We start from the raw sequence: 1,142,856 nt of genomic DNA on the forward strand, positions 1-1,142,856 counted from the left end.
ACCATTGAAAGTCTTCACTAGTCACATCTGCAAATTGCTTTATCTGAGGAACTGAAAAAAAACACACTTAATATCTCCACAAATACAATTTGATTATGTTTCTATGCTGAAAAAAGTGTCAAAAAAATATCTAATCCAATTTTTTCAGTTATTCCTCCAGAAACCATTGCATCCTCAGGGAAGTGAAGATACCTTCCTTATAACTGAGTCATCCTTCCAAATACATGGAGAGCTTTAGTTAGCACTGATATTTTGAAATTGTGAAAAAATTGACCCAAAATTACAATATTTGTCACATTTTCAGCAATGTGCACCCTTGTCTCTCATCCCCCTCTCCACATGCCTACCCTGCATTATGACTTCCTTTAAAAAAAAAAAAACTAAAAAAAACAGACTGCCTGCATCCCAATGCTCCTCCTGGCTTTGTGCTCCCAGACATCAGGCAGAGGCATCTCCCCATATGTGATGATAAATAAAGTCTTTCTGTTTTTCCACCAACTGCAATTAGCCTGGAATCTCATGGAGCATACAGGACAAAACCTTCCCAACTTCCATTCATCTATTATCCAAGGGGGGCTGGTGCCTATCTAAAGCGATGATTGGGATAGAGGTCACTCTGGACAGGTCGCCAGGGCAACTCAAGAAACTCATCCTACCATACAAAACTCAAATAGCATTTACTGTGCAACAGTAAAAGACAAATTCAATCATAAATACATTATCATCATGATGATGTGACTAGGGATTCACTGATCCACTTTTTTCACTTCCAATACCAATGCTGATATCAAGCGTTTAGTATCAGCTGATACCAATGTGATACAGAAAAACAGTGCTTTAATGACTTAAAACATTTCTTATATTAAACACAGACAAAAATGTACTGAATTACACATTTATTTAATAACTCTGAACCAACACAGCATGCTTAAAAATACCAACTGTCATATCCACATAGCTGAATCTTGTGAGTGTGTGTCCTACCTTTTCTCCTGCAGGGTGAGGCAGGCAGGTGCAACTCCAGCTGCAGATATTTGAACTAATCTGGAGGTGCCTCTGAATAGGAGCTGGATTCCTGTGGCAGACACCAGATGTTTCTATTGTGGTAACCTGGTTGTTTCTTAGTAGACCTTAGTCATAGTACTGACCTCGGTCCTGGTCTGATCTCTGTCACAGCTGACGCTGGTTCTCCTATTCAGCTTCAACACTGATACCAGCATTCCCTATTCCTTCTGGCTTATCTTGGTCTGCCCTCCTTTGTTCCCTGGCCACCATCCCTGTCTATTCCTCTGCTTCAGATCTCAATCAACTGCTCACCTGCCTGTCCTCTATCCAACAGTCCATCGCTTTCCCCAAAGCCTGAAGAAATCATTCAGAAAACAAATTCTCAATATCGCTCACCTACTCACAGCCGATCTGTGTCAGTGGATGCCTCTATAGCAGGGGTGTCAAACTCCAGCCTGAGGACCTCTGTCCTGCAGTTTTTAGATGTGCCACAGCTACAAAACACTGGAATGAAATGGCTTAATTACCTCCATCTTGTGTAGATAGGTACTCCAGAGCCTTGCTAATGAGCTAATTATTCTATTCAGGTGGTGCAACAGCGGCACATCTAAAATTTGCAGGGCAGTGGCCCTCCAGGACTGGAGTTTGAAACCTGTGCTCTATAGGATCACTCTGTCTCCTTCCTGTCTGCATATTGATCTCTCATCCAGTCCACTTATTAATTACTCACCTTTTTCTCCATCAGTGCAAATGCCTGCCGGTCCTTACCTCTTACCTTCAGTTCTCCTGTGCAGTCCTGGTCATGTTTGGCATAGTCGAACATGACCAGAACACGAACATGACTAGGACTGGTCATGTTCGACATGACACCAATAGCTTCACAGTCTTGGTCAAACATGTAAAACCAACATCTTTAATATGTACAGTCAGTGCAATTAGGAATAGAATAGCCAAAGTGAAAGAAATAATAAAGAAACTGAAACCGACAAAAACAATAGGTTGACTACTTTGGTCAACCATGTAAAAATAAACTATGACAAATCTTCTTTCAAATGGTTCAGAAAGTGCTATTAGAAATTCTAAATATAATGTAAAATCAATATTAAAGCATGATGTTCAGAACACAAAGCATAGAATTAGACTGAATAGATATGACCTTATGGATTGGGCACATTGTCAATATTTCCTGATCTAGAATTCCTTTCAATATCAGGTCCAATACAGATAATAATATTGTATTTGTGGATCTCTAGTTTAGATAACCAAAGGTGCTCAGCAGTCGTCATAAATCAATGATTGTTTCTTTTCTGATGAGAAACTCGTTCATGCATTTATCTTTAGTCACACTGATAACTGCAACAGGGAAAGGGATGAAATGATGAGTATGTGCTCTCTTTCACCCTAAGGACTAAATCTGCCTCTGCTCTGATCTGTTTAGCTCAGTTTTCCCCCTAAATGAAGCCACTAAAATATAGAAAAGACTCCTGAGTCAGTGCTCCTTTGTTTTTTTGTAGTTCTGGTTCTGCTGGAGGTTTCTTCTTGTTGAAATGGATGTTTTCCTCTCCACTGTTGCTACATGCTTGCTCAGTATGAGGGATTGTTGTAAAGTCAATGAGGCAACATATCCACTCTCCATGTGCTCATTCAGGAGGAAGCAATGACTCGATGGATTTCCTTTGACAGAAAACATTTTTAACCAATTTAAGTAATAAATTTAGCTTGAGTGCACAACTAGAATAACAAGGAATGTGTGTAATTGACTTTGAATCTGTCTGTATGAATGGACTGAATTAACTTTTTTGTTATTTAAAATGTCCTTGGATGAAATGTTTTATGAATTGGTGCTGTATAAATAAAGCGCAAAAAATTGAATTGAGCATTCCTATTTTTAGGTTTTACACTTTATTGACTTTATTAAATAGAAGCGAAAAATATTTTGTGTTATGGGATATGGTGGGGAAGTATATTTTAGATATTTTAGTATAACTTTAAGTATGGAACCTGCAAAGACTTAAAAGGTAGACAGAGACATGGGAAAACATCGTTGGATGGATGGATGGATGGATGGATGGATGGATGGATGGATGGATGGATGGATGGATGGATGGATGGATGGACGGATGGATATAGACGGATGGGTGGACATCCACATCCTCGCACAAATTTCTGGATTTTCTTATCCAGAAATTTGTGCGAGGACTAAACTCAGGAAAAATATATATATTGATGCGTTTCCCTTTACATTGTTAGAAAAATCTGGAAAATACTTAAATACAATTCTACATTTTCCACTTTATGTACGAACTGCGAAAATATTTATAAAAACTTTTTACCAGGTTGTGAAACGATGCAAAACCTGAACATTTGGCAGAAGTTCTGTGTTTTTCTCGATAGTTTGTCAGTTTCCTGCTGCAGATTATCCCAGAGTTCCCAGGTAGAAAAAAACCCACAGCCATATCCAGAATCTTTACATCAGCTATCTGTGCAGAAATATTTATTTCGGTGGCATTCTGCTTGTAATGTATCAACAGTTTTAAATTAAACTAACCTTTGTAGCAGCTAGACATAACAAAATCGCTGCTACATGCGCAGATATAAGCTGAGCTCAATCTTTTGCCTTCTGTTGCTTGTTCCAATTCCATAAAAATGATTGAGGCTGTGCCATGAACAATGAACTCTTTCTTTACAGGGGCATTTGAACTGATAGCCATGTAAACAGGAAACTATTGCCACAGCAATAAGAAGCTCATTCAGAGCTAAAAGACTATTAAAAAACATATTTTTCTCAAGATCTGCACACAAAAATAATGCCAGAGCATTCAGAGCAATAGGAATGAAGATATGTATACCTTGCTTTTTAGGACACTAAAACTGAAAAATCTTCTTATTTAAAAAAATGCTGTGAATACTTATTTTTGTGTACAAAGTCATAAAAACAGAGACAACACAAACTGTTGTTCAGGGTTTGGGAACTTGAGGTCACTTTCTAAACATCAGCAGAAACCATCACTGGAAAGGACGGTCATTAAATTTTAACAAGAGCTGAATGTTTGTGCAAAGAATGCAATTGTTTCTAATGAGACGCAGAGACAAACAAACTACACACACTTCTGTGTAACTTATGCCAAGCTAAGGTAAGGTAATTCTATTTCTATAGCACATTTTCAGCAACAAGGCAATTCAAAGTGCCAAACACACAACCAACAGCATACACAATCCTCAATTAGCCAAATCCCATTTCCACCATTTAAAGCACAATGGGCATGAACATATTTAATGTGATTTAATTCATTCTCATGTAATTCATTCCACAGCTGGGTTATTGATGACCCAATGACAATACTGGGTTAGAGCTCCCTTTTCCTTCTACAAATAAAAAAATCTTATAAAGTCATTCATGATCAGAGATTAATATAATCCAGGTAGAATAATCCACTCCAGTTTGAACTGAATTGATTTTACTTGAATGGGAGAAAACATATTAATGGACATACAATATTGCCTTAGATACACTGGATTTAGCAAGATGCTTTTTTCCATTCGTAGTCCTATGAAGCAAACAAAAACATACAAAAATAATGTTAATATGATAGAAAAAGACAGTAAAAATAAATGAAAACTATATCGGGTCAGGTAAACCTACGTATGTCAAAGTGCTAGTTTTTTTAAATGTTTACAAAATTATATCTGTTGTTGTAGCATGTCTTTGTTTTGAGGTTACTAACTAGCATGAACCACACATCAGAAAAATGGAGAGAGGTTTGGAATTTTTCTAAAACCTCCCTTTAATGGTGGGTCTGTGCCTTTAATAAGAACGCTCCACTACTCCCACACCAGATGGAGTGCCTCTAGCTAACTACTCCAGACAGAACAAAAAGGATTGGCAAAATTGAGGATATTTAAGTTTTGCCATTCCCATCGACCTTTTTTAATGCAATGCTCCAAAACATACATAAAAATACTTAGATGGAAACGTGGTTAGTGTGTAGGTCATTGAAGGGATCTGACTAAAACATAACTATTTCTACAACCGTCACATTGCTCCCTGAGGCAGCGATACCCTGGGCAAAGAGCCGTATCAAAAATCATTACTTCATTCAACATAGAAAAAATCTGATTTTAAACTCTGGTACCTGCGTTCTTGTTCATAAAGTCCATGTGTCATGTATGTTGCAGGAATTAGAGTAGGATCAACATGCAGACAGGAGAATAGAATGTTCATATGAGCCATGGTTTAATGAAATAAGTCCATAACACTTACAAAACCTGAAACCCCAGCATATGAACCGGGGCGAACTGCTGTAAGGTGCAACAGAGTAAGGGGGCAAACAGAAGGAACCAGTGGTGAGTAACGAGTCCAGGAAGTAGATATACAGATGACAGAGTGGCGATGAGAAAGGAACTTATAAGGGGAACTGACTGCAGCTGAGAAGGGAGCAGTGAGGCTTGATGAGGTAAATGACTAGCAACTGGGGAAGGGAAGTAAATGAAAAAGTGATCAAGGCAAAACCAAAGAGTAAACCAGAAGGGAGAGAACCTAAATAACAGAAATAATTACAAAATCTAATAAAATAAATCCAAGACCTAAAAAGATAGACTAAACTAACAGAACAAGCTAGAATGAGACGATAAAATAAGTGAAAAACAAATCCAGAAATAAAGTATGATCAAACTGAAAGACTAAAATAGCATGGGGCAAATAATGAAAAGAAAAAAAGAAAAAACCAAAGTAGAAGTACACTACTGGAAGAGATATGACAGGATGCATCCCAGCAGGTTTCGTCATAATCATCCAAAGCTTGACTTTCATGCCTACAGCAATCTTTGTCATCAGCGTGTAAATGTGTGCATGAATGGAAATCACTGATTTTATGTAAAGTGTCTTTGAGGGTTCTAATGAAGTGCTATATAAGTGTGATGTCATTTCATTACAGCCATCTTTATGTGTCAGATCGAGGGATCTGCTCAAAACAATGCTGAATCACCTTTAACATTTCTACTCTATGTATCTGAGCACACAGTTTCCATGCTGTGTCAGGGTCAGACGTTCAATCTGCTTCACTGTCCGGGGTCATCAGAGTCCTCTGTAACTCCCCAGGGATTATGCCTAGCTTGTTCTCTCACTACTCTACATTTCAGCATAATAATGTATTAAAATCCAAAGAGATGATAAACTGTGTGCAACAAATTCACATCCACCATGTTGTGTGGTTTTCTTCAGATTTCTGTTCCATTCCCTCAGAGAGAGTTCTCTTCATTCTTTGTTAAAGAGCCACAAATACATCCCTTAAAATCTAGATGCTAAATCACTTCGATTGCACTGGGAAGTCTTTCATTCTTGTGACTCTGGGTCGTGTGTATGTGTGTGGAATGTGGGAGCACTCTTGCGGTGAATTTTTTGTGTGCAGTACAGACTTTCTGCTTCTGAGCTGCAGATTCTGATGGAAGTGCTGTCAGGTCAGGTCATTGTCACTGAGGTCTGGGTGAGTGTGTTTTCACTGTTGGTCTGGAAAATGCTTTGAAAAGAGGTTTTCTCCTCAGTGAGTCATATAAAGTGAAGAATTTTAATGTCTTTTTTGTATGTTAAGTCATTAGAAGCAGAACAGAGCGTCTCCTTGTTCAATCTGCAGCTCAAGGAACTCCTTTCAGATGATGTGCATGCATGTGGAAAACACTTTCCAGCATTTACACCAAAACAAGGTTAGGATGTCAGTTTACAGTCGTTAAAAAAACTGCACACCCTACCAATGTCAGGATTGGGTTTTCTGTGTTTATTTTGAGTTTCTGTGTTGTCCTGTCTACCCGTTGATTGTTCCCAGGTGTGTCTCGTTCTGTGATTACCCTTTGTGTATTTAATACCACCTGTGTGTCTTTGTCGGGTCCTTGTCGTTCCAGTCTGTTGGTTCTGTTGTGTCGCTTTTGATGTTACCAGTCGCTACCAGATTTGAGTCTTAGCTTTCTGCTCATCTGTGCTGCCTGGACTTTTGGATTATTTGTGCCTTTTTCACCATTAAATATTAGTTCATCATTCCAACCTGGGTCCTCCACGTTTTCCTCACCACCCTACAACCGCACTTCATGACAACCAGAGCTTGTGATTTTTTATAACAGATTTGGACATATGGATTTTATATACAAATCCTGAAAAAAAAATCAAGTAATATTAATAAACTTTAAAAACTCAAGAAAAAGCCTATTTCAAACCAATTTAAAAGCAAACATTTTTGGTCATGAATAAATAAGTAGACCTTTTATTACAACTTGAAACTCATTCCCAAATCAAGTTCTTTTGCTGATAAACTGTCTAAATAAGTTATTTAGGGTTCTACCTATATGTTCCAATGCTAATTTTGTGCATTTCTTTTAGTTCGGCATGAATTGGCCTAAACTCGTCTCACTACTGGCCTCTTCAGTCAAATGGTTTATTTTCCTACTGGTTGCAGCATTATGGTTTGATACATCTTTGTCATTATGGCTATAAAAGATCACTTTATACCTTAAAATGGCAGGAATTTTACACAGCTATATCACATAAGCTGAACATGATGAGAACATTATTATTGAACATGTTGAAAATTTCTTCTGTTTAAACTTCAGCTAAAACAAGTATGCGGGGATTGATGCTCCAACACCTGAGTAAGATGCAGACATCTCCTCTGATGGCTGATGGACGAGCATTAGTGCCATGGCTGAATTATGAATATAGCTCATTAACTGTTTACATTCATCACTACCAAGATTTTTAATAGGTAATTAAAAACTGATTTTTATGACTTATTGCATGAACAAGCTTATTCATGTGTTATTTCAATGTGATATCTTATTTAATGGAAACACTGCAATTGCAAAATTGTGTTTTTTGACACTGATGGAATGTAGCTAAACATTAGTGCATATTTGTAATGGAAACACAGGTATTGAGTTTGGTGCTCCTGCCTGTTGAAGTGAGGGTGTGGTCTTCTGGATGAATATTTTTGCAGCTTATGGGTCTTGTAAGGAATTAAGAGGCCTCAAAGGAATTTGAAAATTCTTTATCTTAAACAGTCTGTGAGTGGAGGACCACTGTCTGGTGGTCTCATGGTCCCAGTAAGTTCACACCTAGAGCTATAAGATGCTTAATGATCCATCCATCCATCCATCCATCCATCCATCTTCTTCTGCTTATCCGGGGTCGGGTCACGGGGGTAGCAGCTTCAGAAGGGAGGCCCAGACTTCCCTCTCCCTGGCCACTTCTTCTAGCTCTTCTGGGGGAATCCCGAGGCGTTGCCAGGCCAGCCGAGAGACATAGTCCCTCCAGCGTGTCCTGGGTCTTCCCCGTGGCCTCCTCCTGGTGGGACGTGCCCGGAACACCTCACCAGGGAGGCGTCCAGGAGGCATCCTGACCAGATGCCCGAGCCATCTCAACTGGCTCCTCTCGATGTGAAGGAGCAGCGGTTCTACTCTGAGTCCCTCCCGGATGACTGAGCTTCTCACCCTATCTCTAAGGGAGAGCCCAGCCACCCTACGGAGAAAACCCATTTCGGCCGCTTGTATCCGCGATCTCGTTCTTTCGGTCATGACCCAAAGCTCATGACCATAGATGAGGGTGGGAACGTAGATCGACCGGTAAATTGAGAGCTTCGCTTTTTGGCTCAGCTCTCTCTTCACCACGACGGACCGATACAGCGCCCGCTTGACGGCAGACGCTGCGCCAATCCGCCTGTTGATCTCCCGCTCCCTTCTTCCCCCATTCGTGAAAAAGATCCCGAGATACTTGAACTCCTCCACTTGGGGCAGGACACCCCCCTGACCTGGAGAAGGCACTCTACCCTTTTCCAGCTCAAGACCATGGCCTCGGATTTGGAGGCACTGATCCCCATCCCGGCCGCTTCACACTCGGCTGCGAACCGCTCCAGCGAGAGCTGCAGATCACGACTGGATTAAGCCAAAAGGACCACATCATCTGCAAAAAGCAGAAATGAGATCCTAAGGCCACCAAATCGGATCCCCTCAACACCTTGGCTGTTCCTAGAAATTCTGTCCATGAAAGTGATGAACAGAATCGGTGACAAAGGGCAGCCCTGGTGGAGTCCAACTCTCACTGGAAACGAGCCCGACTTACTGCCGGCAATGCGGACCAGACTCTGACACCGGTCATACAGGGACCTGACAGCCCGTATCAAAGGGCCCGGTACCCCATACTCCCGGAGAACCCCCCACAGGGCTCCCCGAGGGACATGGTCGAATGCCTTCTCCAAGTCCACAAAACACATGTAGACTGGCTGGGCGAACTCCCATGCACCCTCCAGGACCCTGCCGAGGGTGTAGAGCTGGTCCAGTGTTCCACGACCAGGACGAAAACCTCACTGCTCTTCCTGAATCCGAGGTTCGACTATCCGATGGACCCTCCTCTCCAGGACCCCTGAATAGACCTTGCCAGGGAGGCTTAAGAGTGTGGCCCCTCTATAATTAGAGCACACCCTCCGGTCCCCCTTTTTGAACAGGGGGACCACCACCCCAGTCTGCCAATCCAGGGGAACTGCCCCCGATGTCCATGCAATATTGCAGAGTCGCGTCAGCCAACACAACCCTACAACATCCAGAGCCTTAAGGAACTCCGGGCGGATCTCATCCACCCCCGGAGCCTTGCCACCGAGGAGCTTCTCAACCACCTTGGCGACCTCGTCCCCAGAGATTGGAGAGCCCAACCCAGAGTACCCAGGCTCAGCTTCTTCAATGGAAGGCATGTTGGTGGGATTGAGGAGGTCTTCGAAGTACTCTGCCCACCGGCCCACAACGTCCCGAGTAGAGGTCAGCAGCACACCATCCCCACTATAAACAGTGATGGTGCCATACTGCTTCCCCCCCTGAGACGCCGGATGGTGGACCAGAATCGCCTCGAAGCCGTACGGAAGTCTTTCTCCATGGCCTATCCAAACTCCTCCCATGCCCGAGTTTTTGCCTCAGCAACCACCCGAGCAGCATGCCGCTTCGCCTGCCGGTACACATCAGCTGCTTCCGGAGTCCCACATGCCAAAAAGGCCCGGTAGGACTCCTTCTTCAGCCTGACAGCATCCCTCACCGAAGGTGTCCACCAACGGGTTCGAGGGTTGCCGCCGCGACAGGCACCGACAACCTTGCGGCCACAGCTCCGATCGGCCGCCTCGACAATGGAGGCACCGAACACGGTCCACTCAGACTCCATGTCCCCCACCTCCCCCGGGACGTGCTCGAAGTTTTGCCGGAGATGGGAGTTAAAGCTCCGTCTCACAGGGGATTCCGCCAGACATTCCCAGCAGACCCTCACAACACGTTTGGGCCTGCCAGGCCTGACCGGCTTCCTCCCCCACCACCGGAGCCAACTCACCACCAGGTAGTGGTCAGTGGACAGCTCCGCACCTCTCTTCACCTGAGTGTCCAAGACATACGGCCGCAGATCCGATGAAACAATGACAAAGTCGATCATCGAGTTGATCACTGCGGCCTAGGGTGTCCTGGTGCCAAGTGCACATATGGACACCCTTATGCTTGAACATGGTGTTCGTTATGGACAATCCATGACGAGCACAGAAGTCCAACAACAGAACACCGCTCGAGTTCAGATCGGGGGGGCCGTTCCTCCCAACCACGCCCCTCCAGGTCTCACTGTCATTGCCCACGTGAGCGTTGAAGTCCCCCAGCAGAACAAGGGAGTCCCCAGGAGGAGCACTCTCCAGTACCCCCTCTAAGGACTCCAAAAAGGGTGGGTAATCTGAACTGTCGTTCGGCCCGTAAGCACAAACTACAGTCCGGACCCGTCCCCCCACCCATAGGCGGAGGGAGGCTACCCTTTCGTTCACCGGAGTAAACCCCAACGTACAGGCGCCGAGATGGGGAGCAACAAGTATACCCACTCCTGCCCGACGCCTCTCACCTTGGGCAACTCCAGAGTGGAAGTATGTCCAGCCCCTCTCAAGGAGGCTGGTTCCAGAACCAGAGCCATGCGTCGAGGTGAGACCGACTATTTCTAGCCAGAACCTCTCGACCTCACACACTAGCTCCGGCTCCTTCCCCACCAGAGAGGTGACATTCCATGTCCCAACAGCCAGCTTCTGCAACCGAGGATCGGATCGCCAGGGTCCCCTCCCTCTGCCGCCACCCATCACACAATGCACCCGATCCCTTTGGCCCCTCTCACGGGTGGTGGGCCCATGGGAGGGGGGACCCCTGTTTCCTCTTCGGCCTGAGCCCGGCCAGGCTCCATGGGTAAAAGCCCGGCCACCAGGCGCTCGCCATCGTGCCCCCCCTCAAGGCCTGGCTCCAGAGTGGGGCCCCGGTGACCCGCGTCCGGGCGAGGGAACGCCAAGTCCAATGTTTTTGTTCATCATTGGGGTCTTCGGGCTGCGCTTTGTCTGGTCCCTTACCTAGGACCTGTCTGCCTTGGGTGACCCTACCAGGGGCATGAAGCCCCAGACAGCATAGCTCCTAGGATCATTGGGGCACTCAAACCCCTCCACCACGATAAGGTGGCAGGCCAAGGAGAGGGATGCTTAATGAAGTCTCCAAAAATCCTAAAATGGGACCAACTCCAGGACTTCTGGAATAATTTTATTTGGACAACTAAAACTGTTATTGTTTCACCAGAACAGAGGACATGTTGGGCATAAACCTACAACAGAATTTCAGGACAAACCACACATACTAATTGTAAAAGCATTAGTCTAGCCATTGGCTTCCTATGCAATTCTGTTTCATTCTCATCTACAGTTGAATTTCAGTTGGGCTAATCAGCAAACATAAGTAGAATTTGTGAATGATTATGCTACTTTTTTGCATTAATTTAGAGTTATAGTCTGCCCAGATAGGGTTTGGCAATGGCTGGGAAGGAAGAGAGCAAAGCCATTCAGTCAGTATTGGGCACGCTTCCAAATACCGAGATATTAAAGTTGGAACAAGAGGAACATTTAGGACATTGTATTGCTGGTGGAGATGTTATGGCCCATGGAGAGGCTTACAGCGGACACCATTTCCTGTAAGTTTCATCAAGCTGGCCCCTTCTGAAAGGTGTGATGCCACATGCAAATGGTCAGATATACATAAGACTGCTCATTGCAGTAATCATATACATGTGATTGGTGGCCTTTACCCACCTTAGTGAAACACAAATAAGGCTGAGACTGCTTGTGAACTCCTTCATGTATCTGATAGAACTAAGATGAACCCATCTGAGTCTGTCACTCTGTGCTGTAACTCCGTATTGCATCTTAATTCAATGTATGTGCACCCCGTTTTCTGTTAAAACAATATTCAATTCTTCCTAAATAATAATAAAACAAAAATATTCACACCTGTCTTGCACACCTCATTTTATAAATTTTTTACATGTTTTTTCATGTTAATGTGTATTTTTGTTTATATTTTAGTCAAATATACAAAAATATACAAAAAACAACTAATTGGAAATATCATGACCTCCTCGCAGTGCCTCGGTGACCCCTATATGGGTCATAACAGTCATGCTGAAGACTTCTAAAATAAACAATTAGAGTTTGCTGTTGTTTCATGTTAAAGTGGCTCCAAACTACAGTATATCTCTTTGCTATAACCCCTTATAGTCCATACATACATAGTCTTGTACATCTGTAAATAAATATTTATATCTCGTAGAGCACTTCTGGATAGATGCAAACTACATCTCGTTGCTTGTACTTGTGACAGTGCAATGACAATAAAGTTGAATTCTATTCTGTTCTATTCTAAACTTCATTTGAGGCACCATTTCTCTGTATCAATTTTAAATGACCTAATATTTGATGATGCAACTCAGTGAAATTCTTGGGACCCTGAATGCTTTTTTGTGCTTTCATTCCTTCACTGGAAATGTCTTCTCATATTTATTTATTTTACATTTTACACATTAATCATCAATTATGCTGTTGTCCTATTTGGATCATTAAATAGTTGCTTGAATGAAAACAGAAAGAGGAGCTCATACTGTGTGCACACACACATACGAACGCATACACAAACACACTTGCATGCGACTACCACTTGTGTTTGTGTGTACACACACAAACACAAGTATCTTGGTGGGGTTTGCAGATAAACAGTGGTGGCAGCTGCTACCATGGCAACACCATTGTGCTCCCTCCCCCTTCCCCCTCTCCCCGACCAATCCTCCCCCCACCCTCGTTCTGGCTGGGTCGGTGCTTGGCTCAGCCGTAGAGGGAGGACTGAAGACGAGAGACAGGCACTTCTTTTCACACAGAGGGGTGGACAGGAAGAGAAGAGGGACTAAAATCTAGTGCAGTGAACTGGAGTGAGTTGGTTGTTTTTGGTGCTGGGGGGACAGGATGAGTGAGGACAACCACTCCTACAGGCTGGACCCCAGCGATCGCATCAATGGGCTGGGGCAGAGGAGAAAGAGACCCAAGAAGGTAAGTGGATGGATGGAATTCCACATGGTGCTGGGTGTGGGGTGGAGAGGTGGAGCAGATTATGGGGTTTATTGTGCTGTTTTTGATATCCTTCCTTGATGGCTCCTGTCTCCATCTTTGGACAACATGAAGATTTTTTCAATCAAGCTAGCTGGACCTGCTGAGGCCAGCTGGACCTCCTCTCTTCCCTGTGTTGTTGTCGTGTACTCCTCCATGTAGTAGTAGGAGGAGGGAAAGGAGGAGGCTCCTCTCATACACTGACAGGGTGGGTCCCTGCTCTGCTCCTCTGTCGCTCTTTGTGTGCCTCTGTTGTTAACTTTGATCAGCCTCCTCACAGAGTGTTGATGATGATGATTTATTTCAGACATTTCACCAACAAAACATAATAATAATAAAGACATTCATGTTTCTAAGTGTAAATACAATACCTTACTAGTAAATACACCACTTATTTGGTGACTGTGAGTCTGAAAAGGAGTATGAAGTTTAACTTGTATAATCATACCCCTTTTCCATACATTAAATCATAGCATAAATAGTCTTCCTGTTTCCAATATCCTTTTCAAAAATAAAACAATAATAATAATAGTAATAATAATAGTATACTGCCAGCACCTACCTGATTTCTGCAGCACCTAAGACATGCAGCCTTCTGCCAACCTCCAGTGGGACACATTTTTATGATTAGTAAGGCATGTTAGAAATTTTTAATTCAAAAATACTTTATTAATCCCAAAGGGAAACTAAAACTAAGAGTTATTGAAGATGGTGATGGCTGGTGGCAGGAAAGATCTTCTGCAGCAGTCTGTACTGCACTGAATCTGAAGAAGCCTCTGACTGAAGATGGTTTGCCTTCCCAAGACAGTCTTGTGAAGAGGATGGTCAGGGTTGCCCGTAAATTTCTTGATCCTATGAAGAATCCTTCTTTGCATTGTCATCTCCAGAGGCTAACCAGTCGTCCCCAGAACAGAACCAGCCTTCCTTAGATCCCTAATGAGCCTTTTTAGGTCCTTGGTTCTGATGCTGCTGCCCCAACAGATGACAGCAGAAGAGATGAAGCTCTCAACAATTGACTTGTACAAGATCTGTAGCATTTTGCTGCAAACCTTGAAGGATCTTAGCTTCCTCAAGAAGTCCAGTCTGCTCTGTTCCTTCTTATAGATTCTTTACTGTTGTGTCTCCAGTCCAGTCTGTTGTCCAGATTAACACTGAGGTATTTATATTTCTCAACCGCCTCCACTTCTTTTCCCAAGATGGAAATTGAGTTTGATCTAACCCTGTTCCTCCTGAAATCAACAATTATCTCCTTTGTTTTGTTCACATTTAACATGAGATCATTGTTCCCACACCATGACACAAATCGCTCCACCAGCTCTCTGTATTCAGCCTCTTGTCCATCTCATAAAACCAACAACTGCAGAGTCATCTGAGTATTTGTGTAGATGACATAAGTTTAAACTTGTGCTGGAAGTCTGAAGTGTACAGAGTGAAAAGGAATGGTGAGAGAACAGTTTCTAAATTCTGTAGCATTTTGAAGGAGGTTTTTTATTCATGCATATGACCTCACTCAGGGTATCAAAACATTTGTCTTCATCAAACCCAGTAATCGTATATTACTATATCTGTACATTTTATGCACATTTTTAATCTTTGTGAATAATTTCCCCTCAAAATTGATCTTTTATGTTTTGTTCTATAAAAATAATATAATTTGCTCCCTGAATATTTTTGTATTCTTAGACCATCTCTAAATTAAGTTTGTGTAATTTATATTTCTTCTCAAGTCAGTGGTTTAGATGTATACCCCAGACAACAGCCAGTTTAGCAGTCCAAATGAAATGGCAACTAACATGAAGCAGCTTCACATTAGAAATGTTTTGCTAAAATTATGCAATGTTACTATGTTTATATCAAATTTATTAAAAAAATATTTTTTAATATATTTGTTGAATCTGTCACTGTCATGACAGTTTGAGACAGATCATCTGTGAAAACATCAAGCTCCTGTGCTAACTTGTGCTAAATTGTTTAATGTACTGGGTTACCAGTTATGGGTTGGTATCAAGACTTTTTGTTATAAAGGTTATGCAGCTAGGTTTGTGCAAGTCCCTTACAATTTTTGAACATGCAGTGTGTTTTTGACACACTGCAGTTGCACCAGCTCCAAACAGTGTGAAGCTGTTAGAAGCTTCACACAATATTTCGAAAATATTATTTCAAAATAATATTTTCGAAATATTATGTCAATTTTGAAAATCCCTGCAGGTGTGTTGAAATCGGTGATCTTTGATCATTCATTGTCACACATACTTTGATGATTTTGGCGCTCCCAACAACAAAAAGCGGTCTACAATGTCATGTTGTGTCCAATATGTTTTGGGGGAACATCTCAGCTGCAAGCAACATCTAATTAGTGTTATATTTTGTCTCGTCCTATGGAGAGACTGAGTCAGTGGGTTGAGCAGTCATCTTTAACTTCTGCTTTCTTCTTCCATGTGTTGATGTGCCACTGGGCAAGGTACTGAAGTCTGATCTTGCATGCCTTTCTAATCATATGTATGTAGATGACTTCCAGCTATCTTTTTCTTTTTATCATGGTATGACTGCTGGTGTTGGAACTCACCAGCAGATTAAACTGCATTCAATTGCCATGTGAATTTTAAGAAAAGTTTTGAAATGTCACAAAAAAACATTTTTAAAAAAAGAGAAATGCAAATTAGGTGTGTTTCCGTCTGATAGGTATTTTCTCAACCTACATAAAAATAACCACAGACAACGTTTATTAGTTTTCAACCAGGCTTCTGCAGAAGGAGAAATCACAGAGGACAGCTTCTGCAAGCCATTCACTGCGAGTTCTAAAACCCTCCTGTTAGAGCTTGCCTTTTATTTTCACAGGAGGGAGAGATAAAAGAAATAACATTTCCTTTTTAATACAGCAATACATTGCGTCAACATGATGAAATTGGCCTGGTTGATTCACTCCAACCAGTAGATGATGTTAGAATTATTATGTGTTGTCACTCTTACATTAGTAGTTTCTCATTTATCACTCTTATATTAGTAGTTTACTAGCTTGCTTTTCATTTAAAGGTTTAAGTTTTACTGTGTATGAATCAATGCTATGTTGAAGCGTTTTGACCAACATTTACAGAATGTCTCTGTTGCATGATTATCTCTAACAAACAGAATGTTACCCTCGCCCTTGTGAGAAATCGCTCTCATGAGAAAGTAGTGGATGACCTGTGTGCAGAGACAAGACTAGAGGTTACAGACTAGCATTGATGACATTGCTCTGAAAAAAGGAGAGAGAGTCTTGTGCTCTGAGCTGGAGTTTAGACTGCAAAATTCCTGGTAAGGCACAGACTCACCAGTGGGAGGGAATGATCCATCACCCCATCCCAGCCTGGAGTGCCTCTCAACAGTCACTCCAGTGGCACTGTTTATGCCTTCAACTTAGTGTAAAACCGTTTTAGCACAGTTTAGGAAGTTGTTTTGAATTTTGCCGTTTTTTAACATGATACTTCAAAATGAGCATAAACAACTTTGATTTCAGAAAGTCAGTAGCTATGTTTCTATCATGAAATGGATGATTGAATCAAACTCTCATTGTGACTCCTGACAACACCGGTTATAAAGTTGTTAGCTGTTTTGATTCCTTCATTTCTAAGGCGCGATCTAATCAGAGAACTCTTGGTGGGTTTTTTTATTAATTGTTCTAAAAATTATTTTGTTTCTAAAAGTGTAGAGATTAAAAACGAAGTTTGCATGCACCTAATAGAGACTTATTAGACACCTAAATTAGCTAATTTATCCTGACAAAGTTGCTGGAGCTCAGAGACAGTTCTGTGTTGTGACAAATCAGAAGAAGAAGAAGAAACAGTCAGTTTACTCTGAATATCTTTTAGCATGACTCTTAGATTGAGGGAAAGCAAGGCCTCTGGCTGAGACAGGTAAGCAAGACAGTAATGCTGAAACTACAAATTAAATTGTTGGTGAAAGCAGAGGCAAAGCATTTGGCAGCAGGGAGCATTCAGGATCAATGAATGAATTATTGATATAGTCCCTTCCCCCATGCTTATATAGGCTCACTGCATCTCACAAACACACCATTATGGTGACCTACACCATTATGGTGTTGTATTAGTTCCTACAGGAACTAATACAACATTCACTTCCCAGCCTGCTTTACGTTGGGACACTAAGTGTGCTCAGGTTTCTGTTATCAGAAAGCAGGAAGTTGCAGGTTAATACAGTGTTTTCTTCCTGACAGCTCAGTAATCTTCAGCTGCTTCAGTTAAAACCCATTTCCCTCTACTGATGATCCAAAAGATGTTTATAACACAACCCGCAGTATCTCTGCTCCCTTGCTGGACAAGGGACACGGAGAAGTCAGGAGAGATCTTTAATTTTTCTGATGAGAACAGGGGAGTTTTATCATGACCATGATCTGTCCAGGTAGGTTCAGACCATCTGAAAAACACAGGTCAGTGCTGTTTTTCATCAGAAATGGGATTGTGATACTTGTCAGGGTGATATTTATCTGTAATCTAGCAGTATCCGTTTCAAAACCTGTACAGTCATAATCCATCACATATGACCTCTGGGACTGATGCTTCTCTTTTTTCTAATTGGGGTTGAAAAGCAGCTCCTAGAAAAATTTATCAACCTTTTAAACTAGTGTGTAAAGGGTTGTATAATCCCAGGAAGTTTTGCAGGTGTGGGAATAAAACAGCAAGATTGTTTTGAGTGACAAACTTTTTTTCTTGAGAACATCTAAAATATTCAAAAGAAATTGCAGTTTCAGCAGCTGATATACTTTGGCAAAATTCATCTTGACATGCTATTGGTGGCACTTGCAAAGCAACCAATCCAGGAGTGCCATTTATTTTCCTTGGTGCTGACAGGATGTGCCACCAAGAGCAGAAATAAGGATGACCATGGATGTTGGCTACTGTTGTAGCGCCAAGACAGTTTCCACTGAATATATTAATGCATCTTAAGCTACAGTAAATTTGGTGTTTAAAGTATTAAGGTAGGCAGTTATAAGCGTTTTTATTTGGAATCTCAAGTATTTTGGGATTTTAGCTATTTGCAGGTGATTGTAATTCCTAACCTACGCCAATACAGAGGCTATATTATTTACATTTTTTATGTTGCCTTTAGGTCTTATTAAAGATTGACATCAGGAACAGATGTTGCTACTCAAGTGTGTGAGAGAGATTACTGTAAATCAGAGTTTTACTGATTAAAAACAGACAAAATGATTGAGGAAGTCACATTTAAATTGGCTTTAGCCTTTCATGTTAGCAATTAGCATTATTAGTGTTGCATTACAAACTTAAGACAAGAGGTTCTGTTTTCTCAAGGAAATATAGAGCCTTACTTTAAAGAATAAGAAAACAACTTTGCTCCTTCATGTTATATGCTAAGGTCAGCTCCTCATCCCTCTTTCACTAGTTTGACAAAATGTTCCCAAAATCGATAGAAATATTTGGTAGACATGCCTTTTCCGTTTACAAAAAAGCTAGGTACGAAATGGCCAAAACTGCAGACGTATGAAATAAAAACAGAATAAACTTGCTTCCTATGAAATGTTTAATTATACCTTTTTTATGGCAGCTTCTCACAGTTTTGGTGCTTCCCCTTACTTGACTTTTAAACATCCCACTAATAATAAAAATTATCTCTGCTCAGTCTCCTTGCTGAAATAGCTTCCACACTTCAGTGTGTTGTTAGCGTGACATTTAGTATGGTGAATTCAGTGACTAGAAGAGGACTTTTGGTTTTTCTGGCCAGCTGGTCCCCAGTAAGGCTCAGTCAAGTCAAAAAATGTGTTTTTCTTTAAAAGATGGGACAAATACTTACAATCCCAGCATAATCTTCTTTTCCAGCTGAGTTCTCTCTAACTCAGATGTGGGGCTATAAGTGGTATTTGTGGATCATAAACAATCAATTGGGAGATTACCGTATTTTCCGCACTATAAGGCACACCTAAAAACCTTCAATTTTCTCAAAAGCCGACAGTGCGCCTTATAATCCGGTGCGCCTTATATATGGACCAATATTGAGCCACAACAGGTCTCGCAACTACGGTAAGCAGCCGCCGACTTCATTTTCCCCCGTAGAAGAAGAAGAGCGCGGTGCATGCTGGGATATATGACTGCGCGAAGTGTGCCGTTTCATTTCCATTTGTGTGTTTGTGTAAAGACCCCAAAATGGCTCCTATTAAGAGACACGCTTACGACACAAAGTTTAAGCTCAAGGCGATCAGTCACGCAGTAGAACACGGGAATAGAGCAGCAGCAAGAGAATTTAACATGAACGAATCAATGATGCGGAAGTGGAGGAAGCAACAGCTGTTTATTCATTTTGGGAATGAACGGAGTTGTCAGAATGCTGGTTTGTAATCTATTAATAAAGTTTGACTGACCTGACTGTTTTGTTGACATTCCCTTTAGCGCAGCTCCATCTAATGGATGCATAACGTAACCCCAGCCTCTACTGTAGCATCTATTCTATGCGCCTTATAATGCGGTGCGCCTTATATATGAAAAAAGTTTTAAAATAGGCCATTCATTGAAGGTGCACCTTATAATGCGGTGCGCCTTATAGTGCAGAAAATACGGTAAGTTGAATATCCTTTCCCTCTTCTACAGACTGGCCTCCCATAATAATAGACAAAGATTCTAATTAGTCTTTTTCATCCAAGATCACAGTAAATGTCATGATTATTTCTTTTTACCTGTTAGTGACATTTTAATGTTTCAAGCCCCTTCTCCATGGGAGTGGCTTTAACTGGTTCTTCCCCAGTCAGCCCCGGTCAGATTGGTCTCCATTTACAGATTGTGTGTGGTTCCTCTCTATTTTTTGGTGCTGCATCGAGAGAAGGGGACACAAGCCGGTACTGAGCACAACCATTTTATTGTGAGGGTTAGGGTAAGGGTTAGGCATTTTACACAAGATATTTTTCAGGTCTCTTATCTTGACACAACTGCGGAAACATCTGCACATTGTCTAGAAACTTCTTTAATGGAAAAAAAACATATCTTGCAGAAGTACAAAAACACAGCGGCTATTATACTAAAATAAATGGACAAAAAGTATCAGCATTTCTATCAACTGGTCTCACTGTACACAAAGATATGTATTCCAATTATATTTTTCACTATAAAGATTCAATTTCTACAGCTGAATCAAGAGATTATTCCACTTTAATCAGTTCTAATGAGGGTAACTCCAAAGCCATATTTTCTGTACTTGCAAACATTACCAAACCACTAGATTCTCTTCAACCTGTATTCCTCGGATTTTTGTAACACTCTAGTATAATTTTTTTCTTCTAAGATAGTACATATCCACCAGTAACTTTTACCCACTGTTGCCTTAATTTCACTTCTTCCAGTTCAAGTTGTCCCCTACTAATTCATTTTCGGTCTTCAGCGTCCCCTCAGTTGATAACGTCACCAAATTATTTCAAAAAACAAAATCTTGAACCTGTCATTTAGATTCTCTTCCAACGTTCTTGTTAATGCTTTTCTCCCCTCTCTGTCCCCTGTCATCACTGACATCATACATTCTTCCCTTACTACTGGTGTTGTTCCCCTGGTACTCAAAACAGCTGCCATAACCTCAATACTTAACCCCCTGGCGGTGTCCCATCCATGGGACAAATCTAGTTTGTCTGAATTCTCTGCCTTTTTCGCCACCAGTTAAGGGGTTAAGAAACCTGGTTTAGATCATAATAACCTCAATGTCCTATCTCATATCTACCATTAATTTCAAACATTCTTGAAAAAACACTTGGTGCCCAACTTCATTCTTATATGAATCCAGCAATAATTTATATGAATAATCCCAATTTGGTTTCCGTCCACTCCACAGTACCGAAAAAGCAATTCTTAAAATGACCAATTACCTCCTCCTTGCTGCTGACTCTGGTTTATTATCCATACTACTTCTGTTTGATCTAACTGTGGCTTTTGATACAATTTCATATAACATCCTCCTTGACATCTCTTGGTATTGTAAATACACTTGTGAACTGGTTTCATTCATACCTCTCAGTCGGGAATCAGTTTGTTCAGTTAAAATCATTTACCTCTCATCCTGTTCCCGCTCCCTGGGGCTCTGTCCCGGGACCCTTCCTGTTTATCATTAACCTTCTACCCCTTGGTTATATTTTTCGCAAACATAATATTCAGTTTCACTGCTACGCGGATGACATCCAGCTCTATTTCTCAACCAAACCTAATTCTATGCTTCTCTTTCATCCCTCACCGATTGTCTTCTTGAAATAAAACACTGGCTCACCCTTAACCTTCTTAAATTAAACTGAAATAAAACTGAACTTCTCTTAATTGGTACTAAATCAATCCTAAGTAAACTTAATAACTTCTCAATTTCAGTTGATAACTCCTCAATTTTTCCCTCCCCTCAGGTTGAGTCTGGGTGTTATCCTCAATAGCACTCTCTCCTTCGCCTCCCTTGTCAACAATATCAGTCGGTCAGCCTACTTTCATCTCTGAAATATTCATCGTCTCAGTCCTTCTCTCACTCCTCACTCTACTGCTGTTCTGGTCCACAGTCTGGTCACTTCTCATTTAGATTGCTGTAATTCTCTTTTCTTTGGTCTGTAATTTCTCCATAAATTACAAATGGTTCAAAATTCAGCCGCTTGTATCATCACATGGACCCCTTCAATTCATCAAATCTCACCTGTTCTACAACAACTCCATTGGCTTCCCATCTCATATTGCATCAACTATAAAATGCTCCTAATTTTCAAAGTGGTTCACAACCTCATCCCCTCCCCATATCTTTTGGAGCTCCTTCACATTGCTACACCCACCTGTACCCTCAGATCCTTTTCTTCTGTTCTCTCTGTTCCCCCATCCGTCTTGTCACTATCGCGAGCAGAGCATTCAGCCGCTCTGCTCACAAACTCTGGATCTCACTCTCCACCTGATCTCCGTAACATCAACTCTTTGCCAGTCGGTAGAAGAGGGAAAGGATATTCAGCTTAATCTCCCAATTGATTGTTTATGATCCACAAATACCACTTACTAACCCTAACCCTAACCCACTTCAAGTCCAAACTCAAAACCCATCTGTTTCAAGTAGCTTATAGTCTTTGATTGCAATTGCATTGTCTATTTAAATCTTGTTTTGTACTAATTTTTACTATACATTTCCATTTTGTTTGTTTTTATGTAAAATTATGTAAGATGATCTTGAGTGTCCAGAAAGGGGCCTACAAATAAAATGTATTATTATTCTTTATTATTATATGAAGGTATATTTATATGAAGGTTTACACGAATGTCTGTATGCAAGTGCTACACTTCAGACTTCTTGTTGGTAACTTTATTCAAGCAGTGATGCACAAACAAATGCTGAGGTTTTCTCATTGGGATTTTTAAATCAAAGATGGGAAATGCATATTCTGGCAAGCTGTAAACAGCTACTTCCCCTGCTATGATGCGTTGGCTCAATTTACACATGAAAGTAAGGAGGTTGCAGCTTTCTTTCACAAGGAAAAAGCTCTTATCCTATCATTGAACCACTCAAAGGTGACATTAAATATCCCAACATATGCCCAGGGTTAAGTAAGAATTAGTTCTTGGACAGGTGGACTTCTCATCAGACTAGATCACTGAGGATTTTCTCTAGGGAGGAATATGGAACCAACAATATCAACGGTGTAAGAGCATGAAAGAAAGTATGGTATATTAATTTCAATAAAATGTCTTATACATAGGTAAGATACAAACTAAATACGAACAGAACCAGAGCATATGAATATTCCACATTCCTTTTCTGTTTTGTAATACATTTCTTCATGTCATATGAACTGGTATAGCAGCAAATTTCCTGAATTTTTTAATGAATAGTTTTTAGGGCTCGAGTACTGGTTTAGTCCTGTCACTGTGGTTGATATTGGACATTTGATTGGTAGCCACAAATCAGAAGATCTGACTTACTGCAAAAAAAGGAAATAGAAAGTCAGTTCTAATCTGTTGATCAATTACTGGGTTACTGCTCTGCTCTGTGACCTAATATGACTTGAAGTGATTGGAAGAAATGAACAAGTACTCAGGATGTCTGGCTGCTGCAGCGGGACTCTTCAAACGGCTCCAACTGCAGATAAATAAATTAGACTTGAAATCTGTGTTTGTACATTTCATCTGTATTTGAGCCTTGCACACTTATATTACTGAGGCAGTCTTTAGGGATGCGATTAGGATTATGTTTAGAGTAAAGTATGAATTGACATTAAGAATGACTTTTGCTCTGTGCATGCACACCCAACAGGTCACATCATCAGTCATGTTGGAAACCTGGTTTCAGTTTCTGCATGAAGCTGAAATGTGGGTATATGAGTGACTATCGGCCAATTTTTTAAAATACCCATAGTTGTGTAATTTTTTTTTTTTTTTTACACTTTTCATTCTAGGTTTAGCACTTTAATCTCCTTTGATGTGAATGCTAGTCTGCTTGACCCCACCATGCTATCTTCTTATTCTGGACAGTAAACAACAACCACAGATGGTATGTGAGGATGACAATTTGATATTGTCATGGCAACCAAGATTCTTGCCACCAAATGGAAAGCCTCTACACTGAGAAAAATTTGACCAATGGTTACTTAAAAAAATTGTGGCAACAAAGTGACACATAATATAATTGAATAGATTTTAGGTTATACAATTTTGATTAAAAAGTATTGAATATGTTAACTTAACTTAACTTAAAAAAATTAAGTACATCTTAATAAAAGCAACAGCTGAAATTAACTTATATTTATTAATTAAATGGGTGAAATTGATTTAGATTTACTAAACATCAGCATAAAAATTATTTGGATTAAGTAAATAATATAAATGATATCAACTCATATTGTAGCACATTATTGCTTAATTCAACACATTAACACTGTTGTTCTTATTTATCTGTAGCTAAAATAATTGATAAATTTTAAGTTTTTATTTGTATCATAGGACTTTAAATCTATTCAATAATATTGAATGTCACTTTGTTGCCATAATTTTTCTGTCTAATTTACCCAATATCCTGACCAAACTTGAGTGGCATCAAAAAACAACAAATTACAATGCATAAAACAGCAGCAGCATTTATTTGTGCAACTTTATAAAACGTGTTTATCCAGCACCCAACAAGTGCAAAATTCCAAAATACAACAATAAAACAGAGAAGGGGCAATATATATCAGTATCAAGTCAAAAACATAGTGCCACTCTGCTCAAAGTATAGTTAACATGATTTTTTAGAACCATCACATCAACAACAATCAACTTGGACCAGTTAAGCTTGCTTCAACAATTTATCAATCACATAAGAGTTCACTTTATGTTTAAGAGGCATGCAGAGCACAAAACAAGTATGCACATAAAACTTACCTCGGGAAAACACATGACAAGATGTGAGAGATGTGCGAGACCTTTGAGGCATAAAAACTTCCATTTTCTTTTTTTGTATGTTTATGCTACATCTTGTCACTGTGTTGGGGCCCTTGGCTCCGTGACACTTACTTTCCTTTTCGAAAAATAAGTTGAAAGACAGAACTGAACAAAAACATATTATATAAAGTGCAAATGAAACACAACAAAGTTTTGCAGTCTGCAGATCATCACCCTTCAGTGGTGAAACCTGCATGGACTCTCCAAAAAGGCAATAGTGGATGCTCTATGCTGTATAAAAGGGACAAGGGCTCATGTGACAGACCTGAACAGATCCAAAGCCATATAACAGGCCGCACTACCACACATGAGAACAAGGGGTCAGTCCTTAGAAAGGGTGGTTAACTGTAATGTACTGCAAGAAAAAATACACATGCAGAAATCCACTGAACTGAAAATTACCCTAATTTTAACTAACTTCACAGAGCATTTCACAAAGTTTTGCGTGTTGGTTTTCACAGTGACTTGTCTATTCCCTTTTGTTTAGCAAGGGTCCGTTTTCTTAAGCTAGTAGTTTATTCCTGAGGCTGTTCACTTTTGGGGAGAGCTTTGAACTATCCAGCCCGAGGAGAAGTTTCTGAAACACTTCAAACGTGTATCTGAGCTCCTTTGGATAGGCAAGATTCACAGCATACGCCAACCCAACAAGCAGGGAGCAAGCCCTTGGAAAGTTACCCAGAGCAGTTAGAATTTTCACGCCGTCCACCACGATACCGATGTCTGGATCCTCTGACGTGTTAGCTTTGATGTTGTAGATCTTCAGGCTTTGAACAGCAAGGTCCTGTGACACACTGTCTTCATCAGCATCCTGTAATAGCAAGAACATTGTGCATATCAGACAGTACAGCCAAAGGAGAAGGTTCCATTTCCCAAATTGCTTACAACTGTTTGGACAAGAAAATCTGGAGTTTGTCAGCTGTTGCTTGTAATGCACTCTATTTATGTCAGTGTTTTAGACAAATCTGAGATAACACTAAAAAAAAACGCACATAATTTAAAAATGAAAAAAAACCCCAAATATAAATCAATCATAATAATATATTATATTATTATAATATAATCAATTATACAATGATGAGCTGAACAGTTACAAATATTTCTAAATGAAGTTTCTGAAATTAAATCAATCCATTACACTATTATTTCTTCCTGGCACTGTCTTGATGAATATCTTATTCTGCATTGCCTCAGTCTTTCTGTAAAAATGTCTTTGTATTCACAAAGCAGCGTCTTGGCCATCATTTCTTAGCTCGCTTTTAGGGACAAATTGCAAAGACTTTAAAAAAATCAAGTTATGGTTAGGTAAAGCATTCTTAGGAAAAAAATTACATAAATTACTGACAAGTTTTAAATTATGCCAGTTGGTGAAATCAAATTGAGATAGCATTCTGCACTAGCACTTAAAAATTCCTTAATGGAAAATAAAAATTTAAACACACTTAACAGATGACAATGATATAGCTTGCCAAGAACTACTGGGAGAAATACAGTTATGACTATTTTGTGATTTGACTTTCCAACGAATACCAAGTAGAAGAGATGAGAGAAGTCACCTACTTTATATTTTAACATCTACTTCAACTTACATCGTACTCTTTTAAGAGTTGATCTGTAGATTCCCCAAGGTACAGCATCAAACATCGAATGATAACATCTCTGGTCATGTTGATGTCAGGATTGCTTGGAGTCTGAAACGAAAAAAATAAACAGCAGGTGGTTTATATTACTGTTAATAAGCTCAAGGATCCTTCCTGTGCCGCCTTGGGGACCAGTGTAATAAAACACTACTGAAACAAATTCTCATGCGATTATTTCATATTCCATTTATAAAGAGAATCACAGGCTAACCTCCAGTAAATTTAAGTAATGATATTCCAGAAGTTTAAACACAAAATTTTGAGAATAAAATATTAGCAACCATAATGCTCAATGAAGGATACCTTGAGTAGGACAGCCTGCAATCTCAACCCCATGTTTCCGCCCTTGGAGTGGAAGAGGTTCAGAAGTCGAGGAGTATATTCATCCAGTTTGGACATGAACTTTGATTCAAGATGCACCATTGTGATTCTGTGAAACTCATCCTGGATCTGAAAGACAAATCATGAAACCAGTTTTAAAGCCTCAAATATTACAAACATACATACTGTTCTTACGACATTTTTCAAAAGCAAGAAGATGGATCAAATTTGATCTATAAAATAGAAGACAGTAACGTAACACATTTTGTATCAAATAGCTAAATGCAGAATCACAAATGCAATCCTTCACATTGACTAGGAATATTTCTGATTAGCATGCACTTATAACTCACGTGAGATGTCTCAAATAGAGCGGGCCATCTGGCTTTGCTGTCCTCTATACTGGGTGATTGGCTTAAAAAAAAAACATCCGTTACACATCCCTGCAAGAATCGCGCCATAATCATCTTAATTTTTTCAATGAAAATAAGAAAACAAATATACAAAATTATATTTCCCTCAGAAATTGCAAATCATTTCGCAACAGTAATGTCACTGAAAAGATCATCACAATTAAGTATTTTTTCAAAATCATCCAGCTCTATAATATACCAACTATGGATGAATCCAATCCCACTTCAAAAAATGAACTATCGTTTTAAGATGTTAGACAAAAATATGAAACAGATTTTAAGGTAATATGCACATCAACAAATGCCAAACAATAAATATTAAAATCAAAGATGCCCAAAACGGACTAACGAAACATTTCTCTCACTCTCTCTGTGGCAGCTCAGAGTCAGTATGAAGCTCTACTTACTGATTTCAACCCAACATTCACAGACTCATCTCACTGTAACTGTTTACCTGTCAGTGTGAGCTGCAACCACAGTTTGAAAGCATAACGTTTTTCGGGAACAGGAAAAAACGAGGAAGCCGTTTGTGCCATCTGAATGTAACTAACGTAACGTTAATGGAGAGCCTCAGTGAGAGCTGGTGAACTTGGGTTTAGCAAAACAGCAGCCATTGTGCTCAAAACACAATAACAGACGTTCGATGAAAATAACGCCAAATTAAAAGAAGAAAGAAGAAACAGCGCACTTTGTCTCAAAATGTAACTATGCAAAACGGCTGATTTTTCTTCCGAAATGTGTAACGTTATAAAAACTGATTAGAAATCTGCTTTTAACATGCTACTTGAGTAAAAATGTTACTTGAGTACATTTTAATTGTAAAAACTAAATGCAGTAACTTTAAACGATTAGCCTTCTCACCATTGAAAACAACGTCTGTTCCTCCATTATGGTGCCCAAACATGCTAGCTAGCTTGTTAAGGTGGGGGAGGGGGAGCTTGGGCTGAGGCCAAAAAACTAAATTAAATAAAAGAGTAGCTTGTATTCTACGGCCACTATATAACGGTATTACGTTAGTCACATTAAATTGTGACATTGAGACTACTTTTTCAATCATTGCAATGCATTTAGTCAAATCAAAGACGACGTAGACTGACTTCGAATCCTTCACACTATAACTTAATTGACTTGCTGTACAGTAAAGTTGCTATGTTTGGTAATTTGCAGTAACTTAAGACAATGTTTAACTGCTACAGACACTTGAATTGTTTAACTAAGAACAATTAAAACATGGCAAACGGTAGTCCATGAAATGCCAAGCAGACTCGATGTTCCTGTGATGAAAATGCCTTGGGCGGGAAAAATCAAGGCCTCTCAATAAGTAAAATTTATCAATTTTCTGCACTTTTGACTTTACCAATGAAAATAAATAAATTCTACTTATTGTTTTTCTGCTGATTTTATTTAAATAAAAACAGAGTAAAATGCAATTAAAAAATATTCAAATTTGGTTAATTCAGCTCAGTGAGATTCCAAACTGCACACAGTCTTTTTTATTATGTATAGTTTGCTCTTATTTATTTAGTAAATATTAATTAACCCTGATCACAGTTTTTTCAGTGTAGCTGACAACATCCGAAGCCACATTTCAGGTCTACAAACTGAAATGTTCGGATTTTATTTTGGAAATTTTGGGCAGAAGGTTTACAATTTATGTATTTGATTTTCTTTTAAATAATGAAACTGGATTTGGAAAATGTCTGACTGAGGAAGAGCAAGGGTAATAAAGCAATATTTGAAGAAATCGTTTTAACAATCTGATTGTGCTTCAGTGTCAGTGTTAGCCTGGCATCAGTATTAGGAGATAACTTTAGTCTGTCTTCTGTTCAGACTTCAGTTGCTGCCATAGCAGATGCACAGTAAGAATGAAAGGCAAATCTGCCCATATCTGATTCAGCTTAGGATCTGTGCAGCTATCACCTACTGACAACTTTTGATATTAGAAAATTTGATCATTACTGGGGTTAGGGTTACTTGGTGTGTAATAGTAAACGTATCCCCTGGTTCAGGGGCACCTCAGTTGTAAAGTCACAGTTTAGTGCATTTTTATCTGATTCAGTCAAAAAACGAAAAGCTCCATAAATAGATTTGTTTTATGTTGTCAACAATGAACAAAGAATGTGTTATTATAATTTGGTGATTGAGGAATCAGACAAATTTTAAAACTCCCTGCACCAGTGTTGTAGTCAAGACTACTTAACCTGAGACCAAGACAAGACTAAGACCAGAGTGTATCGAGACCGAGACAAGACCAGGACTTTTAGGGTTCTAGACCAAGTCAAGACCAAGACCGAGGGAAGTCGAGACCGAGTCAAGACCAAGACCAGCGCCCCACGCTACATGACACAATAAAATGTGAAATATCATCAAAATTGCTAATCAAATTGATCTGAAAGATTCACATTCCCATAAAAACACCTAGATATTAAATACTTAAGAGCTGAAATAAATTTAACCAATATTAAAAGCAGAACAAACACGTTGTTCTACTTATCTAAAAAGATAATGCCCTGGTCCCATATCATTCATGTCAGAAATCACCACTGTCTGCACCATTAAACATAGCAATTGAGGCAATGCCCTTGCAGTAAACAACCCTCAACTATGAACACTGATCAGAGAGCAACAAGCAAGAAGTAACCAAGCTTATGGAGCTCACCATGACTGTTCTCACCCTCTCTCCCACTCCATGAAGCCAGGCCACACATGCTGCCATCGTGGCAGACATTACAGCTGCCACTTTGAACGAAAACAATCAATGAACAATGTGCATGCTCTGCGTACTCTTTCGTTCTACTGTTTTATTTATTTGCTAATAAATATCAATGTATATAATTAAATAAAATGATAGTTACTGCAGTGTACGCAGAGCTTTACAAGAACAAAAAATGGCTCTCAGTGAGGCTCCGGTCGTATCTTCTTAGTAAAGAGAAGTTCAGGAGACTCGGATCAGGAGCTGGGGGGGCAGCGGACCCCCCACCCCAGGCCTTGGGGGGGGCCTGGATGGGAGGCAGAATATAACTTCAGGGATCCAATACTTTATCACCTTTGAAGAGAGCTGGAAAAGACGGGCTCACGACTGTTGAGTATGATGTATATAAGATTGCACAAAAAGTTGTAGTAGGTTGCCCCAGTCATTGTTGACTCATGGTTGCTAAAAACTTTACAAGACCTACTGATTTTAGTGACATCATAGTAGGTGTAAAATATTGAATAAAATGTTGTGCTACCTGACTAGCTTTATTTTCACTCTTACATTTAACTTTATGACACGCAAAATTACAAGAGGATCGCCAACATTGTTTCCAAGTGTATTCTGGGTAAAGCTTGTCACCAGCCGTCCGCCAACGTCATCATCAGTCTCTTAGGAACAGATGGCAAACTAGCTAGAGCATTTTTACGGACTAAGTTAACATGAGTGGAGCTCCAAGGAGAGGCAAAGTGATGGCGCGCACGTAGACGCAGAGGCTTTGTGCTCACCGACTCGAAATTTGTCTTTTCCACTTTGCTCGGTTAAAAACACCTACAACCGACAAAATTTACTGGCCATTGGTCAAGCAATCAGGGGAAGTCTGTCACAGGAGCTTTTCCGTGTCCACAACAACATTCCAGTCGATATTGCTCGGACACCGGGCTCTCCCTGGATTACAGTCCCAGTATCTACGACAGGGCGACGGCGCAGAGATCGTAAACAAAAGAGGGGGTGTCGCAGTGGCGTGTTAGCGAGACTCAGGAAACAGCCACACAAACCACCGCTACCAAGCATTTTTCTCTCCAACGTGAGGTCTCTCGCTAACAAACTGGACGAATGGAAGCTGTGGATTGCAACTGACAACCTCATCCGGGAATGCTGCATTCTGTTGATCACGGAGACGTGGTTAAATCCAACCGTACTGGACCCGGAGATCGAGCTAGCAGGCTACACAGCACATCAAAAGGACCGATCAGCGAGCTCCGGTAAGAAAAGAGGAGGTGGACTATGGTTTATGTAAATAACAGCTGGTGTACGAACTCCACAGTAGTTGTTAGCCACTGTTCTCCAGGCGTGGAGTTCTTCACAATTAAATGCAGACCCCGATACCTCCCACGTGAGTTTAACGCCATTCTACTCACTGCGGTTTACATAGCACCGGATGCTAACGCTAGCTCAGCCGTGGGACTCCTGCATGATACTATCAGCAACAACCAGAACAAGTACCCCGAGGCTGTTCACATCGTCTCTGGGGACTTTAATCATGCTGATCTGAAATCAGTCCTCCCCAAATTCCATCAACACATAAAGTGCACAACCAGGGGTGATAAAACTCTGGACAAGCTGTACACAAACATCAGACAGGCATACAGGGCTAAACCCTTAGCACACCTTGGTCAGTCTGATCACGTGTCCCTGCTACTGATCCCTGCTTACACCCCCCTGCGGAAACGTGTCCCCAGTACAACCCGGACTGTCACCATCTGGCCTGAGGATGCCTCTCACCAACTAAAGGACTGCTTCCAGAGAACTGTGAGGTTTTTGCACATCAGGACCTGGAGAACTACACCTCAGCAGTCTTGGACTACATCAGGTTCTGTACGGACAATGTCACCAGGAACAGACTCATGAGGATCTATCCGAATAGGAAACCCTGGATGACTAAGGAGGTCAGGGGCCTCTTGGAAGCCAGGAACGCTGCTTTCAGGTCTGGGGACAAAGCACTCTACAGTTCTGCCAGAGCCAACCTGAGAAGAGGCATCTGCCAAGCTAAGGCATCAAACAGAGGGAGAATAGAGAAGCAGCTCAGGAGCAACAACACCAGGCAGGTGTGGCAGGGTGTTCAGCACATCACAAACTACAGATCCAGCAACCAGCCATGCACGGAGGGAACCACTTCCCTGGCAGAGGAGATGAATATCTTCTTTGCCGCTTTGAGGCGACACCTACCACAGCTCCATCACAGCTGCCTGTCCACAGCAGCTCTGCTCTCACAGTAGAAGAGTGTGAGGTGAGGCAGGTGATGAGGAAGGTGAACCCAAAGAAGGCTGCGGGACCTGACGGTGTGTCAGGACGGGTGCTTAAAGACTGTGCAGACCAACTGGCTGGAATCTTCACAAAGATTTTTAACCAGTCCCTGTCTCAAGCCACTGTCCCTCCCTGCCTAAGGTCCTCTACCATTGTCCCCCTGCCGAAAAGAACCAACATCAACACCCTGAACGACTACCGTCCAGTGGCACTCACACCGATCATCATGAAGATCTTCGAGAGACTGGTGCGGAGTCACATCCTCGCTGGCCTGCCTGCTGAGCCTCTCCAATTTGCCTACAAAGCAAAGAGGTCCACAGAGGACGCTGTATCCACAGCACTTCATGCTGTCCTGACCCACTTAGAGAAGCAGGGGAGCTACGTCAGAGTGCTCTTCGTGGATTTCAGCTCAGCATTTAATACTATACTTCCCCAACGTCTGGTGTCCAAGCTAGCAAACCTTGGGCTCCCATCAGTCACCTGCAGTTGGATCCTGGACTTCCTAACAGGTCGCTTCCAGAGGGTCAGACTGGGCCCCCACACCTCCACTGCTCTGAGCCTGAACACCAGATTGCCACAGGGTTGCGTGCTCAGCCCACTTCTCTACACCCTCTACACTCATGACTGTGTCTCCAACCACCTCAGCAACAAGATCATAAAGTTTGCAGATGACACGACTGTTGTTGGTCTCATCTCAGGCGGGAAGGGGGAGCTGGAGTAGAGGGATGAGGTGAAGCGGCTGTCAGAGTGGTGCAAAGTCAATAACCTGCTCCTTAACACCTCCAAAACAAAGGAGCTGGTGATCGACTTCAGGAAGAACAAAACAGACATCCAGCCTCTCACCATCAGTGGGACCTGTGTAGCGAGGGTCCCAGTGTTCAGGTTTCTGGGCATGGAGTTGGAGGACAAGCTAACCTGGAGCACCAACACCAAGGAGCTGTTGAAGAAGGCACAGCAGAGACTGTACTTTCTGAGGATACTCAAGAAGAACCATCTCCCCTCAGACCTGCTGCAGGCCTTCTATCACTGCTCCATAGAGTGTGCTCACGTACAGTCTGTGTGTCTGGTACGGCAGTAGCACATCCGCGGACAAGAAGGCGCTCCAGAGGGTTGTTAGGGCAGCAGAGAGAACCATAGGCTGCCCCCTCCCCACTATGGAACAGATTTACACTTCCAGGCTCCACAAGAAAGTTTTGGATATTTTAAATGACTCTTCACACCCTGGCCATGGTCTCTTCCAGCTGCTGCCATCAGGCAAGAGATACAGAGCAATAAAAACCAGGACAAATCGCCTAAAAAACAGTTTTTACCCGATGGCAATCATGGCACTAAATTCAAAGGCATAAGAACTTCTGCTCTTGACACCACTTTGTTAGAAATGTAAATTCTGTTGCGACACCTCCAGGCGCTGCAACCATCTTCTGATGTCTATTTATTTCTCATTTTGTACTATTTATTTCTTTATCTTTGTATATTATGTATATACACATAACCTGCATCTTAACTCGAGTCGAGCAAATCTCAATCTCGTTGTAATCTGTTGATGACAATGACAAATAAATCTTATCTATCTTATCTTATCTAAAAAAAATGATGGAAAAAAGAGAGCAAGGAAAAGCCAAAAACTGGACCCATATTTTGTCTTGGAGATGAACCGGAGTTTTTTGTTGGCAGCGATTCAGACCCGCCAAAATTCCAGCCCAGCGAAGGAGCAGGACTAGTTACAGGTAGCAACTCTGACATTATTCACAATGTGTGAGTTAACTGTAGACTGATTGTAAACTGTATCAGCCCATCCGCCTAGCTTACATCCCCTTTTCTCTCTGTTGGTGATACAGTGGTGATGTCAGGGACTGAAGGCTGAGTTAAGTCGCGCTTTTGACAGTTCGGTTAGAGCCAAGACAGCGGTATGGCGTTTATAGTTAAGGTTTACGTTGGAGCCGCCTGGAAGAGCATCTTCCAGTCTGTGTGAACGTAACTCGGCGCGCGCGATCTGCGCCGAGTAACACACATCCAGAGGTGCACGAGGTGCTCCGACACGCTGTGCGTGCGGCGCATGCCACTGTATGTCGGCTTCAACGCGCGCTGCTGCGTGCTCGGTTCAACGAGTCAACAATAAACCCAGCTTCAGCAGCTGCTAGCTGCTCCAGGCTCTGAGTTAAAATTGATAAAGTGTCAAAATGATCCGATCACTCTCCGTGGTTCTGAACTGCTTTGAATAAATACTGCGGGTTCTCTGTGTTCCACCAGGTCCGTTAACCAGTGTCAAGACCCGACCAGAACCCCTGAGTGTAAATTACCTCGAGAAATAATGAGATTTGGTTATATATAAAAACAGGCTTTAATGCAATGTGTAACCTTCCTCGCTTGGTTGTTAGTCACCTTCTTCACTAGTATGACACAGAATGAAACTCTCTTTACAATGTGACTTCTGACTGCATGTAAGTGGCGCCACAGCTGAAAAATAAAAGACTCAGTTAGTGTCGTGACTGAGTGGTCAGCTACCAACACCAACTGGCGCAGCTCCCACTCATAGGGTCATATTTTTCCAGCCCAACCACGAGAAAACTTTACAAATTATATTCGTAGATGTTAAATGTTCTTACAGTATTTCGTTAATTGTTGAACTAGAAAAATATGACCCTAAGTAAAAAAAAAAAAAAAAAAAAATAGTGAAGAGCTGCTTCACTTGCACCTTCCTCCACCAGCATTCCTCAGAATTCTGGTGGGGGAAGCCGTGAGAGCGCCTGAAGGACCCGTTGCATGCAATTACTCATCACACCACTAGGTGGCTCTAAATATATGCATAAATTAAAAATCTCATTATAAATACATACTATTATTATTTTGGTTAAAATTCACATACACACACACTTTTCTCTCTGTTACACATACATGTCACACAAATGGAACAGATACAGAGTTACATTCACCGTTCAGCGCTGGGCCACACTTAGCTCATCTTATGGATGGAACTAAGTGTGTCATGTAGTGGTGTGGTAGGAGGCGGTGAAGTAGGCACAGCAAATCCAGGTAGATGTGAAAATGTTGGTGTTTAATGATAAATAATCCAAATAACACAGCCAGGAAGATTCAACAAGTTCAAATCCCAGGCAGCACTGCTGAGCGGAGAACCAGGGCTCAACACAGATAGCAACTGAGAACACGAATGAACTGAAGAACACATGCAACAGACAGACGCCAAAATGAGACGAGGACCCCACAAAGACACAGACACACAGGTGACACTAAATACACAGGAGGTAATCAGGGAACGAGACACACCTGGGAACTAATCAAAGGGAGACAGGGCCCTGCTGGGTCAAGGGTAGGTTTACTATAGCCTTGTTGACAAAGCTCCCAGGAGGACTTGTGGAGTAACAAACAGAATTTAACTTGCTGTTACAATTTTTAAAGAAAGAAGTACTTTTTCAGGATACATTTTCCTTTGGTAGTTTGTTTGTACCCTCTTTTAGAGTGGGTTAGCTGTTGCAAATTCATGGCCTTAACTGAACAAGTATTCTGTCAGTCCGTTAAATACTTTTAGATAAAGGGAGCATCAATGTATTTGGCTTGATTTAAGCCACTGGCTGATAACACATGTAGTTCTTGCACATGTTTATAGCTATAAATAGCTATAAATAAATATAGTTATTTATAGTTATAAATACAACACAGAGACACAGGAACCTCGAAATAAACACACAGAAAAACACAGAACATAACAAAGTGAGGCAAAGATTGTAGCGTGAGTTTAGCTTTTTATTCTTCCCTGCAATCTGTTCCCTCCAAAGCTTGTCTAATCAGTTTCAGTCTGTTTATGCATGCCTGGCGTCAGTCATACAAAACCATGTTTGTGTAATCTGTAGCATGTGCATGTCAGTAGATTAAAAAGGAGGTTAAAAGACAGAGGAAAAGATAGAATCTATAACATACTTGAAAATAAACACCAGTGACTTGGTCTCAGACACTAATGACAACAAACACACATTACACCAATATACTTGAAAATAAACACAAAATAAGGTAAAAACATTGTTAGTTTGAATGAATGAAAATGTTTAGATATATTTAAATAGCACATTTTTATAATGAAATTGCCAACTAGCTAAAGTTAATGTTGGCCACAAAGTTTAAAGAAAGTAAAACTCACTTCGTATCCATGGATGTATAACGAGGCGTACATCTTAAAACCTTTCTCCAGCTTACTTGTTGGAGCTACGGATCGATATACATCATTAATTGTTACCTTGGGGAAGCCCTGCAAGCACCTAGTTGAAAACGCCATTTTCAATAGACCGGAAACGACCGAGCAGCTTATCCCCGAACACAGAAGTTGACGTGCAAAGAGGCCATTAAGTGTTTCTGTTACCACCGTCTTCTTCTTCTTTTTGTTTTATGGCGGTTGGCAAACAACTTATAGGTGCATTACCGCCACCTTCCAGACTGGAGTATGAACCAGATGTAAAACCACTATTAAAGCTGCAAGCAGCCTCGGGCGGCCCTCGCAGCAAGCGCCGCTCCGGCCTATTGGCCACCGCGGGGGTTCTGGCCACCGCAGAAGCTCTCGCGCGTTTTCCAGAGCCGCAGCCCGCTCCCCACCGCAGAAGCTCTGGCGCAGTTTCCAGCATCGCCGCCCGCTAGCCGCCGCAGAAGCTGTCGCGCATTTTCCCCGCCCGTCCACCGGGCGACAGGCGTGAATGCGTTCGGCGGCGCTCCCCGATGACTGTCGAAAAATCTGGTGCAGATCGGTCGATGCGTCGAGGAGATACGGCCGATGTATTAACTTAGGGGGCGCAGTGGAGTCAAATTACATCTCAAACCCGTTGGGCTCTTTAGAGGTGAACAAAGTCATACATATCCAGTTTGGCGCCAATCGGATGATCCATGTGTGAATTAGAGCCAAACGTATGTATATGGCGAGGGACTGATATTCGCCGTTTGGCCACGCCCACACGGTTCAGCCAGCACCGAGCAATGACAGAGCTCATCATCCGAATCATCTTGATTAGGTCAAGAGAGCCATAAACGGAGCTTTCCAAGGAAAAAAACGGCACTTCCGGTTCCGAGGGGGCGGGGCTTAGATGACGTCATAATGTGATGACGTAGGATCGACGGGCAAGCCTCCAGGATCACTCAGGCCAAGTTTGATGCAGCTCGGTCAAAATATGTGGAATGTAGAGGCAAACGTATACGAACGGCGTTGCCGCCATTGAAAACTCTTGGCACTTTAAAGCAAGCGAGACCAACTTCCTATCTGTCATCCAACACAGAATCACCTTGATTAGGTCAAGAGAGCCATAGATGAAAGTTTCCAAGGAAAAAAATAGCACTTCCTGTTCTGAGGGGGCGGGGCTTAGATGACGTCATAATCTGATGACATAGAATTTTCAGACATCACACCAGCATCACTCAAGGCAAGTTTGGTGCAGCTCGGTCGAAACATGTGGAATCTAGAAGCAAAAGTATGGCATCGGCGTTACAGGTCACTTCGCCACGCCGCCACGCCCAGCTGCTATCTCAAAGCCGGTCAGGGTTGGAAACCTCAACACACCAAAATGTCTTCTGTCTCTGGACACAGTTTCATGTTGATTAGGTCAAAGGGCTAAGAGAGCGACCGTTCACAGTAAAACATGACACTTCCTGTTCTCAGGGGGGTGGCCTACGTGATGTCATCATTTGACCATATGGTATTGTAGGCCACCTGATGACGATCAATCACTGAAAGTTTGGAGTCTCTGTGAGTTTTTGTGTTAGAAATACCAATTTTTCATTTTTTCCTGTGTATTACAAAATCGAAGAATTTCATCTGCAGGGCAATGCTGCCCTCTGGTGTCGAATTACTGAAATAATGAAACTATTTCAGTGGCCAGCAGAGGGCAGCATTGCCCTACAAACGACGAACATGTACTGTTTATTATGTAATTACACAGAAGATCTCTCTAATTCATTCTGAGGGGGCGGGGCTTAGATGACGTCATAATATGATGACATAGCATTGTCAGGCATCACAACAGCATCACTGAGGCCAAGTTTGGTGCAGCTCGGTCGAAACATGTGGAATCTAGTAGCAAACGTATGGCATCGGCGTTACAGGTCACTTCGCCACGCCGCCACACCCAGCTGCTTCATCGCAGCCGGTCAGGGCTTGAATCCACAACACACCAACATGTCTTCTGTCTCTGGACACAGTTTCATGTTGATTAGGTGAAAGGGCTAAGATAGCGACCGTTCACAGTAAAACATGACACTTCCTGTTCTCAGGGGGCGTGGCCTAAGCGATGTCATAATTTCACCACAGGGTATTTTAGGACACCTATTGTTGATCAATAACTGAAAATTTGGTGTCTCTGTGAGTTTCTGTGCAGGATATATAAGAGTTTCGTGTTTCATGGCGAGTAGGTGAACTTTGACCCCTGGTAACCCCCCTTCAGCAAGCTCATACAGTCACCAATTTGATAACTTTAAATCAGACATGCCTTATGATCAGACTGACCGAGTTTGAAGCCGATCAATCGAAATCCCTAGGAGGAGTTCGATCAAATACGAATGCTGTGAACGTCAAAATCGAGGTCAAATGAAATTCAATCTAAAATGGCCGACTTCCTGTTGGGTTTAGAGCATGGCTCTAAGAGACTTTTTTGTACGTCCCGACAAGATACACATGTGTACCAAGTTTCGTAATTCTAGGTTTAAGCATGGCTTGGGGCTGTTCATTTAAAATACTCTAGGGGTCGCTATAGAGAAATTAGACCACGCCCACCAAATTTTGTTATGAATTCCTGTCGGTGGGTGGATAAGGATCCATCCTAGTGAGTTTGGAGCAGCTGGGCCCGAAATTGTGGAATTCAGAGCCAAACGTATGGCAACGGCGTTACAGGTCACTTCGCCACGCCGCCACGCCCACCTGCTATGTCAAAGCCGGTCAGGGTTGGAATCCTCAACACACCAACATGTCTTCTGTCTCTGGACACAGTTTCATGTTGATTAGGTGAAAGGGCTAAGATAGCGACCGTTCACAGTAAAACATGACACTTCCTGTTCTCAGGGGGCGTGGCCTAAGTGATGTCATCATTTGACCACAGGGTATTTTAGGACACCCGATGACGATCAATCAATGAAAGTTTGGTCCCTCTATGTGTTTTTATATAGGAAATATAAGAGTTTCGTGTTTCATGGCGAGTAGGTGAACTTTGACCCCTGCTAACCCCCCTTCAACATACTCCAAAACTCACCAATTTGATAACTTTAAATCAAACATGCCTTATGATCAGACTGACCAAGTTTGAAGTCGATCAATCGAAATCCCTAGGAGGAGTTCGATCAAATACGAAGGCTGTAAACGTCAAAATCGAGGTAAAAAATGGACGTTCAAGACAAAATGGCCGACTTCCTGTGATAGTTGGCTAATAACATTAAATGTAAGTTCTGAGTCTTTTGGGGAGCTCTACAAGCGTACCAAATTTCATGTCTCTACGATGAAATACGTTCATACCATTGTGTCAACAGAAAATTGCTAGTTGCCGCCGTTCAGCAATTTTTTTTGCGATTTTTGCGACAACCTTAAAATTCAAAATTTTTAAATTTTCTAGTTGCGACCGCCAAGTTTGGTGAGTTTTTGAATATGATAAAGCCCCCAAAAAGGCACACGAAGAGGTGGGAAGAATCGTAATAATAATTAAAGCTGCGAGCAGCCTCGGGCGGCCCTCGCAGCAAGCGCCGCTCCGGCCTATTGGCCACCGCGGGGGTTCCAGCCACCGCAGAAGCTCTCGCACGATTTCCAGAGCCGCAGCCAACTCCCCACCGCAGAAGCTCTGCCGCAGTTTCCAGCACCGCCGCCCGCTAGCCGCCGCAGAAGCTGTCGCGCATTTTCCACGCCCGTCCACCGGGCGACACGCGTGAATGCGTTCGGCGGCGCTCCCCGACGACTGTCAAAAAATCTGGTGCAGATCGGTCGATGCCTCGAGGAGACACAGCCGATGTATTAACTTAGGGGGCGCAGTGGAGCCAAATTACATCTCAAACTCGTTGGGCTCTTTAGAGGTGAACAAAGATCATACATATCCAGTTTGGCGCCAATCGGATGATCCGTGTGTGATTTAGAGCCAAACGTATGCATATGGCGAGGGACTGATGTTCGCCATTTGGCCACGCCCACACGGTTCAGCCAGCAGCGAGCATTGACAGAGTTTATCATCCGAATCATCTTGATTAGGTCAAGAGAGCCATAAACAGAGCTTTCCAAGGAAAAAAATGGCACTTCCTGTTCCGAGGGGGCGGGGCTTAGATGACGTCATAATGTGATGACGTAGGATTGACAGGCAAGCCTCCAGGATCACTCAGGCCAAGTTTGATGCAGCTTTGTCAAAATATGTGGAATGTAGAGGCAAACGTATACGAACGGCGTTGCCGCCATTGAAAACTCTTGGCACTTTAAAGCAAGCGAGATCAACTTCCTATCTGTCATCCAACACAGAATCAACTTGATTAGGTCAAGAGAGCCATAAACAGAGCTTTCCAAGGAAAAAAACGGCACTTCCGGTCCCGAGGGGGCGGGGCTTAGATGACGTCATAATGTGATGACGTAGGATTGACGGGCAAGCCTCCAGGATCACTCAGGCCAAGTTTGATGCAGCTCGGTCAAAATATGTGGAATGTAGAGGCAAACGTATACGAACGGCGTTGCCGCCATTGAAAACTCTTGGCACTTTAAAGCAAGCGAGACCAACTTCCTATCTGTCATCCAACACAGAATCACCTTGATTAGGTCAAGAGAGCCATAAACAGAGCTTTCCAAGGAAAAAAACGGCACTTCCGGTTCCGAGGGGGCGGGGCTTAGATGACGTCATAATGTGATGACGTAGGATTGACGGGCAAGCCTCCAGGATCACTCAGGCCAAGTTTGATGCAGCTCGGTCAAAATATGTGGAATGTAGAGGCAAACGTATACGAACGGCGTTGCCGCCATTGAAAACTCTTGGCACTTTAAAGCAAGCGAGACCAACTTCCTATCTGTCATCCAACACAGAATCACCTTGATTAGGTCAAAAGAGCCATAGATGAAAGTTTCCAAGGAAAAAAATAGCACTTCCTGTTCTGAGGGGGCGGGGCTTAGATGACGTCATAATCTGATGACATAGAATTTTCAGGTATCACACCAGCATCACTCAAGCCAAGTTTGGTGCAGCTCGGTCGAAACATGTGGAATCTAGAAGCAAACGTATGGCATCGGCGTTACAGGTCACTTCGCCACGCCGCCACGCCCAGCTGCTATCTCAAAGCCGGTCAGGGTTGGAATCCTCAACACACCAACATGTCTTCTGTGTCTGGACACAGTTTCATGTTGATGAGGTCAAAGGGCTAAGAGAGCGACCGCTCACAGTAAAACATGACACTTCCTGTTCTCAGGGGGCGTGGCTTAAGTGATGTCATCATTTCACCACAGGGTATTTTAGGACATCCGATGCCGATCAATCACTGAAAGTTTGGTCCCTCTATGTGTTTTTTTATAGGAAATATAAGAGTTTCGTGTTTCATGGCGAGTAGGTGAACTTTGACCCCTGCTAACCCCCCTTCAACATACTCCAAAACTCACCAATTTGATAACTTTAAATCAAACATGCCTTATGATCAGACTGACCGAGTTTGAAGTCGATCAATCGAAATCCCTAGGAGGAGTTCGATCAAATACGAAGGCTGTAAACGTCAAAATCGAGGAAAAAAATGGACGTTCAAGACAAAATGGCCGACTTCCTGTGATAGTTGGCTAATAACATTAAATGTAAGTTCTGAGTCTTTTGGTGAGCTCTACAAGTGTACCAAATTTCATGTCTCTACGATGAAATACGTTCATACCATTGTGTCAACAGAAAATTGCTAGTTGCCGCCGTTCAGCAATTTTTTTTGCGATTTTTGCGACAACCTTAAAATTCAAAATTTTTAAATTTTCTAGTCGCGACCGCCAAGTTTGGTGAGTTTTTGAATATGATAAAGCCCCCAAAAAGGCGCCTCTTTGGGGGGGCAGAATCGTAATAATAATAATAATAAGAAACAGTACAGAAACAATAGGCCTTCGCAGCGCTTTGCTGCTCGGGCCTAATTAAAGCTGCAAGCAGCCTCGGGCGGCCCTCGCAGCAAGCGCCGCTCCGGCCTATTGGCCACCGCGGGGGTTCCGGCCACCGCAGAAGCTCTCGCACGATTTCCAGAGCCGCAGCCAACTCCCCACCGCAGAAGCTCCGCCGCAGTTTCCAGCACCGCCGCCCGCTAGCCACCGCAGAAGCTGTCGCGCATTTTCCACACCCGTCCACCAGGCGACACGCGTGAATGCGTTCGGCAGCGCTCCCCGACGACTGTCGAAAAATCTGGTGCAGATCGGTCGATGCGTCGAGGAGATACGGCCCATGTATTAACTTAGGGGGCGCAGTGGAGTCAAATTACATTTCAACCTAGTTGGGCTCTTTAGAGGTGAACAAAGGTCATGCATATCCAGTTTGGCGCCAATCGGATGATCCATGCGTGAATAAGAGCCAAACGTATGCATATGGCGAGGGACTGATATTCGCCATTTGGCCACGCCCACACGGTTCAGCCAGCAGCGAGCATTGACAGAGTTTATCATCCGAATCATCTTGATTAGGTCAAGAGAGCCATAAACAGAGCTTTGAAAGGAAAAAAACGGCACTTCCTGTTCTGAGGGGGCGGGGCTTAGATGACGTCATAATATGATGACGTACGATCGTCCGGCATCCCACCAGGAACACTCATGCCAAATTTGGTGCAGCTCGGTCAAAATATGTGGAATGTAGAGGCAAACGTATACGAACGGCGTTGCCGCCATTGAAAACTCTTGGCGCTTTAAAGCAAGCGAGACCAACTTCCTATCTGTCATCCAACACAGAATCACCTTGATTAGGTCAAGAGAGCCATAAACAGAGCTTTCCAAGGAAAAAAACGGCACTTCCGGTTCCGAGGGGGCGGGGCTTAGATGACGTCATAATGTGATGACGTAGGATTGACGGGCAAGCCTCCAGGATCACTCAAGCCAAGTTTGGTGCAGCTCGGTCGAAACATGTGGAATCTAGAAGCAAACGTATGGCATCGGCGTTACAGGTCACTTCGCCACGCCGCCACGCCCAGCTGCTATCTCAAAGTCGGTCGGGGTTGGAATCCTCAACACACCAACATGTCTTCTGTGTCTGGACACAGTTTCATGTTGATTAGGTCAAAGGGCTAAGATAGCGACCGTTCACAGTAAAACATGACACTTCCTGTTCTCAGGGGGCGTGGCCTAAGTGATGTCATCATTTGACCATTGGATATTATTGGACACTCGATTATGATCAATCACTGAACGTTTGGTGTCTCTGTGAATTTTTGTGTTAGAATTACAAATTATTTAATTTTTTCCTCCATTACAACATTGAACTTTCATTCCGTAGGGCAATGCTGCCCTCTGGTGTCGAATTACTGAAATAATGAAACTATTTCAGTGGGCAGCAGAGGGCAGCATTGCCCTACAAACAACGAACATGGACTGTTTATTATGTAATTACACAGAAGATCTCTCTAATTCATTCTAAGGGGGCGGGGCTTAGATGACGTCATAATATGATGACATAGCATTGTCAGGTATCACACCAGGATGAGTCAGGCCAAGTTTGGTGCAGCTCGGTCGAAACATGTGGAATCTAGAAGCAAACGTATGGCATCGGCGTTACAGTTCACTTCGCCACGCCGCCACACCCAGCTGCTTCATCGCAGCCGGTCAGGGCTTGAATCCACAACACACCAACATGTCTTCTGTCTCTGGACACAGTTTCATGTTGATTAGGTCAAAGGGCTAAGATAGCGACCGTTCACAGTAAAACATGACACTTCCTGTTCTCAGGGGGCGTGGCCTACTTAAAAAAATAATTTCACCACAGGGTATTTTAGGACACCCGATGACAATCAATCAATGAAAGTTTGGTCCCTCTCTGTGTTTTTGTATAGGAAATATAAGAGTTTCGTGTTTCATGGCGAGTAGGTGAACTTTGACCCCTGCTAACCCCCCTTCAACAAGCTCATGCAGTCACCAATTTGATAACTTTAAATCAAACATGCCTTATGATCAGACTGACCGAGTTTGAAGCCGATCAATCGAAATCCCTAGGAGGAGTTCGATCAAATGCAAAGGCTGTAAACGTCAAAGTCGAGGTCCAAAATGGACGTTCAATACAAAATGGCCGACTTCCTGTTGGGTTTCGACCATAGCTCTAATAGACTTTTTTGTACGTCCTGACAAGATACACATATGTACCAAGTTTCGTAATTCTAGGTTAAAGCATGGCTTGGGGCTGTTCATTTAAAATACTCTAGGGGTCGCTATAGATAAATTAGGCCACGCCCACCAAATATTGTTATGAATTCCTGTCGGTGGGTGGATAAGGATCCATCCTAGTGAGTTTGGAGCAGCTGGGCCCGAAATTGTGGAATTCAGAGCCAAACGTATGGCAACGGCGTTACAGGTCACTTCGCCACGCCGCCACGCCCACCTGCTATGTCAAAGCCGGTCGGGGTTGGAATGCTCAACACACCAACATGTCTTCTGTCTCTGGACACAGTTTCATGTTGATGAGGTCAAAGGGCTAAGATAGCGACCGTTCACAGTAAAACATGACACTTCCTGTTCTCAGGGGGCGTGGCCTAAGTGATGTCATCATTTCACCACAGGGTATTTTAGGACACCCGATGACGATCAATCAGTGAAAGTTTGGTCCCTCTATGTGTTTTTATATAGGAAATATAAGAGTTTCGTGTTTCATGGCGAGTAGGTGAACTTTGACCCCTGCTAACCCCCCTTCAACATGCTCCAAAACTCACCAATTTGATAACTTTAAATCAAACATGCCTTATGATCAGACTGACCGAGTTTGAAGCCGATCAATCGAAATCCCTAGGAGGAGTTCGATCAAATACGAAGGCTGTAAACGTCAAAATCGAGGAAAAAAATGGACGTTCAAGACAAAATGGCTGACTTCCTGTGATAGTTGGCTAATAACATTAAATGTAAGTTCTGAGTCTTTTGGTGAGCTCTACAAGTGTACCAAATTTCATGTCTCTACGATGAAGTACGTTCATACCATTGTGTCAACAGAAAATTGCTAGTTGCTGCCGTTGAGCAATTTTTTTTGCGATTTTTGTGACAACCTTAAAATTCAAAATTTTGAATTTTTCTAGTCGCGACCGCCAAGTTTGGTGAGTTTTTGAATATGATAAAGCCCCCAAAAAGGCAATTCATTTGGGTGGAAGAATAATAAGAATAATTAAAGCTGCGAGCAGCCTCGGGCGGCCCTCGCAGCAAGCGCCGCTCCGGCCTATTGGCCACCGCGGGGGTTCCAGCCACCGCAGAAGCTCTCGCACGATTTCCAGAGCCGCAGCTAACTCCCCACCGCAGAAGCTCTGCCGCAGTTTCCAGCACCGCCGCCCGCTAGCCGCCGCAGAAGCTGTCGCGCATTTTCCACGCCCGTCCACCGGGCGACACGCGTGAATGCGTTCGGCGGCGCTCCCCGACGACTGTCAAAAAATCTGGTGCAGATCGGTCGATGCCTCGAGGAGACACAGCCGATGTATTAACTTAGGGGGCGCAGTGGAGCCAAATTACATCTCAAACTCGTTGGGCTCTTTAGAGGTGAACAAAGATCATACATATCCAGTTTGGCGCCAATCGGATGATCCGTGTGTGATTTAGAGCCAAACGTATGCATATGGCGAGGGACTGATGTTCGCCATTTGGCCACGCCCACACGGTTCAGCCAGCAGCGAGCATTGACAGAGTTTATCATCCGAATCATCTTGATTAGGTCAAGAGAGCCATAAACAGAGCTTTCCAAGGAAAAAAATGGCACTTCCTGTTCCGAGGGGGCGGGGCTTAGATGACGTCATAATGTGATGACGTAGGATTGACAGGCAAGCCTCCAGGATCACTCAGGCCAAGTTTGATGCAGCTTTGTCAAAATATGTGGAATGTAGAGGCAAACGTATACGAACGGCGTTGCCGCCATTGAAAACTCTTGGCACTTTAAAGCAAGCGAGATCAACTTCCTATCTGTCATCCAACACAGAATCAACTTGATTAGGTCAAGAGAGCCATAAACAGAGCTTTCCAAGGAAAAAAACGGCACTTCCGGTCCCGAGGGGGCGGGGCTTAGATGACGTCATAATGTGATGACGTAGGATTGACGGGCAAGCCTCCAGGATCACTCAGGCCAAGTTTGATGCAGCTCGGTCAAAATATGTGGAATGTAGAGGCAAACGTATACGAACGGCGTTGCCGCCATTGAAAACTCTTGGCACTTTAAAGCAAGCGAGACCAACTTCCTATCTGTCATCCAACACAGAATCACCTTGATTAGGTCAAGAGAGCCATAGATGAAAGTTTCCAAGGAAAAAAATAGCACTTCCTGTTCTGAGGGGGCGGGGCTTAGATGACGTCATAATCTGATGACATAGAATTTTCAGGTATCACACCAGCATCACTCAAGCCAAGTTTGGTGCAGCTCGGTCGAAACATGTGGAATCTAGAAGCAAACGTATGGCATCGGCGTTACAGGTCACTTCGCCACGCCGCCACGCCCAGCTGCTATCTCAAAGCCGGTCAGGGTTGGAATCCTCAACACACCAACATGTCTTCTGTGTCTGGACACAGTTTCATGTTGATGAGGTCAAAGGGCTAAGAGAGCGACCGCTCACAGTAAAACATGACACTTCCTGTTCTCAGGGGGCGTGGCTTAAGTGATGTCATCATTTCACCACAGGGTATTTTAGGACATCCGATGCCGATCAATCACTGAAAGTTTGGTCCCTCTATGTGTTTTTTTATAGGAAATATAAGAGTTTCGTGTTTCATGGCGAGTAGGTGAACTTTGACCCCTGCTAACCCCCCTTCAACATACTCCAAAACTCACCAATTTGATAACTTTAAATCAAACATGCCTTATGATCAGACTGACCGAGTTTGAAGTCGATCAATCGAAATCCCTAGGAGGAGTTCGATCAAATACGAAGGCTGTAAACGTCAAAATCGAGGAAAAAAATGGACGTTCAAGACAAAATGGCCGACTTCCTGTGATAGTTGGCTAATAACATTAAATGTAAGTTCTGAGTCTTTTGGTGAGCTCTACAAGTGTACCAAATTTCATGTCTCTACGATGAAATACGTTCATACCATTGTGTCAACAGAAAATTGCTAGTTGCCGCCGTTCAGCAATTTTTTTTGCGATTTTTGCGACAACCTTAAAATTCAAAATTTTTAAATTTTCTAGTCGCGACCGCCAAGTTTGGTGAGTTTTTGAATATGATAAAGCCCCCAAAAAGGCGCCTCTTTGGGGGGGCAGAATCGTAATAATAATAATAATAAGAAACAGTACAGAAACAATAGGCCTTCGCAGCGCTTTGCTGCTCGGGCCTAATAATAAACAGTACAGATACAATAGGCCTTCGCAGCGCTTTGCTGCTCGGGCCTAATTAAAGCTGCAAGCAGCCTCGGGCGGCCCTCGCAGCAAGCGCCGCTCCGGCCTATTGGCCACCGCGGGGGTTCCGGCCACCGCAGAAGCTCTCGCGCGTTTTCCAGAGCCGCAGCCCGCTCCCCACCGCAGAAGCTCTGCCGCAGTTTCCAGCACTGCCGCCCGCTAGCCGCTGCAGAAGCTGTCGCGCATTTTCCCCAAATTACATCTCAAACCCGTTGGGCTCTTTAGAGCAGAACAAAGGTCATACATATCCAGTTTGGCGCCAATCGGATGATCTATGCGTGAATAAGAGCCAAACGTATGCATATGGCGAGGGACTGATGTTCGCCGTTTGGCCACGCCCACACGGTTCAGCCAGAAGCGAGCATTGACAGAGCTCATCATCCGAATTACCTTGATTAGGTCAAAAGAGCCATAAACAGAGCTTTCCAAGGAAAAAAATAGCACTTCCGGTTCCGAGGGGGCGGGGCTTAGATGACGTCACAATGTGATGACGTAGGATCGACGGGCAAGCCTCCAGGATCACTCAGGCCAAGTTTGATGCAGCTCGGTCAAAATATGTGGAATGTAGAGGCAAACGTATACGAACGGCGTTGCCGCCATTGAAAACTCTTGGCACTTTAAAGCAAGCGAGACCAACTTCCTATCTGTCATCCAACACAGAATCACCTTGATTAGGTCAAGAGAGCCATAAACAGAGCTTTCCAAGGAAAAAAACGGCACTTCCGGTTCCGAGGGGGCGGGGCTTAGATGACGTCATATTGTGATGACGTAGGATTGACGGGCAAGCCTCCAGGATCACTCAGGCCAAGTTTGATGCAGCTCGGTCAAAATATGTGGAATGTAGAGGCAAACGTATACGAACGGCGTTGCCGCCATTGAAAACTCTTGGCACTTTAAAGCAAGCGAGACCAACTTCCTATCTGTCATCCAACACAGAATCACCTTGATTAGGTCAAGAGAGCCATAGATGAAAGTTTCCAAGGAAAAAAATAGCACTTCCTGTTCTGAGGGGGCGGGGCTTTGATGACGTCATAATCTGATGACATAGAATTTTCAGGTATCACACCAGCATCACTCAAGCCAAGTTTGGTGCAGCTCGGTCGAAACATGTGGAATCTAGAAGCAAACGTATGGCATCGGCGTTACAGGTCACTTCGCCACGCCGCCGCGCCCAGCTGCTATCTCAAAGCCGGTCAGGGTTGGAATCCTCAACACACCAACATGTCTTCTGTGTCTGGACACAGTTTCATGTTGATTAGGTCAAAGGGCTAAGAGAGCGACCGCTCACAGTAAAACATGACACTTCCTGTTCTCAGGGGGCGTGGCTTAAGTGATGTCATCATTTCACCACAGGGTATTTTAGGACATCCGATGCCGATCAATCACTGAAAGTTTGGTCCCTCTATGTGTTTTTTTATAGGAAATATAAGAGTTTCGTGTTTCATGGCGAGTAGGTGAACTTTGACCCCTGCTAACCCCCCTTCAACATACTCCAAAACTCACCAATTTGATAACTTTAAATCAAACATGCCTTATGATCAGACTGACCGAGTTTGAAGTCGATCAATCGAAATCCCTAGGAGGAGTTCGATCAAATACGAAGGCTGTAAACGTCAAAATCGAGGAAAAAAATGGACGTTCAATACAAAATGGCCGACTTCCTGTGATAGTTGGCTTATAACATTAAATGTAAGTTCTGAGTCTTTTGGTGAGCTCTACATGTGTACCAAATTTCATGTCTCTACGATGAAGTACGTTCATACCATTGTGTCAACAGAAAATTGCTAGTTGCCGCCGTTCAGCAATTTTTGTTGCGATTTTTGCGACAACCTTAAAATTCAAAATTTTTAAATTTTCTAGTCGCCACCGCCAAGTTTGGTGAGTTTTTGAATATGATAAAGCCCCCAAAAAGGCGCCTCTTTGGGGGGGCAGAATCGTAATAATAATTAAAGCTGCAAGCAGCCTCGGGCGGCCCTCGCAGCAAGCGCCGCTCCGGCCTATTGGCCACCGCGGGGGTTCCGGCCACCGCAGAAGCTCTCGCGCGTTTTCCAGAGCCGCAGCCCGCTCCCCACCGCAGAAGCTCTGCCGCAGTTTCCAGCACTGCCGCCCGCTAGCCGCTGCAGAAGCTGTCGCGCATTTTCCCCAAATTACATCTCAAACCCGTTGGGCTCTTTAGAGCAGAACAAAGGTCATACATATCCAGTTTGGCGCCAATCGGATGATCTATGCGTGAATAAGAGCCAAACGTATGCATATGGCGAGGGACTGATGTTCGCCGTTTGGCCACGCCCACACGGTTCAGCCAGAAGCGAGCATTGACAGAGCTCATCATCCGAATTACCTTGATTAGGTCAAAAGAGCCATAAACAGAGCTTTCCAAGGAAAAAAATAGCACTTCCGGTTCCGAGGGGGCGGGGCTTAGATGACGTCACAATGTGATGACGTAGGATCGACGGGCAAGCCTCCAGGATCACTCAGGCCAAGTTTGATGCAGCTCGGTCAAAATATGTGGAATGTAGAGGCAAACGTATACGAACGGCGTTGCCGCCATTGAAAACTCTTGGCACTTTAAAGCAAGCGAGACCAACTTCCTATCTGTCATCCAACACAGAATCACCTTGATTAGGTCAAGAGAGCCATAGATGAAAGTTTCCAAGGAAAAAAATAGCACTTCCTGTTCTGAGGGGGCGGGGCTTTGATGACGTCATAATCTGATGACATAGAATTTTCAGGTATCACACCAGCATCACTCAAGCCAAGTTTGGTGCAGCTCGGTCGAAACATGTGGAATCTAGAAGCAAACGTATGGCATCGGCGTTACAGGTCACTTCGCCACGCCGCCGCGCCCAGCTGCTATCTCAAAGCCGGTCAGGGTTGGAATCCTCAACACACCAACATGTCTTCTGTGTCTGGACACAGTTTCATGTTGATTAGGTCAAAGGGCTAAGAGAGCGACCGCTCACAGTAAAACATGACACTTCCTGTTCTCAGGGGGCGTGGCTTAAGTGATGTCATCATTTCACCACAGGGTATTTTAGGACATCCGATGCCGATCAATCACTGAAACTTTGGTCCCTCTATGTGTTTTTTTATAGGAAATATAAGAGTTTCGTGTTTCATGGCGAGTAGGTGAACTTTGACCCCTGCTAACCCCCCTTCAACATACTCCAAAACTCACCAATTTGATAACTTTAAATCAAACATGCCTTATGATCAGACTGACCGAGTTTGAAGTCGATCAATCGAAATCCCTAGGAGGAGTTCGATCAAATACGAAGGCTGTAAACGTCAAAATCGAGGAAAAAAAATGGACGTTCAATACAAAATGGCCGACTTCCTGTGATAGTTGGCTTATAACATTAAATGTAAGTTCTGAGTCTTTTGGTGAGCTCTACAAGTGTACCAAATTTCATGTCTCTACGATGAAGTACGTTCATACCATTGTGTCAACAGAAAATTGCTAGTTGCCGCCGTTCAGCAATTTTTGTTGCGATTTTTGCGACAACCTTAAAATTCAAAATTTTTAAATTTTCTAGTCGCCACCGCCAAGTTTGGTGAGTTTTTGAATATGATAAAGCCCCCAAAAAGGCGCCTCTTTGGGGGGGCAGAATCGTAATAATAATTAAAGCTGCGAGCAGCCTCGGGCGGCCCTCGCAGCAAGCGCCGCTCCGGCCTATTGGCCACCGCGGGGGTTCCAGCCACCGCAGAAGCTCTGGCACGATTTCCAGAGCCGCAGCCAACTCCCCACCGCAGGAGCTCTGCCGCAGTTTCCAGCACCGCCGCCCGCTAGCCGCCGCAGAAGCTGTCGCGCATTTTCCACGCCCGTCCACCGGGCGACACGCGTGAATGCGTTCGGCGGCGCTCCCCGACGACTGTCAAAAAATCTGGTGCAGATCGGTCGATGCGTCGAGGAGATACAGCCGATGTATTAACTTAGGGGGCGCAGTGGAGCCAAATTACATCTCAATCCCGTTGGGCTCTTTAGAGGTGAACAAAGGTCATACATATCCAGTTTGGAGCCAATCGGATGATCCATGCTTGAATTAGAGCCAAACGTATGAATATGGCGAGGGACTGATATTCGCCATTTGGCCACGCCCACACGGTTCAGCCAGCAGCGAGCAATGACAGAGCTCATCATCCGAATCATCTTGATTAGGTCAAGAGAGCCATAAACGGAGCTTTCCAAGGAAAAAAACGGCACTTCCGGTTCCGAGGGGGCGGGGCTTAGATGACGTCATAATGTGATGACGTAGGATCGACGGGCAAGCCTCCAGGATCACTCAGGCCAAGTTTGATGCAGCTCGGTCAAAATATGTGGAATGTAGAGGCAAACGTATACGAACGGCGTTGCCGCCATTGAAAACTCTTGGCACTTTAAAGCAAGCGAGACCAACTTCCTATCTGTCATCCAACACAGAATCACCTTGATTAGGTCAAGAGAGCCATAAACAGAGCTTTCCAAGGAAAAAAACGGCACTTCCGGTTCCGAGGGGGCGGGGCTTAAATGACATCATAATGTGATGACGTAGGATTGACGGGCAAGCCTCCAGGATCACTCAGGCCAAGTTTGATGCAGCTCGGTCAAAATATGTGGAATGTAGAGGCAAACGTATACGAACGGCGTTGCCGCCGTTGAAAACTCTTTGCACTTTAAAGCAAGCGAGACCAACTTCCTATCTGTCATCCAACACAGAATCACCTTGATTAGGTCAAGAGAGCCATAGATGAAAGTTTCCAAGGAAAAAAATAGCACTTCCTGTTGTGAGGGGGCGGGGCTTAGATGACGTCATAATATGATGACATAGCATTGTCAGGTATCACACCAGGATGAGTCAGGCCAAGTTTGGTGCAGCTCGGTCGAAACATGTGGAATCTAGAAGCAAACGTATGGCATCGGCGTTACAGGTCACTTCGCCACGCCGCCGCACCCAGCTGCTTCATCGCAGCCGGTCAGGGCTTGAATCCACAACACACCAACATGTCTTCTGTCTCTGGACACAGTTTCATGTTGATGAGGTCAAAGGGCTAAGATAGCGACCGTTCACAGTAAAACATGACATTTCCTGTTCTCAGGGGGCGTGGCCTAAGTGATGTCATCATTTCACCACAGGGTATTTTAGGACACCTATTGATGATCAATAACTGAAAGTTTGGTGTCTCTGTGAGTTTCTGTGCAGGATATATAAGAGTTTCGTGTTTCATGGCGAGTAGGTGAACTTTGACCCCTGGTAACCCCCCTTCAGCAATCTCAGACAGTCACCAATTTGATAACTTTAAATCAGACATGCCTTATGATCAGACTGACCGAGTTTGAAGCCGATCAATCGAAATCCCTAGGAGGAGTTCGATCAAATGCAAAGGCTGTAAACGTCAAAATCGAGGTCAAATGAACTTCAATCTAAAATGGCCGACTTCCTGTTGGGTTTAGAGCATGGCTCTAAGAGACTTTTTTGTACGTCCCGTCAAGATACACATGTGTACCAAGTTTCGTAATTCTAGGTTTAAGCATGGCTTGGGGCTGTTCATTTAAAATACTCTAGGGGTCGCTATAGAGAAATTAGACCACGCCCACCAAATTTTGTTATGAATTCCTGTCGGTGGGTGGATAAGGATCCATCCTAGTGAGTTTGGAGCAGCTGGGCCCGAAATTGTGGAATTCAGAGCCAAACGTATGGCAACGGCGTTACAGGTCACTTCGCCACGCCGCCACGCCCACCTGCTATGTCAAAGCCGGTCAGGGTTGGAATCCTCAACACACCAACATGTCTTCTGTCTCTGAACACAGTTTCATGTTGATTAGGTGAAAGGGCTAAGATAGCGACCGTTCACAGTAAAACATGACACTTCCTGTTCTCAGGGGGCGTGGCCTAAGTGATGTCATCATTTGACCACAGGGTATTTTAGGACACCCGATGTCGATCAATCAATGAAAGTTTGGTCCCTCTATGTGTTTTTATATAGGAAATATAAGAGTTTCGTGTTTCATGGCGAGTAGGTGAACTTTGACCCCTGCTAACCCCCCTTCAACATACTCCAAAACTCACCAATTTGATAACTTTAAATCAAACATGCCTTATGATCAGACTGACCAAGTTTGAAGTCGATCAATCGAAATCCCTAGGAGGAGTTCGATCAAATACGAAGGCTGTAAACGTCAAAATCGAGGTAAAAAATGGACGTTCAAGACAAAATGGCCGACTTCCTGTGATAGTTGGCTAATAACATTAAATGTAAGTTCTGAGTCTTTTGGGGAGCTCTACAAGCGTACCAAATTTCATGTCTCTACGATGAAATACGTTCATACCATTGTGTCAACAGAAAATTGCTAGTTGCTGCCGTTCAGCAATTCTTTTTGCGATTTTTGCGACAACCTTAAAATTCAAAATTTTTAAATTTTCTAGTTGCGACCGCCAAGTTTGGTGAGTTTTTGAATATGATAAAGCCCCCAAAAAGGCACACGAAGAGGTGGGAAGAATCGTAATAATAATAAACAGTACAGATACAATAGGCCTTCGCAGCGCTTTGCTGCTCGGGCCTAATAATAAGAAACAGTACAGAAACAATAGGCCTTCGCAGCGCTTTGCTGCTCGGGCCTAATTAAAGCTGCAAGCAGCCTCGGGCGGCCCTCGCAGCAAGCGCCGCTCCGGCCTATTGGCCACCGCGGGGGTTCCGGCCACCGCAGAAGCTCTCGCACGATTTCCAGAGCCGCAGCCAACTCCCCACCGCAGAAGCTCCGCCGCAGTTTCCAGCACCGCCGCCCGCCAGCCACCGCAGAAGCTGTCGCGCATTTTCCACACCCGTCCACCAGGCGACACGCGTGAATGCGTTCGGCAGCGCTCCCCGACGACTGTCGAAAAATCTGGTGCAGATCGGTCGATGCGTCGAGGAGATACGGCCCATGTATTAACTTAGGGGGCGCAGTGGAGTCAAATTACATTTCAACCTAGTTGGGCTCTTTAGAGGTGAACAAAGGTCATGCATATCCAGTTTGGCGCCAATCGGATGATCCATGCGTGAATAAGAGCCAAACGTATGCATATGGCGAGGGACTGATATTCGCCATTTGGCCACGCCCACACGGTTCAGCCAGCAGCGAGCATTGACAGAGTTTATCATCCGAATCATCTTGATTAGGTCAAGAGAGCCATAAACAGAGCTTTGAAAGGAAAAAAAACGGCACTTCCTGTTCTGAGGGGGCGGGGCTTAGATGACGTCATAATATGATGACGTACGATCGTCCGGCATCCCACCAGGAACACTCATGCCAAATTTGGTGCAGCTCGGTCAAAATATGTGGAATGTAGAGGCAAACGTATACGAACGGCGTTGCCGCCATTGAAAACTCTTGGCGCTTTAAAGCAAGCGAGACCAACTTCCTATCTGTCATCCAACACAGAATCACCTTGATTAGGTCAAGAGAGCCATAAACAGAGCTTTCCAAGGAAAAAAACGGCACTTCCGGTTCCGAGGGGGCGGGGCTTAGATGACGTCATAATGTGATGACGTAGGATTGACGGGCAAGCCTCCAGGATCACTCAAGCCAAGTTTGGTGCAGCTCGGTCGAAACATGTGGAATCTAGAAGCAAACGTATGGCATCGGCGTTACAGGTCACTTCGCCACGCCGCCACGCCCAGCTGCTATCTCAAAGTCGGTCGGGGTTGGAATCCTCAACACACCAACATGTCTTCTGTGTCTGGACACAGTTTCATGTTGATTAGGTCAAAGGGCTAAGATAGCGACCGTTCACAGTAAAACATGACACTTCCTGTTCTCAGGGGGCGTGGCCTAAGTGATGTCATCATTTGACCATTGGATATTATTGGACACTCGATTATGATCAATCACTGAACGTTTGGTGTCTCTGTGAATTTTTGTGTTAGAATTACAAATTATTTAATTTTTTCCTCCATTACAACATTGAACTTTCATTCCGTAGGGCAATGCTGCCCTCTGGTGTCGAATTACTGAAATAATGAAACTATTTCAGTGGGCAGCAGAGGGCAGCATTGCCCTACAAACAACGAACATGGACTGTTTATTATGTAATTACACAGAAGATCTCTCTAATTCATTCTGAGGGGGCGGGGCTTAGATGACGTCATAATATGATGACATAGCATTGTCAGGTATCACACCAGGATGAGTCAGGCCAAGTTTGGTGCAGCTCGGTCGAAACATGTGGAATCTAGAAGCAAACGTATGGCATCGGCGTTACAGTTCACTTCGCCACGCCGCCACACCCAGCTGCTTCATCGCAGCCGGTCAGGGCTTGGATCCACAACACAACAACATGTCTTCTGTCTCTGGACACAGTTTCATGTTGATTAGGTCAAAGGGCTAAGATAGCGACCGTTCACAGTAAAACATGACACTTCCTGTTCTCAGGGGGCGTGGCCTACTTAAAAAAATAATTTCACCACAGGGTATTTTAGGACACCCGATGACAATCAATCAATGAAAGTTTGGTCCCTCTCTGTGTTTTTGTATAGGAAATATAAGAGTTTCGTGTTTCATGGCGAGTAGGTGAACTTTGACCCCTGCTAACCCCCCTTCAACAAGCTCATGCAGTCACCAATTTGATAACTTTAAATCAAACATGCCTTATGATCAGACTGACCGAGTTTGAAGCCGATCAATCGAAATCCCTAGGAGGAGTTCGATCAAATGCAAAGGCTGTAAACGTCAAAGTCGAGGTCCAAAATGGACGTTCAATACAAAATGGCCGACTTCCTGTTGGGTTTCGACCATAGCTCTAATAGACTTTTTTGTACGTCCTGACAAGATACACATATGTACCAAGTTTCGTAATTCTAGGTTAAAGCATGGCTTGGGGCTGTTCATTTAAAATACTCTAGGGGTCGCTATAGATAAATTAGGCCACGCCCACCAAATATTGTTATGAATTCCTGTCGGTGGGTGGATAAGGATCCATCCTAGTGAGTTTGGAGCAGCTGGGCCCGAAATTGTGGAATTCAGAGCCAAACGTATGGCAACGGCGTTACAGGTCACTTCGCCACGCCGCCACGCCCACCTGCTATGTCAAAGCCGGTCGGGGTTAGAATGCTCAACACACCAACATGTCTTCTGTCTCTGGACACAGTTTCATGTTGATGAGGTCAAAGGGCTAAGATAGCGACCGTTCACAGTAAAACATGACACTTCCTGTTCTCAGGGGGCGTGGCCTAAGTGATGTCATCATTTCACCACAGGGTATTTTAGGACACCCGATGACGATCAATCAGTGAAAGTTTGGTCCCTCTATGTGTTTTTATATAGGAAATATAAGAGTTTCGTGTTTCATGGCGAGTAGGTGAACTTTGACCCCTGCTAACCCCCCTTCAACATGCTCCAAAACTCACCAATTTGATAACTTTAAATCAAACATGCCTTATGATCAGACTGACCGAGTTTGAAGCCGATCAATCGAAATCCCTAGGAGGAGTTCGATCAAATACGAAGGCTGTAAACGTCAAAATCGAGGAAAAAAATGGACGTTCAAGACAAAATGGCTGACTTCCTGTGATAGTTGGCTAATAACATTAAATGGAAGTTCTGAGTCTTTTGGTGAGCTCTACAAGTGTACCAAATTTCATGTCTCTACGATGAAGTACGTTCATACCATTGTGTCAACAGAAAATTGCTAGTTGCTGCCGTTGAGCAATTTTTTTTGCGATTTTTGTGACAACCTTAAAATTCAAAATTTTGAATTTTTCTAGTCGCGACCGCCAAGTTTGGTGAGTTTTTGAATATGATAAAGCCCCCAAAAAGGCACACGAAGAGGGGGGCAGAATAATAATAAAACAGTACAGATACAATAGGCCTTCGCAGCGCTTTGCTGCTCGGGCCTAATAATAATAATAATAAGAAACAGTACAGAAACAATAGGCCTTCGCAGCGCTTTGCTGCTCGGGCCTAATTAAAGCTGCAAGCAGCCTCGGGCGGCCCTCGCAGCAAGCGCCGCTCCGGCCTATTGGCCACCGCGGGGGTTCCGGCCAGCGCAGAAGCTCTCGCACGTTTTCCAGAGCCGCAGCCCGCTCCCCACCGCAGAAGCTCTGCCGCAGTTTCCAGCATCGCCGCCCGCTAGCCGCCGCAGAAGCTGTCGCGCGTTTTCCCCGCCTGTCCACTGGGCGACAGGCGTGAATGCGTTCGGCGGCGCTCCCCGACGACTGTCGAAAAATCTGGCGCAGATCGGTCGATGCGTCGAGGAGATACAACCCATGTATTAACTTAGGGGGCGCAGTGGAGCCAAATTACATTTCAAACCCGTTGGGCTCTTTAGAGGTGAACAAAGGTCATACATATCCAGTTTTGCGCCAATCGGATGATCCATGCCTGAATAAGAGCCAAACGTATGCATATGGCGAGGGACTGATATTCGCCATTTGGCCACGCCCACACGGTTCAGCCAGCAGCGAGCATTGACAGAGTTTATCATCCGAATCATCTTGATTAGGTCAAGAGAGCCATAAACGGAGCTTTCCAAGTAAAAAAACGGCACTTCCTGTTCTGAGGGGGCGGGGCTTAGATGACGTCATAATATGATGACATAGGGTCGTCAAGGATCCCACCAGGGTCACTCGTGCAAAGTTTGGTGCAGAAGCTATCGACCGTTCACAGTAAAATACAAGACTTCCTGTTGTCAGAGGGCGTGGCCTACGTGATGTCATCATTTGACCATTGGATATTATTCTACACCCGAGGATGATCAATAACTCAAACTTTGGTGTCTCTGTCAGTTTTTGTGTTAGAATTACAAATTATTTAATTTTTTCCTCTATAATTCAACATTGAACTGTCATTCCGTAGGGCAATGCTGCCCTCTGGTGTCGAATTACTGAAATAACTGAAATAGTTTCATTATTTCAGTAATTCGACACCAGAGGGCAGCATTGCCCTACACATGACAAAGCCCTTTGTATTACACAGTCGATCACAGGGGAACTTTGAGCCTTGCTAACCCCCCTTCAACATGCTCCAAAACTCACCAATTTGATAACTTTAAATCAGACATGCCTTATGATCAGACTGACCAAGTTTGAAGTCGATCAATCGAAATCCCTAGGAGGAGTTTGATCAAATACGAAAGCTGTAAACGTCAAAATCGAGGTCAAATGAACTTCAATCTAAAATGGCCGACTTCCTGTTGGGTTTAGAGCATGGCTCCAAGAGACTTTTTTGTACGTCCTGACAAGATACACATGTGTACCAAGTTTCGTAATTCTAAGCTAAAGCATGGCTTGGGGCTGAGTTTTTGAAATATTCTAGGGGGCGATATAGAGAAATTAGGCCACGCCCTCCAAATTTTGTTATGAATTCCTGTTGGCGGGTCAATAAGGATCCATCCTAGTGAGTTTGGAGCAGCTCACCCCGAAACTGTGGAATTCAGAGCCAAACGAAATTTGACGGCGTTCGCAACGCCGCCACGCCCACCTGCTTCATCGCAGCCGGTCGGGGTTGGAGTCCACAACACACCAACATGACTTCTGTCTCTGGACACAGTTTCATGTTGATTAGGTCAAAGGGCTAAGATAGCGACCGTTCACAGTAAAACATGACACTTCCTGTTCTCAGGGGGCGTGGCCTACGTAAAAAAATAATTTCACCACAGGGTATTTTAGGACACCCGATGACAATCAATCAATGAAAGTTTGGTCCCTCTCTGTGTTTTTGTATAGGAAATATAAGAGTTTCGTGTTTCATGGCGAGTAGGTGAACTTTGACCCCTGCTAACCCCCCTTCAACATGCTCCAAAACTCACCAATTTGATAACTTTAAATCAGACATGCCTTATGATCAGACTGACCGAGTTTGAAGCCGATCAATCAAAATCCCTAGGAGGAGTTCGATCAAATACGAAGGCTGTAAACGTCAAAATCGAGGTAAAAAATGGACTTTCAATACAAAATGGCCGACTTCCTGTGATAGTTGGCTTATAACATTAAATGTAAGTTCTGAGTCTTTTGGTGAGCTCTACAAGTGTACCAAATTTCATGTCTCTACGATGAAGTACGTTCATACCATTGTGTCAACAGAAAATTGCTAGTTGCCGCCGTTGAGCAATTTTTTTTGCGATTTTTGTGACAACCTTAAAATTCAAAATTTTGAATTTTTCTAGTCGCGACCGCCAAGTTTGGTGAGTTTTTGAATATGATAAAGCCCCCAAAAAGGCAATTCATTTGGGTGGAAGAATAATAAGAATAATAATAATAATAATAATAATAAACAGTACAGATACAATAGGCCTTCGCAGCGCTTTGCTGCTCGGGCCTAATAATTAAAGCTGCAAGCAGCCTCGGGCGGCCCTCGCAGCAAGCGCCGCTCCGGCCTATTGGCCACCGCGGGGGTTCCGGCCACCGCAGAAGCTCTGGCACGATTTCCGGAGCCGCAGCCAACTCCCCACCGCAGGAGCTGTGCCGCAGTTTCCAGCACTGCCGCCCGCTAGCCGCCGCAGAAGCTGTCGCGCATTTTCCCCGCCCGTCCACCGGGCGACACGCGTGAATGCGTTCGGCGGCGCTCCCCGACGACTGTCGAAAAATCTGGCGCAGATCGGTCGATGCGTCGAGGAGATACAACCCATGTATTAACTTAGGGGGCGCAGTGGAGCCAAATTACATTTCAAACCCGTTGGGCTCTTTAGAGGTGAACAAAGGTCATACATATCCAGTTTGGAGCCAATCGGATGATCCATGCTTGAATTAGAGCCAAACGTATGAATATGGCGAGGGACTGATATTCGCCATTTGGCCACGCCCACACGGTTCAGCCAGCAGCGAGCAATGACAGAGCTCATCATCCGAATCATCTTGATTAGGTCAAGAGAGCCATAAACGGAGCTTTCCAAGGAAAAAAACGGCACTTCCGTTTCCGAGGGGGCGGGGCTTAGATGACGTCACAATGTGATGACGTAGGATCGACGGGCAAGCCTCCAGGATCACTCAGGCCAAGTTTGATGCAGCTCGGTCAAAATATGTGGAATGTAGAGGCAAACGTATACGAACGGCGTTCCCGCCATTGAAAACTCTTGGCACTTTAAAGCAAGCGAGACCAACTTCCTATCTGTCATCCAACACAGAATCACTTTGATTAGGTCAAGAGAGCCATAAACAGAGCTTTCCAAGGAAAAAAACGGCACTTCCGGTTCCGAGGGGGCGGGGCTTAGATGACGTCATAATGTGATGACGTAGGATTGACGGGCAAGCCTCCAGGATCACTCAGGCCAAGTTTGATGCAGCTCGGTCAAAATATGTGGAATGTAGAGGCAAACGTATACGAACGGCGTTGCCGCCATTGAAAACTCTTGGCACTTTAAAGCAAGCGAGACCAACTTCCTATCTGTCATCCAACACAGAATCACCTTGATTAGGTCAAGAGAGCCATAGATGAAAGTTTCCAAGGAAAAAAATAGCACTTCCTGTTCTGAGGGGGCGGGGCTTAGATGACGTCATAATCTGATGACATAGAATTTTCAGGTATCACACCAGCATCACTCAAGCCAAGTTTGGTGCAGCTCGGTCGAAACATGTGGAATCTAGAAGCAAACGTATGGCATCGGCGTTACAGGTCACTTCGCCACGCCGCCACGCCCAGCTGCTATCTCAAAGCCGGTCAGGGTTGGAAACCTCAACACACCAACATGTCTTCTGTGTCTGGACACAGTTTCATGTTGATTAGGTCAAAGGGCTAAGAGAGCGACCGTTCACAGTAAAACATGACACTTCCTGTTCTCAGGGGGCGTGGCCTAAGTGATGTCATCATTTCACCACAGGGTATTTTAGGACACCCGATGACGATCAATCACTGAAAGTTTGATCCCTCTATGTGTTTTTGTATAGGAAATATAAGAGTTTCGTGTTTCATGGCGAGTAGGTGAACTTTGACCCCTGGTAACCCCCCTTCAGCAATCTCAGACAGTCACCAATTTGATAACTTTAAATCAGACATGCCTTATGATCAGACTGACCGAGTTTGAAGCCGATCAATCGAAATCCCTAGGAGGAGTTCGATCAAATGCAAAGGCTGTAAACGTCAAAGTCGAGGTCCAAAATGGACCTTCAATACAAAATGGCCGACTTCCTGTTGGGTTTCGACCATGGCTCTAATAGACTTTTTTGTACGTCCTGACAAGATACACATATGTACCAAGTTTCGTAATTCTAGGATAAAGCATGGCTTGGGGCTGTAAATTTAAAATACTCTAGGGGTCGCTATAGAGAAATTAGGCCACGCCCACCAAATTTTGTTATGAATTCCTGTCGGTGGGTGGATAAGGATCCATCCTAGTGAGTTTGGAGCAGCTGGGCCCGAAATTGTGGAATTCAGAGCCAAACGAAATTCGACGGCGTTCGCAACGCCGCCACGCCCACCTGCTTCATCGCAGCCGGTCGGGGTTGGAATACTCAACACACCAACATGTCTTCTGTCTCTGGACACAGTTTCATGTTGATTAGGTCAAAGGGCTAAGATAGCGACCGTTCACAGTAAAACATGACACTTCCTGTTCTCAGGGGGCGTGGCCTAAGTGATGTCATCATTTGACCATAGGGTATTGTAGGGCACCCGATGACGATCAATCACTGAAAGTTTGGTCCCTCTATGTGTTTTTGTATAGGAAATATAAGAGTTTCGTGTTTCATGGCGAGTAGGTGAACTTTGACCCCTGCTAACCCCCCTTCAACATGCTCCAAAACTCACCAATTTGATAACTTTAAATCAAACATGCCTTATGATCAGACTGACCGAGTTTGAAGTCGATCAATCGAAATCCCTAGGAGGAGTTCGATCAAATACGAAGGCTGTAAACGTCAAAATCGAGGTAAAAAATGGACGTTCAATACAAAATGGCCGACTTCCTGTGATAGTTGGCTTATAACATTAAATGTAAGTTCTGAGTCTTTTGGTGAGCTCTACAAGTGTACCAAATTTCATGTCTCTACGATGAAGTACGTTCATACCATTGTGTCAACAGAAAATTGCTAGTTGCCGCCGTTGAGCAATTTTTTTTGCGATTTTTGCGACAACCTTAAAATTCAAAATTTTTAAATTTTCTAGTCGCGACCGCCAAGTTTGGTGAGTTTTTGAATATGATAAAGCCCCCAAAAAGGCACACGAAGAGGGGGGCAGAATAATAATAAAACAGTACAGATACAATAGGCCTTCGCAGCGCTTTGCTGCTCGGGCCTAATAAACAGTACAGATACAATAGGCCTTCGCAGCGCTTTGCTGCTCGGGCCTAATAATCTTCCCATAATTCCTGTCCTCCTAAGAAAACTAAAAATACAGCTGAACACTACATCCTCAGATGATCTTTGCAACAAGCTTCTAATATCTAATTTATTTTTGTTTCTATTTAACTCTCTGATTAACACCTCTCTTTCCTGATTATATTTATTACATACTAGAAAAATATGCTGTATTGTTTCTGTCTCTCCACAATATCTACACATACCTGTGCTATGTTTGTTAATCATTTTTAGAGTACTATTTAACCCCGTAAGCCCAAACCTTAATCTGGATAACATCCTCTTCTCTTTTATTCCTATTACCTTTCCTACATTCCCCAACTTTTTTTTGAATGCTATAATAAAATCTTGCTTTGTCTTCTCTATCCCATTGTTCCTGCCATTTCTTCCTAATATACTTTTTACTTATACTTTTGATCTCATTTTTACTTATTTTGATATTAAGCTAAACATTATCCTTTTTTGCTGCATTTTTAGCAAATTTATCCGCCAACTCATTTCCTACTATTCCAATATGGGCAGGAATCCAAACTAATTTAACCCTGGACCCATATTTTTTAATTCTAAAAATTGATTGATTAATATCCAATATGATATCTTGTCTTGTTTCTGAATTTTGCTCTAAAATACTTATTAATGCACTACTTGAGTCTGAATAAATCAATATCTCCTTCTTCCTCGTTTCCTCACTCCATTCTAGAGTCATTAATACAGCCATTAATTCACCCCTGTATACTGTCAACCTATCTGTTACTCTTTTATTTTTCATAATATTTAAGTACGGAATTATAAATGCTCTTCCTATTTTATCATTTGACATTTTAGAAGCATCTGTATATACTTGTATATACTCTGCATATTCTTTCCTTGTATACCTTTCCACCTCTTTCTTTTCTATTTGTCTGCCTTTTTCCAATAAACTTAAATCAACTTCAACTTTTCCACTTAACCAAGGTGGAGTATCAGGAATACTCACCACAGGACTAATTAAATAATGATTTATTCCTACCTCATTTATTTCATTATTAATAATCCATCCAAAACTATTTATCTTCTTTTTTTTACTTTTTCTAGACATGGTTGTAATATAACATTTGGAGGATAACTTTCCTTATGTCCTTTAATATTTGCCCAATAAGTTATAGCTAGTTGTTTTTTCCTGAGCTCCAGTGGCATCTCACCCATTTCAACTTGTAAAGCTGATACTGGGGTTGTTTTCATTGCTCCGCAACAAATTCTTCATGCCTGATATTGTATTCTATCTATTTCTTTTAGTAAACTATTAGAAGCTGAATTATATAAAATACATCCATAATCAAATACTGATCTAATTAGTCTATCAAATGTTATAAAACGTTAACAAACACGCCGCTTTGAAGCCAAAAAACCTCTGAAATATCCAGAGCCAATCATGAGAATTAACTCCTGTAAAGTTAAAACTTAGTTTCACACAAAGACGCTAGCATAAATGTTTGGCTGCTGAACTGGACCGTTCCAGGTCGCTATCAAGCTAATTTTCTATTAGCAGCTTTACAAATCTTTTACATTACATTACATTACCAAAGCACATCAAAACAAATCTTTATCTTGGGCTTTTTTCTATTCTTCCTCTTTCTTCTCTCCCTCCCTGATGGATAAGTCCTTTTTTGAGACATTGTTTTGCTAACTTAACTTCTGACTGGAGCTTTGGACGTTTGGATGCTCTGCACAGCAGCTCATGTTACCGGTGAAGCTTGCATGATCTACCACAGCCACCAGGGGGCCCCAAGAGCAATTTATTATTTTTTTATCCATAAAATAATAATTTCTACATACATTATCAAATATGTTATTTTAAAAACAAATTACTTTATGATGAATTGTGTGTTTTTGATATTATAATGACAGAAATTATTACAAAAAAAAAAAAATCAGCTCCACTGAGGGGTCCCCTTAGTGGCCCTGGGGCCCTAAGTGGCTGCTTAGTTTGCTTATGCCTTGGGCCGGCCCTGCACGAGACCTCCGCAGATTGTGGCACAGAGATGGAAGCAAAACAAAATGAAGAAGAGTTTGAATTGACAGTCACATTGGTTAAATTTATTTCAGCTCTAAGCATTTAATATTTAGGTGTTTTTATGGGAGTATGTATCTTTCAGATCAATTTAAGAAGCAATTTTGATCATATATCACATTTTATTGTGTCATGTGGAGTGGGGCGCTGGTCTTGGTCTTGACTCGGTCTCGGATCCTAAAAGTCTTGGTCTTGATTTGGTCTCGACTTAGGTGGTCTTGACTACAACATAGTTAATGGTTAATGGTTAAGCGACTGAATTTATGTGATACTCGAAGCTGGAATTGAACTGGCAAAATCTTGAAATCAGAAAGTAGTTTAACTCAACCTGTTGAACTACAGTCAAGTTGGGTTCCAGCAATTAGTCTCAGTGAAATTAACTCTTAATGCTTCAGCATGCCTAGAACTTTTAAATTATTTCATGCTCCCAACATTGTGGGAACAGTTTGTGACAGAACTTGACTTGTCTGCACAGAGTCCTGACCTCAACCCAGAAGTCAGAATTAGAGCAGAACCATGGCTCCATGTCCAACATCAGTGCCTCACCTTGTAGCTGATCTCCTGACAGAATGTTCAGATATTCCCATAGCTCACCGCTTTTCTTGACCATACACAGATGGATGTGTAATAAATAGACAGAATAATCCAGGACAGAAGATGAGCAGCAGCTACTGTGGCAGGTTGGACTTCCTGAGTTGCTCCAGGAAGTCCAGTCTCTGCTGGATTTTTGTCTCTGTTTGAGGACCAGCTCACCCTTGCTTTACTGGCTGGCGGTGAGATAGAGATGAAATTCAAATGAAATATTTGTGCAAAGTAGTGAAATGGCAAACTGACCAACAGATAGAAAATATTATGCTGTGTCTTTTCATTCTAAATGTTCTTTTTTGTGACAGGCTCTACAATGACTGCTTTGGTTGAGATAAAAAAAATGTTTGCTTTGACTCTTTAGTCAGGTCCTCCCTTCCTTTAATCCCTCATCCCCACTGCTGTATCTCTGTCCTAACATCTCAGTCATACTGCTCCTTCCATGTCTTCTTTTTACACTTTCCCTTGTACATTATCCCGCACTTCTTCGTAAGCATTGGAGAAAAGTCAGAGAAGTTGCACAAAGTCGGGTCTGACTTTTTTTTTCCAACACTGGCTGATACTGATGATCACTGGACAGCTGCATGTATAGGAGTCAAATTATTAGACTGACCACTATGGTGCTTTTGGAACATCACAGACCAAACTTATTATGAACGGATCCTGTTTGGTTACAGTTGAATTCAGCGCTGCCACCTGCTGCTCCTTCTCCCCGATGTGCAGCAGGAAGCTCTGCTGACTCAGCAGCGGCTCTCTAACTTTACGGGATGAACTGACATGCAGACGGCGGCAGAGATCGCCTCTAATAAATCCTCAGAATGCAACTTGAACTTTGTTTCCAGATGTTGTTAAACAGTATTTTTATAAGAGCGTAAAGCTGCCAGGTTAGAAGCTTCAATACGCAGAGCGACACTGATCAGTTGGATGGATAAAAAAGCCTGACATAATGCCGCATTGTCGCACACATTACTCCAGGGTCCGATGGTCTTTTTTAAAGTAAAGGGGGCAGAAAGAGGTAGGGAGAAGGGAGCGGGGGAGGCATGGGCCCAGCAAACCGAGGATGGGAGTCGGACTCCAGACTACCGCTGTCTACAGTCTCTATATGCGGGGCACCACGCTAACCACTGCGCCCCAAAACGGCCCTATTCTGGTAGCCCTTGTTGGAATTTTCAGTTGATCATTGGTAAATTATTTACAATTTATACAACCTCAGAATGCAACTTGAACTGTCCAAGGAACTCACCTGGATCATCTTTCATTTTCTTGGAAAAATCTGTTTTGTCAGGTGATTACGACTAGTCGACTGGGCCCGAAAAAAGTCATTGCAGAGTAAAAAGTTGACTAGTAGAGTAGTTTGTGCAACCCCTAGTGCAGCCCCAGACAGAATGTTATCTAAAATCTAAGAAACAGCATGAAGTTCCAATAAATTGCATACATATTTATATATCTGAACTTATTGTTATGAATTTTATGGAAGGAACCAATGGAACACTGCAGCCCATCTGACCTGAATTGAACATAGAATAACTAAAAAAAAGCAAAATGAAAACAGGCTTAAGATTTTAGTTGCTTAAAAAGTTAATGAGACCTCCAATAACTTTTATGAAAATATAATATTTTTCACTGAATGAAATTTGAAACATAACCTCTAAGAAAAAAAATAACACTGTCAAGAACAGATTTGTGAATTTATTAGCACTAGTAGAATTCTTCCATAGGATCCATGCAGTGTGGGGTCCCTGTCAGTAGGGATCAGCAAAACGGAAGCCTCAACCTCATCTTTTAGTGTCTCCAAGGAAACGTCTTGTTGCTATGATGCAAGACTTAAAACCCAAAAGTAAACTGGTCTTCATTGAAATGTCAGAACCTCTGATGTCTGAACCTTCCACAGCCTGGCTGACACATTCTACACTCAGAGGACAGCTGACCTTTGACCCATACACTTCCATACTGCATTGAGCAAGGCAGAGCAACAACAACCCTTTCTCAAACATATGGGTCAGCACATACATGAAACACAAGTAACATTTAAAGGTGCAGCTACAGCCTCCCTCTCCATGCTGGGAACTGAATAATGGATGAAAGCTGGGGGGGACTATTCACCATCCTCAACTCCGCCCCCCAGCCCCCGCCACCGGCGTTGGGGGGTAGCGGGTGCTGAACAGCTTCCGAGGCTCTTTTCTATCATCAGAACACATCTCCATACCTTTTGCTAGGGTTAACATCTCTTTACCTGGCCGATATCAGGTAAAGGTGGCAGAAAAAACTCAGGCATCTTGAGTTCAACATGAGAGGTCAAAGGTGACTGGACAAAGACTGAAGAAGTGGAAATGAAAATAATAGAGTGCAGTTCACATCAGTCTGCCAAACTGTTTGAGACTTATTGTCCTAGTGCTGAGAAGACTTTGATGAGAGAAATATCCTTACTTGCCTTTGATTTATGAATTATGGTAGTAATCAAATACCTAGAAATGGTATACCACCAAACCCTCCACCCAATCAATGCTTATCTCTATTAGAAAAACAACAGTAATTGCTGTAATTTTCTCTAATATTGTTATGACTTTTTTCTTGTGACACTATTGTTACTGTTTGAGTGTTTTTGAGGTTTGACAGTAGGTTTGCCTACAATTGCCTACTGATCTGCGTATCGGTGTATAAATGTGTGTGTTTGTGAGTGCGACTGGGTGAATGTGACTCCAGTGTAAAGCGCTTTGAGTGGTCAAAATGACTGGAAAAGCGCTATATAAATTCAGTCCATTTACCATTTCTTAGCTGACAGGAGTCAGAGATGCTCTTCTGCATACCTTGGTTATAACGAGTGGCTATTTGAGCTACTGTTGCCATTCTATCAGCTTGAACCAATCTGGCCATTCTCCTCTGACATCAACAAGGCATTTGCGCCCACAGAACTGCCACTTACTGGATATTTTCTCTTTTTTGGACCATTCTCTGTAAACCCTAGAGATGGTCGTGCGTGAAAATTCCAGTAGATCAACAATTTCTGAAATACTCAGACCAGCCCGTCTCGCACCAACAACCATGCCATGTTCAAAGTCACTTAACCACCTTTCTTCCCCGTTCTGATGCTCAGTTTAAACTGCAGCAGATCGTCTTGGCCATGTCTACTTGCCTAAATGCATTGAGGTGCTGCCATGCGATTGGCTAATTCAACATTTACATTAATGAGCAGTTGGACAGGTACGTCAGTGGTCCCCAACCCCGGGGTCGAGGACAGGTACCGGTCCGTGGACCAATTGGTACCGGGCCGCGTAAGAAATAATTAAATATTTCCATTTTATGTATTATTTGAGTCTGGAGGATCTTTTATTTTGAAAATCCTTTAACCGGATTCTCTGTTACGTCTTGCACGCCAACATTGAGCCACAAGCAGCAAAATGAGTAAGAAACAGATCAGATTCTTTGGAAAGTTTCTTTATGAAGGCGAAAGGCCCAGAGAAGAGACAGGAGAATGGATTTATCCCTGTAGGTGATTCCCACATTCCAAGCTCTGCATGATATGGTGACCGGCTCGTTAATGAGGGAATGAAGCTTCAAACTGCTTCTCCATGTAGAGACCAAGCACCCTGTGCATAAGCAACACCCAGATGGGACCGTCTCTTTGCAGAGAAACAAGCTCAGGGCTCCCATTAGTCGTTTTTGTGAGTTAAAATTTTCACGAAAGCAAAATGTTCATTTTTGTGGCGCATCTGTATCTTATTTTGAAGGGATATGTAAACGTTACCATAGCAACCAGAGTCAGAGAGCATTAGGGCAGTGGTCGAGACGAGATGAGAGGAGTAGAGCTTGTGAGTTTTAAGTCTGGTTCACACAGCATGATTTAAGGATTGTCGGCTGATTTTCCAAACTTCTGTGACCACAGAGCCGATAAAAGTCCAACAGGTTCGATCTGTTCGTGTGTCCAGCCACACGGCAGGAGCAACACACCACACATGAACCGATTCCGCTCACGAACATCCCGATTCCAGAAGAAAATCCAGTAAAAGCCCCAACATACCATAGGTGAACTTAGAATAATCAAACACGGATGACTATGTAGAAACAGTGATAGTCTGTGGACTCATTTTAAGCAATAAAAGACGTAACAAAAAGAAAAGGCGTTTGATAAAAGACGGAGGGAGCAGCCGCTCTATTTGCTGCACCGTGATTTGGAGGTGAGTTATGTTTTTTAGCAGTTAAAATTTTTAACTGAATAAACATAACCACATATAATAAACATATATAAATATGACCTTTGCATGTAGTAATAAACATGTCCGCCGGACTCTCAGTTGCGATGTGAGCTGTTTGGGATTCCCCTCCGTTCTTACGTCATCGCGCTTTCTGGTTGGCTACCTGTCACATTCAACAGGCTGCGTTCTCGCTCCCAGTCAGGAAAAACCCTCCAGGCTGCGATAATCGGGCAAAAACAATGTTGAATATGTCCGATTTTAGATCGGGCATATTCAACACACCACCACGTAACACACCACACACTGCAGGACGTTGCAAGATTGCCGTAAAGGAAAAATTGGGGCAAAAAAAAGAAAAAAAGGCTTTGCAGCTCTGCGGGAACACCAACATGCAGAAGCATTATCTGTTCCTCTCCCATCTCCCCCTCCCCGGGCCGCAGCAAAATTGCCAAGTCTTGACCGGTCCGCGGTAATAAAAAGGTTGGGGACCTCTGGTGTACGTAATAAAGTGGTCGGTGAGTGTATATGACAGTAGGGATTGGCCAGCAAGGTATCCCACAATGCATTGGGCCACCACCAGTGGCAACTAATTAAATAAACTACTTTTTTATCTGTCACAAAAAGTAATATATTTCAAATCCATAGCCGTGTCCAAATTCAGGGTCTGCAGCTGTTGAAAGACCCAGTCTATCTTGGACGGGTCCTTCGCAGACTGCAAATAAACAAAGACCGGAAGAGAAAAGCTGTGAATTCGGACAGGTCTAGCCTTCAGTCAGCTGTCTAGCATCCACCTCAGCATAATTTATGTTGCCTAGCAACCATGACAGCGTGAAGCACAGAACGGTGAAGGAAAAAAAAGTTTGGTTTTTAGTCATGTATTACTCCTGATTACTGTATTATTCATCACCTGTTGTAGTAAAGGCTGTTCAAAGTAAAAAGGAAATCTGTTAGTTTGATTCTAAAATGTTCAAACGTGTTTAGCATGTTTCTATAAAGAATAAATATAAGCAAATTATTTGTTTACAAATTTAATACTCTCCAGATCTCAGATAAGACATTACAGTTAAATAAAACTACTATATTTGAAGGCTTAAATTTAATCATTCAAACCGATTTGCTCAGAAATAAATTAAATACATTGGTATTGAGCCACAATGAATCGTGGGATATGGTGGGCTGTGAAGGGTACACCAGACCCATCGTTCAAATCTGGGGAAAAGGAAGGCCACATTTGAAGGAGTCTTTGAATTCGGACAGGACTTGTCACTGCGCTGTGATGTAAGCGGTCTACAAAGCTGACCTTTGAAGAATGCAGCCCTTGATTTCGGACATGGCTCATATGTGAACCTCCAAGAATAGCCAGATCTATTTTTATAGTTGGTTGTAATGATCACTGTGGCCTCTAAAAGTTGATGTGTCGGTTTCATCCAGCAAACACAGGGGGAAAAAAAACTAAAGGTTTTCATTTTAGCCTGTTCCTCAGTGTAAACTCTAAATGATGGTGTGACGCAATATAAATCCCATGATGCAGGATAGGCGGTTTTGATTAACATGTTCCCTGAACACTAATCTGGTCCTGAGATATGGATGGGAATTAGTCTCCACTTTGTGTTTGCTGTGTTTTAAAACATGCAGCGGACATCTTTGCTCGATGGAAGTAATCTCTGAATGGAGCAAAAAGAGCTTCAGATAAAGAAATTGCTGTAGGGAACTTAATTAAATTCAGTTAGCTGGGTTTAGTTAAGAGAATGATTTAAAGTCAAATCAGTTACATACACAAAACTTTTACACCAGGTCTGAACATTTATTCTGATCTTTTCACTCTTTTAAGACAGGAAACTCAGAGATCTCCAACCTGGAGCTCAAATATTTATTTAATTCTATTGAATTTGCTCCTTCACTAACTAACTGTGAACATGTTTACATGGTCACTCTTCCCTTTATTGTTTCTCTGTCTCAATATTTGAATTCTAGGTCAGTTGAAAAGTCTTCTCTATTTTTATCCACCTAATCCCCTTTAAGAATGCACACACCCCTCAGAGGTCGTGCATAGACATGTGTGTTTGTGTGTGAAGTCCACTGCAGTGTGTTAATACCTCCAGCATGTTACACACTAATCCACACACCACCGGCAATACTGTTCTTCCTACCCCACCCCCTGCCAAACACCAACACACACATCTCTCCATCTCACTCACATGTCAGTAGCGGCAGCCACACTTCCATGTTGGCTTGGAAACATTGGATATATTTGACCTGGGGGAGTTGGAGCCTGGTTGGGAGCATTTATGAGCACAGCCATGGTGGTGGGAGCAACAGGCCAGGCAGGCTCTGACCGACAGGTTAGCAGCACATTTTCACCGTTAGGATGTAGTTGACTTGTTGTGTGGCAGACTGCACTACAACTGTCTCCTTAAGTGTAGCAAATAAAGCTAAGACTGAATCATTCCTTGCCATTTAAGCATTATTTCTCATTTAATATGTGACTTTTTTGTGTTTGTTTTTCATCCTTTATGATTTGTAGGACTTTCCTATGTAATGCTCCGTCTAAAAAATATTTAGGAAAGAAATGTGGATAAGTTTTACAAAGTTGTTTTATTCTAGTCAATTGCAAAATAGCTTGAAATTCTGTTAATATGCAACAAGTGCAAAAGAAGTTATTTCTTTATGAAAAAGTTGCAGATATTTTACTTAAATGAATGTTAGTTTATGCCAGGATTTGTTACTTAATTGTACATCATTTTTTATTTGAAGATTCAGCTGATTCTGCTTTCACTTGTGTTTATGAGGACAGTGGGATATGCTCATGACCTTTCCCAGTAAAACAAGAAAACAAGGATGATTATTCATTGAGGATGATTGCATATTTTCTGCGGTTTGCATTGAGCGCTTTGTTTGCACTTGGCACTTCATGGTTTCTAATTATAAACAGCAGTTCAGATTTCTTTTTGTACCCTCTGAGTTTACAGCACCTAATCTCTCATAGCTGTCTTTTTTCCCTGGATTAAAATCCTAGAAACTCATTAGCTGTGAGCTAGTTAAGTAAGTTTTTGAATCACGTTTGAAACTGTTGTCTTCATGAGGTGTCATAGAGCTAAACTGGCAGAAGAGTAGACATTCCAGTTACAGATCCAGAATGTGTTTACAGGACAAGTTTTTAATTTGTATTTTTAAGGTCTATTTAATGATGTATAACTGTGCGTATTCGTCACAGCTAAACATTAGCAATTGAAATCATTAGATCTGATTTTAACCAAACTTCTGCCTTCAGCAAGCAATCATTTTTCAATAGCCGAGGGTCAAGAGGGTCACCTATGGAGAAAGAGGAGATCAGGTGCGAAGTGAGATAAACGTGATTGGTTTTGGTGATCGGCAACAAGAGACAGTGATCGGCGATCTCCCATCATACACTTTTTCAGGGAAATGGGACGATTATGATCGATGGCCGATCGATCAGGACACCTCTAGTTGACATACAGTATATAATCACATTTACCTATCAAGCTTCAGTATAGTGGAGCATTTATGATGCTGCACTCATGTTTAAATGAGGCGATCAATATTTAAAGTAAAGGGCTGTTTATCATTAGACCTAAAGATACAAGTCAGGGAGGGTCAGGGTTGCATTTAACACACCAGTGATAAATACAACCCTTAACTCAGAGCCGCTGCTGAGTCAGCAGAGCTTCCTGCTGCACATCGGGGAGAAGGAGCAGCAGGTGGCAGCGCTGAATTCAACTGTAACCAAACAGGATCCGTTCATAATAAGTTTGGTCTGTGATGTTCCAAAAGCACCATAGTGGTCAGTCTAATAATTTGACTCCTATACATGCAGCTATCCAGTGATCATCAGTATCAGCCAGTGTTGGAAAAAAAAGTCAGACCCGACTTTGTGCAACTTCTCTGACTTTTTTCCAATGCTTACGAAGAAGTGCGGGATAATGATCTGTCTCTTGTTCTTTTAATTATGCATAACAGACTTAGTGAAAGCGGGATTCTTTTTACCAATATTTGCCATGAATGTGGCTGATAAAGCCTCCAAGTTGCTGTGAAGCATTTTGCACTTAAGTCACTGTGATGTCACCGCGACTAGTCGACTTCGACTCGACTTCGACTCGACTTTTATCATGTTGTAGTCGACCTTAAAAATTATGAAGTCATGCAATCCCTAATTCTGATAAAGATCCCACTGTTATGATTCTGGTCCATCTGCCTGCTCTGTTTTCTTCATCAGGTTTATCTGCATGCTGCTGCGCTGCAGCACAATTAGGCTCATGTCATCCACCTGTCCTTCATGCAAGGGCCTGTTTGGAAGCCCTTGCATGAGTTACCAATCCAAAAATCTGACTGAATCAGTCTTTAGCAGATCAGTGTTTCTCAATACTAGTCCCCACCAGAAATCCAGTTGTGAAATTTCCTCTCTCCTAAATATTCCACAGTCAACTGTCAGCTTTATTATAAGAAAATGAAGTGTTTGGGAAAGACAGCAACTCAGGCTGTCTTTTAAACAGGCTACTTAAACAGATGGAACAGGATCAGCGCATGCTGGCGCAGAGAGGTTGCCAACTTTCTGCAGAGTCAATCACTACAGACCTCCAAACATCCTGCGGCCTTCAGATTAGCTCAAGACCAGTGTGCAGACAACTTCATGGAATGGGTTCCCATGGTTGAGCAGCTCCATCCAAGACATACGTCACCAAGTGCAATGCAAAGAATTGGAAGCATGCTACTTAATTCCAGTGAAAGGAACTCTGAATGCTTAAGTTTACCACGACATTTTGGACAATTCCATGTTCTCCACGTTGTGGGAACAGTTTGGAGCTGGCCCATTCCTCTTCCAACATGACTGTGCACAAAGCAAGTACATAAATACATGATGGCAGAGTCTGGTGTGGATGAACTTGACTGGCCTGCACACAGTCCAGACTTCAACCAGATAAAACACCTCTGGGTGAATTAGAGAGGAGAATGAGAGCCAGGCCTTCTCATCCAACATTAGTATGTGACTTCACAAATACATTTCTGGAAGAATTGTCAAAAATCCCCATAAACACACTCCTAAACCTTGTGGACAGCCTTCCCAGAAGAGCTGAAGCTGTTCTAGCTGCAAAGGTGGACCAACGTCATATGGATTAGTCACTTAAGCTCATATGTGAATAAAGGTGAATAAACATAGTGTACATACACTATGGTACACATATGCACATGCATACACATGTGAAAAGATGATACACATACAAAACATGTGATACACAAAATCGTGCATCTCATGTACATCCCATGTGACACACATGGGATGTACATGTTTATCACATGTAAAATATGTGATACACGTGAAAACATTGAATTCTGGTTTTTATCACTAGGCATTCCAAAATCACACAGATGTTATGTTAAATTATGTAAGGTGACCTCAATATATTATCATTATTAGATACATGTGCTTTTATATGTGATTCATGTCTTTCACACATCATTCACTCGTTGTTCACATGTGAAAATTTGTGAAAAACACATATGGTTTTTATGTAGTACATGGTTTTCATGTGTAACTTTCACATATAAATGTCATGTGAAATGCACATTTATACCTTGCTTCGTCCAGAGTTCTGGGCTCTCAAGAAACAATTTCTTTCTGGAGGCGTAGACTGTGTTGAGATTTTAAAATGTACTCAGTCGCTAATGTTTGTCCGTGACTTATGTAATGTGCAATTCAACTTTAGGAAGCTTACCTGAAATGTCCTGTGCTGCAATCAATTCCTCCACTGTGGAAAAAAAAGTGCTGATCAAAACAAGGGAATGTTAATTCAATATTTGGAAGTGTGACTGACATGGACTGATCAGATTCCTTCATTTCCTTTGATGCCATTGCTAAAACTACAGGCAGAAAATCAATGTCATGGTTTACTACTACTCCTTCTGTTCACTGATTGGAAATCTACCAGAAGGAATATGAGTTAGGGAGATTTGGATTGAGCGGAATATCACAGGAAAGCAATGGTCAGGCTAGCTATCATCTGGTCTGAAGGTATTTTATAGTAGGGGAATAAAAAACTACTCTATATAAAAAAGGGGAGGACAGAGCCTTAAAGAAACTGCATATAACATCATTTCATCTGAACACAAACTCTGTATTTTGGAAATCTGATGATAGAATACCACATAAACATTTTATCTGTAACTTTTATCTTATTTTATTTTTAACCATTTTTTGGACAATACTAGAGAAAATGTTGTTTTCTCATCTGATGTAAGCTATATGAATCATGAATTTTTTATGGATGTCATCAAAGTCCTAAGTTTTGTTTCATCAGTAAAATTATCTGTGCACTTGTTGAAATCGGATGCATGAGTGAGCTGCTTCACTAGAAGGAAGGCTGAGAAATGACTTCAGCTCACCTTCTTTTGATCATCCAACCCTGTCACTGAGGGGCAGTCTGTATCATCTATGTGAAGATATTCATGTGCATGAGTCCAATAATGTTTCATTGTTCCTAGTCATTGTATGGAACAGTACAATAAAAAGAGGTTATGATGAAGAAGTGTGTAAAGATGATTAATGCTTGAAACAGAAGGTAGTGGGTGTTGTCATCCAAACCTCCAGGGAATTCCGGCTCAGCTCATTTGGCTTTATTGGATAAGGCCTGGTGATGGGGGGCAGCAGGGTGAGCTCTCTTAGTCCATTGTGTCCTCTCTCAAATGAGATGAGGACCACGGATTGTTTTCTTTATTATAATACCTGACTCGAAGATTGCAGTTGTAGCAGAGGTGTCCCTGGCCTTGCACACACACACACGCGCACCCCTGCACACACATACACTGACACAAATGCCCCTTTTCCACCGGCTCGGCTCTACTCGGTCTGCTTTATGAGCGTTTCCAGCGGCCTTTTTTCGGGGCTGGCCCTGCTTTTCAGGTCCCTGCTTAGGAGTAGGACTAGCGGCGGCCCTGCTTTTCTGGGTGACGCAAGCTTCACTCCTGTTCACTGATTGGCCGTGGGCGTAGTCAGAAGAGCAGCAAAGAGAGAAGGAAAATGAAGGCGCGACGTTTCAAACTCTCTGCAACACGGAAGTAATAGAAGATACAATCATGAGGTGAACAACGATGTCGGCTTTTCTTTGCTTCGGATTTCAATATTCCGAAGCAAATATTGAATATTGCAGCTGAATATTGAGGGAGCAGTGAGGAATGAGTCTTTTTTGTCAATGTAGCGGAGAGAATGGAAAGCCTCGTTAGCCACTTTGGAGCCCGACTGTGAACACCGACTCAGATGCAGCTAACGCCGCTGCTGATCTCCAGCCAGGTGAGCAGTTTGTAGATATATCTGTCTGCTTTTTAAAATATTTAAGATTGCCTACATACAGTCATGGAAGACATTTGAAACACAAAGTCTTCTGTATTTCTATTGCTCAAACACAACATGCACATTTTCTCAGGACAGTTTCACATTCCTCAGTTCTAGATAATGTCAATATTGTACAGCATGTCGCCTTCATTTGTTTTTTATGTCTTGTCTTTGCGTGAATCTACATGCTTCAATTGTTTCTCATTTTGCTGTTGTTGCTCTGGAGTTTCCCCTATTGTAAGATAATAAAACATGTTATATGATATTCTTATTGTAAAATGGCTAGATATCAGTTCTCTAATTAAATGGTTATGAATTATTAATTGTAGAGGACATAAAATGAACAATAAACTTGAAGAAAACGATAGTGGTATTTTGTCCATGGCTGTATGTCTGCATAGATCTAAAACTTACAGGTAACTATGTTTTCTCTATAATTTACACAACTATTCCAGATATTTATTATTCTGTATGTCTGGATGGTAAAAATATGTGTTAGTATATATATAAAGTAACATGTCTGTTTTAAATAATTCCCAAGTGTATGTAACTTCCACATTAGTAACTCTGTTATTTATCTACATGTATGTGTTATAAGCTCTAACATCTGATTACCTTTCCCAGAGAACAGAGGAGGAACATGACTGACATGATGGAGAACGATGAGGAGAACCGTCAGAACAACAACTGAATCTCCTTCAGGAGGAAGCAGCTACCAGCAGAGATGGCAGAGCTCCATGAAGAGTTGAGACACAAGAAAAATAAATGCTGTTTTCTCTTAATGAGCAAAGTCTCTATTTTATACTCACTCCACACATTATTGTACAAACTGCAGTTTGTTTGGCATCAAGGTCCTAATACAATCCTCCCACAAAGGTGAGGAGCTTCAGACGGAGTGAAAATAACATTATTTTATATAAATATTTCATTGACATTTAGCATTGTAGATTACCAATGAAGGTATCCAAATGTGACTACGTTATCCAGCAAACCAAACATTTTGACATTATTATCAGGATTGCTATTAACAAGAACATAAAATGCAAATCATGTTTGCCTCTTCTTGTGCCTCAGAAAAACAACTGGCCTTAGGTCGCATAAGGCTGCACAGTGGCGCAGTTGGTAGAGGTGTTGCCTTGCAGCAAGAAGGTCCTGGGTTCGATTCCCGGCCCGGGGTCTTTCTGGATGGAGTTTGCATGTTCTCCCTGTGCATGCGTGGGTTCTCTCTGGATACTCTGGCTTCCTCCCACAGTCCAAAAGCATGACTGTCAGATTAATTGGTTTCTCTAAATTCTCCCTTGGTGTGTGTGTGGGTGTGTGTGGTTTTGTGTCCTGCATCTGTCTGTGTGTTGCCCTGTGACAGACTGGCGACCTGTCCAGGGCCTGATCAGAAGCCTGATGGCGACCCCAAGGCGTCTGTAAGCAAAATATGGCTCTGCCACTATCTCCACATCGTATTTTATTGTCAGGGTGTACCTTGCCTCTCGCCCAGAACGTTAGCTGGAGATAGGCACCAGCACCTCCTCACCCCACTAAGGGACAAGGTACAGAAAATGGATGGATGGATGGTTAGGTCGCATAGTAACGAAGCACAGAACACTGCGCCTGGAGGTGGGGTGCAATACCCTCCATTGCCAGGAGGTGGCACCCTCCTACAGAGTCGAGACGCGGTCACACTGAAACGGAGCGAGTCGGGCTGGGCTGCTGAAGTAGAGCCGGTGAAAAAGGGGCAATAGTTTGTCGTTCTATCTTCACAGCAACATTGCATTGACTTCCATTCATTTTTCATTCGTTTCTATAGCCTAATCCTGACCTTACCCTAAATCTAACCATTACCAGTACTACCATTATCTTGACGCTAACAATTATCAGTATTACCACTACCCTAATCTTAACCATTATCAGTAGTACCAGTACCTAACTGTTACCATTACTAGTACCAGCGGCGATTCTGGGATCTGACTTTTAGGGTGCTTAGCCCCCAGCAAGGCTTAAACCAGGGGTGGGCCACTCCAGGCCTGGAGGGCCGGTCTCCTGCAACTTTTAGATGTATCTCTACTTTAACACACCTGAGTCAAATAATGAGGTCATTAGCAGGACTCTGGAGAACCTGGCTGCACTTAGGAGGTGATTCAGCTATTGGATTCAAGCGTGTTGGACCAGGGAGACATCTAAGAGTTGCAGGACATCGGCCCTCGAGGACCAGGATTGCCAACAAAATTAACCACTGCTAACACACAAGGGGGTAATTAAACACACAAGAACTTAAACAAATACTGGTCAGCACATTACTAAATCTTTAAATAAAATAAACATTAGAGTTGAACTAACTTCCAAAAAGAAGAAACATTAAAGAAATGGTCAAATTAAACTAAAAAAGACCAAATTTCCCCTTCCCCTGGCAAACAAATGGAATGACCCACTGAGGAGGTTTGCCAGCCATATAAGGACAGCAGTTAGCTGGAGCTCTCTGTGTGATTCCAGCAGCAGCTCCAAAGTCCAAAGAACGAAACGAAATACACCCAGTCCATAATCAAAACAAAAGCGGTCAGGAAGGACAGGGTCTGCCGAAAACGGCGCAGGAGGCAATCCCATGGTGGCGAGTTCGGAGGCCGGGAACGGAGCAGGAAGTGGATCCGTTGTGGCAGATCCCGGGGCCGGCAACAGTACAGGAGGTGGACCCCTTGTGGGAGGTCCAGCGGGCAACGTCGGCGCAGGAGCTCGGGCCTCAGTGGGCTTCAATGGAGGAGCAGGGGGCTGGCAGATGACTCCGGAGGGCCGTCAGACTACTCCAAGGGAGCACAGAGAGGAGGCGATGAGGAGCCACTGGGAGGCAACAAAGAGTCACTGGGGACTCTGGGGGGGGGGGCGACGAAGAGTCACTAGGAGACAACGAGGAGTCACTGGGAGGCAACGAAGGCCCACTTACTGGGGCGGGCCAAGCCACCAGCCATGCCGCCTGTCGGCCAGTTACCAGCCTGGCCACCTGGAACCCCATGACCATGGGGGCAATGGCTGAAGGCAGGCTGGCAGCTGCAGTGAGAGGAGAAGAGACTGCTGCAGCGGCGGCAAGAGATGGCGAGCTGACAGCAGCGACTGGAGGTGTGGCAGGCGCAGGAGACGTAACAAGAGCTGCCGCAGGAGGTGGTGCTGGTCCCGGCAACAAAGGAGAGGCTGGAGCTGGAGTGGTGGAGCGGAAGAATGGAATGTCTGGTTTAGGAAGCAGAGCTAGACAGACAGCTAAAGCTGTCTGGCACTCCCACTCTGCCTCCTGCTGCAGCTCCACCAACCCCAGGGACGGGAGATGGGCGGACCAGTACTACAGCTCCAAGAGAAGCCTGATGGCGACCCCAAGGCGTCTGTAAGCAAAATATGGCTCTGCCACTATCTCCACATTGTATTTTATTGTCAATATTAACTCATTCCAGTGAGTAGGGACCATGATGTTGATGTTTTCTTTATTTCTTTAGCGTACCTCACTGTAATCACTTTAGGTCGGGTCCTTCTGTCAAGATATGCGGTTAGGGATGGTGACGAAGACTCTGTGGACCCAGCTTGTAGAAAATGATTTAATGATAATCCAGAAATACAAAATACAAAATCCAGGCAGCACAGAATGAACGGAAGGCTAAAGCTCAAAACTGGTAGTAACTGGTAACAACGGGCATCTAACAACAGACTTGACGCAACAAGACAAGACAAGGACCCAACCAGGAACAAGGAACACAGGTGGGTTGAAATACACAGGGAGACAATCAGGGGAAACAAGAAAGAGGTGTAACTAATCAAGGGGTAGAAGGGGCAACACAGAGACTCCACAGAACACAGAAATCAAAATAAACACAGAAACAACCAAATCCTTACAGATCTAGCAGATGGAAAGTGTGATCCTATCTCGATACAGCAGCTAAAAGTGCAGCACTATAATTTTTAATTCGTTGTTAAAATAAAATTGTGAAGGTTTAAAAAATATCTACCGCTGAATATTTAAAAAAGACATTTATTTATAATTTCTTCTTAACCACTCTTGGCCCCCTTCTAGAACCACTTCTGGGCTGCAGGTCTGGTGCATTTTTGCTTAGCATGATTTTTCTTCATTGATAGGAAGTCAGATTATCCAAACTGGTAAAATATTAGTGAAATAATACATTAAATGACCACTGAACAATTATTTATAAAATATATCAACATTTCTGAATAAAACACACAAAAAGTAATGTAATGTAGGAAATATTTATATATTTACTGTTAATCTATTAGTATGATTTGTTCATAAAACGGCCACTTATTTTGGCTAATGCTATTATATATTAAATGTCATCCAAACTTAACATCCTAAGTAAATAATCAAACCACAATAGTCTACTAAAATCACAATAAAAACTTAATCAATCATAACTAAATGTTCTGTACCATATCAGCCTCAGGAGATGATTGAGGGATGAAGAGATTCTGATTTCTGGTTCTTTAGGTTCTAACGGGTCTGCAGTTCCTCTCCTGATCCATTCTGTCTATCATACAGCGGCACACTGCGCCACTACTGACACATTTTTTGTCTTTCGATGTCCACAGTGTCCATCCTAACTGAAATTGTTCTGCTTATAATGCGCGTCTTTTCACTCATGTCTGTATTTTTAAAAGCGTTTTTGCTTCTAAGGACATGGAGTCGGGTCGAGGACGTTTTAAAAAGATGCGGGTTGATAGCAGCTCACATGGCTGCGTAGTGTCCGTCTCTAGGCAACCGTGATGGCAGCATCGGTCCGTAGCGTTCAGGGGTCCTTTAGCTCCTGCCACGAGAATTTAGCTGACCTTAATATTTCCTGTGTTTTATTTTGGTCATTATTGTTAAACTTAGTGTTGATGTCTGTATGACCGTATGACAGGGCACATTGGATTTGGTCCATGGCAGCCTTGCTTCTGTCAGACTTACCGAAGCCATTTACTACCAGTACCTAAACTAAACCATTACCAGTACTACCAGTACCTTAAACTTTATCATTATATCAAATACAAGAACACATACCCACCGACACACGCACACACACGCACCTCCGCATGCCCACGCACACACACACTGAGCTCATTAAGTGAGGAGAGGTTATAGTACAGGGCTAATGAAAGCCATGAGACCAGATTATCCAGCAGAGAACCTCTTGCCGCTGGCAACACACTTTTGTTGCTAGGCAACGGGTGGAGCACAATCTGTGTTAAAGAGAAATGGAGTATTTTGCTTCCTGAGAGTGTTGCTGTGTTGTCTAATCTGTATCTCCATGTTTGACCAGTTTAAGAAACCACAATGACATAACCCCTTCATGGTCAATTATTAAAATTACACAAGAGGGGATTGTTATGTCCCAACCCCTCTAAGGGACAAGGGTGTACAAAAAATGGATGGATGGATTGTTATGCCAGGAAATTGCAAACACCTTAGGAATATTGCTTTAGCATGTTTCCTAGTGAGCTACACAGTAGTGCAGTGTAGCTGCCTTGCAGCAAGAAGGTCCTGAGTTCGATTCCTGGCCCGGGGTCTTTCTGCATGGAGTCTGCATGGAGTATGCATGTTCTCCCTGTGCATGCGTGGGTTCTCTCCGAGTACTCCGGCTTCCTCCCACAGTCCAAAAACATGACTGTTAGGTCAATTGGTCTCTCCAAATCCCCCCCCTCTCATTGTTTGTCCTATCTGTCTCTGTGTTGCCCTGCGACAGACTGGCGACCTATCCAGGTGACCCGGCCTCTCGCCCGGAACATTCACTGGAGATAGGCACCAGCACCTCCCGACCCCTCTACGGACAAGGGTGTTAGAAAATGGATGGATGTTTTCTGGTCAGATTAATCTGTATTGGCCCATTGGGGCCCATCAGCCAACTGAGACAGCAACTATTGCTGCTGCTTTCTGTATTAGTAAGATGAAAGATGAAATGGCTAAGTCTCCACAGCAGTGGATTTAAATGTTAATGAATAACCAATCATCCCCCCCAGAGCGAGGGGCAAAACACCAAAAGCTGCGTGTAAAATCTGCATTTATACATTGCCCAACCCCCAACAGACCAGCTTCCCTCGTGCATGTCATTGTGTGATGCATTGTGTTTTAACGGTGCAGAGGAAAAGAGCATCACACATGAGAACATGTGACATAATCAGATTCTCACAGACGAAGCTCTTAATAAATGGGTTAATGATGGTGTTTTGCTGATGGTCAGCCTGCAAATTAATAGCTTCTCCTTGTCTGTTCTACATCCTAGAGAAAGCCCACCAACCCCCACAAGGACAGATATTTCCTCTAAGCAGGTCCCCACTCAGAGGCTGGAAGGATTTTTCTTTTTCCTGAGACATCTGTGGTTGGAGGAGCTGTGAAAGTTGCAAACAGGCAGAATCAAAACAATTACATTCCATTTATATAGTTGCATACAAAATACTTGGTAATTTTGTTTGTACTTTTAAATACAGTAGAAATATATCATCCAAATTTCTTGTCTTTTACCTACTTGTTATACATCTAATATATCAAGATCAAATTGTTTTTGTGCATTTATCTTTAAAGGGGTAATATTATGTAAAATAATTTTTTTAGCTTTACATCATGTTATAATGTTATTCCTTCATCATAAACAAACTTGGAGTGTTGCCTTGATTATTATTACTAAATGTTATGTTAAACACATAATTTTGTTAGCAGACAGAGTATTATGTCATTCACAATGATCTTACATTACTATATTTCCTAAAATGTGTGCACACAAAGTTAAAAATGACAACATTGTACTAATATTACATTTTATTTAAGAAAAACAGGCATAGATCTGAAAACATATCTGACTCCTTTTTGGCTGTCAGAACAACAGTCTCTTGTTCATGGAAGAACAGCATCCATGAGGTTAAGCCTGGTTCTGTATGAACCAAGGAAACAGTATGTGTTGGGGTAACCCAAGTTTGACTGGTTGGCGTCACTCTGGTTCCTCCCACTGTGATGCATAACGAAGAAACTTCTTGACAGTTTCACTGTAGTCCTCATCAGTCAGCTTTGGATCAAACTGCAGAGCAGCAGCTGAAAAACACAAAAATAAGAATGAGCAAGGAACTGGTTAGAAAGACAATAAAAACATTTGAAAAGTTTTGAAACACATTGAAATTTTAAATAATGTAATACTTATAGGTATGAGAACAAACACACGTATGGTTCCCCTTGTACACTCACTTAAATTAATAAGGTCACCAAAATTAATATTCATGAATATTTATCTTAATGTTAGTTGACATCAGTTCATAGCTGGTGAAGCACTGACTTAATCAGATTTACAAACATAGACACCTTGCATGTTATTTACATATGGGAATTCCACACATGACAACGCTACAGGGCGTTGTCATGCGTGTCATGCGTATAAAAGATTATACTTTTACATGTCATCCATAGCCGCGCTGCCGCGGTAGAATAATTCTGTTAACTCAATGAAACTTGGAAATGTAGGTATTATTAATTTAGTGCTATGCTTCACAGCTAAGGGAAAAACCAAAGTACATCTCGAAACCACTTCTGTCTCGCCCTTTGCGTCAGCCAAGCTACACACAGACTCGTTGCCATAGCAACTGTCAACAATGGCACTTTATGTTTCAGGATTCAACACCAAAAAACACTCAAATATTTCACACACAAATAACAGAACATTCAGTCTGTTGCAGTAGTATGGTTTTAGGGTTAATGTTTTATTAATTATATATTTTAAGTTTATTTGATAGGGACAGACACACAGACATAGACAATGTGAGCAGAACAGCGGCCCCATGTTTGCGTCATAGTGCAACAGCAACAGCTAATGTTCAGCACTTGTCTCTATCAATCAATCAATCAATCAAATTTTATTTGTATAGCACATTTCAGCAGCAAGGCATTTCAAAGTGCTTTATTTACATCATTACAAACACAGAAACACAATGCAACATAGAATCAATCATTAAGTCAAGTTCCATCAATAAATTTGTAATTGATTACGTTTCAAATACAATCCTAAACAGGTGGGTTTTTAGTTGAGATTTAAAAGAAGTCAGTGTTTCAGCTGTTTTACAGTTTTCTGGAAATTTGTTCCAAATTTGTGGTGCATAGATGCTGAAAGCTGCTTCTCCTCATTTGGTTCTGGTTCTGGGGATGCAGAGCAAACCGGAACCAGAAGACGTGAGAGGTCTGGAAGGTTGATACAACAACAGCAGGTCTTTAATGTATTGTGGTGCTAAGCAGTTCAGTGATTTGTAAACTAACAACAGTATTTTAAAGTCTATTCTTTGAGCTACAGGGAGCCGGTGTAGGGACTTTAAAACTGGTGTTATGTGCTCTATCTTCCTGGTTTTAGTGAGAACGCGAGCAGCAGCATTCTGGATCAGCTGCAGCTGTTTAATTGATTTGTTGGACAGACCTGTGAAGACGCTGTTGCAATAATCAATACGACTGAAGATGAACGCATGGATGAGTTTCTCTAGATCTGGCGGAGACATTAGTCCTTTAATCCTGGAAATGTTCTTCAGGTGATAGAAGGCCGACTTTGTGACTGTCTTTATGTGGCTCTGGAGGTTCAGGTCAGAGTCCATCACTACTCCCAGGTTTCGGGCCTGATCGCTGGTTTTCAGTTGTAATAACTGAAGCTGTGCATTGACTCTAGATCGTTCCTCTTTAGGTCCAAAAATAATAACTTCAGTTTTGTTTCTGTTCAGCTGGAGAAAGTTTTGGCACATCCACACATTTTTCTGCTCTAAGCATCTGTTCAGTGATTGGATGGGCTCTGAGTCACCTGGTGACATCGTAATGTAGAGCTCTGTGTCATCTGCGTAGCTAATATTATTTCCTGTTATAACCTGAGCTAGTACGAGCATATAAATATTGAATAAGAGGGGTCCTAGGATTGAACCTTAGGGTACCCCACATGTGACCTTTGACCTCTTTGATGAAAAGTTTTCAATTGAAACAAAGAAATCCCTGTTCTTTATGTAGGATTCAAACCAGTTAAGCACTGGACCGGAGAGTCCGACCCAACTCTCCAGTCGATTCAGTAATATGTCATGGTCAACAGTGTCAAAAGCTGCACTGAGGTCCAACAGAACCAGCACTGTGGTTCTCCCACAGTCCGTATTTATATGGATGTCATTGAACACTTTTACGAGGGCAGTCTCTGTGCTGTGGTGAGCACGAAAACCAGACTGGAAGGAGTCAAAGCGGTTGGTTATAGTTAGGAAGCTAGTTAATTGTTTACACACAGCTTTTTCAATAACTTTGCTGATGAATGGGAGGTTGGAGATCGGCCTGTAATTCTGCATTAGTGATTTGTCCAGATTGTTCTTTTTTATAAGTGGTTTGATTACTGCTGTTTTCAAAGCCTGGGGGAAACGCCTGATGAGAGCGATGAGTTTACTATTTGGATCAGATCAGTAGCAATAACAGGCAGGACTTTCTTAAAGAAATGTGTGGGTAAAACATCCAGACAGCAGGAACTGGAGCTTAGTTGACTTATAATTTCCTGTAGGGTTTTATAATTAAGTAGTTGAAATTGGGTCATTTTTCCTGTATTTGTTTTGTTTGGGCACAGCATTGGTACTGACTTTATAGTGGATGCACAGATTAATGCTCTGATTTTTTGAATTTTCTCTGAAAAGAAGCTGGAAAACTGGTTGCAGGCGGCAGTACATTGGAATTCAGGTGGTAACGTCACAGGAGGGTTTGTGATTCTGTCAACTGTTGCAAATAAAGCTCGAGCATTGTTAATGTTTTTGTTTTTATGACATCTGCAAAGAAAGCCTCTCTTGCATGTTTTAGTGCTAAATGATAGTTACGTAGTCTTTCTTTATAGATGTCACAATGAACGTGGAGTTGAGTTTTACGCCATTTTCGTTCTGCCCTACGGCAGAGTTGTCTTGCAGATCTAACTGTTTGTGCATTTCTCCATGGAGATTTCTTTTTACCAGACACAACCTTCATTTCAATTGCGGCAATGGAATCAATAATATCTGAAACTTTAGACTGAAAATCATTTACCAACTTATCTACGTCATTACAGCTTAAGGGTGAGGAAGAAGAGTAGATTTGATTAAAAGTTTCTGCTGTGTTTTCTGTGAGAGAACGTTTTGTGATGGTTACTGTTCGTCCAAGTGGGTTAAAAGATAAAGAACTTTCAAAGATAACAGGAAGTGATCCGACAGGGCGACATCAGTTACAGAGAGATTGGAAATATTCACACCCTTACTGATAACCAGGTCCAGTGTGTGTCCTTTAGTGTGTGTTGCTTGGTTGACATGTTGTGTTAGACCAAAAGTCTCTAAAATATTAGCGAGCTTTTATGCCCCTCTGTCTTGGGGGTTGTCAACATGAATGTTGAAATCACCGACAATTATTAAACAATCATAATCAATACATATGAGAGATAGAAGTTCATTCAAGTCAGTAAAGAAATTTTCCACAAAAGTTGGAGTTTTGTATAGAGTTACTGCCAAAGTTCGTTTGTGGCCTTTAACCTCAATTCCAAGATACTCAAAAGAGGTGAAGTGACCCAAAGAGATTTTACTACTATTTACGGTATTCTTAACTATTGAAGCCACGCCTCCTCCTTTTTTGTGTTTTCTATTCTCACTGAAGAAATTGTAGTTAGGAGGCGCTGATTCAATTAGTACGACTGGTTCATTATTGTCATTCAACCATGTTTCTGTCAGAAACATAACATCGATATTATGCTCAGTGATGAAATCATTAATTAATAGAGCTTTAGCACAGAGAGATCTTGTATTTAAAGGAGCTAGTTTAAGTGACTTGGAGGCCAAGAGTTCTTCAGTCTGGGGTTCCTTTAGGCAGGGGAACAGTCTGATGTTTGAATTAGGTCCCCTGTATTTTATGTTTCTGTTTCTTGTAAATTTTCTTGTAGTGATCCGGACAGGTAATGTCCTGTTCTGCAGTGCCGAGGGGCCAGACACATTCTGGAGCAAGAAGGGTGTAAAGATAAAATCTGGACCCCGGCCTCAGACCTCAGAAACGCAGAGTGATGGATCCTCTGGGACGTTAGAGCCAGGTGGCTTAAATGAAGTGAGGTCTGCTACGTGAGCGCTAAGGAGAGATGTTCCAAGTACAACCTGTTGATTCATTCCTTCTGTAAATTTAAGAAACTCTGGTCCAGAAGACATTTCTCCATGTGTATCTTGTGAATCCTGTGAATGAGTGGGTGAGCAGAGAGGGAAGGGAGAAGGAGGAAGGGAACCAGTCGCTCCATCTCCAGTCGATGTTATATCAGCTGCTTTTGAAACTGTTTGTTCCTGATAAGCAGAGGGTTTCTTCCTAGTCAGAAATCCTTGAGCCTGTTCTTCTGAAGCGATGATCACGTTGTTGTCCTTGTTGATAAAGTGAAAAAGATTTGCAGTGAGCAGCTTTATCCCATGTTTATTAAGATTGCGTCCGCCTCTTTAAAAAAGGTGAAAGCGCTGCCAGTAGATCCAGAGGTTATCGATGAAGGTCACTGAGCTGGCAGAGCAGCTTTTAATCAGCCATTTGTTTATCATGTCCAGCCTGGAGTGTTTTTCGTCTCCCCATTGAGGTGATGGAATTGGACCACTGAGAAATAACTTCATTTTTAACCTTCCCATAGTGTTCAGAAGAATATTAAAGTCCTTTTCCAGAATCTCAGATTTCTGTTTTGCCAGATCGTTGGCTCCAACATGCACAACTAAGGACTCAATATCTGACTGATCAGTGGTTAGAGAGAGAACTTTACGAGTTAAATCAGATACAGTGTCACCAGGAAAAGAAATCACTCTCATTTTCTTGGGATTGCAAACGTGACTGATTCCATTTACTGCCTCATCTCCAACAATAAGCACTCTTGGCATACCTTTCGTTTTCCTGGTAGCCGCTTTGTCCTTTGGGGCTTTGGGGGGTGGATGTGTTAGACTTGCCTCATTGTTGATGTTTGAAAGCGAGGTTTCACTCAGAGGCTCAGGCTGGAGTACAGAAAATCTGTTTTTCAGTGGGATTCCCACAGAGTCAGAATGTTTTGAGGCCTGGGCTGGTCGCTCTGTCCTTGGGAGCGGGGTCGGTGGAACCGTTTTGGTTGCAGCTGCTTGTTTGTTTCTCTTTGGTGGAGCAGGTGTTGAGGTTGAAGGTGGGTTTCGGCTCAGAGCCGGCCACGCTGATTTGTCCAGGTGAGGGGTTCTCCCTGTCAGTCGCCTCATCGGATCTGTGGTGTGAGACTTTTGCTTTGGCTTGGCACCCAGAGCGTTCCAGGGTGAGCTGCTTGATGCGAGGCGTACAACCTCTCTGTTGATTTGAGGAAGAGTTGTCTGATTTCCACAGTTAGCGTTGATTTCAAAGTTCACCTCCAGCTGTTTGATCTTCATTTCTATAGACTGAAGTCGTTATATAATACTGCTAATGTCCTTGGGGTCGGCTGGAGGCATTTTGTCCTGGTACAACTTGGAGATGAAGAAAAGTAAGGTAAAAATAAAAGTAAGAAAATCCCCCAGTCCTTAGGTTTGTAGTAATCCAGTTATAATGTTGAAAATGTGAATATAACTATAAAAACTGTCACTTTAAAAATAGCTCATGCAAAGTTATCAGTAAAGACGGGAGAGAGCAGGACAAGCTCTTCCTCCTTCAGCTGCCAGCGCTATACTATCTTAATGGGCTTTTAAAAAGTACCTCTAAAGAATTTAAGTGATAATCATTGAAAATAGCACAACATATTTTTGACGATATCTACAAACAAACAGTGAAACATAAAATATCAAAAATGGATTCAGTTCTGTTTTTGACATAACTAGAGTTTTGTTTGTTTTTTAAACGTATTAAAACTGATTACAGACTTTAAATCAACAGGAAGTGAGTTCTAAACTACAGATCCTCTCATGGACAGAGCACTTTGAGAAAAAGTGGTCCTTACAATTTCTATCTAAAGTTGCTCTAGTAGATCTGCTGTTGCCCTGCAGCTGTCAGGAATTGAGTTTTCTGTGTATTTATTTTGAGTTTCTGTGTCTCAGAGTCTCCGTGTTGTCCTGTCTTCCCCTTGATTGTTCCCAGATGTGTCTCGTTTCCATTACCCTTTGTGTATTTAACCCCACCTGTGTTCTTTGTTCCTCGTCGGGTCCTAGTTGTTTGTATGAGTCAATGCATTCTTGTTCATTCGTGTAGCCAGTTGCTGCCTGTGTTGAGCCCTGGTCTTCCGCTCAGTAGTGCTGCCTGGCCTTTTGGACTGTTTTTGTGGACTGTTCATTATTAAACATCTTCTTTTCATTTTCAACCTGGGTCTGCTGCGTCTGCCTCACCATCTCACCGCACCGCTTTATGACAGCAGCCTGTTTATGCAGTCGCTTAATGGTGTAGGTGCATATCCATTTAAACACTAAAAAAATAAATTTTAAAAATTATAATTTATAAATTCAGGAAAGTCCAAAATGCCAAATTTAGCCAAAATGTGACAATGATGGAATGTGATTGGCCTTTGATATAAAACTTTTAAAGCCCGATTATAGAGACTTGCTAATGGTTTGAGTATAGTTTGAGTAGTCTGAGACCAGACAGTAGCTCAATAGGAAAAATGTGATGATCATTGAGTTCAAAAACATCTCTGCACAGTAAAGTGTTAGACAATTCCTAATAATTTTATATTTGATCTAACAGTTTTGCTGATTTTATCAACATGGCTCCTAAAATTTAACTGAGCATCCAGAATTATTCTTAGATTTTTCTTGTGATACTTGCTCAATTGGGGCCCCATTGATCTGGATATTCAAGGACTGTAATGACATTGTCTTGATTGAAAAGCAAATGCACTTTGTTTTCTTTGTATTGAGAGTTAAGCAAGAATCCTTTAGCCATGATGATAATCGCTGCAGGCTGTTCTGAAGTTTTTCACTGACTACAATACTGCTGTTGTCCAATGTGTAAACAACGGTGTCATCAGTATACACTTGCGGGTTAACTTCAGGACAAATTTCAGGAAGACTGTTAAACTAAAAAGGACCGGACCTAAGATAGTTCCTTGTGGAATCCCTGTTACTGTTTTGCAGAAGACAGATTTACTATTATTAATAACACATTGTTCATAATCTTTCAAAAATGATTGAAACCAAGACAATGACCGTTCTGAAAAATTAAATGATGAAAACCTTGAGATCAGTAAATTGTGATTCACAGTTTCAAAAGCCTTTTCAGGTCAAAGAAAACTGCACCAGTGATTTGTCCTGTCAAATGATTATTTAACCTTTTCAAGCAGCAGACTTATAGCAGTCTCTGTGGAATGATTATGTCTGAAGCCAAACTGAAGAGGATGCAGAAGATTGTTACTTTCTAAATACAATAGTAGTTGTTCTAGAATAATTTTCTCCAGCACTTTTGACATGACCGGATCGAGAGTTATTGGCCTGTAGTAACTGATTTCATGGGGACTTCTTGTTTTAAAAATCGGTTTCACCAAAGCTTTTATCCACGCATCGGGAAATTGCCCTGTTCTGATGGAAATATTAACTACGTGAGTTAATGGTTCTACTAAAATATTGCTGTATTTTTTAAAAAACATAGCGTCTAAATTATACATATCCTTTTTGTAAGAATTTCTTAAGTTATTGATAGCGTTTGAAAGTCAGAGTAATGAATTTCCTTTATCTCAAACAAATCAGAAAACATTTTGGTTGGTTTTATACCATGTATATCCATTGGAGCTGGTAGAAACTTTGATGCCAAGTCTTCAACTGAAGAGAGGAAAAAATCATTAAACATTGTTGCTAGCTGAGCAGGATCAGTTATGATTTTTCCTGCTACCGCAAGTTCATATTTGTAATTAGTGCATGCATTGGGATCCAGTAAACTGTTTAACTGTTTCCAGATCGTCTTACCATTCCCTCCTGCTTGTGACAAAACATTTATGTAGTATTTAGCTTTAGATTTGTACATTTCTTTAACTGCTCTGTTCCTCAGACCTTTAAAAAACAGCAAACCTGTGGTCCTTTTGTTTTTAAGAAAATATTTTAGAGCATAGTCTCTCTTTTTCATTAACTGCCGAATGTCATCCGATACCCAGGGCAGCTGTATTTTTCTCCGTCCCTTCATTTGAGTTTTTAGAAACTTATTCATAGTACTACAAACATTGAGAATATATGGGTAGGTCACAAGGAAAGACCTGAGGGAGAGGCAACAGGAATATATTACTAGAAGCAACTTCAGAGAAAACACAGAGAGTAAACTCAGAGGGTGCAGAGTACCATTACTGGCAAACACTCAGGCGTCGAAGTGCTGGAAGTCTGCTCCTCATATACTCCTAGATGATGGGTGATTGATCACAGGTGCGCTGACCTCAGTCAGAGGTGTTGCTCTAGTCACCATCTAGTGGATTAAAAGGGAAGCAGCAGGCAACAAAAATCCCCACATAGAACCAAAATCCCTGATCCCAACAGTGAGTCCGATGGACATTAGATGATATGTGAAAACAACATGAATGTTTATTCAGCATTTCATACAAGGAATATTAACAGAAATAATAAGATAAGATAAATCTTTATTGTCATTGTCACAAGGACAATGAAATTCAAAAGGTGCCATCAGTCAGTGCACATGCCCAAAAACAAACAATAACTGTCTCACAATTCACACACAACGCAAGAATCAACAAACAACTGGCAAAAAAAACAAAACAAAAAAACCCAAAAACCAATAAATAAGAACAGCCACATTCTCACATACATCATTTATGATGATTAATGGTTGTTTTTGATTGCATTTAGTTTTGTTATTGCTATCGGGTAGAAACTGTCTCTGAGACGGTTGGTTCTTGTTCTGATTGCTCTGTATCTTCTGCCTGAAGGCAGCAGTGTGAACAGAGAATGTCCGGGGTGAGAAGTGTCCTTTGTGATGTGTTGTGCTTTTCTTAGACAGCGGTCGCTGTGCAGGTCCTCCAGTGAGGGGAGAGGGCAGCCAATGATTTTTTGGGCTGTATTCACAACCCTTTGGAGAGCTTTCCTTTGAGCCGTAGTGCTGCTGTTATACCATACGCAGATACAGTAGGTCAGTATGCTCTCTATGGAGCACTTGTAGAAGGACACCAGCAGCTTCTCCTTGATGTTGTTCCTCCTGAGAACCCTCAGGAAGTACAGTCTTTGCTAGGCCTTTTTTATCAGCTTGAAGGTGTTCATGTTCCATGTGAGGCCCTGCTCAATGTGGACCCCCAGGAAACGGAAATCAGCTACCCTCTCCACACATTTTCCCCCAATGGTTAGTGGTGTAATGTCCGTTTTATTCCTCCTGTAATCTATTATGAGTTCTTTTGTCTTTGAGTTGTTGAGGAGCAGATTGTTCTCCCTGCACCACACCAACAGCCGCTCCACCTCACCCCTGTAGGCGGACTCGTCGCCTCCTGAGATGAGCCCCACCACTGTGGTGTCATCAGCAAACTTGATGATGGTGTTGCTGTGGTGGGCAGAGGTGCAGTCGTATGTGTACAGACAATAGAGCAGGGGGCTCAGCACACAGCCCTGTGGAGAGCCAGTACTAAGGCTGAGGGCAGTGGATGTATGTTTTCCCACCCTAACTCTCTGCTGTCGGTTGGTCAGTAAGCTCAGAATCCACATGCAGGTGGAGTGAGGGAGGCCCAGGTCCCCCAATTTGTCCACCAGTCTGTGAGGGAGGATGGTATTAAAAGCAGAGCTGTAGTCTACAAAGAGCATCCGCACATAGCTCCCCTGCTGCTCCAGATGTGACAGAGCAGCATGGAGGGCCGTGATCACAGCGTCCTCTGTGGATCTGTTGGCTCTGTAGGCGAACTGGTGGTGGTCAAAGCCAGGAGGGAGAAGTGCTGTGATGTGACCCCGGACCAGTTTTTCAAAACACTTCGTCACCACAGGGGTTAGTGCCACTGGCCGGTAGTCGTTGAGGCAAGAGATGTGAGGTTTCTTGGGTATGGGGACTATGGTGGAAGATTTCAGGCAGGATGGGACTGTAGACAGGGCTAGGGACTGGTTGAAGATCCTGGTGAAGACTCCAGCCAGCTGATCGGCGCAGTCTTTTAGGACACGTCCAGGGACGCCATCAGGTCCAGCAGCCTTCCTTGGGTTGACAGCCCGCAGTGTGCGCCTCACCTCGTGCTCCTCTACAGCGAGGGGTGTGGTGTTGTGGGTCGCTTGGTGTAGTGTGGCTGCCTCTGTTGGCTTCACCTCAAAGCGGGCAAAGAAGAGGTTCAGCTCCTCTGCCAGCGTGGCGTCGCCTTCCGCAGCTGCGAGGTTGGTCCTGTAGTTGGTGAGATGCTGGATTCCCTGCCACACCTGCCTGCTGTTGTTGCTGTCAAGGTAGCCCTCTATCCTCCTCAGTCAACTGGGAAGCAAGCATGTTGAATGCAGTCTGGCACCAAATGAGAGATATTTTTTTCTGGCAAAGGACACTTCAACATCCGTCCAGAGACTCCTGGTATTTAGTATTTGGGAAAATGAGTTCATGTTTCTTCTTTTTTCATTTGCTTATCTAAACTTGTCCTTCACATTTTAAATTCTATAAATAAGGAATTTCAATATGGACATTTTGATTTGTTTTATATATTTTGTGCTTTAGCTTCTTTTTTCTGTTTTGTCTGATTACACCTGTTGACCGGAACCTGTGAACAGTCTAGCAGAGCTTTGTTTTCTATGTGATAAGTTCGGTGTAATACATGTTGCATTTCAGTTTTGATGCTCTTCCAGGATCTAACAAAGACAGTTAATGCACAGTTGGGCCACCAATAACTCTGATTCTGACTGAACTGCTTTATCAATTTAACAGAGCTGATCTCAAATCTTTTTTCTATGTTTTCTTGCTGGTAAGTTCACATGGATGTAGGAGGAGTTCACTCTCATGTTTGTTGGCACAGCTGATCAGGTCCTGCTACAGGATGCATCTGCACTTGTGACTGAAACACTAGGATAAGCATACAGCTAAGTAGCAATGCAGGTGTGTGCATGCGTGTGTGGGGGGGGGGTGCACACATGTGTGTGTGAGACTACACCTCAGTACTTGTTGAGTAAACATCCTCAAGGTCAGTCATTGAAATGACTTGTGTTGCTTCTGTTTATCCTCCTATACATGGTGAGCAGAGACATTTAGAAATGTTATATTTGCCTTGCATATTGGACAAATGGACTTTATTCAAACAATCACCAACCCAGCACAGAACCAGTTTGGTTCAGGAGTTGTGGTTATGATATAGGGCAGGGGTCGGCAACCAATGGCTCCGGAGCCACGTGTGGCTCTTTCATCCTTCTGTTGTGGCTCCCAGTGATTTTGGGAAATAGAATATTTTATTAAAATTAAATCATTAAAAAATTATAAATTAAAATCATTTTAAAATAAATGTCTAAATCTGAAGATTATGGTAAACTTGTAACATTAAAACAAAAGTTTTGAACATTTTTAGCACCCAAAATATACGTCATGTCCGCCGATGTGCGACAGGCATTCCTGGCGAACCCCACATGTCTGGCAGACCGCATTTTTTTAGCGCATTGATTTATTGACTTTTTGATCCTTGCCTGGAAGATACATCATGAATAAATCCAAGAAAAGGAAACATTCTGAAGATGGCAGAACATTTAATGCTACGTGGACAGATCATTTTGCTTTCACCGCTGATGAAACTGGTTCACCAGTCTGCTTAATATGTGGCGAAAGACTGACAAACAACAAGAAGTCAAATGTTGAAAGACATTTCAAGAGCAAACACTCTGTCTTTGCTAAAAAATATCCCGAGGGAGAGGAGAGAAAAAAGGCCGTTTCGGAGCTGATGCGAAAGGCTGAAGCGTACGGAGCCCCCTAGGGGACATGGGGGATTTTTTTTCTTTTGTGCCGCTCCATCTTAGCCTTAACCTTAACAGACATAAACATGCAGTAAAAAATAAATCGATTTTCAATCAGTGTTTTGCACCAAACAGTTAATAATAATAAACAAGTTTTCACTGAGGCTCTGTAAGAACCATATGAATAAAATAAGTAATTATTGATATGACAGGAGCAGACGGCTTTGACACTTAGGTGTGTCGACGTGGGAGTGACGTCACCAGGTATGAATGGGAAGGATACTGGCTTTGTGTGTATGAGGAAGCGGTGAGCGGGGCGGTCAGTCCTTGCAAAGTTTGGAGCATGATCATCAAAATGGAATAAATCGATAATTGTGACAGAACAAAGAAAAGGTTTGGAGTTGATTGATACACGGACAGATGAGATTCCCCGAGTTAACCCAGTGCGGCCCTTTACCATCATTAGTTTGTCGTGTTTTTAATAATAAAAACTTGTTAATAGTAAAAACTGTTTGGTGCAAAACACTGATTGAAAATTGATTATTTTTCCCTGCATGTTTATGTCTGTTAAGGCTAAGATGGAGCGGCACTGAAAGCAGCTCTTTAAACCATTCAGACTACGAACACAACAGAGACACAATCAAAACTGTCAGATGATTTATTACCCGCGATAATAACTCAGAAATAGTCCAAATTATAACGTATTTTTATTTCTTTCCTACTTACGGAAAGTTTCTGTTTATATCGTAGGTTTGTGGTGCCTTTCTATCCTAAAGAAAGATATAAAACTTCAGATATTTCACAAAAACATACTAACATTCATGGAAAAACCTCACATAACCTTATATTAAAGCATAAAGTACGGCGCCCACCGTAAGAAAGGCTTACAGTATTCAATTATGCTGCATAACTGACCAGTACAGTATTGCGAGGGAACGCAAAAGTTTTGCGAGGGAACGCAAAAGAAAAAACTTCCCCATGTCCCCTAGAGGGCTCCGTACCGTACTACGGGACACAGAAGCAGACTGCGCATTTTTTGGTTTGCTTGGTTCGTTCAGTGCCGGTGGATAATATTTGGATAAGTTTTGATTTTTATCTCCTGAATAAGAGGAGGACAGGTGACTGCATTCTGTTTCTATTTTTCCTTCAGTGCGGGTTGGGTAAGTTTCGATTTTTATTTCTTTAAATACAAAGACCCAAATAGACAGAGGGTATTTTGTTTGAAATTGAGCATCAACAAAGTGTAAAATGCGTTTTGTTACATGCAGAAATAAAATTTTGTGTTCTCTGCAGCAATTCGTTGATTTCATAAACGCAACATAGTATCGATTTTTGTACATAGCATATAGGTTTTATATATATGACGTCAAAATGGGTTGTGGCTCCAAGTGCTTTCTTTTTATTGGGAGGCGGTCCCAAATGGCTCTTTGAATAGAAAAGGTTGCCGACCCCTGATATAGGGTAACCAAATAGCAGCAGCTATTGTTTATAGTGTTTGAAGTGAGTTGATCAGAAAATGGTCACCTCTGCCATGCTTCCCTTCAGTCATGTGAAAATGCCCAGGGCTTCCAGCTCTGTTAGGATCTGTCAGGTTGTGAGGTAGAATCAGCAGGCAGTTCTTTAATTACCCTGAGAGCCTCAGTAGATTATCGGTATGAAACAAAGTCCATTCATCCCTCCCTCTCTGTTTGAGAAACTATGGATTTACAACAGTGCTCCATGCATCCTGCATTCTACATGTCAATACATAAATACAGGCTTTGTTTTACAGCTCAAACTGTAGACAACCAGAGGAATGTTTTCAAAAACTTTATTTGCAAAGATATTTATTCTCAGATTAACACAGCTGGTGCAAGCACTGATTATGCAACAGTGCTGAAGGTCCTGGGTGTCAATCTGTGTTAGCGTTTTTCTGCATGGAGTTTGCATGTTCTCTCTGTATATGATTATTTTGCCTCCAGATACTCCAGCTTCCTCCTTTACTGCAGAAACATATCTGTTAGTTAACTATGTGGTGCCGTTTGTAAAGTTACTCTGTCAACAGTAACAGCGTGTCAGAAAAAAATGGAGGATCACTTTTCAATCAATTTTTTCACCATGTTATTTTTTCAGTTATATGTTCACAGTTTCAATTAAAATTTTTGATTAGCAAGCAAAATATTTTGTTAGCAAGGTAATTTTTTTCTTAGAAAGCTACATACTTAGCTTGAGGTTAAATATCAAAATATTTATTTTCAAACTAAATAGCTAAATTTTAACTTGCTAACTAAATATTTTACTTTCTAGTCTACATATTTTGCTTGCTAATTACATATCTTGTTTTAATTTGTGACATTTATAAATTAATAAATAACATGGTGAAAAGTTGACATTGAAACATGAAACCTGATTTCTTTCTCTGTAATTTTTTGACTGTGTGGGACCTCATGGTTTGCCTTCTTGTGAAAAGAGGTTCATATCTACATTAAGTCCAATTCATATCTATATTAATTGAGGTTATTGAATGGCTCAGGGCTTCATGGGAATTTAATTCTTCAGTCCACAATTGTTTTGTGGATCTGGAGAAGGTCTCTGACCGTGTCTTCTGACCCGTTTACTGGAGGCAGCTGCAGGGTGAGGGGGTTCTCTTCCTCTCTGGGGTCTATATTGAAATACTTGTGTGTTTTGTTTACAAGTGAAAGCAGGAATGGGATAGGAGATGATATGAAGCAATGAGAACTTTTCTCATGTTTGTTGTACTGACAAAGGTAAAGCACTCCCTTCTACTTCTTGAGATTCCCAATACAGAGCTGCAGAGTGTCTGTTGGAATAGGCGTGCCTGTGTATCCTTCCTAGATTTTTATGGGGGAATTTTACTGCCAGAAGTCGAGAGCACACATTTTCAATTGCAAGCAGCATTTCATCTCTTTGTTCTTGAAACTTGTAATGTTTGGACTCAAAACTTCTGCTCTCATTCAAATATTCTCTGTGCTCTCTCAAATCTTTGTGTTCACTCTCAGACGTTCTCCTCGCTCACAAAACTCTCTCTGCTTGCTTGCAAATTCTTTTCTGTGTAACAGAACAAAATTTACCATTCCCTTTCAACCATCCCGTCCAATAGAAGTCATGCTCTTCAGATCACTGCCTGTTCCGCCATGACGGATGTCAAAACAACCTATTTGTTTCTTTAAAGCCTGACAAAAAACACACATCTGTAGTCTAATATTGCTTTTGTTGATTTCACTTTAAAAATGGTCAAAGGATGCTGTGCAGTTTGCTGCACAAACAGAGAAGGATGAAAACCAATCTTGTCATTTTATTGTATAACTTTTAATGAGGAAAGACGTGGTGATGGTCTGCCTTCTGTTAACTTTGTCGCTAGTGACAGAGTAACAAGCCAGTGTTGGAGACTGGGTTAGGTTTAGGGTTTGTTGATGCAGGGGATTCCTTAAGAGCCAGTGAGTTAAAATCAACCAAAGTTTAATAAAAGTACAAGATGTATTTTGGAGATCCACCTACACATCAAGCATGCATACAGAGTTACCTAAAGGCAATCCCAGTGAGATCTGAAGTCCTTTCTGAGTGTCTTCTATAACATAACAATCCCTCTATCTGTCTTGCTCTGCGCTGCCCAACATCAACGCAGACCTGGCTTCTCCCGCCCCCTTTGTCCAATTCCTAAAGTAATAAAAAGTGTTTATTGGGGTTGTAGAGCAAAGATGCTAGCTTTGGGGAAAGCATCTTTGATATGTAATGTCATGATCTGTGTTTTTCTGTGTATTTATTTCTGAGTTTCCTGTGTCCTTGAGTCTCTTTGTTGTCCTGTCTTCCCTCGATTACTCCCAGGTGTGTCTCGTTCCCTGATTACCTCCTGTGTATTTAGTCTCACCTGTGTCTCTGTGTCTTTGTCGGGTCCTTGTCGTGTGTGTCTAAGCAGTCGTGTGTTGTCATTTGTCCTTCATATGTCCTGTTGCTACCAGTGCTGAGCCTCTGCCTTCTGCTCTGCTGTGCTGCCAGGATTTTGGACTGTTTTTGGATTTGTTTGCACCTTGTTCTCATTATTAAATCACCATAATCATCTCATCCTGGGTCTGCTGCGTCTGCCTCACCATTCACACCACCGCACTCCATGACATGTAACCACAGATCCTGTCCTGGGATAAAAGTTAACTACCATTTGGTTTGTCTCGTCTTTGATCCTTTTGGTTCCTGACCCCACTTGTAACTAACACAGTAAATTCATGATTATACATCAATGTAGCATTCAATAAAGATCATTTCATAATACTGTCTCTGTGATGCACCAATCACAACTCTCTCCCCCATCTGTTTCCAGTTCTTTTTTTGATCCAGCCATTGTTTCATATAAAGATTAAGATTATAATCAGAATTTATGTATTAGAATCACAAACATCATTTACTTGTTTGTTCATCGTCAGGCTTCAAGTTGTTTTCACGTTACCTATTTTACATATATTGTCCATTTGATGTGCATCAGCTCATGAGTTGAACAGTTGGATAGAATACCTTCATAAAGCTTCATCTCACCATTACTACTCTTCACTCTTCACCCCCTCCGCTCATCCCCACACTCGGCTGTGTCCATTGACTCCTCCCACTTTGCTGGAATTTTCAGCTTTCAGACAGGGGATTATTTAGATTTTAAAGAATCATGACATGCTTTCAAAAGGGTACTGTTGATTTTTATCAGTTTAATGGTTTTCTATTAATAGCTCTGGATCTAATAATCCAGATAGATTGATAGATCATTGTAGCACATGCTCTTTCAGTGCAGAAAGAGCATGTGCTAAAATCAATAGTAGTCACACCCACTAGAAAAAAACAAATGCACCCTAGAGAAAGCGCCCACCCTCAGGGGACGGTTGCCAGGCAACAGTACATTTTGTTCCGCCAGAGAGCAGAAAAGAATTTGCAAGCGAGCAGAGAGGTTTACAAGTAGAGAGTTAATCTGTGAAGAGCGAGGAGAAATTCTGAGAGTGAACACAAAGATTTGAGAGAGCACAGAGAATATTTGAAAGAGAGCAGAAGTTTCGAGTCCAAACATTAAAAGTTTTGAGAACAAAGAGATGAAATGCTGCTTGCAACTGAAAATGTGTGCTTTCGACTTATGGCAGTAAAACTTCCCCATACAAATCTAGGAAGGATACCCAGACACACCTGTTCCAACAGACACTCTTTCAAAAGCAAATAAAATGATTGAACAGATAAATGAAAGAACAGCAGGAATGATAGATTATTTTTCTGAGGGATCACTGAAAAGAGAAATAATAAAATGAAGTAATATACAGACCAGAAAAGAGTCTCTTTCAAACCCAAACATACTTAGAAGTTAAATGAATTTGCATTCATCTATTTGTAATGTGCGTTACAAAGAGATCTGTACCCCTCCACGGACGAGGCTGCACACCTCTTGTAATGTTTGTACTGACCAGTAGATGGCAGCATTGAATAAAAACTAAGAAGGGTGGTTTTATCAAGGAAAGTGCAGTAAATGACTTCACAAAAACATTAATGACTTGCTAGAGCAGCACATAAAGGCCATGTTTGCACCATTAGTATAATACTAACATTGTAATGGTAGTTATAACTACATACAGTATATAATAACAATGCAGGTTTAGGCTTCATAGTGGCCGTTTGCAAACAGTCTAGCTGTTTAATATTGCTCGCAATAATTTTACACTGCTGTCTTAGAGTGAGCCAGGTTAACCCAAATCACACATTTCTTCTGCTGATGGTGGTTTCAGCAGCATGGACAGGGACTGCCTGATAAGTCTGTGATATGAAAAACATTCATGTCTGTTGGATGCTTTTTGCAGCAGCACTTCATCCTGTTTTCCTTTTAGATTTAAACAATGTGTGACCTTTCTCCGCATCCGCAGACATGTGTGAATACGCCTTTAGAGTAAAGAGGTTGATGTATTTTTCTTTGTGTTTGCTCCGGAGCTGTGAGATCTCCAGAGCAGCCAGCAATCAGACGATACCATGATTGGTTTTAGTAACAGGGGAGATCTCAGAAACAACAGAGCACATCTTATCCCCTTTGTCTTCTGTCAGAGTGGCACCTCCCTACCTAGTTTTCCAAAGGACAGACGCTGATACTCCCTTTGTCCTCTGGCTCCTCCCACTCTCTGTTTCCTCTGACACCTCCCTTTACTGTCTCCTTATCATTTTTCATACCGTGCCGACTCGTGCCTGATCAGAAGGGAGTAAATCAAAGGTTTCCTACGTTTCCATGGCACCCTCTCCTTTCTCTGCGGGCTGAGCTGGTAGGGAGGGGTGGAGTTCCCCCTGCCTTTCTGTCTCTTCCGAGCTTCTGGATTGGCTGTTGGGCTTACCTCTCTGTGATGTGTGCCAGAGCAGCATTCTTCTTTTTCCGACCTTGTCTCAGATGCAGTTGCCCAGGCACCAGGGACGGAGGCTTTCAGCACACACTCACACTTTGTGTCTGGGTGAGGAGATCTGCTGGGTTAGAGGACTAAGCCGGACAGTTTGTCCTTGGAAACTGCCCCGGTGAGGTGAGGCTGATATCCGTGGACTGACAGGTCCTTGGAGCTATTCAGACGAGGTTTCTGAGAAGACTTCTGAAAGTGATCTAAAGGTCTTGTCTCTGTGGGAACAGTGAGAGGCCATGGCTCACGCCGCAGCTCAACTTAAGAAGGCCAGGTCCGAGATGGACCAGCCTCCGGACCTGAAGGCTCTGGAGAAAGCTAGAGAGAAGAGGCGCCGTTCCAGGGAACGGGCTGAACGCAAGCGGAAGGTAGCGCACTTAGAACCATCCACCCCTTCCCACTCTTATGGACAGTCGGTGCTTCAGTGTCAGTGGTCATTAGTTCAAGTCTCCTCATCATCATCAAATGTCACCTCACCCTTTGAAACCAAAGGAATCTTTGACAAAGTCATATATAAAAGACTTAACATGAGTTGTCATCATTTTCTGTATTCTGGCTGAAAATGTTCATTTCCATCCTCATGATTCTGTCATCATCCAGGTAATTGATGGGGAATTCATGCGGATGTAAACCTGAACATAGTCAAGAGTCTACTGATCAGGAAAAAAAGCAATATCCAGATGCAGCAAACTTTGTTCAGTGATGAAAACCATTTGCCAACCATTAAACCTCATCCAACTCACATCACTGTCAGCTTCGATTCCAGCGCAAGTAAAACAACTGAATGCAGGCCAATATTGTGGCTCTTTCTCTGGTGTGAGCTATAGCCTGTTTTGATAAAGCTCTGTTCATCTGTAGGCATATTTACGCAGGGAGGTTTGTGGTCCATCATGTGCTTTGAGTGCAGGTTCAATATGTGATGTCTGCATTTTCGCAGGCGAACAGAATAGGCTCCCTGCTGTGCTTTCATTGGTAAAGGTTCACCTCTGACATCATTTTAATGCAGTGTTTCCTCCATTATGCCAATTCAGACAATATGGTCTTTTTCTATGTTTTGACAGCACAAGGCATGTTGTCATTAAATGTAAACTATAATCAGACTGGATCACTGCTTGCTGAGCTTGTTTAATAAAAGGAGGAACAGTAAAGTTTGCTTCATTTTCTTAGCCTAACATCTAATTGAACAGAACAATCTGAATGAACTACACTGTTGAATAGGAACCAGTTCAATTGGAGTAAGGTAGTCTTTCTTTTTGTCAGAACTGAATCACCTTCTTTCATCTCTGTTTGAATGGACTGAGATGCCAGGGTTTCCCGCAGAAAACCTTCTCAGTCCAGTGGTCAGGGTGCCGAGGCGGTCCACCGGCGGTCCACCATGTTTTTGTATTAAAAGATGATAAGTAGACAGGAAATGCAAAAATATTACTGAGTAATTATATGTTATGGGAAACCATTGCCAGTGAAATGCTGTTTAAACCCACAACTGGTCTTAAAAACAATAAAAAAAATAATAAAAAAACACAATTAAATGAATATCAATTATTTGCTCTTCTGTTTAATCCAAATTAAGTCAGCGGCTCCATGAGGCCCCTGAGGGCTTCAGGGGCCCCATAAATGCTAATATTTTAACACAGACCACATTTACATAAAAGTAACATTTATTTATTGAGATTAGCAACAATCTGATGCTGTGAGTTTAATCTTTGATTTTGAGCTCTGTTTGTTCACAAATACAAATTAATAAATTGCAATTATAATTTATTACTTTTTAGGTTGGCTAATTAAACTACTCCCCCTGTCCCAGATTTCACTAACTAACCCTAATAGAGAAGTTGTTAGAGGTGCTGTGCTGATGATTTTAGCAGCAAGAGGGGCCCTTAAGTCAAATTCTGCTCAAGGTCTCATACAGCCTTGGACCGGCCCTGCATGATGAGTTAAATCTGTTGCACTGCGCAGAGATGTGGAAAAAACGGGACATTTAATTTAATGCTGCTAATGAGGCTTTAGTAGCTCTTCCATTTTGTGTCTGCTGAGATTTTAATAAGAGTCACAGAAACTGTTGTGGTTCCTCGAGTTTGTGGGACGAGTTTTTCAGATCTCCGCGAAGCGGCGTGAATTAACTCTGGCTGACTAAGTGGACGAAGCATTTGATATGGTTTGATTATTCGTAACCAAAAAATAATACTAAAAATAATAAAGTAATATAAAACCAGCGTGATGCGTGACAACGAGGAGAGCGCGAAATCTCCTCACCGGGCTGAACCTGCATGATGAGGTTAGCGCTGGTTGGTTAACCGACCAACCGGGAACACAGACATGAACTTTACCAGGAAGATTAAGTTTTGTTGTCAAACAGTTTTAGGGAGGAATCAGACATGAAAATTGAAACATCAACAATACAAATTTGTCCTCTTTTTGATGTGAACATAAAACATAAAGACAATACAAAATCAAAACAAAACAAAAATTACATAAATAAACAGAAACATTCTCAAGACCCACACACCTCCCCTTTCCTTAGAACTTACATCTTATCACACCGAGAATCAAATCAAATTCTCTTCAAATAGAGTTGTCAATATATTGCTGAAGGGGTTGCCAAGTTCTATTGAATCACTTTAAGTTATTTGCTAATGAGAACCGTATTCTTTCCAGATGAGTGAGCCTTACCAGTTCCTCCAGCCACAATTTAACCTCTGTTTTTTTCCAGAACATCAACACTAGCTTTTTTCCTATGATAAAGGCATAAGGTAATAATTGTTTGTATTTATTAAATTGAGAAAGCTGAACAGAAACTCCGAGTACAATCAGAAGTGGGTCCAGCCTCAACTCTGTACGGAATATATCTGATAAAGTTTTGAATATGCCACCAAAATGGGGTAAATTTTGTACACAAAAAGTAAGAATGGAGAAGTGTGGCTTCTTCTATATGGCATTTGTCACACAGTGGGGATTTGTTAGGGAAAATTTTATGTAACTTCACCTTACAGTAATGAAGCCTGTGAATGATTTTAAATTGAATAAGACAGTGTCTAGAATTGGCAGAACAGTTGTAAATATTCTCTAGCTCAGCCTTCCAGAGTTCGTCACTTATCTCCGTTCCTAATTCCTGCTCCCAGCCTGTTCTAAGGCCCTGCATGGACGGCGAGGATCTGGATAATAACACATTGTAAATCTGGGAGATTAGATGTCCTTCCCCACCACCCATCTTAAAGAGTTTGTCAAATTCATTAGGTATTATATTCTCTAAAGTTCACATGTGCTTTTTGACATATGCCCTGACCTGTAGATATCTAAAATGATTGTGTTTATGGAGACCAAATTTGGCCTGAAGTTGAGAGAAAGAGGCAAAATCACCACCCACCAACAGGTCACCAATAGTCCTGATGCCTAAATCTTTCCATTGTGTATAACCTGAATCTAAAGTGGAAGGGACAAATGAGGGATTCTTTGCTATTGGTAATAAGGTAGATATAGATTCAATACCAAACTGGGATTTTATCTGTTTCCAAATACATATAGTACTGTGGATGATGGTTATTGTTGTATGCCAAAGTATCTATACTTGTTGGTGACAGAATAAGAGCACCAATTTCATGAGGGCTGCAGTCTTCCTTTTCCATTGTGATCCACTTGGATTGTGTAAAATTGCAATCTAGCCAAATTGTAATAATGCGAAGCGTACAAGACTAATAGTAGAATGAAAAGTTTGGGAGGGTCAGTTCACCCTCCAATTTAGCCTTGCAAAGGTGAGCATTGCTAATTTGGTGCGTTTTATAGTCCCACAGAAAAGGAAAGATTGTAGAATCAAGTTCCTTAAAAAAATTCTTAGGTACAAAGATGAGAATATTTTGAAACAGATAAAGGATCTGAGGGAGAAAAACCATTTTTATTGCATTGATTCTTCCCACCAGGGAAATGGGGAGAGATCTCTAAAACTGAATGTTATTTTGCAGCTTCACCACAAGGGGGAGAAATGAGCTTCATAAAATGAATTAAAGTCCCTAGTAATCTCTATTCCAAGGTAGGTGAACTTATTATTAGCAATTTTAAATGGCATACTTTCCAAGATTGAAGAATCTTTGAGCTTAATTGGCATCAGTTCACTCAGACCATTTGATCCTATAACCAGGAAACCAGCCAAACTGAGAGATTGTATCTAGGAGCGTTGGTATAGTACACTGAAGATCGGTTATGAACAGTATAATATCATCCGCATATAAGGAAATTTTATTTGTTGCCCTTTAGTAATGTATCCCTGTATAAGGGGGTTTGCACGAATTGATTGTGCAAGGGGTTCAAGGGCTAAGGCGAAATGCAAGGGTAAGAGCTGGGAACATAAAGTTTATAGCGTAGACAGAGTCACACGCTGGGCAGCATGTTGAGATGTAAATGTTCCACATAATTCTTCGTTCATAAATATAAATCATTCTCACCACTCCCTCAACCCTCACCTCTGAAAGCGCCACTACAAGTTATTCCTGTGGTTCACATAGAGCTGCACAACCAGAGCTAACGCAATGCGTTTAAACTGTTACTGTTACCTTGATTTGGAGTTCTCCAAAGAAACATATTTCGTCACAAGAGGTTGATGTAAATATCCATACAGGTCAGTCTGTGTCCAGTTTGAGTGAAAGGATCCATGCGCGAGCCGCGCTGAGATAAACTTAAAGCAGCGGCAGCGTGTGAGGCAACGAGCAGAGGCTCCAGCTGTGTGATTGGTCCGCTCTCTGGCTTTGAATGCATAAACTATAAACCTATCTTCTATAAACGTATCTCTTAGGAATAAATCTGCTCCAAACTCTCAGAGCAACAGAGAAGCTTGCAAGCAGGCTTAAAAAAAGCGATTATTATTTTTTTAATTATTATTTTCCTAAAAACAAAAACAAGCTACTCCTCCTACAGGAGGCTAGTAAAGCATGGCAGGCCGCCAGACTTATAATACACTGGGGGAACCATGGATATGCAGGGCTGAACGAGTTTCAGTCACGTTTCAGAGCTCCTCATAGGTCTTGGTGGAAGTCACCAATATTCTCTTGGCTTCAAATCATGGACTTCTCTGTTCTAGTTTTGCTAGATCTGCTTTTGACACACTTCACCACAATATTCTCTTAGAACGGCTTGAACATGACAATATCAAGGAAACAGCACTAGTCTGTCATCTAAATTCTGCAGGACATTGGCTCTTGAGGCCTTGATCTGATGATCCCTGATACATATACTTCCCATCAGAAAGCATGAGATAAAATTCCACTGTTATGCTGATGATATTCAGCTCTCTATATATCCATAAACCAGCTCTTTAAATTTTGTTATAACCATGTGTCTTTCATCTCTGGAATATTTTTAAAATGATCCTGTAAGGAATATCCTGTGTAGGAGTGATGCTGAAAAACTACTTCATGCATTTGTTATTTCAAAGCTGTAATTCTTTACTATCAGGAAGTCTAAAGAAAACAGCTGATCCAAAATCCTGCAGATTTCTGCTGAAAATTAAAAAGAGGAATCATATTTTCCCTCTTTTAGCTTCATTGTTTCTCTGTTAAATCCAGAATAAAATTTAAGATTTTACTTCTCGCATATAAAAGCCATTACTAATCATCTGAGTAATCAGGAGTGTCTTGGGAAATTTTAGAAACATGTAGGACAACACACTTGAGTGCTGCAAATGATTTTATCAGTTTACTGGTGGACATTGTGGTGGTCTTTGAAATCTACATATTTTAAACTTTCAACATTATGGATCAAAATCAGAAACACTTGTATTGCCACTGCAATATAATTGTTTTGATGTATTGATGCAAAAATAAATAGTGAAATAAAACATGAATACGAAAAAGAAAAATATGTATGCATGTGCAGAGTATCAGGTGGATAATATGACTGTGTTAATTTACTATTATTTATCAATCTAATGGCTGAGAGAAAGAAACTGCTCTTGTGGTGGGAAGTAATCTTCCACCTGAGGGGATGAAGTCACACAGGCTGTGTTCAAGGTGAGAAAGATTGGCCACAATTCAACCTGCTCGACTTAAAGTCCTGGGGGAGTACAGGTCCTGTACAGGTCAGAGGTTGTAGCCGGTCACCTTCTCAGAAGTGCGCATGACTTGCAATAATCCATGTTTGTCCCTTATTGTGTCATGAATTGACATCACTACAAATTGTGTCAATTTGTAGTGATGAGGATAAAGCGGTGAGACCCAGACATGAGTAGAAAATGGTTGGTTTAACGAACAGGCAATACAGAGGACAACGGGGAAGAACAACAGAGGATCCAACAAGGAACAGGAGGCACAGGTGAAATTAAATACACACGGGGGAAAATGAGGGAACAAGGGACTGCTGAGAACAATAAGGGGCTAGACACGACAGCATAGGGACTAATTTAACTAATAAACAAAAACCTACATCCTTGCAGGTTATGGACCCAGTGTACAATGCAGTGATGGAGGAGGTGAGGATAGATTCAATGATGACTGTATAAAACTGCACTTAATGCTAAAGTTCTTTTTTTGTTTGTTCAAATTCAAGTTTATATTGTAGTTTACATTTAAGTTTAACGTAGCCTCCATTAGATGTCAGTGTGAACAGTTGAATAACTCTGACAGAAGAGCATTCAAAGAGGCGATATCACATGCAGCATGCTGTGGCATAAGAAAGCCAGAACATGCACCTTATTTGATCCCACTGGATTATCAGGTTCTGAAATTGTATTCCTTGTCTTAAATAACAAAATAGGCCGGCAACGGAAAACATTGGCTAGAGCGATTTTGACACATCTGACGTTGAATGTAAACAAGCGTGCACACCCGTCGAACTTAAAACGTCGGAGGCTTTTTTGACACACCTAAAGCATCTAGTGTACAGTCAGCATTATAGTTAAGTCTTCCTCTGGCTGCCTTGGGTTCACATTTTGTCACCATCTGCAGAAGAACAGCATGCTGCTTAGCTGTGACATGTTCTTTCACTGTTAACCTGTCAAAATGAACTTTACAACACATATAGTTTGGACTATGGAGTAGCACATAAGTGAATTATCAGGAAAAACTACTTTAACAAGTAAAGCACAGCCATGAATCCTGAAGGCATCAGTTCATATGGCAGTGGTGGAGGCTCCTCCCACCACCACATTGTGTTAGAATTTTTATCTTTATATTAGTTACAGCTTATAGTCTGCTTAAGTTAGTTAGTCATTTAGACATATATTTTCTAATGGATGCACACTTTAGTTCATGTCTGTCTGAATGGTTAACTTACACTTGTTCTTTGTGTGAGGTGCTGCTGATACAAACCAGCTGCAGGAGGAAACCTGGAACAACCATTTGTTTTTTAAAAGACTGAAGGGGGGAGACTTTGTTGTTTCAAGTTGATTTTAATTAGTTAATTTTGTCACTCAAATATTCACTTATTATTGTTGTGCTAAGTTAAAGTTAGTTTAGCTTTATTTGTTTCATAGGACGCTTTAGTTAATTTTGTATTTGTTGGTTCTTTGTTATGTGGTGTCTCCCTCTTGTGGTAGCTTTAGGTTACTCCACCCCTATTTAAACCTTTTGTTCTGTTTGCAGGTCAGTTTTGTTTGTGTTCAGAGTTCAGTTGACCTCAGTTAAATTGGGCCCAAATTCATTATTTATTCTTTGACTTATTCTTGCATTAAATCTTTATGTTTTGTTCACTATTTTTGGAATAATTAAATTGAACTTTTTCTACTTTGAACACTTTTTTGTCCTCGTTTGAGTCTGGTCCCTCACAGGCAGATTCAAATTCTGCTGCTTGTCTGCAGAAAACATCTTATCCAGAGTAAGTCACCTTGACAACAGAGCCAGCTGTTACATTACAAACTTGTCTGACTCTCATGTCGTGCCTACTTGGTTCATCATCCCCGCAAAGGAACTGTTATGAAGCTCCTTCTACTAATTGAAATGGATCGAACGATTACATAATACCCCCGTTTAATCTTTCCCTCTCCTACTTCTTTTTCCTGTCACTATGTCTAAATGATAGCAGCAGATTGAATGTGTGGTATAAATCTACTACAGGGCCTGTTTGCGGTAGTAATCCATTTGCTTTTTCTTCAGCGCAGCTTCTGTGTCATTTGTGCTTTTCAGTTTTAACCTCCTCAGCTCATTACTCATTTAGTAAATACACTTCAACTAAAACATTGGAGTTGTATTTTTAGGGAGCTTGAGAAACAGATTGACATAAGCGATTCATAAAGGTTGTTTTACATAACACCTGCCCAGAGAGCTTTGAAGGCTGAATGAAAAGAGTTTTGAAGGGCAGAGACTGACAGATCATTCTAATAAAATGGCCTCTTGGTTCAACATCATGCTGCAAGGAGTACTTGTTATAGAACTTATGGTTAAAGTGTTTCCCCCTCATTCCTCTGTTACGCCAGAGTGGAAGCTTTTCTGTTACAGTGAAGAGACAGCAGGATTTATGAGATCTTTAAGAGATGAATGTGTAGATATTCAAATCAGCTAAAGAATCCTGATTCAGAGTGAGGTTGAAGACAATGTTTTGGTCCAGTGACATGACTGGTACACAACTTTATATTTAACCTAAAATAGATGCTTATGTTTCTATTTTGATATGCAGATGTTTTGAAAGTTTTTAATTGTGCTTTTATAAATTGCATGTTGCTCCACTATATAATTTGAAGCAATCTGCTGGGTATCTTTAGATAAAAAACTAATTGGAATAATTAATTTGAGCATACTGTACTGTTTGATAACTAGGATCAATGGGAATATGTGGATAATTAAATTGAAATAATTTTTTGTAAAGCACCTGGAGACATTTGTTTGTGAATTGGTCCTTTTTTATTGTCAATATGGCTGACAATGCATGGCAACTAATTAATTAAAGACCCTGCAATTAAACATTAAAATTTAACTTTAAACATTTTAAAGGAGCCCCACCACTAATGTTTTTAAGTGGAGTTTTGGGCTCTCTTATTGTAGTTAAAATTGAAAATAGTTTAGCTTACTTTGAATTGTACATGAAATCCATGTGTCTATATTTCTTCATGAATATGTCTGTCACTCTGTTGTTAGAATCATCCTTGTTTGCATTCATTTTAAAAAGTGTCTGCTTCATTGGAGATGATCTCCAGTATCATCTTCAGGATGATCCATTGCCAGCTGAAACATCATCACCCATGCAGTAATTATCCAATAGGAGGCTCGTACCTATTTGCTTAGTTAAATCCAGGTGGTAACTTTATTTTTGGCCAGGGAGTGTAATGTCCCCAGAAGAGGCTACATTTAGATGGAATATTGCAACTATTGTGGCTTTATTGTCAGTTCTAATCTATGTGGAAAGGTATTACAAAGCGGATGGCTTTGCAGTGATTGGATCAAACAATGTATCAATAAAATTGAGGGTTTTTTATCAGGCCCCTAGTATGTTGTCTCTGTACTGGTTTGTATGACACATTAAACCTTCCACCCACTTCCATTCCATTCCAATATTGTGCTATCCCAGTGGCAAAGCCTCTGGTCTAATCTGTGGCCACAGCTGAGTGCACAGCTGATAGTCTTCATAATCTCTGCTGTTTACCCGCCCCCACACTTCCCTGCGCTCTTTTACAGCACCTCTGTTTTGCTACATGGTCCATCTTTCAATTTACCTTTTGGTCTTCATAAGACATTATTCAAAAACCTAAAACTGTTTGAATCTTCCAGAAGTTAATTTACATTAATGAACAACTTGAACTTGTTCTGCAATAAAAGAGTACATTTTTCACCCTAGCTACCCAGGCATGCAAACCACCTCACTGAGTGGTACATGGACGCTGGTCATGTACCACAGTGTGATGCTGAACTGGGATTGGTAAAATCCCGGATTAGAGCATTTATAATCTGGCTGCTGTGGCACTGTGGGACCCTGCAGCTCAACAGAAATACCAATCCTGTCACCATTAGAAACGTGTGGGGGAAAGGGTTCTGCTGTGGACAAAAGTTGAGACACAAACTAGTTAACAGAACTATACATAGCAGCTTCAGAAGAAGGAGTAGAGGTCACACTTTGGTTCTATTCTTGGGGGTCTCAATATTTTCTCATGTTTCCTATGTGATGTCTGCTGCCTACCCTACATTAATGCAATCTGTGCTTCTTTGTGAAATGGCTTAGTAATTTTGCTCATTATTATAGGCCATCTAGGTATATGGAAGATCTGAACAAACAAGGTTCAGTGAGAATTTGCATAAAACTGGTCTGATGTTGGGATCTAACAGCGGCAGAACAGTTGTTGATGATGATGATGATGATATGATGCATAATGAAAGTGGAAAACATAACCCAAAAGTGCTTAGTTGAAGAATAAACTATTAGGAAATATGTCTGCCTTACAGTCTTTTAGTCTAAACCTTGTTATTTAGAGTCTTCTTTACTTAGTTCTGCATTTTGGGGGCATTTGTCCATTTTTGGTTTTTCATTAAATGCTGTCTAATGCTGTCTAAATTCCAATATAATACATACATAGTCTTTCTGTTTGGTAAGTTTAACAATGACTGTATGGAAGGGCTGGGCTTTATGGATGAATAATAATCAGCTGGCTCGAAACACAAAAATTCTATCTCTTTCCAAACAGTGAAATCATCAGTATGGTCAGTATGGAAGTTGTTTCAAGAAAACTTGATGATAGCAATTTTCAGTAAAGGTGAGTTCTGTAAAAATGAAGTCAGAGGTAGTACAGCTGTAAGACTTAAAAACAAAAAGGAACTCCCCACATATCAGTGATTTGGTCGGTATCTGATGCGTTTTCCACATTTCTAATCAATCCTCATCTGTAATTGTAACATCAAGCTCTTATTCCCATTTTTCTTTTATAAACTTAGTTGATCGCTTACTCATTATCGATTTTGATATAAAGTAGGTATAATTTAAATTTTTATTCCATTGAATGAATTCATCACAGTTTGAATCACACCATTCATTTCAACAGAGGGATCCCATCTGATTTCTATGTCATAGTCTCTCAGTTGTAGGTGTCTGTCAAATTTGTGTTCATCTACTGTATTGTAATGACGCCAACACCGGAGATGTAGTCCCGCCAAACAGGGTTTATTAGAAATAGGTACAAGCTGCTATTCCTGAGGCTACAGCTCACGCCTCCAACAAACGGGCACACTCAACCGTTAGCTTCGTTGCTAACTCCCCTCTGAACTCTCCCCCACTTCCGGTCCTGGTACTCCCGCTCCACCGATCCCCCACCCACATGACAGGCCTATCACATGAGAGTGGGAGCCTGCAGAGTCAGACAGGGAAAGCCCATAACAATCTAACAGAAAGGATCACAATGCAACTTATAACAAATACAAATAACCATATGGACCCCAGCAGAACTAAAACACAGAATCGTTACACTACCCCCCTACTACAGAGTTCCTCGCCCACGAGGGAACAAACAAAGTCATCAAACCGTCTTGGGGCCCTCCTCGTCCGCTGTGGGCGAGCTCCCTGCAGCGCTTCAGATGGCACTGCTGGGACATCATTCGGCAACAGCGGTATGGCTTCTGGAGAAGCTGGTAGCGATACCGGCGACCCCGACTGATGGCCTTGGTAGGGGGCCAACCTGTCCCTGTGCAGTGCTAGTTTTCTCCTGTTCTGGAGCATCTGCACTCTGTAAACAACCTCCCCCATGCGCTCCAACACTCTGCAGGGGCCCACCCACTGACTGTCCAGCTTCGGGCAACGACCCTTCTTTCTTCGAGGGTTGTAAACCCAGACCAGCTCTCCTGGTGTAAAGTGTCGGCCCTTAGCTCTTACATCATAGTTCCGTTTTTGACGCACACCTGCTTGTTCCTGTTGTCTCCGAGCAAATGCATGTGCTGTCTCCAACCTATCCTGAAGCTTTCTGGCATACTCAGGACCAGCTGAAACAGCAGGTGCATCCGGAGGGCGTCTGAAAGACAGTTCAGCTGGTGTGCGCAACTCTCTCCTCAACATAAGGAGTGATGGAGTGCATGCTGTGGAGTCCTGTACAGCTGAGCGGCATGCCATTAGCACCAGTGGAAGGTGCTCGTCCCAGTCCCGCTGATGCTCCGCTGTGAGAATGGCCAGCTGCTGTCCCAAGGTGCGGTGGAGTCTTTCCACCAGTCCATCGCTCTGGGGATGTAGTGGTGTCGTTCTTGTTTTCTGGATGCCAAGACGGCTGCAAATGACAGAAAAAACCTGTGACTCAAAATTTCTGCCCTAGTCACTATGAATAATGTCTGGCACCCCAAACCTGCTAATAAATCCCCCCAACAAGGCGTCCGCCACTGTCTCTGCCTCCTGATCAGGGATGGCGTAGGCCTCTGGCCATTTTGTAAAATAGTCAATAGCTGACAGAACATAACAGTTTCCCTTGTCTGAGCGTGGCAGTGGACCCATAACGTCCACCACCACTCTTTCCATAGGGGCCCCTACAACAAACTGTTGCAGGAGGGCATGCGACTGACCTGTCGGCCCCTTCCGTGCTGTGCAGGGGTCACAGCGGCGGCAGAAGTCCTCCACGTCCCTCCTGCACCGGCCCCAATAAAACCCCTGCCGGAGGCGGCGGAGTGTTCTTGTGACGCCAAAATGTCCGGACCCAGATGCTCCATGCATGGCCTGCAGGACTACGTCTTTCAGGCCTTTGGGGACTACAATTTGCCACCGCTCCTCACCCGTGGCAGGGTCTTTCCATGCCCTCTGCAGCACCCCGTCTTCCAGACGCAGAGCCTCAAACTTGGACCACAATCCTTTAGTTGCCAGCAAGAGCCCAGCCACCTCCTCCCATGATGGTTTCAGTTGTCTCTCCACCCACTGTAACACAGGCTGGAAGTCAGGATCCTGTTCCTGTTGATGCCTCCAGCTGTCTGTACCAACCGCCTGAAGCTCCCTGCAGATTACTGGGTCACCCCGACATGATCCTGGCTGGCTCCGTTGCAGCTGTTCCTCCTCCAACCTCTCCCTCCGGTCACAGTAACTGCATCCCCCTGCAGCACAAGGGCAATGGGAGAGGGCATCAGCATTAGCGTGCTTAGCTCCAGCCCGATGGACAACTGAGAAGATGCAGGACTGCAGCTCTTCCAGCCACCGGGCCACCTGACCCTCAGGTTCCTTAAAATACACCAGCCATTGGAGAGCAGAGTGATCAGTCCTTATAGTGAAAGGCAGGCCACACAGGTAGTACTTAAAATGACGCAGAGAAAGCACCACCGCCAGCAGCTCCCGCCTTGTCACGCAGTAACGCCTCTCTGCTTTGTTAAAGGCCCTGCTAAAATACCCCACCATTCTCTCGCCTTCTTCCCCCAACTGGGAAAGGACACCCCCGACTCCCACGTTACTTGCATCCGTGTCAAGAATGAAAGGGAGAGAGGGGTCAGCAGGAGCGAGCACTCGGGCCTCAGTCAGACTTTGCCGCAGACAGTCAAATGCTCCCTGGCACTGTTCTGTCCACACATAGTCTCGGTTCTTCTGGAGGAGTTGGAACAGGGGAGCCGCTATACTTGCAAACCCCCGCACAAACCTCCTGTAATAAGAAGCCAGGCCCAGGAAACTTTTAAGATCTCTCTGGGTTGAGGGGATTGGCCACTCTGCCACCATCTTTACTTTGTCCTCCATCGTGCTGATTCCCTCCCTTCCAACCCAGTGACCCAGAAATGTCACTTCTTGCTGCATGAAATGACATTTATCTGGGTGGAGTCTCAGCCCTGCTGCTCTAATTCTCTCCAGCACCCGACGGAGTGAACCCAGGGCCGTTGCAAAAGAGGTGCCATGGACCAGTATGTCATCCAGATACACCAGGCACTCTTGGCGAGGGATGTCAGCCAGCACCCGGTCCATCAGTCTGGAAAAGGTGGCAGGTGCATTGCACAGCCCAAATGAGAGCACTTTAAACTGCCAAAGTCCCCGTCCCGTGCAAAAAGCAGTCTTTGGTCTGGCGCTCGTTGATAGGGAGACCTGGTAGTAACCGCTGCGAAGATCCAGAGACGAGAACAAGTTGGAGCCTGACACTAGGTCCAGTGACTCATTGACCCTAGGCAGTGGATATGAATCTTTTTCTGTCACCCCATTCAGCGGCCTGTAATCAACACACAGTCGCCACTCTCCATTCTTTTTGGGCACCATGACAACAGCAGCCACCCAGGGACTGTCCGAAGGCTCAATAATGCCAGCCTGCAACATGTCCAACACTGCCTTGTCACATGCTTCCTGCCGGGCCAGGGGGAGCCGGCGGGGCCGACATTTTATCGGGGGTGCATCTCCTGTCAGAATGTCATCCTCCACCAACCGAGTCCGCCCCACCTGGTCTTCACTCAACTCTATGAGCAGCTGCCACAGTTGTTCTTGCTGCTGGGTGTCCAAACCCCTACAGTTCTCTGCCCAGATCTTCCGCATCATGGTCACCGATGCATCTTCTGTCTCATGAGGCATCCAAACTGGGGGTATAGGGTATGTAGGTGTGGGGACTGTTGCGGCAGCAATCTGGTTGGTCTGAGGTGAGATGTGCTCAACAGCTGCAATCTGAGGTTCTGTGTGACAGACCACAGGCCCCAGCAGAACTGGGTCAGAAACTGCGGGCATCAGCGGAATGAGGGGACCTTCTTTAAAGCTCCATATCCCCCCTCCCAAATCCAACTGGCACCCCGCAGCCCTTAAAAAGTCCAATCCTAATATGCACATGTCCTGCACCTCTGCTACCCACACGGGGTGGGTGATAGATCGGCCACCTACATTAACAGTCATTGTCCCCCTCCCCTTCATAGGTGCCATGTCCCCTGTGACTGTGCGCAGCTGCACTGTAGTGGGCTGAATCCGAGTCCAGTCTGGCACCACATCAGGCCTCACTAGCGTTACTGTGGAACCAGTGTCAATCAGGGCCGTGCAGGGAATTCCTTCCACTGTGACTGGGACATAACAAAAATCCCCAACACAGGTGCGGCCAACCACCACATCCATGGTCGGTTGGCTTTGGCTTGAGTGCATGTCTGGGGGAGTCTGGGCCAGGATCCCCTGACGACGCTGTCGGGCCCCGCCTGCTGGCAATGAAGGTGTGGAGGCTACGGCAAGGGTCTGCGATGCCTCCCCCATGCAGACCCCATATCGTTTCCCTTCTTCTTGACTGCTTTAGGACACCGTCTGAGGAGATGCCCTGGTTGACCACAGCCCCAATAAAGGACAGGGGCTGCGGAGGAGTCCCTCGTCGACTGCAGCGACACCGCTCGAACCATTTCCGCCAACTCTGAGGCCCAAGCAGGCTTCTCTAGGTTCCACTCTGCTCCCTCCGCAGATCTGCATGCTGGTGGTTGTCCTCTCTGGTCCTCTCCAGCTGCTACTCCAACCAAGCACTCCCTCTCCACTACTAAATCCAAAGCATCCTGCAGGGTTTGGGGGTGCAACAGCTGGACCTGCACACGCAGCTCCGTAGGTGACAGAGCTCTGATGAACTGATCTTTCGCCAATTCATTCTGTACACCTGACTGCATGTGTGCATACGCTCTGCGTGTGAGGCTCTCAATGTCATTAGCTAAAACACGCAAGGGTTCACCCGGCAATCTGCTCCTGCCACTGAGTTTATTTTTAAAGATGTCGGGCTGTACACATTGTCCAAACCGCCTCTTTAGAGCTCCGACTAAGGCATCATAGTCTTTTCTGTCCTCTGAACCGAGCAGCAATAAGCAGTCCAATGCATCATCTTGTAGGCAGAGAGCTAGCTGCAGGGCTTTATGCTCCACTGTCCAACGTCCAGCCTTTGCCCGAGCCATTTTATTAAGCTCCGCACCCCACGCCTCACTGTCTTCCACTCTTTCCGACTTAACTCTCACGTGGGGAAACGTGCCGTCCATGACGCTAGTGCAGCCGGCGGAGATAAAGAGCTAACAAGACCCACTCGGCTCCGCTAGTAATGGTTTACTTCTGACACCAATGTAATGACGCCAACACCGGAGATGTAGTCCCGCCAAACAGGGTTTATTAGAAATAGGTACAAGCTGCTATTCCTGAGGCTTCAGCTCACGCCTCCAACAAACGGGCACACTCAACCGTTAGCTTCGTTGCTAACTCCCCTCTGAACTCTCCCCCACTTCCGGTCCTGGTACTCCCGCTCCACCGATCCCCCGCCCACATGACAGGCCTATCACATGAGAGTGGGAGCCAGTAGAGTCAGACAGGGAAATCCCAGAACACTCTAACAGAAAGGATCACAATGCAACTTATAACGAATACAAATAACCATATGGACCCCAGCAGAACTAAAACACAGAATAGTTACAGTATATTATACTTGAGCTGGAGAGTTTTTTGAAAACTCGCCAGCCCCCTGTTCTTCTGTAGAGTATACCATGCTGTGACCCCTTGTTTACTCATTGTTTGAATCCTTTATCTTATATTGCTGGCTTAAAATCACTATCATATGCTACCTATCTGAACACTGTCATGCCCTTCTTTATCCTGTTTTTTAAGTATTTTGAACCATAGTCTCAGTGTAAATACTGTAATTGGATCCATGTATTTATTAATCTTCTCATATCTACCTTAGTCTCAAATAACACACTGAATTTGGTATTCTCCATACTTTCTCCATATCCTTCCACTTTGCTGTGTAATCTCCTTTGCCCCAACATATAACTTGTCTGAGCTGAGTTGCATAGAAGTACTCCTTTAATTTTGGGAGATCCATACCCCCTTTGTCTTTCGATAGCTGGAGAGTTTCATATCTGACTCTAGGCTTTTTGACACCTAAATGAATATCTTGTATTATCTTGTCCGAGGTCACAAATTTTGTCTGGGCAACCTCTATTGGTAATGACTGGAGCAAACACAGAAGTCTTGGCTGCACATTCATTTTGATAGTTTAAATTCTTGAGGTCAGATCTAAAATTAGAGTAGATGGTTGTTTTTTTTTGTTTTTGTTTTTTTTGTATCTCGTGGCTTATTTTATCATAATTTTCTTTGTGAAGTGTAGATAATCCTTCAGTGATGTTAACTCCCAGGTTATCATATTCCATTTGAGTGGAAACAATTAATGAGTTTCTTTTGATGGAGTATTATTGAGTGTTAAAAAGTGTGTTTTGATTTAATTCATTTTGTATTTTCTCCATGAAGAGAGCAAACAGTGTAGGTGATAGACAGCGCCCCTGTTTGGTTGATCTGTGTACTGAATTTGTCAGGCTTCCATTTCTGTTGATTCTCTCTCTGGGATTGTGGTATAATGTCTTTCTACTGTTAAGTCCACCAGGTCCTTTTGGTGGGATAACATTAAAGGAGACCACACAAGGATTTTCTGACTTCAAGAAAATAGATTTTTATTAAATTATGCTAAAGAAATAAAACCTGAAAAGGGAGTACCTGAAATGAGAAACCAAATTAAATTAATGCAAAACCCATAACCAAAAATAAGCAAAGCCAAAACAACCCTAACAAAAACCAACCAGAAGATACAACACAAACCAAACCAAATGGGGTTTTGAGGAAGGAGAGGGAAAAGCCTTCCTCTATGCTGCATTCATGGCAGCATTAAAGTAGGAGAGCAGCAATCAGGGCAAAACACAACCCCTGCAGAAGGCCTGTCTCCAGAACCCTGCAAGAAAAAAGGGCACTTTTTACATTGCAGCTGTAACAATCCACTGTATTGATTTACTACTGAATCCAAATTGTTCTAATGTTTTATATAGAAATTCCCAATAAAATGTTCTTTCTGCATTGACACTTACCAGTGTGGTAATTTGTATTTTCTGTTGTACTTGATTTGCTTAATGTCACAAATCTTGTTGCACCCTTCTTTCTATGAGCTGTGGTATAGATTCCTGAGGACATACTTCTTTAATTTTTCAGGTTCTGATTTGGATGAATGACTGTCTTGTAAGAATGTTGCAGAATGTGCCGCGGCGTCTCCTCCTGGCTCAGCAGTGTAGTCCCTTTCCTTCCTGTCCTGCACTGCCGTCCTGGCACTTTTGTATGTCTTTGTGTTGTTATCCCAGTGTATCCAGATTTTAGCAAGAGGTGTCTGGAAACATATTCCTTTCTACTTCAACCCTATTTTTTTTAATACTCACATATGCCTTTTGTTTTGGAACAAGTTCTGTTGGTTAATCGTGATCAAAATAGATTTGATTGCTCTTTACCTGAATCTTTTTCTGCCAGGCGTTCTTCGAGGTTATTTCTTTCGTCTATATTTGTAGGAAGTTGACCACAATTGATTTGGCTGCTGCTCTTAGGTTTGGTTTCTGGGTGAGGTCTCGGTGGCTCGTTAAATCTGGAGATTGGCCCCATCTGAAAGCTCGAGTGCCTTTTTTTAAAAGTTACTCCAGATATCTAGCTGTGGAGCTCCCCTCGAAGTTTTCAAGTCTAAGACTGAAGACTTGGATATTGTTCCTCCTTGATCTCCCATCGAGGTTGGTTAGTTTGTCTAGCATTCGCTGTGTTTGCTCCAATGTCTTTGTTAGTACCTCATTATTATCCATCTTTCACATCTCTACCTCAGCTATGCATGTCTGGGCCTTGCTGATGTTCATTTGCTGTGCCTGTAGCTCTTGGTTGTTCTTGGACAGTTAAGTCTATTTCTTGTCCAAGATTTGTTATTTCTTTCTTCAGCTCGCCCTTAAGTAAGGTTATCTCCAGGCATAGCTCTTTTTTAAGGGCTCTAATATGTCCTCTCATAGTAGCAAACCCGTTTTGCAGTGTCTCCGTGCTATTGTGTTCTTCCATTTTCTTGTCTGTCTTGCCTTTTATAATGTTTTGTTTTTTCTTGTTTATTCCACTCATGCTTTAGTTTTGTCTATTGAGTTACTATTTCATTGTGGGTATTTTTTACCCTTTCCATAAAAGTCAACAACACAGAAAAAGAGTCACTAGAATTCTCACAGTTCTGTAAAAATGTTGCTGGAGGAGCCTCAAAAATCAATAAACAGAAAAAGAAAAAAGTGGATAAGTTGACAACAGCGCTTCTTTCGTCCTGATTCATCTTGACCCTTGAATAAAAATAACGATAGAATGCATTCTGTGATATTCTTGATTTGTTTTTAATTGGAACAGTGTCTCATGTCAAAGTAAGATTATTTAATAAATCTCCTTAATACCCACTTTGCTGGAATCTTTCAAAATTTGCCCTGGGGTGAGGTTTAGCTTTCGGATGGGAATTTGTTAAACTTTTAGCTGCTTCTGCATACTCCTTAATAATTCCCTGTCTCCCTTCCGGAAGGCAATTTTTTTTCTTAGCAGCTCCTTCAGGTCACCAGTGGTAAATCAGGGTTTCCTCCAGAGTTTCATAAGCCTGATGGACCACCGGGCTTTACTTACATCCCCAGCAGGCCAAGCATTGTTTATTTATTTATTATAAGATTTTTTTCTTATACACTGCTGTAACAGTGATAGCAAAGGCAGGTTAAAGAATCTTTTTGGTGAAACAGTTGGAAGCACAATGGCAACAATATAGTCAGTATGTGAACACACAAGGGGCCTGAGGTCAGGTGTTTTTATTCACTGGAACTCCGTAACCACGGAGTTGTTAGTTGTTTACACACTAATAACTTCAGTGAATAAAGTAACAAGTAAGGGTAAAAAATTTTCAGATATATGACACAACTGAGGTGCAAAATTTTAATAATTATTTTCATAGTATTTTTTATGTTTGTCTTTTTTAAGATTTTATAGTTGGTGCTTATAGGTATTGGAAAGTCTTCCAATAACACATAATAACCTAGTTATTATTTCCTGTCAACTTTCAAAGTTTTTTTTCACTGGAAAACATGGTAGGCCACTGGATGACTGACATAGTGGCCCCATCACTGGGCTTAGAGAGTTCTGGGGTAAACCCTGGTAAAAAGTTTGTCGGTAGGGAAACATCTGACTGTTCTGGTGGGGATGATGTTGTTCTCATGAAGGTTTATATTACCGGTCACACTTTTAGTCCATTTTGCTGGCTCAGTTTGTACCCTCAAGATAACCTTGCAGGCCTTCTTCAATTTCCTTTAAACATCTTTTCACAGTTCTTTAGTCACAGTTTACCTCTGAACAACAGGTTTATAACCTTATAACCAGAAAAAAACAAGGCTGTGATCTTATATGCCAAGAGGAGCTCATGCCTTGGAGAAGTTTGGATTGCTGAAATTTAAATTAAACAAATGGTGTTTTCTTTTCCCTGGCAGAACAACTGACATACTGTTGAAAAGTTGGAAGAGAAGCAGAGAGTATGGCATGATCAAGATCACCAGAACCACCACAAACACACTGATGTGTTGTGTTAGCAACAACGCAGCCGATGGCATCACATGCATTGTCAGCAACTGCTACTATAGTTCAATATCCAGGCTACATAGATGACACTTTACTTGGATTACACAGTCTCTTATTGACAAGCACAATAACTAGTGTTTTCTGCTGATGCTGTCAGTTTAAGAGGTCAGCCCGTTCGCTGGGAATGGTGAGACATCTGGAAATTCATCCAGGCATGAAAAATCTCTGTTTCCATGGCAACAGTTTTCAAGTTTCTATAATTCATGTTTTAATTTTTCATTTTAGTTCTTGTTTGTGGTGCTGCAGAAACCTCTAAGTGAGATTTACTGAGTTTAATACTGATTGTAGCAAACATCTGAATGTTTTTGTCAGCGGGAAGACTTTAGATCCCAGATGTTAAGTTTGATTGGATGTTGAACTGCTGCATCATATTACTTTATACCTCTGTTGGTTGCAACTCCTTCCATGTCTCAGTTCAGCTAATATGAGAACCAGGTATTGCCTGATGTTTTGTGTTGAGATAAATGCAGAACGTACCAGACGGCCTCTTTTGGGACATAATTCATTGTGTTTTCTGTTAGGGTAATCCCACCTTTACTTATTGAGGCCGAATTTTAACAACAAAAACATGATGTTTTTTCATGTCAGAAAAGCACAGCATTTTACCTTAATAGAAGAAGGAGATTGGGTTGTATCTAACATCTCTCCCTCATCTCTTAGCCAGCAAGCCATATGGCCCGTACAGATTAAAAGGCATTTGTTGTCTGCGCCTGCCCCGCCTGGTGGATTACCTACCACTGGGTTGGGTATGTTTGTGTGTTGGATGTAAGGAAAGATGAAGGCTGTGTTGGCAAACTAATGAGTAAAAAAAGGACAGAAACATTCTTGTTCAGACTGCTTGTTGAAGGACTGCATGACCTCTGACTTAAATGTGAAGTTTGGCCTTTAATCAGCACATATTATATTGGCTGCTTTATCTGAATGAAGATTTTGGCAAAGAGGGCTCTTGCGAGATTGGCTTGGACATTAATGAAATTACATGGATTGGAAGTGAATGAAATTGAAAAGGGTTGTGACTTGTCAGAACTGGTTAATCTGGCTATATATTAAATCTGACAGAGGATTAAGGATTTTGTGAGGATTCCACTTGATTCTCATCTCCCTTCAGTGCTCCATCTGGGATTTTTCCCATTGAGCTAGATTTCTTTGTTTCATTTTCAACCGGATCAATCAGCGAACAGAAGGAGTTGTGAAAGATTACGTTGGCTTTCTGCATTATTTTAGAATTCCAGTCTGGCTAAATAGGGTTGTAGTCTGGTAATGGCAGTGGCCCATTTACTTGGTCTGGCGAGATGACTTGCTGCAGAGCGCTGTGAACAGCTTGAAGAAGGATTTGGTGGAATTGAAAGAAAAATGCAAGGATATGGAAAGACAAATTCAGGGGCCCATAAATGCTAATATTTTAACACAGGCCAGATATTTAATGATAAATATAATAATGTTTATAATATTCAGCAATTATTTTTATCTGTCACTAGGAGCACATTCAACAGTTGAATTTAGAGTGGACACAGTGAGTGTTGGAGCAATGTTTGGAATGGGATCCAGGCCTTGAGCTACTCAGCCATTGCGCCTTTTCTCCATCATCACCTCCTGTCCCCAGCCAGCCATCCTGGTGCGTCTCCCAGAGGTGCAGAGATGCCATCTGTGGTGGAGAGGAAGTGCTGCATGCAACATCCACCTTGTTGTATTTTAACCCTATCACGCATAGAGTCTTACACTCCTGCGTCTGGCCAGGAGCATCTGGAATGCCCTGCATGCGGTAGTTGAATTTCCAGATGAAGGTGAAGACGGCAGACAGCATACAGACAGTTTATGTCTTGGCAGTGGGGAACTCTGGGTTCTGGTCACAGAGCGGTCATCCCAAACTAGTCTATTTGGACAATCCAGGTCAGATTTCCAGACCTTTATGGGGATTTATTTCAAGGAGAATATAGCTGCAGTGTTGTGTGCTTTAAAAATTGTAATTCTTTCTTTCTGAATATAAATATGTCGCTTGTTCCAAACATTTCCAATACATCTGTTGTAAATACTTATCAACAAAGGGTTTAAAAACTTATTTTTTCCCAATTGCTAATTTTTGAGAACAAAAGGACAGTTTTACCACACACATTACTGAAGATCCTGTTGGAATAATAAACAGTAACTTGATGAAAATCTCTGGGTCTATATTAGTCATACAATGTCAAGGAATCTCACTGAGCCATGGATTAATATCTTAAAAATGTTTTACTTTGGAAATATGTTAAATAAGTCAAATCTTGTTGCAAAGTACTCCTGCAGAAATAAATAGGTGAACATTTTGAGTTATGATGACAGATGATTCCTTTATGTCCCTCTGTGTTTGCTGCAATGTCGGACCAGTTGGTATGAGAGGTCGAACCTCTCATACCGTTTGAAGCGTATGAGAGGGCTATTTGTCGTCTCCGATAGTACCGCGATTCATATCTGTACCTGACTCAGTAATAGCAGTGAGGAAAGATGGTGTGCTCTGAGTTCTGAAATTTTTCAGAAATGTATGGAAATGAATGGCTGATAGCGTGAGCATATCCTGTCGCATGACCTCGTTCTGAAGCACCTTGACAGAAAACTGTAAGCCCTAGATACATTTCGAAAACATTTTATGGGAGCAGGCATGCGTTCCCATGTCATGACCGACTTTGATACCAATAGGGCGATATTTGTGGGCTTGAGGGCGAGTGAAAAAATATTTTGGGGTCAAAAATGTACTCCGTCTCTCACTCTAGCGGAGCGGCAGTTACACTCTAATTTTACGAAAAATCTAAACTTTGGTGTGCTTGGAGACAAGTTGTGGACAAACCGTAATTCGTATCGACGACTGACTGGCAGTGACTAACTTTAGCTTTAATAACATTAAACTACATAATTTTTAAAGTTTAATCAGTAATAACGATTATTTATAACGAATTTATGTCAGATCATGATTTCTTGGTTAATGTCAAGTTGTCATAACGAAGACATTTTGAATAATGTCAACTTTGAATTAAAAGTGTCATGATTTACCAAATGACACTTTATGACAACAATCATAAATATTCATAAAGAATCCTTCATGTTCATGACAGGTGTTATGTCATGTTTATGACAGTGTCATGGCAGTCTTATTCACAACCAGTCAAATAAAGTGTTACTGAAAGGAGTTACATAAATATTCAATTTTACTTTGGGAAATACTTCTTTAAATTGAATTGAGGAATCCTAGATGGAATTCAAAGTTGTTCTTTAATTTGCTTTTTTTACTTGATATACCAGCAAGCATACACACAACTTCATGTTGCATAGTTTGCTTCAAAGTCTTAGTAAAGGCGATATAGGTGACAGCTAAAAAAATGGTGCCATCTGAATTAAAGAGACCAGAATGCCAAATTTCATACTCTATATATTATACAGTATTGTAGCATTTGGGTCTCATACTGTTGCAGGTATACACTATCTGTCGTGCCACCTCCCCCTGGGTTGGCTGGCTACTATGTGGACCACATTCTCTCTCTTCTCTCTCATACACAGTTTGGCCTGTGGGTGTAAAAATAGCCAGTCACATAGTTGGTGGGGAATGGGGGAGGGGAAGGTAGAGGTTGTTAGTCAATGGTCGGAGTAGGAATCAGCATCGAGGAAAAGCTTGCACTGCTGGCTGTACAGTGTCATTTGACTTGATTCCAGTAAAGTGGTACATCATTGAGAGGCAAGTTGAGTTCTGCTCAGACTGAGGGGTTTACCCCCTGGATGGAAACTTGTAGGACTTTAAGGGAGAGGCAGGGAAAAAGTGATAATCCAAATGATCAAATGCACTCTCATAGATTCTTCTACTTTTGGTTGGGAAAGATCTGAATGTCATACACCATGGGCAACGCAGCCATGTGTAAGGTGTGTGGTACAGACAAGGGCCTAAGAACTGCTGGGAACCAGTCCAACCTGGACAAGAACACTTTGCCAGAATGCTACTGCCCTGAACATTTTCCTGTGCAGCCTTCACTAATGCTGGTAAGAACTTGCATTAACAGGTGCAGCACAGAGAAATGCATGTTTGGGGTATTTTAGGAGTTTTGTGCAGACAACATTTCAACTGTTTTTTTCTGCTTTGAACCCTTAGAAGTTACTGTCGTCTCTTCTTTGTAAATGTTAATGCTATTTTTACTTTGTCTGCTTGCAATCTGTCATTTCTCATAAAAGCCCTGTGGTCTTAAGCCCTTTGGTGAAAACGCTAATAATAACATCTAGAATATCTACAGTACGCTCATCTATTGTCTTGTGCTCATCAAACCTCACAGACAGAGAAGCAGTTATTAAAGCCATTGCCAGGAAGTGGAGGAAGTGTTTGTTCCAGCATTGGTGTGTAAAAGTGTGTATGGGTTGGGGTGGGTAGTTCCATCTCACTTTGAAAGCCAATGTGAAATTCTACAGCAGCATGCGGACTCCAACTGCTGCTGTTTGTTGACTGTTGATGCTATGGAGCTTCAACTCTCTCAATATTTACAAATGCACCAAACACGATTCATAAATGGACAGAACAACATTTCTACTTGTATTTTTGATGCAAACAAAATTAAATTTGATTTACAAGCTGCTTCTGGCCAGTGGGCTTCACTGCATTTGTGTGATGAATTTGTGCCATGTGATGCATCATGATGTGTAGTGGTCTATTGTGGAGGAAAGCCTGCTCCCCACAGTCCTCTGTGCAGCCTTATCCACCCTCTGCAGAGCCATCCTCTCAGCAGCAGTGCAGCTGCTGTGCTACAAGTGATGCAGGTGCAGAGAATGCTCTCCACCACACAGCGATAGAAGCTCCTCAAGACTGAGTTCCCAAGTCTAGCTCTCCGCAGCTTCCTGAGGAAGTAGAGATGCTGGTGGGCCTTCCTGACCAAATGTGAGGTGTTGGTACTCCAGGTGAGGTCACTGGATATATGCACACCCAGGTACCTGTAGCTGGAGACCACCTCCAATGTACAGGGGCTGAAGAGGATCCTTGTCCCTTTTGAAATCCACCACCATCTCCTTGGTCTTCTTCACTTTGATGCAGAGATTATTTTCTCCGCACTACTTCACCAGGTGTTTTACAGGAAGAAGCTCCACTGCTGATGCCATCTCATCGGTGAGCCACACAGCCCTCATCCACCTGGAGAGCAGGAACTCCTACATCCGTCTGCTCTTCCTGGATTTCTCCTCGAACTTCAACACCATCATCCCACAGACCCTGGTGAAGAAGCTCTCCTCTCTTGGACTGAGTTCCACACTGGGGAACTGGATTCTGGACTTCCTGACCAACAGACCTCAGACTGTCAGGATCCACAACACCATCTCCTCCTCCATCACCCTCAGCACTGGCTCACCAAAGGGCTGCGTGCTGAGCCTTCTCCTCTTCACCCTGCGGACCTATGACTGCTTGGCAAGACACTCCAGGTGTCATTTAGCTGTCAACTTTACACTAGACTTAATGCAGTCGGAGAAGTATGCTGTCAAAGATTTGAAGGTGGTTGCCTTGAAAATGTAACTTAACTCAACAAGAAAACTCTTTTGGTTTTAACTCAGAAATTAAAGCTCATAAAGTTGATTTAACAAGAGAGAAGTTGTCTAAAAAATTTTTAAAAGTATATTAATCTTGAATTATGAGTTTTAAGTTGGTGCTGCAATTTAAACCAAAGAATTATTTCATATGCAAGAAAAAACTTCACTCACCCGCTAACTTCATCTGAGTAACTTCATCTAGCTATACTCATCATAGCCATATATACTGTATATGACATATAAACTATATGTATATGTGTGTGTGTATGTATATATAGATCCATTCAAAAGCTTGAAAAAAGACAACCACACTGCTGACTTCTCCACTGCTCAGTGCAACTCCCCACAATCCTTTGCTGCGTCACTATTACTGTCACATGATCAAATAAATGCCACATAACCAATCTTCTCCCTTCTCCCTCCAGAAACGGCAACAAGACGCAAATAAGTATTGGTTGTAAATATCGATTCAATTTATATATCAAACCAATATTGACATGTTAAAAATGGCTATCAGCCCACAACAATGATAGTGGCAATATATCATGCATCCCTAGTAATTTACACCGTAAGATTGTTATTAAGAACACCATTTGCAGTCGGTAGAGTTCATTTAAATTGGCTGTTTATAGGAAGGAAATTGTTATGAAATAGACTTTACAAAATGTCAGTAGCTTAAGCAGTTGGAGCTTTTAGTAAGTATATTCTCCAGCTTGACTCCAGTGCCAGTTTGCTGTTTCTTGATTTGAACAGCTGAAAGATTGGGAAGAAGTCAACCTTATTTATTTTTTCTGTTCACTTTGTGGAGTTCACCAGCACTTGTGGCAGTGATACAGCCGCATGGTATGATACTGCCGCCACCATCTTCGACAGATGCTTCATTTTTCTTAGGTTTGACAGATTGACTTTGAATACCCTAAGCATTTGTTTTGAATCTTGGTGATTCTATTGTCTTTTCATATTAGTGGGATAGTTTGTGACACACCTAAATAACTTACAACTGAATCTTCTGTAACATGGAAATGTGAAAATCGAGTGATTGTTGTTCCCTCTGGTACTCATTTACTAGTAATGTAGATTTTAAAGTCGCCATGAAGATCACAATTTGAAATTGAAAGTACATCATGTTCAGGCCCAACTGTTCTTTTGGAGTCATGTGATACCTGCAGACAAACTGTTGTGTTGATTGAATTGCTGTCTTAATCTCAATTTATGGAACTATAATCACTGACTAATGTGCACTACACAAAGGAGCTTTTAATATCATAAATGAAGACAAGTGCTAACAAGAGACACTGTTATTCTGTCCAGATCCCTCTGATCTTGTTTTTATGCAACTGTCTTTGTGAGCTAAAGCCTGAAATAGTTTTGGTTTAAATCAGGGCTGTCCAAACTCGGTCCTGGAGGGCCGGCATCCTGCATGTTTTACTTCTCTCCCTGGTTTAATGCACCTGGATCAAATGATGGCTCATTAGAGGCCTAAGAAGAACACTGACATGCTGAAAAGGTTGTTGGTACCACCAGGGACAGAACTAGAACATGCAGGATGCTGGCCCTCCAGGACCAACTTTGGGCACCCCTGGTTTAAATGATCAGGCCAATTAAAGATAAACTTGGATATTCTTTTTTTTTTTTTTTTACCCCTCCAGGGGGTCTTTTGTGGGCTCTAGTGTCCCTTATGTGACAGTAGGCTGACAGGAAACAGGGAAGGAGAGGGGGGAAGACATGCGGCAAATGTCGTCGAGTCCGGGAGTCGAACCCGCGACGGCCGCGTCGAGGACTCAAGGCCTCCAAATACGGGTCGCGCTAACCCCTACGCCACCACGGCACGCCCCAAAAACTTGGATATTCAAGCTTTAACTTTACTGCTAACTCATATGTCGATTTATTTAATAATTTAGCTGTAACAAGTTTGTTGCATTGATAATGTTGCTTCTTTTGTTTATACGTTGTTTTTGATTAAAGTTCAACTAATTACAGCCCCTGCTATTAATGCAATCAAATCATTCTTTGGAGTCCCACCACAATTTTTTTATGTACATATTTAGATGTAAAAATATGTAATAATCGGTTTGATGTCACATCTTTCCATACAGGCTGGAAGAGAGCTCTGACCTTCCATGTTTTCTGTGCTTACTCTGCAGGCTTCTCTGACAGACAGAAAAGCCAGTTGTCATGGTTACCGCTTTAGAAGGCAATGCTTGTCTCTGTGTTAAGTGGGTGGGGGTAAGATGCTCCCAGGCTGAATAGTGATCTCTGAGAGTGGAAGTGCCGGTGACGACTAAGGCGGTGGCTTTGCATTATTGATGCATTCCAGAGAAACAGACAGTGACTTTGTAAATGAATGTTTGATGGAAAATGTTCATGCTCAAGCTTAAGAACAGAGATTTGTCACACTTGGCAGGTTTAATTAAGCCAGAAGGTAAAACGTCCAGACACAAGACCAAACCTAAGCAGGAACAAAGAAAGGACATGTTGGAGGAGTTGTGAAGGATGCCGGGGTGCGATTGTTTTCCATGTATCTCATTGTAAATGCCTTTACAGTGTTTGTATTGTCATTCAGCCCAGACTTGATCTTCAGGACAACCTGACCAAACACATCGAGATTTCATCTAGAGAGGCAAATTAAGCCCCATTTCATCTATGACTTATGAAACATTTTCTGTAGGATTCAGTTTATCTCCATTTATCTCTATTACCATATAGTTTTTATTTAAAGACATTGCTTGAGGGTTCTCTTGGTCTAAGTGTCACTATAGCAACCAGTCGGTTACACAAGGATGATTAAAACAAGGTTTCATAAACCATGACTCTGCTGCTATGAAGAGGAAGTATGTATTCAGCCAGGCTAAGCTGTTTTACAGTCATTCTATGGAAATAATGTAACTATGTGACTATTTTTTCTCGATACCAAAATGAGTTTTTTTTAATATGCTTTTTTCTGGTGAAGAAGAAGATGAGCATTTTAGAAAATAAAATATAATTTTGCACCTGCATTTTAGAAATGCTAGTTGAAATTATATTTTAATGCATTTACTGAATACTGCAGTTAACTGCATAATTTAAAAAGTTTGATGGAGATGCATGTTTACCATACAGTTGAACATGCATCTCAAACAAAACCTGTAAAGTTCATATGGACATTTTTGAGTTTCTGACAAAGGATGACACTAAGCAATGAGTCACTTGAATTTGAAGATCAGTATTCTATTATACTATTGTGTTTTAGTAGCTATGTTTCTATCAAGAACTTATCTATCAATCAATCAATCAAATTTTATTTGTATAGCACGTTTCAGCAGCAAGGCATTTCAAAGTGCTTTACATCATAACAAACACAAAAACACAAAGTCATGCAACATAGAATCAACAATCAAAACATGACATTTAGTCAAGTGTCGTCATTAAATTCGGAATTGTTTACGTTTCAAAGGCAACTCTAAACAGGAAGGTTTTTAGTCGAGATTTAAAGGACCATCTACTGGCCAGACCACATACACTGCCTGGCCAAAAAAAAAGTCGCCATCTGGATTTAACTAAGCAAATAGGTACAAGCCTCCTATTGGATAAGTGCTGCATAGGCGATTATCTTTCAGCTGGCAACAAGTTATTTAACCCCAGCTGATGCAATGAGTAACTCCTCATTTCTTAAACAACCATGGCAAAAGAGACATCCTGTGGGCGTGGAAAAGACGTTAGTCTGTTTAAGAAGGGCCAAATCATTGGCATGCATCAAGCAGAGAAAACATCTAAGGAGATTGCAGAAACTACTAGAATTGGGTTAAGAACTGTCCAACGCATCATTAAAAACTGGAAGGATGGTGGGGAACCATCGTCTTCCAGGAAGAAATGTGGTCGGAAAAAAATCCTGAATGATCGTGATCGGTGATTACTTAAACGTTTGGTCAAATCAAATCGAAGAAAAACAACAGCAGAACTCAGGAGTATGTTTAATTGTGAACTCAAAAGCATTTCCATACGCACAATGCGAAGGGAACTGAAGGGGTTGGGATTGAACAGCTGTGTAGCCGTAAGAAAACCTCTAATCAGTAAGGCTGACCAGAAAAAAAGGCTTCAGTTTGCTAGGGAGCATAAAGATTGGACTCTGGAGGAATGGAAGAGGGTCATGTGGTCTGATGAGTCCAGATTTACCCTGTTCCAGAGTGATGGGCGCATCAGGGTAAGAAGAGAGGCAGGTGAAGTGATGCACCCATCATGCCTAGTGCCTACTGTACAAGCCTGTGGGGGCAGTGCTATGATCTGGGGTTGCTGCAGTTGGTCAGGTCTAGGTTCAGCAACATTGTGTGCCCAAAGAATGAGGTCAGCTAGTCAGCTGACCTCATTCTACCTGAATATACTGAATGACCAGGTTATTCCATCAATGGATTTTGTCTTCCCAAATGGAACGAGCATATTCCAAGATGACAATGCCAGGATTCATCGGGCTCACATTGTGAAAGAGTGGTTCAGGGAGCATGAGACATCTTTTTCACACATGGATTGGCCACCACAGAGTCCAGACCTTAACCCCATTGAGAATCTTTGGGATGTGATGGAGAAGGCTTTGCGCAGTGATCAGACTCTCCCATCATCAATACAAGATCTTGGTGAAAGATTAATGCAACACTGGATGGAAATAAATCTTGTGACACTGCAGAAGCTTATTGAAACAATGCCACAGCGAATGCAGGCTGTAATCAAAGCTAAAGGCGGTCCAACAAAATATTAGAGAGTGTGACCATTTTTTGGTGGCGACTTTTTTTTTGGCCAGGCAGTGTACTTAGGCATAAAATTTTCCCCCAAGCTGCCAGAGATGTTTCACTTTATTTTTACCCCACTATTGGAAACAATAAAAGATTACTTAAAACCGTGGATGACAATACCTCTCTCAATTATAGAACCCAGTAACACCAATAAGATGATGATACTACCTAAACTCAACTACTTATTCACCATGATCCAGACCCAATCAGTAGCATTTTTCACCACTCTGGAGAAATAAAAAACGTAGAATAAAACTAACAATGTTGCATCAATTAAAACTCCAAGGTGGCCTAGAAGCACTAAATTTTCACCATTACTACTTAGCTAACCAATTACAATACCTCATCAAATAGATGCACTCAACCCATCACTTCCATCCCTTTTCTGGATCGAACTGCATAGACATATTAATAAAAGACCTACCATTCATTAGCAACACAATTAGACATCACAACTGTTTCAAATATCCAGCAATTGCAGAAACTCTGACAGCTTGGTAGAAGAGCAATAAAATAACAAACTCTATATTCTCACCCACAACTAGAGTAATCCAGATTTCACTGCAAATAAATCACCCTATCTGGAACTACATGGAAGAAAAAAGGCATACATACCTCCACCACATTCCTGATAAGCATAACTTCTTAACATTTCAACTAGGGGTGCACCGATTGCAGTTTTCTGGCCAATCGCTGATTACCAATCTTTCAAAAAGCCTAACTTACCGATTCCTATTTTGGCCGATACCCGTTTTTTGTCTGAGATGTTGCTCAATATATCAAGAATGTTGCTGAATTGGCAACAATGGGGTACCTATTGTTAATTGTAAATGTGCAGACATGACCTGGTTGGCTGGTTTGTCAGTCAAACTTCTCTCACGGGAGAAAAGAAAAGCACAGTGGTTGATTTTTAGACCTTTGCTGAGGTTGATAACATTGGTAGATAAGATCAGCTTCGCATGTAAAAATCGGCCTATCTCCCAAAATTAAGGAAATGGGTGCACCCCTAATTTCAACAGCTTATTGCTAAATACAACATTGACAAGAAACAGTTTCTTCAATATATTCCATTAAGACAATCAAAAAATCAAAAATAACATCAATAACTTTCACCTAGGACAATCATTCCTACTCGATATCATCAACAAAATCACAAAGTCTCCAAAAACACTCTCAAAACTATAAAAACTAATATTGTCAACAAACAATGCACTTCAAATTTTGATCACTAAATGGGAAAAAAGATCTTACCATCCATACAGATAATCAATTTTGGAATAATTTTCAGCATGTCCAACAACACCAACATACTGTTGAAACAATATAAAATAATCCATAGAACACATCATGGGACTTAGAGAATCAGACATTTGCACACACTGTACACTTAATACGACTGATGACCACCTCCACGCATTCCGGCTCTGTCCACTAATCCAAAATGTCTGGAAAGAAACAATCACCAAACTGTCTCAAATCTCTGGCCACAACATCCCGCTATCCCCTTCCGTCTGCTTACTTGGTAATCTAGATCAGTGGTCCCCAACCTTTTTATCACCGTGGACCGGTCAAGCTTTGGCAATTTTACTGCGACCTGGGGGGACGGATAGGGAGGAGGTCACATGACACAATTTTAAATTGTTTTGCCCCGATTTTCCACAAATGAAAATCTTAGAACGTTCCGAGTTCTAAGATTGTCGCTTGTGATAATCGTACAATTATCCTGTCTGTGTAGTGTGTTACCTAGAACGTCGGGACCGCTCCGATCTAAAATCGGGCATATTCAACATTGTCTTTGCCCGACTATCGCAGCATGTGGGGTTTTTCCTGACTGGGAGCCAGAATGCATCCTGTTGAATGTGACAGGTAGCAAATCAGAAAGCGCGGTGATGTAAAAACGGAGGGGAAATCCGTTTTTTTTAATTGGAATGGCAACTGAGAGTCTGGTTTAGTGCATAGTGCAGCCATTTTTTATCCAACGTTTTTTCTTTTTATTACATCTTTTATCGCTTAAAATGAGTCCACAAACTATCACTACTGCTTCTACATCATCGGACATGTTTGTTACTCTAAATTCATGTATGGTATGTTGGGGGGGTTTACTGGATCTTCTTCTGGAATCTGGATGTTTGTGAGCAAAATCGGAACCGATGGAACCTGTTGGACATTTATCAGCTCTGTGGTCACAGAAGTTTGGAAAATAGGCCAACAATCCTTAAATTGTGCCGTGTGAACCAGACCTAAAACTCACAAGCTCTCCTCTCTTCTTGACCACTGCCCTAACGCTCTCTGACTCTGGTCGCTATGGTATTGTTTACATATCCCTTCAAAATAAGATACAGATACTCCACAAAAACAAATATTTTACTTTCCTAAAAATTTTAACTGACGATAATGACTAATGGGAGCCCTGAGCTTGTTTCTCTGCACCGAGACGGTTCCATCTGGGAGTGATGAGAGACAATGACACCCGAGGCGTTGCTTATGCACAGGGTGCCTGGTCTCTACAAGCAGTTTGAAGCTTCATTGCCTCATTAACGAGCCGGTCACCATATCATGCAGAGCTTGGAATGTGGGAATCACCTACCGGGATAAATCCATTCTCCTGTCTCTTCTCTGAACCTTTTTCCCTTCGCAAAGAAACTTTCCAAAGAATCTGATCTGTTTCTTACTCATTTTGCTGCTTGTGGCTAAATGTTGGGGCGCAAGATGTAACCGAGAGAATCCGGTTAAAGGATTTTCAAAATAAAAGATCATCCAGACTCAAATAATACATAAAACAGAAATATTTAATTAATTCTTGTGCGGCCCGGTACCAATTGGTCTGGTACCGGGGGTTGGGGACCACTGATCTAGATGAACTGAACATCAACTTCAAACAGACACCAATTGACTATGTTCTGTGTTTTGTTTTTGTTTTAAATGTATCCATTTTAATGAATAAGTCATTGTTTGTGTTTTTGTGTTTGCTTTATTTTTTCCTCTTTTTGGCTATTTGATTTCTATTGCTGTAACTTGTTGTATTCTTTGGTTAATTATTTTGTAGATCAATACCCCTTTTTGCTTTTTGTCACTCTATGATGTTGTACATACACTAGCTGGTGAATAAAAAAAATAAACTTTTTGAGCACTTTACAGTGTGCTCAAAAATACATAGCTAATGATTAAGACAGATAACATATCCTACAGAAATTATGTTCTATGAATTTAATACTGCAGCAATCATTAGATCTCCAGTAAAACTAGATTTTTACTATAGATTCTTTCCATTTGCAAAGCATGTGGGATGAATGTCACACTTCTAATTTTACCTCAGATAAAAGGCAATGCAACAAAAGATGAAAGTGGCACTCAAATATTGCAGTAACAACATTACTTAATATAAGTCAGGTGATCCTTGAATACATAAAGAAAAGAGGCAGCAGCATAAGTAAAAAATTCGTATCCAGACACAATAGCACACCCAGGTCTATATTGAGTTCCAACAATCAATCAATCAATCAATTTTATTTATAAAGCACCCTTCATACTACAAGCAGCTCAAAGTGCTGTACAGATCAATTACCCAACCCAACATGGAAAAACACACAACTGCATGGAAAATGCACAGACTAAGCAGAAATGTTTGAATTCAGGAAATACAGTTAAAAAGATGGGTCTTGAGTTGCTCCTAAAGATAGCAACATTTTCTGCAGTCCTCAGGTTCTCTGCCAGACTGTTCCACAAAACTGGGGCCATAATACTGGGTAGAAGTCTCACCATCAGTGTGAGTTCACTTAAACCAGGCTCACATTGGATGTGACACAGATCCTTCAAAGACACAAAAGGACTTGACTTCCTGAACATGGTACTTATTTTATCACAGTTAGACCCACCTAACATACACTTAAAAACACTAACACAACTGTAACACATTTGAATGAAAGTCCACCTGCTGCCTTGAAAATGCAATTTAAGTCAACAAGAAAATTGTATTGGTTTTGATTCACAAACTAACGTTCATGAAGTTGATAAGATAAATTGTCTAAACACTGTTTTTTAAGTTCATTAATCTTGAATTGTGAGTTTTAACTTAATCCTGCAGTTTTGACCAAATAATTATTCCACAAAGTCTTCCCTCACAAATAAGAGCACTCTCTTCTGTGTTATTTTCAGTCATGTTATGAAATTAAAATGACTACTTATTTTACTTTACAACAGGAGTGCCCAAAGTCAGTTCTCCAGGGCCGGCATCCTGCATGTTTTACTTCTCTCCCTGGTTTAACACACCTGGATCAAATGGTGGCTCATTAGAGGCCTAAAGAGAACATTGACTTGCTGAGGAGGTTGTTACCACAAGGGAGAGGATGAAACATGCAGGACCGACTTTAGGCACCACTGCTTTAGAATAATTTAAATTCTTGATTCAAGTTACATGAACGTGATTTCTGATCCGATAATGAATTTTATTAAACATCAATGAATTCTGCTCAAAAACATGTACGGTAGTATGAACAGAACATTATCCTCAAGCTTTGCAAACTGTCAGCTGCGTTAAAATAAACATTTGCCTTAAAAACACAGAAGAGTCAAATCAATGTAACATACTTCCATCTCACTCATGGCACAACACAAGATACAAAACCATGCTGCTAAGCACTCTGGGAAATAGTTCCTGTCCCGTCTTTTTTCCTTTTTCAGTTTTTTTAGAGCTAACCTAAAAACTGGTTTATTCAACTCTTGGAGGTTTGACAAAATTCATAAAGTTAACACAACTTACTACTGAAAGATTATCTTTCACAAACTCACAGACTTAGGTTCACAAACTAAAACTCACTAAATTTATTTGCCCTAAAGAGTAGAAGATAGTAGACACAACAAAATGTGGCTCAAATATTTTACAGTGCAGAAAAAGCAAGATAGATGAATAGTGTAGGTTTACAAACCTACACTACAGATAAAATGACTAAGCACAACTGATGGTTATTGCCAGAGGGAGCTGATGCATATTAATTTTCTGCATAGGGATTTCGTAACTTCAAAAGTTTACTTTATAACAAAAAAAACTATTAAAATTGTATGTTGCCTGAACTGGTCAGCAGTTAGCTGCCATGTCACCAGCACAAGCATAGCTGTGAAAAAGTCCATCTAAAATCACTCAGTCTCATTACCAGACTAATATAAAAAAGGTACTACACTTGGTGTCTTTATGTTAATCAAATTTACAGTTTCTGATACATTCCCATTCAATTTATGGCTGTGGCAGCAAAACCACATTTACATTAAAATCTCCTAACCTGCAGTAGAATGCTGAGGGTGAGGGTAGAGGGGTTTTAAACTATACATATTTATCTCCATATTTAACCATATCTAAAAGTTCTAATAGTATAGAAAACATTAAGGATCATATTTCCATGAGAAAGGAAAGACAAAAGTTTGTGAAGTATACAGAAGCACATGTAATATTAGTCCAGAGTTGCTGATCTTTTGTGATGCAGTGCAGTTTTCTGCAGCAAGCAAACAATAGCTGATTGTGGGTCAACTTGAAAAGTCAGATCACAGCTGTTAGTATGTGTGTGTGATGTAGACCTCAGCGCTGCAGTGTCGGTACTGCATCCTCTTCTCTGATATCAGACTGCAGTATTGCGGACAGGCTAGGATAAAGAAGATGGCTAAACGTTTCATACAATCCTTAACCTTTATCAGAGACAATGTTTGTGTTCAGATACCATTGGCAATGCAAAACCTATCCGCTCAACCTAAGTGAGCTGTTTCAGGACTTCTGTAGCTGACTCTGGGCTCTCTGCTCAAAGCAGCATGAATGCGGTAAAAATAAGCATCACACAGTGCTTTTCCACAGGAGGAGCAGAGTTCTGGGAGCTTTGAACAAGCTGTGCGTAAGCCAGGATTTAGCTTGGATGAAGACACAGAAAGGACAAAACTGCTGAATCATTCTGGACAGCTTCCAACTGTAGTTCACCCAGCATCCAAAAACAGACAGGAGACATGTCCTTCCCAGTTGGGGATGCACATACATTGATAGGCTTATAGGACGATTTACTCATGGTGCATGTTGAAACAAGCATACAATTGCTATACATGAACTGTACAGAAATACATTTAATGTACAATACATTAAATAAAGCCTCTAAAGCTGTCAAAACCTTTAAAAAAAACTTGTACTTAGTCAAACCATCACTCAACATTGTGATACATGTTAATGCCCTGTGAAATGTATTGTCTTGCTGTAATTAGACCCGAGCAGCAAAGCGCTGCGAAGGCCTATTGTTTTTGTATTGTTTCTTATTCTTCCGTCAAATGAAGTGGCTTTTTGGGGGCTTTATCATATTCAAAAAGTCCCCAAAGTTGGCGGACAGGTCAAGACTGCAAAAAAATTACGTATTTTAAGGGCGACGCAAAAATTGCAACAGAAACGGCTCAACAGCGCCACCTAGCAACTTTCAAAATAGACATTGTTTATTGACCTCTGCATTGACCTTAGTTTATTGTACAGACATGACATTTGGCACACTTGTACAACTCCCCAAGATGCACAGAAAAGTCTCTTGGATCCAAAGTCTACATCAAACAGGAAGTTGGCCATTTTGGATGGAAGGTCCCATTTTGACCCCATTTTGGCCGTTTACAGCCCCCGCATTTGATCAAACTCCTCCTAGGGATTTTAATCGATCGTCTTCAAACTTGCGTTCATAAGGCATGTCTGATTCAAAGTTGTCAAAATGGTGAGTTTTTGTGCATGCTGAAGGGGTGTTGCCAGGGGTCAAAGTTCATCTACTCGCCATGAAACATGAAACTGTTGTATCTCCTACACAGAAGCTCACAGAGCCACCAAACTTTCAGTGATTGATCATCATCTAGAACCCTACAATACCCAATGGTCAAATGATGAAATCACTTCAGCCACGCCCCCTGAGAACAGGAAGTGTCATGTTTTGCTGTGACCTGTCGCTATCTGACCCCTTTGACTTAATCGGCATGAAACTGTGTCCATAGACAGAAGACATGTTGGTGTGATGTGGATTCCAACCTTGACCAGTTTTGATAAAGCAGGTGGGCGTGGCGAAGTGACTGGTAACGCCATTGCCATACGTTTGGCTCTGAATTCCACAGTTTCGAGCTGAGATGTTCCAAACTCACTGGGACGGATCCTTATCCACCCCCCAACAGGAATCCGTAAAGGTTGTTGATGGGCATGGCCTAATTTCCCTAGAGTGCCCCCTAGAATATTTTTAAGAAATCAGCTCCAAGCCATGCTCTACCCAGAATTATGAAACTTGGTACACATGTGTATCTTGTCAAGACCTACAAAAATGTCTCCTGGAGCCATGGTCCAAACCCAACAGGAAGTCGGCCATTTTGGATCAAAGTTGCCATCATGTCCTTTTTATTGACGTCGTATCTGAACGAACTCATCCTACGGCGTTTGACCTACAGACTTCAAAATTACTAAGCACACTCTTGAGGGATAGTAGGTCAAAAGTTATTGTACAATTTTTTGTACATCAAAGCATGTGGGCGTGGCTAAGTGTCAAACTTTGACTATTTGCCATGAAACATCAAGGTGCAATAATTTCCACAGGCAAGGTCAGAGCTGCATCAGACTTTCCATGTCTCATTATAGATCAGCCCTGATCACATTCACATGGTCAATTACTGACATCACCTAAACCCCGCCCCTTTCCAACAGGAAGTCACCTGTTTTTTTCTGCTGGTTGTATTACTTTTACTCTATGATTCATATGGGTTTAATCCTGTACCAAGTGACATTAAATGATATGACAATGAAATCTGTCAATGCTGGCTGAACCGTATGGGTGTGGCAGAACAGCGAATTTCACTCCCTTGCCGTTTGCATACGATAGTCTCTAAATCACACGTGCATCATCCAATTTATACCCAACTTGTTGTGATTGACTCTTGTGAATCCAGGGTTTTTGACCTCCCCCCTGAAGTCCCGAAAGAGGGTCAAAAGACCCTGAGTCCAGGGTCTTTTGACCCTGAACTCAGGGCACTGGCCTTATTTACCAAAGCGCCTGTTCACACCTGCTTATAGGATGCTAGTTAAAATCCTTCAGGTCAGTCGACCCGTCTCTGGGCTCCAAAGGTAGAAATGTTAAATGACCCTTCTCTGGTAATGCTAGTGTTTCCGTCAGCTATATCTCCTTTCTACATCAGCTGATCTGCACCAGATTTGGGTGCGTCATCAGGGAGCGCTTCTGAATGCATCGATGCATATCGCCTTGCAGATAGGTGGGGGAACCACGCAAGAGCTTTCGTGGTGGCGAGCGCACGGCGGTGCTGGGACCCACGCGGTCACCAATAGGCCTGAGCGGTGCAGAGCTGCGAGGGCCATTCGAAGCTGGTTGCAGCTTTAATTTTATTTGTAACTGGCCATGTTCACCATTATAAATTATTCATGTCTGTTGCAAAGCTTTGATAAAAAGTGACTATAATTTGTACAGCAGCTAAATTAACTCTTCTGTGACCTAAATATGTTCTGTATGTTTTTTTGCTGTCTCTTTCAGTCGGATAGCAACACCAGTTTTCTGCGAGCAGCGAGAGCAGGGAACATCGATAAAGTTTTGGAATATCTTAAAGGAGGTGTGGACATCAGCACCTGTAACCAGGTAGGAAATAGAACTCCATCCATCCACCCAACTATCCACCCACCCACCAATGTATTTATGGCAACTTTAAGGGCACTGTCATCTGAGCCTAAATTCCTTCACACCTACCCAGTACCGACTACATACATTATTTCTGTTTACAGACTTGTTTCTACTTCTCTAATGATGAAAAGTTTGGTTGACTCAGAGAGATTCTTTATTTAGGTCCGGTCATTATCTAGTCTCCTCTAAGCCCATTAAATTCCCAGCACCAGTGAAGGAGAGAGGTGAAACCTGATGGCGTGTAAACAGGCCTGGCCTAGCAACAGCAAGTAAACAAGGGTCACATGAAATGGAAGTGTAAAATTTGCCACTGGCTATGTGGTGTGTGGAGGATGTTTTTATTATCAGCTAATGTAACAAGAATGATGTTGGCACTGATCGTTCTTACTCTTGAAGCTATTTTAAACTGTAGTAAGGTAAGGTAATTTTATTTATGTAGCACATTTTCAGCAACAAGGCAATACAAAGGGCTTAGAACATGCTTTACGCAAGGTTGAACTGATGGAAAATTGCAAAGTACAACTGATGTACACAGAAGTAAATACACAACAGGTCATTTTGCAGCAGCAGGAGATGCAGCAAGGACTTGCAGTGTTTTTGAAAAGGCCTGCTGAAACACTACAAAGAATTGTAGTATACACTCCTATGTTGCTGTTTTATAACTTAATGATTGATTGTGGAATTAAAACTATGTCCAAATATAGTTTTAACATCAAGAACTGTCTTGATGTATTATGTTGTTGTTACACAGCATTGTTAGTGTCAATATTATCATTATCATTAATTCTATTAGAGCTGTTATTAGCATATCATTGTATTATATTAAACAAGAATCTGAAAGTGGAATGAAGGCATACTGATACAATACACATAAATAGGATGAAATCATTTTGTGATGTTTCTGGAGGAGTGGGTTTTAATAAGTATATACTTCTTCCCATTTGAACGTTTATTGTGTCTTACATTGCTGTAATTTTATTTGTAACTTGCCATGTTCAATAAAGTTCAAAATACAAAAGTCAGTGTTATGATTTCCTACTAATCCATCATTACTGTTTTCTTTAAAAAAACACACACAAAAAACCTACATATATGTATGCTGAAAAACATCATACCTGACAAACTTCTTTGGTACCTCTAACTGCACTGAGATAAGAACTATTTAAGTCCAGGACAACAATACCAATAATACAGGCATAAGAGTCAGTTTTGTGGTGGGTACATGCTAGGCTACAAACATTTGTGTGATAAACACAAGTGTAGATCCTAGTTTATAATTGGTTTATGTGTTAGTATGTCATTATTTCAGTGATGACCCAGTGTGACTGTGAGTTTCTGTACAATCCCTCCAGAGCCGGCCCAAGCCTCTATGGGGCCCTATGCGAAATTTGGTTTTGGGGCCCACTATTTCTGCTGACAATGTGGATTTCTGGAATTAACAGACGATTAGATCATTCGCACACCTGCTATAAACTTATTGCATCTCCGATGATGCTGTTTGTATTATACCTTATGCATGTATAATTGTCAAGAAAACTGGCATAGGGTGTGAGATCTTTCCGGGTGCATGCAGAAAAGGTGCATAGAGGCCTGAGAGAGAATAAGTAATCTTGTAGTTGATTAAAAGTTAATTAAGTTGAATATGAATGAATATAATTAGTAAACTGACTACCAATAATCACATAATAACCTTCTGAAATGTACTTTTTCTGAAATATGATCTGTAATGATTTAACTTGATTTCTGTAATGATTTAACTATGAAACGATTATGGTCGATGAATTATAATAAGTGAGAGATGTGATTAATTATTAACTAAGGATCAAACTTGTGATAATTTGAAGTCAATGTTCAAATGGGTTTAATACAGGTTAAATGTGTTTAATGATTGTAACAGATGGAAAAGTGAGTTAGAGAAAGAAGAGGAATGTATGGGTGAGGTCCTGAAACAGGAAATGTCGCAAGCAGTTCTGAACAGATGGCCAGGGCGCACAGGATGGTTGGTGTGTTGAGTTTGGCTGAAGCAACGGAGAAAGGAGAAGCACGGGACTTTCCACTATGGTCAGCAAAAACAGGTTGAGAAATGTGGGGGCTTTTTCATGAGAGACAGCAGATGTGAGGAAAGTCACGTAGCCCAAATCCTCCCATACACACACAGGGTGGAGAAATGTATAAAAAGGGACCGAAAAGAGGAACCAGCTGTTCCCAGTCCGGCGGCGCAGAAGGAGAGACAACTCACAGAGGAGCAGATTAAGCTACGGACCGCACTTCAGAACCACGGGGAAGCTCGGACTTCACACCGCTAAGAAGGACTGGGTCCCATCGCCCCATCTCTGGTTCCTTATTCGACCGTTGGTCCCGTCTCAACCCAGCAACTTTAAACTCTGCAACAAGACTTGGAGGAAGGACAAAGCTCCCCCAGGGATGAGGAACTGGGTTTTGCAAAAGGATTCAGACCCGTTCTGCTTTGTTTCCTTTCCAAGGAGGATTTTTCCACACGAGACAAAGACCTCAACCAAGGATGCAAGAAATTCCTGTTGCCAAAAGATCCATCATCGTCTGGGTATGAGTTGAATCTGCTCATTGAAATTCTATTTCAGAACTTGCGACTTAACTCTTAGGGAAAGGAGACAGAGTGGTAGGATTGTACATGTAAATTTTATTACACTGTTTTTGATCCATATACGATTGATAATTGATTTGTATGTCGCATATCCCTGCTTAAGCTTGCTTAATAAATTTATACTACAAAATTCTAATGAGGTTGGTGGACATTGGAATTAATAGAGTCATTTAATCTTTGTCCAGTTCTTTTAATCAAGGTAAAACTAATGTACATGATTCCAGTAAATAGGAGGCTTCATAATTTCCTTTGGTGAGAGTAAATAATGACCCTGGGACTTGCATCTAAGTCACTAAACATAATCTAGCCGGTTCCAAGTGCAAGTTATGATTTAGAAAGTGGGCTACCGTTAACAGAAGTGGTTATTGGAATTATGCAGCTGCGAGGGCTACTCAGCTGATTGTTTCTTAACTGTAAAGGGTCATAACTTCTGGATTGGAGGTAGTTAGAGCTAGACGAGTCACTTTCGCTACCAGTTTAAATAGATTATCTCTTATAGAGTACTCTTAGGGTAATACCCAGGACTCAGAGATTTTCCGGACCTGTTAGACGGAGAACTGGTCAGTAGGCAGCCCTGGGGAGTAGTGAGGAGTGGGCGGGGCTGACTATTGCAGGATAACCTTCAATAATATAGGATACATTTATCAGCCTGTCAATTTCTGGGTTAATTTTGGGGGATCGTTATTGGCCGATACTTCCATGTGAAGCCCATCTTATCCACTGATCTTATTTTTGTCAGCAAAGGTTTAAAAATCAGTCTCTGTCCTCTTCTGCTCTGCAGTGAGAGGTTTGACTGACAGACCGGCCCACCAGGTCAAGTCTGCACGTTTACAGTTAATATTTACCCTCTGTTGCCAACTCAGTGACTTTCTTGCTGTATTTAGCGACATTTCAGACAAAAAAATTCATATCAACTAAAATTAAAATCAGCAGGTCAGGTTTTTAAAGATCGATAACCAGGGATCGGCCAGAAAACTGCAGTCAGTGCAGCCAAACTTAAGATGGAATACACACGAACATATTCATGACAATCTTTGATTAAATAAATTTCTCTTAAGCGTTACTCCAATAGCTAAAAATGTAATTTATACCAGGTGAGTCTTTCTCCCTTGAGAATGTGGACCGGTACCGGTTCCGGACTGATTCTGAGCCTTCAAATGATTTTAACAAAAGTTTCACATAACTTAGAAGTTTGTGTAAAAATAATGTTTGTTTTAGCCACTAAATGATTTTGCTCAGCAGCAAACATTTCCCCAACTACAGCAGAGAGCAGCTCATCGATGTAGCAGCTATGTAGCCTGACGTAAAAACATTTTGCAAGACAAGGTCAAACATTGAGAAGTTTTAATTATTGTTATCAAACGCTAACAAACACGGTGCTTTGAAGCCAAAAAACCTCTGAAATATCCAGAGCCAATCATGAGAATCAACTCATGTAAAGTTAAAACTTAGTTTCACACAAAGACGCTAGCATAAATGTTTGGCTGCTGAACTGGACCGTTCCAGGTCGCTATCAAGCTAATTTTCTATTAGCAGCTTTACAAATCTTTTACATTACATTACATTACCAAAGCACATCAAAACAAATCTTTATCTTGGGCTTTTTTCTATTCTTCCTCTTTCTTCTCTCCCTCCCTGAAGGATAAGTCCTTTTTTGAGACATTGTTTTGCTAACTTAACTTCTGACCGGAGCTTTGGATGCTTGGATGCTCTGCACAGCAGCTCATGTTACCGGTGAAGCTTGCATGATCTACCACAGCCACCAGGGGGCCCCAAGAACATTTTTTTTTGTTTTTATCCATAAAATAATAATTTCTACATACATTATCAAATATGTTATTTTAAAAACAAATCCCTTTATGATGAAATTGTGTGTTTTTGATATTGTAATGAGAGAAATTATTATATATATATATATTTTTTTTTAAATCAGCTTCACTGAGGGGGCCCCTTAGTGAAGCTAAGGCATAAGGCTGAATTTAGCCAACTTAGTTTCCTCCTTCAAAAGCTGTTTCTCAGTGTTACCAATGTTACAAATCGCTGACTTGGTAAGTTTTTTTTAACACTTTATTTGATGGGGTGTGAATAAGCCCTTTATGACACTGTCATAAACATGACATAACACCTGTCATGAACATGAGTAAGTCTTCATGAATATTTATGACTGTTATCATGAAGTGTCATTTGGTAAATCATGACACTTTTAATACAAAGTTGACATTATTCAAAATGTCTTCGTTATGACAACTCCAGTAAAACTATTTCTATAGTTTCTCAAAAAAGTTACTGAAGTAAATATTCCTAGTTAGTAGTTTTGGTCACAACTAACAAAGAAGGTAGATTCTCTAACCCTAAGCAGTAATCATAAATGTTAGTTCTGCAAAAGTGTGAAATCAACATAGTATTTAGCAGAAATTAATACTAACGAACTAAAGTGCTAACTTCAGTTCAAATTATATTTGTCTTAGAGGTGTCCTTGAAAAACTATTATACTTGAGTATAATATAATTTTGACATAATTTACATGTTCTATAATGGCCTTAGATATTCTCTTTATGATTATATCTTGGTCTCTACTGTCTATGTTTTATTTTGTTCTTGTGGGTTTCTAACTACCTGAATAATTCTTAACAGTCAATATCAAAATCTTACAGACTTTATTCAACTGAAACTTTACACCTTAGAATTTATCTGAAAATAAAATTCAGGGGAAGCTAGGTGTTCTAAATGTTTTCAAAATTAGCAGATACTCTAAAGCACTAAGCAGAACTGACACACATACTGTAGATCTGAATTAAGTGGATTCAGTAGAAGTGACATTATTGTTGTATCACACATCACAATCAGACTTTTTTTAAATCACACTCCCTTTTTCTTATCCTTAGCATCATTCTTGTGTTTGTGTCATTTGAGCTGCTCCAACATCACATGACACTGCTGTGCACACTGAAGATATTAATAGAGGTCTTAAAAAGTACTACAAGGTTGAAATCAATAGGATGTGCCCATTGTATTCTTTGTTTAAAGCTCTACCTATCACAGATCAGTGCCAGAGCAATAACATTATAGTTCAGATATAGTTAGTGCGTAACTGTGTGTGTGTGTGCACACACAGAATCACAAACACACTCAACTATTTATAGCTTCATTCCCAGGAAGCGCTCTGGTCCACTGCAGCATTACAAGGTTCCACATGTAATCTAACGTTGATAAGCAGCTGTTCACACTGTGTCCTAGAAAGATGGACACAGAAGATGACAATCACGCTTCTTTAGTGATAGACTTAGAAGACAAAGTTGTAAGTATTTTGTCCAAATGTGACAGTTTATCTACATTCTCGTTGCCGTGTCTTACAGGCTCTGATATTTCCTTCTTTTATTCCCAGAATGGTCTGAATGCTCTGCATCTGGCTGCCAAGGAAGGTCATGTGGATCTGGTCCAGGAGCTGTTAGATCGGGGTGCTTCTGTGGATTCATCCACAAAGGTAGGATATGATATATCCATGCATAACATCTAACATCAGCTGTAGTCATTGTACATGTTTACATATCCAGTCCTAACATGTAATATTGTTCTATAGATAAGCCACCTGTTTTCATTCACTGTTTCAACATAGCAGTAAACACGTTGTTGTCGGCTTGTTGCAGAGTTAAGCTCAGTTCTTTGGCTGAGCTTGACCTATTGCTCCATGACCGCTGATCTTTCCTCTGTGAGTCTGAAATCTGACACCAGACAGACAAGTCAGTCAAGCTTCCTTTTTAAAAAACTTCTAGTCCTGTTTAAACCAACTTATCTTTCATTTCAAAGAGATTTCCTCTGCAGTTATGACAGATGTTGTTCATTGAGAAAAACAAGGTCTGCATGTTTTTTCTCCTGAAACAGAGCTCCAGAGTAAAGGTGGAGGGTTAAAGGAAAACGATACGTAAAGTGGGGCCAGTGCCTGGGGGCCTGGCCCCTCCAAAGAGAATACCCATCTTGCCATAAGCTGCAATATGAGAAGGAGTAACCTCCGGTTTGTCATGTTGCAACTAACCTTGACGATGCTCCAAAGTGCAAGTGTTAGCAAACATTATGCAGGAAAGTATTTCTAAATGGAGGAAGAATTTTAAAGTTACACAAATGATTACTGTGAGCATGTAGTCTTTAATATATTCAACTGTAAACTTTTTCTCACTGTATCTTATGACATGGACTGTGTTTATGAGACATACTGGAAGTGGATTCTTTCCTTTGTTGATTTGGTGATGGTGTCATGGGAGTTTAATTTCCCTATTCAGTTGTTGTGGCGATTTGGCAAAACTCTTAGCCTTAAACTGATTGTGTGGCCCAATCAGTTTAAGAGTTGTCCAGTCTCTGTTTAAACAAAGCCTGCAGTGCCAGCCTGGCTGTTGTAAACAATTATTTTAGTACTCAAGTAATCTATTGATTACTCTGACGATTAATCAAGTAATCGACAAAAATATTTAATAAAATGAAATATTGATAAATATTCGCATAACAGCAGTATTAATATTGGTTGTCAGTATCAGCACAAATTCTAATACTTATGCATCCCTAACAATTATTTTTCTGAAGTTTAGAAAATTAACCTGTAACAACAGCTTATTTTTAAGTTGACATGGACAAAAATTATGCACTCACCGGCCACTTTAATAGGTACATCTTGCTAGTACTGTGTTGGACCCCTTTCGCCTGCAGAACTGCCTTAATCCATCATGACATAGATTCAACAAGGTACTGTATTAATTTTATTGTGGAACAACTACAGCGCTCTCGATCAATCCAAAATATTATTAACCTCTCAAACCTGAATATTTACAAAAGTAATTATTATTTTTTAATCGTTTCTAGGACAATATCTTTGTGTACACAATTATTGGGCAACTAGTAGTGTGCAGAATTATTATATTATTATAGTTATAATTATTATACCTTAATTAAAACAGAAAATTTTCCTGTCTCACTAATTTAATGTCATCTGTTAGTGAGAATTATAAACATACAACTCAAAATTTAAAAAATAAATCAGTGACCTTTATAGTCAGCCTTCTTTTCCATAACACTTAGAAGCCTTCCATTAATGGAGTCTGTCAGTTTCTTGATCTGTTGACGATCAACTTTTTGTGCAGCAGCAGCCACAGCCTCCCAGACACTGATCAGAGATGTGAACTGTTTTCCTTCACCATGTTTAAGAAATGCCCACAGGTTGTCAATGGGGTTTAGGTCTGGTGAGGAAGGGGACCACTTCATTATTCTTTCATCTTTAAGGCCTTTCATAGTACTTTGATGCATGCGATCGAGCATTGTCCTGCATAAAAATCATGGTCTTCTTGAAAGATGCAGACTTTTTTCTGTACCACAACTTGAAAAAAGTGTCTTCTAAAAACTGGCAGTAGGTTTAGGACTTGATTTTGAGTCCAACTTCAACCAGAAAAGGTCCAACTAGCTCATCTTTAATAATACCAGCGCCCTGCCTCCACCTTGCTAGTGTCTGAAGTGAAGTGGAGCTCTGTGCCTATTACTGATCCAGTCACAGGTCCATCCATCTGGTCCGTCAGGAGTCACTCTCATCTCATGAGTCCATAAAACCTTTGAAAAATCTGTCTTCAGATCTGTCTTGGCCCAGTCTTCATGTTCCAACTTATGTGTCTTGTTCTATGGCGGTTGGGTTTCAGCGTTCCTTATCTTGGCCAAGTCTCTGAACATCTTGTACTTCTGGGCACTGCAGGTAGGTTGCAGTTCTGGAAAATGACTGCACTGGAAGATAATGTAGCTTAACGTTTGATTCTTTTCAAATCTCTGGCAGTTAATTAACGTCTTTTTTTCTCAACACGTTTCTTGCAGCCCTGTTAGCTACTTGCAGCAAAACGTTTGATGGTTGTGTGATCACGCCCCAGTATCTTAATAATTTCAAGAGTGCTGCTTCCCTCTGAAAGACTTTTTAGAGTTTCTTAAATCTCTTTTTTGGCCCATTTTGCCTGAGGAAAAGAAGCTGCCTAATAATTATACCCATCTTGATATAGGGTGTTGATCTTCTTAGCCCCACCCCCCTTATTAAACAAATACACATCAGCTGATGTGTTCATATTCAACAAGCATTCAGGTTTAAACAGCTTGGAGTTGGAAAATATGCACCCAAATGATGATATGATCCAGACTGAAACTTGCCTAACAATTGTGCACACAGTGTACTTACAGAGCATACAGTTTTGCCTTTTGGCTGTTAAAATAATCAAAAAATAATAGAAGAATAGAGCTTGAGAAGAGGCATCTAACTGTGTGGAAGAGAAAGCCCTATCTGTATCCTACTCTTGTTGTCTTGGCCAGTACTCGTTGATGTGCTTCTTATTAACAACAGTTACCGTAATGTTAATTTGAAGTCAGGAAAATAATCCTTCTCACCTGAACCTATTTCCTGTTTTTTCAGAAAGGAAACACAGCCCTGCACATATCTTCTCTGGCTGGTCAGGCAGAAGTTGTGAAGATCCTGACCAAACGAGGAGCTGACATCAATTCACAGTCTCAGGTCTACCACTGTTCTCATCTTCCACAGCTGTTGGTTCCAACATTTCTCTCTCAAGCCAGGACTTTACTGCTGTAACTTTTTTGAGAATTACTAAATAATTGTGTAAGACCTTACGAGTAACCATTAGGTTTGGGATTTCCAGAATGGATTCACTCCTCTCTACATGGCAGCCCAGGAGAATCACATGGATGTGGTGCGCTACTTGCTTGAGAATGGAGGCAACCAGAGCATTGCAACAGAAGTAAGTAATATGAGGTTTCTCTTTTTGCCAAATGTTAAAACCACTATCACTTTTAGTGGATATTTTATTAATCATATTCCTTGTAAGTATTGTGCATGGATACATGGTAAATAACCATCAAATTTTTTCTCCGTCTTCTCTCATCTAGGATGGTTTTACACCCCTGGCAATTGCCCTCCAGCAGGGACACAACCAGGTGGTCTCCATCTTACTGGAAAACGATACCAAAGGCAAGGTTCGCCTGCCCGCCTTACACATTGCCGCACGCAAGGATGATACCAAATCAGCCGCCCTGCTACTTCAGAATGATCACAATGCCGATGTCCAGTCGAAGGTATGGCCGTTGTTCATTGTGATGAGTTAGGCTTGGCATGTGTGAAAGTATAGTAGCTCATATGGTGCTTGGTGCTTTTGTCAGTGTTTTACATGGAGAGTAGACAGAGCTACGTGAAATATGCAGAGCTATTATGTTGAAATGAGCTGTTTGAGATGTTCCTGGTTTTACATCTGGTAGTCAGTCATCATTGGACCATTGTGAGTCTCCTGGTAGTTCTAGCAGCTTTAGCTCACTAACAGTAGTAGTTCACCACATAAGTGATAACTATTTTCTTTCATCGATCAAACTGTGGTCGATATCTGGATAAGTAGTAATGAGATTACTTCTACCTACAGTGATCATTATCTACAGTCTTGATCATATACATGTATAGTTGTAGCCAGAGGGAAATGGGTATTAGGCTATAGTTTGTTTGATGCTTTTGTATGAATGTAATCGCTGATCTTAAAAAATATTTTCAGAAGAATGTAAATATGACTGCAAAAACAAGCCTGTCTTTTATCCATCTTGGCCTTCCACAACTCTACCAACTGAGCTGGTTACGTCTTGTGTCAGTGTGTGCTTTTATCAGAGAAGCTGACATTGCAGACTTAGATTCATATTTGATTTGTTCTTCATCCATGGATGGATCATTCAGCATGCTAAAAACATGAACAAATTAAGTTTCATTTGTAGATCTAGCATTCTGCGATTCTAAAACTATTATTAAAAAGGTGTAATTACCAATAACATCAAAACCAAGTGAAACAAACAAAAAGTAGGTTTTAGAGTTCCTGAGTCGAGGAGTTGAGAATTAGCTTTACCGAGAGCAACAGCAACAGGGCTGGTTATAATGCTACCATCATCCTCTACTTCACACCTACTCACAACTCAACTCAGTGGCAAACTCTTGGGACCTTTCAGAGATACATCAACTTTTCACAGCATATTTTTGCCTTGCATTTTACATAATGAGGCTTGTACAACTCACACAGATCCTGACTTAAAGGTGTCTTTTAAAAAGTACACTCACCTCTAATGGGCTCATACAAGGGAACCTTTAAAGTGTCACTCAAAACTTACAATCAGCTCTGTTTGCACTTATGAGTTGCAAATAAGATATTTTCTACATGAGCTGATACCCACATGACTGCAAACCATCTAAGAGGGAAAACAGCTTTGATCTAAAAGGTTCTTGTTTCTTCCAACTGCAATGGGTTTGAGCAGCATTGATTCAGTCATTAGAGCTTAAATGAAACCACAGGACGTAATCAGACCCAAGATATTTAGCAATCATTGTGTCTTGTCGTTGCAAGCACATTTCTTTTTCCTTTCAGATTAGTTCAATCCAGGCCAAACGTGAACTGATTCATTCTTTCTCTTATGACAAAGTGTTGAATCATAAACAGAATGTATTTGAAATTAGCATATTATCCAGATACTAATCACAGCATGTTTAAATAGTATAACCAAGGTTTCTATACTTAGTTAATGCCAGCACCTCTAATTTGTTGTGATGTAGTTTTTGATACAAATCTGCTTAAATGTGTGTAGTGTCTGGTTTCCTATCAGTCTCTATGCATCTCTCTCTCCGTTTCTGTCATTCAGTGTCGCTGTGCCTGCCACGTCACTCCTGGTCCTGCCACTAACCGGGTCTCTCTTTCTTTTCCTTTTTCTCTCTTTAAATGCTCCCTTTCACACACTTCCCCTCATCACTCCTTCCTCCCTTTCCTCGCTGTACCGATGTCTAAGTGTAGCAATGTCCAGTGCATGGAGTGTGCCACTGTCTGCAGGTTGTATCTAAGGCTGCATGCTTAGGGGACAGATGATCAGATGATCCTAACAAATGTTTTGGACCATCAGCTAGTGGTGGGAGGGGTTATGAAGACAACCTGAAGTTGATGGGGCTTTACGTACCAGTTGATGGAACAAGAATGTAATATTTTTTAGTTGGGACTTTTTTCTGACCTAGTTTTGTGGTTTTAAGTCACATGGCTAGAAGGTTTATATCAGTACCCACAAGTCCATTCAGTCTTTCTACATTGAAGCACCTCATGAATTCCTGCTGAAAAACAAGTTATTTACAGTTACAGTTATTGACATATAAAAAATTGACATACAAAAAATAAAAAAAAACTTCAATTGATCTATTTACTTCAGTTACCCAAAAAATCCTAAGATATTTATTCATTTATTTTGTTTGAAAAACAAATTCAACAATTAAAGAGTTAATAAAGTTAAAAATAAAAAACAAACTAAAGACAAATTAAAACAAAAGAAACAAATTAAAATCAAAAACTGTCTAATTTGTAAATACGTATTTCTTGGAAAGGAAATCAATGTGATGTTTCCTTTAAGTGGGCTGAAAAAGCTACTTTTTTCTACTTTGATTCTGTATTTATTTTAGCCCAAATTCAATGAAATGAGAACATATAAAACAAACAATATGCATGTATTAAAAAACTTGTTCTAAAAAAAGTTCACAAAAAACATAGTTTTATCTTACAGTTTGAAATCGATCCTACATTTATAGTTTTAATTTACAAAGATATTGTTATGGATAACCAGCAGAAACATTTATAGAATAAATATATTTTCAGTTACATTTTTATCATACGTTTTCATGTGTAGAAAGATGTTTGTGTTACTTCTCATTTTGAAGTTGTAGAACCTTTTTATCCAAAGCCAGTGTTGTAACCAGAGTGATACCAGCCAGCCAGTTTGCTTATTTAGCAATTCAGCACTAATTGTAGATGCTTTTCTACATCACAACCTGTCAGTGTTGCGTTTTAGTAATAATACTTCATAAAGCCACAGTGATTTCCCAGAATTTCAGTTACTTTAGTGAACATTCTCTCCTATAACACAGAGAATTCACAGTATAGAATAGAATAGAAATAGTCTTTATTGTATCTTAGAAGGCAAATTCAGGTATAACAGCAGCAAATATGTGGGCAAGTCAAATCAAGTAGGTTCACAAAAAGATAAAAAAAATATATAAATAGTTAGTAAGTACAATACATTGCAAAGTAAGGGCAAGTTTAGAACATAAAAAAATAATACAGCTATTAAAAGGCAATGTATTTTAGGAGCTTACACAATACTTCCCCTCCTTACACAGCTTTTTCCTGACAAGATCCTTTCAGGAGTTTGCACAGTATTCAGAAGAACTTACAGGTGTTTTTCCTGGAACATATTGACCCTTTGCATCTACGTCACTTAATCATTCGAGGTGCCATGACGTACGCCTTGGAAGTGAGGGATGGGAGTATTGAACAGAGCAACTGAAATTGTTTTTCCAAGTTGTTTTTGCCAGTTTATTCATGGCTTCTACTAGTTCAAGTCAATCTAATTTGTCTGTAAATTTAGCACACCTGGTAGGGGCTTGTAGAGGCAATATTTACAAAAGTTGAAAATAGCTAGCTTAGAAATTGACCCACGCCTGACTTTGCCTGAATTCATACCGCAGGATTTACAGAAAATATTCAACCCCCTCTATATTTTTCACTTTTTGTTTAATCGCAGCTGTTTGCTAAAATAAAAAAAGTTCATATTATTTCTCATGAATGTACACTCAGCATCCCATCTTGACAGAAAAAAACAAAAATGTAGACATTTCTGCAAGTTTATTAAAAAAGAAAAACTGAAACATCACATGGTCATAAGTATTCATACCCTTTGCTGTGACACTCATATTTAACTCATGCTGTCCATTTTTTCTGATCCTCTTTGAGATGGTTCTACTCCTTCATTGGAGTCCAGCTGTGTTTAATTAACCTGAATGGACTTGATTAGGAAAAGCACACACCTGTCTATATAAGACCTCACAGCTCACAGTGCAGGTCAGAGCAAATGAGAATCATGAGGTGGAAGAAACTACCCAAGGAGCTCAGAGACAGAATTGTAGAAAGGCACAGATCAGGCCATGGTTACAAAAGAATTTTTGCAGCACTCACGGTTCCTAAGAGCACATTGGCCTTCGTAATCCTTAATGGAAAAAGTTTGGGATTAGCAGAACTCTTCCTCAACCTGGCTGTCCAGCTAAACGGAGCAATCGTAGGAGAAGAGCTTTGGTGAGAGAGAAAAAGAAGAACCCAAAGATCACTACTGAGCTCCAGAGATGCAGTAGGGAGATGGTCAACAATCACTGCAGCTCTCCAGTCGGGGCTTTATGGCAGAGTGGCTCGACGGAAGCCTCTCCTCAGTGCAAGACATAGGAAAGCCTGCATAGAGTTTACCAAAAAAACACATGAAACACTCCCAGACTATGAGAAATAAAAATTTCTGGTCTGATGAGACAGAGATTGAACTTTTTGGCATTAATTTTAAGCGATATGTGTGGAGGAAACCAGGCACTGCTCATCACCTGCCCAGTACAATCCCAACAGCGAAACGATGGGGTGTTTTTTATCTGCAGGGACAGGACGACCGGTTACAGTTGAAGCAAAGATGAATGTGGCCAAAAACAGAGATATCCTGGAAGAAAACCTCTTCCAGAGAGCGCAGGACCTCAAATGGGTCGAAGGTTCACTTTCCAACAAAACAATGACCTGAAACACACAGCTATAATAACAAAGGAGTGGCTTCGGAACAACTCTGAGCCAGACTGAGCCCTGACCTAAACCCAATTAAGCATCTCTGGAGAGACCTGAAAATGGCTCCACCAACATTCACCATCCAACCTGACGGAACTGGAGAAGATCTGAAGAAAGAATGGCAGAGGTTCCCCAAATCCAGTTGTGAAAAAGCGTGCTTCTAATCACTACTGAGCAAAGGGTCTGAATACTTATGACCATGTGACATTTCAGTTTTTCTTTTTTAATAAATTTGCAAAAATGTCTACATTTTTGTTTTTTTCTGTCAAGGTATGAACTTTTTTGATTTTAGCAAATGGTTGCAATGAAACAGAGTGAAAAATTGAAAGGGGTCTGAATACTTTCCATACCCACTGTATGTCATAAATGGCCTTTTCCCTTACACCAGAGCAGCCTTAAAAACGTGCAAAAGACTAGATGCTAATTTTTTATTTTATTTTTGACGGTGCAGCTTTGTCTCCATATTATTAATGGTTAGACGCATACCTTCTCCATAAAGCAATATTTGGTTGTTTTGACGTCCGTCGTGGCACAGTGAGTTCTGAAGAGCATAACATCACATGCAAAAGGTTAATAGGTTAAATATTCCAGGAACCAGGGTATAATGAGTTGACCTCTAACCTGGTAGGAACTGCTGCATAGACAGTCTTCACCCGCTTTAATATAAGAGCATGAATATAAAGAATTTAAAAATTCTTAACAGTCGATAAGCAACACAGATACCAGACTTTATTCAGCTGAAAGTTTACAAAACAGATAAGTAAATTAGCGCTTTCAAATTTATCCAGAAAAATTTATTTAGGGGAAGTTAATTGCACTAAATGTTTTCAAAGTTAGCAAAAATGCTAAACAAAAAATTTGCTTTGCTAATAGCACATTAGCAAAGAGTGCCTACAACTGGACTGCCTTGGTCCTTGAAGGTACACTGCAAGTTTGAGGAAAATCATCTTTGAGATTTGGGAAAGCAACCTGTAATTTAAAATAGTTAATATGTTATATTATAACTATTTGTAGCATTCCAATGCAGTACTTAAGTCTTTTCACTATAATATATGTTGGTGAGATAAATTTTGACTTAAATAATGTCAATCAATTTCAAAGACAAATCACATTATGTACCTGAAACAGGGAAAAAATAAGCCACTCTAGCCACGTCACTTCCCAGATTAGAATATGGCTGCACAGCATCCTCTGCTGTGCATGGACTACAGTGGAGTTATGTGTAAAACAAAGCTAACTGAACTGGTCTTTCCCTCCCTCATTCCCTCTGCAACAGATGATGGTCAATAGGACTACTGAGGTATACACATCCCCCTTTAATTCACACAGATTTCTTTCTTTATCATCCCTTTTTCTTTCTGTCCACCACCGTACCTTGTCTTGCAAAGTAACCATCATTTGGGTCATTTTATACTTTCTCTGTTTCAGTTGATTTGGTACGGTTTATTCAGATTCCACCACGTATGGCTGACAGGAATGGCTAAAGTTGCTGTCCCCTGCACAGTCCACAAATTTCATTATGTTGCATTAATTTCACTGAATCTTTATTTTCCTTTATTATGTTTATTCCCCTGAGAAATTCATTTTTCCATCTGGAATCCTCAGTGCATTTTTAAATATCATAAGCATCTCTGAGTAACATAATGAATTGAAATGAATGCACTTTCCTTCTGTGACGTCCTAATTTGATGAATATTGTGCTGATGCCTTCATGAGAAAGCTGTCTGTTATATAAAGCGATAATGTCTGTTTCTGTTGGTGTTGCATGGTCTCTCTTGTCGCACTCTTTACTAGTTGCTGAAGAGTAGAAGTAAAGTGGAAGCAATGTACTGACGCATGACTGATATAATATTACACAAGTGCTTTAATGAATGACCAAGGCTGCCAAAATGAAACCGAAATATTTTAAAATCAAACTTTATTTCCCAGTAGGGTTTGGTGAAAGATCATTTTAACCTCAAGTTAAAACTGAGTGAAGGGTCAGTTTCCCCAGTCTGCTGAGGGATGCAGCTAGTTCAGAATTACAGCTACATTCTTTAATTTCCATTCTGTGAAACATTCCAGCAACAGTTTTTCCATAATTATCAGAGATCAAGCATTAGGAATTCCATAGAGCATACTAAGAAAAATGATTCTGTGGTGAAGTAAATTTAACATAACTGAATCTGTGAAATCAACAATAAAAATTCAAGTTAGTATCTTTACACACATATATGTAGTATTGAGGTCACAAATATTTGTTAAAGATACAAGGCATTGTTACTTTTTTCTGAAAATAAATTGTTTAAGTACCAAGAGCCTATCTTTTGTTGTGGAAATGTCAGTTATCAAAGAATGAGAGTCTGTTCCAATAACTAGAGAAAGAGTAATCCTTGTCTTTATTTTTATTCAAAGGCAAAAGCGTTTGAAGACCCACCTCACTGAACACAGTAAAAGAGCCCCGAACAACACAGATCACATGATTATATAGTCACAGCAAAGAAGAACACTGCCAAAGTCTGAACTTATCTCCATTACTAGGTGGATAACAACGCCACATCTTTATCCAGTGTCATGCAACAGCCCTTCACCTCATTGGAAAGAACGATTTTTAGTTAAGACTTTTCGTTGGAAACCCACATCCTACATGTATAGCAGGAAATGAGAGCTGACAAGGATTCCAACCGCAACTTCTAGTTCTTTATCAGTCACTCAGTTGCAGGCTCTCTCACACTTACACAGTAACAAAAATTAAAGAAAAACATTCATATACACAAAACACTATTTATCCTTGTTGAGATCAAATTAAGAGGAAATAGTTAAAATCTAATTTTCTATTACACTTAACTTCATCCACACAACAAAAGAAAATCTTGTTGTCTTTACTGTGTTTCATTCAGTATTTCAAAACACCAAATATTACCCATAAGCCATCAGAGTTCCCAGGCACCAACAGACCAACTGTCATTTGAAGTAAAGGCAATTTTCAGCTAGCAGAAGTCATTAATGTGATGTTTTAGCTTATGTACAGCTAAACAAAATCTATAAAGTTATTTGTAATACTTAAATTGCACAACATGAATTCATTTGATTTTATGGTTTGCAATAATTGATTTTTTAGGACATTGTTACAGTAGGGATTGGCCAGCAAAGTATCCCACAATGCATTGTGTTGCCAACAGTAATTTATTAAACCATTTTTTTATTGGTCACCAAAATTATTTTTAAGATGTTTAAGGTGAAAACATCAGTATGAGGCTGCTTTCACTGCAGTAGAGCACTTGTTGGCTAGTCTATAGCATTTTCATTTGCATGAAACATCACCATGTATGCTCATTTTTATTCAAGGATATTTTTTTTAAATTGTCATACCTCCTTGCTTGTTTGTGGTACAAAATATGGATTTGTGGTATAATATTTGGACTTTTATGATATAATTAAATTTAAATTAAATTTATGACCACTCCACTCTGCCTGAAGATGTAGCCTTGGATTGCCAGTGGATTGTGTCTGCTCATTTTTTCATCTGGAGGTTACTTTAATTTCACTGTTTGCTCTTTTGTTATTTTTTTTGTGTTCAGCTGAGTACATTTTATACTCATATAGGCCTAACCCCAGCCATCATCATCAAGGTTAAAGCATAATAACAAGAGATTGGTTTTAAAGATACAATATTATAGTACAGTATCATTGAAAGTGTAAAAATGTAGTCCATTAAACAGGATGTAAAACTGCTCTTTGTTCTGCATCACTGCAGTCTGAAAACTAGAAAAGACTCTCTTCTTTTTCACAGATTAATGCACAGCAACATTCAAAACTCAACCCTGTTGTTATAACGGCAGCCCTGGCCATTCACATTTAAAAGATTACTGATAGAACCTCTTTTAAAATGCATACTTTTAAAAGAAAATTAGAAAATGACATTGTCTGTTATTGTTTTCTGAATAGGAGGCATGTGACACTTAGTGTGACTAAAGCATTTACACTTAAATGGATCCACAATTAGTTGAACATGTTGGCCTAAATATGTTGCAATTTTGCTGTTAGCTAAAAAATGCTATTTATGATGTGTCAAAACTCACAATTACCTGAAAATATTTGTTTTTCATTACATTTTCATTCATGGAGGTCACCATTTTTTTCACTTGTGCCATGCATGGTGGGTTAGTGACCTGGTTTGGTTTGTTCTGTACTGGAATGCACAGAGTGAACACAGGAAGGTTATCTTTACTGTAGTTAATTTTATCACTATTTTCTTCACTATATTTATGATTGGTGTAAATTCAAATTCACAGCATCGCTGTTGGCTATAATTAAAATAAACAAAAAATATAGAGGTGAATCTGGACCACTTCCCACATGAAAAAAAAGAAGAGCATAATGGGAAAGAGCTGAGCACAACTTCCGAAGAACTCGCATTTGTGCTTTCAACATTTCTCTCCAGAAGAGTTTGAATCATTTGTACAAGCAAAATTGATAAAAGATTTAACATGTGGTTGTTGCCTTTGCAAGCTAAAAACATATGTTATGCTGACAGTTTTTATCCACAAAATGCCTAAACCCTGGCACCGGCTAGCAAGACAAACATACTGGGAGAAACATCAGAGACAAGTAGCGCTGGAAGTTCCTTTAAACAATAAAGAAGCTATTGCCACTGCCACCAGTACCGAATATGAAATCACAGACCCAACACCGAACTAAAGACCAGAGCCTAAATAGGTGTTACTGGACTGAAGACCGGATCCAACACAGACCACTTACTGGATCACACAGTCCCACCAAACCTACATGTCATTCATTGTTTCATTTATGAAGCTGAAGGTGGCAGCAGCATCACTAACACCAGCTTTTCTGGATAACTCTTTCCTCTTCATCTTCATTGTGATTTCTACATTCCCATCAATTTCAATGCGCTCTGGTTCAAATTGAAAAGACTTAACAATGTTACTTGTTGCTGTTTTGGCTGGATGGAGCTAGCAAAATTGGACCTAGCGTAGATCATTTACCCAGAATGCATTGCAGTGCAAACAGCATGGCAACATCCGTGTGACAATATTTTATTAAAATTTATAACAACAGACTACAGTATTATTACTGTATTGATTTAACATCTAAAATAAATGTTTTTCAAATAAAGTCTATTGTTACAACTACTCGTGGATCCCTTTAAAACCTGATATTACATACACTGCGTACAACAACACCACCATTTTTTCACAATAAATTTTTCCTGAAATCATATCTGTTTGCTAAATGCCAGAAAAATAACAGCAATTTTAAATTTCTTTACATTTGGCTAAATGGTTAGCCACTGTCCAATTGGAAGACACATTCAACCTTTGACTGCCTGACTGATATCTTCAGATGTTGCTTAAGTATTTCCATATAATCTTCTTCATCAGGGTATCTATCTTGTTCAATTTCCAACCCCTCCTATTTTTTCTTCCAAATTTAACTTCTATAATGAAAAAAACACTTCAACTTATGTTTTCAAGACATGTCTTGTGGTCTGATGAAACTAAAGGTTTGTCTCTGAGTGAATTTGCAAATCTGGCTTTTTATGCTGCTTTTTGAGCAATGGCTTCTTCCTGTCTGAATGACATTTCAGCCAAGGTTGCTACAGGTCTCTCTTAACAGCCTCATTAGCATTTTTATTAGCTTTTGTTCTGGAGTTGATTTGTACATTTCCCACCAGAATCCGTTCATCTGTGGAACAGAACTCAACTCCTTTCTGAAAGGCCTTATGGTTGAACTTCCCCATGCTGTTTATTCTTGCATATATTTGTTTAAAACTGATTTTCCACTGAAATTTAATTTTGTGAAATGAAGCCTAGGCAGAAATTCAAACTGGAAGTCTCTCTTCAGCCTCCCTTGCATCATCCAGTCACTGCATCATGCGCTTCTACCACAGCCTATCAGCAACGGACCATGCCTCATTGTAACCAATCATCGAGCAAGTCTCCATTTATAAGGCCTCCATCGGTGGTTCTCTCTGCTCGCCACCTGAGCTTCAACCCAACTCCGCCCCTTCTCCACTCTTGTTCTCCTGCCTCATTCAGGCTTTCATCCTCTCTTCGGCCTCCACCACCAGTGTCCCGGCCTTGAGGGGGAAGACGTCTCTGGTCCTCATCCTGAGCTGCTCATCCAGGCTTATTGTGGGTCACATGTACATGAAGTCAACTGCTGGGATCAGAGCGCCAAAACTTTAATTTATTCATGGCAAATAAAACTTTCTAATTGGAGCTTTTTGGAGACTCACAAGTTAATTGAACTTGTGAGTCCATAAATAACATCATCATCCAGGTTTGCATTAACAATTTAGAGGCACGGTAATCTTAGTCTATGTAAATTTCGACCTTGAAGAATGTAATAACAATCTCTCGTTCTGGAATTTATCAAATAGAAATGATGTTGGTAACCCTAACTGACAAGAACATTTAAATGTATCCAGTGTATGTAAATACCCGTCTTCGTTTATTTTGCCTAACAGCATTGCACTGAGGAGCATGATGCATCCACAGTTCTTTAATTTGCACCATTCTGAGCTTTTAACTGTGTAATGTTTGAAACCATCTCGTTAGTCACTGTTTTCTCCACACTCTTGTAAACAACTTTTTCACATTAAATCGGACCAACACTTACAGAATGGCAAGGTAAGGCAAGAATTTCACAACTCCTCCAACCTGCTCTGCAATCTCTAACTTTCCCCATATATTTCTCATTGCTAGCTCTAATGACTCTATGATGTACTGTCAACATAGTGCACTGGTGTTAATGGGAACCATAAATTTTGCCTTGTGCCATCTATTGAGTTTTATTATTAGCTGCTTTTAATTTTGACTAGATAATGTTTTTATCCATCTTCATCTCAGTCTGGATGACAATCTGTTTAGTTTTTTGGAGGAGGAGTTCTTAATTTCTATAATGTTCACCTTGCATGAAAAATGAGTTTGTCTTTCCAAATTATTTGTGGGTGTTACATGTGTGACTTGTATATTTTTTTTGGGAGTGTCCTCTTTTCCAGTTCACTCTTTGTTGATAACTGATGCTTGAAGTGACCACTGCATGCTGGGAAGCCTGAAGCTACTCAGGGTCAATATTGCAGGACCTGGAGGTAGAACTGATGCTTACTTTTGTTTTCCATTTTGTCTTTTTCTATTCCTCATGTCTGTGTCCCAGAGTGGATTTACCCCGCTGCACATTGCTGCCCACTATGGAAATGTCAATGTGGCCACTCTCCTACTCAACCGTGGAGCGGCCGTGGATTTCACAGCCAGGGTGAGATCTTACACCACCGAGCTTTTGCTCAAACAAATGAGCACTGTAATTTTACACAAACAGTTTGGAACTTTAAAAGTCATTTTAGTTTGGTATCAATTCACATACTGTACATTGCAAAAAATCGAATTTCATTTCAATGGAGACAAGCAGGTCCACTTAATATAAAATCACATTGAAATATAATAAAATCCTGGGCGTGCTGTGGTGGCGTAGGGGACAGAATGACCCATGTTTGGAGGCCTTGAGTCCTCCACGCGGCCGTCGCTGGTTCGACTCCCGGACCCGACAATATTTGCCGCATGTCTTCCCCCCTCTCCTTTCCTGTCAGCTTACTTTCATATAAGGGACACTAGAGCCCACAAAAGAGCCTCCCTGGAGGGGAGAGAAAAAAAAGAAATATAATAAAATCCATGCCAAGACAGCATGGTCATAGACTCAGATTAAGTTTACTTTATGTACAATAAATACAGTTATATTTAATAAAAATGCTTTCTGTTGAGGTTCATTAATCAGATTAAAAGTAGCTTTTAAAAATTGACAACATTTAAGCGGCTATTAAAGCTACATTTCTGTGTTAATAAAAATCTAAAAAAGCTTAGATTTTATTTAGTTTTATTTCAACACAGTTTCATAAAATTTGAAAATTTTCTGCACCCTTAAGCTCTTAATCTTTCTGTCAGATTCTCCTTCTTAAATCTGTCCTCTTTTCTGCAGAATGGAATAACTCCTTTACATGTGGCGTCTAAACGTGGCAACACCAACATGGTTCGCCTATTGCTGGATCGGGGCTCTCAGATCGATGCTAAAACACGGGTTGGTACCACAGACACAGAACCAAAGACAAAGTTGTTTCCTTCCTGACTGTTTAGTTCAGGGGTGCCCAAAGTGGGTCCTCGAGGGCCGGCATCCTGCATGTTTTAGTTCTCTCTTTTAGCAAGTCATCGTAGCCCTTCTAATTAGCCATCATTTGATGCAGGTATGTTAAACCTTGGAGAGAATTAAAACATGCAGGATGCCGGCCCTCCAGGACCCACTTTGGACACCCCTGGTTTAGATGAACATCCTTTCCTGACTGCTGTCCAGCTTCTCGGGTTCATTCCTTCTCTCAGATTTCCAGGGAACACCAGTAACATTTTATTTTAACATTTTCAATGGTAAACAAAGTGTGATATTAATGTTTGGTATTTAGAGCAGATGTGAAAAATGTTGTTTTTTTCAGTTAAGCTGGACAGAAGTGGATTAAATTTAGAGTCTTAACCCAACTGATGTTTGGTTGGATGCCAGATAGTTGGCATCCAACCATGTTATTAGCTCTTTTTGGTTTGTAACATGTAGAAACGTCATGTAGTCTCTGGCAGCATCTGAACTGAACCACCTGACAATTTTGTAGCAGCTGTTTTAGGTTAAGTCATTATCCATGACTTAACCTAAAACAGGCTAAACTGAGTTGATTAACCTAAGCTAACATCTCTGCAGCATTTTGCATGCTGATGTAACAGAGCCAGTATCTGAGCCTGTCAAACAGATTAAATGTTTCTGTAAAACACAGGGAAATGATGAGACAGACAATTGTTAAAGTTTATCAATGCCTGGCTTCTGCCATATTGGAGAGGGACAACCTTTGACCTCACTAGACTGTCTTACAGAGCACAGTCTAGCACAGTGGTGGAACTACAATTTAAATAGTCATTCCCAAAGTGACTTTTTGCTGTACTTTTGTCTCTTTTAAACAAACAAAAACATTTTATGTGATTACACATTAGTGTGTCACTGAGACATTTCTGTCCAATGTGTGATGCAGGATGGCCTGACCCCCCTCCACTGTGCAGCTCGAAGTGGACATGAGACAGCAGTGGAGCTACTGCTGGAGAGAGGAGCCCCTTTACTGGCCAGGACCAAGGTGGGTCACACTGTATTTACACTTATCTGTCGGGTCTGTTCTGATCACACAGGATCAAATATCAACCCAAAACTCTCCAAATAAAGTCTTTGGGATTGAATCAAAAATGATAAAAAGCCATGAAGCTGTTGTGGAACGGGAAAGCTTCTTCACTCCAACCATTGTTTCTGTCAATGTTTTTGTATGCACAAACAGCAAAATTCAAAATAACTGCCTCAATTTCACAAAAAAAGTATATATGCATGATTAAAGAGCATCTAACTCACCTCTTTACCTCTTTTTGGCTTTTTCGAAAAATAGTTAATATCCTAAAGGGAAATGGAAACAAGTGTTGAATTAACCCACTGGGGAACAATAATTTCAATCTTCTATCTAAAAAGGATCAACATTGTTGTGTTACCCAAGTCACAGTACCAGGTGGCAATAATGTCCACAATACACGAGTAAAATTCAATAGAAGAAGATCTTAAAGACATCAAAGCAGTGCTAAGTCAAGAAAAGAGTTATTGCTCATGCTGTATGTTGATGAAGCCTGATAGTAGAAGCAGGCCCTGGTTCTACTTTTTGCTCTGAACTCTTGGCTGCTGAGAAACGATTCATCTTATGACATTTCTTTTCTATTTAATCACTTGTTGATCTCTCAGAATGGGCTGTCCCCACTGCACATGGCGGCACAAGGCGACCATGTCGAATGCGTCAAACACCTCCTGCAGCACAAAGCTCCTGTTGATGATGTCACACTGGACTACTTGACAGCGCTGCATGTGGCAGCTCACTGTGGTCACTACAGAGTCACCAAACTGCTGCTGGATAAAAGAGCCAACCCTAACGCCAGAGCTCTGGTAGGTTAGGAAGACAGAGAGGAAAGATTCAGCAGGTAGCAGATTTACAATGTATGGGTGAAATGTACCTGATGGCTGTATGTGCTGTTGCTTGTCACACGTCCTCCACAGAATGGCTTCACTCCACTGCACATAGCCTGTAAAAAGAACCGGGTAAAAGTGATGGAGCTGCTGGTTAAATATGGAGCGTCAATCCAGGCAATTACAGAGGTGATTTAAACAACATCCATTTTATATATTAGCTCATTTCTAGTGATATTACTTTTCAGGTTTCACTGCCAGCTTGCAGTTGTAAATAAGTATGCAGAATGTTTTTAATCTGTCCTGCTTGGTTAAATGACTTAGCCATGACCTCTTATGACACAGAGGGATGATGATTATTTGTTTATATTAGGAGCAGAGGAGACGTCACACTGTGTGAGGCAGCTGGATTTTCATGAGCCATATAATTGCGCAATTTGACAGTTCAAAAATAAATGTGCTTAATGGAAACACGCCAATTTTGAAAAAACTAGTTTTTCAATGAAAAGATTTTGTGGCTAGGATGTAGTGGTTTTTTTTTTTGGCAATATCAAAATTGGTTTATTTCACAAAACTGTAATGGAAACACTCTTTTTGCATCACGAGTCACACAGTCAGCAGCTGGATGTTGATTAAAAATGTTGCCATCCAGCTGCCATGAAAAAGACGACAGGAAGAAATTGGAATATTATGGCACATGACTTATTGACTTATTCTGACTTATTATGTGAACAAACTTATTCACGTGTGATTTTATTTGCATTTCTTATTTAATGGAAATACCACAATTCCATAGTTGTCTTTCTTTGACATTAGTGGAATATTGACAAAGTTTTGGGTACATTTGTAATGGAAATGCATCCAGTGTTACACAGCTCTGTAATTAAACATTTAACAATTACTTTTACACAAAGGTTTCAGTTGTCTTTTAATTCAGAGATGAGTTTTAAGTTGTCATAGACAACTATTAAGAATGATCAGCATAAATAAATATGTTCACTTTAGAAGCTTTTTTATATGCTTCTTCTGACAGCTAACGTTGCTCAGTGACAACTTTTAAAACAAAGAGTAGCTACTGTTGTCAATGTGACCTGGCAGCAATTATCGTACACTCACTGATCAATGGCAAATCGTAAAATAGGCCAACTTTGATAATCAGAGCTTCTCTGCTTCGTAATTATATTAATATCTGAAATATTTATTTTTTTATATGCATATGCAGTGGTGAGCATACTTCTAATAGTGGAGCAAATTTTTTGTTTAGTACTTTAGCATTTTGCAAACTTTGGATAACTGTAAAGCTGTAACTTACTTGACTGTTTTTAAACTTTCAATTTAATAAAACAAAAAAAGTCTAAGACCAGGCATGATATAAACACAAAAAGTGATCAGAGTTTATCATTTTTTTGCCTCTTAACTAGTCTTTTGCAGCACTGTAGAGCACTGATCTTTTATTCACACCATGTGTCTGCATTCTGCTGCCTGTTTAGTCTGGCCTGACTCCCATCCACGTAGCAGCTTTTATGGGTCACCTGAATATCGTCCTGCTCCTGCTGCAGAACGGAGCCTCAGCGGATGTCAGCAATATAGTGAGTAATGGGGAAGGGCAGGAGCAGGAGGGAGCTGACACAGCGTTTCAGTTACATCTGACACGGTGTGTTACCTGCTGTACACAGCGTGGAGAAACAGCGTTACACATGGCAGCCAGGGCTGGCCAGGTGGAGGTGGTCAGATGTCTGCTGAGAAATGGAGCGATGGTGGATGCTCAGGCACGGGTGAGATTAATTTCGTCACATGTCTTGCACTTATCTACACCTGTGTCATCAATATCAGGTCTGCTGTTTGATTAAAAACGGTCATCCCCTCCGTCCCCATCCTGTCCAGGAGGACCAGACTCCTCTTCACATCGCGTCCCGTCTCGGGAAAACAGAGATCGTGCAGCTGTTGCTACAGCACATGGCCCATCCTGATGCTGCCACAACCAATGGCTATACCCCGCTCCACATCTCTGCCAGGGAGGGGCAGGTGGAGACCGCCTCGGTGCTGCTGGAGGCTGGGGCTTCCCATTCATTGGCTACGAAGGTGCGTGGTGGGGGAGCCATTTAATCTTTGTCTAACTCGATGAGGTGGATGTGCAGTCTTACCAAATGAATCTACTCTGTCACTTAGGACATGCATGCTGCTAAGAGATTTGAGCCAAAACATATTAGCTGTTATTATGGCAAAAAACAACAATCTATTTTAAATGCAACAAGCTAACTTTAAATGAAGTTCATGAAAAGGTCTTACAAAACAACTTTAGATACACAACACGTGGCATTATCTTAATTTGTATTTTAAATGCAGCTTAAGTGTGTGAACTTCCTTAATAGAAGAAATTACCAACGCAACAGATAGTAAGAAATTAGCTGTATGGGGTTTTCATAGATCTAAAGAAAGCTTTTGACACAATAAATCATTATATTTTAATTAAAAAATTAGAATGTTATGGAATTCGGGGAGTAGTTTTGAACTGGACGAGGAGTTATTTAAAGAGCAGAAAACTATTTGTGAATATGGGAGAGATTGAATCTGATTGTCTGGAGATTGTATGTCAGAACTCTGACCCTTGAGTTCTGACCCTCAAGGGTCAGAACTGGGACCAGTTTGATTTCATTTGTATATAAACGACATAAGCAAAGTGTCTAATGTATTAAAATTTGTGTTATTTGCTGACGACACAAATATTCTAGTCTCTGGTGAAAACTTACAACAACTTCTTTACATAGTCGCCTCAGAAATCACTAAATTAAAGAAATGGTTTGACAAGAATAAATTATCACTAAATTTGGACAAGACTAAAATCATGGTTTTTGGAAACTGCTACAAAAATACTCCAATTCAAGTTCAGACAGAGTGTAACTCTAGAAAGGGTTTATGTTAAGTTTCTCGGTGTAATAATAGATGACAAAATCAGTTGGAAACCTCATATTAAACATTTACAGAATAAACTAAGTAAAAGCATATTAATCCTGGCCAAAGCTAGACATATTCTGAATAATAAACCACTTCATATTCTATGAAACTCTCTGATTTTGCCATATTTAACATATTGTTCAGAAGTGTGGGGAATTAATTACTGTTAGGTCTAAATTACCTAAACACAGACACAAAGAAGAGACAAGAGTCAGAGTTTGGTTTTACCTGCAGGGAGAGCACAGTTGAAACCCAGTTACAGATTTCTGCCTATGCTCTGAAGCTTCAACTGAGTCTTGCCCTGCTTTTATTAGAATTAGGAACTCCCTAGTTACATGACAGAGTGCAGCCCTGAGGGGAGGGGGAACAGAGAACATCTGCACATTCATATGAACACAACTCATTCCTACATTCCTCAAAGGCATATTTCATAAGATAAGACTATAGAATTGCAGTTCCTCTGGGCAATTGGCGCCGGACTGTCTTGTTCATGGTATCCTCCTTTTTCACTCCTCAGCAGGCCACTTCCAGAGTTTCTGCAAACACTTCAAAATACTCAAAACACATCATTAAAATGTAAATGCAAAGGTAAATTAAATGGATGGTAATATAAAATAAAGGTAAAGCAAATAAATGATAATAAAATATAAAATACTTCCAACAATTACCAAAGCTCTTTACATCATCCATAATGTTGGTTATTATGAGCACACAAACCCGTTACTCTGTCAATCTAGAATTCTTAAATTGGAAGAGCTGGTGGAATTTAAAATTCAATTTATTTCAAATTATGAAATAAATTCAAATTATGTTTAAGACATCTAATAAACTGCTACCTGAACTCATACAGAACATGTTTTATGAACGAGAAAGGGGGATATAACGTAAGGGGTTACTCCAACTTAAGGATTCGTAGTTTATGAACAACAAGAAAGAGCTTTTGTATTTCAATTCATGGGGCAAAGTTATGGAACAAGTTAAATGAGGAGTTAAAACAAAGTCAAAATTTAATACAATTTAAAAGAAAATATAAGGTGGTCATTTTCACAAGATATAGAAATATGGATGAGAGATGGCACTAATGTGTATATGTAAACTGAGGCTAACACATATGACTGTGTGGGTATGGATGTATATACTTGGACATACAGTATGTAAACCCAGATAAAATGGAAAATTAATTAACCTGTTTATTTTTATGTTTGATTTGATTATTAATGAGGGTACATCTAAAAATATTGTATGGGTTTATGGGGTAGGAGTTCATAAGTTTATTACTTCTTCTTGCTCCTGAGATATGGCGTATGCAATTTATTTAGCCTAGCATCAGTGAATCTGTGATCGATCTCATGGTCTGTTGAAGAAGCCTATTGACACACATTCACCTGAATTACTTAAGCCTGACTTGACATAGTCGCACCTCCTGTGTCTGGTTTGGTCTTTGTGAAATGGATAAAACCAGGGCGAACTGATGGCTTTGGCCTTGATCAAGCCAAGTCAAGCCCAGCTTTATCGCTTATCCTGTAGTTCACAGGTGTCAAACTCCAGTTCTCAAGGGCCACTGTCCTGCAACTTTTAGATGTGCCTCTGTTGCACCACCTGAATAGAATAATTAGGTCATAAGGCTCTGGAGAACTGATCTACACAAGAAGGAGGTAATTAAGCCATTTCATTCCAGTGTTTTGTACTTGCGGCACATCTCAAACCTGCAGGACACCGACCCTTAAGGACTGGAGTTTGACACTTGTGCTGTAGTTCATAGTCCTTGCGCCTCCTCTCTGTGTAGCTGGTTATATGCTGCTGGCCCCTGTACTAAGTGCCAGTCTGTGAAAGCTTCATGAGAGGTGAGTTGCATTTTTCAGCACATAGCATAGAAAAGCGTTAACAATACATAAGACATTACCTTTATTAACTTAGACACATGGAGAGTAATGAATACTTAATAGATGCATGGCACCAGCTTTTGTACTTTTAGTGTTTTTAATACTGTAAAACACTCTATGTGCTAAATTCCTTGTCTTCATTAAAAACTACACAACACAGAGTCAAGGGGTTACTTGGACTAACCTGGTTCAGTGTCGTGAAGCAGAACCCGGTTACACTAAACTAAGATACGATAAACTAAGCCAAACTAATATAAGATAGGAACAGCTAAGCTAAACTAAGCTACAATAAACTGAGATAAGATAAGCTTTATTGTCCGAAGGAAATTTGTACTGGGTACAGACACTACCCCAACCCTAACCCCTAGTCTAAAATCCATACGCATATTAGGTTCACACTTAACCTAATATGCTTAACTTAACACTTTGCACTGGATACATTCTAAAACAAAAAATAATAGTAAATAACATAAAATCTTTAAGATCAATACCTACAGTCACATTTTAGTGTTTGTTGCTATTAAAGGTTTTGATAAAGTGGAACAAATTTGTTCTTGTGGCGGTTCAGTCTGCATGCAGACTAAACGGGTCCAGTCAAAGTCAAGACCTCAGCCTGAATAAAATGCTGTGGTGCGGATGCTAAGAGAGCTAAAGGTGTGTTGGCCCACAGAACACTGGGCCTGTGATTAAGATCTAACTGGAGTAAGTTTGATTTATTTCGAACATGATAAGATAAAATCATGCACAAGAACAAGGAATGTAAAAGACACATATTTTTGTACCACATTAATTTTAACATGCTTAACACCAGTACATGTGACAGAATCCATGGCCTAACAAAGGTCTGCTCCCAACAGGGGCAGGGCTTTTTCATAAACACAATCACAATAAATAATAATAATTACGGTTTATTATTACAATAATAATAAATGCACTGATCATGTGGTGTCTTCCAACACTGACCTTGTTTGCTTCTTCATACTAAATACATCAAGGCTCCCCCTGCAGGGTGTATAATCAAACTGAAGTCAGATGTTTGTTACATATTTTTATTTTTTTTTATTATTCCTAAGAATCGAATCAAGGTGTAAATTTACCAGCTGAAAGCTAATTTTAATGTAACAGAATAGTCATGCTATATGATAGCAGTTTTATGTAGCTTCCTGTTCTATTCATGCTATCTGAATCTCATCTTTCAGTTGATTCTATTAACATATACAGTGTATCACAAAAGTGAGTACACCCCTCACATTCCTGCAGATATTTAAGTATATCTTTTCATGGGACAACACTGACAAAATGACACTTTGACACAATGGAAAGTCATATATAACTATAATAATATAACTGCTGTACAAGACAGCAGTGTACATTTATTCTTCCCTCAAAATAACTCTATATACAGCCATTAATGTCTACCCTAACCTGGCAACAAAAGTGAGTACACCCTGTTGTTATGCAATAGCCAGCCCCGCCCTAAACCTCCCAACACCCATGGCTGACCACTGACCAGCTCTCCGTCTAATGAGTCCGGAAAACCTCTCGACCTTCGAGTATTACCCTGAAGCAGGTCTAGTAGAGATGAAGCCTCTCTCTCTCTCTCTCTCTCTCTCTCTCTCTCTCTCTCTCTATATATATATATATATATATATATATATATATATATATATATATACACTGCTCAAAAAAATAAAGGGAACACTTAAACAACACAATATAACTCCAAGTAAATCAAACTTCTGTGAAATCAAACTGTCCACTTAGGAAGCAACACTGATTGACAATCAATTTCACCTGCTGTTGTGCAAATAGAATAGACAACAGGTGGAAATTATTGGCAATTAGCAAGACACACTCAATAAAGGAGTGGTTCTGCAGTTGGGACCACAGACCACTTCTCAGTACCTATGCTGTCTGGCTGATGTTTTGGTTAGTTTTGAATGTTGGTGGTGCTTTCACACTCGTGGTAGTATGAGACGGACTCCACAACCCACACAAGTGGCTCAGGTAGTGCAGCTCATCCAGGATGGCACATCAATGCGAGCTGTGGCAAGAAGGTTTGCTGTGTCTGTCAGCGTAGTGTCCAGAGGCTGGAGGCGCTACCAGGAGACAGGCCAGTACACCAGGAGACGTGGAGGAGGCCGTAGGAGGGCAACAACCCAGCAGCAGGACCGCTACCTCCGCCTTTGTGCAAGAAGGAACAGGAGGAGCACTGCCAGAGCCCTGCAAAATGACCTCCAGCAGGCCACAAATGTGCATGTGTCTGCACAAACGGTTAGAAACCGACTCCATGAGGATGGTATGAGGGCCCGACGTCCACAGATGGGGGTTGTGCTCACAGCCCAACACCGTGCAGGACGCTTGGCATTTGCCAGAGAACACCAGGATTGGCAAATTCGCCACTGGCGCCTTGTGCTCTTCACAGATGAAAGCAGGTTCACACTGAGCACATGTGACAGACGTGACAGAGTCTGGAGACGCCGTGGAGAGCGGTCTGCTGCCTGCAACATCCTTCAGCATGACCGGTTTGGCAGTGGGTCAGTAATGGTGTGGGGTGGCATTTCTTTGGAGGGCCGCACAGCCCTCCATGTGCTCACCAGAGGTAGCCTGACTGCCATTAGGTACCGAGATGAGATCCTCAGACCCCTTGTGAGACCATATGCTGGTGCGGTTGGCCCTGGGTTCCTCCTAATGCAGGACAATGCTAGACCTCATGTGGCTGGAGTGTGTCAGCAGTTCCTGCAAGATGAAGGCATTGAAGCTATGGACTGGCCAGCCCGTTCCCCAGACCTGAATCCGATTGAGCACATCTGGGACATCATGTCTCGCTCCATCCACCAACGTCACGTTGCACCACAGACTGTCCAGGAGTTGGCGGATGCTTTAGTCCAGGTCTGGGAGGAGATCCCTCAGGAGACCATCCGCCACCTCATCAGGAGCATGCCCAGGCGTTGTAGGGAGGTCATACAGGCACGTGGAGGCCACACACAATACTGAGCCTCATTTTGACTTGTTTTAAGGACATTACATTAAAGTTGGATCAGCGTGTAGTGTTATTTCACTTTAATTTTGTGTGTGGCTCCAAATCCAGGCCTCCATTGGTTAATAAATTTGATTTCCATTGATGATTTTTGTGTGATTTTGTTGTCAGCACATTCAACTTTGTACAGAACAAAGTATTCAATGAGAATATTTCTTTCATTCATATCTAGGATGTGTTATTTGAGTGTTCCCTTTATTTTTTTGAGCAGTGTATATATATATATATATATATATATATACATAAGGGTACCATAAATGACTGTATTTCAATCTGTAGAAACTCACACAGAGAAAAAGCAGCAGTTAGAAAGTTTTATTGACCCAAATATTCTTTGGCGCTCGGACACCGGCAGAAGGCGTGTTGAGAATCGCAGCGAGTTTAGACGATCAGCTTGGGGCAAAGCTCAGTGCAGTCTTCCCCCGGGTCCGGACACTGGTGGTGGAGCAGAGCCTGGAAGGTGCCCGGGAGGATGAGGGTGGAGATGGGGAGGAGGTGGGTTGAAGCAGGGCTGAAGCAGGTGGATGCGTGGTTTTTTGGCCTTTTGAAGGAGCTCTTGCGTGGTGATTGGCTGAGGAAGAGCGACAATCCGGTGCTGATTGGGTGAGGCGGAGGCGTGGTAATTGATGATGCCGGTAGTCTGGAGAGAGTCTCACAGCTTGAATTTATGCCTAGGCTTCATTTGTATAGCACCTTATCAAGTGTCCTCCCACCAGGCCCTCTGGCTGAGTCCCAAACCACAGAGGGCAGGTGGAGCAGGGATTGAACAAGCAACCTGCTGATTGCGGGTGAACTCCTACCACCGTCACCACCATTGCCCCTAAATAAATCAAGTGAAGTATCATAGTGAAATATGTAATGCTCCACTTGTGAATTTAAATCTGTTGGGATGACCTTGGCACTCTGACAACATGTCTGAGTGGCATGCTGCCGGACAGAACACAGTTTTAAAAAAATTCACCAATTCTTTAAAGTATATATTTCTACAGTATTTTTCTGATTTTATGTATAGATCTTTCAACATCTCCTGGTCTTACCGTCTCTTCTCTCTACAGAAAGGGTTTACTCCTCTGCATGTGGCTGCCAAGTATGGAAACCTAGATGTGGTCAAACTGCTGATGCAGCGCTGTGCGCCTCCTGATTCTGCTGGAAAGGTAAACATCCAACGTAGACCCGTTCTGCTTAGATTCCCCTAGCAAACACTGGATTATCAGCTAGATGAATATGTACAATATGTTCATGTGTCTTGCATGTGAATATAAAACTGGTGGTTTTCTGTATTAAGGACCTGTTTACTGCCAGAGAACTGGTAAGCTTCTGTTGTACTTAAAGCCAGGTATTTCTTAATCTGCCTCACCAAGTCAGACATTAATCAGAAAGGTCAACAGGAGCTATTTTTTCTTCTTCATATTGACTCATTATGTTGTCCTCTAGTCAACCTAACAGTGAGTGAGTGTTTGGTTTCCCTGCTTCACTAGCTGCTCCTTAATCCTCATGCACTCACCATTCCTACCCAACAGAATGGCCTCACTCCCCTCCATGTTGCAGCACATTATGATAACCAAAAGGTGGCGCTCCTGCTTTTGGACAAAGGAGCGTCTCCCCACGCAATGGCTAAGGTGAGGCTCTATAGCACATAGTTCATGATGAGGAGAATCACTTGGTTCACACCAAAAGTCTTTCTCTTCTTTCACTGGCACTAAAATCATCTACTTTGATTCTGTTTTCCAACCAGACTGGTTTAATAAATATCATAAGAGGTCAAATTTTAAGATTTTGTCAAAGATTTTAGGCAGTGTTTACACATTTTTGTTTGTTTTTTTTAGCATGTTTTTTGTAGCGTACTACAAAAAACTTTTATTGAAACTAAGCCATTCAATAAAAGTTTAAATGCCTTTTATTATAAAGCATTAAAGTTAGTCAATTCAGTTGATCAAGTCAGTCAATTTCTGTACCCATTTATCCATTTAGCAGTGTTTGCAAAAATGTGTTGGCCTGTCAGACATTACCGACATATTTAGTACAATTTAGTATTGTTCACAGGGCAACACACAGACACAGGGCAAACAACCATACACACACAGCACAACCAGTCCTAAAGGAAATTGAGATAACACCAAAAATGTGTACTTTTGAACTGTAAGGGGTAAGTTACCAATATATTATCATTTGTATATTTATTCATGTATTTTCAGGCACACTTGTGCTTTTTCTGTGTGCTATGGTGGCCAACCGACAACATTTTGTTATCAATTTCACTGTCGCTTCTTTCTGCAACGACAATAAAATAAATCTAAATTTCTATGTCTGAGTTTAAGGTAGCCATAGTACATGGAAAAGAATCTTCTTACTGCAAAGCATCAAGCGCTACTAGTTGCAGCCCTACTAGATTTACGTAAAGAGTCAACATCTGTCGGGCTCTAACAGTTAATGTGAATGTCAACAACCTTTTAGTGCTTGTTGTTTTAGTTTAGGCCACACTGAGAAAAGGATTCTGTGGTGAAGTAAATTTAACACAGCTGAACCTGTGAAATCAGTAATAAAGATTCAAGTTTGTACCTTTACACAAATAGCACTGAGTTCAAAAATATTTGTTCAAGATACAAGACATTGCAATTTGTGCTAAGTGCTAAGAGCCTATCTTTTCAAGTTCATCCACACAGTTCCTGTCCTGGACGAGATCCAACCCCACAGAGATTGTCTGAAAATGCTTTGGAGTTGGCACCATACCTTTGGCATGTGCCTTTGCCCTCACAGCCAGAAGTTGCTAAACAAGAACATGTGGATCATCTGAAGCCTCCTATACTGTTATGCTTTCCTTTAACACAAGACAAATCAGCTAATTAAAATGATTCATCACGTCTTGATGAGATTCCTGTATTTACAGAAAATGAGCTGATTATTCTGTGCAGAAATTGCAATAAAATTAGTTTTTAATGAACATTTTCCAAAAAGTTATTTCCAAAGAACTGACATGAGTCTTTACTGAACTACATTTCCACACCTTGTATCCTAATAGACCTGATGTCTTAAAGATTTGTAGCTTTAAAACTACAATTTATTTAAAGTTTTGTATACTTGACAAATGGCCAATGCTTTTGTTTGGGTCAGAACAATTGAGAACATTCAACCTAACGTCTGCCTCTCATGAACCAGAACGGCTACACTCCTCTGCATATTGCGGCTAAGAAGAACCAGATGGACATTGCCACAGTGCTGCTGCAATACGGCGCAGAGACCAACATCCTGACCAAGCAGGGGGTCACACCGCTCCATCTGGCCTCCCAGGAGGGTCACACACACATGACAGCTCTGTTAATCAGCAAAGGAGCCCAGATTAATGTTTCCACCAAGGTAATGTTGACCACCAAACCTGGTATAAGGCAAAGTTATCCATTTGTATTGTGTCACTTCCGTATATTACTTCTCTGTTTGTTCAAGCAGAGTGGCCTAACCGCACTCCATCTGGCAGCCCAAGAAGACAGAGTATCGGTTGCTGAGATTCTCTCCAAGAACGGTGCCAACTTGGACCACCAGACTAAAGTATGAGAAAGGAGTTCCTGTTTTATTTCTGCTCTTTTGTCAATTAGGCACTAATGTCCCACTTCAGATTTAATGTCTCTGATACAGAACCAAGTCATTTAAGAGAAGTATTGACTGTTACTGATCATAATCCACTACCTTTTGGTTACTGATCTTCCTTCTGTTAATTTTGCCCACATAAGATTAACCAAATCATAGCTGGAAAGTCTGATCTCTAGGGTTTCCCTTCTGCTGCCTCTCCTGGTGTTTTTTTAAATCACCAATGCTTTCTATGGTTTGAGACGAGAACTGGAATGACCAAAACAGCCAAAACAGGTTTTTTCTACACTCAACAAGTCTGAGATTATTTAACTTCACAACATTCCTGTCTCTTTTGGACTATTGTTCATGAATTCACCAGGACAATATCTAAAAAAAATGGTATATCATTGCACTTTTTTTTTAATGACTGTGGATATCGTGTTCACTGTTGTCATTTATATGCAGCTGCTGGTCGTCAGACATATTTGCTGCTTTTTGTTTAGAAATGTACTGGTTTTCCTTCTGTTGTAAATGACTGTGCTGACGGTTAAGTCCGACATCCAGTTTGGACTTTGTTCCCAGGCTTTTTCCCATATGTTTGTCCCAAAAGTTAGGGAAGACCTGGGAAAGAGAGCAGTTAAATGTGCTGCTCAAATGGTTGGAATAATTTTCAGCAAGATTTTAAATTGACAGAGAAAGTGACTCTCAGTGAACTAAAGATTAAAGACCGTGAAGAAGAGACTTTAGCTGGCATTTTTTTTGATAATTTAGTTTTTTATTAGCTGTTTTTATTATTTTATGCTTTGATACTTTTAAGAGTAAAACATACTGATTTTTCTGATTTAATATAAAAGTTGATATTTGTAAACAGTGCTGCTATCTTGCCAACTCTTGAAAAAGAGATTTGATCTCAATGAAGTTTTTCATTTGGTTAAATGAAGGTTAGAACCGTAGAATACAGAATGTGGCAATTGTGGTTTGCCACAAATAGGAATGCAGCGACTGTAATTTTCTGGCCTATCACCATCTTTAGAAAGCCTCACCCGAGAATTCCAATTTTGGTTGATCAACTTTTTTGTCTGAAAAGTTGCTAACAAAGTTGCTTAGTTGGCAGTGGTGTGGGTGAAGTTAGCCGAACTCATGCAGACATGACCTGGTGGACGGGTGGTCAGTCTGCTCTCTCTCACTGCAGAAAAAAAGAGACAGTGGCTGATCTTTAGAGATCTGTGCATAAGATTAGTTCTTCATGTTAGTATCTCTCTCCTAAAATGAAGGAAATCAGGGCCAATTTATCAGTGCAGGGAAAGTCAAAGGTGTTCTAAGGATTTGTAGATTCTGACAACAACTCGTGATATTATTTAATAATAACAACAGTCAGACTAGCTTTTACATTATTTGAATGTCACTGAGTTTACAGCCTTTACATGCACTTTTTGTGGCCCCATTGATTTCTGGTGTTCCCCTGGACATTAAGTGTTCTTCAGAATTTGGTAATCTATTGAAATTAAGATAGTGAGGTTTGGACTTTTGAATCATCCATGTCAGCATCCAAAATGTGTTTTAATCCTTACACTTAGCATGTTTTTATATTCAAAAACATGCTATATATGTTTCCATGATACCTGATTGGAGAAATAAGATGTTTTTACTTTTTCATAGCTCGGCTACACCCCACTAATTGTAGCGTGTCACTATGGTAATGTCAAGATGGTGAACTTCCTTCTTCAAAACGGGGCCAGTGTCAACGCCAAGACAAAGGTACTGATGTAACTGAAGTTATTGCAGATTATTCAGCTTTAGTCGTTTCTCAATCATCATTCCATTTCCCTTCCCAGAGTGGATACACTCCGCTTCATCAAGCTGCCCAGCAAGGAAACACACACATCATCAATGTTTTGCTTCAGTATGGGGCCAAGCCCAACGCCATTACTGTGGTTTGTATATACTCAGTGAAAGCAGATGCAAACTCGAATGCAAATACAGGCATCTGGAATATACTTCCTGTCCCCAGAATGGAAATACTGCGCTGGGTATAGCTCGGAGGCTGGGCTATATCTCTGTGGTGGACACATTGCGAGTCGTCACTGAGGAGATCATCACCACGACTACGGTATGGCACAAACACTGCAGAAACCTCTGAGTGAATTTACACTTAACACACAAACATGATGTTAAAAGGAGGAAAATGACACGGGGTCTTCAAAATCTTTAAAGCTGTTGAAGAATGGGAGACAACGCACATATGGAGGTCTTAGTCCTCGACGCTGTCACAGGTTCAAGTCCTGGCCCCATGACCCTCCCACTTTCCTGTCTGACTGCTCTCAAATAAAGGCCACAAAAGCCAATAGAAAATAAAAAATAAAAATTGAAGAAGGCGCTCTGTTCAGAGACCAACAAGGAACTTTTTGTCCCAAAACCAACATTCCACGTGTGATGAAATACTGCACATCACCCTGAACACACCATCCTCACAATGAAAAATTTATGCAGGCATCATGCTGTGGGATGCTTTTCTTTAGAGATTCACAATTATTCAATTGGCCTAGTCAAAGTTCTGATCTACAACTTGCTGTTCAGATGCTCTCCAACCAGTTTACAAAGAAGAAATTTGTAAAAATGGCAATACTGGTAGGCCCAAACAACCCATAAAAAGACCTGCAGCTTCATTCACTGTGAAATACTATTGCATGAAAAATCTTTTCAAATTTTCATTTGTCAAAAAGAAAAAAAACAAGATGAAAACCATGTGTCATTTCCCGTCAACTTCACAGTTATTCTCTACTTTGTGCCGATCTGTCACCTTCATCCCTAGACATCCACTGAAGTCTGTGGTTGTAATATGACCAAAAATGGAGAACTTCTTGGGTGTGAAGATTTTATTCTGTAAGGTCAAAATATTTTAGATTCTGCTTCAGCATCTTTATTTCATCATCAGTTTTTATTCCAATTACCAAAAGTTTGATTGAGGGCAGTTTAGGGTCTACACCAAACTCTATTATGGTATGGAGTTGTCATGTAACGGTGTGAGAGGTGGTGAGGCAGATGCAGCAGACCCAGGATGCCGTGAGAAAAGATGGTTTTAATGAAAAATAAAGTCAACACAGTCCAAAACTAGTCCAAAAACACAGGCAGCACGACTGAGCGGAAGCCAGGGCTCAACGCCGGTAGCAACAGGTTTTACAAATGGACACATGAAGGACTGAGCGCACATTAGACAAGGACCGGACAAAGACACAGACACACAGGTGACACTAAATACACGGGAGGGTAATTAGGGAACGAGAAACACCTGGGGAAAATCAAGGGGAAGACAGGACAACATGGAAACTCAGAAACACAGAAACTTGAAATAAACACACAGAAAAACACGGAACATGGCAGGAGTTGTATCAGTGTAATTAATATAAGTTCATTTATGCTATAGCAGTATACTCAGATGGGATTGATTTTGTTAAAATTTAAGCTGTTTTATCTAATAAACCATGAGGCTTATGGGTGTTATGTGTCAACAACATTTAATCATAAATGTTTCCCCTCTGTGGACAGACGGTGACAGAGAAACACAAGCTGAATGTGCCTGAAACCATGACTGAAGTACTGGATGTGTCAGATGAAGAAGGTAAGTCACAAGGCACTTTGCTGTCTGTTGCTACAGAAACCAGGGTGACAACATTGATTTTTAAAACAAATTCAGTTTAAAATCCAGTAGAATAATTACACTAAAATCAAGATTACTGATGTTATGGTCCTACTTTGAATATTTTACAGTATTTTTCTAAAAGTATGAGTAAAAGTTTAATCATACGAATGAAAGTACTGCAAGGTATGCACAACAATTACCCTTCTATTTTGTAAAGTATTTTTCTGTTTATGTATCACACATATTACTATGTTACTTAATGACATTTTACTATGTCACTTAATTTCATGTTACTATGTCACTTAATGACATTTTACTATGTCACTTAATTTCTTGTTACTATGCCACATAATGACATGTTACTATGTCACGTAATGACATGTTACTATGTCACGTAATGACATGTTACTATGTCACGTAATGACATGTTACTATGTCACATAATGACATGTTACTATGTCACGTAATGACATGTTACTATGTCACATAATGACATGTTACTATGTCACTTAATTTCTTGTTACTATGTCAATTAATGACATTTTACTATGTCACTTTATTTCATGTTTCTATGTCACTTAATGACATGTTACTATGTCACTTAATGACATTTTACTGTGACTTAATTTCATGTTACTATGTCACTTAATGACATGTTACTATGTCACTTAATGACATTTTACTATGTCACTTAATGTCATGTTACTATGTCACTTAATGACATGTTACTATGTCACTTAATTTCATGTTTCTATGTCACTTAATGACATGTTACTATGTCACTTAATTTCATGTTACTATGTCACTTAATGACATTTTACTATGTCACTTAATGACATTTTACTATGTCACTAAATTTCATGTTACTGTCACTTAATGACATTTTACTATGTCACTTAATTTCTTGTTACTATGTCACTTAATTTCATGTTTCTATGTCACTTAATGACATTTTACTATGTCACTTAATGACATTTTACTATGTCACTTAATGACATGTTACTATGTCACTTAATGTCATGTTACTATGTCACTTAATGACATTTTACTGTGTCACTTAATGACATGTTACTATGTCACTTAATTTCTTGTTACTATGTCACTTAATGACATTTTACTATGTCACTTTATTTCATGTTTCTATGTCACTTAATGACATGTTACTATGTCATTAATTTCATGTTACTATGTCACTTAATGACATGTTACAATGTCACTTAATGACATGTTACTATGTCACTTAATGACATTTTACTATGTCACTTAATGTCATGTTACTATGTCACTTAATGACATGTTACTATGTCACTTAATTTCATGTTTCTATGTCACTTAATGACATGTTACTATGTCACTTAATTTTATGTTACTATGTCACTTAATGATATTTTACTATGTCACTTGATGTCATGTTACTATGTCACTTAATGACATGCTACTATGTCACTTAATGACATTTTACTATGTCACTTAATGACGTTTTACTATGTCACTTAATTTCTTGTTACTATGTCACTTAATGACATTTTACTATGTCACTTAATTACATGTTTCTATGTCACTTAATGACATATTACTATGTTACTTAATGACATATTACTATGTTACTTAATTTCATGTTACTATGTCACTTAATGTCATGTTACTGTCACTTAATTTCATGTTACTATGTCACTTAATGACATTTTATTGTGTCATTTAATTTCATGTTTCTATGTCACTTAATGACATTTTACTGTGTCACTTAATTTCATTTTTCTATGTCACTTAATGACATGTTACTATGTCACTTAATTTCTTACTATGCCACATAATGACATGTTACTATGTCACTTAATTTCATGTTTCTATGTCACTTAATGACATGTTACTATGTCACTTAATGACATTTTACTGTGTCACTTAATTTCATTTTTCTATGTCACTTAATGACATGTTACTATGTCACTTAATTTCTTACTATGCCACATAATGACATGTTACTATGTCACTTAATTTCATGTTTCTATGTCACTTAATGACATGTTACTATGTCACTTAATGACATTTTTCTATGTGACTTCATTTTATGTTACTATGTCACTTAATGACACTTTACTATGTCACTTAATGACATTTTACTATGTCACTTAATGACATGTTACTATGTCACTTAATGACATGTTACTATGTCACTTAATTTCATGTTACTATGTCACTTAATGACATTTTACTATGTCACTTTATTTCATGTTTCTATGTCACTTAATGACATGTTACTATGTCACTTAATTTCATGTTACTATGTCACTTAATGTCATCTTACTATGTCACTTAATGACATTTTACTATGTCACTAAATTTCATGTTACTATGCCACTTAATGACATTTTACTATGTCACTTAATGACATTTTACTGTCACTTAATGACATGTTACTGTGTCACTTAATGACATGTTACTATGTCACTTAATGACATGTTACTATGTCATTAATGTCATGTTACTGTCACTTAATTTCATGTTACTATGTCACTTAATGACATGTTACTATGTCACTTAATGTCATGTTACTATGTCACTTAATGACATTTTACTATGTCACTTAATGACATTTTACTATGTCACTTAATGACATTTTACTGTCACTTAATGACATGTTACTATGTCACTTAATGACATGTTACTATATCATTAATGTCATGTTACTGTCACTTAATTTCATGTTACTATGTCACTTAATGTCATGTTACTATGTCACTTAATGACATGTTACTATGTCACTTAATGTCATATTACTATATCACTTAATGACATGTTACTATGTCACTTAATGACATGTTACTATGTCACTTAATGTCATGTTACTATGTCACTTAATGACGTTTTATTGTGTCATTTAATTTCATGTTTCTATGTCACTTAATGACATTTTACTATGTCACTTGATTTCATGTTACTATGTCACTTAATTTCTTGTTACTATGTCACTTAATGACATGTTACTATGCCACTTAATGACATTTTACTATGTCACTTAATGACATTTTACTGTCACTTAATGACATGTTACTATGTCACTTAATGACATGTTACTATGTCACTTAATGACATGATACTGTCACTTAATTTCATGTTACTATGTCACTTAATGACGTTACTATGTCACTTAATGTCATGTTACTATATCACTTAATGACATTTTACTATGTCACTTAATGACATTTTACTGTCACTTAATGACATGTTACTATGTCACTTAATGACATGTTACTATATCATTAATGTCATGTTACTGTCACTTAATTTCATGTTACTATGTCACTTAATGTCATCTTACTATGTCACTTAATGACATGTTACTATGTCACTTAATGACATTTTACTATGTAACTTAATGACATGTTACTATGTCACTTAATGACATGTTACTATGTCACTTAATGACATGTTACTATGTCACTTAATGACATTTTACTATGTCACTTAATGACATGTTACTATGTCACTTAATGTCATGTTACTATGTCACTTAATGACATGTTACTATGTCACTTAATGACATTTTACTATGTCACTTAATGACATGTTAGTATGTCACTTAATGTCATATTACTATATCACTTAATGACATGTTACTATGTCACTTAATGACATGTTACTATGTCACTTAATGTCATGTTACTATGTCACTTAATGACATGTTACTATGTCACTTAATTTCATATTTCTATGTCACTTAATGACATATTACTGTTACTTAATGACATGTTACTATGTCACTTAATGACATGTTACTATGTCACTTAATGACATGTTATTATGTCACTTAATGACATGTTACTATGTCACTTAATTTCATGTTTCTATGTCACTCAATGTCATGTTACTGTCACTTAATGACATTTTATTGTGTCATTTAATTTCATGTTTCTATGTCACTTAATGACATTTTACTGTGTCACTTAATTTCATTTTTCTATGTCACTTAATGACATGTTACTATGTCACTTAATTTCTTACTATGCCACATAATGACATGTTACTATGTCACTTAATGACATGTTACTATGTCACTTAATTTCATGTTACTATGTCACTTAATGACATGTTACTATGTCACTTAATGACATGTTACTATGTCACTTAATGACATGCTACTATGTCACTTAATTTCTTGTTACTATGTCACTTAATGACATGTTACTATGTCACTTAATGACATGCTACTATGTCACTTAATTTCTTGTTACTATGTCACTTAATGACATTTTACTATGTCACTTAATGACATGCTACTATGTCACTTAATGACATTTTACTATGTGACTTAATGACATGTTACTATGTCACTTAATTTCATGTTTCTATGTCACTTAATGACATATTACTGTCACTTAATGACATTTTACTATGTCACTTAATTTCATGTTACTATGTCACTTAATCACATGTTACTATGTCACTTAATGTCATGTTACTGTCACTTAATTTCATGTTACTATGTCACTTAATTTCATGTTACTATGTCTCTGAATTTCATGTTACTATGTCACTTAATTACATTTTACTATGTCACTTAATTTCTTGTTACTATGTCACTTAATGACATGTTACTATGTCACTTAAAGACATGTTACTATGTCACTTGACGACATGTTACCATGTCACTTGACGACGTGTTACTATGTCTCTTAATGACATGTTACTATGTCATTTAATGAGGCATCGTGACAGACATCTGAAGTGAGCGACAGAAGTATTGAACAGAATGACTGAAATAATTTTCTTTGCCAGTATTTTCATGGTTTCTTCTTATCACTGTGTCATAAACAGTGTTTATCTTACATCTTACAAAACCTGAAGGAAACACACAGGGAGCCAGGAAACAAACAGACCTGGTGGCATAAGGTTAATGGAAGAAACTAGTGAGGAGTGTGTGAAAGAGAATATTTTAAATACTGGGAGCTTGATTACTAAAACAATGGATCAGTTCTATGTAGAAACAGGGTGCAGCTGTGAGGAGACAGCAGAAGGCAGGCTGAGGGAGAGGGAGAGAGATCGCACAGAAGGGCAAGGAAAACAAGCTGAGGAGCAGGCCGAACATAATTCTAAAATTAATTAATATAAAGAATATTAATAAAGGTGATCTAACATAAATAGCAAAGAAAAGATTGATGTAAAGTATGAAATAAGCAAAGGCTGATCTAAATCAAAACATGAAAAGAGAGAATAAGAAATAACTAAAGCCAAACACAGACTGCAAAAAACCCCCAACTAAAAACAGAAACAGTGCAAGAGCCAGACTGCTGCTTATGGTACTTAATTTGTTGTAAAAAATAAATAAATAAAAAATCACCCCAATGCATGTCATTATACAAATAAGGGCTGATTTGCAGGATATTTTCTTATCACTGTTTACTGATGTTCCACTAACTGCACATTTAAACTATTTAGGTTTTTTTCATTGCAGCAAATATCCAACCATAAATTTGCCCCCAAATCACAAACAGATCCCCAGCAGATGAAAGCAATCTCTATTTCCTGTTTATATCAATATAACATTTGATCAACTGCTATATTCATTCTAACTGCACATTTTAGATTTCTTTAACGTATTTTTGACATATTATACCTTCTGATACTTTTGCCTTTCAGGAAGCTACTATACTATGGGCAGGGGAACATCTGGGCCTTATTTCAGTATGTTTCTTTTTTGCTCTGTTGGCCTCATGTGCTTCCAGACAGAGTCTGATTCCTCTCTCTTATAGCAGCTTCTCTCTTAAGCCTTACCTGCTTAAACAAAAGAAAAAGCAAAAATGAGCAGCAGCTGCGTTTCCATTACCAATGTATGCAAATTTTCATCTCTTTTCTGCTAATATAGAAAAAACATAATTGTGGTGTTTCCATTAAATAAGAAATTAAAATCACATGATTTAAATTAAAGTCACATGTGAATAAGCTTTTCACATGATTAGTCCCTAAAAATCTTGGCAGCGATCAATATAAACAGTTACATGAGATATTCATAATTCAGCCATGGTGCTAGCGCTCATCATCTATCAGCCATCAGAGGAGACGTTGTTGTCTCAGTCAAACTTTGAGTGACAAGCTCATTAGGGGTTGTCTACGTGTGCAGCGTTTGGGGGAAATTGCAGTTGGTTATTTTATAGAAGAGTTGTGGATTCAACGTGTTCAAATGACACACAACCTTTTATGAGCTGTGTGATGCTGTGAGTGCTCTGATGGAGCCAGCTGGACATTGTCTGAAAAAACATAAACAAACCGTCATCCTCCTACTACTTCCTGTTGTCCTTTGTCATTTTCCCCAGTAGTAATATAGAGCTGTTGATCACATGACTTGTGTGATGTGAAAAAAGGATTTCCTTTGCAGTTTTGCAAAATACATGCACTTGTATGCGGCTGGAAAACCACCTCATCCTAGCGCAAAAACTTCTTATCAAAGAACAGGAGTTTTTCAATACGAGCAATTTTATGGTTAATAGAAATGCAGCTAGTGATTTTGAGATTCTAATCAAAATCTTTATTTAGTTATGTGGAAGTCAAAATCACCAGTATTCAGACACATTTCTAGAAACTTTGTGTTAATTAAGGTTTGTTCAAATCAGTTCAAGCTTTAGTTAATTGTCCTATTTAAAACAATCACAAACGTCATCAAGGTTCTCTACAAAACAAACAGCTCTGATTCCTACCTACAGTTATTACATTAAAAACACCCAGGGTCACTCTAAATGTATATTAGTATTTTCTATTATTAATATTTTATTTCAACAACATCCTAATAAATGATGACTTTTTTATGTCTATTGTAAAGGTGTTAAGAGGTCTCTACCAGAGAACCTGAAAAAGACCAGATCACCATGGAGACGTTCTGAGGGTCTACTTTCCTTATCACTTTGTCTACAGATCCAAACTAATTTAGTCCAACTGCTTGATGTCTGTCCAGTTGGTTAATCAATTCCATCAATACAGTAAGACCAGTTAGTTAACACCCAGTGTAAGCACTCATCATAAAAAGAATACATTCTAGATATTAATTACAGATAATTCTTCATCATTCAAACACTAGCCTTTTTAATTATTTTAAGCCTGAATGTCAAGAAATTAATATTCATGAATAAGAAAATTCTGAGAGTCTTTAGTTTTTATACTAAATGGTGGCCTTTAAGCTTTTGATGCTGGCCACTAATGGTCATCTTAGGCTAATGAAACTTTTTCCTGAAGTCTTTAACTTAGTGATGCCTGAAGCCCCGTCTTGCGGACCTGGCAGTGTAGTAGTAGAGCTTTGCATCAGTGTTGCAGATGACACAAGGTGCATGAGCTGCTGCAATCATTGCATTTGTTTGGTGTTAGACAATCAATATAGTTGATTAGGGAAGGAATTCAGTAAATTCTAACAGTCCTACAGCATTTTCATAAGATGAAGTTAAATATTGAGTTTACTGAGTTTAAATGATATACTCATTACAAAAGTCCTCATTTCATCTTTTAGTTATCAATGTATACTGCTCAAAAAAATAAAGGGTGTGTTTAACACTTAAAGTGTTTAACACTTTTTAAGTGTTTAAGTGTTCCCTTTATTTTTTTGAGCAGTGTATATAACTTTTATTTAACCAGGTAAGTTCACTGCAAACAAATTCTCATTTTCAAGAATGACCTATTGAGAAAAAATGTAAACATCATGCAACATCATATAATTTTTGACCAGTAGATGTTTACTCCTCTTAATAGCAGTTTTGATTTAAAATGACTTTTTTTTTCTGAAGGTGATGACACAATGACCGGTGATGGCGGAGAGTATCTGAGGCCTGAAGACCTTAAGGAACTGGGAGATGATTCCCTGCCAGGACAATACCTGGATGGGATGAACTACCTCCGTTTCAGCCTAGAGGGGACGCGCACTGAGAGGTACCAGATGCTTCACCACACAACGTCACTGATCTACAGCCAGAACAACATACCTCAGACAAACACTATTATACAGTGAAGTGAAAATCCATTGGTGAAATATAGAAATCTGTGCTCAAAGGTTCAAACACCCTTTACCATTGTCCACTCTGCTAGAGAACATGTTTTCTTCAAACATTGCTTTGCCTTTCTAACACTATTTAATCCCATTAAGTCTGTGGAGCTACACCTTCTTTAAATATGTTTTTATATTACATATATCATTAGAATATTGCCCTGTGTCAGTGTACGGTATATGCATGCAGTGCTGTGCAAAGGTGCCAAAGCACCTCAGAATGTTTGTTGCCACCAAAGAGCCAGACCTTGTTATAATCATCCAGAATGTCTTGAAGCAGTTGATCATCTGATTTTTGAGAGGTACAACATTCTACTCTGAATATTGTCTGTTTTTTAACTTTCTTCATGCAGATCCTATTATGTAAAGTACATTATCTTCACACAAGTGAGGAAACTGAACAAGTTGATAAAGAAATAGGAAACAAATCCTGACAGATTCACCATCTTTAAGTTAATCCTTCCTAAACCTTTTTTCTTTGAGAAAAAAGTGGTTTTGAGTTATTCTTTAATGTTTTTTGTGCATTATTTTTCCTTTGTTGTGGTGCAGGGTATGATGAATGAATAATGAATAAGACCTACATCTCCAGGTTTCATTAAGTTAACAGAATTTTTCTACCATGTCAATGCAGCTATGGATGGCATATAAAAGAATAGCCTTTTTGCCCTCCAGCGTTGTTTGCATGCGTGAAATTTCCACATGTAGACAATAATATTGAAAGGAGTCAGTGAAAGTCTTCATGCATCTGATCTGATGCCTAACTGCCTGCTATTTAGACACAACAGTGTTGAATGTGAAAAAAAAAATCCTTTAAGTAAATCATTCACATGGTAGGGTTAGGGTTACTATTTAACCATAAGCCAATATACAAAAATACAAGTTGGAGTTTTCATTCTCAGCTACTTTCGCCACAAAGTTGTACTTCATTTTTGCCCATTTTGGCTAAAATGTGCTGAAAAGGAGAACAAAACCGGACAACATCCAGAAGTTAGATCAGCTGATCAAACTTCACTAAAATATAAACATATGAGTGATTGCTGAAGACTTTTGTACAGAGCTTTATGAAAAACTCCGTTCTTCCTGAGCTTGAGAGAACTAACACTCTTGTGTGTCTCCCTCCTCTTCATGTATCCCTTCTCACTCATCCATAGTGGAGTCCAAAGGTATGTTCTGACTCAGGCCTGATGCATTAGCATAGGGTCTCTCTAACATCAGTATTTCAAACAGAGGAACATCCAGTCCTACACTCTGTCTGGTCTTAGTGAGACCTTTCATCGAATGACATTTGATTCTAAATGTGACATTCATTGAATTTAGGAGCTCAGGTCAGAAATAACTAACTCTCAGCTGCACTAAATGATCTAGTCAGTTATTGGACACTGATGCCTGTTTGTGTTGGAAATGATTAGTGTTAAATGTTGAGCTAATTACCAATTCTGTCTAGAGAAATTAATTTCCCTGCTCTTGACCTTCACTGGTTTGACGGTATATTCTGATATTTTGTGCTCCAGTTCAGATAGGTCCTTCACACCCACCCATCATAGCTACTATTCTCCAAGACATGATGGTATGATGGACGAGATGCTCACCTCTCACCAGGTACTCCCATTGGTTAAAAGTATTTCAGACAAAACCTTGCTGCTTTTCATAAAACAAACTAATCAGGACAAAGAAAAGATTGCTAAAGGCTAGACTTTGACTGTGACAGCCAGGAGTCCATGTCCTTTGTCTGTCAAACCAACTCTAACATAATCCTCTCAAAATTAACAGCTACAAAGAGCCAATTATGGTGCAGCACATTCTGGCTTAATGTCTTGAATTTGGTGTTGCCCAAAGAACATTGTTCTAGTCTTGTGGTTCAGGTGCAACTTTGACAAAACATAATTCTTAGTGAAGGAATGTGCAATGGGTGGCTTATGAGAAATTTTCCAAATGTTCTGAGTAATTTTTAATTATATTTGTTTGATTCTAGGTTTCATCACTTGCGAGGGAGAATGAGAGAGATTCCTACAGACTGAGTTGGGGAACAGAGAACCTGGATAATATTGCTTTGTCCTCCAGCCCCATTCATTCAGGGTAGGCTAAGTTCCAGTGTTGGACAAAATTGTTAACGATGACACAAACATTCCATGTTAAATACAATTGTGTAGGCTTTGGCTTAAATATGCAGAATTTTCTATGAAGGCATACTGGCCTTATCAGATCTGGGAAAAGGACAAAAGGATGCAGCAATATTTCAAATGAAAGTCTGATCTGAAGTTGTATTTATAGTGCAGGCTAAACAGTTATTAGAAGTCTGACATCTCCATGTACGAGAAGTTTATGGAGTCTTCTCGTTCTCCACAATATCCAGTCAGCTCTGCTTTTGTTCTGTATTTCATCATGCAAACCGCACCTGTTCTTCAGTCTCAACATACTGTCTTATTTCAAACAAAAATCTGAGGCTGAGCTTGCAGTTTCAGCTGAACATATACACAGCAGTAGACTAAATTGACACTAAACTTTGCAAGAAAAGAATATATATATATATACAGTATATATATATACGTAGATATATATATCTATATATATATATATCTATATATATATGTATATATATATATATAGATATATATATATATATACTTCCGCTAATGGTGACAGTTGTTCAGACTGTCATCATTTACTTTCATGTTTACTTCCGCAAACACTGAGCAATTCTTCTCTTTTATGGCAGTTGGCAAAATACTGAGCACATTCTCTATGTGTGACATTATTGCGCCCTCTACTGGATATGTGGAACGATTCCAGGTCGTTTGCCGTTAGCACTGGAGAACACATACAGGTCACATATATTTGGAAGTGTGAACGGCCACTTCAAAAATATCCGATTTGACAACAAATGGGATATTGGGTCACTTCAGATTACTTTTCACATAAAGACCAAAAACATGTTTTTTAATTCTATAACAACAATCTTTTCCTTCCTTGCTCTGATTTTCCTCTCATGGTTTGTTTTTTTCTTTTTTTTTTCAAACTGATTCTGCTCAACTTTTAATGCCTCCCGATGTGACTCTTGTTTTTAGCCGTTCCTCTCCGTGCCATGATCATGGAGACCACAGCAGGTGACCCTCTGCATCTTGGTTTAATCACATTTTCCTTCATCATCATCACCACTCTTCCTCCACTTGCACGTGCACTCCTCTTGGAGAGGTGCATGTTTGTGTGTCTGTCCTCAGTAAACATTGCCTCACATGTTCTCAGGCTCACAGTATTGAAAGCTTTGTGAATCGAACTAAAACCTCCAAGTTTTAAACCTGTATTGTTCTGCAGACCTCATGTCTCTTCATTTTCCCTCCACATAAGGCGGGAAGCTACAAGTGAAAACAGCAAAAGTCTGAAAAAACTGAGGCGATGAAGGTTGAGGACACGTCTGTTGATTACATAGACAGTCTCGTGAAGTTTGCATTTCCACAACACGGCCTCCATGTTGCCGTGTCTCACACCATATTTTGGGGATACATTATTCTGAGCCTTGTAACTCTGTGGGCGTGTTGCAGAATCAAACCATGGATTAAGTTGTTAATAGAACATTTGTTGTTGTGATATGGAACATCATTCCAGTCAGTTTCTCCCACATTTAAATGTTTGATGTGTGAGTGGTGAGAAAACAGACACCAGTTTCTGCTCTAGATTTATATGTGAATATTGTTTTTGAACATTCTATTTACTGAACATTTTCAACCTCAGCACATACAATTTGCTAAAACCATTTAACCTTTTCGCATTCCCAGAGGCAGTGAAATATTGTCCCTAAAATCAGTGGCAGTTTCTAATATGAGTGACATGGGCAACTGCACAGAGCAGCATCTTTGGGGCAGGAGGTGCGGTTTGTGCTCAGATGAAAAATCAAGAGGCATAATTTCAGATTTTGTAAAACTTATCTTGTATCCAGAAATTTGACTGAAAACTTCCACACAACTGATTAGCACAGGTACCGAGTTTGATGGGTCTGTTAATGTCAAGAAAATGTCATCAGCATACAACAAAAGGTTGTAGTGTGTTCCCCTGAAAACTGTTCCCTGGATATTTGATGATTGCCAAACAGCAATTGTTAATGGCTGGATTCCTAAGGAAAACAACAAATAATGGCAACTCTTGAGCTCTTTGAAAGTATCTGAACATCCACCCTAGGGACGTTAATTGGACGATTAGAAGCACATAATTCTGGATGTTTTCCTTTTTTTTGGAATATCTATAATATGAGCTAAGTACACACATTTTGGGAGTTCCCCTTCTTCAAAAAACTTGTCAAACACATCTTGTCATAGTTTAATTTAACTTTTTATCTTTTTCTAAAACTATACACAGAATCCATCAGCCCCTGGGCTTTTATCTGATTGGAGAGAGGAGATTTCACAGAAATCGATGAAAGTATTTTAACATCTTTCGGTTAGAAAGACCTCTAACAGAGAAGTATTTTAGCAGTTTAGCTCGTTCATCTGTAAACTCAGACTTTCCTCTCTCCCTGAAGGATAAGCCCTTTTTTGAGACAATGTTTTGCTTGCTTATCTTCTACTGGATCTATGGACGTTTGGATGATTTCTGCACATTGCAAGGCAGTTCATATTACTGATGAAGTGTGCGTGACCTACGGCGGCCAGCAGGGGGCCCCGAAGAGCATTTTTTCTTTTTGTTTTGTCCATAAAATAATGATTTCTTCATACATTATCAAATATATATATATATATATTATTGTAAAAACAAATCACTTCATAATGAAATTGTGTGTTTTTGATATTATAATGACATAGAAATCATTACTAAAAAAAAAACAGTTCCACTGAGGGGGCATCTTCTTGTATGTGTCCTTTGGTATTTTGATGATTTGTCTTTGGTGGTGAACTTCAAACCTGGGGTTAGAACACCTCCTCACCATCACCCTAATCTTTAGTTTCCTCCACAGATTTTTGGAGTCCTCATCTGACTCCAAAACTGGAATCAAATGGTGACACCCTGGGAAATATGCTCTTATCAGCTTGTAAAATTTAAGTGCCTTCTGCTTGGGTGTGGCTTTTGTCAGTTCCTCCTCATTCAACTCCTCATTTGGAGACAAATGGAGATTTGTCTCCATTTGTAGATCCTGCGGGATCCTCCTCGCTTTTTGGAACAAGTTGGGCCAACATAGGTATTACGTGCAAACGATTTGATTGGCAGTAGACTGCATTTGTTGATTGGTCATTGGATTTACATCACAGTATGAGTGAAAGCGATATTTGCAAACTCCTCAAACATCAATATCTCAACCACTATTTTCAATCCGTAGTATTTGGCAAGATGACTGCAAATTGATAATTCCAGGGTCAAACCTTGAGGTCCAAACCTTTCTATCAAATGTGGCAAAAGAGCCCACACAGCATCAACTGGACAGAGCAACCCTACGCCCTCACAGCTTGCTCATGTTCCCACATTCAGACTTATTCATGCCCTCTAACAGGAACACACTGCCAGTGGAGATGCATCCATCTTGACTAAAAGTGAACCAGATATTAACTGGATAGAGTGAGACTTGACAATGGAGAAGGTTCTTTGAGATATTAAAGAAAATAACTTACTCTATTACAGGGGTCTCAAACTCCAGTCCTCGAGGGCCGCAGACCTACAGTTTTCAGATGTGCCACAGGTACAAAACACTGGAATGAAATGGCTTAATTACCTCCTCCTTGTGTAGATCAGTTCTCCAGAGCCTTGCTAATGACCTAATTATTCTATTCAGGTGTGGTGCAGCAGAGGCACATCTTAAGGTTGTGGCCCTCGAGGACTGGAGTTTGAGACCCCTGCTCTATTAGTTTTGGTGTCTGTGGCCTCATCACCAAATGTTAATATGTTTTCATTTGTGAAAAATTTCCTGTTCCGCTTTAGCTTTCTGGTCAGCTTCATGGTGGACGCCAGAGGTGGAGCCATGCGTGGTTGCCGACATAATGGCCTCCGCATCATCATTCCACCCAAGAAATGCAGCGCCCCAACAAGGGTCACCTGTCGACTGGTGAAACGGCACCGTCTGGCCACCATGCCCCCTATGGTGGAAGGCGAGGGTCTGGCCAGCAGGCTCATTGAAGTGGGGCCATCTGGAGCCCAGTTTCTTGGGTAAGGCTACAGGTGGAGACTTAAAGTAGACACAGACTATTGGAAGAGTTATGCCAGCAGACACATATAGTAATTCTACAGAAATATGTAATAACATGTTTGTCAGTCTTGGAAGCACACTTAGACAAGAAGTGCTCTTCATTTAAAGTGCATATTTCACTTTAAATGCATGTTGAAGCCTTTGTGTCATAACAGGTCTAAAATTATTTTTTTTTGCAAAAATGGCCCATATTTCAAAATATAAGGTATTAGTACCTACTCTACCTAGTGACCACTGTTAATGACATAGATGGAGGAGAACGTTCCGGACTGTGCAGCTAAACACATTGAATAAGACCTGGAGGAGGTGATTAATCCTGAGCATTAAATCAGCTACATGTTTAAGATTGAAGGCTCACAGCCAGAAGTTAGAACTGTTGACAGGACCGTAAACAGAGATCATATAAATTGTAGAAGAGCAGATATTGGAATGGAAAACAACATGCACACAAACCAGGGTTGCCACCTTTCAGATATGAAAATAAGTGACGCTCACCACAGTGGGCTGCCCACAGAAGTGGTACACTTAATTTTATGGCTGGTTTTTTTTCTTGTAAAAACAAAAACTCAGTAGTGCAATCATTACAAATATGGATTAGAGTGCCCAAAAATTGCACTCCAATCAGATTAGTATAATTTCAACCTGTTAAGTGGAAGTAGCTTAAGCTTCAAATCAGCAAATATAAAAAGTACTTGGTAAAAAGTTAAATAGTCAAGTACTGAATAACTGATCATAACACCCGATTTAATATTTTAAATTCATGTCAAACAGCCTAATGTAAGTTCTGTGCAAATTCTGGTATTATAAATAATAATACCAAAATATTTCGAAGGAGTTGGGCTCAGAGGCTGGTTCTAGACCACATTTACTACTGGGGTTGGGGTAGTCAGTGTTTTTTCATAGGGGCAATTAAAAAAGAATTAAATAAAAAAACAGGGCAATATTGTATAAATGAACCAAAGAGCCTCTGAGCTGCAGGTCTATGTCTGGTGCAGTTTTGTTAGTATGTTTTTTCTTCATTCTTGTAGCTTGATAGGAAGTCAGGTTATCCAAACTGGCAACCCACATAAATAAAAGTGAAATGATATTGACCACCAAACACTATCATTGTTTCACACTATCAAAAAACCCCAAGAAACGTTTTAATGTAGGACAAATAAACATTTTCTCTTCACAATATTTATTTATTTACTGTTAATCTATTAGTATAATTTGTTCCTTAAATTGCCATTTATATTATTTTGGCTATCATACTATTATATGAGAAAATCTATCATCCAAAATGAACATCCAAGTAAATAATCAAACCATAATAGTCTACTAAAAGCACAATAAAAACTTAATCAATCATATCAAAATGTTCTGTGCCATATCAGCCTCAGGAGATGATTGAGGGATGAAGAGACTCTGATGTCTGGTTCTTTAGGTTCTGGCGGGTCTGCAGTGTTCCTCTCCTGATCCATTCTGTCTTTTGTCGTACAGTAGCACACTGCGCCACTGAATATTGCCGATACATTGTAAATTATTTTTTTAATGCCTGTTTTCATCCTCACTGAACTTGCTGAGCCTGGGATGGGCGTCTTCCCACTCACATCTGTACTTTTGCAAGAGTTTTTGCTGTTAAGGTCATGGTGGAGTACAGTTTAAAAAGACGCGGGTTGATAGCAGCTCACTTTGGCTGTGTAGTGTTCGTCTCTAAGCAACCATACCAACAGTGTTGGACCGCAGTGTTCTGGAGGGCCTTTTGTACATACAATTAGAGTCAAAAATATTCATATTCCAGGAAATTTGAATAACTCTCTCCAACCACCTTCTTCCAGGTCAAAGCTCCGACTCTGGTTTGTCTCTTCTCCCCATCGTTGTCTTTCTTCCCCTTGCTGCTTCTGCTGTGTTATGGTGGTACTGCAGTGGATTTCAGCCTGATTTTGTAATTTCTTCTGGATCCCATCTAATACTTATTTGGGTTGCTTTTGTTGTAAGCCTCCTCACAGAAGTATGCACTGCAGATTGCCATGTTAGCTGACATACTATTGGTAGTGAAATCTTGACTTCCCAGCTGGACAAATCTCACGCAGAGCTAAAATAATTTTTTTTCTGTTGTTTTTTTCCACCGCCACACCCAGACCAGTTGCAGCCTGATCAACCACACATACGTTTTAATCACACCTGAGCAAACAAAACCTCCGCAATCAGCAATCAGCTCAGCAATCAGACAGCAGGGCTCCGTTCTCCTCCAGTTACATCATGCAAACCACACGATTTTTCTAGAAGCAGAGCTTTTTTGGTGATTCAATACTTTAAAACTTTCGCTAGCTAGTTACAGGCCAAATACAGCAACCATATTTACAATTTGACCTTAGAAAATACTTTTCTACCATTTAAAAGAACCTTAAATATGCACATTAAGATGCATTAGCAGTGTGAGAAAGGTGGGGGGGACCTTCTGTATTCTTGATTGCTCGACTTACAATTTGCTGCCCTCTTTCTTTCAGACTGATTTTCCCCAGCTTCTGCCTAACTTCAGCTGTTTATGTATCTGTTCTTGCTTCCTGCCAGTGCCAGGGTCTGCCAGTCTTTGCTCTCCAGCATGCCCAGTTTGATTTCATAACAGCTCCTGTCTAACTACTTTTAACTGTTAATCCTTAATCTTAACGATGGCTTTTCTTATGAATTCCACCTACAGAAATGCACCACGATTGGTTTTATATGTGGCTGGTTATGTCCTCCAGTGGTAAAATGTGGGAATATGTCAAAATATACTGTAAGTTACAATATTAGGCTATCCAATGGACAATTAGCCTTTATGTGCAGACAAGCTGGAAGTTCCCTAGCACAGTTATGATATTCTAATTAACGTTTTATTATATTTATGGTTATACAGCACCGTCCTGGTAATAATATGTTAAAGGTCTGAGAATTTATTTCATTAGAAATAAATGGAAAATCTTTCCAATTTTCAAGTGTCTAAGATAAACAGACCTCTGTGTCACACCCCAGGATAACATGGATACTATTTAGGTTCCTTGGAACACAAATCAATGCAATCATGCTTTAGTTATTAAATCACTGCTGCAACATATCAACAACTATACTGTGCTGTTTGTAAAGTTTCACATCAAAACTTAACAGCAATTATTTGAGTTACTTAGCCTATCATAAGGGGAAAAAATGGGGGTTGGGGAATATAAATACCACAGTGTTCATCTGGACTGGACTGGAGTGGAGAGTCCAGTCCAGGACTGGACTGGAGACACAACAGTGAAGAATCTATAAGAAGGAACAGAGCAGAATGGACTTCTTGAGGAAGCTAAGATCCTTCAAGGTTTGCAGCAAGATACTGCAGATCTTCTATCAGTCTGTTGTTGAGAGCTTCATCTCTTCTGCCATCATCTGTTAGGGCAGCAGCATCAGAACCAGGGACCTCAAAAGGCTCAACAGCCTTATAAAGAAGGCTGGTTCTGTTCTGGTTCTGTTCTGGGGACGATTGTGGAACCTCTGCAGATGATGATGCAAAGAAGGATTCTTCATAAAAGCTAGAAAATTATGGGCAATCCTGAAAATGCTCTTCATATGACTGTCTTGAGAGAACAGAGTCTTTAGTCAGAGGCTTCTTCAGATTTCCTGCAATACAGACATCTACAGTAGATTTTTCCTGGTAACAAAACTCTTTGAAGAACAACAACATTTAAATTCCTTTCAGAATCAGTAAAGTATTTTTGAATCTGAATTGAGTTGAATTGATTTTTCAGAGCTATACAGTATTTTCACAGTGTCATTCATTCATTTATAGATATCACATTTTCTAACTAAATATTTCCTAAGTAAACAAAATAATTTACTTCAAGCTAACTATTTACCTTATAAAAAATTTTAGTTAGCAAGGTAATATTTAGTTTGAAACAAAATATTTAGTTTGCAGTTAAATGTTTAATTCCAAAGTGAATATTTAGTTTGAAGCCTAATATTTAGTTTGCAAGCAATATTTTTATAGACTCGAACTAAATTTTGGCTTGCTAGCTGAATATTTGGTTAGCAGGCTAAATATTCAGCTTAAGGCTAACTACATGTTTACCTTGCAAAGAAAAATTGCCTTGCTAAATATTTAGATTAGTTAGCCAGCTAAACATTTAGCCCCCAAATCTTTGGTTATTTTGTCCGTCATGAGGGAGAAAAATAGCGGTTCATTTGTCAAAGTCATATTTTCACCATGTTATACATTTATTTATGAGAGTTTAAACTAAATATGTAATTAGTAAGCTAAGCTTCTAAATATTCAGTTTAAAGTTAAACATTTAGTAGCAAGTTAAATATTATTTTGCTAACTACAAATTTTGTTATAATGTAAATAGTTGACTTGGAGCAAAATATTTTGACTTTGAAAATTCAACCCCTGTTCTTCCCCTTATGATTGGCTAAAAAACTCAAATGATTGCCATTCAGTCTGCGCAACTTTACAAACGGCATACCATAAAAAACACCCATAATATAGTATTTTCCAAACTGAAATCTGGTTGATTATGCTATTGCAGTAAGAAGTCCAGATTTGAATGTTTTTTGTGCAGGATGCTGTAACCTTCAATAGTCTTTTTAAATGATGTGTCTTTGTATTTCTTTCTTTCTTTTTTTGAGAGAACAATCACATGCTTACAAAACAATTAGATTTTCCATTCAACCAAAACATTGTGTGCTTTCTCCTCCACTCTGCTGCGGATGGATGCTTGGCGTATCACACAGTAAACTCCACCTCCCCACAGCCCCTCCACCTTTAAATGAGGGAGAGAGTTTGGTTAGCAGAATCCTCCAGCTTGGTCCACCGGGGACTAAATTTCTTGGGTAGGGTGATAAGGCTTTATAAAGCATAGAATATTGCAAGGGAAACAATCTATGGATGCCAACCTCAGTTTCTGCCTTTCACTTCATATATTATTTCTGCATGTTTTTTCATATTTTGTAACCCCTTCCCTTAATGTCTGGGACCTCACTTTATGTGTTGCACTTCTGTCTGTTGCTTTGCCTTACCCTCTTTATGCTTTATTCTTTAGTTTTTTCATAGAAACTGTTCTTGTCACTTGTAATCCCCACCACATTGGACAAAAAAGTCAGGTACCCAGAATGATTGGTTGATGTTAACATGATTTGGTATGAGTGGCATATAGAAGGCTGTGATGGGCCAACCACAGTTTGATGGACATGCACACCTTGCATATGTATAGAACAGATCTGAGCAACCAGAACGACATTAGAGAGCATAACAGTGACCAAAGAGCAAAATATTCTGTCTGAAAAACATCTAACCAACGAGGTCACCCTGTCTTTTCTCAGTCAAACTTGTATTAGGACAGTTCCAGCAGATGTTTGTCAACATGCCATTGGAGAAAACTCTTTTTACTCTGATATGCTTGTTCTACCACCCTTTATATTGGCAGTACAATAAAATAGGTTGTATTTATAAACTTTTTTTTAAAGTATTGTAACCACTGCAGTCACATGACCCTCAGTCAGTTTCACTGCATTTTTGCCATTCTGTCTGGGTACTTAGCTTTTTGTCACTAAGTATACAGCTCTCTTTATCAGTTTGTGAAATTGAAATGGTTGTTTGGCCATAGTAAGCTGACTGTAGTGTTGTTTTGCTGCTCTTTAGCGCTAAGCTACAAACTAGAAATTCTGGCAAATAATTCTTAGTAGTTGGTCGGTGAACAACACTGTTGAAATTTACATCATTAAATGTTTTGCTGCATCTTTTACTGAGTCAGCATGATCCATACAGTTTACAGTAGGAATGCATTGTATTTAATGACGGATTCCTTGATGTATTCATCAGCAACAGTGTCAATTTAAAAAGTAGGATTGCCAGGCCAAAGAACCATTTCACATGAAAATGAGCTCTTGCATTTTTAGTTTTATATTTGTGGCCTTTTCTTTCTACATGCTGATGGAATATTTTACTTTTGTATATATTTGATGGACAGTGAAGTATCTTAACTGATCTTATTTCAGTTATATAAATGCTAATGTGTAAGAAGTACTTCAGCTAATATCGTAATAATATTCAGCTATTAAATATCTGCTTTGCATTCCAATAGAATTCATAAACAGTGACTTCAGGCCTATCAACAAATCTCAGTGTAACCTTTGCACTTTGCTCAGTAGTTTAGCACTAGTTTGACACTAATTTGGACATGTCAAAGAATTCTATAACAAATTTTACCCCTGCTCTGAGATTTCATGTATGTTGCACATATTTACCACTGCAATGGAATTTATGCAGTTTACTCTCAAATGTTTCAGCAATGAACCCATTCCACTAGTCAGTCACTCTGTCTGCACTGATAAAACTTCAGTTACCTCAGCCTCACTGAGGCCAAGGCACCAAACAATTGCTGGCACAACGTTATCTTCCATCAGACCATAATCTGAGTGATATACTTTATCTTCCCTCATTTCCTCTAGTCCTGTGATTGTTGAAATCCCCCACTTTGCCTCACTCCGAGGGAAGGAGCGGGAGTTGGTGATCCTCAGAAGTGAGGCAGGAGAAAGCTGGAAGGAGCATCAGTGTGAATACACACCAGAGGAACTCAATCGGATTCTAAATGGCATGGATGAGGGTCAGTGTCTGGGTGCTAGTGGCCCGAAACAAGCCTGAACAAAAATACAACTTAATCATACATATGGGGAGTTGTTTGTGAAGGTAGAATAATCTGGGTTTTTTAGCCTGTCGTAAGAAAATGAAATGGGGGTTCATTTTATTAAATCATAATTACACCATGCTATTCATTAATTTATCAATTTCACAATTTCAAACAAAATATTTAATTAAATTATTTACTTTACAAACTAAATAGATCTTAGGTTTGTATATATTTAATTTACAAACTAAATACTGGTTAACTAAAACTAAATATTTAGTTAACAAGCTAAATATTTAGCTCCAAACTAAATGTTTAGTTACACTAATTATTTAGCCTTAATTTAAATATTCAGTTAACATACTAAATATTTAGTTTGAAGATAAATATTTAGCTGTTAGCTAAATGTTGACCTGTAAAGCTGGTCAAATCATGGCTGCCATTAGTGAACGTCTGTGTGCCCAACAAAAGGGCTCATCCTCTGTTTTAAGCTGAAATGTTGGATATGATGAGAGGAGAAACAATGGAGACGCGACATGAGCAACAATGGAAGTGAATCAGTCACCAGCAGAAGTTTATGCAGAGGGTTAGGGTTAAATAAAATAAAAGACCCAGCTTTTATTTTGGTACTTCTGCTTATCGCCAAGTGACTTTGCATAATAGCTAAATATTTAAATGTGTGCTAAATATTTTGGTTGAAACTAAGGAAGCTTTAAACTAAATATTTAGCTTGAGGTTAAATACACTAGAGTTCAAAACAAAATATACAAAATATTGAATTAAAAACAAAATTTATAGTCAAGAATATTTAAACACATTTAATTCCAAAATAAATACTAGTTTGAAACTAATCATTTAGCTTGCTGACTAAATATTTAATTCAATATGTTGTTTAAAATTGTGACATTTATGAATGAATGAATAATATAGTATGACTTTGAAAAATAAACTCCCATTGTTTTCTGTTATAATAGGCTAAATAATCTAAATTATTGCTGCTCATTTTTAAGGGTTTAACTTTGCAAGCAGCACCTCGTACATGGAAGTCCTGACATTTGTCCTGTTTCACCTCCTGCCTTTAGAACTGGACCCACCAGAGGAGCTGGAAAGGAAACGCCTTTGCAGAATTATTACAAGAGACTTCCCCCAATATTTTGCAGTGGTGTCACGCATCAAGCAGGATAATAATTTGATTGGTCCTGAAGGAGGTATCCTAAGCAGTACTGTTGTGCCTCAAGTCCAGGCAGTTTTTCCAGAGGGGGCGCTCACCAAGAGGATTAGAGTTGGACTTCAGGTAACTCATTGAACCTGCAGTCACACTTTGATACCAAACCACCTGGTTTTGTTCATTTTTTGTCATCGTCTTTTACAGGCTCAGCCAGTGAATACAAGTGTAGTGAGAAAGATCCTTGGAAACAAGGCCTCCTTCAGTCCCATTGTCACCCTGGAGCCTCGCAGGAGAAAGTTCCATAAACCCATTACCATGACCATCCCTGTCCCCAAGAGCAACTCTGACCCAATTCTTAATGGTTTTGGAGGGGACACGCCCACATTACGACTTCTCTGTAGCATAACTGGTCAGAAAATGCTCATGCATACTTTTACAAATCTAAGCGGTGCTTGTTAAGACCCTTTCTTACTCTAAGCAAATAATTTTGTGTCAATGTTCAGGAGGAACAACGCCTGCACAGTGGGAGGACATAACAGGAACAACACCATTAACATTTATTAATGACTGTGTCTCCTTCACCACCAACGTTTCTGCAAGGTAAGAATGTTGAGTCCTGCCTATGACAAATTATTTGTTGAATTCTGGGTGACTGAGCCATGTAGATTTCTGCTGCTTCTTATTTCAAGGTTCTGGCTGATAGACTGTCAACAAGTCCAGGAATCTGTCAACTTCTCCACTCAAGTGTATCGAGAGATCATCTGCGTTCCCTACATGGCCAAGTTTGTGATCTTTGCCAAGACCCATGACCCAATTGAGGCCCGGTTACGCTGTTTTTGCATGACTGATGACAAGATTGATAAAACACTGGAGCAGCAGGAGAACTTCACTGAGGTGGCTCGGAGCCGGGATGTAGAGGTGAGATCGAAGGTTGGACCCCGAATTGATCAAAGCCTCATACTGTGGGAAGCCATTACAGACTACTGAGAAAATAAATATAGTTTATTTATTTAGTTTTTGTTACATATTTGCTATGCTTTTTTATAGCCTCGACACCACCAGTAACAAATACATTTTTTTTCTTTTTATTTAAATTGACTTGTGAGAGGGTTTATAAGAAAGAAGGGCTGGAATGAATCCATGGTCCCTGGTCCACCACAAGTCATCCTTGGCACCTTCACATAGGCAGTAGATAAGTAGAATGCAATAAAGAGCTGTATCCTGTCATCTTTCTATAATAATAGCTTTTTTGTCAAAAGTGATTTTGGATATAAAAACTACCAGCCCCTTTTTCACTGTCAAAGGATAACAAGTGCAAAACAAAACGACTTTTGGCAAAAAATGACAGACCATTTATTTTAGGAAGGTGATGATTTGGTGGGCTATTTACATACTCTACTGACTAATTTTGTCAGGTACTGGAAGGGAAACCTATATATGCAGACTGTTTTGGAAACCTGGTTCCGCTCACCAAAAGTGGCCAACATCATCTGTTCAGCTTCTATGCCTTTAAGGAGAACAGGCTAGCACTCTTCATCAAAGTAAGAATGGTTCCTTGCTACATTACAGCAGAACATAAAGCTGTGTTTTATTCTGTCATTTACATGTTCTAGTACATATTAAAGCATAAGCCAGTTCTGTGATCTGCCTGCTTATGTAGATCCGAGACAACACCCAGGAGCCATGTGGTCGACTGTCATTCATGAAGGAACCTAGGAACTACAGGTCACTTCACCAAAATGCCATATGCAACCTCAATATCACGCTTCCATCTTATAGCAAAGTAAGAACTCTACAAAAATCTATTCTCCATCTATGCATTCCTGTGTTAAAACTGGCATCCAGTGAGCCAGTCTTATCAAATGTTTAGCTTTTAATAATGTTGGACTTGGTGGCAGTTTTTGCTAATAATATGGCCAAGGTTAAATTATTATTTGATATTCAATAGTGGTATGAAAACACAAATGACAACGATGACCTGAATAAATGTAGAACAGAAAAATGTTATCCATATCAACCTGGTTCTTTGTAAAAACATAAATCTTTGGTTAGATAATCAATAAATTATAGATTAATAAATAATCAATTATCTGTAAATGAGCAGATTTCCTTTTGGTTCAGTTTCACTTGCCACACCCCCCCTCTGAGTCATATCTGCCCTGTAGAATCAGCAGAACCTGCATGACAGCATGACATGAGCTAAAACATTTGAAATGCCAACAAATGCTCCATTGCAGGAAACCCAGGAACCAGTGACATCTATCAGCCCAAAAGGGAGTAAAGATGGGAATCATTATCCACATATACAAAATGCATGCAACAGAGTGGCACAGTTACTCCAAAATAACATTGACTCATCTAAGAGATGACAGAGAAGCATTGACAATGTCAACATGTCTTGTCACAACAAGACAGGGAGGCTGGATAGACTGACTGAGACTCCAGAGGAAAATAGCTGGGGGGGCACCGGCTTGTTGGGTGGGGGGGTAAACCAGCCTTTTCTTTAATATAAATACATGAACAAACCTTTATGTAACCTTTCAAATAAAATTGTCATGTTTATTAATATAAAATAAAGGGTAAAGATGTAAACAGTGACTTGTATAAAATGTTGAGTAACTATGTTCAAATTTTCATAAACATTAGTTTATATGTTGCAGAAATCTAATGTTTCCAATCTCTGAAGTTTATTTCTCTATATACAAAATCAATCTACTTAAGAGCAGCAATAATAATATTACTCAAGTAAAAGAAAAAAAGTACAATGCCGTAAAACTACTCATATACAGTAAGTACCACAAAGTTACTCACGTTAATGTAACCAGTTGTCATGGATTAGTCATCATTTAGCTAACATTATCTGCATTCAAAAGCATTACTCAACTCACTCAGTTAGTTTGTGAAAAAACTGTGCAAAGTCCTTTGCCTTTGCTGCCATGATTCTCACACATCCATTTCTGCACAGCAGCAGTTCTCCATCGCTGCTGCACAGCTGTAAAACCGGAGCGAGCATCTTAGGGGTCATGTTACATTTAAAGGCGGCTCAGAAAAACTTATGACATGTTAACAATGGATTAAACAGATGTAACAGCTGAAAAATGTCTGGGGAACATTCCCACATTTCCCCGAGAAGTGTGAGAACCCCTGCTGTATCAAAACGAGATAGGAATAACAGAAAGTTGGCCACTCTGAGGGAAAAATAAAAAAACTGCTTCCAGGCCAGGGGGGCACAGCAGACTATTTCCTAACCTAAAACTAACACAGAATTTCAAAAGCAGATCATCAAGCTGACAATCAAACACGGTGGTGGTGGAGTGATTGCCTGAGATGCTTTGTTGATTCAGCAAAAGAGAAAGTCCAACAAACCGCTCAAGACCTTTAGCTTAATCAAAGTTGAATTATGCAGCAGAACAATGATCCAAACCAAACCAGCAGGTCTCCTTCTGAATGGCATCAATAAACAAAAGGAAAGTTTTGGATTGGACTTTTTCTCCTTAAAAAATGAAATCATAATTTAAAACCTGTTTTTTGTGTTTGACATAAAAAACATTTAAGTAATGCCAAAGCAGAAGAAATCTGTAAGGGGTAAATGGTTTGTATGGCACTATATGTAAATTTGAACATATCAAGTGGCAAACAATCATTGCCACAACAACCATTGCCAGCATTATTATATTACTGTTGCACCAGGCAACGCCATCTCCAGGTATGAAGACGGAGGGTTGTGAAAGTAATGGTGTGTTTGTAGTGCGGCTTTTCAGGTGTAATCCAGAGTCCAGACTTTAACTAGATAGTGTTTGTCTCCATGTCTGTCAGTTGAAGTTTGACAGATGTGATAGGCTGTGTTTGTTACTACATTGAGAATTTATTTCCACCTGTCTTTACTGTTCCTGTGTTTATATCTGCACTCCCTTCTGCTTCCTGCTACTTTTTGCTCTCATAAGGACTCAGATTCAGACCAAGAGCATGAGGAACAGGTAAAAGCAGCCACTGCTTCCTCTTCCCCTTTCTTCCCAGCTGATCATCCGGTTCACTGCCTAACCATTAGCACTAAATGGGTTTTTGCAATGTCCTAGCTTGTTTATGACATAGTTGATAAGATTAGAATTTCTTTAAGATACATTAATGAATGTGATGTACAGTATCTGTTGAGTGTAGTTTTTACTAAGTAGTTGTGTTGGTGATTTTTATACAGCCATGGTCATCTAAGCTAACTAACTGTAAGCCATTCTATGTGTTCTCTTTCAGACCGGCAGAACCTTTGAGAAATGTAAGCTATTCTTTTCATTTCTTCTATTCTTAAAGAAATTCTGGACACAAAACACATTTTGATGTGTAATGTCTAATTTAATCTCATTATTCTAACAAAAGCAATGATGTGAGGAATATATCCAATGTACATAAAAATAACTAAAAACATACATCCAGGCTGCTCTCATAATTCAAGCCTTATGAGCTCTACATCATCTCCATGTTGTTGTTCTGTTTCTCCTGAGGCTTAGCTACTTCTCTTGCCTTTTCTTTTAGTTTCACCTTTACGATTGTCATTCATTTAACAATTTAACCTTCAGAGTTCAAAATTGGGGGAAATAAAAGAGAAGATAAAAACGTATTTGTGATGGTATTTGTTCTTATGCAGGTCTAACAAAATATTCCCTCTGCAACATTTGTAAATTAGAAAAAGGGTCCATGTGCATCTTGTTTTGTATAATTGTTTTAATAAGTTCAATATGGATAGTTAAAATTCTCCCAAAAACAATTTATGCTTTTAATGTAGTGCTTGCTGTAGCTTCTGGTATTGTGGTAAATCAATCAGCAGTTCTCCACCTAACCACCTCCCAAGCCTTGCCATCCAACACTAAAACCTTTAAGTATTTAGAATAAAGCTCAAACCATAACTCATGTTACACATGAAGCATACTTAATGCACAGGAATTACATAGTGCTGCATGCATGTGCACATATTGACAGATGGCGGGTTTTTCTAAACGAACCACAAGCAAAATTTTTTGTTCACTCCATTTACACTCTTCCATGTCCTCACCCTTAGCACTTCCCTTTGCTTTGCATGGAAATAACTTGCCTAACATTACTTTGTGTGTTTCTGTGTGTGTGTATGAATGTTTATTTCTATATCATTACCGAGAACTCATTTCTTAAGTTAGGTTTTTGTCTTTTTATTTAGAAGTCGCTCATTAATGTATTTTCTCATGATTTTTTAAACATTGTTGCAGATTTTTAAATTCCTAAAGGATCAAGCATGTTTTAAGAACACATTGGTGCAGTTCATAGCTGTTTTAAAGTGCTTTATAAATAAATTAACATTGACAATCATTATCAGTAGCATTTCACTGGCTTTCTTCAGCTGTCAATTGTTTTCTTTTTTTTAAAGCCATTTTGTCCATCATTACATGACATATGTCCTACTTCTGAGCAATCTTGAGATCCTTCAGCGTCATTATGTCTTGCGTTGTCCATTTTTATCTTGTACATATTGACTTCTAGGCTCTTCCTTATACTTGGCATATTTTGTTTTGCTTAATGGTCTGGTCTTGCGAGTGTGGGTGTGAGAGCTTAAGCAAGTTATTTCCTGCTCATATTATTTCTCATTGTTTTTTTTTGTTTGTTTTGTTTTTGTTGGAATTAGCTCAATCATAATTTCCTGAAACATGAGAAAGTATAAGCCTAATTCCTCTGATGCCTACTGTAGAAACCATTGTGAATATTATGTCCTATGATCCCTGCTGCCTGTTCCAATCTTATCCTGACCACCTTCTCCAATGTTTGTCTCCTTTCATTTGAATTTTTGCTTTTCTTTACTCCTTACTTGTTCTTCTTCCAAATGGAAGATGAAGAGACGGAGACTTCAGTCCTGAAATCTGAGCTGATTCGAGAACCAGATCTTCTGTCCGACGTGTCAGAGATGAAACAGGATTTGATCAAAATGACTGCCATCTTGACCGCAGACTCGACAGAGAAATCCCCTTCCTTAGGAAGGTGTGGTCTGGAGAAGGGGACAGACGAAGTTTCTGGAGAACCTTTAGAAATAATGGAAAAGGACCTGGAGAAAGTCAAGGAGGACCTTGAGAAAGTCAGTGAGATACTGAGAAGTGGAACATATGAGGGTGAGGTGGGAGAGGAGGCAGCTAATGCAACAAGAATAGCTGAAGAGTGGGTACTCCTCTCAGACTCTGAAATAGAAGAGGCAAAAAAAATGGCTGCCCTAGGAGTTCAGGAGCCCATTTTGCGTGACAGTAAGGCTAAGAGAGGGGCTCCTAGACCAAAAGCTATCAAGAGCAGTGGTGACCTTAAAGAATACCTCCTGGATGCACCAGTGAGTGCCAAAGTAAAGACTAAAAAAGAGACAGGTGTCCAAGAAAAATTCACTGATGTACTACGGAAAAGTGCAAAACCGTCAACTCAAGTCAAATCCCATGAAAGAAGCATAATTGGTGATGTTAAAAAAACAGTTAGAAGGAAGGGCAAAGATCAGGAGCAGGCAGAGGGATCAACAGAGGCAGGAGCTCTTCTTAGTGTACCAACAGCTCCCACTCCTGCATCACCTGTGTCCCCAGTGATTGAAGAAACCCCTATAGGGTCAATAAAGGACAAAGTCAAAGCCTTACAACAAAAAGTTGAGGCTGAACAAAAGAGCAAAAAAGCCACTGGAAGCAAACCCTCACATTTGCCTGTTATAAGTAAATCGTCATCAAAAGCCAAAGAATCATCTAAATCCAAACTTCCTAAATCCCCAAAAGCTGAATCAGAAAAGCTTGAGGAAACAATGTCAGTTAAAGAACTGATGCAAGCATTCCAAACAGGACAGGATCCCTCAAAGAGAAAGTCGGGGTTATTTGAGGTTAAAACAGCTACATCAAGATCAGAGAAAGCCACACCATCTCAATCTGTTCAGTCAAAATCTATGACGAAAGCAATGACCTCACATGCCTCACAAGGTCAAGAAGTATTGTTGGATCCCCAAAATGCCAAAAAACAGACCACTTTGCAGGAAATATATAAAGAAATCAAATCTAGCACTCACTCAGAACTATCTGAAACACTAGACTTTGGAAATGGTGGCATTGATGATAGCTCTGACAACTGTAAACATGAGGGTGTGGCCAAATCACTAAGTGGCAGTTCTGGAGATCACCTTAACTCAGAGGACAGTTACAAACATGAGGGACTGACCAGTTCAGGCACAACCCCTGAGAGACTGTCTGGACTACAGTCAACTACAACATTGTCATCAACTTCCACAAAAGTTAAAGACCTTACAGACAAGGACAAGTCTGGAGACTCTGGTGTAGGGACTTCTGGTGACCAGGTATCTGCAGAATTGACACTCTGTGTCTCTTCCAGCGAGGCTGCAGATGACCACACAACAAGTGAGTCAATGTCTGTTAGGAGGGCTGAATTTAAGCCAACTAGACCTCAAAACCTTATTAAGAGAGTTTCAGAAACTGTAGAAACATTTCTTAGTGATGACGATAGCCCTGATGATCAGATAGCATTGCCATTAGTTGGTTCTCCAGTCTCTAGATCCCTATGTAAGTATGATGAAAGCTTTGACCTACCTTTAAAGCAAGAATCGGATGCCCTCAGTCCATTAGCTGATGACTCTTTGACAATAAGCCACAGAGACTCTCTAGAAGGTAGCCCTCTGATTGAAGAAAATTCTTCCCATAAATCCCCAGACTCTATTGAGCCCAGTCCAACCACAGAATCATCCCCTCGTGATTCCCTGGAGAGCAGTCCTGTACAGCAAAAAAGCCACCCATCGCTCCCACCAGTACTCAATGCTAATAAGTCATCTAACCACACATCACCCTCTAAGGCCAAAGACCTCCCCCAAGATGCTTTTCATGGTAGGCTGCTTGGAGACCCTGAAACTAGTGCTGATGATGACAGTTGTGAGCAGACATCTCAGATGACAAGTTCGGGTAAGAGTCTCCTCTCCCCTGATACACCTAGTTCTGAAGAGGTAAGTTATGAGGTAAACCCCAGGCTCCTTGATAACGCATTCCTGTGCATTTCATTCAAACCGGCTGCTATCCCTGAAGACCCAGCAGAGGATGATGCAACATACTATGAAGCTAAGAAAAAAATCACTCCAGAGGAGGAAATGTTTAAGATGGCTACCAAAATAAAAACATTTAATCAAATGGAACAAGAACCAAAGAGCAACAGGAGGTTTAGCAAAGATCTGTTTTTCTCAGGAGATGGCAAGACAGGGGATAACAGTTGTGAAACATTAAAGCCCAGCAGTGAAAAGCTTTCGCAAAGTGAATGTCGACTCAATAGACACACAGAAGATTCAAAATTAGCTCATTTTATTGGTCCAGATATTAAAGTACAACCTCCCTCTCCTTTTTCAGCAGGTGTGCATGATGGAACCCAGAGCAAAGAGGTCAAGAATACATCAGCCACTGTCACTTCCGAGGGATCTCATTCTGTCTCAGACCAGCATCATTCAAAATCCAATCTGAAAACTTCATGGGAAGAAGTCCCATCGTCTACTGAAGCTGTTAACCATGTTTGTAACACAACATCAGCAACTTCAAGCATTGAAAACAGGACAGATGAACAAAAACAGGAGAGTTTGAAAAGGTCAAGTGATAATGTAGATAATAGAGGTCATATGTTAGATGTTAGCAAGGTACAGACAGGTATGCAAAAACCAAATTGCAATGTAACAGATGAGGTGAAAGAGGATAGATGGGGTCATGCAGGAGCACCAAAAGCTGGCCTTTGTCCTGGAGTTGCTACAAGTCAAACAAAATATGAAGTCTTTATCTACAATGATGGTGAAGAAGAGAATGAGGCATCAAATCTTCCTAGAACTGAATCAAAAGGAGTAACTGCAAGAGTGGAGACTGAGTCATGGTCTGCCATGCGAGAAGATGATGTCACTTTTGCAGCCCGTGTAAAAGACGAAGAACAGAAGATCCTGAATCTGGTGATGGACCGTCAGTCTGTGCAAGCAACTCCAGACACCACACCTGGTAGAACACCAACAGAAGAGAGCACTCCTACCAGTGAGCCCAACCCTTTTCTTTTCCAGGAAGGGAAGCTCTTTGAAATGACACGGAGTGGTGCGATTGATATGACTAAGAGAAGCTATGAGGAGGAGGGGGGTGGCTTTGCTTTTTTTCAGATAGGTGACCAGTTTTTAGAGGAGCCTACCGTAAATGAGCCCAGGCAAGAAAATAGATCAGCTGGAGAATCAGCAATAGGTCTCAATTTAACACTGGAGCTTAAAATTGGGGAAGATGAAATATTAAAAGATGTTACTGATTCACAGCTTCAGTCCCTATCTGAGGGAGATCAGTTAGGCTGTAAAGCTGATACGTCCAAGTCTAAAATTCCTAAAATGGGCATTTCAGTGTCTACTAAAACTTCAAAGAAAGATCTGGTATGCCCTGAACCTTTTGAGACTAAAACAGAAAACATCATAAGTGAAGGATTATTAGATTTAGAAACAACTGAACAACCAATAACAAATGTACAGACTGCAGAAACTACTGTAACTAGATCGGTTTACTCTGAGCAAGGCCAAGAGTCCTCTGATTCCTCCCCAGAAGAGACAAAGTCAGTGGTAGAAGCCCACAAAACAACAGGCAAGCAGCCACTTAAAGGTGCTTCCCAAAATGGTAAGAAGATACAAAGCACAGCCAAAGCACAAGCTAGGTCTGTTCCTCAAAGTCGAGCAAAATCTATAATTCCCTCACCCTCTCATGTATCACCCCCCTTAACAGCTGTTAAAAAAGAGACCTACTTTACTTTAGACTCTAAATCCAGGATACCTATCAAGGCCAGCTCTGCCAAACCTGATTCTCATGCCAAACGTGTGGAATCCGCTCAAGAGAAAAAGCTTAAAGTTCCTGTAAAAAAGGGCACTAGGAGAAAATCTGAGACAGATGCAGGTCCTTCTGTGGATTTTAAAACTAACACACAATCTTCTAAAGCCAAAAGCTTCTGTGAGGGGGAGTCTACCAGATCACCTATTAAAAAGGTGCAGGATTGTCCCGTGAGTGTTGAGTCTACAAGATCTAAAGGTTTTCAGTCTAGGTTGCCAGTCCGTGGCAAAACTACTCACTCATCTCATTCAACAACAACCACTAAACCAAAAAGCAAACCACAGAAACAGTCTATTGAGTTCTTTGAAGAGATCAGTGATGAAGCAGCAAAAGTCGTGGCAAGGTTGGCACAGGCTGAGACAGATAAAGATGAAGAAGCTGTGACTGCTCTCTCAGATGATGAAAGCAGTCTTATTGATCCATCCATTATTGAAAGAGAACCCTTCCCAGATCTGCGGTTCCCACCCTCAGGAGACGTCTTTCCCATTAGACCACTGTGGGACGACCCTGTTGAGACACAGATGCAGCGAATTCCAGATGATAAAGTCCAAAGTCAAGGTATCCCCCAGTTACAGGGGCTATTCTCTATCTCTTCTACCTCATTAGTGCTCTAGCTGTAAAGGTGCTGCCTCTCTGTCTCTTGTAGTTTTGTCCCTTTGTAGCTGAAGATCCCTTGTTGCTGTGTTACTGGAGATCTATTGTCTATGTATTGCCATCTCTCTTTCCTTCTATGTATTTTGAACATCTCAAGACTGATCTAAAGGCTTTTCAAAACCACTGAAAATTATTTTACTTACTCATTAGAAAATTGAAAACAAAAATTAGGTTCATTTTTGAAAAGAAAAAAAAAGGATTTCTATAAAGCGCTTAGAAAGCCAAACTGGTAACTGGAATTACAAAAAGAAAGCCAGTGAATTCTTTTTAGATCATGTTTGTTAATGTAATTTATCTTGTGACCTTGACCGTTCATGAATGTCTGGTGGTGTTTGCAGTAGATCCACAGGATGAAGCAGAAAGAAATGAACAACGGTTGGCCATTATAGCTGATCACCTGGGCTTCAGTTGGACGGGTGAGTCACACTATGTAGCACACGTCAAGCTAAAACTTTCAAAATGTGTATTCTTTCTTATTAAAACAAAATCTGGATGTTTTGTTCTTGGAACCACAGATTGAATTTAACTTATCTTCTTCCCTGCCAACAGAGTTAGCACGAGAATTGGACTTCAGTGAGGAGAATATCAACATGATAAGAACTGAAAACCCAAACTCTCTGCAAGATCAAAGCCATGCCCTTCTGAACCTTTGGACTGTGACAGAAGGACACAGTGCCTCAGGTCAGTATTTCCAACATTGAGTTGAAACCAGATGAACTGTATAAAAAGGCACTTTGTCATTGTTTTGCTTGCAAAAATTCTAGCCCTAACCCTAAAATTTACATATAGTTACTTAGTCTTGCTCTACTCTCTCACTCTCTACTTCCTCTTCTGAGAGGGGAGATGTGCTACCAGCTCTCCATCTAACGGATGAAATGAGTTTCCTAAATCTGCTGGGATTTACCCTGTCCAGAACTGAAGTAAACTTTGTTTAAAGCTGGTGTCGAGAAAAGATTTGCCTGGTTTCTGACAACCTCCATTCAGATGCTCCACCCTTCTTCCCCCTGTGAATTAGCCAGACTGAGCAAACTGCAGCCAACTAGTTTCACAGGGCACACCTGTTAACGGTCGCTCTCTCTCTTTATTACAACTTGCACTTGTTACTAGGTTGGTTTTAGTGACTCGGGTGAGTCCCAAGGATGTTGTTTTACATATAGTTTTGGGCTAAAAGCAAACTATAAAATATTTTCCACCTTTTCTTCTCCAGAATCAAACATCATAGCTATTTTACAACCATCCAGAACTTTGAGGTGACTCATTAATTGAATGTCCACAACATCTTTTAGATTTTCTTTATACTAAATATTTTAATAGTAAGGCAATTTTGCACGGCTCAGTACAGATTAATTCAGTAGCAGAAAAAAATCAAATAAGTAAAATCAATCAGCCTATCTTTCGCTAATGCTGACACTGGCAACTAAAAACCAGTGTCTGTAAGGACATTGGGTGGGGACCCGGAAATTCAACCACACACAGGAGTTGCAAAGGAAAAAAAGTTTAATAACATTTTCAGATACTGGTTGCGGCTCAGGATGTGGTCATCCAACACAGCACTGAGAAGAGAGGAGAGAAGGCTGGTGATGCACTGATAGAGGGGTAACTTAGAAATGTTCAGCTTAACTGACCTGTAGTGCAATGGACGGGTGGAGCAGAGAACCCAGGAAGAGACTAAGACGATAATCAGGCAGAGGTCATACACAGGAGAGCAGAGAGAGCAAACTTAGCTTGAGGGGCAGGCAATAGTCGATGGTCATGAGGCAAAGCTTGGGTCAGGGTCCAGAAATCCAGAACAGTTGGGATCCGTGAAGGGCTTGGCCCCCCTGCCAATCCTTGGACAGAAAAGGGTCGAAGAAACACTGAAGGCTTTTAAGGAAATGCTGGATCTCTACTGGCTCGTGGCTGTCGATAATCTGGCAAGGAGGCAGAAGCTGAGAGGAGTTTAAGTAGGGCGGGGACCAGGTGGAACAGGTAAGCAATCAGCAGGGGTGGCAGGTGAACTGAATGAGTGTTTACGCACAGCATGGACAGGACAGAACATGAATCATGACAGTGTCAGCATTGGTCAAAGGCGAATTCTGACACAGAGTGGCCGTCAAAGACGTCCGTCTGCCTCGCCATACTCTGTCCGTCTTTAAGAGATGGACAGAGTATGGCGTTTTGAACCCCAGAGCTGGCCTGATGATGAATAAGGTGTTCCAGCAGGAGGACGGTGTTGATCGACGAAGGCAGGGATCTCTGTAGGTCTGATGACCTTTAGTCTCTGCATCGATGTTGAGGTCACACAGGACTTGGGTGCTGGCAGGAAGAGTACTGATTCAGAGCCGCAGCTCTTAGGTCTTAAGATGACTTGCTCATGTGTGTAGCATTCCTCAGCTTCTTGTCTTGTAGCCCTGAAGCTCCCTTCACCTTGTCTCACGATCTTTCTGATGATGTAAACGAGCTGACCTCATGGAAGGAAGGCACCGGTTCTTCGTCTTTGCCTTTGTCTTTGCCTTTATCTTCATCTTTGTCTTTGGGGTCTGAACCCAGCTGATGAGAGAAGTGTGATTTGAAGCCACAAAAACTGCGGGCCTGACTGGTTGGTCCCCATGCGCCGGACAGTCTTTGGCTCTGTGGCCCCGGCTCTTCTTCAGCTGCAGAGTTCTTTGTCCATTTCAATCTTGGCTCGAAGCTGCCTGGAGGATCAAACCAAAGGTTCCTCTTTTGCACTCACCTTTTATAGGGTTTATCCACCCTTTTGGTGCGTTTGCATTGGCTAGCACTGTTGCTGTGCTTGTTTCATTGGCTGACTGCTTGGACAGATGATCTCATATCCATCTTTGTCTTAGAGACATTATGTCTTGATGTCTGTTCTAATGTCTCAGGGTCAACGGTCCTCCTACGTTCGTTGCCTGCACAACCTTTTCTTTGAAAAGTTTAAGTTGTTCAACAACCTGTTTCCAAATAAGGCGTTGATCATCTCTGCTCTCCTGTTAGTTCCCCTTTTTCCCTTAACCTTTCACCTACCATCTACCTCCAACACATCAGTGATGTTTAATTGCAGTTACACGTTTTACATCATTTTAAGTTCAATGTCAAAATAACTGTGAAGGAAAAATTTAGTAGACAAGTTTAAATAAATTTGAATGTACACTTTATGATGTTTTTATTAAAGGTTTGCACTCAGTTGCAACTCAACAGGACATATGCTTTTCTGACCCTCCTCAAATAAGTGAAGACCAGGGTGTTCAGCAGTTAGAAATGTGAAGACATGGCTAAGGTGATAAGCGTAGATTGTAGAAATTCAGTTTCTAGTATCTGTTTAGCCATCAGCAGAGAGGCCTTCTTGGAGAAACGCCTTACATTGAGCTGTGAATGTGTATGCAACTCTGCTCCACTGAAACTTACAGATAAGTAACGTATAGATTTTTACCTGACACTTGAGTCAGGGGGTGTGACTAAGTAATGTGTGATGTATCCTATGTAAATGAGGGGACGTTCAGCCCCAAGTCAGAACTCATCCGATTCTCACTGAGATGTGAGCTTTGTATGTTTTCTCCATTTGCAAATGTTAATTAAAGCTGTGTTTGTTCTCTTTTAAAGCTGAAGTTTGGTCTCGAATTTTGTGCAACTTAACATAACATTTATAAATTCTTTAGCTTCTCTGATTCATTTATAATTTTATGATAACCATAACTTATTAGTTACTCTTATTATAATCTTAATGTGAGTTATTACAAATGACCTTCTGAAAAGTAACCAAGAATAATCTATTATTGTAATTATTTGAAACCAAAGTTACAGTTACTTGTTTTACTTCTAAGTGTTCCCACAAGTGTAAGTGTAAGTATTATTATAAGTAAACCAATATTAATATAAGTATTTTACTTTGGGTCTAATTCAATTACTCAAAATATTTAGATTTCATTCTTTAAAACTTTCATGCTTTGAAATAAGGAATAGTCTCAACTATTTTGATAAATCTACAGGCTGGAAACTTACTTCCTCTTATTCCAGGAAACCTGCTTTTCCTGTTTCATGACTGTCTGACTGACTATGATTTCTTATGATTAGATAGAAAAAAGAAGTAGAATTAAAGCAAAGTTTGCAGGAGACAAAAACAACACAACCAGATTGATTTTATTGAAGTTTAAGTCTACTGTTGGGTCTAGATGTCACTTGTGTGATTAATTTTAAAGATAACTTTATTTATTATTACTGTTAAATAATAACAGGGGAAGTGGGATGAGCTCAGGTTTTCTTGACAGTACATAACATGAGCCTGATTCTACTGCAGCACAGCAGCATGCAGGTGGATCAGATGAGTTTGATTGCAAAAGGACATTTTTAAAGGAAACAAGATTGTGTAAAAGAATTTAGGTTAGGTTAAAAAAGGAAAATACTCTGGCCGACACTCAAGCACAGTAGATGGCGATAATGCATCTTAACGTTGGATGTCACCCACCATTAAAACCAAGAAGGAGAAGAAGAATAGCTTGATTGTGGAGAGGAAGAGCTGAGGAGGAAAACAGAGAAGGCTGATAGGCCAGAATCATAGCAGTAATGTTTGAAACCATCTTATTAGTTGTAGTTTTCTTCATGCTTTTGTAAACAATTGTACGTTCAACACATCTACTGTGCATACACTGTGCATAGTGTATGTACATTTTTGACTTATATTTTAATTCCAATAATTATCTCTCACTGTTTTGGCATTTGGCAAGTACAAATTATTTTGGTGAATCTAACTAATCTGAAACAGGAAAATCTTTTTCTGATTGAATGTCAAACTGAGGAAAATAGTTCTATGTAGTTTAACACAGTATGTGTAATATCTGGTTTCAACTGAATAGGAATGACCCAAATTTCTTCTTTTTCAGAGTTAATATTTTATTTTTTAATTGTCTTTTTTTGGTGTTTCAGCAGAATCAACACTTATAAAGAGGTTGACAAAGATCAACCGGATGGACATTGTTCATCTTATTGAAACCAAGATAAACAAATCTGCAGAAGAGGAGACATCTTCACATACCTATGCAGAGATTGAACAAACCCTCATGCTGGACCATAGTGAAGGTGTGAAAAGTTACAATATTTTTTTCTTTATTTTACACAGACTAGTGATTTGGATGTTATCAAACTGGTTGTGGAACTTTTTAATATTTAAACAAACAAGCTTTTGTGTTTCGTCCTCACCCGAATGCTCCGACAGGTTTTGGCACCATTCATGAAGATATTGACAGTCCAAGGTCAAGCAGATGTAAAGAAGCTGCTGGCAGAAGCCCAGTTTTAGTTCAAGAAGTACCTGTGGTATCAGCAGAGGAGCTATCTACTAGTTTATCATCACTTCAAGAAACATCAGGACGATTTGAGGCAGGTCCAATGGCTACAGAATTCATGAAAAAAGCCCAGAAAGAAAAACTACAAAGAGAGTTGGAAACAACAAAGTAAGTTGAAATTTTGTGAATTAACAGAAGTGCAAGGCCTTCATAAATGCTAATATTTTAACACAGACCACATTTATATAAGTGTAACATTTGTTAATTGAAAATATATTCATATTTTGCTAAATTAGATATAATGGTTTCAGCATACATTAATTAAAAGTTATTTAACATTAAATTGTTTAACATTTACATTTTGTATTTCAACTACCGGGCAAGTTTACTTTGTAAAAGTTCAAAGAACAATCTTCAAAGTTAGATTGTTTTGTTATGATAGCTACAATCTGATGCTGTGAGTTTAATCTTTGAGTTTGAGCTCTGTTTGTTCACAAATACATCTCCGTAAAATACAATCATGACTAATTGCTTTTAAGGTTGGCCAATTAAACAAGGCCCCTGTCGCATATTTATCTAAATCCATGGTGAAATGCTGTTAGTGGTGTTGATGGGGCCCCTAAATCAAATTCTGCACAAAGCCTCATTCAACCTTGGACCGGCCCTGCATGATGAGCTAAATCCTCTGCACTGCGTATCTCTGCTGGATACAGAGGGACAAATTGGAGATTTCATATATGTGGCTTTAGTAGCTCTTTCATTTCATGTCTGTTGAGTTTTTCAAAAGCACCACAGAAACTGTTTTGGTTGCCTGAGCTTTATAGGTTTTTCAGATTTCCGTGCTGAGGTAAACTTCAGAAATCACGCAGCGACAGCGTGAGGGAACGCACAGAGGCACCAGTGCTGTGATTGGTCTGTGTGCCTGGCTTTGTGGCCTGTTAAATGCATCAACAGGCCACAAAAAGATGAGTTTATTCCTAAAACTCATCTTTTAGGAATAATTCTGCTATGCCAGTGAAATGTTCAGTGCAACAGAGACTCTTGCAGTCAGACTTATTTTTTAAAAAAAGGAATAAAATAATAATTTTTCTTCTTTTTTTTCAAAAAACAAAAACAAGCAGTGCTTAGCCGGGGGGGGGGAGCATAGCTTGACTGGCTGCTGACTGGCTGTTATAATACACTGGGGGAACACTGGGGAAACCCTGCAGTCACTGTATGTTAGGTGTGAGTCCCAGTCAATTCATCCTTAGTTTGTGAAACTACATTGAGTTTTTCCCACTCAAGTCTAATCACCATTAGGATGAATTGTTTAGTCTACTTTAATTGAACTCTAGTCAAAGTAGACTAAGCACTGGACTTTCTGGGTCTAGAAAGTCCAGTTTGAATGGGAAGTTGTGAATGTGTAATTTAACTTTGATGTGGCCCAAAAAAGGGAACTCTGGTTCATCTACAAACGTAGGTCTGTGTTTGGTTAAAGTGAACTCTGGTGGGGTTCAAATGCATTATTGAATGCCAAGTGGACTGATAACTGAAAGGGAGGGGTAAATACAACTAAAGCAAACATGTGCATCTTGCACTAAAAGGAGCAATGGCTTGTGCACTTTAGCCAAAAACAAAAGAGAAATCATACAACTGCTAAAATCTGACACAACATGAAGCTATTTTGTGAGGAAGTTGTGCTACATGTCTTGTTCAGGGGTTTTGTGTCATTTCCCCTAGTGGTTTTTGGTGCAGCGACACCACAGGCAAGTGGATAAACATGTTTTTCAAAGCTTTTTGTTTGTTTGACAAAGAGCAGTGTACAAAAGTGCACCAGCTGAAATGTAACATGTCTACTGAGTCTACTGGACTATTAGGTGTGAAAACACTAAGTTACAAACTGAAGTTCTCATTTCTGAAACTATGACCCAGCAGGATCATAACATTATTATCTTTTCTGTTTTTTGACCAAGGCTCAGCACTGAGGTATATGAAAGGCACGTGACCAGTTTTGACATCCAGAAGAAATTTATGTTTAACTTTAATATGCATGATGTATTTCTACAGATTACTTTTGGATTTTTCTAATCTCACTGCATGAACAAATATGACATTGTTGTTTTCTTGCAGCTCATCACAAAATATATATGAAGAAGTGACAGACCTGGTACATGTTGGGAGTTACAAGCAAGTAAGTCCTTTATTCACTTTGTACCGCACCTCTCCCTACAACCTCCGTTCTCATGTGATAGACCCTGTGTACAAAGGGGGGCCCAACTTGTGTGCGCAGGTCACCCCACCTCCAAAATCCACTTTTGAATCATGTGAAGATGAAGGAGCTGTTCAAAGCGAAGGGGCAGAGGGTGGCGAGGAGTGGAGTTTGGAGTGTCTACGAACTACTCTTACAGGAGACAGCATAGATTACCTATCCCCATCAGCTCTGCGAGAGACTTTCAACAGCTCTCGAACGGGTCTTTGTGAAGATCGACCACTGTCCATGACTGATTTTGGTGACAGCTTGTTTGAGTATGAGCAAGCTGAACAGGACTTCAAAGAACTTTCTATGGAACTCACCAAACCTGATGAGGCTTCTGAAAAAGGATCAGCAACACAACAATCTACGAGTGAACAGCTTGCTTCGCCCACATCAGGGTTCACAGTCAGGACAGAATGCACACGTTCCAAGCAAACGGCCACGCTAAGTGTGGATGAAGTGTTACACCGACTTTATAAAGGCCTGTATTTGTATGGTGTTGAATCCATGGATTCAGAGGCTCAGGATCTCTCTGTAATAGCTGAGAGTTCACCCCTTCAAGCAGTCAGAAAAGATGAAGTTCATGCGACTCATAGCCTCACAAAGGGTAGCATGGAATTAGAGAAAGAACATTTTCATTCAGTAGATTTTGTTTCAAGCATACCCAGGGTTGAGTATGGCTTTGAAAAAGCAAAGTCACTCAGAGCACCATCTCTGCCTAAGTATGAATCAATGCCTGGAATAATTTCTGGCCTTCAAAGCTCACATAAGTGTTCTCCAGATACTGTAATACTCCTAAGTGAGTCCAGGGCCTCCTCACCCGAGTCTGTCTCATCGGTAAATGAGCTGAATTTACTTTCCCCAGATTCTCCAGTGCCACAGTTTAGGCCCTTATCCCCACTTCCACCACCTCTCTTATCATGGGAACTTGGAGAGGATGGGACTGCAGCCCCAAGGTCAAACCATACTCTTTTGCTCTTAACATCGGATACAGAAGAAAGACCATTAAGACCAATGGTTTCAAACAAAAGACCAATTGGAAGTGCAGTATCACCAGTCAGTGTCTATAGTGGTGAGCAGTCCATGTCACCTCATTCATTAACTTTTAACATGGAGGACAGAGCATCGTCTCCTGAGTCCATTATTGCTGAAACGGTATATTCGCTTTTTGAACCCGAGCATTATGGTTTCCATAAGTTCCGCTCATTATCTCCACCAGACTCTCCTGTCCAACACTTTAGACAATCTCCTTGTGAGCCTTTTCAGTATGAAGGTATGCCATCTTCACCAGAGTCAGAAAACTGGCCTGATCCAGTTTTTTTAAGTAGAGCCCACTGTTCCAGATTATTCGGCCCTGGTACAGAAACCAGCTCAATGTCTTCAGTGCTATTTCATCATGAAGAACAAGCTTTATCACCTTCTCTTGTTACATCTGGAGATGAATCTGTGTCAGCAGAATTATCAGAGATGCATACAGCTTCCTCCACTAAATCAACAAATGCAACTTTGGCTTCCAAAACTGATGATCACCTGCTAAAATCATTGTTATGTGATGCACAGAAAAATCAACAAACACTAACAAAGTTACAATGTGAAAATGAAGATGACTGGTTTATTTCTCTGCATAATGTTGAGGAGAGATCTGTTTCTTCAGATTCAGTGTCTGAATACAGACCAATGTCACCACAGTCCACACTGTTAGACATTAGAAGACATTCTCCTGAATCAGACACAGTTGATGAGTGTCTGTACCCAGATTCTCCGATACCACAGTATATGTCCTTTACACATCATGCAGTTCTAGGAAATTATTACGCATCCTCAACTGAATCTGTATTGTCAGATGTTAAGTACGAAGCCATGCCTTTGTTGTCATGTTTTGATGATAGGCCACTATCTCCTGATTCTTGTGGCTCTGAGACTGATTATAGATTATTGACTTATCCTGAAACAGACCAACTTGTTCACAAAGAGTTTGCACTTGAATTTGTACAAACTGTCGTTATTCCAAAAGAATCAAGTCTTGGTGAATTTGAAACAACACAAAGTACAGAGACAGAAGAAAGGTCGACCAGACCAGTACAACAGAATTCATCCCAAACAGAGTCGATACAAGCTGACGGTACAGAGTCAGACCAAAACATTGCTCCACCCCTGGAAAAAACAAAGCTTCTGTCAACTGATGGCAGTAAAACACAACTATCTCCAGTTTATTCAGAGGCAAAAAATTCAAATGTGAATGTTAAATGTGCTACATCAGTTAGAATGAAAATGTTTGGTGAGACATCCTTACCGTCTTTGTTTCAACAACCTACATCTGAGGATCTGAAATGCTCATTACTATCAACTTCAGACACACCTGAAGAGTTTTCAGCTTTCTGGCCTGCAGTCAAAACAGAACAGCCTCCATTAGGCTACAGTTATGATGCAGAACCTTCCAGGATAATTTCTCAAATCCATGATTCACTGTATTCAAGAGAAACATTTAGAAGCAAAGAAGGAAACCATCAATTTTATGGCACATTATTAGACTATAATCAGGAAAATTCAGGAGGAGCTATTGATGATCAAACCAATTATTTGTCAGTAGAAATGTACAAACGGTCATTATCACCTGACTCCGAAGCACAATTCCAGCCATTGTCACCTGAATCGCTAATGCGGCTAGAAATGGTAAGGCCAGACTCTTCTCTGTCAGGCAGATCTGCAGGTAGTCACCAAGCCTTAACACTAGACTCCCCTATTCCTCAGTTCCAGACCTCCTTCACAGATGCTTCAATACTTTGTGTCAGATCAGTGTCACCAGAATCAAGTTTGTCAGATCTGGAAATAGAGTTAGGTTTAAACATTTTATTTTTTGAGGACAGACCATCATCTCCTGATTCAGTATCATCTGTCAGTGCAAATAAGACACGATCAATCGACTCTCCTGTTCTCAGTTTTGAAATGTTTTCATCAGAATCTTTTATAAGAGAGACATCTGACCGATCTTCATTAAATGATTCTGTCTACCCAGCTGATGAGTACGGATGTGTCTCTTTGGCAACAATACCCTTTGAGAACAGACCCCCATTTTTGAATTCTGTTGATGAAAACGAACCCCATTCACATGAATCTCCTGTACCGGAGTTTGGACAAAGTTCATCAGAAACTCATTTAACACTATGGGAGAGATCCTTTTCACCTGTTTCAATGTGTTCAGATGCAGAGTTCAGCTCTGCGTCAATGGAATCATTACATGGTGAAAGCTGGCCTTCATCTGTAGATTCTGTTGACAGAAACTATCCTCTCTCAACAGAATCCCCCATTCCTGAGTTTGGCCTATTTTTAACAGACTTCTATCCTCAAACCACCCTGCAGGGATCTGTGTTCACTGTTTCAAGTTCCTCAGACATGCATTATGGGTCTGCTTCTCTGGAACCATTATTTGGTGAGAGTCCATCCATGTGTTCCTTTGAGGAAGATAGGTCATTTTCAAATGAGTCACCAATACCAGAGTTTGAACAAGTTGTGCAAGACTATGATCTGTCTGCACAAGGTAGATATTCTTCACCTGTTTCTGTTAAATCAGATATAGAGTATGGCTGTATCTCTTTAGAATTGCTATTCAATGACAGCAGATCTTCTTCAGTAGATTTTGTTAACGAAACATACCTCTTGTTACCAGAATCCCCTATCCCAGAGTTTAGCCAGGTTTTACTGGACCCCCATGTCTCAACCATTCTGGATGGATGCCTGTCTCCTGTTTCAGTGGCTTCAGACATGCAGTCTCGATCTGTCTCTTTGGAATCATTATTTGGTGAGAGCCGACCTCCATCTGTTGATTCCATGGATGAAAGTGGACCACTTTCACATGAGTCACCCATTGCAGAGTTGGGAGAAATTCTTGTAGAATCTGATCTGACTTCACTTGAAGGGCATTCATCGCCTGTTTCTGCTATGTCAGAAATTGAATTTGGGTTTGTGTCTATAACATCAGCATTTAATGAGAGCAGACAGTCATCTGCTAAGAAAAGCTGTCCTGTTTCACTAGACTCATGCATTCCAGAGTTTGAACACACTTTGGTAAAAGTTAATATGAACACACAACAGAGATCCTTGTCAGTTCTTTCAGATCTAGACTGTGTGATGTCAGATATTGAATATGCACAATCAGATGTAGACTTATCTATTTCAGAACAGAGACCCGACTCACCAGAATCACAGGCATCTGAGACCATGGTGATAGAACAGACCAATACTTCTACTTATTTAAAGGAAATCAGGGTACCAGTCTACAGACTTGTTTTTGATGCAGAACTTTGGAAGCTTATCTCTCAAATACGAGATCCTCAGTACAGTGGGGAGACATTCTTTAGTAAAACAGGAGTTTTTGAATATGTTGGCACCAGAACTGAGTATTTTCCAGAATCCCCTGTAGTAAGAACAAGCGAGTTGGAGGATAATATAAGGTCAGGCAATGTAGAAGTAGAATCCAGATCTTTGTCTCTTTTGGAAATGACTACAAATGCTAAAACATCAGATTCCAACTTGTGTCTAGATTCTCAAGGTCCCAGATTTTCCTTTCAACACCTCAACATTTCTCAGTCTCTGCTAGATTCACCAGCATCAACTGTGTCAGATGAAGATTCAGAACATTGCATGCTCACAATTTTCAGTGGAAGCACAAATCAATCAATGATTTCAGCAACATCTGTTGATGACAGGAGTGCAATATCACATGATTCACCCTTCCCAGATTTCCCAGATTTCAGGCCAGAGTCAGTTACAGCTTATTCAATACCAATACCAGAAGGTGAATGTCAGACCCTGTTACTTGATTCAACTGTAAGTCAGTTCAAAGCAGAAGAAACTGAACGTTTTCCCTCATTTGTTGGATTCAGGTCAGAATCTCCTCCATCAGTTCCTTCACACTTGGAGTGTGCTCATCTAATAAGTATATCGAGGCAAACTGAAGACATATCAAATGCATTCGAGTCAAAAGCCAAGCTTCAAAGGAGACCTTTGTCATCTGATTCTGAGTCAGAGTGTAGGTCTATATCACCTGTGTCTCTGACTTTCATTTTCAAATCAACATCCCCTGAATCTGTTGGTTCTCCAAATGAATTCAGAGCGCTCTCCCCAGATTCTCCAATTCCAGAGTTTAGGAAAGTACTACAGGAATCCATAAACAGATACTGTGAGCTTAGATCTTCTTCCCCAGAGTCAGTGTCATCAGATTTGGACGTAAAAATGAATTGGGGGGTGACGTGGTTTGAGGAACAGTGTCTATCTCCTGACTCTATAGCCTTAGGTAGTGAATACAAAAGTCTTCCAGCTGATTCTCCAGTACCTGACTTTAGACAACTTTTCTCAGTTGCTCATGTTGATTACAGTTGTTACAGGGCATCATCACCTGAATCCAATCATTCAGATTTGGATTTTGCTCCCTTCATTTCTCAGCTGTTTGAAGATGAAGTTAAAGAAAGACCAAATTCCCCAGAGTCAAATCTGTCTTTGCATGAATACCAACATTTATCCCCAGACTCACCAATACCTCAATACACACACAGGGAGGAAAACACATTAATATGTGGTTATGCATCTCCTGTGTATTCAGTTGAGGAGTTAGAGATAGAGTTTTGTGAGTCCCAGCTTATTGAGGACAGAGGAACATCTTTTGGTTCATCAGCTGAATCTGAATTCAGACCAGACTCCCCCATTCCTGATTTTACTCAGGCGCTACAAGAGTCCTTTAATTCACACTTAACTTTAAGGTTCTCATCCCTAACCTCACTATCTTCAGATGAAGAAACCAATTTAGAATTGGACATATCTATGCCTTGTCTTTTTGAAGACCGAGCAGTAACTCCTGGTTCTTCAATATCACAAGATGAATTGAGACCAGACTCGAGGATTCCTGAATTTACATTTAATCATGCTGAAATATGTCATATGAATGTAATGTTTTCATCTTCTGAGTCATTGGCTTCAGACAAAAATTTGGAGATTGATTTGTGTACGACTTGGCTTTTTGAAGACAGAGCGACATCTCCTGGTTCAACAACATCCAAAGAAGAGTTTGACTCTCTTTCATCAGACTCTCCCATTCTCACACTTACTCAAATACCAGAAAAATCCATAGTTTCTCTCTTTGTTTCAAGGTCTACTTCACCAGAATCAGTGTATTCAGATTTGGAAATGGAATTATCTTCCTCTCTGATGACAGATGATTGCCCCCTATCGCCTCAAAGTCAATATGGATTGCTTTCTCCAGATTCACCTGTTCCTGACTTTACACTGGACTTTACTGATAGTCATCATAAGATACGTTACAACAGGTCATCATCAATTGAATCAGAGGCTTCAGAAATTGAATATGCCCGTTTAATTTCACAGACTTTTGATTTTGAGGACAGTGTAGAATTCTGCCCAACAGGACAGTCGGATGATGAGCTTGGATGTTTGTCTCCCAACTCTCCTTTACCCCTGCACCCCATAGCCTTATCTTCTAATGTAAGGGTCAGATACAGGTCCACTTCTCCCGAGTTTGAGTTCTTAGAGGAAGATGTGGAGACTGATTTGTGTATGACTTGGCTTTTTGGAGTCCGAGCAGAATCTCCTTGTTCAAGAATATCCAAAGAAGAGTTGAGACCACTTTCGCCAGATTCACCTATTCCCAAATTTAGGCAACAGGACTCCATAATACCTAACTTGGAACTAAGGTCCACGTCACCTGAATCAGTGTTTTCAGATTTAGAAATGCCTTCAGAGTTTCCCAGCTTAACTGAAAGTAGACCTTCTTCCCCAAAATCTTCAACATCAATCAGGCTTTCACCTGATTCTCCTCTACCTGACCTTGTGCAGCCAGTGTTTGAACTACCTAAGGCAATTTTTAGAAGTAGGTCGATATCCCCTGAGTCATCTTGTTCAGAGGTTGAATATATTGTGTTAAGCCTGGGGTCATTATTGTATGACAACAGACAATCTTCTCCAAGTTCAGGAGCATCTGGAGATGAAAACCAAGCACGGTCTCCTGACTTGTTAAGATCTGATTACAAAGAAGCAATGCGAGAACATGTTATAGTAAATGTTGGCTATAGATCACCGTCCCCTGAGTCTATTGAGTCAGATGTTGAAAACGCTTTAGGTGAACTTTTGATAGCAATGGGATTTGGTGTTGAACATAGGAAAGATTCTCTTCTGTCAATAGAGTCACAGATTCAAGACAGGTCATTTTCAACTGAGTCCATACCAGATTTCAAATCCATGTCACCTGATGAATTGATGTCACTTAGAAGCAATAGAAGTGAATCTCCAGAGTCAATTGAGGAAAACACAAGATTATCACCAGACTCAGCACTTCCTTCTTTTACTCAGAATTTACTTGAGACTGTAATACAGGAAACATACACTAGGGCTTCATCCCCTGAGTCTCTGCTGTCAGATACTGAATATTACTTGGTAAATTATTCATTTGACAAAGGACTTGAAGACAAAAGAACAGTGTCACCTCAGTCAGAAAGATCAGATATTGAATATCCTCCTGAATCTCCAGTACCTGATTTTACTCAGACATTTGCAGAATCTGCTGTGATTGTAACAAGCTATCCATCAATAGAATTTTCATATTTTGATGAAATGTCACAGCTATCAATACCATTTTATGCAGAAGCGAGAACGTATACACTAGAATCATTGGAGTCAGAGAAAGAGGAGCATTTAGCACCCAAATCATCACTGGTTGAAACCAGTGATCACAGTGTTTCAGAAACATCAGTTGAGCCTCTCCCACCTGCCACTGTACCTCAGTACAGTCTTTTTTATGGTGCTGAGCTATGGAAGCTGATTTCTCAGGTACGAGATCCTCAGTATGCAGGAGAAACCTTTATTAATAAAACAGCTTTTGTGCAGTTTATATGTAACAAAGATACATATGAAAGGAATGTTACAAATAATCAACAGGACAATAGAATAAAAAACAAAAATGACAAAGATCGATCATCCTTATTAACACATTCAGAAGTTACTCATCAGTTCTCTTCTACAGAAACAAAAAGAGCAATGAACACACAGCTGACAGAATCACCACTTCCAGTGATTGAACACATTTTATCAGGAACAGCTCTTTACAAGCAGCTAGAGCTTGAATCTACAGAGACGCAGTTGTGGTGTAATCCTATGCTATCTACCTCAGTATCTGACAAAAAGAGCAATCATCTCTACAGATCTCCAGAATGTCTCAGTCCAAATTTACCAGAGGTGGAAGACGCTAGAGTATCACCCGAATCTGCTAAATCTGTCAGTAAATTTGGGCCCATCTCACCAGAAGCCACCTTACCAGAACTGAGGTTGGCATTGTCAGAATGTGTCAGGAATCTCAGAACAACATCATCTCCTAAATCTAAAGCTTCAGATCTTGATTTATTGCAACTGACAGACATTTTAGAATTCAGGCCTTCACCTCCAGAATCTGCTCTGTTTGAGAATCAGGATGAGAGTCACAGGCCTTTGTCATCTCAGTCACAGTCACTTGTGTCTTTCCAATTAGCCATGTCTGACCAAAGACCATCATCTCCAGAAACCGTTTCAGAATGGGTTCAGAATAGGTCACTTTCTCCAGACTCCCCCATCCCTCAGTTTGCTCCGGTATCACAGGTCTACCCCATAAAACATCTTATCTTAGGCTCATCTTCAGATTCTGAATCCAGTGATTCTGCTGATATGTCAGATGGAAACACTAGCCGACCCTCCTCACCTGAATCCATTTCATCCATCAATGAGTTCAGTTGGTTATTTCCTGATTCACCAGTTCCTGAATTTATGAGAATTTTAACTTCTTGTTTTATGGATCCTACTTCCTATGATAGATCCCCCTCCCCTGTGTCTTTGTCATCAGACTCTGAGTTTGTAGCCTTACCCGTTGACTGTTGGACTGACGATAACCCCAGACCTCTGAGCCCTGCAAGCCTTGAATCTGAGAAGAAATTTTGTTTTGATGATGAGCTCAGTTCAGAGGTTTCACCCCACACATGGGGTGAAACATCTTCCTTACAACCAGAACAGTCTTTATCATTTCCTCAGACAAAGTTAGCGACTGTGTCATCATCACTCATTAAATCTGCTAAAGAAAATTGCCCTCATCTGCAACAAATGACAGAATCCAAGTCAAAATTCTGGATATGCAAAGAAGAAATTTTCCACAATTCAAAAGCAGATGAAAATGCCAGAGAATACTTGTCTCCAAAGCCATCAACAGCTAAAGATGCAAAACAAAAGGAAACAAAGACCCAACAAAAAAGTGGTGAAGAACTACAGAGCAAACCAGCCCATCATAGGGTAAGACATCTATGTCTTGCTCTAGCATGAGAATGCACCAATAACCTTTTGATAACTCTTTTGATAACACACTGCTTTTAACTCAGGACGTGCCGGGCTAACGCTATAGGTACAGAGGCCTTTGATACTTTGAAGGAGTTTTGGATTTTTTTGGGTTGTTAATATTACTAACCACTTTCTATTTTCCTCTGGTTCATTTTTGTGTGATGATGAAATACTGCAACATTTTCTTACACCAGGATAACCAAGTCCAGGTCTGGAGAACTAATATTCTTTAACTTAAATAAATCCCCTCTCCATAAAACCTGAACCAAATGACTGAATTGCTATTTGGTTCAGCAATGAGTCTTTCCTTTGCTTCAGATGTGTTAGAGAAGGGATGCATCTAAAAGTTGCAAATCCTCAAGGACTGGACTTGGGCACCCCCGGCTTAGATATACATTATGTTGGTCTGACTGTTGGGTGATTTAAACAATACAAGTTTAATTTAAATTGTGCACTAATGAGTTAAAATGCTCATGTCTTTCAGAGGTTCACATAACCTCTGTGCAGATGTAATAAACTTACATAAATAATTTCATTCCAGGTTCCCCCAGACTTTCGAACATTTGATACCCAGAGCAACCAGTTTCCTGTCACAGCAGCAACAAATGGTGGCAGTAAAACTACAAAGCTGTTCTTTGATGATAAGCCAATCACATCAGAACCCATACTCCCACCTGACCAGAGTTCATACAAAACACACCGAACTGTTCCTCCTGTACTGTCTGTGCATGAGAAAGCTTCAAATGTAAAGTCCCATGTGTCCAGAGAGAATCCAGGCACATGGGACTTTATGCAAGTTCAGTCCAGAGAAACTTTTTCAGCCGAGTCAGATGAGTTTTTGGTACCAACTGATTATAAGACAATATTTTCTAGTCAACAAGCCCTGGGAATTCCTGAAGCATTCTCCGATGATTTGAGTCCAGTGTCTCCGGTGTTTAGTGGTCCCAGCTCAGCACAATTTGCCTCTCAAGATACCATCAGAGAAGAGTCAGAAGTCACCGAAGACTTTACATTTTCTCTAGGCTTTAGGAGAGTCCTCTCTGAATTGGAGAGAACAGCATCGGAATTTGAATCAAACACTACAACCAACCGACAGAAGAAATCAAGTAAGGTTGTTGAGTCTTCACGTCCATCAGATTCAGAGCCAGAATTCTTTGACTGCCAACAAGACTTTTTTGAATCGGAAGATGTGATGCCAGAAGATGAGATAACTTATTTTTCTGAGCACTCTTCAATAAGCCCAACAAGTAGTTCAGATATGGGCCTACTGAAAGTCCGCCCTGACCACACCACTCAACGTTTCCTTCAAGTAGAACCTAAAAGGCAACAGTCTTCTGGCAGTGAAAGTCTTGATGAATTTGCTTATGATTCACGGGAGTGTGCTGCAGAGGGCAGCTTTCCCATTTGTGAGCAGCTGCTATCTAGAGATCAAGCTGGGTTTTACGATGATGATGACTTCCTGGGAATGGTAAGAGGATGAGCATGAGCACAATGCTGCACTGGTTTCTGACTTACCTAGTTTCAGACAGATTGCCGTTGCATACAAGATGTAGAAAAAAAAAACCTAGATAAATTTTATGAAACTGATGTGCACGAGAGCATAAATTTAAAAGGCAAAGCTGCTCTTTGCAGTTGTTCACTTTGATGCACAGTTGAGATTAACAAGCTGCTCTGAAGAGTTCTAATACATACACCACTGTTTGCATCAATTGGTGTGTGCATGTTGTTTCCCCCCTTAGTGTCAAAAATGAAAACACTGAACATTTCTACATTTCTTTCTCCCATCTGACATTTCAATTCATCGTCCTGAGCAGCGTCCTGAGCTCTTATTGCTGCATGTTTGTTTTAGTTGAACATTGTTGCTTTATTGTGCCTTCTCTTCATCTCACGTTACTTTTATGTACAGCATTTTGAATTTATTTCCCTTGTTTAGCAAGGACAGAAGATGTGTGTGGTTAAGAGAAAAGCCTAAGCATGGGTTGCCTGCAGCAGTTTGTTGTAGTACTACTGCAGAAAACATGACATTCACCCATGCTGGTTGTGTGCTGTCTCCAGGAGATAGCAGAGGAGCTAGGAGCACTGTCCTCTGATAGCTCAGAGGAGGAGGTGCTGACCACCAGAGTGGTCCGACGCAGAATAATCATTCAGGTAACATAAAAGACGATGCAACACCATAAAGAGGTGGAGTGGGTTGTCGAGTTTCACAGGTTCTTAAAGGTTTTATGTAGTGAAACTGAACTTTCAAGATAAAACATTTATTGTAACAATAACTAGGACAACATCCCTCTTAAAAAGCTTCTGTCTTTTAAAATATAAAAATGTTTTCAGTGAGTGTAATCTCACTGAAAACCATGTTAGTGTTCATAACCATACTCTCAGAACTTCTCAGTTTAAAGAATGAACAGTTTTCCACTCACTAAATATGTAATTAAAATGTAACGACTGATGAGAGCTGATTACCAATAAAACCAAGGGTTTGTTTTATTTATCCATAAACCAATATCAAATAACTGCTGAGTAACTAAAGCAGATTAACATTTTTTGCTACCAAGAAAAAGTGACCATGAATTATAATTTAAAGAAAGATTAATGACCAGGAAATTAACCACCAAACTTGAGATCCAATTGCTGTTTTAACTTTCATAGAAACTGCATGAGTCTGACAGCCTTGCCTGAACCCAGGCGGGACAAGATCATCTTAGATAGATTGCCACCAATGGTATTCTGCAACTGATTTGTTTCTGCAGGCAGATATCCTGCCAGACATTCCACCACAGACTGTGACTGAAGAGAAGTACACAGATGAGCATGGCAACATGGTAGTGAAGAAGGTAAGAAATGCAAGACAATAACAGAGAATCCAAACAGTAGGGTGCCGACCCTCTCACCGTAATTGTCCATTTGCATTCATCATCACCAGATCACGCGGAAGGTGATTCGTAAATGTATGTCTCCGGATGGGTCAGAAACACAGGAAGTGAGCATTGAGGGCTCCCACCAGGAGATGGTGAAGATAGAAGAAGGAGATGCTGTGTCCAGAGTGGCAAAGAGAACTGTGCTTCACAGCAAGGGAGAGCAGAAAGAGGTGGGTCCCATTTCCCGGGCTATCTCTACAGTCGGAATCAGACCCTTACCCAAATAAAACAAATTTTTTTCTAAAATTAAATCAGATTAAACTTTGCGTTTTGGGTTTGTTCGAATGAACAATTTTTTTTTTTATTTGCTAAATACAGATCCACCCACAAATTATCTATCCACCTTATTCCTGGGAGGCTTACTGGGGAAATGATTATGGGTCTTACTTCCGGCGCTTAGCGGAAGTAGCAGTATTTCATTGTAATTCGTAGTGTTTTTTGCTAATCTATATTCATGATAGAAATTACATCTCTCTTTTTGGTTATAATTCAATATTTAGTTAAACTTGTTCACGGACACACCGTCTGCTATCAGAGCTGCTCAGTACAGAGGATCGTAATTGTGAGTTTAATCACGGGGAGCGACAGGAACACCATCATTACGTTTTGTAACGTGAATTAGGAGCGCTACTAGCAGCTCGTTTCTCTGAAGAACTGACAGTAATAAAGAAGAGAAAAGCAGAGAAGCTGGTCAGAGATCTGAGCTGCCTTTCTGCACCGACAGTGTAAAACACCAGAACTACATAATATTAGCTTGGTATGAATATGAATTTTATTTTTTGTGTGAATTTAAAAAATAATAAAGTTCATGATCTGAGTCTTTATCATTATGTTTGGGCCAGGACCATTTTTTATAAGACAAAAAAAAAATATATGGGTTTGTTTAGTCCATCACAACCAGAACCTCGAGGTTCTCCGGTGCTGAGTGTCGCTGCAAATCAGCGGAGAAATGACCGCAGCTGCTGCGTTCCAGACCGTAATATGGAGAATCTCCCCACTGGACCAGAACCGAATCACACATTAACCTGTTATAGAGAACTTGCCACTGTAAAGTATCTGCCCTTTCGGAGCTCAGTAACTGTTGTGCTGTTTGTGGCTGTACTTTAATAATCAAACCAAGTTTAATTAGTGGCAGCAACAGGTGTGTCTTGAACGGCTCCCAAAACAAAAGCGGTAGTTTTCATCGTCCACCGACAGATTAGGAAACAAAAAGAATTTGGCTAAAAATTCTAAACTTGAACAGAGAACCCAAAATGCTTTATGTGATCATTTCATTGTGGGAAGTCAAGGGAAGAAAACCTGCGTCTGCATCTGAAGCAGGGTTATTTGTGGCCATTTCTTCAAGTCGCCATCCCTCCCCGCATTAGCTGTAGGTAGCGGTAAAACAATATTGCCATATGTAAGCTGTAATAGCTGGAGTTCCCACATATTTTATAGCCTAAAACCTCTGTGGAAAGCCGGTTAGCGAGTTGCTAATATGTAAACAAATGGCAGTTCCGGTTAGCGGTGGAAGACGCGCCCATAAATCATGCAAAACCTCCAAGGGTGCTATGAAAAAGATGTTTAGGATTGAGTAGTGCCAAAACATGGACTTTGTTTTAAGCCACTTTATTAACCAGTTTGGTTGTGGGCTTCGAGTCATTGGGAGAGCAATTTGGACCCTTAACTTCTTTTCTGATGTTTTTAGATGTAGATTCAATATTTTTACATATTGAATACATCATGATGGCATCTATTTCATGAAGTACAACAGTTCCTCCTCCCATGGTGTGGGCCTGATTGGCAAAACAGGCCCACACCATGATGCTGCCACCCTCGTGAAAAACTGTGTGAATTGGTTTTTGTTAAGCAGACGTGTCAACTGGTTCCTCTCTGGACTTTTATTTTGAGGAATCAAGGCAATGAGAAATGAGAATCTGTAGCAAGACTTCAAAATTTGTCTTCACAGACAGTCTCCATCCAATCTGACTGACTTTAAACTGAAGGATGTCCAATAATGTCAGTTTGTAGAAACACCTTTGACTCTTTTAGGGTTTGTTTCTACCAACTTTTTAACATCTACAAAGTGTTGACTCAAAAAGAAAAGCACAAAATATTTCTTAGATTTTTACATAGGAAATGTACTGACAGTAAGGTTTCATTTTCGTTTAACAGTCATAATGGTGGCCAACCACTATAACTATAAGACTAGAAAAACAAAATTTCTGAAGAAATTTAGCCGGGGCCTGCCAAGGCGCGCCCGTCGGGCTTGGGCCCGGCGTCGTCACGCCACAAATCGGCGTCGACGCCAAAGAACGCCGCAACGTAACCAGTGGCACGCGGAGAACCACAAGAACGTTAAGCGAGGCGGACGTGCACCATTCAGTACGATTTAAAATGTTGTCAAGGCTTTTATTTTGGAAGTTTTGTTAAACTTCATTTCAAAGGGCCAAACTAATCCCATGCGTAATAGTCCTTGGGTTAAAATAGTTATATAATGCTCAAAACACAAGTAGCTGATGTAAAAATATTCAAGGCTTTTATTTTGAAATTTTCAGTATGCTCCATTTTAAAGTTCCGAACTAATCCCATGTGTAACAGTGCTTTGGATGAAAAAGTCATATACGGCCAAAAAAAGCAATTACGTCATGTAAAATATTCAAGGCTTTTATTTTGAAATTTTCAGTATGCTTAATTTTAAAGTTCCAAACTAATCCCATGTGTAACAGTGCTTTGGATGAAAAAGTCACATAAAGCCACAAACAGCAATTACGTCATGTAAAAATATTCAAGGCTTTTATTTTAAAATTTTCAGTATGCTTCATTTCAAAGGGCCAAACTAATCCCATGTGTAACAGTGCTTTGGATGAAAAAGTCAAATAAAGCCAAAAAGAGCAATTACATGATGTAAAAATATTCAAGGCTTTTATTTTGAAATTTTCAGTATGTTTCATTTTAAAGTTCCGAACTAATCCCATGTGTAACAGTGCTTTGGATGAAAAAGTCATACAAAGCCAAAAACAGCAATTACATGATGTAAAAATATTCAAGGCTTTTATTTTAAAATTATTATTATGCTCCATTTTAAAGTTCCAAACTAATACCATGTGTAACAGTGCTTTGGATGAAAAAGTCAAATAAAGCCAAAAAGAGCAATTACATGATGTAAAAATATTCAAGGCTTTTATTTTGAAATTTTCAGTATGCTTCATTTTAAAGTTCCAAACTAATCCCATGTGTAACAGTGCTTTGGATGAAAAAGTCATATAAAGCCAAAAAGAGCAATTACATGATGTAAAAATATTCAAGGCTTTTATTTTGAAATTTTCAGTATGCTTCATTTTAAAGTTCTGAACTAATACCATGTGTAACAGTGCTTTGGATGAAAAAGTCAAATAAAGCCAAAAAAGAGCAATTACGTCATGTAAAAATATTCAGGGCTTTTATTTTGAAATTTTTGTTAAGCCTCATTTTAAAGGGCCAAACTAATACCATGTGTAACAGTGCTTTGGATGAAAAAGTCAAATAAAGCCAAAAAAGAGCAATTACGTCATGTAAAAATATTCAGGGCTTTTATTGTGAAATTTTCAATATGCTTAATTTTAAAGTGTAAAACTAATCCCATGTGTAACAGTTACTGAGTTAAATCAGTTATATACAGCCCAAAGCAGCAATTAGTTGTAAAGGCCAGTTCAGTCCTGATCTGTTTCAACTGAGTATTCCACTATAGATAGAACTACAGTGATGCGTATTCGTAGTCCTAACCAGCAGCCAATAGCCTCTTGAGTTCCGTTGCTATGGTAAATAATGGTCTCAGCAGGTGTGAGCTCTGAGCTCTGAGGTCTCAAACACACAAGTGTGTTTGAGCAAACACACTTTACTGAAAAAAAGCATTGGAAACAAATCCTTCTTGTTCGGGAACCGTAATACATATTCGAAAAGCGTTTTAAGCGTATGACAGTTCAATGTGTCTTCTGCGATAGTCCCGAGATTCATATCTGTACCTCACTCAGAACATTTACAGTGATGAGAGAAAGAAATGTTGTGCCCAGATATGAACCGAGATGGGCTGTCACTCTAATTTGAAGAAAAATGAGAAACTTTGGGTCGCTTAGAGGCAAATTGTGGACAAACCGTAACTGGTATCGACGAGCCGTCTTCACTTTCGAAGAGATCACAGACGTATCTACAAAATGAAATTTGAATGGCATTTCTAGGTGAATTTGTGACGACACAGAAAATCCTCAAAAATAGGGTATTTCTAGGATTTTTCCCATTGACTTATAATGGGGTTTTTTTCGTAGTTTTTTCCGAATTATGTCGCCACGTTAAGCCCAAATCCCACCAAAAGTAATAGCTGGAATGGCGTGAATTTTCTGCACGTTTTGATACCTCATTTGTAGGTGTGCACCCAGCAGTATGAGCCGCATTAACGGTTACGGAAGAAAAATAAAGAAGAACTAGAAAATTTCGGAAGAAATTTAGCCGGGGCCTGCCAAGGCGCGCCCGTCGGGCATGGGCCCGGCGTCGTCACGCCACAAATCGGCGTCGACGCTAAAGAACGCCGCAACGTAATCAGTGGCACGCGGAGAATCGCAAGAACGTTAAGCGAGGCGGACGTGCACCATTCAGTATTATAAAGTAAGTATATCAGCTAAAATCAGCAGAAACGCTAATGTTAGCGTCATTGCTTTCATCAGTATGTGGGAAATCACTAGGATATTTTCTGTAATTGATTTACTCCATTCAGTATACTAAACATTGCTAAAAAGTAAAATAAATAGCTAATAGCTTATTGAAGCTAAAATGCTAACGCTAATGAACCTTGCATTGAACTGTTTAGTAACAGTTCAATGCTCATAAACTGCAGGAAGGCAGTTCATTAGCATTTACCTAATGATTGTCACAAATATAAATTTTCAATAACGCACACACACAACATATTACAGTTTAAAAATATATATTGACCTTATGTTAAAGATTTCTACAAACTTTTTACAGGTAAAGTTTACAATGAACCAAAATTACAACATTTAAAGAATACCATAAATTTAAGAATCTAATGTCTCTGCAATAAAAAGAAATTGCTATCTTTTTATTTTTAAACAACACCTCATATTGTTAAATAACTGATTTTATGTATTCAAGTTTTAAATATTACATTTGAGTTTGCATGGATGTAAAATTACTGCTCAGTTTAAAAATTACAGTATTTTTAAACTGAGCAGTTTAAAAATATGCTCAGTATTTTTAAACTGCTCAGCTAAACTTCGCTCTTTAGCTCGTTAGCTTGTCGATGTTTCAGTTTTATTCGCTGGGAAAATTATTCTTTGTCTGCTTTGAAGATAAGCAGACAAATAATAAAAAACAAGTTTTGATATTAACTCTCAACTTCATTCACAAAACTTTTTCGTTATTTATTACGCAACGAACATGCATTTCACATAAGAACAAAACAATGAGGTGACGTTGCCTGTCCTTGAACACAACGCTGATCCCTCTTCACCCTGTCACCAACTCACACACATCCTCATTGTGTTGTGTTCTGTAAATAAACAAAACACAAGCAAAATCAATAAACTATATGCATATTCCAGTATACTGAGTTTTGGTTTTACATTCATTCTATTTAAATGTAGTTTGTTTGTGCTTACCAATGTTTTCTGGCCGGATGTCAGGCACCGTTTTCCCCTGGTCAGTTCGTCGATGTCTGGTTTTAGTTCTATTCTGTGGCAATCCGCAAAACGGCGTGTAGGTTTTCGTCAGTAATGCGCGATCTGTGCTTGGTCTTGTTTAAAGTCATTATTGAAAACATCTGTTCGCACAGATAGGTGCTTCCAAACGTGGACAAAACACGAGCTGCGTGGAGTCGAAGCTGTGGCATCAAATCAGGGGCAGTAGACGGTAAAAGTAAAAGTCCTCGATTGAAACATCACGGAACTTCGCTCTTTAGCTTCTTAGCTTGTCGATGTTTCAGTTTTATTCGCTGGGAAAATTAATAATCAGCTTGAGGTGACTCTGCTGCACTCTAGTGGCGAGAAGCCGTAATGTTGGTTGGTAAGAATCGGAAGGCATTATGGGATATGTAGTTTGTAGTCAATTCGTGCTCAAAACCTATTTTAAGTCAATCAATGGGGCTGTAAAACGGTGGTAGGGGGGAGAGGGCCACATAAAATGACGTAGCGGGCCACATGTGGCCCGCGGGCCTTGAGTTTGACACATGTGCAATAGAGGATCTATCTGCTGCTCATGCAAAACAGTCTATTTTAATCCTATGTGTAATAGTCATTGGGTTAAATCAGTTATATAATGCTGAAAACGCAAGTAGTTGATGTAAAAATATTCAAGGCTTTTATTTTGAAATTTTCAGTATGCTTCATTTTAAAGTTCTGAACTAATACCACGTGTAAGAGTGCTTTGGATGAAAAAGTCAAATAAAGCCAAAAAGAGCAATTACGTCATGTAAAAATATTCAAGGCTTTTATTTTGAAATTTTCAGTATGCTTCATTTCAAAGGGCCAAACTAATACCATGTGTAACAGTGCTTTGGATGAAAAAGTCAAATAAAGCCAAAAAGAGCAATTACATGATGTAAAAATATTCAAGGCTTTTATTTTGAAATTTTCAGTATGCTTCATTTTAAAGTTCTGAACTAATACCACGTGTAAGAGTGCTTTGGATGAAAAAGTCAAATAAAGCCAAAAAGAGCAATTACGTCATGTAAAAATATTCAAGGCTTTTATTTTGAAAATTTCAGTATGCTTCATTTCAAAGGGCCAAACTAATCCCATGTGTAACAGTGCTTTGGATGAAAAAGTCATATACGGCCAAAAAGAGCAATTACATGATGTAAAAATATTCAAGGCTTTTATTTTGAAATTATTATTATGCTCCATTTTAAAGTTCCAAACTAATCCCATGTGTAACAGTGCTTTGGATGAAAAAGTCATACAAAGCCAAAAACAGCAATTACATGATGTAAAAATATTCAAGGCTTTTATTTTGAAATTATTATTATGCTCCATTTTAAAGTTCCGAACTAATCCCATGTGTAACATTGCTTTGGATGAAAAAGTCATATACGGCCAAAAAGAGCAATTACGTCATGTAAAATATTCAAGGCTTTTATTTTGAAATTTTCAGTATGCTTAATTTTAAAGTTCCAAACTAATCCCATGTGTAACAGTGCTTTGGATGGAAAAGTCAAATAAAGCCAAAAAGAGCAATTACGTCATGTCAAAATATTCAGGGCTTTTATTTTGAAATTTTCAGTATGCTTAATTTTAAAGTTCCAAACTAATCCCATGTGTAACAGTGCTTTGGATGGAAAAGTCAAATAAAGCCAAAAAGAGCAATTACGTCATGTCAAAATATTCAGGGCTTTTATTTTGAAATTTTCAGTATGCTTAATTTTAAAGTTCCAAACTAATCCCATGTGTAACAGTTACTGAGTTAAATCAGTTATATACAGCCCATAGCAGCACGTAGTTCTAAAGGCCAGTTCTCAGTCCTGATCTGTTTCAACTGAGGATAGATAGAACTACAATGATGCGTATTTGTAGTCCAAACCAGCAGCCAATAGCCTCTTGAGATCCGTTGCTATGTTAAATAAGTTTCACACTAAGGTGTGAAGTGTTAGTGAAAGAGCCTCAGAGCCTCAGAAAATCCTGTCGCATGACTTTGCTCTGAAGCACCGTGACAGAAAACCGTACGGTCTAGATAAATTTCGAAAACATTTTACCGGAGCAGACAGGCGTATCAATGTCAGGACCGATTTTGATACTAATCGTGCGATATTTGTGGGCGTGATGGCGATTTCAAAAATGATTTGGGCTGAAAAAGTTGTCTTGATCTCTCACTCTAATCAGTGAGAGAAGCTCTCTAACTTTAGGAAATATGAGAAACTTTGGGTCGCTTAGAGGCAAATTGTGGACAAACCGTAACTGGTATCGACGAGCCGTCTTCACTTTCGAAGAGATCACAGACGTATCTACAAAATGAAATTTGAATGGCATTTCTAGGTGAATTTGTGACGACACAGAAAATCCTCAAAAATAGGGTATTTCTAGGATTTTTCCCATTGACTTTTAATGGGGTTTTTTTCGTAGTTTTTTGCGAATTATGTCGCCACGTTAAGCCCAAATCCCACCACAAGTAATAGCTCCAATGGCGTGAATTTTCTGCACGTTTTGATACCTCATTTGTAGGTGTGCACCCAGCGGTATGAGCCGCATTAACGGTTACGGAAGAATAAAGAATATTAAAGAGACGCTTCTCTCCGACAATAGTAATAGGTTCCTGCCATTGCTTTGCATGGCAGGCCCCAACTAGAAAATTTCGGAAGAAATTTAGCCGGGGCCTGCCAAGGCGCGCCCGTCGGTCTGGGCCCGGCGTCGTCACGCTACAAATCGGCATCGACGCTAAAGAACGCCGCGACGTAATCAGTGGCACGCGGAGAATCGCAAGAACGTTAAGTGAGGCGGACGTGCACCGTTCAGTATTATAAAGTAAGTATATCAGCTAAAATCAGCAGAAATGCTAATGTTAGCGTCATTCCTTTCATCAGCATGTGGGAAATCACTAGGATATTTTCTGTAATTGATTTACTCCATTCAGTATACTAAACATTGCTAAAAAGTAAAATAAATAGCTAATAGCTTATTGAAGCTAAAATGCTAACGCTAATTAACCTTGCATTGAACTGTTTAGTAACAGTTCAATGCTCATAAACTGCAGGAAGGCAGTTCATTAGCATTTACCTAATGATTGTCACAAATATAAATTTTCAATAACGCACACACACACAACATATTACAGTTTAAAAATATATATTGACCTTATGTTAAAGATTTCTACAAACTTTTTACAGGTAAAGTTTACAATGAACCAAAATTACAACATTTAAAGAATACCATAAATTTAAGAATCTAATGTCTCTGCAATAAAAAGAAATTGCTATCTTTTTTATTTTTAAACAACACCTCATATTGTTAAATAACTGATTTTATGTATTCAAGTTTTAAATATTACATTTGAGTTTGCATGGATGTAAAATTACTGCTCAGTTTAAAAATTACAGTATTTTTAAACTGAGCAGTTTAAAAATATGCTCAGTATTTTTAAACTGCTCAGCTAAACTTTGCTCTTTAGCTTGTTAGCTTGTCGATGTTTCAGTTTTATTCGCTGGGAAAATTATTCTTTGTCTGCTTTGAAGATAAGCAGACAAATAATAAAAAACAAGTTTTGATATTAACTCTCAACTTCATTCACAAAACTTTTTCGTTATTTATTACACAACGAACATGCATTTCACATAAGAACAAAACAATGAGGTGACGTTGCCTGTCCTTGAACACAACGCTGATCCCTCTTCACCCTGTCAATAACTCACACACATCCTCATTGTGTTGTGTTCTGTAAATAAACAAAACACAAGCAAAATCAATAAACTATATGCATATTCCAGTATACTGAGTTTTGGTTTTACATTCATTCTATTTAAATGTAGTTTGTTTGTGCTTACCAATGTTTTCTGGCCGGATGTCAGGCACCGTTTCCCCCTGGTCAGTTCGTCGATGTCTGGTTTTAGTTCTATTCTGTGGCAATCCGCAAAACGGCGTGTAGGTTTTCGTCAGTAATGCGCGATCTGTGCTTGGTCTTGTTTAAAGTCATTATTGAAAACATCTCTTCGCACAGATAGGTGCTTCCAAACGTGGACAAAACACGAGCTGCGTGGAGTCGAAGCTGCGGCATCAAATCAGGGGCAGTAGACGGTAAAAGTAAAAGTCCTCGATTGAAACATCACGGAACTTCGCTCTTTAGCTTCTTAGCTTGTCGATGTTTCAGTTTTATTCGCTGGGAAAATTAATAATCAGCTTGAGGTGACTCTGCTGCACTCTAGTGGCGAGAAGCCATAATGTTGGTTGGTAAGAATCGGAAGGCATTATGGGATATGTAGTTTGTAGTCCATTCGTGCTCAAAACAATTAATAATCAGCTTGAGGTGACTCTGCTGCACTCTAGTGGCGAGAAGCCGTAATGTTGGTTGGTAAGAATCGGAAGGCATTATGGGATATGTAGTTTGTAGTCCATTCGTGCTCAAAACCTATTTTAAGTCAATCAATGGGGCTGTGAAACGGTGGTAGGGGGGAGAGGGCCACATAAAATGACGTAGCGGGCCACATGTGGCCCGCGGGCCTTGAGTTTGACACATGTGCAATAGAGGATCTATCTGCTGCTCATGCAAAACAGTCTATTTTAATCCCATGTGTAATAGTCATTGGGTTAAATCAGTTATATAATGCTGAAAACGCAAGTAGTTGATGTAAAAATATTCAAGGCTTTTATTTTGAAATTTTCAGTATGCTTCATTTCAAAGGGCCAAACTAATACCATGTGTAACAGTGCTTTGGATGAAAAAGTCAAATAAAGCCAAAAAGAGCAATTACATGATGTAAAAATATTCAAGGCTTTTATTTTGAAATTTTTGTTAAGCTTCATTTCAAAGGGCCAAACTAATACCATGTGTAACAGTGCTTTGGATGAAAAAGTGAAATAAAGCCAAAAACAGCAATTACCTGATGTAAAAATATTCAAGGCTTTTATTTTGAAATTTTCATCAAGCTTAATTTTAAATTGCCACACTAATCCCATGTGTAACAATTGCTGGGTTAAATCAGTTATATACAGCTCAAAAGAGCAATTTTCTGATGTAAAAATATTCAAGGCTTTTATTTTGAAATTTTTGTTAAGCTTCATTTCAAAGGGCCAAACTAATACCATGTGTAACAGTGCTTTGGATGAAAAAGTCAAATAAAGCCAAAAAGAGCAATTACATGATGTAAAAATATTCAAGGCTTTTATTGTGAAATTTTTGTTAAGCTTCATTTTAAAGTTCAAAACTAATCCCATGTGTAACAGTTACTGAGTTAAATCAGTTATATACAGCCCATAGCAGCAATTAGTTGTAAAGGCCAGTTCAGTCCTGATCTGTTTCAACTGAGGATAGATAGAACTACAATGATGCGTATTTGTAGTCCAAATCAGCAGCCAATAGCCTCTTGAGTTCCGTTGCTATGTTAAATAAGTTTCACACCAAGGTGTGAAGTGTTAGTGAAAGAGCCTGAGAGCCTCAGAAAATCCTGTCGCATGACTTTGCTCTGAAGCACCGTGACAGAAAACCGTACGGTCTAGATAAATTTCGAAAACATTTTACCGGAGCAGACAGGCGTATCAATGTCAGGACCGATTTTGATACTAATCGTGCGATATTTGTGGGCGTGATGGCGATTTCAAAAATGATTTGGGTTGAAAAAGTTGTCTTCATCTCTCACTCTAATCAGCGAGAGAAGCACTGTAATTTTCGGAAAAATGAGAAACTTTGGGTCGCTTAGAGGCAAATTGTGGACAAACCGTAACTGGTATCGACGAGCCGTCTTCACTTTCGAAGAGATCACAGACGTATCTACAAAATGAAATTTGAATGGCATTTCTAGGTGAATTTGTGACGACACAGAAAATCCTCAAAAATAGGGTATTTCCAGGATTTTTCCCATTGACTTATAATGGGGTTTTTTTCGTAGTTTTTTGCGAATTATGTCGCCACGTTAACCCCAAATCCCACCAAAAATAATAGCTCCAATGGCGTGAATTTTCTGCACGTTTTGATACCTCATTTGTAGGTGTGCACCCAGCGGTATGAGCCGCATTAACGGTGACGGAAGAAAAATAAAGAATTATAATAAAGAGACGCTTGTTGGGTGTAGAGTAATAGGTTCCTGCCATTGCTTTGCATGGCAGGCCCCAACTAGAAAATTTCGGAAGAAATTTAGCCGGGGCCTGCCAAGGCGCGCCCGTCGGGCATGGGCCCGGCGTTGTCACGCTACAAATCGGCGTCGACGCTAAAGAACGCCGCAACGTAATCAGTGGCACGCGGAGAATCGCAAGAACGTTAAGCGAGGCGGACGTGCACCATTCAGTATTATAAAGTAAGTATATCAGCTAAAATCAGCAGAAACGCTAATGTTAGCGTCATTGCTTTCATCAGTATGTGGGAAATCACTAGGATATTTTCTGTAATTGATTTACTCCATTCAGTATACTAAACATTGCTAAAAAGTAAAATAAATAGCTAATAGCTTATTGAAGCTAAAATGCTAACGCTAATGAACCTTGCATTGAACTGTTTAGTAACAGTTCAATGCTCATAAACTGCAGGAAGGCAGTTCATTAGCATTTACCTAATGATTGTCACAAATATAAATTTTCAATAACGCACACACACACAACATATTACAGTTTAAAAATATATATTGACCTTATGTTAAAGATTTCTACAAACTTTTTACAGGTAAAGTTTACAATGAACCAAAATTACAACATTTAAAGAATACCATAAATTTAAGAATCTAATGTCTCTGCAATAAAAAGAAATTGCTATCTTTTTTATTTTTAAACAACACCTCATATTGTTAAATAACTGATTTTATGTATTCAAGTTTTAAATATTACATTTGAGTTTGCATGGATGTAAAATTACTGCTCAGTTTAAAAATTACAGTATTTTTAAACTGAGCAGTTTAAAAATATGCTCAGTATTTTTAAACTGCTCAGCTAAACTTCGCTCTTTAGCTCGTTAGCTTGTCGATGTTTCAGTTTTATTCGCTGGGAAAATTATTCTTTGTCTGCTTTGAAGATAAGCAGACAAATAATAAAAAACAAGTTTTGATATTAACTCTCAACTTCATTCACAAAACTTTTTCGTTATTTATTACGCAACGAACTGTCCTTGAACACAACGCTGATCCCTCTTCACCCTGTCACCAACTCACACACATCCTCATTGTGTTGTGTTCTGTAAATAAACAAAACACAAGCAAAATCAATAAACTATATGCATATTCCAGTATACTGAGTTTTGGTTTTACATTCATTCTATTTAAATGTAGTTTGTTCGTGCTTACCAATGTTTTCTGGCCGGATGTCAGGCACCGTTTTCCCCTGGTCAGTTCGTCGATGTCTGGTTTTAGTTCTATTCTGTGGCAATCCGCAAAACGGCGTGTAGGTTTTCGTCAGTAATGCGCGATCTGTGCTTGGCCTTGTTTAAATTCATTATTGAAAACATCTGTTCGCACAGATAGGTGCTTCCAAACGTGGACAAAACACGAGCTGCATGGAGTCGAAGCTGTGGCATCAAATCAGGGGGCAGTAGACGGTAAAAGTCCTCGATTGAAACATCACGGGACTTCGCTCTTTAGCTTGTTAGCTTGTCGATGTTTCAGTTTTATTCGCTGGGAAAATTAATAATCAGCTTGAGGTGACTCTGCTGCACTCTAGTGGCGAGAAGCCGTAATGTTGGTTGGTAAGAATCGGAAGGCATTATGGGATATGTAGTTTGTAGTCAATTCGTGCTCAAAACCTATTTTAAGTCAATCAACGGGGCTGTCAAACGGTGGTAGGGGGGAGAGGGCCACATAAAACGACGTAGCCGGCCACATGTGGCCCGCGGGCCTTGAGTTTGACACATGTGCAATAGAGGATCTATCTGCTGCTCATGCAAAACAGTCTATTTTAATCCCATGTGTAATAGTCATTGGGTTAAATCAGTTATATAATGCTGAAAACGCAAGTAGTTGATGTAAAAATATTCAAGGCTTTTATTTTGAAATTTTCAGTATGCTTAATTTCAAAGTTCCGAACGAATCCCATGTGTAACAGTGCTTTGCATGAAAAAGTCAAATAAAGCCAAAAAGAGCAATTACATGATGTAAAAATATTCAAGGCTATTATTTTGAAATTTTCAGTATGCTTCATTTCAAAGGGCCAAACTAATACCATGTGTAACAGTGCTTTGGATGAAAAAGTCAAATAAAGCCAAAAAGAGCAATTACATGATGTAAAAATATTCAAGGCTTTTATTGTGAAATTTTCAATATGCTTAATTTTAAAGTTTAAAACTAATCCCATGTGTAACAGTTACTGAGTTAAATCAGTTATATACAGCCCATAGCAGCAATTAGTTCTAAAGGCCAGTTCAGTCCTGATCTGTTTCAACTGAGCGGTCCACTATAGATAGAACTACAGCGATGCGTATTTGTAGTCCAAACCAGCAGCCAATAGCCTCTTGAGATCCGTTGCTATGGCAAATAATGGTCTCAGCAGGGTGTGAGCTCTGAGCTCTGAGCTGTCAAACACACAATTGTGTGTTTGAGCAAACACGTTTTACTGACAAAAAGCATTGGAAACAAATCCTTCCTGTTGGGGAACCGTAATACATATTCGAAAAGCGTTTAAAGCGTATGAGAGGTCAATGTGTCTTCTGCGATAGTCCCGAGATTCATATCTGTACCTCACTCAGAGCATTTACAGCGATGAGAGAAAGAAATGTTGTGCCCAGATCTGAAATTCTATTCAAATACATGGGAGAGAGCCTCAGACAGCCTCAGAAAATCCTGTCGCATGACTTTGCTCTGAAGCACCGTGACAGAAAACCGTACGGTCTAGATAAATTTCGAAAACATTTTACCGGAGCAGACAGGCGTATCAATGTCAGGACCGATTTTGATACTAATCGTGCGATATTTGTGGGCGTGATGGCGATTTCAAAAATGATTTGGGCTGAAAAAGTTGTCTTCATCTCTCACTCTAAGCAGCCAGAGACGCACTCTAACTTTAGGAAAAATGAGAAACTTTGGGTCGCTTAGAGGCAAATTGTGGACAAACCGTAACTGGTATCGACGAGCCGTCTTCACTTTCGAAGAGATCACAGACGTATCTACAAAATGAAATTTGAATGGCATTTCTAGGTGAATTTGTGACGACACAGAAAATCCTCAAAAATAGGGTATTTCTAGGATTTTTCCCATTGACTTATAATGGGGTTTTTTTCGTAGTTTTTTGCGAATTATGTCGCCACGTTAAGCCCAAATCCCACCAAAAGTAATAGCTGGAATGGCGTGAATTTTCTGCACGTTTTGATACCTCATTTGTAGGTGTGCACCCAGCAGTATGAGCCGCATTAACGGTTACGGAAGAAAAATAAAGAATAAAGAAACACTTTCTCCGACAATAGTAATAGGTTCCTGCCATTGCTTTGCATGGCAGGCCCCAACTAGAAAATTTCGGAAGAAATTTAGCCGGGGCCTGCCAAGGCGCGCCCGTCGGGCATGGGCCCGGCGTCGTCACGCTACAAATCGGCGTCGACGCTAAAGAACGCCGCAACGTAATCAGTGGCACGCGGAGAATCGCAAGAACGTTAAGCGAGGCGGACGTGCACCATTCAGTATTATAACGTAAGTATATCAGCTAAAATCAGCAGAAACGCTAATGTTAGCGTCATTGCTTTCATCAGTATGTGGGAAATCACTAGGATATTTTCTGTAATTGATTTACTCCATTCAGTATACTAAACATTGCTAAAAAGTAAAATAAATAGCTAATAGCTTATTGAAGCTAAAATGCTAACGCTAATGAACCTTGCACTGAACTGTTTAGTAACAGTTCAATGCTCATAAACTGCAGGAAGGCAGTTCATTAGCATTTACCTAATGATTGTCACAAATATAAATTTTCAATAACGCACACACACACACAACATATTACAGTTTAAAAATATATATTGACCTTATGTTAAAGATTTCTACAAACTTTTTACAGGTAAAGTTTACAATGAACCAAAATTACAACATTTAAAGAATACCATAAATTTAAGAATCTAATGTCTCTGCAATAAAAAGAAATTGCTATCTTTTTTATTTTTAAACAACACCTCATATTGTTAAATAACTGATTTTATGTATTCAAGTTTTAAATATTACATTTGAGTTTGCATGGATGTAAAATTACTGCTCAGTTTAAAAATTACAGTATTTTTAAACTGAGCAGTTTAAAAATATGCTCAGTATTTTTAAACTGCTCAGCTAAACTTTGCTCTTTAGCTCGTTAGCTTGTCGATGTTTCAGTTTTATTCGCTGGGAAAATTATTCTTTGTCTGCTTTGAAGATAAGCAGACAAATAATAAAAAACAAGTTTTGATATTAACTCTCAACTTCATTCACAAAACTTTTTCGTTATTTATTACGCAACGAACTGTCCTTGAACACAACGCTGATCCCTCTTCACCCTGTCACCAACTCACACACATCCTCATTGTGTTGTGTTCTGTAAATAAACAAAACACAAGCAAAATCAATAAACTATATGCATATTCCAGTATACTGAGTTTTGGTTTTACATTCATTCTATTTAAATTTAGTTTGTTCGTGCTTACCAATGTTTCCCCTGGTCAGTTCGTCGATGTCTGGTTTTAGTTCTATTCTGTGGCAATCCGCAAAACGGCGTGTAGGTTTTCGTCAGTAATGCGCGATCTGTGCTTGGCCTTGTTTAAATTCATTATTGAAAACATCTGTTCGCACAGATAGGTGCTTCCAAACGTGGACAAAACACGAGCTGCATGGAGTCGAAGCTGTGGCATCAAATCAGGGGGCAGTAGACGGTAAAAGTCCTCGATTGAAACATCACGGGACTTCGCTCTTTAGCTTGTTAGCTTGTCGATGTTTCAGTTTTATTCGCTGGGAAAATTAATAATCAGCTTGAGGTGACTCTGCTGCACTCTAGTGGCGAGAAGCCGTAATGTTGGTTGGTAAGAATCGGAAGGCATTATGGGATATGTAGTTTGTAGTCAATTCGTGCTCAAAACCTATTTTAAGTCAATCAATGGGGCTGTAAAACGGTGGTAGGGGGGAGAGGGCCACATAAAATGACGTAGCCGGCCACATGTGGCCCGCGGGCCTTGAGTTTGACACATGTGCAATAGAGGATCTATCTGCTGCTCATGCAAAACAGTCTATTTTAATCCCATGTGTAATAGTCATTGGGTTAAATCAGTTATATAATGCTGAAAACGCAAGTAGTTGATGTAAAAATATTCAAGGCTTTTATTTTGAAATTATTATTATGCTCCATTTTAAAGTTCCGAACTAATACCACGTGTAACATTGCTTTGGATGAAAAAGTCACATAAAGCCAAAAACAGCAATTACCTGATGTAACAACATTCAAGGCTTTTATTTTGAAATTATTATTATGCTCCATTTTAAAGTTCCGAACTAATCCCATGTGTAACATTGCTTTGGATGAAAAAGTCATATACGGCCAAAAAGAGCAATTACATGATGTAAAAATATTCAAGGCTTTTATTTTGAAATTATTATTATGCTCCATTTTAAAGTTCCAAAGTAATCCCATGTGTAACAGTGCTTTGGATGGAAAAGTCAAATAAAGCCAAAAAGAGCAATTACGTCATGTAAAAATATTCAGGGCTTTTATTTTGAAATTTTCAATATGCTTAATTTTAAAGTTCCAAACTAATCCCATGTGTAACAGTTACTGAGTTAAATCAGTTATATACAGCCCATAGCAGCAAGTAGTTCTAAAGGCCAGTTCTCAGTCCTGATCTGTTTCAACTGAGGATAGATAGAACTACAGCGATGCGTATTTGTAGTCCAAACCAGCAGCCAATAGCCTCTTGAGATCCGTTGCTATGGCAAATAATGGTCTCAGCAGGTGTGAGCTCTGAGCTCTGAGCTCTCAAACACACAATTGTGTGTTTGAGCAAACACGTTTTACTGACAAAAAAGCATTGGAAACAAATCCTTCTTGTTCGGGAACCGTAATACATATTCGAAAAGCCTTTTAAGCGTATGACAGTTCAATGTGTCTTCTGCGATAGTCCCGAGATTCATATCTGTACCTCACTCAGAACATTTACAGCGATGAGAGAAAGAAATGTTGTGCCCAGATCTGAAATTCTATTCAAATACATGGGAGAGAGCCTCAGACAGCCTCAGAAAATCCTGTCGCATGACTTTGCTCTGAAGCACCGTGACAGAAAACCGTACGATCTAGATAAATTTCGAAAAGATTTTACCGGAGCAGACAGGCGTATCAATGTCAGGACCGATTTTGATACTAATCGTGCGATATTTGTGGGCGTGATGGCGATTTCAAAAATGATTTGGGTTGAAAAAGTTGTCTTGATCTCTCACTCTAATCAGCGAGAGAAGCACTCTAACTTTAGGAAAAATGAGAAACTTTGGGTCGCTTAGAGGCAAATTGTGGACAAACCGTAACTGTTATCGACGAGCCGTCTTCACTTTCGAAGAGATCACAGACGTATCTACAAAATGAAATTTGAATGGCATTTCTACGTGAATTAGTGACGACACAGAAAATCCTCAAAAATAGGGTATTTCCAGGATTTTTCCCATTGACTTATAATGGGGTTTTTTTCGTAGTTTTTTGCGAATTATGTCGCCACGTTAAGCCCAAATCCCACCAAAAGTAATAGCAACAATGGCGTGAATTTTCTGCACGTTTTGATACCTCATTTGTAGGTGTGCACCCAGCAGTATGAGCCGCATTAACGGTTACGGAAGAAAAATAAAGAACTATAATAATAAAGAGACGCTTGTTGGGTGTAGAGTAATAGGTTCCTGCCATTGCTTTGCATGGCAGGCCCCAATAATATTAAAGAGACGCTTCTCTCCGACAATAGTAATAGGTTCCTGCCATTGCTTTGCATGGCAGGCCCCAATAAAGAAACACTTTCTCCGACAATAACAATAGGTTCCTGCCATTGCTTTGCATGGCAGGCCCCAATAAGATAAGAGATAGATAAGATAAGACAACTCTTTATTGTCATTGTCACAAGAACAACGAAATTTAACTATAATATAATAATAATATAATATAACTATAATGTGCTGTGTTGGTTTTGTCATGTTCCATGTTTTTCTGTGTGTTTATTTTGAGTTTCCTGTGTCTCTGAGTCTCCATGTTGTCCTGTCTTCCCCTTGATTGCTCCCAGGTGTTTCTCGTTCCCTGATTGCCTCCTGTGTATTTAGTCTCACCTGTGTGTCTGTTCTTTGTCGGGTCCTCATCTAATGTGCGTTCTGTCATTCGTGTCGTCCAGTCGTGTTAACGGTTGCTACCGGCGTCAAGCCCTGGCTTCCGCTCGGCCGTGCTGCCCGTTGCTGGACTGTGTTCATCATTATTAAAATTCATTATTCATCTTACCTGGGTCTACAGCGTCTGCCTCACCACCCCAACACCCGCAAATCATGACAGGTTTATCATTTAAAATTCCATGAAATAATTAACATATAGCACCAATTCACAACAAATATCATCTTTAGGTACAGAAGGCATTAAAGTTTGTGGGTGTGGCTTGACAAAATGCAAAACTCTTTTTGGGGTATGAACAGGATTGCACTTAAGGTTAAGTTCTATATGCACAGCTGTGTGTCCCACAGAAATTCGATCTATTGCTGTTAGGCCTGTCGCGATAAACGGTAAATCAATTAATCGTATGATAAATTAAAACTATCGACGTCATTTATTTATCAGCATTATCGTCTCTTCCGGCCTTTTTCTCTTCCTGTTGATGACACCGAATGAAAAAAGGCTCAACTCCAGTGCTCTCCACTGACCCCCCCTTCCTCATTGGGGCCTGCCATGCAAAGCAATGGCAGGAACCTATTACTATTGTCGGCAGAAAGCGTCTCTTTAAGTATTATTTATTTTTCTTCCGTAACCGTTAATGCGGCTCATACCGCTGCGTGCACACCTACAAATGAGGTATCAAAACGTGCAGAAAATTCACGCCATTGGAGCTATTACTTTTGGTGGGATTCGGGGTTAACGTGGCGACATAATTCGCAAAAAACTACGAAAAAAACCCCATTATAAGTCAATGGGAAAAATCCTACAAATACCCTATTTTTGAGGATTCTCTGTGTCGTCACGAATTCACGTAGAAATGCCATTCAAATTTCATTTTGTAGATACGTCTGTGATCTCTTCGAAAGTGAAGACGGCTCGTCGATACCAGTTACGGTTTGTCCACAATTTGTCTCTAAGCGACCCAAAGTTTCTCATTTTTCCTAAAATTAGAGTGTGAATCTTCCTGAGTGCCCCTCTGCTAGAGTGAGAAATGAAGACAATTTTTCACCCCAAAATAATTTTGAAATCGCCATCACGCCCACAAATATCGCATGATTGGTATCAAAATCGGTCCTCACATTGATACGCATGTCTGCTCCGGTAAAATGTTTTCGAAATTTATCTAGACCGTACGGTTTTCTGTCACGGTGCTTCAGAGCAAAGTCATGCGACAGGATTTTCTCAGGCTATCTCAGGCTGTCTCCCATGTATTTGACTAGAATTTCAGATCTGTGCACAACATTTCTTTCTCTCATCACTGTTATTGCTGTGAGGGAGGTAGAGATATGAATCTCGGGACTATTGCAGAAGACACATAGCCCTCTCATACGCTTCAAACGCTTTTCGAATATGTATTACGGTTCCCGAACGGAAAGGATTTGTTCCCAATGCTTTTTTTCAGTAAAACTGGCTGGCTCAAAGAGAGTATTCTCTGCCCCAGCCTCTCTCACTAACAGTTCACACTTTGGTGAGAAAATTATTTACCATAGCAACGGAACTCAAGAGGCTATTGGCTGATGATTAGGACTACAAATACGCATCACTGTAGTTCTATCTATAGTGGAACCCTCAGTTGAAACAGAGGTTGACTGAACTGGCCTTTAGAACTACTTGCTGCTATGGGCTGTATATAACTGATTTAACTCAGTAACTGTTACACATGGGATTAGTTTGGAACTTTAAAATTAAGCATAATGAAAATTTCAAAATAAAAGCCTTGAATATTTTTACATGATGTAATTGCTCTTTTTGGCTTTATATGACTTTTTCATCCAAAGCACTGTTACACATGGTATTAGTTTGGCCCTTTGAAATGAAGCATACTGAAAATTTCAAAATAAAAGCCTTGAGAATTTTTACATGATGTAATTGCTCTTTTTGGCTTTATATGACTTTTTCATCCAAAGCACTGTTACACATGGTATTAGTTTGGCCCTTTGAAATGAAGCATACTGAAAATTTCAAAATAAAAGCCTTGAGAATTTTTACATAAGATTATTGCTGTTTTGAGCATTATATAATTTATTTTATCCAATGACTGTTATTCATGGGATTAGGTTTGCCCTTTGAAATGAAGCTTAACTAAAAATTTCAAAATAAAAGCCTTGAATATTTTTACATCATGTAATTGCTCTTTTTGGCTTCATCCAAAACACTGTTACACATGGGATTAGTTCGGAACTTTAAAATGGAGCATAATAATAATTTCAAAATAAAACCCTTGAATATTTTTACATCAGGTAATTGCTCTGTTGAGCATTATATAACTGATTTAACCCAATGACTGTTATACATGGGATTAGTTTGGACCTTTGAAATGAAGCTTAACTAAAAATTTCAAAATAAAAGCCTTTAATATTTTTACATCAACTACTTGCGTTTTCAGCATTATATAACTGATTTAACCCAATGACTATTACACATGGGATTAGTTTGGCCCTTTGAAATGAAGTTTAACAACAATTCCAAAATAAAAGCCTTTAATATTTTTACATCAACTACTTGTGTTTTGAGCATTATATAACTGATTTTATCCAATGACTGTTATTCATGGGATTAGGTTGGCCCTTTGAAATGAAGTTTAACAAAAATTCCAAAATAAAAGCCTTGAATTATTTTACATCATGTAATTGCTCTTTTTGGCTTTATTTGACTTTTCCATCCAAAGCACTGTTACACATGGTATTAGTTTGGCCCTTTGAAATGAAGCATACTGAAAATTTCAAATTAAAAGCCTTGACAATTTTACATCAGGTGTTTGCTCTTTTGGGCATTATGTGATTTTTTTATCCAAAGCACTGATAAACATGGGATTAGTTTGGCGCTTTGAAATGAAGCTTAACAAACATTTCAAAATAAAAGCCTTTAATATTTTTACATCAACTACTTGTGTTTTGAGCATTATATAACTATTTTAACCCAACGACTATTACACATGGGATTAGTTTGGCCATTTGAAATGAAGTTTAACAAAACTTCCAAAATAAAAGCCTTGACAAAATTTTAAATCATACTGAATGGTGCACGTCCACCTTACTTAACGTTCTTGTGATTCTCCACATGCTATTGATTACGTTGCAGCATTCTTTAGCATCGATGCTAATTTGTAGCGTGACAACGCCGGCCCCAAACCGACGGGCACGCCTTGGCAGGCCCCGGCTAAATTTCTTCAGAAATTTTCTAGTTTTACTTAGTGTAAAGCCCAGCGCACACGAGATGTCGGCCAATTGTCGGCCCATTTTCAAAACCTGACAGATCACACATTAGCCGACAGAAATCCTAGGTATAACGGTTCGATCGGGTTCGTTCCTGCCGTGTGGTGTCCAACAATGGGCACAAAATAATGGCTACAAGTCCAGTGAACTAATTTTAAAACCGGGCATTAATCAATGCTTTACTACAATCTACCTGCAATGCATGTGGCTAGTGTCAGCGTAAAGTCCTGACTGAATGAAAATCATTATAACCTATTTACGTCACGTTAACGAAGAACAGCTGAAAAGCTACCGGGTTTATCAACTGCGGTAGCAATTTCGCTCCAACTCCTCCTCTTGTCATTTCTATATTCTTTGCATGTTGAATAAACATTAATGTTGTTTCCACATATCATCTCCAATGTCCGCTGGACTTCGGGTTGCATCGTGCCAGCTGTTTGGGATTCCTCTCTGTAATTTCCCCTCAGAAAGCACGGAGGAGAATCCACGCTTTCTGATTGGCTACCTGTCACTTTCAACAGGAGTTAAAGCTCCCAGTCGGGGAAAACCCCTGATTTAGATCGGAGCGGCAACGACGATCTACCGTAACACACCACACAATCTTAGAAAGACCAACGTTCTAAGATTGTCATAAGGGGAAAAATAGGAGCAAAAATCATGTAGTGTGAATTATTGTATCAGGTAGTCGATGTGCCCATCTTCTCTATTTAAATCTAATTATTACTGAAGGGCAACATAATATACAGACTTCATAATCTGCACTCTTTTGGTTGAATGTAGTATTTATTTCCACTTTGGCTTTATGTTGTTTAGTTGTTTTTCCAGTACATTTTTTGTTAATGGAGACTGAGAATCCATTTTATTTTTGTTTTTGGTTGTTTTGTTTATTGTGTTTATCAGTTCCAGTGTTAAGTGTTCTTTTGAAAATAAAGTGTATCTAACTTTGGCAGGAAATCGCATGGATTATTACGTCATTTCCATTAAATCAGTGTAAAAAGGTCTTCAAACAATGTTATCGTTTATTGCAATAATTTTTGAGACAATTAATCGTTGAGCAAAATTTGCTATCATGACAGGCCTAATTGCTGTGTTTAATACTAATACTGTGGAAGTTCCCCAACAGTTCCTTGGTGTGTTTTTGTTCTATCTCCAGCTGACCTTTTCTGAACCCCTGGCTCTGGGTGCCACCACAGTATCAGAGTTTGAGGTGGAACCTGTTCAGGGTCGAAAAGTCAGCAAAGTTGTCAAGACGACCGTGGTGAGGGGTGAGAGGATGGAGAAGCAGAAAGGAGACCCCTTGTTGTCTGCAGACCTCCCCTCAGCCCAGGAGGACTTTGAGAAGGTCAGTGTGTCCGAATAGAAAAGTTGAGATTTTGATCTGCTTGTTTTCTTATCTGTGCAAAGTGTGATGTTTTTCAGTTACCTGTTTGCTGAGCAGAAGTTTCTCTACCTGATGTGTCTCCTCTCCCTCACTTTTCCCCTCCAGGCTTTGAGTTATGCTGGAGGTTTTGGCAAAGTGCTGCTGCCTCATGTGGTAGAGAAGGAGATGGTACAGGAGGACGGTTCTGTGGTTAAAAGGTTGGGCTATGTGAAGACAAGCTGTTAGGCATGGTGTGACTTCCCCTTCTTATCTTCAGTGCCTAAACTTTGCAAAGAGTAACGTTTTGGCTCTTGATCTTACCATTTGTTCCAGTTTTGAACTAACTGATTGCTGTTGGGGCAAGACACAAATTCTATGAAAAACTAAACTCACTTATAGGCACACTTTAAAGGTTTTGCTGTAAATCTGTTCTGTCAGAGCTTCTACCCAGGATGCATTACTGCATACTGGAGCAGTATTACAATGAAATGAAATGTACCCGATTTTGAAGAGAGCGGAAAATCATAATATTTAAATGTGGCAAGTGTGGTGAGTATTTATATTTGGTCTACTTGTTCAAGACTGGCAAATAATTCTGCTCCTCAAAGAAGGAAAGCAGGGTTTGTTCCAAGCTTGGTTTGATCTGAGTGGAGAACTTTCCAAAGGGTCACTTAGTCGTCAGAGCCTTAAGATTCTTAGAAGCCATGGTCAACAAGGTACCTTTAGGAGTGAATGACATTTTCTTTGAGATCCAGAAGACACTTGATGTTATGGGGTTGTTGTGGTTGACACGTATCTCAGTGTTACAAGCAGGACTGGTATGGCAGACAAGATTGAGGGTCACAATTTGTAATAATCCCAAAGGAAAATAAATGTAATTCAAACTATTAAAGTTTCATCAAGAAGTTGTTATAGATGTTGATGACTATTGCAAGGATCTTCTGTGTTAAGGTGTACCCAAAGAATCTTCAGAGGTTCCAGCACAAAACCAGCCTTCTTTATCTGCTTATTTAAGCCTCTGATGCTGCTACACCAACCCAACAGATGATGGCAGAAGAGAACGCACTCTCCACAGGAGGCAATTTTTCTGCAATCATTGAAGGATCTAAGTTTCCTCGAGAAGTCCAATCTGCTCTGTCCCTTTCTGTCCCTGAGCTCATCCCCAACACAATGTTGGACTCCATCAAAGCTGACTCAACAGTTCTGTTCATGGTGTTCATGGAGGGGATCTTAAGATGCCAATTGTGGAGAGGAATTTAGGAAATGTATCTCCTGAACCTTCTCCAGTCGTTCACGGCTGTGTCATCAATACATAATGTTTGTGGTTGAAGTTGGGTTTTATGGTTTGCTGTTGGGGCAAAAGTTGGGATCATAAGAGCACATCATTGGATGAATTCAGTCAATCAATCCATCAGTATTGATCCCAAAGGGAAATGCACCAGAAAATTTCTGCAGCCAGAATCTTCTTCATTTCAGCATGAAAATCAGCAATGCTCTGCTTAAGATGGGACTTTAGTTCCATTAAAAATAATATAGTATTGATTTATTGTCTTTTTATCTATATTAGAAACATAAAATAGCTTTGGAATGTATAACCAATCGCTCAGTTAATTCCTCCTATGTGTGTATCAAGACATATGACAGGTCATTTTCTAAAATGTCAGCAGTAATGTCTGTACTCCAACCTACCTTTAGTCTCCATGGTAACCAATGAGAGGTAATGTGCAGTATGTCTAGTGCAGTAATGAGAAGTATTACTGCACTGGTTTTTAAATCAGATGTTCATCACAGGTGAGCATACTTCCACTAACTTTTCATTTACCGCTTTTTCCAACTTTGAGAATGTTTAGCGCACTTAGTTTTTACTAAATTAAACTTTCTGGTTGATTTCTTAAGCGCTAATTTACTTTGCGCTTTTGGAAATTATCAGTTGACATCTGTGTTGAAGTTTTAGTTATCGACTTAAGAAATCTTCAAACAGTTAGATATTTACTGTGGTTTGCAAAAGTATTCATACCCCTTGAACTTTTTCAATTTTTTGTCAAGCCACGGCCATGTCAAAATAAGTTTTTATACCTTATGTATAGGTAAGGTGTAAAAACTGTTTACCCAACAGTTTAGCTTCCTGTCCTACTTTTCCCCAACGACTTTATTTAAAACAAGAGAACAAAATAAAACACAAACAAGATATAAAAATAAATTCAATGTCTAAGGACATTACAGAACATGTAAATCATAATATCAAAATTAGAATGAGGAAAATAAGTATTTGAACACCTGTGAAAAGCAATATTAATATTTGGTGCAGTAGCCTTTGTTTGCAATTACAGAGGTGATTGCAAACAAACAAACCAACAGCTTTGGTTTCCTTAGTTTTTCACCAAGTTTCACTGCAGCAGAGATTTTGGCCCCGTCCTCCACACAGATCTTCTCTAGATCAGGTTCTGGCCATTCCAGAAGCCACTCTTTGGTTATCCTGGCTGTGTTCTTTGGGTTATTGCCATGTTGGAAGATCCAGCCACGACCCATCTTCAATGCTCTAACTGAGGGAAGGAGGTTGTTCCCCACAATCGAGACATGGCCCCAGTCATCCTCTCCTTAATAAGTGTAGAACACCATGTGCAGAAAAACACCCCAAAGAAGGATGCTTCAGTATGATGGTGTTTTTGGGATGGCACTTTGTCCACTTTGTCTTTGTCCTCCAAATATGGCGAATGGGATTAACACCAAAAAGTTCTATTTTGGTCTCATCTGACCACATAACTTTCTCCTCTGGATCATCCAAATGGTCATGAGCCAGAAAGATTATAACCCTGAAGATTATAACTCCAGGGTTATCTTTCAAGTGTTTCTGAGTTTTATTGCAGTTTAATTTGAATTGAAATTAGCGCTTTAGAAATTAACTTCCACTAAATACAATGTTGGTGTAGTGTTGGTTAGTGGAGCTAATGTTTAGGATTAGCGGCAGCAGTCAAGATTAGTACTGGATGGATTGATGGCAAGAGTGGTTGATGCCATCCTGGTCTAAGGACATGCAGTGGACTTAAGGACTTAATAAAGTTTTATACCACTTCGTACTTTAGGGTTAACACAACTAACGTTTTAGTTTGTGGTGTCGCCACTGATCACAGGATGTGGCAGCAGATTAATCAAGTGAACTTTTTAGTTTTGTTGGAAATCGGAATTCTGGAAACCAAAAATGTTGTACCAACCTCAAATGGTAGAATCCAGATTGTTGGGAATTTGAACTCACGTCTATGTTTGGTTTATGTAATTATTAATAATTGTAATCAATAAGTTCTTGTCAATTAAATTATTAATAAAATTAAATATTCTTTAGTTTTTAACTTATGAACTCTCACTAAGGAATGAATTCAGATCAGCAGAAGAAACTCTTCACACAACAAGGAATGATCATTTCTTAAGAGTCTGAGGATTTATTAATACAATACTAAATCAGGGAAATAACATGCCGTTCCATGTTGCTCTTTTTCCCTCCAGGTCTGTCAGTAATTAAGTATGTTCATATGTTCTGACCTGACCTGACTGTCAGTCTCACTCCTCTTCATGTCTGCTTCCTCCTGCAGAAGCCAGATGTTTAAGTCACGCAGCCAGAAGAGGACCGTGGTGAGGGATGCCCAGGGGAAGCATGTACACCTGGAACGTCTGGACGACACCCCGGACGCTCTGCAGCCTGATGCCCTGCAGCAGCACTTGCGCCACCTGCTCCAAAGGTACTGTCAGGATGACCAGGAGGAGGAGGAAGATGAGGAAGAGGAGCAGGAGAGCCATGACTGAGCAGCTACTTCCACTGAACTCTTACTACATTTTCCGAAACGTTTGGTGATGTTGTTTCTCAGAGCCAGATGTTCTCCTCTCCAGTTGTTGGTTTGTAGATTTCAGAACAGGATTTGTGCTTTAACAATTTTTTTTCCCATTTACTCTGATTTTGACCAAAGAAAGCACCTCTCAAAGTTTTAGATCTTTTATTTCATAGTGTTCAGTGCATTGTTGTTCTTGCACCTCATTCATGGGCCTCTTCTTCAAGAACTTTTGTAAAGATTTATACATAAAGAAGATGAAAGGAATCTAGATGTGGCTGGACAGAAAATCAACAAATTGTTACAGCATTTAATGCAGCATGAAAACCTGCTGTACATGTACTGATATAGCTGGAGAAATTACTCATAACATTACTGTTCCATGGAGATAATAAAATGGTGATGTGTGTGTGTGTGTTTCAGAGCCAAACCTATATGATCATAGCTTTTATCTTCATCATGCATCAACCCTTATTTCAGTTTAAGTCCAGTGTGTCACATTGTAGCGTTGTAGAGCCTCCTCTGGCATGTGACTGTAAATAGTGTGTTTATTGAAAAAGAAAGTAGTGATGAGGAATGTGTCACCTGGAGCACCTCTCCCCACCCATAGGTTCTACTTTGTTCTGCAAACTGGAATTCCAAACTTTTAACAGCGAAAAGTCTAAGTCAGATTTGCTGGTCAATACAAACTCATATTTCTCTGAAGACAAGTTTATGAAGAAACTGCTGAATGGAATTGGCTTTGAAAAAGACTTGTTAAAGGGTTATGTGAGGTAGTAATCAGTAGTCATTCCTACTTGTGCAGTAGAGCAATGTTTTATTAGCCTGGCCATCACTTTTGTATGCAGTTCCACTTGATTCTTATTTCCCTTCAGTGCTCAGTCTCATTGAGTTTCATTTCTCTCATAGATTTTCTACCAGGGCAATCAGCGAACAGCAGATATAGTGAACGGTGACTTTGATTTTTCTGCACTGTTTTAGAATTGTAGTCTATCTGTAGTTTTAGCAATGGCAGCGGAAGAGAAGGAAGCTTTCAAATATCAAAGTAACATTAACAGCAGCATCATTTAGATCAGCTCTCCTCTCTTTACAGTGGATCAAGTCTGATCTTTGTTCACAGCACAGGAAAGCTTCTTAGCATAGAACTGGCACATATGTAAAGGGCAAACATTAGCAGTTGGGTAAAATTTAAAACTTCAACACAGTCCATGATACCAGGAAGCTATCGTTTCGTTCTCTGAACGAAGTGAAGTGGCTGTTTTTTTTACCAGGATAACAATTTATCAACATGAGTTTACTTAGAAAGACAAATTAATGAAAGCAAATAGTTGACAGCAAAGCAGATTTCCACTTCAAGGTCCTGGTGTTCCTCTCAGTTTCTACAAACTCAAGCTGCTTAAACCTGACAAGCAAATGCCCCATTTCACACTATTTTTAAGAATTTTTTCTCTTCAGCTTCTTTGGGAAGGAATTCTTAGACATAAGGTAAAAGAGAAGAGATTTATCACCACAACAGTGGGCAGTGGAATTCTTTAAAACTAGCTTTGTTGTTTTTGTCAACATCTGCTTCTTTAGCTGCTGTGTGTTTGGCGCCACCCTCTGCCTGGGAGCCTTACAGGGACCCTGCGACAAAATGTATCTTATACATGGGCTTTGTGTTGAAGTGGACAGCAGAGCTTTGAATCAGGTTCTCTGAAGCAAGTCGAGCTCAGACGTCCCTAGGCAACACTGTAGTAATTATAAAATGTGATCTTATTTCACTGTGTTTTGTTGCTGCTTGCAAAGCTGGACATCTGCATTTCTATATAAAACAGTTACAAGTGGCTGGTATCAGTCCACCTGATCAGCTGAGACTCGTTTTTCAATCTCTGTATAATCACAGGTAGAAGCAGAGGGACATATGGGCTATATGGTTAGTTTGACTAAATCTGTCTGATTTAGCTAGATAATTAGCTAAATAATTATCTTATTTATTATTGTTAATTCTGAAGTTGACGACCAACTAAAATCAAAACTGTTCTTCAGTCCAAATCAAATCTGATTGTCCTGAAACAGCCTTTGTGAAGGACCTGAGGTTACGAGGTACTGTTGTTACCACTGTTCACTCAGAAACCAGCTGAAGTCCAGGCTCTTTCTTGCATGTCATCACAAATGTTTCCTTTCTTATTTATTCCCATCATTTTTAGACCTGCAGCGCCTCGAGCTGACAGTGTGTGTTTGGTTGTGTGTTTGAAAGGGTTCAAAAGCTGAATGTAAATACTGACAATTGACATGGTGTGTTTTTTGTGCTCTGGTTATTTTGGTTTTGTTGACCAGACTGATTAGGTGCAGTGATCACTTCATGTTTTACTTTGCCACTGAGTGTGATAGAATGGCAGAACAAAACCTGTGGTGTCCACAGCAGTCAATGATAGAAGCATCTTGTTTCCATGGTGATCTCAATATATCCATATTAACAATGCAAGTATCTATGCGGGCATGTATGACTGAATTATTCTTAAAATAAATGCACCTGAAACGTCAAAAGGCATAGCAGCTGCAGTGTGTACATGGCAAAACAATAAACTGTACATGTGCCCAACAGGAAGTGATGTCATTATTTTCTAATTGAGGAGCATTCAACTTAAATTGACATATTTCCATTTTCTAAGACTGGAAGTCTGACCTGCCAATTCCAATTTCGGCAAATATGAGGGTGTTTTTTATCCCGAAAGTCAATACAGATAAAAAAACTGAACAAAAACAAAAACAGTCTATGACTAAATATTTAGTCAGCGGCTAAATATTTAACTCTAAGCCAAATACAACCTCAAAGGTTGAGCCCACTTTGACAAGTGTATTTGCATATTAGTTAAATATTCACTTTGAAGCTAAGTGTTTAGCTTCATTATAATTAGGTTGGTATAGCTCAGAGCTAAATATCTAAATAAATAACTAACTGAATATATTAACATGATGAAAATATGACTTTGAAAAATAAACTAGTTTCCACTCTTATGATGGGTTATTAACCCAAATTATTGTAGTTTGATTGTGTGACTTTACACTACTGCTGGGTTTCAGATGACGTAGAATCGACGTCACCCAATGCAAATTGAGGGCAAGAATGCCCAAAGTCTGAGTCATGTACAGTTGCTCCAACTGTTCTTATAGATAACGATATTATAGATAAATGTTATTTTCGTTTTGAACAAAGGGAGTTAATTTTAAAAAACTTACAAAAGACAAAGAGAAAAGTGGATCAACAATCTCCGGCTAAAAGCAGGAGGTGCAGAAACTAACGATGCCACAGTTTGCAGCAACCACTTTCCACCAGGTAGCGATCGCATCGTTTAAATTGTATTTTCGAATATTTTATATTTATTTTGGATATTTTCGGATAGTTACTTAGTTACCTTACATTTATATGTAAGGTAAAATATATTATTTTTACTCCCCAGCTTGGTAGTCTGCAGAGTGCTAATGTTGTTAGCAGCTAATTCAGTGTCGAGTCCCAGACAGAAAATATATTTATTCAGTGGGACTTTCATGCAAAAAAAAAAAAAAGCTAAATAAATTAAATATAACCTAAACAGCATACAGTCACAGTGAGCTGTGACTATTCCCCCACATGTCTGGACACAAACATAGGATTTCTGTAGGTCGCTGTGAAACGTTGAACTTGAATCCAGCGTCCTACGACTCAACAACTACGTACAACTCCAGCATGAATTTGGGTTTACAGAAGCTAAATAAATTATTTACCAGAAAATCCAAGCTCATACAAGTAACATGGGTTAGTTCATTGTTAGCGGTAGCATAGACTAATTACTATACTACCGCTCACTACAACTCACTACTCACCAGGCAGAAACCAGTCGATCCTAAATGATTGACTCAACCTGAAACTATAATTTTATTCTCCAGGCTTTTGAAAACTTTCACCTGGCTCATCATATAATATGAGGTCTGCAACTCCAGATAGTTATGTGGATCGTCGCAATACCGGGTAAATCCTCAAGATGATAAGTCTTTTTTTTTTACCGAGATAATATGGATCATATCCTAAATATACGCATATTTTTTCGCAATACCTCGTCTGCTCCAGCCCATTTAGAGTATTATCGTAGTCGCTGTGATCCATTTTGCTCTGTTTTGAACTGAAGAAATCCACTTCCAGACCTCCATCTGAATTTCACACGTCATCCGAGTCAAGTGTCTGAAACCCAGCAATAGCTGCAGGTGGGTTTGAATAGTAAATACAAACACTGAAATTGATTTTAAAAATGCACATTTGTTCTAAATGACATTTTATTTGACATTTCCTTAATGTACATTAGGCTTGGCCCATCAGTATATTGTAGAAAGCATGATGTGATTATACCAAATAACTCCGTGAAGTTGTATAGACAAAAGAAAAAAAAAGGAAAAAAATCCAACAATGAAGAAAATGATCAAAGGCCCTGAACATCTCACATTTTGAGCCCATTTCCCTTTAATCCCATGGCGCCACCACAATGACAAGAATTAAGCATAATAAGAGGGTTATGCTCTCTCGTTATGATACTCATTTCCTATTAAATGAATAACTAAATAATAATAACTGAAGACCTTAACCAAAAGTTGTCGTGAACTTGTACTTTGGACCAGGTGCTGAGGAACGTTGGCAAACAGTTACGACAAAGGAGGGAATCACAAAAACCGGAGCCTAAAAGAGAAAGTTATCAAGAGGAACAAGTATCAATATCACATTATAAAATGTAACAAATTCGAACAGAGAAAATTTTCATCAAGAGCTACTCACTGTATGAGAATATGTAAGACTCTAGAAACTCCATGTCAGCTTACATTCTCACAGAACAGGCTCCCCCTACACCTGCAGAGGTGGTGGCAGTTGAAGCTGACAAAATATCAGGTTTTACTTGACTTTCCTTTTAGACAAACACCTAATACACTTGGTGGCACTAGCAAACCAGAGAGCTGAATGGATTTTCACTTTAAGGATGAATTCAAGAAAAAATGCATTGATCACTGAAACTTATTTATCAAAGCAAGCTTGAGTCTGAGCATAACAGATGGCAGAACTGAAAAGATACATGAGCAAGAAGGAGGTACAGTGTGTGACATTTTGGTCATTGTGCCTCAGCGTTACATAATATATGAATACATGGAATGCTAAAAAAAAAAAGATAAAGTTTCACATCTTAACAGCCTATAAAATGACCAGGCAGCACCTGAAAGCACTCCTGTTAAAACATACAGATCTAAAAGAGGTGAAACCAAAGCTCAGGTAATAAACACACAGCACACATTCTCACTACAAAATCATTAATCCCTCGATTGACTTCTGTTGACTTTTCAACATGAGTGCAGCAGCAGCTACAATATGTAAACAACACACTGAGGGTGGAGCTATAGCAAAGGGATTGGCTTTGGGATGTTGGGTCCACATGGTGGGTGGGGTTTGGTCAGCTGTCTGGCTGGAGGCTGTTTGTGGTCCAAGAGTGTTCAACTGCAACACATTTCACATGACCGTTAGATAAAACATGGTTTCACTTGATTCGTCACCATGTGGTTGTGCACCATATTTTCGTACTTGGTGGGAACGGTGAGTGAGCCGGAGCGGTGGAAGTGGATGTTCTGCCACTTGCTATCACGGCGGTGCCAGATGCGGGTCTCCTCGGACTGCATGGTACGCGGCATGCCGTTGCTGTCGATGTACTGTGTGAGGCGGATGTAGGCGATGCAGGCCGCCTCGTCCCCGATCAGGTGGACATGGGGGTTCAACAGGATGGTGTGGATGGGCAGTTTCCCCTTAGACAGAGCTACGGAGAACAAAAGTAAACCAACCGGAAAACCTGAGAAAACCCATGAACATACAGGCTATCTTCTTAATCTTTGAGCAGTGATGTGATAAAATGGAGATCTGAGATTGGACAAAATGCAGGTAGACTTTTTACCAGAAAATTTGACAATGCAAACATGAACATCCAGTCTTCAACCCAATGCTGAGCTCCAAGTAACCAGGTAACCAAGGGTACAGAAGCTGCAGTAGCCAAAACACTTACAGAAGCTACTGCATCACAGATAGCAGCTAATTCTGTGAAATTCAGTCCAGTCCAGACTGTAAACCAGCTGATCTTTCTTTTTATGGCAGTTCAGCCATGTTTGCCTTACAACTTGAATAAGTTGGTCAGGCCATGAAATTAGCATATCATATAAAGTTCATTTTCCAGAGCAGGATTTTTATACCTATATTACCATGAATGATGTGATATGTGCCACAGTGCTGTGACCATACAGTTATACAGAAATATTTGTCTTGTGTCATCAGCATGCATGGTAAAAAATGTAACACTCTGAGAAAGGAAAACAATATAGCTATTGAATAATTGAAAGTGTATGAATACTTTTTATGTATGCAATCACACATTAGCAGTATATAACCTCACCAGCCACTTTATACACCTGTCCAACTGCTCATTAACACAATTAGGCCTGTCGCGATAAACGGTAAATCAATTAATCGTACCATAAATTAAAACTATCGACGTCATTTTAATTATCGGCATTATCGTCTCTTCCGGCCTTTTTCTCTTTCTGTTGATGACACCGAATGAAAAAAGGCTCAACTCCGGTGCTCTCCACTGACTCCTCCTTCCTCATTTTACTTAGTGTAAAGCCCAGCGCACACGAGCTGTCGGCCGATTGTCGGCCCATTTTCAAAACCTGACAGATCACACATTACCCGACAGAAATCCTAGCTATAACGGTTCGATCGGGTTCGTTCCTGCCGTGTGGTGTCCAACAATGGGCACAAAATAATGGCTACAAGTCCAGTTAACTAATTTTAAAATCAGGCATTAATCAATGCTTTACTACAATCTACATGCAATACATGTGGCTAGTGTCAGCGTAAAGTCCTGACTGAATGAAAATCATTATAACCTATTTACGTCACGTAACGAAGAACAGCTGAAAAGCTACCGGGTTTATCAACTGCGGTAGCAATTTCGCTCCAACTCCTCCCCTTGTCATTTCTATATTCTTTGCATGTTGAATAAACATTAATGTTGTTTCCACATATCATCTCCAATGTCCGCTGGACTTCGGGTTGCGCCGTGTCAGCTGTTTGGGATTCCCCTCTGTAATTTCCCCTAAGAAAGCACGGAGGAGAATCCACGCTTTCTGATTGGCTACCTGTCACATTGAACAGGAGTTAAAGCTCCCAGTCGGGGAAAACCCCTGATTTAGATCGGAGCGGCAACGACGATCTACCGTAACACACCACACAATCTTAGAAAGACCAACGTTCTAAGATTGTCATAAGGGGAAAAATAGGAGCAAAAAATCATGTAGTGTGAATTATTGCATCAGGTAGTCGATGTGCCCATCTTCTCTATTTAAATCTAATTATTACTGAAGGGCAACATAATATACAGACTTCATAATCTGCACTCTTTTGGTTGAATGTAGTATTTATTACCACTTTGGCTTTATGTTGTTTAGTTTTTTTTTTCAAGTGAGTTTTTTGTTAATGGAGACTGAGAATCCATTTTATTTTTGTTTTTGGTTGTTTTGTTTATTGTGTTTATCAGCTCCAGTGTTAAGTGTTCTTTTGAAAATAAAGTGTATCTAACTTTGGCAGGAAATCGCATGGATTATTACGTCATTTCCATTAAATCAGTGTAAAAACGTCTTCAAACAATATTATCATTTATTGCAATAATTTTTGAGACAATTAATCGTTGAGCAAAATTTGCTATCGTGACAGGCCTACAAATGTTGAATTAGCCAATCGCATGGCAGCACCACAATGCATTTAGGCAAATAGACATGGCCAAGACAATCTGCTGCAGTTGAAATCGAGCATCAGAATGGAGAAGAAAAGTGATTTAAGTGACTTTGAACATGGCATGGTTGTTGGTGCGAGACGGGCTGGTCTGAATATTTCAGAAACTGCTGATCTACTGGAATTTTCACGCACAACCATCTCTCGGGTTTACAGAGAATGGTCCAAAAAAGAGAAAATATCCAGTAAGTGGCAGTTCTGTGGGCCAAATGCCTTGTTGATGCCAGAGGTCAGAGGAGAATGGCCAGACTGGTTCGAGCTGATAGAATGGCAACAATAACTCAAATAGCCACTCGTTACAACCAAGATATGCAGAAGAGCATCTCTGACTCCTGTCAGCTAAAAACAGGAAACTGAGGCTACAATTCGCACAGACTCACCAAAATTGGACAATAGAAGATTGGAAAAACGTTGCCTGGTCTGATGAGTCTCAATTTCTGCTGCATCATTCGGTTGGTAGGGTCAGAATTTGGTGTGAACATCATGAAAGCATGATGTGAACATCCTGCCTTGTATCAACAGTTCAGGCTGGTGGTGTGGCGGATATTTTCCTGGCACACTTTGGGCCCATTAGTATCAATTGAGCATTGTGTCAATGCCACAGCCTACCTAAGTATTGTTGCTGACCATGTCCATCCCTTTATGACCACAGTGTACTCATTTTCTGATGGCTACTTCCAGCAGGATAACGCGCTGACATGAAGTGTGAATCATCTCAGACTGGTTTCTTGAACACGACAATGAGTTCACTGAACTCGAATGACCTCCACAGTCACCAGATCTCAATCCAATAGAACACCTTTGGGATGTGGTGGAACGGGAGATTTTCATCATGGATGTGCAGCCGACAAATCTGCAGCAACTGCTCAATGCTATCATGTCAATATGGACCACAGGAATGTTTCCAGTACCTTGTTGAATCTATGCCATAACTTAAGGCAGTTCTGAAGGGGGTCCAACAGGGTACTAGCAAGGTGTACTTAATAAAGTGGCCAGACTGCGCAAAAACTTGACTTGTGAAAAGGTTACTGAAAGATTTTTCAGGTATTCGAAGAATACCTGAAAAACACCTTTGAGATGTTTTCTACTGTTTGTTCATGTCTGACCAGCTTTTCATTTCACAGCTACATGAATTTATCTCCTCTTCTGCACACTTACTTTCAGAAATGCTCAATATACTAGAGCTATAGTTACTACCTATAGCAACTTGTCTATTTGCTGCTCAGTAGTCATGGATTCACCTATTTTTATAGAGCATGGAGCTTGGGAAGCTGAAATACAATGACAAAATGCTACTTGGCATGCGATTGGCTGTCGTTCGCAAAGCATTCAATTAATTTATTGATTGTAACTCCAAAGAGTCGCTAATGTAGGTATAGACATTAGTGGCTATGGTAGTCTTATGCATATTAATGTATGATAAGGTATATTTGTTGTTTGAACTATTAAAATAGGCAGTCATAGGAGTTTATAGAGGCGGTCTCAAATATTTTAAGATTTTAGCTATTTGCAGATAGTTATTGTCCCCAATAACTGGCCGTAAATACCAGGGGTCTACTGTACATCTGGACCTAAACAATAAAATGAATATAGAAAAAAATATAAGCTAGATTTTTCTAGCTTATAGAAAAAGCTAGAAAAATCTAGCTTTATTTATTTTGAACAGACAATAAAAAGTAAAAACAGAAAAGTATAAAAAATAATCATGCCAATTGACATACAAACATTTAAATCTCCCAATACCAGAAAATCTCTGAACTACTTGTTATATGAGTAACAAGAGAAAAAAAGAGTATATTACCAACCAATTTTTGAATTGGCTTTCCAACAAGAAACCTTGAACCTTGAACCCAGAATTTTCAAAAAAAACTTTACCGTTTTCAAAATAGAAGCGGTGAAACTCTGTGCCTTCGACCAGGTTTCCCAAAGCCTCAGGTTCAAATGATGTGAGGCCAGGGTCACAAATCTTCCTGAAACAGAACACCAGACAATCACATTTGAGTTGCCTGAAGAGAGAAAGTTACAGCAACACATGTAGAGACATGTGAAGCTAGATGAACTCACGTGTAGGCCTCAAAGTCTCCGTTGTTGATGGCCTCAATCAGCTGTTCTGTCACTTTGATGATCTCCTGCTTACGGGCTGCAAAAGACACACTCAAAAAAGTTACTGTTTGTTGTAAACTGAAACACAAGTTGGAATTTTGAGCTTTATGAGAGCACTGATCCAACATTACAGGATGATCATGTTCAGGAAGGGAAGCTCACATCAGTTTGAGGCATGGCTCACACATGGAGAAGAATGAATTAGAGGCTGGTTGGAGGTGAAGGTGATAGAACTCAATACAACATCAACATTACCTTTCATGCTAAAGAGGTAAGCTAGGAGACAATGAATGCAAATAGTAAGTAGTGCTCGGATACAGCATCCTTCACACAGAAACCTTTTGTACCTTGGACAGCTTCAGTGTCGTTTCCAGCTAACTGAACACCGACACTCTGCTGGCCGGCCACATGTCCAAGAATGGTCACCAAGACCAGGATACCACCTACTGATGACTGACACATGCTTCTGCTGAAAAGGTCCGAAAACAAGCCGCTCTGCTGTCACACTAAGGCAGGGGAAGCGTCCTGCATCCAACACCACCACCTGGTTCTGATTGACTGTTTGTGACGCTGCTGAAATACTGTCCTCATGGACTTTACTTTGCAAATAAAGACACTACAGATAAGGTTGCTGATGCACATCCAGCTAAAAAAAACAACAGCTCTGAACTTTTAGACAGATGAAGACAGAGTTGTGTGAAGAAGAGCCGTTTCCCAGTGAAAGTATGTAACTTTTATAAAAAAATCTATTTTTTACATATTTGTCACTGACCGATCTATCTGAAGAAATGCATCGCTCCCGACCAAAATCCACCAATCAGAGCCAGGAGGAGGCTCTTAGCCCTGCCACTGAAACTAATATGATCGCTGCTAAATATGCTAATGGCAGAGAAGCAACTTACCTTTACAGGAAAACTGTTTATCTGCTGTGATTAGCATTCACTACAGGTTCTGCTGTATCATAGCAGACAATCTGTTTAAAAAGTTGGGCTCTTCTCCCTTCTACCAGTGCTCCCAGTACTTTCTTGAAACAACCAATCAGAGTCAGGAGGCGGGTCTTAGTTATATGAATCTGGCCTGTTTGCTGGCCGCTGCCTCTCTCCACTTTCATATACTGTCACCGCCTAGTGACAGTTTCAGGAAATATGTAAAGCAAAAAACAACTGTATGTAACTTTTTTTGTAAAAGTTACATACCGCATCTTTAACATTTTATCAAAATATCTTGTGGTGATAAGAACCATTTAGTATTTGTTTTGTGTAACTATTCACTAATATTGGTGTTATGTTTCTCACAGAAACATAATTGGGTGACAATAATAAATCATCTGTACTAATTGAATCAGCGCCTCCTAATTACAATTTTTAAGTGACAATAGAAAACATAAAATAGGAGGAATGGTTAATGAAATACTTCAGGATTCGCTAAACTGTGAAAAATGTCCTAAAAGGTCTAAAGGTGCTTTAAGGTCTTTTTGACTCTTGAGCAACAGGGAATTGAGTTAAAACACATAAACAACCCCTGACACTATACAAATCCAATACATATGTGAAACATTTCTTCATTGGCTTTAATGAGCTTTTATCTCTTATATGCATTGATTATGACTGTTAAATAATTGTAGGAGATTTCAACATGCATGTTGACGAGTCCGAAGACAGATGGGCAATAAAGCTCTGTGATATTCTTGATAATTTTGGTCTAATTCAGCATGTTTAATAAACAACACACAATCAAGGACACACACTGGATCTGATTATCAGTAAGGGTGTGAATATTTCCACCCAGGGTGTGAAAAGCTGTCACATATTTTTTTTAAAATAGCTAAAAAGCCTTATTTTATTTTGTTTTTTACCTTTTTTGAGTGTTCTGAGCTTGATTCATGAGCTTGAGCAGACAAATTTCCAATCTGTAGCTTTTAAAAACAAATATGCATTCCTCTGTAGCTCTGTCAAGTTTCTATTGTAGGTTCCCGTTTTGTTTTGTTTTTCCCGGTAAATCTTGGTCTTTCATTGTTTTCTTTGTTGTTAAGATAGTATTTACGAGATGTTTTGCTTATATTTGTAAGATGCATTTTTAAAAAAAAAAAAATCCAACGCTGCAGACGTTCCACTGCACTCTGTTAAAGGGACCAGCTTCGCTTTGCATCTAGTGTTGGGATAAATCGGCTCATTTACAGAGTAGCTGGAAAACATTAAACTCAAAAATATGGACGCTAATAATAGCGTCCATATGTTGCCCCATCTGATCATTTCTGTTCTCTTTGATAGAGTCCATTGACTCACTCAGCAAAACAGCTACTGTCAGAAAATGTTTTTTCACAAACAACAGAGCAGAAACTTTTAATCACATCTACTCTTCCACCTCGCCTTTTAGATGTAACCGTACAAATTTCATCCATTTGCTAATGAAAACTTTTAAAATATTCTTCAGTGCATCATAGAGACATGTAAGCACTATAAATATTTCTACCAATGCTAAAAAATTTGGAGGTAATTCCACAGATAATTATTGGTATTTGTAGAGTGGAAACATAAAATTGTGAGCCATCAGCTGGAAATCATCTTTTCCTTTGAGACAAAAGTTGCCACATATATCATACTGCATGAGACCATGACAACACATGGGCAGGCACACTGTGGTCTTAGTAATAAATTTATTAGATTTATTAGATCAGTTAAAGGATTTTGAGACAAAGCAAGATTCATTTTGTAATCAGCTGTTATATCCATGTGGTTTTCAATGTGTTACCTTTTGCAGCTGAAACTATATGAAATCTGTCATTAGATGTTCAAATCTGTTTTTGAATAGTTTCTGAATTAATATATTTTATATTGAATTTTTCAATAGAGCTCGGCTCTGTTTAGCAATTGTTCTAAAGGTTGCCAAAGGTGGTTTTCAAAACATGAACATGAGTGTTTAATGCGTTTTCTTCAGTATTCCTGGTAAATGTGTCGTTACCAACTCTGACCAGTAGATGGCACTGTCCCCGAATTTATGCACTAATTTAGATCAGCAAAGTGTAACTATTGAGATCTGACACACTGAAAGGTTTTTCAACTCCAAAATCCCATTGAATTGTTACATCAGTATGAAACAATTAAAACATCCATGTGCACTGAAAGCAGATCCACAGCAGTTATCCACCTTTAACTTTAACACCTGGAATATGATTTAATACCCTGCAAATAAACAGAGCTAAGATCAGAAACACATTCACAGTGTTTGGATCAAATAAGCATTCTTAGCTCAAAAAATGTGCCAATGCTGTTAAAGATCTATTCTTTGAATATATATTTATCTACAATCTGTTTATAAAGGACATGAACTATAATGAGTTCTTTTAGACGACTGCTGTCCAAGAAGGTGTAGTTTGGCTATCTTTTAATAAGTGTCAAGGACAATTATTTGTGAAGCTGGTAATTTTAATCAAATTTACCAAGTTGGGGCACCACCTGATTATCAGAAATTACTAGCTAAACAGCTCTTGGTCTGTATCAGTTATTGTTTGATGAGGTGTGGTATTGTAGAGCAACTGGTGTGTGTTCAAACAACCAGGTCACAATACAAAGCAAAAATGAAAATAAGACATTTAATTATTTGCTAATTAATTACCTGGTCTCAGACAGATGGATGCCATGTGACATTTGAAATTAGCAGCTCAGCTAATAAACCCAAAAGACACAACAGTTGTTTAACATCTTAGTAACCTTTCAGCAAGACCTTAAGCTATGTGGTCAACCTAAAAAAAAGCAGGTGTCCTTTTCCTTCCACATTGGCAGTGTTTATATCGACATTTTTTTAAGTACTGTGGAGGAAAATTACTACAAGTTAACATCTGCTAATCATGTTCTACTAAATGCTTGTGAACTCTCACCAAAAGAACTATTTGGGTTACATGTAGAAGGTTTGAAGTTGTTTTCTACAGCTGCATCCGGAACCAGACTGTCTCGTCTCTTGTTTTCTGTTTTCAATTCTTTATCCTTGGTATAAAACTCATGTCAGCCTGGCTGAGCTTTTCATCCAGACCTGCTTCATTATTGATTGTCCTACAAGCTCTCTGTATTGTGCACAATATATGAATAAACCTGATTGAGTGATTTCACCTGACAGTGCTTGGTAAAATGAATTTTTTCCACAACAATACATCGTGAAGTATAATGTTAGAGAAGGTTGATGAAAATGGCAAAAGTTCAAAATAACTTCTTCAATTTCGCAAAAAAGGTTTTTTGCTTACTTGAGGTGGCTTTGGGTTTTCTGAAATAGAGTTAATGTCCTAAGGGGGAATGGAAACCCATTCACAGAGTAAGTTCTGACACAGCAAACTGTCCCATTGACTGTAGGCACTGTGCCTTACCAGGGGCACCAAACGCATAAAAATGTCTAAGCCTAACCCTGCGAGTCCAGCCTAGTTCACTTTTTTTTCTTTTCTGCGACATTTTTGCATACAATTTGCACAACAGTTAGAAGAAAAAATAGCTAATGATGCAGTACTTGGCACACTGTCACAGAAAATTCCAAAACGATGCACCGAAGTGTGTGGTTGAAATGAAAGACGACATAAAAAGGTTCAACAGTTGAGAATAATTTTGTACCGTGAAATGGTTAAACTTGTTTAGACATCCAATTGTTGAAATTAGTAGTTTATCTGAATAATTGCTGATTTTCTTCTTTAAAGCCAATGGATAAGGAACAGTATTATTTCTGTATTTTTCTCTACTTACTTACACTTGGAAAATATCTGGAGCAGTGTCCAGGGTTTATTCAAGGATTCAAGGTTTTTTTTATTGTCATACCACCTTTGCTTGTTTGTGGTACAAAATTTATAGTCCTTAATAGGACCCCGGACATCATGTAGGTTTCTTGATTAATCTTAAAATCACAGAAACTGCAGACAGTTTACTTAGAACCTGAACTCTGTGTCTGTAGAACGTGAGTTCACTTTTTCAATGAAAACTGACCTGGAAAGATCAGCCTGTTGTCTGTTTGGATCTAAAACATTGAATTAAAAAAAAATCTTGATAAGTAAAAATATCATCCTAGTTACCACCAATATTTCTAAGCAGCATGAATCGAAGTTAGGAAATGGACTTTAGCTCAGCTCAAGATTGTAGCTTCCTTCCGGCTATGTTACCATGACACTTACAGTGGGAGTCGGTGGGATCTTGGTCAGCCAGTGGCACTCTGTGCTGGGTGTCAGTGCCCTGTGTGGGGGCATACTGGGAACCGCAGTGGGATGCAGTGGAATGGTCAGAGAAAAGGACCAGGAGGACAGATGTGATGAAAAGGAGCAGGTAGGCAGCCATCAGTGACCATAGGATGAACTGGCTGCACTCTTCACCACTAGGCCAAACGCTTGGAGAATACCAGCAGGAGGAAAAGGAAGAGGAGGAGGAGGACGAAGAATGTGAGAGCAAAGGGGGAAAGGCTGAGTACTTTAGGTGCTTCAGGTGGAAGATTTGGTGACTAGAGTAAGGAGAGTGTGCTGAGGATGATGGGAAATGAGATGGAAATGCAGCAGGGATGACAAAGAAAATGAGATGGAAATATGGTAAACATGAAGAAATACATGCAGTATGAGCAGCAAATGACAATTTGTTCTTCACTCTTTAATCAGCAAGGAACAAATCACACTGACAACAGGAAGCAGAAGACAGTAATGGAACCCTTTCTCTCCAAAATGGTGGCTCTGAGAAGCCTGCAGCTCCGTAATGCTGCATCACATCATGTGATGGGAGGTGCCTCAACAGAACAATCTAGGAACGGCAGTTCAGAAAAGGTACAGATCTGGCAACCCACTGTACTGATGCACTATACTGGCTGATGCAGATGACACTGTCAATTTTTAGGGCAACATTTTCCCTGACAATTGCAACTTCATCTAAACCTCCTTAAAAAAATAAAATAAAATAAATAAATCACAAAGTATTCAATATAAATGCACAGTAGGCAGAACTGGGCAAGGCAGTGGAATGGTCAGAGAAAAGGACCAGGAGGACAAATGTGATGAATTCAGAGAAAAGCCAAGTTGGGTACAACCTTTCATTCCTTCATCATTTCATACAGAGTTTTTCTCTAATAAATAGTGGCACTTCCAGTTTTTTTGATAATAGAAAAAAGTTTTCCATCCATCCATTCTTAGTGCAGCATCTCAAAAAGGCCGGTTCCTTTCTCCAGCAGTTAGAGGAGAGGTGAGGTACACTCCATGCAGAAACATCCTGGATTCAAACCCCTGACCTTCTAAGAACAGCTCCGCTTTGGAGCCCAAATCTTTTTCAAGTCCAATTAAAACAGAAAATTAAACAAAGAATAATAGTATGTTTTTTTTTACACATCTACAAAAGCCAGACTTAAATATTGTCTAAGTCCATAATTCAGCGCTGCTAGAATTAATTGGCTCTCTCTTGGCCAATCTTTTCTCTCTTTCTCCCTCCTGTTTCTCTTCTTTCCTTGATTTCAAATTCAGATGCACTTCATGGTCATGAGACCACATTTTCTTTATCTAGCCTAAATGTTAGCCCTCAAAATGCAGAGTTTTACAACTCTTTGTCTCAAAGTGGTGGGTAGGTCAGAGTCTGGACCTGACCTTCCCCCTTTTGTTTAGATCCTGATCCTCTCTGGTCTTCACTCTGAGGCCTGTTTTATCCTGGTTTCATCCAGAGGGACTGGTCTCATACGGGTTCTGGAGGAGCAGATGTTAGCGCCATACTCTTGTTAATATTTTGCATTGTAGCATTTCAATACATCAATCCCATTTGAAATTTGGTGTTAGAATTTGATATCTGCCATTTATATTGAGAAGGGTGGAGAAAGTAGCTGGTTGTTCTCCTGGATTTAGCCTGCATTTTCCAATATATAATAATGATAAGCTGTTGATTGATGATACCCTTATATAGGGCTAATTTATGGGAAGAGAGGGCTACTTACTTTTCAGGATATATGCATCAAATTTAACACGCCAGTTAGCTAATTTTTCATTTAAAAAATGAAAAATAAATTCTGTTAAAGGTACAACAAAGTTTATTTCAAGACTCTTATCAGTTATGGTTGAAGCAGACATACAGACCTCTGGTATCAGATTTGATTTGGAAGAAACACGTCCCAGATGTGGAACCATCATTTGAATGGGATAAAGTGTGGGCTAATGTGAGCTTAGCTTCTAGAAATCCTGATCATCAACAAATACATTACAATCTGTTTTTCGCTTTTTCTCGTCTTTTCTTTTGTTTCATCTGTTGATTTTTGTGTTATTATATTAGCATTCACATGTATGTGAATTCTTATCCAACACTTTTTTATTTTGTAAAGTGCAAATGATCACCTGTTCTACAATGTAAAAGATAAAATAAAAATTTGATTTGAACCATAAAGAGGAACCTTTAGTCTCTACACACTCAACACATACCCTGATCCAAATCAATGTCAACATCTTCCCAGTAAAGTACATCCAACTGTCCATGAACATCCTGGACAGCAGGCCTGTCCAGCAAAAAATATATCTTAATATGCAGTTGTCACAAAGAAAACTCAACAATACTGAATATTCACCCTAATATATACTGTACATGGCAACTATACCACATCTCTGAAATGACACCCTGGCTTTTCTAAACTGTTAAAACCTTTTCTATATGTCATTTACTATGCATCATATTCTCCAACTTTGATTTGTATTTCCCCCGCAGTAATTTTAATCACAGTCACTTACCACATAATTAATTTATTTTGTCTTTTTGCTTATTATTTTTCGTTTGTTTCAAGTGTGTTTTTTATCTTTGATTTCTCTTTCAGTCACTACATAAATGCACATGTATATCAGTAGAATGTCACTTCATACATTCAAACACAAACATCCAAATAATACGTAGGAAGTTAAACTGGCGTCTTGGAATGTGTGCAGCTTTAAAACCCTGGCCAGACACATTTTACTCTATCACCCATAAGTTGTTTTCAAGAATTTATGTTTTTCTTGTCAACAACAAAATTACTCAGTGCATAATTGAAACTTCAGTACTTCAAGCATGGTCACTAAGCAAGTATACTTAGCAACCATGCTTGAATATCTCTTACTTTACTCATTAAATAATGTAACAGAACCCAGGAACCAGGATGTTCATGTCAGAATCGCAAGCAAAAGATTGAGAAGCACAAGAAAAAAACGTTGAGTTCAACCAAAAAAAGGGAGCAAAAAAAAAACTTAGACTCAAGCAAAAATTTAGGCTGTCAACCAAAAAATTCTGATATGCAAAAATAAAAGATTCAAACAAAAATGTGTGATTTCAATTAAAAAAAGCTTTTAAAGCAATTTGTTTTGTTTAAAAAAATAATTCTTACAATTAGATTGAGATAAATTTCTTTTGTTTAAAACTTTTTTTTTGAAAATCCAAATGTTTTGATCACAACAAAAATTTTTTTTGTTTGACATGATTATTTTTTTGATTGAATATTTGTGAAACAAATTTTACTCCATATTCAACACCTTCATTCAAAAAAGACTGAGCATTTATTCTGGAGATGAACGACTCTCCAAATACAGCGCCATTGTTATTATGGGAAACAGGAAAATCAATATTGATAGGTAAAATAATAGCATATTCATCACACGAGAAAAAACAACTAATAGAATAAACTGTAGAAAAACAAATAAGTTATTTAACTCATTCTTACAATACTAATCCAGATTAACAAATTAAGAAAAAACTAACTAACTCAAAACATCAATGGGGGAAAATTATCCATAAAAAAACTAAAATATAACAACTTCCAATATAATAATATGGTTGGTCATTATTTGGCAAATCAGCTTCAACATATAAAAGAAAATTCTATTCATTCAAGCTATTTTAAATTCAATTTGTCCAGGTCCCTCTTGAAATTGAGATCCAGATCTCAATGGGGTTTAAATGGTTAAATAAAGGAAATAAAAAAAGAAGAGAGAAACAGTTGAAAACCCTCAAGAAACTAGCAATGTTTTTAAATCTTTCTATGTCGGTTATATACACCAGATCATAATCCAAAACAAAATGAAATAGAATTCCTCTCAAAAAATGTCTTGCTTATCTACTGAAAAAGTTAATATGTTAGATGTTCCACTCACAACAGTTGAACTTCATAACTCACTTCTTAAAAACAACAAATCGCCTGGACCTGATGGATTAACTACCGAGTTCAACAAACTATTCTGGCTCATTTTATCACCACTTTTCTGTAAGGTAATAAATGAAATCAAATCTAATTTTTGGTACCACCACAGATGAACACAGCTTTCATAACATTACTCTTGAAACCCAATAAGGACCCGATGCTACCATCCACTGAACTTAATGAACATAAATCTACAAATTATTATTAAAGCACTCACAGCAAGAATAAACAAAAATTCCTACATTAATTCACTCAGAGCAAATTGGCTTTCATCATCATCAATCACTTTATTTTGGTAAATTGTTCACATTAACACAGAAAATAACAAAAGAAAAAAAACAACAATAAACAAACCCATAATTTACCAAAAAAAGGAGTAGGCTGAAGCCAAGCTTATTCTTGCCTACCCTTTATTATACCCAACAACCCACCAGGACATCTTCACAATACATATATAAGAGCATAAGATTTGATCATTTTACATTTTATAAATCTCTTTTAAAGCTCACCAAGAAAGGACAGAACTTAAAATCATCATTCAATTCATTCTACAATTTCACACCAATAACTGAAACACATCTAGACTTTATCCAAACCTCGCAAATTATATTTATTTTCTCTTAGCTTAAATCATTTCTGAATACCAGAAGGAAGACTTTTATTCAATGCTTTATACATTATTTCCAGTATTTTTATATAAACAATATCTTAAAATTTTAATGTATTACTTTGAATAAAGAGTTTATGAGTTGGTTCACGGTATCCCACCTTATTAATAAGCCTTATAGCTGTTTTTGCAACTTAACTAATATATCAATGGTTGTTTTACTTGCATTTCCCCAGATTTCTGAGCAATAAGACAAATAAGGCATAACCAAAGAGGAATATATAATACGCAAGCCTTTAGCATCTATTAAATATTTTATTTTAACCAATATTCCAATAGTTTCTGCAACTTTATTTCTAATATATTCTATGTGAGGTTTCCAACTAAGTTTATTGTCTATAATAATCCCTAAAAATTTTGTCTCATAAACTCTTTCGATTTCAACTCCATTTATGCATAACTTTACATTATTATAGATCTGATTACCAGAGAATACCATGAATTTAGTTTTTCCTTCATTAAACGACAACTTATTGTAATTAAACCATGTTTTCTACTCTGCTAACTCTTTTTCTACTGTTTTTATTATTTCATCCATATTTTTTCCATAAAAAAAGACATTTGTATCATCAGCAACAAATGTATTATAAACTTTAAAATACTGGATACTGCAAAATTATCGTTTAAAGAGTGTATAAATAATTTAGGTCCTAGGACTGAGCCTTGAGGAAGACCAGATTTCACTATGTCTGTTTGTGACTTTGTGTTGTTAATTTGTACATATTGTAATTTATTACTCAAGTAACTCTTTAACCACTGATAAGTAACCCCCCGTAGGCCATACAGTTCACATTTACCTAATAGTTGTGCATGGTCAATAGTATCAAATGCCTTACATAGGTTAATAAACACACCTACGGTGTTAAGCTTCTGGTCAACTGCTGCAGCAATGAGCTCCACAAACTCCATCACAGCTAAAGTTGTGGAGCAGTTGTTCCTGCTGCTCATTCAGTATATTATGTTTATTAAGAAAGGAGTCTAACCTTTTTATGAATAATTTTTCCAACATTTTTTTAAAATTGTGATAGAAATGATATCGGCCTTTAATTTGTTCATATTAGATTGTCTCCACTTTTATGGACTGGAAAAACCTTTGCAATCTTCATTTTGTCAGGAAATGCTCCAGTTAATAATCTGTTACAAATACAGGTGAGAGATTTAATAATACTATAAATTACCTCATTCACGATAGCCATATCAATATCATTACAATCTTTGGATTTCTTATTTTTTAACTACGTCTATTACCTCACTGCCGCTCTCTATTCCCAGGAACATTGTATTAATATTATTAAAATTATAATTATGTTTTCCATCTCTAACGTTTGGCAATCCATTTACTATATTAGGACCAATATTAACAAAGTATTTATTAAAGTCTTCAACAATATCCTCTTTTTTCCACTATAGTGTTGTTGTGTTTAATACATATTGGGAAATTCCTATCTTTGTTACTTTTAATAATACTATTATTTACTGTATATTCCATGTACCCTTAATATCATTGCAGTATTTTTGCAGCAACCTATCATAATAATCCTGCTTTCCTTTCTCAGCACTGATGTTATTTTTATATATTTTATAGTTTTCCTGAAATTCTTAATAAAATCCTTACATAACTTGTTTTCCTTTTTAAATGCCTTCTCCAAACTCTCTGTCATCCAGGGAGTTGATTTATTTTTAAATGTTTGTTTATATTCTTTAAGGGGACAATAATGATTGTAAATTCTGACAAATATTTCCAAAAACATATATGACTTATTAACATCATCAACATAAACATTTAGCTAATTATAGTTCAATAATTCTTTCATTTCTTCCAGAGCTTCAGGTGATTTTATTCTAACTAAATTAGTCATTTGCTTTGTCATATTTAAGTTAAACTGATTACTAATATCCAACATACTAAACATGGCAAATGATCAGTTATATCAGTGACCAACAATCCACTTTTTGTTTTCATATTGAACTTATTTATAAAAACATTATCAATCAATGATGCACTGTCTTTAGTTATTCATGTAGGTCTTAGGATTAACGGATAGAAACATTGTATTTATACATTCTGTTGTTTTAGTATTCTCTTTATATTTCAACAAATCAATATTAAAATCTCCACAAGTAAAAAACTCTTCATTGTGCCTTTCATACGTCTGTAATATTTTCGTACTAAACTCGTCTATGGAAGAGCCAGGAGTTCGATAAACACGACTAGTGAACATTTGCTCCCTCAATTTTAACAGATAAACATTCCATCAAGTTATCAACTGAAAATGTCATTTTAGCAATAACTGTACATCTCAATCCAGACCTAACAAACAGTTTCATCATCACCTGAGGAGAAGGAGCTTTCAGCATCTATGCACCATAAATTTGGAACAAACTTCCAGAAAACTGTAAAACAGCTGAAACACTGACTTTGTTTAAATCTCAACTAAAATCCCACCTGTTTAGGATTGTATTTGAAATGTAATCAAATAAAAATTTAATGATGGAACCTGACTTAATGTCGTGTTTTGATTGTTGATTCTATGTTGAAATTGCACAAAAATCCATGAGGGACGGCGGAGTCCCAGAGCGAATTTCCGTGAGAGGTGTATGGAGCCTGGTGCCGGAAGAAAAACGGCGAGTGACTGAGGGTCACTGTGCGTAACACAAACCCTGTAAATTCTAGACACTAACAGGTGCCATAGAATTGCACAAAAATCCATGAGGGACGGCGGAGTCCCTGCTCGAAATTCCGTGAGAGGTGTACGGAGCCTTGTGCCAGCAGCCCACTAAAATGCTGTCTACATTGTTTTTTTTTTTAACTTTATTTTTATTAAATTTTTAAACATACAATTACATACACTCGAACATGAGGGCTAGGGCAGGTGGTATGTATTCACACTGATGGACATTACAATGTTACAGATATTTCACTGTTTAAAATCACAAATGGTAAGCAACAAGGAAAACTCCCAGGTGTCTGTCCGAGTGATGTGGAGTCACAACATCATCTGTTACACACCTTTGGCAATAAAATGATCCCATTTTTCCCAGAGTTTCTCTCCTTTCTCCTTCTTGAGCCGTATTGTAAAAGTCAACATTTCCATATCGTGGATCAGGTTTATAATATTCACAAGAAGCTTCAGAGTTGGAGGTCTAGGTTGGAGCCAACATTTAGTAATCGCTTTCTTGCTTGCAATCAAAAGTATCTTCAGCAAGTATGCTTCCCCATTACTGAGTCCCTCAGGAAGTATTCCGAGGTACATAATGGAAAATGAAAAGGCTAAAGTTATACCCAGGATTTCATAGATTACTCGATTAACATCCTTCCAGAAAGTCTTCAACACAGGACAATCCCAAAAAATATGAAAGCAGCCCGCAGAAACCACACCGCACTCCCTCCAGCAACAGAGCTGTGAACCACCCAGCTTCGATCTCTGCTTCGGTGTAATAAAAAATCTGATTAGGTTCTTCCAGCCGAAATCGCGCCATGTTAAGGAATTTGTGGTAGACAGAGTGTTCCTCCAAATATGCATCCAAGCCTCAGGTAAAATTATTACTTCTGCTTTCTTTTCCCATCGTTGTCTAATATAATTAGTCGAGTTCTTATTCATAGATGTTAAGTTTCTGTAACATTTGCCGATGGTGCCTTTTGTATTTTTGCCAGCATATGAATCCATAAATATTTGTAATATTCCTGGCTCTGTATCCAGGTCAGGGGTTTTGATTTCCTTCCTAAAGAAACTTCGGACCTGCAAATACCAGTAGAAATCTTCTCTGCCCATCTCATAAGTCCGGCACAAATCCTCAAATTTTGCTAACTCCCCATTTTTAATTATATTACAGAATGCAGTGATTCCCTGTTTCGCCCATCTTCTATATTTGTGGTCTATCGATGCTGGGAGGAAACGCGGGTGGTGCGCAGGCCAACTCAATACTCCTATCTGTTTGTGGAGATTAAACTTTTTAACCACCTCTGCCCACTTTTTCAAAGAGACATTCAAACATAAATTTTGTAGTTGGTATACCTGGGGCAGCCGATCCAGGCATCCCAGAACAGACTGTATGGGAAAGTCCAACAAAGAAAGCTCAATGTCTTTCCATTTAGCCTCATAGGCTGGATTACACCAGTACACCAGAGGTTTAATCTGGGCAGACAAGTAATAATCCACCAGGCAAGGCAGGCCCATCCCACCCTGATTCCCAGGCAGCTGCAGGGTCGAGTATCTTACTCTTGGCCTTTTATTGCTCCATATAAACCTTGAAAAATGCTTATCCCACTCCCTAAATTGTTTTGCTGGAACCTCTACTGGAAGTGCTGCAAATATGTACAATAGTCTTGGAAGATCATTTATCTTTATTGTTCGGATTCTGCTGCCGAAGTCAAGGGGAAGCAGGCTCCACCTGTCCAGGTCCTCATATATTTTCTTATTTATTCGTTTATAATTAATTTCATATAATTGAGCCAAATTTTTTGTTAGTATAACACCCAAATACTCTATTTGTAGTTGATGCCAATTGAATTGATAACTATTTATTAACTGTTTTGATGGGACAAAATGGAAGGTCAAAATTTGAGTCTTTTGTATGTTGAGTTTATAACCTGAGTCTTCCATATGTTTCCAGAATGTTCATAAGTGATGGAATACCAGATTCAGGGTTTTTAATTACTACTAGAACATCATCCGCATACAAGCATATTTTGTTTTCCACATTCCCTATTGTCACCCCCTCCAACCCAGACTCCTCTCTAATAACCTGAGCCAATGGTTCAATAAAAAGATTAAAGAGTAGTGGGCTTAATGGGCAGCCCTGCCTACATCCTCGTTGTAATGTTATTTGATTCGAAAGGCTTTCATTAATTTTAATTCTTGCTTTTGGCGAAGTATACATATTTTTTATACATTTAATAAATTTATCACAAAACCCAAATCTTTTCATTACTACAAACAAAAACTCCCACCCTACAGTATCATATGCCTTCTCGGCATCTAAGCTGAGAAGGACTGCACTTGATTTTTCTTTAACTATATGATCAATAACATGAACGGCCCTTCTTATACTGTCATGCGTTTGTCTATTACCAATGAAGCCGGTCTGATCCTCATCTATCAGGAAAGGCATCAGGGTACTTAATCTCTTAGCTAATATTGTAGCACATACAGTAGTTTGTAGTCTATATTTAAAACACTAATTGGTCTATACCCTTTAGGATCCGTTTTGTCTTTTCCCACCTTTGGTATGACCGATATAAACGCTTCTCGCCATGATGGCGGGAGAGCGCCCCCTGCCAGGGTGTAATTGAAGGAAGCCTTTAATAGTGGGAGAACAGATTCCTTCATGGCCTTATACCACTCGGGAGGGAACCCATCACAGCCCGGTGATTTGCTGGTCTTAAGATTTGATATCCCACGGTCAACTTCCTCAGCTGATATTTCTGCCATTAACTTGTCATTCTGGTTTTTTCCCAGAGATGGAAGATCCAAGGAGTTAAGAAATTTTTGAATTGTTTGATTATCCATTTTGTCCGGCTGTGTGTACAGAGCTGCATAATACCCTTCGAATGATCTCTGAATTTCGTCAAGTTTATTAGTTATTTTGTTAGTTTTTGGGTTCCGAACTTTATAAATTGTGTTTTCCACCTGTTGTTTCCCAAGCCTCCACGAGAGCACCTTAGCAGCTTTAGGCCCTGCCTCATAGTACCTTTGCCTCATATATTTAAGTTTTTTTTCAATTTCCTCACTTAAAATTTTGTGAATCTCCTGCTTAATAGGCCTCATTTGTTCTAATAAGGAGGGGCATTTGTTAATCGAATGCAGTTGCTCCAGTCTTTTTAAATTTTCCTGCATGTCCGTTAGTTTTTTCTCTCTAATCTTCTTCAAATTAGCACATTTTGCAATTATTTTACCCCTAATATATGCTTTAGCCGCATCCCACAGAATTGTAGGGCTAACTGTCCCATTATCATTAAATTCTAAGTAACTTTTAAGCTCCTCTTTCATTTCTGTTTTGAATGCAGTACTATTTAATAAACTTGTGTTGAGCCTCCATAAAGTGTTTTTAGGATTTCTAGTTAAATTAATTTTCATATTTAACCCAGAGTGATCAGAAATGTCTCTTTGGCCTATTATACAATCTTTCACTCTGTGAAGGTCCGTATTGAACATAAAAAAATAATCAATTCTAGTATGTACTGTATGTTATGCCTAGTAGAGTAAAAAGTAAATCTACGATCATGTTTATGGAAGTATCTCCATATACACTCCTGATCAAAATCTTAAGACCAGTCAAAAAATTGCAAGAATTAGCATTTTGCACCATTGAATCTTAAGAAGGTTCTAAGTAGAACTTCACAATGTTAAAATGACAAATCAGTGCAAGAGACAAGAACATTTGAGCAGGGAATTGTCTGAAAACTGCATTTACACTCAAACATGATTTTTTCAGCTGATCAAAAGTTTAAGACCATAGTCTTTAAAAGCCAAAAGCTGTGCAAACATCTGGATTCCATGTCATTTTCTGTGAAATCTTTACACTGTCAAGACCTCCTGATGGCAAAAGCAAAAAAGCTCACTGACTTTGAACATGGTAGGATTGTTGAGCTGCATAAGCAAGGCCTCTCACAACGTGCCATCGCTGCTGAGGTTGGACGCAGTAAGACAGTCATTTTGCATTTTTTAAACGATCCTGAGGGTTATGGAACAAAAAAGTCAAGTGGTAGACCCAAAAAAATTTCACCAGCTCTGAGCCGCAGGATCCGATTGGCTGTCCGTCAAGACACGGGACGATCCTCTACCCAAATTAAGGCCATTACTGGTGCTGACTGCAGCCCAATAACCATCAGACGGCATCTGCGAGAGAAGGGCTTCAGAAACAAAAAACGTCTTCAAAGGCCATGTCTTCTTCAACGCCACAGAATTGCCCGTTTGGACTTTGCAAGGGTGCACCAAACATGGGACATTGAAAGGTGGAAGAAAGTTGTCTTCTCTGATGAGAAAAAATTTAACCTTGATGGTCCTGATGGCTTCCAACGTTACTGGCATGACAGGGAGATCCCACCTGAGATGTTTTCTACACGGCACAGTGGTGGGGGCGCCATCAAGATTTGGGGTGCGTTTTCCTTCAATGGAACAATGGAGCTTCAGGTTGTGCAGGGGCGTCAAACAGCAGCTGGCTATGTGGAGATGTTGCAGCGGGCATCCCTCATGACTGAGGGCCCTCGTCTGTGTGGTAATGATTGGGTTTTTCAACAGGACAATGCTGCAGTTCACAATGCCCGCCTGACAAAGGAGTTCTTCCAAGAGAATAAATAACATCACTCTTTTGGACCATCCTGCATGTTCCCCGGATCTAAACCCAATTGAGAACATTTGGGGATGGATGGCAAGGGAAGTTTACAAAAATGGACATCAGTTCCAGACAGTGGATGCCCTTCGTGAAGCCATCTTCAACACTTGGAGCAACGTTCCCACTAGCCTCCTGGAAACACTGGCATCAAGCATGCCTAAACGATTGTTTGAAGTCATCAACAAGAATGGTGGAGCTACTCATTACTGAGTCCTTTTTTTTGACACTTTGTTTCTGTTTTGGGGGGTTTTCGGGTTTTTTTGAGCTATGGTCTTAAACTTTTGATCAGCTGAAAAAATCATGTTTGAGTATAAATGCAGTTTTCAATTAATTCCCCGCTCAAAAGGTTTTGTCTCTTACGCTGATTTCTTCTTTTAACATTGTGAAGTTCTACTTAGAACCTTCTTAAGATCCAATAGTGCAAAATGCAAATTCTTGCAATTTTTTGACTGGTCTTAAGATTTTGATCAGGAGTGTATCTGTGAGTCCCAATTCCTGAAGGATTTTATTGAATTGTTTTGCTAAGTGAGTCTTTCTTCTCTCTCTGCTAGTTGTGTCCATTTTTGGGTTTAGGAGTAAATTAAAATCGCCTGCACATATACATGTGTCGTCTGCTTCTGCGGCCACAAGACTAAATACCTCCTTAAAGAAATCTATACTACTACCGGGGGGAGCATATATATTACACAGGGTGATCTTTTCCTGTTCCAACTTCCCCTTTAACAACACAAATCTGCCTTCTTTATCTTTATGTTCTGAAATAAAATCAAATCTGATGTTGTTTGATATAAGAATGGCTACCCCTCTTTTTTTCCCGATCTGTGAGAAGCAAAATATGTTTTTCTATAACCCATTTTCTTTATTTTCTCATGTTCTTCATTTGACAAATGTGTTTCCTGTAAGAAACCAATGCCAACCTGCTCTCGTTTAAGCTTTGAAATGATCTTGCTTCTTTTAATGGGATTTTTTATACCATTCACATTCAGAGTCTGTATATTATAACACTGCATATCCTCTAGACACCAATATATTTTTTTCCACCTGCATGACAACACTCCTAGCCCTCAGAACACACAAAAAACAGAAAAACATAAAACCAGAACTTGTCATAACAATGAACAGGTCTTCCAAATAGGAGGATCCCTTATTCCTCTTAATGTAGGGGGAAGTGCCACTAAGTGGGGCCCCTGCCTAGTTGCCTACTTAAAGGAAGGAAACTGAAAAAACTAATTTAAGAGTCACCTGCATCGGTTCTTCATTACTCCAATTATGAAGGGGGGGTCACAGTCCTCACCATACTCCTGCGCAGAGACAGCCACCCCGTGACACACTGGTACTAATCAGATGGTCTGCTTCTCTCGCTGCAAGATGATCAATTGTTTCTTCGGTGGGGATAAGGAAGATTATTCCACCATAGCAACGTCCTCTCCGCCTGGCCGCTGAAACACCTTCAGCTTTTCCCGTGCGCTCTGTCGCAGGCCAGGCGCGCTCCCAACGCGTCGTGGTCCCACTATATCCATTGACAGAAGATTGTTGATCGCCTCCGCTGTGATAGGACTTTAATTTCCTCCTTTAAGCTCATTCTCACTTGCGCTAACTCCTTCTTCATTTCTGATTTGAGGTCCTGCATGCCCTCCGCCATTACTTCACTCACCACCTTTCTTAGTGAGCTAATTGTAGCAGGCAAGGCCTCATCCGCCATCTTATCTCCTTCCTCGACCGCGTGTGCTCCGCAGGCTTTGCTTTCGTGTCGCATTTCCGAGTTCCGAGACTGGACTCGTCCCTTCTTGTTTTTATCCCCACTCATTCTTCTTGAGAGAGAGTAACTTTTAACGTGCTAAACCTTGGATTAGGGGGGGTTTTATATCTAGCGACGCAGGACCTCTTTTCTATGCTGCCACACTGTTCGCCATGACACCGGAAGTCCCCCTTGTCTACATTGTTTTAAACTGTGTGATTGTGAGCGTGAGTGGGAATAAAAATAGCAATAGGTATTTTGTTCCATATAACACAGTAGGAGTGTAACAGGTAAACCTTCTATGGATGCAAACTCGACTAAAAACCCACCTGTTTAGGATTGTATTTGAAACGTAATCAATTACAAATTTATTGATGGAACTTGACTTAATGTCGTGTTTTGATTGTTGATTCTATGTTGCATTGTGTTTCTGTGTTTGTAATGATGTAAAGCACTTTGAAATGCCTTGCTGCTGAAATATACAAATAAAATTTGATTGATTGATTGATTGACCTCTTCTTTGGTTTAACCTATAAAGACTGAACATTTGATATCCAGACCGTCCAGCAGATTGTTTCCCTCAGATTGTTACCACACTAAATTTATCATCAAATTTTTCAAGGTAGCTTTTTATCTGAGAAAAGTTGCTGTGCATACTCCTACTATTAAAGTGAATTAATGACCTGACATTAATAATGTCTTCAGAATAATATTCACAATGCTGTTTAGTATTATAACTGGAATTGGTCTCTGGGTCTATATCAGTTTCTATATCATAAAATTTATGATCTGTAAGATCAAAACACTTAAATTTCATTCTTTGACTCATGACTAAATGATATATTCTTCACTTCCATCAGTATGTTCAGAACTAAACAAAACAGAAATGCAAAAAATTAAAGCATAGAAACTGTAACTCCAGCAGTATCTAGCCAATGTTCATCTATATTTCTCCAGCTCAACAACATTTCTCATGGTTAGAACCTCAGCTTGCTCAGGAGAACCATTAAGTTTTATCAGTGTCTTATAATTCCTGGTCCATGTTGCCTGTATTTTTTTCTCTTTTTTCAATATCCTGGCTTGGTAAGCAATCTCTGCATTCTTCTTTGTGAGGTTTTCATTCACAAACACATCTGTTCCCTTTAGTTTTTCTACAACTTTTAGCAGTTCAGTTTTGTGTTTTGTACTCACAAATCAAAGGATGATATTTGGTCTTTTTTTTTTACTGTCCAGCAGAATCCCTTTGCTGCTGAAGAACTTGATAACTTGCTGCTCAAGAGAAACTAGTTCATCTTGTGGTGCATCTTCCCCTTTCTTGTCTTCTGCTGTTGTCCTGCGTATGTGCGGTGCGTCTTCTTGAGTCCAGATTTCACCACGTCCTCCTTCCTTGCAAACTGTTCCAGGTCCTCCACTCTTTTTCCAACTCTTCTGTCTTCTCATCCTTTTATTTGATAATTGCTTTCAGTTGTTGAATTTCTCCAATCAAACGCATCAGACATGTTTGTTGCTTCACCACCTGACTCAGTTCTTCTGACATAACATTCAATGACAGCTTGAGTTCTTCCATATCTTTTGTTAAACTTGAAGATATTTTGCTACTTGTCAGCTGCTGAGAATCCTGATAGTTAACGAGGCCTTTGCTGGCTGTTCAAGCACATTTAGTAAAAGTGCTTAACATTGAAAAAAATGGCAGAAATGGTCCTACAAGTCCAAACATTAGTTGAATATCAAAGTGCAAAACTTCAACATTTGCTTGGATGCTGAGTTGTATATCAGATATTCAATAGATTTTCACTTAATTGCAGGCCAGATCCACAAACTCCCTCCTAGCCAGTGGCCAGCTTTACCAAAAACAAAAACCCAACTGATGGTACATGTAGATCAGGGTGCTCAACCGGTCGATCGCGGGAAGGTTTTGAGTAGATCTCGACAGTAAGGTGACAAACTGAACGCCGCCAGGACGATGAGACCAGAACTTCCTCTTCTGACGGCTTATCAAAATATTCACTAGATATTCACAAGATCCTAAACGTTTATAGCTTCATTAAAGAATAATTTTTAAAAAATCAACAAAACGTATTAAAATTAATATTCTCAGTAATTATTGTTTCAACAAGGTGTTGAACAATTCAGTGCCTTTCAGTTCCATTAACAAAAAAAAGAATAGGCTGATTAATTATCGAGAAATAAATATCAAGCCTGGGAACTTGATATTGTAACGGACTGAATGTCAAATATCTAGGAATAAATACTTTCCTCAGGCTGTCAGAATTATTTGTTCATACCCCGAAGTGTCCCTCAGAAAACTTGCTAAGCCTGGTGGCTGGGCACTAGGGCAGTCATTCCTCCAGTGGCCTGTCGTGTTTTTGAGTTAAAAAATGTTTAAAGTTGACAGGAAATTTGAAAATATCACTTGATAATTATGTGTTATTAAAAGATTGGAAGATTAATACCTGAACACCAGCTATAAAATCTTAAAATTGCAAATATTTATAAAGACTTAAAAAATAAGCAATGCTTAGCCTGGTGGGGGCACAAGTACAGCCTGGTGGCAACCTCGCTAGCTAAACAGATTGAAGATGACCTTAAATGATGGACAAACCTTCCATTGTCACCATCGGCCATATATCCACAATTAAAACAAAGATACTTCCACAACTTAGTTATCTATTCTCAGTCCTCTCAATTACCCCTACACAAAACTGGTTTAAATCAACTGACACATGTATCTCTAAGTTATATTGGAAAAATGAAAAACCTAAAATATCCCTAACAACTTTGCAAAAAATAAATAAATTCTTGGAGGATTAGAGGCAGCCAACTTTCAATTTTATTTTCTAGCAAATCAATTGCAATATATAGTAAAATGGATTTAATTTGACAGTCAAAATAACTCATGGTTAAACAGAGCAAAACCAATACAACACCTCATTATCAGAATTGCCATTTTTTATGCAAACAAAAAGATTTAAGTACTTTCAAATGCCCACAATAAACAACCTGACGGAAAGTTACGAGAATCACTGTTGTGGAAAGAGGCCCCCCCAAAAAAACCTTCCAGATACAAATTAACAAAATGGTAATGGCAAATTAATCAGGCATTGGGATTACTGAAAAGCAGAAGAGAACAGCCGATGTGATTCATGTGGCCATCACAAGCAAAACAAATATTAGGAAAATGAGAGAGCAGAGAAATGCCAAGGGCTCACCCCTAAAGAAAGTCTGGCACCTGAAAGCAACTGTAGTGCCCATGATCATTGGAGAACTAGGTGCAGTGACCCTCACACAATAGAATTTTTTTTCTAAAATATGCCTGAAGAAACAGAGATCTCAGTCCAGAAGAGTGTAGTCCTAGAAACACAAAACATACTACAAAGAGCCCAGAAGCTTCCAGGACTCTGGTAGAAGACCCAAGCTGAAGATGAACAGCTACCCACCCAACATGGGGGAACCAGGGATGGGCGAGAGAAGAGCTATGTATGATGAGTTCAATACTTATCATACTTTGCAGGTGAACTGCTGTATGATTATCTACAATGGCCAAACTCATTCAAAACTGTCCTTTTAATAAACTGAAGCTAAATTCTCTTTCTTCTATTTCTGTTTTGCTTGCCCCAGAGGGACCAAACATTTAGTGAAACACTTTCTCTTTCTGGAACATCCAAACTATCAGTGTGATGGCTGCAGTTACAGCCATCACACTGATAGTTCACACAATAGTTCAGTCAGTCTCACCACATTTAGATTTGGGTTTCTTTAAGTCTAGGATTTAATTTACAGAATAACTAGTTTTGTTTAGAAGGAAACACATCATAACACTGTATTCTGGAATAAGTGCGCAAATTTTAGTTTGCACTGTTATGTTTTGCTTGATTTAACCTTTGTTTGTTCTTTGAGTAACCTCAGTGTCGGCTGCTCCAGTCCTTCAGGAGAACAAAGAGGTGGAGAAGGGGTGCAGCAAGCCTGAGACTGCAAATTGGTTCATAACACTACTCATCATCAAGAGGGGAGAATGGGATATTCCTATGTTAGCTTCAGTTAGGTTTTGTGTGTTCTCCCCTTTGTGTCTTCTATGTGGCCTGATCAGCCAGTATTTAAGTTTCCCCTTTGTCTCATTTAGGTAGGTCTGTTTCTTTGAGTCAGTCTGAGTTGAATTCTGTTACTTTGATGTGATATGGGCCCAATTTTGTATTTTTTCATTATTTACCTAAGTTTTTGTTTTGGGTTAAATAAAAGAAACAACTCTTTTTGAATTTAAGCCTGTGCCTGGCTCTCTTTTGACTGCACAAACCATCACAGTCAGTTAAACAGTCCATCACTATGCACCAAGCTCATTTTAACTGCAGTTAAAATACTCACCAATACAGCATCTAGATCAGGGTTGTCAAACTCCAGTCCTTAAGGGTCGGTGTCCTGCAGTTTTTTGATGTGCTACAGGTACAAAACACTGGAATGAAATGGCTTAATTGCCTCCTTCTTGTGTAGATCAGTTCTCCAGAGCCTTAATGACCTAATTATTCTATTCAGGTGGTGCAACAGAGGCACATCTAAAAGTTGCAGGACAGTGGCCCTTGAGGACTGGAGTTTGACACCCCTGATCTAGATCAATTACTCCATGTTCCTGTATGTGTCAGCTAATACATATAAACTGACTAAAACTTATTTACAAAAAGATAACATTTGAGAATACACAATGATTGAACACACAAGTAAGAGTTAGAGAAAAACCAAACCAAGGTTTAAGCAGGAGAAATGTCCATAGCCTCTTACCTCTTACATCCTCATCCTCTATGGTAGTGTTGGCACTCTCGCTGGACTCCTGTACAAAGCACAAATATGAACATATGTTCTTCATATATACAGTAAACTGTAGCCATCACAAAGAAAAGGTAAGAACAGGCACCAGGCTTAGATAGATATGAGATTGGTCATCTTAAAGTTATCTAGTGGAGTACTAAACAAAGAGGATGCAAAGAAATGGTATTGTATGATGATGGCTTAGCTTCAAGTGATGAAAGAATAAGTCTGACGGTCAGAGTTCTGTGGTATCCAAATCTTACTAATTTCACCAGCATTGAGAAATATTGTTTAAATTTGAGATACAATAAATGATAGGACAGTTTAAATTTAACCTACACTTGACATTTCTCATTTTTGTCAAGTTCAGTTTTCTCTTCCAAACAAGTCTGCTTTAGGTTGAGTTTGTGTGACGTTTCCAGAACAGAAACATGGTGAATCCAAAGTATCAGCATTGGAATCAATGACAAAACTGAACTTCTGATACCCCTTTATGGTCTGCTACCAACGTACAGTGCTGCACAGACAACCCCAACCTCAGAATAAATTATTGTCTATGTATGTGTGTGACTTTCATAACTATATTTTAGGATAATGTTTATGATTTTTTACCCTTCACAGCAACATTCACAGTGAAATCGTATTGACTGTTTCAGCTTTCTATCTGTTTCATGTGATTTGCTCTGCACTGTACAAACAGCTGACGAAGTAGCAGAAAAAGCTGCCCAGAAAGAAGCTAAACTTTACTTTTTAAATGTTATCACTATTAAAGAACTGCTATCTACGGAGCCCCCTAGGGGACATGGAAGATTTTTTTTCTTTTGTGAGGGAACGCAATACTTTTGAGGTAACGCAAAAGTATTGCGTTCCCACGCAATAATGTACTGATCAGTTCATGCGGGATATTTGAATACTGTAAGCCTTTCTTATGGTGCCCATCGTATTTTCTGCTATATAGGGCTTTTGTAAGGTTTTTCCATGTTTGTTAATATCTCTTTGTGAAATATCTGAAGCTTTATATCTCTTTCTTTAGGATAGAAAGGCACCACAAACCTATGATATAAACAGAAACTTTCTGTAAGTAGGAAAGAAATAAAAAATACACCCAAACCATTTGGAGTATTTCTGAGTTATTATAATGGGGTAATGAGTCATCAGACAGTTTTGATTGTGTCTCTTATTGGTCTGAATGGTTTAAAGGGCCGTTTTCATGTGCAGTTCCATCTCAACCTTACACAAAAAGTTAGTGAAGAAATCTATTTTCAATTGTTTTTTGTACCAAAGAGTTAAGAATAAACACGTTTTCACTGAGGCTCTTAAAATGTATATATTTGAAAATTTAAATTAACATTTGTGACTGTATACAAAGTAGATGAGCAAATATTACAGTAAGCATATTGCGAGGGAATGCAAAGATTCCTATTTATTAATGAGTCATATCTGCTAATGTTAGCCTAGCCTATCATATCCCATATAGACATGGGACTGATGTTCATGAGTATGTGAAGCATCGGACTGGAACTGCCTTTTCCTCAATGTCTGACCAATATCAGAAAACAAATCCTGATCAGGACATCATAATAATACTATACAGCACTTTGGTAGTTAATAGTCATTTTTAAAGTGCTTTGTGAATAGATTGACATTGACATCTATAGATTAGTTTCATAACATTTTTTCATGCAAGACATTAACGTGTAAATAGAGAAATGTGAATCAAACAGTAAGTAATGGGTGTTTTCAACCAGTTTTCTTAAAACAAGGTCTACTGAAGAGTTCATATTAGTTGAATGTTTGAATAAATATAATAAAGTTACTTCAAAAACATGAAAAGAAAATTGTACCACCTGTTCAAGCATATACATTAGGTGGTTTTAATAAAGTAAAAAATAAAAGATGATTTTATTAATCTAGTGAGAGATGTGATATGTGTCGAGTTTTTATTTGGTATAGACAATTAACACTCATACAATGCACAGCAACATTTAATGTATACTACACTATGACCTAGCACACCATCAGGTAACAGCGTAGCACAAAGCTTGAAAACAAGCATGCATGTGTTCCCACAATGTCACTTTATGAGTTTATGAATTATACGTGATAACATTGATCCAAATGTCTGCACAAGCTCACGATCAACACATGGCAAGATGTGCTTGTGCTGACCTGAAAGGGATTTGAACAGGAACAGTTTGGTATTCATGCTGTTGCATGGTTCCCATGTTGTTCCAAGCATGCAAAATCCTTTTGTCTCAAAACTGTAAGACTGATGTCATGATGATAGAGCTTTGTATAGTTTAAACACACTGAAATGGGAGGCGAGAATCATTCTGTGATTTAGACAATAAAATGAATGAATGAATTATTTTGGAAATACAATCCATTTTATAATTGAAAAAAAAAACATGCAACAATTTTGCGTGCAGACATTATTTTCTCACATAACATGAAGTTTTCACAACCAACAGAACACAAAAATGTTCAGAAGCAACAGTAAAGCTTGGCTCTAAGCAGCAGGGCAGTAGTAAACTACAGCTTCAGATCAGCTGGATACCTTGTTTCCATCAGCTGGATTGTGGATAACAGTGGTTTGAGGCTCCTATTTTGAAAGGACCCACAGCAGGACAAAAACAGCAGGTTGGTGCAAAGTGACAGTATTAGGAGGCAATATTAATATACAGATGTGATGGCAGGCAAAGAGATAGATATGAAACAGAAAATAATGCAAAGAAAAGGGAGATTTACAACAGCAGCAGAACTGATAGATGGAACCATGTGAGAGCAGAAACTGGAGAACATCCATCATTTTCACCTCACGTTTAATTAGCTTGTACTACTAAACATGATTTGAAACAAGGAAATCACAGTAGAATATCTGTTAACACACATCACATGAGGCATTCAACAGCAAACAGTCCACCACACACAACTTTACAATCATGTCGCTAGAAACTTAGAAAGGTCATACAGATAACAAAAGGAGAACCTGATGGCAGTCCAGTCCGTGGTACTGCTGAACTACTTCCTGTTCACTGTGGCTGCATTTTCATACCACACCTGAGACAAAATAATCTCTTGCAAAGCTGGAGGGTCTTCATTATGTGCTTTGTTGAACGTTGTTGGCCTAGTTTAAGACATCACCAGCTGACCACTTTTAGATACATCGGAGTACCATGCATTCAGGCTCACTATGCCTGGACAGTTTGTCAGCCAGATCAGCATCTAAACTTTCTGCTCCAAAAGCTGTTCAGATCCATGATCATATATACTGTATGTGACTTGAAACATGCAGATTTTTTCAGCAGATTACTGCAGAGAGTATTCTCAGATGTCTCAATTGGACCTCATTATTTCTCCAGGTAAAGTGCCACGAGCCAACTCTGAGTGGACTTAGGGGTAGAAAAGTAACAGATTCAGACTAAGCCACCATACTGTTCTATGCTATAGTTCTAAGGCTAAACGAATAATTGTAGATGAATGCATCAATCATCAACAGCAACCTGGACTGCAGGTGTTCTGAATGTATGTACTGTCTCTGACTGACAGAAGACCTTTTCCAAGATTCCAACAAATTACAAGTCTCCTATCCTCAAGCACAACAATGACCAACCATGAGCCTGTTGCCAGATCAATCTGAAAGAAAGCATCTTTCCGTGGGATGCTTTTAGTACTAGTTCCTGACCACTGTGGACTGGGACCATCCAACAGGACCTTCACCTCTACAAATGTCAGACTCTGTGTCCGACATTTTTGTGTCATACACTTTACCATTGGTTGAAACCAATGTGTTTCGACCTTTATAGCAGTAGACCAGCTGGATATTTGCTAAAGGACACTTGAGGACTGTTCTTTAGCCACCCATTTATGAACAAGCAAAGGGAGCTTAGACAAGGGTTCACCTTTGCAGCTTTAAGGTTGACATGTTGGTCAAAAATGCCCAAATTCATGGCTTGACCTTTACTTTTTTCTTGTTTTCCCAGTACAGAATGTTAAGTATCCCATAAATTGTTAAGTGACAACACCTAAAGATACTCAAGATTTTTCACTTCAGATATTGGTGGTCAGAGTAATCTGACTGGCTGTGGTAAGAATGGTACATGGGAACTCGGTAAGGGTTAGAATCACTCATTCTTTGCAAAGCAGAATAATGTGCATATACTATATTTAGATAAGTGGTCTCCAATGCTAGATCTACTGACCTCCAAGTTTTAGTTGTATCCCTGCTTCAACACCTCAATCAAATTACTGAATTACCTCTTGAACATGCAATCAAGTTTGGCAAAGGCCTCTTAACGACTCATTCATCTGATTTGGCTATGCTGAAGCAGGGCTGCATCTAAAACTTGCGGGACAAAATATGTTGAAGACAAGGGTTAGAGACCCCTGACTTAGACAAAAATCAAATGACCACTAGGGCTGCAGAATATATTACAAATGTACTATTACTGTGACATCACTGAATGGAATATGCCTGTTATTAAGAAGAGCCTAGACTGATTTAAGTGTTAGCTAGTTATTGAAGTAGCATGCATTCAAGATGGCTTTTTATTTGGTGACAAATAAAAAAGCTTTAGAAGACAAAGAAGTGGAAAGACTGTAAGTCTATGAGTTAACCAATGGATGGACCAAAATTTTCTTCACTTAAATCCATATAAAACTCAAGTTATAATGATTTTACAAAAGAGCCTTATTAGTAAACCTGATAAAATTCTTGGTTCCCTTGCTCCTTTTTATCAGTCTTCTGTTAGGAATCTTGGTGTCATTTTTGACACTTGTAATTTGGAGAAACAGGTGAGCTTTGTCGTGAAATCAAACTTTTTTTTTATCTGTGCCTTCTATCAAAGATTAAATCAATCTTCTGTATCAAAGACTTTGAGAAATGTATGCATGCCGTCATTACTACATGTTTAGACTACTACAACTCATTAAATCTTCTTTACAGCATCTCTAAATGATTCAAAATGCCGCAGCTAGATTCCTAACTGGAACCCGGAAACGAGATCTTGTAACCGCATTACAGTGAACCCTCGCTATTTCGCGGTTCATCTTTCACGGTCTCGCTGCTTCGCGGATTTGCATCGTCGATTGTGTTCTGCATTCTGATTGGCTAAACAGTCTCTCCGCTTCTTCTCTACCTGTGTGTCAACAACGTTGCGGTTTAATATGTACACAAACGTAAAACAGCTTGTCAAATTTAACATAATCGATGGTGGCATGTCGGTTTATAAGAATCTTTTTGCCCAGAAGAAAAAAGAGCGACAACAACTACCGATAACTATGTTCTTCTCTCAAAAACACACCTGCACCGCGGGCTTTAGAAGAAGAAAAAAAAAAAAAGCTACAGAGCGGAGTCAGGATGCAGCGGCTCAGTCAGAAGAGCAGTGAAATACACGCGAGTCACTATTTGTCCTACTGTACTTTGTTTTGTTTTTTTTCATAATGATTTTTTATTTTCTCCCGTTCTAATCCAATCACTCAGGTCGCGGTGGGGTGGGCGGGGGGAGGTTGCTGATCTCTGCAATTCGAGCACGGGATCCGCCTTCAGTTTGTATTAAAACTATTATTTTACAGCACTGTAGTTATTTGTAAAAAAAATAAAATAAATGTTTATACAGTACTTTTTATTTGTTGAACAAATGTTTGGGCCTGCAAAAAGGTTTTGTTATTTGGTTTCAATGTATTATGGAGTATTTTATTGTATAATAATTGTAAAAAAATAAAGGATACTACTTCGTGGATTTCGCCTATCGCGGGTTCTTTTTGGAACGTAACCGCCTCGAAAAACGAGGGTTCACTGTACTGGTTTCTCTGCATTGGTTGCCAGTTTCTTATTGGATTGATTTTTAAAGCTCTAAATAGTTTAGCTCCAGCTCATCTCCAAGACCTTCGTCATGATCTTTGGCATTTCCATAAGGCCTGACTTTGTAATTTACTTGTCCTGCATTTTAATTTGTGGTTTTACTCTTATGTGTTTTTATCTGTAGTTTAATCAATACTGTCCAGCACTTTAGTGTAGTTAATATCTGTTTTTAAAGTGCTTTATAAATAAATTGACATTGAATGTCATTATTTCCAGCAGGTGGATTTACAACCTTGGTTATGAGTTTAGCATGAACACAAAAGCATTAAGTTTTGTAAATTATCGCAAGTCATATCAGATTCCCCAAACCCTAAAAACCCTAACTCAGCATCAACAACAATGGAGCCAATGTACAGCAATGTAACAAAGTACAGCAGAGTATATTTGTGGCCCATGTCGCACATAATGAAGCTGCTGAAATGAAGAGACGAACATGAATCAAAAGTAATCAGAACACAGAGGACTGGTGTTATGGTGGACTGCAACAGTCAACAGCCATGCAGCAACAAAGGCAGAAAGGCAAGCAGACAGTGTACCAGAGCAGGAGAGGGGACAGGCTCTTTGGTGCTGGTGATCACATTAGCCTTGTTGTTGATCTGGAGGACAGTGGACAGAAAGACAGGCAGGACAGGGCAAAGGTGACAAGGCTTAGTGTCCAAACATTCACTGCTGTAGAAGGAAGGAAAGAAGGAAGGAAAGAGTGGGATATTGTGTTTGGACTGGAAACTGACAGTCAGATCAGGAAACCCTCGTGAACTGTCTTCACTTTCTTCAAAATAAGAGCATGGGTGTCTAACTACTTGAAGAATTCTTAGCAGCCAATAACAAAAAAAACTTCAACACAGATGTGGAACTTTATTCAACTGAAAAGTTTCAAAACAGCAAGAAAATGAGTGCTTTAGAATGTATCTGGGAAGATTTATTTAGGAGAAGCCTGGTGTGCTCAATGTCTAAAAGTGATCAAAAGCAGTAAACAAGAAATGAGCTCCACTATTAGGATCAGTTTAAAGCAGACCATCTACACCAGGATTTTTTTTTAATTGAGCTCATTGCACAATGAAAAATAATAAGGTTGCAATTCTGGTTGGACAAAGAGAAGCTCTGCTGACTCATCACAATCCTAAATGGGTGAAATCAAGTCTGGTTTAGAAGCAGCCGTGAGTAAAACACACTATCTCAGCATGAGTGAAGGATTTTCCTTTGCTGTCAGGACAGCAGAGAGAACAGTGACAGAAAAGAAGACGTCAATCATCAGTTCTTCATTCCCAGCTGTCTTCCTCAGTGTTCACTGTAGATGCTTTTCCTTTGCTGACACACAGTGACCATGTGGAGGCAAATCTTTAGTGGGAAAAGGTTTCACAGCCATTCAGACACATTTAACCAAGGAAACCAGAATGTCCATTTCATTAACACATCATAAAAATATCAGAGCCAAACAATAGTGAATGAGTGCTAAGAGTTAAGTGTGAGAATATACAAGAAGTGATGAAGATTGAGAGGGAGGGCACTTACTTTGACGCCATCTGTTTTTTTGTTCAGCAGGCTCTTGGCTGCTGTGAAGACAAAAATAACAATATGAGAAAATCAGCGACCAGCTGGAATGAATAATCACACATCAACATACACAGACACACACATTCATGCAAAGTCTGTTCAACATTGGCCAATGGACCTTACCACAGGGGCCGCTTTTCATTGGCTGATGCCCATTCTACGTGGTCACGTGCGTGGCCGTCTCACAAACACACGCTTCCCGTTAGCCAAGTACAGCATAATGGCAGAACTGATACAACTTGTACACCTTGAAGCCTGTCTGCTACACAGTCTTACGTTAGCTAAACAGATCAATATGCAATGTGTACTGTATCTGACATACACTAAAGATTTTATTTTAGCAGAAAAGGCTTTGGACTAAACTGTTACTCGTGTTAGCCACTCTAGCACCAAGTACAGCTAGTCAATCATCCATCGCTGTGTTCAGGGAAGCGCTGATAAATAATCGAGAAATAAATATCAAGCCTGGAAACTTGATATCGTAACGGACTGAATGTTATGTTTTTAACGTAATCTTTGCTCGTCTTGCGGTTGCCACGGTAACAGGTGTGCTTAAACTACAAAGAGAGAGAGAGAGTAAAAAGGTACGAGTGGTTTTGAGTTGATCACCTGTTCGGGTTATTTTACCTTTGTTTAACTTTGCTGTGGCTCATTACAGCCGCTGTAGTTTCTAAACGTTGGACTAATTACCTCGTTCGTTTGTGAGTTTACGTCATTCACAACAAACATGAAATAGAACAAATATATTTCATTAAATTTTAACAAACAAATGGCTTCTACCGCAGTAATTATGTGAAATTAAATTAATTATATCCCAACTTCAGAAGATTTGACTTTACCTTTACAGAGCTCTTTGGTTCCTCCTATCAGTCTGTAGCTTCTCATATTTCAGTCATCAAACCAAATTTCAGATCTACTATAACTGACTGACACCTGCTGACCTCAGGTTTGCAACCAGCTTGTGACTGAGAAACCAGTAACCTCCTCCCAGATGATGACATGAACTTGTTAATTCCTCTGTCCTTTGTAGTAGCTGATATATTGTGAAAATCAGGTAGAAATGATGCACTAATCGAGTCATGTTTACATAGAAACAATGCGCCGCGAGGCTTTGTTTGTGAGACTTGCGGTCATGTGGGTCGGTTGTGGGTGGAGCTTGGTAAGGTCCGTTACGGTCTGCATCAGGGTGTGCACCCTGCTACGTTTGGAAAAAGAGGGAAAAAAAATGCAGATTGAGTTCAGGATTTCCCCCAGTGTACTATAAGTCTGGAGAGTTGCTAAGTTTTGCTTGTTTTGGAAAAAAAAAAAGTTTAAAATTTTTAATTTTTTTATACACCAGTAACCCTGAACTGTAGGCTCTTTGCTGCATTGAGCATTTCACCAGCAGAATCAGAACAGAATCATTCCTGAAGAAGGGTTTATATAGCTGATGCAGTGAACAAGGCATGAGGCTGGCAGCGCGCAGATATCACACCGCTGGAGCCTCTGCGCATTGGCCACGGCTGAATCTCTCAAACTTTACCTCAGCGCAGTTTGCACCTGACTTCTCACTCAAACTGAAAAGGTGTTCTTGGAGAAAATCTTCACCTGTGTCACTATTCATATTTAACCCCCTGTGAAGAATCATTTTTCCAGCTATGAGTCAAGTTTAAACGTTACAACGTTTGCTGTTCTTGCGCAGCACAATATGAGCTGCAGGTATATCCTACAGTCGCATTTTAGAGGTGTGCATTGAGCATGCTGTGAGAATGATAAATATTTGTGAACAACATTATGTATGGGTGTGTGTTTACATCTCAACACCCCGGCCCGTCGTCTGGCTCTGTGTCTACACTCAAAGTTTGTGTGTGTTCCTCGGTGGAATGTGTGTCAGTGTGTCGTAGTCACGCAGCATGCTGTTTTTAATGTTGATCTTTTTTTATGGCATCACAATTCCTCTAACAGCACCATGTCAAATGTTTTTTCTGCTTCCTGTTAGGCAGATGTGTTAAGTATGTTTTTTGTTTGTCGTTCTTAAGACTCTAGTTGCGTGCTTACACATTGTCAACAACGTCTTCCAGTAACATATAATTACCCAGTAATATTTTTATCTTTCCTGTCAATGTAACATTTTTAATACAAATACATGGTAGCCTACTGGTGGAGCGCCCTGGCTCCCCAAACAGGTTTTCTGGGGGAAACCCTGAAGTTCAAAGCAAACTTACAGAATCATCAGTCTGGAACATGCAAGGATTCATCCGATGAGACTGTTAGAATCTGCTGTATTCAGCTCTTCTATTTTTATCCCAGCTTTCAGTAATCTACTGATATTTCGTCTCAATCATACAAGGAAAAGTATGTGCATTTATTAAGGATTGGAATCATGAAAGCCAATTTCTAGTTTATGTTGCCAATCAATTACCACCTATTCTTTAGTTAACATGCATGGACAGACGGAGACATGGAGCAGGTGATTAGAAGTCGCAGTGAGGGCAGAGTAGGGGCAAAGGTCATCTGTGCATCCTTTACAAAAAACAGGAGGTGACCATAGACTTGTCCATTTTAAGAATTGAATATGGACAATTCTTTTCGATCTCAGTGTAAAAATGTGTTAGATAACATAGTTGGTTCAACCCAAATCAGAAGTATTAGTTGTACTAAAAAAAAGTGTTACACCAACAGTGTCTTTAGCAGAAGTTAATGCTAAAGTACCAACTTTAATTTAAATTATATCTGGTCTTGAAGGACTATAACCCTCCAGCTACAATTTAATTTTGACATTACAATTTACATGTTCTATAATGCACTTAGAGATACTGCGTTCATGTTTGTGTCTTGTTCTCTAATGTCTGTATTTTTATTTTGCTCATTTATTATTTCTTGTTTGAAATAAATATATTAGGGAAAATAAGAGACTTCATCCACTTGAAAATAAGAGCATGAATATAAATGTCCATCTACTAAAGAGTCGATAAGCAAAACAAAACTTCAACACAGCTTTCATTTCAATCTTCATTCAACTGAAAGTTTACAAAACAGCCAAGTAAATTACCGCTTTCAAATTTATCCAGAGAAATGTATTTAGGGGAAGCTAAGTGCACTATGCGCTTTCAAGTTAGCAAAAACGCTAAAGCACTAAACAATAGGTTAACTCTTATTAGCGCATTAGTATACCACTGGTACTGCCATAGAACAATGAAAGAGGAAAACAACTGTAAAACATCAGGATTAGTTTAAAACAGAACATTACAGCAGGACAATTGACTGTTTTTGGTGAACTGTGGTTGGAATGGAGCAGACTGTGAACACCCACAGCAACAAAAACCATCATGAAAAAGATGGCACCAAATTCATGAGTAAAATATAAGAACAGAAACAGAGAGAAAAGAGTTTTTAATCTACACAATAGAGAGATTAAAACTGCTGCTGTGAGAAATCACTATCTTTTTAAAATTCTTTTTCCCTGAATAAGTGGAATATTTCCACAGTAGGAACTTTTCCCTGGAAGCATTAAAATTTTTAGGACAAATATTATACCCACTTCATTTCCCCTGTATTTACCAGACTAGAAATTTACCCCAGAAAAAGGAGGCATTAAGAGTCAATTTCCTTCTTCTGCTAATAATCTGACTTTTTTCTAGATGGAAGTTTTACTGTTGCTGTCAGTGAGCATGGTTGCAAAACTTTGGGAATGTTGCAGATCTAAGAGGAAATGGGCCCTCCATCTATTTCATTTCTAATGAGTTTGCAGAGGTCTTCAAAGGTCAGCTACATCACTTCAGTAAATGATTTAAATCAACAATATTTTTGATGTTAACTGGAGGTTTTGTTAGAAAAAAGACTTTTGTCTAACTTATATTTATATGTATAAATATTATGTAATATTTATACGTACATACTGATATACATATAAATATATTGGAATTTATATGTATGAATCAAATATTACTACGATCATTTCTATCCAATTAATTAAAACACAGAAATGTAGATTTTAGTGGTATATTTTTACTTTTTTTTTTCCCCCTCTTGATATGACCAACAACAGAATGACTGTGCCACATGAAAGCCCTATGGAGTTCCTCTAACAGACATGCCTCAGAACCACAGCAGTGCTAGTTGCAATAAAGACTCTTACCTTCCAGAGAAATGTTACCAGACAAGAGGAGAGGGGGGGCAAAAAAGCAAAAGTCACTGCTGAGAACATTGAGCACAGTTATTTTGGCTACAGATCACAAATTTTTAATTCAAATTCACCTAATTTAGACATAAGAGACATATTTTAATACACATCCAAAATCTTTTTGTTGTTTTTTTAAGTTACATGCTGCAGCTTTGAGCAGACGTTCTGAGTGAGAGTTCACTGCTGGGTGGAGGTTGAGCGGCGCTACGTCTGTGAAATATTGCTACCAGTAGCTGCGGTTCAACAGCGGGAGCAGAACCAGCGTCTTCCACCGCCAGCTCGTTGACTTGAATTATTTTTCGGGTTATTTGTTTAGCTTTCTGACCGTGATGCTAATCCAGGTCACTGTTGGTAGTTGTGCTCTGCTTTACCTGCAGCCTGGCTGATCAGGATGTCTTTTTTTCCCTGCAGTGAGCCTCGATGTAGCCAAACTCCGTCAAGTATTTGTTTTTGAAATGCCATATTAGATTCGTTGTGTTGACGCATTGTGACATGCTTCACTCCCGAGGTAGATTTCTACCACAACATGCAAACGTCCCCATTCTCTCTCAGACCGTTAAAGTTCCACACGACATCGCTTAGGATTTGTTGCTGTGTGCTTGTGCAGTGTGAAGGAAAGAGGAGATGAGCTGCACACGCAGGCTGCGAAGTGAGATAAACGTGATCGGTTTTGGTGATTGGCAACAAGAGACAGTGATCGGCGATCTCCCATCATAGACTTTTTCACGGAAATCAGCTGATTATGATCGGTGGCCGATCGATCGGCACACCTCTACACCCAATGGGTCTTGCTGGGTTGCCCTTTGAAAGGGATCTGTAAATTAGATTGCAATGATTTGCTCAGAGTTTGTAGCAATTGAACGGAGGACAGATGGGAAAACCAGCTCTTTTAGCATTTCAGGGGAATCAATATTACAGGTAGGGCAGAGAAGAATTGTGGTTTTACCCAGAATTTACTCTGAAGTCTTTCAGTCCTACCTGAGAAGTTGCGAGTGGCAATCATAGTTGTCAGGATGGCACCCTTCAGAAAACAATGGGTGAGAAAAAACTTAGTTGGACAAGATCTGGAAAATATCTAAACATCTATTTCAGGAAAAAAAAACACTTTTGATTTGAAGCAGCAAAGTGAACAGTGCCTGTTCAGAAGTTCAGAGCAGACTTTTACCTTCAGTTTCCTTCTGGCATTGAATTTCTTGAGGCACTCCACTGTTTCCTGTCTGTGCACCATGGAGGCCACAGTGGAGCGTTGCTGTGAATACAGAGACGGCACGCCATCAAAAATGGCTCTTGGAAAATCAACAAGCTCCACTTGAGTCATGGAGGTTGAGGACCAAGGAAGTGCTATATGTCTATACTTACACAGATCCAGGGGTGTTTGAGAGCGTCTGCAGCAGTTACTCTCTTAGCTGGATTGATGGTTAGCATCTTATTGATCAGGTCTTTGGCCTCAGCGGTCACTGTGTCCCACTCTGGAGAGGGGAACTGTTAGGAAGAAGACATAAAGGTCAGCTATGCACACTTAATCCCTGTCTTCAGTTAATTTCTTAGGTTGCACACTTGAAAAACTAATCAGAACAAATTAACATTATGGAGCCCCTAAGCCAGAGGTGAGGTGGTAAGGTGAGGTAAGGTAATTTTATTTATATAGCACATTTTCAGCAGCAAGGCAGTTCAAAGTGCATTACATGAATTAAAAGGAAATACAAACAACTAAATGTCTCTGCTCCAATATTAGCTCATTAGCAGAGCTGTGTAGAACTGGACTGTAAGCTAGTGAGGCACTGTAGCCATTTAATTCAAGTGTGTAGGGCAAGGGACACATCTAAAAGTTTCACAACTCTGGCCCTCAAGGACTGCAGCTTGAGACCATTGCCCAACGGGTGTTAGCTTCAAAATTTTATGCGCCTGTTTCGAATGAGAACACACAAGTCGGCTGATTCCTCTCTGGACTTTTATCATGAACATTCAAGGCAGGTGGTACAGGTCAAGCAAGGGCAAGTCCCAGTTCACTTTTCGGTTTGCTAGCAACAACTTGTTATGTAACATGCACAGCAGCAGATTCCTGTTGCCTCAACATACTCGGGTGTCCTTCACTCCTCAAAGGCCCACGTGTTTTCAATGTGGAGTCAAAGTGGACATCTGCTAGATACGTTTGCAAGTAGGTTTGTGCCTTTTTCCAAAAATCACAGGCTGACTTTTACAGGGAACTGATTGGCAGGAAGCAGTGTTCACACCAAGCTGGTAAGGTTGAGTCAGCGCACAGTTGCAGGAATACTTGGCGTGACTGCCAATCTCACTGCAGCTCTGGCAGTTGTGCAGTAGCTGCCCTGATTGAGAAAAAAATGGCGTTAGGCACCCAACTGGCTCATCAAACTTGCTGGTATCCATTGTGATTGTGGGAAATGAAGAAATTAGTCATGAGAAATTTGGGCAGTTGGTAGGCTTGACAATAAAATCTCAACTGTCCACAGACAGAGCCCAGTTCACAGAACACACACAGTATGCCTGAGTATGTGGGACTGCCTAAAAATAAAACAGATTGGGGTGGAGGTAAAAAAGAAAAAGATGAAATTGTGGATAAAAGAGGGAAGGTCATGTCACTACTTTGGCAGTATTTTGGATATTTACAACAAAAATACTAATCAATAATTATCAATCAACTGATATGAAATGCATATGACATGATACATTTTTCAGCCATCTCGACGGCCCCTATGTATCCTTTAAAATACAATACTGAACTACTCCTACTTTTTTCCCCACATTTTGAACACTCTGGTCTATACTAAGGTGCGACTAATGTGTGTTTTTTTAATGCTGCCAAAAACATTACATACATAACAATAGACCAAACAAATTGATGAGTAGTTCACAGAGGTCCAATGAAATTGTGCAATAAATCAAGTGCACTTTCACTATTCAATAACTTTCATAAATCCAGTAGCGCCTGCAGATCTACGCACTGTGAGTACCTTAAGATTTGTCTTTAAATTAGAAAAAAAAAAAAGTTGCTGGATTCATTTTTTTACCGTCTTTACTACTACTAAAATAAGGCATTTTGTGTCAAAACATCTTATGTAGCCCACATCTGTGTGAGTCTGTGGGGGTTAGTACATGTCCGTCCTAAACCTAAATGTTATTGGTCAGTTTACTTTTATTAATTTGGTGGTGTGGTGCTCTTCCAGTAAGCTAAATATGACTATGTAGTGAAGCTAGCTAAAAACAAATAAGCTGAGTTTTAACACTCCTGTAGTTCTAAGTGGGGTCACGTGTGCGTGGTTCTGGTGGGGTCGCGGGTTTAGCAGCTTTTTTTACATGGTTTTGCAAACTGAAGAGCTGATGGGTCACCCGTTTGGCCGACCATGACATCTTCCACACTTTTCCTGAACGTTGCGCTAAGACTCCAGGTTAAACACTTAAACTTAGCCAAAAGAGTAGAAATCGCGCAAACATCGTTGTTTCACCTCCTGCAAGTGCCACCTAAACCCGATTATGGATAAATCTCCTCAAGGCAAGTTAGGTCTTATTCCCCAGGCTAAAACTCTCATCACTTTATGTGAGGAGCTGAACTATGTGGATGTATTAGACCACAACATTTGGTAGAGAAAGAATTCACATTTTTCTCCAAAGTGCATTCGTGCTATACAAGAATTGACTTACTTCTTTGTCCCAAACCGTATATTATCATCGACAATGTCCAGTTCGATTGGGAATATAGTTATATCTGACCATGCCACAGTCCTTATTAACTGTAAAATCGGAAACCCGTGTACTCAAAACAAACGTTGGCATCTCGACTCCTTCATTTTTACGATCAGAAATTCATAACTTATTTTATAGAAGAATTTAAACAGTTCTTAGTTATTACTATACCCTCCTTTGGGAGACCATCAAGAGCCTACTCAAGAGGTCTCATTACTTCTTATACAAGTTATAAAAGATGCAGACAACCTGAGCAGTGGAAAATTTTATCAATCAATCAATCAAATTTTATTTGTATAGCACATTTCAGCATCAAGGCATTTCAAAGTGCTTTACATCATATCAAACACAGAAACACAATGCAACATAGAATCAACAGTCAAAACACGACATTAAGTAAAGTTCCATCAATAAATTTGTAATTGATTACGTTTCAAATACAATCCTAAACAGGTGGGTTTTAGTTGAGTTTGCATCCATAAAAGGTTTACCTGTTACACTCCTACTGTGTTATATGGAACAAATTACCTATTGCTATTTTTATTCCCACTCACAATCACACAGGTACTTCTCTGAAGGAGGAACAGCTTATCCTGCTCTCTCTCATCCTTACTGATAACTTTGCCTGTGAGTGATTTTTTAAAGTGACAGTTTTTATAGTTATATTTACATTTTCGACATCATAACTGGATTACTTCAAACCTAAGGACTGGGGAATTTTCTTACTTTTATTTTTACCTTACTTTTCGTCATCTCCAAGTTGAACCAGGGCAAAATGCCTCCGGCCGACCCCAAGGACATTAGCAGTATTATACAACAACTTCAGTCTATAGAAATGAACATTAAACTGCTGGAGGTGAACTTTGAAATCAACGCTACCTGTCAAAATGAGACAACTCTTCCTCTAATCAACAGAGAGGTCGTACGCCCCACATCAAGCAGCTCACCCTGGAACGCTCTGGGTGCCAAGCCGAAGCAAAAGTCTCACACCGCAGATCCGATGAGGCGACTGACAGGGAGAACCCCTCACCTGGACGAATCAGTGTGGCCGGCTCTGAGCCGAAACCCACCTTCAACCTCAATACCTGCTCCACCAAAGAAAAACAAACAAGCAACTGCAACCAAAACGGTTCCACCGACCCCGCTCCCAAAGACAGAGCGACCAGCCCGAGCCTCAAAACATTCTGACTCTGTGGGAATCCCACTGAAAAACAGATTTTCTGTACTCCAGCCTGAGCCTCTGAGTGAAACCTCACCTTCAAACATCAACAATGAGGCAAGACCAACACATCCACCCCCCAAAGCCCCAAAGGACAAAGCGACCACCAGGAAAACGAAAGGTATGCCAAAAGTGCTTATTGTTGGAGATGAGGCAGTAAATGGAATCAGTCACGTTTGCAATCCCATGAAAACAAGAGTGATTTCTTTTCCTGGTGACACTGTATCTGATTTAACTCGTAAAGTTCTCTCTCTAACCACTGATCAGCCAGATACTGAGTCTTTAGTTGTGCATGTTGGAGCCAACGATGTGGCAAAACAGAAATCTGAGATTCTGAAAAAGGACTTTAATATTCTACTGAACACTATGGGAAATTTAAAAATGAAGTTATTTCTCAGTGGTCCAATTCCATCACCTCAATGGGGAGACGAAAAACACTCCAGGCTGGACATGATAAACAAATGGCTGATAAAAACCTGCTCTGCCAGCTCAGTGACCTTCATCGATAACCTCTGGATCTATTGGCAGCGCTTTCACCTTTTTGGAAGAGCCGGACGCAATCTTAATAAACATGGGACAAAGCTACTCACTGCAAATCTTTTTCATTTTATCAACAAGGACAACAACGTGATCATCGCTTCAGAAGAACAGGCTCAAGGATGTCTGACTAGGATGGAACCCTCTGCTTATCAGGAACAAAAACCAGCTGATACATCAACTGGAGACGGAGCGACTGGTTCCCTTCCTCCTTCTCTGCTCACCCACTAATTCACAGGATTCACAAGATACACATGAAGAAATGTCTTCTAGACCAGAGTTTCTTAAATTTACAGATGGAATGAATCAACAGGTTCGCTTCGGCACGTCTCTCCTTAGCGCTCACATAGCAGACCTCACTTCATTTAAGCCACCTGACTCTAACTTCCCAGAGGATCCATCACTCTGCGTTTCTGAGGTCTGAGGCCGGGGTCCAGATTTTATCTTTACACCCGTCTTACTCCAGAATGTGTCTGGCCCCCCGGCACTGCAGAACAGGACATTACCTGTCCGGAACACTACAAGAACATTTACAAGAAACAGAAATATAAAATACAGCGGAAGTACTTCAAACGTTAAACTGTTTCCCTGCCTAAAGGAACCTCAGACTGAAGAACTCTTGGCCTCCAAGTCACTTAAACTAGCTCTTTTAAATACCAGATCTCTCTGTGCTAAAGCTCTATTAATTAATGATTTCATCACTGAGCATAATATCGATGTTATGTTTCTGACAGAAACATGGTTGAATGATAATAATGAATCGATCGTACTAATTGAATCAGCGCCTCCTAACTACAATTTCTTCAGTGAGAATAGAAAACACAAAAAAGGAGGAGGCGTGGCTTCAATATTTAAGAATACCATAAATAGTAGTAAAATTTCCTTGGGTCATTTCACCTCTTTCGAGTATCTTGGAATTGAGATTAAAGGCCACAAACGAACTTTGACACTAACTTTATACAAAACACCAACATATGTGGAAAATTTCTTTACTGACTTGAATGAGCTTCTATCTCTCATATGTATTGATTATGATTGTTTAATAACTGTCAGTGATTTCAACATTCATATTGTCAACCCCCAAGACAGAGGGGCATAAAAGCTCGCTAATATTTTAGAGACTTTTGGTCCAACACAACATGTCAAACAAGCAACACACACTCAAGGACACACACTGGACCTGGTTATCAGTAAGGGTGTGAATATTTCCAATCTCTCTGTAACTGATGTCGCCCTGTCAGATCACTTCCTGTTATCTTTGAAAGTTCTTTATCTTTTAACCCACTTGGACAAACAGCAACCATCACAAAACGTTCTCTCACTGAAAACACAGGAGAAACATTTAATCAAATCTACTCTTCTTCCTCACCCTTAAGCTGTAATGACGTAGATAAGTTGGTAAATGATTTTCAGTCTAAAGTTTCAGATATTATTGATTCCATTGCCGCAATTGAAATGAAGGTTGTGTCTGGTAAAAAGAAATCTCCATGGAGAAATACACAAACAGTTAGATCTGCAAGACAACTCTGCCGTAGGGCAGAACGAAAATGGCGTAAAACTCAACTCCACGTTCATTGTGACATCTATAAAGAAAGACTACGTAACTATCATTTAACACTAAAACATGCAAGAGAGGCTTTCTTTGCAGATGTCATAAACAAAAACATTAACAATGCTCGAGCTTTATTTGCAACAGTTGACAGAATCACAAACCCTCCTATTATGCTACCACCTGAATTTCAAACAAATGCCGCTTGCAACCAGTTTTCTATCATAACTATAATTAACTGTAATAATACAATAGGGTTTGTTATTTTTACCATCTTCTTCCACTGTTGGTGACATGAGAGCATGAATACATATTGATCTGTTCAAAAATCAGCTTAAATGCAGGTATTCTTTCCATTTAACTGTACAGCTGCACTACTACATTTCAAATACAATCCTAAACAGGTGGGTTTTTAGTCGAGATTTAAAGGAAGTCAGTGTTTCAGCTGTTTTACAGTTTTCTGGAAGTTTGTTCCATATTTGTGGTGCATAGATGCTGAAAGCTTCTTCTCCTCGTTTGGTTCTGGTTCTGGGGATGCAGAGCAAACCAGAACCAGAACCTGAGGTCTGGAAGGTTGATACAACAACAGCAGGTCTTTAATGTATTGTGGTGCTAAGCCGTTCAGTGATTTGTAAACTAACAACAGTATTTTAAAGTCTATTCTTTGAGCTACAGGGAGCCGGTGTAGGGACTTTAAAACTGGTGTTAAGGGGCGTGCCGTGGTGGCGTAGTGGTTAGCGCAACCCGTATTTGGAGGCCTTGAGTCCTCGACGCGGCCGTCGCGGGTTCGACTCCCGGACCCGACGACATTTGCCGCATGTCTTCCCCCCTCTCCTTCCCCGTTTCCTGTCAGCCTATTATCATATAAGGGACACTAGCGCCCACAAAAGACCCCCTGGAGGGGTAAAAAAAACAAACAAAAAAAAAACTGGTGTTATGTTGCTCTATGTTCCTGGTGTTAGTGAGAACGCGAGCAGCAGCGTTCTGGATCAGCTGCAGCTGTTTAATTGATTTGTTGGACAGACCAGTTCTGTGTGTGGTGGTCTACCGACCTCCAAAGTTCAACAAGGATTTTAGTCATGAATTCTCAGAACTTATGGCATGGATTACATTAGAGTTTGATCATATTTTAATTACAGGTGATTTTAATATACACGTATGTTGCCCAGATAAACTTCTGGTGAAGGACTTTTTGGACTTGATTGACTCATTTCATTTCACACAATCTGTGGTTGGGCCAACGCATTTAAAGGGACATACTTTGGATCTGGTGCTATCACATGGGCTTTGTTTGAATATCATTGAAATCCTTCAGATATGTATTTCTGATAATTTGCCTGTTTTATTTTCTATTAATATTTCATCTTCTGTGGATACAAACGACACTAAACCCCTACTTTCTCGTACTGTAAACTTTTATGCTGCTCTTCAACTAAATGCAGTCCTTGCTAATACTACATAAAAACTCTTATTCTAAATTTTAACACATGTTCAAATGCTCTAAATAGTATAGCTCCCTTGAAAACTATAAAAACTACAAAAGAGAAACTTTTAGAGCCGTGGCTTAATGAAACCACTGGTGCACTCAGGCAGGAATGTAGGCGAGCTGAGAGGAGGGGGAAAAGAGATAAATTGCAGGTTTCGTTTGAAATTTTGAAAGACAGTTTATTTAATTATCAGAATAATGTCAAATTAGCAAAATCTAAATATTTTATTAATCTTGTAGCTTCAAATAGGCACAGGCCTCAAGTCCTTTGTAATGTCCTGGATAGGATTGTTAATCCCTCGATGACATCTGGCCCTTTAGCCTCTGCTGAACTTTGTGAGGCTTTTTCTAAGTTTGTCAAAGAAAAAATTGTAGCTCTTAGAGGCTCAAATACCCTATTAGATTTAGATTCCCAAGAAATGCCACAATGCACAGCTGTTCTGGAGTATTTTCAGATAGTTTCTTTAGATGAACTGACCTGTTATTAAGCATCTGCGGCCATCAAATTATCCTTTGAATTGTCTTCCTACTCATCTGATAAAATACATTTTTCTCACTTCTGGCCTATGTATCTTAATGGTGATAAATGCCTCATTGTAGTCAGGTTGTGTCCCATCAATACTTAAACAGGCTGTGGTTAAACCCCTTCTTAAAAAACCTAATTCCTAACTCAAGTGTACTAGCAAATTTTAGGCCCATTTTTTATCACCTGTGGATTTTAGCAAAAGTTAAATCTTATTTTTGTTTTAAGGACTTTGAAGGACTTATCCAGCCTTCATTACATCTCGTTTGGATTATTGCAATTCATTATATAGAGGCCTGGATAAATTACAGATGCAGCGACTTCAAATGATCCAGAACGCAGCAGCACAACTTCTTACAGGAACCAGGAAGCATGACCATATAAGGCCCATACTGGCCTCTTTTTACACTGGCTACCCGTCTTTTATCAAATAGATTTTAAGATTCTTTTATAAACTTATAAAGTTTTAAATGGATTAGCTCCCCCTTATCTTTGGTACCTTTTAAAATTTCCGTCTGTGTCCAGAACCCTACGTTCAAATAATCAGCTATTATTGACAGTTCCTCGGACCCGACTTAAGAGGAAAGGAGATCGGGCTTTTTCTGTTGTTGCTCCTCTTCTATGGAGCAATTTACCTTTCCAAATTAGATCTGCCCACAGCCTGGATCATTTTAAATCGCTTCTTAAAACTAATTTTTATTCTTTGGCATTTATTTGAAGTAGTGTTTTGATACTCTGTTTTTATCAATTTGTGTTATTGTCGTTCTTGTACAGCGCTTTGGTGCAGTTTTATACCTGCTTTTAAAGTGCTATATAAATAAATTTGACATTGACTTACATTCTGTGCTAGGAAATGTTTCCTCTTGAACTGGATAAGAAATAAGGTTCCACCCAAAACACAATGGCAAAGGACTGTCCTTGAATATGTGTCATTGGACTTTCTAACTAGTAAATTGCACAATAGAGAAAATATGTTTCATAATATTTGGGACCCCTTTATACTACACTGGTCTAGATATTTCTGCTATTTTTTCATGTAGCCTTACATAATATATTGCAATAATGTGTCTTCATTTCTTTCCTTTTTTTTTGTCTGAGCCGGGGTAATGTTAATGTTGATGTTACTGTATGGTTGCTTGTTTGTCTATATTAAAATAAAGAAATAACCAATAAACATATGTTGGAAAAAAAAATCCTCCATTAGATCAACTTCCTTTCAGGCCGTGACTCAACATCACTGACTGGCAGCTGGCCCTGAAATATTTAGGCTGAGAGGAAGAACATGATGCGGTCTGGGCTCCGGACCTCGGCTTGGCTATTACAATACACACAAGCACACACACTCCTCAGAGTAAAACTCACATCATAAGCTCCAGCTTTAATCTGCTGGTACAGTCTATGCTGGTCCTCATCCCAGAATGGAGGGTATCCTACCAGCAGAATATAGAGGATCACTCCTAAAACACAAAAACAAACAAGATAGTGGAAACAGAGCTTTAGAACCATGATAATCTGCACATGAAAGCATAAATTAAAAGTATGTCAGGATGCAGTAAAGGAGACTTCACTGCATGCAAAATTAGAAGGAAACAAGAAAAAAAATCATACATAATTCATGTTCAAAAGTGTATTTTATTGCAGAATTGTTCATATTTTATGCTTATTATTTGATCCCTTGATTCTGATGTTTGCACACAAAGTGCTAATTATTGAGTAGCCATAGTGAAAGGAACCAAGCAGGAAACAGCTGAACGGTGTATAATCAAAGGGCAACGGCGCTCAATGATTGTGTTTGCTGGTGCTACCTGGAGTGATGTTTCTGATTGGTCAGCTGATTGTCGGGAAAAGATGAAAAGGCTATTGATGCTGTGGATTCAGTTGGTCAGCACAAGTGTGTCCAAGGGTGGGTGGGTGTGTGTGTGCGTGTGAGTGCGTGAGTGAGTGGTACATCTCAGGCCCAGGAAGGCTGACCCATCAGACTTGTGTGAAGCAGCTGTCAGCACCCATTAATTCAAGAGCTTACTGGGCATACACACACATACGCACCCCCACCCGTGCACACACACGCACACACGAAACCTACAGAGCAGAAAGAAACTGTGGATATGAGCAACTATTCTAAATGTAATGCTCATTCAACCTAATTTATGAACATATTTATTGTGATATTTGCATTCAGCTGTCCAACACATTCAATGGCCAACCCAGTCATCTGCTGTTCCACTGCAATACATTAACTGTGTTGTATCTTTGAAACTGTAAATCATGGAAATTATTGCAGTGATAATGCACAACCACCTTCTAATCCGGATACGGCTGCATTTTATCATTACAGTGCAGAAAATTTCAGTTGTATTTGATGTGCTGGTGGTAAAAGCCATTTACTGTCAATGGCTACTTTCGCACACCAGCTGCTCTTGATATTCAATTCCACATATTTGCTGAAATATTATTTTCTGTTTGGTTGTTTATACTTGAATGATGGGACTGCAGTTAAACTTTTGTGAGAACAGTTTACGCCCCCAAAGCGACTCACGTGGTCAGAAGAACAGACATAACAGACATACAGAAGCAGGACCGGCCCAAAGCATAAGTAAACTAAGCAGCAGGTTAGGGCTCCAGGGGCCACTAGGGAGCCAAGTGGAATTGATTTTTTTATTATTACTTTTTTTTTAGTAATGATATGATTCTATTACACACAATTTCACTATAAAGTTGTATATATGTCTTGGTGTGCATGCGTGTGTGTGGGTGTGTTTTCCTAAATACAGTAGTGAAATGTGCAGAAAACCTTACCACAGGCCCACATATCCACAGGCTTGCTATATGGATCTTTCCTCAGGACCTCTGGAGACAAATACCCTGGAGTACCAGCAAAACCTGAAATAGACAAACACACACACACATTAACATTAAACTGGGCCATCTGCTATGTGAGAAAGTCCATTAAAAACTTCTCAGTAACAAGTAGTTCACAGTACCCAGGGATTAGGGTTAGGGTTAACCTGGCTTTACAAACTTGTAAAGCCAGGTTTGTAAGTGGAAGTCAACAAGCTGGAAGAAAGGAAAACACTTAGCACAATGTAGAGCCCTTGGCTCAGCATCAGTACCATGCAGTCTAATTTTAAACTGGCCTCAGCGTACCGTCACTCAAAGAGAAAGAACACAACTTACAGTAAAGTCAGAACACAACATGAAATGGTTCCAGTTAGAAACTGGTGCTCAGGGATTGGACTAATTATTTCTCTGGTCTACAGGGAATGGGGAGAGAGAAATCGGTCTGAAGTGAAGCCAAAAGGAATCTGAGATGAGAGTCAGGAGCGGTGGCACACCTAAGCCCTTCAGAAAGCTTAATAAACTAATACAGTGGTATAGGAATAAGCCAAGAACTGGCATAGATTACTATCAAAAGCATCTGATGGAGGAAAACCAGATACTTTCTCATATGTGCAGTGTTGATGTACAATTCCATGCCCATGTGCCCATGACGATGATGATCATTCCCACATATTCAAATCCACCTAATTCCTGGTGGTGATGCTGTTGGATTGATTTTTTATTTTTTTTTGCAACTTCCTGTGATCAATCTGAGGTTATTTTTATAACTACTCTTATGTAGCAAGTTCTCTTTTTTCAATAACTGATTTCTGTTACATCAAGTTTCTTCATTTTTACCTGGTTTCAATAATCTACCAACGTCCTTTAAATAGTCAGCATTATGCATTTCCCAGGCACATAATGTCGTTTTATAGCATTGCATCAAGTAACTGTTACCTTCAGTTGTTATAAAACTGCTATATATAACAAATATGACTTATAAAAAAAATTGACTTCAAACTTGAACACCTTGAAATTGGGCTTCTGTCTCTTTAAAAACTCCTGCTCTTTTTGAAACCCTGCCTTCAGGAAATCATCACAACATGGCTCCTCTATTAACCTTTTAACGTCTTTTTACCAGCGTTGCATTGAAAAGTAGCTCGTATATGGAGCTCAGCAGGTGTTTGCCAGCAGCATTTGGCAAACACCTGGTGGAACTGAAGGAGTTGCAGGGGAGGGCTGCTCTGAGAGGCGGAAGCTCGGAAACTGCAGCTTTGAGGAGGAGCTGCTCCTTGAAGGTGGAGCTAGGTCCAATTGGTGTTTTGCATTCCCACATGCAAAAACATGTGGGAATATTTTGGGAGTTGAATGGTTGTCATGGAGATTAAAGGATTTCTCAAACATGCATGAAAGAATTAAGGCAACACTTCAGATATGTTTATGATGAAGGGATAACATTATAGCATGATGTAAAGCTCAAAAGAGTTGATTTCATATAATACTGAAAAATCCTCAACCAATGTCTTTGTCGGCTGACTGTGCTGCTACTCAGGCTTTCAATGAGAAACCTAGGTAATTTTTCAGGCCGTCCTCCCAATGTATGGAAGAAGAAAGCTTGGATGTGACTATATTATTCTGTTTAAGATATAAAAGGTTCCATCTGTACATTTTCTGCAAGAGATCTTGTTTGTACGTGCAAGAAGTCATACACATAACTCCAGCAAAGTTAATAATATGAATAAGATGGATCTTTCTAACAAACGGTTTTCACTGAGAGATGTACAGTCTTCTCTACTTTTGGTGCTTATTGTCCCTCAGGAACTAAGTTTGGAAATGTGGTTAGCAACTATTTAAATTCAAAATGGATTTCATCTAAACTTCCTGATGGTTTTCTTGGACTGAGAGGTATGATTAATTTAACTGCATAGATATGTGGAAGAAGCAGGAAAAAAATAAGTACTATCGATCTCACTCAAATAAAAAAAAAGCTTGTACTTACCAAACCATGCCTGCTGGTCTCCCTGCACTTCTATAGCCAGGCCAAAATCAGCCAGCTTAACCGCTGCTCCCTTCAGCTTGCTGGCTAGCAGCAGGTTCTCTGGCTTGGATTGGAGAAAAAAATTATACCTTTAGTATTTCACAGCAGCACAGTCATGTAACAATAAGTTCAAAAGTTGAAACCAAAGGTAAAGGCGGAAAAGTTGTGAAGGGTTTCCCCCAGTGTATTATAAGCCAGGCGTTGGTGCCACGACCACTAGGTTTAGTAAGTTTTCTGGGGGAAACCCTGCTATCGTTTCATGAAACACTAAAGTTAGAGCTCAACTGAACTAGAATCCAAACTGCTAAACAACCAACTCATGCCTCAGAGTCATAAGTTGACTTCAGTAAGGGGACGTGAGTGTTGGACCCAAACAGCTGGGTGGGGATATGCTGATGGATCCTGCTTAAACAAACAGAAGCAGATACTTGGAAGAATGTGACTAATGCTGAGATGGAAAATGCTTCAGAGAAGGTGAATCACACACTTTGTGACATTTACAAAAAAAATTTGCAATTTCTGGTATGTTTACAGACAGTAAAGTAACAACAAAGGAAGAAAGTGATCATCTACTCCCATTCATGTATTCAATAAATGTTCAGAAATGAAGGTTTGACATTAAGTTCTTCACATAAATGAGTTATATGGAGGACGAGTAGATATGGATGGTGAATCTGAGAGAAAGTTGATAACATGACTTGTTTTTCATCTACAGCAGCAATCACTGTTAAACCAGCAGGACGCTGGTCCCAAAACTGAGAAAACATTTCAATGATATGCAGGATATGGTTCCAGCTCATATCACTCTTCCTGCTAGCTGCTGAAATGAAGTTGGGTCCAATACGAAAAACCCATCCATCCATCCATCCATCCATCTTCTTCCACTTATCCGGGGTCGGGTCGCGGGGGTAGCAGCTTCAGAAGGGAGGCCCAGACTTCCCTCTCCCCGGCCACTTCTTCTAGCTCTTCCGGGGGAATCCCGAGGCGTTCCCAGGCCAGCCGAGAGACATAGTCCCTCCAGCGTGTCCTGGGTCTTCCCCGGGGCCTCCTCCCGGTGGGACGTGCCCGGAACACCTCACCAGGGAGGCATCCTGACCAGATGCCCGAGCCACCTCAACTGGCTCCTCTCAATGTGAAGGAACAGCGGCTCTACTCTGAGTCCCTCCCGAATGACTGAGCTTCTCACCCTATACTAAAATACGAAAAACCATACCAGGTATACTGAATGAAGAGCTGAATGCCCAGCACACGCTGCGTTCTTTGAAGGTTGGAGTTGGATTAAGGTGAAAACATAAGATGATGCTCTCTGGAATGACCTGCTCCTTAGTAGGGGTGCACTGATGAAGCGGCCGGCCAATAAATTGGTCCCAATTTCCTTAGTTTTGGGTTATCGGCCTAAACTTGCATGAAAATTTTATCTTATCCACCAATCTACTCTACCTCCATAAAGGACTGAAAATCAGTTAATGTCCCCTTGTAAGAGTGGGTTGACCCACCAAGTTACGTCTGTATATGTGGTTAACAATAGTCACCCCACCCCTCAAAGTGCTTCACACTACATTTTAGTCATTCACTCATTCATGCACACACTGATGATGATAAGCTACAAGCCTGCAGTCTGACAGACGTGAGACTGCCAAGCACAGTCGCCACTGGTTCCTCTGACCTCCACAAGCAAGCAAGGTGGGTGAAGTGTCTTGCCCAAGGACACAACGACAGAGGCAGGTGTCGAACCAGAAACCTGTCGATAGCAGGGCAAACTCCTACCACCGTCGATGAAATATGGTAAATGGTGGTAAAGGGCTTTGTACTTGTATAGCGCTTTAGCAAGTCCAGAGGATCCCAAAGCAATTCACGCTACTAGATGGTAGCCACAGCTGCCTCACAATCGACATCAAAATAAGGCAACCAATTTGGCTTTAGCACATTTTGCTATGCAGAGGAGCTCATGGATGTGACTATATTATTCACATCCATGAATAATATAATATCACTAATCCTTTGAGGCTTTAAAACAAACCATCATCAGCCCTACACCATAGTACTTCTCAGCTATTAAGTGCTTGTGCTGATATGCTACTTTTGGTTTTTGTCATATTCAGCACATTCACAGTATTTGGAGCTCTGTACCTACTTGGTTCCTAATAACACAAGGACAGACAAATACATATTAATGAAACCAATTGAAACATTTTCTGCCCTTAACAATACAGACAGCAGTTAAGATTTTAACTGTCTGAGTTGAAGCTCTTTCTTCATTCCTTTAGGTATATCTTTGGATCTCTAATATCCATTACTGACGAGAATTTAATGTGATAAAATGGAAACTAAGTGTCTCAATGTGTCCAGGTGATAGATGCTGAAAAACAGATTGAAAGGTTCCGTTCTAAGTCACTCCCATCATGGTTCATATTCTATTTAGGAACTTCTCTGGTATATCCATTTATTCTTTAAATGCCAAAGGGCATTATGGGGGTCAAAGGTCGGTCCTAATGTCTTGGACCCTATTTCTTGTAAGGTGTTACATTTAAGGTGTAAGGTGTTAATATGGGTAGAAATACAAACGTGTGTGGGGGTGCGTGCGTGTGTGTTTTCCCCCTTATTTGTTGATGGGCTGATTTGTTTCGCTGTAGTTGTTTGTCTTAGAGTTTTGCCAACAAGCCATTGCAGCTGCCTGGCAACAGCCAATCAGGTCACTAAGAGGCAGCAGTCATGCAATGCAAAATGCAAGCTTATTATTGCTGAAAGTAAACAAAACCTTGTACACACACCTGCTGCATTTGGTTGCCAAATTAGATCTTTCTGACCAAACCACATTCAGAAACATCCACTTTAGAAATTTAGAAGAAAAAAAGTTGAATGTAACATAATTTTAATTCAGATTGTTCACAAGAAATGTATTCTAAATATACATCAGCTTAATTTCAAAACCAAATAGTTTGGCGATTAAGTTAGAAAAAGATGGTTTGGATGTAGAAGGGAAGAATCAGCCAAAAGTAGAACAAAAGGCAGAGTAAGGTCACAGAATAGGGATGTAAACATATGTCCACTTACCTTGAGGTCACGGTGAACCACACCCATCTGGTGGCAGTGGAGCACAGCCTCTAGGATCTGCTGGATGCAATGACTGCATGCAAACACCAGGGGGCCTCGGGTTAGTGACAAGCCCTTACATACTATACATGCCTGTGCTTGCTTTGACACTTGGGCAGCTGCTGGCCGTGTTAGTGGTGAGCCTGTGCAGGAAGGTTAAGTCTGACTGACCACAATCAAGAGCCATTCATGAAAGTGATCTACATACTAAATGGGATTCTGGAGACATTTCTCTGTGGCTGTAATAGCTGAACTAACACAGCTGATTTTCTGCTCAGGTGTCAAAACAAAAGTGAGTTTCAACCCTGACCTCCCGGAGGAAGGACCATGGAAGAGAGGAGGGAGACAGTGGTGCACCTATTCCTGCTTCCCTTCTGTTCCCCCATAAATCTCTCTCTCCTTACAAAGATGTTAGTTTGAGCCACAATTTTATTAACACTGAAAATTCTTTCCTCTGGTGCTAATGAAAACACTTAAAAAGTATTACGTTAACCAGTGGTGGGTGCTGCTAACTAAAAAGCTAGCTGTGCTAAACCTACAGAACTAATTATCAACATTAGTTTCACTAATGCTTAAGTGCTATGAAATGGTGTTTAGTGGAAGCTAATGCTAGCCAATTTCTGGTTCTGCTGGGGTTTGGTCATGTTGCTACATGCTGGTCCAGGAGGAGTGAATCCTGCAAGTCAATGACTCGATGCAACCAGCAGGGTTTCCCAAGAAGGAAAACTTTTTAAACTAATTTTAATCCTAAACAGAGCTTGACTGATAACTAGTATAAATTTGGAAAATATATATGATTTGACTTTTTTTGTTTGCAATGTCCCTTTTAATGGCATTTGTTGTGGATTGGTGCTATTTATATAAAGTGATGCTTTTGTTCCTCAGGTTTTCTGCTCATTATCATCATTCTCTCCTTATCACATTTAACATCAACAGCAGCATGCTGTGCAACCACAATAACCATCCCTCTATACACTTGAGATGCACTGATCCCGTATTAATATCTGTATCAGTCCAGACATTGAAAAAAAATTCTAAATCGAAATTGATGGCATAAATGTGATGCATACATGTGCGTAAAGGTCTTTAAAATGTATGGAATTTTTTTCAGTGTGCTTCAATACAACTTAAAATGTGAAAAAAAGCTTTTTATTACAGAAACATTACATTTTTAATTTATACAGCTATGTCACAGTAACCCCTCATTACTGTTTGATACTATTAGGATGTTAAAACAGCAAGCTGTCCCTCCTCCTCTGCCTCATCACCTGGTTGGTCCCTGCCTGTGTCAGAGCGTGGCTTTAACATTGGGCTACATGCATTATGTGCTCTGTATAAAATTGAAGCAAGCAATGATGATGTCTAGCGGGCTTAAAGCACTACTCCATCCATCACCTGTCTCCATCTTCCTGCCACAGGTGGGCAGTGAGGCAATCTGGCAGGGCAGATGAGCAAGCGGGCAGGTTCAGGGTGTGCCACAGGCGACCCTCAGAGAAACAGTAATTGGTCAACTGATCAGGCACTTTAGAAGCAAGGCGAGGTGCCACAGGTGGGCAGAGTGGTCACTCACTGACCTTCAGGTCCCTGTGTACGATGCCATTTATGTGGCAATGATTTATACTTTCTAGAATCTGCTGTATGCAGTGACTGCAGAGGAGACAAAGACACCAGCCCAGAAGCAAAAAGGAGAATAAAAGGGAGAGTTTAGGTGACATCAGGCTGACAGAATATAGAAGCACCGAAATCAGCACAGACAGTGAACAGTGCAGCTTTCAGTGGAACTGTTGGGACTGTGGCCCCAACGTGCTTATTGTGGGGCTTAAATAAGAAAAATGTGTGACGTTTATGTTAAATATAGTTCACTTACAAGTGCAAATATATTTTATATAAATAAATAAATAAATAATCAAAACTGGCCTTTCCATTGATTTTCAAAGCAGATAAATATTTTAAACATTTTCTCTCAGGCAGAAAGTCACTATTGTCTATTGAGGACAACATGCCATCTTGAACTGTACAGAACAAAAAGCTATAATTATAAACAAAAAAAAGATTTTCCTGGTAGAAAAGAACTTTGTAATATGAATATTATAAAAATGGCTGTGTGGCCATTTATTTGCTCCATACTAAAAGATTTGGGTGGGAATTCATCATTTGCACAAGAGATGAGATGAGTGAGCTTTGTGAAGAGAATTGTTTTTTAAAAACACTTTAAGAAACACTTTTTCCCAGGGTTACTCAATTATCATACAGGTGGCTTTGAGGTAAGCAACAATCAGGTTAAGAAGTGAGAACACAAGGAGTTAGCAGCAAGATCGTGGGATGATTATTTGTGAGTGTAAAGATTTTATGAAAAGAAAATGTGATCTCTCTCTTTCTCTCTCTCCATGTAAAAAGTATTACATCAAAACAGCGCTCAGAAAAAACTGCAAAATAACTGCAAGAAAATAAGGCCAAAAAATTTGAATATTTAGGTGAATTTGTAGATGTAGCGGTTTTCTGGAGCCAGGCCACTAGCTGCCTGCTTTACAGGTAAAAGATGAACTTACAACATGACATGCATGTTGTTGTCATGACATGCATGTCATGACACAAAACAAACTGGCAGCTGTCATTTTTAAAACCTTTTAAATCAACTGACTCCACACCAAAACAGAATCTTATCAGATCACAGTTACTAAGGTCAGTAAAGGGCCATCATCTATTGATAGTGATAAACTCCAGAAAGCATCTGAAATGACTGAAGTGTGAACCATGAAGTTAAACTCTACTAAGCTGAATCTGTTAGATCAGTGGTCCCCGACCAATTGGTACCGGGCTGCGCAAGAAATAATGAACTACTTCCAGATCTTTTATTATGAAAATCCTAAACCGGATTTTACCGGTCACGTCTTGCGCGTCAAAATTGAGCCAAGTTGCAGCAGAATGAGTAACAAAACAACATCGGAGTACAGTGAACCCTCGCTATTTCCCGGTTCATCTTTCACGGTCTCGCTGCTTCGCGGATTTGCATCGTGCATTGTGTTCTGCATTCTGATTGGCTAAACAGTCTCTCTGCTTCTTCTCTACCTGTGTGTCAACAATGTTGCAGTTTAATATGTACACGTACGTAAAACAGCTTGTCAAATTTAACATAATCGATGGTGGCATGTCGGTTTATAAGAATCTTTTTCCCAGAAGAAAAAAGAGCGACAACAACTACCGATAACTATGTTCTTCTCTCAAAAACACACCTGCACCGCGGGCTTTAGTAAAAAAAAAAAAAAAAACGCTACAGAGCGGAGTCAGGATGCAGCGGCTCAGTCAGAAGAGCAGTGAAATACACGCGAGTCACTATTTGTCCTACTGTACTTTGTTTTGTTTTTTCATAATTTTTATTTTCTCCCTTTCTAATTCAATAACTCAGGTCACAGTGGGGCGGCGCTGATCTCCGCAATTCGGGCACTGGAATCCGCTTTCAGTTCATATTAAAATTATTATTTTACAGTACAGTAGTTATTTGTAAAAAAAAAAAAAAAAGTTTATACAGTACTTTTTATTTGTTAAACAAATGTTTGGGCCTGTAAAGAGGTTTTGTTCTTTGGTTTCAATGTATTAAGGAACATTTTATTGTATAATAATTGTAAAAAAATAAAGGTTCCTACTTCGCGGATTTCGCCTATCGCAGGTTCTTTTTGGAACATAACCCCGCCGCCCCCCCGGTCCGCAGCAAAATTGCGAAGGGCTGACCGGTCTGCGTGACTAAAAAGGTTGGGGACCGCTGTGTTAGATCATCAGACCATAATCCAAAAATCACACCGAGACGGAGAATAAAAGAGGACTGACCGTAAGGAAAGAAGAGATTACTTTTGGCATTAAAAGTATATGAAACACATAGGAACAAAAATTCTTGTGATGTGTACAGTTTTTAATAATTCATACTGATACATCGGATTGTTCCATCTCTAAAGTTTGTGCTTCCATATGCCTTCAAGGTCCAAAGCATAACATGTGTCACCAACAAGTTATCCAAATATCATATGATAAAACTCAACACTGACCTGGCATCAGCTTCGCTGTAGTACTCCCTGGCAACAATGTCCTCAAACAGCTCTCCACCAGTGACTCTGGTGGCAAGAAAACATGTGACATAGTTTGATAAAGAGTAAAGTCAGATGGTTCTTCCAATATCTGCAGAAGAAAAAAAAACATATTTTATCAAATTCTACATCCAAACTGATTCTGTGCTGAAATTAGGAGTGCACAAATACATCGGCCCAGATTTCCTTCATTTTGAAAGATTGACAAATGGCCTACCAATCTCATCTCTCTCAAAGGCAGGCCCGGCGGCATTGGCGGGCACTGGGGGGCATCGCCCACCCACAGAGTCAGCCATGAACTGGAAGTTGTTTTTTCTTTTTTTTTTCTCAGAGTGTCTAGCTGTCCAACTTTCTGTTATTCCTATCTCAATTTCATACAATAGGGGTTCCCACACCACCTTTATATATACAGTATATACAGCATATATACATTCAGCCGTTACAGTTTAATCCAATTTTAACATGTCATGTCATGTTTTTCCAAGCCGCTTTTAAATGTAACATGAGCGCCAAGACGCTCGTTCTGGTTTTACACCTGTGCAGCAGCGACAAAACATGCTGCTGCTGTGCAGAGCTGTTCAGGTGTGTGTTAGAATCATGGCAGCAAACCAACAAAAACAACAAAAGGCAAATAAATTTGTACAGTTTTCCCCCCTAAGCTAACAGAGTGAGTTGAGTAATGCTGTTGGATGCAGGTAATGTTATTTAAATGATGACTAGCTGATGCCAATATATCACGTTAAGCTTCTTAATAAGAATAGGCTACTAGCATAGTTGCTATCTATGTTCAAAAGTGAGTAGGGTTACATTCACATGAGTAACTTTTTGGGAAAAACTGTACTTATATGAATAGTTTTACAGTACTGTACTTTTTTCTTTTAATTGAGTAATATTATTATTGCTGCTCTTACTTGAGTAGATTGATTTTAAAAAATTGACTTCAGAAATTAGAAACATTAGATTCTTAGATTTGTGCAACATATAAGCTAATGTTTATGTAAATTTGAGCATAATAACTCAACATTTTATACATGTCACTGTTTACATCCTTATTTGCTTATTTTGTATTAATAAACATGATTATTTTATTTGAAAGGTTACACAAGGGTGGTTTATGTATTTATATTGAAGTAAAAGCTGCGCCCCCCTCCACATAAACCAATGCCCCCCTCAGCTAAACTCCTCTGGAGCCGGGCTGCTAAAGGTCTGAAAATGAACCACTCTCCTCCTAATAAAAAAGAGGGTTGAAAAACAGGTATTGGTTGTGATTGGTGAGGAATCTGCAGTTGGTACACCACTAGAAGAAATTCCATATTTCCCTTCTAACAAGATATTCCTGGAAATACAGGTAGGAATGTGTACAGTTAAGGTCAGCGTTATTAGCCCCCTGTAATGAAGCCACACAAACTTATTACCATTAAAATAACCTGAATAAAAAGTGTTCATACTTGTATTGCTTTCAAAAGAAGAGACAAAATCTCCACAAAGTTTGATCTGTATGGGTTTTTTTATATGTTGAATTGTAACCAGACAACTGAATATCCACCTAAACCCCCTGGCCATTTATTATGGGAGTTCATCTCCAAACTAGCCTGGTCATTGCCTTCCTGTGCAATTCCGTTTGAAAAAAATTCTTGCTTCCAGCTCAGACTGGTTTTTCTTCCTTTGACTCAGATTGTCTGTGGTAGATTTTTTATCAGGCAAACAGAAGAAGTAGTGAACAATGATGATTTTCTGTGCTGTTTTAGAATTGTAGTCTGTCTGTAGTTTTAGCAATGGCAGCAGAGAAAGTGAACGAAGCTGTTCAGTCCGTGTTGGCTGCGCTTCCAAATATCAAATTGACATTAAAGCTCGCTCGGATCGGCTCTTCTCTCTTCACGGTGGAGGACGGTTGTTCACAGCACAGGCAACTTCCAGTAAGCTTCTTAGCATCAAAGTGGCGCATTACATACCATCACGGATAAAGGTTAGCAGTTAAGGTTACAATTTAAGATCTCAGCACAGTCCAAACTTCCAGGAAGCAATCATTTCTGAGAGCCTAGAGCCTCTGGACAAAGCAGATGGCGTAAAACAAGGGGCTGCTTTCTACCATTCTATTTCCAAGCAAAAGTCAATAATTCACTAAAATCCTGTAGGAACAACAAGGATGGACTAATGTAAACCCCCTCAACTCTCATGAGGATATGGATGCAACATGTTTTTGTCACACCCAAAACATGTCAGAGTTTTGGGTGTGACAGCTAAGGGTTAACTGTCTGACTAGGACATTAATATGACTTGAAAAAAAGAAGCAGCACTTACAGATCAAAGACCAGATAGTGGAATCCTTCTTCTGATATGCTGTCGTGGAGTCGGACTGTGAAGAAAGACAAATACAGACATGTCAGAGCAAGAAGCTAACTAACACAGACTTCTTCATGATACACTTAACTACCTAGAAGTGACACTAGCTACACTTTAGGCACTTTTCCACAAGTGCCTCTAAGCGGTTTGGTCACAGTCCACCTCATCCAGATTCATTTTACATCTGCAGATCCAGCGGCTCTGCCTGGCTGTTCTCAGATTTTTGTACCAACAAACACTGATCTAAACCTGCTAAAGGCTGATTCAGTCTTTTGATTTTTGGATTGGTAACAGATTGGTTAAACAGAACCGGACTACTACTAGTTGTGTGGAATCTTTATCAGAATATGAACATTTGTGAATAAATGTAATCATCAACTTATCTGGAAATGTTTGAGGTTAATGGAAGATTGAACCAGTTATTTGATGGAAGTTTATCCTGTATATATTGCAATTTTTTCCAACTACAATACAAATCACCTTTTGCACTATTTGTCTGTCTCCGGTGTGTTAAATACAACCCTGACCCTCCCTGACTTATATCTTTAGGTCTTACAATAAGAAGCCCTTTATTTTAAATAGTTATCATTTTAACATGAGGTGATGAGTAAATATGATTATATACGTCAATTAACATTAAGATACATATTCATGAATATTCATTATCGTGTCCTTATCAAATTAATGGTGTACAAGAGGAACCGTCAGCACATCACTCCCAGGGGCTTGCGTGTTTGTTCTCAGGGCTATAATTATTACATTATTTAAAATTTCAATGTGTTTCAAAACTTTTCGAATGTTTTTATTGTCTTTCTAACCAGTTCCTTGCTCACTCTTATTTTTGTGTTTTTCAGCTGCTGCTCAGTGACTACAGTGAAACTGTCAAGAAGTTTCTTCGTTATGCATCACAGTGGGAGGAACCAGAGTGACGCCAACCAGTCAAACTTGGGTTACCCCAACACATACTGTTTCCTTGGTTCATACAGAACCAGGCTTAACCTCATGGATGCTGTTCTTCCATGAACAAGAGACTGTTGTTCTGACAGCCAAAAAGGAGTCAGATATGTTTTCAGATCTATGCCTGTTTTTCTTAAATAAAATGTAATATTAGTACAATGTTGTCATTTTTAACTTTGTGTGCACACATTTTAGGAATTATGGTAATGTAAGATCATTGTGAACAGCAACTATTGTCTGCTAACAAAATTATGTGTTTAACATCAGTGAAGAAACTTTTAATGTTATGATGTGTAGACCTATCAGACCAAAAAACGTACATTAATCAATATTGATTATTTAACTTTGATTCAATATAAAATCAACACAAATGTGCATGTAGATTCAAATGTAGATGGTGGTTGATCAACACTGATATAGTGGCAGTTACTGATTCAACGTGTAAGTCACTGACCACTTTCAAAATCGTTTCAATATCAGGCTTCAACGTGGATTCAATGTTTCTACCCAACATTGTTTCAACATTGTTTCACTCATATTTTGCTATCTGGGTACGCAATTTGGGAACAGCCAATCAACAGCAAGGAAATGAATGCCGCTTCTGGATTGGCTGCTTTGTAAACACTAGTAGCAATGTGTCTAGGGATTTTATCATTGCAAGCTGCATTTTCTTTAGACTATTTTAGGTATGCTCTATGAAAAAAGTCTCTGAATAGAGTAATTTTAAACAAATAATTTGGATTTTCACAAGGTCCTTTATATAAAACTTTTCATATCATTCCATCTCTCTGATCTCTTTAAATCATTTTAAAGAGATCAGAGAATGTACATTTTAAAATGTATATGTCAAACTTTAGTCACAAATAGCTATAAACTTTTACTGAATAGAGACAGACTATGTTTTTTAATTGGTGATCCCCTGAACATGAAGCATCTGCCAAGTGAACCTCCACATGTTGAAAGTATAATTTGATTATGACAGAAAACATGCAGAGAGAAGTACTCTGCCTTGGAGTAAGCTGCCAGATGTCGCACTGCTAAAAATAGAACAATGGGAATGATGTGCTGACTGTTCTGGGGCTGGGAGGCCTGGATGTCAGGCTGTCTCTTGCACTTCATTGAATAAGATAACGAAGGAAGAAACTGTGCTAGTGGTGCAAAGCCAATTAGCTGAACAGCTGACATGAAGCAATGAGATGTGAAGTTTGTCACATCAATGCCGGCCAATGAGATCCTGTAGCATCGGCTCAGGACTACTGAGGTTCTCTACGGTCTGCCCTCAGAACAGGTTCACTTTGACAGATTTACACAGAAACAGGTGAGGAGGATTCACAATGCCTTGTTGAAGTATTCAACCTCCATAGTCTTTCATACTTTGTCATCCTACCACTGCAAATCTCAACTAAATACAGCAGATGTTTATTGTATGATTTGCTTCAGTCTGACACCACACTGCATAAGATAAGATAAGATAAATCAAATAAACAAGGACAACGAAATTTAAAAGGTGCCATCAGTCAGTGCATATGCTTAATAACAAAAAATAACTGTCTCACAATTCACACACAATGTAAGAATTAACAAATAACTGGAAAAAAACCAAATAAATAAGAACAGCCACATTCTCACATACATCATTCATGATGATTAATGGTTGTTTTTGATTGCATTTAGTTTTGTTATTGCTATCGGGTAGAAACTGTCTCTGAGACGGTTGGTTCTTGTTCTGATTGCTCTGTATCTTCTGCCTGAAGGCAGCAGTGTGAACAGAGAATGTCCGGGGTGAGAAGTGTCCTTTGTGATGTGTTGTGCTTTTCTTAGACAGCGGTCCTGTCAGGTCCTCCAGTGAGGGGAGAGGGCAGCCAATGATTTTTTGGGCTGTATTCACAACCCTTTGGAGAGCTTTCCTTTGAGCCGTAGTGCTGCTGTTATACCATACGCAGATACAGTAGGTCAGTATGCTCTCTATGGAGCACTTGTAGAAGGACACCAGCAGCTTCTCCTTGATGTTGTTCCTCCTGAGAATCCTCAGGAAGTACAGTCTTTGCTGGGCCTTTTCTATCAGCTCGAAGGTGTTCATGTTCCATGTGAGGCCCTTCTCAATGTGGACCCCCAGGAAACGGAAATCAGCTACCCTCTCCACACATTTTCCCCCAATGGTTAGTGGTGTAATGTCCGTTTTATTCCTCCTGTAATCTATTATGAGTTCTTTTGTCTTTGAGTTGTTGAGGAGCAGATTGTTCTCCCTGCACCACTGCAACAGCCGCTCCACCTCACCCCTGTAGGCGGACTCGTCGCCTCCTGAGATGAGCCCCACCACTGTGGTGTCATCAGCAAACTTGATGATGGTGTTGCTGTGGTGGGCAGAGGTGCAGTCGTATGTGTACAGACAATAGAGCAGGGGGCTCAGCACACAGCCCTGTGGAGAGCCAGTACTAAGGCTGAGGGCAGTGGATGTATGTTTTCCCACCCTAACTCTCTGCTGTCGGTTGGTCAGAAAGCTCAGAATCCACATGCAGGTGGAGTGAGGGAGGCCCAGGTCCCCCAATTTGTCCACCAGTCTGTGAGGGAGGATGGTATTAAAAGCAGAGCTGTAGTCTACAAAGAGCATCCGCACATAGCTCCCCTGCTGCTCCAGATGTGACAGAGCAGCATGGAGGGCCGTGATCACAGCGTCCTCTGTGGATCTGTTGGCTCTGTAGGCGAACTGGTGGTGGTCAAAGCCAGGAGGGAGAAGTGCTGTGATGTGACCCCGGACCAGTTTTTCAAAACACTTCGTCACCACAGGGGTTAGTGCCACTGGCCGGTAGTCGTTGAGGCAAGAGATGTGAGGTTTCTTGGGTATGGGGACTATGGTGGAAGATTTCAGGCAGGATGGGACTGTAGACAGGGCTAGGGACTGGTTGAAGATCCTGGTGAAGACTCCAGCCAGCTGATCGGCGCAGTCTTTTAGGACACGTCCAGGGACGCCATCAGGTCCAGCAGCCTTCCTTGGGTTGACAGCCCGCAGTGTGCGCCTCACCTCGTGCTCCTCTACAACGAGGGGTGTGGTGTTGTGGGTCGCTTGGTGTAGTGTGGCTGCCTCTGTTGGCTTCACCTCAAAGCGGGCAAAGAAGAGGTTCAGCTCCTCTGCCAGCGTGGCGTCGCCTTCCGCAGCTGCGAGGTTGGTCCTGTAGTTGGTGAGATGCTGGATTCCCTGCCACACCTGCCTGCTGTTGTTGCTGTCAAGGTAGCCGTCAGACTTAGCCATTCTGATGCCGCTCTTCAAGTTAGCTCGGGCTGTACTGTAGACGGTCCTGTCCCCAGACCTGAAGGCGGTATTCCTGGTCTTTAGCAGTCGCTGGACCTCCTGAGTCATCCAGGGCTTCTGGTTTGGGAAGACCCGGATGCGTTTATCCACAGCTACAGTGTCAATACAGTACTTGATGTAGCACAGTACACTGTCTGTAAAAACCTCCAGGTCCTGATGTTCAAAAACATCCCAGTTTGTCCTGTCGAAACAGTCCTGCAGCTGCTGTGTCGCATCCTCGGGCCAGGATTTGATGGTTTTGGTGATGGTTGGAGCAGTTTTCCTGAGGGGGGCATAAGCAGGAATTAAATGAAGGGACAGGTGATCGGACTGACCCAGGTGAGGAAGTGGTCTAGCCCTGTAGCCTAGCTTGATGTTGGAGTAGACTTTGTCCAGAGTGTTAGCCTCTCTTGTAGCACACTTTACATGCTGGTGGAACTTGGGGAGCGCCGTCTTCAAGTCTGCATGGTTGAAGTCCCCCGCTATGATGTGCACAGCATCTGGATAGATGCTCTGCAGATGGCTAATGCTGCCATGCAAAAGTCCAATAGCTGTTTTAGCATTAGCATCCGGTTGTATGTGAACAGCGGTTACCATGACTACGGTGAACTCTCTGGGGAGGTATATTGGTCTGCATCTAACAGTCACATACTCCAGGTCTGGGGAGCAATGGCTGATGACAGTCGCTGTGTTAGTACACCAGGTGTTGTTCAGGTACACACAGAGCCCTCCTCCTCTGCTCTTACCGGAGTCTTTCATTCTGTCGTGGCGCTGTACTGTGTAGCCTGCTAGCTCGATGGCAGAGTCCGCTACGTCTGGATGCAGCCAGGTCTCCGTGATCAGAAGAATACAGCTGTCCTTCACTGCGCTGTGAGATGCAGCCTGTAGTCTCAGTTCATCCATCTTGTTTGCAAGGGATCTGGCATTCGAGAGAAACAGGCTGGGGAGCGGTGGTTTGTGTGGTTGCCTCCGTAGCCTAGCTAGCACGCCGGCCCTGCAGCCCCGCTTCTGCCTTCTCTCTCTACGCCGCCGTCGCTTCCTCCCTGCTGCGATGGTAATCCACGGCGCGCCGGGGCTCCTCGCTATGTCCCTCGGAATATTGAACAAGCGTTGAAAATCAGCTGTAACATCTAGTTCGTAGCGGGCACCGATCGTCAGGAGATCGTCCCGACTGTATATTTTGTTTGTCCAACATGACGAGTACGGAACACAAATCAACACGTACACAAGCAGCCAAACATAGCACCGACCGAGAGAGCAATGAGCCGCTGCAACTGCGTGCGCCGCCATCTTGGGGGAAAAAAAAAAACATGTGACGTGTTCAGGAAATCTATTATAATCAACATTCCTAGACATGTTCTCAATAAAAAACATAAATGCATGTCATAGACAGCCTTATCATATCTGTAATAAATAGAGGTGGGACTTGATTAAAATGTTTAATCAAGTTACAGGGTTTCCCCCAGAAAACTTGCTAAGTCCTTCGGAGCACTGAGACGGTCCACCATGTTTTTGTATTAAAAGATGTTAAGTAGACAGGAAATGTAAAAATATTACTGAGTAATTATATGTTACGGGAAAACATTACCAGTGAGATGCTATTTAAACCCACAACTAGTCTTAAAAACAACAAATAAAAAAATACAATTAAAATGAATATCAATTATTTGCTCTTCTGTTTAATCCAGATTAAGTCAGCGGCTCCATCAGGTCCCCCAGGGCTTCAGGGGCCCCATAAATGCTAATATTTTAACACAGACGACAGATACTGTACATAAAAGTAACATTTATTTATTGAGATTATCAATGCTGCTGAATTTGATTTAATGGTTTCAGAATACATTAATTAAAAGATTTTAAATTGTTAAACATTTAAATGTAAGATTTAAGGAGCTGGCAAGTTTACTTTGTACAACTTCAAGGAACAATATTCATAGTTAGTTACTGTTTTGTTACCATAGCAACAATCTGATGCTGTGAGTTTAATCTTTGAGTTTGAGCTCTGTTTGTTCACAAATACAAATTAGTAAACTGCAATTATAACTTATTGCTTTTTAGGTTGGCTAATTAAACTACTCCCCCTGTCCCAGATTTCACTAAGTCTAACACAGAAGCTGTTAGAGGTGCTGATGAGCAAGAGGGGCAACCAAGAGGGGCCCTTCAGTCAAATTCTGCTCAAGGCCTCGGACCAGCCCTGCATGATGAGTTAAATCTGCTGCACTGCGCAGAGATGTGGAACAAACGGCAGATTTAATTTAATGCTGCTAATGAGGCTTTAGTAGCTCTTTCATTTTGTGTCTGCTGAGATTTTAATAAGAGTCACAGACAGGGCCAGGACTTCAGGAGGGGCTGGATGGGAGGCAGAATATGACTCCAGTTATCCAAGTCTTTTTTTCACGGGAGCTGGAAAAAACCAACCACGACTGCTGAGTACAGTGTATACAAGAATATGTGGAATAGTTCCCCAGTAGATTATATAGTAGGTTGCCCCAGTCATTGTTGACTCATGGTTGCTAAAAACTTTACAAGACCTACTGATTTTAGTGACATCATAGTAGGTGTAAAATATTGAATAAAATGTTGTGCTACCTACCAGCTTTATTTTCACTCTTACATTTAACTTTATGACACGCAAAATTACAAGAGGATCGCCAACATTGTCTCCAAGTGTATTCTGGGTAAAGCTTGTCACCAGCCGTCCGCCAACGTCATCATCAGTCTCTTAGGAACTAGCTAGAGCATTTTTACGGACTAAGTTAACATGAGTGGAGCTCCAAGGAGAGGCAAAGTGAAAATGATGGAAAAAAGAGAGCAAGGAAAAGCCAAAAACTGGATGCATATTTTGTCTTGGAGATGAACAGGAGTTTTTTGTTGGCAGCAATTCAGACCCGCCAAAACTTGCAGCCCAGCGAAGGAGAGCATCTTCCAGTCTGTGTGAACGTAACTCGACACGCGCGATCTGCGCCGAGTAACACACATCCAGAGGTGCACGAGGTGCTACGACACGCTGTGCGTGCGGCGCATGCCACTGCATGTCCGCTTCAACGCGCGCTGCTGCGTGCTCGGTTCAATGAGTCAACAATAAACCCAGCTTCAGCAGCTGCTAGCTGCTCCAGGCTCTGAGTTAAAATTGATAAAGTGTAAAAATGATCCGATCACTCTCCGTGGTTCTGAACTGCTTTGAATTTGTGTCGTTTCATCATTAGTGACCAGTAGCCTGATGTTTCTGTTGTTCTCTTGGTTTGCTGTACTTCATGTTGGTTTGATGAATTTCAGAATGACATAGTCACTCTCTGTGGTGGTGAAACTTGTAAGCTTAACTCTGGCTGACTAAGTGGACAAAACATTTGATATGGTTTGAATAATAATAATAATAATATAATGATAAAATAATATAAAACCAGAGTGATGCGTGACTAACAAGGCGAGAGCGAAATCTCCTCACCGGGCTGAACCTGCATGATGAGGTTAGAGCTGGTTGGTTAACCGACCAACCGGAAACACAGACATGAACTTTACCAGGAAGATAGAGCCACACCTGGGCAGCGTGTTGAAATGTAAACGCCCCTCATAATTGTTTGTTCACAAATATAAACCATTCTCACTGCTTTGTCAACGCGCACGTCTGAAACCACAAGTTATTCCTGTGGTTCACATATAGCTGCTCAACCAGAGCTAACGCGGGGGGTTTAAACTGTTACCTTGATAATATAGAGTTCTCCAAAGAAACATAATTCATCACAGGGGGTTGATGTAAATATCCATACAGGTCAGCATGTGTCCAGATTGAGTGAAAGGATCTGCGCTGAAATAAACTAAGATCTCAAGCAGAGGCAGCACGAGGGAACGTGCAGAGGCGCCAGCGGTGTGATTGGTCCGAGCGCTGCCGGCATTAAATGCATGAACTATAAACCTATCTTCTATAAACTTAAGTTTTTAGAAATAAATTTGCTCCACCATTGAAACGTTAGAGCAACAGAGATGCTTGCAATCGAGCTTTTTTTTTTTTTCTATTAATATTTTCCTAAAAACATAAATAAGCCACGCTTAGCCTGACGGGAGTCTAATAAAGCATGGCGGACCGCCAGGCTTATGATACACTGAGGGAAATCTTGCAATGGTTGAAAACCACTGTGCTAGATTGTTCTGTTGATGCTAAGGTGCATACCATTGTAGCTCCAGTAGGTTAAGTTTACCAGCTGTCAATTAAGCAGAGTTATAAAAGACAAACTTTTTTCATTCTACAAGCATCAAATCAAACATTCAGCTATACAGATCAGAAACTAATGACTACAAGGCTGTCCATATCAACATTTACATTGGTAAAATGTAAATGTTACATTTACCCTTACTGTACAACACACAGTAAGGGAAGACAGAGAGATGCAGAAAGCTGGAAAATAAATCAGTTACCAATGTTGGCGTGTTTGAGTAGGCGACAGATCCTGGCTTCACGCTCCAGCTTCTGGTGATCTGTGGGGACAGAAAAAAAGCGTTACCCAAGTCCCCCTGAAATTTGGTGTCAGTCAGTGTCATGTCAGTCTTATGACCACCCCCTCAAATAACGTGTTACCAATAGGCCTGTCACGATAGCAAATTTTGATCAACGATTAATTGTCTCAAAAATTATTGCAATAAACGTTAATATTGTTTGAAGACCTTTTTACACTGAAAATGACGTAATAATCCATGCGATTTCTTGCCAAAGATAGATACACTTTATTTTCAAAAGAACACTTAACACTTGAGCTGATAAACACAATAAACAAAACAACCAAAAACAAAAATAAAATGGATTCTTAGTCTCCATTAACAAAAAACTCACTTGAAAAAAAAACAACTAAACAACATAAAGCCAAAGTGGTAATAAATACTACATTGAACCAAAAGAGTGCAGATTATGAAGTCTGTATATTATGTTGCCCTTCAGTAATAATTTGATTTATATAGAGAAGATGGGCACATCGACTACCTGATGCAATAATTCACACTACATGATTTTTTGCTCCTATTTTTCCCCTTATGACAATCTTAGAACGTTGGTCTTTCTAAGATTGTGTGGTGTGTTACGGTAGATCGTAGTGGCCGCTCCGGGTTTTCCCCGACTGGGAGATTTAACTCCTATTCAATGTGACAGGTAGCCAATCAGAAAGCGTGGATTCTCCTCCGTGCTTTCTGAGGGGAAATTACGTCGGGGAATCCCAAACAGCTGACACGGCGCAACCCGAAGTCCAGCGGACATTGGAGATGATATGTGGAAACAACATTAATGTTTATTCAACATGCAAAGAATATAGAAATGACAAGAGGAGGAGTTGGAGCGAAATTGCTACCGCAGTTGATAAACCCGGTAGCTTTTCAGCTGTTCTTCGTTATGTGACATAAATAGGTTATAATGATTTTCATTCAGTCAGGACTTTACGCTGACACTAGCCACATGCATTGCATGTAGATTGTAGTAAAGCATTGATTAATGCCTGATTTTAAAATTAGTTAACTGGACTTGTAGCCATTATTTTGTGCCCATTGTTGGACACCACACGGCAGGAACGAACCCGATCGAAACGTTATACCTAGGATTTCTGTCGGGTAATGTGTGATCTGTCAGGTTTTGAAAACGGGCCGACAATCCGCCGACAGCTCGTGTGCGCTGGGCTTTACACTAAGTAAAATGAGGAAGGAGGAGTCAGTGGAGAGCACCAGAGTTGAGCCTTTTTTCATTCGGTGTCATCAACAGAAAGAGAAAAAGGCCGGAAGAGACGATAATGCCGATAATTAAAATACGTCGATAGTTTTAATTTATCGTACGATTAATTGATTTACCGTTTATCGCCACAGGCCTAGTTACCAATGATCATTTCTGTTAGTTTTAGCATTTGACTCCAGATGTTTACATGACAGTAATATACATTAGACTTTTAAGAGTGTTAAATTTAACCAGTTACATCAAGTAGTGCAGCTGTACAGTTAAATGGAAAGAATACCTGCATTTAAGCTGATTTTTGAACAGATCAATATGTATTCATGCTCTCATGTCACCAACAGTGGAAGAAGATGGTAAAAATAACAAACCCTATTGTATTATTACAGTTAATTATAGTTATGATAGAAAATTGTCCAGATAACAGTAAACCACAGGATCATCTTCCACCCCCTCTGTGGAGGACATAACTGCTGGCTCAGATGTTTATGAGGAGTCACTGAGGACATTTGCTTTCCAAGTCAAAAAATAGACAATGCTGAGTTATTGGAGACCAAGTTTTCTAAAAGACAGTCAACTATTTAATTAATAACTCTTAAGTATTCATGGCAGATCAGAAGGAGGTATGACGCCTACCAAATATTATCTACCAAAAATATTTCACAATGTTCTCTTCTTGGTAGGGGTTTAATGAGATCTTACAGCAACAAATTTTATTCTGGCATTAACAATTAGCCTTGAGCAACCCAACTGCTGTCAGCACAAGTGATTCTAATAGCCCACATGAACTAGGAATGGCATAACCCTAACCCTGTTTACCATACCATACCATACCAACTTTATTTATAAAGCACTTTAAAACAACCACAGCTGATACAAAGTGCTGTACATCAAAACACAACATAACAATAAAAAAAACATAAAATAAAAACTTACAGTTTAAAAACAAAAAAAACATACAATTTAAAACTAGATCCCGCTAGAGTTAAAAGCCAAATAAAATAGATGGGTTTTAAGACGAGCTTTAAAAGTAACCCTAACCCTAACCCTTTGATGGAAACAAACACTGAGAATGGTGGACAAAACAAGATCTGAAAGCTGGAGCTGTCCAAACAATTCACAGCTAAAGTCGAGGGCTAGTTCACAATTTTGTGGGTCTGGTCTGTATAAAATCACCTATAAAGCATTTGTTTTGTGCTACTTTAGTTGTTGGAAACTAATGTAGCATAAGTGGAATCATTAGAATTCCCAATGCTAATACCAGCCTATCCATGCTAATGGACAGGATAAGAAGAAGGCAATCCAGCAGAAGACTAGCCTCGGCATCATAGTCACCATCTTCTCCAAAGCCAAGGTAAGTGAATTGCCTTGTTTTCATTTACCAGCACCAGCTGCTCAGTTTCAGGTACCAACATAACAAATCAGTAGAAGGCTTCAGGATGGACATAGAATGGAAGTAGCCACTGCTGGGTGTGCAATAGTCTTCATTTTGGTCCTAAAGTTCCTTAGCCTAGCAGCTACAATGAGTAAGTAAACATTTATCTAGATGATTACACTCTTCAGCATATGACATCACTCTTGGGGAGAAGAGTGGGCAGCAGGGATAAAATTGGATGTTTCCCAAAGAAAAGGAAAATTAAGCTATGAATAGAAAGAGAGGAAAAGAAAGATCAATTCTATGGGAGGAGCAAACAGCACCTCCCATAGACTGTTTAAGCTAATATCTATAGCCACAGATGTCTGAAAGTGTTGTGTCTACACTGGGGACGTGGCAGTCTTGCTGGGTCAGTGAGTTCTCTCTCTTTAATATATTCCTTCCCTTGTCATACCATTCTGACTACTCTAGACCTCCAGATGGCAAATTCACACAAATACACAAATAATCTAAATTGTTGAAGGTCAGACAAGCAAAAGTTGCCAGCTCTTTCTAGGTAAGAGAAAAATATATGTCAAAAGAAGGGTTTATAGTAGGGAGACTCCTATCAGGTTTTTTGCTGCTGATTCCAATATCGATCATCCATCAGGCTGATCTCTGCCCATCACCTGGATTGGCGGTTAATTTTTCGCTTTAGGTATAAATGCTACTGTGATCTGGCCAAATGGAAAAATGATCAGGCAATAAAATCACCTAATTTAGACATAATAGACATATTTTAATACAAATCTAAAATATTTTATTGTTTGTTTAACTTACATGCTGCAGCTGTAAGCAGGTGTTTGTTTCAGTTACATGCTGCAGCTGTAAGCAGATGTTCCTGGAGGTTCAGGTCAGAGTCCATCACTACTCCCAGGTTTCGGGCCTGATCTCTGGTTTTCAGTTGTAATAACTGAAGCTGTGCATTGACTCTAGATTGTTCCTCTTTAGGTCCAAAAATAATAACTTCAGTTTTGTTTCTGTTCAACTGGAGAAAGTTTTGGCACATCCACACATTTATCTGTTCTAAGCATCTGTTCAGTGATTGGATGGGCTCTGAGTCACCTGGTGACATCGTAATGTAGAGATGTGTGTCATCTGCATAGTTATGGCAGCTAATATTATTTTCTGTTATAACCTGAGCTAGTGGGAGCATATAAATATTGAATAAGAGGGGTCCTAGGATTGAACCTCGGGGTACCCCACATGTGACCCTTGACCTCTTTGATGAAAAGTTTCCAATTGAAACAAAGAAATCCCTGTCCTTTATGTAAGATTCAAACCAGTTAAGCACTGGACCGGAGAGTCCGACCCAACTCTCCAGTCGATTCAGTAATATGTCATGGTCAACAGTGTCAAAAGCTGCACTGAGGTCCAACAGAACCAGCACTGTGGTTCTCCCACAGTCTGTATTTATATGGATGTCATTGAACACTTTGACTAGGCCAGTCTCTGTGCTGTGGTGAGCACGAAAACCAGACTGGAAGGAGTCAAAGCGGTTGGTTATAGTTAGGAAGCTAGTTAATTGTTTACACACAGCTTTTTCAATAACTTTGCTGATGAATGGGAGGTTGGAGATCGGCCTGTAATTCTGCATTAGTGATTTGTCCAGATTGTTCTTTTTTATAAGTGGTTTGATTACTGCTGTTTTCAAAGCCTGGGGGGAAACCCCTGATGAGAGCGATGAGTTTACTATTTGGATCAGATCAGTAGCAATAACAGGCAGGACTTTCTTAAAGAAATGTGAGGGTAAAACATCCAGACAGCAGGAATTTGAACTTAGTTGACTTATAATTTCCTGTAGGGTTTTATAATTAAGTAGTTGAAATTGGGTCATTTTTCCTTTATTTGTTTTGTTTGGGTTCAGCATTGGTACTGACTTTATAGTGGATGTACAGATTAATCCTCTGATTGTTTTTATCTTCTCTGAAAAGAAGCTGGAAAACTCCAGATGTTTACATGACAGTAATATACATTAGACTTTTAAGAGTGTTAAATTTAACCAGTTACATCAAGTAGTGCAGCTGTACAGTTAAATGGAAAGAATACCTGCATTTAAGCTGATTTTTGAACAGATCAATATGTATTCATGCTCTCATGTCACCAACAGTGGAAGAAGATGGTAAAAATAACAAACCCTATTGTATTATTACAGTTAATTATAGTTATGATAGAAAACTGGTTGCAAGCGGCATTTGTTTGAAATTCAGGTGGTAGCATAATAGGAGGGTTTGTGATTCTGTCAACTGTTGCAAATAAAGCTCGAGCATTGTTAATGTTTTTGTTTATGACATCTGCAAAGAAAGCCTCTCTTGCATGTTTTAGTGTTAAATGATAGTTACGTAGTCTTTCTTTATAGATGTCACAATGAACGTGGAGTTGAGTTTTACGCCATTTTCGTTCTGCCCTACGGCAGAGTTGTCTTGCAGATCTGTTTGTGTATTTCTCCATGGAGATTTCTTTTTACCAGACACAACCTTCATTTCAATTGCGGCAATGGAATCAATAATATCTGAAACTTTAGACTGAAAATCATTTACCAACTTATCTACGTCATTACAGCTTAAGGGTGAGGAAGAAGAGTAGATTTGATTAAATGTTTTTGCTGTGTTTTCTGTGAGAGAACGTTTTGTGATGGTTGCTGTTTGTCCAAGTGGGTTAAAAGATAAAGAACTTTCAAAGATAACAGGAAGTGATCTGACAGGGCGACATCAGTTACAGAGAGATTGGAAATATTCACACCCTTACTGATAACCAGGTCCAGTGTGTCCTTGAGTGTGTGTTGCTTGTTTGACATGTTGTGTTGGACCAAAAGTCTCTAAAAAATTAGAGAGCTTTTTTGCCCCTCTGTCTTGGGGGTTGTCAACATGAATGTTGAAATCACTGACAGTTATTAAACAATCATAATCAATACATATGAGAGATAGAAGTTCATTCAAGTCAGTAAAGAAATTTTCCACAAATGTTGGAGTTTTGTATAAAGTTAGTGTCAAAGTTCGTGGCCTTTAATCTCAATTCCAAGATACTCAAAAGAGGTGAAGTGACCCAAGGAAATTTTACTACAATTTATGGTATTCTTAAATATTGAAGCCACGCCTCCTCCTTTTTTGTGTTTTCTATTCTCACTTAAGAAATTGTAGTTTGGAGGCGCTGATTCAATTAGTACGACTGGTTCATTATTGTCATTCAACCATGTTTCTGTCAGAAACATAACATCGATATTATGCTCAATGATAAAATCATTAATTAATAGAGCTTTAGCACAGAGAGATCTGGTATTTAAAAGAGCTAGTTTAAGTGACTTGGAGGCCAAGAGTTCTTCAGTCTGAGGTTCCTTTAGGCAGGGAAACAGTTTAATGTTTGAAGTACTTCCGCTGTATTTTATATTTCTGTTTTTTGTAAATGTTCTTGTAGTGTTCCGGACAGGTAATGTCCTGTTTTGCAGTGCCGGGGGGCCAGACACATTCTGGAGTAAGACGGGTGTAAAGATAAAATCTGGACCCCGGCCTCAAACCTCAGAAACGCAGAGTGATGGATCCTCTGGGAAGTTAGAGTCAGGTGGCTTAAATGAAGTGAGGTCTGCTATGTGAGCACTAAGGAGAGACGTGCCGAAGCGAACCTGTTGATTCATTCCATCTGTAAATTTAAGAAACTCCGGCCCAGAAGATATTTCGCCATAAGTATTGTGTGAATCCTGTGAATGAGTGGGTGAGCAGAGAGGGAGGGGGGAAGGAGGAAGGGAACCAGTCGCTCCGTCTCCAGTCGACGTATCAGCTTGTTTTGGAATGTTTGCTCCTGATATGCAGAGGGTTCCATCCTAGTCAGACATCCTTGAGCCTGTTCTTCTGAAGCGATGATCACGTTGTTGTCCTTGTTGATAAAATGAAAAAGGTTTGCAGTGAGTAGCTTTGTCCCATGTTTATTAAGATTGCGTCCGCCTCTTCCAAAAAGGTGAAAACGCTGCCAATAGATCCAGAGGTTGCCGATGAATGTCACTGAGCTGGCAGAGCAGGTTTTAATCAGCCATTTGTTTATCATGTCCAGCCTGGAGTGTTTTTCGTCTCCCCATTGAGGTGATGGAATTGGACCGCTGAGAAATAATTTCATTTTTAACCTTCCCATAGTGTTCAGAAGAATATTAAAGTCCTTTTTCAGAATCTCAGATTTCTGCTTTGCCACATCGTTGGCTCCAACATGCACAACTAAAGACTCAATATCTGGCTGATCAGCGGTTAGAGAGAGAACTTTGCGTGCAAATCAGATACAGTGTCACCAGGAAAAGAAATCACTCTTGTTTTCATGGGATTGCAAACGTGACTGATTCCATTTACTGCCTCATCTCCAACAATAAGCACTTTTGGCATACCTTTCGTTTTCCTGGTGGTCGCTTTGTCCTTTGGGGCTTTGGGGGGTGGATGTGTTGGTCTTGCCTCATTGTTGATGTTTGAAGGTGAGGTTTCACTCAGAGGCTCAGGCTGGAGTACAGAAAATCTGTTTTTCAGTGGGATTCCCACAGAGTCAGAATGTTTTGAGGCCTGGGCTGGTCGCATTGTCCTTGGGAGCGGGGTCGGTGGAACCATTTTGGTTGCAGCTGCTTGTTTGTTTTTCTTTGGTGGAGCAGGTGTTGAGGTTGAAGGTGAGTTTCGGCTCAGAGTCGGTCATGCTGATTCGTCCAGGTGAGGGGTTCTCCCTGTCAGTCGCCTCATCGGATCTGCGGTGTGAGACTTTTGCTTCGGCTTGGCATCCAGAGCGTTCCAGGGTGAGCTGCTTGATGTGGGGCGTACGACCTCTCTGTTGATTAGAGGAAGAGTTGTCTGATTTCCACAGGTAGCGTTGATCTCAAAGTTCACCTCCAGCAGTTTAATGTTCATTTCTATAGACTGAAGTCGTTGTATAATACTGCTAATGTCCTTGGGGTCGGCCGGAGGCATTTTGCCCTGGTTCAACTTGGAGATGAAGAAAAGTAAGGTAAAAATAAAAGTAAGAAAATTCCCCAGTTCTTAGGTTTGAAGTAATCCAGTTATGATGTCGAAAATGTAAATATAACTATAAAAACTATCACTTTAAAAATAGCTCACAGGCAAAGTTATCAGTAAGGACGAGAGAGAGCAGGATAAGCTGTTCCTCCTTCAGCTGCCACAGCGAAAGTCCTTTAAAGAGCGGTAATCGGTGATTGGTCAGAAAACTGTAATCGGTGAACCCCTACACTCAAGTTTAGTTTATTATTGAAACTGCTTCCAATGAAACCCAGCAGATTGCTTCAAGTTACTGACTTGCAGTAGGCCATCAGACTGATAATGCATGCAAATGCCAGAATCGCAACCACAATCAATAAATCAATGTCTTTATTATATCTCAGCTGCTCATCTGTGCTGTCCGCAGTTCTTCAGATACAAATTCACTTGGAATGGGCTGAAATCATCAGAACACAGGACCTCACAGAATGTACAAAAATTCTGCTGATGTTCATTATTAAGAAACAGAAACCAACAGCTTTAAAAACACTCAATGTCATTCTGCATGATGTTCTTTTTTTTTTCTTTGTTCAATCACACTTCGGACATGTCCTGCCGACCACATGGCTTTGGTTTCTGGGAAATCTAATTTTAGCCCTCTCACTCCCCTCACCTGGTTATTCAAATTAGTTAAGCCAATGCCCGGCTCATGCAAATAGGAGTCAGCCTGCAGCGTTAAAAACAAAGAGAGGCACTAAATAGTACAACAGTTCATGAAATATTCTCCAACGCTGTAGGAACACATGTGAAGAGAGATCTAGGAGGACAGAGAGGGGACCGCACGGATCAGATTTGTGACCTCCCAGCCACTTCCAATGAATTTCACCTTATGCATCAGCATCTAAAGCCTTATTGTCAGGGTTTAGTTGGAATGAAAACTTTTTGGTCTACTCAGTGTTTTTCCCAATACCCCTTAACGTATTCTCCATGTGTTTTGTCAACCAGGAGAAGGTTTCTCAGGCATCAAGGGCATCTTCAATCCTTGTTCCACAGTACACACCAGAGTGGTCAACAAGAAAGTGTGGATTCTAAACAACAGTGGAATGCTCTATGCAGCATAGAGCATTCCACTGCATAGAGCAGAAGTTGTAATGGCTCAACATACTGGGAGCAGTAAAAGACAGCAACAGGACAAAGTCATTGCCACTCTGGATGACACCTAACATACAGGCACAATAGCAGTGACAAAATCTAAACATTTTCCAGTGTTCATGTGAGCGTCACAAGTCAAGGTATACATTCCTAAATGCTTGAAATTTCACATGTACAAATTTCTCTGGTCAGTAGGCTAGAGGAGGGCAACCAGTTGTTGCCTCATCACGCAAGTTCCATAGGATATGAATGGAGAGGGAGCGAAATGGCCGCCCATGCGTCTCCCATGCATCTTCAACAACACTAATGGGAGAAAGGAGACAATCGTCTGCAGTTATTAAGGCATTTGCTGCAGTCTGTCCAGCTGAACAAGTTCAGTCAAAAGGCAAAGTTTTCATTTTATTGCTCAATGTAGACTCCAACTCTCAGAACACTTATTTTGAAGGTTTCTGATATGTCCCACTGGAAGAATACCCCTCTAGGCAGAACCTTACAGGGTCCAGTCCGCTGGTGGGTAGGAGAATTTACTCCTCCTTTCCCTCTTGAACTGTTTGCCTCTGTGGACACACTCTGCTTAAATTGTGTTTAATTAATGTGAAGGGTTAGGGTTAACCCTGTGGTAAGCACACATCCACTAATCTACTAATGGGCTAACAGCATGGCACATTTTTTGTTGATTAATTTATAATTTTTTTCTTACTTTAAAAGCTAACGCACTTAGCTTCTCCTAAAACACAAATGTCCAGACAAACTTTAGAATTTGCCTGGACCTTCATGTGCACCATGGCATGTTACTACATGCCATGGTGGTATTAACATAGCTGAACTTAACACTTTGGTCCTGTAGTGTCAACTTCAACTAAATACTGTAATGGTGTAGCACTTTAGCATTAGCAGAACTAATGTTTACAATTAGTGCTTTAGCAGCTTAATAAAAGTTAACATTCCTAACCTTTTAGTAGGCAGTGCCTACCACTGGTATGAAGTAAAAGTCAGAGTGCATCAGGCTTGGTGTGGTTCCTCTGTGACATATCAAATCAAATGTTATTTATATAGCACATTTCAGCAACAAAGCAGTTCAAAGTGCTTTATATCATAAAAACACAAAAATACAAAATCATAGAACACACAGTCAACAATTGAAACATTACATTGATGTTAAACATCAGATTGTTGATTAATGTTTCATTGATGATATTTCAAAAGCAACTCTAAACAGGCACATACATTTAAAGGCATTCAGTGTTTCAGCTGTTTTGCAGTTTTCTGGAATTTTTTTTCCAGATTTGTGGTGCATAGAAGCTGAATGCTGCTTCTCCATCTTTGGTTCTGGTTCTGGGGATGCAGAGCAGAACCAGAACCAGAAGATCTGAGAGATCTGGACTGTTGATACAACCACAAGCGTAACTTCCTGAAGGACTGGTGTGGACATGTCCCCATCAACTTTGGTCTGAAGGGGACAGTCCCCACCAATATTTCCTGGACCTTTTTTTCTTTAGTTGCCTGCATCTATTTGCAGACAGTAAAACGTAAATGGCAAGTCTGCTCAGTGACCTAGTGGATTGGACATCACGTGACCAATCCACTAGAGCGCCACATTTGCTTTTGCTCAGTGGTGGGTTAGGGTTAGGTACAATTTTTGTGTATCTCTACTTTACTTAAGTAGATTTAATAATGGACTTTTACTCCACTACATTTTACAGTAAGTATCTGTACTTTCTACTTCACTACATTTCTACAAAACCGTCGCGTTACTTGTTACATCCAAGTGGCATTGCGCTTTTTTCCCCCCCTTTAGAATGTGAAGTTCAGGGACTTAACGTGGCGCTGTAAAATCCAAGCAATAAAATCGTCAGTAATAGAATTCCGCTACATAATTCGTAAGATCTGGCAACATGTGAAATCAGCAGCGCTTTGTCCAACTTTGAGTGTCACTTGGAAAGGAAGCTTAAAGAAAGGTAAGCTATGTGGATGTGATGTTAGCAAAGCTAGCTGTACAGAGACTCATATGTTTCATTTGCGATGAAAAAAAGTTGTCACTCATGCGCTGAATTATTGTGCAGAAGTGTTGACCTAGGTGTCGTATATATGGGACAACGCTGTGACCAAAGTCTGCTGCAGTGACGTGTAGTCAGGGGAGGCAGGTGAGGGTTACCTTTGAAAAATAATGTATAATGACAAATTTATATTGCTATTTTCACCCTGTGCTTTGTACTATAAAGTACCTATTTTTCATTTAGCTTAACCAATTCTGATTATTTTTTCTTCAAAATCGCTGAATTTTTCAATTTCCCATTCAAATGCTCAGAAGCGAAGCCGGTGATTCAGCAGTGAGCAGAGCCTCACCTGAGATTGATCAACCTCTCGCTAACTGCACTGGCTGCCATTCTATGGGACCATGATCCTCTTGGCTAAATGTCGCCAATAAAATGGCTAAAAAACATTTAATGTATGAACTGATTTTCCATAATTTAGCTTATGTATATAAGCTGAGGAGCGATCAGAAACGGCAGAGAACAGATTCGAGGTGAGGCAGGCAGTTCTCTGGCCTCATGGCAGGGGGCGCTCATGATCCCACACATTGTGACTCCACAGAGTAAGAGATGGTAACAGCGAACTAGCCATACAGTAAAGTGCAGCAATATATTTATAGTCATCTTCTGTTACCACAGCAATCACTTATTAATACTCGCAAAATTAACATTAAGCCTAACACCATACTACTGCAACAGACTGAATGTTCTGCTCTTTGTGTGGGAAATGTTTGAGCGTTTTTTTTTTTTGTGGCGTTGTTGCCAGTTGCTATGGCAACGAGTCTGCGCATAGCTGTGCTGATACAGAGAGCGAGAAAGACGTGGTTTTGAGTTGTACTTTAACGGTTTTTCCCTTTGCTGTGGAGCACAACACAAAATTAATAATATCTACATGTCCAAGTTTGATTGAGTTGAATAAATAGTTTGAATAAATCAGATTTATTCTAAATCTGATTATGATTAAGTCAATGCCTCACCAGCTACGAACCTCACCGCACGTCACTGGTCTGCTGTATAGAGATGTGACGATCACGAACGATCCTATTCTTCTGAACTGATCTTTACTAAGTCCTTTAGGACTGAAGCCTCACTGAGAGCCGTTCTTTGTTCTTGTAATCCTCTGCGTACACTGCAGTAGCTATTATTATTTTTATTTAATTGAAAAAATATTGCTTTATTTAATTGGCAAATAAATAAAACAAGAATGCAGAGCATGCTCTTTGCTCTTTAATTGTTTTCGTCTCCTGTCATGGTGGCAGACAGGGTGAGAACAGTCATGGTGCTCCTTCTGCTTGGTTACTTCTTGCTTGTTGCGCCTTGGACAGTGTTCATAGTTGAGCGTTGTTTACCGTTAATGCATTGCCTTGATTGCTATGTTTAATAGTTTAATAGTAGACAGTTGTGGTTTCTGACACGGGCAATATGGGCAACCGCCCAGGGCGTTATGTTACAGGGATGGCAGGAGACTTCTGCAGATTGTGGCACAGAGATGGATGCAAAGCAGAATGAAGAAGAGTTTGAATTTATAATGATAGAGCTGAAATAAATTTAATCAGTAAGTGTTTAATATCTAGGTGTTTTATGGGAATGTAGATCTTTCAGATCAATTTGAGAAGCAATTTTGATAGGTGCACTTAATTTTATTGTGTCATGTAGCGCGGGGCGCTGGTCTTGATCTTGACTTGGTTTCGGGTTTGGTGGTCTTGACTACAACACTGCTACATGGCTCCTTGGTTGCATGTCCTCCCCCACCCACCTTCTTTCCATCCCCTTTCTATTGATTTTCTTTCCAAATAAATGCCACTAGTGGCAAAAAAGTGAAGTTCATGCTATATTAGGACAGGAGGAAAGATATTTCCATCCCTGAAATTATGATGCATAGAATCACATATCTAAGTTTAAGCTATGTTACAGAGAGTAAACACAATAACAACATGCTTTATCTATGGCATTGTTCATTAAAATGGCACATTTCTGATATATTAAAATTAAATACGATAGGTACTCTTAATGATATTGTATTAGTGATTAGGTAATGCATTCAGCAGGCCTTCTTTCTTCTTCTTTCCTTGGTTTATGGCGGTTGGCAAACAACTTCTAGGTGCATTACCACCACCTTCCACATTGGAGTATGGAACAGACGTTTAACTATTATAATCTCCCCATAATACCTGTTCTTCTTAGAAAACTAAAAATACCGCTAAAAAATACATCCTCAGATGATCTCTGAAACAATTACCTAATATATAATTTATTTTTATTCCTACTTAAATCTCTAACATCTCTCTTTCCTGAACATACTTATTACATTCTAAAAAAATATGTTGTACTGTTTCTAAATTTCCACAATAATTACAACAACCTGTATTATGTTTATTAATTATTTTAAGAGTACTATTTAATCCTGTATATCTAAACCTTAGTCTAGATATAACATCTTCTTGCATTCAGCAAGTACTTTTACTTTTAATACTTAAGTATTTTTAAAAGCCAGTATTTTTTTGCCTTTACTCAAGTAAAAATGTTAATGTGGTACTTTTACTAGAATACATTTTTGTCTCTGTATTTGTACTTTTACTTAAGTATATTTCGTGAGTACTTTCTCCACCTTTTTCGGCTTTTGCTATTGCTTTACATTGAGTCAGGAATATCAGTGGTTGGGAAAATGACACAATCAAACAAAGAATCTGAAAAAGGGACGCAATGTTTTGATATTGCCAACACTACAACAACAAGTTACGGTCCAAGGGGATCACATTTCACAGGTCAGTAAAAAACTTTAATTAAAAATAAAGAAAGTGGACAGTTGGCCAGATATGCTAGCTTAACTTTCATCACCTGAATGTCTAGCTGCACAGTTCGGAGTATTTCAGTTCAATTAACCCCAAAATAAGGCGACTCACAAAGATGTTCTGACAGATAATCAGGAGAGAAGTGTTTAAATTAACTAATCAACCTCCGCTAGTGTTCTGGCGATCACTAATGATCGCAAAATGAAAATTCAAACAAAAACATAAATCTACAATGGACAGAATGTTCTGTTTGGTGTTTTTGCATACTTTTGTGTGGGAAAAGTTTGTGTGGTTTTTTTAATGTTAATTCCTGATGCACTTGAAAATAATCTTTGCTATGAGCTCCCGGGGCTGTTGTTTATTGGTTGCCATAGCAACAACGAGTCTGCGTGTGACGTTAAGCTGATAGATTGAGAAAAAAATAATACAATCACCCATTTTTCTAAATTTTTCCCCTGGACTAATTGCTTCATTTGTTCGTAGAAAGTGGCAATATTTAGAGCAATCATCAAATAGGATGAAATATTTCATAAAGCATATAGGAGTCAAAGTTTGTTAAATTTTAAACCATGACTCCGACAGAGACAGATAAACAAAATTAAATTATTGGTCAATATAAAAGAGAAATTCGCTTAGTTCTCTCTTGTATCTTTACAGAACTGACAGAAACCAAACTATTTATAGATTTATATGCAGAGAGAATATACATTATATTTTACATATCCAAACATCAGCATCTCAGCTTTAAGCCACATTTTATAGAATCAGTAATATTCATGGTCACTCTACTCACCATTCAGCTCCAACCAGAGCCAAAAAGTTTTTGCGTCTTTAATATTTGCTATATTAAAGACACATCATATCTCATCTGCTATGTGTAAGTTAGCAGGACAAAAAGGTTTTGCCAACCAACTCAGGGACAGCTGTGGAGTCAGAATCACATAATTGAAAAATACAAAGTTTGCACTGACAAGGATTCATTTGGTTTATACAGAAGTTATTTATTCTGTTTTTGAAATGTTTAATAACATTTTGATTGCTACAGAATCTCATGTTGTTTGTTATAAGCACTTGATAAAATCAGACAATAAAAGGCAAATATGTGATAATTCTTCACAAAAAATATTACTGAATTGTGAAACTGTTTTCAACTGTAGGTAAACATTCAGCAAATACAGGCTGATTCCATAAATTAGAATATAACTGAAAAGTTCCTTTGTCAGCAGTTCCATCAGCAAGTGAAAGACATGATATAGATTAGATTACTACCATTTTAACATATTTATATTTCGTAGTATGTTTAATACCTGCTAAAATGTTATTTTCGAAAGATACTATTAATCTGACAAGTCTGATCAGAATGTATATCCTAATTTATTGAAGAAGACTGTCTGGCATTCACATGTAAGTTTTGGCATTATTCTAGACAGGAAAAGGCCTTCCAGTAACTGTGGGTGCATCAGCGCTCCCGGCTCCTCCTCATCCCCACCAACTTGCAACACGAAGTTACACCCTTGGATACAACAATAGCCGATCTTTAATGTCTTGTGGCGCATTAATTGATTTATAAACCATCAGTAGTATTTTAAAGTCTATTCTGTGAGCTATTTACCTCCTTTTAATCTTTCATAACAGCTAGATGACGTTATGTCCTGATACATACCTCAAAAACCAAAATGGATGAACTTTTTTCTGAATGCACTGTGAAGCCTTTAAGGATCATTTCTATATTTTCATCTTTTAGACACAAAACTTCGTACTGCATCACCTACTGAACCATTTTTGAAAGTGCAGCATATCCACACTAGAAAGTGAATCCACTGACAGCTGTAAGCTTTTGGCAACTTACGATGTGACGGCAGCAAATAAAAGTGAAGGAAGCCAGAAAATCCCAGTCTTTCCTGCCAGGCTATTGCCTACAGAAGAGGGCCAATCCTTAAATCCGATCTCCTCCCTCTAATCTGCTAAAGATCAGAATGAGAACTTCTCTGAGATAAAAGATAAGAGGGAAAATCTTTTCTCTTTCTCACCAACAGGACAGAGGAAAAAGAAGTAAGAGAAACACATTAGCAAGGAACTAATAACTGAAGACTGTGCTGTGGTGATAATACTGGCCTGTTTAGCAGAAGCTTGGCAGATAACTGGGTTACATCTGATTCTGGGTAGGTCAAACTGCTAATTTGTGCACAAAGAGCATCTATCCAGCCCTACAGATTAGCTTTTTCTCCCCAGTGCATAAAGAGGTCTGCACCTGCTTCACATATTCAAACCTCATGCATCACTGATTTACACAATGCTGCAACACAAATGAACCTCATACTCTGAGGAAGGAAGCATGAAACCAGGCAGCAACATCATATTCACCCAAACAAGATGTGCTCTGCAGCTGACTGGGACACCACTGCACACTAATGAAAGAGCTGCAGCACCATGAGAGCTGCTCACTTTTAGTTAGACCCTATTTGGGATGTGACCAGTGGCACAGGGTAAGCCAGGTTTTACCAGTTTCAACTCCTGGTGGTTAAGGGTTTTAGGCATTTTCAGTCCTAAAATTATGCTGTGTATGTGCTGGCTGAATGTTGTCACCATGAAAGCTTCCTTTGGGAACTCAGACACACTGGAACACACTGTAAACACACTTCAGCTGTCTCTTTCTGGCTCTCAGTGAAGACAGACGCTTTTTTCCTCTGCTCCATCCCTGCCCTGCTTGCTCTGTTTTTGTGCCGTCTTTTCTATATTTCTGAAACCTTTCTTTGTACATCCTCCAAATCTACAAATTATGGATCTGGTCTACTGGTCTCTCAATGCAATTGATAAAATTTTCTCAACGAGAAGACTGGGCACAGGAGAGCTCTGTTGATCTGATGCTGTGAGTTTAATCTTTGAGTTTGGGCTCTGTTTGTTCACAAATACAAATTAGTAAACTGTAATTAAAATGTATTGCTTTTTAGGTTGGCTAATTAAACTACTCCCCCTGTCCCAGATTTCACTAACTAACCCTAATAGAGAAGTTGTTAGAGGTGCTGATGATTTTAGCAGAAAGAGGGGCCCTTAAGTCAAATTCTGCTCAAGGCCTAATACAGCCTTGGACCGGCCCTGCATGATGAGTTAAATCCGTTGCACTGCGCAGAGATGTGGAAAAAACGGGACATTTAATTTAATGCTGCTAATGAGGCTTTAGTAGCTCTTCCATTTTGTGTCTGCTGAGATTTTAATAAGAGTCACAGAAACTGTTGTGGTTCCTCGAGTTTGTGGGACGAGTTTTTCAGATCTCCGCGAGGCGGCGTGAATTAACTCTGGCTGACTAAGTGGACGAAGCATTTGATATGGTTTGATGCTTCCTGTAACCGGGATAATAATAATAAAAAAATACAAAACCAGTGTGATGCATGACCTCGAATCGAGCGCGAAATCTCCGCACCGGGCTGAACCTGCATAATGAGGTTAGCACTGGTTGGTTAACCGACCAACCAGGAACACAGACATGAACTTTACCAGGAAGATAGAGCCACACCTGGGCAGCGTGTTGAAATGTAAACACCCCTCATAATTCTTTGTTCACAAATATAAATCATTCTCACCGCTCTGTCAACGCGCACGTCTGAAAGCGCGACTACAAGTTATTCCTGTGGTTCAGAAGCGCCGGATTCATTTTTGAGGTGGGGGGCCATGAGATGTTTGGTCACCTCTGTTACGCACTTTGAATGTCAGACTTGTTCATTTGATATGATGGCAACTGTCAATCAGTTCAGTGGGTTTGTCGCAATTTGTCCCTAAGTAAACAGTAAACATCTCTTACCTGGAGGACAATGTTTTTGGGTCTACCATGCGCTGCGGTCTGGCTAGATTTGATGATTGTTCATTATTAAATGCGCTGCGATCATAGAGAAAATATGTTAAAGTTGTCAGTGGGGAACAAGCAGAAGGCAGCTTTACACAAGAGCATTTAGATGGCGGAATGGACTTTATTCCATTTTCCAAAATTGAGTCTGGAAAAATGTAAAAGAGGATAAATGCCTGCAGCACTAAGAACAGCTGAATACAGATCGACGGTATTAAAACAAGGTGTCTGTATGAAGGTTTTATCATCATTACATCATTGGTGTGAACGCACCAGTATCGGGTTAAACAGCATGTTCCACAAATTGTGCGGGAAAGAGATGTCAATATTTTTGCATTAAAAACTAAATGAAAAATACCATGAATAGACTTTAATGTGCTTGTTATTTAGCAAACAGAAATGAATTTCAACAGCAACAGAGACCTGAAAACCATCAGCAGCCATTGATATTTGTGGCTACTGATGGCTGATTGGCTTTTGGAAGAGCAAAGAGGAAAAATAATAATAATCACGCAATTATTTTTCGACCTGAGCCAAAATGATCTGCTCTGGGCAAAGTGTGGGTGAGCATTTGGTCCGGACCGTTAACGGAAATGGGCCCGATGTTCTTTTTTTAAATTTCATCCCAACGCCATTAGAAAGAAAACATCGTCACAGTTCTATAAATGGTGACAAATACAGAAATCTCATTTCATTTTTAGGCAGAATTGGTTAGGACCTGGACCGGATCAGAGTCCAGACGTCAGTTTCAGATGTCAGACCAGTTCATGACCCCAACCAGACCGAAGCTGCTGAAAACCTTTGGTTGACTGTTATGATCTAGAGCCTTCGATTTGGTCCAGATCTCAGTGCTGGAGGTTTTATCTGTACCTCTGCCTGCATAGAAACACAGAGATGTCAGTCATAGATTGTCAGAGTTGTGTGCAGCCTGTGTAAATCTCTGGCAGGACCAACAAACGGGCAGGGCCGTAAAGTGGGGGGGCCAATGGCCCTTGGGCCCTCCTGTTCCGGCGCCGATGAAGTGGTTCACATATAGCTGCTCAACCAGAGCTAACGCGGGGGGTTTAAACTGTTACCTTGATAATATAGAGTTCTCCAAAGAAACATAATTCATCACAGGGGGTTGATGTAAATATCCATACAGGTCAGCATGTATCCAGATTGAGTGAAAGGATCCGCGCTGAAATAAACTAAGATCTCAAGCAGCGGCAGCACGAGGGAACGTGCAGAGGCGCCAGCGGTGTGATTGGCCCGAACGCTGCCGGCATTAAATGCATGAACTATAAACCTATCTTCTATAAACATAAGTTTTTAGAAATAAATCTGCTCGACTTCCGGTTTGGCGATGTAGGAGAGGGAAGCAGGGTGAAGGAGCTCCCGGCCAACTTTCTTTAAATTACTTTAGAACAGGAGTTATACACTTCTATTAAGCACCGGACCGATAGAAGCACCGTCTCTGAACCTGGCGACGTTATAATGGCCAGTGATAATACTAAACAAAAGCTTTCTACCTCAACCAGGCGAACGACTAGCCTTGCTAGCAAGGTAGCCTCAATGGCCGCGGCCTCCTCCGACGGCGAACCACCTGGCGATAGTAAATGCGGAGATCCCGTTTCCATGTCCCAATTGGTCACGGAACTATCCAAGCAGCGGAACAACTTTAAAGAGGATGTGGCCACATTAATTCAAGAGTCAATTCGGCCTCTGCAAACATCGGTGGACGGGCTGCGGGACGAAGTGAATTCTTTTCAGAGCCGCCTTGTAGCTGCGGAAAGCCTGGCAGGCGACAACTTTCAACGCATATTTGAAGCTGAAGCTGCTGTTAAGTCTCTTCAGTCCCAAAACGCTGCCTTGTTGGAACGCCTGGAAAACCTGGAAAATCGATCTCGCAGGTCCAATCTACGCATACTTAACATACCTGAAGGCAGTGAAGACGGACAGGATCCAACTAAGTTCATCTCCAAGTTGCTAAAGGATGCTATGGGGGACGACATATTCCCTTCTCCCCCGGAATTGGAGCGAGCACACCGCACAGCTGGACCTAAGCCCGTAGCAGGACGACCACCACGGCCCTTCATCCTTGCATTTCACCGATACCGGGAGAAGGAAGCCGCTTTAAGATGGTCCAGGCAGCATGAAGTAAAGCACCAGGGAACCACCCTGAGGATATATCCAGATCTCAGCATCGCTCTTGCAAAGAAAAGATCGGCATTCAACGGTGTCAAAGGTGCTCTTTACCAGAAGGGTGTGTCATTTCGTCTTCTTTTCCCTGCCCGTCTTAAGGTTACGTTTAAGGGAGAAAGCCACTTATTTGAAACGCCGGAGGAGGCCCAGGCGTTTTATGACCGCTGCGTTGCAAAATAAACAAACATCTGTCGGAGTGAGACGGGATACCCACGATACAGCAGGGTCTGGTAACAAATTACTGTGTTATGTGTTACACCTGCGTGTTCTGCATTGAATGACTGGATAAAAAAATTAAGGCTGCTTCAAGTGGACGCATCGTTTTTCTCATAAGGGACATAATTCCATACATTTGTGAGTATGTTTGTACCATGTATGCACGTACACGAATATGCCCCCTATTATTACAAATCTATGCTGCCACTATCACTGTTTTTGTTGTTCTCTGTTCTTACGTAAATTTAGTGCATTTTAGCACAAAAATCCACGTTCATAATCTAGCTGGTTATTGTACAATTGCCCTGTGGAGTTTACACTATCCACCGTTTATAGTTGCTGGTGCTGTTTTAACTTATTGTTTAAAGAGTGTAACTCCTTAATACCAAGTTTATTGGGAACCTTCCAAAGTTAGTTTGGGGATGTGTATGGCCTATCGGAAGACCTATGAGGTGTTTATGGGACAGCAGTTGGCTTCGACAAGAGAAGCAAGGATACAACCGGGGTGGGTTCTAATAAGGGCTGGGTTCAGGGCTGCCTTTTTCATTCATACAGCTGATTTGTGTTGTTTTTTCTACTTTATTTTTCTTAAAAATTTGAACATGCATAGGAAGACATGCACCCGTGGGGGTGCCAGGTGGAGCTGCTGGGCCGGGACAGGTATAAAATTGGATTATCATGGCTAACATATGTAGCAACAGTGTAAGAGTGGACGCCTCAGCAGTTCGCTTTACTAGTTGGAATGTAAAGGGCATGAGAGGACCAGTGAAACGGGCCAAAATTTTTTCCCACCTTAAAAAACTTAAAACAGAAATAGCATTTCTACAGGAAACTCATTTGGTCTCTGCAGACCATATAAAACTTAAGAAGCCTTGGGTGGGACAAGTTTACCATTCACAATTTAATACTAAAGCGAGGGGAACAGCAATATTGATTCATAAAAATATACAGTTTACTTTAAGCTCGTCCATATCAGATCCACAGGGCCGATATGTTATAGTTTCTGGTTCCCTATATAATACTCAAGTTACACTTGCTTGCATATATGCTCCCAACTGGGATGACCCCTCTTTCATATCCAGGTTAATCTCTGCTCTACCTAACATGAATTCTCACCGTTTGATACTGGGTGGTGACATGAACTGTGTTATGGATCCAACCCTAGATCGTTCCAGCTCTAGATTGTCATCTCCATCAAAGATGGCTCAGGCCTTAGCAGCATTCATGAAGGAAGCGGGTTGTATAGATCCTTGGCGCTTTTTGTTTCAAAATCGTAGGGAATTCTCTTTTTTTTCACATGTCCACCAGTCGTATTCAAGGATTGATTGTTTTTTTGTAGACAAAACTCTGCTACCCTTTGTCAAGAAAAGTGAATATTCTGCTATTGTAGTGTCTGATCATTCACCAGTAATACTGGACTTAGCCTTTCCACTTAATCAGGCTCAGCGGCCCATCTGGAGATTTGACTCAACTTTGTTAGCAGATGACAATTTTTGTGAATCGATGTCTACTGCCATAGATAATTTTTTGTTTGAAAACAAATCAGATTCTGTGTCGCCATCCATCCTGTGGGAAACATTAAAAGTGGTAATTAGAGGTGAGATAATATCTTACACGGCAACACGTAACAAAATTAGAAGATTAAGGCAGGAACAGCTTATCAGTTCTATGCTGGAGTTGGACCGTAGACATTCAATGTCACCCTCCCCCGAGCTGTACAAAGAGAGACTCTGTTTGCAAATGCAATATAATCTTATATCAACGCAGGATGTGGAACAATCCTTGCTTAGATCCCGTGGATTTATATATGAACATGGTGAGAGGGCGGGCCGCCTTCTGGCCCACCAACTCAAGAGCCGGTCAGCGGCGCAGCTCATATCACAGATCCAAAAGACCCCTGACGAGCAAACTATTGATCCAGCTGAAATAAACCAAGTCTTTGAGAAATTTTATTCTGACCTATATATGTCACAATTCCCAGAGGACAACTCGGATATGAATAATTTCTTAATCAGCTTGGATATCCCTGTTATTGGTCCCGATAGGAAGAGGGATTTGGATAAGCCCCTTACACTTAGTGAGGTTATCAATTCTATTTCAGCAATGCAGAGTGGCAAGGCCCCTGGACCAGATGGCTATCCAATCGAATTCTATAAAAAATTCTCATCCAAGTTAGCACCTCTTTTACTTGAAATGTTTAACTACTCACTGGAGCGGGGAACCTTGCCACAGACTCTTACAGAAGCTAACATCATACTCTTACTAAAACATGGTAAAAATCCAACAGACTGCGCTTCATACAGGCCCATATCACTTCTAAACGGTGACGTTAAAATCTTAGCTAAACTTTTGGCTATGAGACTGGACGCAGCCATGGCTGACATAATCTCCTCAGATCAAACTGGGTTTATGAGGGGTCGCCACTCTTTCTCTAATATACGTAGGCTTATTGGTGTTGTCCATTCTCCTGAATCGGGGGAGTCTCCTGAGGTTGTGGTCTCCCTCGATGCGGAGAAGGCATTCGACCGGGTTGAGTGGCCTTACCTATTTGCAGTACTAGCTAGGTTTGGGTTTGGGCCCAAATTTACATCATGGGTACAACTGTTGTATACCTCACCCAAAGCGAGTATAATCACTAACAAAACAAGGTCTGGGCTCTTTTCTTTATCCAGGGGTACCCGGCAGGGTTGTCCCCTCAGCCCACTCCTCTTCGTTTTAGCTATTGAGCCACTCTCAATTATGCTCAAGACTTCACAGAGTTTCAAGGGAATTTGTAGAAAACAGCTGGAACATCGGCTGTCCCTGTATGCGGACGACTTATTACTTTACATCTCGGACCCAGTATCATCTATCTCCAACATTGTGAGTTTGCTAAACCGTTTTGGTAAATTCTCAGGATACAAGTTGAACTTCTCAAAGAGTGAATGTTTTCCAATTAATAATTCTGCGCTCCAAATTACAGAAACTGACCTGCCCTTCCCTCTTGCTAGAGCAGGATTCAAATATTTGGGAATTAACGTGACACGTTCTTTTTCTGATCTGTTTGAAAAAAATCTCCCCCCTCTGCTTAATAATCTCAAACGTGACCTGCAGAAGTGGAGTGTCCTAAATTTATCTTTAGCGGGTAAAGTAGCATGCATTAAAATGAACGTCTTGCCAAGATTTATGTATTTCTTTCAGAGTGTCCCAGTTTTTCTCCCAAAATCATTCTTCAGACTTATTGATAAACAGCTATCCTCATTCATGTGGGGTAATAAACATCCTAGAATCAGCAGGCGCTTCCTTCAGAGACATAAGGATGAGGGGGGTATGGCTCTACCTAACCTGTTGTATTATTACTGGGCAGCAAACCTACAAAAAATAGTCTGTTTACTCCATCAACCAGATGTTGACTGGTGTCAATTAGAACTGAATGCATGTAAGCCATCATCATTCCCTGCATTAGTTACCTCAAAGCTTCCTCTCTCTCCGAGGCAGCATTCGTCATGCCCAGTTGTAATCTCAACTCTAAAAATATGGTCACAATTTAGACAACACTTCAATATGATAAACTTCTCTATCTACAGTCCCATATGTGATAACCATGTTTTCCCGCCATCCTTATTAGATCCTGTCTTTGCCCATTGGCGGAGAGCAGGCTTAAATAAATTTAGTGACCTATATATAGATGGAATTTTCGCTACCTTTGATGCTATTTCCTCTAAATTTAGCCTACAGCGTTCCTCCCTATTTCGATACCTCCAGATCCGTGACTGTGTTCGTAACAATAGTCCCTGCTTTCCTAATTTACCCCCAAAAGGAGGTATGGACATAATCTTGCAAACTCCAACACAAGATAGGGGCTTAATCTCCAAAATTTATAATAGCATCTCATCATTCAATACTGTGAAGCTCAATGAGATCAGAGCAGAATGGTCAGAGGAAATTGGAATACACATCTCTGATGAAACTTGGAACCAAGCACTACGTAGAGTAAATGGGTCAACATCATGCGCTCGACTTGGACTAATTCAGTTCAAGGTCCTTCATAGGATCCATTACAGTAGAGCCAGACTCTCAAGGATTTATTCTACAGTGAGTGAAACCTGTGCTCGGTGCCACATAGCTAAGGCAAACCTAACTCACATGTTCTGGACCTGTAACAAACTGTGTAACTTCTGGTCCACAATTTTTCAGATCCTTTCTGAAGCTTTCGAAATAAGTATCCAACCCAGTGCTGAATTGGCAATATTTGGAACTCCAGGGGAGGGGATATCATTAACACATGATTTTAAAAATGTACTAGCTTTTTCAACTCTCCTCGCCCGAAGAAGAATATTATTAGCGTGGAAATCAGAACACCCACCCAAGGCTTCTCTTTGGTTGAAAGATCTGTCCATGTTCCTTAAGTTAGAGAAGATCAAATTTTGTCTTAGAGGTTCGATCCAAAAATTTTATAAAACTTGGGCCCCTCTATTGTCTTATTTTGAAAGACTGGATACCCTCCCTCGAGCCTGAAAATCACATAGGAGCCAGCTCTGCTGTAGTTGCCTGTCCCCCCAGCCCGGCGGCTCCTTGTGAATCTGGCTATCGATAGTGATTGTCAACCTGTGCAGTTTTAAATATCCATGTTCTGTCTTGATCTGTGTACCTACGCTTGCGCGGACGCCTGTTTTACATGCTGTCCATGTTTCTGTACTCTGTCTTAGTCCCCTGGGTTTTTCATGATTGTGATTCCATAGCTGTATAATTATTAATTTTTTTTAATTTTTTTTTTATTACTTTATTTTGCTGTTTCTTTTGTTTGCAGCCGGGTATGGATGGATGGGGAGGGGTAGGGGACAGAATAAACAGAAGGTAAAGGAAGAGACCACAGGATGGGGAGTGGGAAGGAGGGGAAAAGGGGGGAAAAAAAAAAATGTCATGTTTACTTTGTCCCTGTGTTCAATGTACTGTTGTGGATAGTTGACTAAATAAAAAAATAATTAAAAAAAAAAAAAAAAAAGAAATAAATCTGCTCCACCATTGAAACGTTAGAGCAGGGGTGGGCAATCCTGGTCCTCGAGGGCCGATGTCCTGCAACTCTTAGATGTCTCCCTGGTCCAACACACTTGAATCCAATAGCTGAATCACCTCCTAAGTGCAGTCAAGTTCTCCAGAATCCTGCTAATGACCTCATTATCTGATTCAGGTGTGTTGAAGTAGAGACACATCTAAAAGTTGCAGGAGACCGGCCCTCGATCCTTGGAGTTGCCCACCCCTGCGTTAGAGCAACAAAGACGCTTGCAATCCGGTTTAAACAGAAAAAAAAAAAAAGGCATGGCGGGCCACCAGGCTTATAATACACTGGGGGAAACCCTGGATGCAGAGAGACTCCTATTACTGCAACCCAGAAAAGGATTTAGAACGAACTTAGAATCCAGAAAAAATTAGTCCAGAACAGGAACATTTATTTTTTTATTATTACTTACAAACTGTGGAGTTACAACTAAAAACCAGAGATCAGGCCCGAAACCTGGGAGTAGTGATGGACTCTGACCTGAACCTCCAGAGCCACATAAAGACAGTTATAAAGTCGGCCTTCTATCACCTGAAGAACATTTCCAGGATTAAAGGACTAATGTCTCAGCCATATCTAGAGAAACTCATCCATGCGTTTATCTTCAGTAGCATTGATTATTGCAACAGCGTCTTCACAGGTCTGTCCAACAAATCAATTAAACAGCTGCAGCTGATCCAGAATGCTGCTGCTCGCGTTCTCACTAAAACCAGGAAGATAGAGCACATAACACCAGTTTTAAAGTCCCTACACCGGCTCCCTGTAGCTCAAAGAATAGACTTTAAAATACTGTTGTTAGTTTACAAATCACTGAACGGCTTAGCACCACAATACATTAAAGACCTGCTGTTGTTGTATCAACCTTCCAGACCTCTCAGGTTCTGGTTCTGGTTTGCTCTGCATCCCCAGAACCAGAACCAAACGAGGTGAAGCACCTTTCAGCATCTATGTACCACAAATGTTGAACAAACTTCCAGAAAACTGTAAAACAGCTGAAACACTGACTTCGTTTAAATCTAGACTAAAACCCCACCTGTTTAGGATTGTATTTGAAATGTAATCAATTACAAATTTATTGATGGAACTTTACTTAATGCTGTGTTTTGATTGTTGATTCTATGTTGCGTTGTGTTTCTGTGTTTGTAATGATGTAAAGCACTTTGAAATGCCTTGATGCTGAAATGTGCTATACAAATACAAAGCAAGTCCAGGTTGAAAGCAGACTGAACCTCCCTAGAGGCAGCAATAACCTCTTCCTCTGTTGTCTTTTGGTCTATGCAAGCCTGCACTTGCAAAATTACCAGCAACCCAGTGTGACAACATTCCAGTTCAACTCCAGGAACACAAATTCACTGGAAAATACATGGGTGTTTGGAGATACACACATGCACACAATGTAATAAGAGCTGAGGAAAACTACTGCAATCATCCAGGGTTTAAGAGATTAAGCTGAGATAAAACTGGAGTCTGCACTCTAATTGAAAAGGGGATCTACATATAAGTTAATTCAAGCTGCAGTATACAACTTTAATTAAAAAATACGTTTTCTCCATATTTGTTAAAGCTGTCACTACGTCGTGACAGTTTGTTATGAGACAGATAATCTGTGAAAAGATCAATCTCCTCCACCTGCTCCCTGAACTACTATTACTGGTTAAAGTAATGCAACGTTCTGACCAAAACAAAAAAATCAGAACCTGGAGGAGGGTCTTAGTGCTGTCAATCAACCTCATTCACTCACTAATGGTGCTAATGGTGGAGAAACAACTTATCGTTATTGCTAGCTACAGCATAGTACAGAGCAAGGGGAGGGAGGGAGCAGCCACATGAGATAGTGATTGACAGCACTAAAACTCTCCTGTCACTGATTGGTTGTTTCTAGATAGCACTGGGAGAAGGCTGAGGAAATAAATTTTTCACAGATTATTTATATACCATACTGTCACAACATAATGACAGTTTTAACAAATATGTAAAAAAAATATTATTTATAAAGTTACATACTGCAAACCTGTAAAACCTGTTGGAGTCTGCAAAAGACCTGAGACTGGGACGGAGATTTATCTTCCAACAAGACAATAATCGCAAACATAAAGCAAAATCTACAATGGAATGGTTCCCAAATAAACGTATCCAGGTGTTAGAATGGCCAAGTCAAAGTCCAGACCTGAATCCAATTGAGAATCTGTGGGAAGAGCTGAAAACTGCTGTTCACAAGCGTTCTCCATCCAACCTCACTGAGCTCCAGCTGGTTTGCAAGGAAGAATGGACAAGAATTTCAGTCTCTTGATGTGCAAAACTGATAGAGACAAAACCAAGCGACTTGCAGCTGTAATCGCAGGATAAGGTGGCACTACAAAGTATTAGCACAAGGGGGCCGAATAATATTACACACTTTACTTTGCAGTTTTGTATTTGTTGAAAAAGTTTAAAATATCCAATAAATTTGGTTCCACCTCACGGTTGTGTCCCACTTGTTGATTCTTCACAAAATAATACAAATTTTAGATCTTTATGTTTGAAGCCTGAAAAGCAGCAAAAGGTTGAAAAGTTCAAGGGGAACAAGACTTTCGTAAGGTGGTGTGTGTGTGCCACACATGAGGTCGCGTTAACGGAATATTTTCTGTATTTGACAGGTTATTTTTTTAAAAGACCAGAAAATTTAAAGGTCTTCCGTCATTTGACAGGTTATAATTAACACCCCTGACTGGTGCACATTGGCAGACATTGTAGACTCAAAGATTTCATTGCAGAGGCAACTAAAATCAATTAATAAAAAAATCCTTTCTGAATATCGTCTCAATAACTCTACTGGTTAATGGACTCATCTCATGAGTCTTTCGGTCTGGGAACTGACAGGGTGTTGAAGAGTTATGGACAGGACGCTTTGGAGCGTCTGGTTCAGGAGCGCATTACAGACCTGAGAAAACTAAAGAGAATACAATATTGTGCTAATCTATTTATAGTCTAAACAGAGGAGCCGACAGTTTATCTTGGGGAAATAAAGAAAGGTGCAGAAGTTATTTAGACCATAACATGCGCACTGCGCTGCACAGCTGATGCGGACGCGACTCCGCCGCTGCAAAGAATTAAACTGAACTCATCAGTTTCAACAAATGGAGCTGGAAGACGTTACCCTCCCATGCCCAGAAGGAGAGCGGCGCTCAGGAGGAACGCGGCAGACATAACACCTGTCCATTTCGGGGAAGCGAAACCACGCAAAAAAAAAAAAAAAAAACATCGTAAAAGTATATATATACTGTATATATACAGTATATATACTGTATATATATATACACACACACACACACACACACCCATACATACCATAATCATGGTTCATGGTTTCTTTCGGTCCTATATGTTTGTAGTGTGCAAAGAAGTCATTAGGGTGGAGTAAAGATGGAACACAGTAGGGAACGATGAGAGCAGCCAACTCTGTACTAGCAATGCACGATGTATACGTTACACAATGGAAATTTGGTCAATGATAGAGATCTGCAGTCTACGAGCAGTAATGCTTGTTGATGATGTAACTGTGCTTTTCATTGTAAACCAAATCTTTGTTATCTACTTTTTTGCACTCTGGTCCTGTGTATATATTTTTGCACCAGGTGGCAATGTCAGGAAGGGGAAAATCTCGTACTATTCAGAACGCAGCTAAAGTCATGCTCACAGGCCTCGGCTTCTTTGCCGCTAGACCCATGTGTCGTAACCGCTCCGACTCAGATGAACCCGGACGCCGATACTCTAAAGCTCCAACTACTGTCTTCTTTGAAAGAAGATATCGCCGACATTATTAAGAAGGAGCTTCAAGAGGTTCTTGGAGATGCGTTGTCATCCATTAAAGCTGAGGTACAAGCCGTGAAGACGCATCTAGCAAGTGACTATGCTGCTACTGATGCTAAGCTGCTTAAGCTAACGGCTATGGTGGGGGACGTGGAGGAGGCGCTCACGGGTTGCACTGATGCAATTGCCGGTGTTCTATCAGATAGCCATACATGTCAGAATAGCATACATATGGTAAGAGCGCATGCGCACGCATGCGCATTCTGCAGGAGGTCCGCGATATTGAGAGGAGTCGTCAGCTTGTCATACGCGAGAAGAGACACAATAAAAAGTAAGTAAATAAATTAAATTTAATGCTGCTGCAGCTGCAGTAAACTACAAAACACGCCCTGTTTAAATTCACGTCCCCCAGTTCCTTGATATTTTTGGGTTGGATAACATGTCTGCTAACTTGGATAGCATGTCGTGTATGTGATATGTTAACCTGAAAAGCCTTCATGTTCCGGAGTAAGACAGGGAAGTATACTGTCCTCTCACCTTTTTAACATCTACATAGATGAACTTAATGTTGGCATCCACCGTTACCAACATTAAATGAATCAGACGTATGAAAACGCAATTTTTACTCACACTGAAACTGGGGCAAAACCAGTGTTTCACTTTTGAAACAAATCCTTATCTTCATTAATGTATATGAAAAGCGTTCATGTTAATTTTGTTTTTATATGTGCTTTACATTTACACATATTTAGTTTATGCAAATTGAGGTTGTTTTTGGAACATGAAGGCTTTTCAGGTTAACAGATCACATACACGAGTACAGCCACCTGGGTTATGTATTAGTCACTGTCAGTGTGACTTTTGCCTCAATTAATAAAAGACAGGAGATGTTCTTGAGTCACTTGAAGTCCCTGTGTTCACCAGGCGTTGCCAGGAAGGACATGGCATCCACCAGTGTTGTCAATAAAAAATTGGGATCTCTCAATTGCATTTAAACTCGCTGTTGTGTTTTCTGCAGTATTTCAAGAATTGCATTGTTGGATGCACATGCATAAATATGTTGATTACAAGGTTTTTTTGTATTAAATCGGAATAAAAAAGGATGGATATGAAGAAGCTTTCACTACAAACTTTTTTTAATTTATTTTAATTTTGTATTTCTTGTCCTAAGAGCTGATATTTCACAGAAATGTCATATTATTGCAGCACCAGTTGGCGTGTTTAGTAGCAGGAGTAGGTGTGTTTTGTTGTGTACGCAGCTGCAGCAGGGTATTATTATATATTGGAACAATTTGCAGTGTCTAATGAATTGTCTTGTTTAAATGCTTGTTGATGCAATTTGCATGTTTTCTTGTGTCATTTATAGCAAACATGGAGTGCAAATGGGGGGAAGTCTTCAGTTTTATTTCTGAAGGCTCCTACCCATTGACACTCAACAGAGGGCAGAGGCAAACTTTAAGAAAGTATGCCGAAAATTTACCATCCATGGTAAGGTTTTTGTATCTTAAATAAACATAACATCTTTAACTACAATATTGACATAATATGGTCATTGTTTTAATACAGCTGGTGACCTATTCTATGGAGCCTTACCCGAAAGAAGGGCCATACGGTCCAAAGAAGAGGCCTGGAACCTCTTCAAGGAGTTTCATGCATCCCCCATGGGAGGACACACTGGCATTGTCAAAACACGCATTGCCATGTGTTCCCGATTCTATTGGCCTGGTATGACAGCAGACATTGAGAAATGGGTATGTAACAACATAGTTAGCAAAATCTTTATGGTCCAAAGTGTCGTAAAACCTATAAACTGTAATGTTGTAAAGGTGTCTCAATGTGACCGGTGCCAAAGAGTTGGACCTCCCCTCCAAGTTGTCAGAGAACTTCAGTGCATAAAGGTAACCATCCACAGCAATTCATGAAGTTTACCACCTCTAGGACATTGTTGCTGATAACATTGTTGTCATCCCCAACAGGTGTGAGGGGTGTGGGAGCTGATCGGAATTGACCTGACAGGTCCCATGCCCCTGACAACTTGTGGCAATCAGTATATCCTGACAGCTACAGATTACTTCTCTAAATGGGTGGAGGCTTTCCCTCTCAAGACTAAAACCGCTGAGGAAGTCTGCCAAAAATTATGTTCTATATTTTACCGGCACGGCTGTCCTCAGCGTATTCTCACTGACCAGGGGCGAGAATTTGTGAACACAGTAAGCCACATTTAATACTACATATATTTTTGTGAAGCCTCAGTATATGTAAAAGGTTATAATAATGTGCTTCGTTGTTGTTTTAGATGAACAGTAGACTCTGTGATCTACTTTCAATTCAAAGAAGCATCACTGCCGCCTATCATCCTCAAACCAACGGCTTGGATGAAAAGACAAATGACAACATTAAGCGGTAAGAAAGTTATTAGAAAACTTACATGTTTTTTTGTTTTGTTTTATATCTTTTAATAGTTTCTTTTCATTGCAACATCTTTCTGTAGGCTTGTATCAATATACAGCTTCTTATAGCTATGACATACCATAAAAAATGCAACACATAAGCAACTTTTACAAATTGGAGTATGTTCTTAGAACATGTATGAAACTGTTCTTCTAGGGCACTGAGAAAACTAGTCAACGACAAGCAAGATGACTGGGACATGTTCCTTGAGGCCACTTTGTTTTCCTTAAGGTCGAAAACCCACACCACCACGAAATACTCGCCATTTTTTCTGATGTATGGCAGAGAGGCTAGGTTTCCTTCTGAAGTTCCTGTTGACATGCCGGTACGATTCTGTTACATTACATGGGTTTGTACTGTTTTTGCATGGAAATCCGAGTGTATTAAGGTTTTAAGTTTGTACATCATGTTAAAATTTCAGTACTTCCTCAAAAACATACCTGCATTAGCCAACACAAACACTACAGTCTTCCAGATTAGTAGGAATGAGTAATCTGAAAATAACAGGTGAGACTGAGTTATCCCACAGTCTACCTGTCAGTGACACAGTTATAAAGGCTGAAGTGAAAAATGTTGTTGGAAAGACTTGCTTAAGGGGGTGTGTCTGAAAGACTTTCAGCTTGGTATATACATAGAATCCAACTTCAAAGTTATCACATGCAGCTGTGATTTCAAGTCTAGTTTCTTTTAATTTCAGTTTTTTAACTTAACACCATTTTTATAACTACAGAGGCATTGGTGATTTTGGCTGGTAATTGCACTGTGTACCTGGAAAATACTTAATTCCTCCTCTACATCAGACATTCTGAACTTTCTTAATACAAAGTTTGATGTCTTGTTAGTTATATTTTGAATGTAAATGTGTTTGTGTTTTTACAATACAGTTGTCTTCTGTAGTCCTACCAGAGGACTACAGCCAAATTATTAAAGACAGAGACAACAGACAGGGGGACACAAAGATCCAGGTGGAAGAGAATGTCGAACTGGCTCAAAAAAAATGAAAAAAGCTTTTGCAAACCGGGCACAAAAAAATTCAAAAATTTAAAGTTCACAGAAGGGGAGGAAGTTCTTCTATTCAACATAAGAAAAAGGGGTAGGAAAGGTGCCAGGATGGATTCAGACTACTCTGGACCTTATTTTATCCATAAAGTGATAGGGAGCACTGTGATGTTGAAAACAATGGCCGGAAAAGTCCTCAAGACAAAGCATAGCATGAGTCGTCTGAAGCCATATAACAGAGGCAATGAGGGACAAAATGCAGGTGAGGGTTTCATCTCAGGTGAGAAGTTGAATGAAAGGGAGACAGTGACTAGGTACACAGGCAAAGCAGAAACCCCACTGCAGACCAAGACAGACGGTCAGGTCCATGGCAAGGTCATCCAGTGCTTTTCCCTGTTGTCTCCCTCTCGTCCTCAATCTCCCCCTGCCAAGTTCTCTCGGTTGTCTCCCCCTAACCCTCCAGTGAAGTCTCCCCCTCCAGTGACCTCTCCCTCTCCCCCTCCAGTGACCTCTCCCTCTCCAGTGACCTCTCCCTCTCCCCCTCCAGTGAAGTCTCCCCCTCCAGTGACCTCTCCCTCTCCCCCTCCAGTGACCTCCCCCTCTCCCCCTCCAGTGAAATCTCCCCCTCCAGTGACCTCTCCCTCTCCCCCTCCAGTGAAATCTCCCCCTCCAGTGACCTCTCCCTCTCCCCCTCCAGTGAAATCTCCCCCTCCAGTGACCTCTCCCTCTCCCCCTCCAGTGACCTCTCCCTCTAACCCTACCAAGTTGTCTCAGTTGTCTCCCTCAGCTCATTCTAGGATGTGTCAGAGTCCTATTCAGCAGCAAGGTGCAGTAGTCACAAAGTTTTCTAGTTTTCTGTTCCGGCCTGTTGGTCATGGGTTCTGATCGGTAGATCAATTTTTGCATGTTGGTTCAATGACCTATTCCTGGTCTTGTCTGCAAAACTTCCTCTGAAGTTGTGTTGCTTTTTTCAGATGTATAAGTTTTTAAAAGAGCAATTTCTGTTTTTGTTGCAGTAGTTCAACTTTGGTCTTTGAAAGACTCAGGGCAAGTTGAAGCCCTTGTTGGCCCATATAAATTGTATGACACATCTTTTAGAACACTCTGTGGACATGGCTGGCTGTCAGATGAAGTAAGACTCCATGTTCTGGGAAGTTTATATTTTCACAAGGCAGTCCATCCAGAAATTTATGGGTTTTTTTTGTCAAACAGGTTATAGATGCATATTTGTATGTGACACTTCAGAAGACCAAGGTACAACATGTTTTAAGGTTAAATTTAATCCACTCTTTGTAGTTTCACATATTTCTTTGAAATTATATTACATTTCAGATACCTGTATACAGAATGGATGCAGTAATTGCATCTTCTGTATTTCATCTTGGGCAATATCGGGCTGTTCAAAAGGTAATTATTCACTGTTAAATCATCTTAAGAGAATGAATGCAGATTAATCTTATTATTTGCAATTTCAAAAGATGGTTTTACCTGAAGCCTCCATTTGGATGTGCCCTGTAAATGTGGGAGGTCACTGGCTTTTGGTGGTATGTAAAATTTATTTATTTAACTTTATTTACACATGAATATGTCTATATGTCACAATCGGATGTTCCCTGGGCAGCATGGGAGGGTGACAGAGGTTGTCTGTCTGTCTGTCTTATCTATCTTCCAAACATTCCAACAGATTGTCGTGATGAATCACCAAGAGCTAGTAGTTATAGACCCTATGGGGGAACGAAACAATGTATGACAGAAAGCTTCTCCGTAACTGGAGGTGATCTGATTCATGTCTTTATCATTCAGTCATTATGTATTTTCTTATTGTTACAATGTCCTATAATTAAATATTTCTGCAAATGCACAGAAACTTCCTAAAAGCAAAAGGTGCTGGCCGGAGAAGCTGGAGTGTCCGCCATATGCCGCATATGCTGCAGAAGGACTCCAGCAGTTGTGGGGTCTTGGTTTTGAAGGTACAAAGAACAGATGGAATGTTTTGAAATCCATGGAATTATTACATTAAAATGCATAATTTTTTCAGTTTGCAGAAACATATGTTCAAATGGGAGGGCTGCAGTCAGTGCAAACAGGACCCAAAGACATATCCCAAGCCAGACTGCACATCGCTACCACACTGTATCAACATCAAGGTGAAAGAACAATTACAGAGAAGTCTTGTTTTCCAGTTTGCTGGCTGAATGTTCGGAGATTTATAGCTTTGGACAGCTATGATTCTAAGAAGTTTTTGGTCAGAACACATGAAATTTTATTAATGTTGGGTATTAAGAACCAGTTCCACTGTTCAGGGAACTGTGGAAGTCTGTGTGAAACCTGTTGATCTGTTTTGTTAATATTCTAACAATCAAAAACACAAGATGGCTTAGGAGCATATCACCAAATTTTTCATTCCAAACGGAACAAATTTTCCCTTAGGCTATACCGGAACAGTCCAAAGCATTAAAAAAATCCAAAGATATATGACATACTAAATTGCAGTATTTTCTGTTATGTACTAGTATAACATGATGGCTTGTCAACAGAATATAAAGAGGTAGTACTTGACTATTTTTGGTAAAGTACACTCTAAATGCCTTTATTTGTTCCCAGACAAGGTGGAAGAGTACTGTGTGGAATGCAATATGCTTCACTGTAATGCTTCAGAGAACATCATTGACATGGTAAACAACTAAACTGTACAACTTAACGCTTCAAACACATTACACTTGCTAACTCATAACTGTTTTCTTTTTCTGTCCACTTCACAGATACAGTGTGACTGCTGCTCAAGGTGGACACACAAAGAATGTGCCACAGACATGGGTGACATGTTCAAATGTAAAAAGTGTAACTTAAATTAAACAGTTTTACCCCACCAGTGACAGTGTGGATTATTAAAAATACAGAAGTAAAATGTTCTACATTAAATATAGTACATCATACAACTGATGTCATTGGTATTAATCAGGAAGTCATACAGTGGCTAATAACAAAGTGTATGGCAATCCGACAGGTTAAGAGATGCATCAGGAAGTCATACAGTGGCTAATAAAGTGTTATTACATTAGCAGCTTTATGACGATCTAACACCGTTTTAATAAAGATGATTAAATATAAAATATGGTGAAATTGCCGTTGTTCTGTCAGATAGCCATACGCTGTCAGGATAGCACACATGCAGTCAGTACGCATGCCCGCGCATGCGCATTAAGAAGTCCGACCGTCAGTGGAGTTGTCAGTTCAGCATACGCAACAAGTTATGACGAAAATAAGTCATTAAATTGTTTATAATATGACATAATATGATAACTAGATAAATATACATGCGTTGTCATGGTTTCAAAGTGTATTTAAAGCAGGTCTGGCTGCAGCTGCAGTCAATTACAACACAGGCCCGTGTAAAACTCATTAACCTACTTAACCGCTAAGTCAGGATGCCATATAACTGTTAATAACAAAGTGTATGATGATCTACGTCATGATTCTATGTTGCTGATTAAATAAAATCATATGGTAATGACAACGTATACATGTCTGAGCTAAGCGTATGACTATCTGACAACGTATGCTGATCTGACAGATATAGCCATCAGTTTGTCATACGCGTATGACGATCTGACAACGCATGGCTATCTGACAGAACACCGGTATGAAAACTACTCTAGAGCAGCTTACGGCTAAGGTCACCATGTTGGAAGACAAGTGTGAGAACTTAAGAGTCAAGATCGCGCTGCAACAATATCAGGATCATCGGCGTGGAGGAGGGCGCTGGCTCCTGCTCACCTACCGCCGTGGCTGCGCTACTGAAGGAAGCGCTCGGGCTGGAAAAGGAACCGCTGGTGGACCGGTCTCATCGCTCTCTCCAACCCAAACCCGGCGAACGACCTCGAATAATTGTGTGCAGGCTTCATTACTACAGTGACTGTCTGGACATTTTACGTCGTGCGAGGGAGCGCCAGCGGATTAAAGTCGGACCCGGGACTATATCGATTTTTCCGGATCACACTGCTAAGGTTGCCCGGGCTCCAGCAGCCTGCAATGAGGTAAAGCGGCTACTTCGTGGCATCGAAGGGATCAGGTACGGACTTTCCTACCCAGCGCAGCTGCGCATTACTTACAATGGAGTAGTAAAGGAGTTTACTGCATCCGACCGACGCAAACCAATATGTTCAGACTTTGATTTCTGAGTGATCCCTATTCGCTCTTAATGAGCCCTGGTCATAGACTGTTAGGGTGAATATATAGTTCTTAACTTTTAGTCAGAATTTAGGCTTATTTACATCACTTGGATATTAAAGATATGGTTACATCCCGTTCAGTTTAGAAATTAATAATGCTCGTGAGCATCTATACTGATGTTTATTGTTATGTAGTATTTTTCTCCATTATATAGGGATTTTAAGGTTCTCAATCTTGTTGCAAGATAATAAAAATAATCTTAAAGTAGCATAATAATGCACATACTAGTATTCTAATTTGGAGGTTGGTGGGGGTTATTAGCCAGTTCTTGTTAAACACACTTCTGTATTTGTTCGCTCTGCTTTATCTCCGAGTTCACATTTTATTGTAAATTACTGCCGTGTATAACACTGCTGTCTCCATTGTTCTGTTTTTATGGAGACTTTGGGTGTTGCTTTGTTATGGGTTTATTTTGGGTATGGGTTGTGGGAAGGACCATTTCAGCTCTTTATGGTTGTTTTTATTTTTATTTTCTTAAATGGTTAATACCAGTGTAGACCTCTGTATTGCAGGACCAGGCACTTCTCTTCGTTTCATTAGCTGGAATATCAAGGGCATGAGTCACCCTGTTAAAAGATCAAAAGTTTTTTCCCACCTCAAGCGGTTAAAACCTTCTGTAGTGTTTTTACAAGAGACTCATCTTCGCATTAAGGATCACAACAGGTTACGTTGTTCTTGGATGAATCAAGTTTTTCATTCAGATTTTAATTCCAAATCAAGAGGAGTAGCCATTTTGATTAGTAAAACAGTACAATTCTCGCCCACTGACGTTATAGCTGATAAATATGGCAGATATGTGATAGTTGCTGGAATATTAATGCAGAAAAAGGGTTTTCTGGTAAACATATATGCTCCAAACATTGACGATGCTGAGTTTGCAAATAGATTATTGAGTAGCCTCCCGTTTTTGGATTCTCATTTGGTAATTTTAGGGGGTGACATTAAGTTGTGTCATTGATCCAGAGTTAGACCGATCTAATCCCCGTAAATTAACTAAATCTTTAATGGCTCAAGCATTCTCTGATTTCATGAGGCAGAGTGGTCTTATTGACCCGTGGAGATCCCGAAACCCAACCAGTAAAAAATTTTCTTTTTCCAAAGTGCACCACTCTTATTCCAGAATTGATTATTTTTTTATTGACCAGGCTCTCAATTAATATGTAGTTTTCTCTGATTATTTGAGTATAATGATATCAGACCATGCTCCATTATTATTAGATATTCAGTTGACTTCTTACAAACGTAGTCGACCGCTGTGGCGGTTTAATTCTCTTTTACTGGCAGATGAAGAATTTTGTGACTTTATTTCTAATGCAATTGATGAGTTTCTGGTATTTAATAAGAATGATTCCACTTCTCATTCACTGTTATGGGAAACACTTAAGTCCTATCTCAGAGGACAAATAATTTACTACACATCTCTGTCTAATAAAAGACATAACTCAAGGCTTACTGAATTGGCAATAGTCATTGCTAAGCTTGATCAAAGATATGCCATAAGTCCCTCACCAGAATTATTTAAAGAGTATATGGGTGTACAGAGATTGATTTAATTTCTACCAAAGAAGCTGAACGCTTACTTTTACACAGTAAAGGTTCATATTATGAATACGGCGACACGACTGGTCGTTTATTGGCACATCAGTTAAGGCGTCAGGTCAACTCTCGTATAATACCTAGTATTCAAAATACCCAACAGGTAATTACAACCCACCCCACCGAAATTAATGACACTTGTAAATTATTTTATTCTTCTTTATATTCATCAGAATTCCCCACAGGTAATAATAAAATGGAAGAATTTTTTCAAAGTCTTTCCATTCCTGCTATTGATATGGATACTGCCAGGAGCATGGATTCTTCACTCAGCTTGGTGGAAGTAATAAATTCAATAAAAGCGCTGCAGTCAAACAAAGCCCCTGGCCCTGATGGGTTTCCCATCAAATTTTATAAAAAGTTCATAGAAAAATTATCACCACTATTATTGGCTATGTTTAACGAATCTTTAGAACGCAAGACTTTACCTCCAACATTAACACAGGCTACTGTAGTTTTACTTCACAAAAAGGACAAGGACCCAATTTTATGTGGTTCTTACAGACCATTGTCCTTGTTAAATGCAGATGTAAAGGTGCTAGCCAAGTTGGTTGCTTCTCGTTTGGAGAAGGCCCTCCCTTTGGTTATATTTGAAGAGCAAAATGGCTTTGTCAAGGGGCATCAATTATTTTTTAATACGCGCAAAACTTTTTAATGTCATCTATTCAAAGCATTCTTCTGATATGTCCGAAATGGTCATTTTCCTTGACACTGAAAAAGCATTTGACAGGGTGGAGTGGGAATACTTGTTTGTGGTTTTGAAGAAGTTCGGATTCGGTGATACATTTGTTTCTTGGATTCGTCTCCTTTATGCATCTCCCAAAGCCAGTGTCCATACTAATGATATATACTCAGATTATTTCTCTCTTGGGCGTGGAGCACGTCAAGGCTGTCCGTTGTCTCCTTTGCTCTTCATTATTGCAATTGAGCCTTTGTCTATCGCATTGCGCGCTTCTCCCTCATTTAGAGGGATTTTTCAGAATGGGACAGAATATAAATTGTCCTTATATGCAGATGATCTGTTGCTATATGTATCTAATCCCGCTACGTCTGTCCCCACTGTCCTGCATATCTTAAATAATTTCAGCTCCTTTTCAGGCTACAACTTGAATGTGGAAAAGAGTGAATGCTTTCCCATAAACACTACTGCCTGTGGTATTCAACATTCTGACTTTCCATTCAAACTCAGTCTCAGGATTTAAATTTCTTGGTATAAATGTGACACGTTCTTTATCTGGCCTTGCTTCTGCTAACTTTTCGCCTCTTATTACAAAAACTGAGTCTGATTTCCAGAGTTGGTGTAATCTTCCCCTCTCCCTTTTGGGTAGGATTAATGTTGTCAAGATGAATGTCTTACCTAAATTTATTTTTCTACTTCAGTCTATTCCTCTTTTTATGAAAAAATCTTTTTTGATTCCTTGGATAGGTTGATTACTGGCTTTATTTGGAATGGAAAACCTTCTCGAGTTCATAAAACATTATTGCAAAGATGTAAACTCAGTGGTGGACTTTCATTGTCTGATTTTCAATCATATTATTGGTATGCTCACATACAAAAAATTTGTTATTGGTTAAAATCGTCCAGTTCTCCTCGGTGCAAATTGGAACTATCTTCGTGTGCTGGGTCTTCATTATCTGGCCTAATTTTTTCTTAATTACCTATAAAACCCTCTTTATTCACTAATAATCAAGTTGTTCTTAATACACTGAAAATCTGGTTTCAATTTAGAAGGTGTTTTAAGTTTGTTGGTGCTTCATCTTTATGCCCCTTGACTAACAACCATTTGTTTCCTCCATCTCTTTCTGACCCATTATTTTCAGTTTGGTGTGATAGAGGTTTAAAACAAATAAGAGACCTATATACATCAGGAGTATTTGATATCTTTGCGAATTTATCTTCCAGATATAGTTTACCTGGTACGCATTTATTTCGTTACTTACAAATTCGGAATTTTGCCTCTAAATGTTTCCCAAATTTTCCTTTTATACTCCCTGAACAGCCCTGGGAAAAGATTATTGCATATTATAAACTTCAGAAAGGTATGATTTCAAATATTTATAGTTTTATTTTAAATCTAAGGGTTGATTCCAATGTCAAAATTAGACATGCATGGGATAAAGAGTTGGGAATCCAGCTGACTGAAGATCTTTAGGATGACCCCATTGACAGAATTCGATCTTCCGCATCTTGTGCTCCTCTTAGTTTGATTCAATTTAAAGTTGTACATAGGATTCATTTCTCTAAATCTAGGCTTTTTCAGATTTACCCGGATGTTGTGGATATATGTGATAAATGCAAAGGCTCCCCATGCAATCTTGGCCACATGTTCTTTCTTTGTCCCAAATTATACAATTTTTGGTCTAATAACTTCTCAATTATGTCTTCGGTTCTGAAAGTAAATCTGCAACCTTGTCCATTTGTTGCCATATTTGGTATCCTCAACCCTACTTTAGTACTAAGTTCTGCTCAAATGGAGATTGTTGCTTTTACATCTTTATTGGCTAGAAGTACTTTACTGTTACACTGGAAGTCTGATAAATGTCCCTCAATATCCCTCTGGGTTAAAGACATGATGTTTTTTTGAACCTTGAGAAAATCAAATGCACCCTTCGAGGGTCTACACAGAAGTTTTACCAAAAATGGTAATGCTTTCTTTCCTATTTTTCAAACTCAGAAGCTTTGCCCAATTGAAGGTGCCTGTTGCTGAATTTTGTGATGGTTATAAGTATAGGTAGTCATATCTGATGAATGATATATTTATTTATTTTCTCTTCCATCAGGTTGACTTTGAGCTGAGATGGGAAGGGGGGGGTCGTTTTTTTTTTTCTTTAGTTATATTGTTTAATTTTTCTTTTCTGTTGGTGGTGGGGGGAGAAAGGGCTCATACTGCTGGATTGTAATTTTTATTTTTGTGCAATGTTTCGTCAGTACTGAGTGTATTGATTAGTATGTGTCCATAGTGAGATGTGTATTGTGCATGTATGTATGTATATATATATATATATATATATATATATACACTGCCTGGCCAAAAAAAAAGTCGCCACCAAAAAATGGTCACACTCTCTAATATTTTGTTGGACCGCCTTTAGCTTTGATTACAGCCCGCATTCACTGTGGCATTGTTTCAATAAGCTTCTGCAGTGTCACAAGATTTATTTCCATCCAGTGTTGCATTAATCTTTCACCAAGATCTTGTATTGATGATGGGAGAGTCTGACCACTGCGCAAAGCCTTCTCCAGCACATCCCAAAGATTCTCAATGGGGTTAAGGTCTGGACTCTGTGGTGGCCAATCCATGTGTGAAAAAGATGTCTCATGCTCCCTGAACCACTCTTTCACAATGTGAGCCCGATGAATCCTGGCATTGTCATCTTGGAATATGCCCGTTCCATTTGGGAAGACAAAATCCATTGATGGAATAACCTGGTCATTCAGTATATTCAGGTAGTCAGCTGACCTCATTCTTTGGGCACACAATGTTGCTGAACCTAGACCTGACCAACTGCAGCAACCCCAGATCATAGCACTGCCCCCACAGGCTTGTACAGTAGCCTGTGGGGGCAGGCTACTGCCCCCAAAGGCACATCTGTATGATGCACCCATCATACTGATGCATGATGGGTGCATCACTTCACCTGCCTCTCTTCTTACCCTGATGCGCCCATCACTCTGGAACAGGGTAAATCTGGACTCTTCAGACCACATGACCCTCTTCCATTCCTCCAGAGTCCAATCTTTATGCTCCCTAGCAAACTGAAGCCTTTTTTTCTGGTCAGCCTTACTGATTAGAGGTTTTCTTACGGCTACACAGCTGTTCAATCCCAACCCCTTGAGTTCCCTTCGCATTGTGCGTGTGGAAATGCTTTTGCGTTCACAATTAAACATACTCCTGAGTTCTGCTGTTGTTTTTCTTCGATTTGATTTGACCAAACGTTTAAGTAATCGCCGATCACGATCATTCTGGATTTTTTTCCGACCACATTTCTTCCTGGAAGACGATGGTTCCCCACCATCCTTCCAGTTTTTAATGATGCGTTGGACAGTTCTTAACCCAATTCTAGTAGTTTCTGCAATCTCCTTAGATGTTTTCTCTGCTTGATGCATGCCAATGATTTGACCCTTCTTAAACAGACTAACGTCTTTTCCACGACCACAGGATGTGTCTTTTGCCATGGTTGTTTAAGAAATGAGGAGTTACTCATTGCATCAGCTGGGGTTAAATAACTTGTTGCCAGCTGAAAGATAATCGCCTATGCAGTACTTATCCAATAGGAGGCTTGTACCTATTTGCTTAGTTAAATCCAGGTGGCGACTTTTTTTTTGGCCAGGCAGTGTGTATATATATATATATATATATATATATATATATATATATATATATATTCATTTTTTGGCTCTAATAAAAAAAAAGAAAAGAAAGAAAAACCAATGTATTCCAGGAATTTCCTGTTTTGTTCCAATAAAGTGGACTGTATTCGCAAAAAAAAAAAAAAAAAGTCAGGTACAAAAATGTCAATTATCTGGACCCGGTTCACGTTTAAACTAGGGCTGTCAATGTCAACGCATGAGATAAATATTGCATAATGCAGATTAAATGTATTACCTACTTTGACCTACAAACCTCTCTTCCAGAGAGGGTCACCTAGTTACCAGCAGCACAGTCTTGTACTGCCATCGGCAATGCAGTCGCAAACGTGAATGAAAAGATGAGCAAAGAGAGTCAGACAGGTCAAATTGCTCAACAGCAATTTCACTTTAATAACACAGCGTTGACAATGATGAATCATCTTTCTACCAAAGCACAACCAGTTTATAGTCATCATTTCTTAATTACGTTTGAAACAAAATCATTATTTTAATCCCTCTTGTAACACTGGTCTCAGGAAATAATTTGAAATCATTTAGATGTAATGGACCAGTTGCTAGGTTAGGCAGGATTACAACAGGAATTAAGGTGAGTGTGAAATGAATTGGCTGGAAGCAGGAAATTAGTTAACATTTGTTGTTTTTGTTTAGATGAAGATAAAATAAAATCACATTTAGCAATAACAATAATAAAAAAAATATACAAAAATAATAGACCGACATATCAAAAATTAAAGCCCAGTCCTATTGAGCGTAATGTTTCATTTTGCCTTTTAGTTGTTGGTCAAGTCAAATTGTGTAAATGAGTTCAGCTCCTTTTGTCTTCCTGGTTTGTTACCACTACAATGTTCACACTAGAGAGAAGATGGAAGTTCTTTGATAAGATTTTTTCCCAAGATAAAAGAACACAAGTGTATTAAAGTAACTGAAAGGAGAGAAAAGGGTCATTTTCTCTTCTGGGTTACACTCTGTTTCCAGGTTTTTATATTCAGGACAGTTTAAAATAAGTCATTTTGTTTCAAACGTAATTTAGAAATGTTATGAAGCCTCACATCTGTCCAATGTGTCCTAATTATCAAAGACCATGATGGGATTAAAGCAGACACATGATCTCTGATTTGATTGAACATTTCACCTTCTGCCGCTCTCCAAGCATGTACTTGGTGAAAGGCTAGAAAACATACAGACATTCACATAGTTTCTATTGAACTAACCCTGGAGCAGCACTCTAAACTGATCCATTCGTAGGGATTAACGAGGCAGCAAGAATGTATCAGACATTCCCAACAGACTACTACAACTATTGTTCTCCACTTGTGATTGTGTCATGCTGGTAACAAGTCTGGGAGGGAATCGCAGTGACACTTCACAGTTTATTTTGAGAACTGGAAGGTGTTCCCAAGCCAAAAGGGACTTGGGGCCTTTTCCGTGAGTAACCTCATACCAGAATCTTTTTTTGTCTGTTCTTGATCATCAGACTTAATGCTCATCACTTGCTGATAAAGTCCTAACGCTCATCTAGTAAAACCACAATCCACCTTTTCCTGACAGAGCAGGGTTTCAAATATGACCATATTTCCCTCAGCTCCTCTCGCCACAGCTCAAAGCAGCCATAATCCACAGTGGTTAGGCGGGTGGAGGAGGTTTCCTTGATGTGATGCAGTGACAGTGGCACGAGACTGGGATTATAAACCCTGGATTACACATGCAAGCACAGAAAAACACAAATCCACCTCTGGACATGCTCCACATTTCACTTGCACTCACTTTACCCTGAATAATGCTGCATCAACACATCACACATATCTGTGGTCTTTTATGAACCTGCCTCATTCACCACTTTCTGAGACACTATCAAAAAGTGCAAGTATTGGCTATTGATCTTGTTCAATTATTTTGAAGGACAAATCCTAAAACAAGAGTATAGAGGTACGGGAAATGCTAAAAGCACGGAATTCAGCCTTCAAGTCTGGCGACAAGGAGGCACTGAGGACAGCGAGAGCCAACTTGAACCGTGCTATCAGGTTAGCAAAGCGAACCCACAGTCAGAAAATACAGGAGTTCTTCCACGACACCAGCAACACCAGGAGTATGTGGCAAGGCATACGGGCGATCACAGATTACAATCCATCCTCCCCCCCAGTGGGCGAAGTTGATGCTGACTTTCTCAATGGACTCAATAACTTTTTTGGGAGGTTCGAGGCACTGAACAGTACTCCGGCAAAGAAAACTGTTCCCCACCAGGAAAAGGAGGCACTCTTCCTGGACACAGCCGATGTGTTGAAGACTCTGAAAAGAGTCAACCCACGGAAGGCCCCAGGCCCCGACAACATACCTGGGCGGGTGTTCAGGGAATGCGCAGGTCAGCTGGCTGGTGTCCTAACAGACATTTTTAGCACCTCACTGGACCAAGCCACAGTGCCAGCCTGTCTCAAAACTGCCTCCATCATTCTGGTGCCAAAGAAACCTCAAGTAAACTCTTTCAACGATTACCGGCCTGTGGCACTGACTCCCATCATGATGAAGTGCTTTGAAAGGCTGGTAAAAGAACACATCGTCTCCAGACTCCCCTCCACATTCGGCCCGTTCCAGTTTGCCTACCGCCAAAACCGCTCCACTGAGGACGCCATCTCCTCCGCCCTACACCTGAGCCTGGCTCACCTGGAGGAGAAGAACACTCATGTGCGGATGTTGTTCCTGGACTTCAGCTCAGCGTTCAACACAATCATCCCACAGCATCTGGCAGGAAAACTGGGACACCTGGGCTTCAGCACCCCCCTGCGCAACTGGCTGCTAGACTTCCTCACCGACAGACCTCAGTCAGTCCGGATCGGACAACACACCTCCGATGTCATCACCCTCAGCACAGGCTCCCCTCAGGGCTGCGTCCTGAGCCCTCTGCTGTTCACTCTGATGACACACGACTGCGCCCCCAGGTTCGCCACCAATCACATCGTGAAGTTCGCGGACGACACAACGGTGGTGGGCCTCATCAGAGACGACAACGACCTGGACTACAGAGAGGAGGTGGAGCAGCTGGTGGACTGGTGCAGAGACAACAGCCTGATCCTGAACGTTGACAAGACGAAGGAGATGATCGTCGACTTCAGGAAGAACTGGCCCAGCCACGCTCCACTGCTCATCAACAGCTCGGCTGTGGAGGTGGTCAGCAGCACTAAATTCCTGGGGGTGCACATCACAAATGACCTCACCTGGACTGTGAACACCACGTCTCTGGTCAAGAGGGCACAGAAACGCTTGTATTTCCTGCGGAGGATGAGAAGAGCACACCTGCCCCCGCCCATCCTCAAGACGTTCTACAGAAGCACCATAGAGAGCATTCTGACCAGCTGCCTCTCTGTGTGGTGAGGAGGCTGTAGCGCCTCCGACTGGAAGAACGTGAGGAGAGTGGTGCAGACAGCAGAGAGGATCATCGGGGCCCCCCTTCCCTCCATTCAGGACATTTCATCCCAGCGCTGCGTGTCCCGAAGCCGAAACATCGTCAGTGACCCCTCACATCCCCACCATGGACTGTTCTCCCTGCTGCCCTCTGGAAAGAGGTTCCGCAGCATCCGGTGCAGGTCCACCAGGTTCCGAAACAGCTTTTTCCCACTTGCCATCAGACTGCTGAACTCTTAACTGGACTGCACTCAAAAACTGGTCTCCACTTCATACCTTGCACATATACATAGCTAAATAACTTCTATTTTACTGTCATTCCTGCACTTTATATTTTATACTTATATTTATATTTTATATTGTATTTTATTTTATTCTGGAGTAACCTCACAACATTGGAACCTCAAAACATTGTCCTGAGCCGTATGCAACGAAATTTCGTTCTGTATACACCCTGTGCATGCAAAATGATAATAAAGTCAGCCTAAGTCTAAGCAATTTGCTTTTGATGAAGTGTAACCCTGAACAACCAAAGACAAGAGAACAAAGACTAACATCAAAATTTTTCCCTCTCCTGAAGCTCATCGAGTCTGTATCTCAGAGTCGGTCACACTCAAGTGGAGGCGTTAAATCTCAGTGATGTGACACAACCTTAATTATCCAGTGCTGAGGGTACCATGAACACTAGCTCAGACAAATTCAAGACAGAATAGAAACTCTCTGTTTTTCCAATGAAAGCACTGAGGAAGTCTTGCATAGATTTCTAAATGGGGACTTTGAAGCTTTGGTATTGACTATTATGAACATAGAACTAATCAATGGGGTTGGATGATTCTAAAAAATAAGATGCAAGAAATCGAAGAAAAAAAAAGATAGATGATGTTACCTTTCTTCTTTTACAGTAATGTACTGTGTTTCCTACATATGAGAAATAAACATTTTTTTCTGATGGAATTCTAGTTGTTTAAATGCTTCTTACATTAAAAGGAGCAGCAGTATTCTGTGTTTTCCAGGTGCAGAGTGCCATTTTACAGCATGATGAAGTAACTATTATCTTCAGTTGTTATAAAAATGCTGTATCAAATATGACTTAAAAGAATTTTAACACCTAAATTGGGCCCCTGTCTCTTTAAAAACTCCTGCCCTTTTTCACACTCTGCCTTCAGGAAGACGCAGAGTTTTAGCTCCTCTAACCCTTTAAAAGAGTTTTTACCAGCATTGCACTGAGAAGTAAGCCTGTTACAAGCAATAAATCAATTAATCAATTAATCACATGACAAATTAAAACCAGCTCAATAATTTACATTTGCATGATTTAGTGTTTTTCTCTTCTCTTTCTACCAAAAACTGGATGACAAAAATCTTCAGACTGCCTTGGTCTCAAATAGGCCTTTTTGAAAAGAACACTTCTGTTTACAGATACTTCATAATTCATTTTATGTGTTGTTTGTTTTATTTATTTTGGATATTTCTTCCCATTTCAGTGTTAAATGTTCATTAACCAAAATCAAAATGCCTCTAAATATTCATTAGAATTTAAAGTTTATTGATCTTTGAGAATGAGTTCTTGTATCATACCATTACCATTATGTTACTTGAAAATGGTCTTAAAACAACATTATCATTTATCACAATAACTTCTGGGACAAAATTTGTTATTGTGACAGACCTAATGAGAAGTTGCTTGTATAATAAGCCCAGCAGATGTGCAGTTTTACCAGGTGTTTGCCAATTGCTGCTGGCTAGTCTGAAGGAAATGAGTGGGGGAGGAATTAGAGGGGTGGAAGCTTGGCAGACCTGAGGAGGAGCTGCATCTCTAAGGCAGCACTAGGTCCAACCGGTGTTTTCAACAGTTGAATGGTTGCCATGAAGTTGAACAGATTTCTCAAACATGCATGAAAGAATTAAAGCAACACTCTAGTTTTTAACAAGGGAATAACATCATAATATCTAATTTAGTTTACATTTTATCTGTAAAAAAAAAAAAAGATACATCTAAACTAAATTAGGTTAGTAAGAGGGAACACTGTACACAAATGATTTTCTGTCAAGCAGGTTATAAGGTATTTAAATATGTGAGAGCTGTCATTTTAAACAGCCTTGTTATAATACAGATAATGGAGGTCGACAGAAATGCCAAGATTTTTCTGTGGAACAGCAAACACAACTACAAATTATTCACGGAAAAGAACATATCTAAAATATTTGAAAGAAAATGCATCTTGGGAGCCTGAAATACCAGGAAGCTGCTACTTGACAGACTGGCCGGTTTCTGTAAAGCAGCCAAACATGGACTGATGTTCATTTTCCTTGGTGCCGATTGGCTGAACCTCCCAAGAACAGAGATAAGGAAGACCATAGCTTATATGATAATGCCAAAATTGTTTCCACTGTGCACATTGATGCACTAATAAAATAAACAAGTATAACCATTTTTAAAGGGTGTCTAAAGTATTCATGAATTTCAGCTAGTTATGGTCCTTTACCCTTATGAATACAGGTCCATGGTAGAATAATGAGCATTCGTTCTGCCTGGAGAATGCTGGAAGTTGAAACTATGTGGAAATCGCCTTAGAATCCCTTACAGGTTGATGCTTAATGCTGATGTCTTTCTTGCTTATTAGGAACACACATCTTTACATCTCAGGGGTGAATTAACTTTGGACAAGGGCCATGACCAATAGTAAAACTACAAAACATGTTCTGTAAATGCTTTCTGAATTATAACACTAAGGATAAAGTAAGGGTCTGGATTGATAGGGATCACAGGAGAAACATTAAGAACAATACAGCTGCTTCTAAAAATCTGGATAAGTTCCAGCCTGGGAAACAAAACCATATTCAGTAGAACCAGACGTAACTGTGCTCATCTTATCTGGAAACCAAATCTGACCTGAAACTATTCTAACAGATTATGTTCTTTGATAAAACACATGGAAACTGGATATGAAACGACTTGTCAATGTGAAATCTGTTGAGTATGCACTTGATTTCATTTTCCTTTTTTTTTTTCCAGGCAATGCAAGCGCTTGTTCTGAATTTATTACTGGTTACTCTTTCTTACCATTGCATTGCACTTAATTCAGCTTTCCATCTTTTATTTGTGGTATTTAAGAAATTTTCTAGGAGTTTAGGACCCAAAAGTATTATACAGAGACAAACATGAGGTCAAAGCTCCACACTGCATTACTGCTGTTATATTCCAAGACTAAACAGATATTTTGCTAAGTTTTGAAGCTGTTTCTTTTGTGAGCAAACTGTCATCGTACATTCAGAAATAACCAAGAGAGGGTTAATATTACTGTAGAGATCAATGCAGCTTTAAATGGCATATACAAATTTATTGTCATCTTTGGAAATATGAGCTACTGACCAACAACAACATGACATGAGCCCATTCATTTCTTAATATGAAAAAATATAGACTTGTTAGTTTTTACATCTTTTCTAACAATAAAATCAGAAAAGATTTGATTTGTTTGGCAATTCATGACACCACAATTTAACAAAATATGAACTATGAACTATAATTAGAAAGTCAACTTCAGAGTCATTACCCAGATAGCAAGCGATGGTAATTTAGTGTTGAATTATTGTCAACAAGGCTGAATTTTGGTTAAGGTCGACGATTTACGGTGAATCAACCATCAAAATATCATCCAATTTTAGCCAATTAATGTAAAAAAGACATAATTGAATCAGTGTTTTATGGTTGAATTCTAATAATTGAAATGCCAACGTCTGATCAATGTTGAATCAATGTATGCCGTTTGTCATAAAGTTGGATTTATGACAAACATCTGACCAGAGCTCCTTCTTCCATGTTTGCTGTGTCTCTCAGGTGGCTTGTGGCAAACTTTAAACCAGACTTTTATGGATATCTTTGAGAAACGTCTTTCTTCTTGCCACTCTTTCATAAAGGTCAGATTTGAGCAGTGTACCACTAATTGTTGTCCTATGGACAAACTCTCCCACCTCAGGTGTAGATCTCTGCAGTTCTTCCAAAGTGATCAGGAGCCTCTTGGCTGCATCTCTGATCTTTCTTCTTCTTGTTCCAGATGAAAGTTTAGAGGGACGGCTGGGTCTTGGTGGATTTGCAGCGGTCTGATACTCCTTCCATTTCAATATGATCGCTTGCTCAGTGCTCCTTGAGATGTTTAAAGCTTCGGAAACCTTTTTTGCATCCAAATCCTGCTTTAAACTTCTCCACAACAGTATCTGGGACCTGCCTGGTGTTCCTTAGTCTTCATGATGCTCTCTGCGCTTTAAACACAACCTGAGACGATCACAGAGCAGCTGTATTTATACAGGGACTTGATTACACACAGGTGGATTCTATTTATCATCTTCAGTCATTTAGGACAACATTGGACCATTCAGAGATCCAACCTGATCTTCTATGGTGAGTTTGCTGCACTGAAGGTAAAGAATAATATTACACGCTTTACTTTGCAGTTTTGTATTTGTTAAAAAAGTTTAAAATATCCAATAAATTTGGTTCCACCTCACGGTTGTGTCCCACTTGTTGTTGATTCTTCACAAAATAATAAAAATTTTAGATCTTTGTGTTTGAAGCCTGAAAAGCAGCAAAAGTTGAAAAGTTCAAGGGGCCAAATACTTTCGTAAGGTACTGTATGCTGAGGATAGTGGGTTGTGGTTCCTTTTTGTATATTTTCTTGTCTGTAAATATTATTGCTGACTGCTTGTGTGCAATATGTTGACAAAAAAAAAACTACAAGGAGTTGAGCAGTCCAACCTGTTGGCAAACAGGTTGGACTGCAAACATATTATGCAATTCTAATGATTGAAATGACAATGTCTAATCCAGCGTTTTCAATCCTGGCCCTCAAGTCACACTGCCCTGGAAGTTTTGGGCATTCCCCTAATTCAGCAGACATGATTTCAATTGTTGGCTGATTAAAAGGGTTTTGCTGAAATACAATCACCTGAATTGGGTGTGTGGAAGCAGGGGAACATTTAAAACAGTCATCTCCAAACCCCGGTCCGCACAAGAAATAATGAAATATTTTCGTTTTATGCATTATGAGTCTAGAGGATCTTTTATTTTGAAAATCCTTTAACCAGATTCTCTAAGTTACATCTTGCGCGCCAACATTGAGCCACAAGCAGCAAAATGAGTAAGAAACAGATCAGATTCTTTGGAAAGTTTATTTGCAAAGGGGAAAAGGCCCAGAGAAGAGACAGGAGAATGGATTTATCCCGGTAGGTTATTTCCACATTCCAAGCTCTGCATGATATGGTGACCGGCTCGTTAATGAGGCAATGAAGCTTCAAACTGCTTCGCCACGTAGAGACCAGGCACCCTGGTGTTATTGTCTCTCATCACTCCCAGATGGAACCGATGCAGAGAAACAAGCTCAGGGCTCCCACTGATTTGTTGTTATCGAGAGTTAAAATGTTCATGAAAATAAAAGGTTTGTTTTTGTGGCGCATCTGTATCTTATTTTGAAGGGATGCGTAAACGTTACCATAGCAACCAAAGTCAGAGAGCATTAGGGCAATGGTCCAGATGAGAGGAGAGGAGTAGAGCTTATGAGTCTTAAAAGTACAACAGGTTCCATCGGTTCGTGTGTCCAGCCACACGGCAGGAGCAACACACCACACGAACCGATTCCGCTTACGAACATCGCAGTTCCAGAAGAAAATCTCGTAAACCCCCACCTTCCATACATGCATTTAGAATAAACAAACACGGATGAATGATGATGTAGAAACAGTGATAGTCTGTGGACTCATTTTAAGCGATTAAAGACATAACAAAAAGAAAAGGCGTTGGATAAATGACGGCGGGAGCAGCCGCTCCATTTACTGCACTATGCACTAAACTGGGATCTCGGTTGCGCCATGTCAGCTGTTTGGAACTCCCCTCGGTGCTTACGTCACCGTGCTTTCTGATTGGCTACTTGAACAGGTTGCGATAGTTGGGCCAACACAATCCAACACGTTGAAAATGCCCGAGCCGTTCCGACGTTCTACCGACTGGACCAGATCAGTCATGACACACATCACACTAGGACGATCGGTTACGATTATCGCAAGCGACAATCTTAGAATTCGGAACGCTCTACGAGAGTCATAAGGGGAAAATTGGCGCCAAAAATTGAAAATTGTGTCATGTGACCCTTCCCCCTGCGGGCCGCAGTAAAATTGCCGAGCCTTGACCGGTCCGCTGTGATAAAAAGATTGGGGACCACTGATCTAAAACACGCAGGTCAGAATGAAACACCAAAAGTAAACAGAGGCTTCAGGTCGCATCTTTCCAACTCTGTAACCCTGACTCAGCCCCCCAAGCGGTTTTATAACAACAAATTCACAGCTTGGGACATGCAGCAAAAACAACTCATTTGGAATTGTTAGGGACATGTTCGGACCTCCAAATAACAGCAATCCAAATGTTGAAATTAATGTGATCGAGGCCAGTACCAGGTGCCCGTAATAGCCCAAGTAGTCACCAAAATGAAGCCAAAATGTGGTTACAACCAATAAGACTATCACTACTAACAGGAAACTGTGACTTGAGTGTGAGACTCTGACTCGAGTCAAACATCAAAGTCTCGAGTCTCTGTAACAAATTCTATCTCATGAGACGAAGACAGTAATATGTGAGGCTGTTAATGTTGAAGCTGAAATTGATCAACAGACTTTTCTATTTTCTTGCAGCACTACTGCCCATTTCTATAGTAAATGGGATAAATATTTCATCTGATCAATTTTTTATATAATTTTCAACAGCATGGTGGCGTTAGTTTTTACAGTTTTTAAGCAGTTAGGAGGAACTGTTAAAGTCTCTTATTTTTGGATTAGTTATAAATAGGACAATCCATTTTGTTTATCACTGGCCAATACAAATTTTCTGTTTGACTTATTATTGTATTATTATTTTTTTAATACAAGTTAGAACTGTGGTATCTGCAGTACAGTGAAAGTGTACAGGCGTTCAGACACAGTAATGAAATCATTTACCTCATTTTATGGCTTCATATTCACCATTGTTTTTCTTTGCAGAAATGTGTTGCGACAAATTGATGGTGTTGAAACCTAATTCATGCTGACTCACACTAGACTGTGGCTGAGGGGCATATTATAGTGTTGAATTAGTTTTGCTGTTGTGCATTTTCAAAGTATTAGATAACTGGGAGTAGATACACTCCCAGTTAAAACAAATAAGACTCAACTACAGACAAAATTTTTAAAAAGATTTCAAAAAGTGTATTTTTTTAAAGATAAAAACCATACATTTGTTAAATCAGATTGAAAAATAAACCTTTTTAAACTATGTCAAACTGACATAAGTAGAGAATTTTTTTATCAGTTTCTAAACATAGAATTTGAGTTTAATTTAGTGGCCTGACCAGACAAATACAGCGGATTTAAGATATCTTGCCAGTGCTGTATACGTGTAGAACTTTTTCTCCAATCAACATCCAAAAATACCGTCAGCTTCAAGACAGCAACCTTGTGTAAACATAGCCTGATTCGTCCTGATAATATCAGAAGTAGGGGGACTGCAGTAGAGAAGAAATGTCAAGGTTTTGAGTGAGATGTCTGTTTAAGAAGACACCTACCACCATCCGTTTATGTATTAAAACATCCGATCCCTCCTACCCTTCTCCCCCACTATTCAAATATTTTTCAACTGTACACTTGTGTGCAGTAGAAATTCACTTCCTCTATTAGTCACACATGCTCGTCAGCTCCATCTACACTTGAAGTTAACCAGGAGGAATTTCTGAACAGAACTGTGACTAGAATTTGCTCACCATTTTTCTTAAAGGAAGCAATATACAATCTATAAAGCTGCTTCATATTATAGGTTCAAAGGTGAGAAATATGGGATGGAATGTGCAGCACTGGAGTTCTAAAATCTTAATAAAATGTGGTAAATGATTTGAAATAGTAAATAAAATGTCCCTGTGCTCCATACCGAACCTTAAAAACAACATAAAAAAGCAACACAAAACGAGGAAAAGGCAAAGCAATCTGTGTGGTTTCAACAAGGTGAGAAGATAATGAATCAATACCCACTTTTCATTGTCATTCCCCCTCTTCAAGGGCAAACATTGAGATAACAAAAATCTCTCCACTTTTCACCCTGGAACAGCAAAGCAAGAGTGCAGTATTCAAATTAAGAAAGGTGTCTAAAACATACAACAATACACTTGTTTTTTATTGTACATGTCAATGCATTTACAGTCTACTTTTCTGTGAAAATCAACTTCATGAAAAACAAAATTAATGAGAGGAAAATGACATTTGTGAAGAATCCCAAAGTCTCTGAGGGCTAGAACAGACCTTGTCATCTTCGTTCCAAAAGAGCTTTTATTAAAAGCAGAAGAAAACATGTCTGATAGATGCTGTCAGTAGACTACAGTAGCTAGACAGAGAGGCCCTAATTAAAGCAAGAAGTCTGTCCCTCAAGTGGCTGGCCTATTTTACTTGATGAAAGCCCAAAGAGAATACTCCACTTTACATCGAATTCAGACACTGGGAGAAGGCGACATCTCAAGTTCTCTATTTCTGAGCTCTAAAACGGCTGCAATGCAAAAAGCAAGAAACAGCTTATTACCGTAAGGTGGACGACATTAAACAAGTACCAAGTGACCGAAAAGTACAAAGAAAGTCAAGTGCTAAATCTGCTGTTTCACAGATATCTGGTTCTAGGAGTGTCCAGTGTAATGATGCCAGCAGAGCAAATTCAACCCTGAGGAGCAAATGCTTCTCTTTTAATCATCAGATATAGATATGGTGGAAACAAAGTTCTTACATTTTAGCATCAAGATCTAAATTCTAATTCTCACCAATGTCAGATCATAAATGATCAAAGAAGTTACAAAAGAAGGAAAAAAACAAGAGCTACTTCTTTATAGAGTTTTCAGAACTGATAGTCCAGTAGACTGTGTTCGATTGAGGAACAAGATGGTTCTCTTTCACACTGAACCCAGTCCAATGATCCAACCCAGCCTGCTCCCCCTTTGCACCAAGAACTACTGATGGAAATGACAAAAACCTCTGAAGACACCGAGCGTAACTTCCTTCTTCACAAAATATAAACAAGTAAATGGGTTTAAGTTGACCAGTGTCTAAACTTAAACTTCCTCTCTGCTTTCCAGGCAAACATTCACATTCCATAAATGGAAGGCAGAGACCTCAACATAATCTAAAGGCTGTGAGCCATCAGTTTAGTTAAGGAAGAAGTCATAAACACTATCAACAATAGATCCTTACATGCAACGACCAAATGCAAATATGAATGCACACATAGCACAAACCCAAATCCCGCTCTCCTGCCCTAATGGAAAATTGTGGGTATTTGTTTGTAATATAAAGCTGCAAAGTTTGTTTTAAAAGTCCCAGTTTGCAGCAGTTGTTCCCTCCCAAATTGAACACCATGCAATCTGTACTCTGTCCAAGCTCCATAGATAGAAAAAAAAGCAGTCTTGAGTTTTGTTTCAAGTTCTCCAGAATGTCAGCACTCCTGATTTGAACAGGTTTTGGATTACCCACCTCTCCCATTGTGTTCTCCACTGTTCTGCTGGCTCAACAGTTTTGTATCAGATACAAATAGCACAAAGCACTCTTTAAAGGGAAAGAATAATAACTCTCACCATCTGACTGATGGGAAATTAGGCAGGCAGACACTTGTTCTTTTACACAGCTGCCTAATTTCTAGTTTTCATGCTGCTTTGCATTGGTCCAACGACATATTTTCAGCAAGCTCTAAGCAGGTGTGCATCAATTCTAAAAAGGGAAGTTCAGCATGAATTTTTTGCACAAATACATGCACTTCATCTTCACTTGGTATGTCTTTTAATACTTAAACTCCATGTCAAATTCAAGTAGAACACCAAGAACCAGAGCAATTCAGTTGACTAAAACCCATCGTCAGTTCATTGTGAGCCTGTTGGAATGCTAGTTTTGGCTGAAGAACTTATCACAATATAAGCATTTCATATCAGTCAATATCGATAATTGCTTATATTGATAATTGTTATATTGATTATTATCGATTTGTTTTTTCTTTTTAATATTTGAAATGGTGTCAAAGTTGTGGTGTGACTTTTCCCGTTTTATCCACAGTTTTCACTCCACATTTTTTCATTTTTAAGCAGCTATGAGGCACAGTGGTGAAAACTCCAACTGCTGCTGCACTCCAACTGTGGTTGTTGCCAGGCAACCAAAGAGTGAGTGAATTAGTTGATACCACCAACCTTCCTTAAGTGAGCAGCAAAAGCCTTTCCTATGCCTACATCTCCCAGAATGCTGTGCGATTCTGGATTGGAGTTCAGTGAATATTCTTTTGAATATTGAAATAGTCTCCTAAAACATCCAGATGCAACATTTTAGTTGCGTAACCTGGTTGACTCGCTCCAAGCCAGTTGATGGAAACATGCCTAATTCGAGTTCTCTTATTTCAGCAATATTTCAAAAGTTTCCTCAACATTTCCATGACAATTGGATGGAAAGAAAGCCAATGCTTCTGCTTTATCATGGAGGCAACATACAAGGTCTAGCTCAGTAGGAATCAAATGATAGGCCATATGTGTCAGCAGGAGCAGAGGGAGGAGATTTGGATACAGTCTAAAGACAAATTCTGTTGTCTGCTCATGCTCATGACCCTGCTATGTTTTACATTCACGCTCGTATGATACCAGATCTCCCATCTTGACTCCTGCTTCATGTCTGGTCCTAGCAGTGTAATGTGTAAGTGGCTTATTGAGCTGCTGACAACAGCAGCCAGGCAGACTTCCAACACACAACTTATTTCAAGCCTTTGATTGCGAGGGTGGCTGCTTTCTGTGAGTGGACAGTGTAGTACAGTGACCATACTGGACATTACCCAGGAGAAACTTTGACCAAAAAGGCCCATTCAACACTGCAAATGTAATCTGGTCATCCTTTAGATGAATGATCTCCCCACACATACAAAAAACTGCAGTAATAAAGTACAGTTCAGCTTCATTCTTTCACCATAGACTATATTTGGCTCTCCATTTTTTGTTTGTTTCCATGGTAATGAGCATTGCACCGTGTACAGCTGGAGCCCCGGGTATTTTCCAGAAGTTGAAACGACAGAATGGCTGCCCCTAAAACCTGAGCAAGCTTTTCCACATCCGTGTGGGTTTGTGAAGTGATCATTTCCACTCCACTGAGTCAAAGACTCACTGTCTGTTAACCACTGGCCTAGTTTTTCCTTCCTGCCGGCCTGTCTTGCCGCTGAACACAAGATCCACAGTCACAACATCTGGATGGCGTTTCACTTAAACTGCCAATGATTTCAGGGATTTTTTTTATAGGACAAATGATCCACATGGGTTATTGACTTCAGTCATGTAGTGCTGGGCAATATGGAAGAAAAGAAAATTACATATCATATTCAGAGGTGGTGCTAGACTTTTTGTTGTCCATCATTTTGACTGGAAGGACAAAAAAACCCGTCACATTCCATTTTTACCCATCAAATTAAAATTGATATTGACATAGGCTCTTCAGTTGCATTTAATTTTTATGCGGTTTAATTAACATTCAGCAAGCTGCACACAAATCCAGATCCCATCACACATAAAGCAGATGAACACATACAACTTTTTCTCCGTGGTGACAAACACCACTAACTGTGGCCCCAATAACTTATAATAAATTAAACAACTCCACATAAGTTATGGGCACTTCACCTGCTGGGGTCTGAAGGCATAGCGCCTCACAACATCCTCCTGGTTCGCATCTGGAGCAGGAATCAGAACTAGTTCATCAGAAGCCCGAGGCTGAATTAAATCCAACATTTTACTTTAATTACGATGGTTCTGCTTTAGTCCACCATTTGAGTAAGCAGTGCAACATCTCCAGTTTTTAGCTTTTGCTCATCCTCTTAAGAGATGGGACAACTGGAACGTTTCAAACTCGCTGCAACACAGACATGATGGAAAATACAACCAGGGTTGTATCTTCCATCACACTGGGCTTAACACACTACAAGCCCAGTGTGTTATAAGCCTGGCGGCCCGCCATGCTTTGCTGGCCCCCCACCAGGCCAAGCGTTGCTTGTTTTTGTTATTAGAAAAATTAATAATCCCCCCAAATTTTTTTTTTTTTTTTATTAATTTAAACCAGATTGCAAGGGTCTCTGTTGCTCTGAGTGTTTCACTGACGGAGCAAATTTATTCCTAAAAGATAAGTTTAGGCATTTAAAGCCGGGAGAGATTTAACTCATCATGCAGGGCCAGTCCAAGGCTGAATCAGGCCTGGAGCAGAATTTGACTTAGGGGCCCCTCTTCCTGCTAAAAACATCAGCACCTCTAACAGCTTCTGTGTTAGACTTAGTGAAATCTGGGACAGGGGGAGTAGTTTAATTAGAAAACCTAAAAAGCAAAAAAATTTAATTGCAGTTTACTAATTTGTATTTGTGAACAAACAGAGCTCAAACTCAAAGATTAAACTCACAGCATCAGATTGTTGCTATGGTAACAAAACAGTAACTAACTATGAATATTGTTTCTTGAAGTTGTACAAAGTAAACTTGCCAGCTCCTTAAAATCTTACATTTAAATGTTAAACAATTTAAAATCTTTTAATTAATGTATTCTGAAACCATTAAATCAAATTTAGCAGCATTGATAATCTCAATAAATAAATGTTACTTTTATGTATCTGTGGTCTGTGTTAAAATACACTGCTCAAAAAAATAAAGGGAACACTTAAACAACACAATATAACTCCAAGTAAATCAAACTTCTGTGAAATCAAACTGTCCACTTAGGAAGCAACACTGATTGACAATCAATTTCACCTGCTGTTGTGCAAATGGAATAGACAACAGGTGGAAATTATTGGCAATTAGCAAGACACACTCAATAAAGGAGTGGTTCTGCAGTTGGGACCACAGACCACTTCTCAGTACCTATGCTGTCTGGCTGATGTTTTGGTCAGTTTTGAATGTTGGTGGTGCTTTCACACTCGTGGTAGCATGAGACGGACTCCACAACCCACACAAGTGGCTCAGGTAGTGCAGCTCATCCAGGATGGCACATCAATGCGAGCTGTGGCAAGAAGGTTTGCTGTGTCTGTCAGCGTAGTGTCCAGAGGCTGGAGGCGCTACCAGGAGACAGGCCAGTACACCAGGAGACGTGGAGGAGGCCGTAGGAGGGCAACAACCCAGCAGCAGGACCGCTACCTCCGCCTTTGTGCAAGAAGGAACAGGAGGAGCACTGCCAGAGCCCTGCAAAATGACCTCCAGCAGGCCACAAATGTGCATGTGTCTGCACAAACGGTTAGAAACCGACTCCATGAGGATGGTATGAGGGCCCGACGTCCACAGATGGGGGTTGTGCTCACAGCCCAACACCGTGCAGGACGCTTGGCATTTGCCAGAGAACACCAGGATTGGCAAATTCGCCACTGGCGCCTTGTGCTCTTCACAGATGAAAGCAGGTTCACACTGAGCACATGTGACAGACGTGACAGAGTCTGGAGACGCCGTGGAGAGCGGTCTGCTGCCTGCAACATCCTTCAGCATGACCGGTTTGGCAGTGGGTCAGTAATGGTGTGGGGTGGCATTTCTTTGGAGGGCCGCACAGCCCTCCATGTGCTCACCAGAGGTAGCCTGACTGCCATTAGGTACCGAGATGAGATCCTCAGACCCCTTGTGAGACCATATGCTGGTGCGGTTGGCCCTGGGTTCCTCCTAATGCAGGACAATGCTAGACCTCATGTGGCTGGAGTGTGTCAGCAGTTCCTGCAAGATGAAGGCATTGAAGCTATGGACTGGCCAGCCCGTTCCCCAGACCTGAATCCGATTGAGCACATCTGGGACATCATGTCTCGCTCCATCCACCAACGTCACGTTGCACCACAGACTGTCCAGGAGTTGGCGGATGCTTTAGTCCAGGTCTGGGAGGAGATCCCTCAGGAGACCATCCGCCACCTCATCAGGAGCATGCCCAGGCGTTGTAGGGAGGTCATACAGGCACGTGGAGGCCACACACAATACTGAGCCTCATTTTGACCTGTTTTAAGGACATTACATTAAAGTTGGATCAGCGTGTAGTGTTATTTCACTTTAATTTTGTGTGTGGCTCCAAATCCAGGCCTCCATTGGTTAATAAATTTGATTTCCATTGATGATTTTTGTGTGATTTTGTTGTCAGCACATTCAACTTTGTACAGAACAAAGTATTCAATGAGAATATTTATTTCATTCAGATCTAGGATGTGTTATTTGAGTGTTCCCTTTATTTTTTGAGCAGTGTATTAGCATATATGGGGCCCCTGAAGGCCTGGGGGGCCTGATGGAGCCGCTGACTTAATTTGGATTAAACAGAAGAGCAAATAATTGATATTCTTTTTTTTTATTTGTTGTTTTTAAGACTAGTTGTGGGTTTAAATAGTATCTCACTGGCAATGTTTTCCTGTTACTTTTCCTGTCTACTTAACATCTTTTAATACAAAAGCCCGGTGGACTGCCATTGGACCGCCTCGGCGCCGACCACCGGACTGAGCAAGTTTTCTGGGGGAAACCCTGTGGTCCACTTGATACTTCGATTATGCATTCACACCTCACACCAGGCCAACAAACTGGAGTTGGATTAAAACGGACCGAACATGGTTGGTGTGAATGCACCCTAAAAAGCCACAAGTTCCTGCACACTTTTTGCTCTGACATCCAACATTGCTCATCTGTGCAAAAGCTACATGATTCTCCATTTCTCCACAATAAGTCCACAGCAAGTGTGGAAGGTAAAACATCAGCTTTTAGTCACTGTACTGCATCCATTTTACAGAAAAGAATGAACATGAACTGTTCACAGTTCCGACCCAAACCAGGTTTCTAACACCGCCCGACATTACTGCAAAAGCAGATCTGGTGGTCTTGCATAGTTGCTCTAACTTGTCCCCATAAGCTACCATCAGCTCAGCGAGCCAACCATTAGAGCACAAGACGGATGGAAACGGCCACGGCAACCAGCACAGATCAGATTTCCCCTCCAAGTTTACTACAAGATGGTTCAGGCCTTCTCAGCCCAACCGCATGAATCACATATTTTGCTCTTCGTCATGCAGCTGCTAATGGTGGGAGGAAATCCCCTGCTCCTTAGTGACTCTCTGCACACCAAGGCCAACATGTCCCTACGGAGTCTGTTCCTCTCTGTGTGAGGGTCTGCAGCAGGGATCAGTCAGCAGTGCAACGCTCAGACAGCAGGGAGCGCTGGCCCACACTGCACACCTAATTATCAAAATAAAAAAAGGGAAACAGTGTGAAGAGACGCTCACTGCAAGAGAAACAAACCACTCCACTGTTCTACCAGCCGCTACCGCTGGCATCTGCGTGAGTCAGACACTATTTGAAGAATGAGTCACACAAAGCTCGACCTGTTGCTGTGGATGAAGGCCGGGGAAGTTTAAAAAAGGAAAAGAAAAGTGAATTTACAGCTCAGTGAGCTGTGGTTAGACTGCAGCTGCATTGACTTTCTGCTGCTACAGACACAATGAGGCTGCAGAGGCGTGAGAAAGCCTGTGGCTGAAAGAGGAAGTAGTTCTGAAGGGTGACGCTGCTAAAACATCTTCCCGCTGAGACGCAGCGCCTGAGGACTTCTCCTCAGATGCTAGTTTCTTACCCCGGGCAGACAGCTTCTTGGTGTTGATGATTTTGGCAGCATACTCATGTCCCGTGGAAATCTTCATGCACCTCTTCACAACAGAGAAAGCTCCCCTACAGGACAAAAAGAGTTGCTGGTCAGAGGTTGTGTGATCAAACATTTGCTGCATGACTAAACTCACATGGACAGGTGCTTCCTTGTTTTTCTGGAATTCTATGGAAACACGTTCCTGAAAGATCGCATTTAGAGCTGGTGAATAGCTGATGGGTTAATACTGTATCATATTAACCCATCACTGATTACATCAGTACAATAAAGTAGCAACCACATGACAAATTCAAGAACTTTGAGCAAAAAAGGGAATAGCAAAAAGCTAGAAAACAGGTTAAAACAGAAACAATCAGATCTACTTATACAGCATTCAGAGATGCCAAGTTTTATTCCAATCAATTTCAAAATATATTTATTAAAAATAATACTTTATTATTCCCAAAGAAATTAGACAAATAACTGAATAATAATGTGAAGTAGACTTGGAGCGGTTACTGTTATACAGTGGACTTGTGTCCGTTTGTGGTTTAGTATTTGTGGATTTTTCGACGATTTTTTTCATGTAGCTTATGTCAGATAAATAAAACACAAAGTTGCAATGCTACTTGAAACACTATTGGCTGGTATTTGTATAGCAGCCAATACATGTTTGGCCAATTGACTGAACCCCAAAGAGTTCATTAAAAAAAACATGGAAATTGGCTTCTGTAGTAGAGCCAAAACACTGTTATATACTATACTACACATACTATATTACAGTATATTTGGGATTTTATTAAAATAGGCAGAAATAATTGTTTTCAAAGGGCGTCTCAAGTATCCATAGATTTTAGCTATTTGAGGGTAACTATGGTCTCTAACCACCGTGAATACCAGGGTTCAATCCATCACAGAAAATAAGCTTTCAGAAAGTTGCAAGCAGCATATCCGTTTAGGGCTGCACAACATATAATCACCAGAATATTGGGGTGCATTCACACCAGCTGTGTTTAATCTGCTTTAATCCAACTCTAGCTTGTTTGCCTAAAATGAGACAAACACCATCTTTGTTTGAGGAGGGGTGAATACATAGTCAAACTCTCCATCCATCCATCCATCCATCCATTTTCTTCCGCTTATCCGGGGTCGGGTCGCGGGGGTAGCAGCTTCAGAAGGGAGGCCCAGACTTCCCTCTCCCCGGCCACTTCTTCTAGCTCTTCCGGGGGAATCCCGAGGCGTTCCCAGGCCAGCCGAGAGACATAGTCCCTCCAGCGTCCTGGGTCTTCCCCGGGGCCTCCTCCCGGTGGGACGTGCCCGGAACACCTCACCAGGGAGGCGTCCAGGAGGCATCCTGACCAGATGCCCGAGCCACCTCAACTGGCTCCTCTCAATGTGAAGGAGCAGCGGCTCTACTCTGAGTCCCTCCCGGATGACTGAGCTTCTCACCCTATCTCTAAGGGAGAGCCCAGCCACCCTACGAAGAAAACCCATTTCGGCCGCTTGTATCCGCGATCTCATTCTTTTGGTCATGACCCAAAGCTCATGACCATAGATGAGGGTGGGAACGTAGATCGACCGGTAAGTCAAACTCTCCTTTTTCCTTTTATTTAACCAATGAGATCCAGATCTCATTTTCAAGAGGAACCTGAGCAGAAATCTGCAACTCTGACCAAAAAAGCGAATTCTGGTCCGCTTTGGAGCTGTGAATCCCAAGCCCACCACAGGCCACTCTAGTTCTCCTACCAGAGAGACCAAGTGTTATGTAGCTCAGGGCGTTTTGGGCAAATATAACCAAAACCAAACATGTGGTTCTAGCACTAGCAGGAGAAATGCTCTGTGGCAGTAGAGGTTGGGTGACATGGGTAAGCGCCCAGGGCCCCCCCGCCCTCCAACCCCCATCAACAACTTTGTTGGGGAGTGCCTTAGGTGTTAAGGGACTGGAAGGGTGGTTCGAAAGGCGCCACACAAACCAGGACCACCACTGCTTCGTACTACAACCACTAAAATCTGATGCCCTCCATTTTTGTTTACATTTCGTGAAGATGGAAGTTGTGTTCGGTGTCTTGTTCAGTTGTCTGCATACTGTCTCCCGTTTTGGCCGGTAAACAATCATATTTTATTCCTTGTCCCACCATCTTCCATTATTACTATTTTCCCATAAATTTTACAGTATAATAATATCCATCCATCTTCTGTACACCCTTGTCTCTTAGCAGGGTGCCTATCTCCACTGAACGTTTCAGGCGAGAGGCGGGGTCACCCTGGGCAGGACGCCAGTCCATCGCAGGGCAACACAGAGACAGACAGAACAAACAACCATACACATACACACCCCTACACACACACACACGCCCTCACACCTAGGGATAACTTGGAGAGACCAATTGACCTGACAGTCATGTTTTTGGACTGTGGGAGGAAGCTGGAGTACCCGGAGAGAACCCAGCATGCACAGGCATGTTCTCCCTGTCCTGGTTCGATTCCTGAGCCGGGAATCGAACCAGGACATTCTTGCTGCAAGACAACAGTGCTACCAACTGCCCCACTGTGCAGCCCAGAATAATAATATAAAAATTTCATATAAGAATTTCTGGATCTCTCTAAACTGAATTAAGTCTCTAGCCTCGCGAGCCTGCAGTAGTTTGGGAGGCAGTTCTGGGAAGCTTAGTGCGACAGCAGGATAAAATAACATACTAAAATGTTTTTTAGGTGCACTTTGTGAGTTAAACTTTCAAACTTCCATCCATGCATGCTGTTCATATATTAATTATCATCGTGAATTCCAAACCTACTGAACCGCAATCCTGAAGACAAAGCGAAACAATAAACAGTTCCTTAGAAAGTGACCTCTGACCCCAGACAAAAGGAGCTTCTGATGCAAATGGCAAAGATTGGAGAACCACGCCCTCCTGGAGCAAACGGCAGCTCCAGTTCTGTCCTGATTCAAACACCTGAGTGGCCGAACACAGGTCAGGAGGCTCGTGTTCTCAGCTCAACCCGTTCACGTTCCAGAATCGGAACAGAAACGTCAGATTCAAAAGTCCTTCTCTGATTACGTGAACTAGAATAAAGCCGAGTTAGGAGTGTCCCCAACACCTGAAGAGACTCTAAACCGAGATTTAGCGGGGCGTCCTGCTTCCATAGGTGGAGTCCGGTAGAACACGGTTCCGTACCACCCAAGATAATGAACAGAACTTACTTTCCCAGCTCCTCGTACAGTTGGTACTCATCAGTGAACCTGGTGCAGGTGGTTGAAGCCATGTTCAAGTGAGCGGGGAAACTGAAAGCTGTCCTAATACTCTGGGAGTCTTTCCCCTCCGCGTCCTATATGTCACCTGGTCCTATGTCGGAACCGCCGCCGGCAAAAAAAAAAGAAAAAGAAAAGACAAGAAATACAATTAGACTGAATGAATTGCGGGGTAATTTCTACTCCCAGTTCCAGGTTCGTGGATCCCGCCGGCTCTCACAGGGACGAAGCGACCTGCTGTTGTGGCTGTTTCTGCGCTGATACTTAGGATCCGTTCAACACAGTCAAGACTCACACACACACTTCCCCATATCCGGTACTGACCCAGCAAAATAAAAGCACCCAAGAAAGCACATTGATAATCAGAGCTGCAGTAGGACCAGCATTGGAATCATTTTGAGTAAATTTGACTGTAGATTCAGTTGACTGTAAAGTGTTTCACAGAGGAACAACAGGCCAAGATATGGTTTTTTTAAACAGAGAAAAAGGTATAACTACTCAATAGTTATACCTCAATATAAGTATTGAGGTATATTTCAGAAAAACAGTTACTGATTACACATTGTTTTGAAATAAATATCAAAACTATTCCATGTGACCTTTATATAATTCTGGTCTTAAGGGAGTTTATCAAAAATCATATCTTCACTAAGCATTGGCCCCACAGAAAGGGGTGACCAGGTCAGAAAGTGTCCTGACCTCAGTCTTAACATGTTATGGTCCTAAGGTCACTTTGATCTTATCAATCAATCAAATTTATTTTTGTAGCATATTTCAGCAACAAGGCAGTTCAAAGTGCTTTACATCATAAAAATACAAAAGTAGAAAGTCATAGAACACATAGTCAGCAATTTAAACATTATATTTTGTCAAGTTCCACCGTTACACATGAGAATGTTGATCAATGTTTAATTGATTATGTTTCAAAAGCAACTCTAAACAGGAGGGGTTTTAGTCTAGATTTAAAGATGTTCAGTGTTTCAGCTGTTTTGCAGTTTTCTGGACATTTGCTCCAGATTTGTGGTTCATAGAAGCTGAATGCTGCTTCTCCATGTTTGGTTCTGGTTCTGGGGATGCAGAGCAGAGCCAAAAGCCGAACCTGAGGGGTCTGGAAGGTTGATACAACAACAGCAGATCTTTAATGTATTGTAACAGTAACAGTATTTTAAAGTTTATTCTCTGAGCCACAAGGAGTCAATGGAAGGACTTTAGACCTGGGTGATGTGATCTTCCTGGTTTTAGCGAGAACGCCAGCAGCAGCGTACTGTGGGACAGACCTGTAAAGACGCTGTTTCAGTAATTAATATGACTAAAGATAAATGCATGGATGAGTTTCTCTAGATCTGGCTGAGACATTAGTCCTCTAATCCTGGAAATGTTCTTCAGGTGATAGAAGGCCGACTTTGTAACCGTCTTCATGTGGCTCTGTAGGTTCAGGTCAGAGTTCATCACTCCACCCAGACTTCAGGCCTGATCTCTAGTTTCTAGATGTAATAACTGAAGCTGTGCGTTGACTGTATATCAGGGGTGTTCAAGTCCAGTCCTCCAGAGCTATCATCCTGCAACTTTCAGATGCATCCCTGCCAGGGCCAGCCCAAGGCAGGCATAAGCAAACTAAGCAGCCACTTAGGGCCGCAGGGCCATTAAGGGGCACCCTCAGTGGAGGTGGGGGGGTTTTCTTGTAACGATATCTATGTCATTATAACAATATGAAGTGATTTGTTTTACAATAATATGTATTTCATAATGTATGTAGAAAAAATTATTTTATGGATAAAAAGGGGAAAAAAATCGCTCTTGGGGGGGCCCCTGGTGGCCTCAGTAGGTCACGCACACTTCACTGGTAATATGAACTGCCTTGCGATGTGCAGAGATCATCCAAATGTCAAAGTTTGGTCCTGTAGACGATAAGCAAGTAAAACAATGTCTCAAAAAAGGACTTATCCTTCAGGGAGAGAGGAAAGAAAGAAGAAGAATAGAAAAAAGCCAAGATATGTTTTAATATGTCTTTGTAATGTAATGTTTATCAAAAAGATTTGTAAAGCTGCTAATAGAAAATTAGCATGATAGCGACCTGGAACGGTCCAGTTCAGCAGCCAAACATTTATGCTAGCGTCTTTGTGTGAAACTAAGTTTTAACTTTACATGAGTTGATTGTCATGATTGGCTCTGGATATTTCAGAGGTTTTATGGCTTCAAAACGGCATGTTTGTTAACATTTGATAACAATAATTAAAACTTCTCAATGTTTGATATTGTCTAGCAAATGTTTTCTATCAGGCTACATGATTACTGTATTAATAAATCGATGAGCTGCTCTATGCTGTAGTTGGTGATATGTTGTTTGCTGCTGATAATTTATGCATCTAAAACAAACAATATTTTTACATCAACTTCTAAATTATGAGAAACTTCTGTTAAAATCATTTGAAGGCTCAGAATCAGTCCGGAACCGGTACCGGTCCACATTCTCAGGGGAGAAAGACTCACATGGTATAAATTACATTTTTAGCTATTGGAGTAACGCTTAAGAGAAATTTATTTAATCAAGGAATGTCATGAATATATTTGTATGTATTCCATCTTAAGTTTGGCTGCACCGACTGCAGTTTTCTGGCCGATCCCTGGTTATCGATCTTTAAAAACCTGACCTGCTGATTTCATTTTGGCCAATACCAATTTGAAGACAGTGGTTTCAGCACATTTTCTCCTCTTTTACAGCAACCAGTATGGCCATGAGTAAACCAATAGTTCAGTTTGATGCCAAGAGTACATAAAGCTTGATCTAACAACTTTGTGGAAAGCTGCCTCAAAAACAGAACATAGAACCATAGTTGAGAATGATGGATCATTACTACTTTCAGCATACTGGGTCATCAGTAGTAGGCCAGTAGATTACTGGCTAATCAAAGTAAGTAGGTCACTATAGTGCTAAAAGTGCTAATAATTAAAATGTCTTTGGGCAAACACTAATTAATCAAATGCACCTCTTACAATGAACTGATTTCAAACCCCCTGCCTCCTCAACCCTCCCAGCTCAGAAATGCTTCAGAGGCCTCATCAGGTTCACTTTGCAGGCCTCCTATTAAATGGATCTCTGTTAATCCCCATTTAGTCTAATCTGTGCTAATCTACTAGTGAGGAAGTAGTGTTGTAAAACAAAGCACAGGCAGCTTCCTGGACTCCTCTGAAATAATATGTCTTTAGTTCACATGAGAGCTATCAGGCCTGTAATCTTCTCTCATTAAGTTATATTTAATGTTATATTTTTCAGAAAGTATTGCCTGTCTGTGAGTTAGAGACACTTTTTTTCTGTCTAAATTAGCATCATCACCATGACATGAGGTGCTATTTTTAATAGATAAATTTGCTCCATAGTAGATATAGTCTTTTTCTTTGCCGCCATCTAGTGGCAAGGCTTTAACATAGCTATCAACTAATATTACTAAGGTCTCTTCTTATTGAAGACTCAACATCCAAGGCACTAAATATGATTTTTCCACATTTAGAGTGTACATAACTCTTTTTTATGTAAAAGTGTTCTGTACACCATGTTTTAAAACTAAATGACCAAGTTCTTGTTAAATAGTTGACCCAACATGAGCTATACCTGGGCAGATACTCATATTGTATTTGGTGTACAGTACTGTTTTTTTCAGTGCATTCATTTGACTTTGGTAAAATTTGCTTAAAACTTCTACTGGCCTCTACATAGAAGGCAAAAATATGTTTGAACCTATTTTTTACTGCCTATATCCCTATGCAGTCTTCATTCCATTGCCTAACAGTTATTCATGTGGGGTGTGTCTCTATGACAAGAGGCTGCATTTCATTTTTAAAAGTTCTGAATAGATACCTTCAGTCTTCCGAAGACAATATTGTAAATGAGCCAACCTCTTCAGGTGGGAAGCTTTCCCACAAACAGATTGCATCGACATGCTTTGGAATGATTTTTGTCACAAGCCTGTCATCCAGAAGTCTCCACCCACGTATCCAGAACACAAATGTAATTACACTTATCTAATGCAAATATTGAACAAACTCCTCACTCATTGCGACTTGGAGTGCATCGATAAATTGGGTGGTCGATAAATTGGCCCCAGTTTCCCTAATTTTGGATGGTCAGCAATCGGCCAATATTTACACAAGAAACCAGTCTTTTCAACCAGTCTTATCCACCAAAGATAAATGGATGGATGAGTTTCTTTAGATCTCGCATTGCATTAGTCCTTCAATCCTGGAAATGTTCTTCAGATGAAAGAAGCTGACTTTGTAACTGTTTTTATGTGGCTCTGAAGGTTCAGTCCATCACCACACACAGATTTCATGTCTGGTCAGTCGTTTCCAGCTGTATGTGGTTGTGCGTTGACTCTAGATCAGTGTTTCTCAAACTTTTTCAGGCTGAGGACCATTTAACGCCTTTAACATTCACTTAACTTGAAATTGCCCCACGATGGCGCAACATCTTAATATATGCAACCTGAAATGAAAATAAAAGTCTCTTAACCCACTTATGATCATGATCCATCAATTCTACTTGGGGCATTTTGAGTTATTTGCATATTGTGAAAATGTGGATTAAGCATTCCAATTGTGTCAGACACATGAACAACAAAAACAAAATTGTTCTTTTCTACCAAGTGCTGTGAGCATTAATAACTTCTAGGCCTGATATTTGTCATTTAGAAGCACAATTAAAGAAAATACACTTGAGCTGCTTTGGTAGAAACACAAAAAGCACCTTTAAATATAAAAAATATACACCCATTTATGTTTCTAATTGGGTGTATATCAGAAACATGTATTCAATTAATTTAAATGAATCTCATTTAATAGAAAAATAACAATAGCTGTTGAGGTGTGAGCAGAGAATCATAAGCAAGAAAGTCGTGAAGAATAAAGAACAGTTCTCACTAACTGAGATTTCAGTCCTACCTTTCGCGGCATAAAGTGGTTCAAAAGAATCGAATTGCTCATGAACACATCAATAATCTAAGTAGGTATAACTTAGCTTCCCAAGTGAAAAATAAATATACTAAGCATGTTAAATTTGAGCCTACTTGAAGCCAGACTAATCATCAGAGTACTTGAAGTGTTTTGTTTTGGAACAACTAATTTTGTATTTGGTGTATTTTAATAGTAATTAAATAGTAGAAAATCACAATTTAAAGTGTACTAAGTGTACTATCATACTATTTTGGAACAACTAAAGTTATTCTTAGTATACTTTAAGTATATTAAATAAATGTGCTTGATTAGTATATCAATTACAGATTTGCAGCTGTAATCGCAGCAAAAGGTGGCGCTACAAAGTATTAACACAAGAGGGCCGAATAATATTACACGCTTTACTTTGCAGTTTTGTATTTGTGGAAAAAGTTTAAAATATCCAATAAATTTGGTTCCACCTCACGGTTGTGTCCTACTTGTTGTTGATTCTTCACAAAATAATACAAATTTTAGATCTTTATGTTTGAAGCCTGAAAAGCAGCAAAAGGTTGAAAAGTTCAAGGTGCCAAATACTTTCGTAAGGTACTGTATTTTAAAATATACACAAAATATTAGATTAGGTTAGATTAGATAGCATTTATTGTCATTGAACAGAATTCAACGAAATTTCCATTGCAGCTCCCGTGCAAAAGGTCAAATATATACAGTAAAAATAAGCAAACACACAATAATAATAATAACAATATATACAACTAAATTAACTAAAGGCACTCAACCACACCAAAGAAGTAGCAGCAGGTCCAATTATGGCAAAGTACAGATGATGTGACAGTGCAAAGTGCAGAACAATATGGCTGTGTGGGGGTGGGGGATATGTATGTGTGACTGCGAGGTTATGATATGTGTGGGAGGGGGGGGGCGGCAGGGAGTAATGGCTCTGACGGCTGTGGGGAAGAAACTGTTTCTCAGTCTATTTGTTGTAGTCCGTATATTCCTGTACCGCTTGCCTGATGGCAGCGGCACAAACAGTCTGTGGCCCGGGTGGCTGGAATCCATGACTATGGATCCAGCTCTCTTCTTGACCCGGTCTGTGTAAATGGAGTCCAGGTCTGGGAGGGGGCATCCCACAATGCCTTGTGCTGTTCTCACCACCCGTGTCAGTTGTTTCCTCTCCAGTGCTGTGCAGCTACCATACCACACAGTCATGTTGAGGCAGAGGATGCTCTCGATCATCGCCCTGTAAAAGTTCACGAGCAGCCGTGAGGAAAGTCCAGCCCGTCTCAGTTTCCTGAGGAAGAAGAGCCTTTGTTGTGCTTTCTTCACCAGGTGGGAGGTGTTTGTGTTCCAGGAGAGGTCAGACGTGATGTGGAGGCCCAGGAACTTGATGTTGTCCACACGTTCCACCACTTCTCCATCTATGAGAAGGGGAGTGTGATCCGTCCTCCTGGACCTTCTGTAGTGTGGTCCTTCCTGGACCACAATGACCTCCTTGGTCTTCCCTGTGTTCAGCACCAAGTTGTTGGCTGAACACCACTGAGTGAGCTGCAGAATCTCCTCTCTGTAGTGGGTCTCGTTGTCTGAAATGAGACCCACTACTGTTGTGTCGTCCGCGTACTTCACGACTGTGTTGGTGGGGTGGATGGCCACGCAGTCGTGTGTAAACAGGGTGAAGAGAGCTGGGCTGAGCACACAGCCCTGCGGCGTGCCTGTGTTGAGGACCAGTGGGGACGATGTTGAGCCACTTATTCTCACCACCTGAGGCCTGTTGGTGAGGAAGTCTCTGATCCAGTGGCATAGTGAAGCGGGCAGCCCCACCTCGAGTAGTTTCAGCACCAGCTTGTCTGGGATGACGGTGTTAAATGCTGAGCTGAAGTCTACAAATAGCATCCTGACGTAGGTGTTGGGATGCTGCAGATGGGTCAGGGCTGTGTGCAGAGTGATGGAGACAGCATCCTCTGTTGACCGGTTCGCTCTGTAGGCGAACTGAAGGCTGTCCAGGTTTGTGGGGATGAAGTCTCTGATATACCTCAGAAGAATCCTCTCAAAGCACTTCATGATCACCGGGGTCAGAGCGACAGGCCGGTAATCGTTCAGGCTGGTGATGGACCTCTTCTTCGGTACAGGGATGATGGTGGAAGACTTGAGGCACTCAGGAACCATGGCGAGCTGCAGGGACAGATTGAAAATGTCCAGAAACACTCCTGCCAGCTGGTCGGCGCAGGTTTTCAGCGTCTGGCCTGACACCTTGTCCGGTCCTGTAGCTTTGTGGGTGTTGATCCTCCTGAGGGTGGACGTCACCTGATGCTCCTGTAGGACGAGGGGCTGGTGCTGCTCTTCCAGTTGGGGTAAATGTACGGCTTCTCTGCTGCCCGCCGTGTCAAAGCGGGCAAAGAAACTGTTTAAGGTGTCAGGCAGGGTGGGGTCGCGGCTGGTCAGCTGAGTGCTGTGTTTGTAGTCCGTCATGGTTCTGATGCCTCTCCACATGCTTCGGGGGTTGTTGTTGATGAAATGTTCCTCAATCTGCTGTTTGTACTGGAGCATGGCCTGCTTAATACCTTTTTTCAGTTCCGACCGGGCCCTGCTATAAGCCAACCTGTCTCCAGACCTGTAGGCAGCATCCCGGGCTTTCAGCAGGGCCCGTACTGTGCTGTCCAGCCGTGGTTTCTGGTTTGGAAACACTTTTATGGTCTTAACAGGGAGGACAGCGTCGGTGCAGAACTGAACATAGGACAGAACGGACGATGAGTATTCCTCCAAGTCTGCGCCGTCCCTGAACACACTCCAGTCTGTATGCTCAAAGCAGTCCTGAAGTGCAGAGGAGGCCTCCTCAGTCCAGACCTGAACTATTCTGGTGGTCGGCTTAGTTCTGCAGGTCAGAGGCTTGTAGACAGGAATCAGCTCCACTGAGATGTGGTCAGACATGCCCAGATGTGGAGCTGCTACAGCCTTGTAGGCTCCGGGGGTATTGCAGTAGACCTGGTCCAAAATGTTATTGTCTCTGGTGGGAAAGTTTATGGATTTGTGGAATTTGGGAAACACGGCCTTCAGTTCCACGTGATTGAAGTCCCCCGCCACAATCACGGCCGCCTCCGGGTTGGAGTTCATCTGCACGCTGATCAGGCAGTACAGCTCCTCTAATGCTAACTAAAATATCTGTAAATGCATATTGTTTCATGAGCAAATACAACATATTCTGTTCACTTAAAGTATACTTTTATTTAATATATTTCTTTAAAGTGTATTTTGGTACAATTATATTTAAGTGTTTAAGGTTATGTCAAAATTGTTACAAGCATGCTTTTAGTGTACTTTACATATATTTATAGGAAGTACACTTAATACTTAGCATACTTAATGTACTTATGCAAATCCAAGTACTGTATGTTTGAAATATACTAAAGTATTGTTTTTCACTAAGGACCACTCACATCTGGTAGAAAAGTAAACAACAGTCAGTCGGGGGACTCTACCTTGTAACCATGGAGTCAACATACCAATAATTTAAATGAGTGCAGTTAGTGAATTTGCAGAATATGATCAGTTCCAGGCTGGTAGTTTCTATTTCATTATTGCTCTTTTAAGATCTCAGCCTCTATTGTCACAGCTCCAGCCCTAAAGTTCAAAGAAATAATCCCATCCTTTCTCTTTTTCTCTTTTTCAGGTTCCCCATTAAAAAATGTCTCCATTGTCTTTGCAAGTTCCCTGTTGGTGTGACTGGCTTGGTAGACAAAAGGGTAACCTGGGACTAATAGCAAAGCTAATCTCTACAAAACAGCCTGTGTTTGGATAGGTAAAGGCTGCATGAAACTTGCTGTCTTTTTTTTTTTTTTACACTAAAAACAGAAAGATGGCGCTCTCCAACCACTTTTAGTTAGACAGCATTTGATGAGCATCAACGCAAGCCAGTAGATTCCCTTGGATGTGGAAAATGGTTTCAACTAAAGAGAACGGTGCTTTGGTTTGAAAACAGTCATTAGACAGAGTGGCTGTGTTCACTTGTTCAGACACATATATATATATATATATATACAGATCCATATCAGTAAATTAGGATTCAAGGATTCAAGGGCTTTTTACTGTCATACCACCTTGATAGTTTGTGGTACGAAATTTGTACTCAGGTCTCAGATAAAGAAATCTACTACACTAAAAAAATAGGTAGATAAATGAATAAAATAAATAAACAGATGAACAATAAAGAAATTTAAGAGATATGTGTAGTTATGTGTCTGTGTATAAATAAACTATGAGGTGAAGCTGCATTTGGTGCAGCTTGAGTTCAGCAGTCTGATGGCTGAAGAGAAGAAACTGTTCCTCAGCCTGCTGGTCTTGCTCTGGATGCTCCTCAGCCTCCTGCCTGAGGAAAAGGGCTGGATCAGTGTGTGTGGAGGATGGGTGGAGTCCTTCATGATGCAGAGCAGATTCCTCCTGCATCATGATGTGTAGAGGTCTATCGTGGAGGAAAGCCTGCTCCCCACAGTCCTCTGTGCAGCCTTATCCACCCTCTGCAGAGCCATCCTCTCAGCAGCAGTGCAGCTGCTGTGCTACAAGTGATGCAGGTGCAGAGAATGTTCTCCACCACACAGCGACAGAAGCTCCTCAAGACTGAGTTCCCAAGTCTAGCTCTCCGCAGCTTCCTGAGGAAGTAGAGATGCTGGTGGGCCTTCCTGACCAAATGTGAGGTGTTGGTACTCCAGGTGAGGTCACTGGATATATGCACACCCAGGTACCTGTAGCTGGAGACCACCTCCAATGTACAGGGGCTGAAGAGAATCCTTGTCCCTTCTGAAATCCACCACCATCTCCTTGGTCTTCTTCACGTTGATGCAGAGATTATTTTCTCTGCACTACTGCACCAAGTGTTCCACCTCCTCGCTGTAAACGGTCTCATCACTGTTTGTGATGCATCCCACCACTGATGTGTCATTGGCAAACTTCACTATATGACAGCTGGAGTGTCTTGCCAAGCAGTCATAGGTCCGCAGGGTGAAGAGGAGAAGGCTCAGCACGCAGCCCTGCGGCGAGCCAGTGCTGAGGGTGATGGAGGAGGAGATGGTGTTGTGGATCCTGACAGAGTGAGGTCTGTTGGTCAGGAAGTCCAGAATCCAGTTCCCCAGTGTGGAACTCAGTCCAAGAGAGGAGAGCTTCTGCACCAGGGTCTGTGGGATGATGGTGTTGAAGTTCGAGGAGAAATCCAGGAAGAGCAGACGGATGTAGGAGTTCCTGCTCTCCAGGTGGATGAGGGCTGTGTGGCTCACCGATGAGATGGCATCAGCAGTGGAGCTTCTTCTTGTAGGTGTACTGATGGGGGTCCACAATGATGTGATGGAGTCCTTGATGTTTGTCATGACTAGCCTCTTGAAGCTCTTCATGACTACCGATGTTAAGGCTATAGGCTGGTAGTCATTTAGGCCTGTCACTGTGGAGCACTTGGGGACAGGGACGATAGTGACGTTCTTTAAACAGGTGGACACAGATGACAGTGACAGTGAGGTGTTGAAGGTGTCCATCAACACCTCAGACAGCTGATGGGTACATTCCCCTCGCCCCGACAACTTGGTGAACAACAATTAGAATGTGATCAGGAAGTGCATTTATATTCATCCATGCATGGCAGATGTCCTTGACAGGGAGTAAGTCCCCACCTGGATAAGATTCCATATTGGGTCAAATAGAATGAGATCCATAGTTTATTGTCATACCACCTGGATAGTTTGTGGCTAGTCCAGAAATGAAGATGCAACATCTTGAAGCTGCATGTCAAGAGTACAATCAATCTTTTCTCAGTGTGGAAGGTTCCCTCACACTGCCTGGGACAGGGGGAAAGCTTCACAGTCCCTGCAGCTGAAATATTTCCAATCTTTTTTCTTGAGAAAAATAAGGTGTGTGGAGAGAACTGGCTCTCTGCCAGCAGAGTGAACAGCTGTGTGGCTGACTCACTGCCACAGGGGTTGGCTAATCACTAATCACCTCCTAAATGCAGTCAAGTTCTCCAGAGTCCTGCTAATGACCTTATTATTTGACTCAGGTGTGTTGAAATAGAGACACATCTAAAAGTTGCAGGAGACCAGCCCTCCAGGCCTGGAGTTGCCCAACCCTGCTCTAAAGAGTACCTGTTGTTTTATTGTGCTGATTTTCATAAGCATGTTGTCTGTAAACTTTGAATGTATTGACAATTTGTACAATTCTGTGATAGTATATTGGCACTATACTCTTGAAAAATGTGGGTAAGACTTTATTTGACGGGGTGAGCATAAGACTGACATGATACTGTCATAAACATGACACCTGTTAGGAAGATGCTAACAGGTGATATGAAGTGTCATTCAGTAAATAATGACACTTTTAAGGAGAAGTTGCTTTAAAAGTTGGATGACATGTCTTATGCACACTCCATCAACTAAAGTGTTACCAAAATGTGAATTTATTGAATACACAATGTAATTTGTTTCACCTGGAAATTGTATTTTAATTGATCCTTCTGTGTTCTGGTAGACTGATATGTTTGCAGTAATGTAGTGTGTATGAAGCATTTAATGTACAAAGTGGCAAAGCAGGATAATAAAAGACATTAAGTAACTAAAAAGTTACTTCATTAACAATTATAATAAACCAAAAGTGTAATTGTAGCATACTGTAATCACACTACTAATATATAAAATATGTCATACCAATATACTTAATATACAATACAGACCAAAAGTTTGGACACACCTTTCTAATTCAATGGGTTTCTTTATTTTCATGACTATTTATAAGGCAAGAAATCCCACTTATTAACCTAACAGGGCACACCTATGAAGTGAAAACCATTTCAGGTGACTACCTGTTGAAGCTCATCAAGAAAATGCAGAGTGTGTGCAAAGCAGTAATCACAGCTAAAGGTTGCTACTTTGAAGAAACTAGAATATAAGGTGTATTTTCAGTTGTTTTACACTTTTTTGTTTAGTGCATATTTCCACATGACAAGCAGAGTGTAACATTTTTGGGCCACATTATCTCCGTTAATGGAGTTAGTCCTGATCCAAATAAAACAGAAGCTGTGAGAAAGATGAAGGAACCAAGAAATGTGAGTGAACTAAGAAGCTTCCTTGGAATAGTTAACCAGCTGGGAAAGTTTATTCCACAGTTAGCAGAGCGAGACAAGCCTTTGAGGGATCTATTGTCAAAGAAAAACTGTTGGATATGGGGAGTTGATCAAGCCAGAACATTTAAAGAACTGAAAGAGATGCTTTCATCCCCGGCAGTGTTAGCCATTGTCGTGAAAACTGGTATAGGGTTGTGAGATCTTCCCAGGTACACGCAGAAAACAGAGCATAAAGGCCTGAGAGAAATAAGTAATCTTGTAGTTTGATTTAAGCATAATTAAAGATAAATAAATATATAAATGCACATATAAACACTGAATGATTTTCTGAAATGTATTTTTGTATTTTAATCTGTAATGATTATAAAAACATGATGATTATGATTGATAGTTATGTATGTGATTTATAATCATGGTTGATAGATTATGGGAACGTGGTGATTTAAAAACATACTCCAAGTTATGATGAATGTAAATGATAAGATGATTGTGTTAATGATTTATAATGAATTAACAGAAATGTGTTGATTTAAAAAGATGGAATTAAAAGTGATGGGTGAGATCCTGTTCTCAGGCTGTGTCGCAATAGGCAAGCTGAGCAGAGCAGAGAAGCAGGAGAATTTTGGGGAAGTACAATTGCGAAAGACGCCAGATGGCCTTGCAAAAAGGGGAAGTACATATGATGTTTAGTGCTGTGAGTCACGCAAGGGCTGATGGTTGGGAAAGGTTGGGACTTTTCATAGACTCATCGAACATGCAAGAAGTCACGTACACCATCTCTCCCATACACAACAATGGGTGAGATGGTATAAAAGACGGCAGAAAGAGGAACAAACCGTTCTTAGTCCGCGGCGCCAAAGACGAATCAACAAGAGGACGCAGAGGAAACATCAGCAGAGGACCGCACCCTGGAGCTACGGGGAAGTTGAGACTTCGCGCAGCCAAGAAGGGACAAGATCCATCAGCCCCCAGCCCTGGCTCCTGATTCTACCGCCAACTCTGCCTCTACCCAACGATCTCAAACCAGCCGCAACAGACTTGGAGAAAAGACAAAGATCCCTGGAGGGATGAAGAATTGGATGTTCGAAGGACAAGGACCAATTCTGCTTTGCTTCTATTCTAAAGAGGATTTTTCCACGCAAAGATAAAGATTCTGAACCAAGGAATTGAAGGCTTCTGTTGCCAAGATCAACTGCCATCTGGGTATGAGTTGAACTGCTTCCCAAAAGCCTCTCTCAGTTATTAGTGACACAGGTCAGGGAAGGGAGTTACGATAAAATGTTTGGTTTATATTGATTTTATTATTTTAAATTAGTACTGTAATCTCTAATAATTAATCTGTATGTCACTTATCCCTGCTAAAGCTTGCTTAATAAATATATCTTTTTAAAATTGTGTAGAGGTTGGTGGACATTGAAATTAATTGAGTCATTGGTTACTTTAGTTTCTCCAATTAAAGTAAAATTAGTGTACATGATTCCAGTAATGTGGTGGCTTCGGACTTTCCTTTAGTGAGTATAAAAATAACGACCCTGGGACTTGAATCTAAGTCACTAAATCTAATCTAGCCGTTTCCAAGTGCAGGTTATTTAAGAGAGGGGGCTACCGTTAACAGAAGTGGTTATTGGGACTATGCAGCTGTGAGGGCTACTCAGTTGACTGTTCCTTAACTGTAGAGGGTCGTAACTTCTGGATCGAAGGTAGTTAGAGCTAGACGAGCCTCTCTCGCCACCAGTTTAAACAGATTATCTCTCATAGACCTCCTGTGGGGTAAGACCCAGGTCTTAGAGATATTCCGGACCTGTTAGACAGAGAACTGGTCAGTAGTCAGCTCAGAGGAGTTGTGAGGAGTGGGCGGGGCTGACTATTACTAGAGTAACGAACACCATGTATGATACTAACCGGGAATGTAAAGTTTCAGCAGATGCGTCCGCTTATGGTCTGGGGAGTGTGCTGCTTCAAAAATGGGGTCAGGAATGGAGACCTGTTGCATATGTGTCACGATCTCTAACACAGACTGAGCAGAGATACGCACAAGTGGAAAAAGGAGCTTTGAGTCTTGCCTGGATGAGTGAAAGGTTCAGTAATTATCTCATTGTCAAACATTTCCAAATGGAGACTGATCATAAACCTCTTCTGAGTCTGTTAAGTTCCCAGATGTTAGATGCTCTTCCACCATGTATTCAGCACTTTAGAATGCATCTCATGAGATATTCCTATTCCATCTCATATGTGCCAGGGAAACATCTGTGGACAGCTGTCACACTGTCACGTACCCCCATGACAGAAAACGTAACAGAAACTGAAACAAAGTTGGTTGAAGACTCAAATATTTATGTGGATAGTGTGATACAAAACTTGCCTGCAAGCACTGGCTACCTTGAAGAGCTGAGAGAGGAGCTGAATAGGGACAGCATATGTGCACATGTGATGCAGCTGTGTGAGGAAGGACTACAGAGTAGTGTGTAAGCACACACTACAACAGTGAACCAGCACTCAGAATGTATTGGGCTGAAAAGGCATTTCTTACAGTGAATGATGGTCTTTTGTTAAAAGGAGAAAGACTTGTTATTCCTTCAACTATGAGAAATGGTGTGCTCATGAGTTTACATGAAGGACATCAGGGAGTGGTGAAATGTTGAGAACAAGCGCAGCAGTCAGTGTGGTGGCCTGGACTGAGCCAGCAGCTAAAAGAACTGGTTCTAAAATGCCACACCTGCAACAGAGAGAAAGAAAATCCCACTGAGCCACTGAAGCCATCACAGTATCCAGACAGACCATGGCAAAAACTTGGAGCCGATCTGTTTACTTTGCAAGGGAAAAATTATATTCTGGTTGTGGATTATACATCAAGATTTGTGGAAATTGCTCAACTAAGTCCCACAAGATCAGCAGATATGATTCCTCACCTGAAATCTGTGTTTGCATGTCACGGCATTCCAGAAGTAATGATCACAGATAATGGTCTTCAGTTTTCCTCTGCTGCTTTTGCTACATTTGCAAAGTTATATTGATTTCGCCATATTACAAGTAGCCAAAGATATCCACAAAGTAACGGGGAAGCTCAAAGTGCTGTGAAACAATAAAGAACTTGTTGAAGAAAGCAGCTGATCCATATCTTGCCTTACTCGCCTACAGAGCAACACCACTTTGGAATGGATACAGTCCAGCAGAGCTCCTTATGGGAAGAAGACTTTGCACGACGGTGCCAATACTTCCATCTTTGTTAAGGCCAATTCTTCCAAACAGTAAGATTGTTGCTCAAAAAGAAAAGGAGAGAGGGGTAAAAGATGCAGAGAGATATGATTCACGCCACAGAGCAAGAGTTCTCAGCAAACTTACTCCAGGACAAGCTGTGTGGATTAAAGACCAAGGCACAAGTGGAGCAGTGATTACCAGTCATTCTACTCCACTCTCATACATTGTGGAAGGACCCCATGAATCAATTAGACAAAATTGTCGTCATTTGGTTGTCATGGAGCCTTTGACAGAGCCAGAACCACCAGAAGGTGATGTTGCTGCAGAACAAGTTCAACCGAGTTCTGAAGAACCTCCACAGCAGAGCCTTCCTGAACTTTCACCTACTCCTAGAACCAGGTTTGGGAGACAGGTTGTGAAACCAGATAGACTGAATTTGTAGCTAAAGGAAATAAAATAATTGGGGTAAATATTATGTTAAAAGTTTAAGAATGATTAAATATGTATTTCTATTTATATAGTTTTTTCTAGCTCTAGGTAGAAACAGACCTTCCAGCTATAGAGGCAGAATAAACCTATAAGGTCTGTTGAATCAATGGTAGCTCATCATCATCCTCTCCTGTCCCCATCCACACAGACATCCCACCCTCCTCTGAACCACAGCTTCCTGTCAAACCTCAGATGTTTCATCTGCCACCTCAGACATGGACTCTTCTGCTTCCACAAGTTTGACTTCAACCAAATCAGAACATGCTGCTGCTCCCTTTACCTCCCCATCCCACTTTTCTGTATCTAGAAGTCAGCTGAAGAAGCAGCTGGAGAGACTGAACCGGAGCAAGGTTGCAGGTCTGGACGGTGTCAACCCCAGAGTCCTGAAGCTCTCATCAACTATAGACTGTTGTCCTGACAACCCACATCATGAAGGTCCAGGAGAGACTTGTGTTGGCCCATCTGAATAAGCAGACACGTACATATAAAGGCCTCCTGCAGTTTACTCATTGCCATGGATTTGGAGTTGATGATGCCATCATACACCTCCTTCAACAAACCCACTGTCATCAGGACAAAGCAGGCAGCACTGTGAGGATTGTGTTCTTTGATTTCTCTAAAGCATTTAACACAATTCAGTCTGATCTGCTCTTTCAGAAACTCCAGAAGACACAGAGGGAGGCCTCTCAGAATTCATTTTCACTCTGTACACTTCAGACTTCCACCACAAGTCTGACTTCTGTCATCTCCAGAAATCCTCAGATGACTCTGCAGCTGTCGGGTGTATCAGAGATGGACAAGAAGCTGAGTACAGAGAGCTGGTGGAGCGCTTTGTGTCATGGTGTGGAAATAATTATCTCATCTTGAATGTAAACAAAACAAAGGAGATGATTGTTGATTTCAGGAAAAAAGGAGTAGATCAAACTCTATTTCCATCATGAGAGAAAAAGTGGAGTCGTTTGAGGAATATAAATACCCCAGTGTTCATCTGGACAACAGACTGGAGTGGAAACACAACAGTGAGGCTTCTATATGAAGACACAGAGCAGAGTAGACTTCTCGAGGCCCTTCAAGGTTTGCAGCAAAATGCTACAGATCTTGTACAAGCCAATTGTTGAGAGCGTCATCTCTTCTGCTGTCATCTGTTGGGGCAGCAGCATCAGAACCACCACAGAATCAAGAAAATTAACCTTGACCATCCTCTTCCCGAGACTGTCTTTGAATTATTAAATCATTTTTTAATTGAATTGAAATGAATTATGTACTGGAATCTACAGAGTAAACATAGGAAGGCTAACTTTACCCAAGTTGTTGTTTATCATATGGCATTTCACTGGTGTAAAATTAGACAATGCCACACTACATCACTGTTGGCTTTCACTAAAAACATAGTGAGGTGAGTCTGCATTGATTCTACATGAAAAAAAGAAGAACACAGTGGGAATAAGCCAAGCACACTTTCTGAAGGACTCAAATTTGTTCTCTCAACATTTCTCTCCAGAAGACTTTGAGTCATTTGTACGAGCAAACTGGATCTAACAGGTGGTTGTTACCCTCGCAAGCTAAAACCAAATACTGTACAGACAGCTTTTAACCACAAAGCGCCTAAAGCCTGGTGCCAGCTAGCAAGCAAAAGACATTGGGAGAAACATCAAAGACAGGTGTAACGCTGTTCTTGGGTGCGCAGGTCTGACTGCAGTGTTTTGTTTTAGTAATCAGATTGTACTTTAATTTGATAAGAAATAGGAATGGCATGTAATCATGATTGGGATGAATGATTTAGACTAATACTGCTATTTATTATTAATGGCAGTAATAATAATAATAATAATAATAATATAATAATAATAATAAATAATTTGGCTCAAGAGATAGAGAAAGACAAAAATATATATATCAGTGACACTTCAAAACCCAATACAAGTCAATCACGTTTCATAGAGTCCAAAGAAAGTCCAAGAACAAGGGGGGAAATAATTGTTATTTTCCATTAGTGTTCCTGAGAGTTTGGTTTGATTTCCTGAGCTCAGAGTTTGATTCAGAGTGTGTTTCAGTTTCCTACCACCAGCCGGTGTGTGGGTAGATCGCCATCTTCAGTCATCAGGTGAAACAAGAGGGGGAAAAAAACCTGACCTAAAAGGATATGCTAAATAGAAAAAAATGCAGTTAAATACATACTTTCTATGACTAATAGATAATTCTAACTTCATTACATAAAGATGGAAAAGAAAACAAAAATTTCTTTCCAAATGTGCACTTCATAATTCCAGCTCAAATTTGTTCAAGAAAGGAATTGGCAGTCATTGCAAACAACAACAAATAAATCAAATTAATCAAACTTACCAATTTGATTGATCAATGTAGCTACAAACAGAATTATCTTTGGTAGCAGACTTAATTGCTGCACCAGCATGAACTACAACAACTAACAAAACAATCTAAAATGATCAAATCTAGGATTGGGGAAAAACTGCCTGTAAATATTAAAGGTTGTTATTTGCGTTCGATAATAATCAGTCGTCTTGTACGGAGCCCCCTAGGGGACATGGGGAATTTTTTTTCTTTTGCGTTCCCTCGCAAAACCTTTTGCGTTCCCTCGCAATACTGTACTGGTCAGTTATGCAGCATAATTGAATACTGTAAGCCTTTCTTACGGTGGGCGCCGTACTTTATGCTTTAATATAAGGTTATGTGAGGTTTTTCCATGAATGTTAGTATCTTTTAGTGAAATATCTGAAGTTTTATATCTTTCTTTAGGATAGAAAGGCACCACAAACCTACGATATAAACAGAAACCTTCCGTAAGTAGGAAAGAAATAAAAATACATTATAATTTGGACTATTTCTGAGTTATTATCGCGGGTAATAAATCATCTGACAGTTTTGATTGTGTCTCTGTTGTGTTCGTAGTCTGAATGGTTTAAAGAGCTGCTTTCAGTGCCGCTCCATCTTAGCCTTAACAGACATAAACATGCAGGGAAAAATAATCAATTTTCAATCAGTGTTTTGCACCAAACAGTTAATAATAATAAACAAGTTTTCACTGAGGCTCTGTAAGAGCCATATGAATAAAATAAGTAATTATTGATATGACAGGAGCAGTAGGCTTTGACACTTAGGTGTGTCGACGTGGGAGTGACGTCACCAGGTATGAATGGGAAGGATACTGGCTTTGTGTGTATGAGGAAGCGGTGAGCGGGGCGGTCAGTCCTTGCAAAGTTTGGAGCCTGATCATCAAAATGGAATAAATCGATAATTGTGACAGAACAAAGAAAAGGTTTGGAGTTGATTGATACACGGACAGATGAGATTCCCCGAGTTAACCCAGTGCGGCCCTTTACCATCATTAGTTTGTCGTGTTTTTTATTTATTTATTTATTTTTCTCCTCCAAAGAGTTTTTGCGGCGCTAGTGGCTCGTATTTTTTCGACAGTAGGCAGACAGTAAGGAGGGTGAGGAGAGGGGGAAGACATGCAGCAAAGGTCGTCGGGACCGGGAGTCGAACGGACTAAGGCCTCCAAACGTGGGGCGTGCTAACCCCCTGCGCCACCACACCACGTCCCTGTCGTGTTTTTAATAATAAAAACTTGTTAATAAAAACTGTTTGGTGCAAAACACTGATTGAAAATCGATTTTTTACTGCATGTTTATGTCTGTTAAGGCTAAGATGGAGCGGCACTGAAAGCAGCTCTTTAAACCATTCAGACTACGAACACAACAGAGACACAATCAAAACTGTCAGATGATTTATTACCCGCGATAATAACTCAGAAATAGTCCAAATTAGGATGTATTTTTATTTCTTTCCTACTTACGGAAGGTTTCTGTTTATATCGTAGGTTTGTGGTGCCTTTCTATCCTAAAGAAAGATATAAAACTTCAGATATTTCACAAAAAGATTCTAACATTCATGGAAAAACCTCACATAACCTTATATTAAAGCATAAAGTACGGCGCCCACCGTAAGAAAGGCTTACAGTATTCAATTATGCTGCATAACTGACCAGTATAGTATTGCGAGGGAACGCAAAAGAAAAAAATTCCCCATGTCCCCTAGGGGGCTCCGTAGTCTTGTACTGCTCAGACACGTTTATTAAAGTATCTTTGTTCATGGGTCTGCTCACATAGGTTTCTCCCAGGTATGTCACAAAAACTCTCTTCTTCTGTCATTATATTCTTTTACATTTATCCATTGACATAAACTTGTGATTGCCACCTAGTGGACATAAAAGCATGATGCATTCAATCATCACAAAGGTATTTCCTTTAATTTGGCTTATTTAGTTTGGTTTTACATTCAGTCATTAATCAAATAAGTGAATTGAACTGACCTGAGCAACTGATAGTCGAGTTAATAGCAAATGCTAACTGCCGGCACGTAGTCTGTAGCGTCAGAAATAACTCTGTACTTTTTGCTTAAATATGATATTGACTCATCATCAAGTAGTGAATTGTTTGAGGAGGTTGATGCAATGTTAACCGTTCGGAAGTTGCAGCGGGAAGCTATACTAGCTATCAACCGGATCACAACCTGGTGAGCACTACAGCGGAAGGGAAGTAACATTAGTGGTGCTACTGTTGCAGGTACAACTTCGTATCAGATCTTAGTTAATAACATAACTCACCACGATCATCAAGTTTCTTGTATTAGTTAAAGTCAGATTTGGAGGTTTCAGGTTGTTTTACGAACAACACACGCCAGCAGCCACAGTGAGCAGCAGCTTATGGGAAAACCCGGAAACACACATGAGGATCCGGGAACTTAAAGGGAAGGTGGTTTGGTCATGGCGGTAACGTGGGTTACACAAGCAGCGCTGGAAGCTCCTTTAAACAATAAAGAAGCTATTGCCACTGCCACCAGTACCAAATATGAAATCACAGACCCAACACCAAACCAAAGACCAGAGCCTAAATAGGTGTTACTGGACTGAAGACCGGATCCAACACAGACCACTTACTGGATCACACAGTCCCACCAAACCTACATGTCATTCATTGTTTAATTTATGAAGCTGAAGGTGGCAGCAGCATCACTAACACCAGCTTTTCTGGATAACTCTTTCCTCTTCATCTTCATTGTGATTTCTACATTCCCATCAATTTCAATGCGCTCTGGTTCAAATTGAAAAGACTTAACAATGTTACTTGTTGCTGTTTTGGCTGGATGGAGCTAGCAAAATTGGACCTAGCGTAGATCATTTACCCAGAATGCATTGCAGTGCAAACAGCATGGTGGGTTAGGGTGAGAATAATTGTGCTATAATTTTATTTAAATTTATAAAAATCCAACAGCTTGCAGTATTTTCACTGTATTGTTTTTACATCTAAAATAAATATTTCTGAAATAAAGTATATCATTACAACTAATAATGGACCCCTTTAAGGTTCCCCCTATTATCATGATGTTTCTAAAGATAATGGTGTGAAAAGGTAAGGCATTAGTTACAAGTTCAATTCAGTGGTTTCAAATCAGTGTTGTATTGCTTTTACCCCATATTATTATTGATTTATTATGCATTAAAATTCTCAGCATATCTGGTTAGGTTGGCAAATTACTGGATACTAGCCACAGTCTGACAGAAGCAAGGCAAGTGAAGTATCTTGCCCAAGGAGAGGGTGGAGCCAGGATCAAACCTGCAACCCACCGATTGCAGGGCAAAGTCCTACCACCGTCACCACCATGAACCAACTGCATACTCAGAACATCCCAGGAACCCAGGTTTTAAGGTAATTTTACATCTAAAAGTCAAAGTTATTTCTATAGCGCACTTACAACAGGTGTTTTCATGCAGTGTGAAGGGGTTGGAAGATGAACAATTACTGCTACCAAATGTTCTGTTTGCAAAAATAAGAGTCTATTTGTGTCTGTGTTTCTGCTTGAGTCATAGAATCCTCATTGTGTACTGTAATAAAGTTAGAAAGCCAGAGTTTTATGACTTTAAATATGACTGCTTATGCAATAATGCAGAAGAAAAGTCCACTATGTTTGAGAAAGACCTCTGAACTCCATATCTTAAACATTACATATTTATAAAATGGGATGATTTAAGAAATCTCTATCTTGTGGGTAGGAAAATCAGTACCAGGTGTGCTGGAAAGCCCTTTAAAGCAGAACTAAATCACAGTAATGCAGCAGCTCAGCTTGTTCAACCAGGGAGCGGAGCCTGGACTGCTCAACATATGCTGCATGTGGTCATGTTTCTGCTCCCAAGCTTATTGGAGAAAAGATGCCCAAACAAGGATGTGACTGTATGAGTCGTAAATATCAGGAGAAGACAAAGGATTGCATCAGTGCACAGCTGGAGGGACATTGGCTTTTTTCCCATCTAACCTACCAATTTTATTAGGTACAAATGAGGGGAATAAAGGCTTGTGGGTCTAATTCACTCTTCTGCACACAGATTGAAGAGTGAATCAGACAGTGTTTAGATTTTTATTTTTTTATTTTTTTTACTCGAGGGTGCCAGCAATCTACCCTGAAGGGATGGGAGGGTGGGGTGCCTGCCCTGACTAATGGGTGCTTTGGCTTTGGTTTTCCAATCAGTTTTTTGGGTTGTTTGTCTTAGGCAGTAAGGTCATGCATTACCTGAAGAAATTATAATAGAATTTACCCCAACTACTCTTAAATCACAGCAGCATTTTGGGTTTCCAGTAGCAACTATGAAAGGGAACAGAGTGACAAACAAGACACAAATATATGTAAGCACTGCAAGTTGTTCAGACACTAAGGGAGGGAAAAAGCATAGCTGATGGAGTGATATCTAAGAGTGTGTTGAGGTAAAAAAACAAACAAACAACAGATGCTAATATTAGCAGCTGGAAAAAAGTAAAAGTTGTGCTGCAGACCATGCATAGGCAAAGAATGAATGGTCTGCAGGTCTGAAGACATAAAAAGAAATCAGAAAAAGGCAAACATCAGTTTCCAAATTGATGGATGGTTGGTTTAAAACCTCTGGCAGATGACTTCATGCTGATCCCAAAAAATAATTTTCAAACATTTGAGTATAGTTTAAATTGGTAAAAATCTAACAATATTTTGATAAATCACCACATGCCAAATGAGCTCTTGACTCATTGACAAGACTGAAACAGTCTTTATAAAACCATGCACAGTATACAACAAAAAACAATGTTTTGGGGCCCCCACCCAAATCTAGGGGCCTTAGGCTACTGCCCCTGTAAGTGCTGTCTGAAGTCTGGCCTTGTGTGTGAGACAAAATGTGGACAAGTTCAAGGATGTGAAGAAATGTATAGAACATTGTATCATTGGCTAAGTATTTTCAAAAGCTGAGTTGTTTTACATTGTGTGTAAGATTCTACACCACAAAACAGCAAGTTCTCCATCAGAACCAGAGAGTTCTTGATGTGAGCAAAACCGTTAAGGGAGTTCCACTGAATGAGGCATTGAGCAAAAGGAAAAGAAGCAAATGATAGAGTGCGTGTGAGAGGAGCCATGAAAAGATTGATGAAAGAAAAAAGCAGGAATACTGTTATATTGCAGGGAGTGGCCTGGTGGGGAACACCAAGCGGGACCATATGTCATGAACTGGACAAAGTGTGAAATCTGGACCTCTTGAAGATCAAGAATCATTCCAGTTGTGCATGGAAATCCCCATGACTGAAGAGACTACTAGCCAAGAAACATCTAGGATCAGCTGTGCTCTCTGTTCAGTCTTTTCTCACACTTTGACACTCCTCATTGGTCTCTGTGGGTGTCACAGAAAAGGAAAATTGACAGTTTTATCTGTCTTTTTGGCACTGTTCATGCTGACTTGCATGCCACTTCACAGCGAGGAATTCCTGTGACGTCACCAGCAAACATGACATCAGTCAATTCGTGTACTTGTATAACAGCTTGGAAAAAAGCATGAACTACTTCTCCATGAAAGAATGTCCTTCTTTTGCCAAGTAGCTGGAGCGTGTAGTTCTGGGTTGAGTAATGCTTTTAGTGGCTGAATTACAAACATTATGGGTGGTGTTCACAATATATTTCACTGCTCCTCAAGTAATTCTGACCTTTTTAACAACAATGCCTGTTTTTCAGCTCTCGGATTTGAGCTCCAATTACAGTGTTCTGCATTTGCCCCTTGGCTGGGACATGCTAGCTAGCTACAAACACTTTGCTCTGTTTAGGTTTTCATTGTGAACATAAGGTTTCACAATGCTTAGCTTCCAATGTGATGCCTTTGGATTCCAAGAAGGCAGCCACCTCAGTATTCAAAACATTAAAATACTGTGAAAAAGTTCAATATTTCAAGTCATTCATTTCAGAAAGTGAAACTCCTAAAGAAGCATAACACACTGGAACATTTCATGCCTTTGTTCTTGTTAATTTGATGATTATGGCTTACAAAGAATGAAAACCCAAGATTCCATGTCAGAGAAAATTGTCATGGTGACTTGTGGTTAAGTAAGACCCAAGTGCAGAGAGGCAGAAATGGCAAGTAGATGAATGTTTAATTAAAAATGATAAACAGAAACATACAAAAACCAACAGGAGAGACAGAGCCAGAGCAGAGCAAAGCCTCACGAACCAGGTGTGAGGAAACAGTGGGCTGAAACAGGAAAGTATCTGAGTATTAACAGCAGGAACCAGCAAGGAGAGAAAGCAGATGATGGGTATGTGTATTAAGAACAGTGGTGTCTAAAGTTCCTCCTTGAGGGCCGGCATCCTACATGTTTTATTCTCTCCCTGGTGTTAGTAATCTTTTCAGCAGGTTAATGTTCTTCTCAGGCCTTCTAACGAGCCGACAGAAGTAAAACATGCAGGATGCCGGCCCTCGAGAACTGACTTTGGACACCACTGACTAAGAGGGTGAATGCTGGAACAAAAGACCAGGGCTGATTACCTTACAGGTTGCAGGTGTGAGGGAAGAGAGCAGAAGGCAGGCTGAGAGAGAGGGAGAGAGAGAGAGAATGGCACAGGGGGCGAGTCAGCTAGAGTGAACATGGGAACTAGGAAAATGAATCAGAGTAACAAAGAATAACCAGACAAAAGAATAAATAAACATAATTAAAAAGAACTGAAGTAAAGTAAAACAGAAACAAGGCTGATCTAATAAAAGACGGCAAACAAAGAAAAGTAGTCGAGGCTAGAATTAAATAGTCAAACCCCCAAACACAGGACCTGACAAAAATTAGACTATTGTAAAAAGTAAAATGTCCAAAACTCATGTTGTTACACTGTAATCAGCTAAACAACTCAAAATAACTTTTCTGTTTTCTGTTTCCTGAACCTCTTAGTCTGGGTCATTAGGACACCACTGACTGAACAGACGTCCACAAGACAGTCACTAGCTGAGTGTCCATTGGTGCAAACCAGACAAGAAGATGACGGGAAGTGGTTGGAGAATCAAGGCGCATGTCTTTTAATGACTTATCGCATGAACAAACTTATTCACATGCAATTTTAATTACATTTCATATTTAATGTAGCAATTATGAAATTATGTTCTTTTGACAAGGTTTACACACATTTGTAAAGAAAACGCAGCTAATGACACCTTTCATGAGGAGGAGAAGCCACAAAAGATCTTTGCTAAAGAGGATGGTTGTTCACAGACTAATGTACAGAAGCATATTCATTGAAAGTTGAGTGGAAGGACAAAGTGTGGTAGAAAAAGGTGAAGCAGTAACAGGGATAACTGCAGAGTTAAAGTGTATAATTGAAAACTTTCCTTTGTCATAAATCTGCAGTTGAATTGTTCGATGTATTGTGACGGTGCAGTGAGAGGCTGGAGAAGGAGTTAGCAGCAGTGGTCAGCCACGCTGACCCAAATCAGCAGAATGCACAGTTGAAGTACTCCACACTTTCACTTTATTTCACTTCATCCATGTAAAGCCAGATCTCCACGGTACTCAACTTCTCATACATGAGAAAAGTAACAAAAGTTGCACTCTGCACCTCATCATCACCAAGGTTTCTCCTCTCTGCTACAACATGGAAAGTTCTTAGAGTTCTTACCTGGTACAGGATTACAACAAAAGAAAAGGGAATAGGCGCCCCCTTGTGGTGTTACCTACTCATGTCTAGGAACAAAGCAGTTTAATGACTGTTACGGTATGGCAACAGCAGGTGGTATCCATGGTGGAAAAGAAGTTAATGGCCAGAACAAATCACTGCCAAAATCCATAGAACTGTATTCTTTATACTCAAAGGGTGAGCACTCTAATTGACTGTGTTCATAAGTCCTTTGTATAAAATTGTTGTTGCAACGTAGTTCAGTTCTGTCAGCTATATTCATGATGTTGTGTTCCCGTGTGATGCGTTACCTCCTTTGCTGCGTCACGCCGTTCAAACATGTTTGTCCAATTCCTCCAGGGATCTGATCATCAACACTTTTGATACTTCGGGTGTTCCTGATAATTTTATAAATACTTTGCAGTTTGCTGTCCAAGTTATCTGAATTTTCTTTTGCTTCCTCTACTGTCTAGCTTTTCTGGGAATATCTTTTCTAGCTTTTCTGGTGAGATGATCATTCTGGAAGACATTTGAGCCTTTCAGCTTCCATCCTTGTTTTAGCGGCACATTCTTATGTTTACGGTTCACAAACCTCAGAATGATGGCTTGTTTATCTCCAGGATTCTTCCTTTTCCTTGCTAAGCAAATTGCTAAGCTTCCAATGTGATGCCTTTGGATTCCAAGAAGGCGGCCACCTGTTCCTCCGTTGGTGTGAGACAGTCAATGACTACACCAGAAGTGTCTTACCTGGGCTGGTTTCAATTCCCAGTAGTACTTGGTACCTAGTTTCCCAGCCCTGGTTCTCAAGGAACATTGTCCAGCATGTTTTGGGTGTTTCCTTGCTTGAGCCCAGGTGATTTCAATTGACAGGTGTTTTCTAAACTACAATCAGCCAAAGCTTATTAAAGCAGGGAAACATCTACAGCATGCAGTGTGTCTTGAGCACCAGGGTTTAGAAACACTGGCCTAAGGTACCCAGAACTGCTTGAATGACTGTGGTGTTGCTATGCTTGAATAGCCACCAAACAAACCTGACCTGAACCCCATAAAGAATCTATGGGGTATTGTCAGGAGGAAGATGAGACACCAGGAACAACAATAAAAGCAAATTTTCTGAGACACTGAATTTAGTTTTCATTGTCTGTAATCCTTAATCATCAAAATTACAAGAAATAAAATGTTAAATATTTCATTCTTTATTAATTGAATGTATACAATATATAAATTTAATTTTCAATAGTCATTTTTCTTTAGAGGTACTTGTATATTAGAGAGCTAGCATAATGCCTTAGCTAAAAGAAGAATAACAATTAACCCAACTTGTAGTTTTATGCATAGTCTAACCAAAATTGTCTCTATTAAAAAATCCTCTATTTTTTAATAGAGGAAAAAATGAATGTCCACCCAGGGCCATGCAAAGTGTAACAATATGTCATTATTTATGTTGGTTGAACCCAAACAAATGTTTCTTGCTTACTGCTGAACTGTATGTCCAGCTAATGGAAAGCAGCACCCTTCAGTGTTTTGCACTGTAAGAAAGACTCTGACGTTGGTGTCTAATCCACAGATGGTACCAAATTGAAAGATTGTTTCATTGCAGGAGAGGGTGTGTGTTTGGTTACTTGGTAAGGATGGGCTGCAGAAGGAGGGGCTCAGTCAGGGCAGCAGCAATGTAAGACTCACAAATGCCTCTTGATCTGGCGTCCATGAGGTTTCAGTTTATCTTATTGAGAACTGCTGAGAATTCGTCACATGATGTGACGAATTCACATCATATGTGAATAGGAGGAATATCTCAGGTTTCTTTCATACATAGGACTGTAATACCCATAAGTGAAAGCAAATGTGCATTGACAGAGAATTCTGAGTTTTTCTGTCCGTAGGATGGGAAATTTCAACACTAACCAAATGAAAATGTTATATTCTTTAACTGTCAGCTCTGGCAGTGAGGCATGTGTACATTGTGGTTAGGAATTATAGCAGACAGAAATTCTGTTTCCATGTGTACAGTCAAGGAATGATCAATGTCAAGGAGCTAAGTACTTACACCCTTTAGTCTTTTCCCATTCCATCATATTACAACCACAAACGTAAGTGGTAAATGAAGGCAGTCACTGGGTGAGAGGTGGGGTACACCCTGGACAGACCGCCAGTCCATCACAGGACAACACTGGCTGCAAGATGCAGGAGATGCTGAACGACTCAGGCACTGATCTCATCAACAGGTTTGAGAACATTGTTTCGAATGTCGTTAAGAGGGAGATCTCAGCGGCTGCGACACCTCTAGAAGTTAAAATTGCTGCGTTTGGGACCACTATTAACGATTTGGAGCGGGCTGCTAACGATCAGGATGGGAGGCAGCTACCCTGGAGGCCTCGGTTAACTCGTTAAATGTATTAGTGAACACGCTGTCCAAGAAATGTGAAGACGTGGAGGGTCGCTCCAGACTAAATAACATCCCCCTTGTGGGTGTACCGGAGGGATCCGAAGGTCAACAGCCAATGAAGTTTGTATCAACGTTGCTTCAGGATCTGCTCGGCCTTGACGCTAAGCCTGCCCTTGACCGGGCTCACCGCACATTGCGGGCCAAGCCAGCAGAGGGGGACCCACCGCGCCCATTCGTTGTCCATGTCAACCTGTTTCAAGAACGGAATGAGATTCTACAGAGGGCTCGTGAGTCGTCTCCCTTACTCTATGAAGGAAAACGTGTGTTCATTGTCCCCGATTATTCAACCTCAGTTGCTAAAAAATGCGCATCGTTTACGAAAGTGAAGAAGGAACTCCACTCTTGCCCTGGAATCAAGTTTGGGCTTCTATTCTGCAATATTACAGATCACTATTCCCAATGGGCAAATTCGCAAGTTTTTTCACTTTTGTAGGCGTAGGAGAAAATTTGAATTCATAATTATCAGATTTGTGACGTTGAAGTTAAAAAATTTGTGTGAAGAAATTTAACGTTTGTAGAAATTGTAATTGTGTGTGTGTTCTTTTATTTTGTATTCGGAATTTCTTCATATTTGTGTATTTGACCACATATTTACAAGTGCCTGGACTTACACACAAATTTTCTTTTTACAGTTTACAAATCATGTTTCACAGATACAACTATCCAAAGTTACAAAGATGCTTACATGGTTACAAGTCCAGTATTACACACTCACAGGTATTTTGAGACTATTTTCACTCCATAAGGAATCAGTAAATGTGTGTCAATGCTGGTTCAAGTGTAACAAGTTAACTCTTATGACCAGCAAAACTAATTTTATTCTGTTCAGACCTATTAAGTCATTAACTGATCATATAAATCTTAAAATTGAAAATGAGGAAATAATGAGTGCAAGTTCTAGAACGGGTGGGCAACTCCAGGCCTGGAGGGCCAGTCTCCTGCAACTTTTAGATGTATCTCTACTTCAACACACCTGAGTCAGATAATGAGGTCATTAGCAGGACTCTGGAGAACTTGACTGCACTTAGGAGGTGATTCAGCTATTGGATTCAAGTGTGTTGGACCAGGGAGACATCTAAGAGTTGCAGGACACCGGCCCTCGAGGACCAGGTTTGCCCACCCCTGTTCTAGAAAGACGAGTCCTTAAATGTTAAACTTTAGGAAGAATACTTTTTTAAATTAAAGTTTTATCTGCCTTTACCCACATTCTTAAATATGTAGAAAACTCTCATTAAGCCACACATTAAATACTGTAATATTATATGGTGCAACACTTATGTTATTTCAGGAAACTTGAAAGGGTTCAAAAGAAGATAAGAAGAGTTGTGTCTTAGTGTGAGGATAATGCTCTCACCTCCCATCTATTCCTTGATTTTGGTCTCCTTTGGCTAACAGAGATAAATATGTATCAAAACTCCTGCATAATGTTACAAGTTGTAAATAAAACTAATCATAGATTGACTGAGCTCATTCCAACCAGTGGTCCTCAGCATACTTACAAAGCCAGAAATAAATATCTCATCTCTGGCAAAAATAGAAGACTTATTAACACAAGACAAACTTTTGGTTGGAGGGCCCACAGTTTGGAACTGATGAGAGATTAAAAGGGTTGAAACTCATCTCCATTTTTAAAAAACAGTTAAAGATTAAATTGTTTTGTTTTTACACTCGAGATCACTTGTAGGACCTGCAACAGATTTTCAGAGGTAATATAATTTCTGCTGTATTTAGATGGGATGATGAATGCATGATGTGCTTTTGCTGTGTTTTTATTAGTAATACTGTATACTAAAAATGTATGAAATTACATGTTCTCAGGCTCTCCATAAGCTCTTCATAGCTTCTTTGGAGACCTGATTCACTATCGGATCCACACAGTTACGATCTGTGTGGTAAGACAATGTGTTTGTAAGTTGATTATGGAATTTGTTAAATTGAGTGAATTAAACTGACTTGCTGGTGTGTTTTGGATCATTATCATGTTGCAGAAAACAAGTTGGTTTTAGCTTCAGGTCACCAACAGGATGTATTCAACAGCAGAAATCATGCTTCCACTAATGGTGGAGACATGACCTTTGGCCTTAATCGAGGCAAGAGAGGCCTGCACTTTCTTGGCTGCTGTTGTGGGGTCTTTACTGACCTCTTGGGATCATTTTAGCTGGCTGGTGGCTCCTGGGAACCTCCACCACTCTTCTATGTTTTAACCATGTGTGGCTCTCAGTGAGCCAAAGACTTCAAAATCGCTTGGTAACCCTTTCCTAACTGATAAAGCTCAGCTACTTTCTTTCTCATTTGTTCCTGAATTTCTCTACGTCTCAGGACGATGTCTCGCTTTTGATCTTTCGGTTCCCTTCACTTTGTCATGCAGGTCCTGTTTAAGTGATGTCTTGCTTGAGAATAGGTGTAGCTACTGAATGAAAGACACAAAGTGCTGCAAACCTCTCCAGAGAGCCTAAGTTAGAACGAATCTCATGTTTTCCTTTAACTTTTCAACTAAAAATGAACCATTACTGTATTAATTTACAGTAACATTATTAAACATGTTCTGACTAAATGCTTAGCCAGAGTCTGAGTTGTCTGAAGTCATTACTTGGCACAAAGGAAAAATCAGCATCTGGGGGATCCCAGTTTGAGTGGATGGAAAAGATGTGGTATGCAGTTTGGCTCTCAGACCAAGGGGAAGCCCCACAGCTGTTCAGCATGTTCCCAAGTACTGTAATCCTTCAGACAGAACCAGAACCCTACAGCAGGTGGCACACAAATGTTCTAAGTCAAGTACGCCGAAGCCACCATGGGTTGGTCATCAAACCAGATAGTTGACCTGTTAATTATTCTCTAGCAAAAAGCATATCTTAGGTGCAAAGGATTGGCCTTTGTTGACATGGATGCCAAGTAAAACGCTTTTCAGTTTGAAACTTGTCATCGTTCCTGTGAAGGTTTTGCATAGACCAGCCAGAGAGACGTTGAAGAATTCCAAAATATAATCTTAATTTATTACAAAAAAAGTCCAAAAATAATTCAAAAATGATAAATTGGGCCCAAACTGAGGTCAACATAAAGTATAACTCAGGTGGTAACACAACAAACTCAAGCACAAACTGACCTAATAAACAAGACATGAGGGGAACTTAAATAGTGGCTGATCAGACCATTAACACACACTAGGGGGTAATTAAACATACAAGAACTTAAACACTGGTCAGAATATTACTAAATCTGTAAATTAAATATCAGAATTGAACTAACTTTCAAAAAGAAGAAACATTAAAGAAATGGTCAAATTAAACTATAAACCAAATTTCAACTTCCCCTGGCGAACAAATGGAACGGCCCGCTGAGGAAGTTTGACAGCCATGTATGGACATCAGCTGGAGATCATCTATGTGATTTTCAGCAGCAGGTCCAGAGAAAACTGGTAACTCAAAAAGAAGAAATTAATTTGTTGCATTTAACAAAAAATACAAAGAACTGACACATAAAGTTAACTAAATGTGTGCACAGCAAATAGTTAACTAAAGAGTCAGACTAATGAGAAACAATTTTAAAGATAAAAATCTAAACTACTCACTAATTAATGTTTAAAGTAATATTAAAGAACAGAAAACCATTACCAATTCTGTCTCTGTGTGACAGTAGGGACAGCTGTCAGTTCCATATAATTAGCTCCATTCCTCCTTTTACATGAACTGCAAGATCTAAGTAAGTTATAATGGAAAATAAAAGGCAATATTAAGGACTTTGTGGAAGAAAACAAACGCTTTATCACGGTTAAGCCCCAAGGATACTGAATTTGACATTTATGTTCTCAATAGCCTTGTGGTAACTTTTGTTACATGTTTTCCACAAAAGTATTTATTTTTAAATGGAATGAAGAAAATTTTCTGCAATAAACTAATCAAACATAGGTTGAAAGATAGTAGAGACAAAAAGCTAAATGTCCAAGACTTTATTTTGTTGCTTGAGTTAGATTCAGGTTGGCCGGGTGCCTGAGCAGACTTCTAACTGGTAGAACAAACTACCAGTTATTGTTCTAAAGTACAAAGTATGCTTATAACAAGCAGCATATTTGAACACAAACATGACATAAATCCTAAATCTGCTAGCACGGCAGTATAGCACCACAAAGAAAACATGATAAGACTGGGTCTTACTTCATTACCATCAAAATTATGGCAACAGTCAAAAAAAAATAAAAAAAAGTTGCATTTTCAACTATAAGTGAAACATGGATGTAAAAGTGACAACAGTTCAGTCATACAATAGATTCTTATAAAAAAAAAATAGTCCAAACACTGAACTGAGGTCTTCACCGTCTAAACATGGCATCAGTGCCTGAACAAATCACCGTCAGGCATCCAGCAGCACATCTTACACACTATGTAGTGTTGTGAAAAAGAATCTACTCCCTTACAAAGGTCTTCTGTTTTTTATTTCTTTTGTTACAATTGTATATTTTGTGTCATTGAACACATGAGGCAAATATAACCTATGTGAATAAATTATAATTTTTTTATAAAAGGAAAAACTGTCCAAAGTAACATGTTCCTATGGAGAAAAAGCATAAAGTGGCAGTTGTTACCATCACAACCAGCCATTAAGTTTAGAGGGTAATTACTTTTTGTCACATCCATCCAGATGTCATGCAAACTTTTAAAATCCTGCAAAAAAAGTCAAAAAACAATTCTGTGTGTTTCCATCTAGTGGTTTGGAGTGAGTCAACCGCAAAGCATGATGTTGACGCTACACATGGCTGTAATAAACAAGATGTAGAGGTTGCTAACTAGCATGAATCACACATCTCAGAAAAATGGAGAGTCCATCCCTCTGAGCCAGAGGTTTGGATTTTGACTTGTTTCATGCCTCTGGTAAGGCATAGACCCTTCAGAACTCATCAAGCAAAAGTGTTTCTGTTTTTTACACATCAACTCTTTTTTTGGAAAAGCCAAAAACCATCTCAGGCAAACATAAAAAAAACTTTTTTCTGAAATTGAGGAAATTATTAAAAATTTTGCCATTTCCATCAACCTTTTCTAATGCAATACTTCAAACTGCATAAAAAACGTTTATGAGAACATAGTTTTAGTCAGGTTTGGTTAGCTTTTTCTCTTAAATTAAATAATCATTTGACAATTGCCTATTCTATTTAATCAAGTTACTTCTGTGTGGTATTAAAATTAAAATCTGAAATTTTTAAGTCAGAAAAAAAGCAAAAACAGAAGAAATCTGTAAACACTTTCTCACTGTAGAGTTTAGTCGAGTCCAATTTAGACTTCCTGGAGTTAAAATGTCCTAAAACAAGAAGTGTTAATACCTGAGTAAAGGCAGTCTGAAGTTTCTTCATGAATCCTTTAAGCTAATGTTCTGCTTTGCGTTTTAACTTTATATTCCTTGATTTATTTTTCCACCTTCTTTTACCAAAATGGTTTGTAAACAAGTTATTATATCTCTCCTCCTCATCCCGCTCCTGCTTCTCATCCTTGTACCAAGGTCCCCATACTCCTCCGTTGTACTGCGGGTTGGAGCGCAGGTCCTTTGCAGGGTAGCGCACTGGCACAGCGGTCTTGTTGTACTGTACCAGCCGCATCAGCATCTTCTTTACTATGTGTGGGTATTGCTGAGACAAGTCTACTCGCTCATAAGGATCAGCTGTGATGTTGAACAGCCAGATGGATTTACCCCCGCCCCAACGCACACGTTCATTATGGTGGCGAGTGGTTAGTCGTTGGTTGGAGAACGTCTGTGGTGGCACCCAGTCACTGTAGCCTGGCACACCTGTCAGTAGCTTCCAGTGGCCAACTCGGAGCGCAGCTTGGACAGCGGTGTTCCACAATCCATATCCCGCCTTCCAAGAGCCATTCTTGGCTTTAATGTAAATTGGGTCGATGTTATGTAAAATGTCTAGGCGAGGTGATGGACGACCTTCACTAATAGCCTCCCAAACGTCGTATCCATCTAGGTTTTGATCTTCATCTAAGGTGCCTCCCCCCAGAGTCACCAGAGTAGGAAACCAGTCAGTTATGTGGACCAAAGTTTGACATTTTGACCCTTTTTTGACTAACAGGGGACTGTGAACAAAACCTACTGCCCTGATGCCCCCCTCCCAGTAGGTGGCTTTACTCCCCCTCAAGGGCCAGTTACTTCCACCGGCTAATGGCTGGCCCCCATTGTCTGTGGAGTACACTATAACTGTGTTGTCATAGTAACCAAAGTGTTTCAGGGCTAAGGTCAGGTTGTGAATGGCTTCATCAAGACAGGAAACCATGGCAGCATATTTTCGGCGATGTGGGTTTGGAATTCCCTTGTAGCGCTCGAGATAGCGAGCAGGAACTTGCAACGGGGAATGAACTGCCTGGTAGGCCAAGTAAAGAAATAAGGGTTGCTTGTGGGGATCATGATTGGCCAAGATGCTGACAGCCTTTCGAGTGAACATCACGGTAGAGTACAAACCGCGGTCCTGTTCCCAAGCGGCCTCTTCCCCTTCGTACAGATCATAGCCGCACATGCCGGGGCCTTCGCATTTGTAGTGACTGTAGTAATCGCCACTTCCAAGCAAAGATCCGAAGAAAGTGTCGAAACCTCGTTGGGTGGGAAGGCAGCCACGTTTGTAAAAGCCGAGGTGCCACTTCCCCACCATGTGGGTGGAGTAGCCTGCTTCTTTGAGTTTCTGGGGGAGAGTGATATTCTCCAAAGGCAGGCAGTTGGGCTGGGTGGCACGAATGATAGAATGTTGTAGGCCTGTGTGGATCTGATACCTTTGAAAAAAGAAAAAGGATAAAAGCCATTAGAAGATGAAGACATAAATACGTTGAAGTATTTCCTAACACAGCAGGAAGAAAAGGACCCATCTGTTGGCTCATATTGACCTCAAGTAGTGATTCTGTCAGTTTGATCAGTTTTACAGAACCTTGTAAAACTATCCTTATACCTAGAACTTTTCACTGTCAAAAAAACAACATATAATTGAACAAAGATTGTTTAAATGTTGCATTTCAAAAAGTGGCATGTACAAAAGTTACCTTACCTTATATTTTTTTGCCAAAAATATAAGGTTTGATTAATATACAAAAGTAAGATTGTCTGTTTTCTTAACAGAACAAATATATAAAATTAAGGAAGTATAAGACTTCTCATATAGGGAAGAAAAGGATATTAGATAAAATATTTCTACTTGCCAAATAAATCAATACATGTTTCTGCAGATGATTATGAACTTAGAGCTGTTTTAAAGCTGAAACGAGCCGAAATTCCCATCACTAGTGAATAGTGTGTCCCAGTTCTCAGCATCTGTCTTTTGTCCTGCCCGTTTTGGGCCCTAGATCAACAATTTATTTATTTTTATAAACAATTTATTTATGTTTATGTATTTATATAAAACATATTAGCCTAATATATGTTTGGCTAAGAACATATTTAGGTGGACTTTGGCAGGGTATGTTATCCACAATTCATTGCTGCATGTGATTTTAAAAAATAAAGGCAGAAATATGGCAATGTTTGTTTTAAAATTGAAAATAAAAAAAATAGTATGACAAGGCACACATCAGTAACAAAGTTTGATAAACTGAGGAGAAAAAAAGAATGAGAAAAAAAGAATACTTAAATAAAAGAATAGTGAGGAAAGTAAAAGACAATTTTACAAATGCAATTGGGCTTTTGTATTGTTGCAAAGTTTAAGTACTTCCTTAAATAAAATTATTTCACTTAAAAAAAAGTGTTTTTAAATGGGGTGATTTTTAGTAAGCAGCATTTATGAATAATAAAAAAAAAACATTAGCCAGAAAATTTAATTATTAATATAAGTCGACTCGCGGTGTACATTGAAAAAAAAAAAAAACAAGCTAGAGATGATCAGTTTTGTGTTTGTAGTTGAATGACAGAAATTGTAGAATTTTTTATGGTTTCATAATGTCAAATATGGGCAATTTAATTTGTAACTTCATGTGTAGCTATTATGTTGTAATTGGGGGAAAAAAGTAGTGTGTATTTTGCTAGGTTTTAGTTGACTCAGACTGTATCCTGGGGGGAGAGACTGGTTTTTTCTAATGCAATTTTAAGGCTGGGAAAAATTCCTGATCAACAACGTTTGCACAGTGGTTCATTTGTTGGACAATCTTTCTAGAAAACATTGCCCACCTCAATTTTGTTTGCAGTTTTCAAGTTATAACCTGGAAGGCATATTTTCTACCATAGTGCTACCTACAGGTGAACATGCCTGAATATTTGAATACGAGTCAATGCTGAAACGATTCCTCGAGTGATTAGAGTACCTCGATTATTAAAATTCATCTGCCTCGAAGCTTTGTTAAGTTATATTTCATTATTTAATGCACCGTGTTCCGGCCGGGTTATTACTTGCGTTGCGGAGCTCTCACTTCCGCCTGAGTTGTTGATGAAAGCTAAGTGTTAGCAGCACCTGTGTATTTATACAGGTGAGCGGATAGACTGAACACTGCGGCCGGCTGCGCATTAGATAATTAATGTAAGTGTAGCTTTATGGACAAAAATGTATTTCATATCATCCTGGTCTCAACAAATGTGTGGCGGAGCTCATCATGGCGGCACGTAGCTGGTAGATGAGTTTCTGTGAGTGATGAGTGTTAAATCCCATCACTAACATGGACACAAAAACTATGAATGTCTGAGCAAGGTGAGCATTCATCTATTACATTGACTGAAGATGAATACATAAACGATATGCTTATAAAAAACTTTTTTTATAAGCATATTTGTGAGCCTGCCTCTTTATTATTGAATTGAATACAATTTCAGATTTTTGTATAACGTATCTTCAGGTTAACTTGGAAAGTGAGCTATTATTGTTACAAGTTAATTTTCTAAACTACAGAAAAGTTATTGTTAGGGAAGCTCAACTGTGAAAAATTGGACCGATGTTGATATGCGATAGTAATACTGCTGTTATGGTAGATTTACCAACATTTTACTTTTTTTTTTTATCCAATTACTCGATTAATCGTAAGAATAATCAATAGACTACTCTATTACTAAAATATTCGTTTACAACAGCCCTAATTTGAGTAGTGGTGTGGCTACTGAACTTAGATACCAAATAAAAGTTGTAACAAGTTTAGGGGCTGGGCTGCAGTATGAGTTTCAGCGAAGAAACAAGAATAATAACGGGATAAATTGAGTAAAAACAATAAGACTTCCTGTCCCGCTGGGAGCAGGTGAATGACCATGCTTTGTATTAGCCATCTGCTCACTTTTGCAGGCTCTGGCTCAGAACCCTAATTATGAATAACACAGATAAAAGTTCCTTTCATAGTGAAAAGCAAAGAGGAGGTCTGGCATAGCCTCTGGTTCAGATGAGTGCCAGTTCTCTGTTCTTACTTTAATTCCCTTTGCAATTAATCAAAAGCATTTAGCATGAGAGTTCATTGATACAAACAGGAACTCTTGAGGCAGCTTTTAGAAGCAAACATTAAATTCTGTCTGACTCCCTACATCTGCTTTAAATAAAAACAAGACACCCTGGAGACAAAGTACTGCTTGCCTCCTCACCCTATGACCTTATTCTAAATCTCCTTTGCCTTCTCTTGAGGTTTGTGGTGTGTGAAAAAGGTAAAACAAAGATCTAGTTTAGTTGTCAGAAAGTTAAATTTAGAAGAAAATCGAACAGGCTCCTATTCCCCACAGACAAGACAAAAGCTTGCAAGTATTTACAGCAAATAAGAATTGTGTAAATGTTCCAAACACATCAATAAGGAGACAATCATTTACAACTCATTCCTAGAATTTGGGCCTGACTGGGAGACTAACCACCAGATGGATTCTATTAAAAATCAGTCTGTGTTGTGTAAAGTGACACATCTTATCAGCTTCTTTGAATATTTTACAGATTTATTTCAGAGTGTCTTAAATGGAGAAATTTACATCCTTCACAATGGTACCAGGATTGAGCAGAGAACTAAATTAAATTTGGAAGAGAATTAAAGATACATCACAACTTCCTGCATTTGTTTCATGCAAAGACACATACATCATGGCAGTCTAAGTGGACAGGCTGGAGACGAAGTTCAGTGTTTAATGAAGAAAAAATGAACAAATAAACTTACAAAAGTCCGTAGAATGAGAAAATCCAAGAACCAAGCAAAACTGGAGACATGAGGGGACACAGGTAGTCCAGGGTGATGTGACAAGACAGACTGGTGATTAGCAACAGGGAATGAGAAGCTTAAATACTGTGAGGTTGAGAGTGGAAACAACAGACCTGGCCTGATGAGCTAACTGATTGCAGGTGTGAGTAGTTGAAGCAGGAGTCAGGCTGAGGAGCGAGAAAAAGAGAGAAACACTGGGAAGCTGGAAAGATTACACAGGGGGGCAATGAAATAATTCTAACACTAAGAATAAGTAAGAAGAAGAGAACAGGAACAAGACTAATCTAATAAGAACTGAGAAACGCACAAACTAGAATTACCAAAAGGACTAGACAGAGAGATAAACTTAACTAGAATCACTAAGGAAGAACAGAAGTAAACTCCGACAGTCAATAACAACTAGACCTAGAGTAACGACATAAAACATAACTAGAAACACTATAAGGGACTGAAAGAAGGAAAACAACAACAAGACTAATCGAACCAAAATAAGTAACATCAGATAATGAAACTACAATGAACATGAAGGGCTAAACTAAAGTGAACTGGACCACAACTTATTAAACAGAAAAGCACAAAAACAAAATCCCAACCTAAGGCCAGAGTCTTGACAGTCACATAAACTTCCATCAACGCTATTTTATCTGCATTTTTATTGTATTTGAAAGGTTGATAGAAATGGCAAAATTAAACAAAAATGTCCTCAGTTTTGCTAAAAAGGTTTTTACGACTGAGATGGTTTTTGGATTTCCTGGATCCCCCCCACCCCCCCCCAAAAAAGTTAATGGGCTAAAAAGAAGATGGACACATTTGCCTAAGTTCTAACGTAGTAAATGCCTCTATCCTCTTGGCCTTACCAGAAGCAAAAAACTGAAAAATATCAAAGTCCAAATAGCACAGAGGGGAAGACTGTCAGTCTGTTGTGATCAGCAAGAGGAACCTTCCATCTGTGGTGAGGAATTTCTCCATTCTGAGATGTGATAGTTCCAACCTCTACATCTCCTTATTACCACCAACTATTCACAAGTTAATTCACAAAACAGATCAGAACGTGATTCCCCCTTTCATGGCTCATCAGGAGACCTTGCTGGATGGAGAGCAGGGGAAAGGGAGAAGTTTCATATGATCATGGGAATAATGTTTTGTAAGTTGGTGGTCCTCAGTCAATCAGGGCCAGTGGAGGAAAGAGAATGTTTTATGAGTTCATAATTAGGCATTGAAATATGAATGTAGAGAACAATAAAGTGGATGGGAGAATGAGGAAGAGGATCAGTCATGGGGATTCATTGAAGTCATTGGTCACCAATCAAGCCAAGTCCATCAGACTATCAGGTGTGAAAATACCCCAAGTTGTTTCTAATGGAAAATGTTGCCAAACAATGGAAATGATCTTTCCTTTAGCAAAAGTAAGTTGGATGATGCTTATTTCAGCCAGCAAAGGGTCACTGTGTTAGTCCATGTCCAGCCTGAGTCATAGGATAGTATGAAGGACATTTTTTGTGCTGTTTGAATTGTGTCCATCTTGATACTGGTAACTGGTCCAACTGTTTACTTCCAGGATTATAAACTAGTGTATGCAGTCTGAGCAACTGCCCTCAGACATCGTTTTTCCTTTACTGCAGTAGCCCCACATGTTCACTTGACTATTTTGAATGGCTCTTTTAAAAGTATCCATGTCAGGGGAGGGCAGCTGCAGTCCAGTGCTGAGCATTGTTAAATCATTTCTTTATCTTGTAGTCAACCCATGGAGACTATAAGGCAGAGAAACAGCTGGCGGCTCACTTCTGTGCCTTATCGCATGTCAGAGTCAGCACTTCCGCTCTCCATGCAGCTGGAATCACGCTCATCTCACCAGTTTCTTTACACAAGCACTGTTCTACATTGCCAATAAATCGCATCATTATCTTCAAATCACTCACGTTAGTTGTACGCTCAAATCCCACAGGTCAAGTTCACTTTCTACTCCTCCAACCTCTTTGTTTATAAAAGCTCCTAAACAAACCTCCAGCCTGGCCCTCTGCTCCACAGCCTCTTTACATGTGGTTCAGATTTCATCAGTCAGCCCCAGAGCAGATTGTCTCCTCTTTTTGGCAAAGCTGTTTGTTATTTCCTTGCTATCTCTAAGGTCTGACTCTTTCTTTGACATACTTATTGTTCTGCACTCCATTCAGCAGCTCCTTCAGTGAAATGAACATTACCTTCTATTAAAGGTGAACTATTATGCTTCCTCGAACAGCTTAGGATGCTCTATGGGCTCTACAAAACATGTCCATCACATTTTGTGTCTGATCAGTTGTGCCTATTTTGAGCTTCTTTCAAAATGAACTGTTTTAGGACCTTGTGTCACTTTAAATCCAAATGAGCGACTGCTGGCCACGCCCCCAACTCAACATTTATATTTCCATGTGAAAATTACTGCAAACAGATGCACAATTATACACCTTACATCTTTGAAAAGCTAAAGTGGAGCCTCATGCTCAACCAACAAAAATGCAGCAAGTGGTTTCTGGATGCCAAGTCAACAACAAAACATTTCTCTTTCAGCAGCCCTTGTACACACAGGAGTAAAACCAGATGAGTAAATGTACTGAAGCTTAGGGTGGGTCGATAGGTGACGGGCTGGGCTCAGTTGGGGTTGCTAGGTAACAAGTGACAATTGATTGTTGGGAGATTTTTGAAATGGTTCATTTTCTAGACAACAACTTAAAAAACAACTTATTGTCAAATAAATGGCTGGCTGGGTTTTTCAAGCACTTGTTTTTAGAAGCAGTAAAAACCAAATGGAAGTACAAAAATATGCTAAATGTGAATTTTACATAATACATCCCCTATAAGAAAGCATGCCTGCCAGATAATACATTACTTACCAAGGTCTCCGTTTTAAAATCTAGACTCATTGTGAGCAGACATAAACAAGTTTAAGAAAATAAACTCTTCAACTCTCCTCTCTGCTCATTAAATCACACTCAGAGTTTTCGGCTTTAGGAATTTCATTGCTCTCATTCCAAACATGTGGAATCCAGTGTGCCTTGTCCTTGTTGCATTTTCATTTATGTTCAATAAAATTTTGAACCTTTTGTTTCTGAACTTCAGGGGTAAAGAACAACTGATGCCTGGAGGCCTCAGTCCTTGATGCAGCTGTCACAGGTTCTGGTCCTGACTTGATGACCTTTGCTGCATGTCTTCCCCCTCTCTCATTACTCATTACCCAGGAGCCAATAAAACCTTAATAAAAAAAGGAAAAATAAGTGGGATGGGGAGAGAAAAATGACTCATTCAAGAAAATTGGTTTGTCCAAGTGAACTTGAAAAATAAATAAGTAGTAAGTTGCAAGTATTTAGTAATTCTAGGTGGGATTAAATTTTTATCAAGCAGTCCACACAAATTAAAAAATAAGTTAACAACAGTGCATGGAAAATAAGTTACATGAACATATTTTATTTTTGTTAGTTTTACTGCATGATTTAGTACTGCTTACTTAAAATGAACGAGGTTTTCTTACTAATCTTAAGCTTACTTTGCTTTTTTGTTTTTGAGACAAAGAGTTGTACAGCACAGCTCTAGATTAAAAAAAAGCTTTGCTTTTAAGTCTCTGATCTCATCAGCACAGCCAAAAGAAAAACAGGTAGGTTAAAGACTTGCACCATGAACTTCCTGAGAGCAGATAAAAATACAGTCTCACAAAAGCATTTAAGCTACCTCACAATGCCATGCATTTTTTATTTATATGACAGAACAATACAAGATCCTCTCTGTGCCTTTCTAGAACATAAGAAGGTTAAGCAACAGAAGGTTGTGGTTGAAATCAAGGTTATTATAGTTAACTAAAACTAACCAACCCAAAAAACACTGAAATTGCATTAACTGAAATAAATAAAAACAGTAATTAATGGGAAAAATCAACAATTAACTGGAAATATATAGTGTGCTTATAAAATTAAAACATACTGAAATTATATATAATATCCTTTGTTTTTGTATTTATGAACATAATTATTAGCCTTTTAAACTGATGTGAAAGATTTTTTCGGCCAAAAAAAGTAGTTTATGTCTTTTAATCCTCCTGGTGGCTCTAACATTAGACCACAAAATGGTGACAGTAAAAGCTGGGAGAAAATGCCAGTAAGTCGGTTGTTGATAATAATTGAATACACTCTTTGAAAATGGTGTCTTCTGTTGTGTATTCACTACCAGTTCATGTTGTTACGGTCACTGACCTCTAGGGGCTCTCTCATGAAGAGTGTCATCAGTTCTACCTGGCTGCCACAGTGCAACGTGTTGGAGCTTGTCAGCCTCCTTCATAAAGAGCTTCATGCCAGAGATGTCAGATCCGGTTTTTTTTCCCTGGACCTTGATCTGAAGTGATCTTGTCTGTCTGGTGACTGTTTGTGGGGACGTAAATGATTTTGCTGTGAGCATATTGTGAAGAATCAAGTGTCTAAATTAGGGGTCGGCAACCCAACATGTTGAAAGAGCCATTCTGGAGAAAAAAAACAAAAAATAGATCTGTCTGGAGCCGCAAAAAATTAAAAGCCTTATATAAGGTTTATAATGAAGGCAAAACAGGTTATAAGTGTTTATATTAGCCTATTATCAAAACAACTAAGTGTATAGATTATTAGTATTCATGATTAAATGTTTATTTTCCCTGCAGTGCGTCCTGGACGGATCGACGCATAACGTGACTCTGTTGTACGATGGTGCTTTAAGTTTACCTTCCGTTACAGTATTAATGTATTATGTTTCGTTGCATTGATAAAATTAAAGAAATGCAATAAAAAAAATCTGATTTTTGATGTCATTTTTATTTTGACAATTGACGGGGAAAGGGAAACATAGTCCCTCCAGCGTGTCCTGGGTCTTCCCCGGGGCCTCCTCCCGGTGGGACGTGCCCGGAACACCTCACCAGGGAGGCGTCCAGGAGGCATCCTGACCAGATGCCCGAGCCACCTCAACTGGCTCCTCTCGTTGTGAAGGAGCAGCGGCTCTACTCTGAGTCCCTCCCGGATGACTGAGCTTCTCACCCTATCTCTAAGGTAGAGCCCAGACACCCTACGGAGAAAACCCATTTTGGCCGCTTGTATCCATGATCTCGTTCTTTCGGTCATGACCCAAAGCTCATGACCATAGATGAGGGTGGGAACGTAGATCGACCGGTAAATCGAGAACTTCACTTTTTGGCTCAGCTCTCTCTTCACCACAACAGACCGGTACAGCGCCCGCTTGACGGCAGATGCTGCGTCAATCCGCCTGTCAATCCCCCGCTCCCTTCTGCCCCTCATTCGTGAACAAGACCCCGAGATACTTGAACTCCTCCACTTGGGGCAGGACACTGTAACAGTCGTAATTGTGTAGTGTCTCTTTAAGATACTTTAGTATTGCTAATGACGTCACAAGTATGCGCCACGGCTTCTCTGTAGAGAGCGTGGGAGAAACGTGCTAGAAGGACATGTTAGCTTTCTTTAGTAATGTTAAGGGTTGTTTGGACTCTGCTCACTTTCATGCCTGATAATATAGCAGCCGTTCAACCGGGCTTGTAAGGTTGGTGAAGAGTGTGTTTATTAAAAGACAACACTGTGGAATTCCCAGTACCAGTGTGGTTGTGCGTTTTTGATCGCCCTGCGAGTCTACCGCCTCCTCTCCTCCCTTAAATACAACCCAAGCGTTACAACACCCCGACCCAGAGAAGACACTCTACCCTTTTCCGGCTCAAGACCATGGCCTCGGATTTGGAGGCACTGATCCTCATCCCGGCCGCTTCACATTTGGCTGCGAACCGCTCCAGCAAGAGCTGCAAATCGCGACCTGATGAAGCCAATAGGACCACATCGTCTGCAAAAAGCAGAGATGAGATCCTAAGGCCACCAAAACGGATCCTCTTAAAACAATTTGGCTGCGCCTAGAAATTCTGTCCATGAAAGTAATGAACAGAATCGGTGACAAAGGGCAGCCCTGGCAGAGTCCAACTCTGACCGGAAACGAGCCCGACTTACTGTCAGCAATGTGGACCAGACTCTGACATACAGGGACCTTACAGTCCGTATCAAAGGGCCCGGTACCCCATACTCCCGGAGAACCCCCCACAGGGCTCCCCGAGGGACACGGTCGAACGCCTTCTCCAAGTCCACAAAACACATGTAGACTGGTTGGGCGAACTCCCATGCAACCTGCCGAGGGTGTAGAGCTGGTCCAGTGTTCCACGACCAGGACGAAAACCACACTGCTCTTCCTGAATCCAAGGTTCAACTATCCGACGGACCCTCCTCTCCAGGACCCCTGAATAGAGATTGCCAGAACAGTTTTAAGCCCTTCATTTTTGATGGTTTTGTCTCCCTAACAGGAAGTCCTGAGGATGAGATACCAGTGAGGATACTGAGGGACACTGGTGGTTCCCAATCGTTCATCCTGTCCAGCTTTCTGCCATTCAATGCTGATACCTCCTGTAATGCAAGTACAATAGTACAAGGAATTGCAAAGGCCTATGTACCGGCACCTTTACATCATGTTCACATAAAGTCCAAGTTGACCTCTGGATTCTTCAAAGTTGCGGAGAGAAACTCATTCCCTGTTCAGGTGTTTGAATTTATAATGGAATTTAATTTAAAATATTGCAAATTTTTTGCCCAGGTCCCTCTTGAAAATGAGATCTAGATCTCAATGGGGTTTACCTGATTAAATAAAAGAAAGGGAATGATCTTGCTGGAGACAAGGTACTTCCTATTCCTGAGATGGTGGATAATCCCAGTTGCATGATGGGTGAAGATGAGATGTTGGAATCCCATCCTGATGTGTTTGCTGTCAGTGCTCTTACCAGCTCCCAAGCTCGTAAGCTGAAGGAGGTGAACTTGGATGACTCTGTTCTTGGCTCTGCTTTGATGGAGGACAAGCTGACAGCAGAGGACCTTTCAGAATCAGCACCCCTCAAGGAGGACTTCACTCCAAAGTCTGAGGCTGGAGTGAAGTCCAGACTTTGGAGTTTAGAAAAAACTCCAAAGTCTGAGGTTTTTCTTCCGCTATCAATATCAAGTGAGAGTTTGAGCCAAGCTCAGAAAAGTGATGAAACACTCACTAAATGCTTTGAAGGTGTGAGTGATTCAATAAATGGTGACAAGACCCATAAGTTTTATGTTGAGAATGGATTACTCATGAGAAAATGGATCTCAAGGCTTGCTTTGCAAGAGAAAGGCATTGAGGAGGATTGGGGAGTAGTACATCAAATTGTCATTCCTCAAGGTTATCGTGAACAAATACTGCAGCTGGCACATGACCACTCATGGTCAGGTCATTTGGGAATCACTAAAACCCACAACTGTATTCTACACCATTGTTTTTGGCCAGGCCTGAAAAAGGATGTTGCCAGGTTCTGTAGAACATGTAGAGTTTGCCAATTAGTGGGTAAACCTAATCAGACGGTACCAACTGTCCCCTTTAAGCCCATTCCTGCAGGTGGTGAGCCTTTAGAGTGTGTCCTGGTGGACTGTGTGGGTCCTCTGCCCAGAACAAAAGCTGGTAATCAGTTTCTCTTGACTGTCATGTGTGCTGCCACTCATTTCCCTGAAGCCATTCCACTAAGGAAAATCACAGAACCCATCATAACTAAAGCTCTTCTGAAGTTTTGCAACTTTTGGTCTGCCTAGAGTTATACAAAGTGATCAAGGCAGCAATTTTCAGTCCAAAATCTTCAAGCAGACACTACAGTCTTTTGGCATTAAACACATTCCCTCCGGTCCTTACCATCCCCAGTCACAAGGCGCTCTAGAAAGATGGTATCAGACTATCAAGGCCATGATGCGCAAATATTGCCATGAGACAGACAAAAACTGGGATGAAGGACTTCATTTTCTGCTGTTTGCAGCCCGAGAAGCTAAACAGGAGTCTGTTGGTTTTAGCCCTGCTGAACTGGTTTTTGGGCATGGTGTAAGAAGACCACTTAAGGTTCTGAAGGAACAACTCCTGTCAACTGACACGCAGCCACAATCTAATGTCCTTGAATTTGTCACACAATGTCGGGAACATCTATACCAGTGGTTCCCAAAGATTTTCTGGGCCCCCCTATGGATTACAATAAAATCCCCCCCAAAAAAGAAAAAAAAAAAATCAACTTGGCACACGCATCGTTCAACCAGACATAAACCTATACACATATTTTGTTTTCAAACTCCACTGAAGTTTATTTCACACTTCAGGTTGCAACAAAACACACTACAAACCATCTTTACAGTGAAACACTTCTGTGTAACTGTTTGGGGTTTTTTTTTTCTTTCATCCATACCGCTACTGACGTCAACTGTTTAATTACTGATTTTTTTGTTACACCCAGTGCCAGAATTTACCCTTAGTGGTCTTGGGGAGGGGTTGTAACACATGTACACATAAACACAATACAATAGTTGACCTTTTTAAATTTTGCACCCAAATATCAAAGTACAAAAAAACTAAAATTACAACTAATAAAAACTAAACTAAAATAAAATAATATTTAATGAATAATTACTAAAAACTAGCAACTAATTAAAAGTAACTGAATTAGACAATAAAATTCACAACTAAATAAAAGTAAACTATAATGAAAAACCAAAAACTATTACAAATCTGGTTGGAATGTGACTAAATGTAAGGCAATTCAAGGGGCTTCAAGCAGCTAGCATGAAATCTGTTCCCAGGCTCATGTTACGTGGCAGCATGCAGCAGCTGCTCTACATAACTGCCTCAGTCTTTGTATCTGAATGCTTATCAGTTCATGTCTTGAAGGGATTTAAAGTTCTACTTAACTTTGGATTTTGGTCCCTCTTCCTGCTAAAAATATCAGCACCTCTAACAGCTTCTGTGTTAGACTTAGTGAAATCTGGGACAGGGGGAGTAGTTTAATTAGCCAACCTAAAAAGCAATAAGTTATAATTGCAGTTTACTAATTTGTATTTGTGAACAAACAGAGCTCAAACTCAAAGATTAAACTCACAGCATCAGATTGTTGCTATGGTAACAAAACAGTCTAACTATGAATATTGTTCCTTGAAGTTGTACAAAGTAAACTTGCCAGCTCCTTAAATCTTACATTTAAATGTTAAACAATTTAAAATCTTTTAATTTATGTATGTTGAAACATACATGAATGTACTGTGTTTATGTACATTAAATCAGATTTAATGTACATAAATTAAAAACCATTAAATCAAATTTAGCAGCATTGATAATCTCAATAAATAAATGTTACTTTTATGTATCTGTGGTCTGTGTTAAAATATTAGCATTTATGGGGCCCCTGAAGGCCTGGGGGGCCTGATGGAGCTGCTGACTTAATTTGGATTAAAAAGAAGTGCAAATAATTGATATTCATTTTAATTGTATTTTTGTATTGTTTTTAAGACTAGTTTTGGATTTAAATAGCATTTCACTGGTGATGTTTTTCGGTAGCAAATAATTACTCAGTAATATTTTTACATTTCCTGTCTACTTAAAATCTTTTAATAGAAAAACACGGTGGACCACTGGTGAAACACCTCGGCGTCCCGACCACCGGGATGATCAGATTTTCTGGGAGAAACCCTGATGTAAAGCATAGAAGTCAAAATTTATTACATTTTAAACCATGGCTCCTACAGCAGCAATTAGGTCAAATTAAATTATTGGCCATTATAAAAGAGAAATTTATTTAATCCTCTACTGCATCTTGACAGAACTGACAGAAACAAAGTTGTTTATATATCTACATCCAGAGAGAATACATAATTTACATGTCCAAACATCGGCACTTTTTTTGCATCTTTAATTTAAGCCACGTTTTCAGAAAATTGGTTCAGCAATATGGGGGCTATGACCATTTTTGTAACAGATTCCTGCTCATCCTGCATTGGAACAGTAAGTGGTTTTGTGGACATGACTAATGGCGTCTGCCGTTAACAGATCACTGGCTTTAGGGGCTAATAGTCGATGTTCAATCCAGTAATATATAGAAAATATAATATAATTTCTCATTGGAATTAACAAAGTATTTTTGAATTTAAATTTGAATTGACTATATCAATGGTCCCTCTATAACCCAACTGCCCCAACCAGGCCCAAAAAAGTCCCACTGAAAATGATGAGCAGAGAAACAGATGTGTCTTGCAGTGGCGGTTTCTGATATGGGCAACTGCACAGGGTGGCATTTTGTGGGGGGAGGGGCACATGAGTTGAATTTTGTAATTGTTTTCAACTATAGGAAAGCATAAATTAGAATATGACAATAAAGTTCAATATTTTAGCAATTCCATCACCAAGTGAAAGACATAATAGAGATTAATTAGATGACTGATGTTTCAACATCTTTACGTCTCTTAGAACGTTTCATACCTTCTCAAAGGTTTTTATTTTCAACAAGTACTATTAATCTTACAAGCCTCATCAGGCTGTATATCCTAAGTTACTGAGTAAGAGATGCCATGTGGAACTTCACCGCTCAGAGAGAATGGGGACGTTTATGTGTTCCGCCGAAGAAATAACTCGGGAGTGAAGCAGGTCACAATGTGTCAACACAACGAATCTAATATGGCATTTCAAAAACAAATACTTGATGGAGTTTGGCTACATCGAGGCTCACTGCAGGGAAAAAAAGACATCCTGATCAGCCAGGCTGCAGGTAAAGCAGAGCACAACTACCAACAGTGACCTGGATTAGCATCACGGTCAGAAAGCTAAACAAATAACCCGAAAAATAATTCAAGTCAACGAGCTGGCGGTGGAAGACGCTGGTTCTGCTCCCGCTGTTGAACCGCAGCTACTGGTAGCAATATTTCACAGACGTAGCGCCGCTCAACCTCCACCCAGCAGTGAACTCTCACTCAGAACGTCTGCTCAAAGCTGCAGCATGTAACTTAAAAAAACAACCAAAAAAAACTAGAGATGCTCTGATCAGGTTTTTTGCTGAATGTCCCCATTCACTTGGAGCATTCAAGTTCCACACGACATCGCTTAGGATTTGTTGCTGTGTGCTTGTGCAGTGTGAAGGAAAGAGGAGATGAGCTGCACACGCAGGCTGCGAAGTGAGATAAACGTGATCGGTTTTGGTGATTGGCAACAAGAGACAGTGATCGGCGATCTCCCATCATAGACTTTTTCACGGAAATCGGCTGATTCTGATCGGTGGCCGATTGATCGGCACGCCTATAAAAAAACAAAGATTTTACATATGTATTAAAACTTTCATTGCACTAACATAAGACAATCTCTGAAAAAAAAAATCGATCTCGTCTGTCTCCTCTCTGTGTTTTGCAGAATTACTCGGCTCAGTCAGAAACAGCCAATCAGAACCAGCTAGCCGTGCTCTCAGGAAGTTTTGATTTAACTCAGTATTGTTCATTTTGATGCAACCTACATTTGATTTTGAATAAATTTTGTTTTTTTTCTTGTCATTATGTTGTGAGATTTATTTGACCCATGCATAATTTATGCTACTGAGAACCTTACTGTTAAATATTGTTTTACTGATTGCAGGTTCATCAGTTGTCCTTTTGACTGAGTAGCTGCTGCAGTTTGCCTGCAAGTATTTTGCATGTTTTATGTCTAAATTAGGTGAATTTATTGCCAGATCATGTTTCCATTTTGCCAGATAACAGAGTAGCATTTATAACTGAAGAGAAAAATTAACAGCCAATCCAGGTGATCGGCAGTGATCGGTCCTAATGCAAAAAATCTGATCGGAGCGTCTCTTGTCCCCACCAATTTGCAACACAAAGTTACACCCTTGGGGTAAATGTATTTCTGTGTGTGACGAACGAAGGAGTCAAATCCCATCGCTAACATGAACACAAAAACTAGAAATAGCTGGGCAAAGTGAGAGTTCATCTATTAAATTGAAGATGAATACAGAAAGGAAAACCTGGAATATACGTAGACATTTTTATTAGAGTATTTGTCAGCCTGCCTCTACTGTTAAATTGAATAGAATTTCAGATTTTTGTTTAATTTTTCTTCAGGTTAACTTAGAAAGTGAGCTATTCTTGTTGCAAGTTAATTTTCTAAACTACAGAAAAGTTATTTTTAGAGAAGCTCAAATATGAAAAATTGGATTGATGTCAATATCTGATAGTAACGCTGCCATTATGTTAGATTTATCAATGTTTTATTTTATCATAGTTTTTTTTATCCGATTACTTCATTAATTATAAGAATAATTGATAGATTATTCAATAACTAAAATATTCATTTACAACAGCCCTAGTTACAACCAATGTTTACAGTTTTAAAATCTTTGTGTTAAGCCTAAAAACATCCCAGTGAACCATTTGCACCTGTTCTCTCTCAGACTGAGCAGTATTGATTAAATATTACTGATTGACTTAATAAACTGAACTTGGAAATGATCAAAACAGCTGTTTTGATAATCAGGTCATACAGTGCCAGTGGTTTCAACAGAACAATTCTTAAATATTATCAGATTCGCAACAGTATTTCAATTTGGGGGAGTGAAGGACACTGTGGGGGAGGGGGTGAAAAGATTTATGATTCCCAGGGGGGCCTGACAGAAAATACTTGAGAAGGGGTGCTGTGAGGGTGCAGGGGCAAACACGACCCACGTATTGAGGCCTCAGTCCTCGTGGCTGTGGTCGCAGGTTCGATTCCCGGCCTGGCGACATTTGCCGCATGTCTTCCCCCTCCCTCATTACCCCGTTTCCTGTCGAACTACTTTCAAATAAAGGCCACTAGAGCCAACAAAACCTTAAAAAAATGAAATACTTGAGAAACACTGCGTTAGTGTAGTATTGATAAAGCTTTGCTCAGCTTAGTGATGGAAATACAACAAATGATCAGGAATAATAAGCTTTTTGCTGCTAAATATTTTAAACAAGTCATTTTATTTGAAGACGTTGACAACTCTAACATTTATAACATTCCAACTGAGGCTTGTAGATCAAGCATCTTTTCTGTTTTTCTAGCAATTTCTTGAGCACTGCATGGGGTGAATCATTTCCTGGGACATTCAGTTCTGGGATGACTGCAGACATTGTGATGGACCTCATGGTTTGAAAACAGCCTTATACGGTTACTTCTTTCCACTCATTGCTGATGTCTTTCCGGTTTGGCATGGAGTGAATAGACACCTGTAAACACCAGTCTAGCAAATCACCAAAACTGAGCAGATAACTGACGATAATCAGTTGCTTTGGTTCAGCAGCATGTGGCTGCTATTTTCTCTCTTAAATCACATTGAAGTATCAAAGTTGGAGGGATTTTTCTTCTTACTTTTTCTATTTGGCATTTAAGAAGTTTCCTTGGTATAATAAAGTAAATAAATGAAGATTAGAATCTGTTAGATTTTCTGTATGTTTGAGGCTTGATTTGATTAAAAAAAAAATACTAGATAATTGTTTTATGTGATATGCATCGACAGAAACAGTAACTAATTGGTGCCTTGGATCACGTTCATGTTATACCTTCATAGTTTTACTTCAGCAATGAATTAAAAATGAAGGTTTTACACTTTTCCTTAAGATTGGATCAGTTTTCATCTGCAAGGTACCGGTAGGTTCTTTACCTGCCGGTCATCAGCTGACTCCTGGACGGGCTGCAGAGCGGCTGCACGTAGTAATTCTCCAGCTTCACCCCCTGTGCGGCCAGCCGGTCCAAGTTCGGAGTTTTGATCTCGGAGCCGTGGTATCCAACATCCCGGAAGCCCTGATCATCCACCAGGATGAAGACGATGTGCGGCTGGGAGGTCGGCGGCTCGAACTCATCCCCTCCGTTGCGCAGCGTGGACCTCCAATTTTCCCACGACATATGAACGCTCCATACCGGAGGAACGATGAAGCTGAGGAGGAAGGTCAGGAACATGCTTCAGCCCGACTAGGATCCTCAACGGAGGTGGTCTGTGCGCATGACTAGGAGGCAGACAGCGGCGCGTGGAGCTCGGGTTCGGTGGTCTGCACAGCCTCACGGTTCTCCTTCCGACCGCCAGGCGCTAGCAGCATGCTCTGCAGCGGGAAGGGTCCATGTGGCTTGCAGGCAGGCGGCAGCTGCTCCGCCCGGGAACTTAAGCAGAACTCCGGCGGAGTTCCGCTCAGAGAAGCAGTCCTGTCCCCCGACTCACACAGCGGGGCCTGATCCGCAGAAGGACGCAGGTCCGAATCAGTCCAATCCCCTCACTGTCATGACGCGTTCAGAAACTTTCCACAATCCTCCCATTTGTCTTCTTGCTGCGGGTCCACTGCTGAAAGCACCACAGAACACAAACTGCACAACTGCTGAGAGAACTAATTGTATGGCAAGCGGTTTGTATATTTATTCTGTAATTTATCCGTGTTTTTGACGCTTGCAAGGTAGTTTGAATTTTAGATCTTGGGTCTTTTTAAAACGACGTAGCAGAGATATTAGTTTTTATAAAATAATCTCGTCCACACCTGATCAGTTTTAAAAATAGTGGTCGTCCATATGAACCCGCTGAATTACACTATTGTGTGTTGTTCTAAATATGTCAAACCCATAGGGGGCAGTGTAGGCTCCGTATTGGGAGGGATAGCTGGTGCGAAACGGCTGAACTCCAAGCGCTCTCTCCTTTGCAAATCAACACATTTAAGCAGTTGAGCTTATAAAAAAACACGTAAAAGATGTCTGAACAAATGTAAAAATCAGCACCTCTCTGATAGCAGTAATCAGAGAGATGCCAAACAATAACAATGGTCACATATGTTATAAAAATATAGATTTCCTCTGTCCCTTTTATCTGCTTACACACACTGCTACACTCTTGCATAATTATAACTGGTGACAGTTTCACAAACAAAACTTGTGAAGGCAGGCTAACACCCCTTAGAGCAGGGGTGGGCAACTCCAGGCCTCAAGGGCCGGTTTCCTGCAACTTTAGATGTGTCTCCACTTCAACACACCTGAGTCAAATAATGAGGTCATTATCACTTAGGCCCAGTCCCAAAGCTCAGTGTGCGCCCTACACCCCTCTGTGAAGTATGGATTCAGTCAAGTGCTCATAAGTACGCAGGTTTATAAGCAGCAGAAATGTGAGAATTGGGACAGTACGCCTCTGTGTCGTAACTTTGACATTCAAAATGGCGGTACTGTTTAGGCATTTGTGCTACTAAAAAGTACAACAAAACAAATTATTTTAAATGTACAGTTACAGTATTTTTGCTTTCCTAAGTCATTGTTGAAGATATTTGTTGTGACTTGTTGAATACAGAAAATTCTATGTAATCACACATGTTCAGTGAAACAAAGTTTATTTCAATACTTTGCTTTTGAAAACTGATTTTATTCTCTCTTTTTTTGTGACAGCTTGCTCTGTGAACTTTGCCATGATTTTGGATGTGTTGTGGAGATTCTCCCAAACTGTATCCCAGCAGATTTCTACATCTCCCATAAAGGAAAGGTCTCTCCCCCATATATTTTCTGGCACGAGGATCCGAAATAAATTTATATAATTTAGAAACAATGCCACGTGCCTGACCCTGCGAGGCAAGAAGTTTTTGTAAGGGATGGGTTGGGAGAGGCACACCCCATGGCACACCGTACGCATTCATGGCCGATCTGAGTTGTAAATAAAAGAAGAATGTGGAACTTGGTAAATTGTACACAGTTTGTAGGTCACTTAAAGAACGCAGGCCATCATCATTCATAAGGTCTTTGAGGACATTGACACCCCTATCTCTTCACCTAGGGAAAGAGAATGGCTTGTTTCCAATGAAAAGTTATTAAATATAGTTGAATGTTTATGCCATTTCAGGTTGGTGTTTGTGTGATTCAGCACTGAATGACAGATTCTAAGAAGAGAAGAACTTATAGGTCCTAATTGTGCTTTAGACTCATTAGGAGGTATATTAGAATACTCTAAGTCCTCCAGCCTATATGGTTTGGATAGATTTTCTTCAATTGGTTTCCAAGAAACAGAGGCCTAAGGATTCAACCATACAAGCAAAGGTCGGAGCACAAAGGACCAAAAATACATCTTGAAATTCGGTAGACCTAAGCCCCCAAGTGTTTTATCTCGTTGAAGTGTTCTTAATTTCAAACGAGGTTTCTTCCCATTCCAAATGAATTCAGATATGAGAGAGTGCAGCTTGTCCCAGTAACCCCTTGGCGGTGCAAGAGGAATCATTGAAGAGTAAAAGTTAACATGCAGAAGAACATCCATTTTAATTACCGACACGCAGGCTTGAAGAGAATTTGGGAGTTAGTAAATGTGTTAAAGAGGACTCTGTGTCACCAATATAGAGTAAAATATCGTCCGCATATAAAGATATGCCATGCTCAGTGCCCTTGACTGAGATAGGCAGAACTGAGGGGTGTTGTCTAATTTTCTGAGCCAGTTGTTCGAGGGAGAGGGCAAAAAGTAATGGGGGAAAGGGGCAGCCCTGGCGTGTGCCCCTTAGTATGGGGAATGGAGAGGAACACGTATTACCAGAATACACCATTGCAGAAGGATTAGCATAAAGAACCTTTACCATTTGGATAAATTGCGGACCTAGTTTAAAATTGTGGCCCAGAGATAAGGCCACTCCATCTATCAAATGCTTTTTCAGCATGAAGAGACAAGACAGAGCATGGGGAATCAGTTATCTTTGCTGCGTGAATAGTCTGTAGCAAGTTCTGTAGATTGTCAGATGCCAATCTGCCTTTTATAAATCCGGTCTGATCATTATGTATTTATCTAGATAAATAGCTTTCAAGTCGCACTGCAAGTACTTTCGCTTAGAGTTTGACTTCCCCATTTAAGAGGGACAAGAGTCTGTAGTTAATGCATTGTGCTGGGTCTTTATTAGGTTTGAGAAGCAATGTGATTATTGCGGTATTGATACTTGCATTAAATGAACCTTTGTCAACTGCCTCATTAATCATGTCCAACAAAGGTGGGCCGAGTATATCCCAAAAGGCGAGGTACAACTCTGGTGGGACCTCGTTCCAACCTGGGGATTTACCTTTCTTCATAGAGGCAAGGGCTTTTTTCAACTCTTGTAACGTAATGGAGGCACTAAGTTTTTCTGAATCCTGATCAGCAAGAGTAGGGAGCTGAAGATTCTGAAAAAACTGCTCACATTTCCCAGCATTCAACACTAATTCAGAGGAGTAAAGGGAAGAGTAATAAGTTTTGAATGCTGAGTTAATTTCACAGCGTTCAGTTGGATACTGGTAGGTGATTGAATGACCATAATGTTGGAGTATTTCTCATTCTGCTCCAGTCTTAAGGCTAGTAGATGACTCGGTCTAGAGACATTAAAATAATAATTCCTTCTGGTTTTATGAATTAGAAATTAATCTCTTTGTCTTAACAATGAGTTTAACTGTCCTAGTCTCAGATATTTTCCCCAATAGTTCATCATTCTGTTTCTTCTGTCTTTCTAATTCAAGTTGATTAAGAGTTTCCTCTAGTTCACCTATTTTCTGAAGACGGTTTTTCTTAAGATGAGATGAGAAGGAAATTGTTGTGTTTCTAATTAAGCCTTTAATTGCATCCCACATAAATCTTGGATCCTCTACCCAACCAGCATTGATTTCTATAAAAGTTATTAGACTGCTATGAAAGAAATTGCAGAACTCTTCATTTCTAAGAAGTGATATATTGAATTGCCAACGTGAAGCTTTGGAAGGGGTGTTTCTAAGCGTAAGGTGAACTGATACAATACTGTGATCCGATAGTGAACAGGGTAGAATTACTACATTATGAATTTCATAGAATGAATTAGTAGATACTAATAAGTAATCTAACCTGGAGAAAGACTGATGTCTGGCTGAGTAAAAGCCATATTGTTTACAGGTGGGATTAACTACACGGTATAAGTCTACCAGACTGAAAGCTGAAAGGAAATCTTGCAGTTCTTTAGATGATCATACTTGTTTGGAAGTATAAAGACGCACAGATTTGTCCAGCGTTAAATTGACACAGGCGTTCATGTCAGCATCAATAATAAATTAATAGTCATGTATTTGTGTCAGAACTGAAATCAATTTAGAAAAGAAATCTGGTTCATATAAAGATGAGGCATAGAACGAAATAAAGGCAAATGTGTGACCTGCGTAACGGTTTTAACATATGAAACCCTGCCGTCCTCACTTCCATATTTCCCTAGTATGTTCAAAGACAGATTACGTTTTAGCACAATTAATGATCCTCTATTTTTAGAGCTCAATGAAGCAGAAGCAGCTGTGTAGTAAAATTTATTTTCAAAGCGCTGTGTGTCTACAGATCTTAAGTGTGATTCCTGTATGAAAGCTATATCCACCGAGAGCCTACGAAGAAAGTCTGCATGGCTGCATGTTTGATTTGCCCATTTAGTCCATTAATGTTCCAGCTTATAACATGGAACTTCCTCATATTACAGAAAAAATTTTATAATTTGCAAGATACACAAATGGAAAATAATGCAACGATTCAAAGAAGCAACATATAGACAGTGACAACCATATTAGAGATCCATACCCAGCCATTTAAGCTTGTTGCCATGGCCAAAAAGCCCTCCAAAAAACGTTATATCCATATTATAACATATAACATAACAAACAGCTCTTAACGAGCATAGAATAACCCAAAACATTGGACCCGTGATCCTAGTGTAATTTCCCCCAAAACCCACAAACCTCCCTTCTTCAATTAAATCAAGAGTTTACCACTTATGTAATTATTAATCAAGTAACGTAGGTCTAATTTTAGTTGAAATCTAGTAATAAGTCCAGTAGGACATGCAAATATTATAATCAACAAAACACTCTGTCAGCTAATGTGAAAAAATTCAATATATATGTCACGAGTTGCGGATGGTGAGGCAGACGCTGTAAACCCAGGTAAGATGAATAGTGATTTTAATAGTGAATAAACACAGTCCAGCAACGGGCAGCACGGCCGAGCAGAAGCCAGGGCTCGATGCCGGTAGCAACCGTTAACACGACTGGAACACAAAGGACTGCAGGCATATTAGACGAGGACCCGACAAAGACGCAGACACACAGGTGGCATTAAATACACAGAGGGTAATCACAGAACGAGACACACCTGGGAACAATCAAGGGGGAGACAGGACAACACGGAGACTCAAAGACACAGAAAACTCTAAATAAACACAGAAAAACACAGATCCTGACAGTACCCTCCCCCCTCAAGGGCGGCTACCAGACGCCCCAAAAACAAGTCCGAACAGAAAACACAACCAGGGCACTGGACGGGGGCCAGAGTCCAAAATAACAGAAAACAACCCACCAGGGTGGGCGGAAGCACAGGGAGGGCCAAGAGTCCAAAAACAAACAAAAAACTACCCACAGGGTGGGCGGAGCCAAAGGAGGCGGGAACCACGGAGGTGGTCCGGCGGCCGTCCGCGGCGCTGGAGGCGGGAACCACGGAGGTGGTCCGGCGCTGGAGGCAACGACAAGGAGTCCCGGGGGCCGCCCACAGGCGGCGACGAGCACCAAGAGGCAGGGTCTCGGGAGGAACGCTAACGGGCGGAGACTCAGGAACGCTGAGAGTCGGGGTCTCGGGAGGAACGCAGAGAGTCGGGGTCTAGGGAGGAACGCAGAGAGTCGGGGTCTAGGGAGGAACGCAGAGAGTCGGGGTGTCAGGTGGGGCCGAGAACCCACTAACTGGGGCAGGAAAACCCATTACCCGCGTCGCCTGTCGGCCTGGAGCCAGGCAGGCCGCCTGGAACCCCATCACCATGGGGACCGTGGCTGGAGCGCCGGCAGGAACGCCGGCTGATTCGGGCTCGGGTGCGCCGACTGGAACGCCGGCTGATTCGGGCTAGAGGGTGCGCCGACTGGAACGCCGGCTGATTCGGGCTAGAGGGTGCGCCGACTGGAACGCCGGCTGCATTGGGCTCGGGTGCGCCGGCTGGAACGCCGGCTGCATCGGGCTTGGGTGTGCCGGCTGGAGGTGCTGGTCCCGGAGATGGAGCTGGGTCTGGGCTGGCGGAGAGACTGTGCGGCTTGGGAGGCAGAGGGTTACCTTTCAGAACGGCACCCGCCGTCAGGCGCTCCCACTCTGCCTCCTCCTGCAACTCCACCAGCCCCAGGTGCGGAAGTCGCGGGATCCAGTAGTCCAGCATAAGGACCAGGCGAGTGGCAATGCCCAGACGCCGACAGGCGGAATAAGGCTTCGCCACCTCCTCGACATAGTCCCTAATAGTTCTCCTCAAGCCTCCTGAGTCCATGATGTAATTAAAGCGTGACTCACCGTACTTCTTGGTCGGGTCCTTCTGTCACGAGTTGCGGGTGGTGAGGCAGATGCTGTAAACCCAGGTAAGATTAATAGTGATTTTAATAGTGAATAAACACAGTCCAGCAATGGGCAGCACGACCGAGCAGAAGCCAGGGCTCGATGCCGGTAGCAACCGTTAACACGACTGGAACACAAAGGACTGCACGCATATTAGACGAGGACCCGACAAAGATGCAGACACACAGGTGGCATTAAATACACAGAGGGTAATCACAGAACGAGACACGCCTGGGAACAATCAAGGGGGAGACAGGACAACACGGAGACTCAAAGACACAGAAAACTCTAAATAAACACAGAAAAACACAGATCCTGACAATATAATGCAATTACGGGTGAGGAGACATCAGTCCGAGCCGCATTTAGCATGGCAATGGGGGATGGGGGGGGCGGGGGCGGGGGGGGTTGCCATGCCAACGACACTAGCGGTTCAACAACGGAAAATGTGTCCATTACCTCAAATGAGACGGAACTCATTCCTTCATGGAATTATGAACTTCTCAGCCATCTGTGGGGTGTCGAAGATGCGAGTGGTTCCACCACACATCACTTTCAGTCTGGCTGGATAAAGCAAGAAGGTGCGGAAACTCAGCTTCTGCAAGGCGCCGATCACTTTAGAAAAAGCCAGTCTGCGTCTGAAGGTGCGTGTGCTGTAATCCGGAGCGAAGCGAACCGGAGAGCCGTCCAGTTGAACCACAGTTTTTCGAGCGTCACCCAGGATCTTACCTCTGTCGGTGAATCTCAGCAGCTTCAGCAGAAGAGATGCGGAATGGGCTTATGGTCGGCATCTTTCTTTGCTGGACCCACTCGGTGAGCACGCATGCTTTGTACTGATCCCAGCTCTGGGAACCACTCCGGAATGGCATTGAGGAGATAGGTAAGATTTATTACCCTTTCAGGATTTTCGGGGATCCCAAGTATCCTCAAATTGTCTCTACGCGACTATAAAATTTGGTCTTCTAACAGGGGATGAAGAGTTCAATTATGATATTAGTAATGTAATCAATCATCTGGCTAAGTTTTATTCACAAATACTGCTTTCTAAAAATCACCTCCATTTTTAAAGTACAATAATTTTATTTAAGAGTGCTTAAACGTTACAACGTCACAAAAGCCCAATCCTTATATCAATATGTTAATATCTTAATTTAAGATTTGAAATTTGTCTTGAATTTGTGACATTTTATTTTACTTTCCTCACAGTTAGTTTGTGACTATTCTTTTTTATTTCTTCTTTTTTCTGCTCAGTTTATCATATCAAACTTTTTTTTACTACTGTGTGCCTTGTCATGCTATTTTCTTTGAATTTTCTAGAAAATTCAAAATAGTTTGTCTGGAAAAAAACAAATATTGCCATAAATCCTCCTTTTAACTCAAAACATCACATGCAGCAATGAATTGTGGGTAATACGCCAAGTTCGTAAAAATGCGGACATTGCGTAAGGGTGGAAATAGGACCGAAAATGGGCGGGGCAAAGGGCGGATGTGGAGAATGTGGGACAAACTATGCACTCAAACCCTTCAACATGAACATTTGAAGGACACAAGGGCAGAATGAGGGCGGGAGTGTGAGTATTGGGACAGGGACTTAGAAGGTGATTCAGCTATTTGATTCAAGTGTGTTGGACCAGGGAGACATCTAAGAGTTGCAGGACACCGGCCCTCGAGGACCAGGATTACCCACCCCTGCCTTAGAGAGTGCAGAATATGGAGAAGATAATAGAACTTGTCAAGGTAACAATCTTTGCTTCACTTGGTGTCACCGTTAAGCTGATCTGAGTGGAGCCCACGCTGGACGGTGAATGTCACTCTGTATCTGTTTCATTTGTATAACTTGCAACATTTGATCATTTTCTGCATTAAAGCCTGCTTTTTACTTATTTCTCAAGGTAATGACTGAGTGGTTTTGTTCGGATCATGGAACTGGTAATTGTGTTGTATGGAAGGGAAAGGGGTGCCGCTCAACACATGTCTGACAGCGCCGATTTCAGTTTGAGCGGACCAAAATGGCAGCATTTGTTACATTTCTAGCTGGTGTGGTTTGTACTGTATCAAATGATCCAAACTAGTTGAAAAATCTGTTTCTCCCCTTTGCCTCTAGTGGCACTGCACCAATAACTGCTGAAGGAAACAACCCAAAAACCTCAGGAGACACACAGTACCTTATGAAAGTATTTGGCCCCTTGAATTTTTCAACCTTTTGCTGCTTTTCAGGCTTCAAACATAAAGATCTAAAATTTTTATTATTTTGTGAAGAATCACAAAATTCTTCACAAAAGAATTTTTGTGAAGAATTCTTTTGTTTGTATTACTAAAGTAGTGGGACACAACCGTGAGGTGGAACCAAATTTATTGGATATTTTAAACTTTTTCCACAAATACAAAACTGCAAAGTAAAGCGTGTAATATTATTTGGCCCCCTTGTGCTAATACTTTGTAGCGCCACCTTTTGCTGCGATTACAGCTGCAAGTCGCTTGGTTTTGTCTCTATCAGTTTTGCACATCAAGAGACTGAAATTCTTGTCCATTCTTCCTTGCAAACCAGCTGGAGCTCAGTGAGGTTGGATGGAGAACGCTTGTGAACAGCAGTTTTCAGCTCTTCCCACAGATTCTCAATTGGATTCAGGTCTTTGGACTTTGACTTGGCCATTCTAACACCTGGATACGTTTATTTGGGAACCATTCCATTGTAGATTTTGCTTTATGTTTGCGATTATTGTCTTGTTGGAAGGTAAATCTCCGTCCCAGTCTCAGGTCTTTTGCAGACTCCAACAGGTTTTCTTCCAGAATGCTTCTGTATTTGGCTCCATCCATCTTCCCATCAATTTAAACATCTTCCCTGTCTCTCCTGAAGAAAAGCAGGCCCAAACCATGATGCTGCCACCACCAAGTTTGACAGTGGGGATGGTGTGTTCAGGGTGATGAGCTGTGTTGCTTTTACTCCAAACATATCGTTTTGCCTTGTAGCCAAAATGTTTGATTTTGGTTTCATCTGACCAGAGCTCCTTCTTCCATGTTTGCTGTGTCTCTCAGGTGGCTTGTGGATATCTTTGAGAAACGTCTTTCTTCTTGCCACTCTTTCATAAAGGTCAGATTTGTGCAGTGTACCACTAATTGAAAGTTTAAAATATCCAATAAATTTGGTTCCACCTCACGGTTGTGTCCCACTTGTTGTTGATTCTTCACAAAATAATACAAATTTTAGATCCTTATGTTAGAAGCCTGAAAATCAGCAAAAGGTTGAAAAGTTCAAGGGGCCCAAGACTTTCGCAATGCACTGTATATACACTGCTCAAAAAAATAAAGGGAACACTTAAACAACACAATATAACTCCAAGTAAATCAAACTTCTGTGAAATCAAACTGTCCATTTAGGAAGCAACACTGATTGACAATCAATTTCACCTGCTGTTGTGCAAATAGAATAGACAACAGGTGGAAATTATTGGCAATTAGCAAGACACACTCAATAAAGGAGTGGTTCTGCAGTTGGGACCACAGACCACTTCTCAGTACCTATGCTGTCTGGCTGATGTTTTGGTCAGTTTTGAATGTTGGTGGTGCTTTCACACTCGTGGTAGCATGAGACGGACTCCACAACCCACACAAGTGGCTCAGGTAGTGCAGCTCATCCAGGATGGCACATCAATGCGAGCTGTGGCAAGAAGGTTTGCTGTGTCTGTCAGCGTAGTGTCCAGAGGCTGGAGGCGCTACCAGGAGACAGGCCAGTACACCAGGAGACGTGGAGGAGGCCGTAGGAGGGCAACAACCCAGCAGCAGGACCGCTACCTCCGCCTTTGTGCAAGAAGGAACAGGAGGAGCACTGCCAGAGCCCTGCAAAATGACCTCCAGCAGGCCACAAATGTGCATGTGTCTGCACAAACGGTTAGAAACCGACTCCATGAGGATGGTATGAGGGCCTGACGTCCACAGATGGGGGTTGTGCTCACAGCCCAACACCGTGCAGGACGCTTGGCATTTGCCAGAGAACACCAGGATTGGCAAATTCGCCACTGGCGCCTTGTGCTCTTCACAGATGAAAGCAGGTTCACACTGAGCACATGTAACAGACGTGACAGAGTCTGGAGACGCCGTGGAGAGCGGTCTGCTGCCTGCAACATCCTTCAGCATGACCGGTTTGGCAGTGGGTCAGTAATGGTGTGGGGTGGCATTTCTTTGGAGGGCCGCACAGCCCTCCATGTGCTCACCAGAGGTAGCCTGACTGCCATTAGGTACCGAGATGAGATCCTCAGATCCCTTGTGAGACCATATGCTGGTGCGGTTGGCCCTGGGTTCCTCCTAATGCAGGACAATGCTAGACCTCATGTGGCTGGAGAGTGTCAGCAGTTCCTGCAAGATGAAGGCATTGAAGCTATGGACTGACCAGCCCGTTCCCCAGACCTGAATCCGATTGAGCACATCTGGGACATCATGTCTCGCTCCATCCACCAACGTCACGTTGCACCACAGACTGTCCAGGAGTTGGCGGATGCTTTAGTCCAGGTCTGGGAGGAGATCCCTCAGGAGACCATCCGCCACCTCATCAGGAGCATGCCCAGGTGTTGTAGGGAGGTCATACAGGCACGTGGAGGCCACACACAATACTGAGCCTCATTTTGACTTGTTTTAAGGACATTACATTAAAGTTGGATCAGCGTGTAGTGTTATTTCACTTTAATTTTGTGTGTGGCTCCAAATCCAGGCCTCCATTGGTTAATAAATTTGATTTCCATTGATGATTTTTGTGTGATTTTGTTGTCAGCACATTCAACTTTGCACAGAACAAAGTATTCAATGAGAATATTTCTTTCATTCAGATCTAGGATGTGTTATTTGAGTGTTCCCTTTATTTTTTTGAGCAGTGTATATTTTATATATAGCCTTAACCAAAGTTTGAAGGCTAAAGCATTAGCTAAGCATAATTAGCTAGCATCTGGAAACAACTTGTTTTTACTTTCAATCCAAGTCTGTGAGTCACAGGATGCCCCCAACTGATGGCTCTTTAGTCTTTTGACCTTTCATTGGATTTACCCTCCAAAGGAATTGTCTAGAGGGTGCTGAAAAGTCGAACCAGCAGCAGGCAGTCCTAACAAACAGTAATTAGCAACACCAAAAGCAGCAAATGATTTTCCACCTCTGGCTGCTTGGTTTTATAGGTCTGACTGGACAAATATCTGCAGTTTTATTAAGATTTCATGCCTACCGGCTATTCTACGCCAATAAAATGTTATATTCTGGACCAAGAAAAAGAACATTGATAAAATTGCCTTTTCAGCACATTCAGGAAGGATTCTATTCCTGTTACATGGATACAATCTCATCGGCAAGTTGGAGCCTGATACTGATGGCTGTAACATGAGCCTGAAATCACTCCAGCTAAAAACTTCTGCGAGTCAAATCCTAGTTTGTTCTTGCTTGGCTGACTTTAAACATGCAGTACTGTTCAGATAGAATCGTGGTTGATCAGGCTTTCATTCTGAAGCAGGGGAGAATGGGAACAAACATTCCCACCTGTTTATGCGTAAACTCATAAAACTGCTAAGCCTTTAAACCGCTGCAGTATGTGTAGTTAAAGTAAAGACTTTATTGGAGTTGCCCTTGAATACTCCAGTCTTGGATCTTTTAGAAAATTATTCTTTTTTGTTTCAAAGTTAAATCATCGAAACATTTTTAACAAAAAGATAGACATGCAGAAACTCAGATTTTGATGATGCTCATGAACTGTAAGATTCTTGGTTGGGTTTGATTATTTAAGGATATTACCTATATTAGCACATGGAAGAAGTGCATCACTTGTATTGTAAAAGAAATGGGAAAAAATTATTTTACTTTTGTTGAATTTGGTAAAAATGTAAAAACAGAAAAAAAAACACATTTTCTTAAAAATATATTTTTAAGACATATTTCACTGGCAAGTTATTGCGTACTTGTCAGTGACGTTGTAGTTGTTATTGTTATATAAAGTTAAGTTTGACCCGTGTCAGACAGTTTAAAAGACAGTTATCCTGGATACTGACCAGGGGCTTCATGCCTAAAAGAGTGTGCAGTTTTCATACTAAAACGTGGCGTACGGACAAATTTAGAAAAGTGTGGTGCACAAAAAAAAACAGATGTATAAAGCCGTGCGCACGCAAATGGCTGCGCACCTTTCCTTTATAAATCCCAATTTGCGGAAAATAGAGTTCAGCTGCTGGTTAGCCCTGTCGCCACCCATAAATACATATGTAAATTAGTATAAATAACCGGAAGTCTGCCACCACGTGAACCAATAACCATGGCAACGTCCTTATTTGTAGCAGTATGAATAACTTTTTTTTAACGGTGCTTTCAGGGCACATAAGGTCACCTCACAAAAATAAAAATAATACATTTAAAGAAATCCAAATATAAAAAAAGAAAATAAAGAGATCCAAGTGCAAATTCCTGAACAGCAGAGCGTTGAGCCGGGATTTAAAGACAGACATCATGTCAGAGAGTCTTTTGAGTGGGGACAGTGGAAGTTTACTCTAAATAGTAGAATCCTGTGTATAAGTTATACATTTACAGAATAAAGATGCTTTCTGTCCATAAAGGTGCATTCACAAAGCGGGCATGGCTCGACTGAAGGATGTCGGCAGCTGGACCGGTACCGGTACCACACGGCTTCTTCTTTAAGTTTTGCTCAGAGCTCCAGGATGATCAGTCTGGATTAATCTAAACACTAATAAACCATCATCAACATTTACCCTTAGATCAATATGATCTCTGAACACACTCTCCCTCTGAATCCTTCCATTGGCGATGTTTTCCATCAGAGCCAAAACGCTCCACAATTACGTGGCTCACCTTTATTTAGCTACTTAAATATGTGTGATTGTCTCCACACCTGATCACCTTCTAAATAATCAAACCTGTCTGGAGTTAATCTGCTGATCCAACCCTGTTTTCTTTTCCAGTGAGAATGAAATGACCCCATAGATGCATTTCATGCGCTTCGGTGCACAGACCAATGAGTTACATAGAATATCTACTAACAAAGTTGTCCAAGTATGTTGGCTTGTTTTTACAATGAAGGTTTTATCTACCTTTATCCACACTTTTAACTATGTATAAAACTCTTATAATGCTCCCACCTCCCATCTATTCCTTGATTTTGGTCTCCTTTGGCTAACAGAGATAAATATGTATCAAAACTCCTGCATAATGTTCCAAGTTGTAAATAAAACCAATCATAGATTGACTGAGCTCATTCCAACCAGTGGTCCTCAGCATACTTACAAAGCCAGAAACAAACATCTCATCTCTGGCAAACTAGAGGACTTAATATTGCCAGACAAACTTTTGCTTGGAGGGCCCCAAAGGTTTGGAACGAGCTCAATGAGAGATTAAAAAGGTTGAAACTCATCTCCACTTTTAAAAAACAATTAAAGATTAAATTGCTTTATTTATATACCTGATCACTTGTAGGACCTGTTTCTGCCCGATTCGCTCTCTATTATTTTACAGTAATAATCTGTGTGTGTTGTAAGTTTATCATGGAATTTGTTAAATTGAGTAAATAAATTGAATAAACTGGGGAAAAAAAGATTTGTGAACACATTAGTGTTATTTTCAGGTTGGTTCTGCGTATCATGGATCTGGGTTTGAGAAAGCTCACTGCTTGGTGCCTGACTGAAATATGACTGATAATCTGCAGGTGAGGGTACAAGTTTTGGGGGGCTATGGTAGTTCAGCCTTCCCTCCATGTTTAATAACGTCCAACTAACACCACACAAAGGAGGTCCACAGAAGACCTGCTGGGCTATTTTAAGCCTCTGCAGTGCATGCCTCTCTAGACTGGAGATGTTGAAGAAGGCAAACCGACAAGCGTGAGTATGTGTGTCAGCCTGGCTGCTCTCACACAAATAAATGAGCAGTGTTTCTGTGAAGCACACTGAGCTTCTTTCTCCATACATAACCTGTGCTGAAAAGAACTGCTGCTAGTTCTCGCCTGCTACACACAGAGGCATCCATGACATGGCTCTGTGTTACATTATGGTGACTGAGGGGATGTGGTCAAGATGCTACTCGCATATTATTCTGACATATTACTCAAAAACTTACAGAGTGCTGGATTACATCAAACACACACACTATGTAGTTCTATACAAACTTTGTAATGACTTCCACTCATTTTAGAGACTGTATTTATGCTTAACTCAGACATTTTTTCCAAACACTAATCTTAACCAAAACCTAATTTACACCTTACCTCTAAACTTTTTTTTTTTTTTTTTTTTCTCCGAAGAGTTTTTGCGGCGCTAGTGGCTCGTATTTTTTCGACAGTAGGCAGACAGGAAGGAGGGTGAGGAGAGGGGGGAAGACATGCGGTAAAGGTCGTTGGATCGGGAGTCGAACCCGCGACGTCCGCGTCGAGGACTAAGGCCTCCAAACGTGGGGCGTGCTAACCCCCTGCGCCACCACAGCACGCCCCTTTACCTCTAAACTTAACAGGACTGGACTTTGGTCCCCATAAGGCCCACCAATTTTCAGAGGGTTAGTAAATATGCTAAACATTGTCCTAATTAGGATAATTTAACAAACACACATGCACACGCACAAACACGTTTGTTACGCTATGTGTAACAAAATGTATGACTTTCCCTTGACTTCCATTCGTTTCTACAACCTTACCCTAACCTTTTTTCTTTTCTTTTTTTTTTTTTGCCTTACTTTAACCCTGACCCGGTCTAACCCTACAATTACATACCTAGCCAGCTGCCGTCTTGTTTGCTGTACCCACGTGACTACTGAATCCTCTATTTTCACTATGTGCTTCCTTACTGGTTAAGATTCCTTAACCCGCACCGGAATGCCCGCGTGCCGTTTTTCCATTCTATTTTCCGGGGTTGAGATTTAAGGGTTTAAACTGCCGGTGTCCATTATGACGCTTTTATGGGGCAGCCTAGAACCCCCCCTTTGATTGACCCCGCATTCCACCAATGTTATGAAATGGCTTTTTCTGAGCCAATAATATCCAGAGACCGACTTGAGCTCGTTTTGAAATGCCTGTTTTCTTTCCGGAATATTTCTGACCTGTAAACTCGGAGACTAAATCTAAAGCCACCGATGTGTAGCCAACACGATACTCCAGCTTTGCTCCGCTCCCTGAGCAGCCGGCTCTAACGCCTTACTCCAGCTGTAGAGCCTGCGTTAGCTCCGCTCCCCCTCAAGCACTCTGAGGTTCACTTAGGAGGAAAGGGTAGAGAACGGCTGGCCAAAATTAGCGTTCATAAATCGGATCAACCTTGAGCTAAACGCCGCTTACACTGTGAAGCACATATAGCCAACTTGAAGCTAACTTCACTGTGGTATCAATGCATGCGCGATCTGAGCTCCAAATTATGCCCCACCTCTTCCGTGACAACTCTCACACAAACACCAATCTTTACCACAGAAAAATACAAGTCTCATTTGTTCATTCATTCATTCAGCCTAGTGTTAGTTCACACACACACACACACACACATACATTTTCGAAGTATCATTCTCCTTGGGCTGCCACCTTATCGTGGTGGAGGGGTTTGAGTGCCCCAATGATCCTAAGAGCTATGCTGTCTGGGGCTTCATGCCCCTGGTAGGGTCACCCAAGGCAGACAGGTCCTAGGTGAGGGACCAGAAAAAGTGCAGCCCGAAGACCCCAATGATGAGCAAAAACATTGGACTTGGCGTTCCCTCGCCCAGAAGCGGGTCACCAGGGCCCCACTCTGGAGCCAGGCCTGGAGGGGGGGCACGATGGCGAGCGCTTGGTGGCCGGGCTTTTACCCATGGAGCCCGGACGGGCTCAGCCCGAAGAGGAAACATGGGTCCCCCCTCCCATGGGCCCACCACCCGTGAGAGGGGCCAAAGGGGTCTGGTGGTCCGATCCTCGGTTGCAGAAGCTGGCTCTTGGGACGTGGAATGTCACCTCTCTGGTGGGGAAGGAGCCGGAGCTAGTGTGTGAGGTCGAGAGGTTCCGGCTAGAAATAGTCGGTCTCACCTCGACGCATGGCTCTGGTTCTTGAACCAGTCTCCTTGAGAGGGGCTGGACATACTTCCACTCTGGAGTTGCCCAAGGTGAGAGGCGTCGGGCAGGAGTGGGCATACTTGTTGCTCCCCATCTCGGCGCCTGTACGTTGGGGTTTACTTCGGTGAACGAGAGGGTAGCCTCCCTCCGCCTACGGGTGGGGGGACGGGTCCTGACTGTAGTTTGTGCTTACGGGCCGAACGACAGTTCAGATTACCCACCCTTTTTGGAGTCCTTAGAAGGGGGTACTGGAGAGTGCTCCTCCTGGGGACTCCCTTGTTCTGCTGGGGGACTTCAACGCTCATGTGGGCAATGACAGTGAGACCTGGAGGGGCGTGGTTGGGAGGAACGGCCCCCCCGATCTGAACTTGAGTGGTGTTCTGTTGTTGGACTTCTGTGCTCATCATGGATTGTCCATAACGAACACCATGTTCAGGCATAAGGGTGTCCATATGTGCACTTGGCACCAGGACACCCTAGGCCGCAGTTCGATGATCGACTTTGTCATTGTTTCATTGGATCTGCGGCCGTATGTCTTGGACACTCGGGTGAAGAGAGATGCGGAGCTGTCCACTGACCACTACCTGGTGGTGAGTTGGCTCTGATGGTGGGGGAGGAAGCCGGTCAGGCCTGGCAAGCCCAAACGTGTTGTGAGGGTCTGCTGGGAACGTCTGGCGGAATCCCCTGTGAGACGGAGCTTTAACTCCCATCTCCGGCAAAACTTCGAACACGTTCCGGGGGGACGTGGGGGACACGGAGTCTGAGTGGACCGTGTTCCATGCCTCCATTGTCGAGGAGGCCGATCGGAGCTGTGGCCGCAAGGTTGTCGGTGCCTGTCGCGGTGGCAACCCTCGAACCCGTTGGTGGACACCTCCGATGAGGGATGCCGTCAGGCTGAAGAAAGAGTCCTATCGGGCCTTTTTGGCCTGTGGGACTCCGGAAGCAGCTGATGGGTACCGGCAGGCGAAGTGGCATGCGGCTCGGGTGGTTGCTGAGGCAAACACTCGGGCATGGGAGGAGTTTGGAGAGGCCATGGAGAAAGACTTCCGTACGGCTTCGAGGCGATTCTGGTCCACCATCCGGCGTCTCGGGGGGGGGGGGGAGCAGTACGGCACCAACACTGTTTATAGTGGGGATGGTGTGTTGCTGACCTCTACTCGGGACGTTGTGGGCTGGTGGGTGAGTACTTCGAAGACCTCCTCAATCCCATCAACATGCCTTCCATTGAAGAAGCTGAGCCTGGGGACTCTGGGTTGGGCTCTCCAATCTCTGGGGACGAGGTTGCCGAGGTGGTTAAGAAGCTCCTCGGTGGCAAGGCTCCGGGGGTGGATGAGATCCGCCCAGAGTTCCTTAAGGCTCTGGATGTTGTAGGGTTGTGTTGGCTGATGCGACTCTGCAATATTGCATGGACATCGGGGGCAGTTTCCCTGGATTGGCAGACTGGGGTGGTGGTCCCCCTGTTCAAAAAGGGGGACCGGAGGGTGTGCTCTAATTATAGAGGGGTCACACTCTTAAGCCTCACACAGGCTTAAGAGTGTGAAGAGACCTGGCAAGGTCTATTCAGGGGTCCTGGAGAGGAGGGTCCGTCGGATAGTCGAACCTCGGATTCAGGAAGAGCAGTGTGGTTTTCGTCCTGGTCGTGGTACACTGGACCAGCTCTACACCCTCGGCAGGGTCCTGGAGGGTGCATGGGAGTTCGCCCAACCGGTCTACATGTGTTTTGTGGACTTGGAGAAGGCGTTCGACCGTGTCCCTCGGGGAGCCCTGTGGGGGGTTCTCCGGGAGTATGGGGTACCGGGCCCTTTGATACAGGCTGTCAGGTCCCTGTATGACCGGTGTCAGAGTCTGGTCCGCATTGCCGGCAGTAAGTCGGGCTCATTTCCGGTGAGAGTTGGACTCCGCCAGGGCTGCCCTTTGTCACCGATTCTGTTCATCACTTTCATGGACAGAATTTCTAGGCGCAGCCAAGGTGTTGAGGGGATCCGATTTGGTGGCCTTAGGATCTCATCTCTGCTTTTTGCAGACGATGTGGTCCTTTTGGCTTCATCGGGTCGTGATCTGCAGCTCTCGCTGGAGCGGTTCGCAGCCGAGTGTGAAGCTGCCGGGATGGGGATCAGTGTCTCCAAATCCGAGGCCATGGTCTTGAGCCGGAAAAGGGTAGAGTGCCTTCTCCGGGTCAGGGGGGGTGTCCTACCCCAAGTGGAGGAGTACAAGTATCTCGGGATCTTGTTCACGAATGGGGGAAGAAGGGAGCGGGAGATCGACAGACAGATTGGCGCAGCGTCTGCCGTCAAGCGGGCGCTGTACCGGTCTGTCGTGGTGAAGAGAGAGCTGAGCCAAAAAGCGAAGCTCTCGATTTACCGGTCGATCTACGTTCCCACCCTCATCTATGGTCATGAGCTTTGGGTCATGACCGAAAGAACGAGATCGCGGATACAAGCGGCCGAAATGGGTTTTCTCCGTAGGGTGTCTGGGCTCTCCCTTAGAGATAGGGTGAGAAGCTCAGTCATCCGGGAGGGACTCAGAGTAGAGCCGCTGCTCCTTCACATCGAGAGGAGCCAGTTGAGGTGGCTCGGGCATCTGGTCAGGATGCCTCCTGGACGCCGCCCTTGTGAGGTGTTCCGGGCACGTCCCACCGGGAGGAGGCCCCGGGGAAGACCCAGGACACGCTGGAGGGAGTATGTCTCTCAGCTGGCCTGGGAACGCCTCAGGATTCCCCCGGAAGAGCCAGAAGAAGTGGCCGGGGAGAGGGAAGTCTGGGCCTCCCTTCTGAAGCTGCTACCCCCGCGACCCGACCCCGGATAAGCGGAAGAAGATGGATGGATGGATGGCATTCAGAATAGTATGTCTGTAGGCTTTGTGTGTGTGTGTGATATTTTAGTAGTGTATATGTGCAAATGTAGTCTTGTGTGTGTGCGAAAGAGATAAAAAATGCATGCTCGTGCAATATTTTATTAGTTCATATTTGCAATCTTAATCTTTTATGTTGCGTGTGAGAAAAAAAAATGTATGCGCGCGTGATATTTTAATAGTGAATATACCATACATACCAACTTTATTTATGAAGCACTTTATACACCGACAGGACCAAAGTGCTATGCACAATCATAAAATACAATGCAATTATAAAATAGAAAAGATCGAATATAAAATACATATTAATATACAGACCCAATAAAACAAAGTGAAACCTCTCAGATTGTTCCAAAAGCCAAAGAAAAAAGATGGGTCTTAAGAAGGACTTAAAGCAGCGAGTGAAGAGGCCAAAGGAAGATCATTCCATAGCTTGGGAGCTGCCACAGAAAAAGCCCGGTTCCCTCTGAGCTTGGACTTTGTCTTTGGTACCTTCAGAAGCAGCTGATCAGCTGACCTGAGGGAACGGGAGGGTGTGTAAGAATGTAACAGCTCATAGAGATAGGGAGTGCTGTTTGGAAATAATAGGTTTTACTTTGGCTAGCAGCCTTAAGTGGAAAAAGCTGGATTTTACAACGGCTTTAATTTGTGCTTCCAGCTTAAGACCAGCATCCATCTTGACCCCTAAATTTGTAATAACCGGCTTGACATACTGGGCCAAAGAGCCAAGATTGGTCAGGGAATCTAAAGTGGATCTGCCAAAAATCACCACCTCTGTCTTATCCTCATTAAGTTTCAAGAAATTTAGGCCCAACCAGGCCTTCAAATCTTCCAGACATAAAAACAGAGACCGAAGAGAGGTGGAGTCTGCATTCTTTAGTGGTAAATACTATATATCTGTGTGTCATCTGCAATACAATGAAAATCAATTCCATATTTTCTAAAAATAGAGCCAAGAGGAAGGAGGTACAACAAGAAAAGAAGAGGGCCTAGAACTGAGCCCTGTGGGACACGACAGTGGAGCAGAGGGGGACCTATGGGCATCAAGACAGACACATAAAGTACGCTTGGCCAAATAAGATTTGAACCAATCCAGCGCAATGTGACCGATCCCCACCCACTGTTCCAAACATGAAAGTAAGATGCCATGATCAAGCGTATCAAAAGCAGCTGATAAATCCAACAGCACCAAAACAACACAGTCACCAAAATCAGTTGCCAAAAGTATATCATTAAAAACTTTTAAAAGAGCTGACTCTGTGCTATGAAATGGTTTAAAACCAGACTGAGAAACCTCTAAAATGTTATGTTCATTAAGATAAGCCATTAGCTGATTATAGACTACCTTCTCAAGAATTTTTGAAATAAAAGGCAGTTTAGAGATAGGTCTATAATTCGCCAGAACAGTAGGATCCAAAATTGGTTTCTTCAGTAGAGGCTGCAGAACTGCATGTTTCAGAGCTTTAGGAACAACACCTGAGGACAAGCAAGGACAGAAGCACCTATAGTAAGAATATGAGCAATTTTAGTATTTTATGTATGAGTGTGAGAGAAAAATTGTATGCGTGTGTGATATTTTAATAGTATATATGTGGAATTTTAATATTTTGTGTGTGTATGAGTCTTTAGCAGTGTGTGAGAGACAAAACATAGTTTTTGTCCTAAATGGCCCCTCATAGGATAGTGTGCAAATTTATATACAAATATGTATATTTCAATGTGTGTATATATACAGTGCCAACTAAATTTACTGGATATTTAAAACTTTTTTTAACAAATACAAAACTGCAAAGTAAAGCGTGTAATATTATTCGGCCCCCTTGTGTTAATACTTTGTAGCGCCACCTTTTGCTGCGACTACAGCTGCAAGTCGCTTGGTTTTGTCTCTATCAGTTTTGCACATCAAGAGACTGAAATTCTTGTCCATTCTTCCTTGCAAACCAGCTGGAGCTCAGTGAGGTTGGATGGAGAACGCTTGTGAACAGCAGTTTATATACTGAACAAAAATATAAACGCCCAATGTCAAATATTGTTGCTATGTGTAGTTAACAACTGTAAATGAGCATTTGCTGACATTTTATTGTACAAAAGTAATATTTATCTTTATATCTTTATCTTTAATATTTGTGTATCATTTTTAATCCAACCTGCTGTCAGTGAGCATTACTCAGTGAGTTGTTTTTTTACTCAGACCATGGATGGGGGATGTCTACTGGGTGATCAGAGAAAATGAGCAACAGCTGGACAATCCTAGGACTGGACAATAAAAGGCCGCCCCAAAATGTCAATTTTGTCACAAGTCATAATGCCTCAGATGTCACTAGTTATGAGAGAGCGTGCCATTGGCATGTTGAATGCAGGGACTTCCACGAGCAGCTGCACAGCTCAATGTTTATTGGACCATAGGCCGTTTCTGGCAAGACTTGGTTTCCAACAGACTGGCACTACTTCAAATCGACCTCATCCTCGTCGGCCACATGTGACCACTCCAGCACAAGATCGCCACATCCGGCTTGTTACTCCTCTCGAGTTTAATCAAGGCTTAACGCAGTTCTTGGTTTCAACAGCCATTTATTGTGGACACGTCTTACAAAGTCCACAATAAAGTCCATTTCGGCAAAAATGCCGTCAGAACTAAAAACAAAAGGTAACACAAACCCAAATCAGTTCACAATAAATGGAGTATTTACATAAATAAAAGATACAAATAAACAAAACCGTACCTCATTAGCCACATTGACTCCAGAGGAATAAAGCTTAAATACTAATGATCAGCTTCTTCTGCTTGAATGCCCCATGTGGCTCTAAGTGCGCCAGCTAATGTTTCCCCGGGCAACACATGGTCCGCGGAACAAAATAAAAGGTCCCCCCACATCTGAATGTACACTTAACCGAACTTAATGAGCATCAACACAAATTTACTAAAACTACCAAACATTTAAATGTTTAATATTAAATAAAATTTAACTACTGTCACCTTAAACAACAACAAAACACAATAATCCAGATGATGCAGTTGCCTTGACAACAGCTACACGGCTCGTCCATCTGTGGGATCGGCTAAGACCAGCGACACACACAGCTGATGAGACTATTGCTCTGCAGTAGACTGTCCGTAACTGGCTACGAGAAGCCAACTTGCATGCTCGGCAAATTCCTCAGCCTGACCCCTATCATCTTCAAAGGACTGTCAATCCACTACAAATGGCCATACCACGATGTTATCAATGCCGATATGAAGATCAGTAATTAATGAAAATATATTTTGAGTTTCTCTATAATGTTGCATAACCCAAATGTTCATAAAACTCTTATATCTGACATAGGGCGTTTATATTTTTGTTCAGTGTATAAATAAATAGTATGAATTAGACCATCATGAACCACACTCCATACCAGAAAGTGGCCGTAATGCTACTAAAGATTTGTTGCCAACCGCCAATAAAACCAAGAAGAAGAAGATGAATAAGCACAATTTCTTCCTTCACAAATTGTAAACAAAAATGGAACGTTGTTAGATTTTAGCGGTTGTAGGATTTCTCTATTGATATACATTACTAGTTTGGACATCGCCTGTTAGCTGCTAAAGCTAGCTACGCTCCTGCAGGCGCCATTACTACGCAGTGAGTCTGTCCACAAAACCAGACTGTTCCAATGCGGAATGAGCATTACAGATTTCCATAAATGTGGATTAAATTAAAGCTAAGGAAATTGCAGATGTTTTGGTATTTGAAATATGTATTCTCCCTTGATATAAATTTATAAACAGTTTGGTTTCTGTCAAGATGCAAGAAAGGATTAAGCAAATTCTATGACTAGACAAGCAAAACTTAAACAGATGTAGAATCTGACTACAGGGGAATCTCTAAAACACTAATAAAATGTAATTTCTTCTTAAAACTACTGAAAGTAGCAGCACTTTCTTTTATATAGAAGGATAAATAACTTCCACTATGACAGTGATTCTCAAAGATTTTCTTCTGGGCCTCCCCAGTGATTCCCAAAGATTTTCTGGCCCCCCCTATGAATTACAATAAAATCCCTCCCAAAAAAGAAAAAAGAATCAACACATATTGTTCAACCAGAAATAAACCTATACACATATTTTGTTTTCAAACTCCACAGAAGTTTATTTCACACTTCAGGTTGCAACAGAACACACTACAAACCATCTTTACAGTGAAACACTTTTGTGTAACTTTTGTTTTTCATTCATCCATACTGCTTCCAGCGCCCCACACTTTGGGAACTACTGCACTATAACGTTGTGACAGACCTGCGAGCGCCTAAACCTAACAGCACAACAACAAATCTTGACAAATAACAAGTATGATTGAAATATTACACAAAAGTATAGGAATGCCTGTTTTCTTGTTCTGAACATATGCAGCGGTTTGGCTCACTGAATGCAGCAAGAAGGTTAAATGCAGTGATTGGTGTAATTTGCGAAAATCTTTCAAGGTCTTTCATGGCAAGACTGAGATCACAGTTGGATTGTTATGCACTGCCCCCTCGCGTCAAGAAAATGTAAACGCAACTTGAGAAGGGAGGCTTTACGCATGCGTGTAAGCGCATATGACATTTTCAAACTGGACGGCGGGTAGTAGAAGACAACAGAGAAGCGGCACAAAAATCTTTTAGAGGAGAACCTGTTGGTGATAGTTTTAACAATGACCAGTACTCTAAAGGGAATCACTCTTAAAGGAAGCGCAGAGTTGGTGGCTGAGTTCTTCTGTAAGTATTGAGCTTCAATCCATAGCTTAGCAGCTCGTTTCTTTCCTTAGCTTCCACACAACACGTTGTGCTAAAGTGCAACTGTTGGGCCTGAGCTGAGTCTTTGTAAAACTCATGAACTCAACATGAAACTGGAATAAACACCGGAAGCCAGCGTGTTTGCTCTCAGAGCTGTAAATGCAACTTATTGTCGTTGCAGATAACGATTTATTTTTATCGCTGACGTTAAAGTCGAGCGCTACAAAAGCAAATCCAATGGAGTTTAATGATATTTTTCATAATATACATCCCGAAGTTACGGAGCCCCCTAGGGGACATGGGGAATTTTTTTTCTTTTGCGTTCCCTCGCAATACTGTACTGGTCAGTTATGCAGCATAATTGAATACTGTAAGCCTTTCTTACGGTGGGCGCCGTACTTTATGCTTTAATATAAGGTTATGTGAGGTTTTTCCATGAATGTTAGAATCTTTTTGTGAAATATCTGAAGTTTTATATCTTTCTTTAGGATAGAAAGGCACCACAAACCTACGATATAAACAGAAACCTTCCGTAAGTAGGAAAGAAATAAAAATACATTATAATTTGGACTATTTCTGAGTTATTATCGCGGGTAATAAATCATCTGACAGTTTTGATTGTGTCTCTGTTGTGTTCGTAGTCTGAATGGTTTAAAGAGCTGCTTTCAGTGCCGCTCCATCTTAGCCTAAACAGACATAAACATGCAGGGAAAAATAATCAATTTTCAATCAGTGTTTTGCACCAAACAGTTAATAATAATAAACAAGTTTTCACTGAGGCATGAAGGTGATGGCTGCTGTGTCTTACAAAAGTAACTACAACTCTTGAACTAAAAACTTTTAAGTTTATTCATAGCCATATGAATAAAATAAGTAATTATTGATATGACAGGAGCAGACGGCTTTGACACTTAGGTGTGTCGACGTGGGAGTGACGTCACCAGGTATGAATGGGAAGGATACTGGCTTTGTGTGTATGAGGAAGCGGTGAGCGGGGCGGTCAGTCCTTGCAAAGTTTGGAGCCTGATCATCAAAATGGAATAAATCGATAATTGTGACAGAACAAAGAAAAGGTTTGGAGTTGATTGATACACGGACAGATGAGATTCCCCGAGTTAACCCAGTGTGGCCCTTTACCATCATTTGTTTGTCGTGTTTTTAATAATAAAAACTTGTTAATAGTAAAAAAAAATTCCCCATGTCCCCTAGGGGGCTCCGTACGAAGTCTACCGTAGCGCAATTTGTTCATAAACCAATCTTTGCCGAACAGTAGGCATCGATATGGTTACATTTTAGCGTTTTGTGAGGAATGTTTAGCGAGAGGTTGCTGGGTTTAATGAATTAAAGAGGAGGTGTTACGTGAAGGTGACTTGCATCATTTTATGATGTTATTCCCTCATCAAAATCATACCTTCAGTGTTGCCTTGATTATTTAATGCATGCTTGAGACATACATTAATGCCCAGTGGGAACCATGCCTCTGTTCAAAATGCCTGGTGGACCCAAGAGCTGACTTTGATGACGAAGCTGCTCCTCTGAGATAGAATAAGATCATTTATTAGTCTCCTGCAGGGGCGCTGCCAGGAATTTTGGGCCACGTGACAAAAAATTAAATTGCTCCTCCTCCACCCCCATCCACAGCTTTTGTTACAATTTCTTGAGTCTATTTGACCCATAAAAAGCGTCACAATTTTAAAGCCCTGCTTTCTTTGGTCCAATACTGATACTGTCACAATATTTACTGCTTGTGAATTTTACATGCAACACTCCAAATACAGTTCAATCTGGAGAGACTCAGACGGAGAAAAGAAGACAATTAGAAAAGTTTATTGACAAACAGGATTTAAAGTCTTTGGCACTCGGGCCCCGGCTGGGGATAACGGTTATCGCAGCGTTAGCGATAAGCTTCAGATGAGCATTCCCGATGCCGACAGGAACGTCATCCCCCCGGGCCCGGCACTGGTGGTGGAGGTTGAAGAAGGGAGTGGGCCTCAGGACCGGGCGAATGGAGGAGGGGGGGTGGTGGTGGTGGTAGTGGGTTGAGCGAAGGACACCATGAATGAAGGTCCTTATCAGCTGGGACTTGGTCGATGATTGGACTTGACGGGGCTTGGTCCAGCGTTGATAGGTCGACGATTGTAGGCAGGTCGCTTCAATTAACGGGTCCCGGTGGAGAAAAAAGAGTCTTCCAGTTTGAATTTGCGCCTAGGCTTCATTATGAAAATAGGTTACTTACATTTTGTTTTTATTAGTTTTAGCTTACTGAAATGTCTCTCCCCACGAGCAACAGTCATAGGCAACATGCAAAATATAAATAAAGCAATCCAGACTTCTCAAAAATTGCTAGTTGCATTTTATTCTAACTGCAGTACACAACTGTAATAAAAAAATGTTTCTCTATATTTGTTAAAGCTGGCACCATGTCATGACAGTTTGTTATGAGACGGATAATCTGTGAAAACAATCAATCTCCTCCACCGTCTCCCTGAACTAGTATTGCTAGCGAAAGTAATGCAACGTTCCAACCAAAACAACCAATCAGAACTAGGAGGAGGGTCTTAGCGCTGTCAATCAACCTCATTCACTGCTGTGCTAATGGTGGAGAAACAACTTATCATTACAGAAAGACTGTTTATCTGCCATCATTGGTAGCTACGCTAGCTAGACTGAGCATTTACAACAGATAGCAGTTAGCACAGCAGCTAGCTGTGCCAGCTGCTTGCACACAGCAAGAGAAAGGATGAGCAGCTACATGAGATTATGATTAACAGCACTAAAACCCGCCTCCTGCTACTGATTAGTTGTCTCTAGCACTGGGAGAAGGCAGAGGAAATACATTTTTCACAGATTATTTCTCATGCCATACTTTCACAACATAATGAGAGTTTTAACAAATATGTTAAAAAAAATATATATATATATTTTTAATAAAAGTTACATAATGCATCTTTGATTTCACTTAGAAGAGGACAGGTCAGGAGGGACGTGGGTTAGAGTTGCTGCTGACCCACTCATCTGTCATTGCGTTCAAACGGCTCAGTCTTTTGTCTCATCTTTTCCCCAGAATAAAAGTCAGTATTGGCCAAATTCAGAAACAGCAGGTTAAGATTTTTTAAAGATCAGTGATCAGCTGGAAAACTGCCATCTGTGCACCCATAGTTGAAAATGACATTTTTGTAACAGGGGCTTCTGTTATTGTGAAAGTTTAAGTGCATAAGTGTGTGTGTTTATAGTCTATAGAAAGAAATCCAAAAGGCCAAATATATTTTTTGTATCTTAGAGACTACCAAATATTGCATTCAAGCAGTTTGTGTTGATATCTGAAACTCTGCGATTGTAGTGATCATTGCAGTTGGATATATTGAGCCGGTCTCCCTCAAAGAAAGCAAGAAATCAATGTGAGCCAGTAATGTCTGATCCATGCATCTCCAGTTCCACTTCAACATGGTTTCTAAGCATCTTTAGCTGAACCTTAGCTGACCCAGTGTCTCTCCACAGCATTTGGCATCAACAGTATCCTATACCAGCGGGGCATCTACCCTCCTGAGACCTTCACCAGAGTCACACACTATGACATGACCCTGCAGCTCACCACTGACCCCAAGCTGAAGAACTACCTGACCAATGTGGTGTCTCAACTCAAAGGTACCGGTGCTCAGGGGAACGGCTCGAGAGACGAGTCATCTGAACTGAAATAGTTTTCAGATTTTATTCCATGGATTCCTGACGTTCTAATGACAACTTGATTTTTCTGCTTGGCTTCAGCTACAGGTCACCATGGAAACTAAAAGGTTAAAAGTTGATCTCGATAGCCGGTTCAGAGTGAAATATCCCTGTTAAAATCAGTAATTCAGACACAGTAAAGTAAGAGTATGTAATATCATTGGCCAGTAGGTGGCAGCAATTGATAGACGATCTAAAAATACTGCCCTCAATAAGATATGCAGATGACGATAAAGTTATCCTGGTTAAATAGTTTTGCATTTCTTAAATCATTTTGTTTGAAGTTTAGTAAAAATCTGTTAATATATGAGAATCATTTTCAATTCTTTCATTTTTGGTTGGATTCTCCATTGTTTCTTTATGCAAGAGTGCACCAATATAGCAGACACAATTTTCTTAATTTTGGGCGATCCTTCGATACTTGCATGTGAAAGGAACTTTGTTGCTATATCTAGCAACTTTTCAGATCAATTAAGTTGATTGGCTAGAAAACTGAAATCAGTGCACAAAAGTTTATGTTTTTAGTTGTAGAAGTGAACCAAAGTTTTCAGAAACTAATTACCATAACTGATGTTTTTAGGAAGAAAATGACTCTTGATCGATCAGACCAGGAGAGCTGGAATCAGTGCTCTCCAAATGTTCTTCTGTTTTTTCAGCAATAGTAAATAACCTGAAATCATTCAGAAGGTGGAGTTGCAGTGTTTGTCCTTGTTTCAGAGTGGCTGTTTGAGTGCACTGTGCAGAAGCTGGTGTTGGTCATTACATGTCTGGAAACCAACGAGGTGCTGGAGAGATGGCAGTTTGACATCGAGTGTGACAAATCGTCTAAGGAGAGCAGGTCAGCGCCGTGTTGCTTTCCTCAAAGAAAAAATCTGATTTCACACAAAAGTATTTTATTTGATGTTTTTTTGGAATTCAAATTAGACAGAATATTTGTTAGAAACTATAGGGTACAAAATGATCTCCTCCAGCAGGGGGCAGTATAAACCTAAAATAAGCTCTGAGATTTCAGTAAGGATGAGTTTTAGCTGTTAGTTGTGTGTTCCCAGTGCTCCCAGGGAGAAATCCATCAAGATCATTCAAGATGAGATCCGCTCTGTCATCAGGCAGATAACAGCCACGGTTACCTTCCTCCCTCTGCTGGAGACACCGTGTAAGTTCCTCTTCTTTCTCTTTATTATCTCCCTTTGTTCCAATGACCTCTGACCTTCCACTGCAGGTGCCTTTGATCTCCTGGTCTACACTGATAAAGACCTGGTGGTTCCAGACAAGTGGGAGGAGTCCGGCCCACAGATAATCAACCAATCAGAGGAGGTGCGCCTGCGCTCCTTCACCACCTCCATCCACAAGGTGAACAGCATGGTGGCTTACAAAAGGACCGACTCAGTTTAACCTGCTGAAGCGCCATGGCTGCTCTTTAAAGTACATTTTACAGGACTCGTTTTTCTTGTTAGTTTTTTTTTTTTTTGCTTTGGAAGAAATTCTTTCCTTTCTGATGTAATGTTTTTCATGAATGACAGTTTTCTTTAATGTGTCTGTTATTACAAAATGGCCACCTTCTGTTTTATCAGATGGTGCTTTATATGTTCATCTTTTAAAAAATGTCAAATAAAAGGACTTTATGTTGACAGATGGTTTATTTTTCCTGCTTTCCTGGTGTGGAGTAAAATTTGTTTCACAATTACTCAATCAAAAAAAAAGAACTAATCATGTCCAATAAAAAAGAATTGTGGTAAAAACTTTTGGATTTGCAAAAAAAAAAAAATTGTTTCCAACAAAAAAAACTTCTTGATCAAAAAACTGAAACTGTGGTCAAAACATTTTGAATTGTAAGAATTATTTTTTAAAAAACAAAAAAAATGCTTAAAGTTTTAAGTTTTTTCTTTTTTTTCCAGCAAAATCACTCATTTTTGTTTGAAGGGAAAAAGTTATTTGTATAACAAACGTTTATTTGCGCATGTCAGAATTTTTTGGTTGACAGCCGAAGAATGGTTGCATTCTCTCAAGTTTTTTTTTGATGCTCTCTGGTTTTGGTTGAGGTTTTGCTTGCGAATCTCACATGAACCTCCTGGGCGGAGCCTGAAGAGAGCGATGTAAGACCTGTTCCTATTGGTTAGCGCTGACTGAAGCGGAAGACTGACTGCTATCTCAGAACTCTCCACAACTGCAGGGTTAAGTCGTTTTAATTCTGGAATAATCACACGTCCAATATTTGACTGCTAACTTTTGTCTAAAGGTTAGCTACTCTAGCCACAATGTTTTAATTCATCACAATGAGACTGAAACAGCAAAATGAGCCTTTTTGTTTAAAGTTTAATGACAGTTTTAGCAATGACTACACAACACCTGATCACACTTGACTATTTATCAACACGCATTAGAATTTATTAAATATTATGTAATGTCTCAAGAGAATGGCAGTGCTAGAATAGTGATGCTGTTGAAGAAAAGTGAAGTGACTGAGGAAGCTCAGGTATTAGTGTATTGAAATATGTATTAACCTGTTATTACTTTTTAAATAATCTAAACAATTTTATTATGAAGCTATTATCAGCTAAGATGTCTGTTAGATGTGAAAAGTATCGTTTTTATTTATTTTTGTGGGAAAACTTGCACTAATGTACAGAGTTGTTCAAGAATGAAAAAGATTTTTTTAGACTTTATTTTTGTTGGTCAAACTTCTGTACTCACTTTAAAACTATTTGACTAGCTGTATTTTACTTACAGTTTTTGAAAGAGCAGAACCAGTTCAAGTGCCAAACATATGTAAAAGTACTTTTGATCAATAATAAAACATATTTTGATAAATACAATATGTCAAAATCTAGTAGTAAGCTTGTGTGTATTTATCTTGCTAGCTGTGAGGCAAATGATAAAGTAAGTGTTCAGTCCTGGAATGACGCTTGATTAAAGACTGAAGCCATTTTGTTCAAGAGGAATTGGAAGAAGATGTTTTTTGGGACAGTTTGCCACCTTGAGATCATAAAACATATCCATACGTTTAATGTATAGTTTAGATAATTTATTACCAGGAATGGCATAGTTACTTTGAAAAAGTAACTTGATTACTCAATGAAAAATCCATCTGCTACATCTGTATCTAAAGTCTAGAATATACTGTATATTCCTGTATCTAAAGTCTAGAATATATATTCCTGTATCTAAAGTCTAGAATATATATTCCTGTATCTAAAGTCTAGAATATATAGGCCTGTATCTAAAATCTAGAATATATAGGCCTGTATCTAAAATCTAGAATATATATTCCTGTATCTAAAATCTAGAATATATAGGCCTGTATCTAAAATCTAGAATATATATTCTAGATATATACTGAGATATCTAGTATATATCTAAAATCTAGAATATATATTCCTGTATCTAAAGTCTAGAATATATAGGCCTGTATCTAAAATCTAGAATATATATTCCTGTATCTAAAGTCTAGAATATATATTCCTGTATCTAAAATCTAGAATATATAGGCCTGTATCTAAAATCTAGAATATATATTCCTGTATCTAAAGTCTAGAATATATAGGCCTGTATCTAAAGTCTAGAATATATATTCTAGATATATACTGAGATATCTAGTATATATCTAAAATCTAGAATATTAGCATGCTGATGGAAACATTCCATTCCAGCATTTCTGTCTACCAGAAATAAGTAACAAAAGTATTTATGATTTGTGCTAATATCAAATTGGCTCAATATCGGTATCAGCCAGTCCTAAACACTAACAGAATCACTGACATTTAGCTGCAACCGAATTGATAAAAATATTCAGTTAAATGTTATTTATTTACTTGCAATAAGTCTATTCTCTTTTTTTATAATGTTTCTCTTTGCTGCTTCTCGTATATATCTGTGTGGATTATTGGTGTTTCGTCCAATCAGATTTTAGTATCTATGTGTTGCCAAGGCCAGCCTAATCTGCTCAAGCACTTCAGACCGCTGGACTTCTGCGTTGTGTGTGTTATGTGGTGATCGGACAAACCACAAAACACCAAGTCTGGGTTTGGAGGCTCTCCATTCATTTAATCTGTCAATTGGGAGACATTAGCATTAGCACATAGCATGTGCTCCAGTTCTCCAACCCGATCTATACAAAATAATAGTGTTAGCATGCATCAAATGTTATAAAGGCGTAATAGCAACTCAAATGAAAATATCCAAACACCTATCATTAATACAGAAGGAAAAGTTTCTAACTTTTGATGTGATTCTTTAAATGTTTTGGGGGATTTCTGAACAAAGAGCACAATGTTTTTATTTGATAGAAATGATTCTGAAATGTTTTATATTAATTGACATTGATGAACAGACACACACTTTTACAGTGTTTTATTAAAGAACATATTTACATGATTCCATAATTTAATGTACATTTAACGTTTCAAGACAAGAAAAAAAATTCTTGTATTTTTGTTTTTATATATTATTGATAAATTACTTTTGATTTATCAAAGTCATAAATCAGTCATTGTCAAACATTGGGATACATATTTTTCTTACTTTTTTCCAGAAAAAAAACTTATTACAGTATCATGTCAACTCTGCTATTGACAGCAAAGAGTGAAAATAATTCTAACAGAGTAAATTATTTTTATTTCATTACCATAAGCTGTATTAATACACTAATACTTCAGATTGAGATATTTAAAAATACACAAAAAGTGAAAGAATAAAACACATTTATTTATTCTGTGTTTATTATTATACTGGGAACACTGGCCACAGGCAGTCCTTCAGTCTGCTGGTCACACTGGGAGAACTCCAATGACTTCTGAGACGTCCTGGTACACAGGCTAAAGCCAAGGATAAAAGAGAAATTGTCCAAAAGTGTAATAGAGAATATATGTATTTTTCCATCACATTCAGAAAAAAGACATTTTCAGAATGATGGGGCTCTGACTCGTAGGCCTAATAACGTTACTCATCACTGTTTTGGCTGAAGGAACCAGGCAGTTGAACCATTACAGGTCATTTACTCAGAATGTACTACAGTGTGAACAACATGGCGACATTCATGTGACAATATTTTATTAAAATTTATTAAAACTAAATAACCTACAGTATCATTGCTGCATTATTTTTTTTACATCTAAAATAGATATTTCCCAAATAAGGTCTATTTTTATAACTAATTGTGGTTCCCTTTAAATGTTACAATTTAATAAATTGTTAATATTGATGACTACAGTCTGAGTCTACTGTAATTTACACTATATCAAAATAGTAGTGTAATTTCTTATATATTCAGTGTTTGATATTTTGGAGAGAATGTGGAACACAACACTACAGATTTGGATGTTATCAATTTGGAGACACTGGAATGTATGGACATTTTAAAACACTCATGTTTCAGTTATTAGAGACTGAAGTATAGGAATTGGCACTCAGGGAAAGGTTTGTATAAAATAACTTTTTGCAAAATAAAGAGACGCAAACTGGATGACAAATGCTACACATTGTGGTCATTGCTGCTGCGCATTTTCTGTATTTTTACAGACTTAGCATTTTGTTACAGCAGTACCGATCCTGGAACCCCTAACATAATACATCCTCACACCAACATCCCCACTCCTCAACAACTACACAGTGAGGGCGGGGCCGCAGGAAAGGGTGTATTGCCCAGAGTGTCAAACAGGCTAGGACAGTCTCTGTGTACATTGGAGCTGTATTCTCATAAAATGAGCCCTATCAGAGAGTTTATATAAATGTCAGTGCAAGCAGACCTGCGCTGCAAAAACATCTTACAAATCATCCAGATCCACACTAAGTTACGAATTCCGAGGCGAACAACCAGGCTCTGCGACGTCATCCGAGGCCAACATGCGGAGGTAGGGTAAGTGCCGCCCCACGACTAGTTCAATGGATCAACAATAAAGCTAGCTTTGAGCGAGTAGGATGGACTTTGTCTATAAAAAATATTCAGCTACTCAGTGAGTATTATATGCTTTATTTCTTTTTTTGGCAAAGTTGGCTGTACTGTAGAAGTTTGGAGTCCTAGTTTGGATTATTTCACTCTCAGTACATGGAAAAGCATCCATAATTAATTATTAGTCGGCTAATAATTATAAATAATTATTTATAATTATAAATAATTATTATAAACAGTGCTGCGTAAAATACTAGTGAAAATACTAGATGGCACTTTACAAACCAGATCCAGGAACAGAATGAAAAATAAGCACTATTTATTCAGCCGTACTGCTTACTTGGCTCACAGTTTTCAGTGGTGTTGACAGATGTAGATGTGAAACATGTTCATATTGTATCATATCAGTTTATTACATTTCAATGGTTTAGAAATACACAAAACGACCACAGTTGCAAAGAGCTTTCTGATTGTGCATCTACAAGTGTTTCAGTATTGAAGCTGCATTTAAGGAACACCTGTTGTGTGTTTATCAAGATCTAAAGTTTCCTATTTGAATGGCTGACCAGCTTCACTTGAGCTATTTTATACTTGACAAAACCAGCAAAGCGGCCAGAAAAAGTGATTGGTATGGGAACCAAGTGGTACCCTGAGTGCAACAATAAGTTATAGAGTCAGGACCTGTGAGACTGAGTAAAACACATTAGTCACTTTTATCAACACCTTTGTTTGTTGGTGTCACATTGGAAGTTGTCACAGAAATCCTTCAAAACTGGGAAAAAAAAAATCAGAAACACATATTTGTGTCGTCCTAAACTGTAACAGCCTTCATGCAATTCAACTTTTACCCTTATGGGACTCAATTTTGAGGCACTACAGTAACCTTTGTGATGCCACCACAGTGGCCCTTTGCTGCCCCATTTTGAGTTACCAGTTCCCTCCACATCAAGATGTTGAAATCCCAAGAGCTGGTCATATAAAACCATCTTGAGTTAATTGACCTGGTGTTTAGTCAGTACACCAGGTCTGGTAACTTCTGGAAGCTAAGGGAATGTTTGGGAAGCCTTTGGTTTGGGACTTGGAACGTCTTACTGCTATTGGAAGCCTTTGTTACAGTAAAATAAAACTACACTGGCTGATTAGAAGGTGCTTTGACAGTGGTACGTAAGCAAATCTGTGACCTAATCTGAGGAAAAAACAGTAGAAGTAATTTACAGTTAACCCCTCTATGCATGGAGTTTGGGGACGAATAGCTAAAATCCACAAATATTTGAGATGCCCTATAAACACACAAATAACAGCCTATTTCAAAAGTTCAAACACCAAACATACCTTAATATGCATTACTACACACATCGGAAACCTTCTTAGCACTACTGCAGTAGCTAATGTCTATGCTGTGAGCATAGGAGTATAGCCAGTCAGCAACCAAGGAAAATAAATGGTACTTTTGGATTGGCTGTTTTGGATAATGTGAGAAGTAGCATTGTGGCTAGGTATTTCAGTTTCCCAAGCTGCATTTTCTATTATTTCAGATAGCCTGTTAGAAAACATTTGTGAATAATCAATAAGTAAATTCACAAATATGCGCAAATGGACAGGGGTCCACTATAAATATACCCTTTCACATTGTTAGCTAGATATTACCCACATCCCTGGCTGATGGCGGTCACTTCTGCAGGGAAAAAATAATCCTGTAAATGCAGTTTGTGATTGGTTGGTCAACAAAAATGTGTTGAAGCTGTAGAGAAACGGTTTACTTGTGGATTAGTCCTATTGTACCAAAACCCAGCAGTGGAAACTTCTAGAGCATTTAAATTTCCTTTTTATGGCTGAAATGTTGAGGGAAATAAATGTAACTGTCATATGGATATAAGACACTGAGTAAATCTCATTCGTCAGTTCTTTCTTACAAAGGTCCAGTAAGTAAAGCAAGTTTATTAGCAAAACTGCAATTCCTATGACAACTGAGTGCTCCTAAGAAACGCTTCATCTTGCAATGTAGAAACTTTAATAAATATATAAAACAAAATAAATATGCAACAGTAATGACAGTGAGTGAAACAGTATAAATGACTCAAACCTTTGTGTTGTGTGTGGTATGAACAGAGATATCTAACAAGTTTATCTGTGACATGGTTGAAAGTATACAGTAAGTTTATCCCACTGGGATGTTGCTGTGTCCAACCACTATAATGACCATAATTGTGCAGGTGAGACTTAACGGTGAAAGTCACTTAGCGCAGAAAGGAGACTAAGGCTGTGTTCACACTGCAGGCTGAAGTGGCCCAATTCAGATTTTTTGTCAAATCGAATTTTTATGCCAGGGCCCTTCACACTGCCACACATATGCGGCCTGTATATATTCTGCAGCGTGAACGGGCAATGACCTGAAAGTGTCCCACATGCGCAGTAGAGGACGCAATAGTAAATTTGAAGTTGTTGTCCAACCGGAGCAGCATATAAACAACTTAACCCTCATTATAGTCTGTCATGGTTGTTGTTTTTCTTCCCGCTTGCGCATATCAGGATGCAGAATAGGGAGATCTGTTGAGTATCAGTGACGTTCAGTTCGGATGAATGCACCTGGACGTTAGGCCACATTTGAATTGCATAGGTATCAGATAGGGGTCGCATTCGAAAGGAGTCCGACCTGTGCTGTTCAGTCTGTCATAAAAAGATTAGACACAGGTCGCATTACATCAAAAAAATCGGAATTGGATCACTTCAGCTTGCAGTGTGAACGCAGCCTAAGAGGCTCCTTTCTGCACTTGGTAATGTTTCCTGAGAATGACAGAGAAAGACAATGTAAGTGTTGCCAACACTGATTTCACAGTTGTTGATGCATACATCATTGTCTCCAGTTTGTTGTTGGAGTTTAAATTTGGATTATGTGAGCTGCTGGTGTAATAATCAGGCAATGGGACAATGTTAATTCTGAGACTCACCTGCTGTGTAAGTGTATTAACCCTCACAGATGACAGAAAATTAAACCCTGATGAATCAGTGGAATTTTGGCTATTGGCTTAATTCAAGTAAGAATATAAGCATTTCCATTCTCAGTTATTCGTCTTTAGTTTTAAAAGGGAAATTACACCATACTACCATTAAATCAGTATACATGTTCATTATTGCTTTGTACCCAGACAGATCAACATTATCCCAGTTCATCCATTAGTGTGCGTATATTGTAACTGTGTGTTCCATTTGATCTTTGAAGTTGAAATTGAGTATAGTATTATCTTGAAAAATGTGTGTCAGGGGTGGGCAAACTACGGCCCCTGTGCCACATGGTCTTTTTAATCTGTCCCGCTGAAGATTGGTACGGAATTGCCCAAATCAAATCAAATCATATAATCATGACTCATTCATTTGGTCTAATCCTGTAATTCCTGGCGCTCCACCAGGGGACGCTTTAGGCGAAGTGGTACATGACTTGATTTTGTGGACCTCGGACTTCTCTCTGTTATTACTCTGCTGCTGCTGCTGTGAATTCTGCAACAATGAGTGGGCCAAAGGGAAGAAAAGTTGACTGAGTGTCAAGTGTTCAATAAGGAATGGATAACTAAATATTTTTTCACTGAAGTCCGGTCAAAAGCTGTATGCCTTATCTGCCAAGAAACAGTTGCTGTTTCTTGGCCACTTTTCCTCCAAGCATGCTAATTATGCTAACAACCAGTCAATGGAAGGACAATTGTCTACCGCGCTGAGAATGGCAGCTAGTTTCATCTCCCTTCACACAAAGACCCTGAAACAGCACCTCAGGAATTGCAGTTGGAATTGATTAATCTCCAGAGTGACTCTGTCTTAAAGGAGAAGTTCAACTCTCTTAAACTGGATGGGTTTTATGCTTCATAAAGTGCAGCCAAATTTCCAAATATCCAGAAGATGGCACAGAGGATGCTGGTGGTGTTGGGCTCTACTTACGTGTTTCGAACAGACTTTTAGTGTGATGAACAAAACACCTTAAAGAGTTCAGCTGAGTGATGAAAACCTCAGATCTGTTCTGAGAATTGCCACAACAAAACTAACACCTGACTTTGATGCACTGGCAAATAAGGAAGATCAACAAAACTGTTCCCACTAAAAGTGAATGTAAGTATTAAAACTGTAGTGCTTTTTTTAATGCTTATGTTTGATATGTATGCATTTGGTGCTAGCCCGGCCCGGCAGTCAAATTTTAAAAGTCGATGTGGCCCCTGAGCCAAAAAAGTTTGCCCACCCTTGATGTGTGTGCATATTTGACTGCCCTGTGTCTCCATGTTGCCCTGTGATCTGATTGGCAACCTGTCCAGAGTACAACCAACCTCTTGTCTGCACTGCTGCAGCTCAGCAGTCTGTATATTTGCTCAGTACTTGTCTATAGTTGAAAACAATTACAAAATTCAACTCATGTGCCCCTCCACCCACAAAATGCCACCCTGGGCAGTTGCCCATATCAGAAACCGCCACTGCAAGACACATCTGTTTCTCTGCTCATCATTTTCAGTGGGACTTTTTTGGGCCTGGTTGGGGCAGTTGGGTTATAGAGGGACCATTGATATAGTCAATTCAAATTTAAATTCAAAAATACTTTGTTAATCCCAATGAGAAATTATATTATATTTTCTATATATTACTGGATTGAACATCAACTATTAGCCCCTAAAGCCAGTGATCTGTTAACGGCAGACGCCATTAGTCATGTCCACAAAACCACTTACTGTTCCAATGCAGGATGAGCAGGAATCCAGTGACGTGTGGTCAGAGGAGGCAAGTGAGGCAGAGACTCACCTGCCATAATGGAAAAATATGATAAAATAATATATATCGCTATTTTTACCCCGTGGTATGTACTGTAAAGTCTTTATTTTTTATTTATCTTAACCAATTCTGATTATTTTTTCTTCAAAATCGCTGAATTTTTCAATTTCCCATTCAAATGCTCAGAAGCGAAGCCGGTGATTCAGCAGTGAGCAGAGCCTCACCTGAGATTGATCAACCTCTCGCTAACTGCACTGGCTGCCATTCTATGGGACCATGATCCTCTTGGCTAAACGTCGCCAATAAAATGGCTAAAAAACATTTAATGTATGAACTGATTTTCCATAATTTAGCTTATGTATATAAGCTGAGGAGCGATCAGAAACGGCAGAGAACAGATTCGAGGTGAGGCAGGCAGTTCTCTGGCCTCATGGCAGGGGGCGCTCATGATCCCACACATTGTGACTCCACAGAGTAAGAGATGGTAACAGCGAACTAGCCATACAGTAAAGTGCAGCAATATATTTATAGTCATCTTCTGTTACCACAGCAATCACTTATTAATACTCGCAAAATTAACATTAAGCCTAAAACCATACTACTGCAACAGACTGAATGTTCTGCTCTTTGTGTGGGAAATGTTTGAGTGTTTTTTTTTAGGGGCATTGTTGCCAGTTGCTATGGCAACAAATCTGTGTGTGTGTGTGGCCTGGCCAATGCAGAAAGCGAGAAAAACGTGGTTTTGAGTTGTACTTCACAATTTCCCCCTTTGCTGTGGAGCACAACACAAAATTAATACTTAAATTTCCAAGTTTTGTTGTCCGCATGCATGAAATTTCCTTATGTAAACATGCAGGTGGTCTACATTTGTATATCTGATTATGATTAAGTCAGTGCCTCACCAGCATTGCACCTCACCGCAACTGCAGGAATTTGTTACAAAAATGGTCATAGCCCCCATATTGCTGAACCAATTTTCTTAAAATGTGGCTTAAATTAAAGATGCAAAAAAAGTGCCGATGTTTGGACATGTAAATTATGTATTCTCTCTGGATGTAGATATATAAACAACTTTGTTTCTGTCAGTTCTGTCAAGATGCAATAGAGGATTAAATAAATTTCTCTTTTATAATGGCCAATAATTTAATTTGACCTAATTGCTGCTGTAGGAGCCATGGTTTAAAATGTAACAAATTTTGACTCCTGTGCTTTATATAATATTTTATCCTATTTTATGATTGCTTTGAATATGGCCACGTTCTACAAACAAATGATGCAATTAGTCCAGAGACGTAGAAACCCAGGAGAACAACTTGAAACCAATTGTATTCTTTTTCTTTTCCATTCTGTCAGCTTAACGTCACACACAGACCCGTTGCCAAGGCAACTTTCAAACAACAGCTCCAGGAGTTGAAGGAGCAAAGATTAAGTTCAAGTGTATTAGGAATTAACAAGAAAAAACACACAAAAAAATTCCCACACAAAGAAATACCAAAACAGAACATTCAGCCCGCTACAGATTTCTGTTTTTTGAATTTTCAGGCTTGCTGTTTATTTTGCGATCATTAAAAAGTAATTGCCTGAACACTTGTGGTGGTTGATTAGCTAATTTAAACACCTGCTCTACTGATAATCTGCCACAAAGTAGATGTGTGGGTCGATTTATTTTTGTACTAATTGAACCGAAACACACTGAACTATGCAGCTTGGGTATGTTACGCATAGTTAACCTACTTTTCACTTTAATTCAAACTTTTTACTGACATGTGAAATGTGATTCTCTTGGACCTTGTTATCTTGCTGTCATAGAGTTTTCAATTAATAGCAAAACACTGTGTCCTTTTTTCAGATTCTTTGCTTGATTGTGTCATTTCCCCGACCACCGATATTGCAGGCTCAATGCAAACCAATAGCGCATGTGGCGCACTGCAGGTCTTGTGATGTTCACTGACCGGACTTGCCATTTATGTTTTACAATGAAATTTTAAAAAGCAGTCGTCTACTGGCTGTTAATATTTTATACACAGATCGCAGCTGCTGCCAAGTTACTGGCATATATTTGTTACCACAAATATATGCAGGCACATAAAGTAAAAATGTGTAGGAAATATTGGGGGGGACTGTCCCCCTCAGGCCAGAGTTGGTGGGGACATGTCCACACCAGGCCTTCAGGAAGTTACGCCTATGTTCTCATATCTTAGATCCGACTTCCAAGATAAATGGAACACACCAGAACATTTAGCTTTGAGAGGATAGCATGATTTCAGTGACAAATGTGGGAAGAACTGCTTGGTGAGAACCACATAAGATTTGAGACCTTATGGTGGCTTTCCCTTTTCAGAAATGGTTAAAGTCCCATAGTCCACAAAACATGTCTGTAGTACCATACTAATCTTATGAATGCTTAGTGAGTCTGGGAGACACAGGAAGAAGTCCTGGAATTTGCAGTTTTTCCAGAAGCCAAACTGTAGTTGGATCACACCAGGCCATTGACCAGGCCTTTCTCACAATCCTCAGCCAGATGCTTCCAATGCTGCCGGTTTTTCTGACACCCTTCCAGCAGAGGGCAGCAGTGCTCTGATAAGCCAGCCAAGGTCTGTGAAAACAACAATGACAGAAAATGCCGGGGTGGCTTTTGTCTGAAAGTCATTTGGATCACTAGATGGAAAAGACAGAAACAGTTGGGTCCAAATTACCTCATATAGCTGAACACAAATGGCATCAATGAAGGAAACCTGCATGCTGGGTATCTTATCTCTTTTCTCACGATTCATAAGATCCTGAAGTAAAAGGCATGAAATGATTATAAGCAAAAGTTGTAGTTTCTTTATTTGGCAGTTTAAGTTATATGACAGAATAAATTCCAATATGTTATGATTTGTCTTCTTACAATAGGCTCAATGTTCAGTTCCCGACGCTCTTTGTCCCCCTGTTCAAAGAATTCAGTGGCCACAAGTTCTGCGATCTGCAAAAAGTCAACATTTGACTGCACACACATACAAGCCAAAACAGAAATGAATACAACTGTTTTTTAGGCTTATTCCAGTGTTTGAAGCTGGAAACCCCTAATGCTACTGTACTGATGATCCGTCACATCTGGCATTTTAATGAAGCTCCCAATGACATGGTATTCTAAATGAAAAATATTTCTTAACACTGTCAAACTTTAAAAGAACAAAAAGTGAAATACAAAGACTAACAACAGAAACAATAAACCTGCCAACAGGCTTATTGTTGGCAGGTTTAAGTCCTGCTATGTCAAAAGTCTGTGCTTACAGAGAACAGCCTTAGGTTCCAATCAGCATTACTCTGTGGAAGTGAATACTGACGCCACCTGCAGGGCTCCATGGGTTGGTAATCAAGCCTCAGAGCAACAGAGCAGGAGGACCCTGGCTGAGTAATATCTTATTATAGCTCAGAAAAAACAACATCCAGGATGTCTTTATTTACTTGTGTCAGTGAAAGCAACACCTTTCCATGTCTGCATCAAAACAATGAGATTTACAGAAAGATTTAGGAGTCATTCAATGTGGAGAATGTCCACATTAATCAATGACCAAGTCTAATTTACATGTCCTATTATTCCCTTAGATATTATATTAGTGTTTATATTTTGTTCTCTACTGTCTATTGTATTTCATTCCTGTATGTTTTTTTAAAGTTATTGGGGACAAAATAGAGAGAATGTTAGGACAGGAAATGAAACTGATATGTAAACTGTCTTCACCCACTTCACAGTAAGAGAATGAAAATAAACATCTAAGTACTTGAAAAAATCTTAACAGTTGATAACTGAAACACCAAAGCATGCTGAACTTTATTCAACTACAAGTTTACTAGCAGCCAAGAAAATTAGCACTTTAGAATTTATCTGGAAAAATACATTTGGGGGAAACCAAGTGCAACAAACAGTTAGCAAAAGCGCTAAAAGAAAATTTAGTTCTGCCTTTATTAACATGTGTGGCCCTCAGCTTTGTATTAAGGCTGTGCAATATTAGGAAAGCTGGGCGATATGTGATAATGTTGATGAATGTTGTGATGATGACATGACTTAAATCAAAATATCTAATGACAAATAAACTGACGGAATGTCTTTCTGCTTTGGGTTTGTTGCAAACAGACCCCATGTAGAGAGCAGCTAAACTAAATTAATTACACAGAGGGCTTGAACACATGGTATTCACATGATATGAACACATGGAACACATGGTAATATGGCCACGTTCTACAAACAAATGATGCAATTAGTCCAGGGACGTAGAAACCCAGGAGAACAACTTGAAACCAATTGTATTCTTTTTCTTTTCCATTCTCTTAATTCTGACATTATTAGCTAATGTCTACTGCAGTCCAAACAGTTCATTGCAAAATATCTATAGTGCACAGTGATGTTGAGCAACACCAGATTTTATTAGGATACAATATAGTTTGTTATGTTAAGACAAGCTTTCAGTCTGTCTTAACATAAGGTAATGTTTGCTAAGAAATTTAAAGTAAACCATTTCCTTTAGTCCTAGAAGATGTGATGTGTTGTTTCTTACTAAGACCCACATAAGATGCCATCCTGTCTGTTCCTGTTTCCATGTTACAGATCATTTGCATGTGTATGCATGTTTATTGCGTTGCATGTTTTCCTCAGAGATGCAATCTAATGATGGAGGCCACAGCTGTTTTTATTAATGAGCACTCAATTATGGACACACAAAGAACATGTCAAAGTGCTGAGCTCCCTCTGAGCCTTCCATTCCTAATGAGGAGCAGAATAACGAAGAGCACCAGGGAGATGAAACAATAGGGACACAGCTCTGAGTGCATGAGGACTACACTCTACTAAACAGAGATGAACCGAGTAGTCAGAGCTAAGAGAGACAAAAGCAGGAAACAGCCAACACAGGAAGCTCAGCTGCTGTCAGACAGATTCTGTACATTGGTAAAGATGCCAGCCTCACTGCTGTCAGCAAAGGTTAGAGGTGAATCCAACATGTGTACAGGTGATTTAATAGCATACAAGCTAACAGTAAATCAATGGAATCACTGCATCTAACAGATGCTTGTGTGGGCACATCAGTTATGAGATGTAGAGGTCAGAGGTGGTGAAAAAGCTCAAACTCAAACTTATAATTTAAATAGGACAGTGAAGGTGATCAGTTGTATGATTCAAAACAAATACAAAGAAACCGAAACATAGTACTGACTATTTCTGCAAGTATTTCAATTCAAATTCAGTAGAAAAATACAGCTCAATAAATGTTGTATCTGAAGACTGTCGCTGATCAACAGCATCATAAGGGTCATGCTCACAGTTCAATTTATGGGCAACAGAGACAATATTCCTCAGTAACATGTCCTGGATGGCATCAGTAGTTGGCAAGCTCTGCTAATCCTGGTGCAATGTTGCATCAATTAAAACTCCAAGGTGGCCTAGAAGCACTAAATTTTCACCATTACTACTTAGCTAACCAATTACAATACCTCATCAAATAGATGCACTCAACCCATCACTTCCATCCCTTTTCTGGATCGAACTGCATAGACATATTAATAAAAGACCTACCATTCATTAGCAACACAATTAGACATCACAACTGTTTCAAAAATCCAGCAATTGCAGAAACTCTGACAGCTTGGTAGAAGAGCAATAAAATAACAACACAACTGTGGAAATATCACTAAATTGCTAGAATATTCTCCAATTTATTTGTTAATAGGAGATGTCTGCAAAATCTTTAGTAATACAATGTTGCTACATAAATCATGAAGAATATATCTGTGAAACAAAATCAAGGAGAAGGCAACACATAAATTCTGAAGGTGGGGACTATGTCAGCCTTTTATTGTCACTTAGAAGAAAAGCACAAGGTAAGGTAAGCTAAGTAATGCTAAGAAAGCTAGCTGTCTAACATAAGCAATTCTTTACCTGGCCCTCACACAAAAAGATGTAGTCAATATCAGCTATTCAATTGAAGTTACCTATGTGGTATGTTTTAGGGCACTAGTTTCTGTTTCTTGTCAGCTGTTTACCATCTAGCTTTGTGCAGAAGCTAATGTCACCTAATATTATTGTGGGAGCTGGTCTTGACTTGGTCTCAGCCCCTAAACGTCTTGGTCCTGTCTTGGTCTCAGGTTAGGTAGATTTTGCCAACATTTGTAGACGAAAATGTGGATGAATGTGGATCATAGTTAATCCACTTCTATTGTGTTCTAAGTACCATATGTTTAAAAAGCTGTCAGAGATTCAAGTATTATTTGAGCTTTTGAGATTTTAGCGCCATATGCAACTTTGAAACAACTGAAAGCTTGCATTGAGCATTTCTACAGTGTGATGCTGCAAATTATGATGTTTCTTATTTAGCTTAATAAATATCAGGCTTATGATGAGAAAGAATAACTCATCCATTGTCATTCAGAAAGCAGCAGTTTTCTAACTGGTCAGCAATGTTAGGTGAGCTAAGGAAAATACAACACAACAAAGAGACAAAGGTAAAATCTGAGTAGATGATTGTTTTTTACCCTTTTTTGAACTGGCCAGGGTTTAGTGATGGCAGAGATGTCACATGCAGTCATCAGCATTGACCTGAGGGAGATGAAGGGACATAATATAAAATATTGTCAATTGAAGTCATCTTTCATAGAAACTTCCCAGTAGTTCTTAAAAGTCCTTAACCACACTGTCAAATGATGGTAGAAACATAACTTCAAGAATATTTGATCTAATGTTTGACCTAAATTTTTAATCAGGTGTATCAGAAAAAAGAGGGTAAAATACAAATGCACAGTGCACTTTTCAGATCAGATTTCTCTAAGAAAAATTTTAATCCAGATTTTATTTCTGCATTTTTACATAATACCTAAACATAATGACCTAGGTTTCTGGCTACAATGTGGTACAATATAAGAAATAACTACCCTTACAAAAAATCCCATGAAATTCACATGTTCCACATTTGGTTCCCATTTTCCACATGTGATAAAGTATTTTGTTCATGTGATCCATGGTTTATTCAACAAGGGATCACATGTGATCAGATATTTCTCACATGTGCCTTAGTTTATGTGCCTCTGGCATAACTTAAATAAATGTTAAGTTATGCCAGAGACATAAACTTCCACTTTAAGACAAAGCGACACTTATATTTATGTGTTAATAGAAATATTTGATAATAATGTAAAGTATATAGTTAACTAATAAAATAACCAACTGGTGTGAAATAAAAGTTTAAAATGCTTTATAAAATAAAAGAATACAAAATAAAGGGTTTAAGTTTGAGATATATATATATATATATATTTCGTGTTATTTCGAAAATTTCGCGAGATGTTTTCAAGTCCAACCCCCCACTCTAGAAGATTCTTCATTTCGCGCCGTTGGACAGTTGAGGATGGTTAAAAAAAAGAAAAAGAAAAAAAAAAAAGAAAAGCGGATAGTTGAGCGCTTTCTTTCTCTTTCTAATGGATAAAGTGGACTTGAAGAGTTGGCTTTTTTTCCCGAACAAAAGGTGAGAAATGTTTTACTTAATTTGAATCTCGAGGTGTATCGAAAATGTTTACACAGAAATATAAATCTGGAAAGTAATGCGTACTGATAGTGATGTACCGGTGAACTTTTCCTTAGTACTAAAGCCATGCTAAGCTAGCTAAACGTTAACTGAACGCTGGCCCATTTTACAGTTTGAAGGCATTATCTTGAGTCCTACAGCTCCCAAAACAAATTAGTGTGGATTTGATGGTTCGATGCTTCACTACTTAAACTTTACCTCGCCTATTTTTTAATGGAGGGCACAACACATGGCAGCTGTTTACTCAGTCAAAATGAAAGTTGAGGACCGTTATAATAAAACGGCCATATCTCCCCTCTCCCTCCATGTCTGGAGCATGTGCAGATGTGTGAGCTTGCTATTATGACGACATTCTTCCAGTAGAAAAATATAAATTGATCTGTTACTGTTTTTAACACTGCGTGATTTTTCTTTGAATTGCCAAGAGAATCATAGTTTTATCAACTCACTGTGGTGGTGTTTTATCAACACCACCACAGTGGTGGGGCTCATCTCAGGAGGCGACGAGTCCGCCTACAGGGGTGAGGTGGAGCGGCTGTTGCAGTGGTGCAGGGAGAACAATCTGCTCCTCAACAACTCAAAGACAAAAGAACTCATAATAGATTACAGGAGGAATAAAACGGACATTACACCACTAACCATTGGGGGAAAATGTGTGGAGAGGGTAGCTGATTTCCGTTTCCTGGGGGTCCACATTGAGCAGGGCCTCACATGGAACATGAACACCTTCGAACTGATAAAAAAGGCCCAGCAAAGACTGTACTTCCTGAGGGTTCTCAGGAGGAACAACATCATGGAGAAGCTGCTGGTGTCCTTCTACAAGTGCTCCATAGAGAGCATACTGACCTACTGTATCTGCGTATGGTATAACAGCAGCACTACGGCTCAAAGGAAAGCTCTCCAAAGGGTTGTGAATACAGCCCAAAAAATCATTGGCTGCCCTCTCCCCTCACTGGAGGACCTGACAGGACCGCTGTCTAAGAAAAGCACAACACATCACAAAGGACACTTCTCACCCCGGACCTTCTCTGTTCACACTGCTGCCTTCAGGCAGAAGATACAGAGCAATCAGAACAAGAACCAACCGTCTCAGAGACAGTTTCTACCCGATAGCAATAACAAAACTAAATGCAATCAAAAACAACCATTAATCATCATGAATGATGTATGTGAGAATGTGGCTGTTCTTATTTATTTGGTTTTTTTTGGTTTTCTTACCAGTTATTTGTTATTTCTTACATTGTGTGTGAATTGTGAGACAGTTATTTTTTGTTTTTAAGCATATGCACTGACTGATGGCACCTTTTAAATTTCGTTGTCCTTGTGACAATGACAATAAAGATTTATCTTATCTTATCTTATCTCTAACTGAAGTGTTTTTTTAGCCTGACAGGATAGTCACCAAACAACGTCACGTTATGCTGCTTTATTTAGCAGATCAGAGCACCCCATGTCATTCTGGTCAATTACATAATAATGTAAAAGTAGGACTCTGCTGTGTGTGTGTGTGTGGGTGTGGGTGGGTGTGTGTGTGTACATAAAATGTAGTCAAGATCATAGGAGCTTTGTTTTATTAATTTTTACATTTTGTTGGAGGCCAGTGATCCAGTGAAGCTCAGATGAGGAATGAATGGGGCAACAGATCAGAACAGCCAGAGAAGCACTGGAGAAAGAAAACTCCCCACCTGAGCATCAGCACCCACAGCACCTTCACCTGTGGTTACTGGCAAATATAAGAAGACCCCTATACAAGCCACCAATGCCAACATGTATGTGTGTGTGTTCTAACCATCCTTGAAGACATTAAGGAGACTCAGAGGGTTCACAGTCGAATGCTACAGTCTCTCCTGAAACAACGTGAAGGACCAGTCGCTGAGGTTTTACCTGAGGTTCTGTTTTCCCTCTCTGGACTGGCACTGATGGTATTAAACCTGTTTCAACACATCTGGTTTCGACAAGTTTATTGTCTGGGCCTAATTTTGGGCAAATCTGTATGGTGTCATGCTCAGATGTTAAAAGTTGTTTCTGGTTCTCAACAGTTTCAAACAGAAGTAAATAAATTGTTTTGTGTACTTGTCTTGGAAGTCTTGATTCATAGCTACAAGTTTACTTTGGTATGCAGTTATGTCTTAAAAAATTATATGAGATTGACATGTGACCTGATATTCATTGTGAAAAGTGAATAATATGAAGAAATCAGACATTTTTATGGTAGAAAAAGGTGGTCTCATTATTTTATAATTGTGTATATGTATATCACATGTTTACCACGAAACATTCCAAAATCACACATATACTGTACATGTGCTTTCACATGTGATTCACATCTTTCACACACCATTCACATGAAAAAAGTTGTGTGAACCACATGTGTGGTTTTCATGTGGTCACATGTGACTTTTTCATGGGATTTTTTTGTAAGGGTAAACTAATCCCAGACTAGCCACCTCCTGCTGTAAATAGTTTATTTATAGTTTATTCAAATTCAGTCTTTTTGTTCACCTGAGGAGGTCCCTGTGATGGTCATTCTCCCAAACAAACTGGTTGTTTTTGGTCAGCTCAAAGAACTCTTCTCGCCTTCTGACAATACACACAGATGGAAAGCAAAAAGTTAAAACTGGTGCATCAGCTGCAATTAATGAAATTAATATTTTAGCAAACTTTCATACACTAGATTGCTTTAAACTATTTCCTGGTTTGCCTTCACCCACATATAAACTTCAGTGACATTTTGTACCTAATCCATAGGTGTCAGGCCTCCTTTTACAAGATCTTAAATTTTTCTGGACAAATTCTGCACAGGTTTTAGATGTGTTGATAGAAATTTTGACCTTTCTTCCAGGTCACATTTCTGAGGTCAGACACCGATAGTGAACAAGACGGCCTGACTCACAGTTTCTGCTCTAATTTATCTCAAGTTTGTCGGCATTTAATTTCCCCAGCCTTGTCTTTATGGACCTTGTTTTGTTTACTGGTGTTCAGCCATGTTGGAACAGGAAGTGACCGTCCTCAATCTGTTCTTATGAAGTTGGGATTTCAACATGTCTTGGTATGGGGTGAGCAAAAACTTTTTGGATGACTGAGTGAATGTTTTTAGCTTTAGACCAAATTACCCAGCACATATCCCTCTGGCCTGTCTAGAATTGTTTTCTTTGGTACCCACTTCATATACAGGGCGAGGTCCGTGGCCAGTATTGCCTGCTCAATCATCTTCAGAGTGGTCTTGTACTCTGCCAAAGAGAGACCACTGAGGATCTGGTTTCCCTGGAGAGAGAAAACTGTGTGAGTGTAAACACGTTGCATGTTATTGTTTACATCCGGAAATTTGGAGAACAACGCTGGAGTGCAAAAAGACTATTCTTTTACTTGCCATCCACTGCTGTGCTGCTGCAGTAGAACAAAAACCTTTGAAGAACAACTCCAAACCACTCGAATGCTCCTTTTTTTTTACTCTCTCTGTTGGGTAAGCTACATGCAGACCTGTTACCATAGCAACTGATTGACAACCGCTGAACTAGGTTATCAGGATTCAACAAATATTTCCCACACAAAGAACATAACATTTAATCCGTTACAGTTTAATGTTTTCAGGTTTAATGTTTATTTTGCAATTATTAATAAGTCCGAATACAGCTAATTTAAACACTGATGAAGCTGTAGAGCACACAGAGCCTCCTTAATGTTGGCACTAGGAGGGATATAAACAGCAGTGATGATGATGCTAAATTCCTTAGGCATATAGAAGGGTCTGCATTTCCTGGTCAAAAACTCGATGTCTGGAGAGCCATGAGATGAGACCACCTTGGCAATAATGCACCAGCTGTTATTAGTGTAGATGCAAGCACCGCCCCCTCTGGTTTTACCACTGAGTGCTCTACTCCTATCCAAACAGAATATTGTCATTTCCGCTATGTTGACAGTGTTATTGGAAATAGAGGAGTTTAGCCATGTCTCAGTTAGAATTATGGCACAGCAGTTACTCATCTCACGATTTGATGTTATATCCAGCTTTAAGTAGTTCATTTTGTTCTCCAGAGACCGAAAGGTATCCCAAAAGTGCTTATTGTTGGAGATGAGGCAGTAAATGGAATCAGTCACGTTTGCAATCCCATGAAAACAAGAGTGATTTCTTTTCCTGGTGACACTGTATCTGATTTAACTTGTAAAGTTCTCTCTCTAACCACTGATCAGCCAGATATTGAGTCTTTAGTTGTGCATGTTGGAGCCAACGATGTGGCAAAACAGAAATCTGAGATTCTGAAAAAGGACTTTAATATTCTTCTGAACACTATGGGAAAGTTAAAAATGAAGTTATTTCTCAGTGGTCCAATTCCATCACCTCAATGGGGAGACGAAAAACACTCCAGGCTGGACATGATAAACAAATGGCTGATAAAAACCTGCTCTGCCAGCTCAGTGACCTTCATCGATAACCTCTGGATCTATTGGCAGCGCTTTCACCTTTTTGGAAGAGGCGGACGCAATCTTAATAAACATGGGATAAAGCTACTCACTGCAAACCTTTTTCATTTTATCAACAAGGACAACAACGTGATCATCGCTTCAGAAGAACAGGCTCAAGGATGTCTGACTAGGATGAAACCCTCTGCTTATCAGGAACAAAAACAAGCTGATACAGTATATGTATATATATATATATATATATATATATATATATATATATATATATATATATATATATATAAAGCCAGTTATATTTAATTTGTGAGATTTTCATCATATTAATGGACTTTCTTGAATATACCATATCATGTTGATCATACATGCTCTATTTTTAGAGCACATCGGTATGCCGTTGTAATAATACCCCGGCATCAGAATGTTTTTTGTCTGATGCCGACACTAAACTGGTAAGAAATATTCAGGGGTCATGGAGAAAAGGCTCTGCCAGATAGTCGAACCTCAGGTTCAGGAAGATCAGTGTGGTTTTCATGGAACAATGGACCAGCTCTACTTCCTCAGCAGGGTCCTGCAGGGTGTGTGGGAGTTTGCCCAACCAGTCTACATGTGCTTTGTGGACTTGGACAAGGAATTCAACCGTGTCCTTTGGAGAGCCCTGTGGTGGGCTCTCTGGGAGTATAGTGTACCAGGCCCTTTGATACTCTAATAGAGTCACATTCTGTTTATGTAACTCTGTGGTGTATAATATTGGTAGTTAAAGTCGAGTGCTAAAACAAAGTGTTTCCATATCAAATCTAGAGGTGTTAAAATGGAATCAATAACTCTTGACTTCTTAACTCTGAACTCTTACAGCAGCTATAACACTAAAAGAGTAAATTCTCTGACTCCACCCCAAGAGTCAGAGGTTCCCACTGAAGCGAAGCGAGAAAATCCAAGTCATTTCAGAACAATTTGCTTTCCACATGTCTGAGTTGTTCACTGCGCTTGGTAAGTAATTTTTTTCTGAGATGGGTTATATAACAGTTTTTTTGAGTTGAGACCAACCTGCATGATAGACGTCACGTTCTACACATTGCTCGGTGTTAGTATATTTAGCTTAGCACGCCGAACGTTTGGGGTGTATAAGTGTTGGAGAAAAAAATCGAGTAGGTGAACATTGAGTCAAATTCTTGGCTAATTTGAACAAATCTGTAGTAATCTGGAGTATGTTTTCTCCTGATGTTGAACATTTACATAAATATATGTCAGATTTATCAACCTTTCTGATCCAGATTTTTTTCTTTGAAAAACTGTAAAATGTTTTTTCATGTTATTATTCCGCACTACCAGATATAATTTATGTTGTCATTATTCCAGTTGTTTTGCATTCTCATATGCATTTTGCAGCATGTTGTAATCCTTTATTGACTTTTTTGTATATATTAATACTAATTTAAAATTAATAATATATTAACTCCAGTTTGGTTGAGGATGTATCACTAGTCATCAGCATCAGTCCTCCCCCTGTGGCTTCTTCCAAGATCCATGCTTCAAAAATGGTTATGTAAGTGTTAATCCTCTCCTTGGGCTGCCACCTTATCGCGGAGGAGGGGGTTGAGTGCCCCAATGATCCTAGGAGCTATGCTGTCTGGGCTTTATGCCCCTGGTAGGGCCACCCAAGGCAGACAGGTCCTAGGTGAGGGACCAGACAAAGCGCAGCCTGAAGACGCCGATGATTGACAAGATGGCGAGGCCTGGTGGCTGGGCTTTGTCTGGTCCCTCACCTAGGACCTGTCTGCCTTGGGTGGCCCTACCAGGGGCATAAAGCCCAGACAGCATAGCTTCTAGGATCATTGGGGCACTCAACCCCCTCCTCCATGGAGCCTGGCCGGGCTCAGCCCGAAGAGGAAACATGGCCCTTTGGCCCCTCTCATAGGTGGTGGGCCCATGGGCCCCCTCCCATGGGCCCACCACCTATGAGAGGGGCCAAAGGGGTCGGGTGCAATATGAGTTGGGTGGCGGCCGAGGGAGGGGACCCTGGCGGTCCGATCCTCGGTTGCAGAAGCTGGCTCTTGGGACGTGGAATGTCACCTCTCTGGTGGGGAAGGAGCCAGAGCTAGTGTGTGAGATTGAGAGGTTCCGGCTAGAAATAGTCGGTCTCACCTTGACGCATGGCTCTGGTTCTTGAACCAGTCTCCTTGAGAGGGGCTGGACATACTTCCACTCTGGAGTTGCCCAAGGTGAAAGGCGTTGGGCAGGAGTGGGCATACTTGTTGCTCCCCATCTCGGCGCCTGTATGTTGGGGTTTACCCCGGTGAACGAGAGGGTAGCCTCCCTCCACCTACGGGTGGGGGGACGGGTCCTGACTGTCGTTTGTGCTTACGGGTCGAACGACAGTTCAGATTACCCACCCTTCTTGGAGTCCTTAGACGGGGTACTGGAGAGTGCCCCTCCTGGGGACTCCCTTGTTCTGCTGGGGGACTTCAACACTCACATGGGCAATGACAGTGAGACCTGGAGGGGGCGTGGTTGAGGAACGATCCCCCTGATCTGAACTCGAGTGGTGTTCTGTTGTTGGACTTCTGTGCTCGTCACGGATAGTCCATAAAGAACACCATGTTCAGGCATAAGGGTGTCCATATGTGCACTTGGCATAGAACACCCTAGGCTGCAGTTCGATGATCGACTTTGTCATCATTTCATCGGATCTGCTGCCGCATGTCTTGGACACTCGGGTGAAGAGAGGTGCAGAGCTGTCCACTGACCACTACCTGGTGGTGAGTTGGCTCCGGTGGTGGGGGAGGATGCTGGTCAGACCTGGCAGGTCACGTGTTGTGAGGGTCTGCTGGGAATGTCTGGCAGAATCCCCTGTGAGACGGAGCTTTAACTCCAATCTTCGGCAGAACTTTGAACACGTTCCGGGGGAGGTGGGGGACATTGAGTCTGAGTGGACCATGTTCCGTGCCTCCATTGTCGAGGCAGCTTATCGGAGCTGTGGCCGCAAGGTTGTTGGTGCCTGTTGCGGCGGCAACCCTCGAACCCATTGGTGTACACCTTCGGTGAGGGGTGCTGTTAGGCTGAAGAAGGAGTCCTATCGGGCCTTTTTGGCCTGTGGGACTCTAGAAGCAGCTGATGGGTACCAGCGGGCAAAGCGGCATGCGGCTCAGGTGGTTGCTGAGGCAAAAACTCGGGCATGGGAGGAGTTTGGAGAGGCCATGGAGAAAGACTTCCGCACGGCTTCGAGGCGATTCTGGTCCACCATCCGGCGTCTCAGAAGGGGGAAGCAGTGCAGCACCAACACTGTTTACAGTTGGGATGGTGTGCTGCTGACCTCAACTCGGGACGTTGTGGGCCGGTGGGCAGAATACTTCGAAGACCTCCTCAATCCACCAACAATAATTCCATTGAGTAAGCTGAGCCTGGGGACTCTGGATTGGGCTCTCCAATCTCTGGGGACGAGGTCGCTGAGGTGGTTAAAAAGCTCCTCGGTGGCAAGGCCCCGGGGGTGGATGAGATCCGCCCGGAGTTCCTTAAGGCTCTGGATGTTGTAGGGTTGTGTTGGCTGATGCGACTCTGCAATATTGTATGGACATCGGGGGCAGTTCCCCTGGATTGGCAGACTGGGGTGGTGGTCCCCCTGTTCAAAAAGGGGGACCGGAGGGTGTTCTCTAATTATAGAGGGGACACACTCTTAAGCCTCCCTGGCAAGGTCTATTCAGGGGTCCTGGAGAGGAGGGTCCGTCGGATAGTTGAACCTCGGATGCAGGAAGAGCAGTGCGGTTTTCATCCTGGTCGTGGAACACTGGACCAGCTCTACACCCTCGGCAGGGTCCTGGAGGGTGTATGGGAGTTCGCCCAACCGGTCTACATGTGTTTTGTGGACTTGGAGAAGGCGTTCGACCGTGTCCCTCGGAGAGCCCTGTGGGGGGTTCTCCGGGAGTATGGGGTACCGGGCCCTTTGATACGGGCTGTCAGGTCCCTGTATGACCGGTGTCAGAGTCTGGTCCACATTGCTGGCAGTGAGTTGGGCTCGTTTCCGGTGAGAGTTGGACTCTGCCAGGGCTGCCCTTTGTCACCGATTCTGTTAATTACTTTCATGGACAGAATTTCTAGGTTCAGCCAAGGTGTTAAGATGATCTGTTTTGGTGGCCTTAGGATCGATCTCTGCTTTTTGTGGATGATATGGTCCTATTGGCTTCATCAAGTCATGATCTGCAGCTCTCGCTGGAGCGGTTCGCAGCCGAGTGTGAAGCGGCCAGGATGAGGATCAGTGCCTCCAAATCCGAGGCCATGGTCTTGAGCCGGAAAAGGGTAGAGTGCCTTCTCCGGGTCAGGGGGGGCGTCCTACCCCAAGTGGAGGAGTTCAAGTATCTCGGGATCTTGTTCACGAATGAGGGGCAGAAGGGAGCGGGGGATTGATAGGCGGATTAGCGCAGCGTCTGCCGTGAAGCGGGCGCTGTACCGGTCTGTTGTGGTGAAGAGAGAGCTGAGTCAAAAAGCGAAGCTCACGATTTACCGGTAGATCTACGTTCCTCCTGACCTCATCTATGGTCATGAGGTTTGGGTCATGACCGAAAGAACGAGATCGTGAATACAAGCGGCCGAAATGGTTTTCTCCGTAGGGTGTCTGGGCTCTCCCTTAGAGATAGGGTGAGAAGCTCAGTCATCCGGGAGGGACTCAGAGTAGAGCCGCTGCTCCTTCACATCGAGAGGAGCCAGTTGAGGTGGATCGGGCATCTGGTGAGGATGCCTGCTGGACGCCTCCCTGGTGAGGTGTTCCAGGCACGTCCCACCGGGAGGAGGCCCCGGGGAAGACCCAGGGCACGCTGGAGGGACTATGTCTCTTGGCTGGCCTGGAACGCCTTGGAATTCCCCCAGAGGAGCTGGAACAAGTGGCTGGGTAGAGGAAAGTCTGGGCCTTCCTTCTGAAGCTGCTACCCCCGCAACCCGGATAAAGATTTATTTTTATCTTCCGGATAAATCGGAAGAAAATGGATGGATGGATGGATTGAAGTGTTAGTCTCTGAAACTACACATCTCTGTAATTGAGGCTTGTTAGAGTTGTAGTAAAAATGTATTCCTTTGTTCCGTTTTTCATTATGATTTTTGTTTGTTAAGATCCAGAGACCACCACTGGCTGTGTTACTTGGAGACTCGAGCTTGTTCAATACAGTACCTAAGAGTCCCCAGCCAAATTTCATGAATAGCCCAACGACCCGAAGACAATCTGTGTTAGTGAGTGGACAGCTCTTTTTTGGCGAGTGCAGAGGCCCAGTCTCCTATTAGACGTTCAACAGAAACACAAACTGGGTAAGAAATGATGGCACTGAATGCCAGGTTGGCCTGTTCTGTACTGTAATATCCAGCAATCTACCTGTGTTAAGTAAAATTTACTATATCATATTATATGAACTGTATGCATTGATTTAGGCTGTACTTTCTACACCTTGTACTTTGAGCAATTTCATACATGTTGTACTGATTAAAAATGTACTAAGCATTCTGCTTTTTGTATTGCACAGCTGATATGTCAGACCTTTTTATAAGCAATATGTGAATGAAAGCGACATGTGACACTTGATCGTGAACATTATTTCACGTTGTAATATGTTTTCTAATTATGGTGCATGTTTAGAAAATAAGCATGTAATAAAAAGGCAGTGATTTTCTGAGTTGCATTTATTTCAAAAGAATTTTTAAAAGTTCAAAACAATAAAATACCCATTTAGTATTAATTACAAATAACTCTTATGAAGTTAAAAAAAATACTCTGGAAGAGTTAATATTAAGATCTAACAGTGAGTTAGTGTTAGTAAATGTTAAATGACTAACTCCACACAGAGTTGGTACTTGAGTTAAGGTACCAACTCTCCACAAAGAGTTAAATTAACACTTTCTGGTGTGGACCCATATAGACACAGTTAATTTGGGCCTGCTGGATTTGCTATCCAGAACCTCCAAATACAAGGCCATGGTCTGCAGCTGGAAAGAGGTAGAGTCCCCTCTCCAGGTTGGGACGACGTTCTGCCCAATAGTGAGGGGAAAATGAAGCAGGAGACAGTGAAGCAGGCAGTGTACTGGTCTGTCCTGATGAAGAGACAGCAAGGGTAAGGAGGAACTAAAAAGAGAGGAGAAATGCCTTAGGGTTTGCTGATTTGGAAACAGATTTTTGAACAACTTAAACTGTTGAACAAAAAAAAAAAGATTGTGCAGGCAACAGATGTAGGATGGCATTTGAGCCACCCCAGGACATAAACACAGATATCATGTGATAATGTCTCTAAGACAATGATGGATATGAGATCATCTATCCAAGCAGTCAGCCAATAAAACAAGCACGACAACAGTGCCAGCCAGTGCAAATGTGTCTGTAGGGTGGATAAACCCTATAAAAGGTTAATGCAAAAGAGGAACCTTTGGTTGGATTCTCCAGGCAGCTTCGAGCCAAGATCGAGATGGACACAGAACTCTCTCATTAGCTGGGTTCAGACCTCAAAGGCAAAGACAAAGACAAAGAAGAGGAACTGATGCCTTCCTTCCGTGAGGTCGGCTCGCTTACATCTCAACGGACCAGAAAGATCTTGAAACAAGGTGAAGATTGTTAAAGAGCGGCAAGACAAGAAGCTGATGTGCCATGTGCACGAGAAAATCACCCTAAGACCAAAGAGCTGCCGCTCTGAATCAGTACTCTTCCTGCCAGCACCCAAGTCCTGTGTGACCTCAACATCGATGCAGAGATGAAAGGTCATCAGACCTACAGAGATCCCTGCCTTCGTCGATCAACACCGTCCTCCTGCTGGAACACCTTATTCATCATCAGGCCAGCTCTGGGGTTCAAAACGCCATACTCTGTCCGTCTCTCTCAAAGGTTCCATTTTTAGTTCTCAGTGTCAGCATTGGGGAAAGATAGACTAGATGATTGATTTTACTCATTTGATTTTTTCTGCTACTGAATTAATCTGTACTGAGCCTTGCAAAATTGCCTTACTAATAAAATATTTAGCATAAAGAAAATGCAAAAGATGTTGTGATCACCGATTTCTGCCAATCACCTGGAATGGCTGTTAATTTTTTGCTTTAGGTATAAATGATACTATGTTATTTGTCAAAATGGAAAAATTATTTGGCAATAAATTCACCTAATTTAGACATAATATACATATATATATATATACGCATATATATATACAGTATATATATATATATATATATATATATATATATATATATATATATATATATATATATATATCTTTTTGTTGTTTTTTTAAGTTACATGCTGCAGCTTTGAGCAGACGTTCTGAGTGAGAGTTCACTGCTGGGTGGAGGTTGAGCGGCGCTACGTCTGTGAAATATTGCTACCAGTAGCTGCGGTTCAACAGCGGGAGCAGAACCAGCGTCTTCCACCGCCAGCTCGTTGACTTGAATTATTTTTCGGGTTATTTGTTTAGCTTTCTGACCGTGATGCTAATCCAGGTCACTGTTGGTAGTTGTGCTCTGCTTTACCTGCAGCCTGGCTGATCAGGATGTCTTTTTTTCCCTGCAGTGAGCCTCGATGTAGCCAAACTCCGTCAAGTATTTGTTTTTGAAATGCCATATTAGATTCGTTGTGTTGACGCATTGTGACATGCTTCACTCCCGAGGTAGATTTCTACCACAACATGCAAACGTCCCCATTCTCTCTCAGACCGTTAAAGTTCCACACGACATCGCTTAGGATTTGTTGCTGTGTGCTTGTGCAGTGTGAAGGAAAGAGGAGATGAGCTGCACACGCAGGCTGCGAAGTGAGATAAACGTGATCGGTTTTGGTGATTGGCAACAAGAGACAGTGATCGGCGATCTCCCATCATAGACTTTTTCACGGAAATCAGCTGATTATGATCGGTGGCCTCTATTGTAAACATAATTTTAATTTATCATGACAACAATACATAAAAATTCTTATGATAACAAATTTATCACAATAAATAATAAATGATAAGATTAATGCCTACCCCTAGTAGGTATGTCTCACCTTAGCAGAAAAAATAAAGATTGATGTTTGTTGAAAGTTTGAATTTCATCTTACCCCTTCAGCACTGTTAGTTGTTTATTTGCATAAACTGTCACTGGATGTAAATGATGTGATGAATCATTTGAATTGTTAGAACTCAATCTGGTGTCATCTTTGTTTTCTACTGTCAGTCAATGTATTTGGGATAGATATTTTTCATCTTTACCGTTTACAATAGAGCTTGATTGAGATCTAGCTGACTCCAATTTGTTTTTTGACTAAATGCACATTATGACACACTATGACAATAGTAAATATGAAATCCCCACTTCCTCATCCATATAAGACCAGTGAGCAAGTAAGAACACCACTCATACCTTATAATACACACGCTCGCACAAACACACCCAATTTAATTCAGTTTCAATACAGTTTACTTATAGTCGTCAATTCACAATGCAGTTCATCTCAAGGCTCTTTACAAAAAATGTCCCAGCACACAAATCCTACTGCTGCACATTCACCTGTCACATTATGAATTAGTTATTTTGGTATTAATTAGGTATTTCTCAATCTAAACCAGAACTATTCTCAAGCTTACTCTGTGTCACAAACAGAGTTGCTCTTTGAAAGTCATGGCTTTTTCCTGTGGTTGTAATTTATGTACATTTATATAAATGAGAGCAGATTTTAATATTTCAGGTTTTATGCCTTAGTCATGCTATACAAATAAGATGTTGGACTGAATATTGTGTTTGTTTATGTAGTATACGTACAGGACTATTGAGGATCATGAGGCACTGGTCAAAGTGGTGATGCTCCATGGTAGAGTGACAGTACAGCTGGGCCAGTGGGTGATCACTCCTGGACAATGGTGACATAGCAGTCACCTGCACTGTAAATCCACTGATTACATGTATAGCCTCCATCTCCCCCTTTCTGACTTCCTACCGTACCTCTGTATGTAGGAATTGTTGACTCCCCTGTGGTCCAAGTCATGGCAGAGAGTTGCAATCATCAGGGCCAAGATCTCCACATCATTCAGGTTATTCTGTCCAAAAAGGAATGAAATTACTTCCTTAGAACTGCTGCCACTGATTATGTCCAGTACAGAAATGAGTGACAAACCAGTCAATACCTAAAGAAATACTGTAAATTATTAGAAGAACAAATGTTACAAGACAGTCTGACTCTTTGAAGTGAAAACTAAATAAACAAAGAATGACTCAAGACTTTTGCATACTACTATATAAGCTGTCAACACCACTGCAAGATTTTATGTGGTTATGGTTTTAGTTGTGCTACAAGGAGTTAGCCTACCAGCAAAGCTATTCAAGCCTACATATTATCTCAACATGTGGCAGCAGCACAGACATCCTCAATGCTCATGTCAGCAGCCACAGGATGGCCTTTCTAAAGAAGCTCCATGAATGATCAGCTCTGGAAAGCTGAAAGCCAAGAATAACACTTTTCACCAATCTGATGGTGAAAAAGAATTAAAGATTAAAAACTATAAATATCTTTGGCGTTGAGCTAAAATGTTTATTTATTTAACACTTTGCAGCAAACAAGGTTTTTGAATCGAAAATGCTTATTTTGTCAATATGAAGCCTAGGCGCAAATTCAAACTGGAAGACTCTTTTATCCCCACCGGGACCTGCTAATTGAAGCGACCCCCTTACAGACGTCGGCCTATCAACGCTGGATCAAGCCACGTCTCGTCCAATCACTGTCCAAGTCCCAGCTGATATGGACCTTCACCCACAGTGTCCTTCGCTCTCCAGCCGAGCTCAACCCACCACCACCCCTCCTCCATTCGCCCGGTCCTGAGGCCCACTCCCTTCTTCAACCTCCACCACCAGTGCCGGGCCCGGGGGGATGACGTTCCTGTCGGCATCGGGAATGCTCATCTGAAGCTTATCGCTAACGCTGCGATAACCGTTATCCCCAGCCGGGGCCCGAGTGCCAAAGACTTTAAATCCTGTATGTCAATAAACTTTTCTAATTGTCGTCTTTTCTCCGTCTGAGTCTCTCCAGATTGAAATAGGGATTTTTGCTTGTGGGATTTTTTATAAAAATATGATTCATTTCAATTAATTATAGACCCTACAATTAACACAATTAAAAATGTTAATGGAATCAAGCAACTAATAAAATGATTTTTATTCTACAAAGGAGTTTGTACTCAGCCTCCAAACACTGACAAAGCAATGGAAATGTAGTCATTTTTAATCTTACAGATTTAATTTATGGAGTATTATAAGAATTGTTTAAAAAAGGTTTTAAATTATGCTTTTTAAAAAAATGGCTCGTGGAATATTATTTATACAAGTCGTCGAGTCCAGAAGGTCTCCTTACCATCACTCCAATTTTTAGCTCCCTCCACAGATCAACACTTCAAAACATTAACATAACTTCTACTCCCAGGAAATATGCCAGTCAAATAAAAACTAAATCTTGATGTGAATAATTTTGGACTTAGCTGTATATTTAACCCTGTATGTAAAATACAGGGGTAAATATTTGTCTCTTACTTGATGGGTAAGAGACAAGTAAACCCAGTTCTCATTATTGAATATCGTTCAGAATGGATATTGTAGCTTTATACAGCCTTATAGAAAATGGCCCTGAATAAATGAAGATGTTGCTGAGTGTATGGAAGCTTCTGGCATAACTGAAAAATCAGAACCTACCTGTAAGCGTCCTGACTTGAGCAGAGCAAACATGCACTGCGCTGTGTTCAGTGCATGTCTCCAGTTGTGATAGGCCACGCTCCTCCTGTAGTTCTTCCTGACACTCAGAACCCACTGGCACAAGGTCTGCAGAGGATAAAAGAAGCAGTGAAAGTTTGACAACTACAAAAAACAGAGGTCCTGCCAGAGGATGACACAAACATTAATCCATAGTTTATTAAATCAAAATCATATTTCTAAAGTTGCAAAGCTTTGTGTAATGCAATTTGCACATTAACACTAGTTTAAAAGTTCAGAAAACAGCATTTTAATTAATTGCAATGTTGTGCTTTAGATTGATTTCATGTTCAGAAAAAGGGTGTCAGTCGAGGGTGGACATTATTGCCAATATTTATCTTGTTTTTTGCTTTCTTTAAAGTTGTTGCAATGTCTAGGTGGTCTATATCTAAAGCGTGTTGTTTGTAGAAATCTTTGATCTTAGTTAATTTTTGAAGATAGAGAGCTGTAGCTAACGTGTCCATTAGAGGAGCCAAGACACCAGCTGTTTCTAGAAATGTTTTTCATGCATATTTTGGAATATTGGACTAGAAAAGGTCAATGGAAATAAGTTCCTCATTTTCATAAAAACATTTTTACACTCGCTTGACGTGGTTTTTGGCTTTTCCGAAAAAAAGTTAAAGCGCTAGAGGAAATATTTAACTGCCGAAAAAGGAACTTTTTTGTCATCTGCAGGAAAAGTTCCTACATGGAAAACTTTCCAATCCACTGGTGGGCCTGTGCCTTATCAGGGGAACAAAACTCCAAACCTGGTGCAGACTCCATTTTGCTGAAATATGTGGTCCATGCTAGTTTGCAAACTACATTTTATCTACAGCCATGTCAACATCTGGCAAAATTGTTTAGCCTGGTTGATTCATGCCAAACTCATAGAAATACACCAAATTTATATTTTCTTTGATTTTTTTATTCTTTTTTGCAACACTTTAGGTGTTCGTTCAAGATTAGCATGACAAATGGATCGGAACAAAGCTAATGACCACGTCAGAGTTCTCTGTATGTCATGTTCTGTGCTCCTAAATCTTAAAGTATTTTAAGCAACAAATGCTAAAGAAGGCTTGTGATAATCTGAAGTTGCTAGGTGTCTTTGGGCAAAATCCATTGCCCATTTCGAGGCTGAATCACCAGCAGAGCAGCATCCCTCCACTGCCAGACCATCACTGTACAGGAAGTATGGAGAACTCTGAGGGTAGTTGGAACCTCCAGAAAGCTGCTGGACTGTCGGTGTGACAGGGAGAGAGTTGAAGGTCTGTGCAGATCAGCTGCTGGCGTTTTTACCAGCATCTTTAATCAGTCCTTCACCCAGTGCTCCATCCCACCTTGCTTAAAGTCTTTCATCATCATCCCTCTGCCAAACAGAAACATTAGCAGTCTCAATGAATACAGGCCAGTGGCACTAAGGTCCATCCTCATGAAGTGCTTTGAGAAACCACACTCTACCCCCACCAGTTTGCGTACAGAACCAGCTGGTCTAGAGAGGATCCCATCGCTATCGCTCTGCACACCACATTGACACACATGGAGCAGCAAAGGAACTGCGTGAAGCTGCTCTTCCTGGACTTTAGCTCATCTTTTAACACCATCATACGGAGCAGACTGGTGAGGAACCTGGGGGATCCGGGTCTCTGCTGCTGGATCATGAACTTCCTGAGAATGAGATCCCACCTGTCCTCAGCACTGAGCACCAGCACCTCTCCATAACAATGTGTTCTAAGCCCCTACTCTACTTTCTCTACACCCATGACTGTAGCCCCATCCACCTAAAGAACACCATCATAAAGTTGTCCAGCGGTGTCCTGTGCTGCTCTGTGGAGTTGGTGTTGAGCCATGGCATCTTGCTGTGGTTCTCCAGTTGCAGTACGGCAGAGAGGAAGCAGCTCCAGAGGGTCTTAAACCGCCCAGAGACTGATTGGCTGCCCTCTTCTATCTCTAGACGAGGCGTTTCAGAGCAATAAAGTCAAAAACAGACAGACTGATAAACAGTTTCTATCCAAGAGCTGTTGCCCTGACCACAGCTAATTCATCTAAAATCTGATCATCATTTATTTATTTCTTTGAATTGCCTTAGAGAGTTGCTAGTTTTTGCATTTTGTTGTGCTTCCTTTCTTGCACAAAATATGAGAGCATAGCACCCATGATACAGAGTAAATGTTATACAGTGGAATATTTAATTTTGCATTTGATTTTAGTTGTGCTTTGCCTCAAAGACACTCTGAACTGAAGTCTAGTGGTCTAATAAGGACGCAGAGCACAGTAATTGGCTGATCATGCCAGATAAAAGGATGCGCTCCAGGACAAAGAGCGAGAACCCACAAGTTAGGCGCAGAGTCATGGGAGGTAGATGAATGGCCAGCACTGATGACCAGGGCAGAGGGGAGCATCTGCCTGGAGAGAGCTGGAGAGGGCATGTCATACCTGAGGAGTGGAGCGGTTCCAGAGTGGCACAGAATCAGCTGTGTGCGGGCCTGAGGAGTACGCTGCAGGCAGATCACTACGGTCACAAGCAGCACAGCAAGTGGGGCTCAATCAATGGCACCAGGTATCAAATGTGGCCCTTCACCTGGTGACTTTTACAGACATTTGTTGGACCATGGCATACACCTAAAAAAGAGATGTTCTATTGAGCCTACCTTTGAGGCGATTTTGCAATAAATGACTTTCAATTTGATATTTGTTCCTTGGGTTTTTGAGTTGCTTGCTCCCCCTTGTGTCTAAGACTGGGGCTTGGATCCACACTGGTCACATAAAGTAAAGCATCACTGAAAGCAAGTAGGATTTTATACAGTGCTAAGCAGGACAAACAGTGCTAACCAAACTTGACTATTTCAGGTGTTTGTGCAGTCTGAGTGAAGACTCACCCCTCTTGCCATAAATCGGTGTTTCCTGTTGCTCTATGTGCTCATCAGGAACAGTATGCAGAAATAATTCAAGCAAGGCACCACAAGAACAGCATTATTCAGCTAATCAAATTCTGGCTTATTTTCTCCATAGTAATCATAAAATTATCATAGATTAGAATGAATGACTGCAGCAATGAATCTTCTGGAATACCAACAAAGTACTATTATTAGTACAGTAAATCTCAGCCAGTGTGCTTCCTGGGTGAGATGCTGTGGTCAGACTCAGCTCGCTGTGTTAATGTCACACTGACAGTCTGCTCTGCCCCAGGCTCCTCATTTTCTACAATCAAAGCTGTTTTTGTGACACACTCCAGAGGTCACCATCTGCAGATATTAACACAGTTAAAAATGTGTCTCTGCCCTTTTGCGCTCACTGTCCACATTTGGACTCATAAAAAAATACCATTGTGAAGAATGTGTGGACTATCTTACCTCAGAGGGGATTTAATTATTTGTTTTACATATTTTAGTTTTGTCTTTCTTTTGTCATTACTTCATCTTTATTATTGTATTGTATTCAGTGTTAAAACTGCTATCTGCTCTTTTGTCAACTTATAAAGTGGAATGCATATAGCTGTAAAAGACAGATGAATGTAACTATAGAAAAGTGTCACTATTTGTGAAAGTAAGTAAAAAATGTATTTACTCACTATCATGCACTGATGCTACTACCACTGCTGACAAAAAAGTCAATAGTTTTTGCAATTAATAAAATAAGGAACTTGTTTACATAGAAGCATAAACAGTATACACAATACACAACTAGCTAGCAAGAATACATTAGACCTTAGTTCATTCAAACAAACCTAACTGCTTTGAGACAGAGAAGGCAGAGAAGAGGCGACTCAAACATTTGCCTGACAGAAAAGTCCCACAACAAAAAAGACTACATAGAATATGAGATGAAATAGTAGTATCACAAAATTTAAGACCTGTGATTAACATATTGAAGGCCAGTCTACCTTTTTTTTTTAAATTAATTGAAGACATTGCAAGGACTTACTTTAAGACATGTGAATTTAAGATTTTAAGAACAGACACCCTGTTTCCATACAAACACATATACACATTTTTTTTCTGTCTGTCTGAAGTTAAATCAGACCAAACTTTTCAAGTTTTAGGTTAGTTTAAATTACAAATAAAATAATTTTATTTGCTAAAAGCCCCTAAAATATTTTTGGCAACTTTCTTATATATATATTTTTTATATATAAAAGAAGTGGAAATGAATATATCTTATCAATCAGTTGTGTCCTGAACAAATGTGCTACTACTTGTAAGAATGTGTAGTGGAGTAAGTTTCACTTAGTTGCTGTTGAGTACTGGAAGACTGCATTACCTGCCTTCTGCTAAAAAAAATAAATTATTACATTTTAATTGATTGTGATCAGGAGGAATGAGGGGCTCACACAACTGCATGCATATTTATATTTCAAGCTTACAAAGTTAGGTGTAGTTGTGATTAATTACAGCGCCAGAGTGAGATTAATTTGATTAAAAATGTAAATCTGGGGCGTGCCGTGGTGGCGGAGGGGTTAGCGCGACCCACATTCAGGCAAACGTAGCCTCGACGCGGCTGTCGCGGGTTCGACTCCCGGACCCGACGACATTTACCGCATGTCTTTCCCCCTCTCCTTCCCCCTTTCCTGTCAGCCTACTTTGAAAAAAGGGACACTAGAGCCCACAAAAAAAAAAGACCCCTTGCGGGGCAAAAAAAAAAAAAAAGTAAATCTATTGACAGCACCTACATATATACTGTAAGTATTTTAATTAAAGAAATCCAAGGTATATAAGAAAGGAAGAGAAGCATAAGGAAATATATTAACTATACAGAATGTAGGCGAGTTCTTACCGTGTACTTCATCTGGAAGTTCTGGATCAGTTTGAGGTCAATAAACATGCGGATGGTAGCCAGGGTGGTTTCAGAGTCTGACAAGTCGAAATCACTGAAACTGAAGTCCAGCAGATGCAGCGACTGTGCTGAAGGAACTGTGGTCACCTGCAAACACCAACACACACCCATGAGTTGGAAAAGTATTCAGTTGGACATTAACAAGGTGTAGATCATAATTTTGCTTGTTTCTGATTTCATTAGAACCTCAATAAGGTCTACAGGTTTACTGTTGGTAGCTAGTAGGGCTGCACTGATTGTAGTTTTCTATCTGATTACCGATTTTTTAAAAAGCCTTACCTGCCGATTCCAATTTTAGCCAATACCATTTTTTTTTTTTGTCTGAAATGTTGCTTAATATAACAAGAAAGTTGCTGAGTTGGCAACAGTGGGGTAACTATTGTTAACTGTAAATGTGCAGACATGACCTGGTGGGTCAGTCTATCAGTCAAACCTTTTTCGCGGGAGAGCAAAAGAGGACAGTGGTTGATTTTTAGGCATTTGGTGAGGTAGATAAGATCAGTGGATAAAACTGACTTCACATGTAAAAATCGGCCGATCACCTATCTCCCAAAATTAAGGACATTGGCACAGATAGATTGGCTGGCCAATAAATTGGTCCACCCCTATTTGCTAGTGGATCTAAATGTTCTCGAACATTTAGATCAAGCACATCCTGTTTACTGTAGACTAGGGTTGAAACTTTCTTCTTGGTAACATTTTTAGACTGGCTTAGTATATCCTGAGCTATCTCTGTAGTTATGTTGCTATAAGTGAAGGTTTCTGGAGAACAAACTGACCACTTTTCCTCAATGCAACTTTCTCCTACTACTCTCCAATTCTGGATTATGTGCTGCTATTTTGACTTTCAACTTCATGTCTCTGTTTTTTCCTCTTCATAGAAGATACATCTGGTATGCTTAGTTGTGACATCTTAATGGGTGGTGATGTTGGTCATCAGCTTAATGTTCTTCTACGTAGATGATACACTTGGACCTATCTCATGGAGGACCAAATATCTTAATAGTTTGTTTTGTCTTTTTCTTATACAAGCGTTTGTTCTGTTTACATTGCTTCATCTCCTTTTTTTGCTTTTCCTTTTTTTTCATTTCTGCCTTCTTGTTTTAATGAAAACATGGCATTTAGGATTAAAATATTACATCAGCAGTGAAAAATATGTTTGAAAATCAAATTACCACAAACAATTAATGAAGTTTTAATCTCTCCCTGAGGAAACTCTGCCACATTTAATGTATAATATTCAGGCAAATTGCAAAATATGAGGATATAAATCAACTGGAGTAAATCTGATGCCATGCCAACATGACAACAACGTGCCAAGCATACATGGTAGAAAAATTTTAGGTGGGTCCCAGAGATCTAGTCAATCTGAATTTTAAACCAATTCTACAAAAAATAAAAACAAATATAGAAGAGTGGGGTAAAACACAACTTACCGTCTGGGGAAAGATTCATATTAAAATGATGGTTGTGCCAAAAAATGATTTTAGATAAAAGATCAGACTGGATGGATACTGAGACCAAACTATGCTCACCATTTATTTCCAAACCCAAGTTCATCACATTTCTAAATGTTCTGTGTTTTAATGCTAATCAAGTAGGCAAATTTTTTTAGCAGGGCCACAAAACCATGAAACTACAAGATACGTGTGGGTAGGTATAAGAAAAGAGACAGCTAGGTAGCATTTATTTTTCCTCTGCTGTCTGGCTCAACTCTTCTCTGCTGATGGCTGCTTCTTCTGGACGAGATTCATCCCGGTGTTCTGGTGCTGCTCACAATGCAGATGGTTTTCCTCATCGTTCACCATGTCAGCCATGGGCCGCCGTCTTCTGTTCCCTGAGAAGAGTAATTAGATGTTAAAGCATATATGTAGCTCAAAAATCACAGACATACTAGTGTGGACAAGTTATACACCAACAAAGAACTATTTAAATTAACACAGGCATATTTACTTTATATGCATACAAACATTTTTTATCATTAACAGACATACAAAAGTGGAATATTTCTGAGTAAATTTAAAGGTACAAACCTAATAAATACTTGTTTTGTAAGTATTAAACATACAGTCATTAAAAAAATTATACCAACCTAGTTTTCTTCAAGTTTCTTCATTTTAATGTCTGGTGCAACTATTTTCCATGTCTTCATGACTGTATAGGCAACCATAAAATACAATATAAACCAGACAGATATGGCCGCACACTGCTCACTTTAGCAGCATGGCCGGATGGACAGCAGCGTGTTGAATGTGCATCTGTGGATGTCAGGATGCTGGTGGGACGGTCTCCGACGCAGATCTGCAAAGCTTGTTATTCTTCCATACTCCAAGCTCAACAAAACAACTCATTCTTCGATGCTCCATAGAGTTGCCGCTGATTATTGCAGTTTCCTTATAATCTACAGAAAAACCTTCACATCATTGATGCACCTCAGCTGGTAGCTGTGGAGGACTCCTGAAGCTTCAATCAGAAGCCAACTTCAGTGGCTGCTTTGTCCAAACTATGAAAATCCTGACAGTGAATCTCTAAGTCCATTAGACTCTGAAACACCTTCTGTCTGAGCGCCCACACGAAAAATAATAAAATCAGGAGTTATAACACTGTTTTCTAATGCAGTTGTTAAGTTTCAGTTCATCAATAAACTGATGGACAGCCTTGACACCGCCTTCCTCGTTTGCACAACGAGGCAGAAATGCATAAAGAAAAGTGAAAAAAGGAGATGATTCAATGTAAAAAGAACAAACTCTTGCATAAGGAAAGGCAAATAAAAAATATACTGCTCAAAAAAATAAAGGGAACACTTTAAGTGTTAAACACCTGTTTAAGTGTTCCCTTTATTTTTTTGAGCAGTGTATATATTTTATTTTCAAGACATACATTTCTTTATGAAAATTATATATTTCTGCTTTTATTTTGAACTATGTCAGTTTTGGTCCTCCATACTGTCTTCCAGTGTTTAACAAGACAAAGCCATTGGCTAAGCTTTAACTGTGTCAAACTGTATCTGATCTTTTTCATCCTATAAGCCTTTAAAACAGGTTCAGAGCTGATCTGTTTAGCTGTGTTTCTCTCCTACTTAAGCTGCTACTACTGCCATTAACTTTTAACTTTCCTTTAAAATAGAAAGTACTCTTGGATCAGTGTTGCTATGTTTTATTTCTGTGTCTTCTCAAACCTCTAGGCCAGGGGTCTGCAACCTTTACAACATAGAGAGTCATTCTTGACCTCAGTCTGGATAATATACTCATTTAGAGCAGCAAATGTTACATTGTCTTGATACATTTCTTCTGGTAAATTGGTCATTTTTAATAAAACTATATCATTTGGACACATTTTCCTCTGGGGTGTGTCGTTGAAGACGGTCCACAGAGCCACACGCGGCTCCGCAGCCGCAGGTTGAAGACCCCTGGCCCAGACCGTCATGGCAGAACCTGATTCAGGTTTTGGTTCTGCTAGAGATTTCCTAATTGTTATGGAGGAGTTTTCCTTTCCACTGTCTGTGTTCGTCCAGGATGAGTGAACGCTGCAAGTCAAATACCTCATGCAATCTGCTGGGTTTCCTTTGATAGAAAACTTTTCAACCAATTTGAAAAAAATCAACTGAATGTGACTGCATTGTTTGACAGCTGAGATCAATTTGTAATGTACGTAATTAATTGGAAATGTTTGTATGAGTGTACATTTTATTTATATAGCACTTTTCAAGACACTCAAAAATGCTGTACAGTAATAAAGATTAAAAGCAACAACAAGCGAACTGAGAAATATGAAAGAAATTGTATTTCATATTTAACATGATCACATAGTGAGAATCTCATACTGACTTATCATTCTTGTTGAGTTTGTTTTATACAGGCCATAGTTAGCATGCTGATTATGGCCTGTAAATCCTGAAATAGAGTTTCTGGGTCTTTGGTAACTACTTCAGTATCACACATCATCAATTATCAAGGCAGCTAAATGTTCACAACAGTGCTAAATAACTTCTCCTGCTATTCCAGTTGTGAATATGAACAGAAAGCAGCCATTTTGAGTTGTTTTTATTGGAGTCTTTGTGCTGATTCAGTTGTGTTACATTTCATGACTGTCATCAAACACAAGGTCAGCTCTTTGTGACCTTTAGAAACCCCTTCTTTGCATGTCACTGTGCCTCCAGTTTCATACTGATGCTTGTATCATACATGCATAGTTTGAAATGTTAATTTACAGCAATTACCTGAAGTTCCCGGGTTTCCTCCTCAGTGGCAGAGGCATGATATGATAAAACCTGGAGGGCACAGACAAATCAAATTCAGCAGCATGTGGCAGCACATGCTGCATATATGGAAATACAGTGGGTATGGAAAGTATTCAGACCCCTTTAAAGTTTTCACTGTTTCATTACAGCCACTTCCTAAAATCAAAACAGGAAGAATGGCAGAGGATCCACAAATCCAGGCATGAAAGAGCGTGCTTCTAATCACTACTGAGCAAAGGGTCTGAATACTTATGCCCATTTGATCCTTCAGTTTTTCTTTTTAAATAAATTTGCAAAAAATTCTACATTTCTTTTTTTTCTGTTAAGATGGAATGCTGAGTGTACATACATGAGAAACAATATGAACGTTTTTGATTCTAGCAAACGGCTGCAATGAAATAAAGAGTGAAAAATTTCAAGGGGTCTGAATACTTTCCATACCCACTGTACTTCAACCACTTTGACCATCTTTGCGCCATAATTGTAAATTGGTCTCATTTCTGCCAGTGGTTTAATTATTCTGAGAAGCCATTTATTGTAAGATACTGTTAAACACTGAGTGCACAACTGTAACTTTGAGGAATAATTTTATTGTGGAACAACTACAGCGCTCTCGGTCAATCCACAATGTTAATTACCTCTCGAACCTGAATATTAAAGAAAGTAAAAATTAGATTTTGGCTTTCTTAGTGCAATATTTTTGTATGCGCAGAATTACTATGCAACTGAATTTAAACTGAAACTTTTCTCATCTCATTTGTTTGCCATCCGTTAAAGTGAGAATTATAAACATACAACTCAATTGACAAATAAACATTTCTGACATTTAAAAGATAAATCAGTGACCTTTATAGTCAGCCTTCTTTTCCATAACACTTAGAAGCCTTCCATTAATGGAGTCTGTCAGTTTCTTGATCTGTTGACGATCAACTTTTTGTGCAGCAGCAGCCACAGCCTCCCAGACACTGATCAGAGATGTGAACTGTTTTCCTTCACCATGTTTAAGAAATGCCCACAGGTTGTCAATGGGGTTTAGGTCTGGTGAGGAAGGGGACCACTTCATTATTCTTTCATCTTTAAGGCCTTTCATAGTACTTTGATGCATGCGATCGAGCATTGTCCTGCATAAAAATCATGGTCTTCTTTAAAGATGCAGACTTTTTTCTGTACCACAACTTGAAAAAAGTGTCTTCTAAAAACTGGCAGTAGGTTTAGGACTTGATTTTGAGTCCAACTTCAACCAGAAAAGGTCCAACTAGCTCATCTTTAATAATACCAGCGCCCTGCCTCCACCTTGCTAGTGTCTGAAGTGAAGTGGAGCTCTGTGCCTATTACTGATCCAGTCACAGGTCCATCCATCTGGTCCGTCAGGAGTCACTCTCATCTCATGAGTCCATAAAACCTTTGAAAAATCTGTCTTCAGATCTGTCTTGGCCCAGTCTTCATGTTCCAACTTATGTGTCTTGTTCTATGGCGGTTGGGTTTCAGCGTTCCTTATCTTGGCCAAGTCTCTGAACATCTTGTACTTCTGGGCACTGCAGGTAGGTTGCAGTTCTGGAAAATGACTGCACTGGAAGATAATGTAGCTTAACGTTTGATTCTTTTCAAATCTCTGGCAGTTAATTAACGTCTTTTTTTCTCAACACGTTTCTTGCAACCCTGTTAGCTACTTGCAGCAAAACGTTTGATGGTTGTGTGATCACGCCCCAGTATCTTAATAATTTCAAGAGTGCTGCTTCCCTCTGAAAGACTTTTTAGAGTTTCTTAAATCTCTTTTTTGGCCCATTTTGCCTGAGGAAAAGAAGCTGCCTAATAATTATACCCATCTTGATATAGGGTGTTGATCTTCTTAGCCCCACCCCCCTTATTAAACAAATACACATCAGCTGATGTGTTCATATTCAACAAGCATTCAGGTTTAAACAGCTTGGAGTTGGAAAATATGCACCCAAATGATGATATGATCCAGACTGAAACTTGCCTAACAATTGTGCACACAGTGTATAGTGGAACAATAATTAAAAGAAACGGTAACACTTTATTTGACAGGTTGTGAATAAGACTGCCATGACACTGTCATGAACATGAGTAAGTCTTCATGAATATTTATGATTGTTGTCATAAAGTGTCATTTGGTAAATCATGACACTTTTAATACAAAGTTGACATTATTCAAAATGTCTTCGTTATGACAACTTGACATTAACCTAGAATCATCATATGTCATAAATATGTAATAATAGTAGTCACAATAATGTCATTAAGTGTTATTAAGATTACACTGTCAAACAAAACAGTGACAAAACTGTAAGTAATATTTCCCCCTACTTGAAATAAAGCAAAACAAGTACGACCAAAAATAAAGATTTCATTAAGCTTTATTACACTGTGAAATGATTTAATAACAGTCGTTAATAATTCTTTTTACATCAAGTGGAACAAGTAGCACCAGTTATGAAGATGTCATTAAGTGTTATTACAGAGTCATTACTACTAATTCTTACCTCAAGTAAAGTGAAACTAGTAGCAACAATTATAAAGATGTTATTCAGTGTAATCACAGTGTCAAATGCTATGCTAACAGAATCATTGATATTAAGTCTCACCTCAAGTGAAGTTGAAAACACTGAACTACTTATAACTACCATCATAGCTGTAGAACGAACCCTTTGTACATTGGAATAAAACAAAGGATAACTTGTTTTTCAGAGGGTTTAACTTCTATTCAGTATATTGTAACTCTGAAATACTAATTGAAAAACTAAAACAGAACTACTTATTCTTTAACTTAAGAAAATAGGTTTTTTCAAAAGTCAGCTATCTCCTTCATTATAGCCTTCCTGTAACACTCTGACAACAGGGAGATATTCTTCTTGTCTTCATTTCCTAGGAGCAGCTCTTTGAAAGTGTCTGGAAATGCTCAGAAATTGTAGCTGTTCTTGAAATGGTTGTGATCAATGTTAATCATATTAGCTTTTAATTTGTTAGATTAAAATTGGAGGGAAAAAACCTATTTGCCTGTCTTTAAAATATGTTTAAGATTAAGGGCTACCTTTACAGTAATGGAGTTTAATAACTTTAGCTAACATTAACTTACAGCAAGGTAGCATTGGCTTGAATTGCTCATAGTTAACATTATAAAGAAAGAGACATTCCTAAATGTATTAGGTGACATACTTTGGCTTCTTTTTAAGCAGGAGGTCTGGCCGTTATAACTTGTGTTAGGTTGGCCCCACAGGTTGGAAGATTTCTTCTTCACCAACACACTGCACGCCTGTTCGTGCACTGCTGCCTCTCACTGGTGGAGATGGTGTATTGCACTACTTAAAACAGCCTTATGTAATGTTTCAAATGCAAAGTTCATAAGTGCTTTGTAGACATCTTGCTGTAAAACTTTAGGATCAATTAAATTAAGAAATTTAAAACTAAACAAAATGGCAAAGAAATAAAATATTACCACATAAAGGTACATCATTTTTAAAGTTTAATCAGTAATACTTTTATAACAAATTTATGTCAGATCATGATTTCTTGGTTAATGTCAAGTTGTCATAACAAAGACATTTTGAATAATGTCAACTGTTTATTAAAAATGTCATGATTTGCCAAATGACACTTGATAACAGTCATAAATATTCATGAAGACTTACTCATGTTCATGTCATGTTTATGACAGTGTCATGACAGTCTTATTCACAACCCGTCAAATAAAGTGTTACCAAAGAAACAGGTAATTTCTGACTCAACATGAACATAAAGAGAAACTAAAGTCATTCTATTCCAAGTATGAAGACTCCCTGATCTTAAACCCACTTTCAGACAGCCCATTCCCCCTTTGGGTTCCAAACAAAGAAAATATTTTGTAGACAAGATGTAACATGTTCAAAGGTTGCAATATTGTTGTAAAAGCTAACTCTGCTTTAAATTCTTCAGAACTTTCTCCCTGACCTGTGTGCTGTGTTTAATAGGTTACTGTAATCATGAGTAGTTGATAGTCAAAATCAGTGATATCGGACCAATTTCCGATATCAATATTGGATCGTGACATTCCTATTTATCTCCATTCTTGGGGGTACAGCCAATCAGTGCCAAAGAAAATGAATTCCTGGATTGGGTGCTTTAATGTCAGCCAATACTGTGTCATTCAGCTTCCCATTTTCTTTCAAATATTTGAGATATGCTCTACAAAAAAAATCTGCAAATGTTCCGCACATAATTTGGAGTTACTTTTCACAAAAATTCTTTGAACACTGAACTAGGCGGGGTCCAGTGTGTTCTTCTTCCAGATCTGAGAAAGTAAACAAAGCTGACCTCCAGAGTGACCTCCTGTTTGGCCATGGCTCTCTCCACAGTCTCATACATCTGTGTGTTCTGAATGCCAAGGCCACAGAAGATGGCAAACGCTTCCAGGAACTGCTCATCGTTTCTGTTGAAGGTCTTGACGGTGCTTGATGCTTCGTCCGTTTTGTTCACCAACTGGCACACTCCTACAAGCACGCGCACACACACCCCCCCCCCCCCCCCCCCACACACACACACACACACACACACCCGCCCACAAGCGTGCACCCAGACACACAAAACATAAATTGTTCAATTTGGTTATTACATAGAAATTTAACAAATCATCCCCACTAGCATTACACTGCCACTACTATGAAAACCCTGGACATGTTTCAGTCATGAGACTTTAAAAGTCAATGGGTGCAGTAGAGTTTATTGCTCTAGAGCAGGGGTCACCAACACGGTGCCCGCGGGGACCTTGTCAGTCGCCCGCAGAGCAAGTTCAAAAAATAGCCATTGTCATTAGGGAGCACTGCCAACGCAATTATTTAATTTAATGTTTTTACATTGAATTAATAACATTTGATTATATTTAGATTTTTGTTTAAAAGTAAATTACAAAAAAAATTTAAAATAAATTGCTTTATGCATAAATCTCTTTTTTGATGGTTAAAGTTCAGAACTATGTGCAGACGCCTGCAGGATATTATTGGAGGGCAGCAGCGCCTGCAGCTGTATGGCTGCACCTGCTCTGCCTACCTTAAGATTTTCCTTGAAGTAAAAAAAGAAAAGAATAATTTCTGAAATTTTTATTATCAAACCCTCTTCACAATTAACAAAATTGTGGAGAAAAAAAAGATCTTGTGTGTCGAAACATCTTGTACGTAGCGCACGTCTGAATCTGTGGGGGTCAAAGGGCACGCCAAAGCTAAAATCTTATTGGTCAGTTTGCTTTTGTTTATTTGGAGGCTTGACGCTTTTTCTGTAAGCTATAAATGAATGACAGGAGTTTGAACCTCCCATAGTTCTAAGAGCGGTTTGGATGCCGGTTGAGCTTTACAGTGTGCGGTTCTGCTGGGCCGCCGGTTTATGAGCTTCTTTGACGTTTCCCAAACTGGAGAGCTGATGGGTCACCCCTTAGCTGACATCTGCCGCTCTTCGTGAGCGTCGCTCTAAGACTGTGGGTTAAACAATTTAATCTAGTCAAAACGTTCCCCAAAAGAGTAAAAATTAAACAAACATTGTTGCTTCACCTTCTCCTCCTTTGGACGTCTGACACCACCTGAACCTGGGAATCAACACCCTCCTCTTTCTGTGGATCTCATGGGTAGGCTTCGCTTCCATGTCTTTATTATTTAGCATAGTTTGTGTAAAAAAAAAAAAAAAAACGGAAAAAAGGGTGCACTGCTTTAGTGGTTTAGGTTTGTGCGGCTTTTGTGCGACACACACATGATGTGTGTTGGAGAGGTGTTCTATTGCAGGTCAGGTGCAGTGATAGTTTTGTGCGTACCTCCCGATCTGTCGGACATCTGCTGGTGTCAGCCAACAAGAGACCCGTCAGCTTTTAAGTTCACGAAAGCACAAAAAAAAGCTAATAAACTGTCGACCCGCCAGAACCACGCACTATAAAAAGCTCAGGCGGGATCTTAGAACAACGGGAGGTTCAAACTCCACTCATCATTTTTAGCTGACAGAAAAAGCAAACTGACCAATAAGATTTAGGCTTTGGCTGCCCTTTGACCCCCACAGACTCACACTGATGTGCGCTACATACAAGATGTTTTGGCACAAAAGAACTTTTTTTTTCTCCACAATTATGTTAATTGTAAAGAGGGTTCAATAATAAAAAATACAATAACTTTTCTTTTCTTTTTCTTATTTAAAGAAAATCTCAGTGTGTACAGCTGTAGCTGCAACAATCCATACTCAGTCACTTGTGGGTAATTTAGAATCACACAAAAAAGCTCCAAAAGGGAATCAAGCTTAAAACTCTGAACTAAGAACTTCTGATCACATAATAGCAATTAACCATATCTGTCTTTACTGATAACTATTGGGAGTAGTCCTTAACATTAATATGATCAGGCAGCATGTAATCATACATATACGGTATATACTGTATATACTCTTGTTATAAAGCCTGAGCCAAGAACATTTATGTGTGTATCAAGCAAGTAGCCCTTCGTGTTACTCTGTACCCGTGAAGTAGCTCCCAGTCTCAAAAAGGTTGGTGACCCCTGCTCTAGAGTTTAGAGTAGTAGGGTTTATTGCTAAATGCTACAGCTTATCTGTAGCATTTATTTAAAAAATCCCTTGTCTTGCAGAACCTTGTCTACCAGATTCAATCCCAAGACGGTGAAATTTGGGCCCGTAAACAAAGAAAGCAACATGGTCCGTACCTATGACTTTGTCTTTCTTGCCATTTCTGATTGGAGTGCAGAGCAAACTTTTTATCCGACTGCTGGAGTGATCAGGGCTTTCACACTGTTAAATAACAAAGGGGATTACTTAATAGGACTGGGAAAAAAATGATGTAAAGAAAAGTGAGGAAGTGTGAGGCACAGACTGTCCAAGGGAAGCGCTGGTCCTTGGTGACATCGATGATGTTGAGAGGTTGCATGGTGTTTCTAACATACTGAGCGTACATGTAGTTTATCTGACTGACATCACAGTCTCTGAGGAAGAAAACACACAACATAGCAAATACCTTTAGTTACATTCAAATAGGCCAATGGCTCCGGAGCCACGTGTGGCTCTTTCATCCTTCTGTTGTGGCTCCCAGTGACTTTGGGAAATAGAATATTTTATTAAAATTAAATCATTAAAAAATTATGAATTAAAATCATGTTAAAATAAATTTCTAAATCTGAAGATTATGGTAAACTTGTAACATTAAAACAAAAGTTTTGAACATTTTTAGCACCCAAAATATACGTCATGTCCGCCGATGTGCGACAGGCTTTCCTGGCGAACCCCACATGTCTGGCAGACCGCATTTTTTTAGCGCACTGATTTAGTATTTTAGTATTTAGTATCTTTTAGTGAAATATCTGAAGTTTTATATCTTTCTTTAGGATAGAAAGGCACCACAAACCTACGATATAAACAGAAACTTTCCGTAAGTAGGAAAGAAATAAAAATACGTTATAATTTGGACTATTTCTGAGTTATTATCGCGGGTAATAAATCATCTGACAGTTTTGATTGTGTCTCTGTTGTTCTAGTCTGAATGGTTTAAAGAGCTGCTTTCAGTGCCGCTCCATCTTAGCCTTAACAGACATAAACATGCAGGGAAAAATAATCAATTTTCAATCAGTGTTTTGCACCAAACAGTTAATAATAATAAACAAGTTTTCACTGAGGCTCTGTAAGAGCCATATGAATAAAATAAGTAATTATTGATATGACAGGAGCAGACGGCTTTGACACTTAGGTGTGTCGACGTGGGAGTGACGTCACCAGGTATGAATGGGAAGGATACTGGCTTTGTGTGTATGAGGAAGCGGTGAGCGGGGCGGTCAGTCCTTGCAAAGTTTGGAGCCTGATCATCAAAATGGAATAAATCGATAATTGTGACAGAACAAAGAAAAGGTTTGGAGTTGATTGATACACGGACAGATGAGATTCCCCGAGTTAACCCAGTGTGGCCCTTTACCATCATTAGTTTGTCGTGTTTTTAATAATAAAAACTTGTTAATAGTAAAAACTGTTTGGTGCAAAACACTGATTGAAAATCGATTTATTTTTTACTGCATGTTTATGTCTGTTAAGGCTAAGATGGAGCGGCACTGAAAGCAGCTCTTTAAACCATTCAGACTACGAACACAACAGAGACACAATCAAAACTGTCAGATGATTTATTACCCGCGATAATAACTCAGAAATAGTCCAAATTATAATGTGTTTTTATTTCTTTCCTACTTACGGAAAGTTTCTGTTTATATCGTAGGTTTGTGGTGCCTTTCTATCCTAAAGAAAGATATAAAACTTCAGATATTTCACAAAAACATACTAACATTCATGGAAAAACCTCACATAACCTTATATTAAAGCAGAAAATACGGCGCCCACCGTAAGAAAGGCTTACAGTATTCAATTATGCTGCATAACTGACCAGTACAGTATTGCGAGGGAACGCAAAAGTTTTGCGAGGGAACGCAAAAGAAAAAACTTCCCCATGTCCCCTAGAGGGCTCCGTACCGTACTACGGGACACAGAAGCAGACTGCGCATTTTTTGGTTTGCTTGGTTCGTTCAGTGCCGGTGGATAATATTTGGATAAGTTTTGATTTTTATCTCCTGAATAAGAGGAGGACAGGTGACTGCATTCTGTTTCTATTTTTCCTTCAGTGCGGGTTGGGTAAGTTTCGATTTTTATTTCTTTAAATACAAAGACCCAAATAGACAGAGGGTATTTTGTTTGAAATTGAGCATCAACAAAGTGTAAAATGCGTTTTGTTACATGCAGAAATAAAATTTTGTGTTCTCTGCAGCAATTCGTTGATTTCATAAACGCAACATAGTATCGATTTTTGTACATAGCATATAGGTTTTATATATATGACGTCAAAATGGGTTGTGGCTCCAAGTGCTTTCTTTTTATTGGGAGGCGGTCCCAAATGGCTCTTTGAATAGAAAAGGTTGCCGACCCCTGAAATAGGCCAAACCAAGCATCATAAACTGATAAGGTCATCTTCACAAATGGTTATGTCTGTATTTGGACAGATCACAGAGTGTGGATTTAATTTAGGGCTGAGAGACATTTATTAGAGACATTTTGAAATATATTTAATTTACCCGTATGTGCCTAATTCACTAGGAACTTATTTTTATCTACTGATCCTGAACACATCAGCCCCTTGCTGTCCCCAGCTCGCCATTAAGTCTAAACATTCAGTCGGTTTAAAGTGAGAGGAACAACATACGAACAGAAGAACAAATTATTGACCCTTTGCACAAGATGTCATGTGCTTCAGAGAGCAGTCCACTCTGCCACGACAGGCGGCAAAACAACCTGTGTGTGCGTTGATACCTTTAAAGCTTGTCAGGGTACAGACACTTGGTAGCCAAATATCCCTTTTATTTAGTTCATTTCACTGTAAAAAGCTTGTTTTGTTCATTTATCCATCACATGCAAAAAACACTAACCACATGAAATAAAATGTGCTGCAGTATTTTCTTATCGAGGGAGTTGTACAGCCAACAGTATTTCTGTGTTATCAGGAAACTGAACTACAATCACATCGTATAACTTTACATGTTTTCAAATTGATATTTTACTAATTGCACTGTGACATTACATTATAAAACGACAATTTTTGGCCATCAGATGAAGTATCTAGGAAAATGACAAGTTGCCATGTTGAACATGCCTGGATTAGTTGGATCTGGCTATGTGTGGACTTCTGACTGGAGCATGAGTCCAAAACGTGGATAAAATCTGATTAAGGCCATCTGTAAGCAGATCAGACCAATTCCACCAAAACATCTGCTTGTTCTAAGCAACAATGAAGAATTAAACATCTGGATGGTAGGTGGAGGAACTGCAGCTTAAGGGCAACACCTGAGTCCTTTTCTGAGAGCCAAGCTGTCTGTCACATCTGTAACCACAAATGGGGAGATTATTAACGTGTCAAATAGAAATCATGTTTTGGGAGTGTGTATTGCAAGATGGAAAACAAAAACACAAATAGAGCATTCATGAGTAGAAATAAAGTGTTCATTAGTGTGCCCACAGACATCCATATATGTACCCATATTAGGACTTTGCATTCACTAAAGTTTTGGTGCTAACTAACTGAGTTCAACTGTAAAACTGTAAAAAAGTGAGGACCAGGAAAATTTCCTCAAAATTCCACCATTTGCTATAATTGTCCTCCCCAGATAGCAAGAGATGGAAATTCAATGTTGAATTATGGTCAAAAAGGTTGATTTTTGGTGAAGGTCGATGATTAACGATGAAACAACGATAAATGTTGTTTTCTGGTCAAATTCGAATGATTGAAATACCAACGCCTGATCAATATGTGATCAATGTTGAATCAATGTATGCTGTTTGTCACATCCCTTATCCTCCTCTCTGAGCTCTGGTTGAGAACATTTTAATATTGGCTAGGGTTTATCACATTTTAAATCAAGTACTACACAAAGAACTGCTGAAGACAGTGGGTTGTGATTTCTTTCTAATAAAAAGTGTTTTTGACTGTTGTTCATCTTATGTACGTATTTAAATTAATCTCACTTAATTCATTTGGTTTAGTGATGACAACTTACTTTTTTGTGTTCCATTAACTTAAAAGTTACAAATCTAACTAACTTAAATTAACTTAACTAACCTAAAAGAACTTTTTACTTTGACTTTACTTGAAACAATTGAGTTCAATGCCGGTTTTGTAATCTAAGTCTGACCAACTCTCGTCCAACTAAATTGGATGAACATCCAACTGCTTAGCATTAAGTTTATCCAACTCAATTTATTAAATTTTTTTTTAACTTGATTCATTAAGTGTGTTTAACATGACCACCAACTCTTACTCAAAACATTTACTTTTGTCTAATAAATAATTCAAATCTCTTTGACTAAATTCTAAAATCAACTAAAACTTTTAAGTTATTCCAAACTAAAAAGAATTAAAATATCCGAAAGTACATTATCACTCACATTGTACTTAAAATACAGCTGGAATTTAAATTTTAAATGTATGTTTTAACATGTTATTTTAGTTTTTCAAAGATCCTGTACACTGAAAAACAAAAAACGTTTATCCAACTTCATTAAGTTGGATAAAATTAATAATTAAGTATTCTCTAAGAAGAGTATTTTTAGAGTACACTTCTTAAAGTGCACTCTCAAAAGTGTATTTGAAACAATTAAGTTCAGTGCTGTGTTCATATCCTACGTCTGATGTCATGACTCAAGCTTCACCAGGGACAGATCCTGTACCTGCTGTGGTGATGGAAGGATAGAGCACAACCCCCATGAGGAGACCTTAGTCCCCAATGTGGCCGTTCAATTCCAGCCTGATGATCTTTGCTGCATGTCTTCCCTCTCTGTCATTACCCACTTTTCTGTCTAACTTCTCTTAAATAAAGATAGCCTGAGCCAAAAAACCCTGGTAAAAAAGATAATTTATTAGTTTCCTTCTTTATTTGAAGTAAACTGAATGATTTCAGTAAGACTGACTTAAATTTGGCATTTTAAACACACTTAATGAATTTGGTTAAATAACTTAATACACTGAGTAAGATGATCATAATGTATTGAGTTGGATGAACTTAGTAAATTGAGTTGGATAGACAAAACTCGAGTTGCTTGTACTGAATAAATTAAGTTGAATGTACTTAATTAAATTACTTCCCAATTGAAGCAATTCAGTTAAGTTGGTTCAACTAACTTCTTTTTACAGTGTGCCTGTTTGTGCATAATGTGTTGACATAAAAACATCTACAAATCACTACAAGTAGCGGAGTGGTCCACCTCCCCCTTTAACACTAGAGGTTTGTCCCAACCAAACAGCCACTTTGCTGCTGGCTTGTTTGCAAACCGGCTTCTGAATTGAATTCTACTCTGAACACTTTGGTGGTAAGTTTGGCAATATTACTTTTATCTTAACTGTGTTTATTGAAAAATAACTGCACTGTTTTGTGCCTATGCTGCAGCTTGATATGTAAATGTGTGATAATATACAGTATGTCAACTTATAATAGCCGTAATTGTTACTGCTAGTGATGCCACAAGAATGTGCCACTGCTTCTTTGCAGAGAGCATGGGAGAAACATGCTACAGGGTGATGCATGGACTGACATGGGCATATATATTTTGTCTCCCTAACAGTAGTAACATTACAGGTTGTTTGAACTCTGCTTGTTTTTCCATGTTTAATAATGTAGCAGCCGTTCAACCAGGCTTTGTAAGGTTGGTGAAGAGTGTGTTTATTAAAGGACAAACACTGTGGAACTCCCAGTGTGGTTGTGAGTTTTTGACCGTCCTGATGAGTCTGCCGCCTCCTCTCCTCCATGGAACACAACCCATGCTTTACAGTGCCCTTATTAACTTAACTGTGAGCGTACAAGTGGAACTGCACGGTTTGTGTGTTTGTTCTCAGGGCTATAATTATTACATTATTTAAAATTTCAATGTGTTTCAAAACTTTTCGAATGTTTTTATTGTCTTTCTAACCAGTTCCTTGCTCACTCTTATTTTTGTGTTTTTCAGCTGCTGCTCAGTGACTACAGTGAAACTGTCAAGAAGTTTCTTCGTTATGCATCACAGTGGGAGGAACCAGAGTGACGCCAACCAGTCAAACTTGGGTTACCCCAACACATACTGTTTCCTTGGTTCATACAGAACCAGGCTTAACCTCATGGATGCTGTTCTTCCATGAACAAGAGACTGTTGTTCTGACAGCCAAAAAGGAGTCAGATATGTTTTCAGATCTATGCCTGTTTTTCTTAAATAAAATGTAATATTAGTACAATGTTGTCATTTTTAACTTTGTGTGCACACATTTTAGGAATTATGGTAATGTAAGATCATTGTGAACAGCAACTATTGTCTGCTAACAAAATTATGTGTTTAACATCAGTGAAGAAACTTTTAATGTTATGATGTGTAGACCTATCAGACCAAAAAACGTACATTAATCAATACTGATTATTTAACTTTGATTCAATATAAAATCAACACAAATGTGCATGTAGATTCAAATGTAGATGGTGGTTGATTCAACATTTATATAGTGTCAGCAGGGTTTCCCCCAGAAAATTTCTTAAGCCCATTGGTCAGGGAGCAGAGGTTGTCCACCGGCGGTCCGTGTTTTTGTAATAAAAGAACTTAAGTTGACAGGAAATGTAAAAATATTACTGGGTTATTATGTTACTGGAAGAAATATCTGACAATTCCTAAACCCAGAACTATATAATCTTAAAAACAACAAAAAATATACAATTAAAATAAATTAATTATTTGCACTTTTTAAAAATCAAAATTAAGTCAGAAGTTAGTGGATCTTAAAACACTTTTTCTTTTTTTTGTATGTTCCAAAAACCAAAAATTCCAACAAAGGCTGTGGGTGGTAATTTGCACGTGTAGCACTACTTAATGTACTAAGGGACTAGATGGCATATGATATCAGAAGAGATTCATCTACTGGAGCTGTTGTCAGTAATCAATAAAAACAATACAAAAGAATAACTGCTTTCAGTAAATTTTCCATATAAATGTGCACAAAAGTCCTAAATTTCTCCACCGGTCAGCACAGTGAATGACTGACACATTTGAAAAGTCCATGGTTTTTGAGGTCAAAATGTCCAAGCGCAATTTGTTTCCAATGGAGAAGAGATTAATAATGGATTGTATTTCTGTATGGTGAGATGGAGGGGGAAATACTACAGACCATTAGCCTCCTACCAGACCAGTATGGAGTGAATTTCAGGTTTTCCTGGCCCCAGCCAGTTGTCAGAAGCTCGCCATCCTTTAATCCTAAAAAGGGTCACCTGGCCAATTCCATATACAGTTCAGTGCAAGATAACTTCATGGCTCCACGCTCACTGGGTATTCTGATCTGTAGCTCCTTTGTCTCCAGCTCTCCCCCTCACACCTGACTGGGAAAGCCGGAGCACGCCTGAATAACCACTTCAGATGCAGTGATTCGCTGAATGCACCATGTGACTGACTGTCATTACTACAACAGGCAGACAATATCTTTGGGAACTGAGCATGGGTCTGACCTAAATCTTTCTAATTAAAGGGTTGTGTTGGCTACAATTCTGTATTTTTTTGTAAAAATATTTTAAAAAAGTTTTCTAAAAGTTTTTTTTTAATTTGCAGCCTTAAGGGTGAGAAACCTTCAGGCTGCTAGAAAGCAGAAGAGAGATTTCATCTTTCAGCATCACCGTGAGTCCAAACATACATCAAATCAAAAGATGTTTCAACAAAGTATTAGTTCAATGGTTTACAATCCTAACATTGCACCTTTTATGTTTTATACTTTTCCCCACACATAGCGATTTTTTCTGTTAAATTGTACATAATATATGTTGCAATGAAGATGAAGAAAGTAAACTAAGAAATACTAAGAAATACTTCATTATAATCTCATATTTTTACCTCTGTTATTATGGAAGTTACTATGCCATTTTAGACTGTCCAGCTTGTTTCACATAATCATCAATGGACCAATACACTGAAACCAAGGCATTATTTCTGAGTGTCTAACTTTTTGTTCTTTCTTGGCTTTAACACAAAGCCTCAGGCTGGGAAATCTTATTTCCCAACTAGATTCAGCACACATAATCAGATTGACATTCTCAGCATGTGGGACAAGTATTGAATATACACATGTAATTCTTTCTAAAATATGTTTTGTAATTGTCCTGTGGTGGGTGGTTTTTGGCGCCCCCTACTGGCTGTCTGTGAATGCGCGGGGAAACCGGAGGTTCCACACAGTCTGTCCAGCGCTCTGCTTTAGTAAGCCATCAAATCCGGTCTTGTGCGAAATTCTGTTTCCCTGTGAAAATCTGTTCCCCTGTGTGGGAGCGCTCATTGCAGCCAGAGAGGTGGATCTGACCATTTTCACGGCGCTTCTGATCGATTTCTCGGTAAAAACAACTCGGTTAATCATGTCAAGCTTGTAACATTTAGTTTAATCGGCAGCTGTTGTTTACAAAATTGTAAAAATAATTAAATAAACGAGGTCTTTTTATGCTGTTTTGTGTTATTTTAAACGCCAAGAGAATCGGTCTTTTTCCAACTTTTGTCACTTCCGCCTGACAGAAATAAAAGTCAGTCACCAAAACACAGTTTTCCAACACGTAGTGTGTATTTATAATTTTTCATTGCTGATGTAAGAGGATGGAAGCTGGCTGAAAGCATGGCACAAAAATTAAGACTTCCTGAAAAGACGAGAGCGTAAACTTTCTGGTAAATCCCGTTCTAATGTAAAATATGACAGATTACTGTATTAAGGAAATTTCTAGTATACTACAGGCTATCACACATAACAATTTTTGAGAATTTGGCAACAGTTGCCCTTTATTCCCAAATGTTATGGGGGGAGGAGAGTAGAGAATGGATATTTCAGCTGCCTGAAATAATCTGTTCCTCCTCCATAACATGGGAACAAATTAATTCACCAACAAGTCTTTAACTGTGTTTATTCCTCTTATCATCAACAACAAATCATGTAAGTTTGGTAGCATTTGCTCTTTATTTGACAAAGTTATAAGGGGGAACCATTCTGGGAATCAACAATCAACACCACCACAGACGTTAGTGGTAATAAATGTTTTTAAACTCTAAAAACAATCTATATCATACTTATCGCATAGACAAAAACCACATGAAAACTGTGGAATGCTCACTTTCTAGGTGATCTACCCACAAGAGAAAAAGTCTTTGTTCTTGAATCCACTGGGGGAATCAAAACAAGACATCCAGAAATGTTTGCAAATCACAAAGTATGGTTAAAAATTTAAGTTTAACTCAAGTATGAAAATCAAATAAAGTTGTTCTTATTAATATATCTATATTTACAGGGCATTTATGAGGAAGAAGGGGTGCAATCTCTCATGTTGGACATGTGACACAGTCAAGCATCCAAAACAACAAGATAGTACATCATGTGGTGTATTTTCACTGAAGGTGCATACATATTGTCACACAGTGTATGATTTTAGGATTTTGATATATATTTTGAGACATGTACAGTGAATTACTTTCTTTGTTACTTAAATTTAAAGCCATTAAATGAAGCTGTTCATTTCAGTTTGCAGAAAAAATCTTATCAAAAGAGGTTGTGGATTTTCCTGTTTCCAGAGACTACAGCATGAGACTTATCCTTAACAGTGGTGAGGATAACATTAATATTCTTATTTTGAGTGTTTATGACAATTGTTATCATGATTATTATTATTTGTATGTTTGGCTAAAACATCTGTACATGTTTACAAATAATAGTAATCATGATATCCATTTTCTCTCCTCCTCCCCCCATAACTCTGGCAAATAATGATCAAATGTTTTCAAACTTACATGATTTGTTGTTGATGATAAGAGGAATAAACACAGATAAAGACTTGTTGCTGAATTAATTTGTTCCCATGTTATGGAGGGGGAACAGATTATTTCAGGCAGCTGAAATATCCATTCTCTACTCTCCTCCCCCCATAACGTTTGGGAATAAAGGGCAACTGTTGCCAAATTCTCAAAAATTGTTATGTGTGATAGCCTGTAGTATACTAGAAATTTCCTTAATACAGTAATCTGTCATATTTTACATTAGAACGGGATTTACCAGAAAGTTTACACTCTCGTGTCTTCAGGAAGTCTTAATTTTTGTGCCATGCTTTCAGCCAGCTTCCATCCTCTTACATCAGCAATGAAAAATTATAAATACACACTACGTGTTGGAAAACTGTGTTTTGGTGACTGACTTTTATTTCTGTCAGGCGGAAGTGACAAAAGTTGGAAAAAGACCGATTCTCTTGGCGTTTAAAATAACACAAAACAGCATAAAAAGACCTCGTTTATTTAATTATTTTTACAATTTTGTAAACAACAGCTGCCGATTAAACTAAATGTTACAAGCTTGACATGATTAACTGAGTTGTTTTTACCGAGAAATCGATCAGAAGCGCCGTGAAAATGGTCAGATCCGCCTCTCTGGCTGCAATGAGCGCTCCCACACAGGGGAACAGAATTTCACAGGGGAACAGAATTGCGCACAAGACCTGTTCTCTTCTGAGTAGTATTGGTGGTTATGTTCAAAGGCTAACTTGGAGTTTTGTTACAGCACACAGAGTGACTAGTGGACCAGTATGGAAGCTCACTGCGCTGATGGTGTTTTGTTGACCACTCATTTCAGGTAATTATGTTACATTAAATGTCAGTAATTTATGTTTGCCAGTTTGGTTGCCAGTCTGTCAGTTTGTTTGTTAGTTGTTTCCATGACAACATGACGTGGCCAGCTTTATTTTCTGTGAACCACCAGACGGTGCTGTTAAGTAATTTAATAATTAATTTTGACTGATGTCTGTATTTATTTTTCTAATTTATTTAATTTATAAAAGAAAGACCAAATTGTATTAAATTCATTTTAAAGATGTATTATCAAAACCACTATACGATCACGTCACACATTTTTTTTGTCAAAACTCGCTGTAATAAATATTTGTAAATTACACAGTCTGTTCAGCGCTCTGCTATGTACTCAGAGTGACTAGTGGACCAGTAGGGAAGCTCACTGCGCTGTTTGTGTTTTGTTGACCACTCATTTCAGTAAATGGCATAAAATCTAACCAACTGGTCTCCGCATGAGCATGACGGGACGGGTAAAGGAAGCTGTCACACATGCATTTAGTTTCTTTGCTCGCTCACTCAATTCACATTTTTTCTCTCTCCTCTCCGTTCAATTAAATAAGGCCTCACTACTGCCATCACCCAAAAACTGTGACAGTACAACTATAGATTTCTGTAGAGAAGCACAATCCAGCTCTGTATCCAGGGCAATGTAATTGTTCAACTTTTTCTACTTGAAATGCTCCGTCTGTGATTCTTGCGAGTCGGATAAACATTGGTTTTGCTCGACTGAACTTCCTGCTTTGGAGAAACAGATGGTGGGTCACTGGGAAGCCGCAGGGCTTGGTTAATGCCACTATAAAAAGCCTCCTGTGGTTGGAGCCGGTTAAAGCTAACATCCTGCAGGACCCCTCCCCTTCCAACTTGGCCCTGTTGGGGATGTCCAATTTTGCTGGATTTGATCTTGCCAAGAGGAAATCCAGCACAAACACATAATGACATTCACAGAAGTTATTAGGTTAGGAGAAACTGCACTGGAAGCTGGTTGAAAAAGAGAAGGATATCTAAAGGACAACAGGGCAAAAAAGGACATCTGGTTTTTGTCTCATTCAGCTATTCTCAGAATGTTTTCCACAACTATTATTTTCTCTTTCCCTGTTCTTGTACCCACAAATAACATCCAGAAGGTGGAAAACATCCATACACCACATTTGAACTGTTTACACTCATGGAAATAGTTTTCACTTTCTCATATATTTGAATGCCTTTTTAATCCACATTTATATTATATTGCAAAATCTTCTCTATCAATACTTTGCCTGAGCAGGTGATATGGAAGAAGAAACCTTCTCTTGCTCAATGTTGTCATACAGAAAAAATGTTCAGGCCAATCTATAAGACTCATGGGTTTCAAATAAAAAAAAAAAAAGCTTCTTTAAATGTGGCTGCCAACAAGGAATTATTCATGAAACTCAACATTCTGATTCAGGTATGCACAAATCATACATTTTAAAACAATAACCACTACATGCCTGGAGGACATTGGGGAAAGTCTCAGAAATTCAGGAAGTTGAAGCATGTGATACAGCATAGTTACTGTAGAGCAGCACTGATCCTCATTATAGTCCGTCATGATTGTTGTTTTTATTCCTACTTGGGCGTATCAGGACGAATAGAGATATTTGTCGAGTATCAGTGACGTTCAGGTCAGATTAATGGACGTTGGGTCGCATTGAATCAAATACGTGTCAGATACCCAAGTGGGTCGCATTCGAAAAGAATCTGACCTGTGTATATATATTTTGAAACATGTCAAGACTGTCATAAAAAGATCGGATACAGGTCGCATAACGTCAAAAAAATCAGAATCGGGTCACTTCAGGCTGCAGTGTGAACACAGCCTAAGAACCGTCAAGTCTTGCAGCAAGATACTGCAGATCTTCTATCAGTCTGTTGTTGAGAGCTTCATCTCTTCTGCCATCATCTGTTAGGGCAGCAGCATCAGAACCAGGGACCTCAAAAGGCTCAACAGCCTTATAAAGAAGGCTGGTTCTGTTCTGGTTCTGTTCTGGGGACGATTGTGGAACCTCTGCAGATGATGATGCAAAGAAGGATTTTTCATAAAAGCAAGAAAATTATGGACAACCCTGACCATGCTCTTCACAAAACTGTCTTGGGTAAACAGAGTATCTTCAGTCAGAAGCTTCTTCAGAATAACTGTAATACAGACTGCTGCAAGAGATCTTTCCTGTCAATAACCATCACCATCTACAATAACGCTGAAGAATTTGAATTAATATGAGTTACGACATTTAAAGTGTCACTGACACGATAAAACCATTTACATAATTTAACAAGTTGAACTACTGTGCTTTCATTCTGTGAACACAAAAGCTTTTAATAATAAATATTTCTCACAGAATACTATAAATGCAGAGTGTTGCTGTTGTCCTCTGTAGTAAATAGGTGGCTTCTGGTGGCGTAATCAGGGCAAGTCAACTAAGGCTGAATACATAGAAGTGGAAGAAGTTGTGATGGCTGCATAGTGGTGCAGTTGGTAGCACTGTTGCCTTGCAGCAAGAAGGTCCTGGGTTCGAGTCCCAGCCTGGGGTCTTTCTGCATGGAGTTTGCATGTTCTCCCTGTGCATGGTGGGTTCTCTCCGGGCTTCCTCCCACAGTCCAAAAGCATGACTGTTAGGGTAATTGTTTTTTTCTAAATTCTCCTTAGGTGTGTGAGCATGGTTGTTTTTCCTGTCAGTCTCAGTGTTGCCCTGCGACAGACTGGTGACATGTCCAGGATGACCCCGCCTCTCCCCCGAAATGTCTCGCTGGAGACAGGCACCAGCACCCCTCCCAACCCCACTGGGGACAAGGGTGTAAAGAAAATGGATGGATGGAAGAAGTTATGAGGATTTCACCGACGATATGAGCAATTTATCTGCAGTTTTGGAAGATGAAGCTAGATGGAATAGCTGGTTCTACTGAAGAATTGCTACCATATTTTTCAGGTGGTAGGGCAAACTCTTACCACAGTCACTACCGTCATTCCAGGAAAACAGTCCATTTCACGCAATCACTATAGTCACACTAGCCTGGTAAAAACCAGTCCCTTGTCCAACGCTATTTGCTTTGTCCAGAGTGTCTGGACTCTTGATTAATGGGAAACGACTGCTTCCTCTGTTGAAGTCTAAAATGTTACCCAATCGCCAATGTTTCCGCATCATAATCATATCAAGATATAAGTAGCTAAATATGTTATGGTAGATATTTCACTTACCGCTCCTCTGTTGCTGCCAGAAGCACTATTGAGGTCTAAAATGTCTGTACTTCCACATGGCTACAGTGCTGTTGGAATGGGTTAATGTGAATGGCTAAGTTACCCCAACGTGGGGTCTGTTCATATGACTGGCTGAAGCAACAAGTAAAAATGTTGTTCTGTCCATTTGTGAATCTTGTTCGGTACATTTGTGATTACTGAGACTGGTTTTGCTCCATGCTTCTCTTTTTGATTTCAATATTATGTCAAGAAGATACATTTCCCTCTGTATGATAATAATGAAACTTTATGAAAGTGTCTATCAGACAAATATCATCAAATGGCCTCTGAGGGAGAGGGAAAAGCGTAGGTTGCAAAATTAAGGAATTATTAGTTGTAATAAATGGTGGAGAGAAGAGCAGAACCAATCTGGGACAGCCTGCAGCTAAGGGGATCCTCTTACCTTTTGGGAGTATCTAGGACTTCCCTCAGCTCCTCATGTTCCATGTGAAACACACTGGAGAAGGAATTCTACAAACAGAATAAAACAAGTTTATTTGACTTGGAAAATAAGCAAATAAGCTAAATTTCCTAGTCATACCAACCACTCAGTGTGTTTTACACTGCAGCCAATCACTTTCACAACATGCACACATCCATTCACTGATACCCAGATCAGTAGGCAACTTGAGGTTAAGTGTCATGCCAGGTTCAGTGTTGGGAGTAAATAATTCTGTGTTTTCCTCTATCTCTTTTAGCTGCTTGCATGCTCATATGTACACACACGCACACACATAGTACCCATGCGCACATAGATACAAAGCTAAGGTTAAAGGAAGTGACACGCTAGGGAATGTCCTCTAGCTTAGATAGAAACCAACAAAAGGAATTAGGGACCATTTTGCTCTGTTCTCCCATAAGGAAAGCATGACAATGGACCAGCACTGCATTTTAGTCTTAAAAAATAGAATTGATGAATTAAACTCACTGACTCTTCTTGAAGCTCATACATTAAGAACCTAAATGGAGAAAGGCTAATCTCCATCAGCACCGCTAACTAAAACATAGCTGTGCTAACCCTAACCATAAGCACAAATGATAATCAGTTCTGCAATGAGCGCTACACCAATGTTATATTTAGCAGAAGCTAATTCTAAATGCTAAGTTCAATTTAAATAATATATGTCCTTAAAAGAATACAACCCTCAAGGTCCAATTTACTTTTGATATTATAATTTACATATTCTACAAAACCGTTAGATACTGTACTTGTTTATGTTTCTATCTTATGTTTATATATTTTTTACTGTTTGTATTTCATTTTGCTCCTATGTTTCTTGTTTGAAATAAAGGTTTTTTGGGGAAAAAGGCAGGAAACAGAACTGCAGTGTGACCACTTCAAAATAAAAGCATAATCAAACTGCTTTTATTAAACTACTTGAAGAAATCTTAACAGTCAATAGTTAAAAGTTCAATACTAAAGTCAAACTTTATTCAACTGAAGGTTTACAAACAGCTATATAAATTAGTTCTGTAGAATTTATGCAGAAAAATTCATTTGGGGGCAGCTAAGTGCACTAAAATGTTTTCACAGTTAGCAAAAAGAAAAAGCTAAAACTCTAAAACAAAAGTCTGCCCACCACTGCCCAGGAGCACATTGAAATGTGGCAGGAAGAAGGTGGAATCAGACCCACAACTTTTATACTTCTCTTCCCTCGTCTTACACTTTGACTTTTAAGTGCGCATCCAACTAGAGACGTTGGACGCCTTTTGACGCGCACAACGCATTCGGTCTGAATGCAGATTTTAGCTTATCTAACAGAATACAGACTGGGTCTGAGTTCACTCAAGCTCATTCTAGGGAGAAGCTCCTCTGTGTTTTATCGTGAGTGCTCTAGTCATATTATATACCTCCTACCCTGAAATTACATTATCACAACAAAGTATCCAACAGTAAAACCATGCGCACTGCCTGGAAGTAAAGAAGGGAAAAATAGATGTTGATCTATTACTAATTAAGCCTTTCCTCAAGCAGAGTTTACTTCAACAGTCCTTCTGCCTTCCCCCCTTATAGGGACTTGTTTTCTCTCAACTTGCTCTCTCAGACCCTCACAAAAGTATCATTTTTCCATCTAAACTGTAGGGGCAGGATGTTGAAGCTGGAAGAAGTGTCTTCGCTTTGGAATATTGTGCCTCCCAGTTGTGCACACATGCTATACACACAGCTTTGCTCTGTAGTACTATATCCATCTAGGTGAGGCCAATAAAGATGTTTTAAACAGAAAAAGGAGCCAACAATGTTATGACATGTATTGGGGTCTGTGAAAGACAGGAAGGTTTATAACCGGATAATACAGGATAATGGAAAATTGGACCAAATCCAGGATACACTTGGAGCTATCCATGAAAAGCTGTACCTGAAGAGGAAGGACAGCAAAAAGAATCACCGGAGAGCAGCGGAATTTCTGTTTCTTTCATGCATTTATCAGTGTTTTCACAGCTGATGCTCTGGTAGACTTGGTTTAATTGGGGACCAAAATTGTAAAATTTGTTACATTTTCTGCTGCTGCAGTTTGGTTTTACACTTTACTCTGTCCAAGGAACCAAACCCTTTGAAAAACCTGTTCACCCTCTCTCCTGGGATGGCACTGCACCTATAACCACTGAAGGAAACAAACACCTCTGAAGAAGACACAGCACGACTTCCTTCTTCACAAAATGTAAACAAAAATGGAGTGGCATGAGACTTTAGTGATTATAGGATTTCTGTTTTGTCTTTGGAAAAAGACAGTAGCCATTTTTCCTGCCAGTGCTAGTTTCTTGGCCTGGAAAGTCTGCTTCATTTGGGGAGATGTGAATTCCTGATTGAACTCTGTGGACCAAAAAACAAACTCTTGGTCTTCAGTCTTTTTTCAGTTGAAGTGTCATATCTTGAATGAATATATGAATGCCAAGCAGACCGGAAACCGCTCCAAAAGCAGGAAGTGGACTAAAGTGCAGGGCCATCCATTCATACATCCTTTTTCTTACATCCTGATCCCTAGTGGGGTCGGGAGGGCTGCTGCTGCCTATCTCCACCGAAAGTGCAGGGCATTCTGGGTAAATGCAACCAAAACAAAGGTACGTGTGTACGCTGACACACGTACCTTAGACAAAAGACAAAAGTGGCGTATATTTTTGTTTGCCTTTCGTGAAGAAGAAAGTTGCACTCTGTCTCCTTCAGAGGTTTTTATTTCGTTTCCTTCAGCAGTTCTTGATGCAGCGACACCACAAGCAAAGGGGGCAAACAGACTCACAGCAACCTGTTGGTTTGACACACACTTTAAAAAGAAACAAGCTGAACAACGTTGACAAATTTAAGTCAGCCTTACTCAAATCATTTAGATGACATCAAATAAAGAAGGAAACTAATAAATGATCTTTTTTACCAGGGTTTTTTGGCTCAGGCTATCTTTATTTAAGAGAAGTTAGACAGGAAAGTGGGTAATGACAGAGAGGGAAGACATGCAGCAAAGATCATCAGGCTGGAATTGAACTTGCGACGGCCATGTTGAAGACTAAGGTCTCCTCATGTGGGCTTATAGTCACTCAATTTATTAAGTTGGTTCAACCAAATTAAGTTTAGATTGAAGCACATTTCTTTATTGGCCCAACTTAATTGCTTCAATTGGTAACGGCTTCAACTTAGCTGAAGCAATTCAATTACCAGTAAGGTTCTAATAATTCAAAGAGATTTGAATTATTAGAAAAAATAAATGATTTAAGTAAGAGTGACTTAAATTTGTCATGTTAAACACACTGAATGAATTACGTTATAAAAACTTAGTAAATTCAGTTGGATAGACTTAATGAAATGAGTTAGATGATCATAATAAATTGAATTGGTCAGACATAGGTCACAAAACTGGCTTTGAATGCAATTGTTTCAAGCAAAGTTAAAGTAAAAAGTTCCTTTAAGTTAATTAAGTTATTTAGAATTGTAAATTAATTAATTGAACGCAAAAAAGTGAAGTTGTCATCAATAAACCAAATGAATTACATGAGATTAATGTACATAAATACATAAGATCAACAAGAGCCAAAAACCCTTTTTAGAGTGCAGTGCAGTGTGAAAGAGAACCATAGTAGCTGAAAATGTAACAAATGTTGCAGTTTTGGCTCCCAATCAAACAAAGTTTACCAGACAATCAGGTATGAAAATATCCTTAGACAGCTCATCTAAAAAAATAAAAGTTAATTTAAGGTTTAGTTACCCTTTAAAACCATGTGGCATTTGTCTTTAACAATATTGATTAATTAAGATCCCCGTCTGTAGTTAATGTGACAATATGTGAAAAGGTTCGAGCACATGTAGATATTACAGTATTTATATGTGCTTATAGCTAAAGGATATAACTATTAATACAGACTGTGTGTGCAGAAATACTATGAGAAATGTTTTCTCATATGTGTCAGGGGACATGTCTTCATTTCCATCTCCTTATTTCCTCTGGAGAGAATTAAACTAGTGGGGGAAGAAACATGTCCAGTGATGAGGTAGATGTCAAACCCAATCAGACATAATTTACGTAAACACCGGCAGACACAATTATACTTGCAAATGCCTACACACTGAGATACAGTGAAGTAACATTCACGCAGATAACAACCAGATGTTCCTTCAGAGCAACTTGAGTACCACAAAAAACCAGACTGCAGAATAAAAATGTCAGTTAAAGCTAAACATCTCCTGGCCTTTATACAGGTAAGTGCATAGAAAAGTAAACTATATAGAAAGTATACAGCAGACATGTAGACAGTTCCCAATGTGACACCACACATCAGCAAAATGAGGGCAGCAAACATTTTCTTGCTCTTTCCGGACTGCCTCTTACTCCACCTCCAAAAGACAGAAACTCTTTTCTTGTAGAAAACATTGTTCTAAAATCTGCTGAATAATGGACCTAGTTGAAAAAATACAGACATGAAATACTGACACCTGCATAAAGATGGCTGGCTGGAAAATAAGCCAGAAGAAGTATTTAATCTCTGGGTAAATGTTTGGTAGGGAAAGAAACATAATAGAGAGAAAGAGGGGAGAGAGGTAAGCAATGAGGAGACAGTTTGTCTGGACAGAGAGTTCCTGAGAGGGACAAATACATACAAACTGAGGCTACGTCAGTAGCTACAGTACCTTATGAAAGTATTTGGCCCCTTGAACTTTTCCACCTTTTGCTGCTTTTCAGGCTTCAAACATAAAGATCTAAAATTTTTATTATTTTGTGAAGAATCAACAACAAGTGGGACACAACCGTGAGGTGGAACCAAATTTATTGGATATTTCAAACTTTTTCCACAAATACAAAACTGCAAAGTAAAGCGTGTAATATTATTCGGCCCCCTTGTGCTAATACTTTGTAGTGCCACCTTTTGCTGCGATTACAGCTGCAAGTCGCTTGGTTTTGTCTCTATCAGTTTTGCACATCAAGAGACTGAAATTCTTGTCCATTCTTCCTTGCAAACCAGCTGGAGCTCAGTGAGGTTGGATGGAGAACGCTTGTGAACAGCAGTTTTCAGCTCTTCCCACAGATTCTCAATTGGATTCAGGTCTTTGGACTTTGACTTGGCCATTCTAACACCTGGATACATTTATTTGGGAACCATTCCATTGTAGATTTTGCTTTATGTTTGCGATTATTGTCTTGTTGGAAGGTAAATCTCCGTCCCAGTCTCAGGTCTTTTGCAGACTCCAACAGGTTTTCTTCCAGAATGCTTCTGTATTTGGCTCCATCCATCTTCCCATCAATTTAAACATCTTCCCTGTCTCTGCTGAAGAAAAGCAGGCCCAAACCATGATGCTGCCACCACCAAGTTTGACAGTGGGGATAGTGTGTTCAGGGTGATGAGCTGTGTTGCTTTTATGCCAAACATATCGTTTTGCCTTGTAGCCAAAATGTTTGATTTTGGTTTCATCTGACCAGAGCTCCTTCTTCCATGTTTGCTGTGTCTCTCAGGTGGCTTGTGGCAAACTTTAAACCAGACTTTTATGGATATCTTGGAGAAACGTCTTTCTTCTTGCCACTCTTTCATAAAGGTCAGATTTGAGCAGTGTACCACTAATTGTTGTCCTATGGACAAACTCTCCCACCTCAGGTGTAGATCTCTGCAGTTCTTCCAAAGTGATCAGGAGCCTCTTGGCTGCATCTCTGATCTTTCTTCTTCTTGTTCCAGATGAAAGTTTAGAGGGACGGCTGGGTCTTGGTGGATTTGCAGCGGTCTGATACTCCTTCCATTTCAATATGATCGCTTGCTCAGTGCTCCTTGAGATGTTTAAAGCTTCGGAAACCTTTTTTGCATCCAAATCCTGCTTTAAACTTCTCCACAACAGTATCTGGGACCTGCCTGGTGTTCCTTAGTCTTCATGATGCTCTCTGCGCTTTAAACACAACCTGAGACGATCACAGAGCAGCTGTATTTATACAGGGACTTGATTACACACAGGTGGATTCTATTTATCATCTTCAGTCATTTAGGACAACATTGGACCATTCAGAGATCCAACCTGATCTTCTATGGTGAGTTTGCTGCACTGAAGGTAAAGAATAATATTACACGCTTTACTTTGCAGTTTTGTATTTGTTAAAAAAGTTTAAAATATCCAATAAATTTGGTTCCACCTCACGGTTGTGTCCCACTTGTTGTTGATTCTTCACAAAATAATAAAAATTTTAGATCTTTATGTTTGAAGCCTGAAAAGCAGCAAAAGGTGGAAAAGTTCAAGGTGCCAAATACTTTCGTAAGGTACTGTACATGCATGAAACAATGCAAGAGGAAGATCAAACCTGAACACTAAGAGAAACTGCTGTAAAGACACATATTTTTCATTTCATATGATGATATGATGATTAAGTTAAGGTCTAGCAAGAGATTCTCCAGTAGATTTAGGTCTGGACTAGGCCATGGTAATAAAAAAATGTTCTTTGATCTAAACTGTAGCTCTAGCTTTTGGAGGTCATAATGACCACTCTTCCAGTTAGTTTTGAGTGAATTTAATTCACCTAGTGACATCGCAATGTAGAGTTGTGTGCCATCTACGTAGTTATCTTACTTCCTGTTATAACCTGAGGTAGGAGCATATAGATATTGAATAAGATGCGTCCTAGGATTGACTCTTGGGGTACCCCATATGACTTCTGTCCGTTTCGATTAGAATCCCCTATTGAAACAAAGAAAGTCCTGTTTTTTCAAAGATTCAAACCAATTGAATATTGGACTAGGGTGTCCTACCTAACTCTCCAATCGTTTCAGTAACGATTGGAGAGCTGTAATAGTGTCAAATGCTGTGCTGAGGTCCAACAGAATCACCAAGGTGGCTTTTCCACAATCTTTATTTATATGGATGTCATTGAACACTTTGACCGTCTCAGTACTGTGGTAACTATGGAAACCAGACTGAAAGACATCAAAGTGGTTGGTCATTGTTGTTGAAACACTGTTTTTTCAATAATTTTGCTGATGAATGGAATGTTATAGTTTGGCCAGTAAATCTGCAGGAGTGATTTGTCCAGATTGTTCTTTTTTATCAGTGGTTTGATAACTGCTGTTTTAAAACCTGAAGGAAAACACCTGATGAGAGGATTGAGTCTTCTATTTGAATCAGATCAGATGCAACGACAGGCAGAACTTTCTTAAGGAAAGTTGTGGGTAGGATATCAGGACAGCAGGAAGAGAAGCTTAATTGATTTAGAATTTCTTCTAAATGTTTATAGTTAAGTAGTTGAAAATGAGTCATTTTTTGTATTTGTTATGTTTGGGCATAGCATTGATTTTTTTTGGTGTGGATGTTAAGATTAACCTTCTATTTTTTTCATTTTCTCTGTAAAGAAGTTGGCAAATTCATTGCAGGTCGTGTTAGAGTGGAGTTCAGGTGGTGCAATCACACAAGGGCTTGTGTGTCTGTCAACTGTGGTAAATAAAGCTTAAGCATTGTTAATTTTTATGCAATGTGCAAGGAAGAGTAGAATTGATTAAATGTTGTTGCCTTGTTGTCCATGTAAGAACATTTTGTAATAGCTGTTTTGCTAAGTGAGTCAATGGAGATTGTACTTTCAAAAATAACAGAGAAATGATCAGATAGGGCAAAATCAGTTACTGAGACACTGGAAATATTTACACCCTTAATGACAATTAATTCTACAGTATTTTCCAATGTTAGTACACTGGAAAATGTGACTAAATGTGGTTGTTGTGTGCAGTTTGGTGATATGAATCACTTTCTTTAAGTAAGTAGTATCAAATGAAAATGGTTTTAAAGATCAATGTTTGTGGTGCTATAAATGCTTTGCCATGCAGTAACAGCCATAAAGTTATCTAAAAAAGAATGAATAGTTTACCATATTTTTTTATTATCACATACTTAATAGTACCACAAAACATTGCAATAAAATTTTACGTCCACATTGCCCACCGATAGATTCTACCAACTTTAAACCTCTCCAGGCTAAATTTCTTCTCATTCTTCAGCAACTCACTCAAACTCTGTCAGATTGGATAAAAAGGGTCTGTGAACATACATTTTAAAGTTTTGCCACATGTCCTCAATTGAATTTAGGCTTGGACTTTGATTAGGCCATTCTAAGACATTAATCTACTTTGATCTAAACCACTCCAGTGCACCGCTATCTGTATGTTTACGGTGGTTGTCCTGGTGGATGCTGAGAGTCTAATGCAGTCTCAGGTCTCCTGCAGTCTCTGGCACATTTTCTTTTACTGGATCAAGCTCCATAAACTCTGACCAACTTACCTGTTCCTGCTGAAGAAAAGCATACCCACAGCAAGATGCTGCCATCATTATATGTTTCACCATGGATATAGTGTATCAGATTGCATGGAGCTCAGAAAGTTTAAGTTTAGTCCAATTTGACCAGAACCCAACCCCAACTGCTTTAAACTTTAAACTGGTCTTTTTGGGGCAGTGGGTTCTTTAATATTCTCTAATAGCCTCTGAGGCCTTCATAGAACAGCTGGATTTAACACAACACATCTATCATTTGTGAAACACAATTAAAAATTGAAATGAAGCATCATTTACTTTCCTTGTCACCATTATAATATGATAATATTACACAAGGTGTGAATGCTTTTGCAAGGCATCATACAAGTGGTTGATCAGTGTGTGTCTATGTGTGTTTGTGCACTGACCATTGAGTCGTCATCAGCAATGAAAACAGTGCAGGCCTGAGCCTGCATGAAGGACAGGATGGTTCCGGCAATCTTCCGCAGCACAACCTCCAAACACTGCTGCTCCTCAAAGATCAGTCTTGCCAGATCCAACAGCACCTGCACATTCAGCACATCACACACTAAGCTACACCTTCATGTATGTGGTTCTGCGCAGACATCCACTCTTACCTGATTGCGTCTGTTTTCCAACTGCGAGGTCTCATACAGCTGTGCATTGTGCAGAACTATGCCTGAAAAGGCTAGATAGGCTGAAAAATCCTGTTGGGAAGCAAAACAGTGAGCCAGTACCATGTAGTAGGAGGTAAGTAAAAAATTATTTTTATCTATATAGCAAGTGCTTCATGGTAAAATATAAATAGATATACATTTCATACAAGACTTTTGGGCTGAGATGAAGGGTGCAACTCTGGTGTGATACTGGGGCTCTCAGCTGGTGGTCGATGCTTCTTAAGGATGTTCTGGGCTGCAGGGATTGAGTTGGACCCAGGTGAGGCTCCAGCTACCTTAACCTCCCTAGAGCTATCTGATCAGGTGGGATGGTACAATGCCATGCACCTGGATGCCAGGGTGACCCCCTGCATGGGGGGCCTGGGGCAGCAAGGTTGGTTGTTGAGGTTTGGTACCAGGGATTGCCTACTGACCACCAGGAGCCTGACTTAACTACCCCTTAAAAGCCTCACAACACTCTTCTTTTTTCAGTTTCCACCACCAGGTCCTCAGCTCTGACTTTGTTGTCTTCATCTTCCTAACTATCAGTTTCATCCTACAGTCCTCAAGCCAAAGCTGTCCAGCTACACTCTTAACTACCACCAACTTGCAGTCACTAATTTCCTTCAGATTATGTCTAAATAAGATGTAGTCCACCTGTGTGCTCCTACCTTCTCCTTTTATAAGTCACTGTATGTCCCTGCCTCTTCTGGGAGAAACAGGCATTTACAACATCCATTTTAATCATTTTCATAAAGTTCACCACCGCCTGTCCGTCTTCAGACAGATCTGGCCGAATCAAACATATTCCAGGGTTCTGTAGACAAGGCTAAACAGAACATGCCAAGAGACCCAAATGCTGCTTTATTCATGGATGAACTAGCCTGGCAATTGTACGTACGTAATTCTGCTCAATTCTCATCTCCCTTCAGTGCTCTGTCTGGGAAATGAATTAATAAGTTGAAGCAACAGGAATGTTTAAGGTATTTTATTTCAGGCAAACATGTTGTTCGGATCAGGAGACCTCTCTCTTCACAGTGGAGGATGGTTGTTTACGGTATGGTTCACAGCTTCAAACTAGCGCCTTACATATGCCTCAGCCAAATGTTAGCGATTGGATCCAATCATTTCAAACTTCAACATAGTCCATGCCTCCAGCAAGCAATTACTTCTCAATATCCAAGGATCTATACCCTCTGGATGAAGCAAAGTGTAGAATAAAGAGCTGGTTTTTACCAGACTATGGATGAGGACTATCAAAAGCAACAGTAAAACAGGGAAGAAAACCACTGGCTGATAGCAGATGTTACACAGTCAAATTGACCAACCTTCTCATCCTGTTCAGTGAAGGCACCATTCTCTCCACATTTCTTGTTAATAGCCTGAACCACTCCAACAACCTGCAATATGTAGGAATAATAATAAAGCAAAAACAAAGTAATTCACTTAGAGCAGCTTTATATCATCAGAAACCGTTTCAGAACAGCATGTCATGATATGAATTTCAGGATGGACCAAAATGCAGACAGGAGCTGGGAGCATGGATTATGTAGAAAGTTTTAGTAAAAAATGAAAAAATAAAAAAACACAGGGAGACAGAGCAGACCAAAAACCACAAATCCAAGGAAAATGCCAGCAAGAGACACAGGAAAAAAAGGTAAAACAACAGGGAATACTGGGAGGAACCAGCATGGAGTGTGAGAAGAGAAGAGTTTAAAGACTTTGAGGCTGAATGCTGAACAAAAGACGTGGGGCCTCATGTATAAAAGAGTGCAAAGCTTTCACACTAAAAATTGGTGTATGGAAATATTTTTGAAAAGTACAGTGCACAAAAAAATTCAGATGTATAAAAATGTGCACACACGTGGCCACACACCTTTCCTATACACATCCTAATGTGTGGGAAATGGAGCTCAGCTGCTGGTCCGTAAATACATCCGTAAATTAGAATAAATACCCAGACGTCTGACACCACGTGAAGCAATAACCATGGAAACGGTGCCTTGCTTGTAGTATTTTAAGTAACTGTAATGATAATAATTGTATATTTTACTTAATATGTGCCAGCAGAGCACATAAGGTCACTGCACAAAAATAATAAATTTCAAAGAAAAAATTTCAATTACAATTAAAAACAAATAAAGAGATCTAAATGGAGATGCTTGTTTGAACAGCAAAGAGTTCAGCTGGGATTTAAAGACAGTGTGCCAGAGCTCGACTGAAGCACTGTCTGACCTGGCAGCAGCCCCAGCTGCACCAGTAACCAACAGCTCCTTCTTTAAGTTCTGCACAGAACTCTAGGATGATCACTCAGGGGAGAATCTAAATGCTAATAAAAAATCCTAAATATTTCCCAGGATATCATTATAGTTTCTGATCAAACGCTCCCTCCGAGTCCTTCTATTAGCGATGTTCTCCATTAGAGTCCCACATTTACGTGGCACACCTTTGCGCAGCTGCTAACAGTGTGATTGTCCACACACCTGGATCACCTTAAGAATGATCAAACCTGACCTGTTTGGAGTTAATCTGCTAATTTGACCCCGTTTTCTTTTTCAGTGAGAATGAAATTATCCCGCAGACAACATGCATTTCATGCACTTGGACCAACAGACCAATGCGCAGTTACATCTTTACAAAAACTGAAGAAATTTACTACCAGTAATTTACATTCGAGTGAGGTTTTCCTTTAATTTTTATTAGGCCCGAGCAGCAAAGCGCTGCGAAGGCCTATTGTATCTGTACTGTTTTATTATTATTCTGCCCCCCTCTTCGTGTGCCTTTTTGGGGGCTTTATCATATTCAAAAACTCACCAAACTTGGCGGTCGCGACTAGAAAAATTAAAAATTTTGAATTTTAAGGTTGTCGCAAAAATCGCTAAAAAAATTGCTCAACGGCGGCAACTAGCAATTTTCTGTTGACACAATGGTATGAACGTACTTCATCGTAGAGACATGAAATTTGGCACACTTGTAGAGCTCACCAAAAGACTCAGAACTTACATTTAATGTTATAAGCCAACTATCACAGGAAGTCGGCCATTTTGTATTGAAAGTCCATTTTTTACCTCGATTTTGACGTTTACAGCCTTCGTATTTGATCGAACTCCTCCTAGGGATTTTGATTGATCGGCTTCAAACTTGGTCAGTCTGATCATAAGGCATGTTTGATTTAAAGTTATCAAATTGGTGAGTTTTGGAGCATGTTGAAGGGGAGTTAGCAGGGGTCAAAGTTCACCTACTCGCCATGAAACACGAAACTCTTATATTTCCTATATAAAAACACATAGAGGGACCAAACTTTCAGTGATTGATCGTCATCGGGTGCCCTACAATAACCTATGGTCAAATGATGACATCACTTAGGCCACGCCCCCTGAGAACAGGAAGTGTCATGTTTTACTGTGAACGGTCGCTATCTTAGCCCTTTGACCTAATCAACATGAAACTGTGTCCAGAGACAGAAGACATGTTGGTGTGTTGAGTAATCCAACCCCGACCGGCTGCGATGAAGCAGGTGGGCGTGGCGGCGTTGCGAACGCCATCGAATTTCGTTTGGCTCTGAATTCCACAATTTCGGGCCCAGCTGCTCCAAACTCACTAGGATGGATCCTTATCCACCCACCGACAGGAATTCATAACAAAATTTGGTGGGCGTGGCCTAATTTCTCTATAGCGACCCCTAGAGTATTTTAAATGAACAGCCCCAAGCCATGCTTTAACCTAGAATTACGAAACTTGGTACACATGTGTATCTTGTCAGGACGTACAAAAAAGTCTCTTAGAGCCATGGTCGAAACCCAACAGGAAGTCGGCCATTTTGTATTGAAGGTCCATTTTGGACCTCGACTTTGACGTTTACAGCCTTTGCATTTGATCGAACTCCTCCTAGGGATTTCGATTGATCGGCTTCAAACTCGGTCAGTCTGATCATAAGGCATGTCTGATTTAAAGTTATCAAATTGGTGACTGTCTGAGATTGCTGAAGGGGGGTCACCAGGGGTCAAAGTTCACCTACTCGCCATGAAACACGAAACTCTTATATATCCTGCACAGAAACTCACAGAGACACCAAACTTTCAATTATTGATCATCAATAGGTGTCCTAAAATACCCTGTGGTGAAATTATGACATCGCTTAGGCCACGCCCCCTGAGAACAGGAAGTGTCATGTTTTACTGTGAACGGTCGCTATCTTAGCCCTTTGACCTCATCAACATGAAACTGTGTCCAGAGACAGAAGACATGTTGGTGTGTTGTGGATCCAAGCCCTGACCGGCTGCGATGAAGCAGCTGGGTGTGGCGGCGTGGCGAAGTGACCTGTAACGCCGATGCCATACGTTTGCTTCTAGATTCCACATGTTTCGACCGAGCTGCACCAAACTTGGCCTGACTCATCCTGGTGTGATACCTGACAATGCTATGTCATCATATTATGACATCATCTAAGCCCCGCCCCCTCAGAATGAATTAGAGAGATCTTCTGTGTAATTACATAATAAACAGTCCATGTTCGTTGTTTGTAGGGCAATGCTGCCCTCTGCTGCCCACTGAAATAGTTTCATTATTTCAGTAATTCGACACCAGAGGGCAGCATTGCCCTACGGAATGACAGTTCAATGTTGAATTAAAGAGGAAAAAATTAAATAATTTGTAATTCTAACACAAAAACTGACAGAGACACCAAACCTTCAGTTATTGATCATTATCTTGTGTCCAATAATATCCAATGGTTAAATGATGACATCACGTAGGCCACGCCCCCTGACAACAGGAAGTCTTGTATTTTACTGTGAACGGTCGATAGCTTCTGCACCAAACTTTGCACGAGTGACCCTGGTGGGATCCCTGACGACCCTATGTCATCATATTATGACGTCATCTAAGCCCCGCCCCCTCAGAATGAATTAGAGAGATCTTCTGTGTAATTACATAATAAACAGTCCATGTTCGTTGTTTGTAGGGCAATGCTGCCCTCTGCTGCCCACTGAAATAGTTTCATTATTTCAGTAATTCGACACCAGAGGGCAGCATTGCCCTACGGAATGACAGTTCAATGTTGAATTAAAGAGGAAAAAATTAAATAATTTGTAATTCTAACACAAAAACTGACAGAGACACCAAACCTTCAGTTATTGATCATTATCTTGTGTCCAATAATATCCAATGGTTAAATGATGACATCACATAGGCCACGCCCCCTGACAACAGGAAGTCTTGTATTTTACTGTGAACGGTCGATAGCTTCTGCACCAAACTTTGCACGAGTGACCCTGGTGGGATCCCTGACGACCCTATGTCATCATATTATGACGTCATCTAAGCCCCGCCCCCTCACAATGAATTAGAGAGATCTTCTGTGTAATTACATAATAAACAGTCCATGTTTGTTGTTTGTAGGGCAATGCTGCCCTCTGCTGCCCACTGAAATAGTTTCATTATTTCAGTAATTCGACACCAGAGGGCAGCATTGCCCTACGGAATGACAGTTCAATGTTGAATTAAAGAGGAAAAAATTAAATAATTTGTAATTCTAACACAAAAACTGACAGAGACACCAAACCTTCAGTTATTGATCATTATCTTGTGTCCAATAATATCCAATGGTTAAATGATGACATCACGTAGGACACGCCCCCTGACAACAGGAAGTCTTGTATTTTACTGTGAACGGTCGATACCTTCTGCACCAAACTTTGCACGAGTGACCCTGGTGGGATCCCTGACGACCCTGTGTCATCATATTATGACGTCATCTAAGCCCCGCCCCCTCAGAACAGGAAGTGTCTTTTTTTTCCTTGGAAAGCTCTGTTTATGGCTCTTTTGACCTAATCAAGGTAATTCGGATGATGAGCTCTGTCAATGCTCGCTTCTGGCTGAACCGTGTGGGCGTGGCCAAATGGCGAATATCAGTCCCTCGCCATATTCATACGTTTGGCTCTAATTCACGCATAGATCATCCGATTGGCGCCAATCTGGATATGTATGACCTTTGTTCACCTCTAAAGAGCCCGACGAGTTTGAAATGTAATTTGGCTCCACTGCGCCCCCTAAGTTAATACATGGGCTGTATCTCCTCGACGCATCGACCGATCTGCACCAGATTTTTTGACAGTCGTCGGGGAGCGCTGCCGAACGCATTCACGCGTGTCGCCTGGTGGATGGGTGTGGAAAATGCGCGACAGCTTCTGCGGTGGCTAGCGGGCGGCGGTGCTGGAAACTGCGGCGGAGCTTCTGCGGTGGGGAGTTGGCTGCGGCTCTGGAAATCGTGCGAGAGCTTCTGCGGTGGCCGGAACCCCCGCGGTGGTCAATAGGCCGGAGCGGCGCTTGCTGCGAGGGCCGCCCGAGGCTGCTTGCAGCTTTAATTTTATTTATTTTGTGTGTGTGTTATGTTGTTGTCATTGGATAAATGTGGTTCAATTTCATCTTTTAAGTTTAAACAATAAAAGATTAAAATTATGAAAAAACATCAGGTTCTTGGTCTGAATGGAGTCAGGTTTCAGTGTATTTAGACCGATACACAGTTGCATCTTTATGTCAGTTTTGACGTTTTGTAGTTTGTTATTGTCCACATTAAAAGTTTGTGTGGCTGGCGCACATTTTCATGGCAGGTAAAAATTTGCGTATATTTACACAAACCTTTATGCCATATTCATTTTTATACTTGCCGACTTGTGCATAAAATATGGTGCAGCAGATTTTTTGTGCATACACACACTTTATATATGATGATCCCCAAACTGATGAGCTAACGGTTTGCAGGTGTGAGGAGAAACAGCAGAAGGCAGGCTCAGGGGAGAGAGAGAAAATATGGCATGAGGGGGTGGGAGGGGCGTGGCAGAATACACAAGGGAAAAAGAAATTAATCTAACACTAAGGAGTAATTAGACAAAAAATGAGTAGAAATACTAAGAAGGACTAAACTAAAATAAAACAGAAACAAGACTGATCTAAACAAAGAAAGACTAAGGAACACAGAATAATCAAACTAGAATTAAATAATCAAAACACCAAAACAACCCAAGATCTTGACACAGCAGGATTATGTTAAATGTGTCACACTGTAAAATATAAAATATATACTATCAGTGTAAAAATATACTGCCTTATGAGCTGATTTTGTGGACTTGGAGAAGGCATTTGACCATGTCCAAACTGTTATACTAAGAACAAAATTAACAGGTTCAAATCTCTAGAACTTACCCAACTCAACTTTCACATAACCTGGAAACTGCTGAAAACACCAGTGAACAGTCCAGTACAGGGTTTCCCCCAGTGTATGATAGGCCTGGTGACCCACCATGCTTTACTAGCCCCACCACCAGGGTAAGCTTTTCTTTTTTATGTTTTTAGGAAAATAATAATTTTAAAAAAAAACACTTTTTTTTTAAAGCCAGATTGCAAGCGTCAGGAGGAACAGATTTATTCCTAAATTCCTAAAAGATATGTTTATAGAAGAAAGGTTTATAAAGCCGGACCAATCGCGCCTCTGCGCGTTGCCTCGCGCTAAAGCAGTTGGACGTCTTAAGTTTACCTCAGCGGGATCGTGCATGCCTCCTTTCACTCAAACTGGACTCAGGCTGACCTGTATGGATATTTACATCAACCCCCAGTGAGGAATTTTGTTTCTTTCCAGAGTTTTTGATCAAGGTAAGAGTTTAAATCCCACAGTGTTAGCTCTGGTGGCGCAGCTCTACGTGAACCGCAGGAATAACTTGTAGTTGCGCTTTCAGACATGCGTTGAGCGAAAATTCTTTGTCCACAAAGAATTTTGTGCGGCTTTTTCATGTCAACACGCTGCCCAGAGCCTGGCTCTGTCTGCGCTGATAAAGTCTGTGTTCCCGGTTGGTCGGTAACAAACCAGCGCTAACCTCGTCATGCAGGTTCAGCCAGGTGAGGAGCTTTCACGCTCTCCTCGTTAGTCATCCTTCACGCTGGTTTTATGTTATTTCATTATTATTTTTAGTTTTATTTTTCTGGTTACATGATGCATCAAACCATATCAAATGCTTTGTCCACTTAGTCAGTCAGACTTAATGTGCACGGCCTCGCGGAGATCTGAAAAACTGGACCAACCAAAATAGTTTCTGTGTCCCCTTGTTAAAAACTCAGACAGAATGGAAGAGCTACTAAAGCCACATTAAATTGAATCTCCCGTTTGTTCCGCATCTCAGTGAGGGGCAGCAGATTTAATTCATGCAGGGCCGGTCCAAGGCTGTATGAGGCCTGTAGCAGAATTTGACTTAGGAGGCCCTCTTGTTGCTAAAAGCATCAGCATCTCTAACACCTCTGTGTTAGATTTAATCTGGGACAGGGGGAGTAGTTTAATTAGCCAACCTAAGAAGCAATAAATTTTAATTGCAGTTTACTAATTTGTATTGGTGAACAAACAGAGCTCAAACTCAAAGATTAAACTCACAGCATCAGATTGTTGCTATGGTAACAAAACAGTCTAACTATGAATATTGTTCCTTGAAGTTGTACAAAGTAAACTTGCCAGCTCCTTAAATCTTACATTTAAATGTTAAACAATTTAAAATCTTTTAATTAATGTATTCTGAAACCATTAAATCAAATTTAGCAGCATTGATAATCTCAATAAATAAATGTTACTTTTATGTATCTGTGGTTTGTGTTAAAATATTAGCATTTATGGGGCCCCTGAAGCCCTCGGGGGCCTCACGGAGCCGCTGACTTAATTTGGATTAAACAGAAGTTCAAATAATTGATATTCATTTTAATTGTATTTTTTTATTTGTTGTTTTTAAGACTAGTTGTGGGTTTAAATAGCATCTCACTGGCAATGTTTTCCCTTAACATATACAGTAATTACTCAGTAATATTTTTACATTTCCTGAATACTTAACATCTTTTAATACAAAAACACGGTGGACTGCCATTGGACCGCCTTGGTGCTCCGACCAAAGGACTTAGCAAGTTTTCTGGGGGAAAGCCTGCAGTGTGAAGCCAGTATTATATCTGCATGTAGCAAAACATGCAAAGGTGCCCCTGCTCCAATCATTGGTCATTGGTAATTATAAAGAAGGAGAAGGACTACCTTCACACTATTCACCTTAAAATCCACACCTAGGTTGCTGAAATTGTGGCGCATCTGATTTCTAGGTCATCAGCCACAGAAAGCATTGAACAGAGTGTGAAGATATGCCACCTCACCTCTCCTCTGTGGTTCTTGATGGGTATACAAAGGATACTTTGGGTTTTGTAGCCTGTGATCAGGTCAACTTCTGCGTTGAATCTTGGGTCCTAGGGAGGCAGAAGTTCCACAAGTCATCTTGTTAGTATGAAGTGAGGTTACTTTGGTCCCAAACATAGTGTTCTTTCACAACATGGTATGTTGCAAAATATGACCAATTCTAAGCCCCGTACTTGATTGTTAAGTCAAGTACGGGGCTTGTAAAGTTTTCATGTCCCTTGAACTACATTTGGGCAATTAGCTTTTTTGTAAATGAAGGTCTGAAAAGTCTGGAATTTATTTTCCCTCAGCATTGTTGGATTGCCAGCTAAAGATATTTTGGGATATACCTCTCAGCGTAATATAGTTTGGTGAATATTGGTGAAGTTCATGTATTTTAAAGATCAGTGATTGGCAAGAAAACTGCAATAGTTGCACTCCTACTGTCATTTAATTTCAATATAACCCATCCATGTTTAATAGCTCTAATGTGACAAAATGTTCAGATGGTATGAATATTTCTGCGTAGGAGTGTTCCTGGGTTAAAAATGGAACTGGTTCCATCTCCAACTCAAAGCACAGCAGCAGAGACCTCCTTTTGGCACCCCTGACTTAAACAAACTGCTCAGAAGTTGCAGAACGGAGGTTACACTTCAGCACAGCAGCAAATGAATGGACTGTTTGTTTAATTTTCTGACTTCTTATGTGCTGTGTGCAAACTTTAAATGTCAACAGACAGTAAGCAGAGCAGAGCAGCAAACGGCTGAACAATGCATCAGCATCAGATCCAGACGTCACCTAGCCTCAACAAGCACTTCAGCGACCTACATTCACTGATACAGCTTCACTCCACCACAGAGTTTCAACCAAGCAGGCGAAAATGTAGTCCCACACAGACTCAAGTCAGGATGTACGCACTCTTCTTTATGAGGAAGGGAAAAAACTGTAAGGAAGCCTTCTCAAGTGCCAAAAGCACATCCACACAACTCTCAGCCAGTGACTGTTAAGAAGAAAAAAGGTTTGTGTTTGGCTTTTTGTTGGCTGATGGTAAGAAATGGCATGCATCACATTTATCAAAACATTACACTTCTGCTTGTATCTGATATATCCTCAACTACAAGCAGTGTTGTAGTCAAGACCACCTAACCGAAGACCAAGGCCAGACTGCATCAAGACAGAGACAAGACCAAGACTTTTTGGGTTCAAAACAACCAGGTCGAGTCCGAGTCAAGACCAAGGCCAGCTGCATGACAATAAAATGTGAAATATGACTAAAAATGGTTTCTAAAATTGAACTGAAAGATCAACATTCTCATAAAAACACCTAGATATTAATGCTTAGAGCTAAAATAAATAATTATCAATTTAAGCTCTTGTTCTGTTTTGCTTCAATCTCTGTGCCACAAGCTGCGGAGGTATCATGTCGCCCCAAACAAGATAATGCCCTGGGTAGTTGCTCATATGGCCAATGTCAGAAACTACCACTGTCTGAATCATTGAACAGAGCCATCATGACCATGCACTAACGGTAAACAACTATGAACACTGACCAAGTGGAAAAAAGCAAGAAGTAACCAAGCAAAAGGAGTGCACCATGACTGTCACTCTGTCTCCCGCTGTATGAATCCAGGTAGCGCACAGATGACAGGTGACGAAAATAATCAAAGCGCAATGAGCATGCGCTCTGTGTGATCTAACGTTCTAGTATTTTATTTATTCGATTATTAAATAAGTATATATATATATATATATATATATATATATATATATATATATATATATATATATATATATAATTAATTAAATAATAGCTACTGCAGTGTGCACTGAGCATTACAAAAACAAAGAACAGTTCTCAGTGAGACTCCAGTCCTATCGTTAATAGTGAAGAACCGTTCAGAAGAATCGGCTCGTTCTTCTTGGAATGAGCCGATTCTGGTCACAGCGTTGACGCACATGTGTGACACAGGAGTGAGTCAACACCTCCGCACAATAACCGCAGCAAGTGACAGCTTTTATCATCGGCCATGCATGCAACAGGTCTGTCCCTGTACAGCTAGCTTAGCCAACATCACTTCCACAGAGCTTACCTTTGTTTCAAAGTGACGATAAAAGTTGGACGTATTCCCCACTATCTCTGAAAGCGAAGCGCTGCTGAATTCACTTGTCGTCATACGCTTTTATTACCGACGATTAGAGAGACATCTTCTCCCACTCCGAGACAAACACTGCGCACTGTCTCAAAGTGCCGCGTTATATGGGGTTCCATTTGTGTCAAAAATAAGTAGAAGTCATATGTGTAGATGTTGTTGGTCTATGTTGTTGCTATGTGTCTTTGGAAGATGTCGATGGTCTTACTGTTTTATGGTTATGTTGATGTTGCATGTAGATGTTGCATATGTAGGTGACGCATATGTTAGACGTTGCATATGTAGATGTTGCATATGTTATGTCTCTAACTACGTTGTGGTTATTACTCACTGTCATCTTGTCAATTCATCTGCAGTAAAGCAGTGAACCCCTTGCAGATGTTTTTTGATGTAACTTCTGTGATTGGTCAATGTCGTTGGTCCATGCTGTTAGTTCATGTCGTTGGTCAGTGTTGCTGTTGCCTGTTCTTTTCACCATTAATAAGTTTTGAAGTAGGTCATATCTGATCAAAGTGTTTATATAAAATATTAGTGTTTTCAAAATGCTTACATTTCTATCTTGTATTTTCTTCAGGCATCTACCGCTCCCTCCCACTCCTTCCTCAAACGCTCAGAGGTTCACTTTGGGACTGTCAACAAATGTCCAAACCAAACACTTCTGACAAACAAATGAAATAAACGACACCGGTTGTACAGGGGCCTAACAGCCCTTATCAAAGGGCCTGGTACACTATACTCCCAAAGCACCCCCCGCAGGGCTCCCAGAGAAACTATTGGCAGTGAACGCAGAGCGTCAACCAATCAGAGAGACTCCGCTATGTGACGTAGTGGTCTGTGAATGTTGACCTGCCAGGTGATGCAGGTACCGATGTGGGTCAGCACATTATCAAACTGGGCTCAGGTGAGACTAAGACAGCACGGATAGCAACCCTCGTCAGCGCCCGGCTACCTGTGAAACTCGAACACCTTTGAATTATCTGGTAAATTCAAACAGCGACATTCTGTTTCTTCCATTAAATAAAACCAAGACACTCTCGATATTTCATCCACCATTGTTAAAAGTAACAGGGAGAGCAAAAAAAGCAGGAGGCTTTTAATAATGTGCGTTATGCTGTTATCTTTTGCCATTGTTTGTTCAATAAAAACTGAACACGAAATGTTCACCAAAGACATCTGAACCTGAACCTTGTCTATGTCGTTCATTACATAATATTTTGGTGCCAATCTCTCAATTTAATCTGCCATTGTACAAAGAGACTGCCAACTGAAAAGGACTACAACGATTTTGATGCGTTTGACAAGCATCTACAGCAAAATGTGAAGCGTCTGACTTCAAAGTACACACGCATCCAACTTGAAGCATCAGATACTTTTTTCACATTCGGTCTGAAGCAGCGTAACAGCTTAACTTATAGGCAGCAGAAGCTATATTCCACAGTAACATGTCCTGGATGAGTAATTGATCAAATATGATTTAGTATTTCAAAATGATGACATCAAACACATAAAATATAAAGTTATATAAAAATCCTGGCATTTTAAAGACAAAAAAAATACAAGAAATATCTGGACGTTGTGTGCTAATCCACTTCTTTTGCTTTTGCTGCTCCTCTTAGAATCTCTGTCTGGCTGTATGGTTAGAAGGTTTTCCAGATGTTGGAGTAGAGGATATGATCCTCTTTCTCTTGCTGCTCTTTGGTCTTGCGCACTATTAACAGCTGTGGTCATACTTGAACTTTTGAAATGATGATCAGCTGTTACAAAAACAACAAAAAAAACATTTTGTTGCCACAGTTACGCATCAAAGCAACTGCCTGGAAGCAAAAATGTAACAGCATCTAAAACCACCTAAACCAGTAATGGGAGCTCTACTACATGTGGTCACTTTGGCCCCTAATCACATTAGGGAGGCCAGAACAAATATATCAAATGTTTTTTTTATTTATATAGCACATTTTCAGCAACAATGCAATACAAAGTGCTTTACAGGAATTAAAAGGAAATACAGACAAAATAACAAACCAAATGCAAAAGAAGAAAAAGCTAATAATGTTGATCCAAAGTAAATAAACTAGATGTAAAAAATCTAGGATTTATATTTGAGTCCTCATTGGGTTTCGACTCCTTTCAGATCTAATTCCATCCTGTGGGATGGATGGTCAGGCAAAACAAGAATGGATGGACAGACATATACGTAGATAGACATATATATAGACAGACAATGGGTGGATGTTGAATGGTGGAATGGATGGTCAGGCAATAGAAGGATGGATGGACAAAAGATGGATAAATGGACAATGAATGGACGGACCGACGGATGTATTTTGCAAATTGCTCTTTTTTCGTTAGTGTCATTAGTCAGTCAGACAGAGAGAAAGACATACTGACAGACAGAATAGAAAATTATGACACCACAAGGATGGATGGATAGTGCCATTGTAAATAGTTTTTTTTTCAATTGGTAGCTGGAGAAATATGACCGTGTAGATCACTTTACTAAAATGGCAGCAAATAAGTGTGTGTGTATTTGTGTGTATAGTAAGGATAAAGCCTTCAAATTAGCCCTTTGACGTAATTTCACTTTCATTGGTTTAGTCTCCTATGAGCTGTGGTCAAGACCTTTACTCTGTCATCAAGAACAACTAACTGACCCCAAAGCAAATCCAACTATTAGAACACAGACACAAACTCATAAACCATGGTAAAAATAACCACACATTACAAAAAAAAAAAGCACAGACTTCACCTCATATGCATTCTTGATATTGAGCAGCTGCCCTGTGGAAGCTACATGCCCCACTATCCCCTTGTTCCACTCTAGTCGGATGCAGCTGGTGGATGATTCTTCCAATGTGGATCCTTCAGCAACATCAAACAGCCGGCTGACCAAAAACTTCCTGTTGGAGCTGTCTTCACCCACCTGGAAAAACAAGCACACAATCATTCAGCCTGATTCCCAAAAGAAGTTTGTGGAGAGAGGGATGCTTCTGAAATGGGAGTCAGAGTTGTTTTATCGCAATAGAGCTTTGGAACGTGACGTCACTGCTCTAGGCGTAGGGATATGAGCGCCATCTTGTGAGGCCATAAACATAACGGAGAAAACGACTGTCTCACAGATATTTTGAATTTTTGAATCTAAGTTACTTAAAATTATTTAGCAATGGTTCGAACTTGCTGCATTATTGGATGTACAGTAATGTCTGATGACACGACCGAAACGGTAAAAAGGTGGAAAACGGACTTTAGTTTCACTGTTTTTCTGCCTGTAAACAATGAGAGGTGGCTAAGCTATCGGAGCTAACAAAAAGGAGACGAATATCCCGGGTATCAGTGGTGAGACGTCCTGATATTACGTTCTCCAACATCCCAAGTTATCTACGAGTTTGCTCCAGAAATGTCCATTCTGGTGAGTGTCTAAATTCGCTTTGTTGGTGTTGTGTCATAATGTTTTGCTATGATTTTGTCTGGGTGTACTCATGTTCAGTTACAGTTGAGTTCATTTAAGTGGGTCAACCTTGTTTAGGTCGGGCTTATATTTTTATGTAGCATAGTCCGAGTTTTGTCAGTGGACATCGAGGTTATTCCATTATTGTGACGTAAACTATTTTTCTAGTGTTATCAAATTTACAGTATTAATACTGACGTGTGTTCTGATATGTCATCTTCAAGGCAAACCGATGTATGAAATGGATTAGATAAATCCAAACTGAATCTGGGTCACTGCGAGGTAAACGCCACAACATCAGACCCACATGCATGTCAATTAAACAGGCGATACAGCAAGATCATGGGGAATCAACAAGTTACAGAGACTGTGTTTTCATTATTTACCCCAGAAGAGGTAAATAATGAAAACACAGCAGCGGAGGCTGTAGAAGAGGAGCAAGTTGGAGAGTCTGAGGAGGAAACCCCAGGAGAGGAGCTCAGTAAGGCTGCACACTCTGAAGAGGAACATGAACTATTTGTGTTGAAATATGTGTTCAGTTGGAAGTGGCTGTTTTCTGTCATTTAATAATTTAATGTGGTAAAAATTCATGAAACATTTGATTCAAGCACTTCAAGTTGCATGTAAACAGGTGATGAAATGAATCACATTTTAAGTAAAAATGTGATATCTAAAATGTTTCAAGTAATAAACATACAGTACAGACCAAAAGTTTGGACACACCTTCTCATTGAATTCAATGAGAAAGTGAACGTTAGCTGGAGGTCCAAACCCCACTAGGGTCAACGGTGTTAGAAAATGGATGGCTGGATGGATGGAAATCTAATTAAAAACATAAATAAGTGATAATTTTCTTACTGTTCTTACCAGTCCGGCACTTGAAGAATATGATTTATAAAATTCTACTCACCTTGGCTCCAACCTACTTAAATTCTCTCCTATAACAATCTGTTACTTCCTATTTTTTACACTAGAATAACATTGCTTTGTCTTTTGCATGTTCCACGTGAAGGCAGCATGCAGTGTGTTGGCTCCTGCAACATAGAATCAGCTCCACTCTGAACTAAAGATTTTGGATATTATTTCTTTGGAACTTTTTTGGCAAGTTGTTAAACTCATGCAACATCCATCCATCGATCCATCCATTTTCTTCCGCTTTATCCAGGGTCAGGTCCCTCCCTTCAGAAGGGAGGCCCAGACTTCCCTCTCCCCAGCCACTTGTTCCAGCTCCTCTGGGGGAATCTCAAGGCATTTCCAGGCCAGCCGAGAAACATCGTCCCTCCAGCGTGCCCTGGGTCTTCCCCTGGGCCTCCTCCCGGTGGGACGTGCCCGGAACACCTCACCTGAAAGGTGTCCAGGAGGCATCCTGACCAGATGCCCGAGCCACCTCAACTGGCTCCTCTCCACGTCAATTGGGCAGCGGCTCTACTCTGAGTCCCTCCCGGATGACCGAGCTTCTCACCCTATCTCTAAGGGAGAGCACAGACACCCTACGGAGAAAACCATTTCGGCTGCTTGTGTCCATGATCTCGTTCTTTTGGTCATGACCCAAACCTCATAACCATAGATGAGGGTGGGAACGTAGATCAACCGGTAAATTGAGAGCTTCACTTTTTGACTCAGCTCTCTCTTCGCCACAACAAACCGGTACAGCGCCCGCTTGACGGCAGACACTGCACCAATCTGTCTGTCGATCTCCTGCTCCCTTCTTCCGTCATTTGTGAACAAGATCCCAAGATACTTGAACTCCTCCACTTGGGGCAGGACACCCCCATTGACCCGGAGAAGGCACTCTACCCTTCTCCAGTTCAAGACCATGGCCTCGGATTTGGAGGCACTGATCCTCATCCCGGCCGCTTCACATTTGGCTGCGAACCGCTCCAGCGAGAGCTGCAGATCACGACCTGATGAAGCCAATAAGACCACATCATCCGCAAAAAGCAGAGATGCAATCCTAAGGCCACCAAAACAGATCCTCTTAACACCTTGACTGCGCCTAGAAATTCTGTCCATGAAAGTAATGAACAGAATCGGTGACAAAGGGCAGCCCTGGCAGAGTCCAACTCTCACCGGAAACAAGCCCAAGTTATTGCTGGCAATGCGGACCAGACTCTGACACTGGTCATACAGGGACCTTACAGCCCGTATCAAAGGGCCCGGTACCTCATACTCCTGGAGAACCCCCCACAGGGCTCTCCGATGTAGTAACAGGTTGGGCGAACTCCCATGCACCCTCCAGGACCCTGCCGAGGGTGTAGAGCTGGTCCAATGTTCCACGACCAGGACGAAAACCACACTGCTCTTCCTAAATCCGAGGTTCGACTATCCAATGGACCGTCCTCTCCAGGACCGATGAATAGACCTTGCCAGGGAGGCTTAAGAGTGTGACGCCCCCCCGTAATTGGAGCACACCCTCAGGTCCGCCTATTTGAACAGGGGGACCACCACCCCAGTCTGCCAATCCAGGGGAACTGCCCCCGATGTCCATGCAATTTTGCAGAGTCACGTCAGCCAACACAACCCTACAACATCCAGAGCCTTAAGGAACTCCGGGCGGATCTCATCCACCCCCGGAGCCTTGCCACCGAGGAGCTTTTTAACCACCTCTGCGACCTCGTCCCCAGAGATTGGAGAGCCCAACCCAGAGTCCCCAGGCTCAGCTTCCTCAATGGAAGGCATGTTGGTGGGTTTGAGGAGGTCTTCAAAGTATTCTGCCCACCGGCCCACAAAGTCCCGAGCCGAGGTCAGCAGCACACCAACACTGTAAACAGTGTTGGTGCTGCACCGCTTCCCCCTCCTGAGACGCCGGGTGGCGGACCAGAATTTCCTTGAAGCCATGAGGAAGTTTTTCTCCATGGCCTCTAAAACTCTTCCCACACCCGAGTTTTTGCTTCAGCAACCACCGCATGCCGCTTTGCCCGCCGGTACCCATCAGCTGCTTCTGGAGTCCCACAGGGAAAAAAAGGCCCGATAGGACTCCTTCTTCAGCCTGACAGCATCCCTCACCAAAGGTGTCCACCAATGGGTTTGAGGGTTGCCGCCGCAACAGGCACCGACAACCTTGCGGCCACAGTTCCGATAAGCTGCCTTGACAATGGAGGCACAGAACACGGTCCACTCAGACTCAATGTTCCCCACCTCCCCCGGGACGTGTTCGAAGTTTTGCCGGAGATGGGAGTTAAAGCTCCGTCTCACAGGGGATTCCGCTAGACGTTCCCAGCAGACCCTCAAAACACATTTGGGCCTGCCAGGTCTGACCGGTCCGGTCTCATGCAACATGATTCTATTAATCAATGACATTGCTTCTAAACAGTTTTTTAAATTTGTTTTAAACCTGTGCATATGTTTTATTTTTATTTTACTGTTGTGTAGCCAGGTTTTTGTGTGTCGCAGATTTCTGCTCAGGTCCTTCTTGAGATCTGGATTTCACTGGGGTTTTACCTGGTTAAATAAAGTAAATATATTTTTTTTAAATAATCTCTTTGTGCCAAATCTCATCACATGTGCATGCATCAGCTTCCCAGAGCTGCCAGTATTTCCCTGCTGAACCCAAGGAGTTTCCTGCTGACTTTGATCCACCTGATCATAACGCCACATTCAGATCTTTATTTTTTAATAAACTTTTCTGAATTCTGCTTCCTTCTTCTAAGTGTGTTTGCATGTGGGTCAAAAAGTACCAAGAACAATCATGACAAACATGTGGGGTACCCCAAGGTTCTATCCTAGGACTCCTTTTATTCAATATCTATATACTCCCACTAGCGCTGAACAAATGCTTAGAACAGATAAATATGTGGATCTGCCATAACTTTCTCCAGCTGAACAGAACAGAAACAAAACAGAAGTTCTTATTTTTGGATCTAAATGGGAAGGATCTAGAGTCAGCACACAGCTTCATTTATTCCAGTTAGAAACTAGAGATCAGGCCTGAAATCTAAGTATAATGATGGACTCAAACCTGAACCTTAAGAGTCACATAAAGACAGATGCAAAGTCAGCCTTCTGTTATCTGAAGAACATTTCCAGGATTGAAAGACAAATGTTTCTGCCAAATCAGTGTCTTCTCAGGGTCCCCCACCCCCAAAAAACCAATCCTCCAGCTGCAACTGATCCAGAACGCTGCTGATGGCGTTCTCACTAATACCAGGAAGATAGAGTGCACCACCCAGTTGTAACATCCTCTCACTGGCTCCCTGTAGCTCAGAGACTTTAAAACATTGTTAGTTTATAAATCACTTAGCGGTTTAGTACCACAATAAAGTAAAAACCTGACCTCAAGTTCCTGTGATTATGTAACCTTGTCCGTTACATATTAATGATCTTGATGATGGCACTCATCAAAATGTATTTTTATTGGTTTCTCAATTGTTGACTTTATGGTGTTTTCATGACTTTTTATTTTTGTTTGTAGGTGATGTGCTACACAAATAAACTTGATTGATTGATTGACTTCTTCATTTTCATCTTTTAATGTACTTTTAACATTGTGTAAAATAAGCTTAAATAGTTCAATGAAAAGTCTTAAATTAATCAGATTAATTGATTAGTTGTCCAATAATTGGTAAAGTAATTGAGTACTTAAGTAATCATAAATTTCTGCCCTATTTTATAAAGAAGTAGGACAAGACCCCACCCCTGACCCAGAGTAGGCCCTCCACTCTTTAACAGCTAAAGACCCTGGTCTTGAGTTGCCAGTGGGTATTAAAATAAAGCGGGCTGAACATATATGCACATTGTGTAAAAATCATGCAGAATTTTCCTTCTGCTTAACAATTAGCTACTCCTGTGGGTTGGTCGATCTTATAAAATTCTAATGGAATACTTTAAAACTTTAATGTGACAAAACAGGTTAGAAGGAAAATAATTTTTGATAGAATTGTAACATAGAAATAGTTACAGAGAGTGAAAATATTTGAAATGTCATGTTTTCACTTTGTTTCTTATTAATCGAGTCAACAAAAACAATGTAACCCAGAAAATGTTTAAACAAAGCATCTACACTAAACTCCAAACCAAATCCATGAAAAGCAACACAAGAATATTGGGTTAAAGTAATAGGCCGTGTCTGAGTGAATAATATATTCTGAATCACACAACCCTGCCCAGTGTATTTTTAAACAAATTTTTCTCAAGTATTTCTTAGGAATCTTATGACTTTACTTAGATGAATATTGACATATGTATTTAAATAAACAAGCTTTTTCCTAAAATGGTGTTGACTACACAACTAGAATGCTAAGTGTTGAAGTAAATGTTTTGAGTAAATTCCTTGGATGTGATATTTCTTCAACAATTCCATGAAATGTTTCAGTACCAGTACAAGATGCAGCTGAAGTGAAACCTAGATTTTTGTTTGCAGAAGGTTGAAATTTGAGGTATTATCTTTACGTCATTATGCCCTTTTTCCAGAAATCAGAAAATATAATCCAGAACTTGTGAATTGTTAATTATGTAGGGACATGCTGTCCAGTTTGATCTCTGAAGTTTACATCGGTGTGGATTGCATAGCTTTATTAAATTCTGGGAAAAAGGGGCCTTGTTTAATTGACCAACCTTAAAAGCAATCAGTGATAATTGTAATTTGCTGAGATGTATTTGTGAACAAACAGAGCTCAATCTTAAAGATTAAACTCACAGCATCAGACTGTACCTGTGGTAACAAAACAATCTATGAAGATTGTTCTTTGAATTTTTACAAAGTAAACTTGCCAGCTCCTTAAAATTTTAAATTTAAATATTAAACATTTATCATTTGAAATATTTTATTTTATCTTTGCTGAAACCACTAAATCAAATTCAACAGCATTTATATTTTTAATAAACAAATGTTAAATTTCTATATCTGTGGTCTGTGTTAAAATGACAACATTTATAGCATTTTTGATTTGCTGTGTTTGTGGGTTTGAGTATTGTCGACAATGTTTGCCAGTAACATAAATACCCAGTAAAATTGTACATTTCCTGTCAGCTTAACATCTTTTAATACAAAAACACGGTGGACAGCCGGTGGACCACCTTAGAAAGTTTTCTGGGGAAAACCGTGCTAAACATTCGTGGATAACATGCACTGCACAGTGAGAAATTTCAAAAACAGTAAGTTAGCAATGTTACATCCCAATGAAAAATATTACAATTTGTGCTATTGTGGCAATAAAATCATTGGATTTAAAACTTTTGAATTCATTCTGAATGTGGTTCCTGGTTTTGGGATTCACTTAAAAATAAGGTGTTCGAGTGAAATAAGCATGAGCTTGCATTAATCTATCTTTTTCTATATGTAGTTGATGGTAGAGCGACAGTTAAAGGTTCCTACCAGAAAGAGTGAGTATCGGTCTGCAGTGATCAGCTCATTGATGTGTAGGAAGATCTTATGGCAGAGCGCTGTCACATCCAGATAACTTGATACTTCCTTTACTAGCTCCAGCAGCCTGGTGCAGCGGTCAACCTCCCTGCCACTCCCATCATCACCACCACCCTCTCCCATCACCGAACCACAGAGAGGGACGGGTTTCCGTTCTGAGTCACTCAGAAATGTGAGGGAACCCTCAGAGTCTTTGACCACAATGGGTCTTAGTGGGCGGTCAAACTCTGAAGCTGAGATTTTGCGAGTTGGGGTACCAGGAGCTGGGCTAGGTACAGTGGCAGGGGATGGGCAGCAGTTGTCCAGGAGGGTGGTGGAGTTAGAAGAGGGGCAAAGATCTGAGGAGGACTGGTGGGTTCGCTGCTGGGAACAGTTTTCTTTAGGGACAGATGGCTGGATGGTATGAGCACGCTCAGCAAACCAGGCATTCACCATCTCCCTGTGGACACAGAAAAGAACATGTATTACTATGCAACATATTTGGCTGGAACTCAAAGTAATTATAAGAACTGTACTCTGACAAAAGAGAATAACGGTCATGAGTTTACTTTGGTGAGTGGGGGGGTTGAGGAGTTCAGACATTAGACCTGAACCAAGTCATAACTACTATTACTACTGCAATTAAAGGACTGACTAAGGGGCCTACAAGTTCCAATTATTTTAATAGTTTGGCACATCCAACTGGAAGGAAATCGGAAGATCCAAAACTCACTGCAGAAATAATATCGTCCTTTCATCCTGTGAAAGGCTCGAAAGTTCCATAGTGAGAGAGAGTCACAGTGTTATTGTAGAGATGCTAGTGCTTACCGTCTGACCCTAGTGTCCCTTACAACTTCTAGGATAGATGGGTGGACTTCAGTATCCACATAGAGCAATCATGCTTATACAATACAGTGGATTCCCACCTGTTTTTGCGATTCAGTATTTGTGGAGTATTCTGTGGTACAAATTATTTGTGAAACATTTGACTGCAAATTTTCTTGTAGTCCACAGCTTAGGAAGCGGAACCATCTAGATGCAATACTACTTTACATGCTATTGGCTGGAGCTGAAAGAGAAGTCAATCCAGAGAACAACTTGAAAATAATCACCTTATTTAAGGTGATTAATTGTCTTAATCGCAGCAATTTAGTAGCCTGTATGTTGCTACTATTATTAAAATAAGCATATTATTTTTAGCTATTTTTTTTCTTTTTTACCATTGTTAATTTCAAGATCTGATTTATAGACACCATCAATAGTAAATGTCATTCATTTACAGGCATTTACCTTGCTCTCGATTTACCGGTCGATCTACGTTCCCACCCTCATCTAAGGTCATGAGGTTTGGGTCATGACCGAAAGAACGAGATCACAGATACAAGCGGCCGAAATGGTTTTCTCCGTGGGGTGTCTAGGCTCTCCCTTAGAGATAGGGTGAGAAGTTCAGTCATCCGGGAGGGACTCAGAGTAGAGCCGCTGCTCCTTCACGTCGAGAGGAGCCAGTTGAGGTGGCTCGGGCATCTGGTCAGGATGCCTGCTGGACGCCTCCCTGGTGAGGTGTTCCGGGCACGTCCCACCGGGAGGAGGCCCAGGGGAAGACCCAGGACAGGCTGGAAGGACGATGTTTCTCGGCTGGCCTGGGAATGCCTTGGGATTCCCCCGGAAGAGCTGGAACAAGTGGCTGGGGAGAGGGAAGTCTGGGACTTCCCTTTTTAGGCTGCTACCCCCGCGACCCGACCCCAGATAAGTGGAAGAAAATGGATGGATGGATACCTTGATTATTTAATCAAGGTAAATAATCAAGGTGATTATTCACCTTGATTATAAAGGTAAATAATCATTATTTAAGGTCATTAATTGCCTTAATTGCAAGTTGATCTCTTCTTAACATCTCTGAAGAGTGGCAACATTGGGGCCTCAAACAATTTTCAAATGACCTGAAAACAAAGATTGCTCAATGTTATGATTTAGGGGAAGGATAAAAAAAACTTATCTCAGAGATTTTAGCTGTCAGTTTCCACTGTTTTGAACATAGTAAGGAAATGGAGGACTACATGGGCAGTTCTTGTTAAGCCTACAAGTGGAAGGCCAAGAAAAATATCAGAGAAGAAGGATGGTGAGAACAGTCCAAGACAACCCACTGAAAACCTCCAAAAACCTACAACATCATCATTCTACAGATGATATCACTGTGCATTATTCAACAATTGACCACACTTTGCACAAGAAGCTATACATGAGATTGATGTGACAGAAGCCTTTTCTGCACGCACAAGTTGCTTGAGGTATGGAAAAGCACATTTGGACAAGCCAGCTTCATTTTGGAATAAGATGAAATGATCTAATGTTTGGTCTCAACAACGGACGTTACGCATGGCAGCCAAAGGTCATGCATAACGTCCTCATTCCAAGAAAAACACTTGTTGCCCACCGTAAAATTTGGTGGAGGCTCCATCATGCTTTGGATTTGTGTGGACAATGCCGGTACTGGCAATCTCGTTAAAGTTGAGGGTTGCATGGATGCACTCAATATCAGCAGATTCTTAAGGATAATTTTGAAGAATGACTTGCAAAGTTGGAAATACACTGGGGAAGGATATTTTAACCAGACAATAAGCCAAAATACAGCTCTCAAATCTGCTCAGGCATTCATGCAGTGTGTGATGGCCAAACCTTTGGCCACCCTCTTAAGTCGGTGTAGTGTCTGATCACACATGAGGACTTTTTTGGTAATGTTACCAGAGGACTGGCCGAGAAAAAGAGACATTTGAGTTCAAAATGCAGGTTTCATATATGGACTACAGATGCATTAGCAGATGTACTACCACTGTGACCTGAACATTCCCATATCGGGAAGACAGACATGTGATAATGTAAACTTGGAGGAGAGAGTGTGTTGACCAGAACCCTATAAACGGGGTGCTGTCCAATGATCAGTAAAGAAATGTTTGGGTTTACCACCCACAATTTCTTATGCTATTATTGGTCTGTTAATATTTGCACAATGTTTGGCCCAGTGCAAACTCTGAGACTCCCAAATGGTTACCAATAGAGGAGGCCTCATGTAGCTCCTATATCATACTAACCATGTAATTGTTAAGAACTGCCTTAGAATATGGGCTTGAATTATGCAATATTTTAGGATCCAGAGAATACCTCTTTTATCACCACTAAAATCGAATCCTCTATTTCCACCTTCAATCAATGATGAGATTTTTTAAGTGTTGAAAAGCCACAAACTCTTTTATACGAAAGACAAGGAAACGCTTTTATCTTCAAAATAAGCATTTTTCTTCAAATTTTAAGATAAATTTGGCTGGCCAGTTTTTTAGATTTCTACAAGTTAGGGACTTTATTCATCACCGTGTCCCTCATTTTCTGATAATTCCTGCCTCCATAATGGCTGATGGACTGCTAGAGGTTAGTCCCACTCCAAAGGATGGAATGTCAAAAATATACAACCTTCTTCATGTCCAATTTGCCTCCTAGGCCTAGTCATCTTCGCATTACTTGGTCTGATGATCTTAACATAGAGACTGATGATGAAATGTGGCAAACTATTCTAAAATTCATCCACTCTTCATCAATTTGTGCCCAACACAGAATTACTCAGTGTAAAGTAGTCCATAGAGTACACTGGTATAAAAGTAAACTAGTTTGAATCTTTCCAGATGTGGATTCAAGCTGTGTGAAGTCTGGTTTGGGCTCAGCCACTCCCAGCCATATGCTTTGGACCCGTTCCTCTACATCTCAATTTTGTGAATCTGTTTTTGACTCACTTTCTGTAATCACCTCGACCACAATACAGCCTTCTCCACTCACTGCTTTAGGTTAGGTTAGGTTGGGTTAAACTTTATTAATCCCATAGGGAAATTGAGGTTATCTGTTGCTCACACATTAATTCACATCCACACAGCATTAAAATCGTACAGCTGGAGACATCCATAAAAGGTACAAGAATATAATAAATAAATAAATACATTACTACTAAAAAGAGTCTAGTAAAAGTGCTTTAATATATTTTCTTTATTTGGGGTTCTCTGAAAAAACCAATTACTGCCACCCCATTTTGCTGACCTTGTGGGTCAGCAAAATGGGTCACACTACTAGTTAAATGATGATGATGCATTGGAAGAATCCTCTCCCACACACCCCGACACACGCACACACACGCACCCACCCCCACACACCCACCCACACACCCACACACACACCCACACTCACTGGATAAAAGATGTCCTTTCTTTCATGAAATTGGAAAAAATAGGTATTCCCTCAAAGGTTCCTAAGTCACATTTTCAAGAATCTGGTCACCATTTTTGTATCATGCCATGTCTTTGACCCTCGATGTGACCCTATGAGTGGTTCTCCCCTCACTTCCTGTACAACAACTTTGTACACCCTTTACCTAACTCTTATAACAATTATAGTAGCACAAAATATAATAGATGCCCCATTTTTCTTTTCCTTTCTGTTTAGTTCATTTATATTTTGTTTATTTTCTGTAACCTCTGTTTGCTCTTTAGTTATTTACATTTTATCCACCTACTGTGGTATGGAAATATTTGCTGGGTTTTTGTGTGCTTTGTTTTGGTTTTTATTTTGTCATTTATTGGTTCGTGTTTATTATTCAAATTACTCTTTGATGTCATATTTTTAATGTCTATACATGGTGTTCATTGTTGTGTTAAAAATCAGAAATACATTTTAAAAAATAAATAAAAGTAACACAAACACCATTTAGGGCTTGGCGATGTATCGAATATACTCGATATATCGCAAGTTTTTCTACTTAGGAAGGTTAAAATGGCTATATCGCAACCATCGAGTATAAATTGTCGTTCAAACAATAAGCTTTCACCATCAAATTCACTGCAAGTATGGTTTATCCAACAACCTACAAATACATCACTAGTAACTTGCCCCTTCCAACCTGAAAATATTCTACCAATCACGCTGAGAAGGACCTGCTGCAGCAAACAGAAAGGGGCGGGACCACTGGCAGTCTCATACCTTATTTGGAAATGGTATCATTGCACTCCGGAAGTGAAGGGGGCGCTATTTCCTGTATAAGCACTAAGTCTTTATTATTTATTATTAATTCTGGCATTAAAATATAAATTCCCTCACAAAAGAACATACCTTTTAATTTTCTTAAGGAAGTAGAGCTAATTAAATGAGATTTTTAAAAAAAACCTGAAAGTGATTCCAGTTTCACTTGATGGCCAACCTGTTGAAACTGTGGAAATTTTAAATTCCCTGTGTCATTCCTGGACAGTCAGCTCAACTTTGCTGAAAACACTGACTATATCTTTAAGAACTGTTCTCAGAGACTCTATCTTTTAACAAGACCCAGTGATCTTGGGGTTACCTAACTAGAGGTTGTGTACAATCTCTAGTTAGGTAGAGGTTGTTGAGTTAAAATGTTAAAACTTAACTTTCTAACTTGAGTTTTAACACAACTCAAGTTAAAATGTTTTAACTTAAGTTTTAACTTTTCATCTTCTCAGCTAGTTTGGTCACAAAAGCTGCAGACTAACAGACAATTTTTGAAGAATACTTTCAACGGCAGGTATAACAGCAGGTAAATAGTGGTGAAACCAAAAACAACTCTGTCTCAACTGTTTGCTGAAGAACATGAAAGACTGCAAGAAGTATTTTATCAGAGAGCATCCATCCTCACTTTTTGTCAGTTTGAACTTCTGAGCTCATGAAGGCGTTTCAGTGTTCCTCTGGCAACTAAGAACATCTATTAGAAGTCATTTATTGACTGCAATGATTATTCGTAACCAAACTAAATAACATTTACCTATAGCTTGCTAAGTGTTCGGCTTTATTCACAAATTGTTGATAATGTGATTCTATGAATATGAGTTATCTTTTTAGAGTCGAAGGAAAATTAACACGTTGGTAGACTAAATAGTTTCATCTTATTTTTTCTTATGTAGCAACAGGTTGGGCGAACTCCCATGCACCCTCCAGGACCCTGCTGAGGGTGTAGAGCTGGTCCAATGTTCCACGACCAGGACAAAAACCACACAGCTCTTCCTGAATCCGAGGTTCGACTATCCGATGGATTCTCCTCTCCAGTACCCCTGAATAGACCTTGCCAGGGAGGCTTAAGAGTGTGACCCCCCCCCCTGTAATTGGAGCACACCCTCTGGTCCCCCTTTTTGAACACTGCCCCCAATGTCTATGCAATATCGTAGAGTCGTGTCAGCCAACACAACGCTACAACATCCAGAGCCTTAAGGAACCCAGGATGAATCTCATCGACCCCCAGGACCCTGCCACCGAGGAGCTTTTTAACCACCTCGACTGCAACCTCGTCCCCAGAGATTGGAGAGCCCGACACAGAGTCCCCAGGCTCAGCTTCCTCAATGAAAGGTATGTTGGTGGGATTGAGGATTAAGGAGGTCTTCGAAGTATTCTGCCCACCGGCCCACAACATCCCGATTCGAGGTCAGCAGCACACCATTCCCACTGTAAACAGTGTTGGTGCTGCACCGCTTCCCCCTCCTGAGACGCCGGATGGTGGACCAGAATTGCCTCAAAGCCGTGCAGAAGCCTTTCTCCATGGCCTCTCTAAACTCCTCCCATGCCCGAGTTTTTGCCTCAGCAACCACCTGAGCCGCATGCCGCTTTGCCCGCAGTTACACATCAGCTGCTTCTGGAGTCCCACAAGCCAAAAAGGCCCGATAGGACTCCTTCAGCCTGACAGCATCCCTCACCGAAGGTGTCTACCAACGGGTTTGAGGGTTGCTGCCGCAACAGGCACCGACAATCTTGCGGCCACAGCTCCGATAACAATGCCTTGACAATGGAAGCACTGAACATGGTCCACTCAGACTCAATGTCCACCACTGCCCCCAGAACGTGTTCAAAGTTCTGCCGGAGATGGGAGTTAAAGCTCCATCTCACATGGGATTCCGCCAGATGTTCCCAGCAGACCCTCACAACACGTTTGGGCCTGCCAGGTCTGACCAGCATCCTCCCCCACCACTGGAGCCAACTCACCACCAGGTAGTGGTCAGTGGTCAGCTCCGCACCTCTCTTCACCCGAGTGTCCTGGACATACGGCCGCAGATCCGATGAAACGGAGTTATCTCACTACAGATTTGCAGTGAGGTAAATCAAAAACAGATTTGTTTTGATTTAACAAAAACAGATGTGTTTTTCATTGCACAGAAACAATTTCTTTGATGTGAATTAGTTTCTGAATGTTTAGTAGAAGCTATGCCTGTTCAGTCATGGAGACTGCAAGAAGTGATGTCCTTCATTGTATTACCATAAAACAGCCAACTGAACTGAACTGGTGTTCAGTTCAGTTCAAAATTATCGTAATAGAATAGAATATTTAATATCCAGGACCTGAAGGACATAGTAGATAGCACCAATACTGCACTGACACAAAGAATATATCAGCAATTACAAGTTGTTGGCTCAAGCTGGAAAATGACTGCATAGTGCACAGCTATTTACCAAGAAATGCGCAAGCTGTATTTGCACTTTTAATTCAAATAAAACTCTTCCAAGAAATCTTTATACCTAACCAATATGAAGAAATGTTCAGAGAATTTCCTTTGAAGGGCTTGGCTAAGGTAAATATTAAAGAACTTTGACAACAAAAGAGGGAATTACAGGAACAAAGAAGCTGTTGACACTACACAGATTTTCAACTTTATTATGCAAATCAAGTTAAATAAGACAAACTCAGCTTGAACATGATATAGAACCAATTTCCTAAATATAAACAGCTGCTGGCATACTTTACTGTAGTGGCAGTTTCTGATATGGGTGGCATATCATGCATATGCCACCCATATCCCAGGGTGCGATGTTGTGGGGGCCGAAATTAGCTTTGTCTGCAGGTGTTGGTCAGAAGGACTGATGGCACAGAATGGATGCCCCATTTTTGTCAGACTGAGCTGTACCTTAGCTAGTTGTAGACTAGCATTGAATGTCATCAAAAACTATTATCCTAACAAGTTCTGACATTAAATTTCAGAAAGAAACAGCAAGCCTTGTCATGTTTAAAGTAAGTTTCCACATTTTGCATAGCAATAGCCAGGCAACAAACTGTTGCTCAGATGGAGCCACAAAGAGAAGCTACTCACACTTTGTTTCCAGATGCTGACATGAGATGTTGCGTGGGTTACCTGGACCAACTCTTGTGCCCATTTCAAAATAATAATAATAATAATAATAATAATAAACTTTGTCATCATAGAAACCATGCAATAAAATTACATGGATTATAAAGAAATTGGGTGATAAATGGTACTCAGTGGCATTTCATGCCCTTATGGCTACCAGGTATAATCTGTTCTTCAGTCTGCTTATCCTTGTTTTATTGCTCCTGTATCTGCAACCAGATGGCAGCAGTTGGAATAAATTGTGTCCAGTGTGCGAGGAGTCTTTTAAAATTTTCCTGGCATAAAAAGCTCAAAGCATTCACTGTCACATTCAGGACTCATAATGACCAAACTTTGATGAGAAAAATCATTTTGTGAGACAGGATCATGTGAAACGTGCAACTTTGTAACCTGGTGTTCAATGGGAAGCCCTTCATAATGCTCAGCATTCTTAAAGTAGCACCTAGTTTTACAGAGGATGCTGACCCCTAGTTAATGAGAGGTAAATGTTCTTTCATTAAAATGTGATTTCATTGTGTTAATGTAACAGACAAGTCATAATGCATATGTCATCCTGCCATCCACTTCCTGCTTCATTCAGGCTTCTTACACTAATCACTGAGGAATATCATTGACTTCACACAAAAATGTTTATGACTGTCGTGGAAAAAAACTATTTCCAAGCACTGTTCAGGTAAAATCACTCAATCAGGTTTATTCATGAATTGTGCACAACTCAGAGAGCTCACAGGACAGTCAATAATGAAGCAAGTCTGAACAGAAAGCTCTGCCAGGCAGAGCCAACACATGAGTTTTGTACAAAGGGATAAGGGATCCAAAGCATGGGAATCAGACTGGTTCCCATGCAGCTGGGGAAAAACAACGTCCAACCTTGTGCATGTAACCCAAAGAGCTTTAACTTGGTGGGAATATACAGAACTTAGAATAAACATATAGCAATACAACTAGCAGGTGGGACCTAATTGTAATTTTTCCACATCAATGACTTACAGTAAAGAAAAAGAAAAAAAATCCCAATTACTGGTCCAGTTGAAACCAGAAGTTTACATACACTGAATAAAGGGACATGCCCACCCTTTATACCATAACTGCCTGAAGTTAAATCATACCAAACTTATCTTGTTTGAGATCAGATAGGACAACCAAAATTATTTCTGTTTACTAATGCCACAGTAATGAGCGAAATAATATGTCAGAAATGTGTTGATTGATGTCTTTAAAATTAGAAGTTTACATACATCTCCTAAGTATTTGGTAGCAACTGCATGATGTGAGTATGACATTTTTGGTTTCCTTCCAGAAGCTTCTCCCAATAGCTGGTTGGAGTTCTGGCCCATTCCTCCAGATGGAACTGGTGGAACTGAGTTTGGGTGGCAGGTCGCTTCACTCCCACTGTCCTTTGCAGATCTGCCCACTGATCAATCTATCAGTGCACAATTATTCATACCCTCAGCAGATTTAGGTTTCTGACTGGAAGTAATATCAACACTTTGTTGTGCCCCAGTCAGAGACCCAACTTCAAATTTGATACAGAATCTAAAGCTAAATATTAAGGTGACGATAAGGAAGCCTTCCAGTCTCAAAAATGTGGCGATCATCACTAAAGAAACATTTAAAATGCAAAAGGATGTGATTGCTGTCATGCTCAGAAAGATTCTTCCATTGATTGACGGGGTACAATAGTATTCAACATGCCATTTTCAACAAAGTGGAAATAAATACTTTTTCAGAACTATTACTCCTTTTACATTTTTTAGTATTATATTTATTTCTATGTCATTTTCTATTAGAAACAAGGGGCATAAATTAGGGGTACACCAACTGTAGTTAATTTATGGTCAATCACTTATCTTTAAAGGGCCTGGTCTCTCAAAATATTGCGCAAGTTAAGTTAGCAACAGTGAGGTGACTATTGTCAATCACACTGGTGCAGACGTGGCCTGGTGGGCAGGTCAGTCAGCCCTCTCTCACAGCAGAGCACATGGGAACAGTGGCTGATTTTCAGAGCTTTGAGAAGGAAGTAGAGATCGTTAGATAAGATCGGTTTCTCATGTAAGTATCGTCCGCTCTTCCAAAATTAAGGAAATTAAGTGGGGGTCAATTTATCAGTCCACCCATAGTTTAAATAATATTCGGCTCATGCAAAATGATGTGTGTGTTTAGAAAGGGTGGGGTGACTATGGCTACATTTACATAGCAGGCAAATGCGACCCAAATCCGATATTTTTTCCCCAAACAAGACCCAAATCTCTCTTTTTCATAGCAGTCTGTACAGCTGCTATTTGGTTTGGTTTGGTGTTTTCTGAAGTTATTTGCTTTGGTTTTAAACCAAAGAAAAAATCCAATCTCTGCCACTTTCATATGGGGTACTAAATCTGATACATTTCCAATAGTTTTCAAAGCTGCAGTCTGAACAGTGATGTCACATTAATCCAACTTTTACATCACTGACATACATAAAACATGCATCATAATTAAGCACCAATATCCAGTAAATCTAGATGTCAGCAATGTTTGAAATTCTATTAATGAAATTATAACATAAGTCTGTGTCAGTTAAGTGCATGAAATCACAATATCTTATCAGACTCAGTCTGGTGGACTCCCTTTCTTCCAACAAAACAAAGCTTAATGCATCTATAGGAGGTGTGGCTGAATCAATACCTCTGGAATAAATGCCACTTGTCAGGCAGCAGAGAACCTGCTGTGTGCAAACCTCTTGAAGCCAATAAAAAGCATTTAAAAGTCAGTAGCTCTCAGGTCTCCAGGAAGACTGATCTGGAGTCTGTTCAAGAAGTAAACCGACTGATTTACCAGCTCTTTGGTGTCAATAACACATGGCTGCAGCTGAAGTGCAATACTTTCATTTATGATATTGGCCTATATATGTAGGCTTGTATAATTATCACCAAGGACCGATCCAACACTAAGCAATGAAAAACAGTCCCTAACAGCAGTAAAAGTTAATGATTACAGTGCTGGAGGCAGCACTAAGAGGGGCAGCTGATTGTGAACTGGCTGGTGAATTGTCAGAGTGAAGCCCACTACACCTGAACACGGGGTTCCACGCCTGACAGTGGGACCGCTTATACTATAGCCGCTCGTTCTGTACAGGCAGGTAAACAGAGGAAATTAAACGGATTCGGAATGGCTGTGAAGAATGTGAACAGCACGCAATTACCTCTCCACTCTGTCATGCGCTTCGTATGTTTACCTTGATGCCTTCTTGACAAAGTACGAGTGGGTGAACTCCAAGTGGTCGTCCAGCCACGCTTCCATCCTCTCATTATCCGGGGAGCAGCGGTCCTCCATGGAGCTCAAACAACTATAGCAAGTCTTCTCCCGCTGAAAAGCTCCGATGTCTTACATCTGCGCGCGGAGCGGCTGGTTGAAAGCGCGCAGGGCGATAAAGTACTAGGGGCGCGAGCGCAAATCCGCTCGCTGGCCGAAGGCACGCTCGGCCAGTAGCTGAGACTGCGCGCGACGCTTCCTAGTTGCTGAATCGAGTCTGGGAGGGCTGAGTGGAGCAGGAGGGGGAGAGGCAGAGGGCAGAGACTGTACAAACAACAGCCCCTACAGCAACAGAGCCTATAAATCAGCTATACTTTCAAACACACGCAAGTTGTGAGGGCTGAAAATACATGCCGTTCTGCAGACTTGTTATGCAGAACTTTCTGCCGAATTTAACTGCGACAAAAATCTTTTTCGTTTCAAGGATATACAATTCTATCAAAATGACATGATTTTCAAGAAGTTAGGCTTTCAGAAAAAGTGTCTTTCTTTAATATCGACAGGTGTGTCACTAGACTGCTCCCCAGTGGCGGACATCCTCCCGAAAAATGCTGCCATCAGATGATCATGTTGCGTCCAACATCTTCTGCAAGTCATAAATGTCATAAGGTGGGGGTTTGAGTGGTGAGGATTGACGGCTGTAGAACCAGGTTAATGCAATAACGATGGTTTTAATGAGGAAGTGTACAGAAATCCAGGCAGCACAGGTGAGCAGAGGCAAGGAGCTCAGACTCTGGTAGCAACTGGTAAACAGTACAGGAAAGGAAAACAATGACGACATACGACAGTAGAGACTAGGATCCGACAAGGAGCAGGGAAAAAAAAAAAAAGACAAGGAGCAGGGAACACAGGTGGGATTAAATACACAAGTAGTAGACACAGCTGAGAGCAATCAAGGGCAGACGAGACAACACAGGAACTAAATTGACTCAGAAAAAAAAATCCTCACAATAAACCCCAAAATAATAAGATACTATATAGTATCTTATATATATATATATATATATATATATATATATATATATATATATACAGTATAGACCAAAAGTTTGGACACACCTTTCTAATTCAATGGGTTTTCCTTATTTTCATGACTATTTATAAGGCAAGAAATTCCACTTATTAACCTGACAGGGCACAGCTATGAAGTGAAAACCATTTCAGGTGACTACCTGTTGAAGCTCATCAAGAAAATGCAGAGTGTGTGCAAAGTAGTAATCACAGCAAAAGGTTGCTACTTTGAAGAAACTAGAATATAAGGGCTATTTTCAGTTGTTTTACACTTTTTTGTTTAGTGCATATTTCCACATGTGTTATTCATAGTTTTGATGCCTTCAGTGTGAATCTACAATGTCAATAGTCATGAAAATAAAGGAAACTCATTGAATTAAAAGGTGTGTCCAAACTTTTGGCCTGTACTGTGTATATATATATATATATATATATATATATATATATATATATATGTGTGTGTGTGTGTGTGTGTGTGGGGGGGTGTGTGTGTGTGTGTGTGTGTGTGTGTGCGTGCGTGTAAAGTTGTTTGAAAGAAAGGCATTAAGAGGTGTGATGCTTCCAAATAAAATTAGGTTAGAGATTGGATGTCATTTGGTTCTTCATTTTCCTTTGAAAAAAACCTCACAGCAGTATGTTTCTTCACCATTAGAAATCTGAAATGTTTTAAATATCTTTCCATAGAGTTAAAGTTCCCACACGTTCCCCTCAGGAAAGATTTATGAAGGCCATATATAAACTACAGTTTTTGAAAAATTCCTGTCATCTCTCATTTTATGCTGATGTTATACAAAAATAACTTCTCTGTGATGGTACTTCAATAAAGCATAATTGTTTCTTGTTTTCTTTTGCTATGTTGGACGATAACATACAGAACATCTGTAAATTTTCAGAGAATTATTGAATGCAGTTGAAGATTCCTGGAATTACTCCTTGGAGCAAAGTTTCTGTTTTTTATATAAGAAAGTTACAGTAAAGCTCTTGGGGGTCCTAAACACTAAACATATTAAATGAATACAGAATAATTTTGACACATTGTATTTCAAAAGACATGAGGACAGTGGTGTTATCATGACATATGAAGAGTTAAATAATCCTAAAGATAAGTCTGAAATAACAAAAATAAGCCCATCACAATTTGTCGTTGTGCAATTGAAAGTGCAATTGAGAAACGTGACTGCCTGGCCAGGATTCATGTCCAGCTAAAGAACGAGTTTACCTCTGTAACAATCAGAGCATGAACATCCTACTAACTGCTATCATTAAGCTAAAGATAATCAGTAATAATGGTGCTTGGAGGTTTTTGTCATGCTAACTAATTCCTATTTCACAAAAGTACAGACTTCTGTTTTCATTTCCCCCTTCCAACAAGCTGAAGGATGTCCTGATTATCAGGATGGTTCTTAAGAATCTTAAGAAATATTCCTGCTATGTGTGCTATGTTAAGAGTGATGTGGTCTACTCAGTAGGACGCTGGGACCGCGCCGATCTAGAATCTGGGATATTCAGTTGAATTGTCTTGGCCTGATATCAAAGGATGTGTGGTGTTCCCTGAGGACAAAGACAGTCTGTTAAAGGTGACATGTAGCCAATCAGACAGTGAGGTGATGGAAACTGAAGGGGAATCCAAAATAAACAGAAGACAAAACAACTGTCATGACACCAGAACGTCTGGTGGATGTAGTAGTCGTCTTTGTATAGTTTTTTTTTAATTATTATTATTAAATATAGTCCACAAACTATGACCATTACTTCTTACTAATCAGTTATGTTTGGTCTTGAGCAGGGCTGCTGTTGTGGAGTCGGTTGTCCACTTTTGGAAGTGTTTTGAATGACATTTTACTGTAAAAATTAAGGGAGTTTTTAACCTTTTGCTGTGCACTCACTTGTGAATCACCATACCTATGGAACCATTTCCTGAAGAAAGACTGTCTGAATCCTAATGAACAAGTAAGAAATGTACTTAAAGTGTGGATGGCTTTCTTGGAGGTTCCTGTCCAGAGGATAAGGATGATATTATATAGTTCTTGTTTTCTTTTTTAGATCTGATCCTAGCAAATGATTTCCTTTGATAGGCATTAGTGGTAGTTTGGATGTATTAGGAATGTCTTCATTGCATTGCATTTTTTTTTACATCAATATTTTTATTGATGTACACGTACAGATATACCTGCCATATAACCAATAGAATCAACAAGACCAACAAACGCCCTCTTAGATACATATCTGCATAAATTCCTTTAAGTATACAGGAGATAATAGTCCACTGCTGAGGCTCCCTTGTTTAACATAATGGTCTGACATTAATATTGTCTTTAGCTGGCTTCTTCGTCTTTAGACAAGTCCTCTCCTTCAACAAAATTCCGGAAGGGTCTCCAAATGCTTTCAAATAATTAGCTTTTCCCTTTTTGGAGATATGTTATGCGTTCCAGAGGTAAAGTCTTCAGCATTTGCTTGATCCATTGTTTGATGCCTGGTCCTGTTGTTCTCTTCCAGAATAGTGCTATCAGTCTTTTACCTTGTAGTAGACACATATCAATCAATAGTTGTTCACATTTGGTAAACAAAGTATTTCTTGGATACAGACCTAAAATTAGAAAAACTGGATCTAATGCAACATCCTTTGAGACAAGATGTTCTACAATTGTTTTTATTGCTTTCCAAAATTTTTGAATTTCCCTGCATTCCCAAATACAATGAAACAAAGTCCCTTTTTCTTCTAAACATTTTGTGCATATGTCTGGTATATTAGGATTGTATCGATTTAAATTGACTGGTGTAATATAGATTCGCATTAACCATTTGTATTGCAGTAACCTTAAGCGAGAGTTAACAGTTTGTTTCTGAGCCTTTGTACAGACAGACTGCCAATCCTCCAGTGACAGGTTTACTCCCAGGGCTAATTTCCAGGCTTCTAGTTTCAGTGCTGAGTCCTCTGGGGAATTCAAAACCATAAAGTTGTAGAATTCTGAAATCACACCTTTACTTGCGTTATCTTTGCAAGCAATTTCTTCTAGTTGGGACTTTGGTGGCTTGGATAAATCTTTGTTTTTTATCCTAATGTAGCTTCTGAGCTGAAGGGATTTAAAGAAGTACTTTCTATTTGTATTAAATTTTTGCCTGAATTCTTCAAAAGACATCATGTAAGCTGAATTTGCTTGATACAAATCATGAATTTTATCTATTCCTTTTGTGGCCCATTGTTTAAATACAGAGTCTGCTCTTCCAGGAGTAAAATCTTGGTTTCCCCATATAGGAGTAAATTGTGATAATGTAACTGGTTCTTTTGTGAATTTATTTACGTCATACCATATTTTGATCATGTCTTTAACAATAGGATTAACCGTTTTTCCCAACAGTCTTGGGACTGAATCAGAAAAAATGTATAAAGGTAAGGGTGGACTTACTGACTTAGATTCCATTTCTGTCCATTGCGGGGCATCCCTGGCATTAAAGTAATATCTAATAGTCCTAAATTGGGCTGCCCAGTAATATCACTTCATATTTGGACACCCTAGTCCTCCCTCATTGTGAGGTAAATGTAAGAGCGACATTCTAACCCTGTGCCTTTTATTTTGCCATAAAAACCCAACAATTAACTTCCTAAAATTATTAAACCAGTTGGCAGGAGGCAGCAGGGGGACATTCTGAAAAATATACAATACTTTTGGAAGTATATTCATTTTGTAGGTGTTGGTCCTGCCAATAAGTGATAAGGGAAGGGGCATCCATCTATTGATATTTTCAGTGATTTCTTTTGTTACATTGCATTGCATTTTTAACTAAATGTAAACACTCGGCTGCCTTAATAAATACCCATAAAATGTGTTAACAGAATATATTTCTTCTCAAGAAATAGGAAATCAGGGTTCTAGTGATAAGGTCTGAATTTGTATTTGCTGCACAGGTTTCCAGTGTCCTCCGACTGGACACTTGAGTCCCCTTGGTAGTGTCACTTTACCGACAGATGGCGGCTGGTGTTTCCCAGGGGGGAATTCCTCCCCACCCCCTCTTACCCCCGTCAAGTGTTCTACCCTATTCTGCTGGCAGAAACAGCCGAACAAAGACAACAGGGTTCTTATCAGAGATAGAGGAGAGAGAGAAAGATGCAGCTTCATCATAGTCCTCTTCTATGTATAAAACGCAAGTGCTGATAGCGGTTATGATCCATTAAATTTTGTTATTTTCTATTTTAATAATTTCATTGTTCCTTTTTTAAATATCTGGCCCTCTTAGTTTAAACCTTGTGTTGGTTAAGTTTTTCCTCAATGTTTGTGTTTTGGATTTGCTTCATTAGATTAGTTCTCTTGTCCGTTCAGGTTTCCCATTTCTTTGTTTCTGTTTTTTCCACCTCACTTCAGCCTGTCATTCTACTCCCCGAACCAGCCATTATTCATTTCCTCATTTGTTCCTTCCCGCTCTCTTTCGCAGCTGCATCTGCTTACCTGTGATTAGCTCTTCTGGTTCTTTTGTCATTTTCACTTTTCAGAAACTTCCATGCATTCCACTGTGATTTGATGTGACCTAGTGGGAGATAAATGATCCTTGGTTTTCAATGTATAAAGGTAGGGGTGGACTTACTGACTTAGATTCCATTTCTGTCCAATGAAGGGCATCAATGGACGCCCCTCAATGGACGTTTACTAGAAATGGCTAATTCAAAGGTCTGGCCAACATTTGTGTTTGACTTCTGACCCACAACTTACTATCTGTTCTATCTGTTGTATTCCTTTGGCTTCATGGTGCTGTTATCTAATGTTCTCTAATAACGCTCTGAGTTCAGAAACAGAACAGTTGGACTCTAATTACATCATACACATCTGGTCATGAGGTGGTCTTTAAATGAGGATTGGGGCGGCGATCAGACCCAGGACGAAGTGGAAATAAATGAGTTTAATGATGTTTCACAAGAAACAAAGCCAAGAAACTCAGGTAATCACCGAGCACTAGACACAGACAACTACATACTATGACAAGGATCCAGCAGGGAAACTTCTTCTTCTTGGTTTTACTGGCGGTTGGCAACAAACTGTTAGTAGCATTACCGCCACTTACTGTGGTTCGTGGTAGTCTTTCTATTTATCATATATATATATATAATATATATTCTACCAGAAAGAAAAAATAATAATAAATAAATATATCCTTCCTATACATATAAATACATACACACACACACATATGCAAATATACATACTCATAGATAACTTTGTATTCTACCCATCTATATTATTCACACATTCACACACCAACTAAAATCAAATTCTATGAAATAATTTAGTTTTCTATAAAAATTGAATAACTATTTGTATATGTTTACTCCCCAAATTCTTCCTCAAAATATCTCAGAAATTAACCTTTTCCTTAGTACTTTCAAACTTTCTCCTCATATATATTCTCTCTTTTTCATATTTATGACATTCTAATATAACATGCTCTATTGTTTCATATTTTCCAGCAGGGAAACTAAGACACCGGTGAGTATAAATACACAGGGGAAAATAATCAAGGAAACACAAGACTGCTGGGACCAATAATGGGTAGACAAAACGGCACAGGAACTAAATTAACTAGAAATCACACACAAAACCCCAGGTCCTTAAAAATCTATTAAATCTATTCATCTATTTAATAGATGAAATCTATTAAGCCTACTTTGATAAATCAGTCATTGCCAAACATTAACTAAATATTTTTCTTACATTTCTTACAGTATAATTTGTCAACTCTGCTATAGACAGCACAGACACTGTGTGAAAAAATTCCAACAGACTAAATAATCTTTTATTTCATTAGATAATCTGTCTTAATACCCTAATACTTCAGATTGAGATATTTCACTTAAAAATATATACAAAGTGAAAAAAAGAAGACATGTTTGCTCCTACACAAACAATTCTGTTAATAAAACTCATTAAAAACTATAATTCTTTTAGGTATAAAGTGTGCCAATAAAATTATTACAGTGTAAAATAAAAATGTAGATTATATTGAACACTATTGTAATCTAGTCAGTAAATACTTTAAAATGCATTTATGTAATTATTTATTCTTTTTCAGTAAGGGGAAGTGACATAATTCTATGCTGAACAGCTTTACACAGTTAAGTTTGAATTTTGTTCACATTGATTTATATTATACCACCAACACAGGGCACAGGCAGGAGTTCAGTCTGTTGGTCAAACTGGGATCAGTCCAGTGATTGGGCCTTCTGAGACGTCCTGGTAGACACAGGCTAAGCCAAGGATAGAAGACAAACTATCTAATTATAGAAAATACATTCCTGATCCCTTCACATTCAGAAAAAACACATTTTCAGTATATTAGGGCATTGACTTGAACCAACTTTATAGAATAGTTAAACACTGTCATTGTGGAAATGAGCTGTGAAACAGAAGACTGAAGAAAAACAGTTCCAGCTCTGATCCTCACTGACCTGTCCTGAAAATCCTTTGGTCTTTACTGCACTTTCCTTCTGACAGTGGTTTCTCATCAGCGCTCTCATTCAAAAACCTACATAGTATGAAAAGTTAGCTAAGCTAAGAAAATAATAAGAGTAGTTACTTTGGGCCAGTTTAGTTACATGGAAAATATTTCTTGGTTGTTCAGAAACGAGTTTCTGCCTGCAAAGTCAAGAAATTCTGCTCATAAAATTATGTTTTTTTCTTTAATTCTTAATGCCAATGGAAAGGTAATGCCAATGGATCCAGTTTATACTGTAAAATGGTTGAAACAAGTTCTCGCAGCACACGAATTATTGATCTCCAATCACTCCACTGCCACATCCAAGATGGCAGCGACGTGAAAATGATTAATAACTCTACCAACTCCGCGTAGGAGTGATCCCCCAGATCGGCACACCCATGCAGCTCAGCAACGAGACTCATTTCTTTTCCTCCTCCTTAATGTTGTTTGTAATGAAGAAATATTCCAAAATGTCGCAAAATTCTTCCCAGAACTGCAGCTCTCTATTGAGCAGCAACACCAATCCCACTGTGGAAGCCATTTTTTCTCCCCGACTGTCGCCCTTTGCTTCTGTTAGGTGCTGGCGCAGAAAAATTGTTTAGTTTCACTTTACAACCCACATAGTATGTCTCAGCTTCTCCTTACTATTCAGTTTTAATCCTATTTGCTATATGTAGTAACGTAACTTTAGATAACTGAGACAACTGCAGCTTCACCATGGCCACCTTTATTCTGGAACTGATTACCACTTGGCAGAAAATAGCCTACACCATACAAACCCCCTGGTGGTCCAACAACTCTTCACCAGTAACTTCATAATACTTACAAAACAAAAAAATATGCATGCATTTCTAAATATTTTTATTTTATTCTTTCATTTTTATTTATTTGTTATAAGTAACAGACCTAATATCTGAGCCTGTTAAACAGATTAAACATCTGATTGGAGTAATGCAATCAAATATATTTTCTAACTGCCAAGGTCATTTTAAAATTATTAAGCCAATGTCAGGATACAAAGTGGAGTTTGTACAACTAGAGGTAGCTTTAAATAAGCAGAAAACTAAATCAAAATGGCAAATTTTACCCAGTACTAACCTGTAAAACACAGGGAATGATGAGACAGATGACTATTGAAGTCTATCTAGCTTCTGCTATATTGGAGACGGACGGGCTTAGACCTCAATAGGCCCAGAGAGCCAAAAGAAACCCAAATTATACAGCTGTGCTAAATGACAGGAACTGAGCCTCATAGATTGTGTTCATTGTTTCGAATATGGGAAGAAGGCCATAAGGGAGTGGGTTGCCTGAGGAAACCCAGACGACAGAAAAACTGTAGACTCATCCTGAGTCCCACCTGAGGCCACTCCCACAGACAAATGGAGGCTCAGGAATCAAAGACACAAAATCACATGGGGGACAATTAAGACAAAAAGACAATGAGCAAATAGTTACCCCATCCTTCTTTCCCTGCCCAGCCGAAGGAGTAGTCATTTGGCTAAGCACATTGAACCTAAATGTTGGGAACCGGGTTTGGCTCTTTGTGGGGATTTTTTGTTCCTCACTTTGATCTCGGGGCTTCCAGTGCATATTCTGCACAGATGTTTCTGTACACTATGCCCGCCACTTGGTTATGTCGTTCCATGTACGCTTTCCCTGCCAGCATCTGTTATGTGTTGGACTGTCTCAGGGGCCTCCTTGCACAACCTGCACCTTGGGTCTTGTCTGGTGTGGTAGATCTGAGTCTCTATTGCTCTGGTGTGTAGGGCCTGTTCCTGTGCAGCCAGGATAAGTGCCTCTGTGCTGTCCTTGAGTCCAATTTTTTCCACCCATTGGTAGGATTTCCTGATATCAGCCATTTCAGTTATTTGTCGGTGGTACATCCCATGTAGGGGCTTGTCCTCCAATGACGATACCTTTGCCTCCTTCCTTACGGCTCGTGTACAGTCTCAAGGTGCTGGATTTGGGGTGGAACCCTCCATGCATGGTTAGTAGCTTCCGAGTCTTAACATCCGTGGTCTTTATCTCCTCTTTTGGCCAGCTAATTATTCCTGCAGGGTATCTGATTACTGGTAAGGCGTAGCTGTTTATTGTACGGATCTTGTTCTTGCCATTGAGCTGGCTTCTCAGGACTTGCCTCATTCGTTCAATCAATCAATCAATCAATCGGATTTTATTTGTATAGCACATTTCAGCAGCAAGGCATTTCAAAGTGCTTTACATCATATCAAACACAGAAACACAAGGTCATCAAGTGGGGGGTTCTTGCTTTTGCATCCATAAAAGGTTTACAGCTTACACTCCTACTGTGTTATATGGAACGAAATACCTATTGCTATTTTTATTCCCACTCACGCTCACAATCACGCAGTTTAAAACGATGTAAACAGCCTTTCAACGGGCTTCCGGCACGAGGCTCCGTACACCGCTTTCATGGAATTTCGAGCAGGGACTCCGTCGTCCCTCACGGATTTTTGTGCAATTCTATGCTACCTGTTAGTGTCTAGAATTTACAGGGTTTCTGTTACGCGCAATGACCCTCAGTCACTCACTGTTTTTCTTCCGGCACGAGGCTTCGTACACTTCTTTCACGGAATTTAGCTCTGGGACTCCGTCGTGTGCAAATGCAACATAGAATCAACAATCAAAACATGACATTAAGTCAAGTTCCATCATTAAATTTGTAATTGATAATTCGTTGGGAGGATTTGGCTGTGGCTCCTTTCCTTGTGACCTCATCAAGGTTGCCATTTGCTTGTGGTATTCCCAGGTACTTGTAACTATCCTCAATGTCTGCTATTGTTCCTTCTGGGAGTGAGACCGCTTCTGTGTGGATGACCTTCCCTCTCTTTGTAACCATCTGACCACACTTCTCTAGTCCGAATGACATCCCAATGTCAGTGCTGTAGATGCAGCACCTATGCAGAACAACAGTGGGGACAAAGCATCTCCTTGTAATACGCCACATTTGATGGACACTTGTGCAAGTGGTTTGCAGTTGGCTTCAAGGGTGGTTTTTCACATCTCCATCGAGTTTGCAATGAAGGCTATTAGAGTCCTGTTTATGTTGTACATCTCTAAGCATTCAATGATCCAAGTGTGTGGAATAGAGTCACAGGCTTTCTTGTAATCAATCCAAGCAGGTTGGTGTGTTGGATTTTGCAGTCTCGGGCGACACTGTGGTCTACAAGGAGTTGGTGTTTGGCTCCTCTGCTATTTATGCCCATGCCCCTCTTTGCCGTGCTCATGTATTTATCCATGTGCCCGCTTATCTTAGCCGCTATGATGGCTCATGTCAGATGCTATGATGCCTGACATGAGCTTCCATGTTATAGAGAGACATGTTATTGGCCGATAGTTGGATGGGACTGTACCCTTTGAGGGATCCTTCTGGATCAGGATTCCGATAGTTGGATGGGACTGAACAATTTGAGGGATCCTTCTGGATCAGGATTGTGCACCCTTCAGTTAACCATTCAGGGTGAGTCCAGAAGCTCATCTATTAGCACTAACAACACCCCCATCCCACTGTATTCAGCTTCTAACATTACTTCACTGTGAGGTGTACCTCAATGAGTTGATGTACTCAAAGCTTCCTTCTGTGTCCTCACATGACAGCTTTGAGGGATCCATGGCTGTTCCTGGGACCACTTTTGAAGTAAAATGGAAGAGTTGGTGCTTCCTGATGTCCCATACAAGGCTCTTACTTTTGTCAGACATATTTTAATTAAGCTTTTACTGCTTTTTAGACCACTATTAGAGAAAGAAGTGTAACCTCCTGTTTCTAGCATGTGTCTTTTTGGGCTGTATAGTAATTGGAGAAAAGCAACGGACCTGTGTGTGCATTTATTGTGCAACACAATGTGCTTGTTAGTCTGATGGACATCTAAATATTAATTTCTTTTTTTCCTCAACAGGATAAGTTACCTCCTCCTCTATTTAGACTATAATAAGTAAATTAACACAACTTGATCACTCTCTCTTTTGGTTTTTCTCAGTATTGTAGGCTTATGAAATGCACCAAAGAAGCCCGACCCACCATCAGGCAAATAATTTTGGCCCAACATGGCCTGAATTTCAGGTCGGGTAATAGATCTAAATTCTAGTGAAAAATGTGTCTTTTAAGGGCAGTCTGATTAAGAACAATCAGAGGGACTGTAGGATTAAAAAGAAAAGCGCCACCCTGCTTGAAATAAATTTGTTTTCAAAAGTTATTATGTGAAGTATAAGTGCCAACTTGTTTACATAGTATCACCATCGGTGAGTATCTAAACTGAAGTACTTGTAGAAAAAAAAACTAGTATTGGGACACCACCTACTTCAAATTGGGGACTGAGAACATTCAAAGAGTTCTAAGAAAGCTCTATTTAGAAAAGATAAAATAATTATTTGTACTTTCTTAAATTGGAAGTTTTTAGGTACATGACCCTTGGAGTCATGTGAATTCTAGAGTTCTGTAACTCTTGTAACTTGTTGGTTGTCTCTAACAACCAACAATGTCACCAACAATGTAACCAATAACAGCGGTAAAATGTACAATTTAAACCATGTCTTAAAAGGATCCAGGACTAATTGAACATGTTGGCCTAAATACGTTGCAATTTTCCTATACCTAAGAAATTGCTGTTTGTGATACGCCAAAACCTGTAAATACTTCGAAAATGTACATCTTTTGATATATTTTTCACCGATGGGTTGATGAGACGTTTTGGTCCATTCTGTACTGGAGTCTACAGAGTAAACACAGGAAGGCTAACTTTACCCGAGTAGTTGTTTATCATATTGGTTTGACTTGTGTCATTTTAGATAATGCCACACTGTGTCACTATCGGCTGTGATAAAAAATAAAAATAAAAATTGAGACAGAATCTGGATAATTTCCAGAAAGAAAGGAGAGTGCAGTGCAAGAGCCGGAGTGGAACACAACTTTTGAAGGACCTAATCTAGACCCTGGACATTTCTCCAGAACTCTCATTTGTACCAGCAGAACTAACGAAAGCTTGAAAGGTGATTGTTATCTTAACAAGCTAAAAATAAAAGCAGTGCTGCCGCTGAGACAGGCAGAGCTGGACACTCTTTGAGATGCTAACAGGAGCTATACTGCCTGCGGTACTGACATCACCGATTCGACCGGACCCATGGAGGTCCGGTGTCGGTGGTAATAAAGTCCAGTGTGGCTGTTACACGCTCTGAACTCTAAGCAGCACAGCTGCGCTACAGACGCTGGGAGAAACGTCAAAGACAAGCAGCGCTAATGGAGCTATTACTACTGGAAATGCTAATAGAACTAGAGCACCAGTACTGAATGTGGAACCACTACAAACAACGAACAAAGTTCAGCTCCTAAACAGCTCTTTCCTAACTGGACACAGAGCTATAGAAGTTCTTACCGGATCACACAGTCTGACCAGAGGTTCGTGTCATTCATTTTTTCATTTACGAAGCTGAAGGCAGCAGTAGCAGCAGCTCCTACGACCAACTCTGTCCTCTTCCTCTGTTTTGTCCTCCTCATCATCACCTCTTCTGATTTCTACGTTCTGATCAGTTTCAACGCGCTCCAGTTCAAATTAAAAAGGCTTAATAACGTTACTCATCACTGTTTCGGCTGGAGGAACCAGGCAGTTGAACCATTACAGGTCATTTACCCATAATGCATTGCAGTGTGAACAACACAGTGACATTCCTATGAAAATATTTTAGCAAAATTTATAAAAACTACATAACCTACAGTATTATTACTGTATTGTTTTTACATTCAAGATAAATATTTCCCAAATAAGGTCTATTTTTATAACTAGTCGTGGTTCCCTTTAACCTCCTGAGACCCGGGCTTTTGTTTGATGTGCATTTTTAATGTCTCCTTACTATTTGGGATTAGTATGACCTAATTTTAGTTGAAATTAAATTTTAGCTTTCTATGTGCTCTTGAACTATGTCAAAACCAATGCCCTCATATGAGGACAATGGGTCTGTTTTTGCATATACATTTTTTCCTTGTCATTTGGGATCATAAGGACCCAATTAGCCTAAAAATGAAATTTTAGCTTTCTACAATAAGTGGTTATCTCAAAACCCAATGTCCTCAGACGAGGACATTGGGTCTATCTGTGTGACGATAAGACCATTCAATCAATGTTATTATTTACATCTGTGTTTCACAGTATGTACATTTACGCTGCTTTCTGTCCAGACTTTCACAATGAAGACACCATTGGTTAACAAAGTACAAAACTTTATTTTATACTGTCAACAAACATAAAAGTGCAGATAAAAGTGTGCAGCTTTTGCATGGAAAAGTGCAAACTTTATCAACTTCATTATGAACATGTCATAGCGAACTCAGTCATTAATTCAAGTATTCCTGCTTGCCTATGTGAAAGGCTTTGCATGGAAAAGTGCAACGTTTATGAGAACCATTATGAACGTGTCATAGCAAACTCAAACAAACATTCAAGTACTCCTACTAGCCTCTGTGAAAGGCTTTGCATGGAAAAGTGCAAACTTTATGAACATGTCATGGCGAACTCAGGCATTAATTCAAGTATTCCTGCTTGCCTCTGTGAAAGGCTTTGCATGGAAAAGTGCAAACTTTATGAACTTCATTATGAACATGTCATGGCGAACTCAGGCATTAATTCAAGTATTCCTGCTTGCCTATGTGAAAGGCTTTGCATGGAAAAGTGCAACGTTTATGAACATCATTATGAACGTGTCATAGCAAACTCAAACAAACATTCAAGTATTCAAGTAGTCCTACTGGCCTCCGTGAAAGGCTTCATAGCAGTTGCGCCGACTTTGCAGGCAAAGGAACACATTGCATGTCAGACAGCGTACACGGGATTTCCCGGGGCAGCCTTGTTGTCTGCAACGCATCGGGTTCTTGAGATCAGCAACTTCCGGCAGATGAGCAGCAGAAGCTGTGCGCGCTGAGATGTGGGGGATTGGAGTGACCAGGGATCTTTGGCCAGGTTGTGGACAGCATGCACTCTCTTCCTCTGCATGCGTGACATCACACTTGTTGAGGAACACCTGAGCCACGTCCATGCGGAACGCAAGGAACGTCATGATAGCCTTTCTTGGGGTACCGTGTTCTTGATGATCTCTGCGATACAGCAGCCAGCTGTTGGCCAGAGCAAGATCCATGAAGTGCATAAGCATGCGAATCGTCCACTTCTTTGTTCGCACGCTCATCCTGTAGTAGCTCATCATTCTGTCTGATAAGTCTACCCCACCCATCTTTGCATTGTACTCCTGTACAATATTTGGTCGTCTGATGGTTAAGTAGCATTTGTCCTTCTTGGACCACCGCTGGCAGGTATTCTCTGGCTCCTTAGTGTGGACAGCAGAGAGCATCAGGACCGGCTTGTTGTCAAACCATTTCACAACATTCAGTTTCCCATCTCCCCTGACAACTGATGCGGAGGTACCTCTGCCTTGCTGCTTCATGATCTTGTCACTTGGAAGCTTCTGCATTGCTTTTGGGATCCTGTTCTTCATGACTGTACCAGTTAGGTACACCTAAAAACAAAACCAATTATATAATCTCAAAGTGATGTAGCAAGGACAATTTTTTTATGGCAGCCATCTTGACAGAAAACAGGGTAAACCTGCACCCTGAACCAGACTGACACAACAATTGACCAACAGATGGACACAGATTGATGAATGTTATCATTTGCTGCTGTGAAACCGAAAAAGCAAAAAATAATAATAACAAACTGAACAGTACTTGGGAAACTATATAAAATAAATACCTGCTTCTCCAGCATGGATTCCGCAGCTGATGTGGTGGTGAAGAACCTATCGCAGTACACCTTTGTACCAGGATGTACTGTTTTTGTCAGGCGTTTGAGGACCAGGGCTCCCAAACCCAATCCTTCTGCGTCCAGCACCTGTGCAGCCAGTTCCTTTGAACCTTGGTAAACTTCAAAGTCGAGAACGACGCCATCTGCTGTTGCCAGGACAAAATTCTTCATGCCAACTGGATTTGGCTTTAGCGGCACATACTGGCGGAACGGACAGCCTCCAGTGAATGGTATCATCTGTTCATCTATTGAGACGGATTCTGGTCGGGCCTGAGCATGGCAGCCTTTGAGTATGCGATTCATGAAAGGCCTCACCTTCCAGAATTTGTCTGTTTTCCTGTCTTCAGGAATGTCGTCATCAATTACCACCTTCAGATGGCTCCTCAGCTTGAAGAATCAGTCGCGTCTCATTGTGTCACTAATGGCAGGGACTCTCAGGTTAGTGGACCAGAACATGCGGATTTGTGGGTAAGGGATGCAGGACATCAAGATGGATGCTCCAAAAAAGTGGTACATCTCTTCAACCGATGTGTTGAGAGATCTTCCACTTTTAGCTAATGACATAGAATTTGTACAGTCGGCAAGGACTTTCATCAGTTCTATGTCAACGTACTGTTCCATGTACTGCACCGGCGACATATCTGCTCTCTCGTCTTGTTGTTCATCAGCTCCTTGAAATGGGACTAAGACAGGGTTGAATGGAGCAGACTTCCAGTACTCTCTATTTCCATTTCTTGGTCCTGCCCTGCGACCTTGCACATCCTGGTCAGGTTCTGATAATAAAAATACAATACATTTTATTTGCAATATACTCAACTGAATGAAATAAAGTGCTACGGAGCAAAAACATGGGAATTAGGTTATGTCTCACCATCATTCTCAAGATGCTGTTGTTTATGTTGTGGCTCACTCACATCGCTGTCAGTATCTTCACTTATGTCAGCAGCATCAGGTTGATAATCTGAATCAGAATCATCAGGTTGCTCCACAGTTGCTTCACATGGAGCGATTTCACCCACAGCAGGATCATCCTCTTCACCATCTGACAAATCTTCAATCTCAGAGTCATTTGCGATTGCATTTAGCAATCGTTCAGCTCTCAAAAAGGACATTCCCCCTGTAATGATAAAAATGCACAATCTATTTCCTTGTAATAGGAAATAAAAACTTGCTCCACTGGCAAATTATTCTACTTATTTTTTAGTGAAAGTTCGCTTGAAACAAGTGGTGATTGTCTAAAAACAAGTTACTTTTTACAGGATGAGTCTTATTTTAAGTGTAATAAGACTTATTTTGACTAGAAATTAGACATTTTGACTAGAAATAAACACAAATGCTCTTGGAAAAATTTTACGTTTTTGCACTGAAGGTAGACCTGATGTCCTTAAAGAAGTACGTCATGTTTACAGACGTTGTAGCTTGCTAATATTACTCAAATATATCAAATAAGCATGCCACGTGAAGCTACAGACATTATTGTGCATAAATAAACTAGTTTCAATCATAAAATTTGATTAGGATTTTTACCTTGTCCATGTTTCTGTCGGGAGCTGCCGTAGAAGACGTTAGCTGTCATCCCCGCCATGTTGTTTTTTTTCAAATGAGTGTAATTTCATTATGAGACCACTAGGTGGTGCAGGCAGGGCCCCCAGATGAGGGCAATTGGTCAAAATTCTTACAAATTAAGTATCATGGTACAGAACAGCAAAAATGTAATGTCCTCATATGAGGATGCAGGGTCTCAGGAGCTGCAGTATGTAACTTTTTCAAAACCATGCACTTGGCCTGAAAGTTTGAACAAGCCCCGCCCCCTTGCTCTCTGCTGTGTCATGCAGCCCTTCCTCTACAGCCCCTCCCACGCAGAGAAAACTAGCGTAAACACACCAGCTATTAAACAAGGCTCCACAACGGCGGATAAACAACTATGGCATCGGTAGGTATCAACATTATGCGTTACATTTTAAAAACAGTCAGTTCATATTTTAACGTTCACTTTTTTTTTATAAGTCAGCTAACATAAAAGTAGCTATGGTGTGTATTTACTCAATGTTAGATAAGGTTTGAAACTACCTAGGCAAAATGTCCAGCCAGTGAGTAAGCAATTTATATTTTTCGCTTTGCATGCATGACATTTCTTCTGTATGGTATGCGACTAGAGTTCTGACATGGAGTTCATGGGCTCTGATGAGGTGTTTTACCTTCAGCGGGGAGAAGAGGAAGCTGTGTCCATGGAGAATCAGGCAGGACAGGTGGAAGACGAAAGGTCACAGAATCCACAGGGCTTGTTCTAATTCTCTCTTTTTAGCTTGCCTTTCGTCGTAGGTCTTCTTCTGTTTACCTGTCTCTTAGTTTTTGGTCCAGGTACTACTCCAGAAATTAGACATTTCCCTGTAAAGTTGGTTTGTTTCTTCGCCATTAACACAACAGCTGCAGCACACAGCTAGCTTCAGCTTGAACAACGAGCACGCTGTGCAGGAGAGAGCTGCGTGTACACAGTTGTGAATGAGATACTGATTAGTATATCAGAGCCAGCCTCCTCCTGGCTTTGATTGGTTGTTTTGATTTGGGAGTGAGTATTTTTCTAAATGCTGTGGCATTGCTATGCTATGCTACTGGTGTAAGGCTATGGACACGTCAGCTTTCTGAAAAGCTGGTGGAAAAGCAGGTCGCTTGATTCTGATCTATTGAAAATGGCGTTTTCCACTAGGTGTTTGCAGGACTTGCCCAAGGTAACAATTAATGATGTACATCGATCCGTAGCTCCAACAAGTAAGCTGGAGAAAGGTTTTAAGATGTACGCCTCGTTATACATCCACGGATACGAAGGTGAGTTTTACTTTCTTTAAACTTTGTGGCTAACATTAACTTTAGCTTATGCTAGTAGACAATATTCTCTGACATTTTTCTTGTAAAAATGTGCTATTTAAGTATCTAAACATTTTAATCCATTCTAACAGACAATGTTTTCACCTTAATTTGTACTTATTTTCAAATATATTATATGTGCTTATTGTCGTTAGTGTCAGAGACCAAGTCACTGGGGAGATTACAGTTCAGGCTTTTTGCTTCTGAAGCATGAGGAAGCACAACAACCCCTTAGCTTAACAGTAGAGCAGCTCTGGTGTCAGAGTTCTAGTTCAGCTGACTGTTCAGGTTCAGAGTTGTTGCTTTTAGAAAAATATGGCCGTGTTCCTTAAGGTCTCCGTGTTATTTTATTACTTTTGCATGCTTCTTGTGAAGAGCTCAATAGGATGTTGTTTACAGCAGTACAGGTGGATCAGTTGCTCGGCTGCTTGACTCTGGTCTGCTCACTCGTTCCCATACACTCGCTCTTTCAGGCTGAATTCAGAAGTGATTCCATTGATATAACACAGGACGGCTCCTTTATTTACCACCCGTCTCCCCCCGGTAGTATTAGGCTGAAGAAGCTGATCCGGAGTGAAGTGAAGGCTGTGAACTTTGCTGTGCCGCGTTAGCTTTAACTGGTAGCGACAATATTTACAAGCCACCGTCTTCTTAATTCAGGATCGCTTGGAAATCCATGAAAACTTAAAAGCCTATTATATTTGGAAGACAACAATGTGCAAAGTTTGCTTTATTTGCTTCTGAAATACGTCTTTGTCTTTCCTAGCTGTCATGGTAACTCAAAGCAGAAACAAGAAAGCTGCATTTCACTCATGCAGATGTGACATCAGTGCCGTACTTGCAAAGATCCCATTAGGGGCTAAGGAAAGAGACAGAGAGACTTGATTTTTTCACAGATTATTTCTCTCACATTCTACTTTCAGGATATAATGTGATTTTTAACAAATATGAAAATAATATATCTTCAAAGAAGTTTCATACTGCAGCTTTAACCAATCATTGAACTTAATCTGATCAAAGTACATCTAATGGCAAGTATATTGATTTTAGTCCGAATAGAAAATAGTGATTAAAACTATTTCATTGCTACCATTGATTTACTGTATTTGTCCAGTATTTACAAATGTATACAAAATGTGTCTCTTCACAACTTGGGTTAGGGGATAAATTTAACAATGTTTAGGTTGTAGAATCTCACTTGCTTTATGTAGCAGTGCAGTGGAGAAATAGCGCCTCCTCTCTGTGTAGCTGGTTATATGCTGCTGGCCCCTGTACTAAGTGCCAGTCTGTGAAAGCTTCATGAGAGGTGAGTTGCATTTTTCAGCACATAGCATAGAAAAGCGTTAACAATACATAAGACATTACCTTTATGAACTTAGACACATGGAGAGTAATGAATACTTACTAGATGCATGGCACCAGCTTTTGTACTTTTAGTGTTTTTAATACTGTAAAACACTCTATGTGCTAAAGTTAAATGCTAATATAACACTATTGTAGTGTGCTGAGTGAAGTTGAGCCGATTGCACTGATTCAAATCTGATATGTTCTCATTCAGGAAATAAAATGCCCCATCACCTAGAAACTCCTTGTCTTCATTAAAAACTACACAACACAGAGTCAAGGGGTTACTTGGGCCAACCCGGTTCAGTGGCGTGAAGGAGAACCCGGTTACATAAAAACCACCTGGCGATGGCTTAAAACTGTAATAACTAAATGAGCATAAGTGCTATAGGGATGAACTTGGTCTCTATGGGGAAAGGCTGGTGGGGTAAACATTATTTGGAGCGCTATCTGTATGGCACCCACATCAAAAATGATGCCAAGGTAGTGCACAAACCCTTGTCTTCTACACTAAAAGGGTCCTGAAAACAATAACATCTAACTTTAACCCCCATCCAATAATTTGTTGACTATATTAGTTTCCTTCACATTCTGACACCCTTATTGGAAACCAAACAAGGGTAGCATCACTTCCTGCAGGTCCCCGTTTGACTCCTTTTTGGAGGTTTATTTTTAATCACAAATTGTTTGGTAAGACCTGCATCCTGACATGGAAATTTGGAAATAATACTGGAAACTTAGTGCCATGACTATCACTTCCTTTGGGAATAAATGACTCAGAATAGCAATGATAGAAAGGACTTCCAAAAGAAGAAAAAAAAGAACAGAGAAAATGTAAACCAAATAACAAATCCACTTGTCCATATATAAGCATCACATGTTGCCTGTAGGTTTTTCATTTTTTTAGCTTGCTTTTTTTTCTGTACAATGGTTATTTGTGAAGTGATGAAAAGCACATGACCTTTGCTTACATATTCCCATTAGAAAGTAATAACTTCCATCAGGGCTTGCAGGCCTAATACAAATCTAGCCGGAGAGCAGAGACATTCATCAAACTGTTGCACCCAAAGGGTTTTAGCAGTGGAGAACGAGCCAACATATCCTTATGTAAACAAACTGTCTGCAGTGTTTATGCCCAAACTGCCTTGGAAAATGTACTAGGCTTAGATAGCAACAGAGATCAATGTTTTCAAAGCACAAAAATTTAAAATTTGTCAGATTGATACAAATATTTTTTATCAACATTCCTCAAAATGCATTGCAAGTATAAAATATATAATGAATATATCATAGCCCACTTCTGCATGGTAATTGTTGCAAGTTCAAGTTGGGCTTGCAAAGTACAACATACATGAAATTTTGGACACCTCAAATAAACTGTCAGTCGCAGTAATGCAGGTCTAATGATGGGGGCTTGTTTTGCCACCCACAGATTCTGTGCACTATGCAGTTCATAGGTGTAAATCCCGGTGGGGTCGGAGGGGTCTGGACCCCCCAATCTTGGAAAAGTCTAGAAATGTCCCACCCGCAAAAAAATAATTGAAGAAACGTTTGCATTTAAATAATATCAATATGAAAAGGCAAAAGAAACAAAGAACGAATGAAATGAATCTGCCATTTTTCTCAGAAAAAAAATAAGAATGAATTTTTAGGTGCCCCCCCCTTCCCCTTGTTAGAACAATGGTTCAGTCCAAAGTGTGGGACCAGCAACAGCAGCGCTGAACGGCACAGGCTCGTCAGAGCCGCTGAAGTGAGGAGCTAGATTTTAGCTGTGGCTCTGCAGCACAAACATAAAACTCTCCAGTAAGTAAATACTTAAAGCACACATTAGCCTACAGAAATCCTAGGTATAACAGTTCAATCGGGTTCGTTCCTGCCGTGTGGTGTCCAACAATGGACACAAAATAATGGCTACAAGTCCAGTTAACTAATTTTAAAACCAGGCATTTATCAATGCTTTACTACAATCTACCTGCAATGTATGTGGTGTTGAGGAAAAATGATTATTTTTAGTGCTTAATACAGTTAATCTTACGGCATGTGTAAAAGGTATATTGAACATTCTTATTTTGAACAAATTTCTTAATTTTGAACAGGTTTGTGTTAAGGATTTAAAACTAAACTATTGATGGGCAAGTATTCAAACTACAGGAACCAAATGCAGATCAGAGGGGATCTCTCAGTGGGGCTCCTGCTGTGTTGTCGAACCAGGAGGCCATAAAATTAGCATCTCCTGCAAGGCAGTATCACTTGAGCCTGGAGGAGAGATAACGGGAGAGACTCCGGATTCCACAGGTATCTGTGAAATCTTATCTCATGTTTTTCTTTACCCAAATGACCGTAGAATCCAGGAGGCCAGGATGCAGCTGTTGGCTCTTTTGTTGAAACAGAGAGCAAATGGCCTTTGATCTTTGGCGTAAATTAGGGGGAGTTCTAAGTTTCTCTGAGTGTCCAAGGTAGCTTCCAGTTGGTCAACCAGAGGTACGCCTTAATTGAATATATTAAAAAGGAAAGACACACCTTCAGTATAAGAATTCGTGCACAGGAGTAACAATTCAGACAGCTGCCACTATTTTGCTTTTTGCATCAGCTCTCTCCAAAGACGCGTCCTTGTCTGTCTTTGTCTCGTCTTTGTCTGTCTTTGTCTTGTCTTTGACGCGTCTTTGCCTTTTCTTTGTTTTTCTTTCTCTATTTTTCTTGTCTCAGGTAAAGAATGTATATCTCTGTTCCTCTGCAGTTTTGTTGTTAATTCATACGTTGCTTTGTATGGGATTAAACTCTGTAATTCTGTGACGTCAACACGCATTGTTGTTTTTCCTTGTGGCTGCACGTCGCCCGCTGAGAGTACCTGGGATCTAGAGGAAGAGAGAGCCAAACTATTTTCCAAAGTTAATTTTTATAAATTATTCTTCCTTAATAGTGGCTAGTGTCAGTCCTGACTGAATGAAAATCATTATAACCTATTTATGTCACGTTAACGAAAAGTTACCGGGTCTATCACCTGCGGTAACAATTTCGCTCCAACTCCTCCCTTTATCATTTCTATATTCTTAGCACGAAATGTTGAATAAACATTAATGTTGTTTCCATATATCATCTCCAATGTCCGCTGGACGCAGTGTCAGCTGTTTGGGATTCCCCTCCGTTCTTTAACCTCAGAAAGTATGCCCCGACTGGGTTCTCCAAGTCGGGGAAAACCCCTGATTTAGATCGGAGCGGCCACGACAATCTACCGTAACACACCACACACTACAGGATGATCAGTTTTGAAATCTTTACGTTACTTTTGTAACCCCAGTTCTCTGAGTAGCACGAGTGAGTGTCTCACAATGGGAACGCCCTGGGCGTGACCTCATCAGAAGCTCCAATTACACTCCACCAGCCCTGATTGACTGGGGATAAATCTGTCAGTGCCAAGGAGAGGGGGCATCTCCCACCCCCTGCCTATATATAGGACTTGCCCTGCACAGACATATCATTCAAAAACTCACACCCTCTTCCTCGCTACGAATGAGCAAGGAGGATGGCTAGGTGAGACACTCACTCATGCTACTTAGAGAACCGGGGTTACGAAAGTAACCTAAAGTTCTCTTTCACAGCATTTGTTTCATGTCTCACTATGGGAAAATCCTGACTCCCGGATTGCGATGCAGACCCAAGACCAACTGCTGACAATATAAGTCATTGACGGGTGCTGGTGGCACTGATGCCAAGCTGAGCTCTGAATGAGCCAGCGGTTGAGCTGTGACATCAAGCTTATAAAACCGAGCAAATGGCAAATGTATGGGGAGAAGCCCAGCTTGCTGCGGCACAGATCTCCTGGATGGAAACTCCTCTAAAGAGGGCCCATGAGGTGGTCAACCCTCGTGTAGAGTGGGCACGAAGGCCCTCAGGAGGCTGCTGTCCCTTAGAGGTGTAAGCTAAAGCAATTGCAGCAACTATCCAATGTGAAAGTTGCTGTTTTGACACAGGTTTACCGAGGTGACCTTTTGCCCAAGAAACAAACAGCTGGTTACTTTTCCTCAATGTTTTGGTCCTATCCATATAAGTGTGCAGGGTCAGAACTGGACAGAGTCCATGAAGACGCTCCTGCATCACTGAGGAAAAAGGTGGGGGACTAAAAGATACCAAGTCAATTGCAGAACATGACCCCAACACCTTAGGCAAAAAAACAGGATTAGGAATTAAGGTCACCCTTCCATTCCCTGCAGAGAATTTGGTACAAGCTGGGTTCACTGAAAAAGCATGAAGCGTTCCCACCCACTTAGCTGAAGTAAACGGCAGTAAAAGCGCTGTCTTCAGAGTAACAAATCTCAAATCCACCTGTCCCAGGGGCTCAAATGGAGCGTCCATCAGAGCTTCCAGAACCAGAGGAAGTGTCCCATGATGGGGCCAGGGGTTTAGAGACAGGAAGCCGACGACAAACTCCCTTCATAAACTGGCAAACCAAGGGGTGCTGTCCCACGGTTTTCCCACCAAAACCAACATGGCAAGCTGAGATTGCTGCCAAGTACACTTTTATGGTGGAGAAAGCCTTACCCTTATCCAGCAGGTCCTGCAGGAAAGTCAAAATGGTAACTACAGAGCACTGAATGGATATTTTCTGTGCTTCTGCACACCATTTTTCAAATATGGCCCATTTGCAGATATACAGAGAGCTGGTGGTGGGGGTCCTCGTACTTTGGATTGTTTCATTAATATTGTGTGGGAGACCTACAGAGTGTAAATTGAACCACTCACAGGCCAGGCCCATAGTGCCAGCCTTTCTGGGTGGGGGTGGAGGATCCCCCCTGCCCCGCCTGAGACAACAGGTCCCGCTGCAGCGGTAGAGGCCATGGTTCTCCCTGGAGAAGCTGGGTTATCTCTGCCAACCAGTGCTTCGATGGCCAGTGAGGAGCAATGAGAATCATTGACAAGCTTTCGGCTTGAACTCTGGCTATCGTCGGCAGAATGAGGGCTACAGGAGGGAATGCATACAGGAGAGCTCGGGGCTACTGGTGGGAGAGAGCATCCACCCCCAAAGGTGCTTCCCGGTCATGAAGGGAGAAAAACAGAGGACACGGTGTGTTTTCCCGAGACTCAAACAGGTCTATTGAGGCCTGCCCGTAACGCAGCCAGATCATCTTGACGACTACGGGGTGCAGTCTCCATTCTGCATACAGAGGGTTTCCCCTGGAGAGAAGGTCTGCTCCCGGTTTAACACTCCTGGGATATGAGTGGCCCTTAGAGACAGAAAACGATTGCTGCTCCAAGTGACCAGCTTGTGGGCCAGCATATGAAGATGATGGGATCTTAGACACCCTTGTCGGTTTATGTATGTAACCATAGTTGTGTTGTCTGTCTGAACTAATATGTGATGACCATTTAGGACAAGGAGGAAATGTTTCCGTGTCAGGAGAATGGACAGCAGTTCCAGATAATTCCAGACACACACATGTGTCTGTCCCATGTCCCATTCACTGATTTCCCTTCAAAAATTCCCCCCCAGCCTGACAGGGAGGCATCTGTCGTCACCACTTTTCTGCTCTGTATAGTTCTCATGGGAACACTCTGAGTTAGGAAATGTACACTTCTCCAGGGACGTAGAGCTGCTCTGCAGGTGGCTGAGACCCTCACTCTGGGGGGCTGTAAGCCCACCATCTGAGAAGCCACCCAACGTTGGACTCCCCTCATATGAAGGCGGCCTAGTGGGACAACGTCCAAAACTGAGGCCATTAGACCCAGTAATCGTCTGCACAGACGGAGAGACACAAAATTTCCCCTGTGAAACAGGGACCATTCAGTTCATAAGTGATTTTACTCTCTCCTCTGTGAGTTTCACTCTGCCCTGGGCAGAGTCTAGAAACAGACCAATAAAAGAGATTCTTTGACAGGGAAATAGGATGCTCTTCTCCACATTTATTTTGAATCCCAAATCCAGCATGTGTTTTGAGAGCAACATTGTATGATCTGCAGCCTCCTGCTGTGACGGAGCTGCGATCAACCAGTCGTCTATGTATGTGGCTACACAAACTCCCTGCTGCCTGAGTGGTGCCACAGCGGCTTCTGTGCATTTCACAAACACCCTTGGGTTCAAGGAGAGGCCAAATGGGAGAACGAGATACTCGTAGCATTTCCCCTGAAATGCAAATCTTAGATATTTCCTGTGTGGTGAATACATTGGAATATTGATGTGCGATTGAAACGTAAGGAAACGTAAGAGAGAAGCGTGTGTCAGCATTCTGAACTTGTATTTTCTCAGATGTCTGTTTAGAGCCTGAAGGTCTAAGATTGCACGCATCCCTCAACCACCTTTCTTTGGGACCAGGAAATATCTGGAGTAAAAACCTGCTTGGCGTTTTTCCTGAGGGATCAATTGTATCGCTCTTTTCTCCAATAGAGAGGATATTTCCTCTTGTAGGAAAAAAGCTGCAGAGCCACTGGCCTGCGATTGAGTCACTATTCTGAACTGTGGAGGGGGCAGAGCAAATTGCAGCCAGTATCCACGGTTTATCGTTCTTAAAATCCACTCTGAGTTTGTGCAGTTTGCCCATTTTATCAGTCTCAGTGACAGTGGGCTGACAGGCCAGTTTGTGTTGCATGGGGTAATACCGCCCTCTTCTTGTCTCGCATCTCACATGTGCGAGGGTTTCCCTCTGTTATACGTCTGCTTATGGGGGGGAGAGGCTGCGCCCCTATCAGGGAGCAACAAACCATCTCCCCTCTTATTGGTATTTGTTTGTTTTGCAACATTTTTAGCTGCGCCCTCGGCGTTTTGCTTGGATGCGGCAGCTTGTGAAAGTTTAATGTTCTGTGACATAAAACAGTGCTTGTGGGACATGAACTGGACCCAATGCGGGACATCCCAAACTGAACACAATCCCCGTTTCGTGCGAGCTGAGCGGGCTCGAACATCCCCTCGTTTGTGCACCGAACTTTGCTGAACTCTATGGAAGGACTTGGTAACGGAGCCGTGTCTGAGAACGAGTCCATCTCGCTCTGTCTTCTCTGTCTTCCAAAAAGCTGTCAGGTCAAACACTTCCTCCTCACCGTCTGGGTGGACGTGGGTGGCAGCTGATCCGAGCGAGCGGCTTTGGGTTTCTTCAGCCACGAGCCCTTAACAGCAGTGCCTTTCGGAGGAGAGTTAGCGGCCATCTGGGTCATAGGCAGTTTAGGGATTCTGAAAGTGGGAGGCAAATGCGCCACAGCCTGGGCAAAGGTCTGGCGCTGGGATGTGGGACCGGTGGCTGTGTGCACCGGTGTCCGTCTTGGGAGACACAGCTTTAAACCCTCATCGTCCCTTTTATTTTCCTCACACCTCTTTTGCATAGATGTAACAGCTGCACCAAACAGGCCATGTGGGGTGATGGGGGTATCGAGGAGATCCTCCTTTTCCCTGGTGGAAAGCGTGGTTAAGTTTAACCATCTGGCTCTTTCCTGTAGAACCATGAGCCCCATAGCCTGGATCGCTACTTTATGGAGCTGGAGACAGTGATCAGTGATGATACACACTTCTTCCCACAGTGTAGCGTCCGGTGATGCAGTCATCTCCTCCTCCAGCTCCGCCATCAGCATTGAAGAGGCGTTCATGGCACGAACTGATAATGCGGCCGCCTTGTAGGATTTCTCCGTCAGGTTTGATTGGAAGCGGTCCGCTGCTGAGGGGAGGGATGGAGCCAACCCACCCGAGGACATAGAAGCTTTCGGGTGAAGGTGCGCTGCCACCACTGGTTCGACTCGAGGCATTTGGCGGAGACCGTGGTCATCCATTCCCTCGCAGTCTAGAACCGAGCCACCTGCCACTGGGTGCTTCACCCTGTACGGTTTGTTGCGCCAGGAAACTGAAAATTCCTCCAGCAACTCAGGGAAGAAAGGCAGGAACTGCTTTCCCGTTCTCTTGGCTTTTGGCAGCTTTTTGCCGTTAAAAAGTGATCTTGCTGCTTCAGCCTGAACTTCGGGCCACTGGATATTAAGTTTTGCTGCGGCGCGTTTACACACGTCATGCAGGTCCACATCCAAGGCAGACGAAGAAGAGTCACCATCACCGGCCTGACTGACGCCCGTTTTGCGACCCGACCTCGGAGTACCAGAGGCGGTTCATCATCCTCCTTTTTGTCGGTGATGAGAAGCTCAGAATCTGCATCCGAGGCTCCGTCATCATCACCTGCCATGGGGTAATCAAGCGGGCAACCTGTGAAGCTATGGCCGCTCACATCCAGTGGCAACGGGTTAACAGCGTCAAGCATATCGCCCCAGCTTCATCCTGGTTCTGCATCAGGGACCGGTGTCAGTCCTTGAGTTGCCGTTTCTTGGCTAGCTGCAGCAGAAGCCAGGAGGTGGTCGCCTCCGGACAGTGTCAATTGACGGGCCAGACGGCGACACAGCACCTTGAGTGAGAGCTAGCTACAATGAGTGCACTCCTCCAATGACTCGAGGGCTGCTTGGGCATGCCTTAAGCCGAGACACGTCACACTCATTTGGTGAGTGTCCGAACTCGAAATTTTATTTCCACACGGGCAAGCTCATGCGTTTTCGTCCGCTTTAGCGTCAACCTTTCCGGCGTTCATGCTAATTGCAGGAATGATTTCTGTGAAGCTACAGTGAAGCTGGTGACAGCTAAAATGGATAGCCTGATATAGCTAGGTGTCAGGGAGCGTTGTGGCTTCCCTGCTGGTAGCTAGCACAGCGAAACAATAGCTTGCATGAAGTATCGCTACTTCTGCCTGTATTGCTACCGATGGAGTATTACTACTCGAGTGAAAAACAGTGAAGCGTATTTCTACCCAGCACAGTTCTTCACAGCTAACAGTGCTGTTTTGCAACAGACTGAAAGCTAGTTTTCTCCCGATATAGACTACCAGTCTGGAACGAAGTGCCCTGTGATCGAGTTCGCACTCGTATCTATGGACAGTTAAGCTAAGCTCCAGAACGGCAGGCAAAAGAGAGAAACCAGTCGGGACTTCTGCTCGTAACGAGAAGAGGTTTTTGAATGATCTGTCTGTGCAGGGCCAGTCCTATATATAGGCAGGGGGTGGGACATGCCCCCTCTCCCTGGCACTGACAGATTTATCCCCAGCCAATCAGGGCTGGTGGAGTGTAATTGGAGCTTCTGATAAGGTCACACCCAGGGCGTTCCTATAGTGAGACATGAAATGAATGCTATTAAAGAGAACCAAGTGAAGATTTTAGAACGCCCAACATTCTAAGATGATTGTAAGGGGAAAATCGGGGCAAAAAAAATCGTGTAGTGTGAACTATTGCATCAGGTAGTCGGATGTGCTCATCTTCTCTATTTAAATCTAATGATTACTGAAGGGCAGTATAGTATACAGACTTCATAATCTGCAGTCTTTTGGTTGAATTTATTTATTTCCACTTTGGCTTTATGTTGTTTAGTTTTTATTCAAGTAAATTTTTTGTTAATGGAGACTGAGAATCCATTTTGTTTTTGGTTGTTTTGTTTATTTTATTTATCAGTTCCAGTGTTAAGTGGTTTTTTGAAAATAAAGCATTTATTTTTGGCAGGAAATCACATGCATTATTACATCATTTCCATTAAATCAGTGTCAAAAGGTCTTCAAACAATATTATTGTTTATCGCAATAATTTTTGAGACAATTAATCGCTTAGCAAAATTTGTTATTGTGACAGGCCTACTTGAACCTTGTTATCTAGTTGTCCTAGTCAGGGACGCTGTAAAGGGGGGAAGGTTAGGACAATTCCAAGGGCCCGTGACCGAAAGGGGGCCCTCCACAAAATAGTTTTTCTTTTTTCTTCATAGAAATAGAAGAAAAATTGGGGCCCTGTCAATTACAAAATTAATTATGTTGTGTTTTTAAAATTGTTTTTATCAGTAAAAATTAAATGCCTTCTAGACCAAAAAGCACACATCTATATTTGCCCTGAACATCCTCCTGGATCTGCATGAAATGGTTCATTCCTGCTTGGCGACAGTGTTCAGCAGCAGTCAGTAGAAAACAAGAATGACTGTGACAGTTACTATGCTGCTAAGAAAAATAATAAAGTCAGGTTTTCAAAAGGAGAGAGAGAAAAAAGACCAGAGTGTCAATTTGTAGCCCAGTTTTTCTCCAAGAGAGATGGTTAGACTGTGTGAGATTATCAACCATTTAGGATAGTTAGCTTAGCTACAGACTGTTTGCCTCCATTTCACTAGCATTTAAAGGAGAGAAAAAATATCTACCAACATATTCATATATTTAAGTTGTACCTGTACCTTTTATCACACTTAACAGATGTGTCAGCAGCAGCTCTGACCCCGATATCAGAATAATCCCTCCTCCCTGTCCCAGTGAAAAAGGTGAGCAAGTGTTCAGTGACAAGCTAGTTAGTATCATGGACCTTACCAAGCTCCACCCACAACCGACTTTGTTTACAAACAAAGCCTCGTGGCGCATTGTTTCTATGTAAACATGACTCGATTAGTGCATCATTTCTACCGGATTTTCACAATATATCAGCTACTACAATGGACAGAGGAATTAACAAGTTCATGTCATCATCTGGGAGGAGGTTACTGGTTTCTCAGTCACAAGCTGGTTGCAAACCTGAGGCCAGAAGGTGTCAGTCAGTTATAGTAGATCTGAAATTTGGTTTGATGACCTCAATATGAGAAGCTACAGACTGATAGGAGGAACCAAAGAGCTCTGTAAAGGTAAAGTCAAATCTTCTGAAGTTGGGATATAATTAATTTAATTTCACATAATTATAGAAGCCATTTGTTTGTTAAAATTTAATGAAATATATTTGTTCTATTTGTTGTTTGTTGTGAATGACGTAAACTCACAAACGAACGAGGTAATTAGTCCAACGTTTAGAAACTACAGCGGCTGTAATGCGCCACAGCAAAGTTAAACAAAGGTAAAATAACCTGAACAGGTGATCAACTCAAAACCACTCGTACCTTTTTACTCTCTCTCTCTTTGTAGCTTAAGCACACCTGTTACCGTGGCAACCGCCTGCGCCCTGCCAAAGATTACGTTAAAAACATAACATTCAGTCTGTTACGATATCAAGTTTCCAGGCTTGATATTTATTTCTCGATTATTTATCAGCGCTTCCCTGAACACAGCGATGGATGATTGACTAGCTGTACTTGGTGCTAGAGTGGCTAACACGAGTAACAGTTTAGTCCAAAGCCTTTTCTGCTAAAATAAAATCTTTAGTGTATGTCAGATACAGTACACATTGCATATTGATCTGTTTAGCTAACGTAAGACTGTGTAGCAGACAGGCTTCAAGGTGTACAAGTTGTATCAGTTCTGCCATTATGCTGTACTTGGCTAACGGGAAGCGTGTGTTTGTGAGGCGGCCACACACGTGACCACGTAGAATGGGCATCAGCCAATGAAAAGCGGCCCCTGTGGTAAGGTCCACTCCATGGAGTCTATGTAGATTTTTCCTGTCTCACTGCTCTTTTTGCAATAAAACAATATATTTACTAGTAACAGAAATTCAAACAATCTTTATAAAACACAGCCTCTTAGATAGTCCTGCCTTAGCTTGCATTTAAATTTAAACCTGCGTGTCTTTGGCATTCGAGAAGGAGCAGAGGGAAGACAACCACTTTTTGACTTTAATAGCAACATGCTACCGAAGTGGCTGGAGCTCGCACCGAACAAGTCATTCGCACTAGAGCGGGTACACCGCACACCAGCCTCCGGGAAACCAAACCAGGGCAGAGCGGTTCTGATTAGCTTCTTAAAGTAGAGAAGGAATTTGTGTACCAAGAGGCAAGGAAAAGAGATACAAGATGGGGCCAAAATCACATTTGCACAGGATCTATCTGCAGAGACGGTACGGATCAGACGCGGGTTTCACCCGGTGGTGAAGCTGTCTGTTGACATCGGTGCATTCCTTGGATTCCAACAGAACCCCTGCAAACTTCTGATCCTCCACCGTGGAAAGATCCATCTCTTCTCAACACCTCAAGAAGCTGAAAAATTCTCTTCCAAAATAAATACAATGGATGCTTTAGATCAGTGAGTCATGAAAGACAAGCTGGTAAAGAAACAGGTAAACCGATAAGACATTCTATGTGGCTATTCCTGCTCCAATAGACCTGATCAACGACAGGTCTATTGGGTTTAGGGTGCAATAAGTTCTAAGTTAATGGGCAGTTCATGTAAACATAGCTGATTGTTTTTATATGCTCACATAATCTAAGCCCAATTTGAACTGTTTTGGAATTAATGCTAAAAGTTAAGCCTTAAATAAGTTATTACCATTCTATCAAGGGCTAATAGTATTATTTTATTTTTATAGTTAGACACTGTCTACTGTGGAGCTTTGGTGAGGTCACGTTGATTAGTTGCTCCTCAGTAGTGTGGATCAACGTCCTACATATACTTGGCTCAAGGGGAGGGGGAGGCATTTCAGACAAGGAAATGCAAAAGTTCAGTTAAGGATTGTTCACAACTAGTTAAGTATCTTGTATGGGTGAATATATGTGCAAACCTGCATTTTCAGTACTATCTTTACTTACTTTATTTTAGTTTAACAGTAAATTAAATAATCTGATATGGAGAAGACAACCAAAGGAAATATTTTAAATATTAAAATTACAAGCTGGAATGTCAGAGGAATAAGGAAGCTAACTAAATTGAAACAAGTATTAGACCGACTAAAATATTTGAAATCTAAAATAGTTTTTCTAAAAGAATCTCATTTGATTGAGCCAGAAATACATCAGATAACCAAAAGATGGCAGGGTCAGGTGTATCACTCTTCCTTTACCAGTCACGCCAGAGGAGTTATTATTCTTATACATAAGTCAATACCATTTCAAACTATAAGGTCAATCAAAGATCCATATTTTAGATATATTATTGTGCAGGGACGCATTTCAACATTAAAACAAAATTTGATAAATATTTGTGGACCTAACAATGATGACGCATCCTTTTATAAAAATTTATTCTTAACCTTCTCAGCCCTGGAGGTGTCCCCTCCTTTATATTATAGAAGGGGACTTTAATTGCACCCTAAACCCAAGTCTGGATAAATCTACTCAAATTGATACCAGTCATACACAAACCAGGAAAATAGTCCTTAATTATGTAAAAAATTTAAGAATAAATGCAGTATGGAGAACAAGGGACCCAAGTAACAGGAAATTTTCATGTTAGTCAAGCTCACACCAATCCCATTCGCGTATTGATTATTTTCTCATCTCTGTGGAGTTATTGCCTCATGGAGAACTGCTGGTATAATAGTATTGTAATTAGTGATCATGCTGCAGTGTCCCTGGAAATGAAAGTAAATAAGATTGATCAAAGGGTGAAATGGGGTGAAATGATGAAATGATTTTTTTTTTTTTTTCCAAGATGGTGGCGCACGCGGCTCATTGCTCTCTCGGTCGGTGCTATGTTTGGCTGCTTGTGTACGTGTTGATTTGTGTTCCGTACTCGTCATGTCGGACAAACAAAATATACAGTCGGGACGATCTCCTGACGATCGGTGCCCGCTACGAACTAGATGTTACAGCTGATTTTCAACGCTTGTTCAATATTCCGAGGGACATAGCGAGGAGCCCCGGCGCGCCGTGGATTACCATCGCAGCAGGGAGGAAGCGACGGCGGCGTAGAGAGAGAAGGCAGAAGCGGGGCTGCAGGGCCGGCGTGCTAGCTAGGCTACGGAGGCAACCACACAAACCACCGCTCCCCAGCCTGTTTCTCTCGAACGCCAGATCCCTTGCAAACAAGATGGATGAACTGAGACTACAGGCTGCATCTCACAGCGCAGTGAAGGACAGCTGTATTCTTCTGATCACGGAGACCTGGCTGCATCCAGACGTAGCGGACTCTGCCATCGAGCTAGCAGGCTACACAGTACAGCGCCACGACAGAATGAAAGACTCCGGTAAGAGCAGAGGAGGAGGGCTCTGTGTGTACCTGAACAACACCTGGTGTACTAACACAGCGACTGTCATCAGCCATTGCTCCCCAGACCTGGAGTATGTGACTGTTAGATGCAGACCAATATACCTCCCCAGAGAGTTCACCGTAGTCATGGTAACCGTTGTTCACATACAACCGGATGCTAATGCTAAAACAGCTATTGGACTTTTGCATGGCAGCATTAGCCATCTGCAGAGCATCTATCCAGATGCTGTGCACATCATAGCGGGGGACTTCAACCATGCAGACTTGAAGACGGCGCTCCCCAAGTTCCACCAGCATGTAAAGTGTGCTACAAGAGAGGCTAACACTCTGGACAAAGTCTACTCCAACATCAAGCTAGGCTACAGGGCTAGACCACTTCCTCACCTGGGTCAGTCCGATCACCTGTCCCTTCATTTAATTCCTGCTTATGCCCCCCTCAGGAAAACTGCTCCAACCATCACCAAAACCATCAAATCCTGGCCCGAGGATGCGACACAGCAGCTGCAGGACTGTTTCGACAGGACAAACTGGGATGTTTTTGAACATCAGGACCTGGAGGTTTTTACAGACAGTGTACTGTGCTACATCAAGTACTGTATTGACACTGTAGCTGTGGATAAACGCATCCGGGTCTTCCCAAACCAGAAGCCCTGGATGACTCAGGAGGTCCAGCGACTGCTAAAGACCAGGAATACCGCCTTCAGGTCTGGGGACAGGACCGTCTACAGTACAGCCCGAGCTAACTTGAAGAGCGGCATCAGAATGGCTAAGTCTGACGGCTACCTTGACAGCAACAATAGCAGGCAGGTGTGGCAGGGAATCCAGCATCTCACCAACTACAGGACCAACCTCGCAGCTGCGGAAGGCGACGCCACGCTGGCAGAGGAGCTGAACCTCTTCTTTGCCCGCTTTGAGGTGAAGCCAACAGAGGCAGCCACACTACACCAAGCGACCCACAACACCACACCCCTCGTTGTAGAGGAGCACGAGGTGAGGCGCACACTGCGGGCTGTCAACCCAAGGAAGGCTGCTGGACCTGATGGCGTCCCTGGACGTGTCCTAAAAGACTGCGCCGATCAGCTGGCTGGAGTCTTCACCAGGATCTTCAACCAGTCCCTAGCCCTGTCTACAGTCCCATCCTGCCTGAAATCTTCCACCATAGTCCCCATACCCAAGAAACCTCACATCTCTTGCCTCAACGACTACCGGCCAGTGGCACTAACCCCTGTGGTGACGAAGTGTTTTGAAAAACTGGTCCGGGGTCACATCACAGCACTTCTCCCTCCTGGCTTTGACCACCACCAGTTCGCCTACAGAGCCAACAGATCCACAGAGGACGCTGTGATCACGGCCCTCCATGCTGCTCTGTCACATCTGGAGCAGCAGGGGAGCTATGTGCGGATGCTCTTTGTAGACTACAGCTCTGCTTTTAATACCATCCTCCCTCACAGACTGGTGGACAAATTGGGGGACCTGGGCCCGTCCAGTGGAACGGCTGTTGCAGTGGTACAGGGAGAACAATCTGCTCCTCAACAACTCAAAGACAAAAGAACTCATAATAGATTACAGGAGGAATAAAACGGACATTACACCACTAACCATTGGGGGAAAATGTGTGGAGAGGGTAGCTGATTTCCGTTTCCTGGGGGTCCACATTGAGAAGGGCCTCACATGGAACATGAACACCTTCGAGCTGATAAAAAAGGCCCAGCAAAGACTGTACTTCCTGAGGGTTCTCAGGAGGAACAACATCATGGAGAAGCTGCTGGTGTCCTTCTACAAGTGCTCCACAGAGAGCATACTGACCTACTGTATCTGCGTATGGTATAACAGCAGCACTACGGCTCAAAGGAAAGCTCTCCAAAGGGTTGTGAATACAGCCCAAAAAATCATTGGCTGCCCTCTCCCCTCACTGGAGGACCTGCACAGCGACCGCTGTCTAAGAAAAGCACAACACATCACAAAGGACACTTCTCACCCCGGACATTCTCTGTTCACACCGCTGCCTTCAGGCAGAAGATACAGAGCAATCAGAACAAGAACCAACCGTCTCAGAGACAGTTTCTACCCGATAGCAATAACAAAACTAAATGCAATCAAAAACAACCATTAATCATCATGAATGATGTATGTGAGAATGTGGCTGTTCTTATTTATTGGTTTTTTTGGGGGGTTTTTTTGGGGGTTTTTTTTACCAGTTATTTGTTATTTCTTACATTGTGTGTGAATTGTGAGACAGTTATTTTTTGTTTTTAAGCATATGCACTGACTGATGGCACCTTTTAAATTTCGTTGTCCTTGTGACAATGACAATAAAGATTTATCTTATCTATCTATCTATGGAGGATGAAGACACTTCTGCTAAAAGACTCAAAATTTGTTACATTTATAGAAACTTGTATTGACAAATATTTTGAAATGAATAAAGATGAAACGACAGCTAGTATTAGATGGGAAGCTTTTAAAGCTTATATTAGAAGAGAAATTATCAGCTATAGCAGTAATAAAAATAAACAATATAACCAAGAATTAAAATCATTAGAGAGACTAATTAAATTCAGCAAAGCAGAACTTTATCAGAGCAATGATCATACAAAATACACAAACTTAATGTTTTAAAAACCAGATATGATAAATTAACAACAGAGAAAGTGGCAAAAAACTTAATGTGGACTAAACAAGCATTTTATGATCAAGGAGAAAAGGCCAGTAAATTATTGACTTGGAGGATAAAACGGATGCAAGCTGAAAGAACAATTAACAGCATAAAATCAAAATCGGACATTTTAACCACAGACCCTTCAGAAATAAATGAAAACTTTAGAGAATTATACAAAATCTTGTATAAGTCTGAATATTCTGGAAACGAAGAAGCAAAAGCTACGTTCCTTAATCAATTAAAATTCAAAACCCTTTGGGCGTGCCGTGGTGGCGTAGCGGTTAGCGCCACCCATATTTGGAGGCCTTGAGTCCTCGACGCGGCCGTCGCGGGTTCGACTCCCGGACCCGACGATATTTGCCGTATGTCTTCCCCCCTCTCCTTCCCAGTTTCCTGTCAGCCTACTGTCGTATAAGGGACACTAGAGCCCACAAAAAAAGACCCCCTGGAGGGGTAAAAAATTCAAAACCCTTTTAGAGGAGGAGAAAACACCTCTTGATAGTCCTTTAACAATAAAAGATCTATTTGAAGCAATAGACAGCATGAATAGCGGTAAAATGCCAGGTCCTGATTCACTTTCAATATAAAACATTTAAAAATAAATTAACCCCACCACTTCTCAACATTTATGAGGAACTTGGTGAAACCTTTCTAAAATGGATACAACTACTATATACTGATCCCACAGCACAAGATTTAACCAACAGTAACATGTAAAAACCTTTTAATTTACAACAGTCAACCAGACAGGGTTGCCCTCTGTCACCACTGCTTTTTGTATTGGCAATAGAACCTTTGGTGATGGCTGTTAGAGAAAATACAGGAATATCAGGTATTAGAATTGGAGGAAGAGAACATCTCATTACCTTGTTTGCAGATCACATCATATTTTTCATAAGTAATTTTAAGATCAGTATTCCCAATTTATTAAATCTAATAAAAGAATTTAGTGAATTTTCAAGATATAAAATTAATAATTCTAAATCACAGTTAATGTTTCTTAATGAAGAAGAAAGAGAAGTCCTATTGTGGTTACCCCATTTAAAACAACTACAAAAGGTTTTACATACTTGGGCATTAAGATCACTCCATCCCTCAATGAAATAAGAGCAGCAAATTATAATCTCCTTGTGGAAAAAGTCACAGAAATGCTAAATCAATGGTCAAGTTTGCCTATATCCATGATAGGCTGAGTAAATTTATTAAAAATGACAATCTTGCCCAAATTTTTATACTATTTTCAAACACTTCCATTGCCATTGTCAGAGTTATTTTATGACAGTCTGGACAAACTATTTAACCAATTTATTTAAATAACAAGCAAGAGTCCCTTTAAAGCTACTCTATTTGCCCTATGAAGAGGTGGACTTTAAGTCCCTAATCTCAGATGGTATTATATGGATGCCCAACTAACATCAGCTACTCATTACTTTTGTCTGATAGGACCTGTAATTGGGTAGAGATTGAACAGCAATCTGCTCCAGATTTCCCCTTAAACACCTTTCTAAATTCTTCGGATATAAAGACACTAAAAAACCCCACAAAGAACCCTTTCTTAAAGAATACAATTATAACTTGGCATGCAGCACATAAACAAATGGGTGACCGTCCAGAGCTATCACAATTTACCCCTATTTGGGGTAATGAAAGGTTCACCCCAGGAAAAAATGATGGAGGATTTAAACTATGGAAAACCAAAGGCATTCAGAAAATTAAAGATCTATATGCTGATGGCATGTTGCTTACTTTCGATCAGTTATGTAAGAAGTATTTAATACCCCCCAAAACATTTTTTTAAACAATTGAAAAACTATGTCATCAAAACTGAAACGAATAGTTGACATTCCACCCTTAACAAAAATAGAAGAGGTCTGTGTTGACTTAAAAGTTAAAGGTTTTCTTTCTGTGTTCTATAATTTGTTGATGCTTTCCTCTAAGGCACAGGTGTCAAACTCCAGTCCTCAAGGGCCGCTGTCCTGCAGTCTTTAGATGTGCCACAGGTACAAAACACTGAAATGAAATGGCTTAATTACCTCCTCCTTGTGTAGATCAGTTCTCCAGAGCCTTAATGACCTAATTATTCTATTCAGGTGTGGTGCAGCAGAGGCACATGTAAAAGTTGCAGGACACCGGCCCTTGAGGACTGGAGTTCGACACCCCTGCTCTAAGGACTCAACAATTGACAAGTTAGACGCTTAGAGAAGAGATTCTCTTGAAGATATAGATGAGGAAGACTGGAATCAGGCTTGCTTAAAAGGACAAAAACAAACAATAAACACGTTTAACAATAAATGTGTTTAGTGTTAAACACGTTTTAAACTTCTGCAATATAAATGGCTAATGAGAACCTATAAAACACCAGTTAGGCTTCATCATATGTCCTGTGATATTCCAGATACTTGCACTAAATGTTTATTTGAAAAAGGAACTCTTCTTCATTGTTTGTGGGAATGTCTTAAAATCCAGAAGTTTTGGAAGGATGTTATTAGGTGTCTATCTGAATTGTTTAAGGTTAAAGTCCCATTAGAGGTTAAAATCTGGGTTCTAGGAATATACCCAGTGGAATTTAAACAATCACACACTAAAACTAAATTGACAGACTATGGACTTCTTCAAGCCAGAAGATCTATTGCATTGTGCTGGAGGAGCATGGACGCCCCCTCCCTGGGCCTCTGGAAGAAAGAAATTGCAAATTTGCTCGGACTGGAAAAACTAACATACATTGCCAACATTGTAAACAACGGGACTTTGAGAACCTCTGGGAGTCATATGGACTGAAGGCGGAGCTTATTAATGGATGTCTTGGATACAATTTCTGTTCATATATTGTCTTGTTATTTTTCTCTGTCTTAATCTAAAGGGTTTTGTATATTTTTGGAACTAAACAAATGCAGGTTTGAATGGTGAGTGTGTGAGTGAATGTAAGTGTGTATAAGTACATGTTTACAATGTTAAGTTTGTTTGTACGTTTGTTGTGTCAAAAAAGAGACACAACAAACTTACAAACAAAATATATTGAAAAAAAAAAGTCCACCGATTCTTCACCGTCCTTAGAAGTAAAACCTCTGGCAAAAATACAGACGTGAGGAGGAAGACACACTTTCCAGACTGAACAATTTCAGTGAAGTTAAATAGGAGCGATTTAAAAAGAAAATGTATCGGTGACATTCAGTGACACTGACACACCGACAGACCCATTCTGTCTGTATATCAGACAGAATGGGTCAGAAGAGGAACACTGCAGACCCGTCAGAACCTAAAGAACCAGACATCAGAGTCTCTTCATCCCTCAATCATCTCCTGAGACTGAAAAATATAAATGGCAATTTAAAGAACAAATTATACTGATAGATTATTGGTAAATAAATAAATATTGTGAAGAGAAATATTTTCTACATTACTTTGTTAGGACTTTCTATGTAGGAAAAATGTTGATATATTTTATAAATAGAGTGTTTTGAGGTCAATATTATTTCACTATTATTTTATTTATGTGGGTTGCCAGTTTGGATAACCTGACTTCCTAACAAGCTATAAGAATGAAGGAAAACATGCTAACAAAATGCCTCAGACCTGCAGCCCATAGGCTGTTCTAGAGTCTGGTGGAAGTGGCTCTTTGGCTCACTTATATGTTAAATGATAAAATATTGGCCTATTTTTTGTTTCATTCCTTTTTAATTGCTTTCTAGGTTGCAATTTATTCACATATATGTACATATATTATTATTGATACTTTAATTAAAGATGAATTGTATAAGTTTATGTGTGTATCAAACCAATTAGTCCTCAGTGTCCCTACAGCCCTTAGACTCAAAAAGGTTGGTGACCCTTGTTCTAGGACCTGGCAGGGGGACACTTGAGTTTAAATGTCTTTACTCAATATTTCTACAGTGGTGTTGTGATGTATCTCATGAGTCAGTAACTGTTATCCAACAAGCAGATCATTTAAATTAAAGTTTCATTTCTATTGTGGTTTGACTGCTGTATTTTTAAACCTACTTAACACAAAATTAATGTCATTCAGCTGTGAGGATGGAGAAACAGAAAAGAAGATGACAGAGGAAGAATCAGGACAGACAGGGGAAAGCAACAAGTTGGTCTAATATTAGGTGGAAATGAGGGAATAGCTACTTAATCCCAAGCATTATTTTTTAAACGTTATTTTTAAAAATTGTATTAAGATCTGTAATTTTGTACAACTAATACATAATGCTTTTTTGACCATATGACTTAGTGGAGAACACCAAAGACGAGGGGTGAAGAAGACAGACGTGAGGTCAGTGATAGAGGAGACAAGTGATGACATCAGGAAGGAATAATAACATTAGGGAGGCAACAAAAAAAACTAAATACCATGATGGCTTGAATTTAATTATTATATTTTATAACTGCACAAATAAGGGAGACCTGTATGGACATATTAAACCTGGGGAAAGGGGGGGTGGGGGGGTAACATGTTTGCATAGACCTCAGAAAGTATGTAGTTGCGCCCCTGGGTTTTGGTCAAGTTAAAGTCACAGTTAGACCTTCAAGTAAGTGGGATAAAGTTTTGTCTTATATGAGCCGTCATCTTACATGGGTCAGTGAACTGATTGCAGCTTTCTATCAGATCATAGATTATCAATCTATAAAACGTTTGACCTGCCGATTTCGATTTTAGCCAGTGCCATTTTACTTATTGAAATGTCGCTAAATATAGGAAGAAAGTCACTGAGTTGGTAGCAGTGGGGTCACTATTGATACTACAAGCTTTAGTCAAACCTCTCACTGCAGAGCAGAAGAGGAAAGTGGCTGATTTATAGACTTTGGCTGAAGTAGAAAGATCAGAGGATGAGATCGTCTTCACGTAAATATCAACCGATCTCCCAAAATTGAGGAAATCGGCACGAAATTGGCTCGATTTTGTGTTGGTAGTAAAAATATTGTAGAGGTAGTAAAAAAGGTAGTAAAAAGTAATAAATTCAACTCTGAGATTCCTGTATAAACCCTGAACTCTGCTAGAGTTCAGGGTTTTACAACTAATATATAATGCTTTATGGATTATACAAGAATGTAATTATGTCCATAGAAAGACTTTATATCCATGTCAAATAAAGTGCTCTTCATCAAAGTTGCAGTTTAAAAATAAATCTTGTAATCATTTCTTATGTTGAGCATTTCCACGTTTCAGCTACAACGTCCACTATTTAGTGAAAATGTGTCTCTATTCATTTTTTAATGGATTTTTAAATGGTATTAATTGTAACTGTTTTCTAACAATTCAAATGTTTACTTACTTTTTTAAGTTCTGTAATTCACAGGAACTTGCATAATTATCCTTATTCTTGTTATTATGGCAAACACCCCAAAATGTGTTCATTGTTGCAAATATGTAAAAAAATATATATTTTTCATAAAAGCTACATACTGCAACTTTTATAAAATAAAACAAATATACTTTGAAAAATAAGAGTTCAAGCCAGGGACCAAAAAACCAAGATGGGAATCTTTTGTTCAGGATCTGACAAAGAGAGAATTAATACAGGAGGCTAACAACTGGTTAGGCTGACACATTGTTCCCCAGATGTTGAGAGAGCTAACAGTTGTGATCATAATAGCTGTGTTCGTTTCACCTGATGCCAATGTAAACACGACTCACTCTCTCCTTCTAAAGACCATTAAAGAATAGCAGCAGGGGACCTGAGTCCCACTTTGAAACCCTTCAGTATCACTCTTCTGCTCTTCCAGCCCTGCCCCCGGCCGGCCGGTCAGCCAGCCAGCCGGCCGGCCCCCTGCCCCACCTGGGTCCTGCACCACTCCATTCATTGTACAGGAGCATGATATCAGATAGGTGCTCCTGGCAGTGAACCCCAAGAAAGCTATTAAGATGTCCAAAGAAAGGCAGCTTAAAATAAAACTTAGCAGTAAAAGAAGGGCTTAGCAGTAAAAACTGCTTCTAGTTTCCCTCTTTTGCCTTCAGACCTTTAATTCCTTCACCTTACACACATCAAGACCAAGACTAAAAACAGCCTAATGTGTTCTTTTTCATCCAATTTCCACATCCTTTGAAACACAGTCAGTAGATAAACATCTCTGATCCCATGTGGTTATAAACAAAGCAAAAAGGCCTCTTGACATATTTCCACTATTAAAGAGACCAAATTGCAGGCCTAGCAGCAGAGCATACAGAGGCCTTATATAGTCACAGCAAACTCATCCTCATGCTGGAATGGCCCGAGGCAACCTCTCCAAAAAGCCAATACAGCTGATGAGTTTTAGAAGCAAAAAAGGAAAACAGTGTTCAGAATCCTGAGCTCACAAGGGAAATATGTGAAGAACAGCAGAGTTTACTGTTTGTGAACAAAATTATTTGAGAAAGAGAGTAAGTGAGAATGTGACATGAGAAAGAAACTGAAAGCACAGGGAATAGTAGGCAAAAAGCACTACTTAAAAAAAACATTCAAATCCAAAAGTCAAAAGTGTGGTCCACTATGTAAACTACTTCTAAACTGGGAGGAATCTGGGCAAACGTGATGATTTGCTGGCTTAGCTTTTCAAATTCTATAACCTGGCCTACATGTCCCATGACTTCGTGGGAAGTATTGCTATGAAATGCAGGCCTGTATGACCTGCATTCTTCTTGCATTTTTGTTTCTCTTTTGGACAGGATGTGGTTATTGACATTTATTTTACTACGCTTTTTATGTGACAGATCATCTAATTACAGCACCTTTGTGAAATAAAAAGAAAAACATACATTCTTTTGAAAATGTTTGGAGAATAAAAATAAGAAAAAGACATCTGATACTCATGAAGTAACTGGAGCTATGGGATGGAGACAAGTGAATTGAAAAGTTACTCAGAACGTTTGCTGAAACTTGAAGTTGAGTTTAGCAACTATGGTTGAGATGCAGCAGTTTTATCCTCTAATATAAGTAAGTCTTGCCCAGAAAAGATTACACTGCAATGATCCAGTTCTTCCATCATGAAGTTAGAAAGACTTCACTAACATAGCTGCTCTAACATAACTTCTTCTGGTGCTCTTTAGCACCACAAGTCTCTCATGCAAACTGTTCGTCTTCCTTGAAAACTGTGTCCTTTCCTCGTTTTCCCTAAACCACACACACACACGCACACACAGGGGGCTCTCTCATAGTTCTATAAATGCAATTGTGGTTTGCTGAAGCCAGCTGCTGCCTCCATGTTCTGTTCAGCATCATACTCACCCCATGGCAGTGGACAGAAGTCCTCGTGGCTCTACCAAAGGAGTTTTCCTCCTGAGAGGTCTCCTCACTGTTTTCTCTCACTTTAGTTGCTTCTTTATCTGGAACTTCACAAGGTTTTCTAAATAATTTAAATGTGCTTCAGGTAGGCAGAGGTGGCATGACTATTAGAACCAGTCTCATGCTGGGAGCCTCTCAGTCTCTGTGGTTATACCTCAGTTCCCTTCAATAATCTGTGCTTTTCCCTCATCTCTCCTCCTCCTTCTCCTCCGTAGCTGGGAGACTGCTGGCCTCCAGGGAGGCTGTCCACTCTGAGACCCTCTCCTCCCCTTCTCCTCAGGAGCAGGGATATCTTGGTAGCTAATGTACTTCAAAAACCAAATCTAATTAGTGACAGACAACAATGAATTGTAGAAAATATCTGTTATTTTGCGATATAGGGGAGCAGCTATACAAATAGTCCTAGAAATTGCAGGATGACCAAGAACTGTAGACTCCTGTTTATTCATAGATTTATCTGTAGAATGTAACTCCCAAGACATTTAAGGATTATTTGCCAATTTGTGAAATTTTTATAGATTATATCTGAAATATCTGAAAGAAAATGCAGCTTGGGATACTGAAGTACTTTGGCGCAATACTACTTGACATGCTATTGGCTGCTGTTTGCAAAGCATTTTGTTTGGCGCTGATTGGCTGTATCCTCAAAGGTGGAGATGAGGACAACCATGGATGTTAGCATATCTGGTAGTGCTAAGATGTTTTCCACTGTAGGTATTAATGTATATAAAGGTATATTTGGTGTAAACTGAACTATAAAAAATAGTCAATTGACATGACGCCGGCTCCACTTCCAGGTGAATGTAGAGCAAACCTCCAAACCAACTGTGTTCTAGTGGTGGAGGCAGTCGAATTCAATGCGCTACTCGAGAAAATTTTAAATTTTTCAATTTTTGCCTTAAAAGCTCACACTGTACCATAGATGACAGGCAAGAAAATTTTCCAAGAAGTCGTACATCAGGTCTGTAAGGTTATTTGTGGGAATGTTATGTGCTTTGGGCACATTATAATTATTAATAATTTCTTATATTTTGTTATTACCTAATATTTGATCACTTAAAAGCAGCTGAACAAAAGAAAGTTTCAAGAAAAAGGTTTTAAATAAAAAGGACGCCTGAACTCTCATTCATGTATCAGTGTCCTCAAATATACTGTGCCCTTTTTTAGACCCAACAGGGAAACAACAGAGAATTCAAGTTTTCAGTCACCGAAAGAAAGAGGGACACAGTCTTGCTGGATGTGAGTGAAAATTTTGTCGGATGCATTTTGCATGTACAAAGTATACTTTTATTGATCTAGTTTGGGCCCCTGTTACTTCATCTGACTGTTTGTTAGCTTAGCCCCCCACACACACTCACACATACTTGTAACTGCAATATTAAAATAAGTAAAGAAATTGATCCTCAAGCATATAGTTTCATCCCCAAGTCGAGTTCCTGATAATAACTTCTGGTCCCTAAACCAGAGTGCAAATCTCAAAGTAGCTGTCTACAGTCCTTGATTGTTTCATAAAATATCTCTGCAGAGGGAAAAACCACACACAACAGTACAAACAAGAAGACTTCTCCTATATTTACAGAAATTACTGCCTATTTATATAGCGGTACAACTATTTCTATCTCCTCCCTTTACAAAATGGGGGATTTATTACCATTTCTAGTGGCAAATCATAAACAGTTGTGTTTCAGAAGATTCCACACAGTGTCACATAGGACAATCCTATTCTATTGACTTTCTACCTTTGAAGAGATTGGGCTGACAACCTGTGGACTGAAAGGCAATAGCTATGTGCAGCATTACCATTTGACTGGAGGGATGAAGCAGTCAATACAACAAAACTACATTCTTCAATACTCCATTAACTTCACAAGATCAGGTTCATTTTTTGTCACTTTAGTAGCCATCGTCTTATTCTAAGTTGCCTCCATCTTGTTTGTCATCCTTTTGGCATCATCTGCTAGTTTGCTTGGAGGTTAGCCTAGCTTCACACACTGACACAAACACACATACCAATGACCAATGGTGAACATGATCATAACTAGCTTTGTTATTAAAATAACATCCATGTGTTTGGATGTTGTTTTGTTTGAAGTAAAATTTAGTGATAGTGAGTTTGTGTGTTTGCACACTTCATGTTTCAAACACAACCACTCCAGCTTTTGTATATTTGGCAGGTGTGCTTGTTCAGAGAGTGACCACCTGCAGTACTCTGTCTTTGATAGCAGTAGATTAAAGCACAGCAAACAACACCTGCTTCAAAAGGTCACAGAGGGTTCATGGATTCAAAGAACCTCTGAAAGGAAATGCCAGTCAGATATTTTATCTCAGGCTCCCATCTTTCTTTTTTATAAAACAACAACTTTTGTTGAGACACAGTAAGACAGAAACTTCTGAATCGCATCTATTTTATTCTATTACCAAAATTATGTATTTTTGGTAATATATAAGAAATTGATTTATTTTCAATATCCTTGCTAATCATTGCTTCATGTTCCCATGTCAGAACAACCATAAAAAAGAATAGGACATGTTTGTTTTCCAAATCTGATTTAAATTATGCAAATAGCTGTGCAGTCAGATTGAATAATGTTTTCAATAACCAAATAATCGAACATTTACTAATGCTAAACTAAAACTTTTTCAAAGAGCATTGCTTAAAGCAAAGTGTTGAGTTTTTGAAGCAGTAGAAAAAACCTAGAACTGCACTGAAATACATTGTAAGTCGATCTTGTTGCTCTGGATGAAAACTGTCAACAGGAGCATACATGAGTGAAGACAGGTCAGGACACTGCAATGTAAAAACTGCTGGGTCAGAAATCTAGGCCTAGATCTAACAGACATGGGTGGGTAGAAGACACCCATATAGTTAGTTATGTCTAATAACTAACTATAACTAGAGTTAGTTATTACTTGCTGTAGACGTGCAGACATTTTTAACTTTACACACAGAGTACATTGTGGAGGTATCACAATCAATCAATAAAAACTTCCCATCTAAGTATCATCTCTGACATGAACACTGAACTAAGACATCACTCATTAGCCAGGAGCTGACAGCGCATTGAAGAGTTATGGACAGGATGCCTTGGGATTTCTGGGGTTAAGAGTGTCAGCAAGCAGAAGGGATAAGAAAACTCTTCATTCAGAGTGTTACCGACTTCTGATCACTTCAACTGGAGAAATGTTTCCTGATTTCAAAACTTTGGTTAAGTCCAGTCTCCAATACAGCATCAGAGCATAAATTCAGACATTTGATTATATACAAGTGGCCACAGAATCCAGGTCCATGTGGACCAGAAGTAAATAGTGACTTTGTCAGGACACTGTATGGTGAAACATTCATAATTATGTGCATTCATTTAATTCCACTCTTTATGTGTACTGGGGTCACAGTCAGGGGTTGTTGTCACAGTGGAGAAGAAGTTACAGGTATTCATCTGGTTGATGTATGATGCCACAATGTTGATTCTCTGTTCAGCTTGTTGAATATTAACTAACCTGAATGGAAATTTAATGTAATTAAATTTGTCTTCTTTTTTTTTTAAATGACAAGTAACAACAGATTGTGATGGAATTTTTTTGAAGTCGTCAGTCAAAATGACAGAAATCGAAAAAGTCTATCGATATACCTCCTACAGACTTTGAGGTTGTGATATGTATTGGCTTGCAGATTTCTTTGTTATTTGTTAATTTATTTTCCTTTTTACGGTGGGTTCATGCAGGTTTTTGGATCAAACTTATTTAATTTTCTGATATACTTTTGTATAGATAGAGATTCTCCAGAAGAAGAGCCTTTCACCAGGACCAGGATGGGGACAGTTTTTCAACACCTTTTGGATTTTATTGTCACTGACAGCTTTATTGTGCCTGAGGCAGTAGAAGTCAATGACAGTGCAAAGCTGGTCTGTGAGGCTGGCCCACCTAAGTTGAAGCATTCTTCCTGTCCCCACCAACTAAACAGAAGTCTCTGAGAAAAGACAGAAAGTAAGTCTGAGGAGTAAACAGACACTTCCTGCAGAACAAGTACAAGAACAGGATTTGTGTTCACCTGTATAGGAACAACTTTACTGATTTACAACAGCAGCTAAAATAATCTGTAACAGTTTGAAAAGATATACAATAAACAAAGTTTAATTATTGTGATCTCAAAAATGTTTTTCCTGTACATTCAAAACGGGTTTAGAAATATAAATCTGACAGAAATTCTCATTATGTTCAGCTAACCGTATTTTTCGAACTATAAGTCGCTACTATTTTCCCACGCTTTGAACCATGTGGCCCGGTGCAGCTTTTCTGTGGATTTTTATTTAGTCGCCACGGCGCTCTTTAGCGGGAAGTGAATCATTGAAAGTCAAAATTGGAAATCAAAGACGAAAGGGCTAATTTTCCCATGTCTTTTTCCCAAGACATGGGAAAAATGTCTTGTTATAAGTGAAATAATCTGCCAGTGGAACTAGTAATTTTGATCAATATTAAGGAATTTTTGACTAAAAACAAACTTGCTGAAAAGATCCTTGTAAGTTACTTTTGTCTTATTTCAAGTGTACTGAGATACTTGCATTAGAAAGTAGATAAAAATACTTGGTAAGATTTTATGTTTTTGAAGTGTGATGAAATCTTGGATGCTATTGTTACTGCAATTTAAAACTCAGTTTTCCAGCTAAAACATTAGATTAACTTCAACAAGGTATCAGAATAGGACCCAGTATTCACTAGTATATTGGATCCTGGCTTTACTGTTCAAATCAAATCAAATTTAATTTGTTAAAAGACTTGATGATTTGCATCTAAACAAAAACCTGGATGGGGGATTCGTATTTATAAAACCACTAAACTGTTCCTTTCATTGGTTAAAGAGGAACGCTTCTTTTATGTCTCCTTTCATCGCTAAAAGCAGCTCATTAGATCTCCCCTTTTCCTTAAACTACGTGTCACTTTGTTCTGTTCTGCTGTTTTGATGTTTCAATATAAAACCTGCTACTGTTGAAGTGAAAAAGGTCCAATATTTCACATTTCACTGAATGTCTAATTAAAGCATTGTTTTCATTCTCACTTCATTTCCATTTCATAGAAGAGAATGCTCTCACATACAGATCTTCCTTTATCTGTTTAGCATTTAAATCATCCACCTTTATGTGGCAATTCTATGCTTTAGTGGCCTTATGTCTCATCTTTTGTGACTTTCCTCTGCTAGATTTTTTCCTAATTAGTTTTTTCCTCCCATCTAGTGACCCTTTCCTTTTATAATGTAAGGACTTTTTCCATTATTCACAATGAATCTAAAAGTTACTCAAAGTATTTAACATCACAGTTTCAAATGAAGTAATTCATTTTAATTGTTCTTTATCACAAGGGGACATCAAAACCAACTGAAAACAGATATTTTTAAAGTAGTTTCAGTTCTAGCTGTTCATGACACAGGACATTCAGATGAAATTTAGTGTGCTGAAGTAAAACAGCATGGGAATAGCTGAAGGGGAAAAGTAAAAGAATTTAAAACAAATTTAAAGAATTTAAAATGAAATAATCTGCCAATTACTAGCAGTGATTTTGATAGTTATTTTGACTTGATCAGAAACCTACTAGTTTTCATGTTTTGTGTGATCTGTTGGATCTTACTTTGTTTTGGAGTTTAATTTGATTCTAGTTTTATTATTATTTTGTGAGTTTCTTTTTTTTATTAGATCAGTCTTGTTTCTGTTTTTTCAGTTCAGTTCTTTCTAGTTTATTAGGTTTATTTCTTGTGTTTAGTTATTCTTAGTTATGTTTTCTATGCTTAGGTTTGTTTTACTATTCAAATCTAATCAAATTTATTTGAGTAGCACATTTCAGCAACAAGGCAGTTCAAAATGTTTTACATCATAAAAACACAAAAATCAATAAAACACACATTTTCCAAGTACCGTCATTACACATCAAAATGTTGGTCAATGTTTCATTTTTTATGATTCCAAAGCAACTCTTAGCAGGAGGGTTTTTAGTCGAGATTTAAAGGAAGTCAGTGTTTCAGCTGTTTTGCAGTTCTCTTGAAGTTTGTTCCAGATTTGTGGTGCATAGAAGCTGAATGCTGCTTCTCCATGTTTGGTTCTGGTTCTGGGGATGCAGAGCAGAACCAGAACCAGAAGATCTGAGAGGTCTGAAAGGTTGATATATACGGTTGATATATATGCATGTATGCATTTGGCTGTGAATATGTATGTGTGTAAGTGTATATATGCACATGTACATGTGTATGTGTTTTTTCACTATGTTTTACTATTGGAGGTGTTCTGCATGTGTTCTTTGTTCCTGAAAACATGCATCTTAAAGTTGATGGTGTAAACAATTTGTTTATGCGAAACACTTTTGCACCCTGGAATATGTCAACACCTTTGTTCAATAAGAAAAAATATCAATAAAAATATGAAAAAAAATACTTGGTAAATTTTTCTGGTTTTGCAGTGTACCATGACATACCTCCTTCTTGTTTGCCTGCTCCGTTGCCTAGCTACCCGTGCCTGTCTATCATTAAGAAGCAGTCCTCACTGGGTCTGCAATATTCTCTCAGTAAATTAGTGACACAGTTTAGGGAAAGAAGTTAGGAAATTATTAAGGTGATTATATTCAAATTGAGTTTTACTTTTATTTCGCAATCATTGATAATTAAACTGTTTGTCATTTACCCCTGCTAAACGCTTGCTTAATAAAGATGCATCAAAATTCTAATGAGGATTGTGGACATTGAAATTAATTGAGTCAGTTGTCATTTTATGGTTCTTCTGGTTAATGTAAAATCCATGTACGTACATTTCTCTAGAAATGTGGTGGCTTCAGAAATTCCTTTAGTGTTGATAAAATAATGACCTTGGGCTCATGCCGAGCCACTGAAAATTGACTAGTCTGTAACAAGTGCACGTTGTCGATAGAGGGAGAGCTACCGCCAACAGGAGTGGTTACTGAAGTTATGCAGTTGTGAGGGATACTCAGCTGACTGTTTCTTAACTGAAAAAGGTCATAACTCCTGGATCGTAGGTAGTTAGAGGCTAGTTGAGTCTCCTTCGACACCAGCTTAGACAGATCATCTCTCCAGACCTGCTTCAGTGTAAGACTCGAAGGTTCAGAGGTTTTCCGGACCCGTTAGACGGAGAGCTGGTCAGTAGTCAGCCCATGGTTTAGGGCGGGGCTGGCTATTGCGTAACAACAATATATATTATATACAGTATATATACAAAGTGATCAGCGAAAAAATTATACAAGAACTTCACATTGAGTCTTTCTTTATTGAACTCAAACATGGAATTTTTAACAACAGCCAGTCTGATTTTTATTTGTAGTTTAAAAAGCACCTATTCTTTTAATTTTAAGTATCACATCCTGATAAAAATAATTTGGGGTTCAAAATATTCTAAAATTATTCCTAATATTACTGTAGGACAATTGTACTGAAAAGACTGGCTGTTTGGAAGGTTTTCCAGGAGAAGATTTCTCGTCTCTGAAAACAATATAGCAGCACTACTTAAATTCTGACACAATGTTCTTTGGACAGATGACAAAAAAGGTGAGAGCAAAGAAAAAGAGCACTTCAGCAGAAACATCTCATACTAACTATCACCTACAGTGTTGGGAAGGTGATGATTTGAAATTGTTTATCTGCAGGCACAAGACTTAGATATCCTTTGTACACCAAAGTGTTTTAGTTAGTCCCTAATCCATCTGTCCAACAGCTGGGTCAGGTGATCGAAGGAACACAGCGGCTAATCTACAACAGAATGACTGGAGAAGAGTTCAGTTGTTGCAATGAACTAGTCAAAGCCCAGACATCAGCCTGATTTAAATGTTGTGGTGGGACCAACCACTGAATGGGGTTCTACAAGATATCCAGTTCACACACCTTTTCCAACTTGGTTTCATCTTTGTTTTATAAAAGTACAGGTGAGTCAATTATATGTTTTTCCACACCTATAGTTAGTTTCTAACAATGTTTGAAGCTGGTAAAGATTCAGTATGCATCTTTAATAGAAAATAGATTTTTTTACATATTTGTTAAAATGATCTTTGTAACAGTACAACATAAGACAGATCCTGTGTGAAAAAGATTGAGCTCCTCTGCCTTCTCCCAGTGTTTCCAGTACCAACGGCAAAATTACACCACTTAGTCAGACACAACCAATCAGAGACAGGAGGAGGGTCTTAGCGCTCTCAATCATGCTAGTTAGCATGACAACAAGTAATAATTTGGTGGTGTTTCTCCACCATTAGCACATGGAGCAGCATGTACACAGGGTTGATTGACAGCTTTAAGACCCTCCTCCTTGCTCTGAACAGTTGTTTTTAACCAGGAGTGGTGCATTTTGATCTTTTCACAGATTATCTGTCTCATATTATTTTGTCAAGACATGGTGTCAGTTGGAACAAATATGGAAAAAAATAAATTTTCATAAAAGTTACAAAAATAACCTGATGAGAGTTCACAGAGCATTAGCAGCTCTTTTCTTTGCTCTGTTTGCTGCTCCAGACTTCTTCTTGGCTCCAGGCTTCGCTAGATAATGGGAAGCTTTCTTCCCCAGACTCTTGGCTTTAGGCCCCAAACTAAAAGAAAGAAAGAAAAACGCGCACACACACATACATGCACACACACCCAGATATTGAGACAACTTAAGACGCTCCATATTCAATTCTCTGTAGGTGAAGGAAAATATGTAATCCCTTCCAGGATGTGATGTGGCTTACCTGTTCTTCCTCCGCATATCTCTGAGAGGACAGGCTTTCCGTTGGTGCTCCAGGCTGCCGCAGCTGAAGCAGCCGTTACCCCCATCACCTTGCCGACAGGGATGGTCCGGCAGAGCGCAGCGGCCACAGGACGTGCAGTGGCTCCAGGCTGATGTTGGAAAAGGTTTTTTTATTCTCAACATTCAGCACAAAAAACTAAACAATATTAAAATATCTAATGTCTTACATGGTTTCACACATTTCCCACATGCTGAGCAGTGCTTCCATTCACGGCCATCCTCAAATCACCAACAGAAAATAGCATTTATAGACTTTAAGAAACTATTGCAGTTTTAGAATACATTTATGAAGAACATGTGATACCTTGGATGGACAAAGATTGCATTTAGTGCAGTGTTTGTTCAGGGAGCACACATATCTCTGACACATGGAGCAAAATCTGCAGAAATAAATAAATTATGGGACAACTCTGTATTAAACACAAACTTTTGATACATTATTCTACATCATGTAAGATGATGTATAACAAATACAGTGGAAATCAGAAGTTTATGTACATTTTCTCAGTATTTGGAAGCATTGTCTTTGAACTACATGACTTGGATCAAGCATTTTTTGTTTCCTTGTAGATGTCTATACTGCATATAATTGGTTGAAGAGATGAACGTGGCTCCAGTCTTTCAAGCATCGGTGAATTGTTCCCATGGATGAACTGGACTAGTGCAGCTGTACTAACGCTATTCCTGATTTCTTTTTACCTTACCCATCGTGTCAAACCAGAATGCAGTGAGTTCCAGGTGTTGGGTTAGTTTCCAAAGTCATGACATCATCATTGTTCTTTCTCTTCATTGTTTGGAGAGATAGTAAGTATTCTGTATGTAAACTTCCAATTTTGAAAACATTAAAAAATAAATCTCTGAAATATTCTGTCTCTTATTGTTGAATTTAGCAAACAGAAATAGTTTTGGTAAGTGTATGTAAACGTCTTGTTTCAACGGCATATACAAAACAGAACTCTTTTGTATTAGGAGTCAATGACAAGTCAATACCTGTAGCCCTCCTCTCTGGGCAGAACAACGTGTTTGGGTAGAATATTAGTAAAGAGTCTGACAGGAGACTGCCTCCTGCCCGTCTTCCCGTGTTTATAGAGAGGATGGTTGTCATAGTCCACCTTGTTAAAAGTAAAAAATACAGTTAGAATCCAAAAAACTTTGATGAATGCCCCATCAGCATCTACTCTGCTCAGGATACCCTGAAACTCCAGATTACATCTAATCCAGCCAGTCTTTCTGGGTGTTTAACTTGTGACTTCTATTTCAATCATTTTGTTAAATGACAGATTAAAGCTGTCCAGCAACTACGACTTAAAACAATCATAGAGAGCTGTATACAAGAAGACCAATAGTAAAGTTCATGTGTGAAGAAGGAAAAATGACATTGTAACTTGCTTGTTACTTGGTCTATCTCTTGTTTATCAAACCATCTCTTCACTGTTCATGAAGAAACTGGTCCAAAGACACCCTTAATGACCAGTAACCCAGGTTGAACCAATCAAAAAGAAAAAAACTGGGGTTTAATTGATTTTGTATCATTTGTACCCTGTATTGACAGGGTATAAAGAAAGGGGTGCACCAATAAATCTGCCCTAATTTCTTTTATCAAAGTCTTTATATTGTTTTTTATGTAAACAACACAATCTAATAGCAAAGACACACTACAGAAATCCCTCCCATTACCCCGATACGTACCCGTTTTACGCTCATAAAACAACAAATGCAAGTTTCAGGTTTGTGCATAAATGATCAAGCCCAGATTTTAGCAAGGGTTTACTAGGGCTGCAGCCCAGGGCCCCGGTGCTTCAAGGGCCCTGAAAGGTGCTTTGTATTTTTGTGAATGAATAAGGTCAGAATGCCTTAATTTTATCACTGCCTAAGAGGATTTAGACTGTGTTGTTGAAAAACTGTCTGATCTGTTCTGACAAACGTCCATCATGAATGCTTGATTATTATTGGTCCAAATTCGACGCTTCTTACCAGTAGCAATTTTCTGGCCGATCACGATCTTTAAAAATCTGATTTGCTGAAATTTTTTTGTACGTGTGTGTGCAAAATATAGCAAAAAAGTTGTCAATCATGCAGTGACTGTTGTAAACCTTGCATAGAGAGATGACCTGTGGTTGGGACTGTCCATCAGCCTCTCATGGTGGACAGTGGCTGATTTTTGTGACCTTGTAGGTGGATAAGGTTTGTGGATAGGATCGGTTCCACAAGTAAGTCACAGCCAAGCGCTGACCACCCAAAGGGAAAGAAATATATGTAACTGTATAACCATGATTTAGTAGGGCCAACACCTTGGCTCAAGCCCAGGGGCCCAGACCCTCCTCAATTCAGCCCTGTAAATGATACAACCAATATCTGACCATTACACAAATATATCTGCTGAAAAACTTCAACATAAGATATAAATGGCTGCCAGATGTTTTAAAATTGACCAGATCTTCTGACTGCATAACTAATCTTCTCCAAGTGAATGTAACACATAACCTCCCTTGACTAGTGACCATTTACTAGAGGATGTGGATCCTTCCATCTACAAAGAATGAGTCTAAGAATGAATGAGTGGGGCGTGCTGTGGTGGCGCAGGGGGTTAGCACGCCCCACGTTTGGAGGCCTTAGTCCTCGACGCGGACGTCGCGGGTTCGACTCCCGGTCCCGATGACCTTTGCCGCATGTCTTCCCCCCTCTCCTTCCCTGTTTCCTGTCAGCCTACTGTAGAAAAAATACGAGCCACTAGCGCCGTAAAAACTCTTCGGAAAAAAAAATGGAAAAAAAAAAATAAAAATGAATGAGTAGAAAGCATAAAGCTGGATGGATGGTGACAGATGTACAGTTTGTCCAAATATTCCTGAGAAAGTGTCAAAAACAGACTACCAATATATATACCATATAGCTTTGGACAAGTCCAGAATGTGTAAAAGTGTGGCTGGTGTTTATTTGCATCGATCACATTTTGGATCCAAGTTCTTTCTACATGTACAATATGTCTTTGGACCAATGTACTACCTTAAATTGAACAATAACATGCCTCAGACATATTGAGGAAGAATTAATATTTCAAAAAACCTTTTGCCAAACTGAGTCTGACATGGATTCCTCCAAGTCCATCTGACATCTGTATTTCAGAGAATCCAAGTTGGTGTTATTGTTTGAAATGAGCAATGAATAAATTCTTAACGTTTATTCTAAACATTTTGTGTCAGACCTAGACTCCAGAATCTTATCCACAAGGGAAGTGAAAGGACCCAGAGGAAAGCACTCAGCTTGAGATCGCACAATGTCTCAAAAGCAAATGCCTGAAGAACTGTGATTTGTGGATATCAAATTTCTGTACCAGCTGTTCATGTAAGGCAAACTTCTTGTCTACATAGAGATCATATAATAAATGTTCCTTTTAGACACCAAGCATTGAAAGCTGTATCTCCTAAGAGGGGAGCAAGCGTGACGATTTGATACTGGAACAGATGATAATAACTGTACTTTTAAAGGACTTCAGTTCGTCTATTTTCAGGCAGTTCGTTTTTTTGTTTGAAATGAAAAATGAAAAAACAAAAATAGACTTGTTTTTTCGTATTTCATTTATAAAAAAAATCGGAAATCGGATAACGGCTCGGCTCAGTTTGTTATCCGAGTTCCCATTTAGTGCACAAAATTTAAATGGAAAAACAGATAACGAGCGCTCAATTTTGATTTTTATGATTTCATATTTGACAAGCGGTCTGACCCAGACGTTCTCTCTGACCGGCACACTTTGTACACTCGTATAAAGTGGCAATTAATACAAGTATAATTAATTTCATCATGATACCTTCACAGAGCTTATATTCTAACTTTGTTTTGTATTCCAAGCTAAAGTTGTGTTCAGGGTAAATGTGTGCTTTTAGATTTTTACTGCTAAAAACAATTTTAGAGAACACAATATAATTAATTTTGTAAGTCACAGGGCCCCATTTTTTTATTTTTATTTCTATGAACAAAATAAATAAATAAATGAATAAAAATGTGGAGGGCCCCCTGTTGGTCAGGGGCCCTTGGAATTGTCATAACTTTCCCCCCTTGTACAGCGCCCCTGTCATGAACAAATATTCCTATAATTTAAGTATATGAAAGATGAGGAGACAGTGAAGAAGATGATGTCAGGAGGAGGAAGAGGGTCACTGGGAGATTCTGGGAAACTGCATCCAAACCTGGAGCTGTGGCCTCTGCTCCTGAAGAGCCGCCTGTATGAAACAATAATAATAAAAAAGGTACACTCTGCACGTAAGAAGCCAATCAAAGGGAAGAATATATTTCACATACACACAAAAAAATATGAATTTACAAACTAAAAAACATTAATGAGGAAGGGATTACTAGTAAGTGGAATTAGAAGAAAACACTGAGCAGAATATCTTCAGAACTCTAGAGAAGAATAGTATATTTTGGTACACGTATCAAACGGTACAGATAGCCTACAAACACATTAAACTCTTCATATCACACTTTGAGCTGCTACAAATAGATAATAAGCAGAGGAAAACGACAGTGACTTGCCAAGATCAGGCTGCGGTTTGCGGGGAAAACACTCCACCCGCCGGCTGAGCCTGGAGCCGCCTGGCCCCGGTAGTGGAGCTACGCAGCTCCGAAAACGTCGGAGCACATTTCAAAAAAGCCTAATTTTGGATTCACTATGTGGATAGATGAAGCTATGAGGGCTATGAATAGCTAAGCTATTCTAGTGATAGGCCATCTGAAGCCAGGCTTCCAGGCGTCGCCGAGTAAAAAGGGGGCGTGTCAGATGAAGCCCCACTCCGATGCTTGTGTCGTCTTGCTGAAAATCACGCGACCCACTGCATTGTTGCTGAAATGTGCTACATTGAAATGGAGCCAACAAGAAGAAAAAAATCTGACATCTGGGAAGACTTCTAGATGATCACTCAAAAGATTCTTAAATAAAAATAATTAACCCCTTCATCTCCAAAATTCTCACCTTCTTTAAATTTCCACTATTTCTTTGTTCTGCAAAGATATCTCAGTCTTGCACAGCAGAAACAGACTAAAGCTGTTGGAAGAGTAAAATTCTGGCTGATTAGTAAAAATATAAGGGATCAGAGAGCCAATAGAAATCCAAGAAAAATAATTTTTGAAAAATTTTAGTTTTTCAGGATGCAAATCAAAACTCAAAGAATACTGTCTGCCCCAACAAGCACTGCACTCCAAACACACTAAAACAAATGTCTTTATTATCAAATCAGTTGATGACAAAAGAAAACAGCCGCTGGCAGTCAACATATACCAGGATTGGCTACAAATCATTTAATAACTAAAAAAGATTAGTTGAATAGAATTTAATTGACTCTCCTGTTATTAAACATGAGTTTGACAAAAACTTTGTGACAATATTGCATTTACTAATTTTTTTAAGTATGTCTATCTGAGTGACAGGCTGCCAGTTTCAACCACCGAGTAATGAACCTTTGGGTGAAGCAACGGGCTGGGAAGCTTCATTGCTTTACTTCATTTGGCCATCACTACTACTTTCTCGCCTAAAAACAACTTGTTGTGACATATTAATAGTGTTCTTACCTCTATCTACTGCTGCTGGTGGCACAGTGCAATGGAAGCCATCTTGCTGGTCCAGAGACCAGACAGGTATGGCTGCAGGTTGGTGTGGAAAGCCACGCCCCCGCACTCTGGCTTTTCAAAATAGAAACTCATTCTAACCATTTTTCTCGGTAGCTGGATGTCCAGTATTGTTTGTGTCTCACAGGAGCATTACTTAAACTGACTTGCGGTTGGCAGAAATTACTACAGTATATAGCCTGAAACAGGCTATATATATACAGTACAGACCAAAAGTTTGGACACACCTTTTAATTCAACGAGTTTCCTTTATTTTCATGACTATTGACATTGTGGATTCACACTGAAGGCATCAAAACTATGAATAACACATGTGGAAATATGCACTAAACAAAAAAGTGTAAAACAACTGAAAATACCCCTTATATTCTAGTTTCTTCAAAGTAGCAACCTTTTGCTGTGATTACTGCTTTGCACACACTCTGCATTTTCTGGATGAGCTTCAAGAGGTAGTCACCTGAAATGGTTTTCACTTCATAGGTGTGCCCTGTCAGGTTAATAAGTGGCATTTCTTGCCTTATAAATAGTCATGAAAATAAAGAAAACCCATTGAATTAGAAGGTGTGTCCAAACTTTTGGTCTGTACTGTATGTGTGCAGCCAGTACAATGTGTGAAAGCAGGACAGAGAACTTCTGGGTCAGATCACTTGTCAAAAATGAAATCATGAAAATCGAAATTCAGCGCTCGTTATCTGTTTTTTCCATTTCCATTTTGTGCACTAAATGGGAAATCAGAAAACGAGCTGTTATCTGTTTTCTGATTTTCTTTTGATAAACAAAAAACGAAAAAAACGAGTCTATTTTTGTTTTTCCATTTTTCATTTCAAACGAAAAAACGAACTGCCTGAAAATACATGGACCGACCTCCTGCACTGATTCCAGATTTTTACTGTGTGGATTACCACTGGGTTGGAAGTATAAGTTGAAACTGATTGTTTAAAAGGTAGCTGGGGGTAGAGAGAGAACTAGATGTAGTTGACTTTCTTTCCAAGGCCACCCGGTTGTAGCAGGAATGTCATTCTTTAACCAATACAGTAAGGTTCTAATGTTGGCGGCCCAGTAATAGTACATGAAGTTAGGGAATGACATGCCTCCAACACTATGGGGTAGTTGCAGCATCTTACTGAAATTTAATGGATTTCTATTATTTTTGAAAATCAGCAATTAGCTGATACTTACATGAGAAACCGATGTTATCTTCCCTCACAAAGGTCTGAAAATCAGCCACTGTCCTCTGTAGTGATGCCTGACTGACTGACCTGCCCACTAGGTCACGTCTGCAGAAGCATGGTTAACAATAACTGCCTCTCTATTGCCAACTTAGTAACTTTTCAACTCAGGCTTTTTAAATATTGGTGATCGGCCAGAAAATTGCAATTGGTGCAACCCCAGTTTATAGACATTTACTGTGTACAGTAGACTCCTGCCTATTTTAAGTTCAGTATTTGCAGGTTTCTCTGTGGAATGTGACTCCAGATTATTTGTGGAAGATTTCCAGAGTATTTCATAGAGTGTTCCTAAGATATATGAAAGAAAATGCAGCCCAAGAAGCTGAAATACCTGGGGGCAATGCTACATGACAATCTATTGGCTGCAATTTGCAGCCAAGCCAGGAGCGCCATTCAGTTTCCTTGGTGCCGATTGGCTGTAGATCCAGTAGCGGAGATAAGGAAAGCTGTACATGTTAGCTTCTGTGTTAGTGCTAAAATGATTTCCACTGTGCGTATTAATGCACATAGGTATATTTGGTGTCTAAATTAGTAAAATGGTAATTATGACTGGCTTTAGAAGGAGTCTGAAGTATTTGCATATATTGGCTATTCGCAGGCGGCTGTGGTCACTAAAGCCCATAAATACTGGGGGTCTGCTTTACTTCAGGTACAGAATAACATTAAAAACACAACTCCCGGGAATGAAAAGGTGTATTTTTCAATAAGCTGGTACCTGGTAGTCCAGCATGGTCAGTGCAGGGAGACACTCCAGGATGCGAGGCTCAAAGAAGTATGGAAAGATCCAAATGATGGGAATGTCAATGTTAGAGTCACCTGAACACATAGAGGTCAGAGTTCAACACAGGAGTTCCTGCATTTAAATCACATCAAATCTGGCAAACAACATCCATATCATTGTTGAATGACATTTCAAGGCATGAGGGGTTAAAGCAACTTTTCCTCTTTCTGTAGGCGTTAGATCAGAAATTAGTCTATATTCAGTAAACTAATGCTTGTAAAATTCACAAGATCATCCTCTCCATGAGATTGTCTTGGAAAAACTTAGTGTCTTCAGTCCGAGGATTCTTCAAAATCACTGTTACACAGATCACTACAGGAGATCTTTCCAGCCAACAGCCATCACTATCTAAAATAACTCTTTGAAGAATTTGAATTAATGATTTGCAACAATATTTAATCCCTTTGGAATCAATAATGTTTGTGAATTTTAAATATTCACAGAATTGTCATTTATTGATATCTCTGTGTTGTTTTGAGGAGGTTTGAAGCAAAAAAAAAAAAATCTGTCAGTAATACATGTGGCAAGGAACTAAAAACCTGCTAACCAGAGTTCCGCAGCTTCTTCCACGTTTGAGAAATCAAGGAGAAACTGTTGGCCAGAGGTTTGACCAGTCCGCCGAACGGAGGGTCTGCTACCATCACCGCCTGCTCCCCATCCGCCTCTGTCAGGAATGCATCCAAAACAGCTCTGGAGGCCTGAAAGGACAAAACTCCGTCAGTCAGAGCTGAAACTGCCTTAAGCTGGATCTGCAAACTCAACTCTTACCTCTCCGCCAAAGAAGTGGTGGTTAAACATGTTGTAGTGACAGAACTCGTCCTGACTGTAGAACTGAGCATATCTGAAACACACACAAATAGTTCTGATGTTTCATGGAACCCATCTAGGCTTGTCTGGGCCTGACTGTGTTCTAGAGAGTGCACACATAAAAACAGAACCACTGAATGTACCCAGGTAACCTGTGCTAGAGGTTGAAGCTTGAAACGACACAACCCACTCGGTGCACAGTTCTTTAGAGAAACGAGGTCCAGTGACCCAGGTAAGAGTTCTTTAAATTAAATTTATTTTTATTTTTTTAGAAGCAGCTTTTACTGTCTCCAATACTGAAGAGAAGATTAATGGTCAGCTTGAAACGAAAGGAAAAGAATAGGAGTAGTCTAGAGACTCTAGCATGATTAGACAAGTTTTATGAAACTTGAAGTGATTTACAGTCCCAGGAAAAAGAGTTTACAAACCAAGACCTTTTTATCATTTTTTCACATTAACAACTTCTGAATTTTGTTTATTTTTGCAGGATTTGACATGACAAACCAACACAATGTGACACAGAAGAATTACTTTTTACAGATCAAAATTAGCAACGTGTAGCGTGCATTGTTAATGAACCCCCTTTACTCTGATATCCCAAATAAAACCCTAGAGCAAATTATTGCTTTACAGTTCACCTATGTGTAATTTAACACAAGTATACTTTTTTCCCAAGAAGGTTACTCATTTTAAATTCCTGCGTACAATTGTGCATAACAGACTTCATTTCAAGTTCCATGCAGATTACAGATATGAAAAATCAAGATGACTCTCTTTTGAGAGAACTGAGAGCGTAACTGCAAGTAAACACACACTGACCTGGTTTGAGACTTGGAATAATATCTCAGATTTCAGAAATGACGTGAAGGAGCCCTGCATAAGAAAGCCACTCGGGTCTAGAAAGAGCATTCTCATCCCCTTTGCTCATTGTTTCAGTAGATAAAATCTGGTATAAGACTTCAAAGTATCACCAGCATGAAACAACTGTTATTAAAGCAATTTTATTCTACCAGCAGGAATGTTTTAAACAAGAAAATACTAACATATTAATATTAACATTAATATAATCAAAGTATGAATTTAACATTTTTGACATATTTTGGTTAATTTTCAATTAGCTGCAGTTCCTGAGAAATGGCTGAAAACAAAGCATTTGTCAGTAATGGACAGCCTGTTCAGGCAATTCAAGGTGAGCTTTTGGCTCCCTCTGCTGGCCTATCTGGGTTGCTGCAGGATGGAGTGAAGCTCGCAGGATGGAGCGAGCTTCACTCCATTGGACTCCACTGAACAGGCTGAATCAGCCTGTTCAGCCTTTTCCACGATCACCCAAACTACAGAGGAAAGCGGCCAAAGATGTCCAGCCTTCTCAGGTAAATATGTGGCTGAGTTCCTGCAGGCTCTAAGACCTGAGTCTTGATTTGAAGATCTGGTTGTTCAGTGGCACAAAAAGTGGGTATGCACTGTATGCAATGCATAGGGGACCTGCACTAGAGGGGGCGCCAAAACGATGTGGGGAAATTTTTTCTAGTCGCCATTTTCTGTATTTAACAGCGTTAAATAGGCTGTTCTAGAGGCTGTGGAAGTGGCTCTTTGGCTCACTCATATATTAAATGATAAAATATTGGCCTATTTTTTGTTTCATTCCTTTTTAATTGCTTTCAAGGATGCGATTTATTCACACATCAGGAAGGAACAAAAACATTAGGGAGGCAACATAACACACAGTAATTATTAATTACTGTATTTTTTAAGTGCATGAATAAGGGAGAGCTGTATGGACATATTAAACGTATGGAGGGAGGGGGAGTGGGGGGGCATGACATGTTCACATACACCTCAGATAGTATGCAGTTGCGCCCCTGGTTGTGTTGAAGGTTTATCAGCACCAACTCAAGCCGAAATAAGAAAAGCAAATTTTCCTCGGTCACGCTCTCAAAATAAAGTCCAAATTTACGTACAAAGCGAGTTAATTTATTGCATAGAGCCTTTCAAACAATATCTACAGCAAATTGCAGGGAGAGAAAATAAACATTAAATGCATGCAGTGTTTAGCAGAAATAGTTATTGTGATATTATCAATATCACAATAACCAATATCTATTGGCTGTGAGCACAAACAACAGTTCATTCACCTGGTCAAATACATGACCAGATAAGACAGAAGTTTAATATAGCGGATGTTTGATATTCATAGCGGTTAGGTGCCACAGCCATCATCTTCTACCTCATCTAGGGTCAAATAGTGGCATTATTTTTATGCTACATTTTGGCCTGATTTCCCCCTTATGACAATCTTAAGGATGACCGTACGACTCTTAAGATAATCTTAAGCAATATTCCTGCTATGTGTTGTGTGCTAAGAATTATGTGGTCCACTTGGAAGGACTGAGGGACCACTCCGATCTAAAATCAGGGATACTGGGCATGGTGGATTGTCTTGTCTGATTTTTCAGTTTGTCTTTGAGGACAAACATGAATGCAGCCCCTTGTATGTGACGTAACTGGTGAGAGGAACCTAAATACACATAAAACAAAACAACTGCTATGGCACACCAGAAAATCTGGTGGACATTTTGGATGTGTTTATATTTTTTAATTATAGTCCACATACTATCGCCATTTCTTCTTCTCAGTCGATCATGCTTGTTTACTCTGGACTCCGTTTGATTGCTCAAGTTTGGCAAGATTTTCAGTGTTGCATCTGAATGTTGGAGAGTGAAATCGGTTTGTGTGTAGTGTGTTGCTCCTGCAATGTGGCTGTACACCACACACACTGTATGACCAAAGCATTTATGCATCAGACTTTTTAATAACCATGTGTGTGGTCCCAGATTTTGAAAATCGGTTGACAATTTTAAAATCTTGAAGTGAACCAGGCATTAGCAGAGAATGCCAGTCTTCCCTCTCCCCAGCAACTTGAGAGGGAGTCCCAAGGTCAAAGTCTTCCAGCATGTCTTGGGTCTTTCCCTTGAATATCCTCCCCAGAATACCTCAGTAGTGAGGAATTCTCTAGTGAGAACACCTCACTAGAGATATGGAGATGTCTAGTGCACCATGCACTAGACATGGATTATCCCTCAAGTTGCTGGGGAGAGGGAAGACTGGCATTCTCTGCTAATGCCTGGTTCACTTCATGATTTTAAAATTGTAAACATATCAAAATATACCAGGTGTAAAACTAATAACCGACTGAGCTGACTTGTCTGCAGGAGCTGCTATCCCAATGTCTGGAGGAGCTAAAAGCTGAGAGAGCCAAGACGGACGCGCACATCCAGTCTCTTAAGAAACACAAAGCAGATCTCTCAGTGAGTATGGGACAGAACACTGGCAGAACTTAAACATATGATCTGCGTGCATTTCAACCGCAGAACTATAACATCTGTCTATAAGTCGTTTCCTCCCCTCTCCCCCATCAAGCGGACCACAGAGGTAATGAGACATCAGGTACAGGACCACTTCGAAAACATGCTGTGTGTCCTAAAGCAGGATGAGAAGGCTGTAGTCGACTCTCTGGATATGGAGCTGAAACGGACCAGAACCAGGCTGGACCAGATACTAAAGAACTGGGTGAACCATCAGGAGCAAGTCACAAAGAGCATTAGCATCATCCTGAGTGTGCTGAATAAGACCCTCACACCAAAGGAAAATAAGGTTTGACTCCAATTCTTTACAACATGGTGGTTTACCAGCAACAGCTAAAGGTACTCAACTGATGTCTTACTTCCGCATGTCCTTCTTCTCAAGGGTCAGTCAGAGATTGTCAGGTAAGTTAATCATCTTAATTTAGGTTTTACTTCATATCACTCATTGTGACTTTCCTCTGGGTAATCACACATCCAGTCCTAAAAGGCCCGACGCCGCAGAGAAGGTTATCAAACTTAATGACAAGAGATTTGAGAAGCTTCTGAAAACTCTTTCCTCCATCTTCAAAAACCTCAAGGCCCAACTACAGAGGAAGACTATGTTGTTAGGTATTTCAAAAAAGCTTCCTAGCCCATTCTGATGCAATTAGTTGAAAACAAATGGGAGAGTGACAGGGTTATAGGAACTTTAGTTCCATTATGCTTTCCTTCTTCCTTCCCCAGATTCATTGCCCATTGTGATTGACATGCAGACCTGCCACAGCCATATCACATTAACCTCAGAGGGGAGGGGCACTGCCTTGTCCGCCATTGATGTTTTATGATGCAGTCAGTATGGTTTTACTGCAAAGGTTTTCAGCAGCTTTGTCTCCAGTGTTTGACAGAGCTCATCACCAGTTCACGGAGCCATTGTTCCCAGCCACACGCTTCTTGAAATCAGCAGAGAACCAGAACTGCCCAAACTATCTAGAGCAGTGGTTCTTAACCTTGTTTGAGGTACCAAACCCACCAGTTTCATATGCACATTCACCGAACCCTTCTTTAGTGATAAATCAAATATGATTTTTTTCCAAATTCAAGACATAGGTATATGTTTATCAGATTCGCCATCTTTAACGCTGCTGGTTTTATGAGTGTTTCACCGATGTTGTGCGGCTTGCCCTGCTGTGCGATCAGGTAAGCAACTTCGTACGATGCCGTGAGGATCGGTTTGTTCATGGGTACAAATCCAAGAGCAGGCAGAGTGGCCCTTTCATCAAATCTTGCTCTTTTCACCTTGAATTCAGCGAGCGTTGTGTTCTTGTATTCCCCATCTCCATGCAGCTTCAAGAAGTGTTCCTTCAGTTTTGCCGGTGCGAGACTAGAGTTGCTCAACTTGACATTGCAAATCATGCAGATAGAATGCTGACTCCCATCACGTTCCGTGATACATGTGAATCCATGTTGTACATATTCGTCTGACCACTTTCTTTTTTTGCTCGACATAGTTAGTATGAATTAAAATATTAAGAAAGAAACCATACAACGTACGACTACGACAGTCACACGGTGACTACTGAGCACACTAAAGTCCCTGCAGCACTGATTGGCCAATTAATGTAACGTGATCATCTGCAGCAAGTGATGGCCAAGCGGGCGTGTCATCACGAATTTACATAATGAGTCGGGTGTGTCTTGACCTCTGTGGCGGAGGCTCCGCCGAACCCCTGAGACCGACTCACCGAACCCCTAGGGTTCGATCGAACCCTAGTTAAGAACCACTGATCTAGAGTTCTGTTATTCCCTTTAAACCTACAAATCCATTTGTTCCATAGAGGCATTGTGAATCGTCACTAGGATTCACCAATTAACAGTTTCAATGTCATTGATTAATAGAATCATGTTGCATGAGACCGGACCGGTCAGACCTGGCAGGCCCAAACGTGTTGTGAGGGTCTGCTGGGAACGTCTGGCGGAATCCCCTGTGAGACGGAGCTTTAACTCCCATCTCCGGCAAAACTTCGAACACGTCCCGGGGGAGGTGGGGGACATGGAGTCTGAGTGGACCGTGTTCCGTGCCTCCATTGTCGAGGCGGCCGATCGGAGCTGTGGCTGCAAGGTTGTCGGTGCCTGTCGCGGCAGCAACCCTCGAACCCGTTGGTGGACACCTTCGGTGAGGGATGCCGTCAGGCTGAAGAAGAAGTCCTATCTGGCCTTTTTGGCCTGTGGGATTCCGGAAGCAGCTGATGGGTACCGGCGGGTGAAGCGGAATGCGGCTCGAGTGGTTGCTGATGTAAAAACTCGGGCGTGGGAGGAGTTTTTGAGAGGCCATGGAGAAAGGCTTCTGTACGGCTTCAAGGCGATTCTGCTCCACCATCCGGCATCTCGGGGGGGGGGGCAGTACAGCACCAACACTGTTTATAGTGGGGATGGTGTGCTGCTGACCTCTACTTGGGACTTTGTGGGCCGGTGGGCCCACAAAGTCCTTGAAGACCTCCTCAATCCCACCAACATGCCTTCCATTGAGGAAGCTGAGCCTGGGGACTCTGGGTTGGGTTCTCCAATCTCTGGGGATGAGGTCGCCGAGATGGTTAAAAAGCTCCTCGGTGGCAAGGCCCCAGGGGTGGATGAGATCCGCCCGGAGTTCCTTAAGGCTCTGGATGTTGTAGGGTTGTGTTGGCTGATGCGACTCTGCAATATCGCATGGACATCGGGGGCAGTTCCCCTGGATTGGCAGACTGGGGTGGTGGTCCCCCTGTTCAAAAAGGGGGACCGGAGGGTGTGCTCCAATTATAGAGGGGTCACACTCTTAAGCCTCCCTGGCAAGGTCTATTCATCGGTCCTGGAGAGGAGGGTCCGTCGGATAGTCGAACCTCGGCTTCAGGAAGAGCAGTGTGGTTTTCGTCCTGGTCGTGGAACATTGGACCAGCTCTACACCCTCGGCAGGGTCCTGGATGGTGCATGGGAGTTCGCCCAAACGGCCTACATGTGTTTTGTGGACTTGGAGAAGGCGTTCGACCGTGTCCCTCGGATGTGGTCCTTTTGGCTTCATCAGGTCGTGATCCAGCCAAGGTGTTGAGGGGATCCGATTTGGTGGCCTTAGGATCTCATCTCTGCTTTTTGCAGACGATGTGGTCCTTCTGGCTTCATCGGGTCGTGATCTGCAGCTCTCGCTAGAGCGGTTCGCAGCCGAGTGTGAAGCGGCCGGGATGAGGATCAGTGCCTCCAAATCCGAGGCCATGGTCTTGAGCCGGAAAAGGGTAGAGTCCCTTCTCCGGGTCAAGGGGGGTGTCCTGCCCCAAGTGGAGGAGTTCAAGTATCTTGGGATCTTGTTCACGAAGGAGGGAAGAAGGGAGCGGGAGATCGACAGACAGATTGGTGCAGCGTCTGCCGTGAAGCGGGCGCTGTACCGGTCTGTTGTGGTCAAGAGATAGCTGAGCCAAAAAGCGAAGCTCTCGATTTACTGGTCGATCTACGTTCCCACCCTCATCTATGGTCATGAGGTTTGGGTCATGACCGAAAGAACGAGATCGCGGATACAAGCGGCCGAAATGGGTTTTCTCTGTAGGGTGGCTGGGCTCTCCCTTAGAGATAGGGTGAGAAGCTCAGTCATCCGGGAGGGACTCAGAGTAGAGCCGCTGCTCCTTCACATCGAGAGGAGCCAGTTGAGGTGGCTCGGGCATCTGGTCAGGATGCCTCCTGGACGCCTCCCTGGTGAGGTGTTCCGGGCACGTCCCACCGGGAGGAGGCCCCGGGGAAGACCCAGGACGCTGGAGGGACTATGTCTTTAGGCGCTTTGGGATTCCCCCGGAAGAGCTGGAAGAAGTGGCTGGGGAGAGGGAAGTCTGGGCCTCCCTTCTGAAGCTGCTACCCCCGCGACCCGACCCCGTATAAGCGGAAGAAGATGGATGGATGGATGGATGGATGGACAAACTTCAAGTGTTAATGCTGTTGTAATTACTTTTTTCATGCGTTTGTCAAACTTCTTTTGGGCATGGGGTTAGTGTTCTCAAAGATCTACACACAGTACCCAACAATACTCAAGACAAAAACTATTTTTAATAAAGATGTGTTTTTTTTAAAATGCTACTTGTTTGTTAATCCAGTCTTTTCTAAACATTCACACCCCTATCAGGCTGGCACACCTGTTTTGTGTATTTTATCCCATGCTTAGTGATGCTGGTTGGGCATGAAAGATAGACAGACATTTCAGATGCTGCCACCACAATGCTGCACCACTGTGAAGGCACTTTCTCATGGTGTTTTCTAGTTAGCAGCAGTGTCCACCCCTGGAAGTTCAGCTCAGGAGGTTTTATTTTGATGTCATCAATCCAGAGAATCATATAAACCTGGTTTCTAAGCTGCAGTTTGACAAACTCAGAGCGAGCTGCTGTGTGATGTAAAGTGAAGAACTTCTTCTTCTGAATGGTGGAGTGCATGAGCAATGCTTAACCATGGATAGTTTTATGTCCAGAGCTAAAGCTCTGTCTTAGGATTGTATCTTTGTCCTGTGTCTGACTAAGGCTAATCTACTCAGTTTGGTCAAACATCTAGCTCTATTGACAGTGCTTGTGGTTCCAAACTTGTTCTATGTTCCACTCCATCATGGTTGTATGTGGTCTTAGCACGATTTCTTTTTAAGAAACCAGTGCCACTGAAACATTTTCATATCCTCTCCAGATTTGAGTACTGCAAATTATTCCTTTAACTTTATTAGTTTCTTCACAATAGTAGTAAGACCTGGTTAAGATAAGTGTTAGATTCCAAATCACCTCCTGTGGACTCCAACAAAGCTATAGAAAATTATAAACACATTTATTTTACAATAAATCACAAAGCAAAGAGTAGAAAAAGTGATAGGTACAAGTACTGATGCATCATGGAACCAAGTTACAGACATTTTATACTTTTTATATATTATTTAATAGCATAACCCTAACCCATTTCCTAGAGGTTTTTGGCAAGATCACAAATATGTTTTCTTTTGTATTGAATGGTCTAAATAATTTCCACCAGGGGTCACAATAACACAATATTTTCCCACCTTTCACTGGGGTTTCTTAAAATGAGACGGAGAATCTGAATAACTGAACTTATGAACAGGAAGGTTTATATAATAGTGGCCACAGATGTTGGCTGGTAGTGGTTAAGTTTGTCTATTGAGTTTTGAAGCCTACATTGTTATTATAATTGACATTTTCTGTTCCTCAATGAATTATTGAAATACATTTATTGTCCAGTACTAAAATATAATATATTCCAAGAGAAAACTTGAAATGTGAATGACTCTCAAAGCAGCCTATTCCAACAGTAAAGCATAGGAGAGTTAATGACTTGGGCTTCTGGTGCAGCAATAAGATATAGGGAGCTTGCTCCCATTGAAAAAATACTGGAAAAAATGAACAAATAAAGAATACAGTCAAACTTACCTGAAATCAATGTCCAGCAACAAAGTCTTCATTGGCTCCAGGTTTCTCAGCTTGATCAGTTCCTGTAGTCTGGCACAAACCACCAAAACTTATTAACAATGTAAGATTAAGATGTGCATAGTCAAAGTTTTGTAGCATATACGGTGTCCCAGAATGATCAAAAAACCCAGTAAAAGTCACAACAGAAGTTGTGGCATTCATCGTTTTATTGTGGTTTTTACATTTTGCTGACCCTCCTATCCCACCGTAGATATCACAGTTAAACTGATACTAATTTTTACAATGTCAATATATGAGTTATGACATATGATCAATCAAATCAATCAATCAATATGACATATATGACATATGATGTCATAACTCATGGCATCATGAGTTATGACGGTAACATGCTCATAACCACCTTGTTTAATTTGTAATGAAAACAAGATAGGATCATGAATGGAACCTTTCGGAACTCCTGACTCCCTGTTAATTCACAGCCTGTGAAGGAAAACTCGGAATCTTGAGTCATTTTGTGATTTCAATAAAATGACTCAGAGAAAAAGTGTGTCTGCCTAATGTGGTGAGACCCTTAAATGTAATCTGTCTCACCTAGGTGTCCCCACACACAGAACCTTTTTATATCCCAGACCAACTAAAGTATCCAGCAGGAAGTGTGCACTGCGATCGGTGAACAGGTACTGGGCGTTGCTCTTCTTATTGTCTAGCGGACGCAGCAGGATGCTGGGCCTCCTCAGCTGGGCCGCGGTGACCGCTGTGGTCCTGTGGGCAGAGTGAGCGCTGTGCTCTGCAGGCAGGAGAAGGATCTGACAATCCTCACAGAACTTCTTCTCAATAAATGGGAGCGAAGCAAACTGCACAAACCTGAGGAGATAAGTTTTCAGTTAATATTCTCATTCATTTGTTTATTCATAAAGAATCAGAGACAAGACCAGTTCGGAGTCCTATAGCACAACTCTTACCTGCTACAACATTCCTGCTGAGTGAACCGAGGCCTCTTTGACAGCATCTCTGCTTCTCTGGCCAGCATCCTGGCTTTTGACACCTTTAATGGAAACGTATCAAAGTCATTTACCTGCAACACTTAATATCCAAACATTACAAGTAACTTTTACATACCTTTTCATCTTCCCACTGAAAAAAGCCGCAGTCTTTCCTGTCTCGACAGGCTGAGCACGCATAAAACCGCCTGCCCTTATTGCCTCCATTGTCAACCTTCTCAAAAAGTAAAGTAGGACCTGTTGAAACACAGGATGTGATGTCACTATCATTTTATCTTTTAGGTACCTGGCTAATGTTACTAGTGGAAAATCAGGCAGAGAGGGTATTAGCCTACCAATGCATGCACCACCAGTAAAGTCAATACCATTGTCATCATTCTGTTGAGAACCCCCCTCTAACCCCCTCCCCCACCTCTCAGCAGGCAGAACGACACAAGTTGTTCAGGGTAACTAAAGCTGTACAAGTTAATGATGCAAATCATTCTGTTCACTGTGATAAATGCAGAATAAGGTGTTTACGCAAATTAAGAGTGAAGGTCATGCAGAGAAACCAATCAGATAGAAACAGGAATCTAAACCAGTTAAAGTTCTGCAGATTATCAGTGATCAAAAATCATTCGCTAAAGAAAACAAGCAGATCACGGAACAGCATCTTTAAGTATTCTAGATGTTCATCTTGAGAAATAAGCCTAGCCTCTTTAAAGTTCACTGATTTCAACGCGTTTTTAAAACATAAACACAAATCCTGAGTTTAGCATAAGTTCATCTCTCAGAGCTAATTATTTAACATTAAATTTAACAGGTATACAGTTTTTGAAACGACTAAGTTTGCTGTTGTGTTGCAGCTATCCGCTCACCATGCGGACAACGTGGCGCTGTTTTTCCCTCCTCTGGAAGAATAACTTCTATTCCAAAGCTGTCGATATTTGCCTCGGTAATCTCCATGTCTGAGTTGGAGATCCGGTTACTGGCTTCTCTCCAGAACTTCAAATACAACAGCGACTTCAAAAAATACCAGAATCATGCTGTTTTAAGTCGCGCCCATTTTACGTCCCTCCTGTCGGAGACGTCATTGGAGCGACACGTTAATTTGTCCGCCATATTGGAAAGGGAGACAGAGATAATCTAACCATTAAAAACTGAGGTTTTTGATATCAGTTTCAATATATTAGCACTTTATGTCGGTCCAGTTTTCCTGTTTCTTCCAGAGAATTTCACAAGATAATTCATGCTATTCCCAGAGTTAACTCAAATAATAAAATAAATCACATGAATGATCTTACAAAAACACTCCCTCTCACATTGGAGGGAATTAAACTAACAGATAAAAAGTGAAACAACAAAACACTTACCACTTACATCAGTGCTGTCATAGAAAGGACAGTGTTGTACCTAAAGGTAAGTTTTAATGGAGAGGTCAAACTGAAAGCATGAACTGGAGAAAGGCCTGGCTCTTTCTTCATAAATACTGAGCAGACAAATTTCTGAGCACCAGATTGTTCACTGAACACCACTGGGACAGGTTTGGGATCTCCTCTCTGTACAGGGTCTCATCATTGTTTGTTATCAGACCCACTACGGTGGTATCATTTGCAAACTTTATAACCCTGTTGGAGAAGTGGATGGCTAGACAGTCATGGGTGAACAATGTAAAAAGAACCAGACTAAGTACACAGCCCTGCAGTGTGCCTGAATTGAGGACCAGGGTGGATGATGTTCTGTCCCCTATTCTCACCACCTGAGGTCGGTTGGTGAGAAAGGCACATATATGTTGAAAGTCCCAGATCGTGGAGCTTCACTATTAGCTTCTCCGGGATGATGGTGTTAAATGGTGAATTGAAGTCAACGAATAGCATCCTAACATAAGTGTCAGGATGCTGCAAATGTGTAATGACTGTATGTAATACGATGGAGACAGCAACCTCTGTGGACCGGCTCCTCCTATAGGTTTGATTTGCCTATAGGAGGAGCCGGTCCACAGAGGTTGATTTGCCTATAAGCCTGTGATCATCATACAGCCTATAAGCCTGTATGATGTGTTTTAAGATGAGCCTCTCAAAGCACTTCATAATGACTTGGTTAGTGCAACTGGACAGTAGTCAGTTAAGCCAGTCACAGCAGATTATTTTGGGTTAGGGTTAACCCTAACCCTAACCCTATGATGCAAAAACAGATAAATAACTAATTAAATTAAATATGAATATGAAAAAAAAACATATGTATGCATGTGCAGAGTAACAGGTGGATAAAGTGGCTGTGTTATGTCAGAGTCAGCTAACTATTTATGGGTCTAATGGCTGAGGGAAAGAAAACTGTTAATTTGTACATTAAATCTTTGCTTTTGTTGTACTGCTCCATATTATTCTTTTTGTTTCTTATAACATATGTCAATAAAGATAAAATAAAATAAATAGATAGTGTGAACTAGGAAGATAGTGCAAAATTGGTTTTAAATGGAATTGCTCTCTCTTTATAACATTCATAAATGTTTGTCTTCCCCATGATGTAAAGACAGTTTTCATCATTAGCTGTTGATTGGTCCTAATAGGGATCTTTGACATAAAAACTTGGTTGTAATGCAGGTATTAATATAAAGTTCTGACAAAAATAACATACAATTATTATGAAAGAAATATGGACGAGATTTGAGCATTTTTGACATTTTTCTATTTGTATGAGTGTTATGTGATAGATAAATCTCCAAAATTTATATGAAACTACAAAGACAATAACTTGATACGCTGTGGTTTAAGTAGAGGAACACAATGGTTTGCTAAAAGATACAAAATGGAAAGACAAAGGACAAAATATTAACATGTGTGCAAAGACTTTGATGGATGGATGGATGGATGGATGGATGGATGGATGGAAACACACAATATAAAACACAAAGGAATCTGAAATAAATCCCTCATAAGAAAACTACATCAAAATTAAAAAACTAAAAAGTTTTCACCCCCTTAGATGTTTTACCCTTTTGTACAATTTAACCAGAATCAACTAAATTTGTTGGACTTTTTTTTTTTTTTTTTTACAAAAAAACGTCGTGAGACTGCTAGCACCAATTGGTTGTACCTCAATTGAATTAGGTGAGACAAAAGGGGTAAACATTTATGTAATCACTTATTTTTGTTACATACATTTATTTAACTGTGTCTCATTATGTTGTTGAAGTCAGTTTTTATTTGACATTAATGGATTTTTTTGTAATTTTTTTTTCTCTTTTAAAAAAAATCCCTATTTTGTTGACCGCAATTGTTTTGTAAAATTAATTTTAAAAATGGAGGTTGCAGAATAGTTTGGCGCCCATTTGCAGCAGACACTGGGCAGCAGCCTGCAGAGGCAAATCAAAATGCAATCCAGTTCAAATAAAGTAACATAAAAACAAATGTCTCGATGAAATGAAATAAACCCTTTTTATTTGTTATGGACTACATCTCCCATGTGTTCTCGCGCCAGCAGCAGAGTGGCGCTGGATCCTCTGTCAGACCGCTTTCTGTTACCCAACACTAAACCGGAAGCTTGGTGACATGTCCCCTCCAAAATAAAAACTAGAAGCTGACTGATGAACGGTTGGAGGAAAAAGAGCACAAAAACAAAAGTTAGGTAAGTATGGAGGACCAAAACTGACATACTAAAAATAATAGCAGAAATAACACAATAAATAAATCAATCAATACACATAAAATACACAGATTAATCTAAAAAAGAAAAACTTTAACTCAATAATTTTATTCATTTGAATTTTTTCGAGCTTTGTTACAACAAATTGTATTTTTGAGCAAATAATTACTGTTTTGAATAAAAGTTATATTGCAGTAAATGTAAAAACTATTAGTCCGGTTTATTCTGAGAATAGATAGATAGATAGATAGATAGATAGATAGATAGATAGATAGATAGATAGATAGATAGATAGATAGATTAATCTGAAAGGTCATAGCGGAAGCGACTATATCGATGACAGTCTAACTTGACTCCAGCGGCGCTGCTCCACGGTGTTCCCACACCCAGCCTGCGCCTTGTGCTGAGCGCGGGGGGGAACCGGAGCCGCTCCGCAGTGGATCCCACGCAGGACATTGTGTTGTTGATGCGGCTGTTTGTGGAGGTCTGAGCGGCCTCAACAGGCGGGGACAGCCCGGAGTCATCCCCCTCTCGTCCTCATCACTGTCTAAGGCTGCTGCTGCTGCTGCTGGCATCATCCATGTAGGGTCATTGTGGACGGGGAGTTGTTTACTAAGCATCATCTGATTGAAGAAAACATCTGACTGCTATCATGAGCAGCACTGGTAAGAAAGACATTGCTAAAGGGTTTGACTGCAGGTAGAATGAAGGGAAATTCAGTGCTATTTCGACTAGATCTTGTGTAGTGTTGATCAGTCTGTTGCTCTGTCATTGTTTAAGCTGTTTTTCGTTTCTTGAGTAAACATTTTGTCACATTTATGCACATACATATTGTTTGTTAATCACAGTTCTTTGGCAAATAAAATCATGTTTGCTAATTATAGCGGATGGGGTGCACAGAGACCTTTTTCTAATGGGACACTGCAGTCACTCCTTGTTCAGACTGAACCCGGCAGGTCGCTGTCCTGGTGGGCTGCTGCTGCCACAGCTGGTTTTGTCTCTGTGGATCCTAATGGGACAAATAAAGGGAACCTTTATCTAAACCCTGCCCCAGTGCAGTTTTGAAAGAGCACAGTAATAAAAATGCACGTTTTAGTCAATGCTGCAAGTTCCACAACATACACACACGACAAGAAAAAAAATCTACGCATTTTGTCACATTAGAACCACAAATGTTGGTATATTTGATTGTATTTTATTTGACAGACAAACACAAAGTCTTGCAAAAGTAAGGTGGGAGGAAGAGGGTTTTTGTCAGTAAAATTTGAAAAGTGCAGCATTCATATGTGTTCCTTTTATCTGGCACTCCTAAATAAAATCCATCCTATCCAGTTACATTTACAAGTCTGAGAATGACCAAACACACAGAGTTGACTCTGTGTGGAGTATATTGACCTCAATCTGGTTGTTTTGGGATCAATTCTCAGTCTTGGGCCACTTGCTACATGTTTTCCCCTTTTCCTGTTATTCTACTGTTCATTAATGGCCACTAGTGGCAAAAAAAAGAAAATTCAAAATGGAGATCACATCTATCCATTTTAGCTTCCCTTTATTGGCTCCTTGTTTAATCCAGAATCGAATTTCAAAGTCTTCTTCTCATATATAAAAAACATAATAATCAAGCTCTGTTATCGATCAGATTGTTCCAGATCTTCCTAGCACTTTGCACTCAGACTTCATGTTTACTGGTGGCTCCTGGAGTTTCTCAAAGTAGAATGGCTCCCAGTTATAGTCCATGAGGCAGATACCCTGTCTACATTCCTTCGTTATAAAGCCTATACTGTCTTAGGTAAACTGTCTCTGTAGTTATGGTACAGGAGGACATGATGGTCACTTTTCCTCACTTTGCTACTTTCTCCTACTGCTCTCCAGTCTTGCATTATTAGCTGTTATTCCAGCTTTTAACTTCATGTTCTGTGTTTTTTCTCTTCATTGAAGCTACAGTGTTTAGTTGTGACTCCTTTCTGGGTTAACATAGAAAGTACTCCTGAATCAGTGGCTTTGTTTTTATTGTGTGCCTGCTTTGTCTCTTCTCCACATTCTACATGAGGGAATGCTACAAAGTTAACAGCTCAATGTAATTTACTGTCCACTGTCCCAGAAGAGCTGCAAGTCAGTGACTTAACGCAGTTTGCTGGGGTTTTTTAGACAGAAAAGCTGGAATAAAAAACTGAAATTGAATACAATGTTTCACAACAATAAAACTGGAATATATATACTGTATATATATATATATATATATATATATATATATATATATATATATATATATATTACTGCTGTAAAGCAGAGATTGATGTTCTGCAAGAACTTGATTGAATATACTGTATGTGCACACCAGAGTTTCCAAAGATTTAGTTGGAAATATTATAAAAACAATGTACAATGTACAATTCTACATCACTATTAAATATTACTGTGTTTTTCTATTTACATTAAATCAAAATAAAATACTGACAAAATTTAGCAAGTGTAAATAATTTTGCAAGGAAAGATTTGTTGTTCTGGCCAGAAAGCAGATATAAAAACCGACCTTTGTGCTTGTTGCTGGGAGCTCAGCAGTTGATGCTGACAGATAAAGGGATTCTCATAACTCTTGAAAAGAGAGACATTAATAAAACAAGTAAATAAAACTGAGTGAAATGGCTAAATTTAGTCCTTCAGCTCTATGGGAGCCCAGAAGCGGGACACTGATTTGACCTGCATGCATGTAGTGACAGTGGAGAGGAAAACCTCTAGCTCAGTACAAGCAGCCATCTGCCACATATTCCCACAGTCTTGAGAAGACAGAGCAGAATACACAAAAAAAGACAAACTGATATAGGATTACTACTGTATCTATATTTATGAAAACTAAAAAGGTGACGTCAGGGAGGGAGAACGTTTCATTGTCGGCAGCATTTTCTCAGCCAATGTCCTCCAGGAAGGTCTCATAGCCAAACTAGGGATGCACCGATCCACTTTTTTTTACTACCGATATTAATACTGATATCTGCAACAATTCACAAGCTTGATCAAACATGTAAAAACAACAACTTTAATTTGTACATCAAGTCAAGTCAATGTACAGTGAATAATAAATAAACTGAATCTGACTAAAACAATAAGTTGACTACTTTGGTGAAACATGTCAAAATAAACTTTAAAAAATATTCTGTCAAATGGTTCAGAAAGTTCAATTAGGAATTCTAAAAAATTATGTAAAATAAATAATAAAGTATGATTTCGTTCAGAGCACAAAACATAGAATTAGACTGGATAGATCTGCCTGTATGGATAGGGCACATTGTCACCGATAACCGATCTAGAATATTTTTCAATATTGGCGCCAATATAGATGTTAATATTGGATAGGATCATCTCTAAGCCAGACAGAATGACAGACTGGTCTAGCATCGAGAGAAAAAACCTGAGAAAACGCAAAATGTTACCAATTGAAATAACAGCAAATAAAGCAAATTGGAGAGTAGTAGAAGTAGAAAGTGAGGACAAGTTGTCTGCTCCTACAGCTGCAAAACTACAGCGACATTTCAGGATAAACTTACCCATTAGCCTGAGGCATGAGAGACAGAGCCTCTTGTGTGGTTTTTGGGCACAACTTTTTAATTCAGCTTTCCATATTGTTTCCAGAGAGGTCTCATCCTGACAAACCTTTTCAAACATGTCAAATATTTTTTCAGATTTGGGCATTTAAAAGGTTTTTGTTTTTAATAGCTTCACTGAACACACTGAGCTCCTTGTGGTTGTGCTCATCTTTTCTCAACTTTGTGGGTATATTTTTCTAGTTTCAAGACTTGATAAGAAATCAGGGAGTTTTACTGTCATATCAAATAAAAGATGCTTTATTTAGAGAGGATGAGGCCATGTTCAGATGAATCTTGGTTGTGGATTTTACAAGAATTGTTCCATAACTTTTAGTTGATTCACTAATAAACATAATGAGTTAATAAGCTGATACTACCTGACTGTTGATTTGTTCCTCCCCTTTGAACATCCTGGTTGCCCTGTTTTTTAACAAGAATACCCGGAACTTACTAATGAGATTTATGCAGTGTGTCTGGCTCGCCAGACAGCAGAAATCCATTAGCACACAGCTGGAAACTGCCTGTGAAAGCGCTTACCAAACGCTATTGTTTGTCTGGAACTTGGACTAGTAGAAAGTCTGACCTTGTGCCTGCAAGAATGCTGCCTGGAACACAGCAACGTCCACTCTGGTGTCACTTCACATATACAAATATCTTTGCATGTTTTGCTTTATGAGTGGGGATTCTATTGAATTAAACTGACTTTTTATTATTGTGTGCAATTTACAAAGGGGCATGGAGCCTCATTGTATTCCAGTATTCTCCTTAATTCTGTCCTGATTCTCAATCTCATTTTGACTGAGCCAATGCGCTCCATCTAGATTCACAGAAATACCATGAAGAATATCTAACCTAGTACAAATAGTACGCTGTAGCCCAGGGGCGCATCCTGATACGCCCAAGCAGGAATAAAAACAACAATCATAACGGACTATAATGAGGATCAGTGCTGCTCTGGTCAGACAACAACTTCAAAATCGTAAGCTTTGCTCCACCGTTAGCATCCATGTTTACTTATGAAACACTGAGCACTTTTTCTTTTTGTGGCGGAAGAGTCCATAACTGAGGTGGAAGATGAAACATCTGAGGTTTGACAGGAAAGCTGTGGTTCAGAGGAGGGTGGGATGTCTGTGTGGATGGGGACAAGAGAGGATGATGATGAGCTTGTTCCTGAGCTGAACCTGTTTAAAAATGTGTTCAGCTCATTTGCTCTGTCCAGACTTCATCTATCTGATCCTCCTTTTGCTTGAAGCTTGTAATGTTCTTCATCCCTGACCACACATCTCTAATGTTGTTCTTCTGCAGTTTGTTCTCTTTAGTCTCATAGTTACAGTATTTCCTGCTCCCCTGTATAATCTTCCAGGTATCTGTGGCATTTTCTGCCCCCATTTACCCCTCAGCCTGGTTCCAGTTCCAACCAGTCACACCTACAATCTGTTAGTACATCAGCTCAGGGCTTTGTCTTGATCACACCCTTCCCCAGCTTTTAAGCCTCTGTGTCTCAACCAGTAGTAGTCAGTTCATCCTGTTACCTTCATCACCTACCTACATCTCATCTCATCTCCTTGGTATTCTCTTGTCTCTGGATTCAGATTCATTTGTTTTTTTGCTGTTTCCCCTGGACTTTCCCGTTTTTGTAAGTTTTTGTTCTTCATACTTGTATTACATTTTCAACACCACCTGACATCTCTTGCCTGCTGCATTTGGGTCCCCACTTCTACATGACACCACGACACCATCTTGGATATTTTCTAAAGCAAATGCGGAGCGTGTGCCATAAGTTTTCATGCAAATACGTCACAAATTACGGGAATCGATAATTGGAATTCCAAATAATTGAACTACTGAGAAACAGTTTTGTACAAGAACCTGTTCTCGATTCCCATTCCTACTTTTGCATTATAATTTGTGCCAGGAACAGTGAGATTGTCTGTGTGAGCGAACAAAGATTTGAGATGTGTGACTTTAAATCTCACAAACACTCACCCAATAGTGTTCTGGTACACGCTCAATTTTGACAACTCCAGTTCTGCCACGTACCTGTCAAACTTCAGATGCCTTTTTGGCTTCATATATGAGAAGCTAGGCTAGTTCTGTCCAAACTTGAGAATGAAACATAATTGAACGGACTGGAGAAAGGGAGATTAATTTTTTTTTGAGTAAAAATTTATTTTCACTCAAATTTATTTTTACTCAGTAGCATGCTTTAAATGTCTTTATATTTATTATGTTATCATAGTTATCATAGTTATTTTTATAACTATGATGATTTTTCACAACTCTGATTTCTTCGATATGTCATGCAGCATATGCATGACATATGCTGCTCATATGTCATGCATATGAGCAGCACCTGGAACTGGACTTAAGGGTGTAAATTATGTTCATAGCTGTAAAAAAATGTTCGTGGGTTTCTCATAGAAAAAGCTGCAGTCTTATGACTAACATATGGCTCTTTTCAAATATAGTTAAAGCATTTAGGATATAATGATAAAATACTGTATATGACTATTTTCTGGTCTTATTTCTAATCTGACATGTTAAAAAAAATCATTCTGAAATAAAATCCAACATACTACAGTTTAAAGACAAATTTGACTGGATTATTTCTGCAGTCTATACCCACCAATGCCAAGTGAAAAAGCAATGGACACAGCTCCTGTGTGTACTCAGAGAGGATGCCACAGCCTTTTTATAGGTAAATACTAACTGAGCTCCCTGGTACAAAGCCCCTAAGCTGGTGTTTCTCACAAACACACATTCAGAGCAGTAATTAGACCTGCAGTCTGGTGTTGGTTTGTGACATTTCCCCTCACCCTGCTGTTTTACACAGGCCTTTGATGACATGGGGAATGGCATGTTTACCCTCTCAAAAGCAGTTTGTTCACATGTGACTTTTCAGAGGTGCTAAACATATATTAGACTGAAGCTGGAATACAATGATCTGCCTCCAGATGAAACAATTCTATAAATAAAGAGAGGAGAAAAACACAATTGGAAACTATTTGATGCCTAGCAAAGTGACACATTTTAGATTTTATTTGTGAGAAAAACAGCAGTCTTTTGTCACTTTCTTAAAAACAAAAACAGTAATATGTTCCATTATACATTACTTTCCTAGCCCCAAACTGTTGTATCTTGTATGTTAATTCAAACATCTATGCTGAACATGGAGACACTTTGATATGGCAGTAGTCATCAAGGTCAACCATGCATTCAAAGGGAGTTATTTATTACACTGCAAAGAGTAAAACTACAAGCTGAGGCTAACAATAAATAGCTGTAATCACATAGACCCTACTATATAGCTTGTATGTCTTTGTACAAAGGGTAAAACACAAAAAACATTGTACAGATATGTTTATTGTGACAATAATATGTATATCTAACCAAGAAACCCATGTATTTAGTCAAAATTTATTTCTACTAAACATGTAAAAAGAATCAGAGTTGACTAAAGAACGTTACAAGATATCAAGAAATCATCAATAAAATAAATTCGACTCAACACTCAACACTGGAAGGACTGAATCAACCAATATCTGTATTTTTTGTAAAGTTTTTGGTAATCGACACACACTCCAATGATTTTCTGCACAGCAAAGTTTGTTCAAATTCAAAAATACTTCATTAATCCCAAAAGGAAATTAAATTAGTTAGCGCTAATTTAGCTAGCAATAGTTTATGACTGGGAATGGGTCACCGAGTGACAAAAATAGAAATATAGGCCTTCACACACATACAAACTTGTGTTATTCCTTATATCTAGGGTTTAGAATGAAGGCCCACAGTGCAGCTATAACAGCTTCAACTTGTCTGACAAAACTTTCCACAGGATTTAGGTGCTTATAGGAATTTTGATATTTCAGATCACATCTGTTGGGTCAGATACTAATGATGGACAAGAAGGCCTGGCTTACAGTCTCTGCTCTAATTTATCCTAAAGTTGTTCTGTGAGGTTCTGCCCAGACTAGTGAAGCTCCTCTACACCAAACCTGCTCATCCATGTTTCTCTAAACTGTGTAGCTCATTAATCCATTCTTCAAGACAGTGATGGCTGTTGGCAGAAATACAGACTCTTGTAGAGGTATGTATTACAGCGAATTTGAAGAAGAAGACTGAGTGAAGATACTCATAACTTTCCCCAGCTTTTAAGCCTCTGTGTCTCACCCACTAGTCGCCAGTGGGGTGGCGCAGCTTACTACAATCGATAGAAGCCACACAGGCACACCTGCTAGAAAGAAACAAACGCACCCAGTACAACACTTTCATTCTATTGGCTGAGATTTTGCCAGGTGATTGTGCCAAAAGGTGTATCCAAAAGTGAGCAGAGACTAAGTGTGAGCGCGAGGAGAAGTTTTGGGTACAATCATTACAAGTTTTGAGAAGAAGGATATGAAGTCTTGCTTTCAAAATAAAAATGTAAGCAAAAGTATTAAAAGTTTTGAGAGCAAAAGACCTGAAATCCTTCTTTCAGACTGAAAATGTGTTCTCTTGAATTACAGCAAAAAAATTCCCCCATACAATGCCCTGTTTGGTGTAGGCCATGGGTGCAAGAGACTTTTCTGTAGGCCTTGAGGCAGTGGTTCTTAACCTTTTTTAAGGTACCGAACCCATCAGTTTCATATGCGTATTCGAACCCTTCTTTAGTGATAAATAAAATAATTTTTTTTTCCTAATTCAAGACATAGGTACATGTTTTTTTGCTGGTGCACAAAATGAGCCGTGCATGAACGTCAACTTTGCTCAGAGAACAAAACCATGAACTCACAGCAAGTTACAGTATTACTTTATTCTGGCCCCCAAAAATATTTTGGCCCCATAAAAGTATTTCAGCCCCCAAAAATATTTTTTTTACTATTTTACTAATTACAAATAAATTTGGATTTTTTTCAAAGAATAAAAATTTTTTTAATAACTAATTTTTAAATTTTATTTTAAATTTAATTTGTTTTTTGTCATTTTAAATCCACAAAATACTTTTTTGGGGCCAGAATAAAGTATTGCACAAATGACATACCTGCAAATCAGTGTGACTTCTGCTGTTTGTCTTTGGGAGAGCAGTTCAGAGAGGCGTGGCTTCACCTTGGCAATTGCATCTTCAGAGCAAAGTCTGTTCATTTTCTTATTTTTTTGCTCGACATATTTAGTATGGATTAAAATATTAAGAAAGAAACCACGCAACGTACAACTACGACAGCCGCTGATACTGCGTGCACTAAATTCCCTGCAGCACTGATTGGCCGAGCAATGTAACATGATCCTCTGCAGCAAGTGATGGCCAAGCGGGGCGCGTCATCACGACTTTACACAAGTGTGTCTTTACCTCCGCGGCAGAGGCTCCGCCGAACCCCTGAGACCGACTCATCGAACCCCTGGGGTTCGATTGAACCCAGATTAAGAACCACTGCCTTGAGGAGTTGTACAAGTGTACCAATTATCGTGCTTCTACAATGAAGTAAGGTCTATGCACAAAGTGTTTTGAAAGTTGCCAGGGGGCTTGTTGAGCCGTTTCTGTTGTGATTTTTGCGACTACCTTAAAATATGTAAATTTCACACAGGCGTGATGACTGCCAAGTCACATATATTAAGGCCTCCAAAAAGTCAAATAATTTGATGGAATCTTAAAAGAAAATAAACATTATGGTTACAATAGGCCTTCATTGTGCTCAGCTGCTCAGACTTAATGAATGGTGCTTCCTGGTTGGCTGCTTTGCAAACACCAACGCAGAGTGTGTCAAGTAGCATTGTGCCAATGGTTTTCATCTGTTTGAATTTATGATTATTTCTCTGTTGTTCAGTCATACCAGCATATTGCCTTATCACTTCATTTCTGCATTTAGTTTCAGTGTTTCTTCAATTTTGTTCTTCGTATAGTTCATGCAAGAGTTTTGTTCACTCTCAAAGTGATATACCAACTACATTCTACACTACAAAACATATTTAACAAGGTCACGCACTGGAGGATCAATCATAAGACCAGTAATGGCGATGGTCCACTCCTTCAGGACATGTGATTCAGTCTTGTCTGGCTCCCTGCCTAATGAGTTGGAGCAGGTAGTTTACTGTTATAAAGGTGGCCATTGTTCTGTTGGAGTCTTGAACATGGAGAAGGTCCAACATCATCATCATTACCCTAAGGTGACCCTGTACCAGCTGAATGAAGAATGAAGTCATTGTTTTGCTACTCTGTATATACAGTATTGTCATGTTAGGATGTTCCATTATTAATAAAACAGTCATTGATATAATCCCAAGAGCAATTGAAGAGAACCTAATCATCTTCCATTTTTCCTTTAAAAGCTAAACAGTGGGTTCTTTTGTGCTGATACACAAAGGTTTCATTGGAATGTTGTTGGGATGCCTGACGTGCCCTTGTGACTTCAAGTGTTGGTCGCTTTAGAGATATTGGCTGAAGATAGTACGTATGTCCATGTTTTATCAAGAATGGCACATGCGTTTCATTTAAAGTTCAGTTTAGAGAAGTTTTTGACTTGTTTCCAGATGATGACTATTCAAATGTAATAATTATAAGTGATTTGAACTGTTTTCTTGACCCTTTCTAGAAAAATTAGGAATATGGTTGATATTTGGACTGCTCAACATCCATCATGTAGAAATTACTCATTTTATTCACATATACATAAATCTTACAGCAGGATTGATTATTTCCCGACAAGTAACAACCATATTATTGGACTGCTAATTCTACAAATAATAATATACTGATTTATGATAACTTATGGCAGCTTAATGCGAGCCTTCTTATTGACAACAACTTTGCTAAAAAAGTAACTTCAAAATTAAAGAACTTTATAGAAGTAAATTACAATGGTGAAGTATCTGATTCCATTTTATTGGAATTTTGTGTGGCGATATACAGGGGTTGGACAATGAAACTGAAACACCTGGTTTTAGACCACAATAACTTATTAGTATGGTGTAGGGCCTCCTTTTGCGGCCAATACAGCGTCAATTCGTCTTGGAATGACATATACAAGTCCTGCACAGTGGTCAGAGGGATTTTAAGCCATTCTTCTTGCAGGATAGTGGCCAGGTCACGACGTGATGCTGGTGGGGGAAAATGTTTCCTGACTCGCTCCTCCAAAACACCCCGAAGTGGCTCAATAATATTTAGATCTGGTGACTGTGCAGGCCATGGGAGATGTTCAACTTCACTTTCATGTTCATCAAACCAATCTTTCACCAGTCTTGCTGTGTGTATTGGTGCATTGTCATCCTGATACACGGCACCTCCTTCAGGATACAATGTTTGAACCAGAATGGTTCGGTAGTCCTTGGCAGTGACGCGCCCATCTAGCACAAGTATGGGGCCAAGGGAATGCCATGATATGGCAGCCCAAACCATCACTGATCCACCCCCATGCTTCACTCTGGGCATGCAACAGTCTGGGTGGTACGCTTCTTTGGGGCTTCTCCACACCGTAACTCTCCCAGATGTGGGGAAAACAGTAAAGGTGGACTCATCAGAGAACAATACATGTTTCACATTGTCCACAGCCCAAGATTTGCGTTCCTTGCACCATTGAAACCGACGTTTGGCATTGGCACGAGTGACCAAAGGTTTGGCTATAGCAGCCCGGCCGTGTATATTGACCCTGTGGAGCTCCCGACGGACAGTTTTGGTGGAAACAGGAGAGTTGAGGTGCACATTTAATTCTGCCGTGATTTGGGCAGCCGTGGTTTTATGTTTTTTGGATACAATCTGGGTTAGCACCCGAACATCCCTTTCAGACAGCTTCCTCTTGCATTCACAGTTAATCCTGTTGGATGTGGTTCGTCCTTCTTGGTGGTATGCTGACATTACCCTGGATACCGTGGCTCTTGATACATCACAAAGACTTGCTGTCTTGGTCACAGATGCGCCAGCAAGACGTGCACCAACAATTTGTCCTCTTTTGAACTCTGGTATGTCACCCATAATGTTGTGTGCCTTGCAATATTTTGAGCAAAACTGGGCTCTTACCCTGCTAATTGGACCTTCACACTCTGCTCTTATTGGTTCAATGTGCAATTAATGAAGATTGGCCACCAGGCTGGTCCAATTTAGCCATGAAACCTCCCACACTAAAATGAGAGGTGTTTCAGTTTCATTGTCCAACCCCTGTAATTTCCTACACCTCAGCTCTTAAAAAAGAAAGAGAAAAATGCCTTTTTTTTAAATCAACAGTGTTCACCCCAGCTTGGAAAGGAATTCCAAATGTCTAAATCACCAGGGGCCTCATGCATAAAGCCTGCATGCACACAAAAAATGTGCGGCATCATATTTTACGCACAAGTCGGCATGTATAAAAATGAACTTTGCGTCAAAGTTTGCGTAAATATATGCACACTTTTTCTCTGGCGTGAAAATGTGTGGCAGCCATGCAAACTTTTTCTGTGAACAATATCAAAGTACAAAGTGTCAAAACTCACCTAAATACACTGAAATCTGACCCCATCAGCATTATTTAGACCAAGAACCATTAAACCTGATGGTTTTTTCATAATTTTCATCTTTATTGTATAAATGTAAACAACGAAACTGAACTGCGTTTATCCTAAGACAATAACATAACACACACACATGCACACCCCCACCCACAAAATAAATAAAATAAAGATAAAAGGATTTGAAAACCTCACTCGAATGTAAATAGTAAATTTCTTCAGTTTTTTGTCACACAAAGATGTAACACATTGGACACGGAGTTGGATTAGTAGATTAACTCTAAACAGGTATTTATACTATTTTATGTGTGGGTGGCTACAGTGCAGACCAGCAGCTGCGCACCATTTCCCCCAAATTGGGATTTATAAAGGAAAGGTGTGCTGGTATGTGCACACGCATGGTTTTATACATTTGAATTTTTTTGTGCGCGGCACTTTTCTAAATTTGTCCGTACGCCAAGATTTAGTGTGAAAGCTGTGCACTCTGTTATACATGAGGCCCCTGATGACTATAGGGAAATACTGAAACTTAAATATGAATACAATGGTATTGTGAACGGCTAGGTTAGTAACTCGCTTTGGAAAATACGACAAAAGAATTTTGAGCTTGGGGATAAGCCTGGCAAGCTGCTGGCGCAACGACATGAAAATGCCCAAACCACAAGATCCATTTGTATCATCAAATCTAAAACCGGCACTCTTTTAACCAACCCTGCTGACATAAATTGCAGATTCAGAGTTCTACTCTGAGCTATATTCTTCTGAGAATAATGTAACACAATCTTACACTGAATAAACCTGATAGGAACGGTCTTGAGTCTGAATTAACTCTTCAAGAGGTCAAAATCACAATAAACTCTTTACTTTCCCTTTAATGTGTTTAATGCAATGATCCAGTTCACAAACCTCTACAAAAGAAGTAGCCGGTACTACTTGACCATGTCAGATAACTAGTAAGAGAGCCATAAAAAAGTGCCATCCTCATACTGTGATCTTATGAGACATTTAGATAAACAGCTTAGGCATTCCTACACAGCTTATAATCAAAATCTGAAACTTCTCATTTTGCCATTGATATGTTCACTGACTACCTTTCAGAGGGACTTTTCAGAATGACCAATATTTGATATTTGTCAATTCAAGTTGATGATTTTCCTTTTTTTTCTGGCATTCTTAATGGTTAGGTTATCAGTGAGCTGTCAAAGTTGAGTGTTGTGTGGACTAGGAAGACTGGGACACACCCAGTAGGAGCTCATCAGGAGGAGGTGACATTCTCTTTGAGCTCTGCATGCTTCTATTTATAACAAATATTTGCCATAACTCAGAGAGGTGGGAGAGAGAGACAGTCACATGACCTCCAGCTCATTCCAGAGATAGTGGCGGACAGAAAGCTCACTCTGTGCTTTTCATTACACCAGAGCTTTGCTGCATGCAGAGGATGTGTTCCAACACTGTCAGTGGACTCTGAAAAGGTTTCTGGGATTTCACCTGTAATTCTTCTTCTTGAAATACAAAAACTGTTTTTAGCGTTTGGAGCAGCTGCTGAGCGAAAATGCCAGAAGAGAAAGGTAGAAATGACTTTCATTAACCTTCAAAGAGCTATTTGTAGTGTGCTCACAGGGCAAGAGGGTTAAAGGTAGACTTTTCTTTTCGCAAATAAGCAACACTTAACCTTATAGTAATGGTACTTTTGTTTTTGTTCTAAGACACAGTTTTCACAGGAGCATCATCCTACACCTTAATGATTAAAGTTTGTATGGGGCACTGACTCAAACAGTTTGCCTTTAAATACTGCTCAATGTGTTTGTGTGTTGCGTAATTCCATCCTGAAGCTTAAAGTGCTTTCCATGTGAATGAGACAGTGGTAGAAACCTTAATGTCTTTGCTGCAACGTCCCTGGCAGCTAGAAACTCTGGAACTTGCTCCGATATTAAAGTATAAAGCTAAATGTTGATCTAAAGTAATAAGTACTCCACAAGTCATAATCTAGCAGGAGAGTCTTGATTAGTAAGTTTAAAACAAAATGTTGTGTCCAATTGTTCTGGTTTGCTAAGTAGATGCTATTTTCTACATTTGTTCTATATTTGTAAAGTATAAAGCTAGTTAGTTTTTACATGCAGAATATACAGTAGCTCTAGTTAGTTATAGTTTTTCCCCCATTAATTACTATTTTTATTTATTTCAGTTAACAAAATGCTGTCTGAATTTTTGTTCTGAATTATTTCATTGGTAATTATATATCATATAATAACTGTATAACCTTATATAAAATGACCAGGCCAGGCTATTATATTATACATATAAGGTTTATAATTTTTCTGCACCAAAACATTAACCAAAGTGTGACAAAACCCAAACTAAACAATATTTAAATAATAATAACTAATAAAAACTAGCAAACACGCTATATTAACCTATAATAACATTGATTTGAAGGAACAAATAAGCCCTACAACAAAGTCTAGCTTTTCTACATCATCTTTTAGACATCATCTAAAGTACTTCAGAAAAAATATTTTCATTGTTGACCCAGTTGGCTATGACAAGAAATCTGACTTGGTGACCATATTTACTTCCTTCTCTTATTCCCAATCATTTTGCTTGCACTGCTAACCTCCATCTGTTTACTACTGTCTTCATAAAGGAACATACGTTACTTTTGTATAGTGCGAATGCGTGTCTCCGGTCACCACAATGGGACAAAGCATGCTTGCTGGTGAACACACACCCTATATTAGCTGTAAGCAACTGATCTGATTTATTTCTTGTGTAGAATTGAAATACTTTTCTGCAATGAAAGTGCACACAACACTATGCCAGTAGTGGCTTAGTGTTGCCAATTTCTCCTTGACCCTCTAAGGCCCCATGCCCAAGAGAGGGACAGAGGATCCGAGGTGTGTGACGTCCTTCATTGGCTGGTTGTCAGCCGACACAGAGACGCCCTGCACTATTTCAGACCTAACAGTAAACAGACCATCTACCCATCTGTTTACTACCAGCAACGACACTGCCTTGCTAAAGTGTTGACACCCCCTAACCCAACTATTAATGGCAACAGAGTGACAAGACATGAACAGGATTTACAGTGGGTACAGAAAATATTCAACCCCCTCTATATTTTTCACTTTTTGTTTAATCGCAGCCGTTTGCTAAAATAAAAAAAGTTAATATTATTTCTCATGAATGTACACTCAGCATCCCATCTTGACAGAAAAAAACAAAAATGCTCATCACCTTCCCAGTACAATCCCAACAGCGAAACGATGGGGTGTTTTTTATCTGCAGGGACAGGACGACCGGTTACAGTTGAAGCAAAGATGAATGTGGCCAAAAACAGAGATATCCTGGAAGAAAACCTCTTCCAGAGAGCGCAGGACCTCAAATGGGTCGAAGGTTCACTTTCCAACAAAACAATGACCTGAAACACACAGCTATAATAACAAAGGAGTGGCTTCGGAACCTAAACCCAATTGAAATAATATGAACTTTTTTGATTTTAGTAAATGCCTGCAAAGAAACAAAGAATGAATAATTTAAAGGGGTCTGAATACTTTCGGTATCCACTGTAAACACTGCAAGTTATTCAAACACTGAAAGAGGCAGAAAGCATCGCTACAACTGATGGCTGGACATCTTGGATACATTGAGCTAAAAAACAATCACAGCAAGCTATCAATAGTTGCTGGGAAATGTTGTGCTGCAGAATATTCATAGTTGAAGCACTCTCCTGAGGTCTGAAGAAATAAACATATATCAGAAAAAAGAATTTTTTTGAGTTTGTGGCAAAATGAAGACCTAAAATAAAGACCTTTATGAAACATAAATTTGATTTTTTTATAGTTTTCTTTTAAGCAATTTTAAAATTTCATCTGTCTTGTGAACTCAGTATCTTGTCTTGTCTTGTGAGCTTTAGGTATCACTACACCCCTTATGTTTAGTTTTCACCTCATATATCAACCTGCATGTACCTCCAATGATTTTATTGTGATTTCATGTGTTCAGAGCAACTCTTTCTACATGTATATATATATATATATATATATATATATATATATATATATATATATATATATATATATATATAAATAATACTCTGACATTTTCTGCATTTTTTGTAATATTGCATTAAATATTATTAATGTTTCAGTAACCCAAGGCAGAACGCACTAAAGGAGGATTGTCACCAAACAGCAGAGAACCCCAAAACTTTTGCCTCCAAGAGTTTTACCTGGTACAATGCCCTGTGTCATTCCCACTGTGTTTCAATAACTTCTGAAGTTAATGAAACGCAGTGGGTTTGTGGAGAGTTGGTGGTGCTGAGGAACAGTCTTGCCAGTGTTGTTACTCCTGTGATCATAGTCTGGTAAAAATCAGTCCCTTTTTTTCTTTTTCTAAAGTGTAGACCAGCCCCTTGTTATACGTTTTACTTTGTATGGAGAATCTGGGCCCTCAGCTATTGAAAAATCATTGCTTACTGGAAGTGTGGGCTCTATTGAAATTTGAAATAATTGGATCTGACTTTACTCAATCACTAATGTTTGGCCGTGACGTATGTGTAACCCAGCGTCCTTGCTCACAACCTCCTTCTATTCACTGATTGGCATGGATGAAATTCCTCTAAGTGTTCGAGCTCAATGTGAGAAATCCCAGACAGAGCACTGAAGCGACATAAAATTGGAGTCAGTCGTGGCAGATGGTCCTTTTTACTGAGCCTTTTTCAGGTTCTGGTTCTGCTGATAGTTTCTTCCTTTTAAAGGGGGTTTTCCTTTTTGCTCTCTCTACATCCATGCTCAGAATGAGGGACTGCTGCAAAGACAACAACACATTTCATGCAGTTATCCACTGTGGCTTGTACAGGAGGAGTCAGTTTTGCAAAACAATAACTAGATGCAAGCTGTTGGGTTTCCTTACACAGAACTTGTTTGACTAATTCAAATAGAAAACAGAACTTGACTGCATTGTTTGACAACAAAGATCACTTGGAATGTATGCAGTGATTTGGAATCTGTCTGTATGATTGAATGTTATTGACTTTATTGTAATTTGCCTTGCTTGTGATAATATTTGTTGAATTGGTACAATTTAAATAAACTGACTTTGATTGACAAGCAGGTGGATCACCGACAGAATATTTGTTCCATTACCCACATGGTACCTGTTATTTAGGGATAATTAATCATTGCTAAAGTTTAGATTTGATGACTCTATAATGCTAAAAAGACTTTTATTTATTTATTTACTTTTCCACATGCATATTTGAAAGATATAAATTGCCTGTTTATGAGAACCCTGGACCCTTCCACCTTACATTTACAGTGTGTCTTATAAAATTGTTGAATCAGATTTATTAATTTCCAGACAGTTTTTAAGTACATTTTTATGGTCCCCACATCTAACACAACAGAGAAAAACTATGTATAATTTAAATTTGCTTGCAAAGACTACAAGGTGATAAAGAAATAATAAATTTAACTTAATAAAACGTGGGCAGAAATCTAAAGTACAGAGATAAAAACATTTAACTTTTTTTCTGAAATTTAAACTTGCACAAAGAGTGATTAATCAAAGCTAACAAAGGGACTAATGTATTAGAAGTGTCAGAATATCTTAATGTTATCCTAATGTTAGCTTAACAGACCGGCCTTTTTTGCTTGCAAATTTAATGATGAAGCCTGGGAAGTCATAGTCCAATAAGAACTGATGAAAGATTTCAGATTAACATTTAAATCAGATGGTTAGTATTGCAACCTGCTTATTGTAAACATTCCCAGTGTTTTCCTTTTTGCATTGAATTATTTTTCTGATTACTATATGCACCTAGAAAATCTCTGAGCTTTGATCCTGAACCGAAAAGTCAGTGTATCAAAGCTGGTAGATAACAGTACCATAACAATGTCTTATAAAATGAATTTGACAACAAAATTATTTTTTATAAAATTATATAAACATTTTTTTATAATCTGATGTTTTTATTATGATGCATTAATCAGTCTGTTCATAACTGTCCAAGTTTAGTTTAATATTTACTGTAAGAAGCAACATAAGCTCTGATTTTCATTTCATTTTGAAATTTACTTCCTGTTGCTGGTTGTTTTGGCAAACTAAATCATATTTTAGACTTGATTAAAAATCTCAACTTTTATTACTTTGATTAAAAGACATTGTGACAAATGACTTGGACATCAACTCAACTTGGGACTTGATGCAAGACATTGGTGGAGCTTGAGACTTACTTGTAAGTTGCAATACAATGACTTGATCCCACCTCCGCTACTTACTGTCCTGAAGCCTCTTGGCCCGTCAAACAGCTGATAATGGTTTCCACAGAGAGCCTCTATTCATAAGACATGTGGTTTCACTGTGGGCTGAAACACACGACCGGCAAAACAAACATAGCTACAAACTCTTCCATCATTTTGCTCCAACTCTTTCATTCCTGCTAATCCTGTCCTGCTTTGTGTGGTAGCTAAAGACATAGTGTTTCACTAGTGTGTTCCAGTGTGTTACTAGTGTGTTTCCAGACAGTTTTTAAGTACATTTTTATGGTCCCCACATCTAACACAACAGAGAAAAACTATGTATAACTATCTCTTAAAATGTTTCACATTTTACAACCATAAAGATACAGGTGTCTTACTAAATGCACAGTTTGGGCAATCAAAGAAGTCACAATTCTCTTGGATGAGCTGCAGTGATGCAAAAAGCAAAGCTCTCAATTTACTGGTCTGTCTAAGTTTACCCTTACCTATGCTAAAAGCAACTTTTAGCTAGTCTTAGTTAGATTGTATTATCCTTACAATCATGGTTTTTTGAGGATAAGATCCTTTAAGGAATCACATCAGAAATATTTTAGTATTTAATTTTTAATTGAAATTTTGGAGCTCTACACTGTTCTGAAATCACGTCCACTTCCACTCCACTCATTTCTGTAGTTTTTACTACAAAGAACTTAAAATGTCTTTGAACACTTAACAAAAATGGGACAAAAACATTGTTATTTCCTGAAAATGTAAGTAACGTTGCTAATATAAGTTGGACCAAATACTTTGAGATGATTCAACTTGTCTTGTGTTAAAGTATATTCATAAAAGCCGATTAAGTTGTTAAAAGCAAATTAACAGCTCAAACATGATGTCAGAAAAATAAAGCAATGTCACTTTGTTTATTGAGTATTATTATGCTGCATTATGGTGAAGGGTTTGTAGGGGAACCATTCAAAAATGAATAAGACTGCTTTTGATGACAATTAATTAATAAAGTCACATTGTGCTATGAAATGTAGGCAGACTTTGCTTGTGCCATTCTTCCAGCCTAACTTTTAACATATTAACAGATATGGAAAAGGTCAGTGTTCTGCATTGTTTGAAGAGATAGTAGTTGGCATGGTTGATAATGTAAATCTGGGAAGGGAAGAGAACAGGTTGTTTGAATGTTTGCTTGAAGTATCTGATAGTAAACGATATCCCAGAAATTAAGCCATGATCAACTGTTCTGACTAGATTCTCTTAATGTTAAAAGGTGCAACATGCAACAATGTTTTAGCATCATTTCTGGCAACAACTATGTCAGAAAAATCAAAAGCACTCAACTGCAACACCAGTTAAAATTTCTACAACGGTGTTGATAGAAAAAAAGTCAAAAATTTGCTTGGAATAAAAAAAAGTTCAGACTTTTTTCCTCACAACTTTTTAACTTTTGGAGCTCAGAAATGTCCTCATGTTTTTTCTATTAACCCCAAAATTTCATAATTTTTTCTTATTTACTCCTCCTTTTTTTTCTATCTGCAATGGTCCTAATATGCCGTTGTACATTTCACCATCACCCCAAAGGCAAATGTGCTCTCTCAACTGTTCAGTCCAAAGAAGTAAGTCTTTATCTCCTGAACTTTATCCAGGTGTATGTTGGTTATTTTGATCTTCACAGTAACATCAAAACTTGCCTAGGCTTAAGAAAGTGGAAGACCTCAAGTTCAAAGTTTGGACATCCTGAAGTTCTGATTCTGTGGTAATGTCATCGTCTTGATGCCCATTCACTAGAATGCTGCCAAGCACCATGGAAAGCCTATGAGTTAAGGGAGCTATTTTTAGTAGGCTTAGGAGTATGGCCTCCTGAAAAGGCATTTGACATATAGATATTTGAGCCTTGCACAGAGCGGTGGCCTGTGGTATAAATGTATGACATGTCATGATGACATGCTCCCAAGCAGTGGTATGGTCATGTTATGTTTGCCTACCTCTGAAAATACCAGGTGTGTTGCAGAGATTTCCAGGTGGTAAGCCTATGTGGCCAGTGAGGTGCTTCAGAGGCTTCTGGTGGTGTTACTATACACCGTGTTCCAAATTATTATGCAAATTGGATTTAAGTGTCATAAAGATAAATTTTTTTGTGGTGCTATTAAATTTATAGATGGTATTGTGTGTCAGGGCTCTTTGAATCACTAATTAATTTCAGAGAGCTGGTTGATTAGTTTGTCTGGTGAGCTCAATTAAAGGAAATCTACTTACGAAGGATGTTCCACATTATTAAGCAGGCCACAGGTTTCAAGCAATATGGGACAGAGAAAGGATCTCTGCTGACGAAAATCATCAGATAGTGTAGACAAGGTATGAAAACATTAGATATTTAATGAAAACTGAAGCGTTATCATACTGTGAAGAGACTTGTGGCTGATTCAGAACAAAGATGGGTTTGTACAGATAAAGACAGAATGAGGAAGGTTTCTGTTAGACAAATTCATCAGATTAAGAGAGCAGCTGTTAAAATGCCCTTACAAAGCAGCAAACAGTTATTTGAAGCTGCTGGTGCCTCTGGAACCTCAAGGTGGAGGATCCTCCAGAGGCTTGCGGTTCATCAACCTACTATTGGGTCACTCCTCACCAGAAACGGTGGCAGTGGACCCAGCCGTACATGAAGATTAATTTTTAAACAGACTTGTTCACTGATGACTGCTGTGCAACCCTGGATGGTCCAGATGGACGCAGTAGTGGACTGGTGGTGGGTGGCCACCACATTCCAACATAGCTGTGGCGTCAGCAAGGAGGTGGTGGAGTCATTGTTTGGGCCGAAATCATGGGGGAGAGAGAGAGAGCTGGTCAGCCCCTTCAGAATCCCTGAAGGTGTGAAAATGACCTCAGCAAAGTATATGGACTTTCTAATTGATCACTTTCTTTCATGGTTCAAAAAGAAGAGCTGTACCTTCCGTAGCAAAATCATCTTCATGCATGACAATCCACCATCTCATGCTGCAAGGAATACCACTGTGTCATTGGCTGCTATGGGCATAAAAGGGGAGAAACTCATGGTGTGGTCACCATCCTCCTCTGACCGCTGACCTCAACCCTATTGAGAACCTTTGGAGTTTCCTCAAGCAGAAGATCTGAGGGTGGAATGCAGTTCATATCAAACCAGCAGCTCTGGGAAGGTTTTCTGACATCCTGCAAAGAAATTCAAGCAAAAACTCCACAAACTCACAAGTTCAGTGGATCAAGAATTGTGCTGTGATATCAAAGAAGGTCCTATGTTAACATGTAACTCGGTCTGTTAAGATGTTTTTGATTGATGTAGCTTTTGATTTCAGTACATGTGACCACTTAATGCTGCACATTCAAAGAATGACCGTTGGCAGTTCTTTATAATCCATAAAATGTTTAGAAAATCTGCTGTGCATAATAATTTGGAACAGTGCATTTTGATTTTTATTTTTGAAAAAAATACTGTTCTCATGGGAGCTTTGTTCAGTAAAATATGATTTATACTGTAATAGTTCATGACTTGAAAATTATACTGACCATCATTTGTATTGACCATTTAAGAAAATCTGAGAAAATATCACTTGCATAATAATTTGGAACATGGTGCATGTAATGCTGACATGTAGTACAGATGGCCGCGTGCCTTGAGGCAATCTATGGGACAAAGGCATCAGGATTGTCTTTTGGCCTGAACCACCAGCCCAGTGGCTGAAAGATGATATGCATACTGGCAACAAACCATGAGATAAAATAGGTCTGATTAATGAATATAGACATTTTAATTGTGAAAAATTATTTATTTAACCAATCCTCATAAAAACAAACATTGTCGTTTACCTTTATTCTTTACAGGTAAAAAGATGACGATGTAAATTCCATTAGGAAGAAGATAGAAGTATTATGATAGGTAATATGATATGAATTTTAAAAAAGTAAAGCTCCCCTGAAGAAGCTCCCCTGAAGTCTTTGTAAAGAGCATCATTCACGCAATTTAGGTTTTAAAAAAATAACTATTGTTGAACTTTAACCATCTGAATCAAATATGTTTAAGAAAGGAAACTTGTAAAACATGCATCAAGAAGACCAGTGGAGGTAAAATACCGGTCAAAGTAGACCACAGGTCCTCTGGGAAATGTCTCAGCATATGCAAGACTGCATTTCCACCAATTCTCATTTTTTGAACTTGAGTGAAGGTATCTATTCAATGTAGATTTCAAAATCCAGCACAAAGCCATCAGGACTAGCACAAATTAACACCATTAGTCCTGTTGGATTTAGCTTCCCAGATATGAACTAACAAATTGGGTTAGTTTGTTTGTTAGATCTATGTTGGATCAACATAGATCCAACAATCTATGTTGGTTAGATGACCAACATAGGTCATCTACCAAGACCTATGTAGGCCTTAGTAGATGGCGGCAACCTTGGAGAACTTCTATCAGGAGTTGGTTTGACTTTCCACAAAAGATTTTTTTTTTATCTAGTTCATGAACCAATTTCAATGAAGAACGGATCTTGTAAAAACGATGACATATGGGCGTGCCGTGGTGGCGGAGGGGTTAGCGCGACCCACATTCAGGCAAAACGTAGCCTCGACTCGGCTGTCGCGGGTTCGACTCCCGGACCCGACGACGTTTACCGCATGTCTTCCCCCTTTCCTGTCAGCCTACTTTGAAAAAGGGACACTAGAGCCCACAAAAAGAGACCCCTTGCGGGGCGATAAAAAAAAAAAAACGATGACGTATCATTGAATCAACTATATCAGCATGCCTTGATAGTCAAGACATATACTGACATTCTTAAAAAGGTGTTGATCTCATCTGATATGTTTTAAGTTTTTCATAATTGGCCCAACCATGTTTTCATAATGTTTCCAGTTGGTTTTGCTTTCAAAATCTTTACCTTCCTCAGTAAAAAGGAAAACGAATATTCTTGTTTGAAACCTGTTTCTGTCTTGATTGAATTTGTAGATCAGGGAATTTTCAGTTCAGAGGTCAAATAATAATGTTGATTTATGGTCTGAAGCAACCATTTGAATTTCAGCATCATCCATGAACAATTATTTGAAAGGTTTCATTCTCCCTACTACAAGAATGTACAGTATTACCGGGGTATATCTTGTTTCTTTTCAATGACACCTGGCTTTAACATTCCACTTGCACATATGTCAGGAAATGTGGACTAATGACATTTGAGTTTAGTGACAAGAAAGGGAAACCTTTGAAGGTGAGGCTCTTCATTGTGCACAGAACATCCACTGATCCTAATTTTGTTCTCTTTTAGAACTAGAAGAAGATAGAAGAACAACAACCAAAATAGTTTTAGTCATTCATTAAATACCAGAAACTATGTCACACTGTGTGTGAAAGGACAGTTGTGGAGCAAAGTTTTACTAATATTTTAAGGCAAAGACCAAAGGTTTACAGAAGCTTCTTTCAGATCATAAATATGCAATAAATACAAAACCACAAGCCTCTATTATAGATCATTTAGTCCTATTACATCATACATCATAAAATATGTTATGGGATGTCCGTGCTACTGCTACATGGTTAGCATTGAAGTAAGTAAGTAACGTTTATTTATATAACATTTTTCACAGATGTAAAATCACAACGCGCTACAATAAAAATCAACCTTAAAACCTTAAAGCATAAAAACATAAGTAACATGGTAAAATCAAGAGATTAGGGCTTGGGAAAATGAAAATGCTTTTAGTAGCTTTTTATAAACCTCCACAGAGTCAGAGTGGCTGTATGTCAGATTTATGGGTGTACCAGAAAAGCATTAATAAAAAGATTCTGGAACATTTGTATGTAAAAGAAAATGAGATTACCGTAAATTCTGGACTATAAGCCGTTAGGGTAGCTCTGTTATATTAGTTCTGACGTGATCATTTGTAGATTTTTATTCTTGTTTTGCTTGAGTTGTTCAGTGTTAGGACAATTATTCCCTCTGGTTTCAGATGTTCTACAGCAGGAAGGATTTTTCTTCTTACATTTTTACTTTTGGACAGTTATTATGATGAGTAACTGTGGTAGCAAGGTATGGTTTTTACAAGTGAAAGCAGCTGATTAGCAAATTTAATATACAATATATTTGAGATATATATATAAAATTCCCTTTTCACCCTCTGCGGGTGGTCTCTCTCATCCTCTGAGCCCGGGTCCTCTACCAGAGGCCTGGGAGCTTTAGGGTTCTGCGCAGTGTCTTGGCTGTGCCTAGAACTTTCTGGACTGAGATGTCTGATGTTGTTCCTGGGATCTGTTTTAGCCACTGCTCCAGTTTGGGGGTGACTGCCCCGAGGGCCCCGATGACCACAGGCACCACTGTGGTCTTCACCTTCCAGGCCTTTTCCAGTTCCTCTCTGATGCCCTGGTATTTCTCCAGTTTCTCATATATATATATATATATATATATATATATATATATATATATATACACCATATTTTAAAGAATGCGGCAAAATACTGGCAGTGTTCATTTAGAGGCACCTTTAGATTTGTTTCAAGATGAGCTGCTGCTGAAGGTCCTTCCTGCCCACAGCATGATTCTTTGAACACACTTGGATAAAATGAGTAATGACAACATTTAATTTCCCTTTGGGATAAATTACCAGCAAATCAAGGTTCAGATTTGTAAAGTTGAACAGACAGTTCAACTTTACAAGAATTATAAAAGAATTATTCACACTCCTTGAACCTTTTCAGTTTTCAATGTTGTCAGATCTCTGTGCATTACTGTGAAGTAAATGGAAAATAAGTAGTTTTCTAATTGTTTGCCAATAAAAATGAGAAAACAGTAGAGTACATTTGTGGCCTTTACTCTGATACTGCTATAAAAGCTGTTTATAATCAGAACATACGGTAACTTCAGTTGCTAAGTCCAGTTTGGTGTTCTGTTTATGGCCTCAGAGGATTGTTAGAAAATACTGGGGAACAAACAGCATCTTGGAGACCAGGGAACCATCAGGCAGGTCTGGGAGAAAGTTGTGGAGAAGTTTAAAGCAGAGCTAGGTTTGTTAAATGTCCAGCATGTTTAAACCCCAAAGACTCTCTACCTGGGCCTGCAGAAAACTATTTCTATCTCACAATGATGCATCACTCTGTGTTAGAGTATGACATATTTATCAAGAATATTTCTACTTGTCATACTGGACTGTTGATCACACCATTGGTACTTATGGAGAATAACGAGGCAAATGTACAGCGTTGTGCAAATTGCGGACAAAAACGGGATGATAATTGAAAATAAGAGCAGTGTACAGAATCTGCACTTGGCAGATGGTTGTTGAATCATTATATTTAATAAGGAGACAATATGATATAGTTTAATATTCAGTACCCCATTTTTCCTCTCTCATCATGGTGCTCAACCTGTACGTCATTATTTATTCACTGCTATGATTGTTATATCTGCAACTGCTATATAAACCTTACAGCATGAGCTGTATGTAAGTATTCCTGTGTTCTGTTTCTCGTGCAGTGTTTCAACAGCAGGCTGTACACAGCACTCTGGAGCAACAGAAGCAGAAGATGAAACAGGAAGGAGGTGGTGCCGTCGCCTGTCACAACTGTGGGAATCCCTGTAAGGGGGAGGCTCTCCGTGTTCAGAACAAACACTTTCACATAAAGTGTTTTGTCTGCAAACGTATGTAACACCCGCTTCCTACTGTTCCCTCCAGCCCGTTTCCACACAAACACAGGGCCAAGCTAATCCATCTGAATGCTGACCGTGGGCCATGAAATAGAATTCGGGTTAAAGGGTTAGGATGTGTGTGTTGGGAGTGTTAACTGTAGTTGTTGTGTGTGCCCTTCCCTGCCCTGACTCTCACCATAAGGTCTGTGTTAGACATTTGTTGTTTTCAATATACACTATGGTTGCTAAGCAACAGAGGGGGTCTTAAAAATAATGACAGCTTCATAATGTTTATCACCTTTAACCTGATTCTGGCCAGCAGGCCCCACCATCTTTGGGCCTATGGCCACAGAGTGAGGCAGCAGCATTACCCATGATGCCAAGTATAGCAATAATATTTGAAACAATATAGCAATAATTTGGGTTCTTAAGTTTGTCATAAAAAAAAAAAATGGGGATTCATTTTTCAGTCAGAGTTTGACTATGTTATTCATTCATTTGTAGTTGTCGGTTTCAACTAAATATTTAATTAGTAAGCTAAATATTTTGTTGGCCACCTAAATATTTACCTTGAAACTAAATATTTAATCCAAGCAAGCTAAATATTTAGCTTCAAACTAAATGTTTAGTAAACTAGACTATTAGCTTGCTAAAAATTTTGTTTTCCAACTACGCCTCTGTTTCTGCTTTTCTATCGCCATGCATCACATATGTATGGCCGTAGAAAAAAAGAAGAGGGCTGATTTAATAGTTCTCCTAACTAATATTTGATGTTAGTTAGCAAAAATTTTATTTGCTCACTAAATACTAAAGTTGGAGACAAATGCCTCCAACTAAATGTTTAGTGAGCAAGCTAATTTAGCTTCACTCTAAATATTTAGCTAATATCCAAATTCACTTGCCGATAAACAGAAGTGGACTCTCAAAATAAAAGCTGAGTCTTGAGAACATGTAGAGTAGTGTCATGAATTGCGGTGGAGAGGTGGTGAGGCTGACACAGAGGACCCAGGTTGTAGAAAATGATGGTTGTTTAATGAAGAAATAATTCAAAAGTCCAGAAATCCAAGCAGCACAGATGAACTGACTAAACTAAGCTCAGAGCTGGTAGCAACTGGAGACAACTGAAACAAAACGACAGACTCGACAGCAGACAAAAAAAAGAAAAAAGAAAAAAAAGAAAAAGGGAGAGAGGACAGTCCCCTGTGGAGCCCCTGTGTTGCTGACAACACTGTTCTGACACACAGTGTCGCAGGCACAAGAACTGTGGTCTGCCAGTTAGATAGTCCACAATCCAGGACAAAAGGGGGGCTCCACCTGCATCGCCGTCAGCTTCTCACCCAGTAGAGCCGGTTGGTGGTGAATGCACTCAAGAACTCAAAAAACATAATTCTCACAGTGCTGGTCCAGGTGAGCGTATGTTCTTTTCAGCAGGAAGATGATGGCATCCTCAACTCCAAGCTTGGGCTGTTAGGCAAACTGCAAGGGGTCCAAGTGTGATTGGACCAGAGTGCGGAGCTGCTCCAGGACGAGTCTCTCCAGGGACTTCATAATGTGGGAGGTCAGCACCACAGACCTGTAGTCCTTGGAGTCACAGGGATGCTGTGTCTTTGGTACTGGAACAATGCAGGATGTTTTCCACATCACAGGGACCCTCTGTAGGCACAGGCTCATGTTGAAGACATGCTGTAGGACTCCACAGAGCTGGATAGCACAAGCTTTGAGTACCCTTGGACTGACACCATCAGGGCCTATAGCCTTGCAAGGGTGGAGTCTCACCAACTAACATCTTCGGCGGTGATGTTTCCTCTAGAGGTAGAGGTGGCCAGCTGAGGGTGGGGGGGAGGTGGTCACTGAGTATAAGAGGAAGGAAGGAGGTGTGAAAGTGAGATGAAGGACTCTGAGGAGAGGGAGGGGAGAGTTGTTGGACATCAACATCTTGATGTGTAACGATGGCACTTGACAATTGTTCTATAACTAAAAACACACACTTTTTTGTGTGTGTTTTTATGATGTAAATTCTTTTAACTATCTTGTTCCTGAAATGTGCGATACAAATAAACTTGATTGACTGATTGATAAATTCCTGCTGGTGAGACTTTCTATACTCATTAACTAATTGCGTAAAATTAAAAGTATTTAAGCCTCTCATTTTCTCCCAGATCCTCATGTTCTCTCCTGTTTTGCATTTGTGCTTTCCTGTGTTCTCGTCTCCTGGTTGGATGTTGTTTTGGATTTATTTTGTTTGTTCTCTAAGTAGTTTTTGCAAGCCTTTCAGTATTCCCATTATTTTTTAATTACTCTACTTAGGGCTGTTGTAAACAAATACTTTAGTAATTGAGTAATCAATCTATTATTCTTACGATTAATTGAGTAATTGGCTACAAAAAATTTATAAAATAAAATATTGGTAAATCTGGCATAACACCAGTGTTACTGTCGAATATCAATATCAGTCCAATTTTTCATTTTTGAGCATCTCTAACAGTCACTTTTTTATAGTTTAGAAAATTAACCTGTAACAATAATAGCTCACTTTCTAAGTTAACCAGAAGAAAGGTTATACAAAGATCTGAAATTATATTCAATTTAATAATAAAGAGGCAGGCTCACAAATACGGTTATAAAAAATGTCTATACTCCAGCTTTTAGTTTATGTATTCATCTTCAGTGAGTTTAATAGATGAATTCTCACCTTCCCCCATACCTGTCAAACTTTGGTTTGAGAATACGGGAAATGTCGCCTGGAGTTGGGGCTTGAAGTGGTGGTGGTAAGAACGAGGGGGGAGGGAGGGGGGCAATACGGGATATTTACGGCACCTTCGTTCGTCACATTCAGAAACTCATCTACCAGCCATGTACCACCACGATGATTTCCGCCACCCGTTTGTTGAGACCGGGATGATATGAAATTTATTGTGCAATTCGTCCGAAAAGCTACACTTACACTATAAGCATCAACTATTCGCCCCCAGTGTTCAGTCTGTCCGCTCACCTGTATAAATACCCCGCAGCGTTCTTCGCTCTGAACCAGCAGCTCCCAACATCATGACAGTAAGTTTGTTTTTCTGTAAATTTGGATTCTTATTTTTTCTCATTAAATTTTCAAAGTCCAAGGAACAAAAATAAATCCAAAACGAAGACATGAGGGTACCAGAAAGGGACGAGGGAAGGTGACGTGAGTGACAAGGAGTTGCAACTGACTGAGGGGTTTAAATACTGGGGAGGTTGTGAGCTAGACAAGAGATCTGAGCAGCTAATTGATTTGAGTTATGAGTCGTAGGAGCAGGAGGCATAGGTGAGCAGGAAATAATTTAGCGTTAGAATTCTTTAGTTATTCTAACACTAAAGAATAACTTGGACTAAAACCTGAAAAACTAGAACAGAAAATAACTAGAAACAAGAAAAAAAGGCATACCATATGAAGAAGCACATTTCAATTCCATTCAGTTCATTTGTGTAGTGCCAATTGTACACACTTCAATGCACTTTACAAAAAACATAATTTCAATCTAATCCTACATACATTTCAACTGAACCTAGCTAACAAACAATGTATTCAACATCACTTTAGTGATTAAAAAAATTTTCTAAGTAAAGAAATCCAGGAGATTGCATCAAGTCATTGACTTGCACCATTTACTCCTCCTGGAGGTGCATGTAGCAATGGTGGAGAGGAAAACCTCCCGTTTAACAGGATAAACCCTCCAGCAGAACCAGAACCTGGCTCTGTACAAGCGGCCATCTACCGCTTGGGGGTTTAAGAAGACCGAGCAGAAACACAAAGAGAAATAGAAATACAGATGTAGGAGTACTTTCTATATCAAAATGTCCATCCATCCATCCATCCATCCATCCATCCATCCATCCATCCATCCATCCATCTTCCGCTTATCCAGGGTCGGGTCGCGGGGGTAGCAGCTTCAGAAGGGAGGCCCAGACTTCCCTCTCCCCGGCCACTTCTTCCAGCTCTTCCGGGGGAATCCCGAGGCGTTCCCAGGCCAGCCGAGAGACATAGTCCCTCCAGCGTGTCCTGGGTCTTCCCTGGGGCCTCCTCCCGGTGGGACGTGCCCGGAACACTGTTACATTCGGCTTAAAGCAGAACTTACAAACACACACAAGGGGGATCTGTCCCAGGAATCAGGTGAGGTATGCTACACCATTAATTTGAAAAAATAAATAAATAAATAAATACCCAAATCACTCAATAAGAAATAAGTTGTTCCTTAGCAACAATGATTTATTCAATTAGAATTACAATACTACAAAATAATAATAGTTATCTTAATAGATAGATCGATAACCCCATTCCCTCAAAAAAAAATAATTATGGTTACTCGGTTTAAATCAGCACAAGACCTAACTAAGTAAATGTCCAAATTTTTCCAATCCTTTTTTCAAAGAGATTATTGTCCATAAAGCAGTTCCATATCCTCGAAAAATAAACAAAGTCCGGGAAGTATTTCCCCAAAGTCCCGATCCAAAATGAAAAATCCTAGCGTCCAAACCCCTCCCCAAAAAGATACGAAAAAAGAGTGGTACCACCAAAAATCCCCAAAAAGAAAAGTACAGTCCAGATCTCACCGGGAGCGTTTCTCTTTCCCCTCGGTGGCGTCCTCTCGCACTGGTGGCGTCCACTTGCACCGGGAGCGGTTTCCTGGGTGCAAACTCCGATCCAGTTCCTAAAAACCCATCTGTGGCACGGGGCGATCTTTGATAGCTGTTTTTGATGTCTTTCCTTTGATTTTTACTAGTTTTAAACGGTCAGATAAGTCAAAACTCCCGCTGCACAGATCCCACGGTCAGCGTCTTCCTCCCCGCTTGCGCCTCTCGCGCCGACGCACCCGCCCCTTTTTTTAATTACCCCTTCGTTTCACACACACCTGAACATATCAGGATTTACCCGTAATCAGTTATAAACAGTGGAAAATTGAATACTTTTTAACAATGAAATCACAGCAACTGTTCTACACGACAGGTTGATACATTTACTTTTTAATGTATTTATTTAGGAAAAAACAAACATAGTGGTTATGTTACAATCCCCCCCCCCCCAGCCGGAGGCAAGGGAGGCTGAACTCCAAAATAAGGCTTTAAGTTAACCACATTAACCGTGTCTGTTCCTTTGTCCTGGCCTTTCCACTGAAGCTGATAATTTACTGGGCCTAACTGTTTCCTCACTGTAGCTGGTCCTGACCACTTTGGCGCTAGCTTTGAGGAAAAATTGTCTTTTGCTTTGGAAAGTGGGTGAGACCTTACCCAGACCAAATCTCCCGGCCGGAATTGTGCACCTCTCCTCCGGGCATTGTAGTATCTGGCTTGTCGGGCTTGACTTATCCCAACTTTCCGTTTGACTTCTTCTTTCATCTCCTTATGTTGCTCCAACAATTTGTATGTGGGTTGCTGAGGTGATGGTGGTTTGGCTATCATTCTCTCCAATGGCCCTTGAAGTTGACGTCCCAGCATAAGCTCTGCAGGGGCTCTCCCTGTGGTTTCATGTTGAGCACTATTTATGGCAAACCGGAACTCCCTTATATGTTGGTCCCACTGATTGTGATGCTGTCCAACAAATGAGGCTATCATTGTTTTGATAGTTCTGTTAGCTCGTTCTGTCAAGTTAGATTGGGGATGATAGCTAGTGGTAAAATGGTGCTTTACCCCCCACATAGAGCAAAAACTGGCCATCTCTTGACTGGTAAACTGGGGCCCACGATCCGACACAAGACTTTGTGGAACTCCAAAACGAGTAAATATCTCCTCCTGGAGGATAGTGATGAGCTTCTTTGTCTTGCTGTCTCTTACAGGAAACATTTCCACCCACTTTGTGAAGTAGTCGATCACCACAAAAAGGAAGACATTTCCTTTTTTACTGCGGGGAAAAGGTCCCATCAAGTCCACCCCAAGTTTTGCCCAGGGTTCAGTCAGCGGTGTCGGCTGCAGAAAGCCAGCTGGAGCTTGATTATCTGGTTTGTACTTCTGGCAAACTGCACAGTTCTTTACATGTTGCCACACATCCTTACGGACTGACAGCCACCATGCTACTTCTAACAGCCGGAGGAGTGTCTTCAGCCTGCCCAAATGTCCACTCAGTGGACGATCATGGAAGTACTGTAGAAATTGAGGAACTAAAGACTTGGGAATCACCAGCTGATATTTGATTCCATCTTTCAGTGTGGTCTTCCTGTACCAGAGATCATGAACTTTGTAGAAAGAGATCTTGTCAGGTCTCCGGTATCTCGGATCCTGAACCATCTCCATTAGGTCTGAGTCCTTTTCCTGAGCTTCCTTGATTTCCGTAAATGATAGGGGCAAACCCAACAAGGTTTTAGCAGAATTCAGGGCTACCTGGGCTGTTCCAGCAGGATTAGAAACCATTGCTCGGGACAGCGCATCAGGCACTACATTGTGCATCCCTTTTCTATATCGTACTTCAAAATTGAACTCTTGCAACCTCAGCACCCAGCGTGTTAACCTAGAACTGGTTCTGGGGCAATTAAATGCCCAGGTTAGTGCAGCATGGTCAGTGTAAATGGTAAACTTTGTACCCTCTACAAAGTGTCTCCACTTTTCCACTGCCCAAACCACTGCTAAGCATTCCTTTTCAGAGGTGGAGTAGTTCAGCTCTGCTCCCTTCAATGATCTTGAAGCAAAAGCAATAACCTTTTCTCCATCCGGAGTTGGTTGGACAAGGACGGCCCCCAGACCAACGTCACTGGCATCTGTATGTATTTCGAAAGGTAACTCGAAATCTGGCTGCCCCAGTATGGGTGATTCCACCAAAGCTTTCTTCAGGGTCATGAAGGCACGTTGGCAGTCCACTGTCCACTCCCACCAAACATCTTTTTTGAGCAGTTGATAAAGAGGTGAAGCTATTTCTGCCAAATGTGAGATGAACTTGTGGTACCAACCAACCATTCCGAGGAATCTCTGAAGTGTTTTCTGGTTAGTTGGCGTAGGATAAACCATAATGGCGTGGGTTTTTTCCGGATCCACTTGAACGCCTTCCGCTGAGACAATGTGTCCCAGGAACTTGAGTTCTCGCTGGAAAAAGTTGCATTTCTTAAGATTGAGGGACAGATTGGCATTATGGAGCTTTGCAAATACTGTATCCAGGTCTTTCAGGTGTTGCTCGGCTGAGGCTGAGAAAACAATCACATCATCAATGTACACACAGCAGATCTTTCCCCGTAGCTCTCCTAAAACTTTCTCCATTAAACGTTGAAAGGACGCTCCTGCATTTTTTAATCCAAATGGCATGCGCTTAAATTGATAAAGTCCAAACGGGGTAATAACAGCAGTTTTCTCCTTGCTTTCTTCTGCCACTGCCATCTGCCAATATCCAGATTTCAAATCCAGGGTGCTGAAAATGTTTGCTCCAGTCATTGACTCCAACAGCTCATGGATGATGGGCATGGGATAAGCATCCTGAAGCGTTTTGGTGTTCAAAGCTCGGTAGTCCACACAAAAACGAAAAGATTTGTCTGGCTTAGGAACAAGGACAACGGGGGATCCCCATGAAGACTGTGATGGCTCTATAATATCATCCTTTAGCATAGCATCAATCTGGTCTTTTATTACTTGCCGCTTGAAAGGAGACACCCGGTAAGCTCTGCAGCGGATGGGTATTTCATCTGTGGTCATTATTCTGTGTTCTTCCACAGATGTTCTGCCCAAAGCATCCGAGCATACTGATGGCCAGGCCTCCAAAACCTTCTGGACTTCTGGAGGAAGTTTTATCTTCATGGGATATGACTCTGTGTTTGGTACTTTGTCCTTTTCCATTGGCAGAGCCAAAATCAGATTTAGGGGAGAATGACCATCATGCACAGGTGTTCTGGCAGCAGCTGAAAATGAAAAAGGATAAAAGGTATAACCTTTTGGCCCTTTTACCCCATAGGTGTGGTCACCCAGGTTGATGATGGCAGAGGTTTTGGACAAGAAGTCGAGACCTAGGATAATGGGAAAGGTGAGGTTATTATCCTCCACCACAAAGGTCTCCAACGACCACATCATCCCATGCCAACCATAAATGATTGTGGCTTTTCCTAAAGCGCTGTAGGTTTTGCCATTGGCAAGTGCAAACTTCTGATTGTCAGCTGGCTTCAAAACCTCCCCTTCTCTAGCAATTATTTTCCACTGACTATTTCTCATCAGGGAATATGTGCATGCTGTATCCAGCACAGCATTGTACATCCTGTCGCGCACCTCTATGGGAACATGAAGGAGGGAGGAACCCGGTCCTCGCTGAACAACAGATACAGAGTCGGCTGGCTTTCTGGGATTTCCCTTAGATCTTGCTGGGTATTTTCCTTTGGCTTTGTGCTGATCCACTTTCCCCCAGTAAATTTTAACACCAGCACAGTCTTTTTCCACCTGAGATCCCACCTTTATTAATTGATCCATAGAGGTGACTGTGCCACGAAGACAGCCTGCTAGCTTGGGATTGCAGTTGTTTAAAATCCTCCTCACCAGCTCGGTCTCACTGATGTCTGGCTTCCATCTTAGACATAGTGCTTGATACTCAAAGGCAAAATCTCTTAGACATTGCTCTGGCAACTGGACCATATCTCTTAACTTCTCTTCTACTTCTGAAAGATAGTCTGGTGGTAGAAAGGCAGCACAAAAAGCATTTTTAAATTCAAGCCAGTTGTGTATCTTATTTTTAGCCACACTCCACCAACACCGAGCAGAGCCTTTTAAGACAGCTGTTAAAGCTCCCAATAATTCAGGATCAGCCAGAGGCCTTACTGTTAGAAATGTCTCACACTGATCAATAAAATTTAAGACATCAGAAACTTCTCCTGCACCCTCAAATGTCGGGAACTCCATGTGCACAGGGGGCTTGGAGTAAACCACAGATGTTCTGCTTGATGAAGGAACTGTTAGGTGAGAGGTTGATGCCGGGAGGTCTACTATCCCACTGTCTGTTGATGGCCTGACTGGAACCATTCCTGGAGGGATGTAGGCAGTAGTTTGGTCCGATCTTTGGGGGTGTGAAAGTCCAAGACTTCCTTGTGGTACTCCTTGTACAGGTAGGGCTAAAGGTGGAGATGATGTTTCAGGGAAAACATGCCTCATGGTAGAAGAGAGATGACCAGAAGGCACGGGGAGACTTGGTCTGACACTATCAAGGGAATGAATTTCTGTAGAGAGTCTAGCGCGCTTCAGCCTCTCTATTTCAGCCTTCCACTTCCCATCCCGTCGCAGCAAACAATCTACAACCTTAGCTTCAAAGTCTTTAAAGGCGGTATCCATGCATTGCTGCAGGGCCTCAATATTCCTATCTATATATGTCCTGATGTTTTGCTCCCTATTCAAAGCACTGTCTACAGATGCCCGGAAATCTTCTTCCAATGAAGTAATCCTACCCCCCATGATGGTTAAATCATTCCTAATACCATTAATGTCTGACATAGTGAGATAGTTTTCCTCGTCATCCTCTCTTTCTTCAACTTCATTATCTGATACATAAAGGGAGCTAATCAGAGAAGTTAATTCACCTACAGGATTCCTCCTTGTAACCCAGGCGTCTCCCTCTCTGTTGCTAAATGTCTCTTCCTGATCTACAAGACCTGCTCCGCATTCTTCCTCATTCTCATCAGCATCTCTTTCCTCAGTATGTTGTGATTGAGAAGTTATGTCATCCATCTTGCAAAGAAAAACACTCAAAACAAATACATTCAAATCTACTATAGGATTCTCTTTAACTGTGTTTTCTAATGTAGCACAAAACCTGGAATTATATTATCCTGGTCCCCGTACGGGCCACCATTTTCTTACATTCGGCTTAAAGCAGAACTTACAAACACACACAAGGGGGATCTGTCCCAGGAATCAGGTGAGGTATGCTACACCATTAATTTGAAAAAATAAATAAATAAATAAATACCCAAATCACTCAATAAGAAATAAGTTGTTCCTTAGCAACAATGATTTATTCAATTAGAATTACAATACTACAAAATAATAATAGTTATCTTAATAGATAGATCGATAACCCCATTCCCTCAAAAAAAAATAATTATGGTTACTCGGTTTAAATCAGCACAAGACCTAACTAAGTAAATGTCCAAATTTTTCCAATCCTTTTTTCAAAGAGATTATTGTCCATAAAGCAGTTCCATATCCTCGAAAAATAAACAAAGTCCGGGAAGTATTTCCCCAAAGTCCCGATCCAAAATGAAAAATCCTAGCGTCCAAACCCCTCCCCAAAAAGATACGAAAAAAGAGTGGTACCACCAAAAATCCCCAAAAAGAAAAGTACAGTCCAGATCTCACCGGGAGCGTTTCTCTTTCCCCTCGGTGGCGTCCTCTCGCACTGGTGGCGTCCACTTGCACCGGGAGCGGTTTCCTGGGTGCAAACTCCGATCCAGTTCCTAAAAACCCATCTGTGGCACGGGGCGATCTTTGATAGCTGTTTTTGATGTCTTTCCTTTGATTTTTACTAGTTTTAAACGGTCAGATAAGTCAAAACTCCCGCTGCACAGATCCCACGGTCAGCGTCTTCCTCCCCGCTTGCGCCTCTCGCGCCGACGCACCCGCCCCTTTTTTTAATTACCCCTTCGTTTCACACACACCTGAACATATCAGGATTTACCCGTAATCAGTTATAAACAGTGGAAAATTGAATACTTTTTAACAATGAAATCACAGCAACTGTTCTACACGACAGGTTGATACATTTACTTTTTAATGTATTTATTTAGGAAAAAACAAACATAGTGGTTATGTTACAACACCTCACCAGGGAGGCGTCCAGGAGGCATCCTGACCAGATGCCCGAGCCACCTCAACTGGCTCCTCTCGATGTGAAGGAGCAGCGGCTCTACTCTGAGTCCCTCCCGGATGACTGAGCTTCTCACCCTATCTCTAAGGGAGAGCCCAGACACCCTACGGAGAAAACCCATTTCGGCCGCTTGTATCCGCGATCTCGTTCTTTCGGTCATGACCCAAAGCTTATGACCATAGATGAGGGTGGGAACATAGATCGACCGGTAAATCGAGAGCTTCGCTTTTTGGCTCAGCTCTCTCTTCACCACGACAGACCGGTACACCGCCCGCTTGACGGCAGACGCTGCGCCAATCCGCCTGTCAATCTCCCGCTCCCTTCTTCCCCCATTCGTGAACAAGATCCCAAGATACTTGAACTCTTCCACTTGGGGCAGGACAACCCCCCTGACCCTGAGATGGCACTCTACCCTTTTCCGGCTCAAGACCATGGCCTCGGATTTGGAGGCACTGATCCCCATCCCGGCCGCTTCACACTCGGCTGCGAACCGCTCCAGCGAGAGCTGCAGATCACGACCTGATGAAGCCAGAAGGACCACATCGTCTGCAAAAAGCAGAGATGAGATCCTAAGGCCACCAAATCGGATCCCCTCAACACCTTGGCTGCGCCTAGAAATTCTGTCCATGAAAGTGATGAACAGAATCGGTGACAAAGGGCAGCCCTGGCGGAGTCCAACTCTCACCGGAAACGAGTCCGACTTACTGCCGGCAATGCGGACCAGACTCTGACTCCGGTCATACAGGGACCTGACAGCCCGTATCAAAGGGCCCGGTACCCCATACTCCCAGAGAACCCCCCACAGGGCTCCCAGAGGGACACGGTCGAACGCCTTCTCCAAGTCCACAAAACACATGTAGACCGGTTGGGCGAACTCCCATGCACCCTCCAGTAGAGCTGGTCCAGTGTTCCACGACCAGGACGAAAACCACACTGCTCTTCCTGAATCCGAGGTTCGATTATCCAATGGACCCTCCTCTCCAGGACCCCTGAATAGACCTTGCTAGGGAGGCTTAAGAGTGTGACCCCTCTATAATTGGAGCACACCCTCCGGTCCCCCTTTTTGAACAGGGGGACCACCACCCCAGTCTGCCAGTCCAGGGGAACTGCCCCCGATGTCCATGCGATATTGCAGAGTCGCGTCAGCCAACACAACCCTACAACATCCAGAGCCTTAAGGAACTCCGGGCGGATCTCATCCACCCCCGGAGCCTTGCCACCGAGGAGCTTCTCAACCACCTCGGCGACCTCATCCCCAGAGATTGGAGAGCCCAACCCAGAGTCCCCAGGCTCAGCTTCCCCAATGGAAGGCATGTTGGTGGGTTTGAGGAGGTCTTCGAAGTACTCTGCCCACCGGCCCACAACGTCCCGAGTAGAGGTCAGCAGCACACCATCCCCACTATAAACAGTGTTGGTGCTGTACTGCTTCCCCCCCCTGAGACGCCGGATGGGGGACCAGAATCGCCTCGAAGCCGTACTGAAGTCTTTCTCCATGGCCTCTCCAAACTCCTCCCACACCCAAGTTTTTGCCTTGGGCGTGGGAGGCAACCACCCAAGCCGCATGCCGCTTCGCCCACCGGTACCCATCAGCTGCTTCCGGAGTCCCACAGGCCAAAAAGGCCAGATAGGACTCCTTCTTCAGCCTGACGGCATCCCTGACCGAAGGTGTCCACGATCAGCCGCCTCAACAATGGAGGCACGGAACATGGTCCACTCAGACTCAATGTCCCCCACCTCCCCCGGGACGTGTTCGAAGTTTTCTCGGAGATGGGAGTTAAGCTCCGTCTCACAGGGGATTCCGCCAGACGTTCCCAGCAGACCCTCACAACACGTTTGGGCCTGCCAGGCCTGACCAGCTTCCTCCCCCACCACCGGAGCCAACTCACCACCAGGTAGTGATCAGTGGACAGCTCCGCACCTCTCCTCACCCGAGTGTCCAAGACATACGGCCGCAGATCCGATGAAACAATGACAAAGTTGATCATTGAACTGTACGAAAGTGCACATATGGACACCCTTATGCTTGAACATGGTGTTCGTTATGGACAATCCATGACGAGCACAGAAGTCCAACAACAGAACACCGCTCGAGTTCAGATCGGGGGGGCCGTTCCTCCTAACCACGCCCCTCCAGGTCTCACTGTCATTGCCCAAGTGAGCGTTGAAGTCCCCCAGCAGAACAAGGGAGTCCCCAGGAGGAGCACTCTCCAGTACCCCCTCTAAGGACTCCAAAAAGGGTGGGTAATCTGAACTGTCGTTCGGCCCGTAAGCACAAACGACAGTCAGGACCCGTCCCCCCACCCGTAGGCGGAGGGAGGCTACCCTCTCGTTCACCGGGGTAAACCCCAACGTACAGGCGCCGAGATGGGGAGCAACAAGTATGCCCACTCCTGCCCGACGCCTCTCACCCTGGGCAACTCCAGAGTGGAAGTATGTCCAGCCCCTCTCAAGGAGACTGGTTCCAGAACCAGAGCCATGCGTCGAGGTGAGACCGACTATTTCTAGCCGGAACCTCTCGACCTCACACACTAGCTCTGGCTCCTTCCCCACCAGAGAGGTGACATTCCACGTCCCAAGAGCCAGCTTCTGCAACCGAGAATCGGACCGCCAGGGTCCCCTCCCTTGGCCGTCACCCATCACACAACGCGCCCGACCCCATTGGCCCCTCTCATGGGTGGTGGGCCCATGGGAGGGGGGGCCCATGTTTCCTCTTAGGGCTGAGCCCGGCCGGGCTCCATGGGTAAAAGCCCGGCCACCAGGCGCTCGCCATCGTGCCCCCCCTCCAGGCCTGGCTCCAGAGTGGGGCCCCGGTGACCCGCGTCCGGGCGAGGGAACACGAAGTCCAATGTTCTTATCCATCATTGGGGTCTTCGGGCTGCGCTTTGTCTGGTCCCTCACCTAGGACCTGTCTGCCTTGGGTGACCCTACCAGGGGCGTGAAGCCCCAGACAGCATAGCTCCTAAAATCATTGGGACACTCAAACCCCTCCACCACGATAAGGTGGCAGCCCAAGGAGAGGTATATCAAAATGTGTACCAAATTTTCCCTAAATTGACTATATGTTTTATTTGCTTGATTTGATGTGTAAGTGTGTTTTTCACAGAGGTGTAAAAGCAAAAATAATTTTCTGCAACCCACAGGCATAGTTCCTGCTACTGGTCATGATGTTTTCATTTTATAGAACCAGGGTATTTTTTTTATTCCAAATAAGGTTAAAGATTTAAATTATCCTTATTTAAGTTCCATAAATTATTTTCCATAATGTTTTTTTTAATATGTGAGGGCAACTTCTTTTTATAAAGGCCATTTACCTTTATAAATGGTATAAAGGTAAATTTATACCAACTATGATATGTTTTCATAGGAAAAACATATCATAGGAAATGTTTTCCTATGATAAATATCTTATTGCAGCAAAATGAGCAAAATGTTATCTTTGTCCACTAATCTCATTTCCATACAGTAATGATTACTACCACATGATGTTTTTGATGAGAGCTGATTGCTATTTTCATGGTAGCTGTTGACACAATGATGTATGATATGTCAAAAAATAAGGAAGGAAAGGAAAATAAGGAAGTTTATTTTATGTGCCAACTGTGGCTCTCTAACTATGTCCTGTTATGTTTGCTTCTCAGGCATATTTTAAGTGACATGAGACACTGAAAAGCACACCGCTGCAGTCAAACAGCTCAGGCACAGTTTATTCCATAATCTGCTTTAACTCCCAGTAGGCAAATATATTTGCACACTTGGGGGAATACTAAAATATGAAAACATAAGTCCACACCCTAATGCAGGGTGGACAGTCTGAAAACTGATAAATGTATGACTGTATAAGGTTGAACTCTTTATTTAAAGACATTTAAAGTCTCTTTGTCATCCACATACCTTCCTATGCCATGAATAACACTAACATGGGTGTGGCATCTTGTTATTGCACTTGAAAATACTAAGTCAGACCTTAAAGGTGGAATAATTTGCCACTATCGTTTATAGGCCATGTCAATTCTATAAAAATTAACATATTACCCAAGTTCCTTTATTTATTTCAGTGCATTCCATGTTAGATTCCCAAAGAAAAGGCTTTAGGCTAGCTTAAGCTAACCTGAATATTTACAACTCTCTTGTTGATACACTGACATTTGTGTATCAACAAGAAACTGTCTTTCAACCACTTTGAAAAGCTTTTCTTCATCTCTCCAACATCTTTATCCCTCCCCCTCTTCCCTAATACAAAGACTCTGAGGAAAGTTGTACTTTTGTCCACAGGCCAGTGGGGAGTCGTCTCAGACAGGGTAATGCTGGCGGCTGGTTGCTTAATTATTGTGGAGTCCTTTGCCCTCCTTTACTTATGGAATTAAGGAATCTAGTTGGACTTTTTGCAAATTTTTGTGCTCTCTGTCAGCACTGAATACTACAGGCCAAGACCAAGGAATTTTCCAGAAATATTGTATTCTGAAGTCAATATGGGTTGACTTGGTTATTCCTTCCTTTTAAAGTTAATTAAATAACATGTAAAGTAAGTATCATATATGCTGCTGTTCACATAAAATGCCAAAAAGAAAAACTCCAAATAGGAGCATTAATTTTAGGACTTCATCCTGTGAAACATGGGAGTGTTAAAATTTCCAACCTCAGTTTTAGCTTGTCCAAATCTTTTTCTTTAACATATCATGCCTTTTAAAAACTGAAGCAAGCACATTCTGTTTTCTTTAGAAAGTACAACACATCGATTTTGTTCCACATCCACCCAAAGCATGCAACTTTCTCACTCCTTTTTGCAAGCAAAATTCAAGGAAAAGCAAATCAGAGTTGGCTCTGGGGACCTTTAGTGCAAAGGAAACAAGTCAAACAACACACTGAAAACCTTGGAGAGTACGTTCCACGTTATGTAAATTGTATCTCAATGCATGAGGTAAGCCTCCAGAGATGGAAGTCATCCATTTTCTGTAAAGTGACCTACTTTTTATTCTTGGAAAACATACTGTAGCATTCTTGTTGTCTCAGGGAGTCATTTATGTTTAAATATCAATGGATCAATGGTTCCATCCAATTTAGTGCCTTCAAAGACAACAACAAATAAAAGCTTGTGAACTTGTGAACCCAGAGTTCAAAAGGTCAACAACTCCTGGCAACAGTTAAGAGTTTTATCTTTCTGCATGTATGTAGCCCTTGACATATTCTGTTCTTGTGGGAAAAAATTGTTCTCTTAGCTCCATCATGCCTGGAGGAAGTGCAAAGTGAACTCATGCAGACACGCCCTCTGTTGTCATAGATACAAATAATGTTTGATCAACAAAATGTCAAAACTTTCAAAGTGAATGGGGTTGTTCAACGCCCATCGACTGTTATGACAGATGATCCTAATGGATCTTTAGTAGATCAAAACTTTACTTTCCTTCTAGTTAGATTTATGACGTGGGAAAATTAACATTAAAAGGTTACTTGGGACAGGAGTTAAGCGTCATCTCCACCGTTTGTCATTATTCCTCAAAAACAAACGCAGAAGATTATTTCTTGTACTGACTTAAACAGACTGCATATTTGTATATTTGATCATGCATTGCTTTTAGAATTCTGCTTAAAATAAGATCTTGCTAAGTACTACCATTTAGCATTCAGGAGTTTTAAAACTGTACTGAATCCAGAGAATAGCTGTTCAAAAATAAAAAATAGAAAAAAACACCCCGATAAGAACAAATATTTTTCCAGAGGGAATAAGCAAACCAAAAAATGTGAATGAAGGTCTACAAAGAACAAATCAGAACTTATGTAACACAGGTACTCCAACATGTTGCCACATGAGCGGCGCAGTTGTAGAATTCTATCAGATTCTAGGCAGGACTTTGACTGGGCCACTACAACACATTAGCAATACTTCCAGCTAGAAAAAACATTAGAAGTCTAATTAAAAGCCTACTTTGAACCTAAATCTGTCAGGGATATGAATGACTCTGCTTGACTTTATCTTCTGCTGTAGTCACATAACCCTATACATTATTTTTAAATTACTTAACATCATCAACTGATAGGGTTGCCACCTTTCAGAAATTAAAATAAGGGACGCCCATGATAGTAGGTTGCTTGCAAAAGTGCTGCATTTTATTTTATGGCTGTTTTTGTAAAAACAAAAAATCAAGTACTGAGTACACATGATTTACATCACTTAATATTTTAAATTCATGTCATGAGACAGCCAAATTAAGTTATTTATTAAAAAAATCAACCTTTTTCTGGGCGTGCTGTGGTGGCGTAGGGGATAGCACGACCCACGTTTGGAGGCCTTGAGTCCTTGACGTTGCCGTCGTGGGTTCGATTCCCAGACCTGGCGATATTTGCCGCATGTCTTCCCTCTTTCCTGTCAGCCTACTTTCATATAAGGGACACTAGAGCCCATAAAAGACCCCTGGAGGGGTACAAAAAAAAATCAACCTTTTTCTTACACATAAAGCCTTAAACTTTTTTAATGTACGACAAATGAACAGTTTCTCTTCACATTATTAACTGTTAATCTATTACTGTGATTTGTTATTTAAATGATCATTTATATTATTTTGGCTAATACTACTATATACAGTGCCTGGCCAAAAAAAAAGTCGCGACCTGGATTTAACTAAGCAAATCGATACAAGCCTCCTATTGGATAAGTACTGCATAGGCGATTATCTTTCAGCTGGTAACAAGTTATTTAACCCCAGCTGATGCAATGAGTAACTCCTCATTTCTTAAACAACAATGGCAAAAGACACATCCTGTGGTCGTGGAAAAGACGTTAGTCTGTTTAAGAAGAGCCAAATCATTGGCATGCATCAAGCAGAGAAAACATCTAAGGAGATTGCAGAAACTACTAGAATTGGGTTAAGAACTGTCCAACGCATCATTAAAAACTGGAAGGATGGTGGGAAACCATCGTCTTCCAGGAAGAAATGTGGTCGGAAAAAAATCCTGAATGATCGTGATCGGCGATTACTTAAACGTTTGGTCAAATCAAATCGAAGAAAAACAACAGCAGAACTCAGGAGTATGTTTAATTGTGAACGCAAAAGCATTTCCACACGCACAATGCGAAGGGAACTCAAGGGTTTGGGATTGAACAGCTGTGTAGCCGTAAGAAAACCTCTAATCAGTAAGGCTGACCAGAAAAAAAGGCTTCAGTTTGCTAGGGAGCATAAAGATTGGGCTCTGGAGGAATGGAAGAGGGTCATGTGGTCTGATGAGTCCAGATTTACCCTGTTGCAGAGTGATGGGCGCATCAGGGTAAGAAGAGAGGCAGGTGAAGTGATGCACCCATCATGCCTAGTGCCTACAGTACAAGCCTGTGGGGGCAGTGCTATGATCTGGGGTTGCTGCAGTTGGTCAGGTCTAGGTTCAGCAACATTGTGTGCCCAAAGTATGAGGTCAGCTGACTACCTGAATATACTGAATGACCAGGTTATTCCATCAATGGATTTTGTCTTCCCAAATGGAACGGGCATATTCCAAGATGACAATGCCAGGATTCATGGGGCTCACATTGTGAAAGAGTGGTTCAGGGAGCATGAGACATCTTTTTCACACATGGATTGGCCACCACAGAGTCCAGACCTTAACCCCATTGAGAATCTTTGGGATGTGATGGAGAAGGCTTTGCGCAGTGGTCAGACTCTCCCATCATCAATACAAGATCTTGGTGAAAGATTAATGCAACACTGGATGGAAATAAATCTTGTGACACTGCAGAAGCTTATTGAAACAATGCCACAGCGAATGCGGGCTGTAATCAAAGCTAAAGGCGGTCCAACAAAATATTAGAGAGTGTGACCATTTTTTGGTGGCGACTTTTTTTTTGGCCAGGCAGTGTATGAAAACACTCAACATCCAAAGCAAATAATCAAACCAAAATAGTCAACTCAAAGCACAATAAAAAACTGAATCAATCATAAAATGTTCTGTACCAGATGTCATCATAACCCTAACGTTAGGGTTATGATGGGATTATTTTTGTTCATAGAAATATAGAAAAGATTTGGGGCCTGTCGATTACAAAATTAATCATATTTTATTTTTTAAAAATAGTTTTTAGCAGTAAAAATTAAATGTTACCCCTCCTAGACCTAAAAACACACATCTATATTTGCACTGAACCCTCCATGTATCTGCATGAAATGGTTCATTCCTGCTTTGTGCACTTGACAGTAACAGCGTTCAACAGCAGTGAGCAGAAGACCAGAACTACTGTGGCGGTTACTATGCTGCTATTCTTAGCAGCTTATAATTTTTCTTATAATTTTTCTAAATTATAAAGTCAGGTTTTCAAAAAAATATATAGAGAAAAAGACAAGAGTGTCAATTTGTAACTCAGTTTTTCTCCAAGAGTGAGGTGTGAAATTGTCAACCATTTAGCACAGTTAGCTTAGCTACAGACTATTGTTTGCCTCCATTTCACTAGCATCTAATGAATTAAGGGAAAAAAAGTTACCAACATATTCATATATTTAAGTTGTCCCTGTACCTTTTACCACACTTAAGAACAGATGAGTCGGTCAGCAGCAGCTCTAATCCATATACCAGCATAAGCCCTCATCCCTGTTTCAGTGAAAAAACTGAGCAACAGTGTTGATGACAAGCTAGTTAGCATCATTCCAGTGAGTCTACAGGGGAATTCTCTGTGTCTTTGCTCTTTGTACAATTACACAACGAAAACAATGTTTTTTTTACTGACAGATATTCAAACAATCTTTATATAATGATAATTAAAAACAGCCTTCTGTCTGGACTGGAGCCAGTCCAAACAGTTTTACCTTAACTTGTATTTAAATTACAGATATCTGTTACCACGTCCCTCCTGACCTGTCCTCTTCTAAGTGAAATTAAAGATGCATTATGTAACTTTTATTAAAAAATATATATATATTTTTTTACATATTTCTTAAAACTGTCATTATGTTGTGAAAGTATGACATGAGAGATAATCTGTGAAAAATGTATTTCCTCTGCCTTCTCCCAGTGCTAGAGACAACTAATCAGAAGCAGGAGGCGGGTTTTAGTGCTGTTAATCATAATCTCATGTAGCTGCTCATCCTTTTCTCCCCCTTGCTATGTGCTATGTTGCAGCTAGCCTGTTGTAAATGCTCAGTCTAGCTAGCGTAGCTACCAATGATGGCAGATAAACAGTCTTTCTGTAATGATAAGTTGTCTCTCCACCATTAGCACAGCAGTGAATGAGGTTGATTGACAGCGCTAAGACCCTCCTCCTAGTTCTGATTGGTTGTTTTGGTTGGAACGTTGCATTACTTTCGCTAGCAATACTAGTTCAGGGAGACGGTGGAGGAGATTGATTGTTTTCACAGATTATCCGTCTCATAACAAACTGTCATGACATGGTGCCAGCTTTAACAAATATAGAGAAACATTTTTTTATTACAGTTGTGTACTGCAGTTAGAATAAAATGCAACTAGCAATTTTTGAGAAGTCTGGATTGCTTTATTTATATTTTGTATGTTGCTTATGACTTCCTCGTGGGGAGAGACATTTCAGTAAGCTAAAACTAATTTTAAAAAATGTAAGCAACCTATTTGCATGCAGTATGTGGACTGTTGCATGTAAAGTTCACAAGCAGTAAATATTGTGCTAGTATCCAATGAAAGCAAGACAGTTGCAAGCCTTTAAAATTTGACTCCTTTTATGGGTCAAATAGACTCAAGAAATTGTAACAGCCGGAGGGCAATTTATTTTTTGTCATGGGCCCAAGATTCCTGGCGGCGCCCCTGCTGATGTCTGGTTCTTGAGGTTCTGATGGGTCTGCACCATACCTATCAAGTCTCCTATTTTTTCCGGGAAACTACCTCCCTCTCCCGCCGTGCTCCTGTATTAGTATTTTCCGTAAATATCCCGTATTGTGTCGCCACTCTCCGGTTACTTGCGTGACCCGCGCCCTCATGTTAGCTTCTCTCCCTCTCTGCGTTTACAGTATTATAATACCCTCTGTTACTTTACTCGACCCCCCAGCTCTTTCGTTAGTATCTTATACCCCCCCCCCCCCCGCTATGACAACAGCACCGGACGGCGACATTTTCCGTATTCTCAAGTCCAAAACTTGACAGGTATGGTCTGCACTCTGTCTGACGTCATACATCAGCAGTCCCCAATCTTTTTGGTCGCGCGGACCGGTCAGCCCTTCGCAATTTTGCTGCGGACCGGGGGAGGGGGGCGCGCGCGTCGTAAGTATCGAGTCCGATGCTGTTGTTCGGGGGGGAGTGGTGCACCGCAGTACTCCGATGTTGTTTTGTTACTCATTCTGCTGCAAGTTGGCTCAATTTTGACGCGCAAGGTGCAATTATTCCTGAAAGAAAGATGGTTTTATAGTTTTTAATAGTTGATGCAGGAAACGCACCAGACCGCTGGCGCCACTGTGTGTTGGCTGCTTCGCACGCTCTGTCGCGGCTTGATCTGTGAAGTTCACCTGGGCGCAGATAGCTCATGTTGGCTCACCTATATGGACATTTATATCAGCCCCCTGTGAGGATGAGATCCCATATTTCTTTGTAGAATTCATTAAGGTAAGAGTCAAGTTTAAATCCAATGCGTTTGATCTGCTCTCGCAGCTCAATGTGAACCGCAAATGTGAGCTGCACAGGTGCACATTTAGAGGTGCACTGTTGTGGATAGGTGAGGGGCGGGATCACGTGGTGTTATTAGTGATTGTAGATCACCTGTTACTTAGTGACTTTAGTGAGTGGGTGATGGGGGAGGTTTACTTTTTGCTGACCGCCTTATGCCAATATGGTTTTTTGTCCTTGATCACTGTTTAAACCTGCGGATCCGGTTTTAATGCTTTTTTTTGGACACTGTTCTTGGATATTAATAATATAACAAAATAAAACCATCTTAACTGCATCCTGGAATGGCGTTTTTGATCAGCTGGCGCGTCAACAAGGATTCCCCTATTCAGCTGCTCGGCGACTTTGTTTGACAGTCGCTAATATTTGTCAGCAAAAAAAACAACGACAACGGAGTTTTCTCGCACAGCTGGACGCCAACGCGAGCCCACACACCACAGCCGCTATACCTACGAAAGAGGATCGTTTGACAAAGAAGTAGAAGACGACAGTTGTATGTAACCTGAATGATTGGTGCTGCGTATTGCTCTTTTAGCGCAGTTTGGTTCTGCCATGTGGAGCTGTTGTTGCGACACGCTCCCCGCTACGTTTTGCTCTGCGGCTGCGGCATTTTGGTGTCCAAGTGTGTTGTGGCTCTGCGTGCGTTCAATAAAGTTTAAGAAGTCGCTGTTGCCTGTAACTTTGCTCTATTTTGGATTAAAATGAGTGGATCGTCTGCTGTATCAGCTGTTGAGAAACCTGAAAAGGATAAAAGAGCGATCGTTCTCACTGAGAAAGCTCTCGCAAATAAAATTGAAACGATCCAAACAGAGCGGGAAAAGTGTGTAAAGAAAATGAAAGGTGTAATATCATCCCTTAAAGAGCTAATGAAAGATGATAAAAATTATTCACAAGTAAAATCACTACTGGATGAGTTAACACCTGTTTCAAGAGGCCATTATATTGCATGAATCTTTGCTGTCTTTAATTCCGCTTGATGAGAAAGATAAACAAAATACATGGTTTTCAAGTATCACTAAATACAACAAAGGATTTATTGAGGATGTTGAAATATGGCTTTCTGAAACAAATAAATGCTCAAGCAGGTCATCCTCTGACATGTTACGGTCACAGGAAACTCCATTAGGAAAAGAAGTGGAGGTTCAAGAACAAGTGGAGCCTCAGTTATCTGCTAATCTCCAGCATGACATTCAAGATGATGTGTTGCCATCAGACAGTGTTTCAAATCAAGGAAGCAAGTCAAGCTCCAAAGTATCATCAACTTCATCTGCACGTCTCAGGGCAGAAGCTGAAATGGCTGCTTTACTCACACGTCAAAATATGCTCAAAGAAAAACATGCTATTGAAGAACAAGAGGAGCAACTTAAGAAAAGGAAAGAACAGCTTCAACTTGAAGCAGAAATAGCTGCAACTGCTGCAAAAGTGAATGTGCTGAAAATTGGATCTGCAGTACAAAACTCAGTTTCACGGAAATCTAATGGAATGGAATCCTATTTTAAAACAAAAGGAAATGCTGTTGAAACTCTTAATGCTAATACTTTTGTTCCACAGACAAAGAGAAATACAGTTAATGAAAACGCAGAGCTTCAAATAAAAACAGTACAACAAAAGGTGACAAAGAAGAAGTTTGCACCTCTTCTTGGACCTTCTCATCCTGTAAGCAGAACAATATCGAATATGCCTCTGCAGCAAGCTGCTCAATCAGCAACCAATGAAAATCTGTTATCCATTATGGAGAAACAAAATGAATTAACTTGCATGTTGGTTCATCAACAAAGTCTTTCTTCACTACCCAAAAGAGAAATTCAACCTTTTGATGGCAACCCGCTTCATTTTCAGGCCTTTATGCGCTCATTTGAACAGGTCATTGAATCAAAGACTGGTGATCCTGACGATTGCCTGCATTACCTCGCACAGTACACTAGGGGGCAGCCCAATGAACTTGTCAAAAGCTGTCAACATATGTCTGATGGTGGTGGATATGTAAAAGCAAAGACTATGCTGTATGAGCATTTTGGAAATGGACATGTTATTGCATCTGCTTACCTGAATAAAGTTCATTCGTGGCCATTGATTAAATCAGAAGACGGAAAAGCTCTTCAGGCATACTATTTGTTCTTACGTGGGTGTTGTAATGCGATGGAGGACATTCAGGATCTTTCTGAATTAAACACACCTGCTAATATGCTTGCTGTGATTAAAAGATTGCCATATAAATTAAAAGATAAATGGCGAACAGTAGCATGTGACATCCTCGAGAAGCAGCATCGAAGAGCAACATTTATTGACATTGTTTTCTTTATTGAGCATCAAGTCAAAATTATTACAGATCCTGTCTTTGGAAACTTAATTGATGCTCCATCAATAAATTTATCAGCCAAGAGTACAGATGGAGGGAAACGTTTTTCTGGCCCAAGAACAACAGGAAATAGCTTTGGCATCACTACCTCTGCTGTTGAGAGAAATAATCAAGACCCTCAGACTGATGTTAAGATTTGTTTGTTTTGCAGAGGTGGACACAAACTGGAGTTATGTTCTCTGCTTGAAAAGAAACCTCATAATGAGAAGATGTTATTTCTTAGAAGAAATGGCGTCTGTTTTGGTTGCCTGTGTACAGGGCACATCAGCAAAGAATGCAGAAATCGCCTTTCATGTAAAATCTGTGGTTTCAGACATGCAAGCATACTCCATATTTACAAGAAGAATGAAGTTCAATTTGATGCTGAAGCAGTGAAATCTCTTGACACAGTTCAGACTAGTGGTCTTACTGGGGCCAGTGAACAGGACTGCAAGCTTGCCATCGTGCCAGTCAAGGTGAAATCAAAGAAAGGTCAACGGATATTGGAAACATATGCCTTTTTGGACCAAGGGAGTTCAGCATCCTTTTGTACAGTGGGTCTTTTGGATAAGCTGAATCTCATTGGAAGAAAAACAAAGGTTCTCTTGCGCACCATGGGACAAGAGAAAATTGTGGACAGCTTCATTGTACCTGAACTTGAAATTGCCGGATTGGACAGCGACATGTATTATGACATGCCCGACCTCTTTACTCAGTACAAAATGCCTGTAGACCTGAGTAACATCCCAAAGCAACAAGATCTGGATATCTGGCCACACTTGAAGCGCGTTCATTTGCCAGAGATCAAAGCACAGGTGGAGCTTTTGATTGGCATGAACATGCCCAGAGCTCTTGAACCTTTAGAGGTCATTAGGAGCGAAGGTGAAGGACCTTTCGCCATTAAAACTGTGCTCGGCTGGACAGTGAATGGGCCGATTGACCGAGAATGTTGGGAAAGAACGAGTGGTCTGTCAACTGTCACCATGAACAGAATTTCTGCTGTTACACTGGATTACCTATGGAAGCAACAATTCAAGATAGATTTTCCTGAAAGCAGCCATGATGAGCAGATGGGGCTGTCGAAGGAAGACTCCAAATTTCTAGAGTTGGCCAGTAAGACAGTAACCTTGTGTGATGGACACTACAACATTGCCTTGCCTTTGAGAGACAGAGACATAAGGATGCCTGATAACCGTACAATTGCTGAACAACGGGCTTTAAGCTTAAAGAAAAGGTTAATCAGAGATAAAGACTTCCACAAAGATTACATTGCCTTTGTGGAAGATCTTTTATCCAAAGGTTATGCAAAAAGAGTGCCAATCACAGACTTGGAGCGCAGTGATGGAAAGGTTTGGTATATCCCTCACCATGGGGTGTACCATCCTACCAAGGGAAAGATTCGGGTTGTCTTTGATTGTGCTGCGTCATTCCAGGGCATTTCTCTCAATGCACAGCTCCTGAGTGGTCCCGATTTGACAAATAGCCTGGTTGGTGTGCTGACTAGGTTTAGAAAAGAGCCTGTTGTTTTGATGTCTGATATTGAAGCCATGTTCCATCAGGTGCATGTGCCAGAGGAAGACGCTGACCTATTGAGGTTTCTCTGGTGGCCTGGTGGTGACTTCAATCAGAGCATGCAGGAGTATCGCATGGGCGTTCATTTATTTGGAGCAACATCATCTCCAAGTTGTGCTAACTATGCCCTGCGGAAATGTGCAGAAGACAACAAGGCAGATTTCAGCCAGCAGGTGATTGATACCATTTTGTATAATTTCTATGTGGATGACTGTCTTGCCTCAATAGGCACTGAAGAGGAAGCCATATCTCTTTACTCAGACCTCAGACTCATCTGCGCCAAAGGCGGCTTCCACTTAACAAAGTGGATAAGTAATAGCCGCAGCGTCTTGGCAGCAATACCTGAGGAGGAAAGGGCTAAAGAGGTTAAAAGCCTAGATCTGAATTGTGACATCTTGCCTGTTGAACGAGCATTGGGAGTATGGTGGTGTCTACAGTCAGATGCATTTAAGTTCTGCATATCCATCCCAAATAGACCTTTGACCCGAAGAGGGATCCTTTCCACTATAAGCACCTTCTATGACCCCTTGGGATTCGTAGCTCCTGTCATTTTCGTAGCTAAAAGAATCCTTCAAGACCTGTGTCAGAAGGGAATAGGATGGGATGATGCTATTCCAGCAGCAGTTGCTCAAGAGTGGAAAAGCTGGATGGAAGAATTGCATCTGTTGGACAACATCAGCATCAAAAGGTGTTTGAAATCTACTGATTTTGGGCAAGCAATCACCGCTCAGTTACACCATTTTGCAGATGTGAGTGAGAAGGGGTATGGTGTTGTTACCTACCTGCTGCTGCAGAACAGTTTTTCCCAAATGCACAGTTTCTTCATAATGGGGAAGTCCAGAGTGGCACCTTTAAAACCAGTCACAATTCCCCGTATGGAATTGACGGCGGCTGTGTTGGCAGTTCGTATGGACATACTGTGGAGAAGAGAACTAAGGCTACCTCTCCTAGATTCAGTGTTTTGGACAGACAGCACTTCTGTATTGAAATACCTCAATAACAAGACTTCCAGGTTCCGTGTTTTCGTGGCAAACAGAGTGTCAGAGATTCTCAGGGCTTCTGGCGTCTCCCAGTGGAGATTTGTGAATACGACAAATAACCCTGCAGACATTGCCTCCAGGGGTATGAAGGTAGAGCCATTTCTACATAATACTACATGGTTATCTGGCCCTGCATTTCTTACACAGCCAGAGACAGATTGGCCTGTAAACCCAGACAACTTACAGAAACTTCCGCATGAAGATCCTGAAGTCAAAGTGTCTGGTTTTATTGGTGTTTCCCCCGCACAAGATGATGATCATCCTTTGGCTCTTTTGATTCGTCGTGCTTCATCCTGGACTCGTCTTGTCAGAGTGATGGGTTGGATTTTGAGATTTAAAACATTGCTCTTGCATTACAAAGAAAACAAGACACATTTACAGTCTGCATCTGAAACAACCCAATCTGAAGGTGCTCTTCATAGGGTTGAGCTACGTACTGGCTTCCTTTCATTGGGAGAGATTGAGGATGCTGAGATGCAGATAATCAAGTTTTGTCAGAAGGAAAGATATTCTGAAGAAATCTCCTGTCTCCAAAAGGGAAAGAACATCAAACGAAGCAGTCACATATACAGGTTAAATCCTGTTCTGGTGGATGATGTGCTGCGTGTTGGAGGACGTCTCAGCAGGGCTGTCATGTCTGAAGATTTTAAACACCCTATCATTGTTGCTAAAGATCTTCACATTGCTTATCTCATTCTCCAATATATCCATAAAGAGGTGGGTCATGGTGGTAGGAACCACATACTCTCAGAGCTCCATCAGAAATATTGGATTCCTGGTGCTGGTGCATTGATTAGAAAACTCATGTCAAGGTGTGTGATCTGCAGACGGCTTCATGGAGCTGCAGGCCAGCAACAAATGGCTGACCTGCCTGAAAGCAGAGTAACCCCTGAAAAACCCCCCTTTAGTTTTGTTGGAGTGGACTATTTTGGTCCATTTGAAGTGAAGCGTGGGAGAAGTCTTGTGAAAAAATATGGAGTTATCTTCACATGTTTGGCGATCAGAGCAGTACACATTGAGGTTGCCTCATCTCTTGACACAGACTCTTTCATTAACGCCTTACGACGTTTCATTGCAAGGAGAGGCCAAGTACAAGAGCTGCGGTCTGATAATGGTACCAACTTTGTGGGCGCAGAGCGCGAACTGAGACGAGCTATTGAAGATTGGAATCAGGAAAAGATCTCCGACGTGCTGTCACTGAAAGGAGTGAAGTGGATCTTCAATCCTCCAGCTGGATCGCACCATGGTGGAGCATGGGAGAGATTGATTCGTTCCATCAGAAAAGCTCTTACTTTCACCTTGCAGACACAGCATTTGGACGAGGAAGGACTTCAAACTGCTCTCTGTGAAGTGGAGTCAATCCTCAACAGTAGACCTATCACATTGGAATCCGCTGATCCAAATGATCTGGAAGCTCTAACACCGAACCATCTTCTCTTACTCAAGGCTAACCCAAACTTACCACCAGGTTTATTCCAGAAAGATGATGTTTATGCACGGAAACGATGGAGACAGGTCCAATACATATCTAATCTTTTCTGGAAGAGATGGATTAAAGAATATCTGCCTCAACTTCAACAGCGCCAAAAGTGGATGAAGATTAGACGCAACTTTGTTCCTGGAGATGTGGTCCTTATAATGGATGACTCAGCACCTCGTGGTTCCTGGATCATGGGCAGAATCACAGAAACTGTGCCAGACAAAAATGGACTTGTACGTCAGGTCTGGATTAAGACCCCAACCAGCCACTTATCCAGACCCATCACAAAGATATGCCTTCTTCAGGAGACTTCCGACCAATGAAGACAACACATTTGACTTAACTCAACTCTTGACATGACCCTTTGACTTGACTTTACCACAACTAGATGTACATCGCAGACTGACTATATTTAGGCTAAGTGCTGGTAACCTCTGGCCTATGACTGACTGACTATGGATGGATTATTATGAAGAAAAAGGAGATAATGACTGTTTGACTATTTGAAAATGACTTTCATGGACTCTTTGAATGTGTTGTCTCAATGTGTGTTTCTATGTAGTGTATATCTTGGGTTATGGTGTAGTATGAGTAATTATTACTGTGTAATGATGTAATAATTAGGGGCCGGAATGTTGTGGATAGGTGAGGGGCGGGATCACGTGGTGTTATTAGTGATTGTAGATCACCTGTGGCGGAACCTAGTGACTTTAGTGAGTGGGTGATGGGGGAGGTTTACTTTTTGCTGACCGCCTTATGCCAATATGGTTTTTTGTCCTTGATCACTGTTTAAACCTGCGGATCCGGTTTTAATGCTCTTTTTTGGACACTGTTCTTGGATATTAATAATATAACAAAATAAAACCATCTTAACTGCATCCTGGAATGGCGTTTTTGATCAGCTGGCGCGTCAACAAGGATTCCCCTATTCAGCTGCTCGACGACTTTGTTTGACAGTCGCTAATAGTGCACATTGAGCGTGCAGTGAGAATATTTCCTTGTGAACAAAGCATTATGTGCTGCATGTGTGTTTACGTCTCAACATGTTGACTCTGTCTGTGGTGATAAAATTTGAGTTCGCGGTTAGCCGGTGCGTTAGTGCAGTCGTCCCCAACCCCTGGGCCAATGGGCTCTTTGCACCTGCCGCGCTGAGTTTTGAGTTACCATGACAGCTAGAAAAGACAAAGTCTTATTTCAGACGCAAATAAAACAATACTATGAACATTGCTGTCTTCCTAATATAATGAGCTTTTAAGTTTTCATGGATTTCCAAGCGGTCCTGAATTAAGAAGACGGTGGCTTGTAAATATTCGTCGCTACCAGTTAAAGCTAACGCTGCACAGCAAAGTTTACAGCCTTCACTTCACTCTGGATCAGCTTCTTCAGCCTAAAGAAGAAGGTAAAGGAGCCTCCTGTGTTATTTCCATGGAATCACTTCTGTATTCAGCCTGAAAGAGAGTTTATGGGAAAGAGAGAGCAGACCAGAGCCAGACAGCCGAGCTACTGATCTGCCTTTACACACTGCTGTAAACACCGTGCTGCTTCACAAGAAGCATGCAAAACTAATAAAGCGAAGTAACACGGAGACCTTAAGGAACACGGCCATATTTTTCTAAAAGCAACAACTCTGAACCTGAACAGTCAGCTGAACTAGAACTCTGACACCAGAGCTGCTCTACTGTTAAGCTAAGGGGTTGTTGTTCCTCAGGCTTCAGAAGCAAAAAGCCTGAATCCTAAAATCCCCGTTACTTGGTCTCTGACACTAACGACAATAAACACACGTAATATATTTGAACATAAGGTAAAAACATTGTCCTTTAATGAATGATAAAAAATGTTTAGATACTTAAATAGCACATTTTTACAAGAAAAATGTCTAGCATAAGCTAAAGCTAATGTTAGCCACAAAGTTTAAAGAAAGTAAAACTCACCTTCGGATCTGTGTATAACGAGGTGCACATTTTAAAACCGTTCTCCAGCTTACTAGTCGGGGCTTCGGATCGATGTACATCATTAGCTGTTACCTTGGACAAGCCCTGCAAATACCCAGTGTAAAGAACCTTTTTCAATAGATCGGAAACGATTGAGCCGCTTTTCCCCGAACGCGGAAGCTGAGGTGCAAAGAGCCCATAGGTGCCGGGCCGCACAAGAAATAAATATTTCCGTTTAATGTATTATCTGAGCCTGAAGGATCTTTTATTTCGAAAATCCTGTAACCGGTTTTTCTCGGTTGCGTTTTGCGCGCTAACATTGAGCCCACAAGCAGCAAAATGAGTAAGAAACAGAGCAGATGTCTTTAGAAGGCTTCTTTGGGAAGAGGAAAAGGCCCAGAGAAGAGACGGGAGAATGGATTTATCCTGGACCCTTAGGTGATTGCCACATTCCAAGCTCTGCATGATGTGCGGTGATCAGCTCGCTAATGAGGCAATGGAGCTTCAAACTGCTTTTCCACGTAGCGACCAGGCACCCTGTGCGTAAGCAACACCTCGGGTGTTATTGTCTCTCATCACTCCCAGATGGAACCGTCTCGTTGCAGAGAAACAAGCTCAGGGCTCCCACTGATTTGTCGTTACTGAGTAAAAATTTTCATAAAAATAAAAGGTTCGTTTTTGTATCGCATCTGTATCTTATTTTGAAGGGATGTGTAAATGTTACCATAGCGACCAAAGTCAGAGAGCGTTAGGGCAATGGTCCAGACGAGAGGAGAGGAGTAGAGCTTATGAGTCCTAAGTCTGGTTCACACAGCACGATTTAGGAATTGTCTGCCGATTTTCCAAATCTCTGTGACCACGCACGATACGAGCGGATAAAAGTACAACAGGTTCCATCGGTTCGTGTGTCCAGCCACACGGCAGGAGCAACACACCGCACACGAACCGATTCTGCTTACGAACATCGCAGTTCCAGAAGAAAATCCCATAAAACCCCCACCTTCCATACATGCATTTAGAATAAACAAACACGGATGAATGACTATGTAGAAACAGTGATAGTCTGTGGACTCATTTTAAGCGATAAAAGACGTAACAAAAAGAAAAGGCGTTGGATAAATGACGGTGTGATGTGATCATCATACGCTGTCAGAATAGCATTCTTTCTGACAGAACACCTGGCTCTCAGTTGCGGACGTCAGCTGTTTGGGATTCCCCTCCGTGCTTACGTAACTGAGCTTTCTGATTGGCTACCTGTCACATTTAACAGGCTGTGTTCTCGGTCACTTTCAGGGAGAACCCCACAGGCTGCGATAGTCAGGCCAAGACGATGATGATTATGCCCGATTTTAGATCGGAGCGGCCCCAATGTTCTACCGACTGGACCAGATCAGTCATCGTGACACACCTCAGGAGTGTCCAGGAAGATCGGTTACGATTATTGCAAGTGACAATCTGCTACAATCAGGCGGGGAGGGGGGTGCAATTTTACTGCGCACCTCCCAGCCACCCTGGGCTGCAGTAAAATTGCCAAGCCTTGACCAGTCTGTGGTGTTAAAAGGATGGGGACCACTGCGTTAGTGGACCGGGGGTTCAGACAGTGGAGGAGCTTTTGCTCTCGCCTCGTGACAAGCGCAGCACATTGGTTTGTTTTTATGTTGTTTTATTTTTTGCAGCAACACAATGCATATCAATTGCTTTGTCTACTTGAAGTCAGGTAACAACTTGTCCCATAAAGCCCTGGCAACCAAAACATGAGTTTTGGCGCTAAAGTTTTTGTCAAACACAAATTCAAGGGGTTTTCATGTATTTTCTCTGACAGACAAACACAAAGGAGCATATGGTTGTGAAGTAGAAGAAAAAAAAACATCTATCCATCAATTCATCTATCCAGCCACTGATGTTTACCCAATTAGCCTTAAGCATTATCTCATTCTAGACAGATTGTTCATACGGATGTTTCAGGGCCTGCTGCAGTCACTGGAAAGTATGTCATTCTCTTCCTGTGTAAACATTTCCGCTTGTATTGTTGTGGTTGTTTAAAAAAAGTTGGCTGTACTCCCTGGTGGGAATTGATAAAATACAAAAGGAAAGGTTTCTGGGTAAAGGATTTCCAACATGTTTGTCCAAGTTTTTACAGGGGATTAAAGTGAAGAACCTGTTTGGATGTGTAACTTGCGTGATGCTGCATGTTTGGTCCACAGCAGTGAACATCAGTCTAATCCCTGTGGTCACAAGCATGGTCCCTCATGTGCATTTAACTGTGTATTATGGGCTATGACTAAGAATGAAACATTCTCTGTTTTCGCAGATAAGTAAGCCAAATCTGATGTTTGATGTGTTGATATTTTATACTCTCACACTAAATTTCCTCGTAATTATTGAACTACTTAATAAAATGATTTAGTGTTATTATTGAATCAAATTGGAATTGCTTTCATTTCACCTCTAATGTAACCTTTTAATTTTGTAAAGTGCCCAAAGAAAAGTGATTGAACCTATGAGGATAGAAAATGAAATCATGCTAATGGAACCACATGATGCCTCATTATTTACACTATTTTCAAGTCTTTATTTCTATTAATAATTATGATTTTTACAGTCACAGCTAATGGAAACTTATAATAAAGAAAAATAATATGAAATAAGACCAAGAAAAAATGTAGACATTTTCATACAGAACTGTCTTCAATTAAAAGTATCCCTGTTTAAAAGTTATTTTCAAAGAACGTTTACTTATATAGCACTTTTTCAGCAACAAGGCAGTTTGAAAGGTTCTTTTAACCTTTGGGCCTACATTCTCATTTATTGAATATGACTGTATTGTAGATTTACCAGACCATACCTTGTTCCATTAATGCAAAATGCAAGCACATGAAAACCTCTCAAGTTCATACAAATTTGAGACATTGTGTATATGTGTTTTAGCATGTCTCACCCTGTTAGGCCAATTTTTCCAACAAATACTATGTTGACAGGACCCACTTCTCTTCAATAAGAACAAGTGCTAATTCTGTATTGGGGCAGAGGGGAATCTGTCGAATCTTAGGTATTTCAATCACTGCGCAGAACTGAGGCAACCAGGAAAACATCAATTATCGTTCCTGTTTTTATTTCCAGGAAACAAAGAATAGAATAAGGGAGGAAAGGCAGTTATTGGGAGGAAAAGGGCTCAACCTCCAGGGGCCATGGTGGTCATGTGATGTCATCTGGTCGCTATGGTTATTGTGCTTCATTATAGAGGGATTATTTGTTTGTAAACACATCAGCTGCGAGTGCAATGTGACTACAGCAAGAGCCAGGCGACCTTTAAACTTAGTGGTTGCCATGGTTACCTGCATTTATCTTGCTGTTTTAAAGGGAACCACGATTAGTTATAAAAATAGACCTTATTTGGGAAGTATTTATCTTAGATGTAAAAACAACACAGTAATAATACTGTAGGTTATTTAGTTTGTATAAATTTTGCTAAAATATTTTCATAGTAATGTCGCCATGTTGTTCACACTGCAATGCATTATGGGTAAATGACCTGTAATGGTTCAACTGCCTGGTTCCTCCAGCCGAAACAGTGATGAGTAACGTTATTAAGCCTTTTTAATTTGAACTGGAGCGCGTTGAAACTGATCAGAACGTAGAAATCAGAAGAGGTGATGATGAGGAGGACAAAACAGAGGAAGAGGACAGAGTTGGTCGTAGAAGCTGCTGCTACTGCTGCCTTCAGCTTCGTAAATGAAAAAATGAATGACATGAACCTCTGGTCAGACTGTGTGATCCGGTAAGAACTTCTATAGTTCTATAACAGCTCTATAGTTCTTACCGAGCTGTTCTTACCGAGACAGAGCTGTCCTAAACAGAGCTGTCCAGTTAGGAAAGAGCTGTTTAGGAGCTGAACTTTGTTCGTTGTTTGTAGTGGTTCCACATTCAGTACTGGTGTTGTAGTTCTATTAGCATTTCCAGTAGTAATAGCTCCAGTAGCGCTGCTTGTCTTTGACGTTTTTCCTAGCATCTGTAGCGCTGTGTCAGGTTTGGCAACAGCTGTGCCAAGTAAGTGAAGTTTAAAAAAAATTCTATTTTGAGCATATATTTTAAAATATAGACAAAATATCTTTAAAAGCATATTGTTTAATTTTCATACAGTGAAAAGTTTGACTGACAGATCGGCCCACCAGGTCATGTCAGCATGTTTGCAGTTAATAATATTCACCTCACTGTTGAAAACTCAGTGACTTTCTTGCTATATTTAGCAAAATTTCAGAGAAAAAAATTTAATAAAATCAGCAGGTCAGGCTTTTTAAAGGTCGGTGATCGGCCAACAAACTGCAGTTGGTGCAGCCCAACTTAAGATGGAATACACACACACATATTCATGACATTTTTTGATTAAATTAAATTCTCTTGGGTGTAATTACAATAGATACAAATTTAATTTATACCAGGTGAGTATTTCTCACTTGAGAATGCGGACCGGTACCAGGTTGATTCTGTGTCTTCAAACAATTTTAATTGGAGAAGTTTCACATAACTTAGAAGTTGATGTAAAAATACTGTTTGTTTTAGATGCATAAATTATCAGCAGCAAACACCATATCGCTAACTACAGCTTAGAGTAGCTTCTTGGTATGTTAATGCAGTAGCCATGTAGCCTGATGTAAAAACATTTTGTAGACAATATCAAACATTGAGAAGTTTCAATTATTGTTGTCAAACATTTTCAAACATGCCATTTTGAAGCCAGTCATTAGAATCAACTCATGTAAAGTTAAAACTTAGCTTCACACAAATACAAACATTTGCACTATCAAGCTAATTTTCAATTAGCAGCTTAAATAAATCTTTCCGATAAACATTACGTTACCAAGACACATTAAAACATACCTTCATCTTGACTTTTTCCCTCGATTCTTCCTCTTTCTTTTCTTTCTCTCTGAAGGATAAATAATTTTTGTGACTTTTTTTGTTGCATTAATCTTTCACCAAGATCTTGTATTGATGATGGGAGAGTCTGACCACTGCGCAAAGCCTTCTCCAGCACATCCCAAAGATTCTCAATGGGGTTAAGGTCTGGACTCTGTGGTGGCCAATCCATGTGTGAAAAAGATGTCTCATGCTCCCTGAACCACTCTTTCACAATGTGAGCCCCATGAATCCTGGCATTGTCATCTTGGAATATGCCCGTTCCATTTGGGAAGACAAAATCCATTGATGGAATAACCTGGTCATTCAGTATATTCAGGTAGTCAGCTGACCTCATTCTTTGGGCACACAATGTTGCTGAACCTAGACCTGACCAACTGCAGCAACCCCAGATCATAGCACTGCCCCCACAGGCTTGTACAGTAGGCACTAGGCATGATGGGTGCATCACTTCACCTGCCTCTCTTCTTACCCTGATGCGCCCATCACTCTGGAACAGGGTAAATCTGGACTCTTCAGACCACATGACCCTCTTCCATTCCTCCAGAGTCCAATCTTTATGCTCCCTAGCAAACTGAAGCCTTTTTTTCTGGTCAGCCTTACTGATTAGAGGTTTTCTTACGGCTACACAGCTGTTCAATCCCAACCCCTTGAGTTCCCTTCGCATTGTGCGTGTGGAAATGCTTTTGCGTTCACAATTAAACATACTCCTGAGTTCTGCTGTTGTTTTTCTTCGATTTGATTTGACCAAATGCAATCTCCTTAGATGTTTTCTCTGCTTGATGCATGCCAATGATTTGGCCCTTCTTAAACAGACTAACGTCTTTTCCACGACCACAGGATGTGTCTTTTGCCATGGTTGTTTAAGAAATGAGGAGTTACTCATTGCATCAGCCGGGGTTAAATAACTTGTTGCCAGCTGAAAGATAATCGCCTATGCAGCACTTATCCAATAGGAGGCTTGTACCGATTTGCTTAGTTAAATCCAGGTGGCGACTCTTTTTTTGGCCAGGCAGTGTATTATTGTAAAAAAAAAAAAATCACAACTTTAGAATGAATTTATGTGATTTTGTTCATATAGTCACATAGAAATCATAAAAAAAAAAAAAAAAAATCAGTTCCACTTATTGGCCCCCTTTGTGCCCCCTGGGCCCTAAGCAGCCACTTAGTTTGCTTAAGCCTTGGGTCGGCCTGCGATGCATTTCATGCGCTTCGGCACATAGATCAATGAGTTACATCTTTATGAAACAAAAGCTGAGGAAAAAATATTACTTACATTCGAGTGAGGTTTTCACATCCTTTTATTTTTATTTTCTTTATTTTGTGTGCTGCTAGATTACTGTATGAGGATAAATGCGGTTCAGTTTCATTGTTTACGTTTAAACGATAAAAGATTAAAATCATGAAAACAACATCAGTTTTGATGCTTCTTGGTCTAAATAACTGAATGTAGTCAGATTTCAGTGTATTTAGGTGAGTTTTGATGCTTTGTAGTTTGATATTATTCACAGAAAAAATTTGCGTGGCTACCGCGCATTTTCACGCCAGGGAAACAGCGTGCATATATTTACGCATAGTGTGACGCAAAGCTCATTTTTATACATGGCGTCAATACCTTTGCTGAGATGGTCAGGAGTTGGACCGACTCCGTGACCTGTGACCCATCTCCCACCTGCCCTGCCTGATGCTCCACGCACATGGCTTCCTCTTCTTACTGCCCGTCGCTCTTTGTGTAATTTCCTCATTGTAGCCCATGGATTTCATATCAGAACTCTAGTCGCATACCATACAAATGAAATGTCACAACGTGAAAAGCGAAAAATTTTAACTGCTAACTCTTGACATGTTGCTTAGGTATTTAGCAAACCTTATCAAACATTGAATAATTACACACTGTAGCTGCTTTTATGTTAGCTTACTAGCAATTTATAACTTATAAAAAGAGCAAACATTAAAATATGAACTGACTATTTTTTAAACGTAAAGTGATACCTACCGATGCCATAGTTGTTTATCCGCCGTTGTGGAGCCTTGTTTAATAGCTGGTGTGTTTACGCTAGTTTTCTCTGAGTGGGAGGGGCTGTAGAGGAAGGGCTGCATGACACAGCAGAGAGCAAGGGGGCGGGGCTTGTTCAAATTTTCAGGCCAAGTCCATGGTTTTGAAAAAGTTACATTTTGCCTTTTTGCAAACTACAAACTTCAGTGTATTTGATTTGGGCTTTATATGACTAACACAAAGTAGTTCTAAACTGCTCAGTTGAACTAGAATTATATATACAGTTAAAAATTGGCTGTGTGTTAAGAAGTCATCTAATTAGTAAACTCAGAATCAAGAAACTAAAGCCGTTTCTCTTCTAATAAAGTATGGAGGATAAAAACACAACAAAGATAACAGTCCACCCATTTTATTACAGTTTATTAGTGAAATGGAATAAAAATTATTCCAATTTGGGTGTTATGAGTTCCAAATATCAGTAACTCTTCCTGACATTTTCTCTTTCTCCTGTGCTTTTTTTCCCCTAGTCTGTGGTTGTGAACTTGCCCAAGGAGGCTTCTTTGTGCGCCAAGGTGAATACATTTGTACTCTGGACTACCAGAAGCTGTACGGGACCCGCTGCTTCAGCTGCCAGGACTTCATTGAGGGGGAGGTGGTGTCAGCTCTGGGGAAGACCTACCATCCCCGTTGCTTTGTCTGCGCCTCATGCAAGTAAGAGCAAAGGTTGGGAAGTAGAATTTCAATTAAAGAAATTCTAAAGTGAAAAAAAAAAATTGGAATAAGATCACACTTCTAAGCCTACAGCTTCCTGAACCATTCAGGGCATGTTGTACTTACCCTGTGATGAACCTGACGTGAATGTTCCAATGTGGCATTCAAGGTTTGTAATGTGATCATATAACCTCAGTGCATTTATTTTTAAACAACTATCCCTTTTGTGGAGGGAAAACACTTGTGCTTATTGTGAGGAACATGAACAGAAGTTAGAAAGGAAGCACTGCTTGTGGGAAGGCGATAGGCTTAACTTTATGTCTGCGCTGATGGGAAGACTCTGCTGATCATCAATAATTCAGTTGTTTATTCTCATTGTTGAATTTCCTTGGTTTCATTATTCACAATGTTTTGAGGCAATCTTATTTTTTCACAAATTCCATTTCAGAATATTTGACATGCAGTGATTGCAAAAATATTCCTATGCCTTACTATTCTCCCATTTTGTCATGTCCAGTACTTTTAGTCAATTTCCCTGTATTTTGTTGGAAATGTGACAGACCAGAACAAAGTGGTACATATCTCTAAAGTAGAAGGAAAATTACATGGCCTTCATATTTTTTGACAAAGAAATTATTTAGAATTGTCTTTATATACTGTAGCTCCATTAACTCAAAACCGTGCATAGCCACCTGTTGCTGCAAATACAGCTGTTTTTGAGGTTAGTATAATCTTTGAACATAAATAGCCTAAAATGTTGCTCATTCTTCTCTACACTATAACTCAAGCTGAGTCAAATTTGATGGAGTGTCTGTGAAATCAGTTTTCAAGTCTTGCCTGTTTCTGCACTTTAGCTAGGTCATTCTAAACCACAGTCAGTTTGTAGTCATGTTGTTGAGGGGCGTTCGTGTTCATACACACCTTTCACACACAGTGCAGACCCCCTGGGGGACACACTTCCGTCCCTTCATCCTCTATTTTGCCTTAATGAAACAGTCATGGAGAGAGCGCAACTTCTTTCTTGAGACACCCTCCTCTGTAGACAACAATGTAATTTCCATCTGGGATATTCGAGCCATTTGACAGTCTGTGTCAATGTGTCAATGAATGTAGTTGTTAATTGAATAATTGTACAAATGTAAGTAATTCCTCATTGCATCTGATCAACAGTCCTCAAAAGTATTTGTTAGAGATAAGATAAGATAAGATAAATCTTTATTGTCATTGTCACAAGGACAACGAAATTTAAAAGGTGCCATCAGTCAGTGCATATGCTTAAAAACAAAAAATAACTGTCTCACAATTCACACACAATGTAAGAAATAACAAATAACTGGTAAAAAAAACAAAAAAAAAACAACAACAAAAAAACAAATAAATAAGAACAGCCACATTCTCACATACATCATTCATGATGATTAATGGTTGTTTTTGATTGCATTTAGTTTTGTTATTGCTATCGGGTAGAAACTGTCTCTGAGACGGTTGGTTCTTGTTCTGATTGCTCTGTATCTTCTGCCTGAAGGCAGCAGTGTGAACAGAGAATGTCCGGGGTGAGAAGTGTCCTTTGTGATGTGTTGTGCTTTTCTTAGACAGCGGTCGCTGTGCAGGTCCTCCAGTGAGGGGAGAGGGCAGCCAATGATTTTTTGGGCTGTATTCACAACCCTTTGGAGAGCTTTCCTTTGAGCCGTAGTGCTGCTGTTATACCATACGCAGATACAGTAGGTCAGTATGCTCTCTATGGAGCACTTGTAGAAGGACACCAGCAGCTTCTCCTTGATGTTGTTCCTCCTGAGAATCCTCAGGAAGTACAGTCTTTGCTGGGCCTTTTCTATCAGCTCGAAGGTGTTCATGTTCCATGTGAGGCCCTTCTCAATGTGGACCCCCAGGAAACGGAAATCAGCTACCCTCTCCACACATTTTCCCCCAATGGTTAGTGGTGTAATGTCCGTTTTATTCCTCCTGTAATCTATTATGAGTTCTTTTGCCTTTGAGTTGTTGAGGAGCAGATTGTTCTCCCTGCACCACTGCAACAGCCGCTCCACCTCACCCCTGTAGGCGGACTCGTCGCCTCCTGAGATGAGCCCCACCACTGTGGTGTCATCAGCAAACTTGATGATGGTGTTGCTGTGGTGGGCAGAGGTGCAGTCGTACCTCTGCCCTATTGTACAGACAATAGAGCAGGGGGCTCAGCACACAGCCCTGTGGAGAGCCAGTACTAAGGTTGAGGGCAGTGGATGTATGTTTTCCCACCCTAACTCTCTGCTGTCGGTTGGTCAGGAAGCTCAGAATCCACATGCAGGTGGAGTGAGGGAGGCCCAGGTCCCCCAATTTGTCCACCAGTCTGTGAGGGAGGATGGTATTAAAAGCAGAGCTGTAGTCTACAAAGAGCATCCGCACATAGCTCCCCTGCTGCTCCAGATGTGACAGAGCAGCATGGAGGGCCGTGATCACAGCGTCCTCTGTGGATCTGTTGGCTCTGTAGGCGAACTGGTGGTGGTCAAAGCCAGGAGGGAGAAGTGCTGTGATGTGACCCCGGACCAGTTTTTCAAAACACTTCGTCACCACAGGGGTTAGTGCCACTGGCCGGTAGTCGTTGAGGCAAGAGATGTGAGGTTTCTTGGGTATGGGGACTATGGTGGAAGATTTCAGGCAGGATGGGACTGTAGACAGGGCTAGGGACTGGTTGAAGATCCTGGTGAAGACTCCAGCCAGCTGATCGGCGCAGTCTTTTAGGACACGTCCAGGGACGCCATCAGGTCCAGCAGCCTTCCTTGGGTTGACAGCCCGCAGTGTGCGCCTCACCTCGTGCTCCTCTACAGCAAGGGGTGTGGTGTTGTGGGTCGCTTGGTGTAGTGTGGCTGCCTCTGCTGGCTTCACCTCAAAGCGGGCAAAGAAGAGGTTCAGCTCCTCTGCCAGCGTGGCGTCGCCTTCCGCAGCTGCGAGGTTGGTCCTGTAGTTGGTGAGATGCTGGATTCCCTGCCACACCTGCCTGCTGTTGTTGCTGTCAAGGTAGCCCTCTATCCTCCTCCTGTAGTCAGACTTAGCCATTCTGATGCCGCTCTTCAAGTTAGCTCGGGCTGTACTGTAGACGGTCCTGTCCCCAGACCTGAAGGCGGTATTCCTGGTCTTTAGTAGTCGTTGGACCTCCTGAGTCATCCAGGGCTTCTGGTTTGGGAAGACCCGGATGCGTTTATCCACAGCTACAGTGTCAATACAGTACTTGATGTAGCACAGTACACTGTCTGTAAAAACCTCCAGGTCCTGATGTTCAAAAACATCCCAGTTTGTCCTGTCGAAACAGTCCTGAGGCTGCTGTGTCGCATCCTCGGGCCAGGATTTGATGGTTTTGGTGATGGTTGGAGCAGTTTTCCTGAGGGGGGCATAAGCAGGAATTAAATGCAGGGACAGGTGATCGGACTGACCCAGGTGAGGAAGTGGTCTAGCCCTGTAGCCTAGCTTGATGTTGGAGTAGACTTTGTCCAGAGTGTTAGCCTCTCTTGTAGCACACTTTACATGCTGGTGGAACTTGGGGAGCGCTGTCTTCAAGTCTGCATGGTTGAAGTCCCCCGCTATGATGTGCACAGCATCTGGATAGATGCTCTGCAGATGGCTAATGCTGCCATGCAAAAGTCCAATAGCTGTTTTAGCATTAGCATCCGGTTGTATGTAAACTGCGGTTACCATGACTACGGTGAACTCTCTGGGGAGGTATATTGGTCTGCATCTAACAGTCACATACTCCAGGTCTGGGGAGCAATGGCTGATGACAGTCGCTGTGTTAGTACACCAGGTGTTGTTCAGGTACACACAGAGCCCTCCTCCTCTGCTCTTACCGGAGTCTTTCATTCTGTCGTGGCGCTGTACTGTGTAGCCTGCTAGCTCGATGGCAGAGTCCGCTACGTCTGGATGCAGCCAGGTCTCCGTGATCAGAAGAATACAGCTGTCCTTCACTGCGCTGTGAGATGCAGCCTGTAGTCTCAGTTCATCCATCTTGTTTGCAAGGGATCTGGCATTCGAGAGAAACAGGCTGGGGAGCGGTGGTTTGTGTGGTATACATAAGAAATATTTAAATGATTTGTACAATGCTTTGTTTTTTAAATTTTGTCATATTTAGTAAAGAGGGTTAATATTTGTTCAGGCCAGTTTTATTGTGAAACTTAGTTTTATTTTGAAAAGCTTACTTCCTGTTGAGCCTTATAATATATTAGAAAAAACACTGACGGCAGCAATATACATTTGGAGAGCCTCAAGACCTGGAGAGAAGCATGAACACATGACCCTAGAGATAGGCCAGACAGCTGCTTTATAAGCAATATGGCGATAATTTAAAAATAGCCATGGCTTACATTGAAAAGGCTTTAAAATGGCCACAGATAAAGACAGACGATGTTAAGGGCTTAAACGCTTATTCTCTCTTTTTGATTGGTTGTCAAAACACGATGCAAGATGTTGTCTATATGGAAGAAAAGGATAATCCAACAAATGTGAGAGCCATTCTGCCCAAATTGCCATATAAGATGAGGGAACAATGGTATAATGTGGCATTTGAAATGCAGGAGACCAAAGGAAGAAGAGCAAGGTGCGCAGATCTGGTAGATTACATTGACAGACAAAGATCATCTTAGATCCATTGTTTGGTGATCACCAGGAAGTCAGTCTATCTACAAAACAGAGAAAAAAGCTGTTTTGTGAGGAAATCAAAGGAAAGTACTCCAAGAAGTAGCAGTTTTGCTACAAGTGTTAACACAGAAAAACAGAAATTTTCACAGTCAAACCAAATCATAAAGACTGACAATGGCAAAGTATCTCAGAATAACTGTTTGTACTCTAACAAGAATCGTACTCTTGACAACTGTGAAATGTTCCAGAAACTAGCACACAAGGAAAAAATTGAAATCCATTGAGTAAAGATTGTTCAAGAAGATTGACATGTCAGTTATGTTTGTCCAAGCATCCTACATGTAAAAAGAGAAGAAACAGCACATCTGAAACTCAGGCCACTAGTGCCGTAGGCCAGGAGATGTGTTGATACACTGAGACTGGAAGCAAAGAAGGAGTTTTGGCCATTGTTACTGTAAAGCTCAAGTCCAAGAAAGGCACACGATAATTGAGAAATATGCCTTTATAGATTCTGGCAGTTCAGTGATTTTTTGCACAGAGAAGATCATGAGATCACTGAACTTAAGAGGCAGAAAGACGGACATTTTGCTCCAAACTATGGGACAGGAGAAGCTTGTCCATAGTCACATCCTGTCAGAACTGGAAGTCAGTGGATTTGAAGAGGAAAGATAAATTGACCTACCTTCAGTGTTCACACAACATGAAATTCCTGTCACAAGATGTCACAAAATGATCTGCAGTTCATGAAAGATGTCGATCAGTCTTGTCAGCTCATCGACGGACATTACTATATAAGTCTCTCATTTAAGAACAAGTTGCAGTCTAGCTGAGCAGAGAGCCATCAATCTCAAGAAAAGATTAATAAAGAATCTGAGTTTCATGCTGATTATAAAGCCCTCCTGTAGGCCTGTCGCGATAAACAACAAATCAGTTAATCGCACGATAAATGAAAACTATCGAACTCATTTTAATTATCGGCTTTATCGTTTCTTCCGGCCTTTTTCTCTTTCTGTTATTGACACTGAATGAGAAAAGGCTCAACTCCGGTGCTCTCCACTGACTCCTCCCTTCCTCATTTCCTTAGTGTAAAGCCCAGCGCACACTATACGATCTTAGAGTTGTCAGCCGATTGTCAAAACCTGACAGACCACACATTAGCTGACAGAAATCCTGGTTAAAACGGTTCGTTCCTGCCGTGTGGTGTCCAACAATGGGCACAAAATAATGGCTACAAGTCCAGTTAACTAATTTTAAAACCAGGCATTAATCAATGCTTTACTACAATCTACCTGCAATGCATGTGGCTAGTGTCAGTCCCGACTGAATGAAAATCATTATAACCTATTTATGTCACGTTAATGAAGAACAGCTGAAAAGTTGCCAGGTTTATCAACTGCGGTAGCAATTTCGCTCCAACTCCTCCCCTTGTCATTTCTATATTCTTTGCACAAAATGTTGAATAAACATTAATGTTGTTTCCACATATCATCTCCAATGTCCGCTGGACTTCGGGTTGCTTGCCTGGTGTCAGCTGTTTGGGATTCCCCAACGTAATTTCCCCTCAGAAAGCACAGAGGAGAATCCGCGCTTTCTGATTGTCTACCTGTCACATTCAACAGGCTGCGTTCTTGCTCCCAGTCGGGAAAACCCCTGATTTAGATCAGAGCGACCACGACGATCTACCGTAACACACCACACACTACAGGATGATCGGTTACGACAATCTTAGAACGGCCAAGGTTCTAAGATTGTTGTAAGGGGAAAATTGGGGCAAAAAATCGTGTAGTGTGAACTATTGCTTCAGGTAGTTGGATGTGCCCTATCTATCTAAATCTAATGATTATTGCAGGGCAACATAATATACAGACTTCATAATCTGCAGTCTTTTGGTTGAATGCAGTATTTATTTACACTTTGGCTTTATGTTGTTTAGTTTTTATTCAAGTACATTTTTTGTTAATGGAGACTGAGAATCCATTTTGTTTTTGGTTGTTTTGTTTATTTTGTTTATCAGTTCCAGTGTTTAGTGTTCTTTTGAAAATAAAGTGTATCTATCTTTGGCAGGAAATTACATGCATTATTGCATTATATCCATTAAATCAGTGTAAAAAGGTCTTCAAACAATATTATCGTTTATCACAATAATTTTTGAGACAATTAATCGCTCAGCAAAATTTGTTATTGTGACAGGCCTACCTTCATGTATGACATCATAGCAAAGGGAGTGTATCATACAAAAAAGAAGAAAATCAGAGTTGTTTTTGACTGCCTTCCACATATCAGGGAGTTTCACTGAACAACAAATTTCTCCAAGGCCCAGACCTGACAAATACCTTGGTTGGAGTAAAGGGTTCAGGGTTTGTTCTCTTAACTTCAAACCTAACTCTTGTCACATGACACAACCCCAGTGAAATCTTTCATCTGATTTTACATGTCTTGCTTGTTTTCAGGCAGCCATTCCCAGCTGGTGATCGGGTGACATTTAATGGAAAAGAGTGTATCTGCCAGAAATGTACCCAGCCTCTGCCTGCCAACAGCCCGGCACCCATCCAGGCTGTTCACAGTTAGTACTGATTCCAGTTCCTGTCATAAACCTGAACTCTGTGTCCCACCCCATGAACTTGAATTTTCCCATAATGTCCGATGTCACTTTTACTCCATGATGAAACTGAAGCTAACTTCATTCTATCTTCATCTACATGTGCTCTGTGCAGACTGCTGTGGTTGTGGGAGGGAGTTCAAGAATGAACAGTCTCTTGTTGCTCTGGACAAGCACTGGCACCTGGGCTGCTTCAAGTGTAAAGTGTGCAACAAGGTGCTCAATGCTGAGTACATAAGCAAGTAAGTTACTCTGGCTATTAACAGAGGTCCAGCGATCCTCTTTTTAATTGACTCTGTAAAAATGTTTGTGTGCTCAACCAGGAGTTGGTGTCAAGACTCTCTTGCATTTTATTTTGTGTGTCAGAAGCTGGAAAGTTTTGGGAACCACTGCTCAACTGGAAGATTTCCAGAAGGTTTCTGGCATCTCCAAATCAAACATATCCCATGACAGTCAGACTATAAACTAAATGCAATGCAACATGTCAAATTTGCTGTAATATGTTCCTTCTAACTGCTATTAGCTGGGCGTGACTAGGAATGAATTAGCTCCTTTACCAGATTGACAAAATGTCTTCAAGAAAGGTTCACACAGACTTCTGGTGGCAAACAGCTCCTTTGTGTTCTTGAAAAAAACAAAGGAGTTCTGTGTTGGCCATGGAATCACACACACACACATATTATTTTCCTTCATCTTTACCAGGACTTTGCTTTGACTTCCATTCACCACTACAGCCTAATCCTAACCCAAAAACAACACTTCTCCTGTGGACCAGGCTTTGATTCTCACATGGATCAGTGTGTCCCCACAACGTATTTCGTGTTAGAAAAACGGTCCTTACAATGTATCAAGTACAATGCCACACACACAAACACACTCTCACACAAATCCAATAATCCAAATGCTTACAGCTTGTACATATACAGGTTATTTCATGAATCCGACCTGTTTACTTTGATGCCAGATCCAGTCTTGATTCAATCAAGTAATCTCCGTCCATCTCCATCTTTTTTGAAATGCTGTGTTGTTACATGTAGGGAACTATTTCTGCATGTGGTATACCTGAAATGCCAAGATAGGTATCTTGACACTTTATCTTGGCAAAGTGTCAAAACAAAGTGTCCTGGTTGGATATGTTAGACACTAGATTATCTGTGTGATATTAAGCATGTCTGTTGCTCTGTGCTGTCTCTAGATAATTTCTCATATGTTGTCCAAACAGAGATGGGATCCCCTACTGTGAGATGGATTACCATGCTATGTTTGGCATCCAGTGTGAGAGCTGTAAGAAGTACATCACTGGGAAGGTTCTGGAGGTATGCTGTTTTTCATATGATGAAAATTCTGTGCAGCGTGTGTCCCACTCCTTTTTATGGAGTGTCAAAGTTTTATGATTAAAAAAATTAGTGACTCGTTATATATTTATGTATACCTATCATAAATATATAATGTGAATAAATAAGTACATAAATAAATATATTATAGTGGATAAAAAAATAAAGGTATCTATACACAAGAAAGAACATGTTCAGAAGAAACTTATAACATAAACGTCATTATTTTTAAAACATTCATTAATTGCAATTGAATTCATTACATCTCTTAAAGGCATGTATCAATATTTCAGTATTTATAATATAGAATTTATTTGTTTAATTAGTTCTATGAAAGGCCAGACTGACATGAATAAATAAGTCATTAAATGGATCATAAAATAAGACAAATTAGTGATGAGTACATAAATCTATTATTTAATTATTAAAAAAATATTTACTATATGTAAAATAATTATTTTGCCATTCATTTAATTTTGCCATAGTTCCATACCATGCTTTGGGTGCATCAAAAATTAAATAATATCTATATTTTCTACCTGGAGATTGGCCTGTCGCGATAAACGGTAAATCAATTAATTGTACGATAAACGACGTCATTTTAATTATCGGCATTATCGTCTCTTCCGCCTTTTTCTCTTTCTGTTGATGACACCGAATGAAAAAAGGCTCAACTCCGGTGCTCTCCACTGACTCCTCCCTTCCTCATTTTACTTAGTGTAAAGCCCAGCGCACATGAGATGTCGGCGGATTGTCGGCCCGTTTTCAAAACCTGACAGATCACACATTACCCGACAGAAATCCTAGGTATAACGGTTCGATCGGGTTCGTTCCTGCCGTGTGGTGTCCAACAATGGGCACAAAATAATGGCTACAAGTCCAGTTAACTAATTTTAAAATCAGGCATTAATCAATGCTTTACTACAATCTACCTGCAATGCATGTTGCTAGTGTCAGCGTAAAGTCCTGACTGAATGAAAATCATTATAACCTATTTACGTCACGTAACGAAGAACAGCTGAAAAGTTACCGGGTTTATCAACTGCGGTAGCAATTTCGCTCCAACTCCTCCTCTTGTCATTTCTATATTCTTTGCATGTTGAATAAACATTAATGTTGTTTCCACATATCATCTCCAATGTCCGCTGGACTTCGGGTTGCGCCGTGTCAGCTGTTTGGGATTCCCCGACGTAATTTCCCCTCAGAAAACACAGAGGAGAATCCTGCTTTCTGATTGGCTACCTGTCACATTGAACAGGAGTTAAAGCTCCCAGTCGGGGAAAACCCCTGATTTAGATCGGAGCGGCAACGACGATCTACCGTAACACACCACACAATCTTAGAAAGACCAACGTTCTAAGATTGTCATAAGGGGAAAAATAGGAGCAAAAAATCATGTAGTGTGAATTATTGCATCAGGTAGTCGATGTGCCCATCTTCTCTATTTAAATCTAATTATTACTGAAGGGCAACATAATATACAGACTTCATAATCTGCACTCTTTTGGTTGAATGTAGTATTTATTACCACTTTGGCTTTATGTTGTTTAGTTGTTTTTCCAGTACATTTTTTGTTAATGGAGACTGAGAATCCATTTTATTTTTGTTTTCGGTTGTTTTGTTTATTTTGTTTATCAGTTCTAGTGTTAAGTGTTCTTTTGAAAATAAAGTGTATCTAACTTTGGCAAGAAATCGCATGGATTATTACGTCATTTTCAGTGTAAAAAGGTCTTCAAACAATATTATTGTTTATCGCAATAATTTTTGAGACAATTAATCGTTCAGCAAAATTTGCTATCGTGACAGGCCTAGGTATACCTAAAGTTTGGTGTGGACATGTCTCCACCACAAGGCTACTGCTTTGTGGTAGGAATATCGGTGGTCAGGAAATTAACAAACAAAGAATCTAATAAAGGAATGCAATGTTTTGCTATTAATTGTCAACGTTACAACAGCAAGATAGCAAGATCCAAGGAAATCACAATTTGCATGTCAGTAAAAGGTTTTAATTTAAAAAAATATACATAAAAAGTGGAGAGTAGGTTAACTATGCTGTAGCTTAACTTTGACAATCGTAACATACCCAAGCTGCATAGTTCAGTGTGTTTCGGTTCAATTAGTACAAAAATAAATCGACCCACACATCTACTTTGTGGCAGATTATCAGTAGAGCAGGTGTTTAAATTAGCTAATCAACCACCACAAGTGTTCAGGCAATTACTTTTTAATGATCGCAAAATAAACAGCAAGCCTGAAAATTCAAAAAACAGAAATCTGTAGCGGGCTGAATGTTCTGTTTTGGTATTTCTTTGTGTGGGAATTTTTTTGTGTGTTTTTTCTTGTTAATTCCTAATACACTTGAACTTAATCTTTGCTCCTTCAACTCCTGGAGCTGTTGTTTGAAAGTTGCCTTGGCAACAGGTCTGTGTGTGACGTTAAGCTGACAGAATGGAAAAGAAAAAGAATACAATTGGTTTCAAGTTGTTCTCCTGGGTTTCTACGTCTCTGGACTAATTGCATCATTTGTTTGTAGAACGTGGCCATATTCAAAGCAATCATAAAATAGGATAAAATATTATATAAAGCACAGGAGTCAAAATTTGTTACATTTTAAACCATGGCTCCTACAGCAGCAATTAGGTCAAATTAAATTATTGGCCATTATAAAAGAGAAATTTATTTAATCCTCTATTGCATCTTGACAGAACTGACAGAAACCAAATTGTTTATATATCTACATCCAGAGAGAATACATAATTTACATGTCCAAACATCGGCACTTTTCACATATTTAACTTAAGCCACATATTAAAGAAATTAGATCAGCAATATGGGGGCTATAACTATTCTTTGCGACAGATTACTGCTCATCCTGCATTGGAACCATATATGCTTTTGTGGACATAATGACATATACAGGCGTCCACCGTCCCCAGGTGCATGTCACTAGCCGTGGAGGCTAATAGGCGATATCCAATGCATATTGATGGTCACTCTACATCCCAACTGCCCCATCTAGCCCCAAACAAAATCCCACTGAAAATCTTGACGAGCTGAGACACAGATGTGACGTGCAGTGGTGTTTTCTGGCATGGACCATCACCCAAGGCAGCGCCGTGTTGGGGGGACGACATGAGCTGAATTTTGCAACTGTTTTCAAATGTAGGCAAGCATTGAGCAAATATACACACTAACTCCATAAATCAGAATATGACTGAAAAGTTATTTTTTTCACTAATCGTATCACTAACTTCAATGAGTGTCACAGCAAAAGGTCTGAATACTTATGACCAGGTGATGCTTCAGTTTTTCTTTTTTAATAAATTTGCAGAAATGTCTACATTTTTGTTTTTTTCTGTCAAGATGGGATGCTGAGTGTACATACATGTAAGTGACAGATGTTTTATAGATTAATTGGATGACTTATGTTTGAACATCTTTACATTTCTTAGTATGCTTAATTCCTGCTAAAATGTTTCTGTTTTCAAAAAGTATTGTTTATATGATAAGCTTCATCAGGATGTAAATCCTGAGTTATTGAACATGACTGTACTCAGATTTAAGTTTTGGTCTTATTCTTAACTCCCCCATCCCCACCCACTCTTCCTCAATGCGTCCCCACCAATTTGCAACACAAAGTTACACCCTTGGATACACCTCACTTTACATGAACATGTTTTGTTCATGTGGATTGAATGTTGGAAAGGATGCCCCAGTCTGTAGCTCCACTCTATTTTATTAGTTTAAGTGAGTCTGTTCCCTCACCTAAATAGTCTCTTCCCTCTGGAGATACGTAGAGGTGGAGGTGTAGAGAGCACTGTGCTAGGAAGTAGTGATGGGAAAGAGTTGGACTGAGTGGGTCTTTATATGCCTGTCTCTTATCTCAGGCCACACTGCCAAACATCATGCCACATTTGCTTTTAGTTTCACATTTCTACTTTTACTTGAAAGATCAGCCCTGCAGGACTTTGAAGGAAACAATTTCTCCTTCGTGCAGGCTTGGATTTCAACAAAGGAAGGATTTGATAATGGTAGTATCTACTTTCCTGTCTACTCATATGTTCCATGTTTAAAATTCAAACCTTTTCCGTCCATTTGGTATCTCAGTGTTTCAAAGTCAACATCCTCTCTTCTTACGCCCTATCCATCATTCAGTCTTAATCTAGTTCAAATATGAACTCTTTGCATGGCCTCCTGTACCTTCTGAGGATTTTCAAGTGCCAGACCTGTCGACCCAATTCCACCTTGATCTACAGTCTCTTTGCTCATTTAATTTCAGCGCATATCTGTCCCTGAATGCCTTCGCTCTCCATCTGCTATCCATTTGTTTCAGACAAGCACTAAACAGTATGTTATCCAAGAAACAGGGCATTGGTGTTCCTGATTTCTGCTGTTTTTTTCAGCTCAGATGATGCAGCAAAGCAGAGCAATTCCTGACGGATTTTTTTTTTTTCTAAACCCCTCCAGGGGGTCTTTTGTGGGCTCTAGTGTCCCTTATATGATAATAGGCTGACAGGAAACAGGGAAGGAGAGGGGGGAAGACATGCGGCAAATGTCGTCGGGTCCGGGAGTCGAACCCGCGACGGCCGCGTCGAGGACTCAAGGCCTCCAAATATGGGTCGCGCTAACCGCTACGCCACCACTGCACGCCCCCCCTGACGGATTTAATGAGTTCACTGCAGGGCTTGTCTCTATGGAGTTGTTGAAATTATGGGTGAGAGCAGAGAGCAAGAAAATTTGCCAGGAATGATATAAATTTACTTAGTTTCATGATTTATCATGAAGTGTTTCTATTTGCAACAGAAAGCATGACAAAAGAAAGTGTAGTGTACTGTGGAGGTTAGGGACAAATAGCTTAAATCTGTAAATATTTCATACTCCTTTTAGAAATATTTTACTATCATATTTTACTATCAAACTAGCCAATGTCACCTAACCCGAAACAAAACAATACCAAGACTTTTAGGGGCAGAGATCAAGACCGATGTAGGGCGAAACCAGGTCAAGACAAAAACCAGCTCCCCCAAAATGTTGGTACAGAGGCAGATTGCCAACATTAGCTAGCTTACTAGCTATGTATTAGCAAGCAACTTATACATAGCTTGCTTGGAGTTGAATTGGTACATCCAATGAAAGCAAGCATGCAAATAAATAAATTGGGCAATATTCTTGCAAATAAGTAATATTTTCCTTATTATGGCCTTGATTGCTCTTGAAAATGTCAGAGACTGAGACAAGACGGAGTACAAATGCAATCAAGACCATCAAAAAGTGCTCTCAATTCCAAAAACGGTCTCCAGTAATACAGCAGTAGTTCAAACATCAAACCTACCTTAATATCCAATAATACATACATTGGAAACCATCTTTTTTTAAGGTTTTGTTGGCTCTAGTGGCCTTTATTTGAAAGTAGTTTGACAGGAAACAGGGTAATGAGAGAGGAGGAAGACATGCGGCAAATGTCGCCAGGCCGGGAATCAAACCTGCGACCACAGCCACGAGGACTAAGGCCTCAATATGTGGGTCGTGCTTTGCCCCTGCACCACCACAGCACCCCTGGAAACCATCTTAGCACTACAGCAGAAGCTGACATTATAATCCTTATAATGCTCTTAGAAGTACAATCAGTATCTAGGAAATCAAATGTCGCTCTTTGATTACTTGCTTTTTAAACATCAGCCAGTGTCAAGTATCATTGTGCCTAAGTATTTCAACTTCCTAATTTGCATTTTCTTTGGAATAATTATTCTAGGTATGCTTGATGACAGAGGTCGCGCTAGACTTTTATGTTATGTGTTATTTGACGGACAGCATTAAAAGAAATTGGTCATTTACTATTTTTACCCGTCACATTATAATCATATTAACATTAGGCTATTTAGCTGCATTTTTATGCGGTTTAGTTAATATTCACCTAGTTGAACCGTGAATCCAGATCCCATCATACATAAAGCAGATAAATTAATCAAAATTTTTCTCCTAGTGACATAAACCACTAACTGTGGCCCCAATAACTTATAATAAATTAAATTAAACAGCTCCACTTAAATTACCAGCACTTCACCCGCTGGGTTCTGAACGCACAACCTCACAAATTTCTCCTGGTCGCATCTGCACTAGTTCATCAGTCAGTTGGATCTGACTGATCCAAACCGATCAATTGAACTCCGCAAGTTTTTTACCCTATGCCCTATGTCCAGACGTATGCTTTTACAAGGATTTTTTTTTTTTTTTGCGTGGTTTCGCTTCCCCGAAATGGACAGGTGTTACGTCTGCCGCGTTCCTCCTGAGCGCCGCTTGAAACTGCAGGATGAGTTCAGTTTAATTCTTCGCAGCGGCGGAGTCGCGTCCGCATCAGCTGTGCAGCGCAGTGCGCATGTTATGGTCTAAATAACTTCTGCACTTTTATTTATTTCCTCACAATAAACTACCAACATTGCATTCTCTTTAGTTTTCTCTGGTCTGTAATGGAGACTGGAATTAAAGGCGTCATGCACATTTGAACCAGACGCTCTAAAGCATCCTGTCCATAACTTTTCAACAGTCTATAATATCTGCCCATCATGTGCACCAGTCAAGGGTGTTAATTATAACCTGTCAAATGACGGACAGGCTTTAAATTTTCCCATCGTTTAAAAAGGAAAACAGTCAAATACGGAAAATATTCCATTAACGCGACCTCTGATTGACAAAGAAAATCTATGAATAGACAAATTCACTGCAGCATGAGTTTGTCTCTGCAAACAGAGCAGAGACATTGGATTATCGTCTGTCTAATGAGAGGACACTGTGGTTCAGCAGAATCAGATGCAGATCATGAGATGTTAGGAATTCTACTCAAAAGCCTTATTTTTTATTTGAAGCATTGATTGGGGATCTGAGCACAATATCCAGTGAGTTCACTGGACCTGTCAGAACACAAAGACCTGTGTTCTGACTGGTCTTTGTCAGAACACAAAGACCTGTGTTCTGACTGCATCAGCCTGATGATGGATATGACAAATGAGTGTTTGGTTTAGTTTGTCACAAAACTAAACCAAACACTATAATCTATAACGGTGAAGTTTTTTGTTGTTTTTTAAGAAAGGTGTGTTCTTCCTTGCCTTTACTTGTTTTACCTTTAAATGAGCAAGCCTTGCAAAATGAAAAGCCTCAAAGACTCTCCTTGTTAAACGATGTTCCAGGTTTCATTTTCACAAGAACTATTGGAATTGTTACTAAAAGGAACTTGCATACAGAAATTCACAAGCATATCGCCACACTTTAAGGGATATAACACTTACAGCAATTCATGAAACCATAATTCAGTCTGTACAATATTCATACATCACTGTAGTGGTTTGGCTCATCCACAAAACAGGACAGGTCCAAGCTCCAACAAAATATCAGATCTCATTATATCATGATCATCAAGGCTGATCTTCTCTCCAGTCATGATTTGCACCAGTCTAAGTTCAGGAGAAGGGCAGCCAACATCTCTGCAGACCCAACACATCCTGGACACAGCTGTTTATACTTTTACCTCCAGATCACCTAACAGTCAGAGTACATATGTACGCACGCACGCATGCACACATACATACATAACATAACATAGAACCCAGTGGTTAAAAAAATATCTCCAAGTCTGAATATAACTGACAAATCCATCATATCCCTAGCAATTTTCCTCAGACTTCTGACACAATATTATTCCCATTAACTTCTAGATGTGAAGCCAGCACATGACAACCCTGCGTTAAACATACGAGTCATGAGAAATGGAGGGTCACAGAAAGGCTGTTGAAATGATCTACGAAGGACCTTGCTGGAAAATTTGAACATGTAGTTGCATTCATGGAGCCAAAGGAAGTTTTTACTTTCTTGCTTCTGCAATCATTACACTGGTACATTGCTGTCTTTGTTGTACAATAGCTCCACCTTGTGACTGATAAAACATATTGACCAAATCTCTCTAGTCTTGTTTCTATGAGTTTGCTTTGGTAATCGAAAGAAATCTATTTCAAATAGCACGGTGCACCTCACCTTGGCAGTCAAAGACAATGCCTTGATATCTATAAGTTGGAATTTAGAAAATAAGAATACTGTACAAGTTAGGAGAGAATTTTTAATGGGTATAGTAGCATTCCATTTGTGATTCCTCTGAATATTCCACTGCACCAGTCTAATGTCATTTTTTTGGTCAACAGGCTGGAGAGAAGCATTACCACCCCACATGTGCCCGATGCGCTCGCTGTGAGCAGATGTTTGGAGAAGGAGAAGAAATGTATCTGCAAGGTGAGGGGCGGCTGTCACATGCTGGACTCATATTTTTGGATCCGTTTTTATCATTTTATTTCCCTCTTCTTCCCACAAACAGTAAAACACAGTGGTCAGCAATTCCAAGGAATCTGCCATAGTAGAGACTATTCTTCCAGGGGTCCATACTACCAACATAACAAAAGAAAAGAAGAGCCTTAAAACCTCAGAACAATATGGACAAAAGGAGTCATCATCTCTGAGTGCCTGCTGGCATAGCTGCTGAAGTCCTGTCCAGTCTAACCCAGCTGTTTATATTTATCTAAGCCACTAAGTCACTGCTGATTTTCTACATATTCCTGTTCTCTTAAACTGGCACTTAGAAAAGTATTTCTACCTTCTAAAGCATCTGGGACCCCGTTCTGGAGTCAAATTTTTCTATGTCTACAGGAGATAGAAATATTGAATTGTTGATGCCCTTTGGACTAATTCTGTTTGGGCAACCACTTATGGGAAGTTCTTCGCTCTTCTACGTGGATAACAATTCTCAATGTGGTTCTCTGGAGTCCCAAAGCCTTAGAGATGGTTACATAACCCTTTCCCGACTGATGGGTGTTAGGGATTTAGTTTCTCATTTGTTCTTGGATTTCTTTATATCATGGCATGATATGTTGCTTTTGGGATCATTAAACCCATGTCACCAGGTTCAGACAAGTTCCACTTTAGTGACTTTTTGACTCTTCAAGTCAGACAGTAATCAGTGCAGATGAGGTTAGTGATTTTGCACTTAATATCTGGTTAGCAAGGGAGTATTAATAGTTTTGCATAGGGTCACATTGGTTTATATGGTTTTTATCCTTTAGTGAATTAAATTATCATTTGAAAACTGCTTTTTGTATTTCCTCAGAGACTTGGAGGTAAAATGGAAGACAACACAACCTGAAGAAGTAATAATAAAGTAATAAATGATAAAGTAATAAATATCTGCTATATTTATTATATTTGCTTTATTTATTTATATCTGCTATAAACGTACTTATCATGAAGTACGTTTGAACAAAAGAGCAATATTTGGGAAGGTATCATTTGCAACACATAAATTCAACAAAGAAATATTGTCCATAAATGAGTGAGCTGTTGTTTGAATCAGAATCAAACTCTGAAAACATTGAATGTGTAACAGTTGCTGGGTTTATCTGCTTTTGTCTTCAGGATCATCTATCTGGCATCCTCCATGCAGACAAGCTGCCAAGCAGGAGGAGAAAAGCAAGGTGGGTTAAAGACACCTGCAGCTGAGAGAGATGGAGCATAAATTGTCAGAAAAACTATTTCTAGTTGTAGAATCAAAGGTGTTAACTAAGGTTTAAGAAAGTAATATTGGATTCCCTTCATTCATTTCAGTTTACATGTAGTAGCAAAACTAGGCTGATTTAAATGGCATAAAAATGTCTGCTGAACATCTCTACGTTTTACCCTCAGACATTGAGGCAATTGGAAATGTCTGCTGTTTTCTTTGAAGTTATTATGTAGCAACTACCTGTAGTTCATTTCATGATATTTTAAAACATCAGTTGACAAGAAAAGATATATCAGGGCACTTTACACCAAAAAATTACATACATTTAAATTTGACTCTGATATTAGCAGAATAGACCCTCCAAAACATAGCTGCACAGTGCAATAGCATTCTGAAGCCATTGTAGATACAAGGAAATAATATGAACTGGCAACACACACTCTAAAGGTCTATTTGAGCTGTCGTTCATTTTATGGACTTATTTACATTGATCTCACTTAATTATTTTGGTTTAGTGATGACAACTTACTTTTTGTGTTCAGTTAGCTTCAAAAGTTACAAATCTTGAACTTAAAGGAACATTTTATTTTGACTTTACTTGAAACAATTTACTCAATGCCAGCTGAATCAATATATTATAATCATCTAACTCAATTCATTAAGATTTTACAACTGAATTTATTAGGTGTGTTTAAAATGCCAAATTTAAGTCAGTCTTACTGAAATCATTCAGTTTACTTCAAATAAAGAAGGAAACTAATAAATTATCTTTTTTACCAGGGTTTCTTGGCTCAGGCTATCTTTATTTAAGAGAAGTTAGACAGGAAAGTGGGTAATGACAGAGAGGGAAGACATGCAGCAAAGATCATCAGGCTGGAATTGAACGGCCACATTGAGGACTAAGGTCTCCTCATGGGGGTTGTGCTCTATCCTTCCATCACCACAGCAGGTACAGGATCTGTCCCTGGTGAAGCTTGAGTCATGACATCAGACGTAGGATACGCACACAGCACTGAACTTAATTGTTTCAAATGTACCTTTGGAAGTGTATGCTAAGAAGTGTCCTCTAAAAATACACTTTTTAGAGAATACTCTTAAAAAGTACTTTAACAGTGCATTTTAGAGAATACTATAAAAAGTGTATTTGAAACAATTAAGTTCAATACTGTGTTCATATCCTACGTCTGATGTCATGACTCAAGCTTCACCAGGGACAGATCCTGTACCTGCTGTGGTGATGGAAGGATAGAGCACAACCCCCATGAGGAGACCTTAGTCCTCAATGTGGCCGTTCAATTCCAGCCTGATGATCTTTGCTGAGTAAGACTGACTTAAATTTGTCATTTTAAACACACTTAAAGAATTCATTTAAAAACACTTAAATTGAGTTGGGTGATCTTATTGAATTGAGTACATGATAATATATCGAGTTGGATAAACTTAATGAATTGTGTCAGATTTTTTTAGATTATGGTATGTCTCTCACAGTGAACATGCACCTAAGATGAAAATTTCAGACCCTTCCATGATTTCTAAGTGGGAGAACTTGGAAAGTGGCATGGTTCAAATACTTATTTTCCTCACAAGTTCAAGAAATTGTAAAAAAACATCAACATACATTTAAAACTAAGACATCTTTTGACATCGGAAAGTCACATTTGCAGCAAAAAAGTACCAAAAGTCCTCTAAGTTTATAATAAATTTAGGAGATGTTCATCTGGATCTAAAGTGTAAGTTGAAGGCTCAGGGTATTTTCTGGTATCATAACAACACCTCTCGGGTGCAGACTTGCCATGGAATGGGATCCAGAAAACATGGCTGAGACAGAGAGGAAGACACTGCAACATGATTGTATCAGATCTGCACCCAGGAGATGTTCTGGTGAAGAAAATGAGCCCAGATCTACATCTTGCAATTTGAAATATATCCAGAAACATATCCCCTGCTTCTACCACCTCAATCTTAGAAGATATTTGGCATTTTTTGTTGCAAATAATTTTCAAAGGTTTGAGGTCTTTGACTCCTTGGTGGCCATTTTGTCTCTTTCATCTACAATGACCCTAATGCGCCATCATAGTCTTAGCACAACTTACTAAGGGTAAAAATTACAAACTGTAAGTGTTTATTGTCTAAAGGTATCAGTAGTTGAGTTTGGTCAGTTACTCTGATAAAGATCCTTTAAAAAGGCATTTACTGGGACTCTGAGCTGAGAAACAAATAATCAGAATGGGATTTCTCCAGTAAAATGCAAACAAATATTGGCACAAAACTGTTGACGTGTAATCAGTTGATCTTATAATATTCAATCAGTAAACAAACTGATGTAGGGACAATGGTCCTCCCTTGTATAATTCTCTAGAAAAACCCTCAAGTTATAAGTGTTTATTAAATAAAATAATTTATTCAGTTAATTTTGTGGAAAGCAATCACAACTGATGTGCAAAATTGTTCTGTATTTGTTATTTTGTAGAAACATCCAATTGCTGTTGAAATAGTGTCATATCATCAGCAAACCATGAGACTTCAGTAGTCCACCCTGTGATCCACCTCTTTTCTATATTCCTTATGACCTCTCCTTCTCAGAAGCAGGTCCGGATACAGCTCAGTGATGCCCCTAATAAGCAGGTGGGTGCGCTTGTCCTTGCAAGCCCATCTCCAAATGACCCACTTCCTCCTTCCTGCCACAGTCATTAGCTGCATGGGTTGGTTCTAACTGTTTGAAACTGCTAGGTTGACCTTCCTGCCATTAAGTATTAACTGTTGCTGCAGTCAACAGCTCGTAGATGTGAGCAGAGTGAAAATGATCAGTCTGTGCACGGCCACTGATTATTTCAATCAGTGCTGTTTGAACTGACCATTTCAAACAGCACTGACCCAGTGCTTTGAATTGACCCAGCCATAGTGAAAACACCCCCACAACATAGATTGGGGGAGAGGTTAGATTATATTTGACAAATATTTGTGTCATAAAATGGGTTTGTAGGGATGGTGAAGATATTAGCAGTCAGACCCAGGGTGTAGTGCAGAAGTGAGTTTAATGATCATCTCAAGGAAGGTTCACAAAACCAGGAAGCACAAGTGAGCAATGAGACATGACCACAGACACAGGAATTGCAACAAAGACTTCACACAGACAAGGATCCAGCTGGGCACAAGAGACACAGTTGAGCTTAAATACACAAGGATTAATGAGGGAAACAGGAAACAGCTGGGGACAATCAAGGGGTAGACACGACAACACAGGGACTAAATTAACTGAAAAACACACAAATCCACATCCTCACAATTTGCTCATGATAATAATTTATTTCAACATAACTTTGACTCTCTCTCAGCTTGTGTGCTCTAGCTGGTATCTAGTTTAAATGGGCCATGTCACACTGCTTTGCAATTAGAAACAATGGATTGCATGTGATATGCTCACAGTTCGTCCTATTAAACTTCTTGAATATATCCAAAGATCTTTGGAATCTAAAAATGATAAATATCACCCTTGGTGAAGGGTGATATTTATGAGATGAACCGACAATGTGCATCTCATTGTCAGTTCGCAATGAGATGAACAATCTCTAGATCAATACTTGGTGACTCAACTCACCAAAAACACAGTGTTGTCTGACTCACTTTGTTTTATTGTCAGATTAAAGATTTGGTGTAAAAAAAATCAGATCCCATTGGCTGAGATGTAGAGTGGGATTCTTTGGCAGGTTTTCTTGTGTCTGAAAGAAGAAAATCTTAGACAAATCAGATTTCTATATGGAAAGAGCTGCAAAATATGGAGAGCCATTTCAGTCAAAATTAAATAAATAAATAAATAAATAAATAAATAAATAAGTAATTGGCTTCTTTATTCCTATTCATAATTATTCATTTATACACTTATTTATTTATTCCCGCATTGCCTGTTCTTTTCATTTCCTTATTTCCTTTATTGATTTATCTTTTCCATTTTCAGTTATCCATTTTCCTTATTCCATCCATCCATTTTTTTCCGCTTATCCGGGGTCGGGTCGCGGGGGTAGCGGCTTAAGAAGGGACTTACCTCTCCCCAGCCACTTGTTCCACCTCTTTCAGGGGAATCCCAAGGCGACCCTCCAGGTCTCACTGTCATTGCCGACATGAGCGTTGAAATCCCCCAGCAGAACAAGGGAGTCCCCAGGAGGGGCACTCTCCAGTAGCCCCTCCAAGGACTCCAAGAAGGGTGGGTAATCTGAACTGTTTGGCCCGTAAGCACAAACAACAGTCAGAACCCGTCCTCCCACCCGTAGGCGGAGTGAGGCTAGCCTCTCATTCACCAGGGTAAACCCCAACGTACAGGCGCCGAGATGGGGGGCAACATCCCCATCTTGGTGCCTGATGCCCACTCCTGCCTGGCGCCTCTCACCATGGGCAACTCCAGAGTGGAAATATATCCAGCTGCTCTCAAGGAGACTGGTTCAAGAACCAGAGCCATGTGTCAAGGTGAGACCGACTATTTCTAGCCAGAACCTCTCAACCTCACACACTAGCTCCGGCTCCTTCCCCACCAGAGAGGTGACATTCCACGTCCCAGTAGCCAGCTTCTGCAGCCGAGGATCGGACCGATAGGGCCCCCTCCTTTGTCCACCACCCATCCCGTACTGCACCTGACCCCTTTTGCCCCTCCCACAGGTGGTGAGCCCATGGGAAGAGATACCCATGTCTCCTCTTCAGGCTGAGCCCAGCTGGGCTCCATGGGTAAAAGCCCAGCCACTAGGTGCTCGCCATCGGGCCTCCAGGCCTGTCTCCAGAGTGGGGCCCCGGTGACCTGCGTCCGGGCGAGGGAACACTAGATCCATTGTTATTGATCATCATAAGGGGTGTTCAGGCTGCGCTTGGTCTGGTTCCTTATTAATTTATAATTTTCCCATTTTCCTTATTCGTTTCTGCTTCATTTTGATGATGAGGAGGGGCGGTGTCTTCAGGCTACATCTTCTCCCAATTGGTTGGTTAGCATCACACTGTGCATTGCTTCAAGAAAGATGGCGACCTACCAACAATTTATCAGTGAGCTGGAGCTTGGCAACTTTATTAGAAAACAGTGTTATAACTCCTGACTTTCTTATTTTTCGTGTGGACGCTCAGACAGAACGTGTGTTTCAGTTAGCTGCTCTCATGGACTCACAGGTTCACTGTCAGGATTTTCATAGTTTGGACCAAACTGATAAATGAAAATGAAAATTAGCCTCACTCTTTTTAAACTTTTAACATAGCAACAGCTGCAGATTTAAGATGAAAGTTCGATTCTTAATTTTAAAAATTATAATTAAACATTGCAGTTGTTTCAGAAAGAGTTTCAACCCTTCTGTGGTCGTAAGAGACAGGGTCATTTAGACCCCATGAGTTTTTTATTCTGTGTGAGCTTTTACAAGGGTTCTTTTTGTGTGGTTTTGAAAATTGACAGCCTGACGGAAAAGCAGACTAGACTGGACTGTTCCATTCAAAGGGTGTGTCCACCTACACCATCCTTTCTCAGACTGTGGTCCGCAGGCGCCCCCTAGTGGTCTACCCAGCAGAAGAAGACAACAGAGCTCTATTTGTGTTTCCCTTTTTGCTAATTTATCCTTCAGGAAGCAGGACACTAAAACACTGAAACTAAAACTGAATTGACGTCCACATGATTTTGTGCTTTCAACCCCTTAATTAAGCCATTGTTGACAGTGATTCCACTGAGTGTCTGAATGTGCTATCTTTCCTAGCCGTTCAGCCTGCAGTGGGTTTAAACAGTGAGTGTGTGCGTTTCAGGTGACCCGGACTTCCTCTGAGAGCATCACTTCAGTTCCTGCATCCAGTGCCTCTGGCTCACCCAGCAGAGTCATCTATGTAAGACTGCTCACTGGACTGTAGCTTTAATATGTTCTAAAAAGTTATCTTTGTGTTGTTTGAGCAAAGTAAGAGCTGGTTAAAAACATTCTCCTTGTTTTCTGGTTGCTAGGCCAAACTAGGAGAGGAGATGCTGGACTATAAGGACCTGGCAGCACTTCCAAAGACAAAGGCTATCTATAACATCGACAGGCCTGACATGCTTTCCTACTCTCCTTATATCAGCTACCCATCTGAGGAGAGGCACTATGGAGAGGTACGATACTTTCTTTGAGCTCACAGATCATTTTTGTTAAGAGTTCCAGAGATTGAATTCAAAGGCCCCAGTCTCCTACAGCAGGTACAGGGTTGATGCAGATAACTTTAGGTCTCTTAATTTTGCAGAACTGTTGCAACATGTTGGTACGTTTGAGGGCTTTGCAATGTTAAGATCTTCACAGAGCAACTGCATTTATACTCAGATTAAATTAAGTACAGATGGACTACCAAATTTCAAATGAAATTTTATTTGTATAGCACCTTTCAGTTCAAGGCATTTCAAAGTGCTTTAGATCACAAAAATACAAAGTCATAGAACACAGAGTCAACAACATTACATTTTGCCATCATTACACATCAGATTATTGATCGTTTCATAATTATGTTTCAAAAGCAACTCTAAACAGGTGGGTTTTCAGTCTAGATTTAAAGGAACTCAGTGTGTCAGCAGTTTTACAGTTTTCCAGAAGTTTGTTCCAGATTTGTGGTGCGTAGAAACTGAATACTGCTTCTCCATGTTTGGTTCTGGGGATGCAGAGCAGACCAGAACCAGAAGACCTGAGAGGTCTGGAAGGTTGATACAACAACAGAAGATCTTTAATGTAACCATTCAGTGATTTATAAATGACCAGTATTTTAAAGTTTATTCTCTGAGCTACAGGTAGTAAGGACTTTAGAACTGGGTGATGTGATTTTTTTGGTTTTAATGAGAACTCGAGCAGCGGTGTGGATCAGCTGCAGCTGGAGGATTGACCAGTAAAGACACTGTTGCAGTAATCAATGCAACTAAAGATAAACGCATGGATGAGTTTCTCTAGATCTCGTTGAGACATAAGTCCTCTGATCCTGGAAATATTCTTCAGGTGATAGAAGACCGACTTTGTAACTGTCTTTATGTGACTCTGAAGGGTCAGGTAAGAGTTCATCACTCCATCCAGATTGACTGCTGTTTTTTATGTTTACTGAATAGACAAGAAAAGACAGAACAAGGCAGGACAGGGTAAGGCAGGGTGCAAAAGGCCAAGGCAAGATACTATACATGATGTGAACATAAAACTGGAAAAACAAGCATCAAGCATTATATTTTCTCAAATGTTATGAAATATTGGGATGAAGACAAGAATCAAGCAGGTCTTTATGAGTCTGAATAAAGAGAATGAAGACCTTAACTTAGTGTTTAATGTGTGAGTGCAGTTTGATAATGGAGTTGGCTATTTATGTAATTCCAGGTGTGTTCTGGTTGCAGAGAAGTTGGTCATTTGGTTCTAGCATTTTCTAGAAAAAATACCCTATCAATAATTCGGAGCGAACCCGAGATGAGGGAAACAAAAAACACCAAAAAAGTTGAAGCCAAAGATTCAGGGGGTGCACTGACCAAAGAAACAGAACTTCTGAGAAGACCACTCACAGTGAAAAAGAAGTGCATAAAAAATGTGTACTAGAGGATGGAGAATATCATGCAAATGGTCATAGATTCACACAGAAGTGCAGGAACAGAACCATGTGGAAGAGCAGAGTTCACTAAGGTCTCATCAAAGAAAAAGAAAAACAGATGAAATAGAGGATATAGGAAGCAATGAAGTTCTGGAGCAAGATGGTTTTGAACTTTCTGTAAAAAGATGTCATGGCTCAACACCAACTCCACAGAGCAGATAGAAGGACATATATATAAAAAAATTCCCTTCTCACCCACCGCGGGTGGTTCTTATCCTCTGAGCTCGGGTCCTCTACCAGAGGCCTGGGAGCTTGAGGGTTCTGCGCAGTATCTTGGCTGTGCCAAGGACTGCACATTTCTGGACTGAGATGTCTGATGTTGTTCCTGGGATCTGTTGTAGCCATTGGTCCAGTTTGGGGGTGACTGCCCCGAGGGCCCCGATGACCACAGGCACCACTGTGGTCTTCACCTTCCAGGCCCTCTCCAGTTCCTCTCTGAGGCCCTGGTATTTCTCTAGTTTCTCGTGCTCCTTTTTCCTGATGTTGCAGTCGCTTGGTATTGCTACATCTATCACAACGGCTTTCCTCTGTTGTTTATCCACTACGACAATGTCTGGTTGGTTCGCCATTACCATTTTGTCTGTCTGGATCTGGAAGTCCCACAGGATCTTAGCTCTGGCGTTCTCCGCCACCTTTGGGGGTGTTTCCCACTTTGATCTCGGGGTTTCCAGTCCATATTCTGCACAGATGTTTCTGTACACTATGCCTGCAACTTGGTTATGTCGTTCCATGTACGCTTTCCCTGCCAGTATCTTGCACCCTGCTGTTATGTGCTGGACTGTCTCAGGGGCCTCCTTGCACAACCTACACCTTGGGTCTTGTCTGGTGTGGTATATCTGGGCCTCTATTGCTCTGGTGTTTAGGGCCTGTTCCTGGGCGGCCAGGATGAGGGCCTCTGTGCTGTCCTTGAGTCCAGCTTTTTCCAGCCATTGGTAGGATTTACTGATATCAGCCACTTGGGTTATTTGCTGGTGGTACATCCCATGTAGGGGCTTGTCCTGCCATGATGGTATCTCTGGCACCTCAACCTCCGTTCCCTGTTGTCTGAGATATTCACTGAGCACATTGTCTGTTGAGGCTTTGTCCCTGATGTATTTATGGATCTTAGTTGTTTCGTCCTGGACTGTGGTTCTCACACTCACTAGTCCTCTGCCTCCTTCCTTGCGGCTTGTGTACAGTCTCAGGGTGCTGGATTTGGGATGGAATCCTCCATGCATTGTTAGTAGTTTTCTAGTCTTAATATCAGTGGCTTTTATCTCCTCCTTTGGCCAGCTAATTATTCCAGCAGGGTATCTGATTACTGGCAGGGCATAGCTGTTTATTGCGCGGATTTTGTTCTTGCCATTGAGCTGGCTTCTCAGGACTTGCCTTATTCGTTGGAGGTATTTAGCTGTGGCTCCTTTCCTTGTGACCTCATCGAGGTTGCCATTTGCTTGTGGTATACCTAGGTACTTGTAACTGTCCTCTATGTCTGCTATTGTTCCTTCTGGGAGTGAGACCCCTTCTGTGCGGATGACCTTCCCCCTCTTTGTGATCAGCCGACCACACTTCTCTAGTCCGAATGACATCCCAATGTCCGTGCTGTAGATATATATATATATACATATATATATATACTGCAGTACAGTGAACCCTCGTTTTTCGCGGGGATTACGTTCCAAAAATAACCCGCGATAGGCGAAATCCGTGAAGTAGGAACCTTTATTTTTTTCATAATACATTGAAACCAAAGAACAAAACCTTTTTACAGGCCCAAACATTTGTTTAACAAATAAAAAGTACTGTAGAAACTTTTTTTTTTTTTTTACAAATAACTACTGTACTGTAAAATAATAATTTTAATACAAACTGAAGGCGGATTCCAGTGCCCGAATTGCGGAGATCAGCAACCCCCCCACCGCGACCTGAGTGATTGGATTAGAACGGGAGAAAATAAAAAATTATTATGAAAAAAAACAAAACAAAGTACAGTAGGACAAATAGTGACTCACGTGTATTTCACTGCTCTTCTGACTGAGCCGCTGCATCCTGACTCCGCTCTGTAGCGTTTTTTTTTTTTCTTCTAAAGCCCGCGGTGCAGGTGTGTTTTTTCATGAGAAGAACATACTGTAGTTATCGGTAGTTGTTGTCGCTCTTATTTTTTCTCGGCAAAAAGATTCTTATAAACCGACATGCCACCATCGATTATGTTAAATTTGGCAAGCTGTTTTACGTACGTGTACATATTAAACTGCAACGTTGTTGACACACAGGTAGAGAAGAAGCGGAGAGACTGTTTAGCCAATCAGAATGCAGAACACAATGCACGATGCAAATCCGTGAAGCAGCAAGACCGTGAAAGATGAACCGCGAAATCTCTGTTCCAAACTACGAACATTTTTGCCCCCCTCTCCTTTCTTCAGTTGTTTTTCTGGAAGATCAGTAAATAAATAATTGGTGTTTTACCATCACCTGGTATGAAGTGTGCTTTAGCCTTAGAGTTGCATCGCAGCACAGCACAAGAGGAACATCCAGCAGAACAGGACGGTTTGCTTTTATGAGTACTGCAGGCTGGGTTCATGCCTGATATAAATCTATTTATATATGTTATCACATGGCCTTATATATATTTTTATACATTGTCTTTTCATATTTTATTGTTTTTCTTCTTTGCATACTAGGGTGGCTTACAATGATTCCAAATACTGTATAAACCTGGTGTTGTTACATGTCAGTCATCAGGGGGCATTTTGGGGGGGCAATCAGATGGGTAAGTGTGTGTGTGGGTGTGTGTGTGTGGGGGTGGGCGTGTGTGGGTGTGTGTGTATTAGGGACGCTCCGATCAGGTTTTTGGCTGCCGACTGCGAAACTGATCACCCATTAGGGCTGATCACCGATCACTGCCGATCACCTGGATTGGCTGTTAATTTTTCTCTTCAGTTATAAATGCTACTCTGTTATCTGGCAAAATGGAAACATGATCTGGCAATAAATTCACCTAATTTAGACATAAAACATGCAAAATACTTGCAGGCAAACTGCAGCAGCTACTCAGTCAAAAGGACAACTGATGAACCTGCAATCAGTAAAACAATATTTAACAGTAAAGTTCTCAGTAGCATAAATTATGCATGGGTCAAATAAATCTGGTCTGACTGAGCTGAGTAATTCTGCAAAACACAGAGAGGAGGCAGAGGAGATCGACTTTTTTTCAGAGATTGTCTGTGTTATGTTAGGACATAGCGAAAATTGTAATGCATATGTAAAATACCTTTTTTTATTGTTTTACTTACATGCTGCACCTTTAAGCAGACGTTCGGTGTGAGAGTTCACTCACAGAAACAGCGGAGCAGAAACGGCGCTACGTCTGTGAAATATACAGTACAGACCAAAAGTTTGGACACACCTTTCTAATTCAATGGGTTTTCTTTATTTTCATGACTATTTATAAGGCAAGAAATGCCACTTATTAACCTGACAGGGCACAGCTATGAATGAAAACCATTTCAGGTGACTACCTGTTGAAGCTCATCAAGAAAATGCAGAGTGTGTGCAAAGCAGTAATCACAGCTAAAGGTTGCTACTTTGAAGAAACTAGAATATAAGGGCTATTTTCAGTTGTTTTACACTTTTTTGTTTAGTGCATATTTCCACATGTGTTATTCATAGTTTTGATGCCTTCAGTGTGAATCCACAATGTCAATAGTCATGAAAATAAAGGAAACTCATTGGATTAAAAGGTGTGTCCAAACTTTTGGTCTGTACCAAAAGTACAGACCAAAAGTCATTTTGTCATTTTCTGCATGGATTCTTTGAAGCCATGTGTCCTTTTGTCTGGAAAAAGTGTCTTAATATTTATTTACACCATTTATTTTCTTGTCTGAGTTTGACCCTATATCTGTGGTCTATTGAGAAATAGCTTAAGGATCCAATATGGTTAATACAGACAGTTTTTTATTTTTTAATCTAATCTATATATGGAAGGAGGGAAAGCACCTTTCAAGCATTGATGGACTTTCCCAGTGAATTTTACAGGGATTTCTGGTCTGAACTCTGTGTTGATCTCATGGAGGTTTATGAGGAGACCTTTGCTGTAGGAATTCCACCTCAAAGCTGCAGGAGAACTGTTCTCACATTGCTGGCCAACAAAGGTGATCTTCAAGACATTAAAAGCTGGCGACCTGCCTCTCTGTTGTGTACAGATTAGAAAATGTTGTCAAAGGTGTTGGCAAACAGACTGAAAAAAGTGATGGATCAAGACTAAACGCAAACATACTATGTTCCTGGCATGTCAATGCAGATGTCTTATAAAGAGAGAGTGATTAAGTCTTTTTTGGAGTAATAAGCTTTGGGTATCTACAGAGGAAGGGATTGGTTCATCTAGAGAGCAGAACCGCTGCATTCAGATTACAGTTTATATAGAAATGGGGAGGGAGGAGGATGTTTTTTGGAAACCAGCAACAAGTGTTGTTGTGATAAAGAGTAGGACGTTTTGGCTTGGATGTTTCTTTCTTTTTATTATATTTATGAAATTAAATTTAATTAAAAACTATTACATTTTTAATAGTTTAAAATTTTATACTTAAATTAAATGTAAGTATTTAATTTAAGTATTACATTAAATTAAATACTTAATTTAATTTAATAAATTAAATTAAAAATATATTTAATGTTTTCCTATAAAAAATAAATAATTTTTTATAGGAAAAATGATTTCCTATAATTTTAAATAGGAAAAGACTGGAACCAACAGGATCTTCGGAACCTTTAATTTTCGGTGCATGTTTGGATGTACAAGATGGAGCTGCAGTTGGCTAGTCAAGAAAACTGCTTGAGAAAAAAGTTCTGAAACTGAGACAAATTGTGAAGAAGCTGGACCAAGTTTTCAAACACACATGTGACAGCTTTGTTGCTTGGGTTAAAATCGATTTAAATCATGAGGACCATTTAAGACTTCTGACTTGAAATGAATGCAAAGCAGATTATGGTGCAATTATGGAGAAGAAATATCTGATTCTATAGATCTGTTTCCTGAAATGGGATTAAATATTGATTTTTCAGAAATGACGGGTCCTTTACTAGTCATCCATAAAGATTTGAAGCTTTTCTCTCTGTGGTATTTTAACAAAGTTGTGTGTTCTGTGGTTAATGGGCAGTTAGTTTTTAACTCTGTGTTTATGTAAATGTTAGGGTAAACTCTGTCAAAATGTATATTTATTGAAAAATAAATGTCATTTATCAAAATCATTTGTCCTTTTCTTTTGTTCTGTCTTTCATTCATCTGGAGTATTTCATTGATGGAATTTTCCCTACGTTCTTGGCTTCCTTTGTAGCTGAGAACAAAGGCAGGTAGATGACTTTCTCTTGTCTGTTTGTGTATCCAGGGTGATGGGGAGAAGTCACCCCGTCAGCGGAGGCCCTCAAGCCCCAGTTCCAACAGCTCTCTGGGGGGGTATGGACGGTACACCCCATCCCGTTCCCCTCAGAACTACAGCAGAGCAGGTAATAACCACATTGTGCTGTGATTCTTTAACCTGTGAAAGAGTAAACTTGATTTGTAAAACAGAGATTCTACCTGGATATGAGCAATATCGCCATGGATGTTCATCACTGCTGGTGTTTTCTCTTAATGCACCTGCTTCAAATAAAGCAACAGTAACAATATCTAAGCACTTTCATTTTAAACTGCCAGTTTTGAATTAAAACTGGCACTGAATTAAAACTTAGACATTATCTAAATGTCTAATGGCACTTTGTTGTTGTTTTTATTTTGTTGTTTTTTTTAAGAAACTGTAATTATCTAACTTAGAACATATTTGTGAAAACACTTTAAGTTCTTTGGACTGAAGAGTTGGACAAGTCAATAGGATTTTGACAAATATTTTCTTATGTAATTGGACATCCAGGACCAGAAGTACACATGGGTGCTAAATACAGCAGCCTGGCCCGTGATTCCAGTTCCCTCCCTTCACCTAAACCCTTCCTGGGTGGTGTAAGGAACCCCTCCACCTTGGCAAGGGATACCTCCTCCCTCCCTGCACACTACTCTGGCAGGGCTGAAGGGAGTGGGGGTGCTGTAGGCATTGGCAAGTACTCACCAACACCACTAAGTGGCAGTGCAAGCTTGTCTTTACAGCTGAACCCTACAACCCTGGCAATGCTCCAGCAGCATAACTACATCCCTTATTTCAGAGGTATCAAAGCATGTTTGAGACAGAGTGACTGGTGGAGTTGCTGGGATTGTTGCTGCTGTCAGCCTTAAGGAAGGAGAACAAACTAGCAAAAGCTGTAATGTAATATACCTAAAAACTGTCAAACCTTTTAATTTAGTAGAAAAGCTATAAATCTCTTGGAAAGATGCTGTTGGATTTCAACAAAGCAGCAACATGCCTGCCAACTCTGTTTTTTGTCTTACCACCAAGGTCCTCATGAATGGGAGTGCTGTTAAAGGCTTTCTGAATTAACTGTTAACCATGGGTTGTGGTTTAACATGGATTCATTGTGTGTTGGAAGCTCTTAATCTGTGGATTCTTTGTTAACTATAGATTGATGACCTACCATTGGAAACAGAATATCTTGTTTGGTGTGTATTTTACATGGGGCTATACTCACTGTTTTTTAAGTCATGAAGATTCACCTTTATTTTTTTTAACTAAAGCCATGAAACTGATAATGCTGTTCACGATATCACACACTCATAAAATCAACATCACAAACCAGCACTGTAACTAGTCACACTCTGCAACCCCTGCTGAAAGGCTTGTCCAACAATTTTCCTGGGCTTCATCTTCTCCCCATTGCTTGATGTCCCTCACACCTCAGGGTTCAAACAGGACCCCGTTCCTGGTCCTAAGCCTAGGACATCCCTGCACCTCAATTTACCACCTCCCAACGGTAAAGACACCATTAGTCTTTCTCTTGTTTGTGTCTCTTCTCCCCGTTGTGGAGTAGTTGGGAGATTTTGTGATGTTGTTGTTTGGTATCGTGGTGTTGCTGAGTTTCATGGGATTCCTCAAAACATATTCACAGGACCATTGACTTCTTGTATTCTGCTTGCTCTGTTCACTTGTGTTTGTGGACGTGGTGTTGTGGTGCATGGTTTAACTCAATGTAGAAGTTCTAATTGTGATGCTTTCTTATTTGACATTTGTCTTTATTAAGGTTGGGGATTTCATAACTGTTAATCTGAATAACTGAATAATTTCTACAGTAGTTATGTGTCATATGACCTTATCTTCTTGATCTTCAACTCTACCTGTGTTCATATGAATGTCTTGTTATATTATCTTTGAGCATGTCGTCAGACACCTGGTTCAATTTGAAATTCTTATTTTTTTTCTAATCGTTTTGTTAAAGATTTTCCACAAGGACAGATCACCTCACTTTTGACTCAAGAATCTAGTTTCTGTTAGGTTCAGATGGTGTTGTTCCAATAGTTCTCTTGTGTTATGCAGATAATCAAACTGAAGTGTTGCTATCATGTACTTTTTTATACAAATGAACCTTTCCCCTTGTCAGACAACCTGTACCTTTTCTACCTTTTTCTTTTTTTTAACATTTTTATTAGTTTTGTTTTCACAAACAGAAAAAATAGAAAATTGTACACTGTGCTGCCTATCACCTTACATGAGTATGGGATACAGAACAGAAACAACCCCCCCCCCCCCCAAAAAAAACAAACAAACATGTAAAAAAAATAAAATAAAAGGAGGCCGCTGTACAATGTCACATTCACATTAAATCATGTCTTCAGTGGTTGGCAAACATTAACAGAGATATTTAAAGCCTGACATCAACACAATCATATCATTGCCGGGTGATCAAAGACAGAAGAAAGATGGATAGTAATACAAAAAGAGGATGTTCTTTAGTTAAGACTTGGTGAGACCTTCCACTTTATAGGATTCTGACCTCTCATCACAAGTTGTGTCAGCTCTGTAGGTAAATAGCTTAGCACAGGAGACCACATATCAATGAAATGTTTCTCATTACCCTTAAGAACTGCACTAATCCTTTCATGAGGGAGGACCCTAAATATTTCTCTATACCATTGTGTGATAGTTGGTGGTTTATCCTTAATCCAATTAATTAAAATGCATTTTCTAGTCAAAAGCAATCATTTGTCACAAAGTTTGAAGTGCGATTGTGTCAGAGTGACTGATTTTGAAGGGAGGCCAAGAAGAAACAGACCTGGGTCACATCTGATTTTTACATGAAACACGTCACTCAACTCTTTAGAAATTGCACTCCAAAATCGTTTAATCAGTCTGCATTGCCAGAAATAATGGTAATACGTTCCAACCTCTCTTCCACATTTATTGTATAAGGGAGAGAGCTGGCGATCCATCTTATTCAATATAAACGGTGTTATATGTAGACGATGTAGTATTTTATACTGTGTCTCTCTGAGCGTATTACATATAAAGGTTGAATTAACCATATTAGTGGCTTCTTGCCAGTCATCCTCGATGAAGTCCATTTCCGTGCCAAGTCCCCGGCACCACCTGGGGTAAGAGAGTAGAGAACTGCATAAAAAGCGGAAATAAAATGCCTAAGTTTTTCCCGGTCGACAAGTAATTTCTCAATCTCATTGTGTGTGACCAAGCCAGAATCAAAGAGTCTCATAGAACCAATTAAATGGCGAATTTGGAGAAAACCAAAAAAGTGTTCTTTAGGGATACCAAATTTTGACTGCAATTGTTGAAATGTCATGAGTACATTCTCTGTAAACAGATCTTTGATCACTCTCATTCCTCTGCTATGCCACAGGTCGAAAATGTTGAGCTCAAGGCCTGGGATAAAATCCTGGTTTCTTGTAAGAGGTGTCAGGAGTGAGGAGCAGAGCCCACCTCCTGAGTGGTTCCAAATTCTCTGCCACACCCTAACTGTGGTATAAATAATTGGATAATGTTTAATATCTCTTGATAACCTTTTCTTATCTCTGGTTGGGAGGCTCCACAAGGAAGCAGGCTGAGAGGCCCATGAGTCAAGGCAAGGGTTCGAGTTGAGATGAGCATGTAACCACTCCTACAGATAACGAGCATGGCAAGCCCAATTGTAATAATAGATGTTTGGCAAAGCCAAGCCACCTCTGTCAACAGGGAGCTGTAAAGCTGTGATTTTCTGTCGTGGTCTCTTGCCATGCCAAATGAATCTGGAAAATGCTCTCTCTATATCCACAGTAACTTTTTTGGATAGCCAAAGGGAGAATATTCATTTTGATTAAACGTATAAGCCCCATAAATGATAAGGGAAGGTCAAACCACCTTTCCAAGTCCCTCCTTATTTTCCTAAATGTTGGAGAGAAGTTAAGCTTCCATAGCTCTGTCAGGTTAGGGGACACATTAATTCCACGGTAAGTGAAGCCATGTTGGGAACATCTCAGGGAACAACTAGAGGGTAGGTCCTAATACCCAATACATTAGGTCCCAATACCTAATGGCATTGCTTCCGATTTATCGAAATTGATTTTATAGCCTGAGAAAGAACCAAACTCATAAATAGTGGACAAGATAGCTGGAATCGAGATGTCAGGTTTTGTTACGAATAACAGAATATCATCTGCGTATAACGCTATTTTATGAACTTTACCGCCAATCATCATGCCATGTACATTTTGTTGTGATCTAATAACCACTGCTAGGGGCTCCAGCGCAAGAGCAAACAGAAGCGGGGATAGAGGACAACCCTGTCGAGTTCCCCTATGTATTGCAAAAGGTGGAGATAGAACACCATTAGTCATAACACAGGCAGATGGGGAACTGTAAAGTATCTTGATTCATTTCAGAAAATCGCCTCCTATCCCGAATCTCTACAAAATATTAAATAAGTACTTCCACTCAATCCTATCAAATGCCTTTTCAGCATCTAAAGATACAGCAAAGGCTCTACAATTTGTTTGGGTTGAGTACTGAATTATGTTAAGTAATCTTCTGATATTTGTGAAGGAGAAACGATTTTGTATGAACCCAGTCTGATCTGGATTTATTAAGAAAGTCCAAAGCTTCTCCAGCCTCACTGCAAGTAATTTAGAGAGCAGCTTACTATCTACCCCGATAAGGCTAATAGGTCTATATGAGTCACAGATGTCTGATGGTTTATCTTTTTTAAAGATGAGGTTGATGTTCGCCAGGTTAAGTGTTGGCGGCAAGTCTCCACGCCCAAACGAGTGTATAAACATGTCAGTAAGTGGTCCTACCACTAGGTGGCTTAGTTTCTTATAGAATTTTGGACAGAAGCTGTCAGGTCCAGGAGCTTTTCCACCCTTAAGGGAGGTGATGGCTTCTCTGACTTCTTTCTGAGAGATTGGAGCACCTAAGACTTCTTGTTGTTCCTCTGTCAGGCGAGGGAGAGTCACTCCACTTAAGAATTTTGTTATTTTAAGATCGGATGAATTGCATTCAGATGAGTACAGTTTTTGATAGAAGTCCCTCATAACCCTATTAATATCTGTTGTTTTGTGGTGTCTGTCTCAGTTATTGTCTTGTAATGATGAAAATATGTTTGCTTCCATTCTGCCTTTTGTTAGCCTTGCTAGTAGCCGGCCCGGTTTGTTCCCTGATTGATATAATCTTTTTTTAGCAAAGAAGATGGACGACTCTGCTTGTTATTTTAGTAATTGATTTAAAGCTGAACGAGCAGCTTCTAGTTTTTTAGAAAGTGCTCTAGAAGGTGTATTTTTAAATTGCAACTCTGTCTGTTGTCTTGTTCTTACTAAGTGTAATTGTTCTTTAATGGCGGCTTTTTTTCTGAGCTGTGGTATATGATATGACACTTCCCCTAATAAAAGCTTTAGCCGTCTCCCAGAGCAACGAAGGGTTGACATCTGGGGTCTTATTAGTATCCATAAAGAAATTCCACTGATCTGTAATGTAGTCAATAAAAGATGGATAGCTCAGTAAAGAGGGATTCATCCTCCAGTGGCGAGAAGCAGGATCAGCATAAGGGGGGCTAATACATAAGATAACAGGAGAGCGATCGGAGATTGTACATGTACTAATTGAACAATTTCTAACTCGATCCAACACCATTCTTGAAGATAAGAAGAAGTCAATCCGAGAGAACGTTTGATGGGGTTGAGAAAAAAAAGTGTAATCTCTCTCTCTAGAGAGAGATTAGTTAGTGACTCTCCAGGTGTCATACAGTTCTAAGTCTTGGCAAAACTCTCGCAATCTCAGACTTTTTCTTGATGTTGTAGTAGATCTAGGAGGAGACTGGTCAACACATGGGTCACAAATGCAATTAAAATCCCCCCCCAATACAATATACGGTGTGTGTACCGAAGCAATATCCGACAAATGTTTTGGGAAGAAAGTAGCCTCATATAAGTTTGGACCATATATGCAACCTATTAAAATGTGTTCTCCATAAAGATAACCTGAGATGAGAACATATCGGCCATCATTGTTGCTCATAGTTTTCTCCAATGTAAAGGGAAGACTGTGATGGATTAGTATGACAGCTCCTCTACTCTTAGAATTATGTGACGAGTGTTTTCACCTATCCCACCCAGTTCCTCCTCAGTTTAAGGGGCTCATTGTCAGTTAAGTGGGTTTCTGATAGCAACGCTATTTTTGTGTTTTCCTTTTTCAAGAATGTTAGGATCTTTTGTCTTTTTATTACATTATTTATTCCCTTAACATTAAGGGAGACTATTTTTGAGATCACTCATAGTAATGCTGATGAAAGCTTGACAATCTGTGACAGAGAGAGTGCCAAGAGCTGTAGTAGACCTCCACGAGTTTACAAGTAATTGAAAAATCGGCAGTTTGGTGACATGACAAATAGGTAGCTTACATTGTACATTGGCGTAAACAATAACGAAAAAAAAACCCCTCCGTGAACGAAAGAACAGCCATCCCCAAACAATGGTCCCCATACAAACTCCAACCCCCCCACCCTGCTCTCCTCTCCCCTGTGCGGTTCCAGAACGCCAACCGCAGTAAGAGAACGAAAACTGAGGCACATGAATCCGAGAAGTCACCGCCGAGAAAAGAAGACCATACATCCTCCCTAAAGCTAAGCCCCCCCACCCCATCCCGAGCACATAGCAATTTAACCGTATTTGTCATAAATTTTAGCAACCAACATATTTTTATCATATTTTGTTTATCCATATGAGACACAAAGTAAGCAAAAGTCCAAATCGCGGAATATCTGTTCAACAATTAGCCACATACTTTTGCAACAAAGTTCTGAACCGAAGAGAAAAGGAAAGAAAAAGTAGAGCATCAACCTCCGGGTCAGGTCCAACGTGTGCATCCAACCAGCAGTGGCGGAGCTAGACTTTTTTTCAAGGGGTGGCCAAAGGGTGAGCAAGGCTTTATCAGAGGGGTCCATATACAAATGATGAACGAAAGGAAACAAATATTTTCTCACACACACTCAAATTAAAATGGTTTATTTAACAAAGATTTGCCATGACCAAACAAGACGTTAAACGGCACTATGGAACAGTGAACATGTAAATGTAAACTCAGAGCCCAGAATATGACCAAAAACAAATTCTCAAAAATAAATAAATAAAACTGGCTCCAAATAGTAAACTGCAAGACAATACCACCAGAGCTGACCAGCATTACCCTGGTGGTATTTATAAAGGTTTGAGAAACACTGCTATGGTCAAATAAGCTTTGAATGGGAACAACATACTGCAAACTCAAAGCCAGGATACACTCAAGAGAGCATAATTCTCCGATTTTGGTGGGAAGAAGCAAAATGTTTTACAAAGTCATCCATGTTGAGGGTATGTGCCCTCCTTGACTCAACACTGAGAATGCCAAGATGACTTAACCTGTCATCAGCCATAGTTGTTCTAAGGTGGTTTTTGATCAGTTTTAGAGCAGAAAAACTTCGCTCACAGGACGCAGTACTGACTGGGATAACAACTGAAATCTTACAAACTCTAAACAGCTCATGAAAAAACTCTTTATAAGGTTCCAGGAACACAACAAAGTCAAGTAAAGTAGAGGGTCTCTCTAACCCACCTTTTTCTCTCCTCAGAAGAAGCCGTCTGGTTTGGTGAACCTCATGTTTAAGATCTTCTAGATCTGACTCAAATGTCTGTCCAAAAGCATACAGTGTTTCCTCTTTCAAGAATAATGGGCTTTTTGGGACTAGAGACTGAACCCCTAGCATTATCTCACAATTCTTCTGTGAAAAACGCCTCTCAAGCTCAGCTGTGAGACAGTCAAGTATCTGATAAAAGACACCTCTGTTAAAATCCTCATTACTTTGGTCACTGTGCCTCTGTCCTACAGTAGTCATTACCAGTGAGTCCAAAAACCTGGAACTGGCCTTAGGCTGTCTCTTGCTGAGTGGCAGGGTGCTTATTTTGCAGCGTTCTACTAGTTCTTGAGTGTCCCTCAGTAGTTCACCAAAGCAAGCTTCACTTCTGTAGCTTTTCAATGTGACTGTCAGGGAACCGACTAAATCTATGGCTTTTGATAAATCAAGATTGCTAGATTGAAGCATGTCAGACAGGATTGTGATATCCCCGAGCACTTTACAAAAAGTAACTAAAAGTGCTATAAACTGAAAATCAATCTGAGCCAAAAGACCCTTTGCTTCCACTTTTCTATCCCCACTGTTATTTTCAAGGGAAATATCTTGCAGAAGCCTCAAAACCGCTGGAAGCCTGTCTCTCACATTGCGACATGCCAGGTATCTACATGCCCACCTAACATCTATTAGTCTCTGGAGCTCCCTAGGCTTCTCTTGTGAATACAGCTCTTTTTGGACAGCAAGCCACTTGGTGTGAACAGCAGAACCAGTTACAAATTTATAAATATTCTGAAGAAGAGAAAAAAAGTCTTCAGCTTCAGGCACTGACTTTACCACATCAACAAGAACGAGATTCAAACAGTGTGCGTTACAGTGTACATAAAATGCAAACTTGGCATCGTTTTTAATGCGTGCAGCAACACCTGAATGCTTCCCACTCATCACAGAGGCACCGTCATAACCCTGTTTCTGTAGTCCAGACCATGCTTCTCCAGACACCCCACTATCATTTTGGTCAGACCCTCAACATCCAAGCTTTCTGCCGACTGAAAGTGAAGGAAGCTTTCATGTATGGCACCACTGTAATAGTAACGAACTACTAAAGATATTTGTTCCATATTCTTTCTTTTGTAAATCTCTAGTCTCATCTGCCAACACACTGAACACCTCGCTTTGTTTAACTTCAGCTATGATTTCTTTTTGAACCATTTCAGCCAATCCCTGCAGAATCTCATTTTGGATTTGGTGGCTAGTATACTTTGCATTGCCATGTGCATCTAACCTTCTCTGCACAAAGGGGTCATGCTTTGCAATTTCATTCAAAATGGCTAAAAAATTGCCTTTATTGTCAGAGTCATCAGACTCCCTGTGACCCCTTTGTGCAATATTTTGAGTTGCTGTTAATAGTAACACCTCAGCAACTGTTTTAATGTATTTTTTATTTTCTTCAACTTTCTGTTTCCTACCCTCATTTAAGGCATCAAGAATAGATCTGTTACACTCATTGACCCTTTTGTACTCAGTCCAGGCATACATTGCATTTATGTGCTGCTCTGATTTTGAATGAACTTTAAACGCAGCATCCTTAAACAAGGCTTTTTTCTAGTTGAAAAACCCTGCTTCAGATGTGAAGGATGATTCTGTATAACTAGGGAGGGAGAAATGCCTGCATGCAAAACAGTAACTGGCATTTTGAGATACAGAGTACTCAAGCCATGGATTGTCTTTGTACCAAGAGCTGTTGAAAGCCCTTGTTCTTGTTCCATGCTGAGTTCTTGGGAACTTTGACAGACATGGCTGAGCTGGACCTTCCGCTTTAGTTCTTGAGATGTCTGGAATAAATATTAGGTAATTATATTAAGTATTTTAAGAGTATTTTTGGGCAGACATCTCAATAAGTTAAGTTGTAATTAGTTAAGTTTCTGTAGCATAACATGGGTAGTGTGTGCCTGGTCCTTTTGGTGTGCAATAGGTTGTGCTGGGTGGGGGGAGTTCAGTGCCATTTCCTTCTGCTTCACTGTCTTCCTCCCCAGAGTCTGACTCTGAATCTATATCACCCTCATCTCTCTCTGGAACTTAATTGTGAAATGCATAAACAGACACAATAAAAAATGCAAAAAGCATCATGCTAACCTTTAGAATTAGGCTTATTGGATTTTACTACTTAATAACTCTCTGTCACAGCCTCTAACCTGCTGGTGATACACTTGGGCCTGGTGTCTCCTGGCTGGCTTCTCCAGGTTGGTCACTGCTGCAGGGTTTCTGTCTGGTCCTGGTCTGGCCCTGGTTTTTGCCTCTTTAAGAAGAACTGGGAGATATTCCCTTTTCTCTTCATTTGGGCTCTCCACAAAATAAGACAGCCTGGTATTTAGACTCCATGACTGTTTGGCAGAGACAACACTATTTTAACTATTATTTAAACTATAGTTTTTAGTTTTCTGTAGCTAGCTAAAATAATACTAAATTAAAAATAGATTAATTAAATTAATTAATATAACTAGTTAGGTTATAATTCAAAGCTTTCATATGACATAGCCTACTTACATTTCAGTCATTATAAAACTTAACAATGGTTTTTCACATATTCTTACCACACACATTTAAAGCAAGAGCTGGGAGATATATCCTGGCTAAATGAATAAAACATTACAGGGCAGCATGTGCACTAAAACATATGTTAAAAGAATCTGTCTAAAACACGATCTATCAGCACTAGCATGGCTAATATAATAAACGAGGCACTATGGAGCGGTGCACAACCATTTTTTTTTTCTTTTTAGAAATGTATGACAAGTGCCGCCTCTCATTAGGAAGGTAACACAGCGGTTACCGCTGAGCGGTAAAATGTTGTAAATACCTGCAAAACTCCTCAACGGTGTACTCTAAAGCCGCGGGTGTGTTTTGGATCAAGCAGGAACCACATGTCAGCTTAACCAATGAACAGCGTCAGTGAGCAGCATTGTAGGCTGCTACTGCATCGGGCTGCCTTCAGGGACAGTCGGAAATTACAGTTTTCCTGGCAAATCTTTGCCGATCTCATAAGTATTATTTAAAATTACCATTTCCAGTGGGGTGGCAGTAGGGCTCTGTTGGGGTGGCAAATGCCACCCCTGCCACCCCTCTGGCTCCGCCACTGCCAACCAGTCCGTAAGATGGTGTCAGTTCAGTTGGTCCAGGAAAGCAAGTGCACCCTTGGATTGAACGAAACGATCGGGTTTTCCCTCCGTGCGTAAAAGACAGAACAGCCGGGTATCGCATGGAGAATCTCACCTCCTTCTTGATAAGAAGTTCGCACACCCCGTTAAACGTACGGCGCATCTCCTTGACAGCAGCAGTCATATCCTGTCTGATAAAGATCGTTTGGCCTTGGTATGTGAGCGGAGCCTGCTTCTTTGCCGCCGCCAGGATCCTGGATGTATCTCTGGAATGATGTAGCTTAACAATCACAGCGCGCGGCCGGTCAGGTCTCGGCGGTCCAAGGCTCCGGTGAGCCCGGTCGATCTTAATGATGCCCCGCTTAGACTCAAAGCCAAGAAGAGTTGGGAGCCATTTCTCAAAAAATGAGACTGGTTGTCGGCCTTCCGTGCCTTCTTTGAGGTTGTAAATCAAGATATTATCCCTACGGCTCCGTCCCTCCAGGTCGATACACTTCTCCGTCAGAATGCGCACTTTCGACTCCAGCTCCTTCGGCCTGGGTCCCACCGCCGACACGTCATCCTCCACCGCTGAAATGCGGTGCTCTGCATCCGTGATGCGCTCCGTGTTGGCTTCTAATTTAGCAGAGATGTTACTCAAAGTGATGGCAAACTCCTTAAATTTAATATCCATCAGAGCTGAAATCTCCTCAGTGACAGATTGAGAAATATCTGCGGCTAGAGTGTCAGAGCCGCTAGCAAGCACCTCGTGCTGTTGAGCTGCCTGATTAGCTTCTTTGCTAGTTAGCATATTCTTCCTTGTTGGCTCTTCACTTGGTTTATAGGCGGAAGATTTGGCTGTTTTAGGATTAGGCATGGTGTCGGGTTGCTATAAAATAAGTCTACAGCTTGTTAGTTTAGATAGAATGAAAAAATAAACCAAATTGGCTCGAGAGAAGTGGGAGCCCAGCGACAAGTGTCCGCTCAGGGTAACTGCATCATGTGACTCGACCTTTTTCAAATATTGTCTTGCAACTTCAGCCCAGTAGTTTAAAATGCAATTCTAGAGTTTGAAACAGTTTATGTAAAATTTTTTGAATATAAACATCCCCTTTCCAGCAACCAGCTCCCAAAGCTTACTTGCAGTAGTTTTTCTAATTTCAATTTCATCTTAATTGGGCAGTGTCATTCCAAATTAACTTTTGTGAGCTTTACATGATATAATGTTAGTACCGCATCAAAAATATTCATGGAGTTTGCCTTAATTATTTTGTACATGTCTGAGAAATCCTTTAATGTCCATGGCAATCATTCAGATGTGCAAAATGCCTTGTTGGATCTAGTCCTTCCTTGGATCTAGTCCTTCCTTGGATCTAGTGCAGTGTCCAAGCTACCAAGCTTCTGCCTCACAGAGCAGCCAACCCTGCTGTGACTCCCTCACTAAGCTCTTACAGACTAGCCAGTAGCTACTTCTCAGTGCAATGCTGGTAAAAATGCTGTTAAAGGGTTATCAGAGAGGGACTATTACGATGACTTTCTGAAGGTAGAGTTGTGACGTGCTTTTGAAGAGACAGAAGCCAAATTTCAAGGTCAAATCAGGAAGTGAAATTTATTTTAAGTTACACTTATATATATATATATATATTCACTAAATGTATATAGGTATATACAGTATATGTGTGTTCACTAAATCGAACACAGAAGCTGTTAGAGGTGCTGATGTTTTTAGCACCAAGAGAGGCTCCAGGCCTCATACAACCTTGGACCGGCTGCATGATTACCGTATTTTCCGGACGATAGAGCACACCTCACTATCAGCCGCTCCTACAAAATAAATACAAAAATAAAAAAACTGGAAATGTGCATATATAAACTGCACCGGGCTACAAGCCGCTGGTATCTCCGCCACTCTCGGTTTTTCACAAGGACGCAGCCCTCTGCTATTAAGGACGCAGCCCTACATCTCCGTCGAACCATGGATTTGTTCATGTCGAGCTTACGTGCAGCGGCTCTATTTCCGTCCTGTACTACCAGATCTTTAGCCCTCAACTTAAAAGCAGCATTATATAAACTTCTTCGTGTGGTTTCCATGATGAGGGGGTATGAGTTTGAAGAAATTTCTCTGTTGTGCCTGCTGCTAGCATGTACTTGTTCTAAATCAAAATTAGCGCTTTCTTCTTTGATTTCCAATTTTGACTTCCAATGATTCATTTCCTGCTAAAGAACTGAATAAAAATCCACAGAAAAGCCACATCGGGCTACAAGCCGCATGGTTCAAAGCGTGGGAAAAAAGTAGCGACTTATACTGTAGTCCGAAAAATACGGTGTGGTAGTTCTAGTGTTAAATCCACTGCACTGCGCAGAGAGATGCGCAACAAACTGGAGATTTCATTTAATGCTGCTAATGTGGCTTTAGTAGCTCTTCCATTTCATGTCTGTTTTAAGTAAGGGCCACAGAAACTGTTTTAGTTGCTCGAGGTTATGGGGCCAGATTTTCAGAGCTCAACGCGGCTGTGCACATTAACTCTGGCTGAGTAAGTGGACAAAGCTTTGATATGGTTTGGTCTATCATGTAACCGGAAAAATAATACAAAAAAATATATATAATAATATAAAACCAGCGTGAAACGTGACTATGAGGAGAGCGCGAAAGCTCCTCACTAGGCTGAACCTGCATGATGAGGTTAGCACTGGTTCGTTAACCACTAATGCTCTGGCCAACCAGGAACACATACATAAACTTTACAAGGAAAACAGAGCCACACAGTGGGCAGCGTGTTGGGATGTAAACTCTTTGTTCACAAAGATAAATCATTCTCACTGCTGCCTCAACGAGCACCTCTGAAAGCGCCACTACAAGTCATTCCTGTAGTTCACAGAGCTGCGCAACCAGAGCTAAAGCAGTGGGCTTTAAACTCTTATCTTGATGTGGCGTTCGCCAAAGGAAAATAATTCCACCAGGGGGTTCATATAAGTGTCTATACAAGTTAGCCTGTGTCCAGTTTGAGTGAAAGCAGGTGTGCAGCAAGCAGCAGCAACGCATTTTTTGGATCAGAATTAAATGCATTTAGATTTGGTGAAATTATTTTATTATGGGCCATCCCAGACAGGCCTTCCACGGCTTCCTTTTCTCCCTGCCAGTTGCTGTTGGTGTAAATCCCTCATTGGAGGCCATGAACTACATGTCAAAACATACAGATGAAATATTACACATTGTAAAGCAAAAAATGTAAATTGCTAAATCACTGGCTTGTGTTGAGAAACAAGAAATTTCTCAATGTTGCTTGTTATCTCCTCTCCACAGGCCTGTTAATGTCATGTGTAAAAGTGAAACCACAAAGACAACAGTCACTGTTCAACTTCACAATCAACCAGAATTTATTCAGACAATCAAATGCATAAAAATCACACCAATAGCTCAACATACCACGATACCAAAGCCATAAAGGAAGCATTAATTGCGTTAGAAAAAATGCAAAATACGAAGATGCGCCTGCAGAGACCACCGCGTGTGGAAGGAAAAAAGACAGTTCAACCAGCTGTTTTAGCTCAATTACTTTTACATCAAGGCGTGTTCTTTACTGTCTGATGAGTTTTGACGTACTGTTTTAGAGGTGGTCTCTGCCTGCATACATACAGCACTACGTCATTACGTGCTGTTTGTACGCCAGACACCATTCAGGTGTTATAAAGGTCAGGGATGAATCTATCCGCTGTCTAAGCTGTTCTCTCTGCATACTTTCCCAGGATATAAACAATAGATTTGTTCATTTCATACAGAAACATGTTACTCAAGAAAGCAGGACCAAAGTTTATCAGCTATCTGTGTTTTTCATTTCAAACTGCCTCAAACTGGTTCCTGAACTGCTCAGAGCTCTCCTGACCTATCTTCTGACCCAGCGCATCAAAACAGTAGATTTTGATTATAAAAGTAAGAATGCTTCATATAATGTCTTCAAACTCTTATAAAACAGACATGAGCAGTTTCAATAGCAAAACGTCTATTTTCTGATTAGTTTTCTACCTATTGGGTTATAATGAACTTGTTAGAATTTTCAGGCCAAGTCCATGGTTTCAAAAAAGTTACATACTGCAGCTTTAAGAGTGCATTCACACCACCCCTGTTTAGTCTGCTTTAATCAAACTCCAGTTTACTTGCCTAGAAAGTCTGGTTCACTGTGGAGGTGTGAATGTGTGATCAAACTCTGATGCAGTTTGGGTTGAAGTGAACTCTGGTGCAGTTCGAATGCATATGTGAACACCAAGCAGTTCTTAAAAACATAGTGTGATTCTATTAACCAGTGTCATTGCTTTTAAATTGTTTCATATTGTTTTACACTTGTGCATATGTATTAATTAGTTTTATTTTTGTGTAACTAGGTTGTTATGTAACGCAGACTTCTGCCCAGATCCCTCTTGAAAGTGAGATCTAGATCTCAACACAATTTGTGTGGTTAATTAAAGGAAATAAAAAATTTTTTAAAAAGCAGATGGGAGCCTGCTCCAAAAGCAGAAAGCCGACTATAGCACAGGTCATGCTGGTCCTGCAACTCTTAGATATCTCCCTTGTCCAACACACTTGAATCCAATAGCTGAATCACCTCCTAAGTGCAGTCAAGTTCTCCAGAGTCCTGCTAATGACCTCATTATTTGACTCAGGTGTGTTGAAGTAGAGACATACCCTAACATCTAAAAGTTGCAGGAGACCGGCCCTCCAGGCCTGGAGTTGCCCACCCCTGGCCTAGTGGCAGCAGGTATAGTAGAAAGTGAAGAGATTCAAATTTGAGCCATGTGGTACCATGATAGCTCAGAAGATAATAAAATAAAAAGTTCAGATACACAGGGTGGACTGTGATGTAATTTGATATCTGTTGCTGGGTGTAGGGCAGGGGTCGGCAACCTTTTCTACTCAAAGAGCCATTTGGGACCGTCTCCCAATAAAAAGAAAGCACTTGGAGCCACAACCCATTTTGACGTCATATATATAAAACCTATATGCTATGTACAAAAATCGATACTAGCCTATGTTGCGTTTATGAAATCAACGAACTGCTGCAGAGAACACAAAATTTTATTTCTGCATGTAACAAAACGCATTTTACACTTTGTTGATGCTCAATTTCAAACAAAATACCCTCTGTCTATTTGGGTCTTTGTATTTAAAGAAATAAAAATCGAAACTTACCCAACCCGCACTGAAGGAAAAATAGAAACAGAATGCAGTCACCTGTCCTCCTCTTATTCAGGAGATAAAAATCAAAACTTATCCAAATATTATCCACCGGCACTGAACGAACCAAGCAAACCAAAAAATGCGCAGTCTGCTTCTGTGTCCCGTAGTACGGTACGGAGCCCTCTAGGGGACATGGGGAAGTTTTTTCTTTTGCGTTCCCTCGCAAAACTTTTGCGTTCCCTCGCAATACTGTACTGGTCAGTTATGCAGCATAATTGAATACTGTAAGCCTTTCTTACGGTGGGCGCCGTATTTTCTGCTTTAATATAAGGTTATGTGAGGTTATTCCATAAATGTTAGTATTGAAGGTTATCCTGCAATAGTCAGCCCCGCCCCCTCCTCACTACTCCACAGGGCTGCCTACTGACCAGTTCTCCGTCTAACAGGTCCGGAAAATCTCTGAGACCTGGGTATTACCCTAAAAGTACTCTATAAGAGATAATCTATTTAAACTGGTGGCGAAAGTGATACGTCTAGCTCTAACTACCTCCAATCCAGAAGTTATGACCCTTTACAGTTAAGAAACAATCAGCTGAGTAGCCCTCGCAGCTGCATAATTCCAATAACCACTTCTGTTAACGGTAGCCCACTTTCTAAATCATAACTTGCACTTGGAACCGGCTAGATTATGTTTAGTGACTTAGATGTAAGTCCCAGGGTCATTATTTAATCTCACCAAAGGAAATTATGAAGCCTCCTATTTTCTGGAATCATGTACATTAGTTTTACCTTAATTAAAAGAACTGGACAAAGATTAAATGACTCTATTAATTCCAATGTCCACCAACCTCATTAGAATTTTATAGTATAAATTTATTAAGCAAGCTTAAGCAGGGATATGCGACATACAAATCAATAATCAATCGTATATAATTCAAAAACAGTGTAATAAAATTTACATGTACAATCATACTACCCTGTCTCCTTTCCCTAACTTTTTAAGTCACACGTTCTGAAATGGAATTTCGATGAGCAGATTCAACTCATACCCAGAAGATGGTGGATCTTTTGGCAACAGGAATTTCTAGCATCCTTGGTTGAGGTCTTTGCCTTGTGTGGAAAAATCCTCCTTAGAAAGGAAACAAAGCAGAACGGGTCCGAATCCTTTTGCAAGACCCAGTTCTTCCTCCCTGAGGGACCTTTGTCCTTCCTCCAAGTCTTGTTGCAGAGTTTGAAATTGCTAGGTTGAGACGAGACCAACAGTCGAATAAAGAACCAGAGATGGGGCGATGGGACCCAGTCCTTTCTTAGCGGTGTGAAGTCCGAGCTCCCCCGTGGTTCTGAAGTGCGGTCCGTAGCTCAATCTGCTCCTGCTAGTTGCCTCTTCTTCTGCGCCGCCGGACTGGGAACAGCTGGTTCCTCTTTTCAGCCCGTTTTTATCCATTTCTCCACCATGTGTGTGTATGGGGAGGTTTGGTCTACGTGACTTTCTTCACATCTGCTGTGTATCATGAAAAAGTCCCCACATTTCCCAACCTGTTTTTGCTGACCGTAGTGGAAGTTCCCGTACTTCCCCATTTTCCGTTGCCTCAGCCAAACTCACCGCACCACCCATCCTGTGCGCCCTGGCCATCTGTTCAGAACTGCTTGCGACATTTCCTGTTTCAGGGCTGTACTGCATTCCTCTCTTTTTCTATAACTCACTATTATTTATTATAACTCATTAAACACATTCAACATGTTGTTAAACCTGTTTGAATTGATTTCAAATGATTACAACTTCACATTCATTGACAATAAATCACATCTTTTTCTTATTGTTAATCATTACCATAATCATTACATAGTTAAATCATTACAGATCATTAATCAGAGATTCTTTGCAGAAAGTTATTGAGTGATTACTTATACTCATATTATTCAAACTTATTCAACTTAATTAACTTTTAATCAAACCACAAGATTACTTTATTTCTTCCAAGCCATTATGCATCTTTTTCTGCGTGTGCCTGGAAAGATCTCATACCCTTATGCCAGTTTTCTTGACAGTATCTTTTTGTGAAATATCTGAAGTTTTATATCTTTCTTTAGGATAGAAAGGCACCACAAACCTACGATATAAACAGAAACCTTCCGTAAGTAGGAAAGAAATAAAAATGGTTTAAAGAGCTGCTTTCAGTGCCGCTCCATCTTAGCCTAAACAGACATAAACATGCAGGAAAAAATAAATCGATTTTCAATCAGTGTTTTGCACCAAACAGTTTTTACTATTAACAAGTTTTTATTATTAAAAACACGACAAACAAATGATGGTAAAGGGCCACACTGGGTTAACTCGGGGAATCTCATCTGTCCGTGTATCAATCAACTCCAAACCTTTTCTTTGTTCTGTCACAATTATCGATTTATTCCATTTTGATGATCATGCTCCAAACTTTGCAAGGACTGACCGCCCCGCTCACCGCTTCCTCATACACACAAAGCCAGCATCCTTCCCATTCATACCTGGTGACGTCACTCCCACGTCGACACACCTAAGTGTCAAAGCCGTCTGCTCCTGTCATATCAATAATTACTTATTTTATTCATATGGCTATGAATAAACTTAAAAGTTTTTAGTTCAAGAGTTGTAGTTACTTTTGTAAGACACAGCAGCCATCACCTTCATGCCTCAGTGAAAACTTGTTTATTATTATTAACTGTTTGGTGCAAAACACTGATTGAAAATTGATTATTTTTCCCTGCATGTTTATGTCTGTTAAGGCTAAGATGGAGCGGCACTGAAAGCAGCTCTTTAAACCATTCAGACTACGAACACAACAGAGACACAATCAAAACTGTCAGATGATTTATTACCCGCGATAATAACTCAGAAATAGTCCAAATTAGGATGTATTTTTATTTCTTTCCTACTTACGGAAAGTTTCTGTTTATATCATAGGTTGTGGTGCCTTTCTATCCTAAAGAAAGATATAAAACTTCAGATATTTCACAAAAACATACTAACATTCATGGAAAAACCTCACATAACCTTATATTAAAGCAGAAAATACGGCGCCCACCGTAAGAAAGGCTTACAGTATTCAATTATGCTGCATAACTGACCAGTACAGTTTTGCGAGGGAACGCAAAAGTTTTGCCAGGTAACGCAAAAGAAAAAAAAACTCCCCATGTCCCCTAGAGCAGTGGTCCCCAACCTTTTTAGTCGCGCGGACCGGTCAGCCCTTCGCAATTTTGCCGCGGACCGGGGTGGGGCTGGGGGGGTGCGCGTCGTAAGTATCGAGTCCGGGGCTAACCCCCTCGTTTTTCGCGGCGGTTACGTTCCAAAAAGAACCCGCGATAGGCGAAATCCGCGAAATAGTAAACTTTATTTTTTTACAATTATTATACAATGAAATATTCCATAATACATTGAAAGCAAAGAACAAAACCTCTTTACAGGCCCAAACATTTGTTTAACAAATAAAAAGTACTGTATAAACTTTTTTTTTTTTTACAAATAACTACTGTACTGTAAAATAATAATTTTAATATGAACTGAAAGCGGATTCCAGTGCCCGAATTGCGGAGATCAGCGCCGCCCCACTGTGACCTGAGTTATTGAATTAGAAAGGGAGAAAATAAAAAATTATTATGAAAAAACAAAAAAAAACAGCCCCAAGAGCAGACTGACTCCGCTCTGTAGCGTTTTTTTTTTTTTTATTCTAAAGCCCGCGGTGCAGGTGTGTTTTTGAGAGAAGAACATAGTTATCGGTAGTTGTTGTCGCTCTTTTTTCTTCTGGGAAAAAGATTCTTATAAACCGACATGCCACCATCGATTATGTTAAATTTGACAAGCTGTTTTACGTACGTGTACATATTAAACTGCAACATTGTTGACACACAGGTAGAGAAGAAGCGGAGAGACTGTTTAGCCAATCAGAATGCAGAACACAATGCACGATGCAAATCCGCGAAGCAGCGAGACCGTGAAAGATGAACCGGGAAATAACGAGGGTTCACTGTACTCCGATGTTGTTTTGTTACTCATTCTGCTGCAACTTGGCCCAATTTTGACGCGCAAGACGTAACCGGTAAAATCCGGTTTAGGATTTTCATAATAAAAGATCCGGAAGTAGTTCATTATTTCTTGCGCGGCCCGGTACCAATTGGTCCGGTGGTTGGGGACCACTGCCCTAGAGGGCTCCGTACGCTTCAGCCTTTCGCATCAGCTCCGAAACGGCCTTTTTTCTCTCCTCTTCCTCGGGATATTTTTTAGCAAAGACAGAGTGTTTACTCTTGAAATGTCTTTCAACATTTGACTTCTTGTTGTTTGCCAGTCTTTCGCCACATATTAAGCAGACTGGTGAACCAGTTTCATCAGCGGTGAAAGCAAAATGATCTGTCCACGTAGCATTAAATGTTCTGCCATCTTCAGAATGTTTCCTTTTCTTGGATTTATTCATGATGTATCTTCCAGGCAAGGATCAAAAAGTCAATAAATCAGTGCGCTAAAAAAACGCGGTCTGCCAGACATGTGGGGTTCGCCAGGAATGCCTGTCGCACATCGGCGGATATGACATATATTTTGGGTGCTAAAAATGTTCAAAACTTTTGTTTTAATGTTACAAGTTTACCATAATCTTCAGATTTAGAAATTTATTTTAAAATGATTTTAATTCATAATTTTTTAATGATTTAATTTTAATAAAATATTCTATTTCCCGAAGTCACTGGGAGCCACAACAGAAGGATGAAAGAGCCACACGTGGCTCCGGAGCCATTGGTTGCCGACCCCTGGTGTAGGGTCATGTAACACTTTTAGGATTACTGAACCATGCTTTTTAATGCTAATCCAGTTCCTTCTTCATTCTTCAGTATAACATGTAACACAGTGCCCTATGTGTTCCCACTGGTTATTTGGTGATTAATATCTTCACCATTAAGTATTTTCTTAGAAGATCTGTTCTACATCTAGGCTGACACTAGCAGCTTTCTGAACTTCATGTGTGGAATTCTCAGCATGTGTGTAATGGTGTAAATCAGATCACTTACATGACACTGACGTGTCTGTTGGATATCTCATCTACTTGCATCCAGATTACTGCCAATGAGTTGTTTTCCTCTGTGGAGGAGACTGCATACAGTCAGCTGACACTCTCTCATACTCAGTCACACGCTTCAACTTTCTCTGTGTTTCTTTCACATACCTCTGGATATAGAGCACAAGTGTCAAACTCCAGTCCTTAAGGGCCGCTGTCCTGCAGTTTTTAGATGTGCCACAGGTACAAAACACTGGAATGAAATGGCTTAATTACCTCCTTCTTGTGTAGATCAGTTCTCCAGAGCCTTATGACCTAATTATTCTATTCAGGTGGTGCAACAGAGGCACATCTAAAAGTTGCAGGACAGTGGCCCTTGAGGACTGGAGTTTGACACCTCTAATGTAGAGCATAACCTCACCAGCCACTAATAAAGTGGCTGGTGAGGTTCCTGTCCAACTGCTCATTATCGCAAATGTTGAATCAGCCAATCAAATGACAGCAACTCAATGCATTTAGGCAAGTAGACATGGCCAAGACAATCTGCTGCAGTTGAAATCGAGCATCAGAATGGAGAAGAAAAGTGATTTAAGTGACTTTGAACATGGCATGGTTGTTGGTGCGAGACGGGCTGGTCTGAGTATTTCAGAAACTGCTGATCTACTGGAATTTTCACGCACAACCATCTCTCGGGTTTACAGAGAATGGCCCAAAATAGAGAAAATATCCAGTAAGTGGCAGTTCTGTGGGCCAAATGCCTTGTTGATGCCAGAGGTCAGAGGAGAATGGCCAGACTGGTTTGAGCTGATAGAATGGCAACAATAACTCAAATAGCCACTCGTTACAACCGAGATATACAGAAGAGCATCTGTGAATGCACAATACATTGAACCTTGAGGTGGATGGGCTACAGCAGCAGAAGACCACACTGGGTGCCACTCCTATCAGCTAAGAACAGGAAACTGAGACTACAATTCGCACAGACTCACCAAAATTGGACAATAGAAGATTGGGAAAACGTTACATAGTCAGATGAGTCTCAATTTCTGCCCTACTATCCAACATTTGGATAGTAGGGCAGAATGCAGAACACATTCTGCATTCTGACCCTGCATTAGTAGGGTCAGAATTTGGCGTCAACATCATGAAAGCATGGATCCATCCTGCCTTGTATCAACAGTTCAGGCTGGTGGTGTGGCGGATATTTTCCTGGCACACTTTGGGCCCATTAGTATCAATTGAGCATTGTGTCAATGCCACAGCCTACCTAAGTATTGTTGCTGACCATGTCCATCCCTTTATGACCACATTGTACTCATTTTCTGATGGCTACTTCCAGCAGGATAACGCACCATGTTATAAAGCACGAATCATCTCATCTGGTTTCTTCAACACGACAATGTACTTGATTCTGTAAGGACGGTGATCAAAATGCAAGCCACCGTTTGTACTCCCCTTGATAACATACTGGATCTGTACTAGATTGAAAAGGCTGCTTTATAGTGTCCATTAACATTAACTAAAGTGTTCCTTTTCTATTTTTGGCTTCTTTTTTTTTGCAATAAAACAGTAGTTCTACAAGAATCCTCACAACACACTTGTTCAGCACAGAGATTAAGTAAACTGTACATAATAGGTTGGGTTATCAAATCACTAGCACAAGTGTTTGTAGCCAGACTTTCTCATTTGACTTTTGCAAATATGCTTTCCATAAAGCTTTATTTGTTGCCCCTCCTCCACAACCTTTGTAACCTCCATTTCCCTTTTCCCTTTATCTCTAACATCCATAATCCATTGGAGGTAGTGAAAGTGGTCGGAGTACTCCCAGCTTATCCACCTACTCTGATGGCAAATCTCCCTCATCTACTTCGACATATGTGGCTGCTCCCCGGCATTTCCACATACCAGGTAGGCAACAGCTGCGCTGTTCATTTTTGGCCACTGCTTTACAGTTCCTAATGACGAAGAGGTGACGTATAAGGTGAGTTCTGGATTCATTACTAAACAATTTGATGAAAACTAATTTCATCATATTTAGTAATTATGACCATTACTGATCGGATTGATCAGTAATGGTTTAATATTGAAAATTGGTTAGATTTACATGCTAGTACCCAAGAGCAAAACAGTGTTACGATTCATATCTGTGTTGAAGGTGATAGTATCTCTAACCTTGATGGTGAATTAACTGACAAGAGTCCCAATACAACCCCTGGCAAAAAGTATGGAATCACCAGTCATGGATGAGCACTCATTCAGACATTTCATGCTGTAAAACAAACTCAGATCAAAAACATGATACAATATTAAGGTCGTTCCAAAGTGCAACGTGTTGGCCGTCAGGAACACTCAAAGAAATGAAGAGAAAACATTGTGGAAGTCAGTGAATGATACTTTTATTGACCAAACACAGGGAAATAAATATGGAATCACTCAATTCTGAGGAAAAAAGTATGGAATCATGAAAAACGCATAAACAAAAGACCATTCAAAATACATCACTAGTATTTAGTTGCACCACCTTTGGCTTTTATAACAGCTTTCAGTCTGTGAGGCATGGACTTGATGAGTGACAAACAGTATTCTGCATCAATTTGGTGCCAACTCTCTTTGATAGCAGTTGCCAGATCAGCTTTGCTGGTTGGACCCTTCTTGTGGACCATTTTTTTCAATCTCCACCACAGGTTTTCAATTGGGTTGAGATCTGGACTATTTGCAGGCCATGACATCGACTGAATGTGTCTTTCTTCAAGGAATGCCTTCACTGTTTTTGCCCGATGGCACGATGCATTGTCATCTTGGAAAATTATTTCATCATCACCAAACATCTGTTCAATTGAAGGGATGAGAAAACTGTCCAAAATGTCAATGTAAACTTGTGCATTGATAGAAGACTTAACCACAGTCATCTCCCCAGTGCCTTTGCCTGACATGCAGCCCCATATCATCAAGGACTGTGGAAATTTGGTTGTTTTCTTCAGGCAGGCCTCTTCATAAATCTCACTGGAACGGCACCAAACAAAAGTTCCAGCATCATCACCTTGTCCAATGCAGATTCTTGACTCATCACTGAAGACAACTTTCATCCAGTCATCCACAGTCCATGATTGCCTCTCCTTAGCCCATTGGAGTCTCGTTCTTTTATGTTTAGGTGTCAATGCTGGTTTTCGTTTAGCTTTCCTGTATTGAAATCCCATCTCCTTTAGGCGATTTCTTACGGTTCGGTCACATACATTGACTCCAACTTCCTCCCATTCATGCTTCATCTGTTTAGTTGTACTTTTTCGGTTTTCAAGACAAATGGCCTTAAGTTGTTTGTCTTGACGCTTTGATGTCTTTCTTGGTCTACCAGTACGCTTGGCTTTAACAACCATTCCATGCTGTTTGTATTTGGTCCATATCTTGGATACAGCTGACTGTGAACAGCCCACATCTTTAGCAACCATGCGTGAAGGGTTACCTTCTTCAAGAAGTTTCACAATCCTCTCTTTTGTTTCAAGGGACATTTCTCTTGTTGGAGCCATGGTTCTCACCACTCCACTTCGTCCAGCAGCCCTCCAAGGTGTCATGACTGCAGGTGTTTTGAACTGCACACTAACGGGCACATCTAATCTGGGGCAGGTGTCCATTTAGGGAAAGGAAATAGACTGGGTGTGTCCTTTTTTTTCTACCTCCAATTTGAGTGATTCCACACTTTTTTCCTCAGAATTGAGTGATTCCATATTTATTTCCCTGTGCTTGGTCAATAAACGTATCATTCACTGACTTCCACAATATTTTCTCTTCATTTCTTTGAGTGTTCCTGACGGCCAACACGTTGCACTTTGGAACGACCTTAATATTGTATCATGTTTTTGATCTGAGTTTGTTTTACAGCATGAAATGTCTGAATGAGTGCTCATCCAAGACTGGTGATTCCATACTTTTTGCCAGGGGTTGTACAAGAATAGATGAAAAGAGTTGATTGATGAAGATCAGCTAACTCAAAACACTAGTTTTAAATAAATCTGCTGCTGTCATATTAAAAAATACTTGTGATTTTGGCACAGGTGTGAGAAATTAAGTTGATTTCGTGATACATGAAGTCCTGTCTTTGAAATGAGTGTCGATTTTGATGCACATGTATATTGTTTTCAAGAATGTGAAATTTAATGTTATGCTACAAAGTAGAACAAGCTGTCAGTTTCACTTTCAATTTCAAGCATTTGGCATCCTGGAGTGAGAGGACATATATTATTACAGACTTCATAGTGTATTGTGAGTTATGTAGCAATGGTGCAGTTTACATTGTGTATTCGAGTTGCAGCATGTTTTGACTTGTATACAAATCCTGTGGTAGGCTGGCTTATCTTGTGACCACTCCACCATAACGGACATCAAAACAACCAATGTGCTCCTTTAAATCTGTCAAGAAATGGACATCTAGTAGCAACATACTTTGACTTAGTTGATTTCACTTTAAAAATTGCCATGGGGTGCTTCACTGTCGGCTACACAAACAGACAAGGTTGCAAACCAATCTTGTCATTTTATTGTACAACTTTTAATTAGGCTTGACTCGGACAAGTACAAGCCATGATTAAATTGGCAAAAACAAGTTGGGAAAACAATGTCAGTCGGTTTGTTCAATACTCCAGTCCCTCACTTCCGATGTCCATCATAGCACCTTGAATGATTAAGTGACATATTTGCAAACGGTCAATACTGTCAAACGTGTAGTAGCCCAATGCTAGAGGGTTATTTGGCATTGTGTCTTCCTACCCTACTAAAGTGGAACAGATATGCAATACTGCTACACAGGTATTAGTTCTTGAATTACTTCTCTTTTAAAAATGTTTTATTGGCTCTAGTGGCCTTTATTTGATAGTGAATCGACAAAAAAGTGGGTAATGAGAGAGCAGGAAGACATGCAGCAAAGGTCATCAGGCCGGGAATCAAACCTGTGATGGCCGCGTTGAGGACCAAGTCCTCCATATATGGGTTGTGCTTTACCGCTGTGCCACCACAGCACAACGTTCTCGATTTACTTCTTAAAAGATTCTCACTTGGATTGTAAATTATACATTTCTAGTTCTGATTCCATACTGTTTTGCTAGCTTAAAAGAAATTGTCTTATACATCAAAGTGATTCAACAGCTGACATCATCTCTTACAATGAAACAGTAATACATTTGTATAAGAGCTGATTTTAAACACTATGTTCCTTGATTCAGTATGTTGTTCCTATAGATGAAAACATTGTTGCTCTTGCAAAAGTGGAAAAAGAAAACTGTCCCACATTGAAAGCAAGCTAAGTGAAAAAACACAGAATGCGATTATCATTTTATTGCTTTCATAGCAACTGTCCTTATTGTTTTTGTATGGAAATTGTTTCAGACGCTGGTAGAAACAATTGTTAGAAACGTGGTAGGAACATGTATTTTTCATGGTCAGCAATTTTTTATTGTATTTCTACCACACAATAAAACAATACAATAAAATGTGTTGTTTTACTGTAACCCATCTTACTTTTGTGGATTTTATGTGCAATAGTGACAGCATGGGTCATGTGGGTCTGTGAGTGATCTGTGGATTTGTCGGCGATGTTCATGAATTTCTACAGAGCTAACAACATAAGAGTGTTTTGCTAGAGCTGGAGCACACCTACCGGACCAATTTACACGGAGAGCCAGGTATAGGGAATATCCACAGAGCCAGAACATATCACTTTGAGGCAAAGTGCCAAGAACATCCAGCACCTGGTAATAAGGGGAACAGGTAGTTCCTGGAAGAACTTGAGAATAATTAAGAGAAGCATTATTAGCATACGGAGTGCTGGGATCAAGCACAGATTTAAAATATGAACGAGGTATTTTGCCCAAAAATGTAGGCTTGTGACCCATCAGTCTAACCTTTGAGTTAGATTAACAGTCAAATTTTACCTTAGGTGGAATGTGAACAGGGCCAATGAAGTGCTCCTCAAAGGATGTGTTGGTGACCTGAAGGAGCTTTGTGAAGCCTCTGGAACCCTTAAGAGTTGGAAGCGGAGGAGCAACTCCTGTGTGTGTGTGTGTGTGTCGACAGGGTGCAAACCGTGAAAGGAAGAAATCAAAATGTCTGGGAACAAGTCAGAGCTGTTTGGATAAGGTTGTGGAATCACCATTGATGAGTGGCCAGCTAAAGGCATGTGTGAGCAAACATAGCAATTTGACCTGTCCTGAGCAATATACTTAGCATAGCGGCACCACAAATTCAAGATGTAAGGAGTGGAGTGTTTAAGTTGCAAGTCCATGGTAGACAGCCATTTAATATCCCACAGTTCCTGTAAAGAAGAATTCTCCACCTTATCAGAGAAAAATGAACCCCACCATGTGAGTGACACAAACAAACACAACATTAAAAATAGGCAACACTGTAATGGGAACAAGATGAACGCACTATCGCTGTCACGATGAAATCCCATTTCCTCTTTTTTTCTTTCTTCATTTTCTCTTGTCCCTGGAACTCTTTTTTTTTTTCTCCGAAGAGTTTTTGCGGCGCTAGTGGCTCGAAGGAGGGTGAAGGAAGGAGGGTGAGGAGAGGAGGAAGACATGCGGTAAAGGTCGTCAGGACCAGGAGTCGAACCCGCGACGTCCGCGTCGAGGACTAAGGCCTTGTGAAGGTTTTGCATAAACCAGCCAGAGAGACGTTGGAGAAAATTCAAAATATAATCTTAATTTATTAACTAAAAAAATCCAAAAATGATAAATTGGGCCCAAACTGAGGTCAACATAACAAAGTACAACTCAGGTGGTAACAGAACAAACTCAAGCACAAACTGACCTAACAAACAAGACATGAGGGGAACTTAAATAGTGGCTGATCAGACCATTAACACACACTAGGGGGTAAATAAACACACAAAAACCTAACAAATATTGGTCAGAATATTACTAAATCTATAAATGAAATAAATATCAGAATTTAACTAACTTTCCAAAAGAAGAAACATTAAATAAATGGTCAAATTAAACTAAAGACCAAATTTCCCCCTCCCCTGGTGAACAAATGGAATGGCCCGCTGAGGAAGTTTGACACCCATATATGGACACCGATCAGCTGGAGCTCATCTGTATGATTTTCATGAACAGGTCCAGAGGAAACGATAGTGTCTGCGTGTGACAGTCGGGACAGCTGTCACAGGCCTCCAAACGTGGGGCGTGCTAACCCCCTGCGCCACCACAGCACGCCCCTCCCTGGAACTCTTTTAATATTTAATTTAATCTTCACTCCCCACTTCGACCACTCAATAGTTCTAATAGACCAACAATAGTTCTTTGGTTGGGGAGCCTTTTGATGTATGAGAACGAGTGTTTGTTGTTGTTTTGTCTCTTTTATATTGCTTTGTTTCTTATCTTTTCCTTTCCTGAATGTCAGTCTTTAGGGTATTAGAGGTTACTAGCACTTAACACCAATTTTAATAAAGATATTTCAGTGACTCAGGAAATCTGGGGTGTCAGAGGTTACTTGCACTTGACACCAGCAGCAGTAACGTAATTTATCCTCATTCAAAAAGTTGCGAGTCGTCCTCCCTTGGTCTGTTCTGTTGACTGCTGGACACCAGGATGGGTGTCTTCTTGAGGCTCCAATACCCTTTTACAGTGACTGGCGTGAAAAGCTCTGCAATACAGGGACCACACATGAGTTTTATTCCAAGGATAAGGGATCCAAAACAAGGGGCGAGACAGTCTGGTTCTCATGCAGCTGTAGAAAACAACTACATTTGGGTTGTACATGTAACCCAAATAGATTTATCCTGTGGGAATATACAAGAATTTAGAATAAACATATAACAATATAACTAGCAGGTATTACCTTATAATAATTTTCTACTACAGGGAATAAATCGCCCATAAGGGAGATCATTGTCTTATTTTGCTCCAGAGACACTTCATCCAGTGTTGCAGTTAATACATCACTCTCAACATGAACGTGGATTTTTCTAAAAACTGAAATGTCCTTGAAGTGTCCTGCTTCAAATAACCATATTTATATTCATTCATAATACAGAGCAATGAATATTTATATCTTTATTTTGTTGCATGTAAACTATTAAAAACCCAATGCTCTTGGTGTGCTACAATTGAAATTACAAAATGTGCTGTGCTGAAGCAAGCTATACCATCCCCAGTATGTTCATTCTTCAATATAATGCTAACTCATGCTTCTTTTTCTCCATTCTCTCTTTTTCCTTCTTTCTTTCTCCCACCCATGTTGGCTTCTTCCATTTTCTCTGCTCTGTATCCATCTTCAGAGGCTACAGTCAAAGATAATATCTATAGAAAACCCCCCATCTACAAACAGCATGGTACAGTCAACTTTGCCTTTAACACTTAATTCTCTGGTCTGGTCTCTGCATGATGTGTTGCATGTCAGCCATCTTGTTTTCCCCCCAGTTCTGTTCCTCTGGTTTCTTCGGCCTGCAATTTTGGTAGTTTATGGATCTACCTGCGCTGTTCTACACGCATTGTATTCAAAGAAATAGGAAAATGTAAACTGTTGATTAAAATAAAGTTAAACCAAAGAATAATGACAATACCTACTGCATTTGCTTCTAACAATTTAGTCAATCTGAAGTCAAGCCAACCTCCACTAGTCCCAGGTGAAAAAATATTGCTTAAAATGTCTCACATAAAATCCTAACATAATACTGTGGAGTTTGTAGGAAGAATGACACAAAATGTGAGTAAACATTCAAGATGTGTGGATATTTTTGCACAATAATTAATTCGGTGCCCCATTTGATTTAAGTCTTGTAGTAAGGTTTCAAGGTGTGAGTATATGGTATTCGGATTAAAATGCTCCCATTCTGCCTCCATAAAAAGCTATTTTTTTGGAAGCATCTGCTCAACTAAAGTTATTTTATAAATTGCTAAAAAACAATTTCAACAATTATATATACCTTCTGAGAAGGAGCATATGAAAAGATATATTTAAGACTCAGGAAGTAAATCTTATCTTCATTAACTTCAGTATGTAGAGATACAGTGGTGAAGCAAAGCTGTGGACTGCATCTGATTTAGCAGGAGGCTCCGTTTTTCACCTCAGTCATGCATGTTGGCATTCATCTCACCAGCTCATCTGTTGGGTTAGTGGTGATGCTGTAGCAGTGTGTGTACACTCAGAATAACTTTGGATGTTGACATTGGTGTTGTGTTGTCTCACTCATGTTCACTGTGTCTTCAGGTTTTTTTGTACCATAAGCATACATATGTAATTTTCAGAACACTTGTGAAGTTTTCTTAAATGTATCCATATTTATATATTCCTTTATTTAATCAGGTAAACCCCGTTGAGATCTAGATCTCATTTTCAAGAGGGACCTGAGCAAAAAATTTGCAATACATAACAACCTGGTTACAAGATAAAAACAATTAATAATCTTCCTAAGACTGTTAACCTGTTCACTTTTTTATTTAACAAATGAGTAAATGGGCTGAATTTGTTTTCCATTTTCCATAGCTTTCTTGATTTCTAGAAAACTTCCCTGTTTTTTGAAAACAGTTTGTAAAATGGCCCATTATCCTATATTTTTTGCTAAAGAATTGGTGGACCAATAGAGAGAGTTTATCACTTAAAAACAGGTTGGGTGACATCATACCATTAGATATTGTAAGGAATGATTCTCTGGCATATGGGCCAGTGGCCATGTAATAAAAGACAGATCAAAGACAACTATCTATTGCATACATGTAATGTGGTTGAAGCATTACTCATCATCATAATAGGAATACAATCAAAGTTCCCAAGTAACTAGGTTTGTAGTTGCCCTGCTTTGATGTATGCCTACGTAAACACCACTAGTTTTCTTTGCGGTTTTTCAAATCCAGTGTTAGTCTATAATACATACTAGGTGATTGACACTGTTTTAGACTGTACATGTAGGAAAGCTCCCTCTAAAACTGCAGCTGTAGATGTTATGCTCCAGGTTTGACTTGGACTCACCCTGGAGGACAGGTTAACTCAGAGTAAGGTGATCCAGCACACTGATTGTGACATGCTGTAACATTTGACTGTTTTACAGCTTCTAGAACATCCTGGCAGGAGGGTGATGATAGCAAGGTGGGTCTGTCTGGACACTTATTTTGAATTTCCATATCTGTTCTCAACCTCCATAAACTAATTATCTAACTATCTTGCCATCCTCCATCACTCCTGTCAACCATTCTGTCCTTTTTCTGTTTTCTCCATCCTTTGATTTCCTTCTGTAGAGAACAAGTTGGATAATCTTGAAAAGTGAGACTGACGGTGAGATAGCTCCAGAAGACCTGAATCCCTGTAAATCCACATGCAGTCTCCCCATGGACACATCTCAGCCAAGTGAGAAACTATTTAGAACTCCAGCTTGATGTTGAATCATTCAAAAGTGCGAAAAAATGAGAAAATAAAAAAACAAAAATCTTGACACCTCTGTAGATTTCCCCTACAATAAATCTGCATCATTACCCGGCTATGGAAGGAATGGCATCTATAAGGTGAGCAACCAGTTTTTGATTAAACAGCTTATTATAAATACCCAGTTGATGGATAAAATCAGTTTAAACTGTTGGCACAACGGGTTTTGTTTGTGTTGCTGAAATAAAATCCCTGAAAGATTTAAATAATCTAATATTCATGTACCACACTGACTCATAAATAGAATAAGGCTGAGTAGAAATTATTGTTTCCACAATGGTTCAAACTTGCATCTGTTGGCAGAAATGCAAATAAATATATTGGCTACGTATTATCCTGTAGTGTGGATTTTACCTTTGCTCAGTTTCTAGTCAAAGGAAAACTCAAATAATTTTTTTTAACTTGGAGCTCTATGAAGGGATTCTTGTGGCTGCAATCTTCATTTATACTACTGGAAGTGGCATAACTACAAGATTTGTAGTTATTTTCTTGTAGTTATGGCACATTGCCAGAGTTAGAAGGCTCTAACCTATACTTACATCACAGCCACAAACTCCAATGTATTTTATTGGTATTCAAGTGACAGATCAAGATTTATTGTGAGGTGGCTCCAACTTGGCTCTCAGGCCATGGAAAAGCAAACAGATTCTTTTATGGAATCAGTTAAGACCATTTGTGGTTAAGAACTGGAAGCTCTTTGGTGGAAAAGACCTAAGTTAATGACGGGAGTTTGTGTTGAATGTGTATATTCCTACAGGCTGCTGATATGGTGGAGGACGACGTGGACCCTGACTCCCACAGCTGGGGAGGCATGAGAGGTGAGACTAAATATCAACTTGAGAATCTTAGCTTCAGTTCCTGTCTTCTGGAGCATAAATCTGCTCCACTTACTTTAATACAAACTGTTTAGATTTCTGCCTGCAGGTCGGTCTTACAGAGCACCACAGACACAGTTTCATCCCTAATGCTGTTTTTCTGATGGACACAATGAACAACAACAGCCAGAGTAGTCAGCTACTCCACTGTGAAACAAGCTACCTTATTTGCACTGTTATAACTGGCCTTTGGGGAAAAAAATATCAGGTGGTCATACACACACTATCAATGGTGAGCACTGCCAACTAAAAATGTAGTTGCACTAATCATTAAGCACTCATCCTAAACATTAGTTATGCTAAAGCGCTACACCAACATGGTACCTATTTAGTGGAAGCTAGAGCTAATATTAAAGCGCTAAATTCAACCATGTTGATATCCACCAAAATGGATATCAACATTGTATATGACCCTCAGCAGGGTCAAATGTGTTATTCCACACCTACCTGTACAGTTTGTGCTCCAGGAAGTGATTGTTTGGAACAGGCATTTTATTCATGACTTCAGCTTTATAGCTGTTGAGTATCACTAACTCTGTTGCAGATTTTGCTTAGTTGACCACAGTAGAGCTTTGGTCTGAAAGCACATAGGACACACTGTTTACTGTTCTACAGCGATGCATACTGGGTAAAGAATATATGTCACTTGCTGCACTGCATCACAGGTGGAGAATGTGAGGAGAGGCAATGGAACTGCTGCATAAACGGTCTTCACCCACTTAGCAGTCAATATCCAAAACTTCAACACATGATGTCAAACTTTAGGCACCATTCTGGAAAGAAAATGACATAATTGCAAACCTACCACTGATTTACAGTGGATTCTACATATCTTTCTGAGTGGCTGCTCAAATTCTTAGTCATCTTTATTTTGGTATACCTCAAGGTTCTGTTTTGGAGCCCTTGTTATTCCTAGTTTACATGCTTCATCCTCAGCACATTTTGAGTACTTTTAAAGAAATTAAAATAAAAAATCTGTGCTCTAGAAAAGCATGCATCTCTAGTAATGTAAACTTTAGGTTCTCTGGCCTCATACGCCAAGTCTTGGTTAGTTCAGGAACATTGGGGTAAATTTTGACTCTGCTTTTTCCATAGACTCTGGTTTGCTCATATTTTTATATAACAAAATTTTGTTAAGCTATCCATGCATTTGTTTGTGTGACACTACATTGTTGTAACTCATTAGTCACCTACCTAAACAAAGCGTATTTGGACTGTCTGCAGAATAGGCCTATGGACCTGAAACTTTTTGAAATTGATTTTAATTGCAATAAAATACACATGTTTAAGTCTGTCCACATAAAAATCGCAATGTGTGGCAGAAAACGTAACACTGCGCATCTTCTGAACACATTTCCTCTTAAGTAAGCAGCCAAAAGTACCATAGAATGGTTTATATCAATGCATATCCATGTCATAGTCCTAAATGCAACTTAGGCAAGATGAGAAAACTATAAACAGTCTGAGCTTGAGCTGTTTTGCAAAGGATGGACAAAAGTCAGTTGGTAGGTGTTGTTGAAAAAATACTTTAACAAGAGTCTGGGTGAGAAAAAATAAGAAACCTATAAAAACCTTGAAAGGTGAGGACAAAAATACAGAGTCAAGGGAGTCTGTCGAGTCTGCTCTAGCTAACATTTGATCCTGGCTGCCTTTTCTAGGTTCTGATCAGCAGATCTTGTAACAGCAGGTTGTCATCTATAGTTGTGAAGATTTGATTGTTATGCTCCAAGGATTCTGCAGAGCTCAACACGGATGGCCTTACCATTTACCTTTTTGTAATAAAAGGAGGTTGTGTTTGATGCTAATGAGAACAGCTTCAAACCTGATAAATGCTGGATTGGGAAAGTATCACTTAGCCTTGAGGATCAAGGACCTATGTCCTGCTGTTTTATGACACTGTAACTAACCAATCTTATGATAAGACTATTCTGATATGAATTGTGAGGAACACATTGTAAAATTGCTGGGGTTTGTTCAAAGCAGAGACAACCCCTAAAAGACCTTCAGTCAAAAGAAATTCTGAAAAGTATTGACTCATTACAAATAAACAATTTTCACATTTTTCCAGACAACTGTCGCTTTCTTTTTCCACCTGACAATTCTGCACTATGTGTTGTTGGTCTGTCACAGAAATCCCAATAAAATACACAAAGGTTTGTTTCTATATCAGGACAAAATGTTGAAAAGTTCAAGGGACATGATATTTTGCCTGCGAGACTCTGCTATACCATCAGCTACATCAGGTTTCACAGATTAACATACAAACAACCATATCTGCTTTCCAATAATTATGAATCTCTGATTCCATTAGCATAGAGACCCTCTCTACCAGTGATGCCAGTAACGCGTTACTGACATCACTGGTAACGTGGTCCGACGTTACTGACGTCAGACCACTGTTTTCAGTAACGAGTAATCTAAAGTGTGGCTATTTCAAATCCAGTAGTCAGACTACAGTTACTTATCGAAACCACTTTGCGTTACTATTTTCTTTTGTAATTTAATTTTATTTCCTCTGTGCGTCTTGGGGAGTGATCGCCGTTTCTATGCGACAGTATCAGCAGCGACAGAAATGTAAACAATGGAGGGAAGAGGGAGATTTTGTTGTTGGAAAAACACAAACTATTTTGAGTTTCGGACGCCAAGTCCGATTTTTATAAGCAGCTTTAGGCTTGTTTTTTTCTAAAGTCGCTTGTAAATTTAATGAGTTGTGGGTTGCCCTTTTGGGCTGTTTTTGAACGTGAAGTTGCTTATTTGGGCTTGGAAATAAACAGACATAAACCCCAGAATTTGTCTGACCTCCAGTTACTTTTAGTCAGGCTCTCTTTGTCTATCACTTCCCAGATGATCCGTCCCGCTGTGTTTTTGTTAATGTCAAGTTAATATATTTGCTGTGAATGACATCAAGCTTCGCGTTGCGCTACAACAAACTGCAAACATCGAGATTATTATGAACAACGCAATAAATGTGAAAACAGACACGAATGAACGAGTACGTAAAGTTGCACAACTAAATGCCATTACAGTATAATCATTAATATTAAGATAAATGTCACTAATCTGTCCGGGAGCCATCTGAGTTGTGGAGCGGCAGGAGGAGAGCTGTGCGCTACACTGTGACAGCAAACACAGGGCCGTAACGCAGAACCTGGAAGCTGGGGCAGGGAGGGGTGGAACTCTAAAATCCTATTTAGAGTTTAGTGGAGAATAGTGGAACACACACAAATTACAAAAAAAAATTTGTACTGTTGTAACAATTAAACAATCTCCCCTTCAGTTCAACCTTATAAGTGGAGATACGTTGTTAGAAAATAGCTTACAATTAAGTATTGGCAAAGATCAATGTAATTTTCACAGCGTTGTTGTTAGCAGCTGCTGAAAGTAACTAAAAAAGTTACTTTAAATGTAACTTAGTTACTTTCCAAATCAAGTCATTAGTAATCTAACTAAGTTACTTTTCCAAGGAGTAATCAGTTATCCAGTTAAAGTTACTTTTTCAAAGTAACTATGCCATCACTGCTCTCTACTCTGGTGACCTAAGATGAGATCATGGAGAGGTGATGTCCTGTTTTCATGTGTATATGCATACAGTCTTTAGTGTATCTGCCAAGGAGAGAGTTCTCAAGTCTCTAGCATCATAATCTGTCATTTTTTTGCACAACAAAATAAAAGTCAGTTCACCGGATCTACTTTAATATATGTTTCTCTCTCTTCTCTCCTGTTTAGATTACAAGGTAAGAGATATTCTTGCTTTATTAAATTATACCCTTAATTATAATTAAATTAGTTGATTACTAATACTACTCACCAACAAATCTCAATCCTTTTTCTATGCCAGATCTACCCCTATGAAATACTAGCAGTGACACATAAAGTGAAAGTGAAGCTTCCCAGAGATGTAGATCGCACCAGACTGGAGGTGAGCCCTAATCTTTTCCTCCCTTCTCTGTAGTTCCAACCCCCTCCTTCTTTCTACGGCTTGTTAAGCTGGATAAAATGTTAAAACATGGCTGTGAAATTATTCAGGATTTCAAATTGCAGTAGAAAAGACCGGTCAGCTGTTTGAAATGACCTAAGACAGTCCTTTGAAGATTTAGTCTATGTTAAGATACAACTTAGATGAATGAAAACAAAATGAGCTTCAGTATGATCAGTTACATTAAAGGTGCAGAATTATGTAAAATAGATTTCGTTTTTTTAGCTTTACATTGTGTTATGTGATTCCTTCATCAAAAACATACCTGGAGTGTTTCCTTGATTCTTTCATGCATATTTGAGAAATCGTTTAATCTCCATGGCAACCATTCAACTGTGCAAAACGCCAACTACAAAATAAGCCAATTTTCTTATTTTGTAGTTGTGCTTAATTGAAGTCGTTGTGTTTTCTTAATTTTATTGTTCTTAGTTAATTAGGGTTTTGTACTTCAGGGCCACCATAGTTTATAAAAGTAAATTAGCCCTTTAGAATTTATCTGGATAAACATATTTAGGGGAAGCAAGGTGCGTTAAAAGTTTTTAAAGTCAGTAAAAACACTAATGAACTAAATAAAAAATTATCTCCGCTATTAGCGGATTAGCTGTGAACAATAGATTTTTATGTAATCTGAGATGTGGAAAACTTTTGTAAATATTACCAAGTCAAGATGTGAGATGATTTGATGCTTAGTTTAATGGTGGGCACACCATGCTTTTAGCTTTTATCTTTCTTTCTTTTGAACCAATTTGTTGGTTTTTCAGTTGAATTATGCTGAATAAATGATACCATCTTATGTAAAAAAAAAAATGGTGGACTTGGTGAGTTCTTCCAGTACCTTACTATTAACTCTGGGAGCTGAGCAGTTAGCTCTAATGAAAACAAGGAATTTAATAGGAAGCAGTGTTTTTCTTTTGAGTAATATAGCTTTCAAACATTGTGTTAAGTCGGTTGTGTTTACCATCAAGTAAAAATCTCTCCAACCTGTCCTCCATTTCCAGAGGCATTTATCTCCAGACGAGTTTCAGCAGGTTTTTGGAATGACACTGGAACAGTTTGACCGGATGGCCCTGTGGAAGAAGAACGACATGAAGAAGAAGGCCCGTCTGTTTTAGACCATCATTAAATAATCGCTGCAACAACTGCAATCTTTAAGGAAGCAAAAGATAACGCCTGAAATATCAGTATGCACCTCCTCAGACTCTCCGCTTGTAAATCTCCATGTATTCTGCCTGTGCAGCTACATAGAGGCGCCCTGTGTGGGAATGTTTTCACATAATTGGGGCAGTAATAGAATGTGTAGCTTTTTGTATGCAGTTCTGTGCGAATGTTTGATTGAAAATCCCACAGAAGAGGAAGAGAAGATGTGTTTGCATGGTTTGTGTTTTTCTCCTTGCTTCCTGTGAAGTTCTGTATCCTCCCCGGTTTTCTCCTGGTGCATCCATAAATTCACATTTTTAAAAAATGAAGAACTGCTCTTTCTCATTCTAGTTGTGGGCCTTCCCCCAGGCTTTACTGTATGTGGTTCTGGTTGTTTTATATGCACCAAAACTTACATTTTCAAACATAAGCTGTCTTGTTTTTCTGCCTGTCGTTTGTCCTCTCTCTGTTCATCGTCTCCTACTTCAATATGTTTTTGCTGCAATGCCCTTTTCTGTCTCTTTGTCCTCTGCCTCCTAACTCATTAGCTGCGTCTCCATTGACCACATAATCACACAATTTGACATTTTGAAAATAAACTTGCTTAATCAAAACACACTAATTTCGAAAAAACTCGATAAAAAGTTTTGGCACCAGGATGAGGTGGTTCTTTTGGCCATATTGAAATTGGTTTATTCTGCAAAACTGCAATGGAAACACTTTTTTCACAACACACAAGTCACATGATCATGAACATGATGTTGCTGCTGGCCCAAACTATGAAGAAGACAACAGGAAGTAGTTAGTTGGAGTATTATGGCAAAGCATGTTTTTAGTGACTTATTGAGTGAGCAAACATATTCACGTGTGATTTAATTGTGTTTCTTATTTAATGGAAACAATGCGATTGTGAAATTGAGTTTTTTCAACATTAGTGTAATATCGACAGAGTTTTGCACAAAAACATAGTTTTTACATGAAGCCACACAGCTTTGCTCTGTGACTATGAGAAAATGCTTGCATAATTTTACATAGTTTTGTAATGGAAATACAGATACATTGACAAACAAGTTGGATTTGGTTTACGCCATTGCCATTACCTTTAGGCTTAGAAGACAGAGAAGGAGTTAAGAACTGTCTGCGGTGATGTTGTACTTCTGCATCATGTGATTCTATTTTTCATTTTACCTCATCTTCTTCTAGTCTGAGAGCTTGATTGGTTCTGATGCATTCTCTAAACATTTCCAAGTTTCTTCTCTTTCTAACCCTTCAATTAACAACAGGCAGGAAGTGGATAGCAACCACATGAGTCAGGAAATGGTCACATGACCAGGAATATTTTAATAAGCTATTTTTGGAAGGATCTTTAAACTTGTATTGAGGTGGAGTTGAAGTAAATTTAAATTGGATTGATGTAAAATCCAACACTCTGATGTTGTATTGTGTCCTCAGCTGGTTTGACATGAATTCCTACATAGAGTCAAACTTCTACATTTTAAATGAATGCCATCAGCTTGCTTAATTTTAATTGGCTATCAACTAAGGTCACCATCAGATCATATACAGAATGTGTGTTTAAGTAAACTGGACATATACCAGATTTATCTGTCTGTATACAAGCCTTGGTGTATCTTTAAGCATGCATGAGGATGGGAAAATGGGGTTTCTCTACTGACCTCGTATTAGAAATGTATGAAAACATCATCAGTGTTTGAATATTTTATAGTCATATGAAATGCCTGAATTCACTGTTTACGTTTGCTTCTGTAAGGTATTTATTTAAATGCGACTTTATGGAAGTTATATTATTTTTAAATGATTATGGTGTAGTGTCAAATGCATAAGCATCACGTGATAAATTTGATGACGAGAGACATATCACATTTTGAGTTTCATCTTAATGTATGATCAAATGTTTCTCCTGTAGGTCATACTAACTCCTGTCATTATCTTAACACTGAATTTCTAATATCCATCTGCTATTAAAGTGCTTTAACCAGACAGTGTTACTGTTTTTTTCAGTGCTTGTGCTTGGTGAATGTGAATGCGAGTGGTATCCACAATCACGCCACACCACACCAGACCAGACTTTTGTATGTCACACAGCTGTAAGAACCAGAGTTCAGTTCAAATTCAGAAGTTCTTCAATAATCCCAAAGGGAAATAAACATTGCTTAAACTCATATGATCCAAGTTTCTTCAAAGAGTTGTTGTAGATTCTGATGTCTGTGGGCAAGAAGGATCTCCTGTAGCAATCAGTGTTACAGCAATTCTGAAGAAGCATCTGACTGAAGACACTGTTAGTAACCACGTTTCCACTGACCATATAATTGTGCAATTGACACTTTGAAATTAATTTGCTTAATTCAAATTTAGTGTGAGTTGGTCTTTTTGGCCGCATCCAAGTTTTTTTTGTGTAGCACATTTCAGCAACAAGACAGTTCAAAGTGCTTTACAAATACAGAAATACAAAGTCATAGAACACACAGTCAATAATTGAAGCATTACAATAATTGAAACAGATCGTAACAATGGAACTTGTTACGATCTGTAACAAGTTCCATTGTTACAGATCAGAATATTGATTGATTTTGTTTCAAAAACAACTCTAAACAGGTGGGCTTTTAGTATAGATTTCAAGGAACTCGGTGTTTCAGCTGTTTTGCAGGTGAAGCAACAACAGCAGATCTTTAATGTAATTTGCTAAACCATTAAGTGATTTATAAACAGTATTTTAAAGTCTATTCTCTAAGCTACAGGAAGCCAATGTAAGGACTGTAGAAGTGGTGTGATGCTAAAAACTTCCTGGTTTTCCTGGTTTTAGAGAGGCCTCCACAGCAGCGTTTTGGATCAGTTGCAGCTGGAGGTTTGATTTTTTTTTTTTTTTGGCAGACCTGTGAAGACACTGTTACAGTAATCAATGTGACTAAAAAATAGAGTAGAATATACTTTGATCCCTAAGGGGAAATTGCTTATTAGTTGATAATAATGCGACTTAGGAGGCGGACTTATCGTGGCACGAAGAGGCAGCGAAGGTCGGAAAGGAGGCCGCACGGACCCACAAAGAGGTTGCGGTGGATCCCACGAAGATGATCTTGAAAGTCGGACGGCAGGAGGACCCGGAGCACCGGTGGACCGCACAGGTTCGGGCTCGGGAAACCTAGCTGGTAGCTTGGACGGAGTGCAGAGTCGGAAGCATCGGGGAAGCAACTACTGACGCCGGAGTATCTCTTGGCCCGTAAAACCAGTGTTATGGATTAACTGGTGGTGGCAGCAGGGTAAGACAGATGTTTCTGTGGGCGTGGCTTTTTAGGACCCCTTTACTGAACCAGGAAATAAACAATGTGATAAGCTTAAAGAACTACAAATTTTTGTAAAAATACGATCCGATTCCGTAAGACACCCATTAAGATCTCGAGAATAACTAATTAGAAAGACTTTTATTGGTCTAACATGGTATATTGCCCTTTTTATATACATTAATCTACAAAATCACCAAAACAGATAAATTACGCAGAACTTGTCCTGACTTATGTGTTGCTTCAGAGGTTGAAACTCGTCAAAGGAAGATCGAAATAGATCTCAAGATGCCATAAACAGATCTCAAAGCAAAGATTAATCCCTGAAAGCCGACATAAATGTTTAAGAGCCATGGGATTAAAAATAAAATGTTTAAACAGATCGACTGGTTATGTTGTTTTTCACATCTTCCTCATATTGTATGATATTTCAATTAGATATCCACAGAAACAATAGCAAACTCCTTTTAAACACTGTTTTTGTAACATGTTATAGTTTATTTCCTAGTTCATTTACAGAAGACATGGCTACTGCAGATCTATGTGGCAGTGTCATTTCTTCTTTATTGTTGATATTTTTTCTCGTAATTTAACTAAACATCTTTATTCTTTTCATCAAGTGACTCTAATACTCAACTATAAGAGACAACGCTGAAAAAACAATTGTCTTACATACTTTTACGTCAGAAATGGGTTAAAATCTTAACTCAAACTGAGATTCTGAAAGTGTCACCAGTTAATTCAAATTTGCTTCCTAAAAAGCGAGTTGTCCGTTATATGAGAATCCCTGACAGGCAGGATTATCGGCCTTTCAGCTGTCGTCATAGTTTAGTGGTTAAAATGGCGCTCTCGGTACTCAGCGACCACTGGTACGAGTTTAGTTTGCACTATCGTCTGATTCACAATTTGGACCAGTTTATTTTTATCGTCTAAAAAAAAAATTCACTTGCTGCCAACGTTTTGAAGGTAATATTGTTTAACAGGTTTGCCAGACAAATTTTTAATTGTAAGAATATTGTCAGATTACTACATTGCACAACTTTGCTTCTGCAGCTCAGAGAAGTCTTAAAGTGCAAACGAAATAATGTGGCTTCCATTAAATGAGCAATGAATTAGTTTACATGATACAACTGTTTACATTTATTGATATGTTTGCAGAGCATGTCAGTCAATATAAGACAGAGAAGACGTAAAATAATCGTCAGTACTCTAACAATGCTGGGTGATGGTAGAAATTCTGATTGTTTAGTACACTTTCTTCTTGAAGTGTGGTATATTTTAGTGACCTTTCAATATATTCTTCAATACTCCTTCATGTTGTGCTCCCTTTATTTTGTGTGTTAGTTCCTTAAATAGTACAGCCACCACGAGCATCCAGTAAAGAATCAGGAGAGTTTTCCGGTCTTGGTTTTTTAATCGAGCTGAGAGTGGTTGTCATTCATTTACACGCTCTCAGTCTCTTGTACAACAGCTCTGAACGATCTCCAACTTCCCCAACTTTCTGCTTGTCTAACACTGAACATGTGCTCTCATTAGCAGCTTGAGATTACTCAGAACCAATCACAGCAAACATTACTCAGAACCAATCACAGCAAACATTACTCAGAACCAATCACAGCAAACATTACTCAGAACCAATCACAGCAAACATTACTCAGGCGGCTTCCTGAGCTCTTAAAGTGCTACACACACAGTTATATTAATTAGTCCATTTTCAACACTTCATATACAAGGAATTATATTTTGAAGAGATCATAGAGAAAGTAGAGACATTTTCATATCCGTTTATTTACGTTTGTCGCGTTTTGATCAGGAAACGTCACAGCCACCTTTTTTTTTTTTTACAAACATCTGCGTTGATGACCCCGTTAGTTAATCAAAGTCTTAATGAGGCTCGTTTTATTTTTAAGTTCATTTCCCCTCGTCACCAGTCTGCAAACTGTTTCCCAGTAGACAACACACAGATAAATACTGTAGATATGGCTCATAATCTGTTGGTATCTGACAGTATAATGTCGGAACGTTTATTATTATAATTTTGGCTTGTCAATTTGGATATCACCACCAACTCCAACATTGGCTGTTAACTTTATATCATTTAGATGAGATTTTATTGCCATATAACTTATCGACATTACTTGATTTTCCTCTCTATTTGGACACGTAAACACCACAAGCAACACCATCAGATATGTGATTTAAATTTTATTAAATATAATGACACCAACCTCATTGTTTAGCCTTACTGAGGGTAGTGTCACTTAAAAAAAGTTCAGAAACAGTCCGGTTGCATTACAGGATCTGAGCCAAAAACACACACTAGGCTAGAAGTGTTTAGCAACTCACATTAAAGTTACTTGAGAGTCAATTCCAATGTTTTTCTGATCAGTGCTGGTTACAAAAAGCAGAAACTATTCAGTTTTGTTTGCATTGCGGCTATTCATGAGTTGGAATTAATTTATTTGGGTGAACCTGAATGTGAATAGGATTGTCGTGTTACTCATTGATCTGGTTATGCTTACATGCGGTCTTTTCGAAGCACACTGAATGCTGCTCTGTAGAAAATTGTTTTGAAACATAATTTTCACATGCAAGGTTAAACACGTGTGACCTTTGGTAAAGCTTTTGTTATGTGTGGAGAACCTTAAATCCTCTTTTTACCAGATCACACAGATAAGTTTGTAAAAATTACCAGAGGCACTGTTGCAAATTAGATACAGTTTATTGACTTCACAAATGCCTATGGGCAAAAATACAAAGTTTATTTTATTGTACAAAAATGACCATAGTAAAAGTAGGAGTCTATGCTGGCCCTGGAAACCTTATAGCTGAAAAACATAGTTAAGACCCAATTAAATAAAGTTAGACTGCTTGGGGAAGGAATAATAATAAGGAAAACACAAATATAACTAAGTAAGTGTTCTCCAACAAAAACACACTCACACAAAAATCCCTGATGAATACAGCAAAGAAAAGAAAAACTCCCCTTCCACAAGTGTCCTCAATCTAAATAAAACAGCTTGGGACCCAGAGACAGCATAGGTCCCTTTTTAAAATGAGCCAGAGGGATAGACAATAAGAGTTCCTCTTCCCTAAATATAGCCCAAAAACGAAAATGCTTTTGATCAATAATAACTATCCAAAAATAAATTCTCAACTAAAACTAAAACAAAAACTGAAACTGAAACAGTAGCAGGCCAACCTACACACAAAAGAAATCAAGCACAAATAGCCAGATAATAATAAGAAACTGCCTTTACCTTCTCTAAAGTGAAACCAGTCAACGGCGCTCTGTACGTCACTTTTTACAAGTATGTTACCTACAACAATCAAGTGGAGAAATCAGAAATAAATCTAAACAATGTTAAACATACCTCTGCACGAATCATCAGCTTGGGATCTGATCTTCTTCTTTGTGTGAGAGGAGGGTGTGAGTGGAAGAGCGGAAGAAGAGCGTGATTGTATATTTTCTATCTTTGGTTTTTTCTTACTGTTTTTCACTGGGTGTTTATGTTACTTGTTTAGTTGTGATTTTGTGTTAGTTTGTCATGTTTTAAGGGGTTTTTTGGGTTCTGGTGTGGCTGTCAGGCCAGCGTCTGAGGACGCCATGGTGGTTGGTGGTGGGGCTTTCTCCACGCTGACACGGAAGAAAGGCACTAAGGTAGGTGCTGGTTCTCCATGCAGCGTGGAGGAAGTGTGTTTGGCTGTAGGGGAGGTGACTGGACATGGATCCGTCAAATCAGCAGCTCGAATGAGTGGAGCTGTAGTTTTGTTTGTGGAGAAAGTCGAGCAAGCTAAACAACTGGTGGAAGCGGGCATTTCTGTTAACGGTTTGTTTTTACAGGTTTCGCCACTAATACTGCCTACAACTAAGGTAACATTGTCAAATGTGTCTCCATTCATTAGTGATGATTTTTTGATAAAATAGCTGTCTCGGCACTGTAAGGTGGTGTCACCCATCAGAAAAGTTCCGTCAGGGTGTAAATCACCTTTGTTAAAACATGTTGTCTCTCACAGGAGACAATTGTTTATGATATTAAATCGACGAGACGAGGAACTAAATTTGTGTTTTCATGTTAGATTAGATGACTTTGACTATGTTTTATTTGCAACATCTTCTAACATGAAATGTTTTGGTTGTGGTCAAGATGAACCTGACCACAACCGCAATTACTGTGTATGAAAAATACATACTACCCTTATTAGTATAGTATACATAAATACTGATATTTACGTAGTAGATAATTTGTATACATCTAATTTGTCTATGCAAATTAGATGTATACAAGCATTGATGCTTAGTAAAATGTTGACAACTGGTGTCTGTAAATCAGTACTTTAGTATGGGTTTATGTGCAGTAATGCTCCTTCATGGTTGTTATCTTTTGCTGCAGCCCAACAAATCTATACTGAGCCACTAACAAAAAATACATATCTATGTTAGCTGTTTTATTCTTTCTTTTTTATTCTTTTCAAAGCAGCAACAAACCTGCTGCTTTGTTGCTTTATTTTCATCCTCTGAACACAAGGGCTTCCAAACAGGACCCACCTCCCCCGCTCCTGGCCTCTGATTGGTCGCTGATGTTGTCAGTCATTCATGATCAGTGCCCCCTGCCCATTCTTTATTGTTGCCGTCCACAAAGCAATATTAAAGTCCAACATGGAAACGAAGGACCACAGCGACAGAGGTAAGACCGACTACTGCTTTAAAAACAGAGTGTCATTCATAGGTTGGATGCACATTGTTTGCGTTGGTGTGAAGTGGTTGTCAGAGAGGCCATGCAGCTGCTCTTTCTGTGTGAATGTGAGGCTCAAATCATACAGCGGGCCATCTGAACCGTTGGTGTGTTTCTGCCACTCAGCTTTCTTGTGTCTTCTTTATTTTGGAAGTTTTCCCGCCTGTAACATTTGAAACATCTTCTACATACATGTTTACCAGTCAGTTATTTCTACAACTAGAATGCTGTGTGTTTTTCTTAAGTTGAGCTTATAATAATTTTAACTATTGTAGTGGCTTATTTGACAAGAAATAATGAAAGCTGCTCATAAATGCATGTTACCAGACAAGCAAAGTGTGTGTTGAACACAGTGAGGTGAATGGGAGTGTATACAAAGAGCAATGTGGCTCAGAGGACAGGATGGGATGAGGAAGAGGAGGAGGAGGCAGGGTGGTTCCAGCATAACCAATCCAAAAGGAGGGTGCAGAATGGGGGAGGAGAAGAGACCAGCTGGGACCCCATTCTCCTTTCTGTCTGTCACAGGCCAGAAGTCATTATTGAGTAGTTAAAAGCAGGGCTTGTTACACCCATAATTTGCATGATTTGGTTTTATTGTAGCTTTAATTAGACTTATTGTAATTTTAGTTGAATATTATTTTTCACAATGTCTGTATCATCAGGAGGAACCACAGGCATAAGCAGATGTTCCTTCCGTCTCACCTACTCCACAGTTAATGCAGCTCAGGCCTGTGGGATAAATCCAATTCATCAAACACTGAAGCACAACCTTCAGACAAAACCTGGCATCAATATTAATCTGGCTGAAATTAATGAGAACATCTGCTGGCTTGGAAAATAGAGTTTAATTAGACCTGCAGAAATCATGAGATATTACTTGTTGGCTAATTTAAATGTATTTACAAATTTTTTGAAAGACATGTTGCCAAAAGACTTGTTAAATAAATACATGAGACATAAACATGAACATGCATGGAGAAATTTAGCTGTGAGTTTTCATGCCCTTTCAACTTTTCCAAATTTTTGTCCCATTTGAACTGCAAACTTTAATGCATTATTAGGATTTTATGTGACTGACCAACATAAAGTAAGGAAAAAATGTGACGAGGAAGAAACTGGTGTTAAAAAAGTTGTGCAAGCAAATATCAGAAAAGTGAAGTGTGCATATGGATTAAGCAATCATTACGCTGCTACTCCTAAATAAAAATCCAGTGTAAGAAATTGCCTTGAGAAGTCATCTCATTAGTAAGGCTCATTACGATTAATCAATTACATAAATTTCAATGCCTTAAAAATTGCAATGGAGTTAATCTTCTATTTTTTTTAAATACAAAAGTCCAGAGTTGGAAAATTGATATCCCCATAAATATGATGCACAAGTGACATACACAAACAACAGAGATGGATGGCAAAGCTTGGCCCACCCCAAGTGTCTTCTCTTCAATCCAACTTAAATCCAACTGTATTGAAGCTGGACTTTCAGAATGCTTGTTGAAGATTGAGGATTTTAGTGTAAAATTGTGGGGAGCATGAGTAAACATGAACATGGCTTTGGGAGGAGAAGACTGCATTAGCATTGTCTAGCATTGTCATGAATTCTGTCATGGCTCAGGTTAGCTGTGTCCCCACCAGCCCTGGTTTAGTCAACTTTAATCAAACTACTTCATTTACCTAGAAAGTCTGCTTGGTTTGGGGAGCTGTGAATGTGTAATCAAACTCTGATGTGGACCTGTTTTTTCTTTTTCTGCTACAAAAAACAATCTGATTGGACTCTGGAAAAGATACAATATGTTGAAGTTGTGCTAAAAGGATTTGGCCTATCCAGGATTATACTGGATTTAGCTGATTCATCCATCTTCTCTACACCTCTGATCAGCTTCCCTGCTCTTGTTCTTGCATATGTACAGCATGATGCTGTTACTACCATGCTTCTGTATTTGTTCCATTCTCTATAGTTAAATGTAGGTCTCCTCTGATCAAAGCATAAAGCAAACTGCAAGCAACACTTTTTATGGCTTTCTAATTTGTGGAGCACACATGGTCACATCTGAGCTTTGAAGCTCTGCAACTCTTCCAGTCAAAATACTCTTTGGAACCTGACAAATTTTGACAAAGTTATTTTTCTGAAAACTCTATGAATTCTAACAGATTCTGGACATTTCAAATAAATATATAAAGTGAAACTGTTTTTTCAATAGTTTTTCACTGTTATTTTGTATTGGATTCTCCATGTGAACACTGTAAAAAGACACAAATAACCCCAAGTTTTTTCAGAAACCTAAACATTTGGTCAGCTACTAATGGGACTGCTGATTAGTGTTCTTCTCTACAACATTGACAGACACATGTTTGATGCTTTTTGTGAACCCTGACACATTTCAAACTTCACAAGGCCCATGAGAGATCACGTTTTTTTTGTGGCCAGATTCTTCTTACGTCAGCTGACCTGGCTACTGTGGTCAACTTGAATTCCCAGACTTTTTCAAAGATGTGCAAGTGTTTGCTCCTCTTCCCTTCAACCTTTTCTATATTAGTTTGCGTGTGTGTAACGTGTGTGGGCGGGTGTGGGTGTGTGTTTTGGTATTTAATTTGTGTAAAAGGCCAGCACAGTTTCTCCACAAGCTGTCTCCAGCTATTGAACAATAGACAATGGCAGGTAGACCAACTGTAAATATCCTGTGAACTTTTGCACAGGATAAGATGGGAGCTGCAGCGTGGGTGTTGACGACAGGGTCTTAACTTTTTATCTTTATTTGGTCTTTCATGTTTAAACATGCTCCGGAGTTTTGATCTAAAATTACATCCTGAATATTATCTCTGCTCCTTTAAATGAATCATATGTTCTGCATTGAAGTTGGATTTTCAGAATGGTTGTTGAAGATTAAGGATTTTACTGTAAAATTGTGGGGAGCATGAATTACAGAACATGGCTTTGGGAGGAGAAGACTGCATTAGCATTGTGGGTGTCAAGGTTCAGATTAGCAGAATATCTCAGTGTGTTGTTCTCTAGTCTTAGTTGAAATTTAGTAAACTTTAATCAAACTCTACTTCATTTTCCTAGAAAGTCTGCTTTTAAGGGATTTGTTTGAGGAGGTGTGAATGTATAATCAAACTCTGATGCGGAACAATAAAGTGAACTCTGGTCCACCTACAAACCTCAGTCTAGAAACTGTCTATGTCAGATTCCCATACTGCCTCCTAATAAACTCCCCCACATGGATGGTCGCTCGCACCCGTGGGCTCATTCTCTTGGCATTGACTTGTACCAGAAGGGATTAAATCACCTGGACCGAGGGAGCCTCCACACAGCAGACAGAGGGCTGACCTCTGACCCTGCACCTTCTAACCACAACACAGTTTTATTTGTGTTAAAATGTTGCCCTTTAACACTGAAGCATCCAGCAGGGAAGCTGATAGTGGTTCCCTCTTAAATTTCCATATTTGGGATTCTTGAATAAAATGTAAAAAAGAAAAATAGATTTATTTATTTATTATAGTTCACATTTAATCACTAGGCAATATATGTAAATTTATTTGGACAACACATTTCAGCAACAAGGTCATTCAAAGTGCTTTCCATGATAAAAAATATAACAATGAACAAATGAATAAACACACCACACACGTACCGATTCCACTCACGAACATCCCAATTCCAGAAAGAAAATCCTGGAAAACCCCCAACATACCATACATGAATTTAGAATAAACAAACACGGATAACGATGTAGAAGCAATAGCGATAGTTGTGGACTCATTATAAGAGAGCTAGTGTCAGCGTCAAGCCCTGACTTAATGAATAGCCCTATCGTTATAACAGGGTTTCTGGAGAACTGATCTACACAAGGTGGAGGTAATTAACTTGAAGCCATTTCATTCCAGTGTTTTGTACCTGTGGCACATCTAAAAAACTGCAGGACACCGGCCCTTGAGGACTGGAGTTTAACACCCCTGATCTAAGACATTTTTTGGTCAAATTGAGATATCTGCCTAACTTTACTCTCCTATCACTGCTGCATCATCCTGCCTTATTACCAATGTCCCCAGCCACTCTAACAAGAGTTTGGACTCTTGTTAGAGAGTCCAAGAGTTTGGACTCTTGTTAGAGTCCAAAATCACTGTCTGCCTAAGTCATCTTTTTGACTTAGGCATTTTACATACATACAAACATGGCAGACCGCATGAGAAACAGGGCTCTACTGACCACGAATGAAGCATTAACTCTTCTCTTTGAGTCATTTGGTAAGCTAGTTCACATTTATTCTACTTTTAGACAGTAAATGCACTTTCAGTCAGTCAAAAGGGTTAGGAGTAACTGTAAACTTAAACTCTTAATCACATTTCTAGTAGTGATGAAGTGATAAAGTAGTATAAGAATTTGCCAACTCTAAAAAAAAAATTACCAAGAATATTTTGTCTCATTTCTAGTCCAAACAATCTCTTTATACTTTGGACTAGAAATGAGACAAAATATTCTTGGTAAAAAAAATTTGTGTTGGCATATTCTTAATCTCTTTATACTTAAAATAATAGCAATATCAAAATGTTTTACAACTTGGGGTAGCTGATTAACATAGAATAGAATAGAATAGAATAGAATAGAATAGAATAGAATAGAATTCAACTTTATTGTCATTGCACTGTCACAAGTACAAGCAACGAGATGTAGTTTGCATCTATCCAGAAGTGCTCTACGAGATATAAATATTTATTTACAGATGTACAAGACTATGTATGTATGGACTATAAGGGGTTATAGCAAGAGATATAGATATTGTGTATAAATATAAATATGGGAGCTATATGCACAGATTATACAGATTATACAGAATATACAAGAATGTTAGGGAATGGATTATAGATAAATAATGGCAGATAAAATTTACAGGTTGTATGTGTGTGTGAAGAAAACAGTCCGTGATGTGTGTGTGTGTGAGGATAGTCCATGTGTTATTGTTGTATGAGAGGATAGGGGAGTACAGTCCTTATAGTTTATGTTTTATGTCAGGAGGCGTTCAAAAGCGTGACAGCTGTGGGGAAGAAGCTGTTCCGGTGCCTGGTGGTTCTGGTCCGTAGGCTTCTGTAACGCCTCCCAGAGGGCAGGAGGGAAAAGAGTGTGTGTGCTGGGTGAGTGGAGTCCTTTGTGATTTTCCCGGCCCTTTTCAAACACCGCTTCCTGTAGATGTCCTTGATGGCAGGGAGCGGTGCCCCGGCGATATACTGGGCAGTTTTCACCACCCTCTGCAGCGCCTGCCGGTCGGAGACAGAGCAGTTCCCGTACCAAGCTGTAATACAGTTGGTGAGGATGCTCTCAATGGTGCAGTGGTAGAAGTTCGTGAGAATCTCTGAGGACAGGTGGTTCTTCCTCAGGGTCCTCATGAAGAAGAGGCGCTGATGAGTAAACCCTAACCCTTCTTAATGAGTTTGGAGCAGCTGGTCGTCCAAGTCAGGTCCTCAGAGATGTGGACTCCCAGGAACTTAAAGGTGTCCACACGCTCCACCACTGTCCCCTTAATGTGGATGGGTGGATGTGGGTCAGCGTTCCTCCTGAAGTCCACAATAAGCTCCTTGGTCTTCTCGGTGTTCAGCTGCAGGTTGTTTTTGTCGCACCACTCAGCCAGACGGTCTACCTCCTCCCTGTAAGCGGCCTCGTCATTATCTCTGATGAGGCCGATCACCGTGGTGTCGTCTGCGAACTTGATGATGGCGTTAGAGCCATGGACAGGTCTGCAGTCGTAGGTGAAGAGGGAGTAGAGGAAGGGACTCATCACACAGCCTTGTGGCACTCCGGTGTTTATGATGATGGTGGATGAGAAGTGGTTGTCCAGCCGGACATGTTGAGGTCGACTGGTCAGGAAGTCGAGCAACCAGTTACACATGAGTGGACTGATGCCGAGGTCTGTGAGTTTGGTAATGAGTTGTGATGGGATGACAGTGTTGAATGCTGAACTAAAATCTAAGAACAGCAGTCTGGCGTAAGTGTTCTTACTGTCCAGGTGAGAAAGGACAGAGTGCAGCGCTATAGAGACTGCATCCTCTGTGCTCCTGTTCTGCCTGTATGCAAATTGGTGGGGGTCTAGTGTGGGGGGAGACAGGATCTGAGGTGTGCTAGGACCAGCCGCTCCAAGCACTTGGTAATGATGGGGGTAAGGGCTACCGGGCGGTAGTCATTGAGTCTGGTTGGGTTGGGATTCTTGGGGATTGGGACGATGGAGGTAGACTTGAAGCAGGTCGGTACCACAGCGCGGGCCAGGGACAGGTTGAAGATGTCCGTCAGCACTCCTGCCAGCTCCCCAGAGCGCGTTCTGAGGACACGTCCAGGTATGCCATCAGGACCCGCAGCCTTGTGGGATTTAATCCTGCTCAGAGCCGCTCCTACATCAATGGGGAGGAAAGTCAGTGGCTGTTGGCCTGGGGTGGTAGCTGCTTCGGTTGCAGTTGTGGTATTCCCTCTCTCAAAACGAGCATAGAAGTTGTTAAGTTCGTTGAGGAAGGAGACATCAGTAGAAGCGGGGGTGGTATTGTAGTCTGTGAGAATCTGAAGGCCTTGCCACATACGTCGGGGGTTGGAGTTAGAAAAATGATCCTCCACCTTCCTTTTGTAGTGGTGTTTGGCCTTCTTGATTCCCTTCTTCAGCTCAGCCCTGGCTGCACTGTAAGTCTATGCATCCCCTGACCTGAAGGCGATGTTGCGGGCCTTCAGCAGGAGACGAACGTCTCGGTTCATCCAGGGTTTCTGGTTGGGGTACATGGTAATGCGTTTGCAGGTGGTGACACGTTCTATGGTGGTGGAAATATGGTTCAGTACAGATGAGGCGTACTGATCCAAGTCTGTATGGTGGAAAATAGTCCAATCTGTATTCCTGAACCGGTCCTGGAGCACAGCGTCTGAGCCCTCTGGCCACACCTTTACTGTCCTCACGGTAGGTTTCACACGTTGGATGAGTGGTAAGTACCGAGGTGTGAGGAACAGGGAGAGATGGTCTGATTGTCCGATGTTGGGGAGGGGTGTCACATTGTAGGCTCCAGCCAGATTGGAGTAGACATGGTCCAGGGTCTTGTTTCCTCTGCTGTGGCAGGAGACATGTTGGTGGAATCTGGGAAGAACTGTCTTCAAGTTGGAGTGATTGAAATCACCTGCAACAATAAAAGCAGCCTCGGGGTATTTGGTTTGGTGTTTGCTAATAGCCGCATAGAGTTCTTTCATGGCTAGTAGTGATGGTGAGATGAAGCCTCATGAGGCATTGAACCACTTGAGCCAACTGGTTCGAGAAAGGGTTCATTTCTTGAAGCTTCATGTGCACACGAAACCACCTACTGGCCAGGTGTATAATCACAGCCAGCTGTTTCTTAACAGGTGTGATGCATTGAATTTTTGTCTATTATGGCTCTTGGGAATGACTTCACAAAAGGTGTAGGACGAAATCATTTGTCTACATAAATTATGTATACATACCCATTCAAACAATATTTTATTATACACATATGTGTATATATACACATATGTGTATAATAAAATATTGTTTGAATGTATTCTCTGTGTGTAATTATTCCCAAAATAGTAGTGTCATGTGATATGGCATGTTGTGTAATAATGTTTTTCTGTGACTCTAGAAAAATGGCATGGGCTTAATCAGGCAGAGGACAGTGAAAGTGCTTGTGGAACTAGGGAGGGGGTAGTGAATAGGCTAATGCTTGTGTAACTTGGATGATTTCATGCATTTTTATTAAGAAACAACAATTTCTCCACAGTTTTTGGTTTCAAACGATTTCTCTTTTTTGACACTACATGGATGAGGTGTTATTATTGTACCCCAACTCCTTGGAGCACAATAAACACCTCACCTTTACAGAAAATAAGAAACAGTGAAAAATACAGTTCCTCATAAGCAAACCTAATGCATCTGCAAATGTTCAGTTCACCTTACCTTGTTAGGGCTTATCAAATCGAAATGTTCCCACATAGGGGAAATCCTCCTCTTTCTCGCCGGCTCCATCCTACTCCTATCCTGTCCTCGCGCTCCTAAATCTCCTATCTATCTATCTATCTCTCTCCTAAACTCTCCAAACACCAAACTAACTGTCTCAAACTAAATAACCATTATCCAAACTCTGCTATCCAAACTATCAAAACTCTATCCACTCTCTCAACTGACCGCAACTCGCCTACAACAACCCACATTTTGAATGGAGCCTGTGGGGTTTCTAAAGCTGTCAAACCCCGCGCCAACATCTGAGCCACTTCCCGAAGCAGTCACGTGGTACAGTCAGGCAGCGAGGATTCGTCATCGTTTTCGGCTCCTCCCCTAAATGAAGCAAGCCTCTATACGCGCTTTACGGAAACGCCCCCTCCACTACTCGACACACGCCTCGAAGCCTCAGCACATCACGTAACATCACTAATGGCTAGCTTGGCATTAGCATCCGGGGGGGTGTACACGGAAGTGAGGATGATCGAGGTGAATTCCCTTGGGAGGTAATAAGGTCTGCATTTAACCATTAAAATCTCCACATTCTGTGAGCAGTGACTCTCGGTAGTAGCAGAGTCTGTGCACCAAGCTTTTGTTAATATAAATGCACAAACCTCCGCCTCTGGTCTTGCCGGAGTCATCTGCTGTCCTGTCGGCTCGGTGTGTGTGGCGTCCACTTAGCTGGATAGCATTGTCTGGGCAGCTGTTGTTTAGCCATGTTTCGGTGAAAAACATGACATTTGAGTCCATATTCCGTCTGTCACTCGTGATGGATAGTCGTAACTCGTCCATTTTATTAGCCAGAGAACGGACATTGGTGAGGAAAATGCTGGGTAAAGGGAGCCGGTGTGGTGTTAGCTTTAGCCTAGCTCGCACCCCTCCACGCTTACCCCGCCTTTGTTTACGTTCTCGTCGCGGCCTGCGTACACTTCCACCCGGCCGGGAGAAGTGAGCAGCCTCCGGTGTTCTGGAGATCTCTGGGATGAGTCGGAGATCGGCGATCATAGAGTCAAAATTGTAGCTCCAAAGGTCCAGAAGTTCATGTCTGCTGTAGTGCAGCAACGCTGTGCAATTCAGAAAAAAAAGTCCAGTCATGAATAGATAAAAAAACCACTAAAGAGCAGATTCATACAAACTCAAATAAAACCTCAACTCCACCCACAAAAAAGAGGTACCATGGACCTGAAACAGAACCAAAAATGAGGGGAGAGAGGGAGGAAGTTCAAACCTTCTCTTCCATTGATCATAATGGGCAAACATTGGCAAACAAGCCGGATGCTCTGGACCCTCTGGTGATTACTGTGCTTCATGAAATGAACAACATTATGGACAACCATGAGCATCCTCTTTATCAGGCTGTTAAAAAACATCAGAGTATCATCAGTCAGAGGCTTCTGCAGAGCTGCAGCAATACAGATTGCTGCAGGAGAGCATCCCTGTCAGCAGCCATGAGCATCTACAACACATTTTTAGCGAAACATGAGTTACAACGTTAAATTCCCCTTTGGGATAATGAAGTGTTTTTTTAATTAATTGAATTCAACAGGTAAATTAAAACGAAACAAATGTGGCAAGTTGATGTCAAGACAATGGAGTCATGAATCAAGGACTTAAGTTGTAGTTTTAGGAACCAACAATACTTTGAAAAAACCAGGGTGATGAAACCAAGTCTAAGTTTTTGTTTTTTTGTGAGAGTTTGTTCAACCAACATTCCGTCTAGAGTGATGAAAAATACTAACAGGAAGAGCCGTGCTCTTCTGAGCAGCTACCTCAAGTTGTGAAGAAGATGGAGGTGAACAGTAGCACTACTTTGAATGTGGTCTCTGCAAAACACTAACCTGTGTTGTAGGACAAAGTGGTAGCAGTCTTAATCAAAGATAAATGACAAAAACAGCAACACTGCATTTATAGTATTCTGTGACAAATATTTATTTTTAAAAGCTTTTGTGTTCACAAAATGAAAGCAAAATAAAAATTTTATCTTTTTAAATCATGCATGTGGTTTTATTGTGTTCATGACACTTTGGTCTGTTCAACTTAACATAATTTCTGATAATTGATGTAAAATGAGTAATTCATTCATGAGAGACAGAGACCGGTTACTGTTTACAATGAGGTAGAAGCTAAGCATCAAAAGCATTTGCGTATTCAATGACATACTAAAGTCACAACACCTTCTAGTGGCCTGGCATGACAAGGCCACCTGACTCAAGGTGTGGCGGTGCTGTCTAAACTTGGAACTTTTCACAGGCATTGTCTAATATAAACATTGCCTTAGACACAAGGAAGAAACTTCAACTTTATTCCACTTACGGTATCCAGATGTTCAGGTTTTGACCTGTTATTATAAAGACAGGTTTAATGTCCTTGTCCTGAGCAGTCACATACACGTCCATATTTTTTTTCATTGACTTTAGAAAGGACGATGATGGGACTTCCAGATTTGGACATAAAGCTGGCAACTTTGACGCTCTGCCACCTGAGATTTGCAGCAGCTTGACATCATCATTCCCTGTACGCTTTCCACAGTGTAAAGTGAGACTGTGGTGTTAGCTTCCTTGGAGTCACCCCATTTCCTCGGCTGCCCCAGCCACGTGATGGCTGACTGACGCTGATTTACCTGCGTCTCAGCGAGTCCACTTTTATTGCCAAGTGTTTTCTGGGCTCTTGCAAAAGTATGAAACTCTGGCATGTGAGTATTTATTTAACAAAGGGTAATGTGAAGCATCTGGACATTTCATGAATATTTGCAAGACTTTACTCAGAAATGATACATCGTTTCAGACAGACTAAAACAGAACCAGATGAAAAATAACTCATCTTAGCTGCCTCTTTTCCAAAGAACAGAGATCAGAAAGCAAAATCCACATTTTTTTATACATCCTTGTTGTGGAGCATGTTGGTGTAACACGGGGATTTCCTATTCTCTGCTAATCCAATATCACTGGATTGTGTTAGTTCCTCATGGAAAACAGGCACAATACTCACACAGATTACTCAGTGATATTGCTGCTACTTGATTTATTGCTGTGTTTCATATTAACACTGGAACACAGCCAGTAACTCTGGGATCTACAGAGGAAATATCTTTATCACGACTAGGGTTTGGACTACTATGGTGGTGATCGCAGTGTGCACTGGTTAAATGTCTCAATGATGCCAAAGCAAATGCGGGTGATTATTTTCTGTTTGTTTAATAGGCAGATTCAGATAAACACTTGCATAGGTGGGTTTAGGCCAGTGTTTCTCAAAACTTTTCAGGCCGAGGACCACTTAGTAGGGATTGCACAACTTCACCTTTTTTAAAGTTGACTACAACATGACAAATGTTGAGTCAACTAGTCGCAACGTAAGTGAAAATACGTCACAACAACTTGCAGGCTTTATTGAATATATTCACGGCAAATATTGACAAAAAACCCGCTTATAGTAAGTCTGTTATGCAGAATTAAAAGAACAAGAAGCAGAACCTTATCCCACAGCGGAGCAGAAGTGGTCCAAAAAGTTGCACAAATTTGGTCTGATTTATTTATTTTTTAACCATTAATAATGGCCTTTCAATGGGCGGATAACATTTGAAGCGAGTGCTGATGATCGGGATAGCTGCACATAGGAGTCAAATTATTACATTGATCACAATTATGCTTTTGGAACATCATTAAACTTATTATGAACGGATCCTGTTTGATTAGTTAAATTCAGCAGAGCCACACTCCTCCCATATTTGCGAGATGAACCAACAGGCAGACAGTGGCAGAAATAGCCTTTCTCAGATCCTCAGAATGCAGCTTGAACTTCACTTCTAGATGTTGTCAAACAGTATTTTTCTAAGAGCATTAAAGCTGCCAGTTAAAAGCTTCAACATGGTTGATGCTGATCAGTTGGATGTATGAAAAGCACAACATCATGATGCATTGCAGCACAGTGTTCCGGCCCTTTTTTTTTTTTTTGAATTGTTTCGGCAGTAGTTGCCTTTATTTTACAGTAATCCAACAAAAGAGGGAGAGAGAGGAAGGGGAGAAGTTAAGGGGAGAGAGGCACGGACCAAGGAAACTGATGATGAGAGTTGAATTCTGAACAGCCATGGTACACAGCCTGGACTCTTTTCTTGGGAGGGGATCGTCTCAAATGACCACGAAAACTGAGGTAAAATGATCAGTTCAATTTATTAAAGCCAAATAAGTGGTAATATTGTTTTGGAAGAACAGAGAAATAGTTTACTGTTACAGCACTGGTCCATTGCCATGCTTCCTTGTGGGAAACAAAGAAAATGGCCCCGAACAGTTTCCAGTGCCTTTTCTAGGCCTCTATCTAAGCTAGGGCCTAAAGAGGGCGGACCCCTATAAGGTCATTTCCTTAATCTTGCGTCTGTATGTATATGCAGGCGTGTGGGGGGTGTGTATGCATGTGTATACACACACATGCATAATAAAATTATAGTAATCCTGTAGTAGAATTACAAAAAGGTGTCATTTTACAGTAGTTCATGAAACTGCATACTTTGCTAGTTTTTAAAAGTTTTCTTCCTTTGAAGGAAGGAATGGATCCAGCAATGTCAAATATTGACGTTGCATATTTTTCAACACTTTATTGGAACCCCAACAGTACATCTTAAACATTTGGGCAAGTTTAAGACTTGGTGAACAGCCAACATGGATGAGTTCTGAGTTGGTCTCAGTCCTGAACTTCTCCAGAAATCATCAAAGGGTTGCTAGAAGATAAGGAAAGAAAGACATGTTTTAATACATGAGATAAACAGCACATTAAACTGCATTTATGTCAGTTTAAGACAGACAGGCTGTTGTCTGTCTGAAAAGGACAGATTTAGTGGACAAACATCCTCCTTGATCTTCCTTCATTGTTACTGTCTTCCTGTCCTCCAAAATGTTTTGTTGTCTCAAACCAACCATGTCTGAAGATTCTTAGTTTTCCAGGTTTTTACATTCAGAAAGGTTTATAGAAAGTCAGTTTGTTTTAACGTTGGTTTAGAAATGTTCCTCTACAATCATATCCTGTGATGAGGCGCCACTATATTGTCCTCATCCAGCCAGTGAAGACCGGTGTAATTCGTGCACGTGAAATTGAGGGCTAGTAAACTAGATGTGCACAACGTTGACTAAAGACCCAACACAAGAAAGTTGAAACTGTTCAACTCTTGTTGCCGTCAGCTGTCGCGGAAAAAGTATTTCGCTGTTCGTAGCTCCCCATGTGTAACATGTTGCTGTGAACTAGATAACACTCCGGAGAGAGGCGCTGATGTCAACCTAGAAGGTTTGATTGATCTGCATTATGTATTATTAACACATTGAAATGTTCAGGTTAATCGCGTGCACTAACGCGTTAACGTTGACAGTCCTATGTGCGAGAGAAAATATATTTAAAAAAAAACAGTTGAGACATCCTACCCTCAAACAACTTCCACAAAAAGACCAGAATATAGCCATCTCTCTATATATAGCCATCTGCATATTCAAGGTGAACTGAACTAAAAAGCACTTGTGTTGCACAGTGTTAGCTGAGAAATAACCGAAGTTAGCTTTAGCAAACAAGCGAGAGTAGCTCAATATAACTACATAAAATATATTTTCGTACACAAACACAATACTGCAGTACAATGTTTTTTAAAAAGTACTTACCCTTTGAAAGTCATTGTTGGCCCGCCCTCTAGCCTGTGAACGTTCGCCTCCAGCTGGAAAATATCCCACAATGCAACTGTACATTAAAAATTTACAGTACAGCCGTAAATTTCCGCACGTGATCCAGCGGTCCAATCACGTCCCATGTACTTTCCATACGCATTTCAGATCACAGTAAAATGCTGTATTTTCAAAACCCAGCCATCTTACTGTATTTTCATGCTGTAGTTTTTACAGACATTTGTTACAGTGTGAAGTTAGTGGAGCAGCTCTGTTCACTGCCTCGTCACCATCATATCGCACTCAGCACAGCCGCAGACCTAGAACTGGAAGCATGTATCATGCTATGTATCACAGTGTTCAAAAACAAAAGTTATGAAACTCACCCTCAGGAACTTTTCACCGGACCACCTGTGGTCGGGGGACCACAATTTGAGAAAAACTGGTTTAAGGGGATGTGTGTGGATATTGTTGAGAACAAGAATTTTTCTACTATTGCTCGTTGTTATCTCGTCTCCCCAGGTCGGTTAATGTCATGTGTAAAAGTGAAACCACAAAGACAACAGTCACTGTTCAACTTCACAATCAACCAGAATCTATTCAAACAATCAAAAAAACATTTCTTGTTCTAAGTATGCTAGGTAATTTATTCTTTTAACAAGGACTGAAAAAGAGCTTTCAGTTCTTCCCAACAGAAAACACTTATGTTCCTCTCAGTTTTAACAAGCTGTCTGTGTTTGAGCTGGCTTCAACTCAGTTGACCGTTGCTCTCTTCAAGGGTAAACAGAAACAACAAAGAGTCGCTCCTCAATCCCATAATTCTAATTTTGGCAGATTTGAAAGGCATTACTGTTAACGCCAGTAACATGTTTGAAGATTTCCTCTGTAAAGAACAATTCCTCCAACACTGCAGAGCTTCTCAACACCAGTGAAAGGAAAACTCACATGTTCTCATGGAGAGTCCAACCCACAGAAGGTTAAGGCCCTGTTTTGTTTGTCAGAGAAGGGTGTGTGTGCGCGTGTGGGGGTGTGCGGGCGTGTGTGTATGTGTGTAGTGGGTAGTCATCTTTAAGGATGCAGAAAGGTACTTATACTCGGTTTGGCTGCAGTTTTTCTGCCGGGGAAGGGAGGATGTATCATATGAAATCCAAACAGGCTTACATAGACTCTCCAACACACAGCTGTGTGTTTGTATTCCACACCCAACCCCTTCTGTACACAGATGGCCTTTATCAGGGGGGAATTTGTCCACTTTGCTGACCTCGTAGCCCAGTAACAACAGAGGGAGGACCAGCTCTCCTCTAGATTTCCTTTTTTCTGATCAACTGTGGGAGGTCAATTTGCTGGCTTCCTATAGCAGAGTCCAGGCCCAGCTTTCCAACAAGCCTGTTCATATTTCAGAACGTTTTTATTGAGACCTGTGCCCATATTCACCAAGTTTCTCAAAAGTCCTCTCCTAGAGCTCCCATCTCATCTTAAAAATTCCTGCCCAGGAGTCTTAGCTCAGGAGTGATTCAATCAGCTCCTGAGAACAACAGAAATTCCCATCACAGTGAGAAGGCGTGGTTGACCCCATTGCTAGGTGTGATGCTGTCATCTAGGGACTTTGGTTGGTTCCTCTTTTTCTTCTACTTCTACGTAATAGAGGTGGGCAAACTACTTAATAGAGCATATTGCTAGTAAATTAAAAAAAAGTGTGGAGCAATTGTTACGCCGCCCCTCCGCAATGATTTTAATCTCAGAATTCTGACTTTTAATCTCAGAAGATTAAAGTCAGAATTCTGAGAAAAAAAGTCTGGATTCTTAATCCTTAATCCTCTGCTGAAATGAGTCTTTCAGAAGAGTCTTTCTGAAATAAATCAATACGGTCTAGATTGGACTGTGACTGGTGGATACACAAAAGAAAATAAGACACAAGAAATCTTAAATAGCCCTCGCAGCTCAGCACCGCTCCGGCTTCATGGCGATCGTGGGAACTCCAGCAACGCCGTCCGCTCGCCACTGTAGTGTTCTTGCGCAGTTCCCACACCTGTCCGCTAGGCAATATGCATTGATGGTTCGGCAGAAATCCCTGATGACACACAAAAAATCTGGTGCAGATCAGCTGCTGGAGCAAGGAGATATAGCTGATGGAATAACGTAGAGGGCCCAGTGAAGTCAAATTACAATTTAATGCTATTGGGCTCTTTAGAGGTTCACAAAAGTCAATTATAAAACGTTTGGTGCAAATCCAATGATGCATGTATGAGTTAGAGACGACCGTATACGTACGGCGATGGATTGAAATTTGCCATTCGGCCATGGCGACACTGTTCAGCTAGCAGCCAGCATTGACAGAATTCATCATGATGTCATTTTATGTCACGTGACTATGTTGTCTTGGTTGGGTGAACAAGATCCTGCCTAAGAACAGTAGATGTATCAGTAGAACACAGCTGGTGGATGTTTAGTGTACTATGGAGCAGAAAGCTGATGTCATTGTTTCTCCCTACATCCAGTGGCGCAGGTTGCTACAATAGATAGCAGCCACACAGACACACCCGCTAGAAGGAAACAAACACACCCAGTAAAACACTTTCATTTTATTGGCTGAGAGGTTGCCAGGCGACTGTACCAAAAGGCAGTTCCAAGCGAGCAGACAGTCCGAGCAGAGATTAAGTCTGAGCCCGAGGGGAAGTTTTGAATACAAGCTTTATAAATTTGGAGAAGAAAGACATGAAGTCCTGCTTTCAAAATGAAAATGTAAGCAAAATTATTAAACGTTTTGAGAACAAAAGACATGAAATCCTGTTTTCAGACTGAAAATGTGTACTTTTGGATTATGGCAGAAAAATTCCACCAAGCAAGCTATTCTGCTCTCCTTGTGTGTTTACTAGCACAATTTAGCAGTAAGCCTAACTCCAATAGAATGAATACTTGAGTCAGGATGCAGCTTCTTTACTTCACTTTATTTGGTGACCCAAGTACTCGTGTGACATGGAGTAAACTGTAACACATAAATAACATACTTACATTTGTTATCACTAGAAAAAAGTTAAAACAAAGAACACATTCTTAACAAATAAGATGTTAAATAAAATTTACTATTGACTATTAAATGAAGACTTATAAACGGTGATGTCGATGGCATAAACTGACTGCGATAGACCCACCTCCTTATGTGAGACCGATTAAAAAAACTAAAGGAAATGGCTGACTTCCTGTCCCACTCCTAACATGACCTACAAAATAAAAGACTTCACAAAATCAATCCTAAGAACCTATTTTACAGGTTACAGGTTAATTTATTTTACAATAAATTAAAGGGCAGAACACGAGCAGAGAGCTTTGCAAGAGAAGATTTGCTCCGAGCAGAGACTAAGTCCGAGCGTGAGAAGTTTTGAGTACAATCATTACAAGTTTTGAGAAGAAATATATGAAGTCCTGCTTCCAAAATAAAAATGGAAGCAAAAGTATTAAATGTTTTGAGAACAAAAGACATTAAATCCTGCTTTCAGACTGAAAATCTATGCTCTTGGATGATATAAATACACACTTTGTCAATTCAAATATTTTATGTTTTCACACCCCGTGAAAGATTTTCCTAGATTTAATGGTGAGGTAAAGACTTCAGCTGAACAGTAATGTCTAATAGTACGCAACTGTTCAGCTCCATCAGGTTGGATGTTAGACATCAATTAAGTCATTTTCATTTTTCTCCAGAGATGTCCAGTCAGATCAGTTGGAGTCAGAACTCTAACTTTGCCATACCAGGACACTCAGAGTGGTTCTGAAGTTACACCTGAGACCTTAGCCATGTGCTTTGGTTTTATTGTCTTGCTGAAAATTTAACCACTACCCCAGTCTGAGATCAAGTGCTCATTCTAGAGCACACCTTCATCCTGGATGTCTGTGTACATTGCTGCATTCATCCTTTCCTCTGTCCTGATTGGTCTGGCAGTTCCTGCTGCTGCAAGACATCCCCGTTGCCACGTGCAGCTTTCATCTGGCCACTCTATCATACAAGCAGGCCGGGCGGCTATTATGCATCTCGATTTGATACAGTAGGAGCCCTTTCTTGGTGTATCTGTGCCCCCTTACAGCACATTTTCCCCCACACTTTTTTCAGCCGTTACATTGTTGTAACGGCTGAAACGGTTGTAAATAAGACATTGCCCACCCCCACGAAATTCCTCTAGAGCCGGTTTTGCATACAGGCCTGACTGGTGGATTGCTGCAGATATGGGTGTCCTGCTGGACGGTTGTCCTCTCTCACAATTGAGATCAGGACCTTTTGATGGCCATGCCAAAATATCAACTTTGCTCTCTTAAGTCACTTTGTAATGACTTTGGTTGTACTTAGGTTTATTCACCATTTGTAAAGCCAAAAAATCTTGGCAGAATTTTGTTTTGAGTAGCATTGCAACCTTGTGGCCAATCACATGTATTTATGCATGTGATTGTGTGTATCTGCAAAATGCTTTGTTTATGTTTCTTTGTGTATGTGGCATAATAATTTCATCTTTGCTTAGTAGCCTTTCAGCCCATTTAGGTACGCAACATTTTTCCCTGTGGATAATGACTGTCTTTCTAGATTCAGCGGCATCTTCACTGCTGAATCTAGAAAGTGAAGATTCGCTTTCAGAAAGAAGATCTTTGACTTCTTTGTGAAGTCAAAGATCTTCACAAAATCTTTGACTTTTGTTCTGGGGTCATCTTACAACATTTCAGACTTTGATCTCTGGAACACAGAACTCCTCTCTATGATGATGTGTTATTCTGCATCGTGTCTATACTTGTGTAATTGTTTGAATAGATTGATAAGGCACCTTCAAGCTTTCTGGTACATCCTTGTTCCTAAGAATGTACCAGACTTGTGTACCATTCTCTTCCTTGGCTGATTTCTTTTGACTTTTCCATCAAGTCAAACCAGATTAACTCACATGTATGGGTTAACCTATCAAAAATTTCCAAAGCCATGACATCATCATTTGGGCTTTCCCCTCATTGTTTGAGTCATTTTGCATATAAACTTTGATTTTGCCTGAAGTAATGGCATTTTAGCAAATAGCACTAATTTTGGTCATTCTAACTGACTTACAACAAGAGAAGTTTTGTCTGATTTAGCTTTAGACAATGAGAACAAATGATGGATATGCCTTTTTGTTAACTTGTGGTGTATCATATTGGTTCCAAAGCAGATATTCTGATTTTAAAATCTGAATATCTTGATTTTAAAATTATTCAAAGGGGAAAAAAATCTATCCTCCACATTTTCTCCAGTCCCAATCCCAGAATTGTCAGATATTAAGATGTTATTCAATATTCTCTTTCGTCCTGGCAGTCCGTTTGTCAGGTAAACAGACCAAAAAGAGATTGATGAGCTTTGTTAGATACAGAAGTATATTGTCCATGCAGGCAGTTCATGGTAGTGGGATATGATGGGAGGGGAGGAGGAACAGAGGGAGGGATCAGAAAGATTCGGAGAAAAAGTTTGAAAGGAACAAGAGAGCTCCAGCAGCCGGCGGTCGACGGAAAAAGAGCTAGAAAGAGGGAAACGACCCGGACCGTGAGGATTTTTATTGCTGGCCCTCGAGCCACTGGGCGCGCGCCTCCTGCCTTGTGTACGTGATCTCGTGGATTAAATGAGTTTGAACTCGCGATGAGGAGTGAGCCCATTCTATTCGCTTGCAGCAGGGGTGAGTAGCCGCCTTTTGAGTTTCTAAATACAGGAAAACACTTTATTTTCACTTTTCGGTGTCACTGTCGGCCATTTTTTATCTTCTGGGCTGATATTACTGCGGCTTCATCCAGTTAGACCGTCTCCTAAGAGAAAGAAAAGTTACTTTTGCAACTGGCCTCGGGCTGCTACACGCACGCGCTCACGTTAAGAGGGCGTCGTATTGGTAAAAGGTGTGCGGGTTCAGCTGGCTGGGGGAGTTTGAGTGGAAGGGGGAGAAACAGCTGGCTCCTCCTTAAGGTCTGGGCCAGAATGATCTCAGTCTGGTTTGGGTAAGATGCCGCAGCTTTGTCTTTCCTCTCTGTCACCTACACGGTAAAGTGTAAAGTGTTGATACTGTTGCCTTCCACATTAGGTTTCAGCATCATAAGTTTCTAATCATATTTCTTCAGTGCTTCACTTTTATGTGCCCCAGATATCACTAAAAAAGTTCACAGAATCACTGCTGAAGCACAACAGAAGCATTCATTTTCATTTTCACACTTGGTGAAACAAAACAAATATACTTTGATGTAAAGAGGAAGAATAGAAAAAAGCCTAGATAAAGGTTTGTTTTAATGTGCGTTGGTAATGTAATGTAAAAGATTAGTAAAGCTGCTAATATAAAATTAGCTTGAACAAACCAGTTCAACAGCCAAACATTTATGCTAGGGTGTTTGTGTGAAACTGAGTTTTAACTTTAAATGAGTTGATTCTCATGATTGGCTCTGTATATTTCTGAAGTATTTTTGGCTTCAAAGCACCGTGTTTGATAACGTTTGATGGCAATAATTAAAACTTCTCAATGTTTGACCTTGTCTAGCAAAATGTTTTTACGTCAGGCTACATAGCTGCTACATCGATGAGCTGCTCTCTGCTGTAGTTGGGGAAATGCTGTTTGCTGCTGAGCAAAATCATTTTGTGGCTAAAACAAACATTATTTTTACATAAACTTCTAAATTATGTGAAACTTTTGTTAAAATCATTTAAAGGTACAGAATCAGTCCACATTCTCAGGGGAGAAAGACTCACCTGGAATAAATTAAATGTTTAGCTATTGGAGTAACGCTTAAGAGAAATTAATTTAATTAAAGATTGTCATGAATATGTGTGTAGGGCTGCACAACTGCAATTTTCTGGCCGATCCCTGGTTACCGATCTTTAAAAAGCCTGACCTACTGATTTTGATTTTGGCTGATATAATTTTTTTTTGTTTGAAATGTCGCTAAATATAGCAAGAAAGTCACTGAGTTGGCAACAGTGGGTAAATATTAACTGTAAACGTGCAGACTTGACCTGGTGGGCCAGTCTGTCAGTCAAACCTCTCACTGCAGAGCAGAAGAGGACAGAGACTGATTTTTAAACCTTTGCTGACGAAGATAAAATTAGGGGATAAGATGGGCTTCACATGTAAGTATCGGCCGATAACGATCCCCCAAAATTAAGGAAATCGGCGCAGAGAAATCAACTGGTCAATAAATCAGTTGGCCAATAAACGTATCCTATTATACATGTATATAATGTAAACAGCACTGCCAGAGATGTAATAAGTTTATAGTAGGTGTGTGAATGACCTAATGATTGGGCTGCTGATTGCAGCCAGTCCACATGGTTAGCAGAACTAGAGGGCCCCAAAACCAAATTTGCTTTGGGCCCCATGGAGGCTTGACCGCCTCTGTAACAGTTTTTTTTCTTTTCTCCAAGGATTGTATTTAGCTTCATCCATCTTAAACTGGCCTCAATTTTCCTGCTGATTTCACAGTAACATGTCCCGGATGACTCCATCAGTTGTTGACAAGCACTTCTAATTCACCTGATTTGCTTTTGCCGCTCTTCTTTATATTTATGCCTGCTGAATGGTTAGAAAGCTAGGCAAAGAGATGTTGGAGTCTGTGTAAGGGAATTTTTTAACTTCTTCCTCCATGAAACCTCCTTTTTAATTTGTTTGGAATTTGGGGTTACAGTTCAGGTATTGCTGGACAATAAATCAATAACAAATCAGATTTTTTTTGTCGTTCACATTTCCAAATATGATCTCCGGTTTGAACTGTAAGCAAACCTAAAAGTGTCCAGCATGCACAGTAGAGGGCGCTGTTACATCACATGTAGAACACATACTCATTGTTTGCGGAAGTAAACATGGATGCTAATGGTGGAGAACATCTTGCGATTTTAAAATTGTTGTCCAATGGGAGCCAGCACATTAACAACTTAATCCGCATTATCACCCGCCAGGGTTGTTGTTTTGTTCCTCCTTAAGGAAGAGCCAGCTGTATAGTGACGTTTGTCGAGTATCAATGACGTTCAGGTCGTATAAATGCGACCTGGCCATGCAGACACAGGTCACATTTTAAAAGATCAGAAAAGTGTCAGATTTAGGACCAAATATCTAAGTTGCCAGAACATCTGATCTGTGTTGTTCAGACTGCGATAAAAAGGTCAGATAAAGGTCGTATAAGGGCAAAAAAAAAAAATCAGATTTGGGTAATTTCAGACTGCAGTGTGATTAAAGCCCAACTCACTCACTCTTTGGTTACCTGGCAACAACCTGTTTAGTAACTTGCACAGCAGCAGTTTTAGGTTTTGCCACTGCGTGTCATAAGTGCTTAAAAAAAACATCTACAGTTTTCACTGTAGAAAACTGTAGATAAAATAGTAAATGTCACACCACCAGTTTGGCAGTATTGCAGATATTTAAAACCAAAACTAATAAATTATCTATCAACAATTTCAGGCATTATTTGACCTCTTGAGATGCTAATCAGCTGCTTGCTGTTGCAAAAACAATTCACATGGTTCCCACGGTTACACATAATAATTATCCAAAATTTAAAACAATAATTGCAATCAGGATGAAAGGGTTGAATGGAAATGTGCACCCCATTTTCAGATCATTACTGTAAAGAACGCTGCATACCATTGTCTCTAGTAGCGTAGCACAGCTCTGTCCCACATTCCAGGTGGGCTATTTGTTCCGCTAGTCCCACTTTGTTCCCAAAAGCTACCCAATATGATCCAATTAAATTTTAATTACAGATGTGTGACCCATCAAATGTGAAATCTGGTTGTCACAACCCGCTTGCTGCACAAAGCTGCTTGCATTGTTTTGCGCTCTCCCTCTGCCCCTCCCGTCCTGCCACACTTTCAGACATGCCCCCGATCATGGCTACTCTTCCTGTGAACTCACCTGATTGGTCCACTGTTCAAGGGGGTTCACTTTCTCTTTTGAAAGATGGTAGTTTCCCTCCGTACCTTGACATAGCAACAACCACGGCATCATTCTGCCAATCATGCGTCCCTTGCTGAAACTATTAAAATAATTCAGAGGCTGTATAGTGCCACGTCTGTTCCAAATTACATCACTGTCATGGTAGTGGCTGCAATCACCACGGACAGATAAAAAAACAAACCAAAAGCAAAAAATACGTCAACTCCTGTGCGGCAGCCTCTCCGACGTCGCAAGCCAGAAGTCATAGGAAGGGTGTGATGCCACCTAGTTAAAATTTATGCGCAGGTTCTAGAATTAAACGTTTAATATTACTAAAAACTATTCAGTTATGCTCTATTAAAAATTTCCATTTGTCCAATGCAGATGTTAGAAAAAAGAATGAATTCCTGGTTCTGATTTGTGAGACATGACCTGTAAGTCTCTTTGTTTCTTTTTATGTTTGTAATTGTGAACATTTTAATAGTATATGGGGCTTATATGTATATGTTTTATCCATAGCTCTTGCCCTGATTGAAAACAAGAAAAGAATTACAAACACTTTTATTTTGTGGAGAAGGGATTTTTGTTTATTTTGCTTATAGTCATTTAAAATACAAACTGAAAAAAATTAAATTATGTCAAGGATTTTTTTGTTTTTCTGTGTAGAGAAAGAAAAATATACTTTTTGTTATTCATTGTACTAGAGGGTCAATACCCTGTAAGTATATTGTCCTTGTGTGACCATTTATAAATAAATACAAAAGTAACTTTAAAAATCCTAGTTGTAGGGATAATCAGATTAATGTGATTTTATGTTACAAAGAACAGCCATTTGCAGAGACTGTAGTAGGTCTCTAGTATTGGCTTGATGACCTAGAATCTTTCCAAAATTATTGATCAGAGAATAATTTTTAGTCAGCCTTTCATTTCTCTCATACTGAAGCAGGTCAAAGTTCAGTCAGAGAAACCACTTTCCCCCAGCAGAAGGTACAACCTCAAAGCAGGAGCTTCTCTACAGTCTCCATCATCCTCTTCTCTACAATTATCTTTTAAAGAGATACCACAAGGAGTATCATCACTCTGCCCAAGTCTGCCTTTAGCTTACTTGTGAACAAGCCCCCTATCACCTAAGGATTGCCCCTAATATAATCTGAAAGTATTTGCCAGTGCTGGCCTATCTCTATATATCTCCAGGCCTTTCTTCTTCCCCTCTTTACTTCACATCAGGATTTTACATATGCATATTTGTGGTGTGGAAAACATCTGCTCCTATGGTAAACCACCTGCTCTGTTTGATAGCAATCATTTCCCTCTCTATAATGTTTGCTTGGCATGCCCAAGCCCAAAAACTACAAAATGAGAGGCGAAATTAAGGAGGGGATAACAAACCTCATAATTACAGTCCCGAGGAAGAGGGCAAGAGCTATATAGCATGCCTCTCATCGTAAACTAATGCTGCAGCATCTCCCAGATCTGCTCATAACTCTCTCCTCTCACATCGAAGTTCAAACGTTGAAACATTTCATGTTACAGCGCTTTCACCAACAAGTCAGATCAATTGTAAAACTTCTCAGTTCAAAGACTCAGGGCTTTCTCTTTCTCCTAAAGTTTTGAAGTTCTTCTAGCTTTAGTAAGTTTGTATAAAACTCTTGATTATAAATACGAGCTAACACAGCTGTATGTACTCATACATACAAAAAAATGTCATAATTACAAGATTCTGATTTTCTAATTATGAGAATAGATCTTGTAATTACAAGGTCCTGATCTTGGATGTTTGATTATGGCATAAAATTCATATCACAATTGTGATAGGTGGCGGTAACGACATATATCACAATATGTTTCTGTATAAAACTTACAATAGAAACAATTTATGTGTATGCAATGTTTGGTTTTATGGTTTTATTTTCCTTAAAATGAGATTGTTTTAAGGGAGACTTGGTAAGCAGCAACATAATCTCGATGGTGACTACCTGGTTAAATCAAAGTTAAATAAATGGAATAACTGAAAAATACATCTACATAGAAACTAGGGACGCTCCGATCAGGTTTTTTGCTGTCGATTCCGATCCCAATCACCCATGAGGGCTGATCACTTCCAATCATCTGGAATGGCTGTTAATTTTCGCTTCAGGTATAAATGCTACTATATGATCTGGCAAAGTGGAAGAATGACCAGGCAATAAACTCACCTAATTTAGACATAAAACACGCAAAATACTTGCAGTTACAATACAGCAAGTATTTAGTCAAAACGACAACTGAAAAGCCTGCAATCAGTAAAATAATATTAACAGTAAGATTCTCAACAGCCTAAATTATATACGAGTCAAATAAATCTTGCAACACTGTTTATATCAAATAATGTCAAGTAAAAAAGGAAACATCCATTCAAAGTCAAATGCAGGTTGCATCAAAATGAACAATACTGAGTTAAATCAAAACTTCCTGAGAGCACGGCTAGCTGATTAATGCTGGTTCTGATTGGCTGTTTCTGACTGAGCTGAGTAATTCTGCAAAACACAGAGAGGAGACAGAGGAGATCGATTATTTTTTCAGAGATTATCTATCTTATGTTCAACATAGCAAAAGTATGGAAGCCTGTTTCCGCGAGTCTGGTAAAAACAAAATAATAATTATCTCAAAATAATGAGATGGTATCTCACAATTTTGAGATAGTACCGCACCGCCCAGTGCACATGTGTTTCGGGAAAGTTGTCAGATTTTTTGATTATGCATTGATTATGCAAACCAATTGTTTCAGCAGCTGTCTGAGTGGCTGGTCTCAGACGATCTTGGAGGTGAACCTGCAGGATGTGGAGGTCCTGGGCTGGTGTGGTTACACGTGGTCTGCGGTTGTGAGGCCGGTTGGATGTACTGCCATATTCTCTGAAACGCCTTTGGAGACGGCTTATGGTGGAGAAATGAACATTCAATGCACGAGCAACAGATCTGGTTGACATTCCTGCTGTCAGCATGCCAATTGCACGCTCCCTCAATGCTTGCGACATCTGTGGCATTTTGCTATGAGACAAAACTGCGCATTTCAGAGTGGCCTTTTATTGTGGGCAGTATAAGGTACACCTGTGCACTAATCATGATGTCAGATCAGCATCTTGATGTGGCACACCTATGAGGTGGGATGGATTATCTCAGCAAAGCAGAAGTGCTCATTATCAAACATTTAGACAGATTTGTGGATAACATTTGAAAGAAATGGTAATATTGTTTATCTGGAATTAATTCTTTGAGTCCATCTCATGAAAAATGGGAGCAAAAACAAAAGTGTTGCGTTTATATTTTTGTTGAGTGTAGTTCAGTCTTTCATGGCTGGTCCCAAGTTTCCATCGATCCATTTTCCTATCTCACCAGGGGTACTGGTGCCTATCTCCAGCGGTCAACGGGCGAGAGGTGGGGTCACCCTGGTCACCCTCCCCATTGCAGGGCAACACACAGACAGGACAAACAATCAAACAATCACAGGACAAACCTAAGGAGAATTTAGAGAGAGCATGCAAACTCCATGCTGAAAGACCTCAGGCCGGCAAATGAACCCAGGACCTTCCTTGCTGCAAGGCAACAGCGCCACCAACTGCGTCACTGGATCTAGGTTGTAGTACATGATTTTAAGAGAAACTATACAGTTAAATTAAACATAGTATTTGAACATTTCTATGAAAAGTTTTCTATTCAGGCAAATTTCAAAGAACATGTAATTTTATATCTTCTCGGTAAAAAGATTTGAAAAAGTTATCCTTTTCTTTTTGAAATGGAGTTAGGAAAGGACAACCTACGTCCATGGCAATGAAATGCTGATTCCAACTGCTTCTTTCCACAGAGGTTCATAGGGCATTTTGGCCCTCAACAATTTGGAGTTCTGGCTTAGACTTTTTATTTTCTGTGTATGAAGGCCACTAATGCAAGCAAACTGAGTACAGACCCATACTGATTTACAGGAGCGACATGGCTTTGTGACAGAGTCTGTAGCATGTGATGGTTTGTAATTAGAATTTTTGGAAAGATTTTCCCAAGGGAAAATCCCAGAACTTTACTCGGTGAGTGAAACCAAAGGCATACCCTTGCTAATATATTATGCTGTACCTCTCTGCCCCTCAAACAGATCTCTGTATTCAGATCTCAACCTGAACAGATGCCAAGCACCGAGACTGAACACATCCCAAAATTGTTAAAGGCACTGTTTGGCTCACTGGGAAGGCATGTGTGCTATCTAGTCCTAGCAGCTGTATTCTGGGAAGAAGGAACAATAATCTCCTCCCTCTAACCTGGTCAGGCATTTCCAAAACAACGGAGCTGCAGCAGCTCAAGTTTCCAGCAAGACCCAAAAATGACCCCACACATACACGTATGCACGCACACATGCAGATGGTGGTGCCTAAGCCAGGAGAAACAACACCTTTTTCTGCTGAGCTGTGGGAAGTTTGAATACCTGGCAGGGAAACGCTTTTCCTGACTTGCCCAGGTGTTGTAGGCTGTACGGAGTAATTGCTGTGTTTGGAATATGCTTCTGATGTTCTTCAAGCGGGCATGGTGTTGACACTGTAAATGAGTCCAGATGGAGAAGGATACTTGGAAATATCTGGACCATTTAGGGCTTACTTTTAGAGGATGTTTCTACTTACACTGATAAAAATATTCTGATCCTTAAGAATTTATTTATTTATTTTACAAATAATAGCATTATTTTGTTAATCTACATACATTAAAAACATGGTGTCATCAGAGCATATTTTTCTCTTCGGTTTGCTTGAGCAGAAATGTCTGGGGATGTTCTGAACGTTAACCTTTATCTTAATTTAACGTATTTTTTTAAGTAGTAGGATATTTGATCAGTGTACTTCAAATCTTTGCTGGTACGTTGGTGTTTGGGAACTCTGATGGCTTATGGGTAGTATTTGATGTTTTGAAATACTGAATGAAACACAGTAAAGACAAGGTTATTTTTTGTTGCATGTATGAACTTTAAAAAACTATCGACGTCATTTTAATTATCGGCACTATCGTCTCTTCCGACCTTTTTCTCTTTCAGCTAATGAGACTGAATGAAAAAGGGCTCAACTCCGGTGCTCTCCAACGACTCCTCCCTTCCTCATTTCCTTAGTGTAAAGCCCAGCGCACACTACACGATCTTAGAGCTGCCAGCCGATTGTTGGTCCATTTTCAAAACCTGACAGATCACACATGAGCCGACAGAAATCCTAGCTATAACGGTTCGATCGGGTTCGTTCCTGCCGTGTGGTGTCCAACAATGGGCACAAAATAATGGCTACAAGTTCAGTGAACTAATTTTAAAACCAGGCATTAATCAATGCTTTACTACAATCTACCTGCAATGCATGTTGCTAGTGTCAGCGTAAAGTCCTGACTGAATGAAAATCATTATAACCTATTTACGTCACGTTAACGAAGAACAGCTGAAAAGTTACCGGGTTTATCAACTGCGGTAGCAATTTCGCTCCAACTCCTCCCCTTGTCATTTCTATATTCTTTGCATGTTGAATAAACATTAATGTTGTTTCCACATATCATCTCCAATGTCCGCTGGACTTCGGGTTGCGCCGTGTCAGCTGTTCGGGATTCCCCGACGTAATTTCCCCTCAGAAAACACGGAGGAGAATCCTGCTTTCTGATTGGCTGCCTGTCACATTCAACAGGCTGGTTAAGCTCCCAGTCGGGGAAAACCCCTGATTTAGATCGGAGCGGCAACGATGATCTACCGTAATACACCACACAATCTTAGAAAGATCAACGTTTTAAAATTGTTGTAAAGGGAAAAATAGGAGCAAAAAATCATGTAGTGTGAACTATTGCATCAGGTAGTCGATGTGCCCATCTTCTCTATTTAAATCTAATTATTACTGAACGGCAACATAGTATACACACTTCATAATCTGCAGTCTTTAGGTTGAATGCAGTATTTATTTCCACTTTGGCTTTATGTTGTTTAGTTTTTTTTTTCCAAGTGAGTTTTTTGTTAATGGAGACTGAGAATCCATTTTATTTTTGTTTTTGGTTGTTTTGTTTATTTTGTTTATCAGTTCCAGTGTTAAATATTCTTTTGAAAATAAAGTGTATCTAACTTTGGCAGGAAATCTCATGCATTATTACATCATTTCCATTAAATCAGTGTAAAAAGGTCTTCAAACAATATTATCGTTTATCGCAATAATTTTTGAGACAATTAATCGCTCAGCAAAATTTGCTATCGTGACAGGCCTACTCTTGGTACTTAAACAATTTATTTTCAGAAAAATGAATGCTGTGGCTTGTTTCTTGAACAAATATTTTTGACCTCAATACTAAATATATTTGTGTAAAGGTACTAATTTAAATTTTCATTGTTGATTTCACAAACTTAGTTAGGTTAACTTTACTTCACCACATATTAATTTTTCTCAGTGTAGGTTACAGTGAAAAAGAGAAGGAATTAAAGTACAGGAAGTGTTGCAAAAAGCTGAAATGAATTTCTTTGAAAGGAAGAAGCTGATGGATATTATTTTTCCTTTGTAATTTTTTTTGCTAGCAGAATTTTCTTATTTTTGACCCCAGGCCTTATTTGAGGGCGGTCCCATTGCATGCCACTTTGTTGTTCATAGTTGTCTGTAAAGAGCTAACTTAGTGTTGTTAATGATACACAGACACAGATGCACACATATTAGTGTAGCATTCCAACCATCCATTTGGAGTTTCGCTCTGATTGAAAGAAGCTGTGAGGCAGTAAATGGAGCAGTAAAGACTGCTTGACATTTCTCTGCATGGTGAAAACAGTATATTGTGAACATGACCCAGGTGCATCAGAATCAACTTTATTAGCTAGTATTTTGTGTACAAACAAAGGAATTTGACTTTTGTTTCAAGTGCTCACAATGTACGGTCTTTAAATATATAAATTTCAGAGGAAAAACAACAAAATATATAGCGCCAACCAGAAGGTGAACGTCTAAACAGTTTGGGTGCATGATGTGAGGGATCTGCAGAGATGTTAGCTGCCCATTCTTGACACTTGATCTGTACAGGTCTTGGCTAGAGGCTCATTATCTCTCTTGGTCTCAATCAGAATAATTGCTTTCCAAATGTTGTAAAGATGTGTCGTACAATTGTTATGACTTTCTTTCGGGACTCTAGGACTAGATTACTGGCCAAGTAATCCAGGATTTTCCCCAGTGTATTATAAGCCTGGTGGCCTGACATGCTTTACTAGCCCCCCCGCCAGGCTAAGCGTTGATTTTTTATGTTATTAGGAAAATAATAATAATAATAATAATAATAATAATAATAATAATAACAATAAATGAGAAAAAAACGCTCAATTATTTTTTTTATTTTTTATTTTTAGATGGATTGCAAGCGACTCTGTTTCTCTGAGTGTTTCACTGGTGGAACAGATTTATTCCTAAAAAATAGGTTTAGGAATAAACCTACTTCTAGATTTATTCCTAAACCTAGGAACAGGTTTAGGAATAAAGCCTGCCTCAAAGCTTTGTTAGTTTATGTTTTATTATTTAGCGCACCATGTTCTGGCCAGAACATTATTTGCGTTGCAGTGGAGCTCTGACTTCCGTTTCTGAGTTGTTGACGAAAGTTAAGTATTAGCAGCATAACGTCCAATTTTCAAGTTCGGCCCATGGGGATTTTATTGATTGATTTCATCCCATTTAGTGGAAAGTTTTTCAGGGTGAGTTTCAGGACTTTTATTTTGAACACTGTGATACATAGCATGATACATGCTTCCAGTTCTAGGTCTGCGGCTGTGCTGAGTGCGATATGATGGTGACGAGGCAGTGAACAGAGCTGACCCACACACGCACTAATTAAAACCTAAAATAGAATTCATGTTGGGCAATCTACTGGCTTAAAGAAATGTTTGTTTTTGCCAACACAACTGCAGTCTATTTTTCTTTTATTATGCTTCTAAATTACAAATAGCCCTAAAATGTTATTAGTGCACATAACAGTTGTAGTGAAGAAGCTTAGAATTGGTACTTTAATAATCTGTAAGTAACTCAAAATGCCAAGACGTGCTCATGGTTGTTGTATTGTGGCCATTCACATTTACAAAACAGTGCCACCCATTAGGATGAATTAAAGACAATGAGTTAAGAGACTAATATTTTTAATATAATAAGATGTTGAGTTATTGCAGGGGCAATTTCAAGTTAGGTGGTCTATGACTTAGTCTACTTTCTCCTGGCTGGCATATCTTTCAGGCATAACTTCCTGAAGGACTGGTGTGGACATGTCCCCATCAACTTTGGTCTGAAGGGGACAGTCCCCACCTATATTTCCTGGACCTTTTTTTCTTTAGTTGCCTGCATCTATTTGCAGACAGTAACTCGACAGCAGCTGTACGCTGTATTCAAAGCATTAACAGCCAGTTAATGTTTTTTAAAATTTCTTTGTAAAACGTAAATGGGAAGTCTGCTCAGTGATCTAGTGGATTGGACATCACGTGACTCACTATGTGCGCCACTGCAGTGAGCCACATGCGCTATTGCTTTACATTGAGTCAGGGATATCAGTGTTTGGGAAAATGTCACAATTAAGCAATGAATCTGGAAAAGGGACACGATGTTTTTATATTAATTGTCAACACCATGATAGCAAGACAACAAGGTCCAAAGGGATCACATTTCACATGTCTGTAAAAAGCTTTTATTAAAAATAAAGAAAGTGGGGAATTGGTTAGCTATGCTAGCTTAACTTTCATCACCTGAACATGGTCTGGGTGTTTCAGTTCAATTAACACAAAAATAAGGCGATCCACATAGATTGTCTGACAGGTAATCAGGAGAGAGGTGTTTAAGTTAGCTAATCAACCACCGCTAGTGTTCAGGCATCACTTCCTAATTATCGCAAAATGATTATAAGGAAGTCTGCAACAATCTGCAACGGACAGAATGTTCTCTTTGGTGTTTTTACATACTTTTGTGTGGGAAAGGTTTTGTGTGGTTTTTTAGTGTTAATTCCTGATGCACTTGAAAATAATCTTTGCTCTGAGCTCCCGGGGCTGTTGTTTATTGGTTGCCATGGCAACGAGTCTGCGTGTGACGTTAATGATGAATGATATATATGCAGTTTCTCTTCAAGCTCTGTGAAGGAACTTTTAGCTGAGTTGCAAAGCTACAAAATATTTTTTGATGCATTGCTGCATCACTGCATATATGGTGAAGAATAATGGCATCAAAGTTTTCCATTGCTTGTGAGCTTGCAATGATCTCAGCTCCTGGCAGTCCAAATGCTGACTAGGTTTCCATGAGATTACATAATGATCATAGCATGCATCACATGTCCATTGGCAGGAGGGGAGTTCGTTTGTTGTACGCTTGTGTTGCCTTTTGTCATCACTCCTGACCACATGTCATGCACGACTGCTGGAAGCTGCTTTCCTCTCAATCATTTCACATTCCAGAGCCTTCATGACAGCTTGCTAGATAAAGCAAGCACTGGAAAAGTTTGTGTTCCTGGCGTTCTAGCTAAGCTTTGGTAGTGAAGCCTAACTATCATGAATGAGAGTGTTGCTGGAGCAATAAAACGATGGAGGTCCAGGGACTTAATGATGTAATCGTATGTGATAAGATCAGGTGCTTACAAAAAGGTTGTGCCATATCCAAAGGATCCACATCATTGCTCTGAGGATTAATAGGAGTTTGCATCATGTACATTCCTCAGCTGCTAGCTTTGGTGCTGCTGAACACATAGTTACACTGCATGTAGGCTTACAGTCCAGTAAACAGTAGCTGTTATACTGATGTGTGTATTGGATTGACTTTTCCATCATTGCACCTTCATAGTTGGATTGACCCTCCTGTTATGTTGCGGGTCAAATTGACCCTATTTAAAGTTAAACATTTTTAAAAAAATAGTTGGAAATATTTTTTTGCATGAAACTTTTTCTATTTGTCTTAATAGGTACACTCTACATCTAAATTTAAAATTTATTCATTTTGCACATTTGTAACCCCCCCTGTGTCTACTTTTTACATAGATACTGTTTGGGTCAATTTTCAGTCAAGTTGAAGTGCAAAAAAAGATTAAAAAATGTCCAATTCTACATGTTCCCTTGCAGCTATGAACCATATTTCACCACACACACAAACACAACACACACATACATGCACACCCCGACACACACAAGCCCACCTTCTCACTATTCTCTTTACTTCACTAGGAAACTGCGAGAAAGCAGCTGTTCATACAACTTTTGACAGGAACCTTTTCTGTTCCTGTGGATAAACTCCACCCACTCTGAGTGACACTCAGCAGAAGTGGAGGAAAACATAAATACTCTCTGCATGACTCATTTATCTTGATTTTAATCAGTGGATCAATTTGACCTTGAACAGCATGTGTGTCTCAAGTTCAATTATAAAGAGCACCCATTGAAAAAAAAGTGTAATATAAAAAAATTTACCAAAGATCAATTTCAAGGAAATTATTGTTTTTTGTGTCTAGGTTTTTTTCAAATGAGTAAATGAGTAGGTTGTTGTCATTGATCCTTAATTTCTGAGAAATACAAAAACATCATTGCAGAAATATTGATTGAAATGGTTAGTATTGGAGTTAATAATCAGATACAAAGATGTTTTGGAGGAATTTTTTGGTTTCTGACACTATTGCATGATTAAACACTCCCCGGGTCAAATTGAGCCACGAACATTATTGCTGTACCCTAGAAACGAACATAACAGGAGGGTTAAGTATTTAGTAACTGGGGCGTGGCAATGGCATAGGGTTAAAGAAAGATGGAGATCCAGATATTACAGATGGAGAACAAGCTTAATACAGAGTTAAATTAAATTATTTAGATTGAAGAAGTTTTAAATTATTGAGGAAAATATGTAGCTGTAGGTTTTTGACTGAAGACCTGGAATGAATTTTTCTTTTTTGTTGAAGAATTAATAATTTTTTTCTAATATGAAGTGAGTATCTGGATCTATAACGGAGTTGATTGTACTTGCAGCCTGACAATTATTATAAAACTGTAATTCATTAATTAAAATTTTTATTAAGATGAAACTGTTTCTTGTTAAAAATCCTATTAGATGACAAAAAATCTCTGTATTTAACCAAACAAATTATCAAATATGTGAAATGAGAAGCCTTTATAAAGTCCTTTTATTTTCATTTATACTGTTTAAAATTTCACATGAGGAGAACTTCAGACAGAAGAAAAATAATCCAGTCCTACAAATAATTTTAACAATGAAAAATAAATTGGGTTATATTTTTAACAAAATATTAGATGAAGTCCATTGTCATGAAGAATGAGGCATTAGATGGAGTGAATGCATATTGAAAAACGCCATACGATGCAGTTTTTCCTATGAGCTTAATACAGGGTTCTTCTGGATGTTATCTTCAGCAAAGATATCTGCAGCCCATTAAGCTGGAACCAGGTGTGTTAGGAGAGGTTCTCCACATGCTCTGACTAAGGTTAACATTCTGACAGAGATGAACAGAGAAAGTGTACTAACTGGATTAAATCGTATAGGAACAGGTCATGCAGGAGCTACAACATGTGTTTTGTATTAGCAGGAAGCAAAATCATCCTCAAAATCATTGAGAGCATCTTACATAGGAAAATATGAGTTATCATATGTAAGCTATCAGGAGGATGACAGTTTTCTGGCAGAGTTCCTGGGCATTAAGGAGACATAAATAATATAAAACAAATGAATCAACAGTCCTGCAGTAAACATCAACTTTGAACAAAATGAATTTAACACCAAAACTTTCACAAACATTTTAATTCAGCTTTATTTTGTAGGACAGAAAATGAGATCATTACCTTTCTAATGCTTTGTATGCAACATGCTTCAGCAGTTCATTGAAGCCATTTTCGTGTGGTTTACCTGGAAAATATATTTTAAAAATTACTCATCTTCACAATCACGTTTTTCCTTAATGATAATGTCCCTGTAATGAAGATCTCTTCATTACAGGGACATTATCATTAAGGAAAAACGTGATTACATTACAGGGAAGATCTCTTCATTACAATGAGATCTTCGTTACTGGGACTATTTTACTGAAATCACTGTATAGCATTTTTAAAGTACTTTTTGCACTTTATTAACAAGCACTTTATTTAGCACTGCACTTTAAGCATAGATTTGCACATCAGTAACAATTTGCACACAAGAAGTTTAATTGTATTTATTGGGTGTATTTATTTAGATTAGCATGTAGCCTTTTGTTCTGGGCTCTGCACAGCTGCTCCTCATTGAGAAGTGAGGTTGGTTGCGTGTCAAGGGAGGATAATTGTTACTCAGAGCAGTGAGCTACTGGTGGGTAAAACTGAGCAAATGTTTGTGCATAATCTGTTAAGTGTGGAGTGCTAATATGAAGTGACTCACCTGTCCTTTCTGTGTCCTCTCCAGGGTGTTTGGACAAATACTGCCCCGGGGGTTCAGACACCATATATAGTCTCCGGGAGAGGCCATTGAAAAGTGTGGGGGGGGAATTGTTTATGGGTTTTGTGGTGTTTCATATGGTGTAATGATAAAACATAAAATATTTATAAAAAGTAAATGGAAATGTTTGTATTTAGTAAAAGGTATTTTAATTAAATAAGTGGATATTGGTGAATTGAGATTCCCCTGTGAATTAAAGGTGGTTTGGTCTGTCACAGCTGGGACTATTTAAGACTGCAGTTTCACCTGTGAAGTGTTGATTCTGTGTGAAGAATAAACCACTACTGTTTCCACCTGACTCTGTCTCAAAGCTTCATCCTCACTGTAAAATCCAACCGCAAAAGGCCGCCTTGTTACAGTCCCCATTTATGCGGCCCTCTGTGACGAAGGATACATAACTTGAATTAAATTACTCATGTCAATTTCACAGAAGAAAAGGCTACATATTTTCTAATAGAAATAGTTCAGTAACTGCAATTACCACAAAAATGAGAAAATCATAAACTTTCAAAGTTAAGCTGTAATGGATATTGTAAAAAGGTGAATTAGACTGAAATAAACCCATTTAAATCTGTCGTGCTTTGCAATGAGTTACCTGCAGTTAAAATACAACTACAATGAAAACATGCATAATTAACAAAAACTGGCAACACAAAATATCACTGTTGATAAATTATGGCACACAGCAGTCAGCTAACTCTAAAAAGAAAACATTATATTTTCATCAACTTACCAGAGAAACACTTCTAAAACACCAAGAATGAACTAATTTCAATCCTGAAACTGCTGCTGTTTGGAACTATTAGGAGCTCCATGACCCATGTGACGTCCACTTTCCATTCTTTCTATGGAAGCTATGGGAGTGTCCCAACTCTCCTTGTAAGGCTTTAAGAGTTTTATTTAATCTACTTGACAAAATTAAGTTCACTTGACTATTTTTATTTTATTGTCATGTAAAGAAATAAGTACTTTAAACAAAGAACAGTCTTGCCTCATCAACATAAATAAATTATGCAAATAGTTACTTAAATTTTTTTAAGAAGATAGAGCAGAATATTTTTAGCAGTGTACCACGGCCTTCATTTCAGAAATTTGTTCTTGGATTCCTGTCCAGATCCTTCTGTGCATACTTGTCAATGAGGAAGTTGGGAAAAGAATTACCTCAGCTTCCAACTACAAAAAAATTCTCTTCTGATTGATTCTGATCTCTGAGCTGGATTTTCGTTTGGTGCTGCTGAACTACCGCTGCAACTTGAGGGATTTCTTGTCGGACAGAGGTCGGCAAGAAACCCCGATCAGATTGGAGAAATGTTAGTTACGTTTATTATTTACATTTTTGGCTGAAGCATTTGTAATCCAAGTATACACTCTATAAATTGTTTTTGGCTAATGGTTAATTTATGAACGTGTTTACATTAATCTCACTTAATTCATTTGATTTATTGATGCCATCTTACGTTTTTGTGTTCAACTAACTTAAAAGTTACAAATCTAACTAACTTAAATGAACTTAATTAACTTAAAGGAACATTTTACATTGACTTTTCTTTAAACAATTGAGTTCAATGCCAATTTTGTATCCTACATCTAACCAACTCAATTTCTTATGTTCATCCAATTCTATGCATTAAGTTTATGCAACTCAATTTACCTATTTTTTTTACTTAATTTTTTTTACTTATTTCACACAAATTTAAGTTACAGTTTCTCAATCATTTATTTTTTTCTAATAATTCAAATTTCTTTGATTAAATTATACAGACAATGAAATCAAACTTTTAAGTTGTTCCAAACTAAACTATCCAAAATTACATTATCACTCACATTGTACTTAAAATACAACTAGACTTTAAATTATTTTAAAAGTATGTATGTTATTTTAGTTTTTCAAAGATCCTGTACACTGAAAAAAGAAAATAGTTTATCCAACTTAATTTATTAAGTTGGTTTAACTTAATAATCAAGAGCGGGAAGACAATGCAGCAAAAGTCATCAGGCTGGAATTGAACCTGCGACGGCCACATTGAGGACAAAGGTCTCCTTATATTTGTTGTGCTCTACACCTGTGCCACCACAGCACCACGGTCAGTACAGGATCTGTCCCTGGTGAAGCTTGCATCATGACGTCAGATGTAGGATACAAACATAGCATTGAATTTAATTGTTTTAAATACACTTTTTAGAGTGTTCTCTAAACAAATACTTAAAGTATTCTCTAAAAAGAGTATTTTTAGAGTACACTTCCTAAAGTGCACTCTCAAAAGTGTATTTGAAACAATTAAGTTCAGTGGAAGGATAGAGCACAACCCCCATGAGGAGACCTTAGTCCTCAACGTGGCCGTCACAGGTTCAATTCCAGCCTGATGATCTTTGCTGCCCGTCTTCCCTCTCTCACTTTCCTTGCGCTCTTCTGACTGAGAAGATCTGGAAGAAGACTCATCTCTGACCTGCCACCTGTAGCCAATGAGTCAATCAATGGCTGACTTCAAACCAGCCCTGTCTGGCTGGCCTGTTTGGAACCGTGGCTTTCAGGGTTCTGGGAAGTGTGATAGAACCGGGTTAATGTAAGAAGTGCTAATGGTCTGCAGTGCAAAAGGGGTTAAAGTCCTGGTTGAAAGTTGCCACAAGCCATGGCAACTTTCATGGCTTGAAAGTTGCCGTGGCTGCATTATGCTGTGGGAGATTCTTCTGAACACTGCACGAAAAGTGGCGTTTTTGACCCTGTATTCTGACGCGAGCACAGCTCATGAGCGACAGCTATCCACAGTTGTTGGGGGGGATGTGGGGAACCGGGCTGGCGGGAGGTGTTAACGACTCTACTTAGCATACGAATAGCCTAGCATATACAAAGGCGCTTCAGCAGACCAACGTGGATTCTCAGTCATTGGATGAAACAAATCACATCACAATTCATCAACGACATGTGATTGGTTGGTTGATGTGTCCCCATTGGACAGCACACGTCTTTATAAATAAACCCCGCCCCAATCAATATTTTTAATGCTGTATTAAAATCTATTCCAAAAATACATATATATATTTTCCTTTTTTAATACAGTCATTGCTGTATTAAAATATATTCATATGATATTGCTTATATGCATTATGTTCATATATGAGAAACATAAATGAGGCACAGAATGTTATTTTTTATTTCATTTTATTTTTTCACTGTTTCAACACAAAATAAGACATAAATGCTTGTCCACTTCTGGACCATCTGGCTGTGTTTTTTTATTGTCCAAACATGTCCAACATTGTGCTGTGTTCAGGACAGGTCCAATGTCTCTCTTGTAGTGTAGACCTGAGGTCACTGAGCTCCTGGATGGGGGAACTTGGGGTCTCCACCTCACCACAGTCCATCCTCACACCCCCTCATAGGTGCCACCATCCCAGAATGCCACCTCCTCTGCTGCCAGTACTCTCTGCCTTCCTCTATCAGCTGTGAACACAGAACAGACAATCATTATGAGCTGCAGACATCTTTGTTGTCATTATCAAACTACCATAAAATTTTGTGCCAACTTCCAGCTTAGAATGGACACACAAAACATTAAAAACTCCAAAAAACATTCTATTAATGCATTCTTATAGAACATAAAAACTTTAATGAAAAAATATAGAAAACACTCAGAAACAGAAAAGAAAAAATAAAAGCACTTGATATTTTAAAAAATCCTCAGAAGAAAAATATCTGGGGTGATTTCACTGATTGATGTCCAAGTTTTTATTATTTCCAAGGGGACCAATAGGCATTATTAAAATGAATGATTAAAAAATGTGTGATGCAAAGAGTACGACAACCATTTTTCTCCTTGAACTACAGCCTACTGGTCGTTCAAAGCGAACAGCGGCAAAGAGTGTGTCTCCATCTGTGCTTATGCAGGTGGAGTGCATAGACAAAGCACAGCGGACTGCTGTGCTTAGCATAAAGGTAACTTTATGGACAAACTGAAAAATAAATTTACTACCACTCTGCTCACAACAGACCGGCGTGTACATGGCTGGCAGATGTGTTTCTATGTATGACTTAGGAGCCAAGTCCCGTTGCTCACATGGACAAAAAAGCTATGAAGGGCTGGGCAAAGTGAAAGTTGATCTGTTAAGTTGACTGAATATGAGAATATAAATTAAAAACAGGACCATGGAATTTTTTTATAAATGTCTTGCTTTATTAAATTGACAAAATATCGGTTCATAACAGCAGTATTAATATTGTATATCAATATTGACCCAAATTTTCAAATTTGTGCATCCCTAACATTTACTTTTCTGTACTTGTAACTAACCAGTAACAATAATAGCTCACAGTCAACCTGGAAAAAAATTATACAAAAATCTGAAATTATATTCAATTTAATAATAAAGCAGTAGGTCCACAAAGACACCTATAAAAAATGTCTATACTCCTGTTTTAGTTTATGTATTCATCTTCAGTCACTTTAATAGATGACCTCTCACTTTGTCCAGCCATCTACAGCTGAGATCTGTAGTTTCTTCAGCCCTGTATTGTGGTATGGAATGCCTACTGGTACTCTAATATGACCGGACACTGGGTCATTAAAGCAATCGATAACATTTAGTTAGAATATTGTTCACAAAAATAGTTTTGTACCATGCACCACTCGATTTGGCGGAGTACACGGTGGAATACAGGCTTTTTTGAGCCAGTATTCCAACATGTTTCCACTGAAACACTTGCTTGAGTGTTTCAATGGAAACTAGGAATGTTTAATCACAAAGTCCAGATTAGGAGATAACTTCAACAAGTTAACAAATTAGTATGCCATGAACATGTGCCTATGGTACTATAATGACCAATATTTTACATGTGCAAATTATTGGAACTTTGTCACATGATGTGCTTTATGTAAAGTGCAGTGTTTTCATGTCAGCAGAAACACTCCTCTTGGAAATGTGTACAGTGGTGGCTCTGTCTGCATTCCACCACACAATCTTGGATGAGCTTGACAGACATGCAATGTTGACAATGCATCATCAGATTTACCCTGAAAATTGTACTTAGTGATGCACACTTGGTTACATCCCTAAGGTGAGTTAAGTGTGGCCAAGTGCTGGTGAATGTCACTCTGTATTTGTTCTATTTATATGACTTGTAACATTAGAACTTTTCGGCATTAATGCCTGTTTTATACTTAAACAAATCTCATTATTTCTCAAGGTAATAACACTGAGGGGTTTTGGTCAGGTCCTGGAACTGGTAAACAGACCTGGGTGGTGCACAGAAGGGAAAATGGGTGAACAGAAACTACAGTCAGAAAGGCCTTTGCTCAATAGTTGATTTGCATTTGCATGGCTCCCAGAAACTTCTTTTAAATATGAAAGTCTCACCTAAGCCCAAGGGGAGGGAGGTGATAGGGCAACATGGACAACACAGTTTTTGACAATTCTTCGCAGTTCCCTACAATTTCCCATTCTGACAAAAAACTCTTGCCGATATTGCTAAGCGCAAGGCAGCGTTAGGTATCAATAGCTGTCGAAAATCCCTCTTTTCTTGCAGTGGAAGGGACAGAGAAGCTTGTCAGAGTTGAGGGAAGTATGGATGGAGCTAATTACAAGCTAATCCTGGAAGATTTGACAAGAGGTTTTTAGGATGCTATGACAAACTCATCAAAATGTATGGCCTTAATGTGTATCACTTGATTTTGTCGAAACCATCAGCCTGCACGTATAGTGTGACAAAAAGATTTTAGACATTTTTCTTTCAACTGTTTTGTCTTTAATGTCATGTATGATGCAAAATGAGTAATTTTAAAAGAAACCTGATGTTGTGTTTGTTCTGTAGCAATGGAGGAGCTAGTGACCGAGCTTCGCCTGTTCCTGGACCTGTTGGACAGAGAGTATCTGAGTGCTGGAGTCCGAGAGAAGAAGGTCCACCTCTCCCACATCCTGCACCGTGTGCTTTCAGACAAAGGTGAAATGAAGGGTCTTCATCTTATCTCAAACTTTTCATGTGGGAAGATTCTTCTTACCCAGTTGGAGTTGATAGTTTTACAGTTATCCCTGTTATTCCTGTCATTACTAGTGCTAATGTGAGCTCTTTGATTTTTGCAGAACCTTCATTTAAATCTGACATCCACAGTGGTTTGCCAGCCCCACCTCAGATGCCCCTGCCAGAGATTCCTCAGCCATGGCTGGTAAGTTTCACATCCTTCAAGTTTGACACTAAGGCTGCGTTCACACTGCAGCCTGAAGTGACCCATTTCCGATTTTTTGTCAAATCAGATTTTTTTGCCAGGGCTGTTCACACTTCCAAATATATGCGACCTGTATGTGTTCTCCTGTGTAAACGGGCAAACAACCTGAAAGTGTACCACTTGCCCAGTAGAGGGCGCAATAAAATCAGCGTTTTCAGTGTTCTGCCAACCGCCACAAAAAGAAGAAGTACTCATTGTTTCATAAGTAAACATGGATGCTAACGGTGCAGCAAAGCTTACGATTTTGAATTTGTTGTCCGCCCGGAGCAGCATATTATCTACTTGATCCTCATTATAGTTCGTCATGATTGTTGTTTTTATTCCTGCTTGGACGTATCAGGACGCAGAATAGGGATATTTGTATCTATGACATTCAGGTCAGATGAATGCAACTTGGACGTTAGGTCACATTTGAATCGAATACATATCGGATACCCAAGTGGCCTGGGTCACATTCAGAAAGAGTCCGACCTGTGCTGTTCAGACTGTAATAAAAAAATCAGATACAGGTCGCATTACGTCAAAAAAATCAGAATTGGGTCACTTCAGGCTGCAGTGTGAATGCAGCCTAAATTCCCATCCACACAGAAACAATTTTAGGTGTAACTGCGAAGATTTCTTGTCAATTACACATCAATCCGATGTTTTGGAAAACCAGAAACAATCATTGTTGAAACTATGGTGGATAAATTTCAAAATGCTGGTTTCATGCTGCATCTTTTTTGAAATGATGACAGCCCAGCTCTATTTCTCTCTATCCTGCATGCTCTTCACTCTCACAAATAACAAACATGGTATCGCTTGGTGGTGTTTGCTGTTTTTTTGCATCATTCTGTGGTCATGTTACAGCACTATGAATTGGCCCGTCATATCTTCTACAGTAATTTCTACAGTGCTGTGTTGTGTTGTGTGGATGTACATTTTTTGGCAATAGTTCACAAAAAGTATTGTGTTTTTCTCTGTGTGAATGGGGCCTAAATTTCACATGTAGGTTTTGCTTTGTTTTTCATTTCCAGTATGTGCTTTGTTAGAATGACTTACCGGATGCTTTTCCAAACTGATTGACCAGTAAACTCTGCCATTTTGTTAATGTCGGTTGAAAACTAACTTTTGTGGTTTTAGTGTTGCCAGTTAACCTGGCAACACCAAAACCAGGGTAGTGTTGCCTAAAGAGACGAAAGGTGCAGTTCTTCTCTTGAACTGCACCTTTCATGGTACTGTTTAGTGTTATCCTGGCAACACTAAAACCATGAAAGTTAGTTTTGTTGCCATGAATTAAGTTGAACAAACTTAAATGAGACTTTCCAAACTGCCAGAACGCACAAGCACAGGTTCACTTTAGATTTCTAGATACTTGTGAAGATCTCTGCATGTTGACAGTGAAGTGGCAGAATTTATTTATTTATTTATTTTTCCATGGATAGAGAAAAAGCTGTTTGGACAAAACCAAACAGCTCAGTTTTGTAAACTTGTAGTAATATACGGGATGCATGGATATTATGATATATAGCAAAGTAGCTACTATTCATTAAAAAAAAACAAAAAAACAATCATTGTTGTTGTAAATCAAGCAGGCCTAACTGTCCTAACCTGTGGGCTCCTCAGGGGTCAGTTCCGGGTATATCATCATTTGCTTTTTACATGCTTCTTTTAGCAAGCATCTTTAAATCTCTCAATTACATTTCTAATCATTTTTATTCACTTGTATATGTCATCAGTTTGGTAAGCTGTCCAGCCTACTTTATTGCTTAGTTCAAATTAATGAGAGACTTTGAGGTAGTTACCTTATTTTAAGGCCATATTTATATCTTCTCTTGAACTGCACCTATTTGTGGATCAGTTATGCAGTCACTTATTCACATTTTTCTGTGGAAATTATTCATAGAAATTTCATCTATTCACAAATCTTATTTTCTTTTTTTCTTGTAAGGGATTTCAGAACATGCAGCTTGCAAAGCTGAAATACCTAGACTCAATGCTATTTGGCAAGCTATTGGCTGGAATTTGCGATGCAGCCTATCTAGGAGTGCTATTCATTTTCTTTTATGGATTGGATGAGCCCAAAAGAGCAGATATGAGGAAGATGGTAGCTGTTAGAGCACATAACACCAGTTTTAAAGTCCCTACACCGGCTCCCTGTAGCTCAAAGAATAGACTTTAAAATACTGTTGTTAGTTTATAAATCACTGAACGGCTTAGCACCACAATACATTAAAGATCTGCTGTTGTTGTATGAACCTTCCAGACCTCTCAGGTCTTCCGGTTCTGGTCTGCTCTGCATCCCCAGAACCAGAACCAAACGAGGAGAAGCAGCTTTCAGCATCTATGCACCACAAATTTGGAACAAACTTCCAGAAAACTGTAAAACAGCTGAAACACTGACTTCTTTTAAATCTCAACTAAAAACCCACCTGTTTAGAATTGTATTTGAAATGTAATCAATTACAAATTTATTGATGGAACTTGACTTAATGCTTTGTTTTGATTATTGATTCTATGTTGCATTGTGTTTCTGTGTTTGTAATGATGTAAAGCACTTTGAAATGTCTTGCTGCTGAAATGTGCTATACAAATAAAATTTGATTGATTGATTGATTGTTAGCTTCTGTGGTAGTGCCAATAGATTCTGGTAGAGTCCATGCCTTGAATGATCTTATTTTACTATTTTGACAGCAAAATAGGAACAACACACTATTACGCAGGTGGTCATAATGTTGTGCTTGATTGATGAATATAACTTCTTGTCAAGCTTAAACATAAAGGTTGTTTCTATAATGGACCAGCTTTACTGGTCCAGAAAAATCTCTAGAAATGAAAACTTTCTGCTGGAAATAGTTTTTGCCTTTTCTCTGTGCTTTCAGTTTGAAAGAAATGCAAGGATCCATCTAATCATACAAGAAAATTGAGATTCTTAGAGAAAGTTAACAGATATTATTTGTGAAAACATTGAATTTGATCCAGAAAACCACAAATCTCAGCTTTAATTTGATAGCTTGTTTCACTTTTCTGGGATACCAATTTCCTGGGATACTTACCTCAAATCCTCATATGAACTGTTCTGTTGATACTTCATGAGCATGATGACAGATTTAACTATGCTGCTATGCATTGGCGCCATGTGTCCTGTCTTTTATATTCCTGTGTAAATCCTTTGGCATGTTTTCCTGTCTGGCATCAATTTATGCATAATCATGGCAGTGAGTGACAACATGAGGAGCATACATGACTGTATGCTGGCTGACTGACTGACAGACATATATTGCAGATTGTAATTAGAAACAGAGTTCGGTCTCCTCTGGTGACACTCCTGAGTATGTCCGAGTGTGAAGGTATTTTTCTGTCCAGGGGCAACTGAAGCAAATCTGATCTGGTTGTGGTTTTCTTTTCAGATGTAAAAAAAGAAAGAGAAAGAAAGCACATATTAAGCCATCTATGATATTCTTTCCTTTAACATACTGATTGTGGTGAATAAACATCTAACATTAATTTGGTGTTAGACTAAAGTCTGGAAATGGAATACCCCAAATTTTCCCTCTCTGTCACTGTGTGTTTAAGGTAATTTCACACATGTGCAGAGTGCACAAGAATAAGTTCATGGAAAAATAGTTCCCCTAAATACTGTTGAATGGAAATCTTCTCCCTGCCAGTTCAGTCTTCTGCTTTGAAATGAGCCACCCTCATGTTTCCACACACAGTCTTACATAAGCTGCCCTGGCAGAGATAGAACAGCCTTCCTCTTCTTCCTTTCTCCTCCCATCCCCTTCAGCAGGGGTGTCAAACTCCAGTCCTCAAGGGCCACTGTCCTGCTACTTTTAGATGTGCCTCTGCTGCACCACACCTGAATAGAATAATTAGGTCATTGCAAGGGTCTGGAGAACTGATCTACACAAGGAGGAGGTAATTAAATAATTTCATTCCAGTGTTTTGTACCTGTGGCACATCTAAAAACTGCAGGACAGCGGCCCTTGAGGACTGGAGTTTGACACCTGTGTCCTACAGAAAGAGTTATTAAGGTTTTTGCACACTATGTGTCCACAACCAGACAAATTATGCTTCAGTCATTGGCAGGGTAAAAGCCTGGCATGGATATTCACCCTATATACTCTGACAGGCTGAGACATCGAGTGGATTTTAGTAATTAATAACAAAAATTATGAAAAAAACAGACTTACAAAAATCTCAGGGAACATAGGTAGCCAGAGCTGAATAAAACAGGAATCCAGGGTAAAAAGACAGCAGGGTCACACAGAAAAAAATGTGACTTAACAGGGAAATAATGGGATTAACCAGCAAGGAGAGAGGGCAGCAGAGGTGTTTAAATTAGGGGTGCACATATTAATCGTCCAGCCAATTTAGCCACGCCGATTTCCTTGATTTTGGTAACCACCAGATATTTGCATGTGAAGCTGAGCTCATCCCCCAATTTTATCTACCCCAGCAAAAGTCTAGAAATCAGCCACTGTCTTCTTCTGCTATCTCATGATAGAGGTTTGACTGACAGACTGGCCCACTTTTTCATATCTGCATATTTTCAGTTAGATTTGAATCAGCTGTTCTGGAATAGAGGCACATCTAAAACATGCAGAGCAGGGGGGCCTGAGGACTGGAATTGAGAAGCACTGAGTTAAGAGTAGTCACCCCATTGTTGACAACTCAGCAACTTTCTTTCTACATTTACCCACATTTCAGGCAAAAAAGATTAGTGTCAGACGAAATCGAAATCATCAGGTCACGCTTATTAAAGATCGGTAATTGGCAATCAGCCAGAAAACTGCAGTTAGTGAACCCCTACTTTAAATATTGAGAGAGTGAATGCTGGAACAATATACCAGCATAACCCATTAGCTAATGGGTTGTGTGTGTGAGGAGATAGAGAGACAGAATGGCACAGGGTGCAAGAGAGAGTACACAACAGGGGAACCAAGAAAATTAAGATATAAGCAAAGAAGAATAACTAGACACAGACAGGAAATGAACATTATTAAAGCAGAATCTTTAAGAACTGAACTAAGGAAAAACAGAAACAAGGCTGATTTAATCAAAGTGACTAAGGAACACAAAATAATATTGAAACTAGAAACCAATAAATCAAAACCCCAAATTAACCCACGGTCCCAACGTTATTTTTAAATTCTTCTCTCCAAAAATGCTTAGAGGCCTTAAAAAAAGATGCTGGCCAATACATTTAAGTTGTTCTGTTGATTGTTTTATCTCTATTGCATGCTTCAGTTGCTTTTAGCCAGGGTTCCTGTCACACCATCAGTTGGGTCCTATGGGGCATTCAAGGCTCTGCAGCACGCCTGCTCAAACAGAATGTGTACCAGTCCTCGTGCTTGCAGAAACACAAATGATTTCCATCTGTGTTGATGTTGGAGAGTACAACAAACCTCCCCCACCTCATCCACCCTTTGCACCCTCCCCTCTTTTTCCTCGTCTTTGCCTAAACAGACTTTGCCTAGCTCTGTAGAGTGTTGCTTCATGCGAACATCAACTTTAATCATGTTCATTTTCTTTGCGGCACATGGAACAGAAAAAGCTTTTGGATGTGTAGTTGTAATTAATGTAGTGTACACACTAATCTGGATGGCAGTCTCTGAACAAAATTGAGTCTCATTTAGGGTTAAGGGGAAAAGGGAGAGCCCTTTCTGACAGATAACCCTCTCACCCCATCAATATTCTGAAGAGTAAGCCTTTTTGAAATCATAGTTCTCTATGTATTTACATTGTTTATGCCTGCTTTTAAGGTGTAATGTGCAGTTACACAGTTGTAACATATTTAAAATAAAGGCATATTTAAAATAAAGATGGCATATTTAAAAAAAAAAGAGAAAACTTCAGTAGGATGACAGTCTGATACACGAAGAACACAGTCCTCATGAATAAAAGCAAATACAACAGCAAACATTCAGACACAAAAACCCAATAAAAACAACCAAACAAAAACAAAAAAATGGCAACTGTGGGGACAACTGTGGGTCTTCTGAAGGCGATGATGATGACGACGAGAGAGATTCTTTATAAAATCAATAAAATTGCAGACAACCCCGATCATCTTCTTCAGGAGACTGTCTTGGGAAAAAATAGCATCTGCAGCCAGAGGCTTTGTAAGGATTTAGGTTTCTGTGTTTGTTTTATAGTCAATTTAGTTCCTGTGTCATCTTGTCTACCCTTGATTGATCCCAGCTGTCTCCTGTTTCCTTGATTACTCCCTTGTGTATTTAATCCCACCTGTGTCTGTGTTTCCTCATTGGGTCCTTGTCTATACTGTCACCTGTCTATTGTCATTGCCAGTGCTACCTGTGTTGAGTTCCTTGCCTCTGAGTTCACCAGTACTGCCTGGATTTCTGTTTACCTGCGAGAGCTTTGATTAAATCATCAATTTTCACCATAACCTGGATCCTCTGCTTCCATTCCTCACCATTTTTTAACCACAAAATCATGACAAAAAGACCAGACCTAAAGTTAAAGTGGAGTTAGCGAAAAAATAAACAGAAAATACATCTACATCATGGACCCAGCAGACTTTGAAAGCCTTCACCAAATTGTAAAGGGGTTTATGGATACAGTGGCGAAACCCTGCTCCATTTCCTGACGGTTTGTAGGAGCTCACCTACATCACCGACTTTTTTCTGGCTCTGGCCATTTGTAACAGCGTGGTGGTGTCTTCACCTAGCCAACACCGCCATGTAGTTCCAGAAGCCCAAGCACCTCTGAAGTCTCTGGAGGAAATTAAGTTGATGTTTCAACACCTGACCGCCTGGTTTGGGGTAGCCACAAACTGCGTTTTGGCTCTGCAGTACTGGATGCCTCGTCTCCCCGGCGTGGACCTGACTCAGTTGTGGGAAGAAGCAGAGTGGCATCGCCAGGCAGCTTTAGCCGTCATGGCCGGCGAACCACTTCCACCCAAGTTTGATACCAGTATCTTTTGCTCTACCTCCACAGCTCCAATCACCCCTTCATTTCTAGTACCATCCCCAGCCATTCCGCCAGCCACAGTACCCCTGGTCTTGGGGTGTCAAGCAGCACTACTGTCTCCTGGTCAACAGGTAGCACAGCTGAAGGCTGGTTCCCAGACTCCAGACTGCCCAGCTGTCTCCAGAGCCTTCCGCAGTTTCCGGGTCTTCTGAACCCCCACTGACCTTTGCCCAACTGAGCCCCATCTTGGTCTCCAGTCGCCAGCCGCTGCAGTCTTCTCGCCTCCAGCTGCAGTAAGCTGGCATCCAGCCCCAGTAAGCAGGTCAATTAATTCTCCGGTATCAGCAACTGTGTCCCTGATGTCCCCCAGTGCACCTTCAAAGCTTCCCTGTTCTCAGGTCTAGCCCTCCAGTGAGTCTCTCAGCGCTCAGCCCGAGCTCACCGAGCCAAGCCTCCCCTAGCAGCCCAAGCCGCCAGCTAGCTTACCTGTTCCTGGTCTTCTCCGTGGGACAGGTGGGTCCATGCGGCCACTCACCCGGCCGTCCACCTCCGTCTCTTCGTGGGCAAAGCCTGCGCTGCTGCCAACCGCTAGACTCGCCATACTCGGTCGTCCACCTGCACCGCTGCCAAACTCCTTGCAGCAGGCCCTGCCCTGACCGCTTTATTTGGGACTGAGTTTGTTTTGTTTTCCTTGTGTTTTTCCTTGGACTCTGGCCCCCTGTCCGACAACCCTCTGCCCACCCTGGTTGGGTTGTTTTGTTTTATGACTTTTTAGGCGTCTAGTAGCCGTCCTTGAGGTACTTTAAGGATTTAGGTTTCTGTGTTTGTTTTATAGTCAATTTAGTTCCTGTGCCTTCTTGTCTACCCTTGATTGATCCCAGCTGTGTCCTGTTTCCTTGATTACTCCCTTGTGTATTTAATCCCACCTGTGTCTGTGTTTCCTCATTGGGTCCTTGTTTAAACTGTCGCCCATCTATTGCCATTGTCCTTGTCAGTGCTACTTGTTTTGAGTTCCTTGCCTTTGAGTTCACCAGTGCTGACTTGAGTTCTGTTTACCTGTGAGAGCTTTGATTAAATCATCCATTTTCACCATAACCTGGTTCCTCTGCTTCTATCCTCGCCATTTTCTAACCACAAATCATGACAGGCTTCTTCAAATTCACTGTAATGCAGACCTCTTGAAGATATCTTTCCTTCTAACAGCCATCACTATCTACTGTACAATAACTATTTAAAGAATTTCAATTAATATGAATATGAACTACAACATTTAATTTCCATTTAGGATGAATTACATATTTTTGAATTTGAATGTGAGGTTCAGTTTATTTTTATGTTGCATTGGCTGAGAAGTAGCATGTGATTTCTGTTCAACAGAGGGAGAGTGTGCAGCTCTGGTTAGTTTGAGAACATTCATCTGCACATAACTGCTGTAAGGCTGTGGTACTTTGTTGGGGAATGAAAACAAGAAAAAAACAATGCCTCTCTGAGCTTAGTCACTGCATAGCAAAGCAGTAGAGTCATTTTCTCTGGAGTAAAATGTAATGCTTTCTGTTGGAAGCATGAGAAATGCTTACCTAAACACTTAGTTTTTGAAAATTATTAATATTTATGTTTTAAAAAGAAAAGGTCTCTATTTAGTAAGATATGGAGCAGCAGATTCCTTTTCAACAGAGCATTTCAACAACTGTAAAGGAGTTCCATTTTCTTTAAGCAGGCGTTGTGGCTTCCTGTTTGACCCTTCAGACTGAGTTCTTTTGTTCCTTTCACTTCTCTTCCTTTCTATCCTCCAATCTTCTTTCCGGGGGAAATATTTTTCTCCTCTTTCAGATAGGAAAGATGAGAACTCTGGAGAGAGGAGAGGAGAACTCCGGCAGCAATGTATTTTGAGTTCAGTAAACCACTGTTTCCCTCAAAGGATACCCGATAAGGTTTTTGCTAGAGGTCTGGTCCAACAATGAGAGGAGGGAGCAGAATATTAAGGGAGGGAATGGGGTTTGCTGGCAAAAAAACTAAATCTGGCCTAGCATGCTGAAAAAAGAAATACTCACATGACCGATTTGGTAGCTATTTTCTCTGCAGAAAAGTAAAAATTTTCCAGTTGTATTTCATGTAAGTTTCTAACCCTAGAGGTTACTCTGTAAAGTATTCTTAACTCTGTTGATGAAAGACAGTTGATTGGGGAGTGAGGCAAGGAATAAGATGTATATAAAAGCGAGCAGAGTTCTCTGGGAGGTTATAATGACATAATTGGACCATTGAAGGACTAATGGAATGTTCATCAGTGGAGTCTCCTCAAATGCTCCCCATCAACATCACTTTGAGTGCTACAGTACGGATGAATTTAAGGGCGACTGAAAAAAAATCTGACTTTAATCTCAGAATTCTGAGATTAAAGTCAGAATTCTTCTCTTTTTTTCTAGTGACACAGTATAGAGTTGACAGCACTTATGAAGTAATTAATTGGCTGACCTAAGTAATCTTAAAAATGTTCACTTGGCTATGGTGACTTTTAAGGAAATAAGATACTTTATACGAAGTGATTCACTGAGAGATGTAATGATTTGCTGTGTGAATTTTTGTGTATCAAGCTTCTTACTCTTCCTTTGAAAGTTCTTATGAGTTGAAGCAGGTACAACCCCAAATGTTATGCTTTAGTTTAGTGGTCCCCAACATTTTTATCACCGTGAATCAGTCAAGGCTTTGCAATTTAGCATGCCAAGCTAGATCAATTTGGATGGAAATTCAAATTCAATTTGATTCAATTCTTAAAATTCAGATTTCTATGTTGATCTATGTTTAACACTATTCTGTGTTAAACTAACACATTCATAGTGTTAACTTTTGACACTACACACTACAGTAGTATTAGGTAAATCAACACTGATGTGTGTTAAATTTCAACTACTGAGAGTGTTGATTCAACTCTACCACAAATAACACTTTCAAAAGTGTTACTTTAACACAAACAAGAGTGGACCAATATAGACACTTTCAAAGTGTTGAATTGAACTCTCTAGGAGTTGAATTAACACTTCCAAATGTGCTGTGTAGAATGTCGGGACGACTCCGATTTAACATCAGGCATTTTCAATGTTGGATTGTCTCTTTGCCCGATTATCGCAGCATGTGGGGTTTTCTCCGACTGGGAGCCAGAATGCATCCTGTTGATAGTGAAAGGTAACCAATAAGAAAGCGCAGTGACGTAAGCACGGAGCTGACAAACAGCTGACATGGAGCAACCGAGAGTCCAGTGGACATCAGAGATGGTATGTTTATTCAGCATGAATGTTTATTCAGCATTTCCTACAAGGAATATCAACAGAAATGACAATGAGAGGAACTGCAGATAAATTGGTACCACAGTTGATAAACCCGGTAACGTTTCAGCTATCATTAACCTCACATGACATAAGGCTATTCATTTAGTCAGGGTTTGATGCTGACACTAGCTCTCTTAAAATTAGTCCACAAACTATCACTGTTGCTTCTACATCGTCATCCGTGTTTGTTTATTCTAAATTCATGTATAGTATGTTGGGGGTTTTACAGGATTTTCTTCTGGAATCGTGATGTTTGTGAGTGAAATCGGTTCTTGTGTGGCTCCTGCCATGTGGCTGGACACACGAACCGATCAAACCTGTTGTAATTTTATTGGCTAGTGTCGTGTTTGAAAAATCTGCTGACACTTCTTAAATCTTGCCGTGTGAACCAGACTTAAGACTCACAAGCTCTACTCCTCTCGTTTCGACCACTGCCCTAACACTCTCTGACTCTGGTCGCTATGGTTTACACCTTCAAAATAAGATAAAGATTCACCACAAAAATGAACATTTTACTTTCATGAAAATTTTAACTCACAGTAACGACGAGTTAATGGGAGTTCTGAGCTTGTTTCTCTGCAACGAGACAGTCTCATCTGGGAGTGATGAGAAACGATGACACCCAAAGTATTGCTTATGCACAAGGTGTCTGGTCTTTACATGGTGAAGCAGTTTTGAAGCTTCATTGCCTCATTACTGAGCCAGTCGCTGCATATCATGCAGATCGGGTTGTAATGTGGAAATAACCTACCGGGATAAATCCATTCTCCTGTCTCTTCTCTGGACCTTTTCCCCTTCGCAAAGAAACTTTCCAAAGACATCTGATCTGTTTCTTACTCATTTTGCTGCTTGTGGGCTCAATGTTATCGCACAAGACGTAACTGAGAGAATTGGGCTAAAGAATTTTAAAATAAAAGGTCCTCTAGACTCACATAATACATAAAATGGAAATATTTAATTATTTCTTGTGCAGCCTGGTACCAATTGGTCCACGGACCAGTACCGGTCTGCGGCCCGGGGATTGGGGACAACTGCTTTACCTCACTTCATTGTAATAAATGGGCACTGTTATGATCTTGGTAAGTGAAAACTGGATGGTGACCTATTATGCTTCCTTGAATAGGTTAGGATAGGTCTACGGACTCTACTAAACATGTTCATTACATTTTTTTGCACAAAATAATTCCAAGATAATGAGAATTTAGTTTGTTCGGTTCTACCTTTTTTGAGCTCCTTTCAAAATGAGCTGTTTATGGCCTTTTGTCACTTTAAATTAAATAAGCTGCTTCTGCCCATGGCCGCCCAACTCAACGTTTATACTTGGATGTGAAAATGCAGATGTGCAGTTATACAACTGCATATCTTTGGAAAGTAGAAGTGAAGCCTCATACACAACTAACAAGCATGAGGCAAGTGGTTTCTGGCCGGTAAGTCAACAACAAAACACTTATCTTTTTCAGCAGCCAAGGTACATCGCATACAGTGGTAAAACCACCTGACCAAACATGCTGGAGCTCAGCTTGGGTTGCTATGTTGCTATAGAGCTGGACTCTGTTGGGTTTCTAGGCAATGGTGCAGTGCCTGGGTTTGAGGAGACGACAACATTTGGCTTCACAGGGAATTTCTCAAAAGCATTGCCACATTGTACATTTGGGACCCCGTACATATTGAAAGTTTTCTTTCTAAAATGGATTTCAGTTTAAAAAAAAACCTACACAGGCCAAAACGCTATTTTTACTTCCCCAAACCTGTATGTGGCGCTAAGCATGGAGTAGATGCGTATAAAGCTTGTGCAAGTTTTTTTTTAATGACTGCAGCATCATAATTACACTATGTTGCCAAAAGTATTCGTTCACCTGCCTTGACTTGCATATGAGCTTAAGTGACATCCCATTCCTAATCCGTATAGTTCAATGTGACGTTGGTCCACCTTTGCAGCTAGAACAGCTTCAACTCTTCTGGGAAGGCTGTCCACAAGGTTTAGGAGTGTGTTTATGGGGATTTTTGACAATTCTTCCAGAAGTGTATTTGTGAGGTCACGTACTAATGTTGAATGAGAAGGCCTGGCTCTCAGTCTCCGCTCTAATTCATCCCGAAGGTGTTCTATCAGGTCAGGACTCTGTGCAATCTGGTCAAGTTCATCCACACTAGACTCTGCTATCCATGTCTTTATGTTCCTTGCTTTGTGCACTGATGCACAGTCATGTTGGAAGAGGACGGGGCCAGTTCCAAACTGTTCCCACAAATTTAGGAGCATGGAATTGCCCAAAATGTCTTGGTATGCTGAAGCATTCAGAGTTCCTGTCACTGGAACTAAGTGACCAAGCCCAACTCCTGAAAAACAACCCCACACCACAATCCTCCTTCCACCAAACTTTACACTGTGCACAATGCAGTGAGACAAGTACCATTCTCCTGGCAACCGCCAAACCCAGACTCATCCATCAGATTGGCAGATAGAGAAGTGTGATTCGTCACTCTAGAGAACATGTCTCCACTGCTCTAGAGTCCATTGGCGGCATGCTTTACACCACTTCATCCAAAGCTTTGTATTGCATTTGATAATGTATGGCTTGGATGCAGCTGCTCCACCATGGGAACTCATTCCATGTAGCTCTCTCTGCACTGTTCCTGAACCAATCTGAAAGTTCAGATTGGTTCAGGAACCAATCTGACCTCTGAACAAAAAGTTTGGAGGTCTGTAGTGATTGACTCTGTAGATAGTTGGCGGTCTCTTGGCAATATGCGCTTCAGCATCCGCTGACCCCGGTCCTTCAGTTTACGTGGCCTGCCACTTCGTGGCTGAGTTGCTGTTGCTCCCAAACACTACGATTGTCTTATAACACATCTGACAGTTGACACTGGAATATTTAGGAGTAGGCCTGTCACAATAGCAAATTTTGCTGAGCGATTAATTGTCTCAAAAAATTATTGCGATAAACGATAATATTGTCTGAAGACCTTTTTACACTGATTTAATGGAAATGACGTAATAATGCATGCGATTTCCTGCCAAAGATAGATACACATTATTTTCAAAAGAATATTTAACACTGGAACTGATAAACAAAATAAACAAAACAACCAAAAACAAAATGGATTCTCAGTCTCCATTAACAAAAAATGTACTTGATAAAAACTAAACAACATAAAGCCAAAGTGGAAATAAATACTGCATTCAACCAAAAGAGTGCAGATTATGAAGTATGTATATTATGTTGCCCTTCAGTAATAATTAGATTTAAATAGAGAAGATGGGCACATCGACTACCTGATGCAATAGTTCACACTACATGATTTTTTGCTCCTATTTTTCCCCTTATGACAATCTTAGAACGTTGGTCTTTCTAAGATTGTGTGGTGTGTTACGGTAGATCGTCGTTGCCGCTCCGATCTAAATCAGGGGTTTTCCCCAACTGGGAGCTTTAACTCCTGTTCAATGTGACAGGTAGCCAATCAGAAAGAACGGATTCTCCTCCGTGTTTTCTGAGGGGAAATTACGTTGGGGAATCCCAAACAGCTGACACGGCGCAACACGAAGTCCAGCCGACGTGGAAACAACATTAATGTTTATTCAACATGCAAAGAATATAGAAATGACAAGAGGAGGAGTTGGAGCGAAATTGCTACCGCAGTTGATAAACCCGGTAACTTTTCAGCTGTTCTTCGTTAACGTGACGTAAATAGGTTATAATGATTTTCATTCAGTCAGGACTTTACGCTGACACTAGCCACATGCATTGCAGGTAGATTGTAGTAAAGCATTGATTAATGCCTGATTTTAAAATTAGTTAACTGAACTTGTAGCCATTATTTTGTGCCCATTGTTGGACACCACAGGGCACGATTGAACCCGATCGAACCGTTATACCTAGGATTTCTGTCGGCTCGTGTGATCTGTCAGGTTTTAAAAATGGGCCGACAATCAGCCGACAGCTCTAAGATCGTGTAGTGTGCTCTGGGCTTTACACTAAGGAAATGAGAAAGGAGGGTCAGTGGAGAGCACCGGAGTTGAGCCTTTTTTCGTTCGGTGTCATCAACAGAAAGAGGAAAAAGGCCGGAAGAGACGATAATGCCGATAATTGAAATGACGTCGATAGTTTTAATTTATCGTACGATTAATCGATTTATCGTTTATCGCGACAGGCCTATTTAGGAGAGAGGAAATTTCAGGGCAGGATTTGTTGCACAGGTGGCATCCTATCACAGTTCCACACTGGAATTCACTGAGCTCCTGAGAGCAACCCATTCTTTCACAAATGTTTGTAAAACCATTTGTGCATGCCTGTGTGCTAATTTTTATACACCTGTGACCTTGGAAGTGATTGGAACATCTGATTCTGATCATCTGGATGGGATAGAAAATACTTTTGGCAATATAGTGTATGTTGTATGGAACATTTGCAATATGTATCACCAACCTCTGCCCATCAACAATTTCTGCCCAGAGGAAGATCATCCTGACCATTTCACTCTTTTATAGTTTTGGTTGTTAAGTAGTTGACTATTTCAAGTGCAAAAAAGACTTTGGGGTTAATTAATGTTGACTTTAACAACTGATTACTTAAACAATAATTATTATTATCTTGTCAAATAGTGACTGTAGCATTGTATCTACCAGCAGGAGGTTGCTAAACACTGGTATGCTTCTATGAATGTTTAAATGCTTTACTAGTTTTTGTTGAACTGTTGAGCCCATAAGGTCAGCAGTAAAAAAGTGGCCTGTTATGTTTTTATAACAGTTGCAGTGTTGAATTTTCCCTCTTTGCACACAGGAAGCTGTTTCTGTCATTGGGAAATAAAATCTAAAGGATTTTCAATAAGAGGGAAAGGAGTTTGCAGTTATTCACAGCTTAGTTTAGTGTTTGTGGAAAACGCTTGCATTTTGCCTTACAGCTTTTCTTGTACTGTGAAAGTGTCCGGTTCTGTCTTTATGTCTTGGCTGCTCAGAGGACTGAAATTCTAGAAAATAAACTAAGGTTGTCCTAGCATAGGCAATTATCCCCCAGTGATAATATTGTAAATGACTTCTTTTATGTTGTCCTTCCTCTTACTCAACTAACACCTCCTCTTCTCTGACACAGAAGCTGCGTATTAAAGCTACTCGCGTCCTGTCTTGCAGTCCGGACAATAATTACAAGCATATTGCTGAGATACACATTTCATCAATGTTTCATCAACCATCCAACACAAAATCCCTTTCAAAAGACGTCTTAGCATTACTTTCTGTTTACTTATGGTGGAAGTGTCTTCATGGGGACACATTTATGGGTCCTCAAAGTTACTGTACACTTAGGAATGATGTTGGAATCCCAGCTGACTTGCTCAACTCTGAAATTGCGATTACAGGAACCCATGAAATATTGAAAGATGAAAGTGTTCTGAGCTACATCGGATGTAACTGATATGGTATTTTTAAGGAGGTGGGGGAATACTGTTTAAATTTGACATTTTTGTGCTTTATTTCACATTACAATTGAATTCCCTCATCAAAATCATACCTGGAACACTGTTTTGACTCATTCATGCATGTTTGAGAAATCCTAGAGTGTACCGCCTGCTCACATAAACCTCCTCCTATTTAACCAAAGCCTCAGATATTTAACCAAAGATCTGCCTATTTAACCAAAACTCCACTTTGGTGCTTCAGTCCCCAGCTGAGCAATTAGCAAATACCTGATGGAGCTTTTCGAACAAACTACTTCTCCTTGAAACTGTTGTAAATGGCATCATGGAGAAGCATTGCTCTTTGTTTTGCTTATTGTTTAGGATCTCCATTAGCTAAGCTTTACATCCATCAAATCTTCCTGGGGTCCATCATTAAAAACACTCGATTGAAATCTTTCAAATATATGACTGATGATAGGGTTAGCCCACATATCAATAAAAATTAATTTCAATCCATACAAAATGTTAATAAATTTAGCAAGTATACAATAACCAGCCAGTCTGAGAATGGGCACGTTGATTTGAAAAAGTTTTTCAGTTTCCTTTCAGAAAGGAAACTGTCAGTTCCTTCTGTCAGTTTTTATGAGAGTTAATGGTAGAGTTCCACTATGTAAATAAAGGTGCATTTGAGAAAATTTGTTTTTGCCCGAGGAATTTCAAAACGTCCTTCAGCTGCATGTCTGATGACATAACGATTTGAATTTACATTATTTTCTACTGAACAATCAAAAACTGTGAAATTTGGAATTTGAAAATGTTCCATATTAAGAATAATGTCCTATTATGGACATTTAGCCAGTCAAGAATGCACTGTATTTATACCAGTTCTGTAAGAACAATACATTGCTAAAAGCAGAGATTTATACTGCATCAATTGAAAACTATTGAAATCTTTTTGCATTTGCCCATGTTATCTGGCACTATTCAAGCTGAGAGATAATTAGATTCTTATACGCTCAGACTAATCATCTGGCAGAAATGTACTACACTGTGCACAATTATTGCACAAGTTTTAGTTTTCAGGATTAATTTTATTGTTGAACAACTACAGCGGTCTCGGTCAATCCAAAAATATTAATAACCTCTAAAAACCTGAATATTTAATATTTAATATTGAATATCTCACTTGTTTGTCAACCGTTAAAGTGAGAATTATAAACATACAACTCAAAATTGACAAATAAACATTTCTGACATTTAAAAGATAAATCAGTGACCTTTATAGTCAGCCTTCTTTTCCATAACACTTAGAAGCCTTCCATTAATGGAGTCTGTCAGTTTCTTGATCTGTTGACGATCAACTTTTTGTGCAGCAGCAGCCACAGCCTCCCAGACACTGATCAGAGATGTGAACTGTTTTCCTTCACCATGTTTAAGAAATGCCCACAGGTTGTCAATGGGGTTTAGGTCTGGTGAGGAAGGGGACCACTTCATTATTCTTTCATCTTTAAGGCCTTTCATAGTACTTTGATGCATGCGATCGAGCATTGTCCTGCATAAAAATCATGGTCTTCTTGAAAGATGCAGACTTTTTTCTGTACCACAACTTGAAGAAAGTGTCTTCTAAAAACTGGCAGTAGGTTTAGGACTTGATTTTGAGTCCAACTTCAACCAGAAAAGGTCCAACTATCTCATCTTTAATAATAATTCTTCTTCTGTCTGCTGATTGGCCCAGTAGAAATTCTACTGAAGGCAATCTGAATCAAGGGGAGAAGTGAGAGCTTTTTTCAAGCTGCATCTGATGACTTGCTTAACGGGGAGTGTCAGAAAGTGCAAGACATTCTTAAAATGACCAAGCCCAATTTCAAGACATCAAATACTTGGCTATGATGCAAAGTCAAATTTCCTTTTAGTTGTTTTTATATATGCATAATTTTCACAACAGCCTATCGTGCTAACAGATCCACAGAGGACACCACTGCTGGAGCTCTCCACTTTTTTTTTTCTTTTTGTTGATTACAGTTCAGCCTTCAACACAATAATCCTAGTTAGCCTCATCTCAAAACTCACCAACCGACCACAGACTGTGAGACTTGGTCCTCATCTCTTCTCTACCTGCACACTGAGCATCGGTTCCCCACAGGGCTTTGTGCTGAGCCCCCTCCTGTATTGTCTCCACACCCAAGACTACCCAAAAGCAATCAACACCCTGAACTCTCACATCCACTAATTATATGATAGTTTATGTGTATGTGTGCATATATAAATTTCACTGATTAATATTGTAACTATCACCATATTTCTGTTTATATTGTATAGATTGTCCTACATTGTTTGCAGTGTTTTCGACCTGGCTTTAATCTCATTTTATTTACAGTGACAAACAATAAATTCTGATTCCAACCGAAGGAAACATGCTGCTATGAAATTGCACTATGTGGCTAGAAAATACATTATACATTCCCTTTAAGCAGCTATTATACAGTGTTCTCATTTTAAACTTGTTCTGTTTGTAGGCTCCAAACAGCGACCCTCCTCCTCTGCCCAGCTCCTCTCTTCCAGAAGGTTACTATGAGGAAGCAGTTCCCTTAAGTCCTGGAAAGGCTCCTGAGTACATTACCTCTAGTAAGTAATAAGCTGATATTTTTTTTTTTTATTTATTAATGTAATATGTGTCTTTATAGATAGAAAACTACTAACCTAAGTGTTACGTTGTAAGGTATAAAAACAGGGTAGGCAAGAATAAGCTTTGCTTTGGCCTATTCCTTTTTTGGTAAACTGTGGGTTTGTTTATTGTTGTTTTTTTCTTTTGTTGTTTCCTGTGTTTAATGTGGACAATTTACCAAAATAAAGTGATAAACTAAAAAAGAAAAAAAATACTAACCCTAACATAGTTAGCTTATTTCTGGTCAACAAAATTAAGAATAGTCTATGTTTCCTCTCAGACTATGATTCCGATGCCATGAGCAGTTCCTATGAATCATACGATGAAGAAGAGGAAGACGGGAAGAGTCAGAAGATGCGTCACCAGTGGCCATCTGAAGAGGCATCCATGGACCTTGTGAAAGATGCTCGTATCTGTGCTTTTCTGTTGCGCAAGAAACGCTTCGGCCAGTGGACTAAACTTCTGTGTGTCATCAAAGACAACAAACTATTGGTGAGAGATTGTTGAAAGGAAATACAGACAGAATGGTTAAGCATAAACGTTACATTCATGGATGACTGGCATCATATCTTATATGGTTTACATAGGATGGAAATAATTACTTTTCAGGTAGATTTTTTCCCTTTATTTAACCAGGTAAAACCCCATTGAGATCTAGATCTCATTTTCAAGAGGGACCTGGGCAGAAATCTGCAAGACATAACAACATGGTTACACAAAAGTAAAACAAATTAAAACATATGCACAAGTTTAAAACAAATTACAAAACAGTTTAAAAACAATGGCACTGGTTGATAGAATCACGTTGCATGTTTTTAAGAACCACTCAAAATAAGTCCAATGAAATCAGATCTGACATCTTGAGTTCAGACTGGAGCTGATTCCATGCTGTAGAAGCCATCACACTGAATGCGCTTTTGGGATGTGATTGTCATCATGGATGTGCAGCCGACAAATCTGCAGCAGCTCTGTGATGCTGTCATGTCAATATGGGTTAGACTCTCTGAGGAATGTTTCCAGTGCCTTGTTGAATCTATGCTACCAAGGATTAAGGCATTTCTGAGGGCAAAAGGGGGTCCAACCCGGTACTAGCCAGGTGTACCTAATAAAGTGGCGAGTGAATGTATGTACAGTGACAAACAATAAATTATTTTCTATTCTATCTTTTGCCCCTCTCTCACAACCCGCTTTCCTGTCTGACCTCTCTCAAATTAAGGCCACTGGAGCTAACAAAACATTAACAAATTGGCAAGAATGAAGTTAGTGGGAAAGTTTAATACATTTACTAACTTCATTTGTGTGTTTAAAAAAAATCATTGTTAGTGTTCTAATTGTAAAGCTTTGTGAAAAAGAAGTTTTCTGGTTGTTATTCCTGCCTGTGGTATTTAAACATCTGCACCAACAGTCACATTTTCATCTACGAAGCGATAAACCACCTGTTCCTATCTACTTGTAGTGCTACAAATCTTCTAAAGACCAGACCCCACAGATGGAGCTCACTCTGTCAGGATGCAGCATCATGCACATCCCCAAAGATGGCAGGAAGAAGAAGCACGAACTGAAGATTGTCCACCAAGGAGCAGATGCCCTGGTGCTGGCAGTGCAGAGCAAAGAACAGGCTGAGGAGTGGCTCAAGGTAATTCAGTGAACCAGCACCTGCTTGTAATGTGTTTTCTATTTATTGGACCACAGAGCTAAATCCCCCGATGAGGGAATAATATGGGGGAATTTTTCTGCCATAATCCAAGAGCACACATGTACAGTCTTAAAGCAGAATTTCATGTCTTTTGTTCTCAAAACTTTTAATACTTTTGCTTACATTGCTTACATTTATATTTTCAAAGCAGGAAAATTATTTTTAAGTATTTTTGAATTAGACTGATACATGGTTCAGCATATTTAAATATTCTTAGTGGTGAAAACAGAATAGAATGTTTGGATATTGATGTATGATGAGCATTTTACAAAGCACACAACCAGTCATAATTTTTAAAATATATTATTTAGTAATATCAATACATATATTTGTTTATTTATATAAATATATTTATATATTTATGAACCCTGGAATTACACCAAGCATTATAGCTAATATTAGCTGGCATTTTGGAGGTGGACATAAATACAATATTTAGAAGTTAGGACAATTCCTAGGGCCAATGACCAACAGGAGGCCCTCCACAAAATATATTTTTTATTTTTCTTCATAGAAATAGAAAAAAAAATGGGGGCCCTGTCAATTACAAAATTAATTATATTGTGTTTTTTAAATAGTTTTTATCAAAAAAATAAAGGTTACTACTCAAAGACCAAAACGCACACATCCATATTTACACTGAAGTGAAATTAAAGCTGCAGTATGCAACTTTTATTAACAAAGAGTACATATTTGTTAAGACTGTCAATATCTTGAAAGATTATCTGAGAATAATTTAATTCCTTTACCTTCTCCCAGTGCTCTTCAGTAGTAGGTCAGGGAGGAGCTGGAGGAGATTCATGTTTTCACAGATTATATGTCTCATGACAAACTGTCATGACAAGAAAGCAAGGCAGTTACATGTCTTTAAAATTGTGTCGCTTTTTATGGCCATTCAGTGGTCAGCAGACTTTAAACGTTATGATATCAAATCAAATTTTATTTGTATAGCACATTTCAGCAGCAAGGCATTTCAAAGTGCTTTACATCATAACAAACACAGAAACACAATGCAACATAGAATCAACAATCAAAACACGACATTAAGTCAGGTTCTATCAATAAATTTGTAATTGATTACATTTCAAATACAATCCTAAACAGGTGGGTTTTTAGTCGAGATTTAAAGGAAGTCAGTGTTTCAGCTGTTTTACAGTTTTCTGGAAGTTTGTTCAACATTTGTGGTACATAGATGCTGAAAGCTGCTTCACCTCGTTTGGTTCTGGTTCTGGGGATGCAGAGCAAACCAGAACCAGAACCTGAGAGGTCTGGAAGGTTGATACAACAACAGCAGATCTTTAATGTATTGTGGTGCTAAGCCGTTCAGTGATTTGTAAACTAACAACAGTATTTTAAAGTCTATTCTTTGAGCTACAGGGAGCCGGTGTAGGGACTTTAAAACTGGTGTTATGTGCTCTATCTTCCTGGTTTTAGTGAGGACGCGAGCAGCAGCATTCTGGATCAGCTGCAGCTGTTTGATTGTTTTGTTGGACAGACCTGTGAAGACGCTGTTGCAATAATCAATGCTACTGAAGATAAACGCATGGATGAGTTTCTCTAGATCTGGCTGAGACATTAGTCCTTTAATCCTGGAAATGTTCTTCAGGTGATAGAAGGCCGACTTTGTAACTGTCTTTATGTGGCTCTGGAGGTTCAGGTCAGAGTCCATCACTACTCTTAGATTTTGGGCCTGAACTCTGGTTTTCAGTTGTAATAACTGAAGCTGTGCATTGACTCTAGATCGTTCCTCTTTAGGTCCAAAAATAATAACTTCAGTTTTGTTTCTGTTCAACTGGAGAACGTTTTGGCACATCCACACATTTATCTGTTCTAAGATTCTGTTCAGTGATTGGATGGGCTCTGAGTCACCTGGTGACATCATAATGTAGAGCTGTGTGTCATCCTCATAGTTATGGTAGCTAATATTATTTCCTGTTATAACCTGAGCTAGTGGGAGCATATAAATATTGAATAAGAGGCGTCCTAGGATGATACTATGTTACTAACCTGGCTAAAATTGAGCCTTTAAAAAAGGTAGTATAAAAAGGTATCTATTAGTGTAGGTTCTGTGGGAATAATTATACACTAAAGTAGGTTGTGCCATATATTATGTGATTTAAAAGGATAGCGACATATTGGCTATTAAAATGAAGTATTCATATAATAGTATATGACCTCACATTGTCACATGAGCTGTTACTGGCACACCCAACCATTCAGGACACTTATTTGATATCATGAGACCCAATACAATGTAAATTTAGTCTATTTTAGTCGGGGCTGGGACTTTAACATATTAATTTCTATTAATTAATTACAAAGATTTTAACATGTCACTCTGACACAGAGTCAATAGATGCAATAATTAATAGATATTATTGATTATTGCATCTATTTTGTATCTTTGTTTTGCATCTATTTTGTATACAAACATCAATTTATATTGGCTGCTTCTCACACCTATAACATATCAATCAGCAGTATGTTTTTTTATAAATGAAACTATGAATGACACGTACTCCTGGTTGGACTGTGTGATCCAGTAAGTACTTCTATAGTTCTCTGTCCGGTCCATTAACTGCTGTTTAGGGTCTAATCTTCATCCGCAATAAACAGGGTGGCAGTGGTGGCAGTAGCTGGTTATACTGCCGCAGAGCTCTACCACCATTAAAAAGAGCTCCCAGCGCTGTCTGTCTGACGTTTCTCCCAGCGTTTTTTGCTCTCTAGCCAGGTGTTCTGTCATTTGTGAATAAAAACTGTCAGCAGGGCATTTGTTTTTATCTTGTGAATGTAACGATCACTTGTTAGAGCCTTGAACAGTTTTGCTCGTACAATGATTCTTTGTGGGAAACAGCATTTTTTTAGTTAATAGGAAAATTACAACATATTTAGCCCAACATGTGCAATTAATCTTGGATCCCTTTAATTAAAAGTCATATTTAGCACCCAAACTCTGACTCCAGTTTGCTCAGTAGTACATCAGGCAGCCACAGTGACTGCCTCTTTCCAATCGAAGAAATACAGTCCGTTCCCGCCCCCTCAGCCTCTGAGTCTCTCTCTTAGCCAGACCTATGGAGCCACAGTCTGTCATTTCCCCAACCAACCCAATTATGCTTCCTGCAAGCCAAAACCCGACAAGTTGAGGACGCCAGTGCAGCCAGAGTCGGTCTAGAGTGCATGTGGATTGGACATAGGAGAGTTTTTGTGTGTTAAAGAGTGTATTGGTGGATTTTCATATTTCCCACTACCCACTATTTGGATAATGCATGTAGATCCCTTTCACTGCCAAGCCAAGATTTGATATGCAGGGACCACCTACTTCCTCTGCAGTTACTAGAATGCCGGGTCTCCATTGCTTTTGATCCCTTAACTGCCATAGGGAAGGATAATATATTAGAGTCAGGGTAGAGACCATACATGTGGACCTCATTGGAAGGCTTTCTACATTGAGCTGCTTAATTAGGTGGTATGCTGCAAAAAGAAATTTCAGTTATTATAAAATGAGGAACCCACTTATTTGTTGTTGACCTTTGTTATTGGTTAATATTCTGCCAACCTGAGTTGACATGTTGAAGTATAAACTGACTTCACTCTGCCCTCAGTCATCATATGGGTTTTTCATTGGTATAATGTCCTCAGCAGTCTAATTAAAATAGCATTCCTTCTGTTTTCAAGGTGATGAGGGAGGTGTGTGTGAATGGAAGTGCAGACCTCGATGGAGCTGCATCTGGATTACCTGTCCTCAAAGCAGAACTGGAGAAGGTAAAAATAAAACCCACATGTTCTAAAGATTGGCGGCGTTGCAAAGTATGTCTGTTCTTTAAGAATGTTTTCCCGCCTGATAGTCCAGTAAACTCTGTTTGATTGGGGACCAAAATTGCAACATTCGTAAAATTTTTGCCTCGTTATTTCAAGTTTCCGAGGTATATTGCCTTTTAAATAATTTTATTAGATATCCTCTGTCCTAGCTACTATTTTTGAACTAAACTCAACTTGGTGACATACTTGATAGACAGGGTAGAATTTGATTTGCAGTGAACATTTGAGGTGGACAGTCAACCAAATCGGTTGTTATAGCAATAGATGCAAAGGTTTCCAGAGCTGTTAAAACATGAAGTGCACATTTATCACGTGTCTTCTGATGTGTTTGCACCAAATTAGAACTGTACTGCAAACCCTTAGTAAGTTAACACTGCAGATTGAGAGTCGGACTTATCATCCAATTCAACCTTCTACAAAAATTCCTGGAATTTTTATTTTGTACATTACCTTTAGATAGCCACTTTTGGACTGTAGTGCCTTTTTCAACCCTCCAGTTTTGAGGAACTATCTTGTTTACTCTTCTTTGAAGTCACTCCTCTTCTGCTTTGGTGATTTTCTGTTGCCAGAGAACATCTGACCGGCCTAGCTCAGATGGTGAAGCAACCCATGAGAATGGACACAGTGATGGCAAAGACCAAGGTGAGAGTCACAGGAAGTAAACAATGTGGAACATTTCAGTTGACTTTAGCAGCATGTAAACATACAGTTCATGTCATCAGGGGCGCAGTAAAGGGGGGAAAAGTTAGGACAATTCCAAGATTTAAATAAAAAGATTAACTGTGGTAACTGGTGCAGACCTGCTTTACAACCACGGCAAAACACATACATTTTGAATATTTCAGTAACAGTGATAGTTTAATTTATTTTGAAATTAAATAAATTTCAACAGGTCCCCCTGTTGGTCCCCCTGACCAACAGGGGGACCACAAAACAGTTTTGTTTTGTTCTTCATAGAAATAGAAAAACAAATTGGGGCCCTGTCAATTACAAAATTAATTATATTGTGTTCTTTAAATTGTTTTTATCAGTAAAAAAATAAATGTTATACACTCAAAGACCAAAACACACACATCCATATTTGCACTAAACCACCCACCCCCTCCCGATTGGCATGAAATGGTTCGTTCCTGCTTGGTGTGCTTGAAAGTGACGGTGTTCAGCAGCAGTCAGTAGAAGACAAAAATGACTGTGGCAGTTACTATGCTGCCAAGAAAAATAACAAAGTCAAGTTTTCAAAAGGAGAGAGAGAAAAAAGACCAGAGTGTCAATTTGTAGCCCAGTTTTTCTCCAAGAGAGATGGTTAGACTGTGTGAGATTATCAACCATTTAGGATAGTTAGCTTAGCTACAGACTGTTTGCCTCCATTTCACTAGCATTTAAAGGAGAGAAAAAATATCTACCAACATATTCATATATTTAAGTTGTACCTGTACCTTTTATCACACTTAACAGATGTGTCAGTCAGCAGCTCTGACCCCGATATCAGAATAATCCCTCCTCCCTGTCCCAGTGAAAGAGGTGAGCAACACTGTGTTCAGTGACAAGCTAGTTAGCATCCTTCCAGGGAGTCTATGTAGATTTTTCCTGTCTCACTGCTCTTTTTGCAATTACACAGTAAAACAATATATTTATTTGTGACATAAATTCAAACAATCTTTATAAAAACAGCCTCTTGTCAGTCCAGATAGTCCTGCCTTACCTTGCATTTAAATTACAGATATCTGTTGACTGTCAATAAGTTGAGAGATTATCTGAGAATAATTTAATTCCTCTGCCTTCTCCCGGTACTCTCTGTAAAAACAACCAATCAGAGGCAGGAGGTGGATTTTAGCGCTGTAAATCACAATCTTTAGCCGTCAGTAGTAGGTCAGGGAGGAGCTGGAGGAGATTCATGTTTTCACATATTATCTGCCTCATAACAAACTGTCATGACAGGAAAGCAAGGCAGTTGCATGTGTTTAAAATTATGCCGCTTTTTATGGGTCAAATAGACTCAAAAAATTGTAGCAGCACGGGGCCCAATTAAATTTTTTGTCATGGGGCCCAAGTTTCCTGGCGGAGCCCCTGCATGTCATTACTGAGTACACAAACTTTTCCTGTAAAAGTTCTACATTTGAGAGAAGATTATGACTGAAACCCTTCGGATCATATAATAAAAATACATTTACACAAAAAATGAGCACATTGACTGATATAAGCTGCTGGGATTGTGTCCTCTTGCTGAAACCCACACCAAAGCAGAGAATCTGTCAAAGCACACCAATTATTTACCATCAGCAGGCCAAATTCATGTGGCCTGCTGATGGAAACATGTAGCACTTTGCTTGTCTTCTCAGTTATTTGGGTCGTCAGCTGAATAGTAGCTATGTGCTTTTGTTCCCTCTTCTTTTTGGTTGAGGTCTGTTACATTGACTCTGAAGTGCATTTCATACCAGATGCTGAATGTCTTATGTTTGTTTTTTCTTCTTTTTGCCAAATTATCCTCAGTTGGTTCAGCTTATCACCCAGAAACATACAAAGCAAACAGAACATTGCTCATTTTCTGTCAAATCCCATCATGATCAGCCATGTTCTTTTTGTAAGGTGTCACACAGAGTGCTGATAAACTCAAGTAAAAGTTTTTTTCTAAATAGATTTTACTCAGTTAATAGCTGGAAGAACCGCTATTCTGTAGCTGTTCTTCCACCTGCATACAAAACCATACGTATAGAGCACACTTGAAACCAGAAGTTTATGTAAACTGACTAAAAAGACACATTCATCTTTTTTTTTCACTTTCTGAAGTTACATCAGACTACACTTCTCTTGTTGTAGGTCTGTTAAAATTACCCAAATTCTATCTTTTAAATACAACAATAATAAGAGAAAAAATATGTCAAAGATTCATTTACATATAAACGTTGAATAAAAGGATTAGGGTGATGTCATGACTTTGGAAAGGCTAAAGCTTCCGTATAATTTTGATAAAGAATTTTTTTTTTCATATTTGTTAAAACTGTCATTATGTTGTGACACTTTGCTGTGAGATGGGTAATGTGTGAAAAGATCAATTTCCTCCTTAACCTCCCTGAGCTATGATTGCTGTCTGAAGAAATGCATTGCTCCCAACAACAACCAATCAGAGGAGGAAGGTCTTAGCAATGCTGCTAAGTGTGCTAATGGTGGAGAAACAACTTACCATTTCAGGAAAACCATTTGTCCGCTGTTATCAGTGGTCATGCTAACTATCCTGAGTATTCACAAGATGCCATGCTAGCTGCAGCGTACCAGAGAGCAAGCGGGGCAGGGGAAGAGAGAATGAGCAGTGCCAAATGAGATTGTGAAGTCTGGTTCATCTTTAGGAATAATTTCCAGATTCTTGAAGGTGCCACATTCTTCTTCTCAAATAAGAACCTGGCACAACATATATGGTATATTAATTGAAACAATAGAAATTTGGCCTATAGTTGAGATCTGCAGTCTACCAGCTAACCGCAGCTTAGACAGCGGGAAGAGAGGGGTATAGGCGGACACTGGGTCAGTGTGACCCTGCCGAGACGCACACAGGGTAAGATGGCATTTTGTTCTAAAGCAGACGTTGTCAGAGTAATGCACACATAATATCTTCTTGATTCTTTCAGACACATTAAAACCCAGCGCAAACTGCAGTTTTCACTAAACAAATAGACCCAGCTGCACTCCAAAGACTTGTCTTACTAAATGTCTGCTCTCCCTCCAGCTGGATGATGATCATGTTTTCTCTTCTCTCTTTATATAAAAACTAGAACAAACCAACTTGTTGCACTACTGGAGATTTTTGGATTTAAAATAAGCAAAATTCACAGATGATGGAGATTAGCTTTTGATTATAAACTTGCTCTTTGTTTATAGTAATATTTGAGGTAGCTCTGTTTCTCCTTGTTATCCTTACTGTACTGATTTAGTAATCCACATAAATTAGCAGGTGATATGTTTCTATAGCAGTGAAGGTTCTGCAGAGGTATTTCAACTGAAACATTGCAAAGTTTTAATTATTTTTGTTTTAATCACAAACTGTGAATTATGACACAATAGCCTTGATTCTTTCAGGAAAAGCAAAGAAAAACTCCAAATCAGAGCAGAAAACTGGGACTGTTGGAAAGGGAGCCAGCAAGAAGATCACCAAGATCATCAGCCTGGGGAAGAAGAAGCCATCCACAGATGAACAGACTTCATCTGCAGAGGAAGATGTTCCCACCTGTGGTAAGACTGGGTTCATTAATCAAATTTAGAAAATGTCTTCTCAACGGCATGACTAATGACAATTCCATGTTGGGAGGCCCTGTTCATCAATGCAATGACTTCTTGGTATCACATAAAACTTTCACTTCCCTATTATTTATATTCACATTTACTTCTGCTTTTGTTGGAGCCAGGGATGCAAAAGTTAGGACAATTCCAAGGGCCAATCACCGACAGGGGGCCCTCCACAACATTTTTTTTATATTTTTCTTCAACTAAAACTGTTAACAATTACATACAGCTCTGGAAAAAATTAAGAGATCTCTAAATTTTGTTTGGAATTTCGGAGACATGTCAGTAATTCATAGAATAAAAGAACAATGTTAATTTTATTCACACATATACGTATAAAGAGTAAAATCAGAGATCTGGCCATTTTTTCTAGAGTTGTATATACTGTACATGAAACAGAATCTCCAGAATACATCATACCTGCCAAAATCTCTAAACATTAACGAGAGACACAAGCAGCTGTGACACAGTTCTAGTGGGGTCTGCTCCCCCAGAAATTAAAATACAATGATTTTACTTTATTCAACAGTCCACAAAGAGATGATACACAACAACACGACATATAAAGAACAAAAGACAAAATAAAATAAAAATAAAAAAGAATCTTATAAAAGACTTGCATACCAATGTTTCCACAGAGCCGATTGGTATCTTGGCGCACTGAAAGAGGGATGTGAAAACATTACAATAAGACTGTTCAATGAGCTGCCTAAACGACACATGAACTTGTGTATCAGATTTCTCAACAGAGCCTGGAATGTTCTGACATGTGCATTACAAAACATCTCACTTGCACTGCTAAGCCTGGATTTCTTAAGCAGAATTCTCAGAGTCGTTATACGCAACCTTAAGCTTCTGCATGCTAGCTTTTTTAAATTTACACCACAAAGGAGCTGTATACAAGGGTGAACAGTAAGCTTTAAACAGGCTTATTTTTGCCTCATCAGTGCACATATGAAATTTCCTCCCCAGAATGTTTGCCTGAATATACAACATGCGACACTGCCGATAAATATCATCATCATCACAGAGCTGGTCTGTGATATAGTGACCCTGGTATTTAGTTTTGGAACAAACATTTAACTTTTGCCCTGACAGAAAAAAATCAGGGAAGCAAAGTTGTTTGTCTGCTTTAATCCTACATACTAGTACAACCGTTTTCTTAGCATTATACTGCACATCAAATCTCAACCCATAATCAGAGCAGATATTCAGTAGCTGCTGAAAACCAGCACTGCTGGGTGAGAGTACAGCCAGGTCATCAGCATACATAAAGTGATTGACCAAAGTATCACCGATCATACATCCAGTTTTACAGAGGTTCATTTCTTTTGACAGGTCATCCATGTACAAGTTAAACAAGGCAGGTGAAAGAAGCCCACCCTGACGCACACCATTACTCACACCAAAGGAAGCAGAGATGTTATTGGCCCATTTTACATGCATTTTCTGGTTAGAATACCAGTAAACCAAAATTCGTATAATAATGTCGGAACACCTCATTGTTTTAATTTGCCAAATAACTTGCAGTGATTGACACGATCAAAGGCCTTAGAGGCATCAATAAACCCAATTAACACAGATGAATTTTTTCTTAGATATACTCTTGCTGCCTCTTTCAGGCCATAAATACAGAGATCAGTTCCCAACTTGGCTTTGAAACCAAATTGATTATCTGTTGTACTAATAAATTGATTGAGCCGACCAAGCAAGATTTTTTCTAATACTTTAGATATCACATTAGCTAAAGCTATTGGTCTGTAGTTATTAAGGCTACCCACCTTACTAGTTTTGTCCTTAATTACTGGCACAAGGGTAACAGATAATAAGGAATCAGGCAACTGCCCATGGGTCATAAACCCAGAGAAACGCATTGCAAGCAGCATAGCCACTTTTTGGCTAGCATATTTCAGATGTTCTGCTGTAATGCTATCAGAACCTGTCGCCTTATTCTCACACAAGTACTCTATAGCCTGTTGGACTTCACTAGGGGTTATTATAACCGCATCACTCTTAGCAATGTTTCCCACTCAATAGGGTTCACTTTTTACACAGTTAAATAAGGCAGAATAGTGCTGTCTCCATAGATCTGCTATATTATGAGTCCCAGATATGCCCTCTATGATACTGGGGAGTAATACAGCAGACCTGTTTAAGGTTCTGACATCATTCCAAAAGCCAATGACATTATTACAAAGCAATTTTTCAGCCATGGAGTCTGCTCTCATGTTCTGCTCACATTTGGAAATATATCGAATGGCATATTTAAACTTTGCCCTAGTGAATTTTTTACAATATAGGAGAGTCCCATCTCTTGGTCTACCTGCTTGTACCCACATCTTATATGCCTGTTTAGCTTCTGCATGGTATCCTGACACATGTTTATTCCAACCTGGCCTGATGTTGTTAGCCTTTCTGCATGTAAGGTATGGTCTTGTACTCTCATACAAAGCATCCACAATGCTATCATACATAGTATGAAGATCTATACAGTGAGAAATATCATTGCAGTTAACACCTGAGCACATAATAGATTGAAGAGGAAGACTTATTTTACTCAAAAGAAGATCCGTTTTCATATCAAGTCATCTTTAGAGAGTCTGGACCATTTAACTTTAGCTGTGGGGGCACTATTTGCCCCCCATATAAACGCTGGAAGACTTTTAATATCCAGCATCATTAAAAATGGAACATGATCAGACATAGAATATTCATATAAGATTTCTATTGATTTTACAACAGCATGGGCATCAGCAGAGCTAATGCAGTGGTCAAGCCAGGACGTTGTATGCCAAGCTTCACTTATATAGGTATAAAGCTGTCTGCAGGTAGCAGGAGCTCACTGGACAATATAAAACTGTTACCAACACAAAACTGCTGCATATGTTTGGCAAATGAAGAATTTTCATCAGATATGTCTGCATTCATATCACCTACTACATACACAGAAGTAAAATAATGGTCATCAATAAAAGAGTTCAAGAAAGCAAGTCTATTCAAATAAATATCTTCATTCTGAGGACACTCATATGGTGTGTAGACATTAATAATGACAAATTCTTTGTTTCCAACTTTTAAATGTACAGCAATACACCAGTCAACACCAGTTCTGATGACATTTAAAACTGGATCCAGCTTTTTGTGCCATAAAATAGCCACTCCTCCTGCGATTCGACCTCTCACTATATCCATAGAAAGATCCACAGTGGATTCACCAGCTCTGCAGAAGCAGTCATTAATACAGTTCAAACTTCCCAAATCCTGTTTCGATAAAAAAGTTTCTTGTAAACAAAGAATATCACATTTTTGCAACAGTCTATTCACAACCAGACGTCGTGCTTTATCTCCAGCTGTTTTACCGACACTCATTCCCCGGCAATTGTAAGAAATAACACGCATTAAATGGTCTATGAGGAATTCACTGCAGCCATTCTATCGAACCCTCTGGAATCACTGGAAGTGGTCAACCCAGTCCCTTTAGACGTTGTAGGTTTATTCCGTGGCTCATAGTAACGGCGCACCACCGAACCCTCTGGCCACAGCTCTGGGTTATACACTTCTACAACGTTCTCACACTCCACACAGACTTTAAAAGAACTGTATCTGGTGTTCCCAGTGACAATACGCCGGCACTCAACATCACGTCCAAGTTTTCCTTTAAGATTTGCTAGCGTCTCATCATCAAGATCTGGAAGAAATCTCATTGCAAAGACAGTTACAAGCTTCGTTCTTACCACTTTTATGGTGCTTTGAGCACCAGTACCAATGATAGGTGCTGGTCTTTTACGCTCAGATTTGACTTGGCGTTTTAACGGAGCTGGATGGCTCTTGGTTCTCATACGCCGCCCTTGTTTCACCACCATGTTCCATGTGGGTGAACTCGTGGACGCATCTACAGTACAGTATCGGTTATCACTCCCCTTGACAGACTCAGCAATATTCCTGGAATAGTCGGTGTAGTTCCCATTCCCGGGCAGAGCTGCATTATCAGCGGTGACACAGTTTGTTGGAACAGAATCCATGCATGCCGCCACCTCCTCAGAGACGTTCACATCCATTGTCATGTCACTGGCGTTGGGTATTCCTGGAGCAGGTGTATCCATACTGCTGGATCCTCCACCGCCGGGCACCAAATGTCGTTCCATTGCCGCAACTCTGCGGTCAATGGTAGTGGTAACCTCACGCCACTCCTCCTCAACGTCCACTTGGCGTGACACTGTAAGCTTTAGGGCACAGACCTCGCTCTGTAAATGCTCCATCTTGCTAAGTAGGTTGGATACATCCAGGCTGTTGAACATCACAGGTGGCAGCTCATCCAGGAAGTTTGAGACAAAGTGTGGTATAGCTTCCCCGCACTCATTCAGAACTTTTAAACAGCTTTTAATGGCATTTGCAGCTTTCTGCTTCCCTTTGAAGGCCACGTACCGCTGCTTAGAATTGGAACACAGTTCAAACAGGACTTTTCTAGAGGACTCGATCCACTCAAAGTCAAATGTGTTTGATGCAAGCAGCACCAGCTCTTCCTGACACATAGTCTTAATTTTGACCACAAGAAAGTTTAAAAATTCATCCTTTACTATAAGCTTTCCATCAGTAGTCTTGTAGATCTGCGGTTTAGTTCGGGGGCGACTGGAGAAGGGAACTCCCGTGCCGGACTCTGCACCATTCGCCATGCTCAGCTGATTTCCACAATCAGCTGATTTCCACACTAACCACAATCTACTCAAAACTATGCATTTCCAGTCATTTGAGGAACATTTTACTAAATTCATAGGGTTAATAAAACTAAAACCATTTATTATCAAGGTAGAAGGAACTTAACTGAACTTTATTTGCAAATCATACTTAGAAATTGAATTACCCTTATTTTTATCTGAGCATTATGTGGCTGTTGGCCTTTTTCCTTTAAACAAGAATGCATGTCCATCTATGGAAAAGTAGAAATTATGAGTCAGTGTTTTACTATTTCAGTTCACAGTTCATGAAGTGGGCCTATCATAGTTACAGTACAAAACACCTTTCTATTCACAAAGAAACAGCCTGACCTTAACATTCTGTACTGTTCTTTGGTTTTACCTTATTTAAGTGACTCCAGGGAGGTTTGGGTAATTAATTACAAAACAACACAACAGTCACTAACCAAACTTCAAAAAAGAGCAACGAGAGTAATTAATAAAGCTAAATACCAGGATCAGACTAACCCATTATTTTTCAACATATTTTGCACACATTGTTGTTGCGCAACAAACCCCCCCCCCCCTTCTTTCTCTACTCTCTCACTCTCGTACTTCCTCTTCTGAGAGGGGAGATGTGCTACCAGCTCTCCTTCTAGCGGGTTAATTGAGTTTCCTAAATCTGCTGGGATTTATCCTGTCCAGAACTGAAGTAAACTCTGTTTAAGCTGGTTTCGAGAAACGATTCGCCTGGTTTCTGACGGCCACCATCCAGGTGTCCCAACCTTCTTCCCCCTGTGAATTAGCCAGACTGAGCAGCCTACAGCCAACTAGTTTCACATAGCACACCTGTTAATGGTCGCTCGTTCTCTATTTTACAACCTGCATTTGTTATTGAACCAGGTTGGTTTTAGTGACTCAGTGAGTCCCAAGGATGTTGTTTTACATATGGGCTACCAGCAACCTATAAAACATTTTCCACTTTTTCCTCTCCAGAATCAAACATCATAGCTATTTTACAACCATCAAAGAACTTTAAGGTGACTCATTAACTGAATGTCCACAACATCTTTTAGATTTTCTTTATTCTAAATATTTTATTAGTAAGGCATTTTTGCAAGGGTCAGTACAGCTTAATTCAGTAGCAGAAATAATCAAATAAGTAAAATCAATCATCTAGTCTATCTTTCCCTACTGCTGACACTAAGAACTAAAAAAGGGAACCTTTGAGAGAGACGGACGGAGTATGGCCTTTTGAATCCCAGACCTGGCCTGATGATGAAGAAGGTGTTGCAGCAGGAGGAGGAAGTTGATCGGCGAAGGCAGGGATCTCTGTAGGTCTGATGAGCTTCTTCTCCGCATGGATGGTGAGGTCACACAGGACTTGCAGGAAGGAAGGCACCAGTTCTTCTTCTTTGCCTTTGTTCTTTGTCTTTGCCTTGGTCTTTGTCTTTATCTTCATCTTTGTCTTTGGGGTCTGAACCCAGCTGATGAGAGAAGTGCGATTTGAAGCCACAGGTTGCGGGTCTGACGGGTTGGTCCCCATGCGCAGGACAGTCTTTGGCTCTTTGGCCCCGGCTCTTCTTCAGCTACAGAGTTCTTTGTCCATCTCGATCTCGGCTCGAAGCTGCCTGGAGGATCCAACCAAAGGTTCCTCTGTTGCACTCACCTTTTATAGGGTTTATCCACCCTTTTGGTGCGTTTGCATTGGCTAGCACTGTTACTGTGCTTGTTTCATTGGCTGTCTGCTTAGACAGATGATCTCATACCCATCACTGTCTTAGAGACATTATGTCCTGATGTCTGTGCTAATGTCTCAGGGTTGCTCAACCTCCTATGTCCCTTGCCTGCACGACCTTTTCTCTGAAAAGTTTATGTTGTTCAACAACCTGTTTCCAAATAAGGCGTTGGTCATCTCTGCTCTCCTGTTAGTTCCTCTTTTTCCCTTAACCTTTTACCTTTCACCTACCATCTACCTCCAACATATCAGTGATGTTTAATTGCAGTTACACCTTCTACACCATTTCAAATTCAATGTCAAAATCACAATTATATCACATTTATTTTCTTTAGCTTCTCTGATTTAGCATTCATTTATAATTTTATAGCCATAACTTATTAATTACTCTTATTATAATCTTAATGTGAGTTATTACAGATGTTTTCTAAAATTAAACCAAGAATAATCCATGATTCTAATTATTTGATACCAAAGTTACAGTTACTTGTTTTTCTTGTAAGTGTTCCCACAAATGTAAGTGTAAGTATTATTACAAGTAAACCAATATTAATATAAGTATTTTACTTTGAGTCTTATCAAATTACTCAAAATGTTTAGATTTTCTTCTTTAAAACTTTCATGCTTTAAAATAAGGAATAGTCTCAGCTATTTTTATAAATCTGCAGGCTGGAAACTTACTTCCTCTTTTTCCAGGAAACCTGCTTTTCCTGTTTCATGACTCTGTCTGTCTGACTGACTGACTGATTTCTTATGATTAGATAGAAAAAAGTAGAATTAAAGCAAAGTTTGCATGAGACAAAAACAACACACACAACCAGATTTATTTTATTGACATTCAAGTCTACTGTTGGGCCTAGATGTCATTTGAGTGATTCATTTTAAAGATAACTTTATTTATTATTGCTGTTAAACTTAAATCTCCAGCATGGGGAAGTGGGATGAGTTCGGGCTTTCTTGACAACATGCAACATTTTGTACTGAACAACTACAAAATACTCTGCAAATAAATAAAGCCAATGCTTTAAACAATTTCCATTCATAAATATCACAAAAATCATTCTAAATTAATTAAGTACTGTATTACCACTTAAAATTGCCCATTGCAAAAAAACACTAACCATAATAGTTTACATTTCAAATTGCTGTCTAAAAAACGGTGCTGATGATACAAGTCTGCCCCCTTATAGCTGGTTAAAAATATATGTACAAATGTCTTTACTGAGTTTTTATTTGTTTGTTTTTTTTGGAGGCTGGTTCAAGACTAAACTTACCACAGGGGACAGTGCACTCTATTTTTTCATCGGGAGCACTTAAAAAAGAATGAAACAAAAAACAGAGCAATATTTCATAGTTTGATATATTAAGTGAGCCAAAGAACTTGTGTCTCCAGAGGTTGCAGATCCTGATTTAGCAGATGGAAAATGTGATCCTATCTCAATACTGCAGCTAAAATTGTACTGCACTGTAATTGTTAAAGTAAAATCGTGAAGGTTAGAAAAATCTACCACTAAATATTAAAAAAAGACATTTATTTAGTATAATTTCTTCAGTAATCTTAGAATGTTCCCAATTCTAAGATTGCCGCTTGTAACCAGTCATCCTGCACTGTGTGGTGAGTTACGTACACAGCAAATTCAAAAGTGTTAGATTTCCAGTGTTGGTGTTGTATGTTAAAAATACAGTGTTGGGCGTGCCGTGATGGCGTAGGGGTTAGCGCGACCCATATTTGGAGGCCTTGAGTCCTCGACGCGGCCGTCGCGGGTTCGACTCCCGGACCCGGCGACATTTGCCGCATGTCTTCCCTCCTCTCCTTCCCCATTCCTGTCAGCCTACTTTCGTAAAAGGGACACTAGAGCCCACAAAAGACCCCCTGGAGGGGTAAAAAAACAAACAAACAAAAAAAATACAGTGTTAATTCAACACTTGTTTAGTCTAATTCAACAACATGAGTGTTAGTTTCCCTAAAGAGTTGGTGTTATTCCAGAGAGTTAAATTTAATCAACTCTGCCTGGTGTTGATTTTGAAAACACCAGACAGAGTTGGCCCCACAATTGTAATGTATCTGTGACGTCACGTGTTTGCCCGAGGAGCGGGGACAGCAGTATGGCGTCTTGTCTGGAGCTTATAATAACAAGGTAAGTTCCATATTAAGATTATCATGTTTTTGATTCTTTTTTTTACGGATGCATTAATTTTCCGTTTGCGCAAGAGTATCAAATCATATACATAGTTCGCTTAATGTAAGTTTATTTGTTTGGATATCACGGTATATACAAATGTTTAGTACAGTAAAGTCCTCGAGAGCTACCATCCTGCAACTTTCAGGTGCTTCCCTGCTCCAACACACCTGAATCAAATGAATGGCTCATTAGCAGGTCTGTTCAGAGCTGATCGAGGTCTTGTGCGAAATTCTGTTTCCCTGTGAAATTCTGTTCCCCTGTGTGGGAGCGCTCATTGCAGCCAGAGAGGTGGATCTGACCATTTTCACGGCGCTTCTGATAGATTTCTCGGTAAAAACAACTCAGTTAATCATGTCAAGCTTGTAACATTTAGTTTAATCAGCAGCTGTTGTTTACAAAATTGTAAAAATAATTAAATAAACGAGGTCTTTTTATGCTGTTTTGTGTTATTTTAAACGCCAAGAGAATCGGTCTTTTTCCAACTTTTGTCACTTCCGCCTGACAGAAATAAAAGTCAGTCACCAAAACACAGTTTTCCAACACGTAGTGTGTATTTATAATTTTTCATTGCTGATATGAGAGGATGGAAGCTGGCTGAAAGCATGGCACAAAAATTAAGACTTCCTGAAAAGACGAGAGTGTAAACTTTCTGGTAAATCCCATTATAATGTAAAATATGACAGATTACAGTAGTAAGGAAATTTCTAGTATACTACAGGCTATCACACATAACAATTTTTGAGAATTTGGCAACAGTTGCCCTTTATTCCCAAATGTTATGGGGGGAGGAGAGTAGAGAATGGATATTTCAGCTGCCTGAAATAATCTGTTCCTCCTCCATAACATGGGAACAAATTAATTCAGCAACAAGTCTTTAACTGTGTTTATTCCTCTTATCATCAACAACAAATCAAGTAAGTTTGAAAACATTTGCTCTGTATTTGCCAGAGTTATGGGGGGAGGAGGAGAGAAAATGGATATTTCAGCTGCTTGAAATAAACTGTTCCCCCTCTATAAAATGGGAACAAATTAATTTACCAACAAGTCTTTAACTGTGTTTATTCCTTTCATCATAGGCCTGTCGCGATAAACGGTAAATCAATCGACTTCATTTTAATTATCGACATTATCGTCTCTTCCGGCCTTTTTCTCTTTCTGTTGATGACACCGAATGAAAAAAGGCTCAACTCCGGTGCTCTCCACTGACTCCTCCCTTCCTCATTTTACTTAGTGTAAAGCCCAGCGCACATGAGATGTCGGCGGATTGTCGGCCCATTTTCAAAACCTGACAGATCACACATTACCCGACAGAAATCCTAGCTATAACGTTTCGATCGGGTTCGTTCCTGCCGTGTGGTGTCCAACAATGGGCACAAAATAATGGCTACAAGTCCAGTTAACTAATTTTAAAATCAGGCATTAATCAATGCTTTACTACAATCTACATGCAATGCATGTTGCTAGTGTCAGCGTAAAGTCCTGACTGAATGAAAATCATTATAACCTATTTACGTCACGTAACGAAGAACAGCTGAAAAGTTACCGGGTTTATCAACTGCGGTAGCAATTTCGCTCCAACTCCTCCTCTTGTCATTTCTATATTCTTTGCATGTTGAATAAACATTAATGTTGTTTCCACATATCATCTCCAATGTCCGCTGGACTTCGGGTTGCGCCGTGTCAGCTGTTTGGGATTCCCCTCTGTAATTTACCCTCAGAAAGCACGGAGGAGAATCCACGCTTTCTGATTGGCTACCTGTCACATTGAACAGGAGTTAAAGCTCCCAGTCGGGGAAAACCCCTGATTTAGATCGGAGCGGCAACGATGATCTACCGTAACACACCACACAATCTTAGAAAGACCAACGTTCTAAGATTGTCATAAGGGGAAAAATAGGAGCAAAAAATCATGTAGTGTGAATTATTGCATCAGGTAGTCGATGTGCCCATCTTTTCTATTTAAATCTAATTATTACTGAAGGGCAACATAATATACAGACTTCATAATCTGCACTCTTTTGGTTGAATGTAGTATTTATTACCACTTTGGCTTTATGTTGTTTAGTTGTTTTTCCAGTACATTTTTTGTTAATGGAGACTGAGAATCCATTTTATTTTTGTTTTTGGTTGTTTTGTTTATTTTGTTTATCAGCTCAAGTGTTAAGTGTTCTTTTGAAAATAAAGTGTATCTAACTTTGGCAAGAAATCGCATGGATTATTACGTCATTTTCAGTGTAAAAAGGTCTTCAAACAATATTATTGTTTATCGCAATATTTTTTGAGACAATTAATCGTTCAGCAAAATTTGCTATCGTGACAGGCCTAATCATCAATAATAAATCATGTAAGTTTGGTAACATTTGCTCTTTATTTGACAAAGTTATGAGGGGGGAACCATATATTTTAGCCACCTGAAATAATCCGTTCCCCCTCCAAAACACAGGAACAAATTAATTTACAAGAAAGTGTTTAACTGTGCTTTGGAAACATTTGCTCTTCATTTCTCAAAGATAAGGGGCCCTGGGATTTAAACTTTTTTTCCATAGCTGCCTTATATCAAAGTCTTGTAAGTATAAATATCAAACAGTTTTCAAAATGTAATTTATTAACCATTAAACAACATACATAAACAAGCACACCACAGCAAACTAAGGCAACTAAGGCAAACACGCAAAGCAGTGATAAGTTTTTCCAGTTGGTGGGCTTCCCACACATGCATGATGGAACCACCTCAGACACATGTCACACTGGATCTAGGAAAGAAACCAAAAATATCAGTTTTTTTTAGAAAAATATGTCTTTACAATTACAATATACAATCAATCATTTTAGATTCCCTTATATTCCAACTGCTGGAGAATCATAAACCATTGTTTACACAAGATAAGATTAGATAAAATGTGTCCTCTTCATTTAGTTTACTAACACTAAGTCTTTGAATAATTCTAAAAACTTTCCTACCCAGTTCACATCCGTGTCACTTTCCATCTCTCCACAGAAGTGACACAAGTCTTTTAGGTCCTCTGTTAACAAAAGTATAAAAACACACACACACACACACGCAATTATACATGTACAATCGTGACCGTATATATGTGGGTGTGTATGAAACTGTTACACAGGATGTGCTAAGCACCAACACAGTCATTTATGGAAAAAAAATATAGAAAATAAAATGATTGTACTTATTAATTTGTAGACAAACAATTTCCTTAAATAAATGTTTTCAGAGTCCATGTTAATGTATTAAGTTTGGCTAAGTACAGATGTTTTAGCCAAACATACAAATAATAATAATCATGATAACAATTGTCATAAAGACTCAAAATAAGAATATTAATGTTATCCTCACCACTGTTAAGGATAAGTCTCATGCTGTAGTCTCTGGAAACAGGAAAATCCACAACCTCTTTTGATAAGATTTTTTCTGCAAACTGAAATGAACAGCTTCATTTAATGGCTTTAAATTTAAGTAACAAAGAAAGTAATTCACTGTACATGTCTCAAAATATATATCAAAATCCTAAAATCATACACTGTGTGACAATATGTATGCACCTTCAGTGAAAATACACCACATGATGTACTATCTTGTTGTTTTGGATGCTTGACTGTGTCACATGTCCAACATGAGAGATTGCACCCCTTCTTCCTCATAAATGCCCTGTAAATATAGATATATTAATAAGAACAACTTTATTTGATTTTCATACTTGAGTTAAACTTAAATTTTTAACCATACTTTGTGATTTGCAAACATTTCTGGATGTCTTGTTTTGATTCCCCCAGTGGATTCAAGAACAAAGACTTTTTCTCTTGTGGGTAGATCACCTAGAAAGTGAGCATTCCACAGTTTTCATGTGGTTTTTGTCTATGCGATAAGTATGATATAGATTGTTTTTAGAGTTTAAAAACATTTATTACCACTAACGTCTGTGGTGGTGTTGATTGTTGATCCCCAGAATGGTTCCCCCCTCATAACTTTGTCAAATAAAGAGCAAATGCTACCAAACTTACAGGATTTATTATTGATGATGAAAGGAGTAAACACACTTAAAGACTTGTAAATTAATTTGTTCCTGTGTTTTGGAGGGGGAACGGATTATTTCAGGTGGCTAAAATATATGTTTCCCCCTTATAACTCTGGCAAATAATGATCAAATGTTTTCAAACTTACATGATTTGTTGTTGATGATAAGAGGAATAAACACAGATAAAGACTTGTTGGTGAATTAATTTGTTCCCATGTTATGGAGGAGGAACAGATTATTTCAGGCAGCTGAAATATCCATTCTCTACTCTCCTCCCCCCATAACGTTTGGGAACAAAGAGCAACTGTTGCCAAATTCTCAAAAATTGTTATGTGTGATAGCCTGTAGTATACTAGAAATTTCCTTAATACAGTAATCTGTCATATTTTACATTAGAATGGGATTTACCAGAAAGTTTACACTCTCGTGTCTTCAGGAAGTCTTAATTTTTGTGCCATGCTTTCAGCCAGCTTCCATCCTCTTACATCAGCAATGAAAAATTATAAATACACACTACGTGTTGGAAAACTGTGTTTTGGTGACTGACTTTTATTTCTGTCAGGCGGAAGTGACAAAAGTTGGAAAAAGACCGATTCTCTTGGCGTTTAAAATAACACAAAACAGCATAAAAAGACCTCGTTTATTTAATTATTTTTACAATTTTGTAAACAACAGCTGCTGATTAAACTAAATGTTACAAGCTTGACATGATTAACTGAGTTGTTTTTACCGAGAAATCGATCAGAAGCGCCGTGAAAATGGTCAGATCCGCCTCTCTGGCTGCAATGAGCGCTCCCACACAGGGGAACAGATTTTCACAGGGGAACAGAATTTCGCACAAGACCTGTCTGTAGAAGTAAGGATGAATCTAAAAGTTGCAGGACGGTAGCTATCGAGGAGTGGACTTCAGCACCCTTGGTTTAATATTTTTGTTAGCAGCTAAAGCTAGCCCAGCAGGTGTAGCACAAGGTGTTGGGTGGTTAACCGAACATTAAAACTGTAAGAAAAATCTGAAGGCCATTTGAGTTAACATTATTAAGCTGCGGAGTTGTTTTCTTGAAGTTTTTGGCTTTAGATGGAATAATGAGAGTGGCTGTGCTGGACCGGTGGGTTGATCTAGTCGATCAAAGCTAAGCCAAAATCTTTCTGAATCTATACATACAATAAATTATAACATATTGGTTGCCTTTTTTATCTTCATTAGTATGTCATGTTGGTGACTGAAGCCTGTTGTGATCATTTCCACACATCACATTTCTTCAGAAAGAACTTTTAATGCTGTCCAGAATGTTTCTGTAAGCCTTCTAATTTCTAGAATACCTAATGATTATGTGATACTTAATGTCTGAGTTGTGTTCATGGTAATTATTTCTGATTTTTTTTAATGCTTTATCTTGTAGGTGGTGAAAAACGCTCTCCAGGCAAAACCATGTGGACAGAGTGTTTTGAATGAATATGATAGTGACACACACAGGTGGGTCTGGTTAGCTTTGCTCACACTTCTCTTTAAAATATGTATTTATTATCCTAATGTGTCTGCTATTTTACCTGTTTTTCCTCCATGCTGGGATAAACAGGCATTCTTCTGTTGGTTCATGTTCTTCTTCCTACGTCCATAGGCCACAAGAAGAATCCAAAACATCTTATGTCAAACTGTAGATCATGTTGTCAGATATGTGCAGGTATGTGGTTATTCTAATGATCCTACTTATTGTGTAGAAGCACTTTCTCATTAGCTTAGTTTGCTATTTGCTATATATAGTTAATATTTTTTATTATTCGTCTTCTTAGCATTTTGTCAAAGATGAGAGCCAGTATTAAAGCCTTCCTCATTGGTGTGGAACCAGGACAGCCCTTCCTCCTGCATGTTGGTGAAAACAAGAGCAGCACCAAAGACACTTCACTATCAGTGATCACTCGATCATCCCTGACCATCCATGGCACACAAGACCATCCATGGCCGCTTTCGATGAACTTTCGAAGCTCATTTCACCTTCAGTGCAAAGTACCATGAATTTATCTACAACTTCTTCACAGTTTTCTGTGGCACATGAAAACCTACAGTTTTTAACTTTGACACGACACTTGAGGTGCTTGCTTTTATTTTGCCTGGCAGAGTGGGTCCGGGAGGACTGTGTTAAAGGACAAACACTGTGGAATTCCCAGTACCAGTATGGTTGTGAGTTTTTGACCATCCTGTTGAGTCTCCCCCCTCCTCTTCTCCCTTGAATACAACCCAAGCGTTACAAATGGTGCCCGAACATTTTATCTTGGACCTCAACATGCAGTATCTTCTATCAGCTGACGATTGAAACATTGAGGAGGTACTTTGCAGTATAGTGAATGTCCGCCATACCTCGTGGCAACGAACCAGGCTAGCCCAGACACAAACGGCGGCTCGTTTTCATGGCAACGAGCTGAATCTTCAATGCTGTTTACGGACAGACTGTGCTGCGCAAATACCACAGTAGTGGCAGCGGAGAGCAATACACCCCTGTGCGCTTGTTTGGTTCTCTGTTCAAGAAGATTTCATATTTTATATTTGGACATTCACTCGCCTACGAGCCCTTCTGCCAGTGCTGATATAAAAATAAAAGCAAAACGAACAGAACATTAAACAAACGTTTTTGTTCAGTCCTGAGTTTTTCTGCTGTGAATATTGCATTTCTTTGGACTCTACCATAAAGATTACAGAAAGAAAATGGCATTTGAACCAGGTTTTTCTATTTTTGACTCTGACATGGATATTGACTCTCTTCAATCTGTACCGCCACATCAAAGAGCTCCAGACCTCCGTCAGCAGGTACAAGAATTAAAAGATGATGCCAAGCAGCTCAAAACACATTGTCTCTGGAGCAGAAAATGCTGAATCATCTAGACAGGGTTAATTCCTGTGAGTCTGGTGGACCTTCTGCACAATAGTCTCCTGCACCTGCTGTGGCCATCTCAACACCATATGTGCCTTCTGTGAATATCAGTGTGAGACATTCCAGTGACACATGCCCTTATCCTGGAACTCAGAGGGACCTGCATAGCTCTTTCCTACAGACTCTGTAGTGATTTGAGTTTTTCTGTGTGTTTATTTTGGTTTCTGTGTTTGTGTGGCGTCTCTGTGTTGTCCTGTCTACCACTTGATTAGTGACACCTGTCTCTTGTTTCCCCTGATTGTCTCCCTGTATATTTAAACCCACCTGTGTTCCTTGTTGGGTCCTTGTCTGGTCTTACGTTGTGTCGTATCTGTCTTGGCAAGCTGTCAAGTCTAGTCTGCCGTCAGTCATTCATTTTGTTCCAGTTGCTACCAGGCCCGAGTTGCTAGCCTTCCGCTCTTGCTGTCCTGCCTGGATATTGGACTTTGTATTTTCTGCAATCTCCATTAAAATCATAATTTCATTCTCTACACCTGGGTCCGCTGCTTCTGCCTCACCTCATCTAATCGCAAATCTTGACAGACTCATTCAGCAGAGCTAACCAACACCACAAAAGTGATTGCTGCTGCACTACATCACGCCAAGCTGGAACCACCGGTATTTTCTGGGGATGGTGAAGTGCAGGCAGAGAACTGGTTGCAGGCTGTGTGCTGATACAAGTCCACTCTGAATTTAACCGATGTCCAGATTCTGAATGAGTTGCCCCATTTTCTAACAAAAGAGCCTAGTAAGTGGTTTAAAGCTCTTAGTTCACACATTAGCTCATGGTTTTCAGAACAGTCTTTCTGCCCACTGACAACGAATGAATTCAGTCAGTTGATGAACCACTCCCAACATTTGTAGCTCATATGTTGAGTGAGTTTAATAAGCTAAGTTGCCAACCATCTGAAAAAGAGGATATTCAACTAACATGTAAACATTCACTTGAAAAATACAGGGTGGCGCTGTATGGCTTGCCTATGTCTTCTGTGATGGAGTTGCTTCAATGCTAACACTCAGGGCTCATGAATTGCATGCTGAACTGGGACCTGATAGCCACCAGAATCTTCAAAAGAGACACTGGAAGCAGCAGAGAGCTGAGCCATGCTATTATAAGTGCTCAAGCCTGCCTGACCATATTCCTGATTAGTTAGGTAGTAGTCGATCTGGAGAGTCTCTTTCAATTTCAACCCCTGTTCCTGTGAAAGGAGCCGTGGTGGCCGACTTATTAAACTCCCTACTCATTACTGTTAGGTATTTCAATTGTTTTGTTTGTTGCTGCTGTTTAGTTTGTCTTTTGTGTGTTTTCTTTTATGTACTTGTGATGTTGTTTCACATGTTATGTGTTTTTGTGTTTGTGACATTCTGTGTGTTCAGGGGGGTGCCTGTACAATGTATATATTTCACACCCGAATGTATATTTTTATTGTGAAGGGGAGAAGGTGAGAGGAGAAAACACCAACGGTTGTATTTCATTCTATTTTTTAGTTTTGGTTGGAAGACATTGAGAATAAATCAAGACTCAAAGACTTCCACATGGTCATTATTGTTACATGATACTCATGTAGTGAGTAGGTCCATGTAGTGCATATGAGCAGTGTTGTATAGTAACGAAGTAAAAATACTTCACTACTTTACATAAGTATATTTTGGAGTACTTCATACTTTCCTCGAGTATGAAAATTTTTGATGACTTTCACTTTTACTTCACTATATTTCCGAACTTAATCGCATACTTTTACTCCGATACATTTTCAATGTGTGGTTTAGTTACTCGTTACAAAAAAGCGAGAGAGAGAAACGCAAGTGTTTTGACCCCACCTACTGATAGACTGCAACAAAGTCGGTAGCCTGCTTGCCTGGGCTTGTTCATCACCACCAATAGGATACACCTGTTTCGCTTCTCCCATTAAACACAAAGCAAGTCTCGCAATCAGCAGCAGCCACATGGAGGAGGAGACGGAGACCACAACGACTGCAACTACGTCGAACACGGTTCCAGGGGAACCACCAGCTGGTGATGAGAGCCCATGGCCTTATTTAAACACAATATACTCTTTCGTGGGTGTTAAAGATTCGTCGTACCGCATGAAGTGTATGTTATTCCTGCCCGAAGGTGTGGAAATTCTATCTTACAAAAACTCCCCGTCCAACTTGAAGAAACACATCGAGGTAACTTCTTATGAAATGGTTATAATCCTCCTGTTTCAGTAACTATAGCTTGGTCGCTAGGCACTATTGAGAAATCTTGAGCATAACATTACCTGTATAAATGAACTTTGTTTGGCATTGTTTCAGTTCCACACGTGGTGTATTTAGCTTAGGCCTAATGTTGACTGTAGCAGGCTACCTAGACTCCTCTGTTCAAGGGGGGACAGAAGCCATAGCGATAGCAATTTAGACTAAATTTAACGAATATAGGAAAGGCATGCAAGTTCAAAACCACAAACCTTTAACGTGCTACTCTTTAAAACTGGAACAATTTATTAGCAGGTTTAATTTTGCCTGCACTTGGTTGTGTACATTATTTTAAGTGTATTTGACAAGTTTACCAAAATATAAAAAAAGTCATTCAAACTGCATTTGCCTTGTTTTACTTTTTACTTGTACTTTTCATTACATTACTTGAGTACATCCATTTTTACAGTAATTTCCATACTTAAGTACAAGAAGTTTCAGATACTTTAAGACTTTAACTCAAGTAACATTTCAGTCAGTGACTTGGACTTTTACCAAAGTCGTATTTTGGAGAGGTACTTATACTTTTACTTGACTCTGAGATTTCAGTACTTTATACAACACTGCATATGAGTGTGATAGGCATGTCTATCGGGCAGTTATGTATCTGTTAAATACGGAACGCGACGTTTAACGGCCAAATATGAGATGACTCCGTATTTTACGGGACTGGTGACAACCCTATTCAGGGGTGCTGAGTACATGGTACGTGGACTTTTCCAGTCATTTTGACCACTCAAAGCGCACCGATCGGATAGGTGTATAAATCAAAGCAGAGGTAGGCAATTTGGTTAAGTGGTGCTTTGCCCAGAGGCACATCGACATGTGGCAGGAGGAAGCTGGAATCGAACCTACAGCCTTCCGATTGCAAGTCGACTACTCTACCAAAGAGCCATAGTCGCCCTACAGAGCCACGGTCATCCTACTAATCCTATTAATGGTTCACTTTTAAATGTTTATTTACACAGCTGGTATCACTTTAGCAAATAGGTGCTGTAGAATGTGTTCTATGTTTTAGATTATGTTACAATTTAAATTTTTAGTAGCCAGTATGATACAAGTTATTTTGGAAACTACTTGCCAAGTTTGGGATTTGAAAATAATGGTGCTACTGTCAGAACTGGGTGACATAATTATGTTATAATACAGGAAATTTACAGAAAAATACTAATACGGGAGCACGTTGGGAAAGAGAGGTGAAGTATTGTAGTTTACTGGTCAACATGGGAGACTTGACAGGTATGAATTCAGTTATTTACGATGTGAAAAAAGTATTCAAATTCTTACAGTTCTTTTATGTTTGATTATTTTGACACGTTTTACTGAACAAAGATAACCTGAGCAAACGCTGTGTTAAATGCTGATTTCATATTTGAAGGCATAAAACACAATCCAAACCAACCTGACCCATACCAAACCTTAGTAGCCTATATGCAATGAATATATAGGCTACTAATACTCATGTAGTGAGTAGGTTCATGTAGTGGACCTACTTCTGTTTAAATTTAAGCCACATCAGTATAGGATGTCGATGTTCAGGATATTCTACCCGTTTCACATTGGTAGATGGCACATCTGCTAAATTCCCTAATCAGAACATCCTACCTCTTAGAGCATGGTGATGCACTAAATTATTTAACCCTCCTGTTATGTTCGTTTCTAGGGTACAGCAAAAATGTTCGTGGGTCAATTTGACCCAGGGAGTGTTTAATCATGCAATAGTGTCAGAAACCAAAAAATTCCTCCAAAACATTTTTGTATCTGATTATTAACTCCAATACTAACCATTTCAATCAATATTTGTGCAATGATGTTTTATTATTTCTCAGAAATTAAGGATCAATGACGACAACCTGCTCATTTACTCATTTGGACATAAAAAATGGAATTTAGATTTTTAATGTCCACTGAAAAAAACCTAGACACAAAAAAACAATAATTTCCTTGAAGTTGACCTTTGGTAAATTATTTTATATTATACTTTTTTTTTTTTTACCAAAGGGTGATCTTTATAATTGAACTTGAGACACACATACTGTTCTGGGTCAAATTGACCCGCTGATTAAAATCAAGATAAATGAGTCATGCAGAGAGTATTTATGTTTTTCTCCACTTCTGCTGAGTGTCACTCAGAGTGGGTGGAGTTTGTCCACAGGAACAGAAAAGATTCCCGTCAAAGGTTGTGTGAACACCTGCTTTCTCGCAGTTTCCTAGTGAAGTAAAGAGAATAGTGAGAAAGTGGGCTTGTGTGTGTGTGGTTGCGTGTGTGTGTGTGTGAGTGTGTGTGTGGTGAAATATGGTTCATAACTGCAAGGAAACATATAGAATTGGACATTTTAAAATCTTTTTTTGCACTTTAACCTGACTGCCGGGTCAAATTGACCCGAACAGTATCGATGTAAAAAGTAGACCTAGGGTTTGGTACAAATGTGTAAAATGAATAAATTTTCAACTTATGTCTAGAGTGCACCTATTAAGACAAATAGAAAATGTTTCATGCAAAAAAAATGCTTCTATTTTTTTTTTTTAATTTGTAAATTTTAAAACGGGTCAATTTGACCCGGAACATAACAGGAGGTTAAAATACCTGATAAATACAGTATGTGGGTAGCTTATATCGGTGCATTAAACACCCTGCATCAGAAGAGTCTACCTTTTAAAAATATTTAAAATACAGAGGTGCTTGTAAGTAGTTTGTAAGAATAAAACTGTCAGACAGGGGAAACAAGTTTTTATTGAAATTAAATTAAGCACAGACATCTACAAATACAGATCACCACAAAATCTTTATTGTCCATTAATACATTATATAGCAGTGTAATGAATTGATCTTCATTACTGGGACTATTTTTGCTTAAGTCACTGTATAGCACTTTAAAAGCACTTTTTGCACTTTATTAACAAGCACTTTATTTGGCACTGCACTTTTAGCATAGATTTGCACATAAATAACAATTTGCACACAAGAAGTTTAATTGTATTTATTGGGTGTATTTATTTAGATTAGCATGTAGCCTTTTGTTCTGGGCTCTGCACAGCTGCTCCTCATTGAGAAGTGAGGTTGGTTGCGTGTCAAGGGAGGATAATTGTTACTCAGAGCAGTGAGCTACTGGTGGGTAAAACTGAGCAAATGTTTGTGCATAATCTGTTAAGTGTGGAGTGCTAATATGAAGTGACTCACCTGTCCTTTCTGTGTCCTCTCCAGGGTGTTTGGACAAATACTGCCCCGGGGGTTCAGACACCATATATAGTTTTCGGGAGAGGCCATTGAAAAGTGGGGGTGGAGGGAATTGTTTATGGGTTTTGTGCTATTTCATTATGGTGTAATGATAAAACATAAAATATTTATAAAAGGTAAGTGGAAATGTTTGTATTTAGTAAAAGGTATTTTATTTAATTAGGTGGATATTGGTGAATTGAGATTCCCCTGTGAATTAAAGGTGGTTTGGTCTGTCACAGCTGGGACTATTTAAGACTGCAGTTTCACCTGTGAAATGATTGTTGATGCTGTGTGAAGAATAAACCACTACTGTTTCCACCTGACTCTGTCTCAACTTTTCATCCTCACTGTAAAATCCAGGCTCAAAAGGCCGCCTTGTTACAAGCAGTCTTTATCAAATGCAGAACAGTCAAAATGTGTCCTCCGAACTGTGCAGGTTCTGTGCTTAAAATTCTGTGCTACGCTTAATATACACTAATATTACACTAAACATACACAGCTTCAGTCCCACAAAATATCGCTACCGACATGCTCTTAGCATGGTTTGTTAAAAGAAGTATTATTAAAATAAAATATTTTAAAGTATAGGGGCAAAAAAGCTCACAAAAACAACGTATTTTGTCGTGATTAACGTTAACACCAAGCAATGACTTTTTTGTTTACAGTACAGTAGCAACAATTCAGATGGCAAACTAAAGTCATTTATAAATATGTTTACAGGCTGCCTGTCAGGTAAACTTAAAACATGAAGTAATACAGCAGCTTAATGAAAGCCAGATATAAAATAAATTAAATAAAGCTTACCTTAATCTTTGACAAAATAAAACAGTCAAAACGAAACTTCCACGGGTAGGATGTATCGATAAGACATCTGGTGAGTAAGCAGTATGCGTATTACCACAAGGTAGGATGGATTGATGGGTAGCACAGATAGTCAGAACACCGGCACTAGAGTATTGGAGTTTGATACGTGTGTTACACCAATGTGGCGTGTCTATTTTGGAGCTAACATCTTGATTTAGTGAAGTCAATTGGGATTCCTTTTTGGGATATCTTTTTGTAGAGCTGTCTACAATGTCAAGACAGGACACATGAGAAGCAAAAAAAGAAATCTGTTATGGACTGCCTATGTTTTGACTGACAGGCTATCTGAACGTGCTGTCCAATAACCGTTGGCGTGAGCGCTGGTGCCGCCTGAAAGACAACCAGCTACTCCTCCACAAAGACCGTGACGACCTGAAGAGCCACATCGCCTCACTGCCCCTTCGAGGCTGCGAGGTCAACCCCGGCCTCGACCACAAACACCCTTTCGCTTTCCGCCTCCTTCGTAATGGCCAGGAGGTGGCGGTGCTGGAGGTGAACTACTGATAGGACTCTGGAAGACACTTAGTAAAGAAGAGATGCATTGCACTCATGTTTTATTACTGTGTTCTCTGGTTTTTCTTGAGGCCTCCTCCTCTGAGGTGATGGGGCGTTGGTTGGGGGTGTTATTGGCCGAGACTGGCTCTACCACTGACCCAGCCACCCTGCACTATGACTACATTGATGTGGAGACCACCGCCAATGTCATTCAACTAGCCAAGCAGTCCTTTTGGTGAGCAAAACAGCATTTGCTTGCTCTTTTTAGGTTTGTTGTCTCCCTCTTCATGAGCAGCTATATAACTTTATGCTTCTATCTCTTCAGTTTCACTAGTAAACGTGCCATCTCTCCCAATCCATACCTTGATAGCCACGTCAATGGTTATGCCTGTCCTTCTGGTATGGCTCTACACTATGATGATGTGCCTATAAATGGAATGGTAAGCACACCTGGGCACTTTTATTGCGGTGTTTTATAAAATTTCTCATAATCTTGAACATTCAAGTTTTCTTCTCCCTTTGCAACAACAAACTTCATTGTGTTTTACTGGAGTTTTTATGAGCCAAAACACAAATATATAACTGTAAAGTCAATGGAATTGCCTTGACGATTTGTTGTTTTCAACATTTTAAATTAATAAAAAATAAAAGAAATGGGATGGATATTAGTGGTCACACCCTGTTTACCCTAAAACTCTTAAATAAAATCCAGTGCTACCAATTTCCATGTGAAGTTATTTAATTAATAAGCACCTATTTGGTAATTAAATGAATGTTAACGTAGCTTTTCTTTGAAGGACTCAAAGGTTTGCTGGAGAACACTGATCCTCCAGGATTTCGCAATTGTTTTTGTGACTTTTTTGGCGATCAGAGACATCAATTTCTACTTTAGAAACATTTGCAAGGAATTTTGTGATATTTCTTCCTCATTAAACCCATTCCAAAATCTAAATATAGAAGAAAAAAATATTTTCTTTTTCTTATATATGACATATTGACATATTGGACAAAAAAAAAGTTCTTCTTTAGCAAACTTAAATAGCTCAATTTTTGTTACTTGCCTTATTGAAGATGAACTGTAATTGACATAATGTAAGGTTGATGCAACAAAGTAGTACAAATAGCCCAATATTTTTGACTAAATCGTCATTCTTCTACTTCTTCTTGCCATCTTCTTGGTTGTTTCCATTGCAGTTTTACGAAATACATCTATTTTGATGCGGCTGAAAAACCACCTTATCTTAGTGCAAAAACATTTTATCAAAAAATGTGAGTTGTTTTTTAATTGGTGAGTTTCCATCAAGTAGATTTATTTTTGTACTCTCAATTTGTGCAATTTTATGGTTAATGGAAGCACAGTCATGTTCATCAAATATCCAACACAAATGTAACTTCACCACAGTTCTAAAACTAGACATTTTTAAGGGAATGAGAAGAACTCTTCAACCAAATGTGATTTTAGTGTAGAGTGGGTGGGGTCATTGCCAAATTTCTCTACAGTCTGCAGTCAGGGGTTTGTGCAAAACACTAAAATCCATTCATTCGTTCAACCTCTATTTAATCTGGTAAGCTATTAAGGACATGTTCTTATTTACAATAACAACCTGGCAGGGAAGAAAAGGAAATATTAGAACAAACAACAATATTATACAGTTTTTAGGCATAAATCTACCTAGACACATGGGGCCGAATGCAAAGACTCAGATGATTGAAATAATCAGATGATTATTTGTGAAAAATGTTCAAAACAATTATTCATTATGAAATCTTAAAAACAAGGAGTTGAAATACTTTTGCAATGAAATGTAACTTTTAGTAATATCTGACATTATCTGGATGGGTAATATTTACCCATCCAGATAATGTCACATATTGACTTCCTGCTTGGACTAACTGTGACCTCTCCTCCTCCCTGTCATCCTTATTTTGTTGCTGTTTTTCTTCTTTTTTCATTCCTTTTCTTCACCTTGTTTGCTTGCTTTCCTCATCTAACTCAAGGAACTTGAGTTGCAGTACTCCACTCCCACCACAGGGGGGGGCCAGACCAAAGAGGAAGTGCATCAAAAGAGCACAAATCTGTATGAAAATATGCCATTACCTCAACTCGTGACGCGCTATCCCCCCAAAGCTTCCTCTGCTTCCTCTTCCTCCTTTTCTGCTGCTCACTACAAATCCCCTGTTTCTAAAATCTCCTCTCGATTCCTCACTGCTGACCATAAACCTTTGGACTCCACTCAGGTGACTAACACTCTGCTGCTTAACTAATAAACTCATCATACAAACTCTTCTGCATTTATTCCTTTTTTAAGCCTCACTAACTTACTCCTCACCAATGACTTAGTTCTTGCATCCCTTCCATTATATTTTCTGCTTCCCTCAGATCAACTCATAGATAATTTGCTTTTCACATTGTTTGCTAATTTAAACTACGTATTATGGTTGTGTGATTATCCTTTCCTTTAATATTTTTACATTGACAGTCTTCTTCTGCAACCATATAAGGCACCACACAGGCTATTATGGAGCTCTACCTCTTACTCACCACCCTTTGATGTGTGCGCTGTGTAGTGCCGCCAGCAACTGTAACAGTGACCATAGACCACAAAGTGTTGCTCTGTTGAATAATGAAGGCTGTCAAGGTAGACAAAGGTTTTTATTTCAGAAGGATTCACCTATTTTACTACATTTACAATATACTATTATTCAAAGTATGAACCAAATATTAATTTATAATAACTAAAATCATGGAAAATCATAATTTCTTGAATAACTAAGGATCCTAAATATTTGGATAATATGGGTTACATGAAAGATCTCAGCCAGTCAGCTGACAAACCAGTACAGCGTTCCAGTTCCCTCGGCTGTGAGACACTGTTGTTCTGGTTTTATTGTCCACTTATGTACACTTCTGGTTAATGTTAACGCCAATTAGTTGCAATTTACAGCAACAATGTTCTTAATAAAATGCTGCGATCATTTCATTATTACAACACTGCACACATTGTACTGAGGTGGTGGATGCTGTGAAGCACAGCATGAATGTAAAGAACAGGGAGAATTTGCTCTGTGTTGTGAGTTTATGGAAGATGAAGCCTTGAAAGAAGTTTTTAATAAAAATGTTTTCTCAGTATTAAACACATGTAAATCAAGATATAAAATTAATTTTAGAAATGTTTTTAAATGAACGTTTAAAGGTTTTATGAACATTTTCATAGATATAAAGTATCAACTGTGGGACTTTTTAAATTATTGAACTGTGGCACTTGTGACTTTCTATACATCTTGTGGTCCAAAATTTTAGGTAGCTGAGTTATATTGCACTTTAAATTCACAGCATGCACAAGTCAAGCAAGCTGTGTGGCTTGCTCCAAAAATGAGCTCTCCATATAGAGATTTATGAATGCTGGTACAGGCAAACCTGCTCTATAAAAGCCCTTTCCAAATCATCCAGTTTGAGTACAAAGAGATGGAAATTAGATGGAAATTGTAAAATCCCCTTTCGAGGAACCACTTTTGCTCAAAGTGCTCTGTCCGTGAGAGGATTTGCAGTTTGGAACTCACTTCCTGTTGATTTAAAGTCCGTAACCAGTTTTAGTACGTTCAAAAACTCTGGTTATGTCAAAAACAGAACTGAATCCATTTTTAATGTTTTACGTTTCACTGTTTGTTTGTAGATATTGTCAACAATATGTTGTGCTATTTTAAATGATTATCACTTCAATTTTTTTAGAGGTACTTTTTAAAAGCCCATTTAGAGACAAGTGCTGAACATTAGCTGTTGCTATTGCACTATGACGCAAACATGGGACCGCTGTTCTGCTCAGTCTGTCTATGTCTGTCCCTATCAAATAAACTTAATAATAATGAAAAAACATCAGAGGTACACACCAGGCGTCACAACAGCTCGGAAGGCCAACATGCAGAGGCGGTGATGGTGCATTTGGCGCCAAGGGCGCCATATAGGAGAGAAAAGTTATGATAATCCTAAGGGCCCCTGACCAACAGGGGGCCCTTCACAATTTATTTATTATTTCTTCATAGAAATAAAAAAAAAAATTGGGGCCCTGTCAATTACAAAATTAATCATATTGTAATTTCAAAGATTGTTTTTAGCAGTAAAAATTTAACGTTCCCACTCCCAGACTAAAAAACACACATTCATATTTGTCCTGAAAACCCCTGGATCTGCATGAAATGGATCTGCATGAAATGGATCTGCATGAAATGGATCTGCATGAAATGGTTCGTTCCTGCTTGGAGCTCTTGACGGTGACGGTGTTCAGCAGCAGTCAGTAGAAGACAAGAATGACTGTGGCAGTTACTATGCTACTAAGAAAAGTAATAAAGTCAGGTTTTCAAAAAAAAAGAGGGAGAGGGAAAGAAAGAAATGCAAGAGTGTCAATTTATAACCCAGTTTTTCTCCGAGAGGTGGGTAGACTGTGTGAGATTATCAACCATTCAGCATAGTTAGCTTAGCTACAGACTGTTTGCCTCCATTTCACTAGCATCTAATGAATTAAGGAAAAAAAATATGAAGATATTCATATATTTAACGTGTCCCTGTACCTTTTACCACTTAACAGGTGAGTCAGTCAGCAGCAGCTCTAACCCACGTCCCTCCTGATCCGTCCTCTCCTAAGTCAAATTAAAGCTGCAGTATGTAACTTTTATAAAAATGTATAGATTTTTTTCACATATTTGTTAAAACTGTCATTATGTTGTGACAGTATGGTATGAGAGATGTGAAAAATCTATTTCCTCTGCTTTCTCAAAGTGTTAGAAACAACCAGTTAGTGGCAGGAGAGTTTTAGTGCTGTCAATCACAATCTCATGTAGCTGCTCATCCTTCCTCCCCTCATTCTGTGCTATGCTGCAGCTAGCGCAGTCTGTTGTAAATGCTTAGTCTAGTTAGCATAGCTACCAGTGACGGCAGATAAACGATTTTCCTGTAAGGATAAGTTGTTTTTTTACCATTTAGCAGTGAGTGAATGAAGTTGATTGACAGCACTAAGACCTTCCTCCTGGTTCTGATTGGTTGTTTTGGTCAGAACGTTGCATTACTTTAGCCAGCAATAGTAGTTCAGGGAGCAGGTGGAGGAGAGTGATTGTTTTCACAGATTATCTGTCTCATAACAAACTGTCACGATACAGTGACAGTTTTAACAAATATGGAGAAAACATATTTTTTATTAAAGTTATATATTGCAGTTTGAATAAAATGCAACTACATAGCATTTTTTTGAGAAGTCTGGATTGCTTTATGTATATTTTGCATGTTGCCTATGACTGTTGTTTGTGGGGAAAGACATTTCAGTAATCTAAAACTAATAGAAAAAATTTAAGCAACCTACTTGCATACTGTATGTGGACTGTTGGATGTAAAATTCCTGAGCAGTAAATATTGTTCTAGTTATCAGTATTGGACCAAAGAAAGCAAGGCAGTTGCAAGCCTTTAAAATTGTGACACTTTTGATGGGTCAGATAGACTCAAGATATTGTAATAGCAGCTGCGTGGGGGGCCCCAATTAAATTTTTTGTCAGGGGGCCCAAGATTCCTGGCAGTGCCCCTGTTTAGCGCACACACCCTCGCATGTCACCAATAAAGCTAGCTTAACTCGCGCGCCATGTTTTCTCGACACAGATCTCACTCACCAGAAAAATAAATGGCAAATTAGTAGTATCTTGCCTATCATTAGTAGTATTTTGGCTACTTTCATTTTCATTAAAGTAGCCAAAATGTTGCTACACAAAATATTTAAATGGAATGAATGCTTCTTTGGTGCAAATGCAACAATGCCAGTCAACTGCATCTTTATTAGCCTAATCTGTAAACACAACTGGTGCAATCTATCCTAGTGCAATGTACCAATCCAATCCAGCTTTATTTCGTCCATTCATCCATTTTCATTTTCCTGACAGGTCACCAGTCTGTTGCAGGGCAATACAGAAACAGACAGGACAAACAACCATACACACACATACACACCCACACACACCCACACACACACACTCACTAAGGAGAATTTAGAGAAACCAATTAACCGAGCAGAAAGACCCCAGGCCGAGAACTGCACCCAATACCTTCTTGCTGCAAGGCAACAGTGCTACCAATTGCGCCACTGTGCAGTCCTCCAGCTTTATTCAAGCAAAAATATATTATCATATTAGCCATGTAATAAAAGACTAATAAAATAAGCAGAAGCTAATATTAACATCTCAATATGTCAAAAAAAAATTAGTTTTAAGAAGGGATTTAAAATTATACAATGGTGTAGCCTGTCTGATGCACCGGTGCCATCAATAAAAAAAAACTGTCCCTCAACATGATGCTAACACCACTATGCTTGACACATGATATGTCCATTATAATTACAGGTGATTTAGATTCGTTGAGTTCAGTATTAATCTTTGACTCTACTTTATTGCACTGTTCATACTTGATGTCTGACAAAAATCCCAAAGAGGGTTTTGTGTTTCAATATTAGAAATGCCATTTAAAAAGCTTCCCTTGTGCTTTTCCTGTTTGCTACAGTTCAAGGGAAAGAAGGGAGCCAGTATCAATGGAGTGGCTTCCAAACAGAAGGCTGAGCCAAAGAGTCAGGCCAAGAAGAATGGAGTCAGTGGGTTGGCATCTGTGAAACGCAACAACTCCAGTAAGTGTTGTCTCTGAATTCTCCTGTGGAGCATAAGGAACTCATGTTTTTTGTGTGTGTGGCTCCGTTGATCAGTCCCTCCAGTTTTTTGTGGAAATTTATGCAAAATCAAAAGTATCCCTATTTTGCACTAATGTACAGCAGAGGATTAGGGATACTAAAAACAGGAGAAAAAAATAGTTCTGATGTTAATCTCTGAATTTTTATTCTTTCTCCTTCTATGTCAAAATCCAAATAAATAAGTCAAGTATTTTTGTTGGCCTATGAAAATAGTGATATTACTGTTTCCTCCTCGTTAAAGGATTTGTAAACCTGAACTTTATCTACACTGAAAGTATGTCCAAAATTTATTTGGTAGAATTGAATTTTAGGACTAGATTTGTCTGATGGTGCTTACAGAATTTAAATAATTCTATTTCTGAGGAAAAAAGTCAGAATTCCTTTTGTTCCAGTGGCTCTAATCCTCTTCCATACTAATGTGTAATTGTGAGTTTATAGCAAATTTTTCCAAAAATTGTTAAAAACATTGACTTTAAGTGACTAACTCCCACATGAAGGTAGCTGTATTTATTACTTTTACCACTCTGCTGCTTCAGCCTTACTTGATATCGAGTTATTGATATAGCCAGTAAGAAAAATCGAGCTATTTAAGTCCTTTAAAGAATACAAATGTTTGTGTGTGTCCAATCTACCTGCTTGTTATGTTTCTATCACCTTTTTTGAAGAAGTTTAAGTACAAAAAATGTTGCAACGCTTCTTGCAAATATTTCTAACGTAGCAACACAAAATCAATCATATCTATCACAAAAATCATAAAAAACCATTTTGAAATCCTGGATGGACTGACTGATGATTCTAGCAGAGCAATTTGTAAAACTCACAAAAAGTTATCCCAACATGTGTGATGGACTCCAGGAAGACTTGAGTCTAGGATAGAAACTAAAAGATGGGAAGGTGGGTTCAGAGGTTTTTGTGTTCGATGTGTGATTGAGAGCGTTTGTAACCTCCTGTAACTCTGCAGAATGTACTTAAAGTAACTCTTCAATTTCCCCTCCAAACGATTTGAGAACACCAGCCTTCTTTCCAAACTCGGCTCTCTGGTTGCCATCACTCAGGTTTGCAGGAATGCAGGGCTTAGCTTTACTAATTAAGGAAGACTGATTCCTGTGGCTGGATTGCTGTGTGGCTGACATCATGCAGCCTTCTCACTGTCTACTTTATTAGATGCTTTAACAGCCAGACTTTGTTGTGTAGATGCAGAGCAGTGCAAGTACGGCAAAAACCGTGTCGAGGCAGATGCCAAGCGGCTGCAGGCCAAAGAGGAGGAGCTGATGAAAAAGAAACAGGAGATCAGGAACCATCTGAACCAGTTGAAGAAGGAGAGGAGAGACCTGCGCACTGCCGTGGAGGGGGCTGCAGGTAGGAAATCAGCCAAGAAGAAGGCTCATTTTAGCGGGATTTTCCAAAACTAGTAATTGTTTTTTCCGGAAATGCCAGGCAAACGTTCACATGCATCTCTGCTGGAGCGCTTGAAGAAGGTGGAAGACGAGTGCAAGCTGAAGGAGGAAGAGAGAGTGAACCTGGAGCTGGAGGCAACAGAGGTCAAGGAGAGTCTGAAGAAAGCTCTGAGCGGAGGAGTGACCCTGGGCCTCACCATTGAACCCAAAGCTGCCTCCTCAGACCTGCAGGTTGGAACTCCACCTCTGTTTCCTCACTGATGGTTGGCTGAGGTGGCAGCTTAATTTTCTGTTTTTCTCCCCTTAACAGTCTCCAGCCATGCTGCGGAGAACACAGGAGTCTTCTCACTTCTCCAGCTGCGACACCAGCGACACAGAGTCCTGTACACTGCCAGTCAACAGCGCATCGCTACTGCGCCGGCAGCAGAGTAGCCAGAAGCCATCAACGGTCAGAGGACATGTGCTGAGGAAGGCCAAGGTCAGAGTTCACTCTGCTGACTGATGTCACTGCTCATCTTACTGTACCTCCATTTGAGGAAATAGTTTTTCCTCAAACTATTTAGTTTGAGGAAAAAGACTGGAATAAGCAACATAAAGTAACCTGAAGTACTTAAAATTCTTCACTTTACAGACCTGTCCATGACACCAGAAATGTTATTTGTAAGATTGGCCCAAAAGAAATAATTAACCAAACTAATTACGTCATGTTATTATTTATTTCTGCTTTCACTTATATGTAATACACGCACATACACACACACACACACCCCCACACCCCTACACGCCCGCACACATACACGTACACCCCCGCACACACACACATATAGATTCAGACTATATAGACACATTGTCCACATAGACATAAAATAGAACAGACATAATACACAACAACACAAAAACCTATAAAAGACTTTCATATCAATGTTTCCACAAAGACGACTGGTGTTGTAGTGCACTGACAGAAGGATGTGACAACATTACAAAAAAACTGTTCTTGGAGCTGCACAAACAACACAAACTTATATATTAAATTTCTCAAGAGTGCCTGGAAAGTCCAGACGTGCGTTACAAAATGTCTCACTTGCTCTACTGTACCTGGGTTTTTTAAGCAGAATTCTCATGGCCATAAGCAACTTTAAACTTCTGCATGCTATTGCTATTTTAAATTTCTACCACAAAGGGGCTGTATACAGGGATGTTCAGTAAGCTTTGATTAAACTTACCTTTATCTTGTTTGTGCACATATTTTTTTGGTTCTTCACAGATACTAGACTGAAACTCAAACACATACAAAACAATGCTTCCAAGTTGTTATAGAGTGTGCTTTTGTTTCACAGGAATGGGAGCAGAAGAGCGGCTCATAAACCTCTGAAGTCTTCACATCGACCCTGCTTCCACTCCTTTCTGCTGCAGAAATTGTGTATATATTTATTTAAGACTGCTCATACAGACAGAGTGTGTGCCCAGTAAGACACAGGGATATCATTATCACCAGCTAAAACAAGAGACAATGTTTTATACACCATACATATCACTACACAGCTTTTTAGCATGATTAGTGTGCCAAGTGATCCCATCAAGAGCAGCCACATTTCTTACTAAAAAATTCTGATGCAGTTTTAAAGAAACAAAACTAAGTATTTATTTGTATATTTTAAAGGAAATACTGACTTTCCCATTTTTTATTTATGCTGAATATTTTTAAGGGTTTTTTGTTGGGGTTTTTTCTTGTTGTTTTTTTTTTTAAATTTGTGACTCTTGACAAGCAAATTTTTTTTTTGAATTCGTGGAGCTGTGTCAATCAGGGTCACAACAGAAGAACACATGAGATAACAATGAAACTTCCTTACAGAGCATAAAAAAAGAAACTGAATTACTTCTTGCTGTCACAACACTAAAGATTGGAAGACCTTTGACTGGAGGTGCATTACCATTAGTTTTACAACACAGAAGGGGCAGAAAATTGGGTAAAAAGCATAATAGAATTTTGGGTTCACTTACTTTTCTTCAACAACAATTTCGAAACAAATCTGCCTCAATTTTGAGTAAACTTGAAAAAACTAGCATGTCTAGAAAAGGCTGAGGTGATGCGCAATGCCTGGAGAGATAGTTTTACAAGCACTTATCACAGCATCCAACAGTAGCTGCATTTCCATTATCCAGGAAATTGTGCAAACTGAAATTACGAAAATAAATATGCTTAATAGAAGCATGCCGATTTTTAAAAAGCTCATGTTTTTCAATAGTTTTTGCTTTACGGTAAGATGGTTTTTTGGCCATATTGAAATAGTTGTATCTTGCAGAACTGCAATGGAAAACTTTTGTCGCATCATATGAGTCAATTTAACAACAGTCTTATGTTGCCACTGGCAAAAAAAATGACACAAGTGGTAGGAGGATGATAGTCTATTTGTTTTTTTTTTGGACAATGTTCAGCTGGCTTCACCAGAGCTCTCACAGCATCACACAGTCCATAAATACTTGTGTGTCATTCAAATGTGTTGAATCCATAGCTCTTCTGTGAAATTGCCAAGTACAATTTCCCAAAAATATTGCAGACGCAGCTGTTCCCAGGTGTAAGGGGTTTGTCGCTCCGATGACTGAATAAGACGCCAAGGTCTACTCTAATGGCCGATAGACGAGTGCTAGCACCATGTCTGAAATATGAATATATTTTATGTTGTTGTATACATCTGTCACTGCCGTGATTTTTTTTAATGATTTATCTTGTGAACAAGCTTATTCACTTGTGATTTTAATTTCATGTCTTGTTTAATGAGAACATTGCATTTGAGAAATTATTAGCAGAATATGGAGAAAGATTTGGTACATTTGTAATGGAAACACAACTAGTTAATGTGATGCTAAAAGACATGCACGCTTGAAAAATATAAAAATTTGCAAGTTTGCAGTTGGAGCTATAAACATTGCTGCAAGCTTGCATTGCTAGCAATAAAAAGTAGAGAAAAACAAGAGCCCAACTGGAAGTAATTACCGGCTCTACTTCTCTACTCACTTTTTCAAAGAGTCCTTGAACTGTTCTCCCATACACTTTACATATAACTGGTATGTTTTTTATGCAAAGATCAATGTCTTTAGCTACTTAACTATGTCTGTTTGGGTTACTTCTTCTAATTTGTCTAATTTGATACAGGTACCCCTTGGCAGTCAACAACTATCACGGATCAGCTGTACTGATAGTACAGTACAGCTGATCCAATTGTTGTAAATGTAATATTAGCAGCATGCAACGTAATTCAGTAGGTCCATGTGGTCAGATGCTAAAATGATATGGACTCTCTGGTAACTGCCTGTAATGCCACCACTAATGCTCTTTAGTAACTATTCTTCATGGACCAGCCTTTTACAAACTGATGATTTCCTAATATATGTGTAATGGGAAAGATTCCATCTCAGTTTTTTACTATTTGCTTTGACCAAACTTGGCTTTTTGATGAGATTGTATTCTAGGGAGGCTGGGCTACATGGAGTGGTCAAAATGTTCATTCTTTGTGTTAATTATCAAAAACATTGAAAATAACTCCTTTACCTGAAATAGCCCAGAGATATGGTAAAACCACAATGGTCAGGTGGATCCAGGTGGAAAAGCAGTCAATCAATCAAATTTTATTTGTATAGCACATTTCAGCAGCAAGGCATTTCAAAGTGCTTTACATCATATCAAACACAGAAACACAATGCAATGTAGAATCAACAATCAAAACACAGCATTAAGTCAGGTTCTATCAATAAATTTGTAATTGATTACGTTTCAAATACAATCCTAAAAAGGGGGGTTTTAGTTGAGATTTAAAGGAAGTCAGTGTTTCAGCTGTTTTACAGTTTTCTGGAAGTTTGTTCAACATTTGTGGTACATAGATGCTGAAAGCTGCTTCTCCTCGTTTGGTTCTGGTTCTGGGGATGCAGAGCAGACCAGAACCAGAACCTGAGAGGTCTGGAAGGTTGATACAACAACAGCAGATCTTTAATGTATTGTGGTGCTAAGCCGTTCAGTGATTTGTAAACTAACAACAGTATTTTAAAGTCTATTCTTTGAGCTACAGGGAGCCGGTGTAGGGACTTTAAAACTGGTGTTATGTGCTCTATCTTCCTGGTTTTAGTGAGGACGCGAGCAGCAGCATTCTGGATCGCCTGCAGCTGTTTAATTGATTTGTTGGACAGACCTGTGAAGACGCTGTTGCAATAATCAATACGACTGAAGATAAACGCATGGATGAGTTTCTCTAGATCTGACTGAGACATTAGTCTTTTAATCCTGGAAATGTTCTTCAGGTGATAGAAGGCCGACTTTGTGACTGTCTTTATGTGGCTCTGGAGGTTCAGGTCAGAGTCCATCACTACTCCCAGGTTTCGGGCCTGATCGCTGGTTTTCAGTTGTAATAACTGAAGCTGTGCATTGACTCTAGATTGTTCCTCTTTAGGTCCAAAAATAATAACTTCAGTTTTGTTTCTGTTCAACTGGAGAAAGTTTTGGCACATCCACACATTTATCTGTTCTAAGCATCTGTTCAGTGATTGGATGGGCTCTGAGTCACCTGGTGACATCGTAATGTAGAGCTGTGTGTCATCTGCATAGTTATGGTAGCTAATATTATTTCCTGTTATAACCTGAGCTAGTGGGAGCATATAAATATTGAATAAGAGGCGTCCTAGGATTGAACATTGGGGTACCCCACATGTGACCTTTGACCTCTTTGATGAAAAGTTTCCAATTGAAACAAAGAAATCCCTGTCCTTTATGTAGGATTCAAACCAGTTAAGCACTGGACCGGAGAGTTCGACCCAACTCTCCAGTCGATTCAGTAATATGTCATGGTCAACAGTGTCAAAAGCTGCACTGAGGTCCAACAGAACCAGCACTGTGGTTCTCCCACAGTCTGTATTTATATGGATGTCATTGAACACTTTTACGAGGGCAGTCTCTGTGCTGTGGTGAGCACGAAAACCAGACTGGAAGGAGTCAAAGCGGTTGGTTATAGTTAGGAAGCTAGTTAATTGTTTACACACAGCTTTTTCAATAACTTTGCTGATGAATGGGAGGTTGGAGATCGGCCTGTAATTCTGCATTAGTGATTTGTCCAGATTGTTCTTTTTTATAAGTGGTTTGATTACTGCTGTTTTCAAAGCCTGGGGGGAAACCCCTGATGAGAGCGATGAGTTTACTATTTGGATCAGATCAGTAACAATAACAGGCAGAACTTTCTTAAAGAAATGTGAGGGTAAAACATCCAGACAGCAGGAATGTGAACTTAGTTGACTTATAATTTCCTGTAGGGTTTTATAATTAAGTAGTTGAAATTGGGTCATTTTTCCTTTATTTGTTTTGTTTGGGTACAGCATTGGTACTGACTTTATAGTGGATGTACAGATTAATCCTCTGATTTTTTAAATTTTCTCTGCAAAGAATCTGGAAAACTGGTTGCAAGCGGCATTTGTTTGAAATTCAGGTGGTAGCATAATAGGAGGGTTTGTGATTCTGTCAACTGTTGCAAATAAAGCTCGAGCATTGTTAATGTTTTTGTTTATGACATCTTCAAAGAAAGCCTCTCTTGCATGTTTTAGTGTTAAATTATAGTTACGTAGTCTTTCTTTATAGATGTCACAATGAACGTGGAGTTGAGTTTTACGCCATTTTCGTTCTGCCCTACGGCAGAGTTGTCTTGCAGATCTGTTTGTGCATTTCTCCATGGAGATTTCTTTTTACCAGACACAACCTTCATTTTAATTACAGCAATGGAATCAATAATATCTGAAACTTTAGACTGAAAATCATTTACCAACTTATCTACGTCATTACAGCTTAAGGGTGAGGAAGAAGAGTAGATTTGATTAAATGTTTCTGCTGTGTTTTCTGTGAGAGAACGTTTTGTGATGGTTGCTGTTTGTCCAAGTGGGTTAAAAGATAAAGAACTTTCAAAGATAACAGGAAGTGATCTGACAGGGCGACATCAGTTACAGAGAGATTGGAAATATTCACACCCTTACTGATAACCAGGTCCAGTGTGTCCTTTAGTGTGTGTTGCTTGTTTGACATGTTGTGTTGGACCAAAAGTCTCTAAAATGTTAGCGAGCTTTTATGCCCCTCTGTCTTGGGGGTTGACAATATGAATGTTGAAATCACCAACAATAATCAATCATGAGAGATAGAAGCTCATTCAAGTCAGTAAAGAAATTTTCCACATATGTTGGTGTTTTGTATAAAGTTAGTGTCAAAGTTCGTTTGTGGCCTTTAACCTCAATTCCAAGATACTCAAAAGAGGTGAAGTGACCCAAGGAAATTTTACTACTATTTATGGTATTCTTAAATATTGAAGCCACGCCTCCTCCTTTTTTGTGTTTTCTATTCTCACTGAAGAAATTGTAGTTTGGAGGCGCAGATTTAATTAGTACGATCGATTCATTATTATCATTCAACCATGTTTCTGTCAGAAACATAACATCGATATTATGCTCAGTGATGAAATCATTAATTAATAGAGCTTTAGCACAGAGAGATCTGGTATTTAAAAGAGCTAGTTTAAGTGACTTGGAGGCCAAGAGTTCTTCAGTCTGAGGTTCCTTTAGGCAGGGAAACAGTTTAACGTTTGAAGTACTTCCGCTGTATTTTATATTTCTGTTTCTTGTAAATTTTCTTGTAGTGATCCGGACAGGTAATGTCCTGTTCTGCAGTGCCGGGGGGCCAGACACATTCTGGAGCAAGAAGGGTGTAAAGATAAAGTCTGGACCCCGGCCTCAGACCTCAGAAACGCAGAGTGATGGATCCTCTGGGAAGTTAGAGTCAGGTGGCTTAAATGAAGTGAGGTCTGCTATGTGAGCGCTAAGGAGAGACGTGCCGAAGCGAACCTGTTGATTCATTCCATCTGTAAATTTAAGAAACTCTGGTCCAGAAGACATTTCTCCATGTGTATCTTGTGAATCCTGTGAATGAGTGGGTGAGCAGAGAGGGAAGGGAGAAGGAGGAAGGGAACCAGTCGCTCCGTCTCCAGTTGATGTATCAGCTTGTTTTTGTTCCTGATAAGCAGAGGGTTTCATCCTAGTCAGACATCCTTGAGCCTGTTCTTCTGAAGCGATGATCACGTTGTTGTCCTTGTTGATAAAATGAAAAAGGTTTGCAGTGAGTAGCTTTATCCCATGTTTATTAAGATTGCGTCCGGCTCTTCCAAAAAGGTGAAAGCGCTGCCAATAGATCCAGAGGTTATCGATGAAGGTCACTGAGCTGGCAGAGCAGGTTTTTATCAGCCATTTGTTTATCATGTCCAGCCTGGAGTGTTTTTCGTCTCCCCATTGAGGTGATGGAATTGGACCGCTGAGAAATAACTTCATTTTTAACTTTCCCATAGTGTTCAGAAGAATATTAAAGTCCTTTTTCAGAATCTCAGATTTCTGTTTTGCCAGATCGTTGGCTCCAACATGCACAACTAAGGACTCAATATCTGGCTGATCAGTGGTTAGAGAGAGAACTTTACGAGTTAAATCAGATACAGTGTCACCAGGAAAAGAAATCACTCTTGTTTTCATGGGATTGCAAACGTGACTGATTCCATTTACTGCCTCATCTCCAACAATAAGCACTTTTGGCATACCTTTCGTTTTCCTGGTGGTCGCTTTGTCCTTTGGGGCTTTGGGGGGTGGATGTGTTAGACTCGCCTCATTGTTGATGTTTGAAGGTGAGGTTTCACTCAGAGGCTCAGGCAGGAGTACAGAAAATCTGTTTTTCAGTGGGATTCCCACAGAGTCAGAATGTTTTGAGGCCTGGGCTGGTCGCTTTGTCCTTGGGAGCGGGGTCAGTGGAGCCGTTTTGGTTGCAGTTGCTTGTTTGTTTTTCTTTGGTGGAGCAGGTGTTGAGGTTGAAGGTGGGTTTCGGCTCAGAGTCGGTCATGCTGATTCGTCCAGGTGAGGGGTTCTCCCTGTCAGTCGCCTCATCGGATCTGCAGTGTGAGACTTTTGCTTTGGCTTGGCACCCAGAGCGTTCCAGGGTGAGCTGCTTGATGTGGGGCGTACGACCTCTCTGTTGATTAGAGGAAGAGTTGTCTGATTTCCACAGTTAGCGTTGATTTCAAAGTTCACCTCCAACTGTTTGATCTTAATTTCTATAGACTGATGTCGTTGTATAATACTGCTAATGTCCTTGGGGTCAGCCGGAGGCATTTTGCCCTGGTTCAACTTGGAGATGAGGAAAAATAAGGTAAAAATAAAAGTAAGAAAATTCCCCAGTTCTTAGGTTTGTAGTAATCCAGTTTTGGTGTCGAAAATGTAAATATAACTACAGTATAAAAACTGTCACTTTAAAAAAATCACTCACAGGCAAAGTTATCAGTAAGGACGGGAGAGAGCAGGATAAGCTGTTCCTCCTTCAGCTGCCACAAACAAACTCGGTCGGTAAATCCATGTTTAATGCTGAGTAGAACAGAGTCTGAAGTGAAACCAGACCAAAACAGATCCTTAGTTATCTGCTTCAGGAGAAACTTTCACATGATTCATTTTTTTCAGCTTTTATTCACGTGGATACTAAGCCTTCTAACAGAGGAACTCTGCTTGCTTGATGTTACAGTATGCGTTGATGGATGGCAGCCATGTTGCGTGTGTCGGAACAGGAAGAATCAAGCAGAGCTGCTTTCAGATCTGAAAACTGGTCAGATTTCCCCCTGTTCATCGTGTGTCCAGATTTCTATGAGCCACATCCAAAAGCAACAGCACACAGAGTCAAACACAGACTGACTTCCTTCCTCACTCTCTTGCATTCATAGTGACTTATGTCAGAATGAAATGGTGAATTTGCTGCTACTGACTTTACTGCCTCTCGGGTGCTGTAGAGAAACTTCAGTTGGTGCATCCACACAGTTCAGCTCTACAAAAATACACAAGAAAATAGTGTTTTTTCCAAGTACCTGGTTCCTTCAAAATGTGTGTTTTGCATAACAAATGGTTTGTTATAAAGATATTGATAAGCGAGTCATCAAAGGTCTGGCAGGCACCCTAAAATACTCTGCTTAAACAGAAATGGTGTCAGTGGTTTCCAAATCCAAATCCAAAGGTTGCAGCCCCCATTGGTAACCATAGAAAAGGAGGCAGTTTCTGATTGTTTTATTTTATTTTGCACTTTAATGTATTTATTAAAATATGATAAGAACAGAAAAATACTTTTGCAGCACAAAGAGTGCACAAACCACACCATTTGTGTGAGAATTGGACAACATGAAGAGACCTGGTTTGACCTTTAACACTGATCCATAAAAGGTTTTTTGATGTCATTAAAATTATAGCAGCATAAGTATCTCTAACATAAAGACGGCAGCATATAGGGACTTTAATCTTTAACTAGTAGGTCGGGTTCTCCAGTGGGAACCAATGGAAATCTGTGGGGAAGGGTTGATGTAGGAGGTAGATTGGAAGTGTGGGGGATAAGTTGATGGAGTCTAGATTTATCCATCAGTGTGTTTTTGCAGCACCTTATGCATTTTCTTTTTTGTTGTATATCTCAGACAGTCTCCAACTCGGTGATACATGCTTGTACATAAGAGAGTAAACACCCCCTGACCATCACACGTGACTTTGTGTTTTATTCTTTATAACCACACCCCCATACATCAACCACAGCATGACACTGCATGACAATAACTGGTAGTAAAGTAATCATGTTGCCCTAAATGCACTTATTTAGAGCAGAGTGAGAGACTGGTGTCACTGGGAATATTCATACTCTCTGAACTTTTCAATCATAAACTTTAATTTTGAAGGGATTAGGTATTACACAATTGATGTAATGCTTATATGCACTTAAAAATTGAACGGGTCAGTGGCAACCCCAATACCATAGGATGGTTAATCAATTCTCTTTGTCGTTTACTCTGACATACATAATGAGACAGGACGCCATGTGAACAAACATTTCATTTTTATTCGTCTCTATCTGGTCGCAATAATATAACATCGCCGTCACAGTACTACCGGCGACACCATGTTAGTAAATTATTTCTCAATATATATCACACTGTTTTTGTTCATTTTCTTTTAGTGGTACTGTCCTACTTCGTACTGCCGGAGGGTCAGATACATCTGGAGTAAAGCAGGTGCAAAGCTACTGTATGGAAACCAGATTTTAATCAGCCACCTCAAACATAACTTAAATACAACATTCCTCCAGAAAGTTAGTTTTCCTCCTGACTTGCACATTTCGCATCTCTGTTATTGAAGCTGGTTACTATCAGATGTAATTCTGGCTTCTGAGATTACAGTTAGAATTCGAAGAAAAATATCAATCAGATTCATCATATAGTTTCATTCAGCAGCCCTTCCGTAGTAAGAGATATGCTGTAACGATGTTTCTTCTTTTTCTTCTTGAAATTTATTGGCGGTTGGCAAAAAACGTTAGGTGAGCATTACTGCCACCAACCACATGACTCAAAACAAAACTATATCCTATTATACAACATACATTGTTTCAAAAGATCAAATATAGCCTGTTATTCGCGACATTTTTTTTATTCCACAATGCTTTTTTTTACATTGTTAATAAAAAAAAAACCATACATTCAATACTGAGTCTTGAAAATGCTTTGATTGTGAAAAAGTCCAACCGGAAGTTGAGCCAACCACTGCGGAACAACAGAGCTGTCACAGTGGAGTCCGTGGGTCTTGTTTTGGGTTGTCGCTTCTGCTACAGTTTGAAGTAAGTAGTTTATACCCATCGACAGCTATTAACTAAAGGGTTAACTATGTTCAGGAGGCATGTCGTGAGTTACTTTCATTACTAATACGGTGTTTTAATTCATCGTTGCATTCGATATGTAACTAGGTCATCTAACATTGCCTTCAGCTAACAATTTATACTCATTGTGAAGCAAAAAATAACATTTGCATTGATGTCTGTGTGATTAATACTTTCGCGCCATGTTCTTAGACCAACAGTGTTTGGCAACAATGTCCTACTAAGGAGCTTAGCTAATGCTAAGTGACGCAAGAGGCTCAGTGGAATAGAAGTGCTGGAAGCATGAATGAAAGTCCCATAATGGAACAGAGTAGAGCTGGAATCACGGCTTTCTGGGAAATAACAGCGTTAATGTAATAACATATTAATTCTAGTGAATACTAAGCAACTGCCTGTCACTGTTTGAACATTTATTTGTATTAGTTTATGTTGTGGTGTGTGTCACCGAGTAAGTATGCAGACATTCAGGGTGTGCAGCAGCAGCGTTTTTTCCCTTATCAGTTGAACTCTGCCACATCAAGGCTTCTATCCAGGAAATCGTGACAGAACCTGTGTTTTGAATCTCCATTCCTTTCCCACTGCTTGTAAAAAAAAGAGATGACTTGTCTCATATTTACCTGTGCTCTTTTTCTCCTTGACATTTTCACAGATTGGTAAAGAATTTGGGTTATGTAAGGTTTGTCAACTGAGAGTTCATTGGCCACTTGTTTCACCTGTGTATGCTTTGCAGTGTTGGGTAATCCATTTACACTGTGAGGAAGTTCATGCACTCTGTCTGTGGATTAACTCACCACACTCTGCTCTCTCTACATGTACAATGTTTTTAAGAGGCTTATAAACATTTCTCTATTCATTTAGCTATCTACATTCACAAAGAAGAGGATGCTTGCTGCAGGAAACAATCCTTTCCAACATATAGTGGAGCCTCTTAGCCCCGAGGTACCAGGCCAGAGGTTTTTCAATCTTCTTAAACTTGGAGATCCCAGATATGGTAACAACAAAATGAATCTTGCTGAAACCTGTTCCAATCATCAGATGTCCTGAATGTTTGTTGCCACTATTTATCTGCTCCTCAGACAGGCTGCCGTTCTCCATCCGGGTCCTGTTGGAATCAGCCATCAGAAACTGTGACGAGTTTCTAGTGAAGAGCTTAGATGTGGAAAACATCCTAAACTGGCAGCAAACCCAGACTCAAAGTGTGGAGGTACCGTTCAGGCCGGCCCGTGTCATCCTCCAAGACTTCACGTAGGTTCTTTCCCTTTTACTTTTACCACCAGTTATAACTCTGTTGGGGGGAAGATTGCATGTCTTGTTTACAAGCAGAGCTGGATGGGCATTCAACCTTATACCTCAGTTTTACCATCTGAGTGAATGCATAATATACTTCATTCAGTTGAAAACCCTAATTTAAATTATCTTGTCATAATCACACCATATTAGATTTTTAACAATTTACTTGACGTCTCTTTTTCAGAGGGGGAAAAGATTAATATATAACTGCAGTGATTTTTAACTAATATTGGGGTCACAAGTTTGAATCTCTAGGTCTCACACTGCAGGGATGCAAAAAATTTTGATGATGTAGTCACAAAAAAAGGGAAAAATGATGCTGACACTTTGTAACTACTGATACCTTTGTTCCGACATTATGATGACTGCTGTTGAAAAATATTCCAAACATTTTAAATTCTCAATTATTTTAATGTGTCCAGTAACTAATACTCAGCATGTTGTGCATAACAAGTACCCTTTTTCACCACAAAGCTCTTACCTTAGCTGTTATCTGTGTCCCATCCAAACTCTTCTTTAGTTGTTGGATGGACTTTTGAACCTTTCTTCTGCTCTTCAACTTTCTGTTCTCTGTTGAAAGAAGATGGAAACCATTCCACCATTATAGAACTGTAAACATCTATGCTGTAATAAAAAAGAGTGCAGGGTTTCCCCAAGAAAACTTGCTAAACAGTGCACCAGTGATACACTGTGTTTTTGTATAAAAATGTTTACGTTGACAGGAAAGGTAAAATATTACTGGATAATTATATTACTCGAAGACACTGCCGACAATAATTGAACCCACAACTACAGAGTCTTAAAAACAACAAATAAAAAATATATAAATAAAATAAATATCAATTATTTGCAATTCTTTTAAATCCAAATTAAGTCAGCAGTTAGTGGATCTAAAAACAGTATGTAATGCTGATCACTTTTACAACCGGCCCAAGGCATAAATCACAAGTGTCAAACTCAAGGCCCGGGGGCCAAATCTGGACCGTTGTAGCTTTTTATGTGGCCCTCTAGACTCCAAATTACATCAGTAAGTTTTTCCAGTTTTTCACAAATCTGCAAAATGTACACAAAATCAAAATTTTTTTCTGATTTTACTGCAGATTTTCTCAAAATTGGTCAAAAACAGAGTTTAAGTGACTGTTGCCTCAGCCTTACTTGATGTCAAGTTATAGTCCATAACTGATACAGCGAGTAATAAAAAGTAACATTTAACATTAGTGCAAATATTATAACAATTCCTTACTAATATTTCTAAATTTTCACCACAAAATCTGTAATTTTGATTGTAAAAAACACTAAATCGAGGAGAAACTGCTAATTATTGATATTTTAACAGTTTAATTGGTTTTATCAATATATTCTGGCACAACCGATCCTTTAAGAACATTCATATTTTTAATATGGCCCAAAATGAAAATGAGTTTGACAGCCCTGACATAAATGAACTAAGCAGCTGCTTAAGGCCCTCTCTGGCCTTGAGGGGCCCCTTAAATGCTGTCATTTTAACACAGATATAGAAATTTAATATTTGTTTATTGAGATTATCAATGCTGTTAAATTTGATTTAGTGGTTTCAGCATAGATAAATTAAAATATTTTAAATGGTTTAATATTTAAATTAGAGATTTTAAGAAGCTGGCAAGTTGACTTTGTAAAAGTGCGAAGAACAATCTTCATAATTAGAATGTTGGTTACCATAGCTACAATCTGAATCTTTTAGTTTGTGCTCTGTTTGTTCACAAATATCGGATTTTTCGGACAATAAGCCGCTACTTTTTTCCCACGCTTTGAACCATGCGGCTTGTAGCTCGGTGAGGCTTTCTGTTGATTTTTCTTCAACTGCCATGGGGCTCTTTTCTAGGAAGTGAATCATTGGAGGTCAAAATTGGAAATCAAAGAAGAAAGTGCTAATTTTCATTTAGAACAAGCACATGGGTTCTAAATGAAATGAGAAATGTTTTCAAGCTCATACCCCATCATCATGGAAACCACACAAAGAAGTTCATATGATACACCTTTTAAGTTGAGGGCTAAAGATTTGGTAGTACAGGACGGAAATAGAGCCGCTGCACGTAAGCTCGGATTCATGGTTCGGCGTTGCAGGACTGTGTCCTTAATTGCAGATTTATTAAGGACGCAATTTAGAGAGACCAATTTACCTGACAGTCATGTTTTTGAACTGTGGGAAGAAGCTTTATGCACAGGGAGAACATACAAACTAATTAATGGAAGCCCTGAGCTTGTTTCTCTGCAACGAGACGGTCCCATCTGGGAGACAATGACACCCGAAGTGTTGCTTATGCACAGGGTGCCTGGTCTCTATGTGGCGAAGCAGTTTGAAGCTTCATTGCCTCATTAACGAGCCGGTCACCATATCATGCAGAGCTTGGAATGTGGGAATCACCTACCGGGATAAATCCATTCTCCTGTCTCTTCTCTGAACCTTTTTCCCTTCGCAAAGAAACTTTCCAAAGATATCTGTTCTGTTTCTTACTCATTTTGTTGCTTGTGGCTCAATGTTGGCGCGCAAGACGTAACCGAGATAATCCGGTTAAAGGATTTTCAAAATAAAAGATCCTCCAGACTCAAATAATACATAAAACGGAAATATTTAATTATTTCTTTTGCAGCCCGGTACCAATTGGTCCACGGACCGGTACCGGTCCGCGGCCCGGGACCACTGCTCTAAAATGTTCCTCTTATAGACCAATCTCACTCCTCAATACCGATTATAAATGGGTTGATCCCAAGCATCCCAGTTTTTCCTCCAAATGTAGCTATTCTCATTATGGCCAAATATTTTCATCTTACTGTTATCAAACCATAGGACATGTCTCCAAAAATGAAGAACTTTGTCCCTGTGTGTCTTTGCAAACTGCAGTCTGTTTTTTTTTATGTTTATTTTTGGAGTAATGGCTTCCTCCTCACTGAATGGCCTTTCAGCTCACACTGTCTTACCAGCTTCAGCCACATCTTCATAAGCTCTGGCTTTTTCTGGGGTCTAATTGCCTTTATCAGTACCAGCCTGTTTTTGTCCTGTTCAATGAAAGTATAAAACACAAAAGGTTCCATAACAGGTTTCCTCAAATATATAGTTATAAATTATTGTAATTGTCAAAAGACCTGTAAAAAATCTGTTTGTATTTGAAAAGTTTCAAAATAGGCTTTAAGTGCATGTCTGTCTATTGACACGGTGTGTCTTTGCAGTGGTGTTCCTGCTGTGGTAGACTTCGCTGCCATGCGGGATGCCGTGACAAAATTGGATGGTGACCCAGAAAAGATTAATCCAGTTTGTCCTGCTGACCTCGTTATTGATCACTCCATCCAAGTGGACTTTAACAGGAAGTAAGACCTTGCAGTTCTTGCCATCGTTGGATCATTCTGTAGATCGTGTGTTATCCTGTTATCTGATCTTTTGATGGGTCCTGTTTCTTCCTCCAGGTCTGACAGCCTTCAAAAGAACCAGGATTTAGAGTTTGACCGCAATAGAGAAAGATTTCAGTTTTTGAAGGTGTATATTAAAAACAACCTCTTTGTCCATACTGTTTGAAGTAACTAGATTGTTAACATGATGCCTGTTTTTCCCAGTGGGGGTCCAAAGCCTTCAAGAACATGCGGATCATTCCTCCCGGTTCAGGAATTGTTCACCAGGTCAACCTGGAGTATTTGGCCCGGGTGGTGTTTAATTACGATGGCTTCTTCTACCCAGACAGTCTGGTGGGAACAGATTCCCATACCACCATGATTGATGGGCTGGGTGTTCTTGGCTGGGGTGAGACCATACAACCCTTACCTTATTCCAATCTATTTGATTTGTTTGAACCATGGCAAGTATGAAGTCAATTATACTCTTGATGTTTGACTTTACAGTGTCACCTGCAGATTATTATGTCGTCAGACTTTTATTACATTTTTCCAGAAATCTTGTGACACTTAATTTTCTCCTGATGGCTTTTAAGTCTTTGGAGAATCAGAAAACTAACCAGGTTCAGTAGTTTCTTACAGAGCAGCAGCCTCTGTACAAAGGCAGCTATTATTCTTACAGAGAAAGAAGAGTAATAACTAATGGTAGTTATTGCTGGACCATCATTATTGCTGTTAGTCCAGCAATAACTACCAGCAGTAATGTTAGTTATTGCTGGACTTGTGTTAGAGCCACAGTCCACCTGTAGGTTCTTCTTTATCACTAAATACCTCTGCACTGCTTAAAGATAAACTTTTGTAGTAAAATGTTAGCAGTAGCAGTAATATAAGTGGTGACATTACTAACTAAAAAGTTAGCTGCGCTGGCCCTAAAACACAGACCACAACCCTTGATCACCAGTTTAATTTTGACATCATAATTTACTTGTTCTTTGTTTGTACCTTAGATATTTTATTTATATTTATATCTTATTTTGTACTGTCCATGTTTTATTTTGTCCCTGTATATTTCTTGCTTAAAATATAAGCTATTGTGGAAAAAAAGAGAGAACATGAGGAGAGGAAACACTTCATAACAATAGTAATATGTATATAAACATTGGTAACACTTTATTTGACAGGTTGTGAATAAGACTTACATGACACTGTCATAAACATGACATAACACCTGTCATGAACATGAGTAAGTCTTCATGAATATTTATGACTGTTATCATAAAGTGTCATTCGGTTAATCATGACAATTTTAATACAAAGTTGGCATTATTCAAAATGTCTTTATGGCAACTTGACATTAACCAAGAATCATCATATGTCATAAATATGTCATAATAGTAGTCATTATATCATCATTTAGTATTATTACACTGTCAAAAGCAGTGTAATAACACTGTAATAATTACTGCTTTAATTTAACAATAATTAATATCTCCCCCTACCTGAAATAAAGCGGAACAAGTAGGACCAACAATAAAGATTTCATTAAGCTTTATTACACTGTCAAATGATTTAATAACAGCGTAATTAATAATTCCTCTTACATCAAGTAGAAGAAGTAGCAACAATTATGAAAATGGCATTAAGTGTTATTACAGTGTCATTAATATTAACTCTTACCTCAAGTAAAGTGAAACAAGTAGCAAATAATGTAGATATAGAATTTACAGCAAAATATATATTGTAGGCAAGATATAAGGCTACTGCTACACTACTGCTCTTGTATCAAATAATAACATAAGTTCTCACAGGTGTAGAAAAAATAAGCACTAATTGTTGAAATACTCGCATACAAAAACAAAATTGAATTCTGACTTTAATCTCAGAATTCCGACTTTTTTTCTCTGAATTCTGAGATTAAAATGAGAATTCTGAGAAAAAAAGTCAGAATTTTGTATTTTTTTCCCCAGTGGCCTTAATCCTCTTCTGCACGTATGACTTAAGAAGTTTATTAATAAATAAATAGATTAAACACCAGTTTTACATTTGCCAACAATTAGTTGTTTAAAACGTAACTTGTTAACTTAACTGGTGGATGTTGATTCCTAATCCCCTTCCCCACTTCCCTGTCCCGTCGTACCCCCCTTCACCTGGAGAAAACAGTAACACATAAATGACTTACCTAATTTTCTTGGGAAATATTTCATCTGCTTCTTCCTCTTTGGTCAAACAGGGATTTCTTTCTCTCATGGCTGGTCCTCATTAGCACCGTCCACACCTGTAGCATGTCTTCATTAGCCACATTTGTCCACCTCACTCCCCACCTTGTGTCCTTAGGCTAAAATGGGTCTTCATATAGCTAAAGTTGCCAAAACAAAGAAAACAAGCACATCACAAGTTGCAAAGTAATGCACATAAAAGATAACGTTGACTAACATATTAGCTTTTAATTTGTTAGATTAAAATTGGAGGGAAGAAACCTATTTGCCTGTCTTTAAAATATGTTTAAGATTAAGGGCTACCTTTACAGTAATGGAGTTTAATAACTTTAGCTAACATTAACTTACAGCAAGGTAGCATTGGCTTGAATTGCTCATAGTTAACATTATAAAGAAAGAGACATTCCTAAATGTATTAGGTGACATACTTTGGCTTCTTTTTAAGCAGGAGGTCTGGCCGTTATAACTTGTGTTAGGTTGGCCCCACAAGATCAAGTACACCTCGCTGCAGCAAACAGAAAGGGGCGGGGACAGACCACTGTCAGTCTCATACCTTATATGGAAATGGGACTATTTCATTCCGGAAATGAAGGGGGCGCTAGTGACACTATTTCCTGTACCGATCGTGTTATAATAATTATACTAATAATAACGTATTTTATTTGACAACGCCTTTTAAAACACCCAAGAACACTTTCAACATTAAAAATACAAATTAAATAGTAAAGAAATGGCTACAAAACGTGATATGTCACGTGGTATGTCTGTCACATTTTTATTTTCAAATCTTGATTAAGTCTTTATTTAAAATTATATTAGTAACAAACAATCTAGAGTAAGCAACAATAAGGAAACATTATGGAGATGTATTTATCTATCCTTACACCCAACCTATCTCAAACAAAAGTAATAAAACATAAATCAAATCAATATTTTGGAGACAAATGTACATTACATTAAGAGCACATTTATCCATCCATTAATTATTATGAATTATCCCTATAGCTGGGTCATGAGGGCTGCTGACCCTGGACAGATCGCCAGTCCATCGCAGATTAAGAAAACAGATATAAACAAATGAAGTTCAAATAATATACACTGCTCAAAAAAATAAAGGGAACACTTAAACAACACAATATAACTCCAAGTAAATCAAACTTCTGTGAAATCAAACTGTCCATTTAGGAAGCAACACTGATTGACAATCAATTTCACCTGCTGTTGTGCAGATGGAATAGACAACAGGTGGAAATTATTGGCAATTAGCAAGACACACTCAATAAAGGAGTGGTTCTGCAGTTGGGACCACAGACCACTTCTCAGTACCTATGCTGTCTGGCTGATGTTTTGGTCAGTTTTGAATGTTGGTGGTGCTTTCACACTCGTGGTAGCATGAGACGGACTCCACAACCCACACAAGTGGCTCAGGTAGTGCAGCTCATCCAGGATGGCACATCAATGCGAGCTGTGGCAAGAAGGTTTGCTGTGTCTGTCAGCGTAGTGTCCAGAGGCTGGAGGCGCTACCAGGAGACAGGCCAGTACACCAGGAGACGTGGAGGAGGCCGTAGGAGGGCAACAACCCAGCAGCAGGACCGCTACCTCCGCCTTTGTGCAAGAAGGAACAGGAGGAGCACTGCCAGAGCCCTGCAAAATGACCTCCAGCAGGCCACAAATGTGCATGTGTCTGCACAAACGGTTAGAAACCGACTCCATGAGGATGGTATGAGGGCCCGACGTCCACAGATGGGGGTTGTGCTCACAGCCCAACACCGTGCAGGACGCTTGGCATTTGCCAGAGAACACCAGGATTGGCAAATTCGCCACTGGCGCCTTGTGCTCTTCACAGATGAAAGCAGGTTCACACTGAGCACATGTGACAGACGTGACAGAGTCTGGAGACGCCGTGGAGAGCGGTCTGCTGCCTGCAACATCCTTCAGCATGACCGGTTTGGCAGTGGGTCAGTAATGGTGTGGGGTGGCATTTCTTTGGAGGGCCGCACAGCCCTCCATGTGCTCACCAGAGGTAGCCTGACTGCCATTAGGTACCGAGATGAGATCCTCAGACCCCTTGTGAGACCATATGCTGGTGCGGTTGGCCCTGGTGCAGGACAATGCTAGACCTCATGTGGCTGGAGTGTGTCAGCAGTTCCTGCAAGATGAAGGCATTGAAGCTATGGACTGGCCAGCCCGTTCCCCAGACCTGAATCCGATTGAGCACATCTGGGACATCATGTCTCGCTCCATCCACCAATGTCACGTTGCACCACAGACTGTCCAGGAGTTGGCGGATGCTTTAGTCCAGGTCTGGGAGGAGATCCCTCAGGAGACCATCCGCCACCTCATCAGGAGCATGCCCAGGTGTTGTAGGGAGGTCATACAGGCACGTGGAGGCCACACACAATACTGAGCCTCATTTTGACCTGTTTTAAGGACATTACATTAAAGTTGGATCAGCGTGTAGTGTTATTTCACTTTAATTTTGTGTGTGGCTCCAAATCCAGGCCTCCATTGGTTAATAAATTTGATTTCCATTGATGATTTTTGTGTGATTTTGTTGTCAGCACATTCAACTTTGTACAGAACAAAGTATTCAATGAGAATATTTCTTTCATTCAGATCTAGGATGTGTTATTTGAGTGTTCCCTTTATTTTTTGAGCAGTGTATTTTGATGTTGTGAATGGTGCTCTTAAAATAAATAAGTTAAAATCTAAAATATAATAGCCTCTGGCTTATTAAATAAGAACTAGATGGAAAAGAGGTTTGATCGGTAAAACATTTAGTCAACAATTTTGGCCAACTTAGTACGTCCATTCACAGTGCACTTTTGTTGTTTATTTGCCAAATATTTTTCTTATTATTCTTAGACTTAGACTGACTTTATTATCATTTTGCATGCACAGGGTGTATACAGAACGAAATTTCGTTGCATATGGTGAATATAATTTACAAACAAACCAAAGGACTTCTGAACTTCTAACAAGTCCCATTCCGAAAAATAGAATATTTTTGGTTTAAGGTGACCTGGCTCAGCTATTATCATTGTTTACCATAATGTCTCATTGGAAACTTTTGCTATAAGGACTCCAGTTCAACCAGTAAACTGATTGGTGTCCCACTGTTCCATTTAGAAATTCCATACCAATTGCAATTGATTCATAAAATAAAACCTTAAATATCCAATTGTTGCAAAACCCAAAGAGATTAATTAAAACTTTAAATGTAGCTTCAACCTGGAAAGACTCACACAGAAAGTAGGTTTTAGAAAATTTATTTGACAAGAAATAATCTTTGGCCCTCGGACCCCGGCAGTAGACACTGCACTGGTAACCGCCAGAGAGAATGATCTTTTTTCTATATGAAAACCTTTTTGAATAAAGTCACTGGTTACATAAATTAAACCAGTGTGTAATTTCTAACTATAACTGTCTTCATCTCACCTGCTCAGTCAATCACCTGATCATGTGTCTCCATCCCAGCCTAACGGCGCCGGGCTCATCTCTCTTCATAAAGTCCGGCTCAGGATACCTTTAGTCTTATGTTTGTATTATGACTTTGTAACTGAACAATATGTTTCTGTATGTGCTTACTTTATTACAAAAAACCCAACAGTTGATTCTGTTAAAACATAAACAACTTAGCTGTATGTCAGGTTTGTAAAGAAAATTTGTATTGATTCCAGTCATTGTTGAAAAAGTATAGGAAACATTGTATTTACACATATAAAATATTGCAAGTTATTAGCTTTGCTTGCATTTAAAATTTTTAAAACAAGGTTATCCTATTGTTAAACAACGCTGTTACAATATATTTACAACTACTTTATTGGTTCTACTCTCTCCAACAAATTACAGCCACAATGTAACTTTGTGTGGAAACGACACCATTTCTATGAAAACTAAATAATGTAAATCAACTGAACTACAACAAAAGGAACATTCAAAAATGTAAATAAGGATGACTGCACAAGTCAAAAGGCAAATATTCTTTAGCAGAAATGATTTAAAATGGCATGTCACAAAAAAAAAAACAATGTGTGACAACTGAAATGTGTGAAAGACAGTGGAAAGCAACTAATATTCTCCTTGACAGTATTGACAGTCAGTGCAGTGTCCAGGTCGGCCATCACAGTAGTAACCAGGGTACTTTCCTCGTCTTCCATTGCCGGTGAAGCCCACAGTCTTTATATTACCGGTTGCAGGAAGAACACGTTACAACCGCAAAAGGAATCCGGTTTTCTGCCTTGAATGTTTTTGAAAATTTGCCCCAGGTGATCTCACCTGTTAATGAAAAATCGATTTCATGTAGTTGAAATCTAATTTCACATGTTTTAGGTGAAAAAAGTCAAAGGTCCTTACCATCCTGCCAAGCAAAGTGAGTCTTCTTCCTGAAAACTGGCTCAGACACAACGGCTTCAAAGCACTTGCAGGTCAATGCCAAGGTGAGGTAAGCTGAGTCTCCCTGTGCTGGTATCACCTCCTGGAGAACAGCTTCAAGAACATTCAGAGGCATCTGAAAATAACAAAAAACCAAACGAAATAAAAAATCACATTGCACATTATGATCAGTAAAGCAGTAGTTAATAATAGCCATTTCACCAAATACTTTGTTACTCTTACTAGTGTAGTTTATTGCAGTTACTTACTAAAACTATATTGAAGTAGTGCTACTCGTCATTAGAGTATCACATCTGGGTACTACACCCAACTATAATGGCTGCTGTTAGTTTATAAAATATATTATACTTTCCAGAAATTTAACATTGGTGTACAAAACATATTTAAAAAAGATTAACCTTTAAAAATAAAAGAGAAACACTAGAAAACTGGTAAGTATGTAAAAAATATTTTATATTTTTCAAGTGTAGTTATACATACCGTTATGTTGAACCATAGCAGTTTGTGCTATATGGTTCTGTAGCTTGTATGAGCAAAGGGAACAGAAATATTTATCGTTCATGCAATACGGAAGAATCTTCTCTCCGTTCCGAATGTTGCAAATAGATACGTGGATCTGTATAATGAAAATAAAAAACAAAGTTTGAGCATAAAATACATTTCTCAATTATACATATTATCTACTTTTCTATTTTTATCTAATGGTGCCCTGCGGGATAATAATTAGCTATGCTACATGCTAAAATTAGCCTTCCCCTGTATGAATTACGAATTTCACTAGTTTACAGCTGTAAATTGTATTTTCAACCTAATCTAGAAAAGCGTATTGATTTACTATGTGAAAAAATTTTAAGAAGGTAAAAATACCTTTTGTTGACTTTGTGAGTTTTGCATTGTTGATCGTGCGCCGAACATCAATGGAAGAACCTCTCAAACTTCTTTCTTTCTTCTTCCTTTCCTCTTAACTCCGCGTCTTAAGGTATTTATACTAGTGATTATGAAAATAGCGCCCCCTTCATTTCCGGAATGCAATAGTCCCATTTCCAAATAAGGTATGGGACTGACGGAAAGGTCCGTCCCCGCCCCTTTCTGTTTGGAGATGGTGTTTCAAATGCAAAGTTCATAAGTGCTTTGTAGACATCTTGCTGTAAAACTTCAGATCAATTAAAAATTCAAGACTAAACAAAATGGCAGAGCAATATAATACTACCAGATAAAGCTACATCATTTTTAAAGTTTAATCGGTAATGGGCTCTTTGCACCTCAGCTTCCACGTTCGAGGAAAAGCGGCTCGATCGTTTCCGATCTATTGAAAAAGGCTCTTTACACTAGGTGTTTGCAGGGCTTGTCCAAGGTAACAATTAATGATGTACATCGATCCAAAGCCCCAACAAGTAAGCTGGAGAAAGGTTTTAAGATGTACGCCTCATTATACTTTCACAGATACATAGGTGAGTTTTACTTTCTTTAAACTTTGTGGCTAACATTAGCTTTAGCTTATGCTAGACATTTTTCTTGTAAAAATGTGCTATTTAAGTATCTAAACATTTTTCATCCATTCTACCGGACAATGTTTTTACCTTATTTTCAAGTATATTACGTGCGTTTATTGTCGTTAGTGTCAGAGACCCAGGCATTTTACTTCTGAAGCATGAGGAAGCACAACAACCCCTTAGCTTAACAGTAGAGCAGCTCTGGTGTCAGAGTTCTAGTTCAGCTGACTGTTCAGGTTCAGAGTTGTTGCTTTTAGAAAAATATGGCCGTGTTCCTTAAGGTCTCCGTGTTATTTTGCTTTATTAGTTTTGCATGCTTCTTGTGAAGCAGCACGGTGTTTACAGCAGTGTGTAAAGGCAGATCAGTAGCTCGGCTGTCTGGCTCTGGTCTGCTCTCTCTTTCCCATAAACTCTCTTTCAGGCTGAATACAGAAGTAATTTCATGGAAATAACACAGGAGGCTCCTTTACCTTCTTCTTTAGGCTGAAGAAGCTGATCCGGAGTGAAGTGAAGGCTGTAAACTTTGCTGTGCGGCGTTAGCTTTAACTGGTAGCTACGAATATTTACAAGCCACCGTCTTCTTAATTCAGGATCGTTTGGAAATCCATGAAAACTTAAAAGCTCATTATATTAGGAAGACAGCAATGTTCATAGTATTGTTTTATTTGCGTCTGAAATAAGACTTTGTCTTTTTTAGCTGTCATGGTAACTCAAAGCTGAAAAAAGAGAGCCGCATTTGCGCATGTGGTTGTGACGTCAGCGCGGCAGGTGCAAAGAGCCCATACTTTTATAACAAATTTATGACAGATCACGATTTCTTGGTTAATGTCAGGTTGTCATAACGAAGACATTTTTGTCACGGTTAATGTCAAGTTGTCATAACAAAGACATATTGAATAATGTCAACTTTGTATTAAAAGTGTCATGATTTACCGAATGACACTTTATTTTAACAGTCATAAATATTCATGAAGACTTACTCATGTTCATGACAGGTGTTATGTCATGTTTATGACAGTGTCATGTAAGTCTTATTCACAACCTGTCAAATAAAACCAGCCTACTTTTAAAGGGCCGGTGTCCTGCATGTTTCACATGTTCCTGCTGAAAGACTTCTGCTGAAATAGCCGACCTATTTTCTGTCTGTCAGAAGTTCTACTTAAACCTCCTAGTGACTGTGGTCCCGGAGTGTTCTAGTAGAGAAACATTTAAATCATGTGTAGCATAGTTGATTCTGTCTTGTGGGAAATAACAGCCAGACAACATCTGATCTGAAAGCACTTTTAATACTCCTGCATCCAAATAGCAGAAAATATTCAAAAACAGGCTTTATCTCATCAGTGTCCCACAGAGCCTTCTCCCACGGAATCCGAACAGAAAGAGCACGCGTGTGAATTGTGTAAAATAACACATTTACCTTACTAAATCAAAATAATTGCAACAATAATTAATAACTAAGCCCAAACATGAGCATAATAATCTTAAACAGTACATGAATAAGAAAAAAATAATAATAAACAAAATAATCCCACACCAAAAATAATGAAACATCACATACCTGCATTCAAATAGCAGAAAATAGTAGTCAAAAACAGGCTTTTTCTCATCACAGTGTTTCGCAGCGCTTGTTTAACCATGAATAATGCTATTTTCAGCACATAGGCATTTTCATTACCAATGTTTCATGTAGCATAAGAGCAGCTAAATAACTGCTAACACAGTTCTGTCACCGTTTAACAAAGTTTAAGTGCTCCAAAGCATATTATTTTACAAGAACAATAATCAAACTGTCACTTATTATGCTTAAAATACACTTACTGAACACAAAAAAACAAAACCTCATACCTTCTCCCACGGAATCCGAACAGAAAGAGAGCGACAGAGAGCGTGGGAAAACGCTTCACAGACCATCATGGTATGATTCGTTAATTTGTCTTTTTTAAACCCCGAACTGACACTCAAAACAACAATCCATAAACTCAATATGTTTAACAGTAAAGATAATAATTTACATTTTCATTTGCAACACATTAAATTTGAATAAAAATAATAATTTTGAAACAGGAAGTTACTCGCTGTTTTGCAATGGATCTGTCGTCTTTTCAAAATAAAAGCTGTCGGTCCTCATATAATTTCCTACCAGAATAGCTTGTCACCTGACAATCTAATGTAATAACATCATACTGCTACACATGCAGGAACCTTGGGATCAGGGATGCTAACTCCGGCCTTAAAATCAGGCTGACATCAGTTCAACTATCCAGAAAACCAAACCCTGGAGATATATCATGTGCATTCATAGAATGTCATCTTTAAAGGTACTTATTAGCTGTTGAATTAAAGTCAGCCTTTGCTTTTCAGGTGTTGGGGGCATTGAAGCAGAAGCTGTGATGCTGGGGCAGCCAATAAGCATGGTGCTTCCTGAGGTGGTGGGATACAAACTGCATGGGACACCAGACAAGCTCATCACCTCCACTGACATCGTCCTCACTGTGACTAAGGTAATTAGTCAGAGGTTATCTGCAGAAATGACAACAAAATGGTCCAGTGTCCCTGACATTTCGTCCTCCTCCTCCTCTTGGACCTGAAGCACCTCCGGCAGGTGGGTGTTGTGGGGAAGTTTGTGGAGTTTTTCGGCCCGGGTGTGGCCCAGCTATCCATTGCTGACAGAGCCACCATTGCTAATATGTGTCCGGAGTACGGAGCCACAGCGGCTTTCTTCCCAGTGGATGACATCAGCGTGAAGTACCTGGAACAGACTGGTGAGTGTCCAGTTGTGTGAACTAGAGTTCTCTTATTCCTAGAGACTTTTAAGATTGCTAAATTAACTCAGCAGAAAATAGTATGTGATTTTCAGCAGTTACTGCTCTTTAAGCTCTGTCAGTTTGAAGCTATGGATATTGGACATTTTTCCTCATTCATCAAAAGTGATGATAGTGTCTTGTTTTAGGACGGGAACCAGAAACACTGGCCTACATTACCAAGTACCTGAAGGCAGCAGGCATGTTCAGAGACTACAATAATATTGCCCAGGATCCAAATTTCACTCAGGTAATTAAGCTAATCTTTATCAAAACATTAATGAGACTAATCTTGCATGATTTGTTTCAAAACTGAAAAAAAAAAAATATGTTTGGGATTTAAAATCAGAGAGTCAATTTAAATCATTAAGGCTGATCGAAGATTTAAGAATATGTGTTTTTCTTTTCTCTTTAAGGTAGTACAGTTAGACCTCGGCACAGTGGTTCCTTGCTGCAGTGGTCCCAAAAGGCCGCAGGACAGGATTTCCGTTTCTGAAATGAAAACGGATTTTGAATCTTGTTTGGGAGCAAAGGTTGGTTCAGTTTGCGTTGGTTTAGTTTTATACAATAAAAAGTTCAACAAAAGGCAAAGCCACAACACAGTACCGAAAGTTATATTAAACATTTCAGCTTTTGAGTTTATTCAACCTTATACTGTATTTTACCATGATTTATTATGTCTGTGAAATTCCATGGTGAATACCATTAAATAGTGACTCTTCTATTTTGTATAGTTATACAGAACTTTATAATGAACCTATTTAATTTTACCATTCAATTCTGATCTTCTTAGCAAGGATTTAAGGGTTTCCAGGTGGCACCTGAACACCATAGCACTACGGTCCCCTTCCAGTTCAGTGGGAAGGAGTATACTCTGGGCCACGGCTCAGTAGTCATTGCTGCTATCACCAGCTGCACCAACACCAGCAACCCGTCTGTCATGCTTGGAGCAGGTGGATGTACCACATCTGTCCATGGCTTTAATGCTGAAATGACCCATTGTCCCAATCAAAACTGACTGCTAGCATGTGTTGTTCCAGGGCTTCTTGCTAAGAAAGCAATAGAGTATGGTCTAAGTGTGAAGCCGTACATAAAGACCAGCCTGTCACCTGGCAGTGGAGTGGTGACCTACTACCTGAAGAAGAGTGGCGTCATGGACTGCATGTCTCAGCTGGGGTAAGTTGCTCAGTAGTTACTTCTGAGTTTATAGACTCTTGATGTACCCACTCATGTTGGCTGGCTTAGGCAACTAACAAGAGAAACATTATTTACACATTGTAAGTTATACTTTAAGTCAATATCTTAGGTGTTTTCAATAATTTACTTAATCGGAGTAATATATATAATAAAATGTCTATTTTTAGAAAATTGCAATACAGGGTCACATTGGTGGTCCCTGCATTTTCAGCCAGTTCGTTTTTTCGTTTGAAATGAAAAATAAAAAAACGAAAATAGACTCGTTTTTTTGTTCATTAAACCAAAATCGGATATCAGATTTGCGGCTCAGTCCGTGTATTTTCAGGCAGTTCGTTTTTTTTTTTGTTTGAAGTGAAAAATGAAAAAAGACTAGTTTTTTCGTTTATTAAACCAAAATCTTAAATCGGATGACTATGATGACTATATATGACTATTCGGTCTGTGTATTTTCAGGCAGTTCGTTTTTTTGTTTGAAATGAAAAATAAAAAAACGAAAATAGACTCAGTTTTTCGTTTATCAAACCAAAATCAGATATCAGATTTGCGGCTCGGTCCGTGTATTTTCAGGCAGTTCGTTTTTTCGTTTGAAGTGAAAAATGAAAAAAACAAAAATAGACTCGGTTTTTCGTTTATTAAACCAAAATTGGATAACGGTTCAGCTCGGCTCATTATCCGATTTCCCATTCAGTACACAAAATGAAAATGGAAAAAAACAGATAACGAGTGCTCAATTTTGATTTTCATGATTTCATTTTTGGCAAGCAGTCTGACCTGGAAGTTATTCCTGCCACGCTCAAACCGCGACTAGAACATTCTGTCAGAATAGTCATTCAAACCCTATAGATTTTTAAATACTTTTCTTTTATAAATAGCATTTGCATAGAAATTATAATCTGTTATGTCATGAACAAGCATACAGGAAAGTATAATTATCTCAAATATACAATAAAAATTTAGCCATTTTTAAGTAGAAAATGTTTGAAATAATGTGCCAATGTTATTGGGTTATTAAAAGCTTAACTAAATAATTGTTTACCTTTGGAAGAGGATTATAGCCATGGAAAAAAGTCAGAAACCTGACTTTAATCTCAAAATTCAGATTTTTTTTATTTCAGAATTCTTATTTTAATTTAAAATAATAATAATAATAATGCTGGTGCTAGCTAAATGTTATGGGCAATGTTCCCTCTAATTTTTCATGTGTCTGGGCATACACACAAGCTCCCTGAGTACACTGAGGACCACTGTGAGCAACATCACGTGTGCGCACTACGGCCACACACCAGTATTACACCTGTTATAAATCTGGGATCATAGAAAGTTACATGGCTTATTAAAAGAATCAGATTACAACAGCAACTTCCATTAGTTTGCTTTTAATATAAGTGATTTGCCCCACTTAGAATGAAAAAAACAAAAACATTGCTGTACATGAGATGCATAGTATGTTCTATACAAGAGTCCTGCTTTGGCCATGGTGAGAAATGAGACAATTTCACCTTTCAGACATAACTTTTTGTTCACATTAAAACATTCACATTCTCCACAATGAAATGTGTGCTCTAGCTTGTGATAGTGTATAAATTCTTGTAACTCTTTGTCTGTACAATATTTAATTACGCAGTTTTTTCACGTCTGTCTTTCTTTCTCACCTCTCCAGTGGTTGTACGCTCGAGGTAGTCCAACTTCCATTCAGTCCACATTTTTCCCTCTGAAAACTCGCTTGCTAATTTGGCTTCGCTGCATGTTTTGCAGAGTAAACCTTTCTCACTCGAAAAAGAAAAAATCTCACCCAGTTTCACCACTTGTTCTTCTATTTGCACAAGCTCTGACAGCCATTCCATCTTAAAAGAAGCGCATTTCTTTTTTACTTTGGCTTGATGAGTGGATGTCCCACTGCCCACTGTTCGCTTAGCCATGATAGGGTGGTAGCTTTAGCGTCTCTTAACTCCGCCGTACTTTTCCTACCTAGCAAATCTGCACGGTGCCACAGCGCAAGGCACGTACACACAATAGCATGCGATGATTGGCTGCGTACCGTAAGTGAACCGTATCGTATCATTGGCTGGACACCTGTGACTCACCGAGTTAGATCGTTAAACGTCATTGGTCCATAGTCAAAACTGATGTCTGAGCTCAATGTATAGTTTACGTTGGATTTTATTTTATGCACTGCATAGATTTTATTGTGCGCTGAGAATGTGCGAGCAGTGCGCGATTGCGCAAGCGCGCAGCTTAGAGGGAACATTGGTTATGGGGTCATGTAATCCTCTTCAATGGTTTATCACATCATGATACCTTTTCACACTTTTATCAGTGACTCACTGTATGTAGGGTGACCATATTTTCATTTGGGAAAACCAGGACACCTTGGAGCGGGGGGGGGGGGGGGTGGATGCGGCGGCGGGGGGGGATCTCCGTTCCCATGCATAGAGATGTCTGTGGCATGCACTCACTTAACATAGGCCTACGTAATCCTACAATAACATGATATTTACAGTTGGTTTATTAAAAATGCTTTTCAGTAAAAGTCAACAGCAATAACTCCAATAACAAATGATAATTTTATTCAAAATGTATTTATTAAAAAATGCTTAACAATTCCTGTAATGAATGAATAGCACAATGAAAGAAATAATGTCCCATCTAAACATCCCTCACTTAACAATAAAAGCTAACAATAACTCTCAACTCCCAATAACACATGATACTCAGCCTCAGTAATGAACGAAATAATTTCTGTTTTGTAGGCTATTGGAAAAAATAAATTAACAAATGAGCTAATTAACAAAAAATACCTCTTGTGTAGCAAAAATAACTCAAAATGTACCAAAAACGAACAAACATATCAATAGACTATCTTTACTTTCCTGCTTAATCCTCGTCTTCCTCTTCATCTGGTTTTTCCTCCTCTTCATCCGGTTTTTCTTCCTTGTCCTTGTTTGCCCATTTATATTTTGCTGTAGAGCTGATCTTTCTCAGCAGTTTCTTGTGGCTCAACACATACGTATGAAAGTCCTTGCAAGACATATTTTTGAAATTGTATTGCACAAATAGGATCCCTTTCAATGATTCAACTGAGAGCTGGTTCCTCTCCTTTGTCCACTGGCTCTGCATCAGTGAAAAAACTCTCTCTACATTTGCATTGTGAGGAGGAAGTGCAAAGACAAACTGTGCAATCTTCAGCAGTTCTGAGTAGCATGCAATACTTTTGGCCTTCTCAAAGTATTTGGTCCACTTCTGGTGCACCTGCAGGCCCATGAACTCATCATCACTGCAGCTTTCTATGAATTTCTTCAGATTGGCAACTTGGTCAAAGCATTTAACATCATCAGTTGGCACCCCCTTCTCTCCAAGGTACTTGATGCAGGCCTCCACATCATTCCACTTTGGTGGCTCACTCATGTCCATCCACATGAATGGTGAGAACTCTTCCATAGGTGTCATCCACTTCTCCAGATACTCCAAACATGAACTGTACATGCACATGCCGAGCACATCAGCCATGAACTTGTCATAGCCCTCTTCAAGTCCTTCTCTGCGATTTTCGGCCAGCAGTCCCTTAACTTTGAGGGACATGAAATTGTTGTTATTCCGTTCAATAGGAATGTTGTGGATGCTGCTCAATATTTTCTTAACCTCCATGATGGAGCTGTTCTCCCTTTCCATTTCTTGAATGTGATTGTGGAAGACGGACATGAGTGAGTGCATGTGCCACAAGTATATCTCACTAAATGGGTTTTCAAAAAATGCCCTGATCATCATGGGTGGTTTTTCCTGAGACAAAAAGAATGCTTTTAAAGCAAGGAACATTTGTAGCATCCTCTCTATGCCTGGGAACAGAGAGAGCCACCTTGTCTTGCTGTGTGACAGCATCCTCTTGTATTCAATATCAACAAAATCGCAGTACTCTTTGAGGGACTCTGTACGAACAGTGTAAATGTGGAAGTACTGGTAGATTTTAAAAATTATATTCTCAATGTCCACATCAAGTCTGTCTGCCCCGTGATGGACACAGTTGTTAAGTATGTGTGCTGGGCAACCCACGCCAATCAATGTTTTGTTTTGTAGCATTCTCTTCAAATTTGCAAATACATTATTCCCCCCTTCATCACGCCGGGTTCCACCAAAATTAGTGTTGCAATTGTCCCCGGTAAATGCGACGCATTTGGAAGCCAAATTGTTTTTTGCCAATGTTTCCATTAGGTAATTGGCCATGGTGGTTGCAGTCTCATTTGGTGTATCTTGCACTTGAATCAACTTGCTCTGCACACCACCCTCCTTCCAATCAAAGTACTGAATAATTATGGGGAAGATTTTCACCGCACCGTGATTACTCCCATCAGTACTTACACCACAAAATGGGATGTCTTTGAGCGCTTCGTGCGCCACTTCAACAGAATGAGGTGCCAGAACACCATCAACAATAGCCTCGGTCTTAGTTCGGGCACAACTAAACTTTTTGGCAGTGTCTGAATCGGGGAGGGTCTTTTTCAACAATGAACTCGTGCAGTCCATAGATCGATAACTGTTGTGATGTTTCACTGTGTGGAATGACCATGCAGCCTCCGCTGCATTCACTGCATCCTCGTTCCCTGGTTTGACAAAGTACTGTGTGATCGAGCTAGCATTACTCTCACCTCGGACAGCTGTTTTGTGTTTCTCGGTGTCCAGGTGGTTTTCAGATCCCTTGCACCTCCATTGGACACCGAGACATATGTGCCTGCTTTGCACACTGTGCACAAGGCCTCCCATTTGTCTCGACCCGGTCTGAAAGCGGGGAAACTCTTTTGTAAATCGTCGGTAAACATACATTTGCGCTTTGGCTTGTTGTTGGCGTACTGACAGCCACGCTATCTATCTTCTGATTAAGAACAGGGCTGCCCGCACTGACGCGGCTCGGGGATTACGTCACACGCAGCGCCGTGCGCAGTGCCCTAGTGCCTGTAAATTTAATGGTCCAATGAAGGTAATTTAAAAAACAGGACATTTCCTCACTTTCTAAAAAAAACCCGGGACGCCCAGGACAGGACGTGAAATACGGACATGTCCCGGGAAATACAGACGTTTGGTCACCCTACTGTATGTGTCCAATGATGATGATTCTGCTTATAAATTGTTAGTCTCAACTGACTAAACATAATGAACAACTTTTGAATGAAAAGTTTGAGTTGATTCTTTCCATTATTTATTTGCTCTGGATTTACATATAGGCAAGAAACATAAAACTAATTATTTCATATAAAAAATTTTTATCAACCTACATCTAGCCAGTTGGTGCTTTATAACTGGATAATTTATTTACAATACTTACTATATACTTACCAACTTTATTTTCTTTTATCATATTTATCTTATCATGGATAAATATGATATCCATGATAAAATGGATAAGATAAGCGTATGCAACGCTCAGGGGAGCTGCACTAGAGGAGGCGCAAAAACGATGTGGGGAAATTTTTTCTAGTTTGCATTTTCTGTATTAACAGTTGTTTGTGTATGCATGAAATGATCAGTAATAGAGGAAAGGCACTGATAAGCTTGCCTAAAATGACAGGTGACTGTAGTTGTCTTGTTAGGGTTGCCACCTGTCCCATAAACTACAGAATCGTCTCGTATTTGACTGTTAATTGTTGTGTGTCGTATTGAACCGATACCGGGTGCGATTTGTTTCCTATTTCTATAAATGTCTGATAGACACACCTATCACACAGATCTCAACAATAATGACCAAAACAAAAGACAGGAAATATTAAGGTCACCTAGATTGTCGTGGCTACAGAGCATAGACATGAATACGTAGACGCCTCATAGAGCGGGTAGGCCCATTGCTGTGATACGTCACAGCGTCCGCCATATTGAATGTGGCCTTTGTGCCGGTAAGCTAATACAAGTAAATGGACCGAACTTCAGAAAGTGCCTTTCTACAAAGTGTTTTAAGTTAATACCTTTCATTGAAAGATGTGTGTGTTCTCTCACACACACTAATATATTTGGTCATCAAAGAAATGACTAAAGACAAGAGTTTCTAACTTTTGATGTGATTCTTTAAATGTTTTGGGGGATTTCTGAACAAAGAGCACAATGTTTTTATTTGATAGAAATGATTCTGAAATGTTTTATATTAATTGACATTGATGAACAGACACACACTTTTACAGTGTTTTATTAAAGAACATATTTACATGATTCCATAATTTAATGTACATTTAACGTTTCAAGACAAGAAAAAAAATTCTTGTATTTTTGTTTTTATATATTATTGATAAATTACTTTTGATTTATCAAAGTCATAAATCAGTCATTGTCAAACATTGGGATACATATTTTTCTTACTTTTTTCCAGAAAAAAAACTTATTACAGTATCATGTCAACTCTGCTATTGACAGCAAAGAGTGAAAATAATTCTAACAGAGTAAATTATTTTTATTTCATTACCATAAGCTGTATTAATACACTAATACTTCAGATTGAGATATTTAAAAATACACAAAAAGTGAAAGAATAAAACACATTTATTTATTCTGTGTTTATTATTATACTGGGAACACTGGCCACAGGCAGTCCTTCAGTCTGCTGGTCACACTGGGAGAACTCCAATGACTTCTGAGACGTCCTGGTACACAGGCTAAAGCCAAGGATAAAAGAGAAATTGTCCAAAAGTGTAATAGAGAATATATGTATTTTTCCATCACATTCAGAAAAAAGACATTTTCAGAATGATGGGGCTCTGACTCGTAGCACCTTTATAGCATAGCTAAATACCGGCATTGTGAAGCTGAGCTGTGAAACAGAGGCTGAAGAACAGCAGCTCCAGCTCTGATCCTGACTGACCTTTCCTCACAAAATCCCTTGGTCTTTAATGCACTTCCCCTCTAACAGCAATTTCTCATCAGCTCTCTCTCATTAGAAAACAGTATGAAAACGTTAGCTATGCTAACAGTCAGTGATTACTTTGGGCCAATTTAGCTAGATAGGAAATTGTTTAGAAGCGAGTTTCTGGCTGCAAAGTCAAGTAATTCTGCTCTTTCGTCCTTACAAGGTAATGCCAATGAATCCAGTTTGTATTGTAAAACGGTTGAAACAAGTCCACACAGCACAGGACTTAGGGAGTTCCGATCGCTCTACTGCCACATACAAGATGGCGGTGACATTGTAGAGGAATATAATTATGTTAATAGTTGAAATTATGTTGTTTGGTTGGTTCACACTAAGATATGTTTTAACCTAAAATAAACGTAGGACTCAGCGCTCAATGAGGTGTTTACGTATTCATGTCTATGCTGCAGAGGACCCCCGGATGCTGTTGTCACGGTTGCCTAGAGAAGGACATTACGCAGCCGCTGTGAGCTGCTATCAACCCGCATCTTTTTAAAATGTCCACCGATACTCCAGCGTCTTTAAAAGCAAAACCTCTGGCAAAATATAGGCGTGAGTGGGAAGACGCACATCCCAGGCTGAACAATTTCAGTGAAGTGCAACGCGGGCAATTAAAAAAAAAAAGAAATGTGTCGGCGATGTTCAGTGGCACACGGTGTGCTGTATGATATCAGACAGAGTGGATTAGGAGAGGAACACTGCAGACCCATCAAAACCTAAAGGACCAGGCATCATTTATTATTATTGATACTTTAATTAAAGATGAATTGTATAAGTTTATGTGTGTATCAAACCAATTAGTCCTCAGTGTCCCTACAGCCCTTAGACTCAAAAAGGTTGGTGACCCTTGTTCTAGGACCTGGCAGGGGGACACTTGAGTTTAAATGTCTTTACTCAATATTTCTACAGTGGTGTTGTGATGTATCTCATGAGTCAGTAACTGTTATCCAACAAGCAGATCATTTAAATTATAGTTTCATTTCTATTGTGGTTTGACTGCTGTATTTTTAAACCTACTTAACACAAAATTAATGTCATTCAGCTGTGAGGATGGAGAAACAGAAAAGAAGAGAGAACTCCATAACAGAGAACTTCTGGGTCAGACTGCTTGTCAAAAATGAAATCATAAAAATCGAAATTGAGCACTTGTTCATTTTTCCATTTTCTTTTTGTGCACTAAATGGGAAATCGGATAACGAGCTGAGCCGAGCTGTTATCCGATTTCCGGTTTTGTTTTAATAAACGAAAAACAAAAAAAAAAAAGTCTATTTTTGTTTTTTAATTTTTTTCATTTCAAACGAAAAACGAACTGCCTGAAAATACAAGGACCCACATTCTACTTTAACAGTTGTTTTTTGTCTCATGTCAGCTTTGAGGTTGTTGGCTATGGTTGCATGACGTGTATTGGAAACAGTGGTCCACTTCCCGATTCAGTGGTGGAGGCCATAACTAAGGTATGTGCAACACACAATGTCTTCTCTACTTAGTCTTCTTGGTTGAGATATAGATTTTGTAAAATGTCTATATCATTTTACAAGATCTCCCATGTGGGAGATGATGCTGTTTCTCCTGTGTGACAACATTCTTTATTTTGCTGAAAGTAAAAATACAGTTTCCACCATTGAAATAGCATTACAGGAAGTACAGCCTCCTCATCTGTACTTCCTGGAATGCTGGAAGTACAAACATTTATGATTGTAAATCTACAATCATCTTCTTTGTTTTGTTTACATTCAAGATGAGATGATTATTCCCACACCATGACACAAAGCGCTCCACCAGCTCTCTGTACTCAGCTTGTCCATCTCTGATACACCCGACAGCTGCAGAGTCATCTGAGGATTTCTGGAGATGACAGAAGTCAGACTTGTGGTGGAAGTCTGAAGTGTACAGAGTGAAAAGGAATGGTCAGAAAACAGTCCCCTGTGGTGCTCCTATGTTGCTGATCACCTGGTTAAACACACAGTCCTTCAGTTTCACAAACTGTGGTCTGTTTGTAATGTAGTCATAGATCCAAGTGATTGTTGAGGCCTCCATCTGTGTCTTCTGGAGTTTCTGAAAGAGCAGATCGGACTGAAATGTTCAGGAGAAATCAAACATGATCCTCACAGTACTGCCTGCTTTGTCCAGATGGCAGTGAGTTTGTTGAAGCTGGTATATGATAGCATCTTCATCTCTATGGCAATATGTAAACTACAGGGGGTCCTGATATGTGTTTGTTAGCTTGTTTGCTTTGGTTGATCTATGGTCTTTGATGAGTGATTGGTGACTTTTCTTTTGGTATCTGAACAAGGCAGTATGTCTTCTCTGGGGTTAGGCTAAGCTTGAAAGGTTGTTGCAGAGTCTCAAATAACTATTGCTGGGCGTGCCGTGGTGGCGTAGCGGTTAACGCGACCCGTATTTGGAGGCCTTGAGTCCTCGACGCGGCCGTCGCGGGTTCGACTCCCGGACCCGACGACATTTGCCGCATGTCTTCCCCCCTCTCCTTCCCCGTTTCCTGTCAGCCTACTATCATATAAGGGACACTAGAACCCACAAAAAAGACCCCCTGGAGGGGTAAAAAAAACAAACTATTGCTAACCTCAAGTTTTGGGTTCTCTAGCCTAAGACAGTTGTGCATGTCAGGGCCTGCAAGGCCTTCTCTGTAAGCCTTAGCATTATCATAATCACTAACATATATCTACAACCTAATTTATAAAGCTAGTTAAGTTAAATGTTACCGATATACTTCAGTAGTATATATATATATATATTCTATTTTTTTTATAATGTTTCTCTTGCCTTCTCTGCTTCTTCTATATGCTTGTGTGGCTTATTGGTGTCCCGTCCAATCAGATTTCAGTATCTATGTGTTGCCAGAGTCAGCCTAATCTGGCCAGGGCCTTCAGAATCGGTATTGCAGGCCTACGCTAACTAAACAACATAGCACCAGAACTGTGGCAAGCCGTTTTAACATAAATTTGGTTTCGTCTGACTGTCCATAATTACATTCTAAATATCTAAAAATGCATTTTGACTAGACAAAGCTACATTTTGACTCTCCGGAATGGTAATTTAAGATGTCTGCATTTACATTCTGACTAAGAATAATAATTCGAGATATTTTCAATTACATTTTGACAAGTCAAAATTCCTTGACGTAAAATCTCAAATTACTTCACTGGATCTGTCATTTGACGGCACACATATCCGCATTACAATTTAAGATCTCTTGAAGGTAATTATAACTAGTCAAAATTACATTTTTAGATATCTGAATTAAGAATTGTGTGGAAGCCCCTTATGTGTCATTAATATGAAGACCATTACTACAAACAAAATAGTTTTTGAAGAAGTACTTGAATGTCTTGAATATGTGTACATATTCAACAGAGCATTCCTAAGGAAAAATTGGACAGTCTATTCATCCTATATATATTGTATTTATTTATCCTTCTTCATTCTTATCTTTTTTCATCTGTCTCCTTACCTCTTTGTCATGAAGCGGTGCGGGTGTGAGGTGGTGAGGCAGAGGCAGCGGACCCAGGAATGATGAATTATGATGTTTTTAATGAAAATAACTTAGTCCAAACAACGAGCAGGAGTAACACAAACTGAACACGAGGAGACTAAACATTGACGTTGACGAGGACCCGACGAAGAACAAAGAACACAGGTGGAGTTAAATACACGGGAGGGTAATCACAGAGACGAGACACACCTGGGAACAATCAAGGGGAGGACAGGACAACGAAGAGACTAAGGACACAGAAAACTCTAAATAAACACAGAAAAACACAGATCCTGACAGTACCCCCCCCTCAAGGGCGGCTACCAGACGCCCAAAAAACAAAAACACAACAAGGGTGGGCGGAGGGGCGCTGGACGGGGGGCCAGAGTTCAGAAAAAAACAAAAAACAACCCACCGTTGTGGGCGGAAACACAGGGAGGGCCAAGAGTCCATAAACAAACAAAAAACTACCCACAGGGTGGGCGGAGGGGCGCTGGACGGGGGGCCAGAGTCCAGAAAAACAATAAACAACCCACCATCGTGGGCGGAAACACAAGAAGGGCCAAGAGTCCGAAAACAAACAAAAAACTACCCACAGGGTGGGCGGAGGCAAAGGAGGCAGGAACCACGGAGGTGGTCCGGCGGTCATCCGCGGCGGCGGGAACCACGGAGGCGGTCCGGCGGCCGTCCGCGGCGCTGGAGGCGGGAACCACGGAGGCGGTCCGGCGGCCGTCCGCGGCGCTGGAGGCGGGAACCACGGAGGCGGTCCGGCGGCCGTCCGCGGCGCTGGAGGCGGGAACCACGGAGGCGGTCCGGCGGCCGTCCGCGGCGCTGGAGGTGGCGATGAGTCCCGGGGGCCGCCCACAGACGGCGACGACGAGCCCCCCGAGGCAGGGTCTCTGGTGGAGCACAGGGGGTCTCGGTCGGAACGCTGGGGGTCTCGGTCTCGGGTGGAACGCAGGGAGTCTCGGTCTCGGGTGGAACGCAGGGAGTCTCGGTCTCGGGTGGAACGCAGGGGGTCTCGGTCTCGGGTGGAACGCAGGGGGTCTCGGTCTCGGGTGGAACGCAGGGGGTCTCGGTCTCGGGTGGAACGCAGGGGGTCTCGGTCTCGGGTGGAACGCAGGAGGTCAGGGTCTCAGGAGGAACGCAGGAGGTCAGGGTCTCAGGAGGAATGCAGGAAGTCAGGGTCTCAGGAGGAACGCAGAAGGTCAGGGTCTCAGGAGGAACGCAGAAGGTCAGGGTCTCAGGAGGAACGCAGAAGGTCAGGGTCTCAGGAGGAACGCAGAGGGTCTCGGGAGTCGGGGTCTCGGAGGGAACGTAGAGGGTCTCGGGAGTCGGGGTCTCGGAAGGAACGTAGAGGGTCTGGGTCTCGGTAGGAACACAGGGAGTCTCTGGAGGAACACAGGGAGTCTGAGTCGGAGCGCTGGGGGTCTGGGTCTCGGAAGGAACACTGGGAGTCTCGGAAGGAACACTGGGAGTCTCGGAAGGAACGCCGGCTGGAACGCCGGCTGACTCGGCCTCGGGTGCGCCGGCTGGAACGCCGGCTGATTCGGCCTCGGGTGCGCCGGCTGGAACGCCGGCTGATTCGGCCTCGGGTGCGCCGGCTGGAACGCCGGCTGATTCGGCCTCGGGTGCGCCGGCTGGAACGCCGGCTGATTCGGCCTCGGGTGCGCCGGCTGGAGGTGAGCCGGAGCGGAGCCTCGGGGCCGGCTGCGGGGGCGAGCCGCAGCGAAGCCTGGGAACCGGCTGCGGGGGCGAGCCGCAGCGAAGCCTGGGAACCGGCTGCGGGGGCGAGCCGCAGCGAAGCCTGGGAACCGGCAGCGGAGGTGACAGCTCCGGAAGGCGACGAGGGGCCGGGTCCACCGGCGGCTCACGTCGCTGTCTCCGGGCTGACCGTGGAGGTGGCGGCTCCGGAAAGCGACGAGGGGCCGGGTCTGCCGGCGGCTCACGTCGCTGTCTCCGGGCAGACAGCGGAGGTGACGGATCCGGAAGGCGACGAGGGGCCGGGTTCACCGGCGGCTCACGTCGCTGTCTCCCCCGGCGTGAGTAACGGCGGGGGCCGAATCCGGAGGGCTTTGGGGTGGTGACTGGAGGGATCTGACATTTTCCAAATGCCAGGGTATAGTCTGAGTCCAGTCCCAACTCCTCCAGCAGCAGCGGAGATGGCAGGATCTCTACGTCCTTGTAGAGATCCCGCTGAGCCAACTCCAACTGCTGCTGGAACCATGCCTCCTGGTCGTGCTGGGCCATATGCTGCATTCTCACCGTTCGGTCTGGTCGGGTCCTTCTGTCATGAAGCGGTGCGGGTGTGAGGTGGTGAGGCAGAGGCAGCGGACCCAGGAATGATGAATTATGATGTTTTTAATGAAAATAACTTAGTCCAAACAACGAGCAGGAGTAACACAAACTGAACACGAGGAGACTAAACATTGACGTTGACGAGGACCCGACGAAGAACAAAGAACACAGGTGGAGTTAAATACACGGGAGGGTAATCACAGAGACGAGACACACCTGGGAACAATCAAGGGGAGGACAGGACAACGAAGAGACTAAGGACACAGAAAACTCTAAATAAACACAGAAAAACACAGATCCTGACACTCTTTCAATTTTTATCAACTAAATCTTTCCAATTATCAGGTTTATTATCACCCTGGCTATGAGCTTCTTACCAAGCTCATAGCCAGGGTGAGTATTTTCCCTCTGACAGCCAAACCTGGTCAAAATCTTTATTCTGTGGCAACTGGATTTTAGCTGCGTGTCAGGGGTGGACAATGCACTATTTTGTACACTTTGCCCTTTGCCGGTAGCAGTAGGACAGTTCCTCCTGCCGCTGCTAGCTGGAGAGGCTAAAGCTAATCGCGCTTTTTTAACTTTGCGTTGAGCGCGTGCAAGCAGAACAGTCGCATTGCTTCTCTGTGACTTTGGCTGTTTTCTTCCTCTTTAAATAGATCCCTTGCGTGTTTCCAGTCACAGAAACACGTTTCGAAGCACCAATGTCTTTTAGCCCGAACCCGAACGCTCCACCGTCTCTGACTCCGCAAGCACCAGATCAGACACACTGGTGAGACCGTAGAGCCGCTGTTAGCAAGGCTAACGTTTTGAGAAGCGGAGAGTGGTGTGCTGCATGAAGGCAGGCAGCACACCACTTTGAACGAAAGTCAGGCCCAGGGGTGCAACTACATACGTATGCAAACATGTCATCTGCGGGCCCCCCTCCCCTTCCTCTCCTATGACATAAACTTGTACAACTCATCTTTAATTAAAGTATCAATAATAATAAATGTACATATATGTGAATAAATTGCAGCCTACAGGGCAATCTATTCCCTGTAGGCTGTAAGAGCCACTTCTGTTAGCCTGTGTCTAGAACCGCCTACGGACTGCAGGTCTGAGGCTTTTTGTTAGCATGTTTTCTATCATTCTTATAGCTTGCTAGGAAGCCTTATCCAAACTGGCCACTCACATTAATAATAATATTGACCACAAAAAACTGTATTTATAAAAGATATCAAAATAAACTGTTTCTCTTTACAATATTTATTTATTCATTATTAATCTATTTGTATGATTTGTTTTTTAAATTGCCATTCATATTATTTTTCAGTCTCAAATGACTGAGGGATGAAGAGACTGATGTCTGGTTCTTTAGGTTCTGACGGGTCTGCGGTTCCTCTCCTGACCCATTCTGTCTGATATCAAACAACCCACTGTGCGCCACTGAATATCGCCGACCCATTTTTTTTAATGACCCTATTAAACTTCACTGTAATTGTTCAGCCTGAAATGTGTGTCTTCCCACTACTGTCTGTCTAAGGACGGTGTAGTATCGGGTAGACATTTTAAAAAGATGCGGGTTGATAGCAGCTCACTGCGGCTGCGTAGTGTCCATTTCTCTACAGCAGGGGTCCCCAAAATCGGTCCTCGAGGGTCGGCATCCTGCATGTTTTACTTCTCTCCCTGGTTTAACGCACCTGGATCAAATAATGGCTTGTTAGAAGGCCTAAGAAGAACACTGACATGCTGAGGAGGTTGTTGGTGCCACCAGGGAGAGAACTAAAACATGCAGGATGCCGGCCCTCGAGGACCGACTTTGACACCTGCTCCACAGTGACAACAGCGTCAGTTCGTGGAGGTTGGGGAGGGGGCTCCGCAACGACAATTTAGCTGACCTTACTATTTCCTATGTTTTGTTTTGGTCATTATGATTACACTTATTGTTGAGATGTGTGTGATAGGTGTGTCTATCAGACATTTATAGCAATACAGAATGAATCGCGTCCGGTATTGGACAGAGACAACAACCACCTGTCATTGTAGCCTAGCTTAAGCTAACCTGAATATTTACAATTCTCTTGTTGATACACTGACATTACTTACCTTCTGTCTTTCAACCACTTTGAAAAGCTTTTCTTTGTCTCCCCAACATCTTTATCCCTCCCCCTCTTCCGTTTTCTGTTTTGTGCCCCTGAGGTTTTTTTCTGCCGCCCCATCTTTAGCTCCCTGTTGTCGAGTGCAACAATTCAAATTTAAAAGAAAAAAACAAAACGCGCCTCAGCGCGTTCTCGAAGGGCTGCTGCCCAAGCTACCTGTATGGGAGGGGAGAGTGGCTGGCAGGAGGGGAGGGGCGCCTAATCAGTGCTGTTCCTCTGTTATTGATCATTTCATACAAAACAGCTGTTAAAGTGCTGACTAGAAAAAAAAATTCCCCACATCTTTGCGCCCCCTCTAGTGCAGCGCCCCTGTAAGTTGCATACAGTGCATAACCCACTTTTTGCGCCACTGGTCAGGCCACTTTGAACGAAAACAATCAAAGAGCAATGCGCATGCTCTGCGTGCTCTTTCGTTCTTGTGCTTTATTTATTTGCTAATTAAATAAATATCAATGTATATAATTAAATAAAATAATGATAGCTACTGCAGTGTACGCAGGGCATTACAAGAAGGGCTTCCAGTGAGGCTCCAGTCCTATCGCAGTAAAGGGAAGTTCAGAAGACTCGGACAATCGTTCCTGATTGTCATATCGCTATATTGCAGACTTTTGGACACAGTGTTGTCCCATATTTGCGACACGTTAGTCAACACCTCCTCACAATAATTCAGCGCAGTGAGTGACTTTTTTTTTCATCACAAATGCTTATGTGTCTCTGTACAGCTAACTTTGCTAACATCACGTCAACGGAGCTTACCTTTCTTTGAGCTTCTTTTCTAAGTGACGAAAAAAGTTAGACGTAGTCCCCACCGTCTGTGAAAACGAAGCGCTGCTGAATTAGCTGTCGCCATCGGATTTCTTATGATTTATGCAGTGCAATTCTATTACTGACGATTATACAGACATCTTCTGCCGCTCAAAGAAAACCTTGTCTTGGAGCGCCGCGTTCGAGTGCAAGGTGGGGAGGGGGAAGGAGGAGTAATAGAAACAGTAATTGGTAAGTCACGTTATTGCTTTGATTTTAATCGGCGCGTTTTGCATCAGTTGAAAACAAACATGTTAACACACAAACTGGACAGTACGCTATAGGTTTAGTGATATTTCCACAGTTGCAGTCTTGACTGGCATTGAAACAAAATCCCGAGTCCTCAGGGTCCGAGTCCGAGACGAAATCGAGACCATCAAAAAATGGGAGTAGGCCTACTACAACACTGATCCGCTCTATGATGGTCATTTAAGTTTCATACGTAAAGGGAGGAGGATGGAGTTTGTGTATAAAGAAATAATTAGCAGCTGAGTGAGTATTATGTGCTTTATTTTTTCTCTTTTTTCCACAGTTGGTTTTAGTGTAGAGGTTTGAAGTTGTCCTTACTGGATTTCTTTCTTAAATAATAATACTATTCACTCTCAATACACAAAAAACGCTTATAATTAATTATTAGGCTAATTGATGAATAAATAGTTTTGCATAATAAAATACATAACGCCCTTGGGAACAGCTTATTGTAGTAAAATCATAGAAAAAATATATCATAAGGAAATCTCCATGATAAGGTCTGAGCAGTCGCTCTGTGTTTATTCGCATAAAGCGCAATTAGTTAGGATCCATGTGGTCACTTGGTCTGAATAAGGCATTTCAGCAGAAGGCTTGAAAACCGATCACTAAATACTGATGTTGACACCAGGGCTTCCTTTATAATACCAGATCTTGTTACATTGCGTTTTTTGTTTACTGTAGTATTGGTGGGTTGCATACTTGTAACATTATAGGGAAGGCATATTATGAAGGCCCAGGTACCAAATGCACAGCTGCCACCAGCGTTTGGACAAGAAGTAAAAATGGTTAAAAACTTTACCCTGTCAGAAAAGACGTTCCCTTGTGGATGGGCCCTGTCACAGCATTGAAATAATTTCTATCTGGCTGACAGAGTGCATCTCAGTCTCCAGCCTAAAAAACTAAGCAGAGCTTTTTCAGCTTCCTTTGATTATCTTTTTATAGTTCTTATTTTCATATGTTGCAAGTGTAGTAGACAGGTGATTGTAAATATTGCTTTAATACTTTGTGTCTGCAGCTTAGCAACAACTGAGCTTGTGACAACCCATGCAGTGTTGGCAACAGCTGATGGCAGGTTAAGATAACACAAGTAGCTAACCCTTGGAAGCTAATATGAATGAAAACTTACTGCTATCAGCTCAATTCATGCCCCAGAGTTGACACTTCACAGTAACATGTCCTGGTTTACACCATCTGTTATTCACAAGCACTGCTAATCCACCTCCTTTGCTTTTGTAACTCTTCTTCAGATCTATATCTTCCATCACCTTTTATTATGGTAGATCCAATTTTTCTTTTTTTTCTTTGTAATGTGAGATCCAACACTTGTTTGTGTTTCAGGGGGATCTGGTTGCTGCAGGGGTCCTGTCTGGAAACAGAAACTTTGAAGGGCGAGTCCACCCCAACACCAGAGCCAACTATCTGGCTTCGCCACCACTCGTCATAGCTTATGCAATAGCTGGCACGGTGAGGATAGACTTCGAGAAGGAACCTATTGGTGAGTTATGCTGCTATATAGCAGCAAAACAAAATGGTAGGTAGGGTCTCCTTATTCTCTGGGTGTTTAGGTCAGCATCAGGATAAAAGATAAGATCATCTGTAAAGATATATCAGCTTCCAGTCTCATCCCTAGCTCATCACATAGTATAGTTTTGTAATGAGACAACAACATACCTGCTTCTTTAAAATGGCTATAGTCTCTTGAAGATTTTAGATGACTTTGTCCAAAATGTAACTTTAAAGTTAACATTAGCATTATGGGATAGCTCTTCTGTTTGACATTACCTAAAACAATGAACATAATGCCGCTGGTCTCAGGACCTATTGAAAATGCCTGAGTTAAAAGGTCAAATGATTCAAAGCTGTGATGAAATGGACTTTAAGCCAGTGGAGATCTGGTTTCCTGTCAGTGAATTTGATACAAAGTACAGTGTGTACTTTGTACTTTAGCCAATAATTATCAGAATTTGCGCTAATAAGCAGACCTGATGGCTTGCATGTGACTGCAGTACCCAACCATTTCATCCTAGTCACATAATGACCACAAATATGAATGAATTTTATTGAACTTTTATGTGATAGAGCAATATAAAGCTGTACATAATTATAGCATACCTTCTGGCAAGTTCATTTTTATTGATTTTATTGATATTCAACATTCTACTGATATTAATCCAATTGAAAACTATGGGTGTCAATTTTGTTCATTTTGGGAGCTCGGCTGATACTTACATGAGAACCCAATCTTATCCACTGATATCATTTCCCTCCACAAAGATCTCAAAACCAGCCGCTGTCTTCTTATGCTCTGCAGTGAGAGGACTGACTGACCTGCCCACCAGGGTTAACAATAGTTGTCAGTTGTCATAGTAAGTCACTGTTGCCGACTTAGCAACTTTTCAGACAAAACAGTTAGTATCAGCAGGTCAGGTTCTTTAAAGGTTGATGATAAGACAGAAAACTTCAATTGGTGCACCTGTATTGAAAACTTTTACTTTTCAATGCACTGGACCTGAATTACACTTTACTTTCACATTTAGTAAGGTTTGGTGGATTTAAAAGATGAAGATGTACAATTATTAGTATCATGATGTAACAGAATTAACCTTTAAAAAGATAATCCCAAGTGTTACTTTGTGACTATTCCAAATGACTCATTAATGAGCTGGAATTTGAATGTCATAGTTTGTCCCAATATACCAAGAATAAGCCAATATACAGCTCAACATTGCTGGGATCTTTCAGTTGACCTCAGAGATTTTTACCTTTATCATATAAATAGCTAAAACATCAAATTCAAATAATTTTCTAAATGTCATCCTTCCTCTTCTCCAATGCAGCTGTTAATTTAGAAGGCAGACAAATCTTCCTCAGGGATATCTGGCCCACTCGAGATGAGATCCAGGCAGTGGAGAGAACATTTGTCATTCCATCAATGTTCAAAGAAGTCTATGACAAAATTGAGGTGCTATCAAATGAATTTCTAGTAAATACACTGTAAAAAACAATCCAAACCTTTAGGGACTGAAGGTATTTTTTTTTATTGCAGAAAGTGAATGATCGTTGGAACTCTCTGGTGGCTCCTTCTGATAAGCTGTACACCTGGGATGATAAGTCAACCTACATCAAGTCACCACCGTTCTTTGATGGATTGGTAAGGAAGCTTAACTATGCACCTCCTCAAATATAAACACATAGAGTAAATTGCATCAGCCTTTTGGTGCAACCAAAGACATGGAAACAAACTGTCTCTCAGTGATATAGAGAAATCTGTAGTTCTCTACTGTAGGGCACCACTTTCATATTCTCTGACCCCATGTAAGAAAAAGGTTTTGCCCAGAATTTGTTGCAAGAACACTCACTAAAACCTTATAACCAACAACAGAATTTAATTTAAATTTGAATTGAGTTGAAGCCACAGATTTTTTTTTTTCTAGAAGTGGAACACATTTCCATTCTGTAAATGTGCAAGTGTTATGTGACGTGCAAATGTGCCTAACAAAGAGTCAGATTCACATTGGCAAAGATTCACCTTTCACCATGAGACCTTGTTGCTCCTGACTTCACTGCTCTGCTGCTGTACAAAACCTCTTTGGAACTTATTGTGTAAAATTTACATTTTGCACATTTTTATATTTCCATTTGGGTTTCTACAGCTTCTTAAAGCAGCACAAATGCTAAAAATCACCCTGTCGGTCTTTAGCAATAAGTTCATTTTGGTGTCTGGAAATGAGCCATTTCAAAAATCTCCAGAAAATAACGTCACAAATCATCAGGCAGTGCTGGGCTGACGCCGTTGGGTCCGTTCTGTAAACACAAGAAGGCTAACTTTACCTGAGTAGTTGTTTATAATATTGTGTTTGCCTGTTGTAATTTTAGATAATGCCACACTGTGTCACTGTTTGCTATAATTAAAAAAACAGTGAGAGGAGTTTGGATGATTTCCTACATGAAAAAAAGAAAGCAGTGCAAGAGAGCCGGAGCCGAACACAACTTCCGAAGGACCACCTTCACCCACCTTCAGCTTCCCTCAACATTTGTTCCCTCAACATTTCTCTCAAGAAGATTTTGAGTCACTTGTACGACAAAAACTGACAAAAGCTCTAACAAGTGACAGTTGCCTTAATGAGCTAAAAATAAATGCCGTGCCAACAGTTTTTATCCACAAAGTGCCTAAACCCCGCTGCCACCAGAGCAAAACACGCTGGACCAAAACTGGACCTTAAACAGCTGTTATTGGACCGGACAGAGCTATAGAACTACATACCGAATCACATAATCTGACCAGACTTACGTGTCATTCATTGTTACATTTATGAAGCTGAAGGTGGCAGCAGCAAAACACCAGCTCCTATGGCCAACTCTGTTCTCTTCTGATTGTTCCTTCTCATCTTCATTGTGATTTCTACATTCCCATCGATTTCAATGTGCTCTGGTTCAAATTGAAAAGGCTTAAAGACATTACTCTTCTCTGCTTTGGCTGGATGGAGCTAATGCAGTCAGACCTAGAGACATCATTTACCCAAAATGCATTGCACCATGAACAACATGGCAACATTTGTGTGACAATATTTTATTAAAATGTATAAAAACTAAACTAAACAGATGTTTTTACATCTAAAATAAATATTTCTCAAATAAAGTCCATTGTTACGTCTAATCATGGATCCCCGTAAGGAAGCATAATAAGTCACTTTTAAAACATCAGGCATTACTGTGTGGTCTCTACTGTAGGGCACCACTTTCATATTCTCTGACCCCATGTATCTCCTGTGCTTGATTCAGACCAGGAAGCTGCCGACTCCTGAGTCTATAAAAGACGCCTACGTTCTGCTGAACCTGGGTGACTCCGTCACAACAGACCACATATCTCCTGCGGGAAACATTGCCAGGAACAGCGCTGCAGCACGCTACCTCACTGAGAGAGGGTGGGTTATCTGCAAACTGTCATGTTTGCACTTTTAGAATCCTAAAATTATCAGTGTGATCTCATTAGCTCTTTTAATCTTTGTCCTGCTTTGGATCGAGTTCTGTGGTTTCTAGTACATTTAGTTTCTGCCTAACTCTGTTTGTGTTTTGACAGTCTAACTCCTAGAGAGTACAACTCGTATGGCTCTCGGCGAGGTAACGATGCTGTCATGGCCAGAGGGACGTTTGCCAACATCCGCCTCTTTAACAAGTTCCTTGACAAGCAGGCACCACAAACCATTCACCTTCCTACTGGAGACACGGTCTGACTCTAAACCAGTTCTATACTAAAATTATAACAGAACTCATTTGTTACATGTCTTTTTTACACTAAAAAGATCAAATTTAACAAAATCATCTCTGATTTTGGCTTCTTGGCTGTTGTGATGGTTCCTTTTTTTCTTGCAGCTTGACGTGTTTGATGCAGCCGAGAGATACAAGCGGTCCGGTGTCCCACTGCTGGTTCTAGCTGGGAAGGAGTATGGCTCAGGGAGCTCCAGGGACTGGGCTGCAAAGGGCCCGTTTCTCCTGGTGAGCTGCACATCTCATCCTTTTTAAAAAAAAAAAAAAAACAGAGGGATGTGTATATGTAGTGAAAAGGGCACTCTGCTCCAATCAAAACTAGAAATACTAGAAAATGTGAGGCCATTTGGTCAATTTCTTCAACAGTGTTGCTGAGATAACACAACATTATGCTGTCACTATATACTTAAGAGAAAGTAGAGGTGTGTGATTTGATAAAAGTTTGTATTAACAGTGAAACCAGAATTTCATCGAAATACACTGCCTGGCCAAAAAAAAAGTCGCCACCTGGATTTAACTAAGCAAATAGGTACAAGCCTCCTATTGGATAAGTACTGCATAGGCGATTATCTTTCAGCTGGCAACAAGTTATTTAACCCCAGCTGATGCAATGAGTAACTCCTCATTTCTTAAACAACCATGGCAAAAGACACATCCTGTGGTCGTGGAAAAGACGTTAGTCTGTTTAAGAAGGGTCAAATCATTGGCATGCATCAAGCAGAGAAAACATCTAAGGAGATTGCAGAAACTACTAGAATTGGGTAAGAACTGTCCAACGCATCATTAAAAACTGGAAGGATGGTGGGGAACCATCGTCTTCCAGGAAGAAATGTGATCGGAAAAAAATCCTGAATGATCGTGATCGGTGATTACTTAAACGTTTGGTCAAATCAAATCAAAGAAAAACAACAGCAGAACTCAGGAGTATGTTTAATTGTGAACGCAAAAGCATTTCCACACGCACAATGCGAAGGGAACTCAAGGGGTTGGGATTGAACAGCTGTGTAGCCGTAAGAAAACCTCTAATCAGTAAGGCTGACCAGAAAAAAAGGCTTCAGTTTGCTAGGGAGCATAAAGATTGGGCTCTGGAGGAATGGAAGAGGGTCATGTGGTCTGAAGAGTCCAGATTTACCCTGTTCCAGAGTGATGGGCGCATCAGGGTAAGAAGAGAGGCAGGTGAAGTGATGCACCCATCATGCCTAGTGCCTACTGTACAAGTCTGTGGGGGCAGTGCTATGATCTGGGGTTGCTGCAGTTGGTCAGGTCTAGGTTCAGCAACATTGTGTGCCCAAAGTATGAGGTCAGCTGACTACCTGAATATACTGAATGACCAGGTTATTCCATCAATGGATTTTGTCTTCCCAAATGGAACGGGCATATTCCAAGATGACAATGCCAGGATTCATGGGGCTCACATTGTGAAAGAGTGGTTCAGGGAGCATGAGACATCTTTTTCACACATGGATTGGCCACCACAGAGTCCAGACCTTAACCCCATTGAGAATCTTTGGGATGTGCTGGAGAAGGCTTTGCGCAGTGGTCAGACTCTCCCATCATCAATACAAGATCTTGGTGAAAGATTAATGCAACACTGGATGGAAATAAATCTTGTGACACTGCAGAAGCTTATTGAAACAATGCCACAGCGAATGCGGGCTGTAATCAAAGCTAAAGGCGGTCCAACAAAATATTAGAGAGTGTGACCATTTTTTGGTGGCGACTTTTTTTTTGGCCATGCAGTGTATAAAAATATATATTTTTTAAATGAAACCATTTCTAACCATATTTTACGAATCTGAGTCACACTTGCTTTGGAAACTGAAGCATTTTAGACTTGACTTAAATTTGTGCCCTAAGTACTTGACTTGGACTCTTGGTCTGAAACTTTAGCCTCAGTATTAGTTTTTATTAAAGTGAAAGGAAGCTGGTATGTGAGCCCCACACTGCAGCTGCTGCGTGTTGTACTGTGAAAAGATGAGCTTGATCATTAGCCAATGATGTTGGTGGTAGTGTTGTAGTACTCGAAACTGAATTTTGGTCTAACGACTGGTCTCGACTTTTTGATGTCTCAGTCTTGTCTCCGGTTCGACCGTATTTGGTTTCGGTCTTGTCTCGGTCTCAGGCATTGAGGACTCAGGATTTTATTTCAAGACCGGTCAAGATCACAACTGTGGAAATATCACTAAATTGCCGGCATATTGTCCAGTTTATTTGTTAACATCTTAGTTTTCACTGGATGCAAAACATACAGACTAAAATCTGTATTTTCTGGTACCATTCTTTATTCATGGCTGTGTTTTTAGGTAAGACTGTGAGAGAGCCGACTCCCTTGGCTGAGAAGCAACCCCACATATGAATGGTTTCAGGATGCTTTACAGTTGGCATGAAACAAGACTGGTGGTAGCGCTCACCTCGTCTTCTCCGAACAAGCTGTTTTCCAGATGTCCCAAACAATCGGAAAGGGGATTCATCAGAGAAAATGACTTTACCCCAGTCCTCAGCAGTCCACTCCCTGTACCTTTTGCAGAATATCAGTCTGTCCCTGATGTTTTTCCTGGAGAGAAGTGGCTTCTTTGCTGCCCTCCTTGAGACCAGGCCTTGCTCCAAGAGTCTCCCCCTCACAGTGCGTGCAGGTTCACTCACACCTGCCTGCTGCCATTCCTGAGCAAGCTCTGCACTGCTGGTAGCCCGATCCCGCAGCTGAAACACTTTTAAGAGACGGTCCTGGTGCTTGCTGGTCTTTCTTGGGCGCCCGGAGCCTTTTTGGCAACAATGGAACCTCTCTCCTTGAAGTTCTTGATGATGCGATAGATTGTTGACTGAGGTGCAATCTTTCTAGCTGCGATTCTCTTTCCTGTTAGGCCATTTTTGTGCAGTGCAATGATGACTGCACATGTTTCTTTCGAGATAACCATGGTTCACAGAAGAGAAACAATGATGCCAAACACCAGCCTCTTTTTAAAGTGTCCAGTGGTGTCATTCTTACTTAATCATGACAGATTGATCTCCAGCCCTGTCCTCATCACCACCCACACCTGTGTTAATGGAGCAATCACTGAAACGATGTTAGCTGCTCCTTTTAAGGCAGGGCTGCAATGAAGTTGAAATGTGTTTTGGGGGATAAAGTTCATTTTCTAGGCAAATATTGACTTTGCAATTAATTGCTGTTACGCTGATCACTCTTTATAACATTCTGGAGTACATGCAAATTGCCGTTATAAAAACTGAAGCAGTAGACTTTGTAAATATTAACATTTGAATCATTCTCAAAACATTTGGCCATGACTGTATTTATTTATGTCATGTAGCGCGGAGCGCTGGTCTTGGTCTTGACTCGGTCTTGACTTCCCTCGGTGTTGGTCTTGACTTGGTCTCTGATCCTAAAAGTCTTGGTGTTGTCTCGGTCTCGATGCACTCTGGTCTTGGTCTTGACTTGGTCTCGAGTTAGGTGGTCTTGACTACAACACCAGTTTGTGGATTATTAATCAATTACTAAATGAATCATAAGAGTTTGTTCATGTTAGTTGTAGCTTCCTAATAATGACCACATAAATTTCCCTCTAACTGAACCCTATTTTAAATGACCTATTGTCTGAAAATAGGAAGATAAAAGCACTTTCTGTTCCATTTATTGAAAAGTTTGACACAGAAACAATTATATAGAATATAATCTTTCAACTAATATATTATTTGATCAGTTGTTAGCTGGACTAAATAGACTCAAAAAATGCCTTTTTCTGAAAGAACAGTAATTAAGATAAGATAATACTTTATTGATCTCTTGGGGGGAGGGGGTTGTTTGTCCCAACATAGCACACAATAAAAATGTAAATAAATATAGTAATAAGAACAAATATACAACAATAAATAACAATGAGTAGTGATAGTCTTTAGGACACACACATATCGCTCAGTATATTGCTAAATATATATTCAACATTTGAAGTGCACAGCTCTAGTGACTCTCTCTCTCTCTCTCTCTCTCTCTCTATATATATATATATATATATATATATATATATATATATGTATACAGTACAGACCAAAAGTTTGGACACACGTTTTAATTCAACGAGTTTCCTTTATTTTCATGACTATTGACATTGTAGATTCACACTGAAGGCATCAAAACTATGAATAACACATGTGGAAATATGCACTAAACAAAAAAGTGTAAAACAACTGAAAATAGCCCTTATATTCTAGTTTCTTCAAAGTAGCAACCTTTAGCTGTGATTACTACTTTGCACACACTCTGCATTTTCTTGATGAGCTTCAACAGGTAGTCACCTGAAATGGTTTTCACTTCATAGCTGTGCCCTGTCAGGTTAATAAGTGGAATTTCTTGCCTTGTAAATAGTCATGAAAATAAAGAAAACCCATTGAATTAGTTCATGTCCAAACTTTCGGTCTCTACTGTATATATATATATATATATATATAGAGAGAGAGAGAGAGAGAGAGAGAGAGAGAGAGAAAGAGAGAGAGAGAGACTTGAGCAGAAAAGACTCGCTGTAGAGTCCTTTAGCACATCTGGGCTGCAGTAATCTTTGGCTAAGTCTGCTCCTCATGCTGACACAGCCTGAGAAGCAGACCATGCTGTAGAGAAGATGAGAGACATTATCCTTGATAGCTCTGATCTTCTTCAACATTCTGCCTCTCATCACCTCTTCCAGTGGCGCCAGCTTGATCCCCACAACTGACTCAGCCTTTCTTATCAGTTTACGTCTGCTTGAGTCCTTCACCTTCATTGCAACACCCCAGCACACTGAAGATGGAACTAGCCATTGATGACTGAGAACATGAAGAGCATCCTACTGCAGATGTTAAAAAAACCTGAGCTTCCGTAGAAAATAGAGTCTGCTCATGGCCTTTTTGTAGAGCACCTCAGTGTTCGTAGTCCACCTTAGCTTCCAGTCTAATGTAACACCAAGGTATTTGTAAGATTGAACCTGCTCCACATCTGCCCCGAGATGGAGATTGGGAGCAAATGTATCTCCTTATTGCAGAAACTGACAACCATTTCTTTGGTGTAATTTAATGTAAATTAAGCAGGAGTTGGTTCTCTCTGCACCACGTCACAAAATTGCCCATCAATGTCCCGTACTCCACCTCCTGTCCCTCTTTCACACACCCCATGATAGCCGTGTCATCTGAGTACTTTTGCAGATGGCACAGTTTGGAACAGTACTTAAAGTCCATAAGTGCAGGTGGTGAATAGAAAGGGAGACAGCACAGTTCCCTGGGGAGCTCCAATGTTGCATATTAGACGGTCTGACGTGCAGCTCTATAACCTGACAAACTGAGGTCTGGCTTTCAGATAGTCAATGATCCAGGTGATAAGTGTTGCATCCACGTCCATTTTAACCAGATTTTCGTCGGATGGTGTTGAAGGTTGGCTAAATGTCAAAGAAAAGAATGCAGACAATGGTGTTAGGATGCGGAAGAACTGTGTAAAAATATATACATTTTCTAGTTGTAAAAATGCCTTGTTATAAGTGAGAACTTCTGCCAGTGGAACTAGTACTTTCTATCAATATTCAAGAATTACTGACTTAAACAAGCTCCTATATGTTGCTGAAAAGTTTCTTGTCTTGTTTCAAGTGAATATTCACACTGAAAACTCTACAAAAATACTTGGTCGGATTTAGTGTTTTTGCAGTGTTTGACTCGATGGTTTGCCTTATTGAGCTAGCCAGATTCTAGGTAGAACTCCACCCAACGCTGTAAGGTCCAGAATAAAATCCAGATGCATCCAGTCTAGTTCTATTAACTAGGAAAAAACACAAAAGTTTCCTGATTTAATGGGTTTTTTTTGTTTTGTTTTGTTTTTCTCTTTCTACCAGAAATTGTATGACAAAAGTCTTCATTCTGATTCTTTGGTCTCAACTAGCCACTTTGTTTGAAAGACAGTTTTGTTAACAAAAACTTCAGACATCTTTATTTATTGTTTTGGGTGTTTTGTTTATTTATTTTGTATATTCAGAATGTATCCTAGTTCCACTGTTAAAACATAATAATCTTTGAGAATGTGTTCTTGCATTATTATGCCATTACCATAATATTACTTGAAAATGGTCTCAAAACAACATTATCATTTATCCCAATAACTTTGGGATCATTTATTGTACAGTAAAATTTGTTATTGTTACAAACCTAGTTTGATCACAAGTTTTGACAAAACATGTCCCAGTTATATTTTATGGGGACGGGAGGCAGTTTTCATTAAAGCCATCAAAACTTTCACTGTTTTCAGTCTGTTCACTTATAACCTGTCAATTTTTGCTGGATGATAAATTGTCCAACTAATTATTGCAATAAACAATATTGTTGTTTTGAGACAATTTTCAAGTAATATATTACTAATGGCATAATAAAGCACATTCTCCCTCTTCAAAACAAATAATGTTTAATTTTGTAAAGAACACTTCACACTGGAACTGGAAGATATTATAAATTTCCCAAATAAATAAACAAGAAAACAATAAATAAATTGGAAATAAAAACCACATACCACCAAAACCATAAATAAAATGGATTTTGATGTCCCTGTAAACAAAATTTCCCTTCCAAATTAATAACCAAAAAGGACATCATTGATCTAGTTTTAGTTCATCATATGATTGATTGATTGATTGATTGATTGGTTAATCGCATATTGTGACAGGCTTATTTAATGCACCTTTTTATTTGAACAGAATCAGATAAAAGTTAATGAACATGTGCTCTGAAGCATAAATGAGACTGATCTTTGGTAACACTTTATTTGACGGGGGTGCATAAGACTGATATGACACTGTCATAAACATGACATAACACCTGTCATGAACATGAATAAGTCTTTATGAATATTTATGACTGTCATAAAGTGTCATTCGGTAAATAATGACACTTTCAAAGCAAAGTTGACATTATTCAAAATGTCTTTATGACAACTTGACATTAACCAAGAATCATCATCTGTCACAAATATGTCATAATAGTTATCAAAATTTAAAATGTTATGTATCTTTGTGTATTACACTACCATGTCATTTGTTGTTAGTCTTAACTGTGACAGTTATGAGATCATTATAATTGTGTGATTAATATTTCCCCTAAAACATTGGGCTAGTTACAGATGTTGAGTGTTATTACACTGTCAAAAGCTTTAACAACACAGTCATTAATATTTCCCCCTAACAGAAATAAAGTGGAACAAGTAGGAGCAATAATAAAGATGCCATTAAGTTTTATTACACTGTCAAATGATTTAATAACAAAGTCATTAATAATTAATCCTACATCAAGTAAAGGTATGAAGATGTCATTAAGTGTTATTGCTGTGTCAAATGGTATACTAACAAAGTCATTAATATTACCACAAGTAAAGTGTAACACACTGGACTATTTATAACTACCATCATAGTTATAGAACAAGCCCTTTGTACATTGGAATAAAACAAAGGATAACTTGTACTTCTTCAATCAAAGGGTTCAACTTTTGGTCAGCATATTGTAGCTCCGAAATACTGATAAAAAAAACTAAAACAGAATTACTTATTCTTTAACTTAAGAAAAACCTTTCTTGGGGGCGCTGTGGAACCGCGAGCCAAGATGGCAGTTTAGAGTGGATGCTCCGTGTGGCCTGCATCAAAACTTAGAAAAAACCCAGGATTAGAAACGTAAACTGGATCCGAAAATGTCAAAATCGAAAACTTTAAGGACTGTGATATTTTTACATGAAAACGCGGTTCCCAAAAACCAGCTAAAGCTGATATTTCGGAAACAGATCAAAACAAAGAGGGGACCGCTAGCACTGACAGCATGTGTGACCTTAGCACGGTGCTAGCTGAACTTCGGTCGTTGCATTCAGAGTTCGGTGAATTTGGAAGCAAACTGGACAGCATAGGTAACCGTATGGGTGAAATGACAAAGTCCATCGCCTCTTTGGAGAAAAACATAGCGGAGTTGAAGCAAAATGTTGCCGCTAATGCGGCTGGAGGAAGCTGAAAACAGATTCATGTTGACGGAGGTACTTTTAGAAACTAGTACGGCTAATCTTACTAAAGCAATGAAGCAAATATCCTACTTGGAAGCTAAGACTGATGACCTGGAGAATCAAGGCCGAAGGAAGAGCCTACACCTTTTTGGCCTCCGGGAGAGCACTGAGCAACAGCCGATAGATCCTTCACCATTGAGAGGGTCCACCGCACCCTGGCACCTCCAAAACTGAACAAGCACAGAGCAGTCCTCATCCGTTTCCTGAATTTCCAGGATTGGGAATTTGTTTTCCGCTCTACAAAACAATGCAACATTGAATACGACGGAAATAAACTTTTTTTCATTCAGTATCTTCCAGCAGAGACCATCCGACAGCGAGCCAACTTCGACAACATCAGGAAAGCGTTCACTGAAAAAGGAATGTTGATCTGACATCCGAGAAGAGATACAAGTGGTGGACTGGGAAACTGCATGCTTAAAAGCCCAAAAGCAGTCAATTAATACAAGGATGAAACTCCTTCAATACAAGTGGTTGATGAGAATTTACATAACTCCAGTCAAACTGAATCGCTGGGCACCTAACATCCCAGATAGCTGCAGTAAGTGTTGGGTTGGAAAAGGTACTCTTTTTCACTGTGTATGGGAGTGTCCAAACTTACAGCAATATTGGAACTCAGTTATCCAAACTTTGTCAAAGATTGTTGCAGTGAATGTACCTGCTGAGGGTAAAATGTGTGTTTTAAGTACACTGCTCAAAAAAATAAAGGGAACACTTAAACAGGTGTTTAACACTTAAAGTGTTCCCTTTATTTTTTTGACAAGTATATTTATCCAGAGAACTGTGTTTTTAATACAAGACAGTTAAAATTGATTGACTTTGGACTCCTGCAGGTCAAGAGATTAATATCGCTACATTGGAAAACAAATGGACATACCGTCAAATCACATGTGGGTAAAGGAGATGACATCATGTATGGCTCTGGAGCTACTCACTTATATTGTCAGAGGAAAGGGAGCGAAATTTAAAGACACATGATCACCGCTGACCGAGTTTCTGAAACACTACAAATGAAATTAAGAGAACAGTGCAGATTGCTGAGTCTTTTTGTGTTTTTTATTATTATTTCTTTGTTTTTGTTTTCTGTTATATGTACTGTTGACTTGTTGTTTTTTATTGTTGTTTCTTTATTATTTATATTTGTTTACTTTGAGGACTAAGGTGTTTAATGTGAATCTTATGTCAAGTATATCACTGTGACTTGTTTTTATGTTATAAAATTCAATAAATATAATGTTTAAAAAACAAAAACAGTTCTTTCAACAGTGCTAAATTTATTTATTTTTGCTTTGCTTGTGTCAGCTATCTCCATGGTTATAACCTTCCTGTAACACTGTTGTGGAAGGGGAAAAAGGGGGGGAATTATTTGTACAGCTCTTTGAGCTGCTTGTAGTAAGAAAGGGTCCCTTATAAATAAAATTGATTGATTGATCCTTTGTAAGAAATAAAATAATAATTATAATTTAAAATAATGAAATAATTTTGTTTATTCAAAGAGAAAAAGACACAAGACACATTTTGTTTTAACATCAAGGCCTGTAATTTAGTAAAAAAGAATTATGTTCAGCATTTTTATTCTTTATCTGTTTGCTCCTCTGCTTCTAATTCGCTTTGCAGGAAAATATTCCACCATTTAAAGTCATTCCACATTCATTCACACCAAGCACACTCCTTTTTTTTCAATATTTCATTATCAAATAGTCAAACAGTTCATCCTGAGGAGGAGATTGCGTTCTGGAACCATGTAGACCCATTCTTCTTGAATTGGGTGGGATTTCCTCTTTAGACTGCAAACGTCTTCGCAGAATCCAACAAATCAGCTTTGTGGTCGCTCTGCCTCTTACTCCTTTAAGAGGGGCCTTTATTTCTGATAAAGGTCTTTAGGATTCTCTAAAGGTTTAGTTCCCCCAATTTAGAAAACCAAAACTTAAGAAAATACCTGCCTTATTCACCGATAAGGTCTTTCACTAGGACCCTCAGCCTAGAAACCCGTGGTTCCCTTTTTTCTCTTCCGTTTGAGATTGAAACTCAAACAATTCCGGAGGGACTCTTTCCCATCCGTTGTTTTCTTTTTTTTTTTTAAATTATTTTATTTTATTTTTTTAATGTCTTTTATTTTATTTTTCTTATTAATTTTCCCCGTGGGATTTTAACCCAACGTTTCCTCTTAACACCGTCAATCTCTATTTCCCAGGGTGAAAGGTTTATCGGATCCTTAACTATTTTAGATTTAATAATTTGGAATTTGTAAAATTAATTTGTTAGCCTGAGTGTGTATCCCACCTGATAACAGTGGTTTTGAGTTCGTTGATCCCAGCGCTGGAGCCGTGGAGCCGACCAACAGCCCTTTTCTCTTAAATCGAGGTTTGAGGCTGGAATTTAGTCCAGGTTGGCCAAACGCTGTTCATCGACGTCCTCGGATGTCCAGTCGAGGGATCCGGGTCACGGCACCAAACTGTCGTGGAAAAAAACTATTTCCAAGCACTGTTCAGGTGAAATCACTCAGTCAGGTTTATTCATATATTGTGCACAATACAGAGAGCTTGTAGGACAATCAGTAATGAAGCAGGTCTGGATGAAAAGCTCTGCCAGGCAGAGACAACACATGAGTTTTATACAATGGGATAAGGGATCCTAAGCCTGGGAAACAGACTGGTTCCCATGCAGTTTTGAAAAACAACGTCCAACCTTGTACATGTAACCAAAATAGTTTAACTTGGTGGGAATATACTGGAACTTAGAATAAACATATAGCAATACAACTAGCAGGTGTAACCTTACTTTAATTTTTCCACTACACACTCTGACAACAGGGAGATATTCTTCTTGTCTTCATTTCCTAGGAGCAGCTCTTTGAAAGTGTCTGGAAATGCTCAGAAATTGTAGCTGTTCTTGAAATGGTTGTGATCAATGTTAATCATGGTGAAAGCTTTTTCATGAATTCAAACTTGGTGAATCTCTCCTGGACATTCTCATAGTGGGTGATGACTCAATCCACTGAGGTCACTTAAAAAAAGGAACAAAAACAAACAAATAAATAAAAAATGTAATGTGATCTTAATTCAGCATTTATTTAAATACCATTCCAAGAATGTCCCTTGCTGCACACTGTCAGAATGGTAGACTGGCAGACAAATGTCTAGTTAACTTGACTGGTTGTTATAAAGTGCAATACAATTATTTCTTAATAATGACGAGAGCTGAACAAAATTATTCTGATCAAATATTTGTTCGGCAGAAGTTCTTACAGCCTGTTGTTATTCAGAATGCATCATTTCTTGTATAGTTTTAGGCACATGTGTGTATCTTTTCACTTAATGAGCATTCAAAATTATTTCCAACCAGATACTCTGGCTTATGGATGTTTGCAAGAAGTTTATTAATAAATAAATAGATTAAACACCAGTTTTACATTTGACAACAATATTTGTCTAAAACATAGCTTATTAACTCAGTTGGTGTATGTTGATTCCCACTTCCCTGTCCCGTCGTACCCCCCTTCACCTGGAGAAAACAGTAACACATAAATGACTTACCTAATTTTCTTGGGAAATATTTCATCTGCTTCTTTCTCTTTGGTCAAACAGGGATTTCTTTCTCTCGTGGCTGGTCCTTATTAGCATCCTCCACACCCCTAGCACATCTTCATTAGCATTCTTTCTTCCACCCCCACCATGTCCTTAGGCTAAAATGGGTCTTCATGTGGCTAAAGTCAGCAAAGCAAAGAACACAAGCACTATGTCACATCAGCCAAGTTGCTAAATAAATATAACTTTGACTAACATAGTAGCTTTTAATTTGCTCGATTAAAATTGGAGGGAAAAAAATCTATTTGCCTGCGTTTAAAATACATTGAAAGTTAAAGGTTAACCTTACAGTAATGAAGTTTAGTAACTTTAACTAACATTAACTTACAGCAAGGTAGCATTAGCTTGAATTGCTCTTAGTAAACATTACAAAGAAAGAAAAACATAGTCAATGTTTTTTTCACAAAGAAAATGTAAAGTTAAGACACATACCTCATATATATTAGGTAACACGCTTCTTTTCAAACAGGAGGTCTGGCTGTTATAACCTGTGTTAGGGAGGCCAACAAGATGGAAGACTTATTCTTCACCAACACACTGCACCCCTGTTAAATTTTTGATTTGAGTGGTTCGACGTTCTACTGATTGAATCCAATCAGTTGTAGCACACCACACAGGCAGGATGATCGGTATCGCAAGCGAGTTGACAATCTTAGAACTCGGAAGGTTCTAATATTGTCAAAAGGGGAAAATCGGGGGAAAAAATTTTAAATTGTGCCATGTGAACTAGGCTTTAGCGCAAGGGTGGGCAACTCCAGGCCTGGAGGGCCGGTCTCCTGCAACTTTTAGGTGTGTCTCTACTTCAACACACCTGAGTCAAATAATGAGGTCATTAGCAGGACTCTGGAGAACTTGACTGCACTTAGAAGGTGAGTCATTTATTTGATTGAAGTGTGTTGGACCAGGGAGACATCTTAAGAGTTGCAGGACACCGGCCCTTGAGGGCCAGGATTGCCCAGCCCTGCTTTAGCGGGCACACCAACATGCAAAAACCTTGTCTGACAGTTCATCACCCCACCACCCCCGGGCCGTTGTCAAGCCTTAACCGGTCCAAGGTGATAAAAAGGTTGGGGACCGCTCTTCTAGATGCTATAGCATAAACTTGAAAATATTTTTTTCTTTCAAACTAAGGTCTATCTTGTCCTTGGAAATGGTTCCAAGGACAAGTTTTTTGTCCTTGGAAAAAAACAAAATTCAATCTGAAGGAAAACCAGGAGTGAATGAATGTTTTGAATGTTTGCTTGTTCCTATAGGGCATTAAGGCCGTTCTAGCAGAGAGCTATGAAAGGATCCACCGCAGTAACCTGGTTGGAATGGGGGTGATCCCTCTGGAGTATCTGCCTGGAGACACAGCTGCCAGCCTGGGGCTGAGTGGCCGAGAGCGCTACTCCATTATCATCCCCCAGCAGCTCACCCCCCGCATGACTGTGGATGTGGAGGTAAGCACCGGACACTGCTTTCCTGCTGACACCTGATTGGCTCTGAACGTGGCACCTGTTTGTTTGGCTCTACTGCTTTCACAGCTGGACACAGGGATGACGTTCAAAGTGCGCATGAGATTCGACACCGACGTGGAGCTGACTTACTTCCACCATGGAGGAATTCTCAACTATATGATCCGCAAGATGTCACAAAACTGATCTGTTGGAAGACTTTCAGCTGTAAGCTCACCTGGAGAATAATTCTGTCTAAAGGTGCTCTGATCAGTAGGCCAGAGTTGAAGTTAGCTAATATTCCTTTGCTTGGTTCTGAACGGTGAGCAGCAAGCAAAGTACTGAAAAATCCATTCTTATTTTTATTGTAATTTCTAGTCTTTTAAATGCAACAATATTAAAAATAAAATATAAATGCACCAACTCATAATGTGAACTTTGTTTGGAGTATAAATTGGAGGAAGCATTGCAAGCATAAATATGCTGCGCAATATATCGGCACTAACATCGGTATCGGCCAACACTAGTCATTTTTTAATATATGGATATCTTGTTGCTGTTTGCTTCAGGAGAGTTGGAGGGCTGGGGTGGAGTTTGGTCTTGTGACACTGATAGTGATGCAGCAAAGGATTAGTAGTAGTGAGTAGAGAAGTTAGTGGTGTGGTTGAGGGTTTTTTTAAAGGTTTCAAAAGGCAAGTAAAATTTATATAATATATATATTTAGAGGTGTCCCAATAGAACTCTTTCACGATATCACAGCTTCTTGGCCGATACAAATATTGACCCTATACAATATCAACACGAACTATGCATAATTTTATTACTTGTTTTGTGGTCTGGAATGTCAAGTGAAAGCACAAAGATGTGTGGAGCAGCTCCTTCTCTTAAAGGAACATGACTCAAACTGTGATTACCGAAGAACTACTGTCTGTCTCCATTGAGCCTTTTTCATGGTCGTTTTTTGGGACCAAGCTAAGCACTGTAGAAAGGTATTGGATGGATGTAATGTGAGCAGGTTAGGTGCTATGCTGATGCTAACAGAAGGATGGAATGTGATTAACATTGTTGATCCCAGAACTCCCTGTCAGACATTCCTCTTCATCAGTAATTGCCTTACTCTCTCACTGATGCTTTGCTCTTGTGCCTCTGTGAAACTGTTTCTATGGTTACATCATTGTACTTCAATGTAAGGACTCCAGATAAAAGTAAAACCTTAAGTGACTTATTTGGGGCAGTTTTATTGTCATTTGTTCCTTCTATATCTTCAGGGTCAGTTTCCATATATCAAATAATAAGAAATAACAAGATAATGTGGGGACGTTTTCCAGGCAGAATAATCCCTAAAAGCTCCAGAAATAGCCTCCCTGCTGGTGGCATGTCGTTCCCACTGACTGGGATGTTCTCACTAGAACAGAACCAGAAAGCTGCTGTTGCTGCTCTGCTGAAGAAAGAAGGAAGAGTTTTATCTCTGATGCTCCTTCCTGTTACCCAGAAAATCTGAATGGAGCTTCCAGGTCACATCATGTACAAACATGGATGACTTCAAACTAACATAAGATTTGTTCTGATGCATCAGCACTTGATGAAATGTTTTTGGGAGCCATATTTAGCGTCAACATACTGTACTTAGAATCCTTTGATAATAAACAATAGTTTGTTGGTTTAGCGGAAACACTTGGTTCTCTAGATAAGAGGTTCCCAAAGTGCAAGTCCGGAACCCCAAGGGGATTGCAAGACACCGAGGGGCGGAGGTTGTAAAATGGATTTCAGAATCATAGTGATGCGACTCCTTCGGAGTATGTAGCACCAAAAGGGGCTAAATTAAATAAATATATAATTAAATAAATAGATGTAACATTATTTATGCATTATGAATTAATACAGTAATATACTTTTCAATCATTTTATAAGACATTCATTTAAAAATATGTATTTGATCTGTATTTTTAAATAGCGAAAAATAAGTATTTTTAGTGGGCCACCCTGCCAGTCATGACCTTTAGTTAAAAATGTTTCTGTAACCAGTGACCTGGTTTAGAATTGATCTGATCTGATGTTTGAACATGACTGAATGTTCCAGCAGGACGATGATCTCAGACACATCAAAACAATGCAGAACATTAACAGCTACAATAAGTGTTCATTAAATATGGATTTACAGTCCATAGCAGGAAAACATTGGATATTAATGAGCTCCATTGTTTCTGATGAGAGGAGCAGTCATTATCCCAGGACCTCATGGAGGACCATGAAAACCTTCGCAGGAGTCCTTGTCTTGAACATGGAGAAGAATCGTTAAGCTTCCTCAACAAGAATCTGCCCGGTTCCTTTTTGTGAACCACTAAGGATTAACACTCGGGTGTCGGAGGTCACCACACTAATAGAAAATGTGTTGAGTTTCATGTGTTATGTGCAACTCTAACTTCCGAGCTGGAAAATTCAGCTGTAACAATAATTGACTTTGGCATCCAATATGCCTGCTCCTCACATCAGCTGTGGGAAGTTAAAGTGAAAAAATATTTATTTTACAAGACATACTTGTAGCGCAACCAAAATCAATGCTACATAAGTGTGGGAATGTGGCTTTTTTGAGGTATTTTTGTACTAAAAGCGGGGTGCAATGCATACACTGATCCGGGAGCCACTGGAGTCAACACCAGTGGATGCCACAGCATTTGAAGAGATCGAGCGCTGGCGAGAGGACCACGTCCCCCACCCGCCTTCCCTAGCTAAGACTCTATTTTCAGCCTTTCCAAAGACTTTTATTGACTGCTGCTTTTTTAAGCAGCAGTCAATTTGCCACTGCATTTTTTATATTAACTTTATTGTAATAAACTATTGTTAACTTCATCCGGCTTGTTTTTAAAGCATTGCTCACTCCTGCAATTACTGTTGGGTCTCATTCCTTGTTTAACTAGGTGAAGTTGCTGATATTCCGATTTTCCGTTTATTTATATCAATACCACCACTAAGTGGCCACATAAGCACCTGCGGCTCTAAACCCAACAAATAAAAAGTGATGAAAATACGGCTTAAAGCGTTGTTCATAAGTGGTACAGTTGTGTTCAAAATAACAGCAGTCCCACATCTCTGCAAAGATAAATCATTGTTTTTGTTTTAATTTCAACTTCTACACTGCAAGTAAGTTTCTAGGAGGTTTAGTAAAGGTATAGAAAACCAACAGACTCAACAGGCATTATATGGATGCTGCTAATTCTGTGAAACTGAATAATTTACTGAAAGGGGCGTGTTCAAAATAGAAGGCTAAGTTCAATTAGTGAGGTCATTGATTATGTGAAAAAGAAAACCGGTGTTAAACAGGTGACCCTTATTTACGGATCAAGGCAACTGACACTGCATATGCTGGATATGTTCTTTTTTGTTCTTGAAAAACAGTAGCATGGGTCGTTCAAGACACTGTTCAGAAGAAGAGCGTTCTTTAATCAAAAAATTAATAAAAGATGGGAAAACCCATAAAGAAGTGCAGAAAGGCTGTTCAGCTAAAATGGTATCAAATGCTTTAAAATGGCAGCCAAAACCAGAAAGTTGAGGAAGAAAAAGAAAAATAACTATTCGAATGGGTCGCAGAATAACCAAAATGGCAAAGGCTCAGACAATGATCAGCTCCAGGAGGATCAAAAAAGATGCAACAATCAGACGATGTCTATGTGAAACCAAGCTACCAGCAAGAAGTCCCGACAACGTCCCATTGTTAAAAAACAAAAAGCAGCTACAATTTGTCAAAGAACATATTGACTCGCCTAAAAAGAAATGGCATAATATTTTGTGGACTGATGAAAGTAAAATTGTTCTTTTTGGTTCTGAGGGCCACCGACAGTTTGTCAAACATCCTGCAAACTCTGAATTTAAGCCACAGTACACAGTGAAGATGATAAAGCATGGTGGTTCAAGCATCATGACATGGAGATGTTTCTCATACTATGGTGTTGGTCCTATTTATTGCGTACTATGGATCATGGATCAGTTTGAGTATACCAGAATACTGGAAGAAGTCATGTTGCACTATACTGAAGAGGAAATGCCCTTGAAATCAGTGTTTCAACAATACAATAACCCCAAACACACTAGCAAGCGAGCAAAATCATGGTTCCAGACAAACAGAATTCAGTCAGCACAATTCCCGGACCTTAATCCCACAGAAAACTTGGGGCTAACATAAAAAATGCTGCTCATGAGGCAAAACCAAGAAATACAGCAGAATTGTCCAACATAGTATATTTGTCCTGGGCTGCAATACCTGTTGACCGGTGCCAGAAGTTGATTGACTCCATGTACCACAGATGTGAAGCAGTTATCAGAAACCATGGTTTTGCAACTAAATACTAGTTTATGATTCTCAGGAAAGATGAATCTTCCAGCATTTCTTAGATTATATAGTTCATTTTTGAGATTGTAAAGAAAGATGTCAACACTGCTATATTTTAACATTGTAATTCTGTAAAATATTGTAATATTCAATTACATTTTCCACTTTTTTGCTTTGAAATAGAATGTGCAGTGTCCCCAATGCAATTGTGTTCATTAAAATACAATTTATGTGAAGAATTTTGAGGTTTACTCATCTTTTTAAACACTGCTATTATAAACCTTTGTTTATAATGGCTTATTGGAGTCCTGACTTCTCCCACTACGTTGACTGGAATCCTGAGATGGACGAGAGGCTTATTACAGAGAGCTGGTGGATCGCTTTGTGTCATGGTGTAGAAACAATGATCTCATCTTCAATGTAAACAAAACAAAGGAGATGATTGTAGATTCCAGAAGAAACGGCATTTGATCAAACCCTATTTCCATCATTGGAGAAGAAGTGGAGGTGGTTGAGGTATATAAATACATTGGTGTTCATCTGGACAACAAACTGGATTTGTAATCCAACTGTTGTCAGTGGGATCAAGGTGTCCAAGTTCACTACATAAAGCCTCTTATCCAGGCTTTAAGTAGGTAAAACAAAGAACTGCCAGTACTTCCTTTAATGTCATACAGTCATGGTACAGAAGCACCAATATCTGTAATTTTATTTTATAAAGAAATTGAAATAGTAATGCAGACATGTTTATTAACTTAACACATTATGGGGTTAACGTGGACATTGAAACATAAGATTAAAAAAATAAAAATATAATTAAACTCGCAAATTCAGGTTTACTCACCTTGTGAATGATTAATACTGCAGCAACGTATGATGCAGGAATGTATGCATAAGCATAAAAGCCACATCCTTTGCCTACCTTGTGTGTGCAGACAAAACAAAACAAGTGCCACTGAAAAAAGAGGCTTCAGATTAGGCCAATTTTTAACACTTGTTCATTAGCCTAATTGAGTATCAAGACCACACAGCAGGTCTTGATACTCAATTCCAATTTTCTGAAATTAGATTTTTTTTTTTTTTTGCCTGGTCATTCATACTACTGAATGATGCAACTGCAACCACACAGAACCATTCTTTCCATGAGAACAGTTTATGACCTCTAAGCAACCTACTGTACATGTGCAGAAGAAGATTGTGGACTTCACTTTTGGAAGTAAAAATGGATGGAGCCGTCAGTAGACCAACTTTAAAGTTTAATCAGCAATGGGAGTCGACAGCATTGTCACAAAATCAAAACAAGATGAAAGAAGCTGATAAAAAGAAAGCCCAGTTAACAGCAACAGCTTTCAGTGGAGCATTGATGGCAGCTTCTGTAGAGAAGTCTGTTTAGATGTGGAGTTGGAGCAGGAGTGGTGAGGTTGGATGGGATGTGATGCTCTTCACTGACACAGACTACTTCTACTACTTCAGTTCCATAATTATGATTATAATCCATTGTTTCAGTCTGGATTTGCTGTGTCTAGCTTCTAGTGCAGAATGATGACATGTCTCACATCAATGACGTAAAAGTCCGATAAAATGCGACATGCCCGTTTAGACACTTTAAAAACTGTCATATATGTATCCTATCCAAAAAATACAATCCAGTGAATGGAGAATTCAGCTGAAGTGCAGTTAAAAAAGGGAGAGGGTTGTTTGTTTTGGTGAGACTTTATTTGACGGGTTGTGAGTAAGACTGTCATGACACTGTCATTAACATGACATAACACCTGTCATCATGACAGGTGTTATGTCTTCATGAATATTTATGACTGTTGTCATAAAGTGTCATTTGGTAAATCATGACACTTTTAATACAAAGTTGACATTATTCAAAATGTCTTTATGACAACTTGACATTAACCAAGAATCATGATCTGACATACATTTGTTATAAAAATATTACTGATTAAACTTTAGCTTTAATAACATAAAGCTACATAATTTTTAAACTTCATCATTAAACTTTTTGAAAGGTTGGCTCTGTGATATGACTGCAAAGTTAAAACATAAGTTACTGTTGACTGCTTAGAGTGAGCGACTAATTTCCCATTTAACATGTTGCCATGGTTTCTGGTGAAAAAATGAACTTTTCATCTACAATGAATATCTTCTCAGTCTGTCAGAAAGTGGCAAAGATTGTTCATTAGCCAAATTCTTGGCTTTCCGCCTGGCTTTGTTGATCTGCATCTTTCTTCCTACTAGTGAGATTTTCAGGTTTGCTTGACATCTAGTCTGATACAGTTTTAAAAAATACAAAAGAACAGGAGACCTAACATTCTCCAGGTGACACTTGCTACTAGTTGTAACAATAGACTTTATTTGAGAAAACCTGTGAGAACTTATGTTTTTTCAGAATACTGCATTAAGTTAAGAGTCAAGTTTAAAAGTCACAGGGTTTCTCTGCTTGCACAAGTTCAATGTGAACTGCAAATATAACCTATAGTCAAACTTTTAGAGGTGTGCGTTGAGCATGCAGTGAGAATGAAATATCTTTCTGAACAGAAAATGGAACCACGATTAGTTGAACAATTAGCCTAAATATGTTCTAATATTCCTATTAACAAAAGAATTACTGTTTGTGATACACAAGAAACTTTATTGCTTGCAAAATTTTATATCTTATGTTATATTTTTCACCCCTTGAGGTCGCCATTTTTACATGCGTGCAATGCATGCTGGGTTGATGCATAGTACTGTAGATTTTGTACTGGAATCTACAGTACTATGAGTTATAATGTATCATAAACAGTAATTTTTTAGTTAATATAAAAATTAAAACATATTTACGCCAACATGTTCAACTAATCGTGGATCCATTTAATAAACGATAATGCAAAACTGAATCATTAGTGTTTGTTGCTAAGGCGTTGAGGTTGCTGTGGTGTCCCCTGCTGCTTTTTTCAAAGCAGTCTGTGGTGTCAGGTCACCAGTTTATCCAATAACACCAGTGCAGAAGAGGAACTGGGTAACCTGTTAGAGACTGTTTTTTTAAAAAAGAAATGTTTCTTCTCACTGTTCTGCAGTTCCTTATGTTTCTCACTGAATTATGGTTGATTTGACTTTTTCAGTTTAGTCCAGCTGTGTACTTTAGTCCCATTCATCACGTATTCACTAAAAGCATTTGTTCCGCCAGCATCCATATTTATCTCCTAATGACAGCAGCAAAATTTCTTTGGTTGAGGATCTTTGATGTTTGTAGCTCCAGACAGATGGAAAAAGCCAGTGTGAGGGGAGGGGTGGAGGTTGCCATAAAAAGCAAGCTGCATGTGATCCACACATGCATGACTCTGCCCAAGGTTCAGCACACCTACAGGACATATCCAGAAATAAATAATCCACCAGACTGAGGGCAGAGAAGGAAGGACTGCTCTTGCAAATCCACACAAAAAATCTACTTTCATGTGGACATTTGAATTATTCAAAGCAATGTACCTACCGCTTTGAAAGCAGTGTGTGGTGTCAGGTCACCATTAGCAGCAGTGCAGAAAAGGGAAGCACCACAGACTGCTTCCCTTTTCTGTTCAGTGCATTCGGCTGCTGCTCTGCAAAACAACACAAAGCTTGTAAAGGGTTCTGTGAAGCTACTGACAATCCTGTAGTTCTCTTATCACTCAGTTTTGACAGGAAGACGTTATACAATCAAGTTCTTCTTAGGAAAATAAGTACAGTAGATCCTGGTAGGAGTATGAGTCCGCCTCACAACTGGTTTGGTGAGTCTGTCTGGATCTATTTCAAACACCTATAAAGCAACAGGAGTAAACCATCTCTAGTGTTTCTGCACACTATTGGATTGAAAAAAAAATCCAATAGTGTACTGCAGAAGTCAGATGTTCCTGAACAGCACAAAACTGTTTATGTCCACTAACCATGCTGGATATCAACATTTTCAGTTTGAGTTGATGTAGACTGCTGAAGTCAGCTTGAACCTGTCATATTACTGAGTGTTAAAGAAGTGGACGACAATCACTTTCTTTTAATGAAGAAACACCTCCCCCCAGAGCTACTATTGCTGTCTGAAGAAATGCATCGCTCCATCAGAAACAACCAGTTAGACCACAGGTGTCAAACTCCAGTCCTGGAGGGCCACTGTCCTGCAACTTTTAGATGTGCCTCTGTTGCACCACCTGAATGGAATAATTAGGTCATTAAGGCTCTGGAGAACTGATCTACACAAGAATGAGGTAATCAAGCCATTTCATTCCAGTGTTTTGTACCTGTAGCACATCAAAAAACTGCAGGACACCGACCCTTAAGGACTGGAGTTTGACAACCCTGAGTTAGAGCCAGGAGGAGGGCCTTAGGGTTGTCAATGACTCTCATATACTCGCTGCTCAGTGTGATAGGAGCAAAGAAACAACTTCAAGTTACAGGAAAACTGGTTATCTGCTGTCATTGGTGGTCATGCTAACTTGCCAAAGCATTCATGGCAGACTTTGGTGTGGTGAACCTGCTGTAGCGTAGTAGAGAGAGGAGGCTGTGATCGGCACATACACGAGGGTGACTGACAGCGCTCAGACCCTCCTAGAGGCTCTAATTGGTTGTTTCTGATGGAACTGTAGATTTCTGTAGGTAGAACTAAATGGTAGCTATTAGTGGTGGGTCTCCCACAAAAACAGCATTTGGCTGCATTTTAAAGACATATTATTATTATGATTCTGCTTGGCAGATTTGTTTGCAATGTTTTGTTCATGTGGGGTTTTTTGTTAAATAAAAATTAAGTTTGATGAACATATACAAACGTGAGAATGCCTGCTTCCATAACAGAACAAACATGGCAAATGTGAAAAGCATACAGTTTCTTACAAAATCAGCAAATACAAAAGGATTTATTAACATACTAAGTTTTCATATTTACTTAGTATGTCAAGTAAATAACATACTAAATAAGTCTTATTAGCTAAAATATGAGACTGCTGATGATAATAAATTAAGAGCCACTTAGTAGCAAAAAGAGCCAACTCTTCTTTGGGAGCCAGTTCTCTGAAAAGGGCCAAACTTCCCATCACTAATAGCTATGGAGACCCTGCATAAAAAGGGTCAGACATAAAAAAATACTGTTTGCCATCAATGGTACAAGCACAAGAAAAATAAAATAAATAAACAACAATGGTTATTTGTATGATTTATTCAAAACAACTTAAATGATAAGTAATAGTACTATTTAATGAAACACATAACACGATTTTTACAGTAGCAACACTGTGCTGCTGTATTGCAGCAAAATGTATTGCTTTATGTCCTTCTCAAGTAGTTCATAATTAAAAGCATGTCTAAATAATGCATGTGAATCCCTCTTGAGTCAACCCTGAGTACATCACTAAGTAAGATAAAGTAGTCTGATGCTAACATTCACATACTGCTTAAACATTAATGGATTCAGTGAAGAGAAACAAAGTATCCTTTCTCTCAGTCACACAATGATTGACACAGATGTTGATTTGAGGTAGAAACATCACTTCACCATCAGCTACAGACCTGATGAATCCCTATGACTATCTGTTATAGTCATAGGGAAAGTAGAGCTAACCTGATATGTGTCGGCGTAATACAGTACCGCTGGCTTGTTTTCTAACACCTCGTTTCCACTTGTTTATCATTCAATAACTCCAGATGTTTTGACTCTTCCTGAATGAATTGAAACATTAGAACAGTATTGTAAATTGTGTCTGTTTAGCTAGCACTTTTGTGCTCTTAGTAGAATCCTTTACAGGAGTTTGAATTTTCCAGACCACAAAGTCAAATTATGTTCTGACTTTGTGTTCTACAATGGACTGTCATCAATCCACTGTAAAAAGGATAACTGACAATGGAGCTTTCAATCCTTTCTACACTAGGCGTGTTTCCATCAATGTTTTTTTATGCGTATTTTGAAGTATTGAATAAGAACAGGTTGATGGAAACAACAAAATTCAAAATAGTGGCTTTTGCCTTTTCTGAAAAGAGTAGATGCACAAAAGTGCAGATTGAAATACATTTGCCGAATAAGTTCTGGTGGTGAACTTTCACATCCACTAGTAGGTATGTCTGTGCCTTATGTCTGTGCAAAGCTCTGAAATTTTCCAAATCTCCAGCTCAGAGAGGGGACCTAGACTAGCTGGTGAGAGTCACTCCAAGCGAGGGGACTGGTGGATCGCTCCCATCCACTGGATCTATCCCATCACTTCATCAAGGTAAGTGAGATATTTCTAACTTCAAACCTCCATATCGGAGGGGAGGACTCTCCATTTTTCTGACATGTATAGTCCATGCCAGTTTGCAACCACTAGATCTTGTTTATTACGTTTACCCAGCAGTAACAACTGATTAAATTAGTCTGGTTGATTCACTTCTAACTACAAGATGGAAACTGAATTCACATTTTACATTGTTTTTTGTTTGTTTGGTTTTTTTGCAACATTTCAAATGTTCGCTTAGAATTTGAAACATAAGTATTGTCAGCTAGCATGGTTTCCAACATAAGTGAATAAAATGACTAATAAGCTTGATTATCAATCATATACAAACTTAGCAGCCTGCTGGGAAACACTATGGAAGACACTTTGGGCCATTATTGCCACCTTGTGTTGTTCAAGCAGTGTTACTGCTAGGTTGATATTCTGACTCTTGAGATGTTCAAACAATCCACATGTCTTTTATACAAGCACAAAAACAAGGTATAAAACCTTTTTTCTCAGCTTTGCAGAAGCTTTAAAGTGCTATATAGCACATTTTTGGAAAACTATCAGCATCCACTTCTTATTTTCTCATGTGCAAGTGATTGTAAGTAAATGTGCAGAATATAATTTCTATACTTAAACAAACATCAATCAACTATATTATAAGATATTATTAATATGATACCTTAGTAAGAATGAGCTATAATGTTGCATCTGTGAAGATATAGCAGAAAACACATCTTTAACCATGCAGACAGTTCTGTTGTCAGGTTGTGTTTCATGAGAGAATGGAATGGATCCAATTTTCACTTCCTGTGTTACTGAGTGTTCTTGAATGCATGGCAGGATTACAGGATTGATGGAGAACGTTCCAAGCCATCAGATTTTTTCAGATGGCAAAACATAGAATTTATTACACAGAAGCAGACATGCAGTCGAAGAAGACATCAGAAAAAATACAACTTGTTTTCTGTTGTATGTCTAATCTATAACTAGTCAGTTTTTAAACGTTAATGCAAGGCTTTGTTTTATTCAGAAGAACCCTGGTAGCTGTTAGCTTCCAGAGCTAACTCTACACATTTGCTCTTTTCCAGCTTCATCATCAACACAAACTGATGCAGTTTAAAACCAATCCTAAACTGGGCAATAATGCAATAAATTAAAACTGTTTAATGTTTAAAAACCAGATTAACTCAGACAGAACATGACCTTCCAGTAGAGGAACAAGGCCTAACCTGTTTCATTGCAGTCCCATAAAGGTGCCTTCAGTGTGAGCTAAAATGAGGTTAACATTCTATTTTCCTAATATCACAGTCTCAGATCACGCCAGTGTCATTTGCAAACCATGGACTTAAAAATCAGCCCAAAAATACGAGTCAGGCTGGTAAAAAACACGTCCACTCATTTTGTCTGAGCTACAGTATTAAGACATGAAGACTGATGACATGTGCTGTCTTTTAAATACACTGTTAAAATGACATAAAGTGTGGTTATGTGGAGAGAATATCACTAGTTACTGTTTTACCTGCAGTAGTTAACCTCTTAACTGACTTCAGCTGAGATAAAAACAAAGATTAGCAATTGTGTGGATTCCTACCATTGTAAAACAGCGGCAGAAAATTTCATTCATAATGCTACATTTGCAATGGAGGTTAATTTACATAGAAATGTAGAATTATTTACAATAAAGGGCATAATAGCCTACAGCCTATAATAGAAAGAAACTTGCTTTGCAAAATGGAATGTAAAGTTGAATGCAATTTAATAGTGTCTTGCAATGGGAAAGTTGTGTGTTTGATTCCAGGTTCCTACTGCCACATATTGATGTGCTTTAACCCCTACCAGTGCTTACCGATCTATATACCTATGAATGACTGTGACAGTGATAAGGTAAATGTGGTTATAGTGTAAAGTGCTTTAAGTCAGGGGTGTCAAACTCCAGTCCTCAAGGGTCGGTGTCCTACAACTTTTAGATGTGCCTGTGCTGCACCACACCTGAATAGAATAATTAGGTCATTAGCACTGGAGAACTTATCTTTAAGGAGGTAATTAAGCCATTTCATTCCAGTGTTTTGTACCTGTGGGACATCAAAAAACTGCAGGACATCGGCCCTTGAAGACTGGAGTTTGACACCTGTGCTTTAAGTCAGTATTACTAGATCAATGTCAATTTAACATAAGGAACTGACATATTTTCACATTTGTTTTTGCACACCAGATTACTGTTTGTCTAGCCAGATAGCCTCCTCACATTCTTTTTTTTCTGGGAATGTCATTGTTAAAGACTGGAACCTCCACAATGTGTGTTGTAAAAAAAAAATTCTTTGGAACCAACTGTCTAATAAAGAGATGACTGCAAAATAACGTTGAACCACCATAAAATCTTAACCTCTGCAGATGTTCTACAGTGGTAGACATCTGTTTTGGTCCAGACCCCAATTTGGTCCAGGCCCAATCTTTTCAATGAAAGCTCAATAAAGAAAACATCTACTGCACCTAACCATTGATAAATTCTCCAGAAAACCTGCCTCAGGAGAAACAATCCCTGTACACCAAACTATCCCTTCACATTTTAGCAAATGAAGGACAACAAGTGCAGCCATTTTCAGCAACTAAAGTTTGCTCTACATTCAAAGGCAAGAAAAAGTTCAGAGAGCCTCCAAGTAGAAAACAACCTTAGCTTCATTCTTAATAACCTAAAAGAGTGGTAGATAAGTAAAAGAAAAGAAGATGCCAGGACAAAGATACTGAGTGGTGTCTAAATATGATTAAAGGCTGGACACAATCCAAGCAGCAACTGCATCAAATGTACCATGAATGAGTTTCACATCTAAATAAGCTAGATAATAATCTAAATAAGCTATCTACAGGACATCATAACATGCTTATCAAACAATTTTTATCCTTTCAGATTCAAACATGAGCATGGCTTTCTTAAAAGATAGGGTAAGTCTGACTGTCTCCCTGAAAGTGCTTCATAGTAAGACTCATACAAAGTTTCAGCTGTTGAGCTGATGCCCTTAAAACCGTGCAACTTCCTGCTGCAGGGCTAAGAAAGAGGAAATAAGACTTCCTGGAGTAGCTAACCAAGGCCATAAAAGGAAATAACAAAGCAAGACAATATGGGTCTCGTTAATTTCAAAGCTGAGGAACATCAAATACATAGCAGAGAATGAAATGAAAAAAAACAAAAAACAGTGCAACAAAAAGTTGGACATGATGAGAACAATTGGGAGAAAAACCCATAATCTCTAGATTATGGGTTTTTCTCCCAACATGTAGTTAGAACTACATGTAGAGTTCCTGCAGACTCATAATCAAATATCAACCTCTATTCTAAAGTGTCCAGCCCACTTTTTAGATATTGAATGAGAAAGCTGTTCTGGGGGGGGGAAAAAGCTGGCAAGGACTTTAAATATCCACTCAACAAGACAGCTTCCATGTAGCGAGCCCAGACATAATCCTGTCATCTCCTCCAATCTCCTACTTCTCCCTATGAAAGCATCATAATGGGCCCAGATGGGCTCAGAATGCATGAGACTTTAAATCACATGGACAATAATGTTTTCTTGTGCAGTTCTTATGGCATGGCAGGGGTGCACCAATTGTAGTTTTATAGCCAATCACCAATCTTTAAAATACCTGACCTGTCAATTCTGATTTAGGCCGATTGTCTGAAAATTCACAAAATATAGTGACAAAGCCACTAAGTTGGCAAAGGTAGGGTGATTATTGTTAATTTTGCACAAGTAGAAGTGACTTGTAGAGGGGTCTGTCAGTCACGCCTCTCACTGCAGAACAAAAGAGGACAATGGTTGATTTTCAGATCTTTGTGGAGTTAGATAAGATAGGTAGTTAAGACAGATTTTTCATGTTAGCAGATCACCGATCTCACCAAAATTAAGAAAATCTGACCCGATTTATTGGTGCACCCTTACCTTTTAGGCATGTGCAAATCATCTTTCACAGTAATAAAGAAAGTTAGTTGGGTTAGTCGACTTTCATTTGTTTCTTTAGCTGGTCCCTTTGAGGGCTGTAGATACAGTTTGCATGCCAGGAGAAACACGCAATGATTGAGACAATGGTAGTCTGGAGTAGGAGCATCACTCCGTAGGTAGAAGCAATGGTTGGTCCAGGTAGGCGGGAAAGCGCAGTAGGGGGTAAGAGGAAATCAGGATTGAGCAGGATGGCTCTCACCTCAGCCTGGATCATGTGAAGTTCGTCGAGGATGGACAAAAATGTGCAGCAGTGGAACCACTGGTGGCTGTGGCCCCAGATGTCGAATCGACCTGGGGCCAGCCTCTCTGGGAACTTGCTGATGTTGAACAGGGCCGACACCAGCAGCCACAGAGAGTGGCGATAGAAGAAGTTGGGCATGGTGGTGGAGGCAGCAAAGGAAGGCGTGGTGGTGGAGTAAGGCGATCTGGTGAGGACACGGTAGAAGACCGGTGTGGAGGAGATTAGGAATGGCAGTAGGAAAACCAGAGTCCGTATGATGTAGCGATGCTCCCTCCACCTCTGACGAGTGTTACAGCAGGATAAAACACATATGATTGCTATAACACATGCACATGGCATGTAGTAGGTCTCAAAGAACAGGTTGAATTCCGGCATGGCATTAGGTGATAAAAACCCTTTATGCTTGTGGTTTAGGTCCAAATAGGAGCCGTTCCTGTCTTCTTTCTCCACTATCCCTGCCCGAGGATGGATGTAGTAGTAGTATGCCAATGATGAGCCAACTGTGTAGGCACTGATTGTGCCATAATCAACGAAGAAGCAAACTTCCCTTACGACCAGAGACATTGAGTTCAGCAGGTGGGCCATGCTGCTGGCCAGGAGCAGAAAAAACACCCCAATAAAGTAGTTCCACATTGGGTAAAAGAACGGGGCGTCGGCATCAGGTGCACCATCCCAACTAAACATCTGTAGAAAGTAGTAAGCAAAAATGAAGATGGGTAGGAAGTGTGTCCAGAAGTTTCCTGTTTCATTGGTAGGCCGGAATGCCGAACACAAGCAGTCCCTCAGGCTGTAGTTTGGGAACCGGTAGCCTGACAGGATGAAGTTTTCTGTAACACGAGGGGGTACATCCTTGTCACTAAGCAGAGGCAATGGTTGACCACAGTTCAGAAACATGATGAGCTAAGAGTTATTTTTTCCCAGAAAAAAGTAATAAAGGTCAAAAACCTTTATGCTATACTGCTTGGCTGTTCTTGGTACTGCTGATCACAGTAGTACCAGATATAATCTGTTGGTTATAAACTGGTATGGCATCCAAAGCATGCCAAGATTCTCAGAATTTCTCCTTTAGGATCACTGATTCCAGCATCCAGTCCAGGCCTCAAGAGTTCAAGGAAAATTCAAACAGCAGTGAAAGTATTAGACAGAGACAGAATGGCAAGGTGGGGTGTAACGTCCAGCATACACAGTCCTATAGATTGGTTCATTATCTCTCTTTTGGCCTTGCAGTTGACCCCTCAGAACATCAAAGGTCAGAAAAGATCCAGCTTATGTAAAGCTTGTTGCTCTTATCCTGTTGCATAGAACTTCTACTTACGAGGTTTTTTTATTTATTTTTTTTTTATCAGGTGCTATGCAGTTTTGCAGCAGCTGGTGAAGACAAAGGTTCCTTACTGTCCTTCAAAGTTGAACAGCATGCCAGCAGCCGTCTGATGCAGTTATGTCCCAGAGATCCATCCATAGAGCTCTGCAATATTTAGGTTAAACTGGCCATTAGCTCTAGATACTGCTTCTCCTTCTCATTGGTCCTTGGAATCTACATCCGACTTTTACTTCATTCAACCCACTTGTCTTTGCAGGGCAGGGTGTTGCATGGGGAAATAAACGCATGGTTGCAGAAGAAGATGCAGTGTTCCGGTGAGCAGTCCTCTACGCCGCAGGGAACCTCCTGAAAGAGCCGTTTACACGGAGGAACACGGTGGGTAAAGCCCGGCGGGCAGCTGGCACGCTGACTCCAGCGCAGTGCCTCGTGAGGATGACGGCAGCCGGCATTTTACTGAAGATTTGACAGATACTAGCATCAAGTTTTAAAGGAGCAATGCGCTTCCTGGGAGATTTTCAAAATAAAACAATTACGCTGTGACGAAATACGTTCTAGACGTCATGTTGCCCCTGGATACTGTACAGAACGGTAAAATGGTGCAAACGAATAACTTGCAAGCCCTCCTGGCCCAAAGAATAATGCTAATTAAAAATTATTATTTTTTTTTAATTTTTAAAAAAAATTAAAAAATTAAATTCCATAGAAAGCTATGTTTTCTAATCAAGACATAAATATCCATCCACCCAGCCATGATCATATACGCTTGTCCCTAGTGGAGTCAGGAGGGGTCCTGGTGCCTATCTCCAGTGGTCAATGGAGTAAGAGGCGGGTAACCCTGGACCGGCGACCTGTCACAGGGCAACACAGAAACAAACGGGACAAACAACCATGCACACACCCACTCACCTAAGGAGGATTCAGAGAAATCAATCAATCCAGGATCTTCTTGCTGCTATCATACGTGCAGTGTGTACCATTAAGTTTGAGTGCATGTGTGGGCGTGTGTGTGTGCATGTGGGCGTGGACGTGCGTGTGAGTGTGCAATGACATGTCCAGTCTCTAACACAGTTTGTTTTCTGCTTTGTAGTTGGAATAACATACTTTCACTGACAGCTCTAAATAACAATTTGAAGATATGAAGCAGAAATTGAATATAACACTCTCACTTTTTTAATGTCTTAATAATCGGTCTAGAGCTGTTTGATACATTTTGTGCTGACATATCCACCATATTGTTTCTTGTATAGTTTTTGTAATTCCTAAAGGTTATTTAAGTATTTATTAATTATTATTATTATTATTATTATTATTATTATTATTATTATTATTATTATTATTATTATCATAAAAAAAATTGTAAACGTTGATTTTGAAAGGAGTTGAGCTTCCGGTGTGGTGCTGGCACACTGAGTTCCTTGGGGCAACTCGATGGAGTCCCAAACTAATTCTTAAAGAATCTGATTATTCTGTTGTGTCTCCTTCCTGGACTAAATGTTCCGGCGATGTGTAGGAGGCAGATTGAACGTGATCATAGTGAGAAGAAAGCACTAAACTCGCTCCGTAATCTGCTTAAAACGCTCGCTCCCGCTGCCCCCATTAGGTAATCCCGTTACTCAACCCCCTCCCAGACAGCTGCAGCAGAGCTCGCGCTCGGAGAAACGATTTGTGTTGTACGCAGTACTTCACCAATGACAGCTTTTCTATGATTAGCGCCCAGGGCGCAATTAGATGAGAAAGGTTTCAATTAAACAGATTAATTAATTTTGGAGAAAACAATTCTATATTTGTTGCAGTTTACAATTTTCAGGAATTAATCAATCTAACACAAATCAAAACTATTTTAATCTGTGCTCAGTTTAAAGTAATTTGGGATTAACCTGACTGGTCTGTATATTTTAATTTAGACACTAGCACAATTTAGGTTCTCTGGAGCCCCTTTGGGCATGCTAGCTATTGATTTGCTGTTGTTATAAAATCCAGAGATTAGATTGTGGTGTTAAAGGTGGATGCAGTCAAAATGTAGCTAGAGTACAGACATGAGATACTGATTCTGGAAGGGGCCTGCTCCAATTAACACACATTGATTACACTGTCTTGTAAAAATATCCATACTCCTTGAATTTTTACAGCTTTGGATCATGTTGCATCCACAGACTATAATTCAATCTAACTGGTAACATAGGGACACACTGAAACACAAACGACCATGAAAGCTCACGTCTTATTGTTCTGGATATATCCATTTGTGCCTTTTGAGTTTTAAGTGCTGAATTGTAAAGTGCAGAAAATATAATAATTTAAGAGGTATGTTCCGCTGTATTCAACCTTTACTTTGTGAAATAGCTAGAATGAAAGCACAAGCTCAGTCCGATTGGTCTTACTTTAACAAGATCACACATGCATGAATATGCTCCAAATCTCAGTCTGGCCATTTGGTTAGAAAACCGAGCAGAGAGATGTTGGAGTTGGGATATGATGCTTGCCCATTATGATGGATGGAAGAGATGCTTTGAATTTCGTCCTCGTCTTTGCTCTTTAGTCCTGCTCTGCAACATTAAGCCTCCCATTGAAATCCTCTGGGATTTGGAGTCACAGTTCAGCTATTATTTGGGATGCTGCTCCTAGATGTAAAAGCAATACCTTGTTGACTTGGTTATGCATCATAATTGCACAGCATCCAAAACCAGAGGGAATAACTGACCAAACATGCAGTGGCTTAACCAAAAATTTATTAACTAAAGTCTAGAAAAACAACAAATCAGAACTAATAGCAGATCAACATGTTGCAACCATAAATGGCGACATACTAGTAAATATGAACTACTTTCTGCAGTTTGTCACAGACGTTCACAGAAGTTTTTGATTAAGTGACGGAATGTACACACACACACATTTAAAATTTCTACAAACGTTAAATTTTGACACAAACTTTTTAACTTCAACCTCACAAATCTGATAACTACGAATTCAGACCTTCTCCTACGCTTCCAAATGTTAAATAAGTATGCACGAGTCGCCTGATACACACAGACAAAACAGTATGGGGTTCCATTTGTGTCAAAAATAAGTAGAAGTCACATGTGTAGACGTTGTTAGTCTATGTTGCTGCTATGTGTCTTTGGTTGATGTCCATGGTCTTAATGCTTTATGGATATGCCAATGTTTCATGTAGATGTTGCATATGTTGATGCATGTGTTAGATGTTGCATATGTCTATGTTGCATAGGTAGGTGATGCATATGTTCAGGGGTGTCAAACTCCAGTCCTTAAGGGCCGGTGCCCTGCAGCTTTTAGATGTGCCACAGGTACAAAACACTGGAATGAAATGGCTTAATTACCTCCTCCTTGTGTAGATAAGTTCTCCAGAGCCTTGCTAATAATAAAAATTATTTTATTCAGAGGCACATCTAAAAGTTGCAGGACAGTGGCTCTTGAGGACTGGAGTTTGACACCTGTGTGTTAGATGTTGCATATACAAACACATGTTGGCTGCATATGTAGATGTTGCATATGTTATGTCTCTAACTGCGTTGTGGTTATTACTCACTGTCATCCTAGCAATTCATCTACAGTAAAGCAGTGAACCCCTTGCAGTTGTTTTTTGATGCTACTGCCCCCTGTTGTTGGTTCAAGTAGTTGTCTGAATGTTTTTAACTTCTGTGATTGGTCAATGTCGTTGGTCCATGCTGTTAGTTCATGTCGTTGGTCAGTGTTGCTGTTGCCTGTTCTCTTCACCATTAATAAGTTTTGAAGTAGGTCATATCTGATTCCATTTTAGCTCATTTTTTATTTTTAGCCCATTTTTTTTAGTTAAATTTAGTATTTTTCTTCAGTAGCTTCAAGGATAAGTGACATATTGACTCAAAATCAGTGTGAAATTGTTCTCATCTATACATGTTTTGAGTCCAAGTATCAAATGGTAGAGCCAGCTTTGTCCTGAATACGCCAGCACCTATGTTGATAGCCTCCAAAACAAACATGTCTGGTAACATTGGTTGGTCATTCTTCCGTCTGCTTGTCCGTAAAGTCCAGCGGCCAGTTGTAGTAGTTCTTGACTCCTATTTTGAGTTAAAGAGAATAGCTCTCCTGGCTATTTCAACATCGATTGGGAAAGACTGTCTTCTGGGATGCTTTGCAGGTAGAGAGTGGTACAGATGTTCATTATTTTCATACTCTATGGAACCACTGATTTCACTGATGTAAGGAATTGCAAGTCGTTAGAGGTGAGGCTGCAGGTAGCTGTTAAAGGAGCGAGTTCCTCGTCTTTATCCAGTTGGTACAGGTAAAGCTCCCCTGTTCCATATTTAAAAACATACCCCCATGATCCCCATAATTAATGTGGCTCCAAAGACCAGTCTTTTTGCACGTGATGGCTTCTGCACCCGACACACATAAAATGTGGATTTCTTGGGAGAACCCTCTGAACGACCTGAGTACTCAAAGATGGAGACTGGGATCTTCCATAGAAGAGATGATTCACTAGCCACCTTGTAGATATAGTCGCTGGAGCAGATGCATCAGATGCTGAGCATGATCTGTCAGGGTTATTCTCTGCACAATCTGAGTCCAGGTGTAGCCATGAAGCCACTGATTTAATTTGGATTAAACAGAAGTGCAAATAATTGATAGCATTTCACTGGCAATGTTTTCCTGTAACATATAATTACCCAGTAATATTTTTATATTTCCTGTCTACTTAACATCCTTTAATACAAAAACACGGTGGACCGCCTCGGTGCCCTGACCACCGGGCTTAGCAGGTTTTCTGGGGGAAACCCTGAATCTACCTATGAACCGAATTTCAGATCCCTATGATCCCTATGAACTCTAGGGTCGCTGTAGAGCCCACTTGCGATTCCAGTAGAATCCAAAAATTTTAGTTGGGGGACAAGTTTGGTGAGTTTCTGAATATGTTAAAAGTCCAAAAAGCTGCATACTTTGTCGAAAAAATAATAATAAGAAATTCTGTGATTACAATAGGCCTTCACAATGCTTCGCTGATCGGGCATGTTTCCACCACACAGCCTTACTACTGTTGATGTGAGGAATAGACACATTGAAACCCGAAGTCAGCCTGACAAGTCATATTTGGGGGTAGTCAAAGTTGCTCCCACTTTCCCAGTGGTAAATATGAAAAGGTATTTGCTCCCTTATTCTTCTGTTCTTGCTTTTTGTCACACCCTTAAATGTTTCAGATGATCAAATAAACTTTAATACCAGACTAAGATACCCTGTGTATGTCACAAAGAAATCAGTTATAATTGATATTTTCACCCTTCATCTCATGCGTCTCCTCCTTCCTCTGTATTAGTCCCAGCTGTTTCTCATCCTCTTGATTACCTCTGTGTGTACATATGTTCCCCACTGAAGTCTTGCGTCAACTCATGCTCTCCCTCTTTTGTGTGCTCTTATGTCTAAGTGTTTCCTTAATGGTCTTCATTAAATCATCTTTGTTCTGTCTACTGTTGTCCTGTTGCATCAGAGGTGGTTTCTAATATGGGTGACATGAGCCCCTCCCTATTATTCCCCTAACCACCACATTCCTCAACCCCCCACACTCCCACCACCACCTTCCTTGGATGTCAAATCAGGTTAGTCACCCAAACACTCAGAAATGTTTCCTCAAAATGCAGTTAATGTTTGCGGATATTAGAGAAAGAGCCATATTGTGATTTAAAAGCAGTTTTTCTATATGTTAAAAAGAGTCAAAATAAGCTTTTACAAAATAAAAAGACGCAAACTGGATGACACAGACACAGGTGACCATCACACCAACACCCACCCCACTTCAACAACTTCGCAGGGGAGGTTGGGGAAGGGCGGGATGGTGCCAAACTGGCACCAGTTCATGACTCTAGAGCACAGGTGTCCTCAAGGGCCGGTGTCCTGCAGTTTTTAGATGTGCCACAGGTACAAAACACTGGAATGAAATGGCTTAATTACCTCCTCCTTGTGTAGATCAGTTCTCCAGAGTCTTGCTAATGACCTAATTATTCTATTCAGAGGCACATCTAAAAGTTGCAGGACACCGGCCCTTGAGGACTGGAGTTTGACACCCCTGCTCAGGGGCGCCTCCAGGAATCTTGGGCCCCATGACAAAAAATTAAATTGCCCCCCCACGCAGCTGCTGTTACAATATCTTGAGTCTATCTGACCTATCAAAAGTCTCACAATTTTAAAGCATTGCAACTGCCTTGCTTTCTTTGGTCCAATACTGATACAAGCACAATATTTACTGCTCAGGAATTTTACATGCAGCAGTTCACAATATATAACTTTAATAAAAAATATGTTTTCTCCATATTTGTTAAAGCTGGCACCACGTTGTTACAGTTTCTTATGAGACAGATAATCTGTGAAAACAATCAATCTCCTCCACTGCCTCCCTGAACTACTATTATTGCTTAAACTAATGCAACGTTCTGGCCTAAAACAACCAATCAGAACCAAGGAGGAGGATCTTAGTGCTGTCATCAACCTCATTCACTCACTACTAAATGTGCTAATGGTGGAGAAACAACTTATCGTTATTGCTAGCTACAGCATAGTACAGAGCAAGAGTTCAAGGCAAATGCGTGCTTTTTGGTCTGGGAGGGGTAACATTTAACTTTTACTGCTAAAACTATTTTAGAAAACACAATATGGTAAATTTTGTAATTGACAGGACCCAATTTTACTTTAATTTCTATGAAATAAAAAATAAAAAATTGCGGAGGGCCTGCAGAGGGCCTCCTGTCGGTCAGGGGCCCTTGAAATTGTCATAACTTTCCCCTGCTATATGGCGCCTCTGCCCCTGCTCTAGAGTGTTGTGGGTGTTGGTGTGATGGTTGTCTCTAGAGTTCATGACTCTAGAGTTCATGATTTAACTATAGAGCTCTTAATTATAGAGCTCTATAATTAAATCATGAACTCTGTTATGTGCAATAATCAATATTAATATCATATAGTGATATCAATCCCTACTGAATACACAAGTCTGATGATGTCTACTGTTTTCTGAGTAAAATTGAGGACAAATGTTGGTGTTTACCTCTGAGTAAATCACTTTCTATTCTAGAAATGAAAAACATTCATGTGGGATAATTTCTTTACTGTGAAATATTTTAATAGGGTATCCTAATTTGTTCATGAAACTTTATAATCCCTGAGTGACCCAGTGCATGACATGACAAGCTGGTCCAGGTTGGGACGTGTGTAGAATCAATTGGCACCAAAACTTTAGAGCTACATGTATTCTTCTGATAACTCTGCAACATTGAGGCAGTGCAGCTTGTTAGAAACTATAGTTTTCTGATGACCTGTTGAAGAGTCAAACATTTAATCTAGCAGGATCTTCATATGCTTGTTCCTCTGTGACAATTCTTGTGCTCAGCATCTGCTTGGAAACACTTGTGTTTGGGGAAAGACTGCATCAAAGCTGTGCAGACACAGCCAGATCTTTAGAAACAGAGGACGGCTGAGAGAGGTGACTCACAAAGAATCTGGAGGAAGGAACTGAGCTGCAGGTAACAAAGAGCAAGTTCCACAGAAGATTGTAGAAAACTGCCTTCTATCTGAATAAACCCTGTTGTGTGAAGCTGGCATGAGTCAACAGGCCAAACAACAGGATAGAAATAGCTAAACTTAGAACATACAGGCCTTGTGTTGCACTCGTGGCCCAGATTCTGTTTACTGGTGGTGCAGGTTGCACAGTTCCTCAATAACATGAAGCAATCCGTTTTTACTTCTAGACAAAGAAATAATATATCAGGAGCCATGCTAAAGTATTTGTACCTCCAGCACTTTTAACATTTTGTCCCATTATAAACACCAACCTTAAAGCAGCAATATGTAACTTTTTAGAAGATATATTACCTTCATATTTGTTAAAAATCTCATTATATCCTGAAAGTAGAATATGAGAGAATTAATCTGTGAAAAAAAATCAAGTCTCTCTGTCTCTTCCATGAGCCCCAAATAGCATTTAGAAAAGTACTCCACTATAACAGCCAAGGAGGAGTATTTTTTATTCCATTTAAAATTGATTTGTTTCTCTGCCATTAGCATAACAACAGCAACACACCGCTAGCTACAGCTCGAGCAACGGGTGCACAGGTGCGCTGTGCGGCAGTAAGCTATGCGTACACGGTTGTGAATGACACGGTTGTGAATGACTGATTTTTTTGTTTTGATTTGGGAGCGAGTATTTTTCTAAATGCTATTAGGGGCTAAGGCAGTGTTTCCCAAAGATTTTCTTCTGTCCCCTCCACCCCCCCAGTGGTTCCCAAATATTTTCTGAGCCCCCCCTATGGATTATAATAAAATCCCCCCCCCCCAAAAAAAAGAAAACAAAATCAACTGGGCACACACATCATTCAACCAGACATAAATCTATACACATATTTTGTTTTCAAAATCCACTGAAGTTTATTTCACACTTCAGGTTGCAACAAAACACACTACAAACCATCTTTACAGTGAAACTCTTTTGTGTAACTGTTTTTTTTTTTTTTTTTTCTTCCCGTGTCCCCCCTGCAATAGCACCACACCCCCTAGGGGGGCGCGCCCCACACTTTGGGAACCACTAGGCTAAGGAAAGAAGCAGAGGAACTTGATTTTTTCACAGATTATCTCTCTCATATTCTACTTTCAAGATAATGAGATTTTTAACAAATATGAAAATAATATGTCTTCAAGAAAGTTACATACTGCAGCTTTAACTACCTTGTTTGACTTCTTTGAGGGCATGACAGGCATTGGTAAAAATACAAGAGATGCCAAACAGCAGCTGACTGTTCTGTCAAGCAGCAGCACCTACTGTATATATTTTTCTCCTGAAGTTAGCGTCTTTATAGCCTCCTCTTGGCATTCATTAGTGAGACAGTTGGAGACAAATAAACAGAATGTACAAGTGTTTGGCGATGATTGCTACCTTTAATATTATGGTGCAGGGTCATGGGACATGGTTATAAATGTTGGCAGAATCAGTACTAACAAAAATGAATTGATTATCATAACATTGTCAAAGGGTTGAGGTTATTGTCTGATGATGGTATTGACCTTCCTCTGCATGTGTGTGTGTTTCCTGGATGACTCGTCCTTCTTCTTCCTGCTGCTGAGACTGCTCTGCTGCAGCCTGTAGGTTTTCCTGGCTTGAACTCTCTCCTTCTCCAGAACCTCTGTATCGTCCAGAATTTCCAGGCCTGGGATCTGACTGATTACGTAAAGTCTGTGGGGGAAAACACCACAGGTACAATAACAATCCAACATGGACAAGATGTTTAGCTGCCAATGCATCTTTTATAATGTGGAAAGATGGGAAATGGTATAAAATTACATTGGAAGACGAGTCAGGACTTCAGGGTAGGTGTTACTGTAGCCCTGCTGAAATTTATAATAACTGGGAAAACCTTTATTTGACCATTTTCTGAAAAGTTAGGCAAGATATTTCTGACAGTTATTTCTGATTTGAGCTTTGCTAGAGTAATCTGTCCAGGAGAGGGCTCTTCATTTGCTTTGCTAAGATAGTTTGTTAGAAATGTAGTGAGAGAAAACTCCATATGTGAAACAATTCAAATTACAAAATACATTATTGATCCCAAAGGGAAATTAAATGGCAGCCAAAATAGTTTTTTCTCTCTTAATGGTTGGATTTTTAAATGAATGATTAATAATTTTGGAGTTCTGATTGGTTGAGAGGGTGGGAAGAACAAAGAACAAAAGAGGAGTGAGGACCCCTGGAACTTAAATAGCAAAAGAGGAAGAGAACAAAAGGAAAATGAAAACTAAACTTAATTGTTTTAGTTCAGAGTTTGTTAGTGTATTTAGGAATGCAGAAGGATTTCTTGAAGCTGTGTCCTGCATGAAACAGTAGCTGAAATACAGGGCTGGCCCAAGCCTCCATGGGGCCCTAATCAAAATTTGGTTTTGGAGCCCTCTAATTCTGTTAATAATGTGAACTGGCTGCAATCAACAGTCAGATTATTAGATCATTCACACACCTGCTAAAATTATTGCATCTCTGATAGTAATGTTTACATTATATTCTATATGCATATGGAATGAAATGACATTTACTGGCTGATTTATCTGCACCAATTTCCTTAACTTTGGGGGATTGGTGATTGGCCGATTCTTACATGTGAAGCCAATCTTATCCACCGATATTATCTACCTCAGCAAAAGTTTAAAAATCAGCCTTTTCTGCTCTACAGTGAAAAGTTGGTGGGCCGACAGACCGGCCCACCAGGTCATATCAGCATGTTTGCAGTTAACAATATTTACCCCACTGTAGCTAACTCAGTGACTTTCTTGCTATATTTAGCACATTTCAGACAGAAACAAATTAGTATCTGCCAAAATCAAAATCGCTAGGTCAGGCTTTTTAAAGATTGGTGATTGGCCAGAAAACTGCTATCTGTGCAGCCCAACTTAAGATGGAATACACACACACATATTCAAGACATTCTTTGATTAAATTAAATTCTCCAATAGCTAAAAATTTAATTTATACCAGGTGAGTCTTTCTCCCCTGAAAATGTGGATTGGTACTGGACTGATTCTGTGCCTTCAAACTATTTTAATTGGAAAAGTTTCACATAACTTATAAGTTGATGCAAAAATACTGCTTGTTTTAGATGCATAAATTATCAGCAGAAAACGAATATATATTGCCAACTACAGCTCATTGATATATTGATGTAGGTGCCATGTAGCCTGATGTAAAAACATTATGCTAGATAATGCCAAACACTGAGAAGTTTTAATTGTTATCAAATGTTATGAAACATGCTTTCTTGAAGCCAAAAAACCCTCAGAAACATACAGAGCCAACCATGAGCTGTTGTCTGGATGTCGTCATCGGAGCTCCACTCCAGGCGGACGCCAGGGTGACTGATATTCATCAGATGGATACTATGGGTCTTCTCCACGACACAGAGACTCATCAAATGACCAAAACATACCTCACCACAGTTCCAGTTCATATGCAAAGGATGAACACAACCCAACGGGGTTTATGTACCTGATCTGGATGTTCTGAACGCTACACACAGGGCTACAGCTCTTCAACCAGAGGCTACACTAGTCGTGGCCGCTCTCCTAACCGCTATGAAAGTGACCGCCATAATCACTCTCCCAGCCCGGGGCGAGTACATTTCTGATCTCCTTCACGTCCAAACCAAGCTCAGGTAAACTACAAGTAGCTGACAATGAGGGTAAATTGCCACTGACTTCTCCCTAGCCCAGACAGACAATGATACCTACCATGACATAGTTACTAGTGACATTACAGGTTTGACTGATGTAGAGAAGAGATATGTCAGTTATTATTGAGGACATTGTAAGTACATGCTTTTCTTGACACTGGGGCGGACGTTTCAGTCATTCATTAGTGAGGACTTTAGAATGACTACACCTGCTCTTCGCAAAAAACCCATTGTAAAACAGTTTATTCTTCTCACTGGTGTCACAGGTGATCCCCTTGACTCTGTAAGCTCCATTTATGTGAACCTAAATATTGCAGATAAGCTCATGACACACACACTTCATGTTGTCAGAAACTGTGCAAAACCAATCATTTTAATTTGGGATTTTATGGTGGCAAATGGCATTACAGTTGACACTCAAAACATGACATGCAATGTAGCAAATACAGCTGTGCCACTAGTTAGTCCACATCTGTATGTTCCCTGCCTGACTGCTGTTCCAGTATTTTCCACCATTAGCATTCCTGCTAAGTCTGAGAGGGTTATCACTGCTACTCTAGATGCACACCAAAAAGGGTTTTTACCGAATGGCTAAATTGGTGTGTTTGAACCACATTATACCGACCAGTCTTTTGCTGGTATTGCATGGACTGTGGCCAGGGTAGAACGAGGTTCCATTTGTGTTAAAGTAGCTAATGTTTCACATAGTGACGTCATGTTACATGGTGGTCAACAGGTGGGGCACTGTTTACCAGTGGTAAACTCTGGCCCTCTGCTGTCTTAGCAGAGGGCCAGAGTGAATTCACCATTATGGACAGTTTGATCTGTAACATTAACACACAGACACCTGACTATCTGCAAGAGGGAATAATCCCTCTTGCAGATAGTCCAGACTCAGATCTGACGCCTTTGCAGAAAAAAACAACTGACAGACACTTTGACTTCTTTTGCAGATGTTTTTAGTCAACACCCACATGACTTTGGCAGAACTGACTTAGTGACCCATAAAATCACTACAAACTATGACATCCCAATCTCACAGAGAGTCTACTGCACCTCTCCAGCCATGAAGGCAGAAATTCACCACCAAGTTGAAACCCTTAAATCACATGATTTGATAGAGGACAGTTTCCAACTTTTAAATTGCCCAACTTTGATTAACCATTCATTTTAAGTACAGACACATCTAATTTTGCAGTTGGCGCCGTACTGTCTCAGACACAACAGGGACAAGAAAGGGTTGTATCTTTTGCAAGTCATGTACTTTCAAAAACAGAGAGAAAGTGGTCTACATATGACTAAGAACTGTATGCTATTGTGTGGTCAATTAGACACTTTAAACATTATCTGAGTTGCAATCCTTTTACAATCATCACTGCTCATCGTCCTTCACTGAGAGATATATGTCATACATGACCCTACCGGACGCAGGGGTCGTTGGTCATTGGAGTTGGACCCATATCAATGGACAATCACCCACAGAGATGGCAAGAAACACACAAATGCTGATTCCATGTCACGGATACCATTGGGGCAGGACTCATCTGAGGTGACAGTTTCAGGACTACCTGATAGTCACTTTTCTCCTAGTGATACAGACAAATCTGTCTCACTGGCTGAGTTGCCATGCCCATGCCCTGAACATTCAGAGATAACCTATGTTGTACCACGAGTGTGTTGTGTGAACAATGATGGGACACAGGTGAATATGGGGTTCACCTGTGTCCCACCTGTGCAGATACAATATGGACATTGTATCTGCACAACTCTCAGATCCTGTTTTCTTTGAAGTGTTTACCTGGGTAAAAAACAAGAAACGTCCCTACCTCAGAGAGGTAAAAGGTAAAGTTCAGAGAAAACTTTGGTGGCAGTTTCCTAAGTTATTACTATGTAACGACTTGCTTTGTCGCAAAGGTCAGAGTGCACCAGGGAAACCCAAGGTTTATCAAGTGTTAATTCCATCTACACTTGTTACAGAAACAATTCATTTTCTTCATGGTAATCCTTGTTCTGGTCATTACAGTGCTGAGCGTACATTTAAGAAAGCATTGACAGTGTGTTATTGGCCAGGAATGAGATCTGATATTGAAAACTTCTGTAATCTGTGTAAGACATGTGAAGGTTTTCGAAAAGCTGTACCAAAGCACAGAGTGCCTTTGCAATCTATTCAGACTGACAGACCATTTCAGTTGGTCTGTACTGACGTTACTGAACTTCCAGTTACCTCTCTTAGTAATAGACATGTGCTTGTGGTACAGGACCATTTTACCAAGTATGTAAACGCCTATACTATGTCTGACCAAAAGGCTGCCAAGGTAGCACAGTTACTGTGTGAATGTCATATCCCTGAACATGGTGTTCCTGAGGAACTATTGTTAGATCAGGGATGACAATATGAGTCTGAAATTATTCACACCATTTGTCAGAGACTACAGATGACAAAGAAAAGAACCTCTCCATATCACCCAAGAGGGAATGGTATGGTTGAATGGTTAAATTGGACTCTGAAAGAGCAGTTGGCTCGACTCATTCAGGACTATGGAGGCGAATGGGACCACTACCTCCCTGCTGTAGTACTTTCTTTTAACTCTACTCCTCACTCAAGCACAGGGTACTCACCATATTTCCTTGCTCATGGTAGAGAACCCCTACTACCTCCTAATGTCCATATTTCATCGCCAAAGGTTTCCGATTGCCCACAAAACTATGGTTCAGAACTGGCTGCACGGATGGATGCTGTTCTTCTCCATCGCAAAGAACAAAGACAAAAACGAGAGTACTATTACAACAAAGACACAAGGTTTAGGCCTTATGGTTGTGGTGATCTGGTATGGATAGATGACCCCACAACATAAAATCAAAAGCTTTCCCCAAACTGGACTGGTTTGGGGAAGGTTGTATCTGTGGATGAAAAGGGACTCCTTTACAAGCTGGTGGATGTGAAATATCCTCAGGATGTGACCAAAGTCATTCACTATGATCGTCTAAAACCTTACAGTAGCTCCACAGACTTATTACCACTAGAAGTCATCCAGTCTGTCTTTCCACCAAACAGGGACACAATGCCAAGGTATACAGCTTTGTCTGGGTCATTGCCCTGGCTTTTTGGCCAAACAGCTATACCTCAGGCATCAGAAACTGCTAGGTCGTTGCCATCTTCGGCAAGGATTCCAACTGGACTTGTCTCCCATCAGCCTGCACAACTTCCTCCCAGCTTGCCACCCTCTGGGGGTGCAGTTATTACCAGGTGTGGTAATAACCTGGTAACCTTTCGGAATCCACAACGACTGCTGTTATGAGAAAAAAATTATCTAGAGTTGTTTTTCATATTAGAGATTGTAAAACTGGTTCATTAAAAAAACAACAACAAAAAGAACATGTTGACAGTTGTTCTTTATGGGGCCTTATTGTGAGTTTGTGTCCTTTGTTTAGCAACCCCCGGCGATACTGATGAGAGTCTGGGCAGATTGTGCTTTGGTGAAATGATTTATTTTTTATATAACAACTTCATTTTGAAATGAGGACATTTCATTTAAAGAGAGGGAAGTATGTAAGATGATTTATTTTTCCTTTTCAATTAATATGGTTACATACAAGATCAGTAATTTACTAAAGATGATCCATAGCTAAGGAATTGTGTTGTGCCTTTAAGAGGAGCGTGCCTCTTGTCTGGGCAACAAACGGCGTGCAATAAAACGCAACTTGCAGTTATAAAAATAAAGCAGCAGCCTTTTGAAAAGCTAAAGTATATCTTCGTTTTTTTTGTTTAGGAGGGTCCGTGACTGGTTCTGTTCTGTTAACGTAAGGTTAAATAAAAGTCTGGACAGCTACGCTATTCCCTCTCAGTGTTCTGCTCTTTCTCTACCCATGACCTCCTCCTATTTTATGGTAACACAGGTTTACCTCACATTGTAGTGTTACATATGTTAGCCTATTATCAAAAATGACTAAGTATATGCATAATTAGCATTCATGATTAAATGTTCATTTTTCCTGCAGTGCATCCTGGAAGGATCGACGCACCACGTGACTCTGTTGTACGATGATGCTTTAAGTTTACCTTCCGTTACAATATTAATGTATTATGTTTCGTTGCATTGATAAAATTAAAGAAATGCAATTAAGAAATCAGATTTTTGATGTAATTTTTATTATGATGATCAACAGGGAAAGGGTCATTTTTTCCTTTTGGAACTCGAAAAATCTGTTCCCAAATGCAGTTTGCACAACGATTGCTTTTTGTAAATAATCACCGTAAAGTGTGTGATTAAAAAAACGTGAGAAAAAACAGAGTCCAAAACAACAAAAAACGACCCACAGGGTGGGCGGAGGCAAAGGAGGCGGGAACCACGGAGGTGGTCCGGTGGTCGTCCGTGGCGCTGGAGGCGGGAACCACGGAGGCTCACCCTTGTGTTTTTTGTTTTACGGCGTCTGATAGCAGCCCTTGAGGGGGGAGAGGGGGGGGGAACTGTGAGGATTTGGGTTTTTCTTTGTGTTTTGAGTTCTCTGTGTATTTATTTTGAGTCTCCGTGTTGTCCTGTCGCCCCCTTGATTGTTCCCAGGTGTGTCTCGTTCTGTGATTACCCTCTGTGTATTTAACCCCACCTGTGTTCCTTGTTCCTCATCGGGTCCTTGTCAGTTCTGCGTTGTTGTCGTACCAGTCTCTTTGTCCTATCGTTTGACCTGTTGCTACCAGTGCTGAGCCCTAGCTTCCGCTCTGCTGTGCTGCCAGGTTTATGGACTGTTCGGATTGTGCGTTGGACTGAGTCATTTTGGATATTTTCTTCATTAAATCATCATTTAATCTCATCTGGGTCTGCTGCGTTTCCCTCACCGCTTTCCCCACACCATTTCATGACACAACTTGGCTGCAGACTATATCAAAAGAGCTCAGAGGGGCTAACTCTACGTAACGTTTTTCTGAAAGATCTAGAATTGCAAGACTGAGATATTTAGGCAAAGAAAACTCAGCAGCTGCTGGTAGGGCCCTCCAGACATTCAGGGGCCCCTATAAGTGGTTGAAATGTAACAGACCATAGATCTAACTTGTAGCATTCATGTGTTGAGAATGACAATATTACATTTTATTTAATGCATTCAGCGGAGAAAACAAAAAAATTTACATTTAGGATTTAATTATAAAGTTTACTTTGCAAAAGTGCAAAGAATCATCTTGATAGTTTGATTGTTGTGTTACCGCTACAATATGGTGTACTATTTGTGTTTGAGCTGGTTTTGTTCACAAATACATCACAGCAAATAATAACTAATAATTAGTGATAGATTTTGAACTCAGTCAACTTGGGCTCTCTATCACAGACTTCTCTACAGTAAATCTACGTATATTTAAGCACTGTGAGTGATGCTGATGTTCTTAATAGAAGAAGGTCAGGGGGAGGGAGAAGGGGGTAAATCAGTGTTTCTCAACCATTTTTGGGCCAGCCCCCCCCAGGTACGTGCGGGGGGGTGGGGGGGTTGAGCCCCTGCCCCTTTTATCATTGATGCCCCTAGAGCCCTTTTTGAGTTGTTTTTTAAAATTTTTTAATTAATTAATTTTTTTAATCTGTATGTCAGAAGGCTTGCTTGTGTCCCTCAGCAATAATATTTAGCTAAATATAATAATTTAGCAAAATGAACTAGTCTGGCTGCCCTCAGTCTAATAATGACTCTCAGTTCCTGCCTCCATGTTGTTCAGACACCTTGTCCATGGTGAGGATGAAGGGGCTGATCTGTGCCCCCTAACTATTAAATTATGAGAAAGGAGTTTTTTTTTTATACACTGGTTTGTCAATAAAAACGTAGGTCTGATGTTGACGTTAGATAAACTGTTTCTATTTATATTTTTGTTATTGTCCTCGCAATAGCGGAAAAAACCAGCCTCTCCCCTAAACACAGAAATGCTTCGGCTGCAGAGAAAACTTCTGACTTTAACTTTATCATTCTGCTAAATGCCCGGTACGCTACAGGCAGTCTGAGTCAGTCCCACCGACAGATATAAAGAGTGTCTGTCTTTATATCAGACATCCTGATATAAGACACGGTACCGACTGTCACCGCGAGTCGCGACGCAGCACAAATCCCCGGTGTAGGAGCCATTTATCCTTTCCTGTGTTTAACGCCACCAGGTGGCGTATTTCATTTTGAGTTCTGAGTGTCGGATGGGGTTATTTAAGGTCAACCATGACTCTGTTCAGGTGTTGTTAATGGGAAGAGGCAACAGTTTTCTACTGTGCTTGGTTTAGATTGATGTCGAATTTATGTGGATCTAAATGGAAATAGTAAGACAATGAACATTGTTCTGATAATAAATGACTTTATTATAAGTCAAACTGAAGATCGGTATTAAGAATCTTAATTGAGCGCACGTAAAACCAACGTCTTTCAGGAACAGCAACCAGTAGCCTAAAATAGAGGATTTTATCGGCTACACCTGGTACCACCTGCTCTGTTTCTCCTTAACGTTTCTACCAGGCGGGTTAGCGGCTGCTGATGGGATCTGGGCTGGAGGTGAGCGGCTGTAAATAGAAGTTATTGCAGAACTTCAAGTGTTAAAGGAAGATTCGGCCCAGAGCATTTGGAGTTCACAAAATAAACATCAGAGAAAATACTGTAGCAATAATTACAACCACAGCATAAAGCCAAGCATGCCACAATTAAATGAATCAAAATGTCCCCAAAGCATCAGCGGACTGGCATAGGGGCCACCGGGGGATTAAAGGTAGATTCCAGAGATGCGCATCACAGCGGCTCTTCATGCAGGGCCGGCCCAAGGTAATATGGGGCCTTAGACAGAACACGTCCCCCCAACCCCTGATTTTAACATGTTTAAATATAGATAAGGTGAAGTCTGTGAGAGGGAGACCAGGTTTATTGGCCGAGTTTAAAATCAATCACTGATTATTGGTTGTTTACTGTGATGTATTTGTGAACGAACACAACTCAAACACAAAGATTACACCGTATTGTAGCCATGGTAACACAACAATCAAACTATCAAGATGATTCTTTAAACTTAATAAACTTCCTAATTAAATCGTAAATGTAAAAAAAAATTTCTCAGCTGAATGCATTACACAAAATGTAATAACATTGACATTCTCTATAAGTGATGCTACAGGTTTAGATCTATGGTCTGTGTTACAATTAAACCATTTCTAGATGCCCCTGAATGTCTGGAGGGCCCCTACCAGCAGCTACTGAGTTTTCTGAGATCTTATAATTCTAGATCTCAGAGGTGCTAACATCAAAAAATTCAATAGGGTTAACCCCTCTGTGCTTTTTTGATCTATAAAGCAGTCTGCAGCCAAGTTGTTGTAGAGGTTAAATAAATATTATTAGGGCTTAATTAATAAAATGGCAGCAAATTTGCTTATTTCATAACTTCATAACCAGCGACCTTCTCTCCGACGGGCTGTATAACTCAGATCAACTCAGCCCTCCAGGACTGTCAGAAGCAGAAACAGCAACATTATACCTGTTGGGGAAAATATACTACATTTGGTTTGCATTATCTCCACATGATGGGAATGATATAGTAGGATTCAATTAGATTCTTGATTAATATGGATTGTTGCTATGTTGTTGAACAGTGTTTTAAGATGTTGTCCAATGTGCCCTTTTTAACTTTGAGCCCCTGCCCCTCCAAAAATCTCTGCATGGCCCAGCGCCCTCCTATCCATTATCCAGATCCCTTACAGCCCCCCATCAAAGAATTTGTAGGCTACTTTGCACTGAATATTATTTTATCATTAATATTACTATCACTGTTGCTGATGTTTTGATTATTATGGTTGTTTCTTTAGTTATTGTCAAAAATCATTTGCGAATAGAAATTATTTTTACAGGCGTCTTATTTATTATTTTTACAGAAAAATGCAATGGACATTAAACTTAAAATTGGTAGGCCTAGCACCAGTCAATCATAGTGGAAAAAATATTCTTGTTCTGTGCCATTTTCTAGTTGTTAAATATTACACAAAATGACCAGATAAAATATGTACAACAATACCAATTTAAACTTTGAACTATTAGCAAAAAGACAGTTCTGCAACATTAAAACATGGATAGAACTCCAACTATGTCAATCGTAACTCTTCTTCTCTACAATGTTTCTGAGTTTCTGGTGGTGCAGCTCTGTGCTGCCTTCAGGAGAATGGGACATCAGAGTATCATCCATAAAATTTCACCCAGATGCAGGGGCGCAACTCCATATTTTTGAGGTGGATGCAAACATATCTTCGGCGCCCCCCCATATATCGAATGATGACTGAGGCCTGCTCTTGCTTTGAAATATCAGGTGTGCAGTCCAGTTCCACTGCAAAGTACTTAGAGGACTTGATCTTGGCAGATATTTTACTCAAAACACACTCTGATATTGAATCTAAAAATTCATTCTGAGTGCACCATGTCAGATATCCAGTGGTTTGTTTGGAGGCAGCCTTTCTAAGATGCTCTGCCAGTGTTACATCATATCGTGCTATGAGCTCAAGGATTCCCAGAAAATTTCCATTTTTAGGATTTCCTAACTGAGAATTTTTCCCCCTTAGTGGCAAGTTTCTCTCTGCAAGGAAAAGTATGCAGTCGATAACTCTAGTCAACACACTTCTCCAGTGTGCTTTTTCAGCTACCATGGTTTTCTGCAGTTCACTATCAATAGTCTTACCTAGGCGTAAGCGAGATGCCATTTCTTTCCACGTCAGATAAGCATTTATGTGAGAACTACTGGTTTCATGGTGCTTCAGTGTTTTTGAAAGACATCGCCAGTTATTATACCCCTCCACAAGGCATGTGTCAAGAACTTTAGCTTCACCAAAAAGCTTACATGCAAAACAATAGACTCTGTTAGTATTTTTAGAATACAGTAACCAATCTCGTTCAACTTTCTCTCCATTAGACAGTAAACGAAAACAGTATGCTTTGGAAAAACACCTCTTATTCTTCTCTGATCTTGGATATGGACCATCAGAAACTTTCTGTGGGCCATTTACAACCATGTACTGCCTAAATGTGTCCCCCATTTTGTGTGGTAAAGGCCATTCAGATGGTTCTTCTGAATAAAGCCTTGTCTCGGCTCTCTCCTCCGCAGCTCTGTGCTTCTCTCTCTCTTCATCATCTAGTCCTCTCTGCTCTTCCTCTCCCTCATCTGCACCTTTCTGTTTCTCATTCTCCTTTCTCGTGGTTGACTCACCATGACTGCCTGCACTAATTTTCCCAAAAAAAGAACACAATCAAAGATGGTCATCAGAAACTCAAACCATCATGGTATATAGGTTTTTGTTGCTTTCCTAATGCCTACCTGATCTCATCACTTGTCTCCTCTATCACTGACCTCATGTCTGTCTCCTTCATCCCTTGTCTGTGGTGTTCTCCACTAAGTCATGTGGTCAAAAAAGCATTATTAGTTGTAAAAATTACAGATCTTACCGTTTTTAAAAATAATGTTTAAAAATTTGTGCTTGAGATGGACTAGTTGCTCCCTCACTTCCACCTGCATTAGACCAACCTGTTGCCTTCCCCTGTCTGTCCTGATTCTTCCTCTTTCATCATCTTCTCTTCTTTCTCTCCACCACCACAGCTGAATGACATAAATTTTGTGTTAAATAGGCTTAAAAAATACAGCAGTCAAACTACAATAGAAATTAAAGCTGCAAGCAGCCTCGGGCGGCCCTCGCAGCAAGCGCCGCTCCGGCCTATTGGCCACCGCGGGGGTTCCAGCCACCGCAGAAGCTCTCGCGCGTTTTCCAGAGCCGCAGCCAACTCCCCACCGCAGAAGCTCCGCCGCAGTTTTCAGCACCGCCGACCGCCAGCCACCGCAGAAGCTGTCGCGCATTTTCCCCGCCCGTCCACCAGGCGACACGCGTGAATGCGTTCGGCAGCGCTCCCCGACGACTGTCAAAAAATCTGGCGCAGATCGGTCGATGCGTCGAGGAGATACAACCCATGTATTAACTTAGGGGGCGCAGTGGAGCCAAATTACATTTCAAACCCGTCGGGCTCTTTAGAGGTGAACAAAGGTCATACAGATCCAGTTTGGCGCCAATCGGATGATCTATGCCTGAATAAGAGCCAAACGTATGCATATGGCGAGGGACTGATATTCGCCATTTGGCCACGCCCACACGGTTCAGCCAGCAGCGAGCATTGACAGAGTTTATCATCCGAATCATCTTGATTAGGTCAAGAGAGCCATAAACGGAGCTTTCCAAGTAAAAAAACGGCACTTCCTGTTCTGAGGGGGCGGGGCTTAGATGACGTCATAATATGATGACATAGGGTCGTCAAGGATCCCACCAGGGTCACTCGTGCAAAGTTTGGTGCAGAAGCTATCGACCGTTCACAGTAAAATACAAGACTTCCTGTTGTCAGAGGGCGTGGCCTACGTGATGTCATCATTTGACCATTGGATATTATTCTACACCCCAGGATGATCAATAACTCAAACTTTGGTGTCTCTGTGAGTTTTTGTGTTAGAATTACAAATTATTTAATTTTTTCCTATTTAATTCAACATTGAACTGTCATTCCGTAGGGCAATGCTGCCCTCTGGTGTCGAATTACTGAAATTACTGAAATAGTTTCATTATTTCAGTAATTCGACACCAGAGGGCAGCATTGCCCTACACATGACAAAATAATCCCCTTTGTAATTGACTGTGTAACATATTACACAATCAATCACAGGGGATCTTTGAGCCTTGCTAACCCCCCTTCAACATGCTCCAAAACTCACCAATTTCATAACTTTAAATTAAACATGCCTTATGATCAGACTGACCAAGTTTGAAGTCGATCAATCGAAATCCCTAGGAGGAGTTCGATCAAATACGAAGGCTGTAAACGTCAAAATCGAGGTCAAATGAACTTCAATCTAAAATGGCCGTCTTCCTGTTGGGTTTAGAGCATGGCTCTAAGAGACTTTTTTGTACGTCCCGACAAGATACACATGTGTACCAAGTTTCGTAATTCTAGGTTTAAGCATGGCTTGGGGCTGTTCATTTAAAATACTCTAGGGGTCGCTATAGAGAAATTAGGCCACGCCCACCAAATTTTGTTATGAATTCCTGTCGGTGGGTGGATAAGGATCCATCCTAGTGAGTTTGGAGCAGCTCACCCCGAAACTGTGGAATTCAGAGCCAAACGAAATTCGACGGTGTTCGCAACGCCGCCACGCCCACCTGCTACATCGAAGCCGGTCGGGGTTGGAATCCACAACACACCAATATGTTTTCTGTCTCTGGACACTGTTTCATGTTGATTAGATCAAAGGGCTAAGATAGCGACCGTTCACAGTAAAACATTACACTTCGAGCTCTCAGGGGGCGTGGCCTACGTAAGAAAAAAATTTCACCACAGGGTATTTTAGGACACCAGATGCCGATCAATCACTGAAAGTTTGGTCCCTCTATGTGTTTTTGTATAGGAAATATAAGAGGTTTTTGTTTCATGGCGAGTAGGTGAACTTTGACCCCTGGTAACCCCCCTTCAGCAAGCTCATACAGTCACCAATTTGATAACTTTAAATCAGACATGCCTTATGATCAGACTGACCGAGTTTGAAGCCGATCAATCGAAATCCCTAGGAGGAGTTCGATCAAATGCAAAGGCTGTAAACGTCAAACTCGAGGTCCAAAATGGACCTTCAATACAAAATGGCCGACTTCCTGTTGGGTTTCGACCATGGCTCTAATAGACTTTTTTGTACGTCCTGACAAGATACACATATGTACCAAGTTTCGTAATTCTAGGATAAAGCATGGCTTGGGGCTGTTCATTTAAAATACTCTAGGGGTCGCTATAGAGAAATTAGGCCACGCCCACCAAATATCGCTATGGATTCCTGTTCGGGGATGGATAAGGATCCATCCTAGTGAGTTTGGAGCAGCTCACCCCGAAACTGTGGAATTCAGAGCCAAACGAAATTCGATGGCGTTCGCAACGCCGCCACGCCCACCTGCTTCATCGCAGCCGGTCGGGGTTGGAATCCACAACACACCAACATGTCTTCTGTCTCTGGACACAGTTTCATGTTGATGAGGTCAAAGGGCTAAGAGAGCGACCGTTCACAGTAAAACATGACACTTCCTGTTCTCAGGGGGCGTGGCCTAAGTGATGTCATCATTTGACCATAGGGTATTGTAGGGCACCCGATGACGATCAATCACTGAAAGTTTGGTCCCTCTATGTGTTTTTGTATAGGAAATATAAGAGTTTCGTGTTTCATGGCGAGTAGGTGAACTTTGACCCCTGCTAACCCCCCTTCAACATGCTCCAAAACTCACCAATTTGATAACTTTAAATCAAACATGCCTTATGATCAGACTGACCGAGTTTGAAGTCGATCAATCGAAATTCCTAGGAGGAGTTCGATCAAATACGAAGGCTGTAAACGTCAAAATCGAGGTAAAAAATGGACGTTCAATACAAAATGGCCGACTTCCTGTGATAGTTGGCTTATAACATTAAATGTAAGTTCTGAGTCTTTTGGTGAGCTCTACAAGTGTACCAAATTTCATGTCTCTACGATGAAGTACGTTCATACCATTGTGTCAACAGAAAATTGCTAGTTGCCGCCGTTGAGCAATTTTTTTTGCGATTTTTGCGACAACCTTAAAATTCAAAATTTTTAAATTTTCTAGTCGCGACCGCCAAGTTTGGTGAGTTTTTGAATATGATAAAGCCCCCAAAAAGGCACACGAAGAGGGGGGCAGAATAATAATAAAACAGTACAGATACAATAGGCCTTCGCAGCGCTTTGCTGCTCGGGCCTAATTAAACTTTAATTTAAATCATCTCCTTGTTGGATAACAGTTACTGATTGGACATTACATCTGATCTGACTTATCAGATACATCACAACACCACTGTAGTGGTATTGAATAAGACATTTAAACTCAAGTGTCCCCCTGCCAAAAAGGTTGGTAAAATAGGTCACCAACCTTTTTGAGTTTAAGGGCTTTAGTGACTCTGATGACTAATTTGTCTGATACACACATGAACTTGAACAACTCATCTTTAATTAAAGAATCCATAATACATATGAGTGAAAAAAATGCACCCAGGAGGGCTAAGTGTTGGACCATAGCTGGGCACTGCCGCCACAACAGCTTTAGCTTTCCTGTGTTAATATTTCCTGAGTTTTATTTCGGTCATTCTTACTTAGTGCGCGGTTATGTGTCTGTGACAGGTTTATGTATCAGATATTCATAGAAATACAAAACAAATCGCGTCCCTTAATGGTTTAATAGGGGAGGCAACTTTTAACAGCAAATATGGGACGATTCCGTATTAGGCTAGCTGCTAGCTTTAGCTAACTTGATTATTTACAACCCTCCTGTCCTGCTAATACACTGACGGTACTTACCTACTATCTTTCAACCACATTGAAAGGCTTTTTTTCATCCCGCCAACATCTTTATCCTTCTCCCTTTTCCTTTTTCTGTTTTGCGCCCCGGACAGCTTTATTTTCTGCCGCTCCATTTTGTCAAGTGCACTACGAGTGGTAGTCTAAAATTTAAAAAAAAAAAAAAAACGCGCCTGCGTACTCTTAGGGGCGCGTGCACAGCCACCTGCATGGGAAGGGAGAGCGACAGGAGGGGAGGTGAAGGAGCAGAGGGGCGCCTAATCAGTGCTGTTCCCCTGTTATTGATCATTTCATTCTGTTAATTATAGAAAATGCCAACAAGAAAAAAACATTTTTCGAGACGGGGTTTTGGCGCCCCCTCTAGTGCAGCGCCCCTATGCGTTGCATACCCTGTGTAACCTGGTTGTTGTTATAATTACACAAAATGTCTCTTTTGTTGTTGTTTGTATTGCTCTCTACCTGACCGAAAAGCTGTCATTGTTTTGAATGTGTTACTTTAAGAACAGTAGCCCCTCCTTTTTATTTCTTCTTCTATGGTTTTGTCTTTAAAATGTTTGCGTCCCTTAGGCCCTCCCCTTTTGTCATGTTGTCCTGCGGGAGAGGTGTGTCCTATTTACTTTCTATCTAAATACTTCCAGTTTATTTGTAGATTTATTAAGTTGATTTCTGTTATGTATTTTTGTTTGTGTAGGACTTGGAGCGGGCAGCTTGTAACTATTGTTTTCTGTTGGATATTTTCGTCAGGTATGTTGTATAAAAAAGGTTTATTTTATTTAATGTGAGACATGATTCCCGGCCCTTTTTGTCATGTTGTCCTGCGGGAGAGGACTTGGAGCGGGCAGCTTGTAACTATTGTTTTCTGTTGGATATTTTCGTCAGAATAAATCTTTGAAAGCCAAACAGAGTCACGGCCTGACTAACATCCAATAACCAGCACAACGCAGAAGGGATCCGGTTACACCTGCATACCCACTTTTTGCGCCACTGCCCAGATGGCATTTACTGTGTAAACCAGAGCTTTCAGTGGAAAAACAAAAGTTCCAGATCCTTTTAATGCCATACAAATATGGGACAGGAACATGGATTATATCTTTATATAGACCTGTCTATTGATTTATAGATTAATAGTTCGTTGCTCCGTTTTATGTCACGGTTCTCCTGTTTCAGAGTTTTGCGCAACGTGCGCATCGTCCTTTTTCTTTCCTTTTTTATTATTTTTCTTTTTTTCTACATAAGGCGCGGAGCGGTCGGGAAGTGCGTATCGATGGAGAAAAGCAGACTGACGTAAACGTAAAAATTGCTGTGGTGCTACTGTTTCATACCAGATCACTTACAGAACTAATGTTAACTCTATAACTGAACGCTCTCTATCGAGGTATCGTCCATGGAGGGATTTCTTTATTTAAATGAGTTCATTTTTCTGAGGAATACACAATGAGGGTATCGTGACATGTTTATAAGAGCGATTTTCTGTTGTCCTTCCATGGAAACGTGCAGCATCCAGACGAACATTAAAACACTTTTTAATATAAGTTGCTGCTTTGACATGATCACAGCACTGCCAAAACATATGTACAAAAATCCTCAATAAAACATAAAATATTTGAAAATCAGACACCAGACAAGTGAATAACAGCAATATCATCAGCCGGTGTAACGCTGAACTGAAGCGGTGAAGCTACCAGTAGCAGGAGCGCGGAGCTGCGCCAAAAGCTAACAAACACTGACGAGAAGAGCTGCCATTGATACAGTTGCAGCCAAGCATGTTTTAATTCTACACAATACAGTTTTAGCAAGTTGCTCAAAGTTTAAACTGGTATTGTTGTGCATTTAAGGTGTAAAGTTTACCTTCGAGCAAATGCCCCCCAAAAGAATCCCAGCGCCCCCCGCCCCTCACCCCCCTTTTTTTTCTTTTAAATTTCCGCCAGCGTCCCTTGCCGTCCTCTGAATGTCCTCCGGGTGCGGTACCGCCCCGTTGAGAAGCGCTAGGGTAAATCATGATTCTGTCTAAGACTACATATTATTTTAGGCCGGCTCAGTATGAAGAGCGAGTCGCTCCGCTGAGCATCTCTGTGCTGGAATCTACCTGGAATCCCCCGGTAGCTCCAATGCTAGTCCGCCGATGCTTTTGAGACATCGGTATTATTTAATTGCGGTATGTTTAGCTTTTGCTTCGGTTCCAATTGTTGGTACAGTATTTTCGTTAAGGTTTATGGGATACTTTGTGAACCCTAAATGCTGTGGGCCGAATCTTCCTTTAGAAATTGAGGTTCTGCAAAAACTTCTATTCAAAGCCGCTCACCTCCAGCCCAGACCCTGTCAGCAGCGGTGTGAACTGCCTGATAGCAATGTTTAAGGTGAAGCAGAGAGCGAACAGGCGGTACCGAGGCTTTGAGCTGTATGGCGGTGACAGTACCGTTTCTTTATATCGGAATGTCTGACATAAAGACAGACATTCTTTCTGTCTGTTGGTGAGACCGACTCAGGCTGTAGTGATGTGTCGGTCGCTAACGATCCGGCTCTAAGAGCGGGCTCTTTGAAGTGAACGATTGGAACCGGCTCCACAATGGGAGCCGTTTTAGGATCCTATTTGGGAGCCGGGTTTTTTTCTACAGTATATCGCTGTCTCTCCGCCTCCCTGTCGTTGTGCTTGTGCTCTGCAAGTGCCAGACCCGATAGTTTTTCCCCACATAGTTTTTTTTTTGTCTTGCGGTGCCTCGCTGTCTCTCCCCCCTTTCTCCTCCCCCTTCTCCCTCTCCTTGCGCGTTTTGCTCTTCTGCCAGTGCTAGAGGGACAGTTTTTTCCCCTCGGTCGGTCCACTGCCCTCATGTCAAGCGTGTGCTCCACACATCTGACCAATCACACATAGTTTCAATTAATAATGTGGCGGGAAAACACTGAAAAAAAAGTTTATCTCCACTTTTTTTGTGGAAACGGCAGGCAATTGGCCAAGCTGTATAGCGTTTGTCGGCAGGTGGTCGTCGGTCGGGGAGGGGGGAGTCCCACTTCCCCTCGGAGTTCTGTCGGAACCGGGACGCGCTGGACTCTGATTGGATCAGATTAGTTGTAGTGATGTGTCGGTCTAGAAATAGTCGGTCTCACCTTGATGCATGGCTCTAGTTCTGGAACCAGCCTCCTTGAGAGGGGCTGGACATACTTCCACTCTGGAGTTGCCCAAGGTGAGAGGCGTCGGGCAGGAGTGGGCATACTTGTTGCTCCCCATCTCGGCGCCTGTACTTTGGGGTTTACTCCAGTGAACGAGAGGGTAGCCTCCCTCCGCCTACGGGTGGGGGGACGGGTCCTGACTTTAGTTTGTGCTTACGGGCCGAACGACAGTTCAGATTACCCACCCTTTTCGGAGTCCTTAGAGGGGGTACTGGAGAGTGGTCCTCCTGGGGACTCCCTTGTTCTGCTGGGGGACTTCAACGCTCACGAGGGCAATGACAGTGAGACCTGGAGGGGCGTGGTTGGGAGGAACGGTCCCCCCGATCTGAACTCGAACGGTGTTCTGTTGTTGGACTTCTGTGCTCGTCATGGATTGTCCATAACGAACACCATGTTCAGGCATAAGGGTGTTCATATGTGCACTTGGCACCAGGACACCCTAGGCCGCAGTTTGATGATCGACTTTGTCATTGTTTCATCGGATCTGCGGCCGTATGTCTTGGACACTCGGGTGAAGAGAGGTGCGGAGCTGTCCACTGACCACTACCTGGTGCTGAGTTGGCTCCAGTGGTGGGGGAGGAAGCCGGTCAGGCCTGGCAGGCCCAAACGTGTTGTGAGGGTCTGCTGGGAACGTCTGGCGGAATCCCCTGTGAGACGGAGCTTTAACTCCCATCTCTGGCAAAACTTCGAACACGTCCCGGGGGAGGTGGGGGACATGGAGTCTGAGTGACATACATAAATTAATTCCACTTAAACTACAAAGCAAATGATGACAAACTATATAAACAATACTAAGCAAACCACTGTGAATCAAACCCACAAAGTAATTAAAGTTAAATGAACAAGTAACTAAACTTAAGTTCTCTAACTTTAAAATACATTCCACATTAATATTTACAATTACATAATATTTTAATTTATTTAAATATACAAATATTCACCTCTCAATATTCATCATAAATATTTACTTTATAAATATAAATAGCCAATGCTAAATTGATTAATAGTTAACCTTAGCACCCAATAACAACAACAATCAATTCAATCATTAAAATCAGTCAATCAGTTCCAGACTTTGCCACTACAATCCACCGCTTCAGTTCAGACGCTGCGGTTATAGGCGTTAATTTGCCGGTAAAGCTGGCGGCCCGCTGTCGGGATGTCAGTAACTTTGCAGTCCGATCTGTCTTACCGGCTGCCTCTCCGCTCGTTTACAGATTCGTCCAGATCTGCACAAATTCCGGGATTTCTGGTGAAGCGTCCCCAAACTCCAATCCTCTCTGTTTGGCTTTCTTTTCCGCCTTTTTTTCTTTCATTGTCCGTCCCTCTTTTAGGTCCGTGTGGAACATAGTGCGCATGTCTTTTTTTTTTTTTTTTTTTTTTCCTTTTTCTGATTTGACTTCACACCGTTGGTGGACACCTCCGGTGAGGGTTGCCGTCAGGCTGAAGAAAGAGTCCTACCGGGCCTTTTTGGCCTGTGGGACTCCGGAAGCAGCTGATGGGTACCGGCAGGCGAAGCGGCATGCGGCTCGGGTGGTTGCTGAGGCAAAAACTCGGGCGTGGGAGGAGTTTGGAGAGGCCATGGAGAAAGACTTCCGTACGGCTTCGAGGCGATTCTGGTCCACCATCCGGCGTCTCGGGGGGGGGAAGCAGTACGGCACCAACACTGTTTATAGTGGGGATGGTGTGCTGCTGACCTCTACTTGGGACGTTGTGGGCCGGTGGGCAGAGTACTTCGAAGACCTCCTCAATCCCACCAACATGCCTTCCATTGAAGAAGCTGAGCCTGGGGACTCTGGGTTGGGCTCTCCAATCTCTGAGGACAAGGTCGCCGAGGTGGTTGAGAAGCTCCTCGGTGGCAAGGCTCCGGGGGTGGATGAGATCCGCCCGGAGTTCCTTAAGGCTCTGGATGTTGTAGGGTTGTGTTGGCTGACGCGACTCTGCAATATTGCATGGACATCGGGGGCAGTTCCCCTGGATTGGCAGACCGGGGTGGTGGTCCCCCTGTTCAAAAAGGGGGACCGGAGGGTGTTCTCTAATTATAGAGGGGTCACACTCTTAAGCCTCCCTGGCAAGGTCTATTCAGGGGTCCTGGAGAGGAGGGTCCATCGGATAGTCGAACCTCGGATTCAGGAAGAGCAGTGTCGTCCTGGTCGTGGAACACTGGACCAGCTCTACACCCTCAGCAGGGTCCTGAAGGGTGCATGGTAGTTCGCCCAACCAGTCTACATGTGTTTTGTGGACTTGGAGAAGGCGTTCGACCGTGTCCCTCGGGGAGCCCTGTGGGGGGTTCTCCGGGAGTATGGGGTACCGGGCCCTTTGATACGGGCTGTCAGGTCCCTGTATGACCGGTGTCAGAGTCTGGTCCGCATTGCCGGCAGTAAGTCGGGCTCGTTTCCGGTGAGAGTTGGACTCCGCCAGGGCTGCCCTTTGTCACCGATTCTGTTCATCACTTTCATGGACAGAATTTCTAGGCGCAGCCAAGGTGTTGAGGGGATCCGATTTGGTGGCCTTAGGATCTCATCTCTGCTTTTTGCAGACGATGTGGTCCTACTGGCCTCATCAGGTCATGATCTGCAGCTCTCGCTGGAGCGGTTCGCAGCCGAGTGTGAAGCGGCCGGGATGGGGATCAGTGCCTCCAAATCCGAGGCCATGGTCTTGAGCCGGAAAAGGGTAGAGTGCCTTCTCCGGGTCAGGGGGGGTGTCCTGCCCCAGGTGGAGGAGTTCAAGTATCTCGGGATCTTGTTCACGAATGGGGGAAGAAGGGAGCGGGAGATCGACAGGCGGATTGGCACAGCGTCTGCCGTCAAGCGGGCGCTGTACCGGTCTGTCGTGGTGAAGAGAGAGCTGAGCCATAAAGCGAAGCTCTTGATTTACCGGTCGATCTACGTTCCCACCCTCATCTATGGTCATGAGCTTTGGGTCATGACCGAAAGAACGAGATCGCGGATACAAGCGGCCGAAATGGGTTTTCTCCGTAGGGTGGCTGGGCTCTCCCTTAGAGATAGGGTGAGAAGCTCAGTCATCCGGGAGGGTCTCAGAGTAGAGCCGCTGCTCCTTCACATCGAGAGGAGCCAGTTGAGGTGGCTCGGTCATCTGGTCAGGATGCCTCCTGGACGCCGCCCTGGTGAGGTGTTCCGGGCACTTCCCACCAGGAGGAGGCCCCGGGGAAGACCCAGGACACGCTGGAGGGACTATGTCTCTCGGCTGGCCTGGGAACGCCTCGGGATTCCCCCGGAAGAGCTAGAAGAAGTGGCCGGGGAGAGGGAAGTCTGGGCCTTCCTTCTGAAGCTGCTACCCCCGCGACCCGACCTCGGATAAGCGGAAGAAGATGGATGGATGGATGGATGGATGGATGGACAGAAAACGGAGCAAGATTTGGACTCATTTTAATGCTACATCAAGCTCCAGGGCAGAGTGCAGACTGTGCAAAGTCAGCATTTCCTATCGTGCAGGCTCGACAAACAACCTGCACAGGCACATGCGGACATCACACGCATCGGTATTGCTGGAGGAGTCAAGGCCAGAAAGGGAACCACAACCTTCTGACAGCGCAAGTGCAACAACTACTGCAGCTGCTTCTTCAGGTGCAAGATCAACTGCTCCTTCGGCAACAATGTCTGCCCCCATTCCTACATCCCAGCCTGGATCCCACCTTCCTGCATCCACAACCCAGAGCTCTATGAAGCAGTTCCTGCAGAAGTCTCTAACTCCAGCAAGACAGAGCGCAATCGATGAGGAGCTTGCCAAGATGGTGGCACGTGATTTCCAGCCCTTTTCCATTGTAGAGGATGTCGGATTTAGGAGTTACTGCCATGCCCTCAATCCCATGTATGCCCTCCCCAGCCGAAAAACCCTGTCACAGAAAATAATCCCAGGCCTATATGATGCAGCATGGGCCTCCCTGCAAGAAAGGGTGAAGAGAGCCTCAGCTGTATGCTTGACCACTGACTGCTGGACATCCTGCGCCACCACATCATTTATGTCTGTCACCTGCCATTTCATTGAAAACTACAGTATGGTGTCATCTCTGCTGGACTGTTTTGAGTTTAGTGACAGGCACACATCCGAAAACCTGGCAGAAGAGCTCCTCCGAGTGGCAAGAGAGTGGGGGGTGGAAAACAAAGTTGTGTGTTGTGTCACAGACAATGCAGCCAACATTACAAGAGCCATCCAGCTGTTGAAATGGACACACCATCCATGCCTGGCACACACCATTAATCTATTTGTGAGAAATGCTCTGAGGGCTATGAAGCCCACTGTGGACAAAGTGAAGGCAATAGTGGAATTTTTCCACCGAAGCACAGCAGCCACCCAAAAACTTAAATCCACCCAGCGGCAGATGTCTATGGCAGAGCTTAAGCTCAAACAGGAGTGTGTCACCCGCTGGAATTCTACATTCCATATGATCCTGCGAATGCTTGAATCAAAGGATGCGGTTATCGCAACATTGGCAGTGATCAATGCACCTGTGGCTCCTCTCAGCCAAGAGGAGTGGGAGGCTCTGCAAGAGGCCTGCAGTGTCCTGGAGCCCTTCGACCAGGTCACAGTGGAGATCAGCGCAGAGAGGTACAGTGTTCAAACATCATCTCATTGAACTTTACTATAATATTACTGATACCTATTAAAATTTATTATGATGTTATTATCATTGTAATTTTTTTATTTGTTAAATTATTTATTTGACAAACAGGTTTAGAAGTGGCTGAAAATAATACTACTAAATAAATAAAATTATTAGTATGCAAAGCAATTTAGAAATGAAACTTAAAATAATATTGCTAAATAGGCTATATAAATAAATATTATATAAAATATAATATTTTGATGCTTCTTTTTTCAGGTATGTTACCGCCTCCAAAATGCTGATACTGTGCAGGGGTCTTCAGAGAGTGACAGCAGAGCACCAGAGCAGAGTAACCACAGAGAGCGTGAAGGAGTTGGTGAATTCTCTCTGTTCAAGCATGGACAAAAAATTCCACCGGATGGAGTACAACACAGTTCTGTCCGAAACCACCATCCTCGACCCCTGTTTCAAAAAGGTGGCCTTTAATGACAACCGAGCAGTCGACGAAGCCCTCCAAAGAATAACTACAGCAGCATCAAGGTATGGGCAGTCATCTCACCTGCAAGGGGGTCATGGAGGAGAGGAGGGAGCAGCAGCACGTGAGCTGGAGGAGCCCCAAGAATCGGCTGTTTGGAGGTTTTTTGAGGAGCGGGCAAGCGGAGACACTGCAACCAGGAATCCTACAGCTGATGCTATTCTGGAAGTGAGGTCCTACCTTGAGGAGCCTCTTTTCCAGCGCAGTGCCGACCCACTGAGCTGGTGGGAGACAAAGGCACTGATCTATCCACATCTCTCTCACGTGATGGCACATAGACTGTGCATAGTGGCAACATCCGTCCCCTCAGAGAGGATCTTCTCTAAAACTGGACAGATCATAACTGAGAGAAGGAACAGGATCAGCCCTGCCAAGCTTAGACACCTGGGGTTTCTCAACGCCAATCTGTAAGTCTTTGAGTGATTTAATACAGTGAGTTCTTAATCTCTAGTGGTTCAAAACTTGTGTTGTTCACATGTTTTTTATCCTTCATAGTTTTATACTTTAATTTAATAGCACTGTATTTGATATTTGTATTGTGGCACCTTTTCTGTTATGAAGCTGCTTTGATACTTTTTCGTATTGTGGTGGGTGTTTGTATTTATATTTAACTGTTTAATTTATTTTAAGTTATTTTTGTGGAAGTGGTGTTATTTTGTGATAATTTAATTGGTTATAATAAAAGGTTTATTTATAAAGCATTGTTATGCGGCATTTTTACTCATCATAAGTGCTTAACAATGTCAATAATGAAACAAAATATTATAAAATTAGGTTTAAGCAATTAATTAATTAATAATGTCAAAAATATATATGGGGAGCCGTTTGGGAGCCGAAAGAGCCGGCTCTCCACAGTAAGAAGAGCCATTAGAGCCGCATCTCGAAAAGGAGCCGAAAATCCCATCACTGTCAGGCTGCATTCAGTCCAGCAATGGGACAGCCTGATAAAATTAAAGTCATAGGTTTTCTCTGTAGCCGAAACATTTTTGTGTTTGGGGGCGAGGAGGGTTTTACCCATTATTGCGAGGACAATTACGAAAAATAAATACAGTTCTTCTAACTTCAACATCAGACCTACGTTTTTATTCACAAACAAGTATATTTTGAAGATAAAGATACTCCTGCCAATAATTTGATAGTTAGAGGACGCAGATCTACCCCCTCCTCCTCACCATAGGCCCGGTGTCTTAACAACACTGAGGCAGAGAAACTGAGAATCCTCAGTCATTAGATTGAGCCAGGCTAATTTATTTTGCTAAATTATTATATTAAATATGATTATTATTGAGGGGCCCAAGCAGGCCTCCTGACACAGATAAAAATATTTAAAAATTGAGAGAAAAAAGAAAAAAACTCTAAAAGGATAAAAACTCAAGGATAAAAGGGGCAGGGACTCAAGACCCCACCGTCCCCCCTGCACGTGCCTACTACAAAAAGTCTGGAAGTGACACAAACAGACAGAAAATATTCAGAGGTTGAGTTAGTATTCTCATCTTTTTCGTGAATTAAGGGTGCATTGTAATTGGAGTTGTTAATTTGCATATATGCCAAGTTTTAAACTGGTAAGCAGCTCTGATTTTCATTTGGGGGTTTTCATTTAATGTCATCAGCTGGTGTAGGTAGGTAGTAATATAAAATTGCTGAACTCAGGGGGTTATCCTAATGGGAGAAGTCACCTCCCCTTAGGACCCTAACCCTGCCCCCAGCGGCAGGAACCCAAGCCTTTATCACGAAAGATGAGAGCTGGAAAAGGTGAGCCCTCTCCTGTTGAGTATGGTGTGTTTAACAACATATGGAATGGTAACACAGTAGATTATATGGTAGGCTGCCCCAGTCATTGTTGACTCATGGTTGCTAAAAACTTTACAAGACTGACTGATTTTAGTAACAAAGTGGGTGTAAAATATTGAATAAAATGTTGTGCTACATGACTGGCTTTATTTTCACTCTTACATTTAACTTTATGACACACAAAATTACAAGTGGATTGTCCATATTGTCTCCAAGTGTATTCTGGGTAAAGCTTGTCACCAGCCGTCCACCAACGTCATCATCAGTCACTTGGCAACAGCACTCAAAAAAATGAACTTCAGGGGTTATTACATTAATGAAATATGTACTTTTAACACAATAATTTCATGTTTCAAACAAAAACGTGATAAAATCATATTGGATAAACAAGAAATTCAACAACTTAACGTTTATGAAACTTAATCATGTTGAGATAACATAATTCATTATAGTCAGACTGATCTTGTGCTGAAGACGACGAGTGAGATCACGCGAAATCATGGGAAATCACACAAGACCACGTGAGACAATCATTTTGCGTGCCCGGGAAAACTCCAGTGGCAGTTCTGAGAAGAAAATTTTCCTGGCAGCATTGTGCATATATACACTCAACAAAAATATAAATGCAACACTTTTGTTTTTGCTCCCATTTTTCATGAGATGGACTCAAAGATCTAAAATTCATTCCAGATAAACGATATTACCATTTCTTTCAAATGTTGTCCACAAATCTGTCTAAATGTTTGATAGTGAGCACTTCTGCTTTGCTGAGATAATCCATCCCACCTCATAGGTGTGCCACATCAAGATGCTGATCTGACATCATGATTAGTGCACAGGTGTACCTTATACTCCCCACAATAAAAGGCCACTCTGAAATGCGCAGTTTTGTCTCATAGCAAAATGCCACAGATGTCGTAAGCATTGAGGGAGCGTGCAATTGGCATGCTGACAGCAGGAATGTCAACCAGATCTGTTGCTCGTGCATTGAATGTTCATTTCTCCACCATAAGCCGTCTCCAAAGGCGTTTCAGAGAATATGGCAGTACATCCAACCGGCCTCACAACCGCAGACCATATGTAACCACACCAGCCCAGGACCTCCACATCCTGCAGGTTCACCTCCAAGATCATCTGAGACTAGCCACTCAGACAGCTGCTGAAACAATTGGTTTGCATAACCAAAGAATTTGGTTTCTGTAGAATTTCTGCACAAACTGTCAGAAACCGTCTCAGGGAAGCTCAACTGCATGCTCGTCGTCCTCATCGGGGTCTTAACCTGACTCCAGATCGTCGCCGTAACAGACTTGAGTGGGCAAATGCTCACATTCAATGGCGTCTGGCACGTTGGAGAGGTGTTCTCTTCACGGATGAATCTCTGCGATCTCGTTCTATCGGTCATGACCCGAAGCTCATGACCATAGATGAGGGTGGGAACGTAGATCGACTGGTAAATCGAGAGCTTCGCTTTTTGGCTCAGCTGTGGGTAATCTGAACTGTCGTTCGGCCCGTAAGCACAAATGACAGTCAGGACCCGTCCCTCCACCCATAGGCGGGGGGAGGCTACCCTCTCATTCACCGGGGTAAACCCCAACGTACAGGCGCCGAGATGGGGAGCAACAAGTATGCCCACTCCTGCCCGACGCCTCTCACCCTGGGCAACTCCAGAGTGGAAGTATGTCCAGCCCCTCTCAAGGAGACTGGTTCAAGAACCAGAGCCATGCGTCGAGGTGAGACCGACTATTTCTAGCCGGAACCTCTCGACCTCACACATTAGCTCTGGCTCCTTCCCCACCAGAGAGGTGACATTCCACGTCCCAAGAGCCAGCTTCTGCAACCGAGGATCGGACCGCCAGGGTTCCCCTCCCTCGGCCGTCACCCATCACACAACGCACCCGACCCCTTTGGCCCCTCTCACGGGTGGTGGGCCCAAGAGAAGGGGGGGTCCATGTTTCCTCTTCGGGCTGAGCCCGACCGGGTTCCATGGGTAAAAGCCCGGCCACCAGGTGCTCGCCATCGTGCCCCCCCTCCAGGCCTGGCTCCAGAGTGGGGCCCCGGTGACCCGCGTCCGGGCGAGGGAACACGAAGTCCAATGGTGCAGTTCATCATTGGGGTCTTCGGGCTGCGCTTTGTCTGGTCCCTCACCTAGGACCTGTCTGCCTTGGGTGACCCTACCAGGGGCATGAAGCCCCAGACAGCATAGTTCCTAGGATCATTGGGGCACTCAAACCCCTCCACCACGATAAGGTGGCAGCCCAAGGAGAGGCGTTTCTCTACCATTTGCACCATTTTCTGCTTGTTCCATACTTGTGTGAAAAAATTGAATTGAGGTGGTCATTGCATTTGCAAAAAAATAACATTTTAACAAAATAATTTTATGTTTCAAAGGCAAACGTGATAAAATCATGTCAGATAAACAAATGTATTCAAGCTGCGATAACGTGATTCAATTTAGTCAGATTGAGCTCCCGCTGAAGAGGGTCTAGCGACATCAGGAGATCATGCGAGATGCTAGCGAGATTATGGAAGATCACACGACATAACTGTTTTGCGCCTGGGAAAACTTCAAGGTGGTTTTAGTTACACATTAAACTATAGATATTTGTTCTTCTCTGCAGGGCACTATTGGCACTTAAGAACTGCACTGTAACAAATGTCTGTAAAAACTACAGCATGAAAATACAGTAAGATGGCTGGGTTTTGAAAATGCAGCTTTTTATTGTGATCTGAAATGCGCATGGAAAGTACATGGGACATGATTGGACCGCTGGATCACGTGTGGAAATTTACACCTGTACTGTAAATTTGTAATGTACAGTTGAATTGTGGGATTTTTACCGGCTGGAGGCGAACGTTCACGGGCTACACGGCAGGGCCAACAATGACTTTCACCGGAAGTACTTTTTAAAAAAACATTATATTGCAGTTTTGTGTTTGTGTACGAAAATATATTATTGAGCTACTCTCGCTTGTTTGCTAAAGCTAACTTCGGTTATTTCTTAGCTAACATTATGTGCTTTTTAGTTCACCTAATGGCTATATATAGAGAGATGGCTATATTCTGGTCTTTTTGTGGAAATTGTTTGAGGGTAGGATGTCTCAACTGTTTTTAAAAAAATATATTTTCTCTCGCAAATAGGACTGTCAACGTTATCGCGTTAGCGCACGCGATTAACCTGAACATTTCAATGTGTTAATATTACATAACGCAGATCAATCAAACCTTCTAGGTTGACATCAGCGCCTCTCTCCGGAGTGTTATCTAGTTCACAGCAACATGTTACACATGGGGAGCTACGAGCAGCGAAATACTTTTTCCGCGACAGCTGACGGCAACAAGAGTTGAACAGTTTCAACTTTCTTGTGTTGGGTCTTTAGTCAACGTTGTGCACATCTAGTTTACTAGCCCTCAATTTCACGTGCACGAATTACACCGGTCTTCACTGGCTGGATGAGGACAATATAGTGGCGCCTCATCACAGGATATGATTGTAGAGGAACATTTCTAAACCAACGTTAAAACAAACTGACTTTCTGTAAACCTTTCTGAATGTAAAAACCTGGAAAACTAAGAATCTTCAGACATGGTTGGTTTGAGACAACAAAACATTTTTTGAGAATGTGCATGTTTGATATGGGCTTCATGGTATCATAAAAGGGTGGGGCATCCAAGAACTAGAAAATAAAATAGATCTAATAAAATAGATCTTATCTGTCAGTTGGCTCCTGAACGAGTTTGGTACCACTTGTATGCATGTGTAGCTTTGTAAATTTCTCTTAGTTGCTATTGAGTATGGGAGACTACAAATGCAAGATAATGGACCTTACCAAGCTCCTCCCACAACCGACCCACGTGACTTCAAGTCTCACAAACACAGCCTCGCGGCGCATTGTTTCTATGTAAACATGACTCGATTAGTGCATCATTTCTACCTGATTTTCACAATATATCAGCTACTACAATGGACAGAGGAATTAACAAGTTCATGTCATCATCTGGGAGGAGGTTACTGTCATGTTCCGTGTTTTTCTGTGTTTATTTTGAGTTTCCTGTGTCTCTGAGTCTCCGTGTTGTCCTGTCTTCCCCTTGATTGCTCCCAGGTGTTTCTCGTTCCCTGATTGCCTCCTGTGTATTTAGTCTCACCTGTGTGTCTGTTCTTTGTCGGGTCCTCGTCTAATGTGCGTGCAGTCCTTTGTGTTATCCAGTCGTTTAAACGGTTGCTACCGGCGTTGGGCCCTGGCTTCTGCTCAGCCGTGCTGCCCGTTGGTTGGACTGTGTTCTCTTTATTAAAATCATTATTCATCTTACCTGGGTCTACAGCGTTTGCCTCACCACCTCAACACCCACAACTCATGACAGTTACTGGTTTCTCAGTCACAAGCTGGTTGCAAACCTGAGGCCAGAAGGTGTCAGTCAGTTATGGTAGATCTGAAATTTGGTTTGATGACCTCAATATGAGAAGCTACAGACTGATAGGAGGAACCAAAGAGCTCTGTAAAGGTAAAGTCAAATCTTCTGAAGTTGGGATATAATTAATTTAATTTCACATAATTATAGAAGCCATTTGTTTGTTAAAATTTAATGAAATATATTTGTTCTATTTGTTGTTTGTTGTGAATGACGTAAACTCACAAACGAACGAGGTAATTAGTCCAACGTTTAGAAACTACAGCGGCTGTAATGCGCCACAGCAAAGTTAAACAAAGGTAAAATAACCCGAACAGGTGATCAACTCAAAACCACTCGTACCTTTTTACTCTCTCTCTCTTTGTAGCTTAAGCACACCTGTTACCGTGGCAACCGCCTGCGCCCCTCCAAAGATTACGTTAAAAACATAACATTCAGTCCGTTACGATATCAAGTTTCCAGGCTTGATATTTATTTCTCGATTATTTATCAGCGCTTCCCTGAACACAGCGATGGATGATTGACTAGCTGTACTTGGTGCTAGAGTGGCTAACACGAGTAACAGTTTAGTCCAAAGCCTTTTCTGCTAAAATAAAATCTTTAGTGTATGTCAGATACAGTACACATTGCATATTGATCTGTTTAGCTAACGTAAGACTGTGTAGCAGACAGGCTTCAAGGTGTACAAGTTGTATCAGTTCTGCCATTATGCTGTACTTGGCTAACGGGAAGCGTGTGTTTGGCCACGCACGTGACCACGTAGAATGGGCATCAGCCAATGAAAAGCGGCCCCTCTGGTAAGGTCCATTGCTTGGATTTTAAATTGTTGGAGTGCAGCAAGAGGGGTTTGCACAGCTGTGTGCATATTTATATTTCAAGCTTACAAAGTAAGGCATAGTGATTAATTGTGATTAATCAGCTAGTGCCAGATTCAGCTATGGACAACCGCCCAGCGCAGCATCTTGTGGGGGTGACAAGACCGACCCCTCACCCCTCTCACCGCCCAGATACTTCAATTGTCTATGTCTCACTGTAACTTTCATCCTTCTGTCCATAGACTAATGGATGACATAGTGAGATATTGCCATCTCACTGTATCTGCCAACCTTAGGTTTACAGATAGAGGCACAGAAGGTGTCTCTGTCTGCAAACATAGTATATGGATAGAGACAGAGGAATGTATCTGTCTATGGAAATGTCTCTGTGTACCTGAGTATTAAGTAAAAATTAAAACTAATATCACTGAGCATTGTTATTTTTCAGGAAACAGCATCAAGGGCACAAGCGGGTCCAGCAACGCCTTTTGCCACCTAGAGTATTGTTTCATAGGTGAGAACTATGAGAACTATTTTTAGTAATGCCTTTACAAAACATATTTGGTAATTCACAGGCATCTAGTCTAAAAATGTAATATGTACTTAAAAACAAAAGGGTAATTTTAAACTGTCTCCCATCTATTCTAGGTGATTCATAGGCCTCAACCCAGAAAGTGGAACAAAAGCTGCAAATGCAAAAGTGACATCAACCAACAGGACGACTTATGCAAAACACTAGGACAACAGTGAACCTGTATGTGGAAATTTTAAAATGGTAAAATTACACATTTACACACAATCAGTTCTCTTACTTTATCTTTCTCCCTGTCTGTCATTTTCTCTGCCTGTCCCTGTATCTGTCCTGTCCATTTCTAATAGACAGACCGGAGGACAGCTACAATGAAGGAAGGTCAGAGAGAGTCTTTCCTTTTCATCCTGTCTGTCTTTACCTGACATAAATGCAGTTAGGAAACTTTAACATTTGGGTACTTTTGTTTTAGTAAAGATTATTTAATTAATTGTATTCAATGCCATATTATCACGATTGTAAATGTATCAGTTATGTTTTTAGATCCGAGTATTTTTCACTTTGGTTGCAATACTTTGACTTCTGTGTAGCAAGCAAATATTGCTGTTGCAAAATACTATATTTTGTTTTGCTTCAGTTTGTCAGATTTAAATTGACAATAAAATCAAGTGATTTTAAAATATACATGTATGTTTTTTAAATTTAAAAAATGAAACATTTTTTGAGAGTTTGGTAAATTAAGTTGCAAGTTCACATTTAAACTTTTAAAAGCTAGCAAAGTGCAGTTTCATGAACTACTGTAAAATGACAACTTTTTGTAATTCTACTACAGGACTACTGTAATTTTATTATGATAAAAATGTGATGAAATCACAGTAACTATGTTATATAATTACTGTGCTGTTTTAAAGAAATTACAGTAACACTAATCAAATTACAGTAATATAGCAATTACAGGAAAAACTGTAATAAAATCACAGTCAAATTGTAATAGAATTAGAGTAAGGCTACTGTAAAGTTACTGTAATTTCTTTATCGTAAAAATTACAGTAACTGGCTGGCAACCCTGCTGCCAGTAAGTTACTGTAAATTCTACAGTGACTTATTTTACAGTGTGTGGTAGGCTGAACTATTTTGAAATTTCTTGTTACTAATTAAACACTGACTTTGAAGGTTTTGTTTAAACTATTAATTTAAACTAGCTTAAATGCATGTTCAAATGGGTTGTCATATGGCAAGAGTTAATACCTTTTGTAGTAAAGTGCCTGCACTGCACATGTAAAAGAAAATGGATAACAATTTTGAAAATACAGTTCTGTTGTACCTTTTCTAATTGTTGAGTTTTCTTTCTACCCTTTCACCCAGTCCTGTCCTAAAACACTTAATTTAATTGCACTTAAAAAAATGTCTTTGAAATAACGTAATTAAATCATGGAAAGGATTTCCACACGATTAAATAGCTTTCTTTCAGCATGAAGCATGTTTGTTGAGCTAACTTAATTTTCATGAGTTGGATCAACTTAATTAAGTAGTGTGAAGGTACCACTGTAAAATAAGTTGGTTTCAACTAAATTTGCATTCATCTTAATCAAGAAAAGTCAATTATTTGGTCCAAAACATTGCAAATTACTTGGGCTGGCTAACTAATTTGCAATGTTAGCAAATTTACTATATTGGGTCCAAATATACAGTAGTAAATAAGTTGAATCAACCTTAAAAATGTAAGTTGAGCCAACACATTTGCTTTAAATTGGAATAACCTTAATAAATTAAGTTGAACTAACACATTTGCTTTAAATTGGAGTAACAGAATTACATGGTGCTGAAATAAAGCAAAGTAATCATGTGGAAATCCTTTCCATGATTTTTTTATGTTAATCCAAAGAGTTATTTTTTTCAGTGAGATGAAAAACTAGCTAGAGCATTTCCACGGACTAAGTTAACATGAGTGGAGCTCCAACGAGAGGCAAAGTGAAAATGATGGAAAAAGGAGAGCAAGGAAAAGCCAAAAACTGGACGCATATTTTGTTCCTCGCCTTGGAGATGAACCGGACTAGGGTTGGCAGCAATTCAGACCCGTCAAAACTTCCAGCCCAGCGAAGGAGCAGGACTAGTTACAGGTAGCAACTATGACATTATTCACAAAGTTTGAGTTAACTGTAGACTGATTGTAAATTGTATCAGCCCAGCCGTCTAGCTTACATCTCCTTTTCTCCCTTGTCGGTGGTACAGAGGTGATGTCAGGGACTGGAGGCTGAGTTATAGTCGCGCTTTGGACGGTCAGGGGCGCTGCCAGGAAACTTGGGCCCCATGACAAAAAATTTAATTGGCCCCCTTGCTGTTACAATTTTTTGAGTCATAAAAAGCGGCACAATTTTAAACGCATGCAACTGCCTTGCTTTCCTGTCATGACAGTTTGTTATGAGGCAGATAATCTGTGAAAACATGAATCTCCTCCAGCTCCTCCCTGACCTACTACTGACGGCTAACGATTGTGATTTACAGCGCTAAAATCCGCCTCCTGCCTCTGATTGGTTGTTTCTAGAGAGCACTGGGAGAAGGCAGAGGAATTAAATTATTCTCAGATAATCTCTCAATTTATTGACAGTCTTAACAAATGTGTACTTTTGTTAATAAAAGTTGCATATTGCAGCTTTAATTTCATTTAGGAGGGGACGGGTCAGGAGGGAGGTGGCAACAGATATCTGTAATTTAAATGCAAGTTAAGGCAGGACTATCTGGACTGACAAGAGGCTGTTTTTATAAAGATTGTTTGAATTTATGTCACTAATAAATATATTGTTTTACTGTGTAATTGTAAAAAGAGCAGTGAGACAGGAAAAATCTACATAGACTCCCTGGAAGGATGCTAACTAGCTTGTCACTGAACACAGTGTTGCTCACCTTTTTCACTGAGACAGGGAGGAGGGATTATTCTGATATCGGGGTCAGAGCTGTTTTTGTTATGTTATAAATTAGCTGTTTTTGTTGCCTCCCTAATGTTATTATTCTTTCCTGATGTGTGAATAAATTTCAGTCTAGAAAGCAATTTAAAAGGAATGAAACAAAAAATAGGCCAATATTTTATCATTTGATATATAAGTGAGCCAAAGAGCCACTTCCGCCAGCCTCTAGAACAGCCTATGGGCTGCAGGTCTGAGGCATTTTGTTATAAGAATGTGTGTCCTTCATTCTTATAGCTTGATAGGAAGTCAGGTTATCCAAACTGGCAACCCACGTTAATAAAATAATAGTGAAATAACATTGACCACAAAACACTGTATTTATAAAAGATATCAACATTTTTCCTACATAGAAAGCCCTAACAAACTAATGTAGAAAAAAAAAAGATTTATCTTCACAATATTTATTTATTTACCAATAAATCAGTATGATTTGTTCTTTAAATTGCCATTTATATTTTTTGGTTTCAGGAGATTGAAGGATGGAGAGACACTGATATATGGTTCTTCTAGGTTCGCAGTGTTCCTCTCCTGATCCATTCTGTCTGATAATTAGTGCCGTTCCTCTATTACTGATCATGTCATGCATGCTCAAACAGCTGTTAAATACAGAAAATGCCGACTAGAAAAAAATTTCCCCACATCGTTTTGGCGCCCCTTCTAGTGCAGCGCTCCTATGCGTTACATACAGTGCATACCCACTTTTTGCTCCACTGGGTACAACTTAAATATATGAATATGTTGATAGATTTTTTCCCCTCTGTCTTTAAATGCTAGTGAAATGGAGGCAAACAGTCTGTAGCTAAGCTAACTATCCTAAATGGTTGATAATCTCACACAGTCTAACCATCTCTCTTGGAGAAAAACTGGGCTACAAATTGACACTCTGGTCTTTTTTCTCTCTCTCCTTTTGAAAATCTGACTATTATTTTTCTTGGCATCATAGTAACTGCCACAGGTTTTTGTCTTCTCTGACTGCTGCTGAACATCGTCACCGTCAAGCGCACCAAGCAGGAACGAACCATTTCATGCCAATCTGGAGGGGGTGGGGGGCTCAGTGCAAATATGGGTGTGCATTTTGGTCTTTGAGTGGTAACATTTATTTTTTACTGATAGAAACAATTTAAAGAACACAATAATTGATCATTTGTAATTGACAGGGCCCCATTTTATTTTCTATTTCTATGAAGAAAAAAACAAAATTATTTTGTGGAGGGCCCCCTGTCAGTCAGGGGCCCTTGGAATTGTCCTAACTTTTCCCCCTTTACCGCGCCCCTGCTTTGGGTTGAGCACGTTTTTGAGCAAAGACAGCAGTATGGCGTTTATAGTTAAGGTTTACATTGGAGCCGCCTGAAAGAGCTAGCTGCTCCAGGGTCTGAGTTGAAATTGATAAAGTGTCAAAATGATCCGATTGCTCTCCGTGGTTCTGAAGTGATTTGAATTTGGGTTGTTTCATCATTAGTGACCAGTAGCCTGATGTTTCTGTTGTTCTCTTGGTTTGAGCGCCGAACATCTGACATGTTGTACTTTGTGTTAGATGGATTTCAGAATGACATAGTCGCTCTCTGTAGTGGTGAAACTTGTAGGTTGTTTTTCTATGGTGTAGCTAAACATTTGGTGTCACTTATAGATCTTTTCTTGCAGATTGTTTGTTGAACATGCTATTTAAAGCACGTGTTATTTATCAAATGCCCACAATCTGAACAAAAAAGGAAAACCCACCGGTAATCTATATATTGGGACAGACTTCCTCCATTGAAGTAGCTAGGTGCAGCCTCGTTGTTCATCATACTGAGGACCCTAGAGTTGGAAGGGAACACAATCATCAGAGAACAGAAGATGCTCCACCTCACCTGCCTGCACACCCTGAAAAAATGGCTAACTTGATGTTGGGGAACTTTCGCCAAATTTCCTCCACAAACACGGGTAGGTTATTGATCTTGTTCTTGTTGATGCACATGGCGGTGATGCTTGGCATGTAGGGGAACTTGACATGAGATGTGTAGTTGTTGGAGTCTAGAATCAGAGTGCTGAGCTTCTCCAGCCGCCCCAACAGAGCCGGGTTCCAGTAAAGATTGAATCAAGGAGAAAACACTAAAAAGAAGTTCATCACTTGCAATCTAAAAAATAATCCTGTAAATTTACAGTAAAATACCGGCAGTTACAGATACCGGTATTCTTCTGTAAATGCACAGTAGTTGTACCGTAATTTATTCTGACAGTAGATTACCATTAAAGTAAGTACAGTATTGATACTGTGAAAGGACGGTAAAATACTGGTGTTTGTAGCTGCCAATATTTTACCGTCCTTTCACAGTAGCTGTACCGTTATTTATTTTGACAGTAGATTACCATTACAGCGAGCACAGTATTGATACTGACACAGTATCTATACTGTACTTGCTATAACGGTAATCTTCAGTCAGAATAAATTACGGTACAGCTACTGTGCATTTACAGTAGGATACTGGCGTCTGTAGCTGCCAGTATTTTACTGAAAATTTACATTTTAAATCCTGTAATTACTTTTTAAAGTAGTTTTCTGTAAACGCAAATACTACGGTGGCCGACAGGTGCAAACATGCAGTAAACACGAGAAAAACAAATACAATAAAAAAGAGACGCAATCAAAAAAAAAACTCAAATAATATGCAGCAAACAAAAAAGAGATGCAAACAAAAATAGTTGAAAACGAAAGTGCTCCAGACTACTACAACAGTTGTGTCCGAATTCAGGGTTTGCATCCTTTCAAGCTTATTCTTTCAAGGGCTTGAGAAATGGCCCGGTCTACGGAAGAGGAGTCCTTCGAAGGCCACGAATATTGACGACCAGAAGAGAGAAGTAGCCTTCAGCTAGCTGCCTAGCCTCCAACTACAGAGTTGGAATAACATCAACTATGTAGGAAAACTAACACTCCTATCTTTTAATTAGACTAGTGTTCAATTAACACTGTATTTTTAACATACAACACCAACACTAGAAGTCTAACACTTTTGATTTTGCTCTGTAGATTTTGATTCATTCCCTAAAAGATTGATTATAGAAAGTAATTTTTTCTTTCTGTTTAATATTGACTTTAAATGCTGATTCTCTAAGATGCAAATACAAGTAAAATATCTTGCCTAGGAAAAATACTGTATTGTACAATTATTTTGCGGTAGTGTACTGCCAGTCGTCAATCTTGATTGTGACAACAGAAGACATCAAATTTAACAATATTCTACCGTATTTTATAATATAATGTTACTACTAGAATTCTGCTGTAAATTTACAGAAATTTCTAAGAGTATAGTTCACTAAGTGATGAACTGCTGGCAAAACATAAAATCATCAATCATAGTGGTCAATCACAGATAGACTCTTACCAAGGTAACGGTATCATCCACGGTTCACATGCAGACCAGAAATGACTATGTAATTGATTTGATCTGCAACAACAGGAATCTATCTATCCATCCGTCCATCCTTATATCCTTATATCTGTCCATCCAAGGAGGTCAAGGAACTGCTGAGGGAGAGGAACAGCGCAGACACAGAGAAATAGCAGATCCCCTTTTCAGCCACAGGGATCTAACACAGGTACGGACACAGGGACCTGTATAGCTGCTCCAAGGCAAACTCCAAGCAGAGGATTGAGGATGAATTCAGCAGCAACAACACCTGTCCTCAGCACTGAGAACCAGCTCTCCACAAGGCTGTGTGCTAAGCCCTCTGCGCTACCCCCTCTATTCCCATGACTATAGCCCTGCTCCCCTGAACAATACCATCATTAAGTTTGCTGATGATACCACGGTGGTGGGGCCGATCTCTGGAGGAGATGAAACCGCATACAGAGTGGAAGTGGAATGGTGCACCAACAACAATTTCTGTTTTAACACCTTCAAGTCAAAGGAACTGATTGTCAACTTTATGAGGTATAATCTGGACATTCAGCCCATCATTATAAATAGGGAGAGGGTGGAGATGGTGCAAAATTTCAGTTTCCTGGGCAGCTACATCAGTGAAGACCTGACCTGGAATGCTAACTCCACTTCTACCCTGAAGAAGTCCTAGCAGAGAACAGATCAACAGAAAAGGATACTCATCCAAGATATTGTAACTCAGGTCCAGCACCTTGAGCGTGTCTGTCTGCATCAGTATGCTGTCATATGGGATCTCTGTCAGGCCCTGATAGGCAAAAGAAAGCCAGTGGAAACCCAAGGCTTGGTTGACCTGCTTGTTCTCAGCTGCGGTCTGTAGCTCCATGACATAAGAACTCCACTTTGTAACTTCTGCTGCTTCTTCCCTCTGGAAAGATCACTCCATGACCAGCCTCAACAAGAAACAGAACATGGAATAGTTAACATTCATCATTGAGCACAGGAATGACATGCAAACCTACATTGTATTTTATTGATATGTGTTTTGGTATTTTATCAAATCTGTTACTGTAACCCTTTCAGACCAATAGATATCATTTACCAATGTAAATGGATAATAGACAACCTCTTCCCACAAATCCGGTATTAGCACATTCTAAATTAGTATGGAAAGAGATGCATAAAATATGTGGGATGTCACATTTAAAACAGTTGTATTCCTCATTGTGGTTTAATCCATACTGGGAACAATGGCTTATAAAGGGAATACGTACCGTCGATGTTTTGTATACATATGGAGTTTTTATGTCTTTTTCAGATGTCATGATCAAAAATAATATAAATAAAGACAGTTTCTGGAAATACCTACAAATTAGAGACTGTATTACCAAAGACAATTTCATACATAAGGATAATCCAGGAGTTTATGTGCTCAAGTAGAATCAAATATAAGGCATAAACATTTTATAAATTATTTAATAGTATGCAAAAGGATGTATGTAAAAGTCTGGGGATTGTCTGGCAGACCTTGGCTGCATTTTTATTGATTACCATGGGCGGAAATCCCAGGTGGGTCAGTAGGGTCCGGACCCCCCAATCTTCGAAAAGTCTAGAATTGTCCCTCCCCCAGAAAATCATATGAAACCTTTGTATTTAAACAATATCAATATGAAAAGGCGAAAGAAACAAAGAATGAAATAAATCTGCCATTCATCAAAGAAAAAAATAAGAATGAATTTGTAGGTCCACCTCCGCCATTGTTAGAACATTGGTTCAGTCCAAAGTTTACAGGAGCAACAGCAGTGCTGTAAACGTCAGAGCCACTGAAGTGAGGAGCTAGCTGTGGTTCTGCAGCACTTACTTTCACTGCTCAATAGGAAGAAACACATTAACAGTAAAAATCAGAGTGCAGTTCATTATTTTATTACTTTGGCTGAATCATGATGAATCAATACCAGCAAAACTGACTACATTGCTTTGATAGACAAACTTTTTTGTTGAACGTAGCAAATACTGTATATCAATTATATAAGAGTTATCCCTTTACCTCTTATGTTAAAGAGAAGAGTTTGAAAAGGGAGGGACTAAGTACTACAATTAGCTGACAGCTTGCTGTGTGGGAGCCGAGGCCAGAGAGATAGAGAAAAACAGAAGTGTATGCTTTTATTTCTTAACATCTTCAAAATAGAGTCTCTAAAACGACACACACACAAAAATAATCTGGATATTTTTCTATAAAAACTCTGGTGCTTTGAGCATTAAGTTTAAGTTATGATACTTCCCAGATCTTCGTTATTTCTACCAACTTATAGATTCTCAGCCATCCAGGACATGGTAAAACTAAAAAAGATTTAAACATAAAGCAACTTATAATTTAAATAACACATAACTTATATTGAGAACCACTACAATAAATCAGTATTTATGGGGAATTTTATCAAGTGGAGTTACTCATTAAAACTTGTTTTTACTAGCCTTAAATTTTTGTAAAGGTGTAGCAGAGATTATATCCGTGCCACTGAACCAAGCTCATATCTAAACATTAAAATTTTAGTTTGACTTTTATTTTTCTCATTTTCCTTAATGAGAAAAATACATGCTTGTGCATTACCACTCACTAGTCATTTTTGGTCTTGTAGCTTGAACACATTAAAAACCTTTTAAACCACGTTTTACATTACATTTCACTGTGACTTTGCCAACCCCTTCAAAATTGCTCTTAAAAATTGTCCCTGTCCCTCCCAATAGTGAAATTGGATTTCCTCCCTTGGTGATGATGAATGGTTGAGAATACTGTCAAATAATGGGAAATATACTAAAGAATCTAGAGGAAGATTTACGCACTATAAGATGGTACATAGACTTTATTTCACCCCATCCAGCCTTCATAGAATGGGCCTGCTCACCAACAACCTATGCTGGAAATGCAAAACGGAATCGGGAACCTTTATACATGCGATCTGGGAATGTAAATGCATATCTCAATTCTGGAAAACAGTATTACAACACATTGGAAAGTGGATAGGTGTGGCGATACCCATGTCACCAAGACTATACTTTTTGAGGGACCAAACAGTAATGCCTAATATATCAAAACACCAAAGCACCGTGGTGCAGGTGGGGACTGTCATGGCTGCCAGAATAATCCTCAGACTATGGAAATCTTCAACTGTTCTGAATGTTAAAAGCTGGTTGGAATTAATGTTGGAAATAGCGTCATATGAACTAATGCTGGCCAAACTACAGTATATAATGACATAGAAGACTTGAAAAATCCTGGAACTGTTTCCTCTCCTGCAATACTGAGACAAGTAAACTCCTTTAATGAACTGCTGAAAAATACTGACGACTGACTACTTCTGTTTACTGTGGTTGTTTCTACTATCATCAAAGATATTTAATCTTCTGTGAAACTTTTATTGATTTGATATGAGCTGACCTGGTTGTTTTGTTTTACTTTGTTTTATTTATGATTTGTTTTGTTTTGAGAGGGTGTGAGGAGAGTTAGAAGAGGTTATATATACATATGTATTCTGAAACAATAAAAACATTAATACAAAAAAAAAATCTGTTACTTTAGATAATTATTATATGAAGACTACCGAAAGTGCTTTGGTAGAGTAATACACAAACGGAAAGGCATCTTGCAGATCAAAGTCGATGGGTATATTGGACGCTTAAATAAAAGCAGAAGCTGAGGCGCTGGAAGAAACAAGTGGAGCCTACATTCTAGATTAGATTAGATCAACGTTATTGTCCCCTAGCGTCAATTTGCTTTGCAGACAGAACAATATTGCAGATAAATACATTAAAAATTACAATAATAGTACACCAGAACATCCATATAGCACACAGTTCAAACATATACCACCATAATTTGTTTGGACTTCTCAGTTTCCCCCTGAAAACTTGCTAAGGTTAGTGGTTGGGGCGCAAGGGTGGCCCACGAGCTGCACACCATGCAGGAAATGTAAAAATATTACTGGGTAATTATGTTACTGGAAGACCTTAGCAATGCTAAAACAGTCATAAGAAAAACAAACCAAAAAATACAGTTAAAATAAATATAATTTCTTTTCACATCTGTTAAATCCCAATTATGTAATTAGCCAGTGAATCTAAAAACACATTTAGAACTGAACTAAATAAATGAACTAGGCAGCTTCTTAAGGCCCTCAGATCTTCAAGGGCCTCATAATTTCTAACATTTTAACACAGATCATTGATATTGAATTTTAACATTTGTTTAGTCAGAATGACAATGTTATTAAATTAGATTTAATGGTTTCAGGAGGGATAGATTAAAAGATTTTAAATTATTTAACATTTCAATTTAAGATTTTAAGGAGCTGGCAAATTTACTTTGTAAAAAGTGCAAAGAACAATCTTGAGTTAGTTAGCAACAGTTTGATGTTGCTATGGTAACAGAGGTTTGTTTGTTCACAAATATATTTGTGAATACATATTTGTTATCTCAGCAATTTACAATTACCTCAAACCTTGCCTTTAGTGTTGGACAATTAAGCTAGAGCTTCTCTCCCATATTCCATTAAATCAATGTTGAAATGCTGTTAGTAGTGCTGATGTTCTTAGCAGACTGAGGGGACCCTAAATCAAATTGTGCTCAAGGCCTCATGCAATCTTGGACTGGCCCTGCATTAGGAGCTAAATCTGCTGCACTGCGCATCCCACTGCTGGATACAGAGAAATATACGAGGAGACTCAACTTATGGGAATTTAGAGAACAAGCTTTTCCATTTCTTGACTGTTAATTTTGTAAGCTCCACAGAGAACACTTTGTTTAGTTGCCAGAGCTTTAAGGAACAAGTTTTCCTGAGTGCATAACAGCAACTACCAGATAGATGAAGCATTTGATATGGCACAGTCTGAAAGCATTGTAGAGCTGCAAAAAATAAATAATAAAAACAGCATGCTCCATGACTACAAGGCGAGCACTACAGACACTACTACTACACTTCTGCGCTGATCAATCGGCGCACCACTGAGGAACACATACATAAACTTTATCAATGCAAACACGGACATGCGCTGGGCTAGATGGCGTAAGATGTAAACACAGCTGTCCAGGAAACTGAAATTTGGCACCATCTCCACTCTCTCCCCATTTATAACTCTGGGCTGAATGTCTGGTTTATACCCCCTAAAGTCAACAATCAGTTCCTTCGACTTGAAGGTGTTAAAACGGAGGTTTTAACAACAACAACCTCCATTGTCATTCCACCTCCACTCTGTACACAATCTCATCTCCTCCAAAGATGAACCCCACCACCGTGGTATCATTAGTAAACTTTATGATGGTCTTGTTTGTTTGGGTGGGGCTATAGTCATGGGAGTAGAAGGTGTAAACTAGGGGTCTTAGCACAAATCCTTGTGGCGGGCTCAGGGCTGAGGACAGGTGGGTTCCTACTCTCACCCTCTGGGAGCGGTCTGTCAGGAAGTTCATGATCCAGCAGCAGATGTTGTGGGGGAGACCCAGATCCCCCAGGTTCCTCACCAGTCTGCTCCGAATGATGGTGCTAAAAGATGAGCTGAAGTTCAGGAAGAGCAGTTTCACATAGCTCCTTTGCTGTTCCACGTTTGTCAATGTGGTGTGATGGTGGAGGACTTTAAGCATGGTGATGGAGCTCTGAGAGAGGGACTGATTAAAGATGCTGGTAAAAATCCCAGCAGCTGATCTGCACAGACCTTCAGAACATAAATAGCTTGATTTTTGTTACTATTCATATTGATCAGATAACAAATCCTAGGTTGCAGTGTAGTAGAAGTATGAAACAATGCCATCCCCAGTTAAGCTAGCAGGCAGTTAAAGCCAGTGTTTTTGACCATTTTTGCAGGATATTTGCAATAAACTTAGAATCATGCATTAGAGTTGTGGGGTTTGAATCTTCACAATTATGGAATTGCAAAAAACGTATAAAAGGTCTTTATAAAGCCTGACCTGCTGATTCCGATGTTGGCCGATACCAGTTTTTTTGTGTGTAAAGTCAGCTTGGCAACAAAGTTGCTTGTAGCAACTGTGAGGTGGCTTTTGTTATTCATGCACGTGTAGACGTGACCTGGTGGGCAGATTCATCGAACCAGCTGAGAAAATCAGTTTCACATGCAAGTATTGGCTGATATCCCAAAAGTAAGGAAATCAGGCACCAGTTTATCAGTGCAGCAAAACTATCAAGGAATAAGCTGGTGATCTGTGTATTTGTCAGCATGATGAAGGACAATGGAACAACGTAGAAGTGATAACAAAGTTGATCAAAGATTAGAACACAAAAACTGTGCTCAAGAATCTTCCCAGATCATAACTTCCTCTGAGTACATGTGGTCACGTGTTAAAAAGCAGGTGGAGAAACAGAAGCCAATATATTGATAACTCTAAAATCTAAGAACAGAAGAATGCATCACCATCCAGAAGCTCATATGCATTTATTTTTATATTCAATCAAAAACAAGTTTCAGTATCTCAAAGAAAAAAGGAAAAAATCTAGAAAATCCATTTGCAGCTTTGACTTCACAATATTTACTTTACATTCAGATCATTAAGGATGTCCAGGCTTATTCAAGACATAGGATTAGATGTAGATGTACTGATGTTAATAATATTATTCAAATATCAGTTAGCACAAAATATAATTTAAAAGTATGTATTAACCTGATTTTTTTGTCTTATTTATGGCACAAAAAACAATTTCAGTTACCTAATGCTTTAAATTTAGATCAACTACACTATGGATACATATTTTGTCAGTTTTGTGTGGACTCACCGAGGCGAGGATGACATGCTGGATCTGTTCAGTGCCTGAGAAAGTCTGAGAACGGCTCCCAACCTGTATAACAGGGTTTCTTTCATGCTCTGCTGGGAGATCACATGATGGAGATAATCACATTACTGCTTACCCGTGTGGTTCAAACCCACTGGCCCTGATCTAAATAACGCAGCCTGGGCTTGGACAGCTACCGAGAATCAATTAAACAGACTTTAAAAAGTGCTCTTTGGTGGGAATTCTATAAATTCAAGCTCATATGTACAAAGTACAATTTGAGTTATTTTCACTTGGCCATTTTAATGAAACAAAAGCAAAGAATTTGACCATTAAATTACAGTCCATAATTATGGAAACATAATTAAACTCGGATGAAGTCAAGAATATATACACAATAAAAGTAAAATATGAAGAATAAAAAATGTTCAGAGATGAAATGTTCTGTTGTAGTATGTGTGGAAAAATTTCCAACTGTTTTCACACCATCAGAAAATCAAAAGTCATTAAATACTTGAATACTTTCGTTGGTTAAATAAAGTACAGTGTTCTAAAGTTGCTTTAGAGCTACAATAAATCATAAAATCATAAAAGTAGGCCATAAAAAAGACCTCGGTGGTCCTCGGTGACGGGCTATATCCTGAGCATCAATAGCAGCTTATCTCGCTGCGCCAAGTCGTCCTCAAAGTTTAACTGAGCACACGAAGCGATGAGCTCTGCTCCTCTTGCAGTCTCTAATTTCCCACTTGGAGTTCCTCCACACCAGCACACACTTCCTGTTTCTCTTCATTTTGGAGTGAGAGGGGGTCTTCCTCCAGTTAGTATAGCTGACAGGCTCACCGCCTGCCCACTCCCACCATCCTTCACGCTCCCTGCTGTTCAGACCTTAAATGATACAATAGACCTTTTTATTTAAAAATAACAAGAATTGGTCAAAGTGCTGCGCAGCTTATCATAAGACAACAAAACACACAAAAAGCATCAGTTCAGTCACGCTGAAAGCGAATATGACTTTTTAAACATATTTTAAGGGTTCATTCGCACCAACCCTCGGGAGCTCCTGAGCTGCAGGTTTGCCAAAGATCCTGTGTGGCTCTGTGATACAGAAATTTCCCACATTAATTGAAGTCAGCTGTTTGTTTATGTAGGTGTGAATGCGGAATCAAACTCTATAATGTGGACCAAAAAGTGAACTCTGGCCTAAAAACCTAGGTCTGGGTAAATAGGGCCAAAATGAATGCATGGAGTCTAGCACTACAGGGAGAAATGGCTTGTAGTTTTTTTACCAGACAAAAGAAAAATCCATTAAATGGGGCCTCCCATGTTTTATGTTTATTCTTAAAATAAACTCTTAAAAGATCAAAAGGACACAAAGGCTTGTCTTTTGCAACAGGAGAGACGCATGTCAGACTTACTGTAGCTGTTCAGGGTAAGTCCAACGAGAGCTTGCAAACCTTCAATATTCATTCTCTTCAGAGCATAGGCGTGTCATAATTCAACAGCATAGGCAAATACAGGCAATGCATTCCATATATGGCAATCTCTTAAGACAGCTGCATGGACAGGCATTTTGCACAGCTCGCCACAGCTCAGAAACGCCTGTACATTATCTGGAAACTTCTTTAACGGACAGACATATCTGCTGTGTTTTGGTACTTCTGCAAAATGTAACAGTAAATAAATGATAAAAGTATCTACATTTCCATCAAGAGGTACCTTCCAATATTGTTCTACCGTCAATAGAATATCTCTTTATAGATTTATTTATTCTTCTTCCGTCTCCCTTAATGCAGCTCAAACCGCTGCATGCCCACCAACAAAAAAGGTATCAAAATGTGCGGCTTATCTCAAGATGGGTGCTATTATTTTTATTGGGAATCAGAGTTGCCATCTCGATGTAAAAAGTGAAAAACAAGCGAAATTTCCAACTGCTGAACCTTTGAGTGTAACTGAAACTAGAACATTCCTGAAGAAATTTAAACAGGTCCTGCCAAAGTGTTCCCATCTGTTGGAACCCAGTGTTCTCATGCAAAAAATTAGCATCAATGCTAAGCTTAGTTAACAATTACTAAATACTGTAGTATGTGGAAAATCACAAGCATGTTGACAAACATGGACTTACTGCATTCAGTATGTTAAAATTAGTGTATAAGCTAAAATGAGCAAAAATGCTGATGTTACCCTAAATGCTGTCAGTAGCATGTGGGGCATCACTAGCATGCTGTCTTACACTGACTTCCTCCATTCAGTATATTAAGCATAGCTAATGTATAAAATATATCTAAAATGCTTATTTTAGGGAAAAGGTAAATGCTAAGGCAGTGCCCTAACCAGGGAGAAAGAAATAGCTAAAATACTTATTTTATGGCAAAGGCTAATATTAGTGCACTGCCTAAGGTGATGCATTATCCTGAGAGGTATATTGAGGCTTTTATTTTGAAATTCTCAGTAAACTTCATTTTAAAGGACCACACTAATCCCATCTGTAACAGTGGTTGGGTTAAGCCCGGGTTCCAATCGACACTTTGGCAGGCACCATTTAAATTTCTTCAGAAATTTTCAAGTTTATATTATTATTATTACATCGAGATGAATCTGAAAATCACTTCAATGGTAACAGGGTGCCAGCCTGTTCAAAGATTTCATCAACTTAAAATCAATTCTAGAGTGAGAAGGTAGCCAGTGAAAAGAACAGTGTGGGAGTGGTGTGGTCTCACCTGTGTGTTTTAAAAATCCAAAATAAAATACCACAAAAACAATACATAAAAGTGAAAACCCCCCACTTATAAACAAAACTATAAATAAAATGGATCATTCCTCTGTAAACAAAATTGTCCACCAAAAATATCAATCATCAGATTGGAAATGATCAAGCTCATTTTAATTTGTTATGCGATTGCAACAAGTTTACTGGCATCACATTTTTCAGGTATGTAAACATGTGTGTAATGTGTGGAGAACTTTGATGCCATGCTTTCTAAAAACTGAAGCCAAAAGGAGTAAAAAAAAGAAAAGGTCCCTGAAGGAGACCACAAGAAAGATGAGCAGGTTTCAAGGACTGTTGGCTGGTTTTTATTCCCATTTCACCTAAATCACACATAAAGTTAATCTTTTTTCCACTTTAGTTTAACATTTTGCATCAACCGAATCTCCTACTTGATGGGCCTAAGAACACCTAAGAGCACCCTAAGAACGGCTGTGCTGTTCTTTGATGTATCGACTTCTCTTGGTAGGTTTGTAGATGGATTTTGTTGGATTAGAGTGGAGGCAGCTAAATACATATGCACACCACACTTTTAGTATTACGTGTAGAACATTTTTAAATCATGTCTTATGAACAATCTGAACCTTATGAATGTGTATGCAATGCAATATGTAAAATGAAACATTTGTGTTCAGGTATATTCTAACGGTAAATATACTATTATTACATCAAGATGATGTAATAATAGTACTACATCATCTTGTAATATTATTACAAGATATTTATTACGTAAATATCATCTCAACCACCTTCACTGCAGAGCACTGACCTATCCAGAAAGGCTTTCTTCCACTGAAGTCCCACAACCAATCCATGTCAGATTTAGACAGAACACTTGCAAGACTTCCCATGAACCTGATATCAAAAACAAGTAAACAATATCAACATTTTCAAAGTTACAAATGAGACATTACAAACAATAATGAATGAGTTTGTATTTTTCATGGATCCCACCACCACACATTATACAGTGAAACCCATCAACCCTGTGATAACAATGTTTAATGATACCTTTCTCTGCAGGCCCTGTTAGCTGCACTCCATGTGAGCTTGGGCTTAGTGCTGACGATGTAACAACATCCTCTTTGAAAAGTCCAGCCCTGAGGACACATCTGAGCACCAAGGATGGGTAGGAATGTGGAGATAGAAACATCCATTGTTAAGTTGTCAGTCTAACCAAACTTGTTCTTCTATGCCTGTTTTGTTCCCTTGGAAACCATGACTGAAATACAACTATGGACCTTGGCAACAGTTTCCTCCAAATGGGTCACAAGATAACAAAAATCGTTAATGCATGATAGAAGTGAGGCTGAGATATATGAGTATTCTACTGAAAAATTTTCAATACTCAGAGGTTTACATACATTCCTGATTGGCATGAAAGTCTTTATAGGCCTTTTAATGGTGCCTTTGAACTGTTCCATTTTTGGGGTTGGTGTGATTAAACAACAAAGAACTGTAATTCATTTTCAAAGTTCACAGTCACAAATATATAGATAGAACCCTACTAATATTATCGGGAAATGTCCCTAAGCAAGCTCTAGACTGAGAAACCATGTACTTATAGTATCATCAAAAAGCCATCCATCCACCCATCCATCAATCGTCTTACATGCTTATCCCCACAGGGGTTCCCAGGGGTACAGGTGGCTATCTCAAACGGTCAATGGGCGAGAGGCAGGGTCACCCTGGACCGGTCGTCAGTCCAGCACAACCATTAAAAAAGCATCTGGTTGTCCCAGGTAAAAACCTTGGCCTGTCTATCTCATTGCAATACACTTTGTTTTGTCCAGGAGGTCTGGGCTCTCGGCTATTGGGCTCAATACTGAAAAATGTACTGACTATGTACTGACAATTCAGAGTCCAGGCCCCCAGGACTGCTTTCTGGAGGCTAGACTCTATTGAGGTTTCAAGTTTTACCCAATTGCTAACATTTGCCCATGTCTTGTGTAATGCACCAGTGTGATGCTTTGAAGCTTACTGGAAATTGCCTGTGCTGTAAGCAACCATCCTCTAAATGCTGATCCAAACAATGTGGCTGTTATTGTTAATTCAACATTTGGAAGTGTGACCAACATTCCAGAACCCATGTGCTTTGAATCCTTTAAAAATAAGTGATAGATAGATAGATAGATAGATAGATAGATAGATAGATAGATAGATAGATAGATAGATAGATAGATAGATAGATAGATAGATAGCATTTATTGTCATTGAACAGAATTCAACGAAATTTCCATTGCAGCTCCCGTGCAAAAGGTCAAATATATACAGTAAAAATAAGCAAACACACAATAATAATAATAACAATATATACAACTAAATTAACTAAAGGCACTCAACCATCCAAAGAAGTAGCAGCAGGTCCAATTATGGCAAAGTACGGATAATGTGACAGTGCAAAGTGCAGAACAATATGGCTGTGTGGGGATGGGGGATATATATGTGTGACTGCGAGGTTATGATATGTGTGGGAGGGGGGGGCGGCAGGGAGTAATGGCTCTGACGGCTGTGGGGAAGAAACTGTTTCTCAGTCTATTTGTTGTAGTCCGTATATTCCTGTACCGCTTGCCTGATGGCAGCGGCACAAACAGTCTGTGGCCCAGGTGGCTGGAATCCATGGCTATGGATCCAGCTCTCTTCTTGACCCGGCCTATGTAAATGGAGTCCAGGTCTTGGAGGGGGCATCCCACAATGCCTTGTGCTGTTCTCACCACCCGTGAGGCAATATATAAAATAATAGGTGAGGTGAAAGCAGTCAAAACGTTACGAGATGGTAATCTATTGGTGTTATGCAGAGATAGAGACCAGGTGCAGGGACTAATGAGGTGCAAGACATTATTGGGAAAAACAATCAAGCCACAAATATGGCAGGACAGAGGAAAGGTAAAGGGAGTAATATCTGGAGTATTAACTGATCTGACTGAGGAAGAGATTAAAGGTAATGTAAAAGGGGCTAGGGTGATTAAAGTGAAACACTTGTTTATTCTAAGAGAAGGAGTTAAAAGTCCTAGTAAGTCAGTTATGTTAGTCCTAGAAGAGGATAGATTACCTGAAAAGGTGATGATTGGGTATGTCAGTTATACAATAAGGCAATACATTCCTCTACCAACCAGATGCTATAAATCAGTGGTTCTTAACCTTTTATGAGGTACCGAACCCATCAGTTTCATATGCGTATTCACCGAACCCTTCTTTAGTGATAAATACATTTTTTTTCCAAATTTTCCAAATTTCCAAACATATGTATATGTTTTTTTGCTGGTGCACAAAATGAGCAATGTATGAACGTCAACTTTGCTCAAAGAACAAAACCATGAACTCACAGCAAGTTACAGTATTACTTTATTCTGGCCCCCAAAAAATATTTCGGCCCCATTAAAGAATTTCAGCCCCCAAAAATATTTTTTTATTATTTTACTAATTAAAAATAAATTTGGATTTTTTTTTCACTGAATAAAAAAATAGTTCTTAATTTTTTTAAATTTAATTTGTTTTTTGTCATTTTGAATCCACAAAATACTTTTTTGGGGCCAGAATAAAGTATTGCACAAATGACATACCTGCAAATCAGTGTGACTTCTGCTGTTTGTCTTTGGGAGAGCAGTTCAGAGAGGTGTGGCTTCACCTTGGCAATTGCATCTTCAGAGCAAAGTCTGTTCATTTTCTTATTTTTTTGCTCGACATATTTAGTATGGATTAAAATATTAAGAAAGAAACCACGCAACGTACAACTACGACAGCCGCTGATACTGCGTGCACTAAATTCCCTGCAGCACTGATTGGCCGAGCAATGTAACATGATCCTCTGCAGCAAGTGATGGCCAAGCGGGGCGCGTCATCACGACTTTACACAAGTGTGTCTTTGCCTCCGCGGCAGAGGCTCCGCCGAACCCCTGAGACCGACTCATCGAACCCCTGGGGTTCGATCGAACCCAGGTTAAGAACCACTGCTATAAATGTCAAAGGTTTGGACATATTGCTGCATTTGTCTGTTGAGAAGACACAAGTAATATGTTTTTCAAGAAAAAGGGTTAATCGTACAGTAGATCTTAGATTGTGTGGGCAAAAATTGAAGCAGATAAGTATCATAAGGTATGTAGGTATATGGTTTGATGTAAAACTTTCATTTAAGATGCATATACAGAAGATTATTGAGCAATGGAAAAAATTTATTAATATTTTGAGATGTTTGTCAGGGAATGATTGGGGGGAGTCAAGCACATCTTTAAAAACAATGTGTGATGTTTTAATTTGTTCTGTGTTGGACTATGGATGTATTGTTTATAAGTCAATTGCAAATTCTTTATTAGATTTAGATAGAATCCAAGCTAAAGCTCTTAGGATATGTTGTGGTGCTTGTAGAACGTCTCCAGTTCCTGCTCTTCAGGTGATTACCAGAGAACTATGCCACTGAAAATAAGGTGGATGAAACTATCAGCAAATTATTGGTTAAATTTACAAGGGCATGAAGAAAAACACCCAACTAAACAGGTATTCATAGAATGTTGGGAGTAATTGCCATAACATTAGGAGTTTTGGATGGGAAGGGAATATTTATGCAGATAATTTGGGGGTAAAAAATATAGCATGCTGTAAAACTGTAATTAAATCTAAAATTGCCCCATTTTTATTTGAAATGCCAATAGTAAATTTAGAAACCAAAAAAATAGAACAGTCCTATGGAGGTTTTTATCAAATTATTCAGCAGTATTTAGAAATAATGTATGAAAATATGACACAAATATATACAGATTCATCAAAAGAGGAAAATGGTAAAACAGGAGTAGCAGTTTATGTTCCGAAACAAAAAGTTTTTATAAAAAGAACAACAGATAATTTATCAATTTTTTCAGCAGAGATGTTGGCAATTATTTTGGCATTGCAATGGGTGCTGGAGGTGAAGCCCAGTAAGGTAGTTATCTGTTCAGATTCAATGTCTTGCTTAACCAGTATTATAAGTGGAAAATCTGAAAGCCGTCAAGATCTTTTAGATGAAATAGTTATTTGATAAATGGTATAAAGCAACAAAAAATAAGTATTCAATTCACATGGGTTTTGGCACATAAAGGAATTGTAGGTAATGAAAAAGTAGATAAGTTGGCTAAAGAAGCAGTTAAAGCAAGAGAAATTGAATATGATGTCCCACTATGTAGAGCAGAAATAAAAGTAATTATTAAAGATAAAATAAATAATATATGGCAGGAGAGATGGAATTTAGGAGAAAGAGGAAGGTATTTACATAAAATACAGAAAGAGGTAATCATAAGAAATAATACTACAATTAATAGGAGAGAGGAAATATGGATTAACGGGTTGAGGACTTGGCATACTAGTTTAAATAGTGGTTTTAAAATAATAGGTGATTGTTCTTTATTGCGGGGAAACAGAAGGAGTAGAACATGTGTTGATTTATTGTAGAAAATATATAAAAGAGAGGAAAGAATTGGAAAGGGTAATGGGGATTTCAATAGCTATGGCTAATTTATTAGGGAAGCATCAATCACGTGATATAATTCAAGCACTTATTAAATATTTAAAAGATGCAAAATTAGCTGAGAGTATTTAGTATGTATGTGTGTGTGAGTGTATAAGTATGTGTATAATTTAGTTATTTTAAGATTTGAAGATATGTAGGAAAAATTAATTTCTGAATTACATCTCTGTCCAGTTGATGGTGGTAATACACAAAGTTTGTAAACTGCCAGAAAAAGCAATAGAAGAAGAAGAAGAAGTAAGAACCAGTTTTGGGAAAAACTGCTACTCAATTTTGAATCCAAGTATGCTTCCCCTCCCCTTTGATTTTGAATCCATAGGGAGGGAAAGTTTTATCTTCCCCTGCTCTCCCCTCATGTCATATCTCCCTTTGCATATTTTATCCTGCCCACCATTCTGGGTCTAAGTATGAAATCCTGCAAGATTTTGTGGGATTTGAGTTTTTAAAAGTAGGGCGGGGCCTATTGTTTGGTCTGGGAGAACATGTGGTGGACAAGGAAGTTTAGGGCTGGCTGCTGCAGGTGGGCTTTAAATCAATTTAAATCACTTGTTATTCACTTTTTATTATGATGTGCTTACTGATATACTCAGACTTGCCTCTATTCTAGAAAAGCTGATTCAGATGATTGCATGACCTATTCTACATCAGGGTACATCAGAGTATCATCCATAAAATTTCACCCAGATGGCATTTACTGTGTAAACCAGAGCTTTCAGTGGAAAAACAAAGTTCCAGATCCTTTTAATGCTATACAAATATGGGACAGGAACATGGATTATACACTGCTCAAAAAAATAAAGGGAACACTCAAATAACACATCCTAGATCTGAATGAAAGAAATATTCTCATTGAATACTTTGTTCTGTACAAAGTTGAATGTGCTGACAACAAAATCACACAAAAATCATCAATGGAAATCAAATTTATTAACCAATGGAGGCCTGGATTTGGAGCCACACACAAAATTAAAGTGAAATAACACTACACGCTGATCCAACTTTAATGTAATGTCCTTAAAACAAGTCAAAATGAGGCTCAGTATTGTGTGTGGCCTCCACGTGCCTGTATGACCTCCCTACAACGCCTGGGCATGCTCCTGATGAGGTGGCGGATGGTCTCCTGAGGGATCTCCTCCCAGACCTGGACTAAAGCATCCGCCAACTCCTGGACAGTCTGTGGTGCAACGTGACGTTGGTGGATGGAGCGAGACATGATGTCCCAGATGTGCTCAATCGGATTCAGGTCTGGGGAACGGGCTGGCCAGTCCATAGCTTCAATGCCTTCATCTTGCAGGAACTGCTGACACACTCCAGCCACATGAGGTCTAGCATTGTCCTGCATTAGGAGGAACCCAGGGCCAACCGCACCAGCATATGGTCTCACAAGGGGTCTGAGGATCTCATCTCGGTACCTAATGGCAGTCAGGCTACCTCTGGTGAGCACATGGAAGGCTGTGCGGCCCTCCAAAGAAATGCCACCCCACACCATTACTGACCCACTGCCAAACCGGTCATGCTGAAGGATGTTGCAGGCAGCAGACCGCTCTCCACGGCGTCTCCAGACTCTGTCACGTCTGTCACATGTGCTCAGTGTGAACCTGCTTTCATCTGTGAAGAGCACAAGGCGCCAGTGGCAAATTTGCCAATCCTGGTGTTCTTTGGCAAATGCCAAGCATCCTGCACGGTGTTGGGCTGTGAGCACAACCCCCATCTGTGGACGTCGGGCCCTCATACCATCCTCATGGAGTCGGTTTCTAACCGTTTGTGCAGACACATGCACATTTGTGGCCTGCTGGAGGTCATTTTGCAGGGCTCTGGCAGTGCTCCTCCTGTTCCTTCTTGCACAAAGGCGGAGGTAGCGGTCCTGCTGCTGGGTTGTTGCCCTCCTACGGCCTCCTCCACGTCTCCTGGTGTACTGGCCTGTCTCCTGGTAGCGCCTCCAGCCTCTGGACACTACGCTGACAGACACAGCAAACCTTCTTGCCACAGCTCGCATTGATGTGCCATCCTGGATGAGCTGCACTACCTGAGCCACTTGTGTGGGTTGTGGAGTCCGTCTCATGCTACCACGAGTGTGAAAGCACCACCAACATTCAAAACTGACCAAAACATCAGCCAGACAGCATAGGTACTGAGAAGTGGTCTGTGGTCCCAACTGCAGAACCACTCCTTTATTGAGTGTGTCTTGCTAATTGCCAATAATTTCCACCTGTTGTCTATTCCATTTGCACAACAGCAGGTGAAATTGATTGTCAATCAGTGTTGCTTCCTAAGTGGACAGTTTGATTTCACAGAAGTTTGATTTAGTTGGAGTTATATTGTGTTGTTTAAGTGTTCCCTTTATTTTTTTGAGCAGTGCATCTTTATATAAACCTGTGTATGGATCTACAGATTAATAGTTCGCTGCACTTGCCCTGTTCTATGTCACTGTTCTCCTGTTTCAGAGTTTTGTGCAACGTGTGCATCGTCTTACTGTTTTTTTTTTTTACTCCATAAGGCGCGGAGTGGTCGGGAAGTGCGTATCGATGGAGAAAAGCAGACTGATGTAAATCTTTTAGCTCTGGTATTCTGATGATGAAAATTCAAAAGTGCTGTGGTGCTACTGTTTCATACCAGATCACTTACAGAACCAATGTTAACTCTATAAAATGAATGCTCTCTATTGAGGTATCATCCATGGAAGGATTTCTTTATTTAAATGGGTTCATTTTTCTGAGGAATACACAATGAGGGTATCGTGACATGTTTATAAGAGCAATTTTCTGTTGTCCTTCCATGAAAGCGTGCAGCATCCAGACGAACATTAAAACACTTTTTAATATAAGTTGCTGCTTTGACATGATCACAGCACTGCCAAAACATATGTACAAAAATCCTCAATAAAACATAAAATATTTGAAAATCAGACACCAGACAAGTGAATAACAGCAATATCATCAGCCTGTGTAACACTGAATTGATGCGGTGAAGCCACTAGTAGCAGGAGCATGGAGCTGTGCCAGAAGCTAACAAACACTGAAGAGAAGGAGAGCTACCATCGATACAGTTGCAGCCAAGCATGTTTTAATGTTACACAATACAGTTTTAGCAAGTTGCTCAAAGTCTGAGCTGGTATTGTTGTGCATTTAAGGTGTAAAGTTTACCTCTGAGCAATCACCTCCCAAAAGAATCCCAGCGCCCCCCTTTAGTAAAAATTTCCTCCAGCGCCCTCTGCAGTCCGCTGAATGCCTCCCGGGTGCGGTATCGCCCCCGTTGAGAAACACTAGCATAAAGTCTGTAATGTTTGGTTATATTCATAAATTTATATTTTCAAATATAGAAACCTTATGACCTTTATTAAGTTCCACACAAAATCACAGTATCTGCCCTGTCAAATCAGGACTTTGTAAAAAAGGCTGAGAAATACAATGCTGACTGGATCAACATGACAGAATGAACAATAGAAAGAAGGGTTCTCTTTACTCACAATAAAACACATGAAACCAACTCACATGTTCTCCTGCTTGCCCTTTCATTTGTGCTTTCAGTTCATCTTTTGGAGTGTTGGACTTTGCTACAGTGAGAAGTCCAGGTACTTGGTGCTGTGGTTCCCTGCTAACCACCCGGATGTTTGCCTTCCTGCTCTTTCTAGAGGGGGACGTATCATCATGTACTAGCATTTGCATAATTCCATGATACTGAAATACAATAAACAATGATATGAGATCTATCTTTAGCCTTCAGTGATATGAAACTGGAATCAGCTGCTGCAGCTACTTACTGTGTAAATCACATCTGTCTCATTGTGGAACACCAATGAAGGGGCAATCTAAAAAAAATAAAACACAAATCTGTTTGCAGATTAACCTGTTCATACAGGAACTGGTCATATAGGGTTGAGAATGAGATAAACTCAAAAGGTGACTCTGAAACGCTTACAGATTTGCGATTGCTCATAACTCTGAGTATCTTCTTAGGGAGATGTTCTCGTGGTGGTGAGATGCTGTCTCCTCTGCCCCATATGATGGATTGTGTAGCAAGAGGAAGTTTCTCCAGACGAATGGATCCATGCTGGGGATATGTATCTGATCGAATCTCTTTTCCTCCTAGAAGAGGAGCTTGTTGATCCTGATTTGGCCAGCACTGTCCTGTCAGTTAGGATTTACAAGGTAAGTCAGATTTTTTACAAGAAAAAATGTTGGTTAGTAAAATGCACAACATCTTTTACCATTTCCTGAGTCTCTGATTGTGAGTTCAGCCTTGCTGATTCTACCAATTACTGTGGCTTCAGGAGAAACTAGCAACACCTCAAACCTTTCATCAGCTTCCTCAATGTGGTCTTCAACTATCTCAGTTTGCCAACTTCGCTTTGCCACTCCTATAGAAACAGTAAACATTTTTTGAGAATTCAAACTGGTAATATACTGATATACAGTGCATCACAAACGTGAGTACATCCCTCACATTTCTGCAGTTATTTAAGTATATCTTTTCATGGGACAACACTGACAAAATCACACTTTGACACAATGAAAAGTAGTCTGTGTGTAGCTTATATAACAGTGTAAATTTATTTTTCCCTCAAAATAACTCTATATACAACCATTAATGTCTAAACCACCGGCAACAAAAGTGAGTACATTGAGTACTTTGACTCAAGTACAAATTGGAATTGATAAACACCTTTTTTGTATTTTAAAAGTATATTGTAAGCTCCTTGAAAAGTACCTGGATCAAACTGGATCAGAGAGGAAGGATTTGTACGGAAATCTTTCCCAGCATTTGCAGTCCCTTCAATCACCTGGAAAAGAAACGACAACTTCATTATTACAGCCATGTTCAAATTGGTGATGCATCGATCCGATGCATGAGGGCCATAAGGGCCAATCTATTGAATCTATTTCTATGCTATGTACTCTGCATAACTGTGGTTCACAAAACAAAACCAAAAACAACCGACCCAGGATGGGCAGAGGGAACCTCAGAAGGAGGAGTGGAAACAAAACAAAAACAAAACTAGAGTTCATAATAAAGAGAGTTTGATGTTCAGGCGCCGAAGGAAAACGAGAGTCTGATGTCCTGACAATGAAGGAGATGAGAAAATCTGATGTCCTGGCAACAAAGAAGACAAAAGAGTATGATGTCCAGCTGCCAAAGGTGGTGCAGGAACCTCGGGGGTCGCTGACGCGGGAGCTAAGACCTTGGAAGTAGGTGACGAGAGAGCTGAGGCCTTGGAAGTAGGTGACGAGGGAGCTGAGAGTTGGAAGTAGAAGACGAGGGAGCTGAGGCCTTGGAAGGCGATGAAGGAGAGCCCGCAGGGACCCATAAAGGTTGGCTGGAGGTCAGCCCGGAGGCTGCAGGGACTCGCAACGGGGTGGCTGGAAACTTGGGAAATTTGCTGGGAGGCTATTTTGGTTTTGTGGTGTTCCAGACAAAGAAATAATGGAACCTCCAGGATTAAGATTGTTAGACACTTTTGGTCTGATTATGCTCCTACTGTATGTGTTGGAGGCTGTTTGGTTGCATAATCTGAAGGTAAACGAAATATAACAATTCGCCATTGGTGGCGCTCTTGCTGTGTACAAGAGAGGTGAGCGGAACCTGTGAAGAAGAAGAGATGTTCTTGGTTCGAAAATAAAGGTTGCCATGTGCTACTTCCAGTTATCTGCTTGAACAGTATTTTATTTGACCTAGTGTATCATACACAACAGGTTTGAAACAATAAGTTTCAAGTTTTAAGTAAGGACATGGCTCATTAACATCTCCAACACAAACCCACCATAATGATACCGGTGGAAAGAAAACACCAGGACTGCTTATAGATTTTCTCCTCCAAGAGAGGTGAGTAGACCATGTGAGATTATCAACCATTTAGCATAGTTAGCTATAGGAGGAATTAATACACACATTATGAAGAACAATGCCATTGGTGAAACTGCAGCCTTAAATAGTCCCAAGCTGTGAAGGACCAAACCACCTTTTAAATCACAGGGGATCTCTATTTACCAATTTCCACCTATATAAAAAAAATAAAATACACTTTTACCAAATACAAACACATTTCTCTTTACATTTTATAAATATTTTATGTTTTATCCTTACACCATAAGCACCATTATGAAACACCACAAAAACCCACAAACAACCCCCCTCTCCCAGACCTCTCCCGGAACCTATAAATGGTGTCTGGACCCCCAGGGGAGTATTTGTCCAAACACCCTAGAGAGGACCTACAATGTCTTGTGGGCAAATTGTTATTGATGTGATTAAAGTGCAGTGGCAAATAAAGTGCTTGTTAATAAAGTGCAAAAAGTGCTCTTAAAGTGCTATACAGTGACTTAAGTAAAAATAATTCCAGTAATGGAGATGTCTTCATTACATTTCCTCCCTCCTCTCTTAAGAGCACAGTACCTCAGTCCTCTGCTACCCTGGATAAACAGTCAGCAACCACATTAGACTTCCATGGCTTGTACTGGACCATGAAGTTAAACGGCTGGAGAGACAAGTACCATCCAGCGATGTGGGCATTGACACCCCTCATTCGTCTTAACCACTGGAGAGCACAATGGTCGATCTCTAGGATGAAGTGACGTCCCAGAAGATAATACTTGAGGTCCTCGATAGCCCACTTAATGGCCAACCACTCCTTTTCCATGGTTGAATATTTCATCTCCCTGTTCCGACAGCTTCCGACTCAGAAACACCACAGGTCTTCTTTCACCATCCACCTCTTGTTGCAGGACAGCTCCAAGGCCCACCCTTGAAGCATCTGTTTGTAAGATGAATGGCTTAGTGAAGTCTAGTGTGTGTAAAACTGGATGAGTACATACTGCTTCCTTGGGGTCTCAATCACAGTCTTCTGTCCAGCACACATTCTTGGGGGCTGCACCTTTGTTAGATGGTTCAGTACAGCTGATCACTCTCCAAAAGAAGGTATGGATTTCCAGTACCAGCCCACCAAACTAAGAAATCCTCTCACCTTCTTCTTTTTGGTTGGAACTGGGAAGGACTGGATTGTGTCCATTTTCCCCACTGGAGGCTTTATCTTTCCAAGCCCAAAGAAAAAACCCAAGTACTCCCCTTCTCTCTGGGCTTCAGTACACTTCTTGGAGTTGACAGTCAGTCCAGCCAGTCTGATGTGGTGTAGCACCTCCTGTAGGTGAATCAGATGCTCCTACCAGGACTGGCTATACACCACATCATCCAAATATGCTGCAGAAAAGGCTGAAACATCTCTCAGCACATGATCCATTAAACGTTGGAATGTTGCTGGTGCACCCTGAAGCCCAAATGGGATGACTCTAAATTGGTACATACCAAAAGGAATTTTGAAGGCAGTCAGCTCTCTTATCAAAACCACTTGCCAGTATCCTTTGCACAGATCCAGCATTGCAATGTAGCTTGCTTAACAGACATCCTCCAGTAGGTCATCAACCCTGTGTGTTGTGATCTGTGTTTTTCTGTGTTTATTTCTGAGTTTTCGGTGTCCTTGAGTCTCTTCGTTGTCCTGTCTCCCCTCGATTACTCCCAGGTGTTTCTCATTCCCTGATTACCTCCTGTGTATTTAGTGTCACCTGTGTGTCTGTGTCTTTGTCGGGTCCCTGTCTACCAACAGTCAGTCGTTTGTTTTTTCATTCACATCCATTCGTGTACCTGTGCTACCAGTGATGAGCTTTGTTTTCCCGCTCTGCTGTGCTGACAGGGTTTTGGACTGTTTTGAATATTCAGACATTATCATCATTAAACTCCGTTTTTTCACTTAAACCTGGATTCTCAGCGTCTGCCTCACCACCTACACCGCACCACTTCATGACAGAGTGCATTGGGTACAGCATTTAAATATCTAGAATCAATGCAGAATCTCAGGGAGCCATCTTTCTTTGATACCAGCACAATCGGGCTGCACTACTCTGTACTAGACTCCTCAATTATCCCCAAATCCAGCATCAGCTTTATTTCCTTTTATGGTACTGGTACCAACTGCTCTGGTATGCAATAGCTCTTTTGACAACTTGGTGCATCTTCTTTCACCCAAATCTTGTGTTGAACCAGTAATATGAATCCTGGAACTTCTTGAAAGAGCTGAGGATCTAAGAGATTTTTGATGTTGGCCTGCTTAGTAGGGAACAGATAAGAAATGTCAACCAAAGTACAGTCTGACATGCTAGTTGGAAAGAATTTTTCAGTTACCTCCTCATTCTTATCTGCCTGCACAAATAACTCTTGACGCACAGGCTCCTTTTGGCTGTGGAACTCTTTCAACAAGTTGACATAAAATGTTTGATGCTTATTGGCTCTTTCTGGCATGTACAGTTCATAAACCACTTTACTCACTTGTTTGGTGAGCTCATATGGGCCATGCCATTTTTCAGCAACATTTATTGCTGGTAGGAAGCAGTAACAGAACATTCTGTCCTGGAAGGAAGACTGTGTCTCTGGCCTTATGATCGTACTAGGTCTTTTGATGTTGTTGAGTTGCTTTCATGTTGTCCTGTGCAAAAGATGCCATTTCCTGCAATCGCTCTCTCATGTTGAAGACATATGCTGCAATGTTTTCAACCTCTTGCAGCTGGATTTACAGTGGCGATGAAAGTCGAGGAAGAGTACGGTGGAAACAGCAATAGTTTATTCTTCTCACACAGCATTAAGAACAATACCACAGGTGAAATTGCAGCCTTAAATAGTCCCAGTTGTGAAGAACCAAACCACCTTTTAAATCACAGGGGATCTCAAACTACCAATTTCCACCTACGTAAAAAAATAAAATACCAAAATACAAACACAATTCTGTTTTCTTTATATCAATATTTTATGTTTTATCCTTACACCATAATCACAATTATGAAACACCACAAAAACCCACAAACAATACCCCCCTAACCCTTTCTGTGACTCTGCTTGCTTTTTGTGTTGAGGTGACCACTGCGTTTGCTGTAAGTTTTGTATGCTTGCCTGTACATGGAAAGAAAGGAATGCAAGTGTGTGTAGGTGTGAATTTTGTGAGTTTTTGTTTATAAATTTGTGTGGTCTATGTATGCATTGCTGTTTGCTGAATGTTTCGTGTCTGTTGGTCTGAGAGAAGGCTGCGTGTGTATGGCTATGCCCTAGCATAGAACCCCTACAGAGTTGGTGTGTGAGACAGTTTGATTTTAGAGGTGATGTATGCTTTGTTACATGTTTGCTTGTAACAGCCGGCGTTCCAGCCGGCGCACCCGAGCCCGTTTCAGCCGGCATTCCAGCCGGCGCACCCGAGCCCGTTTCAGTCGGCATTCCAGCCGGCGCACCCGAGCCCGTTCCAGCCGGTGTTCCAGCCGGCGTTCCAGCACTTGTCACACACTTGTCTTGTGGTTTATTGTGTTGGTGGATGGTGAATGAGAATATCATGAACAATTATGTAATGCTTTTACTGCTGGATTTATGTCACAGGTTGCAGGTAAACAGCATACCTGTTCTTATAGAACACATGGCTTTGATGAAGCGCATGGAATCTGTGTTCCATAGAACAAATGAGCTGTGGATTTGCTTCCCCCTTGATAGCTTTTGACATCATTTTGCATATGGAACAGGGGTGGCCATTTGGAAGCAGGCTACCAGATATCATCAAAAAGGGAATAAGCTACCAATTGGACAAGCCATAAAACTTTGTCTCAGGTTACAGATGAAAGATGTTTCCCAGAGCAGGCATCTTTGCTTTGTGGCTCCTAATAAATACCTTTGTTTGCCACCATCCTCAGATAACAGCGAGGACTACCTGGGTGTCATCACATATTTGGGCAGAGCAGAAAACAAAGCAGGGGGAATCAGTGATTTGCATTTTAAGTTCTTAAGGAGTTCTTAACAGTGAATACTCACTGTTGCAAGATATTTATATTGTGGTATGGTTTGGAAGAATAAATTACTTTGGAATTTGTGTTTCATGTTGGAAAAAAAGAACATATTTACAATTGTTTCTTCTCTTTCTCAGCAGGACGCAATTGGGAGACATATCAGGCAGCAACATGCTGTCTTACTCATTTCTGATTCCAGTTCTTAAACCAGACCAATGGAAGATATCACTGCATATTTTATACAATCATGTGACATTTACAATCAGTTCAATTTATAGGATGGGAATCCTTCCAAGTCAGCATCTTCTGAATAACAATTACTGAGATGAAATTGTGTAAAGGAAAAAGAAAAATAAGAAAAATGTTTGTCTATTTGAAATTTAATTCACTCTTAGAGTGGATTGAAGATGGATGTGAAATAGGTTACATCCTGCAGCTTCTTACCATAGGGTGTAAATGTGTTTGCTTGAGTGTGATTGAGAACGAATGAGTTTATTGTGGGAAGTGTTTGAGGGGTTTGAAGAAGCGCTATGTAAATTTGACATCACTTTATTTTCCAACTTGTAGTGAATAGATGTAATGATATGTTTCTTATTTTCAAACTATGTAGAAATAGTAATTTTTTTATTTATAACCACGATAGGGATAAATCTGTTTAATTTTACAGAAGAGTTAATTAAGGTGCGACGCTTTGAAACCAAAGGTCAATGTTTAACTTTTGGTTTTTGTTTTCTTTGCACCCTTTTGTGTCAGCCTGAAGCGATACAGTTGATGCCGACTCGGGATCCGAACAGACCCCGCTGAGGCGAAAACGGCACAGTTGATGCTGACGCTGGGGAGCAGAGCGGGAAGTAGCTGGGCTCAGGCTCCAGTCAGACTTTTTAATCATGTTGCTCCAGTTTTGTTCAAGCCTGTAACAGCCTGTAACACAAAGCAAACACGCTAGCTAGCTAGCTAACTGGCTCAACCTGGCGCTGCTACGGTGATGTAGCTCAACACAAAATACAAACACCCTAGCTAACGCTAGATGCCGCCATACAGCCGAGTGAACACAGTTAGCCAGCTCCTCTGTGTTCCTGGCTATAACACAGAGGAAGCCAACCTGATCCTTGTTGTTATGAATTAACACCACCACCATAACGCATAACAGCATACCAGGAGACCGTGTTATGCCAAACAGGGTCTAACACCCCCCCACTGTCACACACCAGGGTTAAAAGAAGAAAAACGGGAATATTATAGAGATAAAACGCAACCGAAAAACTTTAAATCTAAAACATTTCACAGTCCATCTTGAATTCTAGACGGCGGATTTAGAAAACTTGTGAAACACCTCAAATATTTTTGTTTTTGAGCAAACTATCTTATAAACAATAATATAGACTCCAAATTGATAATTTAATTATATCTTCAGGGAGATAAGGAGAAAAGCCCTATTCCAGGGCAAAATATATGCAAAAAATGGGCTACCAAATTTGATAAATGAATTGGAATTAAAACTCAGGTGTTTCTGGAAAACTGTTTGGAAAATAGAGAAAAAAAATTATAATTGGAGACATTAAAATTAATGGCCTGATTCCACCACCAAAATTAGCCCAACAGGGGGAGGACTCCCTGTGACCTGAAGAACATCATTACGCTATCCAGTGAAGAAACTCTGCACATCACTAACCAAGAGCCAAGGATGGGAGACTGGGGCAGAAGAGCATGATTAATTAGTATAGAGAGGTTCTAGATATTTGCTAGTCTCGCAAATTGTTTATGCTCATTTTATGGTGCTGATAGGTTTTTCTCTTTGCAACTTCTAAATTAGCAAATGTTTTCAAAATACTCAAACAATCTTAATTTAGGATCACTATAAGACAGAAATGTTGTACTCATTTTTATGAACCATGTCATATTTTTGAGATGTTTGATCACTTTAATCTTAAGTACATTAGCTTAGTTTTAACAGGGGGCTGCAGGCCGTTCACTCCTTGCTGTCCTACCTCGTGAGCAACCAGCCACACCAACCCCACCTAGCTGTTTGGAACACTGATTATCCTGAAGTCGCCCTGCAGCTACAATGCCATCTACATTGTTTGCCTCATCTCTGTCTTCATGCGATTGCTGCTAAAGATGGTTTGGGAACACCTGAGCCTCCAGCAGGTCAATACGGGGATCATTAAGGCCAGTCAAGTGACCAGTGAGATGGTAAGGATTAGCCTGGATCTGGTGAGAACCTGGCTGTCGGTGATGAGTATGGAGATGAGGAAGAACTTCATCCAGGTCATGTTCACCTCTCCGATAGAGGCTGCAGAGGATCAAGGACCAGCAGCCGGTGTCCGGGTCCAAAGCCATGACCGGCGAAGAGAGAACTGTCTCTAGAAGCGGCCCGGACTGGGTAGGACGTCAAGCAGTTCCGAATGGCAGCCGGCACTGCATCCATAGTGTTTGGCCGCAGCCAGTCCATGCCAGGAGCAGAGACCATGCTCAGCAAACCTGTGGAGAATCAATATACCAACACCGTTATCGACTTTCTCTTCAGGGTCGCCTGCCAGGTGAACGACTCCACCAACATGGGCCAACTCTCGATGTGAACTGTTGAGAATGGCTGATGTTGTTAGCCCTGAAGATGGACATGTGGCTCCGTGCCAAGCTCAAGCGGCAGTGGTTTGACAAGCTGTTGATGACCGTGGAGCAATCTGAACCAGCCTGGAGATTCTGTGCTTCCTGCTGATCATGTTGCAGTGTCCGGTTATCCTTGCCCATTTCAAGCCGGTGCAGTGAAGCATCGCAGCATGAATGACCAGTGGCAACACCATGATCCTTTGGGGTGTTACTGGAGATGTCCTCTTGGAGGGGGACAAGATTCCTGGTGACAGCTGGAAGGAATGATCCGCTAGATAGCTTAGGATACACATGGACATACTTAATGATTATTGTGGGGTGGTATTATATCACCCCAAGAGGGACTGTTGAGAATAAATAATTCTGTGTTTTCTTCTATCTATTTTAAATAGTTACAAAGCTAAAGCTAAAGCTAAAGGAAATGACATGTTAGGAAACACCCTCAAAGTTAAGGTTAAAATAAATGAGACATTAAGGAATGCCCTCTTCGTCTTCTGGGCGTAGCTTAGGCAGAGGTTGAGAAATTAAATTACAAACTGTTCCTTGATGCCCTTTTGTCCTGCTAGCTCCTAAAGGTAGCATGAGAAATGGACCAGCTGTATTTTGGTATTAATAAACGGAATCCATGAATTCAACTCACTGACTCTTCTTCAACCTCATACATCAAGAACTTAGCATGGAGAAAGGATAATTCTCCACAATACCCAACAAATACACCCAAAACTTCTTGTGTGCAAATTGTTATTGATATGCAAATTAATGCTTAAAGTGCAGTGCTAAATAAAATACAAAAAGTGCTCTTAAAGTTCTATACAGTGACTTAGTTCTAGTAATGAAAATATCTTCATTACAGTTGCAGTTTATTTCGCATGTTTGACTAAGATAGTCAACCTATTGTTTTTGTCAGTTTAAGTTTCTTTATTGTTTATAATAATAATAATAATCATATAAATTAGTAGTTATCAACTAAGTACTATTTTTCTGTATCGAATAAGAATCTCTATCGGCTGATATTGAACCTCAGATATTTGTGTTGGCATCAGAAGTGTACAAAGTGGATCGGTGCATCCCTAGTTTTAACTTAGCAGCTGAATGTTTGCATGACCATGGGTTTTAAAAACCAATGAATTTGACCTTGACAGTGACATATGATGATTCTGCCAAGTTCCCGTTTCGAATGATGTCCAGGGAGATTTTTCCCTGCTCCTCACATGACGAGGACTCAGAAAGAGAAAACTCCACCCTACTCCATCGGAATTCAAGTCTGCAAAGACAAGGAACATGAATGAAAAAAACACAAAAGCTAATTTAGACTATCACCTAAAATACTAGATTGAAAGTGAAAAGGAGCATTACTTACATGTGAGAGGGCCCCATGTTGCCTAAAGGATCAGACACTTTGAACTCCAGGCTGTCTGACAGAAACTCACCATGCAAGTTGATAATATAGGCTATAATTCTTTTGTTAAGCTCAATCTGAGGGAAACGCTGTGACACAAACATACCTGTGAAGAACAGTGAAAGAGTGTTGTGTTATCTAAATGAAGCTGCAGGGCTGCAGATCAACTGGTCACTTTTAGACCCTGGTTCTTCAACCACTGTGGATGAATTTATTTTTTTGTACTTTTTATGACAATGATAAATATAGTACAGTAGACACCTGCTGAATCACCCAATTGTAAATTTTTTTATGTAACATATGGGGTTCCATTTATAAAGTCAGTCAAAAGTTAACAGCCATAATTTGGATTATTAAGTCAGTCATATTTTCGTCATGTTATCTGCAAGCTAATCAAACATTTAGTTTGAAATACTTAGCTTCAATTAAAATGTTTAGTTCAAAACTAAATATTTAGTTAGCAAGCTAAATATTTAGCTCCAAATTTATTCAGTAAGCAAGCTAACTAAATATTTAGAAAGCTCATAGTTTTACTAGCTCAGAGCTAGCTAAATACTTGAGAGCTCCAGACTGTGTGACAGAAACTTCTCATGTGAATATGTGAATTCATAATATTGGCTATAGTTCTTTTGTTAAGCTCAATCTGAAGGGAGAACTTTGACATATTTAGTTAACTGAATGTTTGACAAATATTTAGCTAGCTCATAGTAACTAAGGCAGGACCACTATTTATCTGGTATCAAAAATAAGTCTGGTATAAAAAAATCAAAACTGAAAAGTACAAAATGGCAGCAAGGGGAAGGGACAAGCATTCAGATGTAGGGCAAGTAATGACACATAATTATTCTGACCTGTGGTAATGTTTTCAAGGTAGCCAAAATATGGTGGACGAATAATGCAGAATATCAGCTCATCTTCTCTGCTACCACTATCCTGAGCCTTCAGCTCTTGAGAAGTCACAAAAATCACATATCTGCCATCGGGTAAAAGCTCTGGTTTCCAAAGTGGGACTAGCCTTATTACTTCTGGTGAAGATTTATCCAAAGGCTTGATCTGAAAAAAGAACCAGAGGATGTTTGAGGCAAGACTACTTTGTCCATTGGGAAGCTTTTAGAACTCTACATGCTAACAGAGGACAAATATGTGATACAAAAATCACGTTAAGTCACAAACTGGTTCCATTATCCCCCACCTGAATGGTGAAAAACACAGGCTCTGTTTGCAGCTGTCCATCTAGCAGAAAGCCTTGACTGGAGGAGTCGGATGCTGTGAAAGCAAATCGGTCAATCTGTGATGGTCCTCCATCATGTCTATATGTTACCTCCAGCTCCTTTATGTGTTTCTGTGTGAAGTTTGAGCCAGCAGTCAGTGTGACACCAGCTCGTTCCAGCTTCCCGTACTGTGGAGGCTGTCGCAGAACAAAAGTCAGAGCCCTGGGTGGAGTGTCAGGGTCAGATAAGGAGAGGAGTTCTGGACCAAGGATCATGGCAGAACCTTGTGGGACCTGGAGACCTTTGTTGGACGTTAGCGATGGCAGAACACGATCCACAATTTCCACGCACAGCTCAAAGCTTCCATTTCGGCTAGTCTTACCGTTGCTTATAACAAACCTGTGAAAACATGCAACAGACTATGTGTTAGCTTGCAGAATCTGGCCAAAGGCAAACTTACCAAAGCAGTCTAGTTCTTTGACTGAAACCTATATGTGGGATTTGATTTAGGTTATGATGGACACAGTTAGTTAAACGCGAAAATAGATTCTTGATGTCTGGACTGGAGTGTTGTCATAAAATTATGAGTAGTTAGTTAGCTAGCCCAGACTCATTACAAGAGTCCAGTATTTACATCGCTTATTAATATGGTCTGTTAACATGTTTCTTTTTGGGGGCCACACACACAAAATGCTTTCTCATAAATTATTTATAAGTGGTGGAGGCTTCCTCACTGGTTCCAACTGAGAGCTATTCATCAGTCCCATGAGACGTCTTAATTAGCCGACTGTCATCCACAATGGCAACTGAAGAAGCATTGACCCCCTCACAGGTTTTTGCTATTTTGTCATTTTTGAATACTTCAAATCATCATATACATTTTAAAATCATCCAAGGCAACAGTACTACAGTAAATGGGTGGAAATCCTGGGGAGGGTTGGGAGGGTCCGGACCCTCCCCAATCTTGGAAAAGTCTAGTCCAAAAACAAAGATCAGAAAAGAAAACTTTGTATTTAAACAATATCAATATGAAAAGGCGAAAGAAACAAAGAATGAAGTAAATCCACCATTCATCAAAGAAAAAAATAAGAATGAATTTGTAGGTCCACCCCAGCCATTGTTAGAACATTGGTTCAGTCCAAAATGTATGAGTGGTACAGGCTCCATCAGAGCCGCTAAAGTGAGGAGCTAACTGTGGCTCTGCAGCATAAAGAAATCCCTTCAGTAAGTAAATACTTAAAGCAAAAGCCAAGTAACACCTTTGATTTACTTTCACTGTTCAATAGGAAGAAACACATTAACAGTAAAAATTAGGCTGCAGTTCATTATTTTATTACTTCAGCTGAATCATGATAATAATAATAATAATAATAATAATAATAATAATAATAATAATAATAATAATAATACATTTTATTTGTAACGCACCTTACATTTCAAAGAAATCTCAAAGTGCTACAGAGACGAAAATAGATTATAAAACTTACAATAAAACATACAATAATACATCTCACACCAAATGGTAACAAATTAAAACTTACAATTTAAAAAAGCTAACAGATCTAAAAAGCCTGTTTAAAAAGGTGTGTCTTAAGACCTTTTTTGAAGGCCTCCACACCTTGTGGGCCTCTCAGAGACTCTGGGAGGACATTCCAAAGCCGCGGAGCTACTGCCTGAAAGGCCCTGTCTCCCATGGTGGCAAGCTTGGTCTTTGGTTGATGCAGGCGGTGAGAGGAGGTGGAACGAAGGCTTCGAGAGCAAAACTAGCAAGGTAGCAAATATCTCAATTATATAAGAGTTGTCCCCCTGACTCTTATGTTAATGAGAAGAGTTTGAAACGGTTCCCACACAGCTCACTGTGTGGGAACCGAGACCAGAGACATAGAGAAAAACAGAAATGTATGCTTTTAACCATCTTCAACATACAGCCTCTAAAACGACACACACAAAAATCTGGATATTTTTCTATAAAAACTCTGGTGCTTTGAGCATTAGGTTTAAGTTATGATACTTCCCAGACCTACGTTATTTCTACCAACGTATAGATTCTCAGCCATCCAAGACTGAGATTTAGTCCTTTTTAGTAAAAAAGATTTAAATATAAAGCAACTTATAATTTAAATAACACATAAATTGTATTGAGAGCCACTACAATAAATCAATATTTATGAGGAATTTTATCAAGTGGAGTTACTCATTAAAATTAGTTTTTATTTGTAGCCTTAAATTTTTGTGAAGGTGTACCTGTCGGGTTCTGGGGGTCTTGGTCCTTCTTTTTTTTTTTTCCTTTTTTCTTTTCCCCTCTTCCTGGTGTCAGTCTGTAGCACCACTGTGGCCCACTAGATGGAGCCAGAGGCTGTCTACCTGGGAGGCGCGCCCAGGGGTTTTACGCACCTGGCGGTCGTTATCTCATCATCCTCTGGAGGTTAAAGAAGCTGACTGCCAGCACTTCGACGCCGGAGTGTTTTACCTACTTGGTACACTGAGCCCCTCGAGGTTAGTCCTCTGAGTTTGTTTTTTCCTCTAAGTAACTCTTCGTTGTCCTCTGTGCTCTTCAGGAATCGTTTTCGCCTCGAGACCATTTGGATTCCCCAGAGTGACTTTCATCCTGGCTTTTTGGATAAAGCCCTCCTCGTGACGCCGTGGACGTTACCCACTGGTTGCCCGAGTTCAGTCTTCACCTCTCCTGTCAGATCTCAAGATTCTCAGTTGTCATCGGCTGGCAGTCGGACCTCGCCTCCACCTCCGTCAAGACATCACCTACCTGCCCGCCCTCCACCGCAGCCTCCTTGCTTAGGAACCCACAGACTATCTCCCTGATTGAGATCATTCCTTCCCACGTAAGAACCGATCTGTTTCCATCATAACTCCCGTTTCCCAGTTGACCCGAACTCACCATCTCCTCCTGTTCGCAGTTTTCCGCTGTCTTCCAGACTCCACCCCAGGATCCCCACCACATCACTTAACTTTGCCTCAATAAAATCCTTAACTGATTTCTGTTCCCTGTGGTGTTCTGCATGTGGGCAAAAGCTTTAACGCCAACATGACAGAACACTCCGGCCAGCAGGCAAGCCCCGCAGACGCCATCAGACGAACACTATCGGAACAACAGTCACAACTTCACACTCATGAGTCCGCCCTACGAGAATTAAGTGCCCGTCAAGCCGAGACTAACCAGCGCCTAACTGATCTAATGAATTTCCTACAGAAATCTGTTCCGCAGGCTACGCCTCCAGACCCCGCGCCGGCTCCCGACCCTGCTCCGCCAGCGCGTCCTTCTTACTCGGAGGTTCGACCTCCTACCCCGGAAAGATTCTCTGGAGACATATACAGGTGCAAGGGGTTCATTTTGCAATGCTCTTTAATTTTTAACCACTCTCCCCAGAGTTTCCCTCATGACGGCGCAAAGATCGCCTATGTTCTGTCTCTGCTGTCCGGTCGAGCGCTAGATTGGGCCGAGGCAAGATTTCCATCTCCCACTGATTTCGGGTGTACGTTTGACGCTTTCCTGAAAGAGTTTAGGCAAGTTTTCAGTCAAGACCAAGATAAAACATTTAACTCTCGTGAATTGTGGAAAATTAAACAGGGGCAGCGAACGGTAGCCGACTTTGCCGTCGATTTCAGGGTGAAGGCTGCAGCTTCTAATTGGAACTCGGCGGCACTAAAGAGTGTATATTTTCATGCACTAAATGAGCAGATCAAAGATGAACTAGCCACGCTAGATGAACCCGAGACATTAGAGGATCTCATAAGTTTGACCATTCGTCTCGATAACAGAATCCGGTCCCGCGCGAAAGAGAGAAATCGGAGAGAACCACCTATTAGAACTTTAACATCTGCTACTCCCTCTCCCTCCGCTCTCAGTCTTCCACGTCCGCCAAGTCCCCCAGGTCCGGAACCGATGCAAATTGGTCATACTCGCCTCACCCCAGCTGAGCGTCATAGGAGAATGACTTCCCGCCTGTGTTTGTATTGTGGTTCACCTGATCACTTCATAGCTCATTGCCCAACTCGGTTAAACCCCCGGGTCCACCAGTAAAGGCGAGGGAACTGGTGGACCGTTTAGAAAAGGGGGATTCACCTCGCTTGCTATTATCGGCAACATTAATCGACCGCGATCAGTCACTTCCGTTGTCTGTCTTTATAGATTCGGGCTGCGAACAGAATCTCATTGATTCAGCACTAGTTCAGCAGCTGTCCATAGAAACCACCCCATTAACCGTTCCCCTTTGTGTCTCAGCTTTGGATGGAAAACCCCTTCCTAAAATCACCCATCAGACCAAACCGTTGAAGTTAGTTATTTCTGGAAATCATAGTGAGATCATTTCGTTTTTTGTTTTTCCCACCGTAAGCTCCTCCGTAATCCTAGGGTTTAAATGGTTGCAACAGCATAATCCCCACATCAACTGGACTGACAGACATGTGGAATCCTGGTCCACTTTTTGTCATCAATCCTGTCTCCGCTCAGCAGTTCCACCAGGTCCTCCCACGGCTAAACCAAAGGAGGCAGACATGCCTGATCTCTCCACCATCCCACCCGAGTACCATGATTTAGCCCCAGTTTTTAGTAAGTCAAAAGCACTCTCTCTACCACCACACCGTCCATATGACTGCGCGATCGACCTTCTCCCCGGGGCGCCACTTCCCTCTAGCCGGCTGTACAACATTTCTCGACCTGAACGGGAAACCATGGAGGGTTACATCAGAGACTCTTTAGCGGCCGGGATCATCCGCCCATCCTCCTCTCCCTTAGGGGCGGGGTTTTTTTTTGTAGGCAAGAAGGACGGTTCGCTGCGGCCATGCATAGACTACAGGGGCTTAAATCAAATTACAGTAAAAAATAAATATCCTCTGCCCCTGTTATCTTCAGCTTTCGAGCCAGTGCATGACGCCACTATTTTCACCAAATTAGATCTAAGGAACGCCTATCATTTACTCCGTATTCGTCACGGGGATGAATGGAAAACCGCGTTTAAAACACCTATCGGACACTTTGAATATTTGGTCATGCCGTTTGGCTTGTCTAATGCTCCCGCTTTCTTTCAAGCTCTTGTAAACGATGTTCTGAGAGACTTTCTGAATATCTTCGTTTTCGTCTACCTAGATGATATTTTAATCTACTCCAAGTCCCTCGAAGACCACAAGCATCACGTTCGTCTAGTTTTACAACGGCTCCTAGAAAACAAGCTCTATGTAAAAGCTGAGAAATGCGAGTTCCACAAGCCATCCGTCTCTTTCCTGGGATTCATCCTTGAGGGTGGGCAGGTAAGGCCAACGGAGGAAAAGATCAAGGCTGTGCTGGAATGGCCAATCCCGGAAACACGCAAACAACTCCAAAGATTCCTCGGATTTGCCAATTTCTATCGCCGCTTTATCCGCAACTATAGTCAGACAGCCTTACCGTTAACTGCCCTCACTTCGACCAAGATTCCATTTAGTTGGACTCCCGAGGCGGATGCGGCTTTCATTAAGCTAAAGACTCGGTTTTCTAACGCACCCGTGCTAATCCAACCTGATCCTAAGAAACAGTTTGTCGTTGAAGTGGACGCATCTGACACTGGAGTAGGAGCTGTTCTTTCCCAAGTCTCCGAGGCTGATAATAAAATTCATCCTTGTGCATTCTTCTCCCGTAGGTTGTCCCCCCCAGAACGCAACTATGATGTGGGCGATCGGGAGCTTCTGGCTATTAAACTAGCCCTGGAGGAGTGGCGGCACTGGTTGGAGGGCGCTGAACATCCCGTGCTGGTCTGGACGGATCATAAGAACCTCTCTTATCTACAAGCCGCTAAAAGGCTAAATCCCCGTCAGTCCCGTTGGTCCCTTTTCTTTTCCAGGTTTAATCTATCCATTTCCTACCGTCCCGGCTCACGTAACATCAAACCTGATGCCCTGTCCCGCCTCCATTCTCCGGATGATTGGGAGAAAGGTCCTGCCTCCATTCTGCCCCCCAGTTGCACCGTAGCCGTTGTTACTTGGGAGATAGAGGACCTAATTAAACAGGCACAACAATCTGAACCAGCCCCTGACTCCTGTCCTTCACATAAGATCTATGTTCCCTCCTCTGTCCGAGCCCGTTTTCTTAACTGGATCCACTCATCCAGGTTTTCCGGACACCCAGGCATCAGTCGCACTATTGCGCTAATAAACCGCAAGTTTTGGTGGTCATCCATTCACAAAGATGTTAAGGAATTTGTGCTAGCTTGTCCTGTCTGTTCCAGAAATAAACCATCCCATCAGCCCCCTTCAGGTCTCCTGCAACCCTTACACATTCCGAAACGACCCTGGTCCCATATCGCTATCGATTTTGTAACAGGCTTACCTTCGTCTAAAGGCATGACCACCATTTTTACTGTTATCGACAGGTTCTCCAAAGCTTGCCACCTAATTCCGCTTAGGAGGCTCCCTTCTGCATTTCAGACAGCTCAACTCCTGGTCAAACATGTTTTCCGTCTACATGGTATTCCACAGGAAATATTATCTGATCGAGGTCCACAATTCATATCTCAGATCTGGAGGAACTTCTGCTCAGCGCTTGGCGCAAAGGTGTTGTTAACCTCTGGTTTTCATCCGCAGACTAACGGCCAGACGGAACGTTTGAACCAGGAACTGGAGTCAACCCTCCGCTGCTTCACATCCACCAACCCCTCAGACTGGAATCAGTTTCTTCCTTGGGTGGAGTATGCTCATAATTCACATATTTCTGCTGCCACCAGTTTGTCCCCTTTTGAAGCTTCCCTGGGTTATCAGCCTCCGTTGCTCTCCTCCGAAGAACGTGACTTAGCCGTTACCTCAGTGCAACACCACATCCGCCGCTGTCAGAAGATCTGGAGAACCACTGTCACCACACTTAACAACACCGCCGAACAAAACAAACGCCTCGCTGACCGCAAACGGACTCCCGCTCCCCGTTACACCCTTGGACAAAAGGTTTGGTTATCTTCCCGGAATATTCCCCTTAAATCCATGTCTAGAAAGCTCTCTCCTAGGTTCATTGGTCCGTTTTGCATTGAACGCATCATCAGCCCGTCAGCTGTTCGTCTGCGTCTCCCGGCTTCCCTGCGAGTTCATCCCACGTTCCATGTCTCACAGATTAAACCTGTCCAGACCAGTGCGCTTTGCCCTCCTCCAGAGCCCCCTCCTCCCGCCCGTGTCGTTGATGGCCATCCGGCTTATTCTGTCCGCCGGATCGTGGACTCCCGTCGGCGAGGTCGTGGGTGGCAGTACCTCGTCGACTGGGAGGGCTACGGTCCGGAGGATCGTTCTTGGGTCCCTCGATCTTTTATCCTTGATCCTTCTCTTATTACTGATTATGTTTCGTCGCTTCCCTCCTGCTCTTCTCGGCCGCCGGGTGGCGACCGTTGAGGGGGGGGTACTGTCGGGTTCTGGGGGTCTTGGTCCTTCTTTTTTTTTTTTCCTTTTTTCTTTTCCCCTCTTCCTGGTGTCAGTCTGTAGCACCACTGTGGCCCACTAGATGGAGCCAGAGGCTGTCTACCTGGGAGGCGCGCCCAGGGGTTTTACGCACCTGGCGGTCGTTATCTCATCATCCTCTGGAGGTTAAAGAAGCTGACTGCCAGCACTTCGACGCCGGAGTGTTTTACCTACTTGGTACACTGAGCCCCTCGAGGTTAGTCCTCTGAGTTTGTTTTTTCCTCTAAGTAACTCTTCGTTGTCCTCTGTGCTCTTCAGGAATCGTTTTCGCCTCGAGACCATTTGGATTCCCCAGAGTGACTTTCATCCTGGCTTTTTGGATAAAGCCCTCCTCGTGACGCCGTGGACGTTACCCACTGGTTGCCCGAGTTCAGTCTTCACCTCTCCTGTCAGATCTCAAGATTCTCAGTTGTCATCGGCTGGCAGTCGGACCTCGCCTCCACCTCCGTCAAGACATCACCTACCTGCCCGCCCTCCACCGCAGCCTCCTTGCTTAGGAACCCACAGACTATCTCCCTGATTGAGATCATTCCTTCCCACGTAAGAACCGATCTGTTTCCATCATAACTCCCGTTTCCCAGTTGACCCGAACTCACCATCTCCTCCTGTTCGCAGTTTTCCGCTGTCTTCCAGACTCCACCCCAGGATCCCCACCACATCACTTAACTTTGCCTCAATAAAATCCTTAACTGATTTCTGTTCCCTGTGGTGTTCTGCATGTGGGCAAAAGCTTTAACGCCAACATGACAGTACCAGAGATTATATCTGTGCCACTGAACCAAGCTTATATCTAAACATTTAAATTTTATTTTGACTTTTATGGGTCTCAATAGATTGGTTACTGAGAAAAACACAGGTTTGTGCATTAACACTTACTAGTTATTTTTAGTCTTGCAGCTTGAACACATTAAAAACTTTTTAACCCACATTTTACGATACATTTCACTGTAACTTTGCCGAACCCTCCAAAATTGCTCTTAAAAAATTTCCCTACTTAATGTCCCCCCCAATAATGAAATGGTATTTCCTCCTTTCTACAGTACTAACTTTGCTTCTGTGCAGCCATTTTTATATCAAAGATAATATTGGTACAAAGCGATTCTCAAATTATGATTCAGATTTGAAAGTGAAATAATTAAGCTATCCAAACTAAGATGGCCCTATGTAAAAAAAAAAAAAAATTAAATACACCCTAAACCACATAACTCTGTCACTCTTGGCAAAGATAGCTGTTTTAGAGTCATTACCATCACAACTGGCAATGGGTCTTTTCCATCAATTTTCCTTGTGACACTTCCATAAGTTTCTTTATCTGAATAAAAACTTCTCTTCTCCAGTATATTTCTTCTATGCCCTGTCTACATTTCTGCCTACCTCAGCCAAAAATTATGATACCTGGTGATGTTAAGTCTGAAGTCCATACTTTTGAGGCCAATTCACCACTTCTGTTTGATTCTCCAAGCTTTGATCCATTTTTTTTTTCTGCTGACATACATGCTCAGACTCAACTGTACCGCTGTGCCTGTGAGATTTCCTTATGTACTGGAAATCCTGCCACCATGAACAAAAGCCGATACAACAGTGAATTCAGACTTGTTCGAAGAAGCTCAGACAAGATCACAGTTTCCCTCTTCCATTTTTTTCTGTGCTTCTGAGCTCCTACATAAGTACACTATTTTTTTTGTTTCCTTTTTTGAAGGTTTTTTGGCTAAGACTGCTTTTGTTTGAGAGAAGTCAGACAAGAAAGTGGATAATGAATTAGGGGGAAGACAATTGGCAAAGGATATCAGGCCAGGACTGGAACCGGTGAGGTCTGTGTCAAGGACTAAGGCCTCCATACTTGGATTGTGCTTCACCCTTTTCCCCAAAGTGGATGTGTTTTACTTTGCCATTGTGTCAGTCACTACATTCCTGTGAAACTGCTGTGGTCAAACAGTCGGAGACGCAGTCACAGGCCATCACTAGAGGTCTGCAAGGCCTCATTAACTTAAACGTGTTCTTATTGCTCTGTACATCCTTCACTTTCTGTCAAATCAGATGCCAAATCAGATCTGATGTGTCTAGGTTTTTAAATGAATTGCTCATAAAACAGCTTGCATTTCTCCAAAGTCACACATAGTCAACTACTGAATAGGCTCCTTTGTTGAGAAATGTTGTGCCTTTTACATATTACTAGCTCTCATAGTATGTTTAAAAAGCTTATAGGTATTCACACTCACTGAAAGCTTTCTGTTGCTTTGCTGGCTTGGTTGTCATGGATGTAAGCAACAAGGTTTGCTGCAATGTCCATTTGGCTGAAGGTGGAGATGATCACTCCTGGATGTTTGATGTACTCTATGTGCCCATGAGCAGGTGGGTTGGTGATAACATATAGAAGCTCCTCTGGCTTGTCTGTACCATCTGTGGCTAGCAGAACATCAGTGGTGAGAACAACACGCTCACCAAGGCTGACATTTACTGGTTTCACAAAGATGGCAATGTTTTCTGAAATCACAAGCATAAGAAATATTAGTTATAATTAAAGCATGTCTGTGTACAAAATGTAGTCCTATTAATCATACCTACTGTGGTTCCACAAAAATTCAACACAAGACATTGCTACCATTCATTTGCTACCATTTACCATTCACTGCTACCATTCATTTCCTATGAGGTGACAATCACACACCGCCAATTTTAAGCTAGTACATATTGACATGCACATGTGGGTCAGCAACGGAAAACAAAAAAGTTGAAAAATGTTAAATCTTAGTTGCTGTCTGTGCCTTCATTATTGTGTCCCAGGCGTTAGGTTTCACCCCAGGTGGAGGAAACCTTTGCTGGTAGATGTTTCTATAAATTAGGTTGTGTATTTCTAAAGTGCATTAAAATTGTGTGTAATGGGATATTGAAGCTCCATTTGTTGCTTACTTTAGAGTCAACCCTCATTCCCTGTGTGTCTATAACACAGTAAAATTGATGTGCAGGATCAGGCCATATAGAGCATATAGAGCCAAAGATCCTACTGCTGTGTAGTGTTGCCTGTTTTAGGTCATATGGCATGGTAAATATTGGCAAACCTATCCTGAGGACCAACTCCCCAACTGGCCCCGTCCTTTTCCATGGAGCACTGACTGGGGCTTTGAACTCCCCAGAGATCACTGCCAAAGAAAAGCTTGACCACCCTTAAGATATGAGAGTTTGGGAAGAACTCTGGCCAGCCACACATGATGGCCACCCACCTACATCCCAAAACCCAAGGATCCCTCAGATAAACCAGGAGCCCAGGAGCAAGCAGTACATATTGACATGCACATGTGGGTTATTTATCTGGTCAACATCCCAAATAAATAACCCCAAATTAAGCTCCTCATTTGTTGTATTCCCTTTTTGGCACTTATTGCATTTACGTAATTTTATTTTGTATAATATATAATGGACTTCCGGTGTTTGATTTAATGCTTTTATTTTTGATAAGAGAGCTTCTGCTGTTTATATTGTAGAACGGTAGCTTAATGACGGAAAAGGAATGGAAAACAAGTTGCAACAAGGTTGTAAAATGTATCTTATTAGCGGCCCCCTTGATAGAGGCACAAGGTATGTTTATTTTTTAAATAAGTATATTTCTTTTATTGATTGGTTGGAATTGTGCATTTCTTTTATTGTATAGAAATACTAGAGCATAGTTTTGAATTAGAGTTGATATTTTTAGTAGTGAATGTTATGTTTTGGTTGATACGTTACGGTTGTAAGAGCGTGTTTTTGTAGCTTACACCAGTATTTCCCAACTCTGGTCCTCTAGGCACACTGCTCTACATGTTTTAGGTAATTCCTTGCTTCAGTCCAGCTAATTTCAATTGATGACTGATTGACAGGAGTTTATTGAACTGCAATCAGTTGAATCAGGCACATTAAAACAGGGAAACCTCTAAAACATGTAGAACAGTGTGCGTTGAGGACCAGTGTTGGGAAACACTGGCTTGCACTGTTTTTTTGGGTGTGTGTGTCAGCTCTTACGGTGAAACTCAGTGTTTACTCCCTATAAACCTCACTGTTCATCAGTAAAGCCAAAATCCTTTATTTGAGCATTTGAGAGGGGGGGGGTCTGCTACATTCACTCACGCACCCCCCCCCCCCCCCCCCCCCACACACACACACACACACTTTCACCTAAGCACCAACACTATTTTTTTACTGTGGAGTTCTATTAATTTTTTTAATTCAGAAAATTAAAGTACAGGTAGTCTTATGCACTGTACATGCACTGTATAGCAGCATGCATTCTTTGTCATACTGAAAAGCTGCCAAAGAATACCAAATATAGGTGGTTTTCTTCTGCCAAAAAGTGATTAAGACCTGTTTCTTGCCAGTGAAATGCAATTTCACTCAAAGTGATTATAACATATAGATATGGTTAATAGATTTGTTGTATCTATGTAGATGTGCTTCAATTCCCTTCTGTGTTTTTATTTAGGCGGTATTAAAGGAATTACATAGGAATCCTTATAGCATTTCAGTGTCAACAAAGGTAGGTCTTCCAGATTCTGAGCACCTAATTGTAGTTTGTAAGTGGTTGACAGGTAGTTATTTTAGATTTCTTGTATACCTGTCTTAAAATGCAAGGGATACTGGGCCTCGGTCGGGCTGGTGGGATGGCACACAGCGGGAAATTTCCCTTATTTTTAAATCCAAATGGAATAAACCTCTTAACTGCATCAAACTCTACTGCGCATGAGGGACACTTTCAGATCGTTGCCCGTTCACACTGGAGAACATATACAGGTCGCATATGTTTGGCAGTGTGAATGGCCCCCGCAAAAAATCTGATTTGACAAAAAATTTGGAATTGGGTCACTTCAGGGTGCAGTGTGAATGCAGCCTAAGTGTGAGCGTGAGAAGAAGTTTTGAGTTCAAGTGTTACAAGTTTTGAGAAGAAAGACATGAAGTCCTGCTTTCAAAATGAAAATGGAAGCAAAACTGTTAAAAGTTTTCAACAAAAGACATGAAGTACTATTTTCAGACTGAAAATGTGTGCTCTTGGATTATGGCAGGAAAATTCCTCCATAGAAAGGAGGTTTACTGCATCACAGAATCTTTCCAGTTTATTCATGACTGTGACCATTTGACAATAGTTAATATGACTCTGGTCTGCATAGCTCTTCTGCCTATCCAACTGAATAAATAAACTGCATACCATAAAATATATCCTATTATCACATTTCCTTCTAGGTTGACTCTTAAACATTATTGTAGCTGCGATGCTCATGTATACTGGCAACCAGAGGAATATCAATAGAAAAGAATTTCATCTCAACCCATGTCTAATCAAGAATGTAAGACTAAATTCCCTCACCTTTCTCCAGCTCTTTGACAAAAATGTGAAAGTGCTGTGGTGGTGATTGATTCTTTCCATCCATCAGGTGGAAAACAAAGAAGTCCTGTGTTTTAATAGCATAATGGCCAGTGTGTTTGTAACGTAGCAGGTTCATATCCACCATGTCCTGGGTACATCTCCTCCCAGGTGTAAGTGTCACCCACTTATTGGCTTCCTAAAACAGACATAATCAATCAATCAATCAATCAATCAATCAATCAATCAATCAATCAATCAATCAATCAATCAATCAATCAAATTTTATAGCACATTTCAGCAGCAAGGCATTTCAAAGTGCTTTACATCATTACAAACACAGAAACACAATGCAGGATAGAATCAGCAATCAAAACACAGCATTAAGTAAAGTTCTATCAATAAATTTGTAATTGATTACATTTCAAATACAATTCTAAACAGGTGGGTTTTTAGTCGAGATTTAAAGGAAGTCAGTGTTTCAGCTGTTTTACAGTTTTCTGGAAGTTTGTTCCAAATTTGTGGTGCATAGATGCTGAAAGCTGCTTCTCCTCGTTTGGTTCTGGTTCTGGGGATGCAGAGCAGACCAGAACCAGAACCTGAGAAGTCTGGAAGGTTGATACAACAACAGCAGATCTTTAATGTATTGTGGTGCTAAGCCATTCAGTGATTTATAAACTAACAACAGTATTTTAAAGTCTATTCTTTGAGCTACAGGGAGCCAGTGTAGGGACTTTAAAACTGGTGTTATGTGCTCTATCTTCCTGGTTTAAGTGAGAACGCGAGCAGCAGCATTCTGGATCAGCTGCAGCTGTTTAATTGATTTGTTGGACAGACCTGTGAAGACGCTGTTGCAGTAATCAATGCAACTGAAGATAAACGCATGGATGAGTTTCTCTAGATCTGGCTGAGACATTAGTCCTTTAATCCTGGAAATGTTCTTCAGGTGATAGAAGCCCGACTTTGTAACTGTCTTTATGTGGCTCTGGAGGTTCAGGTCAGAGTCCATCACTACTCCCAGGTTTCGGACCTGATCACTGGTTTTTAGTTGCAATAACTGAAGCTGTGCATTGACTCTAGATCTATCACTCTAGATTGTTCCTTTTTAGGTCCAAAAATAATAACTTCAGTTTTGCTTCTGTTCAGCTGGAGAAAGTTTTGGCACATCCACACATTTATCTGTTCTAAGCATCTGTTCAGTGATTGGATGGGCTCTGACTCACCTGGTGACATCGTAATGTAGAGCTGTGTGTCATCTGCATAGTTATGGTAACTAATATTATTTCCTGTTATAACCTGAGCTAGTGGGAGCATATAAATATTGAATAGGAGGCGTCCTAAGTAGTGAGAATCAAGGGCCCTTCAGTTGATCTCTTACCAGCAGTGCAGGACTTATTAAACAGTCTGTCAATAAATATACAATTCAAAAAGTATACAGTGTTTACATGTTTATTTAACAGGGTAGATACAAAGGCAATCAGTGAATCATGTAGGGTTTTTTAAACTCCCAACGCAAATTTGTGATTTGTGTTAGAGATTTTTAGGTTATAAATGATTCTCAGGTTATTACAAATTTCTTCTTTTAACGGCAAAATAAATGCACTTTCTTGTGTTCTGTTTTTTTGGAAAACCAGGGGCCTTTTTTTGGAAAAACAGAACACAAAAAAGCACACTGCAGGCTAACAGATGCTGGACATTGTAGCAGTCACTGTTAGTCCTTCTCCAACATAAACAAATGTTTGAATTCCCTCACTAGCATTTAGTCCTTCAGCTCTGGAGAGTATTTGTAAGAAGTCATTCATTCGATTTTCAGGTGTGTTTGAGAAGGGATGGGAATTTGGTTCATATTGTTTTATTCTTCTAAAACAGTAGATACAAATACCACTTTTAGAACCTCTATTTCTGAACATCTGTGTTACATGTTACAAAACATTGGCAATACATGTTTAAAATGCTCCATCACTGGACTAACCTGAAGTTGAAGTATTCCTTGGGTTGGAACACGTTCAAAAATGTACATGATTTCTGTGGAGGGTGTATCTTTGTCCTTTGCAAACAATGTAATGCTGGATATAACTTTGGCTTCTCCTGGTTCCACCTCCAGTCCATTGTTCCTGTGGCCCACAGTGTCATTTTCCTCTCAAAAATCACATGGAAACTGACTTTAAACAAGAACTCTAGACAATATGATTATCAAACCTGATCATATGAGGCTCTTCGTCATTCACTGGCACCACTTCAACTATCACCTGTCTTTGGAGCTTATGTTTGCCATCAGTCAGCTGAATTATAAAACTGTCTTTCATGGTTTCACTGTCGTCATGCAGATACACTAGATCCAAACCTGGCATAAGATTGGGACACAAAATTAATATGACAGAAAGAAAGAGAGAGAGAACAAGACTTTTAGTTGATAACAGGAAGGCTACACTTAAAATAGTAAGCTGCTCTGTTAAAGTGTTTTGATCTGTCTGTCTGAAAATCCAGGATTTAGAAATGGTGGCAGCTCTTTAAAAATCTCAGAATTAAGTGCAACCATTCTCTGCAGAAGGCACGGGGTGACTTGTGCTTTAGAAATGGACAGCTACACTATACATGACAGTTGCTATTATAATTTATATTTATAACTTATCATTATACATAATTTATATAAAATGTACCATTTTTAATATCTGTCATAGTAAAGTCAACCACAGGAGACCATAGGTTGGGTTCCTGTCTCTTAGAGATTGGGTTTCCAGTCCTGTGACAGATGATGCTGCCATGGCGAGGAGTTATGACCACAGAGAAAAGCAAGGCATTCTTGGGGATGTCCAGGTCCATTGCATGGAACACTGATGAGTCCAGGTGCTTCATTTCTCCCTCTTGTACCTTAGGACACAACAAATCAAACAGTCAATTTATTCTATCCACATTCTGTAAACAAGCTCTAATGGGATGAAGAAGGACATGTTTGGGTGTGAACTTACTGTGATGTTGTGTGCCATAAATTCTGGGATTTCATCATTTGTTGGGTTAATTATGATATAGAAAGGGATGTTAGCAGAATTATGCTTGCCATCTGAGACACAAAGCATGAGCTGGTCAGCTGTGGGCTCCATCTTCTGGTGTCTGGACTGTACATAGTTTATATGACCCTCTGTGATGTCCTTGTAGAGAAAGGAAGCTGGAGAAAAGGAGGCAACACCAAACAAATGAAACTGCTTATTTTCCCTGTATTCCAATAAACAGTATTCTGATGCTTACCTATGCTTATGCCTCTGTTGCTTTTCTCAAAGCCAGGACTAGGGAGGACATTTTCTATGTAACCAAACTGGGGAGGAGAAATCAGCCTGACAACAAGCTTGTCTAGGACTGTGTCCATGTCAGAGGCCTTCAAATGAGCAGCAGTTATAAGGGAAGTCCCACCTTCATCTACTGTAAAAATGTCACCTGGGACCACCAAAAAACAGTTCATGTCATTCTACTCCATGTAATAAATATGTTGCTTACAAATTTACTGTTTCATACAATAGCAAACACAAGCCCCCTAAAAACTCAAATCCCATGCACAAAAACTTGGGGCTTCATGTATAAAAGAGTAAGAAATTTTCACACTAAAAATTGGCATACGGACACATTTAGAAAAGTGCAGCATACAAAAAAACTTCAGATGTATGAAGCCCTGCGACAGACTGGTGTACCCCTCCTCTCGCCCGGAACGTTAGCTGGAGATAGACACCAGCACACCTCCTGACCCCACTAGGGACAAGGGTATACAGAAAATGGATGGATGGATGGATGCATAAAGCCATGCGTACGCACATATCTGCGCACCTTTTCTTTAGAAATTCCAATTTGCAGTAAACAGAGAACAGCTGCTGGTCCGCCCTGTCACCACCCATAAATACATATGTTAATTAGTATAAATACCCGGAAGACTGCCGCAATAACCATGGCTTGAAGAAGTATAAGTATTTATACTTTATATATATATATATGTATATATAACTTTTAAAGGTGCTTTCAGGGCACAGAAGGTCACTTCACAAAAAATAAAAATAAATCATAAAGAAAAAATTCCAAATAGACAAAGAAAAAAATAAGGAGATCCAAGTGCAAATGCTTGTTTGAACAGCAGAGTGTTCAGCCAGGATTTAAAAAAAAAACACAGCATGCTAGAGAGTCCTGTGCAGTGATTGGGGAATGTACACATCTTTCCGCAGATATATGTGTGATTGTCTATACACCTTGAGCACCTTAAAAATAATCAAACCTGTTTGGAGCTAATCTGCTAATCCGACACCATTTTCTCTTTCAGTGAGAATGAAATTATTCATCAGACAACATGCATTTCATGCGCTTTGGCGCACAGACAAATGTGTTCCATCTTTGTGTAGCAAAAACTGAAGAGATTTACTATTTACATTCAAGTGAGGTTTTCACATCCTTTTTATTTAATGTTGTTCAGTTTCATCGTTTACGTTTAAAATTATGAATAACCAGCAGGTTTGATGCTTCTTGGTCTAAATTACACTGATTGAGTCAGTGTATTTAGGTGAGTTTTGGCGCCTTCTAGTTTGTTATTGCCCCCCAAAAAAGTTTGAGTGACTGCCACACATTTTCAAAGCAGGTAAAAAGTGTGCATATATATTTACGCAAACTTTCATGCCAAGTTCCTTTTTTGTACATGCCGACTTGTGAATATAGCCCCGCACATTTTTTATGCGTCCGCACACTTTATACATGAGGCCCCTGGTTTTCAGCCCACCTGTTGCCAATGAAGGAGGCTGATTGTCAACAGGAAACACTGTGATGTGGAGGTCATAGACAGGAAGACTGTCCCATGACTGGGAGATGCCTTTGTTCCTGGTGGGAGTTTCCCCACCGCAGCATAAAGCTGATGTTTTTATTTCTCCATCAGAAATGACAAATGTGATGGTGTCATGTAGAGGAGATACTCCAATCTCCAACCCTAAAAGAATCAGAAAAAAACACTTTTAAGACTGAACCCCAGATGTGCTGTCCATTTACTGTATGGACTGTTTGAATGTATGCATTGTTTTGTGCATACATGAATCATCCTGTGCACAGGTGAATTGTCTTGTGCATTTGTGAATCTCGCTCTGTGCATTTGTGAATATTGAGACTGTGTTAGCTCCATAGACCTGCCACACCAAATCCTATAAACCCCCCTGAAGTTGGTGATTGTAATGAGATCAGATGCTGGGTATAAAAAAAATGTCTGAAACTGTTTTTAATATTTTAAATTTATATAATATTAAATAATTAGATTTATTCTTTCATATATCAGTATTCATGCAAATGTTTTGCCAGGTTATTGACAAGTGATCTTACTTTTTGTAGGTACATGTTTAAGTAAAATAAACATTGTTCTTTTATTCTATAAACTACTGACATGTCTGAAATTCCGAGCAAAAACTTTGTATTTATTTGCAAAAAATGAGAAATGGTAAAAATAACAAAAAAGATGCAGTTCTTCAGACTTCAAATAATATTAATAACAACATTAACATTATTAAGAGATTAGAAATCAATATTCAGTGGAATAGTCATGAGGTTTTCAATGGGGTTCAGTGCGCTGGTCACTTATTTATATCCTGTGAGCTTGGTGAGTTCTCAGGTGTTTGTTTACCTGTGTATCTGTAAGAGATGAGGCCTGCTGTGATGTCTGATTGGATGAAGCGATCTACAACAACAGCGTTTCGCAGAACCACCCCATGGTAAGGCTGCCGGGCAATCAGAAACCCAAGGCTGCTGTTGTCACTATCAGCATCAGTGGCAAAGATGTACTCTGAAGTGATGATTATTTCTTCTCCTTCTGGACACCTGAGAACTGGTTTCAAACCAGTAACCATCACTGGGAGCTCATCATTTATGGGCGTTACCTACAGACAGCAATGTATCCAGATTAATAGGTAGGATTTACACATTTATTACAGATTTTCTGAGGTTGTGCAGTTACCGTTACAGGCAGAACAAAACTGACTAAATTAATGCCGTCTGTTGCAGTGAGAACTATGGTGTCCTCTGTAGTTTCTGAGCCATCATGATTGTACCTGTAAGAGCAAATGACCAGAGTAATGGTTTAAATTATCATACGCCAAAGGTTTTCTTGGATAATTTTGGGGAAAAAAACATGGTTATTAACGCTTCAGTAACCCTACACACAACAGGGTTGTGAAAAGTTTACAGGTATCTTCTTGTTTTATTTTTTGTCACAGTTAAATGTTTCAAATCATAGATAAACTGAGTAAATACAAAAAGCTATTTTTAAAATATGACCATCTTTTAAAATTTCTCATCTTCTTCACATGATATTCAAGGAGAGCTTTATTCTTTAGGATGGGAAGGGGGAGGTTTGCTCTTCTCATCCGACATAAAAAGTGCACACTTTGCTGCACTTTCTTCACCAGGTCAGAGGTTTGGAGGGACCAAGTCAAAGTGTCAGTGACCTGTATCCCCAGGAATTTGATGTTCCTGACCTGTTCCACTGTGGCATCATTGATGAGGAGGGGTGTGTGACTTGGCTGATTTTTCCTGAAATCAACAACAATTTCTTCATTCAGGATTAGATGGTTTGTAACACACCAGTCCACCAGATGTTTCACCTCATCTCTGTAGGAGAGTCTGTTGTTGTCCTTGATGACACCCACTACTGTTGTATTGTCCGCATACTTAATGACATGGTTCGTACTGAACCTTGCTTGGCAGTCAGTCATGGGTCATCAGGGTGAAGATCAGTGGGTTCAGTAAGCAGCCCTGGGGGGAGTGAGTGCTGAGGGAGATGACCCTTGAAGCATTTTTACCAACCCTCACAAACTGAGGGTTGTCTGTGAGGAAATCCAGCAGCCATTTACACAGGGGGGTGTTGAGACCAAGGGGAGCTAGTTTGCTCAGCAGGTGCTGGGGGATGATTGTTTTGAATGCTGAGCTGAAGTCCAGAAACAGCATTCGCACATGAGTATTCTTCTCCTCCAGATGATTCAGGCTTAGGTGCACTGTGGTGGAAACAGTTTCCTCTGTGCAGCAGTTGGAGAGGCAAACTGGAGTGAATCTTAGAGACGTCCTCCATACACTTCAGGATGTATGCAGACACTGATTTGGCATACTCCTCAACATAGGTGTGATTGTTTGCAGTTACAGCTTTCCTGAATACATCCCAGTCTGTGCATTCAAAACAGTTCTGTAATGCTGACACAGATCCTGCAAGCCAGGCTGTCACCTGCTTCTCAATGGGTTTTCCTCTGATGAGCAGGGGCTTATATGCAGGAATTAACATAACAGAAAGATAGTCGGATGATCCAATGTACGGGCGTGGTGCTGCCTTGAATGCTGCCTTAATATTTGTGTAGGCTCTATCCAGCCTACACAAATATGTAGGCTGGATAGAGCCTACATATATTGCAACTTTGAGCCTCTAGTTGCAAAGTTCACATGCTGATGGAAATGAGGGAGAACTGTCTTCATATTGGCCTGATTGAAGTCTCCAGCAACAATGAAAACACCCTCTGGATCTATATATTGCAAGTCACTGATGAAGCTGTAGAGCACACAGAGCCTCCTTAATGTTGGCACTAGGAGGGATATAAACAGCAGTGATGATGATGCTAAATTCCTTAGGCATATAGAAGGGTCTGCATTTCCTGGTCAAAAACTCGATGTCTGGAGAGCCATGAGATGAGACCACCTTGGCAATAATGCACCAGCTGTTATTAGTGTAGATGCAAGCACCGCCCCCTCTGGTTTTACCACTGAGTGCTCTACTCCTATCCAAACAGAATATTGTCATTCCCGCTATGTTGACAGTGTTATTGGTAATAGAGGAGTTTAGCCATGTCTCAGTTAGAATTATGGCACAGCAGTTACTCATCTCACGATTTGATGTTATATCCAGCTTTAAGTAGTTCATTTTGTTCTCCAGAGACCGTACGTTAGCGAGCAAGATAGATGGGAGCGGCGTTCTCCAAGGGTTACACTTTAGCTTCGCTGTTAGTCCCTCCTGGCTGCCACGCTTGCGCTTCCTTTCACAGCTTCTCCGTCTCCTCCAGGTGCGGCGCTAGCTGGTGGTGGCATTCACTGCTTCATTGGTCACTGGGTCTGGCTGGCATAATAGTCTAAGGCTGTCTAGAGTTTCCAGAATTTCAGGTTCCACTGTCAGGATATGTGCAGTTTTAAGATAAACTGAAGATCATATATTACCCTGCCATTATTATGCCAGAGGTTTACTGTTGTAGTAGCCGGTATAAATGTCTTTTCATGCCTAATAAATCTCATCATTCACCACATTTCTGTTGGCTGGTTGGCCAAGTTAAAATGCAAGTGGAGAAATTTAGCTCAATGGGAGAAATCTCAGTACTGAAGGAGATGAGAATAGAGCGAAACTGTGTAGGAAGAGCAATGACCCGGCTACCTTCACGAGTACCTCCTATACAATTTCAAATAAATTGAATGTTGAAATCAAGCAGGATGTCTGACCTAACTTTACGCCTTATCAGGTCCTGCAGAGTAAAGTTCTGTCCTAGTGTAAGTGGATGACCACCAAGGTAGAGAAGCCCCCGTTCTGGTTCCCTTTGAAGCTCCACATGCAAGGCTTCTGGTACAGAGTCAACGTCTGACAGCTGCAAGTGTTCTGGGCCCAAGAAGTGTTCCCCTCCCTCATCCACAGTCAAAGGCTTGGTAACAACCTGAAACAGAAGTTATCCACATTTACTTCAGTCCACTTTTCCACATAGGGCTGAGACAGGAATGACACAGCTGTTGATTTCACCTGTGGTGGCTGATTGTCCACTGGCAGTAGAGTAATATTAAAACAGAGCCCAGTTATTGTTTTGCCCAGATGGTTTGTCAAAGATAGAATAAACTGGATATGTCGAGGATAAGGGCCAATGTCCATGATGGGAGGCATGTAAGCCACTTTCATGAAGTTCACTGCATGCTAGAAAGAGTACAAGAGAAAAAAGCAGATGGCACATGCACTGATAAAATTGCTAAGAAGATAATGATTTACTTGTGTGAAGAGTCTGAGAACTGGTGTGTTGGAGTCTTTAGTAAATTTGGGTACGCTGTCGACCAGGAATAACTTCCCTGCATCTGGACCACTGTTAATTAAGAGAACAATCCTGTATGAATACTTCACACAGGATGCTTTCTGCTGATATATTTGTGAAGGTGAACATATATTTACCTGTAATGATCAGTATAGAAAGGTGGAGTTGTTATTGTATATGTAAGCTCATTGTCTGGTGACTCTTGGTCTACAAAATGAAGCTGTTGCCGTGTTATATGGACCACTTGTGTTTCTTTGATCACAAGATATCGAGTGGAACCAGGAACCTCCTTCGGTGGTTGGTCTGGAACTGATTCTATGTGCACCACTACCACCTAAAGGCAGACATCACCTTGTCAGCTACAAAATGTAAATTAATACAGTAACATTGTTTAAAAACAGAAATATTCTGAAGAAAGTTACATTTTACAATTTGCTAGACCACTGAATAAGCCAAAGTACAGTCCAGCTTATTTGGCCTGGATTGTACTTTATGGCCATTAACAAATTAGCAATCCTATTCTATTGATAAGGTGTGCTATACTTTAACATTTAACCCTTAGTTCTAAATTAATGGATGCATGGCTGTCTTGTGTGCTGTCCTGTGATGGACTGGTAACATGTCCATGGTGTACCCCACCGCTTTCCCAATGACCTTACAAGGACAAGTAGATCTAGACAAAGGATGGATAAAATAGAATGTTTTATTTGTCCATCAATGTGGAAAGTCTGTGAAAGTCATGTTTCTATGAACCTGACAGACTGAGAACTTGCACAGTAATATTAAATTTATTTTATCTAGACACTAGATAACCACAGTACCAGTGTGTCAAAGATGTCTTACTGTTACTCACTTGAGGTTCTGAAAGGTTAGGAGGATCATGGAAATCAGACAGCACAACCTCAAATGAGTCATCAATCGCCTCGTTCCCAAGGTGTCTGTAGTACATGATGGACTGTGAAAGATCCTTCTGGAGGAAGTGGCTGACAGGGTAGCCTGAATTAAAACCAAAACAAATGTGACATTAATAAGATTGGACGTCATGAGAACAGAAAAGAAAATAGTTTTTCTGACCTGTCAGCCCTGGTCCTGGGATTTTTATGACCTCTCCTGCCTGTGGGAGACGAGTAATGTTAAAGAGGATATTGTCATCACTGGAGTCCATGTCTGAAGCCTTGAGGGTGGAACCTCTGAGCAGAGTCGTCTGGCCCTCTGAGACCTCCACCAGCATGTTGGTTATGAGGAAAGGAGGGCTGTCATCTTTGGGAAGAATCTTAATGGGGAACTTATGTCGGGTCTGATGGTGGCCATCGGTGATTCGGAAAATGATGAAGTCCTTTGTGGAGTCACTGTCATCATGGTGATAACAGACAACACCTGCTCTTATGTCATTGATGGTAAACATGAAGCTCTTTCCACCTGGAATTTACATCAAATTAACAGATAACGGTGAATACATTTCAACAGTATAATTTTAGTGTTCCCTTTAATTTTGTGAGCAGTATATAGTACATCTTATACTGCAGAATGTAATTGTGTCCTTGTTTTTGCTGTGTTAGTACCTCTTACAGTTAGGTGTCCATGCTGGAGGCCATCCACAATGACGGCACGAACAATATTCAGGTTGTCATTATCCACGATTTGCAACTGGTCCCACATTATAGGACGAGACTGACCCTCCAGCAGAGTAAGACCTGCTCCAGAGAATATGATTGTTAAACTTTGAATTTTCAAGTTGCATATTGTAAATATTTACTGTAACACTAAAGTAGGAATTTTAATTTGTTGGCACCTTCCTCACTAATCCTGACCGTAAGGCCCAATGTGGCGGTCTTCTAAAAGGCACGGATAGCTGTTATCATATTGGGAGTTCTGATGATGCTTATCTCATTAAAACCAGTCACATTCACACAGTACTCTACATTCTAATAGATTTGTTTATAGAATAGTTAAACTGGTCACTGAGCATAACAATCAGTGAGTCACACAGGTTTTCGAAGATGCAATTGGATACTAAGAAACTGTGCCCAACTTCTGACGCAAATGAAAAGCCTCATTAGGTCTGTATTAAGAAAATGACACAACATTTGCCTCTCATCAAATATTTAGTCTGCATAAATAAGGAATGCTGTCTCCAAATTAAAACTTGCAACTTGAATTTAGTTCAAGTTGCAAGTTTCAAACTGCAACTTGAACTAAAGTTGCAGTTTGAAACTGCAACTTTCAAACTGTTGAATAAAATTGGAGACAATCAACAGTATAACACAGAACTATACTAAATAAAGACAGTAAGAGCATTTCCACATCCACTGTGTGAAGGGAACTCAAAGGATTGGCACTGAACATCTGTGTAAGAATAAGAAGACCATTAATCAGCGAGGGCAACATGAGGGAAATGATACAATGTGCAATGAAACATAAAGATTCATGTAATCTGATGAGTCCAGAAACCCGTTTCAAAGCATCACTGACATTTAGCATCGTTGAAAATACAAAACACAGCTGCAGTGGATGGAGGGTAAATCAGCCACTGGGTTTGGATGTACTCACCAACTGGAGCTGGCTTTCAAAGCGCGATCTGGAGAAGAATCGTTTCTGATGTTTATAAACTTGTTCCGATGCTTTAAAATTAACATCCATATTTTGACAGCTCCCTGCTTCTTGTTCAGCCCAGTAAATTCACACGAACTCATCAGTTTTTACCCAAAGCACAGGATTAATACTGTACGGATTATCCATCGTTGCACCTGGGGCAGAAGATCGCCCTGATCGGACACAGCTCCAGGTTCTGGTGGGACCGTAGAGCCGCTGTTAACAAGGCTAACGTTTTGAGAAGCGGAGAGGGACGGTGGTTCTGTTCCATGTCCAAAATGAGTTTAAAAAACCCTGTTAGCTTGGATATTTTCTTCATCACCTCTCTGTTGCGCTCTTCTTTTTCTTTTGTTCCTGCGCTTTGCTGTCATACTTTCTGTTGTCCGCCATCGTAAGAAATTACTCCCTGATGCTCCTCCCCAAAGCGTAAGACGCGTCAAATTTGGACCAATAATAATCAAGCATTCATGATGGACGTTTGCCAGAACAGATCAGACAGTTTTTCAACAACACAGTCAAAATCCTCTTAGGCAGTGATAAAATTAAGGCATTCTGACCTTATTCATTCACAAAAATACAAAGCATCTATGGGCCCCCCAAAGGACCGGGGCCCTGGGCTGGAGCCCCTGTAAGCCCATGCTAAAATCTGGGCTTGACTGGAGTCACATTACCGTCTAAACTGTTGAGACAGAAAACAAAATAATAATAATAGTTATAGACTATTAGTAACAGGAATCGGAGGGTGAAACAAGAGAAGAAGAGGTACAGTGATGCCAGCTATTAACTGCAATCTTACTCCCCTCATATTGGAGTAGGAAGGCCATAGTTCCGTGCATCCACCACCATACAAGAGACAATGGTGATAGATGTGCAAGGTTCACTACGGCCGGAATGCTTGGAACCAACAATAGTTTTGCAGCCTCTTTCTAGCTTACCAGATCTAACGGAACAAACCTATAGTGGTCCAAGCATCCCTTATTTCATCAGAAGAGACCCCAGTAACTTTGCTCATCTAAAGATTGCTTTAACTAATCTGTTACCCCCTGATAGGACAGAGCTGTTCAAATACCAGATTCTGGTAGAGCACCTCAAACTGGAAGAAGCCAAACTTATCGCAGATTCTTATTTGAACTCTGCTACACCATACTCAGACATCATGGAAGCTCTGAGTGGAAAGTTTAGCCAGCCACATCAGATGGCATTGAATAGGACTGCCAGTGTAATGGATGCTCCAGATGTTCACCGAGGTGAGTCAGTAGCATTTGAGAAGTTTGCTCTCCAAGTTCAGTCGGTCGTTGGGTTGCTCAGAACTTTGGCCCCAGATGGTGATGTTGAGCTAAAATATGGATCACATGAGCGTACAATACTCCTGCCCTCTGCTGCCCAGAAGCGTGGCCTGCAGGGAACCCCAGAGACTCTGAATTTGAGAACTATAAGGCAGAATATTCAAACCCTGAAAAGGTGCCTCAGTTTCCTTCCATAGATTTCCTTCCTTCAGCAGTCGCAGCCACTTTGCTCTGAATGGAGCCTTTACTGTTGATCGCCTGGTCCTGGCAGAACCACAGCTGACAGAGAGTCATGGTTCATCCCTCATCATATAGTGAGCCATAACAAGAACAGTCCTGTGTTCATCTGCTCTCACCAGCATCAAGGTCTCAACCTCAACAACTTCTTACTACCTGAACCCACCCTTGATGGGGTTCAGCTACGGTTCCATGAACATGCCATTGCCATCAGTGGTGACATCAAAGGTATGTTTCACCAAGTTCGCCTCCTACCAGAAGATAGATCCCTCCTGAGGTTTCTTAGGCGGGACCAGGTCAAAGATTGACAACTGGGCATCTATTAATGATAGGTGCTCCCCTTTGGCACTACTTGTAGTCCTTGCTGTGCCACCTATGCCCTCCAGTGGCACATCACCAATCACAGTCAAGAAGGAGAAGATGTTTTCTGTGGAGTGGTGTTTCTACGTTGACAATTGTTTACAAGCCTACCATCTGCAGAGGAGGCAAGAGCCCTAGTTGAGAAGCTAAGAGCATTGCTCCTTTCAGAAGGATTTGACCTTTGTCAGTGGGCAAGTAAAACAGAGAAGCTCATCAGTCACCTACCAAGTGAAGCTCATTCCCCCACTACAGAGCTTTGCCTGGCACAAAATAAGTGTGACCCCTATGAAAGCACACTTGGGCTCAGTTAGAACATTCACAGAGATCTCATAGGCTACAAACACAGGTCCCTCAACTATGGATCTTTGACCATGAGGAACATCTACAAAGTTCTTGCATCCCAGTACAATCCCCTGGGTTACATCCTGCCATACATGACCCGTGCCAAAGTACTGGTTCATCACCTATGGGAGAAACATCAGGACTGGGATGAAGCGCTATCTCCGCCCGACCTACAGCAATTGTGGCAGCAATGGGAAGGTGAACTTCATCTACTGCCCCAAATTACCATAGCTAGACACTAAACCCCAGCAGTTGATGAGGCTTTGGTCACCAACAGAGAAATACATATCTTCTGTGATGCCTCGGAACAAGTTTATGGGTCAGTTGCATACCCCAGGACCAAGGATAGCCAGGGTCAAGTCCACCTATCCTTCCTCCTGGCCCACTCCTAGCCGACAACTGTCCATAGCCTGGTTGGAGTTCTCTGATCTAACAGGAGCCCAGTTAGCTAAACTTTTAAATGCAGAGCTCACCCTGAAGATCGACACTACCACCTTGTGAACAGATTCCACCACATTGTTAAGGTGGATACTTTCGGGCTCATGTCACTACAAAGCATTTGTGAGCACCCGAGTGGCAGAGGTTGAAGACCTAACTGATCCACAATCTTGGCATTATGTAGATTCAGCCAACAACCCAGCTGATGACATCCCTTGGGGTAAGACCTTATAGGCGTAGTCTGAGCCAAACAGATGGAATCAAGGCCCCTCTTTCTATTCCAAACCCAGGTCCACTAGCCTAGTACACCAATGATTCCACTTGAAGAGGAACCCTCAGAACTACAAAAATAAGTCTTTTGTGGTACAGCTACCACATTACCAAACCCAGAATATGAGACCTACAAAGACTGGCATGAACTGCTTATAGTCCACTGCTCAAAACCTACAAGCTGCAGTCGGGAAGGATTCAAGTTCGACTGCTGAAGACTATCGCAAGGCAGAGAGGCAAATTGTCAATAAGATACAGAACGATAGCCGCTGGCGCCGCTCACAGGCACTGTCACTGCAGACCATTTCTGGTTCAGATTTATGAGGGAGTATCTTCCCAATTTGCAAGTCAGACAAAAATGGCAAACTACCCAAGTTGACCTGGTTGAGAATACTGTGGTGATGCTCATGGGTACTCAACTTGCCAGAGCAATCGGGCGAGGGACGAAGGTGTATCCAAGTGCTGATGGCCGCATTAGATCTGCAGATGTTCAAGTGAAGGACAGAGTCTACACCCGAACAGTGGCAAGGATGATTGTTCTTCCTGCAGTGCAGGAGTCGAACAGCCACATTTCATCATCAGAGACTTAGATTGTTGCTTTTTTCCTGGAACAAATATACCTTGTACATTTGGGGGCGGCTGTTATATCCAGAGTGGAATCACATTTGTTGAAGCTTTAAATGTGTATTTTATAAAGGCTCAGACTGCCTTCGGACATTAATACAAGATACCAAACTATGCTGGGCGCAGTGTCGCCCAGCATATTGTTTTTCTGTGTTTATTTCTGAGTTTTCGGTGTCCTCGAGTCTCTTCGTTGTCCTGTCTCCCCTCGATTACTCCCAGGTGTGTCTCGTTCCCTGATTACCTCCTGTGTATTTAGTGTCACCTGTGTGTCTGTGTCTTTGTCGGGTCCTCGTCTCATTTGGCTTCTAGTCTGTCGTCTGCGTAACCAGTCCGTCATCTCGTCCGTTGTGTAAACGGTTGCTACCGGCGTCGAGCCCTGGCTTCCACTCGGCCGTGCTGCCCGTTGTTTTGGACCATGTTGGACTGTGTTAATCTGGACATTCATCATTAAAATCATTTATTTATCGCATCCTGGGTCTACAGCGTCTGCCTCACCGCCTCTACACTGCACTTCTTGACAAGCAGATAGTTTTGAGCCTGAGAGGATAAACTCTGCCACCTAGTGGTAAACTTTCTCACCACTTTTAGAGGCTGCAGAGTGCAGAGTAACGTATCCCCACGAGTGGAAAGGCGTGCAGCTGATGCCTACGGTTTCTATTGTTGATGTGCATTACTGACGTATTGTAAGTAATTCTTTATTTGTTTGTTGTATTAGAGTAATTTTTGGGGGAGTTTCCGCTTGTGTTGGGTGTTGACACTGATATGTATTAGTCTGTTGTGGCACTTTGTGTTATATAAGTATTTATTCTGTAAATTGATATGGACTTATTTCTGTTGTACTTTAGATCACACATCCCCATCTTCATCTGCTACATGGCTGTACTGCTGCTCTGTCTACTCAAAGATTGAGAAAGGAAATCCATATTCTGTTTATGTCCTGATCGACATTCAGTGGTGAGTAAACTGCCTTGCAGTATTCAGTAGATCCTCATCTACAGTTTAGATCATACCATCAGTCATTTTGTTTCCTGTACCTTTTTTCTTTTGCATCTTGTCATACCCTGAAGTCTATTCCACCTCTTAAAGCGCACGAGATGATGTACCTTCTGGACAGGTTGCCAAAACATCCCAGAGTAAAACAATTAACACCTTTTGCAAACACTCACTACCACGTAGAGTTTTAGAGTTACCAACTGACTTAAATATGTCTTTGAACTATGGACTCCCACTCCACTCTTGCACAAGGAAAAACATCCAATCCCACCCAAAAATAGCCCTAGGGCAGATTTGAAACAGCAACCTTTTTACAGGGTTACAATGCTACCAAATGTCAAACCAAAAGATTCAAAAGAATTCTAGTAATCAGAACATGCTAACATACCCATATTCCAAGACACTCTTGGCGCATCTGTGTCTGCATTCCTTACAGATGTGTGGATAGTTACTGGTGAGCTATTCACAAAGAAGAAATCATAAACTTCAATTTCCACCTGGAAGGAAAGAAGCAAGTTTCTGATGACAAAACAGGAGGTTGTAATGCAAAGAATTATGATAAGAATCAGTTCTACCTCATAATTTCTTCGTTGGGTATGTGAAGAATTTGGGGGTTGAAATGCTATAAGCATGTCATTTAGATCAAGCCATGTAAAGGAGGAGACTGGACAAGTGTGATCAGATAGATGGGTGATAAAGCCTTCCTCAGGGTGCTTAGTGATGTTAAAAACCAGAAGTTGTTTTGGAGTTTCCTCGTCTTCAGCATCCAGTGTTGCAATGGAGAGGGGAGTGAGAATAAACTGGTCGACCTCCAAGATAAACATGGACATGAAAGATGGTTTGGGAGGCTGGTTGGGCATTCCTCCAGCTATCCTGACTGGAATCCAGCCCTGCTCAGACTACAGAAACATCATGTTTAGACCTCTTACAACTTTCGAACAAAGAAAATAAATGTGAATGATTCTCATGTATTTAAAATGTTTATGAAAAACACTAGAGTTGCTATAAATCCTTCCCAACACTGTCAGGTTGGGCTCCCAGATTACCTGATATATGCTGCCACTCCTGGTGTCCTTAAGGTCCAGCCTGATTGCAATATAATCGACATCTGGAGAGGGTGGATCTATGTGTTGATACTTTATGCCCATCAGGAGGAAGTCATCACATGGAACTTTATTGACTGTCACTAGCTTCAGGTGCTTAAGGCAATCTTCAGATGCACACATTGCTCTGGCTTTATCATCTGAATATAGAGACATAACAAAAAAGTTACCCATAAAACAACCACTCTAAACTCACCTTCCCTGCTGGCCCCCCATCCTTATGATGTCTATATATTTATTTATGTCCAGAGGTTTTATCCAACACCACATCTTGTTTGCAAAATAGCTCAAAGTCAGTCAGCTTGGATGAGGCTCAACATTTAAAGTGAACATACAGTAATTGTAAAAAAAAATAAAGGTAACTACTTCACGGATTTCGCCTATCACGGGTTCTTTTTGGAATGCAACCCCCTCGAAAAACGAGGGTTCACTGTACCAAAGCAAGAACTCTGGAGTTCTGCATCTTTAGTATCTCCTCTGTCTGCTGGACATGTTTGCTTCAGTCTTCCCTCTTTCATGCTATAGTGAATAATAGCAAAAAAACTTTTAAACCTATTAAACTAATTTAAAGAGCATGTAGTGACTTTCTATACACATAAGCACATATTACAATCAGTAGCCCCCTCTATTGACTACTGAATATCCTCTATACCCACGCACAGAGAACTTTAATTTCGTTGAAGTTCTTTTTTCCTTTTTGTGTTTCATTTTTAGCTTTTTTTAGTTGTTAACATTTTAGTATTCAGTCTTGTAAAAAATCAGAATATGAGTTAGTCATTAGTTTTGTGGCCGGGCTGTGAAGCACTAAACTAAGAAAGCAAATGTTTGGAACCACACATTTAACCACACATTTCTAAAAACTACACATTCCTGAGACAGATTGTTTCTTTGTCAGGGCTTTTCTTAAAGTTGTGGAATGGCTTTCAAAGTTCACCTAGTTGCTGACGTAGGTAGATAAAACTTTCTGGCTCGTCGCCTCTCTTGATGGCTCTCTCTGGGTCTCCAGTGACGAGTTTGCCGTGGGCAGGAAGGTGGTCTTCCTGGGGACTGAGGTGGATGTTGCATTCCAGACTAGGTTTTCTTTCATAGTGGAAGGAAACCACATTGCCGTCAATAGCATTGGAGAGGCCATACAATTCAGAGACCTGAAGGAATTTGGGACCCATATTAATGATGTTGCATTCAGGCGCTATGATGTCCACAAGGAGGGTAAACGACTCCATGTATGTGTTTGTCTCTGTGAAGCTGGTCAGGAACAAGAAAGCATAAAAAGACAACAGCAGAATATTAAAATAACACATTTCCATGTAAACCTTACAAACATTTCTGAATCTGTTTGGAGAAGTTTGTGTTCCCCTAAACATTTATGGACACATTTTATGTTAATTCCTTTATGCTGAATCTGTTACCTATACAGGCGTAGCTTGACGGTATCTTCTTTTAACAAGGGACAGCCATTATGGACATACTTTACTTCATCAGACAGATAATGGCAGTCAAACACCTAAAGTAAACAAAGAAACTTTATATGAAATGCATATTTAGCTCAAAGGTAAGAGACTTTGGTTGATTATTTCTCTTGTGTAACAATGGTTCTTGGCATAACTCATACTGTTGGAAGGAATGATGAAGTACCTTTAAAGGGCCCCACATTTTTAAACAAAATACATTACTAGGCCGAGCAGCAGTCTGGGTTCCACCTCTGCCCCTTGTTTTCCTGTGTGTAGATATCATTTTATGGTGTGGTGGCCCCTACGCCCCTCTGTGAAGTCTGGATTCAGTCAAGTGCACATAAGGGTTCGTGTGCACAGTTTTCCAAGCGTGCAAAAATGTGAGAATTGGCACAGTAAGCTTCTGTGTCGTAACTTTGACATCTAAAATGGCGGTACTGGTCGCTGTTTAGGCATTTGTGCTACTAAAAAGTACAACAAAACGGATTATTTTAAATGTACAGTAAAAGTATTGAAGCGATTTTGTGTAATTCTGTGTTTTAGTTCTTTTGGGGTCCATATAGTTATGTGTATTTGTTATAAGTTCACATTGTGATCCTTATTGTTATGTGTAGAGTGTTATCGGCTTTCCCCGTCTGACTCTGCTGACCCCCACTCACATGTGATAGGCCTGTCATGTGATTATTTAATTGTTTTGGGGCACAATAATTACATTTGATACAGCTGATTCTGATAAATCGTTTTCATTGATGAACACACACACATACCTTTAAAGTGATGCATTCATGAACATATTAACACAATTTCATAATTCAATGTGCATTTGCTATTTCAAGATATGAATTAAAAAACGTAACGTAAAAGCAGTGGGTCCACTTTGTACAGTAAAACCGTTTAAACTAGTCCACGCAGCACGTTTTCTCCACTGCCACTGTCAAGATGGCGGTGACGTAATAGGACTCTGCCTATACGTATTCTTGCCTATTGTCCAATCAGCGATTTGTTAGGTCTCCAACTGGGACATACCCTTTCCGTTTTGTTAATGTTGTAGTGCTTTCGTTAATGTTGTAGTGCTTTCGTAATTTGTAATTGTGCTTCGTTAATGTTGTAGTGCTTTTGTAATTGTGCTTTCAATTTGCTGAAGTGGTTTGCACCTCAGGCCCACCGTAGAAATAGCAGCTCACACTTATTCAATTTAACCCTGGTCAGCGGGACTACATCTGCAGTGTTGGTGTCATTATAGTATTTTTGCTTTCCTAAGTCATTGTTGGAGATATTTGTTGGAGATATGTGTTTTGTTATGACTTGTTGAATACAAAGATTCTATATAATCACGCATGTTCGGTAGAGTGGAACAAAATTTATTTCAATACTTTACTTTTGAAAACTAATTTATTCTATTTTTTTGCGACAGACAGCTTGCTCTGTGAACTTTGCCATATTTCCAAGATGGCAAAAAATACACATTAAAATGTACTACTAATATTCAAATGAACAGTCTGCCATTTGACTAATTAGAGACATGTTTTTTTTACTCATAAAACCATCTCTTTTAGGCAGGTAAAAGTTAGCTTGGCATAAAGTGGAACTAATGTGTCAACAAAGATCAAGTTAAGGACAAATATATGGCATATATAAAAAAAACTTTTAAATGCCTGATGCTACAGTTGAAAAATAAAAAGACTAATGGAACTAAAATGCTCTTTTTAAAAGAAATGAATGCTGTGACCAAAAATGTTACAAGAGATTAATCAGTTTTCTTCCCTGAGAAGAAAAAAATTGTTTAAAAATCATGATAATCTCTAAATAAGAAAATATTTTTCTATTCCACTCCCACAAAACAAGATATTAATTTCATAACTATGTATAAAGTTTTCCCTATAATGACTTTCTGCAAAAGAAATTCAAAAGAAATATTGATTCCTGTGCGTTTTGTGACTGAGAATTTGAGACAATACCCCTATTTTCAGTTGTAACTTCATTCATGTTTTTAGAACGATTTTCCAAAGTGGATATTACACAAGAAATCTATTCCTTCTTTAAGTTTTAATATAATAAAATTTGGTCATCTAACAGGGCTTTTTTTTTTATTTAAGAGTGCTTAAACGATGCAACGTCACAAAAGCCCAATCTTTATACCAATATGTTAATATCTTATTTCAAGATTTGAAATTTGTCTTGCATTTGTGATATTTTGTTTTACTTTCCTCACAGTTTGTGACTTTTCTTTTTTAATTCTTTTTTCTGCTCTGTTTATCATATCAAACTTTTTTTTACTACTAATGTGTGCTTGTCATACTATTTTCTTTTAATTTGCTATAAAGACTGGAAAAAACAACAAAACATTGCCATGAATCCCCCTTTTAACTCAAAATGTCACATGCAGCAATGAATTGTGAGCAATACACTTTGCTGAAGTCTGTAAAATTGCAAACTTCAGGTAAGGGCGAAAATAGTACCCAAAATGGGCGGGGCAAAGGGTGGATGTGGAGAATGTGGGACACACTATGCACTCAAACCCTTCAAGTTATGTGTTATTTAAATTATAAAGAAAGAGTTAGAGAGCTGAATATAATTGAAATATTGGCTACCTTCAACAGAAATTAGGGGTACTTCTATGAAAGCAATGTAGCCAGTTTAGCTAGTTTTGATTTAAGGCATAACGAGGCAATTTATCATGATTCAGTCAAAGTAATAAAATAACAATCTGCAGTCTGATTTTTATTGTTAAGGTCTTTCTTCCATTTCAGCAGTGAAAGTAAATAAAATGTCTTTTGCTTTAAGTATTTACTTACTGGAGGGTTTGTTTGTGCTGCAGAGCCACAGTTAACAGCTCCTCACTTCAGTGGCTCTACGTAGGAGCCTGTGCAGTTCAGCGCTGCTGTTGCTCCTCCTACACATTGGACTGAACCATTGTTCCAGGGTTTATACAGGAATCCTAGACTTGAATTTACTAGCTTTAACTACCTGTTTTTACTACCTCTAGAATATTTTTACTACCAACACAAAATCGAGCAGAAGTCTCTTTTTGGGGAGCAGTGAATTCTACGGATGCACCGATTTATCGACCAGTTCATTTATCTGCACTGATTTCCTTAATTTTGTGAATTTGTGAGATATTTACATGTGAAGCCAATCTTATCTCTCTCAGCAAAGGTCTGAAAATCAGCCACTGTCCTCTTCTGCTCTAGAGAGAGTGAGGGTTGACTGATAGATTGGCCCACCAGGTCATGTCTGCACGGTTGCAGTTAACAATAGTCACCCCACTGTTGCCAAAAGCAATTTTTATTGACATTTCTGACAAAAAAAAATGGTATAGATCAAAATCGGAATTGGCAGGTCAGAGTTTTTAAAGATCGGTAATCAGTGATCGGCCAGAAAACTACAATCAGTGCACCACTAGTGATTTCACAGCACCATGTAACATGATGGCTTAGGTAAGACAAAACTTTATCCCACTTACTGGGGGATAAAGGTGTAACTGTGACTTTATCTTGACCAAGATCTCACATCTAAACATTCCGAAAGAATTTCCAGAAGACTGAGGATATTTTCTAAGAATATAAACAAAATGCTATGACATACACATTTCACAAGCCGATGTTTTATTCTCAATAAATCAATAATATTGGTTCATAACTAATTGTCGACACAAGTTAAAAAACATTGTATTATGTTAATGTGCAGCGGAATTTGGTGTTTCAGTTTAGTTTAAAAAAAGGTGATCCACACACTAACTCAGACAGATCACCAGTAGAGTAGATGTTTAAGCTAATCAACCACCGCTGAGTTCAGACAATCACTTATTAATAACCGCAAAATAAACACCAGGTCTGAAAACATAAACAGACTGAGTGTTCTGTTTTTTGAGTGGGAAACATTTGCGTGTTTGTTGGTGTGGAATCCAGATAGGTAAGGTGGCGCTGTTGTCAGTTGCTATGGCAACGAGTCTGCGTGAGGCATAGCTGACACAGAGAGCAAGTAAAAAAGTGGTTTGGAGTTGTTCTTTAACGGTGTTTCTGCGTTATTCGGGCCTGCCATAGCATTACATAGGGAATGTCGGTTTATTGGTATCAAAGTCGGTCATGACATCACACCGAAAAATGTTTTTGAAATTTCTCTAGGGCTGACGGTTTTCTGTCAAGGTGCTTCAGAGCGAAGTCATGTGACAGAGTAACCTCAGGCTCCCACCCATTTATTTCTGAAAAATTTCAGAGCTCGGCGCACAACATCTCTCTCTCATCGCTGCTATTTCTGTGAGTGAGGCACAGATATGAATCACGGTACTATCGGAGACGAGAAATGGCCCTCTCATATGCTTCAAACGGTTTTTGGATCAGCCTTACGGATCCTGAATGGGAAGGAGATATTCAGACTGCTTTTTCCAGAAAAACTGACTGGGTGTCTCACAAAGATAGAATTCTTTCTCCACCTTTCTGTCTCACACACCCACAAACACACACACACACACACACGCCAGTTAGCAGAGGTTTAATAACTATGGCAACAGAACACAGAGAAAGGCAGAGCTTTTCTCTGTGCGACTACAAAGACGCCATCTCTGTAGTTCTAACTATGGCGGAACACTTTGTTAATACAGAGGGCAGAACAGAATGTCAGAACTACAAACATGGTGGAACACTCAATTATAGACCCTTTTCACATGACGTCAGACAACGGCCGTTATGACTCAATGCAGTGCATCTTTAGTTCTGGTGTGTGGAGTTTACGCAGTTTCCGGACTCTAAAGCATCTGCCACAAGCACGATTTGAAGATATATCACCATTTGCAAACAAATTTTCTTTATCAACATAATCTAAACTGGACAAATTCTTCTCTGAATGATACCTGTTTTACTATGAAGGTACGTGTTTTGTTTTTTTCTAGCTGTTAGTTGATATGCTAGGATAGCAATAGTAATTTGTCTAATCTTAATCAGATTCATATAGCTGGGGTTGTCACCTGTCATGTCCAATGAATGATCGTAAATATCCCGTATTACCCCCCTCCCCTCCCTACGTCATAGGCTAGTTTCACCACCCGCTCAGTAGCGACATTACCCCTAGTCTCAAGTCCAAAACTTGACAGTTATGCCACACACCCGCTACTCCACCACGTCCTGAGATGTCAAACTCTTGTTAAGATAGAGACATGAGTAGGAAGACGCTCATCCCAGGCTGAACAGCTCTGGTGAGGATGAAAGGCGCACGGTAAGCTGTCTGATATCTGGAGGTAAACATTTCATGGTATTCATTGAACAATACCATGAAATGTTCTCCGAAAAAAAAAGAGTGTATATATATATATGTCTAAATTACACAACAGACCAGCGGCACCTCATACTGTGAGTCACATGACTCAGGCTGTAGTGTGCTGTGTAGTTCTGAAAGATGACAACTCCAGTAAAGTATATAGATAATTTTTGCAACCTCATTTCTTGTGTTAGCTACAAAATTCTGAGTACGATAGAAGTCAGTAATGTTAATGAAATGTTTCCCCAAACAGTTGAGGGAGAGGTGTCAGTGAGAGGATGACAGGTCAATGAATAAAATAGGGAAGCTCATTAACTTCACATTTCTTCAATGAATATTTATCAAATATTATGATTAGAGGGTAAAGTTTATTTTACTTTTTTTGCTGTGGTTGTAGACTTGGAAGTAGAAAATTGATGACAACATATGAATAACGATTTTTATATCCCTTTAACATATAGCGCTTAAGTCAATATTTAAAGTGCTTTTCTAAACAACAGTGTTGGAAGATGTCAGTGATTTTACATTAATCTAGAAAGTGAACCTTTTAACGTTACAGCACTAACAGGCAGAGGTGTATATTTTACTTAACTGTGGCTAATGCTGCTGCTAGCTGGCATACTCTCCAATCGGAGGCTGTTTCTTTTTTTTTGTCTCCCCTCCACAGGGTCTTTTGTGGGCTCTAGTGTCCCTTATATGAAAATAGGCTGACAGGAAAGGGGGAAGGGGAGGAGGGAACCTGCACCCGGCAAATATCGCCGGGTGCGGGAATCGAACCTGCGACTGGCTTTCGAGGACTCAAGGCCTCCAAACGTGGGTCGTGCTATCCCCTACGCCACCACAGCACTCTCGGCTGTTTCTTTTATACGCAGTTAGAGAATGGTGAATTTACAATGACTAATAACGGCTATCTAACAAGTAGATACTGTTTTATTAAAGTTAATACAGAAAGTGAACCTCTAAACGTTACAGCACTGACAGATAGCGGTGTATATTTTTCCTAACTGTGGCTAAAGCTGCTGCTAACTGGCTTACTTTCCGATCGGAGGCTGTTTCCTGTTTCCTTTATTTACCATTGGAGAATGGTTAAATTGACAATGACTGATAACGGCTATCTAACACTTAAATGTTGTTGTTATTAACCTTACCTTTAATTATAGCCTTAAGATAATGAGTATTCATGAATTTTTCAGTCAGGTTTCCCGAGGCAAAATCACACCGGAATTAAAGATACCCTGCTTCAAGTCATAACGGCCGTTATCTGAAAAGGGTCTTTTGGCAGAAGCTACAGCCTTCAGACACCGGCCTCCTCATTGGCAGGAGGCAATGCATACAATAAAGTGAAAAGAGGAGGCAAGGAAATGTAAAAATAGCAATGTAGCATTGCATAAGGACAAGGAAAAACAAAATACATACATTTCTCGATGAAAAGGGAAAAAAAATTATATATATATATATATATATATATATATATACAGTACAGACCAAAAGTTTGGACACACCATTTAATTCAATGATTTTACTTTATTTTCATGACTATTGACATTGTAGATTCACACTGAAGGCATCAAAACTATGAATAACACATGTGGAAATATGCACTAAACAAAAAAGTGTAAAACAACTGAAAATACACCTTATATTCTAGTTTCTTCAAAGTAGCAACCTTTAGCTGTGATTACTGCTTTGCACACACTCTGCATTTTCTGGATGAGCTTCAAGAGGTAGTCACCTGAAATGGTTTTCACTTCATAGGTGTGCCCTGTCAGGTTAATAAGTGGGATTTATTGCCTTATAAATAGTCATGAAAATAAAGAAAACCCATTGAATTAGAAAGTGTGTCCAAACTTTTGGTCTGTACTGTATATATGCAATTATTTCTAATTGTGTCAGTTTTGGTCATCCAATTAATATGTTTGGTTTAAAAATGTACCCTATAGGGAAAATGATCAAACCTTTCATCATGAGTTATTGCCAAGAAGTTATTGCCATACAAGACACATTGATTTGTGTCATTAGATGGGGGCGTGTCAGGTAAGGAGTCAGTCTTGTGTATTTAATTCAGGTTTGTTGTTGATGAGACACATTTTCAATGCCATTGCAAGTAAGTCAGGTTTTATTCACCTCTTGAAAATACAAGTTGCCAATTAGCCTCTTTAAAACTAAAACTGAAATACTTGTCAGTTTATACAGTTAATAATGATAATAATAGATAGTCAAACCTCAGAGAAGAGCAGTGTGGTTTTTGTCCTGGTTGTGCAACACTGGACCAGATCTACTCCCTCAGCAGGGTCCTGAAGTGTACCTGGGAGTTCGCCCAACCGGTTTATATGTACTTTGTGTACGCGTAATCACATTCCTCTACGGGGGTGTTTTTAAAACGCAATTCAGAAAGCCAGACAGCGCAAGAGAGGGCGTGAGGGTCCTTTAAGGACAGAGGGTCCGTTAAGGACAGAATTTCTAGGCGCAGCAAAGGTGTTGAGATTTGTTATGGTGGCCTTAGGATCGCGTCTCTGCTTTTTGCGGATGATGTGGTCCTATTGACCTCATCTAGTCGTGATCTATAGCTTTCACTGGAGTGGTTCACAGCCGAGTGTGAAGCAGAAGGTCATCGAAGGAATCTTCTATTTAACCCCCGCCTCTATCCCCCCTTGTCATGGCAAGGATAGAATATTTTTAGGCAGGATATTTTTATACCTGATAGTCTGGTTGGCCATTTCTCCCACTAGTGCTAGCCCCTTAAATGGAGGCATCCCATCCGTGGGACAAATCTACGGGAGGAGAGGGGGGGTGTAGACGGAGGGGATAAGCAGGGTTAGCGTACCGTTAGAGGGGGGCGGGGGGTGGTAGCATATCTCAAGAGGGGGGAGGAGGTCTGACTGTACATAACCACCTCCGTCTCTCCCCCCTCTGACGGTTGCGGCAACCTGCTAAAAGTTTCCCGTACTCTCAAATCCAAAACAGATATGCAATTTTATTTATACAATTATAAGTAATTTCCACAATCAGTAATAATGTGTCTACCAGAGGATTCCTCTGGTCATTATCTTTAATTAGAGCCCTCATTGATGACTGTATGTTGAAGCACTGAGGAGTTACAGTCATTAGAAGTTTGTATATCAGGTTGTATATCATTCAGAATGGCACACTTGGACACCTGTACATCCTCAAAAATAAACATGTCCAAATTGAAATTTCTTTTTGTGCTATTTTGATAAATCTTGAAATCCACAAGCAGAATACATTATACTACAAATTTATTGTATGTTCCAGTCCATACATTCAACACTCAATGTGCATTTACAAGAAATAAAAATTAAAAATCTGGTGAAGCAATATTTTTCCATTTGTTTTGTCTCACAAACATAATAGCTACAAACTACTTACAGTTAAAATATTTTTGACTGCAAAAATAGAGAATTTAGCTTGTCATCTTCATAAAGAGACCAAGCTTTTGCCTGTACCCCAAATTGTTCAAGAACAGCAGCTGATTTAATTTGGGTATACCTTTTTAGGCGTTTTTGGTGATTTTGGTACTGCCAGTTAAGGGGCTAGACTCGTATTTGTTTTGTTTGCATTTACCCAGAATGCCCTGTGCTATCATTCGCTTTCTGCTTTTGCAGCGGCCCCCAGGCCACTTGGCATTCACATGCACTCGAACTGCAGAAGAGTTCACTTCAACCTAAACTGTGACCTGGGTTTGTAGGGGAACACCTTTACAAATGAAACTCACTTTCTAGGTAAACAAACTGGAGTTTGATTAAAGCAGACAAAACAGCATTGCTGTGAATGCACCCCTGGATTCTCTGCAGTGGCATTGAAAACTTACTGGGAAAAAAAAAGTTTCACTGTCTAATGCACAGGTGTCAAACTCCAGTCCTGGAGGGAGACTGTCCTGCAACGTTTAGATGTGCTTCTGCTGCACCACATCTGAATAGAATAATTAGGTCATAAGGCTCTGGAGAACTGATCTACACAAGAAAGAGGTAATTAAGCCATTTCATTCCAGTGTTTTGTACCTGTGGCACATCTAAAAACTGCAGGACACCGGCCCTTGAGGACTGGAGTTTGACACTCCTGGTCTAATGTGTGCATCATCATAAGTTATTCAATGTCACTTTTTTTTTTCAGTGACATTTTATTTTTCAATGTCAAATCAGTGTCAGATGTCACAGTTTTAGCTCCGTATGCATGAGGAACCATGGAAAGCTGACACATACAGTACAGACCAAAAGTTTGGACACACCTTCTAATTCAATGGGTTTTCTTTATTTTCATGACTATTTAAAAGGCAAGAAATCCCACTTATTAACCTGACAGGGCACACCTATGAAGTGAAAACCATTTCAGGTGACTACCTGTTGAAGCTCATCCAGAAAATGCAGAGTGTGTGCAAAGCAGTAATCACAGCTAAAGGTTGCTACTTTGAAGAAACTAGAATATAAGGTGTATTTTCAGTTGTTTTACACTTTTTTGTTTAGTGCATATTTCCACATGTGTTATTCATAGTTTTGATGCCTTCAGTGTGAATCTACAATGTCAATAGTCATGAAAATAAAGTAAAATCATTGAATTAAATGGTGTGTCCAAACTTTTGGTCTGTACTGTCCATGAGATGATTGGTACCCCAACCCTGAGCCTTTGATATATCAAGTTTTAGACAGATATATCAAAGGCTGGTCCAGCTGGTGATATAGGCTGGTGCAGTGACAACTTGAAGAACCTGTTGTTCAAATTGTTTTAGTCCCGGTAAAAAGAATTAGCATTTTTTTTATCTTGTACATGAGGGTTCCATTACCTGTGGAACAAGTTTTCCCACTCTTTGAGTTATGGGCTCATTTAATACTACTTCCACCTTGCATACATCCTTCTTAGCAGGAACATGGAACTGCAGATCCCCTTCCTGAAGGTAGATTGACTGACCTCGTTTCACCTTTAAACCTTTATTGACTTTTATTAGCGAACAAAGAGATGAGCAGGTCAGTAAAAGCAGAAGCACCACAAGCAAGGACAAGGCCAGTGTGTGACCTGGAAAACCCATCGCTTTCAGTCCCAAGGCGTTATAGGAAGGATATCTAGCAGCCTCCAGATGGAAGCTGTGTCTCTGTCACCAACACACGCCAGTCAAAGTTTGTCTGGGATTCACTCAACTTTACGTTTGACAGCATGACAAGCTGCGCCTTTTAGTGGGTCACATGGTCAGTCAGGATCTGTGGAAAACACAACATTTCAGGCTAAGGCATTTCATAAACAAGCAAAAAACTATTCAACACATCAAGAAAACTAATTTGTTCTCGAGTAGTTTACCATTTCAACTCTTCATGCTTCATATTTGTGTATAAATCATTTAATAACTCATAAAAATATGATTTTTTTCATATTTGTTAAAACTGTCACTATGTTATGAGACATATAATCTGTTAAAAAAAAATTAGCACTGCCTTATCCCAGTGCTAACTACTGAAATACACAGCTCCATCAGAAACAACCAATCAGAGCCAGGAGGAGGGTTTTAGTACTGTCAGTCACTCCCATGCACACTTTGCTCACATCCTCCCCCTTGCTCTCTGCTAAGCTACAACTGGTTCACATCAACATAGCTTGCCATGAATGCTCAGGCTAGTTAGCGGGATGGCTAATAAACATTTTTCCTGGATCAGTACTTTGTTTCTCTGCCTTAATTAACACATTAAGGCAGAATGCATAAGGGTGATTGACAGCACTAAGACCCTCCTCCTGTCATGACTGATCATTTTGACTGGGAGCGGTGCATTTCTTCAGGTGATAATGATACCGCAGGGCGGAGGTAGAGGAGCGCAAGCTTTTCACAGGTTAGCTGTCTCATAACCAGGGCCACCCCAAGCCTCCATGGGGCCCTAAGCAAAATTTCTTTTGGGGCCCTCTAGTTCTGCTGACAATGTGGACTGGCTGCAATCAGCAGCCCAATCATTAGGTCATTCACACACCTGCTATAAACTTATTGCATCTCTGGCAGTGCTGTTTACTTTATATACATGTATAATATAGGATATATTTATTGGTCAACCAGTTGATTTCTCTGCGCCGATTTCCTTAATTTTGGGGGATCGTTATCGGCCGATACTTACATGTGAAGCCCATCTTATCCCCTAATTTTATCTTCGTCAGCAAAGGTTTAAAAATCAGTCTCTGTCCTCTTCTGCTCTGCAGTGAGAGGTTTGACTGACAGACTGGCCCACCAGGTCAAGTCTGCACGTTTACAGTTAACAATATTTACCCACTGTTGCCAACTCAGTGACTTTCTTGCTATATTTAGTGATATTTCAGACAAAAAAATTTATATCAGCCAGAATCTTAATTGGCAGGTCAGTCTTTTTAAAGATCGGTAACCGGCAATCGGCCAGAAAACTGCAATCGTGCAGCCCTACACACATATTCATGACATTCTTTGATTAAATTAATTTCTCTTAAGCGTTACTCCAATAGCTAAACATTTAATTTATTCCAGGTGAGTCTTTCTCCCCTGAGAATGTGGACTGATTCTGTACCTTTAAATGATTTTAACAAAAGTTTCACATAACTTAGAAGTTTATGTAAAAATAATGTTTGTTTTAGCCACAAAATGATTTTGCTCAGCAGCAAACAGCATTTCCCCAACTACAGCAGAGAGCAGCTCATCGATGTAGCAGCTATGTAGCCTGACGTAAAAACATTTTGCTAGACAAGGTCAAACATTGAGAAGTTTTAATTGTTATCAAACGTTATCAAACACGGTGCTTTGAAGCCAAAAATACCTCAGAAATATACAGAGCCAACCATGAGAATCAACTCATTTAAAGTTTGAACTCAGTTTCACATAAATACAAAGACCCTAGAATAAATGTTTGGCTGTTGAACTGGACTGTCCCAGGTCACTATCAAACTAATTTTCTATTAGCAGCTTTACAAATCTTTTACATTACATTACCAAAGCACATTAAAACAAATCTTTATCTTGGCTTTTTCTATACTTTCTCTTTCTTTTCTCCCTCCCTGAATAAGTCCTTTTTTGAGACATTGTTTTGCTTATTTACTTCTGACCGGAGCTGTGGACGTTTGGATGCTCTGCACATTGCACGCCAGCTCATGTTACCGGTGAAGCGTGCTGTACCTACCGCGGCCACCAGGGGCCCCCAAGAGCATTTTTTTCTTCTTTTTATCAATAAAATAATAATTTATACATACCTTATCAAATATACATTATTGTAAAAACAAATCACTTCATAGTGAAATTGTGTGTTTTTGATATTATAATGACATAGAAATTATTTTTAAAAAAAAGAAAAAATCAGCTGCACTGACAGGGCCCTTTAGTGGCCTTGGGGCCCTAAGCGTCTGCTTAGTTTGCTTGTGCCTTAGGCCGGCCCTGCTCATAACATGATGTCATAACATGACCGTTTTAACAAATATAGAAAAAACATATTTTTGTAAAAGTTTCATATCATATATTTAAACCCTGGCTTACAAGTTTTTTTGTTTTTAATTTTAGTTTAAGTTTTTAATGAGTTATGCAGATAAACAGTCATGAGGACGACATGTAAATGTCTTTTTGTTTCTTAATTCTTTTTATTTGTCATGAGCCACCTGTTTGAGCTGTTTGAGTTTTATTTTTAATCTGTTTTAATGAGATGCTTTTAGTGTTATTGTCATTGGGTAACACAGTTCTTGGTATTACTTTCAAACAACTGAAAGTAATACAGGTCTTTGTATTGTTCCTTAGTTCTTCCTCATGTCTTTCTCTGTGTATTTTGCTTTAGACTATAAAGTCGTAGCTTTTGATTTGTTAGATCTTCTGTGTTTCCATTGAGGTTCTCTTGTGCGTATTACCTTCCCTCAGCTCCCTAACTGCTCTGCATCTTGTTTATTGGACTTATGCGATTTCCATCTCACTCATCATATCTCAAAGAAACTCCTTAGTTTCTTTCTCTCACTGTTGGATTCTACTGTTGCCCCTATCCAAGTGCCTCTGTGTTTTTCCTTCATATTTTGTGGTAATGGTAACAATAATAAACTGTTGTAAAACATCCAAATGCAAAAAAGCACTTGATTGGAGCACTGTCTTTACATGCAGAATCATTACTAATCATCTGAAAATTGACCTTCTAACATCATAAATAAGACTAGTTCAAGACAAGAGGGAAAGAAAACAGAGCTTGTTTTTCTCAGACGAAAGTCATTTGAAGGGAGTTTTGAGGCATGTTCTGCATCTCTATTAGAAAACTCTGTTCCCTGCAGAGCCAGGAAATAAACATGAACAAGATGTGGCCTCACTCTAAGGCTAAGCACTCGTCAATGTAATGACATGATGTTTGCTGGTGACCTCTGACATTCACACAGTCAGCAGGGGGCAAATGTTCTACAAAAACATCCAGAACACTTTATTTGACGGGGTGTGCATAAGACTGACATGACACTCTCATAATCATGATAAAACAGCTGTCATGAACATGAAGGAATCTTTATGAATATCTATGATAGTTGTCATGAAGTGTCATTCGATAAATAATGTCAGTTGTAATGCAAAGTTGCTTTAAAGGTTGCATTAAAAGTCCCAACTTTGCATGATTTTGTAAATAATGACACTTTAATGCAAAGTTGGCACTTTTAATAGACTTTCAATGCAATTTCTAGAGCTAGAGCAACTTTGCATTAAAATTGTCATTACTTATTGAATGACTCTTCATGACAACAGTCATACACATTCATAAAGACTCCTTTATGTTCATAACAGATGTTATGTCATGTTTGACAGTGTCATGTCAGTGTTATGCACACCCTGTCAAATAAAGTGTTACCAAAACATCAGTAATGACCTTATGGGGCTTTTATTGGAAATCATTTTAATGTAAAATGTTTTAATATAATGATCGTCGAATTTCTGTTAATATTATCATAATCCTTCTACTTTTTTCTTTCTTGTTTCTCCTTTTCCTCATGGCATAGAAAGGCATCATTTTTACTCTGAGGAAGTTTACTGAGCTGCTTAACTCGAACAGGCTTCAGATTTTATTCTTCTGCATTCTTTTAACACTTTAACAGAACACCTTCCTGGACCTCCCACCCACAGAAAACAGCCTGTAATCAGCCTCGGAGCTGAGGAACATGTTGCAGCCTGTTCCCTCAGACAATGCTTGTGTTTTAGGAGTTGAAAAGATCTTATTTAAAAGTGCCAAGATGGGGTTTCAGATGGTTCCAAGCAGTCAGTATGCATCTGACTTCAGCAAAATATCAGCACTACCTGATTTCTTCACCCCTGTGAATTGTGTTGTGATTCAATCCATTTGATTTTGCAGGTGCAGCATCTAGTTTGACCTGAGAATACTCTAATACATAGTATACCTTAAAAAATATTCACACCCATGAACTATTTCACATTTTGTCACCTTACACTACAAACTTCACTGTATTTTATTTAGATTTTATCTGACAGATAGACTGAGGGGAAGCAAATGGGTAAATAGTTTTTAATATTTTTAGAAACAAAAATCTAAAAAGCATGGCATGTACCTGACAAAATAAGGCCTTCTTCCTTAAGAGCTTTTCTCAGAGAGGTAATACTGTATGTAGCAGATTGTAAATTAATCTCAGTTGGGAGGGTTTTTTTTGTTGTTTTTTTTATTATTATTTTCTGAAAATATCGACAGCTTGTTTGAAGAGTGGTAAATGGGAAAGCCCAACATGATTTATTTTCTAAGACTCAACCTTGTTTAATCTACGTAGTAATTTAGTAGTTTCCATTTAGTCAAAGCAACTGATTGGACTGTATACTCCTGCATTCATTATGTTGGAGACATCACTGCTAAAACTCACCCCACAGTAAAACTCAAAGTTGGTCAAAAGAGTTGTCTTTGGAGCTCAGCCTCTGAGCTGAGCTCTGAGAAAGTTCTTTGGTATGTCCTAACTTTCTGACAAATAATTAATTAAAAATGTTGATTGGGGTGTGTTGGTGCAAGGATGCCTCCAATAGTTGCAGGACAGTGGTGCTTGAGAACTAGAGTTGCAGACCACTGATCTATGTGGACAAAACAAGTGACTATAAGGCACTGCTCAAAGTCTGTGAAGAGGAGAATTTTACACATAAACTGAAAAGAATTTTTTGTGAATTGGTTTCTTGCAGATGTCCTACTTCAATGTTCTTGAGAAGACTTGATGTAATTTATTATAACCAGAGTCAAAGGCAATGGGAAGACACATGGAGCTAAATCCAAGACAATCCTGGAGGAAAACCTGTTAGAGGCTGCAAAAGACCTGAGTGGGGTAGAGGTTTACCTTCCAGGAGGACAAACACCCTGAGCATACAGCCAGTCTATGTATTCAGTCCTGAGACTGAACCATTTCAGTCTCAGGATGTGCAAAACTGGTAGAGACCAACCCCCAAAAAACTGTGAGGTTAGTTAGCATCTACGCAAATGACACAGGGGAACAAAATGGAAACATTTCTTACATTTCAATTCAAAATTTGAATTTCCATTTTACAAATATGCAGTGTTCTATCACATAAAATCTTCATAGAATAAATTTGTGGCTGCAACAAGAAGAATGCCAGAAATAGTCTTATAATTAAACCACAAACAATCCCATTTTTAATTGTCTTCCAGAATAAATTCTTATTTATGATGAGAAGAGATGAGATTGCAGCAAAGCCAGCACCATAAAGAGAAATGTTGTGGTCTAATGGAAGAACGTGACGAGTTGGGACAGAGCCCTGACTCTAAAAACAGCTGGCACCAAGAAGAACTGGAGCCCTGACCAAGAGCCAAAAGTTACCAGTCAACATCAGTGCTTTCTTTCAGATATGCCATGAAATGATAACCAGCACCAAACTGGAAAAAAGTTCACATCTGAGCAAATAGCTCTCTCATTCTTTCACTGAGACATTAAATGACTGTACAGTTCATATCCACTCACTGTGGAAAAATGCAAAATGCTCTTTGATCTCTCAATAAAGATCTGCGTGGCCCAGTGACTGATGACCATCCCATTAGGAAGGCCTCAGATGGAGGAAAGAGTTCTTGTAAAGGTACTAATGTTAAGCAATGCATTAACAAGACTTAAGCCCATCCACTTCCTGTCAAGTTGGACAATGAGTCTTTTCATGTCAAAGTAAAAACAAGCGAAGACCACGCCCTCATCAAAAAGGCTTGGACAGTTATTCCCTTACTAGCCTGTCAATAAGCAGAATGTTCAGTGTCTGTTGAGTGTTAACTTGGTCTAACAGCAGATACTGTTTTAAACCCATAGCAGAACAAAGTGCTCTCCCTAATCCAAACCCAAACCAAACATTGATCTTAATCCAATGGAGCAGCACTTTGCTCTAGCCGACTTAAAAAGGGTCATTACAAAGGCTTTCACAATTTCTTTTCTGCCAGTTTTGAAAAATGTCCTGATGTGTAATGAAATGTAATGACTCCTGAAGATGAACTTGGATAGGCTGAGAATTCTATCTAATCCAGGTCTCAAAATCCTATATGGCTTCCATTCACAATAGCCTGGTGAAAATCAGCTGATTGTTCTATGCTTCGCTTCATCCAGAAGTTCTCGGCTATTGAGGAACAATTTCAGCTGGAAGCGTTGACACTGTTGAAGTTTGAAACAGTTGGATCTGATTCAAACTTCAACACATCGCTAATGTTTGGTCGTGACGTATGTAATGCACTAACCAGAAGAAGCTGCGCAATTTGTAAACAACCTTGTGGGAATAGGGTCACAACATCTTTGCCAGCAATAAAATGTCTTAAACGTTCCTCTTGCTCTGACTTTAATTGCTTATTTGGAAACGAGGGTAGCTCTGTACATAAACATTTTGCAGAGATAGCAGGTATTAGGTGCTGAGATGTGACAAGCCTTAAAAATGTTTTAAATAAAATACATCTATGTTTACCACATATCATATATTAGAAAGTACAGGCATATTTGAATAGTTTGCTAGCATCTTTACTTCTACTCAGTCTACTGTAACCACAGTTACTTTTGGAATGTGTCATGCAACAAACAGTTCTGCTCCACTGCTGGGTATGCATCTAGTCACTGCATCTTTTAATTTCAGTAATGACAGGGTCCTCAGAGTTCTGCACAGTTCTAAGAAAAACAGCTGGTGGGGAGAAAGAAAGCATTCTGCTGAAAACACAAGCTAGTGTTTGGCTGTCGTCCAGCAGCATGGAGCCTAGTGTGCAACAAAGAGACTGAAAAGGCTCCCAGATATTCCTACATTCCCACAACCAGAACACAGTGGCTCTGGTGTTCCCAGAAGTTCTTTGGAAAGCTTTAAAATGCTTACTTCTTTGAATGCACCACAAGTGGTGGTATTAGTGTCCAATAATTAAAAGCAAGATGATTACCATTGTGCATCTGGGCACTTTCATCATTCCTTCACAGGAACCTAGGCGTAAATGTATATTTTTAAAGAGCAGATTTAGTGATGAAGAACATCTAGTCCCATATACTAAAACCAAATGAACAAAAAAAAAGCATCCAGTGCAATGTTCTGAGACACGCAAACCTGTAAGCATGTTCTTACCTGAACATCTGATCCTTTCTCCACTACCTGCTTCTTGCTGTGTGTTCTTAACTGCAACTGTTTCAGTAACTCCACCTCTAAGAGAGTAACATGACTAAAGAGGGGAGGGACAGGAAAAGCAATGGATGTATTGTTTGTCCTGTTGCTGCTGTGAGATCAGTCATCGAAGAGGGAAAAACTCAAAAATAAGCAATAGACTAAGATTAAAGTCTTGTCTAAAGCAATTGTTGCTTTGTTATTACTGAACACAAGTGGATACAAATAAGAGACTTAGCAATGTACCAATTTAACACTTGAACAGAGACAATGACCTTGCAAAGATTGCATGCTTTTTACTGTTGCAAACAGAAAAGGCTTACAAGAGAAACAAATGCTTCTTTATCATTTTCTCATTATGTGTCCACATTCTGACCCATTTCCAACCCAAAGTTCAGCTTATTTTATTGTGATTGGTAACAGTCCTACACAAAATAAAAAAATGTGTGTGGAGGATTAAATATTTTAAAAAGAGACCTGAAAAATGTTGCATTTTCCCCCTTTATCTTGGTTCCTCTAAATAAAATCGAATGGAAATCTGCCTTCAGAAGTTACCTGGCTGGTAAATAATTGAATCTAAATGCAACTGCTCTGTGGAGGCTTCAGAAGTAGAGAACATAGGCAGATGTGTCTCCAGACCAAAAACCACTGACTCTCTTTCCCGCCAATGTAGGAGCGGCGCTGAGCAGGATTAAAATTCACAAGGCTAAAATGTGTAGATGGGGCACAACCAATTTTTATTCCATTTTAAATCTTTTTTTTTTATTTTTTAGTTATTTATTTATTCATAATTTAATATTTGTTTTCTATAGCTTCTAGGTCATGTGACTTATTGACTCAAAATCAGTGTGAAATTGTTCTACTGGACTATATAGACGAGGCATTTTTATTCCATTTTAACTACTTTTTTTATTTATTTTTTTTTATTTTTGGCCAGCTGTTCTCTACCCCCTCAAGCGCTCGGAGGTTCACCTAGGGACCATCAACAAATTTCCAAACCAAACACTCCTGACAAACTAATGTAAATAGATGTCTTGTGACCAACTGACACAAAAAAGTGGTAATTCATGCAATTACATATTCTCTATTAAATTTTGAAGTCATATTCAATATTTTATATCATTTTAATATTAAATAATATAATGTTTTCTTCAATAACTACTACTTCATGTGACCTATTGTCTAAAAATCAGCGTCAAAGTGTTCTACTAGTCTGTACAGATGAGGTACACTCAATTTTTTATTCCATTTCCAACTGCTATTAATTGAAAATAATCCAGTGCAGGTTTGAAGTGTCTAGGACTCAGGGGTCTCAAACTCCAGTCCTCGAGGGCCGCAGTCCTACAGTTTTTAGATGTGCCACAGGTACAAAATACTGGAATGAAATGGCTTAATTATCTCCTCCTTGTGTAGATCAGTTCTCCAGAGCCTTGCTAATGACCTAATTATTCTATTCAGGTGTGGTGCAGCAGAGGCACATCTAAAAGTTGCAGGACAGCGGCCCTTGAGGAATGGAGTTTGAGACCCCTGGGGTGTTGTAGTTTTGGAGCTGGAGGAGTTCTAGTGCAACCCAGATGCAAAAAAGTGTTAACAAATCAGAAAAAGGTTTCACAAATCCCAAACATGGTTATAAATATTCTGCTATTAGAACAGAGTAGTCCAGTGCTTGTTTGAAGTGTCTAGGTGTTGTAATTTTGAAGCTGGAGCAGTTCTAATATACAGTGTTTCCCAACCCAGGTCCTCAAGGCACACTGTCCTACATGTTTTAGAGGTTTCCCTGCTTAAATGTGCCTGATTCGACTGATTGCAGTTCAACAAACGCCTGTTAATCAGTCATCATTTGAAATCAGCTGGACTGAAGCAAGGAAATACCTAAAACATGCAGGGCAGTGTGCCTTGAGGACCAGGATTGGGAAACACTGTTCCAGTATGGTCCAGATGCAAAAAAGTGGAATCCGCGAAGTAGGAACCTTTATTTTTTTAATATTATTATACAATAAAATACTTCATAATACATTGAAACCAAAGAACAAAACCTTTTTACAGGCCCAAACATTTGTTTAACAAATAAAAAGTACTGTATAAACAATTTTTTTTTTTTTTTTTTACAAATAACTACTGTACTGTAAAATAATACTTTTAATATGAACTGAAAGCGGATTCCAGTGCCCGAATTGCGGAGATCAGCGCCGCCCCACTGTGACCTGAGTTATTGAATTAGAAAGGGAGAAAATAAAAAATTATTATGAAAAAACAAAACAAAGTATAGTAGGACAAATAGTGACTCATGACTATTTCACTGCTCTTCTGACTGAGCCGCTGCATCCTGACTCCGCTCTGTAGCGGCGTTTTTTTTTCCTTCTAAAGCCCGCGGTGCAGGTGTGTTTTTGAGAGAAGAACATAGTTATCGGTAGTTGTTGTCGCTCTTTTTTCTTCTGGGCAAAAAGATTCTTATAAACCGACATGCCACCATCGATTATGTTAAATTTGGTAAGCTGTTTTACGTACCTATACATATTAAACCGCAACATTGTTGACACACAGGTAGAGAAGAAGCAGAGAGACTGTTTAGCCAATCAGAATGCAGAACACAATGCACGATGCAAATCCGCGAAGCAGCGAGACCGTGAAAGATGAACCGTGAAATAGCGAGGGTTCACTGTACTCCGATGTTTTGTTACTCATTCTGCTGCAAGTTGGCTCAATTTTGACGCGCAAGACGTAACCGGTAAAATCCGGTTTAGGATTTTCAAAATAAAAGATCCGGATGTAGTTCATTATTTCTTGCGCGGCCCGGTACCAATTGGTCCGGTGGTTGGGGTTCACTGCATTAGAAGAACTCAATGATTTACAGGAAAGCAATCAAGCAAAGTATAATGCTGTAAGACTGCAGTACGAACCCATTCTACGCAACAGTAAAACCACAGCAGAGATTGTCAAAAAGATCAAAGCCTGTGTTACACTCAGAAAAGAAATTTGTGACCTCATAAACAATCGTACAGAGACAATTGATAAAGATTATAATAGTCATCTTGAGAAAGAAAGGGTAAGAGAAACATTAAACAGATGAATATGGATCTATCTTTGGTCACACTGAAACTGAAACTGTAAGCTCATCAAAGTTGGAGCAGCCATTCCAACTCATCTAGTACTAACAACAAGGCAGATGCACAAGCAGAGCTTGCTGCTAAAGTGAAGCAATCAAAGGCCACAAAGGAAATTCAAGTACAGCTCCAAAAATTAGTAAACAAATGGAAACTTAAAGAGTCAAAAATGCTGTCAGAAATGAAGCAAAAAGAAGTGGAAATGCAACAACAGCTGGATTAAGAAAGAGCAAAACTGCTGAGGTTAAAAGAAGAAAAGGAAATAGCTGTAGCAGCAGCTCGTGTGAGAACATATGATGAATCTGAACGCTGTGAAAACAATATTGAAAAGATTTAAGATATTAGTTACAGAAATAAACCTGTCTTCTCTAGAAATAAAACCTGCTTGAATCCAGATGCTACATCGTTCCAGCCTTACCAATCAGCTCCTGAGGTGACAATAAATCCAGAGTCATCCAATCTAGCTGAAGCAATCGCCAGCTCATTAAGTATGAGTCGCTTGCCAGTCCCTGAACCCACAGTATTAGAGTGGATCCTTTAAGGTTTACTGACTGGAAAATGTCATTTATGACTCTTATTGACAGAAAGCCCCTCCCAGCTAGTGAGAAGATGTTCTATCTCAGAAATGATCTTGCTGGAGAAGCACGTAATGCTGTTTAAGGTTTCTTTTACCATGACTCAGAAAGTGCATACATTGGAGCATGGACAGTCTTACAGGGCAGATATGAGAACGCGTTTATTATACAGAAAGCTTTCCGTGACAAGCTTGCAAGATGGCCAAAGATCAACGTAAATGACTCCCTTGCACTACGTGAGTTTTCTGACTTCCTCCAAGGCTGCAAAGAAGCAATTCCACATGTCAAGGGATTAGCTATCTTCAATGACTGTAAGTTGCTTATAAGTTGCTCAAAAAATTACCTGAATGGATTGTTCGCAAGTGGAGTGGAATAGTTGTGGATGAACTTGATGAATCAGGTGATTATCCAGATTTTAAATGGTTCACACAGTTTTTGAACAAAGAGGCAAAAATAGCCTGTAATCCCATCACAAATAGCTGTAAACCAAAATCACCTTGCTATGTTTGTAAAAATGAAGCCCATGGCATCACTAGGTGTCCCGCTTTCGCCTCAAAGAGTGTTGAAGACAGAAGGACATTCATGCATGAAAATTGGCTCTGCTTTGGGTGCCTGAGAAAAGGTCATGTGACCAAGGATTGTAAGAGACGACACACATGCAATATATGCACGTTGTCATCCTGCTTACATGAAGAGAGGAAGGAAAGACCTGTGGAGACAACAACAAATAGTTCCACTTCCACAGAAGAACATGCAAACCAAGAAACACACAGAGTTGTGTCCCATACATCAACACAGCATGCTTCTGCCACCACCAGTATACTTGTGTCTTCATTACAAGAGCCACACAGAGAAATACTAACATATGCAATACTGGACACACAAAGTGACTCAACGTTTGTGTTAGAAGATGTCATTGACAGATTGAATGTGGATTTCCATCCAACAAAGCTGAAACTCAGTACTATGACTGCTGCCGACACAATCATTTCCAGCAAGAGTGTTCATGGTCTACAAGTTCGAGGACTTAACTCTGAGAGTCGCATCCAACTACACCAAGCTTACAGCAGAGATTTTATCGATGTGGACAAGTCTTATGTCCCAACAAAAGAAACTGCATTAATGTGGTCTCATCTCAAAAACTTGGCAGGTAAGACTTAGGGCTTCTCATTGGATACGACTGTCCAGTGGCCATAGCTCCACTTGAAGTGAACAGGTGACAAAAACCAACCTTTTGCACAGAGATCAGAACTAGGATGGAGTATAATAGGCTCATCAAACCCCCACCTTCCTTTGACAAGGAAGTCAAAGCTTTGTGCATCGGCTCACAGTAAAGGAGCTACCAATCCCATCGGCGACTGACATTTTAAAGGCCTTAGAATTTCATGGAGAGAAGCTATGAAGATGTGTCCCAAGATTATGCTAATTTTATACAGTTTCTCGGTAACAACATCACATAGAGGGATGACAGGCATTATGAAATGCCTCTCCCTTTCAAAGGCAGCAGTCCGCCTAACCTAGCAAACAACAGAAGACTAGCCCAAGTTCGCCTGCAGTGTCTTAAGAAAAAACTAAAGGCCAGCAAACAACACTATGAGCAATGCAAAACATTCATGGAAGAAACCATAAATAAGGGTGATGCAGAACCTGCCCCTACAATATCTGAGGGAGAAATGGAGTGGTACCTTCCACATCGTGACATCTACCATTCCAGAAAAGCAGGTAAGCTGAGAGTCTTTTTTGACTGTTCAGCCAAATTCCATGGTGTTTCTCTTAACAACACACTGCTTTCTGGGCCTGATTTAATCAATCCTTTGTTAGGAGTGCTATATCGCTTCAAGAAAGAGACCATAGCAATAATTTGTGACATAGAAAGAATGTTTTACCAATTTTCTGTCACTCCTGAATCCAGGAATTATCTTAAATTCTTCTGGTGGAAAGGTGGAGATTTGGAGAAAGAACCACAGGAGTACAGAATGGCAGTTCATCTCTTTGGAGCTGCTTTATCTCCAGGATGTGCCAATTTTGAGTTAAAGTATCTGGCACAGCAACACAAGACTCACTATCCTCCAGCAGCCACATTTATTGAGAAAAACTTTTCAAGAGCTTTGTCACAGAGGCATAGGATGGGACGATCCTCTCCCAGAAGATATAAAGCCATGGTGGGAGAAATAGATAAATGGTCTACTGAAATTGAAAGAGATTTCGATTCCGCTTCAGATATTCATTCGACAAACTGGCTGCAAGGACCGTGTCAGGGTCTGCATTTTGTTTCCGTTTTATTTTGGGTTTTTTTTTGGTTTGAGTTTTTTTTTTTTTTTTTTCCTGCCGTTGGAACTGGCATTCCTCATGACATCCACCAGAGGTCGCCAACAGACAGAGCCCCTGGAAGGCTGCTGAGTTCAACCCGTCTACACACCTGCAGCTTGTTTTGGAGGGCGTGGATTATGGATTTAAGCAGCAGCTCCTCTCCGTCTCATCGCCTGAGTGTTTGCTTACTTCGGTAACAACTCGTTCCAGAACTAGGCTCTCTGTGATCTGCTCCGCTCTAACCCTTTGTTGTCTTCCTCGTCAGATATCCTGCTGTTCCCTCGCGGTTCTGGCGAAGAGCAGTCCTCCCCGAGTTCAGTGCGCGCCTGTGCTCCCCTCGTTGTGGATTCCCTACCTCCTGTGTCCTCCCTCGACGCTGTCGGTGCTACCGGTCAGAAGCCACCCCTCGTGTGTCCACCCTTTCCTCTCGTCGATCCCTCTCTGGTGGAACCCCCCTCATTCCAAGTAAGACAGACTCTGGAATATTCCCGAAGGATTTTCTCCTCACTGCTCTGACCCTGCTTCTCCTGTTGGTAGCAAGACGACCCGGTCATCTGCACCAGGAGTCGCGTCCTGACCCCTCCCCTGACTTCAATAAACTGATTATTGTGCACTTGATCGTTCTCTCTGATTGTGTTCTTGCATGTGGGTTCGTAAAGTAAAACTCAACATGACAGACCGAGGTTTCTTTGGGAGCATGAGTTACACCTAACACCCAGCACTCCAACAGAATTACTTGTCAGTGATCCTGAAATAAAGACAATTCAGGCGCTTGCAACTGAAGTCAAAAGCAGTAATGACGTCCTCAAACTTCTGAATCGGTTTTCCTCTTGGAAACACTTCTCAAGGTCGTTGCAAGAATCAAGAGACTGGGTTCAAAGCAACAACATAGTGAACATGTGACTGTTTAAGAGCGTGAAAAGGCTGAAACAGTGATTAAGATTGTACAACAGCAAGCCTTCCCAAATGAGGTAAAGATGCTGGAAAGTGAAAAGAACATTCCAAACACCAGCGCTCTTTTCAGTTTTGATCCTATCTGGTCTGATGGGCTTCTCAGTGTGGGAGGGAGATTAAAGCAGTCATCTCTCTGTCTTAAAGTCAAACACCCAGTGATACTACCCAACAACAGTCATATTACTAAGCTGATTGTGTCCCACTACCATGCTAAGACAAGCCATCAAGGTTGAGGCCAGACACAAATGGAGCTTAGGACCAATGGATTCTGGGTCATTGGTGGGAGTAAGTTGATGTCCAAGCTGATACACGATTTTGTGTTTTGCAGAAAACTTAGGCGGACAAGCAGAGAATGGCTGACCTTCCTAAAGAACGTGTCGAATCCTCTGCACCTTTCACGTATAGTGGCATGGACTGTTTTGGCCCTTTCATTGTGAAGAAAGCCCGCAAAGACAGATATGGCCTAATTTTCACATGTCTCTACTCTAGAGCTGTCCATATCGAAATGCTCGAAGACTTGTCAGCTGACTCATTGATAAATGCACTGAGATGCTTTATTAGCATTAGAGGAGCTGTACGACAACTGCACTGTGATCAAGACTCTAATTTTGTTGGTGCCAGGAACGAGTTCATGCAAGCACTTAAACAATGTGACACTAAGTTACTAGAAGTTTTTTTGATGGCTTAACAGTGTGAATTTGTTTTCAATTCCCCCTCTGCCAGTCAGGCAGGTGGTATCTGGGAAAGACAGATCAGAACTATCAGAAACGTGTTGAATGCTACCTTTGCATAGTCCGACTTGATGACGCCTCCCTCAGGACATTACTATATGAGGCCATGGCTATTGTCAACAGCCGCCCATTAACAGTGGATGGAATCAATGATCCTTGAGCATTGGAGCCCATAACACCGAACCATCTCATTATGATGAAATCTAAGGTTGCTCTCCCTCCCCCTGGAGTGTTTGTCATAGAGGACCTATTTGCCACAAAGAGGTGGAGGAGAGTGCAGTATCTTATTGAACAATTCTGGAGTCACTGGAAAAGGGAATATTTGTTGAACATTTCCATGAGACATAACCTCAAGAAAGAGGACATTGTCATTATCAAAGACGATAACCTTCCAAGAAATCAGTGGCAACTAGGACGAGTGGTTGAAACTGTTCAAGGCAGTGATGGATTGGTCCATCGAGTCAAAGTTCAAGTCGGAGAGCGAAAGTGAAATTCCTCTTCTAAACTCTCAGTTATTGAGATACGAATCCAGAAATTAGTTCTTCTTTTGGAAAATTGATGAGAACAGATGAACAACTTTCGTACAGTTCAGTTATTCCATGATAGTTTTATGCAAACATATTTATTTAGTAGAGTCAAGAAATCCTGTTCAATTTATTTACCCTTTATGTATTACTTTGTTCATTGATTGTGACAGGATTTGGTGGGAGTGTAAATAGCTACACTCTTTACACTGACGCTGGACCAGCGGCCCTCTTCTGGGTACGATGTTTTCAATGTGTCCGCTGTCCAAATGATAAAATCCTCCTTGTTCATTGGTCCAATAGTGACACCTAGTGGTTAATTTATGCTTTTATTTTGAAGAACGGTATATTTCTTCGTGTGTTTTGTGATATGCACTTCCTGTTCTTACTAAGCACGATGAGACAGTGTTAGATCCTGATGGAACCCGAAGGAAATCTTTAAAATAGCGCCCTTGGAAAGCAAAATGAGGTATAAATATGCGCAACTGTGATTTGTGATAAGAAATGTTATTTGTTTATTTAAGAAGCAGTAGAACGTCATTGGTTTATTGTTTAAAAATGAAACAGTGTATGCTGACACAATGTATTCTTTTTTTTGTATGTGTGAACATTAATATGTTAATTTTATACAAGAGTTAAGCATGTCCAACAATTCTGAATCCTTTTATTTCATGCTACAGTTTTCATGGTGTCTATGACAAGAAAAGTCAAGAATAAACTGCACCTGTTTGGAACTCCCTGCGTCTGGCTGTTTATTCCAGGTGGCCGCTACAATAACAGGAACTCAGAAGTTCTTGTTATGAAGTTCTGACATCCCTCAGACCTTCTCTCAGTGATCAAGTTAAACTATTTATTAGATTTGTATCTGTAGCAGTTTTATTTATTGTTTATTCTCTCTCTTAATTTTTGTGTTTTAATACCCCAACCCCTAACTTGAAAACAAAAACCTGTTGTTGCTATGGCACATAATAGTGTTGAGATTCAGATGTGCTCATCTGAATCTCTAAGCACTCTGCACAGGAACACAGGGAGAGTGTTTGTCAAGGAGGAATAACATTCCTCTGCTTCAGCAGTGGACTGATGCAGAAAGTCACAACAGCCCCTGTGGTTCCTGCTTGACTGTTAGAGCTCAGACGTGTAAACTGGTCTGCCAGGGTGAAGGCTAGCAGAAGTCCAACTCTAGCTGAAACGTTCTATCATACCAGACGGGTTGGAAAATAATTTTGGCTCAGAATGGTCAGAGGAGTGCATTTTGGGGGTTTTAATGCAAGCCTGATCTTTCTGATGTTCTCTGTCGAAGGCTTGTTGTTGAAGGAGCAACACAGGAATGCAGAGGTGACTCAAGGGCTCAGCAAAGCTATCTTAGAAATGATGCATATCAAGAAAGTGTCGGCGAGTCATCAGGCCAAACCTCATCCTTACATGAATAGGATCTATCAACATCTGGAGTCACTGGAAGCTCAAGACTTTGGAAGATCAGATGGAATCCTAGTGCAGAGTTTTCGAAGTGTTGATGGTAAGAAAGATGTTTTTTGTAGGAAAACATTTTAATACCATTATCATGTAAGAAGGACGAAGCTGTGGAACTGTACCTCCACAAATAGCTTTGCCTGTGTAGCTGTTTGAGACAATGAATAATGCAGTATTTTACTGTTTGTATCACCCAGGGCCCCATCATGCTCCACAAGGATGGATCTGGTTCAACATCAGCAGCCTGAACCTCTCCATGCTGGGTGCAGAGTTGGTCCTCTACAGGAAGACCCTCCATTCATGCCCTCTCACTGTCACTGTGACCCTGCACAGCATCATTGCATCACAGCACAATCTGAATGAAATTCCTGCTTTGGAAGAGAGGCAGCTGACGCTGGACCAGCGGCCCTCTTCTGGGTACGATGTTTTCAATGTGTCCGCTGTTTTGGTTATGCAGCATCTGGAGGTGGTGGGCTTCCAGCTGAGGTATACAGATGAGAGTGGGAGTTTGGTCCTCCATGAGGCGCTGACACAGAGTCTGTACTGTTTGAGCAGAGGCGCTCTGCAGGAACCCTTACTGGTGCTTTACGAAGCACGGCCTCTTCAGTTCTAATGACATCACCTTGACCACAGAAAATTCAAGGAAAAACGATACAGTTTATTTCCTCTTGTATCTGATGGCAGAAATTCCTAAACAGTATGTTTTGTTTTGAATGAGTATGCATTTTTCTGTAATTTCAAATGGAGTTCAGCTTGTCTGAGAAACCAGTGATAAATAATTCAAACAGCCAGCTGACAACATTCAGATAGAGCAGAATTTTGAAGTGAAGCTCCTTCAAGGTTGTAAGCAGTTATTTTTTTTAGTATAAATCGAGACTAGCTAGTCGTGAAGACTACAGCTAAAGGCTAATCTGAGAGGGATGAAGACCAAGTCATTCTTCAGTCTGAATGCATTAGCGGTTTTGCTAAAGCTCTTTTAGTCGTCTTTAAACCATTGTCAGGGTTTGTGTTCTCCCTACATGTAACCTCCTTTCTCTTTGACACTGTATAATAAAGCAAAGATGCTCATCTTAAGGTAGGAGTCTCTATTTGCTATCATCAGTTGAGCATTTATTTATTTATTAATATTTCATTCATTCAGAGTTCATAGGGGATAAATACAGAGGGGTGACACTGTTCAGATTTTCTTTTGGTAAAGAACTGAAATTTTAATTTCTAAATCAGACAAAAAGTCAGAAGAGTGAGGATTACTCGCTCTATCTATCTATCTATCTATCTATCTATCTATCTATCTATCTATCTATCTATCTATCTATCTATCTATCTATCTATCTATCTATCTATATCAACTTTAAAGCACCTGCTTGTATAACTTTTCAAAATATGTCGTCACTGCTCTCTAGTGGGCACAGTCGGTAACTGCAACACTTGAATCCTGTGCTATGATTCATAGCTTCCAGGTCCAGTAACTCTCAAGGATTGGTGTCCTTCAGTTTTTTAGATTTGTTTAGTTTAACACAATTCTATGAAAAGATTGGATCATCAGCAGGACCCTCTAGAATTCCATTGCACGGTAGTGGGAGGACGTGGGAGGAGAGCGTGCGGGGGTGGGGGGCAGAAGTACACAGAAAGAACCCCAGCCTCATGTGGAGAGACCCTCAAGGTGGGATTCGTTGCTGTTGAGCAGAAGTGCTAAAAGCTGCGCTTATGGTACTTTGTAATAATGGAAAGGGCAGGGTAATAGGTTTTAGTTCCGAAAACCTTTGAAAATCAGCTTAACATAATTTCTACTTCCGGAAATTCTATCAGTAAAATATTTGTCTGGTACAATTTCATTTTCTAGATCGAAAATAGTTATGGTTTTCCTATTATTTCTATGATTCTGATCAGCACAGGAAGTGCTTCAACATTTCTCTAATGTGATTGGCCTACACTCCTATTCTTAATGTATGTTCCCCTCCAATCACTGACGACCTTCCCAGCATCGTCACCTCCCTCTGTAGGCGCAATTTAGCCCCGAATAACGGAGAAGCGCTTAGAATTTTTTGGACTGTTCGGTACCAACTCGCCTCGATAGGTCTTTGTTCGGTTCGGTGTCGGTGAGCTGCCACTCTGCGGTCTACCATGTCTCCTTCGCGGGTCTGAGCAGACACTGGAAGCGGACAAAGGGAAATGCATCTCCGGAGCGCTGAACCTGTTCCCTCTCGCCCAGCACAAAGCCTGTGAAGCAGGCCGTGTTTCTCCTCGCAGCCACAGGCAGATGATGCTCAAACATGTCGGGGAATCATTTCAAAGGTCACGAAGTCAGTTGCTGCATCAAATACTTCATTTTTGGCTTCAACATCCTGTTCTGGGTAAGAACCATTCACTGTCATTCTTATCCTCTGTTCCAGCAGGAGAGTTGGGGGTTATTGTGTAAGTTAGGGAGGGAGCCCGACTCATCTTCACTTTATGGCTCTTTTTGAATTTCAGTTTCCACTCATATCGTTGCCTTGTTATTACTGTGACCCTGTTCGGGTGATGGGGTCCGGACAGAAGCAGCTGTTCCTGCACACACGCAGCTAATCGGCTTTTTGTGATAATGAGAGCTGAGCGCTGACACAGAGAACACAGCTGAATAAACCCGCAGCACTGTCAATGTTAACCCCGCACACCGCTGCGCACTGCTCCTCAGCGACCTTCAGCTCAGCCCAGGGGCGCTGCTAGGATCCTGAAATACCGGGAGCTTAGCCCACTTTACACAGAGGTCAGCAGAGGCATCACTGGATGATAAAATAATCTGGAACATGTTGTGCCAGCTGGGTTTAAAATGGGGGTTTCGATGACTGTAGGTCAGAAATAACTTTGTAATTGGAATAAGAGCATGTGCTCTCAAAGCCTACTTTATTAGGTACACCTGTTTAATTTTCTAACACAAATGAGCCAATCACCACAGCACCGGCCAACAAATTGTGCCTTTGAGGTAAAGATAACTTGCTGAAGTGTAAACTGAGCATCAGAATAAAGAGGAAGAGGGTGGAAGTGACAAAACTTTAGTACCCAGTAAGCAGTAGATTCCTTGATCTCAGAGAATATCCAGACTGGCAGCATGTTGGCTGCACAGTGGCACAGTTGGTAGCCCTGTCGCCTTGCAGCAAGAAGGTCCTAGCCTGGGGTCTTTCTGCATGGAGTTTGCATGTTCTCCCTGTACATGCGTGGGTTCTCTTCGGATACTCTGGCTTCTTCCCACAGTCCAAAAACATGAGTGTCAGGTTAAATGGTCTCTCTAAATTCTCCTTGGGAGTGGGCGCATGTTTGTGCATGGTTGTTTGTCCTGTCTGTCTTTGTGTTGCCCTGGGACCGACTGTCAGCCTGTCCAGGGTGCACCTCGCCTCTCGCCCGAAATGTTTGCTGGAGATAAGCATCAGCACCCATCTCGACCCCAGTAGGGACAAGGGTTTAAAGGTTTAAAAAGGATGGATGGATTTTACTTTTGGACAGGTATTATGATTCACAATCATGGCAAAAACATTTTTTACTGGCAGCAGATTAGCATCACCTCAACAATGACTGCAATTCCCAGAGGAGGTGAATAGGAGAATCATGGATGCAGAACAGAGAGAGGAGGAAGAAGTTCAAAGCAGCATCATAATCAGCAAAAGTTATATATCCTACTTCCAATGTCTATGTACCCAGGTTTCTAACCATATGGCCACAGATTTGAAGAGGACATGTGTCATCCCTGCTACTTGGAGGTTGAGCTGTTAACATACCATACAGTCAGGAGACTGACACACAACTTAGCCTGTGACAGTAAACAATAAAACAGTTAATTACATGATAAATTAAAACAATAATTTCCATTTGCATGATTTATCATTTTCTCTCTCTGGATAATAATACCATTGGGGGCAGTGGGGGATGTTGTGGTAGTGGAGGGGTAAAGCACAACCCATGTATGGAGGCTTTAGTCCTCGACACGGCAGTCACAGGTACAAGTCCCGGGCTTACCTTTGCCACATGTCTTCTAGTGATGGGTCAGTCACGAACGTTTTGGCTGTTGGAGCTGGCTCTTTGAAGTGAATGGCAGGAGCTGGCTCCTCACTGAGAGCCATTGCTCTGTCAGATCAGAACACTGTTCTTCATCATAAGGGAGGAGCTCCAAACCCAGTGAGCAGCTCACCACAGGAGAGGTAGAAAGAGAGAGGGAGTCGTTTCCCCACTTTATTGGTCCACAATCCAGTACACAAGGGGGGATCCACCTGCATCGCCAGTGTTGGATCCTAGAAGTATTTTATCTAAATTATTACTTTTTTTAAAAATTTATGGATAAAACACTCTGTTCATTTATTTAATGTATTTCATTTGCCCAGTTGTTTTTGTTCAACCTCAGAAGCATTACAGAATCTCAGCTGCGTGCTATGTCACTGTTTGGTTGGGTAGCGGAAGTGGTGTCAGTTGGTCAGTTGTAACGTTGTAGCTCTGAAAAAGAAGAAACTTTCTAATGGTTTTCTGTCCGTCTGTGCCCATCTGCTTCTGAGAAAAACAATTCCAAAAGAAAACACACACATCATGGGGCAAATAAAGTTGCTGAAACTGAAGAAGGACTCCTGTCTGTTTCGTGAGTTCAACACCGTCAGTTTCTCACCCAGTAGAGCCGGACGGATGGTGATGAATGCACTTGAGAAGTCAAAAAACATAATTCTCACAGTGCTGGTCCAGATGAGCGTATGTGCTTTTCAGCAGGAAGATGATGGCATCCTGAACTCCAAGTTTGGGCTGGCAGGCGAACTGCAAGGGGTCCAAGTGTGATTGGACCAGAGTGCGGAGCTGCTCCAAGATGAGTCTCTCAAATAGGCCTGTCGCGATAAACGATAAATCGATTAATCGTACGATAAATTAAAACTATCGACGTCATTTCAATTATCGGCATTATCGTCTCTCCCGACCTTTTTCTCTTTCTGTTGATGACACCGAATGAAAAAAGGCTTAACTCCGGTGCTCTCCACTGACTCCTCCCTTCCTCATTTCCTTAGTGTAAAGCCCAGCGCACACTACACGATCTTAGAGCTGTCGGCCGATTGTCGGCCCATTTTCAAAACCTGACAGATCACACATGAGCCGACAGAAATCCTAGCTATAACGTTTCGATCGGGTTCATTCCTGCCGTGTGGTGTCCAACAATGGGCACAAAATAATGGCTACAAGTCCAGTGAACTAATTTTAAAACCAGGCATTAGTCAATGCTTTACTACAATCTACCTGCAATGCATGTGGCTAGTGTCAGCGTAAAGTCCTGACTGAATGAAAATCATTAGAACCTATTTACGTCACTTTAACGAAGAACAGCTGAAAAGTTACCGGGTTTATCAACTGCGGTAGCAATTTCGCTCCAACTCCTCCCCTTGTCATTTCTATATTCTTTGCATGTTGAATAAACATTAATGTTGTTTCCACATATCATCTCCAATGTCCGCTGGACTTCGGGTTGCGCCGTGTCAGCTGTTTGGGATTCCCCGACGTAATTTCCCCTCAGAAAGCGTGGAGGAGAATCCGCGCTTTCTGATTGGCTACCTGTCACATTCAACAGGTTGCGTTAAGATCCCAGTCGGAGAAAACCCCTGATTTAGATCGGAGCGGCAACGACGATCTACCGTAACACACCACACAATCTTAGAAAGACCAAAGGTCTAAGATTGTTGTATGGGGAAAAATAGGAGCAAAAAATCATGTAGTGTGAACTATTGCATCAGGTAGTCGATGTGCCCGTCTTCTCTATTTAAATCTAATTATTACTGAAGGGCAACATAGTATACAGACTTCATAATCTGCACTCTTTGGGTTGCATGCAGTATTTATTTCCACTTTGGCTTTATGTTGTTTAGTTTTTATCAAGTACATTTTTTGTTAATGGAGACTGAGAATCCATTTTGTTTTTGGTTGCTTTGTTTATTTTGTTTATCAGCTCCAGTGTTAAATATTCTTTTGAAAATAAAGTGTATCTATCTTTGGCAGGAAATCGCATGCATTATTACGTCATTTCCATTAAATCAGTGTAAAAAGGTCTTCAGACAATATTATCGTTTATCGCAATAATTTTTTGAGACAATTAATCGCTCAGCAAAATTTGCTATCGTGACAGGCCTACTCTCAAAGGATTTTACGATGTGGGAGGTCAGCGCCACAGGCCTGTAGTCCTTGGAGTCACAGGGATGCTGCGTCTTTGGTACTGGAACAATGCAGGATGTTTTCCACATCACAGGGACCCTATGTAGGCACAGGCTCATGTTGAAGACATGCTGTAGATAGAGCTGGATAGCGCAAGCTTTGAGAATGTGTACAGTGGCGCAGTTGGTAGCACTGTTGCCTTGCAGCAAGAAGGTCCCAGCCTAGGGTCTTTCTGCATGGAGTTTACATGTTCTCCCTGTGCATGTGTGGGTTCTCTCAAGGTACTCCGGCTTCTCCCACAGTCTAAAAACATGAGTGTCATGTTACATGACTGTAACATGATGGGAGGTTAATTGGTCTCTCTAAATTCTCCTTAGGTGTGTGTGTGTGGGGGGGCAGCATGGTTGTTTGTCCTGTCTGTCTCTGTGTTGCCCTGACCTGGCCTCTCACCCAAAATGTTCGCTGGAGATAAGCACCAGCACCCATCCCGACCCCACTAGGGACAAGGGTGTAAAGAAAATGGAAGGATGTATTTATGATTCATAATCATGGCAAAAAAAAAATTTCTCTGCAACACCCGAAGTGTTACTTAACCACAGCCTGCTTGGTCTCCACGTGGCGAAGCAGTTTGAAGTTTCATTGCCTCATTAGCGAATCGGTCACGCCATATCATGCAGATCAGGCTTGTAATATGGGAATCACCTACTGGGATAAATCCGTTCTCCTGTCTCTTCTCTGGGCCTTTTCCCCTTCGCAAAGAAACTTTTCAAAGACATCTGATATGTTTCTTACTCTTTTTGCTGCTTGTGGGCTCAATGTTGGCACGCAAAACTTTGGTTAAAGGATTTTCAAAATAAAAGATCCTCTAAACTCAAATAATACATAAAACGGAAATATTTAATTATTTCTTGCACAGCCCGGTACCAATTGGTCCCCGGACCGGTTGGGGACTACTGTTTTAGGGGTCTTGGAAGAAAATGTTCCAAAAGATGAAAGATTTGCAAAAAATATTCTGAATGTTTAACTTTTGGGCATAACAGTGCGCAAAGTGCGTATGAGGAAATGTTTCCCGGAGCCTGGCCTGCAAACCGGAGGATGCGCTGCTCATCACCGCAGCTCCATCGTTAAGTGTGGACATTTAGTTTGTTTTCCAGTTTAAACGGCTGGAGCTTTTCTTTCAGAAGCTTTTCAAACCCCTCTGCAGACCTATCTTCAAGCAGGAAAGCCTAAGAATCTCTCCACTGCGGTGCATACAGTTTTGTACCTGAACACAATCACACATTGGTTCACAGGCCACATCTGTAGTTTCGTCTGCTTGAACAGCAACAAATGGCGCTTCTAAAATTTCATCCTTGATTGAACCTCTATAATGCAATCAAGGAGCTCATTCTGGCTGGTTTTGGAGGTGTATTTAGCTATGTACATGTGTACTTGACAGGTGATCTGCTAGCTCACTGTCTAAAAAATAAAATTGATTAACTAGATCCGGAAAAACACCCCGATTCAGGGAGGACAAAGATTCTTCAGACCCCCGTAGTGGTGGTGTATAGTGTGCCCCACAAAATTTTATGCAATCCACAATCCGTGATGATGCGTGTTTTGTTTTTTTTGCACCAGCTTATTGTGCCTCTGTACAGCAATGCGGTGGCCCTCATCCAGCTGACAGGTGATGTTAACCCGGCCAATTTCAAACTGTCTCCAATGTGGCTTGTGCTGGATTCATGGAGGGGGGGTGGGTTCAATTTTTTGAGACAGATGTTTCAGATCAACAATTCCTTGGGTCCAAACTGTGTCTCCTCAAAGAGCAAACATGGAAAGCAGAAAAGAGATTTATTAGCTACACTTGCCATTAGCCACTCCTTTCGTTGGAACCAAGTCACCGAGAAACTACAGTTTTGCCGTTTTTCTTTTTGCTGGATTTGAATATCCTCAGGTTTGTCCCCAACCTCTTCACCTGAAGTTTTTCCCTCAAAAGACATTAAGGAAAATGGATTATTAATTAAATAATCCACCTCGTTTATGCTAATATTGCTCCCCATCGCACCTGCTCAGTTTACGCCAAACCACACACACTCGCACTCGAGACAAGTCCATCCTGATTGGATAAATCCTGTGGCTGTGGGCTGGCCCTGGGTTTACCAAAATTAGCCCAAATGAGCTGCAGACCGAGGGGGCGTGGCTAGACGCATGTCAGTCATTCTGAACCGTGAATGGGGGCTGTCAGAAGTTAGCCCTTCGGAAAGACCCTGGGATTTTCCTCAGGCGGTTTGACACCAGGTTTGTTATAAATTTGACAAAATGTGATACATTATTTCTAAAATGTATTTATTTTTAGGCTGTTATTTTTAAGTTGTTTATTTTAACTTTATTGTAAATGTCAGGGAGAGCTTAGCCCTACTAGCCCACTTATACCAGCTGTCCCTGATTATGGGTCTGTTCAGTAGATTTGGTTGCAGTGCTTTGTTCAGTTGTTTGGTAATTAAAATTAGATTAAAATATTATACAAAAGTAAGAATGTGTACAGGATAAATACATAAAATTGAGGAAGTGTAAGGATTCCCATATAGGGAACAAGGAATGCAAATGGATTTATCATGTAAAAACATTCCTATTTGCCAAGTTATGCTAAAATATGAGACTGAAGATGATAATAAATTTGCTAAAGGTCATCAGGCATGGACTTGAACCTGTGATAGCCATGTGGAGGACTAAGGCCTCTATACATGGGCTGTGCTTTACTCCTGGGCCACCATGGCACTCCCACCAATATTGTTTGGGAGCCGAAGGAGCCGGCTCTCTAAGAAGAACCGGAATTCCTTCCCGCCTTTCCCCCCCCTCATTACCCACTTTTCTGTTTGACCACTCTCAAATAAAGGCTACTAGAACCAATACAATCTTAATTAAAAAAAACAAACAAAAAAATTTAGATATGTTGTCCTTCTCAATTTCAGCTTCGACTTTTGGGTAGTTTGGGTCAGAGTTTGGTCAACACAACATGAAAGCATGGATGCATGATCCGAGGCATGATGGGTGATCCATTCAGGAAAGGCTGAATCTGTCCTTTATGTTCACCTGTCTCATAGACTAAATATCTAAGACCAGCACTTTTGCCCTTGTTTTTGCCTTTCAAACTAAGGAGAAAAAAACTCTTCTATAGGTGTTCTTTTCATCTTAGCAAAGTTTTAATCTTTAATCAACATCTGCCTGCTTTGATTTTCAGCCATGGTTAGTTGCTGCTGCAAAGGAGGGAAGATGTTGGTTTGTCTGCAATGCCAAATTTATTCATGTAGCACATTTAAAAACAGCAAAAGTTGACTGAAGTCCTTCACAGTTATATCCACAATCATAAAATAGCAAATAGAATACAACATAACATTGGGATTTCAAAGAACTATTTAGCGTCTCTTACACAATCCAGATTTACACAATTACACATGCCAGAGAAAAGAGATGAGATTTTAGCTGACCTAAAGGATCGTATGGTCTGAGTGGTGTGAGCAGGTAGAGGTTAGCTGGGCAACAGTGTTTGACCTTCCAGTAGGGTAACAACCCTGAACATCCAGCCAGAGATGCAATGAAATGACTTATATCATATTCTATTCTATTCATAATATAGCGTTATGATTGTCTAGTCAAAATTCAGATCTAAAACCAGCTGAGATTTTGTAGCAAGACTAGAAAGTGATGTTCACAGATGCTACTGTTGGTCTGTCTCATAAAACCCACTAAATTGTGATAAAATGCAAAAAGGTTTAGGGAGGAAGTGTTCACTGCTGATAATGTTAAACAAATGCCATCTAGTACAGACCGAGGCTGTCCCAGGGAAAGGATTTCAGTATTTTTTCCTGAACAACATTGTGTCTCTGTGCATCTGTACAATCTCCCAGTAATAAGATGTGACTGGTGTTTTGCAGCTGCTGGGCATGGCCCTAGTAGGGATTGGACTGTGGGCATGGAGTGAGAAGGTGAGCGCACTATTATTTTTTTAATTGAAACTGCAAACAAAATAATTTTAGAGTGGTGCTTTCTCTATGTGCCAGTACCATAATTCCTGGTTATTTCCTGTCACTTTGGCTATTTGCCAAACATGACAAGGCTCAACTGCTTGACTCACATCCAGTGTGTTGTCCTGTCCTCTCTAGGGGGTCCTGTCCAACATCTCTTCCATCACCGACCTGGGGGGTCTTGACCCTGTGTGGCTCTTCATGGTAGTTGGAGGGGTTATGTTCATTCTGGGCTTTGCCGGCTGCATTGGAGCTCTTCGGGAAAATACATTTTTGCTTAAGTTTGTATGTTCTACTCTGCAAGCACCATGAATGAACAGTGAAAAAAGGTTGCTTCCTGTTTCTGATTTTACTTCTATTCATGATTCTTTTCCTGTTCTAGTTCTCCGTGTTTCTGGGAATCATCTTTTTCCTGGAGTTGACAACAGGAGTTCTGGCCTTTGTTTTTAAGGACTGGATTAAGGACCAACTCAACCTGTTCATCAACAACAACATCCGGGCATATAGGGATGACATCGACCTACAGAACCTCATCGATTTCACTCAGGAATATGTGAGTCATGGGATACCTAGTAAATGTGATGAGGCATGGCTGTGGCATACGTCTACTTTAGTCTTCTTTCTTCAAAATCGTCCAGCAGTCTTTGCATCGCAGATTATCAGGAATGAAGCATAAAAAGAGTTTAAAAAAATCTATATGGACCTGGAGCCAAACTGTTCATGTACTGTGTTTTTGATTCTAATTGCACTGTAATACAGCTTAACCTGAGGTGTCAGATAGTCATTGGGAATGGATGATTTTCATCTTGATCAGCCTGACCAATGTCCATCAGTTTGCGGATATAATCCCCCTCTCCATTGTCAAGTCTCACTCTAGCTTGGGCCAGTTAGTCAAATCATTTTTACTTGAGTACCAGAAGGTAGGTCAGGTCCTTTAGTTTATCCCAGCAAAGAATTGGGGAAAATTTTCATGGGTGCAGATAGACGGTCAGTGTAATGTAGCATGAGATTAAGTGGTGCAATTATCAGGTCATTACTGCTGGATTTAAGCAACATTTATTGGGTTACTACGTTTTTATGTTCAATCAGCAGAACTGTTGTGAGGTCTAAAGAAGCTGGAGATCAAATTATGACTTGTTAGATGGAGTGGGTTGTTTTTACGTACTGATTCTGGAATTCCATTGCAGAAAACACACTATGACCCAAGCAAGACTTAAAGCCACATAGATGCCAGTAAAGGATCTAGGACCTGACAGTATGTCAGGAGTCCCTGAAGTGTTTCTCTTCTCTGTCTGACTGCAGTGGGAGTGCTGTGGCGCATTCGGAGCAGACGACTGGAACCTGAACATTTACTTTAATTGCACTGATGGAAATCCCAGTCGGGAAAAATGTGGGGTTCCCTTCTCCTGCTGCACCAAGGACCCTGCGGTACCGTTAGCCTCTTTCTGTCGATGTCACAGTGCAGAAGCTGTTGCACCACAAATGACTTAAATTCAATACCAGAATTCACATGGTTCCTCCATGATGGCTTTCAAATCTTTTAGAGATAATTTCTTTTTGTCTCTAGGAGGATGTGATAAACACTCAGTGTGGCTATGACATCAGAGCAAAACCAGTAAGTTAGCTAGTTCTGCTAAAGTTTGGACTGTAATCCTTGTCCTCAGTGGAATGTTTAAGGTCTTCTTAACATTGATGAGTGATCGACGAGTGATTTACAGATACTGTGAAAGTGGGATAATGATGATGATTTGCATATGTGCCCATACAGGACTCGGAGCAGAAGGACTACATCAATGTGAAAGGCTGCGTTCCTCAGTTTGAGAGATGGCTCCAGGATAACCTCACCTTGGTGGCTGGGATCTTCATTGGAGTGGCACTATTGCAGGTCACTTCTAGTCCTGTTTTATTATTAAAGAAAGAGTGAAACTAAAGTATTTCTCCCTTTATGAAGTATGTCTGGTTTTCTTTTCTTAACAGATTTTTGGGATTTGTTTGGCCCAGAACTTAGTGAGTGACATCGAGGCAGTGAGGGCAAGCTGGTGAGACACCATCAACCTTTCATCTGCTCTTAGTTCTCATGATCATTCCTAACCTTACTTTGCAATCTCAGACAATCTGAGAAAATTTACATGTACTATTTATGCTCATGGGTGTCATTCATAATTCAGTAGTGATGCATATGACATGGAAGTCAAGTTCATAATTAGGTGATACAAAGTAATAATTTCAACTTTCAAAATCATAATTATGAGATTCAAGTCATAATTTTAAGATACAAAGTCATACATGAGATTGTTGACTCCTATACACCTCTGCTCTGTGTTTGATGTAAGCACAGATCTGATTGCCAAGAGGGACTAAACAGAGGTCGCTCATCTCTTAGCAACAGATTAACAATAAATATTATTGTTCAAAAAACATAGGGTAACTTGTGCTCTTTTGAAATACTACTTATCTTATACTACTTAAGAATTGTGCAGTTGGTGAATTTTTCAGAAAAGTGGAAGTGTGGGGTTTTTTTGTCATTAGTGATTAATATATTATAAAACAGAAATTCAACACAAAAGTAAAAATCTGATTTATACTTTGTGGCAGTTTGTTACCAGAAAAAAACGTTCATCTCTTAACACCAAATTAATTATTGTCTATAAAACATAAGCTCTTTTGAAATACTGGTTATCTGCTTAGACATAGGAGTAAAGTAAAAATCAGATGTTTACTTCGTGGCACTTGGTTACCAAAAGACGTGCTAATTTCTTAGCAACAAATTAACAACAGATGTTGTTATTGTTCAGAAAACATAAGATTTCTTCTGCTCTTTTGAAATACTATTTATCTGAGGCTGCGTTCACACTGCAACCTGAAGTGCCCCAATTCCGATTTTTTTGTCAAATCAGATTTTTTTGCCGGGGCCGTTCACACTGCCACACATACTGTATGTGACCTGTATGTGTTCTGCAGTGTAAACGGGCAAACAACCTGAAAGTGTTCCATATGCGGAGTACAGGGCGCAATAGCATCCGCGTTCTTAGTGTTCTGCCAACCGCCATAAAAAGAAGTGCTCAGTGTTTGCGGAAGTAAACATGGATGCTAACGGTGGAGCATAGCTTACATATTTGAAGATGTTGTCTGACCAGAGCAGCATATTAACAACTTAATCCTCATTATAGTCTGTCATAGTTGTTGTTTTTCTTCCCCCTTGTGCATATCAGGACGCAGAATAGGGAGATTTGTTGAGTATCAGTGATGTTCAGTTCAGATGAATGCACCTAGAACATTAGGTCATATTTGAATCAGATGCGTATCGGATATGGAAGTGGCCTGGGTTGCATTCGAAAAGAATCCGACCTGTGCTGTTCAGACTGTCATGAAAAGATCAGATGCAGGTCGCATTACGTCAAAAAAATTGGAATTGGGTTACTTCAGGCTGCAGTGTGAACGCAGCCTTACACTACTTGTGCTGTTGGTGAATTTGGCACAAAAGTGAAAATCTTTTTTTTTTGGCATTGGTAGTAAATATGTTATAAAACAGACATTCAACACAAAAGTAAAAATTTGATTTATACTTCATGGCAGTTTGTTACCAGAAAAAACACAAGTAAATGTTTTCCTCACTGACCAGCACATACAGAAGCAGCTGGATGGCATAACCAAGTACGAAACTGTTCCTCAGTCGCTTCGGCAGCTTTAGGAGAAATTTGATTGACATGCCGGCCCCCGCCCACCTGTTCCTCTGTTTAATACAAAACGACCAGGGTTGGCGTACAATAGGACTGGGCTGAAGGGGGCCAGGCTGGGACCTGCAGTGCAAAAAAACCTTTGGACAGAGACAGAGACCTAAACCACAAAAAGTAGTTTTACTCTTAAAAAGTTGTCATTATAGCTGTTACTCCCTTAGTGTGAGGATTAAAGAGTGAAGGTTTATTGAACTTTTGGAATGCAATGCCAAAACTCATCCATCATTCTTCCTCCTCCATGCTTCCTCCTCCATGCTTCATCAGGGTGCCCCCCCCTCTGTCCATGCGTCGACCCCCACCGTACTCCTGCAAGAAATCATCGGCTTACTACTCATGAGACAGGCACGCACAAAATTGTATGTGTGTTTAGGCCTGTCACGATAACAAATTTTGCTGAACGATTAATTGTCTCAAAAATTATTGTGATAAACGATAATATTGTTTGAAGACCATTTTAAACCAATGTAATGGTAATGACATAATAATGCAAGTACATCCTGCCAAAAATAAATACTCTTTATTTTCAAAAGAACACTTAACATGGGAACTGGTAAACGAAATAAATAAAACAACCAAAATCAAATGAACTCTGTCTCCATTAACAAAAAATTTACTTGAATAAAAACTAAACGCAATGTAAAACCAAAGTGGAAATTAAAACTACATTCAACCAAAAGAGTACAGAATATGAAGTCTGTATACTATATTGCCCTTCAATAACCTTTAGATTTAGATAGAGAGGATGGGCATATCCAACTACATGAGGCAATAGCTCACGCCTCCTCCCTTAAGCCCAGTTCACACTACATGATATTTTGCCTCGATTTTCCCCTTACGACAATCTTACAACGTCCACATTCAACTTCACAATCAACCAGAATTTATTCAAACAATCAAAAGCATAAAATCACACCAACAGCTCAACATCGTCATCAGAGACCAAAGCCAGAAAGGAAACATTAATTACCTGAGAAAAAATGCAAAATACGAAGACGCGCCTTCGGAGACCACTGTGTGGGGCAGTTAAGACACTTCCACCTCAGTGATCTGCTTGCTGTTTTAGCTCAGTTACTTTTATATCAAGGCAGGTTCTTTACTGTGTGATGCGTTCTAACGTACCGTTTAGAGATGGTCTCAAACAGTCCATAATGACGTGTTGCTGTTTTTCATGCCAGAGGCCATGCAGGTGTTACCAAGGCCAAGGGATGAATTCATTGCTGTCTGAGCCGTCCTCCCTGCGTACTTTTCCAGATGTACGCATCAATAGATGTGTTCATTTCATACAGAAACATGTTACTCAAGAAAGCAGGATCATAGTTTATCATCTATCTGTGTTACTCATTTCAAACTGCCTCAAACTGGTTCCTGAACCACACAGAGCTCTCCTGATCTCTTCTCTGACCCAGGGCATCAAACAGCAGATTTTGATTATAAAAATTAGCACATTTCATATAATATCTTCCAACTCTTATAAAACAGACATGAACAGTTTCAATACCAAAACACCTGTTACATTCAATATTTTCTGATTAGTTTTCCACTTCTTTGGTTTATAATGAACTAAAACATTTTTCAGATGACTTATATACTTCTTAAGACTATGATCTAATATAAAAAATTACTGATAAGACTAATTTTAATCAAATTGTGCTCATTATATTTAAGAAAAATGTTCTACTGATTAAGTTATGTATGGATTAAACTATGAGTCTAAATCTAACCTAAATTGAGGCCTACTCAAACAATCATGATCAATCTAATATTTCAACATGTGCTAAAGTTTAAACGTCATTAAAACTAGCATAACTAAATTAATATTTCCAACAGCAGGAAGAAACAATAAAGCCGATAAATTAAAATGAGGTCGATAATTTTCATTTATTGTGTGTTTAATTGATTTATTGTCTATCGTGACAGGCCTATGTGTATTTGTAGCTGGTGGGTTTGATGAGTCTATGATAGTTTGCTAAGCACCAATCTGTATATAGCCTCTGTTTTGGTGTTGTGTCATACATGACTTCAATCGGGAACCCTGATCTTCTAGGGTGTTAATCCACCTACACAGTAGAGAGGCACTAGGCTCTGTGGTTTTGTGGCCGATTCCTGAGCTCCAGTAAAGTTTTGACTTGCTGTTATAAGTTTTCAGCTGAAAAGCAGCATTTCTTCTTCTACTGCTTTTGACGTAATTGATTATAGTTCCTAACACTAGGCTAAGGACTAAGTTGTATACTGAACCTTTTGGTTGTATACTGAACCTTTAGTATACAACAAAATTTAATTTAACACAATTTGTATAAATACAAATGTGTTAAATTTATGGTCCTCTGGCGTCAGATCACAATAAAAAAAAAAGTAACGTAACATTTTAAAGTAAAAAGAAAATCATATTTTGCAATGCTTTGACAAAAATAAGCTAATTTGCTAATCTTTTTTAAACTATGCTAACATTTGTTAGATATGAAAAAATGGAGGCCTGTTGTGGTGATGTTGCTGAATAACAAGGATTATACAGTTGCTTGAAGCAGAACCATGGGTGAACTTTATGAGATGAGGAGTTCAGAAATAAATGTGTACTGCTCTGCTCCCTCTGAGCTGCAGTTTGGGTAGCTTGCATTGAAAAGCCTTGGAGTCATGTGACTTGAACAGTTCTCAGCTTGTCTGTGGTCCACTGTTCCACAGCCCACTCTGAATGCACCTTGTGACCAAAGTTAGACTTTAATCTCATCTTCTCCTTTTCTTTAGTATCTTAGGGAAATAGTTGCACACAGGCGTGATGGTGGTAAGAATATTACATTGTTAATCAGCTCCTCTTTTGTTCTCTTCTAGCTTCTTTACCTAATGCTGGCGGAACTCTTCTCTAACAGGTAATCTTTACATTTGCTTAAATTTAACTTCTGCAGTGATGGGCACAGCTAACTTAAAAGTTAGCTCCGCTAACTGCAAAGCACTAATCATAAAATGTTACTTTTGCTAACGCTAAAGACCTGCAGTATGTCAATATGGTATTTAGTGGACGCTAATTCTAAAGTGCTAACTACAACCATGATGAAATCCACAATGTTTCATTAGCACTTTGTGCTCCAACATAGAATATCGCCCTCTACATGGTATAATTTGTCATTCCAAACTGACCCGTGTGGTTTGAGCTACCGGAAGTTTTTTCTTTTTTTAACAGACTTTACACTCAGTTCCAGTTTTATAGTTAAGTATTGCTGACTTTGTTGCTGATTCTGCCTAATTAAGCATGGTATGGCTTTGGTCAGAAAGCACACAGGACCTCTGAAGATTTTAAACTCTTTACTTCATCCTAGGTATAGAATACATATGGGATGTTTATTCCAAAAACATGGGTCAAGCAGCTCACAGGATGTTTTGTCTCTTTGAATCAGCTTGAATATGAAACGTACCCCCGGCCACCAGTACTGTCAGCGAGCGCCGCCGGACAACACCCTGATCATCTCCTACACTCTACCAGCACTTTTTTTAAAGGCACTAAATATGTGAAAGGTTTTGTATACAACTACTGTGTGACTACTGAACAAGGACAAGATGAAGACTTTTCATAGATGCACTTAGCAGGTTCCATCACAATCCTACTGAAACAAACTCAGCATTTTTCACTGGAGAAGTGTTGGCCGACATAGAAGGCCAAGATAAAGACTAAAAAAGCAACTGAGAAGACTGTTTAAGTACCACCATGTGTACTGAATAGAGGAAGAGAACAGCTATCCTTACTGTATCCAGAGTGTTTTTTTATTGGTTAAGTCAAACTGGGTGGATATATTTCAGGTTTGTCCTTGAACACAGAAATGACATCGTTTTGTTGCTCTATTAATGCCGCTGATAAAATACACTCACTTACCAAAACAATTTAATAATCAAGTTAAATCCCCCTGGGATATGAATAAAAACTGACCTGAACTCAACTGAAATTCCAGAAGGAATGTAATCTTGTCCACATGCAGACCAGTGACAGATGTGTAAATGGCTTGATTTGCAAGACACTTGCATGTTTAGAACAAGGTTTGAAGAACAAGAGTGAGCAGAAGTATTACAAGTAGTTGCTGGAAGATCCCACAGTTAAAACGGCAAGTGAATGTTAAGGTTTAAAACATGGAAACAGACAGCAGCCTCACAGTTTAATTCAGGTTGCATTATCTAGTCTGCAAAGGATCACAGAGAAATTACTCACCATGGTGAACACAGTAATGTATTTTCCACCACTTTAAGATCATCTCTATTCAGGACCTTTTCTATTATACCGATATCTCTCATCAAGCCTCTAAATCTGCATTGTCCCAGAGGTCTGATGGTATCAGCCACAGCTGCCCTGAGGCTGATACCATGATACCATTGGCCCTCTGACCACCACCAGCAGGCAAGGTGTTGCCCAAGAACACAATGAATAAGACGGATGGAGCAGGGGTTCAAAGTGGCCACCCACCAGTTACAGGATGAATCCCATGAACTCTGCAATTGTTTTGTAGTTTTACTCAGATCTTCACCATAGCATCAGACTATAGGTCCCAGAGCAGGCCCAGCACTAATCCTTCTGCGGTCTTAAGAGACGGGGTCACTTAGACCCTACAGGCTTCAGCCTGTGCACAGTTCAGCAGGGTTGGACCAACTACATGTGCATTTTCACTAGGTTTTTTTTTTTTTTTTTGGTCAGGTTTCGGAAACTGACGGGCTGATGCAGCCCCCCACTTTACTGCTGTCTGATGTGACATCTGCTGCGCTCCTCCTGATCCTCATGCTAAGACCGCGGAAGGGCTAAAGTGAGGATGTTAGATGTCAGCATCACAATACTGCTGTACTTAGAGATGTTGCCATGGAAATGGTCACAAACCACAATACAATAGTGGCTGATTTGCAGTTGTAAATGATCCAACCTGTTATACAGAGGAGGAAAATTATCAGGAGTATGCAGTGGTGTTGTTGCTGCTACCCATCCTCTATTGCCAAGCAACCACAGGCTGTGCATCCTTTACTTGCTTAGCTGGTTTATCAAAAGCCATGTTGTCTTTGTGGATTGTAAACATTTAAACACAGAGGTGCTTCTGTACATACCTGGTGTCTGCTATAGGTGATATACATATCACTGGTCTGCATGTGCACTTAATGACATTCCCAAACAGACCAAGGACCTCATGTACAAAGGCTACAAATGCAATAAAAACTTCCACACACCATTTTCCACAAGAAAGTTCAGTTCTATCAATTAGAACTGAACTTGCAGCTATTGATGTTTTTGAGATGCCTAGAAATTACGCTGCAAAAATATCAGACACAATCCATCCATTTTGTCTCAATACACCCACTTGTCTGTGTAAACCCAGATGGTGCTGGTGCCCGTCTCCACCGGCCATTGGGTGAAAGACAGGGTATATCCTGGACAGTTTGTCAATCCATCACAAGGCAACACAGAAACACACAACCACACACACTTTCGTTTGTAAGGATAATTTAGACAAAACACTTAATGTTCCACCTAATGTTCATGGAACTTTGGACGATCTTGAAAGCCACAGTACCTCGAGACAAGCCATGTGTGATGGACCGAGCAGTTAAGGAACAGCCAGGCACCGGTTCAAAGTCAAAATAGTTGTTTTTTATTTAACCCAAAACAAAACTTGGGTAAATAATAGAAAAAATGACAAAATTTGGGCCCATAAAAGAGGTCAAAGTAACAGACATCCACTCAGACTAACTCAAAAAACAGACCTAACAAACAGAGACAAAAGGGGACTTAAATACTGGCTGATCAGGCCACATACAAAACACAAAGGGGAAAATACACAGAAACCTAACTGAAACTAACATAGCAAATCCCATTCCCCCCCTCTGGATGATGAGTAATGGTGTGAACCAATTTGCAGTCTCAGCTGGCTTGCTCCACCCCTTCTCCACCTCTCTGCTCTCCTAAGGATTGGGCAGCCAGCACTTAAACTCAGAAACAAAACAAAGATTAAATCAAGCAAAACACAACAATGTAAACTAAAATGTGCGCACTTATTCTAGAATACACTGTGATGTGTTGCTTTCTAAACAAAACCAGTTATTCTGTAAATTAAATCCTAAACTTAAAGAAATCCAAATATAAGTGAAATGAACTTATTGCGTGTGGTGAGAGTGAATATTACCACATTTGTGTGGCTGTAACTGCAGCCATCACACACTCCCCCTCTTCAGATCTCTCACTGGGACAGCAAGAGAGACAGTCTGCGATGCAGTTGTCCTTGCCGGGGATATGGTGGATGGTGAATCGAAATGGCTGGATGGCAAGGTACCATCGCGTAATCCTTCCATTGGTATCTCTCATCTTCTCTATCCATTGGAGAGCTTTATGGTCAGTCTCTAAGGTGAACTCTCTGCCAAGAAGGTAGTATTTGAATGAGTCCAGGGCCCATTTAATGGCTAGTGCCTCTTTCTCAATGGTTGAATATCGTATTTCCCTTGGAAACAGCTTGCGGCTAATAAAAGCCACTGGATGGCACTCTCCAGGGGGTCCCTGCAACAGAACAGCTCCCAAACCTCTCTCAGAGGCATCAGTCTGTAGAATAAAAGGTCTCTCAAATTCAGGGCTGTGCAGGACTGGGCTCTTACTGAGAGATTGCCGCAGGTCCTGAAAAGCGGTTTTGGCCTCCTCTGTCCAGAGGATCTTATTGGGGCTTCGTGAACCAGTGAGATCCGTTAATAGCGCGGCCCTGGCTGAGAAATGAGGGATAAACCGATGATAGAACCCTGCCATACCCAGAAAAGATCTTAACTGTGTTCTGGTCTCAGGCAGAGGGCAGGACTCTATAGCTGTAATTTTATTTATTTGAGGCTTTATCACTCCATTTCCTATAACAAACCCCAGGTACTCAGTTTCAGACTTGGCAATTGTACACTTGGCTGGATTAATAGTCAACCCTGCAGATTGAAGTCGCTCCAACACCTTCTCCAAATGTTTCAGATGATCTTCCCAGGTAGCACTGAAAATGACTATGTCATCAAGGTAGGCTGCAGCAAAATCAGACATGTCAGATAGTACCTGATCCATCAATCTCTGGAATGTTGCCGGGGCACCATGTAGTCCAAATGGCATGACGTTAAACTGGAACAGGCCCCATGGGGTCCGGAAAGCAGTAAGTTCCTTTGACTGCTCCGTCAGGGGTACCTGCCAATAACCTTTGCAGAGATCTATGGTTGTTAGATATCTGGCCTTCCCAATCCGCTCAACCATATCATCGATGCGGGGGGCTGGATATGAATCAAATTGTGTTATTCCATTCAAATACCTGAAATCAATGCAGAACCGTAGGCTGCCGTCCTTCTTCGGCACCAAGACCACTGGGTGGCACCATTCACTTCTTGATGGTTCAATGATTCCGAGTGACAGCATCAGATCAACTTCCTCTTTCAGTGAAACCAACAGACGCTCAGGTATTCTGTAACTCAGTCTTCTCACAGAAGCTCCATCTTGTAATACAATGTCATGTTGGACAAGGTCCGTTTTACCAGGATTTCCCTGAAACATGTTTGGGGTGCACAGATTTCTCACCTGAGCCTGCTTTTCTTCCGAGAGGTGGTCCAGATCCAGCGATTGAGGTGAGGGCTCTGGCAGGTACTGGTTATCCTCCTCCTCTTCCTCTGGCACATCCTGAATAAGAAAAACATCTGCCTTTGGCTTTTCTACCCATTCTTTAAGCAGGTTGACATGGAGCACCCTGGTGGAACGGGGCTGATCTGGAATGGCAATCTTGTAGGTTGTTGGCCCCAGTTTGCTCTGGATTTCATACGGACCTTGCCATTTTGCCAACAGTTTACTGTCAGCACTAGGAAGGAGCACCAGCACTTTCTGGCCAGGGCTGAAAGACCTCTGGCGAGCTGACTGGTCATACCAGTTTTTCTGATGTTTCTGTGCTTCTTCCTTATGAGCTTGGGCCAATGCCATCATCTTTTCCAGTCGTTCCCGCATCTGGACAACATAAGAGACAACATCTACAGCTTGAGATCTTTCTTTGTCACCCTCCCATGTCTCTCTTAACAGAGATAAGGGACCCCGGACTTCATAGCCATACAGCAATTCAAAAGGTGAAAAACCAGTAGAGGCCTGTGGCACTTCTCTATATGCAAAGAGAAGATAAGGTAGCCACTGGTCCCAATCTGTGCCGGTTTCATTGACAAACTTGCGCAACATTTGCTTCAAGGTCTGATTGAAGCGCTCTGTCAGGCCATCTGTCTGAGGGTGATATGGAGTAGTCTTTAGGCTCTTAATTCCTAGGAGTTGGTACACCTGTTTCAACAAAGTGGACAGAAAATTAGTTCCACAGTCGGTGAGAATTTCAGTTGGAAACCCAACTCGTGAGAAGAGCTGTATGAGACAGAAGGCAACTGCTTTAGCTTTTATTGATTTCAAAGGAAAAACCTCTGGATATTTTGTAGCATAATCCAGGATCACCAGCATGTAACGATTACCTGATTTACTTCTTTCTAGGGGGCCAACAATGTCCATTCCCAGCCGCTCAAACGGGGTGTTGATGATTGGCAAAGACTGAAGAGGAGCTCTGGGAGGAATTTTTAGGGAAGACTTTTGGCACTGAGGGCAGCTTTTGCAGAACAGAGTCACATCAGATCGTATTCCAGGCCAATCAAAATATTTTCTGATGCGGGCCAGTGTCTTGTGCTTTCCAAGATGGCCAGCCCATGGAATGGAATGTCCTAAAGACAGCACCACCTTCTGGACTGGTTCAGGAACCACTAACTGCAATGCTGACCCCTGCTGACGATATAAGATGCCATCTTTCAGCAAAAATTCACCCAGGCCGTTCAAACCTTGTTCAGGATTTTTATTTCCCTCTGCTTTCTGAAATAAAGATGTTAGGGCTGGATCGCTGTGCTGCAATTCTCTAATGTTAGCAGGGATTTTAAGCCCCATTGGTAACTCAGGCTCAGAGCTAGAAGGTGACTTAACAGCGTGTTGAAATTTCTCTTGCCGTCGCTGTCTGCGGGACTTGCGAGACTTCCCGGGTGTGGTCTCCAGGTCCGCGTCATAAAAAGGCAAGGCACAGAGTGGTTGTATAAACTCCTCTCTCTTTTTAGCCTGAGATCTGGTTAATGCAATGTTACACATTTTGCTGGAGTTCAATAAATCACCCAACACAGGCAGGTCTTGACCCAGCACTGCTGGAAATGGCAAATTCTCAGCCACACCAATATTTAGAAGATAAAGTTGGTCTTGTACTTTAATATACAAGTCTGCTGTTGGATACAACAACTCATCTCCATGAATGCAGCGGACAGGGATTGTTTCCACATTAACCTTATTTGCTGGAACAAAGTCTCTGTGCACCAGAGTTTGAGTACTTCCTGAGTCAATGAGTGCCTCTAATTGTTTACCCTCAACTTCAATTGAGGTCGTTCTTAAACTAGACTCCCCTTTGGAGTCCATACTTTGTCTGGGCACAAAACACATTTGTGTTATTTTTGTGGAGTTCTTCGGGCACATTGGTTTTGTGTGTCCTTCCATCCCACACAGATAACAAATCACTGTTTTGGCTGGGACTCTTGATAAAGCATTCAATGATTGGCCCTTTAGAGGTTTACTCACCCCTGCCTTTTGGTAATGGGGAACAGGTCTTGCAACCTCCCTCAACTTCCATGCTTTTTGACTCCAGGGTTGTCCTTTTTTCCGTGCTGCCACAAACACGTCAGCCAGCTGGGCAGCCTCTGCAGCCGATTTTGGATTATGTTCTTTAATCCATATCTGCAACTCAGGAGACAGCATTCTTAAATATTGTTCTAAAATGATGATCTCCCCAACCTCCTGCACAGTTTTTTGTCTTGGCATCATCCACTTTCCATACAAGTCCTTCAATCTTGCATACAATTCGTTTGGATTCTCCTCAGGTTTTACTTCCAATGATCGAAATCTCAATCTATATGTTTCAGGATTAATGTCGTACTTTCGAAGCACCGCTTCTTTAACTTTATAATAATCCAGAGAGTCATCCATGTCCATGTGAACATACGCAGCTCTTGCTTTGCCAGTGAGTAATGGAATCAGGTAAAAAACCCAATCTGCTTTTTTCCACCGGCAAACTAGAGCCATGCGTTCAAATGTTGTTAAAAAATGTTCAATGTCATCCTCATCCGTCAGTTTTTCAAGTCTGGGTTCATGAGAGTGAAACTGACCTGAGGGAGCATATATTTGCTCATTATTGCCGCAGGTATGATCATCACCTTCACTTGATTCTGCATCGGATTGTTGTGACTCATCCAATCGAGGCTCAGGAGCAAGGGTGGTACGCGCTTGCACTTCCACCTGTAGCAGCTGAAATTGGTGTCGCAGTGCTCTGAAGCGCTGTTCCTGCCGATTAAACTCCTCCCTCCGTCTTGTTTCCTGGGCTTCCTGCTGGCCCATATGAGAACGAAGAATGGAAATTACTTCTGATATTGTTGGCTCCTTACCCTCAGTGCTATCCACCCCTCCAGAGGCTCCATTTTCCTCTCCAACTTGCTCCTCCATTCCGGCAGGCAGGTTTTGAGGATCTCCTTTTTGTCCTTTGGCACTCCTTCCTGCTCTTTGCATGGCTTGGCAAGAGGAGGAAGAGGACTACTAAAGAAAAATAATAACCGGTGCCTTTAACTGCAAGATCCCACTTCTGACACCACTGTGATGGACCGAGCAGTTAAGGAACAGCCAGGCACCGGTTCAAAGTCAAAATAGTTGTTTTTTATTTAACCCAAAACAAAACTTGGGTAAATAATAGAAAAAATGACAAAATTTGGGCCCATAAAAGAGGTCAAAGTAACAGACATCCACTCAGACTAACTCAAAAAACAGACCTAACAAACAGAGACAAAAGGGGACTTAAATACTGGCTGATCAGGCCACATACAAAACACAAAGGGGAAAATACACAGAAACCTAACTGAAACTAACATAGCAAATCCCATTCCCCCCCTCTGGATGATGAGTAATGGTGTGAACCAATTTGCAGTCTCAGCTGGCTTGCTCCACCCCTTCTCCACCTCTCTGCTCTCCTAAGGATTGGGCAGCCAGCACTTAAACTCAGAAACAAAACAAAGATTAAATCAAGCAAAACACAACAATGTAAACTAAAATGTGCGCACTTATTCTAGAATACACTGTGATGTGTTGCTTTCTAAACAAAACCAGTTATTCTGTAAATTAAATCCTAAACTTAAAGAAATCCAAATATAAGTGAAATGAACTTATTGCGTGTGGTGAGAGTGAATATTACCACATTTGTGTGGCTGTAACTGCAGCCATCACACCATGTAAGCACAGGGAAAAGTTGCAAACTTTTAACTTTTGATCTAGGACCTTCTTGCTGCATGTGGCCGTTCTGGCACACATCCTACACACGAAGAAATGTATCCATGATACCAGTCTGAGGCACAAATGCGTTCCATCAACATTGTGCTGCAGTGGTTTGAAGTGATTCATTCATTCTGATGAACAGCTTGACTCCAAACCAACCAAGACTCCAAAGAGTCTTGGTTGGTAAATTTACTTGCCTGTCCCTCCAGATCCCAACATGGGAGTGCTCAGGCTTGATGCACACTAAATGATGTGTGACTGTCATCTTGTCTTTACAGCATCTTTTATTATAAAGAGTAAAACTGAGCGACGACTCGTTTTTCCTGGCTAAGCTAGAGTTGCGTGTTTACAGATGGAATGTGAATAATCACGTATATAAATAGGTTGAAATACCACAACCTGAGTTCTCCCTCCTGTGAAGACATAATTTTATGTTGTGCATATTTTCAGGGTTGATTTATACCGTACCTATTAATGTAAATGGGGGCTTGTCCAGTTAGTGGTCTGGTACTCCCCTTCATGTTCTTAATTCCACATTGATTGGGATGTAGAAAGGAAACATGTCTCTGGTTTCATTCGTCTAGATTTAAGTGTACACCATGTTTCAGTTGGAAATCCAAGCAAGCCTTTGTACATGAGGCCCAGCTCCTCTGACGATTAAAGAGCTTTTATCAATGATGTATACTGTTAGGTGTTACTACATCAGACCCTCAGCGCCATAACTCAAACTACAGAGCCCTCTGGACTTAGTAGTAGTTTTCCTTTTTAACTAAATCGATCGACAAATATCACTAGGTATCAGCCATTTTAAGGCAGTTTTTCCTTCTTTTCCTTCCCACAGGGCAACACAGAAACACACAACCACACACACATTCTACATGCTATAGATTTATAATTGACTAGGTGAACAATTCTAAATAAGTATGATAAGTATAATAAGTATGAAATATGAAATAATCAATACACACGGGTCACCATATGTTTTCTGCTGCTGTAGGACAATTTGTTTTTACAGAATAGACATGCCTCCAGCATGATCAACAACCCAAACATCTATCCACAAGGAACCCAGGAACCCATCTAGTTAATTTTAAATAAACAGAAAATGAATAAAAAAATAATTCAATAACAGTGGGCTTTATTAGAAAAACCGCCTTCAACTGTTTAAAGAAGTTAAAATTAAAAAACACCAAGGGAGCATAGTACACATGATCTGTTTCTTGACCAACTTTGGATGCCTAAGGGTTCTGGAAAACCCCATTTATTAACCATTTCTTAAAAAATTTATATAAAAATATGTTGAAGTCATCACTCAGAATGTATGTAGGTGTACAGCCCATCCTGATGAGAGCTAATGTTTTTACTGAACAGCTTCAGTGAAGCTGAGAACGTTGGTGATCAGACAAGTTGTTTTTATATATCAGTGAAATGAGGATTTTCTGACTGTGTTCAGTGTTTTACATGACAGCGTTTGTGCACTCAAATTAAAAAAAGTGGTACATTTATCCCATGATTCTCTCTCACTTTGTGTAATCTAACACAGATCTCATGTACACAAGACTGAATGGAATCTACTGAAAGATGTTTCTGCTGAGGTTTTCTGTGTTTGAGATGGATTTCTGCTCAAAGCATGGATTTGTAGCAAACTATAGTATTTTTTCAAGCATTGGTCTTTGTTGTAAAATGTTATATTCAGAAAAAGTACTACGCTACTGATAGAGGGATGATGTTTTTGATACTAAATATTGTACATTTAATGTGGTTTTCTAACAGTATAAAACATTTAGTATCACTGAAGGGAATCCATCACTCTTGTGAAAAAGTGCTCACAATATCAACCACCTGCACTGTACATCCCACCTCCATTTGTCATGTAACTACCTCCTCATGTGCTGTTAACATTGGAATCATTTTATCCTCTAGTAAAATGAGCTGAGAAATATGTTGATTGATGTGTTTGTTCACATTTGAAATGGAGGCTAACAAATGTGTTAAAGCATTTCACTTACCACACATTGTCTGTCACTGTTCTTGCAGCGATGCTGCTGCAGTCTGTTAAATCCAGACAGGTGCAGTTCAGATAGATCTGTTCTAGAGGAGGTGGAACAACTGATGGGTGCAAAATGTTTTGCTGTTACCAGTCAAAATAACATCAAGTGCAAGTCCTCACTTGGGTCACTCTCTGCCATGAGCAAATGAGGTAAAATTCTCTGGTGATGAGATCTCAGGTAATTCAGATGATGGTCTGGTTGGTCATATTGAAGAAAAAACCGAGTTTGATTCAGTTTTGCTCACGAGATGGATTGAGACTGGAAAAATAAGATCCCAGATGGAAGCAAATGAGAGCTGTTGTTCACCAATGGAGAAATAAAATGCAACAGTGAATAAACTTCCCAGCAGTGGCTGACCTACCAGTACTCCAAGACCACAACAATTAGTCAGAAATGTCTATACTTGCAATCATTGGGCGAGAGGCCAGGTAGAACCTGGAGAGGTCGCTAGCCCATCAAAGAGCAGCACAAGACAGCCAATTAAACTAACTCATCTTTTTGGACTGTAAAAGGAAGCTGGAGAACCGGAGAGAATCCATTAATGCACAGGGAGAACAAGCTGACTCGACGCAGAAAGACCCCATATTGGGATTTGAACCTAAGACCTTCTTGCAGTTGAAATTTTAGAATGAACTGTTAGGTTTATTTTAGTTCCTAACCTGCAAAGAATCAACCAGAGACACAAATTTACTTTTCTGCAGAAGAGGAGGGTGGACCCCAGACACGGAATACCGCTGTCAAACACTGTCTGGAATCAACTCTGCCAGATCTTTTGTCCTACAGGGTGTTCTGGAACCTTCTGTGGACATGCCCTTACAAGGGCATGAGGCTGACCGCAACTAATCAGTTTCACATGAAGCTGATAACACAGGAATGTGCAACCGTCTCTAGCCTCCAGGCAAACATCCTAAAAATGGTTAATAGTGTTTCACAGAAGAAAAGGAGTCAAGTAAACAACACACGAAATAATATGAAAACATAACCTTTCAAATAAACTCACAAGTAAATGAACTTAGATAATTTTTCTAACATGAACCTAAAATGCCCTATAGCCTATACAGGTGAATTAAATGTAATCATCTAACTGTTCAATATTTTTTGCACAACTAACTGTTCTCTAACAAGGAGCTAATGACAAAATCCACAACAGGTGTTTGATCCATGAGTTGACCAATACATTTCCTGCTCCGGTCAGAATCTTCATCATGATGTTTAGATTCTGACATCATGAGATCAACACAACCTTGCCATCAGAAGGCCTCAAACAGGATGTTCTGAGAAGGGAGTGATCACTGAATTTTATCAGTTGCAACAGAGTCGCAGAAAGGCACAGAAATGGACGACCTTCAGTTACATCCCACACGGAAAACTACTTCATCATGAACAGTGCTCTGTGGAACCAGACCTCTCAACTCCTGGCACATTTAAGGGAGGTGGAGATACTCAAGTGTCACCTCAGACCAAATATCCATAACTTTTTGTGAATGGTGTATGTTCCAGCATTCCTATTTATCACACCTCCATCGGAGAGTTTCATAGTCAAAACCGCTTCTGACCAAAACAAAAATCCACAAATGTCCATCTCAGACTTCCCTGAAAACATCAGGGTTTCCCCCAGAAAACTTGCTAAGCCCAGTGGTATGGGCGCCGAAGCGGTCCACCTTGTTTTTGTATTAAAAGATGTTAAGTAGACAGGAAATGTAAACAGGTTACTGGGTAATTATATGATACGGGAAAGCATCACCAGTGAAACGATATTTAAACCCACAACGATTCTTAAAAACAATGA

At 40.3% G+C, this 1,142,856-nt stretch overlaps 17 protein-coding genes and 11 long non-coding RNA genes across 109 annotated transcripts; 15 read left to right on the forward strand and 13 right to left on the reverse strand.

Annotated features, from left to right (window-relative positions):
• Positions 1 to 13,149: 13,149 nt before the first annotated feature.
• ank2b (ankyrin 2b, neuronal) lies at positions 13,150 to 263,180 on the forward strand. 31 transcript variants are annotated; one of them, XM_032582187.1, is made up of 53 exons: positions 101,914 to 102,461; positions 102,566 to 102,703; positions 141,409 to 141,510; positions 147,561 to 147,659; positions 150,603 to 150,701; positions 150,844 to 150,942; positions 151,091 to 151,276; positions 157,130 to 157,153; positions 162,477 to 162,485; positions 163,012 to 163,110; positions 163,828 to 163,926; positions 164,915 to 165,013; positions 165,658 to 165,855; positions 165,967 to 166,065; positions 167,367 to 167,465; positions 167,553 to 167,651; positions 167,761 to 167,958; positions 174,810 to 174,908; positions 175,275 to 175,373; positions 176,911 to 177,108; positions 177,199 to 177,297; positions 178,978 to 179,076; positions 179,154 to 179,252; positions 179,330 to 179,428; positions 180,865 to 180,937; positions 188,725 to 188,866; positions 190,133 to 190,144; positions 190,493 to 190,580; positions 190,954 to 191,057; positions 192,047 to 192,085; positions 194,883 to 195,107; positions 199,882 to 199,980; positions 201,598 to 201,752; positions 202,856 to 203,067; positions 203,146 to 203,350; positions 203,445 to 203,541; positions 203,631 to 203,859; positions 204,357 to 204,482; positions 204,602 to 204,724; positions 206,886 to 206,918; positions 207,190 to 207,211; positions 208,791 to 213,359; positions 213,794 to 213,871; positions 214,005 to 214,136; positions 218,358 to 218,510; positions 218,647 to 218,881; positions 220,823 to 220,883; positions 232,365 to 232,457; positions 233,057 to 233,140; positions 233,230 to 233,394; positions 256,570 to 256,758; positions 256,903 to 256,994; positions 260,364 to 263,180. In XM_032582187.1, the coding sequence occupies exons 2-53, from the start codon at positions 102,575 to 102,577 to the stop codon at positions 260,572 to 260,574; spliced, it is 10,575 nt and encodes a 3,524-aa protein (XP_032438078.1). In that variant the 5' UTR covers positions 101,914 to 102,461; positions 102,566 to 102,574; the 3' UTR covers positions 260,575 to 263,180. The 31 variants fall into 31 exon arrangements, with proteins under 31 accessions (XP_032438083.1, XP_032438085.1, XP_032438078.1 ...); XM_032582201.1 differs by lacking the exons at positions 101,914 to 102,461; positions 102,566 to 102,703 and adding an exon at positions 126,267 to 126,599 and having other exon boundaries at positions 208,791 to 210,329; positions 211,320 to 213,359; XM_032582202.1 differs by lacking the exons at positions 101,914 to 102,461; positions 102,566 to 102,703 and adding an exon at positions 126,267 to 126,599 and having other exon boundaries at positions 208,791 to 210,329; positions 211,323 to 213,359.
• On the reverse strand, positions 24,506 to 28,399 carry LOC116732195 (uncharacterized). The gene is made up of 5 exons (XM_032582234.1): positions 28,110 to 28,399; positions 27,189 to 27,278; positions 26,818 to 26,964; positions 26,464 to 26,565; positions 24,506 to 25,685 (listed from the first exon to the last, which is right to left on the reverse strand). The coding sequence occupies exons 1-5, from the start codon at positions 28,134 to 28,136 to the stop codon at positions 25,380 to 25,382; spliced, it is 672 nt and encodes a 223-aa protein (XP_032438125.1). The 5' UTR covers positions 28,137 to 28,399; the 3' UTR covers positions 24,506 to 25,379.
• On the forward strand, positions 76,073 to 77,954 carry LOC116732197 (uncharacterized). Its single transcript, XR_004341729.1, has 3 exons — positions 76,073 to 76,921; positions 77,055 to 77,130; positions 77,771 to 77,954. It is a non-coding gene; the product is annotated as an uncharacterized LOC116732197 (long non-coding RNA).
• Positions 82,697 to 95,149, reverse strand: LOC116732200 (uncharacterized). The gene is made up of 3 exons (XR_004341732.1): positions 95,137 to 95,149; positions 92,471 to 92,477; positions 82,697 to 82,833 (listed from the first exon to the last, which is right to left on the reverse strand). It is a non-coding gene; the product is annotated as an uncharacterized LOC116732200 (long non-coding RNA).
• Positions 263,181 to 264,850: 1,670 nt separating the features above from the next.
• camk2d1 (calcium/calmodulin-dependent protein kinase (CaM kinase) II delta 1) lies at positions 264,851 to 402,782 on the reverse strand. Of its 16 annotated transcripts, XM_032582218.1 has the most exons (22): positions 402,694 to 402,782; positions 402,426 to 402,567; positions 399,215 to 399,309; positions 337,837 to 337,896; positions 329,136 to 329,190; positions 326,796 to 326,861; positions 322,717 to 322,789; positions 319,624 to 319,726; positions 317,604 to 317,687; positions 316,170 to 316,264; positions 307,151 to 307,273; positions 306,957 to 307,040; positions 306,770 to 306,812; positions 301,588 to 301,628; positions 300,612 to 300,671; positions 296,770 to 296,814; positions 294,186 to 294,234; positions 270,787 to 270,807; positions 270,493 to 270,568; positions 270,304 to 270,398; positions 266,173 to 266,401; positions 264,851 to 266,088 (listed from the first exon to the last, which is right to left on the reverse strand). In XM_032582218.1, the coding sequence occupies exons 2-22, from the start codon at positions 402,485 to 402,487 to the stop codon at positions 266,085 to 266,087; spliced, it is 1,563 nt and encodes a 520-aa protein (XP_032438109.1). In that variant the 5' UTR covers positions 402,488 to 402,567; positions 402,694 to 402,782; the 3' UTR covers positions 264,851 to 266,084. The 16 variants fall into 16 exon arrangements, with proteins under 16 accessions (XP_032438109.1, XP_032438110.1, XP_032438107.1 ...); XM_032582219.1 differs by having other exon boundaries at positions 301,588 to 301,625; positions 402,426 to 402,765; XM_032582216.1 differs by having other exon boundaries at positions 402,426 to 402,765.
• LOC116732201 (uncharacterized) lies at positions 288,491 to 289,800 on the reverse strand. The gene is made up of 2 exons (XR_004341733.1): positions 289,745 to 289,800; positions 288,491 to 289,579 (listed from the first exon to the last, which is right to left on the reverse strand). It is a non-coding gene; the product is annotated as an uncharacterized LOC116732201 (long non-coding RNA).
• Positions 368,010 to 368,501, forward strand: LOC116732198 (uncharacterized). The gene is made up of 3 exons (XR_004341730.1): positions 368,010 to 368,026; positions 368,105 to 368,289; positions 368,365 to 368,501. It is a non-coding gene; the product is annotated as an uncharacterized LOC116732198 (long non-coding RNA).
• LOC116732199 (uncharacterized) lies at positions 371,721 to 372,131 on the forward strand. The gene is made up of 3 exons (XR_004341731.1): positions 371,721 to 371,762; positions 371,853 to 371,958; positions 372,027 to 372,131. It is a non-coding gene; the product is annotated as an uncharacterized LOC116732199 (long non-coding RNA).
• Positions 402,783 to 433,569: 30,787 nt separating the features above from the next.
• On the reverse strand, positions 433,570 to 457,040 carry arsj (arylsulfatase family, member J). Its single transcript, XM_032584355.1, is given in 4 exon segments — positions 433,570 to 437,355; positions 454,232 to 454,527; positions 454,529 to 454,585; positions 454,587 to 457,040. Coding segments are annotated over 4 exon segments (1,830 nt in total). The 5' UTR covers positions 454,665 to 457,040; the 3' UTR covers positions 433,570 to 435,956.
• Positions 457,041 to 478,349: 21,309 nt separating this feature from the next.
• On the forward strand, positions 478,350 to 483,886 carry mad2l1 (MAD2 mitotic arrest deficient-like 1 (yeast)). Its single transcript, XM_032582002.1, has 5 exons — positions 478,350 to 478,517; positions 482,034 to 482,180; positions 482,976 to 483,096; positions 483,308 to 483,411; positions 483,478 to 483,886. The coding sequence occupies exons 1-5, from the start codon at positions 478,454 to 478,456 to the stop codon at positions 483,648 to 483,650; spliced, it is 609 nt and encodes a 202-aa protein (XP_032437893.1). The 5' UTR covers positions 478,350 to 478,453; the 3' UTR covers positions 483,651 to 483,886.
• Positions 483,887 to 486,274: 2,388 nt separating this feature from the next.
• Positions 486,275 to 630,519, reverse strand: pde5ab (phosphodiesterase 5A, cGMP-specific, b). Of its 7 annotated transcripts, none has more exons than XM_032582677.1 (22): positions 630,214 to 630,519; positions 575,503 to 575,989; positions 568,491 to 568,664; positions 563,576 to 563,665; positions 555,730 to 555,801; positions 554,363 to 554,452; positions 554,153 to 554,290; positions 545,436 to 545,503; positions 531,488 to 531,596; positions 531,321 to 531,405; positions 528,949 to 529,124; positions 524,617 to 524,667; positions 520,338 to 520,484; positions 515,529 to 515,654; positions 513,792 to 513,886; positions 513,612 to 513,699; positions 503,605 to 503,705; positions 502,944 to 503,021; positions 499,396 to 499,459; positions 495,776 to 495,850; positions 495,582 to 495,665; positions 488,445 to 495,481 (listed from the first exon to the last, which is right to left on the reverse strand). In XM_032582677.1, exons 1-22 carry the CDS (start codon positions 630,216 to 630,218, stop codon positions 495,362 to 495,364), a joined length of 2,523 nt encoding a protein of 840 aa, XP_032438568.1. In that variant the 5' UTR covers positions 630,219 to 630,519; the 3' UTR covers positions 488,445 to 495,361. The 7 variants fall into 7 exon arrangements, with proteins under 7 accessions (XP_032438570.1, XP_032438574.1, XP_032438568.1 ...); XM_032582676.1 differs by lacking the exon at positions 630,214 to 630,519 and adding an exon at positions 586,903 to 587,444; XM_032582679.1 differs by lacking the exons at positions 488,445 to 495,481; positions 495,582 to 495,665; positions 495,776 to 495,850; positions 630,214 to 630,519 and adding exons at positions 486,275 to 487,069; positions 586,903 to 587,454.
• On the reverse strand, positions 600,285 to 607,647 carry LOC116732474 (piggyBac transposable element-derived protein 3-like). Of its 3 annotated transcripts, XM_032582685.1 has the most exons (4): positions 603,788 to 607,647; positions 603,132 to 603,377; positions 602,210 to 603,033; positions 600,285 to 601,973 (listed from the first exon to the last, which is right to left on the reverse strand). In XM_032582685.1, exons 3-4 carry the CDS (start codon positions 602,561 to 602,563, stop codon positions 601,209 to 601,211), a joined length of 1,119 nt encoding a protein of 372 aa, XP_032438576.1. In that variant the 5' UTR covers positions 602,564 to 603,033; positions 603,132 to 603,377; positions 603,788 to 607,647; the 3' UTR covers positions 600,285 to 601,208. The 3 variants fall into 3 exon arrangements, with proteins under 3 accessions (XP_032438576.1, XP_032438577.1, XP_032438575.1); XM_032582686.1 differs by having other exon boundaries at positions 603,175 to 607,647; XM_032582684.1 differs by having other exon boundaries at positions 603,132 to 607,647.
• Positions 630,520 to 637,509: 6,990 nt separating the features above from the next.
• On the reverse strand, positions 637,510 to 658,310 carry zcchc4 (zinc finger, CCHC domain containing 4). Of its 3 annotated transcripts, XM_032583742.1 has the most exons (14): positions 658,106 to 658,310; positions 657,367 to 657,485; positions 657,210 to 657,292; positions 656,839 to 657,111; positions 656,245 to 656,313; positions 647,436 to 647,508; positions 647,215 to 647,365; positions 646,602 to 646,702; positions 643,223 to 643,255; positions 640,029 to 640,150; positions 639,343 to 639,418; positions 639,206 to 639,257; positions 638,980 to 639,127; positions 637,510 to 638,838 (listed from the first exon to the last, which is right to left on the reverse strand). In XM_032583742.1, the coding sequence occupies exons 1-14, from the start codon at positions 658,191 to 658,193 to the stop codon at positions 638,718 to 638,720; spliced, it is 1,509 nt and encodes a 502-aa protein (XP_032439633.1). In that variant the 5' UTR covers positions 658,194 to 658,310; the 3' UTR covers positions 637,510 to 638,717. The 3 variants fall into 3 exon arrangements, with proteins under 3 accessions (XP_032439633.1, XP_032439634.1, XP_032439635.1); XM_032583743.1 differs by lacking the exon at positions 643,223 to 643,255 and having other exon boundaries at positions 658,106 to 658,309; XM_032583744.1 differs by lacking the exon at positions 658,106 to 658,310 and having other exon boundaries at positions 656,839 to 657,034; positions 657,367 to 657,483.
• Positions 658,311 to 661,224: 2,914 nt separating this feature from the next.
• ablim2 (actin binding LIM protein family, member 2) lies at positions 661,225 to 794,561 on the forward strand. Of its 10 annotated transcripts, none has more exons than XM_032583209.1 (23): positions 661,225 to 661,537; positions 686,644 to 686,808; positions 723,983 to 724,166; positions 731,240 to 731,352; positions 731,504 to 731,630; positions 732,611 to 732,704; positions 740,912 to 740,999; positions 742,173 to 742,231; positions 744,841 to 744,882; positions 748,021 to 748,098; positions 748,211 to 748,354; positions 755,214 to 755,331; positions 755,736 to 756,023; positions 756,652 to 756,723; positions 777,960 to 778,067; positions 784,432 to 784,485; positions 786,202 to 786,239; positions 786,389 to 786,497; positions 786,594 to 786,652; positions 787,330 to 787,390; positions 791,174 to 791,181; positions 791,286 to 791,366; positions 792,422 to 794,561. In XM_032583209.1, exons 1-23 carry the CDS (start codon positions 661,525 to 661,527, stop codon positions 792,533 to 792,535), a joined length of 2,217 nt encoding a protein of 738 aa, XP_032439100.1. In that variant the 5' UTR covers positions 661,225 to 661,524; the 3' UTR covers positions 792,536 to 794,561. The 10 variants fall into 10 exon arrangements, with proteins under 10 accessions (XP_032439100.1, XP_032439099.1, XP_032439101.1 ...); XM_032583208.1 differs by lacking the exon at positions 661,225 to 661,537 and adding an exon at positions 674,260 to 674,475; XM_032583210.1 differs by lacking the exon at positions 661,225 to 661,537 and adding an exon at positions 674,261 to 674,475 and having other exon boundaries at positions 755,736 to 755,915.
• LOC116732798 (uncharacterized) lies at positions 759,145 to 770,600 on the forward strand. Its single transcript, XR_004341886.1, has 3 exons — positions 759,145 to 759,155; positions 760,019 to 760,020; positions 770,180 to 770,600. It is a non-coding gene; the product is annotated as an uncharacterized LOC116732798 (long non-coding RNA).
• A 5,880-nt stretch (positions 794,562 to 800,441) lies between the features above and the next one.
• On the forward strand, positions 800,442 to 903,702 carry afap1 (actin filament associated protein 1). Of its 3 annotated transcripts, none has more exons than XM_032583205.1 (18): positions 800,505 to 800,547; positions 841,348 to 841,476; positions 841,617 to 841,699; positions 859,902 to 860,010; positions 860,331 to 860,542; positions 861,507 to 861,686; positions 865,422 to 865,508; positions 866,135 to 866,207; positions 867,021 to 867,086; positions 869,637 to 869,789; positions 891,974 to 892,185; positions 892,278 to 892,423; positions 892,514 to 892,628; positions 898,721 to 898,841; positions 900,096 to 900,260; positions 900,339 to 900,529; positions 900,609 to 900,776; positions 901,636 to 903,702. In XM_032583205.1, exons 1-18 carry the CDS (start codon positions 800,520 to 800,522, stop codon positions 901,660 to 901,662), a joined length of 2,265 nt encoding a protein of 754 aa, XP_032439096.1. In that variant the 5' UTR covers positions 800,505 to 800,519; the 3' UTR covers positions 901,663 to 903,702. The 3 variants fall into 3 exon arrangements, with proteins under 3 accessions (XP_032439098.1, XP_032439096.1, XP_032439097.1); XM_032583206.1 differs by lacking the exon at positions 800,505 to 800,547 and adding an exon at positions 819,659 to 819,879; XM_032583207.1 differs by lacking the exon at positions 867,021 to 867,086 and having other exon boundaries at positions 800,442 to 800,547.
• Positions 881,016 to 883,049, reverse strand: LOC116732793 (uncharacterized). 2 transcript variants are annotated; one of them, XR_004341881.1, is made up of 3 exons: positions 882,177 to 883,049; positions 881,787 to 882,098; positions 881,016 to 881,457 (listed from the first exon to the last, which is right to left on the reverse strand). It is a non-coding gene; the product is annotated as an uncharacterized LOC116732793 (long non-coding RNA). The 2 variants fall into 2 exon arrangements; XR_004341880.1 differs by having other exon boundaries at positions 881,787 to 883,049.
• A 7,180-nt stretch (positions 903,703 to 910,882) lies between the features above and the next one.
• aco1 (aconitase 1, soluble) lies at positions 910,883 to 963,198 on the forward strand. Of its 2 annotated transcripts, XM_032583202.1 has the most exons (21): positions 910,883 to 910,988; positions 911,886 to 912,018; positions 912,104 to 912,272; positions 915,525 to 915,662; positions 915,759 to 915,828; positions 915,906 to 916,089; positions 926,146 to 926,285; positions 926,375 to 926,546; positions 926,735 to 926,835; positions 927,002 to 927,118; positions 927,379 to 927,538; positions 927,626 to 927,761; positions 936,032 to 936,116; positions 944,983 to 945,139; positions 946,482 to 946,606; positions 946,691 to 946,795; positions 948,427 to 948,569; positions 948,725 to 948,872; positions 949,018 to 949,140; positions 961,794 to 961,979; positions 962,064 to 963,198. In XM_032583202.1, exons 2-21 carry the CDS (start codon positions 911,910 to 911,912, stop codon positions 962,178 to 962,180), a joined length of 2,685 nt encoding a protein of 894 aa, XP_032439093.1. In that variant the 5' UTR covers positions 910,883 to 910,988; positions 911,886 to 911,909; the 3' UTR covers positions 962,181 to 963,198. The 2 variants fall into 2 exon arrangements, with proteins under 2 accessions (XP_032439093.1, XP_032439094.1); XM_032583203.1 differs by lacking the exon at positions 910,883 to 910,988 and having other exon boundaries at positions 911,904 to 912,018; positions 912,108 to 912,272.
• Positions 958,235 to 960,668, reverse strand: LOC116732799 (uncharacterized). Its single transcript, XR_004341887.1, has 2 exons — positions 960,490 to 960,668; positions 958,235 to 959,959 (listed from the first exon to the last, which is right to left on the reverse strand). It is a non-coding gene; the product is annotated as an uncharacterized LOC116732799 (long non-coding RNA).
• An 11,349-nt stretch (positions 963,199 to 974,547) lies between the features above and the next one.
• paqr9 (progestin and adipoQ receptor family member 9) lies at positions 974,548 to 978,686 on the reverse strand. Its single transcript, XM_032583248.1, has one exon. It carries the CDS (start codon positions 977,631 to 977,633, stop codon positions 976,491 to 976,493), a length of 1,143 nt encoding a protein of 380 aa, XP_032439139.1. The 5' UTR covers positions 977,634 to 978,686; the 3' UTR covers positions 974,548 to 976,490.
• Positions 978,687 to 986,538: 7,852 nt separating this feature from the next.
• Positions 986,539 to 1,031,621, reverse strand: LOC116732787 (leucine-rich melanocyte differentiation-associated protein). Of its 2 annotated transcripts, XM_032583261.1 has the most exons (5): positions 1,031,518 to 1,031,621; positions 1,025,461 to 1,025,691; positions 1,023,263 to 1,023,445; positions 1,023,102 to 1,023,179; positions 986,539 to 987,268 (listed from the first exon to the last, which is right to left on the reverse strand). In XM_032583261.1, exons 2-5 carry the CDS (start codon positions 1,025,622 to 1,025,624, stop codon positions 987,076 to 987,078), a joined length of 618 nt encoding a protein of 205 aa, XP_032439152.1. In that variant the 5' UTR covers positions 1,025,625 to 1,025,691; positions 1,031,518 to 1,031,621; the 3' UTR covers positions 986,539 to 987,075. The 2 variants fall into 2 exon arrangements, with proteins under 2 accessions (XP_032439152.1, XP_032439153.1); XM_032583262.1 differs by lacking the exon at positions 1,023,102 to 1,023,179 and having other exon boundaries at positions 1,023,233 to 1,023,445.
• Positions 996,441 to 998,099, forward strand: LOC116732796 (uncharacterized). Its single transcript, XR_004341884.1, has 2 exons — positions 996,441 to 997,671; positions 997,889 to 998,099. It is a non-coding gene; the product is annotated as an uncharacterized LOC116732796 (long non-coding RNA).
• On the forward strand, positions 1,009,557 to 1,011,564 carry LOC116732774 (zinc finger BED domain-containing protein 1-like). Its single transcript, XM_032583238.1, has 2 exons — positions 1,009,557 to 1,010,340; positions 1,010,615 to 1,011,564. The coding sequence occupies exons 1-2, from the start codon at positions 1,009,601 to 1,009,603 to the stop codon at positions 1,011,282 to 1,011,284; spliced, it is 1,410 nt and encodes a 469-aa protein (XP_032439129.1). The 5' UTR covers positions 1,009,557 to 1,009,600; the 3' UTR covers positions 1,011,285 to 1,011,564.
• On the forward strand, positions 1,011,605 to 1,042,874 carry LOC116732794 (uncharacterized). Its single transcript, XR_004341882.1, has 5 exons — positions 1,011,605 to 1,011,781; positions 1,020,580 to 1,020,586; positions 1,029,131 to 1,029,143; positions 1,035,733 to 1,035,736; positions 1,042,864 to 1,042,874. It is a non-coding gene; the product is annotated as an uncharacterized LOC116732794 (long non-coding RNA).
• On the forward strand, positions 1,017,864 to 1,018,616 carry LOC116732797 (uncharacterized). Its single transcript, XR_004341885.1, has 2 exons — positions 1,017,864 to 1,018,401; positions 1,018,536 to 1,018,616. It is a non-coding gene; the product is annotated as an uncharacterized LOC116732797 (long non-coding RNA).
• On the reverse strand, positions 1,031,161 to 1,104,174 carry frem1a (Fras1 related extracellular matrix 1a). Of its 8 annotated transcripts, XM_032583179.1 has the most exons (36): positions 1,104,093 to 1,104,174; positions 1,096,356 to 1,096,767; positions 1,086,263 to 1,086,357; positions 1,085,788 to 1,086,098; positions 1,084,797 to 1,084,993; positions 1,084,326 to 1,084,649; positions 1,084,139 to 1,084,247; positions 1,078,171 to 1,078,302; positions 1,077,683 to 1,078,027; positions 1,077,462 to 1,077,604; positions 1,076,746 to 1,076,942; positions 1,076,569 to 1,076,659; positions 1,076,329 to 1,076,496; positions 1,076,037 to 1,076,245; positions 1,073,524 to 1,073,617; positions 1,073,194 to 1,073,446; positions 1,072,309 to 1,072,512; positions 1,070,805 to 1,070,990; positions 1,070,528 to 1,070,724; positions 1,070,219 to 1,070,429; positions 1,069,758 to 1,069,902; positions 1,069,531 to 1,069,672; positions 1,067,562 to 1,067,757; positions 1,064,449 to 1,064,713; positions 1,054,783 to 1,055,200; positions 1,054,442 to 1,054,643; positions 1,053,552 to 1,053,696; positions 1,053,326 to 1,053,455; positions 1,044,483 to 1,044,555; positions 1,043,983 to 1,044,132; positions 1,043,694 to 1,043,902; positions 1,043,536 to 1,043,583; positions 1,043,267 to 1,043,452; positions 1,035,290 to 1,035,390; positions 1,035,048 to 1,035,133; positions 1,031,161 to 1,032,399 (listed from the first exon to the last, which is right to left on the reverse strand). In XM_032583179.1, exons 2-36 carry the CDS (start codon positions 1,096,596 to 1,096,598, stop codon positions 1,032,197 to 1,032,199), a joined length of 6,408 nt encoding a protein of 2,135 aa, XP_032439070.1. In that variant the 5' UTR covers positions 1,096,599 to 1,096,767; positions 1,104,093 to 1,104,174; the 3' UTR covers positions 1,031,161 to 1,032,196. The 8 variants fall into 8 exon arrangements, 7 of the variants coding, with proteins under 7 accessions (XP_032439070.1, XP_032439073.1, XP_032439071.1 ...); XM_032583182.1 differs by lacking the exon at positions 1,096,356 to 1,096,767 and having other exon boundaries at positions 1,104,093 to 1,104,152; XM_032583180.1 differs by lacking the exons at positions 1,096,356 to 1,096,767; positions 1,104,093 to 1,104,174 and adding an exon at positions 1,092,593 to 1,092,640.
• Positions 1,104,175 to 1,110,092: 5,918 nt separating this feature from the next.
• On the forward strand, positions 1,110,093 to 1,114,870 carry LOC116732783 (uncharacterized). 4 transcript variants are annotated; one of them, XR_004341877.1, is made up of 5 exons: positions 1,110,093 to 1,110,310; positions 1,110,383 to 1,110,582; positions 1,110,655 to 1,112,795; positions 1,113,007 to 1,113,842; positions 1,113,994 to 1,114,870. XR_004341877.1 is itself a non-coding variant. In XM_032583257.1 (3 exons), the coding sequence occupies exons 2-3, from the start codon at positions 1,113,560 to 1,113,562 to the stop codon at positions 1,114,407 to 1,114,409; spliced, it is 699 nt and encodes a 232-aa protein (XP_032439148.1). In that variant the 5' UTR covers positions 1,110,317 to 1,112,795; positions 1,113,007 to 1,113,559; the 3' UTR covers positions 1,114,410 to 1,114,870. The 4 variants fall into 4 exon arrangements, 1 of the variants encoding a protein (XP_032439148.1); XR_004341875.1 differs by having other exon boundaries at positions 1,110,383 to 1,112,795; XR_004341876.1 differs by having other exon boundaries at positions 1,110,383 to 1,112,795; positions 1,113,627 to 1,113,842.
• An 893-nt stretch (positions 1,114,871 to 1,115,763) lies between these two features.
• Positions 1,115,764 to 1,132,846, forward strand: LOC116732781 (tetraspanin-5-like). Of its 3 annotated transcripts, none has more exons than XM_032583252.1 (10): positions 1,115,764 to 1,116,150; positions 1,123,858 to 1,123,908; positions 1,124,086 to 1,124,232; positions 1,124,330 to 1,124,500; positions 1,125,250 to 1,125,375; positions 1,125,515 to 1,125,562; positions 1,125,716 to 1,125,832; positions 1,125,925 to 1,125,986; positions 1,130,511 to 1,130,548; positions 1,130,996 to 1,132,846. In XM_032583252.1, the coding sequence occupies exons 1-9, from the start codon at positions 1,116,070 to 1,116,072 to the stop codon at positions 1,130,521 to 1,130,523; spliced, it is 816 nt and encodes a 271-aa protein (XP_032439143.1). In that variant the 5' UTR covers positions 1,115,764 to 1,116,069; the 3' UTR covers positions 1,130,524 to 1,130,548; positions 1,130,996 to 1,132,846. The 3 variants fall into 3 exon arrangements, with proteins under 3 accessions (XP_032439143.1, XP_032439142.1, XP_032439144.1); XM_032583251.1 differs by having other exon boundaries at positions 1,131,074 to 1,132,846; XM_032583253.1 differs by lacking the exon at positions 1,115,764 to 1,116,150 and adding an exon at positions 1,120,838 to 1,122,220 and having other exon boundaries at positions 1,131,074 to 1,132,846.
• Positions 1,132,847 to 1,142,856: the final 10,010 nt, after the last annotated feature.

The sequence above is a fragment of the Xiphophorus hellerii genome, chromosome 14 (genome assembly GCF_003331165.1).
Source record: "Xiphophorus hellerii strain 12219 chromosome 14, Xiphophorus_hellerii-4.1, whole genome shotgun sequence".
In the NCBI taxonomy this organism is placed as follows: domain Eukaryota; kingdom Metazoa; phylum Chordata; class Actinopteri; order Cyprinodontiformes; family Poeciliidae; genus Xiphophorus; species Xiphophorus hellerii.

Bases quoted from the DNA above. Each gene is read 5' to 3' on its own strand.
- afap1 (XM_032583206.1), top strand. From the start codon at position 819,843: ATGAGGAGTGAGCCCATTCTATTCGCTTGCAGCAGGG. The intron at 841,477-841,616 runs GTGAAATGAAGG...TGATTTTTGCAG, and splicing joins CCGTGTGCTTTCAGACAAAG to AACCTTCATTTAAATCTGAC. The intron at 867,087-869,636 runs GTGAGCAACACT...TGATTCTTTCAG, and splicing joins TCCCTGTCCCAGTGAAAGAG to GAAAAGCAAAGAAAAACTCC.
- ank2b (XM_032582183.1), top strand. From the start codon at position 126,447: ATGTCATACACCATGGGCAACGCAGCCATGTGTAAGGTGTGTGGTACA. The intron at 191,058-192,046 runs GTAGGCTAAGTT...TCTTGTTTTTAG, and splicing joins TCCAGCCCCATTCATTCAGG to CCGTTCCTCTCCGTGCCATG. The intron at 204,725-206,885 runs GTAAGAACTCTA...TGCTCTCATAAG, and splicing joins CGCTTCCATCTTATAGCAAA to GACTCAGATTCAGACCAAGA.
- camk2d1 (XM_032582218.1), bottom strand. From the start codon at position 402,487: ATGGCTTCAACCACCTGCACCAGGTTCACTGATGAGTACCAACTGTAC. The intron at 294,235-296,769 runs GTATCCAGCTGA...TGCTTTGTACAG, and splicing joins ATCCAGCTGATGGAAACAAG to GAGTCCAGCGAGAGTGCCAA. The intron at 270,569-270,786 runs GTAATGTTGATG...TGTCTTTTGCAG, and splicing joins TTACCTCTTTAGCATGAAAG to CCCGTAAGCAGGAGATCATC.
- pde5ab (XM_032582676.1), bottom strand. From the start codon at position 587,000: ATGGAGGACCGCTGCTCCCCGGATAATGAGAGGATGGAAGCGTGGCTG. The intron at 545,504-554,152 runs GTCAGTGCACAA...TTCTGTTTGTAG, and splicing joins TTGCTGATGACGACTCAATG to AATTCCTTCTCCAGTGTGTT. The intron at 529,125-531,320 runs GTACGGACCATG...GCGTGCTTGTAG, and splicing joins CAAGAAAGACAAAGTCATAG to GAGTGTGCCAGTTGGTGAAC.
- ablim2 (XM_032583208.1), top strand. The intron at 744,883-748,020 runs GTGGGTGCGCTT...TGTGCGTTTCAG, and splicing joins GTGATGCCCCTAATAAGCAG to GTGACCCGGACTTCCTCTGA. The intron at 756,024-756,651 runs GTATCAAAGCAT...CTCACACCTCAG, and splicing joins CTACATCCCTTATTTCAGAG to GGTTCAAACAGGACCCCGTT.
- LOC116732781 (XM_032583252.1), top strand. From the start codon at position 1,116,070: ATGTCGGGGAATCATTTCAAAGGTCACGAAGTCAGTTGCTGCATCAAA. The intron at 1,124,501-1,125,249 runs GTGAGTCATGGG...GTCTGACTGCAG, and splicing joins TCGATTTCACTCAGGAATAT to TGGGAGTGCTGTGGCGCATT. The intron at 1,125,563-1,125,715 runs GTAAGTTAGCTA...GTGCCCATACAG, and splicing joins ATGACATCAGAGCAAAACCA to GACTCGGAGCAGAAGGACTA.
- aco1 (XM_032583202.1), top strand. From the start codon at position 911,910: ATGCTTGCTGCAGGAAACAATCCTTTCCAACATATAGTGGAGCCTCTT. The intron at 926,836-927,001 runs GTAATTAAGCTA...TTTCTCTTTAAG, and splicing joins AGGATCCAAATTTCACTCAG to GTAGTACAGTTAGACCTCGG. The intron at 946,607-946,690 runs GTGCTATCAAAT...TTTTTATTGCAG, and splicing joins AAGTCTATGACAAAATTGAG to AAAGTGAATGATCGTTGGAA.
- LOC116732787 (XM_032583261.1), bottom strand. From the start codon at position 1,025,624: ATGGAGCTACAGACCGCAGCTGAGAACAAGCAGGTCAACCAAGCCTTG. The intron at 1,023,446-1,025,460 runs GTATCCTTTTCT...CAATCTTTACTG, and splicing joins AGTTACAATATCTTGGATGA to GAACCCGGCTCTGTTGGGGC. The intron at 1,023,180-1,023,262 runs GTTAGCCATTTT...TTCCAACTCTAG, and splicing joins CGAAAGTTCCCCAACATCAA to GGTCCTCAGTATGATGAACA.
- LOC116732774 (XM_032583238.1), top strand. From the start codon at position 1,009,601: ATGTATGCCCTCCCCAGCCGAAAAACCCTGTCACAGAAAATAATCCCA. The intron at 1,010,341-1,010,614 runs GTACAGTGTTCA...TTCTTTTTTCAG, and splicing joins GTGGAGATCAGCGCAGAGAG to GTATGTTACCGCCTCCAAAA.
- LOC116732783 (XM_032583257.1), top strand. From the start codon at position 1,113,560: ATGGTCAGAGGAGTGCATTTTGGGGGTTTTAATGCAAGCCTGATCTTT. The intron at 1,113,843-1,113,993 runs GTAAGAAAGATG...TGTATCACCCAG, and splicing joins GAGTTTTCGAAGTGTTGATG to GGCCCCATCATGCTCCACAA.
- LOC116732195 (XM_032582234.1), bottom strand. From the start codon at position 28,136: ATGGAGGAACAGACGTTGTTTTCAATG. The intron at 26,965-27,188 runs GTGAGTTATAAG...TTTGTCTTTCAG, and splicing joins CTCTATTTGAGACATCTCAC to ATCCAGGATGAGTTTCACAG. The intron at 25,686-26,463 runs GTAAGTTGAAGT...TTGCTATTACAG, and splicing joins AACTCTTAAAAGAGTACGAT to GATGCTGATGAAGACAGTGT.
- zcchc4 (XM_032583742.1), bottom strand. From the start codon at position 658,193: ATGGAGATTACCGAGGCAAATATCGACAGCTTTGGAATAGAAGTTATT. The intron at 657,486-658,105 runs GTGAGCGGATAG...GTGTTTCAACAG, and splicing joins AGCGCCACGTTGTCCGCATG to GTCCTACTTTACTTTTTGAG. The intron at 639,419-640,028 runs GTATTGACTTGT...TTATTTCTGCAG, and splicing joins CCCAGAGAGGAGGGCTACAG to ATTTTGCTCCATGTGTCAGA.
- mad2l1 (XM_032582002.1), top strand. From the start codon at position 478,454: ATGACCAGTACTCTAAAGGGAATCACTCTTAAAGGAAGCGCAGAGTTG. The intron at 483,097-483,307 runs GTCAGCGCCGTG...GTGTGTTCCCAG, and splicing joins AAATCGTCTAAGGAGAGCAG to TGCTCCCAGGGAGAAATCCA. The intron at 483,412-483,477 runs GTAAGTTCCTCT...CTTCCACTGCAG, and splicing joins CCCTCTGCTGGAGACACCGT to GTGCCTTTGATCTCCTGGTC.
- LOC116732474 (XM_032582685.1), bottom strand. From the start codon at position 602,563: ATGAATCGCATACTCAAAGGCTGCCATGCTCAGGCCCGACCAGAATCC. The intron at 601,974-602,209 runs GTATTTATTTTA...TTTTGTTTTTAG, and splicing joins AATCCATGCTGGAGAAGCAG to GTGTACCTAACTGGTACAGT.
- paqr9 (XM_032583248.1), bottom strand. From the start codon at position 977,633: ATGTTTCTGAACTGTGGTCAACCATTGCCTCTGCTTAGTGACAAGGAT.
- frem1a (XM_032583179.1), bottom strand. From the start codon at position 1,096,598: ATGGGTTTTCCAGGTCACACACTGGCCTTGTCCTTGCTTGTGGTGCTT. The intron at 1,084,994-1,085,787 runs GTGAACTTTGAA...CTCTATATTCAG, and splicing joins CTACCTACGTCAGCAACTAG to ATGATAAAGCCAGAGCAATG. The intron at 1,076,943-1,077,461 runs GTGAGTAACAGT...GTCTGCCTTTAG, and splicing joins CTAACCTTTCAGAACCTCAA to GTGGTAGTGGTGCACATAGA.